The sequence below is a fragment of the Corvus hawaiiensis genome, chromosome 5 (assembly GCF_020740725.1).
Source record: "Corvus hawaiiensis isolate bCorHaw1 chromosome 5, bCorHaw1.pri.cur, whole genome shotgun sequence".
NCBI classification, from domain to species: domain Eukaryota; kingdom Metazoa; phylum Chordata; class Aves; order Passeriformes; family Corvidae; genus Corvus; species Corvus hawaiiensis.
In genome coordinates this window covers 3,635,525-4,788,957 of record NC_063217.1, presented here as the reverse complement: position 1 = coordinate 4,788,957, position 1,153,433 = coordinate 3,635,525, and the positions used below count along the sequence as shown (strand labels likewise).

General features: G+C 40.2%; 2 protein-coding genes and 3 long non-coding RNA genes across 8 annotated transcripts; 4 read left to right on the top strand and 1 right to left on the bottom strand.

Annotated features, from left to right (window-relative positions):
• Window positions 1–249,506: 249,506 nt before the first annotated feature.
• On the bottom strand, window positions 249,507–711,920 carry CTNNA2 (catenin alpha 2). 4 transcript variants are annotated; one of them, XM_048304875.1, is made up of 19 exons: window positions 711,838–711,920; window positions 655,506–655,612; window positions 617,266–617,461; window positions 599,850–600,016; window positions 596,052–596,171; window positions 593,681–593,947; window positions 578,831–579,034; window positions 363,046–363,126; window positions 348,533–348,685; window positions 311,944–312,036; window positions 311,525–311,681; window positions 308,366–308,566; window positions 295,248–295,399; window positions 287,086–287,199; window positions 283,569–283,750; window positions 281,138–281,243; window positions 278,436–278,570; window positions 265,651–265,794; window positions 249,507–250,662 (listed from the first exon to the last, which is right to left on the bottom strand). In XM_048304875.1, the coding sequence occupies exons 2-19, from the start codon at window positions 655,605–655,607 to the stop codon at window positions 250,375–250,377; spliced, it is 2,862 nt and encodes a 953-aa protein (XP_048160832.1). In that variant the 5' UTR covers window positions 655,608–655,612; window positions 711,838–711,920; the 3' UTR covers window positions 249,507–250,374. The 4 variants fall into 4 exon arrangements, with proteins under 4 accessions (XP_048160832.1, XP_048160831.1, XP_048160833.1 ...); XM_048304874.1 differs by lacking the exon at window positions 711,838–711,920 and adding an exon at window positions 705,446–705,545; XM_048304876.1 differs by lacking the exons at window positions 265,651–265,794; window positions 711,838–711,920 and adding an exon at window positions 705,446–705,543.
• Window positions 403,610–413,213, top strand: LOC125326526. Its single transcript, XR_007203876.1, has 3 exons — window positions 403,610–404,209; window positions 412,222–412,336; window positions 412,797–413,213. It is a non-coding gene; the product is annotated as an uncharacterized LOC125326526 (long non-coding RNA).
• On the top strand, window positions 404,209–406,423 carry LRRTM1 (leucine rich repeat transmembrane neuronal 1). Its single transcript, XM_048304878.1, has one exon. The coding sequence runs from the start codon at window positions 404,524–404,526 to the stop codon at window positions 406,087–406,089; it is 1,566 nt and encodes a 521-aa protein (XP_048160835.1). The 5' UTR covers window positions 404,209–404,523; the 3' UTR covers window positions 406,090–406,423.
• A 140-nt stretch (window positions 711,921–712,060) lies between the features above and the next one.
• On the top strand, window positions 712,061–737,297 carry LOC125326525. The gene is made up of 3 exons (XR_007203875.1): window positions 712,061–712,209; window positions 719,238–724,004; window positions 736,284–737,297. It is a non-coding gene; the product is annotated as an uncharacterized LOC125326525 (long non-coding RNA).
• Window positions 737,298–899,540: 162,243 nt separating this feature from the next.
• Window positions 899,541–901,964, top strand: LOC125326320. The gene is made up of 2 exons (XR_007203759.1): window positions 899,541–899,665; window positions 901,334–901,964. It is a non-coding gene; the product is annotated as an uncharacterized LOC125326320 (long non-coding RNA).
• Window positions 901,965–1,153,433: the final 251,469 nt, after the last annotated feature.

The window sequence follows — 1,153,433 nt, the reverse complement described above, 5'->3', positions numbered from 1 at the left end:
AAAAAAAAAGGAGGACAGGAAATATTGGAATAATAAAATATTAAAAGGAAAATACATTACTGAAATGCTGGAAGATCTCACGTGGGGAAGATATAATAGGTAGGGAGCTCATAAAGGGCAAGTCAATGACTGTCTTTTGTCTTATTCCATCTGAGAAGCAAAATAAATAACAGACTCTCAGAACAACAAGAAACATGAGAATATAAAGGCAGGGAAAAATTGAGGGGAAAGATCCACAGAATTATTTTTAAAGTGGTCGTTTCAGTACTGTAGCAGACATGGGAGATGGCTCTTGGATCAATTCAATCTTGAGAGTTTGGACATCTGGCCTTAGTGGATTCAGAAAAGATAAGGGAAGGTTTCTACTTCAAGAGAGGACAGTCCAATAATAACAGAGCCTGATTTTTGTCAGAATTGTTCCAATAGTACCAAGCTTTATGCTCTGAAACTGTCAGTCAGAAACAAATTGCAGCCAAGACAAGTTTTGATGCCCATTTGATGGGCAGAAGTGATAAAATGTATGAAAGGTTCAAATCCAAAGTGTCATTATTCTGGTGCATTGAACCAAACATTGCAAAAATGAAATGGTAAAAGGAGACATAGTCAGGAGGAGGATAATTGCTGGTACCAGAGACATTGGCCTATTAGCACAATTTCAGTTACGTTTAGATCTCACTCTGGTAGAAGATCCAAAACAGAAAAAATGAAAAAATAATGATATGACTCCTTTTTTTAAATTTTTTTTTTTTTAGTAGCAGGAAGGGTGATAATCTCAGACAGTATTGATTGAATAAAGAAGAAAAACAGAAATAAGGAAAGAGTTCCATTGAGTTTACTACACTAAGAATTGAAAGACCAGAAAATTTCAGTAGGGCAGGGAGATACAAAATCTATGAAAGTTATAGAAAAGCAAAAAGTTCAGCTGACACCTGTGTTTAGCAGAAGAAAGAGCATATAGTTCACACCAAAGGCAGAGCATTGTGCAGGACCATGGCATTTTCCCAGAATAATAAAAATTATTTGAGGAATTTTAGCCTTAGGTAGAATAGCAAGTCCTTATTTCTGTTACAATAGAAAAAAATCAGCATGAACGGAATGCCAAAAATCTTAACCAAAAATGGTCCTTACAATTTCAATCATAATTTTTTAGCCAATCTAATAATGGATATTTGTAAAGGCAAATGAAAATATATAAGGAAGGCATCATAGGATGTTTGTGGTCAGTATCCAGATGAGCTGGAGATAAATAAAGTCCTTGGAACAATATAATGCAAAGACTGATGTTTTTGCACTGTGCAGACAGCAAAACAAGGTCAAGGATGTATCAGTAGCAAAAAGACAAATTACTGAAGAGATGTAGCCACATGTCTTTACGAGAATAGAAGAGCTGCCAAGAGAATATAAAATCAAACTTGTGACATCAGCAATTCCAGCAGCAGCCTCTGACCTCTGTATTTTCCTACTAGAGAAGGTAAAAAAAGAGCAAAAGAGAATGGAAGATATGAGAGGTATTTGACAGATAAAAGTGCTTAAGGACTCATATGCAATGAAAGCCCCGAAGCTCAGCAGAAAATTAGCATATGTATGTGGAGAAATAAAACAAGCTTCTTATATTAGCTTGTTTATCAGAAACCAAATAGTCCCAAAGTTATATACTTTGAAAGTGCTCTTGGCCTTTCTCCTCCCCAGCTTTTTCATGGAAGAATCTAAGCATTAACTGTATTCATCATTATATTTGGAAGGTACTGGTGTCAGCTGGCTCCCAGTCAGCATCACTCTAGCAACAGAAAATTTCTGAAAAAGAAATCTAGGATGCTGCCAGGGTTGCTTGGCATCCTCTGCCAGGCAGAAGATGTGTTGGTTTATGACAGAAATAAAACTGAGGATGATGAATTTTGAGATAGTTTCAGCAAGCTGGCCTTGCTCTGAATGAGGCTGCTGCCTGTGAAACGGAGCAGATAAATGTGTTGTTTATTAGTAAGAAATGGGAAGTTCTGGTGAACCACTGTGTTTCTGCAGCTCCAGAAACAGCTCAGCAGAGTTCATGAGTGCAGCAACGTTTCAATCATCAGAAAGAGCAGATTTTGGAAAGGAAGTAACAAGGTCATTTAACACAGTTGAAGAAGTATTGATACATCTACCTCTTTGGTGAAATATTCTGTATTCTGCCTGTGATGCAGAGGTAAAGGCAAGGGATGCAGAGTTCTTTGGTATATCTATACCTAAATCTGTCTCCATCAAAGAAAACCTGTCTGGAGACATCTGTAGTATCCATACAAAAAAAAAAAATCAGAGAAATCAAAAAATGGTATGTTCCAGCATGTGTAGGCTGCTCAGAAACTCACAGAGACCTGCAAAAAGCCCAGTCTTTACATACTTGGCAGTTTGATAACACCCAAACAGATTGAAGCATCTTTGCCCTTAGAGAATTCATATTCAACAAATAACCTTCTCTTTTAGATTCAGAGACTCTGATCAGAGAGGGTGCTTTCTTTTAATCTTTGTTAGCACCAAATAGTCTTGGGGGAAGTCTTTGCTAAGCAAAAATTCATTTGAAAGAACAGACTTCTGAGGAAGGTGTCCAAGTACATATATGCTAATATTGATCTGACCATACTCTTTCAGTCAATATCAATCACATTTATTAATTTTTTTATTAATGAATTACTTATTCAATATGAATCAAATGTATTCAGTGCTGCCCAAGAAGAGAGAACCAAGGGGATGAAATGCAAAACAGACAAATTGTGACAGTATTAACCCCAGGTTGGCACTGGGATTATGGAATGAAAGAATTGTTCATGCTCTGAGGCTTTGGAAGAGCTGCTCTCCAAAATCCTGCAAGAGCACAAACAAGGGCATGCTATGAGTGCAGCAGTTTGTAGGGTTTTACTAGGCTGGTTCAAACCTAAGTAACAGCTGGGAGGAATATAGTGTGGGAGGGAAAATAAGCAAACAAGAATGTCCAAACACACCACCGCCCCCAGGAAACAGTTGCTAATATCATTAATCTCTACAAAACTACCTGACAGACCTTGGAAACAGGCAGGAACAGCTTTTTTTGTGTATGTTAGGCTGATTTTTTCGAGGACACACACACACATTACTGTAGATGATTGTTTCTCTGTACGTACAGACCTGGCTGTACTTTCACGGTTGTCACCTGCACAGGTCATGCAAAAAACTAAAGCTAATTCTTGTCAGGTATGAAATTCCTAAGGTCTTCATGAAAGCTGTGAGCTTTTATTAGCACCTCTGAACTCCTCAGCAAAGAGAAGGCAGAATTGCACATACTTAAGGGAACAAAAAAAGTAAAAATCAGAAGCTGTGTGTGCAACACTTATGATGTATTGATCACCTGCACCTGGATTCTCTCCAGCAGAACGGATGATAAGTATATTAGGAATGGCCCTACTTGATGCACTCATTAATCTTAAACCTCTAAAGTCCAACCAGAAGGAACTGTTGGAGCAAAATCCCAAGATACAAACTTGGCCACTGTAATGGGCGGGGGTAAAAAAAAAAAAGGAGAACCACTCCTAGAGCAAAAGGATTGGCTTTTTCCTTAAAAATCTAAGAAATCTTCTGGTGCACTTTATCAGAGATCTTACTTGTGATGGCTGCAAAAGTATTTCTTCAAAGGAATGAAGTGCTGCCTTCTTATTTCCTAGTGCAGGTAAGAGAAAACAGGTGACTTGTAGCGGTGACAGGAGGCAAAAGCAAAGAGGGGTGTCCTGCCCCCAGTCCCTCTCCCAGTCTCAAGGAGCTGCACATAAAACTGATCCAACCTAGTCTAAGTTCAGAATTCAATTCAGATTTATTTCTGTGGCTGGATGAGAAGATACACCAGTGGAGATGGCTTTGAGTCATTTGAAATTGTTTCAAAGCTCTTGATTTAAGGAGGCAGAACACATTTTAACATGGCGGGAAAAAATAATCTCTCCATTTACTTCATGGGTGTGTCAGTTAATATTATCAGTTAGTTGTACCAGCCATTAATTCCTTTATAAATTAAATTCCTTGGGCTTTTTCTTTGAATGATGAGATGTAAAAAACCTGTTCAAAACCTCTGTCATCTTCTAAAGTAAACAGAACAGTATGCACTTGAATTTAGAACAGCACACAAAATGTCAATCATTGAAATTAGAGATCTGTTGCATGCAAAAATTTATGCAGGAAAAGAAACAGTTCTGAAGCTCTGGATGATATAAAATATTCCCCTGCATAGTCACATAGTAAAAAATTTGTGATTTAAATGTAGGGTTTCTTCTTTATCTTTCTATTTTGTTTAAGTATTATATTCAGACTCGTTCTTATGTATTTAGATGTTTGGTTCTGCACTGGTTTATAAATATTTCTTCTCTGCATCGTGGGAATTTCCTCACAAAGACCAATACAAAATATACCTGCTGTCTGAATATACACATTTCTATTCTTTTTTAATATATATTTTATATTATATCTTTTCCCTTAGCTTTTAGACTGTGTAGGCGTAGCTTTGCACTGCTCCAGGAAATTGAAGTGTGTTTTCTTTGTAAATTTTGTAACCATTGGTTTTGTCTCTTTGGGAACAAGAAAAGGCTAGAGAGTTCCTCCAGAGAAAAGGAAGTTCTGTTATAAGTGACATACAGAGAGATTGGTTTACTGAACTATTTTCTTGTTTGTTAAAAGGATATATAACTCCTCATTTTTCACTTGCATTCCAGCAGCATCTGCAAATCCCAGTCCTGAAACAAGCCCCAGCTCTGCCTGGCAGTGGGAAAGATCCTTTTTGTTCTGTTTTGGGGAGCTGATGTGGACCATATTTGGTTATCATGCTCCATAACAATTTTGACATTGGTCAACTGATGCCATCCATGGCTTCTCTAATAGCCTGGCCCCAGCAGCTGCTGTGCATGAAGCCAGTGTATGTAAGCAAATGTAGCTATATCCATCCATCCATCCATCCATCCATCCATCCATCCATCCACCCATCCATCCACCCTCTGTTACTTTCCCCAAAGGCCAAAGAATAAAGCTTGGCCCCTGCTATTCACTGTATGGATGGAACCCATGAGCCCACAGTTCTTGGACAGCCACGGGTTTTAGCTGAGTGTGGAGCCAGCTTTACCCTCGACAGGGCTCTAATTGCAGATCTCTAACTCAAATACACAAAGTCTGGCTGGGACTGGTACTTCAGGCTGCAAGGAGGGGTGAGCTGGGCTAACATGGCACAGAGAAAGGGGAGTGGCTCGCACTCCAACATGGATTATAGCTGACATATTTCCGAGGAAAGCTGAGCTGGGGCAGTGTGACTGTCCCCTGCAGTCAGAGTCCTGAGCACAGCTTGATGCTTTTCCTGGCCTTGGGTCAAATATTTACTTTGTGCAGAGTCACTGTATCATATTTACTTTTCATAATCTTCTGCTTTTATGCATTTCAAAGTGCTCAGCCCAGGGTACTCTTTGTTTACCTTCATTTTTTCGCACCTTGTGAACACTTTTGCTATTTCTGTCTCCCTTTCTAAGGCTGGGGGTGAAAATGCTACAGCCCTGAATTTTCAGCAAGCTGATCATTCTCCTGGTCTCAGTGCTTTATATTCCTGCTGGGATATTCTGGGTACTCACAGCATCAGGTCTTCAGGTTTTCTTTGCAGGCAGACTAAATGAAACTGGATAGGTACTGATAAAAAACTACAAATGGCAGCACTGCTGAAAGAAAAATTCTCTAGTTTCCTAAAACTCCTCTATTTTTCTTTAATTCAGTTTCTTTATTTATGTAAATATGTCCTTTATGCTTTCGACATTGGGTGTCTCATAGGTGGTGTTAGGGAGGAAGGAGTGTGAGTTATTTCCCCAATATGGAAAGACAAAGGGGTTTTTTTCTGCACCTTGTTAGTTTAAAATATTTATAAATAGATTAATAATTCCTCCGAACAATATCCCATAACTTTGGGAAAAGATAAAAAATTCTCACTTAAATGAATTACATTTTGGAGCTCAGCATTTTTTATATTATTTTACCTCAAGTAATCCAACTGAAATTTAATTGAAGGATTGGTTTATTAAAAGTGGAGAAATGAAACAACTGCAAAATTTGTTCCTGCCTCAAAAAATCTATAAATATATTTATTTTGTCTCAAGAAAACCAGTGAGAGGGAGTTTCAAAAAACATCCTCCCCATATGGCTATTTCGGCTGTGCAACTAAATGGAATAATTCACAATCAAAATTTACTCGTGTCTTGGAAAATGCATCTCATTTTTCTCCTCAGGGGTCTGTATCAGAACTCAGTGCCAGCAGTAAGACATTCACAGCTGCACAGTGGTATCACACATGAACCCTGATTCCCACATGCCTGTCTGTTAAACACCGGCTGTCACCTGTAATGGCTGGCAGATATAAATGAGGACACTAATGGCTAAATTTTGGGTACTCACAATTCCTTTTATAAATAAATACACATTTCCTATGTCTTTGGGAAGCAGTTTATTTACAGTTCTTGCATTTTCAAAGTGCAGCTAAATATTATCCTCATAAATTTGGTTTCTCCTGATGGGATCCACAGCTTCGAAACTCTGTTTTGTTTAGAACTTACTAGGCTTCAGCTGTTGGAGCCTTGGAGCATGTAATGATGTTTAATTCAGTTATCCTCAGCATACTCCAAAAAGCAGTATAATACCAATAGCCCCAGTTTATGGTTGTAATCTATGCTATGAGAGTATTTTTGTGGTCATCTTCTGGTGGAATACACCTAAACACCACAGTTTAAACCTCCTGGAAGATTTAGACATGTCCTGTGGCAGCTGTGCAAGTGTGGGTCACTCCTAAAAAAGACAACTACAGAAGGAGGAAGCAGCATCAGATAAGAATCCCTTTCTTTTAGGAAGACACACACCAAAACCAGAGGTGTTCAGGGTTTGTGGTCCCCATTGGAGCTAATTTGGATCCTTCCATCTTTCAGGTGTGTTCACTCGCAGAAGTAGAAGGAATAACCTCTCTCCTTTCTGCTGACTTTGTCTCATTTCTAGGAAACAATTTTAAATTATTGTTAAAGAAAAACCCAACAGCTTCATATAAAACTAGTCTTTTATGTTGAAGGTGTTACATGGATTAGATGGGACATAGAATCAGAGAATCACAGAATGGTTTGGGTTAGAAGGAACCTCAAAGGTCGTCTTGTTCTACCCTTCTGCCATGGGCAGGGACACCCTCCACTATCCCAGGTTGCTCCAAGCCCTGTCCAGCCTGGCCTTGAACATTCCAGGTATGGGGCATCCATCCGAGTCCAAGTCTCTGTGACACGTAGCTCTTAAGAACAAATGTAGTCATTGGATATTTTAATGTATGCGGTAAATATCATTTTACACACACAGCCTTTGCAGCTTCAGTGATTTGTCAAAAAGGTTTCTCATCCACTAGTCCACACAGGACAGTGAGTCCATGTTTAACTTGCTGGGGAAGTCACACTGGGCAAAAGTTTTTGCGCCTTTTGCATGAAAACTGACTTTATGTTGAGCTTACAATTCCTGCTGAACAGCCCTGTGGGGACAGATCTCTGAGGGACATCAAATCCTGGAAAGGAAAAAAAGAGTGGCGGTGCTGTATTGTAGAGAGAAGAAACTAATTAGAAAACAAAAGGTTATGAAGAGATACTGAGAGGGGAGAAGAGCACAGAAGTGTGGAGGAAGAACTTTGCTTGGAAAAATGTAATTGGGGAATAGTCTGAATCCTACATACGAAACATTGAGGAAGCTTATCCTTCTGGTGAGGAGAGGATCCAAAGGTTATCTGGTGAAAGAGGTCAGCTCCACTTTCTTTTTCCAAGAGAAAATTAAACTTTAAAAAAAAAGGTCTTACTGGCATATGCTACAGAGACTTGTTGCCTCTTTTAGGTTTGTGATAGATCGATGCTTTCGATGTTTTTGGAAGGCAGAGAATGTCTCATCGTCAGATGCTGAGATTATTTTGTACCTAAAATAGTAGGTATAAAAATAGCACCTGATAGAGCACAGACATCTCCTTCACTCCCACGCCCCAGAAGGGCAGGGAAGAGGCACTGTGATGGCTCCAGCAATGGTGTGACTGCTCCTGAAACCCAGACACCTCCAGCCTGCACAGCTACTCGGCTCTGTCAGTGTGACTCAGACTTTAAATTACGAGGGATGCATTTGCAATGTTCAAGGGTGCATTTTAAAGTCAAAGCAAGCTTGTAAAATGTCCAAATTTGTATATGCAGAGCTGTCTTGTGTCATGTACTCCCTGCTATCTTCAATTACACTAATAAAATTTTCATTTAGGAAAAGAGGTTGGATATAAAACTGGATAAATTCTTTGAGTTCTTTTTTCTTTTTAGATTATTTATTAGTGATAACAACTAATGTACTGCTTAAGGGTAATGAATCTTATTAAACGCGCTTTAAATTATCTCCTAAATTAATACAAGAGTGCAGTTCCAGTGCTAAAGACCCACATAGGACTGGCAGAGGAACTAATATTTGCTTCTTATGAAAGACTCTGCTTTGCCTCCAGCTAAATTATGTATATCCAATCAAATTCTTGTCCCTAATAGAGATGTAACATATGTAAGCAGATTAAAATGTTATGTACTACTTACAGGAGATGTCTATAGATTTCATTCAGAGAGTCTGCCCACTTCTTGCAGCCTCTATGTGATAACTCATTCAATGTTTTTTTACCTATTTCTCAACATATTTATCAGACATTACTTGGTCCATGACACAGGTCAGTGTCATAATCATGCTACATCAGTATGAGTGAAAGGATTTTGTCTTCAGGGATAAGAATTACCACCTTAAGATGCAAATTTATTTTTGAGGTGAAAGTCAGATTTCTAAAATTTAAGCAGTGTGTGCATGTAGCTGCCTTAAGAACACAAAACTTCATATATTCCCCAGCTTCTGCAGCCTGCAGTACCTGGATAATTCTCAGCTGCTCTTCTCTTCTCTTCCCCCTGCTCTCATGAGCTTGGCTGTGGCTCTAGGGAAGTATTAGATGTGACTATAAGAAAATACTCTATGGGAACAGTTATTTGCATTCCCTTTAGCCTGGGTATCCCATTAATATTCTGTCCTTCAAACACACTGCCAAGTTTGAATTCAAATGCATCTCTGTGTCTTCTGTGCACTACCAGAGGTGAGCTACCACAAAAAGTCAGTCTCATTCCAGCTCCTGAACATGAGAGAGAGAGAGGTTTAAGGGAGGATTATTAGCAAAGAAGACTGAGGGAAAAGTCTGGAAAAGAATCAGAAGATTAGTGGTCAGCTTTTATATTCAGGAAGGTTTCCTTTCCATATGGTCCTGTCACATGTAGTGACACTTTTGGACACAATGAACTTTTTTAGCTGACTTCTCAGCAGTGTGGAGATTTACTAAAACTCTTGTGACCAGAGTCAGGCTGTACCTGTTGCCCAGGGTGCTGCTGAGTCTCCTGTGACATTGAAAATATTTCAGGTACTGCAAAGGAAAGGCCGATAAATTTGTTGAACACAAACAAAATCAGTAAAAAATACATCAGGTGCAAAAAGATCTGAGAATTTTTATTTCTTCAGAGGCCACAATGGTCTAAAACTTTGGTATGATATGTGATTTCTATATAAATATAAAATTTTAAATATAAAGTAATAGTTATCCAGAAAATGCACGTTTGAAATTCACTGAACCCAATTCAGTATTAGAATAATTTGTATAATTTCTATTCTTTCTTGATGCTTAAAATTAACTTTTCCCTTGAATATTTCAAAAGTAGGTTATTACCAATATTCTTTGGAAATAGATTTAGTTCTTGGAACAGTAATAACGTTTTCTTCCTTTTTGTTAAAGTTCTCTTTAAACATTCTTTCATGTTTTCACCTTTTTCCTGTCAGTTGATATATCCCATTCAAACTTGTTTGTCTTATGACCATCACTTTTACCAACAGTTGATCTGCTGTTCTTTCTCTTCGTAGTTAGTGCACAGAGAAATTTATTTCTGTCTTGAGCTATTATAGCAGCACACATTTAGAACACACTAATTAGAAATATATGGGCAAAGCAACTGATAACCAGATCTCTCCTGTATCACCTCTTTAAAAATTCTCCATTTCATTTTCCATTATATATTTTGCACCAAATTAACAAGCCTGTGAGCACTTGCTCCTAGTACTGTGGTGAGCTGCTTTCTGAGCTGTCACATCTGATCACACACAACCAGGCCCCTCAATTTTCATGGATTCTTGGTTTTTTTGACTGCCTGACATACAAAAATTTGTCACACAGTGAACTCCTATTAAAGGCTGGTGCAGAAGCTCAGTGACCAAGGCATGGGAAGATCATTAGATCATAGAATGGCCTTTCTGTAACAGAGAGCAGAGGATGCTGCCCAGGGATTCTACTGCAGGGCTCAGCTCTTGAGAGCTTGCCTCAGGTGAAGACTTCTGCAGAACCTGAACTGATAAACAAGAAAACAAGCAAACTCAGTGATGTATTATTTTTTTTTTATTTTATTTTTTATTAAGACAGGCTTAGAATTTGTTGAGCCTGGAGAAGAGAAGACTTCAGGGAGATCTTTTAGCACCTTCCAATGCCTAAAGGGGCTCCAAGAGAGCTGGAGAGAGACATTGGACAAGGACGTGGAGTGACAGGACAAGGGGGAATGGGTTCCCAGTGCCAGAGGACAGGGAGAGATGGGATATTAGAGTCAAATACTTGACTGTGAGGGTGGTGAGGCCCTGGCACAGGTTGCCCAGAGAAGCTGTGGCTGCCCCTGGATCCCTGGAGGTGTCCAAGGCCAGGTTGGAGGGGGCTTGGAGCAACCTGGGATAGTGGGAGGTGTCCCTGCCCATGGCAGGGAGTGGAACTGGATGGCCCTTTAGGTCCCTTCCAACCCAAACTGTTCTGTAATTCTGTGGTTTGTGGAGCTGAGGAGGTCAGTAGTTCTACCTTATCTCCAGCAGGAGTTGTCCATGTTCTGCAGTTCTGAAAATCAGGTTTTATTTAATAGCATTACTTCCATGCAGAAGTAGGTTTCCATGCATAAAGAAATCACCAAATTTCTGTGAAAAATGATAGCTAGATTTCATAAAACCTTTTTTCTTTTTCTATAAAGCAAGGTAACATCTATCCATACAAGACATGCCGAAAGAATTTGATGTCAACATCATTAGGATATAAGTTATTTGTTGACTACATAATCTTTTATTTATGGGTACATCAATAATTTTGATTTATAGTAGTGTTATCAGGCGATTGGAATAATACTAATTTATTAAACGTATCCCGTAACTAATAAAATAAATATTAGGAGAAGAAGGATCTCACATTTAAAAAAAAGTACCATAGGACAGGCTCTCCCCTTTAATGGTACAAAGACTGTGACCTCTCATAATGATTTTATCAATAAAATATCAAGTAATAATTAAATCTCCATCATTTATAAACTAGAAACTCAGTTAGGTCTTTCTTTAGAGTATAATGACACCTTGGCAATGAAAGGAATGCTAGGTGAGAATAATGATTGATCAAATTGTTAAAAATGTGAAAGTGGATTAGAACAAGAAAACAAGATGCAATATGCTTGCAAGGGACTCATCCTACAAGCTGTCACCCAGCTTTTGTACCTAGAGAGGAATAACAATAATAAATATGGGTTTATTTGCTCCTCAGTGAGGAGGTTTCTGATTAAAAAATGCTCTACTTTTTTTTTTTTATATGCCATACTTTTTAACTCCCTTGCTACTGTGTACCAAATATTTACAATATGCTGTTATTGCAGATTTGCATATGAAAAGACAAGTGATGACTGGGAGATTTTTAGTGTGGACAATCAAAAGAATTTGTTTTGATTAAGGAGTAAAAGGGTTGACTTTAAATATCGAGTTCGGGAATAGAAGATGATTACAACAGATAGGAGTAAAAAGTTGGGGGGAAAGAAGAAGAGAGGGAGAGAATGGGGTGGGGGAAGGGAGACAGATATTTCTTAGCAGGGACAGCATCCCACACACCACAGTGTCAAGTCACTTACCTTTGTCTAATTCATCAGAGGTAATGTTGCATTTCATGAACCCTGTTAAATTTCACTTTGGCAATTCACAGATTCCTCGAGCAGACATGACTAATTTTATGGATTTTTATTAACCAGAGTTTGGAGATTGGATAAGATGATGCAGAAGAAAAAACAGTTGTTATATCTGTCTGTGTAGGTTTTACAGAGCAGTTATTAACATGAGGGGATCTCAAGCAGGGTGGCAATGAGACACAAAGACACATCTGAGTAGAGATTTCTCTTCTGACTGGAGCAGGGGATTCCGTGAAGGCTCTTGTACTTGAGGAACAAGATCTCTGTAGGATCAGGTGCTCTTTCACAGCTTGCTCAACTGGAGTGTGCTCAGTGGTCAGCAAGGAGGGCTGGACTTCTGGTCAGACACGTGCCTTGGCTGAACATAATTTTCTCCTGGCAGATCAGCTGGTCACTTGTGCTAATATTTATGATGAATTTATTCTATATTGGCCCTGCATCCAGCATATTTTTCACTCTTCATGGGCTGTGGAGGGAGCCTCAAGCATTACGTGAAACTGAATCCTTAATGATGATGGATAAAGGGATGAAACTGTTGCAGAGCACCACTGGTTGAGGAGGTTTTCACTTTTTCTTTGCTATGGCTCACACTGGACTGAGGCAAAAGAAGTCTGCAGTTCAGGGGATCGCTTTCAAAATTCTGTCCTTTCCTAGAAGTGGGTAGATAACAGTGTTTGCCAAACTTACAGCAATGCTTTGACCATTTCACAGAAGACCTTAAACATGAATATAAACCATGTTATATGCTAGGGCTCCACTATGTCTGCATTTATGAGAGATAACAGCACTGTGCACATCCAGCGCCCTACAGGTTTTTCTCCCTTTATGAATTTAGGCAGTTTTTCAAACAAAGCATGTATTATGTATGCAGCAAGGGAAATGTCTGCTTCAGAAAAGCTGATGTCTCGAAGGTAAACATGTATAAATGTTTATACATTTTTTAACACATATTATTTACCCAGAAGAGCACAACAGCTGCTTCAGAGTTGTTCTGGTCTCAGTGGTAAATAGGTATTTTGGCAGTTGATCGAAACAGAAATGATTCTTTGGTTCCATTCCATTCTAGCCTCTCCACTTGTTAGTCTAATGATTGTTCCAAAGGAATCAGGTGTCAGAGGAGATTGATTTCACTTCACATGAAGCTTTGCATAGATTAGACTGGTACCTCCATGAAAAGCCCTCAGTAGAAGGCACCTTTTGTTTTTCAGTCTGAGTCATAATTTAGTCTCTGCTCCACCTCGACCTTGTGATTTGCATGGCCTTCAAATAGAGATGAATTCTTTCCTACTCAACCCCACCCAGGAGTATTTGTGTAGGTGTTCACCAACTACCCTCGTCCCAGCTAGCAGCAGCAATCCAATTGGAATGGCAGAGCACTGTTTACATCTGATTACTTACCCTAGTCCCAGAACACCAGATGAGCTTGAAAGAAATCTCATTGCTTCTGTAAATGCTGAAAGAGAGACCAAATGCTCTCACACATGCTGCAGTGAGTGCACTGCTGGCTGGGTCGACAAGAATTGGCCAGATGCTTGAAGACATAACTAGATACTTCTTCATCCTGCAGGAAAGCAGGAACCTGCCCCCTCCAGCCTGCCTCTCACAGCACTGGGACACAGGGCTCCATTGCCTCCCCAGTGGGTAGTTCACAGGTTATTTTTACACTCAGGCCTACAGCCAATCACTAATTAAGCCCCAAGTGCACACCATGTGCATCACTAATGCATCTGTGTGTTATATTTTGTGATCCTCCTGGCTATGCTCATTTGTTATAACATCAGCTCACTTTGCTATCTAAAATGCTCTGCAGCACTAGAGGTGGTTGTTAGCTGGGATTAGTCCTGATGTGTTTTATGCCCTGAAGTTTATCACAGAGATCTCATTTCTCTGGTTTGTGGTAGCTGTTCCAGTTTTTTCCCCCCAGCCTTCCATCCTGGCAGTACTAACTGGGACTTACAAGAAAACTGAAGAGGAATTTTTCTCAAGGGCATGTACAGATAGGACAAGGGAGAATGGCCTTAAACTAAAGGAGGGAAGGTTTAGGTTAGATATTAGGAAAAGGTCCCTTCCAACCCAAGCCATTCTGTGATTCCATGACTCCATGGCCCTCATGGCTCTAAATGAACCACAGGAACAAATGGGAAGGAGTAGATTATACCACCTCTTTTGCCATTTGTGTTTATCTATGCCAACTACAATTTTATTTTGTGTAGAAAAGCAGTTATCTGTCATTTTGTCCCACTTCACAGACCACCACATCAGTGCAAGCTGATTTTTGCTGTGATTATAAATTCAGCTACAGAACAATTAAATGCAGCAGAATATGCATTGGGATGTTTTCTCTTAGCCTGTGTTAAGAGTGTGATAAACTCCCATAGATGGATATAGAGAGCTGAGGGCTCTTATGTGTTAAGCTGCCACAGAAGATTCTCCAGAGCTCATCTGGAGAGCTCATCTTTGGAAATAAACATGATTCATTAAATCAACCACCAGAGTAAATGTTATGAGATGATCTATTAAAGCAAAGTTGCTTTCTTACATATCAGGACACAGAGAAAACAGAAATGTCACTGAATTTATAAAACATGCACTTATATTGCTATTTATTCATGAGCTATCTTAACATTCAGTGGTTTACTTACAGATTTGAATTATGTTAGATTTTTTTTTTTGAGTATCATACTGAGTATGGCAAATAATTAAAACAAAAACAATCATAATGTTAAAAGGTCAGATGGCTCAGAGAGCTGGTGATGGGATGAAGAAGTGATCATTGTGAAGTCACAGGCTGAACAGAAAGTCGTTAAGGATGTTCTTACACCAACTACAGTCTCAGGATGTATTTTAAGTTAGTTCTGTCGCCTTTCTTAGCAGTCAGTGAAGCGCAGTAGTCACCTCCAGAAAGCAATTCATCTCACCCTTCGTAGATATTGAGAATGGATGGATATTGTCCCAGGAGGTGAATGCCACCCTGAAATTAGTTTTCCAGTCTTAGAGTTCTTCAGTAGCCAACTGATATGAATGTAGAGTCTTCAATGTAAATTCATGCAGCATTCTGTATTCACAAACCAACATTATGTTTGCTGACAGCCTTAGATTAGATGAAAAGACAAGGCAAAGTGAACAAATGAAATATTGCACTACTGCTAGAAGATAGAGATCAGGAGAGATTAGTTCCTCTTGCTTTTAAAAGAGAGCTGTAGTCCTGTGTGCAGTTCTTGACAGGTAGCATAGATAGCTTAATCAGTTTATGTTAGCTAGAGAGATTAATTTATTAGTGTTTTAATTTTCCCTGCACCAGCAGCACATTTACTCACAAAACAGTATTTGAAGGACTTTATTTAACGGAGTAGTTACTGCAAGTTGGCAAACAAGGGCAGTGCTCATCAAATGTGAAAGTGCCTGGGAGTATCTAATGATTGATCTGCATTTCAGGGAAGAATGTGCACTGTATAAATATTGTTTGTATCTGGATTCAAGTGACAAAAATCCATCTAGAAGGTGTTTATTGGACAAGAACTGAAGGAGGTGAAGATGTTCAGGTGGGAGATGCAGTAAAATATCTGCCTTTTCTGTACCATACCATCAGCATCAATAAAGAGGTGCAGTCTAGCCTGCTTACGAGCATCTGTAATGGAGGTTTTATTGCCTTTGCTGACTTACCCTAGTTACAAATGTCTTCAAACACTTTCTGATATGTTTTAAATTGAAGATCTCTAGATGTTGTGTCTTAGTTTCTTATGAAATCCTAAAACCAATTTCCATCCACATCCAAAAAGGAAACTCCAGCTCTTGCAATCTCAGTCTCCTGCAACTTGCCACACCTGACTCCTGCAAATCTTCTATTTCAATACATTTCTATTCTTGTCTCCATTAAATATCTAAGTTTCCTATGGCCTTCAGGGAATCACAACTTCCTTAGCAAACCCTAATCTTTTTCACAATTTTATTTTTGTCTGTTGGATCGATAAAATGGCTGGACCTCACGCAGCATTAGGTCCAGTTTATGTCTTCAGTGGTTAATTCTGTGTTACAGATAAATGATCTTTTTTCCTGGCAACTTTTGATCAGCCACCTTGTACCAGTCTTAATTAACCTTTCCATTAATTCATCAATCTTAAAACTGCCTCAAAATATCTAGTGTTCTCTTCTGAATTCCTTCCTAATGATCTGGGATCACAGTTACTGAAAGGTTCACTACAGCCTGCTGAATTTTGAGTTCCTCATCCCATCTGACAGATATTTTTCTCGTGTGTCACCCCTTTCAGCCCATTCTGACTCCAAGTCCCATCTTCTTTGGGCCTTCTGGCATGGAATGAAAAAGTGCTCTAATTCTCTAAATACTCTGTTACTGCTTTTATCCATAAAATATTGGAAGGAATCAAAACTCTCCTCCTTTAGAAAATTTCAAAGGAAAATATTGCTAGTCTGCAGCTCAAGTTTAATAGCCTGGTCATCGCAAATTAAAGTGATGACGTGGGCAAATTTCCCAATAGTCAAAGAGAAGGATGGGGTAAGGCTCTCTCTCAACTTAATCTTAAGTCATCCCATTCATTTAATACTTAGTACTTGAATACTTGAATCTGGCTTTTATCCTCATAGGCTTTTAGAAACGTTCATCACACAACTTCCCTGAAATAGAACCAGACTATTTCTGCTTTACAGGAAAGGATTCATCAGAGAAGCTAAATGAATAGAATAACATAAGAGATCGAGATGAAAAAAGGAGGTTGACCGAGATATCCAACCTCTTTCAGTATTCCTATTTCTATTTATTACTATTTCTGCTCAAGCTTTGTACTTTCTGTATAATGGCCTTTGTTGGAGTATCTTTCTTGATTCTGTTGTCTATGATAAATGCAGCTAAACTGCAGTAATAAATAAGATACCACAGTGGGATCTCCAGTGACGATTTTATATGTTGAGAAGAATCAATAACTTTGGAGTTTAGGACTTGGTTTTGTTCACATGTCCTTGAATAAATCAGTTTGCCTTCAGGGAAGAATCCTTCAAAGCTGCAGTGCTGGAAGTACAGTTGGGGCTTTTGCAGGAGCTAAGCAGGGCTGTGAGGAAAAATGCCAGGTTTATTTCCTTTCCTTTGTCTCCTTGGTGTGGGTTTCTCATTGTCTACTTGGTCCTTGAACTTTCATTCCTTGTTTATCTCCTTTGGTCTTTCCAAACACAGGAAGCTACAGAGAACCCTGGCCAGCGGCCTAGAAACGGGCAGCTGAAAATGAGTGGAAAAATGCTGATTGCACTCCTACCTCCCCTCAGCACACACACCTCCTTAGTTATTACTTTGAAAAGAGACAGCCAGAAAATATGGTTAGTTTATGGTCTTGTTAAGACCTTGCACAACTCACTTTTTTCATTCAGTCATTTATATCCAGCAAGGCCCTTTTTTAAGGAACGTGCTGTTGCTACGCAACCAAAGGAACCATATAGAGAAAGGAAGCAGGAAGGATGAAGGCGAGAGGGAGGTAAAAAAAGAAAGATGTGCTTGGGAAAAAAGAGGGAAGTCACAGACTATGGTTTGAAAATCAAAGATAGAAAAAGCTTTTCCTTTAGCTGGGTGAAGGCAAGACACAGGAAATGAAGGAAATCTCCCTTGTCCTCGACTCCTTTTCTTGACCTTGTCCAAACCCATCTAGGTTGTAGAGCATGGCCAGATGACTGAACAGTTTAAGAAATAATAATTTAAGTGGTTGGAGTGTCTGACTAGGGTTCAGGAAGTCTGTCAGATAATCGCTGCTTACTGAGTGTTTTAATGGGTCACCTAAAGCAAACTGTTTAATCTCCTGTCCTAATTTCCTTCCTCTAATAAGAAGATAACGCCTTTGATTTCTGCCTTGTCATTTTAGACTTCAAAACTTTCTTAATAAGCAATGAATAAACACCGCAGTGAGGTCTCAGGGTCTCTGCTTTAAAGGATAGATATTAGTATTAAAATAAGTATCATCACACCTTGTTACGATCCGGTTTAAACCCAGAAAAGCAAAGCAAGCTAAGTCTCTGTGCATAAACCGGAAAGAACTTAGAAGGTTCAAAATATCCCCAGAAACGAGATTAAAACCAAACGAGGATAGATGTTGCCAAAAAATTGATGTATTTTATTTAACAGTAGAGAGGCAAAGAGAAGGGAAGAGAAAAGAGAGAAAGAAATAGAAAAAAGAAGTGTGCATGGGGGGCGGGGGAACAGGGAGAGGTGACAGGGGTTGGATGGAAGCACATCACCCATCCCAGGGTCCCAACAACGTCTCGTTGCTCCCCTCCATCTGGTCTGCTGGTGGTGAGGGTCCCCCATCAGTGCCGTGGCCACGCCGCTCCATGCTGCCACACGCCACACGCCACCACACGCCAAAGAGTGTAGAATTCCATGGATTAATGGACACTTTGGGCCAGGTGGGAGTGCCCACGTGTCTCCCTTGCAGGGGCTGGCTTGACACTGTCCCTTGCAACACTGAGGGTCTGTTGCATCATCTCTGGTGCTCTGGTGCAGGGTCTGGGGACCCCTTGGGGGGAGGCCCTGTGCTGGGCCATGTCACCCCTTCTGCTGTGGATAAGCTTCCCCCTCCCGGTGAGGACCCCTCAGCTGGGCTCTGCACAGTTGGAGGATGGGCAGTCACTGTGCCTCTGACCAGAGGCTTTTCCAAGATACCCAAAGCCTCTCCTCCCTCCACCCCTTGGTGCTAGGGTCTGTTGGAGCCTGGCAGCTGATAGCCCTGGGGCTGTGGTCCTCATCTCGGAGGTGTTAAGCCTGTGCTTTGTGAATGTCCCCAGCCCTGAGTTATTACTTTATCTTATCTTCATCAGCGAGCAGTGTCAGGCCTCAGGGCCCCATTCAGGGTGTGGGAGTCTTCTCTGCAGCTTTTGTAATGCAGTTTTAAAAGTCTTTTAAGAAAATGTTTAAGTCATAAAATGTAATATTTCAGTCTCTGACACACCTCACTCATCTTCCCACTCTGATGGTGCAAAACATCTTATAGCCCTTAATGTTGACACCTTCCCATTCTGTCTCATCCTCCACATTTCAAGGCTGTGCTTCAAATGCAGGAGGACTTAAATCCACCCCATCTTACTAAAGGCCTATGCAAGGAGGTATTTTGTTCCTTGAGAACCCAGGCCACTTCTGTACTCTGTGGGTATACCTCTGGATCTAATTCACACCTCAGAAATGCCCATTTTGCTTTCTTTCGAACATCTTCTAGCAGAAGTCTAGGGTGAATAAGTGCTTGAGTTAGTTCTCTAAAGTTAAATAAGATGCGTTCAGGCCAATGTGGTTTCATCCCCTTTATGTATGTCTTTTACTGTGTGGTGTTTCCACACAGTAAAAATCTTTCCTTCCCCCATGAAAGAAAATTTCCAAACAGAGTAAGAGAAGCAACAGAAGGTAGAACTGAGCCCTGCAAGAGAACTGTCAGGACGATGCTGCCTCATTTAGAATTAATTTGTTTGTGCAGGCTTGTTAAAGTGAAAGTGGCATTTTTTGCTCTGATGAAGACAGAATTAATTTAACTACAATTAACACTTCTGCTTTGTATAGATATTCATTGGTGCTCAGCTTTTTTGCCTGTGATAGAAGATCATTTACAAACACAATTAAGAGAAAAAGCCCCCGCGTCTGTACTGACATGACAGTGTTTCCAAATACTGAGTTTTTATGTAGTGCTTGGAAGTTTTTGTGGGGAAACACAAAAGGTGGAAAGCTCTTAGGTGTGAGAAATAAAAGCAGGAATATACTTAGCAAGATAAGTTTAAGCCTTATATTGGAATATTGTGTATTGTTATGTCAAGGCATAACAAGCCAGCATTGAGCATAGCAGAGGTACGTGCGCTGATTGGGGATTGTTTAAGACAGTTGTCTGTAACTTTTAGAAGCATGCTGATCGGCTAAAAAGCTTTTAAGAGTGCTCTGTAACCAGGAAATTTTTGGATGTCCTTGGCGGCGTGAGCTCTGTATCAACTCTGTCCCAACTCGGTATGTGAGACTGATAACGGAATAAAATAATAAAAGGCTCCTGGAGCGCCTGTCCAGGCTCCCTGTCCCGTTTGTCGCCAAAAACGCCGACAGTTTTCTGCAGGGTTTTTTTAATAATTGGTGTGGTTGATGTGCTGGTCACTCCCCTTGCAAAACAAGGAGCAGTTGTCATTGGCCATTAAATAGGCAATGGAGATTATTGGTGCAGTTTCCTCCTTGCTTTACCTTGCAGTGTATCTTCATGGAGCACATCAGCTCACTCCTGAGTACCTGAAATATCCTTTGTCTGTCTAATCTAGTCAGAAAACAAAATCTTTGGTGGAGCCTAAAAGATCAGCTCTTAGGCAAAGGATTGAATAGTCGAGCATCTGAGGAGTCTTGAACCAGGAGTCAAAGTTTCATATTTATCCATCTCTAAGTAGGCCCTGGTTAGGATGCTAGTTAACCTTAATCTGACTAGCCCAGGGAAAAGCTTGGTTCTGGATTAAATTGATCTTCGCTCTGTGTTCTCACAGCCTCTATGATAATGGAGAAATTTCACTTCCAGATACAGAATTGGAAATGTCATATTTGCATACATATACTGATGGCTTTCTACAACTGTTGGCACCTCCCTTCCCTTTCCCTTTCCCTTTCCCTTTCCCTTTCCCTTTCCCCTTTCCCTTTTCTTTCTCCTTCTCCTTCCCTTTCCCCAGCAATTTCCTTAATCATAGCTGTTCCTACATGTTTCTGATCCCGATTCCAAATCTGCTCCCACATAGTTCTGATTCTGATCCCAAAGTACTCACGTTTCCTGAATCCTGTACAAACCACAGAGGGAGATTCCTCAGTTTAACTTGTAAGGAGATCTAATTAATTTTGAAGTCCTAAGTAATTTTGAGTATAAAAAGCCTGATTGTTTTAGGTCATTAGCAGGGGTGGAACAGCAGCAATAAACAGGTGATTTTAATTCAAGCTTCAGGTAGTTGACATTAAATTTTGTATTATCTTCCAGCGATAATTAAGAGGGGTCAACAGCCTTTGACTAAACACTGCAAGTTTCTGAAGACTGTTGAACTGTGATCCTCAGTTTTCATAATGTATTTTCTGTATCATGATGAGATTTTAACAAAAAAATCAAAAGTATCTGTCAAATGTACCTTGTGCCTTGAAAGTATGTGATACCTCATGGGAAAATGAAAAAACAAAAGGAAAATAGAAACCCAAACATTTTGTTCTCAATTTGAATTGCCAGTTGTTTATGGTGGGCAGTGGCATGACCATAAAATGCATTTTTTAAGATATACATTTCAAGTTTTATAAAGATATCCATGTTTTTTTTTAAGACAGTGAAACTCTTGCCATAAACACAATGAACTGTATCATGTATCTGCTGTGATGGAAGGAAGATTGACTTGCTGCCACACTGTTGTTTAAATAGCTGCCAAACCCCATGTCTGATGAATGCATTGCTATAAATGATCTCCACTTTTCACATCCTTCTACAAAGACCTTGTTAGACAAAGAGTTTATCTCCAATACTGCAAAGGTTTAGCAATATCTTAGTCATGTACTGTACTGAATCATAGAAAACACTTCAATTCACTATATATTTAGCTTTTACAAAATAAAAGACTAAGAAAATTCCACAGTAGGTAAAATAATATGCAGTTTTGATATGAAAAGGTAACTTTGATTTGAAAAAAAAAAGGTAAAACTTGGCATAAATTCCAACTGTCTATTTATACTGTTAGGTGCAGAAGGAAAGATCACAAGCAGAACAATCACTGCTGTTTTCAAATCTGGGCTGATAACAATTAAAAAGCTTTTTGTTAATAACTGGATATTCTGAGAACAATTTTAACAAGATCACCTGAAGTCCTTTCCTTCCATTACCTAACGGGATTTACAAGAAAGCTGAAGAGGGACTTTCCACAAGGGCATGTAGTGACAGGACAACCTGAAGGAGGTTTAATTAGATATTGGGAAGAAATTCTTCCCTGTGAGGGTGGCGAGGCCCTGGCACAGGTTGCCCAGAGAAGGAAGCTGTGACTGCCCCTGGATCCCTGGAAGTGTCCAAGGCCAGGTTGGACGGGACTTGGAGCAATCTGGGATAGTGGAAGCTGTCCCTGCCCATGGCAGGGGGTTGGAATGAGATGATCTTTAAAGTCCCTTCAAACCCAAACCATTCTGTGATTCTCTGATTATTTGCAAGCAGCCATTCAGGTTGTAGAGGAGAATTTACTGTAGAGAGTTGCAATAGTCCTGGCACAAGCAGGTACTTAACAGTGCAACATTGTATGAGGCAAGAGAAAATGGCCTCAGGTTACACCAGGGAACGTTTAGATTGGATATTACAAAAAAAATTTCATTCCTGAAAGAGATGTCAAACCCTGGAATGGGCTGACCAGGACAGTGGTGGAATCACCATCCATGAAGGGATTTAAGCCATGTAGGTGTGGTGCTTAGGGACATGGTTTAGTGGTGGCCTTGGAAGGGTTAGGTTAAAGGTTGGACTACACAATCTTAGAGGTTTTTTCTAGCCTAAATCATTTATGATTCTAATAAGTTGACAACCGAAGAGATTTCATCTATTCATAGCTTCACTCAAAATTCCCTGTCCTGAAACGAGGGAAAGTTGCACATACATTAAACAAGCTATGGATTCCTGAGCAGAAGGTGTTGCAAACGCTGAGCAGGTACAGAGCCAGTAAAGCAGTTATTAAGATACCATTTCAAAAGCAGTCTGGAGTGAGTCAGGCAGCCTTGTCTATTTCTATGATGTTTTAGAGGTAAAGGGGGAGAATTAAACAAAGGACATTTTTGCTTAACAGCTTTGTGTCCTTGGTCTGCTTTACTGCCATTATCTTGGCTGCATCTGCCACGTCTGTCAAGTGTAGAAGAGAACATTTGCCTCCCACCTCTTCTTCTTTGATCCGTGCCTTCAAGTTGTAGCCTTTCATCCTGATTTTCTTATGAAAGAGAGCTATTTCTCTTAATGAAGTGTTCTCCTCCTTTATGACTGGCATGGATTATCCTATCCTTTCTGCATCTGGTGTTCAGGAGTGACCTTTCATGGCACTGAGGTGCATTCTGATGCTGATCCCTTTGGAATGCCTTGACATGCTGTCTGTCTGCCAGGTGCAGCATATGCAGCACTGCTCCAGGGGGATGTAGGCAAATGGGAATTACACAGGCCTCAGCTCACACATCTTCCTGACATCTTAGACTCTTAAAATCTTGTCATGCATGAGCCAATGTGAGGGAAAGTGAGTATTGTGGGATTCAGATGTAGATTACTGAGAAAAGAGATGTGCTTTTTTCAATGCAGTGACCCTTTGGGATTGATTCCTTCCCTTAATATTATCCAGGACTAATAATTTAGAATCGTAGAAAGGCTTGAGTTGGAAGGGACCTTAAAGACTACCCAGTTACACCCCCTGCCATGGGCAGGGACACCTTCCACTATCCCAGGCTGCTCCAAACCCCATCCAACCTGGCCTTGGACACTTCCAAGGATGGGGCAGTCACAGCTTCCCTGGGCAATCTGTTCCTAAAGGTACATATAATAATATATAAAATAACATAATATATGTTTTAACCGATTTATATCTGCTGTGGAATTTATATCATATATCCTTTCCTGCAGTGATCTAAAATGTAAATTTGAATGAAAATCTGGGCCCTAGTTCCATGATTTTTAACTAAATAATTAAGAAAGTTGCTTTAGTTAATGCTTAATCACCTAATGACTGTTAAAACTTTTAGAGACTGTGAACACTTACCTCTTCCACTAATTAAACAGAACATATTCTTGAACAGGCCTTCAGAAAACAGAACATTCAAGTGCCTAAATTTGGAAACCAAATCGGACTGATATGTTCTCAGTTATGTGTCAACTCACCTCCTAATTGATAACGAATGAGTACAAATAAATGTATTCACTAATCTATTAAGATGCTTTCCTGACAGATATGACTAACAACATGATCTTGTTCCTGTCCTTCTTTAGCAAAACTTGCCACTGTCCTGATTACTTGCTTAGTTCATTATATTATGGCTAAATTAACCCGAAAATTATCTAGTACGAGCAAGTCCAAGCACAGATTTGAATCCTGTGAAATACTTAAAAATGCTAGTGCAGTGCTAATATTAAAAGTGGGGTGCTGTGAAACTTAGTGAATTACTTAATGTTTATAAATTATTTTGAAATAGTCAAATGGGGATTGCATTGCTGAAATGGTAATAATGACGTTTTGTGCAGTTGTGCTGTTTGTACATATCAGTGCTCTCAAAACAATGTGATAAACCTAAGAGAGGAAATTCTGGTTTTTAAAGGACACTGAGTGAGATTACTGTTGTCAACTGTGTAGCATTAAGAGTAATAAATGTCCACAGAATCTGGTATTCAAGGAGAAGGAACCTTGTTGCAGAGACCACTGTTGTGCTCAAACACAGATCCCACTTCCAGAGGATGGTTCACCTGTGTAACACCAGTGAACCCCACCATGGTGCACACACTGAGACAGCCCCCACTCATGCTCCCATTTCAGCCTTGTGGGGCTCTTCCCTCTGCTCTGCCCTCATGCCAGACACAGCTGTGTGCCCATGCTCAGCACACAGGTCATACCCTGTGCTTTGGACAGAAGTGCAGTCAAGTGGATCATCAGCTCAGCTCAGGTCTGTGCTGTGGATGATCCAGTGTAGCACTACAGCTTTAGTAAGACATCATTATGGGTATAAAACGTACATTTTTAAAACTGTGAGTGATTTAGCTCAATGCAGTGGGCCACAAATTATAAGCTGGCTGGCTTTATGAGCTAATCAGGATTAATATAATATCATCTATGAGCTTTGTGAGATTCCTCACATTTTTGATAAGTATAAAACTGTGTCCATCTTTTCAAACTACCAATTTGAGCATGGGCTGATTTCTTTTACAGCACTTATTATGTGGGAAGAAAGACTCCATTCCATATATTGTAGCACAATATACATGTCGTTGTTCACATTACTCTGAAACAGTGGCTGGGAGCACTGAGCTGCAAAATGTGTATTGTTAATCATTGGGTCATTAACCTTAACAATGTCAATGCATTCCCCTATCAGATCCAACTAAATGACTGCCCGAGGTAATAGTTAAGAGAACATTTCACACAGATGAACATATTAATGCTTTATTTGGTTCTAAATGCAGTGTGAAGGATTTAGGTAGGAGCTAATGTATGTCAGGAGGAATAAGAAGGATGAAATACAGTTGAAAAAAAAAAATTTTTTTTAGCTCCCCAAAAGTAGGAGAGTAGTCCTCAGTTCTATGTAGCTGAGAAGTGCATTTCTCTTTAGTTGCAGTCGTTCAGGTAAAAAATTGTGCTGTTTTGGAGAGGACTTAAAGTTCTGAGGTTTCATGAGAATCCAGAGACTTTTCTAAAGTCTAATACCCAATTTCTGTATCCAGTGTGAGTTCTGTGATCTGGTGTTTTCACAGCAAAAGGCAGATGATAAGACTTGCTTTATTTGGTTACAGATGTTGGGCTTCTGCCTGAGCTGTGCTCTCCCTACATTGGGCAGAGCAGGTCTTAAACATCCCTCTGAAGTGAGAAGATGCCATTACTATCCACCAAAATCTATTGCACATATCCAGTACAGCTGATCACAAGGCACAAAACCTGTGTTCACTGGTCTCTTTGGATCAGAGGAGAGCCTGGGAAGATGTCACCCAGCAGCAGACTTCTGCCAGTGACTTATTTTCCAAGCTGCTCTTTGTACACCTCTGTCCAAGGTACATCCCTCAACCCCAGGCTCAAACTACGTGGCAGCCTAGAGTAAACCTGGTGCTGCTCCTGGATACCATCATTTCCAGGGACCTGAAGGAAGTCTGTAGTAGCTTCCTCTGGGTCATTTCCACAGGATCGTCTGCCACCTTGTGCGGTGGCTCAGAAAGCCAGTGGCACAAAATAGCCTCTTGCCACTGCTGGAGAAATCCATGTAATCAGCAGCCATTTCCCAGGCTGCACCCAGGAAAAAGACTAATAATGCACTGGAAATTGGATGATTGGTCCTGGTGGTCTGCAAATGGCCTGGAGGATGTATAGAAAAATATGCAGATTGAAGGACTTTTGAAACAGCCGCACCAGGCTTTTTCACTGCAGGTTCTTTCCAAAAGCCTCAGTTCTGGGGTTTTCACACTTCCCTTGTAGGATTAAATACACAAAATTACACATTTCAAAGTTGGTTCCTGTTAAGCTGTTAGACAGCCTAATGACTTACTCCTGTAAACAGTATGGACTCACATTTCCTACAGAAACCAGTCCATTAATGCTGCCTCACTTGGCAATGAGCAAGAACATGGTACTCTATAAATACCTGACAAGTGTTATCAAAAAACAGATATAGCAATTAATTAGGGACTCAGAATAGGAAGTGTGGTATTGCTTTGTGAGCGTTAAGAGGATGGGGCCACTGATTTTTCTAGGTTTGATTTCATTCCCTTACTTTTAGTTATGCTCCCCTGAAGGACCTAAAATTTTACTCTCCTAATATCCTTTGCAGACTGTTATCATGTTCTCTTAGTCAGCAGTTAGCAAAATTACACTGTTGGAAATGGCTGCTGAAGTTGAAAAGTGGAAAATATTACACAAAGGAGTTTTTGTTGTTAATATTATGGAAAAATTCACCTGCTTGTTTTGTTGCTTGTCTCATGCACATGGATATAAATCAGTTGTAATTCCTAGTGAATAAATGCTGCTAATTCTGCAGTAGTTGGGCCTTTTATGGTTACATGGGCTTGGAAGGAAAAATTTGGTAGCACGTTAATTCTAAGGAAGCTTTTTAATGTCCTATTCCTTTTTGGGATTAAGGATTTGGATGCTGATGAGTGAGTTTTTGGATGCTGAGGAGTGAGCTTTTGTCATCATTTTTAATGAGACATTTATAATCTCTCTTGATTGTATTTAGGGTTTTTTATTGTTGCTATTTTTTTTTTTTTATTTCACTCATTCAAGCAGTCACTCTGTGAAAGCTTTTTTTAAGTACTCCAAATCTATTCTGGTAATGAAGAAATGAATGTCAAGCAAAGCAATTTTTTCTAAATTTACAACTCATTCCCTTAGACAAGATCAAAACTGACATAAAGAAAATATCCTTTATGTGTAAAAAAAAAAAAAAGACCAAACTGCAACTCCCCAGCTACATCCACTGGGATACAGTAAGGTGGCATTCTTATCCATTACATTTGTCTCACCTAATCCCAGTCATTGCATGTCACATTTGTTTATCTGAAGATGAAAAAGTAATAATATTTTATAGGAATGAAGCTTCTGCAGCTGTTGCTAGGTCCATCAAGATTCAACTACTATTTCTGTACATGTTCTTAGCCTCCATCCCCCTCTCTCTCTCTCTCTCTCTGTCTCCAGGTAATTGGAATTTGGCCCGGTAAAGCTTAAAAAAAAGAAGAGTGACTAAGAGAGTAAGATGCAAGCCAGGAGTCTGAAAGGAGAGAGCTACTGCAGCACAGCCAGCTGGGTATGGAACTGGCATCATAGTCTTAATATTTATGTGTACCACCAACATAAATGTGTGTGGGACAAATTCTGCCTTCTCTTCTTTTTCAGCATAGTTTTGATATTTCACTTTCATTCCCCTTTCTAGAAGAATTCTAACTCTTATCAAGGTTTTGGCATCGTGCAGCCCGTGTAACCTGGCTTTTAGAGGAGACTTGAAAAACCGTGAGGTTATGCAAGGCGAATCTTTGCCCCACTAGACCCATTTTCCTCTCTTTTTGCAAGGAGGTACTCAAAGTGCCTATAAATTCCATTCTGGAATATATAATGCTCTAGAAGTGCTGTAATAACCAGGACTGACTGTTCTGAGATGAGAGTAGCTTGGTCTGGGAGTACTTTGTTTTCCTTCCATGCTGCTGTTTATCCCACAGTGGAAAGAAAGAAGCTGTTGCAGTAGATTTAAACTTGCAGTCCTACCTAGCCTTATGGTTAAATCGTAGGGCCTTATTCCAAATCCAGCTTTGCTGCTGAAATCATCTATCTGCATGCATGGCAAGCCTGGCTCCTAAAGATGATGTCAGATGCAAGTTAGGCAACCTAACCTAGTGCTCCTTGTGGAGTAGAGATGTGCTTGAGAAGCATAATACATTGGGTTGTGACTGGCAAACAAACACGTGATAGTGAGTAGACTAAGCAGCTGTAGCCATGCCTGCACCCTGATAAGGAAAAGGATCAGAGATAGCAAAGATAATGATTATGGGTTGATGCTCAGATAGAGTCGAATCTGAGTCCTCTTGGCTTTATTTTAAGGGATGCTGAGATGAACTGTTCCAGTTACTGTCATTGTTGAAATATGTGCTTTTGCTTGAGTTTGTCAAGCTTCAGGTTTAGATTGGATATTAGGAAGAAATTCTTCCCTCTGAGGGTGGGGAGGCCGGCCCTGGCACAGGTTGCCCAGAGCAGCTGTGGCTGCCCCTGGATCCCTGGAAGTGTCCAAGGCCAGGTTGGATGGGGCTTGGAGCAACCTGGGATAGTGGAAGGTGTCCCATGGACAGGGGGACTGGAATGGATGTTCTTTAATGTCTCTTCCAGCCCAAACCATTCTATGATTCTGATGGAAGTATAAAATACATTTCAGTCATGTGCTGGTTAAGCCATTAAAATATCTGTGTCTTAATTGCGAAGTTTTTCCTGAGCATTTACATAACCTCCACACAATTAGAACTCTCCCTCACTGATGATACTTTGTCCCTATTATTCTTGTAAACAAACAATTGTGACTAAACTGTATTTATTTCTCTTTATGAATATTTATATAATGATCTACGAATGACACTGCAATACTTAGCTGATAATCTGGTGTGCTTTTGATTGGTTCCAACTGCTTGAGAATATCTGGGCTGACAAATTTGTGCTCCAGATAGTTTTTTATTCCGTTCCTTAACCTTTTATGTATATGGTTCAGTCTTCTTTCTAAGGCAGTACAGAAAGCAGGATAATAATCTGGTAAATCAATAAATACTATTGCAATGTTTCTATACCTTTCACACAACTTGGGTGAAAGTATCATGCCAGAGTTTTTCCCAAATATTCATTCATCCTATAGTTACTTTACTCTTTCAACAATGCTCCAAAAATACAGGCATTTCATTTTCTTTTGCTTAAGTTAGCACATTTCTCATTGAAGGCCCTCAAGGGAAGTGGAAACTCTGAAATTCGAAATGCGATTTATGCTCACCTTGTAAAATGCCAAGGAAACTGCTTTAAGACTGTAATAACCCTTGCTGCTCATTCCATGAACATGCCTGTAGAAAATGTTAATTTAATCAACAAATTATAGCTTCACACAAAGCAAGAAGTGTGGAAATACTGGCAGAGGAGGAGGAAAGGTCTCTCATAATTTTAATGTTTAATCATGAATTTGAGTCTTTATTATTCCTGCATAAATGAAGAACTTCTCCCAAATGGGTTATGTTGCACTTCCCATTCATTTTCTCTCCTGATTTACATCTACATACATGTCCATTCAAAATCTGTGAGAACTCAGTCATGCTGACATGAATGCATCTTAACAAAACTGTTGATAATTTATTTAATTTTTTGCTTGTCAAATACGCTGTTTGAGAGGGAGCTCAAACAGAGCTAGTACTTTTAGAGGAAACCCTGCAGCTTTCACACTGGTTTCTTCCAACATTTTTAGCCCATGGATACTGATCACAGAATGCCTGACACAGTCTAAGTGTTCCCTGCCAAATGTTGAAGCAATGAAGTTAGAAATAGGAATATTGGAATGAAAAGGACCAGAAATAAATTTCTACAAGTCAGCTTAAACATCCATTTGCAGTAGGGCAATATTACATTTTTCAAAGGCATATATTAACTGATTAGATCACCTGCAAATGGAGTGTTAATTAATAATATCCATAAAAAAGTGCAGTACAATTACATTTTCAGGAAAAGCTGACAGATCTATGTCATTCAGGCATTAATCCTAAAGATAATGGACCAAATTCTGCTCTGTGTGGGTTTTTTCCCAGCTTATATATGGAGTAATTCCAGGGGCACAGGCTGGCTGTACCTTCCTGTGGCTGAATATTGAATTTGTCCCATTATCCTTTAATGAAAAGCTTTCTGAAAATACCTTTCAGTGAGGCACACTTGGGCTCTTGCCATCTGTTTGGCTGATAATAATTCAAAAGGCAAAATACTTGATTTCATGGAATGAGAGGAATGCCATGGAGGGGAAGACAGCAGCTCACAATCAGTTTTATATTCCTCTAATCCTAAACTCAAGTAACACTTATTTCACAACATTACTATTATTATGTAATTCATGTCACCTACAGGAAATCTGCAGGTAAAAATTTTGCACCAAGAGTAGATGTAATTTCAAGGACAAAAAGCAAAAAAAAAAAAAATTCTGTGGATTACACTGAGATTCTGATTGCAAACAAACCCACTTCCCTACTCAGGGATATACTCTACAGTTGGCAGGGAATGATCTGTGGAAAAGGAATTTCAATGTGTACACCATAGCTGTAGTGAGATCAGAGTCCATCTGACTCCTGTGGCATGCAGGGTGTTGCCTTGATTGACAAAATGGGAACAAAACAAGACAAATTTTGGATGGAAAATATTATTTACTGCAGCAGGAGATTTTTATTAGGGTTGTAAAGGACTTGTGCACTCCATAACTGGTATAGCAATAGATCCAGTGTAAGAAGAGGATCAAGGATCCTGTTTTAAAGCCCATGTCTGCTTTCCAGAAGAACACAGAACCAGATGTTCTAACTTTCACTGTGTTTGGCACTTAGGCTAAAGGGCTGTGAGGAAAGGGGAGGTGGAATAAATCAATAAGTGCAGTTATTTTCCCCAGAGAAATGTTTTTAGACACAGAATAAATATATACTCTGCCTCAGCCTGGGAAAGGAACCTGCAGCAGTGTTGTGAGAGTGCTAAAGGGCAGAAGAAAAATGAGGCCAAGCGTGAGGAGGTAAGTGATAAAGTGATCGAGAGAGCAATGTCTGGTGGTCATAACTGTACAGCTTCCCACAGTCAATAGAAAATATTGATTTAGTGTACTCTGGGGGCTGCTGATGGCAGAAACACTCCAGCACAAGTCAGCTCTGCACAGTGGAATTTCTTGGTCATCAAACATTTATTCCAATACTGTTCCAGGTGTACTGCCAACAGCACTAGTAATTAGTAGTTTCCTGCATTATATATTTTTGTTGCAACCAAAGTTAGGTGATTCTAAGACTCAAAGGTCCCAACTTTGTCTCTTACCCTCCTGCTCTCTGCTGAGCTATGGTCACAGTAAATTTTCTATGTATTTCTTCTCCAGCAAAAGAAGGCATGAAATATCTCACATGATATGTGGAACTATTCAATGGGTAAAAAATTATGGGCCTGTATCCTAAAAAAAGCCACCAAAAGAATGTACTCGTCACTCTACCTAATTAATATTTGTTCTAATCTATTTTTCTTATAGAATCACAGAACCATTTAGGTTGGAAAAGCCCTCTGAGATCATCAAGCCCAAGGACTCACCCAGCACTGCCACCCACCACTCAGCCATGTCCCTAAGCACCACATCAACGTGGTTTTGAAATCTTCCAGGGATGCTGACTCGACCACTCCCTGGAGCAGTCCATGCCAATGTTTGACCAGCCTTTTCATGAAGAATTTTTTCCTAATGTCCAATCTTATGACAAAGCAGTTTCACTACTTGCAGTGTGTGCCTTGAGCAGACGAAGTATTTCTCTGCAGGACAATAATTTATGGGATGTGTATTCCAGATGTTCCTGTCCATAAAGGTGTGAGAGTACAGAATGGGATAGTTTGCTTTGTTCTGCAGGGGGCTTTGTAGCTCCAAGATCTCCTTGGTGAACTACTGGAATTATTCTTGTAATTTCCATATCAATACCATTTGTTTGGGAATTCTCTTTCTTCAGTGTATGTTACCCCTGCTTCTTGTCCCATCTGAGCTCCATGGAGGACCTGGGCAATGTGAGGTATAGGAGAAATGTGATATTGTCTATTTTATGATGAGTTTTTTAATTGAAGCAGGTAAACTAAAAGTGCCCTGAAGCAGCTCTAGATAAACTTAACAAAGTGAGTACATTGTGTTCATGTCTGTATTGGACAGGCACTTTTAATCCTTTTTGATGTTTTAAGAGCTTTATATGTTCCTCCCTCATTTTTCATCTAAAAGGAAGGAATATTTTCCACCTCAAAAAGAAAAACAAAATATAAAAATAAAAATTCCTATTTCCTATGGAACAGTTAAGCAAACTGAATAACTACATAAATAACTACATAATAACTGGCAGGTAAAAAGGTGATTGGCCAAGGTATTTGAAGGAATCTTGAGTGACCAGACAGCAGTTGTGTCTGGTCTGGCTTCAGCTTCCTGGAATCTGCAACTGCTTTGGGTTTGTTTAACTTGCAGAAAGAAACACATATTTTCCCTCACATGAAAGGAACTGCAATCTTTTGTTACTTGGCAAACACATCCCACAGATCTGAATGTGAGTCTGGTTTTGAAGTGCTTTTTGATCCACACATCTTTAGAAAGCTTCCCCAGTGCTTTTGCTTGAGTACTTATCTATTTATTTATTGTCTCAAGCAAACAACCCAGACCTTTTTGATATATGTCCTGCAGCATCACTAAGGAATTCCGTGACAGTTCCCACCACTGCCTGGGTGATTTTTGACGACAGTTCTCAGCTTGCTTTAGTCCATTTCTGTTTTTCTTCTTCTAGTTGCTTTTTGTCATACCCTGCTGACCACATCACAGGTTCCCATGATGATTCTGAGCAGTGCAGCTTTCCGAGTAGAGATTGCTGGACTGAAACTCAAGAGCACAGTGTGCTTTGCAGCGAGGCTTTCTCCTTGCCAGCCCCTCCAGAGGATAGATGCCAGGATTTGTGCTGAAACTCAGGCTTTATATTCAAACAGCTGTGGAGCTGTAAGGACTGATGCTGTGGTTTCATAAATCATAGAAAGGAATAAAAGAATATCCAGCAAGTGGCTTGGTCTACTCATCATCAACTGCATTCATTATTCCTTGCAGTAGTCATTTCATTCCTTGAGGAAGCTGAGATCTTAATATTTGAAGTCACAGGTCTGAGGCAGCTGGGATTTAAATATCTAAGGTCACAAGTCTTCCACCAAAAAACCTGGTAATTTTTGTTACAGTCTCACAATACCAATGTTGTTATAAATATTTATCTTAATTGCAATTATCTTAATTGCATCTTAATAAAAAAATCTTAATTAAGAGCTCTGATGAAAGGTCAGTGGATAGGAAGGAGGGGTGCAAGGGAGAAAAAGGATGGTGTTTGTAGCCTTTAGGTCAACAAGGAGTAGCTGGTGAGTTATCCCAGCAGAAAGACACAAATTCAAACAGACATTGAGAAAGCTGTGTTCAAAAAAAAAATGCTTTCCCTGGAGCCAGTAAAAAACTGGAGCAATAGGTAATCTGAGACAGGGAAGGTTTTAAAAAAATGTTTTGAAGCTGATAATAGAAGTTCTTCATGAATGTTTAGAGTGACTTTTTCAGCAGTGGGTGTGAAGAGTAGAAGTGTTGATAGGAAAAGCAGGTGATCAATAATAGTGCAAAGTCGAAGGCTGATATGTTGAAGAACTCACAAGTCTAACAGGAACAGGGTAAATGATTTTTTAAAGCCTGGCACTTTCAAAAAGAGCCTGAAAGCTTGCAAAGGATACTTGAAAATATGCAAAGGATCAAGCCACATATCCTGGAGGGAAGGATTGCAATCAAAGCAAGGTGCCAAAACCAACAACTTGAACAGTGATGCCTGCATGGATTGAGATCCCAGGCAGGTGGGGTGGTTGATTAGTATCAAGGTGAAGATGAGCCACACTTCGTGTGTATTTATTTTTACATCTCACTGATGATATAGTAGTCAGATACAAGCAAAATTTGCCAAAGTCTGACACAGGAATGACAACCTGATGAATAGAAAATGTGTGAATTTTTAAAATCCTATGTTTTTCCCTTATTTAAAAATGTGTGCTTCTTCACAAGGCACTGTCATGTTTCCGAGTCTAGCTAGTTTTGAAGGATTTAAAATTCAAAGCTTCAAATTTTTTACAGATTCTGTGTATGACAAGAGATTGTGTAATGGATAGGTGGTGTGGGGTCAAAAAGAAGACCATCTAAGCCACAAAACACTGCATGAACCAGGATAACTAATTTATAAAGAAACTATTATGTTTGATTACATTTAACAGGGGTAAAAATGGGCTCAATCCACTGTGCCATAAAAATATGGATTTTCCTGAAGCAGCACAGACTGTGATACACTGGGAAGAAATGGAATGTTGAGGAAACACTAAAGCAACTGCTTGGTAATCTTTAGGGTTTGTTAACTGGTAAAGCAACTCCCATAAATCTGCTAATTGAATAGGTAAACTACAGTGATTAATGAAACTGCTGGATTATAAAATAATATAACGAATGTAGAGAACATTGAGGTCTCCTTCTGGATTTCATCTAGAAAACCTTGAATTCAAAAATATTTACAGAACCCAGACTTCTGAGTGAGAGCTTCAGGCCTCTTGCTCACCTTTCCTCAATAAGCATCCAAAATGCTGATTGCAGGTTGAATTCCTATGGTGAGGAAAAAAAAAAAATACATACAGTTGGAGACTGTATGGAAGCACAGAGGAGCAAAAAGAGCAGTTAGGAACAAAAAGATTGATTAGATCACCTTCATTTTGGCACAAGAAATATCTGCATATGTAACTTCAGAAGAGTTAGGTACTGCATGCTACTGATACGCTTTTTCCACATGGGCATTTTTAAAATTAAAAACAAGCTAAAAAACTCCCAACACTTGATAAGCAGACTTATGGGGAGCACGTGATTGCTATCTTTTATTTATGTGTGCATGATAGGATGATTTGAAAGAAATAATATTCTATTACTCAGAGAGATGTTGATAAACAAGTGACTTAAAGGAGAGCAGAACTAAGTAATATGTGAAAGGAGTTGCTTTTCCATAGGCACAACAAGAAATAATTTCAGATTTAGAAATTATGTATAGGTTTTCTCTCCTGTTTAACTTTCTTACCTGATTAAAAACTATAAACTTCTTGGCTGTGATAAATGGTCTCCTACATCCACCACAACTGTTTGGGGAAAAATTGCTCTTCAGTATTTTAAGGATTTTTTAGCAGCTTTCAGGGTTTTATTTATAAATTTTATTTCCCCTCATAGACACACCCCATTAATCAACTACACATTGCAACTTTGGGTCACAAGTGATCCCAATAATTTTTTCTTTAATAAAAGGTAATTCTTTCAATGTTGTTTCCATACTAGATGTGAACAATGTGCTGTGCACATGAAAGAAACTTTAGTTTCTTGTACTGAAAGAATTCTTCAGGACTGTAGGCTTTGAAAGTGCTTTGGGAACTGCAATTTGGGTTTTTGTTTCTTTGTTTTTGGGGTTTTTTTTAGAATTGTTTTCACAAGGAATTACTGGTTATATAATTTTACCACCACTGACACCTACTATGGTATGTATACTAATAAATTGGTTCACTCCCTGTTTACCTGCAGGGTTCTAGATTCTACATTACTGGACTATAAATACATCATTTAATTCCCAGGGTCTAGCATGTAGGAAGCCAGTTAGTTTCCATGCTAGAAAACTCAGTAACAGGACAAATGAGAGGTGCATTCAAAAGAAAAAACAAAAAGGAATAAAGGAAAATTATTTAAAAGTCAATAGGTTACAAAGAAAACAGACCCATCAATGTAACTAGTCTGGCTTTCTATTAGCCAGGTTTTAGCTTGGTGTCACCATTTGGGGCAAGGAAAAGAAGAATGATTTGATTTAAGAGTGAGAGATCCTCACATCCACCTGAATCCTACCACTGGCACTGTTTGGTCAGTGGGATTCTGTGTGGGCTCAGGGTGGTTGGGTTGTGGTGAACATGAAAACCCACCAGAAAAGAACACATGAGGTTAAGCAGCCTCAGTCCCCAAAGCCTCAGCAGGGACTGCTGACCAGGCAAACAGCATCCCCTCTACAGGAGTTAATGTTTTATGTGAGAAATGTGGCCCTACTGTGCTCTTTGAAAGACTCTCATAGGATTGATTTCAAGAGGGCCAAGATTTCAGTCCTGTTTGAGGTGGAGGTGACAACCGGTGAGTGCCTCTCACTGTGACAGCAGCACTGTGTTCTCTGCTGCAGCTGTGTGGGGACAGAGGATGGGGCTGTCACCCCTGTGCTCTGCTGCTCAGAATAACAAGGCTCACCCTGATCACTCCCTGCTCCAGCTGTGGTTGTACTTATAAGAAAGGAAGCCTCAACTCTTAATATTCTGTGTTGTAGAAAGGGGAGGTTTTATGAGAGGTGGGAATAGGACACAGGCCTCATGATTTACCAGCCAGACTAGCTGCAGTAAGATATTTTATTTAAAAGGCCAAGTCATTTACTCCTCACTCTGAGAAAGGGAAGCTGTGCACAGGCAGCATTCTTGGTGAGCAATAACTAAATCCTTTTCTTCCTGGGATGGTTGCTTCTTGGGGAACAGCTCCTGTGAAGGCAATACCTCCTGGTGGCTCCTGTGCCACTCCTGCTGCCCATCCCACTCTCATCTTGCCCAGTGCCAGACTGCTTTGGCAAGAAACAGGGACAGATCTCGACTTGCCCCAACTTCTGTGGGAGCCACGGGTTGGTTTGGGATGCTTCCAGCACCTCACTTTTAGATCTTATTGCATTTTTGCTGCTATCCTTCAGTCTCCATGGCAACCCTCCCTGCAGCACACCCTCCTATGCATTGCCTGTGTGCAACATCCAGTTTTTACACACCTTATTTCATTTTTGGGGTTTTCTTTTCTGTTTATATTTTATTGTGTTTTCCTATGGAAATAGTTCCTTTATTATGGACAATGAGCCCACTGAGCTACCAAATGAACACTTGGGTGGCCCTTTCTAGGTCAAAATCACGCACTAATAATCAAACATTGTTTTCCTGCACTGTTTCCTGAGGTTAGTTTATAAATTCACGTTGGTAGTGCTAATGGCACAACACTGGTGTTTTCACTGCTGAATCGACATACAAACCAAGGACAATTAGGATGTATGCAGTCATGCATGATCCTTTTGGAGCCATTGTACAATATTTATGGGTTTTTATGCTTCATCTGTTCTGAATTACACATCTCATTTGATGCCTTGAAGTGGCTACCAGAAAACAGAGGCTACACAAGATTAAGAGAATAAAGAGGGTATGTATTTGAAGGGCCTCCAAAGGTACACTTTGGGAGTCAAAAACCTCTGAGGGGCTCCACCCAAGATGGACACCTGGTCACGGGTGTTTCACACTTTTGTAAGTTTGGTCCATTTGCATATCAGGGTTAATTCTCCAGTTACCATCTCAGGCAATGAAGTAATTACCCTAAGTTCCCCCCCCCCCCATTCAAAGGCTTTAGTTTACGTATTTTGGGGCCTGGGACAACAAGATGTCCTTGAAACGCAAACCTAGTGAGGGTTTGTTACATCTAACCAGCATGAGAGAACAGTGGCTAACAGGCTGTATGAAGTTTCAGAGTTACATACTAAGCAGTATAGGATCTGAAAAATATAAAAGTAAAAAACCTAAGGCATCGCATTCAGATGGAGCCCCATTGAAAGCCTTGTGCAGAGGGTAAGGCTATTACTGAGCAGTTTATTCAGGACAGCATGAATTTTGCAATATTGTTTCCAGCTTCAGATCCTTATGAACGATATCTGCATGAATACAGTTCTTCCAGTCCCCATGATGCACTGTCAAAGATTTAAAAAATATCATAGGGCAGCCTGAAGCAACCAACATCTGCTTTTGGACATGTCATATTAGCAGTGACATTGCCCACAGGAAATCACTTCTTTTCTTCTGGTGGGATTTTCTCTCTCTGTTTCCGAAAAAGTGTTTTTGCAAAGCAGAAAAGGGAAAGAAGAGTGAAGAGGAAAAAAAAAAAAAAAAGAGAAGTAGAAGGAAAAGAAGAGAAAAACCCCCCAACAACAACAACAACAAAGAAGAAATTAGAAACGAAATACAAATAAATAATATCAAAAATAAAGGGGAAGGGAAGGGAAGGGAAGGGAAGGGAAGGGAAGGGAAGGGAAGGGAAGGGAAGGGAAGGGAAGGGAAGGGAAGGGAAGGGAAGGGAAGGGAAGGGAAGGGAAGGGAAGGGAAGGGAAGGGAAGGGAAGGGAAGGGAAGGGAAAAAGACCAATTGGCAAATAGCTCATGAAGAGTCCTTGGAAAACAAATAAAAACTTACTTTGCAGTTACCACACTACTTCCAATAGCACATTTAAAAGAACTCAATCAAAGCATGCAGACCAGGCATCTAACCCAGCCTGACCTTCCTGAAACCAGTCCATGTTTTGCCTCCTCTGGTCTCTTGGTCCTGTCTGAGTGTTGAGAATATTGTTTCCAGGAACATTTAAAGGGCCTGGCTCCAAAAGTGGACAGTGGCATCCAACAGCTTAAAAGAACTGGAAGAACTGGACATTTCCAAGCTCACTTTGTTCATGATCTCCAATAGAACACTTGGTCTGTCCCATGTGGGGCTGGCTGTGCCACTTAGTGCTGTGGTTTACTTGACATGATGGTGTTCACTCAGAAGATGAACTTGATGATCTCGTAGGTCCTGATGATCTTGTAGGTCCTGATGATCTTGTAGGTCTTTTCCAACCTTAAGGGTTCCATAATTTTATGATTCTATGTAGCATTCCAGTGGAAAAATTAGTGTTGATTGTTTTACATCACAAAGATCATGTGAGGATAAAACTCACAGAAACTCATTAAGCATTCAGCTCATTGAGTCATCAGTAGAACAGCCTGGAAATAATGCTTTACATTACAAAATGGCGTTATAATTTGTTAAAATTTTAAAATCTTATAGGGGTTTTTTTGGTGAAATTTCCCAAGAGAGGAAAGTTCCTTCCAGATAATTCAAAGTGAATGGTGAAAGTAGCACAAGTCTTCTCACAAGAGTGCTTCTGTGGAGAGAGGAAGCTGGAAATCTGAGAGCTCTGCAGCTGAAGACAGGCTGGAACAAATGTCTTCTCTTCTAGAACTAATAATCCAGTCTCTAAATGATAAGTGATGTGTGCTTATGTTAAAAAACCCAAAAAACTAAATGAATTAGTTTTGTCTAAAAGAGTGTCTTAGAGCGTGCATATGACAGGAGATTTTACAGACATGGGTTCCCACCTGATCCTGTAACTCAGGGTTATAGATAAAATCCATTCTTACACAAAGGAACCTAATTGTCCCAAGGTGTAGGATAAGAAACACAAATAATTAGGCATTTGCCAAATAAGTAAATGAAACAATGGTGTAGGAAAATGCTTTTGCTTTAATGGAGAACATGAAATGAACCTCGGAAAGAAAAGGAATAGAATGTTCCTTCATTGATCAGAAAGACATGATATTTTGCAGTAAGGCCTTTCTCAGGAATTCAGGGTACTTTTTCTGAGAAATGAAGCAACTTTTCCTCTTAAAAAAGAAAATTCACTTCTACTTTTTTGATTCTGTCCTTAAACATAAAAGATCCTTGTACAAATTAACTATTAGTGAAAATGGTATAGGAAAAAGAAAGTTGTACATACAGAAGGATAAAGCCAGAAGACAGATAAAGTAGAATAATTAATAGAAATATGCCTAACAATTCTTCCTCTTGCTTGTTTTCCTGAAAAGCATTGCCTGCTTTATCACGGTCAGGTAGCATAAATGTCCACTGACTGAGCTAAGTCCCCTGACACAAAATATATTTTATTTTGTGATTGGAATTACTTTTGCACTGAGCCAACCAGCTTTTTATGAAATGAAAGCTGAGTGCAGCTCTCAGGAAGAGCACTCGGGAGCTCTGCTGTACTGACAAAAAAATTACATTACTGTCCTAAAAGGTCTTGAATCCTCAATTTGGCAGACTGGGGCACAGATCTCACATTATTCCTTGTATTTGACTGGAAAAAGAACTAAAACTCTGCTTCAGCAAAAAACGGTTGAGGGCAAAAGTCAAATGTGATATGGACAACGTAGTGAATGGACTACACTGCCATAAACACTTCGAACAGCTACAAGCTGTAGCTGTTCTTCCCCCATATGTAAATTCTCATAATGAGAAAATGCTCTTCTTTTCCACTCCTTCAGGAGTTTCCAGTGAAGAATCAAGGAGTATTATTTTGGCATGAGTGGGTTACGTCTGCAAAAGCAAAGTGAACACCTAAAGCTCTAGGAGGAGATTTGTGATTTTTAACTTTCTTCTTACAATGAGAACAACTTTCCTCTTGCATGAATAACCTTTGTATAAGAAGGAGACAGAGATTTGTCTACAATCTAAGGGTCATCAAATTCATTGTCACCTCGTGCTTCATATCAAGTTAATCCCTTGCACTGCTTTCACCAACACGGCAGACTAAATATTTTCTAAGAAAAAAAGAAAAGAAAGAAAAGAAATGGAAAGAAATGCCTTCAAATGGAACCTTAGAAATCAAAGCACTCATCAATCCACACACAATTTTTCCTGAGGAGAAATAATAGAAATGAGCTGCAAATGATGTGTTTGATTCATGTTGCTAATTCTTGAGTCTTAATCCATGGATTTATCTGGACTAACACTACTGTAGAAAGCAAAAAAAAAAAAAAAAAAAAAAAAAAAAAAAAAAGAAAGGAGTGGTGAAAAATGTTAGTCACCCTTTATAATGCTCTCTCCTACTGAATGACTTGCTACAACCTTTAAGGCTTCTGCTCTGATCACAGAACAAAGAGAGCCTTTCTAGGTGCATGGTTCAAAGCACAGGCAGCAGATTTTTGCTTTGAACTGCCCTGTAAAAGAGCCTGTATCAATGGGCAGGAGCAAAAGGAGCTGGTCCCTGAACATGACTATCTGAGTTGGATATCATTGGATAACAGAGATGCCCCAGTGACAGCATGAAGTAAAGCTTCCACACTGATGAATGGCACAAACTATTCCCAAGATGAGTGGCTGAAGTATTAAACTATAACACTTCTGGATATCTGCCCTGTGTGGCACCATATATTTATTTTTTGTTTCAAGTCAGATAGTGCAGTTATTGCAGATGAGTCAGAAGGCTTTGAGTTTAAGTGCCAGAGGCTAAAGAGATTTTGCCTCAGGATAAAATACAGGAATTATTTAAGAACTGAAAAGTATTGTAAATTTAATAACAATCATGAATAAATTAAACCAGCCTAATTAAAAAATGATAAAATGATAGGTTCTGTAAGAAAAGCCTGACTGTGGAAAGTGTTCTGCATTTAACTTTTCCCATCCCAGTGCCTGCTTCAGAGATGATATCTATATCATTTTTTTTAACTGTGCTAATGTGGTGTCTTTATTCTGCATCTTCTTCTCCCATTAAATGTCACAGTTACCCAGTTTAGTTGGAATTATGTACATGTTATACCCCATTGCTTCACCTTTCTCCTCATGGCAGTCAGCTGGGAGGAGCACAGAGACATTGTCTGAGCAGCCAGGGACTGGGGTGGGAAAGATAAAGCCCTGATGGAGTTAAATGTGGCCAGGGACATCAAGAGCAGCATGAAAAGCTTTAAGGTCTCATCCAACCCAAACCACTCTGTGATTCTATGAACTACAATCACAAGCAAGGAGTAACAAACCTCCCAGGATTGTCTTCTGTTTCCCAGGATATTTCTCCCTGAATGGCCACAGATGCCATTCCAAGAGTTCACTCCTGTTGTTTCATGTAACTATTTCTCTGTTAACTATAATTATCCACTCCAAATTCTGTTTCTGACTTCATCTCTTCTGGATGCTCTTTTCCTGTGTCTTGCTGAGACACAGAACTTCACTCTGTGTTTGGTTCATTACCCAGAACCCATTACTACATGGGCAATAAGTGTGGAATGATGTATTGTTGATCACACAGCCTAAGAAAATCCAGCTGTTTGGTAGCTGAAATCCAGAGTGAATTGTGGTTCTTTCTATACCAATGGATTTGACTTCTAGAATTGCATCTTGCATTATCTTAAAATTGATTTGCCTTCTATCATGTATTTCTCATGTATCTGCCATTTACTTATATTCTACCATCACATTTACTACATATTTTTTATTAAATTAGAGTTATTAAATTAATAAAGCTGTCATCCTTGAAAGTGCCCACAGGACATCTGAGAATCAGCTGGGTTTGGTGCTCCTTTGATATCATAGTGCACACCCAGCAGTGGCTAGGCCAGACCCTTCCTGCTTTCCTGTACATGTCCCAATGTTAGAAGCAGAATCCTCTTGTATTTACATGCAAACAGATTTTACTTATCCATAATTGCAACTTAAGTGGCTCATTTCAGACTCAACCACAAAACTATTCAAAAAGGCAGAGCAGAAACATGGTATTTTAACATGTTAAGTAAACTAATAGGATCACAGAATCATAGAATGGCCTAGGTTGGAGGGCACCTCAAAGATCATCCAGTTCCACCCCCTGCCATGGGCAGGGGTACCTTAAACCAGACTAGGTTGCTCCAAGCCCCATCCTACCCCTGAACACTTCCAGGAATGGAGCAACCACAACTTCTCTGGGCAACCTATTCCATCTTACTGCAGTCAAGGTTTTAAAACTCCAGCATTCAAGTGGCTGAACAAGTTTAAAACTTATGGGCTTTTTCTTTGTTCATTTATTTTTTGTGTACTGACATGTTAAATGTGTTTTAATCTCATTCTAGAATTTCCAGCCACTGGAAAAAAATCCATATTCACATAGATTTATATATGTATGTATTTAACATTCTTCTGCAAATCCACAGTAAGAAAGAAGATGCTGAATTGAGGAAATGATCTTTCAGTTGTTTCAAGGACAAGAGATCCCCTTCAACACAAGTCTGTGCTCCTCATGCAGATGAGCCTGTGCCCTCTCCAGCACAGTCCTGCTTTCTACCAGGGCTCTCATCTGTACCAGCTCTTCATGAGATGAATACACACAAATGGACAAGACCCTTCCAGGGACTGGTATGAATTACTTTTACCATGAGATAACGTCCCCCATGGTGATTACAGCTCTGTCTTTTAGGAACAAGCTGGATGCCCCTGCTGGCAAAAGTGTGCATAGACTCATAAAGATTTATCTCACTAGTGGTTAATTCACTGGTGCAATACCTCCTGTGTGGTGGCCGGTGAACATACATTACAAGGGACAGAGAGCTCTCAGTAAGACAAGTCCCCAGTACCACAAGAACCACTTCATGTTAGGGGGACCAAAAACGCTTCTCCCAGGATGCAGTGTTCTGTTATGTTAATCTATCCCAGTTTGGATTCCCTGGTTGGCTGTCAGGCTCTACCCCTTGTCACTCCCCCAGAGCTTCCCCATTGGTCCCCGTTCCCTGGTCCCAACTTTTCCCCGCCCCCAGATAAAACTGTGAGTTTCGGGATCGTGCTCTTATTTGCTTCTGCACCCTTGGACAGTGTAGCAGCAATAAACGCTCCTGCTGGATCACACACAAATGCCCTTCTTGACTCTTTGCTACTGACTATAACACTGAACCCACCCGTGCTTCTGTGGGGGCACGCGGGACCCCACGGAGATGGGCAGGGACAGTATTGCTCCTGCTTCAAATTAAAAGTAAACATTTAATGCTAAGGAGCAACATATTCTTAACCTGATTGTTTTGCTTATGTACCAAGTATACTCTGCTCCTTGGGGCTGTTTTTTTAATGTTATTATTTGTTATTAGCTTCATAGGTGGTGTTTTTAAAAGTCATATTAACATATGTGCTGCTAAATAATTCCTTCTATGCACAGAATATATAATTATATAAGTAATGTGATGTACAGTACTTAGTGCAAGCACTTCTCCATCTGCAGTTCTTTCTACCTTTAACGGAAAAAATCCTACAAAAAGTATAATGTTTTAATTCTTTTAACCCCTTTTTGATATGTATTTAATCCCATTAAAATGCATTTTCACTGGAAAAAATAAGGAGATTAATATTTTGCTACAATAACTCCCTAATGTCATATTCCCTAATAAAATTCTTAGTCCATTATTTCTCTGAAAAAATCACAGTCTTCCAGTCTATAAGTGTACTACCCAACTGGGACATTTTTTTTTGGCTGGATTTCTTTTCTTCCTTTCACTTCTTACAGGCAGAGAGGTGGAAGGCTGACAAGGAGCCAACTATAAATCATTCATTTTCAAAATGATGTTTTGACCAGCCTCTGGAACTGAGGAAATGATCATTGCAGCCTTTGGATGTGGTCTAAATTATGCCACAGGCTGTGGTTCCCTTAGTGACCATACAACACCTGCAAACTGCACATTCCTGCCATTATTTTCTTATTACTCTGATAATCCAATCTTTTCCAGTATTCTCATCTGGAAGGTGGTAGCCTGAAAGGCAGAAAGGGCGGAAGATAAGATCACAATTTTACACTTTGATTTTACTGGAACGAAGTTCTGTGTTTTCCCCAGTCCTGTTAATAAAGCCACAGAAATTCTGAGTAATTTCTACTATATCCGCAACAGGGTGTTTCACTGGGGTTTTCTCCAAGTCTGTTCCGTAGATGTTATTCTAGCACAACTGGAGTAACATGTCATGGGAGGTTCCTTCTTCTCCTTCCCTTGCCATAAGTTCCTCTGGGATAGGATTGCCTTAAGCACCAGCAGCCAGCCAGGGATGCCGTAAGGAAAGCAGTGACTTGTGTGGTTACTGACCTTTGGAAAACTTTGCCACTGGAAAAGCAATACCAAAGCCTGTAGCAGCAAAGATGAAACTACACAAGGAACTATAAAAACTTAGTCAGCTGGATCTTATCACGTCCATGTGGAAGTGATAAGCACAGTCTGAGGCACTGAGGTACTTCTGACAGCAAGGTACAGGACAAGGGACACTGATTCCCACTGATGACTTAGGGTAGTCCCCACAAACCCTCTGTTGGTTTGTTTTTTGTTTTTTTCATTAGATATTAACCCCCATTTTTCGAGGCAGTGACACTGGCTGTGCAGGAATGCCCGCATGAGCCTGTTAAAGATACATGAACCAGCTTTATTTAAAAAGCAGAAGCCTGGTTTTGCGTGGTGTGGAGGCACCAGTTGCCACCAGTTCTGGACATTGGGGAATATTTCTTCACCAAAAGGGTAGTCAAGCATTGGAACAGGCTGCCCTGGGCAGTGGTGGAGTTGCCATCCCTGCAGGGATTCAAAGGACATGCAGGTGTGCCACGTAGGGACATGGTTTAGCGGTGGCCTTGTCAGTGCTCAGTTAATGGCTGGACTTGATCTCAAGGGTCTTTTCTAACGTAAATGATTGTAGGATTCTGTGTTTCCTCCACTTTGGATCTCAGGTCCCCACCACCTCAACAAGAGAGACTTAACACATGACATGCATCCATACACCTGCTGACATCCCCCTCTCTCTTGGTGCCTGGAGAAGGCTTAGGACAAGAGGTCCATGAGGTGTACAACTCTGCACATGGAGAATGACAGAAACTGCAGCCCTGCCAGTCCTGGCACAAGTGCAGCAAGGCTAAGGAAAGCTGCTGAGGTGTCTAGAAACTTGCATCAGGAACTGAAGTTCTTTGGGGGCATGATACTGTCCCCAGAAATCCTCCCTAGAATTGCCTGCAGTGTTTTCAGAGTTGAGTAAATCCAAATCAGACTTTTGTATGCGCCCAACTGGATTTATAGAATCCATTGAAATAACTGACCCAACCAGTGCAAAGGTCAAAATTTTAGAGATGTGGTCAAAGAGAGACTACATTTGATGTTTCTTTAGGTAGGGCAACCACCAGTTCAAAGCCCATGGCTCTGTCCATTGGGTTGGGATCACGGACCATGTGTGTCCCTGGTGCCCAGGGTCAGCCAATGCATCCCAGAGTCTGTCAGTCAGTGCCAGGACCACCCTTGGCGCTGAGGACAGAGGGATTTAGGGCTGCCAGGGGTGTCAGGTGCCCAGAGAGGCTTTGGGGGTGTGCCGGGTGCCCAGGGTTTTATGGGACATTGTTGCGTGGCAGGGATGGGGCCTCAGGAGACTCTGCTCAGGTGTCTCTTGTCCTTCCATGGGGCACAGCCCAGCCAGGGGATGGCCATCAGGGTGGCTTGGGCTGCCCACTTTGTCAGGAGAGTCCTTGGGAGCTCCCTCCTGCTGGGTGGCTTTGTACTTGAATGGTGATGCCCTGATCCCACTGAGAGGGGGTGGGGATGGGGTCTGGGGTTTGTCAGCTGGGTGATGCAATTCTGGTGGCTGTGACATCACAGAGGACAGGTCACAGTGGGAGCCATCCCTAAGGACAGCACCAGGCAGCCCCATGGCAGCTGGACTTGGGTGATCCATGTGTGCACATGCACGGGGCAGGCTGGGGTGGAGGGGGGACTGGACAGAGGCCCAGGGGGGTTTCTAACCCTGAGTGAGTGCTGAGCCCTTCAGAGCAGGGCAAGGTTCTGCCCTTGGGGCTGGGGACAGTGAGACTTGGGGCTCTCTGTGGTGGCTTTTGGACCCATCCCTGTTTTGTCAAGAGACCCCCTGGGACCTCCTGCAGTGGCTTTGGACTTGGTGTGGTGATGCCCAGAACCCACTGAGCAGGGGGTAGGGTTGAAGTCTGGGGCTTGTCAGCCGGGTGATGCAGCTCTGGTGGCTGTGACATTCCAGAGAGCCATCCCCAGGGACAGTGGGAGCCATCTCCAGGGACAGAACCAGCCAAGCCCCCTGCAGCTGGACTTGGACAATTGGTGAGCGCACACGCACAGGGAAGGTTGAGATGGAACAGAACAGATGCGAAGGGGGGGTTCTGACTCTGAGTGAGGGCTGAGCCCCTCAGGGCAGGGCATGGTGCCACTCTCTGGGCTGGGGGCAGAAGGGCTCAGGGCTCCCACTGGTGCCAGAGAGGCTTTGGGCACGTGCCCGGTGCTCCTGGCTCCATAGAATGCTCCAGCATGGCAGGGATGGGGCCTCAGGAGGCTCTGCTCAGGTGTCTTTGTCCTTCCATGGGGCACAGCCCAGCCAGGGGATGGCCATCAGGGTGGCTTGGGCAGGATGGGCCCTGTGCTGTCTCCAGCCAGGGACTGAAGTCCCTTCAAGCCTGTTCACCCAGACCTGCTAGATAAACCTTTCTCCCATCTCCTCCAGGCCATGGCTGTGGCAATCACACTCCTCGTGGCTGTGCTGGCCATCCTGTTCAAGAAGACACAAGATCCACAGGCTGATATGGCCAGGGTCCAGCAGATGCAGCAGCACGAGGAGTTTCTGCGCCAGCAGATGATGCAGATGCTGCAGGAGATTGAGTGGATCATGTTCCTGCAAGAAGCCCCGGTCCTCTCCAGGTGGCAGCTCTGTCTCTTTTGGGCTGCTGCAGCAGTCATGCTCATTGAGGTCTGCTGGCTGGCCTGGCAAATGAGGTTTGCCCCTTGCAGCTGCCATGTGCAGGACAGCTCTGGCAGCGAGGAAGAAAATGACTGTGAGGACAAAGAGTTCAATAGACCATGCCACAGTGTCAGGTTGTTTTCTGCACCCAACCTATTGCCCATGCAGAGACTGTCTGACATGTGCAGGGATGTGAAGAAGATGATGCACGATGTCCTCCATGTTTGCCAAGTGCTCACCAAGGACACTTTCATGCCAGAGATGCACCCAGCGACTGGGAAGAACAGCATCCATGAATCCTGGAGTATCTTTGAGGACCGAATCTTGTACCAGCTGCTTGTGTTCCTGCAGCCACCCTCCAGGCACTCTTTCAGGCTGGAGCTGTACAGTGGGACACGTCTGCCAGAGAGGTGCTCCAACATCCATGTGGTGCTGGAGTGCACGTGCTTGAAGAAAATGGGGGATATTCCGTGTTTTGTCCACTCCTCCAAGAACAATGAGACGGCCCAGTCCTCACCCCTGCTAAAGACCCTCTGCACAGGCTCCTACCTAGACGTGGAGGAAATTGCCTGCTGGGTGCAGAACCTGGTGCAGACAGCCTGGGAGCATTTGCCTCAGTGGCAGCACTGGCAGCTCACGGTGCTGCCCAGCTCCCACTCCTGCCGGGTGCTGCTGACCGGCCCCTCCGACATGCAGCTCTGTGCTGTGCTGGTGTTTGCCGTGGAGCAGGGCAGCCCAGGCACCTTCCTGATCCTTCAGTAGAGAGTGGCCAGCGTTCCCGGGTGCTGCTTTGGGCTGGGGCTGCATGGGGAGTTGGGAGTAGACACAGACAGACAGCTGACCTCAACTGCCCAAAGGGATCTGCCAGACAATAGAACATTGAGCTCAGAATATGAAAAAGGGAGGGAGAAGGAAGAGGAGTGGGACACGTTTGGAGTTAAGGCATTTATCTTTCCAAGTCACCATTACAAGTGATGGAGCCCATCTTCCCTGGAGGTGGGTGAACACCTGCCAGCCCAGGAGGAGACAAATGCCGTAACTCTGAATGTCCTCCCAGAGTCACAGAGTCAGTCAGGTTGGAAAAGACCTCTGACGTCATCGAGTCCATCCTATGACCCAACACCACCATGGCACTGAGTGCCATGTCCAGTCTTTCCTTAACCCTTCCAGGGAGACTGTTAAGTACCTCAGCCTTTTGCTCACCTTTGATGGCTGTGTCTTCCCCGGGTCCAGTAAAGAATGGAGGTTTCCCTTTTTCCAGAGGTGCTTCCCCTGGTGGGCTCACCAGCTGTGCCAGGACCCTCCCAGACTGCCCCTGCTGTGTTGAGTTTCCAGCACATATCCAGCAGATCCCTTCTCCTTCCTTCTTTCCCTCCTCTTTATGTACTGATCCTGATGGAATATGGTATGGAATATCCCTTTGGGGGTACCTTTGGGGTACTCTAACCCTAACCTTGGGGTCAGCTCTCCTGTCTGTGTCTACTCCCCACTACCCAAGTATCTTGTTGTGGTTCCAGCCCCAGCCAGAAATTAAGCACCATGCAGCCACTCACTCAACCTCCTTCTCTTCCCTCCACCCTGGTGGAAAGGGGAGGAGAATTAAAAGTAAAACTTGTAGGTTTAGAGAAGTTTAAAAATTAATCATTTAGTGAAGCTTAACAACTGAAAACAAAGTAAAATACTCCAATAGTGGTAAATAATAATACTAATTATAATACAACTGAGAAGAAAAAACCCCAAACAAACGTGATGCACAATACCAGTGCTCACTACCTACTGAGCAACAATGCCAGAGCTGCCTTTCTGAACCCACATCAGGCCCTGTTCCAGATAACTCCCCCAGTTTACATACTGGGCATGCCATTCTCTGGTGTGGAATATCCCTTTGGCCAGTTTGGGTCACCTGTCTTGGCTATGCTCCCTCACCATTTCTTTTCTGTACCTTCTCACTGACAGAGCATGAGACTCAAAAGAAAAAATAGTCCTTAGGTTAAATAGGACTTTAAAAAAACAAAACCATCAGTATTTTGTCAATATTATTCTCCTCCTAAATCAAAAACACAGCACTGTACCAGCTACTGAGAAGCTAAGTCTATCCCAGCCCAAAACAGGACATGTCCCAGCCTCCTCACCAGCATGACAGTGCCAGAAGCAGAAAAGGCCTTGATGCTGTGCAAACACTGCTGAGCAATAAGAAAAACATCCCTGTTTTATCAACACCTTTTTCAGCACAAATCCCAAACACAGCCCCACACTAGTTACTAAAGAAAATTAACTCAACCCCAGCCAAAACCAGTGCACTGAGCAACAGGTTTTGAATTATTTTCTGTGGTACAGAGGGAACAAAATTCAGGCACCAAAGCCTGCTAGCTAGTTCTCATAATAGTACAAAAGGTCATTTTTCCAAATGGCTAAACTGTACCCCCAGGCTTTCAGGATTATGTGCTGTGTCATTATTAAGAAAAATCTCATTGCATTAAGAAGCAGCCATTGCTTTCAAAAAGACAGAGGCAGTGAGGTTTTTTTTAAAAAACAAACCCAAGAAAGCCTTATCACAAAAACAGTGTGAGCTGCATTTGAAAATAAAGTTTGTAGTTAAAATTGACATTTCCCTAGTTCCTGTTTCCACCAGCAGCCATCTCACTAAGGTCTGACAGGTGTTTGCAGGGTTGCCAAGCCCCTGGGTTAGTTCAGTGCATGAGGAACAGTGAGATGAAATTATTTCTGTAAGTGGAGTTCTGAAAAATTAATGGAAAAGGTGAACTACTCTCCCTAAGTAAAAATATATGAAAGCAGACCTCAGACATCCTTCAGTATGGGGAAGTGGACAGAGAATGCCCTAAGTCTCAGCTTAATATTAGCTGGAATATCAGAGACTTCAAACTTCACTCAAGGCAAAGTCAAAAGGGAGGACCTATGCCAGCAGCCATGCACTAATTCAGCACTGAGAGTTGTGAATAAACAGTACATTTCAGGGCACAGAAGCAACTTAGCTCAGTAGAACTACATCTAGACAGTCATAAATAAACAAGCTGTCATGGTTTGACATCATAATTCACCAGATTTGTTCAAGCACAGCAGCTGTGGGTTCTAGATGCTGAGATTTCCTGGTTGGCCACTTGAATTCTCTTTCCAAAACTGTTTTTCCAAGTCCACAGACAAGAGACTGGCAGATTTTATTCAACGTTTGCAATGGGATGGCATGCCCAGAATATTAGTGCTGTTCATCTGAGAAAAATCAACTTGATCACTTGTGATGATCTTTTTATAACCCCATTGGAGCAAAGCAATACCAGAGCAGACCCCTCAAAACATGCGTAGTGCAGACTCTCTCTCTGTAGATTGTTCCCACTGAGCTGCAGAACTGAATTTACAGTCTCAGAGTTGGGCAGAGGGAGTTTCATCTCCTGTGCATTCCTGGCTTCACAGCACTGAAGGCAAAGCAGAGTCATCCACAGAAGAGGCCTCCAGTCCCCCTGGCCAGGGGCAGCAGCACTCCCAGAGCTGCTTTATGTGCTGTGTCCTGGGTGCCAACATGAAACATCCCAGCTCTGTACTGCTGATTTTTATTCTATTAGAAAAGATTTTGTATCTGCAGAGGACCTTTCAGCTGTAAATCACAGGATATACTCAGGTCACATCCTCTGTCCCTGAGCTGTGATGTCTCCACACACTGTGAATGTTTTTATCTCCAGGCTGTTACATTCGCAGTCACCTGCGCGTGCCTCTCTGTGTGAGCTACTTCTTTATGACTAAAAACAATCAGCAAAAATAGAAACTTCTACTAATCCCATCTCTGTGGGACCACAGAAAACCCCTGACCTTTGTCTGGAATCTCTATTGTACACCTGGCCAGAACAATTCAGAGCAATTCAGATTCACCAAAGTAAGATCTTATGTGGGCTTGCTCTGTCCCCTCAGGACAGTCAAGGTCTGCCACTGACCTCTTCAGGTGTCAGCTGAACTTCAGTCTTTGAGCTCAAGGCAGAGCTGGACATCTCATCCCCACATCCCACAGCATCACTAATACATTGTCTTGTCTCTTGCACAAAGTCTTTCCTTGTTCTAGGAAACCTGGCCTCAGTAATAAAGATAACAGGCAAGTCAGTGTCTCTGCTGATTGTCGATATTTATTAGATATTACAGAATCCACAAGAATTGAATCTTCTACCAGCTGCTTGTGTTCCTGCAGCCACCCCCTGGTCATTCTTCCATCCTGGAGCAGGGCACTGTGGGGCAGGGGTCAGAGAGGTGCTCTGACATCTGTGTGGTGCTGGAGTGCTCTATGGAGCGTCTGATGAGATGAGTTTTTCCTTGTGTTTTGTCCACTACTGGGGCAATGATCCGGCTCAGGATCAGAGCCCACTACTCCTAGAAACCTAGAAACAGGCTCCTACTTATACCTGGAGCAAATCTCCACCTGGGTGCAAAACTTGCTGTTTTCAGCCTGGCTGCGTTTGCCTCAGTGCCTGCACCAGCATCTGATGCTGCTGCCCTTCTCCTGCAAGTTCCTGGTGAGCAGCCCCTCCAAGGAGCAGAGCTGCACTGAGATGGTTTTGGCAGTGCAGGAAGGCAGCACAGGCAGCTGTCTGATCCTACAGTAGGCAGCAGCCAGCTTTCCCAGTGTGCTGGCTTAACTGGACTGGTATGGGCTTAGGCTCATGTGGGGTTATATTTTCACTTTGTGCTTCTCCAGGGGCTGGTTTACTCCGGGGTAGGGTTAGACTACTACATGTACTCAATATGGGGCTACATATACTACGTGTACCCAATGTACACATTTTTATGGTTTGGGTGAATTTTTTTACATGCTCATGAAAATGATGCAAGAGCTTAGGAATGCCTCGTTCTGCATAGTCTGGCTGCTCAAAACCCCCACAATTAATATGAAGGAGTTAATAACCTGGGTAAATATTTAATTCACTTTTCATAACTGAAAGAGTGCAAAACAGCCAGTGCCTTTTGAAACCCTCAGCATGGGGACAGGAAATAGGACAGGTGCAGTTGCTATGAATCAAAAACATCCCCCCAGAAGGCAGGCAGCAGCATTGCCTCGAGGCAGGACACTTCTGCTCTGTTCCAGCCTTTTTACTTAGCCTGAGGCAAGGCACTTCATTTGCCTTGCTCCATTTCCCATATGCAAAACGCTGTAAACATGGGCTGGCTTGTGAGGACATAAGTCCTAAGCAAGCACCACAGGTGTATAAGTTAGGAGGGGACTTGGTGTACTGTTCTGAGCCCTTTGTCCTGGACTAAAGTGGCATGACCGTGCAGATCTTCCCTTGGGAGTGTTTCAAGATCAATAGATGGAGTGCACTATATGAGAGCTCCATACTTTAACTTATAACTGCTGCAAAAAGTGGATTAAGCCTTTTATTTCCAATGTGACGGTCATTTATTTTACTGGCAAAACATCTGACACCTTTTAAACAATCTTTAACACTCAGGTAAAATACTGCCTTCTCACCTGACTACTAAATAACTGACCTGGTTAATGTTTTATTTGGTCCTTTTCAGCACAGAAGAAAATGCAATTATTTAAAATGTGGTTGACTGTACTCTAAGAGCAAGAGAATATAGGGTATTGCCAGATAACTGAGTTGGAATGGCTTCTTAAAACAGTTAATGTTTCCTACGTGCTTCACACTCATTTATGGTCTCATTCCCACTTTTTATATTACTTTTTTTTAAAAAATAAAAAGGGGAAGCAAGTAATTTTTATCTATTTTAAGTGCACTGGTGATGTGAAGTAATCAGTAGTCACCAAAGTCATATTTATAAAAGTAGCTATTTAATAATCATTGCTTGCCAGTGTATTTACTGTAAAGAAATATATTTCATCTATAAAGAGCAATTAACTTGTGCAATCACTCTGTACTGTAAGACATTGATTCTCCTCAGTACTACATTGCTGTTAGTCTCCAGCTGAATGTGATAACTAACCCAGGACTGACACATAACAGAGGAACAAAATGTGTTTATTTCAGAGGAATCTGAACCACTTTCAATTTCCAAACAATTAGAGAAAGGATGACCACTTTGAATTATTGACACCCTTACCTGTACATTTGATTTGATTGCTTTTCATAATAATTCTCTTTGTAGTGTTTGGATTTCCCTTTTCCAGTGAAAACTGAGATAATTTAAACTCAGATATGGCTTGACGTGATTTCTGTTCACAAACATATCAATCCACAAAATCTTACTTATTGTTGCTAAAAAAATCTGGCAAAAGAGATCTGTAATGGAAAACAGTGTTAAATTTTATGACTGTGAAATCATCTCATAAAAAGTTAAAGGCCAAAAAATATAAGGGTCAATGGATGCCATTAATTTTATGTTCATCTGCTGCCTTGTATTGGTTAATTTTAGTAGGCAGATCTAGCAGCAACTGACCAGAAACTAATAGAATGAGTAGGAAATATAAATCTTATTTACTATATAATCTTATTAAATATATATATGTATGAACTATAAACTCTCCCTCCCTTTTATATAGATATACACATATACCTTTTATATAGATACATGCACGTATGTGCACATATAGAAGTGCCACAGCTTTTCACTTGGAAATCTCCAAATCTGTCCCTTCAGCAAGGTCAATGTCAAAAAATCATGTTCACTATTGCCTGGAAACTTTCACTCCTTCACCCAAAACCTGGCTCCTGCATGTGTGGCAAAAACGTCTTGTGCAGCATGTGCAACTCAGTCATCAGACCAGATCCTAATGGTGAGAGGAGGGCTGCTCCTAATTATTCAAAACATTTCACATCAACGAAAACATTCTAAGAATGGAAATATTTCTGTATTTCTCTATTTCTGGGACAGGTTCAGGCACATCTTTTGAAAAGAAGTAGGAGGCATAGAGTGGATAAGAGAAAACTCACCAGGCTTTATGGGGTATTATGCTGTAACAAGGCATGTAGGCTTCTGAATCCTACACATTTCTTAGGGCAATAAGCATACAAGAGAGGTTTGCTGAAATCTGAAATAACAAGAGTTAGGTCAATTATGAGTTCAAGCTGCAGCAAATTACACAAACAATTTCATCATTTCTTGGTGGTCTAGCAAAGACCAATGCATCGTGCCACTACTACCTTCCTGATTGCCAGGCTACCACATCCCACTCAGATCACAGCTTGCACTCCTTATGATTAAATTGCCTGGCACATGTGAGTTAAGAGTCTTTAAAAGTCATTAGTTTCTAAGCATATGCATTTTCTTGGTTCCTCCTCATTTGCTGCCCATCATTATGCAATTGATTGTCTAAAAGCCTAATCAGTTGGTTTTCAACAATTTGCAATGGCCAATCAATCATGTCTGTGAAAAGTTAGCAGTTCTGTCTGAATCTTTGTAGGGTTTGGATTTTAATAGCTTTCGCACAGCAGAAGAGATGCCATTTTGGGCTGAAAAAGATACAGCACAGCCAGTGCTCCTCACTTGTTAGTCTTTAATTATGCCATGGACTCTTATACTAAACAATGAAAAGTGTGGGTCAGCTTCCTGCTGCTCTATGAGATGTCACACTTTTGACTCACAATAAGATTAGATAAGAGCTTCTGTGATACTGCAGTTATCTGATGTATAAATGAATATATATATTCCTATGTATATTACATATATATGCATATATCCATCTGGAGCTGGATGGGGCAGCCCCTGAGCTCTCCTGACAGAGGCTTCCCTGCAGGCCCTGCTGCCAACACCTTGCCACAGACACCAAATCAAAAAGATAAGTAAGTTCTACTAATTATTGCTAACTGCCAGTGGGTGGGCTGTTCATGGGAATTGCAGACTCAGTCTTTTAAAGATTTCACTCTTATCCATGCCTACATACCTGATACAAATAGTCTTTGCAGTGCCAAAAAAGAAGTCCTACTGCTCTTATACAGAAATCAGACATAAACAGCCATTATTACAGATCAAAAAATACATATGGTTCTCCTAAGTTGAGTTTGTGGTGAAACACAGACTTTTCTTCTGAGACCTGAGGGATAAGGGCTGTTGTTTCTAGTGTTGTAGGTTTGTACATTCTTGTTAACACAGCCATGGCTGCAAATATTTTTCTCCCATCTCCTGGAGAAAAGATGAAGGAAAACATGGCTCTGTTTTATAAAAGATAAATCTGTAGCCTGTGCGCTCTGGAGGGGAGATCTTGCTCTGCTTGTGCATTAATCTACCAGGCATCATCACAACTGTGTGGAGTCCCAGATAGAGTTTATTGGCTCTGCTCTGTTCATCAGAGTCGTCACAAGCAGAGCAAGAGAACTGTACATGGAAAGTGGTGAGAACTGTACATGGAAATTTCCAGATGCTGTATTCAGGAAGGACAAGCCCTCCTAAAAACTGTTTGTCTGTACAGTGAGAAAAACCTAAATTATATTTTCCTTTAAAAAGCATGACTGGTCTCATTGCAGCCTTCAAGTAGGATTTTTGGAGGCTCCATTCATGGTTGTGTGGAAGATAAATGGTTTCTTTGGTGCATAAGAGATGACTGGTTTCACGAGGTTTATTAAAGGATGGGACATAAAAATTTGACTAAGAACAATTAACCTAAGTTTTTAGTGTGGAACAAAACAAGTGTCATTTTGTCTGCCTTAGATATTGAAGCATTTGAATGGTTTATCAACACAGAAACAAACAGGAGTATGTTCTGTTGAGATTGCTTGAACTTCTTGAACACAGGATATTGCTTGTAAGGTATTGTCTGTGTTCCTTAGGGATGGATGTTGCAGGAAAAAAAAAACCAAACACACAACTGGTTGTTATGGGGTTCCTTGATGATAACAACTACACAATGGAGTTTAATACTTTGACTTGTAGGACTTTAAAGCAGGCTTATCATTTTCTAGAGCTTAAACTGTTCAGGATAAAGTATCCTCCTTCAGACATCTGCTTCACAGTACATGTGATTTTTAAACTTCCAATTAATAATGTTGAATCTTCTCCAATAACAGGATTGAGAGGAGTGAAAGATTTTTTTTTAAGGTGTTTACAGCCCAATGATACAGAAATACCCAAAAAAGTAAAGCTAAGACAGAAAACAGTGAGAAAGGTAACTAAGTGTTACAATGGCATGCAGAGTGATTTTAAAAAAGTATAATTAGAATAAGAATAGACATACGCTGAAAAAGGTATTTGGAGGGGAGGAAAAGGAAGGAGAGAAATATATTATCATGACGAGGGACAAGTATAAACACAGAGACTGTTAGGAAATTATACGCTGGGAGAAACTCCAGTGTTCTTTTTCTTGGCCTTTCTTTCTTTGTCACTCAGTGTCAGTAAATCCCACCATCAAGTTATATTATTCTTCTTTTTCTAGTCATTGGCCATGTGACGGAAAACCACCTCCTACAGCAGTCTCTCACTGAAGCAGTTGAAGTGGCAGATGTTTGCTTCTATAGATCTGAGGTCTCCAGTCTGCCCAATGACCCAGATTGGAACCATTATTCTGATGCCACGTGATGCAGTAACACACACCAAAAACCCTTCAGATGTTTAATTATGAAAAACTCTTCCACAAGATATTCCCTAAAGCCCTAAATCCAGGTACCTGAAGTTCACTGAATGTCAAAACTGACAGCTGCCTTTGTAACCTGCTGGAGTGCTCACATTATGAGAGTCCACCAACAAAAATTCCATGGCATTTTTCTCACAAGACACTTGCCTCTGTTAGCTCAAAAGCTGTAAGGAAATCATTGTATGGATTGCTCACAGAGAGTGAGGTTAAATGTTAAAAGACATTGAGGGGCTGGAGTGTGTCCAGGGAAGGGAATGGAGGTGGGGAAGTGTCTGGAGCACCAGGAGCACCTGAGGGAGCTGGAGAGGCTCAGCCTGGAGAAAAGGAGGCTCAGAGGGAAACTTACCATCTTCTACAACTCCCTGAAGGGAGGGTGGATCCAGGTGGGGAGCAGTGCCTTCTCCCAAGGAACAAGCAATAGGACAAGAGGAAATGGCCTCAGGTTGTACCAAGGGAGGTTTAGTTTGGGTTTTAGGAAAAGTTTGTTCTCAAAAAGGGTTGTCAGGTTCTGGAAGGGCAGTGGTGGAGTTACCATCCCTGGAGGTACTTACAAGACATGTGGATGTGTCCCTTGGGAACATGGTTTAGTGGTGGCCTAGATTTTGTGCTGGGTTAAGGGTTGCACTCAGTGATCATAAAGGTCTGATCCAACTTAACCATTCTCTGGTTTCTATGCTTTTTTTAATCTCATCATTGACTGTGTGGGCTTACTGCCTGAACAGCAATAGAAACACGATACATTTCCCAACAGTCTTACTCACCTTTAAAACCTTCATTCTTATTAAGATCCTTTCACATGATTTGTACTCTACGTTTTTTTCTTTTGTTTCTATGCTGTCTCTTAAGCCTCTCACAGAACATTCAGTGTAGATAAAGAGAAATAACTGCAAGTGATTGAGTTACTGTGGCCTAATGAGTAACTCTAAGACACCCGAGTGAGTTATTTTCTAGTTTACTGAATACATTAAAAAGAAAAACTGCCCCCAAAAAATGTGTTATTACAGTGGCTTGTAAAGACAGTGTAAGCAAATATACAAAAAGGCTTGTGGTTGAGATGAACTTGGTTTATGCAGTTGTTGCTCAGTTGGTGGTAAATCTTTACCCCTCATTCCTCACATTTAAATCAATTGACAAACAGGTTCAGGAACGCAAGTTGTTCTCCTCTTTCCTAAAGTCTTCAAAATTTCATAGCTGGTGATCAAACAAATAAGCTATTAAATTGTATGTTCTGAGAAGCATTTTTTAAAAAAATCCAATAATTACTTGACACAGTTATATTTTTAAAAAAATTAAAACAAGAAAAACTTTCTGCAAAGGGCATTTTTTTAAACAGATTTATGCATTTCCTTTCTCTCCTGGACTTTCTATGCCTTGTGTTGTTGCCACCTGTGATCCCTCCATCTCCTCTGCTGCTGCTCCTGTAACTGCCCTGGTTCTCTGTGCTGCTGAAAAAGGAAACCAAAGCAAATGCAGAGCCCAAGTGCCTATTCAGGGAGGTCAAACTGCAGACCCCACATGAGTCTGACCCTCTCTGCCTCCAAGTCATCTTTCCTCCCTTTGGACAGTGCAGCTCAGCTTGACTTCCACATCTGGCCTCTCTCTGGGTGACAAGCTCATATTTATTACCTTGTTAAAGGTTAGACACAAGGGAAACAAGGGGGAGTTACACTCTGTGCAGAAAAATAGATTTTTATATCCTATCAACTGAAAGTGCTTAATGTGGTCGGTAGGGCAGATGTGATAACCTGCCTCTTGCAGTAAAAAAAAAAGCAAAATGAAAGTGCAAGTCTTGCTGGCAGGGATTGTTCTGACTAACAAGAGATCATTCCCTACAAATAAAGACTGGCATATGTAGTGTCTATAAAAACACACAAAAAAATTACTGAGATCCTCATTACCCTCTTAATGTGATCTCAGTAGTGTGGGTGCTTTTCTCTCTCTTTTTCTCTCCTTCTCTCCTTTCCTACTCCTAATTTCTTCTTCTTGACATCTGGGTTGGATGGGTTAGAGTTTGCTAAGCCAATGCTTTGTGAAATGCTTTATTTTGATTGAATGCTTGCTTTAAATTTTGCCAAATTCTTGATCTTCAAAAGTTTGCCAGTAAAGTTTGGTTTTTAACCTCCTGGGGACTTCTGTTGAGCTCTCCTTTCTGCCACCTCATGGCAAAGTGGTACCTTAAGCCTCTTTTAAATTAACTTTTAAATAAGCTGGGACCAGGGCTCTGCACCTCTATTCCAGGCAAGGTTATGGAAGAGATCATCCTGAGTGCCATTACATGGCATGCAGGATAACCAGAGGATCAAATCCAGCCAACAGGGATTTATGAAAGGCAGAAGGGTCCTGTTTGACCAACCTAATCTCCTTTTATGAAAGAGTGGCCCACAGAGTAGATGAGGGAAATGCTGTTGATGTTGTCTATGTAGGCTTCATTAAAGCATTTGACACCTTCTCTCACAGCATCCTCCTAGAAAAATTGGCTGCCCAATTGCGGCTTGCATGGGTGCACTCTTTGATGGGTAAAAACTGGCTGGATGTGGTCAATGGAGCTAAATCCAGTTGGTGGCTGGGCATTTGTGGTGCTCCTCAGGACTCAGTTTTGGGGCAGGTGGTGTTTAACATCTTTACTGATGATCAGGCATGGGGAATGAGTGTACCCTCAGTAAAGTATGTGGGAGCATTGAGCTGCTCAAGGGTGGAGTCACCATCCCTGAAGGTGTTTAAAAGATGCATCTGGATCTGGCACTGGGTGATGTGGTTTAGTGGATTAGGGGTGACAGTGTCAGTAGCTTGGTTGATGGTTGGACTGGGAGGTCTTCAACATCTTTTCCAACCTTCTAATTTCTGTGATTTTTTGTGCACCTATCAAAAACTTGCTTTTTTCAGCTCTCAGACACGGTGCACTGTGAGAGGTTTCTTTAAAGCAAAGAATTCCGAACAGGAAAACAGCTGAAGCAGGACCCAGGCAATTTCTGTTTTTCTTTGTGGTAACATTGAATTCAGAGCAGTTCAAGGCTTTTATACCTTGAGATATCGAATATCTTGAGATGTCTCTTTCTTGGCACTAGAAGAAACCTATACGACTAAATTATAGCAGACTGTAAAGTTTATCCACCTAAAGTCAGAGGAATTCTAGAGGTCACCCAAGGCAAACTGGTTATTTCAATTCATGTATTTTTTAGAGCAAATCAGTCACTTTTACTTTGCCACCCATGAAACACTGAAGCTTTTTCAGGGTCTGTGACAGGTTAAGAATAAAATCAAGCCTCACGTCTGTAAAATCATACAAGGCACTACAGCTTCCTTGGGAAATGTTTACGAGGTCAGCATCTGAAAAAGTGTCATACCGTCTATATTACCAGGACACGGAGTCCTAGTGTCATTAATCTGACAAATGAGCCAGCCTTCTACTACTAGTTGTTTTTCAATTTTTGTGTTTATAAAATATCACGGAAAGACTTGACAAGAATCCGAAATGTTTAACAGCAGGAAACATAAATACATGTTCTCATTGGTTTTCTTTAAATTTTTTTTCACATTTTATGATTGGAAACTCCCTAGTATTATACCCCATCTAAAATAGCCATTGGTCTTAAAGAGTTCTTTGCACTTAATTAATTTTCTAAAAGGTGCCATTGTTGATTTGCTCTTTGTGTCACAGGTATAAAATTATTTGGCTGGTGGCTGATAAGAGACCGTGAAGGTGTTTCACAAAGCTCTTCTATCTGATTCAGAAAATTCTGTTTGTAGGGCTTGCCTTGAAACAAGAAAATACTTAAAATTCAAAACTCATATGCTTCTGAATGGGTTTGGGAATTCATTTTGTTATCGTCTTCGATTCTTGTTGTTAAAGCAGTCCAGGAATTGAGAAACACATTAGCCAAACCCTGGGGAAATGCATGGATATGCTAAAGGCTGGAGGAAAGCTGAAGGCTGGAGAGATAATGAATTCACGAAAGAGTTTGTTTTCTTTAGCTCTATCTCAAAAGTTATTTGGAACCATAAGGAAGTAACCCTTCCCATTGGTCCAGCTCACAGATTACACTGGCCAACAGACCAGTTTATTTTATGTGCAAACCTGTCATCAACTTTCTGGTACATGCTTTGAAAGAGAGCAAAAGGGCGCTCAAAACAATGGTTTAATAGTATTTTATCTGTACTGGCTGTCACACAACTGGGAAAAAAGAAAAAGTGAGACACTGACAGTCTACATCATTTTTTCAAGGCTGTTGTGCTTGTGACACCAAGAACTCAGTCATTAATTTTTAACACTGTAGAGAAGTGGGAATCATAATAGTTGTTCAAAGGGCCTGATAATACATGTTAGACTCAGTGCTGAAAATTGGTCATGGTCCTTCTTTTCATGTGTTGGCTATCACTGAAGACAGAACTAAATTAGGGGAAAAAAAACATCAAAAAAACCATCAAGAAACTTTAAAACCTGCTTTCTGTCTGATTATGTAAAGTACCAAACTTAAATTTCTTTGGCATTTAATGCAGTTTCCTCTTTTTAGTATATGACTTGGTTATTTGTTTCTAATGGCGCTCTCCAGTCGTATTTTTCTCTGTAATCATCATTTTTTACTTTAGAAGATATACCAGGAGTTTAGATTATACTGGCATGAATCTTTTATACATTTTTCATCTGGAAGCACAGCAGCACCATAGAAAACAATTAAAGCCCTGTCATGGCCTGTTATGAAATGACCCATATTTAGGGATCAGTTATTCTGAACCAGAAGATTTGATTTCAGGTCAGCTTGAGGCTTCCCAAAAATGTGGTGAAACAGCACCCACAGTGAAGTTTTAAAGCATTCTTTCTAACTTCCTACTTGCATGTTTAGTCTAAATATCCACACACACTGGAAAAAAGAAAAAAAAGGGGTTATATCCTAAAAAGGTGTTTCCTCCATATGATTAAAAAGTGTTGGGTTCTGAAATCAGGTTTACATAATTTGATGGAGTAATATTTGAGGTAAATTAACTGATTAAGCTTTATAATATGTGGTCTACCCAGCTAGACATATGGGGTTTTTTTACTGCCTTTAATTTAATAAACCATCACCTCAAATCAATAAATATTTATAAAGATGATATTCAGGAAACATGAAATAGGGTTGGCTTGACATGAATGGAAATAGCCTTTTTTCTTAATAAAACCACAGGATTTTATTTAACACCTATGTAAAATCTGTTAGTGGAATAAATACCTTTCTGTTTTGCAGATCATTCAGATTTATGTGGCTCTTTTCTGGCTTGTTTCATAAAATAATCTTTTTTGTTTTGTGACTTTCCTTCCAATCCCTGTGTTAGCAAGCACTATTTATTTTAAAGCTCTAAGCATTCAACAGCAAAGTAATTTGATTTGGTGAGGATATTTTTTCCTTTAATTTCATCATTGGTTTCTGCTCGTGATAAAAATCAGCCCAGCATTTCCAGGAATAAAGTTTTGCAGATACATGGTAAAATCACGTCTCAAAGAAATCAAGGGAAACATAATTTTAATTTAAAACAGAAGAGAATTTAATGTATTCTTTCCTGTGAGGGTGGGGAGGCCCTGGCACAGGGTGCCCAGAGAAGCTCTGGCTGCCCCTGGATCCCTGGAAGTGTCCAAGGCCAGGTTGGACGGGGCTTGGAGCAACCTGGGCTAGTGGAAGGTGTCCCTGCCCATGGCAGGGGGGTGGAATGAGATAATGTTTAAGATCCTTTCCTACCCAAACCAGTCTGTGATTCAGTTTTCACCCACTGAATCTTGATTTCCCTTTTCCTGGTGGATTAAAGAGCAGTGGAGGAGCAGGCATGATTCAGTTCCCTTTCCCTCACTTCACAGGCACTGATTATTGGGCAATAATGGGATGGCGGGATATGTTGGAACAGATCTAGTTATGTTTCTTCTGTCAGATATTTCCCATAAGGATGTGTGAGGTCCTGTTCTACAGGAGGTTTGTGCTGTAGGCTTCTTTTGGCCTGTATGACACAGTCAAAGGGAGCAATGCTCCAAGGTTGCAGTTTCTTTTCTCACCAAGGAATTTTTCTTGTTCCCCTAACCTCAGATGGCCCTGCCACCACAGCAGTCTTTCCCAATACAAAAGATTGTGCTGCTCTACCTCCATTCCAGAGACCCCTGTGGTGTCTTTGAATTTTTTTTTTTCCTTTTTATAACCATTCTTTGAACCCTTAAACTCTTCTCATATCACCTCAGTCCCTCTGTCCTACTTGAAGTATTTCTGGACCTTCAGACCCCTTTTTTCAGTCAGGAAGGAAAAATTCAGTATTCCTGGCTTGTTTCAGCTGCAGTAAATGGCCAGTTAAGATTTAGTGACCAGCTATTGCCACTAGTTTGACAATAACTTAGCACAACCATTATCTGCAGGATTTGGCACGTACTCTCAGAGATGTATCCAAGACTGCAATAGGCCCTTATTAACAGCCTCAGAAGACTGACCAGAATTCATTAATGTGCATTCAGAACACTCAGTTCATCATGGTGGGGCATCAGTGTAAATTTTCTCCCCATTCTATGACACTTGCTTGGGTGAATATATCTAAGATCCTTCCAGAACTACAGATATTCTAATTCTCTTGTAAAACTTGCCCCAGGTTTACATCTGACGTGACTTGGAGATGTAAGTCCTGTGGTCCTGTAAAAAAATATACTCTGCACCTTTCTGAGGAGGACAGAGTACAAGAGATTGAGAGAATTGGGTTTATTTTGCCTTAGGAATTGAAGACTAACAGGAGATCATGTTGCTGTCCTCAACTGCCTGATGGGAAAATATGAAGGTGTCAGAGCCAGACTTCTTGGATGAGCACAGGGAAAATACAAGGGACAGCAGATATCAACTGAAATGTAGGAAATTTCAGTTAAATACGAGGAAAAGCTTTTTCTCCATGAAAGGCTGTAAAAATATTTATCCTTTGAGATACTTCAAAGCTTGATTGGACAAGTGCATGTGCAGCATTTGGACTTGATTTCAAGGGAGTTAGAGCAGGCCATTTCACAAGTCCTTTAAAAACTAAATTATTCTATGATTCCATGATAAACTTTATGTGGATCCTATGTCATTGCTTTCTTTGCATGGCCTTTGTTGGAACATAATTATATCATTTTGAAAAAGGAAATACCTCTGTGGCTGCTATTGTGGAGAGTGCTGAGTCTACCTCAACTTTTGTGGCCCAGCACACAATGGGGTATATTTTCTTCATGCTGAATCTTACTTACAAATCTAAATGTAAAAGATAATCTGTTTGTATTTCCCATTAATGTGTGATTTAGTGAAAATGTATTAATCTATTAATGGCAAAGCAGCTCTATAGAATTTTGATTTCCCTCCAAGTCTGTTAAAAGACTCCTAATTTTAACTTGCTGCTCCAGCCTTCTTAAGAACCAGCCAGTAAAATAATTTTTTGACCTTTTCATTCTCCTGGTTAGTGGTGTGTCAAAATGCTTTGCAGAATATTTTAATCAAATACAGAAACTTGTGTTATGCTTAAGATTAATAGTTACAGTTTCCAATGCTCTAAGTACCATTATGTTAACAAACATTGAAATGTTAATTACAAGAATACATTAGGTGACCTTAAATATGTATTTCACTGAATTAAAATATAGGGTTTTTTTCAGAATTATGAAGCAAGGGACAAAAAGAGTGGACAATAAATAAAAAACAAAAAAAATTACAAGGCAACATTTAAAAAATATTAATATGTTTTAGGCACAGAGGAGAGAATATCATCTGTTGCCTTGCACCTTAGGAGACTTCAAATTTCACCTGCTGACTCTTGAATAAAACCTAGAACTAGTTGTACAATTAAGACATAAATATGTTAAAATAAGACAATATTCTCTTTTCAAAGTCTATTGAAGCATTGTTTCAAAACCTCACATGACAGAAAATAAACCATATCCCCAGGTAGATTTGTTCAGTGGTTAATTATTTTCACATAAAATTGTAGAGGGTTGTTTTATGCATGGATGTTTGTAGCTCTCCAGCAAAAGTGAAGGGCTTGTAGGCACTTGCCCCACCATGGAAAATGAAGTAATGTTGTCTCACTACCGTGTGCTGCAGAGCCCCATCATTCAGGCTCCCACCTGGGAAGGGGGATCAAAGTTTAATATTCTCATCATGCTGAGAGTGCTTTGTTCATATACTGAAGCATATTTTACTTTAGGGCACTCACAGTCTTCCCAGTCAATGCCATTTATTAAGCCAGTGTGAGAGAACAAGGGAAAATAACTCCATAAATTAGGGATTAGGAACTAATCTATAGTGCCAGGATTTGAGACCTAATTCCACTGAATATGTAACCACCACGAAGGAAAGTGGAACACTGTTGGTGGGATAATTTCAGAGAAAGGCATAATCACATATTGCAAGTTAACTGGGATACACTTGTGAGTAATGAGAGATCTGCGATTGAATCTCCACAGGTAGAGAAGAAAATTGAATTTCCTTGCTCTGTCTCTTGTTTGAGTGCCTAAACCAGTGGATTATTGACTAAAAATGGGTGATGTTCCTTCCTTACATGTGTCCAGTTGGTGACCCCAGAATTTAAACGAAGTCTTGATTGCAAATTTCACTCAGCACTCATTGTTTTCTTTTTGCAGGTTGTGAAAGAATGTAAGAGCGGTTTTTCATCTTTCTATGTTGAAATGTGGAAACTCTCAACAAGCTGAAATTGCAGTAAATGCAACTCTTCAGCTGAAATTTAGACCAGGTTTGATAAAGTGTATTAAAAAGTCATGTAAGGTAGATAAAACTTTGATGATAACACGGCCTGGGAATGATTCTTTGCTATATTATTAGTCAAGTGAGACATAGCAGATTTCAATGTGACTCCAGGCTTTTTTTTTCTCTCCCTGATTTAATTTTAGCTTTTGCCTCACACTTGTATGAAATTGAAATTGAATGGACTGTGCTTTCTTTGCCTACAGACTTGAAAGTGCAGATGTATTAACTGTTGCTGAATTGATAGAGATCTCAAAGCCCACATAAAAATTGGGCTAATAATTTAAGAGAAACCCTGTATAAATTGAGTATATTGTTCTTATTTATGACAAAAAGAGAAAAACGCCTGGTTTTCATATATTTGTCTATTTTCAACATGTATCTGTAAAACAGAGACATCAGCTGCACAATTTCTATTTACCAATCTCTCTTTTCTCATTAGCATGAATCTACATTAGAAGTTCAATATATATTCTTGTCTTTTAAAATAATATATGTTTCTAACAGAATTCATATGTCCTATGGGACTAGGGGAATATTTCTTTAATGGGCTGAAACAACAATAAGTAGTGAGAATAAATAACACAATCTGCTTTGCCTTACCCTTGTATAAGCTATTCCAAACTTAACAGAAATATTATGGACTAAGTTTCCAGCAGGGCACTGCACACAGAATCCATCAGCAAGAAGGATTGCAAAGCTATAGAGAATCAAAGTAGAATATCTGTGATCTATCAAGATATGTCAGAGACTGAAGTAACCCAAATTTTGACTTAAAATATGTTGATGCACACACAAACACAGTCGTGTCTCTCAGCATAGATTCACATACATATATATAAGTCCAACTGGATGGAATAAGACTGATTCTCTCTCTAACCAGTCTGTAGAATATGCTAATTGAAATTGTTGCTCTGCTCTAGAATTCTGAAAGGTTTTTTTTATAAGAGGACATTACACTTGAGGGTTTTAGAGTATATTTTCAAGAGCCTTACTACACTTTGAAAGAGGCCAGTTATTTTTTTTCTCAGTAAGGTCCTGCTGTCAACAGAAAAAGGAAAAGACAACAGGACACAGATTATTGTACAATGAAAAAGCTAAAGTGTGGAGTTCTCCTCATTAAAAAAAAAAAAATATATATATATATATATATACACCTTGGTTTCCACGTAATTTAAACCTCTTACAGTCTTCTCCCAGTACCAAATATAATGCCAGCTGCAATTATTTTTTTCCTCTGACCTTTTCACTGATATGTAGTGACATTATCATTTTGACACATCGGGGTAGGATAATTAGAAAATTAAGTGGGTTTTTTTACTAATGGAAACAATCTTTAATTAATTTAGCCAGTGCAAGAGAGCTTTTTTCAGAACTGCAGTGACAGAGACTGACAAGGAAGTATCCTGCTGTGAGTGAAGACCAAAACATAACATGTTTTCACATGAAAGAAGATAGGCAATTCGTTTCAGTGCTTCTAAATTATTATACAGCCATGAGAGAAATGGGAAAAAATACACAGAGACTTGTTCTGTTGCATCGTTAGGGCATTAGGTCTATCATATTCTCTTCATGTTTGCAAGCCAGTGACCACATTCCTCTACACAGATGGAAGGGTAAATGTGATACATTAAAAAAAACCAAACCACAGCATAATCAGAACTTTCCCCAAAGAGTTTGGGCAAAAGCTTCAGTGAACTAGGACCAGCATATCCACTTTGGTTAAACTTCCAAAGTGAAGGATTTCATATTATGGAGGACTGAGAGGTTCTGGCACTTCCACAAGAAGGTTTTATCTACTGAAAAATCATTCAGAGGTTGAGTGAAATAGACCCTCTACTTCCTACTGTGTCCTTGGCTTTGCTTGAGAGAGGCTTACAGCAAACAAGTACAGTAAGATAAAAGAACTTTACAATGGTTAAACCCATCTAAAGCAAGCTGATGTCAAAGCAGTGTTGACTCTCATTCCTGTGTAGTTGGGAGATCATGAAACAGTTTGGGCTGGGAGGGACCTTAAAGCTCATCTCATCCCACCCTTCTGCCATGGGCAGGGACACCTTCCACTATCCCAGGTTGCTCCAAGCCCTGTCCAACCTGGCCTTGGACACTTCCAGGGATCCAGGGGCAGCCAGAGCTTCTCTGGGCAACCTCTGCCAGGGCCTCACTACCCTCGCAGGGAACAATTTCCCCCTAATGTCCCATCTAACCCTGCCCTCTTTCAGTTTGAAGCCATTTTCCCTTGTCTTATCACTAGAGTGAACAGGTATTTGCAGAGACAAAAATGAGAACCACAAGTGGATTAATTTCCTACCTTTTCCCTTCTGTCTTGGGGTGACCTTATGATGTGTATCCCATATCGCTGCCTATGCCCAGAAATTAATTTTTGTGCCTTTCTATGCCTCTAAACTGAGCCTGAAAGGGGGAAGGAAAAAACTGAGCAAAACTTTCTCAAAGCAGTTTGCAGCTCGTTCAAGGTTACAAAAAGATAGCAGGTTTTTTTTTTCCCTAGCTGGGGCAGGGGAGGGAGGAAGCACCCGGCTTGTTTTTTTCCAGTCAGTTTTTGGCCAGTTTTTCTTCTTCTTGTTCTCTGGAGAGAGACTGAGAGTTGGACTTTGGATTTCCCTCTCTGGAATTCCGGATTTTTCCCCTTTTCTACTGGACTGCTTGATTGCTGTAACATCAGAGCACATCGGGAGGACTTTCCACCGGGCACAGAGGGCCTGGCCCCGGCCCAAGCCCCAGCTCCAAGGAGACCAAAGGGAGGACTCGAACACTTTCCCAGGTTTTTTCCTCTACTGCGAAAGATTTTACCATCTAACATTATTTTCCTTCCCATGTGTTTGTTAAATAAATAGTTTTATCTTCTTCACTTTCCTTCGAGGAAAATTTATTTTTTCCCGAACCTGGTGGGGGAGGGGTGGTTGTGCCTTCTCTCAGAGGATATATTTCTAAATTTGCCCAAACTGGAACAAAAAATAATTCTTAGTTCCTGGTACAGTATGCAGTGATCCAGGTTGTTTAGTCCAGTCAATTGACATCTGATTTACATATAGTTAAGTTTATTATAAGTAATTACTTTAAACATATTTTATTTCAGTATCAATATACTCCCAATTTTTTCACAACATACCCACCTTATGCAATTTATGTAAAAATGATGAAATTAATATAATTCAAAATACTTTATCTGATCAATAAATTATTTAACTGCAACTCAAAATACTCCTGTCTGTTCTATCGAGATTAGTACTGTAGTAATGCCCCAATTCATTTCTCTACAGAGTCTCTCTCTATAGATTCCTGCATGGAAAATAATTTCTTTGGAAAGTTAAACAGCACAAAACAACACTAGACTGTCATAATAAAGAAAGCTGTGATGGTCATTTGCTGTTACACCATTTAAGATTTTTAAAATAGTGGTTTTATCTTTTTTTGCTTAGTTCAAGACTTGTTTCTTGTTTCTTTTTTTTTTTTTAATTTTGAGATATGTGTTTAAATATTACTGAAATTGAGTTTCTTACTACATTAAATACCTAACAATTGTTTTACAATTTAAAATCTGTGATTTTAGTGAAAAAACTCATGTCCAAATAAAGGTTATTTTTCATTCCCACATTTCATTCCCTGGTGTTATTAGCTGTCACCTGTGGGTCAGACACACCTAAGCAGTGCAAACCCTCAGGTCTTTAAATGTGTTTCCTATTCACATGCATTCCACTTTTATATGTGGGTTCTTTATGAGAAGATGAGTTTATTTACTCAGGCAGTTACCTTCAGCATTGCACAGTTTTCAGCAAATTCTACTGCCTTTTATATTCTCTATTGAATTTCTCCTTATCATGCTTTTTAGTGTTATGTAAAATACAAAAGGCAAACATTATATTGTCTCCCTTACAATGGCTAAGCATATAGATCAATGCCACTGCATAACTCCATCCTATAAAGTACTTAATGATTTCCGAGTATGTTAGTTGAGACAGAGTTTACCATTTTTGGGTAATTTAAAGGCTCTACCACTATGAAAATAAATATCACCCCACTGATAGATATACTATATTTAGTTCAGAGACCCAAGGAAAGAAAAATAAAGTTTTTAAAACTGTGGGGGAATAATTTATCCTGTTGGTCCATCATCCTGAAATGTTGAAGAGCTGAATTATTTGATCCAGTATCCCTTGCATCAATGTTGAATGGAAACCTCTTTTGTTCATCTTCTCCTGGGCTTCAGAATGGGCACATGGCTTTCAACACAAGCTGCCTCATAAATAAGGGATCTCAGTTATCACTATCCCCCAGGCATGTCACACCATCTGCCTCATCTTGTTGAAACATCCCAAACCAAACATGGTATGTTCAAAGAACATCCACAGACAGTCAAAACTTCAAATGTAAAAGTAGCCAGATTTTACTGTCCTATCGCTGCTTCATTTTTCTGAGGGGCAGCTTCATCATTCTTATGATTTGGCACAACCCTTGAAGAAGAAAACCCCTGAAGAGGTTCATAACATACACTGCACCATGATCATACCACAAACTCCTCCACCTGCCTTTCTTACCCAACTGAAATACTTGGCAGCTTTAGGCAATATTGACTAATGCCTTAAAAATTAGCAATTTGATTCCCTTGTTTCATAGACTCTTCTGTATTATCGGGCTATTAAAAATTTCACAGGTCTCTTTTACTTTCTGCTGAGGGAGTTGGGATTGTTTATCCTGGATAAAAGGAGGCTCAGAAGAGACCTTATTGCTTTTTACAACTCCCTGAAAGGAGGTTGCAGCCAGGTGGGGGGCAGTCTCTTCTCCCAGGTAACAATAGGACAAGAGGAAATGGCTTCAAATTGCTCCAAGAGAGTTTTAGGTGGGATATTAGGAAAAAAATTCTTCCCAAGAAGGCTTGTCAAGCACTGGCACAGGCTGCCCAGGGAAGCATTGGAGTCAGTACCCCTGGAGGGCTTTGAAAGATGTGTGGATGTGGCACCTGGGGATATGGTTTAGTGGTGGCCTTGGCGGTGCTGTGGGAATGGCTGAACCTGATTATTTAAGAGGTCTTTTCCAAGCTCAGTGATTCTGTGATTCTCTGATTTCTGAGGCATCATTCAAATGTGAATCCCAAATGCAGGGATAAATCAGTGGTGGAGCAGGCCACCAGTGTGTGTGCATTGTATGAATATGAAGATTTTAGTTAAAATTTGGTGTATTTTGTGTTTGTACCTACCTTGTTTGCAAATGCCTTTCCACAGCTGGATGCTGAAGCCCAGGAACAATTTTCCAGTTAAGATCTTACTCAACACATCACCTGGCAGGAGGGAGAAGAAGGCAGGGCTCCTCATTCTGTGTGAACATCTCTTAAGAAAGCCCCTCTCTTCACCAGTAGTGTTCAGCAGAGTCCAAACTGGGCAGGACAGAGTTAAGGTGGGAAAGTTGCACAGAACCTAAAGGCGACATAAAGCTGCAGAAAATGGCTTGACCGAAATGCCTGAGAGATGAGGAGGAAACCGTTCAGCAAATTGGAAATTGTGTCATTAATGATGCATATTGTTCAATTTACAAATTAAATTAATTGTGTTAAAAGTTCATGGTTGTGAGTCAAGTAATTTTTCAGAGTATGCACATGTTTCGAACCATTAAGGAATTTCTGTGGATGGAAAGTGAGCTGCTTTTGATGATTATGTCTCTTTCTTAAGAACCCTAAATTAAATTTTTAAAATGTCAGGCAAATTACCCATGTGAGCATTTCTGAGGCACAAAACCCTTTTAAGGATGTTATTTCTTTGTCTGGTGAGACCTACTATGCCTGAACATACACCACACTCTGCAGCATCTGGCCTTTTAAGCATTAAAAGCTTCTGAAACTTCTCAGAGGATAAAGTTATTATGAGGTGTATTTTAAAATTAATCCAATAAATTAAGCAAGACCTTATTAAATTCAAGTTACATTTATGGTTTTTTCTGTTCCATTGCTCTGAAAGAAAAAACTACTACTTTTCTTCCCTGTTCATTAACTGCTGCACTGCAATTGTTTAGATGGCAAGTACATAACTTACTCTTTTATCAGATTTATTTTTCCAGACATTACTTTGTTGGAGAGTCTATTATTATTATTTTTTTTAATTGCTTTTGTTTTGGTTTTTGTTGCAGGCCAGTACAAAAGGAATATATTCTTTGAATATTTTATTATTTTACTTATGCATTTATATTTTCTGCATGCAGAAAATAAAATACACAATAAAAGGTCTTACCTTCTTCTTCTCTCTTTTCTTAAGAGAAATGTATATTGATTGGTGATCTTGTTTTGTATTATATGTCACTCTGTTGTCCTGCCTCCATTTAGGTGATGTGATGATTTCACTTTAGAAGACAGATTTTCATCTGGAAGCTGAAGAAAGGTTTTTCTCCAAGTTCATCATCTTATTTCTGCTTCTGCCAGAGGAAATTGTGAAATTTATTTCACTGGAAGTACTCAGAACAAAATTCAACTTGGAGCTGGGGAATTTTGCAGTTACATGATTGAATGGCAGACACTGGGGAGATGCAGGAAAATTTCTTTACCAAGGTGCAGCACATAGTTCACCTCAGCTGGTGTTTCTTTGTAATCTCCAAGCCACAGTCTCTGTGGAAATACTCTGGTAGAGAATTTGAAATCTGATTCTCTTCCAATTTAATGACCAGCATGGTTTCTGCTCTTCCCTGGCCCTATAAGCAGGAGACAAAGAGAAAGTTTTTATAAGTAACAAGAGTAACATCAGGTTTCCATTATAAAAAATAAGAAATACTACAAACATCCCAGTGTGAAGAGTCCTAATTCAGAGGACAGTCCTGGCCACAGTTGTAAGGTGGAACAAGAAGGACACATTTATGATGAATTTTAAACACAGACAGGATGAATTGCCTTTGAAACCCATTGAAACCTTTACAAATGTGGACACTTCCATGGAGTTGGTCAAGTTTCCTGAACCTCCAGGAAACCCTCTGGAAATGATACCCAACTTCCATGGGCTTATGGGCACTGATGGTAAGAAAAACTGTCCTGAAAGAAGTGCTTTAATGCCTCTCAGCGGCTTTTCTTTTCTTTTCTTTAAATAAAGAATCTCTGAGGGCCCTGTGACTGTGAGCAGCACTGGCCCACGAGCCATGAGATGACAACATCCCATCCCTCACTCCAAAACTGGCACTTTTGTCCATGTGCTGAGGGACTGTTATTCCAAACCAGAGATTTCTGTTTTGCAGGGGTGACTCACAGCCTAGTGGAAGGCTATAAATATTCATTCCAAAAATGCCAGAATCCGTCTGTCTCACCAGCCTGTTTCAAATTAAAGCCTACTGCTTGTGTTGAAGGAGGGAGTCTGGGTTGCTGGATAATGAAAGCTAAACAGGAACAGATCTGAGCAGTCACTGCTGCTGTGACATTCTGACATGGAAACATGAAACTAAGATGCTTCACCTTAAACACATCTTAGGAGTCTTTCATGTAAAAAAATCACAGTAGCATGTGCTAAAATACAGTGGTATGAGCTGTCAGTACATGAATTGAGGGCTAGGGAGCTATTTTTGATTAAGTATGACAAGCAAAAAGGACAGATACTGAGTTAATAATCGGTTCCAAGATTAAACGCACCTCTTTTTCTTAGCTTCACAGTGGATGGCACATTCATGTTTTATAAATTCCTACTGTCTAGATCTCAGAAGGTATGGATTTTTTTTTAATTTTCACCCATGTCTGTTTTGAATAACTTAAAGGGAAGAGAAAACATATTCTACTTCAAAAAATGATTGATGCATTCAAAAACAACAACTACAGGTAGATTTTAAATGTAACTACTTCAAAAATGGAAATAATAACTACATTGTTTAGCTAGCTGTATGTATTCTGTGAATACTATGAAAGAGTGTGACTGTTTTTCTTGTTGCTCTGGACGCGCTCTCAATACCTTGTTTTCCCTGGATCAGCATGAAATTTTCAGAACTCAGGATTTGGGAGCCTACATGATTATTAAAAATTGAACATACCTAGGCAAAGAAAAGTGTCACACTGGCTCAGTGAGCAGTAATTTAAATTAAAGTGCTTAGTGGCATCAGGTGCCACTCCAGAAAGAGAGGAATCCTGTCAGCTCCACTTGGAAACCTCAGATTCCCTACAAAGTCTTCAGTGGCCCAGCCATTAAGTGGGCAACGGAATTTGGCACTAGGATTTCTCTTTTATCTTTAGGAACTTCAACCAATTGCTGAGAAAAGTCCTGTAAAATGTCAGTGTCATATTTGTCAACTCCACTTAGATGGGCACAGTGTAACTTAATTGGAATTAAACTTCCGTTGAGGCAGCAGAGTTATGTGACAGCTTCATGAAATTTAGTAGCAGGATTCAGCTTGCTGTTTAAAATGCCTGAATCCAGGAATCTCTGTGTGGGAGCAGTGTGTGGGCTGGGTGATTACTACATGCAGTGTATCCTGGTAGTACTCTCAGAGGGGGTTAGAAAGCTGTTCAGATCACCCTGAAGTAGATTCTGACGTTCATTTAGTCAGAATTTCTCTTGTCAGTGGCTAAATCAAGCAGGGGTTTGATAACATTGTAGAAAATCAGCTTCAACCATCATGTGATATTTCCTAGAGTTCCTGAGGTGTTTTCTCCCACTGCTGGATGGGATATGAGAAGTTGTTGATGAACACAACTTCATTGCCTTCTGGAATAAGGCTCTATAAAAGTCCTGGAGAAGAAGAAAAATGGAATTTTTATTCTTCACTGTACTTCCATCCATATGTGTGGATGTATGGAAACAATGTTTCTCAAAGCTGATAGGATCAGAACTTAGCTCCAATGACTCCAGCTAAAAATCTACTTTATACCAGGTAAACCTTGGTATGATAAAATGTGAAAAAAAAGGTCCCTTCCAATCCAAACCATTCCATGATTCTACTGCCCAGTTCCCCGCTGTCCCTGCAAATTCCAGTGATAAAAACTTAACCAGAAACACTCCTACTGCAATACTGCAAAAACCAGACTGTTACAGCGGGGATTCTGTAACACAATGCACCAAACCAGGAGTCCCGTGGAAAAGAAATATATATGGACAGATTCTTGGTAGTTGTTTCAGAGATGTTTATTTCTCCAGCCGCACGGCTGGAGCTCTGCCCAGGAACTGTTCCAGTCACGGGACCCCAGGGTCCTTGACCGTGCAGGGGAACACAAAACAACCAATGGGGAACGAGGCTGGCCAGGGACTAGGGAAACACCGTGTCTCCCTCAGGGCCCCTCTCCCAGGGCTACATGGAAGGGGGAGGAGACCCCAACACCAGACACCACCCAAATTAATTTCCCTTGTCATTTGATCAGTGCTTTCCTTGAGGTAACAGATTTTGTAGAATTTCTCTTTGAAATGCTGTTCAAAGCATCCTATCACAGAACAGCGTGAGATGTCATCCATGGTATTTTATCTTTGCATGTGATAAGGTACATTTCAGGTTGCTGCATCATATCCCCATGTGGGGTGTATTCTACAGCATTTTATTACACCATTCAATGTGTGTGTTTTGAGGTAATTTCTGTAGACATTTCATCCAACACAAAGTTTGGCCTTTTAGCAGCAGGTAAGCTCTTCAGGGGAAATATTTCAGAGGGGAAGCTTGAACACATGAGAAAGTACAGGAATACAAGAGAGCACAAATGAGGGAGGAACCTGAGAACACCACTAACCCCTCTGCTGCTGGCAGCATTTGTTTCACACATTTGCCTATGGGAAAGATGAAGGAAAAAAATATTCCTTGGTTGTTTTTCCAGCATAGAATCATAGAATCATTAAGGATGGAAAACAACTCCAGGGTCGTCAAATAGATGAGCTATATCCTGATAGGATCTCTTTAGGGACCATTTTGGTAACTGACAGCCAAAGTAACTTTTAGCCATCTCTCGAGATTCCTAAAAAAAAAAAAAGTCTTTTTCTTTGTTCCCACTGATCAGGGATTTGCTCTGCCACCATAAGAAAAGTCTAGACAGCTTTACTTTTCCTCTGCAAGTCCCAGCTGCCGTCGCCCCAGAAGGCCAATTTAACACTCAGGATGCAAACATCTTCTCAGCCCCATTCTGCCCAGTTCCCAGCGGGGAAAAAAGCTATAAAACTGGCATTTCAGAATCGATGGAGAAAAATGTTCACATTTTTATTCTTTGATTTTCTTGATAATCTTTTACCTCCGAAGCACAATATCTCCAGGCAGCATCTGGAAACAGAGCTGCTGAGAACTCAGCTGAGGGAAGAACACAGTCTGACTTTTGGAAATCAATCCATAGCTCTTCATCCTTGGATACTCCTCAGGCCAGCAACATAGGCAGGTAAGCAAGCTTGGAAACCATATTCAGATCCCTTCAAACCCAAACTATTCCATGAATCTGTGATAAAGATTGAGGGAGAGAGAGTAATTTACATTAAACATTAGTACTTTTACTGAAATGTGGTCAGTTCTCTTTTTATGAATGCTTCAAATAAGGCATGTTTCACAGGTATATTTCCAAACATAGGAGTGAACTTGTACAGAATTTAAAAAAAAAAACCAAACAAACCATAAAAATAATTATGAAATAGTACATGAAACACTCAGAAAATGTCTTTTTAAATTTTGATGGAATGTTACATAAATATTAAAGAGAGTATTCTAACCTTAAGTTTGATAAAATATATTATTAAGATCACAAAAATGGTCCCCATGAAATTATCTTGAAAGATATAATGAATTACTGTTATATTGCATAAATATTAATGAAATTTTATTCCTCAGACATTAAAATTTTCATGATGTTTCATAGAAATATTATCAAAATGTCAAACAAAGCATAGAGCAGTAATCACAGCCACAAAGAAAAAGATATGAAAGTCACTTTTTTGTATGTAAAACATGTCCATTGAGAGTACACTTCCTAAACTCATGTATAAATACTAAACCTGGATTTTCAAAAGAGCTTTTGAAAACACTTCTCTTCAAAAGAAACTTCATTATCATGGAATAGAAAGAAAAGTTGTCCCATGGATTAACTACTGATTAATGAATGGGGGAAAAGGTAGGAAATAATTAAAACTTTTACAATGAAGGGAAGTTGCCAGCATAGGTAATATAGAAAAGATACAGAGAGTGAGCTGAGAAATGTTACTGATTATTCAAATTTAGCCAAAGGAATAAAGAGAGACTTGGCTGTAACAGCAGCTGAAGGAGGTCATGGGTCTGAGTGACAGGAAAATAAAAAATGACATTAGATGTTGATAAATGAAGAACATTGTAGAAACATCTCAGAATCACTTGAGATAACTCTGAGAAAATATTAATAAGCAGAGGCAAGCCAAAAAGCAAAATGATGCTGGGTTATTGGGAATGAAAGAGAAAATCAAGAGGAAATACCTTAAAGCCACTGTGTAGCTTCTGAGAGTGGTCACATCTTGAGCACTACCCTCGCTTATATCCAAAACTGTGAAGTAAAACTGAAAAAGGTGTAAAAAGGAAAGAAGCAAATGGCCAAATGCAGGCAGGCACTCAGCAGTGTCTGTGTGAGAGATCAGAATGAGTTACAGAATTCAAAAGGGAGCAATTGAAATTCTACAGGGAGAGATCTTACAAATACAGCATTTCCACCTTGGTCCATTAACTGACTTACATCCATCAAGTAGGGGTTAAATTCAGCTGAAAATAAGGACACGCTCCTTTGCAAATAGATACTTAAGAATTTCCCTGCTCCTCTGCATCAGTGACCTTCATCACTGAATCTCTTGATTATGCTCATTTTTGCAGTTGTAAAACTCCTATCATCAATGAAATTTCTGCATCAATTCCATGGTCAAATTTGTTACTGTTTTATCTTTTCCTGGAGAACAAAAGCCAAACAGATTTTAAGTATGCAACACAAGTTATAGATCCAATATCTGGTCTTTATGCAATGAGTTTGCAGAGCTGTAACTTCTGCCCTCCACAGCATTCACACAACAGTATAAAAAAAGAAAAAAAAAGGACCACCCTGCAAAAAATCTCTGCACACCACTGTTTAGGCTTCTCTGAACCTGGGGAAGGCAGAAGGAAGGGTAATTGCAGCTGATGCAAAACGAGGCTGAAGGCTACAATTATTTAAACAGCGATGCCTGCTGGCCATGCCTTCAGTTACCGAGCAGAGCTGCTTCCCTCCCCTACAGCAAGTAAACTTGAAAAGCACTGATACATTGTGTACCCAAATGTGTCTTTTCATTCCAAATCCAGTAGCAGGTACGTATCTGATGAAAGAATGTGTTTGTTTGGAAATACTGCAAAGGCAGTAGAACATCTACTCATTATGAGAAACAAATCTGGAAATTACGTTTCAGCCTTTCAGATTATTCTCCGATCAACTGGCTCAGTTTTGGTAGATTTTTTCTCTGTGGTGAGTTTAACCATCCTTTAATCATCTTTGAGGAACTTCCATGTACTCACTCCAGTATGTCCACGTGTCTCATGTACTGGGAAGCCCAGCATGGACACAGAAATCCAGGTGCACCTCACCAGTGCTGAGTAGAGGGGAAGAATCCCCTCCCATCACCTGCTGGGAAAGCTCTGTCTAAAGTGAATGTATCAATTTTTAAAAGGGTTTTGTGTTATTTATCAGGATTCTTTTGAATATAGAATTTATAAATGGTTCTGGTTTGTTATCTAAATGCACATCAACAGCAAAAACCACTGTTTTCTTCAAAAGAAATCTTTTTGTCAAATGTCTGTGCTGCCAAGAAACAGCACCTAGGTCTGAAAATTTATTCTAAAGTGCTTTCTTAATTTGTTACTTCTCCTTCCTCTATTCTCTTCCCAGTGAGTCTAACATATTTTTGAAAAGTGTATCTTTTCAGAAATTCAAAAGCACAATTTTCCTTCTTTGGAAGGAAAGGAAGGAAGATAAATAGCACAGCAGTATATGTGACAATAGGAACAGTATGAAATGAAACAGTAGAGTAAGAGTCAACATGGTAACATTTGATTTACAAACCTGAATCAAAATGATATACAAAAACAAAAGGCTGGAAGTTTCATACTCTTCATATGCTGTCATCTGTGCTTATTTTTTGTTCTGGTATCACCTCGGGGTTCTCATTATAAAATATGTAAATTCTTAATGTACGCAAAATAACTTGGATGAATAAATCCATAAATTCTCTTTGCTTTTATAATTACAATCAGTGATTCAATGGCTATTGAGAGACAAAGCTCAGGTACTTCTATATCTTCATAAAATTTAAAGATAAAGGAGGTAAATGTGCCATCATGATCATCTAGACTGACCTGCATTGACTGAATCATTTCTCCCAGTGAGAGAATCCTGTAATGATTCCAAAGACTCAAGATCAAGTGAGACAAGATTATATCAAAGTCCTGGATTCTATCTGAATCTGTCAAAAAGTCATCTAGTACAAACCACACAATTATGGGCTCCTTCTTACAATCAGGGAAATTCATTCATTTGGAAACAATTGTCTAGGCTACATGGGAAAAAATCATCCCAGAAGTATACATTTTTCTAGATAACTAAATTTCTGAAGTCTAAAATTAGGTGAAGTGCATCCCTGAAAAATGGATTTTTAAAAACAGATTTTTAAAATTAATTTTAGGTCTTGCCCTCTGTACGCATGGCAAGGTAATTGATTATCCTCCTCCACTGACTGAAACAGGATAATGAATTCCCAAGTGTATTGGCTCCTAAGATAAGCTAGATAGAAAGATTCTCCAGGATAATATGCTGTTTAAAGCCATCCCATGATCATTTGCTGACTGCACACTGGTGCACCCCAAAACTCATCACATCATCAGCCAGCAGACAATACCATGTCCATGTGAGGAGAAATGTTCAATGTATGAGGTTAAAAATTCAGGGAGCAGTCAGCTCTTTAACAGATGCATGCAGCCAGCTGAGCAATAAAAGCTGCAAGTAAAGAAGAATCCACAGAACAGTTTAGGTTTCCTACAATAAGTAGGAGAATGGAAGAGTGGAATGACAGGAAAGGGACTCCAGCACCTGCCATCACTCTGGCACAGCCTGATCAGGAGAAAGCTACCATATGACTAAGAAATATTTTGAATTACTGTAAAATATATATATTTGTATATAATTTGACCAAATTCCATGGTTCTTTTACTAAATACGTGTTCTACTTAAGTGAGTCTTCAAGCTGAATAAATAATATGAGATTTCTTAAATTTTAAGAGTTGTAGGGTAGTGCAGAAAGACTTACAGGGTAATGTGGAGAGATGCCTTAAAATTAACCCTAGGCTCTATCTGGAGGCATTTCTTACATTTCTACTTCAGCCTGTAGTCCATGGGATTTTTTCTATTATTTTCTTTTCTTAATGCATGAAACTTAGAGATGAAAATATTAAGGAAGCCTGAAATGAAAAGTGGGTCTGTGTATAATCAGTTCCACTGAACACCTGTGAACTGTTGAGTTTAACTGGGTTACAACTGGTGCTGTGCTTGAAGAGAGGGAGAAATGTGTGTGAGGATTGTTAATTGATTTATTTGCCATGTATTTACAGTGAAGTGAGACTGTTTTAAGCCATGCCCTCTGTTCCCATCTCCCACTTGCAGAGCAGCAGATTAAACCAGCCTGGGCAACAGAATAAAGCATTTGGAGCAGCCTGGGATAGTGGAAGGTGTCCCTGCCCAGGGCAGGGGCTTGGAACAAGATGGTCTTTGAGGTCCCTTCCAACCCAAACCATTCTGTGATTCTGCTCCTTCCTAGGGCTGGACAAAATTTGTGTGGTTCAGGTCATAAAATTCCTAGGCTTCTCCGTACAAGAAATAATTTACTCAATTTTTCAAGCATTTTTATATATAATCTTAGCACTAGAAGAACTGTGTGCAAACATCAGTGCTAGGCAAAATGTGAGCTTTAATAATCATCACAAGCCTTGCTGATCTGAATGGAACACTAAGAAAATGCCTGCCAGAAGCTTTTACTTCATGATCTATATCCAAACCTCCAGGCAATCGACAAAGTCAGTAAGAAAGGACCATCCTGAGAGAATGCTGAGAGGATACACCTTTTGTGACCACACATCACAGCTTTCAAAAGCCAAACCTATCCTGTTCCTCAGACAGAAATCTGAGTAGCGATATGATGAAATAAGAGCTATTGGATTGCAGCAGAAATGTGCAATTTGTCTCACCATTTAACTCCTTGTGTTCATAACCACGAGAGGTTCCATAATGAGCTGATTGCCAATTATCCCGTGACACAGAGAGGATTTTCTGAAACAGGCAGACCCTGTGAGACATTTAGGGAGCAAACTGACATGCAGTTTGCTGTAGCTTGAGTTTCTGAAATCATCTGAGGTCTGAGCCCTTGTATGCAGAACATGCTACAGCACAGTGTCTTTCAAGTACAGGAACATTGTCAAAATCTGTCAGTTTTAAAGTGAAAAATAAAACGATCCTCTGGAAACTAGATGAAGAACTAACATAGATGGAATTTCAATACATGTGGAAGATAATACTTATTCCTACTTTTGTTCAGAAATAAATTAAATCCTCACTTTGTCTTTGATTGTTCCTTCTGATTTGCTGCACTCTTTCCACTTTCTCTAAAATTTTAACTGCCATTCAATTCAGATTCCACCATGTACTGAGATGAAATAGACACAGAACATGTTCTGATTATATTCTTAAGCTCAATCATCATGAGTTAAAATTATCCATTTGCAGACTTACATCCCATCTTAATCAGGAACTTGATCTTGATAGATCTTGAACAAGCCAGTCTAGAGGCAATTGGCTGTGTCTTAAACCATGTATGTTCCTGAAAAGTCACTTATCCAAATGGAAATCTGGCACCTCAGGGTCATTAGAACACATCCTTTTTAAGAGATGAAGGAAAAGCAAGGAGAGAAAAAATAGTAAGGAGGTATTTTTAAATCTTAAAATTGCACATATTGAGTTTGAAACATTTTCATTGAGTGCAGTGCACTCTGTGCCTTTGTACATGATGACTTCTTAGCTGAGCTCTGTCCTTTCTCCATATGGCAAGGCATTCCATAGACAAATAAAAATCGTGTGTATACTATTGAATAGAATGGCAAAATTTCCATTTATTTTGTCAGGAAGAGGAAAAAAGGTAGCTTTGCATTTGGAGATGCATATTGATAGTAGAGAAAGCTTAAAGAAATTAAACTACACTTCAGTGAACTAATTTAATCAGGTGAACATGATCCTTGTCAGAGCATCTCATGTCTTTTTCATAAAGGGCACCAATTTCATTTACATGCCCAGCTCTGACTTTAAGTGAACTCGTGATGGAAGCATCTTGGCGTGCTCTTCTCTTCTCCCAAGATGCAGGACATTCATGACATTTCTTCACACTCAAAGGAATTGTATTGAACTTTATCCCAATGTGAAGGGATTTAGGTATTACTGAAGTAATTAGTGCATAGGAGGAACTATTTGAAGAAAAAGACCGCATCATTTACAAAGAAAATAACAGATAGTGACTAATTTCTAAGCTCTGTTCTGCCTATTAAAAGTTGGATTGGACAGCCTGACAGATGATTTTATAATGATACACATGGGATGTTTTTGATGATGGTTTTGTTTCTGACGTACTCAGGATCTGGTCGGTCTCATTTGGTTTGAACCTTTGTACTGGGCAATCCCCAAGTCAGATAACCAGACCCATCATAACAACATTTTATCAGCTGCAGATGACTAACAGTTAAAAAAAATATAAAAATTACTCTTAACAGCTGTGCTGTCTCTCTCTCTGATCTCCCAATTCTATCCTCTCATCCTGTATTTTGAATAAAAGGTCTTTAGAGACGCAGTTAATTGAGTATGAAAGGAAAGGATTGTATTTAATAACCCAGGGAATCTTTCTCAATCCCACATTTCTTCTTTGGTGGTGCACAGGGCAGTGTTCAGCTTTATTTTATGGACCTTCTGAGAAATATCAAATTTCAGTATTAACATGGCCATAAGGAAATTTTCCCTCTGCCCAGTCATCTACAGCATGAAAAAGCCAGATGCCAGGGAGTGGGGGAATATGCAGAGTAACTAATGTAAAAATTCTAGTTTTAGTGGGATTATAATGATCTCCTTAATTATCTGTGCCAATGGTTTCTTTCAGGCCTTGACCAAAATCCCATTGTGGTCAATTTTAGTGGCCTTGACTTTAAATATATAAGCCCTTGACTTTAAAATAATAAGAGCTTCCACTGAAAGGAATGGAGCTCCCGTCAGTCTAACGCAGAGTTTGCCTCACTCTTCCAGCGGAAGCCATTAGAAAGATTTCAGAGAAAATCTTACATTGAAAATACCATGAAACCCTTAAAGGGAACAAAAAACCCATCAAAAACAAACATACAACTGAAAATCCACAGAGGACAAACACACGGGAAGAGCGTATTTAAAACCACACACCTAAAGGATTTTCTGTATGGGATGCAACTAAGTTATTTACATGATACAAGACACTGATAATATTCCTATAAAGCTATTTTGATATTAAAATATTGCACCACAAATGTTGCTTATCAGGAAGGATTTATAAGTAATGATATGAGGAGGTGTCTGCTGCACATTTTATTTCCTGTATAAAATGCTTTTAAAGATATGTTTTTTAAATATAATTGGTTGTGGGGGAGTGAAGAAAAACAATTATTGTGGATGTAAAACATTTATATTTGTTCACTTTTTCCCCCTAATTTTAAGTTACAGAATCACATAGGATCACAGAATGGGTCAGGATGGAAGGGACCACAGAGGGTCATCTGGTCCAACCTCCTTGTCCAGGTAGGGTCATCCTAAATCAGAATGTTATCCTTGTATAAGTCAGTCTTTCACAGCTGGAGATCTCACACTGCAGAAACATGGAGCTTAAAATGATCCCATGGCCAAATTAACAATTTTGAGCCTTACCCATTTTTTTGTGCTCTTGTTTCACCAAAATAAGAGATGACCTCCACGCAGGAATGATTACACATCCAGAATTTCTTCAGGGCATGGTTCATTTAACTAGGAAACAAATATACAAACAAAAACAACCCACACAAGAAAACTTAATTTTGGACTAGGACAGGGACCTAAAAGTTTTCCAACAAGTGCCCAACTTCTTGCCTGCACAACCTCAGCAGTCCCAGACAGAGAGGCCCCTCTTTCTGTGTCTCTTACAACTATGTTCTCTTAAATATGCAGATCTAAATAACAAATATTAAAGAAATTTATCTAAAAGTTGTGCAGGGATGGCCCATTGTCATGGTTTAACATAGGTAAAGAAGGCTCCATTAGCCATGGAAGTGATTCTCTTGCAAAGAGGTGCTTACATCTTCCTCTACGACCTGACAGAACCTAACAACTGGCTAGTTTGACTACTGGCAACTTTTTAAGCCACTTAAGAAGCTTGACACACCTCTGTGATCCACATTTAAGAATGGACAAACCCCGGGAAAGCTCTCTTGCTTCCGGCCTTTGGACAGGTAACTGGGGGGCCTGCACAGCCCAGCGGGGCTGGACCGGGCCCTGCTTGGCCTGGGCTGGCCGGGAGACAGCCATCCTGGAGCTGGGCAGCCCTGTGCCACCCACAGCCCCTCAGTGCAGGCCAGCCCCCGCTGCCCTCCCTGCTCCATGCAGGCGGCGCGGCCCCGCTCCTCCCCCGCCTCCAGTGCGGCTGAAGATTCATCTGAGGCTGTCCCGATGCCCGGCAAAGATCGTGTGGCCAACAGCGATAAGCGAATTCCAGCTGCAGGGCTGGGTGAGAGGAACCCTTTTAGTGCTGTAAGTTTCCTCTAGCAGACATTAATCCTCTCCTGAGTCAGAGGAAGAGGGAAGGTGGAGGCAAGTGAAGAAAACACCATAGAGACACCAAAGTCAGTAAAGAAGGAAGAGTTGAAACCCTGAGGGAGGAGAAAGAGGAGATGCTTCAAGCCTAGAGGCTGAAATTCTGTTGTAAAGATATGGTGGTGATGGACTATGATAGATCAGAGTACCCGTTGTAATTTCATGAAAGCATGGGAGGGTGGAGCATTCAAATTACAATTGTGAGAAGTATCTGTGCTGAAACAAGCAAATGACTGTAACTATGAGCAAAAGTACTTGTGCTAAGCAAATGTTGAAGTAGCTGTAATTTGATGAGAAGCTTGAACAGAGAGAGATGAAAACTATGAGGACCCTTGCTCCCAAGGAAGGAGAAGACCTCTATGCAGTAGATGAAGATGCTCCCAGAGATGGGTGAAGAGAACCTTTGCTTCTGAACAGCTCATCCTTAAAATGGTACCCCAGTAGCTCAAGATTGGACACTCGAAAACAATTGTGGGGAAAGCTGTAAGACGAGGGAAGGGACTTTCACATGAGAGAAGAGAACCAACCCAGGCAGCTGTCTCATGACATAGAAGCCATGAGAGAACTGTTTCTTGTGGAGATGTCTCCATAGCATGAGCAAGAGAGACTCCTCTCCCTAAGTGAACTGAAAAAGATTATTATAGAGGTGGTAAACTGACTGAAAATCTCAAGGATTGTCTTTTTACGTTGTCAGTGGAAGAAGGGAGAAAAGTGGAGGAGGAGAAGTGTTCTGAAGGCTTAGTCTGACTTTTTTTCCCTTTCTTTTAGGTCTGTTAATAAACTTCTTTATATTCTTTTAAGTTTTGTGCCTGCTTTGCTCTTCTCCTAATTCTTATGTCACAGAAGGAAAATAAGTAAGTAATGGATATTTTGAACCAAACCACTACACTTAACTGGTGTTTCTGCCTGGCTTATGGACTAAACCCGCTACACCTGTATAGAGGAAAATAACTTTATCAGAGTTCCTAACATGATAAGGGCTCTCCTGCATATGCCCTCAGTGCAGAAGCTTCAACATCAGGCGCAATGTTCTTGGATAAAAAGACACAGCAGTCAAAATTTATACTGCCCAGGTTTTCTTCCTGCAGTGTTTTTGATCTTAGCAGATCGTGTTCTCTCATGACTGGAAAGAGAATATTTTACCTGAAGGTCATTCCTATGTACATGATCCTACATGACACTGAACTAAAGAAAAACAAAAACTTGCCTCAGCTCTACCACCTAGAAAGGATTCACTCAGAGAAAAATCATGTGAATTCAGTTTTGATGTCTTATCCCCAGCAAGTTCACAAATGTCATCCCTCAGACAAATTGTGCCCTGCTTCCCTCAGAGAAATATATCCCAGCAGAAAGTCCCAGTGTGTTTCTGTCCATTTGTCCCTCAGTTTCACCTTCCTGGTGCCAGTTCCCCATATTCCATGTCTGAGCCATTCCCCACTAAAACCTCCACGTGAGCACTACTGCGCAACAGTGTGGAGGGAGAAATGCAGGTATCTCAGATTCTCTTACAGCTCTTCTGGCATCTCACCAGCCAGCCCCATGCAGATTTCTTGTCTACAGAGACATTTAAATTCAGATTTAGGTACCCGTGCCCCTCTCTGAACCTTCTCCTTCAACAGTTGCTCATGGCCAGTGTGTCCTGATCATGAAAGGCAAACCACTGGCAAAGGACAGCTCAGGACAGCCTTGACTGAGATTTACAAGGTTCTCTAAAAAGCAACTGAGGAGTTATCTACTGTGCAAGCACTGAAATATGTGTCCAAGAAAAATCTGATGACAAAAAATGCTAAGTTCAACCTTTAATCACTGCATTCAGCAATTTGTAAGTCATCTACACATAACATTGCTGGAAACATGGATTCCATTTGAATTGCCTTCGGTGTTAGCTGGATTTCTGCACTAATAACACTCGGTATAATTTGTTCTGTCACCATCTCTAGTGTACTAATTTAATTTTGGTCCCATCCAAGCATCCATCTGCTCACAAACATCAGCTACAACAGCCTGAAGGCTCTTCTGTAATGTGCCAAGCTCAGGTGTGTACATGAGTGTCTTACGGCAGATGCAAAATAACTGATGGAGAACATTTTTCTGTGCTGGGTGAGAAGGTCCCCATTCCACTCTCTGAATGAATAAAACCTTGCACATGGAAATCAGTGTGATTCAGTGACATATAAAATCACATATAAGGTTCTGTTGCTCCAAAGGACAAACTGTTGCATGATAGCAAAAAATCTTAGCAAGAACAGTGTGCAAAACCAGCTGATTTGCATAGAAAAGCTTATGCTGAACTACAGTGTAAAAATACAAATCAGCTTCTTGTTTTGAAAGTAAAATTAAAGTGTACAAGAAGAAGTGCTCTAAGGTCTCTCTACTTCTACAAGAGAGTCTCCCATGGATAAATTCTAGAGTTTGCACTGATTATTCTGTTAGACACTGCACAACAAAAACAGAAAAGGAGAACACAGCAAGAAAGGTCTCTGATATTAATAGAAAAAGTGAGGGACATGCTCTGAAATTTAATTTACATTCTGCAGCAGACAAGATAAAAGTAAAGCTATGAAACAAAACTGAGGGATGGAAATTCAGAGATTGAAAATTACCCTGAAAAAACCTGCTCTTTTCATTTGGTAGTAAATCCCTACCAAGCAGGAGCTTTAACTTTCTGCTAGACACATCAGAAAATATCTAAATTCACAGCTATAAGCAGACTACCATATCAGTATGCACACAATATTTGGTTTTATGTGTTTCTTATGTAAATGTGTTTCCGACTTTATAAACAAAACTGTAATCTTTCCCGTTTTTTCAATAAAACCCTTTTACTTTGTGCTTTAAGTTTACACAATGTTTAAAGTGGAGTCAAGTGCATTTCACAGCACAGCACAGCACTTCTGCAAAAACAAAGGTTTCAAACAAGTCAGCATAGAAACTATCACTCCCCGTCTTGCCTCCATGTCTTAAGAACAGAGGTATTTTCTCATTAAAGTGAAAGAATCAGTTTGCCCATGGCTGTTACCAAGCAGGAAAAGGAAGCCGAGGTACTGCCAGGTGTGTTCTATGTCTTTATGGCCAGGGGCAAACCCATAATGTCTCAGTGAAGATACTCAGTGGAAAATGTAACAAGAATGCAAAGGACTCATCCTGAGCACAAAAAGTGCCACCAATTTTTGATTATTAAGTGAATTGTCACTTTTTGATACATGCAGACAGAGTTTTCACACACATTTAGGGAGCTTAGACTTCTGAATTTTGAGTTCCAAGTGTCCTTAACCTGCTGCAGAGCTGTGCACATTTCACAATCAACTTCCGAAATGATAACCCAGGTTTATGACTCTGTTTGATGGGTTTAAATTAGTGTTACCCAGATTTTATCTGTCAGCTTCCACTGGTGTGAATTCAGTGCTGTGAATTCCAGCATTAGCATTCTCTATCCAAATCCCCCTGCAAGAAGCACTGACTGTTTAACATGTATCATTTCTCTCTCTTAGCAAAGCTGAACACACACACTCTTCCCTTGACACCACTAAAATATCTAAATGCAGGACAGATTAGGTTCTGTTAGTTTTGTATTTTCTGAATAGAAGGTGAGTTCTTTTTCTGGGTTTGTTTGTTTATATAAAGGAGCACTCTGTGCTCAAAGGAACGGACTGTGAAATCCCAGGAAGATATAAGAGGATTTGTGTCTCAGCTTTAAAAGTTGACCCCATCGTCTCCATTGAATTACAGAAAGTTTCCAGACTTAGCATGTGGAAACAAGTGAAATTGCAAACAAAAAAAAACCAAAAATGTGTAATAAGCTATTCAGCTTCAAGGTTGTCTTCATGACCAACAGCACTCTTGAATTGTTCAGGTCTTTTGATAGATGACATCATATGATAGATGACTTGATCTCACCCATATGCCAAAATGCGATAATGTGATTAATATTTCTGTTCTATCAGAGGGGTGGTGAGCCATTGAGGAGATGACATTCAATAGGAATCACCAGGAATTCTCAGCCTTACACAGTATTTTGTGTAGGGACACAGTCTTGTTAGGAGAAACATGTTCATCACTGATTTCAGCAGTGATCTCTCTTCTCAAATCTCTCAATCCCTGAAGCTCAGGGCAGGGACTAGGGGGATGAAGTTACAGAGCAGAATATTCCAGTTGGAAGGGACCTGTCCTGATCATCTGGTCCAATGGCCTGACCAGCTCAGGGCTGACCAAAAGTTAATGTTGTGAAGGGCATTGTCCAAATGCTTCTTAAACACTGATGGGCTTGGGAGCACTGATCCCAAAGTTGGTGGAGGGATCAAACTTGGTGCCTGTTGGACCAGGGTCACAGCCTGGCCTCTTGACTAATGAGGATTTCAATAATTTCCTCCTAATTTACACCAGAGCAAATGATATATGAATCTGCATTTCCAAAAGGTTATTGAATATTAGAGACCTTTCAAGGCTAACATAAATCTGCATTTTCAACTCCTGAAACTTTCAATTTTTGGCATTGCTATTAAATTAGCATTTGATTCCTGAATTCAGTCAGAGAAGATATAATTTTGGTCAATCTCAGAATGCAAGGCTTTGCTAGGAAACACAACTATGCTTCCTACTGATGACTTAAATAATGGGCAGTATATCTTTCCACAGTTATACTTTTCCTCACATCAAATTGCTGAGTACATCTGAAATGAGTATTACACATTACCCCTTGGCTGAAGGTGAGGACACACAGATGTCAGTGTCTGAACAATGCTTGTAGTCATGCAAATGACCAATGGTCTTGGGAGCAAAAATTAAAAAGCCTGTAAATGTCTAATTCAAAAAATACCAAACCTTCTGAAAATTTAAATTTCTTGATTAATTTTTCATCATATTATTCATTAAAAAATGTCAGTGTCCAGCTAACACTGGTTCCTTTGGAGAACAGTATTCTTTTCTCATTACCTGGTGCTCACTGCTGCCATATTTTCAGACTCCTGCTGGAATGTCTTTGAGAGCAGAATTAAAGCATTTGCACGCCACAGATTCAGAGCAAGCTGAATTATTTGAGGCAAACAGAACTGCTAAGAGCCAGGTCCCATTCCATGCCATTCAGACCTGAATGCTGCATTAACTGTGGGAAGTACAGTGACAGAATACTGCAGGCTGCAAGAAGAAATCATGGCAGAAAATAGTACATGGGACTTAAAAAATTTACTTCTGAAAGTTGTCAGGAATGCACTTAAGGAAGCAATTTTTCTGAGGATTTAAGAAAAAATAGGATTTCTGGGGGTCCAGAGGAAAGAATAAGTAATTTTTCCCCTTCTCATATCATTGATTGTCTGATGTTCTGCCACTCAGAAAAACATGTATGATTTTTTTCTTCCTGTATTTAAGTTATTCATGTTGTAAAAAAATCCTTGTTAAGATTTCCTTTTGTTTCCTTCATTGTTTTCATCCACAACAGGGAAACTCAGAGTAATCACATATACAAAGACACGAAACATCTGGGCAAACAACACATATCCCCTTTCTTTGCAGCTGGCCTCTTACATATTCTATTCCTTATTATATATGACCTTGTTTTTTCAATCTACTCCTCACAAATAGAGTTTGTTTCACTTTAAATATGGTAATTTACCCTAGGAGCAGGAAATTAAAATATTAATTTTTTCTGTAGGGCTCGACAATTATTGTTATTATTATACTAATTCTCAGCAGTCCAGTGATAAGTCTGAGAAACGGCATCTGGTATGAGAAGAATTCTGTTTTAATACATTTTAATACATTATTCATGTGTGTCCCCCTTTAAAATTACCTGGCACAGAGCCAGGAAGACAAGGGTGACTAAAGAGTCATGCTTTAAGATGACATGTCATTGTAGCCCTTTGCTAGCTTTGTAACGAATGTTTTAATTAAAGAGCAGCACCAGGCAGGCTTAAAGCTGGATCAGATTGAGCTGCAATTCCTAATTTTCACAATTCAGGATCTTTGGTTCTGAGAGAATTGGAACATCCTCAGCCAGTACTCTCTTGCTATTCAGTATTCTGCAAATACTTTATAAATAGAACTTGAATTTTTAAGGTACCGTGTTATATAAAAGGCAAGAGGACTGTTCAGTTCAGATTAGACAGCTAACAGTGTCCTTTATGCCAGGTTTGTTAAAATAAACTATGAAAGAGCAAAGTAGAACATGACCTCAAAAAGACCTGTCTTCAGTGACATCTTGTAGTCATTTGTCTGCTAAAATGCAGGCAGATATTTGTTGTAGAAAGGACAATGCTGGCTCCCGAAGGCAAATTTGTTCTGAGGCTTTACCTGTAAGAGTTTCAGATCCATGTCTGTCTCCTTTTATGTGCTTCAAAATTGTGTGGAAAAATAGGACAGCTGAAACACCCTTGATTTATCTCAAGAAATTAACCATAATAATAATTGAGGTAAGGATGTTTTCAGATACTTGCGCGTAATTTGATAAAACTTTATTCTTTTCCACCAACATTTCATAATATCAAGAATTTTGGGGAGAAACCTGGAGCAGAAACCCAATATTCAAGCCAAAACTTAGCTGATTATCTGATCCAGACCAACATAACATAAAAGCGTTTTTACTGAAAGTTATGAGAAGAGGATTGGATCCTTAGAAGACACATTTTTTTACCAACTAAATGCAGGGATGTAATACAATGTACTACATCCAGCCAGCTCAAATCTGCATGCTTTAAAGAAGCAAAAACAAGTTTGAATTTATGTCCTACATTCAGTAGACCACCTTGAAGTCCCTGGAGCCTGTCAGTTTAACCCTTCAGAAATTTTATCTTTCTCTGGCATTTCTAAATAAGATGCAACAAGGCTTGTTAGTAATGTAGGTTAAAGGGATGTTCAAAGGGATGCAAGAGGTAAAGAGATGCTTTATCTCTTTTAATGTGTCAAAAAAATCTGAGAAATCCTCTTCCCTGTCCTGTCACTTTATGTTTTTCTACCATGTTACCTCAGAGAGCTCAGGGAAAGTGGTCAATTAGTGAAAAAAATCACTCCAGAAAGGTAAAGTGTGAGCAGAAGGGAAGGGAAGACTCCTAATTTACTATACAGCTATAGGGTGTGGGAGTTTCTAGCCTGTGGCTAAGTTAGAACGAGAAAAATAAAAACATTGAGAAGACAAGATGAAATTGAACACAGGGTGGGTAAAAGGAGGCTCAGGGGGGACCTTGTGGCTCTGCACAAGTCCCTGACAGGAGGGGGCAGCCGGGGGGGTCGGGCTCTGCTCCCAGGGAACAGGGACAGGAGGAGAGGAAATGGCATCAAGCTGTGCCAGGGGAAGTTTAGTTTGGATATGAGGGAAAAATTCTTCACTGAAATGGTCATCAAGCTCTGGGACAGGCTGCCTGTGGAAGTTGTGGAATTGCCATCCCTGGGGGGATGTAAAAGCCATGCGGATGTGGCACTTGGGGACATGGTTTAATGATGACCCCGGCAGTGCTGGGGGAACAGTTGGACTTGATGATCTTGGAGGGCTTTTCCAACCTAAATGATTCTGTTATTCTATAATATAACCTTAGATTTTTTTCTCCTACCATATTGTGTGAATTCTGAATTACTATGTGAGCAAGGTTTAGAGACATGACCTGTGTTCTTCCTACATTGTAATTTATGGAATTAGTGGGCAAATACTTCTTACCCAGCTCTTAAATTATGCATTTGTTACTAATTTCTAATAGATGTTTATCTCAGGAGTAGCTGTATTTTATATTATCATTAAAATCTCATTGAAAAATATCTCAGGAGACTTTGGGACAGAACAGGAGATATAAATGGAATATCTTATTAATATTCCATTAAGTTAATAATATCTGTCTAAGTGAATCACAGTTGTATTTCCTGCCAGCTTTTAAATACAGATTATTTTATTTTGGTGTTTAAATTCCCATTGTGTACAGCTGTGCTAGTTTCTATAAGGTATTTTTTTTACTGTTTATCTTGTGTTCTTTTAAATGTGTTATAGATACATTATTGAGCTGGAGGCAGAAGTATAATAAACAGAAGAGTCTAAGGCAAATAATGAATTTGACATTGTGTCCAAAGCATAAGCACACGTCTCAGTGAACACCAGACTCTATCTGATTACACATTCATGCACTGCTGGGTGGTAGTTTATTTGCTTTGACAGAGGGTCCAGAGGAGTGTTCAGTGAGCCTTAATTGCCTTAATTTATACAGAACAGAGGGTTTTTCTGGGATTACATTTCTCATCAGGTTCCAGCCAGATCTCTCCACACTGGTCACTTCACATTTGTACAGAATATGTGCTGCTTCATCGGACACTCCACCGCGTTTGAAGAGGCAAATAATTTTAAAGGCTAATAAGAGGGGATCAAATTGTTTCCTCCTGTAAACAGAATAGAAATAAACAGAGCTGTGGTGGAAACTTGGAGAAGGTTGAGCTATTAATGCTACCTGGTTTTCTTGTGATTTTTAAATTATTGTAAGTATTGTTGTTAATATTAAATACAGACACTTTCACTCTTGGTTTCAGTGGGAACTATTCCTGTTTTTACAAGAAAAAAATAAAATCAGCCAGGGATTTCTTGTGGACCTATGGGCTACATGGATACCCATGGAGGTCTGTAGGTACTTTTTAATGTTAAAATTGGAAGAACAGTAGCCCTGGTACATTCATTTTGGGTCAACTGTACCAGTCCTCTTGCTATGATCTCATTGTTCCCCAGAAATTTTCCTGATACCAATCTGATTGTACGAAAGTAATATCAAAATTAAAGCTGGATAGATTAACAAATCAAAATCTAGAAAAAGAACAGAAATTATGACAGAAGTTCTTTGCATGAGGGGACACTGAAAGTAGTGCTGTATCTATTGCATAAAGCAACACAGTAAAAGAAATGTAAAGTGAAAAGCCAGAAGTCCTGCTGGAAGGGGAAAAGTAGGTACCAATTGCTTCAGAAAGAAAGAGAAAATGGTAATCAGACAAACTGGAAGTGATGGCAGACAGAAGTGTTTAAGGAAAGAGTGGTTGCTCTTCTTCCTCAAGCAGCTCATCAGTTCTGTGCCAGGGGTGGTTTTATAGACCAGCAATGTCTGTATCATCCACGGATGCCACCAGGTTTTTTCTTTTTACTTCAGTCAGCGATCTCCAGCTGGAAACCTTGATGTTAAAAATGCAGAGTATTGTGTAGTTATGAGTCACTGAAGGCAGTAAAAGCAGACTGAGCTTCCAAAGGAAACCCAGCACCAACCTGCAGATGGTGAGAGCTGTGCAAGGCAGCAGGATCTCAGCTCCCGAGCAGCACTTCCCAGAGAGAGAACTTTGCTCTGGTGTCTCTGCTAAGTTTCCTTGGAAACTAATGGCTAAACTAAGTATGTACAGGCTGTTCTCTGAGGTGGAGACATTATTTTCATGGGTTCACAGCTCCAGCTAAAATTTCCCAGAGGAGAAGCGAGCCAGAACAGAAGATCTTAGATGCTTACACTAGGATTTCAGTGGCTCATGTTGGTGCAATTACCAGCTTTGCCAGCTCACCTGTCTCACAGGAGAATAATCTAAAGAATTTGATGTTACCCTCTATTATCTGGGATCTTTAAGAGATCTTTACATATATATTTATTTTTATAAAAAGAGATAAAAAGTTATGCCTGAATTTAAAAGGCACTTTAGCATTGTAGAGGACAGAGGAAGTGTTTATGGAGATCATTACTGCTACCTATTCTTCAATTTTTTTGACAAGTACCATAAGCTCCAAAAGCCAATGTCTCTGCAGAAAATGAACAGACATCACTCTGTTCTTCTTGAAATTTTAAGTTTTATTTGCATAACCAATATTTAAAAGAGATCATGAAGATCTCGTGCAGAATAATGTGCTGGTGTTGAAGAATACATAGGTAATTTCCCAGTCAATAGGTGCTTCCCAGTCAGAATATTTGTCCTAAAGTCTCATCTTTATCACACCAACAGAATTGAAAATTTTCTTTTATAGCAATTTTGCCACTGTACAGTAGATAAAATAATTTAGAGTACACTGCAGCAAGGTTCATCCTTTAATCATCCTTTCCAAGGGAGATACAACAACCATTAGTCTACACTGGCATAATAAAACTGTTTGCTTGTTAACTTCAAGAAATTTCAGTTATTCTGCACAAAATTAAAGTTGTTCATTAAGGGAAATCCAAAGATATTTACCTCCTGACACACACAAATAGCTCATTTGCTGTGATTAGAAGAAACCTGAAGGTAGTAGTAGTTATGGTGTTTCAGTCCCTGGGCAGTCAAAAATCATTAAATCCACATCCCACATTTTGTTCCCATCACTCCTGGCACTAGTGACAGGCATAAAAAACCCCAGTTTGTGACTTGGAGGGGATTAGGCATCTGGAAGATACAAAAATCAGTTTTATCAAGAACAAGATGGGTTCGGAAATACTCCTAAGGAAATCTGAGACTCCTGGGGAACCTCTGCATCTCGAGACACGTTGCCTGCAGATCTTCGGTTTGGGAGACAGAGGGGAGAAATGTCCTAGGGAGATGTGGAAATCTCTATTTGGAGTTTATGACTGGAATGCAGGAGTCAGACATGACGCTTTAATTTCCTTTATGGATTCAACCCTAAGTAACTTCCTTTTATGATTAAGCTGTGCTCCTCACAGGAATCTTGTTGCAAAGGAGCAAATTTGACATCCCATGCAGGTAGTAATCTACAGATGGGAATGTGTCTCCTTGTCGAAGATGCTGAACACATTAATAAAAAAAAAGAGACAGAGAGAGAGAAAGAGAAAATGTTCACTTACAATGAAAAAGCTAATAAAGCTAATTTAGCTTCCTGCCAGAAATGCTATAATATATGACACGAAATTAATGCCAGCAAAGGAGTAACTTACAGTTGGTTTATGAGTGATTTAGAATTAATACTGTCCTTCAGATTTAAAAAAAAAAAAGTAAAACCAAACCAATGAAAACTCACTACACAGATAACTGTGTGAACCAAAATTTTCACCTGTCTGTAGTTCCCCCACCCTCCAGTCCTGCATTCATGAGTTTTGAATATTTTGGAGAAATCTGAATGTTTTTGAGACCTGTGGGGTTTTTTACATTGTTTGTTTGTTTGTTTGCTTGTTTGTTTTTTGGGGTGTTTTGTGACTACAGTTTACTTTAATGATATTATAGTATCACTGACCTTGAATCTGCAGGCCAAAATGTAGATCAGATCAGCAACTCTGTGTTCAGAATATCAATATGATTAAGGTTAAAACAGATTCACAAAAGCCAAGCTAGAATGGGAACTTAACTTGCCAAGGGATGCACCATACTTGGAAAGATGCTTAATAAAAAAATACTATACTAATCTGCTCAGAATATAAAATTATCATCAACAGCAATAGTCACTGCTGAAAAGAATTGCTCTGGAACTGTAAATTTTAACCAAAGTGACTGAAGTCTTGTTCAAAAGCGTGACAGAAAGAGAGAGAAGAGAGGGATATAATTTAATCACACTGTAGAGTCGATATCTGTCTGCAGGAACATTTGCTGTTTACTGCAATTTCCACAGGCCTCTTACAGACTTTTCATTTTTAAATGGAGGCTGCATGAAGATTGTGAAGTAAATGCTGCAAAGGGTTTGCTAAATATAAGGATATACATATGCAGAACAAGTATGAGAATTTATGTTGCCATTCTAAAAATTATGCAGGGCTAAGATTGGTGAATAGACACAGGAAAACTTTAGCACAAGAGAAAGCAATAAAATAGAAACATAAGGTTTTGGACTTATTACTTTTTAAATTTATGGTCCATGAAATGTATTCAAGAGTTCAAGCCTTATCTTCAGGTGATTTAAACTGGTAAAGTTGTAGGGAAAGGAAGAAATCTGTGCTGAGTTCCAGTGTCTCAGGATCCTCCTCACACAGAGATGCCAATTTTCCATCTCCACGTTCCTGCCATAGGTCACACACAGCAGGAGGAGCTGACTTTCCTGAAAAAATCAGATTATACAAGGAAGCTGATCTGAGCTGACATGATTTGATTTGGGTTGGAAGATTAATCCAGACTTCAGCTGCCAGGGGCTTTTAGATAAATAGCACTTAGCCCACTTACACTGAATGGATTTTCTTTTTAAAGGAAGGAGTATTAATTAGAACAGCATGGAAGTGTAAGAAATCTGCAAAGATTTAGGATTCCTGTGACAAGGGCTATGAAATACTGCTGCCTTCAGAGATTACAGTGTCCATGATCAGAATGGGATTTGTGTTCCTGTGATCTGCTTAGCTGCTGTACTCTTGGCTCATCTATGAGGAAAAAATGTCTAAAAGCACTGAGGAGAAAACAAAATAGCCTGGCCTGCTTCAAAAGGACTGCGAGGACAAAAGGTTTGAAATTATTTCAAATACCATTCCTGGTCTGAGGCTGAGCAAAACCTTAATCCAAGACAGGACAAGCATTGTGACAACTTCACATTCCAGTGCACTGCATGGGTGACATCAGTTCCATGTTGTCAGCAGTCGGATGTGCTCCTTCCATGCGTGTTTCCTTCTGGTGTGCCCTCGCGGAAGTATTTTTTGGTTTGGACATGTCATTACTCAGGTTTCTTGTTAGAGCTGGTTGTTCCACAAGTAGCAGATTGTTTGGGTAGGTTGCCTCTGACTTAAAGCTGTGGCATGACCAGAATTCTGATTTGCTAAAGCTCAGTAAGCAGCCTATTCATAAAAAGCTGGATGACTAATTAATGTTCTCTGGGATTTCCAAACGAGGTTTTATGAAAGCACTGTTCCTATGGCTGGCAATTCCTGCAAAAACTGAGAGCACTGACACTCAGCTTCATGTTTCCCAGATGTCAAAGAGTTTAGTCTAAGGAACAAGAGCCCCCTGTGGGAAATCACTGGGGACAGGTGACTCAAGGACAGGCACCCATTCTAAGTGTGTGTGATAGGTTAGCAGATGTGGGGGGTGAAAAATGTCCAAAAGAACTGTCAAACTTCTTTATAGATATTTTTAAATCCTACCAAATAGCTGGACTAAATCCTACCTAATGACTGGACTTGGACACAGAAACTGAATCACCCACACTAAAATGATGCCATTTAGCCAGGATGAGGTAATGCTATATATGTGGAAGCTTGACATGTATAAAAAAGAAAAATATTTCTTTTGGAGTAGGAAATCCTAGAATCCATATTTAGACAGGCAGATGAAGAATCCTTTCCACCACAAATTCTTCTGTGAGCTGAAGAGTTAAGTCTCACTCTTTACTGTCCAAGCCTTATGGATTTACACAAACAAGTGTGGTCCAGCTTTTAGGACATCTGGTTCATTTTGGGAATTTGAATAAGTCCCGTCCCACTTGTTTGTGTTGTCTCCTTTTATTCCTATAATCATCACAGACAAAAAATTTACTTTGTAAATTCAAGTTTTGTAGCTGCACATGCTCCTTTCCCTCTTATACTTGCTTGATATTTAATTACTCCTACCACATCCTGTAGGAAAGAAGGGAATACTTCAATCCCATTTGAACTATTAAATGGCATAATTCTAGCAACCAGTTACTAAAATACTGGCTTATTTGGTCTCAGTTTTTATTGGTACCATTAAAGTAGTGATCATTCCATCAATTTCTTGTTCTAACAACTCACTAACTACTGAAAAGGCAGAAATATATATATTGCACACTGGTTTTTATTAATATCAAAGAAACGAATGTCAGTAGAACTTTCATTTTGTACAAGCACAAAAATTCCCACTTTGTAAGAAATAACTCTGATGACTTAAAGGCAATGCTAAAAATACAGGGGAAGTTTCTTCATTGAATCACAGAAACATTTAGGTGGGAAAAGACCTTTAAGGTCATCAAGTCCAATCCTTAACCCATCACTGCCAAGGCCACAACTAAACCATGTCCCCAAGTACCACTTTTATGTGTCTTTTAAATCCCTCCAGGGGTGGTGACTCCCTGGGCAGCCTGTTCCAATGTTTGACCACCCTTTCAGTGCAGAAATATTTCCTAATATCCAATCTAAACCTCCCTCACTGATGTGTGATACCTCTTGAACACATTTCAGAGATGGCTCAGGTAAGTCCTGGGTATGTCTGCAGCTATTTGGGGCCAAAAGTAGGGTGTGGAAAGTATAGGAAATAATGCAAGTAATAAGAGATAAGATACTTGTGAATAAAATTTGGAACATTGGGGAGATAGGAGTTTTCAAATAAAAGTTTTCTGAACACTCAACTGCTCGTCCAATGAGTGAATCCCTTCCCAGAGAGAGCAAATTACCGTGTAATAAACTAGCAAAGCTGAAATGTACTTTGCCTGTATTATGATGGCATATTGAGGATTCTTCAAAGCTGCTGTGGAAGAATTAATCTTTTTCATACCTTTCAAGTTAGATATTAATTTTACAGATACATCTCTATCTATCTGAATACCCGCACAGAATTTTGAGAGAGATATATATCCATATATACATATATACATGTGCAATTTTGTGCATATAAAAATATTTAAGAATATAGACAATATATATAGATAAAAAAATCTTGGGTAAGAAATATATAATAGCATTTCTCGTTCATAATCTTATTTTCAGTAGGTAATCCCATTCACACTCATTCTCCTCACAGAATAAAATTTCAGCCGTGACATCCAATGGTTTCCTGCTCAACTAAGTTGGAGTTAGGTAATTTTTAATTGGAATTTCCATGTGAAAGAAATATTAAAAAAATCTTTTTCCCTTTTTTTTCTGGAGAAGAGTAAGTTTATTACAGAAAGCATACACTCTGCATTTCTCCCCCTCAAGAACACAGATTTGGAACTAATAGTTAGGTTTTAAAGCACAAATATCTTTAAGGCCAACAAAATTAAGTTTTTGGAAATTGCTTTTGTAATGGATGCTGAGTTATGACAAGCTCTTTCTGAAAGCTCTGGCAGACAGCCTCACACATCTTCTTGTTAAGACGGTCTATGATTAGAGCTCTGTGTGTAAATCAAGGAAAAAAGGTGACAATTTTCATTGGCTAGAGACAGTGAAAATAATCAAGGTTCTCCATGGTCTGCGAAGATGAATACATAGGTAAGAAAAGGATTTAACTGCATACTTTCACTATTAAGGGTGATTTGATGTTTTCAAGCAATAGAAGATAAATAAAAACAGAAATATGTGGTGTTCTTCACCATAAGAATAAGGCAGGAAATAATAAAAGTTTTACAGATCTCCCATCTGATGTGTTTATAACAGTATTCAGCTACTACCTGGCGTGCTTTTCATCAGTAAACTTCAAAGTGCTTTTCAACGCAGGTAATCTTAGGGAGATTTGGGAAAATTACAGCTAAAACACGTTTTGCATAAGAAGAAAAAGTATAACAATTTGATTTCCGCCATCTTTCCCAGATATCAGTTAAGTTTTTCACAGAAAGTACAAACTACACCTCAGTTTTTCATGGTGCAACACTTTGTGTTGGCACAGGCACCACAACTGCCTGAAACAGTGTCTGAGAAGGAATTTGCAATTTGTTTACTCCTTTTTTAAAACTGCTGTTGTGCCAAAAGACTGTATGGAAATAACTTGGTTTTTAAGCAACCAAGACATGGTTGTAGTTAGGGGCTTTACAGGTGTAAGAGGTCTCTGACTGCACATCTCAGTCATTAATGTAGGGAAAGGTAAGAGGAGCTGTCACAAAACTGCTTAGAGGGGATAAAGAATGGCCACTATCAGGTCTCATGGGTAAGACTGGGATAAAACTCCTTGAAGAGGCAAAATCATCTCAGTACTGATTTGCACAGAGAAGCTGTGGCTGCTGCATTCTCAGAAGTGTCCAAGGCCAGGCTGGACAAGGCTTGGAGCAACCTGGAATAGTGCAGGGTGTCCCTGCCCATGACAGGAGTTGGAATGGGGTGATCTTTAAGGTCCCTTCCCAAGCCAAACCATTCCATGATTCTCTGATGCTCATGTAGCTCCCAATGCATGGACAGTTCTTGTGGCAGGTTTATCCTGCAAGCTGTGAATTATTATTTCTTTGTCCAAAGTCTGAATATTTTATTGTTCCTGTCAGAGAACTGAAAGGTGGAAAAAACCAAACTAAAGCTGTTCCCTAAGGTCCTTCCTGAAGCTTTTTCAGTGACCCATCTGATAGCCAGAGAGGATTCTTGCCAAACAAAAAGAAAAAAAAACCCACCTGTTTAAGGGAAAGGTTTTCAATGCATAAAAGAGATTTTTTTGTGTGTGTGATACACAGGTGCAGAATGTAGTGTTTGATGACCCCAGAGATGCCCTCTTCTCCTAAGATATATGACAGTGTCTCTTAAACTTGTCCTAATGGAGTAAAGGACTATATTTCTGCAGAGCTCTTGCACTGCAAAGAGGAGATGCATTAGTGATGGTGGTTTCAGTGCTGACTCTGTGCTGCAAGTAGGACCTGAACCGAAATCTCCATATTCATTTCACAAAGGTCAGCGAACAGACATCATTGCAGTATATCTTTTAAGCCTGAGGGATCTGATTTTATGCTGTATCATTTTAAGTTTATGTCAAATTACTTCTCTGAAATCAAGTCGGCACTGAAATCAGTGGAGTTAGGAATGGCATAAAGCTGGAAGAAAATAGTGGTGAGTCATGCCTTTTTATTTTCAAACAGAGGAGGCAAGTGTTTGTGATGGTTTCACTGTGAAGTCAGAATAAAAGGGGAGATTTGGAGTGGGTTTTGATGTCTTGTATGAACCTGTAGCTCAGCTGGCACGAATCCGTACAAACCAAACCCAAAATGCAACACATGCATACATCCCAGTGAACAAAACCTGCTGACTTTTACATGGCTTTAGCTACAAAGTCGTTTTCATTTGACATATTTTCCCTTGTAAAGTGTTCACAAAAATCTGCAAGTTGTCAGGGAGTGTTTGCAGGGAGGAATGGCTGAACAGAAAGAATGCAGAACAGATCTGCTGGTCTATACAGCAGGTAAAAACAAAACAAATCAAAAAAGAAAATCTTCCCTGAGAACAAAAGCATTCTCTTCACATATTTGTGATTCCACAAATTGATCAGGCAACTGCCCAACTTCAAGCCTGAACTCCTTCTGTGGACTGTTGTCTTTCTGAATTAGTGGTAAAATCTCCAGCCTGTATGCACTGAATCCATACATTTAATGATGTGCAGCCAAGCACGGCAGCTCTCTGCAGAGCAGCCCACAGGTATTGTTCCCTTCTCAGTCACACAGGCAGCGATTTAGGGATGAACCCAGGGAGTGCTGAGTCAATATCCCCCCAGTGAGTATTGCAGTACCACCACATCACCCGGAGAGTGATGGAATTACCAGCCCTTTTTCCTCCTCTGAAATACAGTTGGGTCCTGGCCTCGGAGCGCTGCAGTAAAGGAGTGTAAGTGTTGGCAGGATATACCACACACTCGGCCAATTTGTGAACACTCAGTGTGTTCTAAAGATTGTGCCCTGCTTCACACCATAGCAGTAAATCTGGATCAATAAAGGCAGAAGCCCTCAATGTTTTGGAGAAAAAAAAGCCCACTTTTTTTTTTTTTTTTTTTTTTTTTTTTCACATTTCTGGATGGAAGCTCTCTTGCATTCCTTCTCCTCTCATACACCCAATGCACAGTGTGAATTTTAATGAAAAACAACTTACATGAATTAATCTTTCCCTTCTAGCTTATCCATAATTAGTGACTTAGACTTGACCTAGTCTTTGCCATCCTAAGATTGAGAAATATTTTATAGGTGTATTTTTACCCTAGAACTCTTCTACATCAATTCTACTGTCACTGCTGTACAAAGGCAGAAACCCAGGAGCAAATATTTTGTGAAACCAGAGAAGACTGGGGCAGAGATGTTTAAACCAAATTACAGCCCCACTCTTTTTCCCTTGGAAAATACTCAATGTAAATTGTGGAGTCCAGCAGTACTGCCAAGGGAACAATTTGAAAAGTGCAGGTATGGCTGGACACCATCTGGAACAAAGAACTTGCTCATGAGAGCAAGAATTGGGGAAGTATTGGAACAGGCTGGCCCTGGAATGTTCAAGGGAGGAGCAAATGTGGTGCTTGGGGACAGGATTTAGGAGTGGACCTGGCAGTGTTTGGTTGATGGTCAGACTCAAAGATCTTAGAGATCTTTTCCTTAAAGGGTCTATGACTTTATGAGAAATTTTTACTCATTCAGGTAGTCTCATGTGAGGAAATAACATTAAAGCAGGACTGTTTGGGGGAGCATAAATATATTGAACTGGAAAATGTAGAAGTGTGTGTCCAATACCTATTTTTTGAAGTACTTTCTTTCATAGTGGCACCTTAAATTAACAACTAAAACCCTTAAAAACCCCCACCAAAACTATGCCAGGTGCTAATTCTCTAATACGAACATACCCAGACTGCTGATCCCATCATATACCATAGATAATTAATTCAAATATATTGCAAAGTAAAAGTTTAGATCCACATTCCCTATGCAGCTAATCAAGAGAGAGAGGTTAAAAAGGGAATGCTGCAATGCAGAGCACCTAATATTTATTAATGTGGATTAGTAGAGTGCCCAAGATTCAAAAAATTCCTTGGAAAGAGGAATCTGCTGTCACACAGGCAAAAAATGAAGGCACAGCACTAAAGGGAAATGGCTGGTAAATGAACACCTGATCCAGGGGCTGTATCTTTCAAATGTTGAACAGGAAAAAACAAAAATTGCAGCATACATCTAAACTGAGAAAAAGAGAAATGGCAAAAAAACTAAGACAATAAGAAGATGCCAGAAGCCTCATAGTTGTATGGATTGTGTGGTGTTCTTTTTGTTGGAACACCCAGAACCTCTCTCTTTTAATGTTCTCCTTCTCAGGAGGAAGTGAGGCAGAGAGAGACTTTTCATGGAGATGGACTGCTAAAGAAGATGCTGTGAAGGAAAGCAAAGTACTTGAGAATAAATTACATTGCTCGTGCTGGCCTTTGTTTGTTTTTTTGTTTAAATTCTCGGATGGTTTCCTATTTCATTCCAGACCACCCAGCACTATGGAACTATACAGCTGGAAGGGCCAAAAAAGAAACAGGATTTTTAAAGTATTCTTTAAAGTAGTTTCAGTTATTCTCATCACCTATAAGGAGAGTTTATATAACCTGTTCATGATGGTGTCCCATGTTGGAACTCCACAACTTGCCTGGTCAATATATCCCAGTGTATCTCAACCCTGGCAGTGTTTTTGCTCCTAATATTTAACTCAAATTTTCCTTGATATAAATTAAACAGACTGCTCTTGTCCTACCCTTCAAGGAGATGGAAAAGTGATAATTTCTTGTCTCTTTACTGAATTATCCTCAGGATGGGTTCTGTAAAGCTGTGGTCTGTAAGCAACTTTGGGTTATGAACAAGTCCTGTAAATATCTAAAAGGTAGTATCAGACAGACCAGAGACCAGGGCAATTCTCTTTTTTTCTTTTTTTTCCCCTGCATATTTGAGGAATATTTCTATTTGCATCTTTGGCCTGCAGATGTTAAAACTGACATCATAAGATGTGCCTCAGTCAACATAAAATCCACTGTATGTGATTCTCACCCATCTTCTCGGTTTTTATGATGTTACAACATCTTTCAATTTATTTATCCCTCTGAGTTTAGTATTTTCCATCTTATCTTATTCCAAATCTCTCCTGCCCTGTTGCTGCTGTTTCCCACAGGGCTGTGAGATCTCAGGGAATCCACAACAGTTTCTATGTGAATACAGATTAAAATGCCAATTTTTGCATTCATTCCTAGTGCTTGGATTTCCCCCCTTTTCTTTTTCAAATTAAAATTTTGTTTGATCACAGTTCCTGTAAAAATGAGTAGAGTTGCAAATGTTGACAGAATTATGCTTTCAGTTTTGTTCCAATTCTTTTCTTCAGTTTGTTTTTGTTTTGTCTTGGTTTGGTTTTATTTTGCTTTATTTACCTAACTCCTCATCTACAGCACTGCACAGAATTTGATATGGCACAATAAACTCCTCCATGTAACTCAAATCGCATGAGCTCTGTAATGAAAGATGTTGCTTGCAGGGCTGAGTTAGAATTGTCAGCATTACTCTGAAACTTGCTGGTGTACGCTAACACCTGTCCTACCTCTTCCCTCCATTACCAGGTAAATGAAATTGAATGGGAAAACTACAGAAATAGGCCAGAGAGAAAAAACAATTATTGAGGCTGGTGGTCACAACCTCACAAAAACACAGTGTGACTCATCCCTACCAAAAATGAAAGTTCAGCAAGAGGAAGTTGTCACAAACACAGGGTCATGCTGGAGAAGCAAGCTTTATCACTTGATTTGCAGGGTTGGGGTGACATCTCACGCTGGTCCATGGATCAATCATTCCTCCACTGTACAGGAGCAGCTGCAGATTCCCTGGAGCCAGAGTTGGGTGTCACGGGAAATAAAGGACATTTTACTCCATCTTCAGGAATGATTTCATCAAGAAGTTTCTTTAAACAACACAACACCAATTTAGTGACAAACCACAAAATTCCCTTTCAAGATTTTGTGAGACTCTTGGATTTTCCTTTCTTTTCCAACAGGAAAAACCTATACAAGCTTCTATGCAAGACTGTGCAAGTGGTTCCAATGCAGCTGCACCAACTTTCCAGTCCCAAAGCACCTGATACACTGCCAGAAAATCCTTATTACTCTGTTATAAACTAATTGTTCTCCATGGCTGTGAGCAGGATGAGAAGAACAGACTTCAGATGCAAATACTTTTAATGTAACATTGAAAGTTCTCTCTCCTTTACCTGCAGTCACAGTAAATCTTTTTAAACTACGTCCCAACAGCAGGACTATGTTTACTACATTCCTGCTTAGCCAAGCACTCCTTTTTCAAGGGAGGTGTTAGAATAGGAGACAAAATATTTGTCAGCAAAGATTGCATAACTGAATCAGAAATACTAATTTATACATCCTTAGTTAAAATGGGTGGCACTGCAGTAAAGCATCTGTGCTGACAGATATCTCCTGCTCTCTGTAGCAACTGAATTAACAGATCCATTCACAGTGTAACAGGAAGATCTACCTAAAGGCAGAGCTGGGATGAGGGTTAGAAGAGAGTACAATCTTCTGGTTTCAGTCCCAGTCATATTATTAACTGCAAAATCAAGCTGTGTTTTCATCTTGTTATTGGTCTGAGCGCCTCTCTGCTTACATCACTGGGAACATATGAAACACAGCAGTTTCATGATGAGAAGATCACAGAGAAGAGTAATGACAATTCCAGGAAAGCAATGCCCCTCCTGTGCTGAAAGCTGCACCAGGCAGGGACCACAGCCCTGACCCCTGACTCCAGCAGTACCAGGAATATTGGCTGTGCAAATGAATATTGATCACACAAACAGCAACCAGGATGTTTAGATTCTGTCACAATTTAGCCATCACGCAGTGAGGAGATGTAAGCACCAGAGAAGACAAAGACCTTTACTAAGCAGGTGATGTTCCTGTCTGGTAAAACACTTGGAATGATGTGAAGACCAACACATGACACTCGAAGGGCTTAATACACAGCTGGGTATTTATGTGAACACTAAAGGTCAGCATTGTTCAGTCCAGTGTCAGGCACAGGTTGTGCAAACACCACCCAGGAAAAATCCAGGAGCAGGAGAACAGAGCAACTGTGGGTCAGTCCTGCCCAGTGCTCCCCACGCTCCCGTTGGCCTCCTCCTGGGACAGAGGGATGGTTGGGAGCAAAGGCAGCAGCAGTTCAGAGCAGCCCAACTGCACTTAGTTCCTCTTCCTCTGTTTCCCTGGCATCCAGAGGTGGAGCAAAGGAGTGAAAGACAAGACTTTAGAAGTTCAGAGCTCTGCCAACCACCATAATTAGTAAGATCCTTGTGAGCCTGCCAGCTGCAGACACAAGATATCTTATGCACTTAGAAGGAAGGTGAGTTTTGCTTTGTTCCAGAGGGGGAACATGGACAGCCTTTCCCAGAAGTTGTTTTTCTTCCTTCAACCAAGAGCAGCATCTGTTTGGGTTTTTTTCTGCTCCTGCATTTCTGTGAAAAGCTGAACACATTCCAGTTAATTTGGTTCATTGGTTAATCATAAGGCTTCCATCAAGTGAGGAGACATTTCCTTGAAAATTACACACCAGGGTAGTGGAGTGAGAATTTTGCTGCGGGATAAATAGCACATTGCATGGGCTGTGTAAAAAAAGGTAAATTATTAAGGAGACTATGAAGGCCTGAATAGGTTGGAGTAGCTTAAATTGAAGACCAGTGTTTCTTCACATACAATCTAACCATTGTGAAGTAAGCAAAAATACAAGATGTTCCACTCTTGCTTTAATGTAAGGGCTAATGCACAAAAAATTAAGCAAAATATGAAAATACGTAAAATAATGCATCATATGTGACTGCATAATGCAGTCTACTTGTTCTTGCAGCTCTTTTAAGAGATGAGAATCCAAAGAGCCTCCCTAAATGCCTTGGACTGTATAGGTAAGCCACCTGATTTTAAAATTAATTTTATAATTACACTGGACAAGGTTTATAATTTATAATGGACATGAACAGGTATTCCTGACAGTTTTCTAAGCTCTTTCTCTCTCTAGCTGGAACTGGAACTTAAGAACAGATTTTGCTGTTTTGTTCAGCAATGTCCTCTTTTGACTTTGAATGGTGCCAAGAAACCATAAGAAAGACAAAAGTAAAAGAATTAGCCAGGCTTTCCAAAATCTAGGTCTAAAGAAAAGGACAGAAATAAAGACTGCAAAGTGAATAAAGAATCTTATCTACCTCATTAATGCTGTATTTTTTTCAGTAGACAAAATGAGAAATTATTTGAATAGGTTTGTTCTAAATTGAAACAGAGACTCAAAATTTCTAAAAATCAAAACCAAACCAAACAAAAACAAACCCAAGGCAAAGCAAACCTAAAAGTTTCCTTAGAAGATTAAAATAAACTCAGTCGTGTGTTATTTTCAGGAAAAGAAATAGGCACAGGCTGCCTGGTGCATGGTGGCTCTATAACTGGCTTAGGTAGAGTCCTCTGGACAGAAAGACTTCCCTGTATAGTGGAATAATTCAGAAATCAGACAGCCTTGCCTTTGAATCATTTTCCTGCCTTATAATTCAGAAACTGATGACAACTTGAAATTCTGGCATACCTGGAATGACCTTTGAAAATTCATTCCTTACAAGTTAAACAGATGGGCACAGAACACTTTGCTATTTTGGAAAACATTAGTTTAAATCATTGCTTCAATAAAACATTGCCTTTACTGCAAATCCTTGTTTGCCTGTGAATGCACACAGCACAACGTTCCAGATCAGCTCTGGCTGTAACAAAAACTGCTCTGTTTTCTCCCATGTTTTCAAATTCCAAAATAAGAGGAAGAAAAGAGAAAAATTACCTAAGCACAATGACAGCTACTTAATGGTTTGTTAGGAGAGCAGATATCTGTAGTCAGAAGAGCAAATACCAGCTGAGTTTGTTTAAAAATTAGGTTGCTGTGCTCCTTGGCACAAGTCTCAAACTATCACATGCAAAAAGTCTGCCATTAATTTGGCATTTCTGGAATATTTCAACAGTACCTGCAGGCATATTCATGCACAACACATTCTTAAGGTGAAGCCTTAGCAAGTATGTCCTTTGCCCAATTTAGAACATAAGATCTGCAGAAAAGCTCTGCACAGATTTGAAATTTCCAGTATGTTGTTTCACCCCCAGGACCGTGCCTTGCTTCTCTCCCTTCTCAAGCACTCTCTAGCATCTGAAGTGCAGAAGGTGAAGGGAAGCCCTATTAATCAACCACAAAGTACATTAAAGCACCTAAATAACTTGTTTATACAAATGATCTGCTCCACTGTAAGTGATGAGGTCAAGAGTCCCATTTGTTGTGCAGTGCCATTTTATTGATGTGGCAGGAGGCATCAGCAACTGCAATTTTGTCACGGTCTGCTTTCCATCCCTGCCAAGGATCATCACTCTTGGGCTGTCAGAGGCATTGAATATCCCAGTGCGTGCTGCATGTTTGATAGAGCACTACCTCAGCCATTAATCATGCAGGGAGTTAAATTTCCTCTGTCAATATGGAAATTCTGCAAGGGCGAGAATGTGTTATCAATTTTTATTGAGGAAATGACAGCAAGAAAGTGGGTCAGCGTGAGGTTGCCTTAAAGCAGTTTCTTCAAAATTAAAATTATACTGACCAGCTACATTTCATAATGTGATTTAACTTTAAACTATTTTCCATGTCCTGTTGCATACCAAGTCTCAAGGACTGATCTTTTTTTTTCTGAAGTGCATCCCTTTCTAAAAATATAATATCACTTCAGGCAGGAAAAGGAGGATTTTAAACATTATCCTATGACAAGGTCATTGGCTATGGCAAGAAAGAGATCTTCCAGGGTCTTTCAGGTTTTGGAAAACATTTTAGAAAAACAAATATACTGACTGGGACACTTAGAAATCCCCCTAATTATCAATAGTCATTCAGGTTGTTGAACAGATGCAGAGACTAAAATAAAGCAATGTTAAATATGTCAGGCATCGAAACTTAACATTCCTGTATTCATTAAGTGCAAGAATAATAAAAAAAAGTTATGAAAAGTCAAATCAGCTTCAATAACATCAAAATTCAACTTATAGAATTATGATCAGTATTAACATAAAAATATTTCTGAGACCCCTTTAATTTATCAGACAAAAGTATAATGAGACACTATGGGTGGAAGCTGGAGGGAGATAAATTCAGAACAGAAATAAGGGAAACATTTTGAGGATGAATGAAATCAACCATTGGAACATTATACTTGGGTGGACAGTGAATATTTCATCACCTGATATTCTAGAATCAGTAATTTTCTAAAAGAAATGCATTCACACATTTATAAACTGTTATGAGCTTGATACAGGAATCGCTTATTCTGGGGAGGATTTTTTAGTTCACTTTTTTTCTTCCTTGCCCCTGTAAACTGTTCTTGAGCCAGAAGCAGCATTAGAGCTGCTTGAACTGCTCTCTCATTGCATATTTCAGTTAATGTTTATTTGAGTGGGAAAAAACTGAATCTGCTGATCCCAGGGTTGAGCAGGCTTAGGTTGATGCCTCTATTCTTTGTGCCAGCAAGTGACCTTAATTCACGTATTCTATCTATTTTAATAAATGGTATTATTTACTGCACTGACTCAGTGTAGTACTTTTTAAATATTTATGAAAGCAGCCTTTACATACATAGCACTAATGTTTATCCTTTGGCTGGTGCCAGGGAATGAGCAGTGCATGGCTTGAACAATGAGTTTGGATTATGCAGAATTTATTGCTTTTCTTTTTTATCTTTTTCATGCCATAGAGAGAAGCTTTCATCTGTTTTAAGGTACAATACTGTTTCCTCCACATGATAGTATTACTGCCTTAATAGATCTCTTTTTTTCCTAACTCACCCTGTCATACCTGGCTTTGAATCTCCCTTTATGCATCTACACATCTCTTTTTTTTGTTAACAGAACACAAATATTTTACTATTTTCTTGACGTCCAATGTTCTACTAATATTTTAAGAATGTCACACTCTATTTAAGTGTCAGGATGAAGACATCTAGTGTAATCTCTTTTTCCTGTAAGTGCTTCTGACTTCTTTTTGTCTGTATAATTCTGTCTTGCAAGGAGCCTTTTGCAAACTAATGTTCTTAGGAGCACTGGAGATGAAAACAGCTCACCTATGGCATTACAGAGAAATGAAACTGGCAGTGGGTGAATGGCTGGGGAAGTGAGATATTAGAAAGAAAAAAGAAGTAACCACACTGAAGCAGTCAAAAGCTTATAGCTGAAATGAGGGATAATGAATTAAAAATGAGTAATATGAATTTCTTCTGAATGAGGTAAATTCTGGTTGGAGCTTCCAGGCTGACAGTTCTGAAGGAGTTGTCTGCAAAAAGGATGGTGAGACTGGAAAAGTGCAAGTTTTTCCTCATCACTGGGCATTCGACCTCAAGGGAGGTTTTCTGCCTGCATTCATTCTGTCTCTTGGGGATTTGGATCTATCAGACATTGATGAGAAATGATCAATTAATTTAATATAAAATCACCTTCAAGTTGTAACTGGTGATGGTTATTTACATCCTACTTCACAGGCTGGTGTCTCCAAGGTGATGCTAAATCTTTGCTGAGCTGCAAAGAAATAGAAACAAAGTGAATAGCAACAACAACAACAATAATAATAATGACAATAATATATTACTTTATTTAAGAGGAACTTTGGGAAAGAGCTTCTCAGTGTGATAAAAATAAATGTGAATTATGTTAGAAAACCACAATTTTAACTTTACCTATTTTTTTTTTTTTTCCAGACTGGTGTTAGACCTTTCAACAGAATCTCTTGACGATGGCACTTCAAGTTTTAACACTTCAACATAAAAATGTAGAAATGACCAATATACTAAAATAACTGTCTATGTATGGGAACAAGGAGCATGGTGAAGCAGTGGTAATAGTTGCACGAGGGTACCTACATTTTTACAGTCTGAAACTGTGGATAATTATTTCAGTAAATTTGCAGAACTGTGGGTGTTGCTATTGCTCACCAGTCCTGTGACCATTTTCCAGATTCAACTGGCCCTTTCAAGCCCCTTCCCATAGGGAAGGCAAATAATTTTTTGCATGAGACCTAGAAAACCTCACATATATTTCCTTGACCTGCTGGATCACAGCTCTGCACAGCTGATTATTCTATTGGCAAAAGCATAAAAGAGACAAGCTGGAGAAACATATAAAAAACCTAAAATCTTGAATTAGAAAAAGAATAATAATCTTTCCATGAGAAATGGCATAACCCTGCAATCTGTAAATAGCCATTAATGAAAGTATAAGCTATTGTTCATTTTTACTTGTTCTATTTGTTCCTTCCTTCTGTTTTGGTAGGAAAGGAACCAATTTCACAACAGAAATTCATTCTACATTTACTTAAAATCATTCACAAACTTGATTTTTAATCCTAGAATTAAATATATCTTGAAGTTAGGAATTACAGGAATAGTATTTCTGTGTGTAAATAGATACTGGATAAATTATTAACTAGTTTAGCAGTAAAAAAAGCAATAAATTGATACTAAAAGGCCTATACAGCAGAAATGTGTAATACCTCCTATTTTTTAAAAAATTCCATTACCGTGCAGATAATTTTTGATAATTTGAGGTAATAGCTATTCATTCTGCAAGTGGAATTGTTTCAGCTACAAGGACCTCTAGAAAAAATATAATTTCCAGGATCACAAATAAAACAAACTCAAAGTTTCTCCTTTCGACTTAGTCACCTTTTGGTTTCTTTTAACTTGGGAAACCCACAAACCTAATCATAAAGCTTTCTTCTGGTCTGAAATCCTCACTTCTTTGATTATTCTGTTGTTGTTGTTGTTTGTCTTGTTTGTTTTGTCTGTTTGTTGACTTCCAATAATTAAAGCAAGGCAGTGAAATCATAAACAAAATTCCTCACAATTTCACACTGTGTACTCCAGCTGTACTTGTCTACACAAACACAAACACAAGTTCAAAACTATATTTATCCATAATGCTGTGAACGTGTAAAGCACATAAATGATAGAGTGCCACTGACTTTGAAGAGTTTGCCTAAAAATTAAGAATGTGTTTGGCAAAAAAGTATTGAGAATATTAAGAAAGTAAAACCTCTGTTTCTTGTATTGAAAACCTACTCCATACATAACTAAGGTTTATTGACTAGAGGCACAACATTAATAGGTTTTGATTTCTCTGGTGGTAGTTTGGGGTGAATCTGCAGAAAAAAAAAAATATATATAACCAGGGTTAATTAAAAATTTAGGCAGCATCAGAATATTATACCTTATTTAAAGCAATATCTGCTTCAGGCAACTTTACTCTCAAATGTTTTGGCAAGAGAAAAGAATGGCTAAAGCCTGAAAATTGAGCTCTTTTCTCTTGTTTCACTTTATGATTGATAAGAAGTGCCATCAACTGTACAGGAAAGCTTAGGAAGTAAGGACTTTTTTACACAAAATTTAAGCATCGTCAGAAATCCTCATTACCTTGGCTACCATAGTGAACAGTATTACTGCAGAAGCAACTACATAAAAAACCAAATGAGTTTCCCTGAAGACAGGACCCAAGCCTTGCAATTTCCCTGTCATTTGCAAGATTATCATCTACTCAGAAATATCCTACAGGGAGGCCAAGGGATCTCAGTCTGGTCACGTTTTATGGATATGCACCATACAGATGAAGGGGAAATGTCTATATTGACAAAAGGAATCACTGAACAAACAAAGTGTTATCTATGGGGTCCAAAGACAGACAAATTTACATAAGAAATGAGTCACACAGTTTAAGAAGAAGGTTAATTTAGCATTTCAAAAGTTTATCCAAGAACATGATCAGTTCCATGATTTAAAGTCTCCAAGATTAGAAGGCTTTTTAAGTGATTTTAGCAGGTTTAACCAGAAGATTTTAGGGAATTAATATAGGCATCGCTGAATAAATTCTATGAGCAGAGCATTGTCGCTTTAGATTCTGTAATTGGAACAAAAAAGGCTTAATAATCGTGGATGCTTTTACAAACCAGAGCCCTTCTCTTATGGAAAATGACCCCGAAGTTAATACCAAGTGTAAAATATTTTGTTGCTCTTGCCAAATATTTACCTAAGAGGTGTCTTTGCTTTGGACAGACTGCATTAACATCTCCTCACTGTGCTGTCTTTTACAATTCATAAATAAGTACTCATAACCTAGAGAAATATGGATAAATTAACCAAAAATTAATCTGAATCCATATCTGAATACACTCAGACAGAATGAGAGGGCTTAGCTTTTTATGTTTGCTTATCACTAACTGTGATTAATGATATCACTGAATCTGAGAAGGTTTGAAGGTCTAGTGATGCAAACAATGCAAAAACATTTGAGCCTTGTTGAACCTGCCCATAATTATCTGATCCATAAAGTGGGTTGGAAATATAACCAAGTTCTCCCAGGAGAGCTTCAGATTTCAGTTTCCTAATATTCCCTATTAAAGATAATTTTCATGCTCAATATCTTTAATTCATTTTCTTTTTGAACTTAGTCCTTTGGGAGAGTAATTTTTTCTGACATACACTAACAGATCAGTATGTTTGGACATGGAAGTTTTATCCTTCCCACTGGTGTTGTTACAGATGCATGACATAAGGATAAATAATGTCATCTAAGTTCCAAAGGACCATCTACTCTGGATTCTCGAGCCTATCTCTGCTCCTGAAAGAAAGACAAATAAAGATTGCTAGAAGTGATATGAACAAAGAAAGCAAAGAAAGAGTCAATAGGCTTGGCCAGAAAATGTGTGTGAGCCTTCAGCAACACTTTCTAGCGCTCACAAAGCAGCACTTTGGCTTTGGGATCGAGCTGCTTTTGTATTCTCAGGGATCCACATGCTTGTTTCAGCCTGCCTCAAACTTTGGTTGTGCTACCAATCTTCTCTGCGGTTCATCCTGACATCATCCATCTTCCTCAGCAAAAGAGAAATTCCTTGTTCAAACTTCCTGATTCCTCTGCTTCTTGGAATTCTTGGAGAGCCGACACAAGCTCTTTCCATAGTTTAAAAAGTTTCAAGTTATTAGATGGCTCAGTCAGATTCTGATATATCACAGACCACCTAATGTCATCAAATAGTCTTCTGACAGACTTCTGACAGTCACTTTTTATTCTACACTCTTGAACAACTCTGAGGATTTCAGGAGATTGAGAAGGTGCCACAGTTTTTGCAGTTTGCTGTAATTATTTTCCGTGTTAAGGATTTGTGCTTTGTTTTGAATTTGTATTAATCCATTTCTAAATTTCAACAATTATGCATGATTAAAGGTCCTTTAGCACTTGGCATTTTCTTCAGAGAGAGTATTTATGTGCTCTAATGAAGTCCGTTCTCAATCTCCTTGTGAAAATCCAAATATTTATCACTCTGTGGCATTTCTTATGTCTTCAAAAGCCTTTATTTGTGCCTCTTGTCTGCTCGATTTTCATCTTTTTAATACCCTACTAAAATCACTGAGCATTCTCACTGAGTACACAGATTTCCAATACTGGGCTCACAGATGTCACAGGAAAGCTACTGTTAACTTTCATTTTTAATGAATTAATCCCTGCTTTGTACATCAGGAATCACAATCATACTTTTTCACTAAAGGCTTGGTTTTCTTAACTGTAGAACTCTTAGATCCTTGTACTTCCTTAAATTTCCAGCACACCTTCTGCATGACTGACATTCATTGCTCCATGGTCTCTAATATTTTATTCAGCTGTGCTGACACATGATTTGTTTGAGACATCCAAAATTATCAAGTAAGACCAAGTTCTTCATGTCATTGGTGTACTCTTTTTTATCTAATAGAACACAAATCTTTGGGTCATCTCTAGATGCCACCAGGAGTAAATTCAGATCTGTCTCTGGGTGATTGATCAGCATATTCCGTATCTCATAGGAATATTTGCTGTGAACATCTCCATCTCAATGTTTTCTTTCACCTCTTTTTTACTGCGAATTTAACCTAGAAGACCTCCAGGAGCTCCTTGGTCTGACAGGAGAACAGCACGAGGGATGAAGCATTTGTTGAAGTCTCTACATAACACCACAGTGATGGATAACTTCACATTTGCATTTTTATAAAGACTAAGAAGAATTTTGTCCTTTCCTCATGGCACTGTTCTGACAAACTGAACCCATCAAGAACTCTCCTGGATGAAGTTATGTGTGACATCAATAAATACACAGAAGCACATTTGCTTCACCATTGCAACCCTTAAAAGCTTGGGAGAGAAAACTGTACCAGCTGAAAACAGGTGGAATGATGACACAGTTATGTTTCTTCTGAATTAAATTTAGTTGCATTGAAAGTCCATCAAATGCTCTGTCATTGCAGTCATGAGGTGAAATGCAGGCCTGTTAAAGACTTATTTCTTTGTTCCATAATTTTATCATTTACACCAAAGTCATCAGAACGCACAAATGTGACTTACAAATATGCAAGTCACAGGGAGCATCTGGCAGCTTTGTGCTCAACCACCCTTCACAGCAGGTATCATTCACAAAATAATATAAGCACACCTTGGGGCACTGCTGTTTGCACCAGCAGCTGCATTAATCTCTATAAGGAATACAGATTTTCAGGGATTTTAGTTGGCTATAAAACTTACATTCATACTGGTGCTGCCTGACTGTCACGAAGTTTTTAAAACATATTTAAAATAGAAAATAAAATTAACAGATTTCAAAGAACAAGAGCACCAGCTGTATGCAAGTATTGAAATCAGACAAGTTCTTGAATTCAGTTTGGAGCCTGAGTTACAGAATATTTTATTATTTATTTTCTAGGCAAAGTGAAAAATCATAGAACAACAGAATGGTTTGGGTTGTAAGGAACCTTAAAGATCATCCAATTCTAACCCCCTGCCATGGGCAGGGATACCTCCCACTGTCCCAGGTGGCTCCAAGCCCCATCCAGCCTGGCCTTGGACACTTGCAGGGATCCAGGGGCAGCCGCAGCTTCTCTGGGACATTTATTCATCTTTTGTTATCAGCTGTTCTACAGTCACAGAGTAATTTACATTTGCTACAGCGAAGTAGCTCTCCTGACTGCCATGACACTGATTTGTCCAGCAAAAGTGGGGTCCATCAGACTGAACCTGAATTTGCTTCTGTAATTATGACACTGATAAGGTCTGCCCTGGCTGTGAACTTAACAGAACCATAAGAGCTATTTGGTGGAGGTGTCTGCTTAACAGTTTTTATCATGCTATTTTTTTCAGTTCTTCATGGCTGCCATGGAGTCTATGAATTCAGTTCATTTGCCAAATCCACCTGTGTCATTTGGGACACTCTAGGACACCCAACATGGCTTGCAGCCACAAAGCCAGAAGATGTGTGTTTTTCTCCACACCATCCAAACTTGAGGAGGTGCCACAGCTCTGCTGATGTGTTTGGAGTGGCTCCAGATCCCTGGTTTGCAGCAACTTCCTCCAGACTCTCACAGACATCTACTTTTAGATGTAGCAGAATCTGCAAGCTGAGGCCCATCCTAAAATTTGAATGTTTCGCCTAAAACAGGAGAAGTACTAAACTGTACAATGATAAAAATAGCAGGAACTTTTGGCCTATTTCTGGTTACAGTCTGATTTTTGACTCAGGAAGTGTTTTAGTGTTCATTTTTCCCCACTGAATATGTGGAACAGGGGATATTCCAAATACAGACTACTGTTCATTGCTTAATCTTAATTAAAAAGCTCCACTTCCCAGTGGCTCTGTGTTTGCACATTTTATTCTGGTAGTAGTAACTAAAAAATAGTCACCAGCAGATAGAAAACACAATATATTTGGTTTCCTTAGATGACCCATCTTCCTGGAACATTTCTGGATAATCACATAGTCACAGCCTCTTATTGTGACTAGTAAAAATGTTTAGAGAACTTTCAATTAAAAATACCAGAATAGTGATTGGGATTTTTAGCATGAGCCTTTTTTCCAGGCTGCTGCATGGCTGGGATTTTCCCCAAAAAATCTTGATATAAATGAGATGCAAAGTCACATGTGAATAAAGAGACAAGTTTATTTTGGAGAGTTGAAAGTAGTGTATTGCTCTTCCCTATATAAAATCACAGCTCAGCAAATCAGGCTGTTGGGATCTGGAAGAAAACTCTTACTTTCCTTTTTCCCTATTGTCTTCTCACTTGCCTCTCTATAAAAATCCTCCAAAAGTTCCCTGAAGTTAATGAAATGTCACCAGAGTAAAAGGAATCAATTTCAGGCCATTTGTGTTGTCTCACATTTGATCTTCTTGGTGTTTTACTTGTCTTTGTCTTCCTTTCTTATTTCCCAGGAAAACAAAATAAGCAGGATCAGAGCCCAGTTCATCACTGATTTTCTACACCAGCATGAAGCCATTTATTTCAGTGCTTTATGCAGGTATGAAATTTGATTTATAATGTTTGGATGTGCACATGCACAAAGTGATAAGTTACAAAGGAAGCACGTCAGAGAAAAGATAATGAGATGAGATGCATGATGTTATTTTTCAACTTAAAATTTGTTAAGGATTTGTTTCTTATTAAATGCCTGAGAGGCAGTGTATCAAATTTAAGATTTCAAAATTGAAATACAGAAAGATCTTTAACTGTCATAACAACAGCAGATAAAGTATCAATAATTTCTGGTTTGAATGCAATCTGAAATTGAATTTCTTTCATTCTATGACAAAGTTGATAACAAAGCAAAACAAAACACTCCAATAATGTACATTCCATATTTCTGAGAATAAATATGATTTCTTTGTTGAACAGCCTGGAAATTGGCACATTTCATGTACAGAGACATTAAAGTATTAAAGTAAGCAGTGATTTGCAATCAGAGTAGACTAGAACTTCAAATTAAAATTGCAATGTTAATACAGTCCATTGCCCCTGCCCATTCCTTACATTATTACCTACAAAGTTCCATTTTCTTCAGGTTTTGTTTATGTTCAGGTAATTTAAAATGTAAGTTCAGCAATGTATTCCAGACACAACCTAGCTTTGGTATTCCTCAGATGTAAAACTGCTCTGAAATGTTTTTGAATAATCTTTCTTTCTAAAGTAGGTACAGATGACATCCCTTCTCCCGATGCTGGCACTCAGCAGTACCAGGATTATATGCAGAGGAAAACTCTATTTGACTTAAAAAAGACAGAAAAACTCAACTACAGCTATAAGACGTAGCTTTTATAAACTTCTGGAGACCAGAACTGGTTAATATTTTAATAAAAATGTTCCAAAATAAAACACAAGTCTAGGGAAAAAAATTGGAAGACATTTTCTGAATAGGTTTTACCTCTAGAATCCAGTGTGGAGCATGAAGTCATGAATTATTAGGATTTAAGTATACTTGGTTTGAGTAGACTTTTGCTGAAGTGCTTTACTCTGTATTTCTAAGCAAAAAGACAAAACACAAGGTTTATAATTCTCATCACCAAAGCACACTTGAATAATACTGAACAATGATCTGCAAAAAAAAAAACAAGAACCCAGCCTCAAAGGATTTGGAGAAATTATCTGATGGCATCTGTGATACTGCCACTTCCAAAAGGTGAATCATTTAGCATTCTGCCAATGCAAACTCTGTAGAAAACTTTCTTTGAATATCTCCATTGAGCTGCTGGATATTTTTGTTAAACATTTAAAATGTATCAAGCAAATTTAGCCTTTTTATTTTGTTTCCCCTGCAGGGCAAGTTACTCTGTCTTGTTTAATATATTCTGGCCCCAAAGGAACTCGGCATTTAAACATGTGCATAACTTTAAATACAAGCTTAAAGACAATGCCTTCTCACATGCTTGAGTACCTTACTAGGCTGGGACCTATAGGCCTAGTCCAATTTCAAACTGTCTTTTCATTCATTTTAATGAGTATTAGATTGGATGCTGTATGAATTTATTTCACCGTTGCCATCTCCCAGTATTTCTCCCTGGGGACTGAGTGCAAGTACTTGAGATACAACAGGTGTTGCTTATCACTTTCAATTATAAAATATGCCATGTTTCCTATCTTCCTGCTCCTTGAATGGGTGAACACAGAAGGACTTCCCATAGGATGCCTTTCAGATTTAAATCTCACTATCTAGAGATGCTCATATGAGGATTTGATTTTCATTTGCTGTGAACATTTGTGCCAGTAAAACTTTATTGTCTGGATGTGTGCAGAAAGTGAGCAGAAAAGATGTGAGAATTTGAAATCCTTTGCTGCTAAATCTCTTTTACATCTTTTACTATGCTTGATGAACAGATGAGGGTTGGCTGCAAGAACCAGGAAGAGAATTTAATTTTGCCAGTCACATTTTTCAATGGATTAGTTGAAATTTCTCTAAATCCTGGACTGCTGAGAGTTGTACAAAGGCCAATATAGAAGAAAATCTTTCAAGGAGATCCTAGGATTCAGTTCAGAGTGACAACAGAAATGGCAGCCAGTTCCACACACAAAGGAATTGAGGGAAGTAAATGACAGCTGACAGAAAATGCTTGAATATGCATTAAAGCTGGGAAAGTAGTAAGGCCATTTTCTGTTTAAACTCTCACATTGCACAGATGAGAATTGTTAAAGAGCTGCCACATTCAACATCGGTGGTTCAATTTCAGTGGTGAGAAAAGTGCCTGTGAAGTGTTATAAGCATACATGAGTTGTATGCTAAATGGTTACATTTGATGATAAAACTTGTGAGTAAATACATAAAAATGTTTTGAGAAGAAAAATCTCTCTCCAAGACAGGATTAAATGAGATAGAGTTTATATTTATCCCTATGCACAAACTTAACATACCACAAAATTCTATAGAAATAGTTACAAGCCTAAATAACCAGTTCACTTTACAGACAACCTAATAAATCATGTGGTGAGGATGTTTGTGTCTAAAAATGAAGGAAATTCCCTTCACACTTGAATAATTAGAAGATGGAGCACAAGGGCATAGATGGGGAGAAAAGATGAAGATCTGCTTCCATGGAAATAATATCCTAAAAGCTGGGTTATCAATCCAACAGGACAGATTCCCTAACACAAGAGCTGCCTTTTAAATTAGCTCCTGTAAATTAACCAGCTCAACTAAACATTGGCAGGATCTTATCACTATAATGCACAATAAAGTCTACACTATTAAAATTCTACTGAAGAAAACTTAGCGTGAGATAAGGCAGACATGAATGATCATTTACCATTAATCCTGATGACAACCATTTCCACTTTGCTATTGAAATTCCCTCCTTCCTACATTTTCATTTCCGAATACAATGCAAACAACACGCTCCAATCAATCACTTATACATCCACCATAATTTTTATTTAAGGCCCTGTATCTTAGATATATAAGCCAATGAAGATAATTTATCTTCCCTCTTGCTTTCCAGTCTCACTAAAGGAAAGGAAAGGTAGAGATAGGTAAGGTGGTACAGAGAGGTAATAGGTAAGATACAGAGTTTTAGGGTTAGTTGGTAGTTTCAACACTGACTTTCGCATTCAGAATTCATTCAGTGATGAATCCCAGATGGTGACAACAATCAAAGTTTGTCCCAAAACAGAGATAAGTTTGTCTGGCACAGCATCACCTGAATGTGATTATATTGTTAGAGACTAAGTCAAGATGAGCCACCTTGGCCGTCTCTGCAAAGTGATTCCGAGTTCAGGTTTGTCTCTCATGGTATCAGGTTGTCACTGAAATACAAAACCACTGAATGGTTTGTGTTGGAAAGGACCTTCAAGACCATCCAGTTCCAACTCCCCTGCCATGGGCAGGGACACCTTCCACCCATGATCCTGCTGCTCATGGTCCTGAGTTCCCTTCACCCCTAAGGTAAGGAATCCCAAGTGTAAGGAATTAGGATTTTAGTCATCACAGGTTTTGGATCTTTTACTGAAAATGAGGACCCTCTATTCTGTAATCTCCCTCACAGATCACTGTGGTGGAACCATTGAAACTTTTGTTTAGAACATGATTTGGTAAAAAATGAGAATTTCTTTACTTTTTTCTTTCTTTCTTTTTCCTGGAAAAAAACACTCTTACACAGTTACTGCATAGAATAATTTTCCAAATGAAGACAGCATTTCATTCAGTCTCCATCAGAAGATGCAACTGGGGATTTCAGAAGGTTAGCAAAGTAATAAATGAGAAGGAAAGAAAATAAAGCCAACATTTTTATCACAATTCATAGTGACAATAGAAAAAGATATATATGTAAAATGATTTGAAAATTAAGCCCATATAACAATGGCTCTGAAAGAAACATGAACTAAAAATTACAATGAGAAAAAGGATAAAATGCAATGGAAACAAGAACAAGGGTTCAATCAACTCCTGCAAATGCAAATCAAGACATTTAACATTTTGAAGAAGAGCAATATAATGCAGCAGGAAGAATTTGTAGACAGGAACACATTCTGGGGACCTGATGGATTCCACCTGAAAAGCAATTCACTTATGCTAACCTCAAACGAAATATTTAGAATGAGTCATGGCTCCATCTGGCTTCTCTGCATACAGAACAGGTACGGGTAGCCATGAACTTTTAATCTTAAAATATCAAGAGAACAAATCCCTGTCAGAGGCATTCTGAATGTACCTATGAGAGGAAAACTGTGTTGCTAACAGAGTACTTTTGCTGGTTGCCATCATGCCCCAGGAATTTAGATGCCAGGAATTTAGGTCTTACATTCTTAGGGGGTGTCAGAATAAAACCAGAACCAAAAATTTCCTATAGCTAAGAAGAAGAATTTGGATAAGGATTGTCATACGTATTGTAGCCAAACATAAGAATAAGACTAGGGAACAAAGAAATTGTTTACAACAAATCCCCAGGACCTTTCAAATATTTACCTTTTTAGTTATTGATAAACCAACACTCAGAGATCACACTGAGTTGCTTTGTAACAAAAGATGATATAATTGTTTTATTAGACAAAATTCCATTAATATCTAGCCAGGATGAGATGCATTGGATATGTTTGAATAAACAACTGTTATCATCTCCCTAAGCCCTCCAAAATGAACAGTGCTGTGAATCTCTTGTCTGCTTCTGGGCTGACCCATGCACAAGGCAGACTTGTGGGCAAGAAAATGGGAGAAAGAAAGGGTAAATTAAGAAAGACACTTCTCAACAGCACACAGGATGGCCAAAAAACCCACCTGCCTAGAAGAGAAGTGTTCAAATCTTCAGTAAACAGTTAAGATCTATGTTCCCATCGACTGTCTTTACTGAATATATGCCTTAAGTGACAAAAGTATGAGTGCCTTGAATATTTCCCTGTCTGCCAGGTGTCTCTGTGGTATCTCCTTCCAGTGGCAGCTCTGTCAGACCTCTGGCATTTGGGTCCTCATTAGCCTCACACCAAGCTGCCACCTTGTGTAACACCATAAGGCACCCCATCAGTCCACCATAAATATTGCAAGGCTTCTAATATAGATGTTATAATGCTTTTACTCCAGGAAAGGGCTTTACTATTCCATGCAAGATACCTGGTTTCCAACCAGATATTTTTAATTCCTTACTGCTCATTAATAGATCTGTGTAGACAGAGTAAATTTCTGCCTTATTTCTCATGTACATATTCCTCCTGCCTGTGTATTCTTCTCATTTTTATGAAGTTTGGTCATGTCTTTCAGATACATTTGGTGAAAAAGCTCATACTACAAGTCTTTGCAAATCTTTTAAGAAGTGAATGTTATGCAAGAAAATGGCAGTTTCCGTGGCACTTCATTTAAGAAAAGTGTTTCAGACTGACATATATACTTTTTTTGTCAAAATTCCAGTTGCTTACATAAAAATATTCATGTATAGAAATGTATATTATATACAGGTAAGTGTATTTATTTCTTATCTATATGCATAGATATATAACACATATATTCACACAAATGGAAAGCAAAAGAAGAAAAGAAACCAAACTATTTTGCATACTATATCATGGGCTATGAAAACTGCATTTATAAACTTGTTCTACATCAGACCTATTTATTCCAGGACAAATATCCATGATAGAGATAAGTTCATCTTGACTGGTGCATTTTTTTTTTTTATTTATTTATATGTGTGAAACTGCTAAAGTCCTTATTTTCATCTCAGTGCAGAAAGGATTTTTTTTTACCACTAAATTATATGAAAAAGTAAAATTTTTTTCTTTCTCTATTGTTGAATATCATTAATGGCCAGCATGGCAAACTTTGACCCCTTCGAATTCCACTCATACCTTTTATTCTCTCCTTGCTACTTTTCATTATTAATTTCCATTTTCAATCAACAGTGAGGAGTGTTACTTAAGGTACATATTATTTTATTAAATACTTTTTTTTTACAGTAAATTTACTTCAGTGAGTGGCTCTATAAAATAAAAGTGAAACAGGTCATGAAAAACAAACCAAGAAAAAGGAGAATTATTTAAATAGAAATAAACCAAATAACTTTCTAAATGAAAAAAAATAATAGAATAACGAAACCAAACAAAAAAACCCCAGCAAATTTGGAGGTAAGCTAAAATTTGGTAAGAGAGTTGCAGAAACTATTCAAAAACATCACAGGTTTTTTTCTGTGTGGGATATTCCTTCATTGTCAAGGAATGAACCTGTCTTGATGCTACCAGCACTCAGTCTCACAGGATGCACTGCAGCGTGCAAAAATGTTAAAGTGTTTGATGCCCGTGGGAGAAAACCAAACTAATTACTGCAAGATACATGTTCCCCTTCTTGATTTTTTGTTAGGATCCATTATACATCAGTTAAGCCACGCACTCAGAAATGTGTCTAAGAGTGAACCCAAGACCTCAGAAACACATGGAAAACACCCAGCTCACGGACACCTCACCCCAGCCACTTCTCATAAGCATCATAATAGATAGTGATAATACATTTGATATTTAAAACTAATCCATCATCTTGGGCAATGCAAACTGAACATGGAGAAGACATGAAGAAGGTAAAAACTGCATATAGACTACAGAATTATTCTGCCAGTTCACAAATTAATGCACAAGTTTCGAGGTAGAGTTAGAGGTCCAAAGATATTTGATTTACTGGCCCCATAATGCTGGAGAACAGTGAGGCTTAAAGTACAGACAGTCTGAAATCTTCATTTAGACAGCATTAAATACATGCAGCCAAGTACTATATTAAAGTATTTGAGAAGTATTTTAGTTTCCAGAGTCTCTTAGGGCTAGTAAAAATCGTATCTGCAAAATCACTGAGAACATTCAATCAATTAAAGACAAATTTGCAATCTCCATCAATAACATCTCCCTCTCTTTTATTTTCAATTTTAGAGATTAAAGTTTCCCCTATGGTAAAAAAATTCTCCTCATCAGCTGCTTGATAAATAGGTCTATTCTCCATCCACTGTAGGCTGCTCAGTTCTGCCATCAAACAGATTCTATTGAAGCATGTTTTCATGTTGTTTTGAAATCAGCATGCAGACGTGGAATTAAAAAAACCCCACCTGCTGTTTTTCTCACTGTTCTTTGATCACCTCTGCTTGGCTATTTTTCTAGGGTCACACAAAAGGTCTGACTTGGTGAGGGGAAAAAAAAAAAAAGAAACCATGAAAAGGTTGCTATTCTGGCTGAGAGCACAGGAAGCTGCTGAGAGAACTAGCTTCAGTTCCCTCTTTATTACAAGCTGGCCTTGTCCTGTAGGCAAATCCTTTAAATGAGACATTCTAAAAGTGTTTTATTACCAACAACTGGGGACAAGCACTCAAAAGTGCTTCAAAAATTGTAGGCTATAAGCACACAAAAATCCCCCAGCCTGGAGATCTTTTGTAACTTTGATTTTTCAAGCTCAGTTTTGCAGTCTTCTCTTTTGAAATCAGTTGAGGATAACTGGGTTTATTGCAAAATCACAGGCTGTCCCTTTGTTTACCCTATTTGTAAAATAAAAACCAAGAAAAAATACTCAAGCTCTGGGGGAGGATGGTGTCATTAATGCTGGGAAAGCTGTTCAAGATCTGTGGACTGAATGCACCTACAGGTAGTCTTAATTCAGGTACATATCCAAAGCCAGTGGGTTCCCCAATCCCTATTTAATCTCTAATTCCAGATGTCTCAGGGTGCTTATTTGAAACCTCACTGAGGGTCTTTCAAGACCTTTGACATGGCCCCACACAACATCCTTGCTGCCAAATTGGAAAGATAGAGGTGTGATGGATGGACTATTCGATGGATAAGGAATTGGCTGGATGGTGACATCCAAAGAGTTGCAGTTGAAGGCTGCCACAGATGAGTGGCAAGTGGTGTCTCCCAGGGTCAGTACTGAGACCAGATCTGTGCAATATCTTCATTAATGCCAGGGGCAGTGGGAGTGGATGACACCAAGCTGAGCAGTGCCATCGGTTCTTTAGAGGGAATTGTTGCCATCCAGAGGGACCTGGACAGGCTGGAGAGGTGGAGAGGTGTGAACAGTGAGAAATTCAGCCAGGCCAAGTGCAAGGTCCTGCACCTGCACCAAGGCAGCTACAGGTGTCAGAAATCTATTTGTACCATGGGCTGTGTGAAAAGAAGTCTGGCCAGCAAGTTGAGGGAGGGGTTTCCTTGAAGAAGGCCTTGCCTCTTCTTCCAGAGAATTAATTCCAGATGTTTTGGTTCATTTGAAGGTTCATTTTTATTAAATTCTTAGAGGAAGGAAGACTTTTCTAGATGGAAAAGATTCTGCTTGTTTCAAACGTCAGCTACCTTATATGCATGGAATTTGAACAGTGCCTGAAAAAATACTACTAGGGCTCTGTTCTGTAGTCATATAATTTTCATGATTTTTACATAATATAATTGTAAATAAAAGAAAAATATATCCTATTAAAAATGGATCCCTATATTTCTGTGTTTATTCCTACTGAATGTCATGGTGAATTACTCTAAAACAAGGAATTCCATAACTTATTTGTTACCCTTCTCTCTGCTTTTATGCCCTCATTTCTTGTGCACTTAATTTATCTATAATAATTTAATGATAACCTGATAAACAAAAATAGCAAAAAAACCCACCCCAGTTTTAGTAACCTCAACAGGTTTATATCATGAAAGATCAAAATCACTAGGCAATATAAGATTGCACTATATATTATTAATGTATCTATAATTAATCCACCCATGAAGTGCTAACCAATAATAAAAGTTGTTTCACTACCACCCTTGCAAACAACAAAGGTTGGTTTGTTAATTAAAAGCAGCAAAGGGGTTTTTTTAACTTTTTTTTTTTTTAATTCTTTAATTGAGACAGTGCAGCTCTGCCCTGCTCACAAAGCAGGGTGTGTAGCAGGAGGTCTCAGTGTGCTCCTTCCTCAGAGAGAATTTATTAAGATGAGGTGTATTTTTTATTTCTGAACCTTGCTTCACAGAAACACAGAAAGCAGCAATAAACTCTAAACCCATGAGCAGATTGCAATGCACCCGACCCTGGCCATTCAGTCAAATCATAACAAGATTTGTATGGTCCTTCAGAGAGTTTTACAAAGAGCAATTCCAATATGAAAATACTTTAGCTTGTTTGTTTCTCTGATTCAAAAGAAAAAAAAAAAACAAAACTGAAAGGTTTAGATGTGTTGCAGTGATAAAACAAAAATATCAGAATTGTTTTGGATGCTTTCTAATATTCCTTCTCCATTTTCCTATTTTGCACCAATTTTTTGGATAAAAACTGATGGTATTGTTTCTCAGCAAGTGTATCTAGTTGAACATATTTTCCTCTGCTCTGGGGAAGACACAGCTTGATACACCACTCATCTAGAAACAACACTGGTTGGCCTTATCCAGCTTTGTACATGAAATTTTCAGTCCCTTTAATCCAGCTCAAAGAATTGTCCAATAAGACCCATAAAATTAGAGGGAAATGCACATGGGGAAAAAAAAAAAGGGATGAGCAGGGCCCCAAAAACAGAGACTTGGGAAATGGTTTCTAGAGCTAACTTTAAATTAAGTGTCCCCTATTTAGAAATAGATACTAATCTGACTGCCAAGGTGGGATGCAGCCTTTTCTGTGCTACCACACTTTAGTAACACTATGATGATAATTAAAACAGAGTGAAACAGTAAGCTTTATAAATAAAAAGAAAACAACATCTAAGTTGATTATATTTCCTCCTTTTATTGTGATTTTGACACAAATGAAGACAAGATATATTTTATTCATTTTCTATTTTCTCCTCAGGTTTTGTTTTATGGTCCTCAGGGATACAGGAGTGTGCATGTAAAGAAGTCTATAAATTAAAACAAACTGTGTTTATGGTAATACTACTACATCTTTACAATATGTTCACTTAATGTGAGCAAACTACAGTTTTCATGGTAGTTCATTTGCATTTCCAGCCCTGCAGCTTCACAGGTATTTTGAGATACCAGTGCTTTGCTTCTGGAAACCACTATAGTGAAGGGAAAATTAAAAAAAGAAAAGGCACAACAACATGCTCTAAATTTTCTCATCTTAAACATTTCCCTTCAAGTAAGTACCTGTCATAGACTCATAAAATCATAGAGCACTTTGGGTTAAAAATTACCTTAAAGATAATCTTGTTCCAACCCCCTGCCATGGGCAAGGACACCTATTTTGTATCATTCAGATACAGTTCTGCCAATAGGTGGAGATGGAGAATCTGAATCTGTCTGCAACCTACTGCTCATTGATTATCAGCACAGTTGGATTATGAAGAAAAGCCCTGGGTTTGGTTGCTCATTCATAAAGTTATAATATTTTGAATTTCATTTGTTAAAAGTTATAATTTTACATCCATAACAACCACGTACTGCTCTCAGTGGGTTATTATAGACAATCTTCAAAGAGCAAAATCATCTGGTAAGAAAAAATAGAAAAAAATAGTATTTTCCCCCTTCTCTAGGGTTGTTCTTGGACTCTGGATCAAGGATGAGGACAGAAAAATTTTCTTTTGAGTCTTTGGTTTGTTTGTTTTAATGAGTGACCAGAATGAGCATTTTACACCAAAAGGTATCAACATATGGATCTAAGTTTTCATTCTGCACCTGTCTTTGCTTTCCTTAGAACCTCAGCAATTCTTATCCAAAAGAGATAACTGCAGGTGGCAAAAGTCTCACCAGAAGTTGTTCAGTGAAAGATGCCAGATATAGCCCTTCACCCCCAAAATATATGATGTCATCCAAAAGTCTGAATGAAAACATAATTAAATTAGTGCTTAAGCTATCAGTGATGACAAAGGGAAAAGGGATCATCCTGTACCTTCTGCTGCTAGAATTCATGCTCACCTATCCAGTGGAGCATCCAAAAATGTAATACATAAGACCATAGAATACCCTGAGCTGGAAGGGACCCACAAGGATCACCCAGTCCAGCTCCTGGCCCTGCACCCCCCAACAATGCCACCCTGTGCATCCCTGAGAGCATTGTCCAAACACTCCTTGAGCTCTGTCAGGCTTGATGCTGTGACCACTGCCCTGGGGAGCCTGTTCAGTGCCCAACCACCCTCTGGGTGAAGAGCTTTTTTCCTAGTGTCCAACCAAACCTTCCCTGACACAGCTCCAGCCATTTCCTCGGGTCCTGTCACTGGAAAGAAAATGAAAAAAGTTACTAACACTCCACTGCTTCTTTCATAGGTGCATTTCTCTTTCCTGAAATAACTCTCAAATTTTCATGCATATATTTTCATGCCAGAAATATTGCTATTATGCCTCACTCCTCCTATAGACGTGATGGGAAGAAAAGCAAATGTTTCATCTCTATAATATGCAGAAATTAATTGAGTGTAAGAAAGTTCTATTGAATTCAGCTAAAAATACCCTGCTTTCAGCTGACATCCCCAAGTCATATGCTTTTTAGGTTCTCGTGCAAGTGCAGGAGATTAGTACACACCCCATTTAATCTGATCATGATTGCCAGCCATTTTAATTAACCTTTATTGGCATACCTGTATTGCCAAAAAAATATACTTTGAGAAGCCCCATTAATAACTCTATTATTTGTTAGGTTGGGGTTTTTTTCAGTTTCACCCATCAAACTCTTTAGACAGATAATAAATCTGTGCAGCTTAGGTTTACTGGTAGGCTGTTTGTTTTGCTCTGTTTTTCTAACAACACATTTAAAAGTTAATTTTTTGAGAAAAGGATACTTAAGAAAATAATTTCATCCCGACTGTACAGGGAGGAAAACTGAGGCAGAGGTTATGTGGTTTACCCCTCACTGTGCAGCAGGTCTAAATGCTGGGTTCAGTCTGGGTGATGAAACATATAACCCAGATAAATCAAATGTTTATTTAAATTTAAATATTTAGGAATATTTAAAATTTATTTTATTTTCAAAATTTCAATTTAAATGTTAATACCCTCCCACTTTCCATCCTTCCTTGTCTCCCACTGATCTATCCCCACCTGATTGTGGGTCATGCAAGCTAGGGGCAAGGAGATGGTCCAGATCCCTTTTATGCTCACTCAGGAACATGACAGTGAAGCCATTGAAGCACCCTGTGGCAATGGAGCTTTTATGTCCTTGAGTGACACCTCTGCACCTGATCACCACTGGCCTAAGGACTTGAGACCAGGGAAAAAGTCAAGGTTGAGCTGACCCTTGGGTGATCAGTTAATCCTCTTCTCTGTCCTAAGGTAGCCTTCTGTCCTGAGCCTGCCCACATTTCCTAACCCACAAAATGAGTTCCTGAAGGTGGTGTTTTGATGTATTTTCCCAAATCTTCCAGAAATCAGATGTTTCCTTCTTTTCTGCTATTTTTCTTCTTTGGTATTAGACTCTGACTCCATATGTTGCTTCCTTCTACTACAAAGTTATTAAAGAAATCTCAGCAGAACATCCCCCACTCTTAATTGGATCCTTTCCACTTTCCTTGGGAAGACAGAGCACTAAAGATGATATGTGGCTGATTAGTTGTTCTCAAAGGAGTTTGAACGAACCATCTTTACTATAACCTTGCTCTGCAAAAGCACAGACATCCCAGCAAGAGCAACCTTTGCTGCTCTGCATCCACCATGGATTGCACACTTTAGAGGATTATCTTGGTTTCACTCCTTTTTTTTTTATTATTTTAATTTTTTACAGACCTAGTAGAACTCATGTGTTGAATTGAGATTTTCCATTTGCTGCCATTTGAATAATAAACACTGCTCTCCACGCAAGTGAAAATCACAGCTCTGGCCTTATGGGCTACTCCTGAAACAGCCTTGTGAGTGAGAAATCACAGCACATCATAAATCCTATCCAATATTAAAACTCATGCAGAGATAACAAGGTGAGAATGAGTCCTGTTTGTTCTCAGTTATGCTATCACATTTATGGCTGCTTAGCCCTTGAAAAACAAGTAAAACATTTTGTGTTTCAACTGTGATCTGCAAGCAGGAAAAGAAGGCATGATTTCAGAGAGAAATACCACAGTTACCTCTTTAGATTTTCAGGCATTTTAAGTAATGTTACTTATGAGCTGCTGTATTTTTATTTAGCATGAAACAAGACACAAGGCAAAGTAGTAAAATTTCAAATGGCAGTGAGAGCGAAGTTTTCCCTGACTGCAAATGTAGGGAAAATTGGAGATGACGTGGTGGAACTGAAGAGAAGAAGGAAGCAGTGAGAGTTAACTTTGAACATTTAGTGTTCTAAATTTGGAAATTTAGAGTCTCCTTTGGACATTTATTGTTCTAAGTTATTTTGTCAAAATTATTCCTATTTCATTGTTGGTGCTATGAGATAAATCCAATAAATACTAATGGAAAAGTATCTTTAGTTTCAAAAGAAATTTGAATACCAAATCAGCAGAAGTCCACTGACAAAGTGCTGAATAACCCTAAACTTTTCTCCCATACAAATTGGGAGTTGTGTGCCATACGATAAAAGGAAAAACAATGTTATCCTACTGATAAACAATAGGTTTCTTAGAATAAACTAAGCAATACTCCTCCCTAAAGTGGCTTTTTTTCCCCTCTGCTCATTGTCAAACTTTTGGCTCAAATCATCCTCAGTTATCCTCTGCCTGGACACCACCTAAAGAAGCTGTATGTGTTTTGTTTCATGTGCATATATTTGCTTCAATTAAATGTACAGAAAAAGAAACCACCTGTGTTAAATCATTATCCTTCATGGGGAATTAATTCACAGGAGTATCATCATGCGTCTTCTGTCCCATAATTCTGAGGTTTTCCAAGTCCACCTTGCCCGTATCAAAGAGGGATTTCAGGAAAATGCAATGTGGTTCACTCAATATGCTACAGCTCTGGTGATAAGGAAGATGCTATCTGATAGTAAAGACTCCTTCTGTCTTCTCCCCCAGAAACTGTTACCATATGATCATAAATTACCACTGGACAAGGTGCTGTGAGATGTCTCGTATATGTGGGTATTTCATGAATTCTGTAGCACCAAAATAAAAGCGATTGTGCTCTTTCAGAGCAGCTTTTGTGGAGTTTGTAGCATCATATTTCTGATTTTACAGATAGAGAAAATGGCTTACAGGCACTAAATGATTTATGCAAGGTCAAATAATGTATAAAAAGTTAAAGCAGGAACAGAATCTAGAATGTCTCATTGCCATATGTGGGTTTTGACAACCAGAAGGTGTATTTCATATTTGTATATTTAAGTGGGAAGATTATCAAGGCCACAGAAGAAGCCAAAAGCTCAAAAATTGGTTCACATACCCAATTGTCTTGTTTGAAAACATAATTCTGTAGCCTTGCAGTGGTTAAAGACTCCTAGATCCACTGGATCTGAAGCTCTTTAGCAGGGCACTGCATGAAACCGAGATAATTAACCATATGCAGTGCTGAGTAAACACCTTGTTGTTGAACTCCTTTTTATATTCTTAATTCCAGCAGACAAAACATTTTCCATTGGGCAAGGCCAGAAGGACCATTTTGGAATAGCAGGGACTGTTGAAGGGTTTCCTGGATGGACCATCACTCAATTATAGGATAGATGTTCACTTGCTCGATTCCCTCTCCTTTCTCCTGCCAATAATGTTTCATTTTTTGCCAAATATAGATTAAATTTTTTGTGTCTGAGGAGTGATAGATGGTGACTTCAAGACAAAAACAGATTCAGAAAAGCTTGCTTACAATGCACAGTGTCCCACCCCATGGATAATTATTGTCCCCACGCACAGCAGCCTGAAGAATTTCTCTTCATTTATTCTAGCGATGACTTTAACAAAGATTTACTGAAGGGTTGTTTTACTTCTGGGCATGCATATCTCTAATTCATTGTTTAAGTAGATAAATAGAGAATAGGTCCGCACAACATTTTTTTAGTGGAAGAAAAGGGTAACTGAGTCTACAGGGAATCATTTCCCTTACATTAAACAAGCACACAAAATACCCTTGTTTAATCAACCTTCAGTAATATTATACAAACTGGAAATCAGAATAATCAGAAATTCAGGTCAATTCCTTCCTTGTTCCTCCTGACACCTCACATTTTTTACCTGCTACAGTAGGTCTCCATAAAAGTAAGGAAAGAAACTTCCTTAGGAGACAGTTTTTCACAGCAGTCAGGCTCAGAAATGTCATACACAATGGGATAACTGGTATAAAGGAAAATCCTACTAAAGGTCTTTTCTCAGAGAAAAAAAGATGTTTATATACACACACACAAATACATATATGTATATATATATATGCGCACACACACATTTTTTGTGTATACAACACCAAACAGCCAGGAGTAATTCAAGCAGAGATTAGATGAGATCTCGGCAGCTAAGCAGGACCATCTCCCACAGGTAGTTTGACTTGGCTCCAAATTAAAGTTGTGTAGCCTTGGGCAAGGCATGATCATAGTTTTCATGGAACTGACCACTGGAAACATGTTGTTATGTTGATTTTCACAGCAGATGCCTGGCAGAAGAATTAAGATGGAACAAAAATATTCTGTAGTTCTACTTTGTGTGTTAGCTGAAAGAAGATAGCAGCACTTTGATCCTGAGGTTTCATTCCCATCAGTGCTTCTCTGCGGCTGATGGATGGTGCTTTCACCTGGCAGCAGGAGCCCAGCAGGACATCCCTCCCTCCTGGGAGCCCCCATAGGTGTGTGTTGACAAGAACCTTGGCCGCTGCCACATTCTGAGTCCCAGCCCAGCCTGGGGCTTGTTCCACTCTAAAAGTCTGCATGAGGCCTTGTGATAATTCCACAGTGCAGCATTCAATTCAGTTTAGGATTATTCAAAGAGCTGATTTTAGTTCAAATACCAACAGAGAAGGGCAGGAGTGGCACAGAAAGAAATTACTATTTTTCATATTTTCCATGCATACTAATGAATTATTTTAATTAAATCCAGATAAACTTCCAAACACAAATGTTGTGCTTCAAAACCTTTTATTTCAGAAGTGGTGACATGAATCCCTTTGATTTTCTCATCTCCTCCCCTTCCCCTGCTACCAAGCTGAAACCATTAGATTAATTCACTGTGAATTTATGATTAGTTTGGCTAATTCTGAAACCCCATTACTTTCTTGACAAAAAAAAAGCTTTTCAGCTATTCATCACATTCTAGGGCAGAGCTGTGGGGTGGCAAACCACACCACAAAGGTTCACAGTTTATTAGAAATGCTGGATCAGCAAGACAACAACCAACATAATAGACCAGCATATAGGCCTGGGTATGTCTGAATTGTCAAAGCAGCTCCTGCTCATTGAAACACTGAAAATATTTAAATACACTTCTGCAGCCACCACTTGGCCACACCTGATCTGGAAGACTTTGGGCATCAAATTAAACTTATCACAGGTGGGTTCAGGGTAACAAGTTCCCATAGGTGTCATATTGTCTACATGTCATAACAACCTCAAATGTTTCTTTATGAGGAATTTATTGGTATTCTTGACATAACATAGAAGTCTGTAACTTTTTATTTAGTCTCTATTGATGCCCACTGATTACCATACCAAGACACACAGTCTGCAACAAAATCATCCCCCCTGCCACATCCAGGGGCTGATCAAATGTTTTCTGTGATCTCCACTCTTCCAGCTTCAAAAAATGGGTGATTAAAAGACAAAGACCTCCAGAATACAAAGGAGGGAGGCAAATGATGGTATCATTCATAATTTCATAAGTTCTACTCTCTCACCAAAAGAAATGACACCCCCCGCCATATCATCAATTAAAACAGTACAAATACAAATTCTTCTCCACAAACATTAAGACCTTTATTAGATGTCAGAGACTTCTACGATACCCAAAACTCTTTCAGATCATGGCAAGCAGGACAAGTCATTCAGTTTGGCTAAGAGTATGGAATTCTGGACTACTTACAAAGACTGCTGTTACTGGAAAGCAGATGCCAAAAACATGGATACTTTTATGATAAACTCTTTCCCAGCAGGAAATTATTTCCCACCCAGCCCTAAGAAGATTTTGAGATTTCTTTCCCATATATAAAACTGACCCTAAGACAGCAAGGGTACCTTGCCTTCTGCCTGCAGAAGAACGTAAAACAATAAAAACAACAGTTTCATATGGAATCAGGTTTTTCTCAAGAGCCAGGCACTCCTCTCAATCCCCAAAAGGGAATTCCAGTTCAGAGGAGAGTATAGGAATGCAAAAATTTTCAATTTTCTTTCCCCCCAAAGATCCTAGAGGGTTTATATAGGACCAGAAAGAATTGCACATGTGAAGTCCTTCAGCCCCTCTAACGCTGACCCTTTGTTGCATTTGGAGGTTTACTCCATTTCACCTGGCTGTGAAATAATTTAGCTCTAAATCCTAGTTGCTTTCTAGTAGTGCTGATTCTGAATCTGGCAGAGCACCAGGGTCTAAGGAAAGAACAAGGGAACAAATGATAACCTGGAGGGACTCTGGACATAAAATGCCACACAGTATGTTATTGTTATTGCTGTTAATATTTGTGGTTATCACAGTGCCCTGAAATCCTAGGGCTGGACCATGATCCCAGCACACTAAATACTAGTTTCTACAATAAAAAAGTTAAAATATTACTAACGTCTCTTTAGAGAGACTAGATGCTGGTTTATTCCTTAGGGGTCATTTTCTTTCTGTTAGTATAAAAGTCAACTGACAAAGATAAACCACCAGCATCTTAATTTGGGATGGATGGACTGCTGAACCTTTTTTCCATTGTCAGAAGCTCCAGGGAATCCATTTTCATGTCAATGCAATGAGACCCCAAGTCCCAGCTGGCTTTTCTATGTTCCTGTTCTCTGAGAGATTTCAGCTTTCCAGCCCAGGAAACTGAAATACAGAAAGGAATTACTTGTCCAAGGTTACAGGGCGGGTTGTGGCAGAAACAGGAATAGAAACTGTAGGTGGCAAGGCACATCACCTTTTCTAAGGAACAGGGCAAAGTATATTTCATTCTCCAGCTTTCCCTAATGTATCTATTACAGAGCAAATTCAAGGTGAAATATCCTTTTTATTCAAGCTCTTTGTCTTCTTTTTCCGAATTTAGAAGAAAAGACAACTTTGTTAGATGTCATTGTTAGTTATAGAAAATACTTTGGATTTCTTTTATTCAAAAGGTAAAGAGGAATCAAAACAGTTCTATCTAATTACTGCTGTAATTTTGCTTCCTTAGTGCAGAAAAGCAGTTTATCATGTTGACGGGGAAGGAATTTATGAACCTATTTGTTGTACTTGGAATAAAAAAATATATCACTTAGAAATTAAACTGAAAGGAAAGTTCTGAATTTTTAAAATTGTGCAAAAGCCTGGTATATAATGGGAAATAATTAATTGTTTCTAGATTTCAATAATGGCGTTCCCACTTTTCCATGCAAGTGAATACTGAAGGAAGAGTATGTCATCAAAGTGTAATCAAAGCTGGCTTGTTTTGTGAGTGATTGACAGGGACAGAAGCAGAACTTGGGTTTTTTCAATCATCTCACACTAATACTTCAGTGAGACACTGAAGTGCACTGCATTAACAAAGCTAATACTCCCCCAGAAATTATATAAATGCAAATATACAACACATCTCTCATTTAATTACATTAATATCAGCTCAATACATCAGCACAAAAGTAAAAATGGGCGTAATCTGAAGTGGACTGACACAAATTAACGCAGTGGGACAGGAAACACAAATTACATAATGTATTTGTGCCACCTGAGTAGTGTTTAACACTCCATTGGTAGGGGACGATCGACTGAGCCGGGATGTAGGAAGCACACGGGCTAATCAGAGCCCTCATTAGTTGCACACAGAAGTAACTGGGGAAGGAAATCGATACCACCTCAGCAGCAGGATGAGGGCAGTGAACCTTCATCTGCAAATCCTCAGTCGTGGCAATTGAGGTTTCTCATGCAGCTGGTGCCTGTTGAAGTAGAAGGGACTAAAATCACAACAAAGATTTATAGGGCGAGATCCACAACGAGGTTTTTGTTCTGGTTTTGCCCAGAATGAAGATTATTGACCCTCGAGTAATGATTAAAGCAAACAGAACAGGTTATATCATGAGGACAGTTCATTTTCCCTTATTAAATGGAAAGAATGAGATGTGAAAAGGACCAGAAGATTCAAGGAACAAAGCTGGTCAATCAGTTGATACAGTCTTGCCTGGGCTGGTCTAAATGAAAGGCATTAACAGGTAAAGATGAAGACAACTTCAAGAATCTACTATAGACTGGAAAAGGAGACACATGATAGAAATTACTACCATCCCCGATACCCTGATTGTGCTGCTCTGAAGCATAGAGAGTTTGCCACTGGAATTTGTATTAAATTCTGAGCCTCTCTATGGAGAGCTACAGGAGCAGTCAAAATTTACTTTGACCTATCACTGACCCTCAGTGAGTAAGAATTAGAATTACAGAATTAGAGGTAAAATGACTTAACATCTGTTTGAAAGGCCTTGTACTTCAGAGACCAGTGCTTTCCCTGTATCATATTTTTTCTCTGTATTAGAAGATTTGCTGTTTGTATTATTCACTCTTTTTTCTTGGTCCCACTGTGATTTTTAAATAGTAGACAATGGAGCAGCTTGTCCTCATTGGAAAATCAGACCATGGTATTACAAAGCTTAATTCTTCCCTCATGATGCATAATTGAAAGATGACCCATCAATACTAACCTCCATTTTATTTTAAATAACTTTTTTATTAACTACCTTTGATTTTGAAGCTGGGTTGATTTTAATCATTATGTTGTCTTAATATTAATGAAGTGATTACTCCTAGTTTATTTTATTTGTCATAGATCATTTCTGAAGGGAAAGGCAGATATGTCATTAGAAGTTCTAATGCATCTGACTCCTCAATTCAAAATCAATCAGATTTTAGTTCCATATTTTTTATTTCACTTAGAATATTCACAAGGTCACATCTCCTATATTTAGGGTAGATGCTATCTTTGTCCTACATTGCATTACGAAGTGGAATATTGGAGGTGGAATAATATATTTTTAATAGGATAGGCACAACCCCTAGGCCAAAAAGAAGAAAAGAAAGGAAGAAAAAGAAAATCTAACCATATGCAAATGTGATCCAGATTCTTAAACTCCACAGTCGTAGAACTGCCTTTGGACAGGGGATTTTCACGTTGCAGTTCACAGTCCATAAGTCCATAAGCTGTCACTTCATTTTATATATCAATTACCCATTCTAACTATGTACAAAATGTTGTGAACTCCTGTGTATTCATCCTACATTAACCACTGAGCTGTGCAGACACATTGCAGTGAGCTCTTTTCTGTCCTTTACTTGACAAGTGCAGACAAATCCTATAGAAAACAGGAAATTCTCAACAAAGTACAAAATTTTCAGCTATTCTCCCATTTACTTTCAGTGGGAATAAAGCACCTAACTTGTCATAGCTGAAGACACAGAAATTCACATTTATATAATGCTTAAATTATATAAATTTATCCTCTAAACACCTGATCTTCTTTGAGGGTATACCCTTCCTGCTTTTTGCAAGATCGAGGTCTGTAAAAATGCCAAAAGATCAGGTGAAAAATCACATGCCTTGCTAAAAATAAATATTTTACTGCATTATATTATACTATACTAATTCATCATAAACTGCCAAAACTGACAGTTTCAGACTGCAGAAACAATATCTTTGTTCTCTAATTTTTAAAACTGAAGAACAGCTCGATGTATAACTGGAAGCAGGAAGAAAAGGATTGAAGGCAAATTTCCTATTAGTTTTGTGTGAGATGGGAATGTTCTGGCAAAAAATAAAAAAGGAGTCTGATATTGTAACAGAGTAAGAAATTTCTCATTTTGAATACTTTTGGCAACACTTCTAACCTCTGGTAGGAAAATAATTGTCAGAAATGTTAGCATCCCATCAGAATATTTGTCATTGTGAAGTTAAGGGTGTGACTATTTTTGACTGAATGGTTTTTGTGCTACAGAGAACTGTGAAAAAGGAGATACACTCCTGTTACTCAGACACAGATGATCTGAGGGCTCCTCTTTTCCTAGAGGCTTTGCAAGAGGGGCAGTAGAATTTTTACTTGTATGTTGAGGGGAATCAATCAAGAAAATTTACTTAATAGCCTCATGAAATTCACAATTTAGCATTCATTTTCTTGATGGGAGAGGATGGATGGGTGTTCAAAAAACACTGCTACATTTGCAACAAGTGATTTGTCTTTCTGCAACTGCAAAGATGATTTTGTTGTAACACATTTTTGTGTTTTGCTTTGGACACACATATCCTTTCAAGACCAATAAACGCATAAAGTGAAAAAGAAAATTGACAGAAAAGTCTGATAAAGTTGGGTATAAATTCCTGGTCAAGGGTCTAATAAGCATTTTGAAAGTTCGATTAATTTAAATCTTATGAATTCCTGATTAACTGCTTAATTAAAATCAACTTTTCATTTTCTTTGAGAAGTTGAATTCTGAGTTCTTAACTCAATAGAGCCATTTTTCTACCTTCACATATTTTTGCCTGTTTTTATCTGAAAAAAAAGTATTACACTTTCACTATATATTTTTTCTAAATTATCTAAGAAAATGTTTATTTAAAGTTTAATATTCTACTTAAATAGGTTAATCTAATTTTATTTTTAAAGGTAAAGCTAAAGGAAACCACATAATATTAACCACAATGTGTCACTTAAATTATCATTATAAAAATCTGTTACCAACACAGTTCCAGCTGCAATTCAGTAAAAAGTGACTTTTTAACGCTCAGGTATGAGGAAAAAGTTTCAAGTTAAACTTTTTTGTTCTTTAGAAAAGAAGAAAAAGCTGAAAGATCAAGGTTCTATTTTCTCAATTTAGACACATCGAAATGTGTAAAGATTAAATGATGTGACAGAAACTTGCAAGGAAATTGATTGGGAATTTAAGTAAAAAAAAATTCTTGAATTTTCTCTTTAATAGATATAATTTAACATGTCAAATTCAAGAAAGTAGGTATGCATAATGTAAGTTCATTAAAGCATGTACATGCTCATGTTTTGTCTATATATTGATGAAATTTAGTCTCAAATTTAAAATTAGATTATATTTAGTCAAGGATTTCTGTAAATCTCTTTAATAATCTCACAGCTTCCTGGGATAGGCATATTTCACAATTCAGAGTATAGGCACAAAACATAGGAAGGTCAGTTTTTCTCTAGTGACTTGTTTGTATCTGTGGTGTTTTCATCCATTTCAGGAGAATTCCTACTGATTTTGGTTGCTTTATCCATTAGGAAGATCAACACAAAGGTCTGTAACTTTGAAACCCTTCACTGTGAAGAGATTTCCCATGAGATATTACAGGCTCAGCTGAGATCTGTGGGTCACAACTCCATTCTCTGATGTGCTCTCAGACCCATGAAGCTTTTTTTGGGTGCCATGCTGACTACAGGAAACCTTATCCACCTCCAGCTCCTCCTCTAGGCCTCCTTCTGTCCAGCATGGGTTAGATGGGTGCACACTGAGCAGACTCAAGAAGGTGGTCAGGGAGCTGGGCTTTGTATGAGACAGGAGATCCATCCCTTCCCTGACCATAAAAATCTCCACTTATGACCCATCTGGAGCCATTTTTGGTGAAAACAATTAAAATTTACATCCAGAATCAAACCAGTGATGCAGCAACAAAGATTTATGAAGGCAAAGGTAAGAGGTAGGTAGGGAGGGGGCAGAAGAAAAATAAAACAATTAGGAATTAATAATCTAATTATCCTCAGATCAAATCCCAAACCTGTCTCTTTCCCTCTTTGTGTCTACATATTCTTTATTCCTGTGGCCAGTGACATGTTCCCCTGCCCACCCCATGTGCTCAAGTTGCTGTATCCAGAAATAGCCTTTCCTTGGCAGAGTGTTCTGATTTTTATGTCCAATCCTTTTCTTAAATCTCCCTAGGGCTCCATTTAGATTAAAATCCTCCTTTCTCCCACCAAACATTATTGATCCTTAATTTATTTAGGAGGCAGTTTCAGCACTCCTTCTTCCAGATATTGACTGCCCTTAGTGCCTTGGAAATGATAATGGCCCTTCAGAAAAATAGGTGCTATCTCTTGCACTTGAGTAGGCATTAGAAAAATATTAACAGCTCTCCTCCACTTGGGCAGACAAGGAGTAAATCTCCTTGGGGAATATTTTTCTGTACACTGAACCTTGTATCTCATATTTATGTGCAAAGTCCTAATGATACATCAATGGAATTGATGCTTGTAGCTCATTAGTGGGTGTTGGTTGAGACAGAAGTGAAAGCAAAAAGATAAAATAGGTCTTAGTAAAGTTGACTAAACAGTCTTCTGAAGGAAAATGAAAGAAGCCAAGTCTCTCAGTTCTTTACACTGGGACTTGTGCAAAAGCTGTAACAATTGCCATGTTAGCGTTTATCTGTCTGAGGTACCTGCCCAGACTCTGCCTCACAAGGCATAAGTCCATTACCCTAAAAAAGAGCTCAGGAGGGAGCAGTAACACCTTCAGGTTTACGTGTTCTCTCAGAGATCTTAATAACATCCTACCATGTTATGAAAGACTCTCTCTCATGCATCATCTGGTAGAATGCCAGTCACCCATTTAATAGCACTCCTAAACCCAGAAATACTCCCTAAAACAACCTCAAAGAATGATCAGAAAACTTAAGTTTCATCACAGCTGACAGCAAGTGACTGTGTATTACCCTGGAAACATTTAAAGGAGAGGAAATGTGTGGTCTTCAACTGCTGGATAGAGGAAAAATTGCATTTATAAAAAATAACAGCTCTGCAGAATTGTCTGTCTATATTTTATATGCCCCTTTTTCCAAATCAGTGACTGTGATCTCATTAATAAGTGTTAATGAACTACACCTCACACAATCTCCGTGTTCCCTGGATTTATGGATGAAGAAGCGATTGAGGCAAAGAAAAGGCAGAAGTGTCCCCACCCCATGGCACAGAGAAGGACTTCGGTGTCTGAACACAATGTATTGTCCATCTATTCTGGATTCTCTGTATTTACACACACAGCTGGAAAACAGACACCCTGACCTTTAAAAAAATACAGCATGAAAATTTCCTTGGTGTTTTCACCTTGCCTTAAACAAAAGGCAACTTTTCTCTGTGACAAACTCTGCTGGGTAATTACATTTTCTACAAAAAATGTTTGTTCTCACCTATTGTTCCATGTGTTTATTAAAATAAATCAGGCCTAATGCATCCACCTCACAGAGTGAATTCATCTCCTGGCAAAATATTTCATTTCCACTTTAGGCTATCACTAAACAAGGGTGTGGACTTCAATGCATAAAAGCAACATAAATGGAGTCTGACACCAAAAATGATTATTAAGTTAATAGACATCATGCCCCATTAATTTTAATACATTTATTAGTAGAAACTATTGCAGCCTTTGCATAATAATTTTGGAAAGTAATAAATGTGCTAATATTTGGCTTGCAAAAGTAAAGCATTTATTTCTAATTGTTACTTTTTCCTAATCAAGTACTTGGCAGAAACTGTCTTCCTTTAACCCACATGTCCTCTGACTGCCCCACACTGCTCTCTAGAAGGAAGAAAATTAATTATTTCTTATGTGTATGGTGCCTCCTTCTTCTCTACATACATCTGAAGGAATTTCTTATCCTCCATCAGAAAGAAAACTGGACATAAGCAAGAAAATGTGGTCCTTTTTAAACTCCATGTCTTTGTGAATATTCATTACAGATACAGGCCAATACCTAGAATATCTCTTGCTACTCATTTCACATCACCCATGTTTGATTCAGTTGCACAATTAAAACACTTATGGTTGCTGACTCACCCATCTCAATGATGGAGAAAGTGAGGGCTTATATGTATATTCTGAATTTTTTAGGGCAAATATGAAATCAGGAGGCAGAAATTCCATTCATCTGTGCAAGAAAGGTACAAGAAGAAAAAACCTACCTGTCCTGCAGCTTCTGGTCCATTTTGCCCATCTTGGACTTGATCTTAAAGATCTTTTCCAGCATTAGTGATTCTGTCTTCCCAATCAATAACCAACATTACATGAAAAGAAAAACAACAACAAAGAAAGCAAACCCAAATAATCTGATATTTTTGCTAGAATGCAAAAAAAAGGTACGTGATCCAAGGATCTTTTGGTCATGTTCAGGGCCACACTGAGGTAGAGCAGAAACAGGATTCAAACCTGCGCAAACTAGGTGAGAAAGGGTTTTTTAGCCCTGGCAGTAGAACCTTTCAAGTAATACTGAGTCTTTCACCACTGGGATTTAACTGCTGTGGCATGTTCCTTATTCAAGAGAATAAAGGTGCTGAGCTCATGCTGAGGCTGGGGAAGTGGCACAAACCTCAGCACCTAAACTGTCTGAACTGGGGGATGTGCTGCCAGCAATTCTGTGACCTGTCTGTCTCCTGGGATCATAAAATATCCTTGGGCTTCGAGTAAATCAAAGGTGCTATGGGAGCCAGGAGGAGGGAGGAAGAGGACTGAGCAAAAACCAGATGCTCCAGACGTGCTTTATTGGTTTAGAAAGGAAAAAGTCATCACCTTGAAAAAAAGACATGCAAATATCAGGAATAACCTACAAGTTTCTATCGTGCTCAGACCCAGCCAGGTTCAGTCACTGTGAATATCCAACCTATGCCATCAGGATTATGACAGAGCTGCAGCCAGGGCCTGCAGAATAATGCAGATATCCCTATGGAGTGATGAGCCACAGGACACCTAAGTGTAAAATAAGATGAGAAACAAGAGAGGGAAGCACGGAGCTGTTCAAACTCCACGAGGGATTACACATGGGAGGATAAGGAGAAGGGCAGATGTTGAAGGGGCTTGAGCAAAAGGATAGTACTGCAAAGGGACAAAACAGCCTTCCCAAAGTCTCTGATCCAGATTCCTCACTTCTAATATCTACAAACATTTCAACAAGAACAGGGTGAGGATCCAGCATATGTGAAAAAATGTAGGAGTTTAATGACAGAAATGATTTTAAGGTAATTTTTTTAGAAATTATCTGTCCTGTAGAAATGCAGCTTTAAGACACTGACCAGGGAGAAAACTCAAAATAGGACTTGTCAGCTGTAGCTTTGAGCTTATAGCTACAGGCTGCTATTTTCCCCCTGAACATCTAATTTAATCCCAAATTTTAAAGCTTAAACCTAAGTGGGGTTTCCCACTGGAATTAGATGCTTGTGTAACTTTGAAGGTATTTTTGTTTTAACTGGAAACTGGAGGATAAAGATGATGTCCCATGAATTCTGAGGATAACTACACTAAAGATTACAAATAAAACCATGTAGTACAACAGTGGATTCCAAGTAAGACCTGTGACAAAATGTATTTTTCAAACTCTCTGTTGCGTTTCCAGCAGAAAGCAGACGTTATTCTTCACACTCCAGGTAAGAGATTGAATTCCAAAAATGAAGAGGCAGTCTGCAGCCTCAGGCTGAGCAGAGAGCCCTATCTGAACTGCAGCATGCAGTGGGGACTTAGGAAGAACATACAGTCCAGTCGATTATAAAATGTTTGTTGCTACCTCCCTGGAAGTTGCAGAAAATCAATATCCCCATCAGTACCAGGTCCACTGGCTCTAACAGGCTCAGCTTTGCAGCAGGCTTGGATTTCTTACATTCAGTCTGAAGCCTGAGCAGGGAGGGAAATGTGTGCATGTGTGTCAGTGCCTTGTGTGTGTGCTTGTGAGAGAGAGGGATGTGCAGCGAGCTGGAAACCAATTAAATTGTAGTGTTAGATAGGTGATGAAAAGGGCTCTGTAAAAGCAGGATAGTGCCAGAAGCTGGAATTTATGAAGCACCTGGTATCCAGTGAATAATAATATTAAACATGTTCCAAACTAATTTATTTTTAGGGAGAATTGGAGTATGAAAAGCAAAGCTTAAACAAAATGTCAAGTTCAGGCCACAAACCTGGAGGAAAAAATGAAAGATTGTCAGAACTGGTGCTTAAAAATATGCCCAATACTAAAAAAGAGCAGTTACTAATGAAAGGCTTGAGGACTATCCATACTGACTGCCAAACCTCACGGAAAATAACCCTAAAATGTTAAGTGGTTGGGATAAGGACTCTCATTGAGGGGAAGAGAAGGAGGTGGGGGGAAAGCATGAGTCATACAGCCAATTTGCCAAACCTCTTGCATTTATCGCCAGTATCCTCAAAGGATACTCTGAGCCTCAAAATACAGTGTGGCCTTTGGGCAGCTGCTGGTGGAAATGCGGCGCGGTTGGCCTGGAATCCCAACTGACCCCACTGTGTCCTTTGTGCTGCTGCACCTTCACCTCACCCTTGTTCAGGGAGGGAACTGCTGCTCCTGCTGCCTCCCAGATGGTGATGTGGGAGGAAATAGAGGCATTAGGAGAGAGTTCAGATGGAGTTCATCTGCCTGAGGTGACAACTTGAACAGTCCAACCTGGGGGCCACCAATGGAAATGTCAACAGAGACATCAGTGCAGAGTCCCCCCAGAGGCTGAACGAGGTTACAGAAAAACCAAATCCTCTTGCTTTTCATGTTTTCTCTGTCTCCTGTGTGCATCTTCTGCACTCTTAACTTGCTCTAATCTCCACCTCTCCTTCCCCAGTGGTAGCCCAGTGTAACTCTGACACCAGGAGAGCTGCAGCACCAGTCTCAGAGAGCAGCTTTGCCTCTCAGGCTTCTAAACCCATCAGCTGGGTCAGGCATGTCCACCAGTTAATTTTCTAAAGAATAAATAAAATAAGACTCTTGATATTGCCCCAGCCTTACAGGATGAGGAGAAGGGAAGAACAAAGTTTTCCTCATCATGCTCAATCTTCACCCTGTTGAAAACAGGATGGTCAGGAGAAATATTTAAAAACAGCTTCCAGCCCTGATCTGCCTCTGGCAAGAAGCTGAATAAAAAACTGAACCAGCAAAGTCTCCCTAAGCAAGGTTTGAGTATTTTAAAAAAAGGCAGAAAGCTAAACATCCACTTAAATGTAGGCACAGCCACATTTCCATGTTTGCGCTGTACATACAGAGCTCCGCACACAAGGGAATCTCTGGGAATTAATGAAGGTTTTTGCCATTAGAACAATTATTTGGAAGTGAAGCCACATTTATGCACATGCTAAAATCAAGGCAAGAAAGAATTCTCTGCACAGGGAGTAAATGGAGCTGTAAGCAAACCAGTTGGAAACTTGTTTTTATACAGCCAGACTAATTAGCACTGGTTTCAATTTTTGAGTAAAGAAATAGTTAGGAAAAGATAAGTCAGCATCCATAATTAGCATTCTGCATTGAGTAGCAAAGACAAGTGCAGTACGTTGACACTGGTCGTTTTGAAATACAGGAACAAGATAAAAACTGCTTGCTACAAACATCCAATTTCACCTGTCACAATCTCATTATTTCCTACAGGATTGTACTGTCAAAGAAATAGAGTTAAGCACTGAATTAAACTCAAAATATTGGCAAAATCGGGTGAAACTGTACACAATATTGAAGTGTTACCCTCTCCAGTTTTTTTGTAAATATCAACAAATGTTTAAGCTTTTTAGCAGCTTTCTTTCTTTCTTTCTTTCTTTTCTTTCTTTCTTTCTCTTTCTCTCTTTTTCTCTCTCTTTCTCTTCTTTCTTTCTCTCTTTCTTTCCCTCTTTCTTTCTTTCTCTTTCTTTCTTTCTCTCTTTCTCTCCTTTCTTTCTTTCTCTCTTTCTCTCCTTCTCTCTCTTTCTTTCCCTGTTTCTATTGTGTTATGTTTTCTGTGTTGACAGACCTGGTTTGAAATCAAAGCTCCACTGATTTTTAGTGGTTCTGTTCTAGTATTGATACCTGTTACCTGCTGCGTGAGGTAAATCCCTGCCACTGAAATCAGTCAGATAAAAACCAAAATCCATCAAACAGAAAGAAATTTAAAAAGAGAAATGGCCTTTAGTGTTCCAGCATTAGTGAAATGAGGACCAGGTGTCCAAGTTTAAATTTGGAGCACTTGCAATCAATAAAGGTGCTTCAGATCTGTGCCCGCATGAGAGCAGCATTGCTTTATTAGATGAGCACAGGCTTAAGTAATTGCCATTTTCATAGGTCTTGATGTGGTTTCACTGGAGAAGCTTCCACATAATGCTGAACAGAAGCAATTAAAAGTGGCAATGGCAGGTTATAACTGCAAAACACCTTTGGAAGTTCTTGTCTTTTCAGGGTATCTTAGTAGTAGTGTTCCCATTGGGATATCTGTTTAGATATCCTTTATGGATTAAAGGCATAAACAAAACCATTTCTCTCCCACAGGTCTGCAAGCTGAATACCTGTCAGCCTTAATGTGAAAATACAGGAACAGTGAAAAAAAACTCCTTCTAAAGTATAACAGAAATCCAGTTGGTAGTTCACCATTCAGCAATAACTACCCCATTCTGCATCTCTCAGCAAGAAAGATGGGACTCAATAGGATTTCACCAAATTTATTATAATGGTAGAATTATTGAAATAAGCCTACCAGAACACCTGAAGGGACTGATGGAGTATAAATACCATTTCCATTAGGAAGTAGGTATGAGTGAAGCTCTCCTGCCAGCCAAAAAGCTCTCACATCTGCCTGGGATTTAGCTATGCTTGGTGCCTCCTGTTTGATTTTTCTGACAGTCAGGATCATTTCTCTTTGCACAACATACAGGCTTTTTCTTTTCTTTTCTTCTCTTTTCTTCTCTTTTCTCTTTTCTCTTTTTTCTCTTTTCTTTTCTTTTCTCTTTTCTCTTTTTTCTCTTTTCTTTTTCTCTTCTTTTTTCATGAGTTTGTAGGTTATTTTTTATTCATGGTAAGGAATAATGCAGTCATCTGTCTGTGGAAAGAAAAGCATAATTTATGCAATTTGACTGATCATTACTTCAATATGGTTGGTGTAGACTGCTGTAAGATGCTACCAAATTGTTTCTTCATCGGCCCCATTTTGCATAAAGAGTAACACAGGAAAATAGTTCAGTGAGGCTTCTCTCTAGCTGTAAAATCTTCTCAAGCCAGTCTTCCCTTCCTCTCTCTTACACACAGATAACTAATTGAATAAAACACCACAAAGCACAACAGAATGGAATGGGGGAGAACTAATTTTGAAAAGAAGTTCCTTTTGAGAATTTTTCAATGCTGAGATAATCTAAAGATCCAATGAACAAAAGCTGTTTGAAATGTTATCTGGATAGTTAACCCCAAGTTCTCAAGAACTCATTGATAACTGAAAATTTCTCCTGAGTACAAAACAAAACAAAGTCAAAACAGAACACAGAAGGAGAGCTGTTGCAGTTTGTTGTTGAAAATCAATTTTTGCAGTCTGTTGTTGAAATGAAAAATGAGAAGACTGTTTGGGGCAACTCTTAAATCTTCTCTACATCCCTGCACCCCAGGAGACTTCGCTATCCTGCAGGAAAAACTGAGTTCTGTATTCCCAAGTATATCACTACATCCAAAATATATCAGAACATATTCTGGTGAACTGTGACCATTTTTCCAGGCATCTCAAATCACGCCAGCATTGTTTATACCCCAGCAGTCTGTCTGCTGTACTCATGGTCTTACAAGATCTAAGTTATTGGATATAAGACCGGAACCCATGAAGAATAATTTTTTTAATGACATCTCCTGATTAAGAACAGAATTTGAGATCTGTCTGTTGCAAAGAAATTAATCCACCTAATGTTCTTTGTTCATTCCATGTATGGAAATTTCTTTTATTCAAATGACAGCCATTCATATATCAAATGCTCTGAGAAAGCCAAAGTTTCTCTTTCACAAACAGACCTTTTTGGCTAGACCTGAAATTCCGTCAAATAAAGCATGCTCCTGTTTTACAAAAACTTCTTTGAAGCTATGCTGACATTAATCTTATGGGGTTTTTTTCTTCTAGTCCTTTGCTGCTGGTGTCTGCCTCCATATTTTACTAGTTGTGCTACTTTATCTAGAATAAATCAACTGATTGATGCAGTATATTTCCCCATAGAATTCATTTTAGCCCTTTTCAATCCTGAAATTAGTAATCTTCCAAGCTCTGGAATGGAGACTTAGTTACTGACAAACATTCATGGTTCAGAGGGCCCTTTGGCTAACTCCCTTAATGCTTATGATACATTACTTTGGTTTGCTAATTTATTGACATTTGCCTTTTTTTTTTCCATCCTGAAGTGCAGGAAAGCTCGACCATCTTTTACAGCAGGGATAGGCAGCCTGTAGATGGCACAGGATGAGGGATGTGCAGCCTATTTTTCATTTTCACACTGTTAGGGTGGTTTCAGTAGGTGCCTGTCATTAGTGACCAGCTCTCCACTCTCCCTACATGAGCAGTGCCAGCTGTTTTCTCACTTCCACTTCTCAAGCTTTGCCTGGACAGGTTCTCCCCCTTCCAAACTGAGCAATAACCTGCCCTTGCCATCACCATTTGCAGTTCATTTGCATCTGACAGAAGCTGCTGCCCCATCAGTTGTCTTCATTTTCTTCACAAACACAAGCAGTGCTCCCCTTCCTATGAACTCCAGATTTGGGGAAAGGCAAATCTGGTCTTAAAATGTCCTGTATCATAGTTTTTAATGATAATGCCTGTTGTAGTTCCCCACTTCCTTTGGTTTCATTTGTAGCATTCCCACAATTTCTTGTTGGCCACAAATTCTTTGCATAGAACAAACCTGACCAGGCAGTAATTGTGGGTTAGTTGCAGAGTTGCTGTATTTTAAATTAGTGATTAATTTTTTACAGAGAATATAAGATGTTCCCTTGCTACAGATTTTGCCGTATTTCTGATGTTTTGAAATCTAAGTGGGATTTGTCACTATGTCAAATTAAAACTCCTTAGCTAAAATTGCTCAGTGTTACACAGTTTTTGATGTAGTTGAGGTCATTCCTTATTGAGAATAGGGAGTCTACAATAAATTCCTGCCCAGCAATTTCATTACATACAACTGTAATGAATTAGTATTTAGAGTCCTGTAACTCTCAGTGCTCTGTGATTTATGAGCATCTAATACTGACCGCAGCAATTTTCCTTGCATTCTGATTTTTAACAATCACCAGCTCCATCAGATTTCCTTTCTGAGTATGGTGTTGGCAACAATGCACACAGGCTTGCTCTTGACAGGCAGTTTGGGGTTCTTTTTCACACATGAAGGATTTCCAGTTTAGATTTCCTGCCTGAGAATTCATACAGGCCTGACCTGTTTTAGCCTTCTCTGTCTCATTTGTTTACATGTCTCTTGACCAGCGAGAGATTTAAATGACCACATTTATACAATCTACTCTCTATACTTCACCTAATATGTCTTGGTCCAAACTATTCGTCTGGTGCCATTTAAACACTCCTTTTTTTGGTATCTCCTGACTCCTTTCCTCTCTATGCTGCAGGATAAGAGATTTTCTGGGAAATTCATGGATAGCCTGGATATTTTTAACTTTAGTCTTTCTACCCATAATAGTCAAGCTTTCCAGACTGTGAGGAGCAGTGCCAGATGCTGTGTCAGAGTCCAACACAGATGGAGCCAAAGGTAGCCTGTTTTCAGTCCCACAATCCTGCCAATTCCCGAGTCATGGTGTTTGCTGTCACTCCCAAAAGGGAACAAATCGACTTGATATCCTCCCAGCTTTACACCAAATTCCATCCTCTTCCCCCAGCATCCTCTCCTCTGTGGCAAGTGCCACTTGTGGATGCTCTTAGTGATAGCTGCACTCCATTCTGCTTTGAGATGGGTTTTGCCTACATCAGCCATTAAAGACCTCTGTGCCAAGAGCACTCCCTGCATCCCTTCATTAACAGAACTGTGCCTTCAAGGGGGAAACAGGCTGTGACTCACTCCAGCATCTGCTGGCACCATCAGGAGATGGGAATTGGTGGCTGGGAGGGTGGGTGGGTGGATGGATGGAGCCAAACAGACAGAGGAGTCTCTCAGTCCCAGTGACAACTTCTGAACATGCCACCTCCCAGCTTTCGTACCCTCTGCTGGCAGCTGAGCTGAGGACCTGACCCATCAATATGCTGCACTCACACTGAAGTTTCAGGACAGAAGAAGATTGTGGGGCTTCTGGCAGTCGAGATTCTTTCACTTCCAGTCTCTCCCTGGCACTGCTCAATGGGAAGTGAAATGAAATTACATTCCTTGTCCTCACACTTTCCGTTCTCTACCCTGTCAGCAATGTGAACAAGCACACAAGACACAAGGATAGTAAAAGCCGGTGAAAAAAAATTCTTCTTATTAAAAGGGACTCTAACTGTTGAAAGGATTTATGAAGGGGTTGATGGATAACAGTCACTTGAAAGATAAAGTATGGGACTTTCTACAATCATGAGAGGAGCCCACCTCAGCTCTAACCCATACAGAGACAGCCTAATAAAATCACTTCCAGTTTTACAGTCTGAAATAAAGACTAGACATTGGTAAGACTGGACACCAGCAAGACTAGAAAAATTGTGTAGAGTTATAGCAGTTAATGTTGCTAAGTTCTGATAGGTTTAGTTATAATACAGCCGAATATTAGAGATTCACAGAAGACACAATGTAAAGAATAGATCATTACACTTCTGCCCAGTGTGAAATTCTGGTATCTTTTTATGGAGCCTCTAGTACTGTGTTCTGCAGGACACTGGTTCTATGCTGGACAGCTTAGGTTTGAGCATATATTTCTTTGCTAACTTAATAGCAAATCTTCCCAGCTGTATAAGAAACAGCACTGAGGCTATTTCACTATATCAGAAAAGGGAATTCCTTTCAAAAGGAACTTTTCTTCCTAGAAGATGCTACCTTTGGGGGGACCAGGGCTCAAATCAAGAAGGGTAGGGGTCAAATCACTGTGTTTATTTGCATTTTGGGGGTTTTTTGGGGGTGGTTGGTTTTTTTGGATGTGTTTTGGTTTTTTCAGGAAACCACACCTTATACATTTCTGGTTCCATCTCTGCTTCAAACCAGAACAATCTCTTAAGAAACTCTCTATCAGAACACAGCAGAGTGACAAGCAACGATCACATTTTCCATACCCTAATTCATGATGCTGTTTTGAAGTTTTTTCCTTCTTCCCAAAATTTGGAGGTCACTGGATGACTCACATGACCAGTGGTAGGAAAAAAGCCTTTTATCCATGTTCAAACATCCAGTGTTTCTAATTGGGCTACACTGTACAGATAAAATGGTGAAACCATGGATAAACTGGATCCATATCTTCTGATTAGAAAGTCAGAAATTTCCATCTTTTCTTAGTGAATTTGGACAAGCTTGTTAAAATGAACAAAACTGAATATTAACTTTAACCCAAACAAGAGAAATTGTTTTCAATTATGTGAACAGATTTATCTTGTACATTCCTTGCATCTGCTGAAGTGTTATATTTTTAATATAAAATAACTGCTTGGTCAGAGCTGGGCTTCATTTCCCTTGAATATAGGCTGTAGGAAACCAGTCATGTGCTGTTTAAAGCTTTTTACATTACTTGCAGAATTTTTCCTTTTAAGAAACTCATAATATCCACAGAAAGTGAAAGAAATACTGTGGGGTAAAAATTTTGAAACTTCTGCATTTTGAGCAGCAAAGAAAAATGTCTTTAACAGCTGATACACTGGGCTCAGAATTCAAACTGTCCCTCGTTACAGACCTAAATTTATCTTCCATCCCACACAGATTTCTACTCTATCCCAATTTTTCTACTCAAAATTATTCACATCAGAAATGTAGGCTCATGAAATGCAGTGGAGCAAAAGTGTTATTTATGATAAAGGAACCAATCCCACTTCTTATTTCAGCTTTTTGACTGTGGGTTTATTGTGTCCTCCCTCTGGGAGCTAAGTCCCATATGGTATCTCACATTTGCACCCAAGCACGTTGAGAATATGGTGTCTTTGCATCTGAGAGCTTGAATTAATCTACTAGGACTCAGTCATAAAGTACTATAAAGAGCTAGAGGCTTTATTGACTTCAAGCTCTCTGGATGCATTTTTGCCACGTGAATTATTTAAAGTCCTCTGCAAGCTTCCCTGGGGCCTTTTCAAAAGGAACTCAAAATCACCTTCAAATATGCTCTGGCCAACCCTCTCTTCTAAACCTGCTTTCTCTAAACAGCCTGAATTCTGGCAGCATCTTCCCACCTCCGGGAGGGGAGTGGAACCCAACAGTCAAAATTTTCAGACCATTGTGCAGTTAGAAGTAATTATTATATTCTAAACGACTGGCATTTTTTTTTTCCAGGACAATAGATAAGATATTCTAATAATTATAATTGTTCTGATGCCCTGTCATACTCCTATACACAAGATTTATCTTCTTAAGGAATATGACAAGTAATGCTTTTTCAGAATTGCACATACATGGCTTTATACAGTCACGCAGGTTCAAGAATACTTGCTTTTAGTTAATTTGCATTAAACCTATTTAATAAAGCTATTATCATTCAGAAATTGTTTCAGAATAACAATAAGTTTTTCATTTCATGATCTTTTTCAAGAACAATTTCTCCATGAAAATCAACTCAAAATTATATGGGGTGCAGGAATTCATTATGAAAGTGTTCTGTTAATACAGTTGATGATTACTCCAAACAGTGCTTCCAGGAAACTTGGTTCCCAAAAGTTTTCAGCTGATGAATCCAAGGTTCAGTCAGAATATTATCTGTAGGAAATACAGCAATAAAAAAAAAGCTAGAACATCACCAATAGGCAGGTGAATTATGGCTCTAATTCTTTTTTCCATCAGACACCAGTGGAAGTATTTTTATTTTTTCTCTGATCCTGTTAACTTAAGCAATGATTTTTTGTTGTTGTTTGTAACTAATAAGGAAATCATGTAGTAACACCTCAGCCAATTCAGGACATAGTGAAGAAGCATCTCTACCCTGATTTAGCATCTCTGTTTCTTCCTTTCTCCTCTTCATCACCCGGGATTTTATCAGCTCCCATTCAGGCCCAGGTAAAGCTTCTTCACCTGTCCATGTATACTACTTAGACTCTGAATAAACCATTTTATTGACTATTCCTGACCTCTCTTTTTCCATTTCCCTTTCTTATTTTCAATTTCTGGCTCCGCCAGGATTTATTTAATGCATTCTTCCAAGTCTTATCAGGAAAAACCTGCCCTGCCTTGTATTTTTTATGCACCACTTGCAGTGACAGTCTTAATAAATAATAAGTATTGATAATAAGAACACCACCATTACCCCATCTCTTTTCTTGAGCTGACAACTGTGACACAAGCCACTAACAACATAAGAAAACACTTTATTCACCAAACAATCCTGACATTAACTTCCCCAGCAACAAATAATCATCTAAATAATTTGTAAAATTGTCAAGTAGCAACCTGGCTTTTCTTTTTCAGCTCCCACTTACATGATGGAATTTCCATTTGCAGCACAATGCAATATTTAAATCGAAGTGTCCTGGATGCTTATAAGATACTACTCTTATCCTGAAGGGAGATCCTTACCTGATGCAATTTAAGATTTCTTTCTCTTTGAAGTTAATTTTAGATAACACCAGATGAGGATCTAGCCTACAGTTTTAGTAGGGCTCAAACCCAACACAAGGAGAAACCTCCCTCTTGTGTCACAATCAATAGATTTCCTTCTCCCCTTCCAAGAATCCATGGTACACAAAAGTGCACTACCTCAAGTAACTGTAGGATAATTGCAGTTCAAGCTGATAAAGAAGGAGGATTTTTGAAATTCTGATATTTCATGCAATTCTATACTAGGGCCAAAGGTAAATGCAAAGGCAGGATCTGAAATTCCAAAGGAAGATCTCATTCCTTCCTAAACTGAGACAATATGATACTGGTGTCCCCAGAGACCAAATTCAATTAATTCCATCATGAGGAAGTTGTTTTCTGCTATATATTTGAAGTAATTTACTTACTCTTCTTTTTAATTCAGGAAAATAGATAAACCTGATTCTTAATTCAATTGGAACTTTTATCATAATTGAAGACAAAGAACCCCCGTTATTTGGCAGGTCTATATTTCCTTATTAAAAAAACCCAACTTATAGATTGTCAGACTATTTCATACTGATTCTCAAAATAGCTTTTTCAGTTTTCTGAAAAGCATTTATAACTGTGAAAAAATCAATTTCTCCTTTATACATTAAAATCAATCAACAGGTAGAAGATTTTTAAGTCTTCCTACACTGTAGTTTCTTGGATCATGAAGATTGTCAGACACTGACCAAACAGGTATTAGGACAAAACAAACCAGTGGGAAGATATTTCCAGTTCTAACATTTTTCTGGCTGTTGAAATCTGAATGCTTCTGCAAGAATATCTGGGTTATTTTTTAAATAACACATCTGTATCTGGGAAAACTGTCAGGGAAAGTCTCTGCTTGAAAGTATAAACATTTTTAAAGAAATAGTGCATTGTGGGGAGTGGTTCAAAGGTCATAAATGTTACAATACCAAAGCCTTCATGAGGAATCATCAGTCAAAGGGAAAAAAAATTAAAATCAAACTATTTCTACCCATGTCTTCAATATCTGCCTCTTTCCCCCAAGAAAACCATCCTCGCACAAACACAAAACAACTCATCAGTATTTCCAGCTGAGGTCTCTTGAAGAACTGGCATTATTATCAGACATTTTCCACTTCTCTCTGTACCCACTACTCCAAGGGGGGAGCAGTTCCTACTACTGCCACAGTAGGAACCCAGAAATCTTTTACAAACCTTTTGTTTCTAAAAATAACCAGAATGAGGTTTACCACTCACACAGAGAGGGGCATTATCTATCAAAAAATTATTTACACCTAAGTTAGAAAGCAGCTTTCTTTGGTCCTCAGTGGCAGTAAGGACAATAATTTCACACGTAAGGCAAAGGCAAAGCAAGACTGGTTCATAACTTAGAGATTAAAAAACTCTAAAGGTAATTTTTCTTCACTGCTGCGTTCTCCCCACTTCATGCCTAAACGTGACACAGGAACAATCTGATCCCTTCTTCTGCCTGAATATCATGTTCTGACAGTGAATGCAGCAAATTCTGTAACTGCTTTGGTTTGCATTTGCTTGAATTCAGAAAAAAAAACCAACAGATAGTTCAATAAATAAGCATATTAGTTCAGTTTCTGAGTAAATAGTAAATCAGTTAATAAATTGAATTAATTCAACCTTCTTTCATCATTACATCTTAATGAAATCAGGAGAATAAAAGTCCTATAAGGTTCTAGATACTCTGAGGATCGTTTATACATTGAGTTTTGCCCCAACAGTGCAAGTGGTGCTGTCTCATTCCACTCCCTTTTATGACATATAGAATCATAGTGTCACACAATCATGGAATTGTTTAGATTGGAAAAGATCTCTAGGATCATCAAATCCAACCATCAACCCAACACTGTCAAATCCACCACTAATTCATGTCTCTCATCACCACATCTGAATGTTTTTTGAACATTTCCAGGGGTAATATACAACTCATCTCTTTAACTCTTAAATAAAACTTACACTTTGCAAACTCCCTGCCTTTATTCAGCTGTTCAGTGAGATTTCACTGAGCCTACACAGCTTAATATTCTTATAAGTGAGGCACTAAGACTGTATCTGATGATAAATTTGCATATCAAAATGGGAATGTGAACTCAAATTGGAAAAGCACAAAAAAAGAAGTGATCAGAAATTAAGAAACCGTTCTGATAAAGCCAAAGCCTGAATCTCTCACTAAGAATACACTATCAAATCACACTGAAAATACCTATTGAACAGCACATAATCTCATTAACTAAAAGTGAAAATTACACTTAATTCTTATTCTCTGAAGGTATGATTTACAATAAATCCTACTGACACAGCAGTGCATGGGCCCAGGAACTGGGATCTGTTATAATCTACTTACCCTCCGAGAACCTAATTTCCACTTGAAATAATAATTTTTAAAAAAACCCTTAAATACATTGACCTCTAATACATTCAAAATGTTGGAATAAATCAAGTAGCAGAGTTAATAATTGACTCTTTACTAATGTGCTGCTATGAAAGAAAAGAATTCAATATGCTTAATGCTATCCCTAATTCGAAGCTCTAATAGTCCATTCTTCATATTACTCTTCCTGCCAGCTTCCAAGGTAAACCTTTTTAAGGTTTTGGGAGAGGGACCAAAGGTGGAGGAAGAGTAGAGTTGTAGTTCCAGTGTGGGGGGCTGAAGGGGAACATAATTCACCACTTTATGCCACATTTCCCACATCAGATAAATGATATTTGGAATTTACCTAGTGATAGAAACTAACACTGGAGCTTCATTGCAGCAAATACTATAACAAGGCACCATATTTTAAATAACTAAAGAGTGAAAGAAATCAAGCCATACTCTGCCCATTTTTGACGATGAAGTATGGCATGCACAGGGAGAAAAAACTGTACAAAAGTCACACTGAAAACTTGAGACAAAGCAGAAAGTGGAGAAAATATGTTCTGGTTCTTAATCAAGCTAAATAAACATCTTCCCTCCCTCATCAATTCAGTGCCTGATTTTCTACACACCAAATGTAAAATGTGCATACTCACAACTATTCCATTCCAAAGTTCCAGGGGCCACTGATGAAAGATAACCAGGCTTATCTGTGGAGGGAACTTTCAGCATAAATAATAAACAGTCAGAAATGCAATATTATGCCATATTTATTTTATTATTTATATCATAGGGAATGGGAGAGAACATTTTTTGGAGAAACCTCCCTTTTATTAGACACACTATCAGGATTATTCTCATATTTAAGAAGGGAAGGGTTCATTTACACTGGTTCTGCTACTGAGTTAAATGTCAAAGGGTGTTGGGATGCAGTCTCTGTGATATCCTCGTGAATGTAGCTCTGCACAAGCTATTTGGGCTGCTAACTTTGACAGGAAAAACATTTTTAACATGTAAATGTCAACAGAGGTTCCAATTACTATATTTCTTGGCTGAATAGGAACACGACAAATGTAAAAATCAATATAGATGTATTCCAACGTATCTATTTTTATATTCCAAGAAAAGCAAAGTGAGGCATTAATTCACTGCTCCCTGTGGACAGATTGGTGTTCAGCCATCTCCAGGAACACTGGGCTCCATCCCACGTAGTGGTGATGGCAGAGCTGGATTTCTCAGCTCCTGGCAAAAGGTTATTTTATGGAGACCAGTGCCCTATTGCTACAATAATCACCTTATGCTATTGGTATTTAAGTAACTGAAGCATTTTACCTTCTAGTTTGATTTCAATCTCTTTAAAAGTGGATGTTTTCAGCGAATCATCAAATTGTATCATGAACTAAAGTATATTTCTCACATAATCTAAATATTATTTCCTGCAAAAACAGACTGAGGTGTGTACTGTCATTCTGCCCACAATAGCCACTTGTCACTCTTAATAAGCATACCCGAAGACTTATCCAATTGTTGATAGATTGATTATCTTTGACAAAGGATCACAACATATTTTGTATCAGCTGGGTAAACCTGCAACTCTGTTTCACTTGTAGCTGATGTAGTCATGGGATAACTCTCAGTTACTCATCCTCATAAAATTCTGTTCCCCAACCTGATTCTTTGCACTCAGGCATTAATTGCCACTGTCTCACTGAGAATGTCTGTTCCTAATTAAATTAAATCTACCACTATATCTAAGAGATAGAGTCTTTATTTTTTTGCCTCCCCTGCTGTCTTTGAGGACCAACAGATAAACAATTTTGATTTGATACTTATAACTGCTTCCTTATAGTTCCATTAAAATTCTTTTCTTTGTCTTCTTGTTTTAATGCTTTATAGGATTCAATTTCCTTGCTAAAGCCTGTGACCTGCAAAATTACAGTGGTGAAAAAGGGATATTTAAAACCTGATTTCAGGTAATTTCACACTCATTTGCCTATTTGAACTTAAAAGCTAGTGAGGATTAATGTAGATTCAAGTTCATTAGAACACTTAACACATTGCACAGAGAGCTTTGCTTTGCACCTGCCTCCTGAGACATTTGACTTCTTCCTGCTACAGTCCTAAATCTGTGTTGTGATGAAACCCCAGCCAGCACCAGCATCACACACCACTCATTCCTCATCAGTGAGGGAGAGACTTGGAAGGGTGGAAGGTCAGACACCACAGTTACAGTCAGCTAAAAGAGTTACAATAGACTGGCATCTTTCCAAAGTGATTTGGAAATATAAACTCTGTGAAGTATAAATCCAGTAATCTAGGAACAGATTGCTAATTACTTATACAAAGGAAATCAAGTTGGTCTTCATAGATCAGCAGCAACTGTGGCTGTTTAGGGAATTGAAATAACAGTTAAATGCTCTATCTAGAAGGACAACACAACACTCTTTTAATGAAATGCTACCACAGACTTCCTGGTAAATATTTGGAAGTTATGTCAGCTTGTACTTAAGAGCCACAGCCTCACTCTTCTCCTATGAGTGTGTGCATAAGATGCTACAGCTGCTGCTTCACAGTTATCCTTGCAGGACTGCAGTCAACTTTTATTATTACATATGTCATTATTCTGTAATTCATAGGCAGACTTGTATCCTGTTACTTTCTAGGAGTTTATGCAATGAAACCCATTTGCTCTGCCTTGGCTGATAGATATTTCAGCACAGTCATACAAGTCATTGACTTTTCTCCCAGAATCACACAGAACAGAGGGACAAAAGCCCAACCACACTGAGCAAACTGAGCAGATTGGCGCCAATCTTTTTTCTCCTATTTGAACAATCTATGCCTCTGATGACTATTCCAAACCAACAGGACTGGTTATGAAATTAGCAGCTGGACTGGTCAAGGTTTAGAGGACAGTGCTCCTTCCTTCCATCTTGAAAAGGCCTCCACAGTATTCTCATTGTAACTCTGGATGTCAGAATCACTGCCATGAGCAGGAAATGCTAAGAGGACACAGTTCTGATGCAAGGTACAGTCAGGGCTTTACAGAAAACAGAGTAGAATTGCTGCCCTGAGATTGCAGTAGATTTTCAAGATTTGGAAGCTGAAGTTGGAAGTTTGTAGAAAACAGGCAGCAATGGAAGACAGAAAGTGAAAATGTGTGCCTTCTTCACCAACTCTGTGAAAATTATCTTTGAAGAGATTCCTCAAAAGCATTGCAGGCACTCTTTGTATAATCAGAGGGAGGAGTCTTTGCCATGCCCACCCCAAAGGAGCTGCCAAGCAGGGACATGAGGAGAAGATGACTTTATAATGCAGAATGTTTTTATCTGCATTTAAGTGACTCAGGGATAACATAAATTATATTAAAGTCTGCAGCAAGTGGATGAAATATAAAATGAGCTAATATTCCACAGAGGATGTGATAAAGTCTCTAGATGAAATTGTCTCTGCTTGTTATTGATATAACCATTTAAAATGGCTGATAAAGCATAGGAGAGGTGAAGAAAACAGACAGTTCTAAAAAACGTGAGAAACAACACAACAAGGGGCAGGAATAGGATGCAAGAACATGAGAACCAAGACTACCTTAAAACAAAACAGGTTTAAGGCTTGTCTAAACGTGGCACTAGGGCACCATTGAGGAGCATCTAAGAAGTCCAAAATCCTGGAACGTCTTTCTTACAGAAGAACTACTAATGATCAGGTTAAGAATCAAGTGGATTCTGTTTGCCTTTGTTCATTGGTATTGAGAATAATTTATGAAAGAGCAAAACTGGGACTTCTGTGATGGACAATAAAAAACAAGGAGAAAGGCATTGCAGAGATATGAACTTTTAAGGAGTACTCTGCTGCTTGAGATGCTTTGCCTCAGTCAAACAATGCAAATCAGCCATGAGACTGATTTAACTGTGATTGCTGCTTCTTGCCCTCACAGTGAAACAGTTCTAGTATATTGATGAACCCAGCCCATTCCAGCACATATTTTATAACCATCATTTACTTCATCTGCTTCCACAGACAGTGATTTTGGTGGGGTTTTCTACAGGATACATTCTAGGTATTTATTTGATTTTAGACTGTTTCCACAGTCCAAAGAGTATCCAGCCCAGGAAATGCTTTTCCTTCTCTGCAGATGCATTTCAACATGTTTGCATTTGTCATTTGCTAAATACATTATGACACACCATGGCTGCAATTCCCTAAACAATTCCTCCTATGATAAAGAGATTTGGAAAGAGCTGATCAAGGCACTGGGCTTATTAAGTTCCTAGTAATAGATAAATCCATACGCTTCAGGAAGGTAACAGCAGATGCTAAAATGTGTTATTGCTGCTGGATAAGTACAGTTTGCAAAAATAATTTCTAGTAACAAGCTTCCAGTTTTCAGTTGCCAGCACATTTATTCTGGTTGTAAAATACATACATAATGCTTTGTAGAAATACATTTGGTAAGCATGCAGTCATTCCAGAGTGCTTTGATCACTGTGTTACTATCAGGAAGAATTTCTGCTTAATCCAGCTGCCAGAGCCTCTTGAGACTATCTAAAGAACAATGAGGCATAGCTTCACTTTAAATGAATCTGGTGTAAAATGAGGAGATACCAGGGGGCACAATTCTTCTCCACGACCTAATTGTACTTCCCCATTCATAACTCCTACAGTTAAGTCTATGCTATTGGCAATCAAATCCTGCTATCAGTTGTGACTCCAGGGTGTATCCAAAGTGACTCCAAAATTAGTACAACTACTGCAAAGCAGTTCTTGTTTTGGAGAATGAAATCTCAGATGCAGAGGAGGGTTTATGTACCATCATGCTCAATATTAGAAGCCTTAATTTTAGGGGACTTCACCTTCATTACCCACACGAGGAATCTGCTTGGGCTGCCAATTGAGGGAAGCATTTTGATGTGTTCACCAAGCAGAGCTTGAACAAAAGCAAGCAGGGCATCCTCAGCCACGTGGCCAAATGCCTGCTCTGGCTTACTGTGAGACTCTGAAGCAAAAATAAAGCCTCATGCCATTTCACCAGTATTTCATTATCAAAAACTACAGGATACAGTAAATTTATTTAACAACTATCACAAATTAGTAGAGCTATAATTAAGTGAGATACTTCAAACATTATGCCTCACCACAGGGGACTGTAGGTCCTGGTGCTGCTTCTTGATGTTATTAGGCCAGACCTGCTTCCTTCAGTTTCCTTCTTCACTTTCTTTTCTAGTTACTAATTTGTTATAGACTCCTAGTTCTAACTGTCGAAAGAATTTCTCTGTTGAAATAGAGGCACTTTCTAATTCACCTTTGTCAGCCTTATTTTCTCACTTCTTGTGGTTTGGACTGTCATATCCCTGCTCTTTTTTCTTTGATTGTCTTTAGTTCTGTTGCCTTTTTTTCCCCTCAGTTTCCAGAAAACCATTCTCTGGCTACATAAAAACAGTCAGACAATTCAAGTTACACTTTATTAGACTGTAAGTGAAAACTTAATTTTTTTTACGTTTTTCTGCCTAATTCTTTGCCTATCAGATCTACAACTGGGTTACTTTAGGTCCTGCACTGGAAATAGGTTACCTTTTAAATCTAATCACTCTCCAGGACTTGGGTATTCAAATAGAATAATTTTTTTTTGTCACTAGGCACCAATAGCACAAACCATTTACTGGAGGAAGGTCTTTGTGATCTACCTTTCAATATCACAGCAGCAGATGTGCCTTTCTTTTAAAGAAAAGAAAAAGAAGGAAGTGGTGAGAAAAATCTCATTGTAAAGAAAAACTCAGTGAGTGGCTTGCAACTATTGTACAGGGAAATAGGAGACTTCCCACCCCTCTCATTGAACCTTCTCTGCCTCTCATGGAATAAGTGAAGATTGTGTGAACAGCAGCTTTCCTCTTCAATCTGCTAAGATATTCACCTGAGGGGTTAAGATATCCACCCACTCTGCTCCAGGGGAACCAGAGCTCTCACCCTTGGGGGATGAACCTGTTCTTTCTCTGTGGTCACTTACCCAGCCAGCTAAGGTCTATGGGGGCATGAATGAACATATAATTGTGGTTCCTTGTTGCAGTGCAGTTCCTGAAAAGGTTTAATTACTTCCTACAGAGTGAGATGCTCACCAGAAACAAAGAGTGAAAAGGAAGATAATTTCAAGTATAGGTGTAGCAAAGGGAGTCCATATCCTCTCCAGCTGGTATTGAAATTGATCCATGACTATTAATCCAGTGTTTCTCTTTTAATCCACACTCAAACACAAAAGGGAAAATAATGTCAGAAGTTGTATTTCCTACGGCAGGACAGTATCCCAGAGGTGGGATGTTCACATCTACATTTTTGATGACCCAAGAGCTTTGAGGGTCTGGTCATGCCAAGAAGCAGAACTTCAGAGGCTTGGGAAAATACCATTGAAAAAAAGAGTTTTAAGAGCATCTGGGGTAAAGCGGCAGCTGAACTTCAGGATTACAGTTTTGGTTTCAGATAGTCAAAACTGGAGGTGGGCTGGAGCTTATGAATGAGGGAAAGAGAGCAGGAGGGAAAATAAATACATACTATTTATATATGCCTGTGACATTTAATAATTGCAAGAAATATAGTAAGTGAATTTCATCCATCTGTCCCACAAACCACCATTAGTCAGTAGATTTTTTATAATTCTCATATCAGAAGAGGATGTTGAGACTTTTTTCCCCCCTTCTTTTTCCACTTTCCCTTATGGATTACACTAATGAATCACTATTTTTCCAGCTATTCTCATTTCATCTCCAAAGACGCACTTCATACTTCTTAATTCCAATTTTCATTATCTCTTTAGGAAGATGCTTCACTATGTGTGATTTATTGTACACAGGAATTAAAAAAATAGATAAAGTGCATTACCTAATTCTTTCCTTCTTGCATTTACCTACACTGAATTGTAAAGCAGAAGGTGAAAATTGATAAGAATAGTCTTGCAGTACATAAAAAATTGGTGCCATTCACCCAATTTTTTAATGTACAAATTGACTGCGGTTTTATGAAATAATATATTAAAACAGTAAATTGGCTGCTGCAAATGTTAATAACCAAAGTAATACCTTGGTAGTCAATGTGCATATGCAAATAGCCAAAATACTATGTTGTGGTAATATACACCATCTATTACTATATTCTCACCTACTTTTGGCCCAAAATTATTTCAAAGCCAGAAATATATATAATTGACGTGCAATTTCAAGTCTGATAAGTGGGTAAGTCACTGTTTATCTTTTTTTTTTCTCAATTGGCTTTAAATTGTAATACTAAGGGGCTACTCTACCATTTAAATTATTTCAAGCAAATACAGATTCTACATAGAAAATGGACATTTCGATTAAAAAATAGTTTTAAAAAATGAACTCAGGAAAGCAAGGAAAGAATAGCTCTTGGCAATAAGTAAAATCTTATCTAGTTCTTAAAAATCTCACTAATGCATACTTCTGTCATGTGTTGATGCAGGCAGAGGAAATCATCTGATTATTTGACAATAAAAGTATCTTTTCTCCCCCTTTTATCTGTAAACCATCACAGTTTAGCCACTTCATTAACTCCATATTTTGAATATTTTACTAGAAAATTTCTCCGAGCTATTGCTACATCAAAATTAAAAACTTGTACTTGACCTAGAATGTCTTTTAAGAAGTCATTAATTTTCAATCCAAAGATAAATGATAGAGTTGTTGTTCTAATGACTAATGATACTAATTGTTAAACTTGCGCGTTTTACAGTTTCTTATACTTCTTTTTTTCCTGATGGACTAAAGTGCCCTTTACTTTCAGAAGTCTCAGAGGATAAATTTACATAGAACATCTGCAAGTCCTCTCTTAACCTTCATTTGCTGAGTTAAATGCTTGGATGTTTTATGTATTTATTCATTTATTACTGATAGGCTGCCTTCCCAGAACAACTATAGCTTCTTCTCTTTCTGAACCTTTTTCATTCAGCAATGCTCATTCTTTACTACTTTATCTATAAGCAATACTAGTTTTATAATTTTTGTCAGTATTGACTTGGTTTTGCACACAGGGCTGTATTTGCCATTTTAATGAGGACCTTGTCCTCTAAACATTATTTCTTATCTCATACAAAGACAAGGAGTATTTTGAAAGAATATACATCTTTCCTTTATCCCACTTTTTCCCATGTTACATCACAATTTGAAATACGTTTTCTGAAGTTTCAAAGTTCCCTAATTTAGAGTAACAAAAAGATTAACACAAACACTGAGTTAAGGAAACAAAGGGTGAGGTTCAGCTCACAGACAAACATGCTCAAAACTTAGCTTGGTGGTGGGGTTGGCAGACAAGATGCAGCATCTGGAAAAGACTCATGTCCCTCGTGACCAGAAATTGGATATTGGCCTGGACATCTCAGGGTTTTTCCTAGGGAATGTGTGGTTGGGCAACTGAATTAAAGTCACAAATTCATGGAATTTTCTGAGATAGAAGGGACCAATCAAGATCATCTAGTCCAACATCTGGCCCTGCACAGACACCCCAACAATCCCACCTGTGCCTGAGAGCATTTTCCAAGCACTGCTGGAGCTCTGGCAGCCTCAGGGCTGTGCTCATTCCCTGGGGAGCCTGGGCAGTGCCCCAGAACTCTCTGGGGAAAGACGATTTTCCTGACATCCCACATCGACCTCTGCTGACGCAGTTCCAGCTGTTCCCTCAGATCCTGTCACAGGTCACCAGAGGTCAGTCAGTGGAATCTAAAAAGCTCCAGAGTTCACAATAGATTCTGTTGTGAGAGTCCTGAATACCTGCACTGACTGTGTTGATTTTATCTCCTGCTACTGCAGTACAAGCTTAGCCTAAACTGGTAGACATGCCCTCACTGGCAACTGGTTTAGGTGCCTAATCTTGAAGCTGAACCCTTTTTAAACCAGCTAAATTACAGGGTAGAAGAAAGAGACATTTCCCTCCTGCTTTGCAATGGAAAATGACCAAGGAAAAGGGTATTTGACAAACTAGACATTAATGCAGCCTTTTCTCCTGCTTTGTAGAGTATTCACTACTGTAATTTAAGGACCTGCTGTCCTCATTTTTCCTTGGAAGCTACACAAAGCTTCTTAGGTAGCATTGCCTTAAGCCTGTTACAAAAAACAGCTGTTTCAGATTCGGGTATAATCTACCAAGTATTTATGGTCCAACCTAAAACTTGCAGGTGAACTTTCCTTTTTAACTTTACCTTTTACATTTTGTGCAGAAAATGTAGAAAGAGTTCCATTGGAAGCAACACTGTTCTCCTTTAAATACTAGACCTGTTCTTATCAGAGTGAATTGAGAGAACAAACTATTTGGTATTTTTAAACTGTTCTTTAATGAAAAAAATGTTAAAATTACGAAAACCTGCTTGGGAACAGAAAAAGATTGGATTTTACCATGATTAACCAACTAAGCTCAGCTTGAAAATTTTACTCTGTGGAATTTTTGTACCTGCTTGCCTGTCTAGCAATAGAAAAATTACCTTCAAGTACTTTTCTTACATTACACTGAAATCCATGAGTCCAAGACCTGATAGACATTTTTTTCGTTCAAACACTGGGCTTTAAGTGACCAGAAAAGTGGAACCTGACCTTAGCAGCTCATAGCAGGGTTGCACCTGATAGTAGCTTATCAGGCTCAAAGTTTCATCAAATAGCATAAGCCTCAGTGAGCAAAACATTGATTTGGTGATAATCAGAAGGTTGGAATGGTAAAATGTGCCAGGGCACAGAGCTCCTGACAGTTTATTTTCAAGCCTATTGGTTTCAACAAGGTATGTAATTACTCATAGACCATAAAACCACTTTAAGACATCAGAATTAGTCCCCCAGTACAGCTCCATTTACCATTCCCATGGTTTAAAATTCTGGAATCCTGGATGACATTTAGCACCAGGATAAAAGGAAAGTAGAGTTTTAACAAAATTGTAGATCATGGGTGAAGAAGTAAAATCGTATCCGAAACATATGCAAGAGGCTTGTTCTGCAGAAACAGGAGAGTGTGATTCTGTGTGAAGGAGGGATAGTTTCAACATTTTTCTCAGTCCTCCCACAAATCCAGAGGGAAAGCAGGATTGTAAAATGTGCCTGAGGTTCTGCAAATCTGTGAGTTTCTTTGAAAACAATACAGGCATTCAAGTACTGCTGTGCTCCAGACACTTGGTAGAGTTCCATAAAAGAATGAAATGTCGTGCAGATGAAAGATGACAAGAATCCCGGCGCTTACAGACTTCATCCACCCAGAATGAGTCACCGTCACGATGGCCACACCATAACAGATGGCTACTCTGAAGCAAAAGTGCTGCACTTCATACCTGGAGCTGCTTCATTAATGGAATATGCAATAACTAAGATCTACAACATGTTAGGAAATCTTTCATGAAGAATAAAAAACACTCTGTGTGTGCTATGTTTCATTGCATTGATGGTACAACTGTGATTTTAAAGTTTGGTGCTTGCTTTAATAAAAACCTTAAAGAATCACTGGTGCGTGCTTTGAAATTGCTCAATATAGAACTTTCTGTCATGAATTCTAGAACTTTCCAATAGGCAAGGTTTCTTACTGAAATTGGTTAAAATGAAAAAAGTAGTAATTTAAGTCTTGAAGTGGTTCAAATCTGAGTGTAATCCTTGAAACAGATACGTTGATATGAACCCATTAAAAATAAGATTGATTCAGTTTAGGAACATACTACATAATCTTTTTGGTCCTCTTTTTATGCAGGAGTTCCAAGCAGACACTGAATTATTAATAGCTGATTAATATAGGTGTTGGAGTCAGTCCAAATTCAGCACCAACCTCAACATATTATAGTAGGATGGTGGAATCTCTTAAGAAAATCTCTTGCTCTTGATTCACAATGATCCTAAACTGAGAGCATTCAATTTTTCTTGGGCTAATCAAAAGCTCTGTTGTATCCTTCCCATGACTTGTCCAGCTGTTGAGTTTCTGGATATTAAGATGCTTCTGTTGGTTCAATGACCTTTCCAGTATCAGATACTTTCCCACCCGATCTATGTCTTATACAGCTAACTGCACCGATATTATAAAACTCTCCAAGCTTTTGAGCAATTTTTGGTACTCCATGAAAGTGGAGTTATGTTTGAATACTACAAAATTTACAATTTCAGGTTATATTATTGCAGTGGTTTAACCCAACCAGCAGCCAAGCCCCTCGCAGTCCCTTGCTCACTCCCCCACCAGAGGGATCAGAGAGAGAATCGGGAGTGTAAAAGCTACAAAACTCGTGGGTTGAGATAAACATAATTTAAAAAAGCAAAGCCCACCCCAGCCACTGGGAAGAAAATTAACCACCCCAGAAAAAACAAGCAAAATTTTCATAAAATATATGGGTAGAATTGAATTTATTACTAGTCCTTGGAGGACTGTAAAGAACAGGCCACCACTAATATGTGGCAGTACAGCAATTTCTTTAAAATTTCCTTTGAGGTCCAATGTCAAGCCAAATTTTAACATGTTTTATGCCATGCTAAACTTAATTGTTCTAAGTATGCCATCAACTTAAAAAAAAATCAGTGTGCTATTGTCTGAAAAATGACTAAACGGTGGCATAAAATGAGAAAGAAATTGCAGAGTACTTTATAGGGATGGAATCACAATAAGATTTGCAGCCTCCAAAAAATATTTAATCTAATACAGCTCAAAACTCTTAAAATATTAAGCCCTTAGAATGAGAATATTGGGTTAAAAATGTGAAGCATCTCCTTCTAGAGGAGACCAGCATTCCAATTATCAGCTCACAGTAATACTTCAAGCACAAATATCACTGGACATGGGTCTTTTATGTGCCAAGAGCAACATATTATTCACAATTTCACTTTTAGTGACAGAACCACTCTAACTGCATTTCCCAGGTCTGTTATTCAGACTGCTTAAAGATCACACTCTAAGCACTCAAGAATAAATCTATCTGGAGCTAAAAGATGAATTGTATTACGAAGTTGGCATCAAGTTAAATTGTTCAAGCAGGGAAAAGAGGTTAAAAAAAAATTCAAAGCAGAATACCTACAAATCTTCAGGTACAACATACAAATATTGGCACTGCCTTCTCAGGTAGGTCTCTTATGTTCTGTTGTTATGAAAGAACCTGGAAAAAGAAGAATTTTTCCATCTTGAGGCAGCATCCTGAAGTACACAAGAGGACCATTGCTTCAATCATGGGAAACATCATTTGGGAAGAATACAAAGCTGGGACATCTAAATATAAAAACACACAAACCAACCCAAACAAACCAAACAAAAGCACTCAAAAAAGCTGATCTCCATTTAATGTAAGAGGAATTGAAAGTTAAAACCATGAAGAATATTCCCAAGGCTACACAGGCAGTAGTAGATGTAGTAGAGCTTCTGTAGGGGGTCAGAGATTTTGCGCTTTTACTCATTACCAGCGTTCAGTTCGCAAATGTTCCCATCACTCCCTGTTTTCCTCAGTCATACAAGGATTCTGCTCACAAGCAAGAACATGTTATTTCTATACACAGTCTGCATTATCTTGGGAAGGGAAGCATGCAGACACTGGACACTAAACTGAAGAGGGTATTTTAGTTGCTGTGGGTTCCAGCACATAAGCCAGAAAGAATATTGGGCAACCTAAGCCAAACACAGCAGTCACAACACGAAACGTCACCAAAGAAGCACACTTGAACTCTGCACATCTTTTCAGTTTCACTTTATCATACACTTCATCCAAGCATCTCAAAACTCTTAAAAATATTTATAAAATCTTACAGAATTCCTGAGAAGTAAATTATCATGAGTTGCTACTTTACAGACTGATGCACTGAAATTAAAAGACAACTCAGCATTAGAGCTAGGGAAAGAATTTCACACATCTAACACCTTTCCTTCAGTCCTGAATAAAAATGTCGTAAGCTGCCTATAACAACAAGTACTTAGAGACACCCTGGCAGCTCTGAAAGACGTATTTATATTAAACTCTACTAAATTGCAAAAAATTGTTGTTTTACATTAATTGATTTTATTTCTTGCCATGCCTTCTAAACAGTTAGTGAAGTGTTGCAGTTCTCAGAACTGAGCAGACAGAGACTCATCTCATCAAATGTCTTGTCTTAAACAGGACTTTTCAATACAGATTCACAGAGACATTCAGAGAGTTTGTTGTGAAGTTAAATTCAGATAATCCTGAGAATCTTCCTGAAAAGCAAGTAACCATAATTATTTATGTCTCAATATAATCTGAACTTGCATATCCAATTGATTTCCACTCTTTTTTCAGTGCAGAGGCTACAATCATTCTGTCATATAATTGTTAAATTTGGAAAAGACCTGTAGTATCATCAAATCCAGCCTTCAACCCAGCACCACCACCATGTTCCCCACTAAACCACATCCTCAAGTGCCATATGCATGTTTTTTTGAACACTTCCAGGAACTGTGACTCCACCCCTGCTCTTGGCAGTCTGTACCAAAGCTTTACAACCCTTTCTGTGAAAAGTTTTTTTCTAATTTCTAATCTAAACTTTGCCTGGGGCAAGGTGAGGCCATTTCCTCAGGTTTACTGAATGTTCAGTGTCACACAATGATATTTTATCAAAGATGTTCACAAATAAAATGTTTAAAATATATTAAATTAATAAGTTCACTGACATGGAATGAAACCAGGATAACTTTACAAGATTTCCTTTGATTTAGTTGAAGTTCCTTTGTATTGTCTCAGTGTAGTGGCAGAGTATTTGGTCAACAACCTTGCATTAACTTTGAGGTACTGAGAAGTGGAAGCCAAGAAGGAAGAATTCCACAGAGAAAGATGGAATATGCTACACTGTAGGCAACAGTAAGTTAAACGTGTCTTTGTGGATGCTGACTGCAAATATGATGAAAACATAAAGAAATATTAGACATAGTTTGTCCATTATTATCACCCTGTTTTATTTAATGGACAGTAGTTCTTTAGAAAAGGGACAACCTCTTCATGCATTTTGAAGTTATACAACCCTTATGACCATGTCCGTAACTGAAACTGCAACATTAACAGGACAGACCCTCCATCACGGTTAAAATGCTAAAAACACTTTCAAGCATGCATTGTACATAGCCCCCAAAGATAATTTTTCACTGATTGGCAATGGTGGTTTTTTGGTTTTGTGGGGTTTTTTGGTGGTTTGGTGGCTTTCTTTTCCTTAAGCTGTTATTTGGACAGATGTATTAATCCAAGAAAGAGTAGATATTCATTAAGGATAGTGAAGAAAAATTGGGCGGTTTTGATCTAGATCTTGGTTTCTTGTGTTATTTTAGGTGTGAACAGTGCAGAACTCAACACCCTCTCAGGCTCATTGTAAATTATGCAGCTGTACTTTAATCCATTCCTCAGTTCCAAAATGAAGAGGAAGAAAATGAGGGATGGGTTTCTTGAGAAAGAAATACTTTGGGGAGGTTATTTGTTTTTTTCCTTTCCTAGATGTGATTCTTGTGTTTTTATGGAACATCAGAAATGCAGAGTTTGTCATGGTTTAGCATGGAGTGGGAATCAGTGAGATGTGCAAAATGGCTGGATACAGATTACCCACTATGCAGCGTTCTGATTTAAATTATAGTGAAAGCTGAGATCTAAACCCTGAGATGGGGAGGTAGAATGTGCTTTAATCTTTCCTTTTTAAAAAGATTTCTTTCCCTATATCTCACATTTAATACTTACAAGGGAATTCTTTCCCTATTGTGATAGATTTATCTCATGAACACAATTATGTATTCTGTCCTTGAGGCTGAAAGTGTTCTCAAAGAGTTCTTCCTGTTACTCAAAGGAAAAAAAGTCTGTAGAAAGTGCAAAACATTTTACAGTTTATCAATCTGAATCAGCAGGTGTAAATGTCCATTGATCTACCGACAAGCCCTAATAAATTTTTAAAAAATGACTGCATGTCCCGAAAAAAAATACTGTCCAGAACTTTGAAGGGCATAATTTTTCATATTTTAAATTCTGGAGTAGTTCTTACTGTCAGAAGTAAGGCTCAGTATTAAATTAGAACTGCAAACCTACAGACATTTTTGCTCTTGTATCAGCGAATGTGACTGAGAGGTAGCCAATAAGTTTGCAGCTGTGCCACTGCACTGATTTCGTTGGATTCACAAGCTAAACAAAGTCAGTACCTCTTAATATTCAGACAGAAATTTCCAGTTTATTAACATACATACAGCTACATGAGTTGCATACAACGCCAATGTTTCAAAAATCATGTTCATTCTGAGGTAAGGGATTCCTGTCTCAAGAGCTGTACTAGAGTATATCCTCTTCTTAATTGCTGCTTATCATCCATTCTCCTGCTCTTTCTCAGTCTGTGATAACAAGATCTGCACGTCACATCCTCACTGACAGTGGAACTTTACCCTCTTTGAGAAAGAAGGTCTTCTCTTTTTGCAAAGAGATGAGGTGACCTGTTCTCCATTTCTTAGACAAATTGTAGACTGTACAAGTGACTCTAGAGGTCCTCAATCTGTCACAAAGCCAAAATAATCTATGGCTAAACCTCCTTCCACATGCCTGCCAAATGTTTCTCCTCACGTTTTGACCCACACTCTATGGATTTTTCATTTCCCATCTTTCAATCTTTTATTTTCATTTCCTGTTCTGTCTCTAAATTTCTCTTCCCCTGTGCCCACTTACCATATGTTTTATTCTTCCTGATCCTACCATCAAACAGAAATCCAGACTCCCGTGATCAGAATATACTCTTTGCTGTGTCAGCACAGATCACAGAACCACAGGATAGTTTGGGTTGGAAGGGACCTGTCATCTACTCCAACACCCTGCAAGGACACCCCCAAGGGACCTTGGGAATGGCTTCAAACTGAAGGAGAGTAGGTTTAGATTGGATATTAGGAAAAAATTCTTCCCTGAGGGGGTGGTGAGGCCATGCAAAGGTTGCCCAGAGAAGCTGTGGCTGCCCCTGGATCCCTGGAAGTGTCCAAGGCCAGGTTGGACGGGGCTTGGAGCAACCTGGGCTAGTGGAAGGTGTCCCTGCACATGGCAGGGGCTGGAGCAAGATGTTCTTTAAGGTCTCTTACAACACAAACCATTCTGTGATTCCATGATCCTGAACTAGACCAGGTTGCTCATAGCCCCATCCAACCTGACCTTGCATGTTTCCAGGGATGGGGCATCTACTACCTCTCTGGACAACCTGTGACAGTGTTTTAACACCCTTGTTGTACAAAACTTCCTTCTTATATCTAACCACTGACGGCCTACAAGATCTCAAAGAACATCAAGACCATCAGCACACAGCCCAAATAAGTATCCATCCAGTAAACCTGCCCAACAAAAGTGGAGAATCTTTCTCAGTTGTGGACCCCACCCGCTGAAATGGAAGAATCTGACACCATGACCAGACCTTCATTAGCTTTCTCTGTTATGCAGGACTATTTCCATTTATATTATGGAGCACTGCTACTTCATACAGCATGGTTTCTGTCAAGAAGTGGTCCAGAGACTTCTTCAGCCTTCTGAAATATCTTCCAGACCATCCACAGTGGTCCATGGCTCATGACTCTCTGTTCCAGAGATCCAGATCCTCATCATTTAAATTACAGATACATTTGTCAGTTATAACAATAACTGAGCTACACTCACTTGAGGGTGACTTGACTAATAAACTCTTTAGAGAGGTGCAGCCATACACAAGCCAGGCATAACTGGCAATCATGAAACGTTCTGGTAAGCCCCCAAAAGTGGTGGAGGAATCCAGCTTCCCATGTCATCACCAACTGGGAGGCAATAAGAACAAACTACCATCTGGCACACTATGCCTTTGCCCCTGTGAACTTTTAAAAAGATTATGTTGTCATATCAATGAGGAGAAAGTGTTTAATTTATTAATTCATCTTTAAAAATTATGGCTAAAGTTGTGTACCTAGTCATGACATCTTTCCTTAATTTGATGCATTAAGGAATGTTATATTTGGTGTCATCAAATGATCTCCCTTAATTATGACAATGGGTAACGATGGTCATTAAAGTAATGACATTTGTCACCATCAGTAGTGGCAAGGGTAATGAATAATGAGCAAGGCAAAATTTCCAGAGTCTTTATAGTCTTACATTCCACTCAGCAGCAGGCTAGAAAAACACAGAAACAAAATAGTTCCCTGAGGACAAAAAAAGTTTGAGTTTGAGGAAGACAAGAGAGAAGATTTAAAATGCTAAAACACACTAGCCAAGAAAGATATGGATTAATTATGTGGGATAAAAAAACCCCCACCAAAACTTAAAAGCCTTGTGAGCAAATCCACCTTATTAGATCTGCAATAAGATCACCCTATATATTCTTTTCATAAAGAAACACAAACCAGTTTTTATTGTGACTGCCCACACCTGGAGTATGGTATCCAGTTCTGGTCCCCACAATTCAAGAAAGTTGTGGATGGATTGGAAATGGTCTGAAAGAGGCCACAAAAATGTTTAAAGGGCTGGAAAGACAGAATAATTTGGGTCTTTTTTCCCTGGAGAGAAGGTGGCTCTGGGGGACCCTCATCACAGAATTCTTAATACCTATAGGGTGGCTACAAAGAGGGTGGAGGCTCTCAAGCAGCCCATGGAGAAGGCAAGGGACAACAGGCATGAGTTGTACCAGAAGAGGATTCATCCAGATATACAAAAGAAATTTTTTACACTGAGAACAATCAACCACTGGAACAACCTCCCCAGGAATGTTGTAGAGTCCCCATCCCTGGCACTTCTCAGAGGTGACTGGGCAGGGTACTCAATAATCCCATGTAAATCCCATGTAAAAGCTGGACCAGGTGATCTTTCAAGCTCCCTTCCAATCTGTCTTATGGATTGTTCTGTGATTCCATGATTTTACACTGAATCCCAGAGGCCGTTTTTATCCTGATCTCGAACAGAAAAACCCCCTGAATTAAGAATGGTGGCATGTATTTTGAGATGCAGAATTATCTTTTTTCCCACCTACAAAAGTAACAACCTATATTTGTAATGCTTCCTAGTTTTGCTCCGGCATATAAGCACAATAGATTCTAAATATAATAATATTTTACTTTCTTTCTGACACGAACATCCTGTGCACATGCAGAAAGGTACAGCATATGTCTTGCATTTTCACATTAAACTTCCATGAAAAGTGATGCAATGTGGCATGGGGAGTGTTTCTGCCAAGCGGCATGAAGAAACGACTAGGGCAAAGAACAGCTCAGGTAGGCCTACAGTTCATACCATAAATGCCACCAAACCTGGTGTTACATCTTTTTTTTCTCCAAAGAAAAAGGAGAACAAGCACTTTATTAGTGCTACTTCTCTCTGCCCAGATTGTCTGTCCAGCTGCAGACCAAGCAGGGAGGAAATCTAAACTGGACTAACCAGTGATTCCAGCTAAACTGTCATTATGAAAAACCTCTTCTACTACCTGCAGGACCTACTGCTCACTTTAAAATTGGCAAGGAGGACACTTAAGGCTGCTCTGACATGGGCTTTTCTAGGACATGACATAGCTCTGCTGAAATGAATGAAAGTACATTTTATAATAAGTGTCTTGCTGGCTTTTAATGAAATGATGCATTATTAGCAAAGATTAAAAGAACTAATTATGTACAACATGGTTGAATGATGGCTGGGGGGAGAGAGATGATAACTATCTCTGTGCATTTAAAAACTGAGCATTAAGAAAAGAAAGGATTTTTAATTTTTAAAGTAGTAGAGATGGGACAGACTTCATTAATAAACCAAAAAAGCAAAGCAAAAATAAAAAGAAAACCACAGCTGGAAATTCAGTAAAGCTAATTTTGAGCTCAATATCAAATGGTTATTTGTCTGCAAACTGAACTCCTCAAAGTGATTGTGAAATCTCTGTGAGTTTGGCTACTAAAAGCACAATGAGAAAAAGTATATGAAAAGAACCCAAAAAATTATTTATTGAATATGGAAACCAGATTGCCTGAATACATCTTAGACATAATGGACAGCTGTTCCAGGAGAAAGGTCAGACTCTGGGCAGTGAGTACGATAATTCCTCCTGGTACTCTCACATGGATGTGATTTAGCTCTTACCATGTGGGGATCCACAGCCTCTGAGATGAAAAACATCACAGTCAAAGACCATAACACCATTTTCCTGACATTTCCCGTGAAACTCAGGCTTCTTCAAGCACCGTTTTGATACGATTTTAAGAAAGCGGTTTAGAAATAAAAATATTTAAAGCAGAATTTAAATAGCAATTGTGACCACCAGGTTATATAACCTATCAACTGCACTAGCAGGCTCTATAACTGTATTGGAATGCAATAAAAATGCCTTCAAGAAAAATAAATGGCATGAAAACTATGTTGAAGTGGAATCTTAAAGGTAATAGATTTGAGTATGGAGAGAAAGATTTGAATAATTTGACAAGGTATGGATAAAGAGTTTCATTAATTTCAAAATGGAGTTTTGCTGGAGTTAGCTCTGCACGTCCTGCGGCTCTGGGCTCGATGTTACACAAAAAGTAACACCTCGCCACACAGAGCTGGCACAGAGTTTGCTAATTTTATGTTTGCCTGTTGAAGAAGAGGGCTTGGTGCAACATCCCAGGAAATATCTACCTACCCTACATCCCATGGGCACATCAAATGGAAAAAAATGCTCACAACTGGAGCCTCAAAAGCAATGGAAGTTCAAAACAACCAACTAACTTTCTCCTTGGATGGAGCACATTTTTCCCCCTGTGCAGCTGGGCAGCAGGAGAAGAGCTGGAATAGCATTTCAGCAAATGCCCTGGTCTCTTTATCAAGGGCAGTAAAGCAGTTTCCATTACTGTTTTCTTCCCCATACTCAGACTTGTTAGAGACAGTCATGACTTAATGCTGGTATTTCTCCCTCCTTCCCTATCTCCTCCCTCCAAAAAGCAGAAGTCAGGGGGAAATAGCTGATGCTACTACTCCCAAGGCAGTCTCAGACCATCAGGAAATCAAAACTGAGTCTATGATTAATGTGAGCAATCAAAAGAAAAAAAAAGCTCCTTCAGCTCCAAGAAAATCTTTTTTTTCCCCATTATGAATGGGGGAAAATGTCTTATTCAGCTGAAGACAGTAAGCAGTCTTATGTCCAGTGACAGATGTTACATTCAAATGGACTGGAAATGTGATGAACTATCCAGTTTTGTCTCACAAAGTCTGCAGCTTCACTGGAGTGAAACACTGAGAAAATGGCAACCAACCAGCCCAGATTTATGAGCAATCCAGAGGACACAGGATATGGAACGTGATCAAGAACATAAAATACCTGAACTCCTTTAAAATATTGAACCTTTAGAACATTATGTTCACAAAATAAGACTTAGTTCACAAAAAAATGAACAGGTACAAACACTATGTGGATTAGTTTGGAAATGAATTACAGTTCAGTGCACAGTCCAGAGTACATATTCTCTGCTCATCTGGCTTCTGTGTGCAAACTGTCTGTGCATGAGAACTAAAAAAGAAGAAATAGGAAAATTAATTGGACTAGAATTACTACTTCACACCATATTAAAAGAAATTAAGAAGCTCAGTAGAAGCCAGATCGGAAAGGACCTTAAAACAAATAAACGGATTAGGTTTGATGTGGAAAAGGAGAGCTCATGGATGTGTGGTTAAAATGGGTAATAGGATCAGAGGAATGAGGGGGAAGCACTCCTACTGGGAGCCTCTAATGTAAATTGTAGAGTAAGACAAATTTTGACCAGGGCATGAGAAGAGGAGAATATGGTAGTGAAGATTCCTGACACTGAATATTCCAGAAAATGAAGCTTGTGAATATTACTTACAATTTTTAATCAGCTCTAGCACAAATGTCATAGGGTGCTTTTTCCTCTCCTAAGGTATGGTAATGATTTACTTTTCACAGTCCAAATTCTTCCTAAAGTTGAAGAGCTTGTCAGTAAATCTAGATCTTTGGTCTTCTGTTCAAAAATATTATTCTTTCTAAAAGAACAAAGACAGATTTTTGGCCTCCTGGGTTTGGAAAAGAAACACCATGAAGTTTGACTGAGTTGTGGCTGTCCCATCCCTGGAAGTGTCCAAGGCCAGGTTGGATAGGGCTTGGAGCAACCTGGTCTACTGAAAAGTGCAGGAGATGATTTTTAAATTCCCTTCAACCCTAACCTCTCTGTGACTCCATGACTGTATTTTTTTTCTTTAGTATATACTGTAATACGGTTAGCAGGTAGGAGATAAGAGGTCATGTGTTTGTTTTCCTTTCTGTGAAGTCCACTTCCCCAACCAGAAAACTACAAACAAACCCAAACTTAACTATTTTATGTCTGAACTCTCAAGTTGAGAAATTACCAAATTTGAAATCAGAGCAGAAGCACCCACTGTTTACTTTCTTACCAGGGTGTTTCCATAGTGAGGGAGAGCGAGAATCTCAGTTTAATCTGAGTTAGTCTCATTCCAAATCCCCATATCAGATACTCTCACATCACAATTTTTTGTTATACATAACAAGAGTTCAACAATCTTTAAGACTTTTGACTTAAAAACTATATGTTTTATAAAAATGTTTAAGAACAAAGGTCGGTTCTTAATACGACAGGAATATTTCATCACATGCTACTTTGATTTTGCTACACAGCCTTACTAAAAACTGACTGTTACAAGACAGAGTTTATGCTGAAAGCACAAAAATATGAAAAACAAAACAAAAACCAATGCCCCCCAAAAATCCAGTAAACAAAATTAATTAAGTTGTAAATGAAGAAATATGACCTAAATTGGCAAAGGGAAATATTCATGATTGATGCAATTCCACAAAAGACAGGAGTATTAATTACGAGCAAGACACCATATGTAGAAATCTTTTGTGTATTATATTCTGTGATGTGGTAGAGTTCAGATAATTTGTTTTTTAATGATTAATGAAGTCAGAATCATTAGCATGTGTTTTTTCCTACAAAGAATGAAGCAGATGGATCTGTCAGGGCTTTATAAAGTTCAAATTAAAGATGAGGATTTTCCTCTCCACTGTTTGCCTGCATTTTACGGGGGAGGAGGGCAGTGAGAAGGAGAGTAACTGCAATTTCTTTGATCAAATGAATTCAGGATTCTGCATGAATTCTGAATAAACCCGTAGGTGTTCGGGGGTTTTTCTTCTTGTTTTTTAAGCAGTTGGGTTTTCAAGTGGGTAAATTGTATTTTATTCCTTCTCAAGAAATTTATATTCTTATTTCTTAATAAGCCATTCCCAAAAGGCTTTCAAAAGGGTTGCATTGCAATGGGGGCTTATTGCTCTGCAGTTGTATTGTAACTAGAATTCAGTCTCTGACTTCAAGAAAAGGCCTATAGGCAAAGCTAAATCAATTTAATCCGACTTAGCATCCTTCAGGGTCTTTCAGCAAAGGTATCACAGCACAGACTTTTGGGATCTTTTCAGCTTATGCAACTGTTAAATCAGAGCAAAGAACCCAGAATGCTCCTGGGATTTCTAGAACCGAAGTACTTTTCCAAGAACATCATACAGATTATGTGTTTAATGTCCAACCTTCTTCACAGCCGCACAGTGGCTTTTCTCCTCCTTATCAGGTTTAGTAATCATGACAATTGATGTTCTGAGTTTACTTGATACACAGTTGTCCCACAGTTGTGCTGCAGCCCTTGCTCCGTTACGACTCTCAGACTTCCCATATTTCAGTCCAAGAAAGGAGATCCTCACATCTGCTGTAATTTTTTTTTTTCTAAATGTAGATAAGAGCAGTGTAAAGGCTATGTGCACATCCAGACATGAAAACTGCTTCCTCAGACTAATACTGTTGAAGAGGCTTTATCACACTCTCACCGTGTCCTAATTATAAAGTGATTTTTATGAGCTTCCAAGTTTAGCAGAGAGACAGATATGACAATTGATAGGTATCAATTTGTCTGTCTCTGGGACTCAGGTGTCCATATAGCAAACTGGACACCTCCAGCCTGGGTGATGTTCTCTGGAATGCTGCCCCACAATGACACCGAAATTTACCCCAGGGTTGCTGCTTCCTGGAATTTTGAGAGTTCAACATTGGAAAGATCAAACCCCACGGACCCAAACCTTCCTGTTAGTACAGGTAAGCTGCAGAATTGCCCAAACTGTCTGGGAGCCAGAGAGAAACATCATTGCACTAAATCACCTTACAGGAAGTCCAGTGATGACTTTTTCTCTTACACAGAGAAAATATTCCCAGAAGAGCTTGAACTCATGTTTCCCCCACTGTCACAAGCTCATGGTTTGATTCCTCCATAGAACCTTAAAATCTCTTTTGCACAGTGGCACTGCTCAGCTTTGCTTGGTTTTCATGAAATTTTTAATCTTTTCAGTCTTTTTAAGCCAAAGTGGCTAAAGTTGGAATAGGGCCAGGTGTGCAGTGCCACTCCAGCTGTGTATTAGGCAGGCTTGGAGGGACAAGATCTCACAGCTGACCTGAGCAGAAGGGAAATCACATATGAACCACATAGACAAACCTTTCAAGTTGATTGTAAGTGTTGAGGATCACAACTGGTTAACAAAATGTACACCAAGCACCTTGGTGCTTCCATGAATTTTGTCCCTCACCCCTAATCCAAATAGTTATCTCTGGTCATTTGATTTGGAGATTGAGTCCCTTTCTGTCACTGTGTGGGACTGATCATCAAACAGTCACTTTAATACAAACCTGAAATTAATTAAATTTACCTGGGATTAAGGAAATATTATGCTGTAATTAGAATGCTTTCCTGGACACTATCTGTTTAATCACACATCAGTCAGCCTGACTATAATTGTATCCTCATAATTAATTTTCCACTGTCCACCACTCCACATTATTCTGAAGAAAAGAAAACCTTTCCCAGCAGATTGCAAGCAAGCATTGCATATTTTTTTTCCAAAACTGTTCTGATAGAAATCATCTTAATGAAAACTTGATACAAAATTCAAAGCAAAATATGAGCATGGAGATAATATCTGCATTTCCTATTGAAATACTGTGCAGATTTCAGTGTCATTGCAAGAAGTTACCTAAAGAGTTAAGAGAGACTTTACAAATGCATCTGTCTGCACCACCAGCCTGTGTGGTACAAGAGAGAGGGAGCCTGCTGTAAGAATATAAACCTCTAATAAGATCAGAGACTTTTACTAAGCCACTCATGCTTGAAGTCTATTGAAAGACAATCTTTGGTACAGTACTTCCAGAAAAGATGTGAACTGAAATCAATATCCAGTAAAAAACAGATTAAGAGACCGAACTAAAGAAATCAGAAGTTACTCAGCAGAACAGACATATATCTTAAGGATTATCATTGATCATGAAAGCATGGGGTCTTTTTAGATCCTGGGAGAGAGCAATTTCTAAGGACGAGATCCTGTCTCTTCTTTCATTTTAGGTATAAATCCCTGTAGTACAATAAATTTTAAATCTCCATATTTGAATTTTAAAATAGAGTGGGGGGAAAAAAAAAGAAGGTTCAGATATCATCTGATCCTGGGGAGAAAAATCTAGTTTTGTACAAAAAGGAGCTTCTTTTTACTCACACATTTGAATATGTCTTTGTTTTTCTATGAAATGAGGCAATTCATTTCTGAGATGAAAGATGATCTTGCAGATGGGAAATGAACATTCAGCAAAGGTGAGGTTATTGCCAACATCTTCAGAGACCTTTGGCCAATTTAATTACTCCATAATGCCATTCCTGACTCCAAAATGTCAATAGTAATAATGTGCATCCTTCCTACTCAGGTGGCCAATGCTTTGGACATGCCATAAACTCTTTCCATGAAAATAAGCCCATAATTTCCAACTACAAAATGATCTGTATCACAACAGCCATTTTTATCTCTCCTTTGCTATATGTTAACAGAATGAGTTTGTATTCTGGTTTTCAAAACCAAGCAATGCACTTCTTTAACCTTTTAATTACTACTACTAAGAAGACGCAGGACCCAAAAGTTTAACAGCAGAAAAAGGCCAAATATCGTAACAGGAATTGCAGGTGGAATGTTTGATGTCACATCTGAATGATTAATTTTGGCAAATTAAACAAACCTATTTTAGTGAACAGCATAGTAACTTATTTCCACTGTGACACAATTCAAATCCTGGTCTACCCAGCACTGAAAAAAATTACAAAGGGAAAAGAATACCAGAAGGAATGAACAAGATACTCTGTTTTGTTCTTCATTAAAGTGTATTTAGCATTGAACATTGTTTAATATTTCCAACATGCATCCATACTTTTTGAGTCCTTATTCAGCAGGGAGTATCTTGCAACCTCAAAATACCAAACTTCATAATAAATTCAAATAGTCCAATTCTATTTCCTCAATGCTGTAAAAAGGAAAGAATCTTTTAAAAACCAAATATACCACCAAATTTCCTTGGTTTTCTTGTCCTCTGGGTTACTTCTTTTCTGATTTAAAGTTTTATTCTGATGCTTTCTAAAAAAAGTTTCACATTCTTAGGTGGGTTTTTTGTTCTGCTTTACTATTCTTTTATCATTAGAAGAAATAACAGTTTATATATGTAAATACATAAGAGCTCCCCACAAGTTGACAACTTTGAAACTCTCCTTCTGATACCGAAATGGACTCTTTTTCTTTCCAGGACTTTCCAGGATTTAAGTTTGCTGTCCTAAGGTGAAGCTTCTCTGCCCACCACACCATTCCTTCCATGGCCATTTATGCACAGACAGGTTTTTTTCTCTATGCTTTCAATATCAAAACGCAAAAGAAAGGAAAGAGAAATTGTCTTCCCCAAAATGCAAAAAGCCTGAAAACACAGCAATGATGAGGCATTTGATCCTTTCCTTCTACTCAGCACCAGGAAGACTCATGGACGTTTTGGAGTGGGGAAGGGTCACAACATTGATTCAAGAATTGGAGCATCTGTCACGTGAGAAAAAGCTGAGATCACTTGTGCAGCTCAGCCTGGAGAAGAGAAGGCTCAGGGGGATCTTCTCAATATGCATAAACACCTGAGATAATGCAGAGAAGAGAGCCCAGCTCTTCGTGGTGGTCACTGAATGGACAAGAGGCAATGGGTACTAATGGAAATACAGGAAATTCCATTTAAACATCAGAAAAAACTAGTTTATTGTGAAAGGGATTGAATGCTGAAATAGGTTCCCCGAAGAGGTTTTGGGTCTCCATTCCAGGCCACTTCCAATCTCTATGATTCTGGGATTCTACTGTTTACACTATGTGGAACCTTCCAAAAAATAGTGATATAAATACCCTAATTGTTTATTTGGTCATACTTTATTAAGACCTCATAAGCATACTGCATCCTGAGCTTGCTTCTAATATCCCTCATAAGAAATCCCAGTTGTGCCATCCCAGTTGACAAAACCTCCAAATTTTAAACAGTTTTCCTGTGAAACTTTTATTCTCCATCTGAAAAAAAAATCCCACAGAAAAAAAAATATTATCTACCAAGACAGACTTATTTTAGTGCCCCCCATCTGGAGAGCTGTTTATCTTTCTTATTCTCACTCCTCTATCCAAGTGAAGTGACTGGGATTTGGGGTTTTCTTCCCTTTGTAAATCTGTTATCCCAGAGGAACCAACATCACCATCACTGATGGGCTTGGCCTTGGCCAGCAGTGGGCCTGGCTTGGAGCTATCTGGAATTCATTCCTTGGACATGGAGGAATTTCCAGGAGCCTCTCATTAAAGCCACCACCCCTGTATCCCCCCTGCTCCCAAAAGCTGGCCACACAAGCCCAATACAACCTACTTCTCACAGCTTCTGCAGCCTGTAACAAAGGAGGGCTGATCCTGTGATCTTCTGCCTGTCGGCTTTTCTTTTCTTCTTTCCCCCACCCTCTGTTCTTGTGATGTGAAAGTAAAGCTGTATTTTCACTGCAGAGCTTCATTTCTTGTGTGTACCTTGTTTCTCACTCTCAGTTGCTCTTGGTCTCTCCCTTGATCAAGCACAGCCTTCAGCCTGCACTTGTGCTTTCATGGTTACGCCAGCTAGAGGCTTGAATTTGGGAGAGCTTGTTGGATTTCAAAGCAATAGAATTGCCCACTCTGAAAGGAAGGAAAATGATCCCCTTGCACTGACAGCTCTCCAGTTGTTTACTTCCATTTTTTCCTTGTGCTCTCATGACCAGGCACGTTGTCTCCTGATCCATGACTTTTCAAGCTGGCACATCCCTAAGAGTCACAGAAAAAGTTGTGCTGTCTTCAGTTAAACTTGGATAGCAGCTCTTCCCTCCCTTTTCGACCCAGCAGACTGCAGAGGGAGGCTGAAACCCCCACTATGGCAGGTTCCTTGTGTGTCATCTTCAGGGTGTAGGCACTGAGGGACAGGCCAGCTTAACCTGCTGCTCAAATCTGGGTGGTGATCACTGAAAGGGACTTTGCAAGGCAAACATTAACGTTAATTCAATTACAAAGTTCCCAGACAATACACGCTAAGGAAATTGCACCCCATCCTCATGTTTGTGTGTGTCCAAGTTCCTTGGTTTTTTGCTAACTAGCTCTCAATTAAAATAGTGCACATATTTTTACTGATGCCAGAAGGCAAAACATTTTGGAGCTTGTCAGCAGGGGAAGAGTCCTGAATGGTATCTGAGAAGGAGAGTGGAAAGCAGAGGTGTATACGACAATTGCATCCAGAAAGAGCTCTGTGTAATCAGATTTTAAGTGTTTCTGCTTCAGTACATAGTCATAAATGTCAGCTGAAAGTTAACTTTGTTGTTTATCACATGCATGTTAATAACTTAATTGAAAACCAAAGTGCTCTATTGATTGCAAATGTAAATTGGCAATGCTGTGGTCTCTGCCTGCCAGTCAATGACAGCAGCACGAGCCAGGGAGGCAAAAACAGAATAAGGGAGCTGATTACAGAAGGCATTGAAGGAAGAGATAAATGTTAGGGAATATTTTTGTATTTCAGTATCAGCAGACTCCCTACAATACAACTCTTCATGCAGCAGCTGATAAAGATTCAATCCCTATAGCCTGTTTCTTTCAATTTAAATCTCAGATGAGACACCCACACATACACACGCATCCCCACTGCCCCACCACAACCTCCTTCAGGGAAGAGCAAGAAGCAATGCTGGTTTCAGGAGACAGCCCCTCAGGGAGCACTATCTGGACTGACAGCTGCTGGATGGGATCAAGGACTCCAGGAACACTCATCCTTCTCCCCAGCTGTACTTTTACTGACAAGAATGGCATAAAACTTTCAAAAGAGTGACTGTATCCAGAGCAAATAGATGCAAGCAACTGGCAACAATTCAAGAGGGTGATCAAAAATCTTCCTTTGGGAAGAGAGAGGGCAGCTTTCTTGTAAAGATGGGCTTTTCTGTACAGGATCTACAAATGTTTTGTCAAAATCCTTTTTTGTAAATGTGAACACCTTAATATTGCTTGAGTTTTGATACTGATAAAAATCGATTTAGTGTCAACAACGACTTAGTGCTAGAGTCAACAAGCACTTAAAATCTTGGGTTTATAATTCACCCCTCACTGCCCTTAAATTGCCAGCCATCAAACAGCACAACATTATTTTGTAATTCTTCTATGAATGTCTTTTCATATTGTTTACAATAATAAGACTCAAATTCACTTGAACTCCTAATTATCAGTGTAGTCTGAGTAGCTCTGAATCCGACCCCTGTTATTGTATTATTATGCAGAAAGGGTCATAAGTGTGATTTGATTGATGCTCTTTGTTTCCTGTACACAAATGAGAGTTTCCCTCTGAGCACAGCAGATGCTGTCTAGAACAATATTGTTATGGAGATAAAGCACTGTGGAGACATCTTTTAAAGGAGAATTAAAGTAATTCACAAGCAGCTGAACTCGGGAATCCTGTGTTCCTGTGCGTTGGAGTCCCATCTCCTACTGCTTTCCGTCATCATCTGTTCCCAAAATCTTCTCCCTGTTACAATATTCAGTACAGGGAAAGCCACTGTGATGCTCCAGCTGCCTTGTCACAGATCTGGTCTGTTCCCTGGGGAGCTGTATCTGGATTTAAGCTGCCGATACATCAATCACGATGTGCTGCTGGAAACACTGGCTGGCCAGCCAAAAGAGGCCGAGCTTATATGGTTTTCTTTGCTTGGAAGCACTAGTTTAGGTTATTTGCCTATTCAGACAGAATTGTCACAAAACATTTGACCCTTATCTGTCTCCATTTGCCACTTCTGACAAATGTAGCAACAACAGCCAGCAGATTCAAAAAGCAGAAAGAGGAAATGAAGCATCAGGTACACAAAGAACTTGATCTGATCAGCCTCACTTACACACAAAATTATTCTGGCCCCCCTTTTTCAGATCTGTTTAAAAGTTTAGTTCCAACTCCACCAAAACTGCTAGGAGTCAGTAAACATATACTAATCTGACAATAAATAATTTATGTGAACATATAATCTGCTCATTTCAGACAGATTGGTAAGGTGAAGCCACATCAAATTTCTAATACTAGGGGGAAAAAAGCAGACAAAGAAAAAACGGTTTTGTTAGATATACAATAAGAATACTGTAAAAATCCCTAAAGTCTTAAAAGGTCAAGTGACAAATTATATTAAAAATTACTATTTAAGTCAAGTAGTAGTTGACTTGATTTTTTGAAGAAACTATAATTGAAGTACTTTAATTTTTTTTTTCTGTCTACATAAAATAAAAGAATTGCATAATTAGCACATAATTACATTCAGGAATGACTGATTTTGGATTCTACTAAGTATGTATTAATTGTTATGCTGGCAACTACAAAACAAAAAGTCAAAAAGTGAAAACCTTCCCCTATCAAGGTCAGCATTTGCATTGTAAGACAATCAAAATAGTGTTAAATCAATGGATAGCCCAACATGCAGTGGCTGCAGGGCACAGGGCAGAGAAGTGGAAGAACAGCCAGGGACTCACAAGGCATTTCTGGAAGGATTCAAACTGACCTTGCTCTGGAAGGTCTGGTGTTGCAGCCAGTGAAGACAAATATTTCCAATGGCTTCGCTGATGCAGGATTAGGTCCATTGATGAGTTATGTATTGACTGGTGTTCATTGGCTCTGCAGAGTCCATTTTGAAACCTCTTCTCCATCCTCTGTCATACTTAATTACTCCTATTGTTCAGTTTGAGGAGTTATAGACTCATGACAAACAAGTGAGAATAAAACTGTTATTTTATGTTATACGCCAGTGCTCCATTCACTGAGTTACACTGTGAATTTTTGTGGTTTTAAAATGTTTTTGATCAATTTTTTTTTTTTAAGAAAAAATACCAAACAACCCACACATGAAACAACTTCATTTACATACCATTTTTGTCTCCTAGGACATCAGGAAACATTAACATATTCCTACAGCCAACTAAATGCATTAACACTGCATACATTGCTGATGAGGCTTTCTTTAACAGGAGGTCAAACCCCATTTGATCTTTGAAACCTGCTCATCCTTTTTTTTGTTCCAGCTTGGATATCAAGATTTCTCATGATCCTGAAATCACCCAAGATAGTTGAGGCATTGATAATATCAAATATCCCAGTTCTGTCACCTCTTGTTCCTATCTCATAAAAAACCCCTACCAAATTGCTACCCTTTTTTTTTTTAATGTTGGCATACAGTGATTGTCCTTTTGCATTTAAACACATTTAAAATAAACCAATCAGCATTTATCTGAAATATTAGGAGGTCTGGTTGTAGATTTTAAACTTGGTCCTGCTCACATTAACACCAATCTTGCAGGACCTCCAGGCAGCTGTTTTCACTTCTGTTATTCGTACATTTTCTGCTCTGCATCCCATCAGTATTTCAGGGATCTCAAAGGGATAATTAGCTGTAGTGGTCAGTCTTACATACAGGTGGACCACAAGTCATATAAATGGTTGTGGAATAATCTAAGTATCTCAAAAATCCTAAAAAACAGGAAAAGTTGTCTGTCTTTGGACAGGAACAATAGAAGGAAATAATGAGTGAAAGGCCTTTTTGCAAGTCTTTCATGGAATGTGACCTTCAATGTACCCAGACTGTGTGAGGGAAGGCAACTCCTGCCAGCCAGATTAAATTGTCAAAGTGAATGAATTTAAAGCCGAGGTTTTAACTTTCTACTTATTTACATATCACATGGAGTTTAACGATTAGCAAATTAGACACAAATCATGTGCAAATCAATGCAAATTACTGGTTCACACACACAATGTAAACTTCATTTTTCATGTTGGGATGTAGCCAGTGCCTGGTTAACAAGCATATGGATTTCTGATCTGGGGTAAATGAGCTACTCCCCCCTCTTCCCCTCTCATTCCTCCACTTGGCACAAACCCACCACATTTCTCATTCAATCCACATAATTCACTCAATACTCTCCTCATGTCAGGCTTCATGTAGGCAGGTAATAACTTCTAGAGTCATTAAATTAGGCTGTGTGCTTTCTCTAATTTGTGCTCCTTGGTTAGAGTTTTGTGGTCACTTTCACTAATTAGAAATGCTTGGTTTATTAACAGAAGATATATGCTCTGGAAAGCTCCTGAAGATTTCCAAGGTGTTTATAGATCCCTGCAACTTTTGTTTTCTTAACTTTTGAACTGTGTCATATATAACTATTCTGAACTGAGCTGACGAAAGCCCTTTGATCTCATCCTCATAATTAAAACCCATTGCATTCACTGCTTCTCCAATGTCACTTTTTGTTTCAGAGGGGATCTCGCTTTCCCCAGGAGAGACTACACACAACCAGAATCACAGAATCAGACAATAGTCGTGCTGAGAAGCAACCTCTGGAGGTCTGTTCTGCAAACTCCTGCTCAAAGCAGGAGCAACCTCAGAGATAAATCAGATTTCACAGTCACAGAATCACAGAATGGTTGGGGATGGAAGGTACCTTAAAAGTCATCTCATTCCAATGCCCTGCCATGGACAGGGACACCTTCCACTAGCCCAGGTTGTTCCAATCCCCATCCAACCTGGCCTTGGACATTTCCAGGGATGGGACATCCACAGCTTCTCTGAGCAACCTATGCCAGTGCCTCACCACCTTCATTGGGAAGATTTTTCCTAGTATCTCATTTAAACCTATCCTCCTCCAGTCTGAAGCCATTCCCCTTTGTCCTCTATCTATTTCTTGGGCACTTCTGGAGTCTGGAAAATCTGCAGGCTCTGTGATTCTGCTCCCTTCCTGCTGAGCCTCTGCTCCTGTGCTGAAGGGAAAATGAATTTCCTAAAATCCAGTGTGAGTTTCAGCTGCTGGAACTTGTGGCCTTTGCCTCTTGACCTTTCATTGTGCAACCCCAAGACTCTACTCTGCCTTCTCTCCTTGTCGCCGTAGGCAGTGGAAGGAAGGTTGCTCTAATTCCCCTTGTAACTTCTCTCATTCCTGTGCTCCAGCCTCCAGCCCTCTGCTATACTCACACCACTTTCTCATTTTTGGAGGACTCCTCAGTTGCAATTAAAATAGCCAACTGTCCCTCGGTGTGCTGCTGCCAATTAGCTGTGAATTCTGAATAATAAACTTCTTACACAATTAGCAGCCACAATTTTTCCCTCCTCTCAGAAATTCTGTGTAGAAGAGACCTTCCTTTAAGTCTTGGTAAAGAAAAAAAACGCCTGGAAAACTCTGTTTATCACCCTAAAACTGATTTTGGATTGTTGCAGACAAGGAAGATCAAAACACACAAATCAAGGGAATGTGCCCACTGGCTACATATAATCCTTAAAACTCCAGTGTGTCTCACAGAAAATCCCACACAATGTGTATGTACAGCAAAAGTTGAACTGAAAACATTGCTGAAGTCACAGCACCCATATAAACTGCCTCAGGCTGGAACATCTAACTGGGCATGAGTGATTTTAATCTCTATCAGATGTGAATAACATAAACAATCAAAGGAATATGTCTTCTTTGACATGACCCTTAATCACTGCAAAAAAAAGAGACAGTGACCTTGATTAACATTGTGCTGCTGAATATGATATGAGAGATCCCATTGATCATGGATTCCAGCAACTGGGGACGTAGAGAGCCTTTGTTTTCATCCCTTCACTTAGTGCCTACAGAATTTAAGGTATGATCAAAATAGAGGAGAATGTTTTACAGGCTGCATCTGTAATCTTCTGCTCCCTGAGGAATACAAAGCTCTTACATCTTTTGCATGAAATAAGAAAGAAATACTCGTATAACCTGGGCTCAATTGCCAGTTCAGTTTCTATTTGAATGTGTATGCAGGAGGACAGAGTAAAAACTGTGCAGGCATCTGCAGGCAATATTTTGTTGACCATTAGCTACATAACTTCTACAGCATAAATAAGTTAAATTTGCTATTTTTATTATTGTTGTTGTTTATTTTGGAGGATTTAGGCTTTGAGAGTCATCCTTTAATCAGAAAGGTGTTTTGTTCTGTAGCAGTACAGTCATCCCTACAACATATTAAAATATACAAAATTTCTGGGTTTTTTAAATGTTAAAAGTAACATCTTTCCGATGAATATTTATTTTTTTAAGCTTGCTTATTTCACAGTTCATCCTTCTCCCATCTAAGCTGCTCTTCCCTTTGCTCCTTGCTTTGCTGCCCAAAGAAATTAATTCTGCTTATGCCCATGGTTTTGCATGTATAAAACATCAGATACCAGCATTTTCTGACCTTCTGCTTCTTTCAGAATTCTATTCATTATTCTGTGGCTTCAAACAACCAGGTATTACTAATATTTTTTAGACTTCACAATCATCCATCTGATGTGTCGAATGTTTTAAGAGGCTTAATCAAAAAACATCCAGCAAGATGAAATGTGCAGAAAGCAGCTGTAGTCTGAATCCTGGACAAAAAATGCCTACAAATAATTACAGACCTCTCTCATGAGCCCCAGACACAGTCAAACAGACTAAGGTTACAGTTCTATGCTAAATCCAGTATTACTGCTGGCATTTACAGCCCCAAAAGTTAAGAGCTCTGGAAAGGATGTGTGGCTGTAGCTGATTGCAAACTGTTGGGAATTATCTCAGCAATGTCATGACTCCCAAATTTTGATCAGAATTTGCTTCACAGGAAGTTATTTACCAAGTTAGGGCCCAGGTTCAGGTCACCATGTGGATGTACCCTGTATTCCAGGTCCTGAGGACAGCAAAGAGGGGGCACATAATGTTTCATTGTTTAACAGTAGTTAGGAAATCTTTTATAGTGCATTGGGAAGTGAACAGGGAGTTCCTCACAGCTTTGAGTACATAAGTTGTTTTTGAAAGCCTGCCCTCCTACAGACATCCACTTCTGAAAACACCTCAGTGCTTTGGGTTTAGGAATTAACCTACATGGGCACCGCAGTGACAGAATTACTTCCTCAGCCAGGAGACTTCATTTACAGCCCTGCACTTGAGATTTTTGCCCCTGTTGCAGTATATCACAGAAACTCATTAAACGAGATGTCTGTGAACCACTTGCTTTGTATCTAAAAATAAGTTCAGTGCCTTATTTCCACCACGGGATCAGTCCAAGAGGGAGATGCTTTTCTTAAGGAATACAAATGTACCATCATGAACACTGCATCTCTTTGCCTCAGAAACCACATGGATTCACAGAGCAAGTGAAAAGGCTGTGGTTTTTTTCCCCCCCTCATGTTTCCCTTCCCTTTAGCTCTTAAATCTGGGCATTGTAAAAGAGGGTTGAGCACTAAACTGTACCCACAAAGAGTTTAGGGCAGTACCAGGTCTGTCTCCAATGCTTCTATTGAATCAAAACAAGCTGACATTTGCTGGACGATAGGATGGCTGGTTTTGTGCTCTCAGAGCTTTAAACCGCTGTGGAGCTCGAGCTGTGATCAAACTGAAGTTCAACAAAACAAAGCAGAGAAACCCACCTGAAGCAGCTCTCTCTAGCTTTGGGTGAATGCTATTTATCACTTGCAAACTTAAGCCTTTCTTCTAGGTGTTCACTCTGTGCACTTTATCTGCTCCCAGGATTGCTCCATTGTGAAGATGAACACAAGTGTGATACTGCTCTGAGCCACAGTTCCCTTGGCAGGATCTATCAGGCAAAGCTGTTGGTTTCTCAGCTTCTGCAGAAAATTCATTCCAAATATATATCTCATATAAAACACATTTGATTTTTTTTTTTAAATACACCTCCCTCTCTCCAAGTAAGTGCAGGTTCTGTTGTAGCTCAGATGTAGAGCCTGGGATCTGAAGAAGAGATAATCATGATCAGACTTACCAGGACATGATGACTCTGAGTGGGGCTCCTATTCCAAATTTGTTGCTTTTCCTTCGTAGGTGTTACTTAAATCTTTGCCACAGGCATCAACTCCAGACAGCTTTTGAGCCATGCATTTGTCTGTGCAGGACATTTGAATTCTATCTCTCCCTTGATATAGATGGTATTCATTAACAATCTGGCATCAATAGGATGTTTGAGCACAAAAATTTTTTCTCTTGGACCCCAAGACTCCAACATGGGCCTTTCATTGCCATTGCAGGTATAGAAATTTATTCCAGTTTCCTACCTTTCCTCAGAAAGGAGCAGGAGGGGAGTGACTGTCTCTCAGCAAGCATTGAGACAAAATAAGACTGAGGAAGAAGTATTGGAATCAAATAATTATTTAGGTTGGAAAAGGCATTTAAGACCATTGAATTAAACTGTTAACACTGCCAAGGCCACCATTAACTGGTTAAGTGCCAGATCAGAGGTCCAAATGAGTGATTTAAATCTTCATCCTTGGAAATTTTCAGCACTCAACTGGACAAAGTCCTGAGTAACATGCTCTGACTTTGAGGTTAGCCCTTTTTTTGCACAGGAGGTTGCACCACAGACCTTATACATTCCCTCACAACCTAAGTTTTGTATGATCACAGTACACAGACTATACAAAATTGAGAACCAAAGGTGGGACTAAATATGTGCAAATCAAATCCACAAACATACACAACAGCTTCTTTAGACTTGTAGTCAACTCTCTAGACCATTCTTGCTCACTGGCCTCAGCAGAGGTGGGCTGAGATACAGGACAGTGTCTGCAGGTGGTAGTGTTTGATTGTGCTGATATTTAGCAGAAAGAAGGAGCTGATGGCTTTGATTTAGGGTTTGTGATTTTGCGTAACTGGCAAGCCAGGCAGAGTCTGTGGATGGGTGTTTTCTATTGCAGTCAAATCAAAACAAATAATATAGTTAAGGCACCATGCAAACTGTTTGGGATATTGTCATATCATTACATGGCTTCTATATCTGACAAACGTTACTTACATTTCAAAGCACGTTTTTCCCCCCAGCTTTCCATATGTCAGCTGCTATCAAAATACACTATTTAGAATTAAGTGGAACAAAAATTAAAATTATTACTTTTTCTACTCTCTGGTCTTCAAGTGCTCGAAGAAAATCCCAGACACTGCAGCATTTGTTAAATGTCCAGCTTTATCCATAACTCCAGAACCACTCTACGGCCTCCAAAGATTGTCCAAGCACTAGAGGATCCCAGCCTCAGCCTTGCAGCAAATAACAAACCTGTACTTTTCCCAGGCATTGCTTCAGTCATTCAAAACTCATCTAAAATAGAGAGCTCAAGAACTGGGATAAAGATTCTCCCGTTTCATGTAAATGTTAAATATGACTGTCTCTTTGGAGGGATAAAAAGCTGTTTGTTCTATAGTGTCAATATGTGGTGTTAAAAAGCTGAAAATAAGAAATCAGAAAGAACAATACAGACTCTTACATGAAGTGACGCTGTGGGAAAATTTGTCAGAGAAGCAATCTTCTGTGTGACTATTCAGGCCCTATATCTGAAATACCAAATTAAATTGAGAAGATACAACCATAGAATGGTCTGGGTGGAGGGGCCCTTAAAGCCCATCCAGTTCCAATCCCTTGCCATGGGCAGGGGCACCTCCCACTATCCCAGGCTGCTTCAAGCCCCATCCAACCTGGCCTTGGACACTTCCAGGGATCCAGGGGCAGCCACAGCTTCTCTGGGCACCCTGTGCCAGGACCTCCCCACCCTCACCGTTTTCCTAATATCCAATCTAAACCTCCTCTCAGTTTGAATCCATTCCCCCTTATCCAATCACTACATGCCTTGTAAATAGTCTCTCTCCATTTTTATTGAACTCTCCAGACATTGGAAGGCTGCAGTGAGATCACCCCAAAGCCTTTTCTTCTCCATGCTGAACAATTGCAACTCTCCCCACCATCCTGGTGCCTCCTCTGGACTCTCTCCAGCAGCTCCACCTCCTTCCTGTCCCAGACCTGGAGGCAGCTCTGCAGGTGGGGTCTCACCTGAGCAGGGCAGAGGCGCAGAATCCTCCCTTTCCTGCTGACCACACTGTGGGATCAGCCCAGGACATGGGGGATTTTAGAGATGGGTCATGTCCAGCTCTCACCCACCAGCACCTCCAAGTCCTTCTCCCAGGTCTGCTCCATCTGCTCATCGCGCAGTCTGGATGGTACAAATGACCAGTCCGAGAAGTTACATGAGCACATAATCACATACAGTCTTTAAAGTTTCATCAGAATTGCTCCTAAATGGCTGCTTAAAGCCAATTTCAGGTCATAAGGAAAAAGGCATCCATCCAGTGTGCTTCCATCTCATCTAAAACCAAGTTCCAGGGAACATGAGCAAATAAAATAAAGAGAAAGTTCTGAAAGCATTGCAGTATTAAAGAAAAGAAATCCCTTTATGTATTAGCAGAAAGGATATTATCCTGCAGTTTTCTTGACCTATTATGGAAAATGGTTTCTGACATTTCAGGTGAGGGTAGTACAGTAGTGGGCATGGTGCTAGGGAAGAGAAATCAGTCAGAGTAATTAGCAAGATAAATGCAGATTTCAACAGGTGAGTGACGAGCAATTGCTGAAGCTGGATGTACTTTCAGTCTTAAATTCAGATAGTAATGTGAGACTACGAGACAGCTATAGCATGTTAATGTAAAAAGCTACTCAAAAAGTTAAGATGAAGGTTAAAGCCTAGGCTTTAACACTTGAGTTCCAAATTTATTGATGGATATGAATAGAACAGTTTACTCATACAATAGTTTTATAGTCCCTGATCTCACGTGTAGGAAAAAGCAGTAGTGCCAACCTCATGCTTATAGATTGCTGGGAAACAAGAACAAAGCAAAAGATGATCTACGTTACGGAGAGACTTAGAGTTTAATACCAGTGGGAAATTTATTTCAGACAGGTTTACACCATGCAGTCAATAAAGCACTGACTTTGCAAGATTGTGTGTATGTGAGCTCACTAGGACAGTCTGGCCAACAAATCAGGTGTAACCTTGAGTTTGTCACCAGCCTCCATCCATTATCTTTTTCTTCCCCCTCCGAAGTAGCACTTACATTGCATATTATGTCTCCTCTTTTCTACAAGAGATAACCCAGATCTCTCCAGTTTTCTTCAGAGGCAACATTGCTTGATTTCTTATCACACTTACTACTTTCTTCTTCAGTTGATCCATATTAGAGTTGATTATTTATACCTAAATGTAGAATTTTGAACCTAGGTATGTCTTTTTTTCCCTTTACTCCTTTTTTCTTAAGACTTTGGAACATTTAAATCCAGGTTTAAATGAATTGCTTCAATCAGTCTTTGTTCTGAATGAATTATCATGGTGCCAGTATTAATGGTGCATATTTATTTACGTGGGTAATTACTTAAGCCTCAACACAAAGTGGTTTCTGACCTTGTACTTTCTGTGGTCTAAAATACCTGATTTTTTTTCAAAAATTACTTCTCTCCTCAAAAAATATGACTTTATCCATATAGGTTTTATACTTACCCTTATCCTACTGCCCTGATCCAGCCAAACAAAGGCGTCTAAGGGGCCTCATATCAGAAACAAAATCCAGGCAGAAAAAGGTTGTTAATTCACTGGGCTTTTCTTAGATCTCAAGATTTTCAATACAGTTACAGCTGACCTTGAAACTTTGGATTTGTGGCCGAGGAGATAATGGCAGAAGTGCTGATAGACTAACTAGTGTTTTGGGATATGAATATGGAGTTTACTCCCACTAGCAGTATATCATTCTGCAGCTGAGGTATTACTTATCCTGGTCCTCTTACCTCTGTCAGCACTATGAGTAGTTATCTCCCTCCATATCATTAAGGGAGAAAAGTCCTGTAGAGTGGCAGGAAACAATTTACACTTTGGAACAAGAAACACAAAGTAAAAGGGAAGAGAAGATAACACAATTTGAGTGCAAGCCATAAACTGTGTGGCAGTGAGAAAGGACTGGATCTCAAAGACTGAGTGAAAACCAGAATGTTGTTACTTTACTCCTACAAGAGATTAAAACAATCCTAAAATCCTCCAAGGGGGTGTATGTGTGCGTGTGAAATCCCATACAAACACACCCAAGCCCTTAGGGTACTTTCTTAAAATTTCAAAATAATTCAAGAATACTTATTACCCTACACATTTTCTCAAATAAAGGGTAAAAATAGTACTTTAAGGTTTAAATGTATGAAATCAGGTTATTTTAGTGGCAGTTGGTGTGTTCAAGATCTTTACAAAATACACCACTTACCCTTTCCAAAATCTAAATAACTGCCTGCATTGAATCCCAGTGATCTGTGTTTCCTGAAGGTAAAGGGAAGATTTAGTCAAATGATGTGAAACAATTGAAAGGATCCTGGAAGTAAAGGAAAATTTTATTCAAATGATGCTAAATAATCCAAAGGATCCTCTAAGAAAAAGGAATGGTGATGTTAAGAGATCTAAACAGAGGCACAAAGCTTCAAAATTCAGCCTGGAGTGAATTTCAGTGGCTCTGGTAACATTCCAGGTTACTGCAGTTGTTCAATATTAATCTTTTCTGTTGTGTTAGTCCCAATGCTTGTTTGAAGAAACAATATTGGAAAATGAATTTGAAAAAAATGGACCAGGAAACGGGAAATAAATTGCACGTTGGACATCAAGATTACCAGACAGGGCAATTCTAAAGCAGGCAGTTTTCACACAGACCTTGGTGATTCAAGAGAACATAGTTTTAATCAATAAGCCTGTCTGACATGCAGCCAAAGATATGTTTTGGACTTACAGAAGTTCTAAGAATGATTCGTAAATATTTTGCTACCAAGGTTTATTTTAAAACCTGTAATATAATCTAAATATAGGGGAGGAAAGAATTGGGAGCTTTCAAAATACTTCTTAAAATGAGGTATGGGAAAAGAGTTGGTCTCAAATTCAGGGAACTAAATTCTCCAAGTATATCTTAATGCTCCCCTGCTGCTGAGAGCCTGCCCTGGGCACTCATGAGTGAGGACCAAGTCACCCACCCCAAACACACACACAGACAGAGTCAGGGGGAATGGAGGAGAACACGAAGTCTCACAGTCCCTGCAAGTGACTTGGCTTGTGGAAGAATCCTGAAAGTAGCTGCAGCTGGACAAGTGGCATTAATATAAATTTGAGTTTCCTGCTGCAGCCTGGGGAGAGGGAAGACACTCAGAAGCGCTGCAGGGACTGGATGATGCTGAGTAGATGCTCAGCCAGTGTAGCTACCAAAGGAACGTGCAACTTTGCCCACTTTCACTTACAAAGTGCCTTTTCCAGCTCGTCCCTTGGCATCATTAACATAATTAATACTTGCTAGAAGTTGCCTGCTCTGCCCATGCTGGGAGCAGCAACTTCCTAGGTAGCTGTAGATTCCTTGTATCAAAGTTATGTGTAATGCTGGGATGAGGATGGAGGGCATGAGGACAGAAAGTGAGGAATGTGCAGCCTTCTTTCACACATGTGAGGTTATTGTAGTCATGATGCAGTACCTTCTCCAGTCCTTTTCCTGGCTAAATCTGGGAAAACTGAATTCTACCCCGTCCCTGCACATTCATTCTGTTCCAGTGGTCAAATAAGGTTTCAAAATACCAAAGCACCAATATTAAGTATATTGCACCAAAGCCAATTGCATAAGATCACTGGAGGTAGAATATTCTGAGTTGGAAGGGACCAACAAGGATCATCAAAGTCCAGCTCCTGGCCTTGCACAGGATCACCCCAGTAATTCCACTATGTGCAGATAATACTCTGCCATCACAAAATAGCTGCTTTGCCAATGAACAGGCTGGTTAGTCAGGACCCAAATGCCTCAGGTTTTACTTTTTTGCTTTGCAGGGTGGCCTTGGGCAATTACTTTCCTCTTGCCCCAACATCCCTTTCCTCCTGTACAAAGGATGTGCAAATGATCTGCTTCTACCAAGTATTGCAAGAGTTTAAGATATTCTTTAACTTTAGAAGACATATACTCACTCAACTGACTCTTATCTCCCCAAGCAAATATTCTTTTTCCATTAAGAAAAACAATAACCTGGAAAGGCACCAACAAAAGCTTGCATTAATATGGAATAAAGATTGCCCTTATGTTCTTCCAAGACTGTTGGAAGTACTAGTCTGCCAGCTAGGGAACACAAATTATATGGCAATAATATCTTGCCTGTACTTTCTGAGAAGATCACTTTGTGCTTGCAGATTATGCACTTTTTATGAAGAATTTTAGAATCATAGAATAGTTTGGGTTGGAAGAGGCCTTAAAAATCATCTAGTCCAACCTACCTGGAAAAAGCAGGGAAAGAGGTGGGGTCTCCTAGAGAAGAGCAGCCACAATAATTATTGCTTACTATTTAAGTCCCATTTTCCTTGGAAAGGGGACAGCTGTCCAGCTGAACCCTGCTGGAGAAGGCACCTGCCACAGTCTGAGTCCCTGGCTTTCTCCTGGGATCACCTCCACACCTCCTGTGACACCCACTGCCTATTATTCCATGCTGTGCTCTCCTGCCCAGCCCTGCAGCTCTGGACTGTAAAAGTGCCACATTTTACAGCTGACAGTGAAGATGGCAACGCCCAGGAAATACATTCTGAGCCACCTGATATCGACAGGCACCTTCAATCACGTGGAGACAGCAGAGCATCCCCAGCAGCTGCTGGCACAGCTCTCCTGACCTCACACTCCCCCAGCTTCCAGTGGCCTCAGACAAGTCAGGAGCAGTTTGGTGACTGCAGGAGGCATCAGGAATAATTACTAGTTTGGGTGGAGAAAGTCTGTATTGCATTATTATTTATCTCTGGGGTATTTTCTCTTTTTCAAACCCCTGAGTGTCGCTGCTGATGTCCCAGGAAGGCGGAGAGAGCAATCTAATGAACTTGTGCTAATGAATAAAAGAAGTGGTCTGTGCTGCAGTTTTTTTAAATTTAACTATTTAATTTTTTTTTCTAATAACAGCAATGGTATTAAAGAAGTCTCTTTGTACTAAGAAAATGGAATTTATAGCTATAATCAGAATGTTATTCTTATTAGTGAGATAGAAGGAACACAGTCTATAATTTAACATTGTTGGTCTGCTTCTACATTCACTGCTTATTTATTTCCCAAGAGCCTAAACCATTTTTATTTTCATCAGTAAAAAAGCAGCAACTTCCCATAATATCTTTCAGGTCATACAATGTCTATATTGAGGCTATCACGTGTTGTTTTTTCATCTGTGTTCATCTGTGGTGGTTTTGTGTCTTTTGGAGGGGTGGAGGGTGTGAAGAGAGAGAGGGAAGAGCATTTGAGAAAGAATTGTATAAGTGAGACCACATCCTCAAGCTCTCAGTCAGAAACTCCCAGGCAACAAATTCTGCATCCAAGACACTCAATTTTAAATGAAGAGTTAATCACTGGGTTTATTTTAAAAGGAGGAAAAATAAAAGGGGGGGGGGGAGGGGGCGGAAGGGGGGGGGGATGGGGGGAACAGGGATAAAAAAAAGAAAAAAGCACAGTTATTTCAACTTTGGTAATTAAATATTGAACCATAGTATGATTTAATGTATCCTATTCCTGCTTCATCCTGGTCAGGTGCTCCTGAAGGGATTTCTGTGAAATCTGGTACATAATCATCAGCAATTTACCTTCATCTGTCAAAAAACATACAGGTCGCATCCACACCATGAGTGATCTTCCTGTGGCTCTGTGTCGCAGCTGACAATTGTCACGTTCTGGAGCTTTAAGCAGCATAAAGGCTTCACTGATGCTGTGGCTAACGGATTCACACACCTCTGCATTCACATTAATATTTACTGCTAATTCTTGTTGCCAATACAGAGCAAATAAACAAAGTGTGGGAATTCGTTTGGGTTTCTGAGTGAGGCTAACATTTCACAGCAACATCTTAAAGGTGCAATACATCCCATGAAGTTTTATCAGACTTGTGCCACCAGCATAAAGGAAATAAATGCCGATGGCATTAAAAATATAAGCCTGTACTGTTCTTTGAAAAACTGGCTCTGTGATCACATTATAGCATAGAATGTAACTTTGTATTTCAAATATTTTTAGTTCCTGTCTGTGTATGAGTGCAATGATAAGATAACGAAACATAGAAATAAGATATTACTGAACAGCTTTCCTGTGTGTGCAGCTATGCCAGTTGGAAAAAAAACAGTATCAGCAGCAGGAGTAAAGCATCCACAAATCAAAGTTTAGGAAGCCTTAGGAAGATTATTGCATTATCTCCAGTGCAGAGGAGATACAGATCTTAAACATATTCCAAATCTATTCAAGCTTCAGAATAGTTTAGATAGATTTGTTTTCCTCCATTTTACTCTGAGAGCTCATATTTAAACACATATCCTAAATAATAGGGGTTCTGAGAAGCATAAAACTCCAAACAGTCCACTGTCATTTCCCTGAGATTAATCAGCCCTACCTAACTCGGGTTTGGTGAGAGCCACCTGTCAGAGAAAACAAGGAAAACAGGGAAAACAGGGGATGTAAGTCGTGCAGCATCCTCCAGCAGGCTCCTGTCATGCCTGGCCGTCAGGGACCACAAGCCTGCACCACAGCCCATCCTGATGGACAGTTCTGGATCAGGGCCATTCTATCAGACACAAAGTGTGTTGTCTGTCACGAGATGCTGGGCTGGGGTAGAGTAGGATGTGGATATTTCCTGGAGGTGATAGGGATCAAAGATAGAGCCAATCACTTAAAGCAAGCTCGAGGGTCGTTCATATAGTCAAACCAATTTTAACAAACAAACAAAACTCACAATGTAGGACTAGGAGGAATGGCTTTAAACTGAAAGAGGGGAGATTTAGATGGGATATTTGAAATAAATTATTTATTTTGAAGGTAGTGAGGGCCTGGCACAGGTTTCCCAGAGAAACTGTGGCTGCCCCATTTCTGGAAGTGTCCAAGGCCAGGTTGGACGGGGCTTGGAGCAACCTGGGATAGTAGAAGGTGTCCCTGCCCATGGGGAAAATGGTCTCTAAGGTCCCTTCCAACCTCAGCCATTGTATGACTCTAGGATGTTATCACCTTAAAGCATCTTGAATCATTCATATTATCCAATATTTTGTGCCAAATTCAATGAAGTTTCATTATTAGCTTTCATTCAATTAGCTTTTCCCTTCATATCTCATTTTGCCCCACTTCAGTCCCCAAATCCTGCAGAAATCGTCGTGTGGTTAATGGCTGACATGCCTCCAGCTGGAGGACATGATGTCATATATGTGTTATGGATCCTCATACAGATTCACCTACCAGCTCACCATGGAATCACTTCAAAAGGAAATTTCACTTGCATTAATTTTATGGATGTAAGATTGGCTGTTGAATGCATTACTCCAGTGGAGAAACAAATGATCACAAGAGAACAATGATTTTTCCTCTCTCCATAAGGAACACTGCAGAAATCCATTCCTGCTGAAGTACATCTTATCCTGAGAGGATCACAAATAGCAGGTTTTATTCTCGACACTCACCAGTGGCAGGGTGGTTAGATTTTAGATTTCATCTTCCCAGCAAGGTCACTTCCCCTAGTGAATCAGCATTTTGGCATCTCATTTTCTCTCTAAAAAGGGAGAAACAATGTCTAGCATAGCAGGAGCACACGGACACACAAATTTTTGGAGACAAGAGAGACAAGTAAAGGGTCAGATGACTTCTTTTGTGCCAAATAAATGACTACACTGACTGGTTGTTTTATTTAGATGTAGTGCAGACAGCTTGCAGTGGGTGCATTAGAACTGTCTTGCTCTTAATTACATTGACTTTTAAAAGCTTTGATTAATTATGATAGAAGCAAAAGTTTCCAGCAGAGAGGTGGCTGTATCAAAAACAGCTCCTGATGCTGACCAGATCAGGTCAGTGTTTGAAGCATTTTATGTCCCACAATAAACTGGACACAAAGTTGTCACTAGCAGGATTATAGATGTTAAGAAATATTTATATTGTTCAAAGAGATCTATGATTGTAGAAGACTAGCAATTTCTTTATTTATTTAAATTGGTGGAACCAAATTAAAGAAAAAAATAATAGTTTGGAGTTGTTTTGGTTTAGTCACTGGAATGAAAACAAATCAGAACATGTATTTATTGTAGAGATGGATTTTTTTTTTTTTTTGCCCTCATTGAACTAAGAAAATGCTTAATTTTTTTTTTTTTTTCAATTTTGTAAAATTTATTCACCATGTGAACTACAAGCTATTGAGAGCTTGTGTGAACAGAATCAGATGCTTTGCATCTCTCCACCTCATTTCCATCCAAACCCTCAGTGGTTTTCTCAGGTCGGTGCAGGAATTTCCTGATGCCTATGGCACTATTATGAAAAATGATGTGCTTGCCTGAGTTGCATAAGGAACAAATTTGCATTCAATTCCCCAAAGAGCCATCAAAGGTTTACATGTCCTTGAAAGCATCACTTAAAGTGGGGTTCACTGAAAACTAACTGATAGCTGAGCTTTTCAATGGTTCTGGGAAGTCAGCAGAGGAAAATTGAATTGCCCTGTGCCAGTGCTGCTGTCTCACCAGGAGCTCCAGATGGAAGCTGGATGACAAGGTTAGAGTAGATGCATAAAGTTGCAGGACACAAGTCTCTCTGCCTCATTTTCTACACCTTTAATTCAGTAATGGCAGCAATTCCCAGGGCTACTGTATCAGGGCATATTCATTAACATTTCAAGTCCTGCTACTAATGGCAAGTATAGGTGGAAGATTTAAGAGAGTGAGATTCTGGCTTCTGGACTGATTTTGCAGTGCTGATATTTGTGGCTTCTTAAATCTAACTGTTGCAGACATTCCCACCTTCCCTGTGTTTACGGGTTTTTTAAAACCCCTGACAATTTCTGGCATTCTTTTCCTCCTTTATGTTTATATCCTTCTTTTTTGTAATCTCACTACAGCGATTATTTTCCTTTTAAAAGCCTCCTGGAAATATACATCCTCATTTTTTCCTGACAATCAAATATTGGGTATTTTTTATTGTATTTAGTTTTTAGCATTACTATTTGAGTTAGAACCTACTGTAACATGCAGATTTAGTTTCAAGACTGAAATTTAAGTCTATTTGAATGAGCTTTATATGACATTTTTCTTTGTCACCTATGCTGTAACCCCATCAACCTTCAGATGAACACTTAGAGGAACAGACTGTACTACAGTTAATACACTCTTCTAGATCTCTCTGCTCAAATTTCAAGATCTGATTAAACCTGAACAGCTCCCCAGCTTCTAAAATGCTCATGGGAAGCATGTAACAAACACTGTGGAAAGGAGATATGATCAAATGAAGTGCAATTGAAAATAAAAAAAAGAAAATTTGCAAATGGAGTGACTAAAACGAAATGGACTGAGATGAAATGAGGTGCAGTAAAAAGGACCGAAACTTGCCAAAATTATTCACATTGAAATCCTGAAATCAGGAGAGAAAGGTAAACAAAGAGACAGGAGAAGAAAGTGAAGAAATGAAATGCTAAAAAATAGAGAGAAAATTCTGAAACCAAGTGAAATCGATAAAAGAGAATGGGATGACATGAAATGCACAGAAATGGACCAAACCTTCCCCAGCTGATCCTCATTGAAATCACAAGATTTCATTTCCTTTCCTGAAAGGAAGAATTTGAAATCAGAGAACAAAGTAGAACAAACACTCTGGAAAGGAGACATGATAAAATAAAACACAATTGAAAGAAAAAAAAATTCTGCAATGGAGTGACTACAATGAAATGTACTGAGATGAAATGAGGTACAGTGAAAAAAGATCAGCTGGGGAGGAAAGGAGCATCTTAGGAGAGCATACATCAGCAGTCTTGGGGGTCAGGCAATATAATACAAGAGACACAGAGAAAATTCAAGAGTCAACTCATGATGTATTGCTTTCCTTACTGCCTTCAGAATGGGGCTATGTCACAAGAAGTGCAGTGATACATCGATGCTACAGCTTCCTAATCCACCCCACCAACTCCCCTTTTCAGATCTGGCATGACCCTTGGTACAAAATACACTTTTGCTAAACTAATCCTTGTCACACAAGGGGATGTCCCTTCTGACTTTACTGTATGGTGAGCTTACCACTAAGAGTTCAAGCTCAGAAATTCAGGTAATTGCTCTCACTGGATTTTAGGGCCAAGCAGGCATTAGAAAAATGAAACATAAATGGTTCCTTGGTGGGAACCATACCTTCAAGACCTTATAAGCTGTTGCCTTCAGAGGAGGCATCCAAACAGCAATTTTTCACATGTACTGGGGCTACAAAACTTAGGGGAGCACCATGAACACAAATGTGCACATCCCCTATGTTTTCCAAAGGCTGATTACAGGGAGTTAAGGATCCCTGCCAGCAACAGCATGGGCAATCAAAGTGGGAAGCACCAATAAAAATACCCACTCTAAAAATCATCACCTGGAATGATGCCTTAGGTTTTAACTTTCATGTTTTTCAATCCTGCACTGCCTAGTGTGTAACTCTGAAGTTTCTTGTAGCCTGGTAATTTCTGCTCTCATGCTAGGTAGACATAACAAAGCCTCTCCAGGGCCTGCTCTCCAAGGACACCCAGACTGTCCTAGGCCCAAAAAGTGTAAACCAAAAGCCTCTAAAGGGGGGGCAAGCGGAGGGGAAATTACATCATTGACTGAAGCATTAATTGGAGAATTAACCCTGATATGCAAATGAACCAAACCTATAAAAGTGTGAAGAACTCGTGACCTGTTGTCCATCTTGGGGTCTATCTTGGCAGTAGCCTCTGGCCCCCAGGGGCTACCTTTGAAGGCCTTTCAAATAAATACCTACTTTTATTCCCTTACTCCTGTCTAGTCTCTGCTTCTAGGTGGCCACTTCAGGCATCAGAAAGACCATATTCCCTACTTCAAGTCATGGGCCCACACAAAGCATTAAACAGAAACCTGATGTTATATTTACTGTCTGCACAGAAACACTTGTACATAGAGGGAACCTCAGGGAAGCACAGACAGCAAATTAGAAGAAGTAACTTGAGCATGTACAAGGACATCTGAGTGAAAGAACTCAAACTTCTCTGCAATTAGACCTTCCCCTCACCGCACACATTTTTATCGCTGACAATAAAGCATTTTCTGAAAATTAAGAAGTCCAACCTCTCATCTACAGTCTAAATTATAGGGAAAAAGAAACAAAACAGCATAACTGCAAACATCAAAATTCATTTCAACAACAAGTTCAATTAAAAAAAATTAAATTTTAATTACGCACATTTGATTTAATAGAATAACAAAACCTTCCTCTCTCGTGTTTTTTCTTTTATAGACCTTCCCAGCATAATACCCACCATCTCTCTGTCTCTTCCCCTTCTTTTACCAGGGGAAAGAATGGGCAATTTTTAATTTTTTTTTTTTTTTTTTTTTTTTTTTTTACAGGCCTGTCCATGCTTACTGCCCCAGTACTTACTTTCTCCTGGCTATAACGTGCTTGTTACATACTGCAGTTACGTGCAATAGACTACACCTTTTTAATAAACAAACCAGCTTTCCATCCTTTGGGCAAGTTTGTACAATCTCTCCTGCCTTCTCCCCACAGGGTGACAGGTTCATATCAGAGAATAAATACCAAAGCACTGAAGGACGTCAGGTCCTCAGGAGCAACCGAGTCAGAAATTCTCCAGTGACTGTGGAAAGGGCAGACAGTTAGCTTTTCCTGATGTCAATGATCCTTAAATTACTGCCTTAAGTAAACATTCAGAGTTCTTACTCAGAGATGTGAGTATGTATTTCACAAAGAGCTGTGCTGCAGTTGTAGCAGAGGAGTATCCTCCTGGTTTCCTCTGTTGTGGGCAACTTCATTCCCTGTCTCCTCCTCATAGTTAGGGTTTGATTTGTTTGTCTCCATCCTCAAAAACTCTCCCCCCTCATTGGAGCAAGTCCAGAGGAGCCCACCAAGGGGATCAGAGGGATGGAGCAGCTCTGCTGTGAGGAAAGGCTGAGAGAATTGGGATTGCTCAGCCTGGAGAAGAGAAGGCTTTGGGGCAACCTAATTGTGGTCTTCCAGTACCTGAAGGGAGGCCACAGGAAAGATGGGGAGAGACTTTACAAGAGCCTGGAGTGACAGGACAAGACAGAATGGATTCAAACTGACAGTAGAGTTAGGTTGAATATTAGGAAAAAATTCTTCCCTCTGAGGGTGGGGAGGCCCTGGCACAGGGTGCCCAGAGAAGCTCTGGCTGCCCCTGGATCCCTGGAAGTGTCCAAGGCCAGGCTGGATGGGGCTTGGAGCAACCTGGGATAGTGGGAGGTGTCCCTGCCCATGGCAGAGGATTGGAACTCGTTCATCCTTAAGATCCCTTCCAACCCAGGCCATTCTATGATTCTATGAACCTTAACCCACTTTTCTCCATGTCTAGAGCAAATCAAACCTTAATACTTTGGAATTCTTTTTCCTTTTCTATGAAGTTTCTTTGGTGACTTTTTGTCCTCATCTCATCTGTCTTGAGCCTCTCTCTTGCTAACATCTATGACAGTTCTTTAAAAACTTATTATGCCCCCATCAATACCTCCCTTCACTATGACACTTTGTAGCCACTGTAATAAAGACTGCAAAAATGACCAGGGTCCAGAGGACAAATTCACACGATTACTTGTGCTTTATTGGAAGGACATAAATAAATCAAAAATAACACAGAGTCTTCTAGGCTGAGATAGTGAAAAGTTACCTTGTCCTCTGAGATTCAAACATTTGGTAACCTATGTTTCATTTTATTTTATATATTCCTATAATTAATAATAAAATTAAGCAAAAGGAACTCCTTTTTGCTTTGGAGGTGCACAGGAATTAGCCCAGTGAAATCTGGAATTGATATCCCTCTGTAGAACAAATGCTGATTATGGTCTCTCCTCTCTTAAAGTAATTTGTTAATATTTTTCTAAATGATCATTAGTGAAACATTATTGAAGTCATAAAAAAAAAAAAAAAGATAGACAAATTATGTTCTGCTAGTGAAGACACAGAGAGAGAGAGATTCAGATCTTTCTATTTTGTATCTCACAGCCCCACTGGAATTCGCTAGAAGTTTGATGTAATACCTCAGGAAGATTTATTTGCATACCAGCATGTATATCCACGCCGTGTAATCTAAGAAAAGAGGGAAAATAAGTAGAATTTATTAAACAGGAGTGCAGCAGGAGGAGTGAGGACTCTAAGAGCTCTAAGAACCTGGGTTACGCTGGATCTTAGAGCTACTCAAGGTTTTCAAGTGCTAATGAAATTTCCCTGCTAGAATTCATTCTTTTCAACTAGCAGAGACCAGGGAAATTTTCATAAAAGTTTCCTCCTTGTGTTGTTTACAGCTACTTTTAGATCTTTCACATGGTTTTCAAATTTCAGAAAGAAGGTGGAGGGTAAACAAATATTTTTAAACTAGGTGTGATTTTTTTTTCCTTTTTTCTTTAGTCAGCTTTGTTAAATATATTCACTACATAATCTTGAAAGAAAAAAGGAAAAAAAAAAAGGAAAAAAATCTCTCCTGTAAATTCTGCTGAAATAGATCAAACTTAGAGGGGTTTGAAAACACCCAGCAGAGCAACAACATAAAAAAGAATTTTATAGCATTTGTGAAATGATAAAATCTAAATTCGCAAATTTGGTTTTCAGTTTGTATCGCAGTGGAAGAGGATTTTTTTTCCCCAAGTTCTTTTAAAGGAATTCTTGTCACGATCAGTGTCTTGACTTGTGCCATCTTTGAACTCATGCAACGTAAGGAATGTCAGCTTAAGATCTCAGCTCCCATTTTACCAGTCATACTGCACACATTGTTTTGATCTCAACCAAATTTAGCTGACCTTTCCAACAAAACCAGGACAGAACCCATCCATTGCATGAAAATTTTAGTCTTCTCAACCTAATTAAGGAAGAGGTAGAGAAAAGCAACCTCTTGAAGGAATATTTGTGTAAATAATGACACCAAAGACACAGTAGAAATTATTGGGCTATAATCAGTCCTTTTCTTAGCAACACCCTGTCTACAGCTAAATCAATTAAATATTTTATTATTTTTTTTATGCAGAGGGAAGTGTATTGCCACTAGTGAATTTCTTTTATGGCATCATGTTCTTATCTACAGGGTACCATACCCACCTATCTTTGTTTCTGTAATTGAACTTTCCTCCAAAGTTTGTTACCTTCCAATTTTTTCCCTCCTATCAGTGTAAATTTGTTTCAGAGATGCTCCTTAGCTCTTCCAGCTCTCCTTTCTACATATAAAAGAGACTTATTCTCCTGTTATATGGTTACGTTCTTGATTCCTGGGACTCCTTTCAAAACCTTGTCTGCAAAGATGCAGGGTGAAGAGAGCTAAGCTTTAGTTGCCTTCCATCAAAAAAAAAAACCAAACAAACAAACAAAAAAAAAAAAAAAAAAACCAAAACAAAACAAATCAAAAACCAAACAACCAAAACTCCCTGCGTTTACTCCTTATCACAAGTCATTTTGAAAACACAACTGGAAAATCACACAGCCTGACTCCATCTTTCTCAGGACAGCCCACTGCAGATTGGGGTTAGCCCAAACAATGCAAGTCTGCTCGTGAAAAAGCTTTGTCACCATCACCAGGTTTAATTTCATAAGCCCTAGATATTTCTCACCCAAGGGAACTCCCATTTCACTTTCAGACCATGATCTCACAAGAATTTGACGATATTGGGAGAGTTGTTGTCAGTATTCACATTCCCCTGTAAATTACCAACTTTGGAGAGCAATGTGGGACCTTGACACTGATCCTTCTCTCCCTTCAATTGTCAGAAATGAGTTTAACTGGGTGGAATTACATTAGTGGGAAACCAGATAATGGCCCTAACTCAGTAAGGCACATTATTTTTTTTGCTTTCAATCTGGTGGCAGTCCCATTGAAGTTAGCCAGCCTTGAGTATATTCCAGAATAGCAATGTTTTTTGAGTGAGGATTGGAATGTAAAGGTGTTCAGCCTGAATACTTCCCCTCTAATTTAATATAGAAGCATATATTTAGGTGTTGCAGTGGGGATCCTGCAACACGCATATATCAAACCAGGAGTCCCGTGGAAAGGAAATATATATATGGACAGACAGATTCTTGATAGCTGTTTCAGAGAGATGTTTATTTCTCCAGCCGCATGGCCGGAGCTCTGCTCAGGAACTGTCCCAGTCACGGGACCAAGGGTCCTTCTGCCCGCGCAGGGAACACAAACCAACCAATGGGAACGAGGCTGAGCAGGGACAGGGTAGCCCCGTGTCTGTGCCCTCAGGGCCCCTCTCCCAGGGCTACACGGCGGGGGAGGGACCCCAACACCTCACCCGTTTTATTTTAATAAAAGGAGAATGAAAACAACTGGATAAACATAACAAGAACAGTTTCAAAACAAAACAAGCCACCCTCCTGAGTCTTTAAATGTCCAAACAGATTCTGTGGAACATCTTAGGGCTGACAGAAGGGAGACAGAACTCTGAGCATGCTTTGTGGGGAAACTGAGGCAGGAGAGGGTTTAACTTCTTCCCTCCCCCTTTTCATCCCCCACTCGGCATTGGAAAGGGATTTTTGGGGAAACAATTGGCAAAAGCATGGTTTTGTGAGGGAAACCATGGATGAAAAAACGGATTGGGAATACACTGGGGGTAATAGGACATAGGGTAAAAGGGAAAGGTGGGATTAGGAAAGGGAAACTGTAGGGGGGGCTTACAATGGAGATACTGTCTAACATGACTACGATTTTTTGCATATATACTGCCTTTTACAGGAACACCATCAGGCCCAGTGACCTGCGATGCTTGTAACCCTTTTCTCCCTAGTACAATATTAAATTCCACCACCTCTCCATCTCCCAAGCTTGGGATCCATTTTTCAGGGTTATTCTTTTTAATAGCAGTTCTATGCACGAATGTCTTGCTGGTTGTCACACCTTGTTATAAAACCATAATTTTGCTTAACATTATACCATTTTACTATCCCTAAGGTCTTAGTTGCTATGATCTTTTCGTTTTTTCGAGTGGCTGCTGTTTTCTGTCTCGCTGCGTCTTTGCTGTCTCTTTCGGTCGCTCCCGTGTTGGAATTGTCGGGGCTGCTGGTGCCTGCGCGCTCTTCCCGGGGTCGCGTTCGGGGCTGCGCGGGCCGGGCCGGGCCACGCCGCTCAGTTCTCCGTGCGTCGCCTCCTCTGGTCGCAGCTTCGCTGCCGCTGCCGGGCGCTGCACCCACGTCTCGGCCGGGCCCCCGAGCGACGACCCCCCCCGCGCCCTGCTCCAGCGCGCGTCTCGGCTGGGCGCGGCTCCGTTCCACCGCCATCGCCGCCAGCCGCTGCCCGCGCGCCGCCCCTCTCGGTCGGGCGTTCACGGGGCTCGCTCCACCACGCGCTGCACGCGGCCGTGCGGGTCCCGCCGGGTCCCGCCGCTCCCACCGCTCCCCGCTCCGCCACCGACACTGCGGCTCGCGTGGCTCCGCCCGCGCGCGGGAACTGCCTCGCTGCTGCTCGCAGGGCGCTCGGTGCACGTGGCCTGGGCCGCACGGTCCCTGCGCCAGGCTTCCCTTCGCCAGGACACAGCTGACATTGCTCAACAGTCTCGGTAACTAAATAATATTCACGAAAATATTCTTCCATCGGCATATATTTTGACTCCAGTATTAACTGTGTCCAAACGGTTTTCCAAAAGCCCTTGGTAAGAATTAAATCCCAAGAAATATAGAAAAAGTTCTTAAACAACCATGCCAGGAAGTGTTTCAGTTCTTTTTGAGCTTGAATCAAGCTAAAATTCACAAATCGTTGTTCAAGAATCATTTTAAGTTTAAGATAAATGTCCATATGCGGCTCTGAGAGCCAAGAGTCTTCCCACGGTTCCTCCATAGTTTAGATATGGAATAGCAAAGCAAAACCAAGAAGAGGAATCCAAAGTTTCCAGGGTTTACTCACACAAATCAGTCGCTTAGGGATCGGGGATCGTTCTGCTCTCAAATCTCCACCATTTGTTGCAGTGGGGATCCTGCAACACGCATATATCAAACCAGGAGTCCCGTGGAAAGGAAATATATACGGACAGACAGATTCTTGATAGCTGTTTCAGAGAGATGTTTATTTCTCCAGCCGCATGGCCGGAGCTCTGCTGAGGAACTGTCCCAGTCACGAGACCAAGGGTCCTTCTGCCCGCGCAGGGAACACAAACCAACCAATGGGAACGAGGCTGAGCAGGGACAGGGTAGCCCCGTGTCTGTGCCCTCAGGGCCCCTCTCCCAGGGCTACACGGCGGGGGAGGGACCCCAACATTTAGGAACATAATTTAGGAACCTGTGATTTAGGACAGAGAGAAAAATACTTGGCATGAATAACTTCACTGATATTCCTGTTATAGATGTCTTTCTGAAGAATGGAGAATCATATAAAATGGCCAAATTCTCAGGCACTGTCGGTGAGGGAGCGATGAGAAAGTAGATTCCAAGTTAAGAATGTAATGTAAAATTTGTAGATAATCAAACAGGATTTGGACTGTTCATTACACACACATATAGATCTCTCCTGTAGCAGGGCTTAAATGGTTTATTCAGTAACTGTCCCTTGATCCTCCCTCTCCCCTGGTCTCATGTTCAAATGAGTCTCTCATTTGACTCCCAGACCCCACAGCAACTCCTGCATTTGGCTCTGAGTTTTCTGACCAGTTGTCCACCTACAGACACCCCTGGTCTCTCTAGAATCTGAGCAAAAATAATAGTCTGAAGACAATCTCAGTCTTCATTAGTTATTCCTGATTAGTTTTAAATTCCTCTAACTTTATGCCTAAATTAAGGGACAATTATTATCAAACTAAGACCCCCATGGACAGGAGCTTCCATCCCGAGGTTGGCTGGTCTGTCTTGTAAAACAAGACTCATGGTAACTCCATACAATCTTCAACTCACATGAAGAACTTAATTTTAAATCTTCTCAGCTAAACACAGCTGACAGGCTTATCTCTATAACTACTAAGACTATAATAAATTGATAGTAATTTACGTGGGTGTCCAAATAATGAGGTGTAATGAAGAGGAGATTAGAACGATGTAAAAACTGTTACATGCTATTTTGACTGAATACAGTCTCAAGACAGATTACCAAATTAAAAGAAAAATATTTTGATTGCATGCTATGTGATCAAGATTTTGTCTGCTTTGGAAATGGCAAGCAGTTAAACTATATCAGTGAAAGATAATTTGTGAAGGAGCTCTGAAATAATATATACACAAGAAACCTAAAAGCCTTCAAAGAAGATGAAAGATTTTTCAGGTCTGTTTTTGAAGCAGAGAAAACAAGAATATATATTTATACAGCTGCTAGAAAAAGAAAAAGGTGTGGTGATTTAGAAGTTAAAATCACTTTTTTTTTTAATAGCAAGTGTTTAAAAGCACAACTGAGTCATTACCATAGTAGAGGCTTTAAGTTCCTTTAGGATAAGTGGAGGATGGGTTGGGCTTGATTTTACAGCTTTTAAAACAGATTAAGTTCTCTGCACCTCAACAAACTTTCTCTATGACTTTCAGGCCTTATGTCTGTGTCTTAATTCCCTATTTCTAAAATAGGGGAAATGGCTTTTTTCTGCCTCTGAGGATTTCTGGAAGGATCAATACATTAAGGATGCGAGACATTCAGATATGGAGGTGATGTGAACTGTTCATCTCCGAGATGGATGGTTGCTGAATCGAAGCCAAAACCACAGTTTTCAGAATCACAGAAAGATTTATTATTCTGGTCCCTACACAGTGGAGAGCTGCATAAAGAAAATGTGACCTTGAGATTCCTGTTTTGATTGCCTCGGTGCCCAGCAAAAAACCCTGTACTTTGACCCAAACCTGCACAATTTTCTGCTTCCTTTTGGGGTCCTGTTAAGCGACCATGCCCCTGCACTGGCTAATACCCTCTTACACTGTTGGTTAAAAGGAAAAGTATCATCCTCTTAACAGAGTCTTGTACCTGATGTGATGGCTGAGGCTGGAACCTCAAGTGCAATCTGGTGATACTCTGGGTCTATAAAAAACTGTCAGTCACAGCCAGGAGAGAACTGTGTCACTTAGATGTTAAAGGGTCACTCCTCATATGCCAGCACTGCCTTATGCCTTTGCCTCTTGGCTCCTTAAGAGACACAAAAAACCCCACATTTCAAGAGAAATTCTTTCTTTTCTTCCATCCCATCCACCTGATCCATCAAGATATTCCAGCAAAGACCACTGCAAGTGCAGACAAATGGAACAAACCTGTGGCAAAATAGAGATGGATACGGTCCTACTTGGTTTAACTTTTTCATTGCATTTCAAAATGTTAAAGCAAGTCTAGCAAAACAACATACCAAACTCAAAACATGCCTGATGCAAGATAAAATCAACAAAAAAATCTCTTTAGAGTTAGAGAACTATTGTAGCTGAGTAAGGATTCAGAAAGCAGAATTCAGATCAGTGTTTCCTAAACAGATAAAGTGGAGGTGGGGGATGCAAAAATCTGTACTTGGAAATCGAGAAATATGGCAAGAAGCAGCAAGCAAGAACAAAATCAGAGAGGGCAAGGTGCTAGAAGTCCAGGTTTTATACTCCTCATTTTAACATGAAGAGGGATTAGGAAGTGCTATTACTTCCCTTCTGTTCATTCACAGAACACTGCTAAAATAGGAGAGAGGATTATTTTTTTTGCACTGAATGAACTGAAGCTATGGAAACTGAGGAGAAGTAGGGTACAGCACTCGTTTTGGTCCTAATCAAATGCTTTCCAATCTCATACTGAGGGCAAAGTTCATCTGCTTTGACAGAAATACTGCCAGCCAAAAGAGAAAGGGAATAAGTCTAATTGGCTGAAATCTCAGCTAATACAGCAGGAGTGGTTATGAAATTCATGTTCTTCATGCAACAGCAAAGGTATTCAGTGTTTATTGATTCACTTGACAAACAATTTTGTTGCACACATAACAAATAAGACGTCAGGGAAAGCAGCACATTATTTCCTGCTATTCATGCATAAGCACTCCAAGAGTTCTCGCAAAGCCTTAATATAAAACAACTTAAGCACTAAAATAATAAAGAAAGTATTTTATAGTCAGGACTAGCCAGTTTGACCACTAGAGCATTTATAAAACAAAAACATATAAATTGCACCAAAGAATTACCAAGGTTACAGAATCAAGCCCACAAAAATCAGACAATGGACTCCAGTGTGCATTATATTTTCTAATTATATAAGTTCATGTTAATTCTCTTCTGTTTCTTTTCCACAGTGTGCTCACTCTCCTCCTGAATTCTTCAGTGTTTATTACTATAGTAACCAAATGCTTCAAAAACATTAATTAATTTTCAAAATATCTCTGTGGAAAATTAAATCCATCTGGACATGGTCCTGGACATATGTTTTAAGGTGGCCCTTCTTGAGCAGGTGGTTGGACCACATGATCTCCAGAGATCCCTTCCAAACTCACTCATTCTGAGATTTTGTAAAAATCAACATTGTCCTTATTTTGTTGAAGAGGAACAGAGGTAGAGGGTGATTGCTGGTTTTGGATCTCCCTTTCAAAAAACATTTGTATAATACTTTAGGCATATTTGCACTTGTCTCTTCAAAGAAAAGCTCTTTCCATCTTTAGTTTGGTATTTTTGCAGATAAGATACCGAGTTTTTCCTTGAGTATCACAGAACTAACAGTCTTGGGACTGAACCAGCACTTTAGGATCAATCAGTCCCAGATCTTTTCTTTTTCTCTCTTGCTTTTTTGTTGTCAGGATGCTCATCCTAATTCATTGATCTCCAAACCTCAAGCTATAATCCTATCAAGGTGCTTTCACGAGATAGTTTTCCCTAAATTAGCATGTGTACATTTGTATTTAATATGGGGGGAAAGCCAGACACTTCTGTGGCTGCCCTTTGTTCTCCAAAACCTCTCACAAAAAAAAATCAGGTCAGAGAAGTCAGTGAGACTATAAAGCTTCAGCTCAAAACCAGACTGAATCTTGTAAAGTTATAAACAACTGAACAGACAGATTTACAACAAGGAGAGTCAGGAAACAATATTATGGAGTCTGATGCAGAGAGAAGAAGTTTAATTCACCAGGCATTTAACTACAGCAGCTTCATAGTAGTCTGTTCCCCAGTTAGGCTTAGATGACCCTAAATTAGGATGGGATTTTGTGCCAGCTGAGCTTCCAAGGTAAAAAGAGGCTTCAGGGTATGAGTTTTTGCCTAAGGCTTGCATTCTCTAGGTGGACTTTTAGGGGCTTTAGGAACTTTCTCTTGCCTGATATCACAGCTGAAATAAACCCAGCTGGTATTACACCAAGTAATTCAGGGACTTTAACAGACTGTGTCTGGGAAAGGCCTCCAGCCAAGGGTTGGAGTCACACACCCAGCAGCCCCTGTGCAAAGCAAGCTCCAGTGCTGTGCCGACTTTTTTCAGCTAGGAAAAACTTTGCAGGCAGCTGGGTCTCAGTGCCATGCAACTGCAGTCATTTGGCAGGCAGCAAACCACATCAAATTAGCCCCACTGAGTCCAAGTCATAAAAGAAACCCTCAGAAACAGCAAGAGATTAGCTATCACCAACTTCTGATTTTGTTATTTATAGCAACAACAATAGCCAAATAATCATGTGCTTGGGCACCTCTATCCTACCAGGCACACTAGTGTGTTTTTTAAAAAAATTATGATGGTGCCAGACTGAAAATACAGTAATATCAGGGAGGAAAACTTGACTTTTTCCTACTTAAATTATTATTTTTCTTTCTAGAACTTTCTAGTAGCTTCCTGGGGATTATTCAACACTATCCCTCGGCTACCACCATGTCAGCTTCCAGCAGATCTGCCAACTCCACTGGGATATAAAGGGCAATTCCACCTACTTTAACACTTCTCTTCACGTGCTGCACTTAGCTAAGGCAGGCAGGCAGTGCCTGTGCAAACAACCTGGTGGAATTCAGCAACTGAAGCAGAAATAGCTGATGAGATCCTCAACATTGTCTCAAAGTGCTTGCCGTTTTTAGTAAAAATGCCAGCAGATTAATTAAATCTGAGGGGAGTCAGAGAAGCAGGACCAAGTGAAATAGATATGGTTGCAGTAGGAGGAGAGAAATACAGAGTAAAATCTGGTCTTTGGGTCCTTTTACCCCAAACTGTATGGAACATGTGCCTTTCTCTGGCAGTAGAGCCTCTATGACACCTTTTCTCTGTGTATGGTCACAGGTGAACAAAAACAGCAAGAGGAAGAGGAAAAAGAGCTTGCACCTGGTAGGAAAATTAGCACAAAAGAGGTAAATATTTGATTCCTTTACAGAGTGGTAAAGGAATGTTAATGTAATGTAAATGCAGTGTTGGCTGACTTTTCTTTCTCCCATGTTCTCAGTTGTTTTTCATTGAGGCCACATCATCTCTGTCTTAGAGTCCCTGGGGGAATCCTGCTCAGTTCATGTTTTTCCTTTTTCTTGAAGTTATTCCTCTGCCAGAAATTCCATTTTTGCACCTTCAGCCTTTGGTCTTTACCATGACCAGCCCTTTTCTATTCACAGTCTGCCCATCTTGCTTATTTAGGTGAAAATTCCTCGGTGCAAGTTTTGTAGGTATCTCTGGGTCTGCACAAAATTCAGCACCAGTTGCCACGTTTTTAGTGGCAATTATAACACAACAGAACAAAATACACAAGCCATAAAAGGGGTACCTCAGGTTTGAAAGTAAGAACAGCCCTAGAAGAAAAGTCTTCTGGCTTGTTCAATCTTGGAAAGAAATTCAGCATGGAATTTTATACATTAATTAGGACAGAAATAAATGTTTGAAGTAGGATTCTCTCTCTTTTTTTTTTTTCCATTTTCTTTTTTTTCCGGACTGGCCATGATCCTATAAGAATAATATTTTATCTTTTACTTTGCTCAGTTAGAGTGAAATCCAGGCTAAGCCTATTTATTTTCTTCAAATCCTATAGAAATATGTGGTGATACTGCAAAGGCTTGGGGCTCAAAACTTCTCTAAAATTTCAAAAATTACATGGAAACTGAGGGAAGTTTCCACTGATTAAAAATTGTAATGAAGCAGGTGAATCAAGAGAATGTGTTTGTACCATCTTGATGTCGTGTATGTATTCTATGACTGCATTTTAGAAAACCCTTTGGAGACAGACTAACTTTATTATTCCCATTTTTATAGGGAGGATTGAGATACAAAAAGAGGAATCTGTCACCATACTCTAAATTTGCAGTAAGGTCAACAATTGACACAGTCCTACTCTTCCAAACACAAGACTGTGCTTCCAGTACCAATTGCTAGACAAGAACATTTTTCAGAAAGTATTAATTGATTATGCACTACTGTGGGTGTTGCTTTTAATGAGCTGCAGATGTTTGGATACTGTACACACTAGATTTCATGTCTTTCATAAAACAGATGACCAGGTGTACAGAACTTCATATGAATATTTAATATCTCAGCTATTACGAGTTGGTTTTTTTATGCAGTTTTTCATATAGTGAAGCTAAGGATAACAAGATATTTCATTTTCTTTCTGCTCTAAGTTATTTAATTGTGGAAACATATATGCAGAAATATAACATATATGAATGCGAAAAAGAATTCTGTGGCATCATAGAATATTAATGTACCCTGCAGCTTTTTTACTACATAGCCCTGAATCATACCTAGAGAGGCACTGAGATTACTGATGCAGAAAGAAGCATTTTCTCAAGGTAGGTCTATTCTTTTATAGTCCAGCAGTATGCCTACTCTCTTCATCAGGTGCTGGGCATTCCTGCCATCTGCAATGGTATTTTGTCCTTCTGTAAAATCTGTCCACAGCTCTGTTACAAATAACAAAATACTACTCCCATTTAGGGTTTGGTGTGGGGGCCACAGCTGTGTCCAAAGCACAGAATAGGGGGTTATTCAGGTTACTTGCTCTGCTGAGACCTTCTAGGTGTCCTTTTAGCTATTTCATTTACTTAAAATTCCCAAATAAGTCTCTGTATAATATCAGTTTAACCACCACAGTATTTTAGAGCAGGCTTATAGTTGTGTGAGCTGAAACTGGGGAGGTTGAGACAATCATCTCCTCCTGTTGCTGTTGTGAGAAGTGAGAGTAGGAGACATCAGAAGATTCATCAACCCATATGTGTCAGATCTGCTGAAGTTTTATAATGGATTGGGCTTGGCAGAGATCCTCTTCTTGGTTTGCACTTGGAGAGGTGAAGTATCAGTTCTGCTGTTTGGCAGAGAACAAGAGCACTCATGGGTAGAGAAAAAAGGAAGGAAATTTCCCGAAGTGGAGGAGACAAGACATATGTGTGTCACTTCAGTATTTTGGCCTGCTTAGATGCTGCACAGAAACATGGATGAAGCAAAAGGATTACCAAGAAAACCCTTCTCTTTCAGGCTGGGTACAGAGGGGAGTGTCTCTCTTGAAGTCTGCAGCTGAGCAGATATTCCACAGACACCACTTGCTGCTGGAATATCGGATGTAGGACCAGCACAGCAATTAGGTATCGAAAATCATAAGCAGGTCAAAGTGCATTTAGGAAGATAGAGCAAATATTTAAGTCTTTAGACTTAAGAGCTTTAAATAGTGAAGAGATAAGTATTAGGGAATATATTTATAAATCCTGCACATTTCCTAAGGAGCTTTCCTTGATGCCATGCATAAAATAACTGCCTACTGTACAATATTCTGCGTTATCTGCCAGCCAGCAACAAGCACAAGATGCTGAAGGAAATGAAACTTCAGTTCCAGACTGATGAAAATTCCTGCTTTCCAATGAAGAGTTTAATGGAAAGGTGTCTTTCATAAAGAGCAATTTAAATAATACAGTCCTTGAATTTTAGTCATGTGTATTCAAGTACCCATATTTTAGCATTGTGGGCTAAACCAGGTGAAGACTGAACAGAAGTATAGAACCCACATATGATTATAAATTAATCTTATTTTCTGAAGGTTGTGATTAAAAAAGAAAGATCTACTTATATCTTGGTCTGAAAAATTATTATTCCATTCAAGTAATCTAAATAGAAGGGTGCAATTTTAATTATTATAACAGTATGTAAATGCAGCTAAATTGAAGAGTTGATTATTCACATTCTTCTACAAATAAAATGAGGGCAAAATGCATTTTGTGGTTTGAAAGTTTAGGCAATACTAATGCAGTCATTATATTTACTGATGTGGATCTCATTCAATAGTCAAGCGAGTTCCAATCAATTTTCTCACAGAACCTGCATGTACAAATTTTAACTGGCAAATTAGATAGATGTCATCTGTTGGCTCTTTTGGGAAATAAGAAATCCCTCTACAAGATCATCAAATTAGTTTTCACCAATTGTATGAAGTGATATTAAGTAATACGAGGTTATGTTTTATTTATTTGAAAGTCTGCATCAGGAACTGATGAGTCAAATCCAACAAATCAATCCCAAGGGTAATTTTTATGAAAATGTCTGTTTCAAACCACAGAGTGAATGTGACACTTTTGAATGACTAGGGCACAGGCACCACTCACACACAACTTCTGTCACTGATCAGGAGGCTGAGCTGGGTTCGAATTGCAGCTGAACCACAGGAAACAGAGAGATCTGGATGTACAACCAGGAGTAACCTCCAGCTTCTCGACGGGAAGCACCAGATTGTGTGGCCATTTGAAAGCACCTGATGAGGGAGATCTCCACCGCCCAGTAGGAAATAATGAGGGGCTATTTCAGCAGGTTCAGCAGGGGAAAGAAATTAAAATGGAGAAAGAAATAATGACTTTCTCATCATGGTCCTTCCAGACCATTCCTGAAGTACACTGAAGATTTTACTGCCATTGTCTACACAGTCTTCCAGACCTTGCCAGTGAGTTTTGCACTGTAGAGAACCACTTGGAAAACTCCTGAATACTTCACTACAAATAGGTCAAAACCTGGCCTTTTTGCCACCTCAGCCAGCATCCTTGACTGTCTGAACAGAACAAGAGGTCCCAAGTCTCACATGCAAACCTAATACATCTTAACAAATTACATGACTGTAAGACACACAAACACATTTGCTAAGTCTTAGTATGTCTGTTCCAGAAATGGCTCTATGACATTAGAAGTTATTTCTATGTAGAGATGGAGTGAAATTGGAGTTCTGAGAACTGCAGTAATCTGTTGTAAATGAGAAGGAAACTCCACAAATAAAGACACTGAATCTGGACTAGGTAAATAAAGTGTTTTCTTGTGATGTGACTAAAGCACTTGGGGACTGAATAGGATTAATTTGTTTTGTGGCCATGTAACTAAAATTCCTTTTGTTTTCCCACTTTCCATACATTAAACTTCCTTTTAAAATTAAGTGTAAATTATTAATATTAATTTGTTTTAATTTTTACCCCAATTGGTGATTTTTACAGTGGTTTATAAACTTATTTAAAATTACTCAATTTCAGTCTGGACACAAAATTACTTTAGTTTTAGCCCATCTGTAATACTCATTAACCCAAACCAAATGGAATTAACTTACCAACAAAAAAACTCACCGAATCATATTCCTAATAAATTCTTGTGGATTTGCTAAAACAAATATAATAGAATCATAAAATGGTTTGGGTTGGAAGGGACCTTAAAGATCATCTGGTTCCATCCCCCTGCCATGGACAGTGATGCCACCCACTAGACCAAGCTACTCATGCCTTCATCCCACCTGGCCTTGAGCACTGGCAGGGATGAGGCAAACACGGTCTGTTATCTCCCCACGTTATCTCCCCATGCCAGCAGTGGGAAAGGCAGGTACCTCCAGAGGACAAGTCACAGCAAAAATTGCAGCTGACACAGATAGTCCAGACCCTCTAGGTGGATCAGAGAGCGTGAGGGGATGCTGTTACAGCCTAACTTCCATGGAAAATGGACAGCAGAAGGGGGAATCTGTCTCTCTCACATGCTGTGTTTCAAAATTCGCTCTGCACTGATCTAAGAACACACATTCAGGTGATTGTTTTTAAGGGTTTAAATAACATCTCTCTGTTCCCTCAGCAGCTGTGCTGGTCCATCATTTCAGCATCTGACACCCCTCACAACCCTCTGAGCCTCGTGCAGTGCTGAAGAACAGCCACGCCTTTTGCACCACCCATAAAAACCACGATTCCCTAAGGGTTTGCAGGTGAGGAATGTACATCTCCAATCACACTTCCAAGGGACCCTGAGTGCTGGGAACTGTCCACAGGACTGGTCTCAAAGGGACAGAGAGGAGGGGAAGGTGAGAGGAAGGGGAAAGGGAACCAACCGGTGTCACAAGAGAAACACCCAGTGGACTGTGTTCATCTTCCAAAACTTCACTTCACTTGTTCTACTTTATGCCATTCCCACACAGAAAAATTATATTCACTGTGAACATAAAGCATGCATGTAGAGTGCTAAGTATAAGTAAACATATAAGGGGTTTTTTCCTAAAGATACAGCAAAAAATCACACAAACAGTGCAATTCCTGGGAAAACAAGAGCTATAAGAGGAAATTCTGGAATACAGTTCATCCAAATATTGCTATTTTTTGCAAAAATATTGGGCTTACAGCACATAAAGAGAGTTCCTCAAGTAACTTCAATGCTTTTCTGCCAGAATATTCTAAAGGGGAATGACAAATAAACCACCTTTAAAGTAGTATTTATTTGGAACAACAGATAATAAGCAGCAGCAAATACAATCTTCCTGTTACCAAATTATATTACTGTAGCCTAAATTCTTCCAGGAGATGTGACTGCTGAAGCTACAATAGTTTGTTTTAAAATATCTAATCTGTGTGTATAGTTAGTAATTCTTATGCAGGAAATTAAATATGTATGCTGAGTCTTTTGTTCAATAGCCTGTGATATAGAATCTATACGTGGTTAAATAATTCACAAAATTCCAACTTTAATGAAAATATACAGATATAAATATGTGTATAAAATACTTTGTATAGAGACAGATTTTATATTTTAGTCTTCTCCTGCATAAGACCTAGGAAGATAAATTTGATGCCATCTTCAGCTGGATTTAGAAAGACTCAAAGAATTGTTCTGGCATAACCCTTAAAGCTTAACTGTGTGTAACAACTTCATATTCTTCACTTTGGCAAAAGTTACTTCTGCTTGCATGGATTTAGTGACACAGCAAAATGTCACTAATTCTTCTGCTTGTATAAAGATCCAACATTTCCGAGAGAAAATGTGGCTGTGCTGGAGTCAGAACAAATTTTTCAATATCTGAGCTTTATTCCTTGCATTTGAAAGTTGGGGCTGAAGACAAATGGCTGAGACTTCTGACTAAGCCCTGGCTCAAGGGAAAAAAAAAAAAAGAGAAGCCCTGATAGAATTTGCAAATACCTCAGAACATTATACCTTAGGCAGAGAAAGGAGCAGGTCCATTGGTAACAAGATTTATCTTAGGAAACAGGTTTAAGCTCATTTAAGCTCATTGAAATTTTTCTAATGATTTTAAATGGTTTATCTTAAATAAGTTTTCTGTTCTATGGCATGATGTTAAAAAATTTCTGACTATGTTAGACCCCAGAGGTGTGAAAAGATACATCACATTTCTCAAACAATTTATGTAAGAAAAAAACTGTACACATCAGAAAGGCCAAAACATTTTGGTTTGTTGTACACAGAGCACAGTTCTTCAATTTTGCATGGTGCAATGATATTCCTTTCCACTACACCCACAATCAACGTGAATCAGTCTAAAAGAAGCTACACACAAGCAGATTTTTGGAGGGGGTCAACTGAAACCAAACTGAAACAGTTTGGGTTTTTTGCACATCTCCACATAGGAGCTGCATAATCAGCTGACACTGAGCAGCAGGTTCAGCAGGAGAAAGAAATAATGACTTTCTCACCATGGTCCTTCCAGATCATTCCTGAAGTACACTGAAGCTTTTACTGCCATTGTCTACACAGTACTTGCCTGCTTTGTCATTAAATGGGTGAATCAATCATCACAGATCCTGAATTCACTGAAAAAATATTGGTTAGTGGAGCTGTGCCAGCTCAGGAAAAAATGGCCCATTGACTTCTCCCTCTCAGTGACAAAGGGGAATGTTCTTTCAGTAAAAGGCAGAATTGATGGCCTTTTCTTGTTGATTAGAAAGGTCAAAAATCTGAAGAAAAATTCAGCAAATGGACAGAGAAGAACTATCTTTGCTAAAGGGCCCGTGAACTGACAGTGGCACCAAAACCTTTGCTTTAATTTGCATCAACACCCTCAGTGAGGTTCACTGACCACCCCTCTGGCCTTATTCACCCCATAACCATAACAGTATATTAGTGGTGCTGACTCACCTCTTGCTACAAATACAATTCTAAGTTTGAGAGTCTCATTCTGATCCCTCAGATCAATAAAACATCCACAGCTCATTTCCATACACCAGGACAGAGGTGCAGAAGCAGCAAGCACATTTCCCAGTCTGACAAGCTGGGATTTGCTGCTGTGCTGGATATAAAGTGTCACAGAATGGTCTGGGTTGGCAGGTACCACAAAGCTCATCTCATTCCAACCTTTGCCATGGGCAGGGACACCTTCCACTAGCCCAGGTTGCTTCAAGCCCCGTCCAGCCTGGCCTTGGACATTTCCAGCAATGGGGCAGCCACAGCTTCTCTGGGCACCCTGTGCCAGCGCCTCACCACCCTCACAGGGAACAATTTCTTCCTAATATCCCATCTAAATCTACCCTCCTTCAGCTTAAAGCCCTTGCCCTTTGTCCTCCCAAAGGGACCTATGAACTGTACATTGTCCTCCTATTACTTTGAGGCGATTTAATTGGGCCTCCTTTTTCCACAGGAGAAGGCAGTACCTCCCCACAGAGCAGCAGCACACACATATTGGTAGACCATCTAAGACTGTACATTTTTTAAATGTGTTGTGGAGCTTTTATCATTTGTTTGCCTTCCCATCCAGCTGCTTGATCTCTCCCCAGGGCTAGCCCTGTGCAGAAAGCACAGTTGCAACCTGCACCATCCCAGCCAGGCTTCCTGGGAGCACAGAAACCAATCTTCTTAGGCAAATCCATTTATGTGCAACTCCAAGCACGTGCTAATTCGAGCTGATTTATTGATGCCAGCATCCTACCCAGTGTGTGGCAGCAGCTGCCCTGCTTTAAAGGATTCACAATTTGCCAGTGGGGGTAAACGACTCTGCATCCTGACATCCCTTCCCTGCTCCAGGAGTTATGTTCTGTGCCAATACTTGGGCTCCCTGATCTCAAGGACCACAACTGTGCCTAGCCTGGAGTAGGCTCTCCTGGGGGAGCTTGGAAAGCCTGTTTGCACTCATCTCCCACTCTCCCAGCACCCACACTGGGTCAGGCATAACCGAGCCTGTTGTATTTGAACAACTCTTCTATTCATTTTTCTCCCCTTGAGAGTTCACAGCTTGAGGAAGAGCTTATCTTTCATCTGAATGAAAAGAATTCCATCTGAATTTAGCAGCTTTTCTTACATCCAGCTTGTACTAGAGGGTTTGATCCAAAAACCTATGGCAGCTTTTCCAGTTTTTGCAAAGTGGTTTGGATTGGGCTTTTAGCAACAGGATTCTCTTCTGATGAACATAATTGTCCCACAAAGACTGATAAGGTGCACACAGCCAAATTGTCCCAGGCTGTCTCTGCCACTCGCAAGTTAAGCTAGGTGGCCCTGTGAGTACATCTAAGAGAATGATAAGTGTAATGCATCTTTTTTTCCCAGTGCTGTGATATTGCAACCTACAGAAGGGTTATTTGATTCACTCTGGGTAAAAAAACAGTCACTGATTCAGTGTGTTCTGATTCAGTGTGTTCTGATCCAGTAATTTCATTCAGTAACATCTTGGTTCCACTAGACTGCAGGAACCCCTAAGCAGAAACCAAGGATTCATTCAGCATGTGCAACTCAGCCTTATTCTAAAATCCACCAGTATTTATGAGTATTATCCTGGAGATGAAGTGTCCCTGAAAGTTACACACTGAACAGGTGAGTCTTGATTCAAAGGCAATTTTTGAAGAGAGACTTACACATTCAAATATTCCTTGCTTTACACCAAAATACTTCAGGAAGATCAGTTGGCTGCTGGTTCTCTTGGCATATGTAGTAAAAAAGAGAAAAGCACATTAAACTTCCTGTACATGCACAGGATGGCTTCCAGTCTTAACATTTGGATGCTTCAGCCCACAGCTCTACATCATGGAATAATCATGGAATCACAGAATGGTTTGAGTTGGAAGGGACCTAAAAGCTCATCTCGTTCCAACCTCTGCCATGGGCAGGGACACCTTCTACTAGCCCAGGTTGCTCCAAGCCCTGTCCAACCTGGCCTTGAAAATTTCCAGGGATGGGGCTGACACAGCTTTTCTGGGCAATCTGTGCCAGGGTCTCATCACTGCCACAGTAAAGATTTTTTCCCCATCTACCCTCTTTCAGCTTAAATTGAAACCTTGTATCAGTGACTTCTGTACATAGTCAATTTATTAAACATTATGGCACCCATTAGAATAAAAGAAATCATATAAACAGAACTAATTTTTAAAGAAGAATTTTTTTTATTTAAAATTAATTCTACCTATCTCTAAAGAAAACAAAAATTAAAAACCAATGAGAACTATAATTAGGTTATTGAGCCACAGGACATAGAGGATCTAGATTATAAATGTTCAATCTTTTCAAGTGACATGTGTTCCCTTTGGTTTATGCTCTACTGGATTTCTTTCATATGTGAAATCTACTTTGAAGAGACCCTGGCACCAGAGAAAACTAGGAACTGTGCATGGTGGGAAAGCATTATATATCCCCCAGACATTACTGGGGGTAAGTATTAGTGAGTAATGGCATTAATTCCTTCAATAACAAGTTGATAAGGGGAATATAAATCAAAGAGCAACCATGGCTTCTTCCAAGACGAGGAAGGCTGAATGTGCTGAGGACATCTGAAAATCAATGCTGTCATATCCTACTTCACAGAGCTCTCCATCAATTCATACTTCCCACTGTACAGTACCATAAGATTCCTGTGATTCTTTATTGAATCAAAGGTATTTTGACCGGATTTTTTCAGGTGTCTATCTAATGGGGCACAGCTGAAGAGATTTTTCAGAAGTATCTGCATCTTGCTGATGGAGCAATATTAAAGTACCCAACAAACAGGGACATCTGCCTGCTTTTGGTCATCTTTCTAGATCCCTATTTCCATCTTCAGGCACCCAAACCTGTTGACAATTCAGGTCCTTTGCTATTGCAATTAGAAAACCACATAATAGGCAATATCACTGTGTGCTGTAACTACAAAGATACAGGCACAGACCTAAATTCCATTCACCCTGAAGTTTAAGTTGCCCAGACCAACCACAGCATAAACTGCATGGCACAAACTCTGCTGTCCTGCTTATCTGGGATGTAGAACTTACAATTTGTTTTTCTTTCTGGCCCAAAGAAGATAAAAAACACAGCAGGGGAAAAAAACAAAATCCAAAGCAAACCAAAACAAACCAAACTTCAAATAGTCTTTAAAGTAGAATAAAACATCATCAATCTCTAAATATATAATATGTCGTGCAAAATGCAAGCAATGCTGAAGACAAACTGCTTTAGCATGTGTCATTCAAGAGCCACAACCTTATGAATCAGAACCAGAGATCTTCTTGCAAGCAAGAACACTTTCAGATATTCCTGGCCATCCATTTTCCATAAAAAACAGCTGGGAATTTCCTACTTTCATGAATTCAGATACTGCTGGTACCTATGTCAGCAGTAGAAGGTGGTTTTTATTTTTCTTTTACAGAGGCTGGACCATATAAAAATAATTAAAAAAAAACCCCAAACCTACCACATGAAGTGTTGATTCCATCTTGCTAATATATTAGCTGGTGGAGCTCATCCAACCTGAGTGAGCATGTGAGAACTAAGCCAGGCCAAGTAGTAGCTGGCACAGTTTCCTACCCTCCAGAGCAAGGATTAAGCAAGACCAAGTTTTTGAACTCCTCAAGTTTCCAATTTGGCTGCAGCTCTGCTTGCTGGGCAGAAAAACTGTGCCTGGCCCCTCAGAAGTGTTAAAAAGCATTTCCATTAAATGTCCCCATGTTTTGATTAGTGGTATTTAAAGGTCTTTTGTACTTTTACAAACCAGTAGGCAGCACTACCTCAAAAAATATGTATCCTATTGTCAAATTGTGATGAAAACTATACAAAGCCACCAGATTTATTGCACATTCCCAATACTCTGTGACCTTACACTGTAAAGACTAGAGACAGCTCAGTGTGCTAGGCTGGTAAATAATACCTCTAGAAACTGAAAAACTTCAGTCTTAGGAAAGCTCAAGTCTGATCTTAAAAAAGAAAAGCCTCACACATACTTGAATCTACATTCAGAGGGTGAGACATTTCCCTATGCACCAAATACACCAAGTTTTGCACTAAAACGTCAAGAACCCCAGTGAAAAGTCATGAAGAGAGGGAAGAGCCAAGTGCAGCTCAATAAATGTTGTTATCCCCAGCAGGAGGAAAGCAGGACCATACGTCACCTTGCCCAACACCAGCTCCTGATCCCAGAGTGGCTCAATGTCAGTCAGAGCTGCTGGTGACGCAAATTAATAAGGAGAAGAATGAGTTGGCTGATGTAAACGGGTTGGCTTGTTTGTCAGCATGAATGCCTCGTAAGATTAAAAGATCTCATCCCCACTAAAGGCAGGAACTTTCTTATTATAACTTACAGAAAGTGCATGAGATCCCTTTCATTTTAATATAATACTCAGTTAATTCAAAATGAAGGATTCAGTTGATACGCACATCGTTCAGCTTTTGATGCGCTGTTTAACATTATCTTCTGCTGTTGTTCATTTCTTCTTTTGTTGTGCAAAGAATAAATCCTGTATATCTGCCCAACCCTGCTCATCTTTCTGGTCTTCTTTTTATTTTTTCTTTTAATTCTATCACATGCATTTATAGGGATTATTAAAAAAAAAAAAATCTTACTCCCTCCCCCCAAATCTTTCATTTGCTCTCATATCACTCTGTTTCCTTTCTTGCATTAACATAAAACAGTTCGTCTGTGAAGACAGTGGCTCATCAAAATCACTTGGAGTAATTTCAATTTCACACTGATCACGCGGATCTGAAACCTCTCCAAGCAGAGATTTTCATCATAAGAGAAAATTTGGTCTCCTGTTGGGGTTGTTGATATTTCAGCTCTATCTCTTGTTAGTTCTTGGAAGAGATGTGTCATGGGAGCTTACCTACAAAATTGAATTGATTGCAACAATGATTCAGGATTAAACAAGATTATTGTATTTCTTCCCAAGGAGCATTTGTGCTGCATTTTTTATCTTTTTTTACTTTTTCCCCTCTCTTCACTTGTACTTTGAAACCTGGCCATTTTGAACAGTATTAAATCAGCTTCTGGTTTCATCCCACCTTCCCACTGCTTCTTTTGCCCCTTTTCTTCTGTTGTTTTTCTGTTATTAATTCTCTTGCACTTGCATCTGGAGTCTTCAATCAAGACCAGAGGAGCAGTGATGACAGGCAGTGAACAGCTCTCCAATACAAAAACAAAGGCACAGAAAACAGAGCAGAAAGACAAAAGTCATTTCTTATGATCTATGAATGTCTCTCAGCTCTTCTGAATTTTCTGGTCATGCTCTGTTTGTGTTTTTTGACAGTATTATTGGCCACATACAGATTTGGAAATGTCTTCTGTAGACTGTGAGATCACTGAGAGAGATGAAACCCTTTTTTTTGCACATTTTGAGCCATTCTAGGAATAAAAATCATTAGTTATACATAGACCACGATAACTAAGGTGGCTAAATTTTCTCATAAGAAAATATTTACTCATTTCAACTAACTATAAAATTACCCCAAACCAGTTCAACACATTGATTGTGAAGTCATTCTTCAGAGATGTTCTTCATCATGAAAGAATATTAAATGCTTTAGGTGTTATGTACATAAATTCAATGTTTCTTCAGATTTTTCAGAAGTAGTTTTGGTTAACCTAAAACACTTTGGACAGGTGTTCAAAAAGGCAAATGCTAGATACTATGGTAATGAATAATCTGAAAAAGACAGTGATGTTTAAGTCACCAGAAAGATGGATTTTTTTGAGTAATTTAAGATGTTATTAAAAAAAAAAAAGAAAGAAGAGGATCCTGGATACCATACATGAGTATTAATTTCTCTTCTGAATTAAGGGTCTAGCCTATAAATTAGGTGTAAATTCCATGGCCTGTCCTAAGCAGAAGGCAAATCCTGATGACTTCCAGTGGTCCCTCCCAGGCTGCATGATTCGGAGTTTTGGATGCTGAGTTTATTCTTCAGCTCCTGCTCTTACTCAGAAAAGAAAATTATCTCCATTTTCTTCAGCTCAGAACTTAATGCACTCAGCCAGGATGCAGAATAAACATCTGATTTTCCCTGAGAGGATTCAAAACCTGATCTTTCTCTAGGAGAATGCACTGCACCGGATTATAACTATTCCTGGGCGAAAAGTGGAAAGGATATCCCTGACCTTTTCCTTTTGGGTTTGTTTCATTTCATATAATACAATTAGAGATTAGACTGGAGGGAGGGAGAGAGAGAGTTTAAATCTCTAGCCTAGTTGGCTCATGACTTCATCTGGGAAAATTCTGATTTGTGTTTTCTGCTCCAGGGAATTTTACTATATTTTATACACTCTGGAGGTAAGAATAAAGAGAACCAGGAAAAATGTATATATTGAATTTAAATCTTCAGACATTTCCTCACATCTCTTTTTTTTGTGTGTGTGAAATATGGCTAAATTGAGACCCAAACATACTATAAAGCAGAACCTTATTGTTCCTGATATCCCTAATTTAGACTATCTATCTACTAATATTCTGTTACAGCATAATTTTTTAATATGTGCTCTTCTCCTCCTTCATATGACCAGAATAATTTTCCAATTATCAATATCCTTAACAAACAACAAATTTTTGAAAGGCATCTCAGCATTACCTGATTTCCCATTGAGGAATGTTATAGTACTTAATAATGAGGTGAACAAGAATATGTTTTTATATGGATTTGTTACACTTAACATGAAATATTGACATTCCTAATCTTTAAAGATTAAAGAAAAATAGATACAACCAGGAAGAGAAAAGCTATATCAACTTAGGCTGCAGACTGAGAGATAGTTGTCCTATAAAAAACAGCAGAAAACACACAGGGAACTGTACGTTGTTTCCAAGGAGTAAAGTAAGCAGCTCTTTAAATGCTGGCATAAAGCTCTCTTCTTTTTAATTTTCACACTCCTCTCATCTTTTAGAAAATATTGCACTAGGAGATGCTGGACTTACTTAAAAAAACATTGCAGTAGTGCTAATCCTGGCCTCCTTAGCTGCGGAAAGGCTTGAAAAAGCAAAACTCTTCTCACAAGATGGAACATGCTTTACTCATCTATTTGCTCATCAAGCTTAATTTATCCTTCAGTGGAAGAGTTGATACAAAGTTCATTTTCATCTCAAAACAACCTTGACAGGCAAGAAAAATCACAATAAGTATCTTTTTTTTTTTTTTAAGAACCTCCTGATTCTTATTTAAGATAAAATATTTTGATGTTTTTGTCATCATATTTTAACTCCTCATTTTCATTAAATGTTAGTCCCTCACCTGCCTTTGCATTCCCTAATAGTCTCTCTCCTAATGCATGTAGATTAGGATTCACATCTCCTAACTTTATATACCTTCACACCTGAGCAAGACACCACAGGGTCCTTTTTCTTTTCTGTCAAAGGCAAAAATAACTCTTTTAGAGTGTGATTTTCTTGCCCAAAGGTCATTGTCTGCTTTAGGATGCAACTAGCAGCACACTACAGTCACTTGCTTCTTTTCTTTTACTAAAAGAGGAGCCTTCAGTGACGCACTGTAATAATTTAAATATCTGCACTGAAGAGTCTGACTGTTTGGTCAGGCAAACCTCATCCCTGACATCAGACTCAGGCAATGCCCAGGTAATTCAACAAAAGTTTGGAGAGTATCTGAATCTATCAATAGCTTCCTTTTCCCAAAATACCACAGGGTTTGTTTTTGAGGAGGACAAAATCTCTGCAGAACCAATCCCAGTGATGCCAACAATTGTTCACCTCCCCCAGGAACATGAGACAACAGCAGCCACTGCCTTCCCACAGTGCACAGGAATAGCCAAAACTTTCCACAAGAGGACAAATCAGCCCCCAAGCACAGCACAGAGAGAGTATTCTCTTAGAGCCTCTCATTTTTCCCAGTGTTATTTATTACTCCTCATTTTACACCAGCTCTGTTGGAGGATGTAGTTCCCTCAAATTGCTTTACATAGATATATTTCCACTTCTTTCCACAATAACAAACCCTCAGATGGCACTTGGGGACGTGGTTTAGTGGCAGACCTGGCAGTGCCAGGTTAATGGTTGGACTTAATTACCTTAGAGGGATTTTCCCTCCTAAATGAGTCTACGGTTCAATGTGGCTCATGTCTAAAGGCCTGGCTGTAAGAATATGGAGGTTTATTTTGATTTTTTATTCCCTGTGTACTCCTTGTATCCAATAAAAAGCTGAGCAGAACAGTTTGTTGTCCTCAAGGCTTAGTCCTGTTCCATTGCTCCTGACAAGTGTAAGGTTTTCATTATTATGTAGAACACAAACCAACCAGAAGAGTCTTTTCTGTGGTCAAAAGCATGAGCTACAAATTGCAGGGGAATGCAAAGAGCGACTGTTTAATGGAAACTTAAAGCAGTAATAGCAGGTTATAAAACTTCTTCCAGCATAACTAGAATTTTGTTGTCACACAAAATTGCCCAAACAATTATGACACCATCAAGACACGTGGTGTTGTCAGAGCAGGACTGAAAATCTAATGGCTTTTACTTTTCCACTCATGTCAGTCATTGATTTTTTTCCCCTCTTATCAGCTTCTCTCTAGTGAACTATTTATTAGATAAAAAAGATTCCTCTCCTTTAACTTTTTTTTTTTTTTTAATTGCCTGAGATTATTAGAGAAGCGCTTGTTTTCAGTCACTGTGTGAGCAGTCTCTCAGCTAAACAGCAATTTTACACACAGCAGAAATGTCAATAAAACAAAACCAGGTAGCTATAAAGCTTCTCTCTGTTTTATCACATGCTGTATCCATGCACTGTAAAAGGTGCTTTTCCCTGTAAGGGCTGGAAACTGATAAGTTGCTGACATTTAAAGAGGAGGTTGTGTGGTCTAGAAGGGATGTGCTTTCAAATTGGAAATGTTGGTAACTGAGACCTCCGAAAATATGTAAGGAGTTTATGTGCTCGCAGATTGCCAGTTGCTATTAGAAAAAGATTTTAGTACATCTAGAAGTATCTAAATTCACCAGACAATTCCATCAGGATCTCATCTACAAAAGATACAGTCTGTCTTTGAGCCAGCAAAGGTATTATTAAATTTTTCAACCCAAACTAAAGCCCTATCTTAGGTGATTTAAACTTCTTTATAGGCACAATTCCTAGAAATTTAATATCAAATAGTTTGCATGGCCAAATGATTTGCAAAAGTCTGAGGCAGCAGTTGTGACATGTAGAAGATCTTTTGGAAGAGCATGAAATGCTAAGGGGCATCAAGAGGCTTTGGGGGGCTTGAAGGGGCACATTGCTGGGAGGGAGAGATTTGATCACTACATCCTGCTTTTCACACCACCTGCCCACACATGTCACTGCAGCAGTGCTGGATCAGGGGTTTTACACTGTTCATCCTCACAAAAACTCCACCTGCATGAACTGCACCTCAGAGAGGTCCTTCAGGCCCTCTGCAGACCACAACACCAGTGGGGAGTTGGGACCCAAAGTGTGGAAGCCTTGGGAAGTCTTCATCCTCAAGATCCTGGTCAGAAACACCCCCAATTTAAACTGTCCCAGCCAAAGAAATATAACAATAATAATAAAAACAACAACAACAGCTACAACTATAATAATATACACGGGATGGATTTCACCTGAGGGCACACTGATGTCTCCCACTCACCCTCCTTCAGCGTCTCTGGACAGTGCCATTTTACTCCCATGATCACAGAAAAATTAAGAATCAGCACTGCACACAGGATATTAAAAGCAGCTCTGCTGAGAGGGGATTCCTCTGTGAAATTTCCCCGCCAACACACAATTGCAACCCGAACACTGACACCACTGGTAGACAGCAATACCATGGTCTGGCTAGATAAATTTAGATTAAATGGAAACCAGTGACTTGAAGCTAATGGGACTTGAAATCGCTATTTAACTGGCAGAAGCCTTCAGCAGTCTGAAGACTCAACTGCAGGACTGATATTGATTCCTTAAAATGAATACCAGTAATAAAAAATAAAATACATAAAAAAAGTGTACAAGCAACGAGACAGGATAGGAAGCGGGGGTGGAGCAGATGGGGGATATGGTGGAGAGAGACCATCTTGAGCAAGAACAGGCAGTTCTGAGGAAGGGGAATGCTAAATTATACATCTTCAGCTAGTCTGTGATGTCTGATAGATGTTTCCTGGGAGTTATGCAACTCAGTAATTGCTGTTATTTCTTTCGTACCACGCTGATTTTTATTAAACCATTCAGCAAATGCTAATTTCAGAGTCGCTTGTCCAATTAGTCACAACACTTCACTGGTATCTCTGCTCATCCTGAGCAATGCTTTTACCCCCTAAAATAAGGCCTTGTGCTTCCCAGGGCAGAGTTGGTAGGATCTGCCTTCGACATTTCACCATATTCAAGTAATTTGCTTAGTCTTGGGGTCAAAGTCAAAAAAGATGGCTCTTGTATGTGATATACTTAATAAAAAATAGGCAAATTATCTTCAAATCTAAATTTTGATAGATGAAACAAACATCTTTGTTTATAACACTTAAAAATTTATTATGTTTTCAGGGAAAGGGAGATGAGAAGTTAGTATTTTTCTACTTTGACTAATTTAGATGTGGCACTTACCAATATGTAGATTTCCTTCTGAAAGCTGAAAAATGCCCTTGCTAATTCTAACTGCCAAAAAACACAATCCCAAACCCTCTTTTTGTCAGACTGCTGAAAGTAAGACCTTTTTTCAGAAAAGGAACTGTTCAATAGAACATTTTCAAATGGCACTATTAAGTCTGATAGAAGCATACAATTCAATCTTTTTTTACAGGCAGGTATTGCACACAAGAATGATGACTTAATTGGCACCAAGAATGTCTAAGCTATTGTATGTTTTAATAATTCCTAGTTTATTTAATTGAGAGATGAACATTAATTTCTTTATTCTACCTTTATGATGCATGACACTGTAGAAATGGCATTTCAGTTTCTGTTGTCTGTAATGTTTGTAATGTGTCTGACCTCAATTTCCATATCTATAAAACAAAGGGAATGGTTATGCTTATTTTCTCCTTTTTAAAAAAATAATATTCCACTGATGAGAAGTGTTATACAGGAATCACTGTTCTTACCCCTAGAGAATTTTCTGTACATTTGCATTTTAATTACAAAAGTATCATCATGATTATTTGCAATTATTCCAGGACAGGATTATTTTCACAAGCACATTGAATACAAAAATGTCAGGGATTTGAAGCGCACCTTCCTTCACAGAAGTCCCTCAACATAAGATCCTGTAGTTTATCATAGGATAAATTGTATACCTCCACTGCTACCTGACTCAGCCCTGTCCCTGTTCACACCACAAGAACGTGGAAGCTGTCTCTGCCCATGGCAGGTGGTGGGAACTGGATGATCTTTAAGGTCCCTTCCAACCCAAACCATTCCATCCTCGTGCCTCGCCATGAGGATGTGCCCCTTTCCTGCAGTCCCTGGGCTTGCTCAGCCCAGCTGCTGACAGAGAGGATGCAGTCTGACAGAATATTCCCAGAATTCTATCAAGTGGATTAAGATACCCGTGGATTAAGACAGAATATTGGTGAAAGGAATTTGTCTGTGCTTAATTAATTAAAGATTGTCCCATAGTTTAGACCAACCAGGGAACAGAAATTTGTCTGTGCAGGTAGCAGAGAGTCAGATATCTTAGTTATGAGTTTTGCCTAATTTTGCCACGTTAAAGACGTGCTGTAATGTTCTGTCTGCTTGCAGCCCTGTGATTTCCTCCTCAGCAGTCACTCATCATACCCCATTTCCCTCAGAAATACTGCTCAGCTGACAGGTTCTGGTATCCTTCCATTGTCCTATTTACTTTCTCTGAACAATATTTAATTTGAGGAGTTGACAGAGTGTGGACACCTATGAGCAAATCATCCTAAACTGCCTTCATGACCAACAGTGAGAAAGAGGCATTTCCCAGGGCTCAGTTAATCTCACATATTTCATGATTATGTGTGAGGACATAATGGACTGGAGCTCAGCTGCACCCAGCAGTGTCATCTTTGACTGCAGGATTTACGTGTCCCCATTAGCCCAGATGAATGTGGGTGATTTCCAATCCTGGGAAAAATAAACCTGAAAACACAGCAATCCTGTGTGTCCTGCATCCACATCCTTCAAATGGAGAGAGTGCTGGTATTTAGATAAACCAATATTTAGACAAACCAAGTAACGACAAGCACATCAGCCTGATGCTGGTTCTGTGGAAAATAACGGTTGTCACAAGATACAGCAGATAAAGACCTAAAACAAGATGCTATAAATCACATTTTCTCTTGAAAGTGATCCTATAAAGCTAATTTAATACCTCCTTTCACAAAATTGCACATTATTAAGTGTATGGTGTCAGTTTTGCATACCGAGATTGCTACAAGGCATCTTTTATGCCATCACACACTATTTGGGCTAAAAAAAAAAAAAAATCAGGATAATCTCTAACTCATAGGAAGAATATATAACAAGCAATAGAGCAAGAGGAAACAGCATCAGGTTCTGCCAGAAGAGTTTTAGGTTGGATATTTGGGAAAAGTTCTTCACAAAAAGGGTTGACATTGGAACAGGCTGCCCAGGGCAGTGTTGGAGTTCCCATCCCAGGAGGGATTTAAAAGCCCTTTGGATGTGGCACTTTGGGACATGGGTCAGTGGTGGCCTGGGCAGTGCTGGGGAATGGTTTGACTTGATCTCAGAGGGCTTTTCCAACCTCGATAATTCTATGATTCTGTGATTCAAGTGGGACAGAATCAGTCCAGGCTATTTTTTTTTTTTTCAACTGGTTCATAAACACATAGCATAGAAAATGTAACTCTTAAAATTATATACTTTGGCAAAACGTCTGGCATCCATAAAGCAGCTCTTTTAAACATGTATATTGGTTAAGTGTTCCAGGATGCAGAGCCTGGTGAGTCCTAAAATACTGCAAGTGAAGAATGCAGAAACCATCCCAGTTTTAAAATACTACCAGGTAATAACTCAAAAGACTCTAAAAAGATTAACTTCTGATGACAGTGTGGCTATTCTGGCTTAAATTAGATGATGATGTTCTTTGTGAAGAAGTCTCTGATTCTCTTCAAAACATACCTAGTTGGAACTATATTTTGTTTTTTTTTTTTCCTCACAGGAAAAAGTTCTTTCCTTTTCAAAGAAAGCTTTGTATGATTTAAAGTTTGACAACAGTAACATCAGTTGCTCACTGTAATTCTTCAAAGCCTCAGCATAGATTTTTCTTACTGTGAGTGGAAATAAATTTGGCACTTTAGGAAACTATAGTTATTGGAATTTCCCCCTAAATTAAATGCTAAAAACATATTTATGAAATAATGTAATAAATATTTTTCCTCTTGAAGTAAATACTAACAATTTCCTAGCCAAGTCTGCTTGAAAACGTTGCAATTCAAAGCAGGTAATATTTTTAAAACATTTGTCTTATATTTATTTTAAGGTAGAACTGACAGGAGAGAGGGAGGATTTTGCTTAAGGACACAGCATCAAAATAAAGTTTTGCTCTCAGTTACAGAAAGATATACTAGGAAGATATGGAGCACAGAAACCTTTCCAGCCTTGGATATATTCTATAAACTAAAGCCTTCACCTCTAGATCTTAAAATATTATGGCAAATTCATTCCTCATATCTATGACAGAGGTGCTCACATGGTGCATCATTTGAATAATATCTTGTCCTTCTTCAGAAAAATTATTATCCAGGCTCTGTCCAACAGGGGCCAGAGGTTGGGCAGAACTGACAGCGGCTGTTTTGAGCATGGAGCATCACAAATCATCTCTAACTGTGCTGGGAACACAGTGAGTGGCAAGAGCCTCCTCAATTTGCTCTGAAATGTTTTAAAACACAGAAACCTGATGGTTCCCAGACTTCATTCTCTCTACCTATCTGCATTTCCCCCCTGCTTGACATTAAATGGTGTTGATGTCAAAGTGCTCTGTGTTTCAGGAGTTATTCTTAAGTATTCCAACTTCAACACAGACAGGAGCTCACTGGTAACACAGATCTCTGATTTCCTTCTTATTTTTATGCTCAGAGCCATTAGCTCTGTGCCTTGTACTTGTGGCATGCTTGTGAGAGTAAGCTTAAATGCCTGCAGCAAGGCCTCAGAGTAGAATCAGAGGTCTTGGTGAAGTCACAGTGCAATAATAAAAAGCTACAGGCATGAAAACAGCTGTAGCCAATATTAAAAACTCAGCCATCAATTATTGATGAAATATGCTCCTTGTGCTTGCAGAAGAATCCTTTTTAGGATCTTATTATTTAGATTTCTTAGTAAGGTGTTGTCAAATAAATACAGCTTCCTGCAGTTTGAATACCTTAGAAGCTTACCAGAAACCTTAGGTTGTTTAATGTTTGGGTATTCTTTCAGCTTATCTGAACTCACTGACTCAAATAATCTGCTGCTAAAACCAAAGCTGGGAATACAGGACCATATTCACAGAATCAACAAATCTGAGAATGGCATGGCAGGGACACCTTCCTCTATCCCAGGTTGCTCCAAGGCCCATCCAACCTGACCTTGGACACTGCCAGAGATGGGGCAGCCACAGCTTCTCTGGGCAATCTCTGTCTAACCACTCTCACAGTCAAGAGTTTCTTCATAATATCCAATCTAAATATACCCTGCCTCAGCTTAAAGCCATTCCCTCTTGTCCTGTCACTCCAGACCCTTACCCAAAGTCCCTCTCCAGCTCTCTCAGTGCCCCTTTAGGCACTGGAAGGTCCTGGAAGCTCTTCCAGAGCCTTCTCTTCCCCACACTTGCTTAAAAAGATAGTCTCACAAACTGGTATAGATGTCCAAGCCTACAAGTTGTAAAAAAAAGAAAAAAAAAAAACAAAACTGTGGATTAATCTGGGCCAGATGCTGCATTAGTCCAGTTAAATTTCAGTGATTTCCCCTTTTCTCTGCACAGCAGCACAACAACAGGCCTAAGCCGCTCCTCAAGCGGTTTCACACTTGGAGACTCCGAAAGGCACAAGGCTCAGGGAGCTGGTGATCCTTTAAAGATGCTCACTGAATGTGTTGCCAGTGAAAAAGGCAGAGCAAGTGCTTGGAACATGCTCTGCATGCCAGGGATCTCTGACATGATGCAAAACAGTCCTTCAGCTACTCCCACCCAACAGCTTTCCACCCCCTTATTCCAGTGCTTCCTTGGCTTCTGGCATAATCTGTGTTAGTCACCAGGGTGCTACAGCTTGTACCACAGCCAGGCATTCCAGTGGCCAAGCGTTCCCAGAGTTGCCTGTGAAGGATGCTAAAGGAAGATCTGGCCTAGCATTTTAAATTTTACACCAAAAAATCCATTAAAACTGCAACAGGATTCCAAAAAGGAAATGAGCTGCCATTGATTAAGTTGGTTGAAGCAAAGAAAGAAATAGTCCTTTCTTTTAAACAAAGCAAAACAAAAAGACACTGTAGAAAACATGTCCATACTAGTACAAATTTCAATTGGGGTCAAATCACTACTGTTGGAGAAAACAGACATGTACCAAAAAAATCTTTATTCAATATCAGTGCATTATAAACTAAGCTGATGTACGACAGAGGGGTCATTTTGACAAAATAATTATAATAAATTTATGCTAAAGGGAGGGTATTTTGAATTTTCTCCTGTTTAATTTGTGTGCATAAGGGATATAAAGTCACTTTAATGGTACTGCACAGGACAAGGAACCACAGTAAGGAAGCATTTGTATTACAACGTGATACACGGTTTCTTAAGAGAACCTCAGGCAAAGATAATTAGAATAAAGGATGTTTGTGACAATTTCTAATAAGATTAATATAATCTCCTGATAAAATTCTTCACAAGGGGCCTCAGCCTTGGTGGTATGACTCATTGCTTCAGTATTATCCACATTTTAGAGGTGTCTTATCTACCAATATATGGATTTTAATATAGAATTAATTGTGGCTAGAAGATTTTACATAGCATATTTATGAAGCTCCTATTCCTGGATATACATTTATGACTTCAGGGGTGAGGCTCCTGCAATTCCTCCACCACTTATTGTCAAGTTTAAATTGGCTCCTGAAGCTTCCACGGGGAGAGAGCTTCTGTGCTCAAGTGGTGTCCTACAGACACGGTGTCAGATCACACAGGTTAATGAGACAGGCAGCCAGAACTGAGAATAAAGGCAGAGCAAACAGGTTCACAAACCCTCACTGAGCTTTGTGCCATCACACACAGGCTGCTCCTGGGCCCCTCCCTGCTCCCCAGCTCCAACACGCCGGGCACTGCAGTCAGAGATTTCATCTGAACACACACACCAGGCAGCAGGAAAAACTTCCACATTTGATCATAGAAATCAACCCCAAAACACTCCCATTCAGTGCAGAAGTTCTGAGTATTCTGAAGAGATCAGATGAACTCAGCTCCCACACCTCCTTTCCATCCATGGTCTGGTTCCCTTTGCCACCTCCACCACCCTTTCCCACGTCTGCCAGACTTCTGTTTGTTTTTTAAGCAATGTGAGATTTTGGGGAAAGATTAGTTGTACCTCCAAACAAAACCTAACCCAAATAATTATGCTAAATGCCCAAATACTGCCTTTCATGCCCTAATTGCAGTAATCAACCCAACAGTTTAATGTTACCCAGCACACATTTCTGCACCATGGTCCGCAAGCAAGTTTTGTGAGTCTTACAAAGGCACTAACCTAAAAATGGAGAAATTCAAGTGTCTGTAACAAACACACCAGCACTTCAGGGTCTATCTATGAGAGATTGAAAGCCTAGGAAAAAAGGGATTTCCAGGCAAAGGAAGCTCTTGCTAAGAGGGTCAATGCTGAGTGGTTGGTTCCCACAGTAACACTTGTGCCATGCAAGGCACAATTTCAGTTCAGACAACACACAAATCCCCATAAAATAAAACATGGAAATTAATCTCTCTCATCAAAGCCTGATCTGAGAAATCACACTTTGACAGGAAGTAAATAAAAATCTAACCCCTCCCCCCAAAAACCCTACAGAGCCAAAGTGAGGGAGGGAAACAGTCCAGTTTCAGTTTTGAAGTAGCTGGGAAAAGAAAGGTGTCCCAAAAAGTGAATGAAATTGCTGCAGAGAAACAGTAGACTCCTCTCCTCCTACTTTACATTGCTGGCCCACAGTGTGGAGCCCCTGAGGTGTTTTCCTGGGGTATCCCAACCAAGTTACTCTCTCTAGCCAGGCACCAAACTGAGCACAGTGGTTTAGCAAAGAGGGTCTCAGGTCACCACTGAGTGCATCCTGAGGGGAAAATGCAGAGCCAGCTATCAGCCCTTCTCTGAGGGTAATCACCACAGAGTTCTGACAAATAACGCTTTGGAGATGGTGTGGGATGGCCCTGCTTTGGACAATCCTAATCCACACACCTGAGACACAGAGCTGTACATCCTCACCCTACAACATGTGGGGCAGAGGCTCCCCAGGCAGCTTTGAATAGACAGAGACTGCCTGGAAAAAGTGGTGGGAAGAAGGAGATTCTCCCTGGAGAAAGGGAAATTGGGTTCAGGAATAGAGCCAGAAGAAAAGGGAAAGACAAGGGAGGGAGCATACAGTGCAGAGAAAGGCATCTGAGAGGTGCAGGCATTGAAGCAAATGGGAAGGGAGATTCTTTGAGGACAGTTTCCAGCCAGAAAGTCAGTGATTGATGGAAAACAAGTCTGAATTCAAGGAACCAGATGCAATAGTGCAGTGGACAAAGGTAGTTGCTCATACTGGGGGTTTTTTATGACTATCCTATTTCCTCAAGACATTTTTGCATTTTAGTTCAGAAATATTATGGCACACGTCCTAATGAATCTTGACTTTTACAGTTATTTTGATCCCCTTATAAAAGATTACTGTAGAGAAAAGTCATGTCTTTTCTGTATTGAAACCCTGGATAACTTTTTTCAGCCATGGTAAAATGCTGCTTATCAGGGCTTTACTTGCTCAGAAAAAGGCTGTGGTGCCGTTTTACTGCTTCTGGTTTCAGATGCAGCTCAGGCACAGACACTTTGGTTATCTCTGGGTCACGTTCTGCGGCACGAGATAGATACTATCTCAAAAAACAACACAAGCAATACAGAGGCCTGGACCCATCTGAATAGTCTGAGATGAAGATCCATGAGAATTTTGAAACCATTGACTCTTTTGTGCCATGGATGCCCTCGGCCAGCTCCAGCTTTCTCTTGCAGAAATGTGTGATAAAGGCTAAAGCTGTTTGACAACATTTCCTCCATCCCAGGCTACTGGAAAAGCTTCTTGATGGCATCACAGTGGGGAATTATAAGATGCCTACCCAATGAGGTTAATGTAAATAACACCGCTTCCTCCTGAACACAAAATGCTGAGCAGGGAGGAATAAAAACCTGACTCGTAAAATAATCAGTCCTCAAGTATTTCTTTAAGCAAGAACACAGTTTTCAAAAACTTTACTGCAAGCCTAAAATCCCACAGCTTTGGAAGGAGTGAGAAGAATGTGAAAGCAGAAAATAAAAGAACAAGGTGCTCTGCATGATTGAATTAATAATGTAGAAAAGACCTCCTGAGTAAGAAACACCAATCCTGAAAGGAAAAATAAAATATCACTGCAATCTAAAACACTTCATCAATAATAAATGCAATTCACTCTGAATGAGCTCTGTTAGCTCATTTTTTTCCTGTAGAAGTGCTGTAAGTGCAGCTTACCTCCTACAAGCAGCTTTTGCCACACACAAGAGAGAGATTCTGCTGCTCAGATCCAACAATCTGAGGAGGAGCCTCTGCAGCTTCTGCCACCACCTCTAAGCCCCCAAACCAAACAGATGAACGTGAATCCTCCCTTAGCAAGAGCCTTCCCCTACCCACATCCTCGCAGCAAGGAATCACATTCCATCCAGCTGGGGAAGCTCCAGAGACGCAATTAAACTTAATGGGAGGTGTGGCTCCCAAATAAATGCATCTCTTAACCAGAGCACGGGGAGGCAAAGGTTGGTGTGCCCTCTGCAGAACGCAGGACACTCCGACATTCCCACATCGGCTGCAGCCTTTCCATTTCTCTCTTCAAGTTTAATTTATGCCCTTGTTTCCTAATGAGCTGCACTAAAACAATAAGCCTTGATGGGGAGGGCATTGTCAGGGGACAGCTTGGTATGCCTATTCTCAGTCAGACTTTTTTGGGAGTAAAACCAGTGTAAATTAACAGGCTTTGGAGCTGCCCTAGCAATTTTCTCTCTCTCTTGTCTTTTTTTTTTTTTTTTTTTTTTTAATTTTCCCCCAAGTTTGAAAGGCATTTGAGAAGGAGATTAAGGAAAAAAAAAAAAGTCTTTTAAGGAGTGATTTCTTCACATTTTCATTAAATCAAGGCAATAGTTTCTGAAATGGAGACAAATGCCAATGTTTTACAGTTGTACTTGAGTCTGAAAGCAGCTTTCTGCTCTACCTTTCTGTAGTGAGGGAAAGAACTGAAAGATCCTCGTTCCTGGCTGTGCACAATTCGATGATCTGGGGACATGAGTGAAGCTAATTTATAAATACTCCTAGATTCAGCCTGGCCAATAAAACTTCCAGTGTGAAAACCTTTATCCAGGAAATCAGTTTGTATGTACCATCTTTCTTTCAGACTGAGACTTGAAAATTTCCCATAATCCGCAAAATTTGAATCGGAAAGATGCAACAGTTTCACTGTGAAGGATGGTGACCATGGAGTGCAGCCCTTTCAGGAGGGGAGTTGCAGGTGTTGTGTGTTGGGTTTGTGGTATAATATTGGTAGATTTGACACCTGGAAGAATCAAGAGACAACTAAATATGTATCAGGGTGCTCTTTTTTGCTTTTCCTTTTTAAATCTTTTTTGAGTGGTTTTTATTGACTTGTGCTTTACAGGGAAAAAACCCACCTCAGATAATTTATTTTTTCACAAGATTCTTAGAGGATCCACACAATAAAAATTAGCTGAGGAAATTGATGGTGATAAAGCAGGATGCAGTAACAATATATGTCTCAAAATGCAACCCACCACAGTTCAAAAACTATTTTTACTGATGAAATATCTTTAGAAAATTAACAGAGATTACTGGTTTACATGTGAGTATTTATGTGGGTGTAGACTTAGACTAATTCAGTTTTATTTTTCTTACCATCAGCCTGGTGACGGGGGTGCAGTGAGAGTCTCCAGTACCTGTGTCTTATTCAGGGGACACAGTGGCCAGTGGTTTAGGTCTCTTCTAGTCTGAAAATTTCTATAAAACATTTACAGACATCTTTTTTCTTTCATTTTCTTCTTAAATATGCAGAATATATTTACACAAAGTGGGATGGGAAACGCTGCATCTGCCTGGATAAGCACAATATGCTCCTCTGACTGCAGTTTCACCAAGCAAAGTCCTTAGGATGATGGAAAGGGGTGGAGAGAGACATTGAAGATTGATCAAACCCCCATTTTTCCTACATTCTTCCTTAAGTTCTACTAAAATTTTAGTGATAAAGCCTCCATATAACATTACGTCTCTCTTAAATTTAATATCAAATAAGCTGCAATCAAATAAATCAATAAATAAAGACATTTTAACCTATTTCTTCACTTATTTCCAAGGAATCAGGCATAGAACTTCAAGATGACTATACCTGACCATGTCCTAATTTATTTCAGGACTTGTTTTTGAGGCTTCCTTCCAGAGAGTGTTTTCAGAGATGCCAGTGCAAAATGCTTTTTCTCCTTCTCCTCCCAAAGATCCTAATTTGAAAATTTTCAAGGTACAAAGTGTAATGGCTTTCAAACAAATGCTGATACAGGGATATGGACTGTAACTCCCTTTTCATGATTCTTCTAACAGTAAAGAAATTTTTAAAGGATTGATTTGTGCAAGAAATCAAATCCCAGCCCTAGAATTTTAGTGGGTGAAACAGTGATCCAGGTCCCCTTCCATTATGCGATGCTTCCAGCTTCTTCATGCTGAAGTGATGAAAGTTTACTAATAAAAGAGAAAGAATAGGTAGAAATGGATCAATCAAAGCAGGAAAGAAATTACAAAAAAATAGAGAAAAGGCAACCTGCAAGATCTTATCCAATACAGTTTTTGTGACTCCAGAAAATACCTATGATTTATGAACTTATATCACTCCTTCCCACAGATACTTCTGTGTTGCTGTTGTAGGTGAAAGAAAAATAAAGATTATTTCTATGAGCAGTAGAAGCACTTGAAGATGCACACACTGAGAAAAGCTAAAATCTCTTCCTGTGGACTGGTGACTCTTGTTCAGTGTACAATAAATGTGGAAGATACCTGCAGCACACCCTGTGCCCTCAGGCAGGGAATGTTTCCACAAATCCACACACACCAATCTGTGGTTTAAACTGCTCCCAGAGACAGGGATCTCCCACAGGGTGTGTGGGATTTCTGAGCCATCGCTGCCAGTGAATGGAGATCACAAATTTGCTCCCCAAATATAGAAAATTGTGTGAGCACCCAAATCAGTTTAGATCAGGGCATTAGGGGAAGCTGGAGGAGCTTTTCTTCCCAGGACAAAGAAATGACTCACTGAAACACCCCAGAGCTGTCTGAGCCCTCAGCTGTGCACTCTGCAGATGTACAGCCCTGTCTGAAGGAACAAATGAACCTCAGATGCACGTGGGCTTCACACACCTCTATGACAAAGTCCGGTGATCTTAATTTATTCTACAATTATGGACCAAATAATGGATCTTCCTTACGGCCTCAGGCGTAGACCAGGGCCTAATTAATAATGAAAATTGTGTATGACAACGAGCAGAGGGTGTCTGGGAGCTCCTGCAGGTTCCAGGCACGGGGCTGTGTAATGCTGAGTGATGCTGGGCAGTGACGCTGCTGGCCTGTGGTTTCACTGAGCCAGGCTGGGCTTCCACTCAGCCAAAAAAACAACCAAAACCAAACATAAAACCACTAAAACCATATATCTGGCTTCATATATATATATGTATATATATTTAAATCATAGATTCATTTAGGCTGGAAGAGCCCTCTAAGATCATCAAGTCCAACTGTTCCCCCAGCACAGCCAAGGCCACCACTAAACCATGTTCCCAAGGGCCACATCCACGCATTTTTTGAACACTTCCAGGGATGGTGAGCACACCACTTCCCTGGGCAACCTGTTCCAATATCTGAAACCCCTTTCTGTGACGATTTTTTCCCTAAAATCCAACCTGGCGCTCCTCTGGCACAACTTGAGGCCGTTCCCTCTCCTCCTGTCCCTGTTCCCTGCGAGCAGAGCCCGACCCCCCCCGGCTGCCCCCTCCTGTCAGGGACTTGTGCAGAGCCACAAGGTCCCCCCTGAGCCTCCTTTGCTCCAGGCTGAGGCCCCACAACTCCCTCAGCCTCTCCCGGTGCTCCAGAGCCTTCCCCAGATCTGTTTCCTTCCCTGGACACGCTCCAGCCCACCAATATCTGTCTTGGAGTGAGGGGCCCAATATATATCTATATATACATAAATATATATACACATATATATATATTAAAATTCATGCATTGGGATCTTCAGAGATCTTAAAATCTCAGTACATCCCGCCCAGAAGGTGACATTTGTGCAATATTCCAGCTTAATAAAGACAACACCTTCTTCCTGGGGAGTAGATCACTGTTTGTCACATTTTTGGTCACCTCTGTGTATCCTGGAAATTTTTGTGCAGGCACACTCAGAGTACACATAATTAAAATTTGTCACACTTATAGAAAAATATTCAAATAGATTATGAGAAATTAAGACTTAAAAATGGATTTTTGTTTTCATTTATCCTCTTGCTTCCTGCTAGCATCCAAATCTTTAGTTCAGTGAGGAGACTGAGCCATAAAGATAATTTAGTATGACCTCCTCTAAATGCAGGCCAAAGAACCTTTTTTTAAAAATAATTTCTGCATGAAATACTTCAGGAAAAGAAAATAATAGATCAAAACACATCCTTCTAGCAGAGTCATTACCTCTGAATATTCTAGGAGGCTTTAGAAACATTACTTTATCTCTCTTTCTTTGTTGTGTTTAATTTTTAGTGAGCTGGGATAAAGCAGGTAAGTACAAACACTTCACATTCTGCAGCGATTCCACTCTTTTCAAGCCCATTATTATGCAGGAGTTACCAAACAACACCGGAACTTTGAAATTTTGCCCAAAGGGAGAGGATAAGATTGGTAACAGCTACTCACCTATCACACCTCACCTAACGTTATCAAAAGAAGGAAACAGTCCTCAAGTAATTAAATATTTATTCCTTTAAAGGTATAACTAGAGCACGAAAATACATTTCTACCTCCCACAGCTTTTATCAAGCTGTCAAGTTCTCCATAACTTGGTGTTAACTGAGTCATAAAGGGAAAAATATCTAAAGCAGGAGAAATTTGTGAACCCTTGCTTGAGGATGCACTTGGTCATTCAGTGAGAAATGGGAAAAACTCCTGGTTATTCCTGATCTCTGCAGGTGCAGCTCAGCAGCAAGATCAGGCTGCGCTCAGCTTCCAAAGAGGTGCCTGAATTCCCTGCTGAGATGACATGGGACAACGTGTCTGCCCTTGGACAGAGCTTCAGCCCTGACCTTTCACTTCTGGGCAAACTCCTGATGAAGTTTCAACCAAGAAAATTTATCCTTTTTGTCTCTTCCAGCTTCCTTCCTTCTCCACACACATATTCATCATCTTACAAATTAACTGAACAGCCCAGTCTGGTCTGAGGGGTTGTTTGACAGTGTATTTATAAAAAGAGTGAAAGGAAATTGCCTTATTTCCATTACAAGCCTGTAAGTCAGATTCATACCAGGGGGTTCATTTAAAAAACCCAAACATACTAAACTTTTGCTTGAAAATTCGACTGAAATCGGCATTTTTATATGAAGAAATGTCATTTTAAGCCCATAAATAATCCATCTTCTGTCTTAAATTCGAGTTTCAGAGAGACACAGGAACCTTGCTTTGGCCAGCTTTCACGTGGAGATACAGCACAAAGCACCAGATATAAAAATATCCACACAGTATTTCTGTGTTTGTGGGACTGTTTCCCTCTGCATTTCCACACCTTGGTGCACCTCTTTTTAAGGTGTAAAAGAACTGATCAGCATTTCACACTCTGAGGGCACTGTAGCAGGAGAATACTGGATCAAAATGAATCTTGGCAGATGCTTTATCCCCTGCTCCCTTATTGTCAAAGCATTTGTTCAACTTTAAACATATGAAAACAAGCATTCCTATGGAGCCAAGCACCTAAACTCATCTGTGAGTTTAATAATGAGATTGAGATCACTGGGGACTAAGGATCAAAAAGTGCTACTATGTCTGAGTAATGTACTGTTATTTTTCTCCACTCCAAACCTCTATTCCTTTGTAGTAATGTCCTGCTCAGTAGCTCCTTGACTACTGGCTCCTTGACCTAAAATACATATTTAGCTATTTTCACTTTCAGATTCTTAATAAATAAACAAGTAAGGGGGAAAAAAAATAATCTCAGGAAAATTATTTTGAAAGTTATCTACAGGCTTTCTGTTTTCTCTGACTTCTTAATTCAGGAACTGTCTCCTTGCTGAAGATGTGTATTATAAATTGAAATACTTTCACGGCCATTTTCCCATAGTTCATTAAAATGGGAAAGCCAAACTGGGAAGTTTATTAAATGGGAAGTTTATTAAAATGGAAAGCCAAACTCTTCTCTCTAGCCTTGTTCTCATGGCCACAGGAGAAAAGCTACAGGCGTTTCTGACTGATTTGGTAACTTGGGTGTCTAATTCTCAGAGAGAAAATACAATGCCTGACATATGAATAACAAGAAGAGTGACCAAAAAATTTAAAACCACACTGGAAACTGTCCCCAGCTCAGTGAGGCCTCTCTGACCCTCATGTTGGTCTTCAAAAAAGTCATTTACTGTATATTTACCTGCTGGAAGCAAAATATTTAAAAATAACTAAATTCTGTCATTAAGAAATACATAAATGTATTCACTTCTCTTGCATCATAGGTACAACTTGAACATTTCCCAGGTTGTAGGTACACAGGAAGATGTGTGATATCCACACATTTTGGTTGAGAACCAAGGTGATAGTCATGAGAAAGAGGTGCAGATTTCTGAGCAAAGGTGTGGAGTTCCCTTTTTTCAGTGGAGGACTGGCTCTAGAGAACATTTACGAAATCCACATTCTTTTTTTATGCCTACACTTGACTATTACACTCAAAATTCTTCTAGATCTGTAAGATTTGCAAGATTTCAAGATGGAAAGTCTGTGGGATGAATTCTTAAATGAGGCAGTTAATGGAATTATCACTGTGGCAATTGTGACATTGTGAATATGGATTCCACATACTTAAGAAAAATTTTTACTCTGTCACCCCACATTTTTGAGTTCTAAGGGCCAGTGATTACTTTTTGCTTCTTTAGTAATTTCATAGAATCACAGAATGGTTTGGGTTGAAAGGGACCTTAAAAACCACCTGGTTCAAAACTGTCAGTGCCTTACCTGATTTAGTCTCTCCTTACGTGACAGGAATTCCAGACTTTGTAACACTACTCACGTTTCCACGAACTGTTCCATCCCTTGTTTCAGATGAGTTGATAAAAACTGCATGAGCAATTCAAACACATGCACCCAGTATTTTCCTCTGTCAAACCTGTCTTCATCCTGTTGGCTTTGCTGCACGACCTGGGCACTGAACTGGCACATCCTGGTAGGTTATTGGTTCGTTTTTTCGTGTGCATCACTTTATCATTTATCAATACTGAGTTTTATTGCGTGACCATAAAGATATTCAGAGCACAGATGGACAAAAGGCAAATAATCCATCCAAAAGTAGGACTCTAATGGCCATGTACTAAGTTGCCCAAAATCACTCTGGGTTTTTCCCTCACTGCCTGATTTTCCTGGAGCACTTCAAAGACACAGTCACTATTCTGAGTGAGTGACTGATACCAGACTCCTTTCACTATGATCTTTATCCATGGAGACTCCAGCATTGGAGACTCTACACGTTCACAGATGACATTTGTCTACGTGCTTTCCTCTAAACTTTTCCATGTCTGAGATGCTTTTTAGAGCAACAACATAATTTTAAAGCAACCACTGAGTTAATCCATCAGAGTTTTAGAGGAAAACACTTCTGAAGAAGAGCTATTACTTTTATTCATGGCAAAAGGCCTATTTTCCTTTTTCATGCAACACGGTGGGACATTTTTACTTGTCTGTTATTTGCTATTTTTATCTTTAGACTCTGTACCTTTCTTTTGTCTCTGTAATCTCGTTTGTAAAGATCCCAATTACTTTTAGGGGGTTAATTGTTACCACAAGCAATGTCAGTCTATGTCAGACTCCAAGGCTTTATAGGGAAAGCTCTGCAAGGACTTCCCCACATCTCATGTATTTTGGTCATGTCTACACTCTGCAGTTCTGATTGGGGAACTGCTTTTATTACACAGTACAACTAAACAAAGCAAAAATAGTAATTTCCTAAAAGGCCTCTGAGAGTACATTTCTTTACATAGACTGTGTAGGAGGGTAATAGAACAAAATTTGGTACTTTGCTATTCTGAGGAATAATCAGTGTATCTGAGACAACATCCAAACATCTCTCAAAAACTCTGCATGGGCTACACTTGTCACTATTGGTGTTGAGACTCAGTGTTTATAAGTGTTTCAAGTCCCCTATGAGGCCATAAGAGTTCCCTTAACTTGACAGTATTTAATTATAAGGACAAGGAATAAATGCTCATTGTTTTGCTTTTATATATACCAAGACTTTTTGATAATGGTAACACGGGCTCTGTAGTTGAGCCATCTGTTGGGGTTTAAAAGGAATAAAAGGAGATATTTGTGCAGTAGACCTTATACAGGTCTGTAAAGGGTGGCACAATAGATAATTTCCAAGGTTCTGAAGTGCCAACCTTACAAGTTTACAAATTGAATTATCTTGATGATTGTTCTGAGGTGTTGTATTTAAACAAATAATTTCATCCCACATGACACATATGTCTCATAGGTATTGAGAGTTAAATCTGTCTCAGATTTAAGCTCTGGTTTTGACTCACTGACCATGTTTGGCTTATTCTGGTTATTAAAAAAAAAGAGAAAATTCACAAAAAAAATCAAAATAAGAATACAAAAAAAGTAAGCACGAGGCAGAATTACTAACTCTATACACCAACTATGACACGGGAGATATCTGCATTAAAGGAGATGAGCCAGACTGAGGATTCCAAGGTTAAATGAGTTTATTGAGTTAGTGGTTACAATGGTATGTCAGATACCTGTAATCCAAGCTACACCTACATATTTGCCTCTAAATTCTCACACTGTCAGTTTCCGTGTCTCTAAACATTCCACCACCAGGTCTTCTATTACTAATATTATAATAATAATCAGAATAATAATCATAATATAAAAGGCAATGTCAATCACCATATTGTGCTTCATACTCCACCATAAGGAATTCAATTGGCAAAAGTAAACCTCTGGTCATTTTAATGGGATTGAAATGTGAGCAATCATAACATACTACTAGAATATAAAGAACAAAATCTGGTTTAAAAGAAGCATTTTTAAGATGAATTAGTTTGAATCTGTTTTAAAAATTCACATACTATAATGAAGATGACTTAAAAGTTATATCATTTAATTATTGGGCCACACATTGAAGCATATTGGCTAGTACATTTTTGCACTGCAACAGAAGCAATACAAGCTTTATGGTCTACCATTACAATTCCATTTTTTTTTTTTCACTTAATATACCTGCCAACCTAATGTTTCTTGCATGCATAAAAATTTTGGGGTTTAGACTTGAATTTATCATTTATTCCACACGTATACCCCTATGATGCAAATTCTTTGGCCAATTTAATGCTATAGTTTAGTTTAAAAAGGAAGCTTGGAGTTAAGTCCACTCAACATCAGAAGGCAATGTCCCAAATTTTGGGCACTGCAGAGAGTTACTTACTGGACTAGAGTCTCAGGTCGCATGCAAATTGTCATTTTGTCCCCCCACCCCATGCCAGACGCACACAAGTCGGCAGGTACGCATACAAAAAAGAATATAAAACCCTCCTGGTAAAGCTCAGTGGTTTAGAATGAATCCATAGCTTTAAATTCACTTAAGGCCTGTACAGGGGAAATATGTTTCTTCTGGGACCCTCTCCTCACTCTTGTCTGATATTCTTCTGGTTTTTCTCTCTTTACTAGAGGTTTCTTCTCGGGGGCCTTCATCTTCCAAGATACAACTGGAGAGTTCACTGCAGCAGTGCCATAGACCTTCTGATATTTAGTAGAAGCCACATATGATGCTTTCACTGTAAGGACCACAGCGTTCATCAGGTTTTTAGCTGCCTGGATGAGAGAAGTGGCACTGTCCAGCTACAAACAGAAAACAAAATGAAATATAGCAAGGTTACTCCAAAACAAAATACAGCAAGGGCATTCCACGGCTGGATCACTGGGCCATTTCCTGACTGAAGCCTGGATCCTCCCAGATCTCATTAAAGGTGGAACAAATCCTCCTCCTTGGGGTACCTTGGAGTATCCAGCACTGGCAACATCATGCACTGATCAGTACCTCACATTACTTTATTTAATAAGTTAAAGGAAAAACTTGTGTTGTCTGTAGGTTGTTTTTTTGTTTGTTTGTGGGCTTTTTTTGGTTGTTGATTCCTTTTTTACAGTTTAGGAAGTTGTCTGTTTTCTCACAAAAAACCCCTTACTTCTCACTTAAACCTTTAAAAATTTACTGTTACATGTCAGAAACTGCAAAACAGGTCAACAGGGATTTTTCCCAAGTGTTCCAGTTTGCTCTAATTATTCCTGTTAAGCCCAGGATAACACCCCCAATGATGTCTACGGGAACAGTGTGAGGCCAGCGCTGAGCTTGTTAGAGAATCCCATCTGAAAAGATGAAAGGAGGTTCTGAAACCCCTACAGAAATGAAAAGATGAGACAGTTAACTGCAGGTTTTGGCAGCTCCTGTAATGTGTGAGTTACTTATGGTCTCAAGGAACGTTACTTTGTGGTTACCAGGCTTTTTGTACCTTTGTGCTTCTCCCATGCACGAGTCTGCCTGAGGATCCTGGGTCCTTGGGATGTAAGAGCCCTTAAGGACGTGCTGAACTTCAAAACATTGGGACTTCCACTCATCAAGCTTCCATCGTACACTGAAGTGAAGTTCATACCACTACCCAAAACTTTCAAAAGGATTTCAAGCATATAATGGGGACTTCCAAGGCAATGTCTCAATGTTCCACGATGTGAATCAGGCACTTGCCAGATCCAAGTGGATATTCTCAAAGTAGCAGGTCCTAAAAATATGCTCCTAAGGACTGTAACAAGCCAGGTTACTACTTATGATGTTCAATTATCCCTTTCCTAAAATAGTGAAAGAGTATTATCACTTTTTTTTTGTGATAAAGGCTTTCGGTTATACCATGGAAGCTGCTTCAATTATTTCTGTCTTTCCCAGACAGTAGGAACGATTTGGGATGTAGTATTACTTTAACTCTTTGATTCCACTCCACATGTTCACTAAGTTTTTAGCTATTTTTAATTAGTATAAATGTCCTGTGTCATTCCAAACCTTTCCTGCTCCCTATTTTTGGAGCATATGGCTCTGTAATATAAATGCTAAGCAAGGTAAGCAGGACAATCAGTCATAAGGCAATTACGAAAGCCACACCACACCTCACAACAAGCATTTCAAATCATTAACAGAAGAGTCCAGGCGAAATCTCCTTCAAAAATGTCAGTGACCAATGTGAACAAAAACAGACATTACAAAAAGCCTGTATTTGAAACCACGTTATACTTACCTGGAGTTTATTTCCTCTGCTCTGGCCTTAAACTCATTAGAGTTCATTAAATACATAAACAGCTACATAGAGTAAGGTGAAAACGAAAAAAAAGCATTCTCATGATATTCACGTACGTGGTGCCATTCCCTGAAATACACAGTTAATTGCCTGCCCCCAGTAAATATTTTTCCTCGAGACTAATTTGTATTTCTGTTAGTAAAGAAACGAAGTTAAAAGATGGAAAATTACATTACATGGCAGAAACATGACTGTTCAATAGGGAGTAATGAAATATAATCCAGTCTAGTGTTACTCTATAACCACACTACTGCATGATTTATAAGGCAATCTGTATGTTTGTTGGCAAATAACAGATCACACTCTATTAAATTAGGATATTCTAATTTACTACAGAGATCTACAATCAAGCATTATTCATTGTTAAATGATTCTTTCTGAAACACTGGTGGATTGATATTGAATATAAAGTGATACCGTCAAATAGTGTTTACTTCATAATCAGTGTGGATAAACTGACTGGATTAAACCTCTATTGCACATTCCTGAATAAATTCTGGTTGCTGAAGGTTTCCAACAGCTTCACATTTTCCATCATGAAAAGCCTTCTGGTAGCTGTTTTACATATGTTAAGGAACAGAATGATTAAAGGAAGCATTTTAACATGAGGGGGCACCTAAATTAGATGCTTAAACCCATACACAGAGTTCAACCTGCACCTCTGAACACAGTAATTAGTAATTTTATGGACTGTATTGATAAGGGCATGCAGAATCTTGCACTTACTCAAGATCAGATGCAGGCTGCAATGACACCTTTTAGAAAACCACGTTACCTATTTTGATGCCATTTCAACTCGCTTCAGTTTCAATATGCTGTTAGAGTAGATAAGAGCTCCCTGTTCTCACCATTATTAATCACATTTTAAGATGCAGATACTCAGTCTTTGACCCTAATATCCATTTATCTTGTATAACACTTCCAAGTCTTGAAATCAGAAAAGAGACATAAAACCCCATTACAGGCTGTGTGTTCTCCAAAATCTGCTGGTGGCCATTCCATGCATCCAATTTGGCTACCTAAGCACTTCCAGTGACTTTCTTATGGCCTCCAGCTCCTTGCTTGTATTATGGCTCAGCAAAGAAGAATTAAACTGAATGAACATCATTCCAATTAACATTTAGATCTTCCTACACCGCCGTGTTGCTCCAGTTTTAAGCTGTTCTTTGTCACACTGGCACAAAGCTGGAATGAGGCAGCAGCAAATCAAGCCCTGAGTGTGTTAATTCCTTACAAAATCTGGGCACAGAAACATATGCACTTTTTCAAAAAAAAAAAAAAAAAAAAAAATCATAAGAAGGAAAATTAACATTCCAAATAAAAGCACCACTAGGAAAATTACTGCAGAGTACAGAAGGCAACCTTTACTCCCTGCAACGCCCGCAGAATTACAGATACAACAATGGATTTTGGTCCTAACACTCAACAGAGCCTTTGACTTGCTGCACAAAGTAATGGTGTTCTGCTGCTTAGACCTCTTTAAAAATATGTTTGCTTGCTTTTAGGAAAAAAAAACCCTCTCAACCATAAAAGATAAACTTAGGTTACTGTCCCACAAAACTCTAAGAACAGTGAAAGCTGAGGAAAATTCAAAATTCATAAAGAACCTAAGAATAAATGCACTGGAGCTGGTCACCTAGAATAATTAAGGTTGGAAAAGATCTGCCAAGAACATAGTTCCAGGGTTTTCTTCCCCCTGGAGAAAATCCTTCAGGTTTTGAGGAGATTTGAGCTGCTTATCAGCTGCGCCGCAATTTTCCCGCACTATTTGCATAATTTTCCAGAATCTTGAGATAATCAAGGTTTCTTGCTTCTTTTACATATACACATAATCTAAGTGAAATAACCAGCAATTGCAATAGCAAAATAGCTGAAGAAATGGGAGAGAATAAAGCTGGAAATTTTTCTCCTTACCAATAAAGCAATGAAAAGAGATGCTCTCCCTGCATTGCCCCACTGCTGTAACGGGGAAGAATTATGCTTCATATTTTAGAAAGGAGAAAATCTAACTTCCAGAGATGTCTTCATATTTATAATAATAAATATCCATAAAATGTAAGGGAAATTGAGGAAAAAAAAAAATCTGTATTTCCAGTCAGTAAGGATATAGAATGGGTAGTTTTAGAAGAGCTGGTTGCTTAAGAAAGTTCTATATCATTACTGCTGCTTTTAATAAACCTTGAAAAGTGGGTGAAAACATCAAAAGAATTGTAGATAGTTTCTAGTCTTGAAATATTTGAGCAATGCAAATAAAATGACCTGTGAAATTATAGGCCAGCTCAGCTGACAGCACTCCCAAATTAAATGATGCAATGTCTGTGACAGACTCCATAAATAGAGGAAAGAAATGCAGTTAATGGAAACCAAAGGGCTGTGTGGGTTAAAATATTTTCAAAGTAACCTACATCATATTTTGGTATGATTTAACTTTGAATTGCTTAAAATAATGCTGTGGGTATAATTGGATCTTTGAAAGGTCTTTTGCTTAGTAATACATGACAGTTTGATTAAAAACTCAGTTGACACAAAACTAAGAAGGCACATACACAGAAGGATTCCACATTCTCCAGCAGCTGCTTCCAGAAGTACATACACATACACACAAAATAATCAGTGCTCAACAGTGAATTTCGCAGTGGGGTCTTGGAGAAACCATTTGGAGGCTTCACAATATTAATATTTCTACTAAAAGCTTGGAAAAAAAGTCACTCATTTGATGAAATTTGCAGATAACAAGGGAAAGTGGCAAGTCATGAAGAGGGCAAGTAACTGATATCTAATTAGCTGCCAGAAGTCACAAATGCAGATTTTATTTTGGGCAGACCTACAGCAGATGATGCCTAATTATCCAATAAGGAACTTTATTCTCTGCAGGATCCCAGGCAATCACTCCTTGAGTTCACAAAAAGGAGGAGACTGATGAAATAGGTTTAATTATCATATTCAGTTTATCATCCATCGAGAGTTATGGGATACTAATTCCTCTTCTCAATGCAAGAACAATACCGAGGAACTGGGAAAGAATTTAAAGAAACTCAGTAACAAAAACCATCTTTTATGGGAAAGATTCAGCCAGCTCTCTTTTTCCCATTTCCAAGTGAATGACTAAAAATGAGTTGACTGAAATCAGCAAGTACATGGTAATAAAGCTGATTATATTTCAGGTTCAACAGGTTAGACAAAGATAAAACAAAACTTAAAGGCTGAGAGGTGAAGCTGGTAATTTTAGTTATTAATTACCTGAAATTATTTATTTAGCAGTTATATTAAATAATCAAAAGAATTCATGAAAGATTGATTCTATTTCTTGAAATTGTGAAATCAATATTGGATGGTTTTGCTTAATATGTATTAACTATTGGACATTTTTAGTGCACATCAATTCAGGGAGTCTGTGCATCAGTTATGCAGGAAGGCAGCTGAGATCATATCAACAGCCCCTACTGACCTTGAAAAGTATGAACACAAAAAATTAGTATTAGGAGCTATTGATAAATAGAGTTTGGTCTGGTTCATTTTGTACAGATTGGGAAGAGAAAATACTATTTATTTTACACGTTGAAAAGAATCTGTAGGCCCTCAAATACTCTTGGCTAAGACTTGATTTGTACATCTTTAGCAGGTGACTTAGGCACTGCCAAGCCCTTAAGGCTTTCTGTGAATTCTGGGTGCATTCCTTGCTTCTCCTCCTTTCCAAACAAAGTCCACACTTTCCTGGACAGGCACAGTTGCTCTTATCACAACCCAAAAGTCAATCAAGAGTCTCCAGAGAAAATACGGCTACAATTATGCAGTTGTGAACCTGGATGGTAAATCAGGAGTATACATTTCTCAGCTTGTATTCTTATGCAACAGAACATTTTCCTCTCAGCTGTGCTTAACAGTAAATCCATTCCTACGTACACAAGATGTATGCAAGAAAAAGATCTTATTCATAAAATTAAGTCTTACATTTCTGTCGCACATTTCATGCATAAAACATGACCCTGTTAGAGAGAGCCAGTGCAAGAATGGCCTGTTTGCCATTCAGATGCTCTCATCCCTATGGAAGGGGACATCTGCTGCTTATCAGCACTACTGTGCAATGGGTGAGGGTCTGTTTTAGTCAGTCACTTCAAAATGTTCATAGGGTTCTTGCTAGCTACAGTCCATTGTGAGAAAACTACCCTATATACGTGAAAATCTCTCTCCCTCAAAAAAAAAGTCTTTATCTGGAATGTAATGTGGTCACAATGATGTTAAAAATGGATCTGTAGCCACATAGAGAAAATTGAATTGTACTTGTCCTTTCCTTGCCATTTGTTTTCACATTTGGCTGCAATTAACTTACTCCTTTATACATGATGAATATTTAATTCATTCTGGGGGTAGTTGTGTTTTATAGGTGCCCAATCCATTGAATAACCACCCTCATCTGCATTTTTTCAATTACAGGTAAGAAACCCAAGGGATTCCCAAGCCCATTTGGTTTTATTTAACAAAGGCTGCCACATCCAAGGACAAGAGAAAGCACAGGAATACAGCAAGAACTATGGGTGTCTTTTGTCTTCCATGGACTATTGTCATTTTAAAACACATTACCACCTGCTTTATGCTAATTTGCAAAAGCAGAATCAAATAAAAATACTCCCAGAACTGACATTCCCAATAAAATATAAACAGGCATAATAGAGATGCATTTCTACATTTGCCTTGCTTATTCCAGGTAAATATTCTAGCATTTTAGAAGCAAAAGGATATAAGACAAAATGGTATCCTAATTAACTGGCTTTGAGAAGAACACTTAACATGAAAGCTCATATTTTAACAACTGAAATGGTGAAATGACAAAAAGACAATTGGAAACACCTGAAAGTTAACTAATTAGCTAATTATTTTTCTGGAAAATAATTATTACTGGTGTCTCTCCAGCCTGCAGGTCCCAAAGGTGGAAAAATACATTTTTGAATTTTTGATATATATTAGGTTTTTTTCTATTCAACAAATGCATTTACAATCAATAAATTATTTCTCCAATACTATTGCTATGAAACAAAAATTACAAATTTTCTTCTAGCTACTAAATATAACATAGGTTATTTCCTCAGTATTTAACACTTAATTAATATCTTGTTGAATTCCTTTCACAAGCCAATGGGGGAAATTATTTTGATCCATAACAAAAAAATCTCTCAGAAACATTTAATTTTCTTTTTGTGCTCATTATCTGCCATTTCACAGGAGGAAAAAGATGCCAAACCAGTATCACTCACCAGAAACACTGTAAGGACAAGAAATCCTATACAGCATTGAATTTTTAAAATTCAATTTCTTTAGCAGTCTTTTTCATGCTACAGCACTGTGTCAGAACTTTCAGAGTCTGTTGTTGAATTAAGGTATTTGACAACAATCTGAATGCCAAAATATCTGGAAAAATTCTACAGGACAAGGAAAAAATCCTCAGTGTATAAAGCTAAAGGTGTTTTGTAGATGGGGACAGGATTTCACTCCATGAATTTGGTTGTTTATACCACACGGTTTCTTTGCTAAGCTTCAAACACTTTCTACACCAACATGCAACCAAGAAACATGGGAATGAATCTTCTGCCACGGTGGCTCGAGGGTTTTTCCTTCCAAATCTTCCTCATTCTGCACAGAACTAATGCCTGGAGGATGATGCCAATGGTGGAATGTTCTGGACAAAGAGCAAGATTGTCTAATGGCCATCCAAATTCCAACACTACCTGAAGCAAACTCAGCACAACCACATTTATAACTTCAAAACCATTCTGCCCCATGGAATTTGCTCTGAGTTCTTGGATGATTAACAGGAAACAGAATTTTGTATCACTGATTTAAACCTAATATTCAACAAGATAAAATGTCTGCAACAAGATGAAGTCCAAACTCTATCTGAGAGGAGAGTCAAGCTCCAACTATAACTAAAACTTTTCTATATTGCCAGGAGGCTTACTGAAAATGAGAGTAGGAAGTCTGTCAGAACTCAGTATCAAACCCAATAAAAAAGCAATTTACACTAATTGACACAGGGATTCACCTGCCAGAATTCTACCCAAGACACAGCATTGTCTGAACCTGAGGTCACAGAAAAGCACGGACAGGTCTCTGTCAAAAGCATCAGTACAAAGCTCCATTATCATATCCAATTTCAGCTAAATCTGAAAAAAAAAAAAGGAAATCCAGGATATCTAACCAGTCTGTGCTACTGATCTCCCTGCTCCCAACCTGAGTTGTGACTTGTTTGTAATTTGAAGATTAGAAACATTTCAAAAGCCCAAAATAATCTAGTGCTCTTTCAAGCTGAGTTTTAGAAGCAAATCTTTTGTTCTCTATCTAGAGAACAGGTACAATAACAAGAAAAAACATGTCTTCCTAACACTCTTACCTGAAAGAAGTCCAGGTCATGTCTGGTTGGCTGGAAATTGTACTCAGTGATAAAATGCAGGAGACTTTGGATATGAAAAAAATCAACATAGCACAGTAACACTTTATGCTTTACATGAGGCTGTGTTATCTCCTCCTACTCCTCCTGATTTTATCACAAAGAAAACAAAATTAAAAGCAGGATAAAGCAGGATTTAAGATGCAATTCTGAGGAATGTGCTATTTCCCCAAATTCTTTTTTAATTTGTACAAGTGTCAAAGAGGTATCTGTATGTGATTTATCTCCACATCTTCAATTGTGAGATCTGCCACTTTTTGAGGCAAATCTACTCCTTCAGCTACTTTCCTATCTCTAAAGTCATGCTTGCTAGGTCAGCACAGGGACACTTTGAAGATAAGTGCTCCACGGGCACAGCTGGCTTTTCTCAGGAAAGGGCTCGGAAACGATGTATCAAACACATCAGAAAATATAAAATAAATAAAATAAAATAAAATAAAATAAAATAAAATAAAATAAAATCGTGTTGTAGACTGGAAGATTCTATTCCTTGCAACTATTCCTTGCCTCCTAACGTTTGCCTGCTGCTGTTCATGTACATTTTATGTCTTGTAGAAGCAGATAAAGGGTTTGATCATTCAAGATATTGATCATTTCTGAGGTGCTAAAAGGCCTTTTCTTCCTTGGAGCTGAGGGTCTTTCCAGTGTTGCTCAACTCAATCAGTGAAAACACTCCCTTCTCTATTTGATTCCCTGAGCACTTTCCAAGACTTTACAACACCGTGAATGAAATTTAAAAAAAGGAAAAAAAAAAATCAAAACTCCACAATAGTCTTCAAGGGAAAGCTGCATTTCAGGCAGGCAGAGCTGGCTCTATCAAATACAAAAAATAATTTCTAATGGAAATTCTATCATTTTATACCAAATAAATTATTCATTATTAATGGTTCTATTTATTTGATCAACTCAGTCAATGGTTAAACAACATTCAGTAAGTAACAGGAGCTCCAGAAGGAATTTTTTCCCATGTCAATTACTGAACAAACAATTGTAATGCATCTGTTCATTACATTTTTAACTTTAGCTAACACTAAATGCCATTAAAAAACATCAAAACAGGTAAAAATTACCTGTTCTTACTCACTGCAAGCAAACGAAACCAGAACAAAACCAGAACAAAACATTTGTAAAGGCTGCTGCAATTCACAGGGAAAGAACAAGCAAAGATGACAGCAAATTGAGAATAAATTGGAATGAATAAAATCTTGCTCTGAATTCTAAGGGCTCATTTTTATTACTCATGTCTTATTATGCAAATATTTTTTTAGGATGCAAAGAACCTTTTGAGGTCATCTAGTTCAATGCCGTGTTGAAAATTTGAATGACATGAGGCTGTTCTGGATTTTGCTCAAATTCAGAGTATGTCCAAGGATGGATAATCTCCCACATCTCTGGGCTACAGAACTGCACCCTACACCTGAATTTCACTACCCTCCAGTTAAAACTTTTTAACCTTATATTTAATTGGTATTTCCCCATGTGAAAACCCATTTTTACCCCTTTTCCTGCCCCAATGACCATACACCTCTGACAGGTCTGGATCTGGTTCTTCTAAATCCTCCTCATAGGTGGTTGTAGACAACAATATCTCCTCTGAGCCTTCTCTGTATACATGCAAATGTATCTATGACTTCTGTAGATTATGTTGGCAATCTCATTTTCACTGCTACAAGAGCACGTGTCCTACCTAAACGGGAAAAAATATGAGTAATTGTAGAAAAGGAGGAAAAAAATATCAATTTTTGACAATTTCTTAATAGCTTATTGAAATTGTTTAAGTCCAGTACTATTCTCTTCAGAAAATACTTGTGGTTAGGGATTCCCAATTTACATGGAGTCTATTTTCTTTTGCAGTTCAGTACTTTAGGTAGCATTTTCCCTGAGCAACAAATGCAGAAGTATTGGTGTCCTCAATGATTCAAATAATCCAAATGGTTTCTGTGCTTTCAACCTCATGACAACCATCCCTGCACAAAACAAATTAATTCAACCACATCTCCAGATCTTCCCTCTAATCCAGAACTTATGTAAAGGAGATGAAGGTATAGACTTTAGAAGAATGGTGAAATGAAAAAGCATTTGCAGTGGCTCTTTTCTTATAAAGTTCTTCTTTAAATAGTGTACATTAGTCATGATTACCTACAGACTTGACTGCACTTAGCTGGCATCAGAAAAATTCCAATTGTGTGTCTTTAACTATCAGTCATGATCCACCATGGATGGTGTCACTTGCACCCCCAGAATTTCTTCGGATGTCTCTGACTGAACAATTTCTCTAGGAATGAAAGCAGGAAAAATAGGGCTGTTCATAAAACCCACTGATTCAGTGTGTTTGGTGACCTCATCAAAGCATTCAGAGCTTCCATTTCTACAAAATAAATCTCATCCTGCACTCAGCCTCCCTAATTCCAGGTTCTGGACCAAAAGATTCCAGACTCTCTTTGTGCTTGGTGAAGAAGACCAGGAACCATGGAGCACTCAAGATCTCTCATGGGTTCATTCTCTATGGAGATCGGCCAAAGCACCCCACCTTTTAAACTCTATTTAGAGATCCTGAATTGCATTAGAATCTTAAAGATAGTACTGACACTCTGGGAGAAGCTCAACATCTGCGAAAAAATTGTCCTTAGATTTGACCTAGTGGTCCAAGAATTCAAACAACCTAATGACTGTTTCTGAGACTGTTTTCCTTAATTCTTCTATTTTGGTCCCCAAACATGTCAAATGGGAAAAACCCACAAACTACAAACTTATACATTTCTCCAATCTCCAGAAACTAGGAAGATTAGAGCATAGAAACAGCGACTTTATATAGATAAATGCTCCTTAATAAGCAATTTAAATATTTCTGTTCAGAAAAAATTAGGCAGCAGCTCAGTTCACAGAAAGTTGAATTTACTTACATATGAATACAAACCCTTGAAAGAAGCCCAAGGCTAAACTCTGACTCTGTACATGTCTGAACACATGGTTTAATTCACCTGCTTATGCCTCTGTAAATTTTTAAGGTATTACCAACCTAACCAGTTGTCAGTGTCTACCTGAAACAAGAATATCTGCCCTCTGGAAATGGCTCTTGAGTTCCACATAAAGGAAGCCTGGAGTGAACATCTCAGATGCAGATGTTTACACTTGGCTGGATGAATCACTTTTCATACAGCAATAGAGATGACAGCAAAAACCTCTTCATGATTCAATTAAAATCTTTCTGAATAATGAAATAACCAGTTTCCATTATGCCAGAGACCTACTCTCATCTTCTTGCACAGCTTGAGCGGGGTAGCCTCCCACTGTTACTGCAGGATTTCTTTTTCAAACCATACTTCACCCTGGTGAAGTCTTTCTCCTGTTGTTTATTTGGGGGGGCAGTGTTTGTGGTTCCTTTGGTTCTTGGGGGTTGTTCTGTTGTTTTTGGTTGATTGGTTGGTTTCAGTTTTGTTTTTTTATTTGTTTTTTTTTTTTAATTTGGCCATCCAGACTGGAAACTGAAATATCAAATGGAAGACAGAGAAACTCTGGTCTTGAACATTAGCTCAGTCTTGAAGGAGTATGTAGTTTTTGAAACCCATCGTGATTCTATAGATCTCTTCTGCCTTGAGCATGGCTCAGCATTATTTGTAGAAAGGAAATAATGACAATATTTACCTCTGTTTTCAGTTTTACCAGGGTACACCATGTGTCTGCTTTGAGACACTCAGATGGGACTGATAAACATCCAAAGGATTACGATTTAAGAGAATCATGTTTAATGTCTTCGAGTGCAACTGTCCCAGGATCAGAAAGTCCAGGGTGTTAAGGCAGTCCTGGTTTCCTCCATCCACTACACTCAGTTCAAGGGCTATGGAGCATTTTTGTTGTAAATTCAAACAAGCTGAGGTCGAGGTTTAAAAGGACTGCAATTTAAATCAACATGAAGAGTCCTCTAGAATGCTGTGAACTGTCATTGTGACTTCTGCTTAAAGAAGATTAAATCCACAGCGATTCATGTTGAGGCAATGGTGTTAAACCAGCCCAAAACTGCAGTAAGAGAGGGCAGGGGGAGAAGCATCTCTTTGCCAGCTGACACGGTTTGGGAACAGATGGTGCATTTCACAGCTCTCCCTCACTTCTCACATAGAAAAAGAAGGTAAGAACCAACCCACAAAGTTTTAATTCAACTTGTAAGAGAAATAAGCCTGGCAAATAGAGAAAAATTGGGAATTTCACATAGCTGCTTTAATCATACTGCAAAAATGCTTGATCCCTGTAGATGATCTCACATCATTAAACTATTGCTCACCCTTTGCCATTATGACTGAGGAACAAATCTGTCATTTAAATGCTGATCTCCTTAAATATATAGGTGTAAATATACTAGTTAATATATTGGGTTTGTTTCGAGACAGTTATACATAACATGCTTGCAAATACAAAGCAATAAATTTTTTAAGAATACCATATCAAAAATTAACTTTCAGTTTGCTAATAATTTATGAAGACTTAACTCATTTGAATTAGCATGTATTGGAAGAAATTTCTCAGATATTTGCTTTCAAAGTTTTCACATTAAACACTAAATAAAATCAGCTGAAATCTAGGCCTTAGAATATTTTAATGTAATGTACATGTAAATCTTATTAAACAAACTCCATAACTGACTGAATACACATTTAAGCCTAAGCTGTAAAACGCAGGAATCTGTGCACTTCAGACATTTTAATTTTTTTTTAAATCATAGCTGCTAGTAAAATAATTTAACAGGGGAATTAGCTCAGTAAATGTAACATTAGTTTATTTATTCTCCCAATGTTAAGTCATTCAGCCAAACTCACAGCCTGGGGTTACCTGGGCAAAAATTCATTATTAGCATTGGCACAGACAGATTTCAGGTTAATTATTGCAACAATTCATGTAATTTGGAATATCATTCGCTCTACAAACTCCCCACTATAAAGAAGTCAGCCAACTGCTAATTTGCTCATCTTACAAGATAAATTTAGAATGCAAATTTCTCTGGATTCAAAGTAATCCACTGACATCTCTGTTCCATGATATCCTCTTAGTGCTGATCACTGTCTCTAATTCACCATCATTACTGAATGACATCAGTTCTGATTCCCTTTTCCCAATCCTTATAACCACTCTTAAAAAGAGTTTCTATGCCACCAAAATGCTTTTGTATCATTGAAGTGAGGTTAGGGCACTGTAGAGTTGCTCCTTGTGTTTTATCAATTCTGTGCAAAAACTAAAGTCTCCTGCATTATGCGAGAATAATTATGTGCTAAGACAATTTGATAAACTCATCAGCATAGGATGTGCTTAGGATCTAAATTAAATTTTACCTCCAAGCATTTGCCTCTGAAAAGAACAAACTTCAAATCATCTTTAAGAGCAGCAATTCCCATAAAGTTTTCCCAGTGAAACATTAGAGATTGACTAACCTGTTTTTCCTTTCCTACTGAAAAGATTAAAGTTTGCTGGGGAAGCTAAATTTCCTAGGCAAGTTCGTGGCTTTGCAAAGGAAGATTTGGAGATTTCAGTGTTTGGTTTACTTAAGGAATAAACAGTAATAATAAAACTCCTTGTGCACATTATTCAAAGCCAAAAAAGCTACTACCCGTCAGGGAGACATTTTAATATTCTTTGTCGCTATTTTTCTCTTTGACAGGGAGGGGAACAACCATTTGTGAAAGTTTTGATAGGTAGCTTTGTAAACAAGACTCTCACCCTCCCCGAATTTAATTTAGATTGCCTGTGCATTGATACAAAGAGCATTCCTGAGGAATATCTATCCATCGCTATGGACCAAATCCCAACACATGCCACTGACCAGAAGATGGAATGGTTTGAATCCTTACCCAATTGCTCAAAGCCACCTAGTCACCTGGAAATAGAAGTACTTCATCAATCAGACTATGGACCATCTCTGCTGAAAAGGCTGTGATTGCACTCTCTTTCTTTGATTTATTGAGGACATGTTGCTGCCTTTTAGTGCCTCTCACTGGGATATGACAAGACCCCACACGAAGCTGGTAAAGAGCTTTAAATGAACAAGAATAGCAAGATTTGCAGTATCCCTAGGGCCCAAAATCTTTGTATGATCCTTCTTCTGCCCTTTAGTATGAGAGATCTGACATCTTGACAGCTTTAACAGATACCCAGGAGGCAGAACAAGAAAGGAAGATCTTCATAGTCCATCTTGTCTTTTTTAATATGCTGGGGGATATTAAAACAGTGAAGCAGTAATACCTGGGCCGAGGAAAATAGGTAACAAAACAATGCTTTAAAGTAAAATCACAACATTTAGGTAGTGAGACAAAAAACACACCAAGAAATTCAGTCAGCAGTATCCCTGCCCATCTCAAGTTTTTATCAAAGAAAAAAAAGAGTTAAATGCTTTGATTTGTAATTTCAAAGGTTAAATCTGAGTTACTTCTCCCCAGGGTTTCCTGCTTAATTTTATGTCTTCTACAATTTACCATTGAATTTTATTTCATCTATAAAAGAGATCTTATAATTGGCATATTGTCAATACACAGATTCATAAATATACTGGAAAAAGTGAATAAAAACAGTAATAGAGAATATAAAATAAAAAGAAATCCTATCCCATATAAACAGCCATTATCCACAGTTAGTAATGATAAATATATAAATAACACCATCTATCTTTAATCATAAAGAACTTCAGGAAAATTATGGCCCAGCACTGTAACTAAATACTGTAATTAAATTAATGGAAGTTTAGCAGCTGAGTTCAAGGGGATCAGAGCCTGCCTTTCACAGGACAATATAAACATTGAAGGATCAGTTTAACCATCAGCCAATGGACCACCTCTGCAGAGAAACGTGGCCATTGCTTTGCAGGTGAAGTTAACTCTGGGGCTTCAGGCCAGGGAGGAAACGCTTCTTCGCAGGTGACTAAGACAACACGTGCAATTAACTCTGTGAGTCCTATGGTTAATTAAAAAAAAAGAGAAGCTATCAAGAAAATCCCCCATTCTCATGTCTCTTCCCTCCACCCCCAGACCTATAAAGACATAGATGAGACAGGAGGTTACTCACCGTTGAGGAGTCACCGCTTCCAGTCTCAAGCGTAGCTCCCTCAGCACAGGTGGGTGGGTGGGTGGAAAGTTGACTAGCCCTGCCCCCATCTATGACATCACACTCTACCTCATAAAAGGTAGTGAAAGTGCTCTGAACTCCAGTCTGATTTCCGAGAGATACAGAAAAGAGATAGTGAGAGAGAGAGCAAGAGAAATATTGTGCCGTAGCGTAGAGGTGAGGAGAGAGGGAAACGTGTGCTGAAGGAGCTATGCTTGGCCAAGGAACACAGGGCCTCCTCCACGATGAGTAACCCCACTGGCTGGGGGTTCCTCTCACTCCTTCCCACAGCACAGGGTCAGCCTGCCAGCCCTACAGGGCTTGCTGATTCAAAAGGGGAAAATTTTTGGCACCTTCTGATGACAACCAGAGAGGACAGAAAGCTCCATCCCAATTAAACGCTGACTGACATCAATCTATCAACCAGATGAATTTGGTCAATAGATTCCCAAGTGACTCTATTTTATGTATGGTTTTGTACAGCCAAACTGCACAAAAACATCCACACCAGTGCAAGCAGCTAAAATTCCTGTGACTACAACAGGAATTACATTTGTGTCCCCCCATGTGGGAAAAACATCCAATTCACACCTGTGGATTGACCCTTGAGTAGAGTAATCCAGAGGGTTGGGCCTCCTGCACTACTGCATGAAGGAGGTCAGGAAAAGAATTATGTTTTTCTTGCATCGAAAATGAGAACTGACAAACTGTGCTGAAAGAAAAAGTGAGGGAAGTATAAAAATTCTGGGCATACATTTATTTACAGAGCACACTTTTGAGTTCCAGAAAATATCAATAAAATTGCAAAGAGGTGATGTTTTTAAAGATGTACATTTTTAGACAATGACAGCTATACAGGCTGAGGCACACTTTTTTTTTCAAACGACATCCCAAGGACTGAAACTGGATGACTTAAAATGGGATATTCAGTCTAATTTATTGTAAATGGTATTTTTATCATCCAAATTCTGGAAAAGCAGGTTTTGGAGTAAACATAATTGCTTATATTATCCACTGGGATTTTCTTAATAACCTAGCTGCAGACTAAAATTGAAAAAATAGTATCTTTTTTTCTGCTGCTAAACCTAACTCCATTAAATAAAACTGCTTAGAGAATGGGGGACTATTCAGTGCCAGTAAAGACTGCTAGCATAAGATCCTGCCTTTTGGAAGAGGAGAAATAAATACTCCTTAAATCTCTTTTAAGGATATGTATTAAAAGCACACAGAGTTAATATTGATGCTTTCCCTCAGGCTTTTTGGTGCTACAAAGATCATGTGAACTGTAATCTAATCATGATTAGTTTCTCTGTCTTAATAATGATTAATGTGCATTCCCTGCTCGGTCAGTGTGTTGTTTTTCTCTCCTTTCCTCCTATTGAAAAAAGAGAGTATGTGACTCATGTCTAGTACCAGTCACTCCACCTAACAACAGAAGTCAAGCATTTTCCTTCTTAACCTTCAAAACATTTATCATCATGGTTATCCTGCAGTATCTGCAGATGCTGCTTTAAACCAGTGCATGTGTGGATTTAAAAACTCAACAAATGGGTGCCCAGTGGGCGAAATGAAGAGTTACTGTGGCTGTTAGAGATGAAATGTAACTGCAGGAACACAATGCAAAACTAGGCTGCAGCTGAGGAATGCTAAGTGATGATAGTGCTGTTCATAATTTAACTGTTTTCGCATCATCTCTTGATTACAAACTATTTGCACTTTTGAAGACAGAGGGGAGGAAAACCTCCTCTGGTCCCCTGTATTGCATCGACTCCTTATTAATATTTATGTCTAATGGCCTGCTAAAGAGAAAAGAAAAATCCAATTTTTAAAGGCTTTTATGGTAAAAAGTACCAAGTAGTGTTCAGTGAATTCATAACTTAGGTAACCTATGGCTTGACTACTGCACCACAGTTGTTTTTGCCAAATAAAGTAGGAATATATTTCGAACTCCTGTGACCACCAGACCTCATGAAGCCTAAGTCAGGTTGCTCCTTCTGATAAAGAGAAGGATGTTCAGAGGATATAATCTTAAATATGAGAAAAATTACACGTGTAACAGCAGCTCTCCTAAAGAGAGAGTTTAGAGGGATAAAGAGTTAAACTGTCTCTTATTGAGATGAAACATATGAAAGTAGCACAACTAAATCCTGTAAGACTGAGTATGGCCAAGGATATTTTTCAGTAACAAGATAAGAAATACGGAGAAATACGGAAAATTCCACCATGATAATGTGATATAAACAGTTCAATAGATTGGGTAGCAGATTATACCCCAGATGGTGTTTTGGGGGCTAGTACTGCTTAAATTTGAAATCTTGTTTTGACCTGCTTAGTATGATTTCTGTAGTTGATAAAGAGAATATTAAGTGAAGAGCAAGGTTAAGACTGAGTTGTGAACATACACTAGAACACATTACTGAATAAAAGCAGAGAAAGAATACACCTCATGAAAACATTTTTAAAATGTATATACATTCAAGAAAGATCAGAAATCTTCCAAATGCTCCAAGGAACACGACTAAGATTAATTAAATGAATGCATGGAAATGCAAAGAGATAGTAAATGAAGACTTTAATATCAAATATTTTCTTAAGGGATGTAAGCTAAGCCTAACAGCATAAGAAAACTATGTGAATGCAGGTCAAGTAATTGATTTAATCACTTGCACCCAGGCACTAGAAGTCATCTTAAAGTAAGGGTCCATGTTGAGTCTGACCTCAAAGATCTGCTGGAAAAAAAATCCCAGTGTGCTTTCTTTCTTGCTTAAAAGGATGAACAGTGGTGGGAAAGGCAGGCACCACACAGGCACTCCTGGGTGCTGTCTGTAAAGTTTGAGCACAGAGAGCAGCTGGGGAGTACCAACCCTGCAGAAGCATTACCCAGACTGGTACAGACAGGAGGTAAGAATGGATGGATTGTAAGGAATTGAAAGAAGAGCTTGAAAAGGCCATGTAAAAATGCCAAAGGGACACATTTCATAAAAGTCTGAGAGCTTAGCACAGACACACCTCTGACTCAAAGAGGGCCAGCTGCTGTAGGGCATCGGCATGATGGATAAGTGGGAAAATCCTTTTTGTACATTATCTGTCATAGTTAAGGAATGATGAAATATGGAACATCCTACCTGACACTGAATAAAGCTGTAACTTCTCTAACTTTTTGACAATGGAAATGTTGAATCCAGTTGCAGATACAAAAAGGGGATTAAAATGTTTCTGCAGTCTTTTGGCCCAGATCTTGATGCTCTAATCCAGTTTTACAGAGTTCTAATTTGGTCTTTGATGAGATTTAGGACACGTTACTTGTTTACTTCATCTCAGTTTCTAGACATACTATTACCTACCTGGTAACCCAGTTCACAAGGTTTTGATGGTGCATTAATCAGAATCAGAAAGAACTGATGCTAAAAGAAAACATTTGAGAATATCTAACAGTAAGAGGTTAGGATTGATTTTTCTGGTATTGGATAGTTTTTACTTTGACTTCATATCAATGTCTTAAATACATTGCACAAAACAAATCCTTTTTGTTGATGCAGCTGCTTATCAGCCATGTAAGATTAGATGTGGTAACAGGACTATTCTTCCTTTGCTTCTTATGAGGTACATAAATAATTTCAATAATAATATGTCCCAAGTATGGAAGAAAATATTTCAGAAGTTAAAGACAGAAGGCAACTTTTAACCTTCCTCACTCAGTTTGCTCTCTTTCTAAAGGCCATTATGACCTACCACCTTTAACAGAAATACATCTCATTTGTGAGTTTTATTAAACACTTTATTGTAAGCTGTTCTGTTCAGTATTTGCAGTTGATTTTGCTCAGGCTGGTAGCACCTGTTGATGTTTTCCCTTGAGGGCAAATCTTGCCTGGGAGTAGTTCTATATGTGTTACTCATCTACAACTCCAGTTGTCAAGAAGTGTAATTAAAGTCAAAGGAACTGGTAAGTCTGAACTTTAGTTGTTACTCTTTTACTATCTGCAAAAGCACCATCTGATAGTACTTTTAGAAGTGGGATTTAGTGTCACTATGTTCAAACTCAAGGAGTTAAATAATTGCAGGAGCAACAAGATGTATTTCTGTAAGAAATATTATCCAAAATTTCCTATTGTGGGTTAAAGCTGTCATTATTCAGATGGGAAATTCATTCCCCATAATTTCATGTGCAAGAAACAAAACTCAGTTTCATTTAAGGCCTTGGGATGAACCTATTAGCAAATCTATGCTGTGCATTAGGGAGACCAACTGAGAATGCGCCAGGGTAAAGGAATTCTTATTTAATACCAAATGGTGACACTTGGCCCCAAACCATCTCTGCTAAAGGCAGTAAGACAGGAGAAGAAGTAAACATCAGATAGCACCAAAGTCCTCTCTCTCTTTATAGTAATTCTTACAGGAATAATCCTTTAGGACCATATCTTAGGTTGTGTTAGAATGGTCTCTGAGCCTTGCTAATTACTGCAGGGCTGGTGTAATTTGTGTATCACAAAAACATTATATTCCCATTTTCTTCCCAACTCATTCAGCATGGCCTGGAATAGGAAAACAGCCTGAAGTGAAGCTGTAACTACCACAGCAGGCGAGCTTTGAATTGTTGAGTGGCTACTATTTTTAAAGCAAATGCAGTATGTAATGAAGCAAATACAACAGTATTTCCTTCAATTCTCTAACCCTTTTCTGTGGTCGTATTTGTTTCAAGCCTCAGTCTTGAATCTGTAACATTTTGCGTTGTTCTCAAGGAATTAGATGGCTTAATATTGTTTGGTATCAGAAATGCTTCTCTTTGCAGAAAATTCTTCTAATGAGAAATTTCAATAAATGTAATCTCCACAAATGCTTGAATACTGGTCACCTGATAAAGCACAAGAGCATCTTCTGTGGAGCCAAAATGCTTCTTAATAAGGATAAAAGTCTGACCCGTCTAAACTTAAACCTACTGAATGCAGACATATAGATGGTGTGCATTCTTCTTGTCTCCATGAATATATTCTAATGAAGACAAGTGCAGTGTAATTTTGCTTTGAAAATTAAATTCTAGATAACATCTTTCCATTTATGCAGGATAAATGGAAAGATTACGATGTATTTTATGACGTATAAATATTTCATATTTATGTGTGTTTACATATGCATTTATATAAAATGAGGTATTTTCTTAGTCCTAAAAATAGCCTTATATCAAAAAAATTGGAGCTTCAAAAGAACTGAGATGATTGCATGAAAAATATTTTCTTGTTGGATTTTTCACTTGTGTCTTGAGCTTTGTTCATCTGCTTTTCCTTATATAAATTCTGCCTGCCACCATCCACCTTCTTTGAAGGAACGGCCATACACTAATAAAAATAAATTAACCTTTCCAGAGGCTTCTGCACAGTTTTTTCTGTGGATCACAGCTATGATCCCCCTGAAGCCCAAAGCTCAGGGTATGTGCTATCATCCAATCCAGCACCTTTTGTAAAGGCAAAACCCTGTGAACTCCCTGACAAAGGAACAAGATCCTGTGGGATCTTTCACTTGCCTGAATCAAAACACTGAACAAACATTTAAAGAGACCTCTGGAGGACTCCTGTACAACTTTTGACTTGAAATGGGTTGATTACTGACATTAGATCTTCTCAGCTGCTACACTGCCTACTCCAGGCTTGAATTCCTCCAAGGAAGCCAACTGCATAAACTCTCTGGGCTCCTGGTCTGTGCTACCTTTACTGGGGTGCAAAAGGTAGGCTACATATAACAAACTAAATTCTTATTACTGTCAAATATTTGGGAGAGGTATTGCAAATGGCTTTAGAGCCACTACAGATACATCTATTTATGCCTTTTTTTTTTTTAATTTAAGATGCTTTCATAGGATAATTAGGAATTCTTCACTGTTTTAACTTTGAGAAAGCCCTAAGACAGTGCTTCCATAAAATACATCATATATAATGAATATATGACCATGAGGGATTTTATCAGCACTCATTTTGATTAACCTGCATAACTCACTGGTGCCTTTGTCCTTTAGGAGTAGTAAATTGACTCAGTGTCAGGATGATAAATTTTTTATGTCTCTACATCGTCAGGTAGTCCCTTCTTGGACAGTGTACTGAGGAACATTCTGTGCCAGCAGGAGCTGGAGACTTCTGTATTAGTCAGTTCAAACAGATTTGTTCCAGATAAAGGTTTATCCAAACCTATGAAGTATATATGCTTCACATAGCCATATATTTTGGAACGGAGTACACTTACTATGGCTTTATTTCACCCTCGCATTTATCAGTATATCTGCATAAATTCAAACACTTATGCAGAGGTTATTTAAATATATCTTCAACCTAAACTGTCCAGCTGAAACATCTCTCTGTATTTTTCATGTCTTTAAAGTCTCCCAAAGCAGATGACATGAGCTAGCTGAATACACAGTGCAGATCAAGCTCTCTCACTTTCCCCCCCCCAGCCCCAGACTTCCTGTCCTGGAAGCTGTTTTGCGCAACTGCCAAAATAAAGACCCTGAGTTTTTATTTTCTCTCCCTGCTTGTTATGTTTGGAAAATAGAGATTATTGTGGAGCTCAATCAGCTTTACGGTCCTGACTTCATCTCAGTCCTTCCCCAACATTGCAATTCTTTGATTTCATACTCCTATCCTGCTTTTGGTTTGGCTTTATTCCCCTGACCATTTCATATCCCTTATTTCTTTGGCTTACTTCCTTATTATTTCCAAAGTGCTGTCCTTTATCCACTTCTTCCACAGAATCACAGGATCAACTAGGTTGGAAAACACCTCTGAGCTCATGGAGTCCATCCTATGACCCAGCACCACTGTGGCACTGAGTGCCATGTCCAGTCTTTCCTTAAACACCTCCAGGGATGGTGACTCCACCACCACCCTGGGCAGCCCATTCCAATGTCTAATCACCCATTCTGTGAAGAAATCCCTCCTAATGTCCAACTTAAACCTCCTCTGGCACAGCTTAAGACTGTGTCCTCTTATACTGTGGCTGGGTTCCTGGGAGATGGGGAGAATCCCCTCCCTCCCCTGCTGCCCACCCGGCTTTGGATGCAGCCCAGCACCCCTGTGGTTTCTGGGCTGCCAGCGCACATTACTGGGTCATGTGGGGCTTTTCATCAACCAACACCCCCAAGCTCTTCTTCTCAGGGCTGCTCTCAGTCTATTCTCCTCCCAGCCCGTGTTTGTGCATGGGATTGCCCTGACCCAGGCACAGGACCCTGCATTTAGCCTTGTTGAACTTCATGAGGTTCTTACAGACCCACCTCTCTAGTCCCTTTGGATGACATCCCTCCCCTACAGCATTGCAGTGGCACCACACAGCTTGGTGTTGTCACAAAACTTGCTGAGGGTGCACTTGATCCCACAGTCCATGTCACTGACCAAGATGTTAAACAGTGCCAGTCCCACCACCGACCCCTGAGGAACACACTCATCCCTGGTGTCCACTTGGACAGTGAGCCCTTCACTTCAACTCTTTGAGTGTGACCATGCAGCCAACTCCTTATCCACTTCTCTAGAGTTTAGAGACAAGGATATATGGGCCAGTTGTTCCATTTCTATTATAAATTTATAGTAAAACTCATTTTGTCGTTAGCTGAGTAACCTTTTTGCACTCCTGAGAATCTTCAAGAAAAGGAACCCAACAGTTTTGTCAATTTACCAACTCTCCCTTCATGAAACTTTCTTTCACATAATGCTCAATTCTTGCCTGGTTCAGGAGAATTAAATCACTCTGTTTACCAAACTCCAAATCACACTTTGTCCATTCTGTCAAATATTTTAAATGTATTTTAAGCATTTTAAATGCAAAGGTTCTCTCCAATTGCCAACCTTCTTTTAAAGGAAAACACCCCAGAAAGGCGGGGTTTTTTTACTCTTAATCAACTATTTGGGTACATCCTCTTAATCCAAATTCAGTGAAAGATGGCCTTGCTCACTTTTATTAACAGGTGAACTTCAAATTACCTGATTTTTCCTTGAGTCTACAGAATTAATAAGTAGGAATGTGATACTTTACTGCCCACATGATACCAACTTTTTTTTTCAGTACAAGGTAGTTTAGAGTGATTCAGCCTTAATTGAAAGAAAAGTAGGACATTTAAGCCATTTTTATTAGATGAAAGATCTGTAGGCAGAATTGATAAGGAAACTGCTGCTGAGCTCACCTGAAATAACTGCTGGATGCTCACTGTTATTCTGTGATAAATAATGAGCCTCATGCATGTTTGATGAGGACTGGCTCTTTCTGGTTACCTTACTCTGATCTCTGATCACAAATAAACATACAATTATTTTGCAGTATATCCTGTATCTGTTCATACTTTTATGTATCCACCCTCCCAGTCCAGGTGTTATGCCAATTTTCATCATGTCCTACCCAAAATTAATGGAGTGGCTCCAGCCCTTTTACCTTCCTGTTCCTGCCAAACTCCTCACTTAAATTCACCAAGCAAGAACTCCTTGATAAACTCACAATCTTAACTAAACTGTCTTGTACCTTCAACAGAATATAGGAATCATGCTCTGGGTATCACAGTTGAGCCTATTATGTTAAGATAAATAGGACTTGGAAAATAACTGGGAACTGGATCCAGCTAAAGTGTATGTTTGGAGTGTGCTTTAGCTATTGATTCCGTATTTTTGGACAGTGTTCAAAGGCACGTGGCTGCTTTTCTGTACAACCCTGCATATCTGTCTGGTTCTGAAGTTTAAGACTCTGGCAAATTTTCTGATAATACAGCTGATTTTATCTTTAGAGCTCTAAATCAAACTGAACATGATAAGGAGCTGCCTTGGATAAGGGATTTTCTTAAATTCTGCTCAATCTAATCCTGCAGGGAAAAATTGTGGCAAATCTACTAATATAAACAAGAACTTTAAAAAATGCAAGCTTATAGCCTAAATGGGTAGTAGCTAAATGAGCTGATCAGCTTCTGAGCAGCAGTAAACAGAACAAGTGGATATTTATTCTAGAATAGGAAATGAATATATAGATCTGTTTTATTGTAATTCTCTTGCTAACAAGAGGCAGACGTGAATGCTAGAAAAATAAAGCAGCCCTAGAGTTAGAAGTCTGATCTTTTTATCCAAATAAGAAACATCATCATTAAAGGCAACTCTATTGAACAAAAGTAGCTCCCACAAAAAGGCAAGGCCATCAGCAAGAGCTAAGTATATGTAAATGGGATTTACTTCACTTAGAGTAGTGTGCTCTCAGCACCTCAGAGGATTCATTCCAATATAATACTGCAAGTGATTATGAAGCAAACAGGCATTACCTTAAATAAACCAAAGCAAGAGACAAAGCAAATTATTTTGAAGTGCTTTTGCTCTGTAATTTCATTAAAGGAGGTTGTTTATTCTCAGAGGGGAACTAGAAATTGAATATTGAAATCTAAAATTACAGAAACATATATCTGTTTACGGACCAAGGTCAAAGAGAGTTTTATTAGGAACAAGGATATCATCTGCACAGTTAGAAATACTTTTTAAATCTTCTGCAATTTTTGCTATTAATTTCTTTTTGCTTTTATCTAACATCCTCCTCACCATTTTTTGTTACTTTCTTCCCTGCAATCTTTTTTGAGTTTTCAGGGCTCCTCACAGAAGAACTGGTATCAGGTTTTTTCCTCATTTTACTTTTCAAAACTCCATTGGAATCAGGAATTAAGTCTCACCTTGGAACATAAAGGGCCAAGTCAACCGACAGTCTAAATTGCCCTTGCTCTGTTAATATTAATGAGGAATTAGTTGATGTGTGCTAACTCCCAACTGCCACGTCTTACTCAACTGGTAAAAATAGTTTTGCTATCTGCATGGAAGGAGTCTGATGGGAAAGATCAAAGGAGAAAAAAGAGCAGAGAGGAGAAGGAATGGGAGAAAGAAAAGGGAAAACAAATAATGGGTCCTTTACTGAAATAGTTTACAATTCAGGACTGTGACATTTTCTTACTTTTTGATCTGTTTTCCTATTTGCAGCAAAGTCACTGATGTCAAAAAGGACCCTTCATATGTTATGCTAGAATCATATCAATCTATAGAGGAAAAAGCAAACACGATCAGCTTTATGCTTATTTTCAGAGATAAACCATACTGAACTACTGAATCTTGGGGGGAAAAAAAGAAATAGAAGTTTCATCAAAAGATATATGGCACATTAAATGTTATGTACACAGTATTTTTGAAGTTGTTGCAACATTTTTCTCTAACAAAACTGTAAGAACTGTGGGGTGGCTTTCATCTGTCTTTTAGCTTTTAATTGGTTTTATGTCTCTTTCCTTTATATATAAATATGCATACACCCACACATAGATCCAAACAAACATATGCATACATTCATTTCATTTATAAATATTGATTAATATTCTTAATAATGAAAAAATTCAAGCAGAGATTCTACTCCCCATAACAATTCTGAATTGTAAGTCATCTTTTGGATCGATCTGAATTGTATTGTGGTTCTTTTTAAACACAGTAGTAAATTACAATATTGTAATAATTGTCATGGTGCTTGATATTTACATCTAAACACTTAAATATAGCACAATCACAGAAACTTACTTCTGTAGGCACAGGTTGGGAACCTTGAGTTCTGGATTTCTATAGCACTTCTAACACGTACTGTATGCAAGTTGCCAAATAATGGTATTTCATTTTGGTATAAATAAAATACTGTTTATTTGTAATTGGCTATCCAAGAGAGAATGAAGAAGAAGATGGAAGCAGAAGCAGCAAGTAGACAAGCAGATGTGGATGTGCACTTGGATACCAGACCTCTGGATAGCAAAGGAGCATACAGTACCCAGCACCTTGAAGATCAACAGCTCAGAAAACACTGTCAGGAAAGCTCTGCACTGACTGTGTCATGTCAGATCGCAAGATAATGCTCTCACAAAGGGATGCACAGGAGTTCAACTCACTATACCTCCTCCTGTTCAGAGCACCAGCAGAAGAAGCAAGCTGGGCAATCTTCAAATTTTCTGTAGGTTAGTTTTACTGAGTCTTTGGAACAGACACAAATAATTTCCATGGTTGAAGCTCGTTTTGCCTTTGAGACTGACTGTGAAAACCCCACCAAACAGAGACACAATGGTGATGGAGCCTGGGAAGCAGTGGGTGCCAACAATGCCAGACTGGAATGATGAACTCAAGCAGTTTGGCCACTTATAATTCCACAACGCATGGGGATGTTCCAGGAACGAGGAGATGCTCGAGGTTCACAATGGCTTATTCAGCATCCACAAACACTGAATAAAGAGACTCGAAAAAAGAAACACACACAACCACAAAAGCCAAGCCGGGAGAAGCACTGATTCGGGGAATTGTTTTAGAGAGATGAACATGACAACTCAATGGGTATGAAAGGCTGGACCCAGATGGCAGGAGGTAAGAAAAGATCATAGCAATTATGATGCAGCATAGCTGTCAGTGATACAAGGACAGATCACGCCGTTGCTGTCAGGAAAATGGAAGAGGATCTTTTCATTGCTGTGGGAAGATCAAGGTATTAAAATTACATACGTACATACGTCAAGAAATGAAGACCAATTGCAGGACAGATACAGGAACCTTTAAGCAGCTCCTTTTAGGACTGTGATATGACTTCAGAATGTCTGATCCAAGAAAGCCTGGCAAATGTTTAAGACCTTCTATAGTGCTTTGCAAAAAAAAAATAAAAATGTTATGTGACTGAGAACACTTTCTGTGACTTCTGGTATGTCTGAGGAAGGCCAGTGACACCACTGGGGAATCTCATGGATGGAATGAAGGGCACAAGCTTGTTGTCCTAATAATCTTCGTACTTGATTGGGCTTAAACAATGAAAGGGTGCTTTTTCAAAACCACATTTGGAAACACATTATTTCGAGCATCCTGGGTCTCACAAATCACCATCGTTTTGAAAACACACTCAGGAGAGTGGAATATGTCATAAATTTACATACATATGGTCTGTACTTGAGTTAGAGGATAACAAAGGTGTCATGGGGCTAAACTAGTGTGAAAGAAAAAATCATGAAGAACAGTCATTGTTACTGCTTGGTTCTAGTATTCTCCCAGAGGCTCAAAGGCCAGCATAGGAGAAGAAAAGAAAAAATATTTTAAAAATGTAAAAAAACTCATTGCTTATAATATTACTGCTGCCTGTCTTTATTTCTACAAAAGGTTGTGTAAGAGGTTTGTAGTGTTGAAAATAACTGAAATAACTGGGTGGTATTAGAGTATATAATCATTGTGCTTGCAATAGTGTTCGAAAACAGCACATGCATCAAAATTTAAAATATTTTGCTGGCCTTCCAGAGTCTTTTGCTAAACCTAGTATGCATTGGAACCTGAGTGAATGAATCCCATTAGTCATCACCATCTTAACAATATGCACTTCATATAGAGCTGGCTTCTGCACAGAGGAAGGAAATTACCAGTACTAACAGAGGAAAGAAGATTTATAATGAGCAAATATACAAAAGCTCCAAATAATCATAATATTCACAGCTTGGCAATGACTTTCTAGGCTATGAAATTACTTTTCTTTTGGAAGAATGGAGATTCTACAAGGTTAGTATAAACAAAGGGTAAGTGGAAAATCAAATTGCTCTACACAAGTTATTATAAGGCCTGGAATATTGGTGACAGAATTTAAAAAAAAAAAATGCTTATGAATCAGTGGATTTTTGTTTTGTACATTATTGCAATCAAAAACACTCCCTTTCAAGTCCTACATGGGAAACAAATGGTTAAATACAAATCCCAGCTTACCCCTGATACAATGAGTTCTCCACCCAGGTTCTGAACTTCTGCCTTCACTTTGCTGCAGATATTGAGCTGGTGGCAGTACAGGGCAATGCGCTGCAGGTAGGCCAGCAGATCCTGCTTGCAGGCGGAGTCTGGGCACTGCACAAAACAGAAATATTGATTAGATGTAGCTGAGTTCATGAGATTAGAGACAGCTAATCAGATAGTGGCAATATGTGTGTGTTAGGTGGATCTATTCCACTTTGTCTTTACATGAGGTACTTGATAAAGTGTGAAAACTCAAATTCTACCTTTCATTTAACTCAAGATTTATGAATTGAAACCTAAAGATGCACTCTACCTTTCTGTAAAATGAGAAACCTCTTTATCGGCATTATGAAAATAATAGTTTTAAATTACGCTCTGCATTAATTTATGGTATTGTATTGAGCAGCCAAAAGACCAGGTTTAATTTGAAACTCCAGGCTGCCTGCTGGGTGTCCAAGTTAACATCCGATATGGACCAGTTAAAGTCCAGGAAAACGCAGTTCTGAGTGGTTATCCCCACTCTAATGCCAACTCTTGTCTGCCTGGCAGCTTCCCTGGCATTTGTGCAGACATTCAGAGGATGAGATTAGGTCAAATGTGCTGGATGCTGTGTGGGTTTCATAATCAATAGAACTAAAAAAGGCTCCAGTACAATTTATTCATAGTCTCTGGGACTCTTAATAGAATCATCCCCCACAATATCAACAGCATAACAAACAACAGCCTCGTAGTTAATATTCAAAGTCTTGCCTCAGGAGAACAGACCTCGGTAATTCACTCTGATGAAACAGAGCTACAAGGGTCCATTGCTAACAGCATGTTTCCAGTAAATACTCTTTGGGGCTACCCAGCAAAGTCTGACTGACAATGTTCCTGCATAGCTTGGGGAACAAAGATTCCAAATATGCCTTTTTATCACCTTTCAGAGTTTATGCTCAATTAAAAAAAAATATTATCAAAGCATTTCAAGAAAAACTGATGGAATTCAATGCACGTGAGTCAACAACATCACAGCTCCTGCCTTGAGATCACTGCTCTGGCCCAGCAGCTAATGCTGGCAAGGAATGTGTTCATGGTGAAGTAGTTGGATATATTGTTGTCTATAACCCCAAAAGGATCACTTGGCTTTTTTCTCTTCCTTTAAAACTAATAATAAACAAAGCTGGAGCTTCACTGTGGCTGCTATAGAGTCTCTCTTCCTCAGACAGCTGCCACACCATTCAGGCATTAATCCCTAAAAGACCTCTTCTCCCTACTGGTGCCAATGTAATATAAAAATATTTACTCAATTCTTGAAGCCTATGAACTGAAAGGAATGAACTTTAAAGCAGTACTTCTAGAGAGCTGTCAAGGCTTTAAATATAAGCACCCTGGAGTAAAAAAAATGTAAGGCTCTCTCATTGGAACAATAATTAAAAATGCAACTGTCCACAAAAACTTTATATTGCATCAGGGTCTCCAAATTTTTGTGAAATATCATTAAAGTGCAAGCATTAAAACAAATACTTCGTTCTCAAAATGATTTCACTGTTTATTATTAGGGTTACAGTCCTCTGAAATTTAAAATGTGACTCAAGTCAAGGCACTCTAAGCATAACAAGTCTCCTTGTGTTTCTTTCTTTAAAATATTCCACCTCTGCAAATACTGCAAACTAGGAATTTCATCAGCTGACAGATGGATTTCTTCTTTCTTGTGTTAAAATGAACAAATGCTACATTTGAAGAATTGGAATGGGTTAACTACAGGAAAAATGCTTGCTGCTGCTGAAGAAAACCTAAACCCAACATTTTGGAGATTACAGGAGAATGGGCAGCTTTGGGGTTTTTGTCACTCTGGCCCATTTTCCATGGCAGGGTGTGTTACACACTATCACACTCGAAGAAGAAAAAGACACACTTATTTTGAAGAGGAAGACTAAAGGCAAGGAAGTTACCAGTTCCCACTTCCAGCAAATTTTCTCTCAATGACAATGAAATGAAAGAAACAATAGGAAATTTACAAGGGAAAAAATAGTGACATTTCATTTGCCTGAATCTAAAACCTGCTATGTAGGACCTAGATTTGAAATTTGGCTCTTGACTTTTAATATGATGCTTCCTCATGCTCTCCAGATGAATAGATAATCCAATCTGAAAATACATATACAGCAAGTTCATCTGTCCAGCTGTGGCACGAATTTGGTAATGGGAGTGAGGACACAGACCCCACAACATGCACAATATGCTGAGGTAAACCAGAAAATAGGTAGCCAGAGAACCTTGAAGGAGTAAAGTTCCATATCAAGAGAAATTGCTAGAAGAATGAGCTGAAAAGAATCTAAGGATTCCTAGGCACTTGGCAAGGGGAACGGAGCATCCAAGTCCCCACTCCTTTTTTAACAGCAAATACATTTTGGATGTGGTGACCTCACAGGTCTTTTCCAACCTGAAAGAGTCTCTGTCTAATTCTAACAGGCCCAGAAGTGAGGCTGCCACACTCAGGCATTTCTGAGCTTTGGAGAGACTCAACAGAGCCTTTCCTGTTCTTCAAAATGCTGATGGGTGTAGAAGAACCAATTTCTATGGGAAGATCAGGATCCAGACTCCCAACAGGTAATTTTCTGCCAAGACAGACTTTTCCTGCAAAAGGCAACTCATCCATAGTGGTTACATTGTATTTCTGCTCATTTTGGGGCTACCTGATCAGCTACTGCCCGTGCCAATTTGTCCATCCTGGATCCTGCCTCTGCAATCTTCTTGGCCGCATTAATGACATCGGATGTGTTCTTCAGGGGGCCTTTCCCTCTGTGAAACACAAGATGATTACCCACAATCTCAATAAATCATGAAAGGCAACAGTTTCAGTGACCCTGTTTAGTGCTTGATTTTAAAATAGTAACACGAATGTCCCCTTAATTTATTACAATTTCGCCTTTTAAGTACTTTATAGTACAGCTTGATTAAGAAATCTGTCTGCTGTATTTCCTCTCCCTTACAAAATGCCTCACTGGCAATTTAGTCCGATGGTGCCTTCAAGCACATGAGCTGTACTTAATAGTATATGCATTTTTAAGTGCTCATTAAGCCAGTGTTCTTCCTGGAATACACAACTATTTCAAAATTATGTGACTCCCAAGCCAGTGCTAAATGTTCAGCCCATCATGTCTAGGGCAAAAATGTCACATTTTATAAAACCTTTTTTAAGCAGACTTCTTGTTGGAAAATAAAGATAGGTGAAGCATAATCCTTATGTTACATACTGAAATGTTATACTTAAAACGTTTAACTAGCTTTAAGACTGATCTTTCACTATATTTTAAGCTGATGCACAAAATTCTGATTTTAGTCATTAAAGCTACCAAAATGTATTAAGACAAAAAGTTTCACCACAGACCTTCCTGAGTTTGCTTCAGACTCGAACCTTTAATCCTGATTGTACCAATAAAATTGCTGCTGTTTCTGAGAAAGGCTCAGCTGGAAGTGAGTTCATTTTCCATTTTTTTTTTTTAATGTGGAAAATCATAATATGATCAAACATACTCATTTTTTTTAATGAAACAGAAGGCATTTTTTCTAAGCACAACATTGCATTATTTTTGGATTTTTTTTAATCTATAATGGAAAGAATAACATGCTGAAACATATTTCTATTTTAGTCTTCTTTCCAGACTTTCATTACCACCTTAAACAGGTAATGAAATAGAAGTATCCCACTTCTGGTGAACTTAAACTGCAGCAACAATACTTCTTGGTGACCCCGTGTGCTTCTACATTAATTACATGAGCAGATCTGACTGTCAGAGACTCCATGCATTTGAAAAATTATTCTAGTTTAACACTGCTGAGGCTACAGCCAACCAAAAAGGTGTGAAAGGCTTGTTTCTGTTTTAATGGAATATATTAAACAACTTTTTATTGAATCTGATGCAGACAGAGGTGCACTTTGATTTTTTTTTTTAATTTACTTCAAATGTGACAGTAGCTTTCTCTCATTCTCAGATTACTTCTGTTCTTTTGAAGCTAGAAAATATAATTATGAAATTTTCAGTGTCATGTTCAATCTATCAAAGGTGGTCCAGGAGGTTGCAGAAAATGTGCATATTCTGGGCTGTTGCTTTAGGCTATCATTTTTACCTTCCAAGATACAGTGACACTGTTTGGGCAGCTATCACTCTGGTTTTTTGCTGGCAGAACGATCAGAGACACAAAGACAATAAAAATACAAAAGTAATACAGAATTCTGTAAAATATCCTATCCATCTGGTTCTACCTCCTACCATTAGACCACGTTGCTCCAAGCCCCAACCAACTGGCCTTGAACACTTCCAGGGATGGAACAACACAAAGAGATGAATAAATGGATATCTGATTTTAATCCTGAAGAAAACCAGGAAGATTTTCATCCTGTTTTGTGTAATCACATTTTGATAAATACCATTTAAACTTTTGAACTCACTTTAAAAATAAACACTGAATGAAATTTAATTTATTATGGTGATCTGGAATGCAAAGGATCTTGTAAACTGTTCTCCCCGGTGTGATTAACAATATGACCATTGTTAATGATAATAATTCTGTTTACACTGTATCATCAATGAATGGTCTTTTGATGCTATGCAATTAGAGAAGAATGAGACATCAATAGACAAAAAAAAATGAAAGCAAAATAAAAGAAATCAATACTGACAGACTCCCACAAAGCATTAGATCAAACCAGTTTCATTTCCTTTGGGATTTTTTTTGGAAGGAAGTTCAGTGTTCAAATGATATAAATAGTTTTGCCATTATTTTTGATTGACACAAATTGTGCTGAAATGTTCAAAGTTCAGAGAGGTGCATGCATTTAGATGGGTACTAAACGAAATGTCACTGGAGTGTCTGTAAGGTCACAGACTAACTTTGCTGCTGAAATTCAAAATGATCTGCAAATAAAAGAGGCTTGAAAATAGCACAAAAACTTCACGTGATTAATCCCATTTGGAGAAATACACAAGACCAGTGTATGTGATGAGTGTTCCTTGCTTTGCATCCCCGAAACCACAGCGAATCATCTCGAAAGGGTACAAATTGAGCAGAAAGGGGAAGGTGTGGCACATCTGAGCTCCTCAGCTGGGGTTATTTTGTCCTTACCTGGTGAAGTCTGTCATTTCCATCATAATCATGCACATCTGCTTGGCCAGGACAATGATGTCATTGCCACTGTCATCCCACTTGGCCACCTCCGCATCCAGCTTGCTCTTTTCTTGATGGAATATCTCCACCTGCTCGGCAATCTTTGCCTTCTCCTCCTGGGGAAGCTGAGCCATGATAGCCTGGAGAAAAAACAGGAGTTGCGTGTGAAAAAAAGGAAGCTACAAATTGATGTTTCCAGTGGTCTCAACAGCTTGAGTTTCTTTTTATGGGAGTTGAAGATGCCAAGCAAAATCCAGTAGGTATTTGATTTCTGTCAGGACAGGCAAAACCACATTCACAGCATGTCTATGCCTCTTCTTGCACTTTCAAGATAATAAAATTTATATTTATGATGTCGTGATTATTCACCAGTTGACACGGGAGGATTAAGTTCCTATTGAATCTCAATTAGGATGAAGAATAAAACAAGTTACATTTATGGGAAAAGGCAGACTGAATTGCTGTGTCTCCCCTTCTCTAATTCTCTGTCAGAAATAGAGGATTTCAGATTAACACAACACTAAAATAAACTATGACACACAAGACAATACATTTGAAGTGAATTGTAATAAACATATCTTTTAATGATATTTAGTGTTCTAATTGTCTCTTGGAAGAGATGCAAAAAGGCACTGAACAGGTTGATACTGATCTGCCTCAGCATCAACAAAGCACGAAGTTCCCTCAAAAAAACCCCTAAAAAATTATAATAATTACTTTTGAAGATCAAATGGACAATTTGAATAATGATTTCCAAGTTGAGCTACTATTTGGCTCTAGGGGTTCTGAAGACCGCATTATGCATTTAATGGGGTGTGACACATATTTAAGTGTCATTACATTTTTTTCTTGTTTATGTCACTTTCAATCAGCTGAAGTCTTTTTCTACACATCCTTAAAATGCTCTTGGCTTTTAAAAATTCGTAATTGACCTTTTCCAAAACTGAAATTAAAAAGGGTTATAAACAGTAGATCAGAAAATGAGAAATTTGCAAGTTAATCAAATTAAAATTCAACACAAGTTTTAATTAGGCCTTATCAATGTAACTCAGCAGTTTCAAATGTTAGCATAATAGTCTCTGCAGAGAAAAATGCAGCGTAAGTCAAGCTAATAAATAAATATATAAAACACTAGAACTGAGGAATTAACTGAAGTTAAGAGACTGTGATAGGAGTAGTGGAATTTGGGAAGTTTATCTGTATGACTTGTCTGTGGTTTCTTCGAGTGGCAGCTTCACCTGAACACTCTTTAAACTGGTAAACAGTGCTTTAATATTTCTGTTCCAGCTGCTGATGTGCTTTCAAAGCAGCCATATCCTATAGCAAACGCAGCCCATAAATTCCAGTTTTATGCCTACTGAAGACCAACACAAGTCTTTCTACTGAAACACTAACAGCTTTATGGAGTAAGCATATTAAACAAATCCATCACATTCCACAAATGAAAATATTTTGCACCTGTTCCACAGAAAAGGTTTGGATAAGATACTATTCTGCTTAGCACTCCAGACTGGGGACTGGGCAGCTTCTGCTTAGCATGTTTCCCTTTTAGTTTTTTATCATTTGTTGCTTGCTGTGCCACATTGCAATCTATGTTATTCAGGAACTCTCTTTATGATGTCTTATGTTTATACAGTGTGTAGCTGAGCAAAGCAGAAGGTTTTAAGTGCAGCAGTAATAATAACCACAATAAATGTAATAGAACTTCAGACTCTTAAATCCCCAGGTGAACTCAATTCTCAGTAAAATAAATTACTGCAGTCTTTACTTGGGTTTCAGATCAAGAAAGGATGACATGCTACCCAATCCTAAACATAACCAAAAAATAAGAAAGGCTGTGAAATTTGACAAAATAATCTGTACTGTATCTCATTTCTGTTCTACCTGAGACTTACTTTAGTAGTCAATACCTTGAATATCTCAAACAGGACTTTATACCCTTTAAAATATAAAAATCACAAAAGATAATTAACTACATCCAGAACAGCTCTGTCATCATTCTCAGAGTAAGGTATCCAGGTACCATTCTGCAGTTCTTGGGACTGTACGTTTTTCCATGTCAGTTCCTGGTCACCCAGCTCTCTCTGGGATCCATCTCTCTTCATGTAGATGATAATGAATTTATAAGTTATGTCCTCAATATGCAAAGACAACAGTTTTTGCCTTAGAGTTGTCATGATAAAATTCCAGTTTTTCTGATACATGGTATGCTCTATTTACCATCTATATTCAATATTCAGGGAAATTAATTCAAGACAAAAAGAAATCTCTGCCCATTCCACTGGATCCATGTCTTACATTTCTCCCATACCTCTGAGTAAGCTTCTTTTAAATTTTTGTTACTCTACTGTTTCTTTTCAGGATGTAAAACCTTTGTGTCAAGCCCCAACCTACAGCAGCTGAGAATTCCTCTGTCCTGGTCCTCTGAGCTTTCACAGCAGCTTTGCTTGTTGGTCCTTAGGTTGTCAGCCCTACAAATCCTCTTCCAGATGCCAAGGTAAGAAATCCTCACTCCCGTTACCAGCTTTGCTGGTGTTTGAGTGTGTGGGGAGGATGCTTCTCATTTAGTCCATAACTTCACTTCCAGCACATCATAACAAACCAGACTCGTGTGAAACAGCCATGAAAATCATTCAGATAATTCCCAGTTTCCTGCTGGTTCTCTGCTGGAAAAAGTTAAAAGGCTTTTCTTTAAAAAAACCTTTCTTTCCAGTCAAATATATTTTCATGGTGTATTTTCCCGAAAATTATATTCTGGATTTTTTTTTTTAATAATCTGAGCTGAGAAGGCTATTCAGTAAAAGGTAAACATTCATCAGAGGGGGGCATAATCCTGAGTGTTAACAGGAGTATTCCTGAGTGTTAACAGACTTCACTTCCCCAGCACCTGTGACCCCTGAAGCACTCATCAGCTTAATTTGCAATCCCCATGCACAAGCTGAGGTCGCAAATCACAATGACTGGAGTTTATCATGATGTAATTACCCTGGTAAAATTACATTGACTCAGTAGCAAATGTCTTCAATTACAATTAAATTACAGGGACTACTCAGTAGCTTAAACAGATCTTCTTGACAGGTTTGCACACTGGGAAACATGACTAATGTAAGATTTCTCTGGATACAGCACGTGGTGCCCTGATGGGATTTTTTCTTCATCTTTTTTTTTTTTTTTTTTTTTTAATTTGCTGACTACTCACATGGTTTCAGCAAATTCCAAACCTGCAAAGCCTTCTCTTACAGCACTAGCTGGAGCAAACAGCTGATACTAGGTACCACAAAAGCCCCAAGGTCATTCAATAAATGCTGCTTAAGTAGGTCTGACATGAAAAAACCTTCAACACGTCGGTCAGCCTGGTCCCATCCTTTCTTAAACAACCCTGAGGACTGGAAATCACTGCCTTTGCTTTCCGAGGCAGAGCTTTTATTGGTCACTATCCAGACACTCACTGGATGCATGTGGGGTTTATACTCACCCTTGCACTCTGGCCAGCAATGAGCTGGTCATCCTCAGTCTGGACGCTCGTTCGGCTGCGCACGTCATAATCCTCCTGCTCGAAGTCTGAGTCATCCTCGAGCTCCTCAGGGGTCTGGAGAGAGAGACACAGGAGTGAAAGCCACAGAGAGGAGATGACAAGCTTAAAAAGGACACAGACAAAGTCCTGTGCACAGTGAGCTCTTATTTCATTGACTACCTGCCCAGGAAATGCTGTTCTGTTCTCCTTTGAAATGAACTTGTCTGCCCCAGCAGTCAGGAACTGAAATTGAATTGTCTTAAAAATTAAATTGTTTCAACCCTAGTTTTCTTTACAAATGGCATTTTTCATTACCTTGCCACAACTTTTCTTGCTGCAATTTTTCTTAACTCTGTTAACATGATGAATGCAGTTCCAGGAACAAATATCCTTTGGAAACACTAACAACGGGAAAGCAGTATTTCAAAATAATGTTATTTCATATATAAACGGACACTAACACTATTATGTTACTGAAAGCTACATGTAATCTTCAAAAGAGAAAGTAAATACCTGGGGAAAAGCAACTAACATCCTGGAAGAAAAATTTATCAAAGCAAGTGAGAGATTTCCCATTTAAAGAAATTGCAAATGATGTTGATTGGTTTTGAAACAAACGTGAAATTTATAATCTGTGTAACTAGTTAGTTCACATGGTTCCTTTCATATACAGAGCTTTGGAATTTCACTCATCCTCCAAATGACACCACGTTGTCTTCACTGCTGGTGCTATGAATGACATGAGGGTTTCTTGGAAGATTGATGAAATCAAGTTACATATTTTCGGGCTTTGGATTATTTAAAATGTTGGAGGGAGGGAGGAAAAAAAAAACAACTGATGGACCTGTTCATTTGGGCATTTTCACCTTCTAGCAAAAAATTTGGAGAAAAAAATGTCCATATGTATATACAGAGAGAAAGTCTAAAATCACTATTTAAGACCATATTTAATATAAATGGTGCAAAAAAACGGAATCTTTAGAAAGAATATTATATTGAATTTTATGATTGAACAGCATGTGGTACAACAGCCTGGCCATGAGTAAGTTCTGTAGGTACCATTCATGACAATGGTAATAGGAAAAGAAAACCACAGTAACTGTGCCGAGAAATCCTCACCTTACTGGACACCCATCACCCCCAGTGGCAGCCTAGAAGGCCAAAGCACTACAGAAGAAATCATCCAGGCTGGCATTTCGTGCTTGGAGGCACCATCAAGTTTTCGAGCAGAGGCGCTAATCACTGCCAGTTGTCATTACAGCTCTGTCTGGAGGATGCTCAGTCACTAGGAACGGGTCCAAACCCTCGAACGTAACGCAGAGGAGTCTTCTGGCGGTATTTCTGCTCCAGCCTGGCTTCCAACACGAAGTGCACATCACTGTTTGCAGCTGCACGGTGAAGTGCACAGGATGGGGAGAGTAAAACACAGCCATCTTCATCTGACTTGAAGAGTATGAATTAAATATGTGTTTTAATGCTGAGCACTGGAGGAAGAAATAACGAAGTGTGACAGCGTGGTAATGAAACTTGGTCTGCACCTCTGAAGAGAGGCATGTACAAAGAGTGTGTCTAACAGGATAGGCAGAAGAAGAAGTTTAGATGAAAAATGAATTTACCTTCTCTCTACTGTCACAGGCAAAATAGAAGGATTGGTACCCATCATTATAATGACCAACGGTCCTGTTTTCCAATCACCTTTAATCCCTTTTATTCCCTCTGCTCACCTGCCTGAGAGCAGGATGTGACCTTAAAATCTGTCATAAACAAGCAAGCTACAAAGAGAATCCTACAAGTCCCTGAGCAAAGAGTATTTTCTATCACAGGGCTCAGCTTTTCATCTGCCTAGGCTTTGCTGTTTAGAACAAGAACAGGGTGGAGAGCTTCAGTAAACCCGCTGGCTCTTCCCCATCCTCCAAGTCCACTCAACGAGCCCGTTTCACTGGTCATTGTAAAGCCAGTACCCTTTCACACCCCAAATACACTCCTCTTAGTTTCTTCTGTCTCCACATTTAGAAATAAGATTATAAAAGATAATGTGCAGTTCTTTCCAAGGCTTTCATAGTCAGACTGACAGTAAAGATGTAATATTCAAAATATTACATCTCAACACTGTAACCAATAAGGACATGAGGCTGCCTCTTAAAAAGAAAAAATATTCTGTAAATTCTATGCAAGGAATTATTCTTGAAGAAATATCCAGAAAAAAAAATGTATTGCTGTTACTGTCTGACATTCATAATCTTAAAATCTGTGGTCTTCAAAGCACTGAAATTCAATGTGTATAAACGTTGAACTTGAAGAAAATGTAGTGCAAACCAAAAGGGCAAGTAATGCAACTGTTGGCAATATACTACAAGCACAAGACATCTTCCTGTTTCCCTTCTGTACAAGTGAGATCTAATTCAAAGTGATCTTTCAGATTCACTCTTTTTATGTTTTAAAGAGTGGTGAATTTAACGCCCTCACTCCTTCCCCAAACAGCTGCATTTTTCATTAGGGTGAAGAACTTTATGAAGGGTTAACTTTTATCTGTATCCTGCCATTTCAAACATGCTCACGTTTTTCACCCTTGCACCATAGCGTTGTTTTAGCTGATCCCCTGGAGATGCAGCCCATAGAGAACAGGGTCTCCCTTTTGTTCAGACACAAAGGTATAAAAACAAATATTATATTGAATTTCCTTGACTTAAAGACTTCTACTCTTAGCAGGGCCTTCTAAACATACCAGAACAACTCTAATTTTTGTGCACAACTAACAGGACCTTGACATTTTAAACCTTGTTTCCAAGACAACAGAGTCTGAGACTTCATTTATCTGAGCTGGAAGACAGTAAGACTGATTTGATCTTGCAGATACCTGGACTTATGGTCACACAAATGCACCAAACACAGATCTGAGACTGGAGACAGCTTCCAAACAAAGCCGACAACCACCAGTGGCAGAAGAAGCTAAAGCAATATTCAAAACTAATGGATTTAATGAACTGATTAATTTCAGCAGAAAAATGAACTAGTTTAATAATTTTTAATCTGTTTTGTAGCACAAGCCATAAGACTTCCCAAGACTACTTTTTTTTTTTCCAAATACAGTATCTCTACTACACACAAAATTCATCTAACTCAAAGGAAGTCTTCCAGTGAAAAAGAATCTTTCACAATCCCAGATAAATCACACAAGAAATATATACTTTCTCTTTTAAGATGCATGTTGTATTTCCAATATGAATGTGGTGACTTTCAACTTCCCGGCATTGGAATATTTTTTTTTTTTTAATATCTCTCTGGCTCTTAGACTGAAGAGCTTGCTGTGAACAAAATATCTTCCATCTATGTCATTTTTTTTATCTTTTGTGACTGCAGTATGAAAATGTGAATTATGCAAGTATAAGTAATAAAATGGCATCTATACACAGATTTATAAATGCAATTTGTTTCATATTTCAGCAACTCAAATGTACTTGATGAAGACAGAAACCACACTTTGCTATGCACTTAAAAACTGTAAGATGCAATTACACGAATTTCAGCACTGTGAACAAGTGAAGATAACCCTGTAATGAGAGCAAAGACTGAAGAGTTGGAAAGATAATCCCCCATTTTTTACAATGAGGTTCCCTCTTATTCTAAAAGACAAGGAGAAAAGGAAATAGACTTTACAATATGCATTTATATCCAACTCCACCCTATTCTGTACATTCATTTTGGTACAACTGCAGCCTGAGTGACTCAGGTGCAAGCAGCACCTGAGTGCCTCAGTCAGAGAACTTCTCTCACTGCAGGTCTTCAGTTGTTTGGTGATTTACAGTAAAATCTAACACTTCAAATTCAATCTGAGAAGCAGCAGGCACTCAATGGAAACACTGGAGCCCATAACACCCTTTGGAGATAGGATGTTTGAAAAGATGATGGGATTCTGCACCAAATCTGGTTTTACAGAAGACCTGAATTGTTCCAGCACTTTGGACTTCACCACGGTGGCTACCCCAGAGGTGATGGTGGCTAAACCTGACAAGTCAAAAAGGAGAAGAGCTTTAATACACCCAAACAGTTGGGGCTAAGGACCCCACAGTCATTTCATTTTTATTCAGACTCGCTGAGGTCTTCTCCCAAGGACTGAAAACCCCTCAATGACAGAACAGAGTAGAAATGGAGTTAATAATAGAATAAAATATCCCAAGTCGGAAGGAGCTCACAAGGACCATCAAAGTCCAGCTCCTGGCCCTGCACAGGACATCCCCAAGCGTCACAACTTGTACCTGAGAGCATTATCCAAATGCTTCCTGAACTCTGTCAGGCTTGGTGTGAGTGACTGAAATGGTTAATGGCTTAAACATTGTTAAAAATTGGATTTATTCAAATTTTGCCGTTACAGCAAAATTGTATAAAGAAGCTGTGACCATGGAAGCCCTGTCCAAATGTGCCTCCTGAGGGGAACTGGTCTGTGAGTTAAGGCACCTGATGGGAACTTGAGTGAAGGCAAAGGTGGTGCTATTGTCCAGGTCTAAAGAGAGCTAAACATGGCTGGGGAAGAAGAATCAGCTCTGGCTCGGTTGATGGGGAGGAGGAGAGATTTTGGGTGTGTGACAGAGGGAGTGAACACTCACCCTGCCTTACACAAACTGGCTCAGTTATAAAACCTACCCACCCTGGGAAAGCCACATCCATGGGGCATTCACGTGAGGGGCAGCTGAGGAGGGGTCATAAACCATCATAAAACCATCAAAGACCCCCAAAACACCCCCAGACTCATCCCTGATGCCTTGCAGCAGAGCACTGCATGTGATGCAAAGTGATGCCACAGATCCAGAGTCTGCTGCAAGAGACAGTTTCAAACTTGTTCCCCCTAGGGGAGGTACCAGGAATTCCCACCTGGGCCAAACATACATTAACCCATTGAACTCTCTGTTTTGTGGGACCCTCACCACTGCAAAGACCAGAAGAAGAGGATCAGTGAGAAGCTGTCGGGATCCATGGAGTGGTGATATTTTCTGCTTAGTCTGTCCGTCACTCTCTTTCTCTCCCACCCTGCCCCTCTTTTTGTTTCTCTCTCTCTCTCTCTCTCTCTCTACGTCACACTACTGTTAAATAAAATCCATACTATCAACTTCAGCGTATGGTCTCGTTTGCCCCTTAACTCAGGCAGAGGCATCTCTCTAACAATTTTAATAACCGGATCTTAACACTTAGTGCTGTGACCATTTCCCTGGGGATCCCGTTCCAGTGCCCAACCTTCACCCTCTGGGTGAAGAATCTTTACCCAGTATCCAGCCTAAACCTCCCCTGACACAGCTCCAGTCATTCCCTCGGGTCCTAAGATGCTCCCAGAGAGCATCTCCCAGCATCACCCCAATGAATCAAGTTTATAGATGTTTAAAGTCTGAAGTTGGCCTTGGAGACACATAAGAATGAGAAAAAATGTCCCTGTGAGTCCTCCTGACTGTAAAGAGGGTTTCTGGCCAATAACTGAGGGAATTTCACAAGCAGCTATGAAAACACGAAGTGTAATTTCATCCCTACAGAGTAATAGGAAAGATGGTGAACTGAAGTTATTATTTTCTATTTTATTTCTAGGTTCTATAATTACACTCTTAAATTCATTTATACTACTTCTTAACTTGTGGAAGAGATCTTTTTCTTCTGCATAGATAATAATAATAGTCCTCAATGAAAACAGGAGTTTCCTTTCTCCTCCAGAGGGACAATAAATTCTCCCTTTTTGAAGGAAAAAGAGAAGAACAGAGACTATCTACCCTTTCCTTCAGCTTACCAGAAGCAATAATACCAGCCAAAATTAATTTTTAAAGTGGCTTTATTTACTTTCTGGAATGAGGGAAACATCTCAGATAAATCCAATCTTTCACGGCTTTCACATGAACAATCACTGCCTGAAAATAATTGTGTCAGATGCTCTAAAAAGTTTCCATGATTGGGTTTTTCTAATGTTTTGTAATTCTGAAAAATCTTTACCACCTGAATTAAAGGGTGCATAATATTTGATAGAATATTAGATAAAAATGTTCTAAGGGCTGTCTTTTATAGCCTCATCCTTTAATTATACCTCCCATTTCAGTGTGAGATGTTCAGATGGGAATGTTAAAGAGTATCTCAAAGTGAAACTAATTTTGTTTTCTACAGCAAATAAGGTTCTGATTCAGCAAACTCTGGTCTGTGTAAGCTTATATATGTGGATTTTTCCAGTTAACTCATATGGATAATGGGTCCATTTATGTGCTTTAGTTCTCTGCCTGGGTAAGGAGTATCACACTGAGCTCCATAAATAAACTAAATGTCTGAAGGCAAAAATAAATCTTCCTAATCTGGGCAAGCAGAATTCATTAGCTCGTATCATACAAGGGGTGAAAAGTAGTAGTGATACAATGGCAAGAATAACTTGGGATTTTCCTAAGGAGACTGAGAAGCTCTCAAGGTACACAAAACAGTCAGGCAGCAACAAAGTAAGTGATCAGGCCTCCAAAATTCAAAATTCAAAATTAGAAACATCTCACCAGGATGGACATGTCATGGCAAACTCTTGGGGATAACTCTGATGTACAGGGGGGTGATGGAAGCTGGAACTCTATGTAATGGATGGGGAAACCTGGGTTTGTAGGAGAACCCACCTGATGCTTGTGTCTCATGACACAATCACCATTTAAAATGGCTAGAAAAGATTGGTATCTCTTAAGAAGTGGTTCTTGTCCTAAGAAAAGTCTGGAAACTGCTGCACAGATGAAGAAACTGGAAAATCAAAGGGAAAACTGAGATTCTTTACTATACAGATCTTTCATTTCATAGAATCATTGAATGGTTTGGCTTGGAAGGGACCTCAAAGATCATCCAGTTCCATCCCCTACCATGGGCAGGGACACCTTCTGCTATCCCAGGTTGGAAGCCCTGTCCAGCCTGGCCTTGGACACTTCCAGGGATCCAGAGGCAGCCACAGCTTCTCTGGGCACCCTGTGCCAGGGCCTCCCCACCCTCACAGGGAAGTAATTCAAGTAAAGATTTCCCTCCCCTTCCAGAAGAGCTGCCAATCCTTTAATGCTGCACACCCAGAGAACAGGATGGGTTTGCCCCCAGCACAAGCCATGACTGTAATTCAGGCCACCTGGGATGAGCACTGGGTATGAGAATGGAATTTGTGTTTGGCAGTTATAAAATTAAGCCTGTCAAAAGCTTCTTCTGTAAATGTTAATACATAGTGACAGATGACTAAATTTGAGCTATTTTGGAGTGCTCCAACTGCCTGAAGTCTTACATCAGTGCCATAATACACTCACAACCACAAGTGCATGTTACCTGTTTGCTCAAAGGGATGAATTCATGTTTTAGCCCTGTTACTTGTCTCAAAAGTTTTCTCTGGGATCTTCTCCATGGCTTTACTTGTACATGGTTTTCATTAGGGCTAATTCAAGGTAATTTCGGTTTCAAAAAAGTGTTTCAGTTGCTGAAGAGGTGTCCAAATCAGGCTTGTTTTGCTGTTTTTCTTTTCTGAGTCTTTGTCTGCTGACTAAAGTGAAAAGCAACACCCACCTACTCTCACAATAATTACATTGTTCTGTCATGTCTTTTATTTGTTTGTTTATTTTATTAAAAGATGTCTAAGCAAATTGAATCAACTGGTTAGTCAACACTGAAATGACACATTTTTTACCTCAGTAAACATTCAAAACCATCCCTGCAGAGGCTCACTGGAGCAGCAAGATAATTTATTTATTCATTTAGATTTTAACCAGACTTACCTCACATCCCAGGCAGCACACACACATTAGGCAAAAAACCACCAAATAAACAAAACAACAAAAAATCTACACAAACCTTGAAGACCTTGGCAAATTAATGCTGTTACTGTGGAAACAGTAATGAAGTTTGCATCTATTGGCAGTTGTGATCAAATCTTCTAGCTGATTAACATATTAATTGTGGTTCATCTACTAAATAACCTCATCTCTTTATTTACTAATTCTTTTGTTGCTGCACATACTTTAGTTTCATGCTTGTTTCAATGTCAAGCTTTTCTGGCTTATTACAACACAAGGCTGATTCCGAGGAGCTTTTATTTTCTTCTTATCCACGAAACCTCCCAGTAAATCCCAGCTTTCACTCCCAGGTGCTTTACATACCCTGATCATCAGGACAGCTTTCCTGATGTCCCGAACTCCATCGTAGACCAGGCGGGAGGCGTCGATGAACTCGTTCTCCTCAAAGGGCTGGGGCACGTTGGCACTTAGGGCTTCAATGGCCACCTCCACTTGCTCAGCAAAACGTGGCATCACTGGGTTAACACAAGGTAAGGCAGCAGCATTAGACACCTTCTCTCCTGAGCATTTTTCCACTGCTCTCGGGTATGGATAGTTTCCAGGAGACACGGCACACGCTGTCCTGGCAATTCCCAGGCACAGGGAGGCTCCTGGATGGGTTTGTGCCCACCCTCCACATGGAGAGCTCTGGCACATTACCTGACAGCACAGAAACAACCACCTCTATATTCTCTCCTCCAATTGTACAAAGAATAGAAAACATGCTTTAAAAACTGTGATTTACTAACTTTTAAAAGGCTGCAAGATACCTGAGCAGTCAGTAAAGTTCATTTAAAAGCTTTACAACCTGTAATGAGCACAGTACATATTTATATCAAGTGAGCAAAGCAAACTGTAACCATTATACCCGCTAATTTACATAATTTACAGCCTAGCTCATAGTAAATAATAATAATAAGGGACAAAATGCAAAATCAAGGATATTATTTTTGTGAAGACACCAAAATGAGTCTTCTGTTTCTTCACTATCACCATGTATGTAACACAAAAAATAGCCATAGGTATTGGCTAACAATACTATAAACTGTGGCATGAACTTATTTAATATACAATTTAAAGCAATTATTTACTTTTGTAAATGGTTTCAGGGCATTGCTTAAAGTAGCAAGAGGCTTTTCTTTACATTTTGCAGAGGATTCCTTTGAAGGTATAATCACTTTCTGCACACTGTGTCTGCAGGAAAATACATCTTTCCCAAATCAGTCCTCTAACAACTTAAACCCAAATCCTACAACCATGAACATCAGTGGTTATAATGCACCTACATTCCTGTACTTGTTTACTCCTCTTCAAAATTTTAACATTAATATTGGCAGATTGTGCTCATGGAGGACAAATATAATCAATGTTTCATTAGAAACCTGGATGAAAAATCCAGTTGGATTAATTCTTAAGAATTTAAGGAACTTGGATCAAATTTAAGATTTATAGATAGCCATTTTTTCATCATATTCACATCACTTTTATTCTAGCATTTCGGTATCCAGATCATGTATCACTGACTTTACTATTTTGGCAATATAATTGAAAGAACAGGAAAAGATGATTCCTAAGTCAGTTGGTTGTGGGTTTTTTTGTTGTTAAAATATTACCTTTCTTGCCCATCTTCTCCCTAAACCCTGTTTTTAATACACTTATTGGTAACCTGAACTCAACTAATTGAAAACAAAGGGGAATTTCCAGTGTTATTTTCACCAAGAGCAGTGACAGTCTCTCCTAGGAACTTCTCCTGTAGTAGGAAATCACATTTTCTTCTTGACTGAAAGTTCTTAAATTTATTTTAATCATAATGAAAACTACATTTTATGCATCTTACTGTCTGATTTCAAGTAAAACCACAAAAACATATGATTCAAGAATAGTTTACATTTCGAAGAACAAGTGGCAGCAACCACGAGCTCAAACTTTCTGGCATTTAAATATTACTGATTGGATGAAAATGAGGAAATCTTAAAAGGGATATAGTAATTCAAATCTTGTTTACACATCCCTATAGATATATATATATATGTTCATATAGACAGATGAAAGAACAGAACTGTATTTTCCATGTAGATAATATTCAGTAAGTTCCTGGGATACATTGGAGAAACAGGAAAAAGTGACAGCAACAATAGACCTTAAAAAAGTAAACATTAACAAAACATTGCCAGGCAGAGGGGAAACATTTTAATTAGATAAAGAGTTTGAGAGAGCTGGAAGTTTTGGAAGGAGTATTTAATAAATGCATATATCAAATTACCTTAATTAACAGTACACTCGAAAGTGTAGTAGGAGGCTAATATGATTGCATAAGGAAGTCTCTAGCCTGAATATCAAAAAGCAGTCATTAAAAATACAATGAAAACAAGAAAACCTAAAGAATAAAAGAGAAATTATTTTGGGTTATTGGCATAAAATAAGTAAAACTAGAGATGCAAAAATGACAACAAAAAAAGAAAAGGAGGTAGAGAACATTAATATTTAGGGTTAAATTAAATTTAAACTTAAAATTTCTGTCTAAAATTTCCTAACTAGCAGAGGTGGTCAGGTATTGGATATAATTAATAGTAGGTGCAACAGGCCTGAATTAGGAATGGGCAGTTTGAAGAACACCTACATAAGCATAAAGAAATTTAAGTTCTAAATTTGTATTTAAGTTAACAGAGCATAGTAAAATTTACCCTGTAGTTCTTAAGAAAAAAAAGCAATTTCTGAACCATCTTCAAGAACTCAAGAAAAACAGGGTGAAAATTACACAGATTTAGAAAAAGAAAAAAAAAAACCAAAACCCACTTGTCTATTTTAGATAAAGGCATATAATCATTAAATAAAGGTTCCTGTAAAGGTAGAGAAGAAAGGAAGGAAGATTTATAACATATTCAGCATAATTTCACCAACCAAAAATAAAATGAAACATTACTTAGAGCAATTAATGTTTAATTATCTGTAAATAATCAGCAGATGCTGGACAGGCAACAGATTTGTGGAAATAAGTTGCACCAAGCTTGTACAATTTTTCCCTTGACAGGGCAGTGACAGTAGGGAAGGCAGATATGACACAGCTGGACTTTGGGGGGATCTCTGTCATGGCCACACGTGACATTCTTAGACCAAAACAAGGGAAATTTAAATTACATGATTGTAAGGTGGAAAGCTACATTTTATTAATATTCCTGAACATGAGGTATTCATTCCCGACCACACTTATTACCTCCACTGGGTGTGGAAGCTTCTCCCATCGGCTCTGATTTTGCAGACCTGGCTATAATTTAGTCCCTAATTTACATTACTACACATGAACATCATCAGCTGTTTTGAAATGGAAATAGGTATTAAACTGCTTTATGAATTGCTTGCTTGCCAATCGTATTTTTAGATCAGTGCTCACTTTTGATTAGACAAGCAAGAAAAAAAACACCTTTAACAGGGGGCTATTACTCAATGCTTCTCTAAGCATATGTTGTCATTTAATGCAGTGAAGTTTTTGAAAATTGAAAATTGGGTTGAGATCTGTATTATTCTCCAGTTATGGTTACTGAGCTCCATGACAAAAAACCTCCAGTCTTTCTTTTCTATTATTTACCATGCAAACAAGGATATTCTTATGCCAAAGGTGAAAGAACCACAAGTAAAATTCAGGCAAAGGTGTGAGCTTGTATCTGGAGTTAAAACTTGTAAATGCTTTAGACAGAGAATGATTCATTTATTATGCACTGAGAAATCGGCTATAAATTTTAGATTCAGAAGCAAATCAATACTTCTGGGGAAAAATTAAACATTGGTTTCTTAGCTTGAGCTGTGGCCTTGAAAGCACTCACACATATGCTTAGACTGAAAAATGCAGTCCATTAACATCTCTCAGCCTAACTACATGAATTAATTAGGCACCTGCATAAATGTTGACAGAATCAGGTCCCAAGTTAATAGCAACACTTCTAATTCACTGACTATGTCATTCCAACAAAATAAAGAAAGCCTTAAATGGCACTGAAAGCAAGACCACTGCCAACAAAATCTAGGTTGAATGGCTGCTGGAGAAATACTGGGAATCAGAAAAGTTGAAATTACTTCCATTTTATCAATTGATTAATTCTTTTAAATTATACTTTTATTTTTTGCTATCAGCACAGTAGGAAACCAGCACATCACCATGTGTGAATTCACGCCTTGATCGAACTTGTAATTTTTTGTGAACCACCCTGCTCCACAAAGAAAATATTTTCTCTAAAGGTCTTCTTGTTTTTCTCCATATCTCCTACATATTAAAATTATCAAATAATTATCTGTTTTCTAAAAATATATTCCCTATTGACTTTCTCTCCTATGGCAATCAGTTTGTACTGCAATTTTTGTACTTAGAAGCATCACTGCAAATTTTGTTTAGTGATATGGGAACAATAAGATCCCTGACAGAGAGGGAAATGTTAGGTTACCTAATAAAATTATTGAGATAAAAAAATTTAAAATGTTTGGGCGTTCTTGTTCGTAGCATTAGAACAAAAAGTTTCATTAATATGCAAGATTAAATGAATGCCTTGCTGATTTATTGCACTTTTATGGCCTTATTATTTAGGAACTTGAATTCCTCAGAATCTTAAGTAGATGTGAATGTTCAGAAATGTAGAAAGGGATAATTAAGACACAAAAAAAGCAATAAAGGTCAAGGACCCTCCAGGTGCATGGGTTTCTAATTCTTAGCAGCATTACTGGGAGTCAGGAAATTTGGTTTGGTTTTGTCCCACTTCATACAACTGAAAGCTTTAAACCTCTTTCCTTATACCAGACAGAGAACAGTAGATGCTTCCATAGACAATTAATCACACCTAGCCTACTTTAAAGACTCAAGTTCAACTGGATAAAATTCTGATTTTCCTCTGCCCACTGAACAGAGAGGGAGGTGTTTGGCTTAGACCAGATGTCTGCTTTAGATAACCAAGCTTAGGCATAAATCAACCCCATTTGTGCACCCAGTCCTGGAACACTTTTGACTCTGAATCAGGCAGAGCACCACAAGACTCCTTTCCATCCCAATCGCACTGGCATGGAAGGGTTCTCAGAGGTCTCATCTTTGGGGCATTTGTCTGGCTATTTTTGAATGGCACCAGCAGAGCTATTTCTCAGAGCTTCACTTTCAAAAGATGAGCACCTACTCGATTCTTTCTAGTATCCAGGGATTTGGATCCAAGGGAAGCACCCTTCTCAAAGACCAGGGGTTGTTTCCTGGAGCTAGACTGTCCTCAGACAAACCAGACACTTGAGCTGCAGAGAAGTGACTGCTCTCCTGTACCCCACTGCACCCAGATGTGCCCTCTGGCTGGCCCTGATAGCTCTGGATCCATTTAAGCATTTGTACCTGTCCTTGAGAAAATTGATTTTCCCCATGCCATGTTCAGAGATCAGACCCATCATTTAAGGTGCCAATCACCTTATCTAAGTAGCCCTTAAATGGTTATAAAAATCTGGTCTGATGTGGGTAAGATTATCCAAGAATGACATGGCAGTCTAAAGGTTTGGACCAGTACACTGCTAAAAGTTTCAGGATCCCTGAGAATGTCTGTACTTCTCCTGAACATCAGAGTCATTTGTGTCACATAAGAAAATTATCTAGAGTGACTGGCAGGATTGTGAACTTAAGGTTACCAGGAGAGAGTAAAACGAAAAAAATCCATGAATGATCCATTACATTGCAAAAATAAAAAAGATGCTCTGTTAGAAAAAAAGCTCAGCCATTATCCAGATTTAAGAGGTTTTAGTATAAAAAATTCACAAAGTTAACAGCTTAAAAATTTCAGGGCTCTGGATGAAATCTCTTCAGTTGATTTTTCGGGGTTTTGAATTTATTTTTTTATTTAAATAATTAATTAATTTATTTAACTGAAGAAAGAATGCAGTCTACTGGGAAGTTCAAGTATTTAAAACAGCTGTTTAAAAGATAATTCCTAAGGTTTATCTGACATCCTCTGTCAAAGACAGCACAGTTGCTCGGTTTCATCTGAAGGATGAATAAGGATACCTTATTTAGCTCGAAGTATTTGTCAAAGTCTGTTTCTAGAAGAACTGCACATTCCTTATCAGAAGGTTCTATATATTTCACGAAATGTTTTTAAGTCCTGGTCTCATATCATATAATTTACATTTCAGTCATGACTACTATATTGCTAATTGAAAAGAAAAAGGTTTATAAAAGTCTACTGAAATATTACATAATGTATCATAGAATCACAGAATTGTTTGGCTTGGAAAAGATCCCTCAGATCATGGAGTCCAACCCTTAACTCAGCACTGCCAAGGCCACCGTTAACCCATGTCCCCAAGTGCCACATCTACATGGCTTTAAATCCCTCCAGGGATGGGGACTTCACCCCTGTCCAGGGCTGGACAAGCCTTTGGGTGAAGAAAACTTTCCCCAGTATCCCACTCTAAACCTTCCCTTGGCCCAGCCTGAGGCCATTCCCTCTCCTCCTGTCCCTGTTCCCTGGGAGCAGAGCCCGACCCCCCCGGCTGTCCCCTCCTGTCAGGGAGTTGTGCAGAGCCACAAGGTCCCCCCTGAGCCTCCTTTGCTCCAGGCTGAGCCCCTTTCCAGCTTCCTCAGCTGCTCCTGGTGCTCCAGACCCTTCCCCAGCTCGGTTTTGGGTATCAAACCCCATGTGTCTCACACTGGTGACTCAGGAAATAGGAAAAGCAAAATTAGGGCAGAGTGCTATGGCACAGAGAAGGATGGAACATCACCGTCCAATGCACAGGACCATCTTCTCCCTTCCTGCTATTTACTGATTCACTTTTCTCCGGATGAAATGGTTAAAAGTCAGATATAAAATAATGAATATCCACACCCTATAGCAGTTTGCAGCGAACACAAGACTTTCAGGAAGAATCAGCCTTCGCTGCCAAACACTGATTTGGCCACAGCCTGTAAAAACAATGTTCCCGGGTTTCCTTGAATTTATGACCACGTCCTGGCCCTTTGGCCCATTTGTGTTAAGTCTTCTAGCACTTCCCAGAAGGCTCCAACATTATCTGTGGGTTTATGCAACCAAGCAGATTGGCATGGGAATGGGAGAAATGTATTTGCTCATGTGCAGTCCAGGTGGACAATGAGATGGACATTACAGAAATTAATGAGATGTCTGGAGCACCATTACCAAGTGTTGGGAGACAGGGACACACACACACACAAGAGACAAAAACACACCTTCAAACTTTGTCCTGACTGAATTGCCATGCACAGAAAGATAAATGTCAGGGGAGAAGCCAGGTAAGTGCTGTTTGCCTCCTGGCCAGCATGGCATTAAGGACAGGTACATCCCAAAGTGGACAGAGGAGGGTAACAGATGTCGGCTGCAGGGACATTTCTGACTCACCAGTTTCAGCTGTCTCACTCTCCTGTCTACCTGTGCAAGACTACACACAGTGAGCACCCCCAAAATATTTTTCCTGCCAAAAAGAACTCCCTTCACATTAATATTTCAAATAAAAGCAAACTCTTCAGAAAATTCCCTCAAGAAAGCAGTCTCATGCTGTTGGACACAAAGTGGGTTATGTAACAAGCAAACCACCCTCCCTGGCTTCGTTATAAGTTTGTGTATATCAATATGTAGGTGTGTGTAGGCAAGGGGATGCAAGGAAGACCAGTGCTTTTATTTTAAAACATTATTGTACAATTCACACTTGTATTCACAAAACATTCTGTTGGAGTTGGTGGATGGATATTCATTCCATTTCTCTGCCTTATTTTCCAGACCCAGTAAATTTCTTTCTACTTCTACCACCACCACCCTCCTTATTTTAAAAAGTGGCTTTTAAGAGCATGAAATGTTTTTGAGAACAGATTTGAACAGCAACTAAATAATAATGGTTTATGAAAATGGGAATGTCTATTATATTAACCAACTATTCATTATATAAGGTGTCTGGCACACCCAAAATAGATAATCCTCGTATTTTTCAAACTCTCACTGAGTTAATGCGCATCTAAGTCTTGAATTTTCTTTGATTAAGGAGTAATCCTTATCTTGACCTTCTTCCATTTCTGGAAGATCTTTAGGTTGTGGAGAACAAAGTGGAAATACATACTTGGGATATTCAGTGAATATCTTGCTCTGAGCACAGCCTAACATACTCAGCCCTGATGTGAGGGCTGTTGTGCATGGAAAAAGTATCTTTTCTCAGCTGCCCATTTCAATGCCACAATTTTTTCTGAGAGGATGAATTAACTCAGAACCTTCCTGTCAATGTGGATAATATAGATTTAATTACTCCATTTACCTAGAGAAATTAAATAAAAATATCTTTTAGTCTCATTTCTCTCTCCCAACCAGCCCACACAGCATTTTCCTTTTGGCAAATCTTGCAGCTGCCTATTCACCTGTTAATTAATGCATCGAACACCAACCACGGTGCTGACCCTGAAGTGTCACAGGATTTCCCTTTCTGCCTGCTGAGAAATGACCACTTGTGCTTTGCTTGTGCTTTGTCACCAGCTCTTAATCCATCAAAGGCCTTAACACTCACCCCATGGTTACCCATTTGCCAAACAGCTGCATGTGCAGGACATTAGGAAAAGCTTTAAAAATCTAAATCAATTACATTATATTCTCCTTTAGTACTGTGTTCCATTTTTAAACTCTAAAAGTGGAGAGAAAAAGAACTAGCATTTCAGCTTTGAGCCGCAGTGGTGATCTATTCTTCTCTTAGGTCTCCTTTAATTGCTTTATAATGCATTTTGTATGATTTCTTAGTGTATTCTTCTGTATATTGATCAGAATTTCTCTGGTTAAAAATTCTTTGGATCGAACCAAGCAATAGTGGAACAGAATCTTGGGTGTTCTCTGGTCCTTTTGTAAAATACCTTTTCTTTAATAATGCATTAATTTTTCTGTTGTTGGTGGTGGTGACACCTTGACCTTTGGATTTCAGTTTAGCAAAACTTTAAAGAAAATGCTACAGTACTTTGCAGAATAAAAGTCATCATTTGATCAAAACTCCGGGATAAATGATCTCATCTTCTCAGGATGATGGTACCCATAAGTTTTACTGTAACTACCTGAACTCCCATAAAACATGAATTTAACATCATTTATTTTTTAAATAGGCTCCATTTTGCATCTTTTAGCTCTCTCTCAGATTCAATATGGGGTTTTTTTGATTACAGCTATGCTTAAATTTATCTTCTTGCTGCTACATTTTGTTTCCCTTCATATCACTGCTGAAAAATCCATCTTTCCCACATTTAGTATTAGCTTTGATAACATCACTGAGCTGCCTTTTCCTAGTGATAAATATCTTTAAAGTTTGCCCTACTCACACTGATAAAACTCTCACAGGCTTATTGCTGAATTGCCAGTAATGCTGATTTTCAGCTTTAGTCCATTCTGATAAAGACACAATAAAAAATTTGTGTCAAAACAGAAGTCGGAGTGATCTACTTAAAACCAGCGAGTTACAAAGTTACTGGGATATTTTTAAAACATGCTAAAAAGCTGAAACTCAAATTTCTGGTGTGAATCAGACAATTTCAAATTTCCAGTGTCCTTCACAGGAGTAACCCAAGCAGTATGGTACTTGCTGTTCCAGGATGGTTTCCAGGCAGCCCAGTGCAAACTGAAGCAAAAAAAAAAAAAAAAAAAGAAAAGGTTGGGAAGTTTTCACAGCCTTTCCCAGGCAGTTCTGGTCCTACTTGTTCTGCTCTTTTCACTTTCATTTCCCACTCACTTCCTTTTACCACAGCCCTGCAAAGTCTACTCCATTTTTCCCAGCTTAAATCCAATCCTCTTGACCTTTAAAGAATGTCACAGCTTTTTTTTTTTTCTTTTTCCCTCCTTCTGGAACCTCAAAAATCTTGAAAAACAGCATCTGGACTCATTGCCTGTTCCTTGATTTCTTTCTAGGGACAATTCTTTTTACTTGTTCAGAAACATGGTTTTCTTGCCTTCAGCTTTTAGAGCTTCTGAGATAATTGCTGAGCACACTTCAGTGTCCTCCTCGGTGAAGGCAACGGGAGAGTCTCAGCTGGCCTTGGTCACTCTGGGTACTGAGCAGGATGAGAGATCTCAATATTCAAACAGAAATTCCGCTCTGTTTCCTCTTACTCCTTCCCTTTCTTTTTGCCTTTATCCTTGTTTTTAACTTTTTCTTTCTTCTCTTTTCCTTTCCACCCTTCTCTCCTTTTATTTTTTTCGTCATGGACAACTTGCAACAGGATAATTTCACAGCTTTCCACAAATCTGAATACCAATGCAGCATTTAAGAGAGAGCCCTGAAAAAAACTGTCAACCAACCAACCAAAACAAAACAAAAAAACCACAAGGAAACAAATAAAAAACACCTCAAAAACAATCAATCAACCAAAAAAAATTGAACCTTGAAGCTCTAGTTTACTCCTGCACAAGTAACATCCACTAAAATCTATGAGTTTAGTGTTTGTTCCCAGTGAGCCCTATGGACTCTGGTTTTATAGGTTTCATCTTGGATTTATAAGAAAATCAGCAAGTGAGAGCTGAGTTTTTGTTATGGTTTTTAAAGGAAAATGGAAGTACTCAATTTTAAAAGGACATCAACCAGTCTGTCACTCTTAATACTGCTGCCAGAGATAAGAACCCAGCCTCTACCAAGTACTTGGCTTTAAAGGCAGTTTGTGAGACAAGCACAGGCAACAAAGCACTGAAACACTAAAAAAACCACCCCATATATTCCAAAGGCTGCAAATTAAAATGACAAACAAAACTTGGAGGTGAGACTGGTTATTAAAGCAGTGTTTGTAGTTTCCATTCCTCAGAAACTATCAACGTCATTTTCATGAGAGATTAATTTTTTCTCCCCTAAAAAAACCATTAGCAAGGTGTTTGTCTTTCCAAAACACTGTATCCATATTTCTCCACTGTGGATCCAACCTAATACTGATAGAACACAGTGAAATCTCTGGAAGAAGAGGCTTAACAGAGGCTTTCCTTTTCTGAGCTGACAGTTAAAAGTAAATAATAATTATAAGAGGAAGGTAAAGTGCTTATTTCCCTTCCATTATCATTTAGCTACATTTTTTCCAGCTTCCAAAAGCACTTCATTTAAAATTAAATTAAGGTCAATTAAAAAAACAACAAAAAAGAAGGAATAAATATGAAAACAGTGAGATGTTCATGACTGTGCTTCTCACAGAGATTTGATGTGCACATCTGTGGGTGGAACCTGAATCCAAATAAATCACTGGCATCATTCCTGAGTGTTTGGTAAAATCTGGGCAGGAACTCATGGTGATTGAGGAGTGGTGATGAATTGAAAAAATATAAAAATAAATGTATGCATTCATACATTCCAGATCATGGAATCACTGAGGTTGGAAAACACCTCTCAGACCATCGAACCCAACCATTCCCCCAGCACCACCGTGTTCACCACTAAACCCTGTCCCCAAGTGCCACATCCACAGCGTTTTTGAACACTTCCAAGGATGGTGATTCCAGAACAGCACAGGGGGGGTCTAAATTCCATTTTAACCCCTTTATTCTAAGGCGATGAAATGAGTCAGTAAATTCTACTTTTTTTATTCCTAGAGAAATAATAATCAATGCCTTTGTAAATGGCCTGAAAAGCTGCAGATAGAGATTGTGCTCTAATATTAATTATCCACATTCACAACTGGAAGAAATTGTTTAAGCTTCATCAGCTTCATTGAATTTGGGCCCATTCTGTCTCCTGAACTACTGCTACACAATTTGTACATGATACAAAGTTCTTAATATTGTAAACATAATATTTTTTTTTTTTTTTAATACTCACAAGTTTATTTACACTTTATAAAAGAAAAAAATAAGTAATAATTTTGACTTGGAGGAACAGGGACTTGTTCTTACCTATTGAATCCCAGCATTAACACATTGATGTTGTCAAGATGCACTCAGTCCAGAGTTTATAGCACTTAGTTATAATTCGAATTGTATCAAAAAGTGAATTAAATATGGAATATAAGTATTTTCTGTGTGTATTACTGATCTATAGAACAGCACTTTATAGTTGCCTGTTGAAAAATTTTTAATAAAAAAAGTTATAGAATGTTGGGTCACAAATTTTAGCTCAATAAAAAGCCTGAGCATACATTTTGTTTTGTTTAATAAAGAAATCTTAATGGTAGAAAGAATTCTTCATAGTCCCTTCTTGACCAAAAGATGACTTTAACACAAGAGTGCAGCAAAATATGTTTATCATGTAAACTGAAGAGATTATTTTCCTTCTGTGGATTCATAAAACCAGCTCATAAACTTTTAAAAAGAAGCTAAATTTACAGTACTTATTCCACTGATCTCATGTTGGGTAGGAAAAAATAGACTGACATTAAGCTGGGGGCTACAATACCACAAGTAATATTTAATCATCCCAAAATCAGGTGTTTTTAGCTCATTTTGTTGATTCCTGTTCTCTAAGCAAATACAGAGACTGCAGATCTACAATAGTTTTTGCTTTTCCATCTCACGGGGCAATTCCTGGGCTGTCTGAAAGTCAAATTGGATGTGTCCTGAACTGGTGCAATTTTCCTTTGCTCCTTCTAAAATAATCCTCATGGTTTTAAACCCCAGATGAACAAGTGCAATCAGGCAGGGGAGGATCAGCTCAGACGCTTCCAGACACCCACAATTCGTGCATCTTTATCCTACCAGGGGCACCTGATCAGTGCGTGGAGACCCAGTCTGTGAAGTCAACGAAATTCAGAGCATGATTCACCCAAACCCACCCAAACCCACTGCTTTTAGATGAGAGCACTTGGTAGCACTGCCTGCACTGAATTATTGAGAGCACTGATATAAAGGGCTTTAAAATGACCAGCACAGACCTAATCACCTACACTGAGATGAATCCAATCCCAGCTCTGTCAAGGCAAAAACAGATTGAAAAAAAAAGAATATTTCTTCCCAGTCTACCAATCTAGAAGACTTTTCTACTTTTATATACTCTACATATTTCATACAATCTAGCAGACTTTTTTATTTTTTTCAGTCAGGTGGTACATTTTCAGTTGCTTATATGTATTTTTCAATGAAAAGTTGAGTTGTTTTGTTTAGCAACACTTCAGTCATCAACGAGTACATTCACCTGCACAGACTAAAGAGTAATGTTTGCAATGATTTTCTGGAGACACATAATACACAATCAATCGACTCAGAAGAAAAGGCTGTGTATTATTTATTCAAATCATAGAAGCTTTGATGTAGTGGCCTAGTCTGGATGTGTTACTGAATCTCTTCTCTTATATGGCTCCTGTCAGTATGACTTCTGCAACAGCATTGAGTAGAGAATAAAAATCACACTCATGGCCATGAATTTATTTGTTTATATCTTGTTTTCAAGTACAGATTTCCCTCTGAGTTACAGATCTCAGAGAATTAACTGAAAGTTTTGAATGACTAAATAAGAGTATTTCAAAAATTCTTTCAGCATTTCAACAAACTTACCAGTTTCAGAGAGCAGTTTGGTAGCTTCCAGCACCTTCTCGGTGTAAACCCCAGTCTCATAGTTTTCCATCTCTGCATTGATGATGTGAATGACTCTGGCAGCACGGCCCCGGATGGCACCTGCGGTTCTGTCCAGCGTATCCACATCCCCCTCTTGCAGAGCAATCACACACTTATTCACATCTTCCAGGATGTGGTTTTCTGGGATGGAGGGGAAAATACAGCTCATTTAATTTGTTCTTCCTCATAGCAAAGCTTACTGATTTCGGCAAATGTCAGTATGTTAAAAAATTGATATATATATATATCTTTATCCAGGCTGCAAAACAGATGCCCTTCTGTGATACTGTCACATAATAGTAAAAATCAGTGTGATATTTATCTTTACTAGGGACTGGGTTACATCATCCTACCTCTGCTGTGAGACCCAACCTGAATTTCCTTGAAAACCAGTCACATTAAGCTCAAACATCACACTGAATTTTATCATAATGAAATTGTAATTAAAATTAATGCAAAGGGGAAAGCAGTCAAATATTTTGTAGATTCTCTAATAAACGGGCAATTTTCTGAAGGTGAATTTACACTCTCCCATAAATGTTTATTATGTTTGGCTCATTTTTTGCCTCAGTAAGTCAGAAAAGAACATAAATCATATTGAAAAGACAACAGCAGTGGCCTTTGTAGATAGCACAGAACCTGGGCATGAGCAGTTCATCTCCCTCACTCCATCTATGCCAGAGATAAGCTGGGAATTTCTAATAACACACACTAAAATTATATGTGACTGTGCATATTCTGAAGCCAGAGTTGACAACAGTGACTCTGCTCAGAGGAGGTGATATGAAACACTTTTATCGGATTCTTGGGAGCTGCATTGTTATTTTTGTGCCTCTGAATCAGGCCGTCTGCTCTCATGTGCTGCAGTATCATAATTTACGTAGTATTCTCACATACAAATTATGTGAAAGCATGAAGAAGATTTTGACTAGGTCAGGTATTATTTCCCATCAGTCAGTAGAGTCAAAAATAACTTTAGTAAAACCACAACTGAACTTCATATCTGACTAAACTCAATCTGAGAAACTCAGTAACTCTAAACAGCAAGTTGATTTTCTGCTAGAGACGTATCTAAACTGAAATTGAAATGTTATTTGTAGTAGTAGTAAAAGAGAATTAATCAGTTCACCAACTGTTTTTTGTTAATTATCCTTTGCCACTAAAAAGAATGACTCACTAATCTTCACCGTTACAAATTCCAAGGTTGGACCATTTGAGGGTTTCAGAAATGTTTTACATGATGCGAATTTTACTCTGCAACAACTTTGGATGGAAACTGAGAGTCCCCTGAGCTGTGAATCTGAGTAACTTGCAGAGCAAAATTCTTTGTTTAAAATGCTCCCTACTCAGAATGAAAAAGCAGTGCTTTGTTAAAATTTTTCTTCACTGTTTCCACTTCACCAATTGCTTTTACCATGGCACAAACAAATTTTGCCCAACAAGAAGTGATGTATGGATTTGGACAGCGCATTTGGAATATAACTTACTATAAAATAACTTATTAAAATTATGGTCAGCTTTCTTTTGGTAGCCACCATGTTACTAAAACATAACATCAAATGTGAGAGTCAATATGAAGAGGAGGAGGTGTCATTTCAGGAGGTACGTTTAACCAGATAGTGGCATTTTGAATGCTTCACTGCTTTAACATCCAAAAATAAAAACACCCTGTGTAAGCTGAGGCTTCCAAACTTATAGCAAGAGCAACAGGCTTTCTGTTTCCTCATGTTTAACAGAGATGTCTATGCAAAGAATTAGGAAAAAAACACACTCTAAACTTAACAGAAATAATACTTCTCAGCCACCTTGGAAAGTTTGGATCTAAGTCAAAACCCTGTTAGAAAGAATTAAGATTTGAGAAAAAGAAATGAAAAACCCCATCATCCATTCAAATTACTTCTTGTTTATGGATACAAGCACTTGGAGTAAGCAGAGTCCTCAAAAAAACAAGAAAATGGACATTTGAGCCAGATTTCCAACGCCGGATCGTGGACTGGGTCTGAAGTTTACAGCCTCATCACCCCTTTCACTTAGAACTAGTTCTGCCAGAAAGTGTTTGTCAGCTTCAAATCTCAAATAAAAATCTATGTTCTCCCATATTCTGAAGTACCCTTTTATTCACAGAGCTCATTTTCATTTTCTTGCCATGGCTTGCAGGGAACACTCGCTGGGTTGTTGAACAGAGGAGCGTAAGTAACTAAACCAAACCATTTCCCTGTTAATAAGAGTAGCAGGATACAACCAAACAAGATAAAAAGGGCAAAAAAAGAATAAAGGAGTGTTTTTAAAGGATAAATATACTTTTCTTCCAATATTTTTTTTCTCACAAACTTCTATTAGAAAATTTAGGAAACATCAAGGAAAATATTGTAGAATGAAACATAGTATTTCAGCCAGACTACCTCATGAAGTCTGGCCCTTCTGAGCAATTCGAGTGAGCAAAGCCCTCTTGGCACTCTCTATGTCCTTACCCACAAAGTGAAATTCACCCTTCTAAGTGAAGTAGGAATGTGAGTTTTCTGCAGCAGAAATTAACCCAAGCCATGCACTACCTTGCAATTACAGCATTCACTGGGTATGAGCATATTGTAACAATACACTCTGCCACAAGCTGAAGCACTTTACCAGGAGGATGGAGAAAAGACTGCGGCCCAGGGTCAGTGTCCTTCTCTTCTCCATCCCTTCTTTACCCTCCCAACCCAAACCACCCCACGATTCTGTAAAGTTAACTTTTCCTCATCTTGCCCACAACTGCACAAGGATTCTAACAATTTCTACAAATACTCTCAGCCTGTCACAGGTCTTGAACGCATTTTTAAAAAGTGACCAAAACCCTACTTTGTGCCTGATTTGAAACAAAGAGTCTCTAGGAACAGAAGCACAAACAGGATGCTATTTTCTGGGAGGTGAAAAGCCAACTGTTGCTACCAGGGATTAATTGACATGGCATGGTTGCTCCTACTGAGTACAGAAGATCAGCATTCCGATAGAAATGGACTAATAGGTTGATAATGCTTTAGTAATTATAGCTTTTGTCCACCCTGACCCAATACTTTAATTTAGGTGGATATTTTTAGAAAAGTCTCTTGATCCCAGTACCTGAAACAGAGAGGAAATCATCCACTGAAGTGATGTCATCGACAGCCTCAGTGAGAACTCGCACCTGTTTCTCCCACTGGTCCTTAAACACATCCATGTTGTCCTGGGCTACTTTGCTCTGGGGTCTGGCAGCCAACGTGAGTGCAGCATTAATTACCTGTTAGTCAAACCCATTTGTTAGAAGAAGAGTGGCAATTTTTTTTTTGCAAGGGAAAGAGCAAATAGGTTTTATGGACTGCGTTGAAAATACAGCATTACAACGCATTTGATATGAAGGGTCTTAAGACATGGGTGCATTTTTCACAGTTTGTGGAAATCAGGCAACAATCTCATGACACAGACAAGGCTGTGCTCCTCTTCTGATGCTTTTAAGTGCTAAAAAAGTTCTCAAGTACTTTTTAGCAGGAATCTTAACTCACCTGTGGGCACAGACTATCAATCTGTGTGGCTGCCATACGGACCAACTTCACACCTTCTTCATTATTGGAGATAGAGCAGGCCAGATTTGCAACCTGCAATGAAATCATGAAATCATCAGGATGAGAATCAAGTTCTAGGCAAGTGAGCCATTTGATACCTTTCTCTGCTCTCATTGAGCTTTGCCTGGAATAAAAGAATTTTATACCAGAGGAATAATACATCTTCTGCACTGGTGAACAGAAACCCACGTAGATGACTTCCTTACTAGCAAACGGAACTACCCATCTTCTTTACATTTCTCTCAGAATCTTCGTTCACTGTCAAGTGTTTCACGGTCTCCTCTATAGCTTGGAAATTATCTGCTGAGCAGTCATAGCGGGAACGCAGAACAGCCTCACATTTATCTGTACATTTCCTTTTCTCAGTTTCTTTTTCCTCTTATAAACCATGTTCATTATTAACACAAGTGATCAGGCCCATCCACACACTCTGAGCTTTGCAAAATGAAGGATTTTTGACGTTCTTAGATGTGGAATCATACTTTTCAACCCATAAGAAAAACCGATACCTTCACTGATACAAGGAAGTTACATATCCCTCAAATATCTTCATTGTTTCTGATGGTTTTATGTTAAAATCTTGTTAAAATAATTTTAATTTCATTTGGACTTTTTTCTTTTTATGCGTTTGTCTGCCCCACAGTAAAATATCCATTAGCAACAGTAAAGTAACCTAGTGATGTGAAATATCCCTGTTGAAAGCCTTGTTCTGTAACACAGGACTGAAGATCTTGTTCAAAGCTCTTTAAATCTACATTTACTTGCCCTGGCACAGCTTTGGGAACCTCATAAGACTGAAGGCTATTTGGATAAGATAAAGACTTGGAGAGACATCTGAATGAGATCTAGAAATCAGACTGTGTCTCCAGACAAAGCAGAGCTGCATCTCTGTGGTTTGGATTCAAGTGGAGGAGCACAAAGATCACAGAGCTCTTCCAAAAAAAATCCATTCCCAAAAGCTTTGTGCCAACTCCATGAGTCTGCCATGGGTTTTTCAAACAGCAATTCATGTCCCAGTGCACACTGTGATATTTAAATCACAAAGGTACATTTTGGGATGGGGAAATACAGGATGTTTTTTTAATCATCCAAAATTATGGCTCTTTATTCTAATCTTTATTAAAATAAACTTATAAAATTTTAAATATGCTTCCTTCATATTATTCACTGTGCCTGAAGGCATAGCTATCAGTTGGAAATGATTCATGAATTAGTTCAAATGCCCCCACCTTTCCAGTTTTCCTCCAGTCTCCCCTTGTGGTATTAATCTGTTCTCATCTGCAGTGCACATCCCTGCCTTAGCCCTGATCCATCTGTTCTGCATAGAGCCTATTTCACTTCCAGTTCTGTGCAGCGTGGCTTGCATTTATCATAGTGCCAAAGCCCAGGCAAGAAAAGAACCCAAGGCTTCAAAGAGTCTTGCAGGTATTTCCTAGTCAAGATTTTATCATAATGTTGTGATTTTTATTTTCATTTCATGATGAGACAAATGAGTTGGTCTGTTTGTTAACAGCTTCAGAGCCCTCATGTCAAAAACATTCTCCTGAGCTGACATCTTCCAATTAATTTACCATTTTCTGTAGTCAATTCTTTGCACACATCAAACAAACCACTTTCATCTTCACCAGAAAAAACAGCTAAGCAGGATAATATTTAGAATGCATTAACATGAGTGTAAATTACAGACTTAAAAACTAGTAAATGATATTAAGTTTAGCAAGTGCCACCTTCCTGTATTAGAACTAAGTGGCTTTTCAGACTGCCCTTACATTTTGTGATGAACATGATAAGAATTTGTCCTAAGACTTCAGATGTAACATTTACTTTTTTTGCAGATAGAAATATGTGACTGAAGGGGGCGGGGTGTCATGAAATGACCATCAAACTATAAAGCAGGTCTTTGAGTTCCTCTGGAAGGGAACTTTGCAGATATAATCAGCAAAAGTAAAACTTATTTCTTCTTTGTGTTTGTTAATTACTCTTTAAATAGAATCTGATGAGACAATATTTGGATGTTGCAAAGTGTCCTGTTTTTCCAAGAAGGATACAGGCACAACCAGAGAAATACTTTTTTCCCCTTTTTTTTTTGTAAAATAGAGTTCAGTACATCATTTTGGGAGTTAGCATTAACACAAGAGTACAAATATAACGTACTGCTACGTCATTGCAGTTATCTGTTTTAAAGAAATAATGATACACATCATGTATAATCCAAAGTTTAATAGTTTCTGTGGTATATTTTAAGCCTTGCATAAATCATCAGCAGTCAGGCAGCAATACCATTCCACAATCCAGCAGGGAGTGTGCCAGCCTGCACCACAGCAAGATCTGATTAAATCAAATAAACATAGAGATAAGCAAATTCCACAACGGCAGATGCAATCTGGATAAAATTGAATTTTGCACTACAAATCTATGACTTTACCCAAAAGTTAATTTTTAAAACATGGCAAGAAATAGTCTTTACTTGCTTAAGACTGCTTTTCAGTGCATAATCATGGATCTGTGAAACAAAGAAGTTTTAGGTGCACTCAATCACCAGATACCACACGATTTAATTACTTTGATTGACTTTGTTATCAAATGCACAGTCAAGTCACTACCAATTAATATTCTTGGCACAGCAAGGTCCACATGCATGCTTTTACTTGATAGAAACCACAAGGTAATTCCCCCTGCTTTAGCTTATTATAAATTCAGCAACTTCAGATATTTTTCCTACCTAAAACTATGAACAAAAAAACTTAAGACACAATTGCACCCCACTTAGCTGAGACATTTGGAGTAGATGCCAAACTGATCCCTTTGGACAATGTATAAAAAAGGGAGTCCCTTCCAGGGGCTATTTCAGGTGCCTGGTTGACTCATCCTCCGGATGTGTTTGGTTTATTATTTAAACTTAGACTACAGCTGGCCCTGGTGATGGTTGAAAAATGTATTACTGAAATAAAAGATGTTTTACTGGTGCATTATGACTTGTTTTGCATGGGCATATTTAATACAACATGTTTTGTGAAGAACACAGCCACTTTTGAGGTTGGGAATTACTTAAACGTGCCACTCCTGGGTTGGATGGAGCAGAGAGCTTGGAAAGGAAAATAAAAAGGCTGTGTATTAGTGTATTAGCTGCCAATTTATCAGAACTTTGATTTGAAGCCTTTACCTTTGCACTTCAAATGCTCTGTCTCCACCAAAGCATTGAAGGGGAGGTTTCATGAGAGGCTGTGGAAGCAACCAGGTAATTCATTCATTTTTCTTTTTTTTTTTCTGTTTACTAAGTTCCTTGAGCACACTGAACTCACTGAGCGCCTAAGGAGAACTTAAGATTTTATTGAGATCAATGTGAACTGTCTGAAGAGTATTTATATCAATGAACACATTTTAAATACCAAAATCAATGAACTGTGAATCATTCTCAAAAATGCGTGGAGAACTTAATACCAGTGAAACTGCTGTGTAGATGAACATTATTGTCCAGAATTTCAGGCCCTCTAACCTACTCTTACACCATCAAAACAATTGCTGAACACCTTAAACCTGTCCTGGTAGAGCATGGAGAGGTAATGAGCAAGAAAATAAACATCCAGCTCCAGTGATGCGGTATTTTTCTGTAATCACCAAATCCACTGAGCCAATCCTTGAACTGCGGATGTGAAAAAGCAGGAACCAACTCCTCCGTATTAATTTCTACCAGTGGCACTGGTAGCCCAAGATGCAGTTCTGCACCTTGCCAGGTATCTGTCCTTAACCATGCAAGGAGTTCCATTAGTTTCAATTTTTTAAAATACATACAGGACCAGTTCCTATAAAATTTATCTGCATGTGTTTCATTGTATTTCAACCTCAGTTTCCTGCTGGATAGCAGATTGGGGTGGGGAATGACTTTGTTTCTAATGCAAAATTTTATTACTCTTTGTGGTAACTGTTCCCTTAGGAGAGAAAAACTTTATTTCTGCCACAAAATTGCACTCCAAACTACAGAAGTAATCAAGGATCTTACATATCAACTTACTTCATTTTTACAATGATTAAAATCAGGTGTAGTTACCTGTCATTGTGGTTTTAAATGAGACTATTTCCATTTTTGACTTGAGCCCTTTGTACTATTAAAGGTAACTACGACTATCAAGATGTATTGTGCTCTTTTGACTACCAGAATCCATTGTCTTCTGGTTCAAAATTAAATTCAAAGATTTAACATGGCCATTTGGAATTCAACCGAAGTGAAAAGGCCCAAAAGAAAAATCTATTGCTTAGAGCAAAAATGTAAAAAAACGGAGCAGTATAAGCTACAGCAAAAGAGCAATAGCAACACAAAAGCTGCAGAATATCCTGTTTTTTAACATTTTCCTTTTATTCCTTTTTCCCACCATAAATTGCTTAGAAGAAATGATACCAAAAAAGCTCTGTTCAGCTTCCCCAACCATTTAACCATGCCAAGGCAGAGAATGCAATCTATTTCTATCTTAGTTTCTTAGTTTTCCATAGCTTTTGTAAATGTGTGATTTCTTTTTAAATTGTTTTTATTCATATTTTTCTATTTCTCTATTTTTTTTTCCACTGTAATTAATTGCTTAATTAAGTATGAGGAGGAAAAAAACTGCAACAAGTTGTTCTTTATTTAGGAAATTGCAGAGTAACTTACACAAACCCAAGACACTGGTAAAATTATGTGTCTACACCACACCTTTGAGAAGCTGAAACTTTCTGAGTGATTCAGCTTGAGTTGAAGGTGGTTTAAGTCAGAGACTTCTGTAGCACTCACAGGGGACTAAAGCCAAGCAAATAATCATCATGCTCAGCTGATGAGACCTAACTTGCTGAACTGTGGTACCTTAACTATTTGTAATTATTTATCCATTCACTTAGTAATTTATCCAGATATTGTTTCAATCTCTGAATCCTTCAAAATTGTGACATATATTAATGTTGGTACTGCTGTAGGCAGCCCAGTGATATTCATGGAGCCACAAATAAGAGAATTTTTTCTAAGGGAGAGCAGAGTTGAAGCCAAGTTACCCAAGATCTTCAACTTATTTATCCTCGCTGTACTCACTCAAGCATTCTATTAGGAGCAAAACTCTATTTATCACTAGACAGGATGTTTTTGCACATACACAAACAAGTGCCAAAAATCAAAATGTCACTGAGAGCACACATTGCAGCAGATTCCTGTTCCTCATCATGCACTGAAGTGCCAGCTTGTACTGCCATGAAAATATTAGACTGTGGCCTCTCCCTCAGAGCCTACTCCATATGGCCTGGGGGAACCTCATAATGGATAATATGGCCAATTTTCTCTCAGTTATATCAATCATTTATATCTCTAAATAAGAGATGAATTTTTAAGTTGTTCACCTGTACATACATTTCACATCATTAAAAAATCTAACTGCATGAAAAGCGGTAAAAAAAGGCATTTCTTTTATAAATTAATAATGAGCTGATTTACCGAGTTTGATGTTTGCTTTGAAAATTTCTAGCACCAACCCTGAACATATTTAAGATGAGCTGCTCAGACATTTCCAATATGTATCTAAGGAGATTGGTACCAGCAGGGTGTTAGAAAGCTACAGAGCATTTTAAGCACAACAGTTGAATCTTTTATTTCATGTCTTATATGCTGCCCACTGAACCCATGAAAAATTCTTTTCAGTCTCAAAAGGTCAACAGCATTTTCTCTCATACTTACTACAGGAATGAGGCTTTTCCACTCGCTCCAACTCCCTTCAGACTTCCTCTGTATCAGATTTACTCAGAAGAGCTTTAAAAGATTTCTGCTTTTGGTAATGTTCCAAGTACCTCGACTTCAATAAATTCAGCGGGTCTTCGTCTGAGATTTTTGAAGGAAACCTAAGAGTGTTGGAAGCCTCATGTGTACAGAAAGCTCAACTCTAAATGAAAAGAACCTAATTTTAGACAATTTCAATGAAGTGTTAAGTCAATCTGAACCTCTTCCATTTTCCAAGATCATTCTGATGCATGCCATAATTATGGCCTATAGGATGGAATAAAAGGGAGATTAAAAATGAAGCACCTTGAAAAATCCTTCTACTTAACTATTTTCATAACTGAAAAGAAGCCAACATTGGCTCATGTTCAATTATAGAGCTGCCAGTAAAGAACAGAAGAAAAAGGTATCGTAATATGTTTGATCCTTTGCTTTTAGTACCAGAAAATAGTAATGATTTCATATATAAATAAAAAAAAAATAGTAGAAGTAAATACCACCTCTTCTTTTCTTTCCTTTCCTTTTATATATGGAACATGATCAAAAAACTCTGTCTTCCTGAAACAGGTCAAAGTTTTATGCTACACTGATGAGCCTCAACTGTGATAAATGTGCCTGATTGCAAGCACAAGAAACCCCCTACTGTGCCTAAAGACCTTTTAGAAGAAGAGCGGGACAATCTCTGAATTTAGACCAACTTTCCAGGTTATTGTGATTTCTCAGCAGGATCATCCCAAGAATTCTCTATGGAAAACAGAAGAAAGCAAATTGATTAAAGAAAGAGCAGGTTATTGTCTCGGAGCAATTTCTCCAATTTACACCTCAGAAAAATAATTCTGGAAATTACTTCAGTTTCAGTTTCACTTTTTTTCTTTTTCAGTTTTTTTCAGGGGTTTCAGATTTACTTTACTTTCATTTGTAAAATTATTCAAGAAATGCTGTTGGACACTTGGAGTGGAGCACTGCCCAGAACTATCAACTGCATTCTCAGCTGGAACTAATGGGCCTGACAGCAACTGCCCCAGCTCTGACCTGAAGATCCAATCTCACAATTAAAAATCCAGGCCCACATCTGTCAGGGGTTCTCTGTTCCACTGGATCTCTAAATAGCTTGAAATTCAAGGACTTTAAAAAAGTGGGTGTGGATGTTAATCCTCAGAGCTGAAACCAGTGGAAAGGCTTTGTGCTGTGACAGAAAACTCTCTTAGGAATTATGGATGATACTCCCTTGTTTTCTTGAGAGTGTGTTTGTGAGCCATTCAGCTGGAATAGAACTAAACAGTAGAACTAGTGGGGAATCTATCTGCCTCCCAGCTGGGAGATGAGGACAGCAGGAAAGGGCTTCCCTCCTGGGCTTCACTCCCCCAGGAGCTGGGAAGCAGACTGTGGCACTCAGCTTCCTCCCTTCAATGATTTGCTCACTACCTTGATGTAATTTCTGAATTTTCTCTCTATAAATGTGCACATACTGCTGAAGAAATAAACAGACAACAGCTGGACTAAGCCAAGAAGAAGAGCAGGACTTAACTAAGACCAGATTTGTACTTCAAATTTAACCGGCCTTGAGCAATATAGCATTGCACTGATAGAACGCAGTGAGTCTTTCTCCTGCAAGAAAGCAGCTTGTAAAGATGAAGGGGATCTGTTCCCTGTTGTCCATCTATTCAGGTGGACCGTGGAGTAGATATCCTATTCTAAACCACATCACTCACATGACTGCTGAGACTAGATAGTCTAGCTAAAAGTGATTAATTTACTGACTTTCTGAGTTACAGGTAAAACTGTGTTTTACATCACATTGGTACATACTTTTTTCTTCCTTTCACAGAAAGCAAAGGTAAAATGTCCAACGACAAGAATTCCCTCTGTAGAGGTCAGAGACCAGAGACCCATCTCAGTGCTTTTTCAGCTCTGTTAGCAGGATTGGGTTACTTTTCTGTTTAATTTGATAATAGGTAAAGGATTTCAGACACCATTCTTCCATAACTGGTCTATTCATAGTGAAACACCAGTGAATAAAGAATGCAGACGAACACAACAAAAACTACAGCACTATCTCTGAAATGTCAGACACATTGTCACAGACAACAGAACCTTTAAAAACAGTAACTGTTATGCTCCAAAGTGTTCAAAATAGCCAAAAGAATTTATTAGTCTGGTACATCAACAAAACTCTGAAGTTTGTGTATTAATCCTTTCTGGTCAATTTGCAGCCAAGGCCACTGCTACTAAAACTTATCATGAATTATGAGCAATGCATCCTGAAATATCCAAGGAGCAAGAGGGCAGTTGGTACCCTATGGAAACAAGATTTACAACACTGCAATGTGTGTGAGTCGATCCCATAAAGCAATTTTGACAACACACCCCTGGCAGTGCTGTAATTAATAGATATTAATAGCAAGTAGTTACCAAAGCAATCCATCTATCTAATAACAGTCCACTATTTTGGCAAACTGCTCAGTGACCCTGGAACATGGATGCATGCCTGACTAGGCTGTGATAATTAAACGTTAGTTATATTATCAGGGAGCTGTATTTTGACAGCTGTTGAAGAAAAAGAGGGGACTGTGTTGGAACTCAGAAAAGTTCAAGACATTAACAGAAGCTCTGAAGGCATTAACAGTGTGATATCAGACACCCCAGGGTATAAACAAAGCACAAATTATAATCACTGATCCCTAAAGAAACATAACTTGCAAGTTGGATAGAACCAACTTTATTTAGCTGACCAATGTGCATAGAGCTGAACTTGTCAGGGGATGTGAAGAATAATAAGAAGGGCTTGTGCAGGTATGTCAGCCAGAAAAGGAAGGTCACAGGAAGTGCATCCCTGTGATAAGCAAGACTGGCAAACTGGCAACAGCAGATGAGAAGAAATTAAGGCACTCAACAACTTTTTTGCCTCAGTGTTCAATGACAACCTCTCTTCCCAGAGGAGGGACTGCAAGGCAGGGACTGGGGGAGCAAAGTCCCTGCTGCTGACAGAGAAGATGAGGTTTGAGACCACCTGAGGAATCCAAACATGAACAAGTCTATGGGGATCCAATGAGATGCATCCCAGAGTCCTGAGGGACTTAGCTGATGCAGTTGCCAAGCCACTCTCCAAGACACTCACAAAGTCACGGCAGTCAGGGGAAGTCCCAGGTGACTGGAAAAAGGGAAACATTGCTCCCATCTTTAAGAAGGGTTGAAAGGAGAACCCTGTGAGCTACCACCCTGTCAGCCTCACCTCTGTGCCTGAAAAATCCTGGCACAGATCCTCCTAGAAGCTCTGCTAAGGCACATGGAGAACAGGGAGGTTACTCAGGACAGCCAGCACGGCTTCACCAGTGGCCAGCAGGCTGAGGGAGATGTTTTTGCCCCTCTGCCCTGCTCAGGTGAAACCACATCTGCAGAGCTCAGCACAGAGGAGACATGGACCTGTTGGAGGAGAGCCACAGAAACAATCAGACGGCCGATTTCCTTCCTAGGGGTGAGTGAAGAAATTTAATTTGGAGTGATATTTTAAAGGCTTACAAAATCCCATTCAGAGAAAGACTGATTTTACATGAATCCAATTTTTGTGCGAGAATAGTCTATGAAATGTTTTTACAATAATTTAGTAATGGCTCAAGAGGAATGCAAAACTAAGTCATCTGCCCAGAACCAGAATGTGTAGACAAGGCGACAGAACTGGATGTTCCCTTTTTCCATTCCTCCTGCCAGCTTTAACCCTGACATGGAGAGAGCTCAGATTGGCTTGAAACATCATTTAGTTTACTTGTCTGCTTAGCAGCCCTTTTTCCTGTTAATAAATCCCCTTTTCTCTTGGAAAAGTCATATTTACGCTAATTATTCTTACAATAGGAGTATCTGACACCAAAAAACAAATATACAGAATATTTAGCAGAAAAACTGTATGCTGATATGAGGTATTTTCTGAGTTTTGTGTTATAAAATCTAGTCAGTCAATGATTCCTGACTTTTTGTCCTGTCACTGTCCATCCTTTTTGTATGATCAGAAAAAGAGATTTCCTACATACAGTTGTTCACCAGCAGCTGCATTAATTACCAGTAAGGTAACCACAGCCAGAAAACAGAGCTGAGCACTTGCACACACTCATCCCCCTTTTTCAACTACAAACATGGTCCCAAGCAGAGTTTTAGCCTAAATCACCTCTTCTATATTACACATGGTCTCTCATATCTATTAAAAAGATGTTGGCCAAAAAGGTGGCACTGAGAAACCTCAACCTGTTGTTAGAGTTTAGGATATGACAGTGGGGTGAGAAAAACTGCTTTTACATTTAGGTCTCTCTCCTCCTCTGAAATGGGGAATACATTAAAAAATCCCCACAGTATTAATTATTCAATGTGCTGGAACGCATATCCTCAAATTGTAATTTCTTTTAATTTAAGACTGCACTCTTAGGGGGTTTTGCATAGAATTTTGGTTTTGTTATAGTAAACGTGGAAAATTTCACCTTAGTTGTGAACTCAATCATGTGGTTTATTTGATTAAAAACTACTACACTCCGAGCCAGTCTCACATTTTTGTCCCAGTTGTCACATGTTTGTAGTTCTGTGTATGAAAGCTGATTACCTTTGCAAAGGATCATCATTAGCTGATAAATATCCAAAACCATTTCAACAAAACCCAGATTATTTATTGTGTATTAAAGTCATGCTTTTGACTTTTTCTTTGACTCCTCAAAAAAAAAAAAAAAAACATTTGAATGCAGCTCACACACAACTGGTTTTCAATAATGAGTTTTCATATCAAGAGCTCTTCATGTGACTTTCAGCATTAAACAAAAAATGGAAACAAACATATATTTAAGAAATCAAAGCTGACATCAAAATTCTAAACAGAACTGCAGATACCTTTCATTCACTGTGCTTTGATTTATACTCCTCTTGGCATGCAGAGATGAGAATAATAAGTCAATTGTCTCTGTTGTTAGTTTTAATGGCAATATCAGTATGAGTTTAGGCTTCTTTGCAAATTGCCATTTGAAAGTCAAAGGCCAGTAGGTCCACGACGAAGCTGCAGAGGGTGTCTCCACCAGTCCACCTTACTAATTTTTTAAGCCTTTGATTAATTTAATTCAAAAGAACAGAGACGCCTCAGTGTTGGAACCCTGAGTTCACAGAATTTAGGTCTTTCAGTGCTGACAGGCAATGATCCTCAGAAGCACACTGCATTTGACCTGAGGCCTTGGGAAAGGCTTCCCAGATTATGTGATAGCACTGAGATTGTTGCTGTGCAATTAAAGTTGTATCACTGGGGGGAACACGTAGAGATGTAGAAAATTTTGGTTTATGGGATATAGTAATATATATATGTAACAAGATGGAGGATTTTGGGTGTAGGTTAGTTGTTCTTTCCTCTTTCTTCTTCACAAATCTGCGTGGTCTGGTACTGGTTCAAAAAACCGGCAGTGCGGAACATGAATGATTAGTTACTGGATTATAAGTAAAAATAAATTAGTTGGCATTCCTTAATTGGATAGATTGGGCTTTAAAAGACCTTGGAAGGGAGCACTTGGGGGCCATTTTCACCTTGTTAACTTAGAGGCACATTCTGTGCAGCTGTACTATAGACAAGGAATAATAAACATCTGAGTCTGAAGATAAACTCTGTGTCTCCTGCCTTTCAATCCGAACTCTGAGTAAAAGAACCAAGAGACTCAGGCAAAGAAAATACAAATCAGAGAAAATTAATACCTCAGTGAAAATTAAATTCAATGAAAAATCAAAATTTTATGAAAATTAAATTTCAGTGAAAACAGGCAACTGTTTTGAGGACACAAACCTTATTACCCTCCTAATGCCTCACTGAGGAAAGAGTTTACCTCCTGGGCCACACTGGGGAATCTGAGTAGCTGGGAAATTTCTTAAAATCTGTGGGAAAAGCTTCACTTGGATATGGCACTTGACCACGAACTACAAATCTCTAAGAAACCACGATTCATACTGTCTGGTATTTACAGAACTGCTTGTCTCTGAGAAGAAAATCCTTCTCCCTAAAAAACCACAGCAAGAACTGCCCATCTGAAGAACCTCTGGCTGGGAAGCAGGAGAGTTGCCCCATGTGTTGGGTACATGAGGACAGGCTTAGAGCTGGAAGATGTTTCAGTTTGCTTCCACAGGGCCTCCTGACCATTGAGATATGCTGAAATTAATACTTTTAACATTCCCCTGGATGTCTGAAACCCTGCACTGGGCCAAGGAGCAGCTCCAGCACTTTGGTTTCTGGTTTCTGTAAGAATTTTTCCGTAAATCACCTTTAAAATTAGCCACAGGTGAATGAATGATGAGAGTAGGTTTTCCCCTGTTATTAGGAAGTTATCCTTCATCACACTACAGATCATCATTCAGTTTTCCAAGATCTGTCTTTAGATTAAATGATTTCTGAGATGTCAGTGTGGAATAGGAAAAAAAATGAAGAAAAAAAAAAAAGAAAATGCAAGGACATATACAATAAAATGGATCATTATTAAGGTTTCTCTCATGCTGCTTTGAGAATTGATAATTTCACTCAATAATATGTCAAGGTAAGGGGATGGATGCTACATGTATTTATTTTTTTTTAACCCACAGATCACCTATCTGTGAAGCAACTGGAGAATAACCCTCTGTCTTTCTTTCGGAGTAGGCAAATCAGGTTTATTTCAATGTTGGGAACACTGTGGCTAAGTTTGATCAGTTTTGACAGGAGAGCAGATACCACAGGAACATCCATGCCTCTACACTGGTATTAATATAATGCTACCACAAGTTGTGGAAATTGGAGCCTAAGGGAAGGCTGACAGATGATGGTCCTGTCTGAAGGCAGGATGAACTATGCCTAAACCACTCCTGGCAGGTGTTTGTTTCACTTAGAGCCTGCTTTGATAGCAGTTGTATGGATTTCTGTTCCTGCACATGGAACATTTAATTAGGGAAAACAAACAGCAGCAGTGTGTGACGAGGTCAGATTTACTGCACTGACTGTAAGGAATGTGCAACCAGCCTGTGCTCAGGGGCCATTCAAATGTATATTAAGAGACTGAGTAACGACAGCAACAGGAAAATAAAAAAATCCCAACCCCATAAACCCCCCCTGCACATTTCTCCTTTGCAGACTCATTGTGAGCTAAACTAGGTCTGGTCTGTTCAAATTTGTGAGTGAACAGAACAAGGAAAAATCACATTTACCTACTGCACAGCAAGAAGACTGTTTGCATCCATTAGGACTATTTTTCCTTATACAAATTCACAGAAATCTAGGACCTGAAAAAAAAGAACCAAACAAACCAAAAAACCTTAAAATGGGATCTACCAAGATGATACCATCAGTGGAGGTGACCTTTTAAGCTAAAAGAAGTTTTGAAATCCCTTCATACTGTCATTTCTGCATGTGCATTTCTGTGCTTGAAACCCGACCACAAAGGATTATTGGTTGAGTCTAAAAAATTAATCTTTTAAATTAAATTGCCACATGTTACCCAGGCTCTTACAATATCTTTATGCACTTGGGAGAGCAAAGAAAAAATAAAACTAAAACATATCTTTGAAGGATTTTTCTTTCTCTCAAAGTGCTTCTTTGTATCAGCAGAACAGTTGACATGCTGGTGCCTCTGATGTGTTTAATGTGTTGTTATTGCTGTCTCTACTCAGATGTCTGTAGTAGCTGACTCCCCAAACAATGCAAAAATAATGCTGAAAGTTCTGATCACTATTCATGTTATTTAAAGTGGATTGCAGTCAACTCCATTCTATTTATCTGAAAGTCAATCCCTCTTCCCACAGCGAGAAACAGCAACAGAAACCCTGAACACATTAGAAAAGTTAGCAAATTTTAAATATTAATTCTTTAACTTATGTGTGTGAGAGTAAGACATAAAGGGGGTTCAAGTACAGCTATAAACACAAACAATCCAGCACTTGCTCCATGAAGATTCTGTTCATTGTCTCACTCAATAATTCTGAAGTACAGAGACAAACCCCACCAAGCCTCACACAAAATGATGAAGCCTCTTCATTCAATCCATCCCCTGAGACAAAGCTGAAAATCCCCAGCTCATGTAGAGCAGCAAAGCTGCAGTGATTTACTCCAGCCCTGGCTCATAGAACACATTCTGGTCAATAGATTGTAGCTTTTAAAAACTGAGGTAGAAATGAATTCCGCAATCAATCCACAAATGGTAACAAATGTTTCTGTTTTCACTTCTCCATCTGCACAATGGCATTCCAGAAATGTTCAACACACTATGTAGAACTGACTCTATAGAGCCACTCCATGTATTGAAATAAAAAAGTAGAATTTTCTAAATGTGACAATTGATCACTAAAGCTTTTCTTTCACTGGCATTAAAAAGGCCTGATTTGCTGACCAAAGAGCATGTCATTGTCTATATTAAAAAATGTATATATCCTTGCTACCAGAAATAATGAGTAATGTATTATAGAAATACACCAATCTTATGTCCTTTTACTCTTCTGAGACAAAACTCTTAAATGGTTAATGTGTTTTGTATTCACTGAACAGCCATCAGCATACATTTGCACTACCACAAACTGGAATTTATTCATCTAGCTGCACAGAGGGATTTGTTAGCTATTGGGGGTCAGTGAACACAGTTTTATAAACTGATATTGAACAGGAAGGAACTGCATTAGAATGAAGCCAGAATAACAATAAGCCAAAGAGTCAGGTGAGTATTTTTTGTTTCAGCTCTTAAATACACTTTTTTTTTTTTTCCACTGTCAGGAAGCTAATGCTTTTTTTTATATATATATATACATATACATATATATATATATATATATATATGTGTGTATCTTTAAAATCTTTATTTTCTTTCCATTACTATTTTGTTTAGCTCTTTAAAGCCCTTGACAGCTGCCCTGCTGACAGCCTCCTGCCAGCTGAAAGGGCAGGGGAAGGAGCAGAACCAGTGCTCTGACAGTGGGGCTGAGCCAAGCGTGTGACAGGGGTTCATCCCAGAGACAACAGGTCCCAAGTGGCAGCACGTGTTCCAACTTCTCAGTGCTAAAAGCTTTAATCCTACTTTTTCCTCTGCCTTTCTCCAAAAATTTATTTCTGCTATATCAAATCATTGATTCTTTCTGTGTATTTAGCATTACAGCGTCACCTGGCACAGGAGAATTAATCCTGATTTACAGCAGTGTGAGTGACAGGAGAAATGAGCTCAGTGGTTTTGGGGTAACAGCTGTTGAAAATGTTTATTTGTGTAAGCACAAGGAAATCAATTCCATTTCTGAGGCAATGGAAATATAACTTACTCTGGGCAGCTCCCATCTGAGGAAGCACCTTTTCTGAGGGAATGACAGACAAATTGTCTGCAGGATATTAACTGCTACTCACACGAACATTACACTGCAGTCTTAAGAAACACATCAAGAAACGAGGTAAAATCACACAGAACTGCATGATAACACAAGAGTGCCATTTGAATTAGGCTGGGAATATCTTGGTGCGATGTATGGTCACCTGTTTGATTAGAATTTAAAAAAATATATAACATCACACACAGATATTCATGCAGCTGTTCAGGATTACTTAAATATTAAAATTTCAAACAAAAAAAAAATATTTTTCAATTTATCAATTGAGGTCAAATTCCTAAATTTTCTTTTCCTAGGTGTCAAAGCCCAAAATAAATAAAGGCAAACGGACTTGTGCTGAGGATATTTGAACAGGAGAGATGCTGAGAAAACACTGGTGTACTTAAGATCAGCATTACTCATTCCAGAAGTTCACAGAGGAACAGCTGATTTTCACATTCTGTTATTCCCAGTTTAGGCAAGCATTCAATTTGAGAAGGGAGCACAGAGGTGATTTAAATTTAATATCTCGATCTCATTTCAAGAGAAAGGCTTAAACGCAAACACAGTCAAGTTGAAAGTCTTAATGTTCTACTTGAATTCACATGATTTATGGCGGGGGAAAAAAAAAACCCTGCAGTGTTTCAACAGCCTGAGAAATGCTGGTTTCATCTACATGGGCTAGAGGAACCCAAATTCAAACTACAACCACTCAAACTAACATTTGACACTCAAAGTAACATTGAACACTCCAGCTGACATTCGACACTGGCATTCAAATGAACATTCCAGCCAGGAATAAATCTTCCTTTGAAAAATCCCAAATATGAAATAGGGCAGAGACTGCATTCATCTACAGTGGTATAATTAGGCATACTGGACTGAACTCATGTTCTTCCCCTGGATTTATGCAGTGCAATTGAAGCCCATCTTCAGTCCTGACAAATGCCAAATATGCTGCTGAGAGGGCTCAAGTGGCAGTTCTTTCTCTTAAGAAATGCAGTTCAAATTGGAATTTGGATGCCCAAATATGCTAGTGAAAGATTCTCAAGTATTTTGAAGCATTTTTATCCATTTCCAGAATCACTCATTGGCTTTAGCGAGCTGTTCTTCACATTCGAAGTGCACTCTTGTATTAACCAAAATTCCGTTTTTGCTTTAATAAATGGCTCTTTTCCTCAAGGTATTGAAGTCTCTGTTGCCCAGCTCTCTACATATACACATCAGTATGCGCAAGGTGAGTGTACAATGGCAAAATCATCTCATCTTCCACCATGAGATCCACACCCAGACTGACAATACTGCTTTCCAGACCAAAGTCAGTGTATCAGACCACAGGCTTCCATAAAGCTCCCTAAATATGGGTGAAAACAGAACAAATGCCAACACCATGAGCTTCAAGCAGCTCTCTGAGAGTTTTTTATAAGCTGTCTAATGTTTACTTGCAGAATAGAAGCTCTTCATTTATTAAATAACTAAACAAACTCTCTTATTTTGTCCACTCTGAGGGAAAAACTTGCTTTTATATAGTGGATAAGCCAATTTGAAAAGAATTCCCACCCAACCCCAGTAATAAGTATTCTATCCAACTTGAGAACAATTCATGAGGATTTTGGAGTAGAAGTTTCTTTTCTGGACTGCAGGCTGTTTTCAAATTAACTAAGAGAATCATCCTCCTTAATATTTTCTGATGGCTCAGCTGCTGCTATCAAGCAGTTTTCTGCTTTTAACGAGTTAAAACATCGTGGTCACTGTAAAAGGTAGGTAATAATGTGCCTGATCTAAATTTGGAGAGCATTTTAACTTAGCAGTGATGTCTCAACTGCATTACAGGCAATTTTTCTTCTGTCTGTTACCAAAAGAAACAAACAAAAAAAAATCTCATGAAGATGAACCAGAGACAGTAAGAATCATAACTTTTTTGCTGCTGCTGCATTATTTTTTCCAAGCTAATTCCACATGTCGGGAGGTAATGAAGGGTAATGTTATTCTGGAAGAGAGGCTCAGCTTCTGCCTTTAATATTACAAATTTGAAACTCAGTTTCTGTAAGTGATTAAAAACTTGTGTGCCCAAAATGTATTCATTTTTCTGCAACTTCATCCATTTAACAAAATATGGAAAATTATTCTTACTCAGGCTCTCAGGTTACCAGTGCTTTCTGCAGCCCAAGGAACACTCCAGTTTTTCATTCTGCCCTAGCAGTAAAAACTGGCTTCAGCAGCTCAGAGCAATTTGTAAGAAACCAACTTTACAGAGTCTCAAGCTGGTTCTGCTGTCACAGCACAAATGAGAGAACCAAGGGAAAAACCTCTGTACCAAAGGGTCAGAGCTGACAACATTTTCCAGCAGGTGAGAATCTTTCTCCTCTCCCACTCCACCTTCCCAACAGCAGTGGTGTTTCCTTGATTTTGAAATTTGGTGGGAAGAAGGGTTAGTGTTTATCCATCCCTGTACAACAACTTAATTTTTAGACATCTTGGACCATTTCCATGCTTTGCCTGCAGGTGCACAAACAGCTTTAACCTCTGCAGACCAGGCTACAGAGCACTTTTCACTTCTCCTCAACTGCCTTTGTAGCAAAGTTTAAACACTGAGCAGAAAACCCTTTGGGATTCAGTGAAAATCAGCAGATGTTCTGTTCCAAACGCAATCACAATCAATTGCACATAATTCTGAACCTCCTTCAAATGGTGTTTGGAATAAAACAGGCATTCCTTGGCAAAACTCAGGCTAAAGCAGATAAAAGTGCTAAAGCAAGGGAATTCTAGTTCTTGAAAATCAAAGCAATCCCATCTAATCGTGTATGTCTTAAAAAGGAAAAAGTGTCAGCATTTCCTAAATGGTGTATTTCTCCAACAGTGAGCAAAACTTAATTAAAGAGAGTAATTATGCATAATCCTTTTTGATAGCATATGATCCTGCCTTAAAGTGCTACAGGGTTTAGAAATTCTAACATATCTACTTTTTCTAATAATATTAGCTTATTTTTGTAAAAATAATCTATATTCCTCTACCTAAGCAAAATTCAAGATTTCCTTTCTATCTAAAATCACAGATCACATATCTGAGCCCACTGATTTCCAAGTGCGAAGAATGATAGAATGGTTTGGGTTGGAAGGGACCTTAAAGATCATCCAGTCCCACCCCCTGCCATGGGCAGGGACACCTTCCACTAGCCCAGGTTGCTCCAGGTTGCTCTGTCCAGCCTGGCCTTGGACACTTCCAGGGATCCAGGGGCAGCCACAGCTTCTCTGGACAGCCTGTGCCAGGGCCTCCCCACCTTCACAGGGAAGGCAAGCACAGAAAATTGAACATGAACATTTATTTCCTTCACTCCTGGAAAACCATGGCACTCTGAGCACATTAAAAAAAAAAGTTTACATTAAGAAATAACCAAGATCATAACATCCTGTTATTGCATTTTTCCCCCTAATGTATGCATTAAATACAGTCTCAGGATCAACTTTATTTTCTCTATTATCCATATGCTGTTTTTTATCAAACTCACAATTAATTTATTTCTTTTTTCCCCAGAAAAGTCTGGTGGCTTTTATAACAGAGTTTATCAGCTGTTTACAAAAGAACCCTGGCATTTCCACATTTCAACTTAAGGAAGGAAATGAAGAATATATCAGCTAAACAAAACTGAGGGGGATGAGTAAAAAAGTTCCAACAGCAATTAGTCAGGGCATTATGTTTGATATTACACACTACTGCAGGACCAAGTTTCTAAAATATCCATGAATTCCCACACAATTTCAAAATATATTACTAATACAGTAATTTATCCTGTGTCTTTCCTCCAGATCATTATTGTTATTTGAGAAGAAAATATATATGGGTGAGGGTTGAGATTCATTATAAACATATATGACAGATTCAGGGAAAATTTTTATTAACCAGAGAATAAAAATAAAGAAATTGTGCCAGACATACGATCTGTATGTGAAATATGTGCCAAAAAATAGAGCTGTTTAAATAACATTTTTTTTTTTTTTATGTTTGGTGGCTGCAAAGAAAAATAATCACAAAAAAATGGTGTCAGGATGCCACCAAGTATATTCCTATTGGACAAATCCAGCAAACTTTCACAAATATTTTATGTTGACCTAAGAGTTTATTTCTTACCAGGAAAACATTCATAAGAGATATTTCACACAGCTTCTCTCAAGTTCCAGGTTTTCCCAGAATAATTCAAACCTATATTTACACAATATGCATTTCTGTATTTAACATCCCCAGTGTTTGTTCAGAGGGGTCAGGAGGTTTTGTGTTCAGCTTTATGGATTCATTCAGCTTCCGAGTGGCTCCCCCTGTTCTTTTTAAATAAACCCACTACTTTTACCTGCCAGCTTTACCCTTTATTATCAAGGCTACTTTCTTAGCGTTCAGATTAGCAGCTGACATCACCCAAAAAATTTAATGAGCTGTCTTATTTTTCAGTGCTCTTTTCATTGAAAATTTCTGCCTATTTTCCATGGAACTGACATTTTGCTGCACCATCCTGCCATTTTTCAGCCCCACATAGTCACATGCTGTAAATGCAGGTATATTTTTCAAACCATTATCATCAATTACCTGAGAGTTTCAGCTTCAGAGATATTTTATGAAACCCTGAGATTTTTAGGGTACTGACATGGCAAAATACATGTCAGTATGTTGTAAAATAGTTGAAACATCATAACCAAAAAGGAGGTGGGAAAAAAAATACTCAGATTAAATACCACTTGCTCCTACCCTTATCATGATCATCCTGCCTGTGCACATTTGAACAGTTTCCTGAGAAGGAGCCTTTCTTTTCAAGGACAGTAACACAAGAGTCTCCAGGCACAAAGTGATTTCCACAAATGATTAAACACTGTCTCTCTAACCCTTCAGATTATCAACATATTCCCAGTAGATCATCCCTTAAAATGCAACTCATTCATATAACAAGGGATGTAAAGGGTTGCTTTAGAAAGAGATGTTATTCTATGCCTACACTGTTAAATAAGAGAATTCCACTGAATTATCTCAGCTCTTGCATGAGCTCTCTGATCCTCTTTTATTTAGAATTATAGATATATCTACAAGGCCAAAAGGCTTGGACTTAACTCACTGAGGAACTGCCAAAGAAACCTGGATTTCCTCGATGCCCATCAGACCAAGTAACTGCAGAGCAGGGAAAAGATTAAGCAGAAATAGAAATTTTATTGCCTGATCAGTCATAGGGAATTACAACAATCCCGACAGGTTACAAGCACAGGTGATAATCTATTGTAAGACTCATATTTGCGGGACCAGTTTTAAAGCCTAAACAAACCAGATCAGAGCTAAAGCATCCAAGACAGAAGCAGATAAAGATGTTGAAGAAATAGTGGTAATTTAAGAAAATACAATGAATCGTTAACAGAAACCATTGCAAAACTTCACTTAGAACACTCACATGTGTCTAAAGAGCAGCAGAAACTGCAAGGCACCAAGAGTTCTCAGGAAGTTTGGGGAAACAGGACATTAGAGGGAGCTGCAGAAGTGTTCTACAAATGCATTCAAGGTAAGTCCTTGGGATGAAGAAATAATGTCGCATTCTGGTAGGATTTTCAAAATGAAATTTAGAAGATTTGTGATCATTGTAGGAATAAAGTTCCGGAATCCCTTTCCAAATAGCTCTTTGACATAGAGGTTGAAATTTTCTGGATTTTACAGATTAGAAATTGTGCAGGAATTAGAAATTTGATTCTTGAATAATTAGAGAATTTGAATGATGATTTACTATCTTTCTCACAGTTCATTTGTCTGACATTCAGCCTATGAACAGGTTTTTAAATGCCACCTGTTTAGGCTTTTGATTTGTTTGTTTGCTGTTTTAGTCTTGTCTGTCTTTACAGGTTGCCTCCTCCACCTTCATAGCGAGTATTCTGCTCTGCTGCTAAATGCAGGATCTCATATATCCTATGAAAATAACTTAATTAATTTAAAATTTTAATTCTGCCCTAAATGCCTTCTAGCACAAGGAAAGGCTCTCTTAGACATCAAAATGAAAAAATAATAATGATAATTATCATAAGTATGAGAGAGTTGCAGAATGAGGCATAAACATGAAATTTAATTTAATCCAAACAACTTCTTGAAGATGTTATTTATATAACAAAGATGTATTCTCAACTTTGTAATAAAGTTGTTTATGAAATGAGAGTAGAGTTTCAAGCCACAATACCCTTCTTTTATTGCTCTCTCCTCCAAGCCTTCTATGAATCATCTCAATAAAAACTAAGTAAGTCCCTCTTGTAAGATTCAGATTTCCATTTCTTTAGCACAGAAATATCGCTGGGCTTTTTTAATTTTCAAATCTGCATTACAACAAAAATGCCACGATTAGAGTACAAGACATGAAGCAGAACACACAAGAGCTTGTTTTTATTTATTATATTACTGAAGAAAAAGTCACACAGGAAGAATGAAAACAAGTACAAAAACCTGTGCAGAAAAAGCTGTAGGGAACAGAATCAGTGAGTAAAAGAAATAGATTTCTGCCTCCCTACTGTAGTAACTTCTATTCAAAGCATCTGTATTATTTAGTTGCATAAAGTTGTTTTGTCCTTTTTTTGAAAATACTGAAAAAAAATAAATTAGGCCATCTAGAACGAGACTTAATAGTGTGCTCAGATCTGGTAAAGGAAAATCAGTTTTCCAATGTCTGTGTAGTCAGATCATGGTATCTGGTTGTGTCTGTAACTGTGTGTATAACATTTGTAGTTGGTATAATTGAAAACATCAGAATAAAAGGCCCTTCTACAAAGCACATGATATTTTCACAGCAGCCCAAAGGAAGCAAGCATTCAAATATGCTCCTGTGCTATCTCAGTCAGAATGTTTTTTAAAATATTATTCTATGATTAATTATATATATATATATTTAATATTCAAACCCCCAACCAGTTTTAGCCAAGTGACAGCTCATCCAAAGCCATTTACACTCCAGCCCAACAAATGGGACAGGAGCTGAAAGGAGGGAGCCTAAATTCATGTATGAAAAATGAATCTAGGACATGAAAAGGTGTAATAATAATCATCTCTAAAGACAAAAAAAGTGTTGAAAAAGGGTAAGAAAATGATAATGAGACCTTTATTCCTCTCTCAGAAGCCAAAGTGTACAGGGCAAGTGTCCTTTTCAACTGCTTTTTAGTAAGTCCTGTCTTTTACATTTTAATAGATACATAAACTTACAGTGTTTATTTTTCTTGAGGGGATTGCATCCCTGAGTTTTGCAGTGGAATACCTGAGTTCCTCTGGAAGTCTCTGGTAGAAAATAAAACCAGGCCTCCTAAAGATTTAGAGCTGGTAGCTAATGGTGTCCCAATCAGCCTAAAAGGAGGGTAAATCCCAGAGAAATGGGGGCATCAGGAGCTGAAAACAACAGAACAGTGAGACCAAAGAGAAAACCTTCTTAAAATGGCAGACTTGAGATGAAGTGTGCTGACCATTTCTTTAGCACCATTTTTCATGTCCCAATGTCCCAAGCCCTTCTTGTCCTCAGTCTTTTACCAATGACAGTGAAGAACACGAGTATGACTTTGGAACCTGTTACTAATAAAATCCATGTGCACTCCTAACAACGTTGGTTTTGCTTCCTTGTCTTAGTTGGAAGAAAACTTACGACTTATAGGCATTTCATCCCTCTGGTTCTCATTAAAATCAGTGGGAAATGTCTTCCAATCCCATGAAATCACTATGAAAACTGTCCTCTTCAGCTATTCCAATTGCAAGGCTGCAGCTGGCACTTGTTAGCTTGGTCTAGAGTGTAAGAAGTTCTTGGAAGTTTATTTTATGGTAATAAAATCAGTTTAGCTATTTAAATGCTGAAAGTAGAGGTCAGCCAAGATGCACTGTGTGCCATCTGTTGTGTTACAGTTAGTGCCAACATAGCTTTCCATGCACACGAGATGGAAACAGGAGCATCTCTGACAGACACTGCACACTAAAATAAGCCTGGGGAGCGCAAGCAGGTTAAGATCCAACCGACCACAGGCAGTGGCTGCAGGATGTTATTCTTTTGTTGCAGCTTAAAAGAAAATATCAGGGAAACATATCTTCAGGCTGCATGAGGTGGGCAGTGCCAATGCTCCTCTAAGACACCCGTGCCACTGGTTGTCTCACTTTCAAAGAGACTTGATATTATGGTGTTATTACAAGGGAAGCATTTGATGTAAATGAAGCATTTCAAGCTCTCACCAGAAGGTAAGTGCAAGCACACAACATCCCCTCTGCAAGAAACTGAGGGCAGATTTAGAAGTACACCATAGGGAACAGCAGTGTCTTCTGTGGAGAAAACCTTATGCCACAGACATGACTTTTGTCATTACAGAGGTTCACCATCTGCAACTCATCATGACCTGCCTAAAAAGAAATTTTTTGCCCCTAATGGTCTAGGATCCACAGAATCACATCCAGAGTTGGAAAGGACCCACAACAATCATCAAATCCAACTCCTGGCTCTGCACAGACACCCCAACAACCCCACCCTGTGCCTGAGAGCGGTGTCCAAATGCTCCTGGAGCTCTGGCAGCCTCGGGGCCGGGACCATTCCCTGGGGAGCCTGGGCAGCGTTTCCCTGATATCCAACCTAATCCTCCCCTGACCCAGCTCCAGCCATTCCCTCGGGTTCTGTCACTGTCACAGGGAGCAGAGGTCAGAGCTGCCCCTTGGGAGGAAGCTGCAGACCCTGATGAGGTCTGACCTCAGTCTCCTCTGTTCCAGACAGAACAGACCAAGTGATCTCAGCTGCTCCTCATATGGCTTCTCTTCCAGATCCTTTTCCATCTTCATCTCCATCCATCCTCTGGATGCTTTCTAACAAATTTCTACCTTAAGCTATCAGAAAGCATCCAAAGGAGAGATGCAAAGATGGCAGATCCCTACGAAGATGCACAAGAGAGAAAGGGATTTTCATAGTCAATGCATCCCATGTATTTTCCCTGATTCCTCTGCTTTGGGATGGCAATAAACACCTTCTAAAAGTCCATCTCCCTACTGTGCTGTCCCAGAGGATGAAGACAATAGCCATCTAAAAGGTTAAAGGCAAAAAGCTGGGCAAAATTAATTTTGTCTTGTATGTTTGCACGGTTCTAGCTATTTAAAAATAATCCTGGAAGTCTACTATGTTTACTTTTCCTGGGTTATATATAGTAAAGAGTAGGCTGCATCTAATGGTTTCTAAATGCTCAAAGTTTTTTGTTCACTTGTATCTAGTATACTATTTTAAGTGATATGCAAATAACAAGTCAACCAAAAGTCAAAAGATATTACGGTTAAAATCCAGAAATTGGAACAATGAGTGTGGAAGTCTCACTGATGAACCACTGATGGAAATTACAATGATCAGATCCTTTTTCTCCAAAGGTTCACTAATACGATATTGCCCAGAAAGTGAAGATCATATTAATGATTAAATTAAAAAAGCATTTTGAGTTAAAAAAAACCCCAAAACAAAAAACCACCCCAAAACTGATGCAAGACAGACTTTTGGTGCTCTTGAGCACTAAAAAGTGTTTGAAGCAAGAAGCATCACCCAAATCCTAGGAGCACCTGAGCTGTTGTAATTATAAGTTCAGTCAAGGTCTGGATTTACACCTGGTTGATGGACACTGACATTGTGCCTGTGAAGATGGAGGAAGATTTATCATTTTACCCAACCAAGCATCTTGTTTTATGTGTTCACATACAGCGTGCAAAATGCCAAACTCTTTTGTGTCAAACATTACAAAAAGGGAAGGAATAAAAATTGTTACTCTCCTGCTTTGAAGAGGTTGGAAATAACTCTTCTCTACATGAGAAAAGACTTTACGAAGGCAGGTAACAACAAGGAATGGGATTGGACTCAGCAAAAAAAAACGGGGAAGATTTTTTTTATATTTGTAACTGTGATGCATAAAAGAGATGAATCATTCCAATGATTGCTACCAATTTGGGGTATGTTTGGGTAACACCTCATTCATTTGCAAATCAGCAGATTTCAAAAATGGGGACAGAAATTCAAGTTTCTCAGCAGAATTCTGAGTTTTATTAGAAATAAAACTAAAGCAAAAGATGATTTATGGCCATGCTATGGATGAGAAAGAAGGTAACTTCTGCAGCAAAAGGCAAAGACAGAAAGCTGTAAGGTAAGGCTTAAGGTAAAACTGTACTTGCACATTTGCTCTCCAGAGCTCCTACTGCTGCCTGGCTTTGTGCCATCTCATTCTCTGTACATCATTTCAGATGGGAAAACTGCTATCAGCGACTTTCAGAAATGAAAATATATGGTGTGACTCAGAAGTGCCTCTCTAATGCAAAAAGGGATGGAGAGGAGAGAAAAAAAAGATAGACTTTTACCTGGGGTGGAAGGGGGAAATAATGAATACTACAAAATTATAGTACATTTGAAAGATTCATTAACCTCAATTTTTAATTGAGTGGATGGTAAATAAAGGACTGACTGGAAATAATCAGATTAAATTAATGATTTATGGTCTTAATGCTTTTATCTGTTAGGCTTTTGAAAATCATGTGTCACAAATTAGTGTAATTAATACTTATATTGATGTAGAACCTTTTGTATAAGGCTGCCAGTGATCTGTTCATCCTATTTATTTATTTACCAGTATCCAATGAAATGGGCAAAGACTGTAGGAATACTGGGATATTTGTGTGCAAGCCAAGGTACAAAATTTCATCTGCTCTTTTTTTCTCTTACACAGACTGGGAATGTGAAGTGTTACAGCTTCCTATTTGTGTTACTTTAGTGTTTTACTGTCTTTGTACCAATGAGTGCTAAGGTTAACTCAGTGATTAGCTGCAATACTTTGCATGATTAGAGGTTTGATATTGCACAATACTGTAAGAACAGTGGTCAGTAGCAGCTATTCCTACCTACACTTTAATTTTTTGTAATGCAAATCAACAAAATCACCAAACCTTTTTGTTCAAAGGGATGTCCTTTGCCATTGATGTCTCCTGAGAGGGGCACCACAAAAGCCTCAGTGATTTTCCTCTCCTGCACAAACTCTACATCAATATTGGCATCCCAGCAAGAATAATTATCCCAGTGAGGACTGAGTCAAAGAAGGTATCTTTATTGCTTCTTTCTCATTTCCCCCTCTCCTATCTAAAAATGTCCTTGTTTAATTGTTAATATGCACCACTGAGTGCCTTCATGTTCCTTCTGACATTGCAGCAAGAACAATTCCTGTAACAAAAACGTATCCATGGCACTTTCAGTCACGCCACAAACAGTGGTTTCAGACCTTATGGCGGCTCTTACCTGTTTCCTTGGGCATGGTGACATTTCCAAATCCCTTTAAGCTTTAGAACAGTACAAATTGTGTCTTGGAAAGGTAACAGCTGATGTGCTGCATGCTCTGCATAGCTACGGTCAAAAACTGTCCTTATTTCATTACAACTGAAAGAAAAACTTGAATCCTTTGATTGGTGCCCCAAAGGGTATGAGTATGAAATTACAAACTACAAGGAGACAGCAACACCACCATTTCCGGCTCTGTGATAAAAGATTCTCATTACAAAGCAGTGACTTGACTCTGCCACCCAGATATAATGACCCCATCATCAGGGTGATGGCAGCAGCCTCTCTGTTACTCATCTTTCAGAAGCAGGACCTGAATCCTACAAACCTTTTGACTGCAGGAAGTGCAGGCGTTGATAAAATCTTGACTTTTCCTCCCTTCTCTATCTTGTGCTTAACATTGTAAAGAGATTAAGGCTTAAAGAACCACTTTTCCTCAACTTTTGAAGTCTTGGAAGCACTTCAGGATAATCACAACAGGAGTTTTATAACCTGGGTACTGTGAAACTAAACTTACTGTTGAGATTACACTTTCATGCTAAAATCGTTTTCTCGGCTACTTAAAAGTTTCTTAAGAAGCTGTCCCCAGGCTGAAGTTCCTCCTGCCTGCTCTGAGGCCATAGAAAAACTTTCTGGAACTTTGAAGAAAATCCACTTAATTGTTTTATTTGATTTTCAGAAAGCCTAGCTTGGAAATAAAGCAGTGAAACCAATGCTTTTTCATGCTAAGCCATGGAGTCAGTCCTTCTTTATTATCATCAATATTTCATAAAGGATTTTCTAGTGAAGCGTGATCCACACATTTGTTATAATGTTATTCTAACAGAATAGTGAGGTGGCTGGTTTTATCTTTGGAAATTTAATTAAGGTAAAAAATAATTTTTAAACACTAGAAAAAGTTGTTATTAGGCTTATGGTACTTTACTCCGTAAAATATAGATATTTTTTGAATGAGATTGCTGCTTTTTTATCTCATTAGACTTTCCAACACATCTTCTCCTTCATAACTGAGCTCAGCTTTTTACCCAGGATAATTCTGACTGAGAATATCTTTTTTCTGGATCCATAACTACATGAAATGATGAATTTTCTTGTTAAATCCATGGGCTGTCAATAAGTAAAAAAAAAAAAAATTAAAAAAAAAAAAAAATCTATCCCCATATGTGCTTGGCATTCAGCAGCAGCATTACAAACAGATATGAATAAATTCACTGGAAATTCACCTAAAACCTTCTCTTACCCCAGCAGCTCTCCCAGATTCCTATTTCTCACAGCCTGCTCTCTGTCCATTTGTATTGTCATCCTGATTTCTCCTAAAATTTCCCTCATGCAATTCTGCAGCAAAAGCTTCCAGCAAGAGATGCATATTTTGTCCAAGTAACAACTATTTTGGGAGAAAAAAAGATGTGGTTTGTCTGACTCTACTGGTTGTCTTGAGCATCTGCTTTGACAGAAAAATATTTTAAAGCTGCACAGGCCTTTCAAGGCTGAGACTATTGGTGTCAGAACACAACAGCAACAGTTACAGAACCAATCCAAAATGGCAAAAGGTGCATTTTATTCCTGAAAACACCTGGAATTTGAGGAAAACACACAAAAGAAGTAATGTGGGATATACCTATGACAGATTTACCATAACCACTATCCTTCTTAGAATCCAGCTAAAGGGATAGAGGGAAAAAACGGGGCTAAAATCCACTGACCCACACATTGCATGAGCTGAAGCAACAGAGACACTCCAGTGCAACTCCAGTGTACCTGTGATACTGGGATTTAGATGCATATTTCGTTCTGGATTAATAAATTAATAAACCATTTTTATTACTCAGTTGTCTGTATTCGAATATTTGCCACATGTATTTTGCTTGCAATATTTTTTAAAATCAAAGCTGCTATAATTTTGTTCAAGATCATGAGATTTCTAGACAAAAGATTACAATTTCTTCTTTTGCATCAGTTCAAAACTCCATCATTAAACATGCCATTCTGTGCTCAAATCTTTGACATGTATTTTCTCTGGGTATCTACTCATTTTTTGAGCGTGTCTGAATGCTCTCCAGTATTTCTGACTCACTATTTTCTTGTAAATGCTTTTTTTTTTTTTCAGTTTCCTCACAAGTACTTACAGCTTTTACTGAACTTTATGGCTACTTAAATAGTTCTACCCCTCTATTTCTACCCTGAAATAGCTCAGTTGTGAATTAAAAATTCCCTTTCTCTATAGTAATTAGAGCTGTTTGTTTAATTTCTTACTTTGTTGTGAATTTGGAATACCAGCATAGATTCCTGTACTTCCTCCTTTCATTCCCCACCATTCCCGTTACTTCTCTTACATTTTGTGCTCTAGGACAGGCTATTTAATTAAGCTCTTACAGTGTAAGATGCTCATGTAAAAGCACAGTTCTTAATATTTACTGATTGAAATATAACCCTGCTAATACATCACAGAGCAAAGACCAAGCCACTAAACTTTATACAGAGTAATAAAATGTTAACCTATCTTGAGTAGCAAAAATTAATCCAACACACAGAATTTAGAAGACAGATTGAGGTACCCATTTCAAAGAAGCACAAGGGAAAAAACATCATGTCTGGGTAGGGAACAGATGGAACACTGGATCAAATAGGATATGAGAGTTGAACACAAAGAATGAGGGTAATTAGGTGGGGCTGTCTAGAAAATATCCCCTTTGAACATCCAACATGCCACATGTTGTATTGCACCTTGGTATACTAATGTTACAAATTCAAACAACCAGTTTGGAGGAGCTAAATCATTAATTTATGCAATCAATTAATTAACAAAAGTACCAAGAGCTCTTGATTGTATTATTAACAAGTTACAAATCACACAGACTGGGGTGTGATTGTATGGGATAGTAGATATAAATGGATACTAGAGTTTGTAGGAGTCCTTTTATTTTGGGAAAATATGAATCACACAGCACAGAGCATGATCAGACTGAAGTGAGTCCCCTGCTCTGAGGGTGTTATTCACTAGAAAAATATTTTAGAAGTATTACTTAGTGATTAAAATGGGAGTAAATTCATTTGATCTCTTTTACAGAGGTCTTAAATAAGCATGGTTAAAAGTTAATTATCCAAAATAAAAAAAATCAGGTAACTGGAAAATACTGGGAAATTATTACAAATAAATTTTGCTGCAAGGAGATAACCAGGTATTTCTCATGAAAATAAGTAATAAAATACACATAAAAATGCGAAAGAATTACAGAAAAAAATGTGAAGAAGTGGCCAAATTACACTCTAGTTGGTAGGAAATCCTCCAGCATTTTTTTCCAAGGTGTAAAACCACACGACAGTCATTTGCTAACAAATGATGACCTCCACGAAATTAGATAACAGAACCAGCCCAGCACTGGCTTTATGTTTACAATCCCAAAGTTAGAAATGCTTTCAAGTTGACATGGGGGATTCTGCAGCAATTTACTAGATAGTATTTTTACAAATTTAATTTTTAATCTTGTACTGGACTGGGAAGGAAGAAAAACATCATCATTGCCCACAGGTTCCTAACTTTATGTAGCATTTGCTTCTTATTCACATTGCAGAAATAAGTGTGAACAAATAAAATTATCCTTCAACCCTTCTGGAGTTGCTATGAAATGTAGAAGTGCAGCAGTCTAAGAAAAAAGGGACAAATGAACAGAAAATGATTACTCAAGATAATGGTAATAGTCTCATGGTGCAGAAGGAAGAAATTTTGGGGACAGAGCCAAATTGCCAAAGTAGCCACGAGATAAGGAAGCTCCTCCCTTTCCAGCCATCCTGGATTCCTTGGTTTCATTACAAACCTGTCAAGGGCAGATGTTGAGGTATCAGTATCTGCTGTAGCCAAGTTCTCCATGACACATTATTTAACTTCCCCCCTGTTTCTGTGTTAACAATGCAGTTTACAGATCACAGACAGGTTCTGCAACTGCTCCCTCTCACAGCAGACTCCAAGCCTCAGAGAAAGACCCTTTCTTCCTGAAAGCAGCATTGGCTTTTGGACAAAAACAGTCTTGACAATGCAGACAACGAGTATTTACCTCCTTTAATAACCTGCTTTCTTCAGGGACAGGTGCACAAGAGGCTCTAAAAGTCACAAGCAGCAGATGTTTCTGTGTCCCTCCTTGTCTGTAAGGTACTTTGATTCCATTTCAGCGTTAATCGAGACAGCAGAAGATGAAACTGGCACGGATCCCTGTGGACTCCCACTATCCAGTGGCTGAAGTCAGTAAAAAAGGCAGGATAAAGAGCTCACCCATGACACTGCATTACCAGGAAGTTCTGTCCTGAAAGAATTGGAGTTCATTTTGCCTCAAAGGCATTTAGCTCTCCAAGGAGGAGAAACAGTCACTAAATCTGGCTGTGGGAGGGACTCAAGAATTTCTCTCGAAGAGTTCAGTCAGACTTTTCATTGTCTTTTTGCAAATAATTGGACTAGTGGCTTTAGCTATGTCAATGCACTCCTGATGTTTACTAGGAATTAAGAACATCTGTTGCCCACACAGGGAAGAAAGGCCTAGGACGGAAATTAAAACTGAGCAGATGAAACACTAGGACACAAAGGTAGCTCACAGCTTTAATTTGAAATAAAATCTTTCAACTTGAAGAGCTTGAATTAAAATAATCCATTACCTTCTTAACACTTCTTGATTAGAAGCAAGGATTACCACCTCCTAAACAGTATTTCTTATCTAGCTTAATGTCAGCTAAAAGAAAAATATGAGAGTAAAAGCTGATAAGTCTGTAAGAGGAAACCCAGGGATGTACACATTTTGAGGATGCAAGTTGGATGCAGAAGCTATGACAGAATATTGACACTTTTTCTCCATTATCAGAAGCAAACAGCTAGGTGTGTACTCTGATGTAGCAGCAGTGTACACTTAAACAAAAAGAACAGAACATTTCAAGTATGTGTGAAAATATCGGCAGGAACATTCTTTGCTCCTTGAGCTAAAGTTGCAGATATAAATGAGCCAAATTTTTTTCTTAGGCTTGTTCATCTGGGTTTTGTCTGTCGTAAATTAAAATCTGTCAGTGCATTAATTTATACAGTATTTACAAAAGCACAAATAAAACACTGTCATCTATTCCTTATGAAGGCCACCAGCACCTCGTGGAAGTGAGCTGAAGTGCCACACTGGGAAGTCTCAGCACTCCATTGGCCCCACGTGCATCGCAGAGTTACACAGATGATCTTCACTCCCGAAGTGTGGTTTTCCATTTCTTATGAACCAAGTGCTCTGTGTGCTTTTTTAAAAAGGTATTTATGGAAAGAAAAAATACTGGGTTGGATTTAGTTCTGTTACTGCTGATGTAAACTGAGATTAAATTCATTGTCGACCACCAGAGTAAAACCTTCTTTCTCAATTTTCCCCCTTTCCTCTCATTACCAAATCAAATAAGAAGGGGTCACTGAGCAGGTCCAGTTTCTTGTTTTATGTGCTGTGCATACTGACAGTGATTTTTTCTTCCCTCCTGTCTTCAGCATGCAAGCCTGTTTCCACATTTATGATGGGAAAGATTGCAGTTAGTCTGAATTAGGGAGCTTCAAATAATACAATTCTTAGAAAATGAAGGGTAGCCTGCTTTGTGTCTCATAAAGAAGTTCAAACTCTTTTCTCCTTTTTCTTTTTTGTAAAATTACAAAACCCAAACCCATAATGTCCCAAAAGTAACCCCGTTATCCTCTTCAAAGTGGCAATTACATGGAGAAAGTTAATAAAGGCTCCTGCAAACTTAATGCACAAAGAGACTATAAACCAAAACCAGAATGGTGCTGTTAGATTTCATCTGCTACAAATTACCATCCAACCTTATGATACTATTGATTTGCATGCACCATATCAACTTTAAATCACCATAAACCATTGCCTAACACAGTTCTTGCACTGGCCAAGTGTTCTTGCAAGGCAACTTTGATTATTTGTCATGTCCCCAGAAATCTTTTAAGTTTGTATGAGGTGAAACTGATAGATCCATGCGGGCTCCACAAAATTCTTCATAAAAATCAATTCATGCAAAACTGGTATCAGGAAAAACTGGTAAAGGACTTTTCAAAAGTTCATTTTTAGGTGCTTTAAATCTGGTACTTCATCAGTTCATACTGAACAAGAAAAAACCCCTCATTCAAATTTTGTTGGAAATAAGAATAATGCAACTGAATTTAACCCTTGTAAATGCTTAATGACCACGAAAATGGTGAAGTATTTCCATAAAAGCATTGAAACTCCCCAAACTGAAACAACTAGTAGAAATATCTTGGACTTATGTCCATCCTTTTGAGAATGGAAAGTCTGATCCAATCCACTATAATTTGAATTCCAACTGAACAGCCTGCTACCATGGCTCTTAAGTGTTTACCGGATGTTGAATTTCACCTACCAGGAAAACCTGTTGGATTTTATAATTTAATTTTTCAAGAAGCAGTCCAGAGGACCAACAGTTAAACCGAGGAAGCTCTACCAAACGGAATAATGAAAATTAATTAATTAGCTTCCTTACAGTGCTTTGATAGATGCATTGAATAAATCTGAGCTGATTTATCAGTCAAGTGCCTTTGTGTGGTAGGTATTAGAATTATCTGTCATTAACCTTATGCTACTAATGAAGGTGCTTGGGCAGAGAGGTTAAATGACTTCCCAAGGTCACATCTGGAGTTGGCGTTACAACTCAGGCATTTACTTTCAGTCATTAGAAGTTATTTTTTAAAAACCGTAAAGGGATTCATGAGGTAAAGATCATTACCTGGAAAGGCACCATCACTTCTCTAACTTCAGTTTCAGAAGGCAGAAAAAAACCTAAGAGATGACTGCTAAAAGATGATTCCAAGGAAAAGAGTCACCTCTCCAAGCCTGGAGCGGTAACATCTAAATTCTGTTTTATTATATTGTTTTACCCCCAGAATCTGTATGACAATTTGTTTTATTTTGTATGATTTACATTATAGTTAAGTGACACCTCACTCTGTGTTTCCAACAAAACCCATAGACAAATCTAGTTGTCAGTGAATGTCTAGAAAAACGACAATCCATCCTTGCTGTTATTAATGTTAGGGTAAGAGGTGGGGAAGGGAAAATATTATATAATGAAAAGAGCTTTTGAGAGATTTAAATATTCTGCAATACAGACTGTACAAGAAAGTTAACTCTATAAGCCTCATACTTACAAAATATATTTTAAAATTGTATTGGCTATGCAGAGAAAATTCTGCTATTTTTATTGAAAAAATATCAAGAAGTGCATGTTTTTCAGTCAGGATGGAAAAATGTAGGTTTTGTGTAAAGAAATATTAAAACATGTATTATTTTTCCCTGACCTCTTGACAGGCTGTCTATTGAGCTTGGTAGGACATCCAAGGAATTCAGATTCGGATTTGAAAATTAATGATTAATGCTACAGACTTTTCACAGTATTGAACTGGCAGTGCCAAATTCCTCTAACGTGAGCAAGTGCAACTCCACGCACTTCAGTGGAGCTGTGTTTGCATATCTTAGCAAGCAATTCTGGCCCCGCGCCTGGGAAAGCATATTTCATAGTCACTTGATTATGTCTCATCTTTAAACCACACTTCACTATTTGCAAGATACTTGACCCACAAAACCATAGAAGTCCATCTGCTAAGATTCCATTGTGCATCAGTAAGTAAAAAATGATGAAACTATTTGAAGTGCAAAAATCTAACGTAGAAGGGACATAAATATATTCCAAATACGTATTTGCTTCTTCAGTCTGATGAACTTGAAATCTGGGGTTAAAAATTTCACTTGCACTAGAAATTCATTTCTTCAAGATGCTTTTTACCTGAACCAGAAATAGTTCTTACAACTAAAAGGGCAAGATCCACCTAAAAGAATCCATCCTTGGAAAAGAGTAAGAATGAACTCGCAAGCCAGTACCAGCTGTCACAGATACACAAGATTCAATTAAGAATCTGCTTCTAACAGTCTGGAACAACCTAAATGGAATAAAAATCTTAGGTATTAGGCCCGAGACATCAATTGGTACCATCATTGTTGCTTTTTGGTGGGGTACCTAAAGACAACCACATCTCAAAAATCATTAACCAACCTCCAGTTCGGTCTAAAATACAAACCTAATGTAATCTTAGGCTTGTAAACCCAAAGTTAAATAACTAAAACTCCTCTTTGTTTGGTTTCATAGAACCACAGAATCATGGAATTGCCTGGGTTTCATAGAACCACAGAATCATGGAACTGCCTGGACCTTCAAGACCATCCAGTCTCACCCCCTGCCACAGGCAGGGACACCTTCCACTATCCCAAATTGCTCCAACCTGGCCTTGGGCACTTCCAGGGATGAAGCAGCTTCCCTGGGGGTGTCAGGATCTCACCACACTCACAATAAAGAATTTCCTCCTAAGATCTAACCTAAAGCTTCCCTCTGAAAGTTTAACAGCATTACAGTTCTTTCTTTTTCCCGTTAAAGTTGTGGGTTTTTCTGGCAGAGAATTTTTGGCTTTTTTTTTTTTTAACTACACCCCTAAAAGGTATTTTTCCTCCTTTTATGCTATTACCTCTTGTGATATTTTTTAAAATATCTTCTTAGCTATTTTTAACTTTTTAATAATGCTATTAGACCTGTCATTGCAGCATTTTGTTGCAAATCTGTGGAGGATGTGACTGCTATAACAGTAACCCCACATATGTTCATTGCATATAAGCCTACACTCCACTGCCACTATAATATAACTATGAACAAACATTGTGGAGGGGTTTTCCATTTGTTTGGTTTCTTTTTTCCTCTCTTTATATACCTACCAGCTATTTCCTTTCTCATTGCCACAGCTCCAGTCATGAGGAGGCAGCAACAAATCTTTGCATAATACACAGGGGCTGGCACTGAAGGTTGCTGACAGCCCTGTGCTCCTCTTGCAGAAAACAGCAATAAACCCAATTGTATTCAGCATTGCACAGAATCCATCCAGAGCTTTTAGACCCTTTTAGACCTAGTGTTTTTAGAAGGCAAGACCCCAGGACCTGCCTTCAGGCACCTGCAAGTTAAGTACTACAGCAAACACCTGATTCCCAGAGGCAGAATGAGGTACCTTGGCTCCCTGTTTAGTACATAGCAAGAATGAGATGCTCCAGAACACCTGAAAACACACACCCACTGCAAAAACACATCCAGACACTTATTTTGTCAGGGAACTATCCCGATCTAGTCAATAATAACCAAGAAACCCTTACTCTTTGTCTCAGCTCAGGCACTACAGAATTAGGATGAGTCCTGTTTTAACGGAAGATATTCAAAGGTATAGTTCAGTACTTGTCAGATCAGTAGTTCCCTAAGCATTTCCCTTTGCTAAATAGCACATGGTGTAAGTAGAAAGTAGGTTGCAAAGGGGCTACAAAGTCTTCAAAATACTGCTAGTACAGAAAAATACCACACAATGTTATCAAGCAAATCACTGAGTTCTATTTGTTTTTTAAAACACGACCATTTTTCATAGCTCTTGGTCTACTAGAGGGCAAACTGCGACAAACATTATCATCATTTTATTAAAACTCCATTCAATGAGCATCCAAGGTTTCAATCATTATATTTTATACTCCACATGCTAGAATAAAGCCGTTTCAATATCATCCCTGAAGATTTGTAATTATCATTGGTAGACTTTACACAGTGTGTCTCTTCAGAAAGAGAAGATACTATAAATATATATATTCATCTATAAAATACAAACCTTTCAAGATCATATATGTTCTTAAGGCTGTGCCTTCTCTATATGTCCTTTTCTCTGTTTTAGTTCAGACTGACAAGTAATTAAGTCTAGAGCAGTCCTTGGCCAGGACCAGATTGTGAAGCACCTATTTGCCTTTTACTTAATAGACTTTCAGCTCAATTGTACTGTTAGTGAAGCTGAACTGAAATTTACTTCTTGTTGCTCATGTCTTTTGACAAACTGCTGGAAACACCATTTCTAACAAGCTCAATTTCTTTAATGAACTACAAAAACACAGCACTTTCCTCTGCCCTCTGTTTCGTCATCCGAACATTTCCTGGGCAATCGCCAGGATAAAGTTGACCAAAACTCCTGAAACAACACCTCTAACATTTCACCCAGTTTATCACTTTTCTTGTCTCTCCTTGAGGTGCCAGATGGAAATCTGGCCGTATCAATAAGGTCACTTACCTCCACTAACTTGTTGGCGTGTTCACGGAAGACCTGAGCGTATTCCTTCACTTCTTTCTCATTCCCGCTTTTGGCGGCCTCGATGAGAACCAGCAATGGGACGTTGGTCTCCAGGAATGAATCCGATATGTGATCCATCACTGCCTTCCGTAGCTGAGACAGAAGAGAGCACACCAGTAAATAAAGGGCCTTTATCAGCACACATTCCCACTGTTCATATTTAAGGCCTGATGTGTTGCATCTCACAGCACTATGTGGGAATTTGGACTTTTTGCTTTCTTTTCTCCAATATTTCCAGCAAGCAAAATTAAAAACTTGAGGGTCTAGGCTCTGCAAACCCCTCCTGGGATTTGTGCTGACATACACCTAATCCTACTGGCCTGAATGGTCTGTACAGAATGATGGTGATAACTCACATAAGACATTGCAAATTGATGAGAATTGAAAGCTCCACACTACTTGAAAAAACAGTTCAGCTCACTAAAAAGCCAAATATGGATTAAGGAGCTTAACTTCAAGCAACCATTAAAAATATTAGCCTGAATATTTCTAAGCCTTCTCTAATTCCTCCAGTGAAAAGTATTCCATGCAATAATTAATATTTTGTGTAGCAGATGCCTTGTGCTTTGTATTCCCATTCAAATAGCTCCAAGAGGTATAAACAGAAAATCTTTCTAAGCATTTTCCAGGCGGATTAGAAAACATACTACAATTTATTCTAAAGGAAGAAAAATCCACCTTGCAAGTTACTGAAGATTTAACACCTGCTAGTCCATAAAAACATCTGTTTGAAACAATATTACTGTAAGAATGATGTCACAAACTTCTTCTCCACCTTGCTAATGTCCACTAATTAATGTCAAAATTCACTAAAATTTGAAAGACAGCCAGAAGGATGACTGAAATCTTAAATAATTCTTCCTGGAAGCTTAATTGCCCTGCAGGATTGTGGATCAGAAACATCTTGATTATGTTTTCTCCAGCTTTTGGGTTGTTAAGAATGAAAAACTGTGGACTCACACAGAAGCTGGGAGTTACTCAGCCTGGAGGCCTGGGTAGCTATTAGTCTCCTTAAATCATGCGTTTTTAGTTAGATGAAGCACCTAGAAAGGTAATTTTCTCTATTCTGCAGTCCAAGCAAGAAAACTTTAGCTAGATAAGGTGCCATAAAAACACCCAATCACACTGAAAACTAGCCTATTGTTAGACATTGCAAACACACAATCCAAGACACATTTGCTGTTTGATGACAGCAATTCTCAGCTCTATTTGAATAAGGGGAAAGCTAACTTTGAATATTTTCATTCATTCCCTGAGTGGTGCAGTAAAAACAAGCAAAGCAAAATAGCATCTATGTGCTCGCAGGAGGTATTCCTTTTATTTCCATCACAACTGAAGCAGTCAATGTACCAAGCAGTTCTCAATTCTCCTTAAAAATTAATTCTACTCAGATTCTACCTGGAAGCATTTTTTATCCACTTTCAAAATGAATAAAGGCACTCAGAATAGCTAACTCAGTAACACCTACAAACAGGGGGAGGAAACAAGACAAAAAGAAGAAAAGAATCATCTATGAGAGACCTGTCAACAGTTTGGAAGCTGGTGTGTGTTTGCTACCACCTATTACATTTTCATCTTGTACTCCTTATTTTTTCTTTCATCAATCTGCTGATACCCACTTGCTGACTCTGATTTTATTCTTACATTAAAAGCTCTTTCAGACCATGCTTTGGGTCTGCTTGCACAGCATCTCCTACAATGAGACCCCGATCCATGAATAGTTTTCATAGGTACCATCTCAATATAAATACTAATATTGCTCCAAGTACACCAAAACACTGCAAGAAAAACAAGAAAAAATATTCTAAGATGGTGTCAGAGAATAGTGCACCAGCACAGCTCCCTGCATTCTATGGCCGACAGATTTCCAGTCAGTATTTATATAAATTTATATTAATTTTTTAACTTAAAAATTCAGACACATGGTGAGATCCTTGGGGTTGTTCTGTGCAGGACAACCAGGAGCTGGACTCAATGATCTCTGTGGGTCCCTTCCAACTCAGGATATTCTGTGATTCCTTATTAAATGAAGGGTTTCACCTATAGCAAGCATTAAGGGAGAAATACTGCCAGAGAAGGTGCATCATAAATTTGCATAATTCCCCTCTGCAGATGTCCATTTCCCAGTGCTTGCTCACAAACTCCAGGTCAGATGCCTCATTTTTGTACCCATAGCTAGACTCTGATGCTCACTGTGTACCAGAAAAGGCCAAATGGTAGCACTTCCAAAGGAACGCACAAAGCTTTTAAAAATCCCATGTCTCTTCTATTTCATTCTCAGGGAAAAATCCTTAAAAAAATCCACTTGCTCAAGTTCTGTATGTGCCAGTAAAAACCGACTGTCCACTGCACTGAAAAAACTTACTTTAAATGCTAAATGAGCACTGACATTTTTCTGTTTGTATCCTTCCATAAGGAGGGATCTGTTCCAAAGGCTTGCATTTATTCAATGAACAAGCAATTCGATTTTTAATATAAGCTAATGTGGTGTTATAGATCGGGTTATAACAATATGCCCCATGGAATTGTAAGAGTAGTCTCAGGATGTTCAAGTGAGCAGCTTATTTTCATCAGTATTAAATATCTCTTTTTTTTGTTTGTTTACAACCACATACCAGAAATCAATAAAAAGGACAGCAAGAGCATCAGCTAACCAGCAATTTGGGGTTTACCATGGTAAATATACAGTAGAGTTCTCTCTGAATCAAAATGAATGCATAAAATGGGTATCTTGTTTCTAATGGTAACTCTGTGTTGTCCTCTGAGGTTGGTAATTCCAGCAGCTGAAAAAAAAATCTGAATTCTGACTGTCACAAGTTTAATAACTACAAAATTAATACATTCAATTTTTCTTCTGCTGTGTTAATCATAGATGACAGTAGAATATTTCTGGCCCCTCTTGTAAACAGGCATGATAATTTCTTTAGGAATTTGCTATCTGTTTTAGGACGCCCTTGCATTGAAGTTGAAAGGTAGAGTTAACGGGTTTTATGTATGCAGGAGACCACAAATTTTGCCATCCTTCACCACAAGCTATAAAGAGCAACTTGACAAAATCATTTGTTAAATGTGACAGGAGTATGAAGGCAAGACATTCATCCAAGAGCTCAAATGGATACATGACAAGGTAATACTAATGGCACAAGACAAGACATTTAAAAGTACTGGCTCACCATTACCAGTCTATTTGATCCAATTAGGGCTATTCATCAAGGTAAATAACTACTGGGAAACGAATCTTGTGTGCTCCTGTGCATACTGCAACAAAGTCCAGCCTAAGAGATGGCTTGTGCACCCAGAGATTTGAGTTTCATCCAGGTAACGTCAGATCAGAAGGGAATGTGACTTGAATTTGAATGGTCATAAAGCAAGCTGCAAAAGCACGTCGTGTTTTATTCCAAAAGCAGCACGAGAGCTTTGCTCGTGCACCTGCATTAAAGAATGTCTTTGTGATGCCTTAATTTATGCTGCATTCTGATACAAATATTATGACACACACTATTACTCATAAGACAATGCTTTAGGTTTTTTTCCCCCCCACTGGATTTTTAATTTAGAGGTGAATTCAAAGCATGAATTCCACTATATGAAAGTTCATTTATAAGAGGAGGAAGCACGTTAAATGAAGATCTTGCTTGATTCATTTTGTCAGAGAAAAAACTTTATTAATGAATATAAAGCTAACAGATTAATAAATTTGCCAGACCACCAAAAAATATAGAAGGAAAACATCAAGACCTGCAAATATTTCTGAAAGTATCAGTGGTGTACCACAGGCAGATTTTATGTCTTTCCAGTTCAGTCAGTTTAGTCAGTTTATGGTGCACAGTCAAGTTGCTGGTTTTGATAGCATCATGTTCTACTGTTCTAAGCACTATTTAGGGCTGTTTTATCATTGTCGGTTCACAGCCGTAATTGAGCTCAAAGAGGTTAAATGCCCACCAAAATGATGTTTTCCATGGCTATATAACAATTTTAGAACCAAAATGTCTCAGTGCTACTTCCAGTCTAGTAGAGAATTAAATGTCTAATCCTGACACTGGAAGGTAAAGCCACAGCAGGAGATTAATGACTCCAACAGATTGTTAAACTTTATAAAGCCTGGCAGTACAGAGCTGCCTGTAACAAAAGTTTACCAAGGAGCACCTTATTCACCCATTTTCCATTTAACGTGCGTTGAAACCCAGCTCCAGTTTGCACCTGCAGAGCGCTCCCAAACAGGCATTAATTTAATTGAAAGGGATGAAAATAAAGCCTTCTCCAGTGCAGTTAAGCTGTGTCACCCCACTATGCTGTGAAATTGAATTCTGGAAAATACGGCAGTGACCATTAGAAGCTGCTGCAGAACAGTGCTAAAGAGAAAGTCTCGGTCAATTCTGCAGACTGTGTCACACGAGGATGTGACCAAAGAATGGTAACTTGGGCGATGGGGACAGTAACACCACCAATTATGTCTTGGCAGACGAAACAGCAAAAAAATTAACATTTAAAACATGTATCACACTTGGACACTCAAACTACAGATTTATGGAATACAGTAAATACATATATGTAAGATTTGAGCCTAAGATAAAACAATCAGGAAGAAATGCTGTTACAAAGACAGGTAATACTTATTAGAATCATGAAATACCCTGGACCACAAAGTCCATCCAGTTCCAACCCCCTCCCACGGGCAGGGACACCTTCCACTAGCCCAGGTTGCTCTGAGCCCCGTCCAACCTGGCCTTGGACACTTCCAGGGATCCAGGGGCAGCCACAGCTTCTCTGGGCACCCTGTGCCAGGGTGTCCCCCCCCCTCACAGGGAAGAATTTCTACCTAAAATCTAATCTAAACCTGCTCTCTTTCAGTTTGAAATTCTTAATATATTTTTCCATGTGTGAGCTTTCCTCTCTCTAAGGAAAAACTGCCATAATTAGGAAAGGATTTGGGGTGAATTTACTAATAGAAAGCAAGTTAAAGCGACAATTTTTGACCAGAAATTTGAAAGAGTATAAGAAACACACACAAAAATATTCCTCCTAGTCATAGGCCACTACAAAGGATTCCTCAAAATGGTACATGGCCCGAAGCATGGAAAAAACCCGTTACCAAGTGCTTAGGTACTTAATCTCCATTGATTTAAATTTGTTTGTTTGTTTGTTGGGGTTTGTTGAGGGGCTAAGGTGGGTGGTTTGTCAATTTTCATGGCAGAAAAATTTTATACTGCCTTTCCAAAAAAACATTTTTCAGTGAGAGGAAGCCTCAGGCTTGCTAACAATATTAGTGCAGTTACATAAAAGCAGAGAAAAAAAATGTATGTTTGCGGGAATGATAAACACACAGCCCTCAAACATGTGAAGATTATCAGGGTATGAAGTCTGTCTTTCATGTCTAGATAGAACAATAAAGACCCAACTCTGATTGCAGTGCTGGGATTCTACTAAATATTTATTATTTCTAAAAATAAAGAATTATACAGGGCATTAACAGGTAGAGGACAGTACAGAGATTAAAATCAAAAATGTGGGAAAAACAGAAATACAGGTAGGAACTGAACTAAAAGTGAAAAGCATTAGTGAAGTCAAAAGTCAAAAAAACCCAGAAGTGAAAAGACAGTGATTAACTTTTGCATTCTGTATGACCTGAGAAGGTAGAATTGTGATGAAGTGAATGTGGAAGGATGAAATTGCAGAACAGGAAATTACGTGTAGGAACAAAGAAGGGAAAGACCACAGGAGGTGACCCCAGCAGAGAAAAAAAAGGGATAAGACTTTGAAAAATAACCTTGTGAAAACTGAAGAGAATTGTAAAGAGTCAAAAATGTCACCAAAACTGCAAACCTAAAAGGTCTGATGTAAAAGAGGTGTGACAAAGAAGAGGACAATGACGAAGAATAGAGACAATGGATTAAAAATCCAAAGATTAAATTAAGAATCACAACATACGGTACAGCTTCATATATTGTCTCAGGTCCTGTTTAAAGGATATTTAAATTAAGTAAAGTGGCTTTGGAACTTTATGGGGTTTTTAAAACAAATACAGTAAATAAAGAAAACTAATTAGGGAAAAAGCTGGTTTGGGGAGACGAAATAGCTATTTGGTCAAGATGGGAAGGAAATTTTCTATGAAAATACTTGATGAAGTTATCCTCACTATGAATAGTCAGTTCCAATAAGCATTACAGGTTTAATACAATAAATGCCACATGTGTCACACTTGCAGTCCCACATAACCCAGCTGCATGAACAGCCTGGCCCAGTAAATATTGGCATCAGCTTCTCCAAGACCTAGAGACTGAGCCCAGTGGAAGCTGATGACAGCTCTTGGGTAGAGCTGTCTGTTGGAGTGCCAGACAATAGCTGAAACAAGATTAAAAATTGATTGCGTGCTGCAAAAATGGATTTCTCATCATCCTGTCCAAGAGTCACTCAGAGTCATGAGCGGATCCTGCCCCATGGACAGAGATGACTGATATCTGATACTATCAATTATCATCCACACCTTTCAAAAGGCCCTTACAGCAGCGAGATCACAGCCTGGGTTTTGTTCTTGGGTTTGTTTTGTTGGGGGTTTTGTTGTCTTTTTCCTCGTTTTGTTTATACTTTGTTTTCTTCTCCTTTGCAGTAATTTTTACACAGTACGGACTGGAAACAAAATCTTTTATATCTGGTTGCTTAATATCAAGTAGAACATAACAGTAAAGATATTTCATAACACTTGGAAATAGTTAGTGAACAAAATTAATGTCAATTAAGAAACAAATGCAATGTTGAAATCCCATTTGGCAATTAAACTGTATGTACTTTGCCACTGCTCATAAAGCCATTAGGAAGATGGAATTAGAGAAGTCTTTGGAAAAGGATTATGTTTTCTTCCATGTTTATAGTACACCCTACCTCATGCTACTGCATTATTGATAATGAACACTTGAAGCTGTTGTTATGAATCCAAGCTTCTCTAAGTTCCTTTAGCTGATGTGACTATAGGTCATTCTTGAGCTGACACTACAGAACAGTGAAAGCTTCTTTATATAAAACTATTATCAACAGAAATCTCTTGAAACACATTTCTGATGGGTTTTTTTGTCTTTTTTTTTTTTTTTCTCTGGTTTGTGGGGGTTTTTATTTATAATGTAGCAACATTATACACTTCTATTGAGCTTCTCCCACATTTACAATGTCTTTTATCAAGAAGGGTTTAAAAACTCCAGACTTGTTCCACTGCAGTGATTGCAGAGGTAGGCATCTTCTAAACACAAAGATTTGTTGAAATATCTGAGGTTTTATGAAGGCTCATTATTTGAGGAATAATACACAAACTATGTGCAGTAATCTCTTCCAATGCAATAGAGCTGTCACTGAGTTTTGCCTCCTAATTCTTCACAAGGCACTTTGAAAGGCCAACCTCTGCTCACAACTTCAGTTAAAAAAAAAAAAAAAAAAAGATAAAATCAAGTCCTGTTTCAAAAAGCAGAAGCAACCGTAGTTACTACACCGTGGGTTTTGCCAGAAAAAATAAAAAGTCCATCATGAGTATTATGTTGCAGATCAAAGTTTCCTTTGTTTAATGAAAATGTTACACACTGCAGGCTTACCCAAAACTACCTGATATGGGCATATTTTCCTGAAATATAGAACCATATGTGCATCAGTAAACATTATGTGTAGAGTAAATTAAACCAAGCCTTATAATTAGGCAGTAAGGAAATTACTGCAGACCTGAAAGAGTAAATCAGCAGTATTAAAGCACTCTCCATTTCCTCTGGAGCACTTCAGAGCACTATAAAAACCTCAATGTCACAGTGATAAACACCCAGAAGTGCATTTTGAGGGAGACAAAGGCATGTGCATTCAAAGAAGTTCAAATCAAAATCCTTGATTGTAATTCAAACAGTGCATTTTCCCTAAGTTTTCAGTTCAGATTTTTGAAAATGTTTCTAGAAGTCCTTTCCTGAAGTAAATAACATCAGTTTTCTACTGAATGGGAGCAGACAAAAAATTGAAGTATTGAACAGCATGCTAGGGGCTCACAGCTCTTTCAGACCACGTTGGTGACATTCAGAGTGTCCCTACTCCTGTGGCCATAAATTCAGCAGAAACTGGAAGAGTAGAGGACTTTATCAAGTGGAGCATTGCTATCTCTGCCTTCTAAGCCAGTATTACACCAAACTCCTGACTAACACCTTTGTACAAGCTGTAAAACCTAGAAAAGAACTACAAACCTAGAAAAGAACTACGCACAATGCAGTGCACATATATTAAATGAATACAAGGCATAAACATTTGCACATGACAGAAATAAATCTGTATTAGCATCTGATAGACTGCTTTTGGGAAGCAGCTTCCAGATTTCCATATTCAAGAGCACTTGGAGTCACTGCAGGAGAAAATAAAACCTATTAAGCAACAAGGTAAAGGGGCTGAGTTTCTCACAAGCAAAAGCTGATGCCACAGGTGGCCTTAAGTTCAAAGAGGTTTAGATTAATTCGTGGCTGGCTCCCTTTAAAAAATGTGTCAAGATACATTTTCATGCAACAGAATGGGGCAATCTCAGCAATAACACGGCACTTTCCCTTTTTTCCCAAAAACTCCTCCTTGGTAATACAGCACAGACTCTTGTGGATCATCTATTTAAGCGTGACCTCACTTCAACTCTGCCTTTGCAAAATAAATCTTAATAAACACTCCTGCAAGACTAAATTTTGAAGTTACAACCTGCTTGGAAGTTCTGCTACTACTTCACACTTGCACGAAGCTTTGCATCTTCAGAACACTGCATCAACTCTCTTACAAACTCTCACAGTGTTATGTGAGCTCGGGAAGGTCTGTGACCCTTTTGTTCTCTCTGTTTTCTTTCCCTATTTAAATTATACAGATCTTGAATTTAAAAAGGTGCCCTTCAGGATCTATAATGCTACCCAATGTCCTCTTGTTTGCAACAAAGGGCACATCAGAGACGAACACACTTCCCCAGCGCCCCCAGAAATGCACCAATTGCTGCACTATCGACTGGCTCTACCGCTGGAAAGTCAAAGGACTCCTCACACAAACCTACCTTTAGGGTGCCTAAAGTAGGAAGCAGATTTTTCATGACTCCCTATATACAAAGAGCTTATACAAAATACATTCTTGAAACCCCAAGTCAACCTCCAGAGATGAACTCCAGTGACTGTAAGAGTGACTGAAGGAAAACCACTTTATATCACCACCCAATTTCCATAACTGACTTCCCTCTGCCCCCTCTGTATGAGTTTTTTATTTCTCTGGGTGTGCTCTTCATTTGCTTTGGGTAGGTGAAAGGAGTTTGTTATTTAATATATATTGTTACTAGAATTTGGTTCACTGTTTTCCACTGAAGATTTTGTTTTGCTTTTTGAGACTTTATGCTTCCCCTGGGCTTATATCTTACTATTCCGATGCTGTGTACCTCCTAATGCTGGTACAACACAGAATACCTCAAGTGAGGCAGCTTCACCTTCAAAAGCAATTTTGTTTTCTGTGCTTCAGATTATCCTTCTAAAACTGGACAAAAAGTCTTGCTTGTCCTCACAGAACATAGTAAAGAGAGGATAAACAAAAAATAAGTCGGTTAATCATGATTCAGAGCACCAAGATTTAATTTCTAGGTGCTGCTGGTCCTCTCTACAGCATTTGCAAGTCATCTGGTCTGTGTGTGAGACAGTAGCTTTGCTGCAAAAAGATGATGGTAAGATTTCCTCTTTTGGAGGAAGTCCTGTGTTTTCCTCAAAGCATTTACATTCTGTAAAGAAGCAACCTATGCCTATACTCGAGTAGAGAGATTTAAGCCCACAGACTGAGCACATTATATAAGTGTCTATCCATAATACAATTGACATTGTATGGGTTAGCTGCGATAAAATCTGTTCCAACAGAACACATTCTTTCAGTTTTAGGTGTCCCGTCACTCTAATTCTATGAGTTAATATTCATGGTTTTTATTCTGAGAGTCCTTCTAGAGTCTACACCAATTTTTGGCAGGCTTCAAAGTGCTAAACATTTTTTTTTCCCCTAAATAGCATTCATAAACAGCAATACAACTTAATCTACGTGGAAGTGAGTGACATAAGGAGCAAATGGAGACACGCTGCTGCTCAAGGGCTGGAACAGAGAGAGATGACAAACAAGCCTAAGCACATGCTGAAGCCTGGGATCTAGTTCAAACTGGGGTAACCCATATTAAACAAAGGACAACGATTTGCAAGTACTTTCAGGGACCTATCGAGTTGATAAAAACTGAGTATGATTAAAACATTGTCACCAAGGTCTTTGTTTTACCAAATTTGAATGAATTAATTACAGGAGGTACTTGTCTCATCAACATTTAACCTTTTGAAAGTTTGACTTGCAGCCTGATACAGCTACTGAAACAGTACTACCAAGGATTTAATGATCATTGTGGGTGCCTTCCAGCTCAGGATATTCTGTGACTAAAAGATAAAATAATAATTGTAGATTGAAGGGAGGGATGTTAGAGAACGTGGCTGATAACAGACTGATGAAAATCATGCCCACAGGTGTAAGACACCAAGTGTCTTACAAAGGTATTTGCAAGAGCACATCCTGGCACAGGGGAATGTAAATGACTGATCAAATATACATAAGGGTCATGTGAAAGGATGTACTTACTGCATAATACATAAAGAATTGATTAGAGGTATAAAAAGGGCAAATATGACCTGGATATGTAAATTTTTTTTTTTTTTTAATTTGGCTTCTGCAGAGTGTGTGCCTGGTAGAAAGACACCACAGCACAGTCATTATTAATACTAGTTCATGCCTAAATGGCCAAACCTGATCCTGAGTACCCCAAAGTGTGTCCCCATTCCTGATACTGATAGTGGCTACTGGGAAAAGCAGACACTGAAAAGAAGCAATCAATATCCTAACCCATCAGAAAGAGGGAGAACTCACCCAACCAATTCAGAAATCTTGGAAGTGACTATCTTACAGCTTTTAGCCTACAAATGAGCTCAGATGAAATTGGCAGTATCAAGGACAAACCCCAGAGACACCTGAAAGCCATTTGTGGGAGATCATGTAATAAAACAAGAGAAGCGAAGGCTTCCAGATCTTCCAGCACCTTCCAGTGCCTAAAGGGGCTGCAAGAGATCTGGAGAGGGACTTTTGGAAAGGGTATGGAGTGACAGGACGGGGGAAATGGCTTCACACTGGCAGAGGACAGGGTTACAGAATCACTGAATTTTTAGGGCTGGAAGGGACCTCTGGAGATCATCCAGTCCAACCCCCTTGCCAAGGCAGGGGCACCTGGAGAGGTGACACAGGAATGTGTCCAGGTGAGTTTGGAATATCTCCAGAGAGAGAGAGACTCCACCACCTCCCTGGGCAGCCATTCCAGTGCTCTGCCACCCTCAACACAAAGAAGTTCTTCCTCAGGGAACTTTTAGTTAATGGCCATTAGTCCTTGTCCTGTTGCTGGGCGTCACTGGAAAGAGTCTGGTACCATTCTGTGACCTCTGCCTTGGAAATATTTGTACGTATTGATGAAATCCCTCTTATTCTTCTCTTTTCCAGATTAAACTGGCCCAGCTCCTGCAGTCTCTCCTCATACGAGAGATGCTTCAGACCCCTCACTATCTTTGTGGCCTCTGCTGGACTTTCTCCAGTAGCTCCTTGTTTTAAATGTACTGAGGAACCTGAGTTATATTTTGGGAAAAAATTCTTCCCTGTGAGGGTGGTAAGGCCCTGGCACAGGTTGCCCAGAGATGCTGTGGCTGCCCCTGGATCCCTAGAAGTGCCCAAGGCCAGGCTGGATGGGGCTTGGAGCAACCTAGGATAGTGGAAGGTGTCCCATGGCAGGGGGTTGGATAGAGGTGGATATTAAGGTCCCTTCCAACCCAAAGCATCCTGTGATTCTATGAAAATCCAGTGAGGAATGGCAGCATTAAGCTATGAGCTGGTGAGATGTGTCTGCTTCCAAGAACTTTTTTAGTCTGACTTAGGTTGATGTTTTTACTGGCAGTTTATAGTAAGACATATAATTAGATCTCCATAATAGTTTCCCAATTCCCAGGAGAGTTTAAATGATGACTTTAAAAGATGTAATTCCACCAGAAAAAGAAATATTGAAGCGACTGTGAATTGTGAGGCGGAATTTTAGCACCATGTGTTCCATCCACAATCATTTCCCATGTCTGCATGTTCTGCAGATAATGAAATCAAATCTCAGAAATAAAGAGCTAAGTGACCTGGGGAGAAAAGGAAAAATCAGTCTTAGATGGGTGATTTCTGAAGACTTGCAAGGCAGCCTAACTACCAACTGGGAAAAAAAAAAAAAGTATTCTTCATCACCAAACATCTGTTGCAGGTTATCTAGTTTTATGGGGTTAACATTAAACTTCCAAAGTCTGAAAAACAAGATTTAAGAAGGATTCATTAAAAACAAAAGGCATGATGATATTGAAAGTTGGTTGCCTCAGCAATGATTTAGCCCAAAATTGAAAGACTGAAATAGTGGAACTCTGTAATCTCCACTGCAGTTCATTTCCTCAGAATCTTCAGGCCCCTCTCCTCAAACATTACACCCAGCTCTCAGTGACACCCTCACACTCTGGAATTGAGCAGGGAGTGCACAGGCAGGTCTGGGCAGATGCACACAGGTACACTGCTGATTATTCATGTGATGAAGCAGAACACTGATTAAGATTCTGAAGGATCATGATTTACAGTGAGAACGCACATTGTTGAAAGCAGACTCCATCTTCCTCTACATTTGTGCAAAACCCAGCACAATTATGATTTAATCTTGATTAGTTTACTAGCAACTGCCACAATTTAATAAACATTATACATGATTAACTTTCATAAATATCAGAAACTGTATTAAAAGCTTCATCTCCAAGCAGGAAAACACAGCATCTGTGCTTCACTTTACCCACATCCAGAGTTCCAACCTCTCTGAGACTGAACATTCCACGGGGGTAAATACACATGAGAAGCACACAGCTTATTAAGAAAGGTGCCATTTTTATATCACGTTTCAGAGTAAATTTGGCTTTAGGGATGAGTAATTCAGGCAACTGCTGAGAGCCTCACACAGAACTAACTCATGTGTTAGTCTGCTACTTCCTTGAAGCAGTAAGAACAGAGGTGGGAGGCAACACATGGTCCCAGCTCCACTGCAGAGCTGAGGATCCCACAAATTTGGAGGTCAGAACAGCAGAGATCTTTCTTCTGTCATTAGCTGAGCAGCAGATGTGACACCAGGCTTTATACAGGAGACTCAGTGATTCATATTGTCTGTAAGTCCACTGCAATAGGTCTGTTATTTGGCAAAATAAGCTCTGAGAATATGATCTTCAAACACGTCTGCTGACGGCTGAGAAGGAAGAGCTGAAATGAGCTGAGTTGTAGCAGGGCAGAGCACGAATTTCAAAATGCATACAGGGGCCACTCTTTCTGAAACTATCATGCTGCAAAGAGGTATCTGGAGATACATTTAAATCTTTACTTGGTTTGGCAGTTTTCTGGATTTGGGATAATTTTCACAGAGGCCAGGTAGAATTTTCATTAGTATTATTATTATTACTATTATTGTTATTATTATTTAATTTTACAGAAAATGCAGAACTGGGATCATCTCAAATGGAGAAAAAAGAAGTCAAAAGAGGCAATCTGTTCTGCCTTAACTTGCAGGTGCAAAGAGAAACCTACAGATCTCTCCCTTTTCATTGCCAATATTCTTTCACTTCTTTTCCATCTCAAGCTTTTCAAATTAAACTTTCTTTCTTACCACAAAACACAATGATAAATGTAATATAAGAAAGCCAAACGTCATGTCTTGAACTAGGTTTTGCAATTATTCATAAAATCATAGGATAGTTTGAGTTAGAAGGGGCCTTTAAAGGTCATCTGGTTCACTTCCCTGTGCCATGGGCAGGGCCATCCTCAACGAGACCAGGTTGCTCAGACTCACCGAATCTGGCCTTGAGTGTTTACAGGGATGGGGCATCCACCTCTCTGGAAAAATTGTTATTTATTATGACTTTCTGTATCTTCATAGGATCTTTCTTTAATACAGTACCTTAGAAGTTCTCTTTGAAAATATTCTGCTCTTATAATTTTTCTTTTTCATATTCTGCTCATCTTTCCAGTTACTCCAGTGAGAGTATTCCAATAAAACTCAAATAAGCACATATGCCAGTGTTTTTATGACCGGGGTTTTTGGGCTGCCACGGCAGGGAAGGTCTGGACAATCTGCCTCCCCTCCCACATGGAAAGACCATTGGGGGTTACACTTGGAATGCATTTCTTTCTCCCTTTCTCTTGTCTCAGGAAATGCTGCTACTTTGCTTAATGTCATGTGCAATGTAGGGCAGATTTAAATGAGGACGCCAATTCTTTATACCCCCACATGTGGCAGAACCAGTCTGAAGCTGGAAAACAATGATTTCCTTGGAAAATCAAGAAGCATTATAAAAAGCATGGCTCACCTGTCTTCGAAGGTCTCGTGTTTTCTTGGTCATCTTGTCAATGGCAATGTTGAGTGGGTCCCCCTTCTCCTTCCTTCCAGTCTGTTGAAAAAACCGAAACTTTAGAGTTAGAGAAAAATGCTCCAGGTAATATAAACTTTAAAAAAAAAATAGTAAGGATTCATCAAAGACAATTTTTGCTGCTTTTTTTGTTTGCTTCCATTGACTTGTTATTTCCAAAGTAATGTTTTTAATGTGTTTATGTACAGGAGGCACAGAAGATTCTTTTAAAACAATCCTAAAGTGATAAGAACAAAGATTAAGGTGACTCACTGGAGAGTTCAGAACTTTTCCACCAATAAATTATGTGCATATATTATAGCTAATACTCCAAAAAATCTGGCAAGACCTTTCACTATAAAATGAATATTAAGAGTTTCTAATCTCCATCCTGCCAGGCACTGGGAATGTTAAACATGATAATAACCAGCAACACAGCTTGAGGACAGAAGGAAAATGGTCCCTACGCCTGTAACAGGAATCATATTGGCAGACATTAGGTTCAGTATAAAGAAGAATTCCACTTAAAACATTTTCCTGCAGGAAGTCTCAAAGCAAAACTCCTCACGAAGATTAAAAGGGGGAAAAATGCCTTTTGTGGCTCATAACCAATGGGGGAAAAATATGGTTTTTAGGTTCAATGGCACAAAAAAGCATTAAGTGACTTTGTTAGCTGTATTACCTTTCTCTTAAGAGAAAACTACTTCTCTAAAGATTTGTCACATCTCTTGCACACTGAACTCTGTTTGAAAGCTTTTCATCAAGAATCAAAATGATCTTCCATTCTTTCTGGCAGTACTCTTTCCTTCCCAAGGCTGTTTTCAAATGCTCCTATTTAGAATTGTTCCTTGCATATGATTAAGAGCGATTTTCTCTCTCCAGCTGAGCCTAATAGCACACGTTTCTGGGAGCTATTGAGAAGTCACTTTTGGGGTGGGATGGGGATTAAAGATACCCTTTCAATGATATCCTCTCACATGTACAGCACAGTTATCAACCCTACATTGGCAAGAGGCCTCTGTTCCAGTCATTGCTTTAGGCATTCACTCCAGAGAATGCCTGCTTTCTGTTATTGACTGTAATTCTAATTACGACATGAGGCCAAAGCTTTTATGATTATTTAGAAATCTGTATAACCCATCCCCTTTTTTTATTTAGAAATTCAAACATAACAGTATCAAGTGCCACCAGAATTTAATACTAAACATAAATCTACCTCTTAGCTTTCTAAAAAGAATCCATTACCAATTCTGGAGTTAATCATACAAATTGACACAAGAAAACAGAGAGAAAGCATTTTCTACCACACAGGAGGAGGCATCTGTGTCACCCGCTGATATTTTTATCTCACTTTTCTTGCGTTCATCCTTTGACTGAGTTCTTCTGGTCCCCAGCTGAAGGACCACGTCTCTTCAGCCTGAGCAATGTCAGCACAGGCTTTTAGTTTTAGATGTCCTGAATTCAGTCCCTGGTATTTTGTTCAAGACAGCAGCTGCCATATGTGCACACAATCGAGCCTGTTTTTCAAGATGAAATTTCACAATAATGCTGAGGCAGATAAGTGTGGTTCAGGAAGCCTCTCCTGACTGTTGGAATGGTCCAACAGGGACTGACAGATGAGCCAGTCTCAGCCAGGTGCTAGCTTGTCAGACTACAGAGTTGTATCCTAAGAAAACTTAGGAAAAAGGAAAATTATTCCAGCTGTGTGCTGTGCACTTGCTGCACCAAGTTTCCTTGGTGACATTTGTGTTCTGGGATGCTTTATTTTTCCAGTCAAATAATTCAATTTATTTAATATTCTTTAAATTCTTCTCTTCCTTCTCATTGTTTAAGCCTTAATGGACTGGATCAGAAAGATCCATAATCACAGAAAATATGTTAAAACTTTTTTTTTTTTTTTTTAGGACAGAGATAACCTTTGTTTGGCACTTTTTTTTCCTTATTTTTAATAAAATCAGGGCATAATTTGCTAAACAGACCAAAATTCCTGTAAGTATTAATTCACTGTGAATAATCAACGAGCAAACACCATGGCACTTAAGGCTACACAGGGACAGTATTTTACTGCTCTCAAACAAAACAATTCCTCTTCACTGATCTCATGCAGGGCACATGTATTTTGAATTCACCACCAACATGGTGAGGTCAAGCAATTAATGCTTGGCACCCACTTAGGGGGTCAGAAAGTTGTCCTTGAACAGGAACTTGGGAATCCTTCCAGGGTAGTCAGCTACGGGATACAGTAACACTAAACAAATTAAGCATTTGATAAACTGTACCATTTAGAGGAAAAGCCTCCTGGTTATTGGAAATAAAAGTAGAAATTTTGAGATTGACCTCAAAGTTTGTAATTCAGGTTCCTAATCTGGGTATTTTGTATGTCTCGTAGGAGGAAACGCTCACTGAGAGTAGGCCCATGGTAGCCTAAATCCAGCATCTCTCCTAAGCCTCTCTTCAGATCTGTCCGGTAACTTTTTGACTCCAGTTTTAAATAAACAGTGTTTACATAAACAGTGGCCCTTAAGGTACATCCTATTGTGAAACACAAAACAACTGGGAACCCTTCTGTGACCCTTAGGCCACACAACACAAACTGTCAATATCCATCTGGCCGGTCCCTTCTCCCTCCAAAACACATTGCTGTGCGCAACTGCCCAAATTGTGCCTCCATGCTGCCTGAGATGCTAAACGGGATGAACCAGTGTAGATACAAAAATGCTGCTAGCAAGGATTTTCTTGCTATTTTCTAAGTCCATGAGAGACTTTTCTCTCTCACAGAAGAGGCAGCAGAGTAGGTAAACAACCAAACACCTCCAGCCTTGAGAAGTCTTGTTTATAGTATAGTAGAAAAATATTTTGACAATGGATGTTTTAGGATTTTAGCCAATCACCCCAAGGGGTGGCTGATCCTTGTCCAATTAGACTGTGAAGAAAAAAGTCTATAAAAGAGTTTGTAAAATAATTAAATAAATCAATCTTGCTGCACAATTCCTGCCTGCTGGATCTTCTCTCCTCCTCCTCCCTATGGCTGCAGGACACGGTGATATACCATAGGGCCTAGGGCTACAGTAATAAACCAGTCTGTGCTGGAAAACGAAACCAAACCAAGAGATCCAGCTGAGCTCTCTCAAAGGCAGTATTTTATTAACTTACACAAATATGGCTGAAGTGTCACATTCTGCACCATTTTTACTTATCCAGGAATTTAAAGTGTCCTTCAGCTGTTACTTATAAAATGGCTACTCCCTTTTAATCTGTATACAAACCCCCTTCCTCATTGTATGATTTCAAAGAAATTTGTTTAGTAAATCACATTATTGGAAAATAACTAGCATGGCATGTGATGCTACATAGCTTCAGGCAGGTCTGTCAAACACCATCTGCTCTGTGCTGAAAATATAAGTTTATTAAAGTTTATTTATTTAAATCCTTAAATACTCTTATTTTATTGTTGCTCTGTGATAAATTTTTGGCCTTCATTCCTAGAAGGGATAGAAAGGAATTTATTTATTTCCTGAAAAAATGAAAAAGCTTGGTATTGAGCCTTTTGCCATTTCTCTGTTAATCTTTTTCAGCAAAGGGAAGAAAGATACTTTGGGATGAAAAGGAAGTAAAAATTGCTGCTGGCATTGAGTTAAAAGGAGAAGGAGGAGAAATGCACAGAATTCCTTGAATGCCAAAATATCCGTATTCAAGTTCCTATGGACAGAATTACATCTATTCATGGTGTAATGAGGAGAACTTTGCTACAGGAGAATATATTAATCAAGTCCCTGATTTCTAGTGACCATTAACAGCATTTGCATACTGCTTGTACTCAAGATACTTTCAAACAATTTTCTCAGTCTGAGCTGCTTCCATTCTAACTTTCTTAGAGCTTTTCCCTGCCCATTTGATTTATTCTCAGTTCAGGACGAGCCAATTCCCATAGTCTCCTGACCAGGGGCTGCAGAGCCCCCCAGCTCAGGAGAGGGTCTTCCACTGCATTTCTACCCCAAGGCTGCAGTTCCCTCCCAGGTCACTCAACGCCAGATCCAGCTCCCTGAATATAATATTCAAGTGTTTTTAAGCCTGATTTGCCACCTGACGTGAGAAGCTGTGTCATTTCTCAACACATCCATGTCTGGTAAGTGAAGAAATCAAGCTACTGACTGTTTTGATACTACAGAAAATGCCCACAGTCCAACCAGTGTCAACAATATTACCTGAACAATAAAGACAGAATACAGACATTTATATTAAGCAAAGTCTGAAAAGCTTCACAGGTAAAACTGCATGATATTAAGGCTAGAACTTATTTATACAGGGAACTTCAAATTCATTTGGATCTCTGCTAAGGTATGGCACTGGTTTTCCTTTTTACAAAGATCTTTTCCTCTCCTTCCTTTTTTTTCGTTTTACAGTTTAAACTGTTAGAGTAAAATATTAAATCCCCAAAATATGTATCACACCTATTAAGGACATTTACATCCCACGATTTGCTCATTACCAAACTCTTTTGATCAGCACGAGGTACTTAAAAGGACACTTTTCTAACCCTAGAGAATATCACAGAACCAAGAAAAGGACAGTCAGACCAATCAGCCCAGAGACTCAGTGCATTTTAGATGAAATATGGTCAACCTTGGAAGAAGATGCTCCAGACTGGAACTGTGTTGCTGGTTTTTAACAATTCCAGATACCACTACTAAGGAAATCACAGAGCTCCACTTTCAGCATATGAAACAGATGAAATTGCTACTACCAGAATTATTATTAGAAAGACAGATGTTACTGTAATGAATATCCTTGCATTGAAAAGTTAGGATCAATTAGAGATGTGAGAGAGACAAAGCCACTACTTGGAGCACATTATTTTAGAAAAATGCCAGATGATCAAGGCTGACAATGGTAACCTATAAAAGGAGGGCATGGTGTGCCAAGAAATACACAAGAAGTGGGGCAACTGCAGGCCTACAACATAATATCACAGACAAACCCCCAACGTGCATCCCAACCAAAGGAGTGATCTCAGAGAGCACTGTTTTCCTTTCAAGTTTGTAATTTACAAGCTCAGGGTTTCAATTTAACAATAACAATATTAACAACAATAATCTGTGTAAGATGTTTTGGAACCACTATTTTCAGACATTCCCCTGTTTGCTGCTTTAGATGTCAGCCAAAATATCTGGGAGAGCTCAAGCTCCTTAAACATCATGTGTTCCACATCCAAGACACCCTCACTACTGTTTCAAGTAATTTAGCCTCCAGGAGACAGCTGGAAAGATTATCTATTGATCCAAAAGCTCCCAAACACTGATATACTTTCATATTTTCATCATCTCCCAGGTGGAGGGCTCCATTATTTACAGTTTATTGAGAACTTCAATATCACAATGTTTTATTAAGGTGTAAAATGCTTCTCAAAAATATATCTGTCCTAATATTTTATTTTAAATGTTGGACAACATCAGTCCTTTAAAACTATGCCAATGTTCAATAGCCCTTTTAAAAGTGATGAAGAGAAGCTTAGTACTAAAAGGAAAAACATTTTAAACAACAGGCATAGGCTGCATCAGTGCTTTTAAGCAGACATCTAGGTTTAAACACACCAATACATAGTCCCCTTCTGACAGAAGACGATTCCTTTTGGGTCAAAAAAAAGCAAAACAATATATTCTAGGAGAAGTGGAGACTAAATTTCACTGGAAGTTGAAAATTCTAGCGATTTTATAGGGAGATGGGTCAGGAAAACCAGTTTTACAAAATCTGTGTGATTCCTCTACAGATGAACTGAAAAAGACATCTTAAAATAATAAATTTAAGGAAAAACTGAACAGTAAGAAGTCTCTTGGGAGTGTGGTATGAACAGGAATTACTGCTGTACTCAGCCCAGTGATTTTATCATATTTTTATTCCTATAAATTATTTTGGTTTTAGAATTTATTCTAAGTAACTACATTGGTGGTTCTGTAATCACCCGTTTTCCAGCTTCAGTTTTGCTATAGAAACCCCTCCTGTGGAATGAAAAATTTGTATGCTCCCATTTCCTCTTAATAATTCATTTATTTCTTCAGGAGAAAAAAAAAAAAAAAAAAAGAATTTTGCACATAAAGGGGGTAAAAAAGGTTGTGTAGTAAGGCCTGTATATTAAGGCTAGAACATAGAATATATAGAATATATATATCCTTCTATAGCTTTGTTTAGGTGGTTGCACAGAAGAAAGGCTGAGTCATCACTGAGAAAGGACAAGACAGAAGTCATGGAATCACAGAATGGTTTCGGTGGGAAGGGACCTTAAAGCCCATCCCATTCCACCATGGGCAGGGACACCCTCCACTATTCCAGGTTGCTCCAAGCCCCATCCAACCTGGCCTTGGGCACTTCCAGGGATCCAGGGGCAGCCACAGCTTCTCTGGGCACCCTGTGCCAGAGTCTCATCACCCTCACAGGGAACAATTTCATCCTAATATCTGATCTAAACCTGCTCTTTCAGTGTGAGGCCATTCCCTCTCATCCTATCAATCCATCCCTCGTAAAGCCTCTCTCCATATTTCCTGGAAGTTCCCTTCAGGCACTGGAAGGCCCCACTGAAGTCACCCCAAAGCCTTCTCTTCTCCAGGCTGAGCAATCCCAATTCTCCCAGCCCTTCCTCCCAGCAGAGCTGCTGCATCCCTCTGATCCTCCTGGTGCCTCCTGTGGATTGGCTCCAGGTGCTCTGCAGGTGGAGTCTCACCTGGGAGGGGCAGAATTCCCCCTCCCCTGCTGCCCAGGCTGCTGTGGATGCAGAGATCTCAGCTTGTTCATGACGAGGCTGCTTTGCAGTAGAACTCTGAGTTACAGCCCCTTCCCTTCCACACAACTGCACAGTTCTAGAACGCCACTCACTAAATAATCTGCTCATAAATGTATGATACAGACAATAAGTTGTCCTTAAATAAAACAATTGCTCTCAGCAGTGTTTAATTACCTTGTGATCAGTGAGTCTATTTGGTTCCAGGGTAGCATGAATAATTACAGCTACGGAGAAAGCTGGGGAAGCCACATCTTTGCAACCTCAGATAGTAAATAAAGTCAATAAAATTAAAATAAACCATGAGCTGGACACAGTATCAGTACCTGAGGTGTGCAAATCTTATCCCTGGCTTGCATCCAAGCAAGTTTTATCTACGTCTGTACATAATTAAAATTAAGTATGTAATAAAATAAAGAAATAATGAAAACTGTACCCATTAATGGCTGAAGATTCTCTTGTTATAGTTTATGTATGTTTTTTTATGCAGGCCACATCACCACAATATCTGAATGCCTTCAAGTGGTGAATTGGTGAATTAATTGGTTTGTTTAATATCACCCATGTGCAATTTCTTCTTTTATCCTCTCCAAAGTGGGAAAACTTGTGTGTAGGGGAGTATTTTACTTTGGTTTGTGGCCATTATTTTTCTTGTTTTGCAAAATTCACTTTTGTAACTACTTCTTGTCTTTTGGCAATAACCAAAGATTTTCAGAAACATTATCAGTGACAGCAGTTGGATTTGAAACACCAGTTAGGATTAAGGTTTGATCATACTGGTTCCCAAGTGGCAGCTGCTATTATTGATTGATATTTACCCATAACCATGTACTGGCATCTAAGCTTCCAAAAAAAAAAGAAAAAAAAAAAAAAGAACTGGCTGAAGAATTTATACTTATAATGATATCAGAGGCTGCATAAAATGGAGAACTTTTTCACTCTTGAGAATGAAGGCAGCAATGTTTTGGGTTTGGTGATTTTTTTTTTTTCCCCCATTTGTAGAGGATACACTGAATATTTCTGTATTCTGTGTATTTTTGAACAAGGGTTTCCAACATCACTGTGGTGAGGACATATTCCTGCTTTTCTAGCTGCTAGCCAAGACTAGGTTTTACAGCATACTGGGGCACTGAAAATTCAGAAAAGGCATCTGGTGGGATTTTCCTAAGTGAAAAGGCACGTGTAACTTCCAAATCTCATTGATTTTTATTGCATAAAATACATGCATTGTTTGGGGAGTCTTTTTGGAAGGAGGAGAAAGCAATGCAGCTACGAGAAATTCTTCCCCCTGGCAAGAATATCCTGACATCATTTAAGAGTTGTGTCATTTAATTAAAGTCAGATTATAAAGTAGCACACTCTGCCATTCCAGAAAGCAGCGATAGCACTCAGGGTAGGACCATCCCATTTAATTTTACCATCTTGAAATACTGAATCAAATTTAGTTATTTTAGCTCCTTCTATGTGCAATATATAGTGACAGGCGTTTTTAGAGCACCCATCTGTCTTGCGTATTTATTTTAATACAGAATACTTATCATCACAGGGGATTGCTTCTCTCCACTGACAGTGGAGGGGAGCTTGAAGTACTTGATGATTAATTCTTAAAAGAATACTAAGCTACATGAGATAAACTGCCTATGTAATAACTGCAATGGCTGCCCAGCCCTCCTAAGGATCAGGATGAAGACTGTATCTTGGACAAATGTGTGAATTGCATAATTTTCTTCCAGAGAATTAAAAAATACAGCATTATAAGGGTGTGCTTTTTACAAGCTTCTGCACAAGACATTCCTGTCCTCCCAGGATGGGATATTTTGAGGTCCTGAAAATAATTCACGTTTTTCCCTCTCTCTGAAAGAAACACACTCCATAATTCAGATTCAATATTGGAGATTAACAGTCTCAGGTCCTTTTCAAGCTGGAAGCCTGTCACAAGTAGGGTCCCTCAGGGGTCAATATTGAGCTCAACATTGTTTAATATTTTCAAATAGGCAAAAGAGATGTGGGCAGGCTATGGAGGTCCAGAGAGGGGCCAGGAGGATGATCCAAGCACTGGGAAGCTGCCATGTGAGGAAAGGCTGAGGGAACTGGGTCACAGAAACATCACAACTTAATGAAGAAAACCAAAAATCCCTCCAGTTATATCTGGATTTCTCTAATCAGGCAAAGACACACGGCAACATCACCCTAATTTGGAACTGAAGATTGCTGATAATGGGGGGAAACAAGGGAATGCAGCTGGAAGAGCCAAGACTAATAACCTGAGAGAGGTTTTCTGCTATGTCCTCGAGAAATCTCTGGCAGTGTGTGTGTAATGTGATCTCTGTCGCTGGGAATGCAGGGGAAAGGAGTGTTAGCATGCAAGTCTACTTCTCATCCTGGTGTCTGTCCTACTGTCCTTGGGAGCTGTGATGGGATGTCTGTGAAGCTTCTCCTCATTCCTTCCTGTTTGAGGGGTGATTTTATAACAATATGTATTAGAATTTTAATCTGGCGGAGTATTTGTTGTAGTTAAAGAACATCTTTTCCTTTGCAATGCTTACTCAGAGGACTCAAAGAGGAAAACATCAGGGTTTTCATAGAAGAAACTGCACATTTCTATTCAGAAAATGTTGGTACAGAAAATTGATGCTGTTACACTTAAATGCTTACAAAAAATAGAATTTTTGAGGAAAGAAATGTGAATGATGTAAACTGATATAAAAACATCAGCCTTACTGAAGCCAAACTAATTTACACCAGCTGAGAATCTCCCCACTCATCATTTAAGCAAAATCTTGCAGATGTTTCCATTTAGAAGGTCAGAAATGTTTACTCCAGAATTCAAACTTATTCTAATTTCTTCACAGACTTCTACTTGCAAAGGGTCCACTACAAACTCCTCATTTAACCACCAAGTGCTGTGCAGCTGTAAATTGCAATCTGCTTTTAAATTGCTCCTGGATGCCTTCTCCTAACCTAAAATAATGAGAAAAAGGAGGTAGTACACAATTTTTTCTTTCCATTCAGCTATCAAAGCCCTTAGCAAAGGGCTATGTAAATAAAACATGTCAAAATTTATCTACTTTAATACAAGCTCTGCAGAAAAGTCTATTCTATTATTTTAAGCATGATAATGTTCCTGAGTCATATATAGCTATTAACAAAGTCTTATATCATGCATTCTGTTAAAATTCTGTCAGTGAAAAAGTTGATGCAATACAGGCAACTATAAAAAGAAGAGGGGTAGAGAAGTACAGAATGTCTTACAACATGTAATGAACAGTAATTCGTGCATCTAAACTCTGAAATATATTGACTAAATCTTTGCTATGTCCCTGCCACAAATTAGTGGAAATTCTTGTCAGAGCTCTTAGTGGAGGTGATATTGATGTCTGGTATTTCTGTGAGTCTTATGTCTTATTCACTACAAAGCACCTGTAGCCCTTCTCTTCCTAGCTGGTTTTAGATTAAAGGGTGCATTAGGAGCCACAGGAGTTAAATGCAGGGCTTCCTGAGATACCTCAGCATTCCTTGAAAACATCCTTTTAGTATTTTCCAGCTCTCTCTTTCGAAGGAATAGGAGAACTACATAACGTTGTTTGGTTACAAGCAAAGAAGTTTTTGTTTGTTTATATATTTAAGAAAAAGACTCCATCTGATGACAACACTTGACTGCAATGTTGGCTTCCACAGTGTGGACCTTTATGCATTGTTTTTACAGCTTTTTAACCAAATAAGCACCTCTGACAAATGAAGTGACCACTGGAGGTTCATCAAAGCATTCACAACATTTACAGGTATAAAATGAGCGTTTCTCATGAACATACTGAAGCTCTAACTCTGCCATTCTATTTAAGTACAGAATTACTGTTGATGGCACAAAGACAGGTATTACTCAGAATTCAACCCCCCCAGTTGTTGCCTGTCTGTGCCCTGGAAGCACAGAACTGTGTTGGCTGCACTTCCAGTGCTTTGATTAACAAGTATCACTGAAAAACAAGACTTCAGCTGCTTGGCTGCATCTGCCACTAACAAACGGATCTCTGGATGAGATGCGTATTGACATTTACATCTGCATTTCTTTCTTTTTAATTGGATCATACTTATATTCCTTGGGTGATCCATGAGGAAATGAGTCTTGTTTACGTCCAATCAAAAACGTGTTCATCAAGGCAGGCAGCTGAAAGTCAATGTCAACTCAATATTTCTACTTATAACAGAGAATTAAATACTTTTTCCAATTAATTGTTAGTTTCTTTCTCCTTATCTTTCCAGTTTCCTCCAGACCACCCAGGGAGGGGTTTTTCTCTGTGTGTTCTCTTTAATAATCCAACTTGCTCTGAACAATTTTAATTACAGTACACAGTGAAAAAATATTTGCCGTTATTTTGGGTGATGTTTCTTGCATCCAGTGAAACCTCTGCTGCTTTCCAGTGCTGAACCCTACCTGGCTCCTACTGTGCAGCCTTCACAACACCTGTGGATGTGTCAGACTTTCTGAGGGCAGTGACATGTGCCTGGCAAGAAGGGTTTTCACTCTGACCCTCTCCTGTGAAAACCCCACCTGCACGCAAACAATGAGTGTGAGCTTTAACTGCACACACACCATAACTGCAGCTCCTGTTTGAAATGAATGGAGACAGAGCAAAGAAAAGAACTCAAACCTCATTATGGTAATTAACCTTTCACTTTGAGTACAGGCTTTTTTGTGTCCTCATGTTTCTTTGTAGGACATCACAACCATGAGGCAACAGGGATGAAATAAAAGAAAATAAAATTAAAAAAAAAAAAACTAGAAGGAGTTTTTAAACTCCAACCAGACTCCCAAAAGGATTCAAGAGCAAAGGACCAGCTCTATTTTCACAGAGCAAAGCTGTGGTCTATTCCTGCTACTGCCTCAGATCAATGTGTTAAGTGATACCATTCAAATTACTTGTCAGTTTAACCAGAGGAAGTGAAACACAATTACAGGGCATTAGTGTAAAAGCCAGCTCAAAATAACAGAATGTCCATGTGGGATATCTGAAGCAAAAGCTTGTTGAAAATAACTCTGTGACATTTTCATCAACAGTCTTTTTTACAGAAAAGGAAACCCTTTGGAAATTCTATTACAAACTAATTAGGCATAAAATAATGCTTTAATTCTACAGACTGATTAGAGGCCTTATTTTTTCTTGGAGATACCAGAAATATTTGTGGCTTTTGTTCTGTTATTAGAATAAAATTAAATACATAAAGACCTTCACTGAAATGATAACTGGTGCATTTACAAAGCCTCTCTGTGCTCCCTCTCAAGTCAGCAGGAGTTTTACCATTATTTCCATTGAATGATTGGAGCATTCATTTTTCATGGACACTCCAAATTTCCATTGAATAAAAGATTTATTTTTGGAATCCTCAAGCAGATGACTTAGATTAAGTAGGTGAAATGGGAGCAGGGAAGGGGAGGGACGACTCCTTCTCCTGCTGAAGGCAGCGCTGCAAGTTTGGTGGATTCCAAAGGACAAACAAATGCAAACCTGCCCTGAAAGCCCTGCCTGGAGTCCCCAGGGGGGATATGCTGGGGTGGGCACTGGTGCCTGCAGCTCCTCTGACTCTTTCACTCCAATCTGCACCACAGCTCAGTTTCAGTTGAACAGGTAAAAAATGTGCCCAGTCCAGAGCTGTAAAGGAAATAAGGATTTGTGAATCCCCATAACAGGAAATCAGACTGAAGCTCTACATGATCCTCAACTATTAAAATAAAAATATAGGACATAGAGTAACCTCTATGTGTGTTAGAATCTCACTTTTTTATTATTTTATTTTAGTTTGGTTTTGTTTGTTTGTTTGTTTTTAATCTTAAAACCCCTATCGAAGCATGACTTCAGGACAGAACTGAAAAAAGCTGGAAGAAGCCTTCTCCTTCCAGACCTAATTGGATTTTTAAGATCCAGAAGACATGGGGGCCTGGACTTGACTCAGCACAGTGAATCTCCTGGAATGAGGTGACTTTACTTTTTTCAAGAGCCACAATGCATAGCCCAGGTCTAGGTACCCCTGTGGTAAAATCACTTAAAATGATCATCTTATAATTCTGAGCTCAGAGACACTGAGGTCTTTAATTGGATTTGGCCCTTTATCTTCTATATTCATGAGATAGTAATTAATTTGACCATCCCTGCCTGGTCCACAGGGTAATTGAATGAATAGCTCTGCACAGGCACATAAATGCCTCCAAGAAGAGTTATTACTATGACTGTGCAGTATGACGAGTTAACTCTGCCCCGTTGATAATGATGGCATTGAAATTCCTAAGGAAAGTGCCACTGGAGCCCATCTCAGAGCTAATGGGAAAGGAAGAAAGTATGTGAATATGCAACATGCAAAACCACTGCACAGTTGATACTCTGCCCTTTAAAATAGTGACAATTTAAATTTAATCCTGTTTTCCAAATTTCCTTGCTACACCTTCATCTTCTGGCACTACTAAAACCCTGAAAATACCTCAGAAGGGGTTAAAAGCAACTTAGTTCTTTTGGTAGATTGCCACAAAGACTTCTTGTAGGACATGAAGTAGAAAAAATGTTAAAGAATGTTAAATAAAATCACAGCAGACTGAAACCTGTGGTTCCAGTGCAAGACCTGAAATAAATTTGAAACAGATGCTAACTGGCACCACCTTCACTCTGATATTCATAAATGAAACTGAACGAGACTTCAGAGGTGCCAGAGGAAGACCAGCCACGCAAAGAACATTAAAATGGGCTTGGATTTGGTTTGTCAGCTCCAAAGTTATTTATATCCTTCTAAGTTATCTAGATCCTTCTGAAAATTCATCCAATGAGACACATGTGTACATTTTTAAAAGGACTGAAAGTCTGTGGAATTGAAATTCTTAAATTACCCTGGATACACCTTCCATTATCAATTAGCATTGGCTTTGGAGGCGAACCACGGATATGGAGTTGCACTGAGTTGTTCGCTGCAGGAGATTTTTCCCTGAGGAATGGGTAATGGTTTGTATCAAGACAAACAGGGTTGTTTGCAAATCTCAGCACCAATCATGTACTGCCTCAGACATCTGCAGCTGTTTGGAACCCCTATTAACGACAAATGCTTACAGAAACTAACTGCACATGGTAAAAGTGCTGACTGACCCCTACATCTCGTTTGATCCTTTCCCTCCTGAAAAACTTGATGTTACAAATCAAATTTATTTTTAATATATAAGGATATCAACTATTTTAAATAGTTTTATTCCAATAATTCAGTAATTTGGCCCTTCTATGACTTCAATATCAATTTCTGTAGCAATATAATGCAGCATTCCACGCTTCCTATTTATTGCTCTATTCTTATGTGCCACAACCTGTAATTCCACTGGCATGATCTTCAATATTATAATTGAATTGAATAAATTTCTACTATAAAAATGAATGATTTCACTAAAACAACAACAACAACTATGGAGCTTCTGCGTGTTCCCCTTGGTCGTGATGTGCACCAAGAGGAGAACAACTGAATCCACAGTCTATGGGAACTTGACTCCTAATTTCCAGTACTGGTTTCTAATAGACTACATTTTAGTGAAGTTTTCTTCAGTATGGCAATTAGTGTTAAGAGTGAGTCAAATCCATGATGATCAAATGCCTAAAGAAATTAAAAAAAAAAAAACACAAAAAAACTAAAGCTCAGCAGGAGAAGCTCTGCAGCTTTCCACACCGCATGATGCTTTTCACTTCAAAACTACCAAGTAAATTACTGAGAAAAAGTTACTGTGAATAAAATGGGCTGCACTGTGTTAAGTAATTATTTCTAAAGTGTGAAATGGGTAGGAAGTATCTCATCTTAAAGTAGTGCCATGATGCATATTACCTCTCTGGTATAAAGTGAACAGTCTTTTCTTTTTTTTTTTTCTTCTCCTTTTTTCTTCTTTATCTTGCAGGATCAATCACAGGAATGAAAACTTTATTTTTCTAATGATTTTGTATGTGGGAGAGAAGTGTAAAGGCTCAACCTGTGAAACTCTGCTGTGCTCCACTATTTGTACTGTGCTACTGTTTCGAGGAGAATTTCTAGAGTTTCATGAGCTCTCAGGAAATCACAGAACGGTTAAGGTTGGAAAAGACCTCTAAAATCGTTACCAACAGTTAACCTAGCACTGCCATTTTCACCACTACAAGCTCAGTAAATTATGAATATATTTGGGTGATGCTTCCCATTTAAGGGGAACATAGAACATTTAAGAACTGCAGGATGGAGTTGTGATCTCCTGCGTCAAAGAGCAGCATTTCCGTGAGTTGAGTGTTGAGGGATGCAGCTCAGGGAAGGTTTGATTTGTGGAACAATGCAGAACACAGCCGGCTTTAAGTTTGTCCTTGAAGCATGTCGTGCCACAAACCCATTCTGTCCCTCAGTCTTGGAACCAGTGGTAAAAGAAGGTCATTTTAATAGAAAAGTTACCTCACAGCATGGGGGAGGAAAATACCCTTCTTGCTTCTGAGAGAACAGAGGGGATTCTTGCAGTTAATTAATACCTAGATGCATAACAACAGGCTGCAAGAAGAAAAGGTTGTTTTTTCTTTTTGTTTTTTTTCTTTAAATAGCTATTATTAAAAGTTGCAGGGATTGAGGAGAAGAAAGAGGAAAACCACGTAAGAATCAAAGAGGAGCTTTCTCCGAGACAAAAGGTGACACAAATTGGTCGTAATGACCTGGCTGAATACTGCTGTCTATTTAAAGCATAATTACACAGACATTAAAATATTTATGCAGCATTCATGTGAAATTCAGCCCCAGATCAAAACCAAGGGATAGCAGAGCTTGAATAAGAGAATCCTAGTTCAGGTTTAACGGCTGACAAGCATGACTATTTTTCCTTAGTATTTTTCCTTAATAATCTGTTTCAACAACATGCAATACAGGCTTTTGTTTATTTTGTTCATACACATAAAAGATTCATTCCAAAAAGATCAGAAAGGGTTATTTCCTGAGATTAAATATCAAATGGATATCCAAATTATGCTTTGCAGGGATGTGACTTCTGAACACTCAGAGCCATTCAGTGACCGCCTAAGATAAAGAGCAAAAGTGCATCTACAGAGTGTAAACTCATTTTGGCATCTGTCCTGAAACTATCTTTGAGGTTTGACCTTCAGAAGAACTTCACAGAACACAGATGGGTTGACTAGGGCTGGCCACAGGAAAGTGTTTAACAAGTCAGCATTGCAAAGCAGTTGGAAATGATGCAGAACAGGACTGTAAATAGATCAAGTGAGCTCTGCTGTGATATCTGTGTGTTCATAGCTTGTGCTCTGGGATCAGGAAACGTTACCTCCAGCAGGGGAATGGGTAGAATACTTTAGTTTCATTAGAGCTTGGAAATTATATCTTATTATTTCCAAATTTTAATACTTTATTATTTAATTAATTCAATAATTAAAATTTTATATGTCAATAAATGTTTGAAATAATTTTATAAATGTGTGTACTTCCAAATACAGCAATTGTTAGGTGGGGTAAGCCTGGATTCAGAGGTAAAATGTCAAGTGATTTTGGAAGCTTCCCTGTGATGCAGGAGAATGACACAAAGTCACCAACGTTACAGCAGGACTGGTCACTTTGTCATATTCCTTGATGGCTGCATTCCTGCTGGGCATGGACAGGGAGCGGACAACCTCAAATCCACGATGACGTCAGACAAGGTACCGATAAATGTCTCTGGTGAGCCTGTTTAATCTCACATGCTCATGCAAAACAAAAGGAATGTGTCTACAAAATTAATATTTCATTGGCTTCTCTTTAGAGAGAGATCTATTTCTTTAAAAAAATAATAGCCTTAAGTGCACAACTGTGTGCACACATTTACAGATATTTTTATACTCAAAGATGAAATTTCTTTTCTGAGATGACTTCCTAAATCAAGACAAGAGTGCCCATCAATCATTTAGTATAGCTAAAGAGTAGAAATTTTGGTAAAGAGTGTTTTTTTAAAAAAACAAAATGAGGCTGGTTGCATGACTGCCTTTGCCAGCATTCACATTGACTGATGAACTCCTGAGCAGTTTATTACAACAAATAGCATCTCCTACTGAAATTCTCTCCTTCTAATAGCATTCTGCTCTACAAAAATGTATTTTTGACATCAGAAACAAATTGCAACAACGTGCAGAAGAATGAGTTGTTGCCTCTGAAAGCTATTTCCAAAATACCACACAACTTCAAATTTTATCAAGACAAAAGGAAAGCTGGGTGACACATATTTATGCATTTGTGTGTGTGTGCGTAATGCTTTTGTAATTCAAATACACTATGTTTGACCATCAAACAATCCAAATAAATAAAAAAAGCCGTGTTTTCTTGACTGGTATAATAAATATTTTCAAGAAGGATAGTGCCCAATATTATGCATTGTGTTAAATACCTTATTTCAACTGCCACTTTTTTTTTTATATCACTCCCCTCCTTAACTGGGAAGGATAAGGTCAAGATAAGGGCAGGGAGAGATCCCTCTGCAGTTACTGTCACAGGTAAAACAGACTCAACTGGGAGAAACTAGTTTAATTTATTACCAACCAAATCAGAGTAGGACAATCAGAAATAAAATCAAATCTCAAAACACCTTCCTTCCATCCAGAGAAATGCGATGGACCAGCAAAAACTGATGTGGAAAATTATTTTCTTCTGAGTACAGAACATCACAAAAAGTTTTGGCTTGGAATCCTCATGACTTGTGGCTTAAATTGACTTTTGAATTATATTAACTTAAATACTTTTGTTATCACTGCTGATATTTTTTCTTATAAGAAAAGACAACCATTATAAGAATTGGTTATTTCTGTAAACCTTGAATCTAGTGAGTTAAACGTGACCATGATTCTTCCCTTCTGTAATAAATCCTAATAATCCAACTGGATTTATAACAGCCTATTACACAGCACATTCATGAATACAGACCAATTTTCAGTTTCCTGGACTAGAAATCATGATCACATCTAATCTTCTGTGCCTGACAATAAGTTTATGATGTTTAGTGGAAAAGCTCACTGACTTTGGACATCACTGAATGAGATCACAAACTATTTTACACAGCACAGTTTTAGTAAAAAACAAAACAAAACAAAAAACCCAGTAGAAGTAATGTAAGACAAATGCTCCTACTGCTTTTTGTGTTGCTCGATACCACATGGATTTTATAGGCCTTTTTATTCCCCAAATGACATGCTGAAATAAATACATAAACTCAGAGGTTTTTTTTTTTTTTTTTTTTCTTTTCTCGAGTATTTTGGGAATTTCAAAGGTCACATTTTGAGGCTGGATGCCTCATCTCTGGGCAGGCCCCATTCAAGGTCAGGCTGGACAGAGCTCTGATCTAGTGAAAGATTTCCTGACTCACAGCAGAAGGTTTGGACCAAATGATCTTTAAAGGTCCATTCTATGATTCACTGGGATTCTGAAGTGTATTTTTGATTCAGTATGATTTTTTTCCTAAACAGAGTAATTGAAACTACTCAAAATCTGCCCTCGGTATTACCGGAATGAGAATTAATTCACTAGTCTAAAAACTAAATTTATATTTCTGAAAGTGTTCTCTCTGCATTCTCCCATTCTCCCACCCCATGGAGTAGCTTTGAGATCCTCATTGTGCTCTGCTGGAAGTGATGCAAAACAGTGGTTGGATCAGCTGGGGAGTTCAGTGAATTGCAATCAGAATTTGGGCTCAGATTTGATCTCTCACCACAAAACAAAAGGCAAGACTCCACCTAAACTGTAAATACTAAAAACTGCAACTTTGTGATGTCCTGCACAGATACACACTGTAAAAATTATTAATTTTTAAAGTAATGCATTGTTTTTAATTGAGCACTATAAAATCAGCATTTAAATACAGAATGCACAGAAAATGAACAGACCTGTTTACTGCTTCAGAAACAGAGGGTGAAATACTCTGTTTTGTAAATATGATCTGCAAGTATTTATTTTTAAAAGCCAATAACCTAAACATTCTTCTACCCAAGTCTTTATTTAAATATCAGTTACTATAGCATCAGCGAGTATTCGTACAGCTAAATGATGCTTCAACCAGCTTGCACTGATAAATGTTCTATGGCCACTACAGACTATCTATAAAGTATTTTCCATTTGATCCATTTGCAGGGCTTGCACTGAACTAGCAAACCAGTGGAAGGGGAATAAACCCCTCTAGTGATTCCCAGAGTGCACGTTATAAATATAACAGGGCAATTTTAACAGATTTTGATATTTACTGTCTTTCCAAAATTATTCTCTGATTGCCCTTGTGGGATAATTCCCCTCTTTACATCCCTTTCAGATGGCATTAGCCCACTGTACTGAACTTAATAAAGATAAAATCCATAGATACATTAATGGCACTCTGAAGAGTTTGAAATAGACACATGAAAACAAAAGAATGCTGCTTAAAATCCTTTTTTGTTTTTTTAAAGAAAAGGTATTTTTGTTACATTTTTTTGTCTTCTGGTTTTATGTCTTAAGATACTGTGCTTCAAATATCTCCATGCATGCCCATCAATTAGAAGCTTCCTTTATTAAAACAAAATCAGGAACATTTTGCGTGCAACGAAGATATGGGAACTTAGAACTGAAATATTTGGAGATATGGAAACAGAAGAGCTAGCTACAGCAAGCACAAAACATAAATAATATTTGCCATCCTCCTACTTCATCATCAAAGCCCTTCTACGTTCTGGGGCAGTAGCCACCTACTCCCTCTATATCACTTCAGCAAAGGCTGCAAACGCTATCTAACATTTATTTTATGTTGCACAAACACATGCAAATCCTTATGCATATGTATAAGCACAGAGACACGCCTCCAGAATGAAACTCAACTCCCTCCATCAAGGTCAGTGTCCTCAAACTCACAGCTCCCAAGCCAAGGAGCCTGATTGGAATGGGCATTGTGGTGAGTGGGAAAGGGCAGATTAGGAATAATACTGCCACAGAGGCTCATTTCAGGCTGTAGGGTTCAGTCCTTTGTACCTCCAGTTTGTAGATTCTTAGGTCTTTTCTCCTTGTTCTTGCCCACCTCAAAAGTATGGTTCAAGGTTTGCTCCTCTAAATGGCAGTTCTAATGTTTATTGTTGAATTTCTGTCTGTTTAAACAGTCTCAAATTGACTGCCTGGCTCATGCTTTGTCTTACAACAGAGTCACAATTCTTTTCATGTTCCTTTCGTTCCCCTCTTTCCATACACCCACTAAATAATCTCGGTTTCCCCTGACAGACTGTCAATACTCTGCAGAACACCTGTGTCTGCCCAGGAATTGCTCTGGTTCCAGAACAGTGTTTTTGTTCCCCAGGCTGAGATGCACCCATGGCTCAATATGTTTTCTTTGCCTCCCCATTCATCCAAGTCATCCTTGTTCACCCATGAAATAACTTCTGGACTTGTGACACCTGAAAAGCCCATGAGGCTCCTGTGGAGACACCTCCTGGTTTGTTATACTGTAAATGCAGTAAATCAAAATATCGCACTTAAATCCTCTCCTCTGACTCACTGCTTCCACTGTTTTTCTTCAATGCTGCCCCAAATTTTTGGACCAATTGACTTTTCAGCCTTCAGAATCTCCTGCCATACAGCATCAACACAAAGGCTTATTTTGGACAGAGGGATTGAATGTTGTGCCCTCACAGAAACACATGAATATCAATTAATTCTAGGAAAGATTAAAAAATAACAAAACAACCCAAAAGGGAACATTTCACAAGCCTAGGAAAATATTAAAAAATTGAAATTCTATATATTCTCTTTTTTAATCAGTGATTTAGCACAGTGATAAGTACAACAGCTAATTGTATTTGTGCAAACTCAATAAAAGGAATTGAAACACAAAATGTTGCAAATTAAAAGAAATAATAGCATCAGTCATCTCTGAAATTATTATCACACTTGAGAAACATAATAAAATTCAAGTGCATGAGACTTTCCTGGAAATTTCCCACACACTTTTTGAAGACATCTGTTCAAAACAGAAATGTAGGGTAAACTTCTGGAGAAGGAAGAAAAAAACAACAACAACAAAGTTCTATCTTCCTGATTTCCCCTATAGATTACACAATGCAGAGCAATTTCTTTGGGGCATTATGTGACCTTTTCCGCTTGTGTGAACCTCCTCTGTGCTCTGGAGGGTTCCAAGAGAAGCCCCGAATCAGCTCTGTGAAGCTTCTCATGAGGAACAGAAAAGGACTTCTAGCCTGGCTTTCTGTGTCTCCAGACACATCTTTAACTCCTTCATCCCACTTAAATCGAATGCTGGTGACAAAGGGACACCCCCACCACTCACAAGAGCCTCTTGCTTAACGTACTGTGAACAAATTTCCTGCCTGTGCTGACATCAGGATACCATACTGCACTGACCAAAACCCCATTAACCACTGCCACATTTACAGAGGCAAGAATTTAATTTAAATGTCATTTTAAATTTCCACTATTAGACTTTGTCACTGTTCCTACCCTCATTTTTCTTTTTCCTTATTCCAAGGCTACTGAGCATCTTTATGTTCACGGATTTTAATTTTAATTGCACACTCAACTATTCTAAATTATTAGGCAATGTACAAAGGTAGCAGCAAATTCGCATTATACTGTTTTCTCCATATGCTAAGCAGGTTAAACTATATCTCCATATGTTAAATTCCTCTCTGCTGTGAGTAAAACCAATGAATATGGTCTTTGTATGTCTGTAACAGACTTCAGAACTGTTCAGATCTGCTGACAGCTTCATCAGACCTTGATGAACCAGCACCACTTGTACTGGGCACATTTTTCTCCCAAGATTTTAAATAATAGATCACTAGGCATATATATTTGCACAACTTTTGTCTCAAAACTAACATTTCTACCAGTCCCATCACATACTTTACACTTTGTCACAATATCAGTACCTGTAAATTTATGGGGTTTTTCCCCTGCTTTTTTTCCAATATTGTGTTTTTCCATATCTGCTTGAAATCCTTCCGAGTCAGTTCTGCCTCTCTTTTCTCTCCTCTCTCAGTACTCACCATTTCGACCTCACAAATTCACAGCCACTACCTTCCTGCCTTTCAAATCCAGCTGTAATTCCTGGCTCTCCATTTACAAGCCATCCTTTAACCCAGGCCCTCACAAAGAGCCAAAGTGCCTTGACCAGCTCAGCTTTTCTGGCTACACAAATGCCTGAGATTCACAGAAGAGAAGAAAGGATTGCAAATATTGTCAGTGGTTCCTGCCTTAAAATGGCAAGTCCTGTGAAGTTTTGTCCAGTGCCAGCTCTGAGATTCCATTCTGGCCAGATGATCTGAACTGGTTCAGGAACCAAAATATGGGACACAGAACAGGAAGCTTAGGGAGAAAGTACGGAGGGGGGAACTTGTAACCCACAAGCAAGGAAGCTCATGGCCCAATAACACATTAATCTGCAGGGTAAAACGCCTCTTTGGGAGGCAGTGGTGTCAAAACCTCCTCCCAGCCAAGTTTTCCCCGTGTCTGTGACAGAGGTGGGTCCAGGTAAACAAAATATTTCGAAAGATTATATTACAAAGATTCACTCCTTTATCTGTAATTCATGAGACAGTGCAAAATGAGACACACTCTGCATTAAGTGTTTCAAGGGATACACAGATCCCAAAGGCCTTAGGATTCAGATCTGCCTTTGAGATTTCTTCTGCAAATGCTTCTGCACAGCTGATGCTCAGGTGCAGAAAATATACCACCACCAGCTTGTGTAGCCACTGGCATGTGGCCATGTCCTGCTGCAACCACCTGAACCAAGGCAGGACTCATGTCCTGCAGGAAGGAGTAGCAGCAAGATGAAATGAGAAGATCATAATTAGCAATAGAGATAACAGATTTTACCACCCTGGGAAAAAAATCCCCACAGCATTTAATAAGGGACATGGGATTTGAAGCTGCACTGAGGGAAATTTTGTATTATACAGAGCATTTAAAAACTGTAACATGATTCAGTGGAATACTTCCACAGAGAGTTTAAGCCTGTGGTGTCAAAAGGATAGAGCAGAATAGCTCTGAACCTGCTGCCAGCCTTTTCCAGACCCCACGGCAGGAGCGTCTGGAAAACAGCACAACTTATCTGGTTCAGCAAGGGCTGGGAGAGGGGCCATGTGAGAGCCTGGGTGTCATCAGCCCATGTGTGACAGTGAACCCCTTCAGAGAGGCAGGTTACATGAAACAAAACTTGAGATACAAATAAAGGAAGGAGAAATACAAAAGAAAAAGCCAGCTCTGGACAAGCTGTTCTTTTTTCTTTCCATGCCTCACTAAGGTATTATGACCTCGTGGGCATGAAAACCAAATCTCTGTGTGGGGGTGAGCTGAGCAGGATGTGTTTTGTGCAACAAGCTACAGAAGAAAAGGGCTGGATGCCCACAGTGTCAGTTAATGATTTCTGAAGCACAAAATCTCTGCTTCAGCATAGGAATCCTGTGTGGTGTTTGTTCTGTTCAGTCTCTGTTTAACTTCTCTACCTACTTATAAGCAGGAATATTTCATGCAGGTGTTTCGAAGATAAATGATGCAAAGAAAAATATTGGAAGTGCAAAAATACCATTGCACTGGACACTGCAGATGTACTTTAGATAGTTGGAAGTGCCTAGAGTATTGGACAGGTGTCAAATAAATTGTAAGAAATAATATAATAGATTATTCCACACAAGCCAAAGTTTCATGGCAATGCAGTTTAGATAACAAAAAAAAATCCTATCAGCCTGTCATTTACTGCATGTGTGTGGGCTTGTAAATAACCATCCCAGCAAACCAAACCAAACCAAACCTCTTTGGGTATATGCCCAGGAGAATAACACTATGGAAAAAAATAACAAGAGTTTTATTTCAGCTCAGCAAACCAAAGGGGCTCCTAGTTGAATATACACTGCATATGAGATGGTCACTAACAGGGAAGACAAACTGAGGTTTAAGGCAGGCAAATATACCTGCAACTTAATGCACACAATATATTCCAGGCCTTCACTGCAGTAGTTAATGCCTTTGAGAGTCCTCAGGAGCACAGCTGTCCAACTCCATCAATTTTTACACATAATGCAGGTAATCAGTAATTCAAATGTTATACTGAGCTCATAGAGACAATATATTAATGTAGCTAGTCTTCTCACAGAAGCTCTACAGCTAGAAATGAGAAGATGTATTTATTTAAAATAGTAGAATCTTATTTCATATTAAAATAAAATTTAAGGAAATACATAATTCAGCACAAAGTGATTTGTGCATTTAAGTGAATGCTTACAATTCTCGAGCTCTGTGGGAAAGGCTGTTACACAATGAAATGGTGGAGATGGGAGCTGCAGTTGTGTGGGCACCTGTGGGATCAGAGCAAAGATGAAGAAAATCCCTTTTATTGTGAGTTCTTGCAAATTTCCTTATTTAAATTACAGTTTATTTGTACTCTACAGACTTTCTGGGCAGGCAGAGGAATGAAATATGCAGTGCACTGCTTGTGCATGTTATCTAAACACTCTTTCCTTCTCCTTACAGCACTCAGCTCTAGAAGAGGAGAAAATCTGTTTTGTTCTTCCTGTGTCCTGCTCATGAGCCTCAGATGGTACCGAGGCACAGTCAGGTAACTTCAACTCAGGCAAAAATTGAGAGAAAAGGAAATCTTGGTGTAGGTGAGTTCTTCCACCACCAGTGTTTGACGCAGGTACTTCCTTCTTTACACGGTTTCATTAACATAATATAATTATGCATGCTATATAATGAGCTTGGTATCTACAGCAATTCACTTAGAAATGACAAAGAGAAGTTTTTTTCTGGGTCCATCAATGTTTCATATCATCATTGATGACCCGGCTGATAGCACATGGAATATGGTTATTAAATTTGGACGTGACACCAAGCTGAGAAGCACTGGAAGTGCTCAGGAGAGTAGAACAAGAATCCAAAATGATTCTGACAAATCACACTTATATCCTCAAAAAGGGGGAAAAAAAAAAAAGGAACAGATGCTATTCCAACAGGGTCATGTGCAAGATGTTCACTCAGTCAGGAATAACAGCGATAAAACCCAGAACAAGTAGCAGCTCTATAGAAAATCTGCAGGAAAGGCTCCACGGGCTCTTGCACATCACAGGAGGAACACGAGCCATCAGTGTCACCCAGCTGCCGCAAAGGCAGGTGCCTTCTCTGGCAGGAAAACCCAGCAGCAGCCAGGAGGGCCTGTCCTCCCACATAGCAAGGTCTCAGCTTCAGTACCGTGGGGTTTGTTTTGGCACTGTGTACATAGAAATGGGGACACTTTAGGAGGGATCCAAAACAGATCAGAAGCAGTTACCAAAGATCAGCATGAGACTCCCCCAGCAGGAGAAGCCTGGGTACACTGGGCTTGTTAAACTCTCGGAATTTGAGAAGGGAATCACAGAATTACAGATCTCAGAGTATCCTGAGCTGGAAGGGACCCACAAGGATGACTGAATCCAACTCCTGGCCCTGCACACACACCCCAGCAATCCCACCCTGTGCATCCCTGGAAGCATTGTCCAAATGCTCCTGGAGCTCTGGCAGCTTTGGGGCTGTGCCCATTCCCTGGGGAGCCTGGGCAGTGCCCAGCACCCTCTGGGGAAAGAACCTTTTCCTTGAGAAATCTTCAGAGCCCTCAGGAGGAGCTGATGTGTCAGGAATGACCACACAAATATTGCCTTCGAGCACAGACATGGACCAGGTGATTTCTTAAATCCATTGCACTTCCATGGATTAAGAAGGTTTATAAAGCAATGCCTTGCCTAGCTATAACAGATAGAAAGAATCGTGTTAAACAGAGCTGAGCAACTTTTAAACTCTTATTCAGAGGGGTTTAAATTTCTTTAAGAAGACTGGGCTAGATGGGAACCTCCCAGTAAAGCATTATTTATAAGGAGGCTCCAAAATACTGTCAGGGCTGAGACTTAAAGGTACTTCAGAAATCCCCATCCCAAGATTTTGGTGAGAATCCACTTCAGCTCCAGAGGACCTACAGATCTGAACACGTGCTCTTAAACTCTGTCTATTCTTCGTATTCTAAAAAAGCTCAGCACTGAAACTTTATTTTAGACTTCAAGTAAAAATATTTTAAAATTTAAAATAAAGAAGCCCCTAAAATAGCTCCACTGTTGTATCTTTACTGCTTAAGTGGAAACTAAATGGTGTAAGTTTCTGCAAAAGATGATGTCCTACATATTGACTAAAACTCTGTATTTTTTTTTCCTTAGGGATTAAGTGCAACATTGGAGAAATGAATCTCGTGGACTTGGTTTAGCAGTGGCCCTGGTTCATGATCTTAAAGGGCTTTTCCAACCTAAATGATTCTATGATTCTACACTTACTGCACCTATAAATATTTTTCTGTTTCTTGATATTTTGATTAAACTGACTGGATTACACATTTCATATGAGGGTGGTTTTTTTTAATTCCCACTATGTGAAATGTTATTTCAGCTTTATAAACTGTCAAGCAAAACTTAACTATACACAGAATTTACTCCTTTAGCCTTGACATGATGTTATCTAAAATGGTACTTTCTAAAATTCCACAGAAAATAAACACATTGAAGGAAAGTAAATATATTTTTACAGTCTCCTGTAGTTGCTAAACTACTCTATTCTGTTTTGTAGAGAAACATCTGGAAAATCTACTTCAGAATGAAGAATAAGGAGTGTGATGTATGGCACATAGCAAAAGTGGGGGGTTTTTTTCAATTCCTGAAGTTGTTAGGCTAGAAATAAACCATGGAAATGGTTATAGGGGAAGTTTCACTGTACATATAAAGGCAATTATTTATATTTAATATTGTGCTACAGACACAGCAGTTAGAGTGCAATATCCATCGTAACATCCACCATTGCTCCAGATTTTGATGGGGCCTCTTAGGTAATGTCTCATTTGCCATCTCTGAACACAGCACACAGGGAAAATCCAGTCAGCAGGAAAAAATGAGGATGTGAATGTGCTTGTGAGCTATCCAAGGAACTGTCCTTGACAAGCACAAAGGAAAGCCAAACACCTGTCTGCCTATTATCCACTACCAATCTCTTTTAGTATCAACCACCTTTGCATTTCAATGGATACCTCAGTCTGTAAAGCACTGAAAGAGAACAAACACTCTCAAACTACTACATTTTGTAAATGTCACATGATCATGTTTTAAAACTAGACCAGCAAAGGGAAAACCAGCAATTTGGCTTTGGACTCACAAATTAAAGATCTTATTCTAAGTCAATATTTTATTTTATCTGATCATCAACATGAGAAGATTTTACAAACTAGAAAAGAATCCCCCCCCATTTTTTTATTTATTGAGTTACTGCATGTTTCATAAATACTTGTGCATATGACTGAGACACAAATTTTAAGGAAGAAATTTTTTATGAGCATGTGTCTTGGTTTTGGCTGGGATAGAGTTAATTTTCTAGAATTTTGGATTTAGGATGACCATGGTGTTGGTAACACACTGATGTTTTAGTTACTGCTCAGCAGTGCTTACTCTAAATCAAGGGCTTTCCAGTGTCTCATGCTCTGCCAGAGAGCAACCACAAAAAACTGGGAGTGAGCATGGCCAGGACAGCTGACCAGAGATGGCTGAAGGGATATTCCATACCATGGGACATGATCCCAGTGAATGAACTGGGCAGAGTTGGCTGGAGGGGCCAATCACTGCTTGGGGATGGGCTGGGCATTGGTCAGCGAGTGGCAAGCAATTGCACCGTGCATCACTTGTTTTGACTACTACTACTACTATTATTATTATTATTATTATTATTATTACTATTATCTCTTCCTTTGCTGTCCTAATAAACTGTCTTTACCTCAACTTTACAAAGTTTATTTTTTTTCCCCAATTCTCTTTCCCACCCCAGCCAGCAGGAGTGGGGAAGGTGACAGCGAGTGGCTGTGTGGTGCTCAGTTTCTGGCTGGGGTTAAACCCCAACAGCCCTTTGGTGACTGCTCTTCCTTGCAGGTCGAGCTAGATTTTCCATCCCACTTCCTCATGTCATCTCCTTGGTTATATAGGGCAGCCTGTGAGTACTGGGAACATTTATCCTCCCTCCTGAGCATAAGGAATTTTTACTCCCAATAGCTGAGATACAAGCAGGGAGTAAGTTGAGACCAGGACAGGGTGGTGAGGCCCTGGCACAGGTTGCCCAGAGAAGCTGTGGCTGATGCCTTAGGAGGCCTCCTAGACACAGAGACTAGACAGGAGTAAGGGAATAAAAGTAGGTATTTATTTGAAGGCCTTCAAAGGTAGCCCCTGGGGGCCAGAGGCTACTGCCAAGATGGACCCCAAGATGGACAACAGGTCACGAGTTCTTCACACTTTTATAGGTTTGGTTCATTTGCATATCAGGGTTAATTCTCCAATTAAAGCTTCAGTTTAATGATGTAATTTCCCCTCCGCTTGCCCCCCTTAGAGGCTTTTGGTTTATACTTTTTGGGCCTAGGACAGTCTGGGTGTCCTTGGAGAGCAGGCCTGGAGAGGCTTTGTTATGTCTACCTAGCATGAGAGAGCAGAAATTACCAGGCTACAAGAAACTTCAGAGTCACACACTAGGCAGTACAGAATTTGAAAAATATAAAAGTTAAAACCTAAGGCATCATGGCTAGCCCATCCATGAAAGTGCCCAAGGCCAGGTTGGACAGGGCTTGGAGCAATGTAGGATAGTGGAAGGTGTCCCTGCCCACGGCAGTGGGTGGACTGAGAGAGATTTTAAGGTCCCTTTCAACTCAAACCATTCTGTGATTCCATGACGTGCAGTGATAAGCAATATCTGGATTATTCATGAGCAAGGACTTGCAGGAAGCAGTGATATTTAATACCCCTCTCACAACTACTCTCTGCTTGCACCAGGAGGTCTAGGATTTGAATGGCTTTTACCAGCAGTCAACTCAATGCTCTGTTGTGCTCCGTATTTTAGTTGGAAATAACAGGCAATGACCTTCTCCAATGCACAAGATCTTTAGGATACATTCCTAAACCACATCTTCACTGATGCAGGTGGCAATTCAGTGGGGTTTCAGCAGAGAAAAAGATAGAGCCATATAGTTTTGGTGCAGGGAAAGATCCACAAATATATGCTCTGCACTCCCTAATAGGAGCAACAAGGTCTTTCCAATGCTGGAACAGAATTTTTGATGAAGTGCCCAGTGGCAAATTTGAAATACTAGCCTGGGGGCCCCAATGAGACATAATTCATTCCAGAACAGATCCAGCTTCTACATCCATTCCTCTAAAGTCATTATTGACCCAAGGGAAAATGCTGGCCTTAAGCAAGTTTTAATAAAGACCCTGGTGGAGTCATTTCTGCAGCACTAAATGCGATAATGAGAAACAAGCCACTTAGCTGCAATAGACCCAGGACCTGTATATAACCTGAAAGTCAGTTTTCTAAGGTTCTTGGGATTCCTTCCAGAGATGAAACAGGCATCCATAAGAGATTTAATTACCTTGCTCACTAATTTGTTACATAAAAACCAGTCAGGCTTAAATGGACCAATATTCTGCTTGTCCTATATGAGTGTAATTTATTTTAATACTGTTTCTGTGAAGTAAAAATATCCATAGACTAATCAAGTCTGGGTTGAAAATCAAGGTTTTTACTAAACCAATAAAAGTGTGAACATATAAATCTGGCCTTAAACATTGCTCTACTTTAGAACTTTTCTTCAGTTTATTTTAAACAGGAAATGTTTGCTTCTGTGGCTGTAAGACCTAGTATGAAATAGAAAAATTTTACAGACTCTAGCAGATTGAAAGTTTCTTAAGAGATTAGTGAAAATTCTCTATGGATGAAGTAGGTAAAAAACCCCTGGTAAGTAGCATGTATTCTTTTTAAGTTAGATTTGTGGTTATGAAAAAAACAAAAAACCTGTCCTTCACTCTGTCCCTTTCTAACCATCAACCTAAAAATAAAACCTTGCTAGACACAGTGGAAGTGATTTGAAAATTAAACTACAGTCTTGATAAAGAGAGATAGAGAAAGGACCCTTTGTGTGACTGTTATGACCCTTAGTCTCCATCCCAGGCAGAGTGAGCACAATCTTTTGTGCCTGTGGTTGATGTCTGGCATTCACTCACAGAGAGATGCTTTCTTTTATGGCTTCAAATTCTACAGGCAAGTGTTGAAGTTGTGAAAGTCAGCAGAGGAAAAACCAGATATAGGCTCCTCTGCACTGGTGCTTTGGTAATAACAATTATGGGAGGGAATAAGAGCACAACGAAGAAAGGCTGAGTGTGGCAGTGCTTTGGGCAGGAGGGAAATTGGAGAAAATTCCCATGGCTAAACCACGCAGTGAACCCCTGGGCCTACTCCTGCCCTCACCCAAAACAAACTGTATCCAGGTGTATCATTATGAGGTTCACAAACGTACAGATTTTTACAGGTCTAATCAAGTGTTTACCATGCACAGCAAAAATAAATACTTTAGCATTAATCAAGGACAGATACACTTCACAGCCAGACCACAAAACTTAAAGCCAGTGTGCTGTATGTGCAGCCAACCCCTTCCTTTATTTCACATAAAAAGAAGTTTGGGGTACTAATCCTTTTTATGAAAACTCCTAAAATATATTCTGAAGTTACGGGGGAATCAGTGTGTGCTTTATGATCCAGGAGGATTGGAGCTTACAGGCCTTTTTTTTTATCATCTCTCTTTTCGGTACTGTTTGAGTTGAAATCAGATACTATGTGGTAATTTCAATAAAAGTAATATTGACTCACGTTTCTGTGAAACTCGTAGCTATTTATATGGACAAGATGCAGGGGCGGGGGAGCGGGGGCACAGAAAATATTACTGGTTTGAATGGAGATGAAATGTCAGGAAGACTGGAGTTGCCATCTACTGGAATGTGCAACGAATGACAACTGCCATGCAAAAATCCTGAATTTCAAGCATTAGTCACAGCAAGAGTCCAGGTGCGTCGCAATGGCTCCAGAAAAAAAAACATACACACACAACCCAATTAAATATTATAAAGTGAAATCTCCAAAGACAAAGAATTATTCTCCACTCAGCTCTTGAAAAGTCGGAAGATGCACAAGGAGGTTCTGTCAAACCAATCTTATTTCCCTGCGTCTTTTATCTACATTCAGCAATAGATTATATTTATCACTCCTCATCAGAACACTGATAATTGCACTTGCCAGCTTCAAAAGTACAAAACAATGTCAGAATCTGAAAAGGAGAGAATTGTAAATTCTTCAAATGTGGGCATCTAATCACCACTGCGTTTTTAAACCACCACTTCTTAACACATGATAATATTTAGGGATACCTTCAGTTGATGAAACACAGAAAAACATAACACAAATCTTCTTAGAGCTGCTTATCATCAAAGACAGTTACTCTATATTAATTCTGCTGTTCCAATAATGTGTAGTAAGTTCATACCAGAAAAAAAGTATTAAAGTATTCACTCTTGTGTTTGTAGATGATCTAAAGCAGAATTTTTGTTTCCTACATCCATGTCTTGCAAAAGACCAATTACTTAGATAAGAAAGTTCATACATCAAGTGTTTACAGCTGGACAAACAGACAAACCAAACCTCTCCAGGGCAGTTTAGAGGAGAAAAGAAAGCAAAAGTGTCCTGACAGTGCTGTGACTGAAATGACACAAATGAGGAGGAGACTGGATGCTAATAGCAGCTGTAGCCCATAAATTCAAGGTATTTGCAGACATAACAGATCACATCTCACCTCACAAGACCAAAACTATAGACCAGAATTTTCTTCAAGTAGTTTAGTATTTTCTCATATTTAGTGAAGATGTTTATTAGTCTCTTACAAAATGAAGAGCATTAAGTGACTGGAGAGAAGTATCTGACATGTGAACTGTATTATTATGATTAATGGAGTCCATACATAAAGGGTTATTTCTCTGGAAAACGTCAGATTGAATAATTATTGGAATTACTCCCAAAGGGCTTTAGAAAATGTTCTGCCCAGTTTCAAGTCACGTTCTTATCACAGTTTTCTTTTGACTAGAGGGTGATCTTTAATTGCAGTTTTAAGTAAAACAAGTACTGTAAGCAATTCATTAAACATTATGAAAAATTATGTATTTCTCTAACAGTCCTTGAAAGTAGCTTTTACTTTTTACCCTCATCTCTAGGCAATACAGCAAAGCCAAATCAATAAATAAAATGGTTTTCTTCTGCCTTTGAAACAAAAAAAACACACTGTCCCTGTTTCCCTGCACCAGATTAAGTATAGAATATCCTAGAATTGATATATTGTAATATTACTGGCAATATTATTAAGATAAGTAGGGAACAGATGATAGCATTATTTAGTCTCTTGGATTTCTTAAATCTAATCAGTATTTAATGGATACAACGGTGCCAGCAAATCCAGACAGAGAACACAGCTCAGAAGCCTCTGAATGTGTTTCAGGGAAGTATCCCAAGGTCAGCACTACTTTGCAGTGCTGCAGATGCTTCCAACAGGCTCCATGGTCCTGCAGAGTGAGGGCCAAGGAAAAGCAGCACAGATCAAAGGATAAATGCTTTCAGAACTGATTATCCTTGGGCTGAAGGCAAAGAAGCCAATACCACCCAACTTCAGCCTGCTGGCACTAGGGAAGCTTCTTCCCACTACATTTTCAATGTCTTCTGCCACTCATTGCATTCATGACCCTCGTGGGAACAGCTACACGTGAGTTCTGCTGATGTCAGTGCATGGTTCAAGCTCAGCAGCAAAATAGGCTGCAGAAACTTCATTATACAGATACCATACCTGGAAGCACTGCAATACACTGAATTCTTGTGCAACACTTGTTGCCTTGAACCTCAGAACTGTGCTGATTATTGTAATACTCGTTATGGTTAGAGCACCTCTTGTATGGAGCCAGGATGGGAGAGCTGGGGGTGTTCACCTGGAGAAGAGAAGGCTCCATGGAGACCTCAGAGCCCCTTTACCTAAAGGGGCTCCAAGAGAGCTGGAGAGGGACTTGGGACAAGGACCTGGAATGTCAGGACAAGGGGAAATGGCTTCCCACTGCCAGAGGGCAGGGATACATGGGATATTGGGAAGAATAAATCCTTGACTATGAGTCACAGTCCGTCCAGGGAAGCTGTGGCTGCCCCTGGATCACTGGAAGTCCAAGACCAGGTTGGATGGGGCTTGGAGCAACCTGGGACAGTGGAAGGTGTCCCTGCCCATGGCAGGAGGTCAGAACAAGATGATCTTTAAGGTCCTTTTCAACCCAAACTATGCTGTGATTCTCTGATCGGGACACAGCAAAAGATCGTCCATGCTGGGCATTATGCAGGGACATAGGAAGAGACAACCCCTGAAATTAAGAACTGGAAACAATAAAACCCAACAAAAATCAGTAACAACTCCAGATGTAGGAAGAAATAGGGCACAAAACAAGCAAAAAAATGAGATACAATTAAAAGAAGCCAAGTGAGGGTCTGGACCTGCTTCCAGGATTGATTTTTGGCATGTCTGGCACTCACTGTTGTGGGTTGCTTAATCACCTTTTGTCCCCTACCTGTGTCCCCTGGGTACACAACAACCCTAGCCAGCATTCACAAACCACACCAAGCATGAAGAGATCATTCAGGAGTTTCACATCAATGGTTTCCCAAATTTTTAGGATTGCTGCCACAATATTACTGATGCAATCATGAAAAGTGTTATTTGTCCACAGCCATGCGTGCATCACTCAACATACATTTAAACACATAAAACCTTTTCATAGGAAAAAAAACCCGAATAATGGGAGAAAAACTACAATATATCTTGAGCCACAGGCATTTCACAGATACTGACCTTTGATTTTGATTTAGAAGCTTTAACTAATAAAGCTTGGCTTTGCACCAAATCTGAAGAAGAAAATCAAGCACACTCTTGTCAAATCATAATTAATTTGCACTACAAAAAAAGAGTAGAACTAAGCCAAGCGTTCTTTAAAAATGGTCTCTAGAATTCAAAACACTCAGTAAAACGTCCTCTATCTTGAAAAACAGGATGATATTTTCCTGCCTTTTCAAGTTGATTACGCATCTTTCCACTCATTTAAAATATAAATTGAGTCTTAGGAAACAATAAGCTCTTAATTTTACAGGAATATTAAAGATTCACAATTACAGCAGTTGGAGAGGGAATGTGATTATGAAACACTGTTGAAGTGAAACCTAAAGCTTTGCTACTGTTTGCCCCCCAAATGTGCTGTTTCACCTTTAAAAACATATACAATGGCAGGGTAATTTAGATTCATACTACTGTACAGATTTTGAGAATGTATTTGGCATATTCTTTCTAAAATCTTGGTAAATTCAGGATCTGTGGGTACATTATTAGAATTTGCTGTGCATTTATCTATTTATTAAAAGTAACAGAGTAACACAAACTTGTGACTACTTTGATATTTCTTCCTTATATGACATGAAAAATCTTCAAAATACATTAAACAAAACCAAACAAGAGTCAGGAACGCATATCTCAAAGACTGCCATTGGAGCTCACAAAATTAAATTAGCTGTTGAGCAAAGCTGAGTTTCTAAGATTACACATACACCACACACAAACCTCCTCCACCATATGAAACTTTTCAGTAATGCCTTGAGTATTTTTAAGTTGGTTTAAAAAAAGAAGGTCAGGTTATTCTCTTTTTTTTTTTTTTAGAAGGCATGACTATCTTTTGTTATGCCTTTAAAGATGTCCTTCTGAGACTCCTGACCCATGATTATTTCTCTTAGACATTACATCAGTTGCAAATAAGACGTAATGAAACCATAAATATTGCAGGTAGTCAACAAACCCTTGTCTTGTTGCAAAAATCACAATGACTTCTATCTGAAATATGAGTCTTCAACCTGGTTTCTGCACTATTAATTCTGTCTATGAGCTAATGATCCAGAGGCCCTCTCATCTCCCTGTAAGATGCAATACACACACAACCAGGATTTCAACACATTTTATCCTGAGTTTTCCCTTCAGAATACAGATATCATCGGAGCAGGAGGATGAAAACATAAAAATCCTGCCTTCCATGCTTACCACAATTCACCAAGAAGCACATGCAACTGAGAACACCACAGCCTGCCAAAGGTGCCATTGCCTGTTCTCATGGGTGCCCTGCTCAATCTGACATCTACTTCCACAATTATGTGACCCAGTCTCTGTTGTTCAGGTCCTCAGTAAATCCAGGAGTCAGATCTAAGAACATTCCAAAATATATTATTTATAAGTAATGTTTTCCTAAAAGCAGTTTCTCTGCAGAACAACCCCTTTGTAGTGATAGGACAAAGGGGAAGGGGTTCAAACTGAAGAAGAGCAGGTTAATCTTAAAGAAGAAATTGCTCCCTGTGAGGGTGGGGAGGCCCTGGCACAGGGTGCCCAGAGAAGCTGTGGCTGCCCCTGGATCCCTGGAAGTGTCCAAGGCCAGGTTGGACAGGGCTTGAAGCAACCTGGGCTAGTGGAAGGTGTCCCTGCCCATGGCAGGGGGTGGAATGAGATATCTTAAAGGTCCCTTCCAACTCAAATCATCCCCAAATTTTATGATTCTGTTTTTCTTTGGAGTCAATTCAAATGGTGTCCTGTGGGATAGGACTCAATAAAAGTCTTTATTCAATTTCAAAATACCAGCACCAACTTCATAACTAACCTGTACTTCTAGAAATAATGCATCCACAAAGGCCAGCATGAAGTTCTTTTGTCTTTTCTTGTTGTGCTTTAAAAAACATTTGGAAACGAGCACAAGAAATGGATTAAGAACAACTTGTTGTCTAATGCTGAGAACAGATTTTCTGCTCTGGGAAAATTTTCCAAGAGCAGCTCATCCACTTGTAAAAAGACTTCTCAGAAGACTGCCAGGAACAACTTTTAACTTGTTCATCCTTGCTTTTAATAATTGATTACATAAATTCCTCCCAATTCTCCCTTATGTCCCACACTGTGGCAATCTAAGAAGTGTTCACTGCCCCTCAAGTTTTGCCATTGGTAAAAAGAATGAAGTGTTTTTCTTCACAGTCCTAAACAATCCTGCTATTCTGTCACTTCATTCAACCTCTTGGTAAGTCTAAGTAAATACACCACCAACCAACCAACCAGCCAACAGACCAGCCCCAGGTACAATGTTGTCAACATCTGGGAGTAGCTACATCCACAGAAGAACAGAACCTTTCAGCTGAAACAAGCCCCAAAGCACAAATAAAAGACTGTTTAGCACCAGTTTATAAAAAAAAATAATCCTCACAGATGAACTATCAACAGTAGCAGAGGGCACAGCAGATATATCCAAGTGTGTGGATAAGCTGTGGCCCTCTTTGCTCTTAAGCAAATGGAAATTAATTGCAGTTCATTTGCTGGCACCTCCAGAAATGCTTGGGAAGGTCTTGAGATAAACCTTTGTGGAGTGTCTCACTTAGCACTTCTGAAGGTGGAACTAATTGATTTCCAGTCAAACAGGACCAACTAAAACCTTCGCACTTTCTAATAATTGCACTCCACACGTGCTTCCTCCACAACTTCCTAAGACACCTTTAGAGACATAAATTAGCAAGGGTTAATCAAAACCCAAGGTTTAAGTTTTCACTTTTCCTGTAAACCAGTTCCACCAACCTGGTAACTTGACAGTAACACTCCAGTCTTTGCCTAGCCAGGATGTTCCATGATCTTCATGTGTTGATTAATCACAAAAGGATAATTTTACTTGTCTTTTTCCCATTACCCCTGGACATTCAGAACCAGTAACAGTGAAGAGTTTTGGTATCATGTCCAGAAATCCATAGGTATTTTCACAGTTACTTAAGAGAGTCAGTCATGTTTTAGCTTATTCAAGTAGTCTACCAGTAATGAATGGAGGAGAGAGTTACTTCATCTTAATAACATCATTTTTAGGACGACATATCCTGATATGTCGTCCTAAAAATTGACATTTCTGCACTGCACTGTCAATTCTGCACATGGGTCTCTTCTGTGAGCGACCTTCTAGAGCTCTGCATGACCACCCACGAGTGAATGTGGACAATGAGGATGGAATGACTGCAATGAGACAGAAAAATGTTTATCACCTTGTCAAAAACAATAAGGTCATTTACATAAGAATTTCTATGACTTAAAGGTAGAAAAAAATCCAATGCGTCTGTCAGGTACTGTGAAAATTTAATGACATCTGGAGCCACCAGGAATATTCTGGTCAAAATCTTGTATAATGATACTCATTTTTATATCTACTGAAACAGACATTATAGAACCGGACTTCTTATCAGCTGAAATCCTAAATTCTATATAGAAGGGGCAGCCAATAAATATTCAGAATGACCAAGACAGAAATACAAGAGAAATAACAGATTTAGTTTGCTTTAAAAGTCACATCTTTTCCCCCTCTTTTCTGTTTTTAAATGTTTCTTTTATACAAAATGCCATGGTTCAGCACACTTGAAAATTAAAGACTACCAAAGATCAAGGTTTGAGTCCTTCCATTCATGAAAGGAAATTAAAATCATCACTAAGAGCACCAAGTTTTATTATTCTGATAAAAACCACTCAGAAAATGCCAAAATGAAGAACTATACTCAGCATTTAATACATTGTTTTGCCTTTTTGTATTTTGTTGGTGGATTTATTAAAAGATGTGCACATGAAGAGTTAGACATCAGTGGCCACATTCTGATCTCATGCACTCTGTCCCAACCCCATATGTCCTGGACTGCAAATTAAGGTAAGGGAATTATCCAGGCACAAACAGTAAAGGAATATCCAAGGGATTAGCAAGAAGGAAATTATTCTGAGGCCAGTTAATATATAGGACATTTAATGGTTGGACTGGATGATCTTAGAGGTCTTTTCCAATCTTGATGATTCTATGATTAATATGAACACAATATTAAAAATGTGTAGACCAAATACACTGAAAGGTGCTTTTCTTTTTCAGCCTGAACGATTCTGACCGTAATTGCCACTGAATTACGCTTGTCATGACTACAAGCAGCAGCTTCCCAGCTAAACTTTCTAAAACTTTATTCATGTTGTTCTTCTGTAACCTACTTTACATTGATTTAATCAAGCTCCTTTAAACACATACAAACTTAGTTTGCCATTCTTAAAATGTTTTATAATAGCACATTTAATAAAGCTAATTTAAATCTGCTAATTTATAGAGACTTGCCAGAGGCTTTGAAACTTCAGAAAATGTGTAAACTTAACAGTTTGGCTGTGATAACAGCTCAGACAGTGGAAATTAAGCCCTTTGCATTACAATCATCTTCAAAGTGGATTCCTGGTTTTATTGCAAAAAGGGTACATTGCAAAAATACAGTAGGACACCAATTCACAAAAGATGTTCCAGATGCCCCAGTTCTTGAATTTGGTCACTACTGTGTCTCGACATCACAGCCTCAAACATGCACTGAGGTCTCTCATCTTAAGAACTACCTGGATTCTTTTCTACAACCAGGTTTTGGACAAGAGCAGAGTTTCTCATTCAATAGCCCTCCATCAGAGCTTTGAGAGAGTGCACTTAGGGCCATTAATTCTGGATCCCTAACTCTGGTTGTCAGTCTTCCAGCTGCTGCTATATAGGTTTGCTACTGTCTGCTCTAATTCCTGCCTTTGAAAACTAAATGATAATGGATTATATGCCAGTGTGGGAATAGGCACATTGGTTGGGATCCAAGCTGTATCCCAGGTGAAAACAAGGAGAAGCAGTGAAAAAAAAATATTCAGGTCTTCAGTGATGTATCAGGGAGCTTCATCTAGAGGAATTCTTTATACATAGCATTTAAATGGTAACTAAGTGATCATTATCATGATCTGATTTGCAGAAAATGGCAGCTTTCCTTGAAGATGTAATTGAAATTTTCAGGGCTACTGTTGCAGACCTCTCCTGAAATTTTCACATGGGAGAAAGCATTAAGACTTCCCCCATGAAGACTTGTAGGGTTGCAGATTTTTAAGGGACACAACCTCAGTACTTTGAAGCTTTTTTCAGTATCTGTTAAACTCAAGTCATCCTTTAGGCTTTTTTTCCCTGCTAATTGCACCAAAATATTCATTGAGGCAATCTGGAATATATTCTTGGATGGGGTTTTTTAGTCTCTCCTGCTTCAATGCTCATTCGTCGCTTCTGTCACTGCTTTCCTTCCTGCTTTTGTGTACTGAGAAACAGAATTAAGGTGTACTGCAACCAGTGGACACTTGCATAAACAGCCTGCTTTGAATAAAACAGCATGATCTGGGGAAAGGAAAACTTCCTTCAGCTCTCGTGCCCAAATGCTAAAACATAGATGAGGTTCGTATACTATTAAAGCATCACATTTTTGCATTGAGACCACTGAAATGCTGTGAAGAGCAGAAAAATATAAATAAACTGAACAAGGAGCATAAAAGCACATTGATCCCAAGGTTCTGAAACTGCAATTTAAGTGGTTTATATTTGTAATTTATTTAAGACTGTTCCTGGCAAATACATTAGTAATGAATCTCATTCACACGTTTTTATTTTTATGCACGAGAGCTTTAAGTTTGCCAGGACTTCTGCAAAGCAACTTTTACTGCATCAAATTACTGCATTCCTTGATCTCTCCCAGCACACAGTCACAGCAGCCACACTCAAACACAATGATCAGCTCTGCAACAGACACCTCCAAAACAAGATATTTCTTTTAAATTAACACAGCTGTGAAAAAGAAAGCAAACACAATAGTTTTTCCCTGTCCCTCCAGCATTTTGCATCCGATGTCCACTTTAATTCAGTACAATCTTCTGTAATCCTTGTAATTCCGTGTGGAACTTCTTCATTGGGAATTGATGCAGAATTGGGAGCTGTCAGCTCTGATCCCTTTCACCAGCACACGGGCTTGAGACTCTATTTCATAATAGGAAAAGATGGCCAGCGTTTTCCTGACAGAAGTACCATACATTTTTCAGTCAGTAAAAATTACAGAGCTCATTGACGATGCGCTTCCCATAGAGAACGAGGACTGCAAATTACCCAGCAAAGATTTTTTTTTTTTTTTTTGGGTACACGGAACAAAAACCAGCACAATCTGCAAAACTTATTAACTAATGGGGTTTGAAACCCTCTCTTTGCATGCTGCCAACATGGTAACAGCAACCTATGCATTGATCTTATTCAAAAAGCACAGTAATCTTTATGCTGCTAGAATAGGAGTTTTGTGTGCCGTAGCATACACTGCAAAGAAAAAGGAGAAAAAAAAAAAAAAAAAAAAAAGAAATCCTTTAGGAAAGGCATGTGCTGAAAACACAAAATAAGCAGGATGGAAAAAGACCAAATGTAATTAAAGCTTATATGAAACGAGACATTCCTATTTGCAGAGCTTTGGCTGCATTTCTGTCAAAAGAAAGCACAGAATCTCAAATCATGCTCTATTTAGACAATGTCAGAAGAAAAAAAAACACATTTACCCCCTCACACCCCTCAATCCCCCACCCCAAGACTCCAAAAGGCAAATCTCATCATCGGAATTAGAGAGAAAAAGCAATCCAAAGAGATTGGTTTACATATTCCTTCCCAAACCAAGTAATCGAGTCTCTCCCTCTCCCGGCTAATAGCTTATAAATTCAGACTTTAAACAAAAGCATCCGAAAAAAAAAGAGAAAGAATCCTAATTCTCAAGCTTCCTACTTAGCACTGCCTCGCTTTTGATGATTTGTGCGGCTGTGTGTGCGTGCCTGTTTGAGAAATGGCGAGATAGGCTTAAAGTATTTTCCATTTCATCAAAGAGCATATATTACTTTCCTGGTTCGCTCCGATGTTGGTTTTATGCCCACCCCTTTTCAATCTGCCCATGTCTGAGATGCACAGTGCAGGCGTACAATCATGAGCAGCTTACGACACTCAGTGAACACTGGGTGCCTCTGCATGCTCTAGCAACATACTGCTCAGCTGAAGGGAAGGGATTCTTGCTGTCTCTCTCTGCTCTAAGCATCACCTAACAAGCAAAGCGAACAAAGAATGGGAAATAAAGCGACCCTTAGCCGGTCAGTGAATGAATGGTAACCTCTCTCTGGAGTAAAGGTTGTGCCGGTCAATGGTCGTTGCAAATGATGGACATTAAACTGATTGACAAATCCTGTGGAGTCGTTAGTAAAGAGTCTGGAGTTTTTTTCACGCCACAGTGTTAACTGCAGAGGAAAGGACAGAGGGAGAAGGAGAAGATCAAGCTCATGTACATAGTTCTGAAACTTGCAGGTCCTAGGAGGCAGCTCAAAAGCTAGCTGGACAAGCCTTTCGCTCGTTGAGCAGAAGCGAAGTGAGACATTGTGAGCTTGCCAGCCTTGCACAACATTGAAAGGGACTGAATTTGTAGCACAGAGGGGTCTTTTTTAGCTCTGCATATAATTAGTCCAAACACAAAGGAAGCAACTGAATGGAGGTTGTCACTCTCTGGAAAAGGGTGGGTAAGACACTTTTTAATTAAATTCTTTCATGAAGAAAGATTTTTTTTTTCCTTTGCTGCAGCATTTAACATGAACAAAATCACTATCATTTTACCTTTGAATGTCTGTGAACTTTAATGCTGCACAGCTCCTGCATGCTGTAAAGTGAAATATTTGCCTCTGTGTTTGTTCTGTTTGCTGTTTTGCTTTGGTTTTCGGGCTTTGTTTTGTTGGTTTGCCTTTTTTTTTTCCCTCCCTTAAATAAAATATGATGTAGAATTTGAAAAGATTCAATGGACATTCTCAAGCATATTTGGAAATATTCTTGCTAATGGATTTCCTTCTTATTGGTCTCTGTTTAAACTGGCTGCTGAGGAAGCCCCCAGGGTTGATATTGTGTACGCTGGGTATCTTTTCTAAAATGCTTCCAGCTGTGAATAGTGGGTGTCCACAGCTCTGTCGGTGTGAGGGCAGGCTTTTGTACTGTGAATCACTGAATCTCACAGAGATGCCTCGCAACCTGTCGGGCATGATGGGCTTGTCTCTGCGGTACAACAGCCTTTCAGAGCTGCATGATGGACAGTTCACAGGGTTAATGCAGCTCACGTGGCTCTATCTGGATCACAATCACATTTGCTCAGTGGAGGGGAATGCCTTTCAAAAATTGCGGCGAGTTAAAGAGCTCACCCTGAGTTCCAACAAAATAACTCAACTGCCCAACACCACTTTCCGCCCCATGCCAAACTTGCGCAGTGTGGATTTATCGTACAACAACCTACAGTCTTTGGAGCCTGACCTGTTCCACGGGCTGAGAAAACTGACAACTTTGCACATGCGGTCGAACGCCATCAAGTTCGTGCCAGTGAGAATTTTTCAGGACTGTCGCAGCCTGAAGTTTCTAGACATAGGATATAATCAGTTAAAGAGCCTGGCTCGAAACTCTTTTGCAGGCTTGTTCAAACTCACTGAGCTGCACCTCGAGCACAATGACTTGGTGAAAGTGAATTTAGCCCATTTTCCCAGGCTCATCTCCCTGCACTCCCTCTGCTTGCGAAGGAATAAAGTTACCATCGTAGTAAACACTTTGGACTGGATATGGCAACTCGAAAAGATGGATCTCTCCGGCAACGAAATCGAATACATCGAACCTCACGTTTTTGAAAGTGTACCTCATCTCAAATCCCTGCAGCTGGACTCCAACCGGCTGACCTACATCGACTCCCGAGTCCTCGACTCCTGGAAGTCCCTCACGAGCATCAGCCTTTCCGCCAACGCCTGGGATTGCAGCCGGAACGTCTGCGCCCTGGCCTCCTGGCTGAGCAACTTCCAGGGTCGCTACGACAGCAACCTGCTCTGTGCCACCCCCGAGTACGCCCAGGGCGAGGATGTTTTGGACGCCGTGTACGCCTTTCACTTGTGCGAGGACAACGCCGACCCCACGAGCGTCAACACCTTCTCCCCGGTGACCAACAACAGCGAGCAGACGCTCGGCTATGGCTCGGCCACCGCCACCTACGACGTGCCCGACGGTGACGAGGATCGGACCACGTACGCCGTCACCATCACCATACCCGGCGAGAACTCCGAGAACGCCGTGCAGATTCACAAGGTGGTGACGGGCACCATGGCACTGATTTTTTCCTTCCTCATCGTGGTTTTGGTGTTGTACGTCTCCTGGAAGTGCTTCCCAGCCGGCTTAAGGCAACTAAGACAGTGCTTTGTCACACAGCGCAGGAAGCAGAAGCAAAAACAGACCATGCACCAAATGGCTGCCATGTCAGCCCAGGAGTATTACGTTGATTACAAACCCAACCACATTGAGGGAGCCCTGGTGATCATTAATGAGTACGGATCTTGTTCCTGTCACCAGCAGCCAGCGAGGGAATGCGAGGTGTGATTTTCCTTTGGGATTTAAACAGTGTGCAACCAAATAACAGCGTGCAGGCAGACAGTGGCACGGGGTGGGGGGGGGTTGCTGGGCTTTGCTGGTGATTTCTGACATGCACCTCTGCCCAAATTGTTTAAGAGAGGCTGTCCGAGAGACTTGATATTTTAGCTTTATCGTGTCTTAAAATCCTTCAGGACGGCCAATCTTAAGGTTTCATATGCTAATACTCCCTTTGAAGATCTGTCAATATTCAGGAATCTGAGAGTGTAAAAAAGGTACCAATTATTGATCTTTTGTAAACTAAGAAAACTGTTTAAAATAAAAAAAAATAGCATTTACAGTTTTTACAGACTGGTGTATATTACATGAATGGTTCCCTGTATACAAAATGCAACAGTTTAACCTCTCTCTTCATGCTGAGTGTTGAAATGAAAAGTCGAGGAGCAAAGAAGCCACGTAAAATAGAAAGCTTAAAATTACCCAGGTGGCTTCCCATTGTAATTAGCACACGTTCACGTACATCATGTTGCTGAAGATGTGAAGCATGACACTGGAATTCTATTTTTGTTAATGTGCTACCTGTAACTGGACATCAGTACAACAAGGACCCAGTGCACCTCAGAAAGGCTGAAGTTTTGACCGTGCCCCTAGGACAGGATTTCTGAGGATTTTTAAGTACAGCTCACTTGTTAGTTGCTGTAAGATCCATAAAATCTGCGCTACAACCCCTAAAAGTATTTTGTATCAAAACTGATCCTAGTGCAAAGACTCACTAAAAAAGCAACCAACAAAACCCAAACAAGTGAAACACTGCCAAAATGTGCTCATCAGAATTTTCTTTAATATAAAAAAGACCAAAAAAAGTGCTAAATTTAAGGGCTTTTACTTGCATTTCCCACTTTTATGCTTGTTTTGAGCTATGCCAAGAGCAAAGATCCCTTTGTTTTGTGCCCTGTGGTGCCACGCTGAACGGAGAAGAGCAAAAGCAATTATTTGGGTCTCAGTGGTGAAGCTCGAGCAAAACCACTGTCAGGGTAAGACAGAGAGTTTTCAGAGCACCCTTCTGGGTCCTGTAGCAAAGTGCTGGCAAAGCCCAGCTCCTGTCCCTCCCTTTCACCACCAGCCTTCACTAACAAAACAACCCCAAAACCTCTGCAGAGGCTGGAGGCAGATGAAGCCTCCTTAGTAAGGACTGAAAAATGGCATTGATGGATATAAGCAGTGATTTCATGATGTAGAATCACACAGCTGTTTAATCTGACTGCCCTTAAATAAAGGCTTCCTTTCCTTGTATTTTGGATTTTTCATTCCAGAATGTGAACAAGCAACCGATTGATCTTTTCACCAGCTCCTCTCACACTAATTGACGATGAGGGAGTTTTATAATATCAGGCAGAGCATCTTGAAATTTTCTTCCTACAGCATTACATGCGAATAAAATGTTATGGATAATGAAGTGGATGACATTTCTATGTTTTGTACATGTATCTCTATCCTCAGGTTACCACCAAGAGATGAGCAATTCCAAAATTTTACATGTATTTTAATGTAACATAGGTTTTTTTTTTCCTTTTTCATAGCATTAAAGTGCTACCTACTCTTACAAGGGTACAGCAGGCTTATAAAGCAGAAAACAGGCACAGAAGAAATCATTTGTTTTCTTGCTTAGCAGGTTTTAGCCATTAATTTTAAATGTAAAGAGTGACTTTTATATTTTTTTTCCTGACTCACTATTTTTAAGGAGTCAGAACTTATTTTCCTGTATTCCTCTATTTCTCTCATTCTGTGTATTATTAAACATGGAAATAGCCTCTTCATCAAAATTTTTATGCAGTGAGACTATAATGTCATGTGTGAAAGCAATGAGATTATATACTGGAAGACAACAGTTTCACAAAAAATTTACTGAAAATCAACTGCTTTTTTTCCTGAAGCCACTGCAAATTCATCCACAGCTTTCAAACAAGCAAGCACTGTTAAACCCAGGCTTTTCTTTCTTTAAAGAAATGCACATATTTCTCTCTCTGTGCCTCAAGCCCACAAGGGCCTGATCCCTCCTGAAACTCCCAAGTGACCTGAGGGGTTGAGTGTCCATGTACAAACCTAGCAGAAGGGCAGAGGGAAGGTACAGAGCCCCTCATCTCTTTGGGTTCCTGATCATGTTCGAAGCAAAAGTACTTTATGCCATGCTAACTGAGGGCCCAGCTATATTTATTTTCCCCATCAAACCCTTCTCTGAAATCAATGGGGAATTTAACTGTGAAAAATTGGCTCTCTAACTTTGGACTGGGCTATGAGTTTCCCAAACCCCCAGGCAGCACTGCAGCCAGCAGGACTGGTTACAGCCACTTGTCAGGAAGCTTCCAAAATCAACCAAGGCTGTTAAAATACTGTCTGCATATGGTAAAATGAAATATGAACTGGCTTTATTTCTATAATGACCCCCTGCTGCTATCAGGAAACGTGTTGGTGCAGTTGTGGTTTTGCCCCTGTGAACCTGAGACAAGCCTGATTCCAACAATCAATCATCCCGCGGTTGTATTTCCATGTATTTTTAGCATATTTGTGGGTTGTATTTGAAACACACGAGTGATTGCACTCCTCTGGAGTTATCCCTGCTGTTTATTGGTGTTAGCAACCTCCAGCTACGTTTGCAAAGATGTGAGCAATTCTGCCTCTGGAATTTATTCACTTCTGTGCTCCATGCATCTCGCACTGGCAGCCCAAGTAAACTGAACCGAGCATTTTTCTTTTAAGGTGCAGTGATTTCTTGAGTGAGAGCTGATTTGGGGTTTGCCTGTTGCCACTTCTCCTGCAGAGAGGTGATGGCCACCAATGACTTGCCACCCTGAGCAGGATGATGGATGTGTCCTCCATGGAGAGCACAACATTTATTAAAGGATATATTTCAAAATTCTCATGCAGAAATCTTTCCTGCATGATAATAAGGGTAATAATCCCTTCTAGAGACAACCTCCCAGTAATCCCCAGAGGATTTCTGGAGATCTTGACACCCTCTGAATATTTATTGGAGAAAAGAGGGTATCACTGCTGTTCCATGGCATGAAAGTACTCCACAGGGTGCCCAGATCCAGTCTGAAAGTTTACATGAAATATATGTGGCTAATAAAGAAATAAAAGAGACTGTATTTCATTTCAATCCAGCTATTGCAAATCCAGTTATTCATCCTGCTCCAGGCTATTTGATTGGTGTATATGAGAGTTATTATATTTGTACTGCATTTAGAGCAACTGCAGGGACAAATTTTCCCTAATTCTTTCTTCCAAATTTCATGTTCAACAACTGCCCAGAGATAAGTTAGTCCCTCTCTTTTGATGCCCTTATTCTGGCTTATTAAATGGCTCCAAAATCAAAAGGAACAAAGAAAGAAAAAAAGATGCTTTTGGGGTTAGTTGTGAACAGTGTTTTCTCCATGAAATGCTTGGGGATTATCAAAGGAAGAAAAATATTTTAAATATTCCCTTTTTGATGTTTCACTTAATAGGACTAACTTCCCTTTTATAATTAGGTAATTAACATTATTTTCTTTCTACTTAACTGTCTTTTTGCACACAAGGCAGGGTGAAAGGCAAGCAAAAGCACTACCTTTCCTGAAGCTGGTTAACAGTACCAGTGTTACAGATCTCTAATATGCATTCTCTTGCTGCTAACATCAATACCCACTCACAGCACACCCAGTGCTGAAGGAACTGTTGCTGTGTATGCTTTGAATGTATATAAGGGATGATTTATTTTCCTTTCTGCCTTTTTTTTTCCTTCTTTCTGTACTAGTTAAAAAAAAAAATTATATGAAACCACAGAATCAATGCTAATGTACCATGTTCTGTTTCTGGCCTGAAAATATAAAATACAAAGAAATTCTGTGTTAAAGCTGCCAATTCCCTCCTTTGCCATGTCTGGGTGCTGTAGGGGGTGAGGCCAAGGGATGACCTGTTCCTTGTGGTCACAGCAAGGCTGCTCTGTACCAGGCTGATCCAGCCCCCTGCATACCTGTACCACAGAAAGCCCATGAACCTAAGGATATTTTTGTATGCTTTAATAGATTCTGTATGTTTTTATGGATAAGGCGTTGAGGGGTAGTTGAAACGAGTATATTTGACCATTTTCTTCAGTTCTGATAAAAAAAACCAAACAACCCTCATTTGCTTCTGAGATGGACTACATTTGTTCCTTGTGTGTGTCTCATTCTGCATTAACAGCAAAAGGATTCTCTGAGGCTCCCTCCCCTTCCTCCCCCCTCCAGCTTCTACAGTGGTATTCAGAATGGCAAAAAGGGAGTGTTTAATGAGGAAGCTTATTTCTAGTGCTATAATAATAATAGCAGTGATAATAATGAAATTAAGAGGAGACAAAAGATAAGAGGAAAGACTGGAGTAACAGCAACCAAATCAGGGTGTTACCAGATTCCTTTGCCTTTTCCTTTTGCAAAGATGGTTAACCTAAAGAAGTAGCACAGATGAAAAACCAAGACTGAGGGTGGGTGGAGAAAGCAGTCTTAAAAACTGTGCAAGCAGGGATGAAACAGCTTCTGCAAAGGAGGGTACAACACTAAATAGCTCCATTCAGCAGGGGAGAGAAAAGGCAGGGGTGAAGGGACGGGATGAAAAGGAAGATGAGAAGGCAAGGGGGCCACTGTGCACCCATGGGAAATGAGATTTTTCCGTGCCTTCCCCTCCCACGTTCAGGCTGTGGCAAGGACAACAGCAGAGATTTAAGAAAGATGCCCAGCATCTCTCTCTCCCCCCCTGCCTTTTCCAACACTGCCACGGAGGGAGGCGCAGTCGGACACGCTTCCCCAAACACACGTGCCCGCTGCCCCGTCATTTCCTCTGCCACCTCCCTGCTCCCTGCGAGTACAATGTCCCCCTCATCCATCACTCTGCCTGCTCAACTCCAGCACTCTGCCTCTGCCACCAATTTTTTTGGCTGGATTTTTTAGCTATCCTAGTCACAGTTCACCACAGACTTGCTAGAAAATCGGACTTTTCCACCCAAATTATCTTAAGAAACCCTCATCTAGAAGGATGGGTGATCTTGAGCTACTGCGGATTCTCCTGCTAATTATATCTACACTCAGTCAGCTTTCCCATTCACAGCTATAATCACAAACAGATCTGAGATATTTTTGCTGTGTTCAATTTACCATTATGCACCAAGGTTATACTTTTCCTTGACCTGCTCAACCCAGTCTAATATTAACAAATTGAGCATTTATGCAGGTTCCTTTCCAAGCATGAAGTTGATTAGGAATTTAGGAAATGCTGGTGATTTAAAGATTAACCTTTCATATAATTACTGACATAAACCAGAGCTATTAAGGTCTTAGAAACAACTATTCAGAGCTTATTCTACATTAAAAACCAAATCACATTTAGAGCCATGCGAAAGACTTTCCATACCAGCCAATTTTTTTTTTTTTTTTTTTTTTTTTTTTAACAGCAGCAGAACAACCTGGTGAAAGGAAAGGAGTAAGCACAGCCTACCTCTAAAGTTATGTGGAGGAAAGCAAAGCTATAAAAATAATACAGAAACCAAGCAACAGTGTTCTGCTGGCAAGACACAGCTTGTAATTGGGTGGGTGGTTGTGAAGAGCCGAGATGAATGCTGCAGAGCACTGTAATTTTATTGCACTGTGTCTGCTCTAAAGTGAACATATTTGCAATGAATCTGGATTTCCGTGAGAACAGGGCAATTGTTTGTTTTGGTGGTTTGTTTTTTTTTTTTTTTTGTTATAAAGATCACGTCACTTGTTGGCATTCAGGCACAATTCCTGAGGCTTTAAAGCAATTACTGTTCTTACTCGCCTTTGCTGGGGTGATAGCTGGGGGAGACAGTCAAAGGGAAGAGGCTGTGCTGAAAGGAGTTTGAGCTGCAAGTCCCAGATTTGCATCACAAGAGAAGAAAGTCAGTTGAAAATAAGCTTTTCACCTTTTCCTCCATCTCTCCTCTTCCTAAAAATCCAAATATGCACATCACTTATAAAAATCAGAGATAGGTGGCAGTGGCTACAGGATTAGTATTATGTGCATCTGTGCTTGGCAAACAGCACCTACTATTCTGCTAAGACACTTTTATTTTAAATCATTTCCCTGCTCTCATGTTCTTCATATCCTCACCAGACACAGTAACTACTGCCAGAAAGATGTCTTTCAACACGGGTGCTATGGGAACATGACCAAGTACCTTCAATTTCTGAGCTAACAAAGACTAAATCCAAGATATGAATGGCAATAGGTAAGTAGAAAAATCTACTTCATCAGTGAATTATCACTTTCAGCACAGCAGATTCCTCTGACTGGTATGATTAGACACTAAGCCCATTTGTTCATTTATTACCAACTTCAATCTGGCCCTTTTTGCTGATGTGCCTTTCTCCTAAGAGTGAAACAAAGCACCACACTGGAGAGAGGGTTGAAAATTGTATGTTGGGTAAAATCTGAGATTTAAAACTATGCATGGACACATCAAATTGATTTAGGGGCTGATCCCATGAAAAAGTGCAGCTTATGTATAGCAGATCTCCCTGCAGTAGCACACCTCTGTACCCTAGTGGTTACAGTCAGGTATGAGCAAACATCCTCCTCCTGAGAGCTGGGGGCCTCAAACTGAAAACATTTCTGAATACCTTTCAAAATATCTGTTTCCCCTCTAATTTTTATCCCTTCTTACCCATTCTCACATTTTTCATTCCCAGAGCCTCACAGGCAGGGTGAATCAAAAACAAGAAGGGGAGGAGGAAGAGGAGAACCCTGAAAATCCCAAACTAAGCTGCAAGAACAGTCCACAGCTATTGAATTCCTGAGGTTTTGAGTCTTTTTACAACTGTCAGCCCTTTGAAACACGTCTGCTATCAACCCTCTTTACAGGATGAGAGGTAAAGTGAGCTCCCAGGAGTAAACCTGGATCTCTCTCTGTGGTCCAGTGCCTCTCTGACAGCCTGGCTTGCTTAGAGAGCCTGGGAAATACTAAAGAATGTTAATAATAATGAGATAAATCGTCTAGGGATTTTTTTTTCCACCTTTTTTTTTTCTTTTTTTTAAACTTGGCTCTCTAATAAAGCTTATCTTGACAGAAAATTTACTTCTCTGATCCACATTATTTCCCAATGCAATTTTTTTCCGCAGCAAGCAGAAGTTTCTGGCTGCTGCTCAGAGGTTTGCAATCCTCATGCTAAAGAGGCCACTGCATGCCAATTTTTTTCCTTAATTCCATGTAAATGTCACTCCATATTGGACTTTTTGTGTTTCTTTACCAGCGAATTCAGCTGCCCCCACTTTCACAAACCTTCCCCTTGCACTGTAACTCCCTTTCCAAACAGCCCAGAACCCGCTGCTCCTGTCAGATCAAATGCCCAAACAACAACTGGATGCCATGAATTTATTATGTAACTGCTGTAGTCTAATAAATTGGATGTGCATCCTATGGCCTGAAAGATGAAGAATTCATGGAGAGAGTGAACATGCAGGAGGAATGCAGCTGGCATTCTCTGGGGAAAACCCACAAAACAAAAACCACTGTGTGGGACAGTGCTTGGGGAAGGTGGAGGGCACAGAGAACCAGCTGAAGAAAAGGTGAATTACATGGGATAGAGGAAATCACTGCTAAAAAATAGAGGGGAACATTGTAAAGGGGACAGTGCCCGTAACAAATTAATCAGAAAGAGATTTAGTGATAACCAACACCTCACACAACAAAGCTCTGTGGTGATATTTGATGACAAAATGAGCCTATGCAAGCCTACATCTGCAGTGGGAAAACAGCAATCCACGAAGTCCCACGGAGCTGAACCCTGGTCCTCTGTCCATCTTGGCTTTGTCATGATTGGCTTTTCAGTATATTTTTTTAATTTTTTGCTTTTTTATTGCTGTTATGCACAGAACTGAACCCATGGTGACTATGCTGTTGCTTCAGGGGGAATATGCTAAGCCAAAGGTTGTTTTTTCATTGGGTGGCACTTCTAGACTGAAGCAAACCTTATTATACTGGTTTCTGTGTCTATTTCCCTGATTCTAGCAGCCATTGGGAATTCCATTAGGTTATTCCAGCTGGTGGAATGAAGAACTTCCCTAAAAGTTGTCTGAGTAGTTTTATGAAATCACCCTGAGTATCTTTCCTAATAAAAAGAGTTGAAAACTTTTTTTCCCCCACCCCGGTTCTCTTTTCCCACCATGTAGGATACTCCAGCCCCAGTCTGTCATTTTTCATTAGCACAGCAGCCAAGCTATGACTGTTAATGAAAACTCTTAATGAGGATTTGGTGAATAAGGCCTGGAAAATCAAACTCAAAACAAACACTAAAATCTATGTCAGGTCTATTGTTTGTAGGCAATAGAAATTGGGATATGAAGGAGTGTATAAAGCACCAAGGAATTCAAAACAACAAATTATATTGGGACTTCTGAAGAGCTTTTGACAAGATATTCAGTTTCCCATAAATAAGACAAGCTCCATTGTCACAGAAAACAAGGTAGGAACCCAAAAATACAGTGGCCTTTTATTGAATACAGGGAAAAAATGGAGCACAGTGTGGTCCCAGGGCTGGGACTGCTGAATCATCTCAGCCATGATCAGGAAATAGATGGCATTTTTCAAATGAAAGATTATTTATATTGTGAAAAATAATGAAAATCGTGAGGATGTGCAAAGGGACTTCCAAAGGCTGAAGCTGATAGAAGCTTTGATGGATGAAATTCTGAATTGTCAAATACAAAGCACAAGATATAAGGGAAACTGTTTATCTGTGCCTTAGTGATGTAAGTTATAGGCAACAATTGGACAACTGTCTTCCAGGGTATTGCATTAAAATCTCTGCCCAGTGTGCAGAGAGGGGAAAAAAAGAGGAAAAAAGAAAAGTAGAATAACATTTGAAATGGAACAGCTCTCAAGAAATTAAATAGTGTGATATAAATCACTCCTATGGCTTCAGCTAGAAAATTCTGTTAAGGCTAAGTTAGAAAAGGATCTAAGTGCTAGATAAGGATAAACTTCTGACAGGTAAAAGGATGAATGATTTGGGAAAGTCAGCGAGGAGAGAGGCAAAGAAACCGGACCTATGACTGCAGAACGAGAGCAAAACGTGGATCCACCCCCCCTCTAGTGGCCAGTCCCCACCGGCTGCTGCAGAAACCACCCAAACCACTGGATAGCGACTTTAAAACAAGCACACACACCCCTCATTTTTTATTCCCCTTTCAATTTTATGTTGCTTCACCGTTTATTATTATTTGCTATTCCTCATTAAACTGCCTGCTGCACTCCTGTGTTCTTTCTTGTCATTACTCAGGGCACAAGCTGTTGTACGGGTGGATTTTTTTTTTCTACCTGCCTGCAAGAAGAGGATGCTGAGTGTGACAAGGGCCATGCACACCCTGGCATCAGGAACAACCATAAAATTAAAACAATAACCTTTGGAACTCACTGTACAAGACATCACTGATGCAAAAAAAAGGAATTTAAAAAAAGGAACAGTTGTACAGAAATGAGAACATGGAACTAATTTGGTACATACATCCCTAAAACTTTTTAGATTAAAAAAGATACATTTTAGGAGCAGCATCTGGGACAGGGCATACCATGCAGTGTAAATGTGTTTTTTTTTTCTTACTCACAGACCAGTCATTGAATTTCCATGTTTCCAACCAACCTGGGGAAACTGAGGCTGGGTGAACCCTTCACATCCCCACATTCTGAATACACACAGGTACTTCTTGGTCACCTACTCCTGCTGTCTTCTATAGGACACACCCTAAAACTGGAAGAATCCCCATTTTTACCAATTTCTCTGAATAATTAATTATAACAGACCATTTTCTGCTGCTCTTCTTTAACAATCTAGCCTAGAACACTTTGTGGACTGAAGAGAGGAGATGCTGACCCAGCTCAGCATCTCCTGAGAGATGCTCAGGGGCTGTGAGGGGCTGTGAGGACTGAGCAGGACATGAGCCCTATTTCTGGTTAACACCAAATGCTTTGTTAGGACTGTGTGTTTTGTTAAACTTGTTAAACTACCCCAAAAAAAGAAGAAGAAAACAGAAGAAACCTGGAGCAGAAGTGAACATCCTTCAGCTGCATCTATTACATCCTCAAGCTAATAAATTCCTGTGTACCCAGCTGTGCTTGTAGGGCAGATGAGGAGTCACAAGGGATTAATTTTACCTCTTGTAAAAATCTTTCCATCACTTCAACTTTCTCAACCCCTTCTTCAAATGCCACCCTTACCAGCGATTTTTAAGATGCAGGTAAATTTACGTATTTGATAGGGAGACAAATGAACCCTTTCTACAGGTGATTTGCTAAGAAATTGCCCAAGAATGTATTTTTAATTAAGGCTTGTAACACACTATGCACTCTTGTATGCACTTTAGTAATTAAAGCAGGGCTGCTGCCCTTCCATAAATTATTCTGAAATTACCTGTTGATTATCTAAGATGGTGCCTTGTTGTATCCTATGGTGGGTCAGATAGAGTTCAGAGCTAGCGCTCTTATTTTAATTTGAATAATTCGTTAACTGAAACTGAAGAATAAAATCACAAACAAGGCACATTTTGACTTAAAGAACAAGACACATATTCAATGTGTCTTGATAATGTGAGCTTGTTAAAAATAGTTAGACAACAGATGATTCAAGAGATTTGTATATAATGATGTAGGCAATTTGCTCTTCCACTACCAAATTAATTCATTACTGGCTGCAATCAGGGCAAGTTTGACAGTCCATTTCTTACTGATGCCATTCCACACAACTCTTTTATTCCTATTATGCCCTCTGTCAAGAGAGATTCAAAAATGAGAACACATAAGGAACTGCACAGACAACTTAAAAAAATAACAAAAGGCACTTGAGCACTGTGGGGATGGGCACAAGTAACAGGAAAAGCTTCCAGAGCATCCTAAAGAAAGCTGAATCTCTGCTTGATATGGAAAGAAATCCAGGTGATCCATCCATGACATCAGTTTTTCCATCAATACTTACAGAGAATCCTATACATATTTCTGATACTCACAGGAAGGATTACGAGTGAGAGATTTGGAGTATTTGGCTGAGCACCTCACACTGGGTGGGGATTTTTTACCCATTGGCTTATGCAATAATACAATAATAAACTTAGTTTTATATAAGAAATTCATATTTTCATCCATGCAACTTCTCTATTTTACTCTGTCAATTTTTTTTTTTTTTTTTTTTTTTTTAATATTTCCTATATTCCTCCTTACAGCTGACAAAAGGAAAACCCTAATTTTTTATAGGGCCATGAGTTTCTAGACATTGGAAAAGAGGGGCTTCTTCAGAATGACAGCTAAGTGTAACCTGTGATTTTCCCTGCATGTCATTGCTGGGTAAATCCAGTGACAGGTTCCAGACTAATTTCTCACTTTTTAATTAACAATATCATTTTTTCATTCTAGATAATACATTTTATGGACTATCAGAAGGAGTTTTTGTTATTAAAGTTCTCTCAAAGGCTTTTCCCAGTATCTGCCATGATTAAAAAAAAAAAAAACAAAAACAAACAAACCAGAAAACATTCCATCATAATTTCAATGATAGATCATTTTTCCTTTCTAGAAAATGAAATCTTAAAAGCCAATTAATTAAACTGAACGATAACTGAATTACTTTAACCACTCTAAGAATTAAAGCTACGGATGCTCTCTCCCCAGACACTGAAAGCTGGCATGCCAGTGATTTACCACAAGGAAGAAAAACCTTAAGAAAGCAAACTATTCAGAGCAGGCTTTTCATATTCACAAATAAGACCTCTCTTCAATAACTTCAACTATTTGCATTTTCAACTGCAATTTTTTACCTTTCTGTAGCCTTCAGAGTGACAAGAAGGTGTCAGAAGTGCTCTGAACATCAGCAAAGAGTAAAACCTCAAAGCAAGGTCTGGGTTCTGTTTAAAATTCTCACTGCTTTTAGTGAAAAAAAAAAACCCAAAACCAAAAACCAAACCCTAAATGTTTGCTAACCACCTGCTTCAGCCCCCTGTGGTGTGCCTGACAAACCACTCAGGGCACTAAACCAGCCTTGCCCCAGCTGCAGCTTTACAATACAGACGACGTTCACCTGGACACATCAAGATTGTTTGCAACCAACAAATAGTTGGAGCAATTTATTTTTCTTTTTAAATAATGTTTCTATTTGCCCCTACTTCAGGAGTTTTATGTAACCTGTAGCTAACCTTGGGTGAGTTTGTTTTCCCCTTCCAGGAGTTAAAAAGAGAAAGTTTCTTTACATTGCAAATATTATTTGCTAAGTCTCTTTTGTGTATATTCCGTGCTTCCAGAGGATTAAGGAAGGAATTCTGTTACTGGAAGAACAGGAAAATAGATTTGCAGGTGTAGCAATATTGTAAAACCCTAAACTCAGAAAAAGTATTTGCAATGCCACCAAGAAGGAAAAATCATTTCCCAAATTGTCCCAAGTCTCTTCCTACAGAGATTAAAAGGACAATGATGCACCTCCTACGTGACTCTTTTCAACTGCTTGCAGGAACAGGCCAGCTCCCATTCCCTTCCCATGATTAGGCTCAGGATTATTTCACGCCTGTCTCTTGGTTCCTATATTTGTCATGTTAGGCATTTTTTGCAAGGTGAACACAAGTTATTTTATTCAGAGGTGTGAAAAGACAAAAAAAAAGAAGGACTGGTCTTTGCTGCATTAGTCAGGTTTCCATCACTACAAAGTAAAGCATCAATTGGGATGAAAACTCTAGAAACCACTTTTTTTTTTTTTTTAAATTCTTGCCAACTACATAATTACGCCCCAAATGATTCTATGCCAGGTGGTTTGGCTAACAGATGGAATGGTATATTTGTTCACTCTTCGTAAACCAAGCTCCTTCCAAAAGCTGTGAGCCAGAAGTATCTACATTATTGATTGACGTCTATATGCCTAATAATTAATTAAACTCTGGCTACAAATTGCAGTGACTCCTGTGAGCACATTTAAAAAAAAAAATCATATAGAAAACATGTGATTGTGATTCCAGTAACATTTTTAAATCACGGCAGATAAAAATATTGGTGTGAAATGATGCACTACAGACAAAAGAGCTTTGGTATGAAACACCTTAGAAATGTCTAAAGCAGGACACTTTACATAAAAGGGATTAAGGGGCTGAGAGATGGACCTGTGAGACCCTCAGGAAGTTCAGCAAGGCAAATTGCAGGGTCCTGCCCCAAAATGAGACAATCCCATGCACGAACACAAGGTTGAGAGGAGAATGGATGGAGAGCAGCCCTTGGGAGAAGGATTCCAGGGTGCTGGGGGACAAGAGCTGCACATGCCCTGACCCAGAAACCCCCATGGGCTGATCCCCCAGCATGGGCAGCAGGGGAGGGGGGATTCTGCCCCTCTTCCCCACTCAGGTGAGACCCCACCTGCAGAGCTGCCCCAGCCCTGGGATCCCCAACAGGAGGAGGATGTGGAGCTGCTGGAGTGAGTCCAGAGGAGGCCACGGAGATGCTCCAAGGGCTGGAGCCCCTCTGCTCTGGAGCCAGGCTGGGAGAGCTGGGGGTGTTCACCTGGAGAAGGGAAGGCTCCAGGGAGAGCTCAGAGCCCCTCTCAGTGCCTAAAGGGGCTCCAGGAGAGCTGGAGAGGGACTGGGGACAAGGGATGGAGGGACAGGACAAGGGGGAATGGCTTCCCACTGCCAGAGGGCAGGGATGGATGGGATGGATATTGGGAAGAAATTGTTCCCTGTGAGGGAGGTGAGACCCTGGCACAGGGTGCCCAGAGAAGCTGTGGCTGCCCATGGATCCCTGGAAGTGTCCAAAGCCAGGCTGGACAGGGCTTGGAGCAACCTGGGATAGTGGAAGATGTCTCTGCCCATGGATAGGGTTGGAATGAGATGGGTTTTAAGGTCTCTTCCAGCCCAAACCATTCCGTGTTTCTTTGATAAGATTAAAAATTGTTCCTGTAAGATTATTTTTCACAATCCCAAACACCACCAAAGGCTTACTAAACCAGCTAGGGGTTCTGACCAGATCTGACAAATACAGTCAGGTTCACAAGACCCTTCCCAGACAACATATACTCAATATAACGTCCACTCTGGAGGGAGAAATTAAACTGAGATCAAACCACAAGATAACCACTGCTTCATCCATCCTGCATTAGGAGTTATCTGGGGCTCATTTATTTCTTGCCTGCACATCCCAGAAGGAGATACAGAAACCTTTATTAACCAGAGAATGTCCAGGAGTCCCTTTCATCAGGATGTGTCACAATGATTGTGAATGTGCTCAACACACAGTGAAGGCACAGAGCAAATCCAGCTGGGCTGGAAGGTGCTGGACCTGGAGCACATGTGCAGATCAACTGTGCTGAAGAGGCACAGCAGGCATTTGATGCACAGCACATGTCATCAGGCATTTTCAAGCTGGAAACAGCCTGGATTTTCTGCTCCTGTGCCCATCAGCTGAGCTATAAAGGTACAAGAACGCTGTGGCAGAGCTGACCCTGTCCCATTAAACATTTCCCTGAACATCTGCAAACATCACCGATTTCCCAGCCTGTGTAATGACCCTCATCATAATCCCACCGAGCTGAGGGTAACAACAGATCCATTTTCCACCCAACCCTCCCATGGGAAAATCGTAATTAATTTAAAAAACAAAAAATGAGAAAAGCTTTTTGTCATCGTATATTAATATCTGTACTTCTGCTATCACAGAGCTGTGCCAGAAACACTGATTTAATAGGCGCTGCAAAGCAATTACCATGCAAATAATATTAGCCAGCAATTTATTACTTTTTTAGTGAAGTCCTTGTTTTGGCTAGCAGACCACAGTAACAGATTCCAATAAGACTGGGTAATTGAAAGAAATTGCAAGTGTCTAAATAGCTGTGACACCTAACATATGAAGCAGCAGTTCTCAGCCTGGCCTATTGGTCTGCTTGTGATTTCAAATATGGACAACCTGGGGAACCAACAAAGGAACAGCCTACACAGCAAAAAGAGAGCACTGAAGCAACCACAAGGAAAGATACTGAGGAAAACTCTCTTTTAGTAGTGACATTGGCAAGGAGGACAAAGGAGAATGATGTAGAGGGTTTAAGCCACTTAAAAACCAGCGTTCTTGCCTCAAATCCTTCCTTTTCCCCTACTTTTCTTCATAAGAAACATATTTTTTTGGAGTAAGTCTATCCTTTTTAGTGCAATATATACTCATCTATTTATAGGACAGGATTGGAAATTTGCTTAGATTAAGTGAAATGTTAAGCTCCATGTTCAGCTTCAGAAGTTGCCCATTGATCCTCTTGCCTTGGATTGATCAGAGCAATAGGATTTTACCTAAATCACTTTTGTGTTCTTCCTGTCACTACCAGAAAATGAACTAAGTTGCTTAGCTCACGCCAGAGTGCTGTGACATTCACAAAATTAAGGAAACTGAGCACTGCAAGACCTAAAATATTTAATTCCCATACAAAAGAGCTGCTGACAGCTGTGTACTTCAGGACATAATAACGTGGCTAACAATTAAATGATGCCTCCTAGGAAATCTGGAAAACACGTCATAGTCAAGCCTGTCATCCCTGGAAAGACCTTTGAAGATCATCATGTGTTGCAGTGGGGATCCTGCAACACGCATATATCAAACCAGGAGTCCCGTGGAAAGGAAATATATACGGACAGACAGATTCTTGCTAGCTGTTTCAGAGAGATGTTTATTTCTCCAGCCGCATGGCCGGAGCTCTGCCCAGGAACTGTCCCAGTCACGGGACCAAGGGTCCTTCTGCCCGCGCAGGGAACACAAACCAACCAATGGGAACGAGGCTGAGCAGGGCAGGGAAACCCCGTGTCTGTGCCCTCAGGGCCCCTCTCCCAGGGCTACACGGCAGGGGAGGGACCCCAACAATCATGTATGCACACACTTTCTGAGCAGGGCCAGCAGAAGCCAGCAAAGTCACTGGAAAGCTGGTAAAAAATGCCAGTAGCAAAAGAGATGAACAATTTTTATACAAAACTTTCAGACTATTTGAGACAGTGAAAACCTCATCATATTTCCAGCACTCAGTTCACTACAGGACTGAATCAAGAAGCAAGAGAAGGGTAATGGGAAGATCCTGTGCCATGCAAAGCAGATTTGTGCACAAGCTCAGAGCCTGTTAATGAATCCATCTTAATGTAAGTGAACAAACATAAATGCATCATAAAGCATATGCCTCCTTAGAAATAAGTACCACTCTCTTCATGTCCTTATATTTCTAATAATCTTAATGATCTTAATTAGTATTAATCTCTTAATTATGTTAATCTTATCTTACACGGATACCTATACTGGCATGATAAGTGAATTAATACTTCAGCATTTTGCAGTCGAAATCTGCCTCATTTCCTCAACAGTTCTTCAGGCAGAATGGCAGCTGACATGACAAAATCAGGCAGGAACACATTTGGCATTTGCCACAAACCTATATCAAGATACATAGTCTTGACTCTGTAGCTTTGCCAAGGAGTAGGAGTATTCCCAGGCAAGGATCCCAGTTTTAGACACCAGAGTTTTAAATACAGTACAGGTGGTTAATAAAGCACCAGCTCTCTACACCTGAATTCAGTGCTCAGTGTCAAAGCCCACATGTATTTTCACAAACTGGTGGCTCATAGTGCAGGGCTGATTCTGTCAGTGCTGTCTCACATGTGACACTTTTTGGCAGAGCACAAACCCAGGGTCACTGAGGAGAAGGTGCCACTGGCATTGCTGTTCCCATCTAATGCGAACAGTAGGACATCTCCCTGTCCAAACATGGATCAAATGCTGTTTTTTCCCAGGAATGGAGGTTGGCCTAGAACTGCTGTGGCAATGCAGTCTGAAATCACAAAATCTGTAGGTGAGCCGATTTCACCCCTCACCACAGGAGCCTTGGAAGAAGCCAAGATAACTGAGCATAAATTGCAATCTTCCCATTCTGTGTAAGCTTTCACAGCCAAAAGGTTATTTCTAGACCTGTCCTAGGTCTAGAAATTGGTAGCTCAGCTCAGGTAATTTCCAAGTCTGAGTTTATCAGAGGAATCCATAAGACTGACAATGACACCAGGATCACAGAGGAACCAGAACCTCTTTGGTTACGGAGCTTTTCCCTTTGCCTCATTCCACAGATGGGAGCTCAGCGTGGCTGATGCTGATTAAACTGGAGCACGTCTGGAGAGATCTGGAGACAGATTTTTTTTTTTTTTTTTCAGACACATCACTCCATCAAGGGCTTGGCTAAATCTCACACCAATCTCGAATTCTCACCTATCAGTGCAGTGCTCCCAAATAACCTTGATGTCTTGTTTCACTGCCAGTGGCTACCTTTGTTAAAGTGTTTGACAGCAAATAAAGCATAAACACCAGTGATTAGACCATTCCCTTAGAGCTCTGTGAAAGAGGCTAGAGATTTGAAACATATCAATGCCATCAGAGAAGAAAATAAAAAATTATTTCTGCCATGGTAACTAAAAGACTTGATTCTCAGATCACAGTCTGGTTAATCCAGAAGGTTTCTACTCCTCAGTGATGTTACAGCCTTCATTTTTCTGGAATTTTCTGCTAAATCTGTGTATTCAGCTGGCTGACTTCAGACTTTTCAAAGATAAGTGAAGATTCTCCAGAATTATGCTGCCAAGGGAGTATCAGCTCCCCCCAGGCATCTGGAGGGCTCTTGTGAGTGTGACGCCAGGGCTCTGGACACAGCATTTCCTTGCATGGATAGAAAATGAGTGGTCTCACATTTCAGAGCCAAGAAGGAATGGTCTCGAGCCACTCAAGGACACCCCACGAGAGACAACAGCAGCCTGCTGAATGTGACTTTGAGCAACTACTTCCAGAAGCAGCCATAATTTTGGCTGTTAATTCCACTAAAATAACTGAAATCACCTCCAGCAAGGTCCTTTATCTCAGACTGATTGTGCAATACAAGTTTCCCCAGCAGGGCTCAGCAACTGTTGCATTCTAAATTCACACCCCACTTCAGAGAAATTTCCTCACGTAGTTAAGCAACGTCTTTTGAAAATACAGATTTGCCTAATGTCAGAAAAGAAAAAGAACTCCTTGTAATAAGGTATTGCCACCAGCATATCAAATGGCTGAATTAAAGCTAATTGAATACCTTCAATCTAGGCTGGTCTCACCAGCCTGTAGAATTGCATCAGATGACATTCACGGGATAAGAAACTCTATTCCAGACAAAAGTGGCTCTGAAAAATGACACAAGATTTTCCAGTCTTTTGTAAGGGAAACTGTTCAATCGTCCTCTCAGTCTATGCAGAGTAAGATAAGAAGCAATCAGCTCAATTTGCAACAAAAGAGATTTGAATTCCATATTAAAAAGCATTTGCTAACAGTAAATACAGTTCAGCACAGAAGATGAAGAAAGTTCTATTTGTACCCAGAATTTTGGCATTTTAATCCTTTATTGCAACTGAACTGAATTAAGACTCTTCCAAATAACTGTCGATATTTTATTGCTTTTTAGGAACTGGAACATTTTGCATTCTACTTTGAAAAATTAAGACCTTCTTCACTTATGTCATCTCATAGTATTTTCTTAATTTAAAGAAACCTCCACACACAAATATTTAAGTGAAAAATGTATGTGCATACATGTGTATTCACAAGTTTCTGACAGCATGCAAACTAACATGTATGTTGTAAAGTATTTGAACCTTGACAGTGTGCCCCAGCCAAACCATCTATAGTTACTTTTACCAGAGCCATCAGAGTGGGACCAGGCTGGAATTACCCTCACCAGCTTCACCTGGCCTTTCCACCTTCAGCTGCAGCACATCAGCCCCAAGAGGGTTTTTAAGCTCCAGTCTGAAGGTTTGAGGAGGGAGGTGGGTCAGGTTTATATCTGTTCCCTGTCCTTTGTTGTCTTGATCTCCTGGGCTAACTTGGCTGCTGATCACTGGGTGGGTTTTGTTGCTGTCATCATCTCAATGCTGCTTGCCTGGCTCAGAAGCCCCACCTGTTAGAGCCCTCAGGAATTCATCAAGGACTGAAAGGTAAACTGTGCTGAATTAGGAAAGAAGAAGCTGAAAACCAAATACCAAGACAGCAAGGAATAGATAAAAAGGACTGTGCTGCACTAGATTAAAACCAATCATATTATCAGAAAGGTGTCTGTGGAGCTTATGCACAAAATAGAGAAACCAATTGAGCAATGTGAGATCTCATGCACAGCAGTTGCAAAATGGATGTGTACTGTATTATGTAAAAGTTGTAAAATGTATAAGTAGAGTATCATGTAAAGGCTGTAAGACGTATAAGTAGAGTAACATATATAAGGATGTATAAACAAGTGAAATGTATAAGTAGGTAAAATGCGTAAGTACTGTGTTATGTAGAAGTTGTAAAATGTAAGTTATAAAATGTATTAGTAGAGTGATATGTATATGTATAAGTAGCATAAGATAAGTAGATAGAATGTGTAAGTAAGCAAAGTGTTTAAGTAAGGTATGATGTCAAAGTTGTGAGGTGTGTGAACACAGGGGTATTTTAACCAATAAGAAGCTTCTGTGCAATCATACTGATTTGTTGATCAGAAGGTGCGAGTTCCTGCACATGTAATTAAATAATTAAATTGGATTAAGGGAATTGTCAGGGGACATCCAACCCTTTACATTAAAGCTGGTGTGTAGAAACCCCCGTGCTGGGATTCTGAGGTGTGAAATTACTGAGTGGCCACCAGCCCCAAGCAGGTCCGTGGGCAGCTGTGGTGAGAATCTCACAGCAAGGTTTGATATAAAAGGTGGTGGCACTCAGAGCAGCACAAACTCACGCTTTTCCTTGGAAGTGCATCCACATATTGTCACTAATTCACTCTGGATGGACTCAACACTACTGGTCTTCAAGGTAATGGAAATTCCTGTTCATCAACAGCACAGGCAGACCACTGCTGAGTGATTTTGAAAATAAACTGTAACTGGAGACTGAAACAAGGACATGCTGTCAGCTTTATTCTATTTCCTTGTTTTATATATAACATAAAGGTAGACCAGGACAGAGCTATAAATCCCCAGGTTTATTTTATTAAGCTTGTAGCTTATAAATTGGGACTATTTTTGATCCCTGCTTTTTTCAGTTGTGTTAATTCCAAGAATTTTTGTTCTTCCAGTTTAAAGAAGGAATACTTCCAGAAGAAAGAATGGGCATCACTAACTCAAATTGTTCATATTCAGAGCAGGACTAAAATTTTAACAATTCCGGAGGGTTTGACAACAGGGATATGAAACAGCTTAATTCAGCAATGTCGTTATAGTTTCATTTTGTAAAATATTGTATACAAGTGTATTAAACATTGTTATTTAGAAGCTAAAATGACAGGGAAAAAAATGGAAAGCATTTTAAGAATCTATTTAGCTCACTTGCCTGCAAAAAGTCAAAATCAACTGTATCATTCCTGACAAATGTGGCTATTACCAAAACCCGCCACTGATAAGGATTTTGCAGCATCCTCAGGCAAAATCCTTCTGTGCTGTATTCTCATTACTCCTTTTACACTGTCCTTAATTCTAATCTTCCCTGCTGCAATGTTATTCCAGAACTATTTCTCCCGTCCAGTAGGAAAATGAAACCTGTTTATTCTATTCCACTTTGCAGCAGCATTTTTTTTGTCTTTCAGGACCTGGAGGGAAAAATGGGTACAATTTTCACTTTTCCAGACAAAACACCAGTTCACTCAATCTCCTCTCATAGGTCATATTATTTCTAGGTCTTTGATCATTATTTTTATGCTCCTTTTCAATCAATTTATCTTTCTTGAAGTCTGTACCCCAAACTGACACAGGGGTGCTCTTACCAGGGCTGGGGTGATACATCCTGCTTAGACCTGGCTGGCCCAGGAACAGATTATGGTGCACTGTAAATCACTTACATCCCTTTTAAAGAATGACTGCACCCTAGATTTGTTGTCCCTTTTTATAAAATGTGTATTTTGTTAAGTAAAGCTATGAAGGAAGAAGATCAAAGAAACATTTAAGATGACAAGAGGGCTGGATCACCTCTGCTGTGAGGACAGGGGGTGCTCACCTGCAGGAGAGAAGGCTCCAGGGAGACCTCAGAGCCCCTTCCAGGGCCTAAAGGGGCTCCAGGAGAGCTGGACTGGGGACAAGGGATGGAGGGACAGGACATGGGGGAATGGCTTCAAATTGCCAGAGGGTTGGTTTATTTAATATATTTGGAAGAAATTGTTCCCTGTGAGGATGGGGAGGCCCTGGCACAGGGTGCCCAGAGAAGCTGTGGCTGCCCTGGATCCCTGGAAGTGTCCAAGGCCAGGCTGGATGGGACTTGGAGCAGCCTGGGACAGTGGAAGGTGTCCCTGCCCATGGCAGGGGGTTGGGATGAGATGAGCTTTGTGGTCTCTTCCAACTCAAACCATTCTGTGTTTCTGTGATTTTAGTTTCTTACGAATAAATATCGAAGCTCTGCATACCCAAACTTAGAAGTAATTGGAAAAAAAAAAAAAAAAATTCCCCACTGTGTTTTGTTTAAAAACTCAATTGCACTCATAAAGTCAATTCTGGCAATACTGTGTATACATGAAACCACGTTCTTTTAAGGAACTACTTTTCTTTGAGCAAAGCAGCTCATTCATCTAAATTGATCACACATAAGTGCATTTGCACAAGCAGAGCTGTTCATTTATATGCCTATTTCAGCCAGGCACTTAACCATATCCTTAACCAGGAATACACTTTACAGTGACCTAAAACTGGGAATGAGCCATTCAATCTAAAATAATAAATTCTCTCCCAACCCACAGTCTGGAAATGCACCATATTGGAAAACACTTCTAGAAATTATTTGAAGACTATTCTGTTTCAGAAAATAATTTACTCATCAGAACCATTATATACTGGACAGGACACTACTAAACAATACTATTTTATAAGTACATTGAGGAGTTTTTGTGTCATAGGAAGTGGTTTCATTTTCTTCTCCCTCCTAGGGGATGGCAGCTCCCCTGACAGCGCTGCAGTGCTTCCTCTGGATGTGGCCCAAGTAAGCTGACATTTGAGAGACATCACAGAGCTGAGAGGAACTATATTAATTATTAGGAAAAGTCAAAGCTGACTTCAGAATAGCCCAAAAAAAAAAATCAGATAATTCAGTATCATGTACAACATGTTAGAGTTAAATTACACCCCAAATATAATTTAAGCTCTGATCTTTATTGTAGGTTTTAATTAAACCTTCCTAATTAAAAACAAACCAAAAAAACAAACAAAAAACACAACAAAGCACATCTCAGGAATAATGCTTTAATGACAATATCAATATTCAGATGGGAGATGTGAAACCTAAAGCTCTGTCATGACCTGATTCAAAGGTCACTGAAGCAAACAGAGACTTCACATACCGTAAAATCGCAGAATGGTTTGGGTTGGAAGGGACCACAAAGTCCATCCAGTTCCACCCCCCTGCCATGGGCAGGGACACCTTCCACTACTCCAGGTTGCTCCAAGCCCCGTCTAGCCTGGCCTTGGACACTTCCAGGGATCCAGGGCAGCCACAGCTTCTCTGGGCACCCTGTGCCAGGGCCTCACCTCCCTCACAGGGAAGGATTTCTCCTTAATATCCCATCCATCCCTGCCCTCTGGCAGTGAGAAGCCATTCCCTCTTGTCCTGTCCCTCCATCCCTTTTCCCCAGTCCCTCTCCAGCTCTCCTGGAGCCCCTTTATGCCATGGAAGGAGCTCTAAGGTTCCCCCAGAGCCTTCTCCCCTCCAGGCTGAACACCCCCAGCTCTCCCAGCCTGACTCCATAGGAAATTTACTGCAGACCTGATATTAATCAGCCAAGGATCAGCCCTTAACTTCAATACACATAAAGATATCTCACACTTCTGATTTTTAACACAAATTCCCTGTGTTTCTCTTTCCCTTCTGCCTTGAAACAGCTGTGTGCACACTCATCTCCCTTTCCTTGTCTCCAAGGCTCACGACTTTGGGCTGTTTTCTTATGCACCTTCCCATGCAAACAACTTTTCTCCACATCTTCCTTGCCTGAATTTTTTTGTCCCATCCTATCTTGTCTGTTTGCAGACCTGGCACCAGCATCTCTTCCTTGTGTCTCTCTCGTCTCCAGCTTTACCCCTTCCACATTATCACAAGGAAAACATGTGACCTGTCCAGAAAAGGTCTCTCAAAATCTACTTCCCTTGGCTACAGACCTGAATTTAAGACTAATTTTCCCTTATCTAGCCACATCCTCATATTTTTTATCTGTTAAAAGTCTTTTTCTTCTCTTTTTTGCTAATCTGATGCACACATTTCTGCAAATGTATTGCATCCTCAAGGCTTTCTTACTCAAACCATGTATTAAGCGACTTCCAAATATAGTGAATTTCTAAGTATGTCTGCAGTATCAGGTTTTCAGACATTTGATCCAGTTTCTGTTTTGATTGTAATCTCTCTGGGACATGCTTTGTGTCTTCATTTGCATTCTGTATGTAATGTTTCATAAATTACTTTTTAAAAATGTGAATTTTGCTGTTGTTTTTACTTGTGACTTTAGCATTAAAGCTATATCACAGTTAGTATTTGGAAAAGTTCAGTCTTTAGGAAGTTTCTAGTCAGTCCTAATTCAGGTAAAATTTGACTGGATTTCATGAAATCTCTGACTAAATCCAGGCTGACGTAATACTTCGATCTGTGAACACTGGAAGTTTTCCATGACGTAAATGAATCCAGAGAAATAATCTAGAGACATATTATTAACAAGAACATTTATATATGTGTATATATATATATATGATTTAATGCTAAGGACTATCTGATCAGAGATACTTTTTTTTGTACGTGTGTGTGAGTAACCACAGCCTGGTACACCCTGAGCTTTACTGCTTTTCCATTACAGCTAGTCCCAAAAATTACTCCCATGTGGAAGCAGACAGAAGTGCTGATTAGAACAGATTAGAAACTTTATTTGACATATTCAGGATTAAATATATATTTTTATGAACACTCTTTTTTAACTGTCTCATTTTCAGACTTCAGAGCAAGCACTGCCAAGAGTTTGAATCCAATCAATTTCTTTGTGAGGTCACACGAATAATTTGGATAAACCATCCTTGTACTTCACATGGACACTCCAGGACTGTTAAAAGCAGCAGTTCATCTCTTCATCCCAATGCAATCCCCAGCTGAATTAATGAATTCACTGCCTGGCCTTGAATCTTTAGTGTTTGATTTAGCACAGGCAGGGTAAGTCCCATATATAATCTCGCCCTGGCACCTCTCTCTCTCCCTCCCCATATATAAGTGGGCATATAAGATAATATCTACTATATAAATATCTATAGATGGATATGTATATTCATGCTGACTGATACTTCTGTTCCAGCCATGCTATTCGTTATCAGTCATGATAGTCCTAAGAATTTCTTGAATTTCTTGCATTGCATTTACAATGATTTAATATTATCAAGTAGTTAATATTTATCAGCTTTCTCTGGAGCCCTTAGAACTAATTTTACTAGCAGAGAGTGTGCCCACCCTGCTAAAAATACAGATGCAGAGAAGAGAGAGAGCCTTTAGGAGAAAATAAGTTTCTATTATAAAGACAGAGACAAAATACTTCCTTTAGTCCCTCATTAGTTATCTATTTTAATTTAACTGATGCTGTTCTTTTGCCTTTAGCAAACACAGAGCCTTGGTGAAGGCCCAGCAGTGATCCCCAGTCAGGAGTGGCAAAGATCCCAAAGAGATTTCAGCCTTATCAGATAATAATGCTGCTGCTGAAAGCTCCTTTGCCGGGGTCTTTATATGACTCTGCTAAAACATTTTTCTTTTGGACTTGCCAGCAGCCAAACTAACAAGACTTCAGTGACAAATGATCTATTTAACCTTCCAGAAAGGAATCCCGACTTGTTTTTTAGGACTGTTTCCATTTTTATGTCTGAACAACCAGACAAAGACACATCACCTTTCAAAGAAAGTGATGATGCAATCTCAACATTTGGAGAAGCATCTCAAAAATATCATTTCACCACAGTGCTTTTGTCTTTTTGTTTGATGGCTTTTGGGCAAAGAAGAAGGTATATGCAGAATACAACATAAATCTGATCTGCAATGGCGAGATTGCTGTAAATTTCATAGAGACTATTTCCCTAAGTCAGTAGGACAAACTAATTATCTACAGTTTTAACTTTCAGAGGTGGAGTCTGGAAAAACCACACACCTCCTCAGATTTTAAGAGTCATTAAGAAGTTGATGCAATGACAGTCAGAAAGAACAGATGTAGATGAGACCTTTGGAGGCTATTTAATATTTCCCTTTCTCCTCATCATTGTTTCAGGGCCCTGTGCCAGCTGGAGGATTTTTGGTTTTGATTCTCAGACTTTTAAACAAAGCAAGTTTCGATCTATTGCTAAGTTTATCCTAAAAAATGGTGAAATTTAACTGGTAAGAGATGTCCTTCTGTAAGGAACTCTTGACTAAAGCAGATAATTTTCACAGATGCATAAAAAACCAAACCAGGAGATATCTTCAAAGTCACCTTGTACTGATACAGCTCTCAGAGAAGGCAACAATATCTTACTGACTTTAGCATCAGATCTCTTTCTTCCAGTACAAGGAAATTATTTTTATCTAAAAGCAAACTGGTCAAGGGGCTTTTACTCATTATGTTTCCTGAGCTGGAGTAAATCCATGTTTGTCTTGACCCTCTTAGTCAAGACATTGTTGATTTTCAGCTTTAATCCTCCTTGTATTCATTTCATTCTTCTCACAAACCACTGGAACTAGGAGTTACATAATCAGCTTCAACAATTTCTCTTTTCTCTTTTTTTCCATATCCATGCTTTTCAAACACCTACATACATATCACATCCTCCTGAGTTGCTCCAGATCCAATGTTTGAACTAATTCTTCATGACAGGATGTCAATGTCAAGCATTATTGAGACTTAAACAGAGGCAGTGATTGCCAAATGTAATATTCCATCATCTTCCCAAGCAAACTGTTGAGAGCTGATAGAAGGGAGGGTCTGATTCAGCTGCACTTACCCACTTTTCCAAAAATAGCTTTTTAGCCTCTTTTTCCTGTAGCATTGGTTTCTGTTTCTTTGCTCTGAAGGGTGAAACAGTTCATTGCTCTGAGGGCTTATATGAGAATTATGTTCAATTTTCATCACTTTAGCAGAAAAAGCTGTGAAGCCAAGGTACAGCAAAGACACTCCTGACAAATAATGTGAGGTCTGCTTTCCCTTCACAAATGGAATGGGAATGAGACGACAGTGCAGTTCAAAGGAAATTTTCATGGGCTCTTGAAAAATAAATATGGAGCTCAAAATTGTCTTTAAATTTTGAATCAAATGTGCTTTAACAACCACTGTTAAGGTGGATGACTCATAAAGAGATGGTATTATACAGGCAGGAAAACAAAATTGTGAAAATAAAGTGGATTTATTTTTTAAATTACCGTTATATATCCCTAAACCATCTTCATACACATATATCTTAAGAAAACAATGACAAAAATTCAAGCCAGGCCACACAAATGGAAATCTGGCGTAATTAATACTCTTTTTGACAACTGTGAAACTCCTGTTTTCAATTTGTAATTCAGCTGAGCCGATGACAGATTTCTCTTCATCATCACTGATTTATGAGCTCATCTTGTCAACTTTTTCCCCCCCTTCCCACACTATTTGCACAAGCTGAGGCAGTTTTTTTATCCTCAGAACAAAGGGCAGCATTTCAAGAAACACTATCAAATTGTGTCAATCCATAGCTGCCTTTTGAAATTAAGCAGATTTTGTCTGAATGCCACAGCTCAAGTACTATAAGGAAAGGACATAAAGCAAAACTAAAAGAGCTCCATATGATCAGAGCCTGAATGTCTCCAACATCTTTCTCTTTTTTTCCAGGGTTTTGGATTTTAGTTTGGTTTTTAGATTTTTTTATTTATTTAATTTATTGGTTGTTGGTTTTTTTATTAGATGGAACCTGATAATTTGCTCATATCCTATTTTAATAGAAGGACTTTTATGAGAAGCAAATGAGTTGTTGGATCATTAATTAGTACACTGCTACTAAGAATATGATTATTAAGATGAGTAGTAATTCATCTAACATTGATATCATCCAAAGAAGAGAAATGCTCAGTAAGTGTCTATTTAGGTATTTATACAATATTAGCTGATAATGGTATATTTCACATTCCGGAGTTAAGAAGGAAGATATGAAAGAGTAACTCTAATAGAAGCTGGAGATTTGAATCAGAATGTTTAACTGGTTTGTGTTAGACAGTATTAACAGATCTAGTTGGTCAGTGCTCTAGGATGGAAGGGGAATAAGTAAACTAAGAAAAATGGCTTTAAAAACGCATTTCACAATTCAAACCAAACTGAAGAAGAAAAGGGGATTCTCTAATATAGTTATTTTAGAGCTGGAATTTTTACAACCTCTCTTTCTAGGCAGAGAAACCTCACTGAATATACAAACATTTCAAAAAGTCTAGCATTTAATTTCTCAAAATAAAACTTACCACCCAGTTCTTCTTGTCTTTCCTCCTTCTTTTACAACTGCTATCATCTTTTTGACCTCACACCTCCAATCCCAAGGATAAGGCTTGGAAGACAAGAGTGTAGCCATGCAATTATGATCCTTTTATTAGCAGGTAGTCTGTGTCCTTGTATGGAGCTGCTCAACAGAGGCAGGTAAGAAAGCCTGGCTGATTCTTCTGATTAGCTGAATAATCAGGCAGTTGTTTCTTTAAATGACCTTGCCTGTTATGATACAGTTTATTATCAGCTTCCTTACACTGCTTGCTCTCTAAATACTCCCCTCTCTATTGTAATCTCTTCCTTGACTCAGGAGAATATATTTTCTCCTTTACTTTTCTTCCACTGAAACTGTCAGCATCTTCTCCCAGTGCTTCCTCTTGGATCAAGGTAATTGAACGCTTATCTCTTGTTTAAATGATACCATTAGAAGTTTCATTTCAGTATCAGTCTTATTTCATACCACGTATGATACACACAAGTTTCTGTAACGCTGCAAGGAAAGGAAATTTCTACAGAAACACCAGGGTCAGTTAATGTTTCCAGTTCACTTGTCAAACATCCCATTAATTCATTTAGCCTGAAATTCATACAGGACTTTGTTAATTGTATTCAAAGGTCAAGCTCTACAAAAACCTTGTAATAAGGATATTGTGTAAGAGTTTCTTGAGTAAATGCTTCAGAAACAGTGGTGTGGAAAATCCACTGTCTTTAAACAACCATATTTGTAAGAACAAGGATATTTAATTTGAGTAACTACCATGCCCATCACTTGTATGTTCTTCTTTTTGCTCCTGGTCCTACAGAGACAATTCAGTTTACCTGTCTCAAATGCTAGAAGAAAATACAAGAGTGCAAGCAGTTTTGTTGATGTAATTTATGGAGCTAGTTTAGAAAAAACATAGAATGTCAGCAAAGGGAACTATTTTTATCACAGTCTATTGTTTAACAACCCTTCACGGTCATCAAATTTAGTGCACCTATAAAATGCAAGGCAGCTGCAGGGGATGAACCAGCAGTTTAAAAATACTAAAGAGCCAAAAATTATCCAATCCCCCATCTCCCTGATCCACTGATATTGCATGGTAGTGAAAAGAAGTGTATATACAGTTTTCACAAAAAGTTGACAGAGTTTTAAAATTACACAATTTGGGGATGCAATTTAAGCAGTTATTAAAATTAGGAGAGTTAGCGACTGTCCAGAGCTGCAAGCTGAATTACTGTGCTCAGAAACAAGCAGGGAAGTCCTCACAGGACTGAGGTGAAGTCCACACAAGAATGTTGTGACATGTATCAGACATAGAGGACCAAATTCACACCTAATGGGAGCTCCTGAATTTCCTTAATGTCTGAGGAGTTGGGCTAATTTCCATCACAGTAATACAGAAACCTGATGGATAACTGAAAATTGTGAATGGCCCAAGCCCCCATAAGCTAAAATTTCATAAAAAATAATATTGTAAGGGGATTAATTTTTGTTTGATTTGCATCCTTATGGCACGGGAAACAATCACTGGGCTCACTCTCCAGTTTACTGGGGAAAAAAGGAATTACTTGAAAAAACCCTTGCATTCTCGCCCTGTTTCATTAGGTTCCATCTCACCACCAAGTATTTGGCTCTGTATTGACTATTTTTGTCTTTCTGCTTCCATTCCTGCTGCTGTCAAAGCCCACATCCCTTCTCTCCCCCACTGAAATCTCCATCATCAGCTCTGCCCTTCAACCTCCCTACCTGCTCCTCTTCCAGCACTCTTGCAGGATTTCATCTCCTCCCCTGGAGTCGAAGTTACAGCTCAAAGATTTTTGCATCAAAAAATACTTCTGTGGAAAGCCTGCTAAAAATCTTAAGGAAAAGAAAAATCACAACAAGGAGCTGGAAGACTGTTCCAAGGAGCAATGAAGGAGAACCTTTGCACACCTGGCTGAAAACCTCTAAGGCAGCACAGGGTATGGCATCAGGGCAGACTCTATTAATGCTTGGCCGAGTAGTATTTAGCTGAGAAATCTGCTGTGTGTAGCAGCCAATAAATATTTGATTTGTGCTCTTGTATTGTGTGTACAGGACTTGCAGAGCCTCCCTGTACTCAGTAAAAGGTGCCCAAAAAAAGGGATACACAGGGCTCAGTTTTCCTGATGATTTTCCCAGGGATAGAGCTGGTGGCCCGTGATCTTACATCGCTGCAAGAATAACCCAATCCCAGCAAAAACCTCACCATTCCCAAGAAAAATCACAGCCATTGTCAACATTTTCCAGCAGCTTCCTAAGTACTGTGTTTATGCAGACTAACAGTTCAATTTTATTTTATGAATGCTGTTTTACTTCCATTTTGTGCTGCAACCTTCAAGAGAGAAGCAAACATTCCTGCTTCGGCCACAGCACTGAATGTGGAGAACAATCAGAGCCTGTGAGGAAGCTGATTTTTCATTCAAATGCAAACTGCACGGCACAAATAGTTGGCCACTACCCCAAAGAATCCATCCTGCCAGGTTGCTTTATAATGCTTCACTTAAGGATGGATCACCTGTTCCTTTCCCTGCTTTTTCTGGAGATGTTTTCAGCTAACACTCCATTACTGCCAGGATTCAGGACCAATTTTTAATAGTCTGGTTTTCACTTGTAGCATTTGGTATTTTCATAAGGAACTGGAATTTCTTAGAAGGTGCTCAAAAACACATCTTTGAGTAGGTGGCCTATGAATTCTCCTCCTGTGGATAGTTTTGAAGTCAGCCAAGAGAAAGTGGTTTTGGTTGTGGGTTGCTTTTCCTTTGAGAATAGATTTAAATCAGGACAAAATATGATCAGCAGGAGAAGTAAAAAAGGAGTATCTCGGTTGCTAAATGACCTGCCATAGCCTGATAGCCACAATCTAATGTTATTTATTCATAGACTCTGCTTTTTTTTCCTTTCTTTTTATTCTTGGAAAAGCTTATCAAAGTGACAAAACCCATTTAAACCTGACAGAAAACACAGCAGACATGAAGCATTTTTGTACCATCACATCCAGTTAACTCTTCTCCTCACATCTTCCCTTTGTCTGTATGTGGGATTTCTACATACTGGACCTTATTCTCCCTGCATTTCAGACCTTTGATGTCTCTGTTCACATTTTGCAAAGAGACTTTTGTTTTCAGTTCTGAGGGTCACTCTAAGACCAAAAAGCCCTTGTTGATAATCAAAAGCCTAAAGTTTTCTGTGTCTCTGGGTCTTTGGCTTCAAAATACCTGCAAAAAAAATCAGTGCAAAAGGAACAGCAGGAAATTTCATAGAATCACAGAATTTCTGAGGTAATTTACCCAGATAACCTTGGCCACTAACAACGTTTAGACAGTGTTAATCAGAAATATTACCTATTAACAAGTGCCAGATTTACACATGCACCAGCTTTGGTCTTATCCTCCCTGAGTTATGAAGTCATCCAGATCTTTCAAAAACATTTCTCCTTGTCTTTCATGCCACAAGAAAAGGAAGTGCTTTCTCTTGAAGAAAGATTTTCCATATATATCAAAGTATTTCAGTTCCTTGTATGCATCAACAAGTGGACATAACAAAGGAAAAAAATATATCCTTGCTGAGGGACTGGAATATATGATGTTCAGGATGAAAACTGGTCTATTCAGGAAAGGGTCTGTGTAAGCTGGTAGCTCATGTTAGACTGGGATGGGTTTCTCTAAATCAGGGAGCCCTTTCCAGCTCCCTACTTTCTAATCCTGGGGTTTGATGGTGAGTTAAAGGATAATGCTTTATACAAGCTAATAATAATATCCTTACCAGTACTGGACCGTGGGTGCTTGACAGCAAATGTTTTATGTGAGACTGCAGAGCAGTCTACATTTGTGCTTCCCTGTGCTCATAACTCCTGCAAACCTTCACACTCCTCAGGTTTGCTTTTGTCAAAAAAGATATTTCCACTCCTTTGTATGGAATAAAGAGCTCCAATGAGAGCATGGAAAATAATTTAAAAAAAAAATGAGAACAAAGCTGGAAAATTAGTGTAATGCCGATCTGCATTTATGGCTGAAATCAGCCTGGCGTGAGCACAGCAGGGACACAACGTGAAAGTCCTCAGAATGCAAGGACCACAGCTTTGGAAATAAACTGAAATCGTAACTGGGAGGGAAAAGAGGTGGTTCCTTCACATTTTTTGCAGTGCTGTGGAATATTCTGTAGTTCCAAATCATTCCTGAGCTAATTTCAGAGTTAGTGCTACAAAGGCACGTGCAGGGAACACCCATCAGAAACTGGAATAAATAAGTTACTTGAATTCATTCATTAGAAAAGGAGACATAGCTCTGGCCTAAACCCATTACTCTCAGCTTACTCACTAGCCTGGTTACATAATTTTTCTAGACCTGTTCATGATACTCTGTGTCTCAAGTTTACAGGTGACAACAGAGCTTGTCTAGGAAGACAAACTGATCCGCAGACACACATCTTTTCCATGCTAATCTTCTCCTTCAGAGAACACATAAACAACAGCTCTGAGAACTCCTACATAAATCACACAACTCCATAACTTTCCACCTGCATATTTTTCTAATCATATCTTAAAAGATGCTGTGATTCTCCATAACAGAAAAAGGAAGCTCTTTGTCTCTGCAGATGAATAGCAAACAGAAAATAAAACACCCCATAGAAAGTCAAGGTTTTGGACTTTTTTTTTTTAATTAGAAAATCCTGATTCATCACTATTGGACAATTTTGTGAAGATTTTATTTCCCTTTCCTGAACTCACTCTCTGAAATGAGGAAGACAGACAAAAAAGAATTCCCACAGACAAAGGGCAGAATAAATAGTTCCCCTTGTTGCAAACAAATGTTTAACTGTGTATGCAAACTGAAAGTTGCAATGGGAGACACTAATTCCACACTTTCATTGTTTCGACTGCCAGGTTCAAATTCCTGTATCAATTTAGGTGCAGCATTTCCTGTACCTCAGTTATTCTGTGGTAAAAAGCTGGTGTGGGTCTGTGTTTCAAAATACCTTTTGCATTCCACAAAAACCCTTCATGGCATAAGAAATGGCTTTTTTAACCTTCATTTTCAGTAAACTGTTCTGGTATATAAACACACAAACACACACATATGTGCAAATAAACACAAATAAACCAACAGGGGCAACAGGCAAATGAAAGGGATAACTGAAAAGCCACAGAGCAACATGTCAAATTCTGATTTGATTGAAACAGATTATTTCCATTATTAGAGATAGCACTCTATAAATATTAAAGCTAAATAACTTCAATGCTTAATTACTTGATTAATCAGTCAGCAAGCTCTTCTTGGATCCTCTCAGTAAACTATTACAGACCATCAAGGCTGAGATCTCCCATGGCTGAGACGCTGGGACAACAAATCATGCAGAGAGGTGGGTTTTTCTCCTATATTCTTTCCTCAAGGCTGACAATACACATTTTGGGAAGATGGGAAGAAGAAATTCTGAGCAAATCAGGCCATAAAATTGTACAAGTACAATAGTATAGAGTTATAAACAAAACTTCCTTTTTTTTTTCCTTCTTTTTTTTTTAGCAAGGTATGTATGTTTTGAAGTCTAGACATTCTACCTGAGCTGAGATTATGTGTAACCCAACCAGAATCTGAACCAATCGATTTTTTAAGACCCTTAACAGTCTTTCAAATTACACACCTGATCCATTTAATTCTGCCTGCTGCCAGGTACCAAAGGGATTATGGCTTTGCACCTGCTAGAAGTAATTGATTTAGGCTGAGAGATGTCTAATTCTAAGCATAGACGTGATAACCAGATGGGGATGCATTCCTCAAAGAAATCCATGTCCTTTGTATGAATAAACAATAATTTACGGAAAATTAAACCTAGGTGCTGACTCTGAAGGCTGTTGAGAAGGATGCTCAGCCATGGCAGTGAAACATCAGTGATATCAAGGCCATTCTCAGAAAGAATTGTGAAAATCTGAGGATTGCACTGAAGGTTGTAGGGGGAAGTCCTCTCTCCATATTCAGGCTTCCCTAATTGTTATACTAAGCCCTGACGAAGCAGAGATACCAGCAGCTCTTTTTAGGAGAAGCACCACAATAAGCAATTAGAATAAAAAATTCAATATTAAGTGCATGGTCTGACAGCCCCACTCCCAGGAGCTTCCTGGTGCCCACCACGGAGCCCAACACTGGAGGGGCTGCTGAAGATCACCAGATGCACATGCTTTGTTTTACTGCTGAACAAGTAACAATAACAGCTGAAAACAAATGAACCTATTAGCATTGATTGAATGGGGAAGGAATTAAAAAATAAATTAATCCCTCCTGGTCAGAAGAATCAGAAAGAAAATTCATTAGCAAAATTTCTGCAAAGACTCAGGGTTTGTAAAAGAAGCTTGAGACCCTTTTCACTTCAGAAGCCTCTTAACAAAATGATATTCTACAGCATATTTTTACTAATTTCTGGATATCCAAAGTGAATGTGATTATGTCTTAGAGGAAATTATTTATATAATAAATCATCAGATATCACCAATCTAAGGAACTGTTTTGACCACCTATTTCAAATGAACTGAGTTTTAAAGGTTAAATTGAGCTCTCTACTGTACAGCTACAGACTGTTACAAACTCCATGGAAAAAAAAAAATTGAAGCCTATATAATTTCTATCATCATTAAAATGTCATGACATTCAGTCCATAAGCTACAAAGACCATTCTGAAAATTGAAAGGAAAAGAGATCTTGAAATAAATGACATGACCTTCAGTTCTTTACCAATGAAGAGAAATTAAGGTGAAATTACATGCTCCTAATACCCAGATTGCATTCACATTTCACACAAAAAACCCCCCCCCAACTACTGAAAGCACTTATAAGAACTCCAGAAGAATTTGATCCCCTAAATTCTTGGAAATCTAGAAGTTTAGATGATATGTATCATACTTGTTAGAATCATATATGTAATACCAACATTCTTTTAAGAAGCTCTTTAAAATCTGTAACATCACCCCATCTTTTTTTTAGTATCTGTGACCTTCAGTAACTCAACCACTAAAATATCATAAATACACACTTCCCACCTATTATCAGTAAGAAACAAAGGTGAGCACCAGGTGTGGGAATTTACAGCCTTCACGGTGTCTGAGGACAGATTGCAAACTCCCATCCTATTGAGACCATTTCCCACTGAGGTACTGGTGCATCAAGGCTTGAAATCAAACACCGGTCCCATGGTCAACACACCATTTTTCTTTCCAGCATATCATTTGGTCAGACTGCAGGAATGTGATCTGGAAAATTGGGAAACCCTGAGTCATAAATTATCCACACCTTTGCCAAGGGAATGGGTACTGGAGCAGCTGGGAAGTTTCACTTTTAATCCAGTTTAAGGCATGTTGACACCCCTGAGCCTCGTGGTGGTGCTCAGCCTGAGCTGGGTGACTTCACAACTGTGTTTCCTCAATATGCAACAGTAACAAAATGTAATAAAAATGTTAATGAGGCAAATTAAGTGCAAGAAGTTAAATGATGCTGATAATATCATAACTCTGTGTCAGCTATCTCGTGCACAACATCCACACTGAGTTCAAGGAAGGAGGAGGCATAAACTGTTCTTTGTATCGAGCGTGACAGTTTTGGAAACCTCAACAATCCCTCAGATAATGAATTCACAACACAAAGTCAAAAAGAAAATATTTTTCAGAGGTGTGGAATATCTTTTGTTCAGATGTCAATTTTCCCTTCGGTTTAGCCCTGTTGGAAGGAATTCGGAAGGAAGGAAGGAAGGAAGGAATTCGGAAGGAAGGAATTCGGAAGGAAGGAAGGAATTCGGAAGGAATTCGGAAGGATTTCGGAAGGAATTCGGAAGGAAGGAAGGAAGGAAGGAAGGAAGGAAGCACAACTTACAATATACCCATTTATATATATAAGAAAGAAAGAAGGAAAGAAGGAGGAAAGAAGGAAGAAAGAACAACTTGCAATATACCCAAATATATATATGCCAAAAAGAAAATAGACTGGATATGTACTGGGGATAGTAACCTGGTTTCTTTCTTGCTCTGTGCCTCTCATGTAGTTTTCTAGGAACTGGAGTGTGCTTGAACTTCCAGGTATCTGAATTGTAGGAAACAGCCAGACTCCCCTCACTAACATAATTCTCCTTTTGGTAAAATCACAGAGGAGCAACATGAGAGACAGAAACTCCACATCCTGCTGCTGACTCCCCTGTGCCGTTGCCCAAGCTCACACCAGCCAAAGGAATACATGAATACCAAAAAGCTTCAAATCCTCACTGCAAAGTTTAAGGTAAGCTCCCTTGGATTTCTAAAAATGCAGAGCACCTCAGTGGTCCCAAAGGACAAGTTGTCTCAAACTGGAAAGTCAAGAAAGAGAAAAGAAAAAGAAAAAAAAAAAAAAAAGAAGAAGGAGAAGGAGAACAAACAAAAGGAAAAATAAAGAAAAATCATTTACCCCCACTAAAAATGCTGGCCATGAACTCTGGATTGCTTCAATACACTGTACAACAAATTTTTATCATTTCACAGCAAGCCACTATCAGCTTCACTGGACAGACACAAAATGTACATTTTATAGCAATAAACTGCAAATTCCTGCTTTCCAACTTTATTCTAAAATATGCATTATTGATAATTTAATCACTATACACCTTGCACGGGTATTTTCTTGATTGTACAACTAGATTGGTTCATTACTGACATAAATACTGGCATACAGAGTGCTGGGATACAATGCAATGTATTCTGAGATGCTGTATCCACCTCTAAATTTCAATTATATACATCCCAGTATGTATGTGTGTATATATATATGTATACATATAAACTTTCTCTTGTCTCTTTCTCATTGACTCTTTTTCATATTCTAGTCGCTTGCAACCCATGTTCCTTCCCCTTAGCTCTGTGCATCTCACTGCACCCTATTTTATCCACTTGCACTGTTAATATTCCTCCCACACCCACATTTCCTGCCCTGTGGGGGCAGAAGTATCAGTACAGAGTTCAGCACAAAGACCTGGTATTGAGTGCCACCACATCTTAATTTATTTGCTTCCAAGAGCAGTTGAGTGGTTCTCAAATAGAGTTAATTCTGGTTTATTTTTTCGTGGTTGGATGAGACTTGACTTCACATTGATGACTTTTCTCCACCAGAAGCAGCCTAGATCATCTTGAAATTGCCTATGCCTTGTTTTCTTTGACTTTGTTGCACCAAGTTTTATTACACATGCCTTGCACTAATATTTACTGCCACCTTGCTATACTTTTTTGGTTCTCTACTGCACTTTCACCTGCCCTGCTGCTGGAGGTCTGGAGTTGCTGTGTTTGGTATCCGACCCATCACAGCCTCAGCCTCTCTCTTTCCCAATGCCCAGGACTTTCTGAGAGCTGAACCATCAACTCACTGTCCATCTCTTGCCCACTTTGTCATACTGAGCTGCCAAAACCACCTCACAGTCTCTTAGCAGGTTCTGTCTCCTTTTTATCACTTCTATTTTCTGTATTTCTGTTATTCTGGTATTGGTCTGTCTTTGTAGTTCTGGAATATCCATCCTTGAAGATATTCAAATTTGCCTGGATAAGACCTTGGAGCAATCTGATCTAAGATGACCACAGAGACTTTCACAGGTCCTTTCCAACCTAACTTTTCTGTGATTGCCTCACAACTAAATGGGAAGCAGGATCTGAGTTGTCCATTCTGTCTTGATGCTGGGTATTATTCATGAAATCTTTACAGCACCATCAAATCTACCAAAACTTTGCTTTGTATTCTCTTTACTTCCTTTCTTTCCTTTGGAACTCTTACTTTTTTTCCTTTGCCACCAATGCCCTTTGTTACTTCATGGGTACTGAGATGAAGTAATCCTGTACCCAAATTCCATGTATAGCGCTCTGTCATCGCTGTTTGGAGCCATTTCATTTGCTCAGATCTGCTTTTCTCAGCAAATGATTCACAATTCCCATGAACACTCCTGCTTCTAATTACAGATTCGTTAACATTTTCAAGGCTACTCCCAAATACCACAGTTCTAACACTGCAGTGTCTACTCTTTCAGTTTTTTACTGCATGCAAGAGAAAATGTAGAGAGCTTGTGAACAATGACCATAACCCAATGAGGGAATGAATTATCAAAACACATGTAATTCCTTACCTTAGTGCCAATGTAACTCCTTGAGCTATTTCCTCCCCAAAATAGGGTTAGAAATTCTTAATTCTGAACTTGTCATTCTATTGCCACTACAAACCCAGTGCTTTTATGCTGGTGGGACGCCCAGTGACCCTGACTGCAGCACCTATGGAAATTTATTGCACATTTTGGACTCACCAGACAGTGATCACTCAGAATAGCTGGTTTTAGATAACAGCATTTAAGAGACTCTGTACCAATACAGAGAAACTCTTGCTTTGTGCTGGGGCACTGGCAGAGATTCTGCAATTGCAGGTTGTCTTCAAGACTGACGTTCTGTTATCTCCTCAAAACATTTATTTCCTATACCTGACCATGTCTCCAGCTTTAACACAGACCATCATAAATGCAGAATTTTAAAGATGTAAAAGGTTTGCACAGGGAACGTTGGAGAGCCAAGATTCCCAAATATATTTGGCTTTAGAATATTTAGATTAAGGAAAAATCTGGTCTTTGGGGAAGATCAGAGATGTTTTGTCCAGGGAGGCTGTGGCTGCCCCATCCCTGAAGGTGTTCAAGGTCAGGTTTCACAGGGTTTGGAGCAACTTGGTCTAGTGGAAGATGTCTCTGCCCATGGCAGGAGGTTGGAACTGGATGGTCTTAAAGGTCCATTTCAACCCAAACTATTCTGCGATTCTCTGATAAGACCCCTCTTGTTTATTGCTTGGTTGGTTGTTTTTTTTTAGTTTGTTGGTCTTCATTAATAGAGTTTTTAATGAAGTCCCATAAGTAACTCCACTGAGAAGCACAGCTGGAACGCAGCTTTCCCACAGCACCATAGAGAAAATGAGCAACAGAGGATAACTGAAAGTCTTGAATCACTTTACCATAGGGAGAGAAATGTGGAGCTCTCCCCTAAAGGAAAATTTTATGTAAACCAGAGTGGATTACCAGCATGGCCCCAGCTGCTCTTGGATTAAAATATGGGTCTGCAGTTGCAGAAATTAGAATCACCCAGAACTCTGCTGAAATTGATGTCACGATGCTGTAAGGGATGTATGGAGGATATATGATGCTATAAAGGATGCAACCTCAGAACCAGATGGTCTGATCAAAACCCTCCCTATGTCTGAGAAGATTCTTACTGGCTTTTATAGGATTTGAACGATTTCTTATAGTAATAGAAGCTCCTTTGTTGCTGGAGGAAGATATGCTACATTATTCTGCATTTATAAGTTAAAATCGTATCTTGGGAACTTCCATTAAAAAACCCAAACTTTCAGTTACAACTTTCTGCTGATTTATTCCACTTTAATTTCATACAGATCATTCAGAAATAAATCTGATTTACTGCATCAGATCTTTTTTTCCCTAACATCTTCCTAATATCCCAAAATGATCAAGAAGGCAAACTCTGTAACAGAGTTGGCTACTTTCAGTATCTGGCTATCAAGACATAGCTTAACAGGCAGGGTTCATATTGCAAGTAGCAAGTAAAATAGTATTTCTTTTCAATAATATTTAACAGCAGTAGTGGAAAAATCACCACTGAACACCTGAGTTTTCCTTGCATCAACAAGAAAATACGGCACAGAATCAGAGTAATAAAAGCAGAGCTCAACCACATGGTTTAAGAACATTTCTGGAATAGTCAAGTGAAATCAAATCTTCTCTGCTGAAATTAAACAATGAAAGTGATGATTGTAAATTATCCCTGAACTGAGTGCATTCCTAAGATACATCATCTTTAAGTAATACTTTCAACATTAAAATACAATTTTACTTATTAAAAGAAATCTAAATTTTATTTCCAGTTATGCTGAAAAATGGAGAAAACAGAAATGCAGGAAAATATGGATTAAAGAAAAGAGTAAATACACTTAGTGTTTAAGACTCAATAGCTGTTTTCACATTGCTGTTCTGCATGGGTATTATTACAAAATGTAGTTTTCCTCTGCTTTGCTTTTTTAGAACTGTCCTGAAGTGTGTTCCTTGCTTCCTCACATATTCTGTTTTTCACTCTTCAGCCTCTCACTCCATTCTCTCCCCACTCTTTTCCTGACAGACAATTACGTGGTTTTGCCCTTGAGTCCAAACCTCTCCAGCAGCGCTGGTCCCCTGCTCCATCTAGTGGGATCACTGCTGCTCCAACAGCCTGCATTGCCCAGGGAAAGGGATGGAGAGCACAGGGTCCAGCCTGGCCTCGGATACAGCTCCAGACTGTGGCTCATTACCCAGCTACATTTAACTCTGACATCCAGTTTATTTTACAAAATGTGGAGCACTATGCAAAATTTCTGCTGGTGTTACCTGACCACCATAACAAGAGTTACAGTTCTCAACACCTATGGATTTACTGAATGTTACAATGGGGTTTTTATCTTCCCTGTATCAAACAAAAGTAAATGCACACCAGCATCTTGATATTAACACCCAAAGAGCCAGCCCTGTCTAAAGATGTACGACTGAAAGCAAAGACAAACTGATGTGAGTCCTTCCAAGCTTTTGCAAGAGGCTCTGAACACCCATTTGGTAAATAAAGTATTTAAGCCCCATTTAAGTGCCATGTGAGCTGCTGTAAGATTAATATTTGAAAGTCTTTAGCAGAGCAAAAAAGGTCTTTAATTTATTTTCACTCTGGGAATCATGGTCAGCACCAGCACAGGAAACTGGCTCCCTGGTTATTCTTTTAATATCAATGTTTTTGTGATATAAGGCAGAATTTCCATCTTTTATGTTCATTCATTGTGCACTGGGCCCTGAAGCGCTGACTCGAGGAAGGTCTGTCCTTAGCACACACTAAATAAACTCACATCTCACCACTGGGCTCAGATTTATTTGCAGTGGTGACAGCTGAGTCAGCGTGTCCTGGGAATTTGAAATTTAACTTGGTTGGGATTCAGGGCCAGCAAAGTGAGCTCACCTGAGCCCAGCCAGAAGAGAGTCTGCAAATGTGTCTCCCACCAGGCAATGGGACATCCAAACTGCAGAAACCCCTCAAGAATATGATCCTAATGTCAGTGAAGTTGGGAGGACTTGTGAGGACTGAATGTAAACCCCTAATTTTAGATTTTGCAGCTTGTGGGAGGCTGCTCTCTCTGTCGGATGTCAAACACCAAACTCACTCCTGCTTCAATTGGTGCATGGCACACTCACATACACCCACTCAAATGACACAGAAATCCAGACATTTCTATGCCAGTCCATAGAACTCTGTGTATCACAACTGCTTTAAGTATATGGCAACTTCAGACACGTTGTAATGATGAAAACATTCATGGCTGCCTCTTCTGCAGGGGAGATGGGGTAAGTGCACAGTTCCAGAAACTATTCCTGGAGCCCCAGGAGGACTTCAAAAGTGCTATCATCTTTTACCAGTGTTAATTACATCAGGTTGGAACCACCAAATCCTTACCTGGAACATATAAAGACATATTTCCAAACTGATGTGGTAGAGTCCATAATGTAGTCTGGGCTCCTCATGCAGTTAATGGACACGGCCATCCAGAGCAGAGATGGAATTATTGGCTGCCACAGGTGCTCTAAGTCTTCCCAAGTTAGGAACTGAACTTTCTATTACTGTCCCTTGGTAGTGTCCATGAAGGGTTTTGTGTAACGCAGCTTCTCTGACTCTGAATGCAGGACAGCAGAATCACAGAATGGTTTGGGTTGGAAAGGACATTACAGCTCATCCCAGTTCCACCCCCTGCCATGGGCAGGGACACCTTCCACTAGCCCAGGTTGCTCCAAGCCCTGTCCAACCTGGCCTGGAACACTTCCAGGGATGGAGAGCATGGCAACTCAGACGGCTCTCTTGCATTGCCTGCTGGTCTAAATGGTTTCAAGCAGCTTTGGAAGCTCGTGTCCATACTGAACCCAGTATTTAGGAGGTGAGACCCCCCCCCACCCAAAAGCAGAGGCTGCTGCAGCCATCATTTTGCACTGGTGCATGTGTATGTGTTTATCCAATAATTCCAAGTTATTGTGACTCCAGCACCCTGAATCCCTGACCATAAATGCCACTCCACTGGAGAGAAAAGCCTCACACTCAGGCACAATCACTGTTAGCAGTGAGCAGAACTCCTCTGCAAGCCCCATCTGCTGGAGGTCAAGGCTTCATTATCAGAACGAGTAAACAAGAGATTAAAATGGATTCCAGCCAATTCAGCACATCTGCCGTGGAGCAACATCAACCACTGGAGCTTTCAGGGGAGATGAGTTATTAAATGGAGTTTCTCCAGAGATAGAAAAGGTGTGAAAGGCACAGCTGCAGCTGCCTCTTGCTGGGACAAATCCACCTGACCCCACCCTCAGGAACATCCTTGGATGTGTCACAGCGCCGTGTGATCTCTGAGGTGACGGTGCTCCTGTGGCTGTCATGTCCACAAGTGGAGATATCACTAAATCAACAGAGAACTTCCTGGCACATCCCTGCTCACCTGGCATTAACACCCAAATGATAAGTTTCTGACAAATTCCTCAGCATGGCTCATGAACAAGTGAGTGCCAGAGAGGTTAGACCTGTACTAAAATAAAAAAGTAAATTAAAAAAAATGGAATAACACCGCTAAAGAGTCAATTTTCCAATATGAGCTCAAATCACCGTGTAAACACAAACCACTATTGTCCACAAAGCTGAGTACCTGGGTGCTGGTGAGAATGTGATGCTGAAAATGGTGGTTTAGTGATTTATTATGTTAATTTTACTCAGTAAGATTAAGTACTGAACTGTATTTTTACCAGGGAATCAAGTTTGTTTGTAAGACACCTATATCCTTAACCCTTGGCTATCTACAGAAAGGAGGAAAAGAATTTTCATATTTTACCTTCCAGGTGTTTTGATGCACCGATAAATCAATGCTTCAGGTTCTCATTAAATGCATTACTCAAAAGAAACCCTAAAAAAGTTTGTTTGTTTTTAATACAACAAAATAAAAAAAATTACAACAGATACTCTGATTTTTGTCAGGAAAAAATGTTTTTCTTTCTTCCATAGTGTAGTTTGGTTCAATAATTCTCATGTAGAATCATAGAATATGCTGAGTTGGAAGGGAGCCATCAGGATCACTGAGTCCAACTCCTGGTCCTACCCAGGACACCTCAAGAATCCCCACCATGTGCCAAGTAAAGACAAACTTACATTTTCAGTAACCAAAAATAATGCATTCATAATTCTAAATCCTAAAACCTCAGAAAGTATAAAATAAATATTTATAAATTAATTAATTAATAAAAGGCCAAAAAAGGCTTTTGCTCCCTCATCTTACTGTCCCATTGTGACATTCTTTTTTAATGGGATGAATAATTCAGCAATGATACAAAATTCTCCTATCTGTAAATAGAACAAGAGGAACAGTGAGACTCAACAGCTCCAGGAATCTTTTTTTTTTTTTAAATTTAATTCCAAGGACGACCAGACTTTTAGGCTCTGGTCCATTCCTGCAGCAGTTGATGCCAAACTCCACTAGGTGTCATCTACCACTGTATTTCTACTGGGAATATGAAAACGCTGGCACTGAAGACATCTCACATTAATATTTCTGTATATTAGTCCTTCCTTCTGTTAAGTTCTCGGGATGTATCTATAAATTCCCATTCTATATCTTACTTATGCACGTATCTTATTATTACAGCCACTGTCACTACTCTTAATTAAGCTTCTTTTCTAAGAAAATATACTTTCTTGCAGGCATGGAAAGCTGCCACGTTCTCAGGAAAAAAGAATATAAATCATCAAACTAATTCCAAAGGAAAACAAAACCTGTTCCATGCCTTTTTTATGCGCCATTCCTTATGCCTGAATGCTGCTATTTTTGGATGAACACAGCGTTTCTGAGATACAGCTAGAAACAGTCACTCACAGGAACCAAGAGAACAGCGTGAAGTTGTGTCAGGGAGGTTCAGGCTGGATATCAGGAAAGGTTCTTCCCCCAGAGGGTGCTGGGCACTGCCCAGGCTCCCCAGGGAATGGGCACGGCCCCGAGGCTGCCAGAGCTCCAGGAGCGTTGGGACAGCGCTGCCAGGGATGCCCAGGCTGGGGTTGTTGGGGTGTCTGTGCAGGGCCAGGGGCTGGACTCAATCCTTGGGGGTCCCTTCTAGCTCAGGATATTCTGTGATTCTGTGATTATTTCAGTCTTGTAATAAAACCACCTTCAGTGGTTCTGAGAGCTCAGTGAATATTCTGGACATACCAACAGCACCATCAAACCTGCATTGCTGAGAGGCTGATATTCCTTGGATAAGAGCTGGAGGAGCTGGGTAGTACCAAACCCACAATAGTCCTAAACTACTTTAGAGATCTGACTTTCTGCATCTTGAGAAAATCTTTGCAACCCACCTTGTACAACTCAAATCTACCTCTGGTCATTATAAATGCAAATCAAACTTTCAGCTGAGATTTGAAACCAGAAGATTACAAAATAAATGCTGTTTTCAAATGTGCAATGGAGTTCATGTAGCATCAGTACAGAAAGGTATCGTTGCTGTCTGAGACACTGATACTGAAATGTGATAAAAAATCCTATCACTCCTGTTCAAGACTGATAAACCCCAAATATAAGGACTGAGAGAAAATTGCTGCCAGTGCATTCAGCAGTATAGGGCTGTCTGTGCAAGGAATGGGACCCAGAGAAACTTGCTGTGTTTACGAGAGTAGATAAAACCAGAAGGATGTAGTATTTTGGACAGCCAATACCTCTAGAAGAAAGGAGCAGCAAAGACTGATTCAAGTTAGAGGACAATTCTGCACAAGAACGATTAGATATGACAATCAATTAATTTCAGTTAATGCAGAAAAGATAAATAACCATTTAAAAGGTTAAGGTTTCTGAAATGACTTCTCAGTTGGGAGTATGAACAACTCTTTTTAAGGTGGACATTTCTCGGCTTATCAAAGTTACATCATACAATTCCTGTTGGAAGAGGTTATAAAAAAATATCAATGCCTTTCTGAAGCAACTGAGATAATATAATTTTTTTATTAACTTTGTTAATATAACCCTGAAAATGAACACGTATCACAAATTAAATTTGATTTTACTTTTTAGTTTATTATGCTTAAACATTTTACTATCTCAAGATATGGCATCTATTTTCTACCTCAATGAAACAACACACTATAATGTAGTAAACGTTTATCTCTCTTAAGGAACCAGATAGCACTGGTCAAATGCTAATAATTTTCACTCCTTCTTGTTGCATTATTTACAATATGTTTCCAAGCCCAAGCCCGTAGCTACAGTTTTTAAAATGTTGATTTAAAATACTGCAGAATTAAAAATTACTTTATTTTGGGCAGAGTTCATGCTACACATTGGACATGAGTGGCAGGGGCTGGAGTGAGATGGGCTTTAAGGTCCTTCCAGCCCAAGCCATTCTATGATTCTATGGTTCTATATTTTTCTGGGGTGGTGGTTCATAAAAGAGCTAGACTGTAAAATTTCCCAGAATTTCCAACTTCAAGGTGACTTTTGGGAATCATATTTAGCAAACTAACTTAAGGTAACTGGTAAAAAAAAAAAAAAAAAAAAAAAAAGAAAGAAAGAAAAAGAAAGATCAGAAAAAAGCAATCCCTGTAGAGATTCCCCTTCATTTTTTCTTATAACTTCATCCATGTAATCAGTGTTTAACTGCATGGAAAATACTTCCTTCATTATTAACAAAGATGGTGCATCCTGGGTCGCTTCCCATGTGAGTCTCTATCTCTTATTCCTACAGTTTCTCTTTACCTTCACCTTTACCTCTTCAATAACTTCCTTCATTCCAGTCTTTATATCAATCCCCATAAAACGTTGTTGTGTTGGACAAATAGTGCAGTGTCACACCATCTATTTATACTTCAAATTTCACATGCTGCATCTGCAAATGAGTTTTCAAATGGCTTCTCTCAATAGTCAGAGTGAAAAGCTTTGCACAGCCCACAGATACCTGAGCACCTGAATCAGGGAATCAGCTTAAATTCCCACTATTATGGGAAGCTTTCCCCCCCCACACTTCCCATGTACATTTATTTGCAATATTTCCTTATAAGCAGTGGTTTATAAAAGATGCAGTAGTTGGGCTCTGAACAGTAACACTGTCACCTGTGATTTCAGTGGAGCAGCCAAGTCAGTCCTAAAAACCATATTTTTGTCCCACAATATCCCTGCACAAACCCCTCAGGGTGGGGAACTCCCCTGTAATTAAGAGCTGGTCTTTTCCCATCCTCCCTTTTCCCACTCAATCAATTCACTATTGGTATTAACCAGAAATTTCCCAACTTACTAAATATCTTGTCATTTCCCAGTCAAATCCCCCAAAACACAAATTATTCCCTCTTCAAGAGACATTTGGAAATTAGAGAAGAGCACAGTCTCCAGAGACACTGCAGGAGCACACAGGGATCTGTAACCAACTCAAGCAAACTGCTGAAAATTCAAAATATGAGATAAGTCTCCGGCTCCCAGATGAAAACAAAGATTTACTCTGCAGGCAGCTAGGTTTTCCATGCCCTGCCCTTTAAGTATGGAAGGATTCACATCATATCCAATACTGAGACTGTGTATTTTTGAAACATCCAGAAAAACATGTCTAGCACTAAATATTATATATTGGTTGTAAAATGGAAGAGAAAATGTGACTTGAGAGCTGGTTTTAATGAAGAAGTGTTTTCACAAACCCTCACATCAGGATGATCCTTTTGGGTCCCTTCCATCTCAGGATATTCTGATTCCATGTCAGCCAGATCTTAATGGTATTTTAACAGGCATCACCAAGGCCACAACCTGTATGATGTGTTTTTCTAATGTGGAGCAGAAAGGATGGAGCTTTACCAGAAGAGAGAATTTTACATCAATGTGAGACACCAATCTTGCATGGCCAAGACCTGCTCGTGGTTGATTTTTCAGACACTTTGTACACTGTCTACCAATGTAATGATCAAGGTGCAAGAATTATTTACACTCCCTTCCTTTCTGAACCCAAATCCTTCATGGATAAGGCTGAGACTGGAGCAGACTTGGGGGAACAGACTAAAAAAATGAGAAAAAAACAACACAAACCATTCAGTGGTCTACAGTTCTATGATTTCTCACAAACACTTTCCATATCCAACGCCAGGGTCGTAATTGGAGAATTTCTGCCTTGCCCTGAAGAGACCACTCTGTCAGCATTGTAACTATTGGCCTCAAAGACCTGCCAGCTTCAGTTGTACAAAAAGTTCAAAGGGTCATTACTTCAGGGTTTTTGTCTGTGTAATGTTAAGTAGATAAAGGAAAGGTTACGAGTTGCACAAAGGGATCGCAGCGTGCCGTGCCGCATGCCTGCTCACATGAAAATGCCCCTTTTATCTTTGTACTAAATACACAGCAACGTTTGCAAAGTCTCCAAATTATTTCATTTTCTTGGGAGAAAAAAACTGTAATTGGGTGGGCTGTGCGAGCTCATTCTTCCTCCTGCTAGTTAAGCCACGGACATTCATCTTTCCACAAAGAGCCCAAATTGTTCCCGTCTGCACTTGTATGTTTTGTTGTCTCATTTTAACTGACCCATCAGACCATAAAGAGCAGCACAAGCCCCTCACATCTATTAACTGGTGTCATTAGGAGTCCTTTCTCATTTATTGTTAAAGGGACTAACACCTCCTAGAGAAGAACTGAAAGTCTCATGCACAGCCACTCCAAGGCAACACTGATTAAATGTAATTCCTCATTAAAAGATACCAAGCAGCTGGGCCTGGCCTTTAGAGTATACAGACCTTTCTTATTAAGGTTCAAATGAATAAACGAAGTTTCCTTTGTGGTCTTCTTTATCCTGCATTATTCCCCTCTCGGAGCAGGCTTCTGGCTCACTGTGAAGAACAGCAGAATTATATTCATGTGACTCTTAAGTTTCACCTACATCTACCAAACAAAAACTGTTATTTCCAATGTAACTGCTGCCAGAAGACATTCATCAGCTGAAGGCTTTGAAACTTCAATTAACAGGTGACCCGTGGGCAGTATTGCCTGGCTGTGGGCCGTGAACACACATAAAGCAGCACACTAAAAACCACTGCTACAGTGAACAGCTTCACAGGGCACTGAGCACCTGAAGACACCCTGTTCTCTTTCTACCTTCACAAAGAGATTGTCCCTTCACCAATCCTGCAGGACACAAACGGTTCTAAGGGAAATGCTCTGACTGCAAACACTGATGTGAAGTGATGGACAACACAGAAGGACATTAATAATGGGATCCGGTCCCTTTAGAGATCCGTCGCTGTCTATTTAACAAGGACATTATACAGCGTGGCTACCCATAATAAGGTCATCCTACTTGCCTGGCTGTATTAATAAAATAATCTCATGCTGGCTGAATGCTGTTCAAAGGATGCAGCCGGAATGTGCAGGAGGGCTGGGAGGTGATGGAGCCCAATGGCTGCACCCAGAGCCCGACAGCTGCAAAGCCATGCCCAAGCTGTGCTGCCAAAGGGGACACAGGAGCGAAGAACAGACTCTGAGATATCTGTGGTAGCCCAAAAAGCCCCATGTAAGATAAAGTGCCTACTGCCAGGCATGCTTTTAAACGGTCTGGCTTAGACTTGCTTTACACGTACGCAGGGGAACCACAGCAACTGGAAAATCCTGAAATGTATTCAAGTACCTGATTAAATTATACTGCGTAACAATTTTGTTGGACCCAGCAGGGCTGGTATCTGTTAATCAGGCAGTTTATGGAGCTCTTTCACAGAAACAAATCGTACCTCAACAACTATTCAGTAATTCTCTTTCCACAGGTATTGGGATCTGTCTCTAAAGCCTTTCAGAAGCATATCAAGAACCTGCTTCCTGACTATTTCACTAATTTTTCTAATTTAAAACAAAGCAACAAGATCATTTTTGGAGACATTCAGAAAGGGAAAGTTTTCTCTTGACTGCTAATGATGCAAATAATAAACCAGTATCGGATTTAATTTACCCTCTGCACAGAACTCTTGCACAGAAATTGCATTCACTCAGCTGATAACAGAATTTACTCCCAGTTAATAAATAAAAGCCTTTGTGTGATACAATCAATGAAACAAACAAGTTGAAGCACTTCTGTATCTCTCTTCATCCACGGCTCTGTTTGAACAGTTCTCCAAGTAAGCCTGCCAGACTCTTCTGTACTAAGGATCTTTTTGTTTCAAAAAGCATCTGATGGATTATGGACACAGTGCAATCCTATATATCAAAGAGATTTCTGTTTTGCCTGGTCTTCTCAACTTTCTTACCCCTTCACTGCCTGCAAACTTCCCAGGTATTGATGGGTAGCTGGGTCAGCAGGTCACCCACCTCCCTTCAACATCCACAAACTACACCCTGAAATATCAGAGAAAAAAGGAACATGAGGGGTCAGCTTTTCCCAGGGCTTGTTTCTGCAGAAAGAGTAGAAGTAGGGGAGATCTCAAAAATACCAGCTTTACGTGGTTCACACCTTGTTTTTCTCATAGGCACCTTCAGTGGATTCATCATCCCTTAGCAGAGCTATTTAAGGTAATAACCAAAAAGAGCCATCCCAAATGCCAATGTCCCTTCCCATGACCAGGCTGGGAATTATCAAAGGAGGATGTCTAAATTTATCTGGCTGAGGCCAGTAGGTGTAGAATCATAAATCACTAAGGTCAGAAAATACCTCTAAGATCACTTAGTCCAAGCATTAACCCAACACCACCGTGTTCACCACTAAACCAACTTCCCAAGTGCCACATCCACCTTTTGAACACTTCCAGGGATGGTGATTCCACCACTGTCCTGGGCAGCCTGTTCCAATGCCTGACCACCCTTTCCATGAAGAAATTTTCCCTGATATCCAATCTAAACCTTCCCTGGTGCAACTCGAGGCCATTCCTTTTGGTCCTGTCACTGCATGCCACACATTGCAGAATATTTCACATCAGTATACACTGGAAGAAAAAAAAACCACCACAACCTGAGTATATTAATTTTAAAATACTTTTTCAAATTAATTGGCTTTAAACGCTGTGATATAGAAGAATCCATTGTTATACCAGCAGAAATCAGTAACTAAGAACAATTTACTGGTCTTATCCCCAGTCATAACAGCTGCTCTCAACATGTTTTCGTATGTTCTTTCTTTCTCTTATGTAGCACAACTGCACCTAAGGACTCCTCGATGCCCGAAGTTTCATCCTGTTCCTATTAACATCAACACGACTTGGAAAATCCCCCATAATTTGACACCAAAAAGGTAATACCCAAGGATATTGAAAACAGTTACTCTGCAACAAATTCCTTGGTTTTATTTTAATGACTCCTGGCAAATGAGCTCTGGGGGAAGGCAGGTTAACATTAACACACACACATTAGCATACATCCACATACAGAAAAAAAAAAAACAACAAGGGCTCTACTGAATAGCTCTAAGTAGATTTGAGGCACTGATAACCCAAGTGCTTTTCCTGAGTAATTTTATAATATTCACTTGGAACATTCTGGATGCTTATTTTGATGAATTGACTCAAAAGCAAAAGCCTGCATGTGGATAGACTCATCCCAGATGTCTTGCAGACTTCAGGTGAACTGCAAATAGTGTGTCCTTCTGACCCGGTTTCTTCTGAAGTTTTACCCTTCTCTACAGGAGGAAAAGACTCTCTGACTCTACCTGTGATGGCTGATAGAGATTTATTTACATTATTCAATACTTGGGCATTGAAGCTGAAAAAATTCAGAACACCAATAAACTCCTAAGTGAGAATAATAAACTCAGAGGAAAACTGATCAAGGCTGAGTGAAATCTTCGGATCAGAGCTGCAGGGGAAAGTTACAGATGTGCTGGCAGCCCCAAAATCCAGCCTCATCCTTGGCTGCATCCAAAGCACTGTGGGCAGCAGGGGAGGGGGGATTCTGCCCCTCTGCCCCGCTCAGGTGAGACCCCACCTGCAGAGCTGCCCCAGCCCTGGGGTCCAACATCAGAGGATGTGGAGCTGCTGGAGCCAGTCCCAGGGAGGCCAAGGAGATGCTCCAAAGGCTGGAGCCCCTCTGCTCTAGAGCCAGGCTGGGAGAGCTGGGGGTATTCACCTGGAGAAGAGAAGGCTCCAGGGAGAGCTCAGAGCCCCTTCCAGGGCCTAAAGGGGCTCCAGGAGAGCTGGAGAGGGACTGGGGACAAGGGCTGGAGGGACAGGACATGGGGGAATGGCTTCCCACTGCCAGAGGGCAGGGATGGATGGGATACTGGGAAGAAATCCTTCCCTGTGAGGGTGGGGAGGCCCTGGCACAGGGTGCACAGGGTGCCCAGAGAAGCTGTGGCTGCCCCTGGATCCCTGGAAGTGTCCAAAGCCAGGCTGGACAAGGCTTGGAGCAACCTGGGAGAGTGGAAGGTGTCCCTGCCCATGGCAAGGGGTTGGAATAAAATGAGCTTTAAGGTCCCTTCTAACCCAAACCATTCCATGATCCTGTAATTCTACATCAACTAGTCTGAGCTGGTTAACACACAAGGTCAGTCTAAACCAGAGCACAGGCAGTGGGGACAGACAGGACCCTCAGCAGGCAGCTCAATCTGTCACACTTTAAGTATCTGAACACATGGGATTTCTTGAAAGGTGCTTGTCTCTTTTCCACTCGCTTTAGAGAGCTGAGCTGTATGACAGATTTTTTTTTTGAGAGATGAAGTTAGGTGAGATCCATTATTCGTCACCTTTCAAAGCAGCATGGACTTAATCACCAGACATAATGCAGGTGGAAATTTATGTCTTATGTTATGCCAAAGGTCAGATTACACATAATCAGAATGGCCCTTTCGACTTTAAAATCTGTAATGGTTACAGATTAGGAGCAGGTCCCTTGAAGGCAGCACAGTTACATGGATGGGGAAACTGATGTGAAATGGAAGTCATTCATGACAACTCGGTTATATTTCTTTTTAATAATGGATGTCAATAAAGAAAGCTCAGTTCATTTTTAAATGACTGAACTTTTGAAGCGATCTGCTAATGGCTCCTGTGACATTGACAAAACCTGAACAACATTTATCAGGTACATAAAGCTGAGAACAAGGTCTGTACCTTGCACCAGAGGAATTTTCCCTAAGCTATCCCATGCTTGCTGGCATCTTTAAGAAAAAGTGGCTTTTTTACATAATAAATATTACAAGTCTCAAGAGACAGATTATATGAAATTGTTCGACTTCCCAACAAACCATTATTTTTTATCTGCATAGAAGATTGTGTTTGGACTTCTGTCTGGAAAAAATGCACTTTAATAAAAATAGTAACTCAGAGGAGTGTGTTGGGCAAAAGCTGAATAATATCAGATTTACATATTTTTAAATAGGGATTGTCTGAAAGGGTTTTAATTTTTACCCCATTCAGATTCAATGCTTTCACTGTGACTTGTCAGGTGTATGCACCTAAGAAAGCAGAAATGGGATATAACTGTGAACTGGATTAGAATGTACTGGAAAAGGAGATACACTGCAATAGAATCAAAAAACATATATTTTTTTAAAAGGTATACTATAAACCCTTCATATTTTGGCATCTCAGTGATTCTCACTTCAATATGACCAGGGGTCAAGCTGTGGCTGCCCCTGGATCCCGGGAATTGTCCAAGGCCGGGTTGGATGGGACTTGGAGCAACCTGGGATAGTGGAAGGCGTCCTGCCCATCCAGACTGGATGGTCTCTAAGGCCCCTTCTAGCCCAAACCATTCTATGATTCTGTCATTCTTTTCCCCAGTCATAACAATAAAACAGAGTCTCTCTGTCCCTATTATTTATTTTTAATGGCAGTTTTCCACTGACAGAATAGAATGATGTACTTAAGTCATATACTGACATTTTTATTAATATACGGACACAACAGAAACAAAATAATAAAGCACCAGAGAAATGATTATTTAGCACAGCTGGGAAGGGTAGTAATACACAGTGGGTAACAGAAGCCAGATCTTGCAACTAAAATTTTATCTGAAGTATCATTAATATAATTTCATTTCTCTGTAATTTACTTACCTGAGGACTGTTAAGAATTTATTTCAAAAACCATCTGGACTCTCAAAAGAACTTCTAAACTTAAAATTGAACTGGACCAGACATCAGCCTGCAATAGTTGCCCCAGGGATTATAAAACACTTTAAAGAAACCAACCCTATAATTAAGTTATTGCCTCAATTCTTAGTGCAAAAGTTACAAATAAACCGCACAGCAGGAAGAGAACACGACACCTTACAACCATCCCCATTGTCCTGGCTCCTTCTAGCCAAATGGATTACAGGGAACAAGGCAGTTCCATAATGTTTAACAGACAAGTCAGTCCCAAAAATCCTTGTTAATCTTTCTAACAAGGAAAAAATTCTTACTGCCCCCCAAATCTGCTGACTTGAATATCCTTAAGCAGATGAACTTAATCTCAGTAGGAGCATCCTGTCTATAATACATCTCTAGGTGAGATTCTTCACTAATTCATAGCAAGCTAAAAAGAGTCAGAGAAATGATGAAACCAAAGTAGAAAGAGGAATAAAGTCTTAATGATCACAAAAAGCCCTGGATTATGAGATAAATATTGTATAAACACACTCCAAATCTTAGTAGTATCTAAAAGTTGCAGTTTCAAGATAAATGTGCTCTGGAAACAAAAAGAATTACTTTTTCATCATAATCAGTGCTAGGAAAATGATTAAGTAAAGTACTTTATAGTTTTCTTCAAATTTTGATTAAATTTATTCAGATTTAGGTTCTGTTTCTCTTCCATTTACTATTAATTTTTTTAAAATCAATTGTACAAGATCTGTTGTCTGTTTCTCTCTCCACAATTAGCAGGTTGGAGATTTTAAGATTCATCTACTGCACACAGATACATCACCAGGCAAGGGTAGATGAGCCAGGTACAATTAAGCTTTTCAAGGCACTTGAACAGTACCACCACATCAGTAGAATTTTGTGACTGAGTCATTAACAGAAGCTCTTCAAGAAACTACCTGGTACAAGGAAAAATTCCCTCATAGATCTGTATCCTGTTAAAAGATCAAAGGCAGTCAATTTTCCCAATAAGGAGAAGTTATGAGCAGAATCCCACATGAATCTGCTTTGGTTCTTTGCTCATCTTTATTCTCTAATTGATCTAGAGCTGGTGAAGGAGTGAAATCTGCTTATACACCAAAATACTCAGCACAGTTAAAACTAGATCAGTATTAAAGTGTTGCATCACCCCAACAGTAGATTTACAAGAATATTCCCTATTTCAGTAGTTCGCTCAGGAAGGAAATCTTGTGTGAGCTTGAGTTGTTCTATAAAAGCACATTTATAAATGAACAGAAGGAACTATTTTGAAAGGCTTTGAGAACAAAACAGAGACCATCACCCATAGAGGTGTGGGCGGCACCTCTGTCTGCAATGCCACAGCTGAACCAAAAATCAGAAAACACAGACAAGAGTAATAAAGATATGAAAATTCTACCATCAAAATGAGCTTTGTGGAGAAAGGAGGGGGGGAAAAAAAAGGCAGACCTATGCATTTATAAACTTAATGGAAAAGGTGAATAGAAGGTAATTTGTCATTGCTCTCATTATACAAGACCTTGGGGAGAACTGCACTGAGTGATTAGACAGAGGAAAAGAAATACTTTCTCACACACAAACATTTGTCATAGATATCTTGGAGCCATATATTAAAGAACTCCAAAAGCAGTTAAACAAATTCAAGAATTATTACACAAGAATGTCAAAAATGCAACTTTTATCTCAGAAATTCCTTGAATCTAAAAGAGAAGGGTAACTCAGCACTGATTGATGACTTCAGGAGCTGTTCTCAGAAACAGGTAAAGCTTAGAGATCTTTGGTCTCTCCACCTCTGCAGCTACAGCTACATCCTTAATTTGTGGCAAACATCCTCCCTTCTCTGCCCTCCCACATTTCCCAACATCTCCAACTGCTCTCCACAATGCACCCATCACTCCATGCTCAGAATCATGGACTCACAGAATGGTTTTGGTTGGATGGGACCTTAAAGACCTTCTAATTTCAACCCCTTGCCCTGGGCAGGGACACTTTCCACTGAGCCATGTTGCTCTGCGTCATCCCTAAGACCTCTTCCCACCCAGCTCTCCCAATCTGCGAGGGGAGCCCATCCATACCAAACCTTTCCACACAACCCTGAGTTCTTCCCACACTCCTGCCTCACATCCCTTAACCCAGAGAGACCTTTCTGGCTGTCACAGCTCCTTCTGCTCTTGTTTGATGAGGCTCCAAATTGTGCACTGACAGCTACCAAGTGTTGGCTCCTCTCTGATGCTGACTTCTCCTACAAGTTTCACTATCCCTGGAAAAGCAAAGCCCTCGCAGTTGCTTTCACAAAGATCAAACCAGCAAAACCCCTTAGACAGAAAGCTGCTATCACAAAATGGCACGATTCTGGAGGCCATAAAGGAGGAGATGAAGGAGAAAACCTAAAGTATAGCTTGTTTCCAGGCAGAACAGGTCACAGCGACTGATTTTCACATCATTTGCTTCTCTTCTCAGTTCTCTGTTTGGAGTGGGGGGGGAAACATCCTGCGTCATTTACTAACACGAAGTGCTCTTGTGAAGTGTGAATGCTTAGTATCTTTAACAATCAGGCAATTTATTCAAATGTCTAAAAATGGATATAATAGAAAATTATTTCCTTTCTGTCAGCTTTAAAAAGAGAAAATACACTGAGATTCAAACTGGGACTCAGTGGTTTCTGTATGCTTGTATCTTATCTTAGAGAGGCTTAAAAAAAACCCTTGAGAACTCCACCATGAGCCTGTCAATGGGTTAGACTTTTGTGTTCAAAATGCTTCTTTTCCAGAAGGCATAAATAATTGCTGGGAGAACGACCATAAGTCTCATCCAAAGGCAGTAGGAAGACTCCTACTGACTTCATCATACCTGGATCAAGCCCAAGGTTTGTATTATAGCTTACTGTATTTTTATACTGGCACTGCAATGAATTCCAACAAAAATAAAGCTTTAAAATGTTAAAGGGGGAAGAACAGGTTACACTGCTAAATCTAAGGAAATTCTGAAATGAATGTGCTTCCTACACTTGGAGCATCAATCCTGCTCTTCTATTCCTGTCTACAACAACATAAAAGTCCCACTAGGTGTAAAAATCTCCTCCTAATGCTGTCTCCTTTTCAATACATACAAGACAAAATGCACTCCCTAAACATATTTCCCTTCACAAACTGGTAGTTAAGTAACAATTTCATCTCCTCTCCTGCTCCTTATTCAACTCCTGCATCCCCTTTCTCCAGCTCTGAACATTTAAAGAGCTTTGTACCCATTTGATTAAATTTGTGAGGCTGTTTATTTCTTACAGTGATTTGAGAAATAATCTATCAATGGAGCTCTCAGCTCCTCAGGACAATATACTTGGGAACACACACTCTTCTCTTTCAGGCGTAAATCAGTTTTTTAACTCCCATTGCCAAAGTCAGGATCAGAGGCATCCAAATCACCAGGACTGAAATTCCTTCAGGAATTTTCTTAGGGCAGCTAAGAAAAATGTTTTGTTTTTTAAGGTGGAAACCTTTACCTATAAACACAAACTATCACCAGATTAAAAAAACTAATCCAAAATTATATTCCTCAAGTAATTATTGGTGACTACATTTTGCACTTTCAAAACATGCCAGGGAAGAACTGGTGAGCACATTTCATGAAAATTATCAAGATCTTATGATAGAAAACATGGAATTCTTTTTAATCAGAGAAGAAACAGCAGTAAAATCACAAACATTGGGTCAGCCAGGATCATGAATCTTGAACGTGAGCATTGGGGTTTTTTCTCACAACTCTTGGAATTGGGGTGCTGCTGTTGGTTTAGAATCCAGTGCTGGACATCATGAATTTTAGAGTGGAATGCTGTCAGAGAGATGAAAGACTGCAAGAATTAAAGATTAAGGGCAAGAGGGGGTGAACTCATCAATATTTGTACTTCTAGAGGACCTGAGCATCGGCCACATTGTCCTGCAGCATCAGTGGATGGTCCTTAATGTAAGCAGCATTGTTTGTTTTTTCCCCTTGCTCAGTGAAAAATGGTGGCAATTATATAAAACTGCAGAGCCACCGAGAATTTAATTTTGTGCTTTAACAATACAGAAATTAGGCACCGGCACAGCTTCTCTAAATGAGATTTGCTTCATTTCCCTGTCTCCTAGACAGAATGCTCCCTCCTTCCAGCATAAAATACACCCAAAATTATAATAGCCCAAGGGAATCCCCTGGACCATGGATCCCCTCCAGAATATGGCTCATGGAAAGAGAAGTGTCAGGAGGCTTCAGATAGCAGCCTGAAGGAAACTCAAGGCCCATGCCTGTCCTCAAAGATTTATACTTTCCCTTTCCCCAAATTTAAATAGAATCATTTTTTTCACCTTACCCTAGGTCTGATAATTCCTCCTAGGCTTAATTTTAAGTTTGTTCAGGTTAAACATTTTTCAGCTGCTGAGATAACGCATGAGTGCAGATCACAGCAGGATCTGTGTCCTGGCTGGTAAATGCAGCCAACTGAGCACCGTGTAAAGACTCAGTGGGTAACAGCAACCTAAGAGCAACTCATGACTTGATCAGTAATGTCAGCATGCCAAATTATGCTCTGCTTAATTGCTAGACACAGAAGGAGAAATATTTCAGTGGAATAGGATTTGTAAATAAGGATTTAAGCATTATAATTGGGCTGGGTTTGGAGGAGAACTATTATTTTGGTTTCTTACTTGGCCAAAGCTATTACATGCTAAGTATGATAAATGCACTGAAGAGTTACTGATTGTATTACTGAGCAAATCAAATAAAGAGAAGCATACTTTAATGCCAATATTGCACTGTATTTTAATTTCTGGTGTCACAATAAAACCAGCTGAAATGCCTATCCTTCCTCCAATAATTTATCTTCCAGGGTTTTTTTGCAACGAGTATTAATGCCCCTTGCTGATCTAATGTCAGTGATATCAGTATTTATTGCAGTTTTTGATTAGCTCTGCTATTATAATTCACGGAAAACAAGGCACAGCACAAATAAGGGATGCTGTAAATCTTCAGAGAAAGCAGCAGCAATCAGGTTCCTATCAAGGCTTGCAGTTTAGGCCCAGTTCTAATAATACACTTTATTGGGAACTTGGACTGTGCCCATCTACACATTTCAGGAGGTGCAGAACATTGTGTTTCATCACGTTAAAGCCAATCTTCCAGGGGTGTGAATGGAAAAAAGGGTGGTCACTATTTGTGATGATGTGGATAGTTTGGATGCCCTGTCCCTGGAAATGTCCAAAGCCAGGCTGGATGGAGCTCTGAGCAACCTGGTCTAGTGGAAGGTGTCCCTGCCCTTGGCAGAGCACTGGACTACAACATAAGCTTTAAAGGTCCCTTCCAACCCAAACCATTCTGTGATTATGTGATTCTATATGGAAGTATCTCCCTTTAAGTTATTTGGAGAAGTCTGGGACTGTGATATCTCTTGGAGACTGTTCACATTGTTCCAGTGGCCAAAGGACACCCACTCCCTCAAGAGAAGTCTAAATAAGAGCTATCTGAGAGTGCAGTAGCAATGTAAACTGATAAATCTCCTGTCAAATCTATCCCAGAAAGAAACCCAAACCTTACGGGTTTTGGCAGAGCACCCAGTTCTATAACACAAAAATAAAACAAAGCAAAACACAACAACATAAAAATGAAAGAACACATTCTGCAGCTTCACGCTTTTAGACAGACTGAGTTTTTGGTGTGTTTAAAACTTTTTTGAAGATGGGCATTTGTCCCAAACTGTGTCAATGTGAGCACTGGAAACAATCTTAAAAGCAGCACCACTGCTTCTCCACCCTCATGGAGGCTTACAAGGTTTTTCAGACACTTGTGCCTGCATCAGATGCCAAACCCATTTGATATTTCCATCAGTGAGTTTGGCATGATGCTTTAATTATTCCTTAGGATGCAGGCATAGAAATATAGGGGTGCTAACGTAGTGACAGAATTATAATGTGAGTTATGCAAAATTTATTCCCCTTTTAAAATACATGGTTGCAAATTATCAAGGAATCTTGTGGCTGATTTAATCTCATGTAATTATTTATTTATTCATTTATGGGCAGGAAAGAGGGGTGACTGCTAGATTTATAAATATATAAACCCTAAAATTATTCTGGCATTTTTGCCGTGTACATATTGGACACAATGTTCCACAGAAGTTTGAAGGAAGATAACTTGGAACACAGGGCTCTTCCCACTCTTAACACTGGCACTATTTGGCACACTGATTTCTGGAAAATGTGACTTAGAGTAAGAATTCACGGAAACCAAACTCTATTATAAAGAACTTGGTTTATGAGGAAGCTGACATAAATTGTAGGGAAGAAAAGATCAGAAGCCAATATGTGAGGCTGATTAAATATTCTACAGAAGTCAGTTTATATCATAATGTAGAATCTGCAAGCAAATTTCCATTGCAAATGTCATTTATCTATAAATATTAATGCATAAATATTAACTAAAGCTATTTCATACAGCTACATTAATAGAACTTGCATATTCACGATGTAAATAAAACAGTTTACTATTTTTAATTTTATTACTTGTAAAACAAGATTTCTGGGCACATTTTATGTAACTAAATTATATAATTAACAAAATAAAATTATGGCACTGTGTGCACAGCATGGAAGATGAGAGTCATCATCCCAGGTGTACTTACGCTTCGCAGGAAGAATTGTGACCATATTAAAGATAACAGCAAAATGTAAATTTCAATGAGCAATATTATATTGCTTTCCAGATATACAATTAAGAATGCTCTGGAGATAACTATAATACTCTAACACAAGTTATTACTGTAATCATAATGCTGGTTGAAACCCATTCAAAAAGAACCCTAAAACCTTCCAAGCTCTGCCAAGTGATGCCTGTTTGAAGGTGGAATATGCTCCCAGGATAAAAAGCAGATGATCTTTAGTTGGCAGATTGTAAAACATCACAGTAGGAGAAAAATCCTGATTTTCTAGGAAAATTGAATGAATGACCTAAAATGGTTCTTCATTCATCTTGCAAAACATTGTCAAGAGATGAAGAGGGCTGGAACTGGATGGTCCTTAAGGTCCTTTCCACCCCAAACCAGTCTGTGACTCTATTGCCCAAACTGGCAATGCTCCCCCCATAAGCAAGTAAGAGTGAATAAAAATGAAGGGTTGTAATATAAATTTGGGGTGGACATTCCCAAAAAAGAGAGAATCAAAATCAGGACCTGAAGGCTTCAGAGAATGTGAAGGAGCACAACATTTATTTTACCTGATCCCAGCCACCCTAAAGTTATGCCTATAAACCACATTAGACAGGAGAGAAATATTCAGAGCCTGATTCCTCCCACTCTAACACAGCACCTAAGGCAGTGTATAAAATTGTCCTCTTGCCTCCTTTTGCTGACAATATGGGAAAAATAGAAATGCTTAATTTTAATTGTCTAAAGAGTAGGTGAAGTGCAGGAGGGGCAGAGCCTTGACTTTGTACCTGCAAGAGCCCAGCGTGGCTGAATCAGCACTGAGGGGAAATGAAGAAAAATGGGCTCCGAGAGAGATTTTCATTACTTTTGTTCATGCATATGAAGAGTAACTACAGATAAATTTCATCCCTGATGTAGCACAATTACAGGCCACTCTTTTTTGGAGGGTGAAACTCCTGAGTTTGCCCCAAAACACACATGGCTGGCATTCTTCTGGTGCAAGACACAAAACAAACACAGGGAAGAACTGTGGCGTGTTTTCCTGTTGGAATATGGCATGAACTGAACTGCACTGTCATGCTCTGAAAGGTGGTCTAAGCATTGTGGTAACTGAATTAGGAAAAATATGTGAGGTGATCACTTGGAATTGATTTTCTGCCCAGAGAAGATGTGGATGTCCCCATTCCTGGAAGTTTTAAAGGCCAGGTTGGATGGAGCTCTGAGGAACCTGGGCTAGTGGAAGGTGTCCCTGCCCACGGCAGAGGTGGAACCAGAAGGTCTTTCTGGTCCCTTCCAACCCCAAACCATTCTGGGATTCTCTGATACTTTTAAACTGTACCTGGAAACCAAAGCCTGGGTAAAACTCACTCTGAAAGTCAATGTATAAATGTATTAATGTATAAAGTTGTATTAATTTTCATAGTCTAAGAATACACAGAGAATTTTTCCAGATGATTGTGGGGCGCTGGTATCAAATATAATCTAATATTTTCCTGTCATTTATTAGCTTTTACTTTCTTAACTGTAAGAGGAAAAAGATTATTGTATTACATATGCAAACTTATGCATAATGAACTATCTGCAAACCAGCATAGCGTGGCTCTCCCTAAATATAGAGTATATTGCTCCTAAAAAACTAATAAAATATCAAAGAGTGAATTCTGTACTGGTGGCAACAGCATTAATACCACCTAACATCTCTGTTCCCAAACCTTGGAGAGATACAGGCAGTTGAACCATTTTCCTCTGCAAATCCTCTATAAATATATAAAATAGAAAATGTAAAATATAAAATAAAATATATGAACTGCTTTTTCAGTTGTATTTATTCACCTTTTTCCTGAAATATCTGCCAGTTCCATGAACCAGAGCATGTTCTGGGACGAGCTGAGACTCCCTGGATCTGAGATTCAGGTGAGTATTTCCATATGCTCTGTGCTTGTCAGTTTTGCAAGGGGGGTTCTAATAAAGAATTTCGAAGTGCCCACAAAGGCAACCCTTTCCAAGATGCAAAAAGCTTGAAGTCACAGTCTTGGCCATTTTATAATTCAAATAATCTCACTGCAGAAATGCCTGTGAAATAAATAACACCATTTGATTAAGAAGTCAGAAAAATGCAGCGGCGGCAAATTGCATCCAATATTCTGTTTAGGAAAGTACATAAATGAAGCTCTTGCCTTAGGGCAGGAAATGTAATTTTCTTTCAGTATAGAGCATTAGTATCACAGGATCCAAATCTGATAAACATGTCTAGCCAAATAAAAGTATTTTCCAACAAATAAGAGCACTTTTAATCAACTTGCTTATCACAACCAAATGTTTATTTTCTGATTAAAATCTTAAACACAGGGCTATTAAGATTAAGGGAATAAAGCCAGTAGGTCTCTATTTGTTGAATATGAGTCCTGTGCTGTTTGCAGCCTGAGGTTTGTGTGCTCAGGCACGTGGCTGTGAACCTTTCTCCAGACTTTTCCATACCTGTGTGAGCTTGAACATGATCCTATTCAAAAAAAACACACAAAGCCCTCTCAGCTTCATTATAACTTCACAGAAGGGTAACAGCAGCTCTGAAAATACCTAATTCTGAAAATTCACATTCAGGAAAGTGCAGGGGACACATCCTAACTGTCTGTGACAAAAGGCTGTAAAGTCAACCCAACCTCCACCATTTCCTGGGGAACCCAACCACAAGTCCCTCACCCCTAAGGGACAATGTCAGTAGTTCTGCTGTCCACAGAAGGGCTTCAGCTTCCTTCAGTCTAGACCAGGCTTAAGAGCAGATAAACCCATGAACAACTGGGGTTCACATAAGCTGAGGTGGCAAAAATCTTTTAAATTTAATTTAGTGAACAACTGCTCCATTTGGGGATGGAATCTTGTCTGCCCAAGGATGCCAATATCAACTGAAATGTTGCAATTTAGGTTTCCTTATGAGAATCAAATCTCACCTCACTGGCTCTACAGCAATCACCTTCTTTTTCAGCAATTTTATTTTCCTCTTGCATTTTGTCACTGGAGACATTAAATAAAACAGTTTGATATTAAAATAATACTGAAAGCATTTAAAAAATTATACTACTAAGGTATCTTCAGTGTTTTTCCCCCTCCCTCCTTCCAGTTTTGCAGCACAGTCAGAACATGGCCCTGCTCATAACTCTGAATGGCTCTGGCAAGTGCCACTTTTACCTGATGATTTTACTTTTAGAGTAAAAGAAGGTTCTTAAATTAGTGCACCTTTTTTTTTTTTTTCCTTGCATAACTTCACCTGGTCCTAAGTTTGTTGAGCACATCTTAAATCAGTCTTAACTGACCTTAAGTTCTGGTGGTGTTTTTCCCTTTTGAAGGGTTGTTGTTCAAGCCATTCAGTTATACAAAGAAAAAGGCAAAATTCAGTGGACAGTCTGACATACAGCCAGGTTAACAAGCACTAAGCCAACAAATTATATTACAATAGAAACAACTGATAGGTGAACCTCGATCAAAATTTTTGCTAGAATCTCCCTAGCTAAGCAATTAGAAACTGCTTTATCTTTGATTTTCTGCTCAATCTACTAAATCCTGACACTTTCCAATGTTTTACCTGCTACTACAGAACTGGTTTATCAGGTGTGAGATAACAAATCTTATGGATGATGCAAAACACACTCAGACAACACATACAGAAAAGAGGCCTGAGCGACTCTGCTGTAGTGGAATTCTCCAGGCTCCACACAATTTTCTCTTCAGCACTCCCTTCTTTTACCCAGATACCCTCTATTAAACCCAATACAGCATAGTCCAAGAAGAATAAATTGCAAATAAGAAAAGGATCGTCTTTTGAGAAGCAGATTTATTAGCCAGGGTAAAAGTCATCTTATGCAGGGTTCATTCACAAATACACACAGAGGAGAATCTATAGAAGAGCAGCACAGACTTTCTAAAATATTTCCTTACTTATGAAAACACATAGACATATATAGACAGAGAGAAGTGTGAGTGTATCACACACAACCACTTCAAGGTCTTGATAGCACCAGCTGCTTTGCCTGCTGAAGCATTAAGGTAGTTGGTAGATATGAACAGTCCTCTCAAATAAATCCCATTATTTAGTTTAAAAGTTTAAAACCAGGTACACATTATACACTTTCATGGAAACCAGAAATGCTTCTGGCACAACACATTTTTGCACAGTTTACACTGCCCACCAAACAACGATACACAGCCATGCCCCTCCAGCTCTATACATATTTATTTTTAAACAGTTCTAAGTTTGACACTAAACTATTCATTAACCATGCAATTCAAAAGTAACCTAAACTCTCCTGCTTTGTTTCAAGGGTCCTCCCTCTGCTTTTGATTCATCCTTTCACACCTTTTCCTTGTAAAAAAATCCCCCATGCCTGCACTCTTTCTGACTCAATAGATTGTACAGTGGGGAGATCTCCTCTTTACTTCCATGGAATTATTGAATTTAGCAGCAGCATATTCAGGGAAGAAATCCCATTCAGGGAAGAAATACCAGGAAAAACCTTTACTCTTCCTGGAACAGGCTACTCACAGTCCTCTGCAAAGTGAACGTAACTACAGGAGCTCAGGGAGTGCACTGACACTGAAAAGAAGTGGGAGCACTGTATCTTCACAGCTCTCATACAGAATCACACAAATAACATTTCCATTACCAAAAATAAAAAAAGAAAAAAAAAAGATAAAGATAAAATTAGACTGCTACAATTCCAAATTAAAATTTTAATACCTATAATATAAATATTCAAAGCAGCTATAATCTCAAGCCACCAATTAAAAGAAGAAGGGGGGAAAAAAACCACAAACATTTTCCAGAATGTCATTTGAAATAAATTAATCTCCGTGTTGAAATGGAAATGTATTTAGTTTGTCAAGTGTTTTAATGAGACCTTCTTGTTAGAGCTCACACAGAATCGATGTCTGAAGGGAAGTCCAGCTCATCAGGATGCACCAGCAAAACTTACTGACATACTCTCCCTCTAATAATGTATTATCTTGACTTACTCTTGATATGAGCTGTCTGGTCTTAACAGTAAATACAACCATAAAGCAATGAGAAATACCAGCAGGATGATGACACTAATTGCACTGTCTTGACTGGAATTCAAATTGCTGAGCAGTAAATGAGATTACTAGCCTAAAGATAATCTTAATTTAAATGTGCAGCTGCATTTATCTCATCTCAGATGCAATTTTCCAAAGTGCTTATAAAAAATAATACCAGGCAGGCATCGAAGAGAAACCTTTATTTCTGAAGGTTTTCAAGATAATTAAGTGTCCTCATGTGTTTTGTTCTTTGGCCATATTTTATAACAAGGAGTATTCTGCAGGTCAGAAGAGAAAAATGAGGGAATTTCTTCAATTGTTTCAACTTTTTCTGCCTGTGATACTGTCTTCTAATTTTTGCATTCCAAATGGAATGTCTTTGATGAACAGAGACTCAAAGAGTTAAAATAGATGAAGTTTCAGACCCATGACTTATGGGTAGCCTATCCTGGATCATGTAATTTTCCTGTAAGTATTGTAAAGCAATAGAAAACCTTTAGAAAATTATTTTAAAATATTAATTAGCCTACCAATTCTAAAAAGAAATTGATGTGCCAGGTTTTTTCAATTAAAGGATTACGCTGACAAGCTTAATTAGAAGAATCACAAACAGAAATTGTGTTTTCATGGTATTTGCATATATGTCTGTCCCCAGAATAAATGAGATTTCTCTGAAAACATTTTTCTTTCTCTTAAATTCAGACAATATATTGAATATATGCAATTAGTAAGGGCTCCTACACCCTGCCTGAGATTTGCAATCCAAGACTGATGGCAGATTCTTGGGCAAGAGAGAGGATCCTGACTGGCATAAAGCGAAGTCTCAAATGGAAAAAAAAACAAAATTCAAACCAACCTCAAAGCCATCTGAGAGAAATACTTTGGAATGGATTAAAATCTTGTTGTAACATTTTAAAATGAAGATTTTTACCAGATATGAGATCAGCATCTTGGTGAAAACATCTTGTGCCTTCTTCATGTTCTCTTCCAAATTTCCTAAGCCGTTATCACCTTTAAGTAATATTTATTACTCATTACATTAATTCAGAATGTTTAGGGAGTATTTTCTATGCCCCAGAATTCTTCAAGCAGCTTTCCAGAGCAAATTGGATCAGGATTTAGTGTATTTCCATTTGGAGCAGAAAATACAATTTCCAACGGCAAAGCCTCTGTACATAACAGGATCTGGAGCACAGGCAGTGTTTTTGAAATTTTAAGGAGTGTTAAGGCTACCATCACTTGAGTTCTCTTCTTCCCCAAGTAAATTTACACCTGAATTTTATGCCTGTTAATGCAATAGTTGTTTTGCTCACAGTAAACATCAGTTTGAAGAGCAATAAATCAGGAGCAAGAAAACAAATCAGAGAGAAAATAAAGGAGTGAGGGAATGCAGCAATTATTAACAAAACCCCCCAACATTTTGATCTGAGCACAGCAATACATTTGCAATACAGATCTCTACTCTGATAGATATGTAAAGTGCCTATAGTGATATATAATAACAGGCCTCAGAATACAAATCTGTCCCCTTGTTCCCACATTTGAATGCTGCTGCATGTGGCTCTGCTTGCCTCAATAGGAGGATTTGTATTGATCTTCATTTGAAAGGCAATTCTTTTTATAATTGATAATTTTTCATCCCTTCGTAACTCCAGGCTGGCATTTAACAACAAAACCCAGCAGCCTATGCAAGTGCTGAAATGTAAAGGTCAAGGACAAGAAGAAGCTTCCGTGAATTGCAGCTCTCACCCCACGTTCCTTCCCAAGGTGCTTTCTGAATTCACAAGTTCTGTTGTTGCTGAGCATACGCCAAAAAGAAATAAAAGGGACCTGGTTTGTCTCGAAGTTACATAAAATAAAACATCCTGCTCCAGCTGGCTCCTGTGCCTGACTCTTCTGGCCATCCCCTGTGCTGGCCTTGGCTTTGCCATCTCTCAGCAGCTCTGAAAAGCTGAGTTCTGTCAAGCTGCAAAAAGCAAATGCCAACTTGTATTGTGATAAATGTCCCAAGATGGATGAATCAAGGTCCACAGCAAAAAAAATTCTGTTCCATTCTCTGCCTTTGATGGTGAAAGTGGTTGGAGGATTAATCAATGAAAACCCCTTCTCTTTTCCAAAGGTACACAAGCACTGAGGCAGACGAGCCCTACCTCAATCAGAGTCCACCCCGACTTTAAAAATAAATCCATTTCTGTCACTCCTTCTAGAAGGACCCAGCTTCTATCCACAAGAATCAATCAAATTACAGTCTAGACTTACTATTTTAAAATTACCTCTTTGCTCTGGGAAGATGCATATTGGTAAAAGCAAAAGGAACTCGTATTTTTCCAGTATAATATTCAGTTAGTAGCACTCTTTGCTTCTTTTTCCCCACCAAAAAATACATTCGTTAAACATAATCATTATTCTTTAACTCTGGATATATGATATCCAATGATATTTTCTAAGTAAATGTGAACAGTCTCTTAATTCAGCATAACTGCACAATATCATAGGATTTATTAATGCTGGCGACTTTATAGTCCTCCAATTTTTACAATGATCCTATGAAAGCTGTTATATTAATTTAAAAAATGTAATTGTCTGAAAGCAAATCTTAGAGATATTATGAATTATGTGTAATGCTGACATAGGACTGATGTTATCTGTTTACACTTATAATGCAATTGATGATTATCTCAGCATCTATGGAATTCTGTATAGGAAAGCTTTCATGCTTTTATTTTCCTTATATTTCCGTTGTCATTATACATTTCTAAGGTATGTTCTTTCTTGCTTATAATTGTGGTGGGGTTTCTTCATGGTTTATTCATGTGGCGTGTTTTTTTGGTGGTGGTTTTGTTGTCGCTGTTGTTGTTTTTCATCATTTCTTCTCAAAAATTCCTGGAATTTTAGCATTATGTGCTTAGAAGACAACTCCCATTTAGATATTTAGCTCATGGTCTTTGAGTAATTCTTTCATGACTATTTGTAAATATAAACTCTATGGTGAATCAAGTCTATGACTCATCTAATTAATAAGCAGAAAGTGTCTTATAAAAAAGAACTTAATTCAAAACACAGAGTCTTTCACACTGACCTCCTATACCAGCAATGTCTGCAGGAATGTTGACAAGAGGCAGCTGGGAGTTGCTAGAAAGAAGACTGACAAAGGGGAGGGGTGGAGGAGGAGTTGGAAACCACGAACACAAATCTGGAAATCTTCCCTTTAAAAAAAAGAAATTACACTACTGGATAGTCTGGTATTATTTTCTTTTAGGAAATGATGGATGCTCTGCTGAGTACTTTTGGCATTACAATTTTGAAGGAATGTGGTTACACATATCCAGTTTTGCCTTCTGTGCTACTGATATCTGTTCTGTTTCTCCTCTTTACGATTCCTGAAGCACCATGCGCTTGTATGGAGCAGTACAATCAGCTCTGGGTCATATCTAATTATTGCTTCTGTGGGAGAAAGGTGAAACTGAACCATTAACACATTCATTTGCATATGAGAAATCTGCAAACAGATGAAGTGCTGGTTTAATTTCATTTAAACATAACCATGTGGAAATGAGGCATCCAGCCTAAGCAGTTACCCAGGCTGTCCTTACATGGAGAGAAGGCAGCTTCCTCAGAAGATACAGTCCAGTCATCCCAGGCAATTATTCTGGATTAGGACATAATTCTGCTGAATACAAGATCAGATTTGACCCTTGCATTTGAAACCCTTGGAGTTTGCAGCCAGCTTCTACTCTCCATGATTTCCCTAAGCCTGTATAACATTGAAGGCAGAATCATCAGAGAATTGGTCTCATGAGTCCCTTCACCACAAGAACATTCCCTGGACATCCATATGACTCAAATGTTTTCATTTTCAGATGATGCATCCATCACACAGGAGAAACTCAGCTCAGTTACCAAAAATGCTATTTTAGTGGACACTACAGTTGATCCCCATGGATATTTCACAGAACATCACTGATCTGCCCAGAGAAATGAAATTCCCAGTCATCCACTCACAGGCCATGGGGAATTGAGTACATAGATGGTATGTAGCTAGTAGCACCCCACATTCCATGATTTTTTAGACTGGATAGAAATGTGAATGAAAAGTTCCAGCTCCCTATATACTGTAGCCAAATATTTAGAAAGATTGGAAAAGTTTGAAAAAAATGTGGAACTTGAACAGAAAAATGTATGACTTTCTTTTTTTTTTTTCTCAATGTTAAGACTATGCCTATATATCCCTCATCAAGAACTGCAGAAAAATGGAATGTCATTTTTTATTCTTTCCTTTTTCACAGAATCCCCTCCACACATGTTCTTTCTTCACTGACCCTATCTATGCCTGCAATAAAATTCTGGTTTCAAGAACTTCTTCCTGTCTTTACCCCAAATCTTTTTAAGGATGGTAGAAGTCGCCCCTATTCACTGACTAACATACTGCAAAATTGCTTTTTACAACACTACTTTTTATATATAAAAAAGTACTTTATGGTACTTTTTAAAATAAGTTTTATAAAAAAAAAAAAAGGTGCTACTTGTTTAAGAAAGTCCATTATTCCATTTGAGGAGCAAAATAGCATTCTTATAGTAAGCAATAAAAAAGCACCATGACTTAGTAGATGCATAGTAGAAATTACAGCTGAGTTTTTCAAGTTGCAGAAGAAAATGTTCAAAAACTGTTGATTTTGATTATAATAACTCATAGAAATCCATCCCCTTAGATGGATTGTGTTATTAAAAAAACAAAGAAGAACAATGTTCAAGTGGGTGATTTGCTGAAGTGAAGCAGAGGTAGGCTTGGCTCAAGAGAAAAAAGGATTCCATCTGTTCTTGCACTTCTGCAATATCCTCTTGGATACTTAAAATTATATGTTACATATATTCTGATCCTGAAAAGTTAAGAGATCCTTTCTGGAGAGTAAAGGCAGGCCTGAAGAAAGAACATCAAAAATAATGTTACATGACTTTTGTTTTCTGCCTTGCTGGAAGGAAAAAGCCCCCATCAAACAGAGCCCTCACAGCCATCTGTCCAAAAACTCTCTGCCCTGGGGCTACAGAAGCAAGATCTACTTTACCTCTCTTTTACTTCAACTTTCTAGCTTTATTCTGCCTTTTTTCCCCTTTCTTCTTTTCTACAAGCTCAGCCTCCTGCTGACTGATGTAACAGCCTTTCCCTTATATTTTATTTCATCATCTCCTTCTGTGACTTCGCAAGCCCAGCTACTACTGGTGTTTTCCTGAGTCAGCCAGTCCTGCTGAACGACATGAGATGGAGCAAGTGTTCCTCTACTACATCTCCCTCTCATTTTTACACCATTTCATCCACTACCTCACTTCCACATGAGTGAAATGGTCCATCAGTACTTGCTGAATACAGCAATCATCTCAGGAATGGCTGAAGTCTCTTTCTAAAGAGAATATACATGCTACAATTTATTTTAGTAAAGTGTACTTAGGGAGAAAGTGAAAGTGCCCCAGCTTCCTTGGCAACGAGTAAACAGCAATAATGATAAATAAAAAAGAGCAAAATTGAAAATGCAGGACTTAAAATGGCCCAACACATAAAGTCTGAGCAGCTTGAGGTCAATGAAGTTGGCAATTTATGCACTGCAAGAAAAAAAAAAAAGAAAAAACCAAAACTGTGGTGTTGTAATTAAGATACTCCACTGATGAACAGACATCTTGCTTGACTTGGAATATGGCACCAGACTTCTGGAACAAAGATAGTGCTGCTCAATTAAACTGCTTTTCTATCTGATGGGAATACTTGAGGAGTAAAAAGTTATTAAATGGGACCATCAGCAAAAAGTCTTCTTTACTGTAGCCCAGCTCTTCATAATTATACTGATAAAAGCCCCTTTACTCATGGCTTGCTTAGAGCATGGGTTCTTTAGAGCAGAATTCATTCCTTAGGATCTTGTGGCATCTACTGCAACGAGCCTTCAAAGCATTTCTGAGAATTCCAACTAACATCCCTATTTTCACCACGTTCTAATTTGCTGAATTATTTTTTAATCCACACTCTTGCCCTAATATAATTCATATTCTTCAATTCTTGCGTATTTTCCAAGTGCTGTTGTATCTTTCGGAAATTGCTACAGCCTTTTAAAGGATGGTTGCACCGTGGCAACAACCAAAGAACAATGCAAGTGCAATATTTTGTTTGCTTTGAAGAGAAAAGGGATGGATAAACTCATCATTATTTAAAAAGAAAGTACATCTTAGGAGGCACATGTAGATATTCTTCTGCTGCTGTTTTATACCTAAGAAGAAGAAAAGAGAGAGGGAAAGGCACAAAAACGGGGGGAAGGAGAAAAAGACAATAACAAAGAGAAAGTTAAATGAAATAAATAGCAAGAAGGTGACTGAAAGTGGAAGGAAAACATGTGAATCTCCAAACATCACTTGGAAAAGAAATAAAATCCTCACTCACTTTTTGCTAGACTGCCCTCACTCAGTTTCTTTTTACCTCTTCTGTGGAAAAAATCTCAAACTTTTCTTGTTTTGGAAAATATGTGCTCACAACTTAATATTCCCAGCTCAGTTTTGCATGATGTTGACCTTAGTTTTTCCCCCAGGTCCTCTTGAGACTTGTCAGAAGATATGAGGAAACAGTATCAATCCCTTTATTAAGGTCATATAGCAACCCTCCTGATACTCATTTCCCCAGTTGTTTTCTTAATAACCCTAATACTTTTATAATTTGCACTGGTACTTTGAAATTTATCCAAGAGTTAGCAGCCATCAAGATGTCCTCAAGATAACCTGTTTGTACTTGGCCAAATTATAAGTTTCAGAAAATCATTATTTGTGTCTTTTGCAAGAGCTTGCCAGAAGCATGCTGCTTAAAGCTTTCAGATTTATCACAAGGATCGTAATTTTCTACTGACTTGATTTGATTAGACTTTGCTTGTCAAAATACTTACTGGTGGCCCAAGACTAAACAAACTAGGAACAGAAACATATTTTTAATGCAAAAGCAGTGTCTCATGCAAGGCAGGGATGCTCTAAGAGTTGTATGGAACTGGAATTTCCACTTCAGGAAAAAAAAAAACAAAAACCAAAAACCAAACCTGAAGATGAAGAGAATATTTTTGAACAAATATCACATTTGTCATCATGCAGAAATGACAGAGTTTTTTATGAAAATCAAGCTACAATTCAATTATCAAATATTTTCAGTCTCCGTGAGGTGTCTGGAGTACTCTCATGATGAGCAAACCCTGGAAAAGCGATCAAGGATCTTTGACAGCTGATATTTAAATTTAGCCAAAACTGAGATTTTTATATCAATACTGCCCATGGAAAAAGACCATCCTGGAAAATTCCAATCAACTTGGGTTATCCTCTTTTCAGAGAGCTTGGCCACACTTGCAGAGCAAAGGGGAGACAGATCCTGAAGTCGTGTTTACTTCAGATCCTCCAATACCAGAGGTAACTCACAGTCACACACATGAAAATTCTCAGAGCAGCTGTCAGGAGTGAAGGAGCTCAGCCTGAGCACCAAGAAAAGGCTGCACACCTTGACAAGTACCAAATTTAAAAAAATGAGGCAAATTATTTAGCCTCAGAACTGAAAACGGGACCCTGAAACTCACCCACAAGGGTTCTGGTATTTTTCCTTTCCTGCTGACTATTCCTGTTTCCAACTATAGCCTTTCAACTCATGTAATTAATGAAATAAGAAGCCTAAAGAAGGAGCATCATTCATTATATAACATGGATTTATCTCGGAACATAAGTCACTGATCAGTAGTTATAATCAAAGGCTGAAATAATTTTAATTAAAAGACAAGTTATGCTGAGGCCATCCCCTGCCATTTAACCTGGGAGCTGAAACTCGCCCTTTATCTTCAGCCATTCACTTCAGAGTGTTCTAGGTTTGATTTTGGGGGTCCCCCCTGCTACCCCCCCACTCAATTTTTCATCATATATATTTTTCACAACCAAATCTTTATGTCTAAAATTTGGTAGTATAGAGGAGTGAACTAAATAACCCCTGAGATCTTTCTAGTTTATATTTTATAATGACTGAATTAATTAATGTTATTTGTTTAACATGATTATGCTAAAAATGACACTGGTTTAAATTAATAAAAGCAGAACCACTGATTATTGAAAATTTAAGATTTTTGGTTTATTTTTTAGTATATATTCTTTCAGCATAACTAGGCAGCTTGCAAGACAAAAAAAAATTAAATGAAATAGTAGACACTGTAGAGAACTGAGAAAACTGCTATTAAACTACTAAACTCACCTAAAATATAAAACAGACAGAAAAAATTATTATTTTAGGTCAAAGGCAAAGACCTGATGCGTAAAATACAGCATTAAAAATGAAAATAGCACATTATAGATTTGCGTTAATTTTTCTAAGGAGGAAGCTACACCAGTTACAGTTGAATCCTTTTTGTTAGGAAAAGAATTCAAAATACAACAAAACCTCCCCAAAAAAAGCCAGCAGCCAATTTCTGCTCAGCACGTACATGGAGAAGAGATGGATGATTATACACCAGAAACCCAAACCAGTGGAAGGAGTTTTCACAAAGCAAGTTAAGCTTTACAGATTACTGTTTAGTCAATTCTTTCTCCTGCAATGTACAATTTTTCAGCATCACATCTTTGTTCACCTTCTTCCTTCCACGTAATACATCAGGAATATTTTCTGGTATTTTCCAAGGACAACAGATGCAATATTTATGCTGCTTTTTAATAATGCTGAAAGGTGCCTTAAGCAGCAAACATTCAGCTTTGCTGCCAAACATTTAATTTTCCTATTTTTATATACATTTTTGTACCTTATTATACATATATCTTTAAAGAAGCTATCAATTTTCTCTCACACACACCAATATTTAGATTCATCTATGTTTAAATATCTCTTGAAAGAAAACAACCCAACTTTGAAATGTTTCTCTTATTATAAAATGCAGACCCTTAAGAAAACACTATTTTATTAATAGATATTAAAGGATCTTAAATTTTGGCACAATATCATCACCTATGTAAATCCTATGGATGGGAAAACTTTTCATACAGTCCCTCAACCAGTTTGATCTTGGCTGCAAATTTTCATGGACTGTCACTCCTCATTGCAGTTGATTATGCAAAATGAAACAAAATTACACGTTTCAAATGATGCTTTTCAGATGCAGCTCCAAGTCAGTTCTCACCATAACTAAGACAGGTCAGTTGTGAAATCTGTGAGCCCCATTAGCCTGTAAGAACTGTTATTTTTTCCTAGCAACTGGAGAACTTTTCACCCCCCTCCCTAAACTGAAGCTACTGATCTTTTAAAACTCGGGAATGTTTGAATTCCACAGGTGTATTATGCTTCCCAACAATTCACAAAGTGCTGGACAACTGCTATGATTCAGAAACATGGAAGAATCTTACGGAAAACGATTTTTCCTTAAGATAAAGGATAGTATAACTTCATGACAAAGCTGGGCTAGGTGAAACACAAATACACAGGGTTGGTGTGAGAATATTTAGCACTAATTTTTTCAAGAATGGTCAAGAGTTTTTAGTGATTACAGTAAAAAGGGTTATGCTGTAAAACCTGGAAGACTCTTGGAGGTAAAAAGGCAAAAAATGGGGGAAAAGCATGACAAATTCTATGATATTTGTGTGTCCAGGGAAGGGAACGGAGCTGGGAAGGGTCTGGAGCAGTTGAGGGAGCTGGGAAAGGGGCTCAGGCTGGAGCAAAGGAGGCTCAGGGGGGACCTTGTGGCTCTGCACAAGTCCCTGACAGGAGGGGGCAGCCGGGGGGGTCGGGCTCTGCTCCCAGGGAACAGGGACAGGAGGAGAGGAAATGGCATCAAGCTGTGCCAGGGGAGGTTTAGAGTGGGATATTTGGAAAAATTTCCTCACCCAAAGGGCTGTCCAGCCCTGGCACAGCTGCTCAGGGCAGTGGTGGAGTCCCCATCCCAGGGGGGATGTGGCACTTGGGGACAGGGGTCAGTGGTGGGAAAAATTGGGCTCAATGATGTCAAAGATCCTTTCCAACCTTACTGATCCTGTGGTTCTAAGACAAGTATCAAACAATTAACAAATGCTGTGATGACCACAATAAATGGCAGCCATTGTGACGACTACAAATTTATCTTTTGTTTTCTTTCTGTTTTAAAAGCACCTCCTCATCTTTAATACCAAAGTGCCTTTTAAAGTATTTCCCAGGAAGTTCTGCTCGTTGCAGTAGTTGCCCTTCAGCTGTAGAGTTCAGAAGAAAGGAAAAGTTAAGTGCAGGAATTAAGCACAAGAGGTATTTGCTCAAAGGAAAATAAAGCATTCTTGGCAAGAAGAGGGGGTGCTAAAAGCTGATTCTTTCTTGCTTTCCCTAAAGGAAAAGCACAAATGGTGATTCTGCAAAGCATCAGTTGGAATGTGACCCTGTAAATGAAAAAGTTGTTCAGAGTTTGATTTTTTCCTTAAACAGTGCTACAGATTTTATATCTGTTTCAACCTCAAGCTGTGAGTGCAACTGAAAGCCCATATGGGTTGAAAAGTTATTGGAAGCAGCACTTTTTAATGGACAAGGCATTAGACATGGTAAAACAACTTGGGATATATTACTGTAGACTTCTGTGACTTTGACGAAAATAACAGACAGTACTTATTTTCCCTATCTGCAAAATTCAAAAGTGATACTCTTTTGACATGTATTTTGACATCTCTAGATAAAAGGCATAAAGACAGATAAGTAATATTAAATTCTTTATTTGTGATGAATGCAATTATCTTCATCCATATACTTTTTATGGCCTTTTTTTTTTTAAATTGAGTAGTTACAGGGAATTTCAAAATCCAACTTTATGTTATGCCAGGTGATATTATTTTAGAAAAGCATAAAAGATCATTACACTTGACAGATCCAAAGGATAATTCAACCCATCACAAATAGGTGTCTTAAATCATTTATGACTTTTCTTCCTCTGTGTATCTCTCCATTGACTGACTACAGAAGGATGATTATCTTACATTATGTGCAAAACTTTTCCACAGCTGCAAGAACCCTATAAACACAGAAAACCAGGATTTGGGATGTAATCTCTCAGCTTTGGGGCTGTGAACTATGGAATTGCAGTGTTTGTATGTAGTCTGGAAACTAAATACATTAAAAACCAGACATGTGAATCTTATTCACATGTCCGCAATCATTAATGTGATGATAGGGACAGGCAAATTTTGGTGCTACAAAATCGTATTTTTAATTGGAGGAGTATAAAAGCACACTGGAGATTACAAGGTAGAGTCTTGACCTGTGTATTTTAAAAGTTTATTGCCACAACTTTGTTTTGGCTACAGGTTATTCCTCTTAGCTGTCTGGTGGATCCAGTGATCATTGAGCCACTGCTCAAGGGATTTCAGTGGAATCAGTGTGACAGTCATTTTATTATCAGGGAAGAGAAGTCAGCTTGATGTAATTATTTGAGAGTCCAGTTACACTGTCTTAAACATTCCCATTGCTTTATGGTTTTAATTAAGTTTAAAAAAACTTCAACAGAAACAGATTTTTCTCTTTTTATACATAGCATTAGGACTTCCATCCAGCACCTTCCAGTGCCTAAAGGGGCTCCAGGAGAGCTGCAGAGGGACTTTGGACAAGGGCCTGGAGTGACAGGAAAAGGGGGAATGGCTTCCCACTGCCAGAGGGCAGGGAGAGATGGGATATTGGGAAGGAATTCCTCCTTGTGAGGGTGGTGAGACCCTGGCACAGGGTGCCCAGAGAAGCTGTGGCTGCCCCATCCCTGGAAGTGTCCAAGGCCAGGCTGGATAAAGTTCTGAGCAACCTGGTCTAGTGGAAGGTGTCCCTGCCCACGGCAGGAGTTGGAACTGAATGGTCTTCAAGGTCTCTTCCAATCCAAACCATTCTGTGATTCTGTGACTTCTCTTTAAGACTTTCCAATCTGAAAGAACCCAGCTGCACACAGGTTGGTACTCACAGGAAGTTCCTCACTATTTAGCCTCAACTCACTTCAGAAAAACAAAGTAACAAAGGGTGTTCAAGTGAACTATCTGGATGTAAAACCTACACACTGATATATGCATATAGGCTCCTTTATAAATAAACCATACTTTTCCACTCATTTACAAATATACATAATTGCCCAAGCTTAGAGTTATCTCCCCTTCCGAGCTGAAAAGCTGATATAAATAGTTTTCTCCATACAGTTCAGCTACTCAAAATAAGAAAGACATTTTAATATCGCAAAAGTAGCTAACGCCAATATTTGTTCTGCAGCAAGAGCGTGTGTTGTTTTCTTCTCTACAATATTTTGAGCTGTTATAAAGACATTGCTATATTAAACCTGATGGATTTCAAATTAATTCAGCATTTATATTCTGATCATATTTTCTATCCTATATCTGAAAGGATGCATTCAGCTGATAATAACAGGCTACAGGAAACAATACTGATTATTTGGAATTAAAATGGCTAAGTTGAAGCTATTTTATGGTGGAAGGACCTTATTGATGCCTTAATTTGCCAGGTGCAGCCAAGTCACTGACACAAGGACCAAGGAGGTGACAAGTCAAGGTTAAGTGCAGCAGGACTGGGTGTTTGGTGATGGTTTTGACTTCCTCATCCTTTCCCTTGCCTAGCAGAGCATCCAGAAGAGCTCTGGAAACTTCTTTCTCCTATTTTTAATTACACCAATCCCAAGAGAGTACCAGGAAATACCCCATCTCAGAGCTGTGGGGTAACTCCAGTCATATGCAGAGAATCAATAAATTGTAAGGGGACACAACCAGACACATCAGGGCTAAATCACAGAGTAAATGTAATAAATGCCATATACCAGGACTGCAGAAATCTCTTTATGTGCATGTAATGCAATGATGTGCAGCATAAGTTAATTGGCAATTTCTATAGCTCAGAAACCCCCACATCCTGGGCTGATCCCCCAGTGTGGGCAGCAGGGATGGGGGGATTCTGCCCCACTCAGGTGAGACCCCACCTGCAGAGCTGCCTCCAGCCCCAGGTCCAACAGCAGAAGGACATGGAGCTGCTGGAGAAAATCCAGAGGAGGCCATGGAGGTGCTCCAAGGGCTGGAGCCCCTCTGCTCTGGATCAGGCTGGGAGAGCTGGGGGTGTTCCCCTCGAGAAAGGAAGGCTCCAGGGAGAGCTCAGAGCCCCTCTCAGTGCCTAAAGGGGCTCCAGGAGAGCTGGAGAGGGACTGGGGACAAGGCATGGAGGGACAGGACACAGGGAATGGCTTCAAATTGCCAGAGGGCAGGGACAGATGGGATATTGGGAAGGAATTCTTGCCTGTGAGGGTGTTGAGGCCCTGGCACAGGGTGCCCAGAGAAGCTGTGGCTGCCCCTGGATCCTTGGAAGTGTCCAAGGCCAGGCTGGACGGGGCTTGGAGCAGCCTGGGCTAGTGGAAGGTGTCCCTGCCCATGGCAGGGGATTGGAACAAAATGAGCTTTAAGGTCCCTTTCAACCCAAACCATTCTGATTCTCTGTATAAGCAGGAATGTTTCCCTGCTATTTCAGGTGTGGTCCAACAAGGCTGAGTTCACTGTAATACCCACCCCTCAGCCTCCTGGCTGCTCCCCTGTGGAGCAGGGGACACAGATGTAGATTTTTGGTTGCAAGAGCAGCACCAATGATGCATCTTTCCTTGGGCCTGGCAGCATTTAATGCAGAGGCAAACATTGCTGCTGCTGCCAGCAATACCCTAACAAAGGAAATTTATGACCCTTTGTTCTTCATCTCCATCACCAACATCATCAGAAAGGTGATGTGTAGAGATACACACTTGTTAGAGACTGGAAGGAGGTTTTTTGTTTTACATAAGGAAAGGCAGATGTAGCTGCACTACTCCTTGTGCTTAGCAATTTTACCCCAAACACGTAACAGGAACAGTTGGTCCCTATATCGGAGTCCTTCTGCAGACTCACACAGCAGTCAGTAATTGGCACAATCTCAATTTCAAATCAGAAAGAGATTTTGACATCACTTGCCCTGGCAACCATTATCTGTTGTTCCCATCTAATGGACAGATAAAGCTGAACCACAGACCTATCAATCCCAGGCAGTGCTATCAAAAAGTCCCAGCTTTGCACTTTTATAGCTTTTTCATGTATTTTAATTCCTTGGCAGTCCACATTATCTGCCTTTGACCAATTATCTCTATTTGGTTGCAATACTGCCTATTTTCTTATTTGTAATATACTGCTGGGTATTTTTCAACAGGTAAAAAACCTATTTATCTGCATAAATCAAAATACTAATAACTAAAATGTTAAATTTGTTATGATAAAACAATTTAAAACTATGCTTGATACATCAACCTGCCTTGGAAAATTCCATGTTTTTTGCTTTCCCTACAGAATACATTTTCACAATTCTGTCCCGTAAATATAAAAGAAGATTTGAAAGTTTCCACTTCAGAAATTGTAATGTTCTCCTGTTGTTTCTGGGTTTTTCCTCTACCACAAAAGATTTGTAGTCTTCTCCAGTGATGAAGGTCGTAGATAGTTTTATCATGCAGCCAAGCAAGTAACCAGAATTTGGCCAAGCAGCCAAAAGTAATTTTTCAAGTTCTGCAGCTGCCTGCCACAGAGAAGTGATAGAGCCTGGAGACTTCATTTTAATTAGTCTCTCTTTTCCCTCATCTCCCCTTGATTCACAGTGGGTAAAAAAGTGACCTCATCCATGACTGTAGAGATTGTTTTGAAATTTTAGTAATAATTCACTAATAATTAACTGTCTCAAATCTGCCTAAATGTGAACCAGATACTTTGTACTCAGCTAAGAAAAACAGAAAAACAAGACCAAAAAACCCCAAAACAAAACAACCAAAAAACCACACAAAAGAACAACCCCCCTCCAAAAAAAAAAAATCCCACCAAAATGTAAATCACATTAACTTTACTTTTTAAGGTGTTCTTGCTCCATGAGAGAAATCTCCTCTTATCCAGTAACAGATCATACACACACACCTGCAAATGAATATCTGTGTGACAGTGAGAGTCGGGAATAATACAGTATTTTGTACTGAGACCTACATCTGGTCTAGAGAATCACCTCCCTTGGCTCATTTCAATCACCTGATTATGATCCTTAACACACCTGCTTTACTTTAGGATTAACAATGTTTACAACCTCCCTCTGAGACTCATCTAAGAATGGCAAATAGTCCACAGTGCCCTCGGACTGGCCCTTCTCCAGGTGCAAGCAATGATCCTTTACCACAATGACACTTTTCTAGGTCAAAATAAAACAAAGTAGTATGTAATTCAGCCCCGTGCTAACCAAGTGAAACACCTCAAACTGTTCCCAGCTCCTCCCCACCAGCCACCAAGGGCTGACTTTCAATTATTCCCTACAACTGTAACTGAATCAAGATGAGCATCTTAAAGCAACAACAAAAAAGTCTGTCTAGTTAGACTTAAACAGAATTAACTTTCCAATGCGTTATACAGCCTAAAACTCATGGACAGATTTTAGCTCAGGAACTCAGAAGTGATTTTTTCTTTCTAAACCTTTGACTTTGTCCCATCCTGCTGGGCAAGAAGCCATCACTCACCTTCCAGCTCGGGAAAGCAGGGTAGGGAACAGCACTGATTTCCCAGCCCTGGATCTGCAGGGAGGGCAGCACCCCTGTCCCTCACTCCTGGGACAGAGGTAAAGCTCCTCACTGCAGGAGATGGGCTTTTATTGCTGAGCTTCAAACTACAGGGGAAAGAAACAACCACAGAAAATAACACAAATGCCTATGTTCAATAAAAACACAGAGATGACTAAAGAATGTATAAAGATACAGAAAAATACAGACAGAAATAAAGCTATAGATACAGGAAGATGAGGAAGCAGACCCAGAGAAGAGTGTCAAGGAAATTAAACATTAATAATGCAATGCCTGTCTTACAGACAAAAGTATTTTTACTCCAAAAAAGATTAGAGGAAGGATAAATAGTTCATAGCAGCTGTTTGACACATCACTAAATATGCATTACTGCAAGATACTTCACTACAGTGGCAGTGAAATGGAAGAAGAAGCTGATAATCATGAGAGTAAGAAAATGTAGGGATTTCAACAGCTGGACCTTTTAAAAATAATTGATATTTGAAATTTCATTTTATGAGTATAATTGACACTAAAAATAAGCATTCATGAGGACATTGGTAGCAAAATTCTTAAATATAACAGATCTGTAAAGAATTACCATTTGGGAAAAAAAAAAAAAGCAAAGCCAACAAGCCCACCTGATTTTCAACAAGGAGCTACAATTGCCAAAAGTAAAAGAAACTGGTTGGAAAAAAAAAATGCTTATGCCATACAGTAGACAGTAAAGAAAATACAGTTTACAAATTTGAGGAAAAAAGAATCAGAATCTGGATGAAGCAAATCACAGCCATTGGAATGAGGCCCTGACATCTCCCAGCAGCTCCTTCACCTTCCCTACCATCACTGTGTTTTTTTCTTTTTCTTTTTTTTTTTTTAAATCATCTTACTGGGGGGAAAAAAAAAATCAGGAGATGATTCCAGCTGACTTTAGGAGTGAGCCAGGCTGTGAATCTGCTGGAGCTGCACCTCTCACTGTCCTCTGGGCTGTTTTTCTGTACTGACCCTTCTCCCTGCATCCAGGATTTCAATGGCATACCTGTGCATCAGACAAAACTGCTGCTCTTCCACTTCCCTTTGGCACACAAACCCTTCATGCCAACCCCAAACCCACAATCCAGGCTGACTTTACTGAAATAAATACCTTATTCTACCTGGGCATCAAACATTTACATTATGTTAACAGTTTAGACACTGGTGAGTGGGATAAAGGACTAAACTCCTGTCTCAGTTTTCCCTTGAAATTGTTTAAATTATGATGAAGCTGTTTTTCAAGCCAGACACTTTCCTGTGTGTCTTACACAGCATAATACAATCTCTTTCAAAAAGAGATTATTCTTGTTGTTTTTCTTAATCTGGATTCCTAAATGAAGTCCTCCTGCAGTTAACTCTGCTTTAAATTCTTTTTCTAATGCACCATAGGATTCATCTGTGTGCAAACACTGTTTCAATTTAACCATTCACAATTTGATTTAGTTGAATGCAACCTTGCTTTATTTCAATTTATCTTGTTACATTTCGAGCTAATGGGGAATTGACTGAAGTTCTGGCTCAGCTGCAGAGAAGCAAACAGCTGTAGAGATTTAAGATGCTCCTGCTCTCCAGCTGCTCATTCTGTCCCTCTGCCAGATATGACTGTCCCTGGAAATTTGGCAGAAGTGGGTCTGTCCTACAGCCCTGAGCACTGTAGCTGACATTTGTCCTGATGCAAAGACATCCTCACACATTTTCTCTTGAATCTACTAAAGATACAACAACCTTCAGAGAAGGGGCACAACAGAGCATGGACATTGCCACATTCGAAGGTGATTTTCCCGTGCTCACCTCCTGCTGAACACACTGGGTCACGTGGAAGGGACCATACCGAAACTGCCCTTTCACTGACAAGAGAAAAATATTCTGCACTGCCATGTACCAAAGGTTTTCAAGTATTTTGCATAATTAGTAGATTTATCTGCATGCACTGGTCTGCTTGAATTCTTTTATGTCATGGAAATTTCATGGATTTTGAAGAACCTTGTAGGTCTCTTCCAGCTCAGGATATTCTATGATTCTATGACCTGCCAGGTTTGTTTCACAGAACCATACATTCAAGTAGAGCACAGTTGGGTTGGAAGGGATCTAAAAAATCATCCTGCCATGGGCAGGGACAGCTTCCACTTTCTCAGATTGTTCCAAGCCCCATCCAGCCTGGCCTTGAACACTTCCAGAGATCCAGGGGCAGCCACAGCTTCTCTGGGCACCCTGTGCCAGGGCCTCACCACCCTCACAGCCAAGAATTCTTTCCCAATATCCCATCTATCCCTGCCCTCTGGCAGTGGGAAGCCATTCCCTGTGTCCTGTCCCTCCAGCCCTTGTCCCAAGTTCGTCTTCAGCTCTCCTGGAGCCCCTTTAGGCCCTGCAAGGGGCTCTGAGCTCTCCCTGGAGCCTTCTCTTCTCCAGGTGAGCACCCCCAGCTCTCCCAGCCTGACTCCAGAGCAGAGGGGCTCCAGCCCTTGGAGCATCTCTGTGGTCCCCTGTGGACTCACTCCAGCAGCTCCACATCCTTCTGATGTTGGCCCCAGGGCTGGAGGCAGCTCTGCAGGTGGGGTCTTACCTGAGCAGGGCAGAGGGGATCTTTTCAAAGTGACAGTAGTTAAACAGTCAATAAGGCATCATTAAACGATTTCCTTTTCAAGTTTCCAAACAGGATTTGTCTGTGAGCTCTCCTGGGAAGGGAGGGCAGGGCAGTGGAGCTCCTCCATCCCTAGGCAGCTGCTTTTCAGAACTGACCTTTAAAACAGAGCAAAGCAAGAGGGTTTCTACCTCCATCACAGGTCAGGTCCAGGACTGGCTTGCATTTCTGTGTGCTTCCTTGTTTCCTTGCTCAAGATAGAAACCCAGAACATGCTGGCAGGGGGAAAAGTTTTAGAATAGTCTGCCTGCCCTTCACAAATTTTCACGTTTGGTGGAGTATTTTTATAAAATGAATGTGTATCTTTCCCAAGTTGCCACTTTGCTGTCAGATCTCCCAAAAGACTATTCACGGCATAGTACAGGTGATAGCTCATGCATGCCAAGTGTATTCTCCAAAATCATCCTCCCACCAACATTTCAGGGCTCATGATGTCATAGCAACTACCTAAACTTCCACCCAGCCAGATCCGCCTGGGAGCCCATCTGTCACAACTCCATCTAAAATTATATGAGTGGCTCTTTAGAGAAAACAGCACTGAATGTGAGAGGTATTATTTAACAATCTCATTTTTTAATAGATGCATCAACAGTTTGGGCAAAGTCATGGGGAAAGTGGAACAGAAGTTCTGAAATGCCTAAATATTTTCATATTGATTCTCACAATAGGTAACTCCTGTGCAATGCACCCAATCATTGTGGTTAAACATGCTGTTAACCACACCCTACCAAAACCTCCTGATACTACTGGAGAATTCAGGTTTTATGTGATTCTATTTCTGTGTATTTATCTTTTTCCCTTAGAACTCAAAGGTTATTTCATAAACTACAAAACACCTTCAAGTAATTACAGGCATCTGACTGCACTGGAGCACCAGCATCCCTTCACACTGGAGTCTTGAAAATACTTGTTCTCTGAGGGTTATTATTCTTTAGGTTTTGCAAAATTATTTATTGCCTGGAGTTTTTCTTAACTGATTAGGTGACAAAACTATATTGTGCAGAAAAAAAAAAAAATCCTATTTCTGTTTTCACTTATTTGCTTTTAAAATAAAATACATTAAACCTTAATAGAGGTGTTTATCACTTCAATTCTACTCTTAAAAAGTCCAAAAAAGCTAAACGAGAAACCCTTTAGAAGAATCTCAAAACCTCTAACGTTTTATATTCTGACCCTGCAGGTTTGCTTATGTTAATTGCAGAAGGTTTTGGGATTTTGGGTGAATAAATGTTTATTTTTTTTTTTAAAGAAAGGTTTCTAAGACAGCAGCATTTTGTGACGATAAGAGGAAGAAATGTTGATCTTATCTATCCCCACCTCAGGAATAAATAGTGCTATTGCAAGGACTTTTTCCAGCCTTTCTCTCATTGCATGGTTTATTAACTGACATAAAATTAAACTCTCCAGTACTGTCCTGTTGATATTAGACTAAGAGTCATAGGAGACTTTCTTTTCTCACTTTTATCCACCTTCTAGACAAGAAAGACTTCTGGTAGCAGCCAAAATACCTAATGGAAAACTCTCTGCTTGGTTAGTTGTGGCACCTCAGCATAAGGCAAATATCACATTCTGTGTTTCTGAATTGAATAAAAGCCCAGCACAGCATCTGAGCTGGGGTGGAACAAAGCTGGAACATCCAGACAGTGAAACACACTGGGATACAAAGGTGAGATCTTTTGCTTGGGTGCATAAATCCTGCTTCTTAAACTGCCTGACTCACACCCAACAAAGAACCCTTTAGTAAGGTCCATCTGCGTAAGCCCAAGTTATACAGACAGGAGCTTGGAGGAGAAAAAACCAAATAAACTTTTTACAATGTAAGAGAAACCAGTGTTATTCTTGCATTAAATCACAATGGCACTCTTATTATGATGGGTGAATTATTTAAAAACCCAGGTAAAAATGGTAAAATGTTAAGGATATTATGTAGTGCAGGTGTCTGAATATATCTGTATCTATATATATATGTACATATCTATATATATGTCTGTATGTATCTATATATGTGTGTGTATATCTATACATATATATCTGTGTCTGTATATATCTATATATATGCATATATATATATACATAGATATATATAGATAGATAGAGATATATATAGATATGTAAAAAAGTGTGAAATCATGCTGAAAAGTCAGGTTTCCAAACAATGTTTCACCATACATTCCTCCTGTAATGTCTAAAAAAATATAAACCGAAGCCCTAGAGGTATGTTAGGAATAATTTGAGTTTAATATCACCAAAAGGTGAAGAAATTATCTGATTTCTTCACACCTCCATGTCTAAAGATTCACCCTGCAAGAACACCATTCCACCCCTCCTTTGCCCATGTACCCCTTTTCCTGGTGCTTTTCCCTACTTGCAGGAATCAGAGCTGTGGATGGATTGCCAGCAATCCCAGGGAGGGAGGGAGGCTGCCCACACCTTTCTACCACGACAGGCTAAATGGGCTCTCAGGTAAAATGAAAATGGAAAGTGTTTATGAACACCACCACAGCACACCACAGAGAAAAGCAAGTTCTGTTAAGCTTTATATAAACCAGAGGAGTGAATTGAAAATTTAACATGAAAGGCAATTTCCCAAGAAAACTGAAACAATTCTGTGAGTGGCTGGAGGGAGGAAATAGTCTGCTTAGTGGATTAAAGGACTGACAAGTATTTCTTAGGAGTCTGAAGATGGACAGCAGTAGATAAATGCTCGGTGATGTTCAAAGGAGTCAGTTCTTTCCAAACCAGTAAATATGACAATCAGGTATTAGGTTAGAGACTTTATTTGCCTTGTAACTACTTTGAGTGGTTTCATAAAAACTTTTCCTACAGCACAAAAGTATTCAGACATTGAAGCCCAAACCTCATCCCAGTTCCCTTTCTGTCCTGATCTGCCATCACCGAGTTTCTTCCCACTTCAACTGTCTGTAGAGGACAAGGGGAAAGAAACCACAAGGAAGGAGGATGGTCTCTTTAGCATCTCTCCACAACTCATCTTCCCACCTGCACTCCTGAACTTTTCCCTGTAACAGTGAAAACTTCCACAGATTTAAGGAATCTTTTCTTCCTTTTGTCAAAGGAGGCAGAATCTGATTTGCAAAGTATTTAATACTCTGGTTTTCCTGAATGCAGAGAGAAAACAGATTAGACACCAATGTTTTTAAACTTGATTATGAAGAGAAAAATATAAATGCACTCAAAATGATAAATTATGATTGAGGGAGAAATAAACATTACAGATCAGGTCTTCCAATGTTTCGGTGCAGCATTTCAGCCATCTGCAAACCACCTCATAGCCCCACACTAATCTGACTTTCTAACTCGTTGCAGGTTGACATCTATTGACGTCAGACTTTAAAAATGCTTCAATCAAGATCTCTATAATCCTCATAACTAAAATGTCTTTGTTCTGTTTTATGATCAAACATTTTTGAAAACAGAGCCACCAGTCCTAGCAAGCACTCAGGATGCTCAGAGGTGAGTTAAGGCACAATAAAAAGCTCAGTAATCTCCCAAATCTCCTCAGAGAACACGTTTGTTTATCACTGTGCCTGCAGACTCTTACTCTGCAAATATAACTGGCAACCATTTCTAGCAGACATGAATATCATTTGAAAAGTTTAAAGATGCACAGAAAAAGCAATCAACAGCCTCAATAAGAAATCTCAGGAAAAAAGGAAAATGATTTGGTAAACATGAATGATTGATAAATCCTTCAGTGGAAAAAAAAAGGTGGAAATCAAGAAGCAATGACCTTTTGTACCCATCCTTCAAGTAGCAGGTTTTAGAAACTTTTGTATTGCCCATAAAATTAGCTAGAAGATAAATCTCACTATGGTGATTTGCTCTTTATAAGTCCAAAGCCACTGTTCTGAATTCTCATTGTATAATTACTTCAATATAGATAAAGCATGAGTCATCTGTTCTACTCTAACCTTTGCATTTAAATTTGAATTTTATTCCTGCTTATCTTTTTTTCTAAATTGATATTACTGTCTACTATGTTTATTAAAAACAACTTAAAGCCACAGTGCATGTCAAACTCTGCACTGAGGCACCATTTGTTGTGTTATTTTAATTAACATGTCTCAGGGAGATTACAATTCTAATCATTTCTATTAAAGTATGTCAAAGTTTTCTTACTCTTATGTGTTGGATTTTGTTTCCTGTTTCAAATTATCCCTTAATACCCAGGAGGCTTCTAGTAAATGCTCTGCACACCCAGGTATGAAACTCAGAGGCACTGAGTCGTGTTTCTCTGGTAACAGCAGAACCATGGCTGATTAGGCAATGTCCTCAGCAGGTTCCTAAATTTGCCCCCCTCTGGATCTCTTCTTCCTTTCCCACATTCTCAGTGAGACAAAATTTCTAAAACCTAGCAAACACATTCCTAGAATGAGATCAGTCAGAATCCCCTTCTGTCATTAATAAGCAGGTCCTGGGGCAGGACTGTAACTGAAGGGAAATGAAAAAGCAAGCCAGCCACATCGAGACTGCACTGAGAAAAGTGTAAGGTTAAATACTTGGTTGTCTCCACACATTTGCCCATGACTGACCACAATCCTTCTAAAGCACACTGGGGTAGCCAGGTGGATCTCATGTATTTGCATGGCTGCAGGGTGAGCTTCTATGCACAAAGAAAAGGTTTAGTTCATACCTTGTTTGGGGGAATTTCTTACAAGGTTTGGCCCCAGGTATCCAACGGTGCCTCTACGCCACTGAAGCAGGAAGAAAAGACTCCCCTCTTTAGACTTAAAGGGGTTGTAGTTACTTTGAAAGATTCCCTTTTTAACCCTCTTCCTCCCTTTTCAGTGACCCAGCCATGGCATCTATTTTTCCCTCAGCCATTATGGAATTGCAGAGTGACACCTTCTGCTAATCTGAATAAACAACAGGACATCGCTTACGCACTATTTTGAACGGGATTCCCTTCCTTTTTAAGGACTCTTTTCCATGACTCATGGACAGGAGCTGACTGGAAGGCTCGGTGCCCATCAGAGCTGTAGGGTGCCCTGCAGGGAGCTGACTCTGCAGAAGGTTTTGCAGGTCTCTTGCAGAGACAGCAAAGACATGTCAGTCTCAAAGACTCCCACACACCACACTGAGACACTGCAAAAATACCCGTTTTTTTAATGGCCCTTTTCTTAATTAAAGGATGAGTGGTCCATTTACTACCATTAGGATACTTTCAGTCTGAAAGACTAGAAGAGTCTGTCAGCTCTTAGTTTTTGGACAGCAGGATGTACTGACAGGTACAACTTCACTACTGCCAATTAAATCCATCACTGCTGTCTACCTGTTCCTTTGGAAATCCAAACAAAATTAATTGACTCTGGATTGCCTTCTCTCTCTACCTTATATAAAAAAATATATATTTAAGATAAAGGTTTGGTACTACAGTCAGTCTTAAGACATATCATGTAACTAATCTGCCACTATGGAAAAGCAGACCTTTCTCTGCAGATTTTAATTTGGGTCTTGATTATAAGTAAATATCAGGATCCTTGAATGGAAGAGATGAAAAAAAACCATCAAGTCTTTCCACAAAGTGTTTTACCTCTGCTTTTGTTCCACAATGCAAGACTACAAGAAAAAAGCAATTATTGTGTCTCTATCTGTAGCCTTCAAACATGTTTAACAAACTCCATTAATTCTACTCATCTCATCTTTTCATTCTTACTTAAAAGCATGGTGTATTTCTATCATCTTAATCACTTCTCACAATTCTTTGCTCAAGTCCTACAACCCTTTTTCAATTGTTAGTTGAATTTTCTTGTATCTTTTAATCCAAATTAGCGGAGTCTCACCATAATTTTCAGGGCATTAGATAAGATTTCATAATTATCTGGCAATGCCGTAACTTTTTGCATGGCTCTCTATACCACAGTGGGTCTAACCTGCAGAAATCAGCAGCAGGGAACTCCCTGAGGTTCACCTGAAGGAAAGTGCCACTTTATTTTTTTTATAACACACCCACAGATTTTTTTCCACTCATTTTCTCTAAACTCTTTTTTGTTTTTCTTGAGATTTGAATGAAGTTTGTCCCTTTCTCCCTTCTGGTGGAAAAAAAAAAAAAAGTGGTTTGGATTTTAGAGACCCTCAGTGCATGTTCAGAATGCCTATTTTGAATATAGAGCCCACCCAGGAAGGTGGAGTTGCAGGAGCTCTTTAGCCTAAAAACTTACAAGTAAACACAAAAAATCAGCTCACACCCACCAGCTTTTCTTCAGCTGATGCTCCCTTAACATTCACATTTTTTCATACACCACTCCAGTCCCTGAGCAAGGTATTTTCAAGCACCACTCAAACTTGGGAAGCTTTCCCAAGTGCAAGGCTCTATTTCACCCCCTCTACTTAAACCCCTCAACACCAATGGGAGAAAAAGAGAAAAAGGAGGTTCCTGTGTGGTTACACATCCCATAGATCCATGCTTGTCCTGTTAGAAATTGCAGTCTCTCTGGCTCAGTGTGCACAGAGTGAGAGCGATTGCTGAGCCCAAGTATTTCCCATCCCCAGCTGCTGAGGTTTCCTATAAACTCACTGAACCATTGTGTTCTCAAACCCACTGAACCAGCCTGTTCTCAATCTGTGTTAAAGAGCTGAAGTGACTCCAAACTGGGGTGGAGGAAGGGTTTCTCCTCCCCTCAGACCCTTCCATAGCCCTAAGGAGACCATGACCCAAAGTCTTGGACATCCTGAAGCCAGTTGATGCTGGGAAGACTGGAGAGAGTGTTTGGAATGATGCCACAGAAGGAAGATTTCGGGTCAGCTGAGAGGCACATCTTTGCCATCCCTGCTTGCCTCAAGCCCCACCGCAGGAAAGCAGCCAAGCAGAAAGGACAACAAGCACAAAATCAGACAAAATGGTTTTATTGTCTGAAACTCACCACACAACTTGGCCTCACTTTTGTCTACCTGGCACAGGAGGGCACTCAAGCAAAAGGAAGCAGATAAACGTGCCCTGAGATCTGTCCTGGGAACTGGGTTGTACAAATAACATTTAAGAGTTCCTAACATCCCTTTCAGACCCTTGTGGGGGAGTATTTCTCAGGTGAAGAGCTCTCCTCTCCCTAAATTAGACTCTGGATTTAGAAACACACCCTGTCTCCTACCTCACCACTGGAGCACAACTTGGCCAAAAGCCTACAGAGCGAAGGAGTATGTAACACACTTCATGGAATTGTGACAGCTTTCCCAGAATAACCTCTTCACTAATTGGGAGAGACAGAATTAGTTTTTCTAAGAACTGAACTGTCCCAATTTTAGCCCAGATTTTGCTAAAACACAGTGTAAAGAAAGAGCTCACCTTTGACCACCTACTAAATCTTGCATTTCAGGAGAGGTTAAATTAGAAAAAAGTAGAGGGGAAAAAAAAGAAAAACCAAAATCCCCAAACCAGCCAACAAACAAAAAGCAGCTTTCGATTCCAAGCATTCAAGACAAAACCCAAAGGAGACATAAAGCAAACACTACAAAGGCTTCTGTTCAAAATCCATTTCCAGGAGAGCTGAATGGGGACAGACGAGGGAAAAGCTAAGGAAGAACTCACCCAGAAAAGGCAAATTCTTTTCTGTCCTTATGCCTCAGTTTGGCCTTCAGTGAATTTGCCCACATAGTCTTTACCAAATCTTGGAAAGTGGTGGGACTGTAACCCAGTGGGACTCATAAATAAGAAAAATATTTTGATTTTTTTTTTGTGTGTCACTACTGATCCCAAAGCAGTTTCCAGACTGATGGCTCTGACCTGCACCCAAAAGGTACATATAGATTCTGGCACCATTTCAGTACCAAATTCTTGCAAAGGAGAGTTAGAACACTCTGCTAACAGTGGCAGAGTTTGGCAGAGCCCTGTAATTAATGTCTTGTTGCTTTTCCTTTTTGTCAAAGTAGTCAAAATAATGACATATGAAATGATTTATTTTTGTTTGTTTGGCAGCTCTCCAGCATTTCAATAGCAGGGAGGCTGCTGTGCTCAGTGTTGATTTGTCCCAGCATATTATATTTGTACAATTTCAACCCTGTAGTACAGAGCCAAGCAAGGGAATAACACAAAGTTTTTTAATATTCTGCCTTTGCAACAAGCAAACAACCCAGAAGACTGTATTTCAATTTCTGCCTGGGGATTAACATACAAATGTTCTGAAAATTAGGGATATAATTATGTGAAGTCAATTACAATTTTCAATTACTTATTTCCTAAGGCTTTATGCTCAGCAATGTTGGACATTCTGGGCTTGTAGCTCCTCTCAGTCCTGCATATCATCTACCAACAAAGAAACACCGCAGCCAAACGACTCAAAAGGATTTTAAGTATCTTGCAGGTAAGCAAAAGTGAACAGAGCTGTGTCTCAGCTTCACGAAGTATTTGGGGTGGTCACAGGGCTCCTGACTACTCAAAGCTTTTGTTATGCTGGTGACAGTAACAGAGAGCTGAGGACACAGATACATTTTTTTAGGGCTTAATTACAATAGAAAATAAAGTTACTGATTAATAAAATTAATATGTGCGAACACACGTGAGCCTTTTTCAAATCTTATTCACAGTTTATAAGTAATAAAGAAGTGAGAGTCAATTAACTGCACTGAATGATGCCACAGAAGCCCATAAGTTCTTTTTTACTGTATTGAGCTACAGCTTTGCATACTAATGGATCATATTAATCTCACTTTTTTCCCTAAAAGTTTCCTCTGCAATGTGGTAATTACATAAATTGCAGCTTTTTGTTTTTTGATTTTTTTTTTTTTTTTCTGGTGGCTATTGGAAGAAAGTAGTTACGAATTTAAAAGAATCATTGTCTCCTTGCTTTTAGGAGAATCTCACATCTGTACACCCCTGCATCACATGTTCAGAGGCAGAACTTTTTGGAATTATCTGCCATTTCCAAGACTGGAACAGACAATTCCAATATTTTGCAGAATTAGGAGAGTCACAAATAGAAACTATGCCATGGGAAAGGTGACAGTGGATGGGGAAGGGATCCTCAGATAAAGCATGGAGTCTGCTCAGGGCATTTTAAGTAACTGAAAACTTCTTGGAGAATGGACAAAGGGGAACTGCAAGCACCTTGAAGAGATATGGGGAACATCCTGTGAGAGAAGATTCTTTGTTTATTCTTCAAAATAATTTAGAAAAAAGATGGATAGTTACACATTAAGTACTGCATGAGTAATGCCAGTCTCAGGAGGACCTCAGCAGGCTGGAAGAACAACTTTTGGGGAGGAATTCTACTGTATTCTGCAATTCAATGAGTAGAAGGGACAGGCCATTTTTTATTACAAGACGTAGGTAATTCTACGGCTCTTTAAAATGATGATTAAAAGGTAAATCTGAACTGAAGGAAACCTTAAACTATTTCATCTGGATTTTTAAGTTCCGTGACAGCAAATCAGCTTTCATTTCTAGGTTACACAACACAGAGTTTCCTATCTATTTGTTACATGCCTATAAACAGCAAAGAAGTATTTAAATTGTGCATGGCTACAAGAATTGTCATGTTTCTCACGCAAATTACTGAATACCCTTAGAAAATCTCTTGAATATCTCTATGTACTAATGACCAAACTCATTGCTAGTGTTCTTCGTGCTATTCACCCATTACAGGCCAGTTTTGAAATCTAAAGTATATTTGATAAAATGAGATTTTCATCAGTTACCTACTACCAGCTAGCAAAGCAGAAAATAGAGAAAATGGCCATTTCTATTTCATAATGCTTAATATCCATCACTTTAATGGAAATGAGAAAGTAGATAATGGTGGTAAGAATTGTATTAGCAGCACAGACACATATTACATATTTCTCAGAGGTACCATTGTTGTAGCATTTACATTGTTAATATTAAAATGTCTCGAGCAGCACAATCCAATGTAACCAATATTATAAATATTACCTTTAATATAAAAGAGTTGAATGAGCTTTTAACCTTGAATTTGATACAGTGTTGAAAATAACTTTTATACTTACATGACCTAGCTCCTTGTGAATACCTAAGTACTTTCCCCCTAAAATAAATCTTTCTCCAAAGCAAAACTTTCTTGCACTATTCTTTGCTGTAATTTCCACTGCACATTAAGTGATCACAGACCTTTTCTGTACTTCTTTTAAGTGTAACTCAGAGGAAGAAATGTTAATTTAGATGAGACTTTTGAAGCTAATGTTAAATACAGATAAAGACTGTAAGTAATGTTCCATTTTGCAGATATTTCATTAAAGGAGAGTGTACAGGAAAGTAATCTCCATGTTCATATATCCTGAGTCCAAGTAGAATTGTGATTTAAAATGGTTTTTGAAACAGAATATTAAGAAAAACTCCAAGAACAAACAAGCAACAGGGTCAGGAATGAGGCAAAAATGGGAAGTTTGAGCACAAGATAGTTATGTCAGGGTTAGGACACAGGCAATTGTTGGCTCCTGTCTGCAGGATGCTGCAGCATGTCCAAGGAAAAAATGGCACGGCAGAGCCTGGGCACGGGAGAAACTGAAAAATCAGATGAGACTAAGAAGATAGTGCAATCACACATCCATGCTGGCAGTCAGGAAATTTGATTACACAGAGAAAAACTGGACAGAATCTAAAATACAAATCTGAACACTCTCACTGTGAAGAGCTGGATAACCACAAGGTTTAAATATGTGACATAGGTTAGAACCAAAGAGTATGAAGCTCAGCTGCTTAATCTAGGGACCACTGGCAAGAATTTGTTATAAGTTAGGCAATCATCAGGTGCAAATGGTACTGGAGGGAAGACCTATTACTCTAAATAAGTACAATCTACCTGTGAATAAGGCAAGTGCAATACCAGGAGTGTCGGGCAAGCACAGAGAGGAAATATTGACGGGATTGAATACAGCGGTGAGTTTTCATCTGGAACGCTTCTTGTCATTTATGTTCAAAAAGAAGGAATCTAAATGAGCAGAGCAGAAGAAAAGGAGTTAGGAGGGCTGCAAAAAGAAGCTAAAAAAGCTGGATTGTGCAGTTGTAGCAAAAGGAAGGCTTGGACATTGGTCATTGGAAGACTGCTCTGCTGAAAGATACCATGAAATGGAATGGTATAGACTAAGATTTAAGATGAATGACATGGCTGGCTGAAAATTAATCAAGTGTGAATTGACTAGGAATAAATACAATCCCAAAAATACAAAATTTCTGACAGTAACAAGACCAGGGTTCTGAAACAGCCCATCATGAAGCACTGGGACAAAAATAACCCTTAATTTTAGTGACAATCTTCATGGATTTGGAAGCAGGATTAAAAGACATGTCTGCAATATTGGGGGTCTGGTGGTAAGAAATACAAGAGGCATCTTTTGGGCTTTGTTTCTTCTCTCATGAATAGATGTTTAAGGACACATCGACTGATTCCCAGTGTGGGGCTTTCACTCCCTAAGTTGAGGCATAAACTCCCATCTCCACCCTGCACAAGGAACAAAAGGAAGTCCACTATTAGAAACACAAGTGCTGTTTTATTTTTCATAAAATGATGGAGTGATACAGCAACCAGGAAAAGAAAAATACTCAACATCAGACCTCCCAAGAATTACACTAAAAAGTTAAGCAGCATTTAGTTTTCTTTAAGGTGTCATTTCTGCTCAGCGTAACTCTAAGACGCTTAATGCAGATGGATGGGCTGAGCAGACTCTGCAAAGACAAGGTTTCCTTCTTTACATCCAATCTAAAAGCTTTTAAAATCTCTCTGTCAGGAACAATTTGACTGCATATCAATTGCATCCCCCTACTCCTGCAAAACTTATAATGAGAGAGGATCGCAGGGAAGAAAAACCACATTTTGATAAGTGAGAGTGAAATGAAACACTGTCAATCTGATGGGCTGCAAAGCTGTGACTGCACATTAACCTCACTTGCTCATTAAAGCTCTCATCCAATTAAAACAGCAGCTGGGCTGTGTCTGAGTGCTGCCACACTTCGGTGCTGCCAGCAAGTTCAGTTCTGGTGCTCCTCTGTTGGCCTCAAGAAGAACAGGCTCTGGGACAGCCAAGGTTTCCACGGCTTGCAATACAGATCAACTCATAAAGTAAAAATTGCCTCTCTTCACCTTCCATACAGAGGATGTGCAGTGCCTGTATGTATGAAACAAGTCAAACATTTTCCTGGTATTTTCCTGATTTATACACAGTCTGAAGTCTCATACAATTCCTAAAGCACAGGATTTCTATGGATAAAACCACACTGCTCTAAAAAGGAAAGATCTGGAATAGGACTTACTTCTTTCTTGTATTAAAGAAGAAGACATACAAAGTTCATAATTTATCCTGGCATTCTTGAAAGAAGAGAAAAAAAATCAGTTCTATCCACAAAAACATCTATTTATCAACATACTAAAAGGAAAATAATTGAATCATCTTCCATATATATCTATAGGAACAATCAAACCGATCCCCAGGGTGAGAGCCACCATTTCCCAAATGCCTCTATTCTGTGTGTCAGTAAAATTAAAATTCTCCTCACATCATCTCCATTTAGCTCATAGTTTTCATAATGGCTCTAATAAATTGCAATAATACTGGATATTCTCAAAGAACAAACTGGTGGCTTTATTCTCATTTCACAATACAGCCTAAGCAAAAGCAAAAATAAAATAAAATAAATGCCAGACATGCAGGGAAGACTGGGAGCAGCTCCATTAAAGTCAATAGTTATACATAAAAATACATAGAACGGGGAAAGAAGAAGAACAAATGTCTTTAGATAATGTATGAGAATCACAGTATGAACCCTCAGCAGAGATTCATCTACAAAGAGAAGTTAGTCAGGAGAACTGATTTTTAACTTGCCATTTCAAGCTGAAGGGGGAAAGAATAAAAATTTCAGAGCAGCAGCATTGTCTGAAGAACTCTTTTGTGCTTAAACAGTAAGTCTTGAACGATTTTAAAGCTCAAAGTATGAAAATTAGCATCACAATCCATTACTTTTACTGCTTTCCTTTGTGGTTGGAGCTTGTTATTTAGCAGGACCATAAATCTGGCATCCTCAGTGACCAAAGCATTGCTTTAAAAAAATAAGTCTTATTAGCTAAAGTATATGCCTTATTTTCAAAAGCTTTAAAATGTGGTATTTTTTCATGATTTAACAAATTGTAAACATCTCTGATTTTCACCCCTGAATCAACTCAATTTAGTTGGAAGGAGGGGAAAAAAAGGAAAAAGGTTTCTTTTGTCAAGACTTTATAACAAGTTTTATTTTGAAGAGAGGCTTTATGGAAATTTTGTGGTTTAACCCCAGCCTGTAACAAAGTACCATGGGGCTGCTCACTCACTGCCCTGCCCCACAGGGATGGGGAGGTGGATCCCAAGAATGGAAAGCCCAAGGGTTGGGATGAGAACAGATGAAGAATTGAAATAAAATATTATTATTATTATTGTTACTGTTATTGATACTACTACTAATAATTGATGGTGATGGTGATGGTGATGGTGATGATGATGATGATGATGATGATGATAATGATGATGATGAGGATGACGAAGAAGAGAGGCACAAACCCCAAGAAACACAAGTGATGCACAATGCAATTGCTCAGCACCCACTGACCAGTGCCCAGCCCATCCCTGAGCAGAGACCAGCCCCTCCCAGCACACTCCCCCAGTTTATAAACTCGGATGATGTTCTATGATATGGAACATCCATCTGGCCAGCTCAGGTCAGCTGTCCTGGCCATGCTCCCCCCGGTTTGTTTTTCTTTTCCAAAGTCTTGGAGCAATGCAATTTTTTTTTTTTTTTTTACATTTATTTTTCTGAAGAAAAGTCAGTTTAGCAAAGGAACTGTTTGCTGCATTGTCTCTCCTCAGCTCCCAAGTAACTCCCCCGCACGGAAGTCCTGGATTCTTCTCTCTCCTCAATGCCCCTCTCCAGCCTCTCCCAGTTCTTACTGAGCTGACCAGTAACAGGGACATCTTCCACTGGTAAACCCCTGCTGCAGTGGATCAGTTACACCAGATTACCCCACGCAATGTTCAAAGTGAAACTCAAGGCCCAGGCACCCAATTCCCAGTTCTGCCATTTGCCTTTGAGTGGTGCTGTGCAGGTCACACCACCTCTCTGCCCTCCTGAGATACAAATACTCAATCTTTTATAAAGCAATTTGAAGTCTACAGCTGAAATCAGATTTTTTTTTTTTTTTTTTTTTTTTTTTATTTCATTACTGACCCCTCAGGTTTTCTAATTTAGTTTGGGTCCATTCTTCATTCCCAGTTTGTTGGTAGAGGAGGAGGAAGTGAAACAGGTTTGGCAGCATGCTGAGTTCCAGTACCTCGCCTTGAAGGAGTATATTCAATTCCAAGGTCCAGAAAACTCAAGGAGTGGTTACATGGCGAACCCAATCAGTTTAATAAATATATTCCAGCTTTACAGTGCCACAGATGCTCATCAGAGAGTTGTTTGCTTTTAAGTAAGATTTATTTAAATAATACATCCACTGAATCAATAAAATGCCACCTCTTGCTGCAGCTCTCACCTAGCAGTTCAAAATATTCAATAGATTTATAATGAACTTCATTGTCCCCAGCTGCTGTTGGGTTTTACATCCTTTCACACCTAATCCTCACCATCTGCACATTCAAGATTAGACATGATCCCTCGTGGACCTTGCTGCGTGCGAGCATCCAGCTCAGTGGCTCAGACAAATTTCTCTCATCACTTAAACCACATCCCGTGCACCCACAATTACTTCACAGCATTACAGAGAGGCTCACTGGAGTCACAGAAATACATTCCTATTACTTGGCAATTATTCAGCAGCTGGGATTATTCTTTTAAATTGCTAGTAGATTGTTGGCACATAGATGCTACAGGTTTTCAGGTATTTTAAAAATAAGAAACTAAGGTTAGTGTCTGTTTATCACATATTAACACAGGGCCTGCCTTATTACACTGGCTTGAGAATTTAAAACAGGAGCCTGTTCAAAACAATCTGCGTACAACGTGTATAAAGTACCTCCTAAAGGTCAGTCCTAAAATGCTCATTATGGTTTTGGCATTTCAGATTTCTTTTGCAATCATTCAGAATTTTATTCCTGGAGCTATTTGAGCAGAAAAACACACCATGCAGCTGCACAATTCGAAATACTTCAGCCAGTATGTGCTGTATAATTCACCTTTCACATCATTTAAAGATACTTCCACAGCTTTCATTAACACTGCAAAGTTAGCAGCTACATTCTTAGCTACAAGGCCTTTGAAGTCACCGTTATCTCTGGCTGCAAAATCAAACATTAAGCTGACATATCAGCTGTTAAATGCATTAAATGTTGCGGCATTCGTTGTTGTTTTGGAGGAGTTTAAGTTATATTTCTAAGGAAGAGATCCTAACATCCTTTTTCACGTGAGAATTAAAGCCTGAAGGATGCAAGCCAGCATCACCACCCACGTGATCTACATGACAGCCCAGTTATGGAGCTACTTTGGTACGTGGCAATTTAAGAAAGAGAAACCTGGGGTTACCAAATCAGTGTGTTTGCGTTTTATTGGACATGTGTAATTCAACTGAAGAGAACAGGAAATGATGGTGACACTGCTCCAAACCAAGGGAGCGACATAAATTTAGATGACCAGCACAGAGCCACTGTAACTGAGTGTGACAGCATCCTTTTAACTTACAGCATCTGTACATCCTGTAAGTTCATGGCATGCTCCACATCCCAGATGCTTTGGACCGGGAAAAGGGTTTTACAAGGGACCAAATTCATGCCATGCATGTGGATCTGAGGAATGAAAAAAAATCCTGATTCCTCTGTTTAGATATTCCTTTAGTTCTTCTGTCTTTCTATCATTTATTTCTGCTTCACCAGAGTCCAAGGTGTGCCTTGGATGGGGACTTAGAATGCAGCCTGTGTCTTAAGAACAAGCTACTATTTAAATTAGAAATTTAAAAAATGCTAAAAAAAAAGCCTATGGGAGTTGTCCCAATCACGATGTAAAATGAGCAAGATTTTAATTTAATATAAAAACTTTCTTCCTCTCTAAAAATTCTGGCTCTTGAAGAAGTTTCAATCTACGGAACAGAAATACCAATTTTGTCCTAATGTATTTTCCTTGCTACTTTCATAACAATGAATAGTTTTAAACAAGAGAGGAAAAAAAATTTGTAATTTGTGTCCTGGAAAAACACCTCTATTTTTGGAAAAGCAATGAGCATGATTATCTTCCATTGAAGCACAAGAATAATAGGTATTAATGATGGCACTTCTGCTAATTTCATAACCCATTCTCCCAGCTGAATGAAGCAGGCTTTATTCAGTGAGCCTCAATGAATTCAAACATTTAAACACCATAAGGTGTTCAGCACCATACAGCACATCCTAACAGTGCAAATACTGTATTTTAGCTCAGTGCTAGATAATGGATTAGCTGTACTGGCAGTCCTCAGCAGCAAATACTCTTTAAAACAAAATTAGCCTTTAGAAAGAGTATTTCAAAACAATCAGTGAACCCCAACAGCTTGGGGAAATACAATGCAAAGTCTGCAATAATATATCCTGCAACTGCATTTTATTGCCTTCAGCGGTTTTTCCATGGATCTCTTATCCCCTAATTTTAGAAAACAATTGTCTCACTCATCAGTATCTTGAATATAGAAGAGTCATTTCTAGGAACATGAAATATGGATGTCACCCCCTCATGTACCAGACAGAGTTACTCTGTCTTAGGAGTAACCATAAGAGCGTTGGCACAAAATTCCTGGTTCACAGACCTGAAATTTAACAGGAATTGTTTTAGCAGATGGGACTCCTACTATTCTTTGACCTGCACAAAATGGGTCAGTTTGTGATCTTTTCCAAAGCCAAGGTGCATCTGTTCAGTAGCTGGTACTGCAACACTCAACGTGCAGGCACCTGGAGCTGCAGTGCCCCACTCTCATCCCAGCTGGGCAAAACTTTCTGCCAACCCCAGTCCTGGATTCCTGCCAGACATGTCGGAAACTGGTTTTTGACATGGATCTGCAATTGGGAAGACAGGGCCACTGTTTTTACACACACATGGATCTGCTGAATGCCAAGGAACTGCTCTTGAAATGACGAGAAAGAATACCTCGGCATATCTACTCCTTCAGGAGCTTCCCAAAGACATTTGGAGATAGGGAAGGGGAATCGACCTGGCTAAAGGAGGTGAAAATCTGCAGCTGAGGAAGTGAATGAGACAGGCTTTCTGTGGGGATGACAGCAGATGATGGTGTAATTAAACATTTACCATAATGAGAGGTCACAAGGGAGTGTCTATAAGTGAAACTCCTATTTCCTCCTGCATGCTTGGCCTTGCAGCCCTTACAGAGCTCTGTTAAGAATGTGTGTGTGTGAGTTAAATGTAATTATACACACACACACACTTCACCCACACGCCAGTTTTCATACGGTGACATTAACATCCCTTACGAATTAATTAAACCTAATGAGACACCCATAATTAAGACTTCTGAGGTTTATTATTTCTCTTTTACTATTGGGAAACAGACCCAAGGAGATTAAGTGCCTTATCTAAGTAAATGAATCTCTAAATTAGTGGGAAAAAGTGGGAAACACAGTCCACGGGCCCTGATTCCCAACAAATTGACTACTTAAACATTGAAGACTTTGTGCACAGGCATTAAACAAATTGTCTGAGTTCACTTGTCAATACATCCTCTTCTGGATGAAAAACTATTTCTGGAATTAGATATTAGCCATGTTGTGTATCTTTCCCTAAAAATATTAAATCAGTCCAACACCTCTCTGAACTTTTAATTGTGAGTGTTTGCTTTCAGATGACTTAGCAACACATTGTCCATTTACATTCATTTCTGTGAGATGCAGGAACAGAGCCTTTACTAAGACTGAAACATTACTGAAATGCTTTTGCAGATTGAGAAATACATTAGATAAATTATATTTTCTATCATCAGGTTGTCTGATCAATTAAGACACATACAAGTTTCAAGGCATCATCTGGTTATTTTTTAACCTTCAGTTGTACAGGACTTGGTAAAAAGCAATGAGATTTTAGGGAATGCTTCCTCTTCTGGATCACAAACAAACACTAAAACAAGTTCTGAAACACGACCTTGAGGTGGCCTTCATTTTCAAAGGCCATTTCTAACAACCAGAGAATAAAGTATGGGAAAAAATGCTTTAAAATAAATGTTTTAAGTAATGCAAGTTGCAGGAGCACCTGAAAGACCATTAGTCTAATGCAAAGTGGCAGTTCCTAATGTAAAGAAGCCATATAACAACCGACAGCCAAATCCATTAGGAAAACTAATGACCTACTGACCTCAAATCACATTTTTTACTCTCTATTTAATTACAAAATCACTGAATAACTGCAGTTTAAGATCATCTGCATCCAGCTCCTTATAAAACTTCTGTACGGGTGAGCTCTGAGGAGTCCTTGTGACGCAGACTGTCACAGGAAATGTCACCTCACCTTTGCAAGCCGTTGGAACTTGGAAGAGAAGCAGACAGTTGTCTTTTTAGGCTTGAAATCCCTCATTATTGATCCATGGAACATCAACATGTTTCATGGCTTATTTGTTCCCTAAAAACAGTAACTAGATTGTGTTCAAGTGCCACTTTTTAAGGGAAAAACAAAACACAGTGAAGTGAGACAAGCCTCAGAGCAGAGGTAGGTCACAACTGCCCAACTTCCAATTTGGGAAAGCCAAAATAAGAGATTCCCCAAAAGCTCCACACACCATTTGCCTCAGCTCTCGGCCAGTCCTGGGGGCCTGGGAATCCTAAAACTGCAATTTGACTGAGCTCTTGTCCTTCTCTCTTCCCCACTGCACAAACCTGTCCTGCCTTTCATGTTGCTCTTCCCAATCCCCCACCTTCTGCCAGGCAGGTCATGGCTCAGGGTCTCTTTGGTCCCTATCAGTATTTCTTGCAGAGAAACCCAACATGATAAAACATACAGTCAATGCTTGTGCTCATCATTCCAGAAAGAAAAATTTGAATTTATGTACTAAGCAATAATATCACCAAATTTATGTTTTGTATGATTTTTCTTTTGGTGTAACTGGCCTGGTTTTTCCCTGCTGCCAAAGGAGAAACAGGAGGCACTCCACAACCACTCTGCTGCTTTCTTCTTCCCCTTTTACCTTTGGTTGTGACTTCCTGCTCTGCTGGAGTTTCTCTCAAACCAGCCTGGGTTGGAGATGCAAACACAGGGCAACTCCAGAACAACCTGCACCAGCAGTACCAGGAAACAGAATCATTTAGACATGTTCCAAGTACAGCAACACCTTGTCAAACACAGCAGAAAATGAGCTGGGAATCAGCCTCCAAGATACCTGAACCAAAAAAAGACGAAAGCTGGTCAAACACTGGTTAGTTATTACAAAGAATTGAAAATGTCAGTCACACAGGAACCCATGGACAGGCGATGCCTTTTCCCACTCCTAAAAATGACAGATAAAAAGGAAACATCCACAGAAAAGGGTTGTATTTACCCATCTCTTCAACCTTGCATTGAAAAGGAATGCCTGGAAGTGCTCCTGTCTCTCTCCTGATCTATACAGCCCCTTGGAAAGGCTCCACAACCATCTGCAACATCAAAAGTTATCAACCACTCCAGCTACCCACTCCCCTCCTGCTCTACTTCAGAGCCAAAAAGGAGACAAATGGGTTAAATGGCAAACAAAAAAATGACAACAAACAAACCATAAATCCTTAACTGTTGAAATACTGAAGGGCAAAGTGAACTTTAAATTAGTGTGATAGTACATTAAGAAACACTGTTACATGACGTACAGAATACAAAAAATTGGTCCCTGAGGTACTACTGGTTTCAAGGCTGTTTCCATCTGTGCAGTTCTCAGTGCTGCTTTCTGGTTCACAGGGAAATTATTTTGCACTTAGCCCTCAAAATATTTTTCATGGATTTAGACAGTCTTATTGTGAAATAGCAGGACCAAACAGCACCTTTCTTCTCTGCCTGATAATAAGCCGAGTTCTCAGCAATATTCTGTGTTTAATTTTTCCCCCACACTTGAAACAAAAAGCTGCCAGAGCTGAAGATTTACAAACAATGTGTGTGACATTCTTCTCACCTATATCTCACCTCCTCCTTTTATTCTCCTGCCTCATTTCTCTTTTTCTGTCTTACTTTAATTGAACCATCTACATTTCTTTTATGTATCTATCCTCCTTGACTTCTCCCTTTTACTTTCTCTAGCAAACTACTCTCAGTCTCTCACTTTCTCCATCAACTTTCTCTTCCCACCCAGCAGGCAGGTGCTTGGATTCTGCAGATGGAGGGGCCAAACCTCTTGGTCAATTTTATCCAGAACATCGAGAGAATGAGAAAAAAACAAACAAACAAATGAAAACATTAAGTGAGAGAAAAAATAACCACACTTTACCAAAAAGTAGAATAAATGTTTTTAAGGTAAATAATGACGCTGACACCAAGATCAAAAGTACAGTGAGTCACAGAATTGCAGATCCTCCTGTGCAAGAATTCATGTTGGAAACTAAACCCTTGAACTTCCCAAACAAATAAACAAACAAAAGACACTACAAGACACATTTTTGGTTGTGGACCAAAAGAGTGTAGGAAAATGTAATGGGGAAGAGGATTTAACTGCTGTCAGCTTTTCAAAACAACCCTTCACTCCGTGATCTAGAGCTTTGACACTCCCTGTCTGAAAATTCAACTTATATTGACATTTTCTTCTTTCTCTCTGGTTTAGTTTAGCCATGAATCACCTGTTCTGCTGCTCCTGGGTGCAAGATGCTGTTAACAATTTGATATCCCTGCCACTGTGCACTAAGCCCATTCCAGTGCTTGCTCCTGCTGATTGCAAATGGGACACAGGGATCTCTCAGAAAAAACTATTTATTATGGGATCACAATGCATGGCTACACTTATGCCTTGGTGGCCAGCAGTGCCTGTCTAGCAATAAACATCTTAGGAATAAGCAACTTTGATACAGAGCACAAAAATCTGGGATGGAGAATTCCTATCTCCTAAAAAATACAGAATTGTCTCCCAGTGGATTCATAAATCTGCCAAAAAAGCTGAGCAGATCTACCAGCTGATTTCAGTGTATCTAATTCTCATTTACTTATCTACTTCTGTCTGCTTGAGTTTTTAAACAATTTTGTGGATATGTGTCCCAATTCCTGTATTTTGTGTTACTTAATTCATAAGAAATCTTTGCCTCAGTTTCCCAGCTCCACCCGACTGCAGCAACAAACATCAGCTCATTGCTCATCACTGCAGAGCTGTTTTCATCACCCAGGTATCACTAACAACCACCTCGCTTTGTAAGAGATCAAGGGTGGGGAAGGTACATGAAATAAATATAGCAGGAGATTTTAAAATGCTGGCTGAGAGATATTAAAAACAGGTAATTAAAAAACCCTAAACAAACCAAAAACTTGACAGTTGGGGTTTTTTCTGTCTTGTGGGTGGGGGAAAAATTGGAGACAACCAAGAGAATACTAATATTATCTTGCTTATGAAGAGGAAATATACGTGTGAAACACAGAGTTAACAGTGGCTGATTTTGCCTCTTTTTATTTCCAAATAATTCCACACTTGGAAAATTTAGGTGTGATTTTTTTTTTCCCAATTTCCCCCCAACCTCTAATTAAAAGTCATACCAAAAAAAACCCCCTCATTCACTGATAAATATATGGAAACTTTTAATAGTTACCAGAATAAGTGTGCTAAATATGGATACAAAATTAAATGCTAAAAGTAGAGGTATTTATCATCCTGCTTTTACTTTCCCGTTCACATATCCTATATACATATATACTTTTTTTTGGAGGGGGAGCTACATTTCAGAACTCTAACTCCCATCCTAACAAACATGGATTTTTTTTCTGAGTACAGCTCTGTGCTAAAGAGCAGGAATGTTACACTCTGTCATTCCACGATTCAGGAAGCATCTCAACATTTGGGACAACGAAATCATGACCTACACATCTGTCTAAAATAACAATATCACAGTTTCGAGGGCTGAGGGAATGCAGTTCACCACCCACATCCTTTTATACTATGATTGTTCCTAAGGAACATTGTTTCCCTCTCCCAGAGGCAGCTTCCCAAGTGCTGATGGCAGAACCCTCACACCGCAGACACCACACGAATACCACAGCTTCACTTTTTGACATTAATAGGTTTTCTCTAACATATGATGGAGCAAATGCCTCATTTCTCCCCATCATCTCCCAAAGAGATGCTAAGTGTCTTTAGTCAGCTGCGACGACGCCACCATGTGTGACAACATTCTCACAGCTTTAAAGGGAACAGGAAAAATTTCCATAGTCTGGAGAAATCAACAGCTTCTTGTATGCAAGGAAACAACCTGCCAGCTAATAAGAAAAATACTTTTATTTGTTTTCACATGTAGGAAACTGAGGATCAGACATGACTTCAGCAAAGTCATGAGGGATCAAATCATAGGGCAAGCAGTGAAGTTCGACCATGGCTGCTTTGAGTCCTGTTCAACAGTCACAACCATCATCAGCTGTTGATGCTGCTTATTCCATAGGGAACAAACCACCTGTAAGAAGACATTAGGACACACTGGATGTGTTAACACCTCCCATTTCTGACATTCCAGGAGATTCCATGCCTGGTGGGCCAGGCACAGTCTCAGCTGCCAGGAGGCACACGGTGAGAGCAGATTAGAAGCTGATACCAACATGAAATCACAATTACTGATTCCATGATCAGTCATTACAATTACTGATTACAGGACATGACCCTGCCTTGGCACACACACTCCAACTCCCTCCACGATGCTCCCTCTCCCCGTCACATGCCACACTCTTAAAACTCAGCAGAAACACCTTCAAATTTCAGATTTTGGAATAAGAGATTTACCTGTCACATAAGGACATGGTGGCTTCCCCAGTTCATTAAAACCCACTAAAATGCACGTATTATTGAGCAACCTGCTCTAGTGAAAGGTGTCCCTGCCCATGGCAGTGGGGCTGGAACGAGATGATCTTTGAAGTCACTTCCAACCCAAACCATTCAGTGTTTCCATGATAATTATTTACCTATTTTCTGTTATCTCACAGCTAGAAAGAAGTGCACTCCAGTGTTTAAGTGCTATAGCTACAGCTCATTCTCACATTGCTTGTTGTGGTTTTATTTAGTTAAGAAATTTGCATGAAGCTTTCAGATGACACACGATACATATGTGCAGACACTTCAATGTATTTTTTTTACCCCATTCCCGCTGTTGTTTAGGGAAATGATGGCATCTATCACGAAAGCAGCAGCAGAGTAGACTGTTACAACTCTACTACTAAGAGGCAAAATGTGAATAAATGATCCTGAATGCAGAGATTTTTTTAACTGCTGTTTGTCTTGTGACATGGGCTTCAGGCTGCACCAGAAACCCAGGGCATATCCCTACCAGTTTTTGATTAAGCCAATTTTCTCACGAACAATAACCTATTAAAGGTCATAATGAATATCCTATAAAAGTAATTGAAGAAAATAGAAGAGATACATACCACAGTCAAGCCCTTTACTGTAGTACATCAAACTTGTTTTCTACTCCATAGGGTATCCACAATTTTATGTCTCTCTTCCACAATGAACTTTACAAGCAAGCTAGAGGATTTATCCTGATTTCACTCTCTATCCACACTAAGAGGACAGAAAAACCAGAGCACATGCTGCAGCACATTATCTTCTTACAAACAAATCTCTGGCAACTTCAGGAAGAATACAGATTCTCACAGAATTCAGTTAACCTCTTGGTTAAAACTGTATTTCTAAGTATAACTCCATGAATTTGTAGACAACAAATAGGCAGTATAATTTAGTGTCGGCTTTGAAATACACAGAAATATTTTACTGGGCCAACATAGCACTCGGCACTAACTCTCTGAAGTACTCAGCAATTCAGAAAGGAAAAACTGAGAGAATGCTGGAATTAATTTACTCTACCACCAGAGATGGGCTCCAGCTCTATATATGGCCTATGAAGTTCATTTTCTTTCAATTCACACATAAAATTATGTTCCATTTTTGTTAAACAGACACTGCAGAAAGGGTTTTGTTGGTGGGTGCTTCTGTCCTTTTCTCATTTGTCTTGGCTCACAGGAAAACAGAGGTATTATGGGAGACATTTACAAGCTATTTTTTTTCCCCCAAACAAACCTTTATTGCATAAAAATATAATGCAGCTTTTGTTTATAAGCCTTAACAATTTGGTGGCATGAGATACATTGAGTGGAGAGAAGAACATGGAGAAGCCAAGCTAAAATCTGCAGCTTTCAGGTACTATTTTAGAAACACAGATTTTTGTCTCAGACAGCTTTACTTCCTCTGGCATTCACAGAATCACAGAATCAACTCCTAAATCACCTTAGGAGTGAAGACCTAACATTTGTTTGACATTGCCTGGATGAATTCTCATCTCTTCAGAGGCTTCTCCTGTGCTACATTTCCTGATGGCAATAATATTTTAATCTGTGCTAACAGGTGACTGTCAAGTGATGTTACAGCATCCAGGTAGGAACAAAGTGATGGCTGCTCTAAGTCTGTTCCTCAAAGGCAGAATCCTAAATCCAACTATAGCAATTCAGTATCCTCCTGCATGGGATCTACCCTACTTTTACAGACAGGTAATTTCAAAATACCCCCTCCCTTTCTCCATTGTTTAATTCAAGTGGTTCTTGTTTTTTAATTAATTTTTAAAACTTAGCTAGGAGAATCAGGGAGGGATTAACCCGTAAGTGTTAAACACAACTGAAGAGAGGCTTTTGGTGTAATTTTCACTGACTCCATCAAATCATGAATTTTTATCATTTATTTAGTTCAAACTCAACATCTGATGCATGGCTGCCTTTGATTCAGTGACAAGAAAAAAGTTTACTGTTAAAGATTAATCATGTTCTTCTGTTCCCACTCTCCTTCTGCTCTTAGATTTAGGAGGATGTACTCAACTGTAGTTTTATTTTATGAAAAAATCTGGTTTAGATTCCATTTATTTGTAATTTATTCTTCCACATTTCTTACTCAACAGTAATGTAAGTAATGCATGTAATAGACATACATTTCATTCATTACTTGTGTACTTGACTAATAAATGGTGACTACTCTCAGAAAGTCCTTCGGTTTATTCACGACTCTAAAATGTGTGGTTTGTCTTTTTCTTCTTTGTTTTTCTCACCTTTGAAATATCCTTATGGTCACTATCTCTCAATTTAGTATCACTTGGAAAAACTCCACCTCCTGGTTTTGGTACAGGGAGCACTGCTACTTCCCCTATCCCAACTGTTTCAAGGCACAGCTCCCACCATCACCACACTGTAAGAAAATGCACGTGCTGCACACCCCACCCATCACCCAAGGGTCCTGACAGCAAGAAATGGTATTTTCCTCTTTTTCCCTGGAAATGTTCAAGGCAACGCTGGACAGGGCTTGGAGTAACCTGGTTTAGTGGAAGGTGCTCAGGGAGTTAGAACTGGGTGACCTTTAAAAGTCCTTTCCAGCCTGAACCATTCCATGATTCTATGATTTTCTCTTTTACTTTTGATGTTAATCTTCATTTTGTATAAAGCCTGCTGTGTCAGGAGAAGATCTGTCATTCCAAAACTTACCATGTATTTATCAAATCACACTCATTAATAACAAAAAAGGAATAAACCCAGTTTTTGGTCTTTAATAATCTCATTCATTTCTTATCTGAAGCTTAACAAAGCCGTATTTTCACAGTAAGTAGCAATCCTTCCTACATGATTGCCATCAATGTCTACAGAATTCTAGCTTTTATTTTAAATGGTATTTAAAAGAGGTTCTGTCATTTATAGTTGCAAAGATAACTGTTGAAACATGAAAGCAAGAATATCAATGCTGTAGCTGCCTCCTAAGCCTGACAGATGCATTGCCTCTGCTGCTGCTCAGAACAAGATGCTGAGCAGCCATGGTGAAATTAAAAAAAACCCTAAAAATGATTAAAAAGAAAACACATAAGCAGCTTTTCTCACTTTCTGAGACTGACTCCTCCCCACTTCATGTTGCTCCTAAGAAACTTGCAAGAAGTTTTTCTTTCTCTCCTGCTTGTCAAATATAGCAGGATTTCATGATAAAAAGAGACAATTAGGAAGAACTGGAATTGAAAAACATTCCTCTTTCAAAAGGCAAACAGAGGGTCCTGCACAAAGGAGAGGAGAGAGAAAGATGGGATTAGAGGGGAGGAAGGTGAAGGAGAACAGATCACCCAGCTTCACTTCTATGGTCACTCTGCTCTTGCAAAGTTTTTACCCTTTCTGGACTCCCACCAAGAGAAGCCCATTGGCCCACACGTGGTTTTTCAGCTGCAGGGACCTGGCAGGGCCCCTGACCCAAAGGACAGGACCACATTTGTGCCAACTCTACACACAGCACTGCAATCCCTCTGCCTGTGAGCGATGCAATGGCTGGGACATCAAATGGTGAATTGCTTTGTGATCTTTGTGATAACACAATCTGCCCCATGCCAAGAGCTGTAACTCATCTGAATCTGAGACTTAAATCCAATTCCAAAACCATCTATTTCAACCAAAAAAAAAAAAAAAAAACCACGTTATCTTTCAACATAGAGGTAATCAAATATCTGGGCTGTATTGCTGCTGATGGGTTTTACCTGATTAAATTACTACTGGGAGGATAAAAGTATTGGTAAGCTCAGAGTGTTGAAGCAGTGCAACACATAAAAATAATGTGCATCAGCACAATCCTGACAATCAAGGGGTTAATTGCAATGCTAGAATGAAACATATAAAACTAATCCCTATCTACTGTAAATTATTTGCAAATGAGTAGATAAACAAAGTAAATGGTTGTGGCATTTCCCTTTCAATAAAAAAACATGAAAACCACGTCACCAGCAATTATACAAATTAGCTGCATATTAAGTGAATGGAGTAAACAGAAAAGTGCAAAATGCAATGCATCTTTTTAAAGAGTGAAGAAACTTTGTTTCTGACTAGAGGATTGGGCAAGAGTGGAATTTGAACGGAGAAAGCCTCAGTTCTACAATTACATCAACCTTTACTGCAGCTCCACAGAGTTAAGTTATTGCCTTGGGATTGACTAAACCTTTCCCTGGAAATGGCCAGAGCATTCCGAGCTGAAGGATGATACTTTTACGGACTGCTGGTCGCTTTTAATTTCTTTATAGCACATTAAAATATAGTCACTCTTTTAGCCATTTTAACCTTGTTTGGCACAAATGGCTGCACTTGAAATTCATCGACTTAAATGGTCCATGCAAGGTATCATTAAGAATTGCTGTAGTGGACTTTTTTTTTTAACTTGCAGTGCATTTAATTATTAATGTCCCTCTATCATTTATGGCCCGTTGTTTTTCAGATCTTCCTCATCTTTCACCTTACCTGTTCAAAGAGTTACAGAAGCCAGAGCAAAGAATTCCAGATACAAAGACACTCACAGTTATCACAGACCTTGCAACAGTCCAGAGTGTCTGCACTTTTGAGTTTTGGTGATTACACAAATATCCAAGGTGAGGCTCAATAACAACCTCAGGGCAACGCTGTCATTTACACAAGACAATATGGAGCTACTATAGGCTCATACACCATTAAGTATATTTTTCATGCATATATATAGGCATTATTTTTTTATTTGTTCTTCCTTTAGGATGACCTCTGAAAATAACTGTATTTATGTTTCTTTGATCTACAGTACAACTTGAGGAACATAGGTTAGCTCACTGGTTTTCAGTAAGAAGAGGGCCTGTAACCTTCATAGATTATTAATTTTCTTAAGTTTTCCTCGAACAACTCCAGTGTTGTTAAGATTTAAATCTGTAATCTGCCAACACAGATCCCCTTTCTATAAAACCCAACAGCAGAGTGACAAGCAGGACTTGCCTTTGAAATAAAAAAGGAAAAAAAAATCCCATAAACATACCCTCATTCATCTAGCCAGTAATTGTCTTTACTATTATATTTGTCTTTATATCTGTTAAAACAATGACTTCCTTTGTAACACTGCTGAAGTAGTCAAGGACAATGTGGTTTCTTTTTCTGTACAAAAAGAGAATTTTAAGAAAAAAAACACTAAACAAAGAGTTATCTATTTATCTTTCTTGGAATCATTACCTATTAGCTATTCCTTTCAATCATTACCTATGATTTTACTGTTCTGTAAATAAAACTGGACCAGGTCTTCCAACAAACCTCTTCCCTCTGGTTGTTATTTCCCAGCTGTACATCAAAAAGTAAATTCTTTTTTCTTGTCTTGGAGTAATTTATCCCAATCCCATAAGAGCAGCCCCAACACAACATTGCTGAGCCTCACCACCATCACCTCCACCATCCAAAGGGAATAGGTGGAGCCTGGAAGTGAACCTGGAGAGAGCGGAACAGCCGTAAGCAACCGAGCTGAAGGAACAGCCAAACTGAAAACGTGTTGGAGCTCTCAAGGTGACTGAGAGCCAGGGAAGTTTAGGTTACAGGGCTATTGTAGAGGTGCCCGTAATTTTCTCAAGCTTAAGTCAGTGCTACATAAATCAATATAGAACAAAGTACTACACTTTTGAAAAAAATAAAACCCAGCAAACCAAACTCCAAAAGTTTATTCTGGAGGAAGAGCAGGGAAGAGTAGAGCTACGAGCCCAAAATTCTGCATTCTTATTAAATTAAAGCATTTATCTGAAAATATGTATTATGCATGTCCAGTCAGAAAAAAAAAAAATGTTTATTACATACTAACAAAAAACTAATGTAATTTTTCTAAGACTTGAGTTTTCTGCGAGAGTGCTGATTTATACGGATTTACACACCCCGAGAGTTTGTGTTAAGATCACAGATACATTGACTGAGTCCCATCTCACCGATTTTCTTTCCTGATCTTTGAGGAAAATTATCTGACAGGGTATCATGAAGCCCAGAGCTCCTGGTACCTAGGAATATGTTCTTCCCTTTCCCGGCCATGCTCTAAACCAATCCTAATTACCACAACATATCAATTTAGCACATTCCAGGAGAGCATTAAATGGCACAACTCAGCTTTAATACCAAAAAGCAGAAGTACAATATAAAACCAGAGGGTTCAGTGTTGTAAACTCCTTAAAGCCTTGGACACCATCTCTGGGCATAAATGGGGATCAGACACACTGAAAACTCTCCTTTGAACTTTCTAAGTTCTTTAGAACTTGTTCGTGATGCTGCTTAACAACCCAAAGAAACAACAGAATCCACTGACTCACTAAAGAAAAAAATCATGTGAATATGTTAAAAAGCAACAAAGGAGTAAAGACATTTGCAAACACTTTTTGTTGCACATCTCTGTACTTTTATGTCTTCCAATAAAGGGGTATTTCCTAGGGAAAAAAAAGATGATATAACAGTAAACTTTAAACTTCAGGAAAAACAAACTAAATCAGCTTCAACTTTCCAAATATGACATTTGGTCAGCATGAATGTGTGTCTCCATTTGAAAGAACACATGTACGGAACCACCTTAGAAATGAAGTAATGAAAGCATTTCTTTTATGTATCCTGAGATAAATTTGGATTTAGTTACCAAAAAATTAACAGAGAGTAGCAGTACCCAGTTATCCACAACAGTTCAAAACTGTGCCCATTATGTACATTTTTTTATACCTGCACAAGGGAGTATGGAAATAAAACTTGTCCACTGACTTTTTAACAAAGGCATTTTCATTTTCAGTCTCCTCTTCCTTTACAAGCCATGATTTAGCTCAGGCTGGGGAAGCATTCTAGGGAAACATCACTTCACACTTGTTCCATGGATAAATTTTCCTCCTAGACACCTCCTGTTGCCTCTACTGTTCTTTGTTTTCAGAAAGTTGTGGGAATCTTATTAGAAATGGTTTTCCAAGGAATTTGTGCAATTCATTGGGCGTATTGAATTGCAGAAAAAAAGAAAGTCTAATTCACCAGGTTTTTTTCCAGAGCCAGGAATACAGAAGCATCAGCTTCCATGGATGTACATATATATATGTGTGTGTGTGTGTGTGTGTGTGTATATTTAGGTCTGATAATTCAGTACAAGCAGAACAGAATGTATTTTCTATATAGGAAGCAAAAAAATCAAAACAAAAGTATGGAATAGCCAAGAATAGTATTAAAATTTCTGCACAGTAACAGAGAAACCAAATTTTTCAAAGTCAAATAAGAACAACTTTTACAGGATACTTTTCTTCTTATGCATTCAATGCCTTGTCCATACAGAGGTACAGTAACAATACCACAACAATAACTAGGTTTGCTAAGACCATTCATTACAGTTTTATAAGAAAATAAAGCTCTAATCCTTCATGTCCTCAGTGAAGAGCAGGTAAACTATACATTCATTGCTGGGGTTTCTTCTCTAAATAACTAATCCACACTGAATAATCAACACAGGATGGCAGTCAGCAATCCAGACCACCATCCTTCCATTTTTAATTTACAAAATTTCATTCATTTGGGCCATTATTGCTCTGTTACCTCCATTTATCTTTTCTGCCTACATCTGGTAATAAAATGTAATCACTACAATATGTTTATTTTGATTATTATATGTAAAACACACATACACACATATACATATAGATATATACACATATTTATACACTACATATTCATTACTTTACCTAACTGAAATCTTATGTCACAGACTAATCTATGACAAAATATTCCCAGGGCGTTTAAAATGCCCCTGCAAAATACTCATTATAAATGGAAAATTAACGAGGAAAGTTGCTTAAATATTGACTCCAGTTTCCCAGAGACTTGAGAGTAACATTTTTTAAGTGGATGCAAACTCATTTTGATATGTTATGGTCTTTAGCAATAAAAAAGTTACACTGTCTCTCAAAATTGCTATTAAATTAATATGCTGGTGTATTCTGAATTTTGCTACAGCACCTGACTAATACAGCAAACATTTACTCCAACTATATAACTCATAAGATTCTGTTATTCAAGTTAATTAGGCCCAGGAATGGTTACAGATATTGCTCAAGAGTGTGTGCAAAGAGAGCATGAAAACTCCAAATTTAGACAGGCCCTGTAGGAAGCGTAACCCAGATACACCTATACAAATGATAATATAAATAAATATGAAATAAATAAATAAATAAGTAAATAAATGGAAGAGTAAATGCTGGGTCAAATCCTCCAAGAAAGAAAAAATGTCAGATAGGAGAAGGAAGAAAGTGGGGATTTTCTGGTTTTGATCCTAGGTCTTCAAGCTGTACACATCATCAAGAAATGCTGCAAACTGCAGTAGAATAAACTTAATAACTTATTTTGATTTTAAAACAGGAACTCTAATGGCACAATGGTTTCTTGTTAAATTACTGGGCAATTAGTAAGTCTAATTGTACTATATTCCAACTTTGGGAAAAATAATACAGCATAATCTCAAAAGATAGTAAAGTAAACTTAGACCCCAATGAAGGACATTATTAACTCCACACTCTCTGGGAACAACCACATATCTTTCCCTTTGTTTTTTTCTTCTGTTTTTGAGGTGCCAGTGGCATCAGGGATTTCCTATGTGCTGAATTCTCCCAGTTCTACAGAAAGTCCAATTCCCACTCACTCTTTCGTATTTCCAAAAGGACAAGAGGCAGAAGAGCTGCTGCATCACTTGTACTAAAATCATTTCTAGTCCACAAGACATTTCAATCAAATTAACTTTCTCATTATACTTGAAATATATAAAAAACAAGCAAGCCAGGCAATGAGATCATCAACCCTTTTCCTGTTCCACAAACTCACATGAAAACTTCTCCATTTTCCTCAGTTCTCATCTAAATTTTTTTGTTGCTGCTGAAATGCGTTTCTGGGGCAGGGGGAACACATGATAGTTCATGTCCTTTGGTCAAAATGTGAGATTATTTTCACTGCCAGGGAGATTACTTACAGATATATAAATACTGTATTTTTTGCTTCAGTCATCCAAAACACTGACGATTGATCTGGTATGAATCAACGATGACAAATACCAAATTTCATGTTTCCTTCTCAAAAAATTATGGTTCAGATTATGTAGCACACAGAACATCTCAATTTAGCATTACTTGAGAATATCAGAAAACAGAATTTGGGAAACGTGATTTGTCTTCTTCCACTGACACTAACAGGAGTTCTTTAAACAAAGCACTACAGAACATTTCCTTTCTCTTGATTCAACTCTTAATCCAAAGTTAACTATTGGGTTTCGTACATTATAATCCAACAAGGGTGTTACAATCAAGCCCATTTTTTGTGTGTGTGTGGGAGGGGGTACAAGGAGTGAGCTTGGGGCTGAGTTTATATAAAGGAGAGCTGAGAAGTTTTCTGGTGAAAGACTCTGTTGATAAATGGTGGTTAGGAGAAGAAAATTGGTTATTCAATGAACAAAGTGGTGTGTAATTTATTTTACTTCATTAGATGCTGAATTCTTCAAACACTGCTAGGAATTAGAATGCTTTGAAACTAATTATTGTAAGTACATTTAATCATAGCTTTGAAGTTACTTTCAACATAGCATGTTCTTTTTGATTAAATTATATCTTTCTGCCACCCCACTACAAGTACCCAGTTCAAGGGCGGAAGAGGAGAAAAAAAAAAAAAAAAACCCTTTCAAAAGTCATAAATAAAAACAACAATAATTTTGCTCTGTTTTTTTCTGAAATATTTCCCCAACCTCCTATTGCTATGAGTGTGCCAGTTCCTGCAGAAACTTGAGTACAATTTTGAATACATTAAAATTATCATAAAATTAAACAATTATGTTATTATATATGGTACAAATAATTTCAAGCAGAGAAGCAGAATAGCAGGGAGCACAATGATGAACTAAAATGCACTTGCAAGGTGCATGGATTTTTTTGAGCAAAGATTAAAGGAGTTCAATACACCCTCTCTCACCCTCACGTCTTTGTACATATAGTACTGGTAATTCAAGCTCTCAGATATGCGATATTTCTCTTTATCATGATAAATGATGGCTGAAAGGAGCAATTTTGGTTCAAGCCTGCCTCCTGCTTGAAAGAAAATTTTGGTTCAGTGATTTAAGCAAGGCAAGCACCATGAATCTCCTCCCTATTCCCAAGCTTGACTTGGACACGAGCAACTGGAAATTGGATCAGTCCGAGGAAAGAACACAAATGTGTCTTCAAAGAGCTTTGCTGATCTCAGTGATTCCCAGTCACCTTCCTTATTTTCAAATGTGCATCTTGTACCTCAGTGATTTCACTGAATTTCAATTGGTTCTGTACAGCTCTAAGTGAAGACAAAGAATGTTTTTATACTCTTCTGAGTATTTTTTCTCTTTTCTTTTGCAACGTAAAGCACCAATACAATAATGCAGGAATATGCATTACTTTAAGTAAGTCCCACACCTGGAAGTGCTCAAGGCCAGGTTGGATGGGGCTTGGAGCAACCTGGGATAGTGGAAGGTGTCCCTGCCATGGGGTGGCACTGGATGACATTTAAGGTCTCTCTGCAGAGAGTTACAAAATTAAAATACAACCTTTAATAGCCAAAAAAAGTCCCACAGAAACAGAGAAACGAGAGTAGAAATCCATGGGCTAATTTGTCTTACTTTTGTAATAGGAAATAGTAACAAAGCTGTTTCGGTAGATCACCAGAACTGAAAACAATAGGAAGGAAGTGGGAAAAGGCAAACCATAGCCTGGAGTCAGGAGCTTGTGAGGGCAATTAGAAATTTCTAGAGAAAAAGTAGGTTAAGGAGGTAAAATAAGCAGCAATACTTTAGCTGATCAAATAGAGATGTAGCAATATACAAATAACGAGATATCAAAGGGAAATAAAAGAACATGTACTGAGTATTATCATCAACACTGGAGAACAAAAGAATGAGAGAATATCTCTTTCTTCTTCAACTCCAAAGCACAGTTTCCAACAAATAATTGCAGCCTATTCCCAAAATGTCACCCAAGTAAAAGAAAACCAAAACAACACCTTAATGGCACAAAGCAGTGGTTCTGCTTGTTCTTTTTTACTTTCTTTCTTAATGACATATTCCATCAGTTCTGAATTTGTCAGAAACAGTGATTAGAGGAAGAAAAAAAACCTCTTTTGTTATCATCTACCTTAAACTTCAAAGCAGCAGGGACACTGAGTGAAACACAACTCTATCAAAGTGAGCACTTACAATTCTTAAGTTTGAAATTTATAAATTTACAAGGCTTTCCTAGTTATGCTGCTCAGAACTATCACAGAAAAGCACATCACAGAAACTGTAAATATTTGGAGGCATGTCATTCTATTTTGCCTCAATCTGAGGGCTTCAGTGAACGCAGCGTATCAGGAGTTGGGGTAAAAGAGAAAACCCCAAACATTTTCCCTGCCTGCCTCAACAGAGAAAGACTCATTAAATGTTATTAGGTATCACTCACTTACTTGGTGGCATTCATTAACTTCAAGCATTGGCCAAACAATTCATATCTACTTTTTATGCAGGGAATTTTCTTTAGAAATATCCCACATCCCTACCCATCCTGGCTTTTCCCTCTTAACATCATGTTCAGCCTATCTTTGAAAATCCAGATCACCAGCATCTGAAATCATGGCTTAATCTGTATTGCACAGGATGTTGATAAACCATTCTGAGCTTCCCAATCAATAAATTTCTGTTGTGTAACTAAACTGCTGGATAATTTCTAAGTAAAATGAAAGACTCCCTAATATTTGAGCGCCCTGAAACTGCAGAAGATTCTGTGCTGAGTTTGTGTGGAAAACAGGAAATATCTCTGCCACAAATACCAAAACCTAATTGCTAAGTAAAAAGTAATTTGAACTCTGTTTGTTGTGGGCCATAGCATTAGCAATATTATCTTAATAAAATTTGAATTCTTAAGACTTTGATACTTGTAAGTTCTAAAACAGCAATACATGGCTTTTATTGTGGCCATGCTCAGCTTCTACAGCAGCAATACTGAGGTAAAATATGGCACACTACACAAATCCGCATTATATGGGTTTCTGATTTCTTTTTTAGTTAACTAAAGGTTCTTTACATTTACAATGTCAACTCCTCAAATGTACCAGCTTTACATCGCTAAATGAAGCGATTGTGAATTTGTAAATCACAGTCAGGTTCAACACAAAACAGAATTTAGGAAATTTATGGTTATACCTGGGCATTTTTCTTAAAGCCTCTATAAATACATTCTCTTCAATTAGCTTTGTTTCCCTTGGATTATTGTGCAGGAAAACAGGATGAGCTTTCTGGACTGACTTACTGGAGTCTTGCTCTCTTAAAGCTTGTGATGCTGTCATTTAAACATTTCCACACAAGATAACAAAAAAAGCAGACAGAGCTGTAATTATGCAAATGTGTAAACTCAGTGACAATGAACTACCAGGGTCCAAAACAATTCCAGAACAAAGAGGAAGGGAACAGTAGGAAGCTGGACTCCTTTTGAGTTCTAATCTACAGCCAAATAAATGACAATTTATAAACAACACAATAAGGGGTTTAATAGTTGGGGTCATTTTCAATGCATATATACCAATGCATGTAAAAAATACAAGAAGAACCCCAAAACCCGTGAATCTTGTAAAGGCATATATATAATGTTTCCTACAATTATTACCTAATAATAATAATATAATGATAAATTTATATTATGATATTATTATTATTATTACTACTACTATTTCTACTACCATTGCTCTCAGATTCAAAATTCTCTAAATTTCTGATCTGAATTTTCTTCTTCATTCCTTATTAACTGTAAGGCTTCCTTCAATATTTTGCAAATTCTAAGTCATCACATTTCATATATCAATCAGCACTGTTATAGTCAGAGGTTTCATTTCCCACCATAATTATGATTTGACTGCAAATCTACATAACTAATCTTGCAGAGACTTGTCAATACATAAATAAAAGTAACAGAAGAGACCTCTAGTGAAAAGAAAAAAGATAAAAAAGAAGAGTATGCAAAATATTTAAATTCTTATTCTAGGAGGAATTCATTTTTAATTTAAAAATATTTTTTGTTAATCTATCACATACTTTAATATTCAATTTGCTCTACCAAATGGCATCATGTAGAGCAAAAGTCACCATGCTAGGAAGCTTGTCAGTTCAGTCTTTTACTGACACTGGAAAGAAAATCATCTTTAAAATATTAAATACAGCTGTGGGTTTTAGTCCCACAGTAACTTCATGACTGTGACCTTCATAAAAGACTTGGCAATCTCACAGTCATAGAACTCATCCAGGATATTACGGAGAGCCATTGAAGGTCAGCACTGAATTGCTCCGATTAAATTCAAAATACAAAATCAGATTTTCACTGTGCATTTTCTTGTCCTTTCATAATTTAAATTCTCTTTGGTAATTAAAGAATACAAAAAATGCCTTAAGAGAGAGATTATCCTGCGGTGACCACTGCAGGTAGTTTACAATGCAGCTTATTTTACAACAGTGATGTTCTGAATAGGAATGCAATGACAAGAGAAAGGATAAAAAGAACAACCAGCAAAACATGATAAAACTGTTCATCCTGCTCCTAATTTGTCATCTGGGAGATGTCAAACTGACCATGACCAGGCACCTACAGAAAACTGAGGGATAATTTGGTATGTGATGGAAAAATAAAGAGATTTGGAGGAATCAGAAGAACCACAATTATTTAGAATTCCTAGATCCTTTTAGGGCTTTACCACATCTTACCTCACTCCGGAAATATCAGAGAAGGGATTGTGGGTATGAAGTGGTTTCAAACCTACAAATGTGTCCCACTTCCATCCTTAGTGCCTTCATGGAGCTGTTTTCACAGCAATCTCAGGAACCAAGATCCTTAGGGGGACCAACCAGCATGGGATGACACCAATGCAAAGAGTCATGGAATGGTTTGGGTTGGAAAGGACCATAAGGACCATCCCATGCCACCCCTGCCCTGTGCAGGGACACCTTCCACTATCCCAGGTTGCTCCAAGCCCCATCCAACCTGGCCTTGGACACTTTCTGGGATGGGGGCAGCCACAGCTTCTCTGGGCACCCTGTGCCAGGGCCTCCCCACCCTCACAGGGAAGAATTTCTTCCCAATATCTAATCTAAATCTATCTTCTTTCAGTTTAGTGAACCAGCAGCCCAGTGGTTAAGCAAAAAAAATCTAAACCTTGCAAAACATAAATAATATTCACTTGTGTTCCTAACATTTTATATCATGGTCAAATTTGAAAGTAAAATTGAGCAACAAGTACCATCATTTATGAAAAGTAATGTTTTCTTTCTAATACCTAATTGTCACTCACCAGTCTACCACACCCAGCAAAAAAAAAAAAAAAAATCGAAGTGAAAGAGATCGAGATCAGCTGGCAAGAGCTGATGGTTTACCATAGTACCTATCATGGTTTTGCAGGATTTTTCAAAAAAAGGGAAAATCAGAAATAAGCCAATTGCTACTGTTCATTCTCCTCATCATTATTTCTACTGACTGATTCTTTTTCAACTCTCACGTGCAGGGAAAAAACCACCCCCTTCACTGCAAAGAAGCAGCACTTTGCAGACTTACAAGAGCCTCCTATTTCTACAAAAAACACCAAAATACTTCCCACAGCAAATGTTCGAACACTGTCTACAATGCCCTCACTTTACCAGATGGGCTGTTTGTAGTAGAGCAGAGGGGAAGGAAGGAAAGGAATTCCACCAAAGAACAAACCACGGTGTTTGTGGGACCGGCTCCTCAGCCATGCCCCAGGTAACACACACAACCCTCCTGTTCTAGAACATTCAGTATTTTTCAGAACAGATTTTGCCATTATTTCTGGGACATGTTTCTGTGGGAGTAAGAATCACAGGGAATCTCTGGTCTACTGCTGTCAACAGTTTTCATGCACAAAGAACATACTGATCTGCACTTTCAGTCTAGCCTGGTAGCTAATATCTAATACCTAGCTGTGACTATTCAGGTACATTATCTAATAATGACCAGGATTTAAGGTAACACTCCTCATTTTTAAGACTAATGCAAAAAAAAAAAAAAAAGTCAATATGTCATTTTTTAGACTCTGAAGTTTAGACCCAAAATACTGCTCACCTGGGGATGGTTCTTCTGCTTCCAAGTGCTCCCCACACAGCAGCATCCAAGCTGCCAACACACTAATAGCCATTTGTGCCTCCTAAAAATGACTCACATGATCCCAACACACTCTGTCACACGCAGACAACTTAAAGAATGCTTCTCCATAAGCTTTTGGTGCATCCCCTGCAAAGTGTAATCACTCAAAACACACCCAACTTTGACGTTATTCAGAGTCCGTATATTTGGCTGAGTCTGTGAGTCTGTCCCAGAGCCCTCCTCACCTCCACTGCCTCAGCCTCCTTACACACCTCATAGGCTACACACAGAGAATTCCCAGTCTTCCCAAGGTGGAATAGGCCAAGGGACCTGCAGAAGAGACTCCAAACTGCCTAAGTGGACTGCAGATCAAATGTCTCCCAAAAAGGGACATTCAGTGGTGCCCAGTGTCTGGAACAAGCATCATTTGTGGAAGAAAAACAAAGTCCTGTGATGTTGTAAGTGGGGATAGAGACTGCAGCTATCTAGGGCACAACAACTTCAATTCTTGGCAAATGCAAACCACCTTGGGAATGCTCCATGAGCTCAAGCAAGAGACAAGCCAGCATAGTACTACTAAAAATAGTATTTTCAGAGCCCTGACATCCTTTGACAACTTAGGAACTATCCGATTTCATTTCTGAGGCTGCCTAAAGTACTCTAAAACTTACTTTTTAAAGGAAACACAGCAAGAGAACTTCAGGATTATTGTGATATGTCTTGAGCTGCTTCACATCTCACCACCCAAGCAGATCAACCATTTAAAGACACAAGTAACTACGATTTAAAAATCAAATGTTCAATTATGTTGTCTCTTATCTACTATAATAAGAAAATTTGATTTGTTTGTCCAAAGATGTTTTTCAAAGCACAGCCTGAAAGTACAAAATAACATCAGGTCACTCTTCAGGCTTTCACCCCACACTGTGTGCTGCTGTCAGAAGAAAATTATAATGCTTTAAAAAGGAGTTTAAGGAAAAGCCTAGAATCGTGTCTGACACAAACTCGACTCCAGAACAAGCAGTCTATGACAGGGTTTTTTTCAGGTTTTAGCTCTACCTCATTAATAGGAAAAGTTCAACTAATTGGAAAGTCAAACTTCCTACTTTCCTTGCTTTACCTATTCCCTTTCTAATTAATTTCTACACTTTCTCTACATTTCTCTTTGCATTACTTAAGATGGCAAAATGATGTCTGTGACTGGACAAGTGTCTTTCCTAATATACCATATGGTGAGATACCTCATCGTTTGACAATATTTAACAAGAAAATATCTGCTCATTTCTGCAAATCCCCTGTTGCCCAAGCCCTTGATTAGACAGCATTTCTGTAAAATTCAGCTATCTAATTAGCTTTTTTGATTATTTGAAATAAAATTAAGTCTCCGAAATTGTTAAATCACCATGTACTTCTCCACCACATTGATTTGCTGCAAGTGGAGAAAACCTCAGTACTTCTCACCTGAACACTTCTCATCACACAGAAAGAATGACAAATCCATGGCTCTGCACCAGTTTGCCCAAGTCAAAACACCAGTGACAACTCGTGATGAGTGGTCCAGACCCTGTTTGAGGAAAGGGGTGAAAGGAGATTCCTGTCCCATTTGGATTAGGGACAGATTGGAGCCAGGGTCACCTGCACCCTCAGATCTTTACTCTTCCCCCTCACAGAGGTGCACACTTTGGGGACAGTGATTCCACCTCTTCCCTGGGGAGCCTGTTCCAGTGCTCAACCACTCTTCCAGCAAAGAAATTTTTTCCTAATATCCAACCTTCTGGATCACCTGGAGGCGATTTCCCCTCGTCCTCTCAATTTCTTATCTTCATGCATGCCTGAAACTCAAGGCACTACATCATGTAATCACTGGAAGAGCTTTCATCCCTTCATGTCATCATCTTAGCAGCCACAGAACACCCCAGGGAATTCCATTCACATGATGGAATATTTCCTTTTTTAGCAAAAGGGGGATAAAAGATGGTCTGTTCCACATAATCCCATTTTGCTCTTCCATATTAAAATTCTGTTGGACTCACTCCTACTCATGATTAATCTCATTATTTTTCAATTAATTTGGGAAGACCAGCAACTCATTTTACACTACCATAATTATTTCTTTAATGCCAGCCAAAGCAAATTACCTTAATACATAACAAATTAACATACGATGGCTCATATTAAAGGTTTTTCCCCTTAAAAAAGGACACATGGATTAAGGAAATGTCAGCAACGTACCTAATGCTGCAAATGAGTGCAGGAGAAATGGAATACATGTCAAATCCACAAACTTATTTTCCCCATCATCACATCCCATTAAACTTCTGGCTGTAACTTTATTACTCTTCCTCATTTTTTTCTCAGGCATCCACTTCTTATTTTGATCCTCTGTTTCTTGTTAAAATGGCAGTAATGTTTTACAGAAATAGCCTAAAATTAAGGCATTGTGCTTATTGCTGCTAGTTTTCAATTCCTTCCTCAACACCCTTTCCCAACATTATAATTGGAAAATCTAATTTCAAGAGCAATTAGCAAGTTGTATTAAAAACAAATTAAACCAACTCACCCTGATATGTCAATATTATTCAGCTGTAGCTAACTGATCCAAAGGTCACTCAAAAATAACAAACTGCGTGACACCAGCATAAACTTTGCAAGTTGCATTTCAGTGCTGCTGTTGGGGGCTGTGAATAACAAATAACAGTAACAAAGTAGATCCCCTCAGTGGATGCCCACCACTCCAGTCTAGGACCATTTTCTCTAATTTTAAACCAATTTTAGGAAAATAAATTAGCAAAATGCTTGGCTGAAACAAGCTCTTGAACAGGCCACCCTCAGAAGGGGTGGAGTCACCATCCCTGGAAGTGTTCAAAGAAATAAAGCCGAATTGGAGCTTCACAACATGATTTAGTGGCCATGGTGGTACTTGGTCAAGGTTGGACTTGATCATGGAGATCTTTTCCAACCTTAATGATTCTGTAAAGATTTGAATCTGATCTCATTCTTTTCAGCTTTGAGAAGATGCAAAGCAGTTCCCAAACTGTCCACCTAAATTTAACACACTGCACTGCATGACTTACCACAACATCTGCCTTCAAATATATTATTCAGCTGAATATGAGCATTGCCTCCACGTTTTTTAATCAACTGATTAAATTGCACCAAGTTTCTAAACATTATATGTAAAATGACAGGTTAAAAAGAAAACCATATACACAATGTAGGAACAGAGTATTCCCTCTTTAAGAACAAAGTGGTGAAGCTAAATATACACTTGAGGGTTTAGCATCTCTTGAGAGATGAGTAGATGCAGCAGCTCAGGTTCTAAACAAAGAAAATGGTCAGTAAGAGATGGTTATTTTGAAGCTTGGCCAGTAATCAATAAATTAGGAGATCTAAAATAGGATAATCAGGTTGGACATTTAAAATGAACAACAATAATTACTACTTCATACAGTATCTAATTAAATTCAGAACCTCATTGTTGCAGGGAAGCTCAAACATATGAGTGGGTTCAATAAGTCTTTAGCAAAAATAGTGGATTATGGGTCCACAGATGGCTATTAAAGCAGCAATTCAGATGCTAATTTCAACTCTAGAAGTTTCTAAATCACAGCCTGTGGAAGCCTGGAAGATACAGCAGGGAAAAGCTCAGGCCACACTTTTCATGCTCCTTGTACTCTTTGTTAAACAACTCTTACTAGACAGGGAGCTGAAGGTCTCATCTGACCCACTCTAGCTGTGTCCTGGTCTTATTTATTCCTTGCATGAGTTTCTCTCTTAAAAATAAATCTGCTTCAAAAGAACTTGGCTTTTGTTTTCATCTTTGAGTTAGCAGATGAGCAAACATTTGCTGCTTTATTTGACAGGTGGATACAAACTTCAGTATTTCCCCAAAATTTTCAAGCGCAGACTTGTTTGTCCCTGTGGGACACTCCTGGGTCATGTGCTGCTGTATTCTAAGAGACCTAAAGATCATTTGAGATGGAAATGTCTTTCTAAATGTTGGAACTGCTACAGAAAATATCTGCAGGTGGTGCTGGTAAAAGTTCTAACAAAATCACATTTGTTTAAGGAATTAAACCATTATATGAACAAAATACTTTTTTTCAAGAGAAGATAACAATCAAAACACAATTTTCTATGAGTAAATTTTTTAATATCGTAAAATTTCAGTACTTTATCTGTGTGATTAAATTCCCTGGTTAAGATGGCAAAATAATTACTAATCAAGCCCGGGAAAGTGCTTTTTTCTGCATGCATACTCCTGTGACAAAGTACAATATTTCACTGAATTTTGGAGAAGATTACCACCTACCAGAAAAGGGATATAAAATGCAGTAAATCAAATTACAAGCAATAACACTGACTTTGGAGGTTTTTATTTCATATTTTCATATTTTATTTTAGTTTTGTAGTGACAGCTTTTTTAAATGCAATTGTGTTCTTTGAACATAATAACAACAACACCTGGCACTTAGAAATTAAATTATGTGTGAATTCTTTTGAAAATAACAATGATTTGATTCACAGGCATCAAGTGGAAACTACCAGTCACAACATGACAGTGAAGAGAAAAATGTTTAACCAGAGAAACAGAGTTATGGTATTTGACTCCAAAACTGGGATGGGGTAGATTCATCTACCCAGGTGTTTCCTTACAGATAAAACTCCATAGAAAAATGATTCAGGAACTCCTTTTTCGTTCCTTTTTCTCAAGGTCCTCTCCTCTCACACAGCTTTCCACCGATTTTTTTCTCAGCTCTAACACAAGAGTCTTGCTTTACACCCAAGAATAACATGAATTTTATCTTGCGGTCAGTTTGGCAAAGTAACACTGAGCCTGTTCTACCACTTCTTTGGTGCTGGGACTTTGTCACTTCAAGGGCACAAGGAAATTCTTTGGGTTTGATAAGATTTTTCGAATTAATCTTGAGACTGGCGAATTGGAGACCTCACATTTTCAATAAGTTTGAAGTTGATGTATACTAGTAAAACTACAGAGGGAAGTTAGCTCTTATTCCATATATAAGAATTTAGCTGACAAAAATTCAGTAATATGAGCAAGAGATTTCCCAATTATCAGCCCAACTCAACAAATAATTGCATGACGATTAGTACCAATAAATCATGCAGGCTGCTTCAAAAATTTTACAGTATTAAAAAATGATGACGAACATAAAAAGTAGAGACAAAAATTGCTACGAAGTTCTGCTCCATTGTTTGGTTTGCTTCCTGACAGCTCTATCTCCATGCTCTCACTCCCTTTTCCTGTCTTCATTTTTGAATATCTTTAAGGTTCAATTCAAAGTCCATTACTTTTCCATTCTTTCTCTAACTTTTTGGGAATTTAGATATAATAAAGACAGTGAAGCAGAAGGATGTATAGGAATCCTTCTGACTAAAGAGAGGAAAGCCTCTCTTAGGCCTCTAACTTAGAAGAAAGTCCATTTCAAAGAATGTATCTTAAGTATTATCAGTATGGATGCTTTCTATGCTGGGGAGACGTAAACTGTGGGAAACCAAAGAATGAGAGAGATGAAGAACAGGTATTTTAGAAGACAAAAGGGTACAAAAATAGTCAAAGCACAAAACAAGTAATAAACATCAGGTTCCGAAAGCAACAGAGGAAAGAAAAGAATGAGGACTCAAGCAAGATGTTTCAGTGAAGAAAAGACCACAGCTAACCTTTTCATTTAAAATGTGAAGTACATACAGACAACAGAATGTGCATCCTGGTCTTTCAACACTTTCAAAAATACCTAATAAAAGAACCTTGAACAAGTTACAAGCTGCACTTGTGAAATCTGAAGCTTCATTTTGAAGACTAAGCAAAGACATAGGCAAAATTTGTTGAAATGCATTACTTGTCTGCTCCTTCTGAACACTGTAATTGTGCTTACTCTGTATTCCTGCATGCAACATTGAATCCCTCAGTCTGCTGCCAGGTTTTCATCCCATATTGTGTATTATTGAAATGTAAATCTGCTGAATGCGCCCCAGCGTGATTTTAATCATATTATAGACAATGTTCCAAGCTGATGTAATCAAATGCCTTTAATTATGGCAATCAAATATATTACCAGTTTACTATTGCTAACCCATATTGGGTACACGGAACAGCCTGGAATAGCAGGGTCTGCTATTTATACATGACTTGGTTCAACCTTATGGCAAAACATCTCGTTCAGTTTAGGTGCAAATATTTTCACAGAATCATGGAATGCCAGGCTGGAAGGGGCCTCAAGGATCATCTGGTCCAGCCTTTCTTGGCCAAAGCACAGTCTAGTCAAGATGGCCCAGAACCCAGTCCAGCTGTATCTTAAATGTGTCCAGCCCTGGGGAATCTACCACTTTCCTGGGAAGATTATTCCAATGGCTGTTCCCATTGGGAAAAATTTCCCTCTTGTGTCTAATTAGAATCTCCCCATCAGTGACATGTAACCACTACCCCTCATATTTTTCACCAGCACTTTGGACCCTGTTCCGCCAGTGTGAAGCCCACTTCACTGATCCAGTCAGCCTGGTGCCAAAAAACTCCCCTTGTCTCTTCCACTGCAGGTGGATTCCACCCCTCCAGTCTCTCTTTACTGATTACCTTAGAATAAAAACTACTTTAATGGAAATGTAAGCTTTATATAAATTTCATCCAAAAAAAAAAAAAAAAAAAAAAGAGATGGGTTGTTTTACAGAAAATGCACAAAACAAAGTTACTTATTTATCACAGATTCCCATTACGGACAGAGGGAAAGGACCCCTGGAAAAGACTAAGGTTGCCCAAAGAGACCATGGAGTTCACCCTTGGAGATAGTGTGAAAGGACAAGGCCCTGAGCAACCTCATCATACACTGAAGGCAGTTTTGCTTTGAGCAGACTTGATCAGATACCATCCACTGGTTCCTTCCATCAAAAGGTATTCTCTGATTGCGTATTAGCACAGTAATGGCAGTTCATAAACTCCAGTTCTATGTTCTAATGTTGGGAAAAAATCTCTAATTCTGCTATTGAGAATAAAATTCACAGTAAGAACTACTAGGAGATCATTAAGTTTCCTTGTTACGTACATTAAGTTTGATTATCCAAATAAATTTCAATTTCTTACTAATCAGACAATCTTTGCAGCACAATACAACAAGAAGATGCCATAGTTACACAAGTGAATCAGTTTGAGGGGGCTGTGAGAGCTGTCATGATATTAGGAATTCTATTTGGGGAAGTAATTATCCACACACGATGCAAATGATCAATCACTGTGAAGTTAGTAACAAATGTGGGGTTTACATGCCTCATTAGTATCCATGATACAGAGACACACACACTACAGAAAGTTTCTTTGTCACTGACAGTCACAAGTACTGCAATATGTTTTTCCTTGACTTAAACAGATAGGAGTTCTGTGGAAGAAGACAACATCCTCTTCTTTTATCCCGAAATAGCGCCAGGAGTCAGGATTCTTTTGTTGGTGCAGGCTATAAAATGAGAGGGCTCATCACCTGTGCTGCTCTCAGAAAAACTGAAGTATTAGGAAGGTAACTACTCCTTCAGCCAGCATGGAATAACAGCCAGATCTGGCAGGAAAACTCCAAACGCAGGGTGTTATAAGCACTGGAATATTCACAGGATAAGATCAGCACCCAGTGCTGGGTATTTTTTGCATTTCAAAGCCAGGAAGGGGATTCATTGACAATACTGACATCAAAGGCTGAGTCACTGAGAGGACTCACTCACTGACAAGGAGCTTTAAATACTTTTCCCTGCTGCATTAAACTCTGAGGCTGCACAGTCTGAGAGATCACAGGTCATGAAAAGGCTGAAATTTAAAGAGATTGGGACAAATCTTGGGATACCAGCACCTGAATCTAGAAATAGCAAGGTTACTGCAGGAGCAGGTCTCTTCTTAGCACAACCAAACTCCAGTCTTTAGAGATTATCTTGTTTGTTATTAAAGTACCTATCTAATTACAAAGGCAGCTGTATTTCCCTGTAATGACCCTGATTAATGATGTGAATTGACCTCAACTGACTACTTATTTTTGCAATTATCTTTTAAGTGTGATAATGGGTATGTAAATGTTGCATCTGAACACAAAGCACCTCTTCCAGATCCAGAACAAGTTTCTCCATCAGACATTAGATTCATGTTTTTCTTGAGATGGTCTTCTGGTGTTTTTTTGCCAACTGCTGGCTATATCAACATGAGTAAGTAGCAAAGTGTCACAGCACCAGGAGAAACTGAGACAAAGCCAAGATTTTACAGGGCTCATGAAATCCTGAATTAACTAAACAAGAACTGTCAAGACCAGAGTCAGAATTTTAAAATGGGGGATTTGAAATCCTAACTTCTTATTTTTGAGCAGTTAAAATTTGTCCAAATAAAAGTAAATATAACAGCAAGCTTATAATTAATAATATCAGAAAAAATATCACCACCTTGATACTTATGAGTTGGACACCCATAAACTTTATTAAAAATTGATCAGAGGTTAGAACTGTCCTTAAAAAGGCATATTAGCCCTTCAAAGCCCTGAAAAAACAAAATCCCAGTTTAGATCCATGTTCCAAAGCTCGATTTGGAGTTGTACGCCGGGAAAAATTAGATATTGATTCTGGACTTCTATTCTCACATCCAAGAAGGAACATTGCTACCAGTGCTGAAGATGCTACCTGATGTGTGTATGTTAGAAAATTACAAAAGCAATGATGAAAGACAGTAGCCAAAAATACAATCTTAGGAGTTCAACAGCTTATGAAAGAATGTGCACTACCTCAAGGCAGGATTTTTGTGCTAAAAGGCAAAGTCTATCAACACAAAATTTTGGCATTTCCAAGCTATCATTTGGCATTTCTTAATTCCCAGGTGACACTGCCTCTCAGAATGTTGTCTGCTGAAATATGTGTAACAAAAAACCTAGGACCGGGTTACCTAAACATGTACTTGGAAAAGTAAGAAAAAGAAGTGTCACAATTTTTTATAAATACCACAAGACAAATGAAAGATGAAATTAAGTTAAATAAAGGGTCACAAATTAAAGCCTCTGCAACCACAAGACTATCACCAACCAAGTAGGTGCAGTATAAGCTTCCAACTTAGGAAAAAATCACCCTGAGAAGGGAGAGTGGACCAGAGATCAGCAGTGGAGAGAAATTCCTTCCAGATTTCTCAGGTGGAGCTGCTTTGGTTATAAAGCATCTTTGACTTCAAAACACAGAACAAGTCAGATAATATCAGAGAATTAATGAAGAACACAATCACTGATCACTCAACGTATTACAGAATCACAGAATGGTTTGGATTGGAAGGGACATCAAAGATCATCCAGTTCCATCCTTCTGCCCTGAGGAGTGTCCTGGGTTGCAGTGTATTCTATCACCATCCTCATGAGCTGTTGAAACCAGGTGGGGCAGTGTTTCCTTGCCTCCTCCCCCCAGACTATCTTTCTGTTAATGGCCCATCATTGTCCTGCCTCATGACTCAGAGATAACTCCCTCCGGACCATCTTCTGTTAATGAGCCTAATCAACACTTGGCCTCATGACTCATTACCCCATTGTGAGATGCTCCACCCAGAGGGAGGAACCAAGCATCCCATCCCGGATATAATCTGAGATTCTGAACACCAGAGCCAACCTTTTCCCTGGATTTCCAGAGGACAGGAGCTACATAGACACTACTGGACCTTCTGAGGAAGAGCAGACCCTTTCTACAGGATCACTGCTTTGACAGAACCACATCCACCACTTCAGGAGGACTGCAGCCACCATTCTACCAGACTGCTACCACCACCCTGACTGACAGGGTGTCAGGTTGTATCCTGACTCTGTCAGTTTAACCCAGTGTTTTCTGCCTTTATTTTGTTTTTCCCTTTATTTCCCTATTAAATTGTCATTTTTACTTGGTGCCTTCCACTAGTTTGTTTTCAAACTAGTACAGGCAGGAACACCTTCCACTATCCCAGGTTGCTTCAAGCCCTGTCCAGCCTGTCCTTGGACACTTCAGGGATGGGGCAGTGACAGCTTCTATGGGCAGCCTGTGCTAGGGCCTATTTCTCTTTGGTAGAAGAAAGCAGGAGACAAATTGCATTGAAATGCACCAAGGAACGATATAAATGTTGAGGAGACGTATACTTAATACATATTTTAGGCTTTCAAATATTTTCTTCGCTAGCTATTTCCTCTAATGTTTAACTTGCTATTTGCTAAAGCACTCCAATATTTGCAGTGTGTCTCAGAAACCTCATTAATCAGCTCCTAAAAGCACTAAGCCAATTAGTATGTGTGGCACCCACCAGAGGAGAGCTCTGAACTGTGATGTTGTTACCTACTTCTGTAATAAACTGCTGTCATCATCATTACTCCTGACAGTGACCCAGTGCAGATGTTTTACAACACACTGGTAAAACACCAGGTTTCAAAACTGCCATCTTTTTATGAAATTATTTCTTCAAGATCCAATTAAAATTAAAAAAAAAAAATATTGAAGTTCAGTAAGTTGATAAATGAGTTTCTCAAATTTAAAACTCTGTGTTGTTTTCCTCTCCTCACTAGAACCAGCTAATATAAAGAGAAACCTCATATTTTCCCAGTAAGGTATCTCTTTAAATCTTGTTTTAACAAGCTGCATTGACACACAGGAGATTCATATGCAGCATATCAAAAGAAGAATTCCTCTGTTTTGCTCTTTGTGTGTGTGCGTGTTTGATATAAAAATTAAGGGAAAAAAAACCTCCTAAAGCTTTAAAGAGGATGATTCACCACCAAGATTTAATTCATTGAAAGGAAAAGACTACAATGCCTTTTGAAATAAAAGCAAGAATACTAACACCAAATCTTAGTTCTACAGAGAAACAGAATTTATGCAACACACGGCTCAATATCCACAGGTTACTTACATTATTCACAACTAGTAGCAGCCTACACTCCCATCATAAATTGCAATAAAGCTTTTCTTTATGAGAACATCTCCTTTCATCTCCAACTAAGAATGTAAAAATATACTACCCTACCTAAAATATGAATTGCATCACTTCTAAAAATATACTGGTATCTATATGTGTCCCTTCACTGGAGGAATTTTTAGCGCTATAACCAGGCAGTATCCCAACAGCTCTTTCAAGAATTAGCAGGAAGAAGAAAGGGGCTAAAATATCTGTTTCACTTGGGTCAGGCAGCCTCACTTAGCATCGTATGGTTTCTACAGGCTGCCAGGCAATACCACTGTCTGGCAATTCTTATCTCCACTTTCTAAATTTCTGAAATTCAAGGAGCAGAACAGCAGAAAACATGCATTAATGAGCCCAGCATTCCCCTTTGGGTACCTTCCTCCCATATTCTCCCCACTGGTTCCCTGCTCTAACTCGCTCCGTTCAATTTTTGCAGCTGTGCATTTAAAGGTTAAACTCTTGGAGTAAAAACAGAACAACAAAGAAAAGGAAAACAGGGGAAAATGCATGAACTTGGTACAGTACTCATGATTTGCTAGTAGTAAATCAGCGAGTATAGCCCAAAGGAATGTTAACAGGTATTCACTGCTTTCAGAAGGACTTTACATGATTTGAATATTGCTTAGCAACACCAACTCTATTTAAAGGGCTGTGACAATAACATATGTATGAGTAGGTCCAGAAAATAGCAGCTTCATGACATCCATACTTTATCCAGAAAGCTGGATTCCTCTGCTTTATGCCCTTGCTCTCTCCAGGAGCAGGTTCTCATTCCAGAACCCAAGTAAGACTTAAAGGATCAATGCATGTAGAAGACTTACAGAATGTCACACAGACCACACACTTTTGGCTTTTAAATGCTTGAAAACACAGTTCTAATGAATGCAGTATCATTAAACTTACTGTTTGTCCTTTGGCAGAAGAAATTCCTACATTACCAGGTTCTGCCCTGTACTTACCAAATGCCAGAACATCTTTTAAAATGGATAGCTTGAAGGTTTGCTTAACAGACAAAATAAACAGGGAAAAACAGATGCAGTGGGAGTTGTGTTACTGTATCAGATAATGAAGAGGGGACTGGACAGGTGACACAGAGATGCTCACCCCAGCCTAATCCTCTCAGCATCCTACTTCACTCCCACACAGCACTGGGCTATGCAAACACAGCATCAGTTTCCCAAAATAAAATAGTGGCAGCAAGTCATGTAACATCCATTTATTAAAAACACAACAGAGAACAGGGTTTTGTACAAAGTATTGCCTTTATCAGCTTAATGCAGTGGAATTGCTGCCTGTGTTTTAGAGTTAAACCACAACATGGGATTGAAGAGTCCAGCAACAACAGAAGTGACACACTTATTTTACTGTGGAATATGACAGCAGACATCATGATAGGATAAAACAGATGTAGAATGGAGATTTGGGGACATTATTCTCTCCAAGTGGTAAATCACAGGCATGACAGGGATGAGAACTTCGGAATTGCTGCAAAGAGTTTTGCAAAAGAAGCCATTTGCGGCGCCGTGCTTTATCCACCCTCCAAACCCCGAAATAACGCGGCAGGGCTGCCACCTGCTGGAACTCCGTAACATACAGCCAGAAACAGGGCCGAGAAATTAGGGACTGCTGGATGGAGAAAAACAACAGGGAGTGGCTGGTTACAAGGGAAATTGCGGTATTTATAGTAAGAGCATGCAGATAAAATTGGATTAGATTCACACATCCGAGAAAAGAGCATCAATACACTCTCAAAGTCCTTCAGACCAAATCACATTTAAGGATCCCGACTGCAGCAACTTCTCTACACTTACCAGGGAGGACTTTTTTTTTTTCCAAAGGGTTTGGGCAGTGGTCCAAGACACATAAAAAGGATAGAAGAGCAAACAGAACACATGCTTAGCCCAGAAATATTCAACCTACTGTAATGAAACTCAACTGCAAATATCCACCATTACCAGAGTTATAATACCATGAAAACATCAGAAAAGACATTATCTGAAGTGAGTTTTTCAGTATTTCTACTGAATGGAAAGAATACTCTTATTTTTACACAAATTGATCAAACTAACCTGCATTTCAGGTCTAAAAAGTAGAGCTTTTCCAAGTAAGACACAATTTCTGAACAAATTGATATATAAATATTGTCTCACAACTAAATCACTGCCACTTTCCTTCCTTTTTTCTTTACTGCTCTGTATCTCCTTCCTTGTCTCTACCTTTTTATCTTCTTCCTACAATTCCTCTTACTTTTAATGTTTCCATGGCAATGACAGCAAAAGAAAAGATTAAATATGCTTTGTGTATTTCTTTCTTTTTTTATATAAAATTTTGGAAGATGGCAAAGAGAAAGAAATAGTATCACATATCCCTCAGAGAGCGATGCCAGAGCCAGGCCAATAACACATTATGCAATTGCAAGGATTTACCAATTAATTGCTATTTGGAAGCTCATCTTCATAAACATTTAAACTGGGAACAGCAACTCTAAAGACAATCTGTTAAAAAAACAGAGCAAGAGAAAGTAAGAAAGTATAAGCCAATAGAGAGTGAAAGAACTGTTAAGGGTTATTTGGTATCTTCTGGATAACATCCTTAGTGTATTCTGCATTTTTATATTGAAGTCTTTATATTAAGGCAAAAAGTTGCAGATCTACAGTTAAGAATAAATGGATCTTTGCACCTGAAATTAAGTAGGGGAGCCTATCCAACAGTTGCATTTTTTCAACCCTTCTCAAAGCAGAGGGTTCTTCTTCAATAGTTCACCACTTGGAGGAGGAATTCTGCAACTCAGCTGTAATCCTCATTTCTCAATAACCTGCCAGATGCACTAAAAACGTAACTGAGAGCATTTATTGTAGAAATACTTTAGAATGTAACAAGGAAGAATTCATTCTATTTCTAAAAGCCTTCTCCTGAAGCACCCATGGAACAACAGCAGACATTCCCATCTCTTTTGTGGTAACAAAGACACCCTGTAGATGTTCAGTCCTGAAAAATACATAGAGGTGTGTATGCCAATGTCATTTAAAGAGAGAACGCACCACTTGGGGAACTCAGAATACAATGCTTTGGTATTTGCACCTGTGGGACTTGAGGAAATCTGAGCTTTTCTCTCCTCCTGCCCCACAGCCCCTCCGTTTTGGTGAATGGAGGGGCTTCCATTTCCTCTGACAATGGAAGCTGGGAGGTAAAAGTGAATAAATTGTTCTGGTGCTCTTTCTGGCTTTTTTTTTTTTTTTGTGAGAAAACAATTTCCCAAATTTAGACACTGATGCTAAATGGTTGTGTCAGGGTTATATTTCACTGGGAAAGTTAGCTGGATTATCCAAAAATTTTTAGGAACTTATATGACATTACTTAACTTCTAAACACAATCCAGCTTTTACTCTTACAAGGAACACAAACATCCAAATCACCACAGTGGTCCCTTTTTAATTTTATTTTAAAGTGGTTTAGACCAAAGCTGATTGAACTCTTCCTCAAGCTTTTCTTCTAGATATCCCTTTTAAAATCCTTTGGTCTCTTTCATAGATTGCTGAGGTTGCTGCAGGACTTTCCATTTCTTGCTTCAGTATTCAATGTCTGGTAGATGCTGGTTCACTGATATTTAGAGATCTGGTCTATTTTCAGAGGAAAGAGATATTTATATTTCTCAGGGAGTTCAAGTACCGAATATATGGTAAGGCTGTGCAGTATGTGAACCCCAGAAATTTCAGTTCCATGAGTCAGATGAAATACTTCCCTTAAGCACTGCTAACTTAGTCATGTAGATACTGTATGTAAAGAGAACCTAAACCATCTTCCAAAAATTCAGATGAGTTGGAAATTAGATGTAAAATTGCCTGTTTCTTTCTTATGCAGAATATGCATCCTAACTTGAAAGGTTCAAGTATCTTCGGGGATATTTCTTCCTCTCCATAAAAGATCCATCACCACCTTGAACAATGTGAAATGCTCCAAAGCTTTACTCTTGCCAGTCATATTGACCAATAGGTTTGGGGGTGAGTGTTTTGAGATTTCAAGATTCCCACAAAATAAACGTCATTCTTTCAGATATTTGGGTCTCCACATACAATGGAGAGCACTGATTAACCCTTAAATTATACTTTGAACCACAGGGAGTTTATACAAATGACCACAGAAATTCAAGTTTCCCAGTACTACAGTTCTGATGAGAAGTTTAAAACAGCTCTTTATAAGAAAGCAATAAATGTTGGAAAAGTGGACATTACTTGTGACTGATTTCCATTCCCTGTTTACAAGTGCCTACACAATTAACTTACTGACATGAAGATTTCCTATTAATAAGAAATCTGGAATGCGTGTGCCAAGGAGTTTATAAGTTAATGTATTACTTGATTTGCCTCCAGAAAAATAAGCATACTGGCCTGTTATTGCATATCTAACCACCTATTTCATTTTCATAACAGAGTTCTTACAATGAGTAACCCATCTTGATAGAATTTTTTGTGATTAATTCATGTTTTCCCCCATTAAATCCTCAGCCAAGTGACAATACATACTTTATGTGGAAAAAAATATGATCTAAGGATATACTGACTTCTGTTTCAGAACGTAATATATGATTTAATGTATTGTTCTTCATTGCTGAAGTACATCATCCTTTCTTCTCACATTTGGTGGGGTATTTCTTCACTTTAACTGTCTGGGAAGGTTATTGCAATTTACAGAGCCAGCTTAATTTTGAAACCTTTCAGGCCTCCTTGCCCTCCAATGTGAGTTCTCTACAGAAGGAACCACACCCTTCTCTCACAATTCGGAGTCTTCACAGTTACAAGGCACATTAAGGAGTCTGGATTGAAGCCTGTAAACTCTTTTCCTCTAGAAACATGTGCCAGAACAAATTTCCACTAAACAAAACTTTTCTTCCAGAAGCTGTTCATTCCCAAAATAAAGCACACCCCTTCAGACGTATTTCTTCAGAAGAAATTTCTTCCTTTCCTTTCCTTTCCTTTCCTTTCCTTTCCTTTCCTTTCCTTTCCTTTCCTTTCCTTTCCTTTCCTTTCCTTTCCTTTCCTTTCCTTTCCTTTCCTTTCCTTTCCTTTCCTTTCCTTTCCTTTCCTTTCCTTTCCTTTTCCTTTCCTTTTCCTTTCCTTTTCCTTTCCCTTCCTTTCTTTTCCCTTGCCTTTTTTCCTCCTTTCCTTTCTCTTTTCTTTCTTTCTTTCCAGTGTGCACACGTATTATCTCCACTGTTTAACTTAACTTCTCTAAGTGTAAGTCTGCTTAGTCCCAAAAACCTCCTTTTCTCACCCAAGAGCCTGTTACACAGATGCCCTCACCCCTCTCGTTACTCAACAGTTTTTGATATTCATTTCTCTCCATTCCCTTGCCACTCAGTCTTTCCTTTACACAAGTCCATCCCTTATCTGCTCATTTACCTAAAGATTAATTTTAAAACCTATTTTCCACCACAACGTGACATTTCCTCACCTGCCAACGTATCACTGCACTGAATTCCAAAGAGACAAAGAGCACAGAGATCTTTTAGGGCTGGGAACAGACTCCAGCAGCATGATGCAGCTGCTGGGACCATTCCTCAAAGAAGCTGCAGGACAAAGAAATCCATTTTCCTGAGAAAAGGAGTAACCAGCTGGGAGTGAGAGAAAGGAAAATACCCATGAACAGCCAGAGCAGCAGAGCTCAGCCCAGGCCACCCAGCAGTTTTAAGGGCTGTAAGTCCCTCCTGACACCTCGTAATGCCATCATGGTGGGAGCAGCGATGAGGACAGCTGGGTCCACCAGGGAAGATAAAAATGATGGATCATCTTAACCCAGAAAAGCCAACAAACTGCGAAGAGGAAACTCTCTGAGAGTGAGAAGTATCAGTTTGGTCCTTCTTAGGGTATTGTAAGGGTCTGAAAGAAGGTTGGACTTGATGGTATTGGAGGTCTTTTTCAACCTCAATGATTCTGATTTCCCACAGGATTTTTCAAACGGGGAAGAAACCTCTTGCAATAAAAATGTGATTAATGTCAAGACACTTGCAAATACTTTCTCATACTCTCACATTTAACCAAGATTTAAAAGTAAAAAAAAAAACCCCAAACCAAAAGCAACCAAAAAAACCCACGCTAAAGATCAAGTGGGAATATATATCAATAAACTAAATACAAGAAAACATTTAGAGAAGCCCATAAAATTCAGAAGAAAATTGATAATGCAAAACTACACATAGGCTTAAACTGCTATTTTTGAAAACCATGTAAAGGTTGTCTATTAGAAATTATTCTTAACAGTATTTGTGACAGTTTAATTTGCCTATTTAAAATAAATATACTCCAATTGCTTTCTCAAATGTTCTTCTCCCACTCTTAGATGATACAAGCTCATTTAACAACTGGTAGTCAAACATGCTCCAAACTGCAGAGGATTATTGTGAAGCAAAAATAATTCTGCCATTCTAAAAAAAGTGGCTGGCAATTAGTGATTTCAGTTGGCCTTTTCTCCACAGTGTTTAGCAGAATGTTATATTTAAGCCTTATTAAAATGTACAGAGATTCTAAAATTTTAAATATAGATTTCCTTGCTAATTCTCTGTCAAAGTCAAATAGATAAAACATAAATGTGGGAACAATCTTAGACAATAGAAATGGAATGGCCATACTGGGTTAAAAAATAAATCATTCTACTAATATTCTTATATGGTCTGTATCACCATTTGATTTTCCAGAGGAGTACCCTCTTGGACACTTAGCTCAAACCCTGGTTTTACCTAAGCATAGCTTGAAACCTAACAGGATCAAGAGAAAATTAAAAGAAACACTTTTAGAGTATATTTATATCTATTAAAGTTAAGCTGTTGTTTTTTTCCTCACCTGAATTTGATCAGCTCCTCATGCATCTTTTTCACGCACTAGGAAATTCCCTGCTTTCTTTGTCAGAAATATTTTACCCATAACTGATAGCTTGGAGAACCCATGCATGATCTAAGACTTGAGATTCCTTAAATTATATTCTCAACTCATTTCTCCATCAGTCTCATCATTTATATGTATAAAACCAGAGCAATAAAGTTCAATTGTTTTGCTTTTTCATCAAACTGAAATGATCATCTGATTCTGATTTTGTTATTCAAGATTAACAAGATACCAGTGTATTACACAATGCCATATTTTTTTATTAGCTTTTATCAAAAAAATAAGGTTAGTGAGCTGGGCTATAGCCTTAAACACGACCAGCACAAATTGTCTTCAAAGGTTTTCCCTTTGGCAAGAGGAATCAGTGAGGACACAAAACCTCAAAGAAACTTCATAATCGCCTTTCTGAGTGTTTCCAGGGGAAGAAAGTTTATATGAGAGAAAAAAAAGAAAGAAAATCTAACTCCAAGCAATGACCCACAACCAGATTTCCTGGGGGTGTGAGATACACATTCTGGTCTGCCTCTTGCTTGCCCTTGCTACACACAATAAGGGGATTTAAACATAATCACAAAATCATTTAGGTTGTAAAAGACCTTCAGGATCATTGAGTCAACCCAGCACAGCCAAGGCCACCCCTAAGCCATGTCCCCAAGTGCCACATCTACACATAAAAGCTCTTTTCATGGTGAAGTTCCTTTAGATTCCACAAACTCTACAGCCCATGTGGAAAAAGGAAACAAAGACTGGATCCAGTTAAAGACTTGCACTGTATTTTAATTTCTAGACAAGCTGTAAAGGAGGGGAGATGTACGTATCTTGGCCTCTTAGTGCAGTATTCTATTTTATTATATTCCTTTTCAGCTCTAAGTCTCTGCAGGCCACTGAGGCCAGTGCTCTTCCTTACCCCTCCTGCATCTCCTGCACCAATGCTTGGGTCTCCCATTCCCTCCGCCAGCACTAAGTCAAGCTGCAACATAAATATTAAAGTAGAGAAAAATACAGAGCAGAGAAAGAGTCTGTGCCACTCAACAGTGAAGCAGAGATCCCCTTGTGGAATGGATCATTTCTGTGGCACACTGAAACAACGATGCAATGCAATCTCTGGCAAACAGTTCGATGAATTTGCCATTTCCTCCCTTGACTTTTCCAAAACTGAAGAACTGCAATAGCTGTAAGGTCTCTCACTGACTATAGGGCAAACACAAATACTCAGAAACACTCCAATCATAAAGAGTGGAACAATAATATTAAAAATTAATGCAATTAACTAGGTACTCCTGACTATCCAGCACAGGCATCATCATTTGCCTTCTGTATGTGCTGAACTTAAAAGTTGGAATAATGCTCGTTTTGGTGAAAATTTTGCCAAGCAAAGACAATCTTTGTCCCTTAAATAAGAAGACAGGCTACATACACTAAGAAATTAATGCAGGAGGCAAGCCTACAAGTCAGTGTGGTGAAAGCATTTACAGAATAAGGATAATATTTACTGCCTTTCCAAATGTTTATGCTATGCATAAAACTTTCCAACTGTTATAAAGAATAACTCAGAGACAGGCGACAGAACAAAGTTACTGGTATGTCTGTGTTTCCTTTTGAGAATGTGTTCCTGCTGTACATATTAATAAATATCAGTGAGATTAAATCAAAATAACATATATGAGCAATTGAGCATGAATTTTCTCAATCACCGGAGATTGCTACCATAGTTATTTACAGGAGCACTAAACAAATCTGTGATTATATTAAAATATAGGTGAAGCCTACGTTAAGGCAGAGGAGGTATAATGAAGATTAAAGAGAAAATATACCTATAATGTTCTTAAAATGAGCAGATAAAGAAAAAAATTACCATTTCCCCCTGAACAGCGAAGGAAGCTTTTCAGTTCATTAAGAAGAATGAAGTGAAAAACAGGGTTTACACATATTAGAAATTCTTCACAGCTTTAAAGATGTTAACAGCAGAAGGTGCATTTCAGATCACATTTTGTGGCATTCAAGCCTAACAAAAATAGGTATGAAATTCCACTCAGTGTTTAGAAACAAGATTATAATCTCTGTTATAGGAAATGAGGAGAAATAAATATATGTGTACGTTTGTTTCTACTTATTGACACATTATTTCAGAAAAATGTAGTTCAGAAAGAAACAGTAAATATATCTAAAGAAATTAATATTATTTTTGTCCCATCCTGCCCTGCAGAAGATGGGAAAACATCTTATTTTCAGTTTCCTTGGCACTCTGCTTGCAATCCACACACCTGTCCCTGGAAGATCTCTGGCTGACACTTCCCAAAGCAGGTTAAGACCCCACATTTGTCCCCATCCTCAAGTTCTCAGTGGAAGATTTGGGATCTAACAGATGCAGTTTGCTCTGATTCGAGAACTGACCCTTCTCTAATATGAGAACCACAGTTGGTGTTTTAAAAGAAAGTTCTCCAGGTGAAGGGAACTTCAGGGAGACATTACCTGCAACAAGGACCTAATTAAACAGAATTGATTTCCTCCCAAATATTTCCTGCTACTTATGGTTTAGGAACCTCGCTGCACAGGAGACTAGAAAAGAAAGAAGGAAAACCCAAAAGACAGTATATTTGAATGGCAATTATTTTCTATTCCCCAGCTGGTTTTGGCAGTTATTTTAAAATGCCAGAGAATTCACTGCACTTTGATGAAGGCACTTGTTATTTCTTAGTCGTGAACGAGACAATTCCAGGGCACAAAGTTCAAAAGACAGCACTCACAGAAGGCAATAATTAGACTCAACTACACTGAGATGCTGTTGCAACTGAACAGCCCTGTCTGGTAGTAGTAGGGTCAGAAATTTAATGTTGCACCATTTGGTGTAATGGCTGTGATAACTGCTTGCTTATTTTCACACCTACAGTGGAAAGTAATTAAAGTAAAATCCTTTTAGGTGTAATTAGACAGCAGGACTCATTTAAACTGAATGTAAGGAAAAGAAGAAAAGTAAGGGATCAGAAAAATTAAGGAAGTATCAGATTTTATAATTAGCAGGTCACTACCTTCTCTAGTCTTAATTTATTCAGAAAAGAAAATTATTTAGCAAAGGCCTGAGAATTACATACCTTTAGCTATTTTTTTTCCTTTAAAATATCAAAAATACTAAAGAAGGAAACTAATGTGATTTATATATTTTAAATAGAGCTTTTATATTCTACTCTTAGGAAGCAACTGTATTAAAATAAAGGTATAATAAAATACATCTTCTTATTTGGTGCCACTTAACATTTGTTTCAGTCTGGAGAAGAGAAGGCTTTGGGGTGACCGAATTGGTGCCTTCCAGTGCCTGAAGGAGCTGACAGGAAAGATGGAGAGAGACAATTTACAAGGGATGGAGTGACAGGACAAGGGGGAATGGCTTCCCACTGCCAGAGGACAGGGTTAGATGGGATACTGGGAAGGAATTGTTCCCTGGGAGGGTGGTGATGCTCTGGTTGCCCAGAGAAGCTGTGTCTGCCCCATCCTGGGAAGTGACCAAGACCAGATTGGACAGGGCTTGGAGCAACCTGGATAGTGGAAGGTGTCCCTGCCCATGGCAGGGGGTGGAATGAGATGTTCTTGAATTTCCCTTCCAACCTAAACCATTCCATGATTCTGTGATTCCATTGCCTCCCCGTGGGACACTGGTAAATCCTGCAGCACACACAGAGTGCAAACAGGCTGTGAACCCAGAGTCTTTTCTGCATCTGCAGGAATTTTCCTTTAACTGTTGAATTTAATTTCATAACCTTCCTGGACCTCTGAAGAGGTGAAAGCTTGCTCTGAGATTAGAACGGGAATCAGCATGATTTGACAAGCCATTTGATGTATTTGCCTGTAATAACTCTGGCATTGCAACCTTCAGGGGGACAGAAAGCTGACAGCCAGAGAGAGGACACAAAGAATGGAGTTCTGTGACTACAATCCAGTCTTTAATAAAAGGCACTGGGGATTTTTAGGAGGTGAAAAAAATAGACACATTTCTAAGCATGTTTTAAACTTTTCTCATCTGAAAAACAAAAAAACTTTTGATTGTGAGATACAGCTAGTGGTCAATATTAAAACCTGTAATAGTTTGAGCATAAAGTAGTTAAAAAGCCCTGCACATGAAGATAATTGGAGTATCTTATACACAGATCAATAATTTTTAGCTGTTGGAGGCATTTTGACCTCAAAATCATATAAAATTTGAGAAGAGTCTTAAGAGTTGTTTTATCCCGGCAATGCCATGTCACCACAAAAATCTCAAAAACTGTTTCTCATTTTTCCTTTTTACCCCTAATTTACATCTCAAGTAATTTCTTTTTTTTTCCCTCAGAAATCTTCTCAGAAAGGCCTCAGCCTGGCTCATTGTGCAAATATGAAGATGCCAGTGCAGAAATGTGGAAATCCCTCTAAAACTCCACATATCCCACTGTCCAACACAGTATTTTATCCTGCATGTAATCCTGGAACAATTGGAAAAGCTAATTAAGCAGTGAAGCACATAAAGAAAAGTGAGCAACACAGCCCAATGTAGTCATTATAAAAATCAGAATATTTTTGGACATAATTTATTTACACATTTTCAACTCCATTAATTTAAAATGAAAATGTATTTATTAAGTCACTGAAAATCTTTCTCCTTAAATATGCAAATATATCTTCCAGAATTTCCCAGCCTGGAGTCCCACAAGCTGTACATAAACATTAAAACTCCAAAATACCATAAACTTGTTAAAGGGCAAGTTTTGCCTCGATGCACTGTAGAAATGAAAATGTATCAATTACACGTTATCAGTTATTTTCCATCTATTGAGACTTAAAATTCTTTATATCAGCTTGGCTAAAGACAAGTGTTAATGCTGGGGAGAAATTCCTGAGTAGAGTTACCAGAGGAAACATTAGGTATTCTTAGGAATATAAACTTTGATCAGTGTGGCAGTTCCTTAACTAGAAAATTTTATAGCTGCATTTTTAATGAAGAGTAATTTATTTCATATAAATGGGTTTTCACAATGCTAAAATTTAAGTAGCATCTTAATATACCTGGGCTAAAAAGGATAATAATCTGGAAAAAAAAATAAAGAATGACAATGCTGCTGGTTTTCAACTATAAGTAGCATCGATTTAATCTTTGACAGTACCCAAGATGCACAAGGCAAATTGGCAAATTTTTTGTACAGAAAGCCCAAGTCCTGTCTTGAAAAGTTTCCCAAACAAAGCCACTTTCTTCCTTAAACCTGCTCATAGAAGTCTGTCACTTCTGGTGCTATTCATCAGGATTAGTATTGGAAAATCAGACTATTTTTCTTAGGAATCTCACATAGGTAAAATTCTGGCTGGAGACAGCAGTCAAAACATTAAGTAAGGCAAAAGAAACAGTTTCAAGAACTATTAATCACTATTAAATATTTAACAATTAATAAATAGTGAATCATATGCTTTTAAAAACACAGTCCCTTCCCTCAGATATAGGCACAGCTGTGTTACTGAGAAACGAAGAAATTACTTCATGAAGTATTATTTCAACAAAAATGACAACAGACAACTCTATAAAAGACTGAGTCAAGCAGAATGGCAGTAAAAGACCGCATACAACACACCAGTGTTAACCCAGCCTCACAAAGAAATAACAATTTGGACCTAGCTTGCAGTAGAAAGTACACAGAGAAATGTATTTAGAAGGAAACATTTGGGGAGATACTGGACAAATTCAAAACTTTATCAGGCATGGACCAGGAAAACCTGGACTAGATGGTCCTGGTCTGAGCAGAGGGCTTGAACTACAGGACGTCCAAAGGCCCTCCCAATCTCAGCTATTCCATGATAGCAGTGAAGAGTGAAGAATTAATCAAACTCATGCTATTAAGCCAAGTTTGATGATTTGGGGATTTTTTTTTTTTTTTGGAGTTGATGTGACAAACACTGAAGTCCAAAACGAGCTCTTTGGAAATGAGAACACTGATAATCACATATAGAATCCAAAATTGCTGAAAACTGGGTTTCAGGAGATATTGCCCCACCTTTATGCTGGTGAGAGGACACTGTTGAGATCTACTTGGGCATTCATGGTAGATTTCTTTCTTATACATGAAAAGAAGCCACTAGCACTGAATTTTCTGGAGTCCTTGGTTTCCAAAGCCACGGTCTGACCTGGTTTCACAGCCCTGTGTTCTCCCTCTGCTCTTAGGCTTGCCTAGAGACACTTGATTCAGAGCAGACTGCTATATTTAGAAGCAATCTTTTGTTCTCTCATGACATGACTGTCATAGAAGCGCTCACATCAGTGTTTATCCTTACATTGACAAAATCCTGAAGGAAATTAAAATAGAATATTAGATGAGGTTGAGCTCTGGTTATCTTGTTTTTGCTAAGGCATTTAGTTAATCAATACAAAAACACCAAAACAAAGCACCAGGAATGTATATATTTTAGTAGACCACAGAGGAAGAGCAACATTATTTGTAACTATTATTTCTCCTTACTCAGTGAATGGTTTCAGTAAAATTCATCATTCATTAAAAATGATTCATCTCCCTTGGCCTTTATTCGCTGCTTCATGTTTCTAATGAACTTAATGTAGCAAGTGATGTAATCAGACAAAAGCATGGTAAGAGCTCTTTCTGCCACTATAGGCACAATCATATTTAATTAAGAATTTATCATTAGCTGAAGGTATTAGTTAACTATTACGCCCCACTATACTGTCTAGCTCAGAGAAGCAGCTTCCTCATTAACAAACAAGTGCTTGGATCTAATTGCTGCCCCTCTAATCAGCTTGGTGCATTAGTATCTCATTAAATGGGCCTCACAGAACGAAATTATTGCTTTGATACCACTGGAAAGGATTAACAAAACCATAATAAATTCTTGGAGGCTTTATCCAGCCTCCACTCACACAGGGCTAGGTATAAATACCCTTTAATTACTACCTGGAAACAGTTAAGTGGAATTACACTCCAACGAGTGAAGTCTGGATAAAAGTTTCAATCTGGAACCAGTATTCCTCAGTGAACTGCACACTTCCCTCTGCAGACAGCTGTTAAAACAGCTCAGAGATTGAAGGATAACATCTAGCACCCACTAATTGTGTTTTCTATTTCTACAGACATTTCACATTCATATTTCACTTTGATTCCATATACCTAGGCCGACAGCACTCCCTTCTTTTCTAGGCATTACACTGTGGGCTAAAATAAATGTAATAATCACTAATTTTGTGTTTGCTTGGGGTTTTTTTCCTGGGTAGGTTTTCTTTTCCTTTTTCTTTAATTTTGCAAGAAATCAATGAACATCCTGGATCCTCTTGCTTTGTTGCCTTCATTTCACGAATATTCCTTCCATAATTTCAAAGATCAGCATGGGATTATCATGGTTACAGGAGGTCTGTTGGAAATCACATCTGTCTGTCTGTTTTTAAGTGGGGACTACTACCTTGTAAGGAGAGGGTCCCTAAAATGTTTCTTTTTCCATACCTAGAAAAAAAAATGTTGCCTAATATTAAACAAGCAATGTGAAGCATTCAGGAGGTGTTTACTTTGTTTTTCATCATATTCATCTGAGTATCAGCAGGAAAAAAATTCCAACTCTACCCGCACTCAACCCTTCAAGCAATTTTGACTTAGGGATTCAGTGGGACAGAGTTTGCATCTTTATGAACAGAAAATTATTAGGTCCTACAGTTTGGCAGGACAGAACAAGAGATGTAAAATAATCTCAAACTGCTTTCAGGACAATTTTCAATAAATAAATTGTGTGAGATAATGCTTTCGGAACAAAAAAATCAAGCTGGAGGAATGTCTGCTCTAAAAGTGATTTTGTCTGAATAACAATACTTAAAAACTAAGTCTCTTTTTCAGAGATGAACTGATTTTTCACTGGAGAATAGGTCAGGAATACAAATGCAAAAAAATATTATTTCCGTTTTTTCTAACACTCTGTAATGAGTAATTTGATCCATTATTGCCATCTTGAAAAAGGGAATCTGAGTAGTTCATATTTAAAAGAAAGGCTTATAAGTAGTTTCTTTTTAAACAGTAAGGTAGAGACAGGCTTGTTTTCCTTTCACTTCCAAGAAACTATCACTCCAACGTGAAGGAAAATTACTTTGTATTCTTAAGAAAACCTGCTAAAAATGTGGAAATTTTAGATTTCCTTGCAAAAACAATCCTTCGTCTCCAGTTTATGCTCATATAATCACTGTCAAAAAGATGGAGTTCAAGTTATTTGTAAGACAAAAGAAACAAGACAGCCCTCAGCAAGATGTGAAATTTAAGAAAATACCCAATACAGGATGTCAAAGGTGTGTCAGTGGAGATCACAGCAGCATTTACTGTGATTACCTGTAATAAATGCACACTATCAGTGCAGTGTGAGCCCTGCTGCTCTGGAGGGGGCAATGGGCTGCAGATTCACCCAGGCAGCAGGGTGGTGTGTACTGGGAATCAGGGAATCACGGAATGGTTTGGGTTGGAAGGGACCTTAAAGCTCATCCAGTGCCACCCTCTGCCATGGGCAGGGACACCTCCCACTAGCCCAGGTTGCTCCAAGCCCTGTCCAACCTGGCTTGGGCACTTCCAGGGATCCAGGGGCAGCCACAGCTTCTCTGGATGAATTGCTCAGGAGAAACATCCTTTAGAGTCTGCAGCAGCTGCCTGTTACCTGTAAACCAGCCAGAGCAGGTAAAAGCTTCACCTCGCTGAGCATAACCACAATTTGGTACTGAGTTAAGGAGCACTGTTCTCTCTCCCCACATCGAATCCTGCAAGATCCTGAAGAGTGTTTTGTCTTATGGCAATCACCTTAATTATCCATAATTAATACCTGTAGAGGGCTCAAGTGATGGCAAATTCCTTTCTTTTTGCCCCCTCTTCTTTTTTGAGAGGTGTGTTCTCTGCCAGGGTAGTATCTTTTTTTTGTCTGCTTGCTTCTTTTTACAAATAGCAGAAAGTTTTCCACTTTTTAATACATAATTCATATTATAATAAAGACATTTATTGTTTACATTTTTTTTAATATATTCACAAAGTGATGCGTTTTTTCAGAATTCAGCAGGAATTAAACCACAAGAAAATAGCAAATTTTTTGGGATAGTTGAGCTGAATTGAAAAATCTCTCTGAATTTAAAAAAAAACCAAATTCTTATGGTACAAGAAAGCAAATTTTCTTAAATATAAAACCCCAAGCATTTGAAAATTTGATGGAATTTTCCTTGTTACCAATTTTGGAGATCTAGAAGCTTAGTGTCCAGGTCAGTTTTTCTGCTAAACTTGATAAAAACAACTTTTCCTTGATCTTGAATTTAACAATTTAAGATTGAAAAGGAAGCTATTTTTTACAACATTTCATACATTTGAAAGATAAAGAATACAACTGGCATTTTTAATTAAAGCTTTACAATTAAACCACAGGTGTTCTTCATTAAAGATATGGCAGTTTGTGGCTCCTACTACAACAAAAAAAAGAATAAAAATAAGACTTTGAAGTGCTGAATTATTGTTCTGATGTGTAGCAACAGTTTTATGCCTTCACCAGTGCTGCATAAAGCTTTGAATTTGCATTTTCACCTGTCACACTCTCTTCTTTTTTTCCAAATACTCTCTAATCTCCACTCCTTTGCTGTTTAAGATGTGCTTTCCCAGACATGGATTTTTATTTTGTTGTTTAATAACTATGGAAGCATTAACTTGTGTGTATCTTAATAACATTGATCTCTGCCTGGCTGAATATTGGCATTTAAAGCCATGACGCCGCTGTTTACTGATTTTCAGCATTCAGTGGATACTGTCACCAAGTACAAACAATTTACATGGCCCGTCACACTTTTAAAAATAAATACAGTGAAACCAGCATTTTATATCTTGTTCTCTAAAATGTGCTATGACTACATGTTTACTTGGGTTTATGGTATTTTTTGTAAAGTGTTCCCCCTGAAAAATATGTGCAAACCAGTATAAAATAAAATAAAATACATCACTTTTGACACTAGTAAGTGACAAAAAAACCCCCTTCAGAATCTTTCTGTTGTTGTCTCCTAAACAAGACATCAGCTGCAGTATCTACTGACAAGTTACACTTAAGACATCTAAAAAGTTAAAAAAATAGCCTAAAAATGCCTGTACAATGTTTTGAAGACAGAAAAAGATTAAGGCAGTGATGAATTGGGAAAAACAAGGAAAACAGGCACTGAATTCCCTGCCCACTTTATGCTTGGAGTTGCTCTTTCAATCCATAATATCAGCCTAATTTTTCAGTAAGTGCTGCTGGTTACACTGACACAAAAAAGAAATGTGAAGAAACAGGACTTCTATTTAATTTGTTTTTCACACAAACATGCAAATGTTTGATTATTCATTTCTTTTATCTTTGCCTGGCAGTGGGAAATCGTTATCAGTAGAGAACAGTACCCAAATTACAGGGTGTGTTTGCCTCTTCCACAGTTGCATTCTATGGCAGTGAACTCCAAATCCTCCTGTTAATGACTGCAGAAGGCAAAGATTTCATCTACAAGCTCAATTGTAAAAAAGAATTGCAGGCTGAGATGGTCAGCAACACACAAGTAATTTTTTGTAGATATAAATTCAACATAAATATATCCACCCTCCTCTCAGGGAGCTGTAGAGAGCAACAAGGTCCCTCCTGAGCCTCTTTTTCTCCAGGCTGAGCCCCTTAGCTGCTCCTTATCAGACTTGTGCTCCAGACAGCTTAAAATCATAATTAAATTTATAGAAGAAGGGGGGGAAAACACACAAATGGAACAAAAAAGGCTTTAAATTGAAGAGACTTTAGGCCATTGCTGCCTGACTGGTCAGGGAAAGTGAACATTGGGATGAGAATGATGTTGATAACAAACTGATGTTTTAGTTCTTACTGAGTAGTGCTTGCACTGAGTCCAGGATGTTCCAGCTCCTCACACTGCCCTGCCAGAGCTGGCTGGGGGCACAAGAAGCTGGGAGGGGACCCAGCCAGGACTGGCAGACCCCAACTGTCCAAAGGGATATTCCAGACCCCATGGCATCATGCTGAGCAGTAAAACTGGGGGCAATTGCTGCTCAGGGACTGGCTGGGCATCGGTCAGCAGTGGTGAAATATCCCATTGTGCATCACTGCTTTTGTATATTCTTTATCATCATCATTATTACTATTATTATTATTATTATTATTATTATTTTCCCTTCCATTTCTGTCCTGTTAAACTGACTTTATCTTAACCCATGATTTTTAATTTTTTTCTGATTCTGTCCCACATCCCACTGGGGAGGAGTGAGCGAGCAGCTTTGGGGTGTTACAAACCATGACATCAGATCCCTCTTGGCATTCTCTAATTCCCTTTGGGGCAGGAGCCTCCTTCAGCCTCTGGTTCAAGCACCTCACCATCACCTTGTACAGCAGAAGAGGACCAGACAGACAGGAAATGGCTCAGAGGTCCCTTTTATCCTTCCTTGCTCTGCCAAATCACTGATTAGCTACTTGCAGACAATAACAGAAGATTTTGTTGCCAAGGTGACCTCATTTCTGAGAACCCAGATCTCTTCCCGGGTGATTACATTTCCATGCTAGAGCCCTGAAGGAAAAAAAAATCCTCAGTGCTTGTATTTATTTTAATCTCTGCATTTATCTCTAATTTTTAAAGGAGATATTAGTTACACATTAAAAAAATTGAGTTAGTGGCTCATTAAAGACAAGCAGAATCCAGGAGTCCCACCAAATTTCTAAAGGGCAGGCAGATATTCCCAAACTTGTGTGGTATAAAGACAAGACAGTGAGCAACAGATCAGTCACGTCCTGCTGAATGTCACTTACCCTCACCTTGGTGAAGGCACAGAACAAAGGAACAATTCCTCTGACTTCGCCACTTTCCAATTTATCTATTAAATAACATCATCATTATGCCTTCAACACTCACCTGAAGTGCTCAGCAGACTGGATAAAAATTAGTGTCTTAACACAGAGTGAAAAGTATTGCAAACACATTGCAACTTGATTTTCCACAAAGCCCAAGGAGAAAAGAAGCAAACAGAGAAGTTGAGATTTCTCTTACCACACTGATATGGATTTAAAAGGTTCTCCTAGAATCTAAAGCATAATATTCATTTTATAAGTATTTACAACTCTGTGAAACACTTGTTTCTTTAAATAACAACTAAGCATTCAACACATAGAGAAGAAGAAAATAGAAGACTAAAATATGTTAACAAACAAGCAGATTGTGCTAGAAACTACTCCCAAAAACACACAAATTTTACTGAATTAAATTAGTCTCAATACACCAGTGAAAGGTACTTTCAAACCCCCCAAAATTGTCAGGTTCCTGGATGGCACATGAACTGCATGCAGGGAGGCTGGGATAAAGATCCTCTCTAACTTTTCCCCCTCCTGGCCACATTTCAGTGGTGAGAGGGAGAGGGGAGCAACTAAATTCCAATTCTAACCATCAGCCACACCCTCACCCTTCCAAAAAAGATAAGTGAGTGGAATAATGAAGCATAGGAGCTTCTGCTTAGGCCTGGACTGGCAAAAAATACCTTTTGGAATGAAAACAGAATTTATGAACACAGAAAGTTCTTATTCCTATTCATTATTTGAAAATCAATGTTCTATTCAAAAACATGGCTCCAGTTAAATCTTATCAGTGGGGCTTGTCACACAGGACAAAAGCAGCACAACTGGATTGTTTCTATCATACATCTCTGCATGTGTTTTAAAATGTTTAAAATTCTCATCCTTGCATGGAACATGAGACCTCTCAGAATTTTCAATACAGGATCAAGATTTCAGGATTTTTCTCTTCCTAAATGAACCTTTACAATACTAATATTTAAATTATTAACTACTAAGAGTGTCTCCTTTATTAATTAAACACCCATTGGTAAAGAAGTCCATAAATACTAATACCACAATATAAAGTTATATACTGTGGTTTTCTCTATGAAACTGAAAATGGTGACAGTCTAATGACATGCATGATTCCACAGTAAAATATCATTAAATAAGCTTCAGCAAAATATTTAAAATATTCAAATCTGAATTGTTTTCTTCACCAAAATTACATCCTTGCCAATGCCACTTAAGTACCACAGCCAGATATCCAGACTAGATGGGGCTTTTTAAAAGCCCACTAATTTTAAACTGGAATTCTGTTGAAAAAAATTTTAGATTTTTTTAAAGGCTTATATCACAAAATTTAACAGGTAAAGAAAACCCTATATCCTCATAAATCACATTTTCATCATCTGAACCCAGTTTATGTGACACAAAATGTGTTTTAATTTGATTAACTGAACATTTGATTAACAAGAACATTCATGAAAAACAAGCAATAGAAATTTAAAGCTGAGTCCTTGACTCATAAATTAGCACAACCACAAATGCAGATCACTGTTTTACATATTTGCTAAACAAATACAGACACTGAGGAATCTGCAGCATTCACAGGGACTCTCCATTTATTCTCTAAACTACAGAGGTCCCTCATTAGTCTTTTACCTCATGAAAGATTTGTAGCACATCATTTCAGCCAGAATATGCATAAATCAACCTTGCTATTGGAAATGAGAACTGGCAAAGAATTTATCTGCAAGTGTCCTGAAGTTATAGTGACACAGTTAACAGAAGTTAATAACATTACTTTCTTGGCTTGTGGCCTTCAAGCTTCCAATTTAGCCAATTTATTTGCAAACTGCAATCCCGTATTTAGGCAAGAACACAAATCTATTGATAACTTAGAAGTAATTACAAACTGACAGGGAAAGTTTGCAAGTGTGCTTGGGCCTCATTTACACATATTATTTTGTCTCCTAACATGTAAAAGCGAAATTATTCTGAAATGAAGTGACAGAAGAAATGTAACTCAGGTTAAAAAAGTAAAGCCAAAAATCAAAAAAAATCTAATCTAAAAAAAACCCAAAGAAGGTCTAATAAGTACTTTAAAAATGATTTTTTTATTGCATATTTCCATCATCTTGTTCTTTTCCTCTGTAAATGATTTAAAATAGAAAAATAAATTCCCAGGTAGGTGATGAATTCAAGTGGGGGCAAATGTAAGACCACTAAGCTCCAATGTAAATTCTACTCATGTTAACTTTTGAGTTAACATATCATAAATATTAATTCCCAATTTCTCAACAGTACATTCTAATTATTGGTATCCTACAAAAGATTCAAATAAATTTTTGAGGAGCAGAGAATAGAATGATGAGCTACCACATCTAGTTCTGCCTGGAAATTCCTGATTGGCTTCAGCAATTTAAGCCTCTGATAAAATACATACAGTCATCATATAGAAAAAAAGAGATTAATCTAATTTGGTCAAGTAAATAATGATTTTCAAGAAAAAAACACAAAAAGAGGATATTTTATTGATTTTTTTCTTAATCAGAGGTATATTATCCTGAAATACAATTTGCTTGTAGAATTCAGGACTCTCACAAAGAACCGATGCACATTTCTTCGTTATTGAATTTACTTCAAGAAGTTCTAAAACACAGCTTACAGGCAGTGTATTAAAGATCATTTTTAATTTGCCTAATTTCAGAAAAAAGGCAAGATATGGACACTGTGGCCCTTCTCCATTCTATTAAGCAGCAAAAATTACCCAACTTTTAGCATAAAAATTTGCACGGGCATACAGGGATTGATTGGGACTTATGCATCCCTTCACCCCATCCTTCTACAAGAAATCATTGTCCATTTTTAACTAATATTCTATTTTTCTGTTTCTTCACTGCCTGACAGGAGTATCAGTTCCATCCCCCTCTGTGAAATGCCAGGAATACAAACTTCTGTCAGCTGGAAATGTGCAAGAGCTCGGGATGTCAAACGGGCTGTCACTGTGCCCAAACTCTCTTAAATATCATAGAATCATAAAATAACTCAGTCTGGAAAGGACTTCAGAGGTCACTAAGTCCAATCACCTGCTTCAAGCAGGGTCAGCTGGGAGGTCAAAACAGAGCTCAGAGCTTTATCCAGGCAGCTCCACAGATGGAGACTGAACCTGTTCCAATGCCTGACTCTGCTCTTGAAGGAAAACTGATAATCTTTTTAAATGCTCAATCCCTTCACTACAGGGGAGTTTCCCATATTTCCTTAGCTTCCCTGCTAAGAGTTCCCTGGCAGATAGGAACTGTGCTAGTTAGGAACTCAGGAAGGAAACCACCAACTGGAAGATGAACCCTTCTCACAGATGTAGAGACTTCCTTGGGGGCTGTCCTGCATCCTCTTCCTCCATTTCACGAGTGAAGTCCAAGGCACTTCTGGCTACGAAAGTTCCTTTTATCAGGACAACAAGGAACGTAATGTTTATGTCAAGAAAACTCACACATGTCCTTTAGCCAACCCAGTACAACAACAATAATGATGATGAAAACCAGATACTGATTTCCATGCCCTCTCCACCCCACAATGCTCTGCATCCACAGAAAAGCATTTTAAAAGAACTCACTGAAAATCACAGAATGCCAGAATTTGGGTTGGAAGGGACCTTAAGGATGATGTAGTCCCACCCCCTGCCATGGGCAGGGACACCTTCCACTACCCCAGGTTGCTCCAAACCCCGTCCAACCTGGCCTTGGACACTTCCAGGGATCCAGGGGTAGCCACAGCTTCTCCAGGCAATCTGTGCCAGAGCCTCCCCACTGTCACAGAAAAGAATTTCTTCCCTCTCCAACCTTCCTGTAGTCCCCTGAGGTACTGGAATTCTTTTTAAGTTTTAAAAAGGACAGGAAAAACCATGTTTTCCCAATAGACATGACCCACTTCTGCACCTTTATTTATTTAAGAAAATAAATATACCAAGATAGGAAGAAATATTAGTTCTAGAAGCTAAAGAAAAACTGAAAATATTTAGAAGTCCCCCAAAACAAAAAAAAAATTAGGATACAAAGAAAATAACAAAAATTGAGACCATCATAAAGCAAAACCAGATCAGTTTATAACTTGTTTCTACTATGTTTTTTACCATCCCTCTCAGAGAAATGGGATCACAGGTGCCAGACACATTTTAATATCATAAAGTGACAGGTGAAGGTTGCATTTCATATCCCAGTGTCAGGCTCCTTCTGCTCTCTTTCAGCTGAGGTCTTCACGCATTATGTTCCAGGTAAATCTTGTCAGTTACGTGTCAGGAAATTTGGAAAGGAGACAGGAAAATGAAAATGACGCCAGTAAGAGTAACAGACATCAAGATCAAAATGAAAATGCTAAGAATTGTTCTGAATTCTTAATAACTCCTTTAAAAAGGTCATTTAGCAGCTCTGACTTCAGGTCCTTCTTCCATAAAGGAGAAATGAACGAAGTAGAACAGGTAAATTTTAGTACTGTATTTCCCCAAAACTTAATCAATTAGCTAAAATACCATGAAAAATATCCTGTCTTGCCTCTCTTTTAATCAAGGTTTGCAGCTCACAGAAAGCTGAGAAAAAATGCTGAGAAACTGAAGCAAACAATTGGGCACTGTAACCATCCATATATTTCGTGTGAAGTCCAATCCTTTAGAAACCCAGGAATAAGTATTCCTTCTGCAGTGGGCTATGAGAACCCCACAAAGGATGGAAGTTTCTCCCTTTGGATTTGAAAATCCAGCTATAGCAATCCTTAGCAAAATGCCATTAATCCAGTGAGCCATAATTAATACCTTTGCAAAAGCCTTTGGTATCAGCAAAACAATGAAAGCAAAATTTGCAACTCAAGTGATGATTTGGATGTCCAGATTTAAATAATGAGCTACTTCCACCTGGTATTCAGACAAAAGGTCAACAAAAAATCCACAGATCTCTCCTCCCCCTGTTGTTGACCTGGAAGATCAGGCTGTTGGTCATGGGGAAACAATGTGTTTAAAGAAGAGCAATGAGGAACCTGAGAAAAGACAGCAATTTTTATTTTCTTTGAAAAAAGCAATTAAACAAAACAAGAAACATCTCTAGTTCTCAGGTTGGTGATGTTTCAGTCAGTGATTGAAATTAACAGGATGAATTTCCTATCCAACGTAATTCTTAATGTTTCTTAAATCTGTAGTACTTCAAAAAATCCAGATAAACTGTGTCTGTGCCCAGATTTATATTTTCCCAACAAACGGTTGCGTTATGCTATGGGGATTTTTTTTTTTTTTTTTAATGTCTTTCACCACAAATGTGAAGATGTATAAGAAACTTTGTTAAATATTTTGCAGAATACAAATTTCACAATGGCATGGCTGGAGATGTACTTATTTTAGGAACATCTTGTAGCGAATCCAAGAGAAGTCAGGTTATCTGCTTGTTAGCTGATATACAGGTATTGCTACAACAAATACCTGCTTTTTATTTATAGCTCGTTGTAATAGAACATTATAAAACTAGAAAACAGGTTTGTATTCTAATATTGATGGACATCACTGCTTTATTACTGAAGATAGGTTTAATTTCATTTCCATCAGCTGGTGTTGCACTTCAGTTATTATGGTTCCAATGGGTGAAATGAAATGTCACTGCTCTGCAAAGCGAGAGTCAGGAACAACATTATAAAATCAATACCGTGGTCAGGCTATTTTGGTATTCCTAAGACTTATGGGTTTAGTTTATAAAACTCGTGTTTGACTGTGTTAAGGTCACTTTTCTTACATCCTCTAGTTTTCAATTTTCTATGATATTGAAAAACTTCAACTGCTCAACACAAATTCTCCACATTTGGCTCTATCCGGTGCTAGTTCCACACAGAAAATCTGATAGCTATTGCCTTTTATAATAAGCAAGACAAAAGGTGCAGAAAACAGCAAGTTTTACTCAATTTAAGCCCTCTACTATGTATTGCTGAAAGCTCCCTCCTTTCCTTTCATCAGATTCTTCTTTGAGTTCAATACTGCCAGTCAACCAGGGACTCAAGCAGTGCTTGAATAGTTGTGAAAATGATCCAGCCTACGCAAGGCTCCATCTGAAATCAAGCCATAATGTCTCCTTCAGCAAGCTACCCATGCTGAAAGCTGGAAATTTGGAATAGCTCAGCTCTGATGATGATCAGGCAGCACAGTCAGGGACACAGTCGTGGCTTGGAAGAGAGGACGCATGGCTCAAGCATTGCAGCTGGGCAACGAAAAGGTTCCCATTTACGCACAGTGGAAATGTTTTGCTCCTTAAGCTCCAAAATATGCAAACTGGCAGGTTCTTCTCTGCCAAGGCAAAAATTATTCAGGATATGCCTGAACAAATATCAGCCTTAAAGTGAATAAATATGATGTACATAATTCAAGTCACATACTCATTATCCAATGACCTCATGAATGTTCCTTGAAGTGTATGTACTTGCTACCTTTATTAATACAGATTTCAGAGCAAAGTATTTCACTGAAGAGTTGGGCAGAAGTGGTTACTCTCTTCCAGACCTATCAGTTAACAAAGAAAACAGCAATAGCAAACTGACCTCAGGCTGAAAGAAAACAAACTAACATGGTTGTACAGCCTGGAGAAGAGAAGGCTCCAGGGAGGACCATTAAGCACCTTCCAGCACCTAAAGGGGCTCCAAGAGAGCTGGAGGGGGACTTTGGACAAGGGCCTGGAGTGACAGGACAGGGGGAATGGCTTTAAAATGAAAGAATGCAGGTTTAGATTACATATTAGGGAGAAATTCTTCCCTGTGAGGGTGGTGAAGCCCTGGCACAGGTTGCCCAGAGAAGCTGTGGCTGCCCCTGGATCCCTGGAAGTGTCCAAGGCCAGGAAGGATGGGACTTGGGGCAACCTGGGGTAGTGGAAGGTGTCCCTGTCCATGGCAGAAGGTGGAATGAGATGGTCTTTAAGGTCCTTCCAACCGAAACCATTTGGATTCGATGGTCTGTGACTCTGTGTGTGCTCTGTGCTGGTGTCAGGGAGAGGGAACTGCAGGGACATGGCACCACTCATTACTGGAATGCACATACAGACAGACAAATCCAACCCAAAGAGCTCCTGCCAGCAGAGCTCAACCAGTCCCAGGTTATTGCTCTGACTGTTTCTCTCTAAGGCACAACTACCAATATTAAAATCATGTTTACTACATTTTAATGATGTTGTCATGGAGAAAAAGTTTGGTGTGTCCCATTGTCAATTTGGCGGAAAAGGCAGAAGCCACGTTTTGACATAATAGACATGAACAGCAGAGAAATCTCTTTTAATTGCTGTGCTTTCTTGCTCCTTGTTTTCTTAGATCCACCCTGTAATGAACATACAATTCTAATCAAAGCTCATTAAAGAAATATTGCTCCTCTTCTCTCATCAACAAATAAAAAATTACACCAGACAGTGAGAAGTTATTGCAATGACTGCAATGCTGAGAGTCTTCTAAATCTATTTTAGTATGTTTTGAAAAGATACTTCTTCTTTAAGCACGGTCAGTGAGGCTGTAAAGCTGCACCTCACACCATCACTCCACCGCGCCTCAGATCTGAGCACGCAGACCAGTACCCAGACACCTGTACTATCAGCTAAATGTTAATGTATTCTGTCAAAACCAGATTACCTTCCCCACTAAATTATTCAATGTCATTATCCGACTCGGCCATCTGCAATCCTAATGCCTTGTGTTTGAAAACTCGGAGCGCCTGCTGTATTATTTTTGTTTTACATTCCTACATAAATCCGTTAAACTCAATATGTTACAGCAAATCCACAAAATCAAATGCAATCTGCTGGGCTATAAAACACCAGTTACTGAAAATCGAAGGGTTTATTATAGTAACAATTCAAGGAGTCACTGAGCAGTCTGGGTGGGCTGAAGGTCGAATCACATGCTAAGGAATGAGTTAGATAACCCATGCTGCACAACAAGGTGTATGTTTGCTATACATAGCATGGCCTTGAACCCATTCGTGTATTTCATATCTAATAAAAATCTGAACAGTTGGTCTGATTGGATTTTAAGTGATGCAAATTTGGAAATCAAATAGGCAGACTCCCTTTAGTCTTGGTCTATTTAAACCATAATTGTAAAGAACTGCAAATTACATTTACGACGCTGTGGAATTCTCAAGGGATTCCGTAAGAATTTTACCGAAGGAAAAGTATTCATCATTTTAAATTTGTTGTTAACAAATAAAAACGTACACAGCGTGTGACGCTCTCTTATTTTGGTACTGCCATTTTGCTTACATGGCAGTACAAGTGTAACCACTCTTCAGTGAATGGAATGCTCTTTAGTTTTCATAGCCATTTAATTATATGCTTTGACAAAACCCAGCTATATTATTGTCATTCTGCTAGTCTGGCAACACTAAGTAAAGAGATAAAATACCACTTACATTTCCCAGACTACAGATTAAGGTGTGATTTGGAGACCAGATTCCCATTCTCAATTATAAAGCAGAAATTTCACCATCACAAATAAGTCTTAAAAGCAATGATGGACTTGAATAACTTTCTCCCTGATACTTAATACTCAGGAAGAGACTTAATTTGCCTTTGGTTAAGAGAGACAAGCTAAAAATGTGACATACACACCCTCTCCCCAATACACTGCTAAATGGGAATGCATAGAAATCAGGATAAAAGAGAAAAACACTTCTTCTTCCCTGTTATTAGTGTCCCCACCAGAAAATGCCCCCTGTCCTAATTCTCGAGGCAGATTTATGAGCACTGGCAAATCACAACAGTGTTAACATTTCAGTGCACTTTCACATCCAAAATTCATTTACTCTGCTCATGATTTAACACTGATTTTATTCCTCCTCTCTGGACGGAGTGTATTATGGCACTGATTCTGACCTGTCTTAGAGGTAAACTCTTTCACTGAAGTAAAGCTTTACTGGACATTTTATAATAATTTTTGACAAAGGAAAGTGCATTGGCAGTGTCTTCATTTCTACCACACAGTGCAGCCACCGTGAAGGTGCGGCACCCGGTAGGGATTTTTTTGTTATCAGGTTTGTTCAAAAAGCACACAGTAAGAGTAAAGGATTCCAGATCATCCCCTCTCCAGATCTTCACAGCTAATTTTCAGCAAACTTTCCCCAGTAGGAATTCCCGCTGCTTTGGAAGTTCCTGGTGCTAGGGAGAGGCAGGTACAGCTGGAAAACTGTAGGAGGTGGAAATAAAGTGATCAAAGCTCACTGTATTCGGCTTGATACATTTCAAATGATGCAGCACATTCAGTTTTGTTTCAGTATTTGAAAAGTAAAATGACTGCAGGTCAAAAGTGTATCATGTCTACAAAATGTGGTTCAAAAAGGTTTTACCAAAGTATAAAAGTTTTCACAATTCTCCTTTACTTACTGACTCCATTTCTCCCCTTCCTAATTCAACCTGGACTAAGCATCTTGCAAAACTCAAGAGAGGAAAAAAAGAGTTAAAAATAAAAGGACGACTGGGTCAAAATGATGCAAAAATAGCTATTCCAGAGGCCTGTGTAGATCTCTTAAAATCTTAATGCTCTACAGCCTGTTTAAGTAAGGATCTGGATTATTCACTTTTAAACAGTAAATATCACCTTCGGTTCAGGAACTCCCTGAACTATAAGTTGCTGGAGGCTAAGATAATAAATTTTGCAAAGAGGAATCACAATCACAGCATGTTTGCCAGGTTCTTATACTCTTCTTGAGTCATCCCCTGTGACTATTATCAGAGATAAAGCTTTATTCTGAGCCCTTTTATGTTCTTATTCCCCCAAATATAACCACGTTCTTTGAAGATAAGACCAATTCTCACTACTAAGAATCTATACACTATTATCTAACATCACTGAGACAAACTCCCAGAAGATATAAGCAAATCATCATATGAAGTTAGTCACAGAAACGGACAATTTGTTACATCCAAATCTCACTGAAATGTGGGACTGCTGAAAGGACAATGGCTATTTATCGGCACAATGTGCTTGAAACACACTTGCAAAACCATTTTGCTGATGTTACCATTAACAAACTGCCCTCTAAAAACCCTTCTCTTTTCGGTTGTTGTCTGTATAGATTTTTATGTCATTTCCAAGCTTCCCTTGTGTATGATTTAGTCATGGTAAGAGAAAAGCATTCCAAGAAAATAATCCGGGGCATTTAGAATTCAATATATTTTGAAGGTAGCAATCTTGGGGGTATCCATGAGGACCTGGTTCCTCACTTACATGCCTGAGTGATATGAATCCAGGATCAAATGAGCAACCATTCCTCATCCTATGCACCTGAAACATCCTAAATTCATAAAGACAAGCAAAAATTCTATAGAAAAATTATATTAGAAAGCAATAGAGTCACTGAGTGGTTTGGGTTGGAAAGGGCCATCTAGTCCAACTCTTGCCATGGGTAGGGACACCTTTCATTAGCCCAGGTTGCTCCAAGCCCTGTCCAACCTGGCATTGGACACTTCCAGAAATGGGGCATACCATTCTTGCCCTATCACCTGCGCAAAATCATTGTAGTTTTGCATTTCTTGTGTACTTTTATACAAGCTCAGAGGCAATGAGTTTCATTATCTGCTGAACCAAAATCCAATAATAGGCAAAGACTGTCACAATAACTTCCTACCCACAAGACTTTCCAGGGAGGACAGTATTTACCAGATATACTGCAAATCAGAAAAAAATATTAGAAATGGATATAAAACCCTAAGAAGTTTATTTAGCAGCCATTTCTCTTCTAAGGCAAAACAGTGTGTACAGAGTTCTAGAAGAAGCTGTCCTTCTCTCTCCTGTCTCTGTAACAAAAAAAGAGAAAGACCAGAAAAGCAAAGCTATTTACCTAAAAATCTAAATCACCCTAACGCAGTTAGACTACTGTGGGCTTGGCCATCTGGCTTAGAGGCTCATTAGTAAAGAAATGACCCCGTCACATAAAACACAGTGGGGTCATTCCAAGCTAATGAGCCTTCAAGTTTTATTGTTTTGTACACACAAATGCTTGGATGTAAATCTACTTGGGAAGTCTGGCCTTACACACTCCAAATCAGGTACACCTGTAATTGATTCGCTCACTTCTTTATTTAGCTACAGTGAAAGGACAGAAAATAAAATTGGAAGGAAATGAAAAGTTTCTGTATTTCTGCTTCAAAATGTATTTCAGAATTTAAACCATTATATGAATTTATTTTTTTAAAAAATCTGATTTCATAATTTAAATTAAAATTCACCTTGACAAAAGGTTAATGGTTGAGCATTTGGAAGAATCATGTGACAGCTCTCCCGGCAGAACACACCAGGATGAACCAGACCCCATAATATACAGTGGAATTTTAAATCCTGCGAGTTAACCTTACTGCCTTTCCTGGGGACACTGAGATACTGAAATCAGGCATTTATATTCCCAACTGAATCCCTTACAAATACGTGCAAGGATGAACAACCTTCCCTGATATCCATGGGATTTGCCTCCACATCCTCATCCTATAAGCAGAAATCAAAAGTACTGCATGAGGCACAAGGATTTGTGCTCACCTACCCAGTCAGAAGAAAAAGACGTAATTTTCTGTCAAACTAATGGATTTACAACAGACATCAACAACAAAAAATTCCTCCTCCCACTTCCTTTCTCTTTTTTTTTCTCTTTTCCATTTTTTTTTAAATTTATTTAGGAAATTAAAAATATATATATATGTTTACTCTTATGTACTATTATGGCATGTTAGCCATTACCCTGACCCCTGTTCTAACATATGCAATAAATTATTTAAGTTTGCCTTGCAACGCCTTTAGTCATTAGACCTATTGTTCAGCTTCAAATGATAAAAAATGTGTTTAAAAATAAAATAATGGAATAACAAATGAGTTCAAGTGCTTGAAGTTTGTAACTTTCTAAAAATTCTAATAATCTGATTGCATCCATGTGGACAACAAAAAGAAGTTACAGGAAAAAAGGTCACTCATCCAACAATCCTAAAAATTCCACTGAGCAAAATAATCATAAGCTACTTCATGGAGAAAAGAAATACACAAGCAAATGGTTTGGCCATTTGACATCACAGCAGCTTCTGTTCTGCTCTATCAGAAACAAAACCCCCACCATTCAATAATGTCAGGAAATTCCCTGGGTAAATGGTCCCACAGCTTGGGAAAACTCAGCTTTGGGCTTTTTGTCTCCTTTGCCTCCAAAATGCTATAATAAAATCCAACTAATGTGTTTTTCTCCAGTTGCCTGGGTCTAAGGGGCTCCAGGTAAGGGGTTGATGTCATTCTGTGATTACATCTCTTCCCAGCAAGAGCTCTCACTGGGTTTAGTGCAACAGCTTAAGAGCACCAAAGGTTTCATGACATTAATAGTCTCTGGTTAATTCTACCTTATCTACTTGCTCAGCTTACCCTTAAAACCCAATTAAAATGTAATTCATCTGATCCCAGGATTCAAGGGCATCCCTGGCAATGCATTTGACAGCCTCATAGTAACTCCATTATTACACATCCTGTCCCAAGGTACTTTAGAGTATTTCACAAAGAGCTCAGCCACTGAGCTACGGAATTGTATTTTAGGAGTCTCAGTAAACTGAAATGTATAAATTTCATTGCATCTTTAATGCATAATTCCAGTTATGATGCATCTGTCTATGCTGCCACTCTCTTTGTGTTGTTCTTTCTTTTTAAATAAATGCAAGAATTGGACAAGGCAACAGTCAATCTGTCAAAGATATAAAAATCCTATATAATACAGGTATTGTGAAAATGTGAGGTCGTTATGTTACCCTAAACTTAAATACAATTTAACTTAACACAATTAAATTTAATTTCATTTAACTTAATTTAACAATTAAACACATCGGGAGGGTGGTTGTAAACTGCCTTCTCTTAGAGGATATATTTCCAAATTTGTCCAAATCAGCACAAATATATAAAGCAGATAAGCTTAAAGCTTCAGTACAGAATCACAGAATAGCTTGGGCTGGACAGGATATTAATGATCATCAAGTTCTGACCCCTTCATATGGGTAGGGAGACAAATTAATTGACAAATTATAGACAAATTAATTTCACAAAACGCTTCATTTCATTCTGTTGTACTCAAATGCAAGCTAAAATATTGTACCCAGTCACAGTATCTGTTAAAGGGAAAGGTTTTGAAAAAGTTTCCCAATACTATGAAAATTGAATCAATACTTCAAATTCAAAAAATAACCCAATTCAAAAGGAAAATTGCTTATTCCTGCAGCTCAACCATCTTAAAAAAAATAAAAAAAAAAATCCTCCTCCTCTTACTAAGCAAGTTTTCAGGGAACTGATTACCGCAGAGACCTCTTCTGTCTTCCATTCCTCAAGTGAAAATATAAAAACAAACTCCCTGTGCTCCTAACATCTGGCTAATACATAACTCTGGAAAAAGCAACAAGTTACTGTGTCACAAGACGTGATGCCCTTGCATTTCTGTTGAATTCTCAAGTCGTAAGATAATTTCCCAGGTCAAACATCAGGCCCCACCAAACACTGATGTCTCTGATTTCACATTGTCATACAGTTCACTGCTGTAGCAACTTGGAAATGATTCTGTATTAGAATGCACACGTTCCCGAGCTCTGCATCATGTACCTACAGCTGAAATAATTTACAAAAATATGCAAGTAGAATTTATCACCTCATTTCTGACAGTTCAGCCACTCAATATTAATTTGATTAAAATACATCCTTTTTTTCCCAAACAACCTTTGAATCTATTTGTTTCTAAGAACCCATAGTTACTAACAAGGTAACATCTTCTCTTTGTGTACTACTGCATTTTCTTGGATTCCAGCTGCACCATATCAGCATGCAGATCTTTATGGATGCACAAAACATTTCTGATGTGCAAGCATGCCCTCTTCTGGATATCCAGCACAATCATTTCAGCTGAAAATTCCCTACATTACAGTGAATTCCTCCAACACCGACTTGCAGAGCCTTGCTCTCATTTGTAAAAAACATTTCTGGTGTAAACAAACAAAAATAATCCAAACCAATGCAGGATTCATAAACTGCACCTTTACACACAACTGTCATATTTTCTGTAGTTTAGATTGCTAATGGCACTGTAAATACTGCAGTGACATTATTAAAAGGAAAAGAATTTTGACCTTCCCTGAAGTGCATCCTTCACTATCCAAATGCTGATCTAATGATGTGTCACCTTTGCCTCAATTTTCAGTGCAACAGGCAAACCAAAGCCATTCAGTATTTGCCCAGTTATAGTAAAAATTCAGTCCAACTGCTGAGGGATTCAGGTAGTCTTTAAAGAAAATGAATCAAAAAGAGAGAAATGCCATGTCTTTGAAAATACAGACATTTGCACCGCCTTCAACAGTCAAACACCACGATTATACAATTACTGAAGGATTTTTAATGTGCAACAGAAGATGTTCAATAGCCTCCAAGGAGACACAGATTTTTGATGTGGTTTTCCGAAACCTCACTAATTGCAGTAGGCCCATTCTACTTTTATTTTGATTCATTCCAATAGTTCTATAAATTCATTGGGAATATTTTCCTTGGCATCCAAAAGAATACAACACCCAACAATGTTAATGTGGATTGTGTAAATACTGAAAGATTTGGACACCAAAAGCAGATACACACAGAACTAATAATCATGTTGTTATTGGTATAGGATAAAATGCATTATAAACTTCTCTCATATTGATATTGACTTGTAGACATGGAAAAACAACAAATTAATGGCCCATAAATGCGAACTTCAGTAGAAAGAAAAATTAGAGAGGTTGTGAATCACACTGATAGACAGGATTGATAGAGGACTTTCTTTCAGGTGGACAAACAGCTTTAACATCATTTTCAGACAGCGTATGTCTGAAATAGAGAAAATGCTTTCCAGGATATCAAAAGCACCAGTGCAGAAGTCATTACTTCTCTAAGAACACACTTTAGAGAAAAAAAAAAAGCAACTAAATAATTAATGCAAAATAAAATTAGTTAGATGTAAAAACCGTTGCAAGAAAATGCAATTTTGGGGGGGTGGTATGATTTGACTTTGTTTGGGGTTTTTTTTGAAAAAACATCACATTTTTATTTTCTCTGAATACACTAAGTTTAAAATGATCAAGTACTCTGACAAAGTACCAACAAGTACAGTCAGACCTTTTGTAGGCATACATACATATTTAACACAACGAGGAATAACAAATACACTTGTCAAGAAAAGCAAGTTTCCTGAGTATTGATGAACTTGGAGTCCACTTAGTAAATCCTTTATTCCCATCTATGTCACGTAAGAAATTAATATAATATTTTATAGGAAGGCAGTTTGGGTTATTTGTCAAAAACAATATAAAAGTCAGCCAAATTAAATCCCACACCATCTTGTGTCACCAAGTTGCGCCACTTCATTCTGTCATGTGTTGGTTTTGTCCCAGTTTTCAGTTTAATGGGCAAACCAAACCCAAACACTGTAATTATATAATTAATGCAGAATTTTTTAATGTGGAAATGGCAAGGCATTCGAACTTTAATGAATTACGACTGACATGACCTCAATTTTAATGTTGGAGTAAGAGAGGCCCAGGCAGACTAAGCCCTACAGGAACGGAGAAAATCAGGTTTGGATTTACTGTCAGTCTAGAAAATTTCCATGCTAATTTGGAGGCAAGTATCTTGTTAGAAACATCACTCAACCTAATATGCCAATTCAGCCTTAGACTCCATGAACCTTTGATTTATTTACACTTTAACATGATATACAACACTTTTATAATGACATAGCACGGTCTGCCCTTAAAGACAAAGCGCAAAAAATGTTGTCTGGTTGATACCACCAAGGAAAGTCCAGCACTGTGGTTCAGAAACAGCATTTCCTCCCAGAAACACCGGAATCACAGTCATAGAATCAGTAAGACACTCAGTGATGAACGAGATAAGGAAAGAGACAAACCTTAGGAGGCAGGAGCTGTCTCCTTGTCCTTATCAGTGACCTCAGCTGTGATAACTCCCCTGCCTGGGAGGTACCGGGACATTCACACGTGGCCTGCAGGTGGTCACTCTGCTGATGGGCCATGATGGGCTGTAATGGGCCCAGCTGCACTGATGTGATGGGCAGCTGTATCGACTTAGAAGGTGTCAAATTCTCCCCAATTGTCTCCTGATCCACAACATTACATCATCCATCTGAAATTCCCCACCCCAGGGGAGGTATCTGGGTGTTCCTACCTGAACCTGAGTGAATATAAACCAAACAGAGGGGCTGTTTTGGGGCTTTCCTTCACCATTTGATGCAGCCGGTTTGTGTCTATCATTTTGACCAACAGACGTTGAAATTGCAATGACCAAGTCTCATTGTGAAGCCATTGGGTGGTGAGATATTTTTACTCTTATCCTTTCCTTCTCTTTCTTATGCATTTTGTTAAGTAATTTTCATGCTTTTATATTGTTATATTACTAAAGATAGCAACCAAAATGCCCTCATATCTGTTTTCCTCTGCAACCAAATTATTCTGCAATAAACCCTACATGTATATATTTACAAAAAACACTCATTCAGGGTTGTTTTACTCTAATCCACCCCAACGGATTTATTAACAAGAACCTGGGTTACCCTCACCTTTCAGAGCAGATTGTAACAGGTAGTTGTAAAGAGCAAATTACTTCAGTAAGTTTAAAAATCTACTTATCCCAACAGGAGTGTGTAAACCTGCAATCACCAGAACCTGAAATGAGGACAATTTTTTAGGATAATTGTCATTTCCAAGTCATGAAATCTCCTCTGGGCTTTTTTGTTTCTGATTGCAAACACTAGTGTGGTTCTCTGGATCTGATAAGAAAAACACAGCAAACTGAATATGGAATTACAAAACCAGGAAATTCAGGAATGAACAAATACATCAAAAATAACCTGTGCAATTGTAAGTGATGCAGCATTTCTGTAAATCTACTGAAAAATAGTGGATATGTCTTAGGAGGAGGGCCTGACATCATCAAAATAGAAGAGACAGAAGGTTCCTGAAAAGTCTTAAGTCAGACAGTGGGTTGCATGCTTGGACAGTGATTTTATGTACAGTTATGAACAGTCAGGGCACTCAGGAGGGATGCACAAATGCAAAAAACCCTGAACTGGCCAAGAAACAATGCATAAACCATTTGGGAGCATATCCTATTCCTCCAATAGTAACTACTGTGCTTCTACTTGTTTCTTTCAAGTATACAAAGACAAATACCTCTAAAAGAGCCAGGTAAATAGCAAAATAGCTCATCTCCAGCTTGAAATACAGTGGAAAGCTTTTAAACAAGCTGCTGTCCTCTAAAAATTATTCGGGCAGCCAGGAATTTGACAATGGTACTGATGGAAAAACTGCCCTGCTGAGCCAGTCACGCCTGCATCAGTCGATGCTGCTGCTTCAGCAGTCAATCTCTTGTCACTCACCCCTGATTCCTCATCTTAGGACAGCTCTGGACATTTCTGTCTCATAACTGTAATTTACTGTTCACTGTCACCCGGATTAACCTTACACAAGTCAGCATCAGAGCTGAAATGTACACACCAATTATTGCTTATTTTAAATATGAGTTCAGATGAAGTTGTTAAATGTGACAGCTGGCAGTATCTTGGGAGTTTATAGATTTTTTTTCAGTTGCTGTTGCATTTTTCGTTCTCCAATCAAGCACAATAACCAGCTGTCTGCTAAGGACATTTCATCTTCATGTACTGCAGCACTCTGTTTTTCCTTTGAGCAATTCCAATTTTTTACTGATATATTTGTGAAGAGAAGCTGCCAGCAGGCTTGTGCTTTCTCATTTGTTCTTCTGGTATTTTGTCATTTCAAGAAATTCTTACAGAGAATTTTTCTTATAAATATCTTATAGAGAATTCTTCTCTATAAGAAACAGGAATTAGAGCCTATAGCAACTCAAGAGTGAGCAGGGATCAGGGGTGGGTAGTAACTTTAGAGAATAAGATTTCAAAGAGCAAACATTAAGTAGCATTACCCCCATGGTAAAGTAGGGTCTTCCTAGAGCACATTGCACAGGATTGCATCCAGATTGTTCTGGAATATTTCTGGCAAGGGAGACTCCATAACCTCTCTGGGAAATCTATTCCAGTGCTCAGATGTGATCCTCAAATCTAAACATTAAATCATCAGTAGTAATATAAGGACTCCATAAAGGACTGATCATTCCACTCAGACACACAAATATTAGCTGTCCCAAAAAACAATTATAATTAAAAAAAAAAGCTCCTCTGGAGTGCTGGCAGGGACTGGGAGCAGGAACACTGGATGAGAGGGAAAGGAAGGCAGGAGAATGCAAGTTGGCTTAATAATGAGCCCAAAGACTTTAGAACAGAAAATCATATTTGAACCAGCTGGGAAATGCCTTTTCAAATGCAGATTTGAATTAATGCCAAGCCAGTACTGGAGTGATTACAGAGGTCTTTAACACTCATGGCTTACTCACTTGTCAACTGCTTTCCAAATTTATCATTGATACACCCCAGCAACACAACATTAAGTCTCTGGCACTGAATCTGATGATGTCAGAGGGAATTCAAAGCATTCTTTTTTTTAAGCATATTTTTTCTGAAGACAATTTCCTCCCTTTCTTATGTTAATCAGACATCAACACAGCAGCACCCGAGTCTTGCTAGAAAGGGTGCCCAGCACTGGGTTGAGTTTGGCAGCACGCTTCTGATCCAGGAGTTAAGAGCTGGAACTCCCAGGTTCCTGGTATTTTTGCTCCCTGACAGCCTGCAACACAAATCATGAAGGATCCAGGAGAGAAAACCAGCAGGAAACTAGACCCCAATCAGAGCTAACCATCCATTAAATCAGGTTTTCATTTAGATGAACAGAAAACAATTGCATTAAGAGCTTCTGTGGAGCTGTATTTAGGTCTTCTCTGTAGGACAGAGGTCTAGGAATATAATTTTATTTTGAAATAGATGATGGGATTTATCACATATACATAAGAAGCTGAGAAATACCCTATCAATTTTCTCTGAAAAACAGAGAAACTGGGGAAAAAAAAGTCATATGACACAGCAGACTGAGAACTTTCTTGCCTTTGCTTCCCAAAAGTAACAGATTTTAAAGTTCAGATGAGTTCACGAGAGAAATAATAGATACCATGCTGGGAAAAGATTTTGTCAAAGTTATGGTAAGACAAATGAAGCAAATGTATATTTCTGGATATACAAAGAATAATGAAACAGTTTACATCTCATCTCCATAGAAGTTCTTGCAGAGAATGCCCAGGGATCTCTCTTGCAGAGGGCCCATGTACTGTGAGACTCCAGTCAATGCAATAACTATGCAAATATGTATTTATTCATAGAACTAGTAAAGAGCCTAGGGACTAATTAAAAATGTTATTTGACAGGTAGGAAATGGAGCAAATCAACATTTATCTGAGAAGAAGAAAGGAGAAATGAAAACACATCTCTTCTTTTTGTTACCTGTAATAGCAAATAATACAACTGCAGAAGCAGCAACATTTTTACTAACCTAAGTTGAAATCTGCCCTATCCTTCTTTCAACCTTTTTTTTTTTCAGATTTTTCTTTGGATGCCAACATTTTGAAAGTATCTGCTTTTTCTTAAACTCATAGCCTTTTGCTTCAGCTCTTGAAGTTTTGTAAGAAACACCCTTCTGAACCCAAATAATAGAAGTAGATGAATGAAAAGGAACTATTTTAAGTTGGAGAAGGACTGAACTATTACTGACTGAACAGCACATTGCCAATACCCTGCCCTTCATTGTCTCTATCCTTTAAGCATAACCACTAAATATTTACTTCGCTGTATGCTCATTTGATCAACACTCATCATCCAAAAATTCATAATTTTTCAGGTACCATCAAACAGAATAAACCCCAAGACATGCATGTCTGATTAATTTCACAATCTCTAAAGCAAGAGCAGGACTGCAGTGGTTTAAAGCCACACAGACAGAAGATGTTAAAGGTGTCTATCTTTGCAAATCAGCTTTGATCAGACTTAGAACTGTGTCATATTTGGTGTGTGCCATTTCAGTTTTACTCTTTTGAAACTCATGAAAGCTTTAAAAAACTTTCCAAGTGAGATCTTTTGTTATACTGAACATGCTCAGAATTATTGAGAACCCAAGAAAATCAATCCCCAGGTTTCAAGGAAGTAGGTTTAGTAGCAAAGCAAATTGTACCAGGGCAGACCAGTGGATGAAACTCAATCCTTAGATAACAGGAGCTGCCTACAAACTCGAGATCTGATCTTCTGTCCTGGCTGTGGAGATTTAGTTAATATATCAGAGCAGACTAGAGGTATTTATCTTACCCCTGCCCATATTAGATTATAACAGTTGTCATCTCAATGGCTCTTCAGCTTTCCTTGGTCATATTGATCTGAACTCCAGTATTGATCTGGTCTCTGACAATTATAACTGGAGCTAAAGCAACTGAGGCTCAAATGATTCAATGAAGGAAGGAGTCTGGCAATTTGTCCTTTCCTAGAGCTTACATGACATGGAAGTGGGGCTGGCAGCTACAAGATGACCCATGGAGGATTCAAATGCCTCAGAGGGGCAGACTGAGGAGTCTCTGCTCAAACAAGCCCTGGAATTTTTTAACCTGGTAGTTTAAAATGGCATCTACCCTTAAAGAACTGAATTGAGAGAGTCCCTAGTTTACCTGTCCCTATGTACAAAAACCTAAATTTAGGCATATTAATATGTAATCTTAATCCCATCCCTTGTAACTGCTAACATCAGTTTGGAAATCATTGTTCTCAAATTCTACCACACCAGATGTGGTAAAATCAGAAGTACAGCATTTTATGTAATTAAGTATATATTCAGGTTTTATAATGTTTACTCAGTAGGTGTAAAAATATCTTACTTAAATTGGCTTCATTTCAATATAAAGCAGAAAAATAAAAAAATTACAGGGGTTGTGCAGCTCAGACTAAGAAGAGAAGAAAAAGACTATTTCAAAAATCATACTGTGGAAACCATAAAAGCAGCTGCTCACACCATTATGTGTTTAAGTAAAAATGATGACACGACATTAGCAACCTTCAGTGTGGTCATAAATGCCTGCAGGAATTTAAAACTCTCCTCCTTCTGTAAATGCAGCCAGAAATAAAATAAGAATGTTCCTGGTCCAAGGGCAAATTGCATCGTTACCAGAACTCTATGTACTGAAAAAGAGGCACCACAATAAAATAAGAAGCCACCATTCATCAGTTCTCAAAGTTTCTTCGAAAGACCTTTAAGAATTGCACCAGTAATGCTTCTACAAAGCAAAATCTTGTAGGAAGAAACCCAGCAAGTTCTTTTCCACCACAGCCTCATTATCTGGTATTTAATGTTCTCTTTATAATTTCTAACCCATAACACAGCAGCACAAACTTCACCTTCATTCAAGCTTTCACAAGAACTTGTCAACCATCACTTCAGAAAAACTAAGAAGCAAACAATGCTTTTCAATTCTGCACCATCAAACAGCTATTCCTTGAAGTAACTCTTATTATATGAAACAGTATCTTTGAAAAGCAACATTTAGGTCTGAAGTGTAAAATGCAATGACTAAAGGACTGAAGTTTGCACTACTGATACTGAATTGAATCACTCTAACAAATGTAACAGTACCAATGAAAACAACAACGTTGAAGGTCTATCCTCAGTCTCCTCAGTGCTATTTTGATGATTCCAGCAAAATGGGATCAAAATGTGTCATCTGATACTCTAGGAGCAACCAAAGACAAGAAACAGCAAAGTACAGGATGCTCAGTTTGATACCTCTTGGCAAACATTTTCATTTTAAAACAGGTTGTTGATGTCGCTTTGGACTTTTTCCCACATCCCCCAAAAGACACAGCAATAGAATATCTGAGTTTTAATACACACTGTTGGGTGGAGAGAATTTTCTGGGACAAGCTGTGCAGAACAAGGTTATGCACTGCCTGTTCACACCACATTGAACAATTCACCACCTTTGGAAACCCTACCCAGAGAGCTGTTGTTGTAATTGTGTGAACAGCACTAGTATTGACCGCAATACTTTCATGGCAGCTGAGTGTTTCATAGCTCCACCAGCAAGCGAAACCTTCAGTGGTTTAACATACACACCGAAGAGTCAATCTCTTATGAATATCTATAGCTAACATCCTAAAAATCAAACACGATTACCATCCCACAGGGACAAGCATGTTGAAAATTAACCATATTCACCTTCAGTAATTCTTGGGCCATTTCAACATTTACATTACTCACCATTGTTTTCATGAAAAAAAAAAATTCTACCTCCAAAGGAATACTTGCTGCTATTTATTACACAAGAAGAAACGTTTCTGCAAAATTCACGGGGAGCACGGAGTTCCTTGGCTGGTACACCACCAGCCCTGTGAGCTTCTGATTGTACCAAACTCCTGTCAAACATTTGCAACGCATTAAAAAGTTCAACAACTCAAACAGCACCACCTCTACACTCGGTACAAAGCCACATTACCACTTTTGCGAGATACAAAAGCGGGAGGCCAAGGCGCCCCGCGAGCGAGCAGTGGGTGTGACTTACGTTGTTCATGTACTCGGAGAGCAGGTCCTGCAGGGCCTGGCGCACGGCGTTGCACTCGGCCACGATGCGCTCGCGCCGGTCGTCGCGCGTGCACGAGGAGTCGGCCATGAGCGCCGCTCCGCTGATGATGCTCTCCAGCCGCTCCTCCAGGGACGGCCGGAACCGCGCCTCGCTGAACGTCATCGGGTCTAGGATGATCTTGTTCTGGAAGGAAAAGGAAAACGGGAACGCGATGAGTGTTTGTGGGTCTTTGGCATTTTCAGTGCCTTCGGAGAGGTTTTTTTTTAGTCTTCCCTAGAAATAATTTATCGTAGAATACCAGGTTGGAAGGGACCTCAAGGATTATCTAAACTTTCTTGGAACAATTATCTACCAAATTCCGGAAAATGTAAGTATTAGAGAAATATCTGGTAACTCTAAAATCACAGTAGATAAATAATATGAAAAACAATTACACATACATATAAAAAGTTCACAGCCTTGTTACCCAGAGAAGCTGTGGCTGCCTCATCCCTGGAAGTGTCCAAGGCCAGCTTGGACGGGGCTTGGAGCAACCTGGTCCAGTGCAAGGTATCCCTGCCCACGCCAGGGGCTTGGAACAAGATGATCTTTAAGGTCCTCCAACCCAAACCAATCCATGATGCTAAACCAGTATTATTCTTCCACAAATATTCTGGAAATTTCTTGGTTCTTCAGGACATTCATATGCAAGGTGTAAGTTTTTTATTCCTGAAGACAGAGTGGGATATTCCCTGTTAATAATTTCATTTTGATTATTTTTATAAGCAGCCTACCCTGCTGAAATGTAACTATATTACCCCAATATTTCATGAATTTAAAAAACTGAGGAAGTTAAGACTGCAAGAAAATCATTACTAGATAATGACACTTGCACAAAAATATGAAATCTCTCATTTCCATTCTGTAGAGCATCTTTTAACAGCTTTTTTTGGTTTTTGGTCAGGAAGAAAGTGCTGGATTAGTTAACTAAAAAGGGAGCACTACATGAAGACAGTCTGAAAACATCTTTAATTTGTCAAATAGTCCACTGGTTAGCAAAATATCTTTATTTCACTAGAAAAAGAATTGATTTTCAAAGACTCTTTTATAATAAAGACAGACTAATTCCTAAATTATGATCACTGCTAAAGACTTGTGTACTCTATGTATCAAACTTATTACCAAATATCAAATTGGTCTAAACCACACTGATTCTACTCTTCTCACCATAAAACCTTACGTAAAGTTATGAGTTTTGAGCCACTGCTGGATTATATTTTGATCTGCTTTTCTCCTTTTGCAGTTCAAGGTAAGAAATACAAAGGCAATAGTTACCTGCTCCCACTCTCGGGCACATTTACAACACCGTGTAATTCAGGAACCTTTTGTTCAAATCTTACAAAGAAGTTCCCTACTTTCCTATGGACTAAAAATGCTCTGGAAGCTGTGCACTTGTTATTCGAGCTTTAAAAGAAAATAAATCATGAAATAGGAATGAAAAATGTAAAAGCATTCTGATTTCTAATAATCACACCTATTTTAAAGCACGTAAGATTTGTCAATGAACCCTTTTAATTTTCACAATGTTCTGATAATTTTATGATTAATCTATTTCTTTTAATATCCAAGAGCAATCAGTGATTGTGTGATAATCAAGTGATTATCACAAAACAAGTGATACCAGTAATTTGAAAAAAAACCCAACAAAACCAACACAGTGTATTAAAATGTACATTAGAATTTAGGAACAGGACACATAACCAACATGTGCCTTTAGCACTGAAAACTGTACCTGTTTATTATTAATCAGAAAATGTTCAAATGGATTTATTTGAGGCTAAAAACTGATTCCATGTATTTTCTTTATTTCAGTAGGGCAAGGCTCTTAGAAAAGATCTTATTTCTCATTAAAACTTCTAGTTCACAAACAGACCCCATAAGTCTCATCACTAATGGAGAAAGGATCAAACCCTGAGAAATCTGTAACTCCACTGAATCCTCAGCAGTTAAATAGCAATAAATACAAGGAATTTATGAAAATCCCTTATTTAATAAAAGGACAAATAAAAGAACTTTAACCAGATTATGTATTGTTCCAGGTCCAGGAACTGCTGACTTGGCAGAAAAAACTGCTGCATTAGCCAGAATGTGAAATAATGTCTCACATGTATCTTCTGGGGTCTGTGTTTCATAGCAGTAAGCAGAGCAGTTTAACAAGCACCTAAATTAGAAATGACTTCTCTAAGAGTTAGGCATGTGCGTATTTATGTAATGGGGGTTTTGAGCCAAAGGGTAATGCTTGGGATTTTCAGAAATCAACTGTATAAACTCTTTTTCACAACCTCGTATTTCACTTGACAGTAGTAAGACTGCAATTGCACCAAATGAATTATACAAGAAACTTACGGAATTAGCAAGAAGAAAAAAAATTGAAAAAAATAGCTGCCATGTTTCAGATTCCTAACCAATCCTTCCAGAAATGCCTCCCTTTTCCTCCTCTTCCTCGCAGCCATAGCTGTAAGGTTCTTTACCCACACAGCAAATTTCAAACAGATCTTACACCTCTCAGCGAGTCATGAATCACATTTTTCTTCCTGGATGGTCTGGAAGACCCTGCACAAAAGTCTTCTGTGAGACCCAAGGACCTACCTGGAATATGGAAATACGCATGTGCATTTACTTATGTATTTGCACACGTAAATACAGGGTCCTGCACCCAGGGAGGAATATCCCCAGACACCTACTCAGACTGGGGGTGACCTGATGGAGAGCAGCTCTGGGGAGAAGGACCTGGATGTGCTGGTGGACAACTGTCCATGTCCAGCAGTGTGTCCTTGTGCCAAGAAGGCCAGTGGATTACTAGAGCATTGCCAGCAGGTCAGGGAGGTGATCCTACCCTTCTACTTAGCCCTAGTGAGGCACATCTGGGGTCCTGTGTCCAGCTCTGAGTTCCTCAGGACAGGAGGGAGACAGCTCCTGGAGCAGGGCCAGCGGAGGCTGCAGAGATGAGGAAGGGCCTGGAGCATCTCCGTGCCCAGGAAAAGCTGAGGGAGCCGGGGCTGCTCAGCCTCGAGAGGAGCCCCAGCTGAGAGGGGCCCTCAGCCCTGGCTGTCCCTGGCTGCAGGGAGGGCTCAGGGCAGCGCCCAGGCTCTGCTCCGGGGCCCGGCAGCGGCACCAGAGCACCGGGCAGGGACTGATCCCAGGAAGTTCCACCTGGACATGAGGAAGAACTGTGAACAGTGGAACAGATCACTCAGTGGTGTGGAGTGACCCTCACTGGGGATATTCCAGAGCCATCTGGACACAACCCTGTGCCCTGTGCTCTGGGATGGCCCTGCTGGAGCAGGGAGGTTGGACCAGATGATCCCCTGTGGTCCCTTCCAGCCTGACCCATCCTGGGATTCTGTGCATACTGCCATCCTTTTCAAGTCCTGAAGGTGAGCAATCTACAGATCAAGTATCTCTGGTATTTCTGGTCACTGAAACCCAACTGATTGTCTTCGCAGGCAGATGTGTCATATTCCATTAATAAATTCAGGAATTTCTTTACAGACTACATACAAATACCAGTTAGATTTTCAATACTAAATTGTGTAGCACAGAGGGTGTATAATCAACCCAAGCCAGCCTTCCTCACTTTAAACTGTAAAAATGGAATATACTTCTGGGTTATTTCTAAATAGGAGAAATCCTTATGATAATCAAAACTTAGCTCATGAAAAAGAGAAGTCACTCAGTTGCACTCAATATTTTTTCACCCACATCCCATAAAACTTTTTACTTATAATTAATTTCTAGGGCTAAATATTACTAAATATTTGTTTGGGACATCTGTTAATTATAATTCAGGATCCCAGAATAAGTTAGGGTGGAACAAACTCCTGAAGGTTATATTTTAAACCGCTCCTTAAAACACAATCAACTTTAACATCAAGCCAGATTGCTCAAGGCTTCATCCAGTCAAGATGAAGATGAGAATGAGAATTCCGTCCTTGGAGATTTTCCAAACCTCTCTGCCTACTGTTTGAGCGCCTGATCACCTTCATGGGTGATCATGGGTGACTTTTTCCTTCCCACCATCCAGTCAGAATTTTCTCAGAATCACCTTGTGTCAGTTCAGTTGCCTCTCCTCCCAATACCATGAACCTCAGTTTTGCTAAAAATATAATAATAATGATGTAGTTACTTTCTGATGGGTGGTTATAAATAAATGATAGTCTAGATGTTTATTTTAAACTCTTTCTCAAATATCTCACAAGGAAAACAGATTTTGGAGTTTTGGGAATGAGAACCAGCTCCATGACAGCTCCCAATGTTGAGTTACCAAAGAGACACAATTATTGCTTACAAAAGGTGTTACTCCTCTTCAAAGAAAACTTGGTACCAAAATTCAACTTCAGACTATGTTATTGACACCTATAAAACTCTTGCACTTATATTAACAAGGAAATAATGTCTTCTTGGAAAGAAGAAAGAAATAGCTGACAGAAAATCTGGCTAAATAAATTTCTTTAGAAGTTGCAATTTACCATCACTTCTTAAAAGCCAGTTAATGAACGATGCATGTAAATGAACTGGAATACTTTACATTTCTAATTAGTTAACTAACATTAGAGCCATAAATCAAGGACTGATACTATAATTCAGTCTTTATAATTAAGTGTTTCAAACCTCTTTATGAATGTAGATGGATTGCTGTAAGCATACATCATTTTTGGCTACAGTTGCTGAAACAAAATCCAAGAAAATTAATATAATTGAAGATTTTTTTGAAAACTGTTAAAACTTGTGATAAAATCTCCAAATAAAGCTGGACTTCAGCAAGGCCTTTGATTGGACTTCAGCAAGGCCTTTGACACTGTCTCCCACAGCATACTCCTGGAAAAGCTGGCAGCACATGGCTTAGACAGGAGCATTCTTTGCTGGGTTAGGAACGGGCTGGATGGCCGGGCCCAGAGAGTGGTGGTGAACGGAGCTGCATCCAGCTGGTGACCAGTCACCAGTGGTGTCCCTCAGGGGTCCATCCTGGGGCCCGTTCTGTTCAATATTTTTATTGATGACATGGATGAGGGAATAGAGTCCTTCATTAGTAAATTTGCAGATAACACTAAGCTGGGAGCATGTGTCGATCTGATGGAAGGTAGGAGGGCTCTGCAGAGAGACTTGGATCGGTTGGATAGATGGGCAGAGTCCAACAAGATGAAGTTAAGTAAGTCCAAGTGCCGGGTACTGCATTTTGGCCACAATAATCCCCTGCAATGTTATAAGCTGGGGACAGTGTGGCTGGACAGTGTCCAGGCAGAAAGGGACCTGGGGGTACTGGTCGATAGCCAGCTGAACATGAGCCAGCAGTGTGCCTTGGTGGCCAAGAAGGCCAATGGCATCCTGGCCTGTATCAGGAATAGTGTGGCCAGCAGGACCAGGGAGGTCATTCTTCCCCTGTACTCGGCACTGGTGAGGCCGCACGTCGAGTGCCGTGTCCAGTTCTGGGCCCCTCAGTTTAGGAAGGACGTTGAGGTGCTTGAGCACGTTCAGAGAAGGGCAACGAGGCTGGTGAAGGGCTTGGAACACAAGCCCTATGAGGAATGATTGAGGGAGCTGGGGTTGTTTAGCCTGGAGAAAAGGAGACTCAGAGGTGACCTTATCGCTCTCTACAACTCCCTGAAGGGTAGTTGTACTCAGGTGGGGGTTGACCTCTGTCACCCAGCAGCAACTGACAGAACGAGAGGGCACAGTCTCAAGGGAAATACAGGTTGGATATTAGGAAAAGGTTTTTTACAGAAAGGGTGATAAAGTGCTGGAATGGATTGCCTGGGGAGGTGGTGGAATCACCATCCCTGGATGTATTTAAAAAAAGACTGGATATGGCACCCGATGCCATGATGTAGCTGAGGTGCTAGGGCATGGGTTGGACTCGATGATCTTGAAGGTCTCTTCCAATCCAGACATTCTGTGAATTCTGTGAACTCTGTAAAGTTAACTATTTTCTTTTCAACTCTTCTTTTTCCCTTAAATTATATCAAGGTGTGTTTACAGAGAAGTTGTCATGTTTTAATAAATATTAAAGACTTCTGAAAATAAACCTCTTCATACTAATTACTGCTAAAAAACACCTTTCTCTTGTTCAGAAGGCAATAAACTATCTCAAACGCTAATAAACGAGAGGACACAACTTCGGAAATTTAAAATATTGCATAAATTATTCATACTTCAACTAAAAATACTAGAATAGCCATATACCCTACGTAAATGTATTGTACAACCAGAGAGCACATAATCATTTGAATTTAGTGACATTTATCTGGATTAGAATCTCATTTTCAACCATACCAAAAAAACCCTCACAGTCTTTATTAGAAATATAATGCAAAGCAAAAGCAAAACATTAAATAAATAATTTTAAATTGTTTTACAACTCCAAAAGAACTAGAATTACTGTATCATTGCCTTCATTTTCCAATTAAATTACTTCATTGTTATGTGCAACTGCCTTATTGCTCATGAAAAATCTGCTCATCACCTGGTTTGTCTACATAGAAAGTCTTAAGGAAATTTCAGCAGCTTCTTCAGAACCTCTGGCTTGTTTATTTCTTGAACACATTTTAATTCTGTTTAACATGTAAAACCTTCAAGCCAGAGACCATTTCCTAACATGGTTCTTAATGATTTAGAATCACAGAATCACAGAATGGTTAAGGTTGGAAAAAAACTCTAAGATATCAAGTCCAACCATAAACCTACCACCACCACCATGTTCACCGAGCGCTACATCCACAGGGCTTTTAACACTTCCTCAGCCAGTGAATACACAACTGCCCTTAGGACAAGGAAAATCCAATTTTCAAGGTAAATGCCACTGCAAAGTGTGATAGGTATTTTAGATAAACAATGTCACAACCACAAGGCAGCAGGAAAAACTGCCTTTGTGTAGAAGGCAGCACATGATATACTGAGGAACCCAGTTTTTCCGAGACGAGACTGTATAAAAAAGAGTGTTTGATGTATTTCTTTGTCAGAAGTGCCGGCACTACTGCGAAAACAAATGCTGTGTGCTCGCAGGTTTGGCTTCTGTACCTTTGTCCGTGTCTCCTGCAGTGCTAACAAGGCTGCTGAGCTCCTGTTTAGCAATAAATCAAATGTTTCTACCTGCCACAATGCTGTGTTACACAGACACACCATACAGCTGGGATTCAAAGGAATAAGAGTGTGGCAGTGCAATGCTACACTGCAGCTTTTGCTGAGCTGCTCTAGAGTGATGAAACAACAGAGAAATAATTCAGAGGGGGCTCCAGGAGAGCTGGAGAGAGACTTGGGACAAGGGCATGGAGTGACAGCACAGATGGAATGGTTTCCCACTGCCAGAGCCAGGGTTAAATGGGATCTTGGGAAGAAATTCTTGACTTTGAGGGTGTCGGTGGCTGCCCCATCCCTGGAAGTGCCCAAGGCCAGGCTGAACAGGGCTTGTAGCAGCCTGGGCTAATGGAAGGTGTCCCTGCCCATTCATCAAGAATGAGATGGTCTTTAAGGTCCCTTCCAACCCGAACCATGCTGTGATTCTCTGATCTTTTTCCCTCTGGCACACCAGACTGGACACACCCACAGCAGCTTCATGAGCATCCCACTCAGGCAGAAGTGCAGAACCACGAGCAGAAGCAACAGCCCCCACCTTCCCAGCCCCCTCTCCTGACTGCTCTCCAAATGTAAATGGAGATGCTGCTTCCCTGAAATAGTGCTGGTGTTCACTTCTCACATACCTAAGCTACAGACGCATCTCAGAGGTGCTAAATAAACACAGGCAAAATAGTAGCAAGTGTAGTCTAATTAGAACATTTCACTTAGTGCTCTTTCCGAGCTATTATATGTAACCTGAAAAAAATTTAATATGTTTTTGATTTAGCCTTAAGATATTCATACTTACTTTAACAAGAAAATAAGAAACCTGTAATAATTTGAATAATAATGCAGTAACTGTACTGCTACAGAAACGCATTTACTTACAGAAATGATAATTCGTTTTTTTAAGTGTGTTTCTTTTCTGTGTTTTTACTATCTCTAACAAATTTGTGTGGATGAGGGTTCACTACAAAAATCCCTTTGCAAATAAACTGGCCTACTGCAAACAGGTTAAATGTATTTGACAGGGAAGCACAGGCAGCAGTTGGTGCGTTGGCAAAAGGCTTCTGCTACCACCAAAAGAAGTAGCAAACTGCTGTGTTCAAACTACAAAGAGTATTTTTAATTGGTAATCTTTCCACAATACTAATTTACTATACAAGAGCATTTCGGGGGGAAAAATACATAGATATTAAAAAAATATATAGATATTAAAGAAATATATAGATATAAAAAAAATAAATCTAGAAGCCCACTAGATGGTGCTCCTGTACAGCAAATACAGCTCAGAAGCACCATTCCCACTGCTAAAGGGGAATGAAGGCAGTGAGATCCTAATCCACAGTTACCCAGCGCGCTTCTCTTTACAGAGGTCACATTTTTGCTATGCACTTGCTACCAAAATCCTGACATTTCCAGTGCTGTCCCTTGTACTCTGGAGCTGACCCTTTCCACAGTAATATATAAACAAGCCCATACATACACAGAAGGGGTTGCAATGAGCAGGGAAATGCAGCAACAACTGAAAAGAAAAGCTTGTTTGGCCCCTCAGCATCATCAGGACCTCAAAAATTTACTCTGATTCTTCCTCATTTGAAAGATCAGTTCAGCATCCTCAAACACATCTCTTCAAACAGGTGAAGCTTTGGGATTTAGTGTAAAATGCAACATTTTGCTGTTGGTCATTATTTTCTTAATATGCAAAGCATGACCAGTCTGGTATTTCCCTACTCAGGGGAGATCTGAGGAGTGCAGACAGTGACAGAGCACCTCACTACTGCATTGAAGTGTTGGAAACATTGGGGTGCAGCCTGGCTGCCTTCACATAGGAAATGTTTGGCTTGACATCATTGCAGGGTAAAAGCCACTTCAGCTGCACCAGGGACAAAAAATCCAACCTGTATTTTGGGGCTCTCAACGTAAGAAATTTGTGGACATGGGGAAATGAGTCCAGATGAGACCCACAAAGTTGATCAGAGGGCTGGAGCACCTCTGCCCTGGAGCCAGGCTGGGAGAGCTGGAGGTGTTCACCTGGAGAAGAGAAGACTCCAGGGAGACCTCAGAGCTCCTCCCAGTGCCTTATGGGGCTCCAGGAGAGCTGGAGAAGGACTTTGGACAAGGGATGGACTAACAGGACAAGGGGGAACGACAGGCTGGACAGGGCTTGGAGCAACCTGGTCTAGTGGAACGTGTCCCTGCTCATGGTAAGGGGTGGAATGAGATGAGCTTTAATGTCCCTGCCTACCCAAACCATTCTGAGATTCTACAGTTATTTCATCCAAATCCATACATGAGGTGATCTGAATTTGCAGCACACTTTTCCCCAGTGCATTCCTAGTTAAATTCAATATAGAACTGCTATTATACAGAAATTGCCATTTGCCTGGGCTAGAGCTACTCGAGCTCAACAAGTCTGGTTCCAAATTGCTGTGGGATGTGCAGTAATATTTTTGCAATTGTTTCTTATGAATTTCAGTAGCGAAACAAGCACATTTCAATTCTTACTTCGAAGCCCACATTTTGTCCTTTTCTCTGCAGCATCACAAATCACTTCATCGAAGAACACATTTACAAGCAAATTGCAATTCCATAAATGTTCTGCAGAAATCAGATTATCTAGCAGTTATTTGTCCAAAAAGGAACATTTTAAAGGTAGTCATTTAATGATAGAGCATTTCTTCTATCCGCTACGTTTCTGCCACATTTTGACAGCTCTTAATTTTATTATCCAAAAAAAGCAGTCTTTGCTATTGCTATACCCCGATACTTTGTCTTTTCAGTTTCTCTGTAATGTTTTCCCCTCATTACACACTTATTAGATTTTTCACTCCATTTAAGGTGCACTGCATTCTCTAGCCATGCAAAATATTCCTAAAGGAGCATTAATGTTTTCACAAAGTATGTTATGATAGACCATTTATTAATGATGAGCTGCATTTAACAGCCTGGAGGACAGTGACCAGTGTCATCAGACACTTTCTTTCTCATCAAATGTAGTCATCTCCCAAATGGTTGACTTGTTCTGTTCCAAAATTCATTAAAGATTGAGTTACTCTGCCTGTAATTTCTCAGTTCAAATGCTGCTCATGACAAAAAATAGTACCATTTCAGTACCCTGGGACCTATCTCAAATACATAAATACCTCAAGTACCAAAATCCATTTTAACCACCTCTTTCAAATCTCAACCATATCAAATCATAGAGTGTTGCCTGAGTTGGAAGGGACCCACAAGGATCAACCAGTCCAAACCCAGGCCCGTCCCAGGACAACACCAAGAATCCTACCCTCTGTCTGAGAGCATTGTCCAAATGGTACTTGAACTCTGGCAGGTTTGGTGCTGTGACCACTTCCCTTCATATTCCTTTAAATTCCTTTATAAACCAGATTATTTTCACACTCAGAAATCAGAGAGTAAAGGGGTGATTCACAGGCCCGGCAGTTCAAGATGTAACAAGGACCAACATTGCTGGACTGCAACTTTAAAGACAAAACACAGAGAAACAATAAATGCAATATTAAAAAGACAAAAAATGATAGAACATCAGATGAAACAACATCAGCTATAGGGCTTGCCTGTTTGGATTAACATATATTAAAAAGCAAGCACTATATATCCCTTTTAACAAATAAAGTATCATTTTATTCCATTGCTAGAGGCAGAATTTGCACACACGAACACAAAAGTCAGGGAGAAAGTCAGCTAAGCCAGCTCATCAGTGCTTTCTGGAGCAATACAGAAAACAACAGATATTTGCTTTTGGCATCAATGGAGAAAAAGGGTTTTGGTCCTTTTTTCCTTTAGATGTCTTTTCGTCCCCTCTCTAAGTCAGAGGATTTATAAATTTTATTTCATTTTACTGCAGATAATTCAAGTCTTGCTTCAACACAGGAATAATCCTTTTTATGGAGTTATGGTGCATGCATAGTAAACAGCTTTATATTTACAACGCCATTACACCCACCCTCACAGCACTGTACAAGAATGATTACCCTCATTTTTCATATCCAAATCTAAAAGAAATTACTTAGAATTGCATAAAATGTAAAGCATTGTAGGTTACCCAGTCTGAAACCCCTAGAATCTGAATTTCCACTGTGATTAGCACTTCTGAGGTGTTGTCAGCACATCCCACTGACACAGCTGCACTCCTGGGGACTAAGGAATTGTAATCCCAGTCCATATTCTGAGAGGAGGCACCCTCCTACTCACCAGAAATCCCAAGTGCCCAATAAATACTATTTTTGCCTGTCACTGCCCCCTCCCTATTCCATCATGGAGAACACATTCCCCAGCTATCTGTGTGCAGCTCTTGCTGTGGTAGAGACAACCATGGAATAACAAAATGGCTTGGATTGGAAAAGCCTTCTAGGATTGAGTCCAACTCCAGCACTGCCAAGGCCACAACTGACCCATGTCCCCAAGTGCCACACCCACATGGCTTTTGAAGTCCTCCACAGGTGGGGACTCCACCATGGCTGTGGGCAGCTGTGCCATGGCTGGGCACCCTTTGGGTAAAGGAGCTTTCCCTGATATCCACTCTAAACCTCCCCTGGCACAACTTGAGGCTGTTCCCTCTCCTCCTGTCCCTGTTCCCTGCGAGCAGAGCCCGACCCCCCCGGCTGCCCCCTCCTGTCAGGGACTTGTGCAGAGCCACAAGGTCCCCCCTGAGCCTCCTTTGCTCCAGGCTGAGCCCTCCCAGCTCCTTCAACCACGCCTGGTGCTCCAGACCCTTCCCCAGCTCCATTCCCCTTCTTTGGACACAATTATTCCTTTACTTTATATCCAGATACAAATATATATTTTTATATCCACATGTATTTTTACCCCTTTGCAGTTGCCAAACCCACACCAGTGTTGATGCCATCTATCTTCATTCCAGTTTTCACCCAGCACAGGTTTCCTGGTCCTTCTCATTGCATTTCTTCTCACTCAGTAATTTCACTCTCTTTTTATCTACCTCCCCACCACACTCCAGTTTGACATGCAGGTCCTGTCTCTGCTGTACACCATGAGGGCCGTGGGGAGGACACCAGATAAATCCATCCCACAATTTAACATGTGCCAACACAGCAGTCCCTCAATAACCAGAACAGATGAAACCTTACCAGATCAAAATTACCATTTCCTCAGTGAAAACGGAGTCTTTTCAGAGCTCACAGTAAGTTCTTCAAAAATTTATCTACACAGCTTCCATAAATTTGGCCAAGTATCATCAGAGGAAGTAAACTGTGCACCCCCATTCGCATTAAGAACTCAGAAATATTTCATGAGCATAAAATATATGCCAAATTTTAATAAGAAATTACTAATAAAACTAGGAATACCTGGTTTTAAATCATACAAGATTAAAGCAGGAACACAGAAGTTAAAGGACAAAGCAACAAGGCACTAAACACGTATCTTTTTCATCAATCATCTTCAAATAGGACTTTAAAGGAAAAAATCTAATAAGGAACAGATTGTGAACCCTCCTGATTTCTACATAAATTATCTCTGAGAAGCAATAAATGACAACTGTCTCCAAAACTTTGCTGCTAATAACTCACAGGTGACTTTATACAACACACCAATGCATAGAGTGTGACAATTATCTTAAGACCTAGTTAAACACAAAGCCTGAAGTGCTTCAGATGGGTAGAATAATTGTTTGTGTTCCACGTGATGATATTTTGATTGAGAAAATATTCAGATTATTTACACTGCAGTCATCTGAAGCACTAAGCCACAGAACACTGATTCCAAAATTTGAAATAATGAAGGCTGAGAAGTGCTAAAAATTATGAAAAACACCTGTGAATTTATTTTTAGTACAGAAGAATTATCTTGGCATATATAATGCAGGGTTTAATAATCACTTCATACCAAATACAAACCGATCTCAATCAATATGACTGAGACTGTAAAATAAATATTCTGTAAAATTATTTTCATTAGAAAATACAGACTTCCTTTCCCTTGATGAAGTAATACACTGCCACCATAAAAAGCAATTTTTTTTTTCTCCACGACCTTTTTACTCATATCATGGTTTTACTAGTCTAGTAGTATTTCTTGTTTTCTTGCTTGTAAAACATAAAGGTAAATTCACAATCATCCCACTATCAACAGCTATAAATTTTGACTTTCCCTGGAGTTTAGGGAATGTCATCTCTGTTGCAAAATTAGTTGTGAATAAATCTCATTCAACAGCTAAGCAGTGAGTTAGAAAACGGATAATATAATTGTTTCAATCTCTGTATCATTGTAAGAGGAGAAAGTTTTCATTTCGTTTCCTAAAATAAGAAAGAGAAAATTCCCCAAAAAGGGTGTTTTTCCACATGTAATTATGAACAGAACACGCTACTATGGCTGTACATCTCCCACACACATGCATGACTTCTGCAACATCACGGAAAGTGGAAAAGACTTTACCTGAGGAGAAAAAGGATGAATATTCTCATAGAGGCAGGGGACAATATCAGATGTCTCGCACAGTCTTCACTACATTTATTTTCAGTAAGCACAGCGACTCTCTTTGCATTGAACAACAGCCTTTTTTCCAGAAGGCAGCAGCAGCATCATCAGTTTGGGACTGAGAAGTCACATGTTTTCTGTCCCTGTTTGTCAAACCTTTGCTGTCCATAACGTGCTAAGTCCCACACAAAAGCTGGAGCACAGTCAGACCACACAGGGATATTATTCCCAGGATCTTACCAACCAGGAACCTGTGAGCTGAGAAGACCCTGAAAACCGTGAGGAATTCCCTAAACCTTAACCCACAGTAACTGTACAGGAACAACCACAGATGTAAGAACAGATGCAGGAGACAAGCCCAGTCCAACATGCCATGAGATGAGCCACCTGCACTACACCTCCACTTGCAGCCCTACATGCAGCAGGACCGAGCAGCTCCTGACTGCAAGTGACAGATGCTTGGATTGCAACCTTGTGCCTTAATCAAAGTGAAAAGGACGCCATTCCCTAATAATAACTTCAACAAATCTTTGCCTTAAGTCAGAACAAAAGACGAAAATATTTTCAGAGATGTCAGCCATAACCTTTTTTTTCACTGCCTAAAGAACAATCCTCACATATGAGGCAGGGAAAAATCATCAGATAGGACTGCTAATGAAATTAACAGCTAAACAATCAGCTGTCAAGGAAGCTGCTTAAGTGAAACTGTATCTGTTGCTGGAATAGAGGCTGAAGCACTCTGCCCACAGCTGAACTGACTGCTATTAACTCTGTTTGAAAGATGCTTTTTCCATACCTTTGATTAACATAATTCATGATTCAAGTTGAATGCTAATGTTTCCAGGATGCTGAGCTCCATCACCATCCTCATTTTTTTGTCTTGTCTTCCTGACTTGCCGGACAAACAAGATTTTACCATTCAAGCAACCCCAGATCTTGGTCACAAAATTAAACTGCCAGATTAATCAGACTCTGCATTTTCTAGACCTATGTACCTAGATTTGTCAAAGATCCTATGGATAACAAGAACTTATTTTTCTCACTAGCCCAGCCACTGCATATGAGCACAAATAACTCCTTGTAATTCCAGCCCATTAGCAGCAAACAACTATTCCTCCCTAAAACCAACACAAATCAGTTATCTACCCTTTGCCTCTGCAGTTTGAGGAAGTGGATGTCAATGAAAAGGGGAATTTGAGTCCTGTACAAGAACAATTTAGTTAAAAGCTCTGTAGACTGTGTGGAGAAACGCCTCATTTTCCACACCCTGCTGATACTCACATCAAACTCATTCAAAGCAGCAGCAAGCTCTCCTATGCCAGTGTGGCCCTTGCTCTCATCGGTGGGCGAGGTGGCCTGGGCAGCATTGGAGATCCCAGCAATTGCTTCCTGCACTTGCTTGAAGACGTAGTCCCTGTTGGCCCTCGTGGCTGCAACATCGGGGTGGCGGAGGAAGGCCTGGGAGGCCGTGTACAACATGGTGGCGTTCTTCTTCAGAGCCCCTCGGGCCGCGGCCATCTCGTCCCTGCAGTGAGGATCCTTCAGTTCCTAAACGAAAATACAGTTTTTAGAGCTGGAAATGAAAGGTTTCGTGTTAGAATGCATTGCCTTGAGCATCCAGGCATAAACGCCGTGCAGTGACTCGGCAGAGATGGAATCTATGGCAGAATCCACCATAAATCACTGAAAGAATTCCCCTCCTGCCCAAGGAGGTCTGGTCCTTCTGTGTCACTACAGCTGTTACATTCTGCTCACAATATCTTACCAAAGAGTCACTTCTCTTTTGCAAAAACCCACAAAAAATGTATATAAAACATCCGAAATTCCTCTTCCTCATCAGCTGGATTCCTTGTGCTGATTCCATAAAGGCAATGCAAGTGCAATGCTCCTGTTGCAGCAAGTGCCTTATTTTTCTAATTACTATTCCCATGTCCTTTATAAAATTATCATAAGGGAGACCTTTAAAAAAAAATCAAAATAAAAGCACTACATAGATGAATATTATAGAATCACAGAATCAAAGAATTAACTAGGTTGGAAAAGACCTTTGAAATCATGAAGTCCAACCTATGACCTAACACCATATGGTTTTAGTTCTTAAAGACCTACTAAATATGCCTCTCAACATTTCTATTTTGCTTCCCTTCATATTTTTTCATATTCCTCATATGATTTCAGAGTTTGTATATTTAGTATATCATGACAGATATTTTCTTTTGTTTCCCCTGGAAACAACAATCAGATACTGCACAATATGTTATCAGAATTATGTATTATTGTTATTCAACCCAGGATTTTTTTTTAAATTATAGTGCATATCACACTGTCCTTGAAAGCCTTACAAACATTAAGGCAGCCCTAGCAATATTCATAAGGAATAACAAAACATTATTAATTCTATTTTAAAACTATGAACAAACCAGTCTGGAGAGCTGAATAGTTAATGTTTATGTTCACACATGGAGTCTATCACACTGGAAAAGGACCCAGGTATTCCGGATTTAAAGGTTCTACCCTTGATTAATTTCAGCCACACATAACTGACAGGTAACATTCTTCAGAGAGAATTTTTTGCCATATTCTTGTATCTTCAACAAGAACTCAACAAATATAAACATTAACTTCCACATTTTTCTCTTTTTCCCATATTTACAGCTCTATTTCCACAGGGGAAGTGTCTGAATGCACAGAAGAGCTCTTTTCATACAGTGACTAGATTCTACATTTTTAATTTATTTGTCTTAGTCATATGGTTTGCTTTTACATAGTCCTGCAAGGAGCAGGGAGATGGGCTTGATGATCCTTACAGGTCTCTTCCAACTTGATATATTCAATGATTCGATTTCAGTGAAATTTCATGAATGCTATTATGAAAATGCTATTTTTCATGAAAATGCCCCACAATCATTATTCAGAAGTACATTGCCATGATTGCAATTAAGAAAATAAGGTAAATAGGTGGATGAATACGGAAAGCCAGCTTTCCAAATCCAGTGTGCTATGCAGGACAAAGATGACACATCCTTGAATTACTGGTGGTATTCAAATATAATTGAAGATGGAGAGACCTTATACAACTCCACGGTGTCTTAAAAGGAACAGTGTGCAGGGGAAGGTTATCTTTATTGCAAAGTTGTAAAATGACCGGCCTTGAATAAATGTTATCGTGACTTTCTGGTCTTTTTTTCAGCTGCCTTAGCAATGAATAAATTGATAAATGAATAATTTTTTAAAAAAAAATCTGAAAAGTATTAATAATGATTTTAAGCACAAAGGAGATTTCTGTTCCTCCTGAACTTGAATTATACTCAACTAGCAAAGAGCTTGTGCTTTACCAGCTGTCAGAGTGACCTGAAATCTGCATAGGTTAGAATTAAATGGGAATAATCATTGAATTAAAACTATCCTTAACCTCCTGAGTCACTTCCCTTCTCACCCTTCAATCTGTTATTAATTGAAGCTTCTTGGAACATAGTCTTAAAGAAACTGCACTTCCAAAAAACTTCACTGCATTCAAAAATAATCAGTGTGATTAAATTATAGGCCATGACACAGCAATTAGTAGCTCATTGTACATTTTAAACCAGACTTGGACATAAAACACAAGAACTTTAGAATGCAGATGGACTTTTCCAGCCACTCCTGTACTCACCTGTTGTCGTCTCGCAGCAACATAGTTCAGTTTTACCATTTCCTTCCCAAATTCCTTAAAGCGATTGGCTAAATCTTGTTCATTTGTTGCATTTTTCACAGCTTCTAGTGCCTCCTCTACCTACAATGCAAGAAATCAGCTCTGTCAGCATTTTAATCCACTCTTTGAAAAGTCTGTGACTATTCCACCCAATACTCTCTTACATGGACCCAATTTCGGTTTCACATCCATCACTGTACAGAGGCTTTATGAAAGTCCCATGAACTTTAATTAGGTTTTTAATAGAGCAGCTGTCACTCTGCATTACTGCCCATTTACTGTGCTTTAGGATCATGTAAAACTAATGTCAAAGATGTAACTGTATCATTTCCCCACTCATCAGATGAAATATTTAATGTCTGAGGGGTTTAAAACAAAATACACGAGTATGTTCTTAATGTGTGGTACAGGCTTTATGGGAAAACAAAGAAAGTTATTCATTCTGGACAAGAAATATTTAAAAAGGAAATTCAAACTTACCATTAAGACTTAAATTTACCCTGATAAATCCAAAACACTGGATCTTTGTGAAACAAATGATAGCTTCAACCCAAAATATTTGTATTATTTCTTTTTTTCTCAGCTCTGAGCTTCCCTTCTTTAGTTATTTAACACTGAGGAAAGAATCTACCCAAGAAACCACACCCGCACTTACTCAGTCATGCTGCAGCTAACAGGCAAAGATATAAAACCCCAGTTATACCAACAAGTTGATCCAACAAATGTATTGTGAAACTTTATGCAAAGCAAGAAAAAATATCTGAAGGGATAAAATGCTCTTTTCATGCAATAAGTAAAGGAAACATTACTGTGACTAGATGGGAACTCAGAGTTGTACTTCTCTTCCTCACAAGATAAAAACACAATTCCAAGCAAAAACATTGAGAACTGAAAAGATTCTACTGCTCCCTCTTGGTAAAAGCTGTTGCTGCAGTTCATAAGAACATGCATAACAGATGTTCCCCCAAAAGGAAAGGGCTTACTGGGATGGGGACAAGCTCCTGTGCATAAGCAGAGGTTTGCAGCTCTCCAGATACTGCTGGGAATCAATAAATTCAGCAGTAGCTGGTGTTTAATAGTTTAGAAAGGCACAATTATGTGCAGAACCTGTCTTTTATTGCTTGAGTTGCTCTGTGTTTTCTTACCACTGAGACTATATTTTTATTTTGGGCTTTTACCTACTTACTGCAGATTTACAAATTACAGGGCAATAGAGTAGCAAACTCATACATGTCTATTGGAAAATGCATAATTCAGGAACATAAATTCATAGCTGTTACATTGGAAATTATCAACCAAGTTACTGCAGATTTACAAGCTTCAAACTTATTCCGAATCCAAATTACCTCTTCTTTTGCTCTTAAGGAGAACAATGTTTTCTAAAAATGAACTGACTGCCTTACCAATGACACAAATTGCAAAAGCATGCAAGAACTTCTTGCAAAATACAAACATTTTCCTTTCTTATCAAGAAACATTTACACTAGAAGTTTCATCTTCAATATGTTTGTAATGCTACGCACAGACATGATGAACTGACATACGTTTTTCTAAGTCCTGCTCCATATTAAATAGAATTCCTGAAAAATTTGTCACAGATTCCACTCTGATAATCAGATTTCCAAAGATGCTGATCATACTCTATCGTGTCAGTCAGGGCTCAAGACCACAGATTCCAAAATGAAGAAATCAGTTATGAGAAATACTAGAAAGGACAGGAGCACAAGCCCCTTTTTAATGATATTTTAGTTTTTATTATTGTGATTTCTTTTTAACAAATTCATATTGGAGCAAGTTCTCTATCCTTGGGAAAACACGACTCAGCTGAATAGATCTGTTCCTCTGATTAACCAGCCTGGAGTTAATTACAAGAGATTCATAATTCTCTATGTGCATGACCACATACTAATAGTGGTACATGGTTTTTAAATGTGTTACAAAAGCTTCTGCAATAACCACTATTTCTAATTTTAGTAGTGCAAAAAGATAACCTGAATGCAATGACCAAGAGCCCTTCCAGAAAGCACCTGCATATATTCCCTCTAAAACACTACTTAAAATGCACCATTTCCTGGGAAGCCTCTGACATGCTTTCAGAGGAAACTGATTACAGCACAATTCAGCATAAATCAGGCTTCATTACTCTGACATGCAGAATTATTTTAGTTCATTAATTTTATGGGTAACTTACACACGTCTTTGAAGGTTACCTTTGAGTCAATAGATGAGCTGTTCCTTCATCAATTTTGTATAGTATAACCATATTTTCCCCTAGTAATTTATTTGTCTAAAAGTAGTTAGCATTGTAAAGTGGTAAGATAAGGATATTTACATGTTGAATTCTCAGAAATAAATTACCCTTTTTAACATGAAAATGAAATTCAGAGTTAAGGTCCTTATGCTGAATTTTGCTCAAAACAGAGATTGCTGACTTCTTGGAAACAGAACTTTTAATAACATCAGATAAATGCAGAGATTACAAACCACACTGCCAGACACTGCCCTTGCAAATCCAGGGTGTAAACTGTGCAAGTAAATACACCCACTTACAAACCAGCATTGGACATTTGTATTTTACAGAACATTTCTCTTCGCCTATGAAAGAGCTTGAACACAAATTTTCATCATAATGTTCAGAAAAAAACTGTTGTTTATGATATTCAAGTGTTGGCCTTGCTAGGAATGGACAATTTGAATTACAGTTCCATGGAGCACTATAGAGAGGAAAAATTAAACGCATATTTGAGAGAGACACTGCTTACACTGCACGTAACCAGAGCCACGTGCTGACAATTCTGAGAGCAGCATTTTACTCATTAAAGCAGAGCTCACTAGAACCTGTGCTGAAAAATCGGCCTCTTTCCTTATGGAAACTGTTTTCCAGCTATTCAGGTTATCTGCACAGTTTGCAAGTTGAAGGGTTCTCACTGTTTTTCCAGAACATGAGATTGCTGTACAGTTACACTGTTAAAATGACAAATTTAAAAAAAAAAAAAAGAAAGTATTTTTTGAACAGTTGCTAAAAAGAACCAACTCTCCATCTCCTCTGTTAAACTCACACATGCACTCGGCAGGCTTTAAATACTCTGTATATTATTTTCTGCACAATTTTGTTTTGTTTCAAAGGTTTTTGTTGATTTGTTTATGCAATAAAAATATAACAGTGCAACAGCTAGGCAGGGTGGAAAAATGTATTTCCCAGTTTCAACCGAAAATCTTTTTAATACTCCTGTATAAAAATGGGAATGGTGACAATCAAAAGTGAATATAAATCTGTCCAAACTATCTGACAATTTTTAGTTCCTCTTTATTCTTTGGTAAGACAGTTGTACTGTTGTCTCACTCCAAATTAAACATTCAATCTTTAGATATATCCAGAAGTCATGAAGAGAAAAAAAGAAGAGTAGACAACTATAGTACCTAAACAGAAGACAGCAGTACTGGGAACATAACCACTGGGACAAGATGTGAGGGGAGTAAATGCTTCAGGTCAGGTCAGAGAGCTGTTTAACAGCAGCATGAGTCCAGTCACTGAAGATATCTCACAAATTTTGCTTCAAGTGCCCAAATATTAATTTCTGCAGAACTAGAAAATGAATCAGACTAATGCAGAAATGTGTTAACTCCTACCTCTTACCAGCACTTTATGAAAACACAGTGGAGACTAAGGAATGTGGGCGGTTACATTCCTAATTGATTTATCCCGTTTTACCACACGCAAAGCACACAAATCCAACAGAGAAGGTGAAAAATGCCTACGATTTTGAGGTGTGAGAGGAGCCTCATGACATCAGCCATGTCAGCCAGGATGAGCAGGCGAGTGACGGCCGAGAGCAGGGCCCGGGCAGCGCGCACCATGGTGCCCCTCTTCACCGAGGAGCAGGGGTCGTCCGCGAACTCCGACGAGGCAATCCGCATTGTTTCTCCTGGGATTGGGAACACAAATGGTCACTTGGGTTAGCTTTGAGCCTTGCATTTGTTATTTTCCGGAAGTATAAATAACTCACTAGAAGCTAAGCTAAGTGCTGTTGGGAAAAAATCGTAGAACAACAAAACCCTTGGGTTGGAAGGGGCCTTAAAGACCATCCAGTTCCACCCCAGGGACACCTCCCACTATCCCAGGTTGCTCCAAGCCCTGTCCAACCTGGCCTTGGACACTTCCAGGGATCCAGGGGCAGCCACAGCTTCTCTGGACACCCTGTGCCAGGGCCTCCCCACCCTCACAGGGAAGAATTTCTTCCCAATATCCCATCCATCCCTGCTCTCTGGCAGTGGGAAGCCATTCCCCCGTCCTGTCACTCCAAACCCTTGTCCCAAGTTCATCTTCAGCTCTCCTGGAGTCCCTTTAGGCACTGGAAGGCACTGGAAGGTCTCCCTGGAGCCTTTTCTTCTCCAGGCTGAACAACTCCACCTCTCCTAGCCTGGCTACGATTCAAAGATTCAAAAAAAAACCAACCTTTGCTGTTGTTAAAAAGAATCCTTTTTGTCTCCACTGCATAAACTCAGAAAGAAAGTACTTCTAATGTGGAATCAAAGCATATTTACATTGGGTTTAAGACCATTAGAACAACATTAAAAAAAAATTCCAGATGGCAAAACTTCCCATAAGACAGTGCAAATAGTGGGGGAGAGATTTAAGATGGCCACAGTGATTAATTCCCATCAGAACTCTTTTCCTTATTGTATTTATCATTAGGACTGCATGTTCATATTATAATTTGCAAGCAGTGCATCTTGGATAATGTGGAAGGTATCTCCCACAGGATGATAAGCTGATAATATACAATTTCAAAATAAAATTCAAATGGCTCATTTTTAAGACTACATATTCCTCTTAGCTTTCCATAAGGCTGGCAAAACTCTCTATGAATTTCTTGGGAAGCAATTAACAAACAATTATTGCCAGATAAAAAGAGAACAAACCAAATTTCTAAACATACTTAAATGTTATATTGCTCAGCATCACAGAGCTGAAATTCAAGGTAAAACAGAAAATAAGGGTTCTGTGGAGGAGGACCACAGTTTACTGTCCCTGTCTTCCCGTGCATTTTACCTGTGTGCCAAGAATCACTGAAACTAGGAGCAAGGAATTCAAAGACATTTTTCTAACACATACTTTAATTCAAACAGTTATTTGAAAAATTTATCCACAACTCTTGGCTGAAAGTGAGCTAAAAATTGGGAATGAAACTTCTATAGTAGTAGTAGTAGTAGTAGTAGTAGTAGTAGTGGTATGAGTCAATGACTCAAATATTTCATGTATAAGGGAAGGTTGAGAGCAACCACAGAACAGCTGAGAGCCCAGCATGCGAGCAAGGGCTAGATGTGAGTTTCCTAACTTGGGAATTTAACACTGGTCATCTAACCAGTGTAACATGGTAAGGCATCATCTTCCCTTCAATTATTTGTTGAGGGAAACCAACTATCCCAGTTTTGCGTAGAGAGTTTGCTCCAAAATGCACTCTTGGAGCGTATTGAGCTGATTGAACCCAAGGGGGCACACACAACCATGTGAAATCCCAGCAAGGCTTTCCCTTATTTAAGCTCTAAACTGGATTCAGATGAGATGGAAGTGATTCCAAGCATCCAGCAACAAAACTCTCGTAAGTGAAAGTACTGAATTTCAGAGAAATCCAAGCTGAAATGGCAGCCACAGCAAGGTTGGATTTTGGAATTAGATGCTTGCAAACTGCTTAACTTTCATTTTGATGCTGACGAGATTTTACCATTTTCTTCCAAATTAGCAGTGTGTAGCTTCAGATAAATACTTATATTGGACTATGGAAGAAACAATATTTGATAATCAGCCAGTGGCACCTGGAAAGCAAGAAGGAAAACTATCTTCTTAGACTTGAATATCCAAGGAGATACCCCTAGCAAAAAGATTTGAAAATCAATGCTCATGGGCAGAGGGAAAATGCACAGAGGGTCAAAAGGAAAAAACCAAACAAACAGTTAAAAGAGTTTGGATTAGATATTTAGCCTTAGAAACCTCACATTAGGTGAAATAAATTCCAAAATAATTAAGCAAAAAGTATTAAATAGACATCATCAAATAAGCAAACCAAGAAAGTATGAGTATAAAAGTTCACAGCAGGTTGTTTAACACTTAAAAGGATCTAGTCGCTCATAATTTAGAACCTAATAACCACTAGCAGTTACGGGGACGAAGACTTGTCTGTTTCAGTGCCAATTAACACATTTTAATCCTCCTACAGCAGTGGTATCAAACCACTCTTAGGCTAAAGGTAATACTGGAGCTTCAGCTAGCCCAATTATTTTTTAGAGAAACCTTTTTATCTGGGAAAAGTCAACCCTACATTCAGTTATCCATTTCTTTCCAAATTCATTTCAAGTTGTTCTGTAATCTATATTAAATTCCTTTCAGTGAAAATTGGCTCAACACAAGAAACACAGACATCTAAAGTCATCAGGTCTGCTTCCTTGCCACTGCAGTCAGTTGTGTGATAACATAATTAATAACAATCTTAATATGGTAATAGCTACACTCTTAAACTTATCAAGCTGCCATTTTAGAAACAGCTCAGACATTTAACCCCAATTAATCCTATGTGAAGTAGGAATCTCATTCCAAAATGAACTCCAGAATGTGACTCTTTTCATTAGAAGCACTTTAATGCCATGCTGCCTGTATTTGTAGATAATTTAAATCAATTTCTTCTCATGCCCCCTTTGTCCTTCAGTTTCACTGTGTTCTTCTTCCACTCTTGTTCCTATTGTCCCTTTTTAGCTTTGTGCATTGTTGTGTGGAATCCTGATAGATTAAAGGCAGTACATCAGTCCCCTCTAATTGCACACAATATCCACTTCTATAATCATTACAGCAGCCCCATGAAACAATTCTGCTTCTGGAGTACAAATGATAAGAACTGCAGGTTTCTAGGACCATTTGCAGCTATGAGAAATACTCATGGAATCACAAAATATCCTGAGTAGGAACTGTAAGGATCACTGAGTCCAGCACCTGGCCCTACAAAGGACACCCCAACAATCCCACCATGTTCCCAAGAGCTCAACAACTGCAAAAATCTATCAACAGACGATTGCAAAGGTCACCCAAAAAAGCTACTGGAATTTCATGAGCAGACTTAAGGTAAAACGTCTACCTATGAGGAAAGGAATGAACCAAGGCTTACAATGGTTAATAGACAGAGGAAATGCCATTTTTTACAAAGCCTTGAAGTGTTTATTAAGAGATAGAAGAGCACAGAGCAGCAATCTAGAGAACAGCTATGATCAGTAAGGGATGCTGACAATAAAAACACCAAACACCTGGAAATAATTAACAGAACAATGACAAATTGATTGGATGCACCACTCCTGAGCAGTTCTCAAATGGAACTAATTAATAAAGCTACAGTCTCATTAATCCATTTCTTTTAGATTTTTCCTTTTGTTCTACATGTTCAAGATTAAAAAGACAGAACAACTGATCCATGACATAATGGAAGTATTTTAGAGTGTTCTCCTTGTAATTAGAGCAAAAGCACTGTTATGAAGCTATCCTAAATTATAATAATATATTGACCCAAACTGAGTTGCAGATTCCATATAAAACAGTGAGGATTACACTAATTGATGATATGATAGATTTGAACAACACATAATTGTTAATAAGGCATATTTAAATTATATAAGCAGATTTTTAATCCTTTCATCATGGATGTTGTCTTGTTAAGAAACAAAAGCAAACCCTTCAGGATGCAAAGCTCTGCAATTTTATCCCCTTTGGATTCATCTAGAAATTCACCAAATAGAATAGTACCATGCACTGTCCATCCCAGTACACATCTCAACAGTCACACTTAAGGAATAATGAACTTAATCTGGTCTTGGGTGGTTGGTTTCTCACTGTCTATATTTCTCCTACCTTATTAATCACATTGATTATTTACCACATCTCTTAAAACATCGTATTTTGTTTACAGTACTTGAAAATCCAGTCTCCATAACTGAACATGTTCATTTCAGTATTAACCTCTGTTTGACGTTATCAGAATGTGGGAAGTAATTTGCAGAGGATTTGTATTTTCATGCTGTATATTACTACATATAACTATGCCTTTTATTCAGAATTCCAAAAGCTTCAAACAAACGGCAGCTTAGTCTTCCCTTTCCTTAATACCTTTTTTCTACATCTTTACTATGTTCCCTGAACTCACTTCCTCTCCCACTTGCAGCTGGGATTTCGCTCTCCATCTGTGGGAGAATGACCACTGTTCTCATCGTTTTAATGGATTTCAAGGCCAGAAAAGGCCATCTCTGATCAAGCCCCATCTTTTCCCATCACATTTCTGTTCCTAGAGCTGTGTCTCTCTGGAATTGATCGTACAGACAATCCAGTTCGCTTAAATTTGACTCACTTTACATTTGACATTTAGGCAGAGCAATGGAAGATGATTCACTCTGCATTTTAAAGTACAACAGATATCCTTAAATCTAGTAGGTATTTTGGATTCAATGCTCTCTCTTAGATCCAAGAACACACCACATCATTCACTTCAGGGATCATTAAAATATGTAATTTTAGTTAACCCAACTACTCCTTTCCTGAGGGACAGAAAATAGCAAGAATACAGAACTTCTAAGATATTTATCCACATATCTATGGCAATGTAAGACAATTTATCCATGAACGTTATGTTTTAGAAAGAACTTTTCTAATTAATAGTCAGATTAATAGTGCATTTGGAACATCACTGATACACTTAAGTACAATAAAACACCAATTAAATTTCAATTCAAAATTAAATTGTTTGGGATGTGAGGATACATTAGCATTTCTAATCCCTCTTTGTCTGCAGATCAGTTACTCAATGGATTAACACCCTTCAAGAACACACTAAACTGATCTGCCTTCACTGAACTGGAGAGTTCAGTGAACACCAACATGAGCATTTTAGATGTTCAACACTGTGGTTAGGAACATGTAAACACAGTGGACCTCTTAAGATTTCCATAAATACAGAGGCAGATCTGAAAACTCAAGCTCAACTGAATTATAACGTGGCTTCATTTGCATCCTGACAAAAGTCACGATGCTGAACTATGATGTTCTACTAAAACACGGAATCACGGAATGGTTTGGGTTGGAAGAAACCTTAAAAGACCATCTTGTTCCACCCCCTGCCATGTGCAGGGACACCTTCCACTATCCCAGGTTTCACCAAGCCCTGTCCAACCTGGCCCTGGACACTTCCAGGGATCCAGGGGCTGCCACAGCTTCTCTGGGCAACCTGTGCCAGGGCCTCCCCACCCTCACAGGGAACAATTTCTTCCCAATATCCCATCTAAATCTACTCACAGTTGAAAGCTCTTCTCCCTTGTCCTATCAGTTAGAAGTTCAGCTAGCGATTTTTCCACAATTTCTATGTTTATACTAAAAATTTGAGATCCCTAATTAAAATAAGTATTTTCTTCTTTACCCAAATGCTGCAGAGTTGCATCAAGAAGCACACTCTCAATTATTACAATAGTTCATCACCTAAACAAGAAACTACAGTGGAAAATGGTAGGAAAAGTTGTCGTCTTTCTGGTGAAGTGTGCATGGTATACTTATTAAAATCATTATTGTAAAAAAGGACTAAAATGAAGACAAACAAAGAAAGAAAAATCTCTAAGTCCTAGTGATTAACATCTTGAATTTAATCATTTACTGGGTTTCTGTATAACAATTTATTAATTTAAATAGAACTGTCATTAATAAATTTAACATATCAGGTATAGAAGTGAACAGCATTTGAAAAACACCCAAGATTTCCTAGCAGGAATGGAAAAGGAGGCACTCCAAGAAAATGACTACAGCATTCAGCACTAGGCACAGAGATTCCATCATTCTGGATATTATTTTCATTCTGGGGCTTGAAGAGGCTCACAAATACAGGAAAGCAAGTTCGAGGGTAGATTCTATCTGTGCCCAAGGCACTGTGAACTAAGTTCAAAATCATAATTAGAATCAGTTCCATCACTCTCTATTATCACATGAAAATAAAAAATACCCAATGAAGAGTTTATTTGAAACTGATATTTTTTGAGATAAGCTTCAGTTCAAAGGGTTGATATTTTCCAGCAAGATGCATTTTCATAACAAAATTTATCAAAAAATCCCAGTGATCTGTGAAAAAGAAGGAGCAGCAAGTTGCTAATGTCAGCTCATGGGAAGCACTGTGAGGAGGGGAAAGGATTGATGATGAGATTGATCAGTTCAGTGGATTATCAGATCCCTAGTTGTTTTAAGGGTCACTTTTGTTTTACTGCTAATTTATGCCTTTCCTTACACTTAGATCCTACCTGAATGTCTTGAGAGAAGCAGTGAGAGAAGCAGGAAGCGCCTGCTGAATCTGGGGAACAAACAGAGCTAAAAGTAAAAAAAACCCCTTCCCACAACCTCAACTGGGATTAAGAGAACAGGCAGGTTAATGTTGGACAATTGAGGGGTTTGCAGCTAAGCCAGAAAACAACAGGAAAAATTTAAGTAGAGAAATTTAGAAAGATACTCCAGTATGAGAGAGCATAAGAAAGGAGAAAAGCAGACCAGGGAGAGTCATCAGCACAGGGAAAATCTACGGTATAGGCTTACAGTAAGAAAAACATGAAATAGACAACAAACAATATAAAGAAAGCATTTACAGGTTTACACACAGAAACAGATAGCAGGTACAAGAGCACTACTAAAAATCTAAGTTATTTAATTTCTATTTGTTCATATAATCTGCACACATTGCTTATGATATCCTATATTTGAAATCCAATGCAGTTATTTTTTCACCATAAACAACTTACCAAGGATTTAAAAATCATGCTCAAAGCATCAGCCTACATGAAAATTAAGTTTATCTTTCCAAAATTGGGAATTACGTTTAAAAATTAATTTTCAAAGACTACAGCAGCTTTTCACTGAATTCTGACTTGGCAACATTTTAGTATCCTAACACTTAATTGCCAGTTTTAATGGGAATTCACATACATGCAGTGACACCTATGTGTGAATACAAGAGCTCCTTTTTATAACTATACTCATTGCTTGAATGTTTAAAAACTGCAAGAGCTTCTGTGCAGAGAGATAATGAGATAACTGAGCTTCATGGTGTGAATTTACATTCCAGTGCAGAGATCAAAACACAAAACTAATCCATAGCCCTCCATCAACACACAGAAAGGCAGACTGCTGTTGTCCACAGGAGAAGGCTACTAAACAAGACATGATTATCATTAGATTTGTAATGAGAACAGAAAGAAATGATCATTAGTCTAAGTCTGTATAGCTAAGAGAAAAAACTATGGTTGAGTGTTAGATACCTGGGCATGGCAGAAGCGAGGCTGAGGGCAATCAAGGCTGGAGCTGGCACTGAGCAACCTGGTCTAGTGGAAGGTGTCCCTGCTCATGGCAGTGTTGGAACTAGATGAGCTCTAAGGTCCCTTTCATCCCAAGCCATTCCATGATTCCACAATCTCCATCCTTTACTGGATGCAGAGCGAAACCCACTCAACAAAGGATGAGGAAAAGGCTGAGGTACTAAATTCCTTCTTTGCCTCAGTCTCCCAACAGTAAGAGCAGTTGTCCTCCAGGTACCCAGAGCTCTGAGCTGAAGGGCAGGGAAGGGAGCAGAATGAAGCCCCCAAAATTGGTTCTACTCCTGTCACTAATGCATTTATAGAATACTTTTTTATTGTATTTTTTACGGCAGTAGCCAGGTTTCAGTTCTAGCTGGGCTTTGGCCCTTGCCATTTTCTCCCTGCATGACCTGCAAACATCCTTGTAGCTCTCCTGAGCTGCCTGTTCCTTTTCACAAAAGTCACAGACTCTCCTTTTTTACCCACGTTCCAGCCAAATAAATAAAATAAGGAGCAATTTAAAACCATAAAGTCAACCACAAACAGGTGAAAGGAAGTAGAGGTGATATATTTTTTAAAGAAAAAACACATATATGTCATCACATACTGCAGAAATCACATAATATGAACACAGGTTAAAAACTGACTTATCTGCAACTAAAATACCAAAAAGAAAAAAAGGCAACACATCTCTGAAAGTCAATTGGAACGATTACGGACGAATGAGATTTGCAAACATCCCAAATCACAATCAGTGGAGAGCCTACAATTTTATTTTTAGTAGACATAAAAATAATTCTAAATTCCATCAGCTTTACAGAACAGGCTCCTTTTCCAATGTTCATATATAAACAGCAGTTGGAATATCTCTCAGATCTGAAGTCTAAAAAGGATCTGTCGCTGATAAAGGGATTAAAACAGAGAGAACAAGATAGCTGGAGATCAGAATGCTATAATTTGACACTTCTCTGAGGAAAGCAGCACCTGTTATTTAATAACATTTTATATTCACTCACTCTGTAAAGTATTACTGGCCTTTATAGTATGTGAATAATGTACTTCAGACGAAGACATGTTCAAAATGGTAAATGGAAAGGCAATAAATTAAAGCCTTTTATAAACTGACTAAGCATCTTTTAGGACTCAGATATTAGGAAGTGTATTTCAAATTTTCATGCTGTCACTTTTAATACTCCTCTCATCAAATAGCACTTTCTGAAACCATATTCAAAATTAAAGCCTAATCTGTATGGGAGAAAGAAGCTTTTATATAACTTTAGAAGTTGGATGACTGCCATGGAAAATGCAGTCAAAAATAAAGAAGACAGAACAAAACGTACTGTACTGTAGGCAAATAGGAGGACTGAGCAGGGGGCAAGGAAGGCATTCAGATAAAATTTAGTGCTCCGAGGACTGATTGTATCTTTCTCATTAAATGCCATTGGGTAACCACAGAATCATGGAATGGTTTGAGTTGGAAGGAACCCTAAAGCTCATCTCGTTCTACCCCCTGCCATGGACGGGGCACCCTCCATCAGACCAGGTTGCTCCAAACCCTATCCAACCTGGCCTTGAACACTTCCAGGGATAGGGCAGTGTCTTGGTTTAAGACCATTTTAAAAGGTGGGCACTCAAAAATGAGTCACCTCCCCTTATTTCCAACCAATTCCTTTCCACCGATAACGAATGAACATGAGTAGATATAAGTGAAAAAAACAACAGTTTACTAACAAAGGGAACAGCATCGGGCAAAAAATAACAGTACATAACTGCTAGATGCAAAACTGCCAAATTTTAAGAACTCCACGGGAACAAGGAGAGACCCGAAATGCCGGAATTACCCTTCCCAAGATGGCGCCTGTCTGAGGCTGAGGGACAAAGGGAAGATGGCGTCACACCCTTCCCCTCCAAAATGGCGACTGCAGGCTCCAGGAACAAAGAGAGAAGATGGCGGCAATCCGTACCAGAAAGGCAGGATCCCACAGAGCAGTTCTAGAGGCAGACAAAACCTTGCTCGGTCATGTGGGGTCCGTGCAGCTGCCGCCACTTGCTCCTGCCATTTGCAGGCTCTGCCACAGCCGCTATGGTGTGTGGCGGTAAAAGCACCGGGCTGTCCCCACAGGCGCATGGTGGCCTGACCCCAGGAACTTGCTCGCTTTTCTCGCTGCTGCCAGAGTTTGCAAAATTCACCTCGAAACAGTTTCTAACTGTAAAATGCATCTTTACCAGCGGCTACAGTTGCAAACCCAAAACAACCACCTCCGAAGCGGAGCTTCCGCCTTCTGCAGAAGTCGCCATGAACGGAAGAGCCTCTGCTCTCCTGGAGCGGGGCCGCCTGTGGCAACCACAGCTTCTCTGGGCAACTCGTGCCAGGGCCTCATCACCCGCACATGGATGATTTTCCCCTAACATCTAATCTAAACCTGCCCTCCTTCAATTTAAGGCCATTCCCCCTTTTAATGAAGCAGAAATAATCCTGGTAACATGGATCCAAACCCAAGATTCCCATATGTTAGATGAATCACAGCAGTATTTACAATTACATTCTGAGCACGGAAAACCTTGGTTTTTAAAACTGAATTCCTTTGCAAAACTTAGTCAACAGAACAAAATCTTATTGTCAAAGTTTGTTAGTGATTTATTTTTTTTCTGCATGTGTTAAACATGACAAAGTCACTCTTGAAATTTTCCAGTTAGTTTTTGAAAGACTGAAAATTCACTGTTCAGTGACAGAAGCATAAAGCAATGACCAAATCTCAAGCTCATCCCCTTGACTCTTTCTCCCTTCAATAAGCTACTTCCCAATTTAAATATCCCAGACAAAGTCTCTGCACCATTCCAGATCTCCCACCAGTTTCCCTATCCACCATTAGACAGCTGGTGAAACTCTCAGTTCCTTTGCTCTGCTAAAAACTTCACTGACCTATACAGTCATCTGAGGTCACTCCTGTGCCAAGCTAAAAGGAATTTCCTTCCAAATACTTTTGATCCAACAGACTAAAACAACTGATTTTCCAGTTCAAAGGGTGACTCAAACTTTTCCTTTTTTATTTCCTTCTTCCTTTTTTTTTTTTTTTAATGTTGAAGAAAAAGAATTTCAGTTCAGAATTTCTGCCTAATGAATCAACAGCGGTTTCATTTCCAGCACTCGGCTGTGACTCAGAGGATGTTTCAGTAACACATAAATCAGAACAGCTTCAAAAGGGGAGGTCGAGATGCTCACCCCATGGTGCTCTGCAGCTTCACAGAACTGTTCTGAAGGGTCAGAGACTTCAGCTCCAATCTGCACATTGAATTACGCACAGAGGGGACACAAATATAGATTTCACGCATGGGGGGAAATCTCCTTGCAGAACATTGCTCGTGGTTAGCTCAAAACTTAAATGAAAAGGCTGTACATTAAATGCTGCTGAGGATTTACTCACTGTGGATTAAGCCTACCCAGTTTGGGAATTACTACTGGAAGACAGAACAGGGCAAGATAACTGCCTGTGGTAGCTATTCCAATTTGTAAGATCTTATTTTTTTCTTTTACTAATTTTCTTAATTTAAATCCTAGTGAAACTATTCTCCAAATTTGACCTGAATTCAGAAATTTCATGCACACTAATGGGTGGCGGAGTTAAATATTTACTGCAAAACATGGCCTAGTTACAATCCCTTGAGAGGGATTTTTTTTTTCTTTTAACTGTGCTGCATTTCTGCAATAATTCTCAAATAAAACCCCTACTAACAGTAATATTTCTTCTAAAAGAACAAGCAGTAATTTTGGGATTTGATTTTAATATTCAAGTCAAATATTTATGGAAGAAACACTATTTCTAGAACTTTCAGTTTGTGAGTATAATTTTATTTTTGACAACTGTCAGAAGTTGACATTTTAAAGAAATCTTATTCTTCCCTGATATAAAGCCACAATAGCAATAAAATCTTCAAGAAAGACAATGTAAATAAATATAGTATTAAAAAATCACCTAATATATTAATTTATATTACTTTTCAAACCTATATCACTGTTTTTGCAAAATCTGTCTCAAACTGTCACGTTCAGGCAATATATCAAACACCAACTACCCTTTATAACAAACATATCCGGGAGGTGTAAGTTACTTACATAAATTTAAACTAACATGAGCTTAAACAAAACCCTGAAAAGGGAAATGAGTATCAGAAAAGCTCCAGCCAAGGCTGGAACAAAAATAAATCTTTTTGAAATGGTGCAGAGAATAGAGAAGAAGCAAAGATCCTCGGACAGCCAGCTGGCTTTACCAAGAACCAGGATCATCAGCAGTTCTCCCAAGCAGCCTAAACCATGTGTACAGAAAATCATAAAGCCATGGAACAGTTTGGGTTGGAATGAACCTTAAAAGACCATGTAGTTCCAACCCCCCTGCCATGGGCAGTGACACCTGCATGCATTTCCTTTTTTCTCTACTTTTAGTTTTTTCCTTAAGGATCAATCCTCATCAGCCACAAAGGGGAATAGGATAAGACATCGGATCTGCTTCACAGAAAGATAAAATGGTTTGGGTTAGAAGGGATTTTGAAGGTCATCTAGTCCATCCCTTGAAATGAGCAGGGACATCTTCAACTCAACCAGGTTGCTCAGAGCACCATCCAACCTGACCTTAAATATTTCCAGTGATGGGGCATCCACCACTTCTTTGGGCAGACAGTTCCAGTGTCTCACATAACCACAGAATAGTGAGTGTTGAGTGCCTGATGTGTGTGGTCAGTCATAAATATAAAATGTATTTTTGCATATAAATATATATACACACACACACACACACACACACACACACACACACACGAGCTGTATATGCGTGTTTGTGCGCATGTGCCTACTGGAAACACAGGATTCTTCTTGTTCCCGCTTGTAACTGGGGTCATGGAGCTGCGGCAGCCTCACTCCAGGTTTTGGGAACCCCTGACCCTACCTTTATGTATACCAACTCTTGGAGATGCTCTACAACATCTGCTTTTTCATCGGAAAAGGAATTTTAATGTCTTTCTGCAGAGAAATTGTCAGAGAGCTGAAAGATAATTAATGAATGGAAAAGAGTCTGAAAGAGCCAGCAATAGAGTATTTGCATGGAATGGCATTTAGAGGGCCAGATTTCTGAGGAGGAGCATTGCAACCATGAATAACAAGTGAAGTTGCTTCCACATGTAACAAGTAATTGAAAATAGATAAGGAATTTTTTTTATTAACAAGGTAAGAGTTTTCAGGCCACAGCTCCAGTGACCTGCTGAACAGAAGGCTTCAAATCTTTGTCCTCAAAGCTTTCAGAGCAGGCATGAGCCACCAGCCAGACAAAAGTGAGTTGCAGAGCACCTCATCACAGATATTATTGGAAAAAAAAGAAGGTATGTTTATTGTACAAACAAGTTCTTTCAAAAGTGCAGAGCAAGATTCATTTTCCCATTAAGCATGACTGCCCACATGCCCCACTTCACCTTTCAGAATGAACAGAAATTCTAGTTTGTCTAAAAAACCTGTTTTCCAGTAATTTCTCTCCACAGACACACTTTTTCCTCTATCAAGAACTAGCACACAGTAACATCTGTAAGCAAAAAAAAAGAAAAGTTTTCGTATACTTCAGTGAAAAGGTTTATAAATAAACATAGGGAGAACATAAGTTTAACTGAAAAGATCGGGGGGGGTTTTGTCTAAAAAAATATTCACACAGTTCTAGAAAAAAAAATATTCTAGATTTTCTAGATTTTTCTAGAAACTATCTTTCCTGGGATTTCATTTAAGTTTTAAAACATCTTTCAAAAAGCTTTCAAAACTAGATAGTGAAAAGCATTAAAGCACTCAAAATTTTATTTTTTAGTGTATTCTGTCAGTGAGAAAAAAACTGCCAAGAAAGTTAAAGTCACTTTCGTGTCTCAGACATTCATCCACAATTTCAAGATAGTCACAGAGCACATAGATTGTTGGGGCCCTCCCCCTGCCGTGGGGTTCTGGGAGAGGGGCCCTGGGAGGGAGGCATGGGTTTCTTTAGCCCCTGCTCAGCCTCGTTCCCCATTGGTTGTTTTGTGCTCCCCTGCATGGGGAAGGACCCTCGGGTCCCGTGACTGAGCAGTTCCTCGGCAGAGCCTGGCCATGTGGCTGGAGAAATAAACATCTCTGAAACATCTATCAAGAATCGGTCCATATATATTTCTTTTCCACGGGCCTCGTTGATTGATTCACGTGTTGCAGTATCCGCACCGTAACAAATGGTGGTAATTGCGGGCAGAACGATCCCCAATCCCTAAGGACAGCGACTGATTTGTGAGTAAACTCTGGATTCCTCTTCTTGTTTTGCTTTGCTATTCCATCTCTAAACTATGGAGGAACCGTGGAAAGACTCTTGGCTCTCAGAGCCGCATATGGACATTAATCTTAAACTTGAAAAGATTCTTGAAGAACGATTTGTAAATTTTAGCTTAATTCAAGCTGAAAAGGAACTGAAACACTTCTTGGCATGGTTGTTTAAGAACTTTTTCTATGTTTCTTACCAAAGACTTTTGGAAGACCAGGCTTCCTTTTGCCAAGACACAGCTGACCTTGCTCAACAGTCTCGGTAATTAAATAATATTCACGAAAATATTCTTCCATCGCCATATATTTTGACTCGTTCCCCATTGGTTGTTTTGTGTTCCCCTGCGTGGGGAAGGACCCTCGGGTCCCGTGATTGAGCAGTTCCTTGGCAGAGCTCCAGCCATGCGGCTGGAGAAATAAACATCTCTGAAACATCTATCAAGAATCTGTCCATATATATTTCTTTTCCACGGGCCTCATTATCTGATACACGTGTTGCAGTATCCGCACTGTAACAAGAGATCACATTCCTTTCTTACAATGTCCATAAATCTGCATGAACAAAAAATTAACCCTACCTCAACTTTACCCTGTCTTCAAGTACAAAAAACATCAACAGCTATTTTCTATCCCATGACTGAAGTATGAATTTCAGATTATGGTGTGAAATTTTATCTACCATGCTTGAAAAGCAAAAATTTAAAACACAACAACCAGCTGCTGGACTAAATCATATTTTTAATGGAAATTTCAGCTACATGCCAGAAAACTTCCAGGAAAATTACATTGAAATCAGGCACATACCTACAGACAGATATTGCCAAAGCCATCTACCAGATAGAATAAATTTACATGACTATAACCTACTTCCTTGTGTTGCCTTCTGCAGCATCCCAGACTCTTAATAAATTTAATCAAACCTGAGCCCAATGGTCCCGCAGTTCTTGACAGATTTTTGTGTCAATCACGGCCTGAATTTCTCCTCCACAGGGAATTTCCTTTTTCTCTACTGATCAATAAAAGACCAGTTGCATTTAGACACCTGTGTTGTCAATGTAGCATATACTGTGCTTTTTATTCCTGTGAGCTCTTCTTCACTTCCCTGCACTTCTCAGGCTTTGTAGCTTCATTCTTTATGGTCACAGAATCACGGAATGGTTTGGGTTGGAAGGGACCTTAAAGATCATCCAGTTCCAAATCCTGCCATGGGCAAAGGAGTCTCTGCCTTCCCTCCTCTCTAATATAAAAAGACATGAATGATAAATATCCACATTTCCCAGGTCTCCTTTGTCCCCCATCTGGGAGATCTTTTACACAACTCCAACAGTACCAGAATAAACACCCACACAGCAAAGCATTTAAAGGCTCAGCAACTGGATAATTTCATTTAGATGGTTTTGAGCTGTAAGTGTTCCTATTATGGAATCATTATGGGATATACAGGGATAAGCTTTAGGCATCAAATCTTCTCTTTTTGCTCTTTGTGTTTTTAGAACCCAACTTCATAAATCAAGCCCATTGATCACCAGAGTTTTCTACAGCCAACAGAATTTACCCTTCCACACTACAGCAGTAACAAGAATCTTAACACCACGGGCACTCTCAGTTATTCCAAAGCGTTTTGCAAATGATATAGAACATTTGTTCCACACCTATCAATGAAAAGCAAGAGTCCCTGGAGTGAATTGCTGCCTTTAGTAGTACATAACAGTACCCAGCAAGGCAGGGCAGGAAATGAGGAGCACACCAAGAGCCAGCTGTAACTGCCGCAGACATTTTTAGGTTGACGATGTAATTATCCCAGCTGGAACCCTGCCAGGAAATCAGCCAGGAAAACACAGCCTCAGTTCATTAATCCAGCTCTTTATGCCACTGAGCTAAACATATCATTTCACATCACACCAGGGCTGGTCTCGTTTACACGGCTCGTGGGTGCTAATAATGGTGTGTGGTGTCTCCTGCTCTCCTCATTATGGGATCGTGTTGAACAGGCCCCAAAAAAAGCTGCTCCACTTTTCTGACAGGCTTTTTTCCCAGCCTGGAGTGTTGACAAGAGATGAATGTCTGTGTCATTCCGTGTAATACGGTTTAAGATCTTTTTTCCCCTCTCTGCTTCTTCATTGTTGTTTGGGTTGAATTTTTTTAAAATATAAGTTAAAAAAAGAAGAGTAAAGGTCTTTTTGTCATTTAAAAAGTCAAAAATTCAGCCTAGATAAGGCAAGTTTAGGTTGATGCCTCTAACTCAGTAGAAGACTGCCGAGGAGAAGCTGAGTCAGCATCACAAACCCAAAAAGGAGAACGTTTTAAATTCAGAGAGAACATGGGCACTCGTGTCACGACTGAAGATGCTGAGCTACAACTTGACACAACACAAAATAAGGAATGTAAGCAACAGGAAACTGAAGTAGTGAAGTAGTTGACAAATGGAAATTAATGCCAGAAGAGCCAGGCATCAGCATTAAAAAGCTAAAAAAAAAAAAACAAACCCAACCAAAACTCCATCATCACAACAACACCCAGAAGAAAAAATAATCAACAAAACCTAAAACCCCACTAGAGTATTGGAATATCATTGTACATAGAGCATACAGCAAATACTTAACTTATTCTGATGTACTGGCAATTGAATACTTAAGAAAACCCAAGCCACACAGAACAGGAAAACAGTGAAACTAAATATACATAGAGTGGAGAGGAGGAAAAAATACCCTCAGGATGGAACAGATTGGAATATTCACTAATCAGTGCTTATATATACAAAATTTAACCCTGCCTTCTCATATGATCACTTCAGTCCAATTTGCACAAGATGAAAAATTCAAAGTATGAGTTCTGTGAGAGTAACTCACTGAACATCAGTATTTTACACCCCAATCCTTTAGACTCCTTTTGAAATCTCAGTTGGAGATCTCTCAGTCTTCTTCTAAAACCCAGGGCAGACGGTATCTTTAGATTATAGGACTTACAATGGAATAAACCTGAAAGGTACTTAATTCTGCTGCAATAAAGATAATTACAATCAAAGTCAATAAAACTGAAACATTTTGTTATAGGCATATATTGAAAACATATTTTTCCCCTACCAAACAGGTAAATTTGAAAGCATCTCACACCCATTTTATCTTCTGAAAGAAAATGGTCAGATTTTATGAGTATCCATTTATCACCAATACTCAGAAAATAATTGCTTTAATATTACTATTATCTCTGTATTTTCAGGCTTGGGTAATTTTTTTATTATGTATTTCAATATCTACTTGAAACCACAAGTACTTCTATATTGCTGTTTTACCTGGTTGATAATTGTTAAATTGTTCAGAAACATATGTGCCATAATCCTAAATCTACATTTGCACCCACAGGCTTCAAACCAGTGCTCAGATTTAGCCAAGTGAAAGAAACCACATCATTTTGTCACACAGCAGAATAAAAACAGGCCGAAGATGAAACAATAAGCTTTGGCACCAGGTGAAGCTTTACTTCAGTCAAGCATTTTGTCCCACATACCTTGTTTTCGAACATCTTCTACAGCAGCAACCAATTCCTCCTTGAGATCCTGGCTCTCTTTAGCAATTTGGTCTCCTTTTTCCAAGAAATTCTGAGTGGCCTGCTCCACTGAGGCAGCCAAAACATGAGCCTTCTTCGAGCGGCCTTTCTTCTTGCCAGAGGGTCCTTTATTGCTCGTGTTCACCAGCGTCGTCACCTTTGGGCAGGAAAAACAAGTTTTTGTCAGTTTGAACAATTCCCCAACTATTAATAGGAACACCTAACTCAATCCTCACACTATTTTCTGTGCCCTGGAAGGGATGAAGTGGTCACATGTTTTGAACAGATAAAATGGAAGTATAAAATCCAACAGCATGTCTTTCAACAGAGGGTTTTCCTTTTAAACTCTCCTCAGTCTGGGCTAAGCAAATCACAGCCAAGCAGCAAAAAGAAAAAGATAAGAACCAGGCATGGCAGGGCAGTGCTGCCAAAGCATCGTTTTTGTCACTGGTTTTCGTTTTTAAAAAATGAAGAAGCTGATAAAATGGAACTTGAACACACAAGGGTCAGAAACCATTCAAAAAGCAATTGTCCCTTGAGGTAATGTACTGTCAGTGACAACACACGTGGTGACAAAAACATTGCGGCTGTTTTCCAGACGTGAAAGGTATGAAGAGCTCCCCCTGCAAAGATTATACAGGTTAAAACCCTTTGCCTTAGTGTTGCTTCACTATATTCCTAATATTTTGTCATAAACCCACAGCAGACAGTGAAATGATCAGTGAGTAGTTAAACAGAAGGAAACTCTGCTTCCATGTTTGCAGAATCTCCTGAAGGAATTCTTTATTGAGCTGTCAATAAACTGATTAGAAAGCTTAAAAACACAGCACAGCGTGTAGATCCCACAGCTGAGTGCTGGGCAAAGAGGGAATCCTGCTTTACTCCAGCAGTACCAGGCTGCTGCTCGGTAGAACAGCAATTTTGAACTGGGTATTATCAGGTGTTAAATGCACAAAAAACCAGCAGTGGATCCATAATGCTCAGGGATGCAATTCTCCCTAACTGGGACACAAACCAGGGCACTTGAAGTGTTGTATCAGTGTTCTAAGCCACAAATTTGCTGCAAGAAAATAAATACCTTCGCAATAAAGACATTTCACTAAAAACCAAAGGATTTTAAAACAAGGATGAAAATTCACTGTCATCTCATCCCTGTTACCAGAAGAGTGACAAGGTCTTTGGCAGAGTTTTGACCAAAAAGCCTTTTACCATGCTCTTTGTGCTACATTTCTTTTCTCTTTCAGATAGTTTTTATTCCAAATCACATCTAAAAACTACAGACTGTAGTACCTATGTCTATATCTATATCTATTTTTATATATAATCAGGGCTTGGAAACACCATAGGCATGAATATATTGGGAGGAAAAAAAATGTATTCCAGAGCCTTCTTTCAGGAAGGAGTCTGCCAGGCTACTGGAATGTAATATTCATCCACCATATGGAGACGTATTTTCCACTATTTGTATCTAGAAATAGTATTTTCTTTATTAGCTTTCCCTTGTAAATATTCCTCATGAAATTTCCTGAAGATCCTTTCAGAGTTGATCATTGTCATTGGCATCTAGTCATGGACACCTACGGAAATGCAAATAATTCTAAATCACCACCAAACAATAAAAGTTTATCAGAACTTCCCAATGTGGCAGTTACAAATTAAAATAAAATAATTAGTAATATTTTCTTTAAGGCTTTTTTGAAATAAAATAACTGCTTTGCCCTATGCTGCCTGATGTGCCCAAATAGAGAAAAATCATTTCAACTGTCCCCAAGTGCTCAAAATCTTCTCAGTTCTCTGTGTCAGAGTAGAGCAGATGAACATGTGAAGGTCCTAGAGAAGAAGAGGATCCAGCACTGGCAGAAAACCTTTGCTAATGCTCTGAGCTGCTGAGTTCAGAACTAACACAGTCGATAGGAAAATCCAAATTGCCACAGAGGACGGAGACTTTTTCTACCAGTTCTTATAACACACAGGTAGGAAACAGCACACCCAAAACCAACCCCCTTTTTCTAAAGGAAAAGCTAGTGTATTCTGCTTGAGCCCAATTCCTTCATAGAAGTTTTGCTGCTCTTTTTTCTTATTTATTTTGTTTCTAGCATTAAAAAAAGAAGTTTCCATCATGTCAAAAGCTGGGACTCAAATATAATCATGGAAGAGTCTAAGGTGACCCAGCAAGAGAGCACAAGATGACAAGTGGTGCTGGAGGCATTGTTTGCCAATGAACCTCAATGATTTGTAAATTTGAAGCAAAGGCTTTAAAATTTTAAACCAGATCTGCTGGCATGAAATCCAAAAAAAGCAACATCTCACTACCCTCTAATCAACAGCATTCAGATGAAGCAAGAAGAGAAACCATTCTTCATGTGGGGCTAGGACATTCCCTTGGAAAAGGGCAATTCTGGATTCCAGTCCGCGCCAACAGGTTGGGTTCTGGATAGTACAGAGCTCTTACAGGAAGCAAACCACTCATAAAAACTGGAATCTTGCCATTTTGCACACCTTGTGTCAGCTTCTTTTAAATCACATTAAATTACCAGTTAAAAGGCTAAAAATGCAGTCTCTTCCAAAATTAGAATTCCTGTTCAGGAAAGTCAGCTGCACTGGGACAGAGCAACGGGGGACGAAGGCTTCTGACACCAGTGACAGAAAAACCCATGGCATATTAGCTTCTTTCACATTTTTTAAAAGCCTATAACCTGTGAATTTATATAAACTGCATGAAAAAAAAATGAAGAAAAAATAATAATAACCTTTTATCTTATTGACATAACTCACTTTTCCAGCAGGGCTTTAAAGCTAACTGGTTTATTTTCAGTATCTTACCCCACCTATACTGATACAAAGGAAAGAATGTCTCTATCTGCTTCTGTTACTAATTAATGCAGAACTCGCCCAAAATTCTGTACAATCATCAAATATATCACTTGATAATTACCATAAGCTCATTTGGCAGCCCTGTAATGATCCTGGCTTTGTGATCCCACTAGGGAACCTTGCTCTCTTATTTTATTAAAGAAGCTTCACACAGTCCTAGCACAGATCTCTGCCGGAAAAACAGAACTTCACTAATTAATAGTTCAGCCCCATCCTGAATGAAGGCCTCCTTCCACAGCTCCAGCAGCACAAAAGAAAGGTGAGGATGTCTTTGCAGAAAGCAGAACATTCTGTTAGCATGGATTTCCCTATGGCAGAGGTCACGTGCGGGCAGGGAATGCCAGAAGTGAAAGGGGATAGAGCTGGATCACACACTCATCAAATTAATCCCCTGTCAGCAGCTCCAGCTCACAGAAGAACATTCCTGGCTCTCTGAATTAAACTGTCTTCCCTACAGATTTCTGAAAAGCGTGGGCCACAAGTTTAAGGGCTGTAATTCTGCCCCTTTGCCTTCTCTTTGCTCAGTATCTGCTTGAATTGCATTAGTTACCCAAGACTTTCCATAACCACGTTAAAAACAAGCATATATTGACAATTTTTGAGGCAAATATTGATAGTTTCTTTTTGGGTTTTTTTTTTTTAATTATCCTGCTAATCCTTGTGGTTTCTCACTGGTCCCTCACACAGGACAGATGCCTTAGTATTGTGTTTTCAGCACAGACTGGGTGATGAAAGGATTGAGAGCAGCCCTTTGGAGAAAGGCTTGGGGACACTGGTGGCCCATGGCAGGGGGACTGGACCAGGGGATCTTTAAAGGTCTCTTCCAGCACAAATCATTCTATGATTGTGATTCTACAAATTTAAATATCAATGACTGAGGCTGTTGGGCTTTTCTGAGGGTGGACAGCATTTATACATTTCCTTGTTTTTAATAAACCAAAGCAGGCAAATCAAATACAGCTCTGCAAACATGTCCATTATGAAAAACATTCACACAAATACTTGGCTCTGGTTGTGACAGGTGAAATCAACGTAAAAGGATTTCTCTGAAGGATCACTAATTGCTTGCAAAAAAAAAAATTCACTATTCTCCCCTGTGCCCCTTGCATTTTCAAGTAAATATTATTTGTTCTTCCCAGCAGCATTTCCTGAATGTGAACAGCTACGAGTTGTTCCTCTCTTCTCATGCACTCACGGATCATCAAGGTGTTGGAAACTCTCAGTGACCTGAGCAAAGACAGCCCTGACATTTCAGTGGAAGGGCCCTTTCATTTCTAGATATCAGCTGCCCTTCCACTCCACTGCACCATCTCATTGCCTCACTGGTTGTATAATGGTAGCCCCTTGAGCACTCAAAATCCTGCTGTTTCCAACAGAAGTTTGTTTCATCAAAGGAAAAAAAAAAAAAGCATTAGAACTGCCTGGAAAACACAAAATCTCTTTTTCAAAACTGTCTCATGGCTGGGTTTGCTTTTTTTTGTTTGTTTCCTTTGGCAGAAGAGACCTTTCAAAATACCTGGTGAGAAAAGCCGATTGTGCTGTGGGTTAAAGCACCAGCATGGCCATAGGAAGATCTGATTTGATTCCCTGCTCAAAATGAGGTGAACAGACCTGAGCACTGTTTTTGTGACCTTCCCTTGGACCATCCACCAGCAGAGCAAACAGAGGTGGAATTTTGCCATATAAATTCCTGGCTCTGCACACCAAAGCCTTAAGTTATGATGTGGCTCTCAGCAGTAGCTCATTAGCTGATCCCACTCCAACTGCAAGGTATTACTGAGCAAAATACAGGAGAAAATGCTCTCAACAACTACATTTCATTCACATACAAAAGAGAAAAGCAGCTAAATTGGATTTTTTCCATATTTGTGCAGAGGAGCAGATAACTTGTTGGGTTTTTTCCCATATTTGTGCTTATTCTCTAGTGCCACACACGAAAAAGGGTTTTTTCCCTATTACAGCAATATGGGTGAACACAGATGTTGTGCTGAGCATGATTCAGTCTGTAACATAACTCCATTTTTTGATAATAACTGTTCTTCAATTTTCCCTATCAACTTGAGTAATTTGCCACTGTCCTTACCCCATAAATCATAACAGCTTACATAATTAACTCTTGTAATTATCTCCGCACGATTAGCACCAGCTGTCTACGTAATTCATAAAGCTGAAATTCTCTTCCTATCCTATGTGGATATTTGGACTCTCGTTGATAAATAGAACTTTGCCTATCCACGCTGAATTCCAGTGGTTTAACCCAGCTTTTTGTACTCCTTCCAGCTCCCCTCAGTGTTTGCAAACACCTGTGGGTTAGAGGAATTCATAAATAAGCAGAGTACTCTCTCTAATGCATAAATTATTAGCTGGGGTGCTACAAAATGCCAGTGCCACACCTACCTTTTGGCTGGGAAGCACTCAGATAACTGAGGCAACACTGATTAGAGCCAGGATATTTTAATCCAGTGTAGCTTGAGGACAGCGAGCGGCTCCGATTCACATTTCTGCTGCCAAACGCTAATTCCTGAACAAATCTGCATATTTCCATTCTGCCCACATGAGGTACCTTTAGGATGTAATTTGGAGATAGCAGCACCGTTGCTGTTAATTTGTATTTTTCTTATCAGTGCTCCCACCACGGGAAGAGGTTTACATCCCAGCCAATGTGAATGAATATTATATAAGGCACTTTGAAAGTTCTTCAGCAAGTATTCATTCTCAGTGGAACTTCTGACTACTTGTTATGCTATCAAAAAGGATAAAAAATAAATAAACCACCCCACACTTAACTTTCCTCCTACAAATCTTCCCAGAAAAACTATCAAAAATTTCTACAACAGACATACAAAACATGAAATATATTTTCACAAATCATATTGCTAAGAAAAAGAAGACTAGAAAAACACAATTAAATGAAGAATCATGGTTATGTTCCTCCTAAAAATCTTCATGAAAAATGTATACAACAACGATGAAAACCTGCAGTGTGTTTTCACCAACTCTCCCACAACTGAAACAAGAATCAATATAAATTAAGCTAATAAAATGTCTCCCATAATACAATTTGCCTCTAATTTGTAATAAATTAGGAGCAAAGATTATTAAATTTTTTTTTTTGTGACAAGTTTCTCCTGTCAATTGGCACTAAAGGACTGTGATGCTATTTAGAAGCCAAATATGAATTCCAGGAGTTACCTGGTAGACAGGAAAAACAGATTATGTTAATATTCCACTCATGAAGGACAGAAGATTTACATTCCTCAAGTTTCCCAAGAATTCACTTGCTCCTGTACATTACTTGAGGTTCCTCACACCATCCAATTGTCAACTGGCAACTCTAAGGGTCGACCGTCTCTTGAACTGGCAGCACAAGCAGCAACATCCATTACAAGGCTCCTTCTCTGTCTCTGTGCTGGCAGGATTTCAAAACCTCTCTTTTAAGAACTAAATAATCCCATTCCTGAACACAGGTTTCCAGTATCTTGTTAGGATTTTGACAATTCCAGCTTTTGCCGAGAGAGAAAAGCTGAAGCAGGTGTTTAATTGGAGCAATTACATATTCTTCAGCAAAACCATCGGCTTAATCTGACTCCTAAAAAATCTGTTCAATGCCTTTAAATGCAAGAAGAAGATAAAAGTCGAATTCTAGATCTTCCTCTCAATGTGTAATTCACTGAGGGTTTTCTAATTGTACAAAAGGGCTTGATCCCAGTCAAGTGCAACAGCTAAAGACAGCACAGAATCCACAAATTCCTATTATTTCACTTTTTTAGCTTTCACCAAGCAAGTTAAGCTGTACCATTTCAAAAATTCATATCTATGGCTTGTGTTAAACATGAATTTTCTGTCATCTCTTTCTTCATTATGCATAAGAGTAGTTCATGATCATACTAAGCTGAAAAGAGGAAGAAGAATTCTTCCCCCCACAATGGCATAATTCTGGCAGGATGACCACCTTAGGGGCCAGGCCATGAATTGTGGGGCACAGCACTGTCTTGGGAGTAAGAAATGTAGGTTGGAAGTTCCTCAGGCTCAGTAGAGAAGTGAACCAAGTCTTCTTCCTTCAGAGGTGACCACCTTAACACCTGGGATATTTTATAAGAAGGTGGACTGCAGCACCAGCATGCTTGGGCTTGAAGTGAGAAGAATGAACCATTTTTTAACCCTGAGGGAAGATTTAAGACTAACTCCAAGCAAACTTGTGCTCTATTAATCACCATGTGACATTAGCTCCCCTCTGCAGGCTCAGAGTTCAGCATATAAATTCTGGAAAGGGATGGGATTTCAAAAAGCTCCCTTTCCCATCTCTTCCACAACATCTTCTAAATCTCACTCCTAAGCATCTCTCTTCTCTCCTCCATGTGTTGAAAAGGAGAATTAATCATGTAACTTCTGTTTATGGATTACACTCCCAGAGCTGGATGCCTAAACGGACTTGGCATCTCGAAACCTTTGAGTCTTCCAAAGCTCTAAATCAAGGATCTGAATTTTAATTGGAGCAACATGTGGAGACACAAATACTTCCTGCTTGTGATCCTGCCACTATCTTCCTTCTGTTTCTCATTGTCCAAGTGAGACAACATCACGTATCCACGTAGGAACTTAAAATGTTGAAACCACTCAAGGCAACTTATTTGGCTCCAAATGATCATCTCTGTGCAACTCAGCAGTGGTTTAACAGATCACAACTCAAAAAACGTTCCTTTAAAGAGTAAAACATGAAGTTTATCTTACCCCGGCTAAAAATAATCAGAAAGCTGGAGTCTACCTGATAATCAGTAAATATACATTAAATGCAGTGACCTCAAAACAGCCAGAAATGTCAACTTTCAGTGCTGTGATAAATGATCTTGGCAACCACTGAGCAGTAACTGAGGATGAAGTAATTTTTTGCATTCAATAACTTTATTTAACTTCTCACAGTTAATAAGTTATTACTACTGCAACCCTCCTGCTGACATCTGTTATTTTCCTTGTTAATTAAAACAGTAAATGTCACTGATGCCATAAGTGTGTGTTTTTCTCCAATTTTACCAACTTTTCATTCTGGGCAAAACTTTGTTGCACTACTTTTGGACACAGAAGAAAAGTCATCATCATCTGCAGTTTGCTGTAAGGGTATGAAGCCCCCAAAAAAAGCTGCCTGCAATCTACGTGAATGATACAATAAAAAGTACAAAATAAGAAGTATAAAGGAACATCTCATTAACTCTTATGCCTCCTCTTATTCCAAAACTGAATACAGAGCTAATAGTCAAGCTTACAAACACATCATATGCAAAATGTGAGATATGTACAGTCAATAGCTATCTATTATTATCAAAAAATTAAGTCTTGTGGTACTCAAAGGGTATAAAAAATAAAAGATTACTGGTATTATGTATTATGTGGGAGAAAATCAACAAGTGTTCACTTCCAGACTCAGAGTTATCCACATTAATCGATCAGAAACGAAGCCACCTTGGCCTAAATATTACCAAGGGGATCCCCAAAATCTCAAAAAAGAAACAAGATAAGGAAAACACACACATCTGTAGTTGAATTAGAACCAAATGCAAGTGTACTTATCTCAAAAGTACCAAATCACTTGAGAACTAAAAAGACAAAAAAATACCAAGAACCTACTTGGTGTCAAACTGTCTCCCACCAAGAGCCTTTATTTCTCCCAGTTCTTTAGCAGAACAGAATAAATCCAAAGGATGTCGGACTGATTCAAGGAAGATACTGCATTTAACCACATGAGGGCACACCACACTAGAGTAATAGAAAAACTCCTGTGAAATCCCTGGATTCATTGTACTTCGTGCTGTTTTACTGGATCTGTAGGAGAGCATGAGCCTTGGCACTGTAAACAGCACATGCTTGACAAAAGGAAATTCTTAGCTGATATTTAATGCACTATTTTCTTGACAGTTGTTGTTGGTTTAAAAATCTGCTAGCAATCTCAAAAGCAGCAGTATTTAAGATGTAGTTATCAAAGGAACTCAACCACAGAGCAGGCAGCAAGTTGTACTGGCTAGAGGGCGGGGGAGGAAAGAAAGAGGAGAAGTGAGACAGCAGTTGCTCTAGTGAGGCTCTACAGCTTTTTGTAACCAGTTCTGGGGTTGTGAACTCTCCATCCCAGGAAGTGTCCAAGGTCAGGTTGGAGCAACCTGGGATAGTGGGAGGTGTCCCTGCCCATGGCAGGAGCTGGAACTGGATGGTCTTTAATGTCCCTTCCAACCCACACCATTCTATGATTACACTGAGGGAATAAAACACCTGAAAGTTTTATTTCTTACCTTACTAGATAGCACATCCCGAATAGAAACTTCAATATTATCTTTCTTTAGGTTTTTTCTCCAATGACTAAGACATTGTTCAAGGAGAAATAACACAAAAGGATTTAAATAATCCTTAACTGGATACCAAAATAAGATAGCAGGCAACTACAAAGGCGGGTAGCACAATGTTTAAGCTTCTCCCAGGCAGCTGATCTCCCCAGGCTTCCAGCAGCCAAAGGACAGACGCTGGTGCTCCGACTGATGGAGCCATCAAGAGCTGTTTCCTCAGGGTAATGTTATTGTTTGTGAACTGCCATAAACAGCACTGAAAACAATCTCATACATCACTAAATACCAAAGCAAAACGATTCCCAGGAGTTTCTGTTTCAGTTAATGTAAAGTACTGTAAGTGAAGGAAGTAAAATATTTCAGACACATGCGGTGAGTTAGTGCTCTGGTTTCTCTGTAACAACTATTGTATCTTTTTTTAATGAAAACCTTGCCCATAAAGAACAGCTGAAAACTGAAGCAAGCAATCTTCCACTCTACATATACAAAGACTAAATCAAAATTCCCCCAGAATGGATACTACTTAATTTTCTGGGGGGTCTATTTTGAATAGTAAGAATAATAATGAAATTAACTTCTTCTTCATGCCATTCCGTTGCACTCAGGCTTATGTTATGAACAGCAAAGAATATCCTGGTGAGATTGCAAATCCAGAGCACCTATGAATTCTCACTCAGAAAGACAGAAGAGAGTATTCCCTGAAGACTGCTTTATTTAGGTTGTTTATTTTGCACATTTCACACACTGTATAAAATCTCCATCGCCAACTTAAAATTCTAAAATTAGCACAGAATTATAGAATATCCTGAGCTGGAAGGGACCCACAAGGATCATCCAGTCCATCTCCTGGCCCTGCACAGACACTCCAACAATCCCACCCTGGGCATCCCTGGCAGCGCTGTCCAAACGCTCGTGGAACTCTGGCAGCCTCGGGGCCGGGACCATTCCCTGGGGAGCCTGGGAAGTGCCCCAGCACGCTGTGGGGGAAGAACCTTTCCCTGATATCCGACCTAAACCTCCCCTGACACAGTTCCAGCCATTCCCTTGGGTCCTGCTCCTGGTCAGAGAGAGCAGAGACTGGTGCTGCCCACCTGCTTCTCCTGCAGACCACGGTGAGGTGTCCCCTCAGTTTCCCCCAGGATAAACAAGCCCAGTGACCTCAATCACTCCTCGTATGGCCCCTATAGCATCTTCATAGTTGTTACATACATCATCGTAACTTAATTTAGGCTGGAAGGGACCTCTGGAGATCTCTAGCCCAGCTCCTCACCAAAGCAAGGCCACCTTCAAAGTAGGATAAGGATTTGTTCCAGTCCTGCAATGTCTGGTGTACTCAAGAACCCCAAAAAAGACTCAGTACTGAAGATGTGGTCTTAGAATGACTGCTTAGAAAAGAACTCTCACTTCCCTTCACTCTCTCTTCACTCTTATGCTAAACCCAGCAGAACAGCTCAGTATGACTTCAGCCTTCTCTCCTATGATGTGGCTCTCCAGTCTCATGCTCTGAATTTTCCAGCAGGACTCTCACATTCTTCCCGCAGAGCAGTGCTCACTCAGCCTCCACCCAGCCCATATCACACCACCAGGTCACTCCATCCTACTGCATGACTCTGCACTGGCTTTTGCTGATCTTTACTTGGTTATGCCAGCCCATTTCCCCACCTTCTGAGATACTCCTCGTGCCAGCCCTACTTCTTGAGCATATTGACCTTCCTCCCAAATTGGTGTTGTCTGGAAATTTATTGAGGGTGCATCTCACCCCCCTGCCCAGACCAATGACAAGACATTAAACAAGGTCAGCTTGACCCCAAGTCCTGCAGAATTCCCTTGCAATTGGTGGCCATCAATCTTCCACCCCTACCACTGAAGTCCAGAGGTCCAGCCAATTTTTAACCTCCTTTGTAGTTCCCATATCCCCTGAACATTGTAGAGAGATGGAGAAGGCAAAGCCTGTATTTCATCTACAGTTAGAAGGTAAAGCCTTTATTTCGTCTAGGTTTAACTCTATTGTGTGCCTTGTGCACAGCAATACAGAAAAAAAACCCGAAACTATCCTAAACAAAAACCACACAAGAAAAAGAACAGAATTGTGTTACTACAAACAACTTGTGTGAGAGATCTGAGTCTGTGGAAAGGCTGCTTTCTATCTTTTTGGTGTTTTTTTTTAATAGCAACTGACTGAGCTTTCAAGTCATTACTATACAGCTAAAATGAGATACAAAGCTATCTTCTGATGGTCATAGACAGGGTGTATCTGCCACTGGAGAACAACCACCTCATCCACTTAGGGGTCACACATCACGCTTCAGCAGAGCATATTCTATGCATTACAAGGTTACTGTGCTATGCTAGAACACAGAATAAACACAGAATCATGGAATGGTGTGGGTTGGAAGGGACCTTAAAGACCATCCAGTTCCCCCCCCTGCCATGGGCAGGGACACCTTCCACTATCCCAGGTTGCTCCAAGCCCCGTCCCACTTCGCCTGGGACACTACCAGGGATAGGGCAGCCACAGCTTCTCTGGGAAACCTGTGCCAGGATTTCACAAGGAAGAATTTCTTCCCAGTATCTAACCTAAATTTCACCTCTTTCAGTCTAATCCATTACTTCTTGTCCTACCACTACAGTTCCTGATGAAGAATCCCACTCTGGCTTCCACGTATCCCTTGGATACTGGAAGGTGCTGTGAAGTCTCTGCAAAATCTTCCCCTCTCCAGCCCCAACTCTCTCAACCTGTCTTCATAGGGGAGGTTCTCTGGTCTCCTTCTCAACTTTGTGGCCTCCTCTGGACTTGTTCCAGCAGTTCCACGTCCTTCTTACGTTGAGGGCACCTGAAATGTACCCAGCACTCCAGGTGGGGTCTCATCAGAGCAAAGGGGGAGAATCTCCTTCCTTGGCCTGCTGGCCACACTCCTTTGGATGCATATTTATTTTGGAATTTCATCACTGGGGACCTGCCAAGGCAGTACAGATGCTAATACAAACAGCCTGTTGTTCAGAGACAGAACTCCAGACATGGCAAAAGAGAACATTTCCAGAAACCTCCTTTGGTCAAACTAGAAGTAAGCGCTGGCTTTCTACCAGGCTTTGCCAGGAACTGATCCATCTCCGTCCTCCTCCTGCTGTTCCAGATTTTTTTGTCAGAACAACAGAGAGCAGCAACATCATCCCACACAGCACTAACAGCTACTTCTGTCCCACACACTCCACAGACAGATCTAGTTGAGGAGACATCAACATTTTTTTTTCCTTTGTTTGTTTCAACAGAACCATGAATAATACACCTAATTATGCCACTGCATATGGCACCTAAACCTTCCTGATCACCCCAGCACTAGGCATTTGTCTGCCTACCTGATTCCTGATTTTGGGGTTGTGTTTTTCTCCCCCATGGCAAAGTTCAGGCTATTTTCCTCTCCTGCTGCAAATTAAATACTCCTTCCTCACCCACTGTCTCTTGCCATTGCCACCATCAGCATTGATTTTCTGAATAGCAACACAGTAACAGTAACTCTGGATTAAACTTAACCCTGCGGTGAGGAAAACAACAAAATCACAAAATTTGAAGGGAAATAACCTCAACTGGCAGTGACAGCCAAGAAAAGCCTTAGAAATGGAAAAGAAAAGAATCTGATATATATTCCCAGCATTAAGTGGCAATTGGCAGAACAGAACAGCAGGTGCCAAAGAGAAGTTGGTGTGTCTGAAACACAAACTGACATTAAATTGGTTTTCAGCTCATTCTGACTAGAGCAAAGAGACACAAAATAAGCTTTTTAGTAAAACATAAATGCATTAATTAACACTAAATATATGGACTTCAGGCTGTATTTGTAAGAATAAGCTATTTAATAGAGATGTCATCCTTAACAGCATATAATTCCATACTCCATTTTAACAACAATTATCTCAGTAGGCTATTACTGCTAAAAATTAAAAAAGAGCAGATCTTTTCAGCCAGCTTCTTAACAAGCACATCTAAACTGTTTTCTTTAATTATTAAAAGGAAAGCCTTTAAAAAATGCCAAAATTCTCCAGCATAACTGTTAGAGAACACAAAGCCCTGTAACACAAATTTCCTTTCCCAATAAATACTGCTCAAGCAAAGAACGGTTGCTCTTCCCAAATGCTACTTAGAAATGTTGAAAACCACCCAACATTAAGTCTTTGGGGATGCAGTTTAATTTCTTTGCCTTCAGAGCAATGCATAAAGTCAGTCAAAATCTGTACATCTCTAAGTAGCAAAAAAACCCCGCGAGGACTGACTCACAAAAAGTCCAAAAATTTGCAAATAAATACAGCTGAATGTACAATATGAGAAGTTTTAGGTAGCTACCACAGGGAATGTGTAACAGCTGGTAGAAATACCATCCACAGTACAACCTAGGAGACTCCAGAGACTGGGAATAGTAATATTAAGATTAGTATCTGTGAGTGGAAATGTTTGTTAAGTACCCCAGTCAAAGCAGAAAAAAAGGATTAAAAGAACAAGCATTTAGTCAAACTAAATATAAAAATTCCTCCGCTCTGCCACTTGAAAGCTTGCACATTAGGCTAAGTACTGCTCCTACTGCTGCTTCAAGGAGAGTGTTTATACTTGGGCTGGGTATTGTTTGTGTTCTTTTATCTTAGATGTAATGAACCTCTTTTTATTAACCGTGTTAATTGATTAAAGTTTAATTTAAATATGAATGCACCTCCTGCACTGTTTCTAGATAAATTCTCATTTTTGCTATTTGCTGTAAACTATATGAATGTCATTATCAAGGAAGGAAGAAAATACCTGATTTTCCCTCTTCTTTTTTTCTTTTCTTTTCTTTTTTTTTTTTGTTATGAAGAACACAGTTCTGAGTCATTAGAGAAAATATTCCTGTATAATTTTAAAGGGAATTACATTTCTATAGTGTAAAAGATTAAGCTAGGTACATTCTGGAGTGAGTTAACAGAAGGCAGTTTGCTGTTAAATCACTTTAGAAGATAATTCTGCATCACTGAGCAAAACCTTCACTAAGATTTATCTATCAAGGCAAATTCTGTGATTTGTTATTTATGGGGATTACCCACCAGGATGACAGAATGATGAGTAATTGAAACCAATACCTTCTTTAATGTAAATGTGTGAAGTTTTGAAGGTGCCACCAGGATAAGAGAGATATAAAAGGCTATTTATGTGATTGTTACAAAACCGTACTGGAAAGATTCCCTGCCAGAGCTGCCACTGCATCTCCTCTTCCACAAGAACAGGGTTTTTTTGCTCTGCAGCCCCAACAAGGATCTTTTTTAGGCAGCAGCACTTGCCCATCAGGAACAGCAGTCGACGACTTGCAGCTGCTGGTCCTGCTCCACCAGCAGCCACAACCACACCAGATTTCCACTTGGCTCAAATAAATTATCTTATTCACCAACTGATCGAGTTAAACTCGTGCAAAGCCCACTATGGCCAATTATTTATTGAAATTAAAATGAAGACCAGGCTGCTCAAATGATTTAATACACATGATAATACAGTGTTAGTCAGCAGAAGTAAGAGCCCTCATGCAAAGATTGGTTGTATCACTTCAGTGTTTAGATGCTGTTCAGGATTTAGCCATCCAAAATCATGATCTTGCACTTTTTCCACTCAATATGTAAATATTGGACCTTTTCAAGGCAATTCTCCTTGGGACTCTTGACATTTAGAATAAAACAATGGCAGAAGGAGCAAATGAAATTTCTTACATTTAGTGCAGGACAACACATTCTGACTCTATTTCTACCTATTGAAACATTACATTTAAAAATTCAGTCAGGATTGTACTGCAAGCTGGTTTTGCTGTTTTGCTCTGGTTATTTACTTTCTCCTACTACTTTTTGCCTCAAGTTTTCTCATTAAAAAATAAACAGCCAAACCTTTCCTGTACACACAAGTTTTGATGACAGAGTGCTAACTAAAAGGAGTTTCCTACAAACCACCATTAAGGGCTGAAAAATAAAAGTCAGTCTTACAAATTACACTTAATTATTACTATTTATTACGTAAACCATTCAGTATTTCAAATGCCTATTTTTAAGTTTGAAGGTCTTTGTTAAGAGAACTGGTTTTCCAATAAATTTTAGGCCAAATTAATGTGATTTGGTGTGTTGACACACTGTTGGAGAGGTGGGAAAAGGTTTTAGAGGTAGGTGTGGAAGTGGGATATAGAAAAGCACATGCCTAACAAAGGTTGTTGGGGTGTTCGAGGTTTTGTTCAATTGTTTTTAATACTGAACTGGAAGAAAAAAGTAAGAAACACATCCTGTGGAAAACCCTTTTGAAAGGTTTGATCAGTTCTACATTATACAAGGAAGAGGAGAGACTGCTCAGAGCGTGTATTTCAGCTAAATAAAACTATCAGCACTCTGAAATTTAAGAAATTATGAGATTCCTCAAATCTCTGCACTTTACTGTGCAATCCAAGAACCTGCATTTTGATACAAACTACTAAGTAAAATTTTTTTAACTGGTTGGTCAGATTGTTTCTAGAACAGGAAAACACCATCTCCAGAAAACAAAAATATATTGATTTGTGGTGAATTGTTGAAAGTTAATCCATAACTTCAAGAGAAACTTGGAAGAAGAATTTCACTGCACTCATCCCAGCAGAGTCACACAGGTCCACAACAGAGGGGCAGTGCTCAAAAACACATCCACAGAATTATTAAAATTAGTAATTTGTGAAGGAATTGCTTTTAGCTGACAAGAAACTCTCTAAAGCTTGATAAACATCTTTGCCAACATCTTGAAAACATCAGCAATTAAGAAGGATGAGTCTAAATAGAACAGTATCTTTTCTGGAAGTATTTATATGAAATTAAGGATGGGATTACATACACTGAATAGCAGGAAATATTTGTTTCCAGGAAGACAAACAGATCGCTGTGCCACACAAGAATAATTAGAAAGACTTACATTTCCTGGGTGTCATCCTCTCTTTTCTAACATTCCTCTGTGTATTCAAGGTTTGTTGTTATCGCTGATTTTAATAATTTGAAAAATTTTCGCCCATGACTGTGAATACAAATTACTTAAAATAAAATCAAGAGGAAAGGTTCCATTCTTAAGCAACTTAATTAACCCAGGTCAGCACCAAAGATTTCATGCAGTTTTAGACAAGCAGAAACTGGTTTTTATTAATATATTCAGATTTACAAAAGAATTAGAAGCTGCTCAGTACTGGAATAACCATAGATATGTTTATTCTCCCCCAAAGGCTTGCTTGGGAATTCAGATGTCATAGAAAATGTTGTGGGTATTTTTTTTTTAAATAATACTGACTACATAGTGGCTAAGAAAAAATTAAAATACATGTTAAAGAAAAATCATAACATGAAAACAAGGGGCAAACAACAAAGCTTGCCTCTAAATGAGGTAGGATTTGCCTTTAAGTGACAGATGTTGTTTTACAAACACAATTCACACACAGAACACCTTCAATATTCCCCATATGTGTCACCACCAAGCAAACTTGCAATCCAAATAACCTGATGTTTTCCCACACAGGCAAATGCAGGTGGAAGTAATATGTTCATGAGGCTTAAGTATTCACTTTTATTCACAAATTAAGCAGGAGTCACAGAAAGGACATTAAGTTAGACAACCTCAGACAATTACCATGGAAACCCACTTACATCTGTTGAATATTTTTGGCCAGAAAATGAATTCAAGTCGTTAAGTATTTATGATCTCTTAAATACAATCTGTTATAAACGGAAAAATGATTAACTTTCATATTTGATTGCACAAACAAAGGTTTTCACACCTGCTAACTTTTGAAAACCCCAAATATTTCCTGTTTAGCCACACAGGCTCTGAAGGCTGTTGTCCCCCAGCTATTTCAACATCTCTGATAAACTTTGCAGCTCCAGCAGAGGCTGGGAAGGGACTGAAGTCCAAACAGGTGCCATTATTCATTAGGCACATGATGCTTCTGCTTGAGTAATGAATCCCAGCTTTGCTCTGCTCTGACTCGGGGGCACAGCTTGCACTCACAGATAAAGTCCCTGTGTAAAATCCTGTGGCCACGAGAAGAAGAGCTGCTGATTTATCTCCAGGCAATAAACTCCCTGATTTTTAAGAAGGCATTAGGTTGCTTATTAGTCTCAAAACTTGAGCACCAGCTCAGGGGGAAGCCAGAACTTCCTCACCAAGTATATTTAGGCTCTTTCAGACTAAGTGGAAGGGAATGATTTGTTAGGAGAATAAGAAGGTTCAGTGCTGACCTGAAACTATGCAGTCTCTAAAAACAATAAAAATGAAAACCTACACACACACATCCCCCAGGAGCACATTCCTTCCTTCTGTTTAACACAGAGGAAAGAATCGCCCTCTTAGAGACAGCAGAGAAATTTCCCAGAAATAGGAATAACACCATGAAGACTCCCACACTATTTAGTTAAAATTGCATTTCTCATTATTTCTGATTATCAGTCTCTGCATGAAGAGAGTGTGGTTGTTTATTCTCAACACAGTCCTTGATCTCAATCCCACCACTTAATAAAAATCTTACAGCCTTCTTAGACTAGCAGAATATGACAATCTTTTTCTTCTTAAAGAAAAATGTCTTGAGAACTGAAATGGGAGAAAGGTCAAAAAAAGCATCATAACCTTTCCCGCTGCTCTATGACAAAAATCTTAATATTATGCCTTGTGTTTGTTCACATCTTTTTTTTTTCAGGAAATTGCTCAGACTGTAGTCATAACCTTTCCCAAACCCCTGAATAATATAACTCAATAATAAATGTAATTAAAATGTAACAGCTAAGATCCCTGGACTCAAGATCTTACATACAGAGTATCTCTGCTCATCAAAGGTCTCCATCAGTTTTCCTACTTCCTCTCAGGCCTGTGATAGAGATCTTGGAAGAGAAATACTTCAGCCTTCAAATTTAGCTGAAGGGTAATAAATAAAGGGACATAATAAATAAAAGGACACAGGAATGAAAGGACATAGGAAAGATACCCGAGAACTCAAGAACAATTCTGGCATTTGATATATGAATAAAGTGGAAAGGAAACAGATGGTGCAGTATGCATAAAATCCACTATTATGCTAATGAAATTAATCAAACTAAAGCTGACCACAAAGTAGCACAGAGGACACCTGTTGCATATAGGGATAAAATGGGAGACAAACTTCAATGCTAAAATAAAAAGGTATGCACAGAGAGGAAAAAACAAGGATATACATAAAGCTATTGCTGTTTCAAAGAGATGCTGTGAATGCCACTACTCACTGATGGTCAGAAAGGCAAAGGAATGAAATTCAGCAGAACAAAAAGACAAAAAAATCATTCTGGCACCATATGCATGGAAAGGATTTAAAAATATTTGGGCTGTCTCACTCCAAAACAGAACCAGCTCCACCTCTCTGCCCTTCCCGGCAGCGGCACAGCAGAACTGGTATCTACTCTGGTTTTAAAGACCTTGAAATGGCCCCAGGCTGCACCAGGGGAGGTTTAGATCAGGTACGAGGAAAAGGTTTTTCACAGAAAGGGTTGTCCAGCATCAGAACAGACTATGCAGGGAAGTGGTGGAGTCACCATACCTGAAGTGCTCAAAAAATGTGTGGGTGAGGCACCTGGGGACAGGGTGAACGTGGTGGTGAACGTGGTGGTGAACGTGGTGGTGCTGTGCTGATGGTCAGACTGGATGGTCTTAGAGGTCTTTTCCAACTTAAATGATTCTGTGATTTTATGAATACCATCCACTGCATGACTTCCTTGGGAAATCTATTTCAATGCTTCCCTAGTCTTACTACAAGAGAGCTTTTTCCAATATCAATTTGCAATCTTCCCCTTTGGAAATTAAGTCCATTATTTCTCTTCCTACCCACTCCTGCCACAGAGGACAAATTGTCCCATTGCCTCCTCATGTATTCCAGAACTGCTACATTCCACTTCACTCACCCTTCCTTAGAATAACCACTGCGGTTTGTCCCGTCTTTCCCAGAAAGTCGTACTTTCAAGGTTTATCATCTTTGTTATCACTCTTATCTAGACCCCTTTTAACTGTTCAAATCTTTCCTCAATGCAGGGCTTAAATTGGGCATCATTCCAAATCTTGGAGGGACAGACACTGATTTCTGCTCCCTGTGACAGTGCAAGGACCCAAGGCAAGGGCTAGAGCTGTGGGGGAATGGTCACCTGAGGGGAGGGTTAGTTGGGTATCAGGGAAAGGTTCTTCCCCCACAGGATTCTGGGGCACTGCCCAGGCTCCCCAGAGAATGGGCACAGCCCTGAGGCTGCCAGAGCTCCAGGAGCGTTTGGACACCGCTCTCAGGGATAGAGTGGGATTGTTGGGGTGTCTGTGCAGGGCCAGGAGTTGGACTCAATCCTTGTGGGTCCCTTCTAGCTCAGGATATTCTGTGATTCTATGACCTTACTTGACCAGTACAGCTCCCCCAGGGCTGAAAAGCAGAGAAGGAGTATTTTTCAGGAAGGTTCATTTCTGACCTACAGCTGAATTTAGCGCAGGCCTGCTTAGTAAATCACGACACTCTTGCCCTGCTCATCTATGAGGCATGGCCATTCCTTGTCTCCTCTGCGATGGCAGGTCACTGATGTGTATTTATGCAGTCAATTATACTTGGCCAAAGGCAGAGCTTTCTAATTGTCTGGACTGAATTAGATTCTATATTTTCAGATTATCATTTGCACTTTGCCAAGGTTATCTTGACTCCTCATTCTGTCTCCCTGCAGGCCTCCAGCCCCAGCTCAGGCTTGGTGTTGAAGGCATTTCTCCCTTCCATCGTCTGGACCTTTAGTTGAAACACTGAAAAAATCAGAATACCATTTGGTTGACACAGCTTTATTGACAATGAAACCAGGGAGTAAATCCTATTCCATAGCAGCTGCACCTAAACCATGGCTTCCTCCTCACAATGTCGCTTCAGGCAGAATTAAAAGTTTTAAACAAGCCAAGATACACGGCACCAAGTTCTCCTTGCTTGATCAAGTTTCGTCCCTGTTACAGGAGGTAATTGCAAAAATCCACTTTTCTTATACCCTGTACAAACACCACAGAAAGTGCTGACATGAACTACCTGAGAATCAAATCACTGCCTCAAAAAACAGGCAGTGGAACTGGAACAAAAAACTGAGGTAGGAGAGTGACTGGAAAGAGCAAATCTTCCTCTCTGCACACAGCCCTTTGTGAAACCTTCATGAATTCCATGTTTTACCTCCTTTTTGCCCAAGTCTGAGGCTTGGGAAGTCTTGGCTCCTGACAATCAGTGGCTCAAGGACAGTGATCCCTGAAAATTTACCAAGTCAAGCAATGTCCCATCTGCCACCTGCTCCTGGACACCACTGAAGACAGGAGACACGGCAACAGCCAGCTCCTCCCAGCATCAGATCTCATCAAAGCATCCATCCTTGAGGGGGTTTCGCTGGTTTTCAGCAGAACTTTGCCTCTGAAAGGGGCTGCCTGGATGCAGCAGCTGATAATTCCTGTGTCAGTGTGTTATCCCCTTAGAAGGCTGGAAGAAAATTTCAACAGAACCCATTTTTGCCACTGAAAAATTATTTCTTGGCTACTAGAGTACTGAAAAAACATATTCAGTCCCACCTGAAAAATCTGTGTAAGAATTGCGTAGAAACTGGGTTGTTCAACTCCACGGATATGTTCAGAAATGGCCATAAACCTGCCCAGATCTCCCAGTGCTGACTGCAGGGATGTGTTAGAGCAGCTGAATGAGTGATGGAAAACATTGCTCATGTGCCATGCCAGGGTATGGCACAAACACCTCTGCTGCAGCATCATTTTAATTACCTTTCTGCAGTCTCTGCATAGTTAAGGCCATGATGTGTAATTTTTATTCTAACATCTAAAAAAAACCCAGAATTTTAAAGCTTGAGTATCTCCTTTAGCAAAATAGAGAATTTTTTTTTAATTTTTTTTAAAAATTAAAACAAAATTTAAAAAATTTTTAAAAATTTTTGTCTAGAATGCTCCCTCACAAGGAAAAGCACTTCTGTTTATTCCATCTTTGAATAAACTGATTTTACATTTACATGTACAAATCTGTATCTAAAAGCCTATGTGATTTAAAATAAATCTAGGGATACCTGTGGAATCTACAAGCTAAAACTTTTATCAGTCCTAATGCTTTTTAAAACGTATTTTACAGGCAATTTCCTGTCGCACATTAACAGCAAAGTTAACATAAATGTTTAAAATGTTTTTACGCAACTATGAAAAGAATTAAGATTTTATCACTTAAGAAAAATGTCTCTTTAGTAGAGCTACAAAAATCAATCCAGGACAGCTCTATTGATTTCCACTATCACAGGCTAAAAGGAATAAGATCCTATTTTTTTCCTTTTTTTTTTTGTTTTTTTTTTTTTTTCTTTTAACTGTCACTTTTTCATAACAAGCAACAGCAAAAAAGAAACAGAGGACTCGAAGTTCCAGTTCTTATCAGGGAGGAATTTGGGGGAAAACCTCTACCCAGCACGGCATTTAAGTATGTCCTCAGCACTAAACAAGTGCTTGCAGTAAAATTAGGAGGAGTTTCAATTGCTTTCATAAATCAAGAGAATAAAAATGAACCAGTAAATCCCAGAGTCATGCAACAGAATTATAAGATACCATGTTATAAATGCCACAATATTTCTCACAGCACAAACATGTAAAGACTGGAAAGCAGAAAATTTAAGTCCTCTCAGCTCATAAACAAATAAGTAGAGAATATTAGACTTGAGACAATCTGCTACTAATACTCTGCTTTCAAGTATTTATGAATCTGCACGAAATTTTATCTTCCCTCCTGCTCCAGTTTCACACTCGGGATGTTGATGTCACAGTACATTTTTGTGAAGAGGATCATCAAGAGTGGTTTTACCATTTCCAGACCAGTTATTACTTGAAAGTGTTATTTTGCCAGTATTCTAAAGGCTGTTTGCTGAGCAGACCCAGTGTCCCCATCTCTTGCATCGCAGAGGTGAAGTTCAGGAAAGCACCAGGGGGAGAAAAGGCTGCCCAACATGGACTTGGCTGCTTTGGCTTTTAATTCCACCTTGAACCTTTTCCAAAATGTGGCCAAGTGATTTCCACACCTTTCTACTGCAGAAAACTCAAAATGAACAATAAGCAGGAACGATTCAAAAGCTCACAGGTCATTTTCCCAACATCTCAGCTCTTCACCCATATTTTTAACAAAATCATAATTTCACTCTCCTATGTGAGGTTATAAAAAAAATCATTGCTTTCAGTAATGAAGATCTTAAATCAGCAGTGTTTGTCTAACTTGATAATCAGAGAATCACAGAATCACAGAATCGTTTGGGTGGGAAGGGACCTTAGAGATCATCCAGTTCCAACCCCTGCCATGCACAGGGACACCTTCCACTATCCCAGGTCGCTCCAAGCCCCATCCAGCCTGGCCTTGGACACTTCCAAGGATGGGGCAGCCACAGCTTCTTTGGGCAACCTGTGCAATGGTCTCACCAAAAGTATCAACATAATGCTTGCAGATCTTCCAATTTTAGTAACGCTTACAAATACTCCAATTTTGGATGAGCTGATAAAGTTTGGATAAAGCATGTATTCTCATTGCATCCTACTGCTGGGCAACCATGCCAGGAAAAAAACAAATACTAACAAAAACCTATGGAGCAAACATTAATGTTTCACAGACGTTTTCTTTCAAAGCATACTGGTGTATCATCCCTGAAGCACCACAGCACCTCAAACATGTGTCACAAAACAGCAATCTCTCTTCTGAGCTCCAAAAATTTCAAACTGCCCATGGCATTCTCCAAATACTTGAGTTTTTTGTTATTTTTCTTCTTTCATGAAGTAAAACCACTGCTCAGCTGTCTCATCCAGCAATGTTTTATTCCAATCAGCCACTTTGGAAGCAAGGCAAAGGCAGGTCAGATTTTCATTATGACTAGATTTTGCTGATCTTTTATACGCATCTGGTAAGAGACTCAGGGACAACATTGTTGTCATAAAAATTTACCTTGGGAGGATAAGTCTGCAAGCAGTTTCTTTGTTTTGGATGAAGTGCTCAGAGTAAGTCAGACAAGGCTGCTCTGTGAGCACTTGTTCTACAAGCATTTTAGCCCCTGAAGGGTTGTGATCTCGCAGATCCCGATCATTTGCTCCTCAGTACACCCAGTTCCCATCCCTCCAGCTGCAGAAGGGCTGACTGGCTCACTGGTGCTCCCATGGGAATGGATCAGCTGCCTTGTGCTTGCCTATGTGGAATGACTTACAAAAATAAAGTCTATGCTAAATGAATAAATAGGATACAGCAAACAGAAATGCCTGATAAACAGTGAACCATCATTTGCATCTCATCTCCAAGGAGAAGCAATTTTAGAACATTAACTGTGCTGGGAGTTACAATATAATCTAAAGCCTTACATGGGGGGGAAAACTTTTCAAAACATATTTTCCAAATTCATTTAGAACCAGCATCAAACAATCTGATTCAGTAAAACTTTTTTTTTCCTTCTTCCTTCCCCACCCTCTGTTGTGGATGGATGACCCTCCTCTAAAACACCTCTTAGAAAAGGAAAAATATTTGAGTAATGTGTGAATCTTGCCATAAAATAATTGAGCATTCAAGGCTAAGGTGGTTAATCAGACTTGATCAATACAGTCCACAGAACACGTTGACTTGATCAATATGGAAAATGTAATGCAAAATGCTATTATTTTTTTCATATATGCACCTTGTATCAAGACTCAACTAAACTCGTATCGAGAATCTTAACTAAATCCAAAATCTATTAAACCTAAATCTCTACTAAGTCTCAGAAACATCCAAAATACAGATATTTAGTTACTTGAAAAGAAAATGTGTCAAACCAGAATAAAACACAATAGAAAAAGCCTCAGATCATGTTGTTTGTGTAAAGTTCTTCAGTAACCTGTATGAGATTTGCTAAAGTAAGGCCACAATAAATAAATTTACAAGGACAAGCAACATCATACAAATCTCATGAAAAGTAACAATGAGTTGTGCAGGAGTATAAAATGAAATTACAAATGTTAATAAAGGCTTTATGAATATCGAGTTTCCCACATATTCTCAGTGGACAAAAGTGGGACTTAATGACTCCAGCAACAGGCGCATTTTGATGCCACAATTACGTTTTTGATAGTTCCACCCTACGGAAATGGAAATGCTGGAACCCAGCACAGGCTTCCCTGCTGGACTTTTGTGAAATTAGATGCTGATTACACATACTCATTTTCTGGCTCAATAAGCTTCTTGCAGAGTGTTCAGGAACTGTGGTGACAAATCCATCACCTCATGGAGCACACAGTGACAGCCCCACATCCCCACCTTGACACAATCTCGTACACATTTAGGGCAACCACTGACGAGGAAATCAATGAGATAATGTTCTGTGCAGTACTGGGTAGTGAGATGGAGAAAAGGGATACAAAAAATGATTTATTACATTCAATTTTATATCTTCCCTTGAAGCCTCAGCTTCCTGATGGCCACATCAGTGAAAGACATGTTAGAAGAGCTACTGAGTCACTGCAGAGTGTGCATTACCTTTGTATTTGCCAGCAATTCCATGTGAAATTTGCAACTAAACTTCCAGCTTACAGACCAATTGTAATATGGCTGACTTTCCAATGAAGACTTCTTTAAATAAGCCTCATGAAACTCAATATGCAACCAGCCAATGAATCCAGACCCAACAGGCTGTTAACCTGAAACAATTTTCTCTAAAACAGGTAATTCTACACTAATAAATGCAACCCTGCTGATTTCTGCCCTTTCCTGTAATAAAAACACACAAACTCAAAAGACGAATCAGAGTCAAGGGTAAAGAAGAACCTGGAACCAGATGTTACCATGGGAGCCTTAAGGAACAGTGACACAATGACTGTAAAGGCAAGGACCTACTTAAAGAGTTTGGCAGAGAAAATCAAGGACCACCACAGAGCGTGGCCTGAAGAAAGGCACAACAACCTCTGGGTTAAAACTGCAGTGATTTGTAACTGGTTTTTTTAAAGCAATGATTCTAAAAAGAATTTAGAGTACCCAGGTCTTATATCCAGGAAGAACAGGGAGGAAGAAAAAAAAAGAAAAGAAATTATCACAGGACCTAGACTGACAAACTTATAACTAGACTATTTTTGGCCAAGGGAAGTATTTGAAAGAATAGACAAAAATGGTCAAATAGGAGCAGTAAGACAGTCCTTCATAAAGTCACTACAGGAAGCTACAATCTCAAATTGAACGTCTCACACCCTCGCCTCCAATGTTCTAAAACTGCTTTCCTTCACAAAATTCCATTCCATAAAGAATGAGACCTTTAATATTTTCAGTAGTTTTCCTTCCAGTTCAAAAATATTTAATCGCACTTTCCTGACGTGCAATTCCTAAGTTTCATAGGTCTTTTGGAACAGGATGGTGCCTGGGGACAAAACCAAGTGATTGGTGAGAGCAAAGGACCAGAGGGGAGCCCAGGAGGACAAGGATGTTACAGGAACTTAAAGACCCTTTGGCTTCCCTGTCCCAGTAGTCTTGTAGGAAAGGCTGCAGAGACTTTTGAAGGATCTATCCCACTTCAAGGCAAATCAGCTTTAGCAGCACCACGTTAATGAAAAGGAAAGCTCATACAAGCATCCTGATTTATTCTGAGTTTCTGACATAATTGGTTTCTAATTTCTCTGCTGACAAAAGTATGTATAAACCCACTATTTGATTATACATAAAACTCACACAGCTCAGTACAGACTGGTACTCCAGGCTTCCCATCTCCTTTCCTTGAGAGATGTAAAATCAAGGATCTATGGATGTTTAACATCTTGGCTGGCTCATCCAGCCTAAAGGGCTTGTGCTGGGTTGTAAAAATGAAACAGTCACAAAACAAAGACAAGAAATAAAAAGTACTGAAATCAGCCAACCAAAAAAAACCCAAAACCCAAAAACCCACCAAAAACCCCACTACAAAAACCAAAGCACAAACCCCACAGCCAGCATCCCTCACAGTCTCCAGTAAGTCTGGTGAGAAAACTGCAGGGCCAATTGCTTGAAAAAAGAACACAATTGTGTAACTTGATTGTATCAATTTTACTCTTGGGCTTTAAGTTCAGTGAAAAAGGCTGAGAGGTGTGCAGAGCAAATGCATTACTAATCTCTCATTAAAGATGTATAAAATATTATGCAGTGATCTGCTACTCTGAGCTCAAAATTTCAGGCTTCAGTTTCAAAGTGCTTAGTAACTTTTGTTCAGTAAAATTTAAACACCTGAAAAAGCTCTAGGATGATGGTTACAATAATTATTTCCACTCCTGCAGCTTGTCTAGTGCTAGAAGAAAGTTAATTTTTAAAAGAGACCAAATCCCCTAAAGACCAGTACAGCTGCTGCAATTTTCACCTGTGTCAAAAACTGTCCTCCCCACCTTTTCTTTAACAAAAACCTAATGCTCCTTTCTACACAATATTCAAAACAAACTAAAATATAAGTTTGTTTGAGAGATGGACTCACGAGATGCCCTTTGGGAGGGTAAAACAAAACCTGACAGACAACCAAGGTGGTAACACTGGAAAACCCCCAACAAAGAGACTGAAATCTCTAGCAACAAGGTACCAACCAAAATATGGAAACAGAAGGTAAGGTTTCTAATTTCTTCTTACTGGCCAAGCAAAACAGCAGTGAAATAGAAACTTGTCTCCAGAGCTGTCTGCCACATGGGGAAGGGGACAGATGCAGCTCACAGCCCAGACTTTCTTCTTCTGTGTCCAAACACAAGCACAATTAAATTATCTTTCACAAATTCTTGAGAGCTGCAATAAATGCCATTAAAAATATGTTGAGGATGAGAAGGGTTGTGTGTAAAGTGGCAGTGATTTCTGGCTGGAACTAAATGATGTGACCCTGATACATCCTGAACATATGAGCTGGAACGCTGCTGAATTCAGAACTCCAAAATGAAGATATCTATTTGACAGTGAATTTATTCCTTATGTAAGTGGCTCGTAAAGAAATGCTTCTTTTACAGGGCATGGACCATTATAAAATTAACTCACTGATCACAGTCAGCACTAAACCAAGGATACACATGCGTGTTTCCAGCTACTCCAACAAGAACTTCAATTGTGTCAGACAGGAACTGCTCAAATAAAAACCATTTACTTTTCCATATTGGGTAAAAACACTACCACAAACTTTGCTAATCCACCATATTCAAACAGTCAACAATATCACACTGCACATACATGAAAGCACTGAGTCCTGCAGCTTAAAGAGAACTAAAAACCATAAATGTTACAGGCTATGGAAGCATTCAGAGAAATCTTATGTGGCGGAACATAGGAATGAAGCAGATTTAAAGAATATGGACTGAGAAGACAGAGAAGAAAGAGGAAGAAGAAGACAGATATATAGATACAGATCCTAAAATAGATATAGATGTTATGCCTCATGCATGCATTTCCCTCAAATTTCTGAGTCAACTTCCTTGTCAAAAAACGATGAAACTACCTGGCAATTAAAGCATTTCAAACAGAGTGTAAAAGCTTCATCACTCCGTAAGAATGTAGATATGTGTAATTCTCTGGGAAAAAACTGAATACATTAATACACATCCCCTGGAAACAACTCCATATTCAGTAGCCATTCAGCACACTGGATTCATTATGCTTCTACATGAACACCTTCCAATGGAAGCATTTATTATTAGCATAAGCAGCTACAATACATTTTCATTACTAGGGAGCAAAATGAAATGAATCAGAAAAGTTAACTCCTGTTGCAAATCTCGTGTCTCCAAAACCCTTCTCTGAAAACTTAGAGATCAACTGTTTGTACAAGGAGATGAGGATTTAGAGCAAGAAAGTGCACAGGTCTCAGCCGTGTCCAGTGGTGAGTCCATCCTGGAGCTGGCTGGAATTGGCTCCATGGACATGGGGAAGCTTCCAGCAGCTTCTCACTGAACCCTGTAGTCCCCTCACTACCAAAACCTGGCCATGCAAACCCAATACTTTCAGTTTATCCTTTTCCACACTACCAGTTTATTAAGTGAAAATTAGGCTGTATTTCTTAGTTTAAAATGCTATCTGTAATCAATTTCATCTATTTTCATCTTTGAAACAAATTTATAAAGAAAAATACTCACATAAAGTAAGTGTCAAGGCTACTTTGTTATGACTCTGCTTTTTTTTTTTTTGCTAAACACCCTTTTATTCATGAAGGAAGAGAGAAAATTTGTGCAGATAGTCTCTTGTTCCAGACTGACCCAAGAAACTGAATGAGAATGAAAATTCTAGTGCTGACTTCATTTAGGATATTAAAAAGACTTATTTTAAAGAATAGATATCTACAAAAGGGAAAAATTCTACTCAGTAGAGAAATACTCCTTGTGTATTCGTCAAAGGTCATCTGCAGAATATTGAATTAATCTGTGCTGAATATGCTAAGCATGAGTTACATATCCTTAATACCCTCATCATAAATTAGTAAAAGGTTTGAAGTCTCATCAATGACTTCTAAAGTACTACAGGAGTACAGAGAAGCAGACTAAATAAGAGGGAAACTCCAGTATATTAAGGGGAAAATATTAATCATCCCATTGAAAGAGACAAGTAGAAGAGGGTATTTCTTCCCAATCTGAGCATTTGCTGCACATAATATTCAAGAACACCAACCACTGATGAGTTTGTGAGAGGAGATACTGAAACTTAATTTACCAAACAGGAAACTAAATATGATCATTTAAACCATGTGCTTAAGGCAAAACTGCACCATTTTCTTAAGGCAAAACTGCATCTAAATTTCTCTGGCTGAAAATCAAGGTCTTCTTTAAAATAAATCAAAATCTCAGATCTCTCTAGTTACAAACTATTGCATTTTATAAAACAGTCGAAGATCACTAAAAAGTCTACTTGGATCCATTGTAAGGTACACAACCAAGGGATTCGATATTCCAAAGAAATTAACATAGGAAACAAACAAGAAACCAATCAAAAATATCCATGTACCCATGCCCTGAATCCTTTGAACTGCAAATAAATCAGTCAGTTTTCAGTAATACATATTGAAGGGCAATGGAACAGAAACTGCCACTGCTTCTCAAAACATGGACCATTAGAATTAGGTTAATTAACACCTCAAAGCAAAATCTTGTAATTAGGGTATTATTTTTGTAATTAGGATTATTTTCTATCCTTTCTAACTTTTGCAGACTGATGACACAGACAGCTAATGAAGTTAATGAAAAATAAGAAAGTGAGTAAGGTTTTCAGATCACTCTGAAGAATGAAACTAAGATGGATTGCAAACTTCCATATCCAAATTGTTCCCTAAGTCATTAGAAACATACATATTTAATCACAGAGGTTGTGTATCTATTTTCTCTTTTCCCTGGCAAATCTGACTGATGAAAGAAAATAAGCAACCGTGCTCCCTCCTTCCTCCCTGATTCAGAAAGAGAGACCCATTACTGCAGGGTTTTGTTCTTCCAGTAACTATTTTCCCAGTTTTATAACTCCTGGTGGACCTAAAGCATCTCACAGAGTTATTAAAGTTAGAAAAGACCTTTAAGATCACCAAGTCCAACCATTAACCAAGGACAACCCCCACGTTCACCACTAAACCACACCTCCAAGTGCCACATTCACACTTGTTTTGAACACTTCCAGGGATTGTGACCCCACTACCTCAACAACTCTTTCCATGAAGAAATTTTCCCTGATATCCACTCTAAACCTCCCCTGGCCCAGCCTGAGGCCGTTCCCTCTCCTCCTGTCCCTGTTCCCTGGGAGCAGAGCCCGACCCCCCCCGGCTGTCCCCTCCTGTCAGGGAGTTGTGCAGAGCCACAAGGTCCCCCCTGAGCCTCCTTTGCTCCAGGCTGAGCCCCTTTCCAGCTTCCTCAGCAGCTCCTGGTGCTCCAGACCCTTCCCCAGCTCCGTTCACTTCCCTGGCCATGCTCCAGCCCCTCAATGTCTGTCTTGCCATGAGGGGCCCAAACTGACCCCAGGATTTAAGATGCCTCAGCAGTGCCACACTTCAAAAACGCATCCAATTCTTCATCAAAGATTCTGGTAGCATTGAGTTGCCCATCACTCTAGGAGAACTATTCCAGCTTGTATTTATTTTACTGTTTATTTTTAGTTTCTATTCACTTATTATTTCATTTTTAAGCCAGATTAAAAAAAACCTTCGCTACAAGACAACCTCTTGCTGATATACAAACATACACTGGTTAAGACCATAACACCTCTTAACTTACTACAGTTACTACTACTCCTGCAAATACCTACTCCAAAATCCCTGCTGAGGGTGTTTAGTGTTTGGATGTTTTACTTTCAGGGTGTGAATCCCATATTCGAGTTTAGTTTAGATTAGAATCGTGAAATATTATTTACACTGTAAGTGCTACCAGAAATAGTCTCAAAATCTACACTGGCAGCAAATTTAAGGCAATTTCTTTTTAATTGATAAGCCTTTTTACAGATGAAATGCACCCAAAGTCTTTAGGCTTCCACTACAAGACAAAACCGCAGTAATTCACATAATTCTTCTCTGATCTCATTCCAATTTGTCAACACCTTTTTTGAGAAGGGGGAATCCTTCCAATAACAATCTCATTAACAAACACTATGTTACAACAATAATAATGCCTAAATAAAATTTACTTTACACTCAGCAGCTGATGCATTTAAGGATCATTTTATCACGTTGTAATGAGCTCACATTCAGTTGGATATTTGAGCAGCTATTTTGAAGTTGCTGCATAACAAACCATACCAAGACCCTGCTCATACAGTATGTGACTAAAATTCTTTATTTTAGTACATTTGATTCACATTTAGTGATATGAAAAAAATTTTTTCCAGTTTCCTCCCTGTTAAAGCACTGCATTTGTATGACAAAAATATCCTAGACTTAGAACCATTCCAGTTATATAAATTATTATATTAGCACTTGTATCTGCTGCAGTACTTCTGAAGTCTTTAATTTAACCACTGAAAAAATGTGTCAAACACTTTCAGTAAATGAAAGTTTATGATATCAACAAGAATTTCTTTATCAGCTAAAATGAAAATCCATTTCTTGTTTTGTATCAATGCCACTGCCTTTTAACTGTGCAATCATCTTTTAAAACATGACGTGATATACTTACCCTGCTTTAATAGGCATTTTTAACATAAAAGAAGACAAATGCAACTTGCTAATATATTTGTTGACCCTGAGAAATTTTGGAATTGACAAGTTCACAAGATATTCTGAAAAAAAAACCAAAACACAGAACTGCTTTTCAAGCAAACTGGGGGAAAATCACCTAAAAATGCAACCAAAGCAAATTTTCCCTCAAAACCTTTATATGTTCCCCTTCTACAGGGATGACCCAAATTAAATCAACAGGACTGTTAGGAACCTGCTGAGCTGTGGATTTGAGGACATGAAAAAGGCTCATCTCAGTTTCACCAGGCCTCTCTATACATCATCAAGGACACAAGCAGAAGAAAAACACTTCAATAATTAGTTTGATCTTCTTGATTAGAGTTTGGAAATCCCAGGCAAGAACATTTTCTGAAAAGTCTTCCATGAAAGCTGCCAGAAAACCATCTGCAAGAATAGAACTGGGTTGGAAAGCTGTCTAGACAAGTTCCAAACATACTATTTCAGGATACAGGATGGAGACAGGATCAGGACATTCCTGGGCTCCAGCAATGAAACTGCTTGCACTAATTCTTCCCTACACTTACAGGAAAGAGTCAGCCAGGCTGGACAGGGCTTGGAGCAACCTGGGATAATGGAAGGCATTCCTGCCCATGGCAGGAGGTTGAACAAAGTGATTTTTCAGGTCCCTTCCAACCAAACCACTCTGTGAAGAAAATTATTTTGTCCTTATCACAGAAAGACAAAAACACTTCCTGGTAACCTTGAGCCACTAAAAATTGCCTAATGATGAAGAAAATTGAAGAGTTATCCAACGCGTGGAAAATCTAGCATTTAATACAAAGAATTACAAATTAGAGCAGGTTCATTTTAGCCATGAGCTTTTTCAGTCACAGCTTACTGCACACCTAAGATATTCCCAGCACAATCTGCATTTCCAGCTACAATACACCAGTGACAAATTATCTCACCATCTTTCCACATTGGCTTGTGCAGCAGGAGAGGAAAAAAAGCAGCCATCATACTGCATTGCTCTGAGTTAAGAATCATTATTCCATAAATGCAGAAGATGGGAGTAATGGAGGAGACCTAAACCCCTCTGAGTCCTGTTCTCCCCCCTGCAAACGCCAACCTGCACATGGACGAACTCCAAAGTACAAACACATCCATAAACACCTCTAACAGTGAAGAAAACGGGAGGCACAGACTGACAAGGTCCAGACCTTACAGGACACAGTGTACTATAAATACCCTGCAGCTTTCAAGCACAGGAGAGTAAAAACAGAAAAGCCAAAATGTAGCAAAAGGTTCTCCTAGACAGCACGAAGTCTCCATGCTGACAAGATCCCAACTAGAGCAGGCAGAGAGGCACGGATGCTACTGAATCCAATGGCAAAGGAGAAACAGGGATGGCCAGAGCACAGCAGATGCTTCTTGAAGAATCCAATGGCTGAAAAAACAGGCTGAAGAAAAAAGGCAGCTGGCAGTTTTCAGTTCAGAAATTATTTTAAGCAATATATTGCACAAACCTAGGACAAGAGGAAACGGCCTCAGGTTGTGCCAAGGGAGGTTTTGATTGGATATCAAGGAAAATTTCTTCACTGAAAGGGTGGTCAAGCACCAGAACAGGCTGCCCAGGGCAGTGGTGGAGTGCCCATGCCTCCTGTGGATGTGGCACTTGGGGACATGGGTCAGTAGTGGTGGCCCTGGCAGTGCTGGGAGAACAGTTGCACTCAGTGATCCTAGAGGGTTTCTCCAACTTGACTGTATGATTCTATAATGCTGGAGAAAGCAAGGAGGATTCTCTTCCTATTCAATATAATAACTGCATAAAAATGTTTAAAGTTCAGTTTCAGATAAAATAGTTTCATATTCCTTTCCTGATATGATTTTACTTTGTCTCCCCAACATGAACAGCCATCACCTAATCCATGCTAGGTACGGCTGGGGCACAGTCCAAACTCCCATGCTCCCAGAAACACTACAGACTTGGGACTATTCTGACAGAAAGAGCTTAAACTAAAATTAGTTTCACTATTGGGAGAATGGTCCTGTCCAGGTTAAAAAAAAAAATTAAATAATATTGACCTAATATTGACCTTATTATACAACTGAATTGAGCTTGAATCATCAAAAAATAAACCCTTATCATTCATTTCCCCTTAGGTCTGTCTTGAAGCGACTTCAGCTGAATCCAGGTATCAAATAAAGAAATTGCTGGGGAATTCAGTGCAAATACTAAAAGAAGTTCAACAGGTATCAGGCATAAAGTGCTCCACCACCCACTTTTTCACAAACTTGTTTGAAACATGCAAAGACATTCACCAACCCTCCAAAAGTAAAGCTGGGCTTCAAATGCAGCTGACAAAACTAATAAATAATATATTTCCCACGGAAAACAGCACACCAGATTTAGGGTTCAAATACAAGAAAACCAGCGTTCACCAAATGTAAATAATATCCAGTGAACTGGAATGGTTGGAAATATGGTATGGAAATATTTTTTTAGGGTAATATAGAAATTAGTCCATTTTCCAAGCACGCTGCACAAGGGATTGGATTAGTCCCAAGTTCATGAATAATAACATCAACCAAGATTATTATGACTTTCTAAATAAACTGCACGAAATAAAAGTATCTAGAATTTTATCTAATGACTTATTTCATAGGTATAGGCTCTTAATTTTACTGAGTGATGCTATTATTTAAAAAAAATGCAAAATCATTAATCAATAATTTTTGTCTGCCTTATGAAAGACTGTTGCTTCCTTTATGATGCTGTAACTGGCATCTTAAATTTATTGGGAAAAAACCCACCACACATGCACTGCAATTCAGAACTGTCTCTTCCTAGCAAATCTAGAAGGACAAAAATGTGTCATACTGAAGGAAAACAGAATCAGTCATAAACAATCTGCAACAGGAACGCTCACCATTATTTGTGCTGTTGTTAAAAATGCAATAATAAGTAACAGCCCTAAATAAAGATCCTAAAAGGCACAACTGCTGCATGGCTCTGGGAATAAAGGCACAGTTAAAATAAAATGGCCACACTGCTATTTAAAATTCCCAGGCCAAACTAATGAAAAGAACCACAGATTGACATTAGAAAATTTAAGCCTTAGCACAAGAGCAAATCTCATCTTCAAAAACTCGACACAGCTCCTTCATCTTTTCATCCATGTGTACATATATGATTATTTTTTGGTGTTTTTCCAAAAACAATTGCATGGATGGTGCTGGTTTATAGTTGGCATTTATTTGTTTTTTTCTTTTCCTTTCATATATAGCTTGTGTTCATAACCTATTTAACTAGCACTCAAAACCACCAGAAACAAAAAATATCCCCTGACTCCTTATGGACAACTTCCAAAAGTCTTATTTTTGAGCTGTACATAAAATATCGTGTAATTGCAGTTAAAACCTCCCTAAAAATGTAATTCTTTTTTCTTAGGAAAACCACCCACGGTGTAACAAATAAAATTGCAATCCACTTGGTTACTATGCAGGAAGGTTGAGAGTAATAAGCAGCAACACTTGAGAATATGTTTTAGTTATTTATTTCCTTATAAAAATGCCACAGAATCAAAAATTGTAACATTTGTAGTTCAAAAAAAAAGGTCAGAAAACAGAAGTAGCAATAAATACAATTATCTTATGCTTTTAACTAATTGTGACACTAAAGCCAGAGAAAAGAAACACATTTCAATTAGTAATTTCAACACTGCGGAGAAAAGAAATTCTAATAATTTTTTCCAGCATGTATGTCTTAGAAAATCTCAGTAAAGGCAAGTTAATAAAAGATGTGACAGGCCCTACCTGCTACTCTTCCAACATGGCAAGAAGCACTGGGAACAGGGTACCCCAGCAAGCACCAACCCTCTCCCATCTCTGACATCCACACTAAGTTTTAATTAGTTTGCTTGTTCAGGGCTTCCGAGAATAAATGCAGGTCTGCCATTTCTAATGCTTTCTCATGATCAGCTAATGGATTTTCAGAGGGGTTTTTTTTGCCTCCAGCTCAGACAATCCCTCTTGTCTTATAATTTCTTCTAAATCAGTTCCTAGGTTATCCATATTTTCTCACCTGGAACACTAACGAGCTTGTCTAAAATTCACTTTTAATGCACTGTTCTCTTCCCCTGACTCGCTGAGGTGTTCTTTTTCAAACCCACATCACATTTCTGCATTAGTCTCCAAAGTATCAGTACAAACCAGTGGATGTGCCATCATCTGGAAATCTGTCAGTCATGTGCTTATACATACACTGAGTTCAGAGTCTAAGTTCACAGATACAAAGGACTAAATTTGCATTTCTGCAGCCCTAAAACTTGTCTACAACAATTTCCAGTTTTTCTAGCCTTGTCCAAAATCATACACAGCTTGGAGAACAAGAGGGTGCTCTGAAATATTCAAATGTGAATGCCAAAATAAAGCACGAATTTGTCCTGGTGGTGCTGGAAATCACACTATCAGGCAAATTTTGGCTGTAAGGGACTCAGGATTTCATCTGCTCCAAACTGCTGGTCAAAACTCCTCTACAACTCTCTGACAGGAGGTTGTGGCAAGGTGGGGACTGGCCTCTTCCCCCAGACAACCAGCAAGAGAATGAGAGGACATGGCCTTGAGCTGTGCCAGGGGAGATTCAGGGTGGAGATCAGGAGGAATTTACTCATGGAAAGGGTGGTCAGGCATTGGATCTGCCATGGGAGGTCTGGAGTCCCCATCCCTGGAGGTGTCTAAGGAAGGACTGGACGTGGCACTCAGTGCTCTGGGCTGGCGTCAAGGTGGGGATCAGTCACAGGTTGGACTCGATGATCTTGGAGGGCTTTTCCAACCTGAATTATTCTGTGGAAGTAGGACTGCCTTCAAAGGTTGCCCAGGAACTTTAGCAGCAAAGTTCTGCTGCCTTTTGGGGCCATTAAATCTCTCTCTTTTATTCAGTGACCTATTTCAATGACTTACAGAAGAACTTCCCATCTCTATGATCTCCCTGTTAAGCAGCTCATTTGAATCCACAAGTGGACTTCAGAGCTCAAACTGAATGGGATTAAATACCTATCTATTTATTTATTTATTTGCCAAGATAAAGTTTCAAATTAGATATTCTCTCTCTCTCAGGAAGGAAATTGCTTTGAAACTTTTTAAGGAGATCCCAATCTTTGCCCGCGGAACGTGCGCTTGGCATCTTCTGGAGGCTGCCACTGCACAGGCAGATTGCAATCGAAGCCCCAACAGAGGTAAACAAGAGACTATTCCTGACTTGACCAGACTGCAAATGCAATTTCAGGCAGAAAAAAATAAAAAGTCTTTAAAACTGGGATGATCGTTAACTTATCTGAGAAAAACAGAAAGAGGAGCTGAATAACTTCAGCTAAAAATGCAACAGATAAAAACACTCTGAAGGTAACACATTTTTCATCGTGGAGCTTTCGTGATTATGCTTGTGTGGCTCATATAAAACACGTTTTAGTCAAACATACTCCACTGGAATCAAAGCAGAGGGAAATAAGTAAAACTACTTATTTCCCTAATATAAGAAATAAAATTACATGTTCAAAAGGGGGGTTTTATTTATTCCTATTATCTAGAAACCTATGAGAAGAATAAATCAGAATGGAAATATTCATAGAAGTTGAATAAAAGAATAGCCTAACATTTCTCTACCCTCTCTAGACAGCACTTTATTTTCTCTACTCTCCTTGACACGCTGCTAAAATAGAAATACATTGTTTCTCATCAAAATACAATCTTGGGAACATGAGTTTTTATCATTAAAGAAATCCACGTCCTGTAGCTCAGCTTGTGATTTCTTGATTTACATTTGCTCAAGCGTGCTATCAAACAAAGGTGTAGCTGAGCCCAAAGTTAATCCAGCACCTGGTGAAACCATGAAGCTACAATGGTACTTTCCCTTCTGGACTGATGTTTCCTCTTCTCTGGGCAAAGCACTCAAAAGTAAAGCTAAAGGAAAACAGGAAATTCCCTCACAGAGGACCCAGTAACTTGAGTTTCACATCAGAGTTTGGTGCACAGAAGTTTCACTTGCTGTGCCAACACCAGTACCAGAATAATGGAGAGCTGGTAACCTCATTTTCAGCTGGTTTTACAGTGAATTCGGGATTTTAGTCTGTCTTTCATATCAAGAGCAAAATTAGCAAGGTTTATAATGAAAGTTAATTACTATGTTATTGCCAGCTATGTGGAATGAAAGAACTCTCTGCCTTGAGTCTGTGAAGTTGTGTACATGGTTAGAGACTTTCATGTGCAGAATAATTTGTAGACAAATAACATAATTTTTTTTCAAAAACAAAGAAAGACATCCAGATGTCATTTCTTTGGGAAGTGACTCACTCAAAGAGCAGAGGAACCATACAGAGACATCATTTTGGGGGAATTAAAGAAGTAGCTTTCCATTATTAAGAGCAACTCAGAAACAGAATGGCACCGGGTCTCTACATATACTCTTAATGATGGCAGGACAAAATGAAACAGGTTTTAACAGTTTCTGTAATTTGGATGGTTGGTTTTGTTTTGTTTCTATTTTGAACCTGTCTTTCAAGGTGAATTAACAAACCAGGAGCACGTGCTCAGTCAGATACCTATCTTAGATTGGCTGTTCCATAACTTTCTAAATTGCTTTATATGACAGACATAAGTAAATAGTTGTTGCTACTGTACTCCTGCTCATATTTTGAGACTATAAATTATTTAGAACAAGAGCCTCTAAACATGTTTGAACAGAGCTTTCCAACAGAGATCACGAACAAAAACTGCTCATGTTTTTATTATCCAACACTATTAAGATAATTATGTAAAAAGAGTAAATACAGCATCAGGCTGAAGGAAGAAACAAAACAAACCAAAGATACTTGCCTGGGTAACAAGTGGCTCCAATAGTCTCTCTACTGTGAGAGTCCTGATTTCCAAACTTTTGGGGTCCCATTTCAAAATGATAGGTGACGTTGCAGAAGTCATACTCCCTGGAACAGATAAAATTACGTAACACGAAAATTATTAGTGCAAGATCCACATACTGAATATCATTTATTTAAAGAATAAATACATATATCCACATATAAAATACTTCTCCATAATCTCACTAAGGTTCCTCTACTCCCAAGAACTCCGAGTGCACCACTGCAACATCCAAAGAGTGCTTAGACATTTATATTCAGGATTTTTTTACTCCTGTACCTCCAACATCACAGCAGACAGATGTGTCCTGAAGGAACCACATCCCATGGAGGGAACAGGCAGGACCAGGTGTATCCTGAAGGACTCCATCCCACAGAGAGAACCCAAACTGGAGCAGGGGAAAAGTGTGAGGAAGGAGCAGGAGTGTTATGAACTTACTACAACCCCCATATCCCCCTGCATTGCTCAGAGTGGGAGAGGCAAGGAAGCAGAATACTCAGAAATGGAATAAAACAAATTCAACAACTCTGTTGAGATTTTTGAATCAAACTTCTCCACAGTATTCAGCATTTCTTAATTTTCCATCAAAAAGAGAAGTGCTCATTTAAAGCCAAAACAGATTCTGCAGACCACCTTAGGCTTAAAAGCTTAAACAAAGCCCAAAATGAAGACGACAGCAAATTGCTGTCATTGTATTTCCCATTTCAGGTTTTCATGCCATTTTCTAGATAGTTGACTTCATTTTTGAAATTCCACATACAGAGAAGTCCAGCTGTCAGGTTGTAAGAGCCATCCAATGCACCTCATTGCGCTGGACAGTGATTTAAGTATTTGGTGACAAGAAAAGCCACATATAAATTAACTTGTCCACCAAACACAAGAAGACAGAAAAAACTAATGAGAAAAATGTTCATTTTAAATAATTATAATTTAAATATTTCCCTTCATTTTAAAATTAAAATGAAAGATTAGAAGTCCCATATACCATGAGAACACTTAACAGGTAAAGACAAACCAGTAATATCATATTGGACATTGTGTGAGATTTAAGTCAACCCCCTCTGTATACAATATCCCAAAAGTTTTAAATTGTTTTCTCCAGAAAACAATTTTAGTATTTTTAAGTTAGTAACTTTAGTATTTTAATTTAGTATTCTTAACCAATAAGCTAATTTCAGTTATGAAATTTACAAATAAATAAATGAATGAATTACCACCATAATTATGGGAACAAAATGGAAAGAAATTCAGCTACTGCCTCTTGAATCACAATCTACTTCATGAAGCACAATTCAGTAAGGTAGTTACTCAGGATTTAGCAGCATTATCCAGTATATACAAAATAAATTCTACTGCTCTGCTCAGGAGAATGTCTTGAGTAATCACTATCAATCAATATAAACAGGCTGGTGAGTCTCTGCAAAATTCATTCATAGGCTGTAAAAGATTCTCACTGGGTTAAAACTCTTGCTCAAAAACAGAGGCATATCAGAACTCCCTAATCAATGTATTTATAAATCACATATAAAACCACCATTAGCCTCCCCTCTCTTGCAAACATTTGGTAACAGAATTATCAGACAATATCTAGCGAGTGCTAAAATCACTATTATTCAGTTTCCACTCTTCCACAAAAACCCATTAGGTTTCATGTTTTACAGTGCTGAAAACACCCAGACGTGATTAAAGAAAACTGAGGCAGTTTCTAGTTGCTGTAAACATGGTTGATGTGGGAGCCATCATTTTTCCAACAGACAATATTTAATTATCTTTCCGAGCCTGTTTCTCTTTTATATAAAGTTGGTTGCCACTCCAGTTGGCTTCTGGAATTCAAAAAATAAGTCTGAAGCAGACAATTATTCTAATTGGTTAATTGTGACTTATGATACTTTCAAATATGTCCCATAGTCTTTCTCTTTACTAAGCACACTTTTCCTCACCAACTATTAACATGAGTATTCAAACATACACTTGTCATATTTCAAAAATAATTTCAAAGCTGTACCACAGTCTAGAGCCTACAAAAGCAAGTTAATTTCAGTGGATGGCAGTCATACAGGTGATACTAAAAATAACCTGGATGATCAGATATTACATCCCAGAATACGGCCTCAGGTTCAACCTTTACTAAAAAATGAAACAAATATCCTTCAGAACTCAATATGAAAGGGTGAGCAGGGCTTTCAAATAGAAAACAGCACATGCAAGAAAAAACCTTATTAAAAACTTATGACTGTTTTTCATTCGGAGTCAAATCTACACCACAACAGCAAATAAGGAAAAAAAAAAAGTCAAATTAATGTATTTTTCTCAACATTCCTTCAGCTGCTGTCACAACAGCAATTTTAAATGACAAGACTAAAACGAAGTTACCTGACCAAGTGTGTATGTAAGAATAGATGGAATATTTCTTCCTTGCAATTTCTACATTGAACTTCCTACACCAAACAGGCTAACAGGGATGGCTCAGTTGGACAAAGCACAGGATACTAAGAGTATTTTATGACTATTGGACCAAATATTCCCCAAAAGTAGCTTTAAGTACTCCACTGATAGGAAATATAAGTTAACAGTGCTGTAATAATACTGCTACAGAAGTATACAGATACTTCAGTCCTAATCCTGAAACTAGCTCCAGACTTATTTCAAGAATATATTTTAGGAATTCTATTGCCTGTGTTTCTTCTTCCTTGAGCAAGTGCCAAAATGTCTCTTATTCTAAGCTTTTAGCTTTTCCTAAATACAGCAATACAGAAATGTCTCTATCCAGCTCAGTAATGTTCAGTGTGAGCATTTGTTTAGCCAGTCTGTCTTCAAAGCCTATCTGTAAAGAAAACAAGTATTTACTTTAGCAAATACTAACAAATATTTACTTGAACAAGTGGAATCAAAATCCACATCAGTAGAATTCTCCCTTACATAATAGTCCCTAAAAGTCTAAACCCAATACTACCCTTACCACCAGCCGTTTCACACAGCATAATTTTACTTTTTGGAACATCCTACAAACCCAAAATGTTCTGCACGTGGAATTGTTTGTCTATCACACTACAACTCCCTGTTTTCCTCCACAACAGATCCACTCCGTGTGACTTACACAGCAGTGCTTTTTCTGAGGGTCAAAGCCGCTCACAAGTGACAGCTCATTTCTGTGCTGCAACTTCAGTGTTAAGAGTAAAAATATTTAAAATCTACAAGCAAATACAACGTTTGCTGAAGCAAAGTGATAAGTTTTTAGAAATATAAACATTGCCAGTCTTGAACAGGCCTCCAGCTGTTAGTCCAGCTCACATCTGCAATGCAGACATGAAAGACAGATGGTAAACATTTCATCCTGAATAAATTAAAAACCCTTTCTACCTGCCTCATAGCAAAGCTGTAGGATTAATCAGTTGGCAAGAGTAGACTGGCAATGCTGGCAGCACAAGTCTGTACTTCCAACACTCTATTTGCTACTGGAAGGCAAAAAATGATATTCATTGGTGAAAGAAAGATGTCTAGCAAGGTAGACAATCAGTAAGGTGAGAGGAGCCAAAAGGCAAAATAGTAATAAGCCAGCCTATGTTTCCAAATAGTAGATTTAAAATACTAACTTTCTAATACTAGATTTTTAATATCTAATGCTTCAAGGCATTTATATGGACTACTAGAGAAAATATGCTTTACAACTGATTCTCCCACACTGGTCACCACCCCGGATTGCAGTCCCCATGTCCAGATCAAAAGGGCACTTCCACACATGCCTTAAACACACCTGATCTCCCAGCTCAGCTCTTCCTGCATGTTTCTACCCTTCTCCTTTAGTAACAGGGCAGTGAATTCCACCAGGAACAGAACCTGGCTGAACACTAACCAACCCTACAGAAGGAAAACAAGTGCTCAGCTCTGTGCCTGGTTTTGAAGCCACATTCATGGCAGCACAGGTCACAACCAAAGCTCTGAGAAGAGCAGCAGAGGTGGAGGACAGGGCAGCTCCTCCAGACACAAACTGGTTTAAGATGAGTTAAAAACTGAACAACACAGACTGCACTTCCTCGGTTCACATCTGAAGATTGAGAACCACGTCAAAACAAACACCTCTCTGCACAGAGACAGACTTCTGGGAGGAATAAGGAATTCCTTCCAGCAGGATCCACAATCTCCTGGGACAGACAGAAAAAAAAAAAAAATCTGACTGATTTCACAGACATTTATGTGCTTCACTAGGAGATGGAAATCTAAACACATGAATGGTTATACCCCTGAGTCTGCCTACGGAGCGTAACAGCGTTTAGGGATGCACAAGCTGGCTCCGGAATAGCTCGCACAGGTACAGGGGAGGCTGAAGCACAGGACAAACCAGCTGTATATATATATATATAAAAATCTGGTGGTATATATAGCCAAGATTCTATTCCCTTACATTTATCTGCAGTATTGAGCAATGCAGTTGCACCTCTGCTCTGACCTGAGCAGCAGAAAGTGTAGCTGCAAGAGCTCTGATACTCAAGGGAGCCTGGTTTCCAGCACAATTCCCAACCCCTTTGTCCATTCTCTGTCTCTACTCACACAAGAATACAAACAGAGACAGAACGACAAAAAGCAGGAGGGCGTAACAATTGCCAGGAAAGGAAATAAAACGGAAGTGCTAAGAGGACAGAGACTTACAACAAGGAGTAGAAATGCAACGAGAAAGGGAACAGAGAACATGCCTTTCTGCAGATAAAAAGCTCTTAACATTAGTCAATGACAGACCAGCACAGCCTCCAGCGGATCTGGCCGAAACAATCAGAGCTCAAACGGGCAGTTCCTATCACCCAGCTTAAAAAAACGAAGAAAGGAGAAAGTAAAAAAATAATAAACAGAGCAGGATGGTTTGGAGGAGTATAAGGAATATCCATCTCCACACTTAAACAACTTCTTGACATACTTGTTTATTTTGTTTCATGAATGTGACTCTTCTCTCTTCTTTCCTAAAACTTCGGCAGGGAAGAAACAAGCCAGACTAAACCTTTAGGCCCCACTCTCAAGCTTAACCACGCAGAGAATTTTTAATTTGATCTTTTCTAAGCTCTCAACTTCCTTTTGGATTCACAGCCCTCTCCCCTTCTGCTAACCCTCCACCTCCACAGTGGGGCAAGATTCTGCTTTGGCCTCAACAAAACAAAGTTCTTAAATGGAAGCAGCCCATGATGAAAACTCAGAATTCTAACCAATAAACCACCAAGAAGAAAGGAAAAGGGCTTTGCAAGGAAAAGACTACCTTGGCAACAGAGCCAGGGGGACAGAGACCATGGAGAGCCCCAACACAGGAACCGGCAATCTAAAAAAAGACAATGCTGGAGTGATTCACATTTTTCAGTCATATTAACCAGCTCAATTGGAGACAACAGCCTACACCAAGACCTGCCTCAGACGTGAGGGCAAACTGCCTCCAGAAATCGAAGAGGCCCTGAAAAACTCCCAGGGAAGGCGCAAACACCAGCGTAAGGAGCAGAGTAAGAGAGATTCCACCCACACCCAGCCCGCTGCTGCCTCTGCTTCAACTGGAGAGAGAGAATGTACCTCAAAATTCTGTGCAAACCTTAACTGCATGCAGTGTCCAAATCGTTTTTATCTACTATATGGCTCAGAAAAATAACTCTACTTTAAGGGCTCACACACCTACAGCTGCAGTTTGAGTGCCTGTTTGGGCTCTCTCATCATTCAGCACTCAGGTGAAGTTTATTATTTAGAAGATCTGCACTCCAGGGGGATGTTATATCCAATATTCAATTCTTAAAATACCTAAATTCCCAATGGTTGGTTCTCCATGAGGAGCCTGGTGATTTAGGGAGTGCTATCCCTAGGAAGGATGAAAAATACGGTTGTTTGCATTTGTTTGCTTTAATAAATATTAGGGGTAGAATCACGTGAAAAGTAATTTACTCCAATACAAGTAAGCAGTCAAAGTGCTTGAAAGCTGCTTTAAACAGCCATACACAAAATTCCTATATTCAAATCATTTATCTTGCATTTCTTACACAAGCATGCTTTTTTTCCTCTGAGCAACTTTAACAGTCAACGCAGGGGAGTTTCCCAAAAAGCTCAGTGAAACAGAAGATTTTAAGGAATCTGTACCACAGGGCAGCCCAGGCCTCAGAAGAAGGTGTCCTGTCTCTTCTGTACAACCACGGATTTTCCCACAAATCGCTCTGTACTCACACAGCTCCTCAACACCTCCTAATAGAAGTCCTCTCACAGCTCTGGACGTGATCAAAGCCTCTGAGCTCAGTGCTGCTGGGAGGCTGGTTCATGTAGGGTCATGCTGCAAGCCCAGGGAAACCAAATCATTTTAAATCAGGTCCTCGGCGCAGATCCGACGCTCTGCCTTCTCTCTCCATCACATTTTCCCCCAAATGATGCAAATTTCTACATGTAGCAAAGTAATATCTGAGTAAGACAGTTAAATTGCTGTAGATATGCTGAATTTACAGAAATGACCTTCCTTTTTTAGCAGTAAACCCGTAACTTTTGAAACTTTTTTTTCTGCTTCTACTTAAGGCAACATTAATCACACACCTTGCAGGCAAAAAAAAATCCTAACATTTATTAATTTCTTCTGTTTGACTCTTTCCACAGTATGAACTTGGCATTAGCAATACCAGCTCACATTTCACAAAGGCAGAGTAGTATTAAGAATCTTTGGCTTAAATTAACACATTTGCTCCCCTTATAACACAGAATTAGTGTCTCAGGTTCCAACAATTCTTCAAAAAGTGTTCTTGAACTTAATCCTAACCATGACTTTTCAAGCCTCTGCTTCTGCATGTAGGGGTCATCCTTTCACTGAAAGAATCCTATTTACAATTCCTCATCCTTGGAAACTCCAATTAACCTTACCTCTGTATTACCCTGCAGCTGCTCTTCATTTCTCTGAGAGAGAACTCTTTATTCCAGGCAGATCAACCACTGCTGCCTCTAAATGAAACAATTGACAGTTTTTCCTATGGAGAGTCAAAGCTTGAGGGGGTTTTAAGCTTTTTTTAGTTTGGTTGGCTTTTTCAGGAGACTGTTTCCCTGCTGGTTTCACTAGAATGGCAATGCTGTATTAGCATCTCTACACACATTTCTCTTTCACTAAGCTTTAAATTATCTAATTACTCATCACTTTAATTAAGAGTTTTTTGCTGTTGTTCCTACAGGTGCAACACTGTTTTCCTGCACTGAGCTACAGACACAACCAGCCCAAAGCTTGTACAATTCCACTGGATGAGAAGAGTCTCCCCTTGCCCTTGGAAAGTCCACAAGCCTCCACACCACAGAGAAGGAGCTCTGCCATTTTCCAACTCCATAATTAACACATTAAATAGGATTGGTTTCAAACAACGCCCAGTGGAAGCACAGCTGATATTTTCCTCAGCAATTAATATCTGGGGTCATTATCCACCTCTCTGAACATTCCCACCAACCTCCAGATGTTCAATTGTCCTGTATCTGCATTTGTCCAGCTTCTCATCAATTGCCTCTGAGAAATTCCTAAAAATCTCAGAGGAATTCATCATCTAACCTTGTGTTCATTAAATCTGCTCTTCCTTTAAGCATTTTACAGAAAGTTGTTCTATCCCTAGAAAAACCTGTTCAGAATAGGCCTCATTCTGAGAGGAGCCAGGGGTACCACTCCATAATCATTTGCCACTAATCCAAACAAAGGACAAAGTAAAAATCTGCAATGATAGAACTAAATGCTAAGAATAAGAACTGAACTCCTTAATTCTGCTTGGTCACTTGTTACTGAAAACTTTCCTCATGCTGTTCTTATGCTGATGGATGTTTTAAATAAAGCACAGTGCATAGATTGCCATCCACAATGATATCCAAGAAGTTTTTTCTTCCCCAGCTGTGTGTTCAGAGGATTTGCTGCTGTTAAGTCGGAAAAAACTGAAATACAATGTGGCATAAGAACTGCATCACCATTATATTCTCAACTGAATTAACTGAATTAAAGATAATAAAGCTCTGTGTTTCCTATTCAGAAAAGTCTTTTATTCAAAAGGATGTGATGCAATCAGGGAACATGTACAATTTTTAATGTAAAAGATGCCATCTCAAAGCTTTTAAAGAAGGCAACTTAAAAAACAAAAAAAAAAAGTAGCAGTTTCTCCCAAAACTGACACATGACTTTGGAAAAATGTCAAGAGAGAGAGATAAGGCTTCTAACACCTGACCGCTCTCTTTAATCCATTATACATTTGGACTAATCTTGATTTTTTTCTTATTTTTCTTGAGTATGCACAGTACTGAAGACAATCCAGAAAAGAAGCAGAATTATCTCAGAGCAATGCTGACAATTCAACATAAACCTCTTACAAAACAATGGGAGAAGCAGACACTTGAATATGTAACAAAGTACTACATGGGGGCAACAAAATTGAAGTTGGTATCATAGATTTACAGATTTTTATTTAAGAGAACTTTAGAAATCCTAAAACCAAAAAATAACCAGTTATTGTAACAGACTCCCTAGTCCAGGCCAAGTGAGTGAAAGCTGAAATTAAACAGCTTCACAGAAATTTCTATTTCTTCATAGAAATAAACAACTTTTAAAAGATTTTTAAATATGGAAAAAATATGTATGAGGAACAGGGACCTGAGATGGATTTTTCATCCCTGCTTATTTTAAATTCAGAACTTGACTGTCTCTCAGGTAAGGATAACTTTAAACAGAACTGACTTCATTAGAAGATACAGTGCATGACATGGAGGTGATTACAGTAATCACATCTCTTCCTTCCTGCAGGACACTGTCAACAAAAAATTTTAAAAAAGGCAAAGGATGGGATCTGGCTGCATTTCAAAAAGTTCTGTACAGCCATGCAAACACACTGAAGGTCATTTTGCAGTCCCCAACAAACAACCAGGTTTCCAGAAAAGTCAATTCACACGCTCCAGTAGGAACTAAACTGCTTTTATCCAACTGAATTCCAGACCCCTTGAACTCCAGCACTGAACACCACACAATCTACAGCACTACCTTCCATTAAGATAAGAAGCATACAGATTTAAGAGTCCCCACTAATTATAAATGTACTGGAGTGAGTCAGACAGGCCAGTGACATCGGGAGATTTATGCTCCATGGCAACACAATTCATGGAGCTGGAAAGGCACTGGCACTGCCTGGTGCAATCCACTACCCATAAAATACAGAGAAGTGTTTGATCATAGATTGGACATGTTGGAGGTGATTTGTTTTAAGAAATATTTCTCCAAGTAATGGGATTATTTACAGAGCTAGAGATGATATAATCACAGAATCACAGAATGGTTTGGGTTGGAAGGGACCTTAAAGCTCATTTTGTCCCACCCCCTGCCATGGGCAGGGACACTTCCACTAGACCAGCTTGCCCCAAGCCCAGTCCAACCTGGCCTTGAACACCTTTCCAGACAGAAAAATCACAATCTAGTGGCAGCTGATATTTACATTCCACATATACAGCAGTAGCATAAAAACCCACCATCACAGTAGTAAATTTCCTCACCATACCAAATTTTTAAAGTTTCCTCCATAACGTCTTATTATGAACAAACCCAGTTTTCAAGACAGTAAATCTATTTGATTTGGCTCACATCCCTGTCTTTAATAACTCCAGTGTATGCTGCCAGCCATCACAACGATGCATGAATGTTCCTGGGCTTTAGTGGGGTATTTGCAGCAGAATTAAAGAAAAAGAAGCAGATAATTCAATAGTGACAAGTGTCATTGCAGTTTCTCTCCATTGCACAGGCATGGAAAGTATCCAGAATCACCATTTGTCCCATCAAGGGATGTTCAGCCTTTAAGCCTGAGTTCTTTTTTGTTTTGTTCCCTGTATCCCAATACCCAGTCAATAGGTGATTCTGCTGCCCTCACTAATCCATGGCATCCTATCACTTGTTCTGCTGCCATGTACAAAGCACTCTAAGCTTATCCCTTGTGGCTGTTTTGTTGTTGTTCACTTGGTTTTAACTACATGTTTACATCCCACTCCTTAAATTCCCTATTTGTCCTCACTAATTCCACTGTGCCATACTATTTCTTCAAAAATAATTCTTATCACTGCGGCTCCAGCTTTCTGCTGCCTGAGAACAGACTGATGGGGCTGTTTCTCATCTACTCTATTCTATTAATGCTCCAGTTTGCAACAGGAAATCTAATTTGTTATCATCAGCCCATATTTTTTGATTTCTGTGTAGGACTTGCAACTAAACATGTTTTTTGCCCACCTATTCCATGAAGGAATCAATCATCCTAAGGACAAGAGAGAGGTTTTTTTATCTGAGATGTAATTGTGTTGTCCTCTTAGCTTTAATTTGCAGTCCAAGACAACATAACCTGCAACACCTTCAGAACATAAATACCCTTTCAATAATCTTGTGCTTTACAAAGGCCCAGCATCATATTTTATGAAACCATTCTTGCCTCAGATTTGTGTTAATCAACATTTAAAATAGGGAGGGGAAAAAAAACAACAAACAAACAAACAAAAAAAAAACCAACAAAGCCAAAACCAAACCAAATCAAACAAATCAACGAGAAAAACAACAACAACAACAAAAACCCACACAAAAACAAACAAACAAAAAATCCCCCCAAAACCCAAAAAACAAAACCCAAGAAAAAAAAACTTACTGGCAAACCAAATTTGGAGTTTTTTAGTTTTCCTCAGTCAACTGTGATACCCAAAGATGTGTTAACTCTACCAGCTAGAACTTCTACAGTCACCGTTCTAGAAATTTTCACAATCTTTTTTTTTTTAGCTGCTGATATTTATGGTATGACCACAAGTGAAGACAAGACAGTTCATTAAATTAATGCCACTACAGACTACATCTGCAACTGGTAACAGAATGAGAGAATTTCTCAGATTCATCACTGTGACTTTAATTGGGCCCTGTGTCAACCCCTACTTTGAGCCACATCTACTCATAGCCTTTCTCTCAATTAAGTGAACCAAAAACACTACAAGGGCTTTGAATTAGTAAAACCAGATTTTATTAGAACACAGCTTGATAATTACAATCAAGAAAATTCAGGAAGATGGAATCAAAATGAAAGGGATTTATGAACAAATGTATCTCCTTTCAACTGTGGCCTTCCAGGGTTGAGCTCTTCCTTTGGCTTTGCTCTCAACTCTAGCACTTGGAGGAGGTTTGTTGGGTACCAACATATTTTGCCATGTCTTTGACAGCCTGAAAAAGCCCATTTCCACCCCTGTTATAACACACGGGCAGGATACCTGTTTGGGTGTCTGTTCATTACTCTTCAGAAGGCATCTGGTTTCTGGGAATGCTACAGGTTCCATTCTCCCTTCTGTATCTCTAGCTGCCTCCCTGATCCACCATACACAAAGAATTCAAACTATAGATAGTCCAACATTTATTATTTTCCTTTACTTTCATGTCCTTTCCTCTCCTCTTATGTTTCCAGGAAATCTAGTTACTGACAATAAATTAACTGATCTCAGGACTGAATATTACTGAAATGCAAAATGCCAGCCCACAGGATTTGACCATTTACCTGTTCCTCCCTTCTTTCCTTCCAAACAAACAAGAGCCATAGAGCAGGATTGCTCTGAAGTTCTTACAATGGCAGTGGAAAAGATTAAATTTAATACTAATAGATGCAAAGTGATAAAAACCAGGAAGGACCAGGATCCTGCCTGCATACATAACGATGGACTCTGAATTGGTTATTAAAAACAGGAATGCAATCTGTGAATTATAATAGCTTTCTGTAAATGCCAGCTTAACACAGAGCAGCAATAAAAATAAAGTGAGGAATTATTCTAAAAGGGAACAAGAACAAACCAGAAAAGACCATTATGCCATTATAAATCCATATCATTAATATAATTTAGCCATCACTTTCCTACAAAGAATATTGCAGAACAGAGGAATACACGGGCAACAAGGGCAGTCAAGGACTTCCACAAAAAACTACAGAGATTAAAAAGTCTTCATAGTGCAGAACAAAAGAAGACCTAAAATCATAGAAACATAGAATGTCCTGAGTTGGAAAGCACCCACAAGGATCATCAAACCCAACTCCTGACCCTGCACAGGTGAATCCCAACAATCCCACCCGTGCCTGAGAGTGTTGTCCAAACATTCCTGGAGCTCTGGCAGCCTTGGGGCCATGCCCATTTCCTGGGGAGCCTGTTCAGTGCCCCAGAACCCTCTGGGGACAGAACCTTTCCCTAATAAAAACCTCTCCTAATAATAATAACCTGTAGTGTCATGGATAAAATTAAACAAACTCTTGCTTTTGTCTTTCCCAATGGAAAAAAAAAAAAGAAAGTGTCAAAAAACCCCCAAAAACTTTTTGAAGTCATCCAGAAAGGTTTGGGAACTCCCTGTCATAGTGTACTTCAGATGTGAGAAGCTTCCATCAGCTCATAAAATACCTCAATTCGTTCATGACAGGCAACAGAAAGGGAAAAACCCATAAAACAAAAAAATCCCTAACAGACTGTCCCAAAGCTGCTGAGTTCAAGGCTGCCTGAGCCTCATAGAGAAGTCCAGGAAACCTATCAGGGAGTGCTTTCCTGCACTTTTTACTCAGAGGCATCAACCACTTCATCCCCTCATTAAATGGAGTGTAAAACTGTTGACACCCCAGCCTACTGCCTACTCTGGTATAAAGAGCACGAGGACAAATCACTTGGAGACAACCTCCAGCAGATAAGGAAACCTCCAGGGTATGAGAGATTCGGCCAGCTCTTAGGAGTGAGATAAATCTACTTCTTTTCCTCTTCCTGTGTGATAAAGCAAGCAGGGCAGGGGGTGCCAGGCTGTTAGAGCAGGAATAGCTTTGCCCTGACAGGGAGGATCAGGAAACAAGTAAGCCAGCGGATCTGAGGGGAAACACGGAGATGACAGCTCCAATTTGCCTTTCAAGCATCAGCAGCTTCATTTACTAAAAGAGACACACAGAGAAACCATTCAGCTTAGCACAGAGGCACTCATGAAAATGACTTCGTATCACAGACCCACGATGTTCCTGGAAGTGAGGAATCACTACTGAGAAGGGCAGGCACAGGCAGCAACGCAGGGGTTGAACTGGTGGTGACATTTTCTTCTCCAGTATCTACAAGGCAGAGACACAGTTGTTCTGTTGTCAATGTTCTCACACTCTGACAAGAGGGAGGTTCAGACAACTCTCCATGGGCTATTGGTGCCAAAAGGGATAGAAAACACATCACAGAAAAGAGATTATACACATTATATATGACCTATTTATCAGGTAAAAAGAGGAGCCATTTTTTGTCTTCTAACACAGAACCGATAAGGCTGGAAGTGACCTCCAAGATCATTAAATCCAACCCCTGAGTATCACCATTCCCACTAAACCATATTAAGTTCCACATATACCCATTTTTTGAACACCCCCAGAGATGGTGACCCTGCCACTGCCCTGGGCAGCCCCTTTCAATGCTTGACCACTCTTTCAGTGAAGAATTTTTTCCTAATATCCAACCTGAACCTCGCCAGGTGTAACTTGAGACCATTTCCCATTGTCCCCTTCTCTTCCCTTGTGCCTCCTGACAGCAAGGAAATATAAAAACCACCTGTCAGTCCTTTTCAGGTTGATCAGCTCCTTACTATCATTTTAGTTTTGTAGGAAAAAAAGTCACATTAAATCGAATACTCACAATTTTTCCTGCATCTCTTCCCTTCCCCTGCCCCTCAACAGTTCACACATTCCCAAAAGCAGCAATACACATTTAAATCCTCTATACTACTTCTAATCCATGATGATCTTGCACAATTACTTAATTGTAAGATGGCAGCTAATGAGGAAATTCAAAAGAAAGGGAACTCACTTCAAGAAATAGGATTCTATTTAACAGCACTTAATTACTTCCTCAGATCACAGAAATCAAACATTCCTACCAGCAATTAATTTTTTTAATATAATCAGAGCAAACTCAACTGAAACCAGATATTAATAAGAAAATACTTGCTTTTTGAAGCTTTAATTCCAAACATATTAAGTACACTATAATCAAAAATACATCAATAAACTACTACTGTTCTATTTCTACCATCACAAAACACCATTCCTAAACTCTCACAGTGGGCAAAAAATTAATTATGTATGAGGTCATAGTATGAAACCCCAGGTACTGAACCTCCATTACTTTGAAATTCCTGGTTAGATAGAAATTTGAGAACATCATCACAGGGCTGGCCTCCTAAGGAAACTTTTGAGCAAGGATTGGTAATAACTAATAAAATTTTGGAAGAAAAAAATACTTCTATGTAATTCCACTAGTTTATTGTAAGTAAGCAAAGTAAATTAAAATAATAACTTAAGATAAATCTTAGCTATGCAAGTCTTGCAACAGAATGTTTCCCAACAATGAGCACATTTAATCAAATCCATAAATGAATCTAACCCATTAACATATGCCAAATCCAAGCCCTGTTACACAGGTTATTACTGAATCAGACAAAATGCTAATCCCAGAAATCCACCATTATCTTGCCTACATCTGTGTGGCAAAATTTGTATACACAAACACAGGTGTGAAATCTACAGCTACATAGGGTAATTTAAGGTAGTATTTGCTGAAGATTACAATATGGGAAATTAGATTTATGGGTCAGAGGCTTTTGCCAGGAATATCACAGCAACACCTATGTGTGCATTATCTTAAACTAAGACAATGCAGCTTATTGTTTTTCCTACAAAAATAATTTTAAAAAGTACAATCTCTAAAGGGCTTAACATTTTATTTCTATTGCCCCTGAAATCTCACGCTCAAAGCCTGTGTTCAAGCAGACCAAATAATGCCATTATTGTAAATATTTCATGTTATCAGACATGTTGATAGCACTGATTTGGCATCATTTATGCCATATCCTAGGCTTTCTTCTCATTTTTACTCATCTCAGGACAAAGGCAGCACTGCCTCTGAGAATGAGATGACCTAAAGGGAGCAGACCTTCAGCATTCATCTTCACTTATGTCACCTTTTGCATTTCCTAAACAAATCTCTTCAGATTGGGAGCCACAAACTTATCTCTTCCCATTAATATTTTTGATGCTCTGTATTTCGTTTCAAAACACGGTATTCATGCCTGAGAAGAAAACATAGAATCAGAAGAGATTATTTGTGGAATTAATTTTGATCCTGTCATCAGTGAGACAGGTGCATAAAAGGAGGGGAAAAATGATAATTTCTTAAATGTTCTTGATACAATCAGTGTTCTAATCACCACTGCTGTTTCTTACTCTCATTCAGAGTTATCTATCCATCATCCACTGTTCCATTCTCTCAGAATGCCTTAAGATAATGCTTCATTTTACCAGCCAGAGACAGAGGAATGAAAAGTAGCTCAGTTATCCTGGGCAGATAAAAGCCATACCCTGTGTGGACCCAGTCACTTCGAGTTCCAGTAAAATAAACTTAATTAATTTAAATGTAGCATTTTCAGGAGAAGCTTTGTACACAGTTGACCTTGCTCCCTGAAACAATCTCCTGCACCGTCCTGTCTGAACCACATAAATTGTCTCCTTTGTCACTTCACTGCACTGTGGCTGTGATTTTTCCCTTTCATATCCTGTCCTTATCAGCTGCACAACTACAAACACATCTCATAAATTATACTGTCTCAACAGTATAATTTTGTACTGTTGTTGTAAGCTGCAGCTTAAAATTACAGCTGAAAATGTATGGAAATCCACAGTTATATACTAAATCTTTAATTTGCTTTCTTGGGAGATAATTTAAATATATTTATATGGCTGAAAAATTGTTGTTGTTTTAGGAATTATTCAATTTTTTGCCTTATACTTACTCTGCCCAAATACAAAACAAACAAATAAAAAGTACATATACTTTTAAGTGAAGTAGGAAATACAAGTTATTCCTTCTAGGTAAAAGGAATAGAAAAGCATTTATAGTTCCTCCTGATATTAAAAAGCTCTGTTTGACAAGTTACTCTAGATTTCCACATTCATGACAGAAGAACTTCATATATGGATAAATTTCATTAGGAACACAAAAGTGCACAAGCCAACTTTCTAACATAGGAGACACTTCAACATTTGTATGCTTTTCATTGTTCTACAAGAAGGAGCCCTAATTTATTGGCAGCTATACACCCTCTAACTCCTTCTCAAAAGTGACAATTACTGAAGTGTTTAAATAAAAAATTCCACATAACTGATTTGAAATCATATATAGATATATCAGTAGACATTTTCATGCACAATTCTGCATTTTGCACTCAAAATCAGAAATTCCCTATGCCTGCTGGATGAGGAAATTTCAAAGTCATTTCAATTCTATTTCAAAGTCTATGTCAATCAAAGTTTTGGGACATTCCAGGCATTACCTGCCTTTCCCACTGCCCACTCCCAGCTTTCCAGTGCCTACAGGATTTCCGGCCAGGACTGAGAGTGCCACAGCCCATTTCCAATCTCACCTCACAGAGTCCCTCAGAGCTTTCAACCCACACAGTGCAGGCTGGAATGGGATTTGTCCCAGGGTTTTTTCATGTAGCTCACAGAGAACCCAACACTGCACACTGCTGATCCCACAGAACGCTGCAGCACCCAGCCTGAATCCCAAAAATCTGAACCATGGCTCCTGCTTACAAGAACCTGATAAGTTTTCCATGCATTTGTCTGCAAGTTACCATTTCCTATTATGCAACATTAGGCATGAGTGGTTAATTAGGTTTTCCCATATGCCAGCACAAATGCAAATTCCAGTTATTAGCAGTGTTAGCTTACACAAATTACCTTTAAATCCAATATTTGCATATTTTCTGGTCTGCACAGCCTCCTCCAGAAAACAGCATTTATGTTTTGGAAGATTTTATTAGTTCTATGAAGAGATCTGTGTTTCCTGATATTTAACCAAGTATTTAAATTGTCATTTGCGTCACCAAGGTCTCCTTTGCTCCAGCTGAAATGCCACACAGTTTGAACCAGGCTCAACTTATAGTAACTGAAGGGCACAATAATTCTGTTTCAAATGTAACATTATTCCTGCTCAGTGCACCACTAAAACTCATGAACCTGAGAGTGCTGGATAGAACTTCCAGATAAGGCTGAATGGCACTTCCAATTTCACTAAAACAAAAAAAAAAGGCAGAGCATTCTCCCTCTCAAATCACTGACATCTCCATTTATTGAACTCCTATTCTTCCCTCCTTTATCAGGAAAATAAGGAACTACATTTGATTAATGACTCCACCACCAGACACAGTGAAATCCTATGGGCACAGAACACACATTTGCCTTCATACCAGTGCCACACTGATTTTTTAAGCAGTTACTTTTCTTACAACCTGTGTAGAAACTCCACAGGTAATTAAAGTAGTTTGTACATGATAAAATGCTCAAAACTAGATTATAAGCACAATACAGAGCCAGGTTCTCAAATGAATATTTACTTTGGAAGGTACAATGGGAAGGGAAAAGTAGTTAAAATACGCCAGCAACTCTCAAAAAGCTAAACAAAAAGCAAAGCTCCCATTGACAGCCACATTATGATCTTCAAGATTGTTCATGAAAGGTGTTGGGGGAGAAAAAAAAAGGCTAAGTTTCATAAAATAATAAGCATAAAAAATCAAGGTAAAATATATATATTTCACTTAGGACCCTGGTTTTATAAAGCACTTCAGCTTTGCTTCATGCTGTGTAGCTCCCACAGAAACTTCCAAGTCATTTTCTTGTACTGCAGAAAAATGCATTAATTTTTCCAATTAACATTTTTGCTGGGTTTGGTGGGTTTTGGGTTTCCTTTTTTTTTTTTTTTTGAGGGGGGGGATGTTGGTTTTGTTGTTGGTTTGGGGTTTTTTTGGGGGATTAGTTTTGGTTTGGGTTTTTTAAGGTTTCTTAAGTTTGTTGGGGTTTTTTGTTTGGTTTGGTTTTTGGTTTTGTTCTTGTTGTTTTCCTTTGCCATCTATGGAAACCTAAGACTTGGGCATCAAGGAGACATCTGAGCAAGGTTTTGGACAGAAAGAGTTTCAGTATCTGCCATGGATACACAGATGTTTACTCATGCCAGAATGTGAGAATGGCATTCTCTCTGTAACACAAAGGAAGCAATCAGCTGAGAAAAGGACCACACAGAAGACAACCTTGTACCCAAGGAAACAGAACAGCAAAGCATCTCATTTTTCACACCAGATTACACAAGCAGTTACAAATTCTAAAGGAAGTATGCTAAAAGGGCTACTTTCCACTAAAAGAGAAAGGATATGATTTTACGAGCCCAATATTATGTTTTCATTCATAAAATCTGGGAACAGGGCCAGACCTGACTGCATACATTCCATTTGACCTTTCAGGAACATTTAGTTCAGTGCAGAATCTCCACACTAATACATAACTTTGGATTACACCACTAATGCCAGTCACAGATCCCACCTCCCAGTGAAGCTGGAGTTATTTATAAAATCCTTCTGGGATCATAACCCGTAAAGTATCCGTCCCACAGATCACACCAGTGAGCCTGGCTGTCTACAGAAAGTGACAGTTCTGGATGCCAGCGTTGCAATTCACTAAATTGTGTTGGTTAACTGGGAATCTTGCAACAATGGTAATGACTGCTCCAAGAAAACAGCTCCACTTTTCTATGACTCTTCAGCTCAACGGTGCCCAGATTTTTCAGCCAAGAAGAACATTAGCTTACCCTGTTAGTATGAGGTGGCTGCAAGTACAGCAAGATGAAGGCAACCTACAGGTGGATGGAAGTCACTGCAGCCAGAAATAAATAGATGGTGGTGATTGCAGAGCTCACAACTCTACAGTGACCACACGGAAAGATGAGTCCAGGATCCCTCATCCTAACCAAAGCCAGAAGCTTGCAGGGAGCTGTTACTATCAGAACAACACCTACACCTCACACTCACCTTCTCTTCTCCTCAGGAACCTTTTGAGAGCCAGCCCAGCCACAGGTAATTTTCCTTCTGGGTGTGTGTTACACTGGAGTAGAAGACACAAGATTTTGTTTCAAATCCTTCCTCAGCTTTAGCTTTTTTTAGTAACTTCAAGATGCCACCTTATCTATGACTCTGACTCTTATCCATGACTATGACACTGTGATTCTTTGCAATAGACAAATAGTGTTTCCAGTTCGCCAAAGGACAGAATAAATAAATTGGTTTAGTGAGATATTCAATGCTATGGTTTCAGCTATACAGGTATTGTGTTATGCAAGAAAGGAGAATATATATTACATTTAGAATGAAACTTTGGTGTACTCAGAGTAAGAGGACTTGGTGGTTGAAGGGACTGGCAGCTCATTAATTAAAAAAATAAAGGAGGACTCTTATTATCATCACTTTTCATTATATATCAGACTTCTTAAATACCTAAAAATTTTTAAACTCAACTCACAGAATCACAGAATAGGTCAGGCTGGAAGGGACCACAGTGGGTCACCTGGTCCAACCTCCCTGCTCCAGAGGGGCCATCCCAGAGCACAGGGCACAGGGCTGTGTCCAGAAGGCTCTGGAATACCTCCAGTGAGAGAGACACCACATCATCTCTGGACAATCTGTTCAGTGCTCGGTCACTGCACAGGAAAGTTCTTCCTCATGTCCAGGTGGAACTTCCTGGGATCAGTCCCTGCCCGGTGCTCTGGTGCCGCTGCCGGGCCCCGGAGCAGAGCCTGGGCGCTGCCCTGAGCCCTCCCTGCAGCCAGGGACAGCCAGGGCTGAGGGCCCCTCTCAGCTGGGGCTCCTCTCGAGGCTGAGCAGCCCCGGCTCCCTCAGCTTTTCCTGGGCACGGAGATGCTCCAGGCCCTTCCTCATCTCTGCAGCCTCCGCTGCAGCTTCTCCAGGAGCTGTGTGTCCCTCCTGTCCTGAGGAGCCCGGAGCTGGACACAGCACCCCAGATGTGCCTCACAGGGCTGAGCAGAGGGGCAGGATCCCCTGACCTGCTGGCAATGCTCTTTCAGGTCCTTTTCCACAGAGCTGCTCCAGCAGGGTCACCCTCAGCCTGTGTTTGTGCCTGAGATTGCTCTGATCCAAGTGCAGCACCCTGCACTTGATGGTGTTGAACCTCATGAGTTTCTCAATGCCGAAGTTATTTGCAATAACTGAAACAATTCACACAATTTATTATTCTTTTGAGTCATGCTATCTTGGTAGATTCATTAAAAACCTTGGTAAAATAAAATTTAAAAACTACTTACATATTACCTGAATTTCAAAGACAAACCAGACTTCAACTGGATTTTTTTCAGACTTTTTATCATTAACCTAATGACAAACCTGATACTCGAGTCTCATTGATATATTCTCATTCTTCAGATTATTTGAAATAACTTTAGTTTTCTTTTTAGGTTATGCTGGCTTGTACTGTAGTCAATCCACCACATTTAAGTTACAATAATGACCCTGAGTGCTGCAGATTGAGATAGGATTCATCAGGAGCCTGGCAGTTCAGGAGTGTGTCAGACTCGAGAGGATCTCACAAGAGCAGAAATTTCTGTCTCCCCTTACAGACCATGATATGGGCTCTAAACCTGCTTTATTGAAACCATCAGCAATTTTCTCTATTGCCTTCAATGGGTAAAAGATTTGAGTTCCTATTATATAAGATTGATGATGACTTCATGGTGCTTAAAAGCACCAAAAATTCTCAAGTGTGATTTAACCCTCAGTTTTTTTGAAAGCCAGCTTTTTTCCAGTTTTCCATTTCCTTTTTATTCCACACACACGTTATTGCTTTACTAATAACCTTTGGAGAATACTTCTAAATTTGGTGTAGCAGATGTCTCGTCCCAATTCTTTCTTCTCTTAGTAGTTTTCAAAAACTTTTCTACAACTACCTTTTCCCATCAACACAGCATTTCAAAGATACTTTTCTTTCTGTTGACAGTTTCTGATGATCATAATTGCATTTTTGCTTGTTTGTTTTAAAGTCAAACATACACTGAGCCTGGTGCATGTAAATGTTTGGAAATAAAATCAATTCTGTACATATCAGAAAGACAAATGAATGGGAGGGCGAATGTGGATTCGTTTTGGTTCCCTTTGTAACATCAAGCTGATGAAGTGTGATGGACTTAGCAGAACTGAACTTTATTCTTCCCAGCTCTGGAGAGACAGAAATGAAACCACTGACTATAAAGCCAGCATCCAATGTGGCCTGTTTATTCTCTTCAGCCAAATTTTCCTATTTCCTATTATACCACTAACTCTGAAGTGCAGAGGCAACTTGTGAGCAGAATCCCTAAAGCCAAACAGGATGGGACAGTGCTAAGTGACCCAGAATGGGATGATTATTCTGAGTACTTCCACTAAAAGGTTGACTCCTATTTTTCAAACTTTCTCTGTAATCTCTTGTGTTATTTAAATGCCTCACTGCATACACAACAAAAACCCAGAGGAAAAAAAAAATGTAATTTCCATAGCAACTATTCCACGGAACACAGTTCAGTCATTTGTACCATAAAATTTTATGGACTTTGACCAAAAAGCTTTTCTTTATCTTTCTTTTTCTTTATCTGGCTTTATCTATGTTCAAGTGGAAATATTAATATTGGGCATGAAGAATTTCATAGAAACTTATTATTAAAAACTAAACTTTACCAGATGAATGATCCCTAGAGGAACTGTGATTCTAAAGACATTACAAGCAAGAATTTGCTTTAATATTTGAAAGGTCTACAGTGACATCACATAAAAATAGAATTTATACAGACTTTTACATTGCAAAATAATTTTCCACAGCAAGAAGATACAGAAGTAAAGAATAATTGAGTGCAGTGGGGTTTTTTAATTTCTTTTTCCATTTATAATTTTTTTTAAGGTTTGGAGTAGATTAATTTTGTAAAACCTTTGGGGATTTGCACATTTTGCTCTCTCATGACAAGATGTTACTATCAGTGTACCATGTAGAATATAATCATTCTTTTGGATGAACAAGTACAAACTATCAGCTCCAAACATCTCAGAAGAGATTTTGATTCTACTGTGAAAATCTTTAGTACAATCTTAGTCTCAAAATACGGGATATTTAGTCTTAGAATATCAGAGCTGACAATATGCATGATATTCCAGAATAAACTCATTCCAGAATAAAACTCATTTAAGTGAGATTATTTATTTAAATAGCTTTACTCTTGCCTATTACAAAATATATTGATACTGGTTTTCTTGACAGGAAAAAGGGGGATAGCTCTTATCAGGAGAAAATTCCTATCCAACAGTGCAAAATCTCATAGCCTCTTCCTACTAGGGAACTCCCCTGATTTAGGAACAAAAGCACATTCCAAGAATAATTTTACTTACACAAGAAAATTCAAGCTAAATTGGTAAACCAGACCGGAGATCAGAACCAGAAGAATGCAGACACTTCACAAGCAATTTTTTGTTTGCTTGTTTTTACATGACCTACTTGTCCTTCTGTTGAAGCCACCAAACTCAGGTCAAAAACTTAATTATTCCTGGGTAAAGTCATTCTTTGTTGCAATACTGAACTTTGCTGGAGGAACTCACAGTAGAGTATTTATCAGTATTTATCCAATATTTATCAGTATTTTTTATCTGTTATCAACAGAGCTTCAAATTAGCCCCACTCAGAGCAGAATGCCACATGAAACAGTGGCTGGAAACAGAAGAGACACTATCTTAAGCCCACTTTCTCATCATTCTGTAGGACTTCAGATGACAGATCTGAAAAAATAATAATTAAGGATATGTAAACAATGTGACTGAAAAAAGGTTCTTAACAGCCAGCCTGAGCAACTTCTGGGTTTAAGGCACTAAAGATTATTGATGGATGGGGTTTTTTATTAAATTCATTAATAGATAATGGCACTCAAATGCAGTGACATCAAAGCATCCAATGTTCCAGCACCATCTGAGAAACCGTTCATGGTAAAAGGAAAGTCTTCAATCAAAACCAAGAGAAAGAGTGTTTCTATAACTGAATAGCCACAGAAACTGTTAACTGATTAAAAGCACACAGACAAGTGTGTTTACAGCCTCAGAAATAATCCTCACAGGTAATTAACTGAAGTACTGGTAGGGACAGACAAGTGACTACAGAGATCACAACCTTTGATTTAGGCTGGCTCATCCTTACGAAAGTTTTACCACATTTAAAGGAGTTGTGGTAAACACGACAGAAAATTCATGGAAGCTTCAAGAGAAAAGGTACAGTGAAAAGGGGAAAAGGAGAGTGCAATATGTTTACCTAAGAAGGATCACAAAGTCATAGAAAAAGCCACATTACTGATTGAAGGGAGTACAGACGCTTTACAAGAAGCAGGGAGAAAATCAGGGCATTGAGAAGAGGATTCTCCAAGGTGTCCCTCTGCTCCTTTAACCACTGACTTAAAAAATAAAATAAAATATTGCAGAACCAGGAAAATCAAATATATCCTAATGCATTAAAGTCTGAAGGCCTTCACCTGTAAATTATTCACACTAAAAGGTCTATAAATAATGGTGACGCAAAGAAAAAAAAAAAAAAGAAAATTAGAATACAAAAAGCCTAAGTATAGAAAGCACAACTTAGGCTCTCTTTAATCACATCAACCTCTCAAAAAGTATCAAGGTATTAATGCCCATCAAAATTGAACAAAATCCTACACACTAGAACTCCCAAATCCTCCAAATATCTGGACCAGCAGCAGCACCACTGAGGTCTCCACTAAAATCAAAAATCAAGAAAGGCCAAAAAGCTCATCTGATTACACAAAACGTCTCATTTTAATCAAGCACTCAGTTGATTACTCTATAGGGAGAGGTCACTTAAAAATAACACAAAACAGAAATAAACATTGACTCCCATAAAGAGTGGGGAGGAAAGGCAGCACCAAAGAAAACCTTTTCCAGCTCTGCCCAAAAAACCATTTAAAAATGTGCTGTTCTCCAGCTTTCTGGCAAGTTTCCAAAACTTCTCCAGGGGCAACTGAAATATGGCTGGTTCTGTCATTTATACTCAGACATCTACACACACAAAAACCAAAAATCTGCCCACAGGCGAGAGGCAGCTGCAACAGCATTTGCTCCACCTTCCTCATTTCTGCACAACACAGCTCTGGAGTGAAACCTGGCTTCATGTTCCTGAGAGATGATTTCAAAATAATATAAAAGCGAGTATCTGTTAGCAAGTTATCAATATTCTATTAAATTGAGCCTCAAAAATTAGAAGCAGTAAGATAGGATGTGTCACTCAGTGTCCTTCATACCTGTTCTATAAGATGAATTATTAAAGCTGCCCAGATCTCTTCCATCAGAGCAAATTAACAAGATCCTGTTGATTTGAAGCAGAAATCACATCCGAGATCAACAGCAGTGTTTGTTCTCTTACAGCACTTATGGGTTTTAATCACATCAGGTTTAGAACTTCTGATCAATACAATGAACTTCAGCTCACTAGCATGAAAATTAATGAGCAAAACTGATTTAAATTGCAAGTTCATAAATTTATAATGAAGCTGAGGATAAAACCTCTTTATATTTTCCTTTTTGCATGCTTTTAGACATTTTACCCAGGAATACTTTTCAAAAATCATATTTTATTGTTTGGTTGGTTTTTTAATAAGTAATAGATTAAATGTTAAGCCAATCCCCAGCATATTTATTACCCCATGCAAAACAAAGAGAGAGGCAGAGTGTAAAAATGCCCTTTATTCTCTGCAGGAGCTATCGAGGTCAGAACTCCATCTGCATTTTTCAGTGCTATGCATATACTCTAAATCACAGTTGGATTTATGTTCCAGCTTCGGAATTTGTATCATATCTATGCCCTAATTCCACACCTTCATTCAAGGTTCAGGCTCTACATGATATTTGAAAATGCTGGGAAGTTTTGTTTCTTCTATTCATCTCAGCATTTACACAAAAAAAAAAGTATCAGTATAGTAACCAGAAATCTACCACTTCTAAAATTGAAAGGATATGATAGTATGCACACATACCAAAAAAATAAATAAAATAATTTATAGCTACAGATAACATTTGTTACAGATTTAAACAGTAAGAAAAATAACGCATTCATCCTGCATATATATTGTGCTAAAATAAGAACTATTTAAATGCGAATTTTCTGTATTTAAATTAAAATTTCCATCCAGAAGTTAAAAAAAAAAAATAAAATCAGCTCTAGCAAATAATATTATCCAGCACTCTTTAAATGCAAATTATTCTAAAAATTTAAAAATTAGGCAAAGGCATTAAACAGCTCATAAGCAGGCAGACAAAGTGAAAGACCACAAAGGAAATGTAGAATATAACTACATTGTGTCAGTTTGTCAAGTTTTGACTTCTAATTTCAATTTTAATGTTAGTATTTTCCATAGATATGATGCTTAGAATAAATTGTTTTTACAGTGATAGACAAAAACTAATGTTTCAATGTGAATATTGTGGCCCTTTTATTAGGAATGTAAATGACAGATTGTATTTAAATGTAAATCAACTAGTTTTAGAGGTCACTGATCAAGAAGAATGATCTGCCTTTAGAAAAGTAACTGATGAGAAGAATGAAACAAACTTCAATTTATTTTTTTTCTAATCACAATTCTTTAGTATGAATGAGAAGTACAACAAGAAAACCACAACGGAGATACAGGATGCCTTTCCTATGGTGATCTGCATTTAGAAACTGTGGAAAAGACTTTTGGAAAGATCATTAGTGATTAGAAGAGGACCACATTTGAAAACACTGTTTAAGGGGTAAAAATCCTGCACTGTCAAAAAAATAAGCCATAAAGCCTGATAGGTCTTTTCCCACTCTTATTGCTTCCATTTTGGACTTGTGGATCACACGTTACCCCACAGCAAAACAGAGCAGGAAGTGTTTAAGACACAGCTCCACTGCCTAAAACATAATCAAAAAAAATACCAGAGAAGTGCTGATGGCCTCTCAAATTTAATTGTGGCTGCCAGCAGCATGTGCTTGTGTTACACAGATTTGCATGTGACATTCCTGTACTCTTTTACCCTATCTAATAATTCAAAATAAAAGCACAGAGATATCTGTTACACACTTCCTTTTCCATACAAATGGGCTATCATGTTCCGTATCAGATATAGAACAAGTAGTCCATGTTTGTAAGAATATTACTAACCTAAACAAAGTGAAACTAAAAAGCTTTATCCACTGTGTGTTATCTGGAAATATATGGAGAGAAAGGAAAAGATGCAGTGAAATAATAATGATGCTATAACCATTTTCTGATAGGGCAAGACTTTTTTATTATTCTTTAACTACCTAAGAGTATCTCTATTAAATGAAGCTTTGAGATTTTCAAGGAAAAGAATTATGTTTACAATTTATTTCTCTTCTGTCCAAACATTATTCAACAGTCTAGGCTAGTGTCTATAGTTATTTTCAACCTTTATTTTTCTTCCAAAAAACTGAAAAAAATACTTTACAACACTAAAATGTAGCTCTAGAGCAGTCACTTGACGTCATTCTGGATTCTAACAAGTTTAAATGTAACAGAACTTCTTGGAAGACGGAGCTGAGACAAAGATGAGGAACCAGGCAGTTCAGCATCTTTCTCATGTATAATACTTCCAGAGGAAAGGTGGAATAAAGTATCTCACTGCTGACCTTTACTTTCAGGTCTTTGTATTGAGTTTGGCCCCTTGGAGTGACATTAGTGCTTTGCCTCTTCTGGATTGTGGATGGTTTGCATGGGAATCACAAAAATCACAGAATTACTTAGGTTGGAAAAGCCCTCCAAGGTCATCGAGTCCAACCTGTGACCCTTCCCCACCTTGTCACCCAGCCCAGAGCACTGAGTGCCATGTCCACGCCTTCCTTGGACACCTCCAGGGATGGGGACACCACCACTGCCCTAGTGCCTTGGTTTGACCCTCTCCTGGCTCAATGCCAGGCACCCACAAAAGCCACTTGCTCACCCTCCCCTGCCACAGCTGGGCAGAGGAAAGAAAAATTAATGAAGGGTTCATGATAAGGACCAGGAGAAAACACTCCAAGGGCAAAACAGGCTCAGCTTAGAGGTACAAAGTGAGTTTATTACTAACAGAGTCAGAGGAGGATAATGAGAAGCAAAATAAGCCCTTAAAAACACCTTTTCTTCCCCCAACCCTCTCTCTCTCTCTTTCCCACTGACACTGCAGGCAGACAGGGCATGGGGGTTCGGTCAGTTCATCACCCAAGATCTTCTTCCACTGCTCAGGGAGAGGAGTCCTTCCCCTGCTGCACTGTGGGTTCCCTCCCACGGGAGACAGTTCACTGTGAACCTCTCCAGCGTGGCTCCAAATCCCACCAGCAGCAGTCCTCCCAAAACTGCTGTGGCGTGGGTCACTCTTCCACGGGGCGCAGCGCTCCAAGGACAGGCTGCTCCAGCCTGGAAGCAGGGCACCTTCTCTTCATCGGGTCTTCCACTGGATCACAGCCTCCTCCAGGCATCCACCTGCTCCCCCACGGGCTGTGGGTGGATCTCTGCATCCCCTGTGGACCTAAGGGCTGCAGGGGCACAGCTGCTTCACTGTGGTCATCACCATGGCCTGCAGAGGAACCTCAGCTCTGGAGCACCTCCTCCCCCTCCTTCTCCACTGACCTTGGCATCCCCATGTTGCTTCCCTCACATGTTCTCACCTCCTGCTCTTCTCTGGCTAGGAAAGACTGCACGTGCCCTACTTTGTTTTGATTTTCTTCTTAAATATGTCATCACAGAGGCATTCCCAACCTCTCTAATTGGCCCGGCCTTGACCAGTGGCATGTCCATCTTAAGAGCTACCAGGGATTGGCTCTGCCAGACACGGTGGAAGCTTCCAGCAGCTTCTCACAGAAGCCACCTCTGTGGCCCCCCTCCTAAAACCAACACACCTGTGCAGCCCTTTCCAATGCTTAACAACCCTTTCAGCGACAAATTCTTCCTGATGTCCAACCTGAACCTCCCCTGGCACAGCTTGATGCCATTTCCTCTCCTCCTGTCCCTGTTCCCCGGGAGCAGAGCCCGACCCCCCCCCGGCTGCCCCCTCCTGTCAGGGACTTGTGCAGAGCCACAAGGTCCCCCCTGAGCCTCCTTTGCTCCAGGCTGAGCCCCTTTCCCAGCTCCCTCAGCCACTCCTGGTGCTCCAGACCCTTCCCCAGCTCCGTTCCCTTGTCTGGACAGGCTCCAGCCCCTCAGTGTCTGTCTTGTCATGAGGGCAAGAACTGGACACAGCATTTGAGGTGTGGCCTCACCACTGCCCAGCACAGAGGGACAGTCACTGCCCTGGTCATTGCTGTTTCAGAGAGCAAGGAGGGGACAGACTTTAACAGGAATAATTCAGTGAATTCCTAAAGCAGAATACCTGGGGGGATGAGAAAGGGATCGATCAATCTAACTTCCAATAGTGAGAGACTGAACAACTCCGAAGGCCAAAGCAGAAAACTCAGTATGACCAAAAATGTTAGGGGTGGGGACGATGTCCTTCAGGCAGATTTGGCAGTAGATTCAGTTAGGGGGGAAGTCATTTTTTGGGATCTGAAAACAGGGTTGGAGTTGAGGGACAAATGTGGTTGGAAATGTAACCTCTAACTTTGCCTCAAAGAAAGATTCTCCAACCAACTCTCAGCCTAAGCACCTTCACTTACTGGAACAGGGACTGTCAGCTCAGCACCTCTTACTAAACAGAGGTGCACATGATTTCTCCAAACCCCCGTTTTCCTTATCTCCTACTTTAATAAAACATCTCATAATAAAACATCCACATTTCTACCCAGCAGAAATGACAAATCCCTGTTAGTTGGAAAAGAGCATGGATTTCTGGAGCAGGTTGCACTCCAGAACATCTAAACCCATCACCCATCAACCATGTGCCACAGTAACATAAACCATGTGCCCGATATCCCATTTCTGAAACTCTGGAATGATACAGGAATAATCAGAATTAAAAGAGTGGTAATTATTTTTTCCTTAATATATGAAAATCACTGTGCATCTGTAAACTCCATATTCTACAGAACTGCCAATCTTTTCAATAAACAGACCAAAGGAGGAAAGAAATCTGTCAGAGGAGAAATCGGTTAAAATGCCTGACAAAAAACCAAGGCTTTTCATTTTAATACTGATAATTACAGAAATTAAATAATGCTGGCAATGGTATGATGATAATTATACACACAGAAAAAAAAGGAGCAGATTAAGCAAATTACTCAGAAAAGCTGTCTCATGAAAATACATACTTTTAGTTTTTATTTTAGAGAGGAAAGGGTGATATCACTTAAAAGAATATGTGATTATTGTCAATTTCTCTTAGGAAACAAAATTTGTGACATCACTCACAGATTTCTGATCTGCACTCTCCAAGAGCATCACCGTCCTATACATAGTCAAATAACAGAATTTAACACAAGTAGGTTTGGCTATAGCCCAAAACTTAATCCAAATAAATAAAAACCAAAAAACACATTGCAAGCCATTTCTTTTTCTTAAAGCAGAACCAGCTGGATGTGCTGCTCAGAAATCTCATTAGAGCTCTAACTGAAATTAGGTTTTTTTTATTCCAGTTGATAGGCCAAGTTTACTACACACTGGCATCTCAGCAAGAACCTGTCCAGCACAGCCTGTCTGCACACGGCAGCACTGCCACAGCAACATCATGGTGCAAAAGCTTGTCTTGTCATCTCTCCCCACTTTTCATCCCATCCCAGGAGTTTTGCCATATGAGAAGATGCTCTGAGGGTTGGAGCCTCTCTGTTACAAGGACAGGCTGGGAAAGTTGGGATGTTCAGCCTGGAGAAGGCACTGGGGAGACATTCCAGCACCTTCCAGTGCCTAAACGGGCTCCAGAGAGCTGGAGAGGGACTTAGGACAAGGGCCTGGAGGGACAGCACACAGAGAATGGCTTCAAACTGGAAGAGGGAAGGTTTAGATTGTATTTTAGGAACAAATTCCTAAATGGGTGGTGAGGCATTGGACCAGACACCCCAGAGAAGCTGTGGCTGCCCCATCCTTGGCAGTGTCCAAGGCCAGGCTGGATGGGCCTTGGAGCAACCTTGGATAGTGGAAGGAGTCCCTGCCCATGGCACAGGAATTTGAACCTTCTGTAAGGTCCCTTCCAACACAAATCAATCTTTGATTCCATGACCCACCAACATTTCTTTATGCACTGCAGTGCTGGGCTACTTGAACATCTCAATTTCCTGCATTTAAGAGATGCTTCAAAAAAGCGCTTTGCTGTTTTGTAGATATGGGAGTGCTTCTGCTCCTGCCCCACTTCCCAGGTGCAGCCTGAACACCCCTTTCATCCTCGAGGTACCACAAGAGCTGCATCTCCCGAGCTGCTCCCATCGCACGCGTCAAGGATAACAGCACATGAACCACAAATGGTGCCTGAATTGTGGCAGCAAAATACAGGGACCAAGCAGGGGAACTCCAAACTGCAGCCTCTAATTTCTTATTTTGTTCTGGTGTGCACAAATTAACAATCTGTTATTAGCCTCAGTCAAAACTGAACTGGTGGAGGAAGAGATGGGAGGAAATTTCAGATGCCACTGAACAGGAACTTATCTAATGAACTTGCTGGTTTGAATTCCTGGCTACATTAAGTGCTATTACTCTAAAGGCTTAGAGGGATCTCTTATAACAAGAAAGAGGAAAAAAAAAAACAAAAACAAACCCTTTTTTTAAAATTCCAAATTAAAAAGTTTAATACATCTGATGCAATTATTTCTTGTATGGAATAACAGGCCCAGGCATTTCCTTTGCCAATCACACACTCCAAATTCTCCATAAATTTGCCATCAAATCCATGGTTGGGTTCAATGACCTTAGAGGTCTTTACCAACCTTAATAGTTCTATAAATCTACGAAGGAAATCAAGAAATCACTGTCTCTAGAACTGTCTTTTTATTCCAGCTTTGCCTTTGCAGGTCCCAGATGACATTTCTTAACCATTTCAGATTTCATGTCACATAAAGTTTGCTGTGCAAATGGGAAATTCAGCATTTAGGCAAATCAGCAGTTCTTTTCAACGGAATAATTATTTCTTTTATAGAGAGAGAAGTTTACAATAATGTTATGCAAATTGTCTCTATAGTTTTTTGGTCATTTGCTTATTTTTGTAAATCATGAGCACACTGTTGACTTTAAAAGTGTTTGAGAAAAGTTTTTAATAGCACAATTTCACTATTTTGCCCTATATTGCCCTATAAATGGAAAATTAACTCTTAAAAATTTGCTAATTCATATAATTATTCTAAAATACAATAATTTTTTAAAAAGCAAATTTTGACTACAGAGGCATTTTCAGTCCTGTTCAACATCTGAATTCTTCTACCTTTGTTAAATTTCTGCAGTGAGTCTAAGTTCCCATCACACAAGCATGTTCTGCATGAAATCTTTCCTGAAATTATATCTACGGCATCCCAGATTTAGGGAGGGGGAGTGTTTAATATCAAATATTAATGTAATATGTTCCACCTGATGATTTTCTGTGCCAACTTCCATGTATAATTTAGAGTTTCTTCAAAAGCATGCATGAGGGCAGAAATTAATAGATATAACAATGACTGATATTTTTGTCCAGCTTTTGACTAACACTGCGAACCCAGCAATAAACAACTGAAGTGAAACACTGAAATTATCAATTACTATTTACATACATCTCCATTCACAGTGTGATTTTATTATGACTTCAGCCTTAATCCTGCAGAAAGAATGTTTAGCTTTGCAGGCAACTTCCAGGAAACTCTTCAGTAAATTTTCACTTGTTCCAAAGTATCAATACAGAGTATATTCATCCAATATTTGCCCCCCCAATCAATAAAAGTGTGTTCACTGCTACAAAAACCAGAAGTGAGATGTAAGAATATCTGCATCAAGTTACACATGGAACAACTGGCAAAGACTTAGATCAACATTCAGGTGACTAAAATAACCACTCCAAATAATATTTTACTGCTTTACCCTTATTTCACCAGGACTAACAAGCATTGATCAAATCAAATACTTTAACAACCTGCTAGGAGTCTTTCCCAGCACAAACATCTTCCTGACACAATCCATTATCCACCTGCCTCCAGAAAATCAGTTTAGATGTTTCTAAGATTTCGCAGAAGAAAGATTTTCAGCCTGTTCAGGCTGGCTGTCCATTACTTGAAATAAAATATTTTCCCAAGCATCCTCTATTTTCTAGAGAAGAAAGAATTAAAAAAGCAAGAAGAAAAAAGGAAAAACAGGTAGAGTGGTGGAAATTGCAATCACCCCAAGGACAAAGAGAATGCTAAAAATAGTTCTGCCACAAAATCTGAATTATTTGGTAAATTGGGACCATTCACGAAAACCGATGCAATATAAAAAAAATCAAAAGTAAAAAAAAAAAAAGAAAGAAAGAACGAAACTAATAGAGTTGAAAGGAATGACCAAAAGGTTTTAAAGGTCATATGGAAAGCAACGGAACTGCCATGGTGCATTCAGGCTGGATACTCAGCTTTTAGAGCACTTACCAAGAAACAAGAGGTACAGAAGGAAGTCATGTGGCTTCTATCCCTTGTATCTGGAGAATCACACTCCCAGTCAAAAATGAAATTATTATCTCTCTGTCCTGTTATGCAGGTATTATTTTTGGATTTCTTCTTATGTTGTCCAATCCAACCTACACCTAAATCTTCCAAGATATAACTGCTGTGACATTCTGACTCATCCATATACCTGGAGCTATGCTTCCCCCTCCTCTCCTCGATGCTATCATCCTGCACCTCACTGCCTGCACTCTCTGTTAACAGCAATCTTATTCCATCACATGCACTCAGAAAATGACTACAAAGGTACTTCAGTTTTTTGTAAAGTCAGTGCTTTCTCAAACTTCTTCCACTAACTAAATCACCTCTCTGCATCACTCTGCTCACCTTCACTTTTAAAGCTTTTCAAAACTTCACTCAGACACCCACTGGGCTGCAGTTTAATGAGCCTTCCCTCCTGCAGCACTGATGGTTTCAGCAGCATCCACCTGTTCCTCACCACTTCTTCCTATCCACATGCTCTGCTCCCAGTTCTGCTCATACAAGGACTTGTTCAGGTGCAGAACGAACCCGGTGAAAGCAAGAAGAAAAAAAATCCAGGTTTGGAATAAGTATTTCTAAAATGAAAGTTAATTTAGCACAGATCAGCTGTGCACAAGTGACAGCGCACAGCTCAGGAGCTGGCACAGAATGAGAATCGTCAACAGCACCTGCTTGACTTAGCCCTGGAGCTAAGGAATTACTGAAAATAAGCTTTCTGCAACAGGACATTGAGTTCAGCTCCAAACATCCCATAAAGCAGCTGACTAAACTGTTAAACAGGTAATGCTGCACCCTCTCAAAGGCTGGGCTTTACACCTGCAAGGAAACTCTTCCAAAGGTCTGTTCCCTCATTGGTTTCTCTCAGCCTCCTCCCAGGCCTTGACTTGGCTGCACCATGGAAGGAAAATCAGCAGTGGCTGAGATTGGGATGGGTTGTTATCACTAAGCCCAACCTTGATGATTGATTCTGTGTTTGCACTCCATCTGAAAAAATCCAGCTTTCACTTGGAACAGAGGAGCTGAGTCTAGTTTTGCCAGGTATTTACACAGCACTTGGCACAAACAGAAGGGGAATGCTGCCCAAGATTCATAATCAAAGGTACTATAATTTGTGACACTCCAGCCTCCCCTTCACTCTCAAAGAGTCATAAAAACCATTACAGAACCCATCACTACCCACGTGATAACAGCAAGGTGAAGTTCTCTTGTTTCCCACCTCCCAACTTTTTTTGAAACAGAAACTGAATCTGGAAGTGCTGACATGATGTTCATCGAATCACAGGCTGGTTTGGGTCAGAAAGGACCTTAAAGATCATCCTGTTCCACACCCCTGCCATGGGCAGGGACACTTTCCACTAGCCCAGGCTGCTCCAAGCCCCGTCCAGCCTGGCCTTGGACACTTCCAGGGATCCAGGGGCAGCCAGAGCTTCTCTGGGCACCCTGTGCCAGGGCCTCCCCACCCTCACAGGGAAGAATTTCTTCCCAATATCCCATCTAACCCTGCCCTCTGGCAATTTGAAGCCATTCCCCCTTGTCCTGTCCCTCCTCATCCAAAGTCCCTCTGCAGCTCTCCTGGAGCCCCTTTAGGCACTGGAAGGGGCTCTGAGGCCTCCCTGGAGTCTTCTCTTCTCCAGGTGAACACCCCAAGCTCTCCCAGACTGACTCCAGAGCAGAGGGGCTCCAGCCCTCGCAGCATCTTCTCATATGGCAAAAGTCCTGGGATGAGAGGAGACATGGGAATGGAGACAAGGGAGCTCCTGCACCACAGTACAGAGAACCCTGCTCTGACATTCTCTTCTCTCTGAACCACAGTGTCTGGAAGCTTCAGCACAATTTTTGCAAACCACCTGTCTTCTGGAGCAGGTGGAAAGGCTGTTTGGAGAGCATTTTTCTGCAAATGGAATTTGATTAGTATATGAACCTTCCATGTAATGTTCTTATAATGATTAAATTAGTAGGTGATATAAACCTCTGGAAAAGGAAAGACTGTAATGAAAACCTTATTATCCTTTTTACAGTAAGGCTGAACAGAAACTGATGCTATGTTTAAATTGATCATGGTTTTATTCCCACCCCCAGGCAAACCTGCAAAAACTCAATGAGCAGTGTGATTTCATTAAATATATGTATAATGAACAATTTTCTTGTCCTTTGAAAACAACTGATTTGAAGGAAGACTGCAGCATAATGACTGACATCTGAGTTCTACAGCCTTTACAATCTGCACAGGATTTCCTATTACTGACTGAAGGTGAAAGAATCATAACACAGAGAAAGGAGAGGAAAAACAGTCTTAATAAGCCAGGAGCACATGAATTTTAAAGAGCTGAGAGAAGTGCAGCAACTCTGTGGAGTTGGTGGGAAGTCTGCTGCGCTGAGAAAGCTGTTCAAACGTCCCCTCTGCTGAGCCTGGAAGAGGATGCTCAGGACACCCGTGGACTTCAAAGAAATCTGGAATTGTGGATTAGAAACTGCCCTGACTGGATCCATTTGTACTAGAAGCAGGGCAGCACTTGTCTTGGGAAAACACTCTAGGAAATGGTAGAGAGAAAATATTTGGCTTTCCAGATATAAATCTCTGCTCTTGGGAAGGAGAGAGCAGTGGGGTATGAGACAAATACACAGAAGTTACTCAACTTGGTTTTGTCCTAACTCTACAGAGGAAAGAAACCTGGCTGATGTCGAAAATTCAGAAAAATCCCTATGCCTGGGCATTTAAATGTGGGATTTTTCCATACCTCTTACATAAAGAGGTCTGAAAAACAGTGCTTGATCCCTAAAATATCCATCACTCTACAACTGTACTTTTTGAACCAAGAGACATCTATAAACACACATGAATACAGGCTGTACAGATCCAGTGAGAGAGAGAGAGAGACTGTGTCGGGTATTTCACTGAGAATCCTCAAAATTCATTCATCTGGAAAAGTAACAGCCAGATCCATATGGTCAGATGACATAAATCTGAGATGCCTGTGGTTCTGCACTGCCACGTTCTCTAAGTGGCCATTTCAAAATTATTATGAAAATTTTAAAAATTACCTCTTCTCAAAATAACTGAAATTTTAAACACACACACAAAAAAAAATCCAACTTAATTACAGGAGGTTCAGTGCAAGGGCATTTTAAAGAGTTTAAAGCATTTTTTCAATGAGGCTATGGTGTTATTTTCAGAAGGAAACTGATTTCACCACTAATGGATCTCAGAAGAATCTGGAGAAGCAATACAGAAGTGAATAATACCAACTCAGATAAAAAAAATATAGACATAGAGAGATTTAACAGAAAATCCGGACGAAATGGTACAGTAACAGCAGAGTTGTATTTTGAATTGTTTGCAACCTGTCCAAGCAATTACCATCTCTGTCTGCTCTGATCACAGAGGAAACCAACACATCTAATCTGCTTTTCAGTCTTCAAAACACCTCTCCAGTCTGACTCTTACTGGAACTGAAAATCCCCCAAGTCGAGGATAAAGACAGAAAATGCATTTTCTTTGTAACCAACACTAAAACATGCAGTACCTTCTTGCATAAACACATAAAAACCTGCAAACTCTGATGGATTAATTAATAAGTGATTAGTATTTGCAGGGTGAAGGAAATGCAGGAAGTAAACAGGTGACAATGGAATGCCAGTCCCTCAAAAAAGCAATTTTCCAAACATTAGATTAGTTTTTCCATAGAGGAACTTTTCATATACAGTTTCCATCTTGATAGTAAATCTTTGATCAGTGTCTCTGAAAAAATAATCTCTGTGAAGATTAAGAAAACAAAGGAACCCAAATAAACTCAAAAACGGCAATGAAACTTTCAGGCTATCAAGTAAATAAATTATTACAGGCACCTGGGTGGAATACAAAGAGTTTTCATATAGGATTATGATGGAAAATGAAAGAGTGTAAGAACAAAAAAAAAAAAACAAACAACCAAACAAAAAAAACACAAAAAAACAAGAAAAAACAAGGTGACAAGGGCACCTTTTCAAACAAAGTAAATATATTAAGTAGTCATAAAAATTGGCACGTCAATCCAGGATCTAATCAATGCTCTCAGTGCTATGAAACCTGACCCCTGAGGCAGTTGTTGTATCTGAGACAGGGGAAAAAGGGTGAGACCAAACACGAATAACAAGAATACATGGTGAGCTAGGAAGTAATTCAATTTTAGTGACAAGATATTACTCATTGTATCCATTGCCTCTAAAACACCTTTAATCAACACTTCAGTCTCAGCCATCTTTTCTGGAAGCTTCCCTGTGAACATCCTTCAGGGGCTGCTTCACAGGCAACAAGGATGCACAGACTCTCCCTGGCTTTTCTTTTGGGCCTCATCCTCTTTGCCTCCACCTTTCCTACCTCCCTTTTCTACTGGCTGCCAACTCTCTGCAACACTTCTTGCTTCCAAAGCATTTGAAAAAGATTCATAATTGGTTTTCACATCTTTAACATTTTTGCAGAATTATTTTTGGCCTCCCAGATAATATTTTGGGCATTGAATACTTGCACATTATGATACCTTTTTTAAAAAAATTCTCTTATCTAAAAGTAGCTTTCACTGCTGTCCTGAGTCCTCACTGCCTTTCCCTCATTTTCTGTTTTAATGAATATTATTTATTTTCCTTACTGCCTTGAAATGGTTGGACTCTATGATTTCCCAGGTCTTTTCCAATCTAAACGATTCTGTAATTCTGTGAAGTTTCTCAAGAACAAAATCCAAAAGTGTTCTTTTTAATTGCCTTTTAATCATGTCCCCCTGTATCCGTAGTTCTTTTTGGAGATTAAACACTACCATAGTGAATTTGCCTTTTTCCCCCACCTCCTACAAGGCTTTGAACCAGAAGTTCTGTGATCACTGTTTCAGATGTTTTCAACAGTAGCAGTTTTAGTCCCAAGCTCCTTCAAAACCAAGTTTTCCTCTCCTGTGATCCCTGACTACACTTCAGTAAAGTTGTCTTCAGACAAATTCTGCCTCATCCTCACTGAGCTTTTCCTACTTCACTGCAAAACTTCAGTCCATGAAATACAATTATACTGCCTGTTAATTAATTCCTTTATCTAAATGCATTCTGAGCTTTCTGGAAGGTAAAAGCACAACCTCACATATTCCTTATTTAACTTGTACGGTACCACCAGTCCCCAGAGGGAATTCCTGCCACCACTTGGAAAAAAAGGAGGGGAAGAGTAAAGTGACTGTTTCTAATGATTAATATATAAATAAATAAATAAAGCAGAACACTCCATCATAAATCTCCCTGCTCAGATTGCAGATCTTATCAAGCTCAGTGACATGGGACAAAAATGGCTGATAACAATGCATTTCTCACCACTGCACAAAATGGAGAACAACATGGGAAAAACATGGGGAAAAGTAACTCTACATGTAAAATGGTTGGCTTGAAGTGAGCAACTGATCCCGGAGCCCTCTGAAAACCTGAAGTTCTGCATAGCTTTTTTCAGGAAAAGAGGGAAGAGGGAAATACTTGTATGTCACTATATAAATCTATTACACACCTACATCCTTAATGCCTTGTGTCCTTCCACCTCAAGTCTCCATTGAATGCTTCTCTATGAAGAGAGCCTAAGCACACCTCATTATTCAATTTTTAAATAAATCACAGAGAAGAAATATGATTAAACCATACCCCATCCCTGGAAGTGTTCAAGGCAAGGTTGGACAGTACTGGAGTAACCTGGGGTAGTGGAAGGTGTCCCTGCCCATGGCAGGGGGTTGGAACTGGATGATCTTTAAGGTCCCTTCCAACCCAGACCATTCCATGATTCTATGAGAGGACAGATAGCATGGAGGTGAACAGAACTCACCATAGCTCCTATGACACAAGAACTTAAATGCATCTCAAATTCTTCACTCATCAGATTTCAAAGCATCAAACAAGCAACATTTCTCCCCTCAGATTCTTGGAACCAATTGCAGCAGGGTATTTGAGAGGTGAAGGGAACATTAATGAGGGAAGCTGTGAAACCATAACTTATCTGTCCTCAATTAAAAACTCTGGTCCAGTTGCTGCCCTGAGACTCACGGAGTCCATAACAGCTGGTTCTTAGAGGCTGGATGGAACATCCAGGGATCAATCAAACCATACATGTCCTCTTTGTTTCCAACCACCATTAGAGAAAGGACAGATTCTATTATTAACTTTCCCTGCGATCAGCATGTTTAGTATTTTCTGAGTTGCAGACATCTTTGTACAACGCTTGCACTTGGGCAGACTTTGGCATTCCAGAGATGTCATCAGACCAGCTCACAATTCTGCTAAAATCCTACACTTGTTCTAATACACAACAGTCAAGGAACTTCAAGCTTTCAGTGTTCAGTTCACTTCCAAACTTTTTAGGCATCCACATGTTCATGTTTAGATTTAGGAATCAAAGCTCCTGAAACAGAGTCAAGGGAGGCACCTCCAAAAATTATTCAAAACATCTCAGGCAGATATTCCCAGTCATATTAAAGTTCTACTAAATTCAATTCATCCCAATATTTGCAAATCCACAAAGTGTGTGTATGACAGCACTTCCAGAGTCTAATTAAAGCTTTCCTCACACATCTGTTAAAAGCAAAAATTTTCTAAAAATACCAAACCCAAACAAACCCAAAAAGCAGCAATAATAAACTACACGCTCCACTTCACAAAGCTGGATTTCATTCACAAATATATCAGGTTTTATTCTCCACACAAGATGACTCACTGCATGTTCACTCTCTTCAATCTTCAAGCATTTTGTTAATATATGCAGGAAACAAAGCTACAATAGTTTGCTTGTGAAAAGGGAGGTTTTCCTGTAAACCCAGAGCTTGCAAAGGTAGAAGAATTTGCCTTGTACAGAAAAGAATATTTAGTATACAGTGGAATATTTAAGTAATAGAGACATTCTTTCAGTGGGACTTATCTATGTCTCACAGAATAACAGAGAAATAATGATAATAATAAGGAATTATTCTATATGAAAGACAAATAATCAGGTAAATTTCGCCCAAAGCTAGAGGGAAATATCAGCCAAATATTGGCAGGGATTGCCTGAGATTACCATTTTCTTTACCTAAGAAATGAACAGAAAGGCATAAAGCCCCAAAAGCTCACTTTTAGTCTGAATTTTATGATGATACACTACTCTTGGTCAAAATGTAATGGAGAAGGTGAGAATGCTGAAAACAGTAAAAACCAGAATTTACTCTCGGTCTTTCATCAGCCTGTTTTTATGGTATTTGACAGGAAGCCACCCTAGCAGCCCCTAAAGAGTAAGAACATCACAAATCTCAGTTTTATTGCCCTTTTCATAAAAATTTCTTCAAAAGCTCAAGTTTCATCTGTCTTCTAACTCCAGATTTTTTAACTTTGATGTTAAGTTTTAAACAGACAGGTATTCTAAACTTCTTTTCTTGTTGTGCTTCCCACTTGCACATCATAATATCTAACCTCTCTTTCAGAATTCCTTCTACTCAGTTTTATTTCTTAATGCAAGCCAGAAAAGTGCCTCCGTTACTTTTTCACTCCCCATTCTATATGTGGCAGAAATCTCTATTTCCTTTGTTTGATTTGTAATCAAAGACAGTTTTAAGAAACTAGACAGCTCCTCACAACAGCAGAGGAAACATATACAGAGAGCTCTGTTTTTCTCAAAAGCACACCAAGACCTATCATTTTACCTCATCTAGAGAAGAAATAAATTCTACAATTCCCTTAAATCAGGCCACAGGCTACAGCCTGTATTATCAATCATAACCATTGCTCAAATGCACACAGTTCCAATATCCACAGGCCTTCTCTGTTAATAAAAGCAGCAAGACCATTTTTCAAACTGAAATACTGCGTAACAGTAGGAGAAAACAGAGAGCAAATTAAAATAACCAAGTAAAATGAACAAAACATTTCTGCAGGTGCTACCATCCTCTGCTGAGGTTACTCTTCTTCCTCCCAAATCTTCAACAAACTAGAAGTTTACTTCTGCTGCCTCACAGAGTTGGCAAACATATCTCATAAATGGGAGCATGGAATTAGTATGATATAATTCAAGCTTCTTCTGTAAGCAGCCTCCACTGTGTTTTCATGAAGGCTGCTTTTCTTGAAATACGGGAGACAGATTCCAGCTGACTCTTCCCCACCTCATAGTAAATGAGTTTATGATCATCTTCCACTACAATGTACTCTGGTGCAAAACCTGCTTTGCACAAGATCTGTGCTCTTCCACCTCAAAAGCAGTCTCAGCTAAGGCAGGATGTGGTAGATCAGATACAGAACTTGACATCTGTGACTCTCCAAGTTCCAACAGCCTGAACCAATTTCTTCATCTCCACAGGCCACAGGTTAACATTTTTTTAAAAGATTCTGGTGGTATCAGAGAACCACAGAATGGCTTAGGTTGGAAGGGACCTTAAAGACCATCTCCTTCCAACACCCTGCTATGGGCAGGGACACCTTCCCCTAGACCAAGCTGCTCCAAGCCCTCTCCAACCTGGCCTTGGACACTTTCAGGGACAGGATTAGTAAAAATCTGATAGCAAAGGGCTCTCATTTTCTTTACCTCTGAATTTCCCCAGTCTGAGACAGATGCCACACAAGTCTTGGTGTAAACAGAGACCTCTTGTGCTGTGGGGAAAACTTACTTTTTCCCTTAAAACCAGTTCAAACCATGTAATCATTAAAAGAAAAAAAAATTACTTAGGTGTTTCTGGTTTGTCACCTCCTGGATTTAAATGGAAGTAGAAATATGGGCTCTTTGATCACTACAGATTGTTTATGAAGCTGCACAGAAATAATTCCCAGTGCTGGCCTGTGACAGCAAAGCTGTTGGGAAAGCAGCACTAAAGGAGACAGTGATTTTTTAATTTCCAACACCTCATCGAGCTGTAGGTGGGTGTTGGTACTACAAAAGAGGAGAGCTGTCCTTGTTGAAGAGACTCCAACCTCCCCCTAACCAGGGCAGATTTGGGCAGAAGGGCTCGAAAACCCAGGAGCCACGAATAAAATGTGACATTCTTTCTAGAGGACAGGGAGCTGTTGCTTAGAAACTGTTTACAGATAGATCCTGCTGGTGTACCTAAAAAAAAATAAATAAATTAGGTCATTCTTGGCCGTAGGTAGGAGATATCTTTATTGATATAAACCCCTCCACATCTCTCTCTACTGTCAATAATTAAAAGTGCTTTAGGAAGGCTGCTTGGATGCTCTTTTGGCCAAAAACTGCACATTCCCAATGGCAGAATTACCCATTTTGAAACATTCTGGTGAGTAAGTTGACCTCAGCAGGCTGAGCCCAGGCTCCAGGCATAGACTGGACCATCTGAGAAAGGGACTGGCATCAAAAGTGAAATCAAAAGGGGGTGGGGGCAAAGTGCAATTAATCTTCTTAGTTGTTGTAGAGAAAAAAAAAAAGAAAAAAGAAAAAATTAAGGAAAAAACATGACAATGCCACTAGACTAAAGGAAAAAAACCCCATTCAATTCTACTTTTTAAATGCCTTATGAAACCAAGTCTGCTAAAACTGAAAGGGGAAAGGCCACAACACTTCTTTGAAGACATGAAAGAACAACGTTTGCCTTGAAGAACAAAAGGTGAGGTTGGAATTGGATCACTTTACCAAGGGGAGTAGTACAAGGAGCTCCTAAGTATCTAAAACAAAGTTGCAAGAGAGCACTCATTGCTCACAGAGAAAACAAATTCATTCAGAGCAGATGGGAAAGAAAAATTCTATCAATCCAGAGCCAGTTTTCTCCTCCACATAAATAATCCACGCTTGAACAATTTTTCCTCATATAAATAACCACATTTATAAGAAGCCTCAAGTAAGAAGGCTCTTATATCATTATTCACTTAAAAACCACTCCAAAAATTCAGACAAATCACTGCTTTCTAAGTAAAAGAAAATAAAACGCACAGCTTGTGGTAATAAACAGCTCATTGTCATCATTCCAGAGAAAGTCATTTTTTTCTCTTCACTTAAAAATAAATGTAGCACGGGCTTGCTTTCTTACATTAAGCAAATCACATCAAATGAATACAAGTATTAGCACATGGGACCTAATGTAGAGAAGGGACCAAAGTCACAGTGATAACCCCAAAAAACAAAGCTGGTGTTGTAGAACAAGTGCCTCTGGTTGAAACTTCAGGGGCAGATCTCAAATTCATCAACAAAGCCCACATTCCCTGTAGTGTCAGCAGAAGGTCGCCACACCACTCTTTAAGGCCAGAAAAACAAGGATCAGGAGAGCATGTGTAATTTAATCAAAGTTGCTTAATTCCAAGGACAAACACGAGCCTGTGTTGTGACACCCTGAGTGACAAAGACACTCTCTTAGGATGACTTGTGGAAGCTCTAGGTGAGGTTAACATGTAGGACACGAGTTTGGGGTTTCAAGGGTTATCACAACAGGCTCAAAGTCTGGGAAAACTGTTTCACTCCTTCACTCAATGCATGGCTTCCCACCCAGGGAAGGTGGCTAATAGGCTAAGTACCACTCCCCCATGCCAGGAACACAGACAAAAACAGCCAGAAAAAAAGGAGTCTTAACAACCACAACTATTATTATTCGTAAATTGATCTAGAAATACACTTTGGATTAAAGTAATGCTAATTATTTAAAAAATTAAAGATAACATGGCCCATTTCCCAAAGGCTGCCAAAGCCACACAGGAGACTTGTGAAGCGTGGAGGAGAGGCCAACCTGATTTTTATTCATGTGTTGCTGTGCTTATCTACATGGGAAACAGAATTATGCTCTATTTAGCCCTCTGTCAGGTTGCTCAGGTTTTAAAATAACTGTTAATGAAATCACAAGTCTTCAACACAAACAGCAGCAACAAAAATAGCACCAGGACAGCAAACATTGGACTGCAGCAACTCTGAGCAAGTGTGGAGCAAAAAAGCATCTCCCTACATTCAGCTGTCTTGAAATAAAACACAAGGAATAATAGATTGCTTTTTATTGAGGCCTCACTACAACGATTCGCATTTTGTAACAATCTTCACAGAAATGCAGCTCTTAAAAATTAATTTTTCCTTTGGCTTAAGAACCTAACTTAGCAAAAAACAGTTTGGCATGGGAAGTGCTCATTACTTTAACACGTAAGACATCTGGAAATCACCTGAAGCATAATAATTTATCAGAATAAAAACCAAGGTTTGCTATTTTTCAGCTTTTTCACAATATTGTGCAGAACTCAATTTTAACACATTCAAATGGTTTTAGTTTTAAAAATACTACTGACACGTAATTTTCACTCCGTTATTTAGGAATGTATAGACATACACTTCTTTGGTGTGAAGTTTGGATTGAATTTTAGGAATGACTCTCAATAAAATCTTTCTTTAAAAGAACAAAATCACAGGATCATAGAATCACACAGTGGTTTGGGTTGGAAGGAACCTTTAAAGATCATTTAGTTCCAAACCTCCTGCCATGGGCAGGGACAACTTCCAGTAGAAGGCGGTGGTGAGTATTTGCTTCGCATTTTCACGATAGAGGACCTTGATAAATATGACTAAAAACCTAACAGCTTCTTTAATGGTGATTAAACAGATGCAAGGACTGCACATGGTGGTATGGTATCACTGCTGTGACAGAAGAAATCCAAGTGATTACACACCATCACCAAATCCATTTGATTTAGTGGGATCCAAAAATGAAAACACAACAGTTGTTCTTCAGACAGCAAAATTGCCTTGGAGAAACAAATAACGAAACCCTTCTAACATATTGACTGTGATCACTGCCCTTGACAGATCTTGCATCTCTCCTTGTGATGTTTTCCACAGTACTCTTGTGTTCAGAAACACAGGCCCAGAGTTAATTCAGATTCATCACACAGAGTGTAAGATACACGTACCTGTCAGACCCATAATTTAAGACAACATTTGAAATTCTATTTCCACTTTGAAAATTTTCTCTGAGATGCCAGTTCTCTCACCAAATTTCACCAACATTTCATGTACCTTGCCACACTAAAGACTGACCCTGAGTTGTGGTTCCTGGACCCAGGGCATCTTTCCACCCACATCAGCACCTTTTGGGAGAAATACAGTGACACTCAAGTAACTCAGTGCTTTGGTACGGCTGGGGTTGTTTTTGGCACTGAGTTATGACCCAGAATATTGTACAGAATCAAACCTGTGTGAGACCCACAACCTAAGTGAAGAGCAAAGCTGAACACTGCAAGGTGTCTCCATCATATTCAGGGAACTGAGTCCACCTATAATGTTTTCTTCAAATGTCCCAACATGACAAAAGAAGCTTCTCACTTCAGAGGAAAAGCAGTCTTCAGATTAAATCAACACCACAAAAAATAGCTCATTAAAATGAAAGACTGAGCAGTAAATATTGTATATTTGCAGCCGCTCAGAAATCAGATGCAAAGAAGAGCTGATGTACCAGACACTTATTGCTAATTTTTTTTAATGTTAAAATGGCAAAAAAAAATCCTGCTCACACAAATCATCTGCTTTCTAAACAGACACAATCAGTGCTCACAACAGCTCTATAAGGTAACACAGAGAAACAATTTGAATTTTCCAGAGATAGAAGCAGTCTATGTATCACTGTAATAGCATACAGGACTGGCTCCAGCTACACTTAAAAGACACACAGTCCACAGCCAAAGGCAGAACCAGCTCCAGAAATGTTGGGTAAGAGCTTTGCAACATTGATGAAAATTCTGTAATTAATTTCAAAAGATCAAGGGTTTAATCTTGCATAATCTGAATACCCAAACTAGTGCCTTAGACAAGACAGCCAGAAACCATCTGCAACGCTGGAAGAGGCTCCCGGTAAAATAAATCTTTCTACTCAATCCTTGTTAAGTGTTCCTCATGTTTTGCACATTTCTTGAAATTGGAGAAACGGATTTCAGATTCAAGGCAAAAGGAGGATTACGTGAAGACCAGAGCTCAGATTCAATATGGGTGCTTTAGTTTTATTTTAATGCTTGAAGGAGGTTTATCTGCTCAGACACAGTACTTCTTCTTTTTTTGTATTTACATACTTTCCTCCTAATAAAGGGACCTCTAAGTACTTGAAGCTGTTAAAAGTCTTGCTGTGATGCACCTGTCCCACAGCAGCTGTGCTTTCCCTCTATTTCCCATACCCGAACTATAATGCCCCAGAGGTGACTTCCATTCCAATTTCTAATTAAAGCTAGGTGGAAATTACTAAAAACACATTTTTTAAAAGAGCGATTTCAAAATTTTTTCCTCATTTACATGACCTTGCTTTCACCCCAAGGAAAAGCTTATGATGAAAAACAATGATGAAAGAGAAACATCCAAACCACCCCAGCCAAGGGGTGACTGCAGAAGGTCACTCAAAAATTTTGGAGATCCAATCAAACTGTCCAATTCACACCAGTAGTTACAAACACACCTGGAGTGTTTAAACTGTAATATCTTATTTTCTAAAAATCACAGAATATCCTGAGCTGGATATCATTCCCCAGTCTGTCCATACATCCAGGGCTGTCCATCCCAGGTGTAGAATCCAGCACTATCCCTTGATAAACTTCCTATGGTATTTCTCTGGGGAATGTGGTTTCCAGTCCTTCCTTAGAGGTTCCTTTTGTGTAATCAAACACTGATTGCTCTGATCCACCCCTGTCCTAATCATTGCACAGCCCATCTCACTCTCACTCTGTTTCATGAAATATTTAATTACTGTGGATTATCTGGCACAAACCTTTCTTCTGGATATCGTGGCACCAGAACAGACCTCACACCACTTCTAATGTGTTTATGGTGCAGAGAGAGCAAAACTATCAGACCTCTATTTTCACACCATTATGGAAAACTGATTTACAAAAAAAAGAAATATTCAAAATATCCATCTCTAGTGTTTCCCCTTCCTCCTGACTGATCTTTTTATGAAAAACCAGCCAAGAAGCTGTTCTTGGGCTATGTAATTTTCTTTGGTTTCTTTTGGCTGTCAACCAGCCAGCAAAAATAAACTCATTAAGCTGACAAGAGACCTGAGCACACTCATGTTGTCAGTGCATCTCAGCATCATTCTTGTGAACCCAAAAGCCATAAAACAATTAAAATAAAGTTAAGCTGACTCCACCCTTAGGATGCAATCAAGTTTGCAAGGATCTGTCAGTCCAAAGTCAGTGTCTGGCAGCATCTGAGCTAAAGGGGATGTGCAACTTCAGCACATGTCAAGCCAAAACAGTTCTAAAAGTAGTAGCAAAATATCAGAATATGGTGTGTGGAGCCTCCAAAAAAGCAACTCTGTCACAATTACAGCTCTCAACCTAATTGAGTTTGCACGCCTACTATTTCTGCATCCGATCCACACTGCTCTCCCTGTGTTGAATCTGTCCAGTTATCTGTGATTTTTCCTTTGCTGCCACCACATTTGTAGTTTGCTAAGCCCCAGCTTAAGTCTCACACGGAGCCTTGTAATCAGCGAGGTTTCTACTTAAAAGCAAAAGGGAAAAAAGTTACCATGGCTACTACAGTCACTCAGCTTTCTCAACTACCTCAAGACATTAATTCTGAAGGCTTTTTGGCTATGTTTGCACAAAATGTATGCTTCCATACTACTCTGTCATGTAAATTAGGTTGTGCTGCAGTGTTTGAGATCACCTGGGACCATTCAATCCCTTTGGCTGGCGTTCCAAGAAGACTTCACAAGAAGCAAGGTGATGGTTTCCCTGATCACGTTAAGGAAATTATAATTAAATATATTAAATATAATTAAAAACAATAATAAAATGTTGTTTCTTACCCAGCCAAATGAAGGTAAATACCTGAACACAGATACCCCAGACATTTTCTAGTTCTTAGGCTGAATTTGTGAACAAAAACACAGTTGGTAGTAAGTACAGAATTAGAACAAGGCAAGCCATAAAATATTTGTAAAAAACGCTCTGGAAATGCACTTAAGTTATTTAGAAGATGAGAAAAGCACACAGAGAATGTTAAAATGTGTGTAAGACTTGATGCTGGTTTTCATCCAAACACAGCATGGGTAGAAGACAATCCTGCCCAGGACCTGCGTCCCCACTGCTCTTTAGCACCTAGAAAGCACCTGAGCACTTCCCTTACACTCACCTGCATCCCCTGGGCTCAGGCCTGAGCGAGAGGGTTGGAATTTGAGTGTAAAAGAAAAAAAAAGAAAAAAAAAAAAAGTAAAACTTTGTTCAAGGATGCAATTAGTGTGCGAGAGCAAATTAACACATCAAGGGATTCAGTTTGCTGCCTTAGCCACGTACGGAATTCTCCCTAAGCCATGCAAGGAAAATGAAATCATAAGATGGAAATAGTTCTTCTCTTTCCTTTTCTTCACATTCCTGTTCTTTCTAGATATCAGCTGTGACCCAGAAACAATATTCAGCAAGGCCAAGAGTCCAAAAGACGCTGAATGAAATTCAGCTTCAATTTTAGGGGGAGCATGGGGCCACCCATGTGAGCCAAGTAACTCTGCAAACTCTGCAGCCTCTGAGCAGCGCTCCCAGCCAAGCAGGACATTTGTCAGAGTGTTTTTATTCTGATTCTCTCCCTACACCACCTCATCCTCCTTCATTCATGGGCTTCCTGATGATTTCTTGTTCTTAGAAGTATTTCTGCGGAGCATCCAAGCACTGGGAATGGAGATGACGGAGATAATAGAGACGTTTAAAATTAGACTAAGCAGCTGTAATCCTGAATTTGCATCTCTGACTTGATTATAGTAAGCACTGAAGACTATCTGCACAAGAACTAGAAAGGAGTTCCTATGCTGCAATAAAAATATATGAATCTCTCTCACTTTGACCCCATTAAGGGGAAAAAAAAAGTGGTAGCAAATGGCACTTTTATGGAAGTTTTTTCTTTGCTATTCTATAACTTCATTTTAAGGTTAAAATTTTAAATTTTAAAATCTTTAGATTTTAAAATTCAACCTGTGGATTTTAATTGCAAGAACTAAAGTAACCAGCTTTTCCATATTTTACACATGGAAGAACTACTTTCCTACTTACCCTGGATTTTTCTCACTTCATATTTTAGTTCTTATCTCTTTTATACCTTTTCTTATAAGTCTGTACAGTCTCTTATCTGAACAGGCAACATTTGTAACCATGGGATAACAAGTTACAAAGCACTTCGATAAATTCTCTATCAAGCACAGATGACAAAATTTTACTTAAATATTCTGTCACAATAAAAAAAAAGTTAGAAACAATCCTGTTCTATTTTGGTAAAAAATGAAATAACCATTTTCATCATATGATTTTTTTACAGAGATGCAGAAGAAAAAAGAGTATTTGGGTTCTATATTCAAAGTTTCTCCATAAATATAATGAAGAATTCACCCATGAGTAACTTACCACAGCTGGTCATTTTATATCAGGAAGAGAGATCTGATAGTAACATTCAAGAAAGTTAATATTTAATGACAGAGGACATCACACCTTTTCTCTGTTGATTTTTATTCACTCGTTTACTTAAAAATGTTTATTTAAAGAAATCTCCAAATTAACTCAAAAGTCACAGAACAGCTTTGAAGAAGACATTTCACTATCCCAATACGTTTTTTCTAGAAGTAGCAAAGAGAAAAAAAATACCTAATCAGATAAAAACATCTGCCTCAGATTATCTGTTCGCAAAAAATTCTCTTCTTGAAAGATTTTATTCATTTTTCTTAGTGTGGATCACCTGGAAAGGACACAACTATTGCCAGTGACATGATGGCACTAAAACAGAACTGAAACCAGTGCTTACTGAAATTTTACTCTGTTTTTAAGTGCTTTACTCCACTGTCTAACTTGAAAGTTAAATCTCTAGGAAGAAGTCATTTGGAGTTTCTTTTGATGTCTGAAAAGATATAGAGAACTGATAAAAGTGGTTTTGCCAGCTCTGCACAGGATGGACACAGCTTCTGTATTTAAAACATAAGGAATATTTGCCATTGATCCTTTCTTTACAAGCACAACTTAGAGAATGGAGAGATTCAGCTGCCCCTGCTGTGCTGAATGAGTTGTAATGGAGAATTGCCATAAAAAGAGATTCAATGGAATACAGCAGAGTGGGTTTTGTTAGTAAATAACAGCGTATTAAAAATTAAGGTTGATTAGTTGTAGAAAAGGGCAAAGTGAATAATCCATTTAGAAGCTTTAAGTAACTTAAAAGCTTAAGCCCCATTTGCAGAAGTCACCTGGGCAACTGGGAGCCTCCCCTGACAAAACCACTTACACTTTTTGCATTCAGAATTTAAGTTCCACTTACATTCAAACTGCCTTCCATTTTAATATTCTCGTCTGCATTAAGCATATTGTAACATATGCTTGGTTTTTTTAAAATACAGAGTTGCAAAGAAAAGGACAAGTCCACAGGAGAAAGAAATGTCACATCATAATTACTGTAACACCAGTAATAACAGCAGATTGGAGTGTCTGCAAAAATATCTTTGAAATATTCTGAACACAGAAATTCTTTTGTATAACTGCAGCATCTACTGTTTTTCTTACCTCTCCAATGCAACCCCTGTGAGACGTCCTTAATGTTACAGGATTCAGCTTCACTTAACTGAGAAATTCGCATTACTTACAAAGCCTGAAAACTTGGGCAGTCTCTGCTGCAATGTTGAAAATGTCTCTCCACTGTTCTCTGTACCAGAATACTAATGCAGGGGGTGATGTGGCTGAAAAGCACAGCTAGACAAAAAAATACTCCAAAGGAGGAAAAAAAAAAAAAAAAAAAGCCTTGCTATCAGAAAATGCTGATTCAGCAGAGTTAAAGTACTCCGAGGAAAGGTGTGCTTTCTCCACACAACCAGTGAAAAAATACAGAAAAGCTTTCCTCCTGCCCCTTTAAAACTCAAAATGCTTTGTCTGATGACAGCACAAGACATCTAAGACAATAAAATATGTATGGGGGAGTGGGGAGAAAGATAGTCCTGCTAGAGGAAAGAGTTTTAATTTTGCTGGCCTTTTTAAAATCCACCTGCTCATTCCATGCCAAAACAAAAAATGATTCAAAACACAAGGAACACAAAAATCTTGCCTTCCAAACAAGTGTACTGTTAAGTGATGGTCACGACAGTTTATTTTCCCAGAGCAGCTGATCTTTTGTTGTATAAATATGACTTCAACCTATCCTACTGTTTGGAAACATTCACGAATGCCTTTCTGTGTCCAACCCCTGCCTGGAACCAGATATCACTGCTCGCTCAGTGGCTCGTGTGTGATGCTGAGGAGACCATGAGAAAACTGAGACGCAGAGCTTTTATCCAGAAACCTGATACAAAATTCATTTACAGCTGTAGAGTGCTGAGCCTGCCCAACCAAAGACTTGATACAACAGTGTTATCACTCTGGGGTATATTTAGGTGTACGATGCATCCCTCTAAATAAGAAGCAATAATACAGTAACTTAGAATAACTTAAAATAACTTGGAATGGTTTAGTTTAGAAGGGACCTTAAAGATCATTTTGTTCCACCGCCTGCCACGAGCACGGACACCTTCCACTAGCCCAGGTTGCTCCAAGCCCTGTCCAACCTGGCGTTCCAGGGATCCAGGGGCAGCCACAGCTGCTCTGGGCAACCTGTGCCAGGGCCTCCCCACCCTCACAGCCAAGAATTTTTTCTGTATTTCTAACCTAAAGTTCCCCTCTTTCAGTTTGAACCGAACACTCCTTGTCCTGTCACTACAGTTCCTGATGAACAATCCCACTCTGGATTTCCTGCAGCCCCTTCTGATACTGGAATGGGCTCTGAGGTCTCCTCACAATTTTCTCCTCTCCAGGCTGAACAGCCCCAACTTTCTCAACTTGTCTCCATGGGAATGATGCTCTGGTCCCCTTCTCAACTTCTTGGCCTTCCCTGGACTTGCTCCAACAGTTCCATGTCCTTCTTATGTTGGGGACACCAGAACTTAGGACGTTGTTAACCTAATTATCAACCACTTCTTTTATACAGGACAAAACCTGGTTTCTGTTCTTTGTTGTCACCTCTTCAACTTTTCTGTTACAGTAGTCTTAAAAAAATCCTGGTTTTTTACTTTCCTACACTGCTCAAGGCACACTGGACTCAGCAGCAATTTGCTCCTAGTCAGGTTCAGGTGTTGTTGACCCAGCTGGAGGATCTCACCCATCAGTACTGGACCTCCAGAGAGGAATGAGAGCCTCAGCTGCTTCTGCTCCCTGCACCAGCCTGCTGGCTTGGAAAGCTGTGCCTCAGGAAAGTTTTCTGAGCCCTTTATCCTAACAAATGTAACAAATGTGGTGTTTATATGAAATCAACAAGTTTATCTCAGTCAGGAGTAGCTCTCACCCTCCTGTGAAATACAACTTTCTTTTTGTAACTTTCACCTTCCCTTCCCATTCTGGTCTTTTTTATATCTCCTTCTTGCATCTTAACTAAACCAGCTCCAAGGGACCAATTCCTGAGCCACAAAACCTCCCATCAAGTTACATCCTAAGCCTGTCACTGTGATTTCTAACAGGTTGGTGCTGCTACTCTTTATTTCTGTACATTGCCTTTCTTATCTCCAACTGCATATTTGATTATTTATTTACTTATTCTTCCCCTTGAGGGTGGTGAGGCACAGGATGCCCAGAGAAGCTGTGACTGTCCCATCCCTGGAAGTGTCCAAGGCCAGGCTGGACGGGGCTTGGAGCAGCGTGGGATAGTGGAAGGTGTCCCTGCCCCTGGCAGGGGGTGGGACTGGATGATTTTAGAAGTCTCTTTCAACCCAAACCATTCTGTGGTTTTATGATTCTTTCAGTATAGTTGTCCCTTCTCTTTCCACAACCCTTTGATATTGTATCTAAATTCAGAGTATTCCTATACTGTGTCCACTTTTGAACAAACTATGGAGCAAGTGAATAAAGAGCTGAGCTTTCTTTAGCCAAGCCTTGGAATATGCTGTATTAAAAGCAAAGCCTACTCACCTAAAATGTAATAAAATATGTTTCTGTCATTGCAAACAGAAAAAAAAAGAAAAAAACCTCATGCTGATGTGTTCAGACAGCATGTAATACCTGCAAGGCATTGTCATAACTACTACAATTTGGCCACAAAACAGATTTCAATAAATACTGTGGTTATAATTCATATGTAACAAGAAGAAAAGTGTTAAGCGATAAAAAATTCATACTTTTTGAAACAGTGGGTGTAAAAAACTAATAGGTGAGGATGAAGACATTTCTTGGCAGCAGAAAAAAAGTGGGGGGAAACCGTAGGAACAAAAGATATCTCAGCTGTCACACAGGTGTGGTGCTAAACAGGGACTCTGAGTTCCACCAATAGTGCAAAAGGGCAGATACATTCATAAAGCAATTCTGCATATGCAAAGTACTTGATAATTTGCTGGTACCTCATGAGAATATTAATTACTTTTCCATCCCATTGCAAATACAATGTTAAAACAGTATTACTTTGCAGTAAACATTTTCGGTCAGCAGGACCAAAGATCACCATGAAGAGCACTCTCAGAAGTGTCCAAGGAGTTATCTGCCCTACCAACATGGATTTTTAGGAATTCTGAAAATCCTGGGAAAATTCCAAAAGTCTGAATGAACATTTATGTTACAACCATGCTCTAAAAGACCCAGTGAGACAGTGGTTGTAAACACAGGAAGGTTAGAACAATGGCAGTCCTGAACAAAACCGTAAGTTAAGAAAAATTATATGGGACTCAACTGATATCTCAGAGCTCTGTAACAAAAAATAGGAAGTAAAATAATGAAAGCTGACTTTCTAAAATGATTGTGGTCTAATTCCTTGATATGACTGATACTTCCAACTGGCAGAAATATCTGTCTGCATGTATAAACTTCTCTGGCACTTGGTGCAGTGTTCTGTGCGAGCCTGACAACAAAACAGAACCAATTAAACTGGTGAAGAACTGGTTAAGTGACATCTCAAAAAGAAAAAAGAACAGCTTTTGAGCAGATCTCATCACAACATAACTCAGATTAACATGGAGTTCCCCGAAGGCGGAGCCACTACCACAAAACACCTTTTCAATTATTTGTAAGTCTACACCATAAATCACGACATAATTTGCACAAGTATAAATTGATAGAGTGCTACAGAACTGAGATAAATCAGTTCCAAAAAGCCATCAGGAGTGTTGGGTATAATCAATCAATGCTAGAAATAAAACGTTATTTTAAAAAGCCACGTACAAAGTTATAAAGCTGCAATCAGGAAAATACATGCCAGTCTATGGAATGATGAACTCTTGTGGAAAGAAACAGTCCTGCAAAGGGTTTGCCACAGTGAGAGTACCCAGAGAGAAGGAGATCAAGATGCAGGGCTGCAAATGAAGGTTTAATATGTAAATGTGATGCAGAAGCAGGACAGTAACACCAGAGAGGTAATATTTAAATGCACAAAACACTCCTGAGACAAGGCTCTGGCGTGCTGTATCCAGCTCACAGTTTCATAAAAATGCTGAAAAAGTGGATTTGGAAAAAAATAATCCCCAGAAACTGAGTTGTGAGGAAAATGCACGCAGTGACAAATTTCAAGAATTTTAGTTCATTTGTCTTTTCAAGTAGAGGAGAAGGTGAATACTGGGTTACAGCAGATAAATACTTTAACGGTAAGAAAATACTCTGAGTTCTTTAGCATAGTGGAGAAAGGCACATCACTAACCAGTGACTGGAAGCTGAAGCCAAATAACTTAATAAACAGCAGATTCTCTACCTCTTACTGCCTTCCGATCAAAATACCAATTTTTCTGGAAGGCATGTTCCAGCTGAATGCAAGTTATTGCACTTAAGAAAAACTGGATGAAATCCAACTGACTACAACAGTCAAGGGGTCAGAGCAGAAGATCTAATTGCTTCCTTTGGCTTTAAAGCCTCAGTGTACAAATACTCTTGGTTTTCAGGACTTCAAAGGCATTTCAGTAGTACCATGCATGCTCAACATTAATATTAAAAGAGCTCTCAGAAAATCTGCATGAATTACAGTTGTATTTCCATGTAAGGGCTCAAGTGACACTGGAGCTTTCCTGTTGAGGCGTCTGTCATCAGCAGAGCCCATTAATGGAATTACAGCTACCTTGTGCCCAGCTGAGGTGGTATTTCTGTAAACAAGCATTTACACAATTGAGTGCAGAACTTCACCCTTCACATCAGTACTTTCACTCCTCTAGAAAGAATCCTGTTCGACCTGCAGCACAAAAAGCCTGATACAATGCATTATATCAATCACTGGCACTACAGGTAAAAAGGAAAACCAGCAGCGTTGTAATAGCCACAAAGGCAGGAAAATCTGGTGTTCACATCAGCAGCATTGTTTGAGCCTGCCCCTGTTTATGCTCCTCATCTACCTGGCACTCCAAAACACACACACCACTCACTGCAATCTTGACAAGTCCAACATTTTTCAGGAATACATGCCAAGGTAATGTGTAACATACGCATTAAATATCCAGGCTGATAGAGCTGTGCTGTAGCATCGGCTGCTGTGGTATCTGGATTTCTACAGTAACAGGGGGGTTGAAACGTATCTATCCTGGTGAAGTATGAACTAACTTCGAATTCAGCAAACAGAAGCTTCAAAAGGCTGGAATTGTCCGAAGCACACTCGCAATCAAATAAATGCTCCACAGGAGAGAAACACAACCACCAGCTGACAGAGCATCACCTTAGAAAGAACCCAGGCATCACACGCAGCCAGAGAGATGCGAGGGAGGGCATTCACCCCTCCAACCTCCAGAGAAGGAAGCGCCTGCCACCTCACGCTACACCCCACTGTAAAGAGGTATAGAAGTTTCTTTCCCAAAGCCCTGGCGCATGGATGTTCCCCTGAGCATCCCCAACGCCACCTCCCAGATGGGCACGGCAGCCAGGCAAGTCTGGCAGCTCCCCACCACCACCATGGCCGAGCGAAACTTCTTCCACTCCAAGAAGCCCCACAACGAGACACTTTGGCTGCCGTCACCTTCCAGTCAACATCCCCACGGCTCCTCGCCATCCCCGGCGCTCCACGCAAAGACAAAGCCACGCTTTAAACTTTCGCTCCTCGCCACCGGAGCAGATCCTCTGCTGGGAGCTGGCACCTCTCGGGCTGGGTGCTGGCTGGGATGTGCAGCGGGTGCTTGGGAAGGTCTCAGACCCTGGCAGAGGCCTAGAGGGAAGGGATGGAGGAGGTGCCCGCAGCCCCCTCCCCACCGCCCAGCCCCGCTCCCCGCGACCCTTCCCCGCCGGCTCCCGGCTCACACAATCGGAGCAGCAGCTACTGCAAAGCACAGGGACGCACAGGGGGATGGATAAAAGGGAGGAAGGAGCCTCTGACGCCTGAAGAAAGGAGAATAATTTAAAACAAGACCCCCCCCCCCAAAAAAAAAAAAAATACTTAAGATAATACGGAGCCAGGTTTCACCTGAAAGTGATGGTGGGTAAATAGATGAATAAGTGAAACAACACACCTTTGACCCTCTCTTTTCTTCCCTAAATCTAATCCCCCTCTTCCCATAATACACGCACTACAAAATGACCATTAATTCAAATCCATTCTTTACAGGAGGGGGGATTATCTCTGTGACCGACTCTGTCTCTTTCCCTCTCCCGGTCTTTTACTGCGCGAGAATTGAAATTGCATTAAAAAAAAAAAAAAAAACGGAAAAGCGGGGGGGAAAAAAAAGGCAAGATTATTATATCTGTAGGGTGCGAAATGTGGGCACGGGGAGAGGGAGCCTGGGGGATGGGGAGGAGTGGAGAAAGGTGGCTAAGGAGAGAAGAAAGGAAAGGAGGACCAGGAAGCGCAGGGAAGGATGAGGGGAAGGCGAGATAAGGGGGAAGGAGGATAAGGAAAGAAGGTTGAAAGGAAGGAGGTCGGGAGGAAGGATGAAAGGGAGGAAGGGATGAGGGGAAGAAAGGAAGATGCTTTGCCCTGGCCTCACCTCAGCTCGGTGGGTGGGGGTGGGAGAATCTCTCGTCGTCGTCGCCGCCGCCGCCGCCTCCTCCGCCGCCGCCTCCTCCTCCCCAGCAGCGCCGGTCACTGACGGGCCGGGTGTGCGGCGCGGCTCCGTCGCCCGGTCCCCGCCTCCCGCTCACCTCGCTCCCTCCTCCCGCCGCCGGCCCGAGCCGCGCTCGCTCGGCTCTGAGCGGAGCCGGGCGCTGCCGCCGCGGCCGCCCCGCCACAGCCACGGGGGGAGGAGGCGGCAGCGCGCCTGCGCCGCCGGGCGCTGCCGACGAGGGAGGGAGGGATGGACCCGCTGCCGCTCCCGGCTCCGGGGCCGGCTGTGAGTATGGAGCGGGCACGGCTGCGGCAGGTGGGGAGCTGAGAGCGGGGCGCGGGCGCTGCGGGACCGAGGGACGCGGTCCCGGCACGGGCGGTGCGCAGGGCGCGTCCCGTGCGGGCGGTGCGGAGCGGGAGGCGGAGGGGCGGCACGGGAGCGATGGAGACAGGCTGTTTACGAGAGCGTGTTGTGACAGCACAAGGGGAATGGGCTCAGATTGAAAGAGAGTGGGTTTGGATTAGACAATAGGAAGAAATTCCTCCCTGTGAGGATGGTGAGGCCCTGGCACAGGGTGCCCAGAGAAGCTGTGGCTGCCCCATCCCTGGAATTGTCCAAGGCCAGCTTGGATGGGGCTTGGAGCAGCCTGATCTAGTGGAAGGTGTCCCTGCCTATGGCAAGGGGTGGAACGAGATGGGCTTCGGGGTCCCCTTCCAGCCCAAACCATTCCGTGATTCTGTGAAGGCAGTGCCAGCAGCGGGATCTCCCCAGGCACAGCCGGGTGGCCCAGGGACAGCGCTGGGAGCTGTGGCAGCAGGGCTGGAACAAGGAGCTGGACGCATTCTCTAGGTGCGTTCCTGTGATGGTCCCATGCGCTGCCTCAGGTGCCTCGCAGGGGGAGATCGCTGTGTTCTGGATGTACCGTCAGGACTGATTGCAAGAGCTTCGGTTTTTCTGTTCCCTTAAACAACGAAAACTTTGTGTATGTCTTTCTTACTTGAGTGTTCGGCAGCCCTGCCTGACAGGAGGGTGCAGCCCGGTGAGGGTCGGGCTCTGCTCCCACGCAATCAGCGACAGGATGACAGGCCACAGCCTTAAGATGCACCAGGGGACGTTCAGGTTGGACATTAGGAGGGATTTCTTCACAGAAGGGGTGACTAGACATTGGGATGGACTGTCCTGGGAGATGGTGGAGTCACTGTCCCTGGAGGTGTTTAAGGAAAGACTGAACGTGGCACTCAGTGCCACGGTGGTGCTGGGTTGGACTCGGTAATTTCTGAGGTCTTTTCCAACCGAACAGATTCTGTGATTTGCTGATGCTGTGCACCAAATGCCAGCGTTTGGTCCTCCCTGCAAAGCCTTGCACTTTCATTTTCCCCCTATTTCAACTGTATTGCTCATCTTACCAACCTTTTTATTTTTCGCTACGCTGGCAGCACCTTCTGCTGTCTCTTTTGGACAGAACGTGCTGCCACCATCCCGCTCCAAAACCACTGAGCCCAAAGTCCCGTAAACCCCAGTGGCGAAGGATCCCTGTGGAGTGTGGGTGTCGCGAAGGGACTTTGGCGTTCCGAGGCAGTGCAAATCCCACTGACGTTCTGTTGTTCCAGGCATCCTTTGCACCTCTTGTGGCATCCATCTGCTTCCCTGGCTTCTACGTAAACTCACAGGCAACAAGGAGGGGAGAGGGAGGAGTCCTCCCACGCTTTTACCTTTGCTTGACAGTTTTAGGCTTGCAGGGATCTTGCCAAAGCAATTGCCCTGCCTCAGCCTGTATGGGAACGATGTTAGTGGTACAGGTGTCTGTTAGGCCTCAAGTAGAGGCAGCAGTTTCCAGTCTTTTTCTTCTCTCTTCCTATATAAAAATATAGTCAGTATCTATATTCATGCTTACAGTGAGTAAGTGAGGAGCGGAGCTGCATAGGAGCCTTCTCTCAGGGATTGAAGCACGGAAAAAAAAATTCTTAGGCAAGAACTCATTTAAATATGAATTTAAATGTGACCAGGTGCTTCATGGCACATACTTGGTGCAGCTATGTAGCTGGAAGTTGTCGCAGTCAGTAGTGTATAGAATACTTTGAATTATTTTAACCTCCCAGTGCCAAGTGTAAACAGAGACCATGCTAGGCTGACCTCCCCTTTATGATGAGATGTAGATTTTTGGTGCAAGGCAAACTGGACATTTATTTTGTGTCTTTAATAGGCTCCCAGGTGGCATCAAATTCCTTTTCTAGGTACTCTTCTTGTCTTTCCCACCGGAAACTGTTACCTACAGACCTTTTGTTTCTTGCCTACATTTTTGTAATCCAAATGTTTTGGGTTGCTGGTTCTTCTAGGTAGGGGCAGTGCCTTCCTTTGGAACTGGCTAGTGTGTTGTGAATATTAATAGCAACAAGGAATGTTCCCAAATAGAACATGGTGAATTACCTACTGCTTTATCACCGTGCATTACTGTGCTAATTGAATGTCAGCTAAATGTCTGAGGCAGGCATCTGACTGAAATGAGCATGAGCTATAGTGTACGTGTAAGACCACAAATAATAAATAAGCATGATTATGAAAAATAGTATTTCTCCCCTTTGCCAGTAGCAAGGCTTCAAATACATCTCTTGTAAATTTGAACCTAAGGACTCATTCAGCTGGTTTTGTATGTTTTTGTTTAAAGTGTGTCAATTTAAGAAATAAGTGAGATTACTTACCTAGTCCAGATTACTTTTGTCTGAGACAGAAGACATGGATTGCTGGACTGATGCTAAGAGATTTCCCAGAATGCCATAAAGAAATCTGAACATCTGGAAGAGCTGTAGGAACTTATTTTTTTCATGGTCCTGAAAGAGGCTCTGTCATTTCTTTCTTTCCTTTAGGTTATTAACTGATTTTTGAAATCACCTTTATTTTTTTATCACTGTCTCAATGAAAAGGAAGAAAACTGAATTTGTTGCCACTGTTTACTAAAATCTGAGATAAGATGCTAAGCTGCTCAGTGAGTGAATGTGGCTCATACCAGCCAAGGGAGGCCAACTGACAGCTCCAAACAAATGCTTTTGACTCCATGAGATCTCCCACTGCCAACATGCAGCTACAAAGAGAGCAGAAATATCATCAAACCATCGGAAATATTGGGCACCTGGATTAGCAAGACAGACAAAAGGAGTATTCTGCTTAAGGGAAATATGCATTGATGCTTTTTATTGGTTTTTTTAGTTCTGTGTCAACTGTGGAACTGTCTGTCACGATACAGAACCCAGTTATTAAGTGGATTTTGTGCAAGGTGAACCCTCTGACTGTGCCCATTCACCTCATTTAGGTGGAGTAGTCCTTACCTATGGAAAAGCCATCAGGGAAGGAGTGGGATCATTGTTGAAACACACTAATGCAGGACCTGGATCTGTAAGGCCAGAGTGACCAACCAGAAGGTGGATGCACAGGAGAATCCAGGGTGTCTCGTGAGCTTTGCAGGATGGCAAGGATGGCAAGGATGCCATGGCAAGGATGAGCATTTAGTGTATTCCTCTTGGAAGAACTCAGAGTGTGTGGTCCCTGGGATAACAAGGGAAGGAAATCAAGGGGGGGGTGGGGGGGGGGGTTAAGTTTCTCTGCTCAGGGAACTCTACATTGGGAGTTGTGGTTTTACAGGTAGATTGATTGTTGCTTCTGAGGGTATCACTCAGCAAATTTCAGCACACAGCAGTCCTAGTTCTCAAATACTAATTTATAGTTTGTTGATGCACAGACAGATCTGAACTTGACTTTCTGAATCATCCTTTGAATTTATTTTTTCTTTAATAACAACATTAGATAGGAGGTACATTGACATGATGTAGTGTAGTGTAAATAATTTTCTTCTGCGTATTACTAAAATCCAGCAAGTACGGGTTTTCTCCATAAAATGACATGTTACATGTGTTGGCTGACAAAGTTACTTTGATAACGGGGATAACAATCCAAAACTTTTATCTTTTCCAGCATACCAGAGGAATTTATGTTGAGGATAGATCTAAAATAAAACTGAGCATATTTATAAATACAACCACAATAATATTTCTTAATGCTAATTCTAGCTTTTTGTCTTTTTTATTTTTTTTCTTTTTAATGTAGCAATCAATTTTTTCTCCTTTTTTCCTCACATTTGGCTTAACTGGAAATTTATCTTTTTCTATAATATCTGTCACATCATTTATCTCTTTTTTTCCTCTGTTTTCTTGTATTTTCCTTGCATCCAAGTACTGTACAATACCAGCTTCTTCAGTTAGACTTAATATTTGACATGTTTTCAGTCCTACAATAGCTTAGTCTGTTTCTCGAAGTATTGCAGACTGTGTTTTTATCTCTACATCTAGCTCGTGTGAGAATACCACAGCAGGAATTACCCCCCTTTCCCCAGCATAAAGTCTTAGCGTTGTGTCTGTGTACACAGAAAAAAACCCTCCACACCATTTACTCATCTCTAGATTGTAGTTCTAGTTGTAGAACTTTCTTCTACACCAAGAGAGATTATTGCTGAAAATAATTTTGACTGTTTGCTTCAAGAACATGAACTTTTTTGAGTTCTTACGCCTTCTGTTATTATCTCAATACCTCTGTGTCTAAATGGACTTTCTTCACCACCTAATCCTGAATGCCTGTTCCTATTTAGTGAAAAAGAGAATTTTGGGGAACAGGGAAACTAAGATGTAGTGAGGGTTTTTAATGAAAAGAATCAGTTAACTAATATCTAAGAGGGAGAAATTGAGGAGGAGCTATCTCATAGGCAATTCAAACAGACTTTGAAAGCTGCAGGTAGAACTTGGAATACTTAAAGCTTCTTTTAGGCTCAGTGGTCTTTAAAGACAAACCAGCTTGTTGCTTTAATGTAGATAGTTGCCTACCTGTGCTGAAGGGAAATTGTCAGCAGCTCTCAAAAGATCTTTCAGTGCCTTGTATAAGACGTTGTCTTTTGGACTTGACTGAGTGCACATAAATACCCAGGGATTGACTAAAATCTCTCCCCATCCCTGAGTACATTTGGGTATCTGTATTTCAGCTTGGGTGTGTCATTTTTGACACATTTACTTGAACACTGGGTTGCAAATATTTCCTGCTTCTCCTGTGCAGTGAGACACTTTGGTGCTGGGTATCAGCACGAGAGCACAGTGGAGCCTTCACAGCCTGCAGGTCATTTAAACTGGATGTTGTATGGAGAGTCACTTGCAAGGTGGGTTGTGACACAGAGGCCCCTGCCTGCTGTGCCCTCTGCCTCCCCTTTATCTGGCTCACAAGAACCTGCCAGGCAGAGCATCCAGGAACTTACCCTGCCTCAGACCCCTGCAGCGACTTGCAGGCAAGCAGCAGATGCAGTTTGTTTGGAAAAAAACACAGAGGGTCTGTCTGTCCACCTTTTTATGCCAGAGAGGATGGGGCAGATACCTTCACTGCTTTCAGAAAGCTGACTTTCAAAATTCAGAAAAAATTCACCTGCTCTTTGCTGGTGTTGGACTTACATCAATGCCCACCATAGCAGGCTGTTAAAAGGCCTTTTCCTTAAGTGGTTCTTTCTCAAAACCATAGGATCAGGTTTCAAATTTTGTTAAAATTTTCTTTTGAACTTCAGTTGATGCCACCAGTTATCAGAGCAGGGGGTTGTGTGTTTATGGAGATCATCTCTCACCCTTTTATTGCAAGAAGGGCACTTTGCAGTAGGTTCATTGGGTCTCTGTGTTTTGAAGGGGGGTAGAGAAGAGTTAAAGAGTTTGAAGGGGGATAAAGAAAGGTTTAGAAGTTTTGCATGTATTCAGAGAATGTGACATAAATTTTGGAATATGCCATAACTTCTCTTTCTCACATTTATAAAATGAGTGTGTTCAAGATTGAGACTCAGGAAAATGTATCTTCTCCGCTCTCCTTGAATAACTGACTTGACTTCTTTAAAGCTGCCTCAGTTTCTCTACCTCAGGGCTTTCTTAATTGTACATACATCAGAAAAAATAATTCTGTATCTCTCCTTAAAGCTCTTCTTTCCTACAAACCCCTTGCTCAGACAAGCAGCTCTTAGACAGAGTGCTGCTTTCCATGTTGACCGCCACCTTCGAGCTGTGTGTCTCCCATCTGTTGTTTGTAAACACTTCATGCCTTGTGCTGCTGATGTTGTTAGCTCCTTGGAAAACAAGTTCTATTTTCTTATGTTTGCACACTGCATCGAAACAACAGGAAATCTGTCCATGACTGGGAAGCCCACGCGATGCCAGAATAGGTTTTTCTTGCTGGGGATCTCAATTAAGGAAGCTTGTCAGAGGTAAACAATGATGATGCAAGCTGTAAATCAGTGTAGTTCATCTGTGCACAGAATTTGTGTTCAGGGAGTCTTGTCCAGGGGGGAGAGCAAGGCGAGGGAGACACCAGAGGAGGAGGGAGCTGGGCTCAGTGTGTGAGAAGGGACAGGAGGTGGCAGAGGAACGAGGCAGAAGGTGCACAGATTAAGAACTGTGGGGTGTATTTTTGGCTCATGCCTTTGCAGAAGTAGTTAAAAGTTGTCTCCTGGAACTTCTCTGTCCCTAGAATCCCGTTCTTTTCCCAGCCAAAGAAAAGCATAGGGAGAAGGATTAATATCCAGGTCTTAGTACCTGTCACAAAATAAGATTGACTTCAGAATCGTCAGTCTGAGGAGCAGAAGGGTTTCTGTGCTGCCATGGCTGCACATCCAGTTCATGAAGTATTCTGTTCTTGAAGGAAACAACCAATGGATTTGCTTCACTTCAGGGAAATCACTGCCCTCAAACCTTCTGCTTTTTCATTATTACATCCTGTTGTGCTTTCTGCACATAGGAGATGGGATGGAAAGCTGCTCATCCACTGCCTGCTCATCCAAGTGAAAATTGCTGGATTCCTCAGAATCCCAGTACTGTTCTTCAGTATCATAGAAATTTGATCTAAATTTTGATCCTTTCTTAGGCCTTATTGTACAAACTCCTGTTGCCTTTATGAGACCTGTAGTGGACAGAACATGACAGGGATTATTTATATCTGACATATGTATATATTTATATATACATTGCATCTTGGTAGTCTAGAGGTAACAAGGTGTAGAACAAGAAACTTGTTTTAGAAGCTTTTCTTCTTGTTTTTAATTTCTGGTTTGCACCACATTAATGATTCTCTGTGCTTAATTAAGGGTTAAAGCAGATGGCTGTGATATATTGTTTACTAAACAGTTTTTGATGAGAAGAAATGCAATCAAATGTATTTTCTATCTTGTGGGCACAGAGCAGTGATCAAGATTTGGTTTAGTTACAATGATGTTTACAGGAATTATTTCCCATGTCTTGAAGAATGTAAACTTCCTAATTCCCTTTTTTTTCTCTTGACAGAAACCCAAGATGATGCATCTTTCCAGTAACTCCTGTAAAAATGCACAAGAGACTTTGAACTAAAATATGGCCTGAAGAAAATTAATGAAGTTGTTAATAGTCTGCATCACAAATGAAAAGACTGTGGATGATTCTGGTCTTTTCCTTCAGGCCTTGAGGAGTCATGAAAATGAAAGAAAGCTAATTTTTCTAATGGAGCAGGTTCTGTAAGTAAAAAAAAAAAAGAGGAAAAAATCAAGAAAAAAACTAAAATACAGACATCTGATGATAAGAGCTGCTGCTGGTGGTGACCAGTGTTTTGTAAGCTGGAATTTTCTTGAATCTTAATGGACCTTTTGACCTAATTTACAGAGTCTTTCTTGTTAATTAACTTTTTTGGAAAGGTCAAACCTTTTTTTTCTGCTAAAGGTCATGTGCTTCAACTGAGAAATAGTTTCTTATCTACAGAACAATACAGCAACATAAAATTCAGGTGTTTTTTTATTCTGAACATATTAATGAATCACGAGCAATAAGCCTGGAGTATTTCACACCCTTTTGCCCTTTCCACGTTAAATAATCCCTTTTTGTGTTTGTCTGTGTCAATGATCACAGGGTCATGCAGTTACCCAGCAGCAGGCTCATCCACTGGAGCCTGGAGATGGATGTCATTTCACACAGAAGGGAAATGACATTCCAAAAACCCACGTGGACCTGGTAATTGTGAGAGAAGTGTGAGAAGAATGCCCCGTGTAAAGCAAGGGTGCCACGTTTAGATAAAAACTTTGATTTCAGTATCAGAAATGCTGTGAATGTTTCAGTTGAATTTTGCAGGTTTTTTACTTCTGAAAATGGTTGCTCCTCTTGGTCATTCAGGTCATGTGTTACCTGAGGGCTTACAGGCCTTACATAAAGCACACCTCAAATGGGAATGGCTCTGCAGGAATATTGGCATTTTCAAATCATTCTTCCTATTTGGATGAAAGCTGAATGAACTGTCCCTTACAAAAAACTAAAGCAAGAAAACAGAAAATGCTTTTTTGTTAAACTGGTGAACCTGCTCAGAACTATTGGAGGGAAACATTGCAAACTAGAGTGGTCATAGGATTTGTAATAATGTGTTAGGGGGAGAAAACTACCACTATCCTAACTTGGGAATTTCTCTGAGAGGAAACTAGGATCCATTCCACTTCACAATTTCTTCATGCAAACTACGTAAAATATTTTATAAAACCTGAGTGATTTCCATAACAGAATTTTGGCAGTTTAAATCAAAACATGTTGCTATGACAGTTCCTACAAATCTTTTAGCTTTGTTTTGTATTATAATTATGTCAAAATGGAGCCATTTCTGTCCAAACAAAAATTTTCCAGGCTTTTTAAAAATATTTTTTATTTGCCAAAGTCAAGGTGAAAGCTAATTTCAAACGCTCTAAGTTACATCTGCATAACCATAAACCACAAGGACATAGCTTTAGTCTTATAAATAAGTAATGTCATTAGATACAATATTCTTAGTTTAATTGACTTTGTTGGCTGCTCTGTATAACAGTGATTGAAAAATAAAAGACATTTAACGTCGGTGAAACCTTTTCTAGTGGTTTCTGAAGTGGAAGTCAATAAGCACAAGCCATTGCCAGAAAATGTTACCAGTTTTGGGGTTTGTTTCAGTAGTAGAATGCTAAGTGAAGTCTAAGTGGGTACAGGGTACTGCATCTAGTCCTTTGTAAATAAAAATCAGGTGAACTCTGAAAAGCAAAGATATAAAAATAGCACAGATTTGTCATGCAGACATCATTGATGAAACCCCACATAAGGAACTCATTTCATTTTCTGCAGGTGAACCACTGTAAGTAAAAAAAGTGTCTTTTTATAGGGGATATTTACCAAATTCGCAGTTGAGTCTTTTCCTTCAGAGGTATTGAAAGGACTGGGTATTTTCAGATTTTGGATTGTTTTACATCAGAAGACCAGAAGTGTAAGTTGGAGAAGGAGTTGCCAAAGGTAGACTTCACTTGTGCAGGGCAATAAAATTTAACTGAATTACAGTTAAAGCAATTTCTTGAATTAAAATTCATATATATTCCTCCCTTAAATTAACCCAGATGTGTCCTATACATGAGTAAGCATGGATTTAATCACAGATTATCAACTGATGGTATCTCCTCAGAGGGGCTGACATCTGTGTTGCTTTGTGCTGTGGTCTCTCAAAATGTGGTTCAAGAACTACACCATGGCAGAAATAAACACTTGAATTTTGTCAGGAAATTAGAAATCATTTGATTAGTGGCAGTTTGTTTTCTGGTGAAGTTGCTGAGAAAGAAGGAAAAGGGAATATCCCAAAGCAAAGAGCAACATGTGCAGAGACCACACTGAAATAAAAGCAACAGAGGGTGGAATATTCTGAAAAAGCATCTGGAAAAGAACTGATTTAAGATCAAGAAGATGAGGAACTGCAGGAGCCAGTGGTACCTATATTTTTTCAGCACATGGTGAAAGGCTTTATCCTCAAAGAAATAGAACACTGACTTTTCTCTTGGTCTTTTCTACCCCAAGCCATGGAGCTGTCTCAGAGACATAAAAAGCAGTTGAGAATGGAAGAGAAAGGTGGTCAATAGAACTATGATGAGATGTTAGGCAGTCCTATGAAAAGTGATTCTAATCATGAAATATGAGAAGAACTCCTGGTTTGGGGTTTTTTTCTCTATTCAAGCTCTAGCTAACTTCACTCTTTCCTCCCCTGTGCACACTGACATTAATACAACTTCTGCAGTTGACTTGGAGGACCAAGATACACTTATTTTATACTTTTATTTTAATGCTCCAGTGTTTTTTTCCTGTTAGCAGGTTATAAATGCATTTGGGTTTGGGAGAGTTTGGAGTAATAGGGAGTAAAATGGAGAGTGCTCCTGGGAAATTGCTTATTTATATAAAGCTGATGAGAAAACAAGTGTTTTATGGGAGGGCCCTGACTCTCTTAAAGGAGATTTGGCTCGAGGACAGGGTACTTGCTGGAGCTCACATTTAGGTGTGTCTGTTACTGCTTTGTGTTGTGAGTTGAAAAACAAAAGTGTGTCAGGTGCTTTTTATTATGTAATTTTTTCTCTTAATTGTCAGCATGTGTTGGGAGCATACAGACTCATTCTGTGAGCTTGTATGTCCAGAGAGTTCTGCTGTCACTGAGCCATCAGACAATCAGCTGGGTTCTAGATGTGGAAAATACATGTAAAAACTGGGAGTCAGCACATGTAACACACCTTGTTTCAAGGCTCAACAGGTGTAAATGCACCAATAAAAAAGACATGGGTATTATGAATATCTGTAGTTGCTACACTAGGTATGATCACATTTGAGGGAGCAGAGTCATAGAAATAAGAGAAAAAGACAAAACAAAGATGTTCCAGAAGATATGGAAAGAAAAACAAAAAATTTACGCTTCAGTGTCTGATTTTCTGAAGGTGAGTGGCCAATACAGGCCATCCCACAAGGTGCTCAACTGTGTGTTGCTGATAATTTCTCAACTTACCTAACAGTAAAACACTGTCAGAGTAGTTCAAATCTGTGATTTATTTGACATTGTAAATGGTTTAAAAATCTTACTAATGATTTAAGAAAAAGATGTGCAAACAAGCAGAAAAAAATGAGCATTATCTAAAAGTAAATGTGGGTGTGGTGCCTTGACCCATTTAGAATATTAAGAAGTACGCTGCATTACAGTACTGAATATATATTTTCATTATGTATTGAGTGGCCAAAAATATCTTAAGAGCCTTTTAAGGTAATGTATAATAACATCTCTTCCCCAAAAGTGGGTCAAGGCTTACATAGTCTGCATTTACAACGTGGGTCCCTCTTAAAAGGAAAATCCCAGTGGTACAGAAGGAGCTAACACAGCAAAAGGGCCCAAATCCTGTATTTTGTGATATCCTTTGACCTTGGTCTGCCTAAACCCAGAGCAACAGCCACAGGATGTGGTCTAGTATATATTAATGACAAATTATCTTGAGCTCTTTGTCTTCAGGGCTGCAGAAGTGCAATGATGATGATGATGCTGCTGTGTACTGGCTCCTTGGTTTGCCTCCTGATAAAAACTCCCTGTTTCCCATTACAACAGCAACAGGAGCCTCTGGTGATGAGATGGAGGCTCCAGGTTACTGCCCACAGCACAGGGTTGTGTAAGAATAAAGGAATAATGTGCTCTGAATGTGACATAACAAAGCACCTAACAGGATTAGCAGTGGTGAAAAGGGAAGGAGTGAGCAAGAGTTTTGCCACAAGATCCTCCATTTGTTAAGATCTTAATTGTTGTGCCTGTTATGAGTTGCACTGAATCATAAAGTTGTAAATTACAAGGTAATTGGCTGAGTTACAGCTGCATGGACATCAGATATGGGTTGAAACTGTAAAAGTAAGATACTGAGCAAATGAGCTTAAATAATACCCTGTTAAACATCTCAGCTCTCCCTTTCAGTTTTTTTCCAAACAGGAAAAGTTTCAAGAGTGTTTTCTTAGTAGGCAAACATTCAGGTATTCCAAGACATTCTATTACACTGAGGACATTTACTTTAAATCTTTTTTCGCTGTAAGGTGACAGTGGTTATCTCTTGAAAAATTGCCTAATCTCTTCTGTGTTTTATCTCCAGATTCCCTCTGAAAACTCTATCATTATAAATTGTAATGAAACTCAACAAGTGACCAGAATAGTAATTGGCAGAAGACTTGGCATCTTCAAAATGGGACTTGGATGCTTAGATAGATGTGGTGGAACAGAGCTGAACTGCCCTTCATGTAAGTTCAGAGCAGTCCTGGTAGGTGTTAGGTTACATAATACACCCATTAAACGTGGCTCATCTGGGAAGACAAGGGGGAAACATTTTAATGAGTCAATCTAAATTGCTGAAGTAAATGACCATAATGATAGAGACTTGGAAAATTATGTGTGCTTAGATGTGGGACTGCAGCACAGCAGAGGAGGTGCTGGCTCTGGCTGTCACACAGGCCTCCTGCATGCTGGCTCAGATGTGCCTTCCGAGCCTTCTGTGCCTTTACATTTCATCCTAGAACCACTTCAGTGTCAGTGAAATGGAAATTGGAGATGCCATCTTCCAGTGCTGAAGGGAAAAGTGGACTGCAGACCAGCAGACTACAGTTTCAGGCAATAAATGGTTTCCAAGCTCTTCACTTCTCATGCCAAACAGGAGGTCTGGGCACTGCTTACCCTCCCCTCCTGCTCAGTGAACAAGAAGGTTCCAGCAAATGCAATAAAATTAGGTTCCTAATTCCCTCTCCTTTAAGTTAGTCTGCAACAATATCACTCTGTTAGGAGCTCTGTCTGACAATCAGGTGTCAACTTAAGGCACCCAAATTCTTTATCACCTCTTCTCTTGCCAAATTCATCATTGTCCTGTAACATCAAATAGAAAAAACCCAATGCTGGTGAGGATTAGAGACATAATTTTTTGCACCACAAATTTAAAGAGAGGGAAGAAAAACCTTTCAGCCATAGATTTTCCTGTACTTACAAGAATTGACTCAAAATTATTTAAGTATGAGAGACTGAAATAGTCAAGGTATTGCAGCTTTTCTGGGAAAGCTCATTTTAATGGACCTCCATATTCAGCTATGCACAGAATAAGCTCCTCTATGAATAGCATTACAAGACGTACCTTTCTGTGGATTTCTGTCCTCTATTTTCTATACATTCTCCTCAAAATCTTAAAGTATCTCCAGCTTTTGTTGTGCCAGGTTTTTGACCCCCTCACTGCAAGAAATGAGCACATGCTACACAAAGCTTGGCTTTGCCAGTTGCCCTGCTAATACACATATGCTGCCAGACCAGCTGGCTCTTGGCAAACAGCAGAGGAAAATGTCAGGTTCTTTCCTGTCCCTTGCTATGAGGAGAGCACAAAACTATCCCCAAACAGCACAGTGCAACCAGACTCCTGTGACTCAGTTTAGCTTCAATAATCTCCAGTATAGTAAAAAATTAACAAGAGGGTCAGATGTATATAGTAAAAGAAACAAACCCGTTGCTCTTAATTCCTAATGCGAAATTTGAATTTTGTGGTTTTAAGTTTTCCCCATCCTAATCCAAGTGGTGTTACACAACTGATGAACTGTCTTCAGAGCATTTTTTTTTCTTCTGTCAATAAAAGTGTATTTATTTCTTACCAATGAGAAATGAAGGGCCAAACCATCAGATGGGAGGAAGCTGTGTTACTCAATTCAAATGAGATTTATATCTGGCACTGGCTGGTTCTGGTCTGCTTACCTGCTTGTGTGAAAGGAAAGAAATCCTCCTACCTGATTTTGTCAGGACTATCTCATTAGGGATCAAATTAACCTCCTCCTCCACCATTCACATTTGGGAGTTCTTAGCCAAATCAGGCCCATCAGCAAAGTGAGAGGGTTGTGGAATAGAGGGAGAATTGTGCTCTGACATTTTTGGGGGGTCATGCACAGTTGTGGGATGAGCAAGGATGGATGTTACTCCTGGATTGATTGTGGTTTGTAAACCTGGGAGAGAAAATGTGTTGAAAATGTTTGCTGGGGGAAAAAAAGAAAGAGGAATGTTCTTGCTCCTGTGGACTGGCTGGGCTGCACAAAACACCCAGGATAAATGTGGCTGTTGAGCAGGCAGTGACACCACATGAAAAGAGCTTTAGCAAGGGAACAAAAGCGATACTGTTTTATCTTTACTGCTGATTAAAGTCTGTAAGTACTGTAGCTACAAAATTATGCACATTTTAAACAAAAGCGTGCACCATGTCACAAGCAAGAAAAACAAGTCACAGGGTGCAAGGCAAAGCTTTCCTCTGAGGCACTGCTGGTTAATCAGTCCCTCTCCCACAGTGGCTGCAGTGTCATCTGAGCTGGGGACTCGCTGCTCTGTGCCAAGCAGTTGCTATAATACAGCTGTTTAACACTTCCCCATAATACAGCTGTTTAACACTTCCCTGTGCTCAGCTGAACCACCATAAATACTGAGCCTGGGGCAGACAGAAGGGTTTTTAACTGGTAATACCTTCAGTGAAAGATAGGTTCATCCCAAAATACCTTACCAGACCCTACACCCCCTCCAGAGAGTAAAAACACCCCCAAACCCAGAAGGCCAGACATTAAAAGAAAAAAATTAAACCAATCAAAATAATCAATGGCATCCTGTGAAAGAAAGTCACTCTGGAGAAAGGATTTAATATAGCAAAAAAAATCAGTCATAGTTTTAAACAGGTACTACATAACAGATAAGGAGGTCTGGAGAAACTCTGGAGAGGTTTGCTCAGTGTTAAATGATGATGGGACATCTGTACATTCCATCCCTCACTGATTATGTGAAAGAATACTTGATTCGGCAAATTATAGAGAGGCTTAACTCTTGAGCTTTTACAGAGGGGGAAAAAAAAAAGAACAGCTTATACGGCCTTGAAAATATGCAATTTTTCTTTTGTGTACACAATCAAATTTATGTACAGCTTTTTTTGTGTGTGTACAAGGCTGTTTCATTAAAAATATCAGTTGTTCTCCTACAATGAAGAGCTTTCAAATATGCCAAGGAAATGTGTTTTATTTTTAAAAAATCATTTAATTGAAGATGCAAAGGCAGATTCAGATCCTACATATAAAAGGCTTGAGATTTTACACTGCCAAACTCAAACCTGTTCTTATAGCTGTAGTCCCAACTTCAATTCCAAACCATTTTTCCTTCCTCAGGTTCATGCAGAACAATCTGTAACACTGACCCTCAGTGAGTCTTTTCCAACCTGATCCATTTCATATTGCTCTGTTCATGTTTATTAACCCTTCAAAAAGCACCTTTCTTCACTCTGTTTCTACCAAAGCAATTAGAGGATGACATCTGGCCACAGAAACCCTGCTAGGACAGGCAACCACAAAGTGCCACCTAATTTTGTGAGTTTTCAGTCTCATCCACAAAATAACAATGATTCTGAATTTTAAGCTGTTATAGAATCATGGAATGGTTTGGGTTGGAAAGGATCATAAAGACCAGCTAAATCCAACCCTCTGCCATGGGCAGGGACACCTTCCACTATCCCAGATTGCTCCAACCCCCGTCCAACCTGGCCTTGGACACTGCCAGGGGGGGCAGCCACAGCTTCTCTGGGCACCCTGTGCCAGGGCCACCCTCACAGGGAAGAACTTATTCCCAATATCCCATCTAACCCTCCTCTTTGTCAGTTTAAGTTATCCCACAGCCAAATCTTTAGACATGAGCCAAAAGTCAGTTCTAGCCCAAGAATCACTGATTGTGTCTCTAGAAGCTGCTTCCTTAAATCTCTTCAAGATCCAAAGTCTGATTGGTCTTTGCTCAAGCTGACATTAAATTGTGTTGCTTGAAATTCCCTTTCAATCTGAATAAAGGGGCAAGGGGCAAGGTTGTAGCAAAGGCATTTTGGGGAGCCTCAAAAGAGCATCACCTCAAAGCAATTGCCAGCTGTTTTTTCCACTCTACCATGTTCAAAGTTCAAGACAAAAGTTCCTTTGAGAGCTTTCCAAAATGCACAGCTAAGCAAGAAATGTCATTCACTCAAGCCATCACCAAAATGTTTCTAATTACATCCCTGACTAATTACATTACTGTATCCCTCTTAAATAGTGGTTTTAAAAGTACAACACTTGGCTCAAAATTGATTCATTATTTTTAGGCAATTCTTCCTATCAGCTTGAACCAACAGTGTTTCTTCGAGTGATAAGTTTTCACACAGAAGTGCTGATTATAGTCCCAAACCTGCAAAGTGCTGCAGGATCAGAGGGGGAAGGGATAATAAAAATATTAAAAAAACAGTGGACTGGATCATTTCATAATTCAGCTAGGAATAATTAGTGCAGTTATTTTATATGATATCCTAAGGATATACTGAAACTCTCTGTCCTTTGTGTGATACCAGAAAAGGACACTGCAGATCCCAATCGAAAATAGGCCAGAAATTTGAGATCATTCCTCCCCACCAGCATTTCTGCCACTGTATCGGACATTTCCGTAGAGCTGGAAGTCCCAAGTCTCCAGAAGTTGTCGTACATTTCACTTGAGGAGCATCAGAGACACAGCTAATGTTGTGCCATTATCTTTTGTTTCTTAAATAATTTGGCTCTGATGGTATGAAGAAGCCAACCATCCCTGGAAGGGTTCAAGGCCAGGCTGGATGGGGCTTGGAGCAACCTGGGGTAGTGGAAGGAGTCCCTGCCCATGGCAGGGGTTGGAATGAGATGATTTTTAAGGGCCATTCCAACCCAAACCATTTTTGATTGCACCACAGCTTAAAATTCAGGATCATTGTTATTTTGTGGATAAGACTGCAAACTCACAAAATTAGGTGGCCGTTTGTAGTTGCCTGTTCTGGTGGCACAACTACAACTTGTTCTGTTTGGTTTTCTCTCCCACACTCATCTCCCAACAGCAACCACATGCAGTCAACTCAATATTCCCCAAGTAATTGCACACTGGTGGCCCAGAGGGTTTGGGAGCTGTTTAAAACACACTAAACATACCAAAAAGGTGAATTTTCCTGGCCATACCTTCTCCAACATTTTTCAGACACTTAAACTGACACCTTAACTAAATTTTCTGATGTTTAGTGTCTTGCTAAAGGCCTAAACTAATGGGTGTAGATAAATCCTTGAAGGAATACCTCATCTCTTGCCAACATTCTTGGCAAAATTTATGTTCTTGTTAATAGTTTTGTACTTAGACATTAAACAACCCTTAAGTGCTCCCACTTGGCTGAATAAATAAGGTTTTTATTCATGTGAATATTTCTGTTAAGCATATTTGTTGAGAGATACCTGACCCAAACTGAAATCTGGAAAGGACAGGACAAATAGACAAATTCCATCCTTTCCTGGCATTTGGTTTGCACCATGAATAAAAAATCCACACCAAAAGGCCCAAACATTTATGTGGCAGGTGTTGCACAAGCGCTAAATGGAGGCATCATTGCCCAGCAGACTTTACAGATTAAGACAAAAGCACATGAAACTGGACATGAAATCTGAATTTGCACATAAATGAGCATAGCAAAGTATTAAAAGATTTTGTGGTCCATTTATGTCTCTGAGCATGCAAAATCTTTCCTATCAAATCTTTTTGATGAAAACGAAAAGAAGCTGAATCATATCAAGCAAGATATGTGCATAATATTAAAAAAAAAATGACAAAGCTGTAAAGGATCATTTCAAACTAAAAGGAGTGTTTAAAAAGTCAAATTTCTTTATAATAAAAATAGAGTTTAAGAAACAATTTGAATTACTTTGTTTAAGGTCAAACAAATACCCTTTCAAGTCAAAATAATTTAATCTTTCTTTTCATTTTCTAGGCTGACTAGAAATTAAAGTAAAATGAATTATCAAAAGAAAATATTCCAGTCCACAGACAATAACAAAAATGAAGTGAGGTAATTAGGCATTTCTAGTATTTTTGTTACTGTTAATGCAGGGTAGCAGTTGGAAGTAAGCAAGTAGCAAATGGAAAATGTGAGTAGATTACATGAGAGATATGAGCTGTAAACCAGGATTTAAAGAAAGATAAGGTAACAGCTCTTTGGATTTTAATATGGAACTTCTGTGTTTGAAGAGCAGTCCAAGGCACAGTATGGAGATCCAGGATAAACCGACAGCTGGACAGAAAAGTTTGAGATATTGGGAAAGGTCAGAGTCCCAAGGGGTTAATGGATCAAAAATCTGGAGCTGGGAACTGCTGGGGTCTAGGCACAAGGCTGAGAAGCCACTCTTTGCTGGAGAGGTGCAGTGGAGGCTGCAGCTGAGCCATCCTGATTTGGGAAACTGCCCCAGATTTGTGGGTTGGGCTCTTCTCAAAACCAGTGAGCAACAGGACAAGAGGAAACCGCCTCAGGTTGTACCAGGGTGGTTTTAGATTGGATACTGAAGAAAATTTCTTCATGGAAAGGGCTGTCCAGCCCTGGCACAGCTGCCCAGGGCAGTGGTGGAGTCCCCATCCCTGGAGGGATTTAAAAGCCGTGTGGATGTGGCACTTGGGGACATGGGTCAGTGGTGGCCTGGGCAGTGCTGGGTTAAGGGTTGAACTCAGTGATCTTAGAGGGCTTTTCCTACCTAAATGATTCTATATAAGAAGTACAAATACAAAATGTCATGGATATAAACGTGCTTCATTTGTTTTCCTCATTTTCTCATCCAGTTTTCCTGTCAAAAGCCCCAGTGGCATTAGGCCCCCCCTGGGTGGTACATAAGGCACAAGGTCTCAGCACACTTTTCAAAGTAGTTCTTATTTGCTAGAGGGGAGAAAATTTTTAAAAACCTTATTTCCAGGACTTATTTCTGTGCTACCTGAAATCTACAGTGTAATCTGTTTTTTCCCATTGCCACCAAGGTCACACCTATGTGGAAAAAAGCCTCGATTAAGAGGCTCTTTTACTTCCCATATTTCAGATGTTCAGAGTTAAGCATTGTTTTGCTTTGTGTGGACAAAGATTATAGTGTTCAAAAGCCACGTTCACCCCTAGATAATTTATTTGTCTTTATTGCAGTAAATTTGTATATTGATCTTTATTACAGTATCATCTAACAGGTTGTTTAGCATCCACACTGTCATGCAGGGCTCTGCACAGCTATGAGAGAAGAATGCAGAGTAGGTATTATAGCATTCAGGAAACAATATATTTATATTTTTACACATAGAATTTAGGTTTATATATAATAGAGAATTATATATGTCTGAAAAAGGAATTTTCCTGGTATCCCAGTGACTGTAAGAGTTAGAAAATATATTCCTTGGTTGGTGGGGTGTTTTTTCCTTATTCCCCTTTCACTAAATTTATTTTTTTCTCTCTTACAATAACTTTTTTGACAATTTTCTCAGAATTTTTCTGCCTATTTAACACCTCTAATTTTTTTTTTTTTTTTTTAATAATCTCACATTTCTTAGGATTTGGAAGGATGTCATAATAGCCAAGCAGCCATGCTGTTTTCTTTGGCCATTTCAATGAAGAAAAATACACTGTGACATAATAAATAGACATAGCAGAAAAATTAAGTCCTATTTCTCAGAAGAACATATAAAAGTGAGCCTATACATATAGGCTTAAGTCATATAAATGACTTGATGCATATTTTTATTTTAGTATCTGCAGGAAGATGGATCCCAGCCCATTAAAACTAAAATTTCCAGAAAGACAGGCACTCTGATGTATCATCTGTCAAGGTAAAGGGACTAAGAACCTCTAGCTGACTGATATGATGGATTTTCACTTTCCTACTTGCTTTAAGAAGGAAGAAAGTGTGGAGCTGAACAGCTGGTAACATTTGCTAAAAGATTATGGTGCTGAGATTCTGATTTAAATTTGACTTTTTGGTCGTAAACACATGAACAACACATGAAATGTTCTTATTTCTTAACATATTTTCACTTGAAAAGAGTGATTCAACTGCTTCCTATATAAAACCTATATGGGATTAAAGAGCAAAGAGGTCTCCAACTGAAAAAAAGACATGCATTTCCTGTAAAAGGAAGTCATGCAAGAGGCTCCAAGCTTTCTTTAGGGTAGCTGCTACCACCTTCTGTAAGACTGTTGAAACACATGTAAATGAGAAGAAAGTTTAAAAGTATATATATAGAAATATTTGGCAATATAATGAGATTCTTCCCTACATTGTCCCCTTTAGGCTTAGAGCTACAAGAGCCTTTCCTGGTGTACATGGCAGAAAAACCATGTGAAAATATCTCTGGCTACTCCACCATATGATGTAAATTTGGAAATATTTTAGAAATGATGTGAAACGAGCCCACACACTGTCACAACTACTGTTAGCACCTCTTGTACGTGCAAATAAAGAGAGTAGCCTGGGGTATTTGCAGCCTTTGACCAAGCAGGATGTAAACTCTGCGAGCTATTTTGGCAAATTTTAGACTAAAATATTGGCTCACTAAAGCCAGAGCAAGACCAGCAAACTGGTTCAGTTAAAAGCAAACCAATCAATCAATCAAGCCATAGTGTTTCCCAAACTTTGTCATCAGATGTTGTCTATCAAAAAGCCACCCAGAACTGAAAAGCTGAAGCAGCATGTGAAACTCTGATAAAAATAAATTACAGAATCATTTAGGTGGAAAAGACATCTAAGATCATAGGGGAAGATTGTTTTTGTGGTTTTATGAGAAGAGACTGTAAACAAAATGTGAACATGATCCATCAGAACTCTGTAAAACTCAAATAAAATCTGGATTATAACTGGGGTAAGTGATCAGACAGGACCCCTACACCATTTATCAACAAGAGCTTTCAGTGATAAAAAATAATAGCAACAGAAGACTGATTTCACAGAGTATTCTGAACCACTTGGTGAGGTGGCCTGATTTAAGCTACAGAAACTTGAATAAAACCAGGGAAAATCACACAAATGGGAACAGAAAATATGTCAGATATTTCAGATATGAAACCACGCCTTGAACAGTAGAGAGCCTGAAAGAGTGTTTGGATTTATAGAGGTCTGGAAAGGCTTCTTTACAGCCGAAGACTAAACAATACTGATTTGTTTAGTTTATCTGAGAAAAGATTATGATTAAGTCACCTTCTAATCTATAAGTAGGAACATGGAGAGCAGACTTCTGGTAATGGAAAGCTCTTTAATCTGGCTGATGGAAGGATGGCAAAAGCCAATGGACAAAATCACCTGAATCGTTTTGGAAATGAAACACACCTTGTGAAACCATGGGGGTTCTGTACAACAAATTACTAAAGCAGCTTATTGATTCCCCATCATTTCAAGTCTTCAGGGATGTTTTTCTAAAAGAGTCCTAATGCTGTTAAAAGTTACAGCCTCCATGCGAGAAGTGCTCTGTGAAAGTGCATGAACTGCACCAAGTTCAAATTAAGTGAACATTTTGGTGTCTTCTGAGCTTATAAATCTTCAATATTAGGCCGTGATCATGCACGTCTGTAGCTTCTGAGATGAGTTGTGTTGTCCTTTGGGGAAAATGAAAGTTGATAATTCTATTATTTTCTTTTCCCTTTCATTTCATGGCATCTCCCAGTCTGGCTGGTTGGTTTGTGCCTGCTGGAAGGGAGAGATGGTGTTAATTAATGCTTCCCAAACATATGTTTCTGGGCTTCATTTTGTGTACTCTCAGGCTCAGTTTAAAGGCATAGAAAGGCACAAAATTAATTCCTGGGCATGGGACAGCGATAGGGGATACACGTCACAAAGTCACCCCAAGACAACACTACAGCTCACAGATTCTAAGAATTCATATCTTGTGTCCATCATTCTCCCACACACATCACTTGTTCTTTTTTTTTTTTTTTTGGGTTGTGCCTGATATTTTTAAGAAATCCAGAAAACTTCCTACAGAGTAGCAGCACCTAAATACTCCTATAATCTTAATTTCTGTGATATGTTGGGTTTTCTCTGCTTCTATTGCTGCAGCTGAAGATTTGGATGTGGTTTTAAAAGTTTCAGGTGGGACAAATCTCTGTGGGAATATTACAGGATATTGCTAGGAATATATACTGACAGTCAGATCAGTTTATTGAGCAAGAGGGAAGAATTTAACAGCATTTTCTAATACCTGTAAATTATAGTTGGTTTGTTTAGTAAAAAGAAAATGAAGATAGGCTGATTTCACACAGCAAAGCAAATGCAGAGATCAAGCTATGAAGTGGGTGTGTGGAGGGTGTCTTAAGTTGTGCTCATCAAACACTGGAAGACTTGAGCAGAGGTTTTGTAGCAGAAATGTTCAGTCCTAGTAAATAGAATTGGTGAGAAGTGATTTTTGACAAATAATGCAGGAACTGGCAGTAATTTTAACGAACAGTTCTGCTGGCAAGGAGTGACTCACTCCAGCACAGTAAAGGCTTTGTTGTTAAAAGTACTTACATTAGGAGCCTGAAATCATCCCAGACATAATGGCCCACTTTGAAAGAGCAGGAAACATTAAACAGATTGGCCAATCCAGGGAAAATAATCATAGGAAAATTTATTGAAAGGCAGTTCACCAAATAGCATATCCTGCAGTTAAATCCAGTGGGTTTTGCTCTCCTCATACCAAGACTCCAGCCTGTGATTCCAACTCAACAGCATGACTCTATAAAATAGGTCTTTCCAAGACCGTAAAACTAGGAGAGATTTTGGAGCAAGGACTGCATAAAGATAGAATCAACAATTAAATCCTTGTTCTGCAAAGAGGAGGGAAACCAGTACAGCACCAGCATGATTCATCCTCCTTAACTTCAGCCATCCAAAAGGTAGGTGTTGGATCAAAGTTAGTCATTCCTTTTTTGTCAGTTGTGGAGGAAGATGTACCCTGCCTGCTTCAGATAACTTTGGGAACTGCTATTTAGAAAGACTTCCCTCTCTCCATTGCCATGGAGGATAGCCAGGAGAACAGCCAGCAGAAAGCAACATCTTCCAACCTAAATCTAGACAGGACTGCTCTAAGTTGCTCAGAGAAGCTGTGGCTGCCCTGGATTCCTGGAAGTGTCCAAGGCCAGGTTGGACAGTGTTTGGAGCAACTTGGGACAGTGGAAGGTGTCCCTGCCCATGGCAGGGGGGGTGGCATGAGATGGCCTTTAGGGTCCCTTCCAACTCAAACCATTCTGTGATTCTAAGAAGTCCCTTTGTAAGGCCCACCCTGTGCTGAAACCAAGGCTCTGTAATTCACTCTCTTCAAGGTACATGCACAAAGGTGTGTTGGTTTCAGTGCATACACAAGGTTCAATACAATAAATAGAAGAGGAATCAAGGGATAGCCAGAGGCAAAGCAAAATTAACCCCAAGACCTCAGAAATCACACTTGGCATGTTCAGGCTATAGAAAAAATAAAACCTTCAAACCCCCCACCTTCATAATCACAGTGAATCGAGACAAGGTGAAAAACTGTGTTCAAACGAGGTGATTTAACCAATACACTGTCCCAGTTGCTGAGGGTTCAGGGGAAAAAAAAAAAAAAGTAAAAATCAGCAAAGAAAGTATAAAAAAGGAATGAAAGAGAAATCCAGATTGGCATCAGATTAGACTGTCATGGGAAAGAAACGGGAAAAATATGGCATCACTGAGATATCCCTGGAAGTCTTTAGAAGCCACATACATGGGACTTGGGGATGTGGTTTAGAGGTGGCCTGGGCAGTGCTGGGGAAATTGTTGGACTTGATGATCTTAGAAGGTTTTTCCAACCTAAATGATTCTGGGATTTCCCTTTTTAACATCTCTCTGCTTTAGAATGATTTACTGCAGGGTTTGTATTGATTTACAATTATTAGACAGTTATTGTAATTTATGTTGATAAAGCAATAAGGGAGTACTGAAAATATTTATTAAATATGAGAAACTTTGTAGCACTTGAACATTAATCAAAGTTGATCATCTACAATATATGTGCTAATAATCCATTAGTGAATATTTAACCTGCAAACACGATGAAAAAACTGACAGATTACCTCTTTCAGGAACAGAGAGACTTTGTGGGAATTTTGAATTATTTAAATTGTGACACAGCAGAGGATTTAGGAGTGGGAAGCAATTTTACTGTGTGATTTTCTTTTTTAGTTGCTGAGTTCCTGATAAAAAGAGTGATGGAACTAATTTTGTTTCTTGTTGATTTAAACATTAGCAACCCCGGGGTTTGCAAAAACCTTGAAGATAGTTGTAAGGGTGAGTCAGATACTCTATTGTATAATGGAATCATTGGCCTTCTTTGACTTCAGTGCAGAAAGCATAATAAAAAAAGAAAAGCCCCAAGGAACTCAGGCTTCTCAGCACTTGGTTGCAGATGTCAGAGAAAGAAGTATTAGGGGTCAGTTTAGCATTTGCATAAGTGACCTGATTAATTGGAGATTAAATGATCGTTTGTTCAGCAAGTGGTGCAGAAGGCTGGGCACGCTTCCCTGACCAGCTGAGCCAGGCTTTGCTAGGCACAGCTCCAGGCTAGGGGACACTTCTCATGCCCGCCCTGTCCTTGGAAAGGTGGAGAGGTGCTGGAAGGGACACTGCCTGGAAAAGAGTTAATCCATTAACGCCTCCTGGTTGATTAATTTTCTGCTTCAACTCATTTTAATTCTCATTCTGCTGATTGTTTCCTTTCAGGGAGGCCCTTTATGGAAAGGTTATCAGCTTCTTGGAAGGGCATAGCAAAGCCTCCAAGCACAAACCTAGCCCACTTTTCCAAATAAACAGCTGCAGACAAGTCCTGGCTTCATTGATGGGAATGGAAAATTTCAGAGAAGCGCAGAATGGTTGGGCTTGGAAGGAACCTCTGAAGATCATTTAGTCCAACCACTCCACTCGAGAAGGTTTTGAATATCTCCAAAGAAAGAGCTTCCACAACCTCCCCAGGCAGTCTGTTCCAGTGCTGTCACTCTCACAGGAAAAATGTTTTCCTTCATATTTAGGTGGAACTTCCCATGCGTCGGTGTGTCCCCACTGCCCATTGTCCTGCGGCTGAGCACCACAGAAGAGACTCTGGCCCCTTCCTCTTGACACCTGCCATTGAGATATTTGTGTGCATTGATAAATCCCCTCTCAGTTGTCTCTTCTTGGGGCCCCAGCTCCCTCAGCCTTCCACTGTAAGGGAGATGCTCCCATCCCCTCATCATCATTGCAGTCTCCACTGGACCCTCTCCAGAAGCTCCCTGTCCCTCTTGTCCTGAGGAGCCCAGAACTGCACACAGCCCTCCAGATGTGCCTAACCCGAGGGCTGAGCAGAGGGGCAGGATCACCTCCCTTAACCTGCTGGCAATTCTGTAATAAATCCCAGGATCCTGTTGGCCTTCTTGGCACAAAGACCCACTGCTTGTCATGGACACTTGTTGTCCACCACGACCGCCAGGTCCTTCTCCCCAGAGCTGCTCCATCAGGTCACCCCCAGCTGTGCTGGTGCCTGTGCTGGTTGTTCCCCCCTGGGTGCAGGACACTGCATTTGCCTTTTGAATTTCAGAGCTTTCCTAAAATTCAGGACTTTTTTTTTTTTTTCCCCTGAAAAAGGAATCAAGCACCAATTACTTTTCTGATAACTTTCCACTGGTAAAATAAATAAAAAAGTACCCGATATTTGTAAGGCATTATTTTACTCCTTTAAATATCACAGAATTCTAAAATGGTTTGGCTTGGAAGGGACCTTGAAGATCACCCAGTTCCAACCCCCTTGCCATGGGCAGGGACACCTTCCACTATCCCAAGTTGCTCCAAGCCCTGTCCAACCCAGCTTGGACACTGGCAGGGATCCAGGGGCAGCCACAGCTTCTCTGGACAGCCTGTGCCAGGGCCTCCCTCCCCTCATAGGGAAGGATTTCTGGTGCCCAGGGTTATTCTTCCCCAGGTGCAGGACCCTGCATTTGCCTTTCTTGAGTTTCACTGGGTTTCTCTTCAGCCAACTCTCCAAACTGTTCAGGTCCCACAACCCTCAGGTGGATCAGCCACTCCTCCCAGTTCTGCATCATCAGCAAACGTGCTCAGGGGACACTCTGTCCCTTCATCCAGGTCACTGCTGAACCATATGAACAAGACTGGACCCAGCACTGACCCCTGGGGCACAACACTACCCACAGGCCTCCAGCTGGACTCAGTGGCACTGGTCACAACCCTCTGGGCTCAATGAAGATGGTCAGTGAAGACCAGAAGTTGGCCTCAAGCAAAATGTTTCAGCTCTGAGCAATGTGTGTATTACAAGCGGTAAAAAATGGTTGCTTTTCAGTTAGGACTGGGGAAAGGAGGAAATGGGCCATAACAGACCATATTCAGTGTGGGTGGGATATGTAATGAAAATCCAATGGCAGCAGAAAACTGCTTTTACCAGGAGAGCATAATATGAGGTGTGGAACATTAAGCTTTATAGATAGGGAGTCTCACTACACAGAAGTTAGTTCTAATTACCAGAGGAAATGGTAACATTATGGCAGATAGCAAGGACATGTATGATGCATTATGAGAAAGATTAGTCTGAACTGCAAAGGCTTCCCTTAAACTATCTTAACTGAAGGTCATTCAAAACTTCCCCTAGCACATCATTATTATTATTATTATTATTATTATTATTATTCCTTCTGCAAAGTTTTGATCTGTGAGCCATTAATATGTCCCTTAATTTAGCTTGTGTGCTATTTACAAATCAGAATTGCCTGCCTATGTGAAGGGAGTTGTTGGAGGTAGTTATTCCATCACATGGAATGATTATTTTGTTGTTCCCCACCACTCCACCAGTTAACACTGCCAGACTTTTCTGCTTACTCACAGGAATGATTCCTCACAAGGATTTTTATTTCCCAATCACAATATTGATACAAAATACATTCCATTCTTCCTAGGTATTCATGGCACATGCCGTACCAGTCCATCTGTTACCAACACCCTGCTCTGCAGAATGTTTAAGCTGTGTGAATAAGGGGTAAGAATGGGTAGGATTTTTTCTTTAACTATACCTGTGATTTGCTTAGCACAGTGGGCATGGGAGGACAGAGAAACTAGCTTGGCTGATATGTAGGGTTTTAATTTTTAATATTTTTTAGTATTATTTTTAATATTATCAGCTGTGCTGCCCCAGCAGTATACGTAATAATAATATAGCCAAGCATAGCTGTTAGCAGATATCTGGTTTTAAAATACTTAAAAGAGAGATGTTCTTCTATAGTTTCTCTGAGGACCCCTCTCCTAGGCATAATTCAGGACAAAGGTATCACCTGTCAGCAGCACTGCTGTTTCCCAGGACTTTTCCCCCCCACCATATTTGTATCCATGGCTCATCTCACTGTGTCACTTGGACATTCACAGACTTACTTCTGTTGTTCAATGTAAAGATGATGTCAATACCCAATAAGCGATGAAATCATCTTTTACTTTATACTCTATAAGAAATCAATTTATACACCAGTGCAAAGCTGCAAAAGCTTAGTTTTTCCTATCCACAAGACCCACATATGCAGAGCTTCCATTTGTGTCCTAGATACACTGGAGGGTGGCAGTGAGAAAAAACCGTGTTGGTATATCCAGCAATTTTCTCCTTGGCAGCATTTAAAAAGGGAAAAAACAGAAGTTAATTCAGTACATTCTTCAATGTGGTAAATTTTAGACAGAAATGCTGCTTACCCCCAACATTTTTACGAGTTCCAGGTGGAAGTTCTATGGCCTCAGTGATTCAGCAGTATCTGGAGATAGCGCAACCCATCAAAAGTGCAGGAATTATCTCAATCCTTCCTGTCTGCTGCCAGTAGCATACACAGCTAGCAATTCCCAAAGTCTCCCTCCGGCATTTCTCTGTTGGATTCACGTAACATGTCAAAGAAATGATTTTTCTCTTTGATTACTGCAGTAAAATAAAAAGCACTGAAAAAGCAACATCTCAGAAACTTACCTTGCAGTTACATGAAAAATTCAGCTCCCTGTAAAGAAATGTAATGAGAAGGGAGTCACGGTCGTTACTCCTTGTTACAGTACTTTAGTGTAGCAATGCTATTTGGAGACCCTTGCAGCAGGAAAGCCAGAAAAAGCAAGTCAGCAATCAACTCCACGGGCCAATAGACTAAGATATATCAACTCCAACTTGAGTGCATTTGGACTCTGCGGAAGTTCCCTGTGTTGGCTGAAACGCAAAGGCTGGAGCACAGCAATATTTTCCTGTCCTGTTGGCTTTTTCTGCCTCTTTCCATCTGGCAGTGACACTTAGAACTTAAAGCAGGAAATGGAATTCTGGCTCTAAAGGTCTAAAATGTAGTTATTGTCTTAAGTAATCATAGAGAGAAATATATCTATCTGTCTATATACAGCTTTAAGGTACAGGTGCTTAAGTTTTGCCAAACCAATTTAGAATTAGGTAACTAAGCACCTTTCAAAAGCTTGCAGGTCCCTTTCAAGTTCTGATCCTGCCTTTTTTTCCCCCCTTCTTTTAGATTTCTAAGACAACAAGAAAACATCTGTGGGTTTTTTTAGTGCTTTGCTTTCAGCACGGTCAATTACGTGCTATTCTAATTAGAGTCAATGAGAGGTGTGGGCTTTTGCTTCCCCTGTTAAAACATTATCAAATGAAAGAGAGCGTTTTATTCCAGCCTTCTTACTTGATTCAGCACATCACAGGTGAGGGGTAGTGAAGTTGTGAACATATTTTTTGAAGCCTTGAGAAGGAGAGAAAGATGGGGCAGTTGATTTTGTGCACTGAGAGCTACAGCTATTTGATTACTCTGGTTTTACAACAGGTCTAGGTGGAACAAGCACAAGCTGACCCAGAGAGCACAGTGACCACCCAAACAGTGCAGGCTTGGCTATGCAAGGCTGCAACCACAAAAAAAAAATTGTTTTTTGAGAACTCAAGATAACCTCAGCTCAAGAACTTTGTATTTAGCATATTTTCAATACAGCTGGAGGATATTTGAGGTCAAGATCTCAGGATCCCCTGTTCAACACTTACTATTTCCCTTTCCACCCCCTCTACTGTTCCTGCTACTAGACTTGGCTGGCTTCACACCACACTGAATTGGCAATTTTTTCTCTTTGCATTAGAGAACAAATTCAAAAAACAGCCATGTGTATCATGGATAAAAAGGCAGGGAGGGGATTTAAATCAGCTGGGAAATTCTGAGGTTGGAAATGCTTGTTTGTAGCAAAGGGAAACTAATGGGTCTTACTGAGTAGCACAGTGTTCAGCTCTGATTTCTCACCACTATTCCCCATCAAACAGGGCTGCAGTTACATATTTGTCTGGGGAAGGATAATGAAGAAACTGTGAGTAGAAAACAAAGAGCTTGTTACCAGTCAAAGATTAGCCCATGTTGTAGCCCAGACATTTCCCTGCAAGCAGTATAGTCAGCAGAGCATAAAACTACGTTTTACTGTTCGAGGTGCATTCAAATACTGTGGGGATAGCAGAAAAATACACAACTTTTAACAAGACAGCAAAACAACTCGGATTTCTTATTTGGCTGGGAAATTAATTTACTCACAACTTTCCAGATGTTCAGGAGGAAAGGAGATTTCTGCATAGAGCTGCTTGTCCCATCAAAGCCCAATGGGTTGACTTGTGTCAAAAGATTGGGAAGGCAATCCCGAATTAGATACCAGGAGCCTGCTTTGGAGATCAATGATTAACTTGAGCAAATGCAGCATTCTGGTTTCAAAGAGTAGTGAAATTACATATGGAGAGAGATCAGACTGGTGTTTTACCTTGCAAAGGGCCATAAGTGTCAGTCACCTGTCACACATGATGTTGGCATTTATCATAGTGTACCAGTGGAAAAGAGCAAGTGATAAAATGTCATTCAGCATACAAGAGAATTGATTCTCTATGGCTTTGGGATGGTTTCTAATTAATTATTCAGAGGAAAAAACCCCAGAAAACAACTGCCGGTTCCCACTGGAAATAGAGAACAAAGTTATTTAATGAGCTGCCATAAAACACAAACAAGTTCAGTTGGCATTATGCAGATAAACTCAAAGAACTTTTTCAAGTTTATAGTTTAAAAAGGGGACATACTTCAGAAGTTCTAATAACATTACCTCACCATCCAGCTGTTTACATTGTACTTGCAGCTTCTTTGAAAAGATGCCAAAATAAAGTAAATTTGAATATTATCTGCAGAGAACTTCTCTATGGAATAATCACCAGACTGCTTTTCATTATACCACAATTATATCATCAGCGTCTAATGATCAGAATGCAGAGCAACTGATTATTTTCATAATGCAATTACTTCATTACATCTTAGAAAACTCAGCTGCATGCAAACAGTGCTCTCTAAATAACTCATTTGTCTGATTAATCATCTGACGGGAACTCCTCTCTCTCTTGCCCCCTTTTAAACGTTCACCTGTTTTCCCTGTGCTTCCTGTCTAACTTGGTCATTACAGCATTAATCACTCAGGAGGAAAGAAGAAGATGGGCTCTTCCTCAAAATATACAGAGAGATCCAGATTTTCCAAGTGAGGCAAATGCAATTGTTCACAGGGATTTGCCCTTGACACTTTTTATTGTGTCCAAACCTCAAGGTATGCATATAAATCAGGTATCTGTGCAGGGGTTTATTAGCTGACAAATGCAGATGGCTGACACGATGCTCCCTTGTACACACACCCAAGCACTTGATGTGTCTGGTGGGTGTTTCTCAGACAGACATTTCCAAATAGCTGACTTTAACCCTCTGCTCCTCATTGTCAAGAGGAATCTCTAAGGCTTTTCTAATAACTGCTGTCTTTCATGTGTATTTGAAAATAAATGTAATCCTAGTGGAGCAAACCAGATAAAAAATATAAAAGGCTGCAATGTTTGATTGTTCAGCAGGATCGTTTATACAGAGATGCTGGAATAGAAAATAATTAGCACTTCTAGGGACTTTCAGCTGAAGATCTGAAACTTTGTTTGTGAAAAAAAAAAAAGGCTTACATTTAGTCCATTCCTTTTGCAAAACTCAGTGACTCAAAGACACGTGAGGGCCAATGTCCTGTTGCTTCTTCTTTTTTTTTTTTTTATTTTTGGGGGGTGCTGTGCTCAAGTTCACAAATCTCAAACAAAAAGGCCAAGGAGAATCACACCTCCAGACTCCTAATCCCTCTCCCAGACAGATAACCAAGGTACCTTAAAGGATCAATCACATGCTCAGAAAGTGAGAACTTGTAAAAGAAAATATTTTAGGCAAATCTACTGAGGCCTAGACATAAGAAGAATGATATTTAATTGAAAGAGAATCTGAATTAAATGCTCATATGAGAAACAGACTTATGAGATTGTAAAAGAAAAATTATTGTAACAATTATAATGGTAATAACAATGCTATTAGAGATAAGATTCTTATTGTAAAGGCTTGTGTCATTTTGGGCAAGTAATTTATCCATTTTCATTTCCTTAGACTAAAAGTATGCAGATGATCAGCTTTACTCAAAAGGGTTTTTCTACAATTTGGAAGGGGAAGAAATTTGTAAAATTGCAGCTCCTTATGCTTAAAATCTAATTACAGCTGTAGAATTCCCTCTGTCTAACATTTTACTTCATAGTGGTCCAAGTCACATATTTCACAGCTGGGTTTCTCTACAACTGTTACACCTCTGCAATTTAATTTTGTTAGGTAGTTGATGAACAGCAAGTTTAGGCTTGATTTTTAAACAGAACTTTCCACTGACTGCATTTTACAGCTCCTATTTAAGACAGTTAAAAAACCTTCCCAGTGAAAAATACAGAACCATAGAATTCCAGAATGGTTTGGGTGGAAAGAGACCTCAAAGCCCATCTCGTTCCACCACCTGCCATGGGCAGGGACACCTTCCACAGACCAGCCCACCTTCCAAGCCCTGTCCAACCTGGCCTTGGACTCTTCCAGGGATGGGGCAGCCACAGCTTCTGTGCCAGGGCCTCACCACCCTCACAGGGAAGAATTCCTTCCCAAGATCCTGTCTAACCCTGCCCTCTGGCAGTTTGAAGCCATTCCCTGTGTCCTGTCCCTCCATCCCTTGTCCCCAGTCCCTCTCCAGCTCTCCTGGAGCCCCTTTAGGCCCTGGAAGGAGCTCTGAGGTTCCCCCAGAGCCTTCTCCCCTTGAGGCTGACCACCCCCAGCTCTCCCAGCCTGGCTCCAGAGCAGAGGGGCTCCAGCCCTTGGAGCAGCTCCTCTGGACTCTCTCTAGCAGGTCCAGGACTTTCTTGTCCTGAAGAACCCAGAACTGGGATTGCCCTGACCAAGGTGCAGCCCCTTGCTCTTGGATATGAGGTTCTCCTGGGCCCACTTCTCAAGCTTGTCCAAGTCCCCCTGGATGTCCCTGTTCTTTTCTCGTGCCAACTGCACCCCTCAGCCACGTGTCACCTGTGAACTCACCAAGGGTGCCCTCGATCCCACTCTGTGTCACTGATAAAGAGCCCTGGTGCCAAGGCAGAGTCCTGAGGGGCACCCCTCGTTGCCAGCCTCAACCTGGGCGCGGAACCACTGACCACAACTCTCTAGATGAGTCCATCCAGCCAATTCCTGATCCACTGAGTACTCCCTACATCAAATTTAGGTTTTCTCCAATTGGACAGAAGGATGTCATGTGGGACCATCTCAAAGGCCTTACAGAAGTCTGGGTAGATGAGGCTCTTTCCGTCTTCCCTGGGTATATGCCTATGCTTTATTCTGAGACGCACCCCCCTTAAAAAAGATTAGTTTTAAACCAGTTTCCACCTCCTCCCTGAATACTTCTGAACAAAAGACTTGTCAATATCTAGTACAGATTTTCCCTGAAACCCCCCAAATCCCCTTCAAGATGTCAGATGTAGTTCTGCCTGTGGGGGGACATCACATCAGGAGCATAAAACCAAATAAACAGCACGTCTTATCTGCAGTGGGGATTCCAATCCAATGCATTAAACTGCTTGAACTGGCTCTTTATGCAGTGCACTTTTAGGTTGGAAGAACTTCTGTAAAAGGCTTTACCTAAAGCCAATATAATTGAGGAAAAGGGCAAAAGAGAAGAAAAAAGCTGAAAGTCAAATAGAATTCGGCTGGAGCTTCTACCTGAGCTGTAGGAGGGTCTGCACATCCTTGCTGGGTGGCTTTTACTGGGGTTTTAGGGTGCAGGAAAGCATTTGGAGGCACTTAAGCGAAAGCTGGGGATGCTCATGGCTTGAGCCGTGGAAGCTACGATCCTTCTGTCCTCAGGGCTGGGGTTCAGGGACATCTCAGGAGCCTCATGTGTGGAAAACACATCCTGCTGAATCAGTAGGACACGAGCAACTCCCTAAACTTGGAGCCAGGCTGCCTCTGAGAAAGCAGCAGGCAAGATTCTGGCTTCTCCCTCCATGTACCAGCAAGCAGATTTGGTAAATACAGAAATAAATTCTTCAGGATTCTCCTTCTTGGGATTCTCCCTCTCAACTGCTCTTATTCCTAGCAGCTCTGGGAGGCTGTTAGTTGAACGCCTTCCCAATTTCTTCAGCACTTTAAGCCAAGCCATTTTCAGTTAGTCATTTTTACACTCTTTTTCAAGCACATTGTCATCAAAAGATCAGCTGAATTTGTAACGAATCCCCTAAATTTGTGGCAAATAAAGCCTTTAGACAGCCACCTTGGAAACATGTAAGTAAAAAATACCTAGTTATGAACCTTTTGAAGGACACAAACCTTAAGGGAATGAAAAAGTCCTCTAGATCTTTCCAAAATAGCGTGGGAAACAATTTGCTGTAATTGCGCTTCACGTCCTGCATGGCATCAAAACAGAGTAATAAAAAACCCCATCTGTGCCCCTCGTTAGGTGCATGTTGTTTTTTGTGCATGTCCCACTGGTAGTGTACAAGGGAGATATTACCCTGTGCACATCTTTCTTTTCACTCAACTGGACTTTTGCCACTGGTTTCAAAGAGAACATGTTATCTCATAATTAGAGAAAGGCCAGGAGAAACAGGAAAATAGGTCATCATGTTCAAAACAACTGTGATTCAATGCTTCTGGCCAGTTATTTTCATACACTGTGATTAATTTAAGTTAATTTAATTTAGCTTGTTTTAATAATTGCATAACTTTTATCTGGATGCCCATGCCAGATGGCTCAACCAGTCTGAAAACAGGAAGATGCTGTAATTGTGGCAGCCTAATAACATTTATTTACTACAAGCCTGACTGTCTGTGACACTCATCAGAGCTCTGCAATATTGTGCTTTGCATTATATTGCTTCAGTGCACTTCACTTTTAGCCACACCATCTTTTTCCTCTTCAAAATTATCTGAGAAAATTTGGTTTTTTTAATGCACTTTTCCCCTTTGGTGCTTCTTGTGAGAACTCCAAGTGTCCCGGTTCTGGGTTCTACCTCTTTGCTTCTGCAAATGGTCAGGTTAAACTGTGTCAGGCTGATCATGGCCTGGATGACTTCTGTGCTTCAGTAATTACCTCATAACATTTGGACAATTAATACATCTTCAGGTTGTTAATTCCTTGATCCAAAATTGTGGAAATATGCTACCTCTGATTTGTAGATTCTCCACTCTCCATTGTGGAAATATTCTACTTCCAACAAAAACATCTTTCATTTTTAGAACGAGAAAATGAGTAACTTTCTGCTTTGAAACAAGCAGCATCTCCTTTGGTCTGTTCCTGCTTATTTAATTTCCATTTGCTCACAGCTGGGAAGTCAGACTAATTTTTAATCTCAGATTTAACATCAGCAATTTCCAATACTCCTCTTCTCAGACCTGTGTGTGTGAGTCTCATTTGCCCACGTGCACCCCAAAATTCCTGCCAAAACTCTTGTATGACTTTCTAAAAGACTGAGCAGTGAGGCAAATAAGGTGGAAAGACCACTGAATTACATAGTTTGAAGGGAAACATCTGAATTTTGGAGCAATTTTGGTACATTCAGGCTAGTTTCTTTTCTTTACTACTTCTTTACAATTGCCACACTTGAAGATCACCTGCCCTGGTAGTTTGCTGATCGATCTATCAAGCCATGTACAAAAAATATGGATTTTCTTGAAAAATCCACTTCTGCTGCTGGTTTGCTGCACTGATGGAGAAAGAGATTGTCATAAATACACACCTTTGAGTATGTTGATGCAAAACTTCTATTTAAACGAAATAAACCCATCAATGTGCATTTATTTGGGGCATTTGCTGCTGTCATGCCCATCTGTGTTGTGCTGCCAGAAATCCAAATACTTTTGTCAAACAGCAACAAGTCCTGTAGAAGCATCTTTTTTTCTCACTTCTGTATGTGGCAAGTTTTACAGAAATAATGTGTCATTTTCATGAAGCTTTTTAGGTAATAAGGACAGTTTTTATTGCTGAAGTGAACCAAATATTTTCCTTAGGGGAACTAAAAATCAATTGACTCGGGGAGAGATTTCATTAATATGGACCAGACCCTATTTTCAGTGAAATCAGATCAGTGGGAAATTTGCTATGCATGACCAGGGGCCCACATTCTAATTACAATTAATCAGTTATCCTGTGTATTTGGCTGCTCTTTTCCTGTTCTCAAATAATTTGCAAATCACACTGAATTTCTTGCATGCTTATTTCTTGTCTGGAATTGTTCAATACTAATTTAAGCAAACACTTGTCAGATCATGACGTTCATGCACTATTTATTTAGATTTCAGGGGGTTTTTTTTCTTTTTCTGAATGAGACATGCTACTCTTCTTCCTTTGAATAGATGTCTGAAATATCAAAGTGGGGATGACTCAAAAAGAAATCATAATTTAACTGGAACTCCTGTTTCTTTTGTTGACCAAATAAAATGTGTTCAGGTTTTCATTTTCCTTCCCCATTATCTATTAAAAGCCACAGGGAAAAGAAAGATGGGGAAAAATAAAGAAGACAGTAGCCAAAAATACTGGTGTGCTTTTTTTTTCTTCTTGAAAAACCAGTGACTGCAAAATGCTGGGCAAAGTGAAAAATAAGATTTCTTGAGAAATGGTGGTTTTCTTAAAAAAAAGAAATTAAAAATCAGTGTCAAAGGGGGATGATGAATGAGAGATGAAAAGTAACAATAGTATAAAACTGTGCACGTAAGAATATAGGTGCAGAACAGCTGCTCATTGGGCATGTACCTGATTCTACAGAGTTTAGTAAAAAACAAGAACTGAACAACCATTCTGAGTCAAAATGAATGTTCCTGAATGCTGATTTTACAGCAGTTAGGTAGGTCTAGACTCACTTTCTTGGGAATGGACAAATCAGGACATAATCCAATGCCCTTTGATGGAAAAATTCTCTTTGATATGGATGGATTTTGGGTCAAGAAAGGAAATAATGAGTTGGAAAATGAAAGAAAGCAACAGAAGTGTGGAAAGGAACTGTCAGGGCAAATGTGATGGTAAGGGTTGGACTCCTCTCTCTTTAGGCATAAATCCCAAATTTCTCCCCCCAGCCAGAGCAGGTGCCAGTGCCAGGGACTGGCATCCTGTGGGCACTTCCCAGGGTATGAAGCACAGACCTTTGGGTTTTACATTTTAAAAGGGAAAAAATTCTCTCCCCACCTCCAGTTTCCTGTGTGCAGCATCTCATTTGATCCTCTGTTCTTGGCAGTTGGCAGTTTTTAAGTCATTCAGGAAAATTTACCAATGAACTTTCCCAACATGCTATATCAGATACTCCATTTAAGTTGTCTTTATGGTGTCCCAGGATGATTAATTATCTTCTGGAAGCGCTCTGTGTATCTCAGACTTCTGTTTTACTGAATTTTTTAGTGTTACCTCTTTGTTGCCTGAGAGTGCACCTGCTTCTAATTATATGCAGATGATATGCAATTATATCTTTAGAGGGATTCAAATGACAATGTTTTCCTGACTTTTAGTGCTGCCTTTTTGATGTAAAGCTGTGGTTTAGTACAGGTTTTAACAAAGCTAAAATCAATTAATCTTATACCTTGAATTACATTGGCTTAGGCATTGTAAAAGAAAAAAAATTGAGAGCAAGGGCCTCTTCATTCTAAATTGGGCCAGTACCAGGCAATATTTTATGCATGAATATTTTAATTTTAAGCACTTTTAAATCACTATGGTATTTTCTTTTCAATAATTTCCATTCTCACCAACACCTGTAACAGCAGAATTTCGTAAATCAACTTAGAAATTGATAACAACCTCATTAGAAGCCTAATTTTACTGTTCAAAGCCATCTAAAAAGTGATTTTAGGCATATAACATGATGTCTTTGAGCACCACCAGCTCTCTGAATACAGAATCATTACAATCAAATGCTGGCTAATGATCCATGGAAAATATTAATTTATGGATAAAAATAGTGTTTTCTGAAGAGGTCGTAACATGGATAATTCACGAAACAGGAACAGGTAGAATTCAGAAAATACAAATATTTTTATATTTTTAAAAACTTATTTATTTTTCATTATCATTTTAGAACATACCTAAGTATTTTCTGCATGTTGGTGGCACAGGACAATCCTTGTGAGGTATGTTTAGAACTACGTCCAAATGCCTGTGCATGGAGAAGCATTTACTCACTGAGTACAATATCACCTCTGCTTCTTCCAGAGCAGAAATGCACCAATCCTCAAAATACTCCCAAATTCTCCCCTCCTGCCAGGTGTGTCCATGCACACACTTCCAGATCCACAGTCAGGTTGCCAGAGCACTCTGCCATGGCAGGAAATGCTGCATTTCCACTGCCCATCACTGCCTTGGGAAGGAGAGATTAATGGATACTCCAAGCCAATCTTTGACTTACATAAATCATTTTGGAGAGACGTGATTAAGGATGGCAGTCCAGGCAAAACTGCAGCAAAGTTTTTGTTATTTAATATCTGAAGAGTCCTTAGTAATAATTAAAGAAGTTGTGCTGTTAAGAGCATGTGTAGGTTGGTAAAAGGCATCCATTCCTGGTACAGAACAGCCAATTTACTGACAAACCCACTGAACTGTTTTTTGCATCCTTTATTTATTCTTTTCCTATTAGATAACATAGAAAGATAATTGTCTTTCCTGGCTACCCTGGACATGAGACAGGGATTCCTCTACTATATTAAAATCAAAACCAAATATTCATAGAATATTCATAGAATATTTGGTTTAGGTTAGAAGTTCCACCCAGTTTCACCCTCTGCCATGTGCAGGGACACCTTCCACTAGCCCAGGTTGCTTCAAGCCCTGTCCAGCCTGGCCTTGGACACTTGCAGGGATCCAGGGGCAGCCACAGCTTCTCTGGGCACCCTGTGCCAGGGCCTCACCACCCTCACAGGGAACAATTTCTTCCTCAACAAGGTCTCAGAGCTTACAAAGGCTCCACAGGATTGATCCAAGGGTTCCAGTTCAGGGTCTTGTCCTCAAGCAGAAGGTGGTTGATGAAATCAGGTACCAGTGGAGCACTGAACACTAATTCTGTACTGTGTGTTACATCAATACTTATGATTTATTCTAGTTAGCCAGGAAGGACAAGCACAGACCCAGGCTTTAGGAATATCTGGCTGAGATGAAGAGGGAAATGGTTATTTCATTATCTGGCGGCCTCATCATTTCATGCCCGTTGGTAAAAATGCAGCAAACCTCTGGGCTGAGTGATTACTAAATGGTACTTTCCACTTCTGCCCTTCCATTACACCCTCTATCCATCTTGTCCACTTAGCACACAGTGTAATTGAGGCTTTGCAGCTATTTGTTATAATTTTCAGTGGAGCACAGTTGACCTTGTGTTTGTAGACAACTTCTTTTGACCCATCCACTTTAAAGCCAAAAACACCTCCAATCAGTTTGTAATGGTGGAACAGAGGGAGGAATATAATGATATTGATGAAATGGATATAAGACTACTGAGACTGCATTTTAATTCAGTCCTGGTGCTGTTTGCATCTAATAAAATTCCTCTCAGGGAGTTTTTTTAAGCTGACCTCTTCAAAGTAAATCACAGCACGATTCACTGTACAGCCAGTTTTCATAATCACGGTGTGTGAGATAAAGCAGAGCTGCAGTCAGGCATGCAGCTACAGGACAATTGCAGACCATCATTCCGCTAGGAACAAGCAGAGAAATTCAATTAATGCTCCACTTTTGATGAAGAATCAGTGAGGATGCATTGTATTTGCTCAGAATAGGAAATGGCGTTCAGGAGTTCAGCACTCAGGTCCTGGCACTGCCACCAGCCCTCTGAAGGTGGCCTTGCTGAAGGAAAGACCATTTTTCCATGCTTCCTCTCCAGCTGGGGCTTTCTGGGATGCTCTGTGGCCATTGCTTCTTTGCTAAGTAATGTAAGAGCAGATCTCTGGGGTGAAATATTTGGCCCACAGTGTTTTAAGTATTTTCATGGTGGAGTAACACCAGTCCTTCAAAAATACAGGGCAGCAGCTTCTCCAAAGCCAGTCCATGATGGGAACCAACATGTGCTAAGTGGACACAGCTCACTCCAAATTTAGTGATTTTCCAAACCATTCATGCAGCCTGACCTGAGAAGATAAGCTGATACCACCCATGGATTATGAGGCTTCCCGTCACGTGGCAGTACTTCAGTGATGTACAAAGTCTGCTTTTTGATTCCATAGAGTGTGGGTGAATTCCACACTGGTGATCTGAGAAGAAGACATGAGTTTTAATGATGACTTTTACACTGAGATGATTTGCAATAAAACTACTTCAAAGAAGAAACTGCTTTAAAATCCTTCTTAACTTAAGCTCTTCTTCCTTCTCCACAGACTTAGGCAGTTTTATTTACCTTTTAGATAGGGATTCACTTATAGGACAGTACTGGATGGTTGTCTCAGCCAGGCTCTGTTAAAAATGTATCTGCTTGCTGCATATGGCCTGTTATGAGGCTTAAGACATCTTTTGAAGGGAGAAAAATCAACAGCAGTTGCTGATATTTTCAGCCGTATGGTCCTAATTTCCTCAGATTCAGGGATCAAAATGCAGAGGGAGAAAATGCTGAAATAGCAGAGTCACTTATAAATTTTATAACAGCAGATATGAGACAGAAAACAGACCCTTCCCCACGTGTTCTTTGGGTGCAGGCAAGGCATATTGACAGAATTTGAATACAATTTCTTTCTAGTGAAAATAAATAGACAAAAAGAAAGAAGAAGACACAGATCCTCCTCTTCCTCATCCTATTCAGACCCCACTGAGATATCACTGCTTTCCTGGATGGGAGGGCTGAATTCTGCTCCTTGCATCACTGTCTCCTCACTGAGTAGCTTGAATTGATTGCAGCTGGGGTTGTTGGCATGTACGAGTTCGTTCTCCATTAAAAGCAGATTTTTTTCCACTGAGACACTGTGGGAAATGTACATACAGGCTTGTGGAAGTGGAGTCAAACTCCGGCAAAACAAATGAAAACAACCTCGTAGTTATTTATGGGGAAGATCCCAGTGAGTCTGGAGATGCAAATTGGACTGAATCACTTTTTGTGTATTTTTTAAATTGTTTTTTCACATCTTCGCTTAAGTTCCTGCTGCCTCATGTCCAGTTATCTACATCTGTAACAGGTGGTAAAGATGTCTGATTTGTCCTTTTTGCTGTTCAATATGTGGAGAAAATGTTGGCAAACCAGGATGTCTCCCTGACACGCTCCTGCAGAGCCCAATTTAACCATCCTCACATTCTATCAATTTCCCTCTCATGCTGATCCCCTCTTACCATGGAAGGCACTCACAGCACTGTAAAATTATAACAGTGCCCAGACTGCCCCAGAACCAACGGGTGGAAAAAATAAGTTTATTCCTCTAAGGTGAGGTTTTATCTTAAAATAATTCATGTGGAAAAGAAAAATCACAAGGAATATCAGGAGTCAGTGTAACTTCCAAAACTCTGATACCACAATCTGTAGTACTACGTGCTCATGGGGATCTTTAAATACTTCAGGTTATCTGCCATATGCTGCTTCTTGTCCAAGTGGTTGTGCACCACTAAGCTTTCACTAGAAGCAGAATTTCTTTTGTGGTGAGTTTTTAACAGCTTCGCTTTGAATTTAGAAATCTTTAAATGCAATCAGCACAGAAGCCTTTTTTTTTACCGGGGTTTTCTTATCACCAATCCTTCTTTGTATTCCTCTTTATTGCAGTGGTTATGTATCTCAAAAGAACAGCGTGGTTGGCTGCCACTGGCTGTGATTGTGTTCAGGGCAGGAATGGTTAGCAGGAAGAACTTCATTCAGGGTGGAAAATAAATAAATTCCCACATGCATTTCAGTGCCTGCCAGAAATCATCTTTCTATTTATGACTGAAAGACCTGAATTACCTCTTTACATACACAGATGAACCAGGACACTGCAGGTAACCAAAAGACCATTGCACCGTTTTAGATGCTGATCTCTGAAGCAGAATAACAAGAATTGTTATAAATCCAGAATTGTGTTTAGTGGAAAATTCAGGTTTCAAAATACATTTTCCAGGCCGATGTAGAACAGAACTGAACTTTTGTAAATGCATTTTTGGTGACAAATACAAAACAACCCCTTCCCTTCCTTAGAACACGCAGAGTCTGGTGTCTGGAGCTCTACTGTGAGTTGTGGGGAGGCTGGATTCAAATTCCTCCTCCTCATCTGTTGAAATGACACAGAAAGAAGTAATCCTGGGCACTCACTTTCTCAGAATCTCCTGGATTTTTCTGTCATTATTCTATATTGTGCATTTTCTTGGGGAAAACTAAGAAAAATTGCATTTGGTGGGAGTATTTTTTTCGCTAAATAAATGCACTCCTTGAGTAAAGTTTTAATTTAGACAAATGATTTCAGATCTTGTGCACATCTGTGAGTGAAGGTGCCCCTTTACCCAACCACACTGTGCCCACACTCTGCTCCCTGCTAACCCAGGGTGTCCCTTTGGGCTGGTGCTGGCACAGTGGCACCTTCCACTTCAGCCTGAGGCAGCAGCAGGGCAGACCCCTCTCACACTCCCCAGCCAGGCTCCCAAACACCCACCCTCCTGTGCTTCCAGGAGGTGCATCCCTGAACCTGAGAAAGCCTCATTAAAATTTCAGATACCCACCACATAACTGCTATCATCTGCAAATTCCCCAGCCAGCTCCATTCTGATGGAGGTCTGATATGGTATAATGCAAAATGCATATTTATCCTTGTTTTTATAGCATTTTGTTATGGCATTTTGCCTCCCATCATCAGGCCATACCCTGGAACTGATGAGATTTTAGCTGTTTGGGGCATGCATCACCTAAATTTTATAGAGTGCCTTCTACTCTTGATTTTCAATTGTCACAACCCACCAAAGATATGCTGTTTCACAGCTTGGGGCTCTAAGTCACAGGAGATAAAATGCATATTGGAAGAGTAAATTGAGTTTTTTACTTTAAATGGAAGGAAAGTCATAGTTGGGGTAGAGAAGAAATAATAAATCTACTTTCTGGAACAAATAGCAGCTCTCATGGTTTCCAGCAATAAAAGCAGGAAGAAAGGCCTAAAGACATGAACATTTAAACAAACAAGTTGAAGATCTTAAAGAAATGACAGTGGGAGCTCTGAGAGCTGCTGCCAACTTTCCAAAAAAAAAAAAATCCCTCTTTTGTTTGTTTGGGTTGTTTTTGTACAGGAAGGAGGTAGGGAAAGAGAAAGCATTTTAAATAAGGGCTTCCTAACCACATGGGTTGAGGTAGGAAACTATATTTTTGTACTGGTTGCATGCAGAGAAATTGTTATTTTAAAAAAATTTTAAAGGGGAAGATGTTAAAGGGGTGAAGAGGAATAACAAAATAACAGCAGATCCTCTGAGGCTTTGGGGAAGAGTAAATGACCCAAACCCTGTCACTGGTAGATGTTTCCCTACTGGACTGGCTTTGCATGGCCAGGTTTTGGCACTGGGTGGGGTACAGGGGTGGCTTCTGTGAGAATCTGCTGGAAGCTTCTCCCATTTCCATGGGGCCAATTCCAGGAGGAGCAGCCCTGCAGCCCCCAGGTCAGTGCAGAAGTTGAGTTTTCTTTCCTCATGATGGCATTTGGTGGGGGATCTCCCTCTGTCCCATATCTCAACCCATGAACCCTTTGTTAGATTTGCTCTCCCCTGTCCACTTTTGGAGGGCAGTGACAGAGTGGCTTTGGTGGGTGCCTGGTGTCCAGCCAGGATCAACCACTGCACCTGCCATGAGAAAAGTTCAGGCAGAGGATGTTGCCCAGATCTCCTGGTCATGCCTTCTGTACTCATTGGCGTCCAGGGACTCAGCTACAGCAACAGCAATGTTTTTATTTCCCTTCCAGGCTGCAGGAGCTTTGCTCCCTGAGTCTGTGCTTTATAACCCAGCTCATCTCCTTCCTCTCTGCTCCTGTGAGAGACAAAAACCCAACTGCAACTTCTGCTTGGCTGTATCATAGAATAATTTGGGCAGGAAGGGACCCTAAACACCATCCAGTTCCAGCCCCTGCCATGGGCAGGGACACCTTCCACTCTCCCAGGTTGCTCCAAGCCCCATCCAACCTGGCCTTGGACGCTTCCAGGGATGGGGCAGATCTGCCGTCCTCACTTAAAAGCTTGAGGAAGGGAAGTCTAACCATATTGCAGCTTCTTATTTTCCTCTTTTTTCCTTTCTTTGTTTAATTTAGGACCCTTTGGCAAATTTATGACAAACCTTCATCCAGCAGAGGTTGAGCAGAGATCTCTGCAGAGACAGGGCCTGCAGCAAAGCTGAAAGCACGGCATAAATATGTTGCTTATTTTTCACATCTAATTTATTCCCTTAAAATCTCTGCACTTTATGTGGAGGCTGAGCAAAATGGACCAGATTCCGGTGTAATATTTCATTAACTCTGTTGGAGTGGCACCACTCTGTTGGTGTGCTGTGTATTTAATACTTAGCCACAGACTCCACTGAGATGTGGAATTAGATGCCAGCATTCTTGCTAGAAAAAACTCTGTTCACGTTAAGAATTCACATCACCGTTTAATTATTAATTGTGCCTTAATTGGCTATCATAAATTCATTTGCCCTTTGATCTACAACAATGATTCTTTGGGGTTGTTATGACTGCCTGCCAGTAGATGCCTGCAAGTGTGAGTAATGCCTTTGACTTCAATGCAAAGATGTCAGAATAGTGGTGCTGCTACAGCTGAGGTGACTGAAAGAAATTCAGTTGTGGAGGTAGTGGGAAGGTGGAGAAGTCACAGATTTCCAGCATTTCAAAGCATGATTATTTCTCACCAGAGCAGAATTAGCCCAGCCTGCCAGAATAGTGACTACACAAACATCTATTCCTGTGAATGAAAATTAACAAAAATAATTAATTTGGCCTTCCAGTACCTAAACAGAGTACTAGAGAGTTGTAGAGGGACTTGGGACAAGGGCATGGAGTGACAGGACAAGAGGGAATGGCTTCAAACTAACAGAGGGCAGGGATAGATGGGATATTGGGAAGGAATCCTTCCCTGTGAGGGTGGGCAGGCCCTGGCACAGGGTGCCCAGAGAAGCTGTGGCTGCCCCTGGATCCCTGGAAGTGTCCAAGGCCAGGTTGGACAGGGCTTGGAGCAACCTGAGATAGTGGAAGGTGTCCCTGCCCATGGCAGGGAGTTGGAATGAGATGAGCTTTGTGGCCCCTTCCAACTCAAGCCATTTTATCAGTCCGTAAAATGATATGATTCTATGATAAAGGAAGTAAAAAAAAACCGAAACCAGAACTAAGGAGCTAAAAGGTGTTGCCTGTAAAACAGATGGGTCCCGTTGCCTGACAGCTCAGATAAACTGGGAGGTTGCTCTCGGGCTGAGCCATAAATCTGAGCTGGCTTAGTGCGAAGTGATACCAACGTGCAACACAAATCTGTCAGGTAAAGCTTTATAAAAGCTGCCTGCTTTCTGTTTTCTGAGTGTATGGCCACAGCACCTTGGAGTTGGGGAAAGAACTCCTCAGAGGGGAGTCCTGGCAGAGGTGTCTGTGCTCAGAGCCCAGGCCCCCAGCGCGGGCGTCTGGCAACACATTCACCCGCCCAGCAAAGTCTCACATCCCTCCCTGTCACTCCTGCACGTCAGAAGACACAAACTCCTCCACAAAACACCCTGTAACAAGCACAGACACTTGCACAAAATGCCAAAAGTCACGAAACTACACGGAGGTGCATAAAAAGGAGTATTTTTAGCTCTAGTGTATAGCTCTGCATATATAATCTGTAAAGGGATGTTTTTCCTCTGAGTTCTCTGGTAAGTTTTCCACTGGAAAATGCATGTTATGAACAGAACGTGTCCCAGGCCAATACAGGAACCAGCTGCTGACTTCTGTTCGAGCAAGTTGGCGGCAGATTTGATCCAGGTCAGTAGTTAGAGCAAGAACATCCAACTGCATTACGTAACTTGGCAGACTCCTTCCTTTTCCAGGCTCCTGCATTTTCAGTGTACCTTGCTCCCTGCAACTTGAAAGTACAGGCTTTGAGGGAAGATGTAGATTTAGCTTTGGATTTCCTACATCCTGCTCTGAAATAACCTCTCCCCCATCACCATGTCCTACACATTCACTTGAAAGAAGATCTTTTTGTGCTCCACAGGCTTTTTGCTCACATGGATCCAACCAGGCTGAGGGCAGGACGATACCTGGCTCCTTTTACAAGGAGGAAACTTCCCTCACGCTTGCTGCTGCAAACATTGCTCTGCATCTCCAAGGAAACAGGCAGGGAGAGTCACTTGCATTCCCCAGCTGCTTCCAGAGATTCCCAGGAAGGATGGGGGTCCCTCTCTCTAAGGCAACGAACTGGGATTTTTACATTCTTTCACCGCTGTTGCTCCCAAGCTGTTGTGTGACCTTGGGGTGAGTCATTTCCCCTCTCACTTTTGGGCATTTCAAATTTGTAACTCATCCAGGAGACCTGCTTTCTGCCTTTTTTTGTTGTTTTGTTGCAGGTTTTTTTGCTGTTGTAGTTTTTTGTTTGTTTGTTTGTTTGTTTCCTCAATTACTGTTTTTCTTATATTATTAAAAAAAAAAAATTCAAACCAATGAGGTTTTAGGGCATCCTGGAGGTCTTCTCTACTTCTCCTCACAATGTGAAGAAGAAGAGAATATAATAAACTCTCTAGTGTCTGTCATGGGCATCTTCAAAAAACATCCCTGGTGTCCTAAGGGAATGACTAAATCTATCAGAGGAATTAAAGGAAGAGTGAAACTCCTCCGTGCTATGGGATTTCTTTTTGTTGCAACAAACAGTGGAGGAGAAGTTCTCAACTCTGTTCTGCATCTATGTGTGTCGGGGGTGGGGAAGGATGGTTTAAAATTTCATCTTTAATCATAGAATCACAGAATGGCTTGGGTGGAATGGACCTTAAATATCACCTTCCACCCTTAACCAAGAGGGTCAGCCTGACACAGGAAGGATTCACAGTTTTTTTCCTCCCCAGACATCTCACCCTGTGTCTTTGGCAGCTTCTGGCTCCAGCCAAGCCACCCACCTGCCTGGCCCCCTGCCATGCACTCAAATAAACTGCACTCACCACTTTCACACCTCCAAGTGTCAAGAGGCTCCTCTCTTGGCAATGGCAGAGTGAGGAATTTATGCCTGAGCACTGCTGAATGACAGGAAGACAGAAAAAAACCCCAGCAGAAGCACAAATAAAGCAGCAGCGCGGAATCCCTCCCCAATGCTAATCCATTATTCCAGTCCCACGAGGAAGGCAGATGTCAGACAGCCCAAATCTATTTCTGGCTCATGGTCTCACCTTTTAAAACCTTGATTCGCCACGCAGAAGGTGGAGATGATCCTCAGATCCAGGGGATGCAAAGAGAATTAATCAGTGCTCGAAAGGCACTTGCCAGGGTGCCAAATATTTGCAGTAATGAAAAAATACCTACAATATTGATGATATCTTGCGTGGATACTGAATTAATCATCTGCTGGGACAGCTCTTCTGATTCAGCCCTTTCCCCTTTGTAGAATCACAGAATTATTTAGGTTGGAAAAACCTTCTAAGATCATCCAGTCCAACCATTCCCCCAGCACTGCCAAGGCCACCACTGACCCATGTCCCCAAGTACCACATCCACATGGCTTTTAAATCCCTCCAGGGATGGGGACTCCAACACTGCCCTGGGCAGCTTTGCCAGAGCTTGAAAACTCTTTCTGTGAAGAAATGTTTCCTAATATCCAATCTAAAACCTCTCCTGGTTCACTTCTACCCAAAGGTGCATTGCGTGTGTGGGAATCCATTTTCACATGTCCCCACTATCTATGCCCCAGGTTTTGGGCACACATTGTCTTTACTGGGTTATGAACATCTTTAGGCTTTACTGATTTCAACCAATTTTTTGGCATTGAGCACCTTTGGAAACTGGCAGACTTGTCAGTGCTTCATGGCATCCGGAGCCAGGAGGCTTTTTTCTAGATTTTTACAGATTTAATGATACAGTCAAGGAAATATAGCAGTGTTTTTATTATAAGGCAGGAAAAAGAATCCAGAGTCCAAGTTCCCTGATTTAAACTCATAATCATAGAATCAGAGAATGGCCAGGCTTGACAGGGAAAAGTGGGGATTTGGTAAGTCTTTCCAGGGAAATGGCACCTTTTTTTATTTTATTTAATGGAGAGACAGCATATTTACATTACCAGTAGTAATACTTTTCACATGAAAATGAAGCCATGAATGCACATCCTTCTCTCCCCAAAATTCCCTTCATTCATTGCAAGCTTTACATAACCTAACAGTTCTATACCACTGATATCAGACTTTATTCTTTAGTAATTACTGGAAGTGCATGCAGCCACTCAGCATTAGTGCTTTTTCATCTCTCTGAAGGATTGAAATCTCCATGTCTGGGATAAGCTGTATTCTTTGCCTTTGATTCATTGAAACTCCGAGCGTTTTGCACTTAGAGCAAGTGCAATAATTTATACAAAGTGCTTTTTTCTCACCAAAGCCTTGGAGTCACTGGTAAGGACAGCCCCAGGAAGGGGCAGTCTGGAGCACTCATCATGGCAGCAGCTCACATTAGCACCCTGTGGTCAGTCCCTTTTGCTTATTATCCTCTCCTTAGTTTATCCTCACATCACCTCTTCATGGGAGGCTCTGGGCTGCAGCTCGCCCACCAGCAGCTGAAAGCTGTTCATCTCCACCAAACCCTCCACACTTTAACCTTGCAGTGTTTGGAGAGCTGGGGGATGGGAATTCATCATGAAAAATGGGGTTTTGTGTGGTTGTACAAACGAATTTGAGTCGACATTGATTTATTTGCCGTTTGTCTTTATGTTGTGTCAAGCTCCCTTCGGGTGCAATATGTGATTTTTGACACTTTTTTCAGGCCCTCATTCCCTTTCCTCCATATGTGTTGTGGCTGATTTTAGGGGGTTGATTTCCAGGCTACAGCACAGTGAGGGAGAGGGAGAGGGGCTGAGTGACACCTGGACGTGCTCCCTTGGTCCCAACATCGCTCCATCGGCGGATGCCGAGCCTCAGGAGCAGCCCTGGGAGCCCCAGCGCTGCCTCTGCCAGCTGCAGATTTTCCAGCCTTACACAGATTTGTAGCAATCAGCAGTTCCCAGTTTCCAGAAGGACATAGCTACATGTTTCTGGATCGCTGCTGGCTTTTCTCATCTGAAAGCTCTTCCCCACAGAACAAAAAAGAAAAACAGAAAAAACCAGGGCAAAACCTCACACACTTCAAATGCTTCCTTTTTTCTCAGTTTCCCCTGAGCCTGTCCAACGTCCATCAGCCTCTTATCACTTCTGGCCAGCACGATGAGCCCTCTCTGAAAAATAAGACCAGAATCAGCTGAAATAAAGCACAGGGAAAAAAAGACAAACAGCAAAAAACCCAGACTCACTCTCCTTCCCAAAAAAATCATGTTCCAAAATGTTAAGAGAAGCTTAGATATCCCAAAAGCTTTAAACCAGACTGGGTTGGTATCCTTTTATATTTCCTTGTGGATATAACATCTTTGTTGAAAACTGGTTGGTTTAAAACAAACCCACAAACTCTTCTGAGGGGAAGAATTAATAAACTTTGAAATTATTGACTTTGCAATGTGGCCTATATTTTTAATGCAAATATTTTTTAGTGCAAATACAAGGCTATTTTATTACAGCAAAATACATGGCACTGCAAACATGAGGAGGTGAGAAGTCAAAAAAAAAAGATTGTATTTTTTCCACATAGCAAAATGGAAACCATTTCAATTTTCAGAACAGTTTTCTGTGGGTTTACCTGTTACACTTATGTCAAATGATTGTAACATACATGTTCTGACACATTTTTGGAATTACAAAGCTTCATCAGAAGTCTGAGCTGCCAGGTTATGTAATGCAGGAAGGGGAGGAATTGAGGTCAGACAAAATCTGAAGCTTGTACGATATCAAGATTATCCAAATAAAAACACTTCTGATTTGCTAATTTTTAACAGTCCTGGGGTATACAAGGTAAAAGAACAAGTGTATTCAAGAAGAAATAATAAACCCTCTGTGGCAGCAGTCAGAATGCAAAAGGCAAAATAAAATGCTTTTTTACAGGTATTTAAAGCCAGAAGCATCAGTTGGAGCTTGATGTGACTTGTAGATAAAAAGAAAATCTGTGAGTCCTAAACATGTACAGGAGGAAAATCACAGACACACCTCAGGGATGGCATTGAAGCCCTCCCCACTCAGGGCATTCCAGCTAATTGCTCACTGCTGCCTTGTGGCAAACCCCACATCCAATATTCACTGACTGGCACAGGAGCTGTGAGATGCTGCTGCTGCTGATTCCTGATGCAGATGATGGAGGGCAGGTCCTAAAAAAGGATAGAAGCTCCGAATATGTGTAAAATTAAAGAACACAGCTCACAAATTATGCCCAAAAGCATCTCAAACACGCTTGTCCTGATAAGATCCACCTGTCTTGTAACAAGAATTTTAACATCTGGCTTTGATTTAAGCTGGAATAAAGTGAAGGCAGGTGGAGGACCCCCAAATAACAGACACCTTCACAGGACACCCAAGGATAGACATGATTGTGATCTCTGTCTTAAAATACAGTGACTTAGGGAATGGTACATTCATCCAAGAGGTGTGAGTGCTGAGCTGAAGTCCATCCTCAGCCTGAGACCCTTCATCTCTTCCAAGAGAACAAGACAGTATTCAACCCCTGACACACAGGGATCATTTATGGGGTTGTGAAGGAATAGTACAGGTGAGGTACTTGCCATTGGGCTGTTTTGAAGCTGCTACTCTTTCCAACCAATGAACAAATTGGGGGAGCAAAGAACACCATCACATGAAAAACCAGGTTACTGCCAATTTTTGCTGGTACATAAGAGAAAAAGGTAATTTTGCCTTCTCTCCATCTTACCTGGACAGCTTAAGCACATTGTATGACTGTTAAATTACAGGAACTGTCCCAGGAAGCAATTGAAAACCAGACACCTCCCCATGCTGAAGCACCAGGCTGGAGAGAGACATATTGATGCCATTTTTCTCTCCTGTACACATGCATCAAATGGTAGCATTAAGAAGTGAAGTACAAAGTACCCAGAATAGCCCAAAGTTGAAAAAGATTAAATCTCTCTTCTGCAAGGTGAAATGTTGGGGTCCCTCCCCTGCCGTGTAGCCCTGGGAGAGGGGCCCTGAGGGCACAGACACGGGGTTCCCTGCCCCTGCTCAGCCTCGTTCCCATTGGTTGGTTTGTGTTCCCTGCGCGGGCAGAAGGACCCTCGGGTCCCGTGACTGAAACAGTTCCTGGGCAGAGCTCCGGCCATGCGGCTGGAGAAATAAACATCTCTCTGAAACAGCTATCAAGAATCTGTCTGTCCGTATATATTTTTCCTTTCCACGGGACTCCTGGTTTGATATATGCGTGTTGCAGGATCCCCACTGCAACAGTGAAATAAGTGGGCTGAAGCCATTTCAGAATGAAAGAGGCAGGGAGCTGAGCCTCCTGCTTTCATGCTGAGCCCTTCAGCCACCACCAAACGACATGAAAGGTGCTAAGTGTCACTTTGAAAAGACAGCACTGAACTCCAATCATAGTTTTCAAAGAGAAGTAAGCAATTTCAGAGACTCTTTTTATGCAAGGACAGGTTAAATATTTGTACACTCTCCATGCAAGGACTGGGTGTGATGGATGGATGGTTCTGACTTTTTATGAACAGCCCTGAGGCCCTAAGGCTGAACTGGCCAGATGAGCCAGAACATGAAGAAGACAGTGAAATAACCAAAGGAATGGGGTTTGGAGAGAACCAAACTCCCATTTAAAATGGGTAAAACAGGGTCCAGAACCACCCCCACATTGGGGAATACCCCCCAAATGTTTTACAGAGGGCATGTCTATATTTTTATCCTGTATTATCCCTCCTCTTCTGTGCAGTGTGTGGAGCACAATCACTTTGGCCGTTTGCCATGCTCAAGTGGTTGGTAAATTTTGCTGTCCATTTGTTCAACATTTCTTCTGCTGAGGGAAACTCACACTGCATTAGACACTGTTCTGTGTCAGGTTCACCAGGGCAGTGGTGGCATATTATTGTATCAGATTGCAATGTAACACTAAACTGCTTTGGCTTAATCATGTTCTATCTTTCAAGGGGCAAAGGTTCCCATTTTCTCATTTTTTCCAACTGTAGGAGGCTCAAAAAATACCAATTTAACACTGCTCTGAAAATACAAGTGAACATAATGCCGTGTTTCAGAAATACAGGGTAAGAAATCAGATTTTTGCCTCAGAAAAATGGTTCCAAGAAGTCCACAGGATAAACAATGGCCATATACACGTGTTCCCAAAGTGGTTCCATTGGAGCCCTTTGATATGAGCATAATTAATTGCAGCATTGTGCAGCAGAGTTGGACAAATTGGGGAAAAATATTTTGGACATTCATGCAAATGGAAGGCTGAGCAGTTTGCTGCTGAAATCTCTGTGTTTTGTTCAAGAACGTTCAGGTGGATGCACTGATATTTATCTCAGTGTGGGCACAAAACAAAAGCTGCCCAGGGATGCTGTAAGCATGCCAGAATGGTCTCAATGAGACTGCTCTCACAAACATTTTGGAAAGCTCTCTTTTCAAAAAAATCACTTTGCTAGGGGATTGTGTCGTGTTGTGGCCGTGCCTCACCCTTGCATGTGATTTGATTTAGTGGGTCAGTGAAAATGATTCGGGGACACAAGGGAGTTGTGCCCTGTCTGCATCACGGGGTGGTCAGAGGGGGAGTAGAGGGAAATATCATGGTTCTTTGAGAATGATTACACAGGATTGCTCATTTGTGCTCCTCATGCTGGAGGCTGGGTACATTTAAAGCCGGGAGAGTGGCTCAGTTTCCAAATAATGGCTGAGTCATCGCTTACGTGGAAATAGAGGGGGGGAAAGGATTTTTTATTTTAGAAATATGTCCTACAAGGACGGTGACACATCCTACACAGATAGACCATGGATAGAATCACAGAATCATAGATTGGCTTGGGTTGGAAGGGACCTTAAAGATCATCTAGTTCCAACTCCCTGCTGTGGGCAGGGACAGCTAATAATAATCATCAACTCTGTTCTCCTCAAGAAAATAGGCCTAGAAGTAGAAAAATCTGCCAGCTAAAGATAGTTTGGTATCAGATCAGGGAAGAAGATGCCGCTTCATCACTATATACTCCAAGGACGTAGTTAAATCAGTCATTTTCAGAGACACTTAAAACACGCTCAATTTGTCCTCAAAACATTGGCTTTACCTCTGTGACTGGATCCTACAGAGAGATCCATATGGGATTTGCCAGAACAGATTTCAGTAGATGGGAGATGCAAGAGTATTCAGAGGGAGTGGGAGCACGGCTTTCAAGCTGAACCAAGACAGGCAGTGAAGGATAATTCCCTTTTGATTATGCAGCTCTGGTGCCAGCTCTGGATGCCTCATGGAGCAGGGAATGCTTCCCTAACCCCTTTAGGGCTGTGTGGCAGCTCAGTGGATGTCACATCTCAAGAGCAAGAACTGAGGCATTTACAAATAGATGACCAAATTTGTCATCTTGAAATTAAAGCCAAAGGTGTGAAGGTTGTTCTCAAAAGCAATGTAATTTATCTTGGTCACTTGATCAGGAAGGAAGATAAAAAAGGGTTATATTGAAGACTTTAAGGAACATGCTTACTCTTATTATAACCACTTTTTTTGGCAACTCAACAAGATAACTGGACTAAGTCATAGTGATTAATGAATGAAGGTAAATCATTGTCTCCACCCACAAATATCACAGCTGGATAGGACAATACATAAGGATGTCATCCAAACTTACTGTTTCCTTTATTTAACTACTTACAGTAGCAATCAGGATTTCCAACAGTTTAGAAAAAAAAAGTGATTACAACCAAGAAGGCTCCAGCCAAAAACTGATTTGCAACCTCCCTTATTTCCTTCCTTCTTTCTTCCCTCTCCGTTCGGTGGCAAAAGGCAAGGGGAAATGAATCCCACTAAGGCAGCATTAAGGGATGTTATGTGCATAATTAATGGCAGTTTTCTGGCTTGTCACAGAGGGCAGAGAAGCTTCTCCAGAATATGAGAGAACAGGAGGAGAAAGAGTGAAAAGGGTAAAATATAGTCCAGACGGGGTTTTTTTGGCTCATATATTATCAAAACAGGAGGAGGAGAGCTGTTTTCCAGCCATGCAATTTTGAAACTGTCCTTACAGAGCAAACCCCTGACTTACTGTATCCTGGTGCTTTTTAATTCATTATTTATATCCTCTTAAGGACTCACTGTGTGTAAGGATGAGGCAAGCCCTGCTTGGGGTGCGGGGTGTTGGTGGTCACATCTTCACTCATACTTGACCTCAAAGGTATCACACATGATAAATGGATGGAAGCTGGACAACAGAAATATGCAAAATTTCAGAGGAAAAAAATCAGAAAAATTATTTTCAAAATTATTTTTAGATACCACCAGCTGCCAAGTGTTGTTTTGTACAGCAGATACTGACAAGTGAGCACCAAACCCAGGCCCATAGGGAAAGCTGTTACTAAGCCTCTTGGAAAAGTAATGTTTGACTGTCATGCAATTAAGTTTATTTGAATTAATCAGCTTCTTGAACTGTCTGAGAAAACGTTCATTCTTGAGACAGTGAATTTGTAGCAGTTTTCAGTGATGCATAACAAAATTACCATAAAAAATCGAACTGGAGGTCTGGGTAAACAACCACCTGTAGCTGGTTTACCATGAGATACAGAAATTTCTCTCAACTACACTCACTGCCCATAAAATCACCCTGGTTGGAAGAGACCTCAGGAGATCCTCAGCCAACTGCTCTGAGCAAGGGCAGCTGAGAAGCACCCCCAGATTGCTCAGGGCTTTGCCCCTTCAGCTGCTTAAGGAGGATATTTATCCATACCCAGGCTCTGTATCCATTGCACGCACGAAATAAATTGTGTTCATATAAATTGTTTTCAGTTTACTTGCTTTACCTTGTGTTTGCAACGAGAGCAGGCCAAAGACCAGTGAGTGCAGTTTAGCTGATAAATGGCACTGCTTTAACCATAGCAGTGTCAGTGCTTGCAATATCTCCACAGGGACCTACCTGTACAAACAATATTTAAATGAAGAGGCTGCTGACCCAGATTACAGCCTCTAGATGCTACTAGAAAAATAGGAAATGAACACCACAATAACTGAAGTAAATAATCGAGCATCCTATGGGCTAGAATGAGGTTCTTACAGCGTTCTCACCCTTTGCAAATTAATTTTGTCCTACTTTAGGTATGCTTGCAGAGTAGCTTCAATTTTTGACAGTATATATTTAATTTAAAATAGGTTATCTGGGTGCCACAATCCCTTTTTGCAGGGAGGTGGCCTTAAACCATTGAATGCACCAAAAGATAACTCTACTGCTTAGCTACACGTCCAGGAGTGTCTTCCATGTGGACATGGAGGGATTATGTGTCTGAAAGCAGAGTTGCCAGCAGTGTATTTCTATAGTGTGCACATTTTCAAGGCAAGATAGGTCTCTCTGAAGAAAGAAAACAAAGTATTACCCAGGGGTGTTTGGGACATTTCTAAGAAATTGCCTTTTCTTTGATGAAATGCAGTTTCATCAAAACATTTTTTTTTTTTATTTTTCTTGAAGCAAACTAGATATCAATTTTCTCAGAAAAGGCATTTGGGTGCAGACAGAATTTCTTGTCGAATTGAAAAGAGATGGGGATAATGGACACAGAGCCACCATCCCTATTTCAAAAATCCATTAGCTCAGTGAAAAAGAGACTTGAGGCACTGAGTCTTGTATTCCTAACACAAATAGCTCAATTTGAGTGGTCTAGGTGCTATACGGTAGCAACATGTGACACCACTTCTTTTCCTTGCTCTACATTTTTTGGTGGTACCAGTTTGTAAAGGGAGCTCGAGAGGCACCTGAGATCCAACCATCTCCCCTTGAGAAAGTGTCTGAACCACTCAGGGGCTGAGATCATGAAATATTTTGGAAATTGTTTGGATTATCTTGTCAGAACATGTTAGAACTTAACCTTCCTTCCTTCCTTCCTTCCTTCCTTCCTTCCTTCCTTCCTTCCTTCCTTCCTTCCTTCCTTCCTTCCTTCCTTCCTTCCTTCTCTCACCCTCACTTTTTCCCACAATTAATGTTGTTTTGGAGTTTTTCTCCATACACAGACATACTAGTTTTCAAATCTCATGTATTTTTGCCAAGACAGAAGAGCTGCTTCCTGCCCTGCTGTGCTATTAGCTGCCTGGTTCCTCAGGTTTGATCCCATTGTTGCTCCACATAAATCTTGTTTAGTTCGATAGGATTTGCCTGCCTGAAGGAATGCATGATCAACTGCATAGAGAAGCATAAAATAGATTTTTGTGCTTCAGATCCTTAAAATGTTTTTTGTTGGGAAATAATTCCCAAAGCTTTTTTTGGCTAATATTTCTTTTCTTTCAGTGAGCTGTTTTCTTACACTTTTGTCTTGCTGAAGGATATGAACTGGAGTCTCGTTTATCAAGTCTTTTGGTCTAAATTTTACTTTTCCTTCTATTTTCTGAGTTTGCTGTACTTTAACATTTATTTCAACATCTTTATTTCAACACTTTGGCTTGATGCTTCCTCTCTCAAGAAGTTTGAATCCTTGATTCAGAGAGGTTAAGCAGTCCAGCACACATTGAAGCAAGCTGGCAATATTCCAGAAATCCTTAGAGTAATGTAATGTCGGATGGAATATTGCAGGCAAACTGGAGAACCCACAGGGTAAAACCCTCAGAAGTCTTTAATGACTATGAAATATATTCAATAACCTGGCCAGAGGGGATGTTTCCTCCAAATGTCCTTTTCTGCCACTTGGTTGGTTATGTCACTTCTTAGGGTACCTATCTCTAAGTCTGAATGGTGTTGACAGTAACTTTGAAAGTGTTTAAACTCTTGAGCTGAGAGTTTGTAGGAATATGTTGCATATATTACTCATAAAAAAAGAAAAATCTCAGAATTTGACTTCTATCAGTTCATCTTTTGGACAGTGGCCAACCCCATAATTTATGCCGCAGGAGAGGGGAAAATGAGATTTTCTATTCATCTATGTTCTGTTGCTTATTTTAATGTTACCCTCACAGCTTTTTTTCCTGAATCCTTTCTCTTCACAATAAATTAATTCTGAATCACATTCAATCACAATGTTCAAGGTGTCTGCACACCTCTGACTTAGGCCATGGCTTTGTAATATTTCCAGCCTTAATCCTTTACCCTCTGAATACATATTGGCATTCTGTTTGCTTCTTGATCACTGCTGTGCACTGAGCAGATGTTTTCATGGAGTGGTCTTCAGTGACAGCAAGACCTTTTTCTTGAATAATTACAATTAATTTATAAATCAGCTATGCATATGAGCAGCTGAATTGTCCTTTCCAGCATGTGTCTCCTCAAATTTATCTGCAGTGAATTTCATCTGTCATGAATGTTGTGCAGAGAGTTTAGTCTGGCCATCTAAAATTCTCCAAAGTCTTATTTAGTCTTGGCCATTCTAAATTATGTCACATAAAACACATTTTTCCTGGAACAAAAAGAAAAAAAAATTGCTGCTAAAGGCCTCGTTCCAGATTATCTACAATATTTGTTGATATTTGTCTCATCTGCTGCCTGGACTATGCAAGGTATTTTTCATATCAAAAAGAAAGTAGAAGCCATTCTCTAAGAAGTTCAGTCTTGAGGCAAGGGATCCACAATATAACTGGAATATTCAGGGTGATCATTAGCTACACATTGTTAAAATAAAATAATTTTTCAAAGCATCAATACATAATTTTAAATGACTTTTGGTAAAAAAGCCCCAGCTGTTCGCAGTTACACTTCAGGCTACTCAGTGTCCCTTTAGGAACGTTACAGGGTTTCATTCCTGTTGTGGATTCCTTTGACAATCGTCCATGAAATGTGACTACCAAGTCTGGCCCTTTTTTATCTTTTTACCAGTTTTTAACCCCAGGCAGAACTTTACCCCATGATAGATGAGTTTCTTAAGCAGCTTTTTGTAAGGAATGCTGTTAAAAGCTTTTTAATAAATAATGTTAACTGCTTCTCCTCTCACCACTGTTTTAACAACCTCCTCAGGCTCAGACTCAGCAGTCAATCCGTATTTAGCAGAACATTTCGTCACAAGCTAAAAACTAAACACATGTCCCAGAGTTTTGTGGAGGAGAGCTGGATTTAACCATGGTTTCAGCTTTGCTGAACAGGTGACTTGCAGAGCAGATTAAGCTGAGCAGAGACCTGGACATTCAAAGTATTCTTTATAAGGTTATTTTAATCTCTCAGCCTTCTGCCTTCATCTTTTTTTTCATCCCAGCCACCTGCTGTGTGTGTAATCCACAGATTGGAATTCTCCTGGGATGCTGACCACTCTGCTTTGCTACCTGCCTGCCTGGCCCCTTGTACAAAAAACCAGGCACCCCCACTTGTTTTCCTAACAAAGTGTTGTAGATGTGTATAGTACTCCTGGCAGTAAAGTAGTAGTAGCCTTTCCAGTAATTTGGAATGTCAGAGAATTTACCTGAGTGCTTGAGTGCTTGAGTGCTCTTTGTGAGTGTAATATTGGCAGGCTGAGAGAGATGGGATTGTTCAACATGGAGAAGACAATATTCCAGGGAGACCTTCCAGGACCTTGCAGTACCTAAAAAGGTTCCAAGAGAGCTGGAGAGGGACTTTGGACAAGGGATGGAGTGACAGGACAAGGGGGAATGATTTCCCACTGGCAGAGGGCAGGGATAGATGGGATATTGGGAAGGAATTCCTGGCTGTGAGGGTGGGGAGGCCCTGGCACAGGTTGCCCAGAGAAGCTGTGGCTGCCCCTGGATCCCTGGAAGTGCCCAAGGCCAGGTTGGATGGGGCTTGAAACAACCTGGGCTAGTGGAAGGTGTCCCTGCACAGGGCAGGAGTTGTATGCAGATGATCCCTGATGTCTCTTCCAATCGGAATCATTCTGGGATTCTGTGAATATCCTCAGGGAAGTGGGATTACCACATTCCACTCTCGTATAGCCCTGCTGGAGAAGTGACCATCCATTTTGCCTGAAAGCAAGTTGGAAAATGTTCATTTTTCCGTAGCTAATTCCCAGCGAGAGAAGGTTTCAATGTGTCACTTGTGCCTGCAAGTCTAACATTCATGGCAGCCCACAGATCACCCAAACAGCTTTTAGCTGCAGTTCTGTTTTCTTCCTTCTTTGCTCAATTTATGCCAGACCAATATTCCGCAAAGTATTTCAGTATCTGGCAGCACAGAAGATTGATGTAGATCAGGCTTCTCAGTTTCCCCCATCACCAACTTGGCAATGACAGCCAAAGAGAAGAGCCTTTTACAGCACTGAATGAAGAATAAATCTATAGAAATTTAATTAACCTCTGCAGAGCTTATTGAATCTTCACCAAGTTTAGACACAGTTCTGTAAGTTTGGAAGTGCTTGGCATATTTTTGACTCTTGTACCATAGTTTGAACTGGCTGTATGTATACAAACCGAATTTGTAAATTGAAATTAATAGTTGCTCTTATTGGGGTTTAGTGGTGTAGGAATTGCCACCTACATATACAAGCAAAAAAACCACTTCTGCTCTAAATACAGTTATTTATTTTCCTCGAATGCAGATAACTAAAAAAGAAGAAAACCAAAATCAACGAAGGTGACGTGAATCCGTGGATGGAAACAAAATAGGAACTTGCTTTATTTTCTTCTGACTGGGCTTAACAGGGCTGGTGCTCTTTGGGTGCCAAAGACGTCAATGTGAGTTATGTCAGCTCATGCTGAAAGTGTGGATTGAAAATGAGTTGTCTGGATTAATCCACCCCCCTCCTCTGTTTCAAGAGGATTGAATTAAAAATTTTATTCCAGCGCTAAGAACCCCTCAGTGCTACCTTTGTTATTTGTGGTTGTTTAAGGCTGTCTCTCCTCCACCTCGGGGTCACTGAGCAAGACTCTGCTGCACAGAGCAGGGCAGGGAGGAGGTGTTTTGGCACTGAAAGATTGGCTCTGAGAATTGAAGGAGGGAATTGTGTCAGAGGGAAGTCTGAGGAGGGAATGAAATAGTGCTGGAATAGGCAGCATGACTTTACTGAGCTGCTGGAGAGATGTCAGGAGGCAGCTCCTTGCTGTAAGAACACACACATAGGCACAAACAGCCAAAACCTTCTTTTCTACACACATTCTGTCCCCCTTGCCCAAGCTCTAAGTGAAATACAACTACTTCTGCTGCATTGGTGATGCTTTTTAATGAAGTGGAAAGAAGTTCTTGGACCTGCTTTTCTTCCTTTGCTGTTAAATCCTTGTCCAGGTGGTTTTGTCCTTTCCTAGAAGCCCACAGGAAGACTCTCAGCCTGTCCTGCCATGGTGATGTAATTTCTTAGTCAGACAGCAAAATATAATGCTTTAAAGAAGTCTCATGAGGAAGCCAGGTCAGACAAAGAGCCAAAGCTTTAAGCAGGATCTCAGGTGAATGCTTAGTCTGCTGTCCTCCCTTGGTACCAGCCCAAATTCTGGCTTTATACCAAAAAGAGGGATTTTGATGAAACACCAGTGAGGGAAACCTCACAGGGAACCCGTCAGTCATTGCCCACCCAGCGTTGTCATCCCAAGGGGAAAAACAAGTTACTTTTCCATTAAAAAACATTGGGCTACATAGTTGTCCCTTCCCTCTTCAGGAGTTTAAGGGAACAAAGTATTTATCCTTTTGGAGGTGGTCTGATGGGACAAACCCTTGAAGGAACATCTGGCCCTGAGGGTCTCATACCCATTTTCTGCATCTGATACCCTCCTTCCTCATCTGCCTCTGCTCTCTCATTGTTGATCTCTCTCTCTAAAACAATGTATTTCTCTCTTTATCATTTTGCTTTTCTGCAGACATTTTAGCTTCACTTACTGATTTCTTTGAGAAAAATTTAAAGAGTAAAATAAGAATATATAAAAGCTGTAGGTTTTGGGTTTTTTCAATTTTCACCACTAAAAATTCTACGTGTTCTATCTTTTTAAATTTATTCTGCTTTTTTTACCTTCCAGTACCTGAAAGGAGCCTACAAGGAAGATGGAAGAAGACTTTCTATAAGGACATGGGGTGACAAGACAACAGGGAATGACTGCAAACTGAAAGAGAGTAGATTTAGATGGACAGAAATTCTTCCCTGTGAGGGTGGGGAGGCCCTGGCACAGGTTGCCCAAAGAAGCTGTAGCTGCCCCTGGATCCCTGGAAGTGCCCAAGGCCAGGTTGGATGGGACTTGGAGCAACCTGGGATAGTGGAAGGTGTCCCTGCCCGTGGCAGGGGGTGGAACAAGATGATCTCTAAGGTTCTTTCACACTGAAACCATCCTATGGTTCTTTTTCTATGCTTTTGACAAATATTCCTCATAACTTCACTATTGTTTTAAATAAAAAAATAAACCATATTTTTTGCCATTCATGAACTCCCTTTTTTTCTCCAGGATGTGGGATGTAAGCTCAGAATATCTGAAAGTCCTTGTAAATCTCCAGAGTAAATATCATGGTCAAAAAGTTCATTTCTTTGCTGCACTGTGACTTTCTTCCATATAGTGAAAGGTCAAATGTGCAGCAGATCTACTGAGGTCAGGACAATATCCTTATAAATCTTACCTCCCTCCTGTAAAGGGCCAGATACTTGTCTTATTTTTCTATTTTTCACCCCCTCATAAAAATATATAAATTTACTAAATTTACTAAATTTACAGCCAGACTTCATGTCCCCTAATTAATAATATTCTTAAAAATAGAAACAAAAGTGACCCCTACAACTCTTTGAAAGGGAAACACTTCACTGCACGTGTTTGTCTTGCTGCAGAGCCAGGAGAAGAAGAAACGTGATAAATAATAATGCTATGATGCTCTGTGTGGAAAGTGTTCAGATGTTGTGGAGATGATCTCCACATTGATATAAAAGACTCCAAAGCAGAAAAAAAGTCATCTTGGACTAGTCCCAAAATTTCAAGTCTACTTGTGAAACACAGATAACACTTTTCCCCCCTTCTAACGTTAAAATACTGGTTTCTGGAGCTGCTGCTCACATCACACAGAGTTCCTCTTCTCTGTCTAATCAGAAATTGAAGACTTTCAGTGCTGAAATATCTTCTTTCAGATCATCAGCTGGCAAAAGCCATCCATTGTCCATTACACACCTCTCTGCACCAGCTGAGCTTCTGACCACAGATGTTTTCCTGCCAGTGAGTAGGAAATGAGCATTCAAGTGAAGCAATAAGAGCCCTCTATTAACTATTCATGAGCAGAAAAAAACCCTACATATTCCTATTCACAGAATGTCTTAACTTTTGGATACAGGACACAGGGAGGCAGGACTGTCCACACTTGCAGTGCTGCATTACTCATGATTAGGGGAAACAGATTCAATATGGCTCAGAGCCTCTGGTGACTCATTTTTCATTCCATATGTGCAGTCATGTGCTTTGCTCACCCTTAGTCCAGCTGGAAAGGATGTGGAGAGAGGAGAAATCCAAGCTAATGTTTGACAACCCTTTAATGTAAAATAAGCTAAACCAGTGTTTTCTGTAATTGGAGGACAACACACATTATATGTCATAGTTTGGGATCGAGAGGCAAACGCTGGACCTGTAATGGAGCTGGAGATCTTTGTTTTGCAATGACAAAACACCTGTACTTGCTTCTAAACCCTGTATGTTATTAGAAACTTGATTTTCAGCTTGCAGGGAAACAATAATGCTCATGTGGAATCCAAATTTCAGGCAAGAAAATTTCCTTGTTTAGGCCAAATGGAGAAAAAGCCTCAAAAACTTTACATGATTTTGTGTAAAATAATACAGTGGCTGCTTGAAGCCAGTCAGAGATTTTGAAAGTAAGAAGGAACTGGGAGGGAAAAACACTAAAGGCTAAAGTTCAGGTGAGGAGGGGATGAAAATGCAATTTATCACCTGCTTATGAAGGTTGCTGCATGAATATCAACACCAGGTGGGCTTTTTGCATATATTCCTCAGCTTTTCCAGCAAAACATCATCAGCCTTCACAGTAGCTCAGTGCAGGATGCAAATGCATCAGGATACAGGATACTGGCACTTCCCAGTGTATCAAATATATACCCTCACATTTTGCAGTAATGGTCATTACTCTGAGCTATTGTGCAAATTGGTCTGAATGGATCTTTTAAAATTCCACGTTAAACACTGCCAGGAAATGAGGAATGTGTGATCTAGTTGCAGGAAGAGCTGGGGAAAGGAGAATGTGTTATCCAAATGTGCATTTAGCTGAGAAGAGGCACTGAGTACTCCCAACACTTGTGAGCAATACCATGAGATTAACTCACTGCAGGCTGTCAAGGGCTTGTCAATGTATAATGTTTAATTATATATATCTTATGTTATAATTACCCCTCGTTAGTAGCTTGGCTTGTTCCATTGTCAAGGCATCCTTATAATTGCCATTTCTAGATAAACCATAGCCAAATACAAAATACCTATTAGGGTGATTATCTTTGTAAGTAGAAAAGAATTAAGCCCAAATTAGTTTTCTTTTTTTAAAGGCAGCTAATTATTTAATTTTTTTCTTCTTACTTTACCAGGGTTTTGCTGAGAAGAAACATATTTTCTATCTTGGCTCTTAGCCAATGAAAGGAAGAAGATGGAGGGTAAAGGGGGAGAGAACCTTGGTCATGGATTTGCAGCCTTCGTGTGCACAAAGGCATAATAATTATCTATCCCTTTGTTCTGCATTCCCCAAATAGGAAAAATGGCCATTCCTAAGAAAAAGGACTGCCATACCTGGTGACACAGATCCAGTACAACCACTGCTGTTAGCTGGCTCTCCTTGAAAACTACCAGATTCCTGTCCAATCCTAATTTAATTTAATTTTCCATAAGTTGGAATTTTTCCCAATTTCCTTTCATTACTCAAAGTGCCGTAACTTGGGATTCACAGGTTGATTTCTATTGCTTTGTAGTCACTTTTTTAATGAAGAAAGGCACTTTTACTGTTAGGTCCTTTATCTAGAAATGCAGTGTTTAGTCTCCATTCCACATATAAGTGATGGAGAGAGGCTGATCCTTAGCTTGGGTGCTCTGCCCTCCTGCTCTGTGACCTCTGGAAACAGTCTTAGCAGAAAATGAAAATAAAATTTCCATGCAAAAAGTAGCGAATTATTATTCAGTATTATTTTTTTTTATAGTATGGGGGCCCTTCAGGTGTATTAGGTCCATAGTAAAGACCCAGAGGCTCATCAGGTCCTCAGTGGAAGTTATTAAAACATTCAATTTTTCTTGGGTTTTTGCTTCATAAGGAATTGCACTGTTTGGCACCAGACGTAGACCTGATCTTTTTTCTAGCTGGAATTCTCATCAGAAAGTCTCTCTTACCTGTTCAAATGCTACTGAGGGCCTGAAATAGAAGCACCGAGGTCACATCTGTTCTGCACATGGAGAGGGATAGGTGGGAACTTCAAGGGAATGGGAATGAAAAGGAATTTGTCACTATTGTGGTGACAGGCAGTGGGAACTCTGCCTGTCAGTAGGGCTTCACAATCAAAAAGAACCCTCAAAAACCCCCTCACCATATGAGGGTTTATCTAAGCCGTGTCCTTACAGAAGAGTCATGGATGAAGAGGTAGAAATGAGGAACGGTGGCATTTTGGCTTCATCATTGGAGTTTTTGGGAGGCTTTGCTGCATAACTTTTGAAATGTAGCAACATGCAGCTCCTCTACTTGTCTGGAGCTTTTCTACAGGTAAGATGCTGACTGGAAACCAGCAGTGCTGAGTGACTGGGAGCCAGCAGTTCCCAACTGTGATGGGGGTGAGGGAGAACTTGAAGTGAAGCCTCAGGCGGGGTCATTGCATGGCTCTTGTGTGGGGTTTAAATATATGGAATATAAATGGGAACTAGGCCACAGCAAGTGTAAGGTGGGACAGAAGAAGAAGGAGTAGTGCCTGGGGTTTATTTTAATTGGATCCTCCCTGTTTGCTTATTTAGCAGAATTTTGGACATGAAGAAATAAGCTCAGTCTCTGTAGAAATGTTGGGAGACCTCAGTGAGTGGGGGTGGTAGAAGAGACTTGGTCAAACTGATCCCTACTGTATTTCTCCCCTCCTTTGCACACTGTAAAAGCACACTCAGATCTCCCTCAGGATAAATTCCTTAAATTTAGGCCCTAAATTCATAGAAATGAAGCTATAACTGTGATTTGCAGAGTGTCTTGCCCTTTAACAATCAGATTTGATGATCTTAAAGGTCTTTTCCAACCTTAATGATCCTATGAATCCACAATGCTGCAGCCACATTACAACAGTGCAGCTCTTGCGTCTCTTGGGGTGCCTTTGCTGTCCTCCCCTGAGTTCCTGCAACATCAAAACCTTGTTTACCAGGAGGCAAAATATCAGGAAGTGATAGAGCAGGACAAACCCCCAGGAGGCTGGAGAGCAGCAGGATAAGTTTGGGGGCAGCATGGGCTTGCTTTCCCAACAAACAGCCACTTTTTATGAGACAGTCCTATTAAATAATGATGACTCACTCTCCAGACAGTAATTTATTTATATGCCTTCTTTAATGTTTTGCAAATCACTGCTTTAAAAAATGTCCAGCTGGAAGACAGGGAGGCTTGGGAGACAGGGAATCAGCTTGATAGAGAATCAGATTAAATAAAAATGACATGGAATTTGACAGTGAGGACACGTGGCTGGAAATAAAAAAACACAACCATCCCCCAAGCAGAAACACAGCCTCATTGCTGGGACTGGTTGCTGAAGCTTGAGAGACCAAGTTTTTACTGGATCCAGTGAGACAAAAACACTGAAGTAGATAGGAAGAGGAAAGGAGGCATTGGCTGATATTTAGTGACAGCATTTCTTCCAGTCTGAAACACTGATGAGCTTACATTTTTTCAAGCCAGAAGGGACTACTTTGATATCATAGTCTGAATTTAAAAAAAAAATAAATGCTATGCCTTGTAAGGACAGACCAGTAGAACCAGTAAGAGACAGAAGATCCTTTTAAATTATAATTAATGTTGGAGAAATGGGTATAGTTCACACTCAGAAAATTAGCATATGGACCACAGGGGAGGCTTCAGTGAAGGTTGTAGCAGGTGTGACAGCCTGGTCTGGTATCTAGACTGGCAGAAAGGTAAGGACAAGTGGAAGAGACAAGGCTAAAATTCCTGTTTGATTTCTAATTCTGCCACCAAGGATCTCCCATGCCTGTGTGCCTTGAATCCCCCAAGAGCATGTGGAGGGTAATGCCTTCCTTTGTAAAGTGCATTCAGCCTCATAGGTAGAAACTGCTTTATAAAGGGTCAGAGCGTGGATTATCAAGGGTCTGACTCAGTTTTAAAGATGATGTGTTGCAGTGGTTGAGTCCACCACAGGAGTGACCAAGGAGCCACAGAGCCCCAAAACAGTGGAGGTCCGCTGGTGAGCAGGCTCAGAGGTCTAAGACCACCCCATTTTACCCCTTTTCAATCCATGTTCTAGATAGTTCTCCTTTCCTTGATACCCCACTGGCTCCCGCTTCCCTTGTTCCACCCCTCGCCTTCCCCAGTGGTCACTGCTCTGTTACCCCATCTCCTCTTTACCCCTTGGCCCCAGAAGATTGGTCCCTGATGTTCTGCCCGCCCGCGGTGCTGCTCCGGATAAAACCCCGGACCCCTCAGTGTTCTGTGTTCTTTGTCCCTGGTTCCCTCTGAGAGGGGGTCCCAATAAACCCCTCGGAACTCCATACAAAGGACCCCTCCTGCCTCTTTGTCCGCAGCGACGCTGCAGGTTCTGTCCAGCTCTGTGTGTGGGAGTGGCTGCGGGTACCCACCAGCTCTGGTGTGTCAGGGTGTGTCCCAGTACATTTGCACGGCACCCCCGAGCTGCTCCGACAAGGACGCGATCGGGACGGACGCGACGCTCTTTCCACCCCCGCCCCTCGCATCGTGTCAATGATGGAACTGAGTATCAAACATATTAATGGTGCATTTAAAAATCCCCCCTAACTGCAGTTAATATCTGAGCATTTTAGGTGATGCTCTCTGCCACTGTCCCAGGCAGTTCCGCTGTTCCCCTCATCCCCATTCCTGGAAGTCACTGCAGTAGCTGTGCAGCCTGGAACAGCTCAGCACCACTTGGCATTTTGCTCTGAGATGATTATTAACTTTAATAGAATCTGGGGTTTTTGGCACTACTTCCACATCTGACCACCTGCCTTAATCCGTGCCCGGCTGCACAACCTTCATTCTGAGCTACTCTTACCGATGCTTAAAGTCCACATGAGAATTTTACTGTTTGCTGGACAGCAGGAACTTGGCCAACTCCCTTGAATCATAGAATCATTTAGACTGGAAAATACTTCTAAGATCATTGAGCCCAATTTTTCACCCAGTGCTGCCAAGGCCACCACTGATCCATCTCCCCATGTGCCACATCCACACGGCTTTTAAATCCCTCCAGGGATGGGGATTCCACCACTGCCCTGGGCAGCTGTGCCAGGCTGGACAACCCTTTCTGTGAAGAAATTTTCCCTGATATCCAATCTAAACCTTCCCTGGTGCAATTTGAGGCTGCTTCCTTTTGTCCTGTCCCTTGCCATTTGGAAGAAGAGACCAACTCCACCTTGTTACAATCTCCTGTCAGGGAATTTTACTCTACAGTGAGGTGCTCCCTGAGCCTCCTTTTCTCCAGGCTGAGCCCCCCCAGCTCCCTCAGCTGCTCTTCACTCTCTTTAGTGGCTGAATTACAGGTGTTCTGACAACCTGGCCCAACAACAGGACTGTCTGTTGCCCCCTCTTTGGAGGGGGCAGATGCTTCACTGCAGATTTAAACAGAGCCAAGGCCCTGCCTGAGGGTGTGGTTCAGACAGCCCCAGCCTCCTCTGCCCAAGCTCTCAGCCAGCTGGACCTGAGTCAGCTCCTGTCAGGAAACCATAAAGCTCCCAGGCCGTGCATGGCTGCTCTCCTGCAGGAGCACTAATGCACTAATGTGGTTATGCAACTTCTGCTGGGGAGCAGTGAGAGGAACTTGGGTCCTGGTGCGTGTTGACACCATCACAGTTTCTCCTCCAATGTTCATATATTGATGTTTCCCTTAGTCTGGGCTTTCCAGAAAGCTCCTGAGAAGCTTCAGACTGAGAAAAGTCTTAACCCTTGTGTTTTATCCCCCTCTCAGCCACTGACATTGAAATCCCTCCTGCCTTGGTTCACATTCCCTGCATGTTCATTTTTTTAGGGGTATCCTGAACTCCTCTGCAGATCCAGAGGTCCTTTCGTGGGAGACCAAAAGAAAGTGGAAAGAATGGCTCACTATCAACAGAATTCTCCTGATTCCAGGATAGTAAAAGAGCAGAGACTGCTCTAATTTCCACAAATTAATATTTTCTGTGTTCTTTCAGTTGTCAGGAGGACAGGGTAACACATCAGTTAAAAACCACTTTTTTTATATAAATCCACAGGCACTAAATCAATTGATGCTCTGGATCTGTGCCACAACCCTCTTCCAGGTGACCACCTTGTCCAGGGCTAAGTGGTTGTCCTCCATGGAAATCATTGCCTATCTTTGCCATTGCAAACCTTGCCACCTTATCTTAGGAAGCTGTGTGCTTTTAAGGGTAAAATGAATGCACCTCTGGAATTAGCAATGCTCTCCATTGGCTATAGAAGGGGCACAGGTACTTGGCTTTCACTAAATATCTGCCCTAAATATCTCTGAAGTGACTTTGAGCTTTAGATTTTGGCAGACATTGGTAACTTTTGCTGCTGGACACAGATGTGACACAGGGCTCTGATGTGCCACTGAATTCAGGCTTTTTTTATTACCATTAACATTTAATTAAATACTGTTGCTTGCAAAAATAATTAACCTCAGAATGAGGAGGAAATTGGTGGCCAATAATCTTCTCATATCAGTTCTTTGCTCCTTTGACTCTAAACCTGTGGCTATTTGTGCTGAGTTTTTGCTGTGAATTTCAGTGACAGAGAAGCAACCACTGTGGAAAATGCTGTGTAAAACCTGTTTTACACGTTGGGCTAAGCCAGATCTCTGCCCAGTCTGTGTTCCTTTCATGCAGTGATCTATCCCAGACCTCAGCATAACTCGATTAATGCTGCATTTTTAATGTTTCCATCAGCAATTCACATCCAGTTGGCTGCAAAGTGTTCATCAATAAATCCTCACCCAGTGCCCACTATATTAAGCAGAAAAACATCCAGATTTGGGACTCAAACGGGTGTTTAAGCCCCCACCTCTGGAAGGCAGGGCAGTATGTGGAGGCACAGCACCCTAAGGAAGGGCTGCCTGCCCTGCAGCTAGAGGTGGGATTCCCCCAGGAGGTCTGAGATAATGTTGGTGACAGCGCCCTTGGAAAGCGCCTGGATGGAGGTGGGGGTGTGTGGAGGGGCTGGCTCCTGCCCTCTGCCTTTTTGTGCAAATCCACATGCCCAGGACCACACAGGACCCGAAAAACTGTGACCTTTTAAGGTGCAACCCAATTGCTCTCATTATGATTATTGCGTCGGGTGCTGTTATCCTCAATTTGTCTGCTTTTCTGCCTGTTCCTATCTTTTTGTTTTCTCCCTGCTGTTCTTCTCTGTGGATGGATGGCTGTGGAGACCATTCAGTTCCACTTAGCTGTAATTTCAGGGAAATTCTTCTTGACGGGCAGAAGCAGCAAGGTTGGGGATTTTGTTCCCTGTCCTTTTCCTGAAATGTGTGCATTTCCTTGTACGCTGCTGTGCTGACTGTACACAAGCTTGGCTCCTCAAGGGACAGGAAGGAATATTGGTTTTGTCTCCAGACACTTTGCAATGTCACCAGCTCTTTGTGCAACACATTTAAAATTTAACAGTAAGTAAAATGAGGATATGTGTAGGATGGACGACGCAACACAGCAACGAGTTCTGGTGATTTTCCATCTTAAATATGACCTTCAGTATGAATTTATTATTATTTTTCTATTCTCTTCCCTTTGTCCCAGGTTTCATATCCACATCACAGCACCATTCAATTCCTGCTTGCTGAGACAGCTTTCATTTGGGCTCAGAATCAGGAATTAGGTGGATTTACTCCTCTGTAAGATTCCAGGGAAGAGGAAATTGCAGTTCTTCAGCCTTGGCTTTTTTTCCTAGGCTCCCTTCTAGATTTTTTCTCAAGAAATTTACACTTGAGGAGTCTGATGGATATCTGCTAATACGTTCATGGTATATGTCTTAAAATTTTACACAAAATATGATGTAGATTAAGAAAAATGGTTTATTGATAAATTAAATGGTCTCTTCCACTGGAATGAGTTGTTTTTAAAAATGAAAAAATTAGACGGTGGAATCCGTTGTGGTGGAAAATGGTCAAGAAAGGACCTGAGTTATAAAAATCACACTGTATCAGCACTGACTGCTCCTGTAGGGAAGGTATTCTTGACCTGATATTGATAATTGCTGCAATATTCAGTAGAAACTTACCTTCCCTTCTCTCAATCCAAGCAAATGATAAATATTATTTTCATCTACATACGTGGACCTGGCTGGGTTTTTTTTTATTTTGATAGATATTTTTTCACTGCTCTTGGTCCTGTTTAAAAAAGATCTAATAAAACCCCGAATGGCTGTCACTCCTTTCATTTATCAGGTAACTTACTCACTTTCAGTCCCTGCCTTCATCTTCAGCTTCCTCTTTATCTACCTGGAGTCTTCTGTGTGCAAAACTTGATTTAAAAATATACAGTTCCAGCCAGAAGGATTATGACACCTTTATCCCACATTCTACCAGTCCAACCATCATTTTAAGCTGTGTGACACCTCCAGCATTTAGAAAGGGTCTTCTCCTGATTTTTTTTTTCTTTTTTTTTTTGTATTCTCAGCTATCCTTTAACCAGAAAAGACACAAAAAGCTATAGAAAACCAGAAAAGATACTAATTTCCAAGATTTCACAGACCATCTCGTCGTGTTAGGAAAAAAATATAAATTGGTTTGACTGGGAAACAAGACACAAGTCTCAGCAGGTTTATGTTGCTCTGATAATCTGAAGCTATTCAGCATGGGGGAATGTGTCTCCCTTGACCAACCAATATGTTTTTGGCAAATCATAGCATCCTTAAGGTTGGAAAAGACCCTCAAAATCATCAAGTTCAACTAAACCATATCGTGAAGTGCCACATCTACTTACTTTTTAAACACCCCCAAGGATGGTGACTCCACCACTGCCCCAGGCAGCCTCTGCCAATGCTCAACCACTCTTATGGTGAAGAAATTTTTCCTAATATCCAACCTGAACCTCCCCTGGCACAACTTGAGACCATTTGCCCTTGCCCTATGAAATGGCTTGTTAGATGACACCCTGTCAGGAGACATTATTTTCTATTCCCTGTTTGACCCACACTCCTTCTTACATCATGAGTCAAAGCAGAACCTCTCTTTCCTCGCTCACTTCTCATTTTAATTTCCTTCTTCTACCCAACAAGAATGTATTATTATCTGTTTAATATCTTTGTTGAACAGGGCTGGCTAGAAGAGTGTGCACAGCTCCAGGTGAGAAAACAGCTGCTTTGGAAGGCACAATGAACACTTCTTGATGGCTCCTTGAAGCATTCAACCTGATGCCTCCAGAACCATGTTTGTCTTTTCGATGGCCATGCCATGTTGGTGCCTCACAGCCATCTCCTGACTGACCAACACACCCTATCATGTTTTCCTCTCAGCTGTTTGCACTGGAAAACTAGAAGCTTTACTAGATTGATAGTTCCTAATCTCCAAATGTGTGACCTTATCACTTCAAAGTGTTAAATCTCATCCCATTTCTGTTATTCCAGTTCCCATTCAATTATTTCAGTAGACTGAGTGCCTCTGTGTCTCTGATGCCTCTTGTCATCAGCTTAATTAGTATACTCTCAGTTTTGCCAAGTCTATTAGTGAAAGCATTATCAAGATCATTGTCAGCACCCAATAGTTGTAATTTTCCTCAGAAAATTGCTGTTCTTCTTCAGCCCAGACCACTGACATCCTCTTACCGCCTCTCATCCTCTTACTTACCTTGCAGCTACAGTTCCTCCCTTGTTCTTCCATTGAACTTTCTCTGGAACACCTTATTAAAAATTTCACTAATATTTAAATGAGCTAATCTAACATCTAAACCAACAGTTTCCAGCAGATGAGTGTCTGTGACAACAAAGAACTCGTTTCCATATCAGTGACAAAGAAGGAAATGCTTTTCCCCTTATGATATCAAGATTCATAACTGATGACGTGCACCACGCAGAGTTCTTATCCCCTTGGGAAGACGGCTTTGAGTACGAGGTTGGGTGGCACATATCTTATCTCTGAGGTCTTCTTCAAAAGGAACTTCTTCCATGATAAAAAGAATCAGACTTGAGAGACAAGGAAAGGAAGAGAGCTCCAGTTCTTGGCTATGAGAACAGGTTTCCAGATGGGCTGCACAGTCTCCAGTTTTTCTTGAGGCTGGACACAGCCTTGCATGACTTGGTCTGACCTCAGAGTTGATCTTGCTTTGAGCAGAGACTCCTCATAGTCCTGCCAACCTGAATTTTCCTAGGACCCTGTGATCCCACATATTATTTTATACAATCTTTTTAAAAATGATATCTGATCTCCAGGGTATCCACATCGTCGGCAGAGAGAAAGACACTTCTCAAAAGGCAAAGCTTCCTCTATAGAAATTCTCAGTTAAAATTAATTTACCTCCACCGAGGTTTTTCGGATGGATATGTTTTCTTATTTGCAGAACTGAGAATCTGATAAAAAGGAAAGGTATCTGAATACCTGCTGTTATTTTTACAGGAAGTTTGTTTGTTGGGTTTTTTTGTTGTTTTTTTTTTTTATTTTTCCCACTATAATTTGATGTGAAAAACTCCTTTCACGGCTCTAACTAGAATTGCTGTGAAAAAGCTTTCTGCATGTACATGTTCAGAGAGCATAAAATAAAGTAGCCTGAATTGCTGGGAACAAGCCTCAAGCTCCTCACAGACACTCAGAACAAACCACCATGTGCACGTAACACACCACACTGTCTGCACTCTTTCCCAGCCTATAAACTCTGACTGTGGAAGGAAAACATGGAAAAATATCACCATGGGATAAGGGGTTACTGAGGCTGTGATTGCCTGGAGCTAAAGGCTGAAATTTCTTCATGTAACACTGAGACAACTTTTTTTTCTTCTGTCCTGAGGGCAATATTTCACTCTGCAGTTCCTCAAAACAAAAGGCCTAAGAAATATTATGACAAGTCCCCCACTGATTTTTTTGCCACACAAACCCATATAGTCCCCATGGTTTTATTCCATTTCCTTTTAAACACCAGCTACTAATGAATAATGGGCAGGTTGAATGTGTTTCATATATAGAATAGAAAATAACTTGAAGAACAAAATGCTTAGGCTGTAAAGCCAAATAAGTAAAACTCAGGAAATGCCACAGTTTAAGCTCTTCATACAACTTGACCTTGACTTTGTTGTGGCTGGGCTCTGGGTTGCAGTTATTGCATGTTATTTTCCAAAGGCACATGTTGCAATTAGGCCATTTCATTCTTCTTCTCTCTGCCCCCACTAAAAAGTATCACATTTCTAAAAAGCTCTGCTTATTTTCATTTGGAGTCCTCCAGACTTCTTGTCCTCATCTTCTGCCCTTTGCAAAAAATGAAATCAAATGAAATAAATCAATAAACCAACCAATGAAACAAGGGATAAAGTACCCCTTGCACTTTTTTTTAGGCCATGAAATTAGGAGAGCCGGGGGCATTGCTTATTTCAATGTGACCCTTGCGTGAGAAAGCTGTGTTTGGAGTTAAGTGGAAGGTGGCACTAGAAATCTTTTCCTCCATCCAAAGGTCCTCTGGAAAAAAGCAGTGTTCTCCATTGGATTAGTGGGGTCTGGTGCTGCTGGGAGGGATTCAAATCTCCAGTGATGAGCGCTGCTCTGGAGGCTGTGGTAAAACAGCTCCCAGGGTTACAAAGGGTTTCTGACACTGTAGAGATAGGAATGGAACAAGCCACTGAATCACAGCCCAGCTCCTTAATTGAAGGGCCATTCTGCCAATTTTCCTGCATTCTTTTCCTTCTTAATTCCTAAATACAATGATAGAAACCTAAAGTCATGGAATGGTTTGGATTGGATGGGATCTGAAAGAAATCCATTTCCAACCGCAGCCATGGGCAGGAACAGCTTCCACTAGGCCAGGTTGCTCAGAGCTCTGGCCAACCTGGCCTTGTACACTTCCAGGAATGGGGAATCCACAAACATGAAACACTGGGATTACCCCAGGGATAAGCATGACACAAATGCACTGACAAATCATCTTACCCTTCTCATAAGACAGTTTATGAACCTCTTGTGAAACTACCTCTCACAGATTTTTGAAAACGACATTTCCCTCTCCATTAGTTTTCTTTCCTGGCCTTGTAAACACATATGGAGTGAATTAATTTTACACAGTTATTGTCTGTCAGTTACTACTTTATGCGTCATGAGGTTTATTTGGAAAATTAGGGTGCTGCTCCTTCAAGCATTAAGCAGATGTTCACTGCTCACAGCGAAGGCAGAGCCCTGAAATCCATTAAATTATTTGTATGTGGGAGGCTAAACAAACCTGCCTGCATTTGCAGGAGCAGAGACCTCTTAGCTAAAAATAATGCATGTTTTGGGTAGAAGTCCAAGATTTCCAGTTAAGTCAGCTGGTTCAGAACTTCTCATAGAGACACTGTTTGCTCCTTTTCTTGCTTTCCCCAGTGATCTCCTATTAACCCTGCCATGGAGAAAGGGCAGCACATAGACTGAGACACAGAAATAGCAATGGTAATTTGTCTGTTAATGTTCAGATATCCCCAGAATACGGTGGCTCCCCCTCCACAACCTTCTCCTCCCCCAGTCTGATTAAAATTGACTGAGAAGGGAGCTATGAATCTTTTTTTTCTTGTTGGCATCACATATTAAAAGGTGACAGCTCTATCATATCACAGCAGCAAACCTTTGCCTGATGCCTGAGTCACACATTTCTCCAGGCAGAGAGAACTGTTATTATTCTTACACTTTTGGACACATGTAACCACATTGTAGAGCACATTGATGCTCTAATATGTTTGGGAATTTGTACCACCTGCACTTTGTTTAGGTCATTTTGGAGCTATTTCCATGCTGAGTTCTTTAGAATGGAGTGTAGATGCATTTAAACTGTTCATACTAACGCCTACCAGTCATTTTCAGACACCTGAATGTATGAATATTTGCTTTTTATTTTTTAAATTCATTCTTTAAATAAGCAAAGAAAGAAAACTTATGCTTTTTTCCCAAATACAATCACAATCACAAAGTAGTTTGGGTTAAATACCATCTAGTCCCAAATCTCCTGCCATGGGCAGAGGCACCTTCCACTAGAAATTTCAAATTTTAAATAACATTTAATATGGCCTTTATTTCCTTTCTGATGGAAACAAGGGTGGAACTGGAGCAGATACCAAATGATGTCCTATTAGAAGAATCAGACTGTGTCACTTAAGTGCTTTGTGCCTCAGTTTCCTCATCTGCAGTGTAGAAATACTATTGACAGGGGTTTGGAGGCATGGTCCACAATAGAGCAAAGGACAAATTTTTGTTTATGCAGGAGAAGAGACTCCTCTAACCCCATCTGGGACTGAAAATCCTGAGGAGATGGATGAAGAGAGCACAGAGCCTTCCCTCCCCACTCAGGAAGGGCACAGCACCCTGAGCCAAGTGCACTCCTCCTGCACTGCCAGTTCTGATTCTGATTTTAACCAGACCATTTCTAATTTCCTTGATTAGTGCAGCTGAAGTCCAGCTGGGAGCCCCTTCTCCTCCCCTCATGCCATGACACGACTGAAATCTCTGCTGGTCAGGTTTTTCCAGCCTAACCATCCCTGTTGAAATCACCTCTTGACTTATGGTGGTGACAAGGGCTTTGTAAATCCTTTGTCCCAGGGATTCAGACAGAACACACCTCCCTAAACCTTTACATTTATAACAAGGATCTTCACATCTCTGCAAAATTCAGCTCCTTCCACACAACAAGCTGCACATTCTAATTTTTCATTAACATCAAGTTTCTGGCACTGGACTGCAATTGCAGATGTAGAAACAATTGCAACAACAAAGAAAACCCCAAAACAAAACCAGCAAAAAAGGAAAAAGAAAGACCATCGTCTTTTCCATGAAAGTTTATTAGACCCCTACCCAGGCTAAAAGATTATAGAGTAAGTAAGTCTTCTTAAATCAAGCACAATTTTTCTCAGGTATTCATCTGTGTGAGACTACAGTAAGAAACTGATGGCATGATTAGACTGTTTAGGCCTGAATGTTGTTTAATGTCCTTGAAATGAAGGAGGTAGCAAAAGAAGGATTTTGAAAGGGAAAAAATAAGAAAACAATGAGAAAAACTGATTAATATTGTCATGACAAAATAGCTTCCTTCAGGGGACAACAAACTGGGTTGATGTACTGTGCTTACCAGAAGCTGAAAAGATTTGTGGAGCTTGGGAATTCAATTGCTTCTTTTTCTAGAGTAATTCTCATATCCTTCTTCTCCCCCACCCCTAGTCAGAAAACCAAGTTAGTCCCGGGGTTTGGAAACTGAGGTTCTGCCTGCTGAAGTAAAATTAATGAAGTAATATTTGTAAAGTCCAGGTTGGACAGGGATTGAAAAAACCTTGGATAGCAGGAGGTGGCCCTGTCCGTGACAGGGGGTTGGGACAGGATGGTCTTTAAGGTCCCTCCCAACCCAAAACATTCTATCATTTTATGATTAAATTTTTAATGTGAAGAAGAAAAGCTTGCCTGAACTGCTACACACATCTCTGCACATTTCCATTTCTCTTAATCTGTTTCTTCACAGTCAGTTGACCAAAATTCAGGGGCCTGATTCTGTACAACAGACAAGAAAGTAACACCCAGTTATGCAGAGCACTGCAAATGAGGCGGCAAGGACTAAAGGTGAGGCTCAGGCAGTCGATGGTCCTACTTTGGAGACATCTGAACTCCTCTGAGTTCTCCTGGAGAACTTCAGAGGCATCTGGACTCAGAGGCCTCAGTCTGTAACCTGGCTTAGCATTGGGCACAGAGAATTGAATTAAGGTGTCAAGGATGGGAGAGCACCTTGAGGTTCTTTGACTTCTTGGTTTGTTGTCTCTTTCCTTCCTTGACATAATGTTGTTGGCTTTACTGAGGGGTTCAGGCAATATCAGACCAGTCTTCTTCCCCTGCAATGACAAAACTCATAGAGGTGAAAAATGAAATATTTTCCTGCTTATGCTTTATTTTTATTTCTCTTTTTGTTTTTCCCTCCAAAAGAAGAGTAAAGAAAAGCTAAAAGAAGAGTAAACTGCCTCCAAACCAGGACACTGTAGAAGCTGATATACATCCTTAAGCAGATTAATGAACCCTTGGGTCAAATTTTAAACCTTCCCTGTAGGTGGTGACCCTTTCCAGAGCCTCCACCTTGCAGCCTCACCCTTTTACAACCAGCTCTTCCCCCTTGCACCTAAAATTTTTTATTCAAACCTTTACCCATTAAAGATAAAAATGAAAAGGCAAAATCAAAGTGAGTTATTCTTGTGACATGACTAATGTGATTAAGGTTATTGTAAAGAAGAGCTTGTGGAGCTGCAGTTTTGATCTCTCCCTACCATGGGAGCCACAGACGTATTGAACAGCCGGCCTTAAGATCTCATGCTCTTGGGCAATGGGTTTTGCCTTTTGAAGTGCTTCTTTTTTTTCCCTCTTCCTTCCTCTCTTTTTTTTTTTTCCTTGGGTGGGCAGTAAAACCTGAGAATACATTTAAACAGCCTAGATTTTTTCACAGGCTCTAACTGATCTCTGAGTAGAGATGGTCCTCATAGTGTGCAATGTGACCACCAGGATCAGGACTGTGTGTTTCGAGCTGTTGAATTTTGTGTTGAACATGGTGATAACCGTTCCATAAATCCCAAGGCGCCTTACAGATGTAAAAGTGCAGCCCTGTTTCACAAATGGGATATTTGGGGTACAGGGAAGTTAAGAAACCACTTAATTTAGTGCAGTAAGTAATGGAGCCGGGAATGAATATTCACCACATCTCCAGGCTCCCATCCACTTATTTTGGAAATGAAGTACAAAAGTATAAAATGCACAAGAAAACAATAGAATCATAAAATAGCCCAGCCACCACCACCACCTCCACCCGCCAAGCCTGCTCAGTGTAGAATAAAACCACTTTTTTCTTATTGCTCCCTGGAGTGCTGTTTGTCATCAGCCTTGCTGAACTTTTCTCCCTCTTCTTCTCAGTGTTGATCACAATGGTGGTGGCTCTAAACTGGATTTTAGGGGCTAAAATCTGTGCTTTGCCAGGAGGTTTTTGCTCACAGCATTTGCTTGAAGTCCGTGAAATTCTTACAAAGAAAGCTGATCAATGCAGCTGGTTATTAATCAATTAGTAAAGACTTCAGTTTTTAATCTAGAAATCTGCCTGAGTCAAGGTCAGTGCGGGATGGAGTCACAGCATCGTGTGGGGAAATGAAATGAGAACATAGACAGCTCCTGTGACTGGAGGTGTTTACAGGGCAGGGAGTTTGTCTCTGAGTTAGTTCTTGAGCATCCATTTAGAGCCAACCAAAAGAAAGAAATGCTCCTACAACAAATCATTTATCTCACCACAGTTTGACACCTAAAATCCAACTGTGATGATCTGTATTGTAAATTCCTGTCAGAGCAATTTAAATGACCAACTCACACATGGACACTGGCACTGTCTAAAGTCAAAATTTAGAAGGAAAGTTGTTTTATCTAAAACAAGCAAAATTGTTTTATCTAAATGACTGGATGTGGCAGTCAGTGCTGTGGTTTAGTTGATACTGTGGTGTATGGTCAAAGATTGGACTCAATGATCTTGGAGGTCTTTTCCAATCATAATGATTCTGTGATTCTGTGATTTATTTCTTGGTTGGCTATAAAAATTTTCCCTAAGTTTATGTAATTTCTATACATGTCTTTACATTTGGATGGAGAAACACTTACAAGAAACAAAGACTGAGGAGGGAAAAGGGTTGGAAGGAATTATCAAGGATTATCCAATCCAAGTCCTGTCCCTGCACAGGTCAGTCCCAAAAATTCCACCCTGTGTCTGAGAGTGTTGTCCAAACTCTCCTTGAGCTCTGCCAGCCTTAGGGCTGTGACCACTGCCCTGGGCTATGAGATAAAGGACCTTGGTTTGTCTCAAATTTCATTTTGGTTCAAAGGGTCCGAAGAGTATGAAATTCCGACAAGGAAATCAATAAGGCAGCACTGCACAGGAGACCTGATGATGGCAAAATCCTGTTATTACTAACTCTCAAGGAAAAAAATGACTGATGAACTTAGTCATTACTAATCATCTGCATGACAGTTATCTCCTAGAGATCCTACACTGTACTCACAGGGCAGGGCCTGTCCCTATTGACAGAAAGAAGGTCTCTAGACCTTGAAGACCTTATTACTTGAACCAGAATGAGAAATGGGCACAAAACCCACTTGTTCAGCACATGACTGGAAGCTGTCCTTCGGCACCGGCAGCTTTGTGGCCTTTTTGCTGTTTATTGCTGTGAATGAGGGCCCTCTATTGAAGGTAAGAACTTGGTGGTACATGTTTCCCTCTGTATGTTTTATTTTGCTAACATTGTTTTCTCCTTGATTCCAACAAAGCAGAACAGATCAAACTCACAGTTTTATAAGGACAAAGTCTCAGGAAGAATTTCAGCACTGGGATGCAGGTTAAATACATGTTACAGAGCCTCTCTTTACGTTAAAAGTTAAAAATAAGGCTGCAAAAGAACTGGTGTCCACAGCTCACTGTTTCCACCATCAACCTCCCTGTTTTATAGGATTTATAAATCAGCCTTGAAAATTTTCTCCAGGCTAAATTTTGGCATAGAAGGTCACAGGCAAGACTTGGTTTACTAAAACTCATTAAAAATGGTTTGATGTTTTAAATTACACTGAAGCAAGAGAAGAAAAATTCTATTTCTATGGCTTTCAGCATATCCTCCCCCACCATCCCATCCAATTTGAATTAAAATGTGTCTGAATAACTATGCTATGGTACCACTTTCTTTTTTTGTGGTGTTGCCATCAAGTCTTTATGTGGGTAAAGCAGTCCCTTTCTAATCTCCAGAATGTGCAGCTCAGCTGCTGAACACAGTTGGAAAACATTTCTATTTCAGAAGGGGTTTTTTGCTTTGAAAACTTTGTAAAATCTGTGGCAACTTAACCCATCTGAGTCCAGCTTAACACCCATCTGTTTCTCTCTGGTGACCTCAGTGGACACTGGGAGAAGCAGTGTAAGAACCAAATGTGACTCCTTTGGATAATTTTTCATTGGAATTATGATATGGATGGCTGGAAAAGGGAAAGGCAGATGGAATTAAGCATTGCTAAACACAAAGGGACCCAAGTGGAAAGAAGCCACCATAAATATCCACTCCCAATGAAAGGCTCTACATTAATTTTTGCCACTCAGAGCAGGGATCTTGGAGACACTGCAGGCTGGGACAGCAATTAGGAAGTGCTTGGAGGCAGAAGAGGTCTTAGGGATCATTAGAATGGGAATAGAGATCCAAACCACCACCATGACCCTGTTACCCTGTTTGAATTCACACCTGAGAATTATGTTACCTCAGAATGGATAATTCACCTCAAAAGGAGCAGAAAAAGCCACACAAAGATGGCAAAGATGGTCAGAGGTGTGTTACAACTTCTGCAGTAAGGAAAAATCCTATAAAATAGTCCCTTTAGCTTAGCAACAACCAGGAGAGACATGATCAGACACATAGAAAACAAAGAATGACACTGAAAAAGTGATCAGGGAATCATTACTCTTCCTTTCTTGAAATACAGAGAATAGGGACATCCAATTCAATTATCAGGCAAGCAGCTCAAAACAAACAAAGTGAAACAGTATTTCATATGGAGCGTAATTAAATTACCCCAGGAAGCTGTGGAAATTTGAATGATTGTGCTCAAAAACTGACAAGACTTTTTCAAGAAGTACATTAAGTTTGGAACTCTCAACTGTAGTGGCAAGTCCTTATGCCACTGCCTGCCTGAAGGGTTTGCCAGGAGAAAGGTTTCACTATAAATGTCTTCTTAGTGATACACTTTCCATAAAGATCCGCCACTGGTTGGTATCAGAGGTAAGGAATTAGCCTTGATGAATTTTCTGTCTCACTCTATACAGTTGTTTGTAAGTTCTTTTCTTTATTTTTGGATTTATAAATTCCAGCCCTGGAAAAATGTGTTTGATTAATTAAGTTTTATAGCCTGTGGGTGGGGGTAGTCTGTTCTGAAAAGCTTAAGAAAGCACATAAATCTACAAAAGAATGTTCAGCTGAGAGAGACTGTAGAGATGGGGAGGGTCAATTTTCAGCAATAACTGTAGCTGGATGCATCCAGTTATTGATCCACTTCATCCTCACCCTGCATCTTTTTGGGAGTTTCTGCATCCACACCTAAATCTGCAGCTGGCCTTGCTACTGGATGCTTGGGATACTGAATGTGACCAGCTGGTACATTCCTGTCACAAAATAAAGCAACATATCCCTTTATGTTGGCTTTGGGATTAGGATGGAGCGCAGGATCACACATTTCATAACTGATTATTGCTCCTGAAAAACAGAAGCAGTTTATTCATCAGGTATGACAAGGTACTAAATTGCTTTTGCCAGCGTCAGAGACTGAAAATAGTTTATGTCTCAAGCACTGATATAAAGCTACAGCCACAGAAACCTCCTTGAAGAACTTCGGACTGTAAGTCGGACTGCTGATTAGATTAAAGGAAACCCATTGTTCAGTCACCGCGGGCTGAGGGAAAGGCATGCATCCACAACAGGCTGAAGCCTCCTGCTGAGCTTGGGGTGGGGGAGAGCACAGCTCACAGAAGCCAGGCTTACACAGACTCCCCCCAACCGAGGGGAGAGGAGGAGGTTTTGGGTGCATGGTGCAACCTCTGGTGAGAGGCAATAAACACCCATCCTCCAATTACACAAACTGGCCCAGCTGTGGAACCCCCAACCCCACAGGGCACATCCACGGGACTTTCCTGTGAGGGGCTTGGCCCCACAGACCCAGAGTCTGCTGTGAGAGACTGACCCTCCACCCCAGGGGGACATGGCCAGATATGCCCACCGAGCCTGAGCATGTACACCTGTGGGATTCTATTCTGGGGGTTTCTGGGGGACCTACACCACCGGGAAGACCTGCTGAAGAGGATCGTCGAGGCACCAGTGGGACCCACGGAGCGGTGATATTCTTTTAGTCTGTCTCTGTCACCCCTCGTCCCCCCGCCTATTTTTTACTTCTTTCTTTCCCCTTTTCTTCTCTTTCTCTCATATTTACGATACAATAAAACCCACTGTCACTGGCCTATGGTCTTGTTTGCACCTTAATTCGGGCAGAGGCATCTCTAAGAACCTTAAAACTGGATCTTAACAGCCAGGTCTTGAGGGGTGAGCATTGTTAATGCCATAGCTCCAGGATTCTTGTTATTATCGAGGAATCTTGGTTTTCACTTAAAAAAAAGAGATTTAAGGATGAAATTCATCCTGCTGAATGGCTGGAAGTCATGATATCACAGGATCATGGAATGGTTTGGGTTGGAAGGGACCTTCAAGAGCATCTTGTTCCTGCCCCTGCCATGGGCAGGGACACCTTCCACTACCCCAGGTTGTTCCAAGCCCTGTCCAACCTGGCCTTGGACACTTGCAGGGATGGGGCAGCCACAGCTTCTCCTTGTCCCAAATCCCTCTCCAGCTCTCCTGGAGCCCCTTTAGGCACTGGAAAGAGCTCTGAGGTGTCTCTGGAGCCTTCTCCCCTCCAGCTGAACACCCCCAGCTCTCCCAGCCTGGCTCCAGAGCAGAGGGGCTCCAGCCCCTGGAGCATCTCTGTGGCCTCTTCTGGACTGGCTCCAGCAGCTCTGATAATGGGGTGCTTAGTCTGGGTTTCCTCACAGTCAATGAAATCATGAAATCACTGAGTCCTTACTTGTGAGGCTGCTGGAGATGGTTTCTCTCTCTAGGCAGTGATTAAGCAAGATCTCAGCTAGACCCCAAAATTCCAGAAAGTTGGAGATAGCAGAGATAAAACCTACCATAAAATTTATTTATTTCCAGTAAAAGGCTGCTAAAAATTAGCCAGAAAGGCAAAATGCAATTTAAATCACCAGGTAAAATAGCAAGATGTAGAACTCATCACTAATCTTTTGGGGTTTTTTTTTTAATTTTGAAGCCATTTAGTTTTGTGCAACACACCTGACTCCCTTTGGGAAGGAATATCAGGAAAAAGAAAGTCCACATAAAAAGAGAAGCTCAGAAGTTCTGGGAATTAATTGTTTGTGGCAGTTTGCCTGTTTTCCACACTGTGTTAACAGGAGATTCTTGTTCTAGAGCACAGGTTCCTTGGGAGTTTCTTTATTGGTTCAAAAAGTTGACCAAGACCGAGTTATGAGCTGTTCCTTGAGTCCCATCACAGGTTATTCTTTTTTCTTAGAACACCAAATTGTGTCATGTAAAGAAGTTTTTGAAATAATCTCTGCTTCCACCTAGGAAGGAACTGCTGTTCTCATTGTAACTGAAGAAAAGCCTGAAGAAATAACCTGGCAATTACATCAATTCTCAGACATACATAAAAGGAATATCAGATTTATCTCTTCTGGAAGCTTCCTGCCATAGGGGCCAAGCTTTAGGCTGGTAATACCTTCAGAGAGTGTTTATCTTTCTAAACATTCCTCATATATTCTTTTAAAATATTTTTCAATAGATAGGATCGATAACAACAATTTCTGAAGGTTTGGATTAACTGTGGAGGCAAATAAGAGAGCATCCAAATCCTTTTTGTGATTCAGTAGATTTGGCTTCGTTAAAACACCCCTATACAATCTTGTAGAGGTAGATGCACTTTATCAATACAGGACTTTATCTGTGAGGTGTTACCACCTGCTTAACTCAATGCACTAAAAGTAGTTAGGTTCATGAATTTAATCTTCGAAGATAGTAAGTTTACCTTCTGAAAATCCTGCTTTTTTTGTAAAATGAAGACTAGTCTTCAAGAATATCAATTCCCTGTTAAGGCTTGAAGCTTGTTTTTTTGTTGGGGTTTTTAAAAATTATTTCCCCTTAAGGAGTAATAGCCACCAAACCTCCTTTACCATATTTTGAAACTGGTTGCCGTAATCATGAGCAGCAATTAAATACAATCTTGAAAGAGAAAGGATTTGTTTGACCCACCTGAAATGCTTTGTTCTTCTGAGGAATTACATTTTACTTCAGAGGCTTCTTTTTTTATTTTTCCTGAGAAACAGCCAGATAGTATACATAAAACTCAAGCAACTTACATTCTCATTAGAAAAATTGATTTAGACCAGTTTTACAAAACATTCTTCTAAAAATGAACATTTGAATATGTTTCCTGATGTGGATTTGGCTTCTCATTTAAGAGTAGAAACTTAAACTGGCTTTTTCAAAAAGATCCCTTCAACACATGAATATTTCAAACCATTTTGTGAGAGTTTTAGGTGGACACTGTCAGGCACTTTTCTGACTGCATTTAGTCAGAGCAGAGTGAAGAGCTTTAACATGGTGGTGACAACACTGGCTTAAGCCTGTTTGCTTTTGTTCTAAATACTACTGGGCTTTTTTGCCCTAAACCATGGCTGTCTCGGTTTTGAAAGACAGGTGTCTGCTAAGGAAGGCAGAGGCCCCCCTTGAAGTGGCAGATATAACCCCTTTTCCCTCCAAGTTATTATATTTTGAAATCAAGGGCCTTTAGGCAAAGATGTGGGAAATAGGAATAACAGTTCTTTACTATATATATATATATGTATATAACCAGTCCAACAAAACAACAACAACTATGGCAGTAACAGCAATCACAAACCCAGTCCCAGCCTTCTCGGCTGTCAGGCCCTTTCCCCTCGGGTGCAGTTCCGCTCGCAGCCGGCAGGGGCGCTGGCGGCTCCCGGTGAGCAGGGCAGGTGCGATGGTTCCCCCGCGGCTGCAGGGGGCGCTCCGGAGCGAGCTCGGGGAGCACGCGGCACCGGTGCCCTGGGATCCCGGGAAGGGATGGAACAAAGGCTTCACAAACCGCTGGGCAGCCGATCCCGGACTCTCAGGAACAGCAGGCTGGAATGGCAGGGACGAACGCAAATCCCGGGTGGCAGGCGAGATGTATCCAGATGGGAAAAAACCACGGAGGCCCAGGCAGGCAGGGCGAGCAGGGCTACAGCGTAGCGAAAGCTCGAAGCAGCAGCGGGGCAGGGCAGCCACAGCTCGGTCTCCAGCAGGGCAGGGAAAGCGGCTTTTGGGGTCCCGGCGTTGCTTCCAGCAGGAAGAAAGAACGGCCAAAAAGAAAGAAGCAGCAGCTCCTTTCTCTGCAGCTTCTCTCTCCGGACGCTCAGAGCGAACTGTCCCCACACCCAGGTGTAGACAAAAGAGTAGCCAGGCCCGCCCCACTCCCCTTTTTGTCTTTCTTAAGTACAGCTATTTGTCCCCTAGCAACATGCATATGGGAGAAAATTCCTTTAACAGGAAAACCTAAGACTAAACTAAAACCCCAACAATGGCAAATTCAAAGTAATGAATGGGTAGACATGAGCATTTTATGGCCTTTTGTTTTTGCACAGAAAGAGAAAAAAAAATTATCTGTCTCTATTGTGTTTAATAGTTGCTGTGCACCCAAGCAATAATTATTAAAAGATGCAGCCAAATATCAATATGACCTGGAATGCTTCACTGCATCCTGCTGCAGCTCATGCTTTATAAACCACATTCACGAGGACTGAAGTGCTGAACCCAAGCAGTGTTTGTGTGAGTGCTCCCCAGGGAAAGCTCATTCCTGGCTGGAAGTGATGCCAGTACTGGGGATCACACCCAGACAGGATGAAACTCCTCACCATGGAGGTGTTTGGTGTTTGACACCTCAAAATTATCCTGCAAGGGGAGGAGGTGGCTTCTAGTACAACTGTGGGAATGAAGACTGGGACATGGAACAGGAAAACACCTTCATAGCCCCACAATGACTGCACAGCACTCCACTAGTTCATGGGTAAGCAGTGGGATGTGCAAACAGCAATTTGAGATGTGACACAGTTAATGCCTGACACAGGAGTTAACAATTTTTGTTCTTTACCCTGTTGATATACAAGTAAATGGCCCCCAGGTGGAATTGTGGATCCTGTAAAGTTAATCCACATCTGTTGAGTCTGTGCTGGCCAAGAGGCCTCTAGAAGCTCCCTGAGGATTACCCAGTGCCTGTAGATCATGGACTGAAAATCACAGGCAGTTAACCAAACCTTAATAAGCTCAGGATGGAAACCAAAATGAAGTTTCCAAAGTCAAGAAGTCCACGGCTGTGTGTCAGAGCCTTCCAAGAGGAGAAATGGCACAAATCCTACTTGGCTTCACTGATTTGTTAATGGGATGGTAGAAGCCCTAAGAATTTAATTTTAGGACTACTTTGTGTTTTCTTGTATGTGTCCTTGAACTCTTCCTAGGAAAAAAAAAAAAATTGGTCAGCCTGGGAAGCCTTTTAAAATTTAGCTGGTATTTTTGACCATTTAACAGTCCTGGAAACTTTTTTTTCAAACTGCTGATCGTTATCATGTGGAAAATATCAGGTAAAACTAGAGAGTATGTGCATGGTTACACATCTGGAGCTGTTTCATAGTTAAGATTTGTGTATATATGGCAGCAAATTGGAGCTTCAGTATTTCCATACTGGACCTATGGGCACGTGCAATAATTCCGATGATTTTAGAAAGCATTGATCACTGCACAGATTCTGTATGGATCTATTGTTCATGAGTTGCCCAGTTTTTTCCGTAGAGGTCTTCAGTTTATATAGACCACGATTTCCATTCCTAGGGTGTATTTACCAGTTTTATACCCTGAGATATTTGAATACAAGCCACAGTAGGTCTGGCTTAAATTAGAAACTACCAACTTGACCAAAGGCAAGATATGTTTGGAAGACTAAATGTTGGGGTTTTAGGAGTTCTCCTGGTTTTTTTTCTGTTAAAGGAATTTCCCCCATATGTGTTGCTAGAGGGACAAATTGCTGGGTAGTTAAGAAAAACAAAAGAGCTAGCCATTGAAGTGGGGTGCATCTGGCTACTCTGTTTCACCTGGGTGTGCGGACAGTTGGTTCCTGGCGTTTGGACGGAGAGGGAGGCTGCTTTCTTGGGCGGCTTTTCCTTCTGCCAGAGAAAGCCCGGGATCCCAAGCCCACCTTCCCTGCCCCGCTGGGAGCCGGGCCGTGGCCGCCCTGCCCCGCTGTTGCTTCGAGCCTTCACTACATTGTAGCCCTGCTAGCCCTGCCTGCCCAGACCTCCGGGGGGTTCCCACCGCAACTCCGCAGTTTGGATACATCTCGTCTGCCACCCGGGATTTGTGCTCGTCCCTGCCGTTCCAGCCTGCCGTTCCAGCCTGCTGTTCCCGAGGGTCCGGCCGGACACCGGGATCGGCTGCCCAGGGGTTTGTGAAGCCTTTGTTCCATCCCTTCCCGGGATCCCAGGGCACCAGAGCCGCGGGTTTCCCGAGCTCGCTCCGGAGCGCCCCCTGCAGCCGCGGGGGAACCATCGCACCTGCCCTGCTCACCGGGAGCCGCCAGCGCCCCTGCCGGCTGCGAGCGGAACTGCACCCGAGGGGAAAGGGCCTGACAGCCGAGAAGGCTGGGACTGGGTTTGTGATTGCTGTTACTGCCAGAGTTGTTGTTGTTTTGTTTGACTGGTTATACACATATAGATATATAATAGTAAAGAACTGTTATTCCTATTTCCCACATCTTTGCCTAAAAGCCCCTTGATTTCAAAATTATAATAACTTGGAGGGAAGGGGGGTCGCATCTGCCATTCTAAGGGAGGCTCCTCCCTTCCTTAGCAGACACCTGTCTTTCAGACCAAGACACTAAAAGCAGGAGAACTAGTGTTCATTGAGAAATCCCCCCCTATTCCATGAGAGAGAGCGGCTGAACATGGTTTGATCTTAGTGTCACTTACATTTTGAGGTAAAACCACGTTATCTGAAATAATTCTGAGTATGACTTACCTAACGCATTTAATTGCACATGTGAAGCGACTTGAGAATGGCATCGTCAGTGTCACCCTCCTTGCACATGTCACAGCTGTAACTTCCTTTAGATCCATTAAGAAAAGAATGTAAATTTGTCCATAAAATCATAGAATCAAGGAAATACAGAATATCCTGAGTTGGAAGGGACCCACAAGTATCAAGTCCAACTCCTGTAACGTTGCAATTTCTTTTTGATATATTAATTGTTGAAACAGTTGTTGGAAGTCAATTTCGTTAAGCAAGCCCATTTTTAACATATGTAATACATTATTTTCAGGCCATCCTTCTGCTGGCTGCATCCTTCAGCCCTGATGCATTTTTGAATTCAAACAGCCTGGAATGAGGCTTTTTGCCTGATCACAGCTTGATCACTCTCATTCCTTTTTCTGTTAAAGGCAATGGCAGAAGTCCACTCGCTTCAAGGGGAATAAGATCTGGCACTAGTGAAGATATTTGGCTAAAATGCCTTTGCCTGAAAACCACTTTCTTGGGATGTGATCCCCATTTTGCAGACAGTTTGGATCTCTTCTCAAGGATATGTCTCTTCTTAGGTACAGTGTGCAAATTTTCTGCTTCAATTATGTGCCTGAATTGTTGATGATGAGAGCTAAGCCCAGCTCCTACTTCACAGAACTAACTTGCCTTACTTTTTTACAGACTAAGCTGGAGTTGAGGGACACAGAGATGCCACACAAGGCCTGAGCTCCTGGAAAACCTATGTTACCCTTGAGGCAGACTGGTGCAATGCAGTGCAGTGCCTCCCTTTAAATATTGAGCCAGGAAGAGCAAGTCATGTTTTCTTTAAATATCATATATTCCTGTTTAGTCTCTAGGACATATTTCTGCTTCACCAGAGGCAGGTAGTTCGCACAAGTGCTTCCTTCCCTTCTTCCACCTGTGCTAAGCAGTAGGGAAAAAAAAGTCTTTCTTCAAAGATTCTCCCTTTATCCTCTTGGCATGAACGCGAGCAGGAAACGGGAAATCGCTTCCTTGCAAAGTATCTGATAAACTGGCACTTAGAGCCTGACAGTGGAAAGGCACAGCTTTTTATTTCCTTGGACTGAGGTGGAAATTAAAGTTATGTTAGCTGTCTCCTGGGGTATTGATCACAACACTGCTGCCTTCGGAAGGCTGCTGATGTGCACTTTTTTTGCACAGATGACCTCAGTGAGCAGTGTCCTCAAGCAGACCCCCCATGCGGCCAGCAAGGATTGCTGGATTCCCATGGAAGGAGCTGTGGCTCATAGCCTGCTGGCTGGGATGTTTAGGAAGGGGTAAGTAGAGTTGATTTTCCTTCTGCTTTTCCCGTTTCTTTAATCTAATAATTATCTTAGTCAAAATTTCTGGAGAAAACAATGAATTAAGTGACTGAAATGGTTTCCCGCTCTTTAGGTCTACAATAATGCACAGCTCTGTAGCTGCAGCCCACAGAGATTTGTCCTCAGCCAGGCAAGAGACAGGTTGAAATGCAGACAAAATGCTTACCTGACTGTAGGATGTCACAGAAATATATGAAAAGAGTGGGACTGATGGAAGGGATCTCCACAGGAGGGCTTGTCCCTCTTTCCCCAGACTAGGGCAATCATTTCTATACCATTTCAGACAGATTTGATCTCCTTCATTCTACAAAAGTATTCTACAGTGGTGTTTTCACTGTCTGCCTCAATGCCAGTGTCCTACAGACACTCTTGGTCTCGGCCTCCACTTTCTTCAGCTTCACAGTTCACTCAACAGCTTGATCACTCTCACTCCTCCTTTCTGGATTCCCTCCAGCTGGACCATATTTTCTTTCAGCCATGGTATCCATAACTGGGCACAGTGTTCAGTGGAGCTGGAAGTCCAGTTTATGCCTCCCTGAGGGCTTTTGTCTCTGCAAGAGCCTTTCTCATCTCTAAGTCCTTCACTAATCCCAGGGTTCCAGCCAAGAGGCAAAGTGTTTGTTCAGTGAACAGCAGGATACAAATGTGTAGCAAAGCTCTGCTCTGGATGAAGGGAAATGTGTTTATTAATTTTTTAGAGGGGATCACTTGAGCTGGCATCAATCAGATCAGATCCCCCATCCACTCAGGTGAAGCAAAGCAAACCTGGCTCCATCTCTGCCCACTCCCTTCTGGGGGGCACAGGGAAGTGCTCCCTGCCTTGCTGTAAGGAGCTTCAACATGCTGAGGTATGAAATGTAGGGCTGCACTCAGAGATGGGCTCACCATGTCAGATATCATACTGATAAGTGTGTGCTGAAAACTTTGGGAGCTGTTGGAGGATTTGGTTTGGAACAGTTCCTTGCAGCTGGTCAACAGGTAGAAGTTTATGAATGTTTCTCTATCCATCTTCAGCTCTTCTTTTCATTTGTTCTTGTTTTATTTGTCATTCAAAGCAGTGAAGTTTTGTTGAAATTATAAGCTCTGACCAGATTTCAGTCTTACTTGCTAAAAACTTTATCTAGTCATAATTTTAAAGGCTAATGTGTAAATAGAAAAAGAAAATAGATTAAAAGGGAGAAAAAAAAACAGACAAAAAGAAAAAAGGGGGGGGAGTTTAGAGAGGAAAAAACAGCATTTTTTGGGTTTGCCTTGCATTTTACTGCAATATTTGAACTGTCTCCCTATGACAGACACTTATCTTGCATCTCCAGTGTGTATGGCAGGCTGCAAGCTCTAAGCTGAACCCTGTTTAATAGTTCCAAGTCCTTTATAGGATCTGTGTGTTCAGGACTGATGGAATCAAAGACTTCATAGGAGGCAAATGCTTGTTCGCGTATAAAACTTCCTAACTTTCCAAGACTGAGATTTTCTAATCTGAGAGTTTCAAAAAACAGCCCCCATGAGACTCCATGGGAGCTGTTTTTCTAAAAATGCTCTACAAACCCCTCACAAATTGCTGATTCATGGGCAGTTAATGCCAGGTGTACAAATATGAATAAATTCCCTACAGTTCTAGTCCTTGTTTGAAAACTGGGGCTGATTTTACTCCCACCTTAATTTTAAACCTGGGTTTGACAATAGTAATATACATATCAGGTATACACAAGTCCAGATCAGCTGCCCATGTCATGAAAAAGGACAATGTCTTGTCAAGGGAAGAATTTAAATGCCCTAGATCAGCTTCTGAATTTGTTTAACACTTTGGGAAGTGTGCCAAAGCTGTAATGCAAGCCTGGCCTTGTTAAAGCCCACTGAATTGTATTATTAACCTTGAAGTAAAAGAAGAGAGGATCATTTTCAAATTTTATTTTGATAATTAACATGCACAAGAGATAGAAAGCAAACAGCAACCTTCCCCTGGACACCTACTTCTCATTTGCACATTCTAATTACTTACGTTTGCATACACATATGAAAACACGGTGCTTTCCCCATTAGTGCTGATCACATTCCTCATTATGTTAAGTAAATACCCCCAAAATACCAACACAGTTGTAGCCAAATTTGACTTTGTTTTACACAGACTAACAGCCAATGCATTCTTCAGGTTTTTGGTTATCTTGGATAGTAATTTTAAAGGGAAAAAAGCAACAACTACATGGTTTGATACTGGAAATGAATGAACCCATGACAGGGTCACCTCCACAGAACCACTGTTCTGGTTTTGGTCTGCAGTTGTCAGATGCTGGAGAGCTGAGCAGCTGCTGGCACAGGCTGCTCATCTGCATGCAGCTAAAACAGCATTTCCTCCCTGTGAATCCTAAATTCAGCTCTGGTCAGCCCATGCATCACTCCTTCATCATCACAGGCTCAGCAGACCCCTCTGCTCTAAACACAGGGAGAGTTTGGAGGGGAGGGTGGGGATCAACACATTACATTCCTGCCTGGAAGTTGGGACGGATGTTGCATAATTGTAGGTGTTATTTTGTGGGTGGGATTTTGGTGGAGCTGCTTGGGGACCGTGGAGATTGGTTTTTAAAAAGTGCTGTGAAATCATTCAGGCCACCACTGGAGCCTCTTGCTGATATAAAACTTCAGCTCAGAAGATTATGGATGGATTGGTCACCACATCAGGATGAACATTTAGCTTAAACCCCGAGTTTACATTACAAGAGTAATACCTAAATCACAGAGTTTTATCTTAACTTGGGTTGGAAGGGATTGTAAAGACCACCTAGTTCCAACCCCTAAATGTGCTGCATACTCTGAAATAGCTCAGTGCTGGGCTATTTTGGATTCTCAAAGACATGAGCTCTACAGCAATCCCAGTGTTCTCCTGCCCTGCCTTGAGCTGAGCTGGGCTTACATCTGCTCTACATCAACACAGCAAAGCAAATCAGGCACAGAATACTGATTCCTGCTCTGGGAACACATTCCTGCTTCCAGGTGTACTGCTGCAAGTAGAGGAGTGCTGGCATAAAGATGTCAATTTGCTGAAACCCTTCAGTATTGCATTAAAGGGTAGCGACAGGCTCATTTTTCCTCAAGGAAAAATTATCAGTGGGGAAGCTGAGAGGTGCCCTCCAAACACGGTGGTGTTTAAAGGATCCTTTAATAATCTGCAAGACACAGTGAGCAGGGAAAGAGGGGAATTTGCAGGTAACTCCCGTGGTTTCCAAAGTAGGAGAAATCCTGACAAAAAGAGCCTTCCAAGCTGTATAAACAGCAGAGGAAATTCAACGTTGAGATGCAAAAATAACGTATAATATCTTGAAATATTCAAATGTTTATTATATACAGCTGGCCGTGGAAATTCGACATTGTTTCAGCTCTAGGAGATCTGTGAATCATTTTAAACAACTTAATGAGAGTGTTTACTGTGGAGGCAAGGTCAGTGGAATAGAATTATTAGTGTGCAATGAAAACCACAATGGAGAATAATATAGAAAATGATACGAACCTGTGTAAATCAAAATGCCTTTTCACCTTGAATGCCATGTGCAATTCCAGGCACCTAAACTCAAAAATGGACAGAGGAGAAATGCAATTGATTCTGTGATTTGTAGCAACAGCTATTCAAAAATGAGATCATTCGTCTTAGAGAAGAAAGAATTATCCACACATCATAAATACGTATAAACAAAGAAGCTATACAGATGATGTAGCTGCAGAGCTCTGTTTAGCTCCTTCTTAACTTTTTAGAACAAATAATATTTCCTGAAATAGAAAGGCAACAATTTTTTTAACAGGAAAGAGAAGTAATTTTTGCAGTAAAATCATAATTAGCCATTGGACTGTATTGCTACATGATATCATGGCGATCATGAAAGCTTAAAGATGCTGTTTAACAGAAGATAAAGAGCTGGGATTCCTGCAGGTTTGTATCCTAAATCACTCCTTTTTCCTGGCTTCACAGCCACCTCTCCCACCTGCTGGATTAAGGAAGTGGCCTGTGTCCCAGGCAGGACACACACACACTGATGAGTTAGTGGGTATTTCTCTGAGGGATGAGATTAACATGTTAAAATCTTCCTTTTTTTTTCTTTCTTCCTAAAGGCTGGTGGAGCTTGACAGCTCGGAGACTTGTCTGGTTGAAACTGAGAAAAATGTTCAAAAGAGAAAGAGATAGAAGGGTTATCAGATCAAAAGAAATGAGGATAAAAGAGTCCTTCTTGTCCCTAGGGAAATGTAATTTGCTCTAGGCTGCAGTTCAATTTTCATCCTGGAGCAGCTTCTAAGGAGACTGATCCCAGAACGCCACCAGGTCTGGGGAATTGCAAAAGATTTTGTGAGAGTTTCCAGGCTTAGCTGAGCATTGAAGCTGGACAACTCTCCATCCTCCTCTGGACAGGGAGCCAGGAATCTGCCACTGGTGAGGGTGGCTCTTCTCTTCCTTCCCCCCTGCCCAGCTCCAAAGCCAGCTGGAGGGGCAGGATGGAGCTGGAGAGAGGCAGGGCTGGAGGCAGAGGCAGAGGAGCAGTAGGTTTTCTGGGAGAGAGCCAGGGCTGAAGCCCAAATTTGACACAGCAGAACTTGAAAAAGTTGCAGAGCAGCTTGATCAGGAAATTTTGCCAATCTATTTCTGTTTGTTGGAAAGATTATGCGTCAAGCAAAGCTCTTTACTTCCTCCCTAGCTGCGAGAGATACATTCTCTAGAAATTGTGGATATTTACTTTATACTCAGATAAGCCTTTTATTTCCTCTGACATTTTCCCTGAGAAATAAGGATGTCTTGTTTCTGATACTCCTCTTTCAGCTTGCAGCACTAAAAGAACAGATGCTGCATCAAGAGAGTGAAGAGTGAGTACTTCCAACCCAACATCACCTACCTGGGATCAAACAAAACTGTGCGCAGGAATAAAATGTCTCCAAGAGACATTTTGTTGTCCCTACCCATCTCTTCTGTGCAGACACAGTTTGGAAAATAAAATACCTCCTGCCATCACATGCAGCTCAAGATTCTTCAAAGTCAGGAAGTGCAATAAAAAGCAAAGTTTTCTGAGCAGTGCAGAATCCTGTGCAAATAGCCCAGATTTTATCTGAACCCTGCTGTTGCTGCCAGAGAGCAGTGGTGGAAGATTCAGTGGTACATTTTTGTCTCTGCATCCTCTGGTTTGCCTTGAAAACTTTTCCATTAGTGCTCCTGAAGCCTACAGTGAAACAAACTCAGGAGCTGAGTCTGCGAGGCCAGGTTGTAACTTCTTGATCTGCCTTTGCTGTTGGGAGCCAGTAAAAGATCAGGTACTCGAATAAGTTTTAAGACGGAGATATTGTGGGGCTCCAGTGAGAACTGGTTCCATGAAAAATCCCACTTGTTACCACAGTGATAAATTTAAAGGTGTCTGCTCTTCCTGAGTATCTGTACAATATCTGTAAACTCTCTGAGACACTCCTTTTGTGGGATGTACGTGGAAAAACCCACAGAGATGAATGAGTTGCACTAAGAGGTCAGGCCTATTTGCAACTTATTCAAGGGAGATTAAGTAGCAAGACTTTGAAGTGGGAGGTGTAGAAATGCATCCTTGAAATTCTAATTTTTTTCCGTCATTTTTGGGAAATGTATGTGTGTGCCAAAGTATCTCGTTGTTCTTCTGATGTTTTTATCAGATCCATGAAAATGCAGTTGGTTCCAGCCTTGAAATGCAAATTTGTCTTACATTGCTCTTGCTGCCAGTAGGAAGACTAAAAATACATATGTAATGATGTTCCTGGAATGTTTTCAAATGCCTTTAGATGATTATTTCAGGGTTTTTTTTTTTCCTTCTTTCCAAAATAGTGTTAATTTTGCCAGCTCATTTTGGCCAAAATGTATGGACTTGTATTCAAATTAAAAATTCCTCTGAGGATAAAATAACTCAGCTATTAGAAAAACTTTGCCAAGTAGGTAGGTCACCAAAATGGAGCCTGAAAAAAAATAATTAGGTTTTGCCAATTTATTATGCATACATCTGGTTTCATGATTTTCTTGTTACTTTCAATATTCTTTGCAGTATTAGAATCCCAAACCAGCCCACAAGCCTGGTAATTCAGGAAGGCTTATAATTGAGGCAGGTCTATTTAATTTCGTTAACGGAGAAAAATGAGAGAAGTAACAAAAAAGAAGCATAATCATTAAAACCAAAGGCAGCTGTTACAAAGGCTTCTGACTAATGCCAACAGAGATTTTTGAAAGTGGGGACATTTTAAGGCTGATGCCTAAAAATATGGATTTAGGGAAGCATACACAAGTGACTATTTAAAGCATCAGAGTCAGGGAAATTTTCCTGCTAAAACCATATTTTAAAACTGTCCTGAGTGGAGGCAGAATTAGATTGATTTCAAGAGCCAGCACAAAATGTTTTAAAGAGACTCCATGCTCCCGTGTTTTTTTAACCAGGAGCACTCAGACCTCCTGAAAAATGGGTATTTTAGAGATTTTGATCACATAGAAGGACAAGATGGACATATTTGAGCTGGCTTCAATGTCAAATTTTTAAATACAGATGTACTTGTGGGGTTCATCTTGTTGAACTCCAAGCATCCAGTGTGGACATTTGTGTTGGACCTGGTTGTCCACTTTTCCTCTGGGCAATGGAGAAAGAGGGGATGAATCATCTCATCCTGGAGCAGTTATCTAAACCTGGTCACATGAATCTTCCCCTCCAAGGGCACATTCCTCTCCCAGGAGTGTGGGATGGGTGTCGACACCACAGATGTCTGAAATTTGAAGAACTACATCTTGTCCTGGATACTAAAATCCAGGCACCATCCTGTGAACATTTTGCTTCAATCTTTCTCCTTCCCTTCACCACTTTTAACATATGATACAGCAATGCCCCTTTAATGATTTCTTTTCCACGGGGCTCGGAGGTGGAAGAGATTTATGCCACTTGGTAAATTTAACTTCATACTCGGTGTAATAAAGAAAGTGAAGGTGCACTTAAGAGTTATAAAAAATCTTGGCTCTCAAACCATAAAATTTCCGCAATGTGGGTATTTCAGGTGTCTTATTGCTGAATGTGCTCAAAGCAGCCCAAATGGGCACTGATGATAGGAAATCAGTATCAGGAGCATGGTAAATCAATGTGTTGTCTGGATAGCAGGGTGAGGTTAAATATCACAAGCAATGATTTCAGAGTTTTGAGAGATAACCACGTATGAAATTCTGGAGAAAGAGGCTTTAAGGTAAAGCTGATAAAAGATAACATGGCTAAGCTGGAGTGATTCAAGGTGAAATTGAATTCCCAGAAAATTCTTGGTGCTTTGACGAGATCACACTTTGCTATCATATCTACAGCTCCTAAAGAGGCATGGCAGTATCAATCAGACTTAGAATGAAATGTAGTTTGATAATTAGCTGCAGGAAAAGATTTGAAATGATGCAGAGCATCAACAAAGAAAATAAATAACTGAAATGCTTGGCAAAATTACATGTTTTTAATGAGAATCAACTTAGCATCATTTAAAATTGCTGTAGAGACTTAAGGTCATTTTAGTCATCAGACAGTGATGATTTATTCCCTAGAAACTAATAGGCACACTCCAAACCTAAATAGAAATGAAGGATTTGCAGCATATTACGATATTCTATATTGGCACTGAGCAAGAAGTCTTCCTGAATGAAAGCAAATGACTTTTTGTAGCTGTAGCATGGTAATTGCTTGAAGAACAACAGCAAAAATCCCAATAAAAAAAACCAGCAAGCTATTTCTGAAATACAATGCACCGACAAAATAAGAAATGGAATTGAATGAGAAAAATATATCTGCTGAGGACAAAATCAGACAGCAGGGAGAATTTATAGCCCTGTGCTAATTTCCTACTATCAGGCGCTGAGCTGGATGGAAGAACGACAGAAAAGGACCTTATCTAATAGATGCAGAAAAAGTGATGGGTTTGAAAGATGACAATCTTCATCTGAGCCGATAACAAAGATCGTATTCATAGAGCTAAGTGTTAAACTTTCTCATAAAAGTGAAGTGTTTGCACTTAATATTTTTAGAAATTAGAATCAGGAAGAGCTTCTCCTCCCATCTCATCCTCTATGGCTTTTCAGAATAAACTTAATGGCTTTACTGTGCTCGGGAAATCAGGTAAGTGCCTGCTGAGCCTGTTTGCTCATTTACTCCCATCACCAAGCTAAAAGACTTGTAAATGTGTTTGTAAACAGTGAGTTATGGGGTTCTGAGTTTGCTGTGCTGCAGGATTATGCAAGTCACGTACACCTGTACATTTACTCCGGCAGGTTTTCAAACCTAACATGAGCAGGCAGGGTTTGTGAGGGGATGGGAGGCCCACGCGCTGCACAGAGATGGGGTCAGTGTTTCACTGGCTGACAGTCTGCCCTTTAAAATATAGAGTAGCAGGGAATAAATCAGCTTTACCAGGATTTAAACCTCAGCCTTTTACTTAACTGCATAAATCTAATTTGGTCTGTTTTGCTTAAGTTTCTGAAAAGCTCAGGAATGCTGTTGGGATGCCTGAGCTGCAGCTTTGGGGTCTCTTGGACCCTCTCTTGCTCTAGGGTCAGCCTAGGCAGCATCTTCAGTATTTCCTACCTTAATCTGTGGCAGTGTCCACCTGAAAGTTCCTGGTAGACCTAAAATGAGTACATTCAAAACTGAATTTTTAGTCCTTTCCCTACCAAAGATCCTCTCACTCGAGTTCTTCAGAGACAGGGAACTTGTGTGCTCTTCTCTGTCTCTCTGCTGGGTGGGTTTAGCCTGGCTCTGACTCATCTCTGTGCACTCTTGGCACAGCCAGATCTAAGCTATATATAATTTTGGGTGATGCAATGACTTTAGGATTGAGGAAATCTCTTGTTCGGGTCATTCTCATCTCACACCTGCATTTGCTCTTTCCCGTGACAGCCTCTTCTTCATCCATGTAAATCCTTCTCAAATAGAGGTGAAATGACTGTTCCTGTAGTTCATCATTTAAGGGAATAAGGCACTTGTTCCTTTTTTTTGCGTTCCTTTATTGGACATCTGCACAGAATTCAGCACAAAACACTTGTGCACTTTCACAGACCCCCACAGCCTTTGCCAACCCTGCTGATGGACTCCTAGTTTCCTTATGCTTCCCAATCAAAGAATCTGTGTGTATTGCATAAATGTAGTGATTTAATCATCAAATATTGATGGTAAAACTGCAGGAAAAATGTATCCACTGCTTGTCTTAGAGATGTCAGAAGTGTTTGGTAAGACCATTTAACACTGAAATATTTACTGTGTAAAGTGAAAGCCCTGCTAGCAATTCTGTGATGAGAGAATTAGATGTTAACACAGTACTTTTTATAGTAAAGAATTATAAATGCAGCCACAAATGACAAAATTAGACACTGGCCTAGAGTCTGGGCCTGGTGCAACCCTATTTGGGTTATTATTAGTGTTAAATCCCATCACTATGTCTATTTGGGCACAAAAAACTTCAGCTCAGGACTGAGCATGAGAGTGGGAGCAGAATTCACCTGCCTGCTGTCTTTCACATGAATATAAATGGTGAGATCAGTTATGCAAAACCCAGACTCTTTACTGGCTCATTTCTCTCCTAGCAAGAAATCACAGAAGTTTCCAGAAGTTCAGTTCTTCCTAAACTCCTCAGAAGCTGGGACAACACATTATCTAATGGAGATTGCAGACCTCCAGCATGTCTGAAACCATGAATAAAATAAATTCACTCACCCGAGATGTGTGATTACTTCTGCACTGACATATTGCTTGGAGCATCCTGCTGTCTTAATTGCAGACCAATCCTCACTCTTATAAGGATATCCCACATTTATTTTGCAATGTGATTATCACTATATATAATTTTTTCCCCTGATTTGGGAGGAAAAATACCAACGAAGTATTGCTTACTTCTAGTCAGCTGGTGTCATAATGGTGAGAAAAGGTATGAGAGGGAGGAAAAAAGATGTTGGCTCCAGGTAAGATGAAGGCTGAGATTGGTGTGATCTGTTTGGCCACTGACTGGTTAAAAGACAGGAGTGCACAGCCTCCTGGCAAGGCAGTGAAACAGATGGACAAATTTGCCCAAACTAGAACTCCTCTCAAAGAGGGGAGTGCTGGAGACTCTGTGATGAAAGAGGTATAAATGAATATTTCAGGAAACTGATAAGATTTGGGCTGTATCTTTAGCTGGTGCAAACTGGAGTTCATGGAGCACTGAACTGGGGATTGGACCTACTGCACTTCTCTTATCTCGCCACTGAGTGAAGTGGTGGAGAAAAAAACAGTGTTGGCCCTACCCAGGTGTGTGAACAGTAAAGTGTCTGCAGAGATAAGGGGAAGTCAGCAGGAGAGCAGAGAAGATATTCCATGATATGTGGAGGATATGCAGCAAGACAAACCAGGACACTACAGAATACTTTGCAAATGTATTCCCAGCCTTAAATAAAACATTTTCTGCTAAAAGAAACATTTCAAGAAGACAACCCAAAACCAGAGTGGCTGCAAATCAGTGAGATAACCACAGGGCAGAGCTTTAGAAATGCTGGGGCCACGTTCACCCCTCCTTGGGCAAGGTAGGGCAGCTCCTTTTCACTCCTAGACTGGATGTGCAGCTGGCAGCCAGGTTTTGTGCTTCCACTGCATCCAGGGCATGCAGAAACATTCCCTCCCATGCCATACAGTCTTTTATTGCTCCTGGGCTGCTAAAGGATTATCTGTAATTCAGGTGATTTGCAGAGAATTCCAGTAACAGTCTCTCACTGAGCCCTGTGCAAGGGATAACGATGAAAATATATTTCAGGCTGGAAAAATGCCTCCTATCTCTTACCCAGTCAAAAGTAATTCCACAGCAGTGAGGCACTGTACTCTGAGACGGATTTTAATCTCCCTTACACCAGTTGAAATTAGAGGAACTTCAGGTGGAATCGGTAGAGTTGTGGTAACATAAATCAAATCCTTTTTCAGCTCTGCATGTAGGGAGAGATATTTTTTTTTCCAAATAAAGGAGGATTGAAAGGCAGAGTTCTCTTTCCCTACATATCTCTTCCCTGTATATACTGATGAATTTCAGGTAGAATGAGTTAAGACAGGGTTATGCACAAAGGGGATCAAGTAATGTTGACAAGAAGTAGCTGGTGACAACAGCAGTTAATACCAAGGAGGCTGAGAGAGGATTTAGTGGTTATGGCACTATTACACAACCTACTCGAGATAAGGCAGAGACAGCCAGCAAGGAGACAGGAGGAACAGAGTCAGCAAAAGACAAAAGGAATGAAAGGAGCAGCTTAGTCATTAGGAGAGCAAAACCACTTAGAGGTGTTTGTGCCCTTCACCCGTGTGCTTGGCTGCCATGGCAGCATAGGAGGCTGTGTCACGATGGGAGAACGGAGCCCTTTGGGTGGGAAGGGTATTTATTTACCATGTTCTGTACAGCCAGGCAGTTACACGGCCCCATCACCAGCATTTTACCCAGTTTGCATGGCATCCTCACCACACCAGTGGATCAGCTGGTGAGGGATTTGTCTCCCAACCCTGTGGTGGTGACCCCAGGGACCAGATTTATGACTCTGCCACGTGCTTTCTACTCCTAATAACACACAGAAACTTTGTGCTGTAATTTACGCCTCCAGCCCATGTCAGGAGATTGCTTTTCATAAGGTCAGTGGCATTTTCAAAGAGCAAAGCAACAGTTTTTTACAGGATGCTGCTGCCACATCCTGAGTACGCACCCAGAGACCATCACCAGCCAGGCGACAAGGTGCTCAGAGCACTGATGTACTGACATGGAGCAGGGAAAAAAAGAATTTCTGTGTGCTTTTGAACTGCTTAGAGCATTCCTTCAGCCAACAGATTCAAAGAATTGGAGACAACACGCACAAAACCATGCTGAATAGGGATAAAAGAAGCATGGATTCAATGCTTTCACCCAGGCGAGTGCATCAAGCTGCAGCTTTCTGACAACACCCCGGTCCTACCACTTAGGAGCTACAGACAAAAGGTCTCTGAAGCTCTGGCCCTGCTGACTGTCACACACTCACAGAGAGGACAGGCTGCCAGCCCCAAGCATGTGTTCTGTGCAGAGGACTGATAATTATCATCTCTCTTTTTAACCACCCAGGGGCCAAGACCATGGTCCAAGACTCCCCCGGAGTTAGGTATTGATCCACACTAAAGAGTAAAATTTTACTTTTTAAAAGGAAAAGCAGGTGGAGGCTGCAAAGCTGTGGCTTTTATCACCAGAACATCTTTTTTTCTTACTTACTTGTTTGCTTAAATATGAGCATTTAGAGAGTACCATGAAAGAGGTGCTCACTTGTGTGTACCCAGCTGTCTTTTGGACAAGGAGCGATTTGGAAGATTTCACCTTGCAAGAACAGATACTCACCTCTTTTAACTTAATGAGAGTATTCTTTACCTTCATTACAAATCACTATCTTCAGCATGGAGATTTCAAATGTACAATACCAAGAGAAACACTGAAAGAGGTTAAAAAGGGGGACAATACCCTGGTTTAGCAGAGAGAAAGAAAAACAACCTTCATCTCCTTTTTGTCTCCCAGTTTTTACTGGGTGCCAACTGCCCCCCAATCTTTTCTGGCAGCTGGGGACCAGCAAGCCAAATCTGGACACGTGGATTTCCACCAATAACCTTTGATCCTCAACCACATGCCTTGTCCTGGTCAGGGTGTAGCCATCACTGTGGATGTGCAGATTTTTAGGATTGTGGCCACAGTGACCACAACGACCCTGGGGCTATTTCCTACTGGCAACAAGCTGCAGAACAGCCTCAGCAGAGCTGAGGATGAGGCCCCTGGATGTGGTCAGTGTAGTGGTTTACATTTGGTGCAAGCATCCCCTCAGCTCCGAGCAAAGCTGTGCCAGAAGTGCGGTGGGAGCTGCATCGCATTTAAATGAGAGCTTGAAAAGCACTCTGAGCTGCTCAGATGGCAAAGACATCTGCATCAACATCCTCAGCCCAGGACTATAAAAGGCACGTATCTCCAAGTGCCAGGGCACAGTTTTAAGCTCACCAATGGTATGCAAAAATCAAGACAATAAAGTCTTGGCTACTGATCTGTAGAATCTGTTACCAAAAGGAGCCCAAAAAAAACCAACCCGAGAAACCATTGAGCACAGATGACTTCAATGAGACTCGCCCCATCTCCTGCAGCAAGTTCATTTCCCACAGAAAATAATTGACAGAGAATGACAGTTGCAACCCTTGCGTGTGTGAAAGAGACTGTCTCTGTATCTCAAAGCATATTTTTATTAGATTCTGGAAAGAAGCTGGTCTGGGATAATTGTTGCTGGAGACGCTGAGAGGCACTGAAAGCACCAGCAGGCATTTTTGACTAAACCCAAGAAATTCTTAAAAAGTAAAACACAGTGTGAAAGGGAAAAAAAAAAAAAAAGAGAAGAAAAGAAAAAAGAAACCCCACTAACCTCCCCTAAACCCAAACTCTGCAGTTGTGAAGCCAAAGGAGCCCTCTGAAGACAGACAGTAAAGTCGACTCCCTGCAACGGAGAGTTCTTGCAATCACAGAACACACAAGTGAGGTTTTTTTTTCCTTTCCTCATGACCTGAAAAAAAAGTCTTTGATATTCTGGACGGAATTAGGAAAAAAAAAATTGAAAGTGAGTGAACTTCACTAACAGCCCTCTCCCCTTCCCTGCCCCTTGACAAAAGGATATTTTCTGATAGAATGCTCTCCTGTTTGAAAATGCTTTTTGTCTGCTATTAACTGTTTTTCTAGAAGTTTCCTATCTCCTTTATGAGGGCTTATCTGCCTGATTTATTTCTATTTCTTAATGTTCAGAGTTTTACGTTATGGACAACAACAAGCTGTGAAAGCGGCCTGGAAATGTGTGATGCTTAGGAAGGCCAACATGTGCAGGAGATCTATAGACATATTTTTAAAGTAACAACTGAATTCAGGAATACATTTTTTTCCATTGCTTCTGGTAGCTTATTACTCAGCTAGAAAATTCAGGGGTAAGTAACCAACAGGAGTTCACATGCCCAAGACACGCCTCAGCCCTCAGATATTTTCCTCTGCCTCCAAAAGCTACCAAAAAGGAGATATATCCATATCAACAAAATCCTTTGCCTTATCTTATGAAATACAGGTAGATTTAAAGCTTTTCCTCTGCAGCACTTAGTAAGTGAACCATATATGCAATGTGGGGAGCAGAGCAGCCCTTTTTCTCTATGGGGAATAGCGTGGCATAGCAGACAGGAAATTTTCTTCTCTTTTTAATTATTCCTCCCATATAGTTATGTTTGAGGTCCCCTTTCATCCTCTGGCTGGGTAAAAGACACCCTGAGAAGTGGGAATGCCTCACTCCACAGCATGTGAGTGATTCCTCAGCACTGCCCTCCTCATGGCAGATTTTTGGATAACACGTGGATACAGTTCAAACTGGCATCAGCTGCAAAAGTGGCTACAGCTTCCCATTAAAAAGTAATTGTTTTTCATTACCATTTAAAAAAAAAAAGGATTTTAATTTGATTTTTCATTTTTGCTCTGTACAGTTGAGACTCTTTTATGCAGCTGTCAGTATCAGAATGTTGCCTCAAGAATGAAATTTCCTCCAAGCATCTGTTTCAGCTGATTGAATATTCTCTTACTGTATAAGACGAGTGCATTGTCTGATGAGTGCATGTGATTTAATTTTTGAACAACATGTCAGGGACTCCTACAGCTTGTGTATGCAAATTCTTTACATCTATGAAAGAGCCATCATCTTTGCATCTTGATGGATCACTTTCAAGGGATAAGGCAGATAATTAATTTAGTATATATAATTTGGTTGAAAATATAAAAGGGCGATTTAACACAGAGAACAATTAAGAAGATGTGAAAAGTTTGCAGAATTAGGAGCACTGGCAATGCAGATTGGGTTTCCTCACAAAGAGCCTTTGTCAGAGTCACATTGATATTCTAGGTAAGTCCAGACACTTCTAGTTTTTTTTGTTGTGGCTTTTTATTCGTGGTTTACTTAGGTTGTCTTTTTTTCTTCCTTTTTCTTTTTTTTTTGGATTGTCTGAGGTTTTACAGTAGCTGCTCTGAGATATACAAATTACAGAGCTAAACACAAAATGAAGTGGAAATGGGAAATTAGTTTACTGTGCAGTCAGTCTGGCTGATGGATCGCTGCAGTTCACTTTCAGCTTGCTTTGAAAACAATGCTGCTTTAAAAGTAATCTTCGCGAGCTGACTTTCCTTTTCACTCCTTCAGATAAGAAAAAACTACTTAAAAAGGCTTCTTCTTAACTTGAATTGACTTGACATCATCACTTTGAGATAAAACCCAGGCTAAGACAAGGCAGTCTGGCACTTTTGCCCAGGATACCACCGTAAATTAGAGCCTTCCTGAGGGGACAGCCCCAGGCTGGTGTAAATCAGGAGCAGCCAGCCCAGGGCTGGGAGAGCACGATCTGATCCCGACTAACTCACCAGCTTTGTGACTAGCAGAGCACAGGAGGTTGCTGTGCCTGCAGAGGGAAAAAACAAAAAAAAACACCCCAACTTTTCCAGGATTAATGATGTCCAGTACCGGTGGATTTACCACACCTGCTTCAAGCTGGCATTTAAATGTGAATGACTGGGCAGCAGAAGTGGCGTCAAAGAGCCCCATCAGGCCCAGATTATTTTGGTTGCAGCCTGTTTGCCATCCCACCACCCAATCCTTTAGTGGCAGTAGGGTTGAAACTTGGGGTAAGATTGTCCCAAAATGGCCAGAGCCACAGCAGCTCCACCCTGGCTGAGCAATTCAAAGGCCAATGCACTGCTACAGAAGATGTTCTGTATTAATGCAAACCTCCTGCACCCCTGCCCTCAGTGAGCCCTTTCACAACTGGATAAGCAACTCTGTCTCTCAAGGCTGTTTAATAAAGCTTTAGACCCATCCTGCGTATCCATGAGGTGACACATTTTCAGAGATATTAAAGAATACTCTGGCTGCAGTAAAAGCAGCTAACAACAGTTCCTTGGGGCTCTCCAAAGACAGACTTATTTTATTTTTGTTTTAACCACCACAAGTATCAGCGTTCCAACATCGACCTCATGCATTGTGGGACAACACAAAGATTTCCTTTTGAGATTTAAGTACTATGGGTAGGTTATGGATTTGGTTTTTATTAAAACAATAGGGATTTTCCTTCATATGCTGATTCATTCAGTTTTCTTTCTGGTTTCATAAAAGAGAAAATGCCAGAAACAATTACAGACCACTTGCTGGGAGGACTCAAGGCAGGTTGTGGTTGCTATGGGGAGTGCAAGGGTTTTTAGCCACATGGTGAATAATTCTGTATAAAATTGGAATAATAGAATGGTTTGGGTTCGAGGGGGCCTTAAAGACCATCTCATTCCAAACCTCTGACATGGGCAGGGACACCTCCCACTAGACCAGTTTATTTGCAGAATGTCTATTTCCTCTGTTTGATGCTTAAATCAATATTTTTCAGGTGATTGCTTGACAAGCTTATCACTGATATCAACAGCGACAGCAGCACAAACTCCTACACCAATAACTTCATACCTGATCACAGATGTTTATCCAAATCCATTGCCTTAACCACACAATCCAACCTTCACCTCAAATCGAAAAGCATGCCCCCGTCCTCGCTGCCAAAATATTTCTTCTAGAGATACGTGCTGCCTCTCACTAGTGCTGCTCTGGGAGGTTACAACCAAGCTCCTGGTAGATGTAACCAGGAAAATCAGGGAAGGGCAGCAGATTGTTCCCACAAGGGGTAGTTTATTACTGGATTTGACAAGGAGACTGCTGGCAGGGAGCGTGTATCCACAGGGGAGGTGAGGTAATGCAAGCAGAAGCATTAAGTTTCTGTGGGTCACGTTTTCATAGCTGATGGCACAAAATGCAATTAGAGAGGGAGAAAAATTAGATTTAGTGACTTCCCGTCTATAAACATACGAGCTCGAGCTGCATTTTAAACCGGTGCACAGTGAGATGCAAAGGACTGGGTAGCTGCTTAATTTGAGAGACCAGCTCCTCAAGTCTTAGGCCAAGATAAGGAATCAAGGGCAGTTATCTCAGTGTGGAGGAGATTGAAGATTAGAGATCTCTTTTAAAATATTCATAGAATGCTTGAAGCATTCCATGGATATCAATGGATAGCAGCAGTCCTTGGATAAAATTTCATTCTGAACTACAGACTCACTGAAGATTTTATATTCTTAGTGAGGACCAGGAAGGGAGGATGATTATTCCTTTGTAGGTGAGCCAATTTCTGTCTGAAATGGATGTTTTTCCTGTAAACTTATTACATCATCCACTTCATTAAACACACGAGGACACACAACTTTTTTAATTCCAATACCTATGTGGCACCTGACTTTATTCTTCAGTTTTAAAAGGAAATTAATTGTTTAGATTTTATCTTGCTCTATGACTTTGAGGAGCTTGGGTCTCCAAGTTGGCAATCTGCAAAACTCTGCTCTAACCTAGGAGCTGCAGTAATGATTCTTTCTGACAGTGATGAGAAAAAGGTTTATTTTTGTCTAAAATCATGTTCAAGGAAAGAGTAATTTGGTTATAGTGATGCAATACCTATTTTTAGATAGTTCTATTTTCAAGTAGTTGCCCTCATCACGTTTTAGTAAGTGAAAAAATTAAAACATAAATATGCAGCCATGTTAATTTTTTTGTTTCTTTGTTCTTTAATGGTACAGAGGAGGAATCTGCCAATCCTTTGTCAATCCTCTGGTTGGCTTCCACTGAGAAATGAGGTAATATAAGGTATTTCTGACATGGTTTAAGTTACATCTAGAATAATAGTTGTGAGGTTGTGTTATTTGAAAGGAGAGGGAAGATAATTGCTTTAACCTTGAGTAGAACCATTACACTGAGGATTTCTAAAGGAACTTTAACCACATAAGAGTTAAATGTTTGATTCCAGTGCGTTGTCTGCAGGAACAGTAAAATGAAGAACAGTTTTACAAGGCCGTTCGTCTTACCTTGAGATAGATAACTAACCCAGGAGCCTGGATCCTACCAGGAGAGGGTACCTGTTTCCAGTGAAAGAGTTACTTAATGAAGTGCGACTTAATTGGTTGGTGTTTGACGTCTGGCTGTGGGATAAATCCTACCAAAGTGAACATTTTGAAAAGCCAGACTGAAACCACATCACAAAGAATACTCACATAGACAGGAAGACATGTATAAATCAGACCACTTTTCCTCCTTCACAGACATCATCACTCACAAATCATCTTTAATGTGTGCTATAAAAATAATTAATGGCCAAATTAAATCTTATTTTTTCCCACAGTACTTCAGACACCTAATGTGTGTGGGCATGCTCAGAAAAATCCCAGAAAGTGCCTGTTTGCATCTGGAGGAGCCTGGAGATCTTTGAAAATCTGGTCCTGAGGAGATTTTAAAATGCTGCCCTGTTTTTAGCCTTTCTTATATGAACGTTCCTGCTGTTATGTTTATCTCTGGCAATAATGAAATGCAGCATGGTAGAACGAGGGAGAGCCTCTCCAAATATGTTTGAAAGCTGCGCAGCAGCACTTGCAAATTGCTTTTTGACTGGAATGCTTCAATGACAGCAACTTGTTAACTCCAGCCCTAGATCTGTTTTGTTAAAGGCTGGTTTTGCCAAACAAATCAACGTCTTGTAGTGTTGCAAGGAAGCTGAAGCTTGGACTACCTATGCAACAAGAAGGGGCTGCTGCTAAATCCCATAGCATTGCTTTAGTCTTTAAATAAACTATGCTGTGGATTCCACATAAAAGCAGACATCGAGCATGGTGTCTGATAATTTGGCTTGGGTTCTAATCAACAGTGTTTACCCCAAGTGAAACGTGGTGATAAATACTCTGAATCAGAGGCACATCGTGATGCGCTGCAAAATCCTCTGTGTTAAATTGGCTTTTCCCCCTCCTGACTGAAACTGTTTCATTGTTTGAAAAGAGACAACAGAAAATAATTTCTTCAAGGAACCTCATAAGTCAAACTCTGGCTGTATCACAGCCTATTCAATGAGTCTGAAGCTTCTATAATATAGCTTGTAGAAAGAGAATTATTTAAAGAAGATTTGCATTGAAAACCCTGGTTTTGGCTTTTTTTTTACTTATGTCTCCAATAAACTCTCATCCTTACAATTTTCTTTATAATTTTTCCTAATTTCATTTATGCAAATAAGAATTGGGAGTGCCAGCATGGAGTCATGGAAAAATGTGAAAGAAAGAATTCTTTGCATAAGACTTATTTAGATTTTTTTGATAGTGCAGTGAAGATTTAGAAGACTCATTTCAGCACTGCTGCATTTTGTTGTTTGGGCCTCTGGACAAACCAACCTTCCTCCCCTCTCAGTCCTTTTAAATCCTGTAAATGCATAACAAACAAACGCTTCTCCCAACAAAGCAACAGAAACAAAAACCCTGCTGGACACAGGTTCAAGCAGGCACAGCCTTCCCAATCCACCAAGGATCCCAAGGAAAGATGAACCCCTGCTGAAAGCACCTAGGGAGGCACTGGGGCTGCTGTTCTGCTCTGTGAGCAGCAAGCCACAAATTCAGAAGTGCTCTGTTCTTCCCGTGACGTTTACGACCAGATTTTCCAACTTAGTTCACTGCCTGATGCCCAATGTCCCAAGGAAAACCTAAGCCTTTGAAGTCATTTTTCATGATGATTTTCACTCCAGTCCATATGTTAGAGATCCCTGGAGGCCCTGAGCCTGCCCAAAGGATGAAGACAAAATCTTGACCGGGGGAATTTGGGTTTATTTTTTTTCTTAAATGGTAGCTGAGGTCTTTGGAAAACCTTGTCTTGAATCTCAATTCTCCATCATACAGATGGAGAATTATCTTTTCCTGCACTTTTTGTACACCCTGTTTGCTTAAACTCCTTAAGGATGGTCTTTGGTGAAGCACAATGGGACGTTGATCCTGGTAAAGTTCATGGATTCTTCAATAATTCAGATAGTGCAGAATCACCTCAGTTCTCACAAATGAGTATCATGCATATAATGTATTGATTTTTTCCCACTTAGTGAATATCCCCTTTCTTTTCTCCTTTTTCCTCTGATCTTTTTGATAGATAAAGGAGATACAGATTTATGAGGTCAGAGGCCCAACAGAGAAAGAGCAATTTAACTGTGCAACAGCAAAAAAAAGAAATCTGAGCAAAAAATATCAATCTGCAAAGGAAAAAAATTCAAAAGATAAATAAGAAGCTGAAGAAAAACCAGATTTGAAAGAAAGTTCCCCTTTAAAGAAAATGAAAGATGAAAGGCAAATGATCTTTAACATCAAAAAGCACTACCCAAACAGAAGCCCAACATGATTTTGTTCTGAAGTAGTAAAGGGGAGAAACAATTAGACTTAATATGAAAGACAGAGAGAGAGCTGGAGGGAATTCTAACTCAACAGAAAACAGTGTTAGGAAACAGAAAAGTAAAGCAAGTAGGAACTAACAGGAAAGGAACAGCACTTGTAGGCTCAGAAGCCCACACAGCAGAATATTATTTTAAAGAAGCAGATCTCTAGTTCTTTGAAGCTCGATGGAGATACCTGGCATGGAAGTTTCAGCTGTTTTCTTACATATCTGCTCTGTGATTTTAACTGGCAGCCATCTTTCCCATCAATGTTTTGTCCTTACTTTCCCCCACCTCCATTCATTACCAAAATGCTGAAACCTCATGGTCCATTCCTGACCAAGGAAATCCAGACAACATCATCTGTGAAGGAAAGGCATTTTCACAACAGAGCTCATTTTAGTGGTGACCCCACACGAGCAGCTGCTTGGCAATAGACTAAAATCCATTTTAAAATGCCAGCTTGAAAGAGCAGCTGATGGAAAGCTGGGCACACTCCTGAAATATAGGCCAGAGGTAGCTGGGTAAATTTTCTTCTTTGAATTTGAGATGAGGAATCCTACTCAGTGACCTTCCCAGCTAAACCTGTGTATGGCAGAATGCATAGAAACCTAGATGGAGAATAAATGCATTGTAGCCACCCTTCCTACACAGAAAAATAAGAATTTGGTGTACATATAATTCAAAGCAATTTTTAAGGCAATTTTCTATCTCTGCTATCATTCTCAGTAGGAATAAGTGGCCCAGCAGTGGGTAAATCATAATCCTTACCTTTCTGTGGCAAAAAAAAAAAAAAAAAAAAAACAAACAACTCCCATTTTCTTTTGTAAAATGTTTGCTAAAGACCTTGATTTATTATCATGTAGGCATGGAAAGTGAAGACCTGCCTGTAACCTGTGAAGCACAGAAAATGAATGGTAAAGAATGCATGATGGGTTAGGATAAAATTTTAAAAATGTGAGTAGGGCTGTGTGGATATTGCAAGCCTGCTGCCATCTAATTAGAGCACATTGTCTCCTAGCAGAGTTATAATACAAATGTTTCTCCTGCATATTCCCAAACTCTCTGCTTCCCACCCCCAAAGTGCCTGTGAAAGTTGAGCATATGTTGCTGTTTTGACTTAAAAAAAAAAAAAAAAAAAAAAAAAAAAAAAAAAAAAAGTCCTTTGTCTTCCTTAGTACCATGGTGGAGGTGAGCCCTCACAGGAATTCAAAATACAACTTTCAGAGTTCCTTTTTCATTTTCCTCTGCTACAGAAGGTGATTGAAAATAAGTTTTGAAAATGAGGTGGTTTTTTTTAGAATTGGTGCCTTTCCAAGCATCCTACTTCCTGAAAGCAGAACCACTGGACATGTTAAGACATAGGCAAATCTGTCCCAGGACCTGGGTCTTCCAGGATGCTCTAAATGTTTGGAATTTGGGCAGGTTTCTTGTCAGGTTCAAAACCATCTCAAGTTCCACTTGACTCACACAAGTCTTCCTCTCACAGTTATTTTTTAGCATACTATAACAATTTTAGATATTTCAGGAAGTTCTTCCCTGTGAAGGTCGTGAGGTCCTGGCACAGGGTGCCCAGAGAAGCTGTGGCTGCCCCTGGATCCCTGCAAGTGTCCCAGGTTGGACAGGGCTTGGAGCAACCTGGGCTAGTGGAAGGTGTCCCTGCCCATGGCACGGGTGGGATGAGATGAGCTGGCACCTGAAGATGCCATTTCTCTGAATAGGAGTGTACAAGTGAGAAGACTTCTTTCTAAACTTCTCAATTAGATAATAAGTTGTGTAGGATCTGTGGCTATTCTGCAGGGTAAAGAACTGAAAGCTCTGAACTATCCCCAGGGTATGGGACTGGGTCTGAAAAGAGTCTGAAAACAGAAAGGTCTGAGCACTTGAAGTCAAAGCTCACACTTTTAATTAACAAAAATTGGTGTTTAAAAGCCAGGATCCAGACTCAAAGATATAGCAAAGCTGGCTGATAAATAATCTTTTAAAATTAGACATTTACTTTCTTGCCCTGCAGTTGCATTTGGGTTACATTTGCAAGTTCTCCCCATCAAAGTATTTTTTCATTTCCTCAATGCCACATTTACCGATACCAGCAGGTGAGACCAAGGTATAAGTGTCAGCACCTCAGCAGTGTGATCCTGCACAGGGCACTGTGGGACCCAGGCTGAGACACACTTTATCACTACAAAATCATAATTACTGCAGCCAAAGGTTCCTGCACATCTGCCAGTGTAGACCTTGCACCAGAATTTTTTCAGAAGGTCATTTTCCTGTCATCACCTCACCTGAGCATTTCATACAGGACTGCCTCCTCCTTCACAAGTCATGGCAGGGAATGTTTCAGGCCTTGCCAGATAGCCACCACTTCAGGACTGGTAATACTTAAGTGATGGTTTCTCAGTTAATTCCATGTTTCTGTTGGGTGTTTCCAACCACCCCTGTCAGAGACTCCTTTTCTCCCTCTTGGATAGTAGTATTCAATTAATTTAAAACAAGAAACTAGATTCCATCTTCACTACAAAGTCTGAGTGTGTGTAATAATAAATCACAAGTATATTTTGGATTGCATCTTCCATCTAAGGATGCAAAGAATTTCATAAGAATTCTTGTGTTTGAAGCAACGCTCATGAAAGTGTTAACTTGAAAAAGGCAGCCTTAAAAAAAGCTGCTGGGGATTTGCCTATGATGAATGTAGGGCAAGATCAGCCATGGAGATTTCACAGTATTTCTCACATGATCTATTAAATGTGGTTGTCATGTCCCATCTGACACGATCTCATTTCTGACTTTGTTGGTGATTGTCAGGGCTTCTCACGTAATTGAAGACAGACTCAGCCCCTGGCACTGACTGTACCTTCTAGGAAAGCACCCAGCTTTGATTGAAGACCAGACATGAATCACAGTCTACTCTCACCAGGGCAGAATTGTGTCAGATGAATCAGCAAGAATTTCCTGTTAAACTCAGATTATTAGGTTAAGATTTTTTGGTGAGAAATAAAACAAAAGACTCATATATGATCACCTAAGGTGCCTGCCATGAAGTACACCAACCCCAGATTTCACCCAGAGTGTCCCAAACTTTTTTGCACTTACAGAAAAACAACCAAATATCTGGAGTTCAGTTTTGGTTTCTCATGGTCAGGACTCTGATTCCCATGGTGACAAGTAACAGCTCAGCTCACTTGTTATCCACGCTATCCACGGGAACACTTTGCAGCAAGAAGTGTGGCTTTGCTCATTAGCATCCCAGTCATAAGAATCATCCAGCTCATTATCATCCTGACAAGTGTATTTGAACAGGTGTCTCCTCCGGAGGGACATGACAAATCTCCATCCCTTATAGATACAAAATTCATTAGACATTTCTTTTTCATTCAGTCTTGCACTTACCTTTTGTCATGGACCAGCAGTTTTTAATTCTTGGTTTCCCACAGCTCTTTATCTTCTCACAGACTGGAGTGGAGTCCATGCCTGTCTGATCCAGCAGAAGCTGGTCTCTCTAGTGAACTGGAAGAAATATGGCTAAATCAGAATTCAGCTGAAAAACAGGACTTCCTATAGCTATTGCAACACTGCACTGATTTTTCTGTATTGTTGGGAAGACCTAAAATGTTATTTTATTCTGATGCTGCATTGTTTTGTATAAGATGAACCAGACAACTGGTTCTTTGCAACCTCTGTTCAGATGTGTCATATGTCTTCTGACAAGGTATCAAATTACCTGTATGTATTCTACTAGGATTGTGAATTTTCAAGAACATGAGCTGCTTCAAGTGATGACCCATTTTTAGCAAAAATCCTTCTTTCTCTTGACTCTAGGTGATGAAGTTCCTAATGTTGGCACTTTAGCAAGTGCCCACAGTCAAATGGTCTGAGAGGGGGTTGTTGGGGACCCCTTTTCGCCTGCTTTGGGCTAATTTAGCCATTTATCTGAAGTGGGGTCCAGGAGACCAAAAATCAGAGCTCAAATTCCCATATGTACACGCCATGGGAAGGATTGGGCAATCATTCAATCCGTAGGACTGAGTTACTGATGGTGAAGCACACCCAAAGCAGTTTGAAGGACAGAGCAGTGGGTGTAGGAACTAATCTGAAGTACCTAATCTCACAGCCCAGCCCCACTTTGTTCCAAGATGCTCCCCAAAACCCAGATTCCTAACAGAATTTGGGAGTTGAGTGTGGGAAGAAGGGAGGGTTGGAGGGACAGTGTTTTAAGATTTGGCTTTACATCTCATTACCCCCACTCTGATTTGATTGGCAATAAATTAAACCACTTTCCCCAGTCAGATTTCCTCTCCCCTGTCCAGCTGAGGAGGGGAGTGACAAAATGGCTTTGGTGAGCACCTGACATCCAACAAGTATCAACCTGTCACAAACAAACAAAATATTGGAAAAAGAAAGCTCAGGCTACGGATTCACTCCTGTCTCTTTTCCCTTCCCCACAGTCTCAGGAGAGTCTCCTTGACTACCTTGTGTGTGTTCATCCACTTAACCCCAGGATTTTGGTTTTTAATTTCCTTTTTCAAAATTTGTGATTTTACTTAGGAGTATGACAAACCACTGCCCTGTGGAATTAGCCTCTTTCCAGTGTTACCAAGGTGGAAGAAGTTACAGATCAAGCCCATAGTTTATGATGGGAGGAAAAAAAAACTGAACTTGCTGAGCCACGTGGGAGAAATGGGCTTTAATAAGGGCAGAGACTCAAGTCTGCCAATTCCCTGCTTGAATTTCTCTCAATATCAGCAAAGCACATTTGTGTTGAACTTTTTCAATTGCCTCGAGATCAGCCCAGGATTAGCTTTGCACTAATCTTCAAAATTGGGAATAACCTTAACATTTCCTGCTAGGTGAGCTCAGACACAAATACGGGAATCATTTGAACGTCATTAATTACCTCCCTTGTCCTCTGTCTGTGCTCATATAAGTAAATAAACAAGGCCCTTTGTTTTGTCCTTCTAAAGAGCCTGTGGAAGCTTTTTTCAGTGCTAGGCTGACAAATTGAGTGTTTAATTTCCTATAGAGGCAATCAAATTTTGCCTGCTTTTAAATCCCCCCTCTCCCTTTTCAGCTTCCTCTCCCTCACTTCACATTGTCTCCAAGTGAACAATACATTTCTGTCCTCTGCATTCGATTATGGGTACAATGAATTTTGAAGCAGGAGAATATGAAATATACGAAGAATGAAGAAAGAATTCAGTAAGGCTTTCCATGGCCTAAAATAAACCAACCAGTTGGTAAATGCATATCACATCCAAGCTTTGACCTTGCATGAGCAAACAAACTGGTTCCCAAAAGTGGAAAGCTATTAATGAGCAAAAACCTCAATAAAAAGTCATGGCCCTTATCCTGACCCTTTCAGATTTAGCACTACCAGGCCTTCCATGCCAGGGCTCCGCAAAAATTTTATTATTAAATTATAAACCAAACACCTGCCTTTTTTAGCTATTGCTAGTTCTAGATCAGTTCCAAAAGTGGAAGGAATATATCTGATAAGTCAAATAACTTGAGAATCAGTCTCAAATTCCCCTGTGTATGTGAAAATATGCTTAATTTCTACTTCTGCCAAAAAGCGTTTAATCATGTACTTAACTCTGAGTCCCATCAAAGGCAATTACTGTGAGGAGGAGACCATTTGATATTTCTGTATGAAGTCCATCTACTGATTCAATATTAAGGTAAGTGCTTGCTTAACATTTTCAGGAGCACTCAAATATCAGCAAATTCTGGATGCAAATATATTTGATGGACACAGATTTGGCTTTTTCAGTTACAAGCTGGTTAGACAAAACAGTCCATGTGAACTTGTATTAAAATATGTTCAATATATTTTAAGGACTTCATAGATAACTGCAATCATTTATAAAATATCAGCTTAGTCAAAGCAACCACTAAGTCAGCTGTGGGCAACAACCTATAAGGAAAAGGATGGAACAAGTGACTTTGAAGCTAAATCTATCTACATGGAATTATATTCAATTAAATAATGTTGTTTAAAAACTGTTATAGCAAAATAACCTGTTCATCTCAACAAGCTTAATGAAAAAGAAAATATTGCAACAGTTATTTCTTATGGTGAAAATAATTACAAGTCACTAATAGTCCAAAGAGAACTACAAGCAAATTAGGAGTCATAAGCTGGATTCATCTTGGCTGCATGTTGAGGTCAATGGCTTTCCAAGGAAAGTTTCTTACACGAATTGTATGTGCTTGATCCTACTGCCACATCCAGCACCTTTACATGTTTAGAGAGGGTCTGGAGGTACCAGTCTGGTGAGAAGCAGCTGAGGGAGGCTGGGGGGGCTCAGCCTGGAGAAAGTGGCTGAATGGAGATATTATCAATTTCTGCAATGCCCTGACAGGAGGGTGGAGCCAAGCGGGGGTCAGGTTCTGCTCCCAGGGAACAGGGACAGGATTAGGGGAAATGGCCTCAAGTTGTGCCAGGAAAGGTTTAGACTGGATATTGAGGAAAATTCCTTCACCCAAAGGGTTGTCCATCCCTGGCACAGGTTGTCCAAGGCAGTGATGGAGTCACCATCCCTGGAGGGATTTAAAAGCAGTGTGGATGTGGTGCATGGGGATATGGGTTGGTGCTGGCCTTGGCAGTGCTGGGGGAATGGGTGGGCTTTATCATAAAGGTACTTTTCAATATAAATTATTCTATTATTTTAATTCCTTCCTATTTGTCTCAGCACCATGAGGCTGCAGTGCCAGAAGAGGATTATCCTGTGTTGGGTATTGTGGAAACACACCCTGAGAAGGAAGATCTTCCCTAAAGGCTTTAAGTGTAAAAAGAGATGAAAAACAAATGATTGCCATTACCCTGGGAAACAGAGGGGAAAAAAGGGATAGAAATGTTCAGTATGACAGGACACAGCCTCAAGAAGACTTCTGAATTTTCAGAGAACAGAAACACATCTAGGAACACATTTACCTGTCACAGTTGCACTTGCCCTGACAGCATCCTGCCTTCCTGTCTGTCTACAGGGTAGGAAAACATAACCTGTGGAGCACCCCTATGCATTTTTCCAGCTGCTCATGGAGCTCAGGTTATTAGCTTAAATGAGAGGCTGGGCATGTCTAAACACACCTAAGAGAGCTAGAGCCAGAAAGAATGAATCCCAAGTGATGGGAATTTGAATGAGAGTTTTGCCTCAAAGTCAAGTAGAAAAGGCTGGTATTTTGTTTGTTTTTATTTTAAAGTATGTTAAGAAAAGTTTTCCCTGCCCTCAACCATGATCCCTTGCCTGAAGGACAACACGAGCTGCCTGAATTCATGGATGAGCACATGAATGGCTAAAGAGAATGAAGATAGCCCAGAGGGACCACATAGAAGGATTATAAACTCAGTTCTGACCTTGCTGATCTTGAATTGGTACATAATCACACAGAAGATGATGTTAGTTTGCCTGGAGGGAGACTGGAGTAGAGAGATCAATCTCTGAGCTTCCTGCTTAGAAAGGATGAACATTTTCCTGAGATTTACCCTACAGGTGATTGACAGATCAAGATCTAGAAGAACCAAGGAAAATGGCCTAATAAAGTACAGGAAATATTTACCAGGGCAGAAACAAGAGTGAACTCATTTTCTGATTCTGGGCTTGCTTGATGACACCATGGCTACAGCTAAACTTACTCTGGTGTAATCTCTTTTTGTCATTGTAGAAGGGTTCAGAGGTGCTCTAATACAGCTTCCAGCAGGCAGATATTGGGAGGTCTTCCTGGAAATTCTGGTGATTTCCAAACGTTATTTTCCTTGTTCTTGGAAAGTAGAAGATACTCAGATTAAGACACACTTTGTGTGTTGAGTGAAGCGTTTGCTTTCGTTCTCGGAGGCTGCCTCACTACTGCTAAATTAAAATGGGAGGAAAAAAATTCTGCAGACCTGAACTGCCTTTGTAAGGTTTGACATCAGGTCATGTAAGAGTATTTTAGAACACAAAGCCTGCTGAGGTGACTTTGGAGAACTTTACAAGGTGGAAAGAAAGTTCACTCCTTCTCCACACAATGTCCCAAGAGTAGCCCCATTCCCAGACCACTCCTAGGCAAAAAGGGCACCATAGAACATGTTAGTGATGAAACAGCTTGGGCAGTCATGGATTAGTACTTTAACCAAATTCCCTGCTGTATTGGATGCCAAACAGTTCAAGAACCTGGAGCAGCATTCCCTGGCTTTCCTTGCTCTGCTGACTTGGTGCTCCTGTGCATATCAACAGCACATCGAGGTCTCTTTGGCTGGAGGTGGGATCCAGACATTCTTTTTCTCCTGCTTTATGCAGTGCCACATCCTTAATTCATTGGTCTGCTTATATCATTTTTTCCCCCGAGGTACAAGAGCAAAATCCTCTCACACAGAAAACTTAAAAGGAAAAATAAACAACCCAGAACATGTGTAAATCAAGTTCTTCAGTGAGAGTCACATCTTTCTTCTGATCCATCCCACCCACCTAAAGGCATTTAACTGAGAGAACTATACTAAGACTTAAGTGATCTTAGGGTTTCTCCATAGTCAAAAGAAAAAAGCAAAAGAAATTGTTTAGAAAGCTTAAATTCACCCTTTAAGAAGTACTTTTTCCATCAAGTATTTGAATATTTGTTAAGTGTTTAGTCAAACTGTAGTACAATATATCATATCAAAATAATGACATTTTTGCCCATTCCACCAGGTATTACTATTTTACAGTTATTAATCAACAACAATTATAAAACATTGATTGCCAAATTACTCCAAATTTGGGATAAAAAACTACCAACCCATGAGGCAAAACTTACTGGCTGTCAGAAGTAAGGACTAGAAATTGGTTTTTACAGTCACAACCACTGCTAACCTAAAAACAAGCAGAAGAAAGAGCACCTTTGCTAGATAGGAAGTATTGGGTAATTGCTAGAAAAAGAGAGTAAACATCTCATGCAGAGAGAGAGCAAAACATTCATTTAGCTGTAGGTCATGGGACAGGAGTGACAACTTAAGTAAAGGCAATAATAGCACAACTGACGCATTTGTAATAAAGGATAAATCAATATTAGCAGAGGTTGTTTGCAGAGGAGTTGAATTTTACTGTTGCAGAAAACATTAGAAAGGGGAAAACAAAAGAATCACAACAAATACAGGGAACAAAAAGGAGCATAAACAAATGAGCAAAAGGGTCTACCTTGGTAAGGTGGTCCCACTGCTGCTCTCCTCTGGAGGGAATCACTGCTACTATAGGTAGGAGGAGGTGGTTTGTATTCCACTGGGCAGAGGTGAAGGCATCTTCTCCATGTGGCCATAAGAGCAGCGTCTCTCCTACTTCACAGAAAGGTTGGATCCACACAGGGTTACTACAGCAGCATCCCAGATTCTACTAGCCCAGCTATAAGACTTGGTGTTTTTGCAGTCTAGAACCACACAACCCAGCCCTGAGCTATCAACAACTCCTCTGTAGCCTCCTCACCATTCCTTTATGTACTCACCCCAGACCTTGTCCTCACACCTCATCAGGAGACACAGGTGCTGGCCCCACTTGTGTCCGTCCCATGGGTAATGGAAGGAGCTGGGAATCTGTGCCAGGTACAGCTCCTTGCTCCTGATGAGCTGGGCAGCGTTAATCACCGACTAATTAATTAATGCCTGGAGGTGTTTACCCAACAACACCTCCAGGGGGGTCAGGGTTAGTAACAGATCTGTCACCTTGCAGCTCCTGTAAAAGCCTCTCAATGGGGTCTTTCAAATTATTTATTGTGGGTTTTTCTATATTCCCAGTCTTGTGTATAACGGTCTAGGAATGCTTGATCTCTGGATTTTTATTTGTGTGTACCTAGAAATAAACACCCACAAATACAAGCATGCCCCCGTGTGTGCAGAGGAGAGGCACTGTGCACTTAAAGCCACGGGAAATTTGGTTTGTTGCCCTCAATCTCATTCTTTTCCATATGGTCTCATTTCCTGGCTTGCTTTACCAATGCAGGATAATCATAGAATCACAGAATAGAATATCCTGAGTTGGAAGGGACCCCCAGGGACCATCAGGTCCAGCTCCTGGCCCTGCACAGACACCCCAGCAATCCCACCCTGAGCCTCAGAGTGTTGTCCAAGCACTTCTTGAGCTCTGGCGGCCTTGGGGCTATGGCCATTCCCTGGGGAGTCTGTTCAGTGCCCCACCATCCTCTGGGGGAAGAACCTTCCCCTGATATCCATCCCAAACCTCCTCTTCATGCCATTTCCTTGAGTCCTGCCACTGTTCACAGAGAGCAGAGATTGGTGCTGCCCCTCATGAGGATGTTGAAGACCACGATGAGTCTCCCCTCAGTTTCCTCTTCTCCAGGTTGAACAAACCTTCAGCCCACTCCACATATGGCTTCTCCTCTAGAACCTTCACCGTTTTTGTGGCCCTCCTTCAGGTGTTATAGTTTTATATCCTTAATCCTGATATTCTAATGACATGGCTCAGGAAAATGGACTGGCCAAAATCTAGCCTGGTTTCTAACTGCATCAGCATCCTGAGCTACCTCATTACATGATATTGATAAAATATCAACATTTCTAAAAAATCTGATAGTGCCAGTTGGAAGATAAAGGCAGGAACGTGAGGCTGGGTGTGGAGAGAGACTGACTGCAGTAGCTGTGGTGTAGCTGAGCTAAAGCACTGTGGGACTGCACTCTTGGAGTGCAGTTAGGGTTGTACAGTGATTTATAGGCATCCTCACCCACATGCACAGCCGGGAACGTGTGTGGAAATCAATGTGGCAGGAAACCTTGGACAGACAGAAAAAGTGCTGTTAATAAAAGCTTTAGGGAAAGACAGTACCTTGTCTGTCTGTAAAGTTTCTAGCACACAATGGCAGCCCAAAAAAAAAAAAAAAAATTAAAAGATTAGCAGGCCTCTGGAAGAGAGGAGGTTGGAAAGGGAAATGTTCCAATCTCAAAAAGATCACAGGTGGAAATGAGGTGTGAGCCCTGCCATCAATTCAAACTTTGGCTGATGGAACACAGCGAACGTGCTCGTGTGAAGGCAGCAGAGACAGCAGCAGATGATTCACAGCCACATGGTTCTCATCCTATTAAATGGAAATGAAGCATCCGCGGCAGCTCAGGGGAGGATTGTGGCTGTGGCCATGAAATAGCAACGGGTGAGGGATTTTCCAATTATTCAAACAACAGTGAGTGAGAAGGGCTGCCCTCCAGCTCAGAGATGTCATGAATGCTGTGGCCACAGTCACACTTCCAGAGGAGTTATTTACAAAGCTTTGTAAGTTCCCTCCATTCAGCACACGTTTAGCTCATAACTTTGGGTCTGTGGGATGTATGGACTCATCTAGATCCATAAAAGCCTCTCCCCTCTGCAGGAAAAAAGTTTGCTCATACTGGGAACCCACACTGGGCATCTTTTCATTGAGGTCCAGTCTTCCAGAACCAGTGAAAAGTTCATCAAGATCAAGGGAAGTGTTTCTAGTCTTCCATCATCTTTGGATCAGGCTCTTAATGAAACCATTTGTTCCAGTGCATCTTCACCATAGAAAAAAACAATTCCAGAAAAAGTTTGAGACCATTGTTCTTCTTTGCCTTATGTTTTCCATCCTTCACCATCTGCTCACCCTTCTTCAAGTGAGTAACAAGTTTTCAGGTGCCACAGAAAGAGATGACAGGTGAGGCACAGCCCAGAAGTTGTGGAAACTCTGGACATGGAGCACTCACCAGCCCTACCAGGATGGATAAAAATGTGATGGCATTGGAGCAATGAGTGTGTCCTAAAGCTATTCCTGAGGTGACAATTTCTTATCAGGGGTGTGGGTATAAACACACGAAGGCAAATGCAGGTATTGCAAACTCACCTTTTAGTTTTCCTTATCCTGCCAGGTACTGAGCAGTGCTGAGTCAGTTTTCTATTAATTTTGTTCTCTCTTCCTTAGGAAGTTGCTGCTAAAGCACAGGAACCTTCAATCAACAAAAACAAACATCTTGAGATAGGAGAGCTACACAAACTAAAATCAAATGGGATTTAGAAACATGGAAAAAAACCACGTCCCACAAAGCTTGACCATCCTCAGCTCAAAATTCATATAATCAGGAGAAATCTTGAGATTTACTTTTCACAGTTCATTCTACTCATCTGTCGTAGATGTAGCCAAAGGAATTGCTGAGGACTTACTGCTGCTCTTTCCCTCTAGGTCTATTCTGCCACCTTTACTGATTGGATGATACATTGGATTTTTTTTCCCAAATGTAAACTGTGTTATTTAAGCTCAAGGCTTGGCTCTAAGCCAGCAGAAGTCATTCAATGGGTGAAAAGATTTTCAGCCTTTTCTTTTAATCCACCTTCACAGGCCATTTAGGACTGCCCTGCCAGGCCGTCAGACAGCCTGTTACCTACAGAGAGATGCATGGATCCTGAAATACAGGTACTGAAATAGCGTTACTGGAGCTCTTTATATAACCTGCATCTGCAGTCAATGAGAGAGAAAACATCCCACCTATTTGAAATCAATATCTAAGGATGGGATCAATCATACTTCCACAGGTGCCAAAATCCTTTTCCATTGACTACTGAGAAGCCAGACAATGACCTTAGGTCAGGCACAGAGCTTTTAGATGCATCTACATAAATGAGTGGTCTTTGCTGTAAATTCTCAAGGCTTTCTGCTGCTTTCAGTGGTCAAAGGAGAGCTTTCCCTTCCTCTGATACTCTCTGCAGGACAGCCTGTGAATCAATCCACATACTACTTCACAGACAAAAATGATAATGTGACTTTTTTCTGCATTCCTGGAGCAGGAGGGGCTGTAAATGTTGTCCTCTTTGCTTTTTTTCCCTTGAAGCTGCAGTAGGTAAGGCAGTGAGATCTTAGCAGAGAGGAAATGAAGTTCAAGAACGCTCAGTAGAATGTCCTGTCATGTCATGTGGGAGTGATGCAGAGCCAAACTCTCCCCTGCGGTGGAGATAAAAACTTGTCAGCTTCTGGTATGGATGTTCATCCCTGTTACCAAGGGCATCGTTTTCAGATATTGTGCTGCTCCAGGTCATTCTTAAATCACACTCGCTGTTGGAATGATTAAGGTGCATAATGTGAACTCAGAGATTCGTGGTTATTCTCACAGACAGCAGAAATATTACCTTTTCTGCCTTAGTGGTCAAAAAATAAGTTAGGATTGTGATAAGAAAATGTGAGTTGTGAGTTGGATTTCACTTCTGGCTCTTTTACACTTACCTAGCGTAGTGCTTAAAGTGTCAGTAGAACTCTAGCATTCCCACAGTTCCCCTTAACATGGCTAAAACTCAGACAAAGCATTGCAAGCACTTCACAAGAAAAAAAACCTAATTGGGGTCCCACTGCTGTGGAGAATAGAGTCTTATCCACTGCCTTAGATGGGTGTGAGAAAGCCCTTGAGCACCTAATTTCGGGGGCAATCAGATTCTTTCCAGGCTGCTGAGTGAAGAAGAAAATATTTTTGCAGCCTGGTTGGTTGGAAAAGTGGATGAAAGATTTTTAATGTGCTTTTAGTGTGTACTCAGACCTGGCTCAGATCTGCACAAGTCACCTCGGAGCCCCTCTGTCCCACCAGTACATTTGTTTTCTGTGATCCTCTCTTAGGTCTGCCAACCTGCTCTCCCCTGCTGTGCATTGAAATAACCTTTCTTTAAGTCTGATAATAAAATAAATGTGAGTGTAACAGTGCAAAAAATGTTGTATTAAACCCCCCAAGTTCTCCGTGTCGACTTTCTGCTGTTAACTTGAAAAGCATAACAAAGTTAATATACTATCAACAGTCAGCTCTGAAAATCCAGCTGGGATCTAAAGGAAACAGATCAAAACCTGTCACTGGAATGGGGGCGCAGTGCTGCTGGTGAACAAACTGTCCTAATATTTACAGGTGGTTTTAAACAATAATAATGTTCTGATTCCCCCGCTGATACAATCCCTTCCCATCGAGGGTGCATTGCAAATATCCTGGATTTCGGCCCAGTGTCTCCATCTGATATAAAGCTTCTGCTGGTGGCTGGCTGGAATGTTGGATGATGTATGGCCTTCGACTGCTGGATGTGGCAGGAAGATGCATGAAGCCACGTGAGATAACAAGGTCACAGGCAGAGCTCACTGGATGAATGCTTCCTTGAGGAGCTTTGCTGGCTGATATAAGTCAGTTGTCCCAAGGGAGAAAGAACATTTACAAAAGTCACAGACATAAGTGCCTTCAGAACAAAACATCACACGTAAAGGCTTTGATACGAAAGTGTTTACGTTCCATGATTGGGGTTTGGGATTTTAATTTACTGCTCTGGTCAGGCTAAAAAGAGCTGCTGGAGGTTTAAATGCTTGCAAAGTGTTCCTTTACCTTCCCTCAAATAAAACACCCAAACGTATTTGTTGTGGCTTCTATCTACCAGTCTGAGCTCAGCTGGTGATGTTTTAACTACAGCCAGCGTGGGCAGCATGGGAGGGGGATTCTGCCCCTCTCAGGTGAGGCCCCACCTGCAGAGCTGCCTCCAGCTCTTGGATCCCAGCACAGGAAGGAGGTGGACCTGCTGGAGAGAGTCCAGAGGAGGCACCAGGATGATCACAGGGGTAGAGCAGCTCTGCTGGGAGGAAAAGATGGGAGATCTGGGATTGTTCAGCCTGGAGAAGAGAAGCTTTGGGGTGACCTCATTGTGGCTGGCCGGTGCCTGAAGGGACCCTACAGGAGATATGGAGAGAAACTCCAAGGGTCTGGAGTGACAGGACACAGGGGAATGGCCTCACACTGACAGAGAGTAGGTTTAGATGAGATATTAGAAAAAAAATCTTTACTTGTGAGGGTGGTGAGGTCCTGGCACAGGTTGCCCAGAGAAGCTGTGGCTGCCCCTGGATCCCTGCAAGTGTCTAAGGCCAGGTTGGACAGGGCTTGGAGCAACGTGGGATAGTGGAAGGTGTCCCTGCCCATGGCAGGGAGTGGAACTGGATGGTCTCTAAGATCCCTTCCAGCCCAAAGCATTCCACAATTCTGTTATTCACTGACAAAAAATGTGCTGCACTGTAAGTATCTTGAAAGTCATGGCAGTAGAGAGGGCTTTTGGACTGATTATTCTTTATAAATAAGTGTCTCAGAAGTGCACTCTTTGCAAGAAGGACTGTACTCAAGAGCATTAACAAGGCCTAAGCAGATGTGAATGTCACTGTAATTTCCTTTTTCTGCAGTTTAGTACTGTCCAGTACCAACAGCTCATGAAACAGATGACCCAAAAGCTCAAAAATCTTAAGAAATCAAGACATCTTGACAAATAGATACCTTCTTGTCCAATATAACCATGACTCAGTGAAAAAATTTAATTCATTGCTTAAGTAAGATTGAACATCCTTAGAGGACATTTTGGGAACGCACTTCAACAATCCATGAAATACATTCAGGAACACAGCTGCAGGGAAGGAATAAAGCGTAGGCAAATATACTGAGGCTTGAGAAAGATAAAAACTGGGCAAATTGTAGGAATGTAATTGAATAAAAGCCTCCATTTTCATCAAATTGTTCACTGCGCACTTGCAGGTACTTAAAAAATCAAAAGAGATTTTTTAAATGAATGTTTAGGTTTGGATTTAGGCAACAGAAATGAGGTACCTTAGACTGTCTATCTAAACATTGCATGAATTTTCATCATACTTAGCATATGGAGATCCCAGAAACAGCACTAGAATTTAAGGGTCTTCAACAACCTCCAAAATGGGATCATTTTATCTGTGTGCTAAAGACAGGAGTGGTGCCCAGCTTGGTGCATCACTGCTGTAAAGTTTGGCCTTGGGTCATACTTGCTTATGCAAAATGCAATCCAAGATTAAAAACACCCTAAACAACGGGGTTTAATGACAAAGATAAGTAACTACTTGATCTAAAGTCACAGAGGCTCATCATTCCCAAAATGCACTGATTTGGACACCTAACTATGAAAGGAGGTGCAATTAGGTCTGGATGCTCTAAAATCCTTATCTTACTGAATGTGGAGTTAATATATGACTACAAATGAGGAGAGAAGAGGGCAACAGTTCTCAAGAGTTAAGCAACAGTTTTCTCTCTAGTTTTTTGAGACTAAAAGATGGTGACAAAGTGGGGACTGGAGTGAAATGAAAAGAGAAAGTCACAAGGGTTTATTAAATAAAAACGTTGAAAGCACAGATAGATCTGATTCATAGGTCACTGTATGAAACACCAGCTGAAGTGTAGGGCAAAGCTTGCTTTGAAAGACAAAAAACATGGTAAAATGATGTCAAACTTTACCCTTAACTAGTGTTATCTGACATCCAGGATCTGTGCTGCCTCACTCTGTCCTTCCCAGACGCTGCCCTTAATGTTGTAGAGTGTCAAATCTCTTTGACTACGTCATCATAAGGATTTTCCCCTACTGCAGCCAACAGAGCAGCTGAGTAGAAATGGAACAAAAGAAAATCCAGATAAAAAGCAGGGTAAGAACAGACGAAACAAAAAAAGCAGGGAAGGACTGAGGTGAGGAGTGACCTTTCCCACATTCCCAGGACTGCAACACTGCAGGGTAGCAGCCAGATCCTCAACTGCTGTTGAGCTGATAGAGACCCAGATTCAGCCTCCCAGACTTCACAAGGATTCCCTAATGCAGGATCCCTCTGTAACTGGTGGAGACCATCCCACAACCCGAATGCCAGGGAGATGCTTGTAAAAGAAGAGGCACTTCTCTTTGCTGTTTTTCAGAGCAGAAGTGTATTCATGTTTGCAGAGTTCAGCGCTGATTTTTGAGGCATGGATCATGGATTTCTGAATATGGGTTGTTGTCGATCCTGAGATAACCTGAAAGGGATTCAGTGGCTCTCAATGTAAGGCTGAGGTCTCGTTTCTCATCTCTAATCTGTGCACTGAGGGCTAAAGTGTCAAAAGCAGCTACCAGAAGGTGACAATCAGAGTATTTTAAAAGGCCAGAAAGGAAGACTCAGGGAACTACAGACCAGCGAGCCCCACCTGTCTGCCTGGGAAAATCATGGAGGAGATCCTCATGGAAGCTGTCTGCCTGGGAAAATCATGGAGCAGATCTTCATGGAAGCAATGTTAAGGCACATGCAAGACAAAGAAGTGATTTGAGACAGCCAGCAGGGTATCACCAAATTGTGCCTGACCAACCTGGTGCCTTCTAGGAGGGAGTGACTGCAACAGTCAACAAGGACAGACCAACTGGTGTCATCTACCTGTGTAGATGACATAGAAATCTGTCTGAGAAGTTAATTTTAGGCTTACAAATCCATGGGGTTTTTATATGAATTCCCAAGGGGATTTGTCTTTTTTTCCTGCCAGGAAATGGTGGCAAATGGTACAAGAAGGTAAGCTTAGTATCAGGGGAGAATGCAGGCTGTTGTGTGCCTTTTGAAATTATGGTGAGATTTTATAAATCTCAGGTCAGGCTTCTTTCAGAGCACTGTGCTCAGGAGAATAAAATCGTACTGTGTGTCTTGAAAGGGTACAGCAGAGTGCAATTAGGCTTATCTGAAATAAAAGGGATATGTATTAAAAATGTCAACTATATTGTGTTGCACTGCATTATTTGGTGATTTAGTGGTTAATTCTATGGGAGAAATATAATTCTGATGCCAGCATGTGAATTATATGGATCTAGCCTGCTGGAACAGATCACAGATCTGTGAGAGAGAATTTTTTTGACTCTAAAATGAATAGTTTAAAGAGAAAGGGAACACACTCAAACCCCTATCAAGGGATCAGAGTGACATTTCAGCTTTCATTTTAGCCAAAATGTTCAATGTTTGGATGTTGTAAACATTACTGTTCAGCAGAAAAAATGCTTAAAACAAAACATATAATACAGCCTTTTAGGAATGACCTTTCAGTCCTGGTCCCCATAAAAACCCATCCCAAACAATAGCAGTCCATCAAATAAATAAAACACAAACCACAGATAAAATAAATCCCTCCATGGGAATTTAAGATTCTTTCCTCATCAGAGAGCATCAGGAAAGCCAAGGTTTTTAAAAGCTACTAATTATATTCAGAGCATAGCACGTCTTGAAATTCATCCTTCTTCAAGGTGTCTCTAGCTGAGCACCTGAAGCACCTGAAACAATTAATTGCTTTTCCAAAACCTGGACTAGGACCCAGATTCCGGGATTTGCTCCAGGTCAGGACAGCAATATTTGGTCCATTGATGAGATTTCTTTCTCATGTCACACTCTTCTGAGGTGCATGAAAGAGAAGAAATGCACAATTTTCAGTGATAGTGAATCTTATGCTGAGCTTGGAAAGCTTCCAGCAGTATTTTAGATGCTACTGCAGTACAGACAAACCCAGCAGTAACAAACCTTGTTTGCCATTAGATATATTTTCTAAAATAAATGTGGAGGTAAAATAGCCAGCAAATTGGACGATCTGAGGCTTTTTACTTTCCTCCTGATTTATAGCTATAACTCCCCTGCAAATTTTAAGCTAGTATCAAATCCCTGCAGAATCTTTATCCTTCTTAAACCAAATAATTGTCTTCTGCAGGAATACCAATTTTCCTGTGCCTCTAGGCTTGCCGTCTTTGATAGAAATTTCTTTTGGATGCTAATTTATTTGGTTATATTACAGAGAGAAAAATCTCTTTGCAGCCAGATTCTGGTAGGGGGAAGGAATATAAAACTACACCACCAGTGTGTATTCCAGAAACGTGATGAAAACTAGGAACAGGAAGAGGAAATTCTGGATAAATGGTCCTCCTGAATATATGGGATTCCCCCAAGTACTAGGATTCTTCAGTCTTAAGTGGCCATGCAAAGGGGCTACAGAGGACAGTGAAGATTAAAGGGTTGGGACGGGTCACTCAGGGGATCAGATTTATTCTTGCGCTGTTGCAGCTCTCCAAAAATTTGGCACATTGCAAAGTGGTTATTTGGACTGTCAGTGGCTGTTGTAGAGAAGCACCTCTGGAGGATTTGCTACTCATCCTAAGGCAGGTGTCTGTGATTGGTAGATAATTTTTCTTCAGAAAAACAGATCCAGCTCATACTGTTCTCATTTCCAGCCAGTTTTTCATTCAACTTTAGTAATTTAAATATTCCTTTTCAAGAAGCTACTGGTGGGTCAAAAGCCCACTTGCAGCTCAGCTGATGTGATATCTGTCTGGAATCAGAAGGACTCCCGCCACCAGGTGTTTCCAGACTTTTCCCTCTGGCTTTTAGGTACCTCTGCAGTTTTCAGGGCTGATAAAGCAGCATCCTCCTCTGTCTTCTACAATCTCTTGGAGAAATATCTTGACTGGTAGGGCAATGAGTTTTACAGCTTTTGTTGGCTTCTTTATGTTTCTGTGTATGGAGGTAAATTTATCTGCTCTTTGCATTAGCAAAGATGATCAGTGCAAATCTGGGGTGCTAATTGGCACATCTCTAATTACCTTCCTCTATCCTGGGCTGATCCCCCAGCATGGGCAGCAGGGGAGGGGGGATTCTGCCCCTCTGCCCCACTCAGGTGAGACCCCCCTGCTGAGCTGCCCCAGCCGTGGGGCCCAGCATGAGGAGGATGTGGAGCTGCTGGAGTGAGTCCAGAGGAGGCCACGGAGATGCTCCAAGGGCTGGAGCCCCTCTGCTCTGGAGCCAGGCTGGGAGAGCTGGGGGTGCTCACCTGGAGAAGGGAAGGCTCCAGGGAGAGCTCAGAGCCCCTTGCAGGGCCTAAAGGGGCTCCAGGAAAGCTGGAGAGGGACTTAGGACAAGGGATGGAGGGACAGGACAAGGGGGAATGGCTTCCCACTGCCAGAGGGCAGGGATGGATGGGATATTGGGAAGAAATTCTTCATCACTTTTGCATGAGTGACAAGTTGCAGATTTATAGAGCCATCCTTACACTGGTCAGTAAACACGATTTTTAAGCTCAGGTGTTTTCTCACAGATGTAGTCAAATCTGTCTTCAAGCAAACTAAATTCCACTGGCACAGGGACTAGAACTCCAAATTCCCAAGGACTTGCTGACAAAGGGTAAATGAGACTCTTCAAGTCAACCCTCTGTGAAGTCCTACCAAGACAGTGACACTGACATCCTTGTTCCTGCCTGAGTGGAAAAGAGATTTGTCTAACCTGAAATAAAAGTACAAAAAAACCCCCCAAAAACCAAAACTGACAATCAAACAAAAACCCAAACCAAACTAAAAGCAATCCAAAAACCCCAAACCAACACCCCTTTCTTACACTGACACTGCTAAACTACTATAAGCAGTAAAATATCTGTATCAGCAAGAACTAAATCCTTAAGACTAACTGGATGTCTGACTCATAATGCTCCATTTAGGGATTGTTTCTTTGATCCTTTTGGAAAATAAGCTTATATTTTAAAACATGCAATTTCCTTTTTGTATTAAAAAAAAACAAACCAAAACCAAACCTCATCTGGTGTTTATGCACCTTGTTCTGAATAAACAAAGGAGATACAGACTAAAAATTGTCAGCCTACAGAGCTTTTTGTGTTGCTTTTACCCGCCTCTAGACTTAATTGCAAGGACTTCATTGTTCATCTGCAGAAGTTTTGGAAACAAGTCATTGTTCCTGCAACTCTGCAGGCTGTGGGAAATCCTATTTTTGAAGCTGTATGGGTCTCAGCAAACCAGGATTTCAAAATCTTTATTAACCATAGGTAGCTGCTGCTCCAGTAACCCTGCTGAGTTCTCCATCTCTCTTGCTAAGCAACAAGACAATTAAGCTGACCTATGTCTTCGTAAATTTAAGTCAAATCTTCAGCAGTTAATTACAGAAAAATGATAACAACATTACACTTCAGGCTGCGCAGTTTTCATTTCAGGAGAAGTGATAATGTTTTCTGCAAACCTGTATGCTCTGAATTGCAGCATTAATTTGAAATGGTTATCGTAATCCCTGCAATGATTAAAGTTTCTAGGGCAATTTGAAGGTAAAAGAGAAACCTCAGCGCTATTAAGGCAGAAAAACATTATTAAATAAATAGTTGAGGTGACAGGGAGTTAAGGCAGACAGATTGTGGACCTTATTCTGTGCTGATTCCCTTCCCTAGCAGCCAGGGGAAATTTTCCCACAGTACCTTCATTTAGAGCAGCACCTTTTCAGAAACATTATAATCTAACACTTATTGTTCAAATTCTCCAGCACTTTAAAATTAAAAATCATGTGATTCCACCATTTCTCCCTTTTGTGAATAAGTCACAAAGCAGGATTTTATCTCTGGGATTTTCCTGTCGATGCACGCCACACAATGGGGCATTTGCTGCTATTCTGATTTTGCAGAAAGTCTGATTGAAAAATCCCACTTCATTTCTGAACTGAAAGCAGGAATTAAGGTTGTATTTTTTTTTTTAAACAAGGTCTCAGCTGAGAACTCAGGTAAATGTTCTCACTCATTTAAAAATGAAATCAATAATTTGGAGAGGTAGCATATTAAATAAATCACATATTGCATAGCTGGCTTGCTTTAAACGAATATTAACAAAAAAATATGTCATCTTGGTAAGTGCCTGTGAATTTATCTATGCAGTGATGTGCTGCTGTGCTTACAGACCACGATATCCTGAGAGAATTTCCTGACTTTTTATTGAAATAATCTTGGGGTTGTCACTCCTTGGACTGCTACAGCTGCAGTTCAGCTTTGCATGTTTGAGTTTGAGTTGCCTTTGGTCCTTCAGAGATCAAAATTGCTGGTCACTGAAAATTTGGCTTTTCAAGAAAAATGCAGCTATTCCTGTATGACTGTTGCAGTAGAAGCCTCATTTCTTGGGGTTATCACGACACTGAAATGGAACCACTTCCTCACTGCTGCAGCACATCTCTATAATGTGGGTTTTATGCTTTATGCAGCATAGATGCAGGGAACAGAGTTATATCAGTGCAGTAACCAATGCAGAGGAAAAGCTCTTTACCTCTGCAAGTCATTGTTCCTCAGGGAAAGGGATGCTGTAAAACACGTGTCCTGTTAGAGTCAGTGTTGGTTAGAGTGTAACTCTTCTCGAAGCATCCCAAAAAAAGAGGTCCCACAAACACAGCTGATAAAATGTCTGTTTTCTTTCTCTTACACAGAGTTTTCTCTCTGGTGGCCAGTGATAGGACCCAGGGGAGTGGCTGGAGCTGCTACAGGGGAGGCTTAGGTTGGATATCAGGGAAAGGTTCTTCCCCCAGAGGGTGCTGGGCACTGCCCAGGCTCCCCAGGGAATGGGCACGGTCTCGAGGCTGCCAGAGCTCCAGGAGCATTTGGACAGTGCTGCCAGGGATGCCCAGGGTGGGATTGTTGGGATTGTCCAGTGTAGGGCAAGGAGTTGGACTGGATGATCCTTGTGGGTCCCTTCCAATTCAGGACATTTTGTGGTTCTATAACCTTAATGGTGCTGTCCTATTGAGTGTACTGGGTCCCAGACCAGCTCCTGACAATCCCAAATTCAGTGCCTCTATTTCAGATGAAAAACGTCTACAATTCACCCTGTTTCCCATGTAGGTACTGGGCAACACCGTCACACAACACCAAAATGCCCCTTTCTAGAAAGAACACTTTGTAGAGTTGTTGGAGCTGGTTTTGTACCCTTGCACAAGGACTCACTTCTGTGTCTCCCAGCTTCCTCTCTACCTGTTCTGCAAGGCTTCCACTTTGGTCTGCCAGTAAAATTGCTTTGTCTCTATCTGATTACTTTCTGCCTGTAAATTACTTGATAATCACAGTTCTTTTCTCCATCTCAGAGAAGTCTAGGTGCTTCTGACAATGCTACCGCAGGGCTTGTGAAAGCACAATGTGGGTAGAAGAGCTGATGTTTCACAGGGGAAGACAAAACAGGAATGAATTCACAGCAAATATTTAACTCTTAAAGAAGGGCTTATAAGAAGCACTGGAACTTTAGGGTAGCTGGTGCCAGTCTAGAGCTCTCAAAAATACATAAAACTATATACATAAGGCTTAAAACTAGGAAAATCAGAATTCCCAAATACTTACTTAGAAAGAAATAAAACAGATTTTAAAAATCTCCCCACAGACTTTTTGATCTGTAGTTCAGCAAGGATTCACTCTTCATTTTATTGTATTGAGACATAAATATAAATTTAATAACGGTAGGACCAGCTACTGACCCTGGCTGAGGATCAGTCCCAAAGCTCTATTGCTTGAGAATACAAAAGAATATAATAGAGATGGGCTTTATTTCTTTGTGTGATTTTTTTCCCCTAGAGCTTAATGAATAAAGACAAACATTCTTCCATTAACTGAATTCACTCCTTAGTCATTTGTGTTCATTATTAGCTTCCTAAGAAGACACAGCTACATGATCTTATGTCTATAAACCCAGCTGTCCTCCTGCTCCTCCCTCCATCCTCTCCTGACTTCTGCAACTCAGACAATCCCAAAAGAGATTTGATGGGGAAGAGGTAGGAAATTCAGAGAGCATTCAATATCCACAGGGTGGTGAAGGGAATTAGCACTCCCTGAATTGAAAAGACAGGAAGAGCTGACATGAGACAATTTATCTGGTGGCAGCTGGCCAGCCTCACAGGCGCTGGCCCACTGGCTGGCAGGTATCTCTCTGAAACAGGGATAAAACACCTTGTTTCTCACCCAGCAAGACACTGAGAGTCTCAGAGGGAGAGCTGCAATGGATGCTGTGAAGGCACAAACCTGTAACAAAGCTGGATTTTTACCTCCTCTGTTCACAGAACAACTTCTTTCATCCTCACTTCATTACACTTCCGGGAACCACATCCATTTCATTCAACAGAATTTACTGAATTTACTCAGGAGAAACCAGGTGAAATTTGGAAAACTTGAATTAGATGACTACAGAAAACCCTCTGGCTTTAAATTCTGTGAAGCTGAGAAAAAATGCACAGATCAAAAAGGATGAATAGAGTGAACTCCAAAGTGACCTGTGACATGGATGGCAGAAATGGACTGTTTGGATGGTCATGGTCATCCAGATGTGAATCAAGGCCATGCAACTTTTAGAGCCACTGATAAAGACACAACTGAGATTACATTTTAATGTTGCTGATCAGTGTGTGACACCTGACACTGTCCAGAGAAGCTGTGGCAAAGTTGGTCTGGACAGGGCTGAGAGCAACCTGATCTGGTAGAAAGTGTCCCTACTGGAACTACATTGGGTTTAAGGTCTCTCCCAACCCAAATAATTCTATGGTTCTATGATCAGATTTCGGAAAAGGTGACTGTGAAGTACAATGAATTCACTGGATAATGTCAGTCACCATGAAATTATTTGCTCAACTCTTTTTCCTTTCCCATTGTGAGTGGGATTAACAACAATGGGATCTCAAATGGAATAAATGAGACTGTAATAAGAGGAAGCACCTGGGAGAAGAAAATAAGACAAGCTGGCCAACACACTCTTGTGCTTTAGCTTTTCACCTCTGGAGACTTGATTTCCAATGTCTTTTAGAGCCTAGCAGGGAAGAGGAGAGAGAAGAAAAAAAATTAGAGGCTGTTGGTCAAGTTTTTGTATCATTTGCGTCCCTTGAGTAGTATTTGCTCCCGAAGAACAATCCCACCAGGCACTCTGAGCCTGATGTCAATGTGTCTGCCCAATTACTGTGTTACCCCGATGGTCACTGATGTGGGAGAGAGGAGGATCAGGCTCTCTCTGTACACAGTCCCTTGTGAGGTGCCAAGGCAGGACAGAGTGTATCAAAGAGGATTGTGTCTGACACAGCTCTTTTTTAAAGGAATGTTCAGTTTCCCAGAGAAGTGGGAATCTTGCCTAATCCATAATGACCCAAATCATTTTGCAATACGTCCTTTTAAGCGAGTTCAGCCATGTAGTTTCTCACTGACAAAATCCCTTGAATTTCTAGGGGTGTAGAAGAAGATTAGTGCATAAAAGACCATCTGTCTCCTTGCTGCTGACAGGCTGAAAGATGGTCTCTTTCCTCTCTGCGGAGCAGGTTGCAACCCTCCCAATCTGGAGGCAGCGAGCCTTCGTTATCTCTGTGGAACACCAGCCTGCAACAAGCAATTCCTTTCCCTGGATTTGCTGTCCTGGGGTAATCCCCTGGCTACTCCGTGGGCTGACCTGTGTGTGAGCTCCTGGAGATCCCCACACCCGAGGGACACAGGCTCATCCATCAGGTATTGATGGTTTGGCTTCAGGATCAGACATAATCGTGTCTTTCTGCCAGGCAGACAAGTCTTCCATCAGGAAAGCTTTCCATCCTGATTACTGATAAAGTCTTTTGGGAAAGAAGGGAGAGTTTTCCACCTGTCAGAGGTAGCAAGCAGACCTTATTTCCTGTGGTGTGGCCAGTGCTATGCAGTGAGAAGCAAAGAACTCTCTGACTCTCATTATTGCTCACACCAGTGCATCGTTTGGGGCCTGGGGCTTTTCCATACTATGTGCTTTTCAAACTCAAAATAATAACCACTTCCCTTCCGGGGGGACTGGAGCATGAATAGGTAAGGCAGGCAAAGAAAATAAAGACTTACATTCCTGTTTTGGGGATGAAAAACATGCATGGAGAGACTGAGCAACCTGCCCAGAATACCATCGGGTATAAGGTCAGAGGTGGGAGACATTCAAGTCTTTTCCCAATGCCTTCACTATTTCTCTGCAACTTTCTGGTTGGGTTTGTTCACATTCTTTCACCCCAGGTATGTGCTGACACAGAATATAAGCACATTTGATAGTTTTTAGCATTTACAATAGGTAGGAACAGGAAGCATAATCCTCTGTCATGGATCACTGTGTCCTTGCTTTTAGGTGTCTCATAAAAAATACACTTAGCACCCCCTTCCACATCACACATGCAGTGGGCTAGTTTAACACCGAGTTAATATTTAATAGTTTTCAAAATGTTATGCTATCCTCAGGGAAAGATGCTTCCCGAATGTAAAATGTACTCTCATATTTGGTAGATTTGAGTTTTGCACATGTCATTGGATCAGCTGCTGCTATTACCAGATAGGCTTATCTAGATCCTGACAGAGCTAAAAAATTGCATGTGTGTATCTTTTGGGTTGTGGTTTGTGTATCCTACCAGCCACATTCAATTGCTTCATTCTGGGGCTCTTTTATTTTTCTTGGAAAGGAGACTCTGTTTCTTGCCTTCTCCCCTCCCTGCACGGTTTTTAGGCACCTTGCTTATCAGAATGCTCATTTCCCCACCCATAAAGCATGGACAATAAAATAGGACTGTCTGAAGTGTGAAATTGAAACTCCTGACACCAAAACACAAGCCACTGTAGCACTGACATTCCTGGTGCTCCAGACCCTTCTCAAGATCTGTTCCCTTCTCTGGACATGCTCCAGCCCTCAATGTCTTCCTTGTCCTGAGGGGCCCAAAACTGGACAGAGCACTCAAAGTGTGACCTCAGCAATGCCCAGCACAGGGTTGGGCACTGCCCTGGTCCTGGGGCTACACCATTGCTGACACAGGCCAGGTGCCATTGGCCACCTGGGCACAGCTGGCTCATGTTCAGCCGCTGCCAACAGCACCCCCAGCTCCTTTTCTGCCTGGCCACTTTCCAGCCACTCTGCCCTGAGTGTTTAATTTCTCTCTGCACTGATGTAAATCAGGGTTGGCCCATTATGAACCTGCTCACTCAGGCTGGGTACTTCACGACAACTTTTTGAATGCTTGTTTAAACATGCGGGAGAGGTCTTCTGCTGTGCAGAGGATATGGATTTAAAAAAAAGCTCTGTTTCATCCTGAGAAAGCCATGCTGCTTTACACAGAAGCTAATCCAGATTCCTGCAGCCAGGAAGCTGAGACGGTGAGAATAGATTCATTTGTCATACTTGAATTGTTTGCCTGCTTCATAACCTATTTGCTAGGAAGGGTCCAAACCCACTCCAGACACCTTTGCTGCCCACTGTATAACTGCAAGTTTCTTGCATTTCTGTATACTCCAAGGGCTGTACTTCCACCACTCTTATTTCAGATGGTGAATTTTGTGATTGTTGTGGAGTTGGCAGAAGCAGAGTCACGTATGTGCAAACTTGTGTCACTGCATCCATCCGAGATGGGCAGCTGGAGCTCTAGCATGGTCCTGCCTTCTTTGCCAGCAGATTAGGAAAGGATTATGAAAGAGAAGGATACCAAGGGGAGGCATCATTTCATGTCTGTACTGCAGCAATCCTCCAGCTGGCATCAGCCTCTCTTTGCTCTATACTTTACATGTGGGATCCACAAGGGAGATGCACAAAGAGAAACCAGGAAAGCCTGGAAGTAGAAGGCAAATTGTCTGGCACTTTTAATTCTTTTATAGTCAGTGTAGTGCCAGTCTGCAAGACAACTGCAGTACACATGGGAAGGTTGGATTGAGGATTTGGGCACTGCCTGGCATTCGTGTTTCTGTTTCACTACAGACTCCCCATGGCTTTGGACAATGTATTAATGGCCAGGTCTGGAGCAATAAGGGGTGAACACACCAAGCACAGACACTCTGTGAGAGTGACCATCAGGTGAGTTTTGGTGTCTCCACAGAGAGTACAAACCAATATAGGGACACAGCTTGGGAATGGGCAGGGTGAAAGCTGGTGTGGAACTTCTCAAGGTTGGCTGCTTCAAGATAACATGGCAAAAATATGGATATTTCCACATCAGACTCCGTTGCAAGGCACAAGAAATACCAGAGGATGGAAAACAGGTTCCTAGATCATGAGCTATGATCATGAAGATCTGTTCTACAGCCCAGCCTTGTGCAGGATGGAGCACTCACATGTTCCCTATCCCGTGGCCCAGATCTGATGCCACCCAGTCTCCATGTGTCCCATGTATGCACCCAGTGTCCTCACCATTAAGCTGTTCTAGTCAAATTCTGGAAACTGTCAGCATCCAGGCAGAAATTCCATATCCATGGGGCTGGAGGGAAAGTTCTTATGACTAAACACACTGCAAAGTGTAAAATCATTGGGATTGTGGGGTTATGGGCTTGAAGGTTAGCACAGATATGAGAAAATTCCCACTAATGTCCTGATTTAGATGCCTAAATTCTCTCTTTTTTGGCTGAAGTCGCTTTCCGAAGAACTCAGGTCTTCATGGAAGGAAAGCTGTTGTGTCAGATAACAGCAAGTGGCATATTTGAAACCCACTACACTGAGCATGTTGAAGTCATGGAATTTGTCTGGGGGTTAGAGCGAAAAGGTAGTTTCCCTGGATATGTCCTTCCTGGGAAAAATCTTCAGGATGCAAGATACTGAGTCATCTCCTAGAGCAGAGGAGAAATGCAAAGCAGCGCAACTCTTAAAGCTCATCAGTGAGCAGGGCACCTGCACCAGGCAAGGAATTACACAAGTGGACAGGAGAAGAGCTCATAGGTCACTTTTCCCCTCCATTTTAAATATGGCTCCAGAAGGAAACACTCAAACAGCAAGGCCACCTCCTGCTACCCAATTATTCAGAAAGGTAGGAGTCCAGACTGTGCCACAGAGAAGCACTCAGACTTTCTCATCAAAATGTGACTCTGGCAAAGTGAATACTCTGGGAGGTCAAATGCATTTCCACTCAGGGCAGTATCACTTCCAAAAGCCTGAATGAAGGATTAACGAAGATGACTTGACATTTACCTGGATTCATGTGCAGCTAATAGGGCTGATAAAAGTGCTCCATGAATAATGCATATTGGGTAATTCACAGATGGAAAGATTCATCTTCTTCCATAAGCAGAAGGGATGGGGGAGGGCGGGTCATCAGACAGAAAAGATTGGTCTTTAGATCCATAATATCCTTATCAGTGGAAAGAGAGGTCAAGTTTTCCTGGTTTAGTATCATAGTTGCTTCCATTAAGGAAGTAATTTTAATTACATAGAAGGTCACAGCCCCCTGTCTTTGCTTTGGGGTTTTTTTGGGGGGGAGAGGGAAGGCAAGATTTGGAGTAATCAGCAAAATGCATTGATTGCAGCTGATTTCCTTGGGGGTGGTCCATGGAGGGGCTGAGCACAATGTCACAGAGTCACAGAATAGCTGAGCTCAGAAAGAACCTCTGGAGATTGTCTGCTCCAAAATCCATGACCACAGAAACACCAGCTGCAGCAAGGTCTCCAGGGAAGCATCCAGGAAACCTGGATTTGAAAACCTCTAAGGATGAAAACTCCACAGTTCAATCACCCTGACAGGAAAAACGTTTGTTTGGTTTTTTTTTTTTTTTACCTTGTGTTTAAATTATTTCTTGCATTTCCATTTGTGACCATCATCTTTTGTCCTGTTACTGGACACCACCTGATCCATCTCCTTTACTCACCCATCAGGTATTTATACACCTTGAAAAGATCCCTCACAAAGATGAATCAAATCAAATCAAATCAAATCAAAGCAAATCAAATCAGTCTCAACTCTCTCAGCCTTTCTTCCCCGAGAGATACTCCAATCCTTATTCACCTTTGAGGCCCCTGAGCCAATGTTACTGTGACCCGTTGTGGCAGTATTTTGGCCATGGATGCAGTGATTCCTTGTGTTCCCAGGGAAAGGTGAGTGTTTGGGGGAACATTTTCGTGTTCCAGACTGCAGCTGACAGGAGCAACCATCCACTCTGTCCCCCAGTTCACAGAAGGGGTGACACGGTCACTACCTGTCACTGTGCATCTGCGGTTCTTCAAAATCCAGCTTGTGAAATCTCACAGCTACTTGTAAGAGAGGCTTAGAGAAAAGATGTCTTGCCTGGAGCCAGGATTAATGAGGTTGAATCCTACTGGTGGCCACAGAACTGATTCAGTTTGGAAAGCACTGCTGTGGGGTTTTGTTCATTACTGTGATGGGACCACAAATCAAGCACAACTTTCCCAAGGATGTGCCTGGATAATTTAGTCATATCCCCTTGAAGACCACAGTGCCCTTTAAATTCAAAAAGCTGGGTTGTACACAGACTAGAACAATTACATTTTTAATTAGGACAACTCAAAGCAATTTGTTAAAGCAGAGGAAGAAAGAGAAGGCACTGTGTCCTTGCTTCTCCTTTTGATTTCAGTCAGCTCAGTGGTTTTCTGGGTTCCAACAAATTCTTAATGACTTCTTTGCTCTCTCCAGCAGCCTCCCAGTCCTGACTTGTGGTATTCCAGGTCCTTGCTAAGTTCTCTGCCTGTGTTTTCTTGCGTCTGCCCTATCCTTTGGTCTTGAAGCCTCCTTGAGAAGGTCAAATCCCAGACTTCCCAGGGCAGTGGTCACAGCACTAAACCTGTCAGAGTTCGAGAAGTGTTGGGACAATGCTTTCTGGCACAGGGTGGGGCTCTTGGGGTGTCCTGCACAGGCCCAGGAGTTGGACTCGATGATCCTGATGGGCCTTTTCCAACTCAGAATATTTCTATGTCTTATGATTCTTAGTCCCAAAGGAACAACTCCCTGCCCCTCTGCAGATTCCTATCTGTCCCAGTCACTTTCCAAAGGCATGTGGCAGATAACACATTTTTAAAAAGCCAGATATCCTTTACCATAATTAATCAACTGAAAAGGCTCTGTCTTGTTGATGCAAGAGGACAGAAAGATGTTCCACTGGCCATCAAATTTCTCCTTTCCCCACAGCTGGGTTGATCTGCACTCCAATGCAGTGCCCTTGAACCAAGGACATCCTCATCTTCATTCCCCTCTACATTAGAGCTGGATTTTAGTCTGAAGGTTCATTTAAATGGATGGCAAAATTCCTCCTGCTTTCAACAGAAGGAAAATTTCTTCGCTTGAGTGGAATTTTACCCAGTCAAGAGTTCACACTTGTCTTGGTAAATAGGAAAAGACATCCCCAAGCTGGTGAGAGGGATTCTGACCAAACTCCCTGAGGCTGCACAGAAGGGTAAAGTCTTCAGGGACACAAAGCCAGGACATCTGCCTCCAGCTCTGGAGTCTGCAGGAGTAGGACTCAGGCGTGCCTTGACTTCAGTGGCACAATGTGCACACAGCTCCCATCATCATGGTTGTCCCATGCCACCACCATGGGACCTCAAAGAGCAGTGACACCACTGCCAAGAATGAAGCTGTCAGAGCTCCCTAAAGGGGTTCAACTCAGCCTGGGCTGTGCCCACAGACTGGTCATGTGCAGGTGACACCAGTGCTGCTAAGAAAGGGAGAAAGCCCCATGGAAAAGCAAACACTGACAATCCACATTCTGCACAAAATCCTCTGGGTTATGTGGCTTCTAAAGCAGGATATTTAATGAGGGGCTGCACTCCTTTAAGTGATGATTTGTAGCACTTCAGTCAACTGAAGTTTGGGCTCTTTGTATACTCACAAACTGTGAGACTGTGTCTGTCTGAGTATGTGACAGGCTTTGGCAGCCCCATCTCCTCTGGGACATATTTGTGGAATATCAGCTACTTAGTGCCATCTTGTTCAGTCAGTGGGCAAGCCAGAAATAACTGTGGAACAAACCCAAAACAAGCCTTTCCTCTCCTGGAGGATCTGATGTCAATCCATCTCTTATCTTGCCAGACATGAGCCAGGTAAAATCACAACATAATGTCTTCTGGAAACTTCTTGCTCTCCATTGGATGTGTAGTATCCCAGGTGAGGTTTCCATGCTGCTCTGACACTGCATCCAAGGCAAGGATTATTGTTTTTCTGTAAATTGTGGCTGAACTTTCACAAGAGGTAACTGCTATTTCAAGACTGAATTGCTTCTGAATACGTTGGACTGAAGGCAAAGGGACCTGAGATTCAACTACCAGAGTGGAGAGAGGAATGGCAGTGATGTGGGAAAGAAAAGAATCAATTTGGTGAAAACTGAAATGAATGAGATCACAGAAACCTGTTCACTTCATGCCAAGTGAAAAAACCTCTTGGAGAATAAAAACTTTAGATATTTCTTATTCAGAGCACTGGGGAGTAAAATAAATAAGAAGTGAAGGACCATACTCCTCAACTGGAGAAAAGGAAATATTTCCTTACCCCAGCTGCCAAAACACTGACCCTGGATACAGGAGGCACAGATTTCATCCCTGATTTTGCTTTGGTCTGTAGAAAAGCCACATCTCCCCACCCTTTAATCCTTTTGTTGTTGGCTATAAGTGGCATAATTATTTCTGCTACAGCTTTTCCAGTTTGCTTGTCCATTCTGGGACAAGCTTTTAGGAGACAGGAATCCCACCTCCTGTGTGTGAGTGCCCCATCACATGTTTGGGTTCAGGGAGTATTGAACACAGAATGTGAGCCCTCTGCCAAGAGGATTTGAGGGAGTAAATACCACTACGGAACTCACCTGAGGCTGCAATCTCCGAAACAAGCAGCTCATTGATGTAAAAGTGGACTCCAGGCTCCAGGGAACACTGACATGTCCATGGATAGAGACAAGTCTGAGCTGGGCTCACTAAATCTCTGTTTCATTTCACTAAGACAGGGAAGAAGAATGAGTTCCACCAACCAGGACAATTAATAATCAAGCCTCATGTCAGGTGAAAGTGTAATTAGCAATGCCAGATGGAACTGCATCAACAGGAGGCATGGAATGCTCCCTCTGCCTTGGAATATGCCACGCTGCAGCCACATGGGTCCTCCTCTGGGAAAGGGGAGCTGAAATCTGCTCAAGCAGAAGATGGAATTGGATTTAGGTTTTCTTTCATGGGCTGACACCACAAGCCCTGGGCAACTGGTTAACCTGACCTGCTGTGACTATTCTGTAATTCTTATGCGACTCTCTCTCCCCTTTGTTTTCTATTTATGCTGCAGTGAGTTGTCTAAAATCCTGAATAGTTTTGGGGAAAACCTATATGAGGTTTTCTGTTGGTAAATTAGCTTCTCACCCTTCCATTTCTTATCCAGTTCTCAAGTTTCTTCCATGGAGGAAATATCCAAGTTATTGTAAAAGCAATTTTAGTTTTTTTGAAGCAATCCTTTAGTAAATAGGCTGCCACACTGCAGACTGCTCACTTCCATGCTGAGGAGGTGGAACTCATCTAATAATAACTGTAGTACAATACTTCCCTTGAAGCACCCCCAGGAGGCTCTCTTTATCTGGGAAAGGTATTGGAATATTCACACCTAATCACCACAACACAGAAATACAGTTCTTTAAAGGGGAAAATCAATTTTCCCTTAATATTTAAAATACTAACAATGCACTTTGCTGGTGCTAAGTGGTTAGGTAAGATCATAAATTCAGTGCTGGTGATCAGGAGCATAGTCTGAAAGGGAGGGGGCAAAAGGAGACAGTGGGGTTCAGTGATAACTGTTTGTAACTAAAGAGCAATTTATTAATAAAAAAGAAAAAAGGGACGTTTTAGATGCTTCTCTCTCCTCAGTTCAGTTCCACACCTGTACAAAACCCCAACAGTGTTGATCCCTCAGGTTAAAGGTCTGTTTGCCATCCTTTGTGACATTAACAGGGCTTTTTTCTGTTAGCAATATCTGCTGGGATCTGTGGCACAGACAAATCCTCAGCACTCACCTGGAATTCTGGTCTCTTTTCCCTTTGCTGTACCCCCCCCATTACTTTGTTTTGTGAGTCACAGTGGTGGCAGCAATTCTGTCCCCTGAGATCACATTCAGGACTTCCAGAGAAATTCATGTGATGGAAGACTGCATTGGCAACCAAACTTAATTTTTTTAATGAACATATCTCCTTCCTGTAGAGAATTCACAAAGTCTGCTTAAAAACCCCAAACAAATGGCCAAACCTAAATACATTCATCTCAAATGTATTTCATATGAAATGAATGAAATGAATATCTATTTCATTTTATGATATGAGAAAATCTATAGGGGTGGAGTTCTTTCATTTGCTTGTTTCTTTGTTTAAGAAAAAATCCATTATCCTACTCAATGAGACTTTATGAAGGAAAGTACATGTGGATTAGATATTAGGAAGAAATTCTTCCCTGTGGGGGGGGGAGGCCCTGGCACAGGTTGCCCAGAGAAGCTGTGGCTGCCCCTGGATCCCTGGAAGTGTCCAAGGCCAAGCTGGACAGGGCTTGGAGCAACCTGGGCTAGTGGAAGGTGTCCCTGTGGTGGAACAATCGTTAAGGTCCTTTCCAACCCAAACCATTCTATGATTCTAAATATAGAGGGTAGATGAACAAATCTGACCCATTTCTTCTCTTCAACATCCTTGTCTCCTGAGAATTTCAGTTATGTCCCATTTGTTCCTGCAATCAGCCCACGGTGCTTCCTATCTTCTTTCTTTCTCTCTGTTTCTTTTTTTTTCCCTTCATCTCATCTTTCCCTATTCCAAGGTCGGTGTAAAAAAATCCAGCTCTGGAAAAAAATGGAGAAGTCTGGCATTCACTATTATTGTAACCCCAAAGAGAAATCCTATTAAAGCCTGAAGTTTAGTAAGTCTGTGGATGTATGCATGGATAGATATGATTTATTGGATGTGTCAGGGGTTCATTTCATCTTTAAATAGGAAAACCATGAGGTGTGACTTGATGACTTATTAAAAAAATGTCACACTACCTAGGAAGAGTGACACCATAAAATACTTACACATACAATTCCTGAGGGGGGCTTGTCAGAAGGATATCCCAGCATAGCATTTAATGGGAAAAAAAAAATATTCACAGATTGTTAGTTTTGCTTTTTAAAAACAATGAGTCCAGTTAATTTTGTCATATCACTGGCTTGTGTTTGCAAGCTTCAATCACTCCTTTAAAAGAGCCCAGCCTTCCCAGGGCACATGGAGTGAAAAGGCATCATTTTAATGGGCTTGTAGCTAATTAAAATGTGTGACATTCAGAATGTGGCTGGAACATGGCATAAAAAAGTAATTACAGAACAATACATCATGTCACGGACAAGTGGCTAAATGTGAGCATGTGCTGGCAAATACCATGGAGGAAAATCCAGCTTGAACCAGGCTCTTCCAAGCACTCAGGACCCTGCATGTTTCATCCACTAGTGGCAGAGGTGTTTTCACCATGGGTAAGTTTCAAGACCTGTTTTGCAATTCTCCAAGGCTCTGCCTTTGATGTCATGGTGTAGATTGACCCCTTCCTTGCAGGGGGGTGGCTGCTGGCAGGGACAGCGTGGCAAACAATGTTTAATTCCCAGGGGCAGCATTATGTGCAGGGAACAACAAAGATTTGTGGGTTTTGCCTGATGTTGTGTATTCCAGGCTGCTTGGTCTCCTTCACTGCACCTACCAAGGAAATGAAAACATTCCACTATCCCAGGTTGCTCCAAGCCCCACCCAACCTGGCCTTGGACACTTCCAGGGATCCAGGGGCAACCAATGCTTCTCCGGGCAACCTGTGCCAGGGCCTCCCCACCCTCACAGGGAAGGATTTCTTCCCAAAATTCCATCTAAATCTTCCTCTGTCAGTTTAAAACTGTTCCCCTTTGTCCTATAACTCTGAGCCCTTTCCAAATGTCCCTCTCCACGTCTCCTGTAGACACCCTTTAGGCATTGGAAGGTGCTGCAAGCTCTCCCTGGAGTCTTCTCTTTTCCAGGCTGAACAATCCCAATTATCTCAGCCTTTCCTCATAGGAGACATGTTCCATCCCTCTGATCATCTTCGTGGTCCTTAGAAGAGCAGTTTCAAACAGTAGCTGGAGTTTCAGCAGGCAGCTCCCCAACAAAAACATCAGAACCAGAAAGACTACTGAAAAAAGTTTGGAAATGATGGCTGGATGGGCCAGTTTGGATTGGTTTTGAACAACTTGTACTAGTGGGAGGTGCCCCTGCCTGCGGCATGGGGTTGGAAGTAGAAGATTTTTAAGGTCCCTTCCAACTCAAACCATTCTGTGATTCTATAACTGAGGTCTCCAAATAGATGATGAAAGGAAATACTGCTGTATGGGCTGATAAAGTTAAATATTTTTGTGTCCTAGCCTTCTTCCCTCCTGCTTTTCAAACTATTTCTATTTCTTGCAGATAATTAATTCCTTTTCTTTCTTAGCTATGTGCATTAGCTCACACTACAGGAAAGATTAAAGGCTTTTTTTTCCATTTAAAATCTTGTTAGAATTAACCCCAGATTCTTAACTTAGCAGTCAAAATGGACACCATGATGACCTCAGCAGTTCTTTTAAAAAAGAGAATTAAGAATATCTATTAGTCTGCTTTTCAAGGAGACTAATGTTAAAAAGGGGGAAAAAAGGAACAAAGAAAGAAAACAAAATGTACCAGTACTGTTAAATTTATTGCTTTTATTATAGTTTCTTTGGCTTATGTAAATTTAACTGAAATTTTTCAGACCATTAATCCATAATACCAACTATAGCCCTCTTGGTTCTTAATTAAAAATGGATGGATTGATAGAAGAAGGATGAGAGTTTCAGAAGTACTCAATGCTGGCCGAACTCTACTTTGATGAAGTCAGTGGTGAAAACTCCTGCAGAATCCATTAAGAACAGAGTAGAGTTGAGCATTTCTGAGACCCCTTCTGGAGTGAAGTGTGGTGAGGGATCATTCTGAAAGCCCCGCAAGGTGTTCAGCTTTGTGGTTTCCATGATGTTCAGTTTATTTTTTTTTTTGGCCTTAAAAGTGGTTTGAGCTGTTTAAAATCTACATCCCAAATAGTTTCTGTGGACTTTAAAGAATTCTCTTGAGCTGTTGCGGTTGGGTTCAGAAATTCGGAGTGGTTTGCAGCAGAGTGCATTAAAAGCACACATAAGGGATTTGGGAGACACCACAAGTAGCAGTGTTTGAAAGCTGAAATGAGACAAAGAAAGGTGGCAGGAATGGATTTAGAAAGTCTCAATGTGTTTGTTACTTGCAGCTGACACAAGTTCCCAAGGTCAGTAGCAGTTTTCTCACGTCTGTCCTCTGGAAATCCAAAGGGAAAACCAGAAAACACAGGAGAACCAAACACAACGGATGAGTCCCGGTGCAGAGCTGGGAGAGAGGAACTACCCTGCAGCATCAGGAAAGACAGTTCATGGAACCACAGAATGGTTTGGGTTGGAAGAGACCTTAAAGCCCACCTCATCCCACCCCCTGCCATGAGCAGGGACACCTTCCACTGTCCCAGGGTGCTCCAAGCCCCGTCCAACCTGGCCTTGGACACTTCCAGTGATCCAGGGGCAGCCACAGCTTCCCTGTGCAACCTGTGCCAGGGCCTCACCACCCTTCTTCCTAACACCTAGTCTAAATCTAAACAGTTCATCCAAAGTCTTAAAACCTCACAAAATTCCCTGTGATTCAAAGCATCAGGGCTGGTGGGGCAAAAATTTCAAGCCAAGCTGCGCTTTTTGCTGTCGAGACCCAATTTGTTTATCCTTGTCATGGGGAAAGACACAATGTGTTACAGAGACTCATTGCTAATGGATCAGGTGGAGAACATGACATAAAGTGAAAAAACTGACCTGGTGGCTGTATCTCCAACAGGCCAAACGCCTGTGAAAACATATGGTCCCTTTGCCACCACAGAGGCTGCAGGAGAGGCAGTTTAATGGGGCTCTGCACACAAGTTTTAGAGCCTTTCATAGCACAGATATAAATGATACATTTCATCTTTATGCTACCCTTCTAAATCACTAAAAAGTAAATTCAGTTAATGGTGAAAGGCAGAAGCCCTGAGCTGCTGCTTTGCTTTGCTATTTATAGTGTCAGGACCAGCTCTAGCTTAATCTTCTGGGTGTCATTCAATATATTTCTGGCCCAACCAGGTAGAACGGAAGCCTTGGCTGTATTTCCAAGCTCTCAGAGGTTTTAAGACAATCCTGCAGCTTTTGCTGCAAGTAGTTTTTGCAGTGTACTGAGAAATAATCTCAGGGAAAGTGTAATTGTCCACAGGAAAACATCAGCTGCAGACCAGAAAATAAAATCCCCCAAAAAGTTAAAAACCCCAAACAACAAAAAGTGGAAAAAAAAAAATTATCAAAGGGACATACTGACTTCATTTTCCCAACAGATGTCTTTGCTGAAGTCCCTCCCTTCCCTGGCTCCATCTCTGCCATGTTAATTGTCATAACTACGCCCTGTAGCTCCTTGGTAGGAGAATTGTCACAATTAGCCTGTGACTTTGCACCAGCTGTCTTGGCATAGACAAGGCAACGTGCTTTGGACTCTGAACACCTGCAAGCCCAGTCCATGGTGGATGTTTGGATGCTAAACCAAACAGCTGTTGCATTTCAGGCTCATTCTCTTGGGGAGGCTGGGGGGAGAGAGGTGGAAAAATGTCTATATGCCCAAATGCCATAATTTTCACATTTTGAGGTTTATTCTGTGCATTTTCTTCCAGTATGCTGCCTGTCACCTGATGGAGGGGTGGCCTCAGCAGTTATCTGGAGATTACACAATCTGTAGTGTTCCATATGTTGGTAGCTCTGAGTAACTAAATAGAATGGGGACGGGGGGGAAAGAGAAAAAAAACCCTCCACATTTATTTTGATTTATTTCCAGTTACTTCCTTTCCAGGGCTCTTAAAGGACAGTTTGGTTTGGTTGGTGCACTTCTGGATGAGTGTGATCTGGGAGCTGGCAGGCAGCACTCTGGCAGTTTTACCCCAGTGAGTTTAATAACCCAACGAGAATTGCCCAGAACAGTGGGATCGGATTCATGGAATGAGCCATGAAAGCATTTCTGTTCCCCAGTAACTGTTCAGTGGGATTATTCAAGAGATTTAAATGTGGGTGGCATCAATTTGAAATGCAGATGGTGTATCTTATTAAACACCATTTTAGCTATTTGTAGTGCTCAGAACAGTATTTGCCCTGAATTTAAATAACGATGTACAGTATTTGTTAAAAAACATGCTTGGGCATGTTTTGTTTAATTAGTGGCTTGAAATTTCCTAGCATATGGCTTGTCATTTGCTAAAAAGATATGCAATTATGAACTTCCTTGAAGTTTTACTATTTAAATGCAAAACTAACTTAGTATGTTCAGCAGTTAATGGTTGGCCATTAAATATAGTATTTACTAAACAAAAGACATATAGGAGCAGCTGAGTGTGCCGGTGCCATCTGTACTCGGAGCACTGTACATCTTTTGGTTCACAGGAGGTGGACTGGACCCACTCTGCTCCCACAGTTCATTACCAGAGTTTTCTGCACTTCAGTGCAAATGACATCGTGTCTGGTTATTATCTTTAAAGGCCTGGATGCCGCTTTAGAAACATCAATTTAATTTTTATACTTCAGGAAAGCAAACAGACCATCTGCTTAGATATCTCAGTACTTTCTGAAGTGCTGCAGATTTTTTTTTTTCCCCTGTCAGGTTTTGAATGGCCTATTAAAGTTTTTGAAACTTTTAGTTGCCTGCCTGTTCATTTTTCACTAAGAAATGGAAATGAGAATCTGGAAGACTGAGGGATGATGCATGGTGGGGGGTTTTCCCCCATAACTTACCTGCTCAGTTTCTACTCCTCATCACGACAGATGACTAATTCTGCATCTGCCTCCCCTCCACCAGCTCAGCTCGAGCCAGTTGCTCCATCCAACACCTTCATCATTCCCCAGTCCCAGCAGAGCTGATGGAAAGACTTGCCTCAGGCATCTCTACCACCCCTCATTGCGAGCAATATTATGCACTCAAATGAGTCACAGATTAGAGGATTCTCATTTTTACTCTTGAGAGCGACTTATCTCAGGAAGCGAAGAGGGCAGCAATGAAGCCTCATGAAGAAGTGAGAAAGGAATGACCCCCAGCCTGACACATTCCTTTCCTTCACAACTCTGATTTCATGGCTTTATCACATGCTGAACTTCTTCAGGCACAGACAGCAGGCTTCATCTCGGTGGATTATAGACATCTACACATGAGCCAGGCCCTCCTAGGCTGAGAATTTATGCAAGAACTAGGCTCTTTTAGGATTTTACCTCTTCTATACATTTCCCTCTTGAAGAGGTGAATGACAGCCCTGAAACCCCTGTTTCTGGTCATTAACTATGAAGGGGATGTAGGTATCTACACTGAGATACAGACTCCAAGTGCAGAGCACCAAAACTCATGGCTGAAATCTTCAGGTATCAATGAAAAATTCCTGTGGATTTCAGGAAAGTCAGGGTTTCACTTTGTTTCCTTTCTTATCACTATCACCTATCTTATCACTATATCTTTGTCCAGTAAGAACAAGATGCTCAGCTCATCAGTGGGACAACCAAAGCTGTGATTCTTTCTAGGCTTAGTTGTCAAGCAGATGAAAAGAGAAACAAAACAAACAAGACGGGAAAAGGTGGGAAATCAGAAACATTAACTCATATCTCTGTTCTTTGTGGATGGTATTTATTGTCTCACTTTAGCCAGGGTTGCCAATACTTTTGCTTATATTTTTCCCATCTTTCTCCCCACTAGCCTGACCACAGTATCCCACCATCTTACTGATCTGCTTCACTCCCTCTCACTGTGACTTTTTCAGGATTCTCTTTTGATTTACACACAGGATTCCTGCCTTTACCACTGTCCTTCCTTCTGCACAGTCCTCACTCTGCCTGCTCCACTCCTTTCCCCGACTGCTGCTGATTTCCTACCCCAGCTCTGTTATTTTTTACATAACTGTCTGATCTCTCTGTCTAATGAACAACTTCCCTGTCTCCCAGCTCCCTGCTAATGAACATGGAGAGGGCTTTGCCTCCTCAGTCATAGAACCCTGGGCAATATCATATAGCAAAAGGAATTATGATACAAAAATAGGTCCATAATGTGCTCGCTCTTTCTTCTTCTGTGATAGAGAGTGACTTCCTTAAGGGGAATGTTTCTTTTGTTATCTACCATCAGCTCTTATTTCCCTGCCCAGAGATCAATTGTTTTTTGTAGGGCAGGGTGCTCCTGCTCTGTACAAATGGAAGGGGAAGGGGAAAAGGAAGGGGAAAGAGGAGGGGGAGGGGAAGGAGAAGGGGGAGGGGAAGGGGAAGGGAGCACCTTCTGCTAGACCAGTTTGTTCATCAGATGAATTGTCTTCGAATTGGTGCTTCTTTTTGACTTATTAAGACCTCCAAAGTGTTTTGGTTTTGATCCAGACATGATGAGTTGAAATATTGTTTGATCCCCTGAGTGGATGTTCCTTGCTGGACAAAGGGACATTTATTTTTTCTACAGAGAAGAATTGAAAGGGAAGAAATTAAAAAATTCACCAGGTCATTCATCCCTTTTGGCTTTAAACTGTCACTCCAGCAGCAAAATAAGCCCATGCAAATCAGAAGAAATCAGTAAGACTTGATAGCAAAGCATTAGAGGAACGGTGAAGGGAGGGACTAATACAAACTTCTAAGAACACAAACACATTCTAAATAAATATGAAAACATGACTTGTCATCCCTACCCTCACACATCCAAATGGGATTCATTGTGGTCCAATTTTGACCTTCTCAGGTGCCCCAAGGTCTAAACACTGCTTATGATAACCAGTCAGGAGCAACTCCAAAAATACAACAAATATTCAGAAGAAATTATAATAACAATTCACCATGAGGAGCTCTTTCCTCCAAGTCATTGAGAACCAATACTTGGGGTCCCTGTGTTTAGGGATGTTGTTTCCTAAGAAGGGGACATAAAAGACACCTTGACAAGTTGTCATTAAAGATTTCATGGCGATAGCTGTGAGTGCAGGAATTCCTGCTCTGTTGCCGTGGCAAAATCCACATTCAGATGATTACATTTTGCCTGCTTACACTCAGGCTGCATTTTCAATTCCATGTGTCATTCTCCTTGTCTTCTCATCTTAAATTACTGTATAGTGCTGCTGTGCATTATTAAACAGTTGCCACATTTCACCCCAGTGGATCTTGCATTTAAATGATGGATTTACAAAGGCTCTGCTGCTTTGTTAAGTTTGCCTGTACAGCTGGTTGAAGGTTTTCCTCAAGAAAAAAAGTTTTCCTTCAGAAAAAGACTGGAAAAATTACTGTGTTTCATTAAAAGTTGTCAAAATCTTTTCCCTTTTTCATTTTTTCCTCCAAAATTTCTGGCTTTCTGAATTGAAAATTAAATTAAATGGAGGTATATAAAAGAAATGATGTTACAAACCGATGTTATTATTAACAAAAAAGAAAATTTTTCCAATTAAACACTGAAAATCATTCCAACAGTATTTTAGCCATCTGCTTTCTGTATATTGCAGTGAAATTAAAAAAAAAAAAGAAAGAAGGAATCAATTTCAAACCACTGAGAATGGAAACAATGTCTGAGCTGCAAATATCACAGCAGAAATCTTTCAATTGTTTCCAGCAAGTTCTTTCTGTGCATCATCTTTTGGAACTTGAAAATTTCAGAGGGAAAAACTGCCTTTAATTTTGTTTCTTAGTAGTTTTATCCATAAAATGAAACCCAAGTGCAATTTGTTTCTTAGATTAGAAGCTCAATGAGACAGGGATCACTGCTCCATGAAATTAAGCACATTGTGTGTAGGCTGAGGGAACATTCCTGAAAAGACAAAGTATTAGAATGTGTCCCAAGGAGGATGCAGTGGCTGTCTAGGAGGTTTCAAGAAATGGAAAACTTAGTTTCAGGCAATGAAATAAAATATATATTAGGGGGTGGTGGAAATGAGATACTGATGAGAGGGATTACGTGTTGGTATTCAAGAGCAGGTTGGATGAGCTTGGAGCAAGCTGGCATAATGGAAGGTGGGAAGGTGTCCCTGCCCATGGCAGGGTGTTGGAACTGGATGATCTGATCTTTAAGTTCCCTTCCAATCCAAACTGTCCTATGAGTCTGTGACACGATTCCATGACATCTGTTATGCTTCAGCTACTGCTCAGTGACAAATCAAGAACTGAGATTGATGGGCCCAGTTAGGGAAACCATCAGTGTCTGTGTGTTGTGTTATCTCGGGGATAAAACAATCCCCAAATGCTAAATTAGAGCATTCAACACCCTGGGAAGGGAATTCAGACTATTTTAAGACGTGTGGAAAGATCTCTAAGGATGCAGATTCCCTAGAAAACTTTAAAAAGCTTTAAAGCATCTCCATTTATTTATAGACAGTTTCACAAAGTCAGCTGCTAAAAGGCGGTAAAGTCTGTGTTGTGGAGTCCTTTTAGAAACAATGCATTTCTCAGGATCAGGGATCTGACTGGGGCTGAACTCCACACTCAAAGGTAAATACTTTCTATGGCTTGAAGCACTGACTGCAGAGGCAGCCCTAGGCAGGCACTAGTGTGCAAACTGTGTAGGTAATTTTGGAAAGCAAGAGCAAGCCAAGATGTGCCATGCTTTTGAAGGACATTGCTGGGTCCTACTCTTAGGAAGAAGTTCCCCTTGTGTTTTTCAAGACCATTTTCTCTTCGGCTGACCATAAATAGTTTCCTTCAGCTCTGAGAACAGACAGAATTCTGCCTCCTGGATTTCACAGAGGTTTGTTCTGGCTATTTGGAAGATTTCAGATGTGTATTACTGATATAGAAAAAAGAGAGGCCTCCCATCACCACCTGTGGTGGATCCAACCTCTGTTTTAAAGGAAAGCTGAGATTGCAATCACATAATTTGGTTTAATGAGCTGGGGCTCCAAGGGAAATGTGTAGAGTGAACACAATGACGTTGGAAGAAAGTACAACTGTTATTCATAGTTAATTTTTTTTACATCAAACCGGATTAAGGGAAGTTTCCTCACAAATTAAAGGCAGTCTTAGAGCTGTTTGTAGCTTGTGTGATGGACAAACCAGCACGTTAAAGTCTTCTGGATGACTTTGGAGGGACTGATCCTTTTTACATCCAAGTTCAGTAAGGAAGGCAGCATCTACAGAAGTAGAATCTTCAATGATTTAAAGAAGTGTTTAAGGTGAGGTTGGATGGGGCTTGGAGCAACAGGATCTAGTGGAAGGTGTCCTGCCCATGGCAGCGGGGTGGAACTGAATGGTTTTCCAACCCAGACCATTCTGTGACTCCAGGAAGAGAGAAGGGTTTTGTGATAGCCCAGTTTACAGGGCACCAATGTGTGGCTAAATGAGACAAAAATCTTAATGACAGCAGGAATTGCACAGGTGAATTCCAATTGTGCAGCACATTTTATTCTCAGATCATTCCATGAACACCAAGTAATTAATCCTCAAAGCACCTTGAAGCAGATAGCTGGAAAGGACAGTTATGCAGACATGCCAGTAAATATTTGATTACTTCTTCTTCCTTTTGGTTTGCATTTTCTTTTTTTCTAATGGTCTGTTTTTATGGAGTAATTCCACAGGTGGACTCATTGGTATCAGTTTGTTAGAAGAGGAAACAACTGTGACATGGTAGATAAGACACATTTTCGAAAAATAATCCTGGAGGTGATGTAATACTGCAAGCAGAAATCACTTCTTTCAGTGGCACATTGCAGAGAACAAATGAAACAGCAAAATTTACAGTGACACAGATGCTCAGGGGACCTGCTTTGAGACTCCTGCTTTATCTCTAACTACAAAGGCAAGATTGTCCCTTCTGAGCAGCAAGGATGTGCCAGAGGAGGGGTTGCCATGGCAGAGAATAACCACATGAAGTGTCCCAGCCCCGAGCTTGTCTGCTCCTATTTCCACCCACTCACCCTCTGGCCAGGTTGAGGTGCAAAGCCTCAGGACCTGGCACCCAGATCCACCAGGGAATTCTTGTCTGGGCAATTTGAGGTTGGATTTTGGCACTTCACATCCCCACCGGGGTCAAGGGGCTCAGGCACGTGCTGTGAGTCCAGCCTGATAGATTTTCCACCCTGAATTATGCCCTGTCCATCTTCCAGCCAGGCCATTTGGGACTTTGATGTTGTTAAACCAGATTCCCTTGCAGGGTCAGGATTGATCAACACAGGGCTTATTTTTGGCAGCACAAAGGAATGTGTTTATTGGCCAAATCCTGTACCAGTAGAAGATGTGAGTAAATCTCCCTTTGCCTTCACAAAAGTTGGCTTTTCAAATTACCCTCATCCATGTACTGCACCAGGCCATGAGAAAAGGTGTTGAGCGCCTTTGTCATACTGAAGAGAGGGAGGGCTATTGTTAACTCAGCGCCTTTCAGGAGGAATTCGTCAGGGCTTTCTCATTCCACTTGAGCCAGGGTTCAATCCATATTCCAGCTTAAGAAAGAATCCTGCCTATTTCTGCTGGTTTTGCTTCAGCAGAAACGTGAAACCAATCTGCTGGCTGGATTTCAGTTTGGATAATTACATTTGGCTCACATAAATTAATAGTTTCAAAGAGGGGAAATTACTCTCTGCTAACTCTTCCAAAGCTATTTGGTAGAGTTAGTAGGAAAGATGAAATTGGCCAACCCACCAGAGACGTGGCTGTGTTTTGATGGGGGATGAAATTCCCCTTGTAGACAGAATGTATTTTGTGCAGGGAACTTCAGTCCATGTCCAGCCTACATGAAAGATGGAGAGCTATTAACTCCTTTCTGAAGCCTCACAGCTCTCAACCTGTGATGTATCTCCCTCAGCCTGACTCTCATGTATCAGACTGGCTCTCTGACAGCTCTTCTGGGATGGCTTAATAAAGCCCTATTAAATCCTCATTTTCCCATCGTCAGCTGGCTGGATTTTTCCTTTCTTTCCTCTAGCACCAGGCCCCTTCCTTCAGGATCCACTCTGTCAGCTGGGCATTGTTTCTTGTTATCACTCAGGCTAGCTGCAAGGCTGCTTGGCTCTGCATCCATCACATCTGGAGGAGCCAGGATTTTGTAGACAAGATAAAGATCTTGTTGATGACCTAAACACCCAGTTCTGCATCCCAGTGTCACACCATCCATCCTTGCCTCTGCCTGGAACAAACTGCAGCTCCCAAATTATTCCCTCCTGCTTTAAATGATCCTTCTAGAGCCTGCTGTGGGAAATATGCTTTAACTTATCTTCATCTTTCTATCTTTCTGAGGCAAGCTGGTTTTCCCCCTCTGTACCACATCCAGAATTCTTATATTATATCTTGGGCATTAAATCCATCACAAGTTTCATCTTTCTTATTCTTTCCTGCCCTTCTTGAATTTCTTCAGTGTTCTCATCTATCACATCACTCATTATAGCCTTGATATTTCCATTGTCATCACTTTCGGTGCCACTCTCACGCCTGAAATGTCCTAATTTTTCACATTTTTTAAGTATGAAACACAAAATGACATCCTGCTTGAATCAGGGAATCAGTGGCATTATCTTTATGATTATTCATCAAACAGAAGTTTTAGGACAGCTAATACATATGCATAAACTCATTGTTCACAAAGTCTGAGTGTTCCAACACTCATTCTGTGAATTGGTTGCCGCAGGAGGGGATTTCTCCAGTGTTTGAGGAACACAGCAAAAAGCACACCTGTGGGATGGGAAGGTTTTGAAGTGCAATGGGAAAGATTTTCTTGCAAAACTCATGATATTTAGAGGTGTTGAGCTTGTTCATTTGGTCAGACCTGGTGTTTTACAAAGATTTATGCACATCTAATCTGAATATTGCCAGTGGTCCCACAGATTGTGACGTGCAGGAGGAAAGGATTGGCCTAAACCATTGCAAAGGCTGGAGTTTCTTTGGGCAGGAATTGTAGGTAATTCTATTCACCAGCTGTGAACTTATCTCATCTTGGGCGCTGAAAGTATTATTATTTTTTTTAAATCTTAGATTTTTCAGTTTCTGGAGGTTGCAGCTGTTTTAATGGATTTGAGGATTCTGACCTTGCACTGTTATTCAAACAGAGATGAAGAGCCCAATGTTGAAAAGAAACCACAAATATATTCCATGAATCCTTATAGAGGAAATGAAATAGAAGAAATATTGTATCAAAATTTCCCTTTAAAAAAAATTGCTGTATAATGAACTTAATTTCAAAAGCTGTGGATGTTGAATATTTTGGGACAGTGGAAGATCTTCCTCAGAGGTCACTGTTTTTATCAGCTGCTAATGTACAATGAATTTGCCATTTCCTTCTTTTGAATACCCCATATGATTACTATTTTCTTACCAAATATTTAAAGACTTTTTTTCATCCCTTTGTGCATCTATTGTCCCTCAGTCCTCTCATGGGCATAACATACTTATGTAATAATGTGATTTGAACAAACACCAGAATGTAAGAAGAACCAGGGGTGCTGGACAGCCCACAAACAGAAATTCAAGACATTTGCCCTAAATTACTGCAATATTTTAGGCTCCTGTACTCCAAGAGAGCTTTGTTAAGGCTGTCTACTTGTTTTGCCTTAGGCAAGGGCCACCTGGAAAGGAAAATGTGGGTTCCATAAATGATCCTGAAGTCCTGAAAAATTTTAAATCTTAAATCAATGGCAAAGACGATGCACTGCTTTATTTTTCCTTACTGCATTTTTGTTCTGCAGAACTTAAGTACTCCAACATTTCATTCCAAATTCACTGAGGTAGTCACCACACCAAGACTACCTTTGTTTCTCCAAAATCAAAATGGGCTTCCCACTGCCCCTGCCTTTTTGTGGGGATGAGGTGGATAAAGGGAATCTGCACATTCTCCTCTGTGGAAAAGATTTAGACAGACTGCCAGGAACTGGGAGCTTGGAACCTGGACAGCTGTGCTGTCAAATGCCTGGTGGGCTGGGAAATTTGGGTTTTAGTCAAAGGACTTGCAGTTCTGGTGTTCTCTCCTATGAAAAGAGGCCAGATGAGCTCTGGCGGTGCTGGGAAGCTTGGAAACATCTGATTCTCAACCATCCACACTCAGAGCTTCCTGAAAATCCACCCAGCACCCAAGGAGCCCAAGTTCATTGCTCTTTGTAGGCACAATTTTCTTGGTCTTCGCTGCAAATAGATCCTCTAACTGCAGTTTCAGCTCTACAATTTCTGATGGAGAAGAATTTTGCTCTGAGAACTCCTAATTGTAGTTACAGAGTCCCTCCAGAGCTTCAGGGCTGCTTTCCAAGGCACAGCCTTTGCACTGGACTTACAGGGAAGCAAGGGAAATGTTGACTGCTTCTTTTTCACTGGGAAATTTCCCCTTTATACATCACTGACATACACCCACAGAGCTGTAGAGAAATGTTTACTTCTAAAAAAATCGCATTAAAATCCTGTAACACATTACAGAAGCAAAATTTGGTCTCACCTTTGAGACACTGGGATTCATATTTTAAGAAATCTTGCTTTGCCACCAGTTCCAACCTGAGGAAATGCCAAATGGGCATGAGCTCAGGTGTGGTGGAAAGGAGGGGTGGGATGTGATAGCAGTGGTGTGGGGGGTGTCAAGGCAGTCTGAGAAAATGCAGCCAGACAAGGTGACAACAGTGATTAGACTCCATGAGACTTTCAGTGCTGTCCTTGAGCGAGGAGTCCTGGAACAACTGCATTGCTTAACAGCACCATCACTTATTGAGTGTGTCTTGTAATTGGTTAGGAAGCCATTAATGACAACTTGCTCAAACCCAAACAGCTGGCTCTGTGACCCTCTAGATAACAACAAATGCAAGAACAGGAGGAGCAGGAGTAACTCAAATCCACAATATAGCCAGTTGCTGTTCTAAATCCTAAGGTATTAACTTTTAATGTATATTTCGGTGACAAACCAATCCTGACACTTTTTCTGTTTAAATCTGTAGCCACTGATTCTGGGCCAAAAAAAAAGTGGATTTATTTATTTGCTCATTTATTTCATTTTATCAGCGCATCACTAGTTTATTTTGGTGTAATCGCTCTCATTTGTGTCTAAAAAAAACCCCTCAAGAATGCATTGTGTTCTTAAGAGCATCACTATCATAAATCAGTGTAGCTGCACTGAGTTTAGAAAGGCTGCCATGATTTATTTGATTTGTAGCAGCTGTGGATCCAACCCTCCATTCTTTGGTGCTTGGTGCCAGCACAACCCATCACTGAACTTTACTAGAAGGTTTCTGATCAATTAAAAAAAAAAAAAGAAAAAAAGACTTTTTTTCCCCTTTTTTCTTTTCCCCATGACAAGAATTTCTACTTCTCTTTTAAGATTCTAAACCTGCAAAGTACTCAAACCCAGCTTTCCTGCTATTTTCAAGGGCCTGTCATGGAGTACAGTGGGAAACTGAGGCTCTTGACCCTCTGCAGGACAGGACCTTAGAGCTGGAAGGAAATTGCCTGGCATCTTGTACAACCTGTTAATGTGCTTGTGCATTCATGCACAGTAATTGATCTTACGAGCTTCTGAGTGTTCACTGGACTTGCCATTACACCATGAATATTTTATAGCTGCACCACTGTAATAACAGTAATTACATTTGCCCTTTTACAGAACCTTTTATATAAGGGTTTCAAGGTGGTTTATGGATGGTAATTAAGCCCCATGGTGTTCTTGTGGAGTGAGAATTATTATTACCCTTCTGCAGATGGGGAAGCTGGGGTACAGAAAATCTGAACTTGACCTTGCCCAAGGTCATATCTCAAATCACTGCCAGGATGAGGAGATGAATTCAAGGATTCTTGCTCCAGGCTCAGTGTAGTTACTTATCTGATTTGGATTACATCACCAACTGAAGAAAAACTTTTAAAGTTGAAACTGTCAATATTTTCCTATTTTTTGGAATATTGCAGATTTTTCCTGCCCTGAAGAATCACTATGCCTCCCAACACATCCTCACAAAAAAATCCACGTGTCAGAAGGTACTCACTGACATGAATTTGAGATGCTACACCCAGAGGCCCTGATCCTACACCAGAGATGCCAGTGGAGACCTGTCACTAAGGATTAGCCCAGGCTTGCAGGTACCAACACAAAACCATTAATGTCATCGTGAGCAGTCTGCAGCTGTGAACAAAGCCAGGCACTTTTCTCTCAATTGCTTTGCTAATGGTGAAACAATGTCCCAAGGTAGATTGTAATGCCACTGCCGGTCGTTAAGATGAATGGAAATGACTGGCTGTGATTGCTGCTTTGATAAACTTATTTACTACCAGAGTGCCAGCCCTTGGCCGGGCTGTAAAAAAGGTGTAATTATTACATAATGATTATATAATGAAAAACACCTATTGATCCAGGGAAAATGAGCACATTTCCGGAGCGATACCTTAGTGTACCTCAGTGTCAGTGGGGTGCAGGTTCACAGTCACAGCAGGGCAGCCTTCGGAAAGGTAAAATTCCAGCACGAAATTCCCGAGCAGTGAGCCCACATGCACAGCAGAAGGAAGCTGTGGTATTTTTATCTCAGTCACAGCTCTGAGAGAACATGAAGTGTCTCCACATTTCCAGCTTCAGATTTAATGTGACTGGAACCACGTGTGGGATTTCCCTGCAGCTGGGGAACAGATGGTGCCAGGTTATGCAATGTGGGATGTGGGGACAGAGATCCAGTGCCCCGACCTGCTGCTCCCCATGGCACTGAGCTGGTCTGGGAGAGGAGAACCCACAGAAATAGGAATGTAGATATAAAATATTCTCCAGGAATACAGAAACCTGGCTTCACAGAAGTAACTGAGAAATTATCACTTAATTCTGCCTGTTCAGAACATCCTTCAGGGAGTTCAGACATACCTTTAGCACTTAGGAAGACACTGTAATTACTGTAAATGATGTAAAATCCTTTAAGCTATGAGAGATTTGACGAGTCTGATCAATACCTTGCAATAACAAGCTTTAGCTTGGTAAGAACTGTTGTGCAGTAATAACATTGTTTATGATTTATTCTGCTTAGCTTCCAAGTTTTCAGTCCAACAAACCGGTGTATTTGAACAAAATAGAATGGCAGAGCAGTGCTAGTGGGCTGAGTCTTTTGGATTTTGCCACAAGGAAGCAATGTGCTCCTGGCCTGGCTGGAGGTTGAAAGGGAATGAGGAGGGTACCAGCACATCCAAGATGAGCAGGGATAAAACAAGACCACTCTAACCACAGAGAAACTCCTGCTGCAGAAAACACACTTTGAGAAAGGAGTTATTCCCTTAGCAAAAATTTCCCATCCTCTTTTTTTATTTTATTTTTTCACTTTTCTTCCTTGTGGGGTCTGCATATGGACCCTACCCTGAAAAACAATGGGGTTTCCTGTTCCTGGCGGGGCTGTATGAGCAGCTTTCCCTTTATTCTTCATACGAGGATCATTCATGGGAAAAACATCCAAAGGAAACCTCTCGCTCTGTCTTTGGCTATAACTACTCATCTGAAATAAAACATTGGACATGGCAACATCCACTGAGTAATGTTCCACAGATTGCAGACAGCAGCTCTCTGAACTGTATGTTCTGAACAGAACTGTATTTTAAGTTCAAGCTCAGATTTGCAAACACCTTAAAATGCCTGGAAATTTCACCACTGCCTTTTACTTATTCATTTCAGCTCCTGTGCCTCAGCACCCCTCAGCTTTGAAGCACTGAGAATCATTAGTAAGTAAAGTACTTTGAGTCTATGCTTCTGAGTTTATGTTTCTGAACACAAGCTAAAACTCATACCCATTAGTTATTTACTGAGCTGGAGACTGCTCAAATATATCTTGAGGAAGTTCACAGATATTTTTTCATTTCAGTTCATCTTATGGGGAGTTTTGCTAATGGAAGTTTCAGCAGGTGAGCAGCTCTTTTATTTTTACATGCACAATATGCAGTTTAAATGCCATCTCATTAAAAGCTGTTTGTGAACAAAACACTTGAAAGCAAATGTGAATTGCCCAAAGCATTTTTCCCCATTGTCTGTGGTTAGGCTGTTCCCTGAAATCAAAGATTTGATGGACTTTTTGTTTTTCTTGCATTACAGGTTTTTATCCCATGCATGTAACAAATGAAAACCATGAATTGGAGTGGACGTGGCATTTTGAAAACCACAAAGCACTTGATTTATTCAAATTATGTTTACATAGGGATTATTTCACCCACAAGTGAAATGCAGCTGCCTCTGGCTTGGAAAACGTCAGTCTTTAAAAAGAAACATTGCTAAGTGAAAAGAATTTCATCTCATATAAAACTTGAGGAGGAATGTAGGCTTGAAGAATGTAATTACTCATTTGGATCTTAGCCCAGACGCCAAAGCTATCATTGCCTCTTTAGCAAAAGTAACTTGGAATCTTAAGTGGTTGCACATAATGAAAGCCTTGGTTCTGCAACCTTTCTGGAAAATAAAATCAGTATTAGTAGTAGAATGCTTCCCAAATATTTAGAGGTAATTGCACTTATGATTTACACCACACTTTAAACGAGAGATCTCCAGACGCTCGATAAAATTAAAGGTGGGTTTGATTTTCAGAACGGCCCTGTTCACTACTTCTGGATCTCCACGTTTCAGAGCCTGAAATATGTTGTCACAAGGGAAATAAGTGACTCTGTTCTGGCCCCTGCATCCATGCAGAATTTCTCAGTGTTCCAAAAGGGAAGTTTCCTGCACGGGTCATTGGCAGATGTGGTCACACGGTAGTGACTGTGACAGCAGGAGCTGGTGTGAAGGATTGGTTCACCTCCCAGCCTATTGACTGTGGGGTTTGTAGCAGCATATTAGCACCAGTGTCAAAATCATGGATGGGTTTGTGATAAAACTACCATGGTTTTCAAAAGCAGTGAGATTCCAGAGTGGGCACATCCATTTTCTCTGTGATGTTCGACATCTATGCAATCATTTCTATCCACAGCAAAATTGGTGAGCATGTTTCAGCAATGAAGATATCTTTTTCCTTCTGTGTCCTTGGCATTTTCATCAGTTTCCCCAAAGGCTTCTCTGTCTTCCCTTCTCAGATCCTGAGCTATTGCCAGACTGTCATCTGAAGATCTGCGTTATTTTAACATTGACTTGGTGAAATATCTGTTCCATAATTGGAGGAGAAGAGAAACATCATCCAAATGGTACTAAAATCCATATTTTACATACTATGGTAGTTTCATAAAACCTATTGGGAAGATAAGAAGAGAGATTTATGGCGAAAAGAATGGAAGTTTGCAAGGAATGACACATAAATGGAAAGAAAAAGGGTGTGGAGTTTTCATTCTTTTCTTAAACAAGGAGATTTTGGTCTCTCTTAAACAGACAGAAAATGTTTAGTCCATCTTACTTTACAAAATGGTCTGTCAAATCTGTAATCACAATTTAAAAAAAAAACAGTTCGACATTGTTTATGATCACAGAATCATAGAATTAAAGAATCACAGAATTAAAGAATCACAGAATAGTTTGGTTGGAAGGGACCTTAAAGACCATCTCGTTCTACCCTCTGCCATGGGCAGGGACACCTTCCACTAGACCAGATTGCTCCAAACTCTGTCCAACCTGGCCTTGATGTGTCAGGTGAGGTATCACTTTATTTCTGTAAAACTGTAAAATACATTCCAACCGATCAGATGAGCATCAGAGATTTCATAACAAATCTTGGGGTTGGGTAAATTTGCATTGTCCCTCTCTCAGCATCAGGATTGCAGCAGGATTTCCTGAAGAGATTTCCTGATTAAGTCAATTACAACTATAACACTGAGTTTGGAGGAATGAAATAAAATGTGAAGGTCACACAAATTTCTCTGATGAATAAAGTTTTCTCTGCATGCAGAGGAGACCACAGAGGAGAAAAACCTATAAGCAGGGTTCCCTCATGATGTTCAAAAAGAAGAACTCCTGCACTTGGGAGGGAACAGCGCCAGGCATCAGCACATTCATCTGTCCTATGAAGAAAGGCTGAGACAGATGTGACCATTTAGTCTAGAGAGGAAGGGGATCCATCAGTGGTTGGATTCAATGATTTTAAAGGTCTTTTCCTACCTAAAGGATTCAGAGATTCTCTATAAATATCTGGAGGGAGAGTGAAAAGGGAATGAAACCAAGAGTATTTCAGGGGTGCCCAGTAAGAGAAATGGAGGCTTGTGGGCAGAAACTGAAACACAGGAATGTCCCCCTGAAGATCAGGAAACATGTTTTGACTGTGATGGTGACTCAACACGAGCACAGCTTGCGCAGGGATGTTGTGGGGGCCTTATCCTTGGGGATATTCAAAAGTCATCAGGACACAGTCATGAACAACTGGCTCTAGGTTACCTTGCTTGAGCAGAGGAGTTGGACCACATGACATCCAGAGGTCCCTCTCAAACTCAGGCCTTCTCTGATTCTCTGATGCAGTAATTCAATGACTCTGAGTCTAAATAACTTTCAGCCTTATGAAACTGATGATCTTCAAAATAAGATCAGAGATGTAAAAACATCTGGCTTTACAGATTCTCTCCCCCCAGTCTGTCAGAAGTACAAGTTCTTCTAAGTCTACCAGTTGGTCTGAAAATTCCCTATTCAATGTTTCAAATTCTTTTTCACCTGATTTAAAATACCCTAAACTAAAAGGATGCTAATTATCCATTGCCCCAGGGAAGGAAAATTGCAGGTTTCCTGTGTCCTACTGTTGGATTTCATGCTGCCCATCAGAGAGGGGGCAAGAGGTAGAAACAGATCAGTTTTTGGTAGAGCAGAGAGCAGCAGGTGAGAAAGGATGATAGAGGAGTCTGAGAAATTGTTGGCAGTTGTGGTCCAGCCCTTCAAAAATTTCTGTTGAGAGGCAGAACTAGACACATGCTATTTTTCAGTAGTCTATGGGCCTCCCATGATAATGAGGGAACCTTGGAGGTTTTTCCCCTCTGCTCTGTGTGTTTGTGGCCACATTGCAGAGGGAGGAAGGAGCTATTTATTTCTTCATTAATTGATATTTGAAATCTTCTCCCCTTTTAACAAACTCATTCATCTTCACAGCACCTTGCTACCAGGCAATTTCTACAAATCAAGCTGAACATTCGATCTGTGTTGTTTTTAATGATCTTTCTTGCTAATATTTATAATGTGCCTTGAAAGCTGAGGCAGACTACGGGCTAGATATTTAATATTAATTAATGTGTCACTCCCCAGAACATGCACATGCTGAGGAAACAAGTAAACATGTTTAATTCTACCAGAGGGGTTGGAGGCACTTGTAAATTGCTAATTAATTTTGAAGGTGTCCCTTCCTCCCTTTCTTTGCAGATTCATTTCTTCGTGTCTCCCCTCCTTTTTAATTGCTCCAATCTCACTTCTGCAACCTGAATTTCACCTCCCTCTTGCTCACACTCCCATTGCCTCTGACTCTTTCAAGCTAGATTAATAAAAATTTTTATAATTGCTATCAGTGCCTATTCAGTAGCACCCAATGGGGCAGATAGTTTTGGAAAGGAAAAAGAGGGTTCTGAAGAAAAGGATCCCCAAAAAACAGAGGACACAGAGGTGCTGTCATGTCAAAAAATTCACATTATTTCTACACTGTGCTAAATGTCATTCAAGAAAGGCCAAGAAATGTTCTGCCATTGATATATTGTGAGTCAAGGCTAAGATAACAGATAGAATAGATAGATATTGATAACAGAAAAGGTAAAAGAATCCCTATGAGACAGTTTTGGTCAGTGTGATACGGAAACCATAAAAGTACTATGGAGCCGAAGATGATCAGAAAATCAAAGTTCCCTTCCCTTTTCTGTGTCATAACTTAAATCATGCCTTCAGGATATCAGTAGCTTTGGGTCTGCTCTCTGTCCATGTGAGATTTATTTTGCACTCAGAGCATGTAGGGTCGAGCTGAAGCATGGTGGCTCTCATGCAGAGATATCCCAGGTGATAAATTAAATGCCCAATGCAGTGGTGATCATGCCCAGATTTTCCCTGCCTCCTGTGTTTATTTTCTGTTTTCCTTTTCCAAGGCAAAATGTCACACTAGTGGTGTTGATTGTGTCCCAGTAGAAATCAAAAGATTCAGATAGAAGAAAGGTAAGGGACACTTTGTCCCCTCTCAGCAGCTTTTGGAGGTGGTATTGGTTGGATTTGCTGCACCCTTGAATCGTCTCAAGCTCAGTTCCGGTGATCTTCCCATGAGAATGCAAAAAAATGCATGTTGGAATTATTAGTTTTTCTGTCAAATGTCATGTAAAAGCCATTAGTCTGAATTAAATTCCTAATTTAGATTGGCTTTTTTCTGCCTTTATCCTTTTCCAGTCAACTGCTATTCCCATGTAGTCTTAAACATTTCCTAAAGCTCCTCCTTAGGCTAAAATATCCCTTCTTATATTTTTTCCTCTCTCCAGCTGCCTTATTCCTAATTTAATTCCTTCCTTATCATCTCAAGAGAAAGTTGGTACATATTTAAGGTCTGTTTCCCCCTTTCTGGATTAGTGTGGGATAAACCTAATCATAGCTGATGTTGAGAATAGCACAATGCCACTGATGGAATTAATAAGGAAGGAATGAAAATATGTTTTCAAAGTCTGCCCAGCTCTGTCCTAGAAAGTCCTTCAGATGGGCTTCAGTGAACTGAATGCTCTGGGTTTAAGAGATATTAACAAATCCCAATAAACCCAACCAGATTGCACTGAGCTCTGCATTTCCTGAGCTCCCTGTTACCTCACCTCCAGTATATTGGTGACACGCCAGCAGATTGATTTGCAAAATTTCTGTCTTTATGACATTCTATAAACTACTTTATGGGACAAAAGACAGATATATCCCTGTCTTACAGAGCTTCCAAATTGCAGCTTAATTAAAGCACTGTGAGACCCAAAGGGAAGACAAGGGCACAAGATAAAAATCAGAGGGTTGTATTCTTGCACAATGGATTCCCATTACCCTAAACAGAATCCTAGCAGGGAATGGATGCCTTTCAGCAAGATATTTTTTATGACACTGTAAATACAGCAAGGAAATGCTCCAGTTTTCATTCTGTTGGGCAGGGAGAAGGGAAGGTCAGTCAGAAAAGGAGAAGGGAGAGTCTTTAGGGAGTAAAAGGGTCCTTGGCACAGGGTGACAAATTGGGCAGATTCCTGGCAAAAAGGCAACAAAGCTGTGTGGTGGAAATCTGTCTAAGGCAGTGAAACAACAAGGGAAGAAATCTCTGGGTTTGCCAGTAGAAGGACCAAAGTCACCTCCCCAGAGCTGCAGGTTCTGCATCCCCCTCGGAGCTCGCTGCCACGGGAAGCTGCTCTTTGTGTTGAGTCCTGCTCTTTTTATCTTTCTTTAGGTCTGGGTGCTGGTGCAGAACCTATTGCACAACAAGTACAGAGAGGAGAGAGAAGGGTGATAAGCCCTGTGGTAAAGGCATGTGTATGTCATTACATTTTGAAAATGTGATGTAGTAACAACCAAACTGAAGGCTCTTGGAGTCAATAGCAAAGCTCCTGTTTATTTCAGCCTGGCCTGAAACAGTTAAGAGACATAATAAACACATCTGTGGACATGGAAAAGCAGTGTCTGGCTACTTTTTAGAGATGTGACTGTGTTTAGGCAAATTTAAACTGCCAATAACTATTAAAGCTGTTGAGTTTGTTTATCCAGAATGACAATGAAGGAAGATAAAATAGTCCTGTCTTAGGAAGAGGTAGAACAAATCACGCTCAGAAACAAGCCTGAATATTTATTTGAATCATAGAACCACAGAATACTGAGTTGGAAGGGTGCCACAAGGATCATTGATTCTGACTCCTGGTCCTGCAAAGGACAACCCCAACAATGCCACCCTGTGCCTGAGAGCACTGCCCAAATGAACTCCTTGAACTCTGTCAGGCTTGGTGCTGTGACCACTTCCCTGGGGAGCCTGTTCCAGTGCCCAACCACTCTCTGGGGGAAGAACTTGATTAAAGTGAAGGGACTGATTTAAAAAGAATGAAAAGATGAGCCTTGACTGATGTAAGGCCGGTTGCTTTAGAGCAATTAATTGATTCATGCAGATAGCTCTTTTCTGTGAGGGTGGTGAGGCCCTGGCACAGGCTGTCCAGAGAAGCTGTGGCTGCCCCTGGATCCCTGGAAGTGTCCAAGGCCAGGTTTGATGGGGCTTGGAGCACCCTGGGATAGTGGAAGTTATAAATTGGAACCTTGGGTGGGAAATGTGGGGTAATGATCTTGTCTGGATCCAACAGCAAGGATTTTACACCATGAAGCCTTAGAGAAATGAAGCAATCCAGTCCTTTCAGAGGGATGTATCCTACAAAGACAACTTGAACAAGCATGACATGCTGGTTTAATTCCCAGCCTCTTAAGAATGGCTGAAATATTCTCAGCCAAACTGAATTATGCAGCAAGGCCACCCCAAAACTGCTCAAACCAGTGTGTTTTATTGTGCTGCTGAGATGGACTGAGAACCCAACTGGTGGCTGTCAGGGAGCTGCCACTGAGTGATAATTCACTGCTTTTAGTCACATCCACATTCCCATTACTTGGGAACTAACAGAGGGAAAAACAATATGAATAAAGCCAGAGGGGTTTTTGCTGAATTTTATTGAACTAAAAATGGAACTATGAAATGAAGTTGGTCAGGCAATAAGATGTATGCACAGGAAATTTTTGGCTTCAATAGGAGGATAATTGAAAACTGCCAAAGTTTAACATTAGCCTATTAGTAGTGGTTGAGGCTAAATATTAAAGCTCCAGATGGGGAAAATGAAAGGCTTTCCTCCTCCTTTTGGTTCATGTTGCACTGCAAGGAAAGAGAGAAAGTACCTAGAGTGACACATAATTAGTTAATATCAGGAAATGGTCCTTCTCTGTTAAAATCAGCAGCTTGTGTTGAGATCTGTAAGTGGCTGCCTCCTGGGCATTGTTCTTTAAGCACTATTAATTGCAGCTAATGGTATTAATTGCCTTTTACATTTGTATGTCAAATGTGGAAGGAGCTATACATTGCAAATGCAGTCTCTTCCTGATCTTTTTCAGAAATAAGGTTGGGGAAGGCTGAGGAGAAGAGGCTCAGAGACATCCCAGCCGCGTGTGAGAAACAGCCTCACAAATCTCCCCAAGGAGAGTTGGAGCATTTCTGCCCAAACTTTGTAATAATAAAGGGGTTTGGTTCAATATTTTATGGAGGGATTTTTTTAATTGGATCAGAATTCTGCCTTAAGTCTTCATTAAAAAAACATCTACCCCCCACCATGCCTAATTCTTCCCATGGAGCTGCAGATTCTGCTGATTTTGTCTAAGGCAAAATAAAGCATCAGATCTGCTCATGGACAGCGCTCATTTCACATGGATTAAAACCCTGGTGTGTGCTGCTGTGTGAATCATGTTAGGCCTGCCCTACACAGCAGCTGGGAGGGGAGCACAAGTTCCCCTGTTTAGCCCCGGGTGTACCTGCACGTGACCATCTACAATCTCGTGATGTGAGCTTTGCCTGTAGAATAAAGTCTGTCACAGGACTGTGTCTCCAAAATATGTGTTATTATAGCTCAGGACTACAAATGCCAAAGCCACAAATCATTTCCCATTATCTTTTTTGCATCTGAGGCAAGAAAACCACCTCCCTTTATCAGGGATCTGTAAACACTGAGCCTGACAAAGATTTGCTGGAGAGGTTCTGCTTCCAGTTGCTCTGCCCTGGACTGCACAGGGCACAGGGGAAGCATTGTATAATCACACAAAATTCCAAAGCTTGTTCCTCACTGCCCAAAAACTTGTGCTGTATATAAACACAAGCATTAATGGGTTTCATATGGAACTGAATAGGATACCCTACAGAAACCTCAATGCTCTCAGGCACAGGGTGGGCTTCTTGGGGCTCTTCTGTGCAGGGCCAGGAGTTGGACTCGATGATCCTCATGGATCTCTTCCAGCCCCAGATATTCTGTGATTCTGTGATGATAGCCATGGTGCACTGAACCACAGAAGGGGAAAAGGCAGAGCCTGCTATTCTAAACCATCTTTTGCTCCCACTTGCCAATGTGGGAATTTGTCCATGAAGACAGACAGACACCAGGAGAGCAGAAAGCAAATCTTGGATGTAATCCAGATTATTGTCTGCCTTTACTTGTATTTGCACTGGACTTTTAAGTCAAAATTTTAAAATTTAAATGTTTAAATTTTAAAATGTTAACATTTTACAATTTTAGCAAGTTTTGATCAAACCATAGATTTCCTTCAAGTCATGCTACTGTATCAGGGTGTTTGATGCCGAATTTGGACCAGTAATCAGTGATTTCTGAGATGTGATTGGAATAGCTCAATTGGCAAAAATAGGGATTTGAGCTCCCACATTAAAAAATTGAGGTCAGCTTAGAAAGAAAGAATATAGAAATCCTTAGTGACTGCTGAAAAATCTGGTCAAACTTAACTCTATAGTCAGGGGCTTTACTTCCTGAGAAGTTTAGAACTTACTACAATGTAATGCAACTTTTAAAAAGCCCCTGTGTTCTCCTGAATTCATGTTTTTACTTGCTTTTGGGATTGTTGGTAATATCCCTGTGGGATTCAAAGCCCCCAGGGAGCAGCTGTTTGCTCTGTGACCATTTCAGTCCAAGGCTGCAGCTGAACCTGTCACAACGGAAACACAGAAAGTCAAAGCAGTTTGTTCTCAGATCGGAGAGAAACAGCGATGGTGGAAACCTGAGCTGTGGTGATACAGATCTTTATCCTACAGGAAGCACAATCTGGAAGTTAAAACCTGCTCTCATTTGTTGCGGTACTGATCCAGCAAGTCTTTCCTGTGGAAGGCCTGACATGAAAAATAATTTTAATAAATACTAAAGAGATGTAGTTCAAGATTTCTAAGGGAAATTCTAAGCCATTATAAAAAGGAAAAGAAAGGGAAAGGAAGGGAAGGGAAGGGAAGGGAAGGGAAGGGAAGGGAAGGGAAGGGAAGGGAAGGGAAGGGAAGGGAAGGGAAGGGAAGAGGGAAGGGAAGAAGGAAGGAAGGAAGGAAGGAAGGAAGGAAGGAAGGAAGGAAGGAAGGAAGGAAGGAAGGAAGGAAGGAAGAAAGAAAGAAAGAAAGAAAGAAAGAAAGAAAGAAAGAAAGAAAGAAAGAAAGAAAGAAAGAAAGAAAGAAAGAAAAAGAAAGAAAGAAAGAAAGAAAGAAAGAAAGAAAGAAAGAAAGAAAGAAAGAAAGAAAGAAAGAAAGAAAAAGAAAGAAAGAAAGAAAGAAAGGAAGAACCTGAAGCAATGGGAGATAGGAAGACAAACTCAGAGGTAGATTGTTAAACTCATTTAGCAGCCAAGCCATCCTAAGATAGCAGCTCTCTGTTATCAATGCGAGCTGTGCTCCAGGCAAAATTTCCTTGGCGCATTATTGACCTTTAAAATTACATCCTACTCCCAATATTGCTCCATGCTGCTATCTTTTATTATACTTGGCTTTCTTACAGCATTTGTTTATCAGTCTGCTCTTCTGTGTTTACCTTCAGCCTTTCAGAAGCAATTACAGAGGATGGACATAACTCAAAATAACAGGTATAGCACAGGGCAGAAGAGAGGCTGACAAAGCTCAGGATGACGGAAAAAAATGGGAAAGGGACTAGAGCTGGGAGAAGGAAACAGTAATAGAAATAATATAGAGGAATCCTGTCACTTCTCATTAGAATTTGACAGCACTGCAGCATAAAATATGCACAAACTGGCCACCCTTGGTCAGACCAGATGTCAGGTGCACAATCTGTGAGTAAAATAACACTGAGAGATGCTGATTCCAAAAGAGCAGAAATGACTCAGACTTTAAAGTTAACTTAAACCCCACTTTCAGCAGGTGAAGTTGCTGAAATGCTCTGTTTAAGTGCAAAGTGGAAGGGCCAAGAGATGGTACAAGGGATCATCCTACTGCAGCCAAGCAGGGGTTCCATGGGGTTTCAGACACCACTGATAAATTGGGTATGGCTCAGTCTCCCATGCCTTCTCAGTCTTGCCTTGAATAGTACAGTAAATACAAATAGAATAAAATTTGCTCCTGATGTGACTTTCTTCAGAGGATTTTCTTTCTGGAAGTGTTTCCAGGACATGGCTATCCCAATAAAAGCATCATTGCTCCTGGTCCTGTAAGCATTAGACAACAGATTTCTCCTGATCTACAGAGAGAAAAATAATCTCTCTGCATGAACAGTTCAAGCAATAGATCCATAAATGACAACAAGTGGGAGAGAGCATTATGCTGCTTTCCAGGGTCTAATGAAGTAAAAATACTGTAAAAAAATAAAATAAGATGAAGAAAAACTGAAACATTGCAAAAGAATGGTTTTGGCAGAAAAGGACCTCAGAGTTCATCCAGTTCTACCCCTCTGCCATGGGCAGGGACACCTTTCACTAGACTGGATTCCTCCTTGCCCCATCCAGCCTGGCCTTGAACATTCCATGTCCTTGAGTCTTCTTTGCCTTGATATGGCAACTTGCTGATTTGTCAAGTCTGATCTTGCTGTCTCAGTGAGCGGGGCTGACACAGACACAGTGAATTTCTCCAGACTCCTGTCAGCCAGTGGAGTGATGCTGGGAACATGGCACATGGATCTTCCCTTATTCCTTTATTCATAATTAGAATTACGAGCAGCGTCAGATTGACAGCTGAGCAAGCACTAAGCAAAGTCACCCAGGCTAAGGGACACATGGTGGCCACAACGTCTTTGACTGGAAAATCAGCCTTGATTCCAGGAAACTCCCCGGGAATTTCTTGGAAGAGGCTGGATTATATCCTTTGTGAGCACTGGTGAGCTCCATGTTGCTCAAACGATGACAAAACCCAAGGAAAACATTGCAATTGAACATACGGGGCACCTAAACCCACTGATCTCCTACACATTTTCTACTTTGTGTCATCTCATGGTTTAGTCTGCTGGAGTTTCTCTGTCTTGTACAGGAAAAACTAGGCACAAGTTATCCGAGATGCTGCTTGGTTGAATCCCAGAGCCTTTTCCACAGCCATCCCTTGATTTGTGGAGACCTATTAGCATGAGCCATCTTCCCCATCTGTGAAGATGGATGAAATAGCCCCTCTCTGTCTCACAAAAGTATTATAAACCCATTATAAAGATTACAAGGTGCTTGGAGACCAAGAAGGTGTAAGAATTATTAGCAGATTATGATGTAGGAGTTGCACTGAGACCACTGAGCTCATTTTCATGTAGACCTACAGTTATTTGTCAACAGCTAATGATTTTTACCTTCACCTGCACAAATTAAATTCAAAGTTGTGGAGCAGAGTCCATTTGCCAGCATATCTCAGTCAGATCCATTCAAATCCTGGGTTATCCCAGCGCTGTAATTATGTTTTCCCAAGGCATGTGCTCAGAAAGGGCAGATTCAGGTGGAATGGGCTGCCCAGGGAAGTTACTGGAAATGTTCAAGAAAAGCATAAATGTGGCACTTGGGGACATGGTTTAGGGGTGGCTTTGGCAGTGCTGAGGGAATGGTTGGACTCGATGATCTTAGAGGGCTTTTCCAGCATTAATTATTCTATGATTCTATGAATAAGCTACTTTTGGGAGAGGGAATATTTGTTTTTCGTGAACTTGTAATCAGATTTTCTCGTGGATCAGCAGGGAGGCCACGAAGTATAATGGAAACATTTGCATAGACTTTAATAGGCTTTGTGTTGGATCCATAGCATTGTGGGATAACAGAGTGTATTATTACTTCTTCATCTAATAATCCTACACAGACATGGCCTTACACATATCCCATTGCTTTCCAAGGATAGAAAACCTCCTTGATCAATTTTGCCTCCCTCTTAAATTATTCTGTCAATTGTTTGGCAATTTTATTTTTCTCATGATGACTGACATTACAAACACCACTTCCATTTATTTTCAAATATCTGTGTAGAATGTCTGAAGAATTCAAATCCTCTTTAGCACAACAAACCACCATGGAAAATACGTGCTTGTTGGTGTTTATGTCTTTGCGTGTCCTATCAGGAATTTGGCTCATTTGCCTCTGATTCCATCAATGTGTGTTTGTGTGGTTTAGGGCTCAGGGAACTGCATTTTTCCATGGTTTCATTACCCGTGTCAGACCTTCAGTTGAATTTAATTGCAAGTGCCAGTCTGAAGAAACTCATTTTGTGGCTATCATCGTTAGGCAGAACGGCTGGGGGTTTAATTCCACCCTGTCGAGGAAACCCACAGAGCAAAACATGAGAGTGGGAACAGCTATTGCTTTCTCATTTTGTAGCAGGAATTACTCATCACCTCAGTTCTTTTTCTGGTTTAAGCTCATTTTCTCTTAGTTCTCCATGCAAGGGAATCATAAATTTAGGGAAAGCGTATCTGAGTAATCCTTCAACCCTGCAAAAAATTTAAGCACAGCACTTTACTCTGATACAAACGGTGAGGACGGCAGCACGCTGGCAATTTACTTTAGACCTGTGGACAGTCTTTTGGCTCATCCCCTGGCCTGAATGGTTCTTGAACAGCCAGGTGCATGGCAGCTGCTCTGGTTGGGGTCCAGGACAGAAGAAGCCTCACGGATCTTCTTCAGAAAAATTCTTCTTCTTTCCCACACTTTCCCACACTCTTGAGCATGCTAAGCCCATATTTGCTGGTTTGGCTGTGAAAAGGGGTTTAAAGTTAATGTAGATAAATAAAATGCTCCCCAGGCCAGACCCCAACCCCAAAATAATATCAGGGCAACTTCATCCAACCTGGCTTGAACAGTTCCTGGGATGGGGCATCCACTGAGCAACCTGTGCCAGGGCCTCACCACCCTCACACATGGAATTTCTTCCCACTGGCTAATGTAAATCTATCCCCTTTCAGTTTAAAACCACTGCATCTTGTCCTACAACCACCAGATGTGGGTACTGGACAGGGCCATTGAAGCTTTCATTGAATCCTTGTGATATCATAGCATTCTGGTGTATTTTCTGTGCTGAGAAACCTCAGAAAAAGCAGCCACTCATTCCTCAAGGCCAGGTTGGACAGGGCTTGGAGCAACCTGGGATAGTGGAAGGTGTCCCTGTCCGTGGCAGGGGAGTGGAATGAAATGATCTTGAAGGTCCCTTCCAACCCAAACCATTCTGGCATTCTATGATTCCTTCTGGATCTTAAATTGTTTCGTGAAATTAGAGTTTTCTTTGGATCACAGGGTAGTTCAGCATCAAAAAAAAAATTTCAACCCTTTAGGAAAATACACCCTGATAATTTTGGGCTCTTTACTCCGTGAAGGCAAGGTTGAGTGAGAGGAATTACAAACATGTCCTTTCTTACTGTGCTCTGTTTCTCCACTTATACCCTGGTGGTTTTAGAGTGTTCTCAGAGGAGATGAAAGTTTGAGTCCCTTCGAGCAGAGAATGAAATTGAACCTGGAGAAGTGCTGTAGCAATTCCATTTTGGATTCAATGGGGTTATTTGTAGGGTTCTTTTTTCTGCTCAAGTGCTTTGATCTCCTGTTCACACTGCAAACCTGTGAGATTGCTCTCTGCTTTCCTGCTCCAGGAGAACAACTCCCAGACCTGGATTCAGCACACATTCCTGGGTGTTTTGTGTAAACAACTCAGGCCCTCAGGCAGAGTCAGAAGAAGAATGTTGACAAGTAATTTGGGGATTCAGGTGGGAATTAAATTTGAAATAGGTACTGGCAACCATGCTCTTCCCCTTGAGAGAAGTAATTTGCTCATAAACATGAACAGAGAATTGGGATGTTTAGAAAATTTTCAGATTAAAAAAATTCTGAATGTCTGTGAGTTTGGGGTGTTTGTGACAGCTGAGGGATGGGACTTTTTTCTACCTCTCACAGTCATCCAGCCCTCAATTTAATTTGTCTCCTTGTTTTGTCCTACACATGGCTGTATTACAGAATCTAGAATTTTGTGAAAGTCCCAAAGATGCACTGAAAGTGGTTCCTGAATCACAGAACTCGTTATTTCTCTATCTTTACCTTAACAAAGAACCACTTTCCACCAGAAGGAATTTACAGGCCAGCTTTCAAACTTTGACTGTGACCTTTAATATAAAAAAGGTGCAGACAGAGCTTGTCTTTGAAACAGGAACATAACAAGTGGAGCAAGGGGCAAAAGGGCCTCAGATATTACAACTGAGCTGCAGCTGAAGATGGAAATGAAAGAGAATGTCTTACAGAAAGTATGAGATGTCTGAAGAGAGCAGAGTCCAATATAAACAGCTTTTCCAAGTGCACTCAATTCTCATTAACATGCTCTGGGACTTTGTTCCTCCCCTGTGATGGGTTTGAAGTAGGATTTGAAAATTTACTATTGGTTCCAGCGGGTAGGCTTAATTCCCCATCTAAAGCTCACTGAAGTCAAGGTAAAAAACCTTCTCATTGAGGTTGGTGGACCTTGGCTCAGTCTCTCTGACATTTAGCTGAGGTAGCTGAAACTTGTTCCCCTCGAGCCATGCAGAGGTTCTGTGGAACTGAGTTTTCCCTCTCAGTGTGAGGTATAATAGGCCATAGTTGAATACATTAATGAACAGAGAGGTCAGAAATTTGGCTTCCTTGTTAGCTCTGTGACCTGCTGCTCGCACACTCCCTCCCGGCAGTGGGGTGGGGGAGAGAATTGGGAAGGAAGTGAAATTTGTGGGTTGAGATAAAAATGGTGAAACAGAACAGAAAATAAAGGGAAAATAATAATAATAATAATAATAATAATAATCCATATATTACTATTATTACATTACAACATAATAATATCACAATATGACATGATAAATAATAATATAATGAGGATATAGTAAAGCAGTGATGCACAATGCAGTTCCTCACCACCCACAGACTGATGCCCGGCCAATTCCCAACCAGAGGCCCCAGGCCAGCTTTCCCCAGTTTGTCTACACACACCATGATGCCCTGGGGTTTGGAATATCCCTTTGGACAGTCAGGATCAGCCTGCCCTGGCTGTGCCCCCTCCCAGCTTCTTGTGCCCCCAGCCAGCTCTGGCAGGGCAGTGGGACAAGCTGGAAGGTTCTTGACTGAGTGCAAACACTGCTCAGCAGCAGCTAAAAATCAGTGTGTTATCAGCATCATTCTCACACTGAATCCCAAACACAGCACTATGCTGGCTACTGGGGAGAATATTAACTCTATCCCAGCCAGGGCACATTGCAAAGACTCAAAATCTGTTAAACCCTCTGGAAGACTTTGAGGCAAAAGTCCCAAAATGTTGGGGAATAAGTATATGTGAAAGCCAAACAACTGGAAACAATTTATGTATTTTCTTTTTGATTTAAAAAAAAAAAGAAATAGAAAGAAAGGGAAAAATGTAAATATTTGCTCTTATGTTGCTGTAAACATTTGTTGTAGTAACAAAACACAGATACAGAGCAAGAAGCACTGCAGGAGATCAGCACCTGGCCTGGCAGAGCAGCATGCGGGGCTCTGGAGCAGCCCCATGGGCTGTGCTGCTTGTGATGCACATCAGAACAAGGGATTTCAAAAAAGCAGCATCCTGAGCAAAAACCCATCAGATTCTGCATGGAGGAAAAGGCAGAAGGCAACAGTTTATTTAATTTCCCCGCATCCCTCAGAGGATATTTTTTTTGGTAGGGAAATCATTCCTGTTTAGGACTGACAAACACTATCTGTTCTCTTGAAAGTAGGAACTCTCTTTGCAGAGCTTGGCAGAGAGTTATTCCAGTTTTCCACTGCACAGCAGGTTGTTGCCACTTTGTATTTACAAGCCAGCTCTGTTATCAGAGCACCTGCAGGAAACAGAGCAGATCAAGTGCTTGTCTTTTCTCATCACCTGGATTCCAAACCCCGTGCTCAAGGAGAGAGTCACATCTTGCAAGGTAGAGTTCCCCATCCATTTTGTAAAAAGTTTTCTTTTACAGACATGAACTGAGTGTAGATCACCCAGAAAAGGTGAAAAGGGGAGATAATTGTGGTGTGAAGCCATTAGGGCACTCCATAAGAAGAGGGTTAGGGTTTGAATTCAGGCTGGGGACAAAGATATTGATCTCCTCTTCAAGGACTAGAGTGTGGAATCACAGAATGGATTAGGTTTTTTAGGAGCCTTAAAGCTTATCCAGTGCCACCCCCTGCCATGGGCAGGGACACCCAGGTTGCTCCAATCCCCATCCAAGCTGGCCTTGGACACTTCCAGGGGTCCAAGGGCAGCCACAGCTTCTCTGGACAACCTTTTCCAGGGTCCCCCCACCCTCACAGTAGATGTGTTATGTAAATGCAAAATGTTTAAAGTAAATATTAAATGTATAAAGTAAATATAGGTATGTATTATAAATAAGTTTGCAGTTGTATAACCTGAAAAACAAGTGCCAGAGCAAGGACACTCACTTTTCACATGATGGCATGGACTGTGGCTTCAGGTGGTGTTGCTTTTTTCTGTCTCTCTGGTCCCCCACATCTCTGAAGTCAAAAGCCAAAGTTCCCAAAATCTCTTCCTCTTTTCTCCTTTTCACCCAGACTCTGTGATTTGGGTTTGAGATCATGCAAGGCAGGACAGGACACTCAGCCTCCTTCTCCCAGGTCCTTGCCAAGAGCTCCAGAACAGGTAAAGGCAGGGAAGGGTTCACAGCATCCCCCTTCATCCCAGGAATGACAGAAATGAAAGCTTTTCCATCCCTGTGTGCTGCATGGGGCACTTTCCAGCCAGCCATGCTCTCTGTATGCCTCCCGTTCCAATTCCCTTGGGCAGCTGGGCAGAACATGGGTAATCCACAGGGCTGGCAGGATTTAGGGCTGGGTGAGGCTCCAGAGGTGAGCCATCCTGGGGCTGAGAGATGGATCAAGGGTTCACCTGCCAGCCTAGACAGCCTCTGTGTTTGCAGGCAGCATTTTCCCACTAATGCTGCAACAACACTGCTCAGGAGTGCCTGTTTTTCTACAGGGGAATGATTTACAAAACCCAGAGTAAATCAACAGCACTGATGCAGAAATAAATTGTGTCTTGAAATGGACCTGCAGCTTGACCTCTGCCTGCATCCCCACCACACCCCACAATATTTGCAGTACTCAAACCTCTGTTTCAGACATTTTCCAGTGAAGGTCTCTCTAGGCTGTCTTTCCCAAGAGAGCTAAACATCCATATTTTCGATTGCTTCCAAAGAACTCTTTCCAGATCATTATGCTAAAGATTGTTTTCCTGTGTGGAGTTAAAGGAAGGCTGTTACTACTACCTACAGAGCTTGCTCTACCTTGACAGCAATTGTGCTGGTGATTTTTAACTCACAGGATTCACCTTTTCAACTTTTTATTGGATTTTTTAGTACTTCTTCAGTGCAATCCTGAGGATAAAATCGGTTTTTATGAACATTGGAATAGAAAAAAGGGTGTTAAGTTTGAAAGCCCAATTTTCATTCCATCACCTCAGTTTAAGCCACGTAGCATCACCTTCACTGATGTGAAGTGCCAAGCACCAAACAGAGGGGCAGGAAGAACAGCAGAGCTGCTGAGATGTTTTACATAAACCTGGCCAACCCTCATTACCAGCTGAAAAACAGATGTTATTTTCCTGCATCCAGACAACTTGAATTTCTCCCCTCTGCACCAGAAAAGCAAATATAAAGGTGTTTTTCCCAGAGCTGGACTAAGCCTTGTAAAGAAAACCATCATCTCGACATTATGCCATAACCAATTGAGCTCATTCTGTGTTCTGACCTTTTCCTGGAAATCTGTAGGTCTAGGCCATGGAAATTAGATATTATATCCTGCAAGAACCAGCAGGATGACTTGTGAGTGAGTATCCTGACAATCAGAGACTTAACATAGTTGGTTTTGTCACTCCTATGATCTTTTTGGCACACATGACAATAGAAAAATAACGGGAACCAAAGAAGGAATATTTTAATCTTAAAGCTTGCAGGTGACAAGACAAAGAATTTCTGGACAGCACTAACATTTCCAAGGGTTTAGAAGGTGGCAAAGTGAGCAACAGACTGCAGGATCAAGGCGTTTGTTGCTTTACACAAAGGGGAATTGATGTAGGCGCTGGAGACACAGGTAAGGAGTCACTGAAACAAAGTACAGGACTGAAAATAAGGGCACATCTTCTCTGTCACAGCATAAAGGTCACAGGCATCCAAAGAGAACACATCTACCAACATGTGGGGCCCATCTCCCTCCCAGATTTATCCCTGCAGTACATCCCACACATGGACCCATATTTGGAATATACCAGTAGCCTTTTAAGCTGTTTGTGAGCTAAACACTGTTATTTATGTCCCCTGCTGTGCCACGGTGATTTCTTCCTATTATTTTTTATTGCAGTGCTACAGATACATAACAGCTGCTGTACCCAGCCTAATTTTAAGTATGTTGAGCAATGGGATTTCTCTCAGTTTCCTTGGGAGGATCTTCTGCAGTCTCACAGATCAATCTGCGTGGAAACATCTTTCTTGATCCCTGCTTCCCTGGGTTCATCCCATCGCTTGTGAAATTCTGCACAGACCTTTTCATCATGAGAATGACTGTTCCCAGGATAAATTGTCATGTTCTACTCTTCACTCAGACTAAAGAGTTTTATCTGTGCAACAGGGAATTTCACAGTTATGGAGTCAACATATTTTAAACCATCATGATGTATTTATAGGTCTCCTTGCCACACTTTGGCACTTTTCTTTAAAGGTTTCTTGAATTCTCACTAGCCTGGTAGAGATTTACAAGTTCACAGATCTCCTAACCTTATTTTATTTATAAATTCAGACATCAAAACCCCACTGCCATAAGAGGAAGTGGCTTGAGGAATTCATCACAAGAATCTTATTTTGTGTGTAAGTTCTGCTTTATTCTGATTTGTCAGTCTCCCCTTCAAGGTATCCTTAGCAGAAGTTTTCTGTGTGTAAATTGGTGATGAAGGTAGTCAGTTAAGAACCCCTGGAAAGTGTCTCTTTATTGACTAACAGCCTGCAGAATTGCATGTTCTTCCTTCCTGAGAAGCAAGGCTCTTCATCATGATTGATTACTGTCAAATCTCCATAGGTTTGTAACAGCAAGATACAAGATATCTACCATAAATCAGCAAATAAAATATTTATTATAGAAAATAACAAGAGGAGCATTTCAACTGTCCTAATGAATCACATGCAGGTCTATCTGGCTCAAGTGCCAACTCTGAGGAGTAACATAACTCTATTTTTTTTTCCTTTTTGTCCCTTTTTTTTCTCTCCCTGGACTATTTCATAGCAGATCTGTTGAAAAAGGGTTCTTACCTTGTACCATTCTTCTGCATCTTCCTGTTCTGTCTGGAGCACTGCTTGAAATAGCGTGTCAGAGTTAGATGTCTGCTATCCACAAAGCATGAAGGCAAGCTTGGAAAGGATTGGGAAAGAAGCTACAGGAGGAAAACCTGATAGAGAGCATAACTAAAAAAAAAGGATTCATTTCCAAAGCTCATGTAGACAATCTGAGCGAAGAAAAAAGCAAACTTGTTCCGTGAATTTTACTGGCTACTAAGGGGTCTGTAGTGCGGAAACAGTAACAAAGTCAAACCTTGTATCTACAGATAAATTTTGAGAAATTGTGTCTATTTTTCTATTTAATTATTAAACACAGAACACTCAGCTTTAAATTGGAGCCTTTCAGCCACTGGTAGGTATTTCTGTAGAGCATAGGGAACAGCTCTACAGAACTAACTAAAAATGTACTGCTGTCTTTTTGATGTCTCTCAAAAAAGCATGATGGACAACCCTCTTTCCACCTTTTTACTGACTGCCATCTTCACTTACCTATAAGCAAGGAGGGCAATTAAATGCAGACAATTTGAGCGAAGAGCAAGGTCATGATTGCGGTGGGTGCAGCAACAATTCAGTTAATGGGAAGGGACTGTGAAAATTTAGAGGAAATTCCTCAAAACTTTAGTGGGGAAGCAGCTGAATATCTGTCCTTAATCCCTGTCTCTCCAGTCCTGAATGGTTATGATGCAGGAAAAACTGTTAACCCTGATGAGGGAAACCTGCTCCACAAGGCTACCCAGAAAGGCACAGCTTCACAAAACCCTTTTGCCAAGACAATAGGGAAGCAGAAACCCAAAAGATTATTTAAGTACCAAAAGCAACAGCAGTGGAGATCACAAACTAGTTTCCCAATAGAATAAAACATTCCAATGTTGTAGAGGATAAAATATCTGCTTGTTGAGCTTTTGATGGAGTACCCTTCCTTCTTGGACCAGGGTAAAAGAGCAGAGGAGGCTGCTGTTCTGCTGAGTTCTTTATTTCATAGTCTCACAGCTTTCTTGAAGGCAGAGTTTGGAGGGGGTTACAGGATAAAGGCAAGCAGCAACAGCAAACAGCAGGCAAAACCAGCTTCTTCTTCTATATGCTCTATACTCTGTATGTTCTATATGCTCCGTATATTTTTTCTTACAGAAGTGTGGATTATATTTGCTAACTGACCAATAAGATTAACACACAATTCTAGTTTTCCTTTTCTTAACCTATCCTGGTCTAATTCTAACAGTCATAAGCCTTACACAGGTGTTACATAGGTATTACACAGATTTGTCTATAGAGTTTCTATCAGTTCTTATTGTTTATGTGAACACTCCATCTAAAAAATGTGAACAGCATAATTCTATCTATGTTTTGTCTAAAGTAAATAATTCTGTGAAAAGGTAACACTGCTGCAGCAAGAACTGTGTTTAAGGTCTCTGCTACAGCTTTTTAATGTTTAAGGCACTTAGCATATATTTCTACTGAAGTTAAAAATCTATATTTCTATTTCACTTTGGTGTGGCTTCATGTATCTCAGCTTGTCCAAAGGTTTTAATTCAATCCCTGTGCTGTGGCTTCCCTCTGGGCTTGAGTCCAGAGGAGCTTTCACTCCAACATCTCCTTTTCTGTGCTGTGCCACAAAGAAGATCCACATGGAGAGAAGCATCTTTGAATCCGGGCTTCACAAAGCAGATCAGCAGGTTCCATTGAGAAACCAGCCAGTGCTTGTGCTTATTCCCTGCTGAACAACCTATCCAGCTGTTGAGAATTTAAAAATCATCAGGGTTTGAATTGAGCACCCTTGTGTCATGTTCAAGCTCCAATTCCCAGGTGAAGAAATAATCCTGGCACTTCAGGGCCTTTGCAAGGGGTCTGCAACACTGAGGGAAGGGATTTGAGAGGAGCATGGACCGTCAGATTTGCACTCTCATAGCCAGCAGAGGGAACTTCACTCTCATCTGGAACAAGTGCGAGGAGTGGAGATTTGCATTTCTTGCTTTGCTTCGTGCTCACTGTTTAGCTGGAACAAGGACAATCCTGAGGAAAGGAGGTGAAAATTAGAAATGGTAAATTATTACAGGACCAGGGAGAAAACTAGAACATGGGGGAAATGGGGGAGGTGAAATGACAGAGAAGGGTGTTAAAATGAAGACCAGAAGCATGACATCAAACAAATCTTGACATCCTATTTTTACTTTTAATTGGATGTTGTTAATTTACTCTTCATTTAATACTACATAACACAAATATTTTGGGCCTCAATTCTTTGCAGACAATGCAAAACATATGTATGTACTACTGCATTTTTGTTCCTAAACAAGAGAGTATTTTCTGATTCCTGTTAGAAATGAAACATTTTGCTGCTTTTATACAGGAGCATAGTTCATTCCTGTTAAATGCAGGATGCCTTCTTTCTTGGGAGGCGTTGACCAGCTCTGGAAACAATGGGAAACATTTGCTTCTGTATGAATGAAAAGTCATTATGAATTTTCTAGGCTGGTGGGTTTGCAAAATATGAAATACACATTATGTCAAAACAGAGGAGATGGAGTTGTAATCACTCTGATGCGTGACACACAATTAACAATGTTAGCAAATTTGCATTTATGAATAAAATTCCAATTGAAATGGATTTTCAGCAGACAGTAATGAGGTTTTAAGGACACAGCCAAGGTATGTTCCTACAATAGAAATCAATGAAGCATATGTGCTGAACAAACACGGGAGCAGGGATAACCCATTTCTTAATGAAAAAGTCAGAAAAATGCTGGCATGTCGAGTGTTTTCATCAGCAGCCTTCATGTGCTTTTGAACAGACTAAACCCTGGCAGCAGGACTCGGTGCTGGATCACCTTGAGGGACAGCAAACATTGCTCTGCTCACGTGAATTATGAAAACGTGCACAGGTTTCTCATAACTCTCCCCATGCCTGATCCTCCCCAGCGAGCAATCCTCAGCCATCCCTCACTGTTTATCAAATCATTCTGCTTGGAGATGGGGTTGAAGGAGGGGATTAGAGCCCAGCTGACATTTGAATGTGCTGGAAAATGTTGGTAGCTTTATTCTTCCTCTTCCCTTTCTCTAATTTGGTGACCCTCCAATGTTTTTCCCTGCAATATTTCATCCAAACAGGTTTGGCTTTATTACAGCCCCAGGCATCCATGCATGCAGGTGTTCCTAAGTAATTCTTGGAAGTGCCAAGTATGAGCATTAAGGTTTTGCCTCAGGAAAATTTGAGGAATATTTGAATTGGGCACAAAACAGGTATTTTTTGTGAACACAGTAAAGTAAAATGTCCATAAAGTATGAACTACAAAAAGGTGCTGGAGCACTCAGAATGAAGATTTTTCCAACCCAAGCCTACAATTGAAACACCTACAATTTTTCTAGGGGAAGAAAAAAAAGAAGGTTGAACAGACCTTTGCCAGCTTGAAGTGTGTTTCAAGGATTTTGGGAAAGCAAAAAAAAAAGTGAGCCAAAAGTGGTAATTGCAGGAAAAATAGGAATCCCAGCTATCTATGAAAAGTAGCCTTGCAGGTTAACACAGGAATCAATCATCAGCAGCTCCTGCCCAGGCACACATGGATAAACTGGAAGTAAAGGATAAATTGAAGACAAAGACAGAGAGAAAAATGATTAGTAGGAAGAAAGGACTGACTGCTGAGAGAAGAGCAGAACTAATAAGGTAGAGCTTGGCTAAAGAAAAGCTCAGGAAAGGGGTATAAATCTACCTGGCTGTAAGCTGAATACAAAACCAGTACCAAAGGCAGTTTGTTTAAGTTGGATCACAGCAAAATTGGGTGACCTGTGAAGGAAAATGGGGAAAAGAGTTCACTAGAAAATGCATGTGGAGAGAAGAAACAGAGATTCTCACTGATTTTGACTGACTGACCTGCGTCAGACCCCTTGCTCCAAACCACTACATTTGAAACCTTTCAGTTCACTGTTTTTCAATGCCATGTTTTGACTTTATCTGATTTCAAAAGATGCTTTAAGACTTCATGTAGTTACACTTTACTGCTTATAAAATTTTTGTGGTTTTGAACTGTTTTGTTTGACCTGAAAAATGTCAGGGAGGAGGGCTTTTTATATGATGAGAAAACCCAAGTGTGTTTCATTTCCAATCAACCTTGAATAATTCCCCTCCCCTCAGTTTGGCAACAAAACAAAACCAAACAAAAAAATCAATTATTCACAGAGCTCTACTCCTGGGGGCATAATTAAGAATAATTGAAAGAAATTAAGCAAGAGAGAATGTAGGATTCAATAGCAGGGCGAGCTTTTCTCCTGGTGAGAAACACAGGCTTGGTCCTCAAAGTCACTGTGTGGCTTGTGAGATGCTGGGTTTGTTACAGCATCCCTTGGGAGATGCCAGCAGTGTTGGGGCACTACTAAAACTCCTGAGAGAACAGTTTAAAATCCCACCAGTCATAACTGCTTGGAAACACTCTTTGGGCCATCAAACACCCGGGCTGTGTTGTCCAAAAAGGGAGGTGACAATCCAAAATCATCTCACTTTCTGTCTCTGTCTTGTACCACTCCTCAGGACAGGAATTGCTTAACATTACCCCTATGCAGGGCTCTGGTTTCTTTTTTTGCAGAATCATTGCTGTAACAAGTCAGGCAGAATTTTTGGAGTTCCTGGCTGGGTGTTAAAGAATATTTATACTTGAGGAGCTTCAGGCTGGGAGGGGTGCAGGGGGACTGGGGGTCAGAATGCAATTAAAGCATAGAACTATGGTGTAGCATATATATGTCTAACAGTAGCAGTATATATCGCATATAACTAATGAATCCATCTAATTCCAACCCCTGGGGATTGGAACTAGAGGAACTTAGAGGAGCTTTCCAACCCAAACCATTCCATGATGCCACGAAACACTGTGACCTCCATGTGCCATGGTTACCTGAGTTTTACTCCTGTAATCCTTCCTTCCTTTCTTTCTTTCTTCTTTCTTTCTTTTCTTTCTTTCTTTTCTTTCTTTCTTTTCTTTCTTTCTTTCTTTCTTTCTTTCTTTCTTTCTTTCTTTCTTTCTTTCTTTCTTTCTTTCTTTCTTTCTCTCTTTCTCTCTTTCCCTTCCTTCCTTCCTTCCTTCCTTCCTTCCTTCCTTCCTTCCTTCCTTCCTTCCTTCCTCTCTCTCTTCACTATCTCTCTCTCTCGCCTCTTTCACTCTACCCCTTATCCAAAACCCACCCCTGTGTGTTTATATTGGAAGATAAGGGACTAACTTATAAAAATTCCCATGCCAAATGTGTGATTTACTGATAAAACTTCTAAGTTTTTGTGGACCCTCTGACTTTTGTCATTCCTTTTCAGCCATGGGCATGGACAAATCTTGGCTGTTCCCTTCCCCTTCGGGGTGGGACACCACAGGAGGGTGTATTGATATTTTGTAGTGTTTTATTTTTAGTTGGGATGTTGTGCAATATAAAGGCTACATTTAGCCAGAAAGACTGCTACATTTAGCACTAGGTTTTCCAGGCAAAACAGTAATATAAAGAACAAAATGGAGTTTCTTTGACAAGACCCATTTTCCAGAAACAGTTCTGATTAGCATTAATTATATTTACAGTCTTTACCAAGGGAATCTCATATAAGGTTTCCACTATTTTGTGTGGGAGTGACAGATTCAGGGTCTCCAGCCTTACACAATATTACCTCCCACATTGTCCTTCCATCTGCTGGAATTTCAGTGCAGTGAAATGATTTATTAACAGTCACAGCAGTTTATCAGCTGCTCCTCTGCCAGATCCATCAGAGTCTCTTTAAAGTTGTCTGAACTGGCTGATCATGAAAAGGGGGGACTTTGGTAGGTTTGGTTCTTTATTCCTTGATTTACTAAACTACTTATAAACAATGCTGTCATCACTAAAAATAGGGAATAACCTCTTGTCATTTTCCAAGATGGAAGTGTTTATGGAGCACTTTTAATGTTCTGTTATACTGTTCATAATGGTCATCCCTCTCTCCAGCAAAGGTTTCTACTACTAATAAGAATTCTTTGGCTTTAAATATATTTTAAATTTTCTGTGACACTACTTATAATAGATTTTACCCCTATGTCATCAGCTTCTCTTGTCAGTTAAACTCAGTATTTCATGGTCATAGAAGTTGCCATTTATTTTTGTTTCTCATATTTTTAAGTTTTGCTCATTTTTGCTTTGGCTTGGATTTCTTTTCCATTTTTGCTTTTCTTTCTCTCACCGAGATGAGTGCTCAGTTTATTCTTATTTGATCTTGACTTGGTGGGTTTTTTTGGACTTTGAATCTATATGCTAAAAGAAAATCAGATTTTTCCATTCCTATTTTTTATTCTTGCCTTCATTGGCTCATCACTTTCTTCAGCATTGGGAAATCACCCTGTTGAATGACTAAGTGAAAATATTGCTGCTTAGGCCTGTCCTCTGTTTATCCTGCACATAATCAGGTTGCGGCCACTGGTGCCTTAGCAACCATCATTTTCTAGTCCAGTGATTAATTCATTTTCAGTCATCATATCCAGATCCCCAAAAGAGTTATCTTGCATTCTGTGTGGCACATTTTCTTTGAAAATGCAGCATATTCTGGTGGAAGCAGGCTGGGTGATGTTAAATTAGCAGCAGAGGTGCAGACACCAAGAAGAAAACTCACTATATGTTTAAATCAGCACTTCACAGAGTAAAATAAAAATGGGGAGAAATGGGGAGTTTTGAAGCTCTCACAAAGAGAATGGAGGCCAAGCAACCCAGCAGAAATACAGAAAAAATAAATCAAATCTTCTTCTCAACTGGCCTACACATCAGTTCAGGGAGGTGCAGGAAAATACTTTAGCAAGTGAGACGTATTTAATAAAGATGGTCCCAAAACATCTGGAAAGCCTTTCCATTTCAGCAAGCTATTGGGACATGAATGTGTATTTATTTGGTCTGCCTCTAAGTATTTCCAAAGAGCAAACATTTCAGAGTCCATTTTAAGACAAAATCCATCTGTTTCTCCAACAGTTTTAAAAAACAGTTTACTTTCTCTAAAATTAACTTGTCTGACACATTGTCATGCTTGGTTACCACAGCAACAGCAGCAACAGCTATGCCACGGGATATTCATTTTATCTGAATTTTTACCACCTAACTTTTTACTTGTATGTGTGTAGATGTGTGTGGATGGAATTCAGAGTTCTGCACCAAGCTCCCTGCCAGCTGAAAATGCCCTTTTTAGCTGACAGGCCCCAGTAAAATGCCCACACCGATATTTCAGTCCCACAATTTGCTTTTTCATCTCGATGCAACCAGCAGTTTTCTTAGTTCTCTATAAACAAAATGTGCAAGGGTCTTTCCTGCTAAACCCCCAGATTCACACCCCAGTCCTGACACCCCCAGAGCACTTTGAGCAAGAGCCTGGGGCTGAGGAGGTGGGAAAATATTTTTGTGACACCACAGCAGCACAGACTGGAACTAAGGGCGTTTTTACCAGTGTTTTCCCATTTCCTTCTTTCCCCATTGGAAAATTTCAAAATGGAATTAGTTCTAATGGGGTCCAATCTATAACAGGAGGTTCAGAGGCTTCATCATTATAACATCACCGTTGTCACAGTGCAGGGAAACTGTGGATTTCAACAATCTGCCTTAAAAATATGTGTGAGATCTTTCCTTGTCCTCCCTTCCGCCTGTAATTTCACCATCTGCCATTCACGTCCACAGCAAAGCAAACACAGACTGATCTTCTCCTGGTCATTTTATAGACCTGGGGATTTCAGTGCAGGCAATGCAGGAAAAAAATCTGCCATCATTTGTAAAGCCTTGTGAAGGTGAGCTTAAAATTTCATTTAAGATGACAGAGAAGGAAAGGGTATATTCAACTTTGCTCTTTCAAACCTGTCAGTCTTTTGGATGGTCCTAGAAAGCCCCAGCCTGCAAGAACTGGAGTTAAAAAGAAAAAATCAATAAGAAGAAATTATGCTGGCAGTATCAGGATCGATAATTATTTGAAAGATCTCCTCCTTGCCCAGGAAAAGTGCAAACCAATGCAAGAGAGGGACTTGGGCAACCTGCCCAACACAGAAGAAGTGAGGAGAACTGGAAAAGCTCTTTAGATCCCACGAAACACCTTCCATCACAACTTGGAGAGCCTGTCAGTGAAGTGCCAGGAGAAGGGGTTGTGAATTATACCTTGTGCATAATTTACAGAGTACTGTTAAATAAATACTTTTATGGCTTGCATATTCTAATGGATATTTCTTTCTAGGTCGTGTATTTTTTTGTGACTTGAATCATTTTTGTCAAGGACCATAATGTTAATGCAGGCTACTGAAATGAAAAATTTTTTAAAAAAGCATTGTTTTGCTGCACTTACTCATCAAACCTCCGCCTGCAACAAAATAACTGAGAAACCCCATCCTCACAAGGGGCTTATCCTCTTTTCCAGTCCTTTGTGCTCTGTGAACGGTGTCCAGGAGGAAGATCGGCATCAGGTACCAACTGGGACATCATCAAAATGCAGAACAAGTGTAAAACCCAACAAATCCTGTTCTTACAGTGAGCCAACACAAGAGGGTGGTAGAAGCATGTCCAGAGACGCTTTGGCTGTCATGGAAACATCTGAGGCTGGGGAGCTGCCGCTCCGATGCGCACCCATTGATTTGTACCTGCTGTTTGGAGGGCACCTGCGTCAGAGGCACCGCTGAGCTCTTCATCAGCATTCCAGGTGGGAGACGAGGCGCCGGGAACCGGGATTCGCGAAGCACATGCTAAGCAGTCTCCTTCGGGAAGGAGAGGATGATGCTCTGCCTGAGTGGGGACCAGGGAGAGCAGACCAAAGAGCTGGGTAATGAATAAAAAGGAAAATAAGCTCAGACAAGGTGTTACAGAAGGGATGCATCACTTATAGGAGATGGATCACTTCCAGCTGCAGGCTGGTTAGGAAGGATCTCCCTGGGATGCTCATCTATCACTAAATGACAGCTTGGGTGTTCTCTGCCACTGGAGCTGACAATACCCATGGTTCTTGCTCCATGACATCCAGTTGGTCTCCTTCTGAAACCAGACTGGAACAAGACCAGGAATTCAAATGTCCCAGGTCACCCAGCCAGCTGCTGTTCCAGCTGGATCCCCTGAGCGCCTGTCCCCTGCTCCAGAAACCAGGGAGAACTTGCTTTTTAACATCTCCTACGTCCCAGCTGTGCTGAGAGCCTTATTTTGAAATGCTGTCCAGTTCCCCTTGAAATTAAACACTGTCCTTTCAAATCCCAGTTGTGGTCACAAGACTTTTCCTGTAATGTAAATGGTGGATGCTGTATGCCAGCAAGATAATTCTTGGATGTCCCAGAGGATGTCACATTGCCACTGGAGACAGAAACAACATTGAGTCACCACAAATTGTGTTGAATTTTAATATAGCAGACAGGGGGAGGTTTGGTGCTGGGATTAAAGTCTGTAGCCAGTGCTGATTTCCTAAAAAACCAAATTCTGCTTGATCCATGGAAGGAAAGGGTAGACCTCAGCTGGCAGAAGGCAACAAAATCCCACTGCTGACAGCAGAACTCCATGCTGCACAGCCTGGGATCAGCCCATCAACCTTTCCTGCATCCCAAATCAGAAGAGCATTTAAAAATGCAGTTGTAATTTTCTACTTGAGAACTTTTTCCAGCTGAGTGCCTGTCTCAGTAGTTTTCTCTTCTCGACTTAAGCAGTAGAAGAACTGCAAATCGATTTTATCAGGATTTAATTAAATTTGAGCTGTGACCTGCAATGCAGTGTAATTCACACAAGTGAAATCTCTGATTGCAGCGGGGCTGAGCATGGGCATGAGGGTTTATTATTGGGACCTTCTTGCAATCAACAGGGCCCAGTCTGTCTTTCTAATTTATTCAGGATAGTCCTGGGCAAATGAAATTACTTCTCTGCCTGCAGCCTGTCAGCTTTAGCCTGAGCATATGAGGCAGATTAAATATGTATTCAGAACCCCAAATAATCTGCACCAACCTTGGAGCTGAGACTGGGATTTCCAAGGGAAGTTCTTCAGTGTAAGGAAAAATACCAACACTACTCTTCATAGCAGCACCTCCTTCCCCGTGACAAATCAATGGATGTAAATTCTCTGGAACCAAGATTTTGATTTTGCAGTGAGAGCCATTGACTCCTGACTGTTTGCAACAGTAATTAGCTTCATTACCACCACTGCAGCATTTAGCAGACACTTAAAATGTCAAAATAGGGATTTTTTGATTTTTTTTAAATTGAATTTTTTATTATGGCTGCATTCAGACATGACAGGCATCCAGTACAAGTCACCTTACTGTGAAAGCAGCAGTCAGTCTGATTTCAATGCCAAACTCATTGAATTCATGTTGTTATGCTTTTTTCCATTTTTCAGAACTCAGTCCACTGCACAGTTGCCTGCACTTTCTTCAGGAGGAAGCTTCATTTCCAGAGGGGAAACGAAATTTCTAATCACTGTGCTCACCCTGGAGTGCAGAGGATATTTCCAATCATCTGAGCCACTGGAGACATTTGGCAACTTGAAAAGCAAGGCTGGTGCCCTGGGGTGGATTCCATAGTCTGTGGAAAGATAAGCAGAGTCCAGGATCTGGCTTTTCCAACCTGAACAGTTCTGTGATTCTATAAATTCATGTGGGACTCAGCTGCTCCTGGCTAACCACAGCTCACTGGAACTTTCATCAAGGGGTGGTGTTGTTGCAAAATTTAGTGCCAAAGTCAACACCAGGATTCATGAGGTCACTGGAGATGGATGGGCACCTACTGATAGGGAGATGGTTGTCTAATCCCAAAGTTTCTTCCCTGGAGCACCTCTGGATATGTGACAGCTGCAGAGGGAACATATAATGCATTACTGTCCAATGTAATTTATATTTCTGGTATCAACCAAAAAAACAAATATAAGAGTGAGAAACTCTAGAAATGAACATTAATACGCTGTGTGATTCAGTTCAATGATTTATTAATATTCATAAATACTTTAAAAAAAAGTCATCCTTTGTCTTATATAGATCATTGATTTCACTCTAATCCCTACAAAGCATTTGGAATTTCAACAGCATTCCAAGGGGAAAATATGATATTGGAAAGGTGAAAGATGTTTTCCAGAAGAGCTTTTACTCTTAATCCCTGCTAATCAAAGAGAATCTGATTTGGAAGGGTGTCTATAAATTGGAAACTGGGAAGCAGGTTTATATGGTTCTTAAAGCCAACATTTTCAAATTGTAATGCTGTGTTATGTGCTTCAATATGGCTTTCACTGCCCAGTTTGAGGCAATTCACTTCGAAACATTAGCTGAAATGCAGAAAGCCCAGTCCCAAACACGGTTAATGAAGAATAAAAAATTCCACTGAATAATTCACAAACATTTTATGTACTGAATAAGGAAAAACAATTTGTGCAGTGCAAAGTGAAACAAAAATGTTTGAAAGGTATTGCCTGAGAAGTCCATAAAAACACCCTGTATTTATCCACAACCATTTAAGAGAATTTTTAATCAAAATAAAGCCTTATATCATTCTGTACATAAAGGCACTGAAAATTAAAATTATGCTGGGACATAAAACCTTACCTCGATGTTGGGACATTTGTAATCTATTTCCAGCTTGTCCCTAAATATTGGCGAATATTTAACGCCTTTGTGCTTTAGCATCTCTAGTATGAAATCAAAACAATGTTGTTTCTGACTTGCCCATTTGAAATTTTATTTATCAATATGTTTAAAGGATTTCAGGATCTCCATATAGAAAAGCAAAGTATTGCCACAGTCACTGTGAAAGCTACTTGTTCTTTGCATAAATGTTTGCTGTATTCCATGCATTTCCTGACAATGGATGTTTCCCACTTGTTGAGAATTACTGGTGTCACTGGTGTGGACTTGGGAAAGGCTGTCAGGCATTTGGCAAATTTTTGTGACAATTTTGGATCCAAAATCTGCTGCAACTCTGCATCTGTTACCTGTGAGACTGATTTAATATCATTCAGTCCCTTGATTATCAATATCATTTTACTTCCAGGGAGTTCCTGCTTCCCATGTTGTACACACTTGGGCTGGAGCACTTCTTTACTCCAGAGATGAGCTTGTGTTAATGCTGCTCTTCGTTTCCCTGCTGACTTTGGGTGTTGGAGCTGCTGCTTCTCATTTTTTCATTAAAACAAGAGCTGAGCAGAGCCATAACAGTTCTAAATGTATTAATACTCTTGATGTGTTAATACTCTTCATGTATTAATCTGCTGGGAAAGTGATTTCGACCAAGGACAGAAGGAATTCTTGTCTTGTTCCCACATAATTGAAACAGTTTTCTAGGATTATGCCTTGTGTTTGGCACTTGTGAGTGCTGTGCCCTGTTTTGGGCTCTCCAATGCAAGGAAGAGTGGTGAACATGGTGGAGAATAGAAAAAAACAAGGAAAGGTGGTAGGAATATGCTGTGCTTATATTTAAAAGGGGGAGCAGAGGGTGGATCACTCAACACACAGAGGTCTTGCTCAATCCAACCTGTTCTGTGATGCTGTGATTTTGTCACCAGGAAAACAAAAAAAGGCAAAGGTTTAGCATCATCAAATAAAATCACAGAATCATAGAATTTTTTGAGCTGAAGAAGATCTGCAAGTTCAAGTCTGACTCAGCACTGCCAAGGCCACCACTAAACTGTGCCCTCAAGTGACACATTTTACATGGTTTTAAATCCCTCCAGGGATGGAGACTCCACCACTGCCCTGGGCACTCTGTTCTGGTGCTTGACAATCCTTCCTACAAAGAAATTTTCCCAAATATCCATTCTAAACTTTCCTGACACAGTTTGAGGCTGTTTTATGTTGTCCTGTCCCTGTTCCCTGGGAGCAGAGCCTGATCCCCACCCGGCTGCCCCCTCCTGTCAGGGAGTTGTGCAGAGCCACAGGGTTCCCCCTGTGCCTCCTTTGCTCCAGGCTGAGCCCCTTTCCCACCTCCTTCAGCCTCTCCTGGTGCTCCAGCCCCTTCCCCATCTCCATTCCCTTCTCTGGACACTCTCTAGCCCTTCAATGTCCGTCTTGTCATGAGGGACCCAAAGCTGACCGCAGGATTTGAGGTATGGCCTCAGCAGTGCCCAGCACAGGGGATGGACACTGCTCTGGTCAGTAGGTGAGAACAGCTGCAGGTTTTTGTGCAGCTCCAGCTTTATCTGTGACAATAAAACCACCTATTGTGTGTCCCAATTTCAACAACTTCAGTGTTCAAGCAAACCAATCTCTGTCTGTATTGACATTCTTCCACCTCACATTTGCTGGCTGACCACCACTTGAATTTGGGGAAGTAACCAAAGCAGAATGAAGTAAAGGTCATGTACATTTAGCATTACTGTGACTATGATATTCCTATAATATTCAAGCTGGCCCTGCCCAATGGAACAGTCCCACCTCTGGTTTCCAGGAGCACTGCCACTCTTTCTGCACATCTGGAAATTTGTAGCCCAGCCTGCCTCATCTCCAGGTTCAGAAGTCATCTGTTCCTCACCTCTAGCCCCTACACACCTCCACCAACATCCCCTGGGAACTGCTTTCCTGTCTTGCCATGTTCTTCAAAAGCTGCCTAAGACCTCTTTCTGCTGGAAGTGGGAAGGAAGTTGCTGCAGACACCACAGCTCATCAAGTCCACCTCAGGCCCCACTCACCAAACTATTGCACACATTAGGGAAAGGGGGATCAGGAAATAAAAGCAGTACCTGCCCCATCAAACCACTTCTCATCCGTCTTTGGGATGTGCCAGCATCAACCTCCCCGGCTGCAGGATTGCTGGTGGACGAATGAGATGAGAACTGGAAAGGTGAGAGTAGGGAATTTCTCTGCCAGGATACAACTTGTTCCTACCTCTTAGCCTGAGAAGAGTGGATTCAGAAATACCTAAGGCAACTCTCTATAAACTACATAAGTTCATTACACTGCAGTCAGTGTGAAAAGCTCTCCAAGAGTCACCAGGTAAATGAGCTGAGGCAGACTGGCTCACCAGCATGGCTGTGCTCTCACCATCCTCATATTGCTATCCTGGATATTGCACAGCAGGGATACACCCAGCTGTACTCCATGATAATGGCTTCAATTTAATCCAAAGATCCCAGACCCAGCACTGCACCCAGTTTCAAGGCAGTTTTTTTCCCTCCATGTATGTTGTTTTTATCATTTTATCAGAGGTTAGCACAAGAAAGGACTTTTCTTGAAAGCACAGCTTCTGAACAAGGCATGTGAAATAAGTGGATAGGCACTGGGAATTCGGATCAATAAGGAGCTCGGTAGAATACAAGGGATAGGGAAAAGAAATTTGTCTCTGTTCTGCTGTAGATTAGGGGAGTAAGATATTGATTTTTCCTCTCAGCACAGTATTGACCTGAGAGGGAATGTGGTGACAGAGTGCAGTGAGGCTCAGACCTCTCTTTGTATGACATGCAGTTTCAAGTGGGCTATGGAATATGAATGGGAAAGTGGGCCATGACCACTAAAAAAAAAAAAAGAATCCACAATGGAAACATGTCTGGTAACAAATGCCACTGCTCCAGAGCATCGCTCATCCATCTGAGCAACATCCTCCTCCAGAACTAATCCTGCAATTACATGAGTGTTTGTTTAACTAAACACAAAACGCCTCTCGAGTGGAGCAGAGGATTCCTGGGCTTATACTTTCAGCAAAGAGAGAAAGTGAAGCAACTTGGCCAAGCGCAATAATCTTCTGATGGATACATTCAGCAAACAATAGGCTTCTGCTTGGTGTTTGCTGTCAGCCTCAGGGGCACCAGCTCTGCAGGGCTGAGGCTTCAGGCTGCATCATTAAGATAAAATAAACTCAGCTGTGGCTTCTTAACATCCCTCATCTTCCTTAATGTTGGAATACTGAGTGGAGCAGATAAACTGCTAAGAAGCTGCCTCTTTTAGTGCCAGGAGGCCCCAAAAGACTGCAGGAGAAAAGAGTTGTAGGTGGGAGACAAGAAACAGGTAATTTAAGTCATGAGGAGGCAGATCACAGGGAAGGAACTAACATGGGATGGCAGAAGTAAACCACTCGTGTTTTTCATGGCAATAGCTACTGCATTTTTAACACTTTCTATAAATATAGGCTTTTGTTCACTTGTTAATCATAAAGAAATAATCCTTCTCATACTTTTATCTTTTTCCTACAAAAGCAGGTTTTGGCACAACTTTGAAACGCTGCTCTCATTCCTCCCCAAGGTTTGTGGTGTGTTATGTTCATTTTCCATTGGAAAACATGGGGAAAATCTACCCCAAAAATGGATAGATTTGCATTTCTAAATGCCACCAATAAAACGGGACAAACACTTGCTGTGTGAAACAGGGGGGAAAAATGAAAAGATCATCATTTATTCCTGTTTTGTGGAAGCCTCATGGGAAGATGAAGCACTTTAAGGGTGAAACATATGCACAGCCATCTTCAAAACAGGAGTCAAATCTCTTCTCTCTGGTAGGACTCTCTAGACAGAATTTTACCACATGGAGTCATAGAATCATGGAATCATGGAATCATTATGGTTGAAAAGACCTTTGGGATCATCAAGTCCAAGTGTCAGTTTAGCACCACCATCAAATATCCCCTGGGTTTCTTTCTAGGTGTAAGTGTTGTGTTCAGGCTCAGGCAGAAAGGTTTTCCTTTGTCCAGCTTTTATCTGCTCTTCAAGGAATCTCCTGAGTACGTCAGACCTCAAGCTAAGGCAGAGATTGTTTCTTGTGTCTGAGGAAATATCATTTAGAGTCTCTCCACCTTGAACATGGTACATTTGCCCTCCATCAGAGACCACATCAGTGCTTGCTGAGAGATCCTTTCCTGGGCTTTTGCCTTTTTTGGATTGTACTGCCAATATCTCCTATCTTGGGCAGAGGGGTAAAGGGTGGTTTGAGAGGGCTCGTCCATCTTGGTGGTTTATAATCCGTCACTAATCTTTAGAAAAGCTGATCTTTAACCTCCCTCAAATAATTGCTAGAGCCAGACAGGATTCATAATTTCTAATTAAGCAAGATTAGCATATAAAATGGGATATTGAGATTTTATAAGACACTGTATATTAGCATATGAGAAATACTTGTTGAATCCATGCAGGAACAAACTGTAGAATTTTTTCAGAGTTGGCTAAAAAAATCAGGAAGATCCTTGTGTGGTCTTTGCTCAAGGTCAGTGCCTACAAAATTCTGATTAACTGAAGATGGGGAGCTTTTAGTTCTGTAGGTCCTAATTCTACCAACTACATTTGGTTAGAACTTCTGAGAAGGGAAGAAGAGATTCCTCTTCCCTTAACAGTTTGGGAATTAATAAATATAGTGGGGAAATGCATTATATGACCTAAAGCAAGTTTAGAAATTCAGTTGTCCTACAAAACAAACCTCAGTATAGTATATATTACAAATATTAGGGTTAAGTCCTATCCAGCATGTGAAGTTTTGATATACCTATTAAAGCAAGACTCTACTTTTTCCCCACTCTAGTTGCAATCTATAATCAATGTAAAGGTTTATAGACTTATTTCTTAAATATATGGAGGAGAGTTCACAAATCTGAGTTATGAAATTCCCTATCCACTAATAAGGAATGCAGCCTGGTGGATTTTCCCATGAGAGACAGAGTGAAAAACTATCTTTCATTGTGACCCTTATTTATTACTGTCTGAATATATTTGACATATTGTATGAAATAATCATGCTTGGAGAGTCTTCAAGACTTTGAGAAAATGGGCAAAAATGGGATTTTTTTGGTTGTGTTTGTGAATGAGGGCCCAGCATTCATTCAGCTCAGAAATTAGATCACAGCTCTTCATTCCCTCCCTGAGCTTGCCGAGAAAACTAAATCCAGGAATCTCCAACACCTCGATTCCTTCTTCACTGAGTGCCACAAAACTACTTTTATTTTCTTTTTTTAGACCAATAAAGACAAAATGCAATGTGCCTGAAAACTTTGACACAAAGAGGCTGTTAGAAAAGACAGCTAAAATGCCACTTGTCTCTAAACAGGCCTGGTGGGAAAGGAAAAAGGAGTGCTTTCAGATGCTTTCAGGTGTGCACATATGGAAGCCTCCCATTAGTGTGGCTGTTTCCCAGAATTGCTCCTGCAGCAGTTAAAGACTTTGACGTAAGCTGAAGGAGCGATAATTTGGGGTAAGAACATTGCTGATCCAAAACCTGAGAACTTCTCATCATCTTTGGCCTGAGCATAGAAACTTTAGTCTTTTCTTAGTCAAAATTCTGGAGTCTTAAACTCGTTTTTTTTAATATAGATGCAGCCACAAGAGCCTGCCCTTTTTTTTTTTTGTGGATTAGACTTCAAATTTTAGTCAAACTAAGTAGTTTTTTATGTTAAACTGGGCAGGTGCACCATGTTAAAGCACAAAATCCATACTGCAGCTGGGCTTTTATGTGCTGTTTCTCTTTTTCATTCCCCACCTTCAAAAATCTGTCAGGTGAGCTTGACCTCAAGTTTAATTGCCAGCTGTAGACACAAAATGCACACTGCTTTTTATTGCAGTTTAGTTTAAAGTACCTGGCTATTAAATTCCAGTGGAAATCTGAGACATGGCTCATAAAATGTCATGAAACACCTTTTATACCCAAGTGCCAGTTGCCATCCATCTAACGTGACAGCCTCTTCCCAAAGGGGTTCTGCAAGGAAAAGATAACCATGCAGCCAGGAAAAGTTCTTTAATACACAAACATTTATTTAAATGTGGCTGTTGTTATTAATCCAGTTATTAATTGATCTTGTGGGTGGCATCCCTGTGCATGGCATGGGGTGGAATCCAGATGATGTTTGAGGTCCCTTCCAACCCAAAACATTCTGTGATTCTATGATTAATGTGGGAGCTTCCCAAATTTTCCTACGAGAAGCTTTTTCCTACAGTTTTTATGTCAGCTTGGTAATTGTGGAGTTCTGTTTCCCAAAATATTAATAATTTTGTTAAGAAGATTAAAAAAAAAAAAATTATGGTACTTGGTAATATTTTCCTTTATAAATTCTTACAACTCAGTGACTCATTCCTATAAATTATATTACTCAGTTTTCATTAAATCTTTATGTTTTATGAGAAAATTATTCTGCTTTTTAGTTCACTGTTTCCACCTCTCCTGTCTTAGCAACATCAGAAAGCTGAAACACTGTTTGATATAGGAATCAGGACATTATATTAACCTGCCTCACATTTCTCTCAGTTTTAAAGAAGTCTTCATATTTCCCTTCTCAGCCTTTTGTTACCCAAACCTCAAAGTGAAGGCTCTCAGCAGTGTCAAATTGGTATCTGGGACATCTAAGGAAAACATATGGAGGAAGTAATGAGGTTTGGGAGCTGTGCACATTTTATCCCATTTAACTTCACCCCTAGGACTGCAATTTTATGGATTCATCTGGGTCCTATTTTGAGTCCCAGAATTAGGCCAATACAGTTTTTAAGCACATCGTTCGGAGCAGCCCTCTCAGAAATACTCCTGTTTTCTCCAGATCAGCATAAGACACATCTTTAAAGAGAAGAAAGCACTTCAAAATTCTGTTTTGAGCGGATTCATCTGTGATTTCTCAGTGACAATCTGCCTCACAAAGTTTGGGCGCTTCTCCGCTGAGTTCTGCACGAGATCCGTGTGCTGCCAGTATCCTGCAATTGACTCTGCTCTCAAGGGCTGGTACAGCTGCCTGTGTTCATCCAAATGATGAAGAGGAACATCCTGAAGTCAAGGTATTCTCATTCATTTCAACAGACCTTGGATCAGGTCTTGATGGTTCCTGAACAAAGGGGAACATAAAGAAAGCAGCCTTGTGCAAAGATATTTGTGTAGAGGAAGAGGGGAGGGAAGACAGAGACACAGAGAAGAGGAAAACAACCTCATCTTTAGTAGGGTTAAAAGATGAACTTTTGAAACTTTCCTGACTTCTCTGAGTTTTTGTCAAAATCCTTTCAGATATGTGCTTGAATATGTTGCGGCTGAAAAACTGCTATTGCCTGACCCCATCAAGACCTCTGCTGAGGTCTTGTCATGTTTAAGAAACTCTGCTTCGAAATGTCCTCAGTAACAATCCTGATAGTATTTGGAAATAATTGGGCTCCATGTTGCCTTTTACTTTTTCCTAAAAGCCCATTTAGTTTTCTCTTTATTTTACTTCTTATCAGTGTGCATTCCTGGCTGTCCTGAATCACAACAGAAACTGGTTTTTTTTCAATCCTACCTACATATAAATTCTGCTGTTGCAAGACAGTATTCTATTACTTTATCCCACAGCCATAGGGAGGAGGAGAGAGATCCAACAGGCAGGAATTGTGCAGCAAGATTGATTTATTTAATTATTTTACAACTCTTTTATAGACTTTTTTCTCCATAGTCTAATTGGACAAAGGATCAGCCACCCCCTGGGTGGATTGGCTAGAAATCCTAAATATCCATTGCCAAAATATTTTTCTACTGTACCATAAGCATAGTTCTACAAGGTTGCAGGTGTTCATAGTTTATAGAACTTCTGCTAATCTCTTCATGAGAGAGAAAAGTATCCCACGGCCTTAGAAAGAAGCAAGAAAAATTCTTGCTAGCAGCAATATTGTATCCACAGTATTCTATGAAAAAGTCATTGGAAAAAATCATCTGAGAGACACCTCAAACGTTATCCCGCTCATAGAATCACCAATGGTTTGGATTGGAAAAGACATTAAAGACCATCCAGCTCCATCCCTTTCATGGGCAGGGACATCTTCCACTAGCCCAGGCTGCTCCAGGCCCCATCCAACCTGGCCTTGGACACTTGCAGGGATCCAGGGGCAGCCACAGCTGCTCTGGGCACCCTGTGCCAGGGCCTCCCCACCCTCTGCATAAAGAATTTATCTTAAGTTCTACCTCATTTCTTGACTAAGTTTATGACATCATGAGTTTTGTTTTTCACGTATAAAATGTTACTTCCCATTTGGAAAAGGGGAAAAGTTTGGCAAGCAAAGGCTGAAGAAAAGTGCTTGTTCCACTTTTCCCCAGGCCAGTATAGCGCTGAGTATTGCTGCTCCCAGGAGCGTTCCCCCTAAAAGTCAAGACAAAGGTGGATAAAGTAGCTGATGGGAGAACCCTAAAATAATGTGGAGGATAATTTCTGCAGGGGCCTTCCACCCACAGTAGCTCATTCCCCACAGACCTGTTCCTCATCAGAGGGACGAGCATCCAACAGGTTTTCCGAGGCACTGGAGAATCCAAACCTGATAGATCCATGCTCCCTGTTATGCAGCTGTTTACTTTACTTAGAGCTAGAACCAGCCTTCTGAAATTACAGCTTGTAGCTTAACCCCAATGTCATAAGAGCAAAAAACCTTCAAAGAGTTGAATGGGATTGGAGTTGACATTATTTCTTCCCACATAGCAATGGACTCCTGTTGTAAATTATCAATCACAGCAGTGGAGGAGACCAGCCTGACAAACCAGACTTTCCTCTTGTTTTTCCTCCAGTTGCCCCAGCACCGTTTTTGCAACAGTTACAGGGAATTGTTTTCTTACCATTTCCAGCAGAAATGACAGGCTGGTCTTGTTCTACATCATTAATACCACTCCTGCCCCTGTCGGGTTGTGCTGTGCAAAATGAACCTTCCCTTAGCCTGGAGTTGGAGGATGTAGGTTTTCTCACATTTTAGCCAACAAAAGGGGGGCTGGGTTTTGTCTAAAGCCATTCCATAATGCCCTAAATTCTTTCCCACAATGGTTGTGTTTCCAACTGCAGCTCTCCATCCCCAGCGCAGCCTGCATGACTGTACCCAACACAGACAGTGGGATTTCACTGGGAGACAGGAGAATGACACAGGAGCTGAGATAGGCCTTGCATCCCTATTCCAGATTTTCCACTTTGTATGTGTCATGCACAGCTGGAAAGGGTTTTTTATATGGATCTAGAATGCGTAGGTGAATTGGGGATTCCTTAGGCTTGCTAGCAAAGCTGAAAGGAATCCAGTCTATTAGAGTCTTCATTCTGAAAATCAAATACCTAACTCTCATTTTTGAATGCTATAAAAATATTTAAAATAAACAGAATTTTGTGAAGAAATGCCTAATTTTGGAGTGCTTGGAAACAAGTAGAAGTTTATTGAGAGATTAAAATCCTTTAAATGACACAGGTTTCTTTCCTTTTCCCTCCTTCCTTATTTTGTGCTTTCTTTCTGCCTTTATTTCTTTTTCTTCTGGTTCAAGACCTTCACAATTTATGTAAGCCACTATAGAAATTCATTTCAGATGACTTGTTCTGTGTGCTGGTGGAGCTTGCCAAGGATTTCTGGTGAGCAGATTTGTGGGTGTCTCTGTGTGTGTGGAAAAGGGAAGGGATAGTTTTGCATGGCAGACAGTGCAAGCAGGACCAAGCCAGGCCTGTGATTTGCATAAAGAAAACAAAAAAAAAACCAGCGTAAAGGAAATATCTGCTCTTCTGCGTGCAAAAATATAGTGAAGAAAATGTAGGAAGTTTTCTTTGTTGGGACTGTGGATGAGACTGGAAACTTACCCTAGGCTCTAACTGATGCTTAATAAATTATCCCAGGGTTTCTTTGAAAAATTGCTCTGAATTACACAAATTTATAGCACCATGCCAGTTAGAATTACCAAAGCTGTGCCACATTTCCCTAAGAATTAAGTTTCATCCCCCTTTCCCCAAAGAATAAACTGAAGCCTAATTATGCTGGATGACTTGAGGGTTGGAACAAGATGATCTTTAAGGTTCCTGTCAGCCCAAACTTTCTGTGATTCTATGATTTTATGACTTGGGTAGAAAAACATGCAGTTTAGGAATGAAACCCCATGAATGCCATGACCCACGCAATAACCAATAATTAATATTTAAGATGATGGAGGAGGAAAAAATAATGACTTTATCCCAATGTACAAGCCTGTCTGTATGTGCCCTGTAAATATTTATCCCAATATGACTGGCTTTCCATCAGGATAGGTCTTACTTAGCAGAAGGAAGAAGAACGGATTAATGTTTATACTTGCATTCGTTGAAAGAGCCTCCACCATCTGTGAAATTAATGTGACAAAACAACATTTCCATGTGTCATTTAATTTCTTTTCTGTTTTTAAAAAAAGTAGTCTAATTAAAGAAAAGATTGTGAAGGAGAAGAGCGGGAGGGGAAGAAATCTCAATGCAGAACTTGAAAGCACCATATTGCAATTTGGGATTAGAAGAGTGATGAATTTGCATCTTGATGCCTTTCATATTTATTCAGTTAGAAAAGTGCTTATTGAATGCTTAAGGCACAGAATGTTACAAACATGATCAGAATTTCAGCCACTCAAAATAACCAACAAAAACATGCTCTCTCCTTAAATGGAGGAAGTTCAGAAGCCAGAGGCCCCCAGGTCAAATGCTAGAGATGTCCAAAAAGCACCAAAATCTGTTTTGTAATCCTTCTCTCCGTGACAGTGTCAGGACCCAAGGGAATGGCTGGGGCTGTGTCAGGGGAAGCTGTGTCGGATATCAGGGAAAGGTTCTACCCCCAGAGGGGCTGGGCACTGCCCAGGCTCCCCAGGGAATGGGCACGGCCCCGAGGCTGCCAGAGCTCCAGGAACATTTGGACAGCGTTTCCAGGGATGCCCAGGGTGGGATTGTTGGGGTGGCTGGGCAGGGCCAGGACTCGATGATCTTTGTGGGTCCCTTTCAATTTGGGATATTTTATGATTCTAGCAAATGTTTCTTTTCCAAAATGACTTTAACACATGCCCTTAGTTAAACGTATTGAAGCTAAAAATTAATGTGTTGCTAGAATAAAGTCTTTGGTTTCTCCAATTGGACAACTGAATCAGAAAAGGAAAATCAGAAAAGCTGATATAAAATATAAGGAAAAACTAACCAGAGCCACAAAAATCTGTTCTTGGCAGCTCTAAGGTTCATAAGTCACTAGTGAAAAACAAGGGAAGTTTCCATCGTGCTTCAACATAAAGTGGGAATTGTCAACAGTCAGTGCCAAGAGGTCACAATGTTTAATGTCTTTTTTTCTTCAGCCTTCACTAAAATAATTAGCCTTGGTCAGATACACTGATAAAACCTGCAAAGAGCAGAAAGGCCAAGCTAGATAAGGCAAGAGGTAACTAAACCGGACATAGAACACAGGTGGGTGTGGTGGGAGGTGTTAAAAGCTCCATATAACTTTATATTGTTTAATTACCTTTATGGAGAGAACTGGTTTTAGTAAGTCCCAAACAGGTCATGATTATTTTGTAGAATGGAAATGGGAATGAATAAAACTCCCAAACAAAAAAAAACCCAAACCAAACCCAACAAAACCTCCACAAAACAACAAACACCACACAAACAAACAAAAAAACCCCACACAAACCCCAAGGCATATTGAATATCTTCTTTAAACCCTCCAAGTTCTGCACTAAGGAATTGTCATCATCCACAGGATAGACACATGGCAGACACTGAGGAAACCAGGAGTTTAGGAGCTAACAGGAACCTATCCAATAACAAGAAATGGTTCAAGCCAATCTATTTTCCTTTCAAGATACAATAATAATCTTAAGGGGAAAAGCTGTTGATGTCAAATCTTTACTTTTATGGAGGTTTTTTTTGTGTTATCCTATAGAACATCCTTGTTAGGTAAGACATGAAAGCATTAGCAGAGTGTACAGAGGGTCTAAATGCTCTATGGAGAGTTCAAAAAGAGCTGGAAACTGTCCTCAGATTGTTAAAGGTTCAGTTCAGACAGAACCATATGGCACTGGAACTCTTGAGTTTGGTGCTGTTACATGTACTCAGTAACCCTGATTAATAACATAGTGTGATTTTAGGGTCATAGACAACCAAAAATTTTGTAGTACTGGGGAAGATAAGTAGAATTCTGAGTATTCTTAATAAAGATGGGAACTATGGTGTTATTTACAACAAACAAATGCAGCTTTTTACATTTAGACTGTGGTAATCTGCTTTATAAACACAGAATAAGGAACTGGTTCGACAGCAAATCCACTGAAAACAGATTTATTGATCTTCAAAGTGAAAACCATTAAAGAAAACTCAAAGTAAAACAAAAAAATCACATTTCTGGAGAAGGATAAACCTTATCCTGAGCTGTAAAATGCTAATATTTTATATATACATAGTAATATACTAATAGTGATATGTTAATATATTGGGATTTTATTGCCCGGGGAAGCTGCAGCTGCCCCATCCCTGGCAGTGTCCAAGGCCAGGCTGGACAGGGCTTGGAGCAACCTGGGATAGTGGAAGGTGTCCCTGCCCATGGACAGGGTTGGAACAGGATGGTCTTTAAGGCCCCTTCCAACCTAAACTGTTCTGTGATTCCATGACTTGAACACCACACCTGAAACCAGGAAAGGGAAAAATGAAGAAACTGCAGTGATTGAGCCTAGAGAAAACAACAGCAGGTGAGGCTGTGGCCAGGCTTTCAGACACACCAGAGGAAAGTACAAAGGCAAAAAATTGTTTTCAATATGCACAGAGATAAGACAAGCTGTTAAGAATAATTTCCACCTAGCAGATCCCTGAGGATAAGAGATAAACTAAATTATCATTTAAAATCCCTTTGCATTTTTACTTTTTACTTCTACTACCAGATCTCTTGAATTTGATTTTCTATTTCTACCTCCTAGAAGAGGGCAGATTTTTTTTTTTTTTTTTTTTTTTTTTTGAGTGGGGGGTTAAACATATATATTATTTTTCTTTTTTTGCATGATTTTGGGGATCACTTTAGACAGAAAACTGTCATATATATATGACATATATATATATATGTATATGAACACTATATATATAAATGAACACTGCACCACTGAGCTGCTCTTTTATGAGCCTGCATCGCTTCGCCCAATTATGAAGGAAATTATTGTGGTAACTCCTTTGGACCTAATCATTAGCCGGTTACTTTGGACATTCTTTCACTTTCCTGCTTCTTAAGTTGTGGTATATTTCCCCAGGGCTTGCAGAAAATCCATAAATGCCAGCAATTTGACATGGGGATGCATTGTTAGAGCAGCAGGAAAGCCAGGGCAGTTACACAACCAGCACATTTCACCCCACAGGCATCACGGGGCACAAATAATGGCCATTTTATTCTTAGCCATGTAGAAACAAGATTGCAGATGCTTTACTTGCAGTTTTGAATGTTTGTTCCCATGGGCCAAGGCATTTAGAAATCTGGCACTTTGATGTTGGTGAGATATTTCTCCCAGGCTCCTCAGGAAATCTGACATCATGTTTTGTGACATATCTTGCAGATAGCATTTTCTTTTCAATTGCTCACCCAAATGTTCCCTGCCTGTTGTACACAACACAAATTAATATCACAAGCTGCTGCTATACCCTGCTGCTAAAATGCAATTTGTCCTTTGTATTTCTCCTGTAAAAGGCTGCTGACGTTCATTTCTAATGCTCAAATTAGAGAAGAAACTCAGAAATGAGGTTTGCAATTAGGCAAGGAATTCGATAAACATCAAAGAATTCATGACTGCGGCTTTTTAAAACCAAAGATCAAAATAAATTCCAGAATGTATATGGGTTTGAATAGCCATTTATGCAGTGAATAAAGAACAAGTGAAATGTCTGACTTCAGAAGAGTTCCAATTACAAAAATAAAAATTATGATAAATGTGTAAAATTTTAATTATGCGGCAAATATTGCCTAATGTCATCCCCATGAAAATAATGAAGTGAAGACACATCCATGTCAATTAAAAAAATAAAACACCACCACACAAAACAAAACAATTTTCATCATTTGAAGCCAAATGCACAACTGAGATTTGGAGAGAAATACAGATTAAAAAAATATTACTTATATCTTACTAGGTTACTATGAGTCAAGAGGAACAACTCGTTTAGCTGAAACCAAAGAAGCCTTAATACGATTTCATATTTGGAATTGTTCTGCTACCTATTGTTTTGGCCACAGCAAAGGGATCTTTTTGAGAATTCTCCACACTTTATCACCAGACACAAAACAAGAAAGCAAATGCATGAACCAAATATTTGCTCACTGGGTGACACAACTATGTCATTTGACCCTGTGTCACTGAGACCCTCGGGTCTGCAAAACACACTAAGAGAACTGAGTACAATTCATTATTATCTAATTTATTACTTGTCCTGACTTTTGCTGACGAAGGAGTTCCAGCAGACCGTTCGAAGTCTGTGAGGTTTTGAGGGATAATTACTGGAAGCTCTGCTTCCCTATTTTGTAGTCGTGCCCTTTCTCCACAGAGAGGCTTGCAGGGATACGAAGCTCCAGCTCCAAATTTACCAGGAGGAACTGTGAGCTGTGGTGCCATTAAACACCTTTTTGCTCAGACACTCAGTCCTGTGTGTTTTTTTAAGATGAGAATGGGCTGTGCCACAATGACCATCCAGTCTCTCCAGGCATTCCCGAGCAACTGGAGCTGTGATGGAGAGCTTCAGGCTCATGATTTCACATGGCATCATTCAGGGATTTGCAAAGGAATATATTTTGGTCCAGCAGTGCCACATGTCCCATCCAATTAACCTTGCATGGATGTGGGGCTGTATCAAACAAAGCTCTGTGCTGCCTCCAGCCTCCATCCCCTGCAGGGTCCTGTCCAGCCTCACAGCTCAGCAGTCAGTGGGAGCTGTGCATTTTCCGCTTCAACTGAATTAAGCAATAAATTTATCTTCAAGCCAGGGACCTCAGTTTGGCTTCAAGCAGGAACATGCTCCCCGGTCTCTGATATATCCCTTATAACATTAAGTATTTACTAGGCTAAATCAAGGCTTAGATTTGCTCTGCAACTCAGCTTCAGATGTTTCTCCCAGGCAGCAGGAGACTCCAGCTTAAGTCCCTTTGCTGACTAACATTTAATTAGTTCTAGCTGGAAGGGGAAAGACCAAGGGATCTCCACTTCATAGCAATGTGCATCTCACAGGCTCAGGTGCAGACCCAGCAGGTGGGAGGCATCAGTGCAAGTTTTCATCCTTTTTCTCAGCTACAGGAGCTAAAAACAAACCAAACTTTGCACCAGCTTTGGGATTTGAAGTGCTGCCTCTGCAACAAAATCCTTAAAGATGACAGTCCAGGAAATTTTACTGACTTTTTAATACAACCCCTTTGTAGCAGTTTGACATCTGCCACCTTCTCCCCCAGCAGTGGCAGCAGCAGCAGCAGCAGCTCAGGCACTTAACTCAGATTTGTTGAATCCATCAGACAACTGGAAGTCTAATGACCGGTGCTGAGTTAAAGTCTGCTTTGTCAATCTCACAGAAAACACTTGTCCTCAGACACTTTTCCCTTGGGAGAGCTCAGGAGTTCTCGTTACCAGGGCATGGCAGCAAAGAGAGGTCTGCGAGTTTCCTCTAACAAAGAAATAACGGCAAAAAGCTTCATTTCTCCCACTTATTTCCTGAGACACACTAACCTGGGAATTGTGCTGAATACATCAGCCTTACAACTCTTCTTGGGCTCCAGTCCCACTGCACAGAGACATGGAATAAGCATCCTGCCTCGAAGAATTTATATTCCCAGTAGGAAAGACACAAAGGTGGTTTTGTTATGACCTAAAAGTATACAGTGCACAGAGGAACCCTACACAGAACCACTAGAAAAAAGCAGGGATGATGCTCACTGGTATCTACAGATTTTTTCAGCAAAAATATGTGTGTGACCAGAATATTGATCTGAATATGCAGAACCGGGGATGGAAGCTCTACAAAAAGGAGAAAAATGGAGAAAGATTATTTACAAAAGCACATAGTGACAGAACAAGGGGGAGTGCATTCCCACTGCCAGAGGGCAGGGATAGATGAGATATTGGGGAAAAAATGCTCCCCTATGAGGGTGGTGAGGCCCTGGCACAGGGTGCCCAGACAAACTGTGGTTGCACTATCCCTGGAAGTGTCCAAGGTTGGACAGAACTTGGAGCAAACTGGGCTAGTGGAAGGTGTCCCTGCCCATGGCATGGTCCATTCTATGATTATGTAGTTTTATTAAAATGTAACAGAGAACAGTCATTTTTGCAAGATCCTGGATGCCCAGCAATCTGGATGAATCATTTCCTTCTCCCACAAGAGGGCAAGCTGTGACACAGGGATGTGACAACCTGCGATTAGAAATGGGCAAAGTGGGAGACAAGAGGGGTGGAAGGTGGGAACCACAAATGTGCTAAACAAGACAATGAGCAGAATCTCGAGAAAAGTCCCAACTGCACAGACAATAAGGCAAATTAGTAAGATTAATGCTTAAGTTCTCTTCTTGCTCAAACACCATGGTAGAACTCAATATTCATAGAATCACAGAATCATTACGGTTGGAAAAGCCCTCTAAGATCACGGAGTCCAACCCTTAACCCAGCACCGCCAATGACACCACTGACCCATGTCTCCAAGTGCCACATCCACACAGCTTTTAAATTCCTCCAGGCATGGGGACTCCAACACTGCCCTGGGCAGCTGTGCCAGGCTGGACAGACTTTTCAGTGAAGAAATTTTTGCCAATATCAAGTCTAAATATTCCTTGGTGCAAGTTGGAAATACGCACGTCCTTTGAAGTACACAGAGACTGAACTTCAGTTGATTTATTCAGTTTGGGAGGGTAAGGATACAGAGAAAGAATTTTGAAAAAGAAGTAGCTGGATTTTTATAATTTCTATTTCAAGTTGTTCATAACAATTTCGCAGCTGGTAGCTGCAAGTGGTGGCTTTGTAACTATTGCAAATGATTCACCAGCACAGGAAACACACAGCTTTTAGGAGGGAGATTGCAACCTGACCAGCAGAACTTGTGAAAAAACTCCATAAAAAAATGGATTAGCTGGTCAGTTTATCAGTAAATACATTCTTTTTCCACAAAAGAGGCCTCATCAAGCTGTATGACCGCAGTATTCAATTACATTCCAGAGTAGATATAAGCCACTTTACAAGACTCTTTCCCAGAAATAATAGAAAGAGGAAGATAGAACTGAATAGAAAATAGTGCCCCAACCATTTCAACCTGAGTCCCCTAGACTCCTTTATAGAGTTTTTCCATGCTCATTTCACTGGAATTCTGATCTTCTACATTGTTAAATATAAATGGGCTTCTAATAATGAGAGCAACATGGAAATTGCAGATGCTCAGAACTTGTCTATGATTCATCCTCTTGGGAATTTCAAGGCTGGTTTCACTCCCACTTCCAAATAAAATGTCTTTTGCAGAATCCAAATGAACCAAGGTGACCTACAGTGTCTGAGGGTCCCATACCTTACCTAGCAGATGTGACTTTGAGTCAGAAAATATCATCAGAGATGAAATATTGTTGACTTTTCCAGTGTTTGCAGGAGAAGAAACATGGTACAAGCATGTTTTGTGAGCTGAAAAGTGCATTCTGGGCCAGAAAGTTATGGGGATTTAGGAAGAGTTCTTTGGTTGGTTAGGAGTAAAATTTTGGGATAACATTGATGGGAAAGTCAGCATTTCAAGTAGCTCCCAGGAAAAACTCATCATAAAAGCATGGAATGGCTTGGGTTAAAAGGGACATCGAAGATCATCCAGTTCTTACCCCCTGCCAAGGGCAGGGACACCTTCCACTAGCCCAGGTTGCTCCAAGCTCCAACTGACCTGGCCTTGGACACTGCCAGGGATCCAGGGGCAGCCGCAGCTTCTCTGGGTACCCTGTGCCAGGGCCTCCCCACCCTCCCAGGGAAGGACTCCTTCCCAATATCCCATCTAACCCTGCCCTCCTTCAGCTTAACGTTGATAAGCTGCTTTCTCTGACCACAGGATTACTCTTTGCTTAAGTTGTTTAATTTCTGACCAACCCTGCTTGGCCACATTCAAGTACTTTAAAAATGACTGCTTGCCTCTTGGGAAGTATTATGCAGTTTTGGGATTCTGTCCTGATCCTACTGTTTGGGTTTGTCATTGAATCCATGTTCACACCATAGAAAAGCCAAGTGAAAGTCTTCAATGAAACACTGATGGTAGCCTGAAGTGTGCAAAGATGTTAGTACCTTTCTGTAAACATAAAAAACCAACACAGAGACAAAATCACTTTTCAAAGCCACTTGTTTGGAAAAGAAACAGGACTAGTACTTGAAACTTAAAGCCTCAATAGAAGATTTTTGATACTTCTCACCACTAAATCCTTTAGATTAGGAAAAACAGTCTTTCCTATCTGGATCATACCTGAATCTTAGTCTCCCAAAAGCCACACCTGTGAGGTAAATCAATGAGAAAAGATTTTCTGAGAGATTAATTTTTTTAGAGATTTTCAGAGAGTTTGCAAAGATGGTGCTTCACCTCTAATTTTGAATTTGTGGGTTTATTCTCACTGGAGAGAGGCAAAAAAGGGAAGGAAGGGACTGATTGAACTTACAAAATATGTATCCACATTTTGTCTACTCAGGAATTTGTCAGGGATGTGGTTTTGACTGGGTTCCTCTGAGATTCCCTGAGAGATATCGAGGTTTGGACTTTTAAAAATAAACGTGTAAGACTGAAACCGTTTGTTCTGGAATCCAGTTCTTGGCCAACACCAGCAAACAACAATTTTTTTCATGTAGACACACCAGAATTTCCCCAGAAATATTAAATTTTCAGTCATAAAAATGAACAAATATTCTCGAAACGGATTTGTTTTAATTATTTGGCTCATCCCCAGTAGGAGCAATGCAATATTGACAGCCTATCCTCCCCCTACTCATGGACACAACTGGTGCTATGTTCGAGCCAAAAGGGAAAATATGAGCATATTCTGTGTTATTTTGCCAAAATTAAAAGCCTTGAAATGACTGGAAGAAAGCCTTGTGGTAGAGATATTAGAGTTTCACAAGTAGAACAGCCTGAACCTGCATGAATTTGGGCTGGGTTGACTTTCCTCTGTGACCAAGCTACAAGAAAATACTTTAGGTTGGCAGCCCTCTGAGCTGAAAGATTTGCCTCAGGCTAGAGGTTTCAATTTCTTTCCAAGGAATCTTACTCTGGGAATGACAATGATGTATCAAAGGTGGGCAAGTAAATCTCCTTGGAGGCTTTTTCCCTCAGCTGATATCTAAGAAATCTTGTTCCATTTAGACTGAACATAAAGGACAGTGCTTAACATGTCCCGAGCACAGGGGACAGCTGCAGAATTCTTGGCCCATGTTTAGTAGAAATAAATATGTTGAATGAAAATTTCTTGGTGAAAACTAGCTGGATTGAGAATAAAAACAAGCCCAGTCTAACACAACTTGGCAGATCTAAGGACCCATGCAAGGCCCACTGCAGAGTAAGGACTTTCCTTTCTGTGAGCTGATGACCTGGCCATGGGGCAGTTTTAGGGATATGTGAAGGTGTGGTGGCTTCATCCCATCCTTTAAATGGTCCAGTTCAGGGTACCACATAAAGGTTCCTCACTAAGCACTGGTGAGACCTCCCTGCATGCCCAGTTTGGGCTCCCAAGCACAAGAGCAGCAAGAACACATGAGAGAGGATCCTGTGAAGGGCCCTGAAGGTGATTGAAGGCTTAGAGCATCTGCCACATGAGGAGATGAGTCAACTATGGCTGTTCAGCCTCAAGGAGAGAAGGTTTGGGAGCAGATATTACCGACATGGATGAGTACCTGATGTGGGGACCCAGATTTTTTCTCAGTGGTGCCCCTTGAATGGACAAGAAGCAATTGGCACAAACTGAAATACAAAAGTTCCATATAAATACAAAAAACGCCTTTCCTGTTGTGGAGGTTTTAGGAGGGAGACCTCGAAGCAGCCTTTCAGTCTCTGGAGAGGGACATTTCATCAGGAAATCTAGTGACAGGACAAGGGGAAATGACTTCAAACTGGAAGACAATACTTTTAGATTAGATACTAGGAAAAAAATTCTTCCCTGCAAGGGTGGTGAGGCCCTGGCACAGGGTGCCCAGAGAAACTGTGGCTGCCTCATCTCTGGAAGCGTCCAAGGCCAGCTTGGTTGGGGCTTGGAGCAATCTGGTCTATTGGAAGGTATCTCAGCCCATGGCAGGGGGTGGTCGAAACTGGATGGTCTTTAATGTGCCTTCCAACCCAAGCCATTCCATGATTCTAGGAATAATGAAGAATATGAATTATGAAGAATAATAGAAACCACATAGAAGCCCATTCCAGCTTCTTTTACAGTGATCCAGCTCCACTGAAGTCAGTGAGGACGTGGCCAAAGCATTGTCACAGCTGTCCTTGCAGCAAGGAGGGAGCACATGGCTGAGGATGAAGTAGGGGACCTTGGCAGTAGACTTTTAACATGTAGACACTGGCAACGAAGCTGCAAGACTTTAATCCCATACCCTGTTTTACATGTGCCATGCACGCCACTCACTTATTTTGGGAACAGCTTATTACTTTGTCTGGTCTGCTGCAAATGCTAATGCATGTAGATGCTAATCAAGATTCCTGCTCTGCTTCCCCACCTCTCCTAATTGGATTGCATTAGAGCTCGTTTGGGAGTTTGCACTCAGAATCACAAATGGGATTGGATTGGGTCTGCCTGGTCTCGGAGTGGGGGCAGCTGTGCTGCAGAGGAAGAGGGGGAACAGCAGCAAGGTCAAAATCTCAGAGCAGCCAAATAAATCCCTTTGTCATGCAAACAGATGTCCTGCAGTCACTTGGAAAGGGTGCACACCTCACTCCAGAGGGTCTAGCAGAAGTAAAGAACTCTATTATTTTGCAATGAGCAGCAGAGGATTTGGAGTGGCTACAGGAACAAGGTGAATGTAGGACATGCAGGAACCTGGTTATTGAAATGTGGCATATTAAAATACTGTGACCTGACTTAGGGAGGGAGGGAGGAGGGAGGGAGAAAGGAAGGGGTTAGGAGCTCCTTCCTCCTCCTGTGGGTTTGGCTTGGATGGTGTTGAAGCCTGAGGAGAAGCCCCATTAGCTGCCCTTTGGTTCTCAGTGCAATATTTGGACTCAATGGAAGTAATTACTCCTAAATCACAAGAAAACAAAAATAAAATTCATCACTTAGCTAAATTCACCCAGTTTTAGTGTGCACTCACTTCTTCCAATGGGCCAGTTCTGCAGTTATTCATATTTTTATTCATAGTCTGAAGCCTGTATTCCCAGAAACTTTACTTAGATGATGGATTCAAAGCTTTCTGAAAAGAAAAGCCAAGTGACAATGTCCATCCTAGAAAAAAAGACATTTATTTCATCTTTAGTTTTTTCCAAGCTTTTCAACGTGATGTGATTGGAAAGAAAAACCCATGGAAAGTACTCAGTTACTTGGCTGCTGCCTGGCAACTTTTATACAACAATCACAACGCTTTATATGATATGTGATATATATAATATTTATCTGATAAAAAATGCTACAAATATTTGTGGTCAGAAATTCTTCCAGACAAGAAATCTGAATGAAAATGATTTGGCAAGAGCTGGAACCAACTGCCCTGTAAACTACACCGATTCCAAGCCCTCATTTATTTTTGCTAAACAACCTTGTCTGCTTTTTTCTTTCTTCCACAGAGAGTTTGAAAACATCAGTTTTTCCATCTCTAAACAGAAACTCTAAGAGATAAGAATGGTTTGTGCTCTCCTTTTTGAGAGAAATGGAAACAAGAGCTCAGATGCATTAAAAAATAGAGCCTGGAAAGCACTGAAGTACTGCTAAAATTCATGGCACTGAGCCTAAATCACTTCAGATTTGGCCCTTGTAGATGATAATGGCATCTTCACTGTTTTCCCCCACACACTTAGTTAGCTACCAAGAGGCAAATCTGGCATTTTATATATGTGGATGTTATTCACTGAGGTTCACCTTAAAACTGTCTAATCCAAAATATTTTTGATTATTTGTAATTTTATTACTGATGGAGCTCAGGAATGAGGAAGTACCAGGATTCCCTATGGGACTTACACTTTTTTCCTTCTAACACTCCAACTTGAACTTTCTCTCTTGGTTCCTAACTCAGTGCAACAACACACTGCTGTTATTTTACAATTTTCTTTACATCCTGACAGAAAAGAAGGCTCAAGAGGAGGACAGCAACCTCTACTCATTTTGGCTTTTCATGGAGAGAAAGACTGAATGGGTCCCTCTTAGCAGGAAATGAACCTCGGGACCTCTCCAAAGAGCCAACTTGAACCCATCCATGGCATGTGCAGAGGTTATGAGCACTCCAAGATGATGAAGAAGCCTGGGAGCAAATCAACTTCTAAGATGGAAAAAAAACCCCTTTTACTGTCATCTATTAGATTCAAAGAGAAGGATGAGTATTAAAGAGGGAAAAGAGGTACTGAAAGGGAGTTGCTTGCCAAGAAATGAAGGTGTAATAACCCAAATATGATAATTGCTACTGTCCTGGTGCTTACAGTTATATTTTACATGTTAAAACTCAGACACTGCATAGTAAAAAACCCTTTAGATTTCTCATAAATCAACTCCCCTGTTTATTATTAACACAGCACAGCCCGAACTGGGAACCAGCAAGAGCAGTGATGAAAGAATTACTTTCGCTCTTCTGAGGAGCTTGGCAGCTTTCCCTTTGCTAATGCTTCCTCTTTGTGTCTCCTAGGAGTTCAGCCCTATTTGCTGCAATCTTCATTGTGGGTGCTCAGTGCTCAGTGTCTGTAAGATCTCTGCAAGCCTGACATTGAGTAATAGCTTTCTAAAAATGCCTCGAAGGCCATTTTAAATGTGGCAAAATGGTCTGTAACAAAATAGGTAAATGCAGAAACCTCACGGGATTTATATAAAATGCCCCAGAAGAAGGGAAGGAAACTAATTGCTGTCTATGTTCAGCTGTTCTGTTAAAACATCTTTTGCTTCAACACTTTCCATGGATACAATGCTAATACACTTTCTTCTGGGGAGATGTAGCTTTTCTCACATGAATGTCTATCACCTCAGGGATAAGACATTATTCAGGTCAAGAAACATGCCAGAAAAAAAAGCGTCACATATGGGAGCAGTTTCAGACACTTTATTCTTTTCCCAGGACTTGCAGAGCCTCGTGGAAGATCCTTCCATGCGTCAGTCATCTCCACAGTCCCAGCTTCTGACTGAGAGGTGTAATAAAATCTCTGATAGTGGTGGTAAATGGTAAAATAGATCAAAAGAAAAATCTTCTGTGGCTGGAAATACTTCTGTCTTCATAAACTTCACTATAATCTGTACATGCTGGCTTATATGTGAAATTTTATTCCATATTTATAAGTATGGGGGTTGACAGCCATCTACACAAGATGACAGAACAGTCTCTTAAATCACTGTTTTCTCAGGAACCAGCTTCTTGGGACTGGAAAGAAACAACAAAAAAATAATGCTTAAAGAACAAAAAAACCCTTTTCTACAGACTGTTGCCAAAGACTGTATCTTCTGATACCTATTTTTTCTGTCTCCACTGGAACAGAAGCAGAGTTGATGAGCTTCAATGAGACACATTTTACGGCTGGGTTTCTTTTTGTGACCATCACACGCAATCTCTGCGCACTGTCTGAACGCTCCGTCAAGGCTGAGGGGGGATAAGGCTGCCCTAGGTGGGAGTCTTACCTTGGTGTCATTGGAATTTCTTAGCAAAGTTGGAGAACAGTGTGTTATCAACACGTGAGGTTGTGCCACTCTCCCTACCACAGTGAGGAGCACCTTAGAGACACTTTTAGCACAGAAAATTTCACAGGAAGTGCATTTGGCAATCAACCTAGCAGCTTTCACTCAAGTGAAACCATTATATCAATCAGCCACATACTGTCTTTTTTTTCCCCAAGGTAGCAGCTGCAGGGTGTAGCCTGAGATATCCAGATTTTATTTCATAACTGTTCTGCTTTATATTTCATTTGTTTTAGCTTTTCCATTTCTCTTAGCTCTGCCAGCTATTGGGAAGCTTTATTATTATTTTTACAGCCTTCCAAATGCATTGCAGGGTTATAACAAGCATTTTCAACGTCTTGAGGCAGTTCCCCCCTGCCTGTTGCTAAACTGCTTTGAGTAATGTGGTTATTCAAAAAATAAATACATCTCTGTGCAATGCATCTAAATGTGATCCTCCCTGAAAACATGTTTAAATTCTACACCACATCTTTGGCTCAGAGGTTTTTGGGGATTTTTTTAATCCCTCTCTCAGAAGTCTTTCCGTCACAGCTGAACTTTCCAGGAATAAAACTTCCAAGAGTCTTAGACATGATACAAGGAAATTCTGCAACAGAAATGACACAAACTTTTATCCACTTGCCAGAGTCAGATTATTTCAAGAAATAGATTCTGCTCAAAGCACCATCATGTTCCTCTGCTCTGTGTATTTCTGAAGCAGTCGTGGCTTTCATCACTTTACATTTAAGGAGACTTATGCTACTTCTCTGCATGCTGTACTACAGGCAGTGAGGACCTGTCAGCCTGAGTTACATTCATTCTCAGAGTCATTATCAGGAGGGGACTAGAAGAAAATCTTGTTAATACATGGCATCCTCTGCTTTTCTGCCTAACCACCTTTATGCTAAAAAAGGGAAAATCTTCTCAGACACCTGCTTTCCAAGACCTTCTGAAATTAGTAAAAAAGGAAAGAGAAAGCAGAATATCTCTGGAGGTTCTCTGCTACACCCACTGAATCTCATGACTGAAAGCCCCTCTTTCAACCACAAACACCTTAAAAAATAAAATAGATGCAGAGCACATTCAATGTAAAGAAAGGTATCCTAAAGAAAAGAAGATTCAAGTTATTTGACTGCCCTGTTTTAATTCTCGTGTCACTGTGACCCAGCTGCTGCACACCACAGACCAAGCACCCTTCTCTATGGTACTTTTAGGAAGTTTGGCTACAGCAGAGCCCTGCCAGCCATAAGAGATGGTTGTGTTGGTAGGGAACAGCACCTTGTGCTCACCCTCCAGCGCTGGAACAGTCTACGTGGGCATCTCAAGGACTCACAGAATCATTAAGGTCAGGAAAGACCTCTGAGATCACCAAGTCCAACTGCCAAGGCAGCACCACCATGTCCATCACTAAATCATGTCCACGTGCCATATTCTCGTATGTGGGGTTTTCTCAATACTTTTGGGGATGGTGACTCCAGGACTCCAGGACTGCCCTGGGGATCTTGTTCCAGTGCTTGACAACCCTTTCCATAAAGAATTTTTTTCTATTATCAATATAAACCTCCCCTGATGCAACTTGAGGCTGTTTCCTCTTGTCCTGTCCCAAGGAGATGACTCTGGGCCTGGAAAAAGTGTCTGTGGGTCAGCATTGTCCTGGAAGAACAGTGGTGGCCTTGGTTTGGGTAGAAAGAGGGTGACAGGCAGCAACAAAAGGATAGAAAGTTGTGCTGGAGAAATGAATGGAGTTTCAGCAGCTTAACTCAGCAGCTCCTCTGTTTTACACCTCTGCCTACACAGCAGCTAAAACCATTTTACAGTGAATTCATATCCAACATATTTTTAAAAAATAACTAAGCTGGCTTGGGGAAAGCATGCAGAGGTATCAGGAGACATTTCACAGAGCTTTGGATAGATGTGCAAGTGCTGAGGATTTTGATTTTACCTGCTAGAGGAGGGAAGCTGCTGACCGAAAAGATGGTGCACGTGGGCAGTTCGCATTTCTTTAGCAAACTTCACCTTCTGGCAAGAGCTGCACAGGAAATCTTTTCCACAGTGTGGTGATATCTGACAGAAAATTGTAGCTGCTGATGGAGAAAATGGTATGTGCCTAACACGAAAGGATTTATCCATCTTCTCCTCACTGCTAAAAAATATCTGATTATAATGGGAAAGGTCTAAAAATATTCTTTAATTTTTAAGTAAACACTTCACTGCACAAAGCACTACACAAGATTTTATTTGGGCTGCTGCTCAACATGTTGGAACAAAATGATCTTTAAGGTTCCTTCCAATCCAAACCATTCTATGGTTTTAGGAACTCTTTTTTTCTGTTTACAAATGTGCAGACACTTGTTTTAAAAGTCGCTATTTGTCAAAATAGAAATAATAAAGACAATCTGACTCTTGGAAACAAAGCTCATCCATAACTCAATTGAAAATAACTCCTAATAACCCTTAATGACAAGAAATTAATTGAAAAATAAAAGCCATGAGGGTAATATGAAGCTCAACATGAAACTTCACATTGAAATGCTGCTCCAGTGTTTATAGAGAAGAGTGAGCTGTGAAAATATATTGCTTTTGGCCCACAGAGCCAGACTAAACACAGGACAAGAATGATCCAGCAGCGGTTTTTAATTGAGCTCTGTGCATTGCTGGATCAGGGCTCTGGGAATTCAGTCACTTTTGTGTGATTAATAAACATCGAGCTAATGGGCAGAAGGGCCCAGCAGATCAATCATGGTGGCATCTTGCAGAACAAAGCTCATGAGAGCTCACCCACTTGTATTGCACTGCTTCCAGAAAAACATCCAGTCTTGATCTGTGGGGAGCCAAAGATGGAAAATCTGCTGCCTCCTTTGGGACCCTGTTTCACTCTTAAAAATCTCTGTCCTTCCAGCCACTGGAATACCTCTAGTTTTACTTTTCAACTTTTTTTAGGTCAGGTTCTTCCTGACCTAAAGAACTGTTTTGCATTTGTAGTTATCTCCCCACAGGAAAAGTAACATTGTTGTAATTATTCTCTAATAGTAATCATAATTTATTATTATTCTAAGCAATGCTGATAATCAAGTTTTTTTTCTTCATGTTTCTTTTTGATAAGAGTTTATCAGTGTATGGCACTTCTCACAGCCCTCAAAAACTTTTTGCAGCTCATTTCTTTATTTCTCCAGGATTGTCCTGGGAGACTTCGCATAATGTGGACACCAGCCCAGTAACACTCCAAATGTATATTAGGTAGATGTTGACAAATTTCAGCTTCTTGTTTGAAGGGTTTCTTCATTCTCCCAAGACAAAAGACTGAACTTTTCACATACTCACTGTTGTAATGAGTGTTACATTGCACATTTTACTATTTCTTTACTTTCTGATTTCATGTGGCCAAATGTTATGCCTGATGTGCAAAAATCTAATAAAATTAAATAAACTACTGCATTATTTCAATACAAGTGGTTATTTTAAAAAGTAATGAGACACATTTACCCACTTGCATTGCATCTGTGAAGCTGCACCAGGCAATTACTCTAAAGAAAGTCAGTTCTGATTCAGTCCTCTGCCTTCCACCTTGGCTGTTCAACCTGAATTTACTGATCACATCATCTTCCTCGAGGACAAGAGGCTGTAGTACTTTCTGATTTAGAGCCTGCTCCTCACCCTGCAATCACAGTTCTCACTGTAATAGTCTGTCACGCTGATGGTGGCCTCAATCTTGAAATCTTTTGTTCAAACTCACACCAGAGTTTAAATACTCCCTAGCTGTGAGTGTGGTTGATAGCCCAGCCATAGAAGTCTGTTGTGGTTGAACTCCAGCCAGCAATCAAGTGCCACACAGCCCCTTGGTCACCCCATGTAGGAACCCAGAGTGCTGAGAATATTTCTCTGCCTGTTTTGAAGGGTTTTTACCCCCCTGAACAACACTGTTTTAACCTCCAACCTTGGAAAAAACTGCCTACGATCAGACAAGAACTAGAAAATACAGTGGTGTGAATTAGGTGATAGACTACTATGTGAGATTGTCACAGGGTGAAAAATTTAGAGGTTTTGGGCTCCTCTTTGTAGTAAATAGATAAGGGCAAAAAACATCAAAATGGAGGACTGTTGTTGTTCCCTAAACCTTCTTCTTCGTCTTCTTCTTCTACTACTCCATATTCTGCAGTAAAAGTAATTTGGGATGACTGAACAAAAAATTCCGCAGTTCCTGGTCATGTTACTGAATAATTGGTAGGAAAGTGAGAATATACATTTTTAGTAACCATTGGTTAAATTATCTTTAAAAGGCTGTGTAAATCTTGATAATCACACTTCTCTCCTTCTTTCACTGCTCTATGTTATGCCTGGGTCACGCTAGTGGCTCTGTTCCTCTGATAAGACTTAATAAATAACTATCTAGCAGCAGAGAAGGCTGAAAGTCTGTTTGTCTCTTGAAAACCCTGGCAAGGACTTTTAAAAATGCTCTCCCATCAGGAGAGGTTAGATTTAAGGCACAGATCAGTGTCAACCCCACCCCTGCTCTTCCCTGCTGGGATGGGGAGGAGAATCTGAAAAAACACCCAACAAAATCCCATGGGTTGAGATAGGAACAGTTTAATAATTGAAATAAAATAATAATAATGATGAGGAGAAGGAGAAGGAGAAGGAGAAGGAGAAGGAGAAGGAGAAGGAGAACAAAAACAACAATGACAGCAGAACAAAATCCAAGAGAAGCAAGTGATGCCCAACACAATTGCTCACCACTTGCTGACCAATGCCCAGTCCTTCCCTAGCAGTGATTGTCCCCTCCTGGTCAAGTTCTCCAGGTTAAATATTGGGAATGATGTTCTATGGAGTGGAATATCCCCTTGGCAATTAATCCAGCTGTCCTGACCATGCTCCCTCCCAGAACAGGGAAAACTGAAAAGTCCTTGATGTAGACTAAGCATGGCTTCATAACAACTAAAACATCAGTGTGTTATCAACATTATTCCTATACTGAATCCAAAACACAGCACTGTGGCAGCTACTGGGGGAGAAAATTATCTCTATTCCAGCCAAAATTAGGGCAATGTCCCACAGAGCTTTTTCCTTGGCCTCCTCTGTCAGAAATGGTCTCACTTGCACCATGAAATGCACTGTTCTCACCTTTGCTTTGTCATCGTCTGGCTAAAAGTTATGAGTAATATTTTATACAGATGCATTCTGTCTGTCTGCATTTTGTGAGAATGAGGCAATTTGAGTCTGATTCCTTCCCCTCTGCAATTTTCTCGTGGGATTCATCAAATCCCATTGTGTTTTCATTCAAGAAGAAACTTCTCTTTTAAAGCTCTGTGAGTGAATGCCAAAAAGGTGACAGTCAGGGGAGGATCAGAGAGAGCAACACCCACAAGCTTGGTAACTGTAGAGAGGAAAAAAATGAATTAAAGAAGTTTTAGAATATGAGACATTTTATTTATTAAAAAAAAATATTATAAAGTGTGTATTTGTGATACACACATATAAGTCAGAGAGAAAATGTTGTTATTTGCATCAGAAACCCCCCAACTATTTATAGAGAATCCCAGAATCACAGAATGGTTTGGATGGGAAGGGACCTAAAGCTCATCCCATTCCACCCATCCATGGGCAGGGACACCTCCCACTCTCCCAGGTTGCTCCAAGCCCCATCCAACCTGGCCTTGGACACTTCCAGGGATCCAGAGGTGGCCACAGCTTCTCTGGGCACCCTGTTCCAGGGCCTCCCCACCCTCACAGGGAAGAATTGATTGCATATAGGTAACCTAAATTTCCCCTCTTTCAGCTTGCAAGTAGCATTTTATAACTTTCCTTAATAAAATCACTCCTATTATATGGTAACAACACAGAAAAATCTACTGTGTTTTCCTTCTTGAATTTGTGATTGGATTTTGTTGTTGAGAGGTTTTTATGGCAAGGATTTCCAAAGCCATTTGACCACCTAAATCAGTTGTACTCTGAAGTTGCAGCATCTGTTTTTTTCCAGTGAGATCTTGATGTGCTCAATGCAAAGCACTTCAGATACTGAGCTCTACATATTTAATTTGTTCACATCTCTAGACTTATTCACTCTCTTGTTTTCTCACCCTTTTTACCCTAAAGCTCCTCAAAAGCCCCCATGACTCAAATAATTACGTTCACTAAACAGTTCACGCACATGACGCTCGATCATGTGTCTGTATTAGACTAAATTAAGGCTTTTGGCATCGAGCCCCTGCCCAAAAGAATTCCCTGTATCTGCATCTTGTTACAGGCTGCATCCCATCCAAATGCCAGGCTCATCTCACAATTTCACAATCCTTTTGAGTAAGCAAAATGGTTATTTTATAGAATTTTGCTATAAATCTGGAGAAAAATTTGCTCTTTGGAGGGTTACTGGTCACTGAAACTTAGAAGGCTGCTACCCACATGAACAAACCAAAAATTGCTTACCCAGAACTGTTCTGTTTAATCCATCATATTTTTTGCACATTGTTGGGTTTCACCATAAAAATAACTCTATATTTTTGAATCACAGAACTATTAAAGCAATTGAAAGGCATTGAACTAAAGATAAAGGTGATTTAAACCAAAACAGAAATCCCAATATTGATTACTTCATGATTCTTTAATACAGGCTAATGAAACACCTAAATAGATTAAAATGTCCTTCTCCAAATGTCTTAAATCCCTGATGGGGCAAAGATAACCCAGGTGGATTTTGCACTTTTTTGTGTTCAAAGGGTCTTTGCTAAATATCCTGCAGGAAACTGGATTGTTAATGAGGTCAGACCAATACATCTGTTGGTCAGAATCAGTCATGTTGTCAAAGCATTATTTGGGAACTCAGAAATTCTCAACTTTAGGTCTTACTCTGTCCTAATAAGAATGATATTTAGAGGAGATTTGTCCAGGTAAATAGGTGTCCTACAGATTTTCATTCACATTACATATTAGTTGGGCCATGGTTGGCTTTTACTGCAAACCTCAGCTTTGGCCTTCCAGGTTCAATGGGATTTCAAAGCCAGGCTAGTTCCAAAGGCAGCTCTTGGACTAGAAATGAGCTGTGAAGGACAACACTGAAATGGCAATGGAACCCCACCTCACACAGAATCATGGAATATCCTGAGTTCCAAGAAACCCACAAGGATCATTTAGTCCAACTCCTGCACTGGGCAGCCCCAAGAATTCAAGAGGATGGAGAGATGCTTTGTCTCAGAAAGGAGAGGAGACAAGGATATTTATTATTCAGGAGGAGGAGGAGGATGTTTAGTCTCAGGGTACTTTACATTATTACAATCTTGCATTTAATCATCCAGAGCAATGAAATAGATTAACTGGAGTTTAGGATGGCCACAGAAAGAAAAAAGGACTGCAACAGATTAGCTGAGACAGCAGGAACATCTTCAGCCTCAGAGGTTACTCAGAGCAGACACTGCCTGAAAGGATGAGTTTACACAGAGCTGTGTTTGTCCTGAAGCAGGAGGATGGACAAGTTGACCTTCCAAGGTCCCCTCAAGCCCTATCAACTCCAGTTTACTATTTCCTGTATATAAAATAGGAATGGATTAATTTAAATACACTGTTGACAGGATTTGAGGTGGGAGCTGAGAAGCACAGGTCTGCCAGGATTGTTGCAATGCTGATTTCTTTTCCTGTCCGGTGTTCTGTGGTGAAAGGATTTATTTGGGTTATTAAACAAGAAGCTCTTTGCATGTGCCATAGCTTGATGGCAAATTCAATTTCCTAAAGTTTGTAGAAACATGCGCTGAGATTAAGGGCCAACCAGAAGCTCATCTTCTTCCTCTACCCTAAAAGTTATGGGGCAACATGAGGGAAAGGTAGAAGGACAAAAAAGAGCCTGGTCACAGTGAGAGTAAATAAATTATTCACCTTCCAACATCTGATTGTCTCCTTGCTTGAAGAAAAATTGTATTAATTCTGATATAATGTCACATTTACAACCCCCAAAGAGCTGGTTTCAGCTGCAGCACACATTTGTTCAGCCTGTGTTAATCTCTTTTCCAATTATCACCCTCTAGATCCTTTTGCAAACAAAATCAGCGTATGCAACTGGCTGTGAGACTTTTGGGAACAACAAACAGAATGAGGTCTTGATGAAAAGGTCAGCCTTTATCCATACATGACATCTCTCTCACTCAGTTCCGAAGCTGCTGTGAAGGGATTCCAACTGAGACTGATTTGAGTGTGAAGTCTGACCCTCTCTTTTGGGTGATATGGTATGACAGGTAAAGAAAGGAGAAGAAATTAAAATTTTAGCTCTTTTTAAATTTATTTGCAAACAAAAAAGGCTGATTATTTTTTTTTTTTAAGAATGAATCTCAGCTGATTGACTGAAATAAATTTAAATATTTTTAATTCTATATAGTTCTAGAACATTTTCCCTATAGTAATATTGCTGGTATCCAGACACACTTCCTGGGAACCTGAGAGCTTTTAGTATGATACTCCCTCATTCTTAGAAGGGTTTAAGGCCAGGCTGGAGCTTGGAGCAACCTGGGATAGTGGAAGGTGTCGCTGCCCAAGGCAGGGGGTTTGAACAAGATGATCCTTAAGGTCCCTTCCAACCCAAACCATTCTGTGATTCTGTCTTCGGAAAAAAAAGAAAAAAAGCAGAGATTAAATAGATTTAAGATGCCTGAAGAACAAAAAGATCACTTTCCCTGAGAAAGCATCAATGACAATTTCACTTCAAGTGCAACAAATATCTTAAGCCAGTGAAGAACTGCTGTTGTTTTCAGGACTCCCTTGTGTTTTCCTTATGATAACTTGTATTTTTCTGCTTGAAACACAACACAAGGACAACAAAATACATATGATCCTTGCTCACCAGAATGAGTCAGTGAAAATTTTGGGGGTGATCTATCCCAAGAATGGGATGTCTACAGAAGAAACATGAAATGAGGTATGAAGATAAGCAATGGTTTTTAATCACAGACACAATCACTGCTTAATGGAACATACCTTTGAAAACAAACAAAATGATAAGGTGGAAGTTTGTAGTTAAGGGTCCGAGCACAGTGATATGAATTTTGATTATTCTGGAATTTACTTTTTTCTTTCAACATAGAAGTTGTTTTTAGGATTGAATACTGATAAAATGTTTCATGGAGACATGTAAACATAACCAGCTGGAGGTTTTGATGAGATTTGTCTCCCTTCCCTTTAGCCCTCTCTTTTTATTGGAATCTGAAGAGCTGTGGACCTGAGCAACACCACTCCAGGTGTGTCATGGTCTTACACAAGACAGGCAAAATCACAGAATCCCAGAGTGGTTTGAGTTGGGAGGGACATCAAACACCATCCAGTTCCACCCCCTTGCCATGGGCAGGGACATCTTCCACTAGTCCAGGTTGCTCCAAGCCCCGTCCAACCTGGCCTTGGACACTTCCAGGGATCCAGAGGCAGCCAGAGCTTCTCTGGGCACCCTGTGCCAGGGCCTCCCCACCCTCACAGGGAACAATTTCTTCCCAGTATCCCATCCATCCCTGCCCTCTGGCAATTTGAAGCCATTCCCCCTTGTCCTGTCCCTTCATGCCCTGTCCCCAGTCCCTCCCCCGCTCTTCTGGAGCCCCTTTAGGCTCTGGAAGGGGCTCTGAGCTCTCCCTGGAGCCTTCTCTTCTCCAGGTGAACACCTCCAGCTCTCCCAGCCTGACTCCAGATACCCTCAGAGCATCTCTGTGGCCTCCTCTGGACTCACTCCAGCAGCTCCACGTCCTTCTGCTGTTGGGGATCTGCAGCTCTGCAGGTATCACAGCCCATCATTCCCACTGACTGAACCAATGCAGTTCTTTCCACACCAGTCTTGGACACTCACCATGTACTGGAGTGTGGCTCCACACACTTTTGGGGCCTGATTAACTGTCCTTTCCCCCAAAGGTCTACTCTGAAGCTCTTGGGAAAAAAAAGAACTGCCAGTTCTCACTCTCTGTTTTTGTACAGGGGTGCTGACTCCACTCTCCAGTGACCCTAGAAGGGCCAAAGGCCAGAAGTCACCAGTTTCCCTGCTGAGCTCAGATCTCGAGGCATCTAAAGAGAAAGCTCCAGAGAGCTTATCACATCTCTTACTGAAGATTTATTAATTGCAGAAATGTAAACCCTGTTCAAGAATTCTGACTTGGCTTTCCCCATCGCAGGGACTCGTGAGCTGTGCTGGTAGAAGGGGGAGGCACTGTTAACCTAGGAAAGACTGCAGCTGTGAGCACTAGGGGGAAGATACCAGTCAAACTTTCTACAAATATTATATGGAAAATCTCTTGAGTTGTGTTTACGAAAAGGCTTTAGCTGGGATTATCACTGAGCTCAGTCCATTCCTGCATGAGCTGCAGGACAGGATCTCGTGAGGGCTGGCTGTAAAAGATGCACATTCTTAATCCCTGGACTCAGAGATGGATGTGAACTGCTCACTAAACAACTATGCACTTCTCTGAGGGTTCTTAAATGCTAACATGTCCACATTCAAATCCACTGCCTGCAAGAACAGCTTCAGTTATGGCAGCTCACGGAAGAAAAAGTAAACAGCTTAAGGGCCCTCGAAAATCTATTGCTTTTCTTTCCCTGAATTGCAAAAACAAGTGTTAAAGCACAGGATGAAGCCACTGAAATGTGTTTTCAGTAACATCGGGGAGGACAGAGCCAGGCAGGGACAAGGTCACCTTGGGATGTTAATGAGCTGCTTGCTTGACCCTGTCTTGTGACCCAGAGTGAGTTTGTGTATTTCATTTATTTCACCTGTTACTTGCTCTCACAGTCCTTTTCCCACAATGCCAACCAGCCTGTATGGAAATGTTGAGCTCTCTTCTGATATTAATTATTGCTGTGCAGTGTGCAAGATTCAGTGCCACAAATATGTGTTTCCATGCACGTGCACGGTGGGTGGGACGGGGAGCATCCTTTGTTTTCACAGAATCACTGAATGGTTTGGGTTGGAAGGGACCTTAAAGACCATCCCGTTCCACCCCCTGCCATGGGGCACCTTCCACTGGACCAGGTTGCTCGAAGCCCCATCATGTTTTAGTGAGACAGTTCATGTTTCTGAGGCAATTTACAACTGACTGATGGATTAAGAGGCAGGAACTTGCCTTCTTCTGGGTCTATCCATTTACAAATGAGGCATCACCACCATTCCCTCTGTCGCCTTTCATCAATTTTTTGCCTACAAAACTGGAGTCTGTACCACAAGCAGCAAAAAGCTGTGAACACCTCCTTTAAATATCCAGGAGTCGAGGGAAGCAACACTTAATGAGGACCTTATTGTACAACTGGCTTCTCTCTGGAGAGGGAGAAAAGAAGTTGAGTGAATTTGGGGACACACAACAGCCTGGCAAGTGGCAGTACACAATGAGGGACAGGAGTGGGCATTTTCTCTGCTGGGATGGAGAGGGGAGCTGTATTCCTCTGATCCTTGCAGGAAAACCCACAAGTTTCAAATCTTAATGATACTGCCCAAACTTGGAGAGCGCTGGACATTAAACACCTTTCACAATTTGCATGAAAACTGGGGTAAAATACTGCCACATCCATGCTGCTGGCTTGGATCATTTTACAGCTTTGCAGCTTTTGGCCTGGGGCATAGTCCCACTGTGCTGAGCTGTAAAAATACAAAATAAAAGGATTATCTTCTTTGCCAGTCTAACCACATGACAATAAACAACAGGCAAGTCGAGAAGGAGAAAACACTTCGAGGGTATTGCTCAGCACTTAAGGAAGACAAATGGCTCGTTTCATGTAACACTGAAGGGGAAAAGGCACAAAGGAGAAGTGAAGTGTCCCGATGATCTTCCCCAAGTCTAGCAAAGTGTGGGAGGGGAAAACTGTGCAGATGTGACAACCTGCAATTTTCACACTTCATAACAACCAAGACATGAAATCAGGAGAGCTTTAGCTCTCTAGCAGTGATAACAAAATAATTTAGAAAGATTATCTGAAAGCACCACAATTTCAGATATGACCTGGGTTGACACTGAAGTCCTGATAAAAGCCCACAGGTTTTGTCACCTGTCACTGTTTACAGCATTTCCAGGTGATGAGAAACAGCTGTAAAAGAGTTAACAGGGCACAAAGCTCATCACAGACTCACCCCCAGATGTTTTGCCTTCCTTTATCTAGTCTGATGTTTCTGAGAGCTGAGCCACCTCATTTAAAGGTGCTTGGGGGGGATGTTTAAGACCTCCGTTGTCAGCTCCCCGTGTGCTGCTCCCAGGGCCGGCTGAGCTGAGGTGCCTCAGGTAACAAATGGAAGTTTCCGAGGGATTAAGGGGGGAAAAAAAAGACTGAAGAGTTCCAAGTGGAAGATTAGTCATTGTGAGTTAAATGTGTTTAGTGTGATCTAATGACTAGACATAGGCAGAGAAAGTAAAAGGTAACTGAGTGAGGTTCTTGTAGTATTTTGGCTGCCTCTCAATTCTGTATCAAATGAGGCACATGATAGTCTTAACAGGCAGCTATTTTTCTTCTACATGTGTTACCTGAACCCAATATTAAATACAAATCGAAAGCACTCTGGGGTGTGGAGTATTCAGAAAATGGAAATAAGAAGCTTCAGTTTTGAAACTGATGCAATAAATCAATTAGCTGAAAAAATAACCCAGAAAGGATTAACTCTAACAAGCTCCAAGCGAAGTAAACAAGCCCACTGTTTGCTGTTGGGAGTTGTTTGCTTGGTGTAATGTGTCTTTTAGGTCACCACGTCTGCATAGGTAATTACAGAGAGCTGCTCTTGTTAGCAGGATGCCTCTCCTGCACGGAACCTCGAACAGCAAAAGGCTGATGAAATGTGGGGGGTTTAAAAGAGAAGAATATAGAATAAGGGCATCCATAATTAAAAATTAAGGCTGTGTGGTTGATCTGGCACACTCTCTTCCCATAGCAGAGGAAAGAATCATGTCTGGGTGAATCTGTTCTTCCCAAAATGAGTGGCCATTTACAGCTGGGCTAAAGAGAAAGGGACTAAAGGAGGCTGAAAAGTGCAATAGTTCAGTTTTTCTATTTTAATTAATCTAAGAGGAAGACGCAGCCTCTATTTGGAAATGGCACTTATCACATCACAGGCTTGTTGTTGGGTAATAACTCTTTCCCCTACATGGAACTTTATGGTGTCTGTGTAGAAGAGTCTCTAAAGCACAAGCAAGGCAATACAGGGTTTGTGATGTTTTGGGTTTGTTTTTTCCTTTAAAAAAGGAAGAGTGTGTTATGACAGGATCAAGGCAGTGCCAAAAGAGAGAGCTGCATGTGGCTGTGTTTATGGAGGAGGCTGCTTCCTAACCTGCTGCAAACTCCTGTGTGCTTGATGGAGCACAATAGGGTATGATAAGAAACATTTGAGTTTAACCCGAGGGAGTAACCTCGGCCAAACAAGACTTATCACTTTTTGTAGCTAGAACTACCTGAGCCAGATGGGTGTTGGTCACTTGTCCTGAAGAAAGAGCCTCAAGTTTTGCCAGGGGAGGTTTAGATTGGATATTAGGGAAAAATTCTTCATGGAAACGATTGACTGCCCAGGGCAGTGGTGGAATCACCATCCCCAGAGGGATTTAAAAGCTGTGTGGATGTGGCTTTTGGGGATGTGATTTAGTGGTGTCCTTGGCAGTGCTGAGCTAAGGTTGGACTTTACTCCTGGAGGTCTTTTCCAACCTTAATGATTCTGTGGTTCTGTAACTCTTTGCTCCACAAGCCTCTGACATTCAAAGCCTCCAAATTAAGCAAGAGTCAGCAAAGGAATTAGTTCTGAGGCATATTCTGCAGACAAGCATTCCTGCTGCCATTTGTGCCCTTGAAATAAACCTTCTCCCAAGCCTCTAATCACATCTTTGATGCATCAGGGTAAGTCTTGTAAACAGATGAAAATTTACTGCGCTGGATTGCTCAGGAAGGTGTCGCTCCCAGACAACTCTGGTTGTCTCTAAGTGCTTTGCAAACATCAGATGATTCCGAAGGCCTCAGGGTAAGTTCTCTGGGCTGGAAAGCTGCTTTTTGGAATGCATAGTGGGGATTTGTGGCTTCCTGAGCAAATGGATTTGTGCAGCAGGTGTCAGCACAGCACAGTATTTCATTTCTTCTGGGATCAAGTCTCAATAATTTGGTTCTGGTTACTCAGCTGTTAAATCGTTTCCTGACGTGTGTGTAGTGCAGTCTGTGACTGCCCCTTTTTGCTGTAATTGCTTTCATTAGTGCTCAGTTGTGTTTTTCTCTGCTTGCTGAGATGGTTCCTGGCCTTATTGGGCTGTGCAACTGCTTGATCATTTTTTCCCATCATTTCCATCGTTTAATGTTGCAGTAAAAAGTCTGAAAAGAAATTAATGTTGCGCCATATAATCCATGATAAATGTCTCAAAGATATTTGGGAACATGACTTAGCTCTTAGATGACATTTTAGTTATCAGTGTTCTAATCCTTGCAGCTTTAGGTCCAGATTTAAAGGCATTTAGGCAACTGATCTCCAGTAAATTAAAAAAAAAAAAGGAAGAAGTTTATCTAGGACCTATCTTTGATTCAGATTTCCATCTGTGAGCTCTCAGATTGTGCTGAATGCTAAAGCCAGACTTGCCTTTATCTCTCTGAAAAGATAACCAGCCAGGGGGAGGAGGAAGAGAAGAGATCAATGTGGCAAATGGAAAACATGGTCTCCAACCGCTTCTCTGGTCACCTCTGGAAGATGTTTTATTAAATCCCAGAAAAGAATGATGAGTCTCAGATCTTCCTGCAAACACATCTCTTAAAATCTTTGCCTGAAGGCATTCCATTTTGGATAAATAGATACTCATTGGAAGAAGTGTCTGACCTTGTCTCCTTGCCCAGATACTGGGAAAATATAATGACCAAACAGTAACTCATTTTCTGGCTTGTTTCCTCTTGGGTGCATTGGAAATGGAATTATTTGCACAAAACAAAGCAACTTCAGTGGGATTAATTTTTCCAAACCTCATGTTTGCAGCAGCATCTTTGCGGGAAACCTACAGTTTGTTTTCTGCTTCCAATCAAACGTTGACAGAAAACAGAACCCGGTTTTCCAAATCCCAGAGTCCCTTAACAGTGGGGCAAAGCCAGGTAAGGGCTCTGTGTAAAGGGCTAATCCCACATTTCCTCTTGCTGCACAGTGATGTCTCAGCAGCATGTTTGGAAAACCCTAGAAGATAAACCTTCCCGGGGAACCTGGGGTGTCACAGAAGTTTTGGAGCTGTGTGAGCAGTTGGATGATTGTGTTCATGCCCACTGGCTGACACAAAATTAAGTGGAGGAATATAAATTAAACTGCAGGAATATAAATTACAATGGTCGTGGGGGGGCGGGGGAAGCGAGATTTGGAAATCTTGGCTGTACCTGAGCATCTTCAGCATCTGAAAGAGCTGCTGGTTCTCTCCCTCCCTTTGCTGTCTCCACTCACATCAGGTGGAGTTTTTGCGGTATTTGCATCTGTGTCTTGGACTTGACACCAGAATGCTCCTGTCTCTGGGCCTGGTGACCCAAAGAATGATTTTCTGAATGCTTTCTGAGCAGATTTTGTTAATGTTCAGCTTTGCTGTTCCCATTACAAGGAGAATTTGATGTTGCCCCAGGCTTTTCTTTTGCTGGAAGGCTGCTGTTTGCAGGGATGACCTGCACAGTCCTGCTTCTTTCTGCTCAGGAGAAATTTCCTCTGCTTTCCTTGGGTCCTGGTGACCACACCCAGCACTCTTCCCATAAACCCCCAAATCATCCCACTGACAGGCTAGAAAATGAGGAAAACAGAAATAACTTGGTCTTTTTGAAGTATCTTCCAGGTTTAATCAGGAAGGAGCTAGAGCTGTTCTCTTTGGTATGCTCATGGCTAAATGAATTTATTAAATTAATTTTTTGATCAGCTAGAAAAGCAGTTTGGAGCTGACCAGATCCAAAATCTACTGAGCCACTGGAGGTGTTTTTATAGTTTCTTAGTGAACTTTGGGTAACAATTTGAGTATGCCAGGAGAAAACCCAAGCATTCAAAAAGTGTAATTAAATGGGGTGAAGGAAATTCACAGTTGGAATTGCAGTAAAACACTTATTTTGACATTTGGAAATGTTGGGTTTTTGCTAATTTACCTCTCAAAGAGGTTATAAAACATTTGCCAGTGTTACCTGTTGCCTCAAATTCTGAAGAAGTTTATCTGTAGAAATGTCCTGGTGAATTCTGGCCAAAGTCTGGAGCAGAGTTGTGGACAACTGGGTATATATATGTATATATATATATATATATATATATATTTTTTTTTTTTTTTTTTTTTTTTTCATTCCCCTGAGAACACTGGTTTTTTGGGTTGGTTTTTTTTTTTTTTGGTAATGAAAAGAGAATGTGATGCTGCATCTCCCTTGGAAATTCTTTTCCCAACACTGTTCATTCATGAGATCCTGTGTAAGGGGCTAGGAAACCAAACAAGTGCTTTCCTGCAAGATACCTCCAGATAGTCCCACAAATAATCCTAAATGTGCCTAGAGCAGCTGAATGCAGGACAGCATTGCAATATGTTACCTTACTACAGAAGTCACTGGGGTTTTGCTGGCACTTCAGCCCTTCCAAGCACCCACCTTTGTCTGCCCTGGATACAAATCTGCTTCAACCGCAGGATTTAAGTGGCAGGGGGTTTCTTTTTGTGTGTTTCTCCAGCAATCACTACAGAGGGGCTTTGAGCCATTTTTGTGGCTTCTAGGTTTCCCCAAAATCATCACATAAATAAAAAGATAATGCAATGAGCAAAAGAATGAGAGTGCACACAAAAGCACGTTCAAATCAGGAGAACAGGTAAAGTGATTCTCCTGTCCACCACTTCTGGACCTAGAGAATCTGAAATATTCAGAGCATAGAAATTACAGGAATATCCTGGCTTGCTGTGGTCTGTTTTCTAGGAACACAGGCAGCTGTAGCTGTGCTCTTGTCCACAAGCACACCAAACAGCCTTCTTAGACCAGCTTTTAGGTTTCCCAGCTTTAAAAATAAATACACATTAAGGCTGTTTTGCTGTATTTCCAGCAGGTTGTCCAGGCATTTTGTCTCAAGGATTTCAAAATGCTGTTAGCCCTTGTCAGGTTCTTTTGCAGTGTGGTTGCACAGCTCCAGCAAAATGGTTTGTAGATGATAAATTACACCACTTGGAGTTCATGCAGGTGTGGAAATTGCAGTCTGGTTTTCCTGAAAGGGAGAGTGAGCAGTGAAAGGAGCTGGCATCTGGCTTAGCGCATCCTTGGTCTCCCTCTTCTGGCTCAGCTGGAAGGAGCTGCTCCATCCACGGAGAGCAGAGCAGTGGGGGTTTCCAGTCAAGCTCTCCCACCCTTCTCTTTTTTTTTTTTGTGCATCAACTACAGACTTTGAGAAAATCATCAATATCTCTTTACTACACACATGGAGTGGGGGGAAGGGGATGAAGGAGATTTGGAAACATTCAGGTTGTGACTCAGGATGTTCTGTTACTGCTGGGCTCTGGCTGCCTCCCACATTTTACCTGCTGGCTGGTATTAAGGGTTTAGAAATTCGAAAACTCAGTCACTGAGTTAAAAGGTCATTAAATTATCCACAAATGCTTTTTTTTTTTTTTTTTTTTGGGTGCATTTTTATCCTGGTGCAAGTTTTATCTCAGCAGGACCAAGGCAGTGACTGTCCCCTGTGCTGGGCAATGCTGAGGTACCTCCAACCTTGGGGTCAGTTTTGGGCCCCTCAGGACAAGACATTGAGGGGCTGGAGTGTGTCCAGGGAAGGGAATGGAGCTGGGGAAGGGGCTGGAGCACCAGGAGCAGCTGGGGGAGCTGGGAAAGGGGCTGAGCCTGGAGCAAAGGAGGCTCAGGGGGGACCTTGTGGCTCTGCACAACCACTTCAAAGAAGGTTGTGGGTATTGGTCTCTTTTTTCAAGAGAAAAGTGATAGGACAAAAGGAAACTTGGTCTCAAGTTGTGCTAGGGGAAGTTTAGATATGATATTAGGAAAAATGTCCTCATGAAAGGGGTTGTCCAGCCCTGGCACAGCTGCCCAGGGCAGTGTTGGAGTCCCCATCCCTGGGAGGATTTAAAAGCCATGTGGATGTGGCACTTGGGGACAGGGGTCAGTGGTGGCCTTGGCAGTGCTGGGGAATAGTTTGACTCAGTGATTTCAGAGGTCTTTTCCAAGTGAAATAATTCCATGAGTCTCTAAGACACCCTGTCAGCAAAATCAGGTGGTAATTTGAGTTTCTTCTAAAGGGGTTTTGATGTGAAGAGCAGATTTTGTATTCCTTCTCCTTACCTTTGGCTTTCTGAGCCTTTCTGCCACAAACTGGCCTCTAAGTAGTTTTGTTCCTTTATTTCTTAAAAAAGTGCAAGCTACAGCTGTTAACATCTGGCTTTAAAAAATGCAATATCAGACTTCTGTATTTCACAATTACCAAGGTTTTTGTGTATTTTGAAGCTAGGCGTTAAACTGTGAGTAACACCATCGCCCACTTAAATTGGCTTCCTTTTCCCCACACCTGGCTTACATATGTGTCACAAAATGTGACATTTAGAAGGGAATTTGGCAAGAGAAAATTAAAAAATGGGTGTCAGATGGAAGTGTAAGCTCTGAGACACAGGAAGAGATCACAGGGGAAATCTCTAGTTGCTATTGTGAAACTGCTGCCTCTTAAATATAGGGAATTATAACCCACTCTTTGGCTGTGTCTGGTCTTCTTCCTGTAGAAACAGACACCTTTGGGACTTTTAACCTGCAATTTTATGCAAGAAACCTCTACCTATACATATAACAACTATATCAGAAAAGCTGGTCTTGTTTTTGCTTTGCTGCTTGTTGTTGCTTTTGATTTTTCTTCACTGTGTGTGTCCTCACTGATGATTTATGTGTGAAGTTGAAAAAAGATTTCTGAAGTTTGGAAAAGAGCTTGTTCTAATTTCGTTGGGGTTTGCCCATCTTTGTTTTCTGTCTTTGTACCAATTTTTCCTTTGAAGAGGCAAGGCACATTTGGAAAAGTCCTGTAAGAACCTGCTTGGCAGGAACTGCAGCTCAGCCCAACATTTGTTCAACTTCTTAATGCCATGATTGTTTTAATAATAATAATGGTAATAATAATGGTAATAATAATGATAAATAAGTAGTATCAATCTTATCTTTTTATGATAAAGAATCTTAAAATGAGAATATAATTTTAAACCTGGCAAGGTGCAAGGCACCAGCTCCTATAAGCAGTTGCACATTGATGCTTAAATAATGTGACTTGCCCAACTCTTTACCTCTCTTACAAGGATAGAGGGACTTCTCTTTGCTGCAGCCCAGATTAAAGTTGGCAATATTATAAATTAGAAAATTAGGGAAAAAGAATAACTGTAGCAAAATTGAAAATGGATCCCACTTTGTTAGGGAAGGGGAAAGTTGGCTTTAACACAAGAACTCTTTAAGTTGGGGATTTAGGAGCACAGGTATGTAAATTGTGTGCAAATTTACAGAAGCAGATTTCTGAGCAGTTGTAGCTGTGGGCAGAAGTGAGGATGTCCAGCCATGTGATGTGGCACAGTTTGTGTGCTGTTTCTTGGGATCTTCTTAGATCTAATTAGTGCAACACCAAGTGCCTGAACTAACCCTAGAGGGCTCTCATGACTCAGGAACAGAAAGGATGGGAGCATCAGAGGAGAGACTTCAAGTTCTCAATTTTCTCCTTTCATAAGGAAATACCTGCTTTATGCTTATGTATGTGCATTGGCCAGGGTGCAGCATTTTTGGTTTGAAACAGAATTAGAAAGTATCTGGGGTTTTACTGTGCCCTTCCCATCCTTTTCTGCTGGGAGAGAATTTTGTCACTAAGCAGGATCTTAAAAACATTTGCCAAATCTGCTGACAATTTCAAATAAGCCATTAAATGTCAGCTGATGAGCTTCAATTGTTGGAGTCTCTTGTGAGAATTAAGAAAATAACTGAATTGTAAAATGTAAAAGTAATACATCGTGCCTTCACTCAGAAGGCCCCGGTGCTTAAAAAAAGGCAAATAGAAATACAAGTTCTGTAATAAAATTCTTCCCTGTGAGGGTGGTGAGGCCCTGGCACAGGCTGCCCAGGGAATTTGTGGCTGCCCCATCCCTGGAAGTGTTCAATAATTCTCAGCTTCTTTTTCTCCCTCACAAAAGAAAAATAATTTGGGTTTTTTTATATATCCACTCCTTTGAACTTTTGGAGCCAAGTTCAGGTCCTAATCCTATTTCCTAATCCATAACTTTCCTGTAGCACAGCTTCATGTGCTGGCGAACTTCTCCACGTTTACTGGCTATAACTGTAATTAAACCCTTGAACTTAAAAGAGCCCTGATTAAGGAAATACTTCCGTGGCATTAAGAGAACACTTCATATTAAGGATTTTCAAGTGAGTATTTAAACACTAATGATTTTAATCCTAATGAGGACTTGATGTTCTGCTCCTCCAGCAGAAAAAGCCCTGGTCTCAGCACTAAACTGCTTGCAAGTTTTATTTTTCCTGACATTCTAATTATATATGAGAACAAAAACAAGACAGCACTGCTGGCATGTCAGATGGAAATTTTTTAAAGAGGAGAATGGCAAGAAACAGTTTGTAGCCAAACCGGAAAATCCCACATTATTATTCAGGATTTGTTTGTTTGGCTTAAAAAAAGCAGGAAAGGATTAATGGCAAGCATATTACCATTTTTTTTAGCTATATTGGCTGATTGGAAAGCATGTTAATAATATGGCTCAAACATTAAAGATAACCTGGTTTGGGTGCTGGTGTACTCAAACCAAACAAAAGGGTAAAATGCAAATAAAACAATAAAACTAATCTACCAGATTAACAGGTTTTTTTTCTTTCCTGAAACATGACTAATTCCTCAGGAGTAAGAGCTGCCTTATATTTTAGGGTCTGGTATAAAATTCTCACAAACCTTTTGCCTTTTCAAATGTTCACCCTCAGTTTTTATTCACAGGCATCAGAAGTGGTGCAGCTCTAGTGTCAGCAACAGGAAAAACTCTTCCCCTCTGTGGCAACTTTCTCCCATTAAAAAAACATATAATCCAGAAGAGAGTAGGAGAAAGTAGATATAAATATCCAAGTTATTGAAACACAAAAAAAATTATGCTCTTGCTGCTGGAGGTTGGGGAGTTGAACCCTACTTTGATATCCACTGGGGTATATCCACGGCATTTCTATTTAAGAAAGCATTCCCATGAAACATTAGCATCTAAAATCAAATAACAGCTAGGATGGGAAAGAACAGGCAGTCATAGTGTGATCTCCTGAAAAGGAGAAAGGAAGTTTGCTGGTAAGGGATTATTATTCCACATCTTAGGAAGGACTGATTGGCAGAAGGAGCTGATTCATGCACAGCTTTGGAAAAGTAAAGGTTTGAATTTGTACTTTTAAAAGCATCAGCTTCTGCAAATTTCCACCATGTTGTGAAAAAGAGTAATTGAAATTAAGCTAAAAACCTTGCAAGTTTAAATCATGTCACCAACAGCTCCTAAACAGCAGACAGGCACTGGGGAGCACTGAAGTTCTCAGGCATTTGTTTATTCATTTTTCTTCTATTCCACTATATAATACCTTCCAGCTTCTGATCCTGTCTATCTTCCTGCAAAATAAGGCACAAATACATCCACCAGATAAAAATGAGAAGGACTTTTTGTGAAATAACATTTTAATTTCCAAATGGCCCAAGTTAAATATCCTGTGCAAGTCTTGTTTCAGGTCCAAAGAACTACAGTATTACTGAATTAACTACAGAATCTCAAATTCAGTATCTTTTCCATGAAACTATTAGTGCTTTTACAGCCTGAAATCCAGCTGTGAGAGAAAATCCATCTCATCCTTGTAACACCAGAGGAGATCTGGTAGGTGTGTGCTGTGCATGTAGAATAACTACCTTGAAAGAGGAGATACAGGATGCTCAGTGCAGGCTCTGTGCTTCACTGCATGATTCAATAAGTCTTCATTGAACAGATAAAGACTTTTCAGATGCTTGTAATAATGTGCATTGCAGGCAAATAGAAAAGAAGAAACAGTCTGATAGATTTCAAGCCTTTGTGTCAAAGGATGAGATGAGTAACAATAAAATAGATGTGGATTTGGTTATGATTTTTTTTTTAAATACCATTTCAGGCAAGGCAAACAGAACATAATTTCTTTAATTAGCATCTCCTGAAGTACATAAAGCACTGGAGACAAAATTAAGGAGAAGAAAGAACCAACTGTCCCTTCCTCATCTTATCCTTATTCCACCTGTAAGAAAGCTAAATAGAACAGCATGAAGCTGCTGGAAAATGCCAGGATAGGAAACTTCAGCCCAAACTAGTTATAGTTCTTATTTTAGACGACCATTAGATGTTACAAGATACTTTCAGCAAGGCTGGGCTGGGTGGGGCATGGGCCAGATGCCCAGGGGGGTTTCCAACCCAGAGCAAGAGCTGAGCCCCTCAGGGCAGGGCATGACCCTGTCCTTGGGGCTGGGGACAGAGAGGCTTGGGGCTCCCGGGGTGGCAGGTGCCCTGAGAGTCTTTGGGTGTCCGGGTGCCCCTGGCTCCATAGAATGCTCCAGCATGGCAGGGATGGGGCCTCAGGAGGCTCTGCTCAGGTGTCTGTCCTTCCATGGGGCACAGCCCAGCCAGGGGATGGCCATCAGGGTGGCTTGGGCAGGATGGGCCCTGTGCTGTCTCCAGCCAGGGACTGCAGTCCCTTCAAGCCTGTTCACCCAGACCTGCTGGATAAACCTTTCTCCCATCTCCTCCAGGCCACGGCTATGGCAATCACACTCCTCCTGGCTATGCTGGCCATCCTGCTTGGGCAGACACACAATCCACAGGCTGATGTGGCCACGGCCCAGCGGATGCAGCAGCGCAAGGCGTTTCTGCATCAGGAGATGTCATGGCTGTGGCAGCAGATTGAGCAGAGGGCCCTGGAAAAAGCTTTCCTCCACTCTGTCTTTCAGGCTGCTGTTGCAGCTGTGCTCGTTGAATTCTGCATGCAAAAGCAGCTTGGCTCCAGCAGCTGCCATGAGCAGGATGACTACAGCAGTGAGGAGGAGGAAGACCTCAATGGAGCACAAAATGCTGCCAGGTCTTTGGCTTGGCCCACCCTATTTCCAGCACAGGAACTGCCTGACCTGGGCTGGAATCTGAAGCAGCTGCTGGGTGACTCCTTGATCAAGCAAGAGTTTTCACAGAGCACTCTCATGTCAAAGATTTTCCCCCCCACACTGGGATGAATGGCACCCATGAATTCCGGAAGGTTCACAAGAATGGAATCTTCTACCAGCTGCTCGTGTTCCTGCAGCCACCCCCTGGTCATTCTTCCATCCTGGAGCAGGACGCTGTGGGGCAGGGGTCAGAGAGGCGCTCTGACATCTGTGTGGTGCTGGAGTGCTCTATGGAGCGTCTGATGAGATGAGTTTTTCCTTGTGTTTTGTCCACTACTGGGGCAATGATCCGGCTCAGGATCAGAGCCCACTACTCCTAGAAACCTAGAAACAGGCTCCTACTTATACCTGGAGCAAATCTCCACCTGAGTGCAAAACTTGCTGTTTTCAGCCTGGCTGCGTTTGCCTCAGTGCCTGCACCAGCATCTGATGCTGCTGCCCTTCTCCTGCAAGTTCCTGGTGAGCAGCCCCTCCAAGGAGCAGAGCTGCACTGAGATGGTTCTGGCAGTGCAGGAAGGCAGCACAGGCAGCTGTCTGATCCTACAGTAGGCAGCAGCCAGCTTTCCCACTGTGCTGGCTTAACTGGAGGATAGTTAGACTGGTATGGGCTTAGGCTCATGTGGGGTTTGTTTTCACGTTGTGCTTAAAACTTAAAGAGAGATGTAATTGCTGAGCAGTGTTTGTGCAGTGTCAAGGTCCCTTCTGTTCAGCTGGTGTCACCTCCAGGCTCATCCACGCACAGTCTGCTGGGAGTGATGGGAGCTGCCACCACAATGGGGCTGAGGGGACTGGGGGCGGATGAGGGGTGATGGCAAAGCTGAGGGGATTTGGGGGGGCTGAAAGGGATGCACTGCATACATCACTAGGGGTAAGAGTAGCGGAAAACCACAGAGCATGTGCTGTAGCTTGAAGCTGTTATAAAACAACAGCTCAGGCAGCTTTGGAAAGAAAGTAGAAAATACATATTAAGTCAATCAGAAATGAATTTGGTCAAAAAGAATGAAAAACAAGTTGCTGGGGCTGCATCTGGCATGCCTGATGATCCCTGGTGTGGTGTGGGGGTTTCCCACAGCGCCAAGGCACGGTCAGATGTGGCACGAAGTGTTCACATGAGTCACAGCCTCCTCCATGCCTATGTGAGCCTCACTGATCAACACCACCTGAATATTTGGCCCAGGGCTTGTGTTTTCTGGGGACAAGTGATCAGGTTTCAGAGCACTTGGTGGAAATGAATTTTTAAGGGTGTTACTTTGGTGCCTTGAATACGAAATGATGCAGGTTGCTTTTTTTCTCTCTCTCGCTTTCAACACAACAACAATTTTTGCCTTTGGGGACCTGCTTTAATTAACTGCATTCCCTGGTTGCACATCAAAGAGCTGGGGAATGAAAATGAGTTAAAACCTGGGCTTTTGCACCCTAGGAGTTTCTCCATCCTACTAAAATTCCAGGAAATGAAAGTTGTTTATTATTTTTTTTCCATTTACTGATAAAATATTTAGAAGGATTCAGCTGAATCTGTTTTCTTGTTTTGAAAAGAAAGTTAACAAGTGTTTGAAAATCACCTTGAGTATTGTGTCCAGTCACTTGAGTCCTCTGTCTCCTTCTGGGCCCCTCACTTGAAGAAAGATAGTGAGAGGCTGGAGTGTGTCCAGAGAAGGGCATGGAGCTGGAGATGGGTCTGGAACAAAAGTCCTATGAAGAGGAGCTGGGGTTGTTTAGCCTGGAGAAAGTCTCAGGGGACACTATTCTATTGAAAATGCTCTAGAAAACGGGCAAGTACAAAAAACCTTTTCCTGTCCTGCCATTTTTGAAAAATTCACAATATCAAAGTGCTCAGGAATATCTGCTTTTCTATGGCTGCTCAGACCAAGAGTAGGAGGGTAGAAGGAGTTGCTTTAGTGTTTGTTTGCAGCACAAGAGCTCAGGTCTGGCTGCCACAACTCTCTCTGTAATGTAAGGTTAACTGTAGTCATGTCATTTCCACTTCTGTAAGCCCAAGGTTTTTATTATTTGGAACAAGATGATTCATGGGTTGACACCCCATCCCTGGAAGTGTCCCAAGGCCAGGTTGGATGGGGCTTGGAACAACCTGGGATAGTGGAGCTGTCCCTGCCCATGGCAGGGGGGGTGGAACTGGATGGGCTTTAAGGTCGCTCCCAACCCAAACTATTCTGTGATTCCTTTTTCTTCAGGACAGAATGATTTCCTTACTGTTCCTTCTCCTTTTCCCAGCTTTAGACCCTGTAGGTGCCCAGCCACAAAGGTCTCATTGAGGAATCCAGTAAGTTGTGAAAGGTCCCTGAGGTGCCCACTCCTCTCCCTCTGACAACTTGAGGCAGGTCCTCAGTTTTCTCCTGTGAATTTAGTAGGGGAGGGATTGCAATTTTCACCAACATGACTGAGGATATTTGACCAAATTTAAAAAACAGTTTTCCTTTTGATGTTATCCTTAAAGCCCCCTTCAAGATACTTAATATCTTGAATGTTTTTCTTTATATTCTCTGTTAGACGGCTTCTTCTGCTGACACTGTTTTTAATTTTCTGACCCTTCAAAAGCGGGACTTTGATATTAATAAGAACTTTTCATTCTTCTGGGCAGAAGGAATTTTACTTGATTAAGAAAAGGAGCATAAGGAAAATTCATTCTGGCTCCAAATTTCATGAATATCTCTCTTTTCCATGCTCATTTTTTTTATAACTTACAAACATTGTTACAAGCTTGTCAGAGGAAACGGGTCACTGCAGTTTATAAGTAGCTTAAAGCACGCAGCAAACATGTCACTGATACTGAGGTGCCAAGAAAAGCCATCAAAGTAATATTTCCAGGATATTTTTAAGTGGTCACACTTCTAACTTGCACCCTACAGGCATAAATTCCGTGAAACTAAGAGGGATGCCTTGCTTTATTTTTTTCATACTGAGTAAGCAATTGAAGTTCCTTCAGCTAAAACTGAGAAATAAAAGCCTTACTTTACCAGGGGTTCTTCATGTCATTCCAAGAAGCCAGAAGCTCATTGCATCACAGGACTTTTCCAGAAATCACAGAAATATTTAGATTTGTCCTATTCACAGCCTGAAAGGCCAGGACGTGAGCTCCTTGGGGACAAGCAATGCATGAAACCCTCCTGCAAATCAATTACTTGCTCAGAGGAATTTAGAGTCTCCAGAGAATCTTTTGTGCAGTTTTTCTCCCAGTATGATGCAAAATCCAATGGATCCGTGACTAAAAATGCTCACAGATACCAAATTGCTGCATCTCAAGGCAAACACATTCTTTCCTCCAAAGAATGAGTAATTGCAGTCTTTTTAATTCAAATTAATCAAATCATTCTAATTTTTAAATATCACCTTTTTGTTGTTGTTGTTAGCATATGGCTACAGTCAAAAGTAGTCACCATCAGCCAGAGGGATGAGGTGTAACAACTTTTCTTTTGGCCATGTGCCTGTTTAAAAATTTTGGGGTAGTTCTGTGATATTCTGAGAACTGGACAGCCTGGACATTTTTTTGCTTTGTGACCTCTGGCTTGAAACATTCACCTGAACAATTCAATTGCCAAAACTTATCTACCTGTACAGGTATATATAGGTACATGTGGTACACAAACACACCCTCTCACTCTTTCAGAAAATTCAGAGGTAGCTGCGGGTTGGGTAGAGATTGAAGAATTGGCTTGGATTTAATTGTTCTCAGGAGCCAGGATTGAGGGAGAGGTCTAGAGCCCCTCTGCTCTGGAGCCAAGCTGGGAGAGCTGGGGCTGTTCACCTGGAGAAGAGAAGGCTCCAGGGAGACCTCAGAGCCCCTTCCAGGGCCTAAAGGGGCTCCAGGAGAGCTGGAGGGGGACTGGGGACAAGGGATGGAGGGACAGGACCCAGGGAATGGCTTCAAATTGCCAGAGGGCAGGGATGGATGGGATACTGGGAAGGAATTGTTCCCTGTGAGGGTGGGGAGGCCCTGGCACAGGGTGCCCAGAGAAGCTGTGGCTGCCCCAGGATCCCTGGAAGTGTCCAAGGCCAGGTTGGACGGGGCTTGGAGCAGCCTGGGCTAGTGGAAGGTGTCCCTGCCCTTGGCAGGGTCAGAACTGGATGGTCTTTAACGTCTCTTCCCACCCAAACCATCCTATGATTCTAGAAATCACAAGTCTGCCAAGTAGATGTTCCTTCTCATTGTTCACAAGAATGAGCCCATTTGTTACACTAATTGCTTCATATAACTTGTGCTGCCAGGTGGATCACAAACATCCAACCAGTCAGTCCTGTGTTCTCCTGTTACCTGTGAAGAGTCCCTGGAAACTGAACAGGACATCCCACAGCCAACCTGCACATCGGGGGAGCTCCTGCATGAATAGCACTGACTGAGGTTTCTAACAAGGACAAAAGACTCTCATTCCAAGCTGAAACTCTCTTTGTTTTTAGCTCAGCTTCCTTTCAAACCTCTCTGGAAATGGCAGCTCGATTCTTTTACCATCACCAGTTATCATAGCTCCCATGATAACAGCTTGGAAAGACAGTGCCATCCAAAACAACCTATCCCAGCTCCACCTCCAAAGTGTTTGTAGAGTTTTTGCCAAACTTGTTGATGGTCTTCCAGTATTCAGCATCAAATTTCACTTTTTCCCCCCTCATTTTTTTCTCAACAACTATATCATGGATATTTCCAGTTTCCTACATTGTTTGCAAGAAACAAATGGACTTTTTCTACTCCACTCACCCATATGTTTGAGCATAAGATAGACCTGAATTTCAGTCCAAGATTTTTACAAGCTGATTTCTCAGTTTGCCCCCACATTTTACTCTCACTTGATGGCAATCTGTCCTTCACCAGGTGCAGATAATACCACTGGTCTGTCTCAAGAACCAGCCAATTATTAATCTTTGGAGTTTGGCCATCTCAATGACACTCTAACACTTGCTAAACACTGGTCTGCACAAAGCCAGATCAGATTAGAAGGGCAAGAATTGCAATCTCAGTTTAGTTTGATCAGGTAAAAATTGCTTCAGTTTGTTTTGTTTGTTTGGGATGTTTAAAATTTTTCTTTTTTATTTTTTTTTAATCCAATATTATAGTACCTTAGTGTTTAGGCAATTTCATCTGCTAGTAATTTAAAATTCACTGTAAATACATGCAATTTCTTGAAAATGTTAGCAAGGATGAAACTCTGCCCTGTCACTCTGATGTCCCACAGTGACAGGTTGCCTAAGAAAATAGAACAGTTACACACTTGGGAACAATTATTCTCCTTCCAGGTAGTCTAGAAGCTAAATCCCATATTTTACCCCCTTTCCCTGTATTTTAGTTCTTTATTATTCTGGGCTTCAATTCATAAGAGATTGGTGAATGAATCACAACTGGTCCACTCTTTATGGCTCTAGGGTCATGTGTATATGAATTAGGGCCATATATTTTCATTTACAGAGAGTTTTAGATAAATCTCTTTCCATGCCATGATCAAGTGGTCACCAGTGATGGGCTCCATACCAGTCCAGTATCTCAAACAGAAAGAAAAAACTACTACAGGACACAGGTCTTTCTCTATTAGAAGTAATTAGAATTTCACATTTTCCTTAAGATTTGGTTTGAGCTGGGTGCAATTTGAAAGAACACCTGAAATCCTGTGCTCTGTGGTGCAAATCAGTTGTAATACCTGGTAACACTGTTTGTATGTTGATATTTTACAACTCTCTCATTTGTAATTCATAGAGGAGCAAGTTTGTCATCAACTAATCCGTTGTATAAACTTAATACCTTGCATGAGTGAAACAGGATGTGAGTCAAAGCAGGCAGTGATTCTGTTCATTACAATTATCGTGCCTTTAGCAGCTTTGCCAGCTCTTGCAGAAATGTTTGATGTTCCATTTTAGGACTTGAGCAACTCCTGGTTGTTTATCAAATGAGATTCTGGCAGGGGGGGAAGGGAAAGAAAAAGAATGGAAAATTTTCTAGCTCAGAGCTTGAGTGCAGGCTGAAAATCCCACTGCTTCCTAAAGGTTGAAAAGGATCTTCAAGGACTCACATCCTGGGAAGAACAAGAAATTCTTTAAGAATAATGTAATTTTCTGAAAATGTAACTGAAGTCCAAGCTGAATCTGTAGAATCTAATATTTTCAGCAGAGAGACTTTTCAATTAATATGTTAATGTTAGTCTAGCTCCAGTTGTCAGGTCAGTTTCTCATATCAAACAACATTTATTTCAGAAATGGGATGCTCCCTCCTCTATGTGTGACTCATTTTTCATTGATGCCACCATTTCCACTTCAAAATCTAGAATCCTGCATCCTTTGTCCTTAATTCTTATATGGTTGAGTGGTTTAGTTTTAGTTTTCATGGTATATATATATATATATAAAATAAAGCTTTTCTTTAAAGAACTTCAGCCTTGCTCAATTACAACATGGTTTGTAACCAACCTACATCTGTAGTTTCCCTTAAGGGCAGATGTCCTTGGTTGCAACCAAGTACCTAAGAGTCCAGGAGAGAAAAAACCAAGAATTTTGGATTAAATTATTATGAAATAGGATTATTTTAACTCATGTCCTTTCTCTCTATTACACCTACCTACTTTATACTGCACTCTTGTTCTTCTTTTAAATACAAAATCTCATTCTCACCTTAAAATTTTCAGTAAGATCCCTCTCCCCTGCTGAACAGCACAACCTCGTTGGGACACCACCATGTTTTCTGTGATTTTTGATCATTTTGAAGGTAAGAAAAGGTAAATGCAGATGAGAAATGCCATGTGTTTAGCTTTAAGGATGACAACTGAAAAGAGTGGTGGATTCCTCATAAGCAAAGTGGGTGCTTTTATGGAAGGTAAACTTCAGCCAAAAGCAATGCAGGAAAAAATGGGAAATTCTGAATCAGAGATCAAGCAGGATGATAAATTTGCTCCCTGCTCCTTCCCCTCTGACTGGCACCTATGAATCCCAATGGCAGGAATCACCATCTACATAATCTTTATCGTGTGTTCACTGCTCTGAACATATTTGCAGCAGCAGCCGAGCTTTGTTTCACTGCTCTTCTGCAGAATTCACGTGCAAATATGTCACTTCTTGTGTTGTCTGTGGCATCTGAGGTCACTGGAATTACAGAAATAACCAGTTTGTTATATATTTGTAGAAAGGAAATAGCTGTGGAAAGTTGTGGGATTTTTTTTGCCTGATGGCTCCTAAATTGTGCTGGAATCAGGCTTTGGGTAGGAGCAGCATTATTCTAAACTACTGAAGGGACTTGCTGAGAACTTATCTGAAATTTCCAGGGGTGGTAGGAAAGAAAACAGCCCAGACTTTCACTTTTATTGCACCAGTTCTGTGCTTCATCGAGGGCACTGTGTGACCTCTCCTTTTGGCAGCAGTGCAAAGTATCCCCAGAGAGCTGCAATCCAAAAAGATCCAGCATTTTATTCCATGTGCATAGAAGTGGAGTGTTCTTGTCTGGGGGCTGGTACAACCAATTAAGCTAAAGTAAATTTGGTTTGGATGTTTGGTTCATTGGTTTTCACAGCTGAAATGAGGGATAAAATCAGCGGCTTTATGATTTGTTAGGAAAAAAAAAATCCTTCTTTTTCTTTTTATTAAATTAAAGTTCCACACCAGCTGAATTAAGTAGTGGGTTGTTTCCATGTGCTCCTTTATCCCCTCTTTCATGCTTGTACACCAAAGAAAGCTCTTTACAGATGGGAAAAAAAAAAGAGAGAAATGTCACACTCATTTCCCAATAACAATTCCCTTTTCCCTATGTGACTGCTTTTCTTCAGAAGGCATCTGCTCACCAAAAATAAACATGAGGATATTAAATGTATTTTTTCCTGTAAATCATATGAGACTTGATCATCTACTAAAATTGAAACTTGCCTGTGAGATATTCAAGCAAAATTGAAAGGCTTACCAAGAGTGCAGAAAACAAGCAGAAAGAAAGCATTTCTTCTCCTGAATTCAGAAGTTGTTTCCCCAGAACTACCTGCCTTAGTTTTTATAATCACAGAAAATGCATTTGTTTATCTCCCAGGGTTCTCTCTTTCTCCTTCAAATGTATTTGGTTTTATTGAAGTGATAGAGCCTGAGGAAGCAGAGCTGCTGAAGGTGCCATGAGCATATGATTAAGTGGCACCCATGGAATATTAAATATTGGTGGTCTGAATAACACCTTAATATAGATGAATTTGGAAAAAACCCACTTTTTAAATATGTATTTCTATATCCAATATATTTATCATGAAGAAAAGACATTTTACCCTTAACCATGATGCACATTTGAGATCTGGATTGTCCTCCTCATCCTATATTAATAACTTGTTGGACATCATGGCACAGATTAATCTCAATCTTAGGCAAATATGTCTAAATATACAGCAAAATCCAGGCAATTTGGTCTTTAGGTGGTCTGGGAAATGCCGTGAGAAAGTCTTTGCTTTCCATCTATTAAGGTAATTGCAGCTTCTGTAATTGTAGATTCTACCAATTTGTGAACCAAGTTTATGAGAAAAAGAATCTTAAAATGTAGAAAGTAAATTTTTTTGGTAATAAATAATAATATTTTAAAATAAACAATAATAAGAAATGTTGTGTCATAAGCTGAACAGCTTCATGCTTCACATTTAAATTTGATGTCTGCAAAAAAGTGTTGCTGAAATGATGGTGTTCAGTTATTCAAATCAAGACGTGCTACTCCTGCACCTTCCAAAGGAATGAAAAATTGGTGTGTTATCCAATGAAGTATGGATTTTTGAGCTTTGCTGAAGTTGCAAGAGATGTAAATTTTGTTAAAGTTTTAAGCAGTCAAAGTGTTAACTCATTTTATGCTTTTAGGTATTTGGGGTTTGCAGCTGATGGAATTGGATACTTTGCTGTCCCCAAGCCACCTCCAGGGGCCAATGCTAGAAGTGTTTGATTTGTATGCAAGACCAAAGTGTGCTTTTTATCTGGACTCTTCAACCCTCATAGAACCATAGAATTCTTCCCCAAATAGGGTTGTACAACCCAGGGGGACAGATCCTACAGTGCTTCAAAAAGGAATTTTGTTTGCATTGATTAAATCATGTTGTGCAATTAAAAAACAGAAGCCAAGAAAAGCTTTGTGTTTCTACAACACAGTCTACCTAAAGAGCTCACAGCTTTTCCATCAAATAACATCCACTAATTTTGGATGCTCTATTTAGTGCACTGGACCTGCTGCCACCAATCTGGCAATTAGCACCAATTAACAGCAGCAAACTCAATTCAAAATCAACATAAAAACCAGCAGGTTGGTCATGCAGACAGAGCTTTCTATCTAGCAAAGACATATTAAGATTTCATGGCTGGAAACTGAATCTAGGAAAATCCAGGCCTATAATTAAGTCTGAATATTTCTTACAGTTGTTTCAATTAACCATGGGAACATCTTAGTAAGGACTGTGTGAAATTCGCTGTCACTCGAAGTCTTTAATTGAGTCTCATGGCTCCAAGTGAATCACATGCTGTGGGCTTGTTGAAGGGAGACAGAATAAAGGACTATAGTTTGTGTTATTTAAATAACAGATGGGATAATTGCATTTTATATTCTGAGAAACGCGCCAGCAAAAAAGTTAAAATATAATTGAATTAGTCAATCTAATAAATCAATACTGAAAACTTGCCAAGATGACAGATCGCTTCCTCTTTAAGTCTGAGAGCAAAACAAACCCCAGCCTGTGTGAAACGTATATCCAGGGTAGCAGAGAGCAGGAAAATGAGCACATATCTCCATGTCTTTAACGTGTGTGCTATTCCACAAAACACTAATTGATTACTGCGTCAGAAATCTATCAAAAGTTGACGGGAACTGCTCTTCATCTCATCTAATACCATCAAAAAACCCACCAAAACCCCCAAGCGATCCTGAGGTTGCTGAAATTTCTCCCAGTTGGTTCAGAAATAGCAGAGCAGTTTGCAAAGACTGGACTATCTCGAGCCACTGCAAATACCTGTGACCCAGCAGCTCCTGAAAACATGAGCTCTAATTAATTTCTTCTGCCATTCATTAACTTCTTCTGTTACCAGTCCTCCCTGACGTGAAGGTTTGTGGCCCTGTAAACCTCTGCTCACCTTTGCTGATCATTCTTCCATGAGCTCAATCAGAAGGTAACTATGGCAATTTTTAAATTCTATTTTTCATCCGACCCTGGAACAATTCAAAGGTCTTCCTACTCTATAATTTTCCCAATCATAGACAGACCACAGAACATTACCTTCATTTTGGGACCAGGTAAAAATAGGAATTATTGATGATCCTGTGAATTGGTACTGTTTAAATCAAATAGATCTTCCCCTGGTTGTTATCAGAGGACTTTGTTCCAGTGTCATTGTCCTGCTGTACATTTGGGTTGAGCTATTCCATCTGGTCTTTATGCAATTCAAATTACCCACATTAGGTCATTAAACAGTTACAATAATTATGTTTCAAACATTAAAATGTGGGGCTTTTATCAAATACAGTAGATTTCCTGAAAGAAGTTAAACAGGGAATGGTATTGGGAAGAAAACGAGGAGTGTTCCACAGCTGATTTCATCTCAGAAAGTGATTCGTTATCAAACCCACTGAAGAACACTTCATTTTATGTTAAGTAGCTGCAAACAAGGGCACTGTGCAAAGAGCCCCTCTAAATTAATAAAAGTATATTAATAAAAATGTTTTTAGTAGATCCTTTGAAATGTCATTAACCATCAACAGCACTTGGGAAAGAGGAAAAGAAGCTTTAGTAGAAACCCACTCTGAAAGACACTGAACAGAAGAATAATTGTGATGCTCAGGTCTCTGAGATGATTCATAACACACTCAGGGAACCATTTGGGGGGCAAAAAAAAGTCTGGAGCCTTTGCGGTGCTGGAATAAAATCCCATCTCTCCTGTAGGCTGCATTTACAACATTCCCAAGTGACAGACTGTGAGCATGTGGCTTTTGCAGAAGCAGCAGCAGATCTGGAGAAAATGGTATTTCCAGATACATCTTTCACTCTTTCTGCCAGTCAAGGCAAAATGGGTCTCATGGAGCTGGAGGACATCCTCCCAGGGAATTTCAAGGGCTGGCTTGAGGAGAGAAACCTTCCCTGGTGGATGAAAAGACCATGCCTTCTGCCCAAGCAGCACCAGAAAATCGCTTTACCCTGAAATAATTGGAGCTTTCCATGGCTATAGAGCTTATCAATACAGACAATCTGTGTAGTGATGGTGCCTCATGGGGGTATCAGAACTGTAGGAGCCTTCACACAGACAAAATCCAAGCCGTTCTACCTTTGATGTGTCCCCAAGGCTTGGTTTTCTTCAATAAATTGCTTTGACTGTCACCAGAAGAAAGGTGAAATAAAAATTAAAGTAAAAAGAAGTGACAGCTCAGTCACTGCTGCCTGGCCAGTAGAATTGATATGATGTAAGACTGGTTTGATAAGAATTAACATTTTAAGGAAAAGCAGTATTTTAATGAAATGAGAGCATCTGCTTCTCTGTTACTTTGGAACATGAGGTTAAAAAATACGAAATACAGACAGGAGTAGATGGGACATCCTGACCAGTTTTCTGGGGGGTTTTTTGGCTGTTGAAGATGTAACAGTGCAACAGCACATACGACAGAAACACAAACAGAGGAGAGGAACAAACTCTATTTGCATGTAGTGCTCATTTGCTTGGCAAACCACATGGTCATGTTTTGAGCATTTAATATCACAGCCCAAAGATGGGGAACACTGACTCGTAAAAAGCACTGAGTGAGTGAATAAAAAGTTCTGAGATCTGGTCAAACACAGATAAAATCCTTATGTAGCTTGATAGGTGCTTTGCTGCTTTATAATTGTGAATAACTGTGAATTCTGCGAGGTCAAATACTGTAAACTTGTACTGCAAACATCTGCTCATCCCCAGCCCATATCGATCCTGGGGGCTGCCCAGGTGCTGTAGCCGTGCCACATAGGATGCTTGCCACCAGATCTGGGCTTACATGGGAGCTCTTTGGCTCAGCTAATTAGGTTGACTCAGTTGGCTTGATGATCTCAGAGGTCTTTCCCAGCCTTGGTGATTCTGTGACCTCAGAAATGTTGATCCTCAGACTTGTTCACTGAAGGGAATAAGAGTCTCAACCACAGTGTCAGTGCTGGCTGCTGTGTCACACACATCCTTGGGCCTGCATCTCTTGGGCCAGGCTGAAAATTGTGGAGATTCAATCAGCACAGGCTGAAATCCAGGTGTTTCACGGTGCAGCAGTGGGAAGAAAGAGCCAGGCACAATTTTACACCTGGCAGCACCACCACTCACTAGTTCAGCATCAGCTGTGCTGTAAATAACACTGGGATTCCCAAGACGAGCTTTTCAGGCCTCTTGTGGATTACGCTGGCTTCTCACCCAATTAATCTGATCTGATCATTGCTGAAACACGTTCAGAGTGAAGATACCTGGTTGTAAGACAAAAACAAAGAAAAAATGAGTGACAGAATTGTGGTTTTACACAAAGTGACACCAGTTACCAGCCTTCCCTCAGTGGTGGCAGGATCAGTTTTGCTGCTGATGATCCTTAAGCTTTACACTTTAAACATCCAAAATTTTAGGAGTTTGCCAGCTTTATCATTCTTGTGTTCACTGCAGACAGCTGCTTCCTCCCCATGATGTTCTTCCAGACAGGCACTTCAGCTGGAGCAGGATCAGTTTGACCACCCTTAACTGCAGCAAAACTCCAGCTTGGGAAAAAATGTGTGTTGGAATGGGCTGGTGAAGATTAGGGGGCTATTTAAAGCTCACTGCTTGAGGCAGGCACCTGTGGACAGCAAGGGCTACTAGAAAGGGCCTGGGACCACTGTCTGAGGAAGAAAAACAAATCTCTCAGTCTGGGGACTGCCCTGGACCCTGCTGGGCGAGAAGGCGGAAGAATTTCTCCTTTAAAACAAAACACAAGGGTCTGCCTGTGGTGTGTGCTGGAGGAAAAGCTGCCTCTTTTTCCAGAGGGATTCCTCTATGTGAGCTGAAACCAGTCACATCCCCTGGAATCATGGTCCCCAGAGAGGCAAAAGAATTACAGTAATTTCAGGTTTACTTTTAGAAGTAAAGAAAATAAAGCAAAGGTGACAGCAGAAGCACCTGAGAATATTAACTCATACCTTCAGAGGTCACTTCATCACAGCCCTCCTGAAATTAAAATAACTGTCTGAATTAACTTTTGACTTTGCAGAGGATGTAATTTATGTAGATTTAAGTGAAAGAAGATAGAATGACCTTACTTATAACTGCAAACCACTGGTGAAATGTGGCAGCTTGGAACTGCAGCACCCGTGCTGGACAGTTTATACAGCTGTGTGCCTTTGATGGGAGAGTCAGGATGCTCCAGAACTGGGCCAGGAGGTGGGAAATATTCCAGAGGTCAGCAATGTTTACTCTACCAGATAAAAAAGGAGTGTTAGTCCTGGCAATAAAGTAGTCATATTTTCACAAGTGCATGGGATAAACTACAGTAATTTTGAAAAGAATTTATGTTTTTTATAAAGAATCTGAAAGTTATTTATAAAGCCTCTAGAACCTGTTGCTTTTTCATTTTTGATACCCTTAAAATTAGAATCGTTGTGTGTGGCCTCCAGAGATGAGTTAATCTGTCTTTCTGTCCCAAGGTAGGATCAGGTATAATTTTGACCTTATCAGGCATTTTGTCCAACCTGTTTCCAAAACACTCCATTAACAGAGTTTTAGCAATGTCCCAGACAATTAATGTCAACACTTGACTATCCCTGCTTATAGAAACTTCTTCTAATGCTTTAACAATTTTTTTTTACTGCTGTTGTCATTGTTGCAGTTTACGCATCTCGCTTCTTCTTCTGCATACCACAAATATGGAAGCAGATTTCCTCCTTGGGTTTGCTGGAACACTTTCCATATATGAAAATATACGGAATATATGCCCAGCGTGCTGGGTGGTGAGTGAAACAGGGATGCCTGTGGAGCTGTGGATCTCTCCTCTGTGACATATTGCAGAAAGCTCCTGATGTCCCAGGAGTAGTAAAAAAATATTTTTTTTGTGCAGCAGCAGGTGGAAATTGCAAAGAATCTGTTCCCTAGAGTGGTTATAGTGGGGTTTTTTATTGCAGTGAGATCTTAATGAGTGTGTTTGTGAAGCTGGAGAAAGGTGAGATAAGGAGGCAGCAAAACCACTCTCCCAATACCCACTGAGGTGCAAGAATGAAAAATAGTAGGCAGAAATGATGTTGAACAGCTCATAGACAGCACCTTTATCCTCATGTGCGCTATCAGGAACGAGGTCCCAACATCAGTAACTACTTCGAGGTCAAGGTCAGCCAAGCTGCTGAACCTACAGATTGGAACAAGCTGTTAACGTTGGGCATAAAGTTTGTTCCTCTAAGGCAGGAAAAAATTGCTGCTGGTGATCATTAGATGGCAGCCTTCCTTTAGGTTAGGGAGGGAAGGTTTTGAATTCACTACAGTTCTTCCAACAAGCATTAAAAAAAATAAAAATAGCTTCTTCCCACCTGTTGTCGCTGGCAAGTTTTCATATTAGTTGCTAAGTCGACCCACCACCCACACTGAATTCACCTCACCCAGCCAAACCTTCCCTGCCAGAGCAACCCAAACCCTTTCCCACTTCCAGCTCATGCCTGACTCACAAAGATGCTGTGCAGTGAAAGGTGAGCTCATTCCTCCCTCTGAGACACCTCCAGATCCACCTTGGCTGGAGGGATTCATGCACTGGGAGGCCCAATCAGTGCAAAATGGTATCACGTGGTTTGTCAGGATAACATGGCAGGACTGACAAAGGATTCGGGAGTGGGAGAGAGCCCTGGATTGTACTGCAGCATTCACTGTCATATTCATGGAGTATAAAAATCATCTTAGTGACCTTGGCTTGGTGTCTTTTCATTCCTCATTAAACTCGTGTTTTCAGGACATGGGGGGTTTTTTTAACTTTACACTTAATAAAAGCCTTTAGGATGCCCATGCTGATAGATTCTTTTCTCATTCTTTTTTAACAATAAGAAAAAAATCCCTTTTCATTAGCAGCAGATTCAAGCTGTACAGGAAGTTCTTTTAATTGATTTTGGCATTTATCATGCGTTAAATTGACTGCTTAGCCAGGTCATGACATTTAATGCCAAACTGAGGTTTTTTTAGGGGGTGTCCCTTCCATTCTCTACCTTGAAAGGCAAGTTATAAGCTTGCAAATCAGCTTTAATATTCCTTCAGGTTTGAGTGAAGAGAACTTGGTTAATAGAACTAAACCTGAAATAAAACAAGCTCCACGCTCTATAAACCAATAACCTTTGCTCAAGACACAGAAATATTGTGTAATAAATTGCTATGGAACTGATTAGGATGGGAGCAAATTACACCTAAAATACTCCTCCAGCTTCATGGCCCTCAGAAATGAAGAGGAATTAATGGTATCTGAGGTGAGGAGTCCATGCTTATTAGAAACCCAACTGGCGTGTTTGCTAAATTTATTGGTGCACCTGATAGGATGTTAAAACCAATAAAGCAGCTGACATTTACTGGTTGAAAATGTAATAAAATACTGTGTTTCAGTAACTTGCAGTTTAGCAATTCTCAAATTGATGCTCCTGCCACGGTAAATTACTCGGAATCATTTAATTTCTCCGAGCACCTGCTCTGCAGTTTATTTGAAGACATTTTGCCACATGAAAGTGGAACTCTCTCATTCATCCCTGTTCCCAGTGGTGCCGGTGTGAACCTTCCAGCTCGCAAGGATGAAAGGGAAAGGGAAGCTGGCTCGCCCACCCACGCCTCTGCTGCTATTACTGCTTTTATTACGTTTGTACTTAAGGACTCTCACATCCCTGTTGTGCTTGGCATTGCACTGAGAGGAACACACAGGGCTTATAATTTAAGTAGGAATGTTTCAGTCAGGATGGAAGGAGAGTTATAACTCACAGAGTGCCACAGCAGATGGTTTGCTCTCATTCCTGCCTGACATTTTGTAGAGAAGGTGTTTTTGACTGGACAAGCAGAAAGTGAGAAACAACAGGAGGCTAAAGGATCAGATAGACTAAAAAGGAAGGAGGGAAGTACAGGGAGAAGGGAGGGTTGTGGAATGACGGGAAGAAACAGGGAAAAAGCAGAATAATTTGGTTCCATGCTACAGACATCTCCCTGGGTCCAGAGGTCTCAACTCTGGTGGATTCCAACTAATTATTCATTTCACCAAGGCACCTTATTTAGGGATCCTGTTGCCTTATATTTTCAATAGTTCACAGATGGAGCTGGAGTCCAAAGGTATCAATCTTTAGAATTGCTTCGCTGCCCTCAGCAATGATGGACCAGTTCTGGAGGGAGCCACATACAGGTGATTCAGATGGATATCTAAAGTTAGATGGAACCAATCCAGGTCTTGATGTTTCCAAAGGGTGTGTGATTTGGCTGGAGATCTCCCCAACATCCTCCCACACCCACTGAGTTATTGGGAAGGGGGTTGACCTAAACCAAACACTTTTACAACTTTATTTTTCCCGTGAGTCTTTGCTTTGCCGCTGCTATTTCCGCCAGCTGGAGAATTTGGAAGTTTCTTTCTCTAATCCCACTCAGTCACCCAATGGCACATGGTGGAGTCTAATGGGGGTGGGAGAGTATCCTAGTGTACCCTGGCTAATCTGCTCTTCCTCCAGCATCAGCTGCAATCCAAATGGAGTCAGTTCCCAGAGAAACAAAAGGAAAAGCTCCCCATTAATGCCATTTGTCACAAGTCCTTAATATCATACTTGCCTTTTAGCCTTATTCATCAACATTCAGGGGGGAAAAAAAAAAAACAAACAAAAACCATTCTGAATAAATGAGATTTGACAGAACTTTCCTCGGGAACAATGGCTTTAAAACCAGCTGGAAAGAATGCTTTTAAAAATAGACCAAATTGATCTGTCGCCTTTGAAAAAAAATCAATCTAAGAAGAAAGGAAAAAAAATTCTATTATTCCCCTTCCAACTTCTCATAATCATTTTTGAAGTCTGGGTTTCACCAAGGAAGCCTTTTTAGTTCATTCTTTTAAAAGAGTTAAAGAGTTTCCCCATTCTGTTTTCTTCTTTTTTTCCCCTTGGTGTGGCAGCACGGTACACGACACCTCTACTGTCTGTATGGAAATAAAGGATGTAAATCCAAGTTCCAAGACCATGAAAATATCATGAGTAAGAACCTGAAATTCAGTATATCTCTACTGCTGCCAAACAGATTATCAGAGTTGCTTTCATTTACTTACATATTAATTTATTTTCTAATCTCTTGCTGGCTAAATGAAACCAAATGGTGTGAGATACATTAAAAAAAGTCAATAAATAATCACTTCTCTGTGAATCCTGGTAAGTTCAAAGCAGATATAGACAATACTCTGTTGCTGCTTGTTCTGAGCTTCCCCTCCCCCTCCCAAAGACACATGTGCTCCGAGCTCCTTTGTTCTAAGCGCCCGCAAAACCAAATGTAACTCAGACTCTTTAGCAGTGTCTGATTGGCCGCTCACCCCGGGTCCGCCCCCAGTCCGCCCCTTTCCCCTTCTCCTAATAAAAGAGATGGTCGAGGGAGGCCCCGCCCTCTCTTGGCTCAGCTATCTTCCTGTGAACATCTCTGGTTGTCTGTCTCATTTGAAAGCTTCTAACTGCAGGAAATTGAGCGAGCAGGGAGCTATATTTCTCCCTCTTTGCTTCTGCTGGTGGTATTTGCTCTGCAGCTGATACAGGTACCGATTTTAGAGATACTAAAGTGCCAGATTGCCCGTGCTACCTCTCTAGGCTGCTCGAGGCTTTCTAAGGCATTGAAATACAAGCGCTAGCCGGTATAAAGCTGAAAAGATACCTTCCACAATACTCCAAGTCCAAAGTGCCCTCAACAGGATTGATGGATTCAGCCCTCTGCTCATTTTGTACACCCAAAAAATTTGCTCTGATGTCCACTCAAATCTGGGAAGAGGGTTGTTGTTTGTAATGGGCTCTGAATAAGATTTGTCATTTCAGGCTACTGCTAAATGCATCTGCTGTGTCCCAGAAGAGACAAATGATGATGAGAGAAGAGAAGTTTCTCATTCCTCACCAGCTCACTGGGACGTACAAATGCAAAGCTTTTGGAGGATACACGCAGACACACACTAGTAGGTTAAGAGAATCTGATAATTAGTTGCTCAGAAAAGGATCTAATCACCACTTGGCACCAAAGATCCTTCGTGCCTGACTTCAGGCTCATGAGTGACATGGCTGGGCCACGCTCTCCAGCTCAGGGCTACTGACTTGTTTGGGGATATTCCCACCCTGAAGCCTTGGGGAAGCATTGCAAAGTGGGTTGTGAGCTGGACCAGGACACACACTCATTTTGTCTGGTAGTTTTGGGAACAGTCGATCCCTCTGTTTCACATGAAACTGCACAAGAGAACTTCAGCACAGGCCTTTGCATGAGGAAATGTATAAAAGACTCTCTCCTGAGAAAGGTTTTTCCTAGACACAGGATATGGAAGTTGCTTTAAATCATATATTATTCAGGGATACTTTTTTTCTGGTGTAAGTCTGTGAATTTGTTACCTGACTCCTACATTTAAATGAAACTCTCTGTAGTTTAACCTACACTTTCCTCAGTGTTTGTTTGCATTACCTCACAAGCATAACAAGCCCAATAATACATCACAACGTAATTATTGCATTAATCACCAGGTGAATACATTAATTATCAAATGATTGCATCACAAGGAAGCCTTTCAGGTAACACAGAACTAGATTTATCTGTGCTGTGTGCTGTTACAAGTTTTGAGTCACTTTGAGTTAGGATTTCTAAGTCTTTAGCGTCATTTTTAAGGTATCCCTGGTTCTTTTCTCCTTTCCTTTTTCCCAGTTTCTTTCCCCAGAGTACGTTGGTACACACTTTACACTCTCATTTATCTACATTTTCCTAGGTGATTATTTAAGATGATGACCCCAGCAACAGAAATAAAGGGACAACAAAAGGCATTTGCTACCAAATAGGTCTATCTCTTTGAGATAACCCTTGACAGTTGCATCCTCTGACTAAAAACCCAAATTGCTGGATCATCCAGAGTGAGTAGGTGGGAATTGAAGGATTCAGAGCACACAAATTCTGATTTTAGATGCATTCAGCCAGTCCTTTATGTTCCTGACAGGACTTAAAAATACAAACACTGAAACAGGCTGAGAGCAGTTTCACAGCGCTGAAGACCTCAAACATTTTAGGTATTATCAGTAAGGATAAGAGTTCAAACATGCAAATATAATGCAAATAAAACAGTGTTAAATCACTAAAAGGCTTTATTTATGGGTAAAACTATTCAAATCTTTTAAAAGCTTGAATCTAGACACATTTTTGGGGAATTCTGTGATTTAAAATAATTAATGGACTTGTCCAAATCAAAATGACTACCCTATGAACTTTGGATAAATTTGATAACTTTTTTGAATGTTGAATCTAACTGGTCAGCATGCTCACATTGTAACATCTTCACTGCAAAGCCACCAAAGTCTGGTCTCACCACATCCTTACATCATATAAATTATATATTATATGCATATACACTATATAAATTATATAAATTTTAAATATTAAGGAGATTTCCCTCTGGGGAAGAAAAAAGAAGAAACTTGAAGATGGTTGTAAACTTATTATTACAAGGTACCAAAGCTTCATACTAAACTTTATGCATTATTGAGATTTTAATATAATTTCCTTTAAAGAAATAACTCACTGTGTTCACTGAGGCTGTGTTTAGCAATAACAATGTTCAGAGAATATAATTCCTCCTTGACCAGAAAGAAACTTCATCAAATACTCACCATACATTTTTATGAAGGAAATATTGAATTGTGTATATATAGTCTTGTAATTGCAAAGTAATGATTTGGTTCAATATAAATTTCCTCCATTCCAACATTTAACTGTAATTAAAAAAGTTCAGCCAAAACTTGTGATGGGTATTTGAAAACACGAATAGGATTTTAACCAGATGTGTTTTCTTGACAGCTGTAGTAAACATATTGTCCCTGGTAATACTTTAAACTGATTGAAATTAATGCAATGTGTCCAGTTTGGAGTTTGATGCATTGAGTGAGCCAGAAGGCTTTACAGGAAGTTAACTCTGCAGAAAGAATATAGGCAGACATGACGACATTGTGTTGATTAATGTCTCCTCTAACTCCACACCCCGATGGGATTTTTTTCCCATTTTGTTGACTTAACAGACTTCAGTTCTGCAACCGAGTCCCAGATGCAGTAAGAGATGCTTTCACAAAACCCTCCAGTCAAGCTGAGAACATCACCAAGTTTTCCTTTGTCTGCATAAAAGACGGAGTAGAAAACTAATTTCCCCAAGGAGAGCAAAGCAGAAGTTGCACTGAGAAAAGGGAAAAAGGAATCAAGACCACCCCCACAAAATGTCAGAATCAAAACTTAAATTAAAAATCAAAGTATGTAGGCCACACTTCAAAATAATTAACCAAAAAGATTGGTTAATTGGCTCCTGAATAGTGAGCATTCACTCACATACAGTGCAGGCTGCATGGATAATAAAGGCAGGTTTATAACAGGGAAAAGCCAGGCAAGCTCCAAGGCATTAATTTGTAATCCCAGGGAATATCCTGCAGGTTAAATTGGTAAGGTAGAAAAGCTTCTTTTTGGTATGTTGATAAAAATGCGAATGAGGAGGTGAAGACAATACAAATTAGCATGTCAAGCTATGAGGAATCCAATTCAAACCAAAAGAGAACATTTGGAGTTTCCACTCACTAAAATCACATTCGATTTTCATGTGTTTTCTTGACTAATATCAAACTCATGATCACTGCAAAAGCAAATGAAGCCAGCAAAAAAAACCCACCTTGACCAATGGACTCTTCATTCTTTCCCTCTGTCCCAACATTTTTTGGTTCTTGTCCAGGAGTTTTGGGTTTGGTATAAAGGTGGGGATGCAAGTGGAGTCAGTATGACACAAATATAAATCAATATGGAAAAAACCATTCCATTAAACCATACATTATCCCTGTGTGCTAGGGAGGGCTTTGATTGTCTGGAGCTTAATGACAGTGAGAGCACGGCTGAGTGTTCCTGGGTAAGAATCGGGGAAGGCAAGAAGGCAAAGGTCATGGTGGGAGTCTGGTCTAGACTGCCCAACCAGGATGAAGAGGCAGGAGAAACATTCTATGAGCAGCTGGGGAAAGTCCCACAATCTCTAATAATTTTTCTTGTGGGGGACTTCAGCTTACCAGATGTCTGCTGGAACCACAACACAGTGGAGAGGAAACACTCTCGGAGATTGCTGGAGTGTGTGGAATATAACACACCAACACAGATGGTGAGGGAATCCCTTAGAAAAGGCACCTGCTGGATCTGTTGTTTGCACCAGGGAAGGAATTCTGACTGATGTGATTGTTGGAAGCCGCCTTGGGCAGAGTGATCACATCTCAAAGAGGGAGGAGGGTCAGTAAATTGCTGCCTTGGGCTCCCAAAGGCCTGACTTTGGCCTGTTTGAGAGCCTGGTTGGTGAAGCCCCTTGGGAGGCAGCTCCTGAAGGGCAAAGGAGTCCGGGAAGGCTGGACATGATTTGAGGAAATCTTGAAGGCACAACAGTAAGCTGTCCCCATGTGGCAAAAGAAGTGCCCATGAGGAGGATTTAGATTGGATATAATTAAATACTTCTTCACAGGAATAGTTGTCCAACACTGGCACAGAGTGCCCAAGGCAGGCTTGGAGTCCCCGTCCCTGGAGGGATTTAAAAACCATGTAAATGTGGCACTTGGGGATGTGTTTTAGTGGTGGCCTCAGCACTGCTGGGTTAACAGTTGGACTCAATGATCTTGGAGGGCTTTTCCAACAGAAATCATTCTATGACTCCATGATAAACACAAGATTAAACAGATGTGTTTTGCTGAATAAAGATGTGGGATTAGCAACAGGACAAGAACTAATGGCCATAAACTGTAACACAAGAAGTTCTATCTCAACATGAGGAAGAACTTCTGCACATCGAGAGGGGAAGAGCACTGGAACAGCTTCCCAGGGAGGGCTTGGAGTCTCCCTCTCTGGAGATATTCCAAACCCACCTGGCCACATTCCTGTGTCACCTGCTCCAGGTGACTCTGCCTTAGTAGGGGGGTTGGATCAGACGGGCTCCAGAAGTTCCTCCCAACCCCAACTATTCTGTGATTCTGTAATTATTTAACCTTCTGTTTGTGGGATCCACCTCAATTTAACGAAGCAGAATTTAGGAAAGGTAGTTTCCTTAGTCTGAAATGACAGGTAATGGATGGAGAGAGGCACCTGCATGGTTTTCTGAAACAGATGTAGACATTGTTGACATTGTCAACATTGGCAATGTTGACTTTGCCATCTAGAGAGCTTTGATATTACTAGACCATTTCATGTAAACAAATACTGACAGCGCAGTGCAGTGTTGGGGCTGTTTAGTTCAAACTAAGTGTTCTCTAGATTTTCAGAAAATGCAATTTTGTTTCTGTGTGCAAATCCAGTTATTTTTCTCTTACATAACTTTAGTCCATTTTTTTTTCCAGACTTTGTACTCGCTAGCTCCATTTAAATTCATTTTATTCTTTGAGAAATAAGATTTTCCATTTATCATTTCTGGGAAACAGGTACAATTTGTAGGGGAGAGAACAAGACATAGCGATGGCCCAGGTTTGCAGTCTTCTTATACTTTGCTGTGCTGTGCCAGAATGTAAAGAAGTGATCCAGAAAAATGCCAAACACCATCATTATTTTTTATTTTTAACATCTTTCAGGAACCTATAATTTTAACATGTGACCATACAAAACAACAGTTTATTCCAGCAGCTAAATTAAATCAGGGAACATAGACCTGGGCTCCTGTTGATGAAACAATTAGGATCCTAGTCCTGTTTTTCAAAACTCCAGCTCTAACCAGGAGAAGCAAATGCAACTTTCAAAATGTGCAGACATGAAGTAATAACTCAGCCCCAGAACTGTGATTATAAAGACAATAAATATTAACTGGTTCATAGAAACCTGGCTCAGAACCCCAACAGGCAGCCCAACAGATGATGCAGCTCCCTTGAGTCTCTAAAAGCAGGAGTACCAAAAGAAGCAGCAAAATGTTCGTATTAATTTTCTCTCAGAATCATTTCTTTAACTTCCTTTTGTGGCTCTCATGCCAGATCAGTGTGGGTTAGTCCAGGAAGGAGAGCAACCACTGAATTAAATTTGAACCTGCCTCCCACCCCTTGCAGCAATTCTTACCACAAAAGCTGCAAAGGTTAAAACAAGACCATGGTCCTTTACAGGCCAAATCTGTCCAAGATAAATCCTCAATGTAGATAAAAAGCATTTCCTAGTTTAAAAGACATGGAGCAATCAAACCCCTACGCTCCAATATTTTTGTTTTCTTTTCTTTTCTTTTTTTTTCCTCTCAAAGCCCATTCTTCAAGTACTTTATTCTTCCCCATTCTTTAGCATCTTTTATCATTTCTCTAGGCTGATGCCAAGTTCTATGCATTTTCATTGCCTCTACATTACTTCTTGATGTAAAACCAGACTGCTCTCCTTCACCTCTGTAAAGCAGCTTTTATTTATCCTTCTGAAGTTCTGATGTGTAAAGCTGTGATGGGCATCCTGCCCACCTGAGGGCTCAGCAGCTTCAAATGAATTCCACCAAACTCTGGACTGAATGTTACCTTGTACTGGAGTTTAATTGCTGTCTGCTTCTTACTGTTTGGTGAGAGACATAAAATATTATTACTGGCTCCTCTATTTGGTTCCGGGAGAGTTTTCTAGGAGAGCAATGTAGGTCTTGTAGGAACACCAGGATTTAATGTGCCTGAGAGCATTTTCCAAATGAGCTCTGTCAGGCTTAGGGCCATGACAACCTCTTCCAGTGCCCAACCACCCTCTGGGTGAAGAACCTTTTCCTGATATCCAACCTAAACCTTCCCTGACAAATCTCCAGCCGTTCCCTCTGGTCCTGTCACTGGTCACCAGAGAGCAGAGATCAGTATTGCAGTAATGCTCCCACTTCATAGACAGGACCTAAGATGCCAAAATCAACCTGAGTGCTCAGCCTTGCTTATATCCTTTCAAAAATAGCAGCAGAACTGCCTAGTACAGAATCACTCAAAATGTGTTTGCTAGACGAGGTAAGAAGCCAAATACCCCTAGATTTCTCTGCGTCCTGGGCTGCTGAACACTTCTCTTGTCTCCTTCTGAGACTCCCAGATTGCAATCAGTGGAATACTTTGAGCTATTCTCCTTGACTGTGGTCTATTTTCAAAATTATTTTAAGGCTGTCTGTATTTGCTGTTGTTAGGGGTTCATTTTCACTATGCAGATGTATTTAAATGTATTCATCCTCCCCCACCTTTCTGTGTAGTGACTGTCAGCTGTGTCTGCACAACCTGCCTATTACTGTAACTTCCACAACAATAACAGCCTAATTGATAGGCAGAGTAAATGAAGGAGCAACAAGGAGATCATCAGTGCTGGTAAACGAGTCAACAACACGCAAAGGGGTCATCAGGTGTTCTGCTCCCTTAAGGACTTCAAAGCAGCTATTTGAAATTCTTATTAAAATGCATGAAGTGTGTGATCCTGCCTGCTTTGCTCAGGATAGGGCAGAGTGGAGAATTTAAAAACATACAGGATTTTAGAGCCCAATTCACTTGCATTTGAACTATCCTAAGTTTTATGAGGAGAGCCTTATAGAGAATGATCTCTCACAAAATTTTGCTTAAGCTGTGTAGCTCCATGTTGTGGTTTGACATTGGTTAAAACATCAGGTACCCATAAAAACCATGAGAAAGGGCTCATGAATTGAGAGAAGGACTGGGAGAAAGCACTTTAAGGGCAAAACAGGTTCAAACTTAAAGGTATAAAGTAAATTTATTATTAACAGAGTTAGAGGGAGATAATGAGGAATAAAATAAGCCTTTAAAACACCTTTTCCGCACCCCCAGCCCCTCCCTGCTTCCCACTGAGAGCACAGGGAGACAGGGTGTGGGAGAGTTCAGTTGGTTTGTCACTCAAGATCGTTCTTCAGTTTACTTAGGGAGAGGAGTCTCTTCTACTGTGCCGTGGGGTCCTTCCCACAGAAGACAGTTCTCCATGAACTTCTCCAGCCCGGTTCTGATTTCATGAGTAGTCCCGCCCAACCTGCTGTAACGTGAGTCCCTCTCACAGGCAAAACAGTTTTCCCAGAACTGCTGTGATGTGGGTCATTGGTCTATGAGGTGCAGTCTTTTAAGGATAGGCTGCTGTAGTTTGGAAGCAAGGGCTTTCTCTCACCATCTCTGGAAGCCAGGGCCTTCTCTCTCTCTCTCTCTGCAGGTCTCCCACTGGATTACAGCTTTTCTGCCCTCCACTCGTTCCTGTGTGGGCACCTTTCCCACAGGCTGCAAGTGGACCTCTGCACTCCCCCCATGGATGTCATGATTACAGGGAGACAGTTTGTTTTATTATAGTTCTCACCACAGCTTGCAGAAGAATCTCGCCTCTAATGTTTTGAGCACCTCCTCCCCCTCTTTCTACTGACCTTGGTGTCGCCATGTTGGTTTGGGCTACACTGTCTAGTTGTTTTGAAAAATAGGCCGCAGCTCTCCGCTGGTCTCCAAGGTGCTGTGCCAGTACCCCTAGAGCAACATTCAGTCATTCATGTAAAGAGTTCAAAAGGTTTAGTCAAGTCCGGCAGCCCCAGAGCTGGGGCTGACATCAGGGAATGTTTCACCTGTTTAAATGCAGCCCTGGCATTCCCTATCCACATGACTGTCCCCTTTTCAGCTGCTTTAAGGACCTCATACATAGGTCTTACCAATAGCTTGATATCCACAGGCGACACCAGCCTACCATTGCCATGTTCTTTCTTCCTCCTCTTCTCCAACCAAAGCGGGAAAAAAACCCCAAACTTGTTGCTCGTAACTACCACTGCTAACAAATTCCACCGATTCAAAGATTTCTGCCGCATCTCTCAGCGCCGAGAGGTTGATTTCGTCTAGGTTCCATGGTGGGGAATCATTTGCCATGTTTCCACTGCCAGCCAGGCGGCCCCACCACCACCGCGTGGGCAGTGCTGGTCACCGTGGCGCTGGCGCTATTTAACACCTCTCCTCAGGTGGGGTGCCAGGAAGGAGAAGCCGACACCACTGTCCCTGCCCTTCCATCCACAGCACGGCTGGCTAGAGCGGGCTGTGTCAATACGGCGGTGGCTGCACAGTCGCAGCGGCTGTGTGGCCGTGCGCGCAGTGCTGGGATGGTCCTGGAGGCCGCGCCTCGCCAGCCCTGGGGACAAAAACTGCCCGCGTGCTGTTTTGGTTTCCTTCTTAAATATGTCACCGCAGAGGCGTTAGCAACCTCTCTAATTGGGCCAGCAGCATGTCCATCTTCAGAGCCATCAGGGATTGGCTCTGGTGGACACAGTGGAAGCTTCTGGCAGTTTCTCACAGAAGCCACCTCTGTGGCTGCTCCCCGCCCCACCGAAAAACCAGGCTATGTTAAACCAACACGCTCCATATTGCTTTCAAGGGCAGACAGTGCCCAAGCACAGGAACACAGTCCTCAGGCTTGGTATAAATCTAGATAATGTCAGTGTTTTGAGTCTCATTTCCACAATTCTGTGTAGTAGATTGTATGTATTCAAATACTCCAGCTATGGAAACATTTATCTTACTCATGCAAAAACATAGGATAAAAGGTAGTTCCCAAAAATGGACCTCAGATGGTAGAATTAATCTTTTCTTGTCTTTGGGATGATGAGCAGTTAACTTCTACTTTCAGTAACATCTTCCTTCTCTATTCTTTGCTATGGACTTGGGTTGAGTTCTTGGGCTTCAAGAGGGAGGTAAAATCTTGGACAAAAGATTTCTGGAATCTTTGTGTCATGGGTAATGTCTAAAATTTGAGGCAAATACCATCTTCAAGCCTAAAGCACAGGTTTAGGTTGTGGATCTGTCTCAACTTGTCTGGGGGATCCAGGCAGTGTTACCATTACACACATTCTGTTGTCTTGCTTAGCTTCAATTACACTTTGAGTTTTTTGGGGGTTTTATTGAAAAAAAGTCTGTGAGGAAGATTTTAGGACAGTAAAAAAATTGCTTTGCTGGGTTATTTACACAAGATTTTGGGAGCTGATATTTCTCATAGAAGGCTGTACCTCTCTTTCCTCCACAAGTTCTATTGCAGACATATATAAATATGTAAAAAGTTATGAACAAACACTGCAGCATTGATGTCAGATTGAGCCATCCTGCCAGTTCCCTGCAGGAAGGCACTGCTACAGGTCAGGGGAACATGTTGATTTTAGCAATGGAGTAAAATTTTTCTAGGAGAAAAAGTACACAAATGCCCATCTCTTTTGAACAAAAAGGGAAAGAACTAAAGGAGAAGCTGGCAGAAATCAGAGCATCCCAGAAGACCAAGGATTTAAATCCTTATGGGAACTCAGACACTTTCTTGGCTGTATTAGTTACTGAAATCCATTGCAGGGAAAAATCACTTTAGTTTTATCTCCAGTCTAATCTCATGGAGTTCTCCATACTGAAAGGTGTTCCATGCCCAGCTGCAGCTCATGGAAATTCACCTAAACATTGCTTTACTCCTCAATTTTTTTCCCACAGCTTTACCCCAAACAAGACACAGATTTTTGAGCCTGAAAAGACCTAAAGAACAACATGATGGTGGTAAAGCTGCTCCAAATCCAAATGAGGAAAATTAACTATATGCATATAGGAGCAAGAAGAGGGAGATAAAAGTGATAAAGAAGAGAAGTAAAACAGGAAAAGCTCTTAGTTTGTGAATAGAAAATATAAATACTATACAGAAATTTACATGCTGAGATAATGATTTTAGTTGCCATTTGATGTACTCAATAGCTATGGAATAAGAGTAATACTTCTATAATAATAATAATAATAACAACAACAATCTACCTTGTATATTCCTTTTGTCCAGAAAATCACTAAGCACTTTACAAAGGAGGTCAGCACCATTAGCATTCTTTTAGATTCTAAAATTCACCTGACAGAGGATTTTAAGCAGAAATCCCTCTGTAGCCTGCTCTTGGATTTTGCTCATGATGGTTTTTTCCTTTGTCCATCAGCAATATTTGCAAGTCTAAGCAGCCTGGCAAAATTGTACCAGGTGATGTTTTTCACTGTTAATATGTGAGTGACATTTCTTTTTCTCTATAATGATTCATCAGAGCAAAGCCAGGGAAAACAACTTTGCTTTTACACATTGCTAGAGCAAGACAGCAGGGTTGCTTTAAGATTTTCCTTGAAGAGCTTTTCCTTCCATGTAATATTGAGTGGCACCATGTTCTCCATAATGAAGTGTTTCCAGCTACACTGGGACCATTCCTTGACCTTGTAACAGCCTTCACCCACATCTTAACTAGAAATAAGTTCAAGCATGATCATCTTAAGACATGGTCCTGTGATTCAAAAAATGAAAGCATGATGAAATCCAGTTCTCTCCCTACATCTTTAGCTGTGAGAATTGGTATATTTTTAGTCAACTAAAACCAGATTCTTCATTACAATGTAATGAAGAATTTACAGTGTTTGCAAAAATGGTTTTTTGAAGGTCTTGAAGTGTCCATCAGCATCCCTCAGTCTTTTCAAGGGCTATGTCAAGAAAAAGACTAAAAGAATTTGCTTGTTGAGTGGAGCAATCACTCTGAATTTCTTCAACCAATGCTAGGAAGGAAATAAAAGCAGCTCCAAACAATCAAACCAAAGACAGAAAAAAAAAAATCCTGTAGTTGATTTATTGACCATGGCATGGTAAATGATTGCTTTAAATATCAAATTGTCAGAAGCTTGGAACGATGGAGGAGGAATTGCTCTGTACCTCCTCCAACTACCTTCACACACTATGTTCAGAGGTGGGATGTCACCCTCTGTCCTCCTTTGGTCTGATCTGGGATGGAGAAACTTATATAATTTTGGGTTCGAGAAACTTACATAATTTTGGGTTGGAGAAACTTACGTAATTTTGGGTAAAGTGAGGAGAAACACCAAAAATGAATAATTTTATTTTATTCTCTGTGTCAGGTCACAACTTGAGTCAAACTCACTAAACCATAAAATTTTATACATGGCCATATAAAGCGAGGGGCATTAAGGCACATTCATTTCAATTTCCTACAGTTCAATCAAACTTCAGATCAAAGAGGGATAGCCCACATTTCCAACATGCTTTAAATTATGAGGAAGTGCTAGCATTCCACAATTTAAAAACCCACCAGATAAAAACATTATTAGTCTAAGTTTTACCAGGACTACCCTGGACTCAATGAAATTAGACCTCTCTATGACTTTAAAACCAGAATATTTTGGAAAGCCCAAAAAAGACAATGGAAAAGATTTGGAAGCCAAATTTTTTTCAAACAGCAGAAAATAGGATTTTTTGTGTGTTTTCCAAATTGTCTTATGTTCTAACATAGAGTCATAGAATAGTTTGGGTTGGAAGGGACATTAAAGACCATCTTGTAATGGGCAGGGACAACTTCCACTAGACCTGGTTGCTCCAAGCCCCATCCAACCTGACCTGGAACACTTCCAGGAAAGTGGGGATTTCCTAGTCCTTATTGGTAGGAAATATGAGTAAACTACAGGGGTGACCACAGCTGTGCCAACACAGATTTTCCTGGAGTCTGGGTCAGATTCCAATTCTGCAATGATATGTCCCTTCACTGTGATTCTTTTAACAAATTTCACATAAAACAGCAACTTAGAAAAAAATCTCAAATCTCTTATCTGTAGCATAAGACACGCTTGTCCTTGTAAACAAGAGGTAATTGCCTAGGGGGAAATGAGACAATAATACCTGAAACAGCACATGACATAATTTTGGGATATTTTGAAATCAATTTATCCACAATCTCTGTTCCCTGACACATCACATATGCTTCAAGGTATCCTGAGATGCCAGCGCCTGTCTCCGCTTTCACACCAGCTCCAAACTCCATTATTTTGCTCATCCACTGAAAGCAGAGGGTGGAAGAGTGCTCCCAGCAGATGGATTTGATACAGCAAATATAAATAAAATTCCCTGGCAGAAATCAAACTCTCATTTCCCCATCGCTCACTGCAGAGGGTGCTGTCTGCCCACATTCCTGGTCCTCAGGAAACAGGTGGGGAAAGAGGGTTGTGAACTATTTAAAAGTTGAAAAGATGTTTTGGGCTATTACCCAAATGCTCTAATCTCTAGTACATTTAAAGACATAAAGTCACATTTCAGAGTCACGACCGAGTCACAGTGGACTAAAGCCGCTGTCACAGCCAGAGTGGAGTTCTGAACAAGCACAAGGCAGTCAGCCCTGGTTTAAATGGGAAAAAAAAAAAAAAAAATAAAATAAAAGAGGTTTTCCTCCCTGCCTTTAATGAAGTTTAAGTTTTTCTGAAGTCATTCACATAGGTAGTGATGTTAAGGTATGAACAGTAAGTCCTTCCTGGTAAAATCACAAAGTTTTGGGGCTCTCTTTTCATACTGAAACTCTGGAAAAGATTTGGAACATCAGAATTTTGTTATTAAACAAGAAGAGTGGGGCTCAAAGATGGTCAGTCCTGTCCTGTGCTTTGCACATATATGGGGATGTCAGGGCAGATCTTATTTGAACTGAAGTGACTCATCTGATAGCACCAAAAGATCAACATTTTTGTCCCTGGATCTAGAAGGGTTTATGTTTTGTCCTGCTTAATCTATAACTGTTTTAAATACAAAAAGAGCATCTTTGGTACACAGGGAAGACACCAGATTTACCACTTCCCTTCAGACCTTACGCTTTTCCAATTTCCAGCTGTGAAACAAGCTGTTCTGTGAACAGTGACCACCCCTCCCAAAATCCATCATCTGGTGGGAAATGAAGGCTCTTGCATTAGAGGAAAAGACCTTTACATTTCAGATGCTTTAGCTGGGAACAGTGTCCTTCATCCAGCATAGCCAGCACATCCTCACCCTTCACTTCAGTCAAGTGCCTGACTATTGCCTGTCTAGAAGCAGAGAGGATAAAAAATTCTGAACTCCAAGAAATACAAAATACCAGCAAGAAAGTCTGAATCAAACCTTCAGGAGATACTTTTGGCAGCAATTAGTAAGAAGATGTAACCCAAGGACAAACTGGCTACACATTGCACACCACCAGGGAGTTTGGTACAAAGAACTAAAGCAAACTGGTGGCACTCAGGTCTTTCAGAGTGAATGACCACAGGAGCGTTATGGGAACCACAGGAGAGACCAGTGGTTATGACAACCAAGCCAAAATATCACCACACCCCACTATTCCCCACTCAGGTGAGACCCCACCTGCAGAGCTACCTCCAGCCCTGGGGTCCAACATAAGGAAGACATGGAACTGCTGGAGTGAGTCCAGAGGAAGCTATGGAGATGCTCCAAGGGCTGGAGCCCCTCTGCTCTGGAGCCAGCTTGGGAGAGCTGGGGGTGTTCACCTGCAGAAGGCTCCAGGGAGACCTCAGAGCCCCTTCCAATGCCTAAAGGGGCTCCAGGAGAGCTGGAGAGGGACTTGGGACAAAGGATGGAGTGACAGGACGAGGGGGGATGGCTTTAAACTGAAAGAGAAGAGATTCTTTAGACTAAATGTCAGGAAGAAATTCTTGGCTATGAGAATGGTAAAGCACTGGCACAGGGTGCCCAGAGAAGCTGTGGCTGCCCCATCCCTGGAAACACTCAAGGCCAGGTTGGATGGGGCTTGGAGCACTCTGGCCCAATGCAATGTGTCCCTGCCCATGGCACGGAAGTTGGAGGTAGATGACTTTGAAGGGCCCTTGCAAATCAAACCACCCCATAATTCTACGATTCTGTGTACCTCTGACCTTGTCGAGTCAGAATTGGTGACTTTGAAGGAGAAAGTGAAGCCCAGATGTGCATAGGATTGTCCTTAGAATACTTTTGAGAAGCCAATAAAAAATTCAGGAGACAGGAGCACACTGGAAACTACAACTCCATGTGAACCCTCTCTGCGCAGAAATAGAAGGAACATGGAGACAACAGAAGGAATTTCAAGGCAGAGATAAGTTACAGCTGATTTTGGGAGGACAGGAGCTGCATCCCTTGGAAAAACCAGTGAGCACGGCTGCCACAGCAGTGGCATAGAAGTTTTTGCACCAGTCCTCATGCTGGATGTATCCAAGTGCTAAAATGGACTCTCTATCCAGTCAAAGCAACCCTCAGGGTTCAGGGAACACTCCTGTGCTTTGCTAGCAGACATCTATTCACCTTGACTTTTTTATTCTCATTGCTGTAGAAAGATGTGTTAGCATGAAACTCAGAGAATATGGGAATTTTATGAAAGAAATCCTTCCCTGTGGTGTGATAACACCTATGCACATTGAGTCACGCTGTAATCGTTCTCCATCCCATAATCTTCAAGGAAAATTCAGATTCTTTGTTCCCAATCTTGCAGCACTTCAAAGCTTTCTCTTGGAGCAAGTGCAGTTGAAGAGGTGGTTACTCTGCGTGAGTGCAGAGCAGGGACACAGCGAGGGGGGACATGGCTTAAAACCCAGAATAGTCTTAAAAATCATGACAGCTAAAATTGGGGGGGGGAGGGAAAAGAAGTAATTCTGACTGTTGTTATCCCTAGTCTTTGAGTCTTTTCCTAAGAATTCCTTTTTCCTTGAATTCTGCCTTCATGAAAATAGATAGAAATTATAGAAAATATTAAGGCTTGACTGAGAAAAAAAATTAACTCTTGTCTACAGTACTAATGTCAGTTGTTTACTCACCTTCCAAATAAATGTGCCTCGACTGCTCAAGCAAAGCCCGTGAAATTTGAGTTGAATTGAGTGAAGAACCTACTGCTTCTATCTTACTGAAGAATCTTTTGCCTCAATCAATTTTTCATTGCATTAGGCCAGTGAAAGTGAAGTCACAAAGACTTGGAACCAGTTTTAACCAATACAATTGATATATTCAGTGATCAGTATGAGTTAATGGAGTTGTTTAACAGCCTCCCCTCAACTGAACACAGACATAAGTCTAATTAAATCAATTAATCTTTAGAAATCTTTGAAACATCGAGGATCTGGAGATACTTCGCACAAACCGAGGGTCAAAGAGAACTTTCTGGCCTGCATAAAGCTGACACACACCTGACATTCCATGGCCATCCATCCTGTTGCCTCCTGAGCAGGTCGCCTGTGCATCCTCCAGGAGATTTGCCCCAGAAAAGCCACCCAAGGAGCAGCTGCTGTGCAAACACAGCCATGCAGAGCCATTAGGGATGCACCAGGATGCCTCAGACACTGGCGTGGGGAGCAGGTGACTCACACAGACACACGAGGCGCTCCAGGGTGTCCAGGATTTGAAATTAAGTGTGGAAAAACAAGACAGAATTCAGGTGATGAATTTTGGTGTGAGCTGTTCCAAAAGCCAATTAACCTCAAATTTAAAGGACAGGCACTAGAACATTTAGTCAGCTGAACTCTTAGAAAGTGATAACTCCAGGGGAATTTTGAGAGGGTAGAGAAGAAAGTACAGTGATATTCTCAATTTTGGAGAATTAAAACAGAAATTCATTAAATAACTGATTTTTTAATAAAACTGCTTTTCACAAACCAGCTCTTTTTCTAATGTGAAAATGTGAACTCTACAATAGACATGTAGTAACTTTTCTTCATATCACAGACTATCACTATCTTTAAATTTGACCTAATGTAATTAATATCTATAGAAATTAATTATAGTAATTAATACTTACAGAAATGCCAACAGTAGAAACTTTACTATCCTCTTTTAATTTTTTTTTTATTGATGTGGAGGACAGGTATATTCTCTGTTGAACTCTCCCGTTGCCTTTCATGCCAACAAGGCTCACCAATCTCAATTTATCATCAAAGACTTATTTATACAATACAAGAAGTTCTTTATACCAGTACTAAAATACTACTAAACTATTTCTACCAGTATTAAACTCATCAAACCTCATGGAAAATTGTTCACATGAAGAACACTCTGAGTGTTGCGGAGTGCTATAATTTTGATGCCATATTTCATGTAAAGGAATACTCTGTAGATAGGCAGTACCATGAAATATTCTCTCTCCAGCATTAAATTTCTACAATTAATTATAGAATTCAAGTCTGACAAGATCCTGGAAGATTTTTCTGGTCACTGGCTCATACGTCATGATTCAAGTCTGCAGCAAGTGTAGAGAAAATACACCAAGTATGTGCTGTGACACTCAGCCATACAATAGTTACTTACATTAAACTATATTTGACACTGCTGTTGAGTGGAGAGAAGGAAAATGCATATTTAGCACTTCAGCATTTGAGCAAAGGTCTCTGAATCCCAGAGCAGAGATCCAGGATGAAATGGAAACAGCAGAGCTCCTCTGACACCCTCACTCAGCACACTAACAATAATTAGGTGATGTGTGAAACTCAAGGAACAGGAGCATTTATAGGTGTTACTAACAGGGTGACTCCCCACCATCATTCTATGCATGATAAGTTCCTTTTTACTACTGTGAAATGTATTTCTGCATTATGACATTTTCTGACACTGTTACCTTCTCTTCTGCCTTTGAGCTGAGCTTCACAGAGGAAACAAAGATCAACTCTAGACCCAAGGGTGGAAATTTTGGAGCTCCAGGACTGCAGAGCTGAACTTCAGGATAAATTATAACTTTATTTCCTAGATAACGAAGGCAAATAGAATCTAAAATTTCCTTGGGTAAATTGTTTTAATGTGGGATATTGATGGAAACAGATACTCAGTGTGAGGATAGAAGCCATTGACTCCTCACGGCTTCCCCATCCTCCAGCCCCATAGCTTGTGATCCAATATAATTAATTCACAACATAATTAATTCACTGCAGATAGTTTGTTGCGTAAGCTCCAGACCTGCTTTTGCACAGACCTGGCCATAATTACATTCATTACTTGGCTTCCATGGCACTTCTGACATAGCACAATAATGTTGAAGAGGAGTTTCTGAGCTGCTACTCTGTCTGATCCAGGTTCTTCTGGAATACATGGGGACAAGCCCTCAGGTCTTTTCCTTGTTCTTGAGAATTGCATTGAGCTTCTCTCCCACCTTGCAGACCTATTTCTCATTTGCTTCATCACTTCTCAGCTCCTCACCACACCTGACTGTTCATTTAAACATCTCCTTATTAACAGTGTACGGTGGCAGCTGTTAGTTTCACATCCTGTCAGATTTAATTACAAGCTTCACGTTTTCCTTCACTTCATGTGCCTTTGCTGATGTTTAACCAATCTTTTTTTTCAGGGAAGAGTAGGGTTTACACAAAAGCTCTGATTATGGTAGAGATAATTGCATCTCAGATTTTGGAGGATTATTCTGCTCAGGCATCTATCCTTACGTGCTCACAGTCACTGACATCATGTCCACAAAGCAACAGCCAAAACAATAGCAATAGGTAAATAACAGTAAAGTCACCAATAACGTGATTTTTCCAGGTGCAAAGTGACCTTTTGTGTTCTTCTCCCAGCCTGCAGGAGTTGCAGTCAGTCCATCACATGTTGTCTCTGTGGCTCTTTCCTCCTCAGGGGAGAACTCCTCTCACTCTTCCCCTGCTCCAGCCTGGGGTCCCTCCCACAGTTCTTCATTAACTTCTTCAACATGGGTCCTTCACATGGCTTTCAGACCTTCAGGAACTGCTTCAGAGTGGGTCCCTTCCCACTGGGTGCATCCTTCAGGAACAGGCTGCTCCAACATGGATCTCTCACGAGGTCACAAATCCTGCCAACAAATCTGCTCCAGACTGGGCTCCTCTCTCCGTGCATCCACAGGTCCTCTCATGGAGCAGGTGGATCTCTGCTCTCCATGGAGCTCCCTGGGCTGCAGGGGCACAGCTGCCTCTCCATCGACTGAGCCAGAGGCTGGACAGTCTGAGTGTCCTTGGAGAGCAGGCCTGGAGAGGCTTTGTTATGTCTGCCTAGCATGAGAGAGCAAAGTGAACAGGCTACAAGGAACTTCAGAGTTACACACTAGGCAGTGCAGGATTTGAAAAATATAGAAGTTAAAACCTAAGGCATCACAATCAGCTGCAAACCTGTTTTTGCTCTGTGCCTGTCAGTATGGATTTCCTTTTTTCTTCTTCAGTCTTCCATTTTATTTTAGTCTATGTTGTGAGAAATGAGACAACTCTTAGAAAAATTAAAATAATTCATTAAAAATGGAAAAATTGAGAAATTACAAAAATTAGCAAAACATAAAAATTTGGGATCCCAGTGGCTCAGGAGGTATGCCCCAGGAGCGCAGGGATTTGAGATCTTCAGGCTTAGACAGCACTGGACGTCCGGTGGAAAAACCTGCAGTGCTGGGCTGACTTTTAGCTAGTCCAAAAGTCAAGGGTAAAAATTATTAAAGGCTCCTTAATAAAAGTAAGGCTTAAGTACCCAGCACTAGCATCCACTACTGCTAAATCTGCAATGGCCTGTGCTGCTCTGAACCTTGCCTCGTTGTTTTATAGTGCCTTTGCTCCGCCCCAGTCCACCCACAGCCCGCCCACAGCCCGCCCACAGCACACCCCTTTGGTCCAAAGTGATTGGTGCTTTCCTTTTGACAGAACATCTCTGTCTACCAATAGCTCGTCGTTGTCAGGGGGGTAGTAGCAGCTGGAGTAAGGGTGGTAACATGCGCTCATTAAGATTCAGGTTGCCACGGAGCTTGCCTGCAGAACAATGGCTATGGGTCTAAAAATAGCTGTTGGCTGTTAGAAACTGGGGTTTTGGAGTTGGTCCTGAGACTAAAATGCAAAGTAAAACCCTTAAAAAAAATATTAAAATACATCTCATACATCTTAAACATTTGTAAAAGTAGACAATGAACATGGGAGAAACAACTCTTACAGTGTACAAGTGGTTTAAAGTTTGAAAAGGGATTTTTAACTGGGAAACTTTTAACTGGGGGATTTTAACTGGGACTGGTGCAGCTAAACTACTTCGAACAAGTGAAAGCACTGATAATAGAACTTGATTTTTGTACCTGATGGGTTAACTTTAACATTCAATTAAAAAAAAATTAACTCAGAATTAACTAATTAAAGCACTTAACATGCAAAGACCAAGCTAATTAGGGATTTCATGTATGACATATGTTGATTTCCTCCAGCACATTGGCACTGAGCATTCCATCGTGTCCCAGGGAAGGAAAAGGAAGGATCTGATGATCATGCCTTTATTTAGTAAAATTAGCCCATTCCAGAATACTCTGAAGTGGAGAACACTCTCTGCCAAAAAGAGAGTCCTTGCCAGGGAATTACAAGCTGTATCTGCAGCACATGAATTTAAGTCATTGCTTGAACATATTTAGGTGAACTGTGGTAAAATACATGTAATATTTACGTATGTCTGGGTTGGTTGGAATTTTCCCATCTGAAGTGAGTTTAGAACTTTTCTCTCCCTGCTTGCACCAGCATATTTCAAGAAAACTTCCAATTTCAGAGCTGCTTTAAATGAGTCTTATCTTACCCCAGAGGGACAATCATGTGACTGTCTTCTTATTCTTTTTTCTTTTCTAATTTTTGTTTCAGAATGAAGAAATTTTGCTTTGCTGTGTAAGATGAAAAGGAAGAGTGATGTAGTTCAACACCAACCCTCTGTATTTTCAGGTGTTGAGATTTCATCCTCAGGCTTATTGGCCACATTTGGTTTTGATTTATTTCAGCCCTTTATGTCTTATCTTTTATAATTTGTTTTTGCTGTGAATTTAAAATCACTTGAGTATAATTAAATAGAAATTTAAATTAAGGAATTAGAGGAATAAAATAAAACCATCCTCCCCTGACTAAAGTCCAGTGTTTCTCACAGTATTTGAAAGAATGGTCAGGACAAAGTTCTCATTCAAACAGATTCAATGCTGTAATGATCAGTGTTCTCCCTTTTCAACCTCACTCCTCTGGACTGAAAGGAGCTGAAATTATCCTCATAGTACCATGTTCACCAGGGCTGAACTTAATAGTGACAAATGAAGGCTTTGAACTTGCAGAGTCAAAAGTGGTGATTTTTGATGTGATGTAGAAGCTTTTGGCTCGGAAGTGACTGAGAAGAAAGATCTGCGTACGCTGAGAGATCACAAACAGAGACAATGACTCCTTCGGGCCTGTGCTCAGAGTCTTCCTGGGATTTGGACACACTGCTGAGCCAGGAGAACACATGGATGTCCCTTAGTCATGCTCAGCAGTGCACAGAGGAAAACAAGTTGCAGAATCACAGAAACACAGAATAATTTATGTTGGAAAAGATCCTTGAGTCCAACTGATCACCAGTTAGAGCAGAGCACTGAGTGCCACATCCAGGCATTTGTTAATCACCCCCAGGGATGGTGATGCCATCACCTCCCTGGACAGCCCCTTCCAATGCCTGACCAGCATTTCCATGGAGAAATTCCTCCTGATGTGCAACCTGACCCTCCCTGGCCCAGCCTGAGGCCGTTCCCTCTCCTCCTGTCCCTGTTCCCTGGGAGCAGAGCCCGACCCCCCCGGCTGCCCCCTCCTGTCAGGGAGTTGTGCAGAGCCACAAGGTCCCCCCTGAGCCTCCTTTTCTCCAGGCTGAGCCCCTTTCCCAGCTCCCTCAGCCTCTCCTGGTGTTCCATCCCCTTCCTCAGCTCCGTTCCCTTCTCTGGACACTCTCCAGCCCCTCAATGTCCTTCCTGAATTGAACTGGACACAGCACTCAAGGTGTGGCCTCACCAGTGCCCAGCACACTGGGACTAACCAAGTTCTCACATTAGACAGGTAATTCAAATATATCAAACTCTGTTGAAACAAAAAGTTTAATTTTTTAAAAAATATATGTGGGACAAAATGTTCTGAGAAAACTTTCGGAGTAATTTTGCCATCAAATCATATTGTCCTGTACTGGAGCAATGAAACACACTGGAAAGATCCCACCTTGGATAAGGAAGGGAGAGACTCAGTTGGTTTTTTGTACATTAAATGTCTTCAAAAGGCTTGGGCTAAATTAACTTCACTTTAGGAGACTTGAAGAACTAAGAGACATTAGAAGTTATTTTTTACTCCTTATGGGTGATGATTGAGCTTTCAAAGATGGTAAAAGCTGCCATAAAACTGGAGAGAACCATCCATGCAGGTATAATAATAAAAGTTTCTACAGGCAGTCCTTCACCTTCTTCCCACCTAAAAAACAGGTTTTTCTCTGGAAAACAGTTTTGGCAGAAATCTACTTTTCTATTTGAGTAAAATATCATCCATTGCTGTTGTTGTTGTGCCACTTGGTGCAGCTCAGGTGCAGGAGTGAACAAGTTGTAAATAATTTGATCTTTAGTCTTTGCAATACTTAATGAAGCCTCAGTGTACCTGGTCCTCAGGGCCTCCCAAAGTGAACTGGGACCTCCCAGAAGGAAGGAAAAAGAAAGAAGAAATCCCTGGAAGCTGTAATGGCATATTTCAACTATGCAGATGCCACAGCAGCAGGTACAGACCCTGAATGGGCTGGAATCCTGCCATGTGCCTGGATATGAGATATTATCTGTTTATCTGTTAATTCCTGATAGAACCTCATGCTGTTGCTGCTGAGCCCCCTGATGGAAAAGAGGGATCTGCTAATAACCTTGTAAAACAGTTGGTTCTCTCTCGTTGTGGGAATGAAGCAGATATTCAAAAAGAATAATGGAGTTTCTTTTACTTTCCTGAGCATGTGTTTGCATGTATTTTCACTTAGAAACTCAATTTGGACAACCTCAAATGGGTTTTTTAAAGAAGTATCATTAAATCCCTTACTGTATGGTCCATAACAATATGAAGTTATTTCACATATCATTACAGACGGAGCCCAGTGCAAATTTAAAAGCAGATATTCTGCAGAACCCACTCACTTCAGCCAGAACTCTTTCAAAAGACCATGATTCATCAGGGAACAGAACAATTTCCATGTCTAAAACTCTTTTTTTTTATTGTATCTCTAAGTACCTCACAATCAGTGGAGAACTGTCATTTTCCAGCCCACTTTATGTCATGAGCCAAGTGACTAACCTGTTCAAAGTGTTTAGTGTCAGCTTGGAAAACAGAAAAATCCAGACAAGAGGAGAAAATTAGCATCCTGAGGAGTACAAAAAAGCTCGTACAAAGATAAAGATTCAAATAATCTCCATTCCAATCTTCTGAAAAATACCCAGAGGCCTATGAGAAAGGAGTTTCACTAAATTTGTGGCTGATGATATATCTGAAGTTGAGTTTTCCCTAAACAGAAAGTTTCATCACACTAGAAAAGTTGGCACTTTGAATGTGTGAAACTTTTGAGGAGCCTTTGGAGCATTGTGTGTGAAGAGTCAGAAACAAATGAAACAGAAGATAAAATGCAGGCTTCTCTTAGTGTGGGTAGATAGTGAAAAAATAACTTGATACCTTTCTCTGAAAATTTAAGATTTCCCATGAAAAGTGCTACACATTTACATCTGTGAGTGTGGGTACAGCACCTGCTGCAGTGCCATGGGGACACGACCAGAAGTCTGTTGAGGGGACACCAGGAAAAGGGGAGGTAACATCAGGTAGCAGGTAAAGAACTCACTGGCAGAGTTTCCCAGGAAATAGGGCTCAGGCCTCAGCTCATGTCATGGTTTTATGAACTGGCACAAAATGACATATAATTCAATTTCCCAATGAAAAGCTAGAGGGCATCTTCTATTAACAGAAAAATCAGTACTTTATATCCCAAAAGCTGCATGAACTCGAAGACTGGAATTAAAAGAAAGCTGAAAGGAATTTAATAGGGGAAGAAAACCCAGTAAGATTGCATGTTTGGAGACTGACCACAGGCATTTCTGTTGCAAGTTGGGACACAGAATTGGAAGTGAGTGAGAAAGAGGAGCAGTGGTGCAGCACAACTGGTAACAGGGTGAGGGGGAAATGCTGGGGTGATGCCAGCAAGGAGGACGCTGAATGCAACAGCCAAAAAATGCTTCCAGCAGACTCGAGGAAAATTCTTGGCCTGGTATGAAAAGAGAACTTATTTGAAATGCAGGGTTCACATCTGTTTGTTCATGGCCAACAAAGACTGAGCCCTGAGGAGGTGTAAGGAGAGACTGTCTTGGTCAGGGGAGTGAGAGCCCTCTTTGGGATGGAGTGAGGGAAAACCAGCCTTGGTATGCCAAGTAAAAGGCCAAGAAGAGCTGGGATTGTCCTCTGTCAGTACCCCAGTGGAACAAATTCCAGGAAAAGAAAAGATTTTTGAAGATAAAAAAACAAATTTAGAACAAGAGCATCTGATTTTAACTGTCAATGAGTGCCTTTGAGCTGATACCCAAGAGATTTATGGGCCATTCACTTAAGAGCTGGACTTGATGATTACTGTGGGTCCCTTCCAACTCAGAATATTCTGTGATTCTGTGATTTCACACTTTAGGAAGTCTTGGAATAGTATTTAAGAGAAGAGAAGAGAAAGAAATAAACGTGGTTTTGTAACAGCTGCCATGTGGGATTCAACTTCAGTTTCCTTCTCTCACAAGAACACAGGATGGTCTTTCTGAGCAAAGTGCTATTCTCTGTTTTGGGATCTCCTGGCTAAATGCTCATCTCTGAATCTGCAGGGCAATGAATGCTGATTTCTTTTCTGGAAGATGACAGTGTGGAAAATAATGGCACCTCTGCAAACCTTCTTTTACCCTCTTATAGTAGCACATGATGAGAAAAGACTCTTCTCTCTTCAGCCCAGGAGATGGATGGAGATGCTGATGGGTTCCTGTGTGGATCATCATGATCAATGCTCTCCGATTTTGAGCTCCTCTCTAAACTGCTCAAGTTAAAATGTTTATACCACTGACCAGCACTGAAGCTGAAATGTGCTGCTCCACTTTCAGGATCTTGCAATTTCAGACTCTTTTCCATAAAAAAATATTGGTTGCATATGATCTCTTAGACACTGTGAAAAAATCCACCTGTATATTATTTCACTTATGCTCAGCTCCGAGTTGTTCCGAGTGGAGGCAGAGTGATTCCACAGCCTAATACTCAAATGGGGTTTTATTCATAAAATTATGGATTTTTTTTTCAATTCAGTTAATTGGGTTGAAATGAAATGAAATGAGATGGGAAATGGATTTCCCTTCGAGCTCATTGTCCTAAATTTCCAGAGACACTGCTCCTTACAGTTTTGTTTCCCCTAACTTTAACTTCTTACACTTCTCTGTTTAAATGAAATTTGTCACTGCAGCTTTCAGTGTGCAGCACAGAAGTGTTCTGCATGGCATGACCTTGACACTTCACTTATGACAAGGAAGAAAACCTGGTTCTCTCCAGGGGACTGATCACTTGGGAGAAATATTGGAGATTCTCACATGCGCTGTGTAGATTTGCTCTCGTCAGTACTTTTAAACATGTACAATGAAACAGAGAACTAATCTAGACTTTTTCTCTTCTCAGCTGGCTAGAAGCTTGTGAATGCAATGCATTCTGGCACCTTCTCAATCAAATTTATTTCACATCCTTTGCTCCTTCATTTTCCTGGAGCTGCCAAAGTCCCATCATCTGTTTTTTAAGAAAGCACTTCGTGTTGCAAGTACTTTTGAAAAGTGTGGTGTACCCTTACCAGACATTGCTGGGATGCTCTTCTGGAACCATCTCTTTTTTCATCATTATTTCCTTATTTAACAAACTCAAAGCCCCGCTCTCATGCCCACATCTCCTGGGAAAAATCAGAATTATTTGAGGAAGGATCAGAAAGTAATAAGCCTCAGCAAACATGATCCTGTTTCCATCTTTCTCTCCATCTTTGGAGGAGGGCCTGGCATGATTTCTGACTGACTTTAGCAAAGCAAAATGTTCCTTGTCAGTGTTATTCCAGGTGAGACTCTCTCATGGCTTTGTTTTAGCAGGATGACACTGAGAGGAATGTTGTTTAGGGTGGGTGTAAAAAATGCAGGATTTAGTTGGAGTAAAACCAGAGAGATGGGGCCTATTTCACTGGGGTTTTTAAGGGATAACTCATTTGGACCTAGTTTCAAAGGCAAGTTTTAATTAAAAGCACATTGTGCAGATTTGTAAGAAAGTGGCTAACTGGTGGAAGGTCAGCTATCTTGTAAGCAGCAAGTCATGGGAAAATTGTGCTATTATGGGTTACATAAGCATAACAAAGCTTTCATCTATAATTACTATTAAATTAATCCTCTTTGAATAGGCTCCATAGCTCTGCTGGCCTTCAGGGCTTTAGCTAACATGGGGTTTGACTTTTTGCTAGTGAAAGATACTTCCCAATCAGCAAAGAATATAATGAGACCTGATTCTTCCCTTTCAGTGGGCAGAGGAGAGAACAGAGTACAAAGGCAAAACAACACAAAGAGAGCTGGAGCACAAATTGCAGCAGATAAAAGTCAGCTGGTGTTCCAGGACAGAGCAAATTTAACCCCAGAAATTCTTTGTTCATTTATGAAACCTTGAAGAAGAACATGTCCTGAGATGACAGATAATAAAGGGACATCACTCGTCACTTGTCAAGAGTACCCAGGTCTTGGGCAATACGCTGTATTCAGAGAGACCAGAATGATTGCTTAGCACAGCTGTTCCAGAAAATGTGCCAAGGAATTGATTAATCTTTGGGTTCAAAGGTTGGAATCAAGATGAGCACCACAGACATCAACCATTGGCTGTAGAGAGCAAGGGAGCACAAGCAGAGGGCTAAAGTATGGAAGATAAAACAAAAGTCAACCTAAATCTTTAAGTGTGACATGGAGCTCCTGGACTGGATCCAGTGGAGGCTACAAAGATGATGAGGGGGCTGGAACATTTCTTTTACAAGGAAATGCTGAAGGAGCCGGGGCTGCTCAGCCTCGAGAGGAGCCCCAGCTGAGAGGGGCCCTCAGCCCTGGGTGTCCCTGGCTGCAGGGAGGGCTCAGGGCAGCGCCCAGGCTCTGCTCCGGGGCCCGGCAGCGGCACCAGAGCACCGGGCAGGGACTGATCCCAGGAAGTTCCACCTGGACATGAGGAAGAACCTCTTTACCGAGAACACTGGAACAGATTGTCCAGAGAGGATGTGGCGTCTCCCTCACTGGGGATATTCCAGAGCCATCTGGACACAACCCTGCTCCCTGTGCTCTGGGATGGCCGTGCTGGAGCAGGGAGATGGGACCAGATGACCCACTGTGGTCCCTTCCAACCCGACCCATCCTGGGATTCTGTAATTCGAAAATACAAACATGAACTTTGGGCTACAGTTATTTCCATATTGTATTGTTTTAACCAAGAGCAGGAGAGCTCCTGTATTTGCTTATGTACATATGGGGCTCATCTTTGATGTCCTTCACTGAGACACATTTGCTTTGGTTCTGCTCAATTCATTCAGCTGTATAAATGTCCACAGAATAACATTTAGCATTAAGGAATTAACATCTAGCCTGCTTGAGGCTGGACATGGCCTCTGAAGCATGTCTTAAATGTTGCTGGTGGTAGCTTTTCTTTTCAAACTCCTTTTTTTCAAACTGGCAAATACACAAGAGAGTCGAAGTTAAGGAGTTTATACAAGTTACACTTGAAAACTTGACATGACCCCATCCAAACTGAAACGTTATCCTGCTGACTGGACATGAAAAATGCAGTCTAAGATTTATTTAAAAGAAGTTGTATTCAAAGAAAGTGTCATTAGCTCAGGTGTAGAGCAATGCTGAGCATCTTTACTGACAAAATAGTGACTTGTGGAGCAAAATTCTTTATTTGTAGTTATTGGTATGCCCAAAGCTAATGCAGTAAAATTCTGGGTAACTGATGGTTTTTATGGGTTGTAGTAAGTCTAAAATATTTTCTTTCCCAGAGCAGCATTGAGACATTTCTTCTTGCAATTATCTTGCCCTAGGAACATAAATCTCTTAATTATTTCTATTTTACCAGTTAGGATAGTGCATATTGTATTTTAAGTTTTGAAGAACAGGTCACCTAAAGAACAGAAAGTCCTCTAAATTTTGTCACTGGTTCATGACCAGGTAGCTCATGATTGCACTATTATGATGCTGTCTGGACCACTCAAGTTCTCTAGAGAGGTTCTTCACCTTTTATCCTAAAAACACACTCAGGTTCTCCCTTCTTCATATCATCTTTCAGGCAATATTTTGTTAACTTATATAGATATTTATTTTTATTTTAAGCTTCTTTATTTCCCTGGATATTTTCTAGCTCTTGCCATAGAGTACAGACAAGGAATTATTTCTTTTTCTTTATTAAATAGCACAGAGCCAAAAATCTGTTTATCCTATTTATTATATGATTTATAAAATATTTAAAGATACTTTTTCCCCCTGAAATATTTCAGTCTATACATAGACTCAGTGATGTGTAAATTCTGATACTGAGGAGACAGAGACATGTGCTTAACTTTACAGATAAATGCAAGGGAACACCTGTGCATATGTTTTTAAGACTGGAAACTTAATGTGCCATAAAATCACAGCTGCCATAACCACTTTTCAAGGAACAAGACGTGGAAGTGTGTTTTCCCAACAGGTCTATTTTCCTTAATACCTACTGCCATTTGCTTCGAGGAGTAGAAAATGACTCCTTGACAATGCGTTCTCAGATTGAGGATTCAATGGCCAGGATGTGCTGCTTGTGAGCTTCCATCATATGGGAAAACAGCAGGAAGACACCGTTTTGTGCACAGATATCTGGCAAACATCTGCTGGGTTTCATTGCAGCTAATTCATCCGCCATCTCCTTCATCCTGAGCTTTTCTGTCCAGTTTCCACTACTTAAGCAAACAGGGAATTTGTGGTTGAATACCAACACATGACAATCCATGTTATCTTTCCAGCAGTATTTTTTCCCTCAGTTCCTCTTGCTCTTTTTCCATATGAAGATTGCAGTAGGTTTTTTTTACCTGCAACCCAAGGAGTTAATTCAGACTATTCACCTGCAGAGTCCACTTTTTCATGTCTCATTCTTTTTCAAATGACAGAGTTTGGCTTTCAGCTTTGGATTCAGTGATTCTTGCAAATTTACAGTATGGAAAGGGGATTATATTTTTCTATCAAATAATCCAACAACAGCATTTTCTAGACATGGGTTGCAACAAGCTGGAATAGGAACTGGGAAAGAGAGTATATGGGTTTTCAGTACTTCTAGTAATTTCTGCCTTTGCTTCCCACACTTACAATATATGACTTAGGAAAAGAAAATGTATTTTCTTGAAGAGTATATTTATACTTACAAAAAAAGGCTTGAGGGCTACTGCCTTTCAATAAAAACTATGTGTACATAAAACATATTTCTACTTCTTAATTAGGATCCTTGAAAATTCAGGCTAAATATGTGAATGAACACTGCTTCTACCTCAAAGGTTAAAGGGCATCTTACAAGAAATATAAATTTATAACTGCAGAAAGTCTTGAAATTGGAAAGCAAAATTGAAAACATGATTGTGCAAATATTAGCACAACTCAGAATGATCACATTAATCCAATTCATCTGGTCATGATTTTCAAGGGTTTAAAGTTGACTGGACCAGAAAGATTAAATAAAATTATGTTGCTGCTTTATATCTGCTTAAAATAATCCAGGATATCAGGCTTAATGAAAGTTAGGATTTTAGGTGATGGGTTTGTGTATGTATGAGGCAAAAGAAGATCCTGAAACAACAGCACTAAAGCTGTTTTGAGGGTCCTCCCCTACTTTTCTACTATGTACCTCTGGATGCACTGTAAATACAAATTGATTTCCATCTCTGCTTCCATTGGGGGGCGGTTTTCCAACTTCTTCTCCCTTCTTGTTTTCAACTGGATATCATTCCTAATATTTTGGGGTTAACAAATTTACATAGAGGGCTCTTCTTTCAAAAGGACAAGCAAGCTTTTGAGTACTGAATTTTTCATGTGACCATGAGAGATATAACCTGTAATTCAGTGGGTCTGGATTTCCACTGTCCTGGGAGCTCCTGCTGGATTTGAAGGATCTCCTTCTCTCAGCAAGCAATTAACCAAAAACCACTTGTCAACGTCCATCTCCACAGTCCTGGAGCAGGAGCTGTGCTTCAAACTGCTCAAAAGCCTCATGAAACTATCACGAGATCTCACTTGGACACATCTGCATGAAAAGATCCCATGATTTTCCTCTTGTCTTCTGTATTGTTCTTGACTAATATCTATCTTCCTGAAATTGCTACAGCTACTGTTTTCCTGGTTCCTGTTGCTGTTACAATAGATGTTCTAATTCTCCTCTGAATTTGTCTCTAGTTCACTCTGTCCAGATTTTCTCTGGTTAGTCAAAAAGTATATTATTCCCTTGTATTATATCCCAGTGCAGGAACTTCCATACTTTAAAAAGAAAGTCTCCATCTTCTCCTCTGATAAACTCTGATCTTTATCCCCCTCTCACTGTGAGACCTTTAAAATAATTGTTGTGTCTCTTTTCTGAATCATCTGCCTTTTTTTTCCCCCAAAACTTTCTGATGCAGAAGAGCCACATGTCACAGAACTCTCAAAGGCAGTAGCAGTAAGAAAGTCAATCCAGTATTCGGAGCCAAATTAAGAAAGTTCTAAATAGTTTTTTTTATTGCAGGAGAATCTGCAAGGCAGATTGTTGTCAACACAATACTGAAGTCCTTGTAGTGAAAACAGATTCAATGTTGGGAAAGGCTGTGGGTTTTGCTGACAGTGATGAGATTCCAGATGAAAAAAGAACAAAAAAATTGTTAGTAGTAGTAGTGGTAGTAATAGTAATAAAAAATCCCCAGTTGTGCTGTCCCTAATCTGCAAGATAGGTTGACTTTTAAAATAAAAACAAATATCCAAGTTAGATATGTGAAGAAATAAAAAAACTACAGATCTACCCAATAGTTAATGGAATCAAAATCCAAAGTGAAAAGATAAAGCAAAAATAAAGGACCTTATGGTTGCAAGTTGGCTTCAAACTGAAGCTTGAACTGCAGTTCAAAGTGGAAAATGTGGATTTATCTCAAGAGGCCACAGATTAAGATCTGCCACCTGCCCTGAAGACTTTACACTCAGAGTAAATCAAAATTAGAGTCTCTTTGGGGTTTGCTGAGTGCCTCTGGAAGGAGCCTTATGATTATAGAAAATGCCTTGGGGCATTTTGAATAAACTTTTAGTTTAGAAATAACTGACCCAAACTCTGTTTTCTGTTATCCTGCAATAAATCCATTGTAACTCTCCTGATAAAAACTTGGCTTGTGTGTCATCACCGTATCTAAAACATTAACAAACTCTGATATTTCCAAATTGTTACAAAAATTGTAGTAAAAAACCTCTTCTGACACAGTAGATCTGGGAATATTAACTAGAGAGTCCTTACATTTTTGGCCTAACAGTTTCAATTTCTGGACAGAAATAAAACAACACAGAAATACAGAAACTAGGGTAAAATTTCCAGCTGAACACGTGATTTGTGTGAACCCTCTTCTCTACCCAGTTGATGAGAAATAGCAGCATTTCGTCCCCTAATCCAGGTCATAGATAAAGGTATTAACGTCCCCATCCCAGTGCTATGGAAACCTTTCCCCATTTTCCCAGAGTCTTACTGCAATGGATAATGGAAGCAAGGGACAGATGCTCAACATCAAAACTATCTTTACACTACTGAAGCCTCACAGCAAAATGCAACCACTGAAAGGAAAAACAGAAGGCACATAAAATCATAATGTAAAGGGAAAAGGAGGGGAATAATCCCGATAATTATCAGAAAAACCATCAGCAAATAATAAGTTGTTGCCATAAGCCATGCTGTGGCCATCTGAGCCAGGGACTGCAAAACTGAGCAATGGGGAGGCTGCAGGGAAAGTTTGTAATGATTTAAAGAACCCAATGTCCCTCAGAGGGACTGGACTTCACACCATCTTTGCAAAAAAATTGATTTTCTTCCAGATCCAGAGAACACAAATATGTGGTTTTGGGAGGTGTGATAATCAATAATGTGAGAAAGATGCAAACACCTAATGCCAACAGGTGGCTTGGTCACACACGCTGATCTCTGAGACATTGAAGCTGAAAGGTAGAAAACCTATTTCCTGGAGATATATTTTGTGCACAGGATTATTCTCACTAGGGCCCTGTTTGTTTCTTGGCAGGGTGACACAAGAGGCAGTGTCCCATGTGCACACTTGGCTCTTCCTGGCCATCCAAGCACTAAAGTGGAGAGTTCTTAAATTAAAATATTAATGCACTTCAAAAAAAAAAAAAAAGGAAAACCTTAGGTTTCAACAGGTGCTTATTGCTTCATTTTCATATCTTATCTTGGACACGGAGAGTCTGGGGGGCACCTGCGTTGCTAGAGGATACCATTACTCAGTTCATATGCAGTGTTCAGATAAACAGCACAAGAGAATTTCATGGAATCACAGAACGGTTTGGGTTGGAAGGGACCTTAAAGACCATCCAGTTCTACCATGGCAGGGATGTCACTCACTAGACCAGTTTCTCAAAGCCTCATCCAACCTGAACACTTCCAGAACACCCTCCAGCTTAAACCCATCAGCAAAATCTCTTACCTATGTGTTTGTTGCAAAGTTAACATTTGGGCTGAAAATTGCCTCTCTTTAGTATAATTTTTCAAAGCCTTTGATGAATGTGGTAAATGATAGGGAAAGATCACAGCACAGGTGGGCAGGGATGTATGAAGGAGGTTTGGGATGAGGAACAAGACGTGGGAGATGCCACTCGTTCACAGTTGGGAATGTTTGAGGAGTTGATCCAAATGGAGAATAAGTATTCAAAATGGAAATTAGAATTTTGCACATCAGTGACTTGTGAGAAAAAATGGGTGTCAGTTTGTGGCTGTTTAAATAGAGCTCCAGATTACAAACCCAAAAGCCTTAAATACTTCTAAGCTAGAGTTTAATCACATTACACAGAGGTAATAAGATGAGGTTCCCTGGGATGGAAAGTCTTTGCTGTACCTGCATGACGAAATTCCCATAAGTGGCCGCGTGCCCAAAGAGCCACTCCTGATGAAGCACAGGAAAAAAAGGACACTGCAAATTTAAACTGAAAATCAAAAAAAGTTGGTTGTGCCACTTTAAAATAACACATCATTGGGCCTCTGAGTGACATGGATTTCAAGTGTTTTGCAGCAGTGGATGTCTGCTAAACAAAGCACTATTATTGCTGAATAATTCAGATAAGTAAATGAAACCAGTATTATGACTCTGGTACCCAGAGTGTTTTCTTGCTCTAGGATTTCATCCAGAAGGGCTGCAAACAAAGCACTGAGAAATAGCTGCGGCCAGATGAGAGCAAAACATCAACAAATGAAGGCCAGGGAGATGGGAAGATGAAAGCTTCATGGCAGTACAACTGTCCTACTGCTCTGAGCCAGCTCATCTTCAAAGCAAACTGAAAGCAGATGAACCTGGGAGCAGAATCTGCTCAGCACCCTGGGCTCTGCTGCTCCTCCCCAGGGAGATGGGAGGGAGAGGGTCCATCAGCCTCCTTGTCCTGGCAAGGACTGTCTGTTCTCACCTGGGGGTGTTGGAAGGATTTCAGCCCACTGGACCTCTCCCTGCTCCCACAAGACCAGTTTCTATTTTGTTCTGTGGCTGAGAAACCAAAGCATGGGGAGGTCAATTGACTCCTGGCAGCAAAGCTCCTCATTCCTGCAGAACGTAATCCCTCTTCCAGTACTCTCTGTCCTGGAAAGTTAGCCAGGAAGATATAAATTTAAATATTTAATAGAACTAAATATTTAATCCATCTTAACACCCACCTCTTCTCTGCTCTATTCCATTTCTTCTCTTCTTCTCTATTTCAATGTGCTCATTTTGCCTCTTCCTACACGCCCTCAGGTTGTTTCTCTCCCTGAAGCCCCTGGTTTGTACTATTTTTACCCTCTCAGTCGTTCTGCTGCTGCTTCCTTGTCTCTTTTATCCATCACCCAGGAGTGTGCAATGTTTTCCATCACACACTCACTTGATGAACAGAAATTCATGGAAACAAAGTCTCTCATCTGCTCTAGGTATTCCTCCCCTCATCCTGGTTTCCAATTTGGGAACTTATTTGATCCCTACATGGCTCAGTTCTGTGTAAGGGGCACAAGAAACGATCACATCTCATGCATTGGGATGAGTGTGCCCAGAGAAGCTGTGGCTGCCCCATCACTGGAAGTGTCCGAGGCCAGGTTGGATGGGGCTTGGAGCAACCTGGGACAGTGGAAGGTGTCCCTGCCCATGGCAGGGGGTTGGAACAGGATGATCTTTGTGGTGCCTTCCAACCCAAACCATTCCCTGTCTCCATGAGCTGTGTGTCCCCAACACCACCATAGCACTTCCAGGTGGACCAGCTCCAGGTCCTGTGCCAGTGGAGACGTGAGCTCACTTTTGAGAGGGACTGGAGAGCTTCTGCTACTTGAGATCCTCTTCTGAAGACCATCAACTCCATCTCTGCTGGTGCCCAGTGATGTTAAAAGGCTGCTCTGGAACTCACCACTCTCCCTCTACCCTGTGGGGCTAATCAGGTGAGCAAAGGATGAGGGGGAATGGAAAAGCTCATCCAAATTCCAGAACAGGCAGGAGAGGGCAGAAATTTAGAATCACAGAGTAGTTGGGGTTGGAAGGGACCTTAAAGGTCCTTAAACCCACTCTCCACCCCAATGTGACTGTATGCAGATGACAGGTCACACAAGTGTTACTGCAAGAAGGAAGATGTCAATGTCCTCAGGAAAGCAAGGAAAGAAACCCTGACACAAAGATGATCAGAATGTCAAAACTTGCTGATTTTTGCAACACTTTGGAGACAGTTAAAATCTCACCATTTCATGCTTACTGCAGTTTTTACAGACTTTCAGTTGAGTTCTGAAAACATCTTACAGAAAAGGGCTGGTTGGTTGTCACTAACATGAGTGTCTGTACTGACTCCTCTTTTACTCCTCTGAGAGTTATCCTATAGTTTTTGTAGTTGTAGATTGGTGTCAGTTTATTTGTTCAGGGACTTTCTACTTTCCAAGCTCCTCCTATGTTGTCACCCACTCAGAGGCAAACAAAGGCAGAAGTGTCCAATTCCATAAATTGTTCAGCTACAGCATTCCACGCACCTGTTCTGGATAACTGGATATTAGTCACCTAAAGCTATGTTTCAATTCCCTGGACTTCTACGTGGAAACACAGTGAACAGCAATGGACAAAGACTTTCCTTGTTTCCAGCAAAATCCGTCCATCCACAGCTGAACAGGAGTGTTTGTGTGAAGAACTATTGTTCCTTAACCCCCTGACTTTACAAAACAATCATCTACTCAAAGAAATGAAACAGCAGAATGCCAAAATCAAGCAAGTTTGACCTGAGCAGCTGTTAAGAAAAATTGTTCATTTTGGATATTTGCAACCAAGGTATGCAAAACTCTTATTTGTCCCAGATTTTGTGTCAAAGAGAAACACAAGCAGGCTTTACTGGGAGCTTCAAAGACATTTCCAGTGACACAGGGGTTGCATTTATGGCCCAAGGATTTTCTTAGCTTTTCCACAGAAGCAGGCAGCGCTAAAAGCAATCCAAAACTAACCCTGGAGCTCCAAGACACAGGACAAAATAACTTTTTCCTGAGCCAGGGCATTGTGCAGGGTAAAGCACTGGGCACATGCTGCCCACTGGCACCAACATTAAGGGATCTCTTAAGCCCACTAAACTCTGTAAATGTGTTTTTATTTCAGAACTTGATATGAGTGTGTAGTCAAACATTACTTCTCTTGGACTCTGGGAAACTTCGCTTCAACTTCATGTATAAAATACAAGTTTCTTCCAGCAGGGTTGGTGGTTTTGATCCTGGTTTTCACAGTGCTGGGCACCCCTGGTTTCTGAGTAGGCTGCTCTAATCCTACAGCACTAGGGAAGGTTGTTCCCACTACTCCCATTCCTGATTCAAAGGGGCTTTCACAGAGTTCTTCTTTCATCTCAGTGCAATCAGTTGGGAGCAATTGTGGTGGAAGGAATTTTAAAAGCCAGGTTGGAATCAGCATGTGTGTGAGAAATCAAGAAAGGTGACAGGCAATGGCCAAAAAATAAAGAAACTGAACTTTATTTTGCTCTAAATAGTAGGACACTAGAGGGAGTGTCTGTCCTTTTTCTTCCCAAGATTTCTTGGAAGACTAAAGGGAAATAACTTCCTGCAAGCAGTGAGTTAAATGCAATTCATATTTAATCACACAGAATCACTGGAGGTGTATAAACACAGCACTGAGTCACCACACTGACTTAGCACCGTGACCTCTGCCCTGCTGGCTTCTCCCACAGTCAGGGAGTGCTTCTCTTCTTCCCTCTGTTTTCCACCCCCAGGCAGGATTGTAACCTGCTCTGTTCTCACTTTCCTGTGCTCTGCTGAAATCCTCTTTCCCCCTTAAATAATTTTAACAAGAAACTGAGGTTCTACTGAATTCATCGGGTTGGTTGATAATGCAAAATAAGCCTTTAAATCAAGAGATCATAAACAGATGTAAAGTTTTTAACTTTATAGTTACAGTTGGCCAGTAATAGTTTTGCAAATATGAAGGAAAGATGATTATATATATTCATTTAGCTATATTATATACACATTTCTAAGTCTAATATATCTAAGTCTGATTTTATATATATTATACATTCACATGCAAAGTATCCAAATAGGATCCAAAGGAAAATAAAGCTGTTAAGACTGAGGATGTGTTTCAGGGCCTGTTACCTGCATTAACCCCATTCATGGCTAAAAGTGAGGGTGAAGCAGATATTTATCTCCAAGTCATTAGGTGCCAAATAGGTCTTTGAGGTCCTCTTTGTTCTGTAAACAACATTCAGAGCCGAACCCATTAACAGAAAGGGTGAGAAGGGAATTTCAAGCTCCCTCTGTTATCACAGGGGCCATAGACTACAGCAAAGGAACTCAGAGATAAGAGGAAACTTCTTAACAAGCACATGCCAGTAATTTGAGAGGCTAATTGGTGTAGAAAGCAACATCCAGAAAGTTCCTAGAGAGATTAGATGAAAATTAATTAAATTGATTTAAAACACTTTGGAAAATCAGCTGTCAGGAGTGACAGTCTTGGATAGGACCATAAAATAACTGATTAAGTGGAAATAAATGCAATTGGATTTGGATAACTGAATCATAGAGAGCCAAAAGGGGATGGATTAGAAAGTGATTAGGCTAATCTTGGAGGGCAAATGAAATGAGAGGAACTTTCCAATCCTTAAATGCTGTCGTTATATTTGTTAATGTGGACAATATTTGATTTTGAAGAAGTGGGGCATAAAAAAGAGATGCACAAACTAATAAATTATTTGGCAAATGAAGTCAAAACACTCCTGTATGCCCCCTTCCTTACACCAAGGAGAAGGAAGGAAAGATAACCACTCAAAAGACAACAGATAAGTGGAAATATTTCCTTAGAGCAACTCTCAGTATGTTGAGCTCCCAAGTTTTTGCAGAATGCCAAGAAGGATTAGAAATTCGTACAGACACTGCAAGCAGGAAAACTACAGCAACATGAGGGGGAGAAAGGTGTAAGAGGGGCCCTTAAAGGTTAGGTAAATCACTCTTCAGAGTTAGGAACAGCTACATCTGTCTCATCCTCCGAAATTGCCTTGTCTCATGAGCTTCTGTGCAACAAAGATCAGCCTGTTCTTCTGTACAGCTCCATGTTGCAGCCTTCACCAACCTTTGCCGAAAGAAACCTGGGTAAGGCAACACGTTGTTCCTTGTCCTGTCCTGCCTGGTGGTCTCTAGGTATAAAAACTTAGAGACACCTTTTACACGTGCACAGAATTGCCCTAATTACCCTTTGGATATGTGAGCTGTCAGTTCACAAGGTCGTTTCAGCCAGAAGTTGTGACATTTAAATTAAAAAGGTATCATGATGTCCATTAAGAGGTTTACAGCCCTCTCAAATAGAGCATAAAGAAGTAATAGGGAGCACGGAGAGCTGATTGCGTTAATTCAGTGTGAGACACCGCCCACAGCAGCTTTTGGAAAGCTTTGGAAATACACCAGTTTTCACCATCATGTTGTATCGCCTCTGCTTCCCTCGATGTTTGTGAGTTCACAAAGCCACTGCCAGAGAAAATGCCACAACTCTTGAGTGTCAGCTGAGAGCTGTCTGTCACAGCACTGAAGAGTCAAACCTAGGAGAGCACTACAGACTTCAAAAGCCAGGAATACAGAGAGGGGGAAAATAAATAAGAGGAGCTGAAACACAGTGCTCTTGAAAACTCAGGGTAAGATGTGACTTATGGCCACACTGAGGCTTCAGTCAGTGCCAGGATCTTCCTGTGCTCAAGTGAAGTACAAACAGGCACAGAGACACAGAATCCTGCCAAAAAAAGCTGGAAAAAGCCCCAGATGAGGAGTCAAATATGCAGCATGTGGTGGCACTCAGGAGGAAGCCTACCAGGACCAGCACAGCTTACAAACAACAGTTACTCATTTATTGTAAATCTGTGACCAGAAATCCCCAACTCCACCTCTGGAGCCGCTCTTAAATCCTCACAGATGACTGATGTAGAGAGATACAATGAAAGGAGTGGCCAGTGCTTTGCCGCCCATGGGGGAAGATGAGCAATCCTTGAGGTCCAGATCTGAACACACTTGTTCAATGAACCGTTTGCTGCTGCTCTTTAGACTCTGATTTTGGTGTTTTACCTTAGAGGAGCAAGTCTAGGCTGGGGTACCAGCCCTTGCATCATTCCTCCACCTGAAAAGCCAGAAGAGCTCTGTGGGGCTGCAGCTCTGGTTAAAAGGTTGAATGAGCATATTCCCACCCCTTTGGCTGATGGAGGATCCAACCTTGAGCAGAAAACACTTTTGGAAGCACCATTGCCTTTACCAACGCAAAGAGCGGAGTTTTAAAGAAAGCAAACATGGATAATTCCACCCCTCCCCCTCCCCCCCCCCCCCCATAATTCATCTTTACTGTAGAAAATAAACCAATCCTCACTCAAGTTCCTAAGTCTGAGTTGTACAACTTGATGTGAAACCCAAACAAGGGGAGGATGACGCAGTGCAGAGTTTTCACTAAAGCCTCAGGCTCCTTTTTAACCATAATTCTGCTTGCAAACACATGAAAATCTGCCCTCTAAACAGAAATCTCACTGGCATTCATGGTTTCTTGTTAAAAATGCTGAACATCTGAGTGAAGAGAAGGCTGTTTTCATAATCAGCAATGCTGAAGGCAGCTGGGTTTAGTCACAACAGGTGATTTAACTATGGAAAGAGGGGAAGAGAGCTATGGAAATAGCTTGAATAATCAAAGTGGGAATATCTGGATAAATAAAAAGGAAAGTTTTTGGTGTGTGAACAAAATCAAAGGCGTTAGGGAAGGGAAGGGGAAGAAAACATTTGGATACAAATGCAAAGTAGGAATGAATTGATATATGCTACCTTCATTGTTCAGTCTGTTTTGACCTCATTTTATGTGTTCAGGGGCACAAAAGTACACATGATTCTGAAGGAATGAGCTACACACCTTGTCAAAAAACAGGAAAAAAATGGAGTGAGATATAAAAAATGATCTTAAATTCTGGTACCATTTTAATTAGAGAAACAGTAGAAAACAGTGCTGGCAGAGACTCCAGAGATCATCCCAACCACTGCCTTAAAACTGCCAAGCTGGTATTTAGACAAACCTGAGAGAAACACTCTCACAGTGTTTCTCAGACTGCTTTTTGTGGGCAGTGGTGCAATTTTGCACCACACAGCCTTTTCTAGGGCTCGACTCTCCTTCCTCCAAGAAAAGCCTCCTGGGTAGATAGAACAAATCCCTCTTGATGCACTTTAAACCATTTCTCCTTCCCCATATGTAGTGAACAGCAAAAGCATGTTTCTATCTCTGGTACCTTTAACTCAGTGGAAGATGCTTGTCACACCTTCTCTCCATGTCCTTTAATAACCAGAGTTTTAGGGTGACTTTGTAGATGCTTGCATTGATTTTTAAAGTGCTTGAGACATGTACAGCCCAAATGTAGCTCATCTCATTCAGTCACACAATAACATCTGCATTTCAGCTCATTCCTCTGTTCCCTGTTGGTAGTCAAGAGAGACAGACACACATTTCTGGAGCTCTCAGGGAGATGCACATCTCTGGAGCTCTCAGGGAGATGCACGTCTCTGGAGTTCTCAGACAGACACAGCTCTGGAGGTCTTAGCGAGATGCACATCTCTGGAGCTCTCAGGGAGATGCACGTCTCTGGAGTTCTCAGACAGACACAGCTCTGGAGGTCTCAGACACACACACACAGCTCTGGAGCTCTCAGACACACACATCTCTGGAGCTCTCAGACAGGCACACACAGCTCTGGAGCTCTCAGACACACACACACATCTCTGGAGCTTTCAGACAGACACACAGCTCTGGAGTTCTCAGACACACACATCTCTGGAGCTCTCAGACAGGCACACACAGCTCTGGAGCTCTCAGACACACACATCTCTGGAGCTCTCAGACAGACACACAGCTCTGGAGTTCTCAGACACACACATCTCTGGAGCTCTCAGACAGACACACAGCTCTGGAGCTCTCAGACACACACATCTCTGGAGCTCTCAGACAGACACACAGCTCTGGAGTTCTCAGACACACACATCTCTGGAGCTCTCAGACAGGCACACACAGCTCTGGAGCTCTCAGACAGACGCATCTCTGGAGCTCTCAGACACACACACACATCTCTGGAGCTCTCAGACACACACACACAGCTCTGGAGCTCTCAGACAGACACACACACAGCTCTGTAGCTCTCAGACAGACACACAGCTCTGGAGCTCTCAGACAGGCACACACAGCTCTGGAGCTCTCAGACACACACACACATCTCTGGAGCTCTCAGACACACACACACAGCTCTGGAGCTCTCAGACAGACACACAGCTCTAGAGCTCTCAGACAGGCACACACAGCTCTGGAGCTCTCTGTTGATGACACACAGAGCCACGAGGTGTTTGCTCCCATGAGGGTGTCTGCCTTGGAGAAGAGGGATTCAGCTGTCTACAGGGGTTTGGTATCACTCAAGATGTTTTAGAACATATTAGATATCTGCATGCAGCAGGCAGATGTGCACAGCCTGTGGGATTCCTGTGCCGTCCTGTACTGTTCACAAAATTCCTGAAAATATTTTTGCCCTCTTGTTCGTGGTTTTCCAATAAATTCTAACCCTTTCCACTTTATGAACCTGTACTAAAGCACAAGGTTTATATCATCCTGTTAGAGAGAGTTTGTTTCAGAACTCCAGAAGTTTGGGAGCAATGAGCCTTCTAATTTCTTCCCAACTTTACCTAAGGTCAAGGAAAGTGCCATAGCCTTTTGCACTAGTGCCAACATGTTCTTTAGTACCAATAGCTCCTTTTACCTTCCCTGCTGTTGTTTTCCTGAAAAGTGTAAAGAGAGAAATTGTATCCTTGACCTTGTTGGCAAGTAAATAAGATATTTTGCTTTCCTCTCAAGAAACTTTCTATGTTCATGGTACTTTACAAAGTCTTGCGTATTCCCACAGTGATTTCACCCATTCCCATTTTACCAGTTCTTCAATCTTTGTCCCATGTTTAATGTCCCTGCCTTTTCTGTCTCAGTCCTGCTTCCCTCTTCTGCTGCCTGTGCTGCTGAGGATGGGTCCCAGGACATGGGAAGTTTCCTGAGCTGTGAGCGCACATTGCTGGGTCATGGCAAGCTTCTTGCCAACCAACACCCCCAAATCCTTCTCCTCAGGTCTGCTCTCAGTCCATTCTCCCCAGAATGTGTATTTGTGTCTGGGATTGCCCTGAGCCAGGTGCTGGACCCTGCTCTTGCAATAAATTACGGCTCATGAAGTTCTGAAGGCAGAGTGGGGATGATCCTTCCAACCCAGGCAAGTTATTATGCAGCATCAGGTGCTTACAACACTTCACTCCTACTTATTATCCTTTTCCTTGCTTGAAACAGAAACAAGCCCTGTGGCAGGCTGGCAGGGGATCTGCACAAAAACTTCCCTACTTTCTTCTACAGAGAAAAAAATAATATGAAAAATATCAAAGTGGCAGCCTGAGGGGACAAACCACCTACTGCCTCTTCTCACTTGCCTTCCTCATCTGAACACAGCAGGTTCTGACATAGTCCAGAGGAACGTTGTTTTCCCAGCAGAAGAACAAATAGGGAGAGATGGGGGATAAAGCGAATAATCAGGAAAACAGAACTTAATAGGGTTAGTATCTACCTGCTGGTTACTTCACAGCTTCACCAGGATGTGCATCTGAAAAGCAACTTATCTCCCAGCCAGGAACAAAATCCCGGAGTTTCGTCAGTGCTCATTTGCAAACTCTCTGCCCCAACACAGAGACTTTTCTGGAATTATTTATGACCTCTAAAGTTAAACAGCAGACTCCAGAACAGTGATCTCAGCTGATTTTTTTCAACTACCTTTGATCAGAAATGCTCGTGCCATTGATTCATTCGTCCTCGGTTAACACAATCTTCCTCGAAAACTAAACATCTTTTGTTTCCTTCTCAATGACTTTGGACTCACAGATATTTGAGTACACGTTCTTTGCTTGTTGGTAAGTTTTTGTTTAACAGACCTGTAGATGTGGCACTTGGGGACATGGGGTGGTGGTGGCCTTGGCAGTGCTGGGGGAATGGTTGGACTCGATGGTTTTAGAGGTCATAAATAAAACCCCATCATGTAATTCACAGTGGATGTTGTCTTATGATTAAAAGTGTTTGGGTTTATAAGGAGAAGGAAAGCAATAAAAGCAATAAAAAACTGCGCAGGCAAAGGAAGTTTCATAATCATCTATGCTGATGCCTCCAGAATGACGTTTTCACCAAATAACTTATGCATGAAACCTCGCCACATTGACAGGAACCAGAACACCTTTAGAAGGAAGCATTAAGTCCTTCAGATTTTTTAGGTAAACAATTCAATTCAAACAGCACTTTGTGGACAAAAAACCTTTCTGATTCATGGATTATACAAAGGGGTAAGGCCTTGAAATTAAAACAGAGATTTCTACTATTTGAGCTAAAAAAATTATTAATTTTTTTCATGTCAGAAATGTTAAGTTCTTAATCTGCATGTATAACAATTGCCAGACCGTGTTCACTTTATTGTTTCAGTAATATTTGTCATGTAAACATGGTCAGCTTTATTAGTTTTTGTGAAAATTCTTGATCTCTCCATCCCCTCTAAGCCATAGTTAGTTCATTTCAGTAGACAAGTACAAGCACTCTTGTACTATAAACTTGTGTGTCCATCAGAAATCAAAGTTGATGTGCTGAAATTATTTTGTTTTCGCTTCCTAATCTGAGCATTGCCAGGAAATGAAAAGACAAAGCAGATTTTTATGTAAGTATATAATACAGTCACAGAATTGTCTCAGATCAATTTGTTGAAATGCTACTTCTTCTACTTAATCTCTTGAAGAATTTAGAAAAAAACACTTCCCACGCTAAATTCTGAATTTCCTGAGAGAAAGTTACCAAATGTAAATACATTCCAGTGAAGTTTTAAGTTGCTTGACACTTACCATATCTAATTATTTTGCCTGAATTATCTTTCTTCAGCTTAAAATTTTATTAGTGAGATATAAATCAGTCATTTATACTGAATATATTAATTAAAAAGAATAAAAGAAAACCTCTTTTCTTGAACTGATTGAAATTTTTAAGATAAACATACAAGCACTTTATTGTAATGAGATAAATATTTTTAAATTTTTTTTTACAGCAATCGTTTGTGTTCATTAATCACATTTTTTTCTGCATTTTTAACAGAACTTTACAGCCTTCCTAGAAATCAAGACTTACTGTAGAAGAAAAAATCAAGCAATGAACTGAAGGAAAAAGTGAATGCTCTTACAAGCTGAACACTTTGCAGAAAAGAAAGTGGATGTTTTCCTTCACCTGTGGTAGAACTCAGGTTTCTAAGATAACCTGTGATTTAATAGGAATGGGATAGCACAGGAATATTCTCTCTGGGATGTTTTTGAACAGCATGATATAAGAAAAATTACTTGTCTTCCTTGGCCACCAAATCATCTTGTCTGCAAGGCAGTAAATGTGAAACACAAAACAAAACAATTTTAGTAGGCATTGTCTGAAAAGATACAAATCTGAAAATTTTCAGCTCACAAGTTCAGGTTCTCTGCACTGACTGAAAACGAGGCAGCTAATTCAGAAATACAGACATTGGCTTTGTTCCTTCTCTTCATACACCTGCCCTGAAAAATGTAATTCTGAGACTTGGTGTCGGTGCATTTCTTCTTGTGGCTTCCTAAGGCACTCCCAGAAATAGCAGGGATGAAGCAGTTGTCCATCCCATTATTTACTGCTATTCCTGACATTCTGTCAGCCTCTTTTCACCACCAGAAACTCATGGGGTGTGTGTGGGTTGAGGAATGAGACAAAACTAGGACTGGGGACACCGGGATTGACTGTGAGTGGTGTCAGGGTTGGTCTTGGATAAATGAATTGTTGAAGTTCTCAAGTAACCTTAAGCTGGAATAGTTTTTCTGTGTCCTTAGAGACAAATGTTGCCTTAAATTAGTGTCACGAAGATAGTGACAGAAAAATCAAGCTGCTTTTTGAGGCTGAAAGAAAATAGAAAAGGTCAGGAGGCAGTGCCTGAAAAATCTCCTGAATGTTCTTTTACTGGCAGCCATCAGGGGACTGTTTATCTGAGAACTTATTGTTGTTAAGAACTTTTTAATTTTCTTTATCTGGGAATTTATTATTGAGATGGGGGTCTGAATCAACTAAAATGCATCTGCCTTCAAGTGTCACAAGAGACATATTTGTTTATATTTAATTGCTCCTACAAGCACACACAGCAATGTTTTAAAGCAGGGTTGAGATCACAAAGCTCTTGGTTTCAAAATTTCATCTTGTCATCAGCAGCTCATGACACTGAAGAAGAAAAATGCCCAGAGAGCACATGCAGGATGCTGTTGCTCAATATCCAGAGACACGGGGGCAAACCATCCCTCCAAGAAAACTGGCTGAGATGGATGGATGAATTAGTCTGCAATTCTGCCTCTCTCTCTATTGAAACTGAGGGAAGTTCATAAGAATAACTTGTACCAGACAACCAAATTTCAAGCCAGGAGAACTCTACTCAGCTACTGTTAAGAGCCATGAGTAAGTGAATTGCAGCACTGATACCTGAAAAAGATATAAAGCCTAATATTTGAGAAAGTGCTTTTCAAAATGCATGAGAACACCTCTATTACCACAATATGAACCAGGATCTGTTAAATGAAGAAAGAGGATGTTCTGTCCGTGGTAGAACAGAAACACACCACCAGCATGACTTCTCTGAACTTTACAAAAAGTGAGAAGAAGCTGCCTGGTAAATCAAAGCAACATTTTGTTGTGAGGAAATGAAGAATTCAAGGTCACAGTGTGGAACTCAGGGCTGTTCAGGTTTCGAGTCATCCAAAATGTTGCATCCAATGTACAAAGGTGATGTGAGCAGCAAGACACTGGGCCATTGAACTGGGCCATTACTGAACATTTCAAACTCCCTCACTCCCATCTCTCTCTGGGCACTTCTTGTGCCATCCTTGATATTATACTCAATGCCAGGGTGAAAGTGCCAAAGATATATTTGTAAAGGACATGGAAACACCAGTCACACTGCTCTGGATGCAGTCAGAGTATTAAATTTTAAAGTATTTTACTTTGTGTTGGATTTTAGTGTTCCTATTTTGATGTTCAGATCCTCTGGACTGTGCTGGCTGTGTACAGCTGAGCACCAGGCCCATTTTTTGACAGCAAGGATGTGCATGACAGGGGAGTGGTACAGCAGCAGATAATCAGGTATAAAAAGGGTACATGGGTGGCTGAGTTCTGCCATTGTTGAGTTGCCAATCAAAACCCACATTATTATTCAAAAATAGGTTGTTACATCCACAGAGATGGAACTTGCCTGTCAATCTGAAGTGTTATGTGTAGACACAGCCTCAGACCAAGGTCTAAAAATGGTTTGACTGACAACTGTACCCTGCAGAGAGAGCAGAATCCTCTCCTCCCACTTTTAATTACATGTCTCTTGTAAATAAATGTAGATAAAAAATATTAACTAAGATGCAGCTGTGTTTAACTATGATTTTTCTTCCTGATCTTCCAAAGCGTTCCTCAGTATTTGTGCAAGGCTTTGAAGCACTGCATGACATGGTAAGTATTGCTAAGCTGTCTGCCTCTCATGGAAATTACAGCCCAGCTAAAAGAAGCAAGAGAATTTCCACTGTAACCCAGGACTGTTAGATGCTGAAAGCTTCCAGAAAACAAAAGGGTTTTTAGAGTGAAACTTTTCCTGTCGCTCTCTGAGCAGAGTGATTTGAAAGGAAAATAAAATCCACTATTTCTCACTTGGCATTTCCATTCCGGCTCGTTCTCTGACTTCCATTCCTCTCATGTTGACTCAAACTGACTTTCACAGTCCCCAGTGCAGCTGCAGTGTCCTGTCTCTGAAAGCCTTGTACTTGATAATTCAAGGACAATTTGGAGAGATCAATTGAATATAAACCAACCTGGATAAGTTTAGGCTGGAAAAGAGAATTTCTGCTAATTCTATGTAGTGTGTGTTGTTCTGTAGTAACCAGTGTTGTTCTGTACTAACCAATGAGATATAATTCAAGGTTATTTTAATCAGGATGGGTTATAAGGTTAAGGGACTTTTCTACCTTACCCTAAGCAGGAAACTAAATTTTCATTACAGTTTGTCTCAAGGACACCAAGTACATTTTTTAAGAACTTTTTCCAAAAAACTCTAAATATTTTCTGTAGTTTTTTCCTGAGTTGTCTGCCTTGAACTCTTTACATTTCTGTTTTTACAATTGCCATATGTGCTTCAGTTATGATAATTTGTGTAGGATGCTTAGGTATTTTTATACCTCATTTTTGTGCCTTTTAAAGCAGCCAGATGGAGTTTAGCTGAAATTTGTAGAGCTGTAAACAAGTGGGTATAAACCAGGAGGGCTGTGAACGGCTGTGCTAAGGTTGCTCCATGTTATTTGTTTAATAGCAAGAAAACATCAAATCTTTTAAAATTATATTGTTATTAAAATTATATTGGAATTGCTGAGTAGTGCAAGAAGGAACACAACCTGCTGAGCTGCCTTGTACCAAACAACCCTCCCAGACACAGAAGGACCCCCTGCTCTCCAAAAGCTGCCTTGCAGAGGTGATAAACACAACAGAGTGTATGAAAAATTAGACAGGAAAGGGCAAGGAGAGCAAGGACCCTTCAAGAAATTTGTCAGATTAGCCAAAGTAACAGATTCTGTTAACATTTTCGATGTGCTCACTGGGAAGATATTGAATGTGACCGATTTACTTTGCTTTGTTCCATCAGGAGAGCAAGAAGTAGGTGCCAGCTGGAGATGCTGAAAAAAAAGGTTGTCAAAAAGCACCTTTCTCACATCAGACGTGGGCAGAGGACACTGAGACTCCTCACCAGAGCCTCAGGCTGTGTCTTGGTTTCTCTCCACTATTATCCACTGGGGAGGAGCTGGCAGAGAGCTGTTTGCATTCAGAAAGAGAGATAATGACTGGCTGATGTTTAATACCTGTATTTATTATGTTAAATAGGGCAAATCTGGGTAACTGACCTCTGTGGTTACTCTGGGCACTTAACCCCCCTCCAGAAAAAGTAGCAAAACACAGGAAACACCCAAATCTGCAGGTGCAAGGGAAATCGATGTTATATCACAACTGTGGCTTGATTTCTTTTGTTATTAGTCCTTAGATTATGATAGGATAAGGTATTATTAACATCTCATCTTGGAATTAGGAGAGGAGAGGAGAGGAGAGGAGAGGAGAGGAGAGGAGAGGAGAGGAGAGGAGAGGAATGTATAAATAAATGGTTATTTCAAGTACCTGAAGCTGTTGGTGTGATTTATATCATTACCCTTTATCAAGTGCCTAGTAAATGCCATAGCCTTTTAATACAATTTCTTGTGCTCTTGTGTCAATTTTTGGAGTGGTTTAGGTCACTGAAATTCAGTATAGATATGACTACAGTGACATTTGGTTTAATTAATTTCTCTATTATGTCACAGCTTGAATGACCAGCAATCAGATATTATTAAAATACGAGAGCACTCTGCTTATTTCATCATTTGGAAGAATCTTCTATTTGCTTATGGAACTACCTTGGAAAAAAAAAAAAAGCAAAAAATAAAACCAAAATAATTCTCTACTCCTTAAGGGTCATTGGGATTGGTTTTTTAAAATGATGATGGTTTTGATAAAGTCCTGGTGTTGCTGGTGGCAGGGCCTCCTTGTTCTTGTTCTTGTTTTGACCAGGTACAGTGGGATTCCTGTCTTACAATGGGGCTTCCTTGGAATTGTTACTAAAAAATTTGGATTCTAATTCCCAAGGAGGAATATTAGGTTCAGCTTCTCAGATGACTTATCCATGTCCAAAAAATCAGGGATAAAAATTAAAGCAATTTCATCTAATCCTAGCAGGAGTTAAATCCCAACTCTTCAGTGGAATTCCATCTGCAGAATCCCCTGGTTCAATGATCCACTCAAGCTTAGGTGGTGGTCATTATGATTTTTCAGGACTGGGGCTGGGCTTTAGGCACTATTTAGGCAATATGACAGAATTCAGAGTCCTTTGGAAAGGGGAAACCTACCCTCAGTCCTGAAAGTTCTGTAACCTGCAGGTTGAACTCCAGAGAGGGATCCAACAACCTGGGTGTGCAAAATAAATAAAAAGAAACTGAGATGCACCAAGTCAGGGACCTGAGACTGTGCATGGCAATCCCTGAAAACCCCAACTCCCAGGGAACACTGAGATGCTGCTGCCAGGGGCTGGTTTACGTTTTTCCCAGTGACTTTAGTACAGCAGCCAAAAAACCCCAACGTGTCCCTTTCCTTGCCACAAGCTGGCGTATTCCTGCTCGTCAGGGGTTTATTTAGCAGCAAAAATTAGCAAGTGGGCTCAAGGAGAAAAGCTTTAAATCATGCTGATAAATGGCAGATATTGCTTGGATGGGAAATAATTAAGACCTTGATGATAGGCTTAGCTCAGGAGGCTGAGAAAACAGAAATAACACCCCGTATTTGCAGTCATTAGGCACGGGAGGATCTCACCAATTAAAATCCTACAGCGAAGGGAATGCATGAAGCACTTGCAGGGGGATGACTCACACAATCCTGCTAATGAAGACTTTTTCATGCCTTTACAACTGGATTTTTTCTCACCTGATCCCCAAATAATAACATCAGACTCAATTTATGCGGAATTAAAACATCCTGTGGAGATGATTAATCCCTGTTCCTTTAAAGACACACCTCTACCTGGACAAAAAGTTCAATTGTCAGTGTTGAGTTACAACATCTCAAAAAGCAAAATGATGTTGATGGATATTTTTAAATGCTACAGGGGTAGGTTTTGGTGTTGTTTAGACCATGCAGACAAACCTATGTGATAGAATGGGCCAGTATGATGTTAGTGCTAACATTAAATCATATGTTTTTTAGAAAAAGGAAGGGAAAAAAAAAAAAGAGAAAGGTATAATCAAAGGAAGGGGTCAAAAATTAAAAAAAAAAAGAAAAAAAAAGAAAAAAATGTTTCTTGCAGCATAAAAGCTTTGCAATAAATATAAAATAAATATATGCCATGTGGGGGGCATTTTACACAGCATGAGGCTTGGTTTGACTCAAGCCTGGTGCCTACCTTAATTTCAGATGTTTTGATTATTGTCAACATTATTTCACACAGGAAAATCTTTCTGTGCCTTAGGACTGCCTATACCAAGTTTGTTAATATTTTTAAAGACTCTTAAAAAAAATTATTGCCTTTATGCTTTGTTGCCCTTGCTGCCTAGAAGTAGATGTATATGGGGTTCCTAAGCAGTAATGCAAAACAGAGAAAGAAATGTACAGTAACTTGTATTTTAGACTATTATTTAAGAAACAGATCTCTTGGGGTTTTTTCCCCTCAGCTTTACCCCACCTTCCTAAAAGCAGATTAATTGGCTGTATTTTCATGAGGTTAAATAGTGCTATTCTTCCTAACACCTGGACATGGCACTCAGTGCTCTGGTTTAGTTGACAAGGTGGGGATTGGTTGAAGGTTGGACTCGATGATCCTGGAGGTCTTTTCCAAACTAAATGATTCTATAAGTCTGTTTGTTGCACAGGCACTCACATTCTGTGTCTGCTGAAAACCCACATGGATTTTACTGGGATGAAATTCACTTCGAAATTAAAATCCACTTTAAAACCCACTTTCATTTTATTGGGATCTGTGTTTAGGGATCTTTGCTCAGGTCTCACTAACAGCTGGGTGTCCAGTCCCACTCATGCAAGATTCATTGTTATTATCTAAAAATGTGCCCAAATCACTCCCTACATATAATAAATATGTAGAAAGAATTGTGTTACAGGGCCATTTCTGCAATTACAGGAAGAGTTTCTGTGCAGGTCTCTTTTCTACATGCACTGATCAAGACAATCAACTGCCCATCAACCTTTCCCTAATTATTATCTGCTGCCATTACAGCTGCTCATTGCTGAAGCCTAAAGCACTAAATATTTAAGTGCTCTACTACTTGTTGCCATAAACATCCACAGAAAATGTGAAGGTAGTGTTTTATCCTGCTTAGTAGTTAAGGACAATGACCATAATATCTTGCACTCTGCAACAGAGTTTTCAACAATTCACCGACTGCCCTCTGCTTGTTTTAAAGCAGGATATAAAAAAGTAATACTCTGCTTTTATCTGCAGCTTTAAAATGTGGAGAGGAAAAAAAAAAGCAGAAAAATAAAATCCCTAAATGTATTATGATCAAGAGATAATCCAAAAGGCTTCTTTTAAACAGATTTTTAAGACCCTGCAGCAATCTAAAGGTTATATAAACTTCAGCTAAGCTTCTTAATATAGGTGTTTAAGCATTATGGAGATTTGATTTTTAACTTCATGTTGGTCAAAAAGGCCCTCAGTCTAGCAAATATATGAGTTAAATTTGAATGCTAAGCAGAGATTATTCGTTCGTAAGACACCATAAAGTAAATACATTTTTGTAGCTAACATGAGTCACCCAAACTTAAGACTTTGGGCACGATTTCTTTCAAAACATCCATGTTTCTGGGGTAAAAAAATTAATTAAAAGTAGATTAGAATGGTCCCAGAAAGCAAATGCATTCAGATAATGCAGAGTGCTATAGAGGGAAGGATATTACTCATTATTTTCTGACCTACAGGATTTAATCTTTCCTTATTAAAATTAAAAAAAAAAAAAAAATCAGTAGACCATAGCCTTCCTGCTACCCACCACATCATAAAGCCTTTGTGCATAATTTGGTTTAGATAAACACCCACAAATATACTGGAAGTTGAGATGTTTCTTTCTCATTTCAGAGGCAAGAGCACGCAATAACCTGTTAGTGCCCTGGTCAGGAAGAGCAAACTTTAAACTTTTGAGATATTAATTAGCAGAACAACACCTTGTTTGTTTTTCACTGGGGATCTATTCTTAGAGGAGTTCTGAGAACTCACAATACAAAAAGGATGTTTTGAAAAAATAGAGGAGCTTTCAAGAGAAAAGCAGAGTATTTCAGGAGAGATGAGCCAGCAGGGTTACAGCTCTGCACTGCAGGAGGGTGAGGGATTTACTCTGATCCCAGATTCTGAGCAGGACAGAATTGGTGCAAACGTGGAGGAGATTTACACCAGGTTTGCTCCTAACAACCACCCACTTGTTAGTCCCAAGTTTTCAAGAATTAACAGGCAAAGAGGAACACCAGGAGCTGAGGACTAACACAGGCCTTGCTGTGTCACACCTCTCCCCAGCAGAGTTTTCTTCTTTGATCTTCTCTGAACTTCATTGTCAGAGGGAATTCATTATCTGTGATTATTGCCAAATGAAAGCACTTAGAGCTGTTATCACTGAAAACGTGTTTATTAATGTTTGGGGGCCTTCCCAAGAAGCTTCTGGCTTCTACAGTATTTGAACTGCAGGGAAAATAACAATTTTTAAAAAACAAGACTTTAAATCTGTCTGAGATTGTTTTCTTTCAACTAATAAATGTTCCTTCCACAGTGATTTGTGTCACTTAGAAGGCCATCTCTTTGCATAAATAGTCAGATTTCACTCTTTGCCAGTTTTGTGCTGCTAAATTTGCTGTTTATCCCTTTGCAGCTCTTTCTGCAGAAGTAATGTCTTGTACAAGTTGGGTAAATAATAAATTTAATTTCTTTGTGGTGCCAAGTAGAGCATAAAGTCAGTGTGGGGTAGCATTCAGAGCTATCAAGAGAGCTTCCTGGAAAAGATTTCAATGAGATTTTACATTTTCTCTCAAAATATCATTTGGCTTTATGAGAATCCTGGATTGTAACTTTTCAGAGTAATGAATAAAAGACATGACTCATGGCTATTTTTTTCTTCTTTTTATTTTTTTTGAGTAGGGGGGTTAATGCAGTTACTTAAAATATGATGTGTTTGTGAGAACTTTATTTAATCCAGCAGGGCCCAGGATACTAAATCGATGTTAATCAGGTAATACACCCAGGGGAAATCAGAGCCATTGTCACAGTTGGCACAATTACTGTTACATTTATGAGCTCATCCAGTTAATTAATTATTATAAAACTCACAGTGTGTCAAAGTGGGACCCTATAAGGGTTTTTTCTCCTGTTTACAATGCATCTAAAATGTTTTCCATTTCACAGCAAGGGTGAAAATGTCATGAAGTGCTTCCAATTCTCAGTAGCTGCACAAAATACTGCTTCAAAGGAGTATCATGAGATGGGACCGAGTCAGAGAAATGAGTTTCTATAAAGCAATTAGGTATGAATTTTTCACCTGTTAGCTACTTGAAATATCTGTTCTCGTGCATAGTTTTTAATTTTAAAAAGTGGGTGATAATTTGGTTACCAGGCTCCGCAGGATTCAGACAAATTTGGTTTGAGTTTTCCTCAGAACTAGACCAGCTGTAAAGGGATCCAGAGAAGTGCAAAGGGATCTAAGGAGCTGTAAATCCAGAACCTGCAGAGCTTATTTTGCAGAAAGAAAAAAATCTGATAGATAAAAGAAGATGGAAAAACAAGTCCAGGTGTAATCCTGCCTGCGTTCTGAGAAAGCCTGGACCTGGCCCAAGCACCTCTGCATCCCCCCTCAAAAGGCTTCAAAACTGCATCCAGATAAAAACTTTCTATTCACAATTTGCAAAGATTCCTAGGAGATTTTGGGACTAAACAACAGCTTCAATTATGTTATCACCAGAGGCTCTGTGTTGTTGTTGCATGAAGATGCTGCTCCTTTTAAGTACTCCAACCCTTCACTGGATTTGTAGGATGCACATCATTGAACCAGAACCTTGTTTCCTGTGCAATCCACCAATTCATACTTTTTTTTACGTATATTAATTGTGGCTAACTGCTCTGGGCTTTTACTGTGGGGAAACAGCAGCTGAGAGTTTTCTACCTTGGGGCAAAAGCTGAAATAATTCTTCATACAGAAAATACACTAATTCTTCATACAGAAAAAAGAAAATATTTTATACATTGAACTCTGACTTGGGTAAAAAACAAATAGGAGGGGGAAAAGCGAAGAAAACCCAAATAGATAAGACAGAAGTAACTAAATTGTAATCCTAAATTGTTGGTATATTCATCTTTAAAGGACTTGCTGACAGGTTCCTTTAGAAAAGTGCTTTGAGCAGCAGAAAGCAGAGTAGCCCTGACACGAGTTGCAGGTTTCTCTCTCAGAATTCTGGCACAGAAAATTTGGAAAAGCTGAGATTTGGATAATGGCAGCCCAGATGTCCTTCCCTTCCTACCCAAACATCTGGAAACAGTTACATGAGTCCTAAAGATCTGTAGGAAGTGGAAGATTAGGTCATTGACTGTGATGGAAAGTTCAGGAGCGCTGCTGCCAAAGCTCCTGCCTCCATGTGCCACCGCCTCCACCTGTACTCACCAAGGGAAAGACTCCCAAAATTGCAAAGACAGCTTTAGAGCTGTAGCTTTACAGCTCCTACAAAATACCTCAAACCAAGCTAAAATAGTAGGTTTGCAACAATTGTCCAAAACTTCAAATCTTATGACTTGCTACTGAATTCATTTTCAGTCTATTATATTTTCATTTCCTTCTTCCTAAAAAGGACCAAAGCCTTCTGTGCAGGAAGAGTACATTCTGTTGCTGTCACCTGCTTTTTAAGTCAGATTCCAGGACTTTCTCCTTTATTTTAGCTTTTCCATTTTTTTTTTCTGGACAGTTCTCAATCCTAACTTTCTCAATGCTAGTGCATCTTGTTTTAATTTACTACTTGTTTGATTTCAGCAAATAGCACAGGGGAAGTTGTCTAAAGTGATGTGAAATAAGTTTTGAAAGCAGTTGCACTATTTAGAATGATAATTGGATTGGCCAGAGATGAGTCATAAGTAACGAAATGCAAGGAATAAAAATTTGATGCTATCTTGTTTGGCTGAAACAGAGTTTTATTCCTTCAGGCCAAATGGAGTCAATAATTATGTCTTCTACCTTCTATTTTTTTTTTTTTCTAGTTTGTTTAATATAATGGGATTATTCAGCATGCTAAAGGGGAAACGTGGCTCTTATGAGCTTGCTTTAAAAACATAGCTATTTTTGGTTATGATCTCAGAATTATTCTTTTTGCAGTCAAAGTCAATTCATTGCCTGTTTATACATTATTACATTAGTATCACCTGTAAGATTTATGGAAAGTAACAATGAAGTAATAAATATGACCCTGCTGCTATCAATCACCCTTCACAAGGGACAATACAAAAACATAACTTGTTTTTACAGAGTCAGGAGCCAAAATGAGAAGTTTCAAAACCAGACAAGTGTACACAGGAAGAAATACAGAAGCAGACAAGAACCAGAGGAAGCAGTCTCAGAATTCTTCACTGGAAGGGTAGGAACAGGCTGTTCAGGGAAGTGGTAGAATCACCACCCCTGGAAATGTTCAAGGCATGCAGATGTGGCACTTGGGAACGTGGTTTAGAGGTGAACATGGTGATGGTGAGGTTGGACTCAATGACCTTAAAGGTCTCTCCCAACATACTGATTCAAAAATTCTTTGAAATAAATGGAGGGAGAAGCCCCAGCTCTGTGGTGCACAGAAATATTTGTATTGGGGATGCAGCTGAAGAGCAGGAAGGATGTGTAGAGAAAATATATCAAAGCCTCTGGCTCCCACAGGTCTGAGCTTCCAGGGAAGGGGCTGCACCCAGCACAGAGACAGCCAAGGTGCTGGGAATGTTGATTTTCAGCCCAAAATTCACTCAGCTTGATAATGTGGACTCAACACCATTCCTACCAGAGCACCCAGAGGAATGGGGGCAGCAGCCCTTGAGGGGAGGAAGTGTTTTTTTCTCCTCTCTCCAAATGCAATTACCTTTTGGGGTGTAGCAGGTTATCAAGTAACGGACATCAAGAGAAAATAATTCAGAGAAGAATGTGAAACTGCTTATTCAAACTGCTCCATTTATTTTTATTGTTTTTTTCTTTTAACGAGGAAGAAAAGGTTATCCCACTTACATTCTATTCAAGGAAAAGACCCAACACATTTGGTTTGATGGGCTATCAAAGACTTATGGCATTTTAAGAACCTTGAAAATGAATCCTAAATGCTTGTAAGGCCAGATCTGCAGCAGTATTTAACAATGTGGATCTGCTGTAGGTTTAAATGAGGGATAGAAAATCAGAATATTTAATGAATTGTCAGGTCTCATCGCCTTTGGCAACCTTTCCCTCCTACAGTGCTCAGAGATACAACTGTGAAGAATTAACAGAGGGTGCCACCAGGTCAATGCTGAATTATTTCCAGTTTGTTCTTGTCTTAAACCTTTGCCCTCTGATATATATTTTCATTATGCAAACACTATCACCAAACCTTGTAGATTTAAGCTCCTTTCACTTTTCTACAAAAGTCAGGCTTCTCCTTTGCTGTGCCAGACAAACTAATTTAGCACAGGATTTGGGTGGGGATTTTTTGACAGAGTTTCTCAAGATGAAGCCCAAGAGGTGTAATTGTGATTTACTTTTCCTTTTTTCATAGAATCATAGAATGGGTTGGGTTGGGAGGGGTCTTAAAGCTCATCTCATTCCACCCCCTGCCATGGGCAGGGACATCTTCCACTCTCCCAGGTTGCTCCAAACCCAGTCCAAGTTGGCCTTGGACACTTTTAAAGGATGTGGCATCCACAGCTTCTCTGGGCAGCCTGTGCCAGGGCCTCCCCACTCTCAAAGGGAAGGATGTGATATTTTCTTCTTTTTATGTTCGGCAGACCACAAAAAGCAAGCAACAGAAAAGCTTAAGATTTCCATCTGATAAAGGTATACCACCAACAAAAAAGAGTATATTCAAGGTTAATGCAGTCACTGCTGTGGAGTTAATATTTTACCCCACACAGGAACTTTCATGTGTGACAGCTGAGAATCTACACAGTAGATAACTTTTTCTTCAAGCCAACAAAAGGATTAGACTAGAAATAAAGGAAGATTTTCCCTACCTCATGACAGAATTGTGTGTTTATGAAATGGAGAAATTTGGATGCATTTTCAGCCTCACATGTGATGTACAGAGGCTCTCGATGCCTTTTTGCCTATTGCTTGCAGGACACACATTTAGTTCCAAGCTGAAGCCATTGCATTTCCATATCCCCTGTGGTGAGTCCTGTGGGAAATGAAGTGACATGACTTTATGCTTCAGGAAATTTTTTTACTTGTCGGAACATTTTAAACTTCATATTCCTGGAAAGTGAGGTTGTTATGGCAAACCACAGTGATAAGTGCAGATTTATGGAGAGAGAGTTCTATACCTCCTTCTTAATACCCTTAGAGGACAAATTCTTCTCATTGTGCTTATTCAGCTCATGAGGACTAACACTGGCATATACAGGAATTCAAATAACTATGCAGGGGTGGTCTAGCTTCATTTGCCATTGGATTAATTTTCTGTAATTTCCAGGAAACCATGGGTTTAATACAAATGGCCTTGCAAGACCTCGGTATGGCGTGGTTTGTCTTCCCAAATGAACTGAGGCAGCGTTTGACGGATAAGAACCTGCCAAGAGGGATTAATGTTTTCATTAATGTATAACCAATTACTTCCCTCTTCCAAACATGAACACGAACACAGAATCAAAGCCCCACTATCCCATGTGCTTTCACAACACGGTGATAAATGGGAAACATTTCAACTATTTGCAGCATTCTGGAGAGTTATTGCTTGACAACAGTGAGTTAAACCCTGCCCTTCTCACGCTTAATGCACAGATTCTCCACCAAAGAATAGACAAAATCATCCTGTGAAAACAGTTTAGGAGTTGATTTGCATTCTGAGCATGTTCGTGTAATTTACGACTAACATCAGTCACAGGGAAAAGATCATCTATTGAAATGCTTGGAAAAGCTTTCACATGGAAAGCATTTTGTAGACTTATTGTACAGACAGTCAGTATGAAATTTATTTGGTTTGTGTCTTCCAGGAGACTGTCATAGGCTTGATTAGCCCTAGCTGAAAATCTCAGGATTTGAGCCTTAGATCTGGACTTTTTCACCATTGGGATAGACCTAATCTTATACTGTTAAATCCTTCCTTCAGCAGAACTGAATTATGCCCTGGAAGTGTCCATTTCTCTCCACTGTGAAATGACAATCCAAGCTCAGACACATCCAAACACATCACAGACATGAGGACTTTGATGAGATGAATCACAGCCCACAGATCAGAAAGATGAGTTACTACAACAACCCTCACCTAACTTATCTCTGTATTTATAAATCAATACTTATTTACTAATCCAATTACTAATAATATACTACCTTTTAATGTCCATATATTAATATTATTTTATAATTAAGAGTATTGTATTATTAGTGACATTTATATTTTTGCTGCAATTTGTAATGCTTATTATTAATATTTATTAACTTAGTAAGTATTTACTACTTTAATAATACAAAATATTTGTGTGGGAACAGACCTCAGGTCTTGTAAGCTTTATAAATCCTAAAATGTCCTGTTCCAGGGAAATATATTACCATTTATTTTACAATATTCTGAGACCACTGATTAATTGCCCAATATCAGAGCTATCCACAGCAAGAGGCACAACTTTGGTAAAAGGCCCAACACATGGGATTGAGGGATAATGAAGTCAAGATTGCAGTCTGTTCAACACTGCTGGGATCCATCATTCCAAATAGGAAAGCCAGGATGCATAAACTTCACAGAGATAAAGGGAAAAGAACCAATTATTTCATCTGGCATTTCTCAGAGAAATAACATTTGGAAAATACACACTATTGATGTGAGATGAAGGGCTCTGTTACATGAATATCAACCAACATAAGGACAACCTAAAAAAAATTATTAAAATCATTTGTCTGTCATCAGAATATGAGGGAAACTTGTCCAGATAAAATGTTATATACTGATCTACATGATGCCATAATTGTCAAACATCCTCCATTCCAGTGTTCAAGATTCCCTGGATATATACAAAACACTCAAGAATCAGAAATATATGTGTTGTACACGGCCATCTGCAATATCATAAACATTAACTCTCCTTTCTTTGTTGAAACAAGTTAAAACAGATTAAAGTAATCGGAAAGACATTTTTCATAAATTGAATGCTGCCGCACTGAGTGTTATCAAGATAAATGTTCTGCTCAGAGTAGTTCTCCCTGTTCTGTCCACCGATTGCCTTGAGTAGAGAGAAAACATTACAAGATATCCAAGTGGTAATTGGCAAATTCATCTGGAGTGAAGAATGCTCTGGAGTTCAGGGGAGAAATCAACCGCCCAGCCGTTCCACCCTGACTCTTCCCAGTCCTCCCACGAACATCCAAGTGAGAATGAGCAGAAATCAATGCTTCCTGCCCAGGTGGGAGCAAAGTTCCATCGATTCTCCGTGGGGTTAAGGAAAGTTGAAGGCATTCAATATCTCTTGCTATCAACACCTTCAAATGAGGGATAAAGACTTTTCTTTTCAGCTGACGTTGACGCTGTACCTATTTTCAGCCCCATTTTCTTGATTTGCTTGAATTATTGCTGAACAAATTGGGGAACTGCAGACAAAGGAAAGACAGCTTCAAGATTGCCATTGTATTTATATTTATCACTAAGAGTGACTCATCTCAAGGATGGCCAAGACTAAACAAACAGAGCCATATAAAGAAAAATCTGCCGTTCACCTGATGCTTGCAAGGTGTAATGAGGTTGTTGATACTTGGTATTGTCAAGGTAAGTTAAGCCTTATCCTGGAAAATAATAGTAATAGGGCTTGTTCCTTTTCTGTATCCAAAAGGAATTAACAAGTTTGGATTACTTCTGTAGAGGAAAAGCAAAGATGGGAGTGTCAAAGAGAAATGAAACCTTGAACTAGGGCAGTCTTGGAAATCACAGGCTGCAGATCATTTTCTGAGGAAGGTTTCAATTAGCAGAGACACCCATTGACAGGAATCAGGGACGTGCACTGGAGGTGACAAATTCATACCACAAGCAGTAGTTCTGTCAGAGCTTTGCTTAAAGTGTCTGTCCCTTCACCCTGCTGTGAATGACTCCAGAGATTAATTGATTTTCTCCCCTGAAAAAAACCTTGAAGACCTACAAGCAGTGGAGAAAGGTCTGTGGTGCAGACACAAGAAACCTGGCTGAAGATATCATTTTCCTTTTTTTTAGGGACTGCTGGAAAGAAACTTGGCCATTAACTCTGGTTAATATAAAAACTGTTCACTCTTGAAAGAAGCAAGAGTACATGTTCAGATCTCCATTTTTGGACACACAGAAATCTATAAATATGGAGGTAGTTGTGGATACACAGCATTGAAATAGCTTTCAGCTCAAAGTGAACCCTACCAGTGCATTCCTTCTGCTGGCCCTGCTTCCATAACTTCTCTGGATAACAGCAAAGAAACTCAACATGGGCTTGGAAAATGTAATGGAGGGAACCAATTTTTTAGTTACAGCATTCTGCCCTGAAGGCACTGAAATAATGTCATAAATAACTGTTTTGCTGACAAAAATAAAGTAGGCGCCAAAACATACCAGTAGAGCAGTGAAATGCAAATGTTGGGGACAGAGCTGAAGAGAAAACTAAACATAATTCCCTCTAGACTTCTTATGTTATAAATAATAATTGTTAATTGTTTCAGGCAGCACCAGAAATAATTTGTTTAGTGGCTCATTATACTTTTTTTAAAAAAAATTATAGGAACAGAGACACAAATATAACATGGCAGATTTGCTCTTAAAACTCTGTTTAGGTAAGAGTTTCCTCACTGACCCTGAATTAAGGTTTCTAAAACTAAGATATATCTTTTTCCCAGTAAACTCTGCTATTAAATGGGGAAACTTGGATGACTGTACAAGGTTTGTACAAATAAATTATCTGTTTGTTTTGCTGGTGGAAGAACATGTTCCAGACTTAGAAGCAGGGTGGCCCCTTGTAAAGGAGGAACCTGGGCTCCAGGGTGTCCTTCATACCTCTGAGTTCTGTTACAAGTTGGCAAGACCATTTGAGAAAGGCACTTTGCTGGTGGATCTTTATCATACCTCTCTTGGAGACCTTACAGAATTCCCATCTCACCTCTCAGTGGGTTTAAGGTTACCTCAGGAACATTTCTGATCCTGCAATGAATCATGTGTAGCCTGGACACCACCTTCATTCCAGCTGTGCAGGTGATGCTTCCTTTCACAGAGCTCCCAAGGCATTTATTTGGGTTTAGGTTGAACTTCTGTAGCCTTGAGAAAGCTGCTGCTTGCTCTACTTAGAGTACCACTAGACCTCCAAAAACAATTGTGGAAACTGCTGTGGGTAGCGGTGTTCATTGCCATCTTAACAGAGATGAAGTTGCACCTTCACAGCCAGGTGAGGGTTTGGATTCACAGAGCTGAGGCTGAGCCCTCTAATCCTTTGCCGTGTTTAGGTGTTGATTTACTCTTTGGCATAAGTCTGGAATGAGCCAGCTGGATGTCAGGTGGACAACACCACCCCCAGGGCAGGTGTGAAAATTCAGGACAGGCTTAGGCTGGCACTCTCTTCACTTCCAGCTTCATAAATCATCTCTTCACCCTCACCAGAACTCAAGAGAGAAATCATAGACCCTTGAATGGTTTGTGTTTGAAAGGACCTTAAAGCTCACCTCATTCCATCCCCTGCCATGGGCAGGGACACCTTTCACTGTATCATGTTGCTCCAAGTCCCATCCAACCTGGCCTTCAATCCAATCTTTCCTGCTTTCTTCCTTCAGCTGCCCAACAACTGGAGCATCTCCACAGAGTCCCTGCGCCCCACCTTTACCCTTCTGCAGGAGTCCCAGCAGTGTGTGCCTCTGCCCTCATCCTGCCCTCATCTCATGTCCACTCTTGTCTCTCCTCAGTGCAGCCCACACTCGCCATCAAGCTGCAGCATTCTTGCCAGGTGCAAGGTGCTCATCCAGGTGTAATTCAGGAGCAAGATAATACAGTAGATGTTAAAGACAACCCCACTATGCACTGGAAGAGAACGGAAAAAGCCAGTTGTTCTTCCCACAGCAGCCTCAATAGGAGCAGATAATTAACAGGTCTGTCTGTCAGAAAAAAAACCAGATAAACAACCTGTGCTACCCACAGATTTCTGTTTTTAGGCCTCCCTTGCGATTAAGGTGGAGGCATATGTACAGAAGAAAGCACAGATATAAAGATAAACTGGTAACAACCAACACTGACTAACACCAAAGAGTTGTTATTACCTTTGAGAAACACATTGCTATGATTGGAATGCTACATCCAGTCAGGAATTCATATTTTAACACCCAGGAAAGTCATACAAATTATTCAAGGAGAGGAAAGCATGCCCTACACTGGTGTTTAGTCCTGCAGCTCAGTTGGTGGAGTTGCTGCCTCTCCTCTGCCAAAACCTTGCCACACAAACTCAATGCACCATTTAGATCCTTCACCCTATTCATTTGGGATCTTCAAGATGAGATTGAATTAGAAGAAAAGATTACTCTAATAATTGTTTTATGTTGTGTTTGTGACAGTTCCAGAACACATCTCAGTTGAAGCCTAGCATTGCCTAATCAATATTGAATCAAAGACTGAATAATTACTTCAATCCTCATTTTTAAATTAACCCCAGCTATCAGCTAAGTTCTTTGGACTAGAGATGGAACAAAATATGCCTGCATTGCCCTCAAAATGTTCAGAGTACCTTCTGCTGAGCACTAAGGTAAAGATAATATTGAATATTCATGCTTCAGAGTTCTGTGCCTCCTGGGTGAGTTGAGCAGGATTTAAATTTCCCTTGGTAGAACCTCAGGCAGATACATTTGTGTGTGTGTGATTTGCTTTGGCTGGGTTTCATTGCCCGCACCTGGAGGCAGGGCAGGAGCAGCACAGGTCAATGTGCACCAAGGCAGACAGGGAACAGTTCCTGCTCAGAGACTCCACTTACATCTCTGTTCACAGCATGCATCAGGCTGGGAGTCAGGAGTACATCACAGGGATTGCTGCCATCCACTCCTTGAATCTTTTTTATTTCCTCAGATCCCACCTGGCATCCCCCACCTGCTGCTTTTGAGCTGCAGCTCTGGATTCCTCCATGCCCACAGCACCTTCAGAGGGATGAAATAAGAAACATCTCATTCTACAGCTACCAGACCAACAGGGTCCTCAAAATCATGGGGCATGGCAGGCAGGTGAAAACTTGGTTCTTTCTACACAGAATCACAGAATCATAATACAGATTTATTTAGGTTGGAAAAGCCCTCCAAGAACATCGAGTCCAAGCTGAACCCAACCCCCGCTTTGCCACCCAGACCAGAGCACTGAGTGCCACATCCAGGTACTAAAGTGTATTTGTAGTTAATTTTCAAATAATATTCTTCTCTGAAGGAAAAACTCCTGAGTAAGTGTCAATTCCAAAGGAAATTTTGGATTTAATTCAATCCTTAGTCATTAGACAACTTGATACACCTTTAAATCCACTGAACATTGAGTATTTGAGGGTGAAGCTTTCCACCACCTCAGGTTAATCAATTACCAACTCCATTTTGCTTTTTTGACATTTTAAAACCTTATAACCTGTGCACTAATGAGAATTTCACTGTTATTTAACTGAAAAAAAAAAGGTGATGCATAGCTGCCATGTAAGTCAAGCACACATGGCACAGCAGAAGAGGCAGACAGGATGTGAGGATGAATATGTATATGCTACTTAATGCACAGAGACCCAAATTTGAATTTGAAGATTGAAGGGATGAACTCTCCTGTAAAAAACAACCAAAATATGCCACCAGTTCTTTAATGAGCACAAGAAGGATACTTTGAATTTCTGCTATATATGACTGATAGCACTGTGCCCCAAAGCAGAAACCTTTAGTCCTTATTTATCCACAGCACACATGGACACAGAAGAGGGCAGAGACTTCTCCTGTCTGATACACAGAGGAAAATGTTCTTGCCATCAGGATGTTAACCCAGGACATGGGAATCCTACTTTTAATTCACTTCTCAATCACTCTCTTCCTGTAAAGCACCTGGCAGGTTACTGAGCACCAGCTTCATTACTGTCTTGAAACCAAGAGAGAAAAAACTCCCTTCTGTCTTCAAGAGCTGTGGTCATGATAAATGTTTTTAAAGTTACAGGCAGTTTTGTAATAGATATTCCCTACAGTGACTTCAGACAAATCTGCTAAAGATGAGGGCAGATGAGCAACTGCAGGAGAACTGTTCATAATAAATACACATGTTCACCCAGAGCTATCTTTAAAAATTCTGCTGTAAACCCAGAATTCATCATAAAACTCATCCCTGAAATTTATCAGGGCAGAAGACATTCACATATTTCTGCAGATAGACAAAATACTGTTAGTACAAAAAGGGGTTTCCTTCCTAAATGCAGAACTAAATGGTCAGAGGTAGCATTAATTTATTCTCATTTTTTTGTTTTCAACCATGTTCTAATGCAAACAGAGTCAGAACATTAAAAATTAAGAGATATAGATCTTTTTTCAATACTAGGTTTGCAGCTTTCTTATAAAACTAACATTCTCACAAGTGCTCTTCAAATACTTTTATTAATGGGGAAGTTTTTCCAACTGTGTTGATTTCCAAGGCAGTCTCTTGGCATTTCTTCAGTTACCCCAAAAAATGAGCACCAATGTGATGGGTGATCCAGCTGAATCCTAACCAGGAATCAATGACTTGCTCTTCTGAAAGGGGAGAGTAGCAAGGCAAGATTTGCATTTAAATCCTTCTGTTGTAGTCCGTTTTACCTAATTTCTTTTTTTATTATTTTCAGAAAAGTTTTAATAATAAAAGTTGTTGGTGTTTGCTTTGCTTTGCAGCCTTATTGATGTTTCTAATGGTTTCTCAAAGTGAAGGAAAATGCCCAAGCAAGTCCCATTTCCTACTCAGATGAGTTAAATTCTGAGTAAATGTTGCATGAGGGGCTTTTGACATCATCATGGCAGTGACCAAACACTACAACACATACTGGAAGAACCTTGAAGATACTCAAAATTTAACTGGGTCTGGCCATGAGCTACCAAGTGTGCAAATTTCAAGTTAATCCTGCTTTGAGCAGGCTGGGTTAGAGAGCTCCAGACTTCCTTCCCACCCCAAATCCAGCAGTAATTCAGTGGAAACTTGGGCACACCTGGCCTTCAAGAGCAGCCTTGTGCCAAGTGCCCTTTGAGAAGGACCTCAAATGCCCTGAGGTGCTGGTGAGTGTCTCTTTGTAGTGGCAGCAGAGCAGAAAGCAAAGGGTGATGGACATGCACAGCCCAGGGGTCAGGAAAACTTTCCTCAAATGCTCTGGGGCAGGATGGTTTTCCTCACTGTCACAGTTCCCCTTCAGGCACAGGAAGAGTTGGGAAGAGTTTCTGCTGCAGGAGGACTCATGGAGCCAAAACACATTAATCAAACCTGAAGAAAGCACATTTTATCCCAGCACCGTGTCATCTTTGTGCTTTGTTGCCCCAAGCCTGTTGTTAATGCCACCTCAAAAGTCCCATTAAAAATGGACCCCTTGAGGGCCTGGGTTGGGTCTCTTCAGAGATAACCAAGCACCCTTTGGAATGCTGTACAAATATTCCTATCAGACCCTGAATGAAAAGTTAATAAATTCCAAAATTGTCCTCTGTGGAACAAAAGGGGAACAAATGCACCATCCACTTAAAGCAAATCATAATTTGTAATCTGAAAACATGCAACATTAAGCACAGCCATATTTTAAATAGCAAGAAACACTTTGCAGAGCTGGAGAGGTTATAAACCATTGGAGTTTGCATTTCAGGAGCACTTGCAATGCTTTGTTTTGAAAGCTTTATATTATCTTGTAAAATCGGCTCAGAAAAAGACATTGTTTTGTCATTGTCACCACAATGATGGCACCAGCTTGTCTGTCTCTGTGCTTTGTTCCTTTTATATGAGAAACTAAGATCCCACAGAACTTCTTCTTTCTCCTCCTACAGGCACTGATTGGGGTGCAGCCCTGCCAAACGGGAATGACAATTGCTCTAAAGAAATTAAAAGCTCTTGAAAAAAAACCCAGGAATTTTCTTCTGACAAAGCAGGGCCTTACCCTGCCCCCAGTTCTCTCTCATCTGTGATGCCTTGCTTTGAATCCTGCTTCTTGAAGGCTTCTCAAGTGTCCTTGGATGCCAGAAAATTCTGGATACCTGCAGAAGGAGTGTTCAGTGATCCTGAGCTTGCACATCTTTGGTTGTTTTTTTTTAAAATCAAAGTGTACTGAAAAGAGCAGCTGACTCAGAGCTGTGGATCTGGCTGTGATTATTGGCATGCTTGTCTGATCCTGGATTCTTAAAATTTTAACCAAGTGCAGCTTTTGCGTCTTGTGTATGAGTTGTAATTGACTCATGCGCTTCTCTGTCACCTCAACAAATTTTTAATCCAAGGTCAAAGCTATTTTATTACAATTATCTTCAATCTCCAATACCTTCCAAGTGCTCAGAGCTCTCATGGGAGAGAAGAGCTAAAATGTAACTTCTGAAAGTTCATAAAATTGCTTAAGAAAATAAACAGTAAGAATTAATCTTCTATCACAAAATATTTCTTTTAATCCACTGGAGTCCTGGAGGACAGGAAGAGGTTCCTGGAGGAGGGGTTTTCCTCATGGGCACAGCTCACAGGATCTTTTTGAAGTTTGCGGTCTTGAAAATATCCAAACCCCTTCTAGCCAAGGTCAAAGCATGCAAATCCTCTTATTTTTTCCCTTTCTGCTCAAACAGCATAAAAATTTCATCGGTTCTGTCTCCTTTTACCTTTGCCTTCTAGAAATAATAATAGAAAACTCCAACCCCCTTCAGCTTTGCATTTTATCAATTGTATTACTCAAGGGAGGGATTGATGATGACCCAGCCTGTGGCAACTGAGGAACACATGGAAGTTTTCTGCACTTGAAAGAGCTCCTTAAATTGGCAGCCCTGGGACAAGGATTTTTGAAGTGCCACCCCTTGGAGCAAATCAAGTTAATCCGACAGATTTGCAAAGTCTCATATCAGCTGGGACATCGTCTGCAATATCCCTGGCAAAAATATCTCCCACTCAGCAAAGAGCTTGGCATTGGTCAGTAGGAAGTGTTCTTGTGGGCCAGAAGAAATCTGAGGAGTTTTCAGGCAACAAAAAACTATGTGCAGACAACTCAAATTTGTTGATTCTGAAATATCAAACGTGAAACCTCCCAGTTTCAAACAAATGTGTTTTCAAACAAACAATTACAGGCTCATTTTTGACTTTTGGTTTTTTTCCTTTTTGTATTTCAGGGACTTTATATTTGAAAGAATTTGGAATTGGACTTTGGGCCTGGAAACTGGGTATTTACAGTACTTAAATCTCCAAGTCCAGCATGCCAGATTGAACTCACAGAAACAGGAACCTTCCCCTTCCAAAATCAGTTCAGCTGGCAAGATGTGACACTGAGGAAAGATGTGCCTGAATGAAAGGAACCTTCTTCTGTTGAGGGCAAAATCATTGCTCAGCACTGGAGGGAATAGTAACAACTCAATAGGGTCTTACACTGGCGTCAGGGTTTCAGATGAAGGTGGGGGTGAGGATGGAAGGAAGGACACTGGACAACAGATTGAAGGGAACCAGCCTCAGAGCAGGGACTTCATGACTTCCAAGAAAATTGCCTGGAGACTTTCAAGGATTCCTAGGCTTTACCCTATCCCAATTTTTGAAAGCAAAAGTTTTGCACAGACTAGAAGCTCTGCCTTCAGCTCCTGATTCAGACACACAGCCATGAAAGGCTGCACTGTTTTGAAATCATAAAGTCACAGAATGGTTTGGGCTGGAAGGAGCCTTAAAGGCCATCCCATTCCACCCCCTGCCAGGGACACCTTCCACTATCCCAGGTTGCTCCAAGCCCCATCCAACCTGGCCTTGAACACTTCCAGGGATCCAGGGGCAGCCACAGCTGCTCTGGGCACCCTGTGCCAGGGCCTCCCCACCCTCACAGGGAAGAATTTCTTCCTAATATCCAATCCAAACCTACTCCTTTTCAGCGTGAAGCCATTCCCCCTTGTCCTGTCCCCCCATGCCCTTGTCCAAAGTCCCTCTGCAGCTCTCCTGGAGCCCCTTCAGGCACTGGCAGGAGCTCTAAGTTCTCTCTGGAGCCTTTTCTTCTCCAGGTGAACAACCCTATCTCTCCCGGTCTTTTCTAATAGGATACATGTTCCATCCCTCTAATAATTTCTGTGGCTGTTCTTTGGACCTGCTGAAACTAAAAGAAGAACATGGACACCCTGCTCACAGCCACGGGGACATCAGCTCTGTGTCCCCAAGCCATTCCCCTTGACTACAGACACCTTTTGCAATCGAGCCCAGCTGCAGGCTGTGGCTGAGTTTGCTGCTCTCATCTACAGAGATGTAGAGCCTGCAGTGCAATGTGCAGTCATTCCTGGCTGGCTGCTCCACAGCCACACTTTCACGTGAGGAAACGAGGCAGCTTCACAGCCCTGACTCTCCTCTTTGACCTGTAATTGCTGCAGCATCATGAGAGCTGAAGGTCAAGGAGCCCTCGGGCTTATGGATGGGCAGATGTGCAGGCAGGACACATCTGTTTGAGCTTCTGAATGCTCTGGGGGCTTTGCTGGAAGCTGCAGAGGAAAGATTAGAGAGGAGGCAACACTAACTCCACATTAAAGGAAAAACTCTGCTCACTGAAATGTCAGCAGTGCATTAAAGTTCCCCAAAGCTACTCAGAAATATCTCTCACTGATGGTCACATTATTGATGCGCTCAAGGGAGGACCCCCAGTGTCCTCCCTTAAATTGTGCCTGTACCTAGGATGATGGGAAGTATATTCAATGGACAGAATGGAGCTCTTATTTTTAATTTTTCCTTTAAAAAGGAAAAAAAAAAAAGAGTAAGAAAGACTGCTGCATGTCTTTGAGCCAGATCCACCTAATTCATGCAGGCAGTCTTCACGGTAGGGCAGAATCCTGGGAAAATTGCGAAGCTTCCTCCTGGGCTTTTCCAGCCTTTCTCTTCCCCATCTTTTAATCTCAGACTCCAAACATCTCCCCATCATCCTCTCTCCCCCTTAGATACACTCTTCTGTGTTTGACTACTACAGACATTCAATATTCACTTGCTTGGAATAAAATGCTTCAATTCTTTTAGGCTTTCCTCGTTGGGCATGGCTTTTTAGGAACTACTCTGTATCTTAAAAATGTAATTTTGTCCAAGGTAAGGGTTTCTGAATGTGTTGTTTTCCCTGTAGACACCTAAATAGCACCACAGAGCACAACCCCTTAATACCAATTTCCTTTCAGAAACTGTTCTATCTAATTAGTGGGTCACCAGAGACCTACCTAAGCCAGACATCCATCTGAGGAAAAATTGCTTATCATTGCTATGGCCTGAAATCTCAGAAAGCCACAAGAAGAAAAGAAAATTTTTGAGCTAATAATGTGTCCTCACGAGACCAAGCTTAGCTCCATTCTCTGAAACCACTGAAAAGGCACAAAATTAAGCCTGGAAACTGAAGGGAGCTCATCTGGAAGTGACTGGAGGAGGAAAGGAAGAGGTCTGGTTGATGGAGGTTTTTATGAAGAGTTTCCACCTCTTAAAGCACAGTGTATGATCTCCCTGTTCAACCTCCACAGCTCTAGAGATCTGAAATTTGCCATCTTTGCACATAACTTGCTGAATACGGAGCGTTATTTTGGGGATGCTGTTGTGTCTCCACTGGACTTGATTTCTGAAGGCATTTCTTGACTCCACAAGGTTCCTCAGTTAGAAAAGACCCCAGAATGGCAACAGCACTGCTTGCTATTGTGTGGTTTTTTTTGATTTTCCACTGTGTTCTTTTTCCAACTGAAAAGAGACAAATTAGTCTCTCTTTTGTACGTGTGTTCTTTGCACTCACTTAACGAAGGAAACATCATCCGCTACAACTTCATCAGCTCTTCCCCAGCTGCCCACTCCTCAGCCTGGTTGTTATTTCTTACCTCATTAACCTTTAACCTGAAGATAAAAGGGTTTATTCATTTATTTATTTGATTACAGAGGGAAAATTATTTCTGAACCTGGTTGTGTGTCAGACTGCTGACCCTACCGTGAGTCAGAGTGTCTGAATGGGCATCAGTCACAGAGAGTGGTATTGACTGACTTCAGTGACGCTGCATAATTCATCAGTGTGAGCAGTGTTACCATGCACTGCCCCTGGACAGCACAGCAGTTACTGCAGCCATGCCCACACAGCCTGAGATTTTGTCATTTCAGAGCCTGAGAGCAGTTTTAGCCAACATGGTCCTTCCCACTGCAACAGGGTGAAGGACATGGGCACAAGGATCTGCTGTGGCCCAGATGAGGACAAGTGAACCATTAAATGGGAGTAATTGGAATGTTTTTGGCCATAAATCCATGAAGTTAGGCTGAAAAAAAAGCAACCATTTTACAGTTTTTCTATGAAGCACAAACTTACTTTGGCTTGACAAAGTGAAATTAAATGAATGCTGGAATGTCTTTTTTTTTGTTATATGCTCCCATGTTACACCATTTTGTCAAGACAAAGTTTCTGTACTGAAGAAGTCTTTACCAAAAGGAGTCAGAGCCTACAACTGCAGCCCAGATTTATGGACTGAACTGAGAGGTCCTTGAACTTATTTACATTAGTCTTCCCTGTAAAATCACTGGAGGAAGTCAGGCATCTCCAGAGACTTTGCTCTTAGAAGGGTCAAATAAATCACTTGCCAGAGGGGTTTTCAGTAGGAACAAAAAAAAAAAAAAGAAAAAAAAAACGAGATCAGCCTCCAAATTTAGGCATCTAATTTTGGACCTGGAGATATGAAGGTGAAAAACACATCACTTTCCTTGTTGGTTTTCCAGAGTAACTTATTATTCTGCAGTGAATTTCATGGTTCCCTGCAGAGCATTCAGGTAGTTAAAGCTGAGGGTAGCTGGATGAAGATGAAAAGTCTGGACACTGAGAAGAAGAGTACAAAGTACTCAAAGCAGAGCATGAATGAAGATATGCACCCTTAACTGCCTTTAAACTGACAAGTACAACTCAAGAAAGGAAAAGGAATGTCCTTAATTCACACCAACCTTCTAGTTGGCCTGATTTTCTCTGATTTTCCCCCAAATTTGAAAAAAAGCAGTCAAAGAAAGTTCTTAAAGTGTAGATGAGGTACATGACCTCCTGTTCCAGCAGCTGTTTTCCAGCACACAAAATCAGAGTTACAGTGACAGAGGTTAGGTAAAGCCTAACAGCAGGCCTGAAGTTAAGCCCTTGGATAACTGGGTAAGTAAGAAAACAGGGACTGTGAGTAAGGAATAAAACAGGGCTTGCACGGAGGTAAGTCAGTCAGTGTAATTGGATTGAACAGTATTTGTTAAAAGTCCTCTTTATTCATCTTTGAGTTAAATTATTCTCTGACTCCAGTGGTAAACTCCAAGTCTCACAGATTTGTGAGAAGGTATGTAAAGCATATTTATTTTAATGTTTCTGGACAGACTTCAAGGAGACTTCAAGAGAATGAGTGTTGCCTACACAGGCACACTCAGACCTCTGCCTCAGAGCCTTTGGATTTGCCATCATTAGCACTTCATTTTCTTCCTTCCAATCCATACCCAACATTACTGCGATGACGGCGTTAATGTTTCAGATTCCTGCTCAGAAAACTAAATTTAAAAGGTGAAGCTTTCAAACCAACAAGAAGCCTTTTCAGCCTGTATACAATCCACCACACATGAAAAATAGAAAATACAGTCACTTTTTAACAGTTCGGGGTTTGCGTACTGGAAGAATTCCTTGAGTTTCAAACCATGTCAATACCCTGCAGCCTGCTTTAAATGCCCATTCCTGAGGGCTGTATTTTAAATAGGAAACAGAATGAATGATGTGACAGTACCAAATGTATGCTGTGCCGTGCTAAGGAGACCTCTAACTTCACACAGTATTGCTGACTTAGCCCACAGCGGCAGCAAGAGTGAGTTAAAACAATCTTAGACTTGTTTTTAAACTTGGACTTACTTTTGGAATAGGAGTGTAGCCTATGGCAGTTTTATGCTCTGGTTCACTCATTTTCTTAAACAATATTTTGTATCTCAGTTTATTTTACAAGTTGTAAATTGTGGATTTTTCTAACCATGAGAGACTCATGCAGAAAAGGCTGCACAGACTATAACAAGACCAGAACAGATCTTTGCATAACAGTGAAACTCTTTATTCCCAAGGAAAAAAAAATAAACATAAATCATATGGAACAGCTGATGGTAGATTTCTAAATTCCTTGTGCACAATCAGAATGACTTTAGTCTTGTGTCTTCATGGTCTTGAACAAAACCTTTCAGTGAGATACACTCCAGTGAAGATGGAAACAGCGTGAGTGATCCCAAACACAAAATGCCAAAGGGGAGCTGTGTTTATTTCTGCTCTCCCCCACTTAATCAGCAGATTTCCACAGCTACCATGTACCCTCCTGCTCACCCCAAAGCTTCCCTGAGTGAAGAGACAATTAAGGCAACTGGTGAGTGCTACAGCGTGTGATGGTCTTATTCTAAGACGGAGATCTGGAGTGAGTTTATGCACAGTGGAAGATAAAGTCAAGAGCTAATTTGGTTTTTTTAATAAACCTGTGTCCTGCTTGTAGCCATTTGAAGCTGCTGATGGGAAACTTCCTTCTGTCCTGATGAGTTTCCTAATGGATATTCAGGTAACAACCCCTGGCCCAGGTATCAGAGGGAACATACACACATCTTTGCCACCACACACAGGAATTCCAGGCTGGAGCCATGAAATCAGTACCAGAGTAGTTAAACTGATAGGTTTGCTGCAAGTCTTCAAATCTGTTCAAGATACCATAAACCCTAGTTAATCCTCAATCCCACTTCATGTCAATCCTGAATAAGAAACAAGATCTTGTCCAAGTAGATCCATGATTCTGCCTAAATTTCACAGAATCCCAGATGGGTCGGTTTGGAAGGGACCACAGTGGGTCACCCGGTCCCATCTCCCTGCTCCAGCAGGGCCATCCCAGAGCACAGAGTTGTGTCCAGACAGTTCTGGAATATCTCCGGTGAAGGGACCCTCTCTGGACAATCTGTTCCAGTGTTCTCGGTAAAGAGGTTCTTCCTCATGTCCAGGTGGAACTTCCCGGGATCAGTCCCTGCCCGGTGCTCTGGTGCCATTGCTGGGCCCCCGGAGCAGAGCCTGGGCCCTGCTCGGAGCCCTCCCTGCAGCCAGGGACACCCAGGGCTGAGGACCCCTTTTAAGGTCTCTTCTCAATGCTGAACAGCCTCAGCACCCTCAGCCTTTCCTCATCAGGCAGATGCTTCAGTCCCTTCATCAACCTTACAGCCTCTGCTGGACCCAGTCCAGGACATCCAGGTCTCTCTTTTGCTCTGAGAGTTTCCTTACCCACCAAAGGCTGTGGAATTGCCCATGGTCTCTGCTCTTGTGGAGTGATGTATCGGGGGTCACTTCTGGGGCCGTGTTACTCTTGTAGACTTTGCTGTGAGCTTACGTGACAAACAGAAGAGATGTCTGCAGATGACAGCATGAGATTTCCAAAATCTGCCAGCAAATTATGCATTTTACCAGTCATTGTCTACTCTGAACGATGTTCTGCATGTCTGTCTAATTTTAGCAAAAACTGTACAGATTGTGTCAAAACTGCCCAGTATTATCCAGGCTGTACCAGCCACGGGTGACAAAACATGCGCATCCTCTAATTAAGAGCATTTTAAAACTGACTTATTTAAATTAGGAAAACCTCCCAACCTTCACTTTTTTGACAAGTTACTCTGAGATTCTCAGAGGAGGAAGAGAAGGAAAGCAGGAATATTTTAGGTTTCTTCCCTCATTTCTTACCTCTATAGAGCACTAAAATAAATTACAATGTGCAAACAATACGTCAGAAAGAAAGGCTTTGGCTTGACAGATTGCAGGGCACAGCATTAAATATAATTGTGTTGTTCTGAAGATCTGAAGTACAGAATGTAACACACTTTAAATGCTTTGTTATTCTCCAGATCTCCAAATGTCTGGACATTCCAGGTGATAGCTTAATTCCTTCACCCACTGAAGTCACTGTGTAAGAGAGCAGAATTCACCTTTGCTAACGGCACAGGACTTCTAGCTTGATTTTCCCAAATTTCAGTCTGTGCTGGGGATAATGTGAACAAAGGGAGCAATTCCATCTGGATTCCTTATCTCCACATTACAGTTCAGTGTCATTTTGTGGTGACAAGTGCACTTTGTGAGGTAGATGCTTTTTCAAGCACCTGCAATTCTGTTTTCTAACCCTAGTTTGGAAGCCCTCACTTCCAACCAGCTGCAATTTGATGATGAAGGAGGACCAAATTCTGCACCTAAAAGGATCCAGTGCAATCCCATGTTCCGTGTGTGTCTCTTCTACTACACCAGGGCCAAAACCTAAACTGAGTGAATAATTGAGCTCTGTGAAGATCCTAAGTGCAGGTTTCATGTCAAAGAAGTGATGAGAGGGCAAGGAAGGGAAGAGACTGTTACTGACCTCAAAAACAAAATAGAGCCACTGCTCTGGATCTCGTTGGGCATCAGTTGGTGAACAGTGAAAAATTTCACTGTGCATCACTTGTTTTGTATATTCTAATTCTTTTACCATTATTATTATCATTATTATTATAATTATTTTCTTTTGTCAAAAGATTTTTATTCAAGAAAGAGGTATTAATTTCAAAATCTCCAGTCAAAGAGACCTCAAATTAGATTTTTGGTTAAGGTTCTCGGTGCTGAAAGAGATTAATACGGGCTTCAAACTAGTACTTGGCAGAAACCGATTTAGAGTGAAAATCTCCAGGTTTCAGTCCATTGTCTTCCAGAGCTCATTTCAGCAAGAGAGAAAATGTCAGTTTGAGTTGTTTTGCCTTTGTCCAGCTTTCAGGCCTTTTATCATCTCATTGGTTTCTGCAGATTCATTTTTCAGCCTTAAAAAACATGGAAATCCAAGCTCATGAAACAGAGAAGTGCTATAGTCAACTTTTATGGAGAGTAAAAGTCAGGTTCCAAGAAACATTTAAATTTTAAAAAAATCACAAAAATCAAAGTGTCCCATGATACACTAGCAGTATTTGGTATGATTTTTGCTCATTGAGGAGACAAGCTATTTTTAAAAAACCATATATATATATATATATATATATATATATGTATATTTTTGTGATAACCCTGTAACAATAATTAAAGTAAATTTGTTAAATCCTAAACTGAGTACTGTCTGAAATTCATTATCCACAATGCTTTTTTATTGTATTTTCCAGGAGCTTGATCTGTGAAAACTGGATATGGATAACAGAGAAATAATCTAGGAGGAGCAAAGTTAAAGGAATTTGATTTCCAAGAAGGCCAATGGGGGGGGCGGGAACTATAAAAACTCAATATATTTTTGTTAACATTTTGACATGGAAATTGCTGTTAAAGCAATTCAGAAGCCTTGATGAAAACCACTTTGAAATCCAGGTGAAGAAATTTTCTGTTTCTGAGGTGGATCAGAGTCCATCTCAATCAAAATCAGTGAAAGAGTGACTTCAAGAAAAAAACACTTCTAGAAAAAACATTGTTATTAATAATATTTTCAGTAAACCTGATGGTTGGAAAAAGGGAGAACAGTTGTGAGACACCAAGACTCCTTTTGTAAAACCTGGTAAACGTAAAATATTTCTAGTCACAGACCAAGTGTTAGAACACCAAATACTTCTATTTCATCATTCGTTCAATAAAACTCATTGATTCCCTGCAGATGACAACTGTTCTTCTCTAAGCTGGCAAATTACAAAACCCCTTTTTCTACACTATCATTCTTTCTTCATACCTTAAATAATTGAGAAACTGCAAGATTATCTTTATTCGTCTCAAACACTGAGAGAAATAGAAGGAATTTCATTTCACTTCACATATTTGAGACATTCCTTACTCAAGGAGCCACATCTCCAGTCCTCTTTGCCCTGCTGTTTTCAGATATAATGTCAAGCTTTCCTCCAGTTTTATTTATTATTCTTAGCATTAACTAATAAATCCATTTTAGAGCTCAGAGTATGTTGCCCACTAATTTCATGAGCGTGCTGATTTTCAGCAGTTCTCTCTCTTGCACAGGGTGATGATTTTGACACATATTACAACCATTGAAAGATGATAAAGTCTTTTAGCTATTACTCTAGACAGCTGATTTTTTTTTGTCTGAAGAGAAAGAGCATGGCCTGAAGTACCAAAATGAAATGTTTAATGGATTTTATCTCACCCATGTAATATCAAGCCATAAGTAGTTATGAAAATACCTACTTGAAATATGGAATATTCTGATGCCTGAAGCTGGAGGTACTTCAATTGTTCAAAATGTCAAACATGGTTTTCCTTCTTGTTTGCTCCTCAAAGTACAGCTCACAGAGACAAATATTTCCTTTTGGGTGTCTCTTTTTCAGGCTCTCATGAGCACTGCTAATTAAACTGTGAAGGTTTTCACATCTGCTACTAACGAGCATGTGGAGGAGGAGTTGTTTGCATGACAATTTGCCTTGTGAACTGCAGAGAGGACTTAAGGCTTCTTTATTTCGGTTGTTCCTGAATTAGTGAAGCAACTGCTCTGTCAGCTGAGTCTCTCACTTCTGAGGGACATTGGAGCAGGAGCAGCTGCTCCTCAGATAAAAAATATGAGCACTCTGGATTCTTCCTCCATTGTAATTTCCCTGCTGGAGCTACATGCAGGGTTTTTAGAAAGGTGAATTCTGCCTGAGCTGATGCTATCCTGTCCTGCCTGGCTCTCATGGATAGAGTTGACATTCCCAGCCTTTATAAACATCTGTGCTGCACACAGCAGGCCAGCATGGGTTGTATTACCTCAAAGTGACATAATTGGGAACTACTGATCAAAATCTTGCTGTTTCTTCTCATGGAATCACAGAATAGGTTGGGTTGGAAGGGACCTTAAAGACCATCCAGTGCCACCCCCTGCCATGGGCAGGGACACCTTCCACTATCCCAGGTTGCTCCAAGCCCCATCCAGCCTGGTCTTGGACACTTCCAGGGATCCAGGGACACCCACAGCTTCTCTGGGCACCCTGTGCCAGGGCCTCACCAGCCTAGATTTTAATTTCTTGATACATTCCAAATACAATATTCAGAGGTCTTGAGAAAAAAATTAGTCCTTCCCTACAGTGAATAAGATTAATGAATTCTTTTTTACCCTGTGGATTCAGAGTTCCTTCCACAAGCGTAGGGAGGAAACCATCTCATCAAGGAGTGGGTTATGGATTTCTCAGGGGTGTACTGACCATGTTCAGTATGATACTAAGGACTAAATAGATTTAAAGTTACACTTTGTGGGAGGCACAGTCTGTAATGCAAAGAGGTGATATCTAAATAAAGATGACACAGAGAGAAAAGAAAGGATAGACGTTGTAAATAGAATAAGCAATGCAGTGACAGCAGGTGTCACATTGGTCCATTTAGGAAGTGAGAGGACACCGAGAGCAAGGATGTGCTCAGAGAGAGCACAGCTCTGTAATCTTACCACTGCCTGCACCAATTTTCCAATCGAGGATTTAGTTTTCAGTGCTGAAGGATATCTCACACTGAGACAATCAGGGCCTTGACAGAAACCAGGGCTGTATCTGACTTGAGATGGCAGCAGCTGTCCAAAGCTGTGCTCACCCTGCTCTGAGCTGCAAGATCAGAGCTGCTTTGTCAGCCCTCAGACCAATTCACACTTCCAAGGTGGGGTTTTAGCTCAGAGACTTCATATTCGATTGGTTTAATGTCAGTTCCAATCATCCGTTCCCATTATGTTCCCTTCCTCAGTGCCAACACTCACTGTGGTGTCAGTCATGGATAATTGATCCCTTCTCTTTGAACTCCAGCTTGGTTGCTTCGGAGTGCAGCAGTGAAATCTTACAAAATAAGCGTTATCTGAGAGAGCAGGGTTTAGAGGAGGCAGTACCACGCCCTGAAAATGGCAGGACCTCAGCTACTGTGAAAATGTCAGGAGGCTTCTGCAGAATATTGCACATTTCTTCAAGAGGACTGAATTCAAAGTCTCTGTTTGGAACGGAGTCCCTTGTTGAGGGTGGTTTTGGGATCACTCACTCAGATACAGGTAGACGCACAAATTACAAGCTTAGGGCTTCTACATCTTGCAAAAAAACCTCAACAGGAAAAAAGACTCTGTTCCTAGGATTTCTGACAACCCCCGATCACTCAACATGCCAAACAGGCCGTCTCTAGGAAAAATTGGTTTGCAATGCTGAAATTTGCAATTAACTCCGGTAAATGCTGTGTAACAGAGTAGTTTAAAGCACAGCAAATATTTCAGAAGAGCTTTCACAGGCTCCTGTGTGCTCACAGGCAATTACCAGTTTATAACTCTTCCTAACAGAGATCCCTGTGGTCATAATTGCTGGTTTTCAAGATCTAAGAATCCCAAACCTCTCCCTGATTTTCCCAGTGTCATCATCCTATAATTATGTTAATAGAAGAGATTTTTTCGATGTCAGAATGAAGATCTGCAGATTACAGTGGTGGGTTTCTTCTTCAATGTAAGATACATGGGATGGTGCCGTGGAAAAATAGGTTTTGTACAAGTCTAGAATGTCTGTAGTGAGGCAGTTGATCCCTCTTCCTGTCCAACAACATAAATGGAGGATTCTTTCATAAGATTAGTTATTATAGTCTACTAAAAGTGTCATAAATTATGAGGGTTTTAATTTATAAACTTATATTTGTTCTTCCTTTTCAAAATTTATTTTTGTCTCAGCTGGCTGAATGGTACTTTAAACATGTAAGGAAACAGTGAGCTTGTGTAACTTGTCCTCATCACACATTGATCACTGAGAAGCTGAAGGCAAAGAAACAGCTCAGCACCACAATTCTCTGCTTAAAAAATGAGAGGGGAAAAAATGGTCTCCTGATGGAATTAGTTTAGTCTAACCTTTATTTTTTTTTTCTTTCCAGACAGTCATATGTGAGCTAGACACCCAAGGCTTTCCTAAGTATTAAAGGAGAAATGAGCAATTTTAAATCATGACTCATCAGGCCCCCTTTGCACACCTGCATCAGGAGCTGACTCATCTTCCAGACTCATCTGGGGAGACTCACTTGATTCCCACCAGATGGCCAGGAATCCTGGAGTGATTAGCTCTGGCATAGATGTTTGCACTGCTCATGTTCACACAGTCTGTGTCCTTTCTTCAGCAGGAGACTGATTGCAAAGCTGAGATTCCCACCATCCAAATTTTCCCATTTTGTGAAAAAGGCTGAGAAGAAGACAGTTGTGAGACTAAGCAGAGAAAATAATAAATTTTTTAAAATATTTTTATATTGTTTGTTTATATTGACTCTTCTGGTCACTTGTAAATAAAACCTCTTTCCTCCAGAAATTAAGTGAAAGTTCCTTCATGGAAACATTCCTCTCCCTCCTGTGGAGTCAATCCAGCTTATAGAAAACGTTTTCAATGGTAAATAATTGAAGTGTGGTCCTTGGTGGTCAACTTGGGCAGACAAAAACTCCTCAGAAAGGAAGAAGTAGGTTGTTATCAGAACCTTCAGTCTGTGTTGCATTAGCTTTAAACACTAGGAAAGGCCTCACTTGTCAGTAGCAACTACTCTCCACCAATTGAATTTACTCCAAAATGATCAGCTAGCTCTGCTGACAATTTATACTGAGCTTCTCCCACGTTATCCATTCAAATCCAATTATAGGAAACTAATAGCAAAGTGAACAGAGTCTGCTTTGCAGACCAAGTAGCATGTGGAGGAAGGATGAGGAATATTTTGTTATTTCTTGGATCAAGCTTGGAGCAGGAGGTCCAGGAGACTCTGCAGGCTCTGTCTACTCTGCACAGCACACTGGTTCTGAAAAATACAACAGGCCTTCCATAGCATTATCAGCAAATTAAGTCAAATTTGATCCAAATATTTCCAACAGATCCTCTGTTCTGAGATTCAGGTGTTAGTTCAGAAGGCATGGAACTGAAGTTGTGGGTGTTCCAGTGCACTCACCCATTTTCTCAGCTTAGTTGGTGGATTGAATTCCACCTTCACAGAGGAAAAACGGGAGATGGTTCTCATGTTAGATGGACAGTTCAGATCACAAGGGCAGGGAAAAATGAGCAAGATTGTCTCAGAAGAGCTAATCTACTTTAACCATCTTAATGAAATGGTATCATGAGCACAGCTTTAACAAATCTTGTAACCAATGTCATCTCTTCGATCATCTGGTCTGACATAGTATGGCTTTTCTTCACTGCAACCGTGTAAGATGGCAGCACTTCCCATTTTCCAGAAACTTCTTTAACAAATGACAGGAAGATAGACACTTCTATCAAAACACTGATTAGACACATTGACGTCCCAGGTGTCAGAACAAATCTGAGAGTTGTTTCAAGTCCTTGGCATCTGTGACCACAGATTTGATGTGATAGCAGCATATTCACACATTTGCTGCTGGGCTTCTCAATTCCAACTTCTCCACACTTAAAAAAAAATCATATAATCGTGTCATCTTTTAACCTCAGCTCTAGAAACACCTATGTTTTCCAAAATCATATGATATCCCATCATAGAATTACAGAATGGTTTGGGTTGGAAGGGACCTTAAAGCTCACTTCATTCCACCCCTTGCTATGGGCAGGGACAGCTTCCACTATCCCAGGTTGCTCTGAGCCCCATCCAACATGGTCTTGAAAACTGAGTCTGATCCCTAAAACACCCCCATTAATATCTAGGCAGAAGGTAAGGGGGGCTTACACACTCTGTGATAATAATTGATTTGTCAAAGGAATAGCCAACCCAAACCATCGTGTGGTTCTATGATTGTGTGATTAAAAATTAGCTGAAAATGCTGAAGGTGGTCTTTTGTGAGGGAAAAGAGAGAGCTGCAACCAGGAAAGGGTGCTGGAGATGGCAGGTAGTGGGAAGCTATAAAAGTTAGCAAGTGTCACACATCTAAAAAGCAGAGAGTGCCTGTCAGAGTACATTTTGCATTTTGAACGTTTAGTTTTCCAGTGCTGGGCTGAAATGTGAAGGAACTGGTGAATTTGTCTGAGGAGAGATGTGAGTGTACAGGGACAAGTAGATGTTATTGTCTGATCAAACAAATTCTGTATGTCAAAGATACAGAAGCCTGGAATTACAGCATGAGATAGCCTAAAGCTTTGGGAATCAGACAAAACTATAAAAATTAATGCAGGGACTCCAAAAAGTGATTTTGTGAAAAGGAGACCGAATAAATGAAGCCACTGCTGCGGTCTGTGTGATTCCTTTAGTCCTGGCCTTTGGATCTGGTTTATGAATAGTGATGCCAACAAGGAGCATTGTGCAGTCTACGAGTCATAGAAAACAGAAAAAGGGTGTTTGGTGCTGGGATACCAGGGCTTTTTCTTGTAGTTAGAATGCCATTAAACCTGCAGTTGTGGAGCTCTTGAAGTTGTTCATCTTCCTTTGCTATTTCTGTATACAAGCACTCAGGTGAATTAATGGTGTTGTTTCCCATAATAATCTGTGGGCCTGAGTGTTGCTCTGACTTAATCACACTCGTGTGTTGCCCACATGTTTTTTTAGGATGTGGAGACTTTGAAAAGCCTTAATAAAAGAAGCCAAAGCCTCTGATGAGTCACAGCTGGTTACTCATAGGTGGGATTGACTTCTGAGGGGTTGGTTGCCCCCTTGCAGACCTGCCCTTCAAAATTCCCAGGAGCTGTCACGCTTTCTCCCATGCTGCCCTCAAGAGTAGGAAGAACTCTGTAAATATCCACACAATCACCTTGTTCTCCTCTAAATCAAACTCTCAAAATGCCCAGAGAAGAAGGAAACAAACTCGACAGGGAGAGTCCGTTGCAGAATTACAATTTTATCAATATGAATTTTCTTGTACTGTTCCTGTTGATTATTTCCCAACATGTTCTGCTTTGTTTTAAGGAAGCTTTCTAGGACAAGGACAGTCATATACACTGACATTTTACATGTTACCCAGCAAAACAGCACCTAAAGCTCACCTTAGACATGAATAGCACCAGGCAAAGAATTGCATTAGTGTGACACCATTAAATTGTGAGCATATGTGAGGCTTATAGACTATAATTAAATCTGGATTACATACAGGGGCTGTATCAAACCTTGCACTAAATGAAGAATAACTCTTCTTCCCATGGTAATGGCCTTAGCAGCTGCTGGGAACTGAGCAAAAGATTCTGAATTCAAACAGTGGCTCAAAAGGGCATAATTGGTTCAAGAACCATCTGCACACACTCAAGGAAAGGATTTGCCAGTGTTATCAACAGTGGCCAGGCAGGTTGGCAGATTGGGCCAGAGATAGCTGAGCCACTGAGGCAAATAAGCCTTTTCACAATGTCTTCAAATAAGCCTGTTTCTCCCTAAATTTCAAGCTAAATTTAAAATTGATGTTGTTTGCCTGTACCTTCTTAAACAGGGGCCTAAGCCTTTTTAGGGATGGAGATCCTTTCAACTGAAGGATCAGGTAAATTACTTGGACATAAACCCACATCTAGTTCGCCAAAGTTTTTTAAGAAGATAAAATATTTGCACAAAAATGGTGGCCTGGGTTGCTAGAGAAAATAGCTCATCCATGCCAAAAAGATATGGCCATATATCCTTCTCCAGGAGGTTATTCTGCAGAGAGTTTGCAAAAAAAAATCAAAATTTTACATTTTGAGATTAAAACATAAATCAACAGTATACAATCAATGCCATTGCCTCTGAAAAGGGTTTCTTCATTATCAGACGAAAAAAGTTATGAGGTAGAATTAAAATTCAAAGAAAGCAATAACATTTCAAGGCCTAAGGTTATTTTCAGGCCGCAATGTAATTGAGAATTCAGGAATCAAATCTATAATTACAGAAAATTATGGGAGAAATGGGTAAAAATTCAGGACAGAGACGTATTAAAAAAATTTGTTTTAAGAGGACCCTTAGAGCAGTCTTAGCATGTTTATTCAATGTATTCTGACCACAGTCATGACTCCTGACAGCTTTAAAGGGTACTAATTCCCTGGACAAATGGGAATGAATAAATAAAATACATTAATGACTAGAAGCCAATCACGCCTGAACAAACAGTGCTCAAACAGTTGCATGGATCCTTTCTATGAGGTTGGCAAAGACAAACCCCATTAACTTCTGACAAAGAGGGATTATGGTACTCTCCAGCTGCTCAGAAAAGAAAGATCTTGCAGCTCACTCTGCAACATGCCAAGAAAAAAACAAGAGCTTTGGGTTGTGTGGGTTTTGACTTATTAATATATGAAAGTGTCCTCTGGCTGTTGGAAGGGAAAGGTTTTGACCAACAGTTAATCACTGCCATTGAAAATGCCCATCAAAATGGCAGAATTGATCTAGAATAATGAAAGGAAGGAGATGGTGTAGAGAAGTGACCCCATCTCAAAGCATGACCCAGGACCAGCATTTTTTAACCTGGCAGTTTCTGCAATTTTTATCAGGAAAATGGTGGCAGTAGCTGTCAGGGAGGAAGAGCTCTGCTATGGGAATCTCAGATTGTTTGGATTTATTGAGCTTGACTTTTGAAGGTTTGAATTTCATCATGGCAACTGTTGTTTCTTCTAGCTGCTTGACTGGGCTTAAGACTGGGCTTAAGTGTTCAAAGAGCTGCGGATTTTATGTGAACTCACTTGAAACAAATGACTGCAACTTCTAGAAGGCAGGCACTGGAGTCTTGGGCATGAGAGCCCCAGGAAAGTCTGGAAAATACCTGAAACTCCAGCTGATCCTGAGTTGAAACAGGAAGACTTGAAAAAAAAATGAGACCTGCTTGAAAAAATTCCTTGGAAGAGAAGGTCTCACTAAATTACTGGGGAAGTTCTTGCTGGCTCAGGTGGTCACAAGCCCAAGAATGACCCAGCTGATCATTCACATCAAAGGACACTTCTCTCCACCCTCATCACCAGTAATTAAAAAGTGGTAAATACACAAATTCATTGCTTGAACACAAACCCATTTCCATGTGACAGTCCTAGAGATGGAGAGGTGTGAGTGATGAGATTTCCTAAATTTACTCTTCATGTGAGTGTGCTGGCCCACTCTGGTGACACTGTGATCCACCAGACTTCTTAGGGGAGAAAGAAAATTCCACAAAAAATATGGAGAAGCTACTTATGTTATGATATGTTACTTATGACTGCTGGAGACATCGTGAGGGAGAAATGTGTTATTTCTATTTCCCCAAACTCTAGAAACCTCTAAACCACCAGTGTGTGCTACCAGCTCCTTTGACTTAAACCAGTATTCCCAAGGCCTGTAAACAAAGAAATAGTTCAAAAAATAAACTAAACTACGAAGGCAAGGCTGCAAAATGGGACATTTTGAAAATTGCCCAGTTCGTACTGACTGGATTATGAGTTGTGCCCCTTGAGAGGCAATTGCTGATAGTCCTTTAATTTTATGAGACATAGATCCCACCAGGAACTTGTGGCATTGGAGTGAGGACAATGCTAGACCAATTCATAGACAGCAAATGTCACACCTGGCATATTTTAGGCATCTGCCAAGTTGTGAAGATGCCTGTGTCAAAACAGCAACAAACTGTTTACCAAGAAGCCAAAAAATCTGTGCGGGCAGACTATCAAAACCTTCTCATCAAGGATGAACACAAAGAACTCAAAACTTGGCATGATTTTTGCAAAGGAAATATTAATCAAGTGGTGGACTTTGCTGTCTGCTTTGAGAGCAAATCTACTGAAGTTTGGGATGCTCATTATATATAAGAAATAAAATGTCCTAGAGAGGGAGTATATACATTAGAATAAGGTAAAGTTTATTCGCCTTTAAACCACCAATTTTAATACCTTTAGTTACATAATTATTAATTGATTCCACTGTAAGTCACACTTAAGATTTTTTTTAAATCTGTTTTTTTCATCGCAATATCTTGTATTTCTAAGTGCACTTTTCTGTTTTTATTTTGTTTAATTTTGGAATTACGCATCCTTATTAACTTTTTACTGCTTTTTTAATTGCTGCTTATACTTTCAGCCTTGGTGCCATCACAAATTTTTTTTTGTCTTTGAGAATTAATGACATTTGATGAGTTAATCTTGTTGTTTTAGGTTTCAATCAAAAAAGATTAGATCATTAGACAATGTTATTGATGCCCAACACAGCTACAATTCAACTAGGGGGAAACAGTCCCAGAAATCTTGTCACAGCTGAAGGCAAGGTCAGGATGGCTCAAGATACTGGTGACTCATTTTTGGTAGAAATGAGTTTTAAAAAACAACAGTACAGGACCAAATGAGAAGGCAGATTGGCTAACAAATTTACTTTTGTAGCTGATGTTTCCTTCTTACTCAAGAGGGCTTTGCATCAATCTATTTCACCTTTCCAACTTTTTTGCAAATTTCCTGTATGTGAAGTGGCTCTTTTCTCCCTCAACACAAAAAAAAAGGGCTCAGAGTGTTTAGGATTTTTTCTAAATTTTCCTTAACATCAATTTAAAACAGACACATTTTGGAACTGGATTTTACAGCTTTGCTTCCTCTGAACTGCTTTCTGATTTGCAGCAAGAAGGAAAAGAGAAGCCAGAACATGTTCAAGAATAGTGGAGAAGTGAAGGGACTCCTTGAAATTCCTTTTTATACTTCCTATGACACAAGAGAAGAAAGCAGAGATGGAAATGAAGCCATATATCTCCACAGGAGATCCATCAGCCAGCTTCCTTCTGTTTCTGTCTCTCCTTTCAACTGGAAGCCCTGATGTTGCTTTACCTGAACCATCAGGGAAAGGTCAATAAATCCCAGCACAGAGACTGGATGGCTGCTCAAAGAAGCCTTGAAATTGTTTGTATTTATTCTCAGTTATTTTGACCACAGACAATGCAGAGGGAACTTATTTAGATCAATATCCACAAAAGGAAAAGTAGTTTTGAGCTGTTGGAGTCTTTCACTGAGGCTGTCTCTTCTTTCACTTAATGAAGTTTTTAATGCCACACACAGACAATTGAGCAGTGTGCAAGTCCTGAGTGGAGAAAAGCAACACAATTTACCAAAAACAGCCTTGTAGGATTGTGGTTAGACCATGGGAAGTGGATTATAGGATCAGAGAATCAGAGAAGCACAGGAGGGGTTTTAAGGGACCTTAAAGACCATCCACAGGCAGGGTGTCCTTCCACTCTCCCAGGTACTCCAAGCCCCGTCCAGCCTGGCTTTGGACATTTCCAGGGATGCAGGAGCAGCCACAGCTTCTCTGGGCAATCTGTGCCAGGGCCTCACCATTAGGAGGAATATATTTTGTGTTTGCCAATGTTAACAGAAGTGGTATTGAAGATCTACAGGTTTCCATCCTGGTCTGTGCTATTCTGTAAAAAACTACCGTCCCGAGCCAAGAGAATCGATGTGGATTTCAGAGTATTTTTGCAGTGACATACTTAATCTGAAAAGCGAATTTAGAGAAAACTCACTTGCCATAATCAGCTCCATGAGATACAGAAAAATTGGTTTTATTTTTTTTTAAATAGACACAGATATTCTAGAATGGGTGTGTGTGCAAGGCTACAATGAAGTGCTGACTGCGCCTGAAATACAGGAACAATGTGGTGGATTTTAGCATTTGTTCGCTTCAGATCAAGATAAATCAAGTCAGAGTGGAGGAGGCTTTCAGAAGGGCTGGGAGGAGGGAGCTGGAACAGAAATCTCAGCATGGGAAGAACAAAGAGGATTTTGTGTGTTAAGTGATGAGCTGAATGGAAGATCTGATTGCCATCCACAGGTGCATTGGGGTAGAATTGAAATCACCAGTGAAATTAAGACAGGGGAGGAACAAGAACAAACATGACTAGTAATATATTTAGGTTGGAAATTAAAAAGGTTTTTGCCATTTCAGAGCAATGGAACAGCATCCCTTTAGGACTTGCAGAAGCAATTAGTTTGCAAAAGATAATAAACTAGGAGGTCTCACAGATCCCATGAGAATTTTGGAAGACAGGCATAACATTCAAAGTGATCTGGAGAAATTAAAGATACGGTCTGAATTAAATAGGATGATGTTCAATGCAGGAAATTAAAAGATACTGCTCGTAACTCGGAGTAACCAACTGCATGGAAACAAGATGAAAAATTCCTTGCTACAAAGTTCTGTAGAAAACACACCTGGAAAGAAGAGTGGGTAAAAGAAATCAAGAGTCAGCCTGGAAAACACACTGAAGAGGGCTTTGCAACAATCTATTTTATCTTTCCAACTTTTATGCAGAGTTTCTGTACATGAAGTGGCTCTTTTCTCCCTCAACACTTTTCCCAGAAAGGAAGGCCCAGAGCTTTTAGGCCTTTTTCACAATTTTCCTTAACATCAATTTAAAACAGACATATTTTGGAACTGGATTTTACAGCTTTACTTCCTCTGAACTGCTTTATTTTCTCTCATTTGCAGCAAGAAGGAAAAGAGAACTCAGGAGAACAGAGAAGTGAAGGGACTCCTTGAAATTCCTTTTTATACTTCCTATGACACAAGAGAAGAAAGCAGAGATGGAAATGAAGCCATATATCTCCACAGGAGATCCATCAGCCAGCTTCCTTCTGTTTCTGTCTCTCCTTTCAACTGGAAGCCCTGATGTTGCTTTACCTGAACCATCAGGGAAAGGTCAATAAATCCCAGCACAGAGACTGGATGGCTGCTCAAAGAAGCCTTGAAATTGTTTGTATTTATTCTCAGTTATTTTGACCACAGACAATGCAGAGGGAACTTATTTAGATCAATATCCACAAAAGGAAAAGTAGTTTTGAGCTGTTGGAGTCTTTCACTGAGGTTGTCTCTTCTTTCACTTATTGAATTTTTTAATTCTTCTTTAAATACTTCTTACCAAGGTGCCTTCGCCACTGCTGTTAGCAAACGGTGTGTGGAGAAACACATCCTGCTTTCCTCAGGCACTGGGAATATCCCAGCCACCTCTCCCAACACTAGAGCTACAGTGGGCAGTTCAAAGCCTAAAAAAAGGCAATAAGAATGATGAGAATTTTGGAAAAGGAGAGCTTCTTAATGAAAATCCACAGGGACCCAGTGCAGTTTGATTTTAGGGAAAACAGCATTGCTTCATATAAACAAAGTCAATGAAGGTTTGGAGAAGAAAAACCAACAGGATTTTTTTCTCTTATTCTTGTCAGACATTCTGCCTAATTTAATTTATTTGGGTTTTATGCCAGGCAAATATTTTAGAAATATTCAAAACAAGGTTGCAATGTTTCTTAACCGAATTATAAATCTGATGGACATATTTCATAGAAGCAAGATACACCAAGAGAGTCAAATCTGGAGTAATGTATCAAACTTCATACATGTCAAAAAATATCATAAAAGCAACATCTAATAGATTCCCAGAAGGTGAAAAGTCATCATTAATGAAATTACGTGTTGGTATTGATTACGTAACAAAACAAAAATAAAATATTTCCTTTTTTCCCAGGCTGGTCTACAAATAGAAGCAGCCCTGGAGCTTTTACAGATATTTTTACACAGTCAAAAGCAGTTATCTAGATTTTTCTGTCATTTCTAATTAATAATATGTCACGCACTTAAGAATTTCAATGGTATGGTGACTAATTAGCACAAGGCAAAACATGTCCAACCCATCTTTTAAGCTGCTGTGCTAATTGCAAACCTGCCACTTGAGGGTGTTCTAAATATTGATTTCTAGTGTAAAGTCTCACTCAGCTTTTCCATATGGCCATTTCAGCGTTGCTCATTATTGTGGTGTTCAAGTGTATGAGGACCTCAACTTATTTGAAGAGATACGAGACAATTAGGAAGGGAACTGGGCATTAAAATAGCTCTAGTAAAAAAAAAGCTGTTTTTAACATATGATAATGTGAAAGCCTGGAGGTTAATTAATCTCTGATAATATGAGCAAATTTGAAGTTAGAAATATAACAGAAAGTAGTGCTATTTTTCAGTGTGCAGCTCTGAAGATGTGGATCTTTCCACTTCTGCTGTGTCTGTCTTATTTACCAAGGAAGCAGATGACTGCAAAAAAACCCAAAACAACTACAACAAAAAAAAAAAATCCCAACAAGAATAAAACAGAACTAGGGTGAGATCATCTGATGTGCAGATGATGTCATATCTCCACAGACCGGTTTGGGTTGGAAGGGACCTTTAAGACCATCCAGTGCCACTTCTCTGCAATAGGCAGGGACACCTCCCACTATTCCAGGTTGCTCCAAGCCCTGTCCAACCTGGCCTTGGACACTTGCAGGGATCCAGGGGCAGCCACAGCTTCTCTGGGCACCCTGTGCCAGGGCCTCCCCACCTTCACAGGGAAGGAGTTCTTCTTGCACCTTCTCCAGGCACCACTCTTGACCCAAAACACAGGCAGAACTGGCAGGAGACGTGGTGGCCTCCAGGTGCCCCTATGGAAAGCACAAGGATGTGCATCCCAGGTGGCATCAGGGAGGGCAGAGCTCCTGATTTTAGTTCATTGCTCTGCCCAGTGGGAAAGTAGCAGAGGTGATTTGAGTAGAGAAAAAATCCAGCCCAACCTCTGCAGGTGTATATGTATAGAGAACAGCGAGAGGATTGAGAGATAATAGGATTAGAATGACTCAGAAAGGTAGAGTTTATTAAAACTTTATATTCCACCCACATGTAAGGGCAGGACAGCTCTTTCACTGGGGGGGAAGAACTAGTACAGACCAAATATCTTTTTTTGTGTGTGTTTTCTGCAAAACTTTTGGGATTTAGGTCAAGATTTTCAAGGGGAATGAAACCAACAAACTGAAGTCCTCAGGATTGTCCATTTCCCTTTTATTCCTTAGCTGTTTTTAACACTTCTTGAAAAGCATCTTTGCTAATGTCTACAAATATGGTCAAAGCTTTAAGAAGGTGGATAAGGAGAATCCATCCCAGTTTGCATCTGAGTCTGGCAAGGGCACAGTTCAGTGCAGAGCAGAGGTTTGGCAGCTGCTGTGGGGAACATGGACCAGTGAGAAGGGACAAGTTAAGGCCAGGAGGCACCTGTAGGTGGCTTTGCAAGAGCTAAGATACAATCAAGAACATTCGCTTTTGCACATTAACCCCAGTTCTCTGTATCTCAATATTTTCAGCAAGAGAGCTTAGTCTTGAAATCCTCTTGAAATCCTTGAAATCCTCTTGAAAGCCTTACATGTGCAATCCGTCACAATCCATCGAGGTTTTTTCCAATCATTGTTCAACAATTCGTGTTCAAGTTAATGCCTTAGGTTTTAACCTTTATATTTTTCAAATCCTGCGTGTAACTCTGAAGTTTCTTGTAGCCTGGTAATTTCTGCTCGCTCATGCTAGGTAGACATAACAAAGCCTCTCCAGGCCTGCTCTCCAAGGACACCCAGACTGTCCTAGGCCCAAAAGTATAAACCAAAGAGCCTCTAAAGGGGGGTTAAACGGAGGGGAAATTACATCATTAAACTGAAGCTTTAATTGGAGAATTAACCCTGCTATGCAAATGAACCAAACCTATAAAAGTGTGAAGAACTCGTGACCTGTTGTCCATCTTGGGGTCTATCTTGGCAGTAGCCTCTGGCCCCCAGGGGCTACCTTTGAAGGCCTTCAAATAAATACCTACTTTTATTCCCTTACTCCTGTCTAGTCTCTGTGTCTAGGAGGCCTCTTAAGGCATCAAAGTTACTGGAGTTGGGTTTGAAGCAGGCAGAAAACTGGAACCTCCCTCACTGCAGGTGGGAACACATTTTAAAGCACATTTTAAAGGAGAATAATAAAGTTATCCTGGAAAACAGCTCCCAAGAGGCAATCCCCATAAGATTATTGACAAATCTTCAGCTATCTTGCAACAACAATCAGCTGATCATTTCAAACTGAAATAGATCAGTGTCAATCATATGGACCTGAAATGCATGGGTTTAGTATTCGTTTTAGAGCTGGGAAATTTTGGTTAGAAAAGTGGAAATGTTCAGCAAAAGTGTATTTTTCACTATCTGACATTGAGGGAGGGGGGATGCACCTTAAGCCCCAAGGAAAATTCTTTACCAAATCTTAACTTTCTAACTTAAAAATGGACTAGGATGAATCTTCCAGTATTGGTTCTTGTCAAATTTTCTCCTGTCATAGGAGGAGAAAAAAAAGCTGCAATGCCTGCCTGGTTTTGTGGAAGAGGAATGACAACCCACTTCAGGAAATGCTTTTTATACACTTCACACTCACTTGTGGAAAAAAAAAAATAATATTTAGGATCTAAGTACCAAGTTTTTCCTTTCCTTCTCTTTCTAGTTTGTGTATTTTGGGGCTTTTTTCCTTTGTTAGATTTGTTGGGATTTTTAAGAAGGAATAGTTCATAGAGCACAAAAAATATTCCAAGTGTAATATTCTCGGAATATTCAGTTCTTGAGTGTGTGATCTTTTCCTTGCTCAGGGCTACAGAGGCCTTTCAAATATCTTTGGTGGGTCTCAAACACACACTTTAGTGTTATTTTTAATAAAAAAAAAAATGCACATGGCTGCGGGCTATAAGAAATGAAGTCTTAGATTTAACTGGGCTCCTCGACATGTTGATTCATAACTGTCCTGAAAAGGATGCTGTGCTAACTGCATTTGTGCACTAAATGCTTTAATGGGGGTTTTATTGCAGTATTAAATTTAATAAGACACTTCTACATAAAATAAATACATAGGCTGGAAAACAAGTAATCCCTCAGTTTTGGACCAGGCTCTGATTTCAGTTCAAGTTCTTCAGCTTTTAGGTTGAAGACCATAGTGATGGTGAAGAGCGTTACTGACTAAATGAACCACCTTTCAGATCTAACAGGGGGTTTTCAATCAAACAACACAGGACTTAAATAGAAAAGGTTCCAAACTATGACTGCTATTCATAGTTGGAAAATTAATAATTTAATTATGCTAAAAATCTTTGATAATCCATCCCTGCACCCTTCCAGCACCAGTTAGGGATGTAGGAGATGTAAGCAATATAGGGACTGGATTTCTGGCAAAAATTTCATTTATCCAGTCCTTATTCCTCCATGGGTTTAAATGGTGGATTGTAGAGCTCAGCCAGGAAAAAGGAAATCATACAGGAAATACTAACTTTAGTGAAACACAGCTCCAAAGCAGAGCAACAGCCACTGCCCACAGAGTAGCACTGACCTTCAACAGGCAAATGGATGAAGAAATAAGGTAAAGATGAAGTTTTGTGGCTGCATTTAAATGAAGCTTCATTTATATTCCAATCTAAAGGACGAACTATAAAAAGGAGGTGCAACTCTGGTGTGTAACATACTCCAGAAGGTGTCTGTGGGCAGTGGTGGGTACTTGCCTATTTATAACAGTGTATGTTAAGCCAGCTGCAGTATTAATAATGTCAAAGAAAACCATCAGATATTCAGTATAGAAAAATGTCTGGTTTCCCAGTTCACCAAACTTACTTTCAAAAGGTCATGTGAGGTGATTAATCATTTTTAGGACTTTTTTCCTCTAAGAAAAGAATAACATTTCTCACCAGCTGCCTTTCAATTCTTCCAGAAGTGCTCTGAGATAACTGAGATAGAATCATGCCGCTTTATTATTATTTATATCTTTCTTACGCTCTTTAATTTCATCTGAAACATCTCACACATTGTATCTTCAGAAGCCTGAGTCACTTCTGCAGCTGCTTCTGAGATTTATACCTTTCCTGACTAATTTTGCGTCCATGAGAAATAAGACTTACATAGAAACCAATCTCCAAAAGCTTATCTCATCTCTGGGTTTAGACACACTGGGATTTCAGAGTCTTTTCTCATCCTGCCTTTAAGACACTGTTTTGTACAGATACTTAAAGAGTCAGTAAAAACTATTCTTAAAAACTCCTGGTTGGTGGGAAGGGAAGGGATTCAAGAAAATGACAAGGCTGTGTTTTAAAAAGAGAATCAGAAATACCTCTCTCAAACTCCCTAAGCTTCCGTTTCTGGAAATGGTGGAATTAAATTATTAAACATTTCACAAGCACGTCATAGAGAGGTGATAAAAATATGGTCACTGTGGAACTGTCAAGAAGAAATTCTGTTAAAGCAACTTAATTTCCTTCTCTGACTGATAATTTAGCCTACATAAATGGAGAGGAAGAACGGGAAACAGGTCTTAAAAGTTTCATAATGCTCTGGTATGACGTTCTCCACCAAAATTAGGGAATATGGCGTATATTTTACACATAAATCAGAAAAATGTTCCCTAAAAACTTGGAGCAGAAGAAAGGGACATCCTTTTGGTTATCTGTAAATGGGAGGATGTTTCAGGTGGAAGTCCTATGGAATCTGTTCTGCTTTAATATTTTCATTGATGACTTGACTGTGGAGATATAAAGTGATCTGATAGCATTTGTAGATAATGGGCTAGGAAAAAACCTCAAAGTACTCTGGAAAACAGAACTGGAATTTTAGCTTGGTAACTTTGACAGAAGTTCTGAAATCCTTGTGGAGTCACTCAATTGAAGAAAATACAAAGTGGTTTAAGAATGAATATGGGGAATCCTGCACATAAAAAGGGCCTTTTGAGGGGTCCCCTCCTCACACATTGGGACTGAACACAGACAAAATAGAACCAGCAGGGATCCTCATGGAAAAAGTGGAATTCCAGTATGGAAAATATTAGTAAAAGGTCACTGTTTTTCTCTGTACAGCAGTGTCCTCAGCTGGAATCCTGCCTTCACATTTGGGCACTGCAATTACAAGTCTGGTCATACTTGAGAGCGTTCAGAGAACTGTACTGATAATGAGAAGAGGTTTAAGACAATGACTTGGAGAGAAAGGTTTTGACAAACTGAATTTGTTTAGTCTAGAAAAGAGAGGATTGAGAGGAGAGTTTTGGGGGGCTGATAGATGAGCTATTGTCCAGCACACTGGAAGCAGATTCATCTCTTCTTCTTTCTGTCTCAGAGGTGACAACAGGCCTAGGAGACCTCTTGGAGTTCCTTCAAACCTTATGTGTGTTTGGAAAAAAAGAGGCATGGGAACAGTGAATAACAGATACTGGATGTCCCTGTCCTGCCTGTACCCATTGGTGTGATGTTATCAGAGAGCTGAGCACAGCACAAGCACGAATCCATCAAGCTGAAAACATCCAGAGGTCTCTGCAGTTCTAGAGTCAACTTTTCCAGGAAGGCAGTTTTGGATTTTTAGCACTCATCCCAGTTCTCCATTTAGCTTTGAAAGGAGCATGCACTCTGCCATGTTGTGGGAGGCAAAATATCACCCAGGATCACTACAATCAGCACAGACTTTGTTGGCTTGTGAAAACCTGGGTATCTTCCCTTTAGTACTTGATGTGGGAAGAGCTCAAATGTCCAAGATGAAAAGGGGCCATCGCTATTTCTGTTATTAAATGTCAGGCACATTAACACCTCCAGAAATTATATTGTGGGGCTTTTTTTCCTGAGACTGACCTGCTTGAAACAGAGCAAAATATTCAGCATAAGTCAAACTATTCATTCAGCACTTTGAGTTCTTGAAACATCCTCCTTTCTTGCTCCAAGTCCAACATGAGCCCATGCTTTTTCTTTCTCTAAGAGGATTTCTTAGGACATCCTGCATGTGATCATTTTAAGTGTGTAATCAACACACGACTCATCAGTGCTTCAACAACCCTAAAATATTTGTAAATGCTTGACCTTACTCTATTTAGTGCAGTTTTTACATAATGTTTTCTATCTACGTAAGAAATCCTAAATTTAAGAAAAGTGACAGGAATGCAAGCCGAGCATTCAACAGAGGCTTTTTTGGGAAGATTCTTCTGTAACAAAACCTTTGCTCAGATATCTGTGTTCTGTACAAGCAAATTTCACTGCTTGAGTGAAAGAGCAGGAACTGAGACATGTCAAAATCCAGCAATCACTTTCAGTGTACTCAGGGCAGAGCCAACACTCTTTTATTTCATATCTCTGCAAACTCCCACTGGCAAACTCTCTGTTGAAGGTGAGGTCTAGTAGAGGAACAGAAAATGATCCAGAAAACAGAAAATGAACAGAAACACATAAGCTAAATCATGTTTAGGATGACACAGGAAAAATCCCCACAACAATCTGTTTTCTGCTCATGATTGAAAACTACTTAAAAATACTGATAATTTCCCACATGGAACTTTGCCTCTTGAACCTGCTGCTGTAGAGCTCTGCTGGGGCTGTTCCTGACCTCTTTTCCAGCCGTGGGAGCAATTGCAGCATTTTGTGGTTCAGTGCTGCCCCTGACTGCTCTGGAGAGAATTCCTCACATTTACTCTCTCCAGCTCAGCCCCTGCACTAAGAGGAAAATCACCATCATTTCAGCAGTGCCTTTGCAAGTCCTTATTTTAATTTTTGGGGTTTTTTTTCTTTGAAAGAATGCTCAGCTGCTGGCTGCAAATGAGGGCTTCTGGATTTGCAAATGGCTCCTGGAGACTGTTCCCATCCTGTTGTCTCATTTATGGGGTCAGAAGAGAACCACAGCCACCAGTGGAGGTGGGGATGGATGTCATGGAGTGGGAGCTGAGACATCTGATTGAGATTCAGCTGGAGCAAAGAGGACATTCTGCACCAAATCACGATGTCAAAGATAACCTGATGAGAAGCGAGAAGCAGATAAACTTTGAAATGCCATATCTCCTGACCTTGTTGGATTTCTACCAGGAAACTTCTAATTTAGAAAGAAGACTCTCGTCAGATGCAAGTGTTTGCAAGGCTGTCAAATCCTTTAGTGTCAGTGACTTTCCAGCAGCCTGTCAGTCACAATGACCTTGAGTTTTGAGTTGCTAGGATCTTCTTTTCAATAATGTTTTCCCTGATTTTGAAATTCAAGATACCCAGAGGAGTCTGTTATGAAGAAACAAGAGTTCCTCTTGCCAAAGAGTTTTTTTGTCACATTTTGCCAGAGGCTCTGGAGAAGGGAATGGGAAGTCCAGCATATTTATTTATGCAGATCAAAGTGCATAAATGCAATTATTAGAATGCATTTTGCCATTACTCTTCTGCCCTGCAGAAATACCTTATGGCATAGCCAGATTTCTTCAAGAGTTCTTGGGAGCTCTGGAGGTTCACCCCACCTTTTCAGTCAGGACTCTGCAGTAGCACATACACTTTTTGTACTTAAACAGAAAAATATCCCTGTTATACACCAGGAACTGCTCTCCAAAACAGGGCCTGAAGGTCCAGGTGTGCAAGAAGTTGAATATAAGTCCTATAAGTGTGACCTTGTGGCCATAAATGCTCAGCTCCATCCTGGGCAAAAGGGCAGCCAGCAGGTCCAGGCAGCATCTTTTTCCACTTATCCAGAACTTTTGACATGTTCTTTTCCCCACTTTTATTGCTGTATTTGATCAGTGTTTTTTCTGAAAAACACTCATATTTCTACTGCTCTGGTGTCATTCTTACTCTGCACACCACAGTGCCATTTTTTTGGCTTCTCTTTTGGCTTCCTGGACTGTCTCTGTGTTTGTAACTTCCTTATGTTTTACAAGCCACCCAAACTGTCTTCAGAAATTCTTCATTTGTGTTTAAACAAAATCCAAATTTTTACTTTAAAATCCCGCCCATCACACATCTTCAATTTTTTTACTGTTTTGTTAGCGCTTGATTTTTTTTCTATGTTTTCTTGAGATTTCCAGAGATGCTCCATTTTCCTTTAAATAATTTCTACCATGACAGGCTATAAATTTTGTCCTAGGATCACTGCCTTCTCAAACTCCCAGCAATATATCTGCATTTCAAATGCACTCAGCACAGTATCTAAATGCCAGCAAGGCATTTAACCTTGTCATTTTACCTGAAATTAGGTATTCAGATTTTTCTCTTTGAGTTTTACTATTTTGATTTATTAGTGAAACCCTCAGGTGCAAGTTGCCATTTCAGGATTGACTCTGAAGTAGTTTTGAAAGCACTGCAGATGGAAAGGGGAATATTCTGCCCTACTAAGAGTTTGCTGGAGATTATCCACATGAGAAATTAATTTGTATTTGGGCCAGACCTGATTTAAAAGGTTCACTTCATTATTTTAGAGGTGCATTTAAAAAGCCCTTCACTCATTTATTTTATTGCTTTGGAAGCAAGATTCATTACAGATTCTCTAACCCTCTGACTGGATCCTTAAAGAGATAAAATGATCTGTTACATCCTACAAAATCCTGACAGGCACAGAGTGCCTGCCAACCAAAGCTGTCACAAGTTCTTGAACGACATGAGGAACAAGGAGGGTCTTTTTCCTTTTATTTTGCCTTCTTTCTATGGGTTTTATGACCCTATATGCAGAGAAGTCTATTGCAAACAGGGATATGTTTTCCCCATGCCAAACTGGACCCATTCTGTCAAGGCCTCAGTAGGATACTGTTAATAAAATCCCTGGCCATTTATTTGAAATGGTTTTGCCTGCTCCTCTTTTTCATTGCTTAAGAGACTTGCCTACGTTTGTTTATTCACTGGAATGCTGCAAATTTTTGTACAATTCTTACCTTATGCAAGACCTTTTAAAAGTCTGTTACCACAGCAAGTCTTTCCCTATAGAGAGGACATTTCTTCTGTGCCACTGAAGAAGTCTCTCAGGGGACAAACCTTTCCTACATTGTTGTGGAGCTCTTTGGAGATGAAGAAGCAGATTCATTTCAATACCCTTATACTGACTTGTTTTATATTCCTTCTAATTCAAAAAGGATGTTGAGTCTTTCTGTCTAAAGCTTGAACATAATTTTAGGAAATTCTCTTCATTTGATGAAGTTCTCTTATTAACAGAATGGCGCAAGTTTTGCCCATTTTCATAGAGTTCAGGTATCTCTGGTGAAGAACTTGGGCTCAGAAGGGATTCAGTCTATATTACTAAAAAAAATGATTGAAGGCACACATTGAGATGGTCACTGCAAAATGCAAGTGCTCTTCTCCCCAGCCTTGAAAGCTTTGCTAAACTATTTCTGTCAACTCAAGAGAATCAAAACTTCATCTCACTGAAAACACATGAAGCCTGACATGGTCAAAGGCCAAGGTTTCTCAGTTGTACTTGGGAGAATGGACAAGGGAAGTATTCTGTTTCCATACTTTTTTATAATATCCTTAAGCTGCACGTTATGTCCATCGAGAGGCTCTCAGGAGAGACATCACTTGCAGAGATGTGAATATTACTGGAAATGCCATTCAAAGGAGGCCTGACTTCGCCTTGCTGTGAAGGCATTAAGGTATAACAAATAAAAAAGGTACAATCACAATCTAAATGATTGAAGCATCTTTGCCAAAAATGGCCCAAAGACCTTCTGGCAAAGGGGCATCATTTTCTTAAGTGGTTGATACTGCACAAGGGAGCCTTTCTTTATTTCTAACACTCAGACCTTGCCACCTGAATACAAAAGTGAAAGCACAGGGAAAGTTCCTGTTGAATTTTATTTTACCTTCTGCACTCCTGGTGTCCCAGTGTAGCAAAATCACTGTCTGAAATCACAGAGTCAGTAGAAAAACCCTTTAAGATCATCGATCCCAACCCTTAACTCAGCACTGCCCAGGCCACCACTGACCCATGTCCCCCAGTGCCACATCCACACGGCTTTTAAATCCCTCCAGGGATGGGGACTCCACCACTGCCCTGGGCAGCCTGCTCCAATGCTCCCAGTTTTGCAGTAACATCAGCTGTGAATTCTATAAAAACCTTCCAGTTTCAGTAATTTTGATCTCTTCAAGGGAGCCAAAGCCAAAAGTCTACAGCATCATTTGAAGCTATGTGAGTCAAATGGGGCATGGAGGCATTTAAACCCAAGCAAATACTGGGAATTACTCTGATGCTTTTCCAGAAGTCCAAGTGTGTATTTTCTAATTTATTTTCAGGATTACTTCTGTGGTCTTTTCAACAGGATGCTTTGAACTTTTGTACCTTTCCTGGCTACATTTTTTACGGATCATCACAAAGCCTAAGGAGGAAATTTTCCTCTCCTACTCTACCACAGATTTCCCACTGTTGGCACCCACTCCTTCAGCTGATACATCCCAGCCAGAGCTTTTCTAGGCTGGGCAGAACAGGCTGATCTGTCTTTATGTCAGTCTACATTTGTGCCATTAGCAAATTAGGATTTTTGGTTCAATAATCTCTTCTTGCTAATTCCCAGTGTGTGCAAACAAGTCTGTACTGAGAGAAGCCTGACACTGAAATCTCTGGATAATATTTCTGTTCCCAGCATATTTTGTCTCCTGTCACAGTCGAAATTAAAACCTTCAGGAGCCTCCATAATTTGTTTTTTTTGCTGCAGCAGCAGCACCAGGATTTCATCCAAAGGATTGCCAGTTTAATAAATTGGGAGGGTTCTCCAGCAACGACCAAGAGCAAGCCTTTGGTGGAGGGTGGAAGTTGGGCTGGGTCAGCTCCAGGGCTCTGAGCACCTTTAGGTTGTGGAAACTGTCACCCATTTTCACCTTCCCAGCTCTTCCTTGCTCTCAGCCCTTCCCCACAAAGTGTTGGTGGTCAGTACCTGTAATTAAAATACTGAGTAAATGCTTTTCATCACACCATTAGGAAAAGGGTTTTCACCCAGAGAGTGGTGGGGCACTGAACAGGCTCCCCAGGGAATGGTCACAGCCTTAAGCCTGACAGAGTCCAAGAGGTGTTTGAACAACGCTCTCAGGGACAGGGTGGCATTGTTGGGGTGTCTTTGCAGGGCAGGAGTTGGATCAATGATCCTTGTGGGTCCTTTCCAGCTCAGGATATTCTGTGGTTCTATGATGACCTCCCATTTCTTGTACTAAGTGACACCACTAAGCTTCATTCTTCGTTTTGTTCTGTTCTTCCCTGTTCCAACGTGCCTGGTGTGATTCAGAGTTGGGTTTTTTTCTGGAACAGAGAACAGAAAGGGATGATGTAGTTTTGATATGGACATTTTTGCATGCATCTGAGGTCTTCATCAGTAATCTCCAGCCAGGCTCCTCCTCAAAATCACATACTCATAGGTCATACATATCATTTACTCTGAGTATTTAGTTCTGCCATTATTTGCAAAAGTCAAGGATCCTCAGCTGGAAAGTACTTGTAGAGCAAAGTGTCTGCCATGGAGAGACAAGAAAAACAAAGATTATTTTAAAGGAGGATGAAGTTAGTGAAGCTAAAAAGCTCTTGAAAGCCAGGACAGAATGTGTGTGTGAGCAAAAGAACAATACATAAAGCTAACAGCATGCTCAGGGTGTTAGCTCTTAGTCACTTATTTCTACTGCATTATTTGTCAAAAAAATAATACTTCTTCAAACTTCTTCCCCCTCTTTAAATCCCAGTCACACACACTTCTTCTGTGCACCAAGATTGATTATTCACTCCATTGTCATCGCCTGTTGTTCACTGAATTCTGACCTTTTCTTTTAATTCAAGGAAATTCCCACTACAGACTAGAAAAAAATAATTCCCTGTTCTAAGAGATGACTCATTTCTTTGCTGCCACATCAGCTTCCATGGCATATTTTACTTTGAAATATTACTGGAACAGGGAGGAGAAAAGAAAGATGTGGGTCAAAAAGTCATTAGTAACTGATGTTTTAGGAAGGAACAGGTGAATACCATGAGAGTAAAGTTTAAAAAGGGATGTGAAAAAGTTCCCAGATAAAAATTGAAAGGGTCAGCAGTAAGAAACGATGGGTTGTCTTTGGGGAAGATCACAAACCAACTTGAATCCATTAAATTAAGAGAACTAGTAAGATGATCGATATTCTCCCAAATCCAAAGGGATCCATGCCAAGCTCAAACCCTTTGGACAGCAGCACAACTCTTAAGTGACAGGAGGAAGATTACGAAACTCAAGCACAAGTCAGGCAGGAAATGTACCAAGAGCAATGAAGAAAAAAAAAAAAAAGAAAGAGATCGACACTGAAAACTCTTATTTTCAAAAGATTTTTCAATATGTGAGGAACAAATCACCCCTCCCCTGCTCAGCTGTTGATTGCTCTGAGCACTACCTGGAAATTCATGAAAGATGATGAGCTTCTAGAAGCAAGGAAATGATAACGTGTGTTCATCAGAGCTACACCTCTCTGACACTGGAAAGACAAAGGAGGAGAAAGTTTTGTTCCTAGGACTGAATTTCTTTCTTATTTCCAAGAACCTGGATGTGGAGAAAGGAAGAAGTTTGCTTGTTGGGCTCTGTCCTACCAAACTCACAAAACCATAAAATGTAAGGTTGAAGTGAGATTGTGATCCCAGAGAGAAGTTTAGGACTGTGGTCATATTGGGAAATGTGAAGATGAATTAGCCACGCCACTATTTGGAGCATTCAGCTGAAAAAAATATATATCTTTTAGTAATTTTTCCCACTTGGTGGCAGAGGGACAGTGTCTACCTGGGAAAGGGGGAACACAGAAGTGATTTTAAAAATGCACACTGTACAATCCACAGAGGAAAAATGGGTGGGAAGACGTCATTGAGGAAAGGTGAGGGAGGTGATGGAAAAGAGCTAAAATATGGTTTATAAATTTGACTGGATCAGAGACAAGAGTCACACCCCTTCTAAATCAGTGATCTTAACGTGACTGACTCTTGCTATAAGTTATGGGCTATCTTCAGACACCACTGGTACAGAGTAATCTCAAAGCCTTCTTTTCTTCCCCTGGTATCTTTTAGGCATTTAATCATGAAGAAGAAAAGTTTCATAAAATTGATATTCCCTCAAAACTCCCTTTTCAAGCCTATTCCCAAACTGCAGTCCACAATTTCAGCTCTTCCACAAAGAAAAATCACAGATTCAAAATAAAATCACAGAATCCTAGAATGATTTGGGACCTTAAACAGACATGATCCTACCCTTCTGCCATGGGCAGGGACACCTTCCACTATCCCATGTTGCTAAAAGCCCTGTCCAACCTGGCCTTGGACACTTCCAGGGATCCAGGGGCAGCCACAGCTTCTCTGGTCTTTTTTGACACCAAAAATTGCCCTCTGACAGTGGTTGTTCAGTGACCATATTTTATTCATTAAAACAACAAAAATAACTTACAACAAGCCTCCTAAAGATGAAATTGGAGATCCATTATAACTCAATCTCCAAACAGAACCAGTCACAATAGCAAAAAAAAAAAAAGTTTCATGTTAAAAACCCAACTTTACAATGTGTAAAGTGGTTGCCTACTGAGATTTAGAGGTGCCATTTGAGCTTGAAAAGAACAGGTATAATGTAGGCATTACTTTCAAAATTTACTGCACAATATACCAAACTGGTGAGTTAAAGTTCATTAGCTCAACTACACAGGGAAATTAGGTGGGTTACAACAGCTTTGACTTGACAAAATCTGCAGTTTGACAGTTCAGACCCTTAATCTATCAGGCAATTATCTGTCTAATACAAAAGCAAGGTCAAGCTAACAGTGTTATTGTTGAAAAGTTCGGCCTGGGTAATCCATATCACACACACACACCCCCCACCACAAGCAGGAAGGAACTCCACACATCCTTTAAAAACACCTCAAACTGTGTTCCACACCATGGCTGAGCCTAAGGAATAAGCTTCCCATGGAAACAGGGCTAATTTAATCCGAGGTCATACGGAATGGTTGCATCCTGTAAAGATGGTGTGGAGGACATGAGGCACACCCAGGGCTGCTAAACTGAGATTTGGACAGGCCAAGAACACAGCTCCAGGCAGTCTCGGAGAGTTTGTCTCCCACATGCTGCCTTCACTCATTTCTTGCTGTTGTTGTTCATCTCTTCACCCTCCACCTTTGCTTTGTAGACTTTGCAATTTCTGTTGTTTCAAAAGAGTTTTGCCTAATTAATTAATGTTCGCAAAGGAGGGGATGTGGCAAGTGCTGCTATAATTCTTTGAAAACTGCCTGATTAAGATGCAAAGCACACCCAGAAAAAGCTGTCAGAACAAATTCCTGTGCTGTTGATGCCCCAACAATGCAGAAGACAACTCTGGATACAAATTCATCAGCAATTTGTGCTTCCTTGAGTCACAAAATAAATGTTATAAATAGTCTCAATGAAATTATTTCCCGCATCTGTTTTTAGTCACCGGATCATTCAGTAAAGGCCTTGTAGAGTTTTCCTGGGTAGCTTCATCTATTCTGAGCAAGCAGTTAGCCAAAGTCAGTGAGATTAACAGATAAATTAATTTATCAGTTACTAGCCGCTATGAACATTTTCCGGTTGGAAGTGTCATTCTGGGTCAGGCTTTTTCACTAAGATACAAAGAGTCAGGTGGACTAAAAGCCCAAGCTGACATAAAGTCATTGTCTCCCACTGAATTCAGACTCACACTGACTGACACCAGCAGAACTGGTCCATTCTGCTTTCCAGTACCAATTTAAGAACGGAAGAACTCACACCATTTGCTGGATCATAAAAATTTCCATTTCTTTGCTTTTTTCCCCTCTATTACTTAAAAATTCCTTGATTCATGACATTAACACCATTCTAAATGACTTCATTTTCTGCAACTGCCCCATGCTGAAATGCCAGGGTAAGCTGCTTGGAAGTTTTGACTGACACACGTTTGGATCTTTTTTAAATTGCTGTGAATGGAATCACAGGAGAACACAGCTTGAAGAACCTGAGCTGACACATGACCAATGAAGCAATAACCATTATTCCAACCTTAAAAGACTTTTTCAGAAGAATAGTTAATCTTTATAGGATGTAACTGTTCCTTATGACCTTAAAGGGATTAAATTAGCCCTGTTTCCATGGGAAGCTTATTCTTCAGGCCCAGCCATTGCTGGCTGCCTTTACATTTATTTACAATAGCACCTGGAGTCTTCAGCTGAGTTCCCATTATGTTTAAGTGCTGCAGCACCTCATTGTAACAAATAAAAGTACTTTAGGGGATGCAGAATAATATCAGAAAAGTGTATTTAAGAATAATCAGTGAAAGTCTATTTTAAAGGCAAATGGCTTTTATAAAGGATATATATAGACACATACCTAAATACTTTAATACATTAGGGAAGGAGTTCCCCTTTCTCTTGAAAATTCTTTTCTGATACTGTAATTGTAGTGCTTTTCTTACTCCCTGCCTTGCATACATGAACAGACTTATTTCTCTTTCCATTTGATTCCACTGAGCAGAAGTGGATTTAACCCTTCTGTCAATTCAGGACCAATCTTCCCCAAGACAGAGACAAGATTATTTTTTTCATACAGATAGATCCAAAACCCATAGACCTGAAAGAATTTGGGTCTTGGGTTTTTTACATTTGCTTTCCATATTACCCTATTTCTGTTGCTTTGGCTGAATGACCAGATTTCCAGCTAACTCCTTCTGGGACATTCGTATCTTCAATCTTATTTTAATTTCTAATTTTAAATTCCTGTAGAGACTTCTCTCTCATATTGTCCCAAATATGTCAGAGGGAGCTGGCATCTGTGTACACAAGCATGATTAAGTTCATCCCTGAAGGTAAAGAAAACATAGTAATTGGTTTACAGAAAGAACTGTAACAAAGACCACAACATGGTCTTGTAAAAAGTCTCTCCCCATCGTTCTTATAGGCTTCCCCCAGGTACTTAAAAGCAGGGAAAAGGAGAAAACAATCACAGACTGAGCTTTTTTTGATTTCCATTCCCAGCAACACGCTAGGAAAAAACCCACCAAATTGTTTCTAAATATCTAGGAGAAAAATAAACCACTGAACTGTATTTTATGAAGAGAATGTCAAGGCTCTTTTCTTTCTGTAATATGTTAATGTAGAGATGACACAAGAAGCAATGCAAAATTTATCTTTAATTTTTGGAAAGAGTGCTGTCAAGACAGAATCTGTTTGTAGCTATTGAGGAATATAAAACAAAAAAAATGGAGAATGGAAGATTTGGTCAGAAAACAGGTAAAAACTTCAGAGTGAACATATTTAAGCAGCAAAAAGGGGCAAGTTGTGTGTTTATCATCAGAGAGTTTTAATAACAAACATCTAGAAAGTCAATAGTGGTGCAAATAGAGGGGACCATGTCTTGGAGAAGGGGAAAGAAGGTCCCTTATGGGTGCTTTTAACTACAGCTCTGGGGGGCAATGTTGTAAACTAAATATAAGAAATCTTCTAAATGTTTGTATTAAATCAGGTTTTATTGGATATATCAAGTTATTTTCTGCTGCCTGCCACTAGTTAAACACCAGCAGCTCCTATTCTTCCTTCTCCTTCCCTGATAACACACACACAAGATATTTTTCATCTCAAGATGAGCCTCACACAATTCCAAAAGACAAATCTATACACCCTGCTCTGGCTCTAACAGCAGCTTAGATGGAGATGTCAAACTTTGGGATATCAGCAATAGCTGACGCAAATCCTATCTCCTGCTCAGAAATATAGGAGAGGATGTGTGGGACAAAACAGGAATCAAACGTCAGGAGTAGGTAGCGAAGACTGAAAATGGTTTGAGGCTGGAAGGCAGATTAGAACAGTGAAAGAAGCTGTTATTCTACCTCTCATAAAAAATACAAAAGAACAACCTGAAGTATATTACAGAATCACAAGAGGTTCAGAAATTGGTTATGAAAATGATCAGGGTGCTGGAATAAAAATTTCATAAAAAGAGATTGAAAGATTGTAGGATTGTTTACAGAGGAGATGAATACAAGGAGTTATGATGAAAATATATTAAATTTTGAGGAGTTAAAGGAAAGAGCTGCTTATTCTTCATTTTGCTGTATCTCAAATCTCAAAAAGAAATGTCCATAAAATCCTCCAGATTATAAATGTCATTAATGGAGGTGCTGCTTCTCAAAATAGGTAAACCAGTCATGGTTTATTACTGCTGAAGTGTGGTATTGAGGATATATGAAAATAAACATTAAATACTGGTAAACTATACTAATGATAATTATAGCAATAATTGCTCCATTTTACCACAGAAAAGCATTGTTTTTCCAAGAAATGAGCCTAAATCTGCATCTCTGTCTAGCACTTGAAATGCAGCTCACAGTTATCCCCATTACAGTGGATTTCAGGGGTATCCTTGCACAAAATTCACAGTGGTTACCTGTGGCCAGATGAACATATTAGACAAATTAAAATGTAATTTGATTTTTGCTTTTCCCTTCTGCTATTACCAGTGTGTGAAACAATCCTAGCCAAGTTCAGCACCAGGTTGCTCTGTCACACTATCCTGTCTGCCCCTTGAAGCAGTCTCTTCTTTTGAAGCACACTTTATTACTGCAGTATTCTCGTAAGGGAAGAAAATTATATTGATTTCATCTTCATATTCTTCCTCTGATTGCACTCAAAGAATAAATCACCAGAAAAAAAAATTTGTTCAGGTATTCAAAATGAAAATAAATTTTAAAATGCAGGTCCATAGGTCTCCTTTTTATTTCAAAAAAACCACCTTTCATGGGGTGAAAGTCCTTTCCAAGCTCCTGTTCCTCTCACTAGCTATCAAAGTGTCCCAGTGCTTTGTCTTGTCTATTTATGCCATATTTATTTTGTCCAGTTTAGGTCAGTTAAATTAAAATCAGATTAACTGATAGCAGCAGCACCAGTAGCCATTTAAGTGTGTACATTCATAAAAGCAAATGTAATGGTGAAATCCAGATTTGCTTCCTGACACCTTCATGTTCAAACTTTGGGTATTCCAATCACCATGGGCTTGTTTCTGGCCTCAGATAAATTTATTTTGTCATGCAAATTTCATTCAAGTTGTCACCCAAATGAGACCCTGGGTGCCAGGTCACCTCAGTTTGAACAAGCCATGCACCAGGCAGGAGCAATAAGTGATGTAATTATATACATTGATGGTGTGGAATCAAGCCCTGCAGCTCTCTCTAGAGATTTGTATTACCCTGATGAAATTGCACTCATCTACAAGGTTATGGAATAATTAATGACACCAATCAATAAGTGAAGGAATTTAACATTCAGGAAGGCTTGTGGATAAATGGCCAGAAACAGCAATTTGGGTAATTAATGACAAACAAGATGATCATTACACAGAAACTATTTAAAAATTACAGCACTTGAGTGTCTAAAATAATTTTGGTAAAAGATCTGGTTAAAAAGTGATCAAAGCTGCACTAAAGCTCAAACTGAATTTCTAAGAGCACAAACCCAATTTGGGAATAGCATTTCCCTTAAGAACAAAATTGCAGGGATTGGCAGGGGTCTTCACTTTCATTTAGGATTTTTAGCCAAATCCTGCAGTTGCAGAGGTTAAATCTTTAGGAAAGAACAAGAACTACTTCAGAACAAGAAGCACCTCAGAAGTCCAGTTGCTATTTCACTTCGAGAAGCTCCTTCATCACAGCAAATTTTCAATTCTTCAAATGCAGATGAGATGAAGCATTAGGGAAGACTGTCCTTCATGAACTTCTAGAACATAAATACAGAATTGGAAGAGCTGGACAGTGAGCAAGCAGCATCTAATGCTCAGCAGACAAAATACTGGTCCTGGAGTTTTATGGCTGTCCTGAAATTCTCCCGAAGGACAATTTTAGTTAACTCACCTCAGGCCATCATTGTCACCATGCACAGTTTCACTGCAAGGCCCATAGTTTGATGTTTTGCCATGACCCTCAGGCCATGCACTAATACTACATGAAAAAGGGGTCCTGACTGGGAAGAAAAACGTGAAATGACAAAGATATTTATGATGAAACTTGGTGAATTTTTAATAGTAAACTGTGGACATCTGTACACAGGAGCTGGACATTCTGCATTGGGCTAAATTGAACTCAGGGGTCAGTAACAGTAACCCTGAAAAAAAACATTACAGAGACCTCACTGATTTGTTTGTATAAAATTGTTTTGTTTTTTTTTAATACAGCCTGAGATTTGCCAGACACTCATTACATCTTTTACTACAAGTTTGTAGCTAAACACCAGGTGGGCAGATACAGCAGTGAGGGGTGGGCTCTGAGCTCCTCCAGCTTCAAAGCTGATTCCATCATGCTCCATGGACTTGCTTTAGTTAGACCTCCACCCCTGTATTTTATTTTCTGAGCTCACCCTTTCACATTTACAATGTACTCGCTATGGCAGAGCATCCAACATTAGAGATTATTTATGCTTTGGAAACAAAGTAAGACTAAATTTCACCAGAGCTTGCACACCAGCACCTTTAGAATAGAAGTAATTCGATAGTTAAAAAAAAAATAAAGCAAAATAAAACAGTTGGAGTGTGAGAGAAAAAAATATGCAGCTTTGCAATGTACAGTATGCCTAATTAAACTAACTATGTAATGCAAACATAAATTAGGGAAGTACAAGTGTAAATAGCAAAACTTTTTTCCAACAATGTAGCATTTGTTTGTAGTTTCAAAGGACTGGCTTCTAGGAATGAGCAAACCTATTGGGATTTGGTTTTTCTTTTAGTGATGTTGATTTCTTCAATGCTCTCCAGTCCCAGCCTGATGGAAAACCACCCAGCAGATGTGGAACCATGGTTTGCACTCCACTGAATATTTATAAACTGGTATTAAATACCTTAAACATAATTTTTAAGGTCTGAGAAAAGTTGGAGAGGATTTTTCCCCCCCTCTCCCTGTTCTTCTGCACCTGGGGTGTGAAACTTTTGCAGTAGAAGCTGCTGCCCAGGGGCTCTGTACTAAAACTAAAACACCAAAACAGAAGCATCTGGTTTTCCCCAGTTTTCTGGTCAGATTAAATAATTTTCGTTTGAAATAACTTCAGGGATTTGTAGATAAAAAAGTTACATCATGAGCATATAATCTAATTTCTCATAATACCTGAACATTAGCTCTAAAACAAGCGCACAGCATTGCAGAATAAACAATTCTTACAAATTATTTCTCTTAAGTGACCACATAAGAAAAATTATCAATAATCCAACAACTTGCTCTACTGATATTTGATAAGGAACTTTAGGCCCAAACCATGAACAGAAAATACCTTCTTCTGTTGATATTTAATAATACTTAAAACAGTATTTATAACAGCCTGGAAAATAATATCATTTCAACAAGGTGTGTTTAATTGTATGTGATAGAAAAGTAAGAGAAATTTCTCTTTTAAAAAAAATTGTGTCTCAGTGAGTTGGAAATCCTCCTGTCAGCCTAGAACTTAAAATATTTCAACAGCTTTGCAGCTTTCACCTCTCCTTGCTGTGCTTGAGCAAGAATTGTTCACTAAATCTCATGGAAAGAACTGAGAATTATGAGTTGACTTTTATATGCACTATTTACTGAGCCTCATCTTGATGACCTCAAAAGAAATTTATCAGCCAAAAAAATCTTCATTTTATTTAGCATAAGTTGTTTTCCTTCTCCCTTGCACCCAAGCATAGAAGTACCAAAAGAGCCTGGATGTATTATTAAAACTCTATCTAAAATTACCTAAAATTACTTGTTCCTTTATTTTAAAAAAATATAAATTCTCTTGAATGAAAAGTGCTTAGCACCAGCTGATACTAAAATTCACTAAAAACAGGAAAATAAAGAACAAACCCACCTTCAACTGCTCTTTTATTCCTTATTTCCACTTCAATACAACCTCTTCTAAATACATGCAACAAGCTTAAATACATTACAGAAAGGTTATTGACTCAGAAGGACTCATTTATAAAATAAAGTCTCACTGGGAGGAGCTCCACTAATTGGCAATTAAGTCAGGTCATTTTCTGTATATTGAGAGAATACCTGCAGCTCTTTGGGTTTTCTGTGGAGGACTTTTTGGCTGCCTGTGAAAGGAAGTGTCTGGGGTAAGTAGAAAAGCAGTAGCTTTGTTTAAGGCTTTTATAGAACTGAAATATTGTTCCTGACCAAAAAAAAGAAAAAAAAAGAAGTATTTATAAATGTTAAGTAGTGTTGGCTTTTCAGGTTTTTTCAGAACTAGGTGTTTGCTCATAATTTTTTTAATTTTATGCTAATCAAGGAAAGGTGAAATGAGGGAAAATCTATGATGCAAATAGTTTGTTAAGGTGTTTAATAACTAGTGGGCTTTTATTTATATGCTGCTCCTAGCTTTGTTTTATTTGTCAGTTGCAACATCTCTTTCCTACCCAACTGCCCTGTAGATTAGCTGAATTTATTCTGACCTCCACTGCATCTTGCAGCAACCTGTGAAGAATTAAAGAGCTTGTAATTTGTGATTCCAGTGCTCCACTACTTGGATATTCAATGTCTCAGGGTGGGAAGTGACAAAGATATTTATGATAAAACCAACACCTCTGGTTACCTGCAGGGTATGAAAGGGGATAAAGCTTGTGTGGGACATGTCCAGCTGGTGTTCTTTGGGACTTCCAGGTTTTTATATAAAGACCTTGGGAGATAAAGCATGAAGAAAATAGGTGTCCTGACATTTGAATCCTTAGGTTTTTCCTGAATAAGTTGAATAATAATTTAGTAATAATTTTTCCCTTTTCTGTTGGTCATAATGTCCCTGTGTAGCTGCTGTAGTAGAGAAATGAGTATTTGTTCCTATTGCTGCATCTGAATTTAGAAATGTTGCGTCTAAGCTGTGAAGGCAAAACCTGCTGCACCTTTTCTCATCTCCTCTTAGTAAGGTGAAAGAAAAGCTGCAAAATAACTTTTCTGCATGGGCAGAAGTGAAAATACTGAACCTCAAGTAGTTTTAAATCAAAAAGTTGGTTTTTCATCTACCTGACCTTCTGCAGGTCCCTTCCTCAGCCCCCTTGGTACGTGTGTTCCTTCCTTGAACACCTCTTCTCAGGTGGCATCAAGGTGAAATTAGATGCATTTTGCTAATCTGAATTTTTAAAAAGTTTTGAAGCATTTCCTTCTCCAGGGGTAAGGAAAGCTATTCAGACAGTCCTGGTTTACTTGTTGGAAATACAAATGGCACGGAACTCCACAGCTAAACTTCTATTCAAGACACCTCCCTGTGTGGTTTAAGACTCTGATATGAATTTGCATATGCATTGCACTGTCTAAATTCTGAGAAAATTCCCCTGAGCAACAGACTGGGGAACAAATTGAGCAGAATTTGGAGAAATGTAGATTTTTTTTTTTTTTCCTTCAAGGCTCAGCTGAACAGCACTAAACACACCGGTGGTAACAATTAAACTAATCATCATCCTAAAATTTAGCTTAAAAATTCGCATTCCATCCTGACTGAAAAAGATAAATGTATCAGAAAATTTGTAAAGAACTTGGTTGGTAACCTGTATGGGATGAAAACTTGGTTTTACTCAATATAAATGAGAGTTATGGAAAAGGAGAAATAACTTTCCAGCTTACTGGCTTGAGGTGGTGAACTTGGGAGTGTCCTGACCCTTAAACGAGATCAAATATTGATGTGTGTCGGAGGTGCCTGAGCCTGTACAAAGCAAAACACAGCATCTGGAAATATTCTCTTACCAATTTTATGTGGAGATTTGAGGAAAAAATACCAATTTGCTGATTTGATGCTTGGGTGTGCACAGGGTAATTCAACTTTAGGCTCCTGGGCACTACTGTGAGCCTCCAAAGTTAAAGGCAAGTGGGTCAGTAACAGGGAACTGCAAAATTCAGTTTTGTGTGGAATTCAGCCCCTGTTCCCAAGCCCTTCACCTGAGTGTGTGTTCTACCAAGAGCTGGGAAGAGCTGTCCCATCTTCTGCTTAAACAAGCATTCATGTTCCAGGCTGTATTTTTTGCTCCTATTCCTGCTGTTCATATTTGGCTTAAAACTATTTTAGGAATTGAATACAGAGGTCGGGGTAAGGTTATTTATTACCAAGGCTTTAATTGGTCACTAATTCATCTGAACACACAGAATGGTGTATTCCCTGTGGATTACTGGCTTGTTGAACAGCAAGAAACACTTTTTTTTTTTTTTATTTCCAGAGCACTTTGAATCCTTCAGGCAATACTGCATGTGGAGTTCCTGATGGGATTGCAGGCAAAATTGGCCACCTTTGCTCTGGGATCTTCCTAATTGCTGCCTCTCCGTGGTGGTGAGAGCCCTCCCTTGTTTGCCTGTCAGCACATCTCCCAAAACAAGACTCAGTTGGCTACATGCTCTTAGAAGAAGAGGGGAAGAGGGTTTGGAGAAAGAGGCTGTCCCCATTTGGGATTACACAGCAGACTGTTTGCTAGACAGTTTCCCTGGACCTGAGGTTCATTAACAGATCATGTCCAGTTTCTCTTCCTCTGCTGCTCATCCATAGGAGAAACAGGCTGGATTTATGCTCGCAATCTTTTCTTTATAAATAAAATATTTGCCCTAAAACGCTTGACATTTCTGCAAGTCTTGACCTGAGGGGGTGTGCTATTTCTCTTTCTGTGCTTGTTTTGATGCCTCCCTCCCATTCTGCACCTGATGACTTCAAACTTAAACACCAATCCCACAGCACTGCCCATCCAGCTGTGGGCTGTCCTAAACATCTGCCTGACCTTGCTGCCACATGCAGGCTGCTGTGACACGAGCACTGTGGAGGGCAAAGGGGATTTTTGGATCCTCCACCACTTCACGTTCTGTCTGGGTTTCTACACAGAGAACTTTTAAAATATCTCACGTACCTGGCAGGTCTCTGTTGTGCAGCTCTGAGCAAAGACTGCTTGAGAGGCCCCAAGTCCTCAGCTGCCTGCTTGCTGTGCTCCTGGAGAACACGCTGTATTTTGTGTGGAGAATAATGCTCTGACCCTCCTTGATCCAACCAAAACATCGTGGGCAGCATGCCAGATGCACTTTCCCATGATGCACATGTTTATTAAGATCTTCCTCAGCCTCACAGCTCTTGATGAAATTTATCACGCTGCAGGTCATGGCCACAATTTCTTCAAGAGGGGGATGTGTGAGGTTACTGCTAAGGCTTTTGGGAAGTCCTCCATGGTTTTAGTGAAGGGGTATTTACTGAGCTGCTGCTGGCAGAACAGCTGTCAGCTGTAACACCAAGGGATGTTTTCAGGCATAACAAACTTGTCTGCATTGTCTGAAAGACCTTCTAGATTTTTTTTTCTCCACAGTTGCAAAGTTATGGGTGAATAATGCACAGGGAGGGTTTCCAGTGCACGCCAATGAATGAAAACTGTCAAGGATACTTAAAATTCTCAGTCAGTACGTTTTTTACCCCACACCACCTTCTGTATCCTCACAAGAGATCTGGTTTCCCTCACTTTCTCCTTGTTTGTGACAATCATATCAATACAGAATGGCTTGGGCAGGAAGGGACCTTACAGTCCATCCAGTTCCACCCCCTGCCATGGGCAGGGACACCTTCCACTATCCCAGGCTGGTCCAAGCCCCATCCAAACCTGGCCTTGAACCCTTCCAGGGATCCAGGGGCAGCTACAGCTTCTCTGGGCACCCTGTGCCAGGGCTTCATCACCCTCACAGGGATGAATTTCTTCCTAAGATGCAGCAGTGCTCTGCCATGACTTTTTTAAGGACGTTACCATCTGGATTTATACCATAAAATCACAGGAGATCTCCCAGTGCTTCAGTACTGATGCATCTTTGCAGCCACCTTGCAGTGCATCTAAGAGGATGAACCACTGTCAGGAAGCTCAGGATGATCCAGCAAAAGTTTTGACTCCTGGAACTTCAGTTCTAATGTTGGGTTGTTCCAAAATTCCAGAATTCACAATTATGAGTCTACAATTAAATTAATGACAAATAAGAAAAGATAAAGTGAGGATCCTAGGGTCAGAACATAAATTAAAAGAATTCCACTTTTTTATCCCTTAATACTGTGCCACTAAAATTGGGACTTTTAAAAATATTGTTTGTTTTTAATAAGAAAGGCCCCTTTGTCCTAAATCTTCATTCACATGTATTTTGAGACTTTTTTTTTCCCAAATTATGAAGATCTGACTGATTTTCCGTGCACCCTCTGGTGGCTGCAGCTTCCCCTCTAGTCAGTGGAGAGCAGCAACCTGACAAAGGCTGGTGTTACTGTGTCACTGCTGTCCTTCTTATGGCCATAAACACTCCAGGGAGCTCTTGGATCAGAGCTTGGGTCAAGGGGGAAAAGAAATTCAAGACTACATCCACAGCATTAAATTCCATATGACTCTATCTCCTTTCGAAATAGATTTGGGAAGCCTGTGAATCACAATAAAGGACCTAAAATATAATCAAGATGTACCTGCTTTCTCGAGGTACAGCACAATTTTATGAAGACTTGGAATGGAAGTTGAGTCAGCATCAGAGTTTGGTTGTACAGCCTTCATTCAGGGTGTTTTTCCTGGCTCCAGTTAGATATATTTTTTCTTTGCTTTTAGAAAAGAATACAATTAATTTGCAGTTTTAAACACTGAAGGGAATTTGTTGGGTGTGAATCTCAGCTGTAAGTTGCTGTGCCAACACCTTAACCATGAATAAACCTATACACTTTTTATCTAATGTTTAGGTGACGTATTTTTACTTTATGAAAGTGACAATCTTCCTGTGATGTACAGGAATGACTCTGTACATCATGCAGCACTTAAACTTTCTCTATGATCAGCTGCAAGCACTGATATTTGAATATTGTGCTAGAGCTGGGGAAAGCCTGTGAGGGTTAAAAGTCAGCTTTGCCTTTGCAAGACAGGGTTCTGCAGGGCTTAACTTAATCTGTTTTTCAGAGGGATTTAGTAGACCAGGCTGGACCCTGCTGCAGCCAAGAAATCTGGGTGCCTGAGCTGTTTGTGTTTTCAACAACCACTGCCAGGGCTGCTGATGGCTCTCAGGGATTCTGTGTGCAGATTTCCATCCATGCCCACCCCAGACCAGCATCACCCTGGCCTTGGGTTCTCCTCACCAGTTATGAATTGTGTTGATACAAAACTGAGGAGTGGCCAAGACCTTAGAAAGTTGTGTTGCCCTTCAGAGGGACCTCGACAGGTTGGAGAGAGGGGCACAGAGGAACCTCCTGAAATTCAGTTCTCCAGGCTGAGCCCCCAGCTCCCTCAACTGCTCCTGGTGCTCCAGACTCTTCCCCAGCTCCTTTTCCCTTTCCCTTTCCCTTTCCCTTTCCCTTTCCCTTTCCCTTTCCCTTTCCCTGTCCTTTCCTTTCCTTTCCTTTCCTTGTTGTGAGAGGCCCAAAACTGAACATGTTAAACTCTCTGGCTTCCCTTGCAAGGAAAGGTTACACATCTGCCTTTAATGTTCCCACTTTTGGTCTGTTCCTGGGTTCCTGATAGAACTTCTAGCAGGCAGAGCATATGTCAATGTTTATGTCTCTCCAAGCAGAGAAATTCTTGATTTGCTCCTCTATGAACATCTCAGAAATAGATACGTTTATTGCCCACATTAAGGGAACAGGAAAACTTGAAAGTTAAGAACATATGGAGTTTCTGTGTTATTGCAATAAAAATGCAGCGAGCTGTGAATTTCTTTTCACGTATGTGGGGGTATTCCTACTGTTCAGTTCTCAGCTTTATTTTGCCAGAATAAAATGTTCAGAATTTTCCTTCCATAAGAAGAGATGGGCATTGTCAGAAGGAGCAACCTGGTGAGTCCAGAGGAGGCCACCAAGTTGATCAAGGGTTGGAGCACCTCTCCTGTGAGGAAAGGCTGAGAGAACTGGGATTGTTCAGCCTGGAGAAGAGAAGGTTCTGAGGTGATTTAATTGTGACCTTCCAGTGCCTGGAGGAATCCTTCAAGAAAGATAGAGAGGGACATTTTACAAGGGTCTGGAGTGACAGGAGAAGGAGAAAGGGCTTCACACTGACAGAGGGCAGGGTTAGATGAGATATTGGGAAGAAATTCTTCCTGGTGAGGGCCTGGCACAGGTTGCCCAGGGGACCTGTGGCTGCTCCACCCCTGGAAGTGTCCAAGGCCAGATTGGACAGGGCTTGGAGCAACCTGGGATAGTGGAAGGTGTCCCTGCATGGCAAGGGTTGGAACAAAATGGTCTTTATGGTCCCTCACAACCCAAACCATTCCATGGTGTTTCTGGTGGGGGTTTTTTGCATCACGTTCTAGCTGTGAATTCCATAGAAATGCTCACGGAGCTATGGACACATCTGCACCTACTAATGGACTCACTGTCCTGGGAAGGAGGAAAACACTGATGAGATGCATCTGCTGAGTGGGAGGACATGGAGATTCCCCCTTGGCAGGGCTAATGAGACAAGACGTTTTCCTTTCCCCTAAACATCCCATAGAAAATTTTATCTACTCCCAACATTTTCCATTCCAACCCCAAACCCTCTTTGTCCCTGCATTCCCTAACAAGTTCCATTCCCCGGTAGGCAATAGCTCCTGCCATCTTCCACAGCACAGCGGAGAAAGGGCTTTTTTGGTTGGCTGGCTGTCATAAGGTCAGTGGTCTAATCCCTCTCCTTATCCCAGTCACTGAAGTCTGCTCTTCCCCAGCTCAGTGGGAGCCTCCCCCTGGCATCCCTTCCCCATCCTTGCAGGGCCTTTTAGTTTGAGTCACCTCTGCTCACTGCACAAAACAGGCTATGAGCAAATAGCTATTCATTAAAGGACGCACTTTTTCCGTGTGCAAGTTGTAAACACTGTCAAAAACAATTCCCTAATGCACATTCAGATGTGGGTGGAATAAAGATTTCCTGGGCAAATCTTAATGTTTCTCATATATTGATTTTTTTTTTTTCTATAGCCCCCATTGTACATGAACATTTTCTCTTTCTGCTCAAACACATTAGCAGGTCATTCAGGGCTCCTTGCTATGATTTTTTTACCTTTTTCATAAATGCCAGCAATCTTTCCTTATTTCAAAAGCTTTAGTTATCTCTCAGGGAGGGGAGGGGTGGTATTTCTTGGAGCAGGAAAGAACCTGGAAGCCTATTGACTGAGAGGTATTCAAAGGTTTTACTTTTAAAAGGTGAGTAATCTGATATATATGCCTGAATCCTAAGAACAGAATTAGCTTATAATTCAGCACTAGTTTTTCATTCGTTTCAGCAATATAGTTTAATTCTAAGAAAGAAAAAAAAAAAGCCATTCCTGTTGTATGCATGACTTTATCACTGAGACAGCAGGGTTTTCTCACAATCTGTTTGGCAAGAGAAAAAGGAAAACAACAAAAACAAACAACAGCGAAACCTGACAATTTTTTTTCCCAGTGGCCAAAAAATATACAAATTATTAACAAGCCACAGAATCAATAAAACTGTAAATATTTGACAAACCACTCTGTTCCATTAGACCAGCCAGAACACCTCCCAGCTTTTCCTATTTTCAGACTTGTATCCTCCGGTTTTGCTCAAATTGTTGTGGTTATTTTTCCTTGTCCTCCTATAAATGTGTAGCCAGGGAGGCAATAAGTTCCCCAGCTCTCAGCAGTGGTGATGTATTTAATGGGTCTGAGCACAAAAGAGATTTAGACTTCACCTGTTGGGTCCTTTACACAAATACTCGTTTGTGAGACCTCCTGATAGGGAGAAACATGCCTAAACCTTCAATTGGTGAAATTTATTTATTTTTCACTGTTTATGCAGTTGAGCAAGTGGAGCTGGAGCAGCCACTTGCTGGCAAAGCCAAACTTTTGTTCCCAGTCATGATAAATGGGGCACTTAACCTTTCAGGATAAATGTGCTTCTCTGGACAGCCTTCCTTGGAATAGGGCTTCTGGTTTCTTTTATTTCAAGCTGATTGAAGAAACATCGGCACACAGAGAGCAATTTTACCCTCTTCAGTGAAAATTACTTGGCTGGTCTTGATGTCAGAGCAGAGACCATGGGACAACTCAGGTTGGGAATCACTGATCCAACCTCCTGCACAAAGTAGAGCCAACACTGGATTTAGACCAGGCTCTTCAGGGCTTTTTTCTTTTGTGGTCTTGAAAGCCTTCAAGGACGGAGACTGTGCAATAAAAAACAAGCCCTTTTGCATTAATTCATGATGGCAAGTGCCATAAAATGGATGTTACTAGCCTATATTAGCATATTAAAAAGGTCCCAAGGTCATACAAGTGCATGTTTCACTGCCATCAACTTTTAAACCCCGGAGTCAATGATAATGAGAAATGTAAATGGTTGTTATTTTCCTTCTTAAAGGTTTATTCATCAAATATTTAAACGGGATTAAAATCCCTGAATTCCTGAAAAAGACTATTTGTTGGCTTTGCTCAGCAGTGTTAATACATTCATTTCCCTTCTGCTAATATTTCTGTGAGGAAGTGCTTGAATCAAAGGTAAATGTTTTCTCAATAAATCACGATGAGTGATGCCTGAACTGGTGAATAAATATTCAATACCAATTCAGGACAAGAATATCTGTGCAACCTGCTCTAGGTGACCCTGCCTTGGCAGGGGGGTTGCATTAAGATGATCTTCAAAGTCCCTTCCAACCCCAACTATTCTATGAATATATTTTTGTGTTTTGGAAGAATGAGATGGACTTGTTCATTAATTTAATTTTACTTCCAACAAGGTTTATAAATAGAAACCTCGTTAGATAAACGAGTTGGTATAAGGAGCTTTAGCAATATTGGAAAATGTCAGTGTGAGATCCTTGATTAGATGGCAAAAGGATCATTAAGTACAGTTACAGTATAATTCTAAAAAACCTCATTACCGCCCTACATGATTTTTTTCTGCATGAACTGAGAAGATTATTCCATATTCCCAAAGGGGATTGGGTTTTTTATTGAGGATTTTTTGCATATGTTTACAGGATCTTGCACAGCAGTTTTTATCTCTGCCATTTCTTTAGGCTTTGAGTTGCTCTCATCAGCAGTGCAAGGTCACCTTCTCCAACATGTTTTTCCCAGAGGGCAAGAAACACAATGGTTTGATATAAAGCTGGAAAAAACATCCCAAGGTATTCAGCCCTGCCATCCATTCTTGTGATCAAACCATGGCATATAACCATGTCCATAAACAGAAGAAACTGCCTCCTGATCTGCAAAAACAGGTAAGGTTTGTGTCCCAGAGGTTCTTTCAACAAATTTTTTGCAGTCTTACTCATTAAGCTGCCACAAAAGCTTTTAAACTTGCTCTGGATGAGTTGGCCCAGAAATTATTTTATGTAGACTTGTGCTTTCCCCTTAACTTCATCTCTTTATTCCTGGTATTTTTCACTGAAGTGACATATGTCATTTACTGAAAAGTAGAACTTCTTGGATCTCTCTTAGTAAATTTTACAGCCTCAATCTAATGCAGAGAGTAGGTTTCTCAAGCTTGGTGGGATGAATTGCCCTGTGAGTATCTTCATATTCTCCTGGTCTTACTGGTGCCAGAAGAATCTTAGGTTGTTCAGATATGCTCAGCGTGGATGGAAATATATAAAGGCAGGTGAAAGACCCTTGTCCTCAACAAACCTATTCCTCTGGCTGCTTGTTTCAGGTAATTCATTCTTTCCTGAATGCAGAATACATCAAGCAGTGTTCAGTGCTTCAGACCAGGTCCCATCATGGAGCTGCAAACCTGCATTTTCTGAGGGTATTTCTACTAATTCTTACTTCTATTGTGGTGTGACTTGCTAGGAATAAGCACCAGCTCTTCATCCCTTGGCCTGCACTTTCAGAAGCACCTTTCAAGACTTTATGTGCCTTTCCATGCCCTGTCCAGCACAGAAAGACATTCAGCTGTTCCATGATGAGGAGAGAGCTCACTGACAACTCTCCTTAAGTTAGAGCAGCTGTGAGGTCGCTCTAAACACCACCTTCCAGAGGTGCAGGTTCAGAGTTAAAACATATTCGGTGTTCCCTTTCCTCTATGCCTGTAGGGGCTCCTGAGCACCTAAAACTTTATTTATAAAATGCAGAAGTCCACGTTGAGCCCCAGTGTGCACACAGACATTGTAATTTGGGAATGCACTAAAGGCAAAGGCCTGGATACGCTTAAAGTGTTCCTCATGCATTGTCATAGAATCACAGAATGGTTTTGGTTGGAAGGGACCTTAAAGAAATCTAATTCCAACCCCCTGCCACAGGCAGGAATGCCTTTCACTACACCACCTAGCATTTTTCAAAGGAACAACTTGCTTACAAGCAGTACTGTAAGGTAAGGAGAATAATTATGTCCCACAAGGACAGAAAAGATGGGATAACTGCAGGAAAGAACAAGACTGGCTCAAGATCATGATAAGTTCTGTATCCACTGTCACAGTGCAGTGTGGGACACCCAGAATCAGAGGCCATTTTCATACATGTTTCTTAGCAATGTAAGAACAGGACTTTTATTAGGAAATAATAATTTTATTTTACTTAGAGGAAGGTGGTTGTTCTTTCTTCCAGAATTACTCAAAGAAAAAAGTCAATGTAAACTAGAAACTTTCCTGCTAATTAACCTCCCTTCATGAGAGAGGTGAGAAAAATTAAAAAGACAATGTAAACACACAGAATTAAGGTGCATTAATACCAAAGTGTTTGGGTGATGCTTTTGTGTTGATCAGCAACAGTGTTCAAATATTGAAGTTGCTCGTTGGACTGAACTTTCAAGTGACAGGAACAAGTAGATCTGCTCAAGTAAACAACTGGTTCTGCAAAAGTTCCTGAAAAATCCTTCATTTTTTGGTGCCACTACTCAGATATTTACACTCAATAAGCTGGTTCCACATTCAGGCATATTGAATTCTTGATGCAATTGAGCACAGCGGTGAATAGGAAGAGATATTGGTGTTAAGCAAAACAGGCCAATTCTTCTTCTGACACAAAATGTGTCAGCAGGGAAATGATGAGTTGCATTTGAGAGAAGACTTGACTGCTTTTATTTTCCTCTCTTTTGCATTGTGATAGTTTGGGGGTCACTATTCCATTTATATCAGGGTGTAGGCCAGGGATGTGGTGCCCCTAGAGAATCATCCTCAGTGGGCGAGCACTGGCCAGCTCACACAGCAGAGATGAGAAAGGCAGGGAGTAATCTTAGGAAATGTGAAAAATACTGTGAAAAATAACAGCTGATCATGCTAAGGGCGTGTGATGCAGTGGAAGGCTGAATGTGCTCCGGTTAAAAACACAGGGAGAAATGCAGCTTCAAAACGTAGAAGTAGAGAACTTCATTAGCTTTCAACATATACATGATTGTTTCACCTGAAGGTTTAAAAGAACACACAATTAACATCCAGACTATTCCCCCATATATGATCACAGAATTTGTTTTTCACAAAATCATGTGAAACTTTGTGAGAGGACTAGATAAATACTTTATTTCATCACAATTACAGTGGTAAAATCCCCTTGATGGGGAGGGGTGAACCACATTCTTTGATTTTTCCAGTCAGAATGCTCTGATCACCAGGTGTTTGCCCAAGTGACTGTGATATCAGAACCAATATGCTGGTTTAAAAAACCATATAATAAATAAACAAAATAAACCAAATAATGAATGTTCTCTAATAAACACATCATAAATTCAGGGGTTTTTTCCTCTTCAGTTCTTCCACTACATTGCCATGTCGTAGGGACCTACAGGCAGGCTGGTGAGGAAGACAGGTTTTTCTACTAATTAAGACATTGAGGGGCTGGAACATGTCCAGAGAAGGGAATGGAGCTGGGGAAGGGTCTGGAGCACCAGGAGTGGCTGAGGGAGCTGGGAAAGGGGCTCAGGCTGGAGCAAAGGAGGCTCAGGGGGGACCTTGTGGCTCTGCACAAGTCCCTGACAGGAGGGGACAGCCGGGGGAGGTCGGGCTCTGCTCCCAGGGAACAGGGACAGGAGGAGAGGGAACGGCCTCAGGCTGGGCCAGGGGAGGTTTAGAGTGGGATATTGGGAAAAAATTCATCACCGAAAGGGTTGTCAATCCCTGGTACAGTCTGCTGAAGGCAGTGTTGGGAGTCCCCATCCCTGGAGGGATTTAAAAGCCGTGTGGATGTGGCACTTGGGGACTTGGGTCAGTGGTGGCCTGGGCAGTGCTGGGGGAGTGGTTGGACTCAACAATATTAAAGGTCGTTTCCAACCTGAACGATTCCATGAATTATCCATACTCTTATTCAACACAGCCTGTTACCTTCTTCTCTTCCATCTTCATGAAATCAGCAACTCCTTTATAACCCTTTTCTGGTTTTCAGCTTAATGTTGAATTCAAGTTCCATTAATGTTGAATTCAAGTCACAATTTCCCTTAATTAAACTTTTAACAATATTCTGCCTTCAGAAAAAGATTAATAATAACCAGTGTGTCAAAACTACTTGTATTTCTTACTGGAGATGTATCATGGTCCTCAAAATGCTATAAACATATCATAAATTTATTGGCCCAAAAGTGAGTCTTTAGTTGCTGCCACCTCCAAACTCTTCACAGAAAGATAAGAGAAAAAGTGCAATGTCAGAAACTGTCTTTGGAAAACTGGAGCCCTTCAAGATAAGGGGAGAATGCAAAGGCTGATTTGAGATACTTCCCCAAGAGAGAAGAGGAAGCCTTGATGGACCTCTTATACCCAGATGTATGTGACTATAAAAGTACGAAATTATACAGAGGAAAAAATAGTTCACGCTCGTGGGTGAATCCTCTCAACCCAAAATTGCTCAAACAATGCTCTTAATGAGGAGTGAGCTTATTTCATGTATAAACTCATCAAAAAAGAATGAGCTTTTCCTCTCTGTCAGCTTCACCCATTTTCCGGACACGGTGCTGACTGTTATGGTAATTTTCTTGACGAGAATTCGTGATGGCATCAGTAGTTTCAGGAGACCTTGGCTTGAGAAGAGCTATGGAGATGCTTCTCTGGGTGGCTCTGGACTTCCCCTATGCCCTTGAGGGCAGAGGCCTAAAGGACTCATGATTTTTATTTCATTCTCCTTGTCAATGCAGACAAAAAATTGCTATTATTAGAGACCTGAGATTTTTATGTAATTCCACAGAAGAAAGATGTCGATGAATTCTAAGTGTATCTGACAATAAATTGGTCAATACACTGCTGGAAAACTCAGCAATGAGGGGGGAAAATTCAGCCTCAGATGCGTGGTATGGAATATAAGCATGCTAAAAATAATCTGTCCTGTGCTTGTATTGTTCTGACTCGATGGGAAACTGTCACAGATTTGTTTTCTTATAGATATAGAATGCCAAACTCTCAAAATATCTGCCAGCATCTTTCAGAGGCTTGTGTAATGGCAAAGTTATATTGTGTCTGACATGTTCTTCAGCTGGGAACAGTCAGAAATAGGATGGAAAATGCCTCTTCCTTGCTGTGGGTTTTGATTTCCATTAATAAAATGGAAATTTCTGCGTGTGACACACAGAAAAAATAACAATCCAGAATAAAATATCTAATATTACAGCAAGTGAAAAAACAGCACATTTTTTCTGTTCTTTGGTCTTGTTTTAGAAATGTGGTGGGTTTTTCCAGCAGCTTTCACATTTCATTCTCTTAATTGTGGTACATGGTACAAATTCCATCTAGAATATCAAGTGTTAGAGAACTGGGGGGTGGGTTATGAAGAACTTGTCCACAGGTATATATTTTAAGGCTGAGAGCTGCAGTGAAAGTGATTTTGTCAGTATGCATAAAACCTAAATAAAGGTCATGCATTCTGATAGAAAAAACCATACAAGTAAATACATATTATTCAATTATTTTTGTTTGTTTACCCTGGTCTTTACTCCTACTCTGAATATGTTTCCTTTGAATTAAATAGAAGGAAGAAGAAAAGAGAAAAACAAGTTTTAAAACAGTAATTTGGGGTTCTGTCGCAATGCTTACTATATTTTTTTTTTTCTGTAATTGGCTCCCAAAATGAATTCAGTCAGCAGTGGCACGGTTAGGAGGAAACCAATCATTTGGTGGAATAATGGGGATAGTTCTCAAGTGGTGACGCTGTAGCACTGGCAACAGAAAAGTAATTTTTTTTCCGTAGGAAAGAAGTTGGATTTCCCCCTGTGGCTGCTGAAATTGAGCTTATAGGTAAATTTCTTTTCACAGAAGCAACCTCGCTTGTCTCCTGCTATTGAGATCTGTCTGCTGTCGTCACGGAGTGGTCACTGCTGCGGCACTGGAGTCTGCCTGCAGAATATTTATAACTGCTGCCTACTTCAGTGGGAAAAAGAAATATTTTCCCAAGGACCTATTGGCTCATTATTCCTTTCTGCTACACAAAATCATAGAAATAAAGTGCTGCAAGAGACCTCAAGAACACGTTTAGTGTGAGCAAACATAAGTCAAATTCAGGGGCTGATTTTTTTCAAAATGAATTGGACCCCATGGGCTTATAGTCCCTTCAGAGAGATGTGGGATCATGAAATCCCAGAATTGGTTAGGTTGGAAAAATCCTCTAAAATCATTGATCCCAGCCTTTCCCCCAGCACTGCCAAGGCCACCACTGACCCCTGTCCCCAGGTGCCACATCCACACGGCTCTAAAATCCCACCAGGGATGGGGACTCCAACACTGCCCTGGGCAGCTGTGCCAGGGCTGGACAGTCCTTCCCATTAAGAAATTTTCCCAAATATCCAACCTAAACCTCCCCTGGCACAACTTGAGGCCATTTCCTCTCATCCTGTCCCTTGTTCCCTGTGAGCAGGGCCTGACCCCACCTGGCTGTCCCCTCCTGTCAGGGAGTTGTGGGGAGTGAAAAGATTCCTCCTGAGCCTCCTTTTCCCGGGCTGAGCCCTCCCAGCTCTCTCATGCCAACAAGTACTTGGATTTTGGAGCATGTAAGTCATCATGTACAAATAAGCCCTCTGATTTTTGGGGCAGAGTCATCTGAGGCTGCTCCTATTTCAAAGTATGCATTGATCAGAAGCATTTGGTCAAACAGCTCTTAATTGCATGTTGGTCCAGAAGAAAATTTTGGTCTCTCTCTCTTCTTGTAACAGCTTCAAGGCACATAACCTGTCATGCCCATGACCCAGTACCTGGTACAACTGACTAGCATCACCATGGAGTGAGATTCAGTAGAAGATCCCTAATCCTGGGACATTTCTCAGAGGCTCCTGACACTGCTGCGTGCCAGGGGTAACCTGCAGGCTGGCTGCACTGGGGACAGCACAGGTGCATGAGGCTGAGGGTAGAAAACATCCCAGGCTTTCAGAAAATCTTGACTTTGTGAGCCTCCCCATGCTGGCCTGGTGAATCAGGACTTTGCTTTTAGTGTCATGCCGCTGAGTCAGGATTTGGGAAGGTTACCCTGGAAAGAAACAGCAATACTCACATTACACTCATCACCAAGCAGATGGATAAGAGGTGCAAGCAGCGTCTTTATTCTGTTATCTGAGCTAACAAAAACATCCTGCAGCAAAAACAAATATCTGCTGTTCAGGAATCGAAAACACTCATTTTCGCAAATTAATTTTTTAACCTCTTTATTCCCGGTGCCTCCCAAAGGAAAAGCACCTCAAGCTATCTGTGTAAACTGTTCCCACACAGACAACAACAAAGTAACAATCCCGCTGATAATTTCCTTTGCAAAGGGTGTAACTGAACTTTCCTGGGACAAGTTTGTTGCTGTTGAAGAGGGCTCAGGGGAAGGATTAAAAATGTTCAGTTGGGAGCTGCTTTAAGAGGCCAATGGCTGCCTTGACAGCTGGAATGTGCAGGAATTTTGGTTTACCAAAAGGCATCCGAGCTCTTCTTGACCTTCTGGGATTGCATTCTCACTGGTAACTGCTCCAGATATTGTTCCAATATTTAGAGTTCCCTTTCCCTTGCTCAACCAACTGTCAAAATTTGGAAGACCACAAGAGGAAGATTTGTTAACAGTGAATAGCACCAGAGGGGATTATAAAAAGAGTCTTTTAGCAAACAAAGCAGTTTTTTGATGAGAAAGACTGTGGCAGGATTTTGGGTCTTGAGTCAGCCTGATTTTAATAGTCTGATAGGAGATGGTGTGTCCCACCCTCTGGTGTGGGAGAAGCAGATTTTATAGCAGTGGCAAAAAAACGAATAGGAACTAACCCCAAAGGGAACCTCTGCTCACAGCCACCATTTCAAGCACAGGGGGCATCCAAATTCAGCCTTGTCTTCAATACCAGTTGTCATTAATGAGAATAAACCAGTTTTCCACAGGAATTCGAGTGCCTGCAGGCTCTTCATGCCCAGCCAAGAGTGTAAGATCTGCAAGGGGGACTGTAACGTGGGTCTGTGGACGAGGAGGGCAAACACCACTGTAAAGAAGAATTTTCCTTCTGTAGTCAGGCAGTGCAGCTCAGTAGCTGAAGGCATGGATGATACCAGAGCCTTTAAGATTTCTCTTTAAGAGATCTCACGACAAACTATGAACTGAATAATGGCTTGCAGTAAACCCAGACAGCTTCTCTGTGTTCTCAAAGGAGAAAGTTAAGTAGAGAGAGGAGGAGCTGGAAAGAAAGCTTGTAACAAAGCAGTGTTTGAGAGACTTGGGTGCTGGTGACAAGGCTTCAGCCAGATTGTGGCTGATAAACAGCTATAAAAACACCCCCCAGTACTGTGTAACTGGAAAGTCCTAATGAAACACCAAAAGCCACAAACTAAATATGGCACAGGATAAGGAAACAGAGGACAGCTTCACTCTTGCGTGTTTTCTACATGAGCCACGGTTTATAGGGGATCCCTTTGCAGTGAAAGCTGGAGCTGGGCAAGAGCCAGGGCTCAAAGGTGTTGTGGGAAATGCGAGGTGAGGATGTGGAGGCTGCCTGGTGCATCAGGTCACACCTTTATCCTTCTCTACAAGTCTACCTGTCTCCTACGTCCATCTCCTAGAATTATTCGGAAATAAGGCAGTTCCTGCTTATTTCTCAACCAACAACCAGGTTTTTACCCTCACCAGAACACCCTGCCCCTTTCTAACACCTGCTGTTTAAGCACTGAAGGTAACCATGTGGTACTTACATATGCAGATGTAAACTCATCACCAGACTCTCAAATTCGTGCTCAGGCCTGTTCTTATCCTCCCCACTTCTCCTCCCTTTATCTCTTCTGGTTCCTTGGCCAGTGAAAGCACCTGAACCACTCAGAACAGAGATAATGTTAAGGAAAAAGCTGCTGCCTTCGCACACACATCAATTTTGAGAGAACCTAAAATCTCCAAGTCTGATGATTTTTATTAACCAGGTGTTTATGAAGGCATGGGGTTAACCAACAGGAAAGGGGAGTTGTGTGGAATTGGAATCCTGTTTGGTTGGCATAGAGGACCCATTCCCTAACATCCCACTGTCCCATGCCATTGATGCCTTCCAGGTCTCTGGATGCTCAAGTGTGAACTTTCTCACATGGCTCCTTTCAACACCTTTTTCAAGGTGAGTTATCACAGCTGAGGCTCCTCCCTGGCCAAAATCCCTTAAGCGGAAGAACTGCTCTGCAAGCAAATTCTTGGAAATCTATTACCTTGGAAACAGGCTGTCTTGCTTCTCCTATGAGGATTCTTGTACTCATCTGATAAAGCCAGAGGACATATCCACTCCACTGCCACCTGGGCTAGTGGACATTCTTTAGCACTGACAGGTTAACGTGACTTCTGTGTCTCATTCACCTGGAGCAGGAAAAGAATTCTCTCCATGTCCAGCTTCACTGGTGTCACTGTATGTGACGCCCAGAGAAGCTGTGGATTCCCCATCCCTGGCAATGTTCAAGGCCAGATTGTTTGGGACTCTGAGACACCTGGTCTAGTGGAAGGTGTCCCTGCTCATGGCAAGGGGCTGGAACTGAATAATCTTGAAGGTCCCTTTCAATCCAAGCCATTCTGGGATTCTACAATTCTGTGACATGACTTTTTCTGACTAAAGGCTGCTTGCATCACTTAAATGAGTTCAGCCACTCAGATGTAGTGTGGAATCTTTTCAGAGTATCTACCACAATTACCATATTTGAGGGGCATGAGTCAAAAATAAGCACAGTGTTTATTTTAGGGCTGTGTTTAAAAAGAGAGCTAAAGCTGAGATTAATTTTGTAAAGTAGTCTGAAAAGCAATAATCCATCTTAACTTCTATTGCAACCTGCTCCTTGGTGCCTTTTTAAGCCTAGTAGAGACGTGAATGGAGAATTTGTCACCCAATAATGTGACTTAACAGTCAGAAGGGGGTGCAAGAGCAGATGCCTAACAGTAGATAATTAACATGCTGTGGATCTTACTGCTGCCTATGGCACTGCAGTGAGAAATGTAGCTATCCAAGCAGCTTTTATTTGTATCAACAATTAATTTGTGCCCAGAAAGAATGGAGATGGACTTGCAGAAAAGTTTTCAGAAGGGCTATAAGGAAACAGAAATTTGAGGAGGCAATGTCTGAGAGCATTGGGCCAGGTTACAATCCCAGCATTGAAGTGAACACCTTAAAATTTATAGAGGGAATTTGAATTCTATATAACTTCAGGAAGACTATGATGCTCTTAATTAGTAAGGGTTTCCTACATGACAAGTTAGTTCTTTCTGTTAATTCATCACATCATACGCAACGCAGTTTAACTTTTATTTTCAAGGGTGTGACACAAAAAATTCAGATGAATCAGAGGTGTGTCACGCTTGTATGTCCTTCTTGCTCCTGAGTTAGCTGCGAATGTAGATAATAAAGAGAAAATCTTAATTTTCAAGGTCCTTTCTTGCTTTGGGATTACAGCAAAGGGTCTGTAAGTACATAGAGAGACTTTGACTGGTAGGAAAAAAAAGTGTGAGGATAAAACTATTTCACAAAAACACTTATTAATGTCTGAAAATGCAATGATAGTATGTCATGTAGCACAGTGGGAGAGATTAAATGCATTATGTGCATTTTAGTCTTTTGAGTCTAAAAGACTAAAAAAAAGAAGAATTTGTAGAACTCAGTACAATTCTTTTATGGGCAAGACCAACCAAGACAAGAACATGGAATTGATTTTTGGTATGTTTGAGTTTATACGCTAAGATCTGTTCTCTTGGAAGCACTGCACTCTTTACATTCTCAATTCTCACACTGAAAACCAGGAACTGCAACACCCCAGACCCCCTTCTGACTGTTAAAATTTTGCAGCCTTTCTGTTATCTCCTTGGATCTTGGAATTGGCAGATGGATTGGAGATTTTTTAGTTTAATGTGGGAGAATTACGGAATCAAAGAGGAGCCACAGAGCTGCTCATTTGCTATCTACCAGCTGGATCACACCCAGCTTTGAGATACAATCCTTTACAACTTTCCCAGACAGGTCCCTAATTAAATTACAACCCAGAAAAATCAGGGCAGTCTCTGAATGGCATTTGAAGGTATGGCAGATTGGTGACTTGGGAAGGTGAAATTAGGCACCTTCAGGTTTGGCCTGAGGCTGCTGAAAGGGTAGTGGGTAATTTGTGCCAAGATTTTTTCTGAAAGTCACAGTTTTTTGCTTATTCTCAAGTTCATTCCAACCACCATAAAACACAGAGATCCTCAGAAACCTATTGATCTTTTGGGAGCGTTGTGATCTGCCTCAGTGGAAGGATGAGACAAGAGTGGCGCCTTGGGGTGGTTCATGCTGGAGGAACCCAGATCTCCAATGTGTTTGTTTTGGGTGACTTGGGATCTGAAATTGAGCACAGTCCATCCTGGTGCATAAAAGACTTCATACAGTGTCCATGCCCTTCCTGCTGTCTGATGGGCCATGAACACCCTGTGGAGCTCCTGATCCATTGGTTTCTCACTTATAAAATACTTCAGCCCTGGAGGACATCCCTGCTTTTACACACGTGCAGGGCCCAGAGGCCTAGCTCTCTGCATGGAAGAGACGTTGCAGCACGTTCCCTGCAGTGAGAACAAAACAGAGAGCTGGTATCTGAACCCCCAAGATTACTGCAAAGCCAGAGGGATCCAGCTCCAGAAGCTTCTTCCAACTAATACTTACATAGTTCCACACATTAAAGTCATATAAAAATCCATAATCTGTTCATTGCTTGCCAGCGCATGGACATTTAACTTTAATAGCAGATTTTTTTTCTAATTTCCTTTCCCAATTACCTCTTATAATAGTGTGAGTAGCAAGAAAAATGCTCCTTCACTCTCTCTAATGGCAGCAGCTCCTGAGTGCTAACCCTATAGAGTGCCCAAAATGATGTTCATTGTGGCAAGAGAGGGAGTGAGGCAAGGATTTGGGGAGGAGGGGGAATACAGACAGCACCAAGAAGAGCCAGTATTGTCTCTGTAGGTAAACTATCACATTACAGAAGTTGGCACTGCAAACACTTTCACTGAGAAAGAATGGTCTGAGGTCTCAGAACGATTAAATATTCCCACTCAATTTTTCCTCTTGTTGCCTAGCAAGAGTGGAATCTGCAGTTAATTGAGCCACTGACAAATGACCGAGGCAAAAACAAGCTGATTTGAGGCCAATTACCAGCCACAGGGTGCTCATGACTTTGGGTCATTTCACGAGCTTTTTTTTAAGCTGACCACACATTCACAGGCAGGTTGCTTAAAATAAAATCATAGGAAACTGGATGTAGGTTTCTCTGAGGGCGTTTGGGATCTCTCCAGTAGGGTTGGCTTGTGAACTGTGACCAAAAACATTTGTGCAATCTGACATCCCTAGCTGGTGGCCTCTGATCCGAATCCGGAGGGAAATGGAGCAGTTCAATACACTGATAGCAACAAACAGGAAATGTGGTTCCTGCGCATGCTTCTCAGCCTAATCAGAATAAGGGGGTTTGAGAACCTTTTTAGGCTGTTTTTAATGGAACAGACCATCTTGTGGTGGAATTAGGTTTGAGTGTGGGCAGGAAATCCATGTCATTAACATTTGTCCATCGCCATTTGGAAGTTGCATGTTCTGTCACATTCTTCACCAGGTCGTTGTTCTCTAAGGCAGCTTCTGAGCATACCAGAGGTTTCTCAGAGGGCAAAATGTGGACCACAGCTCCAAAATGGTTGTTCTCCCTGGAAAACAATGGCTTAGAGAAGGCCTGAACTCTTCTGGAAATAATTGACACTGTGTTTATAGGATTGTTGAGAAAAGGGTTAATGCGGTGATGTGAAAAATGTGTGGTGGAGGGAGGAATTGGAAGTACAGAAATAATTGGGTTTGGTGTAGTCTGGGGTAAAACTCACTCCTTAGAGTCCTCTCCATGCTGCTTCAGTGAACTGGCTGTGCATCAGCTGCTTTAAATGTAAATCCCTGCAAGGCATGCTCAGACAATGTATCAGACAGCCCTTACAATGACAATAACCATATGTCAGGATATATATTCAGCCATACTTCATTATCCTCTAAATAGGGTCATTCAATCATTCTTACCACCATCTTCTCAAACAATTGGTGTCTGAGGGCCCTGTTTGACCCAAAGATCCTCTACCATGGGTAAAGACAGGTAGACAAATATATATACAGTCCACAAAGGTAAAAATACAGCCATTATAAATCTGTTTTCTAATAAGCACCCAATGATATGGAATTACAAAACATAAATATGTAAATTGTTCTTTTTACCTTCTACAGAGCTCATGATAAATTAAGTGCCACTTTCTACACAAAAAAAAAAAAAAAAATGCAAATTTCTGCTAAAGAAAATAGTTGTAAACACAAATTTCTTAAGACATTTGGGTTTGCTTCATTTTTCTGTAAGCCTAAATTATTATATTCACTCTCCAGAGTTCACAGGCTAAAGCAAAGAAGTTTAATGGTAAATGGCACACACTGAAAAGTGCAATTCTGTATTTAAAGTCATGTTTTGAGACCTGATTTTACATCCATAAACTTTGTCAGTAAATTTGTCAATCACCACTGGCCATGGGCACAAACTGAAATGCAGAAGGTTCAATCTAAACAAATGGAAACACTTTTTTGGTCTAAGGATGATCAAGAATTTGTGCAGGTCTCCCAGTGAGTCTGTGGATTTTCCTTCCTTAGAAATACTAAAATAAACAACTACACTCAGTCCTCTGTAACCAGCTTTGGGTGACCCTGCTGGAGCAGAGGTTGGACCAGAGATCTCCAGAGATCCCTTCCAAACTCAACTGCTTCATGACTCTGTGAATTCTCTTGAACATGGGAAAATGATCAGTCCTCAATGTTCTTCCTTCTCAAACTAAAACTTAGCAGCACTACACAGAAATATCTTAAAGAATTGCAGGGAACAAAAAGTATTTTGTTTGAAAAGTCAGTGTGGGTATTTTGTTCACCACCTCCAAATGCACATAACTGCAAACTTCAGTCTGTCTAACACAACATCATCTGCCAAGACTGAGCAGTCAAGTGGATAATTACCTCAATCTGCAGCTCCTGCAAGCTGTCCCACTCCTTTCCTATAGCTGAGTGATTCTTTGGGGGTTCTGAAGTGTTTGATACACTTGCAGATGTCAAGGGGTAACCCCAGAAGGAAACTTCAAGACAAGAATTTGAATTTATCCTGTTCTTAGCAAGAATGAAACTGGCAGACAGGATGAGTCCATTTTTCTATTATAATGTGTTGGAATTCCAGTGAAATGTCCTCTGTTTGCAAATACGTTGAAAATGCCACAAAAGGTTTTGAAGTGACAAGCCCATGATTCATTCCACTGTCACCTCAGCTCTAATAAACTGTGTCACCATGCTCCAATCACAGGAGCTTCGAGTGAGGTTTGGGAGAATGAAAGTGATGAGAGCAATTAGAATTAGAAACATCATTTACTAATATAATGTAAAGGCAGAGGAAAGAGTGAAGCAGAGGGTTTTACAGCAAGAGTAAAAAGAAATTGTAAAGAAAAGGAAAATGGCAGCTTCGCACTTGGTTTGCTTTTTTTCTTTTTAACATTCTTGTAAAGGGGAAGTCCAGACTTTAAACGAGCAGCACATAGCTCCCAGAAATACATTAAACACTCATCACATAATTGTTTTCACTCTGTCTCTTCTTGCAAAGGTAAAAAAAGGAGCCAGCGTTTGAACACTGGCATAGTTTAATTTAGAGATAACAGTACTGAAGGCAGAGATGTAAAGAAATCAGGAACATAGAACAGAACAGTTGCCTGACAGAGAGAACAAGGACCCTTGATCAAGAGGGCTTGAAGACACAGCTGAATAATAAATTAATGATTCTCACAGCCAGCTGGAGAAATGTTAATGCCCTTCAGATCACAGCTGAATATGAAGCTGAGAATGTGCTTTCTTATCTCAGAGTCTTGGGACAATATAATGCAGGTGCCTGAAAAAGAGAGTTTCCTCTGCAGGAGAGCTGCTGAAAGGCTTCACTGCAAGGCTGAATTAATTTTATAATTCAGTAATAGCCTTGGCTTTTTTTTTTTTTTTTTGCTTTATTTTTGGAACAAGAGCATAACTTTTCCCAGCAAAGGGTGCAGATCCACTTTTTTCATAAACACTAATGGCCACTCCATTTGATGGTGTAAGAAGAGAAGGGCTTGGGCAACTTGTTTGGACACCTACAGGTATTTGACCTTGTGCTCTTTACTGTACATCAACAGGACTGTTCAGGGGAGGAGGGAGAGCACTTGGCTTCAGCTGGCTGATCATCAGCACTGTCACCGAACTAAAGGTTCTGCGGGGTACATGGAATGAATGGAAACAACAGGTCATCATTGCTAAATAGGATTCCAGGGACCCTTAAAGTTTCGTTGTTCTGTTTGCATTTTGACTGGTCCCATCAGAGTTGGTGCATTATTAGGGTTTCACATAGTTGCTCATGTTTCTAAAATTAATCAGCTTTTCAAGAGGATTGCACCAGAATGCTGAAGCTGACCATGAGTGCTCACTCAGATTCCTGCCTTTTTCCCAGATAATTCACTGTGGCCAAAGAAGGTGGGACAAAGTGCGTTTCTCTAAACTGTTGGAAATTACCAGGTCCTACTGGTCGTAGTGGTTTCCATTGTCTTCTATGAATTTGGATCATTTTTCAGAGAAAGTTACAAGTTGTCATCCCTGAATTGAAAGATCCTGCTCTTCTGTTGTGGATGCACATCCCTGGGAGTGTTCAAGGCCAGACTGGAGGGGCTTGGAGCAACCTGGGGCACTGGAAAGTGTCCCTGCCCATGGCAGGGGTTTGGAATTAGACTTATGTGTGGCCCCTGGGCATCTGGACATAGGTAAACTCATGAGAGCTGCCAGACAGGGCTCCTGAAGCATCCTGAAGAAATGTGAAGCCATGGGACAGCCCAGAAAATTCTGTGGGAAGTACTTTGCTCATGAAATTCGTTGAAGCCTCCTTTTTGCTTTTTTTTTGGCATGTAGGTACAGCCAAGGGTGCATCTTGATTTGAGTCCCAGTGGTTATTAATGCCACTTTATCCCTTTCAAAGCTTTAGAATATAAGAGGGAAAGAATACCAGCGTCTCTCCTCCTACCTTGTTTTCAATTCCAGTAGACAATCCCACACAGCAAAGAGAGTTTAATTGTCAGTAAATCTGTCCCCAGAGGGAGTTTACCAGTCATCCAAACCCACACCAGCCTCCCCTGTTTTTAAACCTTTAGCTGAGCAACATGCACAGCTCATTTACTGCCCCCGAAATCTGAATTTAGAGCAAACTCTGTGACTACAGCAAATTAAATCTTGTGTGCTAAAGTGTGAGGAGGAAAAGATGGATGAAAAATGACAAAAAGATGGCCTCTTTGTAGAAGCATTAATTTCACTGATACCAAAGAGCAATAATCCAAAGGATATGAAAACTTGTAATGTATAAAAACCAATATTTACCCCAGGAGTAATAACAGAGCTCTCCATATGAGTAACTACACCATCTATAATGTGCTTCATGATGCAAAATTGCTTAAGAAACTCTATTAAACTAAAGGAAATTTGCTAGATGGGACAATAGAATTAAGGACGACAATAAATTGGAGAACGAGTGAGCCGAGGATGTGCGAAAAGACCTTTTGCACAAATCAGCAGCTGGAGGAGAAAGACACTGAAAACAAATGGGGCAATAAAAGGAGCAGCTCTGAGGATTTCTTCTATATCCTGCTCTTTGGAAAAATACCATTACTCCAGAGACAGATTTGAGCAAGCAGGTGGGAAATATAAATGATTATTAGACTAGTGGACCAAGAGGATGGTTTGAGTGCAAGTGATAATAACTGCTGAGAGCAAGTGGAAACAGCTTAACCTGCATGAGAAATACATTGAAGTCATAATCATTATATGCAGTGATTTTATTGTCTTCAATTAACACCTCCAGGTTTTGGTGAAGTGCCCAAGAATTTATGTAATTACTGACATTACTTTTTTTTTTACCTCTGGCATTCAGTCTCCTGGCTGCATTGCCTATTGAATAGGGTGATTTTTCATTTTTTCTTTTAATTATTGTTATTCAGAGCTTTGGTATTTAGCTAAGGAAATGATCATTGTTGTCTAATATGACCTTGGGGGGGGTGGCGCTGTGTATAAATATATGTATATATATATTTCATTCCCCTTCAATTTATAGTGCCCCATTACAAACCTTTTGGGGTTTTAGAATTACACAGAAAAAAAGCAACAAGAAGATGCTGTGGAAGATATTTTCTTTGCTTGCTGCTTCTGAAGATTTTACTTTTTCAATTTTCTAGTCCTGTTCTTTGTATCCCTTGTGCTAGAGATCAAAGAAACAAGAGAGATTTGGATTCCAAATAATACACAGTAAATGGTAGGACTGTCTTGTCTGGACACATTTCTCTGTAATTTTTTGGTCTTAATGTAAGACTGTTTGATAACATGATCCCGTCCTATTGATGTTTTGTTCTTCATCTTCATCCTTGATCCTGTGCCTATAACACCTGCAGGGTGGTTGTTCCAGAACTGGGACTTTAGACATCCTTCCAGGTTTCACAGTGAAAAGAGAGTCCCTGCCCTGAAGTGGTGATTATGGGAGGATGTTTTGGTTATCTGCATTTCTACTGCCATCGCACAGCTCAGGAATATTGATAAGGATGGAATATTAAAAAATTAGTCACTAAAGTATCTCTGGATATGCGCTGCATATGCTCTATAGAGTCCAACCAGGATTTATTGGAACAGTTCCATTGACTGTGGTTAAATGCCAGCAAGAGGGAGCTCAATTCTTCAGATTTCCCAAGCTCTTCGTTGCTCACGTGGAAGCTCATCTGGTATCTTGATTTCCGTGGGGGTGTGCTAATTTCCTGCCTGTGTTTAATGACCCCACCAGCTCCTGAACCCACACAGCAGACCCTGAAAAAGGATTTCACACCGTCACTTTCTGAGGAGGTGTCTGTATCTCCTCTAATGACTATGTCCTAATTAGCTCTTGTAATTATAACCAAAGATTTGACACTCCTGTGATTGTAAAACAAGTTTTAGTTTGAGCTGAAAGTACATGGTGTTCTTTCCTTGAAGTTGGGAGTGTGGGGAGATGCATTATTGATGAGGATTTCTATATCAGTCCAGGTTGATTCTCCTTAGGACAGTCTTTTATTTCTATGAAAAATGAAAGCTGGTCTTATGAATACTAACCTGCATTTCCTATGAAACTGGGAAATGGGCATGTAATTTACAGGCAGGACACTGGAATATCTGCATTTTGAGTGGCTGTGTTGTTCAGGAGTATTTCAAGACCGTTAGAATTCCGTTTCAATTAGCATTTCTACAGCTGCTATTTAACAATGTCAATATGGAAGGTGTAGAATGACCATGTGTGGAGAAAAGCTCACAGCCACATTTGGTCGTTTGACTTCTGCCAGAAGAACAAGTCAAAGCTAACGCTGCCTTTTGAGTGTTATTTGGTAATTAATGTAGTGTCAAGTCTTAGTCAAATACACAAAAATACCCTGTTTATTCTATAAATATCCTCCATAATACTTTAGTCAATATTATTCATAGATTTCTGAACAAAACTACTGTATAATCTTTGTAATCCCTCATTGCTGCTGTATTCTCCTGAGCACTGGCTGATTCACAAAGGTGGGTAAAATACCTTTATTGTCAAGCTCAGCTCTGTTTCATGTGGATGCAATACCTGTGAAATATTCACTGCTCACTCTCGGCCCAGCGTTTATCCCGTCCCATCTGTTCGCCCACTTTCATGAAATGCTTTTAATCTCAGAAAAATATGTTGTTTATGGCAATCCCTCCCTTCCTTGGTGATTACTGCCCTCCAGGTGCTCTATGGCAACATCCAGAGCTTCCAGTGTCTCTCACAACCGAGTACTGTGTCACGGAGTTACTCCACTGTCAGGAAGCACTTTTGGGATGACAGTGCTCCCTCTCATCCAGTGTCTCTGTTGTGACTCCAGCTGCCCATGGTGACAATGAGCTGCAGCATCAGGCACAGAACCAGTCATTGCCAACCCTCCAGGGGCTTATTGTGGCACTAATTTTATAGGCTGCTGCCAGGGAATAACCAGCAGGAGGAGATTAAGGATCAGATGTGCTGTTTATCTTCTTGTTAAAGGACAGACTGCATGAGGGCCGGGCAGTTTTCTTGTGAAAGGTTCAGTCTGCTTGGTACAATCAGAAATACTCACACAGAGAAAAAGCACAAGTGACTGCAAAGGCATGACTTGGATGGAGCAGGAAGAAGGATGATCCATGTTACCTTTGATGGAGCACTGGATGCCCTCAGAGGTGAACAGATCAGCAGCCTTGATCACCGCCACATTTATAGAAGGCTAACTTTGTCAAGATTACCCCTGAAATCAATAGGGAAGTAACTTTTAAGTTAACCCTTCTATCCCAAAATATGTAGGGAGGAAAAGAACCTCCTCTTACTGCAGACCACATGCAAGAGCTTAGAAATATTAAAGTTAAAATCTAGACTTGTTTGATCCAAGGTGAATCTGAGCCTGAACATGCTTTGACAGTGTAGCTGGATGGACACTGCTGTATTGGTGAAAATTCTTCTGGATTCATAACACTGTTAGAGTAAAAATCTTTCAAGTCATAGAGTGACGGAGAAGAACTCTGCAAAATCCACTGCTAAACCCCACACTCCTTCCAAAAACCACAAAAGAATTGGTTAGTTAAAGATTTCCTCATGATTTCAGGAAGGATAAGGACGCTTTCTACCAGAAAACACAACCTAATGAGCTCCTCATTGAATTGGCACTGGGAGCCAATTCAGATGTTTTCCAGGATAGTCCTGCTATTATACCTGAAAAGAGGGAATTTGTGAGTCCCAGAAGTGATAGTCCTGATGTGGTTAAAAAATTGGAACTGAATAGTAGCAGTAAGTGAGTGGCTTTCATAATGGAGGGAAGCAACAAAAGGATTCTGTAGGAAACTGTACTGCTGAATACACGCATTAGTGACCCAAGAAAAGTGTATTAACAGTGAGGCTGACAAAATTTTCTGCAGATATGAATCTATTTCAGAGCAACAAGTACAAAAACCACTTGTGAAGAATTGGAAAACACCTTACAAGATTGAGTGAGAAATAAAAGCACAGAATAAATTCACTGTGGATAAATGTGAAGTGAAGGGGGAGATGAATGTAAAGGTGAATGCCTGAAAACAAATCTGATGGGCTTTCGTCAAACCATTACAACTCGAGTGAGAGCTTGATAGGGTGGCAACAGTTCCACGAAAGCATCAATGCAGAGCTCAACAGCAATCAAAAAATGCTAAATTGAATGCTAGGAGTCATTAGGAAAGAAATGGAAAGGAAAATAGATCATTATGACACTGCATAAATTCATGGCTCTCCCAGACTCTGAGCACCATGAGGCATTTGGCCACTCAGTGTGCAAAAGGGATTGTTATAAATAGAAAAGCCAGTGAGACTGACAATCAGTACAATTAAAGACATGGAGAGACTTCCATACAAAGTGCAGTTGTATTGACAGGGTCTCTGTCCTGGAAAAAAAACTGAATTCAGGGATTGGACAGAGGTCTACAGAACCATGGACAAAGAGGAGCAGGGAATTGTTTGTTTTCTCATCAAATTCAAGGCCAGATCTAACAGGTGCTCAGGTAGAAAAGAGAGTTTTCCTACAGTATGAGGTGGACCTAGGAACTCTTTGGCAAAGGATAGAATTTAGGACTCAAGAGAGAAGGCATCTATCGCAAATTATTAAATTAGCTCAGGGAACAACAACTTCCATGAAGAGACGGATTGGGTGGCTCAGCTAGGAGATGTGTCTCCCTTCACCCTCCTTTTTGTGTCTCATTATAGAAGTCACCAGACTGGACCACAAAAAATCGCAAAGATGTTGTGAGAAGATCAACAAAGGAATGCATTTTGTTGGTTACATGTGCCATGTGCTGTCCAAGGTTTTAATGTGATGCCACTGGAGCAGGTCCCAAATGAAGGAATATTTTTTCAGCCTTTGTTCCAGAGTGGGAAATTCCCCAGATCACTTGGATCAGCCAAGCTGCTGTGGCTGCCCAGTGAGTCATCTTGCTGGAGGGCAGGCTCTCCACATCTCACAACCTCCAGCTTTGGCTGCAGCTCTCTCTGGTCCTGACTGCAGCGTTTTAAGATGCTGTCTGGCATCACTTAATTGGTTCCATCTTTCTGTTGATGGTTGACTCCATACAAAAGCCAAAGTTTTGTTTTATGCTCATTCCAGTAAATTTAAGCTGATGTATTCAGCTGTGAGTGGGGGCAGCTCCTGCACAGCCTCCAGTTCCTTCCTGCAGGCTGAGCAGACCCAGGAGAAAAATTGTAGAGAACTATTTATTAATAACGAATTAATTCCCTGTCCAACAGTGGGGTTTGGCAGACACTTAGAGAAATGTACAGAAATGAGGCAAACTTGGTTTTTCTTCCAGGAATTCCTCCCTAGCATTTGGTGACTCGCGAATTTCAAACAAAATCTTGGTAATCAATAATCTTCAAAGACTTTGCCTTCCACTGGTTTTTGGAATCCGTGGACTTCTCACAGACAGCAGTCAATTTTCAGATTACCTCCACACTGGTGGCCAGACCAGCATTCACCCTCACCTTTCACCCTGATGTAAAATTCTAGATTTAATATTCAATATTTCCCCTTCTGTATTTTTTGTAACTTGAAAGACAAACTTACCCAACTTCGTTGATCCTCACACAGAAGCTGTTCTGCAGGCTTCGCCTCTGTTTTTTCTCCTGGACATTAGGGAAAATAAGTTTGGGAAAAGCAAATTACCTTTAGTGACAGAGAGCCTATCTAGCTGAACTTATTGCTGGTCCATGGTATATGGCAGTGTGACCATGTTTAGCCTAAGGCAAGCGCAAGGCAAAGTATTTCACATAATTAGCTAAGTTTGGGCTTTATTAATGTATACGAAATAGGAAGAGTTTTCGGTTGTGGTTTGGATTTTTTGTGTTTTTATTTTGTGGGATTTTTGTGTGTGCGGAGTTTTTGGATTGGGTTTTTTGTTTGTTTGTTTGTTTGTTTTTAATTAAGGCTTGGACCTCCAGTCAATTTTGATACTGGCTCCTAGATTTTACTTTTTGTCACTTTATGACAGTTTTCATTTTTCTCCTGGAATGCTCTTTCACTCTGTCAGAGACTGCAAATGGCATTGAATATTTTTTCTTTTCATTCATTTAAGCAGCTTCCCTGTATTTCCAAGGCTGTTTCAGTTTTCACTGTCTGCTCTTTACACAGCAGCATTTCTCTGCATCGCAAGATTAACACAACTTTACAATATTACAGTGTGAAGTAAAGAAGAAACTCTTGAACCCTGTGACTACAAAAGTAGAAATATCAAGTGCAGTAATTAGAATCATTATGAATGGGGAAACTAATACCCATCTCATCAGAAATTCTCCACTAAATTATGATTCAGGAGTTTTTAAGGCATGTGTATGCAGTAGTATTAAATGATTATTTCCCAGGTTCTTCTTCCCTCTCCACTTGCTTTTGTGTGTATTGGAGAAGTGCGGGAATGTTTGATTTGGGGGATGCTAATAATACATGAGTAATAAACCAAATTAATGATGTGTTAGAGATTTTGACACTTTATTTTATCTCATCTTTATTGGTCTAGCAGGACATTCTCCTGACAAACTTCATACTCATATGTGTCTATTCAGATTAAGTTTTTTCACTAATTATTGAGAAACAAATGAGTTTAAAAGCACAGAGCTTGGGCCATACCTGTGTGTGTATTATACAGAACACAGGACTTTTATCTGAGCGTCTGGAGGCACTAAAAAGATCAGATCTCAACCTACACAGAGGAGAAAAACCCTTCTTGAAGGACAAATTGACGACAGGAGAGTCCAAGAAATATCTCAAACTAAGAATGACAGTGAAAGATACAAAGAAAGAAACACTCGTAAAACAAAATTTGTAGCAGGGCTGCCAAAACCGACAAAGAAAAAACAACGACATGAAGGACAGGGTGACAGCACAAAAAATGTGGAGACTGACACGAGCATTTGACATTTTCCCCTGGTCAACATACAAGGAGCAGTCCCTTTCATGCCCTCAGTGGAGTCCAAAGAGTTTCCTCTTGAACAACTCTCCAGGGAGCATGAAAAGTGTTTTAAGTGATCCTGTCTTATCCATAATGGGATCTGCTCAGGCTTCCCCTCTTGAACCTTCCCTCTGGACAGCCAGAGCACTCTGGCTGTGGTACTGGGAGCAAAAATAGAAGCAATGCATGAGTGGGAAGTGTTTGAAGCCTTGGGAAGCAACAGAGATACCTGTAGCCTGGCAGAGGGGTTTTTGAGATACAAAAGGGCAACCAGAGCTCCTTAGGTTAGCTCAGGGGTGAGGTTTGGCTCATTTTCTCTAAAAAGCAGGATTTTTTATAAAGTCTTTTGTAGGTTACGGGACGGCCGTGGACGGTGACGGAGACGAGAGATCTCTATAGTCTGATCTTGGGACACATGGGGTTTATTGTAAAAGGCGTGGGTATAGGGGCACTGCTCAGAGCTGCCAGACTCAGCTCTGAGCAGGCCCAAGAGAGCAAGACAGTAAGCGGGTGAGAGAGAGAGAGAGAGAGAGTGTAAGAGCAAGAGTGGAAGTAAGAGCAGGAGTGGAAGAAGTAGTAAGGAATGTCTGAAGTCCTGGTTACAATACAATAAATCATCTTCTGTACTGAATATTCTAATTGTCACTAACCAATCTAATACAGGATACAAATCCTATAGCATTTACATACAGCCTATAAGAGTTCTTATATTACCATAGAGTGTTACATCTTAACTTCTAAAAACTACTCTTTGGACCCCTTCTGCTGAGCTAGTAGGGTCTGCTCTGACCCTTGGACCTGCCTGCAAGCAGAGGGTATTGTTCCATCAAGAGGGGATTACTTCAGTCGGCCATACCATTGTTTTCCAGTTGTTCAGTAACTAAGACTTGGTATTTCAAAAGTGGCTTTCATTTCGATGTTGCCTGTAGTTTTCATATTCCCAAAATCTTTTGTCAGGCAATCATATTTATAAGGCTTTCCTGTTTCATCTTCCCCAACAGTCTTTCAATATTATCAACATTTATTCATCTCAGACCTTTTTCTTTTTCCTTTCTTGTGGGATTTAATCCAACAGAAGGCAGGTGACATGGAAAAGAAAGACAGTATGGGGAACAGAGGGAGGGGTTCTGACAGTCTTTAAGAAACACTGGGGGGAAAAAAAAAAATCCCTATTCAGAAAACCTTTTAGTTCCTAAAAATGAAGTTCCAGGTCTAACATCACATCACATTCAAAGAGACAGCGCAGATGAATTGAATCCTTTGATTTTTGTCTTCCTTCAGAAAAGAAGAAAAGAAACAGAAACTCAACATCATCACAAAGTGATGGATCCCATGGAGAGCCCTTTCCCCTTTTTACTGTGGGTAGAGGGCAGGTCTCCAGTTTACCAGCAGTGTTACACATCAGCAAGCAGCACACATCTCCCTTTGGCAGAAAACGAATGCCAACTCATTCTTGCAGATGGGAACAGCCTCTCAGTCCTAGCAAGAATGAAATCATTTTTATTTTTCCAACAAACATCTATTCTCCTCCTATTTTCTGTCTTTCAGCCCCCTCCGGCCTCTTTCCACTTGACAGACAAATGTGTTCTGAGCTTGTCTGAGTGGCTTTGGACAGCTCTGAGGCTTCTGAGCCACCACACTTGTCCAGCTGCACTGAAGATGAAGAGATGATGGGGACATGATCATCCTGTGTTCAGTCTTCCAGGCTATCAGCTCTAGTACTTCAGGAAGAGGACAAAATGACCCTGAAGAATGTGTATATTAATCCATTTTGAGATTTACTCTATTCCAATTGTAACTCTTTCATTTTTGCTTTTTCCTCTTTTACAGAGGATCCTCCGTTGGATCAAACGCACATAGTATTTCTGTGATCCTGCTGCAAAATACTGCCAGGAGCAACAAGAGATAGATTTAAATAGTTGAGTGAAGTTGACGTTTTAATGTTAGCAGACAGGGTGAGTTATCCAGAGATGTCTGAGAGAAACCCATGTTCCCCCCATTCAAGTAGTACCATGTAAAATGTAGGTAAAGTCCAGCAGTGTGGCCAAGGCAAGGGAGATCATCTAAGTTTTAATCAAGACAACAATTACACAGCATTTTATAAATAACTGATTAAATTTTTGAAGAAGACCTTCAGGATGTCCTGCATGGGAAAACAAAGTCCTGAGAATAAGTCTTTCTGGAGACAGACTGTACCAATTACAGAATAAAATCGCAGAACCCTAAGGTTGGAAAAAGACCTCTAAGATAACAAGTCCAACTGTTAAAGGTTAAGTGTAAGAGACACTTCTTGCTCCCACCATCCAGCAATGCTGCTCCTGATTATCCTATACAATCTTGAATAAAACTTGCAATGAGTCACACGAATTAATCAGAAAGACACAAAGGTCTTGCACAGAGGGGGAGAGTTTTATTGATTCCTGTAGCCAGACCACTTTGATAGCATTTCTAGTACTTCCAGTCCAGGTGGAGAAGAGGGACAATGGAAATGGTGCATTCCCAATTTAGATGTTTCTGACAGACTTATTTTTTCCAAGAGACTTATTTTTTCAAGTACCTCTCCCTGATATTTCTCTGAAATTTATTGTTGAGATTTTTCTCCTTATCACCAGTTGACGTTGCAGTTATTAAATGGAATGAACACGATCCTTAGTTGATGGAAATAAGCACAGCCCACAAAATAAAGAGTCACTCCAGATTCTAAGGCCTGAGTTAGGCAGGAATCCTATCCAGTAGTCCTTGCAATAAGCCAAATAACCATGAGATTCTGGAGGTTTGTGGCCTTACCAACATTTGCGTGGCATTGTATTTACCAGACAAGTAATTAGAGGGCTCACAACTAAATTTCAAATTCTGTAGTTTCTTCAAAGAGAAGAAGGGAAAGGAAGGATTACTCACATACTGGACCATTTTGATTGTGAATCACAGGGCTACATGTTGCTTCCTGTACCCTGCTAGGCCATAGGATATACCAATTTTCTATTTATTGCAGCCATAAATAAAGTAGTTTTCAGGAGATGGAACAAGGAATCCAATCACTGGAAATCCCTTCCTGGTAATGGTCATTCATTGCAAGCCCAAACCTATTCATCAGCAGCCTTTTATACCTTTTGATCACATAGTTTGGCTGATTCACCTTCCAGAAAAGGTGACTGATTTGCTCTTAAGTGACCCATTTCCTCTTGAGAGGTGTCAGAGGGCCGTTATCAGTGAGACTCCTTGTCTTTTCTTTAGTGTAACTTGGCTTGGCTCCTGTCTGCCTTTCCCTGGGTTAGACAGTGCAACTCCTCAGCTTTCACACTGCCTGGCTTGAGGAAATTGATTTAGAGCAAGCTGGCACAACCTCTGTCTTAGTGGATGTACTAGTTTGAAAATAAGCAAGTGGGAGACACCAAGTCAGAATAACAATTTAATAAGGAAATAAAAGGAAAAAAAAATATATAAAGGCAGAAAACACTGGGTTAAACTGACAGAGTCAGGATACAACCTGACACCCTGTTAGTCAGGGTGGTGGTAGCAGTCTGGTAGAATGGTGGCTGCAGTCCTCCTGAAGTGGTGGATGTGGTTCTGTCAAAGCAGTGATCCTGTGGAAAGGGTCTGCTCTTCCTCAGAAGGTCCAGTAGTGTCTATGTAGCTCCTGTCCTCTGGAAATCCAGGGAAAAGGTTGGCTCTGGTGTTCAGAATCTCAGATTATATCCGGGATGGAATGCTTGGTTCCTCCCTCTGGGTGGAGCATCTCACAATGGGGTAATGAGTCCTGAGGCCAGGTGTTGATTAGGCTCATTAACAGAAGATGGTCCGGAGGGAGTTATCTCTGAGTCATGAGGCAGGGCATTGATGGGCCATTAACAGAAAGATAGTCTGGGGGGAGGAGGCAAGGAAACACTGCCCCACCTGGTTTCAACAGCTCATGAGGATGGTGATAGAATACACTGCAACCCAGGACAGTGGAAAAGCAAATGACAGCTCTTTCATGTTTTGGACTGAACACCCATTGCAATTTAGGAGAAAACCCTGACAGTCCTGAGGGCAATCTAAGGGAGGACTCATTCTGGCAGTCACCTTGAGAATCTGTGGTGAGAGGGAACAGCCCCATGCCACCCTCTGGGCTTGAAGAGCAGGAAAGACTCCACTATTGGAAAAAGTAGTAAAGTAGGTATGTTTATTCCAGCACTGGGACACATGGGGGACAGCTCCTCCAAAGTCATGCGTGCCGACAGCTGCATTCAGCTTGGTATTTATCGGGTTACAAGTTCCATATTCATTGAGTTTCCCAATACGCCTATACATATTCATCACCTAGCCCCACTTCGTATTACAATGAGCCCAAAAGTCATTTATGTCCGCGTTGCGCTTGCACAGTGTTGTCTGCTGGTCGTGGGCAGGGGTCTCCGAAATGAAATAAGAGTCTTCCTCAGATGAAGTAAAGGGTATTCCTCATCCTGAACTTTTCACCTTTCCTCCCTGCGCATGCTCTTTATTCCCCTGGGCTAAGTCCAAACTTCAAGACTGGTTTGAGTTAATTTTAGGTTAAAAATAGGATCTTTGGTCAAGATTCCTTCCCTTTATCAATAGTCTCATATCTTCTCATCCTGCTTTGGTAGGCACAATAAGTGTTGGGCAAGCTGTATGCATTGCTTCTAACAAACCAATTCTTAGTAAATCATTTAATCTCTGCTTCCCCATCCCCTTGATTCAGGCTGATGCTCCCTTCCCCACAACCCCTCCACATCTCAAATTTAACACAGACTAAGTTCTACTTTCAGTACTTATATGGTCCCTGCTAAGAGATGGGTTCGTTGTTCTGATGGAAATTTTTAGTACTCCTAGAAAACAGTGCCAGCTGGAATATTCACCCTCTGTGTGTCCAGCAAGCAGCATTTTCCATTTCTTCAGTAAAAATCCTCTTGGCTACAGAGAGTGCTGCAGGAACCCACACACTCATGCAAATGAGGAATGGTGCAGATTGGGATCTTGCAGATTGGAGCTGCAGATTTGAGGACAAGGAACAGAACTGGATGCCTCAGAACACAAGGTTCATCTCCTCCAGGTGTCAGACAGGTCACCATATCTCAGCTCTGTGACATTACACAGCAATAATAGATGTGCTCTGCGCAGGCACGGCTGTGCCAGCAGCGCTCGTCCCTTTATCAGGAAACTGCTTTTCTTGGTGCAGGCTCATGGATTTCCAACAGTATCTATGAAAACAATCTTGTTTTGGAAAAACTTTTGGAGTAATAGGTTTGAGACTTTCTGCATGTAGCACTGCGCCAATTCTCAGCTGCTGACAGAAATAACTAATTGCATTATTTGCATATATTTTTAATTCATGGCGTCTCACTTCCTGTTTCCTATTTTAGAAAAACAAAAGCCCCTGGACCTTAATGTCCAAATTCTCAAACCTTTTCTTACTGAACAAACACTGACTTACACTAGTTAAGAAAATAGCACGTAGATTTTCTTGGGTTTGGAGGGGGGATTTATGCTTTTGGCTTCCAGGGTAAAATATATTTTGTCAAAAACCAACCTGGGAGTGAGATATATCCATAGTCATACTCAGGCATTATATTTCATTTGTATTCCTCTCTGTCCAGTCCCTGTCCTCTTGCACATGAATGCAAAGGACTTGGAAAATGTCCAATATTTGAAGTTTGGTATTCACTGGTGGAGCTGATGACCCACAGGGACAAAACTGGAATCCAGGGCAACGACACTCATAACCAAGATATTTTTTTCAGCATAGTCTGTTTTTTCCTGAGGCAGAAACTCTTCTAGTTCTGCAGAATACATGATACTCTTTAGTTTTTTCCCAGTTTTTCACAAGCTTCCCAGACATTGGAGATCTGGGACAGCTTGAGCCAGACACATCCAGATGCACGTCACGGGGATATGAAGTCTCTCAACCATCATCTACTGCTAGAACTTTGCACTTACAGCTCTGGACCAGTCAAGAATTTTGTCTACATGCCTTCCATGCGCTTGTGCCCTTAGCCCACCTCAGCTTATTAAATGTAACCTCATGATGCTGCCCAGGTCTGTTGTGCAAAAATACAGAAACAGGTGGAGAACTGGGGTTATTCAACCCGGAGAAAAGTTCCAGAGAGACCTTATTGTGACATCTCAGTACCTAAAGAGGACCTACAAAAAATAGGGAGACAGACTTTTTATACTGACAAATCCCGATAGAAGAATGAGGAATGATTTTAAAAAGAGATTAGATTAGATGTTAGGAAGAAATTCTTCCCTGTGAGGGTGCTGAGGCCCTAGCACAGATTCCCCAGAGAAGCTGTGGGTGTCCCAGGATTCCTGGAAGTGTCCAAGGCCAGGTTGGATGGGGTTTGGAGCAGCCTGGGATAGTGGAATATGTCCCTGCCCATGGCAGGGGGTGGCACTGGATGGGCTTTAAGGTCTCTTCCAACTCAAACCACTCTGTAATACTTTAAGGATCTCTTCATCAGTGCAGGGTGGTATAAGATGCTTGGAAGGAAAAGTGCAAAGGGACAGTGAGACTAATATTGACTTCTGCAGACCAGAAGGGCTGAAGAATATCCCCCAGAAAATCAGTGTGAGTGTCACAACTCTGCTCAGATACCGGCTTAGCCGTGCTTGTTTCTCAGTGTGAGTAGCAGCCCCCAAAATTACACAAGGTCTATAAAATTGTGCTCCAAAAACTTGCCAGAGTAACTTGCTGAGCAGTCTTGTCTTTGTCAGCAATGGTGACTGTGCTCTAAATGCCAGCAAGTTTGGCTCTCCAGGGTGGTATCTCCAGTAAAGGAGCACTTGGAGTGTTAGCCTGTTTCACTTGCTAGAAAAAGCTTCAAGCTACATCAAAGCAAGGAGGTTTTTTAAAAGGGTCTGAACCTCCTACCTGGTGACAGCTGCTGTAGAGAGAGCCCTGCTCATCTTGCTGTGTCAAAGACTGCCTCACCCACTTCTCTCACCTCAAAATCAGCTCCAGGAATGGTTTGCAAGCAACTATGTGACAAAACTTCAGTGTTCTTGGGTGTTTTTTAAAATATAGAATTATAGAGTGCTTTGGGTTGGGAGGGACCTTTCAAGGTAATCTAGTCCAAGCCCTGTGCCATGTGCAGGGACACCTTCAAATTAGATCAGGGTGCTCAGAGCCCTGTCCAACCTGACCTTCAATATTTCCAAGGATGGGGCAGCCACCAGCTCTCTGGGTATCCGGTGCCAGTGCTTCATCACCTCATTGTTAAAAAATTTCTTCCTTACATCTTGCCTGAATCTAACCTCTTTTAGTTTAAAACCCTTGTCCTATTGCAATAGACCCTGCTTAAATTCTGTTCTCCTCTTTTCTGTATCCCCTTTAGGTACTGGAAAGGAGTCATAAGGTCTCACTGGAGCCTTCCCCTGCTCCAAGCTGAACACCACAAACTTTCTCAGCCTGTCTCCATAGCACTCACAGCATCTTTATGGCCTCCTCTGGACTCATTCCAAGAGGTCCTTGTCTTTCCTGTGCTGAATATGTGCATAAATTCTGATATCTAATTGCAAACTGACTCCATGAAGTCACAGGTTACGATAGGCCAAGAAGACCCAGCTCTCCCATATCCCACAGACCTCTCCAGAGAGCTGCAAGGAACCTCTTGCTCATAGTGGGAATTCTGTGGGTGAGAAGTGCTGGGTCAGCACAAGGCATTGTTCTGTAGATGCATTTTGCCAGGCCTTGACCTTTCAGATTCCTGTTCAATGTCTCCTCCTTGCAAGAAAAGGGTTAACATTTCACTCCTGCTTCTCAAACTCAGCAGGATAGATTTTAACAGGGCATAATAACAATAAACTGAGTCTCTTCCTTCCTTTAACCTTTAAAGGGAGTTTTGTCTTTCCATGAACTCTGCTTCATAATTTGAACTTGCTATGAGAAACCTGGCATTTTTAAACCCATATAGATTTCTGATCTGAGATGCTGATGGCTTGAAAGGACCTGTGTCACCAAGCCGTCTCCCTGCCTCAGCTGGTGTTATTTCCTGAGGTTTAAAGAGATTACTCCTTTTTTGGTTTTCCCATTGATCTGTCTCATTCCATATTTCAGTACTTCTCTCAGTCAAGGGTATATATTTTATCTCTTTTACTCCGACAGAAAAAAAAAATCCTCCGAGTCCATGAGCTCCGCACTGATTACGGACCAAGATATCCTGCTCTCATTTTCCACTCTTCTCTCACAGCTTAGTGCGAAGCAGTTAGGATGAGAGATGACAATCTCCCTCAGGAGAACACTTATGTTGTTCAGCTCCATATGATTTTGTGGTATTTAACGCATTCTTACAGCATATGAGCAGTATCACATGATTAAGGAGCTCAGGGACTTTTGGAAATTTTTTCTATTTGCATTTCCAGCTATCTCTAAATTTCAGAAAATCTGATCTTGGCTTATATACATCACACACTAAGATACTGTGCTTTAACTTGATTGCAGAAATCTCACCCTGTGAGAGGAGATGCTAAAACCCACCCTAGAAGGTGAGGGTAGCCCAGGTTACAGTTAATAGTCCCTTGGGGTAGATTAGAGTGAAACAACACCGAACAATTGGTGTTTATAAATACACACATGTAGGGCTCATTGTAGAACAAATTGGTTGCACAGGAAAACAGATATCCAGCCATTTTGGTTCCAGCTATCTATAGTAAACAGCAACATAATAGCATAAAAAGATCACTTAACAAAACATACAAGAAAGAGAAGGAAAGGAGTAAAAAGATCTCACAACCTGTAGGCCCCGCAATGAGACCTGGTGCAATTTCGATGTCTGTTGGTCAAAATGATAGACACAGACCAGCTGCATCAGATGGTGAAGGAAAACCCCAAAACAGCCCCTCTGTTTGGTTTATATTCACTCAGGTTCAGGTAGGAACACCCAGATACCTCCCCTGGGGTGGGGAATTTCAGATGGATGATGTAATGTTGTGGATCAGGAGACAATTGGGGAGAATTTGACACCTTCTAAGTCGATACAGCTGCCCATCACATCAGTGCAGCTGGGCCCATTACGGCCCATCATGGCCCATCAGCAGAGTGACCACCTGCAGGCCACGTGTGAATGTCCCGGTACCTCCCAGGCAGGGGAGTTATCACAGCTGAGGTCACTGATAAGGACAAGGAGACAGTTCCTGCCTCACAGGGTTTGACTCTTTTCCTTATCTCATCCATCACCAGCTGTAGTCTGAAGTAGGGGGTGCTCACCCTCGGGTGCTTTGCCCATCGGCAGCTTCCCCTGATTGATTGAGCCATCAGCATCCCAGTCTCTTCCAGTATCACTGCCTGATACATTCTTCTCCCTAGACCTGGGATTGGACAATAATATCCCCTTTATCTTGTCCCAGCTTCCTGCCACAGCCCAAATTCCCATTAGGAGGCATATTTGGGAAGGGATGGCTTCAGTGGTCATAGATGAGCAGCTGTTTCTTTGCAGTTTCCTACAGCAGGCAAAAGTCCTCCAGTGACTTTAGCAATGTCGATACCTTTAAAACACCAACCTTTCAGTCTCTCACAGGAGATGGTTGCTTAGCTGCTAAATGTTCCTTCCAGAGGGATAACTCTTCTGCTCCTCAGCAAATCCAGGAGCCAGTGGAGAGGAACCATGCATGGACTCAGCTCTCTCCTCTCTCCTGCTTAGACAGTGCCCACAAAAGCAATCTGAAGCATGAACTCTCCAGTGTGTTTGAAAGACTGGAGGCAGCTTTCCTAAATAAGTGATAATATTTTAATGGAAGAAAGACAGAAGAATAATCCAATGAGGAGAATGTGGCAGTTTGGCTGACAGAGAGAAATAGCTGGGGCAAGTGCATCGGAGTGCTGAAGGAGTGAAGTCTGGCAGGGTGTCAGGGCAACCCTGATGAGACTCTCTGAGTGACAAAATCTTGTAGTCACCCACCAGTTCTTTTATAGAAGTTTATTATATTGAACACGGTCCTTTCTCAGACCAGACTGCATTTGGATTCTTAGAAATTTGACAAAAATATCTCCTGAGAACTGGCCTGTTTCCTCTCTTTCCAAGCTGACCTTTTAATGAGGTCTCATTTTGCTTCCATAAGCTGAGAACAGAGTGTACGAGACCAGCACAAAATGTGCATTGTCTTTCTAGGATTTAACTTCTGGTTTATTCTCCTGCACATTTCCACTTTCTAGGGACCAGATCCTAGGACAGTTTTCCTTGCCCTACAGTGAGAGATGCTGTTTTTTGAGGAGCAGTTGGAATGAATATACTTACCCTTAAAACCACTGTTCTCAGAGGTCCTAAAACAACCATTTTTTCACTCTATCTTCTTTCATAACTTAACTCTTCCACTTAGAACGGTTTTAGTTGGTTGGTTGGATTTTGTTTCTCAAACAAATAAAGGTGATGTGAGCATTGGTTGTCTTCCTAAAATAAGGATCAAAAAGCCTTTTTATCTGACTTCTATCAAAGTAATATCACATTCTGTGGGATTTTTTTTTAATACAAGACCTAATCCTGGTCTTATTCTAAGAATAAGCCTGTATTAGAATGTCCAGCCTTGGATGTGTCTGCCCAGTTAGATTTATGTTACACGGCTCCCCAGCATGGTTGTGTTTGCTGAAGAAGATCCAATTTTAAGTGCATCACCCTCCAATCTAATACAGAACAAGAGGAAATGGCTCAAGTTGTGCCAGGGGACGTTTAGATTGGCTATCAGGGAAAATTTCTTCATGGAAAAGGGTTGTCCAGCCCTGGCACAGCTGCCCAGGGCAGTGGTGGAGTCCCCATCCCTGGAGGGGTTTAAAAGACATGTACATGCAGCACCTGGGGACACAGTGGCCTTGGCAGTGCTGGGGGAATGGTTGGGCTTGATGACCTTAAGATTCTTTTCCAACCCCAATGATTCTGTGATTCCAGGATCTACCAGAGCATCACAACACACGGCTCTGCACTGCTGTCCTGCAGGTGCAAATTCAATCTTTATCCTACTGGATGTTTAATTGAAAAGCTTTGAGCCAACATGTAGATATTTTGCAGCAGTTCCTTGCAGCTTAGATCAAAAAGACAAGGGATAGAAAATAACTGCTTGATGGGAGACAGGGATTCATGCACCTGCTGCTCAGATAAGTGACAGAGAGCGAAGTGTTCGCACTCCTGCTAATCATGATAAAGCAGAGCCGGGCACTTGTAAGGGTTTGGAAAATGGAAGTGATATTATTTCATAGATGTGCTCACACAGACGTAATCCTTGTTATAGGACCATTTCTTAAATGGTGTTTTGGTCTGTAGATCTCAGCAACAACTTTAACTGATCAAAATATATTCACCCACAGAAGGAAATAAATAGCTTGGTACACCAGGAGGATGGCCTGGGGTATTCCAGGGTGAGGCAGCAAACAACTTGTGGTTTACTCCTATAACTCCTCCCAGTCTTTACCATTGCAAAAAGGTGTGTATTCAGCCTGTCAAGTCAAAGAGGATGGGACATGAAAATAAAGTGCATCAGAGTGAAAGGTTCCTAGGTTTGGAAGAGACTTTTATTATATAAATGTCATATTTTTAAGAGCAAACCAGGAAACATTTAGTGGATGTCTCAGGCAGAACCTCAAGGACAGCTGGAAGTCACGAGGCAGCCACTGAAGGCAGGATTTGTTGGGCTGCTCAGGGCAGGGACTGGGATGCCTGAGGCTTTCTGAAGGTAGCTGGCACATCTGATTAGTTGGAAGAGAAAACAGAACCCAAACAAATGAAGAGCTCAGCTCTGGACAAATACAACTTCAGGGTGACTTTGCAAACTGAATTCTAGTGTTGTCTCATGGAACAGCTCATTATTGCGCTGTGTAAAGTCCCTGAGACGGTAAAATATGAGGGACTGACACTCTCCATCTTCTGGTTGCTCCAGATAAGTATCACAGGCTTAATAGAGTTGGCACTGAGTTACTAAATTTAGAGATGCAAAAGTTTTTCCTTGTACATATATTTTACTACTTTTGTAATGCACTTAAAATAACAAGTTTATGATCTGTGCTTTTCTGTGGAAGAAAGAATTAAATCATGTTTATAAGGACTTCCCTGCTTCTTCCATGAGCCTCTCACAGCTTATTTGCTGGAGCACGAGACACTCATTTGATTTTGTAACATATGTTCCTATGGACTTTAATTTTACTCTGATTTTCTTCATTCTGATGAATAAAGGTGTCAATTAACATATAAGAAAACTGCCTCTTCAGCCTCTTCTTCCTTTCCTCTCTTAAAGCTCACTGTTTTTCTCTGGACAGCTCCTCTGGGAGCTGAAGAGAGATCAATATTTGAAGAAATAGCAGGGCAGCTCTAACCTCACTAGATCTATCCAAAGGAAATTATTCAATATTAACTCAGATGATTTTCTCTTGTGGTTGAATCAAATGGACATTTAATAGAACTATTAGTATTTTCAAATATATGTTAAAAATCAAGGTAAACAAATGAAAGGGTGCCATGTTAGCACAATACACTGCAGCCAAAATTAATTAAAGCAATGGCCACTGGGCCAGACCTGTGGCTGTGTGAACAGAAAACTGTTAAGTTCAGTGTTCAAAGGTTCTGTTTCAATTAATTAATTTTCAATTTAAAGCATGGTGAGGCTGCTGCTACAGCCTTCATTTTGGAAATTTTATGTGGTTATAGGGCCACAGGAGACTGAGGAGGCTGATACTGAACTGATGACTTTCGGGCATGGATTAACTTCAGGGACTTTAAGGAAAAGGACTGGAGAAGCCGAAGAATGATCCTGAGATGTGACCCCATCCCCTGAAGATCCCCTTCTTTCATATATTTCAAAACTGGCAATAAATATTTATAACATGAATCAGACACCTACAGGTTTCTGTTTATTACTGTCAGAAACAGAGAGATGTACTGATTTAATCATCATTGCAAGGTCTTTTGTACTTCCACCCATGTCCCATCCTGGCTGTGAATTGTCCAAGAGTTTAGACCCTTTGCCTAAATGGATAAACACTCTTGCACTGGTGGCTGTGAGCTCATGACCTGTTTCCCTTCAGCCACTCCCCCTCTCACTGAGAATGTACAATTTCACTTCAAAAAATATATCTTCTGTGAATTTGACATGGAAATACCTGGCAAAAGCTGCCTGGCACACTGTGGTTCAACCACAGGGAGTAGGAAAATTTATTTTAGTAGTAACTGAACAACAGCAAAAGAGACTGCTCTGTTTTCCAGGTTTGACGTTTGAGGCACTGAGACAGTAAATACGATCTGGCCAGGACATAGATTAAAGTTTTCCATGCCCCTCCACACTCAGGACAGGAACAAGGACACTGATATTTGATTAAAGACACAAAGAGAAGTTTTCTGTGAGAGGACAGCAAAAAACTCCAGGATTTCCAAGTTTAAAAAGTCGAAGGTTTATGGAGGAGATGGTTTCCATTTGGGAGGGAGAACGTCATTGAATATTTCTTTGGGATATACACGAGGACTGGTGAAGGGACTGCTGAGTTTTTGCCTCTTCCTGCCAGGGAATAGCATCACTCCTACAAATATTTTTTTCAATTTATTCATGGTGAGCTATAATGATGAAGTCTTTCAAAAGCAACTAGACTGAAATTTAAAGTTAAGGATTTGGCTTCTAGAATCTGATTTCTGGCACTCAGACTTCTGCTGGCATCATTCAGTCCTTCCTTCTCCCAACAAATATCGAATATGTTGGCCATAAATCTGGTAATTTAAAATATATATATATATTTAGGTTGCTTAAACGTTTTCCAAAGGTTATCTTACCTTTTATGGAATGTGACATTTCATTCCACTATAATGTTAATCCAAGATCACAAAATGATAATGGGAAGGGGTCAAGAAAAAATTTAACCCAGCAAAATGCAAAAAAAAATCCCCAAAAGAACAAATAACCAAAATACAATAATATCAGTTACTTTAAACATGGAATTTGATATCCAACCTGAAGAAGTAAGCCTTGGTATTTTGTTGTTCGGCTAAAATTGATCTGTGTGCCAACAGAAATGCCAGCTGTGGGTTTTAATGTAAAAGGCTTCATCAAAGGGATATTTTTTGATATTTTTTCCTTTCAATGAATCAATAGATTCCCTCTTGGTGTTTCTTCCTGCCTTCTCCGACACACTGCTGTTGACTGAGTGCAAAAGGAAGAGCTAAGGATGATTCATATCTGAAGTCCTATGCTGTAGTGCACATATTGGTGTCTGCATCGCCAAGAAGAGCTTTATTTTTGTTCTGAATTGTGCAAAGGAAGTATATTCTACTTTAGTTGTATGACTCTTGCCTTAAACCATGAGGTTTTCTCTTCACCATTTTCCACCCTTATGCTATGGTTACTTCAACAAAATTCCCTTTCCCAGCAGTTTTCTGGGTCAAAACTCTTCCCTCCAGATGTTCTGCTCACAATCAGCACAGATAAATGATCTGTTCCAAATCCTTTGCCCAGCAGAAGATGGGAATGCATAAATTATTGGCACCACCTATTGGTGAAAAAGGCAAATTATACAGGATTTGAGGGTTAGTTCAAATATCTCCAGTAAATATGGCTTCAAACATTGCTCCTGTTTTGATTTATTTAGTGACATGATCCAGCAAGGCCACTCAAGCTTTGCATTTCCCTGTGCCAGAGACAAATTTGAGTTCAGTGCTGATTTGGGATACATTTGGTTAGGGGTCACACAACAGAGGAGGAGTCAGGGCATGAAGATGCAGGTGGAGAAGGCCTCCTGAGTCCCACGTTTTTTTAAGTGTTTTTCCCTTAAAATGCAAGCAAAATGAAAAGGATTTTTCCACTCCATCCCAAGAAGCAGCACAGCTGGTCCATGAGTCACAAATCAAAGTCGTTGCCTTTGGCTCTTGTGACCAGGAGAGGAGCTGTGTGATACAGGACTTGCTGAGGCAGGTGTAAAATGGTGGGAATTTGATGAGCAAAACCCAGGAAGTCCTGGTGTCGATGCAAAAGATGATGATGTGAAAGGAACTGCAAAGAGCAAACTCGTGATTTGGAGGCAGCAGCACCTGCATTTTTAGTTCCTGTGCTCATCCTGATTCTTGTGTCTGGGAATGGTTTTTTGACTGTGAAACAAAGCTGAGTTGAGACATTTGTGGTGACCCTCAAAGAGCAGAAGGTAGTGGGAGGGATCTGAAAACGTTGTAGGTGTTTTGAATAGTTTCCTACCAAGAAGTTCTCACTTGAATTATCCATTGTAGGCTGGAAGTGGTGGAAAACCTCTGGGCCATAGGACGTGTTGGTTCTTCATGGTTACTGGTGAACAGAATGATTTGCATTTTCACTGAATAAAAGAGAGGGGAAAGAGAGAATGACATTTTGCCTCAGGCTTTTTTCTGAAATCCCAAAGAGTTATTTTGTGTTGATATTAGCCCTAAGTTATCTGCTAAGAATTTTTAGCTCTTGGTGTGCTAAACTATGTATTCAGGAAAGAGCACTGGACTTTGGCTCAGCATGAACTAATTGAAATGTGGAAGGGATCTGATGGATACTTTGGTAATACTGCAGCTTATCCTCCAAAGTTTCCTGGAGTTATTTTTCTTTTTCTCTTCCTAGACGTGGAAAAATTCTTCTCCCTAAAATCTTCCACATGAAGGATATCTACTTTGTCATTCTGGCTCTCCAGGTTATTTGCCACTATTACCTTGCCCAGCAGGATGGGCTCTTGTGCTCCAGATTTTTGGAAATGTGAGGAATAAGTGAGGACACCTGATAGAAACAGACTCAAGACTTTCTGAAATTTGTGAAGCACTGCTTGATCTGTCTACAAGGTATATTTAGACACTGCCATGACCTAAACTTTACCATATCTGAGTATGGTACTCTGTGGAATAGGGCTGTACAAATAGCTAAGCTGATATACCTTCATTTATTTTTAAAGAGAGTATTTTCAACACATGCTCAATTTTAACAAAACCAGCACATGCACATAACTAGCAGAGCTAATGACAGAGAAAAATTCATTTGCCAGTTGGTTGTACTAACCTGTCAGAAAGGACACTCATAAAGATCTTTCATCATGTCTGATCTGCTGCCTTGAGTAAGTGGCAGGGCAACTTCAGCCTTCGGAGGATCAATTTTCTCTCAAAAATACACACCTTTAGGGGCTTCTGCTGCAAAACCAGATAATTTATTTATAATGAGTGTCTATTTTCATTAGACAAGCTCAGGATAAATAAAAGCTTGGAGTGCCAACTTTTATTCCTACTATTTAGATTTGTGAGCCAGGCAGTGATCCACAGATTACCACCACTGTGTGAATCCACTTTAAATGAACTGAGAAGAAGAAAGCAGGGATTTTAGCATTTCCTCAATCCAGCTAGGACAAAAAGTCCTTTTCCTGACAGCTCCCGTGTTTAGGGAGATTTAGGGCATCCTGCATAGTTTGCACCCATGACATGCGGCACAGTACTAAACAGGTTTTGATCAAAGAATGATCACATTCTATGACAAAAGGTCTGGAAAAAAACCAAAAAAGAGATTACTCTAGAGGGAAAATGTCAATTAAATTTATTTCTCCAACTCAGGCCTGGTCCGTAATGTGGACATTTAGAAGCAGGTGTAGTATGGATGATATTTGTAGTCTGATATTCTCCATGAGGAGAAGATGGACCTGCCATGCAGAACACAGCAGTTTTTGGGGGGTGTATCCTACCTGGTCAGGACTGGCAGTTTTATCTTAATTGATATTATCTTTATTGATATTATATTGAGATTATTCTATCCAAGACAGAATCACAGACTCATAGAATGGTTTGGGTGGGAAAGGACCTTAAAGACCATCTCGTTCCACCCCTCCGCCATGGGCGGGGAAATTTCCACGCGACCTGGTTGCTCAGAGCCCCATCCAGAGCCCCACATTGGCTGTGGGCAGGCAGCCCTGAGTATTTCTGGTCAGATGGTGGCAGATGAGTTTTATGGATGGCCTTTCCCAGGAGCCTGCAGCTGTTTAAATAGTCACCCCTTGGGAGCCACAGCACCACAGCTATGTTTGACATTGTTATACCTCAGCAGGGACAGGGAGAACCATGGGGACAAGAAGTCCTTCCCACTTCCTGGCTTCCATAGCTTACTTTAATTGGTAAAACTATGCTCCTGCCACTGGGGAGGACGTCATAAAGTAAAACATGGACAAAATCTTAAGCCCAAGAATTCATTTGCCCCGAGGCTCAACAAAACCGTTCTGGGTAAAGCTGTGTCTGCAGGGAGTCAGAGCACCAGCAGCGGGAGGAATCCCTTGGAAAGGGGACAGGCCTGTCACACCTCCCAAAGCAGGACATAGTAAACAATCCCCGTGGCTTCCTGCCAGTCCTTTTGTTTGTTTGTTTGTTTGTTTCCCCAGTGATTTTTGGCTTTTCCATCTGAACAAGCAGGCGCATCCTCAGTGTGGAGTCATCACCTTTCTAGGGTGAGAGGAAAATAACTCTGCACACAAATATATGAAAACCAGGGACATTTTTCTAATAAGATGCCTTTTTCCTGCTTTCACATTGAATTCAACACAAATTCACAATGGAAAATGGTACTTAGCTGTTCTCACACTTTCAAACACATCTGTTGGGATTTTTTTTTTTGCAGTTAATTGATAAAATTTTTACAGGAACAAATAATTCTGATTTGTGACTAAACTCTGACAAGTGCTATTAAACAGGCTCCTTTAATCTAAAGCTGTTTATGCAAGCCTGTTTCATTTGTGATAGGGATGGACATGATCCACTTTAGAATTTTAAGAACAGAGAGAACTAGGATTTGAAGATAAATTATGATCTCCATATAAGCAAGCTAACAGCCCCCTAGACACTGTTTTTATGCAGCCAGTATTATTCTCATAACAGATCTGAGATAAAAATCATCTTTATGTGCTCAAAAGATAAAATAATTCTAAATAAAATCCTGATCTTGCCAACAATTGTTCTGGAAATAAAATTTATGTTTATTCTCCAGCCTCACTGTTCTTCACTCTTCCGTATAAAATCAGTAAAGAAACTCAGACTTTTTTGCCTTTAAATTTCTGCTGAATGACAGCTGCTGTTCTCTTGAGCCTGCTGCCTGCCTCCAAACCAATTGATTTTCCTACAGAAAGGGCCTTTGGGAGCATGCCCAGGTCCCACTCCTTAAACTTGAACACAGCCTGAAGACAGCAGGTCCTTGCTCTTAAAGCATCACACTGCACAGGATGAGAGGGTTTCTTCCACCTCAGTTTTCCTCCACAGTGCCCAGACATTCCCCTTTCAAGCTCAAAGGGAAATTTTCCGGTGCTTCCATGTGGCTCTGTGACTCTTTCCCGGTCTCCCAAAGGTAGAGCTGCTTTCCATATATACACACTGCTGATCTTGTGTGGAAGTTTCCTTGGATCTCAGCCAAGACCCTAAAATCAGAAAAAGATCAGTAATTAATACATTTTAAAGCTTGGCTTTGAGCATGCTGCTCACAGAACATAAGCAAACATTTTATACCTGTGAAACTATTAATAAAACTTTCCCAAAATTGGTTTGGTCTGGTTTGGTTTGGTTTTTCCCAACAAACAGAATCACAATGTCCATAAATTTTATTTCACTATTAATTTTTTTGAGTTTAACTTTGCTTAAAAGCTTTAGGTATCGAGATTAACTCATGGAAAGCATGATTTGATCAACAGATGTTCTGTTCAGCATTGCTCTGATAAACCTGTTTGATGGGTGTTTAACTTCCAGTGATGTGATAAATGAAGGAGAAACAAAATGTTCTGGCACATAAGGGAGAAGTGGTGTATCCAACAGCCTTGAGACTGCAGATCGATGCCACAAAGGCATGGGAGATGTCATCCCAACATCTCCATGTCTCCCACTCTATAAGAGTTCACTGTATAGGAAGTTCCCATGACTGGGAACTCAAGTTTCATTCCATAGGGGTTTAGTTTGGAAAGAAACTGGTTCCTGCAGCTCGTGTCCACGTGACCTCGTCCAGCTTCTAAGTGCAACTTGGGTTTATTGCAGCAGATGTTGCTAGATGGAAAATCCAATAGCAAGAGATTTCCTGCAGTTGGATAGAGACAAAATTGGTGTCTGAGCTCTGAGCTGGCTCCAAATTTTGCCTCCCCAACATGGACAGGCCGATATCTTAGCTCCAGGCTTTCCTACCTATTTGTGGAGCACAGGAAGGACATCATGTAATTACAATCTCATAATCAATCCTGTAAAAGTTACCAGATAAAAGGGTATAAATAACCCTTGGAACAGGAACTGGAAACCAACCTCTGCATTTCAGGAGACAACCCAATTCCTTTGGCTTGCTGATGGCCTTCCTGCCACCCCACTTTGATCCAGAGGAGATTTTATCCCAGATCTACTGCATAAAGGCTCCATTTCAGCACAATGGACAAAGAATGCTCTCCCCGGCCTCCTGAACACGTAGGCTGCCTGCTGCCAAAGCCATTAGTGGAGCCCTGTAGGAGAGTCTGAACCTCCACAGAGAGGACCTGGAAGGCTTTCAGCTTCCCAGAACATGCTTGAAAAGCAGCAGCAATTATCTCCTCTTTCTGCTGCACCCCAAGAGAGCAGATAGAGCCTGTTTCATTCTTTTAAAGGCAAATGTGTACTTATTAGAGCTAGAAGAGGTGGCCTGGATAGTAAAGATCCTGTGGTGTTAAAGCCACACACCAAATCTATGGAAAGGGAAGGGTTTAAGACACAGACAATCAGAGAATCAGAGAATCACAGAACAGCCTGGGTTGAAAGGGACCTTAAAGATCACCTTGTCCCACACCCTGCTGTGGGCAGGGACACCTTCCACTACCCCAGGTTGCTCCAAGCCCTGTCCAACCTGGCCTTGGACACTTCCAAGGATGGGGTTTCCTGATGTCTTCCACCCTCAGTCTGTCAGATGTTGAATATCCCTTTTGGAATCATCTCTTTTCCAAGGCTGAAGGGACCAGCTGAGGAGTCAGGAAACACTGAGTTAGATATTGTGGCTCTTTAGTGTTCATTCTATCCATCAATCCCCTTTCAAAGTTGACCTTCTGTCAAAGACTGTCATCTAACCTAAGGTTTATGTAGAAAAATGCTCTCCAAGGTACAGCTGGTTGTATCCTAAGTAAGGTGAAGCGCTGCTGCTGGCTGGAGGTTTCTCCTTTTTCTCTCCATCCTCATTTAGCCTTTTAGAGACTCTATCAGATCCAGTGTCATACATAAAGACATCTCATTTAGGTAAGATAAATCCTAACGAGAGCACCTAACTCTTGGTGGTTTTAACTTCTGGAGTGATGCTTTTGTAAAACTGGAAGAAATGGCTGAGCTCACCCAATTTTTGTCTGCTTCCTCTATTTAGATGACAATTTTCCCATGGTAGGCTTGCCTTTTAGCAAGTGTGTATCTAACTTGCTGGCACAACAGCATCTGAGTGTTAGAAATATGACAGGCTGGAGGTGTGCATTTGTCACTTAGAACCTGCTTTGCTTAAAAAAATGATATATTCTGCTTTTAGCTTTCCCATAGCCATCAGTTTGTCTCAAAGTGAGACATCCACAGCCTTTCATAGGAGGCACTTTAATGGTACAAATGATACATTATCCAATGAACAGTGATTATGGCTGTTCCCAAATCTCCTCCCTTTCCATTATCTGTTGAACTGGGGGGGTTTTATTAAAGTTCCCATACCAGCTGACAAACCACAGAGTTCCTGTGGGTGAATTTTAAATGAGCGTATCAGATGGAAAATATCGATTTCCAGTCAATTCCTTGGGAAAAAGAAAAAACAAAACAACGAGACAACAATACAGCACATGTTTCACAATGGGAAAGTTCACAGAGGAGGACACAGGAAATAGGGAAAAATGTTTCCTTCCCAGTTCAGTGTAGGAGCTACACAGAGTGTTCCAAGTCAGAGAACATGCAAACAATGTCCACTCTTCAGACAAGGTCAGCAAGGCAGATGTGGCTTCAAGTTTGCCGCTTGTACAGCGTGAGAACAATCCCCGGATAATGGGAAGACCTTATGGGGAAATCATGGAGTGTCTTGGCCTAACATGATTCCCTGAGTGCCATTTCCACATTGCTCAATGCTCTTGGGGCTGCTGGAGCTGCAATGATTAGGAAAAAAGAGAATGACTTTGGGTTAAATATCTTTAAAGATTGATGGGGGAGGAGAGAAGGAAACATCCACAATCCAGGATTTTCCTTGAAGATCATTTTGAAGGATGTCTTGCTCCCCACGGAGAAGTTGCATTAAAAGAGGTGTGAAGTCATTTTAGGATAAGATACATCCAGTCATTTCCTAGATTTTCAGCCCCTCTTGGCTCTTCCATTGGCCTCTACCATAAAAACTAAATGTACACATGACCTTTGTGTTGGTTTGAGTGATTTCAGGTTCCACATTGTTTATTGAAGTCTTAATCCTTGACAGAGGTTTCTGCAGTGCATTTCAAAGAGGACAAGGAGATGAAAACATGAGTTATTGCTAGCACTAAAGGCAGGGCATTTTCCTTGGAAACTTCTCACAGACCTATCAAAAAGTGAGACCTGTCCAAATAAATATACAGTTCACTGACAGATAAAGATTATCCATTTGCAGTGTTTTATCTTAATAAAAATATTAAGGAGATGGAATTCCCTTTCCAAGCTTTTGGAGGGGGAAGAACAACAACATTTCAAGAGATGTGTGTGACAGAGTAAATTAACCCTCGTAAATTTGACCAAGGTCAGGTGACTAAGGCTGGAAAATAAATTTAAATCCTCCTTTATCATGTGGGTGCTAGGATTTGCTGGCTCTGGATTCCCTCACACACAGATGTGAATCAAGCTTTGGTTTTTGGAGTATCTATTCCACAGAGTAGTAATGAATGGAAGCTAGAAAAACTCTAATGTGATAATAAATATTTGAGTTTTTCTCTGAGCATATTTAATCCCTAGCACAGATACACACCAAAAGCAGTTACTTTCTCCTTCATGCAAGAATCTCTGAACTGGTAGTCTGGGTTTTCCTGGGAAAAAATTTAGGCAGAATTGAAGGATCTCTGGTTATTGCTTGAGGTCTGCTTTTTACCTGCAATCAGCCCAACTGCTTTAATAGTATTTATTCTGCAACTGAGGAAAGTAATGGGTTAAAATTAATTTATATGCCTTAATGAAATGCATTTGTGTTTAGACAATTAACTAACAATGACCCCTTATCATAGAATCATAGAATCATAGAATCATAGAATCATAGAATCATAGAATCAGAGAGTCATAGAATAGTTCGTGTTGAAAGGGACCTTCTTTGTAAAGGTCTTTGAGAAAGACCAGAGTTTGAAAATAATTTTAACTTAGTCATGGTTCTGGAACAAAAATATCCACCTTATCAGGAAATAATCATGGATAAAATCATGACAATTCACTTTTCTGAGAGCTCACCTTTTGTTCTCACCTGCTGTTGTGCTGTCCTGATCTCCCAGCCTTAACTGGGAAGGCAAGGTGGAAAACTTGCCAGCCTGTGCATCAGAGTCCACTATTCTGTGGAAAAAGAATCAATTTAAGTGTCACAGGAATGAAGAGCTTCCAATTAATTTTCTTTCTTTACTCACAGAAATTTTAACAGAGGGACTGGCACCTGGTTTCCTTGCTCCTGAATGTGGGCCCAGTGCTGGATTGACTGAAAACTTCTTGAGCATGTTTAAAAGTCTTGAAGTCAGAAATCTGATTTGTGATTAACTCATAGTCCTTCAGATGATGTCATGGAAACAGTTTTATTAAAAGGCAAAATTCTTTATTTTACCTCCACTCTGTGCAGTCATGGAGACAAATAGAAATCCAGAACTGTCAGTTTTGTGTATTTATTTAACTTTTCCACATCATTATGAGGTTTCTTTTGCATTTAGTAATAAGGAGTGAGATGTCCTTTGGTTTTAAGCACAACAAGTTCTTCAAAGTCAAACTCCTGAAAAAATGCATCGTTGTCTTCTGCATTTTTTGTTCCAGAGAGAACACAAGATCACACAGAGCAGTGAAAAGACTTCGCCCTGAAAGCAGCCAGGTGAGTTTGGAATTACCTTTCCTCGTTATGTCAACCAAAAAAGGCACGCCAGAGCTCCTGTTATTCCCCTCTATTGAAGGGGATGGATAGGCTGGAGGGGGGAATTTTGACATTAAGCAATTATTTATGGAGCAGGTTTAGGACCCCATTTTCACTGGAATTGCCAGATTGCTCTTTGCCCTAAGTACAGCCAAGGTTAAACCAACAGCTCTTCATGGTACCAACAACTCTGCATGCTCTGTTTACTGCCCTGAGGTCACTTGGTGCTGGAGTTACTGGTGAAAAATGACTTTTCTGCAAAAGTGAGATCATGGAATTGGGGAATATTTCAGAGCACAAGCCAGTGGTGGTGGAAGATGAGGCAGAAGACATCTTGCATGTTGTTGATCTGTGGTTTTAGCTTTCAGACTAAATTTTAACTTTCTGAAAACAGAAACAGGAGGCAATCATATCTCAGAGCAAGGACCGCAAAAAAGTATTAGTTTCCTCTTGATTTTCTGCAGCAATATACAGGATATATTATAGCAAAACTGCACAGCAGAACTGCTAATATTTTATGCAACACTGCACAGCAGAATTGATAAGATTCTCTGCCACCTCATAAGGGCTCTGTGTGTGTCTCATTTCAAGAGGTTTTAATGCCTGACTTGGAGATACGATTCCTTTATGCCTGTGCTGTACATAAAATTGGGAATAGCAGTGAGGATACAGTGACAGATCACCTTTGGATTATCAGGATGCTGGGTGAGAAATTAGAATTTCTCCAGTTTGGGGGAAAATAGTTGTGGTGAAAGTCATGTTCTAGGTAAGATATAATGTGCTGCAATAGCTATTGCGTAATTTTCTCTGCACTTCTCTAACTGTTCAAATGTCATTCGAGTTCATGGATATGAGAGAGTACAGAAGCTCAATTTAACTTATCCAGAAAAAAGTTGGAAGCCTTCCTGATGGCTGCTCTTTGGCCAAGATGAGTACAGATTTCTGATCCGACTGCACACTTCCATTTATCAGAAAGATTCACAGCGGGGTTGGATACCTGCCAGAAAAGCTGAGCAAATTCGGATGGAATATCAAAACTCTCATTTTTGCCTTCCAAAGCTTCAAAACATGATGCCAGTTTACCACAGGACATAACAAAGTCACTTTTTCTTAAGTCTTTATATCAAGGCAAGTTGGTTTCCTAGAAAAACCTGATGTAGCTCAACAATTTAGTTCCTTAAAACTGGGAAATTCCTCCTCCCGCCTTTGTTCTGCAACAGGTCACTCCAGGTGACTCCTGACCTTAAACATAAAAAACTTTGTGTGAAGGGATTGAGTGCAAAAGGGAGAGAAGCATGACATTTAAAGGACACACGTGTTTGCTGAGAATACGGATTCCCTAGTCATCCACTTGGATGACTGCTTCCCAGCACATCCCGTTCCCAGATGAAGTGCTCTTTCTGCCTGGTTTATAGAGAAATGTATTGCATGTAATGGTTATTTTCTTTTTTAAAAATCTAGGGAGACATGATCTGTAAGCAGTAATAAAAATCCTTGCCCTCTCCGTCTGACAACAATGTCTGGGTTTTTGCAGTTCAGTGTAGCATTGTTGCCCCAGGGATGATTTTCAATATCACTCTGTCCTAACAGGAAAAGAAAGATGTTTTGGACTTCTTTCTACTGAAACATCAAGAGTATCCTTGTTCAGGTGATTAAAGAACACAAGAACTGAGATAATGAGTCTGATGTCCACATTAACACATATTTTAATCTCCATGGTCAACCCTACCAAAAAGTCAAGTCTTGCTCTACCTCAGAGCAGGGGCTGATGGGTTGTGTTCCACCATGGTCTATCTTTCCTGTAGAGATGAGATCACAAAATTATGGGATGGTTTGGGTTGGAAAGGACCTTAAAGACCATCTCATTTCATCCCCTTCCATGGACAGGGACACCTCCCACTATCTCAGGTTGCTCCAAGCCCTGTCCAACCTGACCTTGAACACTGCCAGGGATGGGGAATCCAGCAACCAGTGCCTCACAACCCTCACAGCAAATAAATTCTTCCTAATACCCAGTCTAAGTCCTACTCTCTTCCCAATCTGTTCCTCCCGGACCTTACAGAGATACAAAAGCTGAACAGAGTATGATGGCAAGAGAGAGAGAAGCTGGAAATGCAGAGGAGAAAGCAAAGGTGAAAGCTCTAGAGAAGAGATCCTTCTCCCTGCATCTCCTCCTTACTGAACCTTCACTTTCCTCACACCTTTTTCACCACTTCATCATCCACAAGTCCCATTTGCCCCTTTATCCTTGAAGATAGGAGGAAAATTTATATCTGCAGGTTCACGAATGGCTCTTCATTTATGGTCAAAAATGTTTCTGCACAAGGTTTTATTTGCACATTAATAGATCTGTATGCACACCCCCTTCCTAGCTTAAAATTATCTGAGTCTATAATTACACAGTAAGACTTTCAGCCTCCCCTTCTCCTGCTGTGCTTCACAGCAAACACTATTTTATTGTTTTTGTTTTAATCTTCTCTGTTTCTTCAGCAGATTGATGGCACATTTTTACATTGATGGCTCTGGCATTAACAGAGGAATAATGATGTTCGCACCCTGCCCATTTCTAGAGATGCTGCTGCATCCTGATGATTTTGCACCACAATGGGTTTCTCACAGTCTTCTCAAGACAGTCCTAGTAATGACAACCATGCACAGCAAACCATGCAACGGTCCCGGGAATATCCTTAAAATTTTTATGTAGCTGAACGTGAGGCCAGGTGTGCCCAGGTGGCAAAGAAGGCTGGTGGCACCTGGATTGTGGCAGTACTGGTGTGGCAGCAGGACCAGGGTAGTGTCTGTCCCCTGTGCTGGCACTGCTGGGGCACCTCCAGTCCTGGGGGCAGCTTTGGACTCTTCAGGGACAGAACATTGGGGGGCTGGAACATGTCTAGGGAAGGGAATGGAGCTAGGGAAGGGTCTGGAGCACCAGGAGCAGCTGAGGGAGTTGGGAAAGGGGCTCAGGCTGGAGCAAAGGAGGCTCAGGGGGGACCTTGTGGCTCTGCACAAGTCCCTGACAGGAGGGGGCAGCCGGGGGGGTCGGGCTCTGCTCTCAGGGAACAGGGACAGGAGGAGAGGGAACGGCCTCAGGCTGGGCCAGGGGAGGTTTAGATTGGATATTTGGAAACATTTTTTCATAGAAAGAGTTGCTAAGGATTGGAACAGACTGCACAAGGAAGTGGTTGAGTCACCATCCCTGAAAGTGTCCAAAATTCGTGTGGACGTGGCACTTGAGGACACGATTTGATGATGAACACTGTGGCGCTGTTGGGTTGACTGTTGGACTTGATGATCTTAAAGATCCTTTGCAACCTTAATGATTCTATGATTCTATGAACTCAGGCTTCCTGGGGACAAAAACTTGCTAGTCCTTGGCTGAGTTTTCTAGCTGATAAATGTAATAGTGGTGTTGGGGTCCCTCCCCCGCCGTGTAGCCCTGGGAGAGGGGCCCTGAGGGCACAGACACGGGGCTTCCCTGTCCCTGCTCAGCCTCGTTCCCATTGGTTGGTTTGTGTTCCCTGCGCGGGCAGAAGGACCCTTGGTCCCGTGACTGGAACAGTTCCTGGGCAGAGCCCCGGCCATGCGGCTGGAGAAATAAACATCTCTGAAACAGCTATCAAGAATCTGTCTGTCCATATATATTTCCTTTCCACGGGACTCCTGGTTTGATATATGCGTGTTGCAGGATCCCCACTGCAACAAATGGTGGAGATTTGTGAGCAGAACGATCCCCGATCCCTAAGCGACTGATTTGTGTGAGTAAACCCTGGAAACTTTGGATTCCTCTTCTTGGTTTTGCTTTGCTATTCCATATCTGAACTATGGAGGAACCGTGGGAAGACTCTTGGCTCTCAGAGCCGCATATGGACATTTATCTTAAACTTAAAATGATTCTTGAACAACGATTTGTGAATTTTAGCTTGATTCAAGCTCAAAAAGAACTGAAACACTTCCTGGCATGGTTGTTTAAGAACTTTTTCTATGTTTCTTGGGATTTAATTCTTACCAAGGGCTTTTGGAAAACCGTTTGGACACAGTTAATACTGGAGTCAAAATATATGCCGATGGAAGAATATTTTCGTGAATATTATTTAGTTACCGAGACTGTTGAGCAATGTCAGCTGTGTCCTGGCGAAGGGAAGCCTGGCGCAGGGACCGTGCGGCCCAGGCCACGTGCGCCGAACGCTCTGAGAGCAGCAGCGAGGCAGTTCCCGCGCGCGGGCGGAGCCACGCGAGCCGCAGTGTCGGTGGCGGAGCGGGGAGCGGCGGGACCCGGCGGTGCCTGCCCGGTCCTGTGCAGTGCGTGGTGGAGCGAGCCCCGGGAACGCCCGACCGAGAGGGGCGGCGCGCGGGTGGCGGCTGGCGGCGATGGCGGTAGAACGGAGCCGCGCCCGGCCGAGACGTGCGCTGGAGCCGGGCGCAAGGGAGTCATCGCTCGGGGGCCCGGCCGAGACATGGGTGCAGCGCCCGGCAGCGGCAGCGAAGCTGCGACCAGAGGAGGCGACGCACGGAGAACTGAGCGGCGCGGCCCAGCCCGGCCCGCGCGGCCCCGAACGCGACCCCGGGAAGAGCGCGCAGGCACCAGCAGCCCCGACAATTCCAACACGGGAGCGACCGAAAGAGACAGCAAAGACGCAGCGAGACAGAAAACAGCAGCCACTCGGAAAAAGGAAAAAATCATAGTAACTAAGATCTTAGGGATAGTAAAATGGTATAATGTTAAGCAAAATTATGGTTTTATAACAAGGTGTGACAACCAGCAAGACATATTCGTGCATAGAACTGCTATTAAAAAGAATAACCCTGAAAAATGCATCCCAAGCTTGGGAGATGGAGAGGTGGTGGAATTTAATATTGTATTAGGGAGAAAAGGGTTACAAGCATCGCAGGTCACTGGGCCTGATGGTGTTTCTGTAAAAGGCAGTATATATGCAAAAAATCGTAGTCATGTTAGACAGTATCTCTATTGTAAGCCCCCCCTACAGTTTCCCTTTCCTAATCCCACCTTTCCCTTTTACCCTATGTCCTATTACCCCCAGTGTATTCCCAATCCGTTTTTTCATCCATGGTTTCCCTCACAAAACCATGCTTTTGCCAATTGTTTCCCCAAAAATCCCTTTCCAATGCCGAGTGGGGGATGAAAAGGGGGAGGGAAGAAGTTAAACCCTCTCCTGCCTCAGTTTCCCCACAAAGCATGCTCAGAGAATTCTGTCTCCCTTCTGTCAGCCCTAAGATGTTCCAGAGAATCTGTTTGGACATTTAAAGACTCAGGAGGGTGGCTTGTTTTGTCTTGAAACGGTTCTTGTTATGTTTATCCAGTTGTTTTCATTCTCCTTTTATTAAAATAAAACAGGTGAGGTGTTGGGGTCCCTCCCCTGCCGTGTAGCCCTGGGAGAGGGGCCCTGAGGGCACAGGCACGGGGTTTCCCTGCCCCTGCTCAGCCTCATTCCCATTGGTTGGTTTGTGTTCCCTGCGCGGGCAGAAGGACCCTTGGTCCCGTGACTGGAACAGTTCCTGGGCAGAGCTCCGGCCATGCGGCTGGAGAAATAAACATCTCTCTGAAACAGCTATCAAGAATCTGTCTGTCCATATATATTTCCTTTCCACGGGACTCCTGGTTTGATATATGCGTGTTGCAGGATCCCCACTGCAACATAGTGGTGTGAAACTTGTGACAAGAGATAATACAGAGCTTTTTGTGGTTTGTTTTTGGCGGGGGTTTTTTTATATATAGATAAATGGAATATCCAACCACAAAAAAAAAAAAAAAAAAGCTGAAGCTGTGTTATGGAGAATAAGTGTATCAACTGATCCTGCATGTCTCTGGAATTAATGCCTCAGAGTTATCAGTTCTTCAAGCCTGGATTAGACACTAGGAGAAGACTTGTGGAAGTTCAATTGTGGATGAAAATAACACTGACAGACTCTCCTGCCACAACTCTCAACCCTATAAGCCAACTTTAATAAGATTTTATGAATGGAGAGCCATCTCATATATATAAAGACCTCATATGTTTTTTTAATTATGTGACTGACTACACAGAGAAGGGAAATTCTGCTTTATATCCTCTCTGAAGGAAGAACCCACTCAAATGCTCACAAAAAGCCACACATGTGACCTCTGCATCTCACTATTGTCTTAGAGATACAGGACTTGTGCTAGAAGGAGCTCTCTCCAGTCCTGGAATTGTGTCCTACTTCGTACAGAGCCTCTACTATGTGTTTTTAAACTATTTTCTTCTAAACCTAAATGTTACCCACAGGCTAGAGCAGGAAATATGAGGCTGAGTCTCTCTCAGGAGCAGAGTCTGAAACGAAAGTCAAACCACAAAAACAAAAACTAAAGTCAAACCCATAAAAGACAGAGGTCTGACATGATTCAAGGATGTTTTTGAATACTCATTACTTAGATGAAGCAGCCTCGGAATCAGACCCCAGGACTCCTAACAGGTTGTGGCAGGTGTAATGCTGAGAGGTGCCAGGAATGTAATTTTCTCCAATTAAAATAATTACAAGATTGATGATCAATTACTGCACTTCTGAAAAATAACTGGGAATCCCTCACCAGTGGATATTCTGAATGACTGTTTAATACTTCCTGTCAGAGATATTCTGTCGCTGCTCTGTATGGAGTATCATATCCACACTCAGTTGTCTTCTGGAAGTTTGTGTCCAGCTGTATTAAAACGGCCTCACAAATGTCCACTAAATTCACTTCTCATGCAATTTTCTAACTGCTTCCAGAAAGTTGGTAAGATCATAAGCTTTCCAAGGTGTAGGAATGGTGAACTGGGATAAATCCTCTTCCTCTCTGTACTTTGAATATTTGGTCTGCAACCCTGAGTTCAAGAACCAAAAATTGGTGTGAAGTTTATTGTATGCTAAGCCAACAGTGAACCACTTCTCTGCCACTGTACAGCAACATGTTGGAAACTTTTCCTGATTAAAAATATCAGATAAGGAGGCCTCATCCTCTCAGAAGGGGAGAGAAACCTCACAAGGGCTGGGGAAGGAAAAGCAGATTGCCTCTGCCCCAAGATCCCTCTGACTCTGCAAACACAGTGCTGAGCCAAAGCAAAGGTGTCTGGATGCAGGAGCATCCTGTGACAGCACAAAAATGCAGGTGCTGTGGCTAAGTGGGAACATCTACTCCCGAGGGAACCATTCAGCATCAAAGGGGTGGGAGTTCATTGAGCAACGGCCTGGACTGCATCCAGTTCATGATTATCACGAAAAAGATAAATGCAGTAAATCTGCGGGGTTGTAAAAACGGCCTCTCCAGAAGCACAGTCCTGCTGGACACGAGACTGAGGCCTGCAGGACAGGAGAGCCTGGTAGAAGGAGAAGCAACTCCCAGAAAAAAACCCAAAGAAAGTCCCTTCATCTCCAACAAGAAACACTGGCAGGCACAGATGGAAGGGTGAGCAGAAAGACATCAGGGTGTCACAGAAGGGGAAGAAAATCAGTAAAGCCCTGCCAGCCTATGGAATAGGAAGGCACATGTAAGACAGCACAAAAACTGCTGCAGGGGTTTGCAGAAACTCTCAAGACCTTCAGGACCTTCTGGTGGAACAATCATGGTCTGAATTCACTGCAAGGCTTCATCTTCAGGTGCAACAAATGAACTGACAACTTCACTCCCAAATTCTCTCTCTCCTACCCCTCAGCAGCACAGGGGGATGGGGAATTAGGGCTTCAGCCATGAATATTTCACAGCCAGGGCAGCCTTTCTTCAATGCTTTTTAATTTTAGGAAGAGGGTCTCAAGGGTTAAATGTTCTATTTATGAATCCTGCCAAGATTTTGTGGTGTCTCAAATACACTGGTGTATTTTTAGACAGACAATTCTAAAATTAACCACTCAGCCTTCCTAAAAACAACCTGCCACACTTCAATAGTTCCCACTGATGCAACATGAATACAAAATATGTTTTAGTTCTCTACCACCAAACAGAAGGAAAATGTTTCTCCCTCTAAACAGAGGGAGAGGAGCATTTTCTTGATGTGAACAAATCTCACGTCTCAATCCTGCCATCCCTAAAAGGCCCTGCTTGGTGAATCATCGAGTTTGTGGGGGAAGTAGAAAAGACCCTGAAGACCTCTGTACTTGAGAATTCAGGAGAAAGGCATGGCTTTTTTGAGTAAAACAATGCCTCAAAATCACACAATAAAAGGGATAGATATTGTTTGTTTTGTAAAGTATTGGCTAAAGATTTTCATGATAAAATCATGTTTTTGTTGAGGATATCAGAGGTAAAATCCTGTCTCCATGTGAGTCAGAATTTCTGAAGGATTTCAAAAACTTCAGAGTTTCATCCATCATCTTGTCCTTTCTGCTTCTTGTTCAACCTTTAAATAAAATATGCAATAACAACAGAACTTTTAGCTCCCTCAAAAACAGGTACTACCAAGAAGAGCTTTTAATTTTCAGGTGCTCAGATGGGTTTAAATCCATGTCATTCTTTCAGTGTGGTAGACCTTTGATTATCCTTGACTTGACTGAGGCTTTCAGCCTTTCATGAGGTCTTTTGGGGCTTGGTACTAACTGCAAACATCATCCAAGCTCAGGCAGTGGGGCCACTGCTGTTGCCATTTGGATCAAAAAATATTTATGGGCTTGGGAAGAGAGCTCAAATACCTCCAAAATCAATCACTTTACTCACTCAGCATCCAGATGATGCTGCAAATTTCCATAACTGTTTTGGGAAACAGAGCCTTGCAGGACACAGCCATGGTAACCTCAGCCATTTCTGATACAATTCCCTGTATTAGTTTCAAAATCCCACATCTTTTGCTGTGTGCAATCAATTACAAAACTCTTACATGTTCCTTGGAGACACCATTCCAGGTGATTTTTGGAAACTTAAATGATTTCACTGGTAAGCTGTCATCTTGCTGAACAGAATAACAATCACTGTTGGTTTTGTTCAGGTTCACTCCCATAACTAAGATTCCAGAATAATTTAAAAGCAGGGTTCATTTTTCTTGATGGAAAATTTCTGCTTGAATACCCAGAATCAGCTTGTCCCCCACACTAACCACTTTCTGATCTCCTACAATGTTATGACAATCATGAAAATACGTAAACTATTTGCTCTTTTTAAAAAGTAACAATGATTTCAACAGCCAAATGGAGCTATGCTGACTGTGGTGGTGGAGTTTCCACCCCACACCTCCTAATTACTTTACAAGTTCAAAGCAGTTTTGCCATCAGGGTAAAAACTTTATGAGTAAATCACTTTTAGATGACGTTAGTTAGCCCACTTGGGGTTCTGAAAAGCTCCACTGAGAAAAAGGTACAGGACTATTTTTACAGTCTGAGAATAATTTACATGGAAATAAACTGACTTTTAAATCTCCATCTCGAGGAGGTCTTCTGGGACTCTCACTTGTTTGTGCATTCGGGATCCTACACACTGGCTGATGAGTGAGTCATCCTGCCTGACACCTTATCTGCACAATACGCTGCAATCTGCACACTGTGGCCACATCACAAAGGGATTTTACTACTCCTGGCTGCCCAGGCTAAAAGCTGAAGAAGAAAAAGGAGATTTTTTCCTTTCTGTGTCTTATGAAAGTCCAACATACTTCTTAAAATTTCTGATTCTGGTTTGCAGTTAAAACTAACAGGAAATGAACCTTCCTTTCCTCTGTTGGCTCCTTTGCTCTTTCTTGCCTTTGAACTGCATCTTATTTATTTGGGTTAATTGGTGTTGCTTCCCTCCAAAAGAGAAATCCGTCTTTACACATTTGAAAGGCAACACAAAGTTGTTTTCACATTCTTATCTGAACAAGAAGACTCAAATCCAGGTCTGCATGAACTCAAGATTAGGCACAAGTGAGAAAATCACCCCTGACATCAAACAAGAGCCACGCAAACATCTCCACCACTTTGCATGTGCCGACCCCTGGAGCACACAGTGCAATTTCTGGCTTGTCAAGCCCCTCTGCTTTAAAATCTGCATCTTTATCCAAGCCAAACACCCTGATCTTTACCAGACAGCAGAGCTGGGTTACAAAATACCTGCAATTTCCCTTTGAATTAATCCATACCTTTCAGAAAAGAACCCTGTCCCTTGAGATTTTTAAAAAAAACAAGTGACAAAGAATCAAGAAATCTCTAGGGAAGTTGTTCTAGTCATTAATTTCTCTCACCATTAAAACATCTCTTCTTCAACTCTGGTCTGAATTTCTCCAGAAGTTCACTCTAGATTGACCTTCACCTATCACAATGTCCTTTTCTCCTACATGGAAGGGCTGTATCCTCCCAGGGAGGAGATTTCTGCAGAAATACTCACAGAAATGTGACCAAGTAAACTCAACCTCCTTAAGACTGAAGCTGAAGAGAAAGCTTTCAAATGTCTTGATTAAAGTTTTAATCTAAAGGCCACGTCTTGCTGCTTTTTAAAAAGCCCTTTCCAATTTTTTCAGTATTTCCACTGAAATACAAATATTGGACCTGAATAAAAACATATCTATTTGTCCAGTTAAGGTTGCATTTAATGTAAAGAGTTCAAGAAGCATCTGGACAATGTTCTCAGGCACATGGTGTGATTTTTGGGGTTGTCCTGTGAAGGGCCAGGAGCTGGACTTGATGATCCTTGTGAATCTCTTTCAACTCAGGATGTTCTGTGATTTTATGATTCTATACTGTAACCCACCTGAAAATCCTCTTTTAGAATGTCAGAGCATCACATTGGCCATAGACAGAACAGCTTTGTGCCACTCAAGGGTTTCTCCACCATAACCCTGTTGTGGGTGATATTGACCCCTTTAGTGCTGCACTTTCAAATCCCCAAAGAAAATTTTTCACTCAACCAGGCAGACACAGGAAAATGCTGATGTTTATGCCCCCTGTTGATCAAAAAATACTATTTCCCAGAGGAGTGGAATAAAGTCACAAGCACAGGAAGTATCATTTCTCCTTGGGAAAGGGGAGAAGACAAATTGGAAGAAGGTGCAGGCTTGATCCTACTGACTGGATTCTTGTTGTGTTTAAGGGTTCAATGACACCACGGCTGTTGATGTCACTGCACTTATCTGTCCTGACTTAGTTATGCAAAAGTCCCTGCCCTGGAACAGCCTGGAAAGGTGATCCAGGCTGGACAAAGGAAACCTGCCTACGTTTGAACTCCACACCTGGTGATAGTTCACCTCCTACTTCAGCTGCCTAAAATCTGAAATTCTGTAATTTAAATCAGCAGAGACATTACAGTGTTATTTCTTGACTGTTCCTGCTGTGTTGTGGTACTGAGATGACCTGACATGGGGATTTGGGCACAGAACCAGCCACCCAGAGGGCTTTTCACCTTTGCTATTGCATTAGTTTTGTGGTCTCTCTTCATTTTGGGTCTAATCTCCTAGATTGTTTCCATTCAAGGGACAGAAACCCATCAGATATGTCCATAGTGAACTGTTTCCACTTTCCCTGCTTGACAGCCCCATTCAGTCTGGAAATGTCTCTGAACTGGTTTGCTAAAATCAGGAGCCTGGTACAGTTAAAACCTCACTTCTCTATTGCATTGTCTGTCTAGACAGGATCTATTTATACTTGGCTGTACACCTTATTCAGACAAATAAGTTCATTTTGGTAGGAGCCAAGCCATAAATGGCACAGACCTTGTCTTCTCTGATCTTTAAACCTGAGCCATCTCACTATGTACCCACCAAAGTTTCTGCAAATGAGGAATTCCCAAGCAAGGACAGATGGGACACAAATGGGAGGGGCTTTAAAGCCACACAGCCCATCCACTGCATGCAAGCTCACAGAGACAATCTGATCTGAGTGTAATTAGTCTGTGGAGGCCCTCAGAAACCCCTCTCTTTCCTCCTCTCCAGACTCCCACCACTGTTATTAGGCTTCATTCTCTGATCAGTGCTATCTTCAAAGGAAGATAAAAACCTAAAATAAGTCACACCTACTTGTAATGTCCTGCATCCTGGGCTGAAGTTACTTTCAAATCCATGTGATGGGTTAGCAAAAGCCTGGGTTGCATCTGTCTTAATGAACTGCTAATATTCTTTGCCCTGATAAAAGGCCAATGCTTTCTTAGCTATTTTCTTTTTTAATATCTTGAAATAGTGTCAACTTTAATCCCTTTAGGCCAGGACCCCCAAAATGCAGATCAGGACCTGAGAAGAGCAAATGCTCAACTCTTTCACTGCAGCACAGGATGATTTCAGTAAATTTTTTGAGGTATCTATGAACAGAAAACAGGGAAGGGGACAGGACACATCCATGGCTCTAAAAGGAGCTCGCTGGTGATATTCACCTTGCATAGCTGAATCGATCCAGTCCACTTGGACCAGACCTATTTCTCTTTAATTGCACAGAAAATGTTTGTGCAGGGTCTCTTCCCACTCCAGGCATTCTGTGATCCCATGAACCATGGCAGGTGCAGTCTGGAGCGAGCTGCAAAACACCTCTTTTCCATGTGGCTATAAAACTCTTCCCAGTAAATGTACACTTGGAGGAGGTTTCCTAGTTAAATCATGCTGGGTTGTGGGAGAAAGTTGCTCACAGGTAGGAAGTGACTGAACAAACTCCTGCTCAGCATTCTCTATCCATAAATCTGGGCAAATTAACAAGTTGCTTCTTGATTACTTCTTTTCCCCCCGGCTGTTTTCCTCCTAATGTGTTCCGTTCCCTCCACACTCACCAGAACCAGCTGCTCATCAGTGACCATGTGCAGTTTTCAATGAAGTGACTGAAAAATAAATTGATATTTTTTGTTGTTAGCTCTGTCAAAGGTTCTCAGGGCTCTCTTCTCTTTCTCTGCTTCTCAGTGTCCCATGGCTGGTGCTCCACTCTGATGGATGGAAATGATCACAAGGATGCCCCAGTCTACTTTTGTCCATTGTCCGGGACATTTTTTTGGAGTTTTGGAGGTAGAAATTAAAAGTTCAAGATTAAGGAGGACATTCCCAGACAGGGGAGAGCTCCAAAACCCCAAACATTGCTTGCCAAAAAGGGGACCAGTGCCTTTGCTCTTGGATATGGCTTGAAAGAGAGGGAATGTGGCTCCTACTCTTGGCTCCAGTCAGTGCTGTCAGCCTCTATATCTGATATGATCCCACCCTTGGGGCAGCAGGAGCAGCAAGAGCTACCCTGGGAATCCCAGGATTATTTAACCTTGGTGTAGTTTTGTGAAGTTCCTCCATCACATCTCCAGCTAGGCTGAGTAACAGAATCTAAATTGTGGAAGGTTTTCTGAGGTAAGGAAAGGCCTCTGTGGCCTCTAAATTGCCCCAAAAAAGGCAAAGTTTAGCCAGTTTAGTACTTTTGGGAACCAGGGGCTTTGTCCTTGGTGTCTGTAGTGCTCAGTTGTGACATCAGTGACACATTTGTTCCAGTCCTTGCTCCGCCTCACAGGACTGGGTAAATGTGTTACAGTGGGGATCCTGCAACATACATATATCAAACCAGGAGTCCCGTGGAAAGGAAATATATATGGACAGACAGATTCTTGATAGCTGTTTCAGAGATGTTTATTTCTCCAGCCGCATGGCCAGGGCTCTGCCCAGGAACTGTTCCAGTCACGGGACCAAGGGTCCTTCTGCCCGCGCAGGGAACACAAACCAACCAATGGGAACGAGGCTGAGCAGGGGCAGGGAAGCCCCGTGTCTGTGCCCTCAGGGCCCCTCTCCCAGGGCTACACGGCAGGAGGGGAGACCCCAACATAAATGCAAGAATAAATCATGTTTGAGGGCTGGTCATGCCCATCGTTAACAGGACCCTGTCAGTGCCAGGGATGGGTGAATGGATTTGAAGGAAGCCCTGGGGACATGAAAGAGCAGCTTGCACAGAGCAGGTCTTGTGTCAAGTTTCTCTTTTGACAAGTACTTCATTTGGGGAAGGTGTGAGGACACCAATTATATTTCATTGTTAAGAGTAGCCACTAAACACTTGGACACTGAAAGGTTCCAATCCAACTGGTTTCAGCTCCCAGAATTAATCGTTCCCATTTTTTCTGGGGAAAAAAGAAAAAGTGGCAGACAATATACAAAGTTCTGAGCCGTTGTTTGCCGTATGTTTTCATACATAATGAAAACACCTGAAACTGAAGGGAAATAAGAAAAAAAGTCAAATTACTCAACACAGAGCTCCTGCCCCATCACATCCTCGCTTGCCTGCTTTTGCATCACTTGCCATACAAAGTTACTCCACCAAAAAAAGGAGCATTTCCACCTTTTCAAGTGGAAACTTCATGATGGGACAGGACCAGGAAGACCCACTAAGTGAGCTGAGGCTGATAGGAAAGGTATTTTTGCTTGAGATTAGTGTAAGAAAGATTTTTTTTCTTTTTGCTTGTCTTATGACTGCCCTGTGAGCTTTCAAAATTTACAGAGAAATCCTCATTCTGAGGTTGAAGAAAAGCAGCTGATTTTATTACTTCCAACAAATAGTAAGGAGAATATAAGGAGAGCAATGAGCTTGCAAAAGTGCAAAACTCACTATGCACAGGAGTTCTGCTTTTATTTCTTTAGTGTCTTCTGTTAATAAACCTTTTCCTAGTGCCTCCACTCCCTGCCCATGCTGCAGCTCCAGGGGACCTTCTAGACAGATTTGAGGGACTGGGGTTTGGGAAACAGTCTTTTCCTCCAGGTAACAAGTGATGAAACAAGAGGAAACAGCCTCAAGTTTTGCCACAGAAGGATTAGATTGGATATTAGTGAAAATTTCTTCACAGAAAGAGTTGTGAAGGATTGGAACAGGCTCCAACCTGTTCAGACTCCTCCACCAGGGCAGTGTTGGAGTCCCCATCCCTGGAGAGATTTAAAAGCCGTGTGGATGTGGCACCTGGGGACAGGGGTCAGTGGTGGCCTTGGCAGTGCTGGGGGAATGGTTGGACAGGATGGTCTTAGAGGGCTTCTCCAACCTAAACAATTCTGTGATTCTGTAACATCGTAGAAGAGAGTGTTTCTAAAGAGGTTTCCAGCTGCCCAAGAAGGAGTTACTGCAGCAAGCCTGTTGCTCTCACTCTTGTGCTTTTCTGTCTTTTTTCTTCGTAAATATTTCACCCAGACCCTACGAGCATTCTTGGCTTGTTACCAAAAAGCATCACTGCCAGAGGCATTCAGTCATCCCACCCTGCAAACCTGGATACTGCTGGCAGGTTCCCAAGGCTGCCTCTGAAGGACATTCCAAAAGGCCAGAAGTCAGCTCTCCAAACCCCACCAGACCTCTTTAAGCTGGTTTTTTGGGGAGGCAAGGATGTGACTGTGGATCTTTTTGGGGTGAATGTGCCAGAAGTGCATTCATGAGGCTGGTAAAGCATGATGGAAAGAGAGTTTTATTGCTGACCTCTGCCTATGGCTCTTCATAGCCCTTGTGTTCATGCAGAAGTTTTTATTAATTATCTTTACTGCACTGGTTTGTTTAGCACCATCATGAAAACCATCATCAATAACAACATTATCCAATGTGTGTTCTCATGCAGCTTGTGCACCCCCATGCAATAGTTTGGAGAGCCTCCAAGAGGACTTCCTCTGGGAGCTGGCTGTGCAGCCAAGCAGCTTTCACTGCTATGAAACATTTCCTGATCCACTCTGTGTTTATTCCCTCGGGAACACCCTCACCATTTCCTGTCCTGCTGGTATCGGCCCCTTCACACGCTTCAGATGGATCCCTTGGCATCCCCAGCCTGGCCATTTGGTGACATGTCTGTGCCATGGCACTTTTGGGAGGATGGCTCTCAAATTCATATTTAGGTCATTAAGCAAAACACCTTTTCCTTAGTGCTGGTGTTGTGATGAAGGTTCCTGCTGGTGGATGCAATCACGTGCCCAAGCAGCAAATTCTGTGTTGCTGAGCTGTGTATTTGTTCCTCACAAAAACAGAGTCCTGTGGCTGTATTCTTCCTTCTGCTGGAACATCATCAGAGGCAGAAAAGGGAGGCAGAGGGAGCCTATGAGTTATTAAAAATATTAGGGGTCATGAAATAAACTTCCTCATCCCCACCCCATAGCTCCATGCAGTCTGCACTGAGGCTCAAGAGCAAGATTTATTTTTAAAAACTACATGGGGATGAAGTGTGAAAGGGTGGGATTGTGGGATATCATTTAAGGAGAAAATGAACATGAAAAAACAGAGCAGCAATGCCCCTGCCCTGACTGAGGAGCTGAACTCCAGATTCCTGGTGGAAATGAGTCATTTCTTCTGCTTTCCATCTGTGACAGATGAGGGGTAGCACAATCATAGAACCACAGAATATCCATAAGGATCATCCAGTCCAACTCCTGGCCCTGCTCAGGACTACCCCAAAAATCCCACCCTGTGCCTGAGAGCATTGTCCAAATGCTCTTTGAACTCTGGCAGGATTGGCTTGACCAAACTCCCAAAATAAAGAAGAATAAGATATTTTGAGAAATAACCAAAGCAAAACAACAAGTGTGAGAAAGACTGTTGCCATGGGAACAACATGTATCAAACTGATGTCAAACATTCTGCAAAATAATCTCCCCAAGTTGTAAAATGCAGTGATGAAGGAGGCGACAAAGGGAGGCTGTCGGTGTGTTATTTATACTATTTTTTATCTACCTGTTTGCCTGCGTGGTGTGCATTTATCACACCCACACTTCCTCCCACAGCACACAGCTGTCTCTCTGAACTTTCTTAGATATGCTCCAGAAATTCAGGTGGTGATGGGGGAGGAAGGAGAAGGAGAAGAAAAGAAAATAAAATAGCATTCAGATTTGGCAAGAAAAAAGTAACTCTGCATCTTTTTAGTAGCAGGTAGATGCGAATTGAAGGGGTCAGATTTGGTTCTCATGAAGACTCCCAGACCCTCTCCTGCCGTGCTGCTTCCCAGCACAAACTGATGCCTGGGGTGCACGAGGTTGGTCCTCCCCCAGGTGCAGAAGTGTTCAGTGGGGTGACAACTGATTTTTGTTCATCCCCTCACGTTGCAAAGGGAGAAACACAAGCTGGTGATGCCCTTCTGTGCTTGTAGACACGGTGAACACAGCGAACTGCTCCAAGGACAGAGCTGAGGCCTGTAAATTCCTTACATTAATATTTCTGCACCTTACATTAATATCTTCTGCAGAGGAAACATCTGGGTCCACTGATGGGATCTTGTGTTGAGCTTTTGATGGGGTACCCTTCCTTCTCAGACCAGGGTAAAAGAGCAGAGGAGGCTGCTGTTCTGCTGAGTTCTTTATTTCATAGTCTCGCAGCTTTCTTGAAGGCAGAGTTCGAAGGGGGTTAAGTGATAAAGGCAAGCAGCAAACAGCTTCTTCTTCTTCTATATGCTCTATATGCTCCATATATTCTATATGCTCTATACTCTGTATGTTCTATATGCTCCGTATATTTTTTCTTACAGAAGTGTGGATTATATTTGCTAACTGACCAATAAGATTAACACACAATTCTAGTTTTCCTTTTCTTAACCTATCCTGGTCTAATTCTAACAGTCATAAGCCTTACACAGGTGTTACATAGGTATTACACAGATTTGTCTATAGAGTTTCTATCAATTCTTATTGTTTATGTGAACACTCCATCTAAAAAATGTGAACAGCATAATTCTATCTATGTTTTGTCTAAAGTAAAGAATTCTGTGAAAAGGTAACACTGCTGCAGCGAGAACTGTGTTTAAGGTCTCTGCTACAGCTTTTTAATGTTTAAGGCACTTAGCATAAATTTCTACTAAAAGTTAAAAAATCTATATTTCTATTTCACTTTGGTGTGGCTTCATGTATCTCAGCTTGTCCAAAGGTTTTAATTCAATCCCTGTGCTGTGGCTTCCCTCTGGGCTTGAGTCCAGAGGAGCTTTCACTCCAACATTCTTGGAAAACCAAGAAGAGCTACCATGATTTGCAGCAAAGCAAGCAGAAGAGAGAGAGGCATCATCCCTGAGGGCTGGAGTGGGTTTGGAAGCAGCAGCTTTAGCAAGCAGCAATTATTTTTCTGTTCAAAACAAGAAAGTTGTTTTCCCATTTGACCCACACCAACCTCTATCTGGCACTGTTTGAACTTCTACAGAGGTGCAAGCACATATATCCAGCTCTACACAGAGTTCCTCTGATATTCCCTTCCTGATTTTCTGAGAGCATTTCCAGGGTTCATTCATGCAGACCTCAGCTCCAAGGAGCAGTGGCCTCGCTATCCCAAGAGTGTTATCCTGGTTTCACCACATCCTGTTGTTTCACCACACATGTTTCTCCTTGTTCATGCACCCCCTCTGCTGCCTTGTCCCCATCTGGAATCTCATCCCGTGGATCCTGGTAAACCTGACCTGCTCAGAATCATGGAACCACAGAATCACTGAGGTTGGAAAATACCTTTAAGATCAAGTCCAGCTGTCAATACAGTACCACCACCACGTTTCCCAAAAAAACATGTCCTCCAGTGCCACATCCACATGTTTTTTGGACACTTCAAGGGATGGTTCACTTGGCACTTCCTCAGACTGGTCATGGTTCATCTTTTCCTGTCCCTGCCCTTGCACTGACCATTCCTCTTCCACAATTTTTGCCAGCCTCCATCCCACAAACTCCATCCCCGGCTGGTGACAATATCCCAGTTCACCTCAAACACAACCTACTAAGAGGCCTCTGCCAAGGTCAGATACCAAAATTACACCACAAAGCCATACAAGAAAATATAGGTGGATGGTGTTCTAAATCCATCAAAATAAGGACAAAAAAATTATGGCTTCTGTAAATCTGAGCAGCTTTTTATTCCAGCTGATTCTGTGGTTCCTTACATGGAACCTGCAGGGGGAGGAACTGTGCTCCTTCAAAGTGTGTGACACCTCCTTGATGACCTCAACAAATTTTGGGGGCATAAACCTGAAATAAAACACTGCATGTAATTATTCAGATGGATCTTTATGCTGAAGCAAGGGTTTGTTTTACACAGAACTGAATGCCTTGTTTTATTATCATACCTTTATTCCATGTTTCAGTTGATCAAATGATGCCACTGGATAAATGTAAGTTTATTTTGGATTTCTATTCAGGAGTAAACCAATTTTGTGCAATCAAAACCATTTACAGGAAGCACAAGCACCTGATTTCAGTGAATTGCCTGTTTCTAAAACAGAAAATGTGTGAGAAAACATGAGGAAAACTGTGATATTACACATTCTATCTTTGACACTTCCACCAAAAAAATTGATGTTTTCTCATAGGAAACAAACTTTCATGATAAAACTGCTGCTGCTTCATACAAGTATTTGCTTTTAAAGGTTGAAACAAGGATAAACAGAGCCACCTTTCCTCCTCTTTTGCACCTGGTCTGTGATTTGTAAAGGCAATTTACAGCTTTGAACTCTGTGCAGAGGAGCACCAGTAAATCCCCAACACACCCAGTGCACATCCACCTCTGCCAGCAACTTTTCTCCAAAATGAAAATAAAATTCACTGGACTATGTGATATTTTGTTCTTCTGTCTACATTTTAGGATTTAACTGGATTGAGGCATTTTGTTGTTTTATTGCCTGGAGCTCCTAACCCTGGGGCAGCTGCATTTCTGCATCGTTTGCAGCTCACAAAATACTTTGGGGTCCTTCAAGGCAGCCCAAACTCCTGATCCCAGCTGATGGTCTGGAGCTCGGCCAGATCCAGGGAAATGGGGATCCTGAGGGAATTTTAACCTTCTAATGAGGTGCTCCAACATGTAGAAGGACAAGTGGTCTCAATTCTTTCCAGACATCTTCTAGGAGATACTAGTTTTCTGAGCTGAAAATGAACATTTTCCTCAAGCTGGGCTTTATGCTGTGTTTTTATTATCCACCTACTGAACCCCCACATGAGGCAAAAAAGGACAGAGACTATTAGACCTTGTAATATTCGATATAAATTTACTGGGACACAGGGAAGATCAAAGAGTATCAGCATCCCCTCTGCTTGTATCTGCTATGTTCTTGCATCTCCCAGAAATTCTGAAGCAACCATCCCTGAACATTTTGATGCCTGGAATTACAGAGAGGATGGGTGGAGCTTTCTTGTTTTCTTTGTTTATGGTTTGTTGGGGCTTTTTTTGGAAACAAGCTGAAAGGATGAGCTGTTATTTAGAGCTGGCCCTGTGCCAGGCTGCAATTTCAGAACTCCACACAGCCTGGAGCTTAAACTTGGGAGAGAGTAAATCTTGTGCTTTCACTCAAGATGAACATGAGTGCTGTTGGTTGGGTTTTTGGCTTCCAAGAAAAAAAAAAAAAAAGGAATAAAAAAAGCAGGTTGCTTTAGTCTGGATTACTCCACAGTTACAGTAGGGTTGAAGCCTTTCTGTTCCTTCCCTGCCACTGTTCGTATACCACTCCTTCAGAAACAGCACAATCTCAAGGAATGGGATAAATCTCCATGAAGGAGAGCTTTAAAAGTGAATTTTCAAGTGATTCCAAAAGGAAGCAAGAAGACTTTTAAAACTTCAGTGATGTCATGGGTTATTTTTGGATATTGAAGCCCAAGGCCTGTCTGGTGAAGAGCCCATGAGTGGCCTGAAGAAAGCCTACAGATGGAATTTAAGCCCTTTGGAGACAGACCTCTTGTTTTATCCGGTGTTTCTGTCCAAGCTTGAACCTGCAGCAGCTCTGGCACTGACATATGAATAACTCTACTGCCTAACAGGGGTGTTCTTGCCCTTCATTCTGGGATCTGATGAAGTCAAGCCACAGGGAAAACTCCTCATATGTCTGACATAGCACTTGCCACATCTGAGCCAATGAATTTTCAAGAAGGATTAATTTGTGGATGGAGAAACACTAATTAATTGTGTGGATGGAGAAACACCAATTTGGGATGGGGGGGCATTACAAGCTCTAGCACAGACATCATCTGTGGTTGTGGTCAGCACGTGGTGTCTGCATTTTACCTCTTTATAAACCTTTAGGTGTGGATTTACTGTGGAAAATTAAGCTTACTTTAGCCCTCTGGCCAGCTGCTTTTCCTGATATTCCTCCAGATATTCCTGCTCTGTTTCACTTCAGCAAACTGATAGGAGCCTACAGAAGAAGCAAACTGGATTTGGGGTTGAAAGAATCTGGAAGCAGTCTAAGAAGCACCTCATGCATCATAAATGCATCTTGAAAGTAAAGGACTTTGTCTAAACAGATATCGTGTCTCCTCTCTCTACTTCTGCACACTTCCCTGGTATTCACAGATGGAAAGAGTGGCGGTGATCATGGATGGGAAGGGCTTTGTTTCCAGAATTGACAGAGGGATGTGATGATTTTTTTGTAAATTATTGAGCTCTGATAGTGAAATAAGATAAGAAACCCATGTCTGGATTCCCAGAGTGACATGTGAAATTGACATCTCAAGGAGGTGACCTGCTGGACAGAGTAATGCTTACAAAAATTTCCTTGGAGTCTTCATTTTGATGAATGCATTTAATTAAACACTATGGATACGCAAAAAGATCATCAGCTGGACTAAAAATACTCCGTGAACAAAGAGCCATAGAAAATAATGGGGTTTTGTGCTTCCCTTTGTTTATTCCAAGAGAAATTGGAAGTCTTCCATGTGTTTGGATTAGTGTGTCAGTGAAAGCAGAGAACCACTACTCTTCACTCACCAGCGGTTTCCAGCTGTGCTCCATGGATCTCTCTGGTGGGTGTGGGAAAGATTCTTGCCCATTGTTAGCAGCTGAAATTCATAACACAGATGCCTCTAACTCCACTAATGCAATTTTACAGCTGCCAAGCTGAAGAGGGTTGGAAATCACAAGGCCCAGAGGCTCAGCTGGTGCAGGCTGATAGTGCTCCATCCCGACGTCAGCAGGCTTGACCATCTCTCCTTGGCTGGATCAGGAAAGATCTCATCATTTGTCTTCATGTAGTCCTTTGTACTCTGTTCTAAACTCTAAACAACCTGTTTAATCCAGGGGCCACATGTGCCAGGCAGACAAGACTCTGCTGCACAGCCAAGGAGCATCTGAGGTCAGTGTAACCTCAGCAAAGGTCAATAAATGAGGCAATCATGCTGTCAGTCATTATTCTTACAGTACCAGTGAAGGCCATACCTTTATGCACATCTCAGTGTTCACATATCCAAAGGGTTGAAAAAAGGTGGCACAAAGCCAGAGGCTCTGCCTTTTTTCAGACAAAATTTCTGTGAGAGAGGGAAGCTGGAGGGTGTTTGAGGATTTCTCCCTTAGGCTGCCCTGAAAGACAGACCAAACAAATGAGCAACCTGGTTCTGAAGCAGCCAAATTACAGTGCCTCCAACACATTGCATCATTGCTTCTGCCACAGGTGCTTCCACAGTGGAAAAGTGGATTTTAGTGAAATAATGCTTTGGGAGAACTTCATTTTTTCCAGGAAATTTCTTTCAGGTGAAGGAAATCCCTTCTTGGGGGATATCCTACAGAGCCTGCTGTAGGCAGTTAACAGATGCAGTTAGTGGCTTCTGTGTCATTTGTGGAAGATAATTACTCCTCAAAATGGGGAATTTGGAAGGATTATAGTCTGATTCTTCTGCTCTGAATCAACACCTCCAGCCCTTTAGTGCCCTTCCCCTGGCCAAAGGAAGTCGGTCTCCTAATTATGAACTGAGCATGAAGCGACCCACAGGTATTGAGGTGGCACAAAACAAAATATGACCTCCAGCCCTGTGTATGTCTGGTGCCACCCTCTAAAATATGAAGAAATAAAAAAAAATAATTGTCAAAGCACAAACTTTTGAAGAGAGACAAGGTTGTAGCCCAAGTGGGTTGTAAATTGCGAGCACACCCCATCCTCCAGCCCAACGCACCAGGGACCCTCCCAAACTGGCTACTGCCCCCAGGGAGATGTAGGAATGACACAGGATAACTGAAGCTTTGGGACATAATTGAATGAAAAGAGTTGTCCAGCCCTGGCACAGCTGCCCCGGGCAATGGTGGAGTCCCCATCCCTGGAGGGGTTTAAAAGCTTTGTACATGTGGCACTTGCGGACATGGGTTAGTGGTGGCTTTGCTAGTGCTGACTTAATGGTTGGACTCAATGGTCTTAGAGGGATTTTCCAAGCTGAATTATTCTCTGATGTTCTGAAGAGGTCCATGAAGGCCTCTCGTAAACCTCCCCTACTCACCAACTCGAAGTTGCCTCACAAAGGCAATGGGTTCCAGGCATCAGAGACTCCAGCCCACCTCACAGACAGCTCTCCCTGGAGCCCAATTTTTAGGGCAACTTGTCATCTCACTGCTTGTCTGTCCATGGGAATTGTTATCTGTTGAGAATGGTGCCTCTGGCTCATTTCTGCATTACCTATAGGGGAAGTTGCTGCTTTCCTCTCACAGGCCAAACCATGACTACTCGATTTTGAAGCTTGCCATTATCAGACAACATCAACATTCGTGTGTCACAGAAAGCATCCACACCATAAAATCCAGACTCCAGCCAGCACCTGGATCCTCTGAAAGGGAACTGACATAATTGTATCCAGACTGAGCAGAAAATGCCATGCTGTCAAAAAAACCCCAAAACAAGAAGTTCCAGATTGCAATTTCTTTTATATGCAAAGCTTTGGTGCACACTAAACAAAAACTACAATTTGTGGGTAGGTAAAGTTGATTTTGGTTTGGTTTTGGCTTAAAAAAAGAACATAAAGCAGCAAAGAGCAAGAAGAGCCAGCTGGGAGGCAGAGTAAAGCTCTCTGTGTCAAGGAGGGGAAGGGGATGCTGAGAGCTCTTCATGGAGCAGGAAAAGGAAAGCTCTGTGTTTTCCCTTTTGCCACAACCACCCAAGTCACCCAACACAGAACTGCCACTCTGAGTTTTGCTCTCTTTAGGGGGATGTTAAGAGAAAAGGTGGGAGTGGGAAATTGGCTTTATTTCAGTTCTGGGAAGGTCTTCACTCTCACACACTCAGCCTCCAGTTTCTGAATCCATACCAATGGCACAATGAGACCAGAAAATGACTCAAACTGTGTCAAA

Bases quoted from the DNA above. Each gene is read 5' to 3' on its own strand.
- LRRTM1 (XM_048304878.1), top strand. From the start codon at position 404,524: ATGGATTTCCTTCTTATTGGTCTCTGTTTAAACTGGCTGCTGAGGAAG.
- CTNNA2 (XM_048304874.1), bottom strand. From the start codon at position 705,518: ATGCGAATTTCTCAGTTAAGTGAAGCTGAATCCTGTAACATTAAGGAC. The intron at 600,017-617,265 runs GTATGTGGGACA...TCCCAATCCCAG, and splicing joins AGAAGATGTTCGAAAACAAG to GAGAAACAATGCGGATTGCC. The intron at 281,244-283,568 runs GTAAGGACAAAA...TGTGTTTCACAG, and splicing joins GAAATGACAGACTTCACCAG to AGGGAAAGGCCCCCTGAAGA.